This window comes from Balearica regulorum, chromosome 1 (genome assembly GCF_011004875.1).
Source record: "Balearica regulorum gibbericeps isolate bBalReg1 chromosome 1, bBalReg1.pri, whole genome shotgun sequence".
NCBI classification, from domain to species: Eukaryota; Metazoa; Chordata; class Aves; order Gruiformes; family Gruidae; genus Balearica; species Balearica regulorum.
This window is the reverse complement of record NC_046184.1, coordinates 13,671,549-14,688,099: the sequence shown is the minus strand read 5'-3', so window position 1 is coordinate 14,688,099 and position 1,016,551 is coordinate 13,671,549. Positions and strand designations below refer to the sequence as shown.

Sequence of the window (1,016,551 nt, the reverse complement as noted above, 5' to 3'; positions counted from 1 at the left end):
GTTAATAACAGTAATTGATGGCACGTCTATACAGCGCTCTGGGGGTTCTCCTCTCCCGGGACGCGCTCGCAGCCGGAGCGGCGGGAGGCTGGGGAGGGCGAGCGGCCGTGGTGGCCGCCAGCCGCGGCAGGCTGCTGCTCGGTGCCGGCAGAGGGCCGCATGCAATTAAATATCAGTGCTCGTCAGCGCCCGGGAGGAGGGAGACTCGTGTGGAAATTACTCCCGGCGTTCGTTAAAAAAATTTAATTCGCTTCAAAGTTTGATTTCTGCCCCGTGACTGCCAAAACAGGCGCAGCCCAACGGAGCGAACACACCTGCCCTTCCCAAGTTTGCCGCAGAGGGGCTTGGAAGGGGCAGCGCTGCTGACACGTTTTCAGGCCCCCGTGCTCGGGTCTGGGACAGAGCGGTTTGAAAGCTGCTGCCGAAGGGTGGGAGCACAAGGGGAGAGACCTCCGTGCGGTCACGCTGTTCCTGCCAGCACGCAGGAGCGCCTCCCTCGTGGAGGGCAATGGGTGGCACATGTGGCATAGGCCTGCTCAGACACGGGCAGCGTGGACCCCAAATGCTCACACTTGCCTCACTCTTCTTATGGGAGGTGGGTCCAAGCGTGCAAAATGCAGTTAAAAATCCTGGAGATTTGGTTCCCACTGAGCATGCTTTGTCCAATGCTGATGGAGGTGCCCGCGTCTGCTCCACTGCCTCTTCTTGCTCCTACTGCAGCTGCTGCACGTGACCGGACTGCTCATGTGCTGCCTTCAGAGAGTAACTGAACTTGTTCCAGCCTCCAGCAGCAGGAGGAGCGATGGTCTTTCCCTTCAGTGCTTGGTCCTGTTTTCTCCAGGCTGAGGCTAGCTGGGCCCCAGGGCTCGGCGTAGGCCACCTGACTTTCCTGTCCTCTAAGGGGCCATCAGGTGTGGAGCTGAAGACAACACGAGCCAGACTGAGAAGGCAGGAGGAGCCCTGAAGTGGCCTGAGACAAACAGTTTAGGGACTGAGGTTGGAGTGAGGGTTGGGCAAGAAGTTCTGAGAGCTCAAAAAGAAAGGAGGTAGTGGGGAAGGGGTCCGCAACAAATGGGAGGATTAGAGATAAAGGGCCTGTGAATGTGGGCACAAGGAAGATGAAACCTGGAATTGGTATGGCAGCAGGAAGAGATTTGGACCTGTGAAGGAGCCAGGACAGGAGAAATGAGGTGCTCTGCAGAAGAGATGGGCCAAGGGAGCTGGGAAGGCAGAAACACTGAGACTGGAGGAGAAGCTGCGGGAGGAGAGTCAGACTGGGGTAGGGAGGGAAATGTGAGACCCTGTCTGGGCAAGAAAGAGAGAAGCCAGAAGCAGGGGAAGAAACTAGGATTCTATTGACAAACTGAGTAAACGAGTGGGAAAGGAGACACAATTGCCTGTGTCCAGGCAGTGGCCGGTTTGGTTGTCCTAGGCTGTCCTCTCTGGCCTCTGGTGCCAAAAGGGTACAGATTTCACATGGACACTAAGTGGTACCCACTAGTCCTTCAGTTTAGTGCATCAAAAATGGGAAAGTCATTCTAGATGTCCATTTTATGGGGCACTCGAATCACTCTGGCTGTGCCCCTCTCTAGAGCTTTGAATCCTCTAGTCTCACTCTTTGCTATCAGAAATATCTTCAGAATACCCAAAGACAGGCTCAGGATGCTTTTGTATAGTTCTTACCACAATTAGTTGTGTGCTTCATTGTCTTAGAAAATATCATGTCTTTATGAGATAGAAGGTTGGTATATGCTGGACAGAACAGTTAAAAGGCAGCTGGGACCTCATTTCTCAAAGCAGAGAGAGCTCCCATGGATTTTGGTTGCAGCAGTTCTGCAAGCAAAGCCTCAGAAGGAGCCATACTGAGCTGCTGCTCATCTATAAAAAGTTCTAAGTATCTTGCCTGGCATCACAGAAGAATTCTGTGGCAGAAGCAGGGATAGTCTCCAGCTCTTCAGGACAGCTTTCGTCATCTTAATCCTCAGAAAGTTATCCCTTTTCTCCAACAACCTGTTGAACCTCCATTATTTTTCTCCCTGGGAATTAGCTGGGTTCCAGCCCTGTGGCTGCCATCAAGTCTCATCTAAAAAAGTCAGAGTCTTAAGCCAGGATTTTCACCAGAAGCTTCTTCAACTGGTGAAACAGGATTCTCATCATCCTGATCTTTCTGGACAGCAGATGCGGTCTCACGCATCTGATAAGGCAGGATCCCATTTGTCAATTAGCATGTGAGCATGCAACACAGAAGAAAGGGGATGTAAATTGAGTGGCATAAACAGCTTTTTTTTTGGCACTTCCTGTTCAGTACTGTGTTCTGTGACCATGATATTGTTTTTAAAAACATTTTTGTGTGCATGTGTGATTATAAAATAGGCAAGTTTAAAGAGAATTTATATAATCTTTAAAACTATACTTTGTGCCCCAAATTGGCCTGGACCATACTATTGATCATTTGATTTAACCACAGATGTGCTCATTTTTTTGTCTGTAATAAATAAAAGCTTATTATTTGGTTAATGTTTCTAATCACAGCATTTCTCTTTGGAACTAGTCAGTTATTTGCAGTGGTGGAGCAGCGGTGGAGAACTGCTTAAACATTTTGTTTGGGGTGTTATGGGGAAGGGCGGTATGTCGTGCCAGGGAAACCCTTGGATACGGTGGGTAAGAACCACAGATGAATGCAGTTGCTGGGCCGTGGGTGATGTCTGGCAAGAAATGCACATCTGGGAATTCATTGATATTCATGTGGTGCGAAACTAAGGGAAAGGCAGTGGGGAGAAGGAGTGAATGCGTGGTTGGAGAGGAGTTAGCAAGGGAGAGCACTTACACAGAAAGGAAAGAAGCCTGTGAGGAGGGAATTGGGTAGTAGGAAGTTATGTGTTAATGAATAAATAGCAATAAAGGTGTCTGACAATGGATGATCAGTTTTGTGGGGCTGGAGCCTGCTAGGGTGACAGTTGAGGGAACTGGGAAAAACTTGAGCGCATGAGAACGTGCCCGCCCAGACACACGCAAACTTCTGTGGGAGGGAGATGCCCCCATTCAGGCACACGACTGCATCTCGCCCACCCTTCCGAGCAGTTTCCCCCATCTTAAAATCCAGCTCTGCCTCAGAGGCTTTTCTCCCCCACTTCACAGGGGGGGGGTCTAGCTGCCTGGTGGGTTTTCGTATCTAGCTGTATGTAAGGGTACATGAACTGCTCCACTTCTCTGGGACTGTCCTCATAGGTTCCCATGGTACCAACCCCTGGCTATTGTGTTCACCCAATGCCTATCACCAACTGGTAATTTCACTCTGAGCCCACTTAAATAGCTACATACAACCATTATAACCCTTAACACAACTGATATGGGCATGTCTGAAGAACAAGCTACTTTGGACTGGGCTAGATCCTGAGGCTGGAAGAGGAGGAAGGCAAGTCATGGTAGTCTTGAGGCTGCTCCAGCTTGTGTCCAAGGATACGTGGGGCACCCAAAGCAGAAGTTGAAAAAGCAGAAAGCCTCCACTCTGCTCCCTGCTTTCCTGCCCTCAGTGTGAGCTGAAGCTGGGACAACACTAAAGGCCAAGCAGGAATTTTTTGTGCCATTTCACTCATGACCGAGATAACCTAAACATGTTTTGTGCTTTATTACAGCTTAACCTGGTGCCAGCACCGGTAGGTAGCATCTTAAAATGTGTCAGTCTGGATCAATTTTTCCCTTGGCCCACGCTGTCCGGAGCCGACTGCCTAGAACGCCGGTGTATTTACCCAGAGCAGCGGAGTGATTCCCTTTAAGGCTGAGACGGGAGCGCTGGGAGCCCAGGCAGCCCCGGTGTGCAGCCCCGTCGCCATGGCAACCCTCAGCCTCGCCACTGATGAGCCCTTGCTGTCTATCAAAAAGCATTAACTTTTACATTATGTCTTTTTTATTATAGTTTCTGCACATTTTGGCTTGCTTTCCCCCCCGGGGCCTGGCTACACTGGTGATATGTCCCTTCTCGGGGAGAGGGAAATGGCATTTCTTTCTGTTTCTGTAGTGTTTACAACCTGGGGAGCGGCACAGCAAAGGGCTGGCTAGAGTTACCGTTATCAGTGTCAGTGAAACTGCTGTTGCTGTCACTGTTTCAGTCAGAACTGGTCCAATTTAGGCCTACTTCAAAAACTAGAGAGTGGGTAACTCGGAAGATTTGCCCCACTTCTCTTGAACTTTGTGCTGCTCTTACTGGGGATAGCAGAGCGGGAGTCCCACAGGGCACCCATAAAGCAGGGCAGAGCTGGGAAGCACAGCGTGACCCTGCTGGAGCCGCATCCCAAGCAGGCTGCAGGACTAGATATCCCAAAGAGCTGGGGAATGGGGTGCAATCATCAGGAAAAAGTCACATATCCCAAAGTCTACCCTGAACCAAGGTAGTTGTCTGCGAATGACAGAAGTCCACTTCAGTTGGCAGAGAGGGGGCTGGTGAGAGAGCGGTGGTCAGGCAAGGAGCAGTGGCTGCAGTGAAGGACAAGGGATGTGACAAAGGTGAGAAAAACCTGGGTTGCATGTGGAAGCAAAGACTGAAAAGAAGAAAAGATCCCACCTATTTTTAAAAGAAAGAAAAACGTGGAAAAGGCACTAAGTAGCAGGGTTCCCAGTGACAGCAGAAGATTGGACTTCATAACCCAGGATAGGTTCACCTGTGAAAAAGTGGGATGAATGATGGCTGTTGAAGGGGAAAGCAGGTGGGAGTACAGGCGAACATGATGAAGTAAGTACAGGGAAAGTGGGAACATAGTTATTGAGATCCATGGCAAAGAAGAAGAGATCTTGGTGCGCTCTGACACACAGCTCAGCTAAGATCTGCTTCAGCTTCCTTCCCTCAGCCTGTGTAACCTGGAGGAGTTGCAAAACTGCTCTGAAGCACTGGCTAAAGTAAAACACTTTATGGGCCACTTGGGAGCTTGGGATCGAAGCTTTCCAGTCCCTGTGCACCAAGAAAAGCTTGCTGTCAGGTTCTGCTGTGAGCTATCTTACAATGCCAAGGGCATTCTGCACAGCCCAGTGCAGTGTCTTGCTATCCAGGGCTTCTCTGAGCAAGTCATCTCACTCCCAACAGCAACCACACGGTGCAGTGCTCTGCCTCGCTAGCATAGCCTGCTTGTCAGTGCTGCTAATTAATCCAGACAGAGCTTTCAGGTGGCTTGCTGTGTTGTGCTGTTCAGACACACCATCAGAGACTCCTCCTGAAATGATGGAAATTTCTCCTTTCTTGCTGTGGCAGCTGTTTGCCAGAGGGTCAGTAGATTCAATACAAAAGGCGCTGTGAAATACCGTGCTGCAGGCTGTATACTGTACATCTTCAAGGATAGCTGTACAGTTAAGGCTGGTGTCTAGACGTGTTTTTCATGTAAAAAAGTTTAGTTAAGATATGTCTCCTAGGCTAGAATTCAGATGGAGAAGGACTTCTATTTCTCTAGACCAGCCTAGTTTAAGATAATTACATAAACTCTTTTGCCAACAAGATGCATTTTAGGCTTTGTTTCCAGACCCCTAAGCATCATGTAGGTGGCTGCAACTTTACTACCATCAACATTCAGTCATTTGAATAAGGACTATGTGATGCTAAACATAACATTAATGAGGCTTTCAAAAATCCTACCTGCCAGTGCTGAAGTCCCTTCTCCGCCCATAACAAGGTAATTTTACTGCAGTCAGGATGTGACTTACGATGTTTTTGGATATATTTTTTTTCACAGTAGAGAATGCCTAAAAATATTTTACCTCACACTGGATAAAAAAAATGGTGCTTTAATTAGATTAACATTAAATATCTTTTACATTTATTTCCAAATACTTCTTCCTGAGAGGTAAAACAACAGACCAGTGAGGATGTAGCAAGAGAAGGACCTTCTGATCTCCAGTAAGTCAGAAGCTGGCCAGTTACTTTACCCTAGTGACAAGCCAATTAGGATGCTGCATAGTGTTTCTGCTTGTTTCTAATTATAGAACTATACTACAGGGAGGCAAAAGTAGGTGATATTAACTGCTCTGGCATTGATCTGCTGGAATCATAGCCCTCCTGCAATCTAATATATTTTCAGGAAAAGCAGGAAAATTACCACTCATGTAGTGCAGGTATTAGGGACTACGCGGACCTTTCTAACACGCAGGGCCTGATCAATACTTGGATAGAGGAATCTGCAAGGGAAGCTTGGGAGCTGCAGAGAGTGATTTTGATGCTGCACAAGATGATATTCTAGCATAAAGTGAGCCTTCGCCCTGGCATTACACAACACAGCACAACTAAGTCTGCTGTGTTTCCGGGAGGATTTGTGGTAAAATGTTTAAACATACCTAAGTGACCTGCCAGTAAATCACCATCTTGACTTGAGGCAGACTGGGGAAGGAGATTAAATGGAGAAAGTATGAAATTTCTCTCTTTCAGAGTATCTCTGTGGCATAATGCAGTGCCATTCAGGGATATCACAGCTACCGCAAGCAGTGCGGTCACATTAGCAAATGCTAATGTGATTAATTAGCCCTGATGACAAGCAGGTTATACTAACCTGGGCACAGCATCATGCTTATGTACTTAACTGCTTAAGTCTCCCGAGTGCTTGCAGCTCACTTAGGCTAATATAATCTAGTGATTTAATAAGCATATAACCTATTCCATTGTTCAAGCCATTAATAACAGTATTGACTAACACCAAACCCAAGTCTTGTGGAACTGCTAAAGATACACACATTCAATATATCAGTGAGCTACAAGTAGCTACTCTTTTAAAGTGTTCCTTGCCACCTACCTAGGCATTCATCTTCCAGGGGCTTCACCTAACAACCTCTCCTCGTCTAGCTATGAAAATATTACATAAGAGGGCATTAAACACCTTAAAAGTCAAGATATAGGACACCTATATCTTTGTCTTTATCTGCAAGGTGAGTTATCTTATAGCGGAAGAGAATAAATTAAATTTGACAAGATTGTGCCTGGATAAACCCATACTAGGTGTTACTCATCCCTGGTTTAGCTTCCATGTGTTCATAAAAAACATTGTTTATTTCCATACTATTATAGGAATTTAAGCTTGACAGACCAATCTATAACTCCTTCAGTTCTATTCTCCACGCTCATACTCCTCTCTCATCCTTTTCTAAACACAGACACTATATTTGTCTTTTTATAATCTTTCTAATATTCTAAAACTTCTCATCCCCCATGCATACCATGGGATTGCCTCAGTCTCTTGCCTGTAGGATTTACAATTCCCTCAGTAATTTCCTTGGGCTCCCCTGATCAACAAACCCATCTAAGTGGGCTTTAACCTATTCCTATTCCTATTCCTATTCCTATTCCTATTCCTATTCCACACCTGGAGTTTTACCTCTTTATAATGATGCTAACGGCGTTAACCATATGATCAAATCTAACATCCACGATGAAGCAAAAAAAAAACCCCACCAAATTTCAGCCCTCATGTCATCTGTTATAAATTTTCCCTTTCCACTGAGAAGTAAAACAACACTTTCTGTAGTCTCTTGGTCTTTCCCCTGATGCTAACAGACTTCTGGAATGTCTCCTTGTTTTTAGCCCCAGGCTGTCATTTGAATAAATGTTTGCTTCACGTGTACTACTGAAATGATCTTTGGCCCAAAAATGTCTCTAAACTAATTTTTCATCTTAATGGTGGTACTGAGGTAAACAGCTGTTGAGTGGAGCCAACACTTTAATAGCTCTGAGAAAAGTATCAAGAGTTTCACAGTGGGAAACTGGCAATAGTACACACTCTTTGCATAAAATAAGTGTGTGTACAATGATGGGGAAAGTAGATACAGATGGCCACTAAAATGAAGAGGCTAATAGAGCCAATGAGCGGTAAACAATAGGAGTTTACACAGTATATGTTTTATCCAACATACTTCTCGCCAGTTAAATGGCAATAGGAGGGAAGGGCGATAGCATTCTGATTTCGTTGAAGAACGTGATACTGCGTTGTGTAGTATCTTGTCCAAAATATTCTCAGTGACTTGGACAGGCTCATTACAATGTGTACTGAAAACCTTTTGAAAGACAATGAAAATAATCAAAACCAACATTTAAGCACATTGGAGCAATATTTAGTCACATACCCAGTGGGTCCTTGTTAGATATAATTTTAATTAATAGCTTCATTATCTGAAGGAGGCAATAAACATCATGCTAATGAAACTTACAGTAGAGGCTAACTAGTTATAATCACCAGTAACAGTAGAAAAAATTAAACGGAAATTCTGTGAATGAAAATGTCAGAAGATACCATCTGGGGAAAACCACGAGTTACTATATCTGGGAAAAGTAAGAGTCTCCATAAAAGAGGAGAAAACTGTGGAGAGCGGTGTGTTGGAAGAGAGGCACTTATTTACAGAGAATAGAGTTGTGAGAATAATTGATTTTTCTGTTTGGTGGCCAAACTGAAAATAAATTAGGGAAAACTAATATCCAGTCAGATACATTACTTGCTCTTCATATATTTTTACCATTTATGAACACTAAACATAGATCAGTTTTAGAATGAGGCAGTATTCAATAACAAAACCGAGACCATTTCATTTTTAAAATATTGAAACAGAGCACTTCTGGTTTGTGGGTTTTTTTCCCTTGGTACTATTACTCACAATGAATTTCTCAACATGTGAATTGATTTTTGATTCATAAGGTGTCTTTTTGAGAAATGAATATAATAGACTCATTTGCAAAACACAGGTTGTAACAATTCACCCAGAACACCCTGCCTCCACACCAAAAATTTGTGGTTGGTGTCTAGGATATGTATTTAGGAAAACATCTCACAGTTTGGGAGCGTTCCTTGTCAAACTACAAATCCCATTTGGTCTTGCGAAAGTCCTGTAGAAGTCACCGTGGGCTGGAGCCCCCCCCGACAGTGCTGGCTTGGTCCTCACCAGCCACCAGGGATGGAGAAGATGGGACAAAGTGGTCAAGGGCCATCAGCATCATGCAGCTCTTCCCTGCTGTACCCGGGAGGTTTTTAGCGCAGGGCCACGCGGGATTTCTCTCTGCAGACCCCCGCGGTGGGCAGAGGCCAGAGCTGGCTCTTGCTCTCAGCCCGCGGCACCTCTGCCCCTGCCACCGCCACGGGAAATGCCCCGGCCAAGGAGATGGTGGGGAGACCCGGCAGACAGAGGCTGCCTTCAGGCTTTGGCTGTTTCAAATGTTGCAGCTCATAAGTGAAAACAATTCTGAGTTAAAAATAATGCGGTTGTTTCCTTTGTACTGTTCCCTGCTGTGCCTGGCCCGAGGGCCCCAGGGCTAAGGACAGTAACTTGTCAGAAGCTAAATGTGGGTCTTGAAATCTAGATACTACACCAGAATATTTTGCAGATTTACTTGTCCAGAAAAATGTCTAGGGACAGCCTGTGACAAGACTCCAGACAAGATTTAGGATATCATATAATGGTAATTATTTGTCTAGATTCGGCTTCCAGGTATTAGATTTTGTTGTACCTTTGTCTAACAGATGACAGAACTGTAATGTATCAGATGCTATATCTTCTTCACACATATATAAGTGAAGACCTTGATCAAGTTACTTCTTACTCTTTCAAAAAAGCCAAACTGCCAGAGATGCTTCATCACGCTAATATGCACTTCCCGGATTTTGGATTACTCGCCTGTCTCATTTCTGAACCTTTGCCAATTTATCAATAATCGTTTGACTTTTGAGATGGAAGAAACATTCAGGCTGGCCCACAGCATCATTAACTAGGAAACACAGAGTGAACAGCAGAAAAAGCGAAGCATCTGGCCTGGGACCACTCAGCTGTTTGGTAACACGGCCGATGCTCCTGGACCTGCTCAGGCCGAGGACTCCATTGCAGCGAGGCTAAAACGTTCTTGCTTCCCAGTCCAGCCCTGCAAGCTGCAGTGCTCTCATCAGTGCTTTATTCAGCTGGTTTATCCATCGTGACCCACGGATATTTTCAGTCCTGTGTATCCTAACACAATGCCCCAGTCTTCACAGGCAGAACCGCAATCTGTGTTTGCAGATACATTAACCTTAGTCTGACTCTGTTAAAACAAGTCCTGTAAAACCCCATGTCTGGCAAAGGCAGCAAGAATCTTGTCATCGGCTGCAGTAGGGTTTGTTCTTTGGGGAGGTTTTGTTGGGTTTTTTTTCCCCTGCAATATGTGTTCAGTTTATAGAGTGGTCCAGAATCACTTTGTGTAAGTTCTCATCATGATTTACCATTCTGCTAGTGTGTGAATTTCTGCAAACTTTATTAGCCAGTTCCTATTTTATTTCAAAAAAAAAAAAAAAAAAGAAAAAGAACAGTACTGGGCCAGGCACTCATCACTGCAGAGCTTTTCAGAGATACCTTCTTCCATTAGTTATTCTCTTTAAGAAATACCCCATAAGACATATCTGTTACTTTTTAATCCACTTAGCACTTGCAATATTGATATTGGACAGTGTTAATTTTTAAATCAAAATGTCACACAATAGGAGGTTAAATGCTGTATGGAATTCTCTCTCTGACACACTCATCTGACAAAACCCCATTTCCCATTCTTTTGCTAGGAATCCCTGTAACATCGACTGACCCACAATTTGCTGGCCATCCCTTTAGCATGATTAAAAAATGCCAGATCAGCTTTGAACAGCATTTCCATTTTTCCAGGATCTATAAAGAAAAATTCACGTTAGTGGTTTGCAGAGTTTGCTGCTTTAGGTACGTGCTCAGTAATCTCAAGAATGTCGGGAAAGCTTTGCAACAAGTATAATTAAATCCCAACTCTTCTATAAAGCAGACAGACTTGGAATTGAAGACCTCACTACAAATCACTTCCAATTATTTGTAGCAGCCTCTTTTGTACAGAGCTCGCTTGGATTTTTGTCTCCTTCAGTCTGCTCCCAGGGATGCTGGATGCATGACAAGGAATAAGGAACTGTGAAGTCCCACCGTATGATCTTCTCCTGCCCTTACTACATTCTCTATCTATGCTTTGGGTTGCACGCTGCATCCACAGTTTGCTCCACCACCAAGGTCAATATTGGCCATGGGATTGATTTTTGTGCCCAAGGGTAACAAAAGTGAAAGATTTGAAATCACAGAATAATTCAGTTTATAAATGCTGATGTGACCATATTGAACTGCCTCATTTGAACCAAATGAAATAAGAAAAACAGTAAACATGTAATATAAACATCTAAATACATCAATAGCAAAGTAAGGAATTAAACATAAGGAAGGTTCCATCTCAGCCTTGAATTTTTAGGATTTTTTCTTTCAAATGTAATTGAAATTGATGTAATCTTTTAACACATTTCAGCATAATTGCATTTCTAGGGAAAATAGCTTTTTATTCTTTTCCTGTACATTCTGCAAAAGTGTCAACATGCTATGTTGTTGTTAAAAGGGGGAGACGTGAGAGTGTCTGGGGTCCCAATGTTCTCTGCAGGAGTCTGAATGCCACCATTTGCGCGCTTCTTCTGCAGGAGCTTGAAAAAGATTGCTTACCAACCGGTAAGTTACAAATCCTTTGCAAACCACATCAGCTACATAAAATATTGAATAAGGTGTGCCTTCTTTTCTCGTGAGACATTTATCAATACATTATTTTGCTTAAAACGGATGAAGATGTTTATCTAATACATCCTGGCACCTCTGAGTGCTGAGCGCCGCTGTGCCCTCCGCCCCGTCCCTACCTTTGGGGCCGATGAGCCACGCTGGCGGCAGCAGTTTGCCCTCCGGAGCTGCCAACCCGAGATGGCCGTTGATCACTGCAGGCAGTCTGTCAGACCTGCCGCAAAGATGCAGCCACCTTCACGAGCAGCTACAAATGTTTTATTGCCCCAGGTAACTCCTTGTCCCTTCTGTTCGGCAAACCTGACCCAGGTGACAGCTTCACTGCAGCTTCTGGCCCCTCTGCTGTATCGAGTGGTGTGCATGGCAGGGGAGACACAGCCTGCTCTTCGGGGTTTTTTAGGTTGGTATCCTTGTCGGCATGTTTGCTCTTCCTTTTTCTAGGATATTTTTACTCTTTTCCAGGGCTGCACTTTCTGCTTTGTATCCTTTTCCTGCTACCAAACTTCCTCCCAACCATCTGGGTGCTCAGCAAAATCGTTTCCTGAAGAGTGGGTGTCCTCACCTCGGGCCACAGTTGGTCTCAACAGGCACCTCGGTGACTTCCCACCCCGAGTCACAGCAGCACATCCTGTGCTGCCTCTCTAAGTGACAGTGGCACCATCCTGGGAAAGAGCAGCTGGCAAGCTGGGGGAGGACTGGGAGGCTGCAGGCTTCTCATACAAAGCAGAACCTGAGCTGTCCCTTAGGAGAAGGAGCAAGCTGTGCCTCTGAACCTGCCTAGCTGTTCAATGGTTACACATCAGATTTTCTTTGCCACCTGGAGAACCAGCCAATTCCCTTCTTGCTCTCACACATTTCTCCTCCGGCTCTTGAACTGCCGGTGGGGAATCCTTACTTGTTGGTGCCTGCGCAGGCTGAATGAAGCACACTCCGAGGTGGTTTTCTCATTAGTGCTGCAGCAGAACAGCCACTCTGCTCCAAGCAGAGCCACGCACAGAGCCCCAGCCTTTCCAGCTTGCAGACCCATAAACATTTCCCAGGGAAGGTACAGAGCTGGTGTAGCAGGTTTTGATAGACCAACAATAGACTCAATTTCTCTGTCACTTTCTGCAGACACCTCAGCAACAGTCCATGTTCTGGTGGTTCTCAGTAGACCACAGTCCAACCTCATCAGGCTGTGATCTAGCATTTACCCTCCAGGAGAAAGCAGAAATCCTGAACTTCCACTGGTGGATCGCAGTCTTCACCATGCTAAACATCCCACCCATGCCTCCTAAGACACACCTGCTGCCACATCAAATGTTGGGCATTTGCCTTACCCAAAATCCCAAGTGTGGGTGGCTTGTGCTTGCAGAACTCTGCTGGCTCCAGGACTCGGGAGCTCATGTGCTGTCAGCTTCAAGACCATGACATACATGCACAGGACAGTAAAAGGACTGGAAAAATAAGTTGTTTAGCAGGTTTAATGCTTTGAACAAACTTCAAAGAAGTTCTGTTTAGGAGCACATAGATCTGCTGAGCTGGCTTTCTACATAAATGAATCCCTGAATCCAAGAAAAACATAGCTGAGCAAAAAGTTTTCTCCCCATCCGTTTTTTTTTTTCCTGTTGTCCAGAGGAGCAGAGCAGGAAAGTTCACACACAGAAATCTGATTGTAGAGAGATCTCCTTAAACGCTTTTCATCAACTGCCTCTTCCTTGCTCTTTCACATGGACAGTGTATGATATTATTTGGCCCTCAAGCAGAGGTTTAAATGCTTCCTACAGGAATGCAATGGATAGATCCTGTTTTCTCAGGGTGAAGTAGGTCCTTATTCCCTGAATGATACGATGTTTAAATATTTCATCTTGCACGAGAAGGTTACTGAACCTCCTCTTGTTACTCCTTACTTGTGTTTTGCACAGTGTGATTGCTGAAACAAAGCTGTCACTGGCTTTTTATTTTATTTTTGAAACATAACTATATCAAAGCAAAGTAAAACCTAAAAAAAATCCCAGCACAGCAAATCTACACGCAAGGGTTAGTATTTTAATTTTGCATTTTGAATGGGACCAATTTTTTTGAGTGGTTTCAATCATTATAGCTTTAAACCATTTAGACCCCTTCCCTATTCTTGTCATATGCCTGAACACTACAGACAAGAATTAAATGAGTGGCATCTCCCTCCCATAGATGCCATAAAATTTCATATCTGTCCTACCAAATAAGAAATAGAAGCTTGCCTTTTTTTTTTTTTTTTTTTTTTTTTGTTGTTTGTTGTTGTTGTTGTTGTACCCATGTAAAATATCTCAAGGTAAAACTGAATAAAAAACCTTGAGGGCACTAGAATATGAAAGATGAAGAATAATGTCACTACATTAGATTTGTAAGACCAGCAGCATTAACTGCACTATGCCAACAGAAGAAATAGTAATTCTCCATAAAGCCATTTTCCTGGGGTCACTTGCAGAGATCAATTTTACAGAGACCATGGTCTTTGAAAGTCTCACTCAGAGAATTAGACATTATAATAATGTAGTGGTTAGATGTTCTTGAGACAGACAAAGCATTAAGTCCATATAACAATTTCTTATGGGAGTTGGACCAAATTTTAACACACATCTGAAAAAAAAATAAAGACTTTACAGTTGCATCTTTGCTTTTAAAGAAATACTATTAATACACAATTACACAATATTACTTAATTTCTATACGTTATTTAATTCAGTACTACACAACATTTCATTTCACAAATTAAAGTTCTAAATAATCTACATCACTTACGAATGATGGAAAACATCTCTGTAGAAGTGATTCTGGGATGCGCACGCAGAAGAAAATCAAGAGAGAGTATTTGGCAGTGGTGCAACTGGTATGTATGTGTAATGCTGGTAGCCCGGTTAATGAAGGATATTAATTAATTACAAATGGTTCACAGAAGGATCGGAACAGCAGTGAGAGGAGAAGACATGCTTTAACCTGAAAGACCCTGGATCCCAAATCTGATTAGCAAAGATGAGGCTATGAGAGGACTCGATCAACCCACGTATACATTCAGAACAGAAACGTGGTAATGGATGTCTTCTAACCATTAGACAAAAGCAGATGATGATTCAGTGGCTAGAAACCAAATTCAGATAAATTCCAGCTACATATAGGCTCTTAAAAGCAGTGGCAGAATTTGAGAGTTGTTGTGCTTCCCACGTGCCAGGAACCCTGCAGGTAATGAACACGGTCTTTCTATGTTCTCTCAAATGCAATTTGTTTAAAGAGGTTGTCTGGCCTGAACTGTGCAGGTCAGGCAACTCCCACCCTGTTTTGTAATGCAGAAAAGGCTGGCTTGAGGTTCTCATACTCTCATCCAAATAATGCAGCCATCTTCAAACACATTGTAATTTTTAATGCAGACTTATACGGAGCTGAGCATTTGAAATGATATTGTTATATTTATTTGTATTAAATAATCTTCAGCACCACGGTGCCATGGTTCTCATTCGTATTCCTCGCTGGTAACGCCCTACCAGTGGCGGTTCTTTCCTTGCTGCGAGCCCCCAGACCCAAACTTTCCAGATGATGACCAACACGTCCCATTTTGTGGCTTTCCAGACCTGCTCCCCTCCAGCGGTTGCCTGCAAGCCGCGCTCTCCCGGAGTTCATCGCCTCTGAGGCAACGCATGTGCTACAGGTTTGCTGGATTCACAAACTTCAGAAGCTCAGCAAGTTCAGTTATGAAACAAGCTACATGGAAAAGCAAAGGTTAAACTCCTGATTACAAACCAACTTCTGGAAGAGAAGCAACAAACAACAAAAGCAACTTCCAGTGTACTTGTCATCGTGAGATTTCTCTGGGGCACAGAAGCCAAGGAAACAAATCAGCAGTGCTCTGCTCCTTCAGCATTATCTTACGGAATCAGCATCTCTCTTGCGTTTCTGTCCCCCATGTGACAGTGACAGTTGTCGGGTTGCCTCTTGAGTGCGAATGAAGTATCAAATAATTTCCTGGGGACTTCAGTTCCCCTTCCTCCTTATCTTCTAATTTAGAGGAACTTAACCGTGTCACAGCTTTGATTAGCTCTTCTTCTCTGTGAGAATGCAAACGTCGTCAGGCTCGTCTGGGACCGGGATGTGCTCTCTCTGCAGAGCCTCTATGCAACATTGATTCCTTATCTGTGCTTTGCCCTCCCAGGCAGTTGGATGTACAATGGATATCTTTTTCTTCATTTGAAAAGATCTTATAAATCACAGCTGATAAAAAAGCATTAATTGTGCAATGCCCTGGATAGGCTGGCAGTATGTGAAGCTTCACTGGCTTTTTGCAAAAATAACACCTGACATATTCCTTGTGGAGATAAACAATTTGCCATTCAGAAAGCCTTCTCCCCACCACTTTGCCCTTCTCAGACACTGTTCACCATTTTTAGGGGATTTTACCACCACAGGTAAAATTCTATGAGGACAGGCTGAGAGAGTTGGGGTTGTTCAGCCTGGAGAAGAGAAGGGTCCGGGGAGATCTAATTGCGGTCTTCCAGTACCTGAAGGGGCCTACAGGAAATCTGGAGAGGGACTGCTTACAAGGGCATGGAGTGACAGGACAAGGGGTAATGGGATCAAGCTGAGGGAGGGTAGATTTAGATTAGATATTAGGAAGAAATTCTTCACTATGAGGGTGGGGAGGCACTGGAACAGGTTGCCCAGAGAGGTTGTGGATGCCCCATCCCTGGGGGTGTTCAAGGCCAGGTTGGATGGGGCTTTGGTCAACATGGTCTAGTGGAGGGTGTCCCTGCCCATGGCAGGGGGGTTGGAACTAGATGATCTTTGAGGTCCATTCCAACTCAAACCATTCTATGATTCTATGATAGTCTTTGCAAAGTATCTCCATGTAATGTTGGAGAAGGCTGTGGTACATACACTGAAGCTATATGCAGAGGGTCAGTTCAGTTGCCTACACTTTGATGAGGTGGACTATTTAACATCACCTAGACAATATTGTTTCACTTCCAGCTGCCATCTCAGAAGGGTCTCCCATAACAGCTCTCAATTAGCATTTGCCCTCGTGTTTCCAGTACTCTAGGGTATTTCACAACCTGTTTGTAGGAAACTGAATATAGATCCCTTAACATTCATGGCTGCAGAAGAAAGTCAAGCAGGTATCTCTTTTCTAAGATACATGGAAATCCAGGTACCTTTCTAAAGCAACTCATTCCAATGATATAACACCAACACCCCCAGAAACTTTATCACTATAGAATTTTATTCTGAGGAAAAGTTATGAATACTTTTGGTGACTTCCATACCTGAGCAGAGAAGTGTTCAGGAAAGGTACTTTTCCTATTCAGTAGGTTTGCTAATTCAGTCAGGAGTCTGACAGTCAACGTGTTTGCTGGAACTCCCTCCACAGAAGCAGTAGTGAGTATGAGTAGCTGTGTTAGACCCTAGATCTGAGCTTAAATACCAGTTGTTGCTGAAACTCCAGCTTATATCTGTTTAATATTGAGCTGTACATTTTTAAAACAGAAAAAAAAGTTACATTCTGATCTTCAGCAATTATTTAGTGCTTCACTGGCATTGTTACAGTTGGAGTAGCCGTGAGTCAGTTTTAAGGGCCCTGATTCATACACTGAACAATTGTACATCAAAACAATCAAAAGAAGTATTTAAAAAAAAAAAGGGCTCAATTTTGACAGCACTTCAACTGCTTTACACCTTGAAGATGGTATAGAATTGCCATTAAGTCAGTTTGGTAGAAGAAATCTTTGGTAACACACAGGCATTAAGTGGGCTTTTGTGTTATCCTCCCTCTTCTGGCACCATTTACAGCATGGCTGAGAAACACCGATCCCCACAATTTTGTTGAATCCATTGATTTAAGTAATTGTAGCTGTAGGCATCAATGGTATCCGCTCTCATTTCAGGTAGTTTTTAGGCTACTCTGAGTTGTGCTAGATGATGACGCTAATACCTCTGGAGGTAACCTTATCTAACATCTGCTTGAAGTTGTGCTGTCACTGCCCTCATCAGTAGCCAAGAACTGGAGCCAAGTCCTCAGTCTACACAGCAAATTGATGGTAAAGTCAGAAGCAGAGAAAATAATGAGGAATAATGTAATCTGCTTCCAGAGGACATGGATCATTAGGTTGATTAGACCAGCAGATGGTAAAGGAAATTCAGTGTAGAATTCTGTAAAATAATTAGTCCAAGATCAAGGAAACAGCCCAAGAAATAGGTGCTAAAAGTGGAACAATCACATAAGACCGGGAGCTTGTATGAAAACAATAATTGGAATTTTCATGCCAACGAATGCCTCGGAAAGAAAAATACACATAATGTTGTATCGATAAAAGACAAACTACAAAAAGGCGATGCTTTTTTCTGTACAAGACACTTGTCAAGCACTATTTCAAATACCGAGCACTACATCAGTCCCTGCACACATCGATAGGTTATTATTACCTTGGAGTGGGTACAGGCTAGGTCAACAAAGATTGCACTAGCTCTGCAAAACAGGCTATAAAGAAAAGTTAAAGGAGCTGTGTTTCTTTTTATTAAAGAGTCTTCAAGGGGACATAGTGGAATTTTTTTCAAGTTAAGAACTAGATCAATAAAGTCAATGTAGTATTTTTAAACCAGTATGGGATTAAGACTATTTGTCAGTAGGAACAAAACAGGGAATGCATTATTATAAAAGGGTAATGTACAAAATGAGTTATAGGAGAGGCTTGTTGGTATCTGAATTGTAACATTACCATATCCAAAGAAAGTAGAATTAGTTGTCTGGTCTTGTGAATAATAAATAGTTTATGAAAAAACAACCAGGACTGGCCTTTTTCTCTTCTCGGAATACGCAAAGGCCACCTGATAGTTAATGGCTTTGTTAACTGATATTGCACTACTTATCCTGATGAATCTGAACTCCGTGGATTTGGAGCAGACCCCAGGGATCAGAGTTACTGGGAGCCAGTTCCTGATTTGCCCAGAGTGACTGACCTTGTGAGACTGAATGTGAAGCAGATCAACTTCTCTGGCTGTTGACTCAGCTTTGCAAAGCGCTCTGAGATAACTTGTTAGAAGGCACTAAAGGAATGTAATTGTTAATTATTTTGCATGCTGGGTCTCTTACTAGTGAAAGAGAGAGCTACCTAATTTCTCTGTTAAATCTTTGAACATGCCCACATACTTTTTATAGGCGCTTGTTTCTGCCTATAATAAAGGAAAACATTCTTATCATCTCACACTACTGTCACCATCTTTACTGAATATCACCTCAGAGTGGCTAAATCACACAAAAAGTTCATAGCCGATGACATTTTCCCAATCCACAGAGTAACACCTGTGACCTACTTTTTAATAAGGAAAAACAACGCTTTTCTCTTTACAGTCTTTTCTTATTTTACCACCAGTTGACATAGGCCTGACACATGATGCACTTACACCACATCAGCGCTCCAAGCGTGCATACCATACCAGCACCTCCCCAGGTGCTGCTGCAGCACAAGTACCTTTTCTATTGGGCTTTTAAAATTTGCATTCTGGAGCTTCAGCTCTCCTGCCTCCTCTGTGTTGCTGGAGATTGGATGCATTGATGAGCGACGGCCTATACATCATTTCACTGTCAAGTTCCCAGTCCAAATCCTAGCTAGGGCTGAATATGGCACGTGCAAGTATAGTCACAAGCGCAAGGGCTGTATGAGACCAACAGCCGCTGAAGCTTTGGGACCAAAGTTAACAGAACTAGAAGCAATGCTTGGTGGGATCTGGTGTAGAGCTGGTCCTGGTTTGAACAGTATCAGTAAGAGAATCGGACAGCTAGAACAAACATACGGGGTGTACTGTGCAATCGTCTGATGCTCAGTAGGTGTATAAAAAAATGTGTCTTGTATGCTGGAAGGATAGAATAGCGCTGCATCAGTGGAAATCTAGGAAGAGGATATGCTTAATAAAGTAGGCCCTTTGCAGCTTCACGGCAATGACCCGAAGCATCCTGGAGCATGAATTCATGCCGGGCAGAGGTAGACAAGAGGACTGCAACTGAAGGCAGCTGTGAACAAGGGATGATGAAAAGAGAAGGTTTCTTGTAAATGACTCTTCACTGATCATGATCATGCTCTCATTTTGCAAATCTGGAATCCTGTTAAGGTGGTTGGATGCTTTGTGGTGCCACTCAGGCACGACACTTTTCAAAATATTCTTAGTTGAGACAAGAGCCGGGCAATGTTGTACAGGGCACAGCTGGGTTTCTGATCCCGTGGGCTGATCTGCTCTGACTTTCCCTTGATTAAAAATATCATGATGTAATTTATTCAAGAAGACACAGATTGACAGGCACGGGATTTAATTAAACTAACTTTAAGCCAGTTCTGAATTCCTAGTTCTCACCTACATGGCACAAAGGCACCAACTCAGGAAGGAAGAGATTCTGCCCCACCGACAGTGGACTTATTCACCCCGGTAATATTTCGGGAGAGTTCCCTCCTTTCCCCTCTTCTTTGTACTTATTTCTCACAATATTCGTTCTTGGAAGCCAGGTTATTCCATAGGGACTGTGGAGCCGAAGTGAGGGCCACGTGTGTGTATAATGTATGCGCATAAGTGGATCTTCAAGGCTGTTTCTTCTGTTGTCTGTCTCAATTTGCAGGTTAATGTAAAGTAGGCTTTCCCACTTTGTTCTTTAAGTAGTTTTTGCCATCCTCAATTCCTTTTGGAATTAACTTTGAAGTTAGGGAAAATAATTTAATAAAAGCAGTATTACCAAAAATTAAATGGAGAACCTGAGATCTGTTCAGAGGAAAATCCTTTCAATTTCTACAGCATTTTTAATATTATCTGCACGCCCTCACTTGTGTTATTTGCAGCAGGCTTATCGCTGAAGACTGGGGAGGTTTAGGTAAAGAAACAACCCGCATAAAGAAATAAATCATTTTACACACACTTCCTTAAAAAAACCTGGTGAAATCTTGTGGTAGCAGAGTTTGAATTTCTCCTGTTCACTTTTTGCTTCTGTTGTGGATTCCAGGACTGTGAGATTTCATCCTTTAAGACTTTTATGTGATTTTGTTTTGCATAAGCATATTTCATTTTACATTATGTGGACCAAATTCAGGCTTGGTGAGCTATGTGCCATTCCTTTTGAAGTCACTAGGCTATTAACTGTCGCAGAAATGAGTAGTAAAACCAAATTTTTGTCTTTATCTCTTCAGAAGGGGATCTTTGCATTGAAGAAAATAAATAATGAAGTCCGGACACAAATAATAATGAAAACATGTAAGCAGTTCAAATTCTTTGAATTATTCCTTGGACATTGAAAGAGTCTAAACTCTGATTTTGGTGGTTCAAGTTTTCACAGTGTTTTGCATTAGTCTCATTACTGAAGCTTTGTGCTCTTCCAGCAGAATTTGCATCTTAAAGGTTCTGAACAGAAATGCAGATAGAAATTTTCCCTGCTACTTGCGAGAACGGTCTTATGATTCCCAGAAGTCAATTATTTGTTTACCTTTATAGAGAAGATTTAATAGGAAAAATGCCCTCTAATAATAAATGATCTCCTAATAAATGTAACAGGCGGTAACCTTGAGAATTGTCCCTTCTGAAGAATTCCCATCACTGCCACGGTCACACTGTTATGAAGGCTCCTTAAAACCAGTTGTAGTTCCCCAAAGTGAGCAGCTGCCCCGAACAGCCACAGCATGCTCTTCTGCAGCCTCCAGCAGCCGCCTGAGCGGCTCCCAGAAGGGTGCAGACGAAGGTGAGCCCATGGATCCTTACTGGGATGTTGACATGTACTTATATCTCCTCTCCTTCACTCCTCAGTCTGAAGTACTCAGTGCTCCACAAAGAAGAGGGAATGAGGTGGGGGAAGGAAGATAGGACTTCACCTCCTGAGTACCCAGATCCTCAGATGAACACAGATGATCCCACACCTTTTGGGTACAGTGGGATGATCCCCCCATACCTTTTACATGTAGAACAAAGTCTCCAGTGCCTACGGATCGATTTCCCCTTCATAATTTCCTAAACTCTGCAGCGGTCCCAAAATGTTGCACTGGAGAAAGTTGAAGGAAAATATAGAACTAATAGAAATAGTTTTTCTAATAATATTTAGCATAATTAAGGGTGGATGTCTAGAGGAAGGGGCCAGACTCTTCTTAATGGTGCCCAGTGACAGGACAAGGGGCAATGGGCACAAACTGGAACACAGGAAGTTCCATCTCAATATGAGGAAAAACTTCTTCACTCTGCGGGTGACCAAGCACTGGGACAGGCTACCCAGAGAGGTTGTGGAGTCTCCTTCTCTGGAGATATTCAAAACCCGCCTAGACGTGATCCTGTGCAACCTGCTGTAGGTGATGCTGCTTTAACAGGGGGGTTGGACTAGATGATCTCCAGAGGTCCCTTCCAACCACTACCATGCTGTGAATGTATGAATCTGTGTAATTAAATAATACAAGGAATCATTCCTATTCATACTGAATACAACCCAACCCTTTTAATTCACCTGTAGTTATCGAAATTTCTCTTTGTCCCAGAGCTCATCATTTTTCTGCCTTGAAGCCCAGTTTGGCTTTGGTGTGCTCCAGCTTCTGTGAAGCCAGACTGGAAAGGGAATAAAAGGTGAAGTAGTCTTCCAATCAGCCACACATCATAACTACTTTTAGTACTGCCATCTTCTGTAATTAATACAAACTGCAAATGAAGTTGCGCACAATTCCTGCTGTGACAGAGGACAGCAACACCGATGTAATGCCTCCTAGAAGGATTACATTATGAGGAACTGATGTGGAAAGATGTCATAAATAATTTATTTTTCAAGAAATAAAATGCCATAGGATTCGGAGTAAAAACGTGTGTTGCTTTTGCTGTTAACTGTCTTCATACTCTCCTGCACTCTTATATAACTGCCCTTTGAAATGCTGCTTTACACATTTTGAGATCATCACTGTAAATGCAGAGTTTCTTTGGCTTGATACTTACAGAGCAGAGTGGTTAGAGGTGTGGCGTGATGAAGATGTGTGAGCCATTGCTGCTGTTCTGCTTCCTGAGCAAAAGGAAAGAGCAGTACCCTTAGGCACTTTTTCTCTAACAATACCAAGCTGTCTGTTGTGATTCACTGAGGAATAATTGCTTTGTGATGTTTCAAAACTAGTTTTAAGTGAAGGATGCAAAATTACTTCTTACTGGAGATGCAATGAATCTAGCTGACACTTTAATATGTTTATTAAAAGGCACGTGAGGCAGGTGAATCAGTAATAAATATCCATGCAGAGAAAGATTATGCGTACCTTGGGATGCTATCCAGTTAAAAGCATCTTTGAAAAATAAGTGAAGATTCACTGGGTTCTCCAAAGTTTTATTTCTGATTTATTACTGAGACATTTTTGAAAATGACTATCTTTGATAAAGCGACACAAGCTGAAGGGAAATATATACAAACCAATTTTATTTCTAACTTTAATCTCCATATGTCTGGAAAAGTGCTTGAAGAAACATTTTGATCTCTCTGCCTTTCAGCAAAGTGTAATCTGTTTTAGGTTTGAGGAGTTTTGACCTAGTGCTGGTGCCTTCTCCACACCCTTTTCCTCAAACAAATGAATTACTTTCCCCTGTGGCTAGAAAACAGTAAAAAGAGCAGAGGTTCAATTTATTTTTATAAGGCACCGTGCATACAAAACCTTAGGAAGCACAATAATTGCAGCAAGGGAAAACATTGTAAAACGTAGCAGTATAAAATCGGAGGAGATACGGGGCCATAAACTAGGGAACGCTTTGGTAGGAATAAGGCCCGTCATGGGCCGCAGCCTGCAAGGCTGTAAGCAAAATTGACTGGAGCACTTTGGAGCTGTAATTTTGAAAGAGATGACGTGTTAATAAGGGAGGTGTATAATAGCCTGCAAAACCATCACGTTCGTAGCTGGTGTGACAGCAGCGATGAACCCTGTAATGAGAAAGAAGGCCCAAGGTTACGGCTCAGGCTGGTCTGAGGTCTAAGGAGGCAACATGGAGGTCAGTGGGAGTAAGTGTAGCAATATGCACAGATACCACCCGTTAGCCCCATTAAGGGCCTTTGGGATGATTAGGGTGTTTTTGTAGCTGATAGAAAGCCAGGAGAGGTCTTTCAAGAGACTGAAACTATACCAACAGGGCTTGCAATAGTCCATGCAGAAAGCGAGAGCACGTGCAGAGCACGTGCAGATGCGCAACCAGGAACCAGAAGTGGTTTATTAGGAGGCAGATTAATGAGGAATTGTGCAAAATGCAGAAACTAGGAGGGTAAAGGCCAGTTTCTGGGTGACGATGACTCCAGAATGGCAGACTTTTCTTAAGCTGTGGGAAGAGATGATTTCGCAAGGTGATGGATGAGACAAGGGTGTGACTGTGGGGATTTCTCTTGCCAAATGTCACATTCCCTTTTGGGTGCTGAACTCAGAGAAATGAACCTGTCCCAGCTCGCAGTGAGGTTCGTGTGGGAGAAGGAACAGGCTTATCTGCAGAAGATTTCAAATGGGCTAGTGTCAGCAAGTGGTAATGAGAAGTGGAGGTGATAATAGATACTACGATAAGCAATCTATCCTGGTGGAAGGAGATGAGAAATAGACTTTAAGGCACAGACTAAATTTTCTGATCTACCGCAGCCACTTTGTACCATGCTAATGCAAATTAAATGGAGAATTAAACCTCCACTGGATGAAGCCGTCACTTTCAGAGAAGACCAAAATGTCCTGAGGGACAAAAGCAGATTTAAGCATGGCACTAGACTCGTCAGTATGGACTTCAGAGTAATAGGAAAACAACTGTATTACTGTGTAAATGATGAAAAATGGTGCACTTCTATCTGGAGCATTACATAGTGCCAGGAATGCCTGTTTGCTGGTAGAAATGCCCTTTGACCAGCCTGAGAAAAGCCTCACAGTGAAGTTCTTGTACCCAGGATAGGATGCACCGGGATGTGGTGCTACATCAGGAAGCTGGAAGGATGTAAGAAGACTTCCCCTGTTGTCCTGCAGGTGCAGGATAATTTAGTTAGGATGTGGTGCTAACTTGAGCTCACTGGTATGGTGGCTTGCTTGGAGATTGTGTTTTCACAGATCACCTCTCTTCTATGTTTGGCATGTGAACTGGTCCCTCATCCCTTGATACAACAGAGACAGGGCACACAGACAAACTGCAGTGTGATCCACTAAGTGTCAATGTGCTTCTGCAGATAAAGCCCATATTCCGGCTGCAATCCCTCTATCAGCTGATAGCACCTGCTCCCGCAGCGGAAGACCTCCCAGTGCCAGAAGTCTTTGGTAGCATTCATTGAGTTTAACTGCCCAGTTAAGCTTTTCCACTCACTGTTAGCTGAAGCATTTTGCTCACCTTTGGCAATTCCATTCCATCTTTTGCTCTGGAGAAGACTGCAAGCAGCCAAACCAAAGACCTATTCCAACACTGAAACAAGTGACTATAAGCTATATTTGACCTGCCGATGGCAGGCTTATGTACTACACACTGCAGCTATAACTGCAACAAGGACCTCCCTCTGAGCTGCCAAGACTTTATGAAGTCAGTACCTACTGGAAAATGGGGAGATCTGGTGTTGCGCTGTGCTCCTGTGGACCCTGATTTTTATTCTGCATGCACACGACACTTTGTACACAATGTGCACTTTTGCTAGAGAGTCAGGTGCTGTGGCAATTTCAAAATCAGATTTTCTTCTGAATTAAGGAGACATATATGCTCTACCTTATGTGAGTGAAAGCTAGCGAGGATTCAATCGCTCATCCCAGGGGATTCCCTGTAAACACTTGTCTCGGTGAGCCAGGGTGCTACAGCCGTTATCTATGGAAGCGGCACTCCGGATAGATTATCTCTGTGGACATCAGCAGTACAATTGGATTAGGTAAGCTGTCTGCACACCTGCTCATTTCACTAACTAACTGGCTCCTGGCATTAAATGACCCAGACATGTCCTAAAATGTTTTTCCTGACCATTAGACTCTGGTGCCAACTTGTGTTTCCAGGTGGAGAGGGCAGCGTGACCTGCAGCCCACAGTGCGGAGGTCAGCAGAGGAGCACAGCGCAGAGAGGACGTGGGGACAGGCGGCCGGGGCTATGTGATCTGGCACAACCTCTGGCATTCAGAACCAACATGCGTAGAATCTAGGTCAAGAATGGCATCCAAAACATTTAACAACTCTTTTCTCAAGGAGGATGAATTACCTTCCTGTAAACAATTAATGGAAGGATGTTTTACTGAAGACAAACAGGCCAATACCTCTCCTTTGCATCTCTTGTGTAGCTTTCCCCCTTTCTTCCACAGTGTTTCTTAAAATGTTTAGGTTACAGAAAATCTACAGGTCTCCTTTAATAGGAACTATGTCTCTAATACAGATGGTACTCCTGATTTCTGGATTGTTTTTTTTCCCAACAAACACTTCTGCTCCCCACTTCCCTTTTTGGTGTCAGACTTTCTGCAGGCTTTATTGCTCTGTCTTTCTTGGAGGCATATCTTTCTTTGTACAGAAGAAAGATGTAGCAGGGACTCTAATTTATCTTTTATTCCACCAAACACTGTCTTTACCCACTTTTACTACTCTCTTTTTCTCTTCCTCACCTCCATTTCTCTGTTAATTCTTTCTTCAACACCTGACTTCATCCCTCTTCCAAACTAGCAAACAGACTCTCTGTTTTTAATTCCTTACTGTCTTATTTCTTCTCCTTTGTTCTCTTTCCTCCATTCCCATTCTCCATTCATTATCCATTAAGAGGAGTTCTAGAAACATGGGGAAGACCATTATGTCCTTTTTAAAGTGCAGAATAGTGCCCATATATTCATACTGAGGAGAGCCACTGCAGAGCATGAGATAATCATGGTGCTGGGAACAAAGAGATGCTAAAGAAGTCGTTAATGACACTGCTAATTCTGTAATATTAGTAATAAAATTGGATGTTAAAAGTTGGAAGACAATGTACAGATCTACTCTGAGTATACACAGACTAATCCACTTACATCCAGAGTGTATCTGGCAGTCGTAGAAAGACACGGACATTAACTGTGTTCAGTGGGAATTTTTGGATCAAACAGGCAGGCAGCAGAGGTGTTGGCACCTTCCCAGAACTACCACCCTGACCGGTAAGAAGATCTGGGGAAGGACTTTCTCCAGAGTGATGTTAGCAGAGTGATTGAGCCAAAGTGCTGAGAGGTCACATAGGAAAGATGTTTGCATGTGGACAAAATTAGGGAGAAAGTGAAAAAGGGCAAAGGTGGAATCTTCAAGGAAGCTCATGCGATGCTTGAGCTCAGATGGGTTTTCAGGAATTGTGGGGAGGAGATGGAAGATGAGTCCACAGCCTATCACAGGTCCTACTGAAATGATCATAAATGTTTATGATATTTGTTCTGGACCATAAATATGAAATCAGTCAGACTGGGCTGCCACTTACACTATGGTAAATGTATACAGTTTTGATATCAAATATAAAATTAGAAGAAATTTTACACTGAAAGGAATGCTAATTGCCATATGAGACAGCAAGTTGTAATTGCAATGGGGTTGCTTGATGGTTTCATGCCTGTGAATTAGCAAAACAGCCCAGGTAATGCAGCTGATCTGGGCAAGACTGAGAGTCTTCCATCATCAGACACCTGAAGCCTGGACTCAGAAAACTTGAAGCAAATTCAGATGCTCTGAAACCAAGTGCCTGCTGGGCCCAAATCAGCGTGACAGCCACCGCTGGGTCTCCCGCCAAGGCAGCTCTCTGTGGCCAAGGTTATGTCTCAGAGCCTAGGCTCCAGGTAACTCTGCTTGCTCAGGCAGATCTGAAGTCACCTGGCCCGCTCGGGAAACCGGGAGGGCTCAGCCGTCCCATGCACACAGGGCTCTGCCAGATTTGGCTGTGTGCAAGCTCTCGCAGCAAAGCAACCTGCACCCACCTCACCGACCCCGGCACTGGGGCATTTGAGTGCCTACAGTTTCAAAAATACAAATGGCGAATGACAGTCTTTCTGTTTCCTGCTTTCAAGTCTGTAGGAGAAACAGCTTGACACATTTGCAAAGACTTTGAGGGAAAGCCAAAGCAGCCTAAATACCTATTACCAGTGGTCCTAAAAGGAAAAAAAAACACATTACTTTTACCAATTTGAATGTTTCCTGCTGCTACCAAGGAGTACTGTATCATTGCCGTCAATTGTAGTCTTTTTTCTTAAACTTTCACCATGTCTCTGTCAAGAACCATCTAAAAATGCCTGACTTTTGATCTTACCGTGGGAAGTAACACAATTAGAACCAGCTCTCTTACTGTCTCCCTACAGCTAATTGTGTGAAAAATTACTTCAGCATAAGCAAAACTGATCAACTATCCAAGTACTACACTTCAAGATCAAACATGAATATGGGTTATTATGACAGAGCGTTCTGACGTTTGTATGGATATGCCCCATAGTGGATGTCAAAGCACTTTATAAACCAGACTTGAGCAGTGCACCCAGAGCCACAGTGCCCCAAAGCGCCCTCGTGTTCTGATTCAGACTCTCACGATGCTCTGCAGCCCCATGGTTGCGTTAGGCAGAGCATCGCCAGCAGATTGAGGACGTGATCCTTCTCCCCTGCTCAGCACTGGTGAGACACAGCTAGGTCCAGTTCTGGGCTCCCCAGTACAAGAGTGACATGGACATACTGGGGCAAGTCCAGTGAAGGGCCACGAAGATGATGAAGGAACTGGAGCATTTCTCCTGTGAGGAGAAGCTGAGAGAGCTGGGACTGTTCAGCCTACAGAAGAGACGGTTAAGGGTGATCTCATCAATGTGTGTAAATATTCACGTGGGAGAGCAAAGAAGATGGAGCCAGGCTCTTCTCAGTGGTACTCAGTGACAGGACAAGAGGCAATGGGCACAGGAAATTACATATCAATATTGCAAAAAACCCCAACATTGTATACTGTGAAGGCGACCGAGCACTTGCACAGGTTGCCCAGAGAGGTTGTGGGGTCTCCCTCCTTGGAGATATTCAAAACCTGACTGGACATAGCCCTGATCTAGGATACCCTGCTTTGAACAGGAAGTTGGAGATAGATGACCTCCAGAGGTCCTTGCCAACCTCAACAATTTGGTGATTTGGTGACTCTAAGATTCTTCAGCTTACAGATTTTTTTTCCATTTTTAATAGACTTAGGTAGAAAAAGAAATGTGTCACGTAAATGGCAGCAAAATGCTGCAAATGCTTGGCAAAGGACAAAACCGTGGTATTTTTAGAGACAGAATCATTTTGCCAGCTGCATTTGGCATTAGAAAGGGCTGTGTTAGCTGGGCGTCAACATTTCATGGTTCTTTCTAAAGTGAACAGAAGTAATTCCAATTCAAGGCTCCATCTGGAAACCTGAGGCTTTACCCTATCTGAGTGCTGATTTTAAACTGATTTTAAACAAACACGACTTCAAGAGAGGAGGAACATAAAAGAAACCTTACAAAGCCAATTAATAATAACAATAATAATGATAACAACAACAACAACAACAACAACAACAACAACTAGTCAAACCTCCACCTAAGTGGATTGCAGTTCAAGACTACTTTAAATCCCCTAATGCTGGCTGTGAGCTGCCTCCTTGTATCTCCTCTCAAGCAGCTCAGGGACGCTTCTTCCTTACTGACTCATGCGTGGGGATAGCAGTGACTTTCCAACCCTCTGGGACTCCAGACCAGCAGTTGCAGAGAAATGAGTCACAACAATCAAGGTTGCCACTTGCCACATCTGGCAAGTAGTTTGATTAGTTAGTGCTCTGCACTTGCTTCACCATGAGCTATGCATGCAACTAACATGATGAACTTCTTTGGTAGGTATGTGCTGGACATCTTCATAGAGAGTGGAAGCCATCAAAACAGCGCTAAGTGGCACCAATGGACACTGTGGCCAGCAGGACTAGGGCAGTGATCATCCCCCTGTACTCGGCCCTGGTGAGGCTGCACCTTGAGTACTGTGTTCAGTTTTGGGCCCCTCACTACAAGAAAGACATTGAGGTGCTGGAGTGTGTCCAGAGAAGGGCAACAAAGCTGGTGAAGAGTCTAGAGCACAAGTCTGATAAGGAGCAGCTGAGGGATCTGGGGTTGTTTAGCCTGGAGAAAAAGAGGCTGAGGGGAGACCTGATCGCTCTCTACAACTCCCTGAAAGGAGGTTGTAGCCGGTGGGGGTTGGCCTCTTTTCCCAAGTAACAAGCAATAGGACAAGAGGAAATGGCGTCAAGTTGTGCCTGGGGAAGTTTAGATTGGATGTTAGGAAAAATTTCTTCACTGAAAGAGTGGTCAATCATTGGAACAGGCTGCCCAGGGAAGAGGTGGAGTCACCATCCTTGGAGGTATTTAAAAGACAACTAGATGTGGTGCTTAGGGACATGGTTTAGTGGTGGACTTGGCAGTGTTAGGTTAATGGTTGGACTTGATGATCTTAAGGGTCTTTTCCAACCAAAATGATTTTATGATTCTATGTTTTAGAGTAGCGTTTCTCAGCCTATTAAATGAAAGATGACCGAAACTGAAAAGAATCCACAGACCATCCTGTACAGTGTTGCTGTAATTGTATTCATGTGCAATCAGTTAAAAGCTGGTTGCATTTTGAATGCCCAGTCATTGCTTTTCTTCTACACCATTCTGTTTGCTTCCTTGCATATACACCAATTTTGTTGTAGAGGGGTGGTATTGTAAGTCCACCTTGTGTTTTTACAAACAGATAAAGGAAAGTACACTACGAAAAGAAAGTTGTTCTTGGGCTGAGGGTTTCAATGACCCTTGCAATCAGGGAGGGACATCTGCCTATTGCATGGGAGCTCAACACATCCTGAGCTCTACTTCAGAGTGACAAATTAAAGAGTCAAGATTCAGATTTTTACTCATGATATGAAGTCACTAGTCAAAACTCCAAAATCTCATGGCCTTGAAAGCCAAGATTTTTAAAAGAAGATTGTTTGGTTTTTTTAATAATTATTCTTTCGCCATACATACTCTATGTGAAGCAACCAGCTTTTCCCACTCTCCTGAAATTATTCAGAAAGGTAAACTGAACTGGTGCTGCTGCAGAAATTCCTGTTGTTACACTCACTTGCCACATCTTCCACTTTGGTGTCAAACTCCTGTTTTCACCAGATACCTGCCATTTTACCAGCAGCCTACCAGTTTTCAGGTACCTGACATTCCAGGCAACCAGCCACCTGGAAAGCCTGGGTGAGTCAACACTGTGTATGGAAGCCACCCTCAAGCTGTCCTCCTGGCTGTGAGTGCCAAACAGCTTCCTTAACAGCTCGCGTTCCCCACATAAAACGTGAGCATTTCAGGCATGAGGGGGACTTCTCCACAGTCAACGCTTGTGAGAGGGTTGGTAATTAGTGTTTTACAGCTAAACTGGCTTCAGCTCCCACTAAAATCCATGGTATGCAAAAGGGATTGCAAGAATTGTTTTGTTGTTCTTAGGATGTAATAAGTCCTTGATTGTTGTTCTGGAAGTCATGCTCTATCTGCACCATTCAACAAGCTCTGTACAGCAATTTAACATGTGCATAATATATTTCTATATGTGTATAATACGTTTTTATTTCTTTCTGCATATGTAAAGAATAAAAAAATGAACTATCACTTAAGCCTTCTCTATATTAGCCCCTACCAACTAATTCCCTATTTCTTATTATTTATGTTTTATTTTGTGCAACAGCCTGTGCTGTCTAGTTGCCTCTGTTTTCCGTGTGCTGTTGATGCCCAGGTACTGTCACTGCTGTGATGGATGTGAGCTATCTGTAGGCAAAGTGCGAGCATTGATTTGTGTGCAGATGAATGAGCTGTGTGGGGGGCGGTTGTTGGCAGTGTGTCTCTACGCAGCGGAGAGACCTTCCTGTGACAGCTTTCTATGTACATGGCATATACAGTAGTGCAGATACCACCCAGAGAAAATTGCTAGGCAGACCTGGTTGCAGCCTTCCACCCCATGGTTAGTGGGGCAGTACTTCTTCCTCTTTTTCCCTCTTTGTCTCTTCATATGACCCACATTTGGGGTGAAACCAGCTAACCAATCTGCTACATTACATCAAGGTCCCGAGTCCCTAACATGCAAAAGCCTAAATACAGGGCCAAGTCTACATGGACATGCAAAAAACAAGTTGTCCTACCGTTTCTGGACATATTCCTACTCAGGCTTCCCATGTCTCCTATGCAGAGATGTAGATTTTTATGTAGGTTTTGCTCACCAAGCTCTTCCACACCAGCTTCAGGCTGACCTAGCCAATCCCCAGTTAATCTCTGGCAGCCAAAGATGCAACTGTGCCCTGCAAGGACAACCTCTCCATGGCAAGGCTGTGGAGATGCATTCGCATTGTTGGTGGTTGATAAGGACCGTCAGATGTAGTGCCTCCAACATCCCACAGTAAGTCCTTTCAGCAACAGTCCCCCTTGGTTTGCATAGCACTGCAGAGCGATATTCTTCTGTCGAAAGCCTTAGTGGGTTCTGCAACAGGGGTAATTGCTTAATTGTTCACCTGTGATGGGCTTAGGAGGGGTTGATTCCCATGGGCTGGGCTGTCTGGGCTCCTCTGATCACAGTCTGGCCTTTGTGTGTATTTGGGTTAGCAGTTAACCAGATATCCCCACAGTGTCAGCTGGGACTCATCACCTAACAAATGTCCAAGTTTCATGGCCATCCTTAAAACACTAAACTGTTAGCTCCCATTCTAGCCTTCTGGCTTCACTGGCAGAAATATTCTGACATGAGGAAGGAAGTGGCCCAAGCTCAGATCTTGACCCTCTAGCATGTGTGTCATGACCAGTAGCATGTATGTTAACAACATTGGAATGCCCGAAGCTGTTTTCCCCTCCATGCTTCAAAGATCTCTTAACAGGTCTTACATCTCTCTGTTCCCTAATTCCAGGCTGCTCCACTGTAACACAACCTCTCATTTCTGAGAAATCTTTTAGTGCAGTAATCAATGTTGCATGTTCAAGAGGTCCCTGAAGCTGTAAGACCAGAATTTTGGTCAATATAAAGCAGTTTGCAAAATTGTATAATTATGGAGATAGGTAAGAAGAGAGGTTACCATACCCAGAGAGAGCAGCCAGTGCGTCCACACAGCAAGAACGGTCTGTGCTGACCAGCCCCAAACACATCACTGGCTAGCCTCAAGTTCCTGCCAGTCGGCAGAACGTCTCAAGACCAACTCAACATACTTAACCCCATCAGAGGCCTCCAAGAGCATCAGAAAACCCTGCCTATGCATACAAGCTGCATACATAAGCATAGTGGGTTGGAAATTGAAACCGTCAGCTGCTCATGGAGAGACTCTCTCAAAAGATCTTTCCACCACTAACTTTGACTGATGCTGTTGCCTTCTGAAAGACCCAAGAAAACATTTCCTGAAAACCAGAAGGAGTGCATTTGACTTTTTCTGATCCAGGAAATAAAGTTCAATTTCTGTAATGTTGTTGTATGTAATGGCCAGAATTTGCTGTTGTCACTGACTTTTCCTTGTTTTTTGCTTTAGGGATAGTCAGCTGGATTCGTGTAGATGTTCAGACTGTAGGCATCTACATCTGAACAAAAGTCCCTATAGTCCCTTTATAGTCAATAGAAACCTAGTCAATAAAGTTGATATCATGATTCATCTCATCCTAAAGTAGAAACTTACTTCTTATCAGATTAATTACCCACCTACATTAATTACCACTGACTACACTGACTAGTCTGCCATTGGCTCTAGTGGGACCATAGGCAATTGGCAATAGGTGAACACGTATAAATCCCACTGAGATTTCTGTATTTTCATCACAGGTTTTTATTGGCCACACTGTCAAAGTTCACAGGAGAGAACCTCTATTTCACCTGCTTGCAATGCACACTGTCCCTTGTCTTTCCTTGACTTTCAGACCATCTTCCTTTCACAGCAGTTTGGCTTTCTGCCTGCAGGACTGGGCAGTCTTGGACTTGGTGAAGGTAGACCTCATTGTCTTGTCCATTGTGGTAGGACAAGAAAAGGTCCGCTGCAGTTTTTGAATGATATAATCTTTTTGCTGTCTTCCTCAGCTCCAGCTGACCTCCGTGCTTCCTTTTCATTCTTCACCCTCCAGCCTCAAGCCTACTGCAGCTCCTGAAGTGATTTCTGACCCAGCTCCATCTCTTAGTGTGCATGGGTGTCAAAGCTCATACACATCTGTTTTCCTTAATGTAAACTCCATCTGTGTTTCCCTGCCTATATTTTGCTGTGCTGACGTTAAGTGTGCGGTACAACACTCCAGCTTCAGTGGGGCCACAACTGCAGCGGAGAAACACACTTGTGTTTGTGTTCACAGCCATTCCTCCTTGTGTACCTCGTGTGCTTCTCTCCTGAGGCTGAGGGGACTGCAAGGGAAATTTCAACCCCTACCATTAATTCCAGTCAGCGGTCTGTGGGCAGCAAGGCCATCCAAAGCACTCTGTAGCTCCCCTGGAGTCATGTCTCACTTGCTGTGCTTACAACCAAGAATTCTGTAAGGATTCAGGCTGTCTGGATTTTTCAGAGTTAACACAGTAGCCTATGTTACACTGTTTGGGTACTACTACTTTACATGTATGGTGTTGGCAAATATAGACCCATATATTTGGCTATAAAGTAGAACAATAAGGAATTGGGCAGAGAGCTCATTTTTCTCTCCTGGCCCTTCCATACCCATTTCTTCTGGCCCATCTTCCTTTGCTTTCCAGCAGTCATTATTTGTTATCTGACCATATTTGATCACTCTTTTTTCAATGCAGTTTCACGTTTGATTTCCTTTTACAGAAACATGTGTACCCTGACATCGTACATAACTACTGCAATCCCAGCCGTCTGAGCACTGCTTTTTCTGTCTCTGAACTTGTGAACCATATTAAAAATTCAGGATTTATTGCAGTTGTTTCAAGAATTCCTGACAGACAGTTGAGCATGATTTCAGAGGAAATAACTCGTCTGTAGTCAGCCTGTCCTGTATTCCCCTTGGCACTCCCTGGGTTTGAAAATATTAAAAGTGAAAGAAAAACAGCTCACAGTGAAAGCGGATTAATGAGACTGCATGTCTTTTTAGCATGCATGGAAACCACATGCAATTGAATACCAGTACCTTCTCATTAGCACTAAGCAAATCTATTTTGAGATTATTCCTCTTGGAGGAACTACGTGAGTTCCTCCCGTAAGACCACAGACAGCCTCCTAAACGCATAAAGGTCTTTCACTACTTACCGCCTGCTTTCATGGTACCGATAGACAGCTTTGCAGTTACTTTGGATCACCTCCGAAGAGTGTGGCAGAGGGATGTATGCCTGTATCAAAGAGTGAACTCTGTGTGTGACTGTTGTATTGGGTTGCAGATAGCTCCTCAGCTGGGGAAGGTGACTGGCACTTGACTGAACGACTGTCACTTAGGTGTCCTTCAGCAGGGAAGGGAGGACCGTTCTCCCTCCTCTACTGGCCTGCTCCTATGGGAGACCATTTCCCCCTGGTCTTGTAGAGAGGATCAGGATTGCATCTCAGGGTGGAAGCAGCAGCATCCCATTCCCAGGATTGTGTTCCTCCCTTGCCAGGGGATCAATGGGAAGGTGGAAGAGCTCAAGTCCAACCAGAGCACTGAAAAAGCCCACCTAAGTGCCCAGGAGATGTGCTCCGGAGACCTCAGATGCTGACTTGAGGTCTTGGGCTGGTTCTTTGATGGTGCCACCTTGCAAGAGCTCTGAAGATGAGCACCGTATCTAGAGCCAGGTGATAACAGACTGAACGCGCCAGCCACACGTGCTTTACTGCCTCATGGTAATTTGCTGAGAGTAGGGCTTTTCTCAGGGAATGAACATACATTTTTAGGGCAATTCCAAATGAATAGTTCTGTGCCTGCTCTCTCCCGGTGATGAACGAGGAGCTCTTTTCCTCAAGTATTTTCTACTGATGAGCCAAATTAGTCCTCTCTGAGCCCTCTGCCGCTGTCACAGGACTGACAGAGCTAGCTCCAAGACTGGATCAAGCTTGATTTGATTGAGTTGAGGGGAGAGGGAAGGAGGAGCCAAACTGCACAGCTATGCTGCGCTGTGTGATACCTTACCTGACTGTGCTCTATTAATGGGTGTCTATCAACTGCACAATCCCCTGACTGTGTCAATGAGATGATATTCAAACACAAGGTTAGGTGGGATCTCTGTGGTACTTGGCACAGGAATTACCAAGGGAATCCTCTTCAGTTTTGTCAACAAAAAAATTGGAGTTTACTGAAATGAATTTATTTCATCAAATTTGAAACTGTTATAAATAAGCCTTTTGATCAGAAAAATTATCATCAAAGCTATGTCTAATTTCTACATGTGGTTTGTATCAAGTGCTTGAAAAATGCTTTTCAGCTGGAAATTAATTTGAGGCATGTGATAGATTTGAAATGTTGATTAGCACAAAGATAGCAGGTGCCTCTTTGCCCTTGCTGTACACTGCTCTGTTAACTGCAACAGTTCAGGCTTTTTGCTGTTTCTAAAGACTGAATTAACGCCACCTTAGCCCACAGAGGCAGGATTTTCTGAAGAAGGGAGTGTGGAGAGAAGAAGCCATCCTGTGTTGCTCACACTGTGGGTGGGCACAGGCGCTTGTGGGAGGTGGGAGTATGGGCAGTGCTGGGCAGATCCAGGGCTCCCAGTTTTTCATGCAAAGAGAAGAGGGTGTTTTAACCTCTTCTTCACTGTGTCCTGTCCCACTCCGTGTTCACTGTCATAACTGCTGACAGGTAAATGGAGGAAAACAGTGGTGAGTTTGAATCTTCACTTTTTTGGCTATACTGGCATCATTCAGTACTATCAGTTAAATCTGGTTTATTTGATGATTACAGCTGCAGATGCCTTACCAGTTTCTGTTTAAATTTGCTTTTAATCATAATGGATATCTTGTCTGACAGGGGTCCCAGTGGCTGTGTATGTCATGTTTGAGCTTTCTGTGTTAAAAAAGAACAAAGACAGAAAAGAAACAAACAGCAGGGAGACAAACCCAGGACAGGGCAAGGGACACACCAGCAACTGTATTGGGCCAAGCTGTAAGGAGACATAAGAAGGAAGTCAGTCCTTGGACACAGCAGTCACTGTTGAGTTGAATAAGGCTCGTGTCAGGAGTCATTTTCTGAATGTGACTGGCATCCTGGTATTCACCTCATCTTGCACTTTTAAATCCATCTCCTAGAGTTAAGCTTTTGTATTGTTGTCAGACTGATCAACAGGTAAGTGTGCATGGTGTTACCAGGCCATCTTTGTGCTGCCTATGAAATATCAGCAGGCTGCGTCCCTTCCTAAGAGAGGAGGATTTTGAATTGGTTTGACTTCTCAGGGCTGGATTATTGCAATTCTTTGTTTGCGGGAGTTACCAACTGTGTTATCTCCTGAACGCAGCTGATACAGGATGCCGCAGCTCACAGTCTTTTGGGCACTCGGTTGTTTCAACATAATGTTCCCATTTTAAACTCTCTGTGCTGGCTTCTGGTGAAATTTTGTGTCAAGTTCAAAGTCCTGCTACTAGTATAGAATATGTTGGATGTTACACTGGTTCCCTTTGCTGTCTGGTAGCACATTCCTCACTGCTCAGCGAGATCCTAACTATTCTAAGGGTATGTGGAAGGAGAGAGAGCGTCTGCTCCCTGAAGGGTGTCTGGCCAAGGACCTTCCCAATACAAGAGGAGGAAGCCACAAGCAAGAGGGCACAGAGACCCAAGCCTAACCAACAACCAATATGGGAGGCAGTGATGGGAGTCAGTCACACTGTGATTAGGATATGTGGATATAATAATGTTTATTTTGGTAAGATTATCTGATCCAGGACCTTGTCAAATAGGATGACAAGGAAAAAGGGGAAGCCATGAACCAAACAGACAGAGACTCAAACCTGGCAGACAAATGCCATGGTGAAAGACAAGAAAAAAACCTTGATGTGAGCAGCCAGCAAGGCAGCCTGGTTAGAAAGGGAAAATTATGGAACAGAAGAAATTGTCTGCTGAAAAAATACTGACAGAGAGAGGCCTGCCAGCCTGGAGCTGTGAGCCTGGGAACCAGAAACAGCCTTGAAAAGTGCTGTTGGCCTCTTGGAAGTGCAGCCACGGTACCTACAAACTGGAGACCTGTGAAGGGGCAGGCAAAATCATGGTCCCTCCTCCCATCTGTGGGATGTACTTAGGGTCCCTGCATGTCACATCAATTTCTTGTGTTTGGTACTGATTTGCCATGTAAAATTGCAACAGCTGAAGTATTATGGGGGTACTCAAACCAGCGGTGGCACATTTTTTAAACTGCCTGCTAAAATCTAGAAATTTGAGGTTTGATTCCTAAACCAAATGGAAATTAAAATCTAGTCCTGTGCTGTAGAGGTGGTGCAGCTGAGTGGGGCAGGCACTCTTTCTCCATCCCTGCATCCCTCTCACAAAACCATTCGGCCTCTCCAGTCCAGTTGTCAATCTAAGTTTGTTTGTTCCAGAATCCTTCTAATTCATGTTACCAGAGAAGTGAACTTATTTCCCTGTGAATTATAGACCATGGAGCAGGGCCAGATGCCTTGCTGGAAGATAGGTTTTTGCAAAACACAGGTAAGTCCAATGTGAGTAAACTTCTATGGGTCAGTTCTAGAGGAGGCGAGACCAGACCATTCAGCAGTCTCCTCTCCATACTCTGGATTTTCTCTTTCTTTCCCCTTGCATCCTCAAGTCTTTGGGTTATTTTTTTTAAAAAAGTATCTTTCTCTAAGTAGCTTGACCCACTTACCAGATATCTTTTCTGTTCTCTGCTGTTGCTTTACCGTCTCTTGCTTTCTCCCCTGAGGATATAAGGAGGAATTAAAAAGAAAGACTCAATTGTTTTCATTTGACTCTTTGTTGCGTATTTGTGCTTTTGCTAGATACAATGATTTAGCTCGTAAATTAGTGTTACCCTTTATATTTAGGGGAATTGCACTGTACTGTGTGAGCATGCATGCCTTGGAGATGATTTGCCAAAGAAATTTAGATGATGTAATTACAAACACACACTGTTACCCAATCCAGCCACCACTAGAACCAAAGGATAAACTTATTTCATAGAATCATAGAATCATAGAATGGTTTGGGTTGGAAGGGACCTCAAAGACCATCTAGTTCCAACCCCCTGCCATGGGCAGGGACACCTTCCACTAGACCAGGTTGCCCAAAGCCCCATCCAGCCTGGCCTTGAACACTTCCAGGGATGGGGCATCCACAGCTTCTCTGGGCAACCTGTTCCAGTGCCTCCCCACCCTCATAGTGAAGAATTTCTTCCTAACATCTAATCTAAATCTACCCTCCTTCAGCTTAAACTCATTATCTATTGTCCTATCACTCCGTGCCCTTGTAAACAGTCCCTCTCCAGCTTTCCTGTAGCCCCTTCAGGTACTGGAAGGCCGCAATTAGATCTCCCTGGAGCTTTCTCTTCTCAAGGCTGAAAAGCCCCAAAAAATTCTCTCAGCCTGTCCTCATAGGAGAGGTGCTCCAGCCCTCTGGTCATCTTCGTGGCCCTCCTCTGGACTCTCTTCAACAGCTCCATGTCTTTCTTGTACTGGGGACCCCAGAGCTGGATGCAGTACTCCAGGTGGGGTCTCATGAGAGCGGAAGTTTGTGGACATATATTCCATATCCTCTAAGGGCTGAAGACAATGCATAGTTGTTGCCCTCAGAGCAGTAACAGTCCTTGGTCAGGTACAGAAATCAGAACCAAAAGCAGAGAACAATGGGAAGCCACGGTGCCCTCTAAACTAAGCTTGTATCTATTTCTTAGGTGTTGTCAAAACTAGAATTCACAAGATGTTATCTATACTGACTTAAGAACAATAAGCAATAACATCCTCTTCATGCGAGACAGTTTTCAATATTGTTGGGGAAATAACAATTCTGGCAGAATAGGCACCCAGACATCCAGAATATACATCGATAGTAGCTTTTTAGTGATAAAACTGCATCAGTTTAAAAGAAAATCACACTGGTCCAGTTCTAAGTCTTTCTGATGTAATTGCTTTGGAAACTGAAAGCAATGAAAGACAAACTATACTCTAAATATTTTCTGACATGAAAGGTTTCTAATCATTCAGGAGAAGAGACAGGCATCACCATCTCAGATTATGCAGTTTCCGAGTAATCATAACAACCCACCAGGGAAGAGAAGTCATTTCCCTGAGAAAGGCACCTGAACATCTTCTCATCATTTCGCATGTATCACTACATTTCCAGATTTATCTGGTGAAGAATGCTAATGAACTTCCTGGACTACTTGTACCCTACAACTCTGACAAAATTGTTTTTTAAATATTAAATAATGATGTGGCATATTAATTAATAATTTCCATAGGATCACCCCAAAGAAGATCACAGTTTAACTACAAGAGCTGTTACAATAAGATGCTGGATGGAAAAAATCCTGTTCCAATCTCCCTAAAACCTAAAATGGCCATGCAGGTAAGTAAGAGGAGATCTGGAGGCACAGGCACCTGTTTGTGTGCTCTCCTGCAGGCAGATGCAAACTTATTTCTGCTCCGAGCCCAGAGTCAGCCCTGCACCGTGCTAGCATGACATGGACCCAGAGAAGGTGTGACTCTCTCTCTTAGCAGGATGCATGTGAGGCTTAACTGCAGCTGTGCAGCTTCTGCTTGGACACAGATCAGCGTAGCAAAATCCTCAACTGACTTACGTGGCAAAACTGCTAAGTGGCAGACAAGGAACAGAGCCTGACTTCCTGACCTGGGGTCCATAGTGCAGCAGATAAACCACACTGCCTCTTCTCCAAGGACTTTGGTCACACTGGGAAAAATAAAAAAGGTACCTGGGTTTTATTGTATCGGTTGTAGAAGAAAGACAGTTTGCTTTAATACTGGGGTACAGTATCCTTTAAGTAGTTAATATTTATAGGGAGGCAACCTGAGTATGGAGAAATGTGTTATTATTTAAAGCTTTCCAATACAATCAGATGCAGACAGTGAGAAGAGTTTTGAGAAGAAAATCTGCTTACAAATTATAGCAATTCCACATCAGAACAGGCAGGGAGAGATGATATTTCTTACTGATAGAGACAAGGCTTGTGTGGAGAGGTTACTCTCCATTTGACTGCCTGATGCATCTGGAAACAGAGAGAAGAGCTTTCAGGCACCACCCCCCCGCCTCGGGTAAGATGAAAAGCACACCCCTTGTACCCAACTTTCTGCTGGTCTAACAAGATATTACCACCCCCTTGAAGACCCACCTTGCTTATATTCTTAAATCATCACAGATATGACTCCTATTTAGAATACCTAAATTATACCGCCTATAGAATACCATGGGACAAAGCCCTGGAAGGAAGAAGGGCCCAAGACAGCTGGCTAATATTCAAGGGTCACCTCCTCCAAGCTCAGCAGCAATGCATCCCAACAAAGAGGAAGTCAGGCAAATCGACCAAGAGGCCCCTGTGGATGAACAAGGAGCTCCTGGGCAAAGTCAAACAAAAAAAGGAAGCCTACAGAGGGTGGAAGCAAGGGCAGGTAGCCTGGGAAGAATACAGGGAAACTGTCCGAGCAGCCAGGGATCAGGTTAGGAAAGCCAAAGCCCTGACAGAAATTGGTCTGGCCAGGGATGTCAAGGACAACAAGAAAAGCTTCTATAGGTATGTCAGTGATAAGAGGAGGACAGGGAAAATGTGGGTCGCCTCCGGAATGAAACGGGTGACCTGGTTACCCAGGATATGGAGAAGGCTGAGGTACTCAACAACTTCTTTGCCTCAGTCTTCACTGGCAAATCCTTGAGCCACACTGCCCAGGTCACAGAAGGCAGGGACTGGGAGAATGCAGAACCACCCACTGTAGGAGAAGATCAGGTTCGAGAATATCTAAGGAACCTGAAGGTGGACAAGTCCATGGGACCTGATGAGTTGCATCCGTGGGTCTTGAGGGAACTGGCGGATGAAGTGGCCAGGCCACTCACCATCATATTTGAGAAGTCCTGGCAGTCTGGCGAAGTTCCCGCTGATTGGAAGAGGGGGAACATAATGCCCGTTTTTAAGAAGGGTAAAAAGGAAGACCCAGGGAACTACAGGCCGGTCAGTCTCACCTCCGTGCCTGGCAAGATTATGGAGCAGACCCTCCTGGAGACTATGCTCAGGCACATGGAAAATAAGGAGGTGATTGGTGACAGCCAACATGGCTTCACGAGGGGCAAATCGTGCCTGACAAACTTGGTGGCCTTCTATGATGGGGTTACAGCATCCGTGGATAAGGGAAGGGCAACTGACGTCATCTACCTGGACTTGTGCAAGGCATTTGACACTGTCCCGCACAACATCCTTGTCTCTAAATTGGAGAGACATGGATTCGATGGATGGACTACTCGGTGGATAAGGAATTGGCTGGATGGTCGCACTCAAAGAGTTGTGATCAACGGCTCAATGTCCAAGTGGAGAACGGTGACGAGTGGCGTTCCTCAGGGGTCGGTACTGGGACCAGCACTGTTCAACATCTTTGTCAGCGACATGGACAGTGGGATCAAGTACACCCTCAGCAAGTTTGCTGACAACACCAAGCTGTGTGGTGTGGTCAACATGCTGGAGGGAAGGGATGCCATCCAGAGGGACCTTGACAGGCTGGAGAGGTGGGCTTGTGGGAGCCGCATGAAGTTCAACAAGGCCAAGGGCAAGGTCCTGCACATGGGTCGGTGCAATCCCAAGGCTACGACTACAGGCTGGGCGAGGAATGGATTGAAAGCAGCCCTGAGGAGGACTTGGGGGTATTGATTGATGAGAAGCTCAACATGAGCCGGCAGTGTGCGCTTGCAGCCCAGAAAGCCAACCGTGTCCTGGGCTGCATCACAAGAAGTGTGACGAGCAGGTCGAGGGAGGTGATCCTGACCATCTACTCCGCTCTCCTGAGACCCCACCTGGAGTACTGCATCCAGCTCTGGGGGCCCCAGTACAGGAGAGACATGGAGCTGTTGGAGTGAGTCCAGAGGAGGGCCATGAAGCTGATCAGAGGGATGGAGCACCTCTCCTATGAGGACAGGCTGAGAGAGTTGGGGTTGTTCAGCCTGGAGAAAAGAAGGTTCCAGGGAGATCTAAGTGTGGCTTACCAGTACCTGAAGGGGCTACAGGAAAGATGGTGAGGGACTGTTTATCAGGGAGTGTAGTGACAGGACAAGGGGCAATGGGTTTAAGCTGAAGGAGGGTCGATTTAGATCAGATGTTAGAAAGAAATTCTTTACTGTTAGAGTGATGAGGCACTGGAACAGGTTGCCCAGAGAGGTTGTGGATGCCCCCTCCCTGGAAGTGTTTAAGACCAGGTTGGATGGGGCTTTGGGCAACCTGGTCTAGTGGAGGGTGTCCCTGCCCACAGCAGGGGGGTTGGAACGAGATGATCTTTGAGGTCCCTTCCAACCCAAACCATTCTATGATTCTATGATGATTCTATTTAAACAACCCTTTTCTTGAACATTTTACATCGAAGCCTACTGAACCCAAGAGAGGCTTTCTTAAGCCTCAGAGAATGAAGTCTCAACTTCTCAGCAGTCTCAGAAACAAGATTCGTTCAGTAGCAGTCTTTGCACTGAAGGAACACTGAACAGCATTTTTTTCTTCTTCAGACAGAGAAAAAAGCAACTGTTACTTCTGAATATTCCAGCCTGGGTTACAGGGAAACTTTTATTTTTTATATTCTGGCCTACTATCAAAGATGGAAAAAAAAAAGGTCCAAAAGGTCCTACTCCTTTGACATCAGGTATACAAGGATGTTTTTTCCCTTCCTGGCTGCTGGCTGTGCTCTGTGAGTGTGAACCAGAGCTTTATAGGAATTGGAGCTGCTAAGAGCCATGCAAACATCAGTGTGATGACATTGACTAGACTGAGAGTTGAGTAAAGAGAAATAAAATAGGGGAAGAACTGAGTTTCTTGTATGTATGTCCTTCAGCAGAAAATTAAGGTGGGGCTCAAAACATCTAATTCCAGAGTTTCTGGATCAACAATTGTAGGTTAAAATGCTATTGCATCAGGTGCACAGATGAACCAGCCTGCTGCAGCCCAAGTCCCAGCCAGCTGGCTGTACAGCTCTACGGCTCCTAGGATGAAGTTTGTTAAAGTCTTCATGCATCTCTTGAAGATTTTACCAGTCAACATGCCTCTCCACATAGTTACAGTTAGTGAATCATATTAGGCATTTTGCATATTGTTATTGCTTTCTTCATATTACAATGAAACAAAGTCAGCCTTTTTCTGAAATTAATATCTTTGTTCAGAGGCATTTCAGCTGCCTTTTGTTCTAACCCAAGATGCAAAAGGAAAGATTTGTGTAATTGAAGCATACTTGGAACTGACATTAAAAATATGGATTACTTATGATTTCATTATTATTTTGTTCTGCATTCCTCTGAAGATGAAGACAAAACATCTGCATAAACATGCATACAAAAGTAAGTTTTTGACTCACATATACAAAATTTATCTGCAGGTAGGATTGCAGTTACTTCCCTGGAAAAAAATCCCCAACACACCCTAATATCAAAAATAAGTGCAAGACAATGACCAAGTCCTTTAGAAATGTTCAAAATTCTTCATGGTTAAATAGTAAATGATGAATATTTCCTTGAAGCTGCAATATGTGTTACAGATTTAAATTATTAAATCTGCAGCAGCAGTGATCAAAAGCCTCCACCATTAATAACATCTAATGGACTACTCCTGTAGAGGTTTAGGAACAAGGGGCTGCTGTGCATCTGGCCACGTAGGCAGCATGTACTCAGTGGGTTTGCTGCCTCCTTGATGTGCCAGAAATATGGTGCACAGAAATATGCAAGACCTAACTGCAGTCTCCCATCTCACGTCATGTAGTTGCATCACTCATTCTTCATCTGGATCACAGCTCCATTGCTCATGACCAGTGCTATCTGCGCTCAGCTAGGAATCTCGCCTACAGAGGGATGGCCAATACATCATACAAAATGTCTGGGGCATGTAGAAAATACCCTGAAACTTGGGCTTCCTATCATGTCTTCTCCTCAAAACTCTTTCTTAATATCAAGCTTTAGTGAACTTTCCTAAATACAGGACACTACTGCCCTTTTGGACATTAGGGACCACCAGCCTTCAGGCTGATCTAGTGCTGTGTCAATGGCCGGTCCACCTAAAACTACAACCTTTCTGACCTCACTGTGCAGGAAAGCAACAAGAAATACTATACTCAATGAGGTCCTGAGTGATCAGTTACTCAGAAATCTTGATAAAGGATGGATACTTCCCACGCTTTTTGCAAATACATAGGAAAGTTGGTTTGACTTCCCTGATCTATAAGTATTTTTAGCTGAAGCTCCTGAGCTGCAGAGTATTTGACTGCAGTTGGCACTGATATGGGGAAATCTGGAAATTCCTTTAATTCCAAAATTAAATTTGGAGAAGCTTTGATAGGTTTTTTATGTTTAGCCTAAAACCCGACTGAAGTAAGTGTGAGATGCTACTTACTGTTATATGAACCAAAGCATCAGGAGTTAAGAGAATGGGGAAGGCAGACTCAAGTAAATATTAATTCCTGGTGCTCAAAGTTTACTCACAGGCAGTACAGAACTAAGAAATACAAAAAGCTTAAAGGCAATAAGCCTTCTGGTAGCTTCTCTGCTTGACTTGTAGGGAGCTTGACTTGCTTAAGGGTTATTTGATGTTTTCTGAAAGTTTATTCTGAATTTTTAGACTTTTTAAAATCTAAGTGTGTCAGGGCACCTCCAGTAGTATTTAATGACATATCGATGTTGAAACAAAAACTTGTAGCATGGACTATCCATAAATTCAAGTATAGAGGTTGGATTAAGGAAGACTTAAAATGACCATTCAAATGTCCTCATTATACTCACCTGTTTCAGTCTCTCTTCATGTTCTCTGTGCTTTTTGCTCCTTGGTGCTAACATTATATTCAAAAGATGAGGTTATTGCTGATTTGTAGCTGTTGCAGAGATCAGTGAATTATATGCTGCTGAGCATTGCAGTTGTTTTGGTGAGGATTTTTTTTTGCTGGGAGTGGAAAGTGGTCACAGTTCCTGTTTCAGAGATGATCTGGATAAGATGGTCCCTGTAAAAAATTGCTGAAGATCTTATCCCTGTGATGACAAGAAAGCATATCTGCTGTCAGGTTCACTTGGTGGTTTGGGCACTCAGACAGAGCTTCCCACAATTTCAGAGACGCGTGGGTGAAGACAGTTTCATTTTGGCTAAGTTGCCATAGGCACTCTGCAGCTGGAGTTGTAGGAGAGCAGGCTGTCACTTGCCATTAGCTCTGTTTTCATCCTGCAGGGCACTATGCATCTCAGATACCGCCTGCTTAACTCCTTTGCTGCTGAAGGACAGCCGCTGAGGGACAGCCCGCGAGCTGGAATACGTGCACTCGATTCCTGCCTCTGCTGGAGCTCACCTGGCCATTTGTGCCTTATCAAAGACTGAAAGTGAGAAATGAGAAAGCTGTAATAAGGATTAGAGAGTCAGTGTACTTCTGGCTAGAAAGCCTGTCTAGAAAGTACAGAATACTTCAATTATTTTACTTCCGTTTCCATCTGATAGCTTGTTTTTAGTGAGGCACTCTTACACTGCTGTTGACTTCACAAGCTTTGTTCTATAGGAGAAATCCTCCCTCCTTCAGCTGTCTTAGCACAGGTGCCCTTCAAGGGAACTTCCTCCATCTGAGCATATCAAACAAAATGTGGGAAGTTATTTAGCAGACAAGTCATGCTGTTGTATGCAGAAGCCCAGCTGAATTGCTGCATGTTGGCTTTTACAGTGCGGCTTGCCCATTAGCTGTAGGAAGGGAAGAAGCTGCAGGAAATCAGGAATCTGTTGCAGCTGGGCTATGTCATCCCATGGCCAGGAGCCACGCTTGTTTAAGGCCACGCAGTGCCCTGGGAAAGCATGCTCTTAGCAAAGAGACAAGGGGATGATGAAAGTACTGAACTTGGTGTCCACAGGTTGTAAGGGACACTAGTACTTCTTTATATTATTTTAGTAACTGCCAATTCTTAAGGCAGACTTGAAAATTTTTGCTTCCAGGTATGCTCCAAGATATGTTTCCCTCTCCCATGCCCAGTGAGAAGTATGCCCACATAATGTAGGAGACAGGCATACGAGCTGCTGAAAGAAACATGGCATGTAATTAAATGAGAATGATTGGGCTTGCCTTTTACCTTACTCATTTCAGTCCATTTTAACTGTGTCTGACACAGTGCTTTGCGTGTTTCTTCAGAGGCTGGAATGGATGTGCTGGACATACCATGGACAACAAAACCTGGAACTGAAGGAATGCCTGTGTGGCAGAGAAATCCCAAAGAAGATGGACAAAACTGCAAGCATTTTGTCATCAAACTAATGCTTTGTTAACTACTCTGCTTGAACTGTGCCCAGGCCAAATCTATGTGGATACATGAGTAAACCCAGAAAATGGTGTGGGATTTTGGCATGTAGTGCACTGTTCTGAATGATATAAACAATACAATTTTCAAAAATCCTCCTTATATTAATGTTAAACCGGCCTCTTGTGAAATGGTCCGCTGGTCTCCTCAGCCATTGGAAAAGGAGGCAAAACAGGTGGAAGGCAGGAGCCCAGAGCAGCCTCCAGCCTAACCACAGAAGGGGAAGCCTCTGGTTTTTGTAGTATGTACTTTGCAAGAGACTAAAACCATTGATTAGCATCAGTGCCATCTCCTTTTCTTCCATTCAGCCAACAACCTGCATTGGATTCCCCATCCCCTTCTGTGGTTAATGCTTTTTAGAGACAGTTTTAAGACTTACTGGAAACAGTAGCATGAGCTCTGGTGAATTCAGTGATTGAGACAGCGTGAAGCAGCCCTTGTTTGTCTGCCTGCCCCAGAACACGCTGCCCTCCCCCTCTCATTTCAACTCTAATGAAGACCTGCTTTTGTAAGGAAGATAGGCTGGAATCCAAATTTAAGGCTTTTATGTTTGCCATCAGCAAGGAGCTGTATGAGCTTCTATCAGAGTCCTCACCTTTGCAGGAATGGCTGATATTATTTACAGCCTAAGTGATACGGTAGAAAAGTCAACATTACTCTCTCATGCTGCACATATACCTCATGCTGGCTTCCTTCACACAGGGTTTAGCAACTCATACAGTACATTAAAAAATCAGATGTTTTTTCCTAGGGCTATCACATGCAGTAATTAAATCAAACACATATAAGAGTTAACACAGCACGTTTGATAATGCATTTGAAACCACTGTGCTTCAAATACAGGGTGATGCACATCAGTTCAGGCTGATCATTTTTTTCCAGTAGAGGTTTGTTCCAGTGCAGGTTGCTCAATTCTGCCAAGATTTAGGCATCCTGGTGGCATTTAAGCATATGCTTTACATTGAGTATGTGAGTAGATCTTGTTCGTTTCAGTGTAATAGCCATTTACTTAAAATGAAGCATATGCTCGCTCATTTGCTAGTCTGTAGGCAACTTTCCTAGGATGAAGCCCTAGAACAAGGAGAAGGGAAGAAGAAAGAGCTTTCATGCCCCCTCAACAGCCTGAGCAGCATTCAAGGCAGAGGCAGACCGCTACCCTCTGCACTCAGCCAGAGCTCTGGTCAGCAGAACTGGGCGACTGAAAGGCAATTTAGCCACAGTTTGAAGAAAGAGGATGCAGAGCATCCCAGAGCCTGGAGCAATCCAGGCTGAATCTGTTTTCTTCCACCCTGTTAGTGCGAGCTCACTTTGGATGAGCCAGCTGAGCTAAATGCTTCAGAGCTGGGTGTGAGTAGGGCTTTGGTCATCACTAAATGGTGTGGCATGTGGCCTCCTGCCCGGTCTGGGTTTGTTAATGAAGACGACAGTGCAAGCTGGAAATGCCAAATAGTTGCTAAGTGGGCTATTGAGAACCTGATTGCAATGTAAATGCAAAAACACTGGAGAGGTTCTTTCCTCTCCCTGCATAAATGCAACTCAAGTGAAATATTACAGTTTTAAAAACTGACTTGCAAATATCTTTCTGCTTCAGTATAATGCTTTGGAGAGTAAACATAGCTTCAGGGTAACAGTGGGAGCACCCAAACGAATTTAATACCAAAGCAATACATCTGAGTTTTGGTTTAGAGATGCTTTAGAAAGCAAAAGTGCTTTCTTGAATGAAAGCCTATTTATGTGATAAAATTCATCTTTATTTGGAAGGACACTCTAACAAAGGCTGAACAAAGCTCCTTCACTTTTTCTGAGCCAGAGATACAGGTTCCTTGTGCTAGCAGTTAGACTAGATGGAGTCACTATCCCACACAGCCTGGAAGTTGTGAATTGTTCTTAAGCAAATTGTTCTTAAGCAAATAGTTCTCAAGCTGGTTTCCCAAAAGCTTTTAAGCCTCTGAGGTTACTAAGGCAGGCACAAAGCCAAACCGACAGTCTCCACCACAGGAGAACAGGAAAATCAGTTACAGACATGAGGAAATTTTATTTTCCAATCCTGTGACTGGTGTTTCCTGGTGGCTGTGTGTAATGTGTGTCTGTGGGCCCTGAAATGAAGCTCAGCCGGGGGTGCTGCACAGGGATGTTAGGATGCTCTTTAAACCTCTTTTGAATAACCCTGTTTCCATTTTCCATCGACACATTTTTGGCAGCTTGCAGGCACTGCCAAACCCTGCAAAGCACTGAAGCAGGGGACTTATCTTTACTCTAGACATACAGGTTCCCTAATTATTTCTGCTTGCTCTCCCACAGCTTCCTTGATGCTTGTGGAGTTTCAGAATAGAACTGCTACTAAGAAATGGACTCCACCTGGACCAGCCACTAGCTAACAATTTCACTCCTACTTCCTGATCTGTACTAATGTATATTTTGGCTAGCAGCAGTAGGCACAAAGCAAAGCCTCTTTTTCTTTTTAACCTTCTCCTATCTTCTGGGAATATGCAGCTATTTATAATCCTGCCAGCTGTTCCAAGGAGGTTTTCTTGCAGCATGTGTTCATCCTCCATCAATAACTTTGCATGCAGAGTGTGGGATCATCCCTGCAATCTGTAGCAAGTTTTCTTCTCTCTTGATTTATCTCTTACTGTCGAGGACTCAAGTGTGTTCTTTTAAGCCAGTGCTGTTCGTGCAGTGACTGTGAAGGACAGGAGAAGGCTCAGGGTGCCCAGTGCCAGGAGTCTAAGTGGCTTCATTTTCACTGCTGCAGCAGCAGTCCAGCTCCACATGATGCTGCAACACAAGTAGGAACTTCCCTTTCCCCAAATAGCATCATGTTCTCAGGCAGGAAGGGCAAGAAGAAGCAGTTTCTGGACTCACCAGCTACTTTTAGTACATTTGTTGCATTGTGGATGAAGAAGCCAGGTAGCATTATTGTGACCGCAAGCATCTGATCTGTGCAAGCTTATGAAATCTCTTTATTTACAAAGAATCTGCGTGCTCTTTGTATTTAACACACACTTCTCAGTGCTGTGAGACAGATCTTTGTTTTAAAATCAGCTTTTGAAGAAAAAGGCCCTTAAGAAATGGAATGGTTGGTGTATTACGAGAGGCACCTGCATCTCGGTGCTTCCCAGGTCTCCCCGGTTATCCATTGCTTGGTGGAATGCCTCAGCACACAGGTTTGTAAGTCAAGTGATGCATTTAAAACATAAGAAGCAGAGAAGTGGCTCTACTTGTAGGCAAAACATGCCAGCCATGCCTTTCAACTATTTTTAAATGTTGGGTTAAGGTCAGAAAGGCCACAAAAGATCAAATCATAATTCACATTTTGCATATATGGTGCAGTGATACGAGATGATTCGGGATGCATACATTTCGGGCTGCCCGACGTGAAAAAATTAAGAGACCTGGTAAGTATTAAGACATTTCTGACAATTCAGTTCTTCCAGGATGTCACAGGAAAGTTCCACAAATCACTCTTTTTAAATCCACACCTCAGTGCTGATTATTTGGTAATACCAAAGCACACGGTAATTTAGCACAACCGAGTTTTTCCCCTCAATCAATGTAATACAGCAATATCACTGAAATACAAGATTGGCAAATTCCCACAGCATTCTTCTGAATTGTATTTTCATTAAAAAATTATAAATCTTGTATAACAAGATCAAGATTTAAGCTCTCTCCTGTGTAGACAGACCACGTTCTCTGGCAGGTTTATCACCGTGACTGTAATGCCACAGCACTGCCCATGAAGGAGCAAAGATTTTGAGGGACCATCAACAGAGAGGGGTGAGCAAACCTGAAAATAAATTGCATGATAGAAACTTTTAAAATTCCATTAATCAAGTTAATTTATCTATGGCAGATATATATTCAATGGAAGCTATTTGTTGCTGATTTGCACAACACCTAAAGGAAGTGGTTATGAAAATCCAAAGTTTCTTCCATATTTTGCTTTACTGCTTTTGTGAGAAGCCAGCACTTGAAATCAAAGGTGCTGTATAAATAAGTGTAATGAGATGCAGAAAAAGGAATATTGTAAATTCTAATACAACCAAAATCACATAATTGGCCATGTGATCAAGTCTCACTGGAGGCTAGAAAAAAGCAATTGTATATGATTTGGTTATCATTAAATTTGTAAGTCTATTCTTATAAATGCTACCATGTGCTACTATACGTTAGTTATATCAGACTGTCAACATAATTCACTAAATGTTTGAAGACAGCTCTCAAACTCTAAAAGAATTAATCAAAAATATAAATTAACGTTTTATTAAGTTACAGCTTTTTCATTTACTCCTTTGATGGATGAGCTGGACTTATTCATAAACTGAACTGACACTTATTGTGATGTAAATTTGAAAATTTAAAGCTTTGGCAAAATAGATACCGTGTATTTCATGTCCTGTTAGCCTGAAGGTGAAAGAGCATGGAAATCTGCTTTAGGAAGCCCCAAAAGTGAGCTTTCTCCTGTTAGATGATGTACAAATGCTTTGGTAGCCAACTTCTGCAGTGAGGGTTTAATCCTTGCTGATTCTCAGACACAGCGGCGTTCAGCGAGTCCAGAGACGCAGGCACTGGGCATAGATAAAAACCTGGGATGATTCTCTGTACCACCCTTGGGCTGGGGACATCAAGTCACTGGCCACATCTGACACTGCAGGGCATAAAGGTGAGACAGATAGCCCCTGCTCCACTGTTGTCCCTTTTCAGAAAGATGGTAATATTGCAGTTTTCTTCTGTGAAAATGACTGAGATGTCTCTCATCGAATCTGTCTGACTCACACTTGCACCTTGTTTCATTATTCCAGACTTAATATTTTCTAGGTCAAGGCTATTTCACTGCCACTATCTGAGCTGCCACCAAAGTGAGTTATATCTTCCATTATAGAAACACATGGGATATCACACCTTTTTTTCATACTTGTGGAAATGTCAAGATTTAGTCCATTCTTACATGTTTCATTTCACCCTGAACTCCAGAATAAAACTAGCATATTTCATCATATAATAACAGCATTTTGCTGGCTGGTTTGCCACTCCTTTACTCTAGAGCCGGCATCCCTGCTTCTGGGAGGTATTTTTGTTAAGGAGTGTTACAAACTGTTTTACTAGATGTCAAGGATATATCCATACCTATCACAGCAACTCCTGCACACTCTTGTTTCTCATTTGATGCTTGCACCTCCAGGACTCTCCATCACAGCCCTCATTCACTGCCCTCTGCCCAGCATTCATACTCGGTGAGTTCCCACTTTCTGCCTCAAAATATTCCTGCCTGCCACTCCCTGGAGTCCCTATAGTCTCCTCATTCATGGCCCATTGCTGCCATACATGCTGTTCATCTTTGGGCCGTTGTGCTAGTCCTAATTCAGCCAGTCATTTGCATATTAGAATATCTGTAGCAGGCTTAGCAGACTGTGGGATGCCCGCCACTGCTGTACTTCTGAGGATGGGGATGGGAAAAGCAGCAAAGATATCTCTAATTGCTAACTTCCACTGGAAGTAACAAAAACATACTAAGCAAGTGTGTGAAACACATAAGGCTTCTGGAGTATTTTGTGAACGTGTGACAACCCACCAGGACACATGTGAGGTCTGCAGCGCTGGGCATTTCTTCCATGCCTGGATTCATGAATCGCTGATGCTGCTGGGTTTTATTTGCTGCGGCAGTCTCGGTAACAATGACAACTTAAAAATGAACAACTTTGATATATCAGTTTCTGAATTATGCTGAGTTGGAGTAGAGGTCAGCATTCCCTTTTGAACCATAGCAGTACTTTGATCAAGACACATTCAATATCGTGACTTGATTCATAAATAATTGATGCGGCTGTTACACCATTTTGCCTTTGATCTTTTCAGAATGAAACTGAATTCAACACATGCAGTGTCTTGAGACATGTGAATAAATAAAACTGAGGTTATCAGCAGAATTCATATTGACACAAAGGCAGGTTTGGCAGCTTCACTAGTTTCTCAGAGAGAACAGTTACTGGAAGTTTGAAATCATCAGCTGAAATGTCTTCACATGAAAATTGTTTTTACTCATAGTTGAGGGAATTCTTCTTGATAGACTATCAGCAGACATTTATTTTTTTTTTAAATCTTCTCATCTTCTCTACCGAATACAAATTTGGCTCCTACCTCTATTGTAGCTCAGCAATACTAACTCTCTCTCTCTCTCTTCCAGTCAGGTCTCTTTTGTATGAAAGTACAAATCACAGCCTTTCTCTCTCTCACATCAGTCCTCGGAGACTAAAAGTCATGCTGAGCTAAAAGGGTCTCAGTCAGAGTTCTTAACCTGCCTGGACTCTCTCTCTCTTTCTTGACTTTCTGTGGGCAACATCTCCAACCTGCTGGTCACTTGTAACCTGAGCACGATCACAGATCTCTATTCCAAAATGATGTCTCTATGGCTTTTGCATGTATAGCCCATCACCACACACACATCTCCTCACTCTTTAACAGGAAATGCTGCCTACATCTCTGATCAGTTCATGGTGTCAACCAACATTGTCCTTCCAATCAACACCACCTACACTTAAGAAGGTTTTTATACATCTTCTTAAATACCAGCAGAGCTATCCCTTTCCAATTCCTTCCTTAACACTGCCTGTTGTTACCATATATACCAAGGAAAAGAAAAAAAACAAAAAAGGCAATAATTAGGCTTCTGCTACACTGTGATTATGGCTTATTCTGGTGATGAACCCGATCTGTCTCCCATCTGTCTCCAGTCTTTTAGATTGCAACCTCATACATGCACATACGAACAGAATGTATAGCTCATAATTAGGAAGTATATAATCATACCTTGGAATAAAATAATACATGAAATACAAAGATCCTGGGGGATGGTGGGGGAGAGTCATCAAAACTAGCCTGGTGATTGTGAACTTCTTGCACGAAGCTGTAAATTAAGGGGAAAATGACTGCTGGACCTACAGATGGGGAATACCAAACAGAAGCTTCAAGGTGGAATACGATGGTATATGGTATCAGTGAAATACTGCATGTAGTTTCAGAACTGATTTTTAAATACTCAGTTTTAATATTAAAAGAATAACAAGCAAAAATGCTGTTTGTATGTCACAAGCACAGGGTATACCTGACTGTGAGACCATACTAGTAAGTAAAGAGAAAAAGAAACATTTCTAAGTGCAGAAATTCTCGAAGGCAGCACAGATTTTTCTTTACATAAAAGCTGAGTATAGGTTGTGTAGGTTAAGTGCTAGAATGCTTTGAGAAAAACTATGGTTGTTGTAAATACTGACAAAGTAGCTGAAAGACACGAAGAAGAAAGAGGTCAGTTCTACATGGTCATTTATTGCTACCCAAAGGGTACTGTAAGAAAAAAACCCTGTATCTTCCAAGTTTGTACAGCTTTTCTCCCCAAATCATGCATTATTTATTGCAGTTGAAAGCAACCACAACATACTAGTGATAAATGCAATGAAAGATCTACTACCTAAAACTATCTTGCATTCCTTTGCTTATCGCTCACCAAACAGACAGCTTTTTACTAATAGAGTGAATTAGAAATGGGAGATTATTACATTATCACTGTTAGTCTTACTGGTTAATCACTTTCATTTTACAAGTAAATTATTTCAGCTCAGTAGAAACAGCAAATCAATTTTTTGCTTACCGTCATTAGCACTAATCAATAATTAATTAGGATTATTAAAAATTGTTAGCGCAGAATTTTTCTCCTCTGCAGTTATTTAAATGCCAAATGTATTTTGCTGAGGGGTTGGCATAAGACTGAGACAGCTGCAGGGCCATGGAAAATAAGCTGAAGAAAAAGTTCAAGCTGCGAAGTAGATAGGATTTCTTATTAGTCTCAGTAAGCAGTCTATCTGCCCAGGGTGAAATTTAGCTACTTTTTTACTTTTATAGATTAAAATTGTGATATTAAAGTTTAGTCCACAATGTGATGACTCAGTTGCTGCTTCCTCCTGCAGCCTCAACATTTAGTTGAATTTCTATTTAAAGATTAAATTCAATTCTACATTGACAAAAATGCATTGGGATCTGTCTCTCATCATTTACTGGAAGCTAGCAAAAAAACCCCACAGGAATGAAGTCAAGCATGATATTGCTGTGAGTATGAAACAGCAACCGACTCGACCGCTTTTAAAATAATACCAAGCCCAGATGAAAGAAAACCGGCTCCCAATGAAGCAGTTATATGGCCAATTCAAGAAAAGGAAAAGTCTCACCACAAATATGCTCCCTGGGAATGTGAATCCTGCATCACAGATGATGTCATGGGAGAAAAAAAAAACCCCCACCTTAAAGTTTCTAGGACGTCATGTTCCAGCACAGAAGATTCTGTAACTGGGGCAAAGCTGTGAACCAAGGCTGTCAGCAGACTCTCCTTAGGGTTCCTCAGGATATGGGCAAAGATAAATGCAGCGTGAGTTACTTCTTGGCACTATGGGGAGTTTAATATAAGTGAAACCAACTTCAGGTTTACTTTAATTTACACTGGGATCTAGAAAGCTCCTGTATAAGCCTACAATTGAGGAAATGGAGTTGAAGTAGAATTAATGACGGAATTAATGAAGGTGTTAAGGGGTTTGTGTAAACTGCTCACGGGAGTACCCCACTTGGACCACATGATTCAGCCAATGTGGCTGTGCAGTCCTTACCTTGCCCCAGCACAGCTACATGTATCTGGACTGGATTAGTAACAACCAGATGCCATGGTTTTCGTTCAGATGACCTGAGAGAAATTTGGATTACAGATTTTGGCTATCAGAAATGCATACAGAGTAATATTAGTCATTAGCTACTCTCTCAACCTGGATTTGCATCTTTAATTTTGGTTAATTTCTTGTTAATCAAGGTGCCTTAGACTGCTGTCAGTGCACTGAACAGCCATACCTTTTTCCATGTTGCATCTTAAGAGTGAGAGAAAGGCAATTCCTTTTTGAAGTAAAACATTTTACCAAACATTTTTTAGAAGTGGCAGTGTCCTATTTTAATACTCTGCACTATCACAAGCATTAATGGACAGAACTATTCCTTTTTAACACACTCCTAACACATACACACGTGCATACATACTCACATACGTGTATATACTCATATGCTCATAGTATAAATACAAGCAGCATAATAATTGTCTTTGATTAACATCTGAGATAGTGCTACATTGGGTTGAATGACAGGGAGAATTAAAACACTGGCCTACAACTGAAAAATACATTTTCACTGTAAAAAGTACATTCCTCAGCTGTAGGCCAATGCTTTGGCTGAGCACAGGACCCCACCAAACAGCTTACAACCTGTCTTTGTCCATAACACAGCACTCTGGCATTTTTCTTGTTCGAAGAAACAGTGACGTGAGCTGAGTTGCATCACACTGACTGGCTGCATCATCTAATTTTCATGGCCACATCAAGCATATCCTCGCATGATACTCAGATTCCATCTCTGTCATGTGGTTCAGCTTTCACATGTTACATTTCTACCAACTTCAGACTTTAAAACAATGCGGGGAGCTATCTTAATCAATTGTGAATGGGTTATTTTCCTTCACAATGATGTGGTGGAACCTTGTCAGTATTTCCGTTACCAGATTAGTAGGAGAACACACATGGAGTCATGTTGACTACATTTAGAGAAACCTGGCAAATATTGCTGCATTTCACAGCAGGAACTTTGGAAGTCCCGTCAGTGAGCTATACAGACCAGAAAGGCTTGGACACGCTGGTTACCGCCCTAACTTCTGCCACAGAGCAAAAAGTATTGCAGTATCGTGAGGGCGGAACTATCTCCAAACATGGAAATCAGTTCAGATACAGCTTTGCTTTGAGGTTTCTCTGGTGCATGATGGGGTACAAATTCAAATTACAGTGTTTCCTGGGGCATTCCTGTTTATTTGCAATAAACTTCTACATAGCTAGTATCACAGATACAGAAATTCTCCTATAGATATATCCGAAATTGGCAAGTGGATACAAAAATGAAGTTGGCAGGAATGTCTGGACTGACGGAGACACTCATGCATGTATGCAATGCAAAACAAGATCCTAAGGCGAGCTGTATTAGGAAATTGTATTGCCTGTCTGTGACACCAAACTGCTGAGCAATGTGTCTTCACCTCTCATTTCACTGATTGGCACAATGCTAAGTGCTTTAGCACAGATTTTGGAGCAGTGATTTTCCCTGGGCTGTTGCATACCATGATATTTTAGGAACTAAGAAAAGTAAGGCATTACAAATAATGTCATGAAATGGAGTATCCCTTTAATTTATGACTCTTTAATATGGAGAAGTCTGCTTAGTCTTTTGAAACTTCGAAATGAAAATTATAACAAAATAGAATTGGGGAAATACAAAAGACTCACTTCCATCTTCACAGGTTAGCTGACACAAATATTTCTTTTTTTCAACTACAGATACTGTATTTAGGTACCCAAAGCACTGCTTAGTGGCAGACACAGACTAGCAAGGGTCTTTTCAGGTAAAGGTGACTGTGCTCTAACACATAACTAGAGAAATCTCTAGGTGCTTGCTGGTGATTTGCTTAAATTCTGCATGCCATAAAACCTATTTTTTTTACTGAATTCTGAAAGAGGATTGATAAGTCACTAAGATGTCAGATGCACTCTGAGAAACAAAAGTTCATTCTCCTGCAGTGCACACACAAATGCCAGTTACAGAAAATCATTAGGTCCAAACTCAGCTGCCTAATTAATTCAGCCTACATTCAGGCATTTAGGCAAGTAAACCAAGAATTCCCAGGAAGAACTAACTTTGGCTAGAAGTGGCATCACTTTGGTATGACTTTCACAATCTGAATATATAATGACAAATAAAAGGTTTTTGTTACATACATGTAGTGACATCCATCTCTCTTGGCCCTCCTGATTTATAAAGAGTATCATGTAACTTATAAAAGCTCAGCAAAAATTCTACATTCTTGGTAAAGGGTTCTTTGTAAGGAGTATGTACATTACTGCAATCTGCTACATACCTGCTCAGAGAAATACACATAGTAATTAATACACTGATTTGACTGAGGATGTTGGTGCCAAGACTTCATTTTCGCAGAAAAAAAATTGGAAAATAAACAGTGCCAGCATTAATGGAAATGTAACTAAAAATTAAACTATCTGCAGTAAGAATTGACTTTGTTTATTGGCAGTTTGCGGAAAGATACTTCTCTCCTTCACCTTTAACAGACTGCTCCCCTGAGCAAGCAGCTGAAATTTTAGCAGTATTTGACTATGGTGATATATTTATCAAATCTCATTTGAAGATCTCAAACTCTAGATGGTTCATCGTACATTTCTGTCTGCAAAATTCTCTGCATCAGACACTATGGGAGTATTTCATCCATAGAATTACTGTTTTTCATATTAATGAGTTATAAATGAGAGCTTAATTACTACTAATTGCTTGAAAATCCACTGTCGGTGATTATAATCACTAATGATTACATTGTTAAACATTCATCTTTGTCTATCTTTAGCAAACTTAATGAGAAATTATGGATCAGATCCTCAGTTTCTGATTCTACTGCTAAGTGCCAGTGGAAGAGAACCTGTGCCAGGTCACCACCAGTGTTACCCCCCTGGCAGTGACACAGGGGCTGAGTGGGAGACAGCAAAAGATGTGAAGGGAATATATTGCACTCCTGCAATCCGCAGCCCACAGAATTGTCTCCAGGGTCTGTTTCTCCTGATGTAACTCAGAGTCCTTCAGTCCAAGTCTTCTATCACAAAGCCTAACTACTCCTGATCTTCCTTGTTTCGATAGCAGGAGAATGAGGAGGTGAGCTAATACCCTGAAGGCACCTAATAACTTATTGCAGTTACAAGTGCAATGTGAGCTTGCACAGAGATTAATCTACCTCTGTACCTTCAATTGACACTAAGTAATACTTGTTAGGCTTCTGGTGGGCATTTAAAATGTGTTCAAACTGCTTTGTTATGCACTTGACCACCTTTCTACAGCTGGTGCAGAGCTACTTTCCACAGAATGGCCTGCAGCAGAGTAGGTGTACTTCAGACATCTGGCCCAACATGCTTTTGCTCTTAAAATGTTCTTTTGGTATGTATTTAATGATGCATTTTTAAAATAACACACTTGCAGAATGATACCAATTGCAATGGCAGGTTTCCATCTGGATAAATATTAAGGACTTTGCTTTTATTAGTGTATTTTACCAAAGTCTGTGTTCTTCCTTATTGCAGTATTGTACTTAAAATATTTATTTGCTCTGTTACAACACTATCCTTTAGTTTAAGCAGCTCTTCACCTCTTTGGTGTCTATTCTCAAATCCCACCCCTATTTGTGTCAGATAGGCATTAGCAGATAAAGCTGAAACCATTTCAGAAGTTATTGCAGACATCTTTTCTCTTTCATTACTTCAGATTAGTATCTCTACCACAGTGTGCACAATGAACCACTTGAGATCTCTTCATCCACTTTGAAGAAAAATCACCCAGTTTATATTTTAAATAATTTCTACCTGGGAATTTAAGTTAAGGGATGACTTGTGTAGAGGTAGATGATGACACTATCCTTTCTATTGGCTCAGGAAACATGGTTCCAGTAATTCCCTAAACCATCTCAATGATGCTTTCAAGAGAACATCTTTCCAGAGCAGTAATTTATCTTCCTACTCTTTGTCAGAGCCCTGTTCTGCACCTCCATCAGCTTGAATTGACTTTTTCATATTCAGTAACAACATCAGTGAAAATTGTGGTTGATGAAAGATGTAAATTGAAACAAAATTATTATGCTACACATAACCAGCTAGATACTTAGGCATGAATCCTATCTCTAGCAACTGCTGTTGAAAAGTTTTGACCTCTTGAATGAAAATAAAAAAATCACATTTACTAAATTTAAGCAGTTTTACTGGGAAGTAGAGACTTCCTGTAGGAATATGTGGACACGGACAGGCCTGAGAAACTGGACAGAACTGTTCCACAGTCTGCTGTAATAGTTTTTCATCTGCAGGTTTAAGAGTCCAGGATTCTGTATTACTTACTTCAGGTTAGTCCTGCAAAAACATACCATTATAGTTCCACCATCTCAATCAATACAGATATTCTTAATAATTTTAAATTATTAAAGCTATATAGATACTTTTGTTGTTGTTTTTACCTCATGATAATAACGGTGCCACTTTGGATTAATAAACAGAATTATTACTGGGTATTTTGTTTGAATTCCAGACTAGAAACTAAATGAGACAGTAGTGGTGGTCCCACTCAGTTAATAAGTAGGCTTCTGGAAACAAGGCTGCAATTACTGAATGAGCTTTTTTTTTGTTTAGTTTAATTTCAACTGGACTGGTTCCCTGAGCTATCTCTCTTCATAACTACCCAAATCCTAGGACCAGAAAATGAGTGGAAGTGGGGGTTGAACATGGAGAGTGAGACTCTCCTCTCTGAGGCAATATGGATTTACATTGTGTTGAGGTTTATGTCCATGGTTTCAAGAGCTAAAAAAAAATGTATTTCCCTCTGCTGGAAAGCATATGCCTTGATACAATGCTTTAAAACATACCTATTATTCCAAATTAAGATGTTTTAACAAGCAAAAAAGTAGACAGAATTAGTAATACTACAGCTATTGCCCACATATATGCAAATCCAGTAACATTAAAAATAATTTCCTATTATTGTCATGCTTTGGCATTTGTGATAAATAACGGGCCATTTAGAAAAAACAGGAGTGTATACAAATTGGTATATTTAACCATAAATCAGAATCAGTTGCATCTTTTTCTGCTTCTCTTCTCCTAATTCCATTCAGGATGGTTTTGGTCCATTAGTTTACAATACATATCTAGAGACTTGAAGTTCTGTTCAGGCCAAGCTATGATGATTGCACATGCACATGTATATACACAAAAAGCTGACTTTTTAAAAGAAATCATGCTTGATTCACACAAGCTGTATTTACTTAACATTTCACCCAGCTCAGACTATGAAGAGTATCATTTGAGCTTTCATAACCCAGTATGCACTTGTCATATTTACCCCTCTAATACAATACACAATCTTTACGCATAATGTAACTGTAATTTGAACATATTTTCATTTTTAGGGTGCTGTCTGTGAAGCTTGACTGGAGCAGCGATGCCTTTAAGCTGTGTTCTGTATTAACATACAGAAGTTATGTGCACAATTTCATGATGATTTTCTTTTAGTCTGTTCTCTACTTGCAACATTTATTTTCCCAGTGTGCAGAGAAGATGGACACAACGCCTCCTGACCCTCCTGTGACTGATGCCGCTGTCCCCTCACAGCATGCACCTGGAAGCTGACCCTCAACCCTGCACAACCAGCTACAAGACACACCACACACTCCTCTGTGTGCCCGTAAGGAGATAAATACCAGAATCACGTATGCACCCACGACTTCCTTCTGACTCTACACCCCAGGTCTAGGGCTGACCCCTCGACACCAGCACCGCTCTCCTCCCGTGACACTCCCGATAAAACTACTGCCCAGCAGCTTCTAACACACGGCTCCAAAGACACCTATATCCAGGGACACGCACCATACACAGCTCTCCCTATGGGATAAAACACTGCCTCATCCCCGGGACCCCCGGACCTCCCTCCCGCCACAGAAGGGCTGCTAACCGCTCCTCACAACCGCTGCACACCATCTCCCGCGCCGCCACACGCAGACAAGAAATATACACCCTCGCGTCGCTACGGCGCATGCGTGTGAGCTCCGCGCCTGCGCACTGACCGGGGAAGGCGGTGCTGGGTGTTGTGTGCGCATGTGCAGAAGGCGGCCGCGGGAGCCGGTGCGCGGACTGCGTGGGATTTGGGCGGCCGGGGTGAGCTACCGGCCAGAGCCGAGCCGAACTGAACGGAACCGAACCGAGCCGAACCGAACCGAACCGAACCGAACCGGTGGCTGGGCCGGGGGCCCTTGGGCGGGGAGGGGGAGAGGAGGGAATGAGGTAATGGTGCAGACCTGCTCCTGCTGTGTTCCGGTTGGGAATCGGTGCGGGGCCGAGGGGCGCGGGGTCCCGGCCGCCTTCCGCCCGGCCTGCCGGGGTCCAAGCTGCCCCCTGGGCCGAGGCCCGGCTGCAGCCTCACAGACGCGGGGCTGCAGGAGACCTTAGTCCCTCAGCGTCGTCGTTCCCCCTCAGCCAGGGCCGGCGGTGTTGTTGCAGGGCGGGGGTGCTCCTAGGGCCTGAGAGGAAGCAGAATGGTGCGAGTCTCTTGAGATCTGTCAACTTTTTGTGCTAAAGTATAGAAAAACCTGCCAAGTGTATGTATTTTAGGACCAATGAACTGAGAGAAGTCCTCTTAAATCATCAAATCCGGCCGTGAACTCTAACTTGTGTTTTTGGTATCCTTACCTGGACTCAGCTGGAAACTAGGTGCTTTTTGTGCCTCCTGATCTGGCTGGAGTCACATGTACAACCTGTCCCGGTCAGGAACATCCTGAATTCAAGCTTTGGCTGATGCTAGTCCTTGCGTCAGCATTGCCATTTAATCTAAAATATTGTTTCGTGGACATGTTGCTCTAAACATCCTTTCGCTTGTGAAATCTAGGGTGGGATCCTGTTAAAGATTAAGTCAGCAGAGATGTAGGTTTTCATCGAGTGGCTTAAATGTGTTTAGTATAAATTGACACGTGCTAGGGCTGTTTGAGAAGCGAACAGGACTGGCAGATACGATATGATCAACAGGCGATTTGTGCTTTTCTGGAGTGCAGTTGAGCAGCGGAGTGGAGAAGCTGAAATAACTTATGGCTTTAGATACATTTAGGACATTTGGTCAAGCCCTGTTCTCATGTAGCCAGTAGAGCAAAAAGCTGTCCTTTTTCTTAAATCCATGCAAACTTCAGTCTTTCCTCTTTTCCTCCTTGTTTGTCCTCCGTTTTGGAGGCTGCTGTCCATTTTTTTTTTTTCCTTTTCATCCTTGATATTTATTCCTAGCTCATTTTTAGAGAGCAACCTTAATCAAGCTATTCATTTTTTTGTAATTTCATTCCATTTTGAATAGATAACTGAATAGATAGAGTGGACAGGTGGGCAGACCTGTTCAAAGCTCATCTTGCTGATCTGATAAAAGGCCAAGGCTATTTGTATGGTTGTCTGTATGGGAAATAATTTGCCTGATACATATGATTATGCATTTGGTTTTTTGATAGCTGATTTCTCATACTTACTATGTGATTGACTTGTTTATTTTTCAGGTTGCTTCAGACTTACAGTTTCTTGATATGGTGTGATATGATTACTTACAAATATGTGTAATTTGAAGTGTTGAATTTCATTACACTGTCTTGACTTCTGTTATTGGGGTTATCCTTTTTTCCTTATTAATTGCACCTGTTTTTCTATTGATGATTCTACAATCCAGATTTTTACTTCAGAAAACACTGAAGGCAAAGTATAAAAATAAAAGAAAAAAAATCTTTCCTTGAATGTATTTATGGAAATACTTAATAGAGATTGGTCCCAAAACGAACTCTATTAAGTGTTTCTGTAAATAGATTTGTATTTATGAACCTCCTTGTAGCCCAATAGCTCCCCTGTCAGTGTAACTCAATATTGCTTTTCAGTGCAACTCAGTATTGCTTTTTTGCTTCACAACAGTTTCTTTTTCATTACCCATGTTATTTCTGATCTGCTAACCTACTCTTTTCTCATGTGGTATTGTACTTATGCCAAGCATATTATATTTGGCTGTAAATACTTATATTTAAATGTATTTGGAGTATTTATTATCTTTGTTTTGATAACTTACAGATATTCCTATCTGTGAATGAGAGATCTTCATTGTGCTACCTAAATTTCCAGACTTTCTTTTTGGGTGTTGAGTTATGTTATATTTGACAAAGTCAGAATCTAGCTTGTGAGGTTACTTCAGTTCTCTCTCTGCATGTTGTCCTTATCACTACAGCCAAAGGTACCACCTTTCCTGCAGTTTTAGAAGCCACAGACAAAGTACTATGTTAGACTGAGGTGTTTTTCATGTCCTGTCACTAAAATCCAGCCTCCCCAGTGTTTGGACAATCAAGACACTCAGTCTTCCTTGACTAGTCCTTGTCTAAAAGGTAGGCTGTAATTAATATTACAGCTTTATCTAACTGGTTTGGGCCCTTACTATTTTTAAGGAGTATTTGCAGTCTTGACTAGGAGCTGGATTTTCTTCATATGCCTCTGCTGCTTTTAAGCTGGGGTAGGCGTTCCTGTTAACATCTGAAGAGCTATTGTTTTGTTATCCTCACCTTTCCTTATGCCCTACCTCTTCTCTGTTACTTGTAAATCCTAATTTATTGGCTGCCCACGGAGGTGATGATCTGTGACTAATCTACTTTCCTCATTTTATTCCCTTGCTGCTTTTAAATGTATATAAAATCAGGACTAAATATGTATTTCTCCAGTTAACTAAACTGTGACAATTCTGTGTTATATTGATTTGCTCATACATTGTATGCCTTTCCCTTTTTATTTGATTTTTTGGATTCTGTCTGATGCGAAAATGTCTGTATAATGCCTTACATAGTAAAGTTCAATTTTGATGAAGTCTCTTAAGTCTATTATAATTATACTGTTATCCTGAGCTAGAATGGCTGTTTAGATTTTATGTCAATTCCTGTTCATTTCCGTCCTTTATGTATGTGACAGCAAATGATAAGTAAAACCTTTTGTTTTCCAGATCACTGTATTTCTTGTCTCTGCACCTCAGATGGGACATTCATGTTTAGGTGACTAACTACAGGAACATCAAAATGCCTAATCTTGAACATTCAGCATACCCAGCAGCTACACTGCTTCAACTGGAAAGTTTGGTGCCTTGTCGAGAATCCCAAGTGTCCATGTTGCTGTCAATATTTGGAGAGGTAGTGCTTTTTATACTGTATGTTTGAATAGAAAAATATAAAACATCATACAACATTAGTGTTTGGCAGATAGGTTCTACTAAGTTGGAACGTTGAAAGCTGTTTTGCAGCTGGAAGGGCCCGAACAAACTTAGTTATTTGTGCCTTGCTGTCTCTGCAGCCTGTTCCCTCCTTGCCACTTAGTACCAGGAAGGGAGTCTCTCTTCTTCCTTTGTCTAAAGTTCTAGGGTAGTTTTTTTTTAGGGGCCATGTAGAAATTGTTTGGTTTTGACCTGTTAATCTAATATCTGTGTGCCTGAATTCTAAGTACATGAAACTGGTCTGATTCTTAGTAGTTCTGTTGCTGGCCATAAGATTTGGAGATCACTGGCTTGTTAATTGATTCTGTTACTGCTTGGCAAAGCTGTGGTAAAAAATAATGGATATTTTTATCTGCAAAGTTAAAAGCAGTTGATACATACATTTATATTCAGTTAACAAAATTGAAATTAGTATCTGTTTCTGGTTCTGCCTTTATAGATAACAATACATCAAATTACAGCATTTAAGTTTTATGTATTTTTTACAAGCATAGTGGCAACAAGTCTTAAAAAAACCAGATACTTAAATTCTTGTTAAATATGCATGCTAGATTATCTGCACAGCTTGCACAAGAGCGCCTTCCTCTTGAATTAGTTGAATGTCATTGTTTTTCATAAAAAATATTTGTCAAATTTATTTTTTTATTCAAGTCAGTGTACAAGATTCTTAGAAATGAGAAAAACACAAAAATAAATACCTGTTCAGAATGCAATAAAAAGAAGTTAGTTATTTCCCTTGCATCTTAATAAAAAAACCCCATGAAATATGCAGCACCAGTACCATTAAATAAATAGAGGTATTATATCAAATATTGCCATGTGAGAGAAGAGTGTGCTCCTTTACCATCTCCTCCACCAAAGCATTTGATTTTTTCTCGTTTGATGCTAACGGAGAGAAAACCAGTTTGTAGTGTTTGCAGAAGTCAGGAAAATGTAAGCTTGCAATTTGTGCTTGCCAAGATTTTGTTTCAGTTAGTTAAATAATTTGATTTAATAGCCCACTGCTTTTCTGTCTTGGTGTGTGTTTTTGTTGTTTGGTTGGTTGGTTTGTTTTTCTCATGAAATATATATCCTCGTGTTATAGCAGTTACACTGGTAGCTTTATGTGATACTTGATTCTTGGAACTTATCCTCCCAGCATTTTAGTGAAGATAAAACATAAAATTTGATCACATTGATTGTGTAATAATTGACATATTTTATATTTAAAGCTTCAGTTTAAAAGGTAACTTTTCTTTTGGAGGGAAACTTCATTGATAAATCTTTTATCTGTTGAATGAAAAAATAGGAGAATTGAAACAGCAACAGCTTTTTTTTTCCTCTAGCGTCAGCAGTTTAGTTTTCCATCCATCTTTATCTACGGACATACATCTAGTGGAAAGACCTATGTGATGCAAAATCTTTTAAGCACCTTACAGGTAAGAATGCTCACAATGGATATTGAATTAAGAATTTATTGGTAACAGATGGTACCTCAAACTGGCTTCCACTTGTTCAAAATGGTTTGGTTCCTCAGCCATTTCTGCTTTCTTGATTCTTCTCCACTTACTGTGTGATGAACGCATTGCTCTTCTCACTAGTGCACTTAGGATAAAATGAAGTCATACATACTGAGATGTAATATAAATCATAATAACTTTTCTAGGAAAGTTTAAAAAGAAAAAGAAAGAATCCAAATTTTGTTCAGCTCTCTAAAAAGGACTTAACCTGAAATAGCTCCAGTAACAAGTAAGTACTCTTACGATGATTCCAGTTCAGCCTGAGTCACTTCTACCATACCTTTTTTGAATCTTCTTGTGATTCTCCTTTAAACTAATTTTACTTGTATGTGAAAAGAGTGAGAGTATATGAATAACAGTGAGAACAGTTTGCAGTAGAATTTCTGTTTTATTTGTTTTGTGTTAACAAACTCACTTTATATTCAGTTGGATGTGTATGATCTATTTAAATGTCAGCCTAACAGCTTAAACTTAGTAAAGTTGTTAAAAGCATTCAAAGCAAATGTACGAGCTGTACATGTTTGCTGAGTGAATACAAGGCAACTGCCATTCTTTCCGATACTGATAGTTGTTTTTGCAGACTCTGGGAGAATGTTGTATTTGTTGCAGCAAATTTGGTTGGTTTCAATCAGCCCTCTTGTAGAAGCAGGAAAATCCGTCATTCACTTTGAAAAAGAAACAATGCAGGAGTTCTAAAATGTTGGAGCAATGCTGCATAGGAACAATTGATTTAATTCCTGAACAATAAAAAATTTTTCTTTTGCTTAATGAATCAGCTCTAAGTGCATTGATAGCCCCTTTTAGTATTATATTTTCAGAACCTGTTTGAAAATACAAATTTTGTGCACTTTAATTTATTCTGGATCCCCCAGATGGGATTCACAATTTCTAATGTAATAAAATTCTTCAGGTGTGTTTGTGTGTACTAAGCTTGGCATTGCCAGGTCTTTTGCTTGTGGGATGGATCTTATTCTCCCATGCCAGTACTGTTGCTGTTTCCGCCTGTATGAGGAGTATTTTCAGAAATCTTAGGACTGCATGCTCTTTTTCAGCGTCACCATCTAACGTAAACTGCCTTTGGATTCCTGCTCTTAGAAAACAGTGTAGGAATAAGTAAGAAGTAGGTTAAGGAGGACTGGTAAATCAGATGATGTTAGAACACATGAAGTGGAAGCTACTCAGAATTCATTGTACAGTTTTGAATTTGGAGCCTTACATTCCTGGGACCACAAACTGTCTACCCTTGGAAAAAAGGGGTAGGAAAAAAACTACTTTAATGCTGTCCACTGGGAGATGAGATATATCCTTGATGATTAATACTGGAGTTGCTGTATGTTACTAACCTGAAGTAGGAACTTTGTCAGGAATGGACTTACTGCAATTGCAATGACTGCAGACAGAGAAACCTACTCTTTAAACATCATGTGAGAACCTGAACTACATAGAAGTAGTGAATCATTGTGGCTGAATGCATGTTTCTTAGAAAAATAATTGTCTTGAAGAATGATGTAGAGAGGTACGGCCTTAAGTCTATTGCAGTCCCTCTCTGGTCAGTGCTGGAAGAAGACTTTTAAGTACTAGGCTGTTGCCACTTTTGTGGCCCTTCTTTTCCTGCTAGCAAATGTGTATATTCATGCTAGTTTTATTCCTTGTTCTATTTTTTCCCAAAACAGGTTTTTGAAGCTCTCCTAAGTTGAAGGACGTCGTAATAGAAGTTTCCATCTAAACCTGTTAGTGCCTATGTTTGTGTCAGTCCTGTACTTAAGGGATTTAAATCCAATGACAGTGTCTGCTTCCCACCTAAACTATAAATTTCCACTTGTGTGTTCTCAGAGCCCTGATACTTCAGGCATAACCAGAGTGCATTTATCATATATCTGCAGACTTGGGTTTTATGCAAAACACAGTGATCTTGTCCCTTTTATTAAAAAATATACAGAGAGAGAAAGGTGGAAGACAGTGGTCATGATCCTCTTTCATGCTGTAGCCTTTTGTGCAGTGCTCCTAACATTGTGCTACCATCTTGCAGCATACCCAAAGATGTGGCCAGATCCTGCAAAGGAATGGGGTTTAAGCAGCAACTCTTTCTAGAAAACTTCCTGTTGCCAAGTATAGGTGTCTCCTATATAACATGGTGTTGTGAATCGCATCTGAGGCACCCAGTTCTCCTGCTATGGAGGTGCAGCACTTTCAGTAGGTGCTTTTGGAGATGTAGCCCCTTTTAATAGTGTTCAAAATCATAAGAAAGCTTGTATTACATGCTGTTTGTGTGGATTGCCAGCATATACCCATATCCCACATCTGCTGAATCATTTGCCATATATTGTATTTTGAGTAGAAAGACTGGAATTAAATACTTAGAATTTTTTATTATACACACACATTCCTGTATTAGAAGTTTAATTTTGCAAGTAATACATATGCATTCCAATGACTAATATTTTCCAGAGGTTTTAATGTTCAGTGTAAGAAAGAGCATATGCCTTACCAGAAACTATGGAGCTATGCAAATAATCTGTTTCTTAAAAACTGAGTTGCTAGGAAATTACATTTTTGCCTTATGTTTGCATACTGGTACTGTTTTGTAGTCTATAGTGTCTTCTGTTTATAGACAAATGACCTTAACTTTTCAATGTTACTAAATTGGTACTTATAAGTACATTTTATGGCAATCCATAAAATGTATCTCATATTGTCCTTTTTATGCATGCTCTTTGCTCTGAAAAGATCTGGTTTTCTAAAAATGTTCTGCACAAGCAGGCTGATTACATGGCTGGTACAGAAGCTTACACTTTATCATTTATATGCAGTGAATGCCAAAAACATTCAGAGTAATTTTGGAGAGTGTGCTGTGAGAAGTTCGTGTTATCTAGACACTGTAATTTGTAACGGATTATTTTACAATACTGTAATGTGTTATGATTGTCTAACTTTTCTTTGAACTAAATGCTATCTGGCTTTCTTTTTATGTATTGCTCACAATTTTTAAACATACTTAGAAAATAGACTGTGTTTCAGTTTTTAAACATAATTAGAAGGTACACTGTGTGTTTTGTATGAGGATTCATCAGATCTATCTTCACTTTGTACCTAGTCAAAATATTATGTATCACATAAGTAATCATTCTCTTTTGGCAAGGTTTGTTGGTTTATGCATTCTGTTGGCAAGGTGTGGTGTCTTTCATTGTCTCATCTGGAAGAGAAAACTGATTCTGGAGTATTTACACTGAAAAAGCCAAATGAAGTTGTATCTTTTTTTTAATCCTCTACAGCTTCCTCATGTGTTTGTGAACTGTGTGGAATACTTTACTTCACGACTTCTTTTAGAAGAAATTCTCATCCAGTTGCAAAGCTGTTCTTCTGAGCCAGAACAGACTTCTCATGTGCGTTGTGATACTTTCAATGACTTCGTACGTCTGTTTAAACAAGCTGTTGTGAGTCAAGAGCTTCAGGATCAAACATTATACATTGTAAGTAATTTCATTATAGTGTTCAGTTTCATTTCACTTAAGAGGGTGTGAGTAATTGTTATCAATAATTTGTATATGAAATATGTGCATTATAGAGCAGTTTTCACAAAATTTCTGTGTGGATCTAATTTAGAATCTGTTGATGCTGGTTAGATTCTTTCAGTTGGTTTACTAGCTGTAGATGAGGTTCGTTATTTTTCCTGGGCTGATTTAGAACTTTTTATACACAAAACCTAATAATGAACATAAATTATATTGCATAGTTAAATTAAGTATGTTATAACATTACAAAATCTTTAAATATAGAGACCTTGTATTTTTTTTATAATTAGTAAGTGATGCTTATCTGTTTCCTTGTGAAGACATCTTCACAAATGAGAAAGCAAAGATGGCAAGTAGGGCAGAAGCCAATTATGGAGCATGCAAATGACAAGAATTGGTTAGCTAGAATAGGTTCAAATTGTATTAAGGAACTAAAATGCCTAATTTCCTCTGTAAAAGTGTTGTTGAGGTTGTATGTCTTCCACTACACTTGTGACCCTAAGACAAGAACTAATTTGAAAATTGAGATGGAAAAAGACAGCAATGAAAAATTTGATGATATACTCAAGTGGAATAAACAGACCACAGGAAAAGTAAACAGAATTTAGATCACAAGAATAATTGAATCAATGTAATACAAGAATGCCAGGGTTTGTTTTGTTGTGGGTTTTTTTTCTGTGATTATTACATAAAGGAGTCAAAATTTGTGGACATCTGTAACAGCATTTATCGTACCAAGAGATGGACATAGAAACAAAATTCAGGCATACAAGAGGTCTGAAGAAAGTGCATAGACTCCTCAGAACTACATTTTTTTTTCCAGCTCTCACTTGATTGAATAAAATCTATTATCTTTTCTTAAAAATAAAAACGCCATGGTATTAGTGATGTGTAACTGTATATATGCACTATGGCCCTACAGAACACATGGACTGAAATTTCTGCCCAGCAGTAGGAATTAAGGGTTTGTTGAAAGAGGCAAAATTATCATTTAAGAAAACATGGAAGTGGTTCAAGACTGAAAGCTTAATAACCCTCGGTAATCACTGCATGTTTGTCACGGCAGTCAACAGGAATACTGCTTTGGTTTTTTGCACTCAAACAAGAAGTTCATAATTACACTGAACATTCTTCATGCTGTTTCACAGGTTGGAGTTAAATAAGTTTTATTTCCATTTAAAAATACTTAACTACTGAGTTAAATAACTTCATATTATATTTAGTGGCAACAGTACTATCTCATCGTTTCCTACAGCTCATGAAGTTAATAAATTTGACATGCTTCTTAAAAATTGAATGAAGAAAAAATGCACCAGTACTTACAATAGATAAGAAGTTATACATAGATAATTCATTTTAATTTACTGTCACAAAAATGCTATTGGCATCCTTCAACTATTCCATAAGAACAGAATTTAGCACTAAAATAACCTTTAGGGAATTTCACAGAATATATAGTAAAATTTTACTTTCAGATTAATAATTGAATTAAAAAGCTGTTCTACATCAGTAAAGAATGCTTCATGTATTATATGAAAATTTGTATCACTCAGAAAATTAGAAAGTTCATGAACAATGGTTATAGAAAGCAAACCATTAAATACTTGGAAAGGTTCAATTGTATCATGTAAATAGTTGCTGAAACAGAAGAATTAAGTATTAAATTAGTATTTGAGTTCCGTTCTGCATGGGAACAGACAGGAGTGGGAGAAATCAATTTATGTGTATTAACCTGTGTCATCTGGATTTATTGTAGAGTGGTTTAAATTGAGACTGATGGAAGACCAGCATGCTGGTAACATAAACTGGCAATGCTAATTTATTCTATTTCATTTTGGTAGTAAATAATGTAATATTTCAGCCCAATTAACTCAGAGCAAATTAAGATAAATGTTTTCTTTCAAGCAAAGGCTTCTAAATGTTTCTCTTAACCTAAGCATGGGTGCTGAATGCTTGTGATTACTTGTGAAAAATTAATTTATTCCTTTTAACTACCTGAAAAACTGGAACAGATGTAGGTTATAGTCATTCATACATTTACAATATTTAGCACTTTACAGGAATAACAAGCTGCTGCTTTTGATGTAAGTCAGCAGATAGTTCTAAAATGGATAGTTTTTTAAAAAAAGCTACAGGATCATGTCTATATTAAAACTAAAGAGTAAGGCATGGATTTATAGGCCTTGGGGTAGGCTGTTTCTGTGAACCACTTGACATGGTCCACAAGCCAGGGTCACAGTATATTTTCTCTGCGGTAAGTAGAAACTCTAGTTTGTTTTACACTTAAGTAAAAAGTAAGATCTGGTTAGGTGAAGGCCTTGAAGCTTGGTGTTCAGTAGCTGCATGCTGGGTCCAGTAAGAAGTACTTTATTAGTAAAAATATGTAGCCTTTATTTGGTCAGTAACGTAAAGCAGTCTTCATCCCATGACTCAAATGCAGATGTCAATATAAAATCATATGTTGTATTGTAGTTTTAGATAAATTCCCAAGAAGTTTGAGCTATTATTGCAGAGATGCTGCTCTTTCAGGTTTTTTCCGTCTACAGTGTGATTTTGAAATACCGTTTTCATAAAATATTTCTTGGTTGTCCGCATAAAATTCTTTTTCTTACTGTGGACAACAGAAATGATACATGTCTTAATATTTTGGAGGAAATGTAAAAGGATAGAAAAATATAATTTTCTAGGGACCTATAGTTTCTCTTTCAACAGCAGTAATTCAAAAGAAGTAATGAAGTCAGAATTTAGATTTATATTGTGAGTTGTAAATAAAACACAAAAGAAATGTGTTTCTATTCTTTTTTTTTTTCACTTCTGTCAAGATTTTAAGTGTACTGGGAATACAAATTTTTTTTTTGCCAAAGGATAGCCATGCATGTTTTCATGCTTCTATTTTTTTTAGTCTAGGCACCAAGTAGATAAAGTGTTTCCTGTTTAAGCTATATATATGCTACATATTTGATAGTGCTTTGCCAGGTTTACATACAATACAATAAATCCTGTAAATTTCTAGGCTGCAAACTATGGCAAGAAAAGTTTCTCTCAAAATTCCAGATGATAGCTAACTTTTTGAAAATATCAGCTTTTATTTGTTTCTGAAAAATAATTTAATAGTGGGAAAAGATAGCTCTCCTACAGTAAGCATTTTGATATAGTGCTACAGCACTACACGTAATTTTTAAATATAAGAATTATTTTGGACAAAAAAATGAGATTTCAGTGGTGGTTAATGATATCATGGCTTTATCAGTGATATTCTTGACAGGTATACTTACATTTTAATTCTAACTGCCATAACGCATAAGAATGTTGCTTGCCTGAGGACTGTATCTTTTGATAGATGGTAGAGCTGCTTGGGCTTCCTGGAAGTGCACCTGAAGCAATAATGTCTTTGATGTTGCTTGTTTAAGAGGTCTTGATACTTAGGTGATTTCTGTTGTCTAAGAGCCATCAGTGAAATGAGTTTCCAGCAGCTAAGAATTAATTTTAAGTCCACCTGAGAATGGAAGTTGACATTGTCTATATATATAAAAAATAAGATTATTGTTTTGTTAAAAGGTACTGGATAGAGCAGAGCAGCTGAGGGAAATGGAAGCAAACATCCTGCCAGCATTTCTTAGGCTTCAAGAGTTGGTAAGTGTCTGAAAAAAAATTCATCATACGTTTCCTGTGTATTGAAAGTTAACTGAACTAGTATCTGTCCATCTAGGCTCACAGATCAAAATAAGTGATTCTTTAGATGAGAAAAATTGCAAAATTAATCCCTCCCCCAAAATAATCAACTGGCAGTGATCAAAACTAGAAACAAAACCAGAATTTAAACATTAGCAGGTTTTTTAAACACTTTTTTAAAAAAATAAATTCTATTTAATAACATCTGGTTCTACAATATCTGATCTGTTGGAGATTCTTTTGAGGCTGGTGTCAGGTACATATATTTCTAGAAAAGACAGCTTTTTGTTCTTAAGAATATGCAATTTTTCTACTCTTCATTTAAAGTTTTTTAATAATTGCAGGAAAAATATCTCAGGCAGACTGTAATCTATAAGGAGAAGCTTCAATATAGCTCCTATTAGCTTGATATAAATAAAACCCCTTTTGGAGTTTGTCAGATGTTTGTGTGGGAATCCAAAGTCTGCTTCTGAGTCAGCTGCTGATTCAAGAGACCCCAACCACATGGAGTGAATTCAGCATCAGAAGCGTGAATTTGTAACTCGGGAAACATGCCCCATCCCTGGAAGCATTTAAGACCAGGTTGGATGAGGCTTTGGGCAACGTGGTCTAGTGGAGGGTTTCCCTGCCCTGGGAAACTAGATGATCTTTAAGGTCCCTTCCAACCCAAACCATTCTAGGATTCTAGGATTTGTTTTCCTCAAGATTCTCCCACGTGAAACTTCAGCATTGCATGGTGGCTGGCCTGAGGATTGTCAGTAGACCACCAGCTATTTAATTCTGACTGGTACTGCACAGCTCAGCAGCTACAAATGTGCTTTTTGATGGCAGAGAATTTTTACACCCTACTGGAATTGCGTCACAGTATATTTCTGATTGGAGTAAACCTCTGTATCTTTCCCTCTCTCACTTCTGAAGTAGCAAAGCTTATGCCTTGAAATAAGGAAAAACAGTGTGTTCCCTGAAAAGAAAGTGGAGACAAAGGTGGTGGTATTTTGAAATGTCTGAATATCTAAATAGCTGAAATTATTCTTATTATCTCAAGACTTTTGCGTGGTACTGTTTTGGTGACATTGATTTCTCTTATTTAGTGCATGAAGACTGATTCACAGCTGTGTTCTTAATCCTGGCAGCTGATGCATTTTCTGGCTCTTCTTGTCTGTTCTGCCCATGTTCTGGATTTTGCTGCCCTTGAAGCAGAAGCAACCTGTCTGACAGAAAGGAGGAAAACTTAGGCCTCTGATTGCTGTTCAGGGAGTGAAAAAACATACGTTAAGACTTAAATATGCTAGAGAAACACCCTCAAATTAAAAAGTAGTCTTGAAATAAATTTGTCAGCTTTCCTGAATGCTGACATTCCACTTGCTTAAGTCTGGATTTTGAACTGAGGCTTTGTAAAACTGTTATGCAACTGATGTTGCAGAGGAATGTTGTAGGAGCAAATGTACTGCGTCACTTCTTTTCCTGGAGTGAAAGCAGACAAGAAACTTCATTAGTGGTGAAAGATTTCATGGGACCAGGGATCGTTGGTGAAAAATGATCATGTAGGATGCTTGATTTCTGTGAGGATTATAGTGGGAAGTACTTCATTTTTTCATGTTGGAAGGTCTGTCAGGAACTGAACTGAAAATACCTTAGTGCTTTTCTCAGCTAAAATACTAGGAAATCTGGGAGAGGAACACAATTGAAAGAAATCTACTGAAAGCTGCTCTCTTGCTAAAAGAAAAAAAGGTCCCAAAAAAGTAGAGAAAGAAGAAACAGTAAAGAATGTGGGCAAGTGCCACTTTGGCAAGAAGTGGGAAGAGTAAATAAAAGAAGATTCTCCCTGAATTTCAGAGAAGGGGAATAACATTTAAAATTCAGCTCATATTAAACGTTGTCAATTCAATCAGGTTACTTCCTTTCATTTTCTTGGGGTGCCTCAATTGTTTTGAAATGTCTTTCTTGAAGGGCCATACTTAAAAGCATCTTTTGTTGTGCAGAATTTTTAGTATGATTGCAAAAACCTTGCAAGAAGGAAGAATGAGTCATCACCTTCACAGATAGTTGGCTTCATACGAAAAAGCTGATATATAGAATGGTCACCAAAATAAGGAATAATTTTTTAATATGAAGTGTTTTGTTATCTATTGACCAAAACATCAAACTCAAGGCAAGTATATTGCCAATAAAAACTGGGTTAAAAAAAAAAGTTACTCTATACAGCCTTTGCTGGTAACTAGTAAAACAGTGGTAAAGTACATAGTTAATACTATGTTTTTGTTTTGGGATGTTTTTTGTTTGTTTTTAAAGGCTCCCTTACCTTTAAAATAAAGTACTAGATAGCTCGGTTTCAGAAAGCACTGAGCTTTATTTCACTTTTTAACTCATCCTGTTTGTTCTGAAAATCTGGGTTTAATTACTGAAGTAAAATGTTGTTTTAATTTTGGGAGTAAGGGATGGAATCTACTTGGTATTGCCTAGTATCAGAGCTCTATCGCCCTACAAAGCTTACATGTCAGTGAAATGGCAAGGGAGGCAGAGAAATCTCATGTAATTATGAAAATCTACAAATGTATGAGCTTCTCGATTAGACCAGCTGAAGCTTTATTACTATGCTAGTAATTTGTATTAAACCGTAAATTTAATGATTTTTATGGAACAGAAAAGTCACAATAATAATTTTTCGCCTTGATACTATAACATGCAGTGTTGGTTTTTTTTTTTTTCTTTCTCTGCTTATCTGTCTCCTTTTTGTTGGTTTTTTCCCTTCTTTTCTTCCCTGTGTAGACTGACAGAAATGTGACAGTTGTCCTGCTCAGTGAAATAGTATGGGAGCTGTTCCGTCCAAATACTGGATGCTTTGAGCCATTCACCTTGTATTTTCCTGATTACAGCATAGGTAAACTAATTCTTTAATCTGCTTTTTTAGGGATTGAATAATATTTTGTTAAACAACATTCAAGTGTTTTTTCCATGTTTATCAATATGCCTTTTACAGAATCCTGAATATGAAATAGCTACTGGAATGTAAAAGCCTGTATTCACACAGCCTCTTTTGTTGTCTTTTTCTGCTTGCCAAAAGATCTCAAAGTAACATTTTGGTTCCATTATATTTGCTGATTATATTTTAATCAGTGGATTAAAAGTGGCAGATTTGGGGTTTCTTAGTGATTATTATAGTTTTGTTCTGCACTTAACTTGTAAAATGTGGTCAGTTTATTAAGTTAGCTTTAAATAAGCAACACTTTTTTTTTTTTTTTTAAACAGGACACCTGCAGAAGATCTTGTCTCAGAATCATCCCCCAGAATATTCTGCAGATTTCTATGCTGCATATATCAATATTCTGCTTGGTGTCTTCTACATGGTCTGTAGGGACCTGAAGGAACTTCAGCATTTGGTGAGATGACCTCCTTTAGAGTTGATGTTTTGGTTTGGGCTGGTTTTTGTCAAATAAGCTCTGAAAGTCTAGATTTATTGTTGAATATGGACAAAGAGAAAATCATAGAATCATAGAATAGTTTGGGTTGGAAGGGACCTTTTAAATATCATCTTGTTCCACCCTCCCTGCCATGGGCAGGGACACCCTCCACTAGACCAGGTTGCCCAAAGTCCCATCCAACCTGGCCTTGAACACTTCCAGGGAGGGGGCATCCACAACCTCTCTGGGCAACCTGTTCCAGTGTTTCACTGCCCTCATTGTAAAAAATGTTTTCCTTATATCTAGTTTAAATCTACCCTCTTAAGAATATGTTAGGTCAAAACGCAGTTTTCCTAAAAATCCATAACAAAGGTTGCAGCTGTTTTGGTGGCAATCAAATGGGTTTCCATTGCTATGTAGTTTTCTGGTCAGAGGCCACAAAAGCTGCACGAATGAGATGCCAGGCTGCATGTGGTTCACTCAGCCTAGAACTTCTGTTGGAGTTTTTGAGGTCAAGCTGTTCCTTGATGTCAGAGAGTGACTGAGAAGACTAGGCTACCTATTTTCACCTCTTGGGATAAGGAGATAAATGTGGTGAAACCTTTTATGCTTACTTATAAGTATAATAGAAGGAATTGTTACAACTGTAGCAGTTTGAGGGACAACTCCATTACAGACTTGGTTAATGGTTTGTTTTTTTTTTGTTTGCTATTCAGTCAGAGGAAGTAATAGTTATGATTTTACTCTTTCAAGCAATCATAGTCCTCACTGTGCTTCTTTTCTCTTCAAGTTCTTTTTACGTGTGGTTATGTGGCTTTACTCTTATTGCTACCTTCTTGCTCCTGTGAACTTCTGTAATCCCTAAATAGCCTTATGTTGTATTCATTTCCTTGACTGTGCAGTGGAATGTCAAACAGCTGCTTTCAATGTTTGAAGGAGTAACTTCAATTACTTGCTCTGAGCATGTCCAGCTTCAAGTTCATTTGTTTCCCGTGTTTATTAAATGTACCTTGCCACCCAACATTCTTTATACTTCAGCTTTATGGGAAATAAAATTTAAAATTTAACTTAAAATTTGAAACATTTTCCTATATTATTTAGGAGTATAAAATTTTCACTTGATTTGCCTCCTACAGAGGATTTTAAGGTAACCAAACTGCTACAAGCCAGATCTGTTGCACAGTTTTGCAGAAACATAGCATATTAATTTGACTCAAAGGCCTAGAGAAGTGAGGACTGACATAAATGTTTTCGTTGTCTTCCTTTTGTAATTAAGAATAAAATGGGTAAGTCAAAGTTCCTGCAATATAGTCATGGCTGAGGGAACAAAAAAAAATTGAAGATATTTTGAAAAAGGAGTTTTAACCATATATCAATTGAAGAATGTAATAGCAAACAAGCTAACAGGAGAATAATAAAAATTACTTGATGGTGACCTTTGCATAAGAAAAGCTGAATAGAAATATCAATTATTAGCTCATCAGATTATTATTTAACTATACTGTGTACAAGGAAATTTTACAAGTTTGAAGTGGTCAGTGGTTATGGCCAATGAACAAATCAGTGCTCATGAGGTGATCTGAATGTCCTGTCTGCATTTCCATCAGGAAAATGTACTCAGATTAATCTATCTGTTAACTGTACAGGTTTTATGTTTAAATGAGATTGCTGAAATCTGATGGAGACACAAATAGAAACTAGGGTCACAGTTCTTCTAGACAGGTACTGGAGTTGCTCTCCTTACCAGAATAATCTCATGAGCCTTAGGTGCATTGTTTGTGTATGTGGGAAATACCACCAGTATGAAACGATTTATGTAATGGAACACTAAATTCTTCTTGTGCTTGACAAGTCTTTTCTGTAGAAGGTAACGACAGACGTGCAATTGTCTGTAGGCTTCTGAACAACTCCATAGTGTCTAATACAAACTCTAAATGTGTATGTTATTATGCATGATTAATAATACATTCTGAAATTGTATTAGATTTATATATGGAAGTTATTGCATTGAGTTCTATATAGTAGCACAGAGATTTAATAAGGTGCAGTAGGAAAAAAGGAGAATGAAATGTGAGGATTTTTATTTTACAAAATTCTGTGTGATATTGATTGAACCATTTTAGAAAAAAATCTAGATTACAACCTTGTAAAAAATGTTACCTTAGGCAAAAGGAGTTTGTTTGAATATGGAATGTGTTAGCAGAGGGTTTTTTAAATTATTTTTTCAAATTTTTTTTTTTAAATAATTTCTGCTTTTGTGTGTGTAAGTATATGTGGTATACTTTTGAACATGCTGAACTGCTCCTGGAATGGAAAGTTTTATCTGAAAAAGAAGGGAGTAAAAAAAGGTGATGAAAACATTTTTATTGCATTTATAATGTTTAATTACTATGTTATTTTAAAAAAAAAAAGCAATCTCTGAGTACAGTAAACACATTTTACTGAGATCATAACCAAGTAACCTGTGATAGATTACTTCTATTTGTATTTTAGTCTACAGAAATGTGATGTTTTACAGTATAATGTTTGGAAGCAAGCAGCATAATTATTGACTGAAAAATAATTCATTGGCTTTGCAAAATAATGAATTACACTGCTTGTTATATTCTGTAGCTAGATCAAATATATTGTATCTTTTTAATATGTTGTACTTTTTACTTTCTGTAGGCAGTGCTTAATTTTTCTAAATACTGTGAACCCGTGGTCAGAGGAGAAGGTAAGCTTCTGTCTTTAATTTGAGCAGGTGTATGAGAGTGCAGGTACCCTCCTGTGGGTTTTGTGGAGGACTTTGCTTTGATCCTCGTTATGTTGTGACTATTTCTCTGGTCACAGCAGCATTGCTTATTCCAGTTGCACCCAGGAGGCCGCGCTTGTAGCAGGAGTAGATGACATTTGTTGGTGGTGTTCTATGGAAATAAGATGGAAATACTGTGAAAACTTGCTTCCTCCCTATAAATCTTTCTCCTCACTCAATGGCCAGGATTTCCTCAAAGCAACGAGATAAGTCATTTCTCTGTCAAGGCTAAGAGGAGAAAATGAGAGCAGAGGTTCTGCCAAACTGTCCCAGAGTATCTCAGAACAACCACAGAGAAACGGCCTTGCGCAGTAGCATGTGCTTGCAAATGAGTGATGATGGTGCATCATCCTAATACAGCATTTCACACAGGGTGTTAGACTTACTGTGTCATGCCTGTGACTGTTCAAGTGTCAGAGATAGAGTTCTAGTGTTCTGTGAGTTAAACATTTAAAGGAGTTGATTCTGGTTTGGTGCAGCAAATGAACGTGACACCCGCAAACTCTGGAAAAATATTGAACCTCATTTGAAGAAGGCAATGCAGACTGTTTATCTCCGGGAAATATCCAGGTAATTTGGGGAGCAAGGGCTTGTTTGTTTCGTTGATGTTGCTGTTTTTAACAAGCTTCCTCTCTCAATATTTATTCCCTCAATTATGTTTCATGGCTAGTGTTTCTTTTTTGCTAGATAGAATCTTTTTTTCTCTTCAGCGTGCATTTCTTTCTTGCCATATAATGTTAGAAATAAGGTATCTCAGGAGGAAGTTTTTACACAAAATGGTATTTGTAGCATATAAAATATTTAATAAGTAAAGCAGTGGCAGCAAGTTGTGTTCTTTTCTTTTTTTTCACTGATGATCATGTCGATCCATTTTGTCACGTGTGGAACTGCCAAGCATGGGAATCCATCACTGGAATATACAGGCACAGTTGAAAACACACTTGTAAAGTTGATGGTATGAAAGATGCATGCAAAGATGCCTCAAAATTCTTAGGAGACGTTACAGATTTTGAACATCTGTATTCCTTAGCTTTGTTTACTAGAGTTAGGTTTGTATGTTTGCTGTGCTTTTTAACCGCTTCTTTTCTTGTCTAAGGGCAAAATTTTCCTTATATGGAATTATCATTTTTGACAGCATTAAAAACTGATGTCCTGCTAATGGGCTGAGTTTCTCTTGATACGGTTTTAGATTCCTTGTTTATTTCTTAATTTGTCAGACTGCTAGAAAAAAGGTGGTGCTGTTCATTTTTTAATGGTAGCAATTGGCTTCAGTGTCTTCTCCATCATTAATATTGGTGATTCTGATGTTACGCCATGTAAAGAGAGAGAATTCAGTAGCGTTTGTTTCTTTATCTTGATACAAACCTAATGATTTCTTTCCTTTGAATGTCATTGAGGCCATTGAGTGTTCTGATAACTGAACCTGGGTGTATGGTAGACATCTTCGCTAAATGTTTTGGAAAAGTTTCAAAAGGAGAATTGATTTTACTGTGTATGAACTAGACTTCACTGTACAATGAGGAATTATTCTATTTGCCTCAAATATGTATTTATATTCAATATTGATCTTCATTACACAGTCTACTCAGGATCTTTTTGACTTTTTATATTGTGTAATTGCCTACTCTAATTAGGGTGTAATATAAGATTATAATATGAAATGGCTTATGAATTGTTTCCAAATAACTAGTTTTCCCTCTTTACAGTTTTCTTTGGTTATAAATTTGAGCTTTAGTGGGTTTTTTATTATAAATTTCAGCTTTCTGCATAATAGTTCTAGGATTTACTTCTGTGTAACCAGTAAATGCTTGAGGAATTAAAATGACCATATCAATTTTTCTGGTCACAGAACTGTGATTACTCTGCGCTTTTCTTCAAGTTGTAAGTTGTAGCAGTAGAACTTTGGAATTGGCTGTTGTGCTGCCTGAACTGAGATAAAAATACAACTTTTTTTTTCTACCTGTAAAATAGACATTGGACAAAAACTTTGCTCATTGATAATTTCGTTGATCATTCATTATATTTTTGTATTACATCAGCTCTCATTAAGCTGTTTTCATAAGTTTTATGGCTGGTAAACCCTATTCATAAAGATCTTTAAAAAATAATTACTGGTGCTTTAACAAACCTGGTTTTTTATCCCCTTGTGGTATACAAAATGTTGAATGAAAATCATCACATTTCTAACAATCTCTTTCCTTGAGGAGAGTTTAAGTGAATTTTTTTTCTCTTGTTTAGGAAAACACCAAGCTACTTGCAGACATTTTTCACTGACAAAATGTTCTGTCTTGAACTCTTCAAAGTTTTTCAGTGAAGAATCAATATTGCTTTGTGGTTTACGTAGACTTCAAAATTACATTATGAAGTAATTATAATACTGTCCTCACTAGCATAAACAATTATTAAGCAGATGAAAAAAAAAATTAAAACTATCAGTGTTTTTACTTTTTATCCAATTCTGCATTGTTCTTGAAATTTAGAACACTATTGATATTTGTTTGCTGATGGTAGCTGGATGGAAAGAAATTGATGTTTTACAATTGTACTCACTTTTATACCTTCTTATAATATTACTTTCTGCATTTTTTTCAAATATGTGTAGTCTGCACATAATTGAAAGTTACGTGCAAGGGAGTAAGACTTGTATTTTTTTAATTATTCTCTTACTAACTGTATCCTAGCCAGCGTCATGAAATTAAAATTTACGTATACCAAGCAGGTAGTTTTCTCTAAAAGACTAACAAATACTTGGTCTTTATATATGTGCATTATCTGTCTCTCAGCTCACAGTGGGAGCGCTTACAGCGTGATGACGGAGAACCCGGGCAGTTGAAAGGTATCAAATACAGTAACTCTGTAGGGGCTTGTAACATGAAATGTGTACTTTTCAGATTGACTTGGTGTTGTTATCTGATAATGTGTGAATGAAATTATACAGACAAGGCTACCTATTAGCATTCAGTTACAGTTCAGGTTAATCATGTTTTTTGAGAAGGTGTTCTACAAAGGACTGTTAGTATTTTTTCCCCTAGCATATATCCTGGGAGTAATCTTTCTTAAAGGTCCTTTATGGGTAAAAGCAGACTTCTTTAAATCAGTATTTCTAATGTAAGAATGGATAAGGAATGGCCTGACTACTGATGGTCAAACCTCTGTGTGCCAACTATCTGCGTGGGTAGAAGGGAATGTTACACCTGATGCATTACACTGGATTAGCACTTTCATAAACAAAACAGGTGTCCTATGTCCTTATTTCTTGGCAAAGAAATGTCAGAATTGCAAGAACTCTTTCTGTTCTTTCCTTGGATGAGTACAGCTTTGTCAGTTGTATACTTCAAGCAGATTTGAAAGTCAAATCTCAATGTATCTGTTGGCCTTCATGTACAATTTAGGAAGGAAGACTAGAACGTTTTCCTGGTGATGTCAGTTGGTCGTGGTCTTTTGACCAGTTCTTAGTTTGGGAACACTTCTTCCATGACAAATAAATTCTTCTTTAGATAGTACGTAAAAGAGCCACTTTTTACAGTTGTCTTAAGATAATTGCAATTATCAGATTGTTTCCAATATTTGCTTTGTAATCAGCGTTTAATTTTTTGATACTGTTGACCAAAGGAGTTTGATTCAAAGTGTTTGTATTAAACGCCATTTTGCTGTGCCCAGATGACCATGAAATACTTTTGCACCTGACAACCCCAAAAAGGGAAATTTTATTCAAAGCACATTTTTCTAGGATTTTTAGGTTTATGTAGTAGGAAAAATTGCCTGGTTGGTAAACATCATTTAATAATAACATGCATAAAAAGCAGTTGTAATAAATTTTACTGTGGATGTAATTAAGCAAATAGTTCAGTGCGTGATGCAATATTGGCAGACCAGAAGAATGTAGCAGAAACAGATATTTCTGTATTAAACTAAGTTGTCTGTATGTAAGAGTTTATTTGGTGTTGCATTTTGTAATTAACATGCAATACAAAATAGTCTCTTGATTGTAAATGAAACTAAAACTGCTCTCCTTTTGTGCCTATGTGAGAGGAAATTATTGCTAGCTGTCATCTAGGATGCTTCTCACTGAGGGGTCTGAATCTTAATTTTTAAACATGCTTAATTACTTGATCTTTATTTGCTGATATCTGTGGATTAAAGCATAATGGTAACGGGTACTTCACAGAATGAGAAACCATTGAAGTGAAAACCTGTAAGCAAAGGCGGCACAAGAGAGACCCTTTAGTGGTCTGTATGGTTAGACAACTGATGAAGTAAGGTGGTTTGATCATCCTGTTCATATGCATAAGCTACAGTGACAAGAGCAGAGGAATGTAAAGGGAAAAAATACAAAGTAAAAGTAAAAAGAGGGAAGGAAAATACTAGGTCGTAGTTCTTGTGTGTTTTAATGTGTGAGACTTTAATCTTAATGAAGTATACATGTAACAGGCTAGGTCAACTGGATCAAGTTTAAAATTTTGGAAATATTTTCTGTAGGAAATAAAACAGTGGGTAAAAATTGTGAGATACTGAACTGTTTCTCAGAAGTGCAACACTGCTTCTTTCTCCACCATGCCGGGCCTGTTCCTGACTGAGCTCCTGGCACAGTCTGGAGCAGTCTGAAGGTTGGGTCTTGGAGAAAAGCTTTACCATTGTATTTAAATACATCTCTTAATCTGCCCTGTTGCTAGAAAAATTACTTTAAATGAAAGTAGCCTGGAATATTTTTTTTATTATTTTTTTATGGGGAGATCACACCTTAGTGATTTATGAATCTCTGATGCTTCAAATACGGTTTCTGAGATGAGTCCATAAAGAGTTCAGAATGTTAGTTTTGTTTAGCTTCGTGCCATGCCTTGGCCCTTCACTGATTTTATATCTCTGCTGGTGGGGTTAAGAAAGTAGCCATGCTCATATAGTAGCAGGAGAGAAGGAAAAGAAGAATGCAAACAAGTCTAATTTGAAGTTTGTGGATGTTCAGAGTGGGTTTTGGTGACTCATAAACTGTTTATTTTATAGGACTTTCTGCACATACACATGTGGAACTTCCTTATTACTCCAAATTTCTTCTAATAGCTGCTTACCTTGCCTCCTACAATCCTGTTAGGACAGATAAGAGGTTCTTTCTTAAGGTAATGAGATTTTTTTCTTCGTGCTGTTTACTGGATTCCTGCATACTGAATTTCCTAGTTTCAAACTTCAACCGTTCATTTTGAGCTCTGTTTCTGTGTGTGTTTTGTTTGATTTCATCAGAAGTTGTTCTGTAGATTGTGTATTGTGATTGCTAATGATCACTTAGACATTATTAATGTCTAATAAACCCAATTTCCTCTTCATTTCAAAACACGCATAGCACTGTTAAAGCACAAGTATTGTACTTTGTTTTTGTAAGTTGATACAGCTCTACTTTGTAAAGATTTTAGTGGAGCGCCTGCAGTGCCCTTAGGTATAAGCCACACTTAAATTTCCAGAGTAAGGTACAAACCAGAACTGCATTAACCTTTAATGAGGTAAAATGACACAGTGCATTGTTAACTTATTTATACAATTTTAAGCTTCTGAAACAGAACCAAACAGTTGTTTTTCTGTTAGCTGGCACATGTTGTGTTGAAATGATGGTAATGGATGTTCTAGGATGGATGTGTTAATTCTTACTACCAAATCATGGGCTAAACCCTGTTTTCTGTAATTTCTTGCCATGTACAGGTTGAAATTCTTTTTCTTGTTTTCTTTGGGCTATGTTGTAGTCATGCTGCAAACAAACGTGGTGCCATAGTTTGTAGCCTGTCACCTTCATGCTCTTCAAGTCTGCCTCATTGTGTTGTTTTTGAGGTCTTAATTTGACAAAATGTAGGGAGGAAGACAGGTATCATAAAGGAGATTGGGCAATTATGCTTTCTATGCATTTTACTAACTTCAATGTTTTCTGCATTATTACAATATATATTACTGTATGCATGTGTGTGGTATTCATGATAGGTATGAACAACTGGAGAAAATTAGAATGAGACAAATTTGTAAAAATTCGCTTGTTTTCTTCCCTCCTGAAAAAAAAATGTTGCAGGTACATGTTTTGAGAAGTTACTGAAGTTCCTAGTGATGATATACTAGTATGTTTTTTAGTTTAAACATGGCGCAACCTTTGTTCTTTTCACTTGGCCAAAGCAATTACTTTGTAAGAAATTTATTTGCTGAAGAAGTGGTTTTGCCCAGATTTTTCCATATCAGTGTTAGAACTTAAGAAAAAGGAAAGCTTACAAGAGTCAAGTCAGTAAAAGCATGTTATCAAAAAGTGCCACATCTTTCCTGTTTGCATCCATTGAACAACCTTCTCAATTTTTTTTCCTTTCTCCTTTTTTAGTATCTCTCCAGTTAGTTTCTACTCTTGCACATGATCCTACTAAACTTCTGTAAAATAAACACGAGCTTCTAAGGTATTTGAAACAGGGACTGTGAAGGTATTTCAATCAGTGATATTAAGTATTTTCCCCAAGAATTAGTGAAGCAGGAGAAGTTACCATTCTTGCTACATGTATCATCTGATAGCAGTTAGCCCTTCATCAGGTGCTAAGGCAAATTTCAGAAATAGCTGCATCTCAAAGCCCAACAAAACCAACCCTTTTGGAGGGGGATGTTCAAGTTGAGTGTTTAATAGAATACGGTTTTATCAGGTTTGTGATGAGATTCAGAGCAGATTACAGAAAAATGTCTTCTGGAGTGATTTAACTAAGGACAAAAGGGATGCAAACAAAAAGATGGTCTTCAAGCTGTGAATCTGCACTGCTGGTATACGTGGTAGGCTATACTACAGCTAAAGATAAAGTCACAGTTTGTGGGAGCTTGGAATGCTAACAGCCTGATACAGCAAGGAAGTAATAATTGGCAGCGGTGCAAGTTCAAGAGCTTTGAAGCAGACTGAGAGAAAAATACAAAGTTGGTTTTGAAAGGTAGTCTTTAAAACAAAAAAATAGCAATCTATGTGAAGTCTCCATTTTATCATTTTAATAGAAAACAGGAATAAAAACTAATTGGAAAATTAGCTCTGAATTTCATATGTTTCTTTGTGCTTGCATAGAAATAGGCCATAGTGGTGGATTGACCCTGGCTAGACACCAGGTGCCCACCAAAGCTGCTCCATCACTGCCCTCCTCAGCTGGACAGGGGAGAGGAAATAGAATGAAAGGCTCATGGGTCGAGATAAGAACAGAGAGAGATCACTCACCAATTACCATCACAGGCAAAACAGACTTGACTTAGAAAAATCTAATTTATTACCAAGCAAAACAGAGTAGAGTAATGGGAAATAAACCCAAATCTTCCCCCTTTCCCCACCTTCCCCCGACTACCCCCTTCTTCCTAGGCTCAACTTCACTCCCAAATTTTCTCCCTCCTCCCTGCCAGTGGCATAGGGGGACAGGGAATGGGGGTTGTGGTCAGTTCATCACGCCTTGTCTCTGCCACTCCTTCCTCCTCAGGGGGAGGACTCCTCACACTCTGCCCCTGCTCCAGCCTGGGGTCCCTCTCATGGAAGACAGTCCTCCACCAGCTTCTCCAACATGAGTCCTTCTCATGGGCTGCAGTTCTTCACCAACTGCTCCAGCGTGGGTCCCTTCCACACGGTGCAGTCCTTCAGGAACAGACTGCTCCAGCGTGGGTCCCCCATAGGGTCACAAGTCCTGCCAGCAAACCTGCTCCAGCCTGTGCTCCTCTCTCCATGGGGCCACAGGACAGGGTCACAGCCTTCTTCAGGTACATCCCCCTGCTCTGGAGTAGGGTCCTCCATGGGCTGCAGGTGGATATCTGCTCCACCATCATCCTCTGTGGGCTGCAGGGGGACAGCCTGCCTCACCATGGTCTTCTCCAGGGGCTGCTGGAGAATCTCTGCTCAGGCACCTGGAGTACCTCCTGCCCCTCCTTCTTCACTGGCTTTGGTGTCTGCAGAGTTCTCACAGCTTCTCACTCCTTTCTCTGGCTGCTGTTGCTCTTGTGCAGCAACATTTTCCCCTTCTTTACTCTGTTATCCCAGAGGCACTATCACCATCACTGATGGGCTGAGCCTTGGCCAGCAGTGGGTCCATCTTGGAGCTGGCTGGCATTGGCTCTGTTGGACATGGGGGAAGCTTCTAGCAGCTTCTCAGAGAAGTCCCTCCTGTAGCCCCCTGCTACCAAAACCTTGCCATGCAAACCCAATACTGGCACCTGCTCACTTGCTTTGAAACACTTTTGATATAATTCATATATACCGTATGGAGATCCCAGCATAACCTTTAAAATGCATGAGTGCAGTTTGTTGTGATCCATCACTAGCATGCTGTGTAGCCTCGGGCTTGATCACTTTCACCTCCAAAAGGTCTCTGTTATCACCACAGTTGTCTTTTCAAAGGCATGATAAAAGGATTACTTTACTGGCTCTAAATATCTGTGATATGTATTAATTGAATGAACTGATTTTTTTAGTCTGGCAAATTATGCAAAGGAAACTTAAAGCTCTGTCTAGTATTAAAGCTCTTCAGAAGTCAGGCAAGAAAAGGCACAGTTACTGAGATCATCTTGACGTGGCTGAGTATTGAGCTCCACAAATATTAAGTACAAGATTTTAAACATTATAATGAAAAAATAATTCCTTCATTTGAGATATTTTCCCCCTGATTCACTGAGCAAGCTTATGAGGTATACTTATTAATGAGGTACACTTCTCAAGGCTGTGGAAGAACTCATTGGGTGATGTTTTGAGAAATAGCACTTAACTATGTTTAAAGAATATTATAATTGTACCTCTCCACTAATTTTGCATCATTTATGCATGTCATCCTTCATGTGCCTCTGTCTTTTTTAATTTTTTTTTACCTGTTCATTTGTAACATCTTGTTTACTGTATTTCTGTCCTTGTCTTGCCCTTGTATTTTCAGTTGAGATCCAAGAACACTTGATTATTTTCTTTGGACAGTCCTTCCTTTCTTAAGGCTGCTTTAAAGCTGCACCTTTTTAAATTATGTTCCTTTCCCCCCCACCCTCCTCCTTTCTGTTTGTCATTTAGCTCCTGCACCTTGAACTATCTTTGTATTGTATTGATTTAATTCCTGGTTGTCATTCTGCCAGCTTTCGTACCATCCAGATTCTAAACTGGAACAGATAAAAGGTGTAAATTCAAATGGATTTTATGCATGGATACATTTTAAAAATGAAGTGACCATCATTTAACTTCTCTGGAAAAAGGAAGAAATAAAGCATCTGTCTTTTTCATTAGATGATTGAGGGTAGGAGGAGGATGGTGGCATGAAGTCACATTAAAAACAAATTTTTACTGCCTTTTCTCATCAGTCCCTCATTAGATCAGAAAAAAAACCTTATGCATGTTACAAAAAATTATTAGTGTGTTGGTTTTTGGCTTTGCACCACTTGGGACACAATGAAGCAAGAAGAAAGGCAAGTGTAATTTTAGGAATTCTAATAAGAAGGATTGCTAGTAACATAAAGACAAATGCTGGAAGTGTAGTAAGGAAGCAGAGCCAGACTAGTGCACTGCCATATGTAGCATACAATTCTTTGTTGACTGTTTTGATTCTGTCTTTGCTATAGAAGAAGCATGAAATAATTTACATACAATATTTGCTCTTGTCTGTTGTTTACAGCATCATGGGAAAATTAGGAAGACCAACTTTATGAAGAAACATGAAAAGGTATGGATTTTATCTTTCTAAGCTGAGCTTGGCAACAAATGCTTTCTTTCTACTGTACTGCTGGTTTTGTATTTTGTTTTGCCTCATTGTTTACTGTAGAAACAACAGAATTGCATAAATAATTATTGGTGCATTTGTTTTGTATGATACTAATTTCTGTATGATACACACATTTTTATTTCATTGAAATGTAATTGTAGCATAAATTTTTCTCCTAAAGCCTTATTTTTGCGTGTAAGAAAATGTGCTTAATAAAGCTAACTAAAGGACATCATACATGGAAAAGCCAGCTATCAGAATTTCTCTCAAAGATGTTAGAGTAATAAGCCGTTAGTAGTTTTGAAAGTCAAGTCACTTTAATTCCCAGTGGTGCAGTGAGATATAAGAGCTTAAGTTGGTGTGTTGAGGCTTGGAAACTTTGCAGTCCTGTCTGTTGTGTAGGATTCCAGCAAACTATTAACTAACCTTTTAATGGTTATAAATAGCTAAGTATCATTGATTTCATGGGAGCTATACCAGTTTTTACTGACAGAGGCGTCATATGCTAGGAAAAGCAAATACCTATATGTGTATTTATAACTGTAATGTAGAAAGAGAAATAAAATTTTAACATTTATAACTTGTTGCCTTATTTTTAAATAAATCTGTAAATGAAGAGCAGTACAGACAGCACTAAATCTCTGCTGAAACAATCATTATATCCTTTTCTTCTCTATGGTACAGGCAGTGTAAACAATGAGAAAAATTTTAATATGATAGCCTAATAATCCTTTGTTTCTGATCCTGCATATAGCCTTTCCCTAATTTTTCTTCTGCCCCTGCAGGAGGACAGAGTCCTTGGTAATCCAAAGACTTTTTTTCCAAGTTCTCTTATTCCTGTAGGGGCACAAGTTTTGCATGTGAAAAGGTCAGTGAGCACAGTTTTACTTCAACAGTGCAATGTGTTGCACTGCTAGGTCGATACTGATGTAAATTTAAGAATTCTGAAGTCTCTGAATGCCTATGTCCTGTACACATAGCCCTTATGTGTGTTTGCTCCATGGCACATGAACTCCTGCGAACTTCCAGAGCATTTAATTGTTTTCAGGACTGCTGTATTCTTGAAATATCTCCATGTCTTAATTAGTTGATAAATAATCTTCAGAAGAATGGATAATTACTGTATCTTAGATCGAAATGTTGTTCTTTCCTTGCATGCTCTGCAAGAAAGATATTTTGTTTCATTCTTCCTTGGCAATAGATTTCCAACTTGGATGATGAGACAGGAACAATTAGGGAGATGGGAACAGCTAGGAACGTAAAAAAAATGAGAAAATAGAGATTTGATGAAGAAATACGAAGGTCGTGATCACCTTATCTGTACCATAGAGCTTGTTCTCTTGAGTCACTGTTTATGTTAAATGGACTTATAACTGAGTTCACTACTTAGTGTTCAGAAGTGCCTGCATTAATGATAAATTGGTTTTCATTTTATTATTGTTCCTGCAACAAACTAAATGCTACTGAGTAGGTACAAAAACAGAACAGAAAGAGGTACTCAGGAAAGAACTGTAAATGAGTAACTCAACCAAATGTAATGAAAACAAAATTAATGGTCAAAAATATGAGTAAGATTTCAGTTAAATTTTTTACTTTAATTAGAATAATTCTATTTTGTAGACTTTACATTTACCATACAAATTATGCATTGAACTGATAATCTGAAAGCATCATTAGACATGTGTGGAGTTAAAGCAGCTTGGTTTGTTGTCCAACTGTAACAAGTAACTTCCATAATCAGGAAAGACTTCTAAGATTGCAAATGATCTAATTCTTGCATCTCTTTGTTTTATTAAAAATTAGTGTTACTTTGAAGAGACTTATAACTTCATAATCCTAGCAAATCAAATATAGTTAACATAAAACTTCAGGTTTGCCAATACCACCAAGCTGTGTGGAGTGGTTGACGTGCTGAAGGGAAGGGATGCCATCCAGAGGGACCTTGACAGGTTTGAGAGGTGGGCCTGTGTGAACCGTGTGAAGTTCAAGAAGGCCAAGTGCAAGGTCCTGCGCATGGTTGGGGCAATCCCAAGCACAACTACAGGCTGGGTGGAGAATGAATTGAGAGCAGCCCTGAGGAGAAGGACTTGGGGGTGTTTGTTGATGAAAAGCTCAACATGAGCCAGCAGTGTGCACTTACAACCCAGAAAGTCAACCGTGTCCTGGGCTGCATCACAAGAAGTGTGACCAGCAGGTCGAGGAAGGTGATCCTGCCCCTCTACTCCGCTCTCCTGAGACCCCACCTGGAGTACTGCGTCCAGCTCTGGGGGCCCCAGTACAGGAGAGACATGGAGCTGTTGGAGCGAGTCCAGAGGAGGCCACGAAGATGATCAGAGGGCTGGAGCACCTCTCCTATGAAGACAGGCTGAGAGAGTTGGGGTTGTTTAGCCCACAAAAGAGAAGGCTCCAGGGAGACCTTAGAGCAGCCTTCCAGTACCTGAAGGGGCCTACAGGAAATCTGGAGAGGGACTGTTTACAAGGGCATGGAGTGACAGGACAAGGGGTAATGGGTTTAAGCTGAAGGAGGGTCGATTTACATTAGGTATTAGGAAGAAATTCTTCCCTGTGAGGGTGGTGAGGTACTGGAACAGGTTTCCCGGAGAAGCTGTGGATGCTCCCTCCCTGGATGGGGGAAACTGAAATATAGGGTTAAAGGATTACATATGTAGTGTTACAAATAAAAGCTTATTTGCTTCAGTTGGTGTGACAGCTTATATCAATATACCTTCTGTCAGAGAAGCTTGTCTAAAGACTGATTTACAGATCAGATTCACCTAACTCCAAGTAGGTGCCTATATCTAAGCTAGTGTCTTTTTATAGACAGTGCAGAGCTAGTCGATGCAGTCATTGGAGTGTAGGGTGTGATTTGTCTCACACTAAAGTAGGTTCTACATTCAGTCGGATGAATTGCACCATAAACTATATTGATTAGATTTCTGCTGGCTATAATGGGAACTTGGGAAACTAGTTTGGCTGTACATACCTATTTGGCAGGAAGCTAACATTAGATGAAATAAACCCTTCCTTAAAAGTTTAGGTACAGCCAGGGTAAAAATCTGTTTTTTGATTCTTAACTCTGTTCAGTCCAGAGGCTATGGCTTTTTAATTAGAAAAAGTAAATCTTGTGAATGAGGGGAAAAAATTGACTTTATCATTCTGTTAATTGCCTTGTTGCTGATAACAGCAGAATTTGTTGGTTTTCTTTGCACGGTTGCCCTGGAACAGTGTTTTTCCAGTTTAGTGACAAGTGAGAGAACTTCCTGGAGGAGCTGCTTTTGCAGGAGTATGCTTTTTCAGATGTCAGCCTGATAGAAGATCAAATGTGTTGGTGTGTTTTTTATTGGAAAAGTGTTTGTCTAGTATATCTGCTTCAACTTCAGTCTAGGATTTGTTTTGTATCAGAATTTCTAGCTTACAACTGAAGGTGCTTCATTTGTATAGCAGCTGGGGAAGTTCAGAAATGCTTTCTGCTAAGAAAAATGAGAAGTATAGTTCTTTTTAAGTATATCCTAAAAAGGTTGAAAATTCAGCTAGCTGAAGTTAAGGACTTTCTCCCTTTTGTGTGGGTTTAAGGGAGAGTTTTGGGCTAAGCTTTTACTCTTTAAAGAACATCTTTGGTTCTCGTTCATGAAAATTTGGAATATGAATACATGGCTTGCAGTTGTGGGACAGTGGAAGGCTTAGGCCAGTGACACTTTAGATAAAAAGCACAAGCACAGACAGTGGCAACTGGGGAAAAGTCAAATGGTTCAAAAGACAAGTGTATTGCCAAGGTGGAAAGATAGATAATAGAGGACACACAGAGATAATTTGATGGCTATAAAACTTTTTGAAGAGGTTTTATGAATGTGGAAGGTATCTTTGTTTTTAAGTGAGCTGAGGGGTCCCCTGGATTTTTATAAATACTATTCTATGTAGTATTCTGCCTTAGCTCCTTGCAGGTGATTTGTAAAAAATCTTACTCTTTATTATGTTCTGTTTGGAGGAATTTCTAAACCCTGCAGCTCAGAAAGCCAACTGAATCCTGGTTGAGATGGACCCCACCTGGAGTAGTGTTCAGCCTTGGGGCTCCCAATATAAGAAGGACGTGGAGCTGTTCGAGCGAGTCCAGAGGAGGGCCATTAAGATGATCGGTGGGCTGGAGCACCTCTCCTATGAAGACAAGCTGAGAGAGTTGGGGAGGGTAGATTTAGATTAGATGTTAGGAAGTTGTTCTTCACTGTGAGGGTGGTGAGGCACTGGAACAGGTTGCCCAGAGAAGCTGTGGATGCCCCCTCCCTGGAAGTGTTCAAGGCCAGGTTGGATGGGGCTTTGGGCAACCTGGTCTAGTGGAGGGTGTCCCTGCCCATGGCAGGGGAGGATTGGAACTAGATGGGCTTTAAGGTCCCTTCCAACCCAAACCATTCTATGATTCTATGATTCATTCCTATTCATCCAGGAATTTATTTCTGTTGACGAAGTAAAAATGAAGTGTTGCTTCTAGAAGTTACACTCTATTAGAATTAACTCTTCTGGCTTTTCCAGAAGAAAGCATTTCTCTCAATTGATTTGAAAGTTCAAAACAGTATTCTGTCTAAGCTGAGAGCTGATAATATTGAGAGCAAGAAACTTGTGAAGTAACTGTATACTAAACACAACTTCAGGGATCACTACATGCTAATTGTGCTTGCTAGCTGCTTGGAGTGCACACGTTTTAATTACCGTATGTTGACTTTTTCTCTTGATAATAAAGAATAAGATTCACAGAACTGGCGTGTTTAGAAGCAGAAGGGCAGGAGATTGTAAATTCATAACTTATACCGTACCTGCATTCTGACTGAGGGTGTCATGCTAAAGTTTTGACTGCATGTGCCATTATTTCTCACAGTTTTCTTTGTTAGCCAAGAGGCAGCTATGGGGACACCTCCTGGATTTGAAAAGCTAAAACATGTATTAGAAATACCTTTTTGTTTTACTGAAGAAATGAGTGGTTGTGTTTTACTGGTAATTAATGCCACAGAGATGCTGGTGGTATATTTGAGAGGTGTTCTTTCCCAGAAGCATTTTGAAAAAAACTGTCTTTTGAAATTCCTGTTTAATCTTGGTTGCTCTGGTAGTAAGAATAAATCACTGTATACTACAAAAAAGGAAACTGGGTGTCAAAGTAGAGAGAATGAAATATGAACTTAAAAGGAAACAAACATTTCCCTTGTCAGAACTTTTGACAGTCTGGGTCATAAATCTCTGTAGTCCTAACAATGGTGCCTGACTTGTAATACTACCCAGTTCTGCTCTATGAACTGTACTTCTCCTTTTTGTAAAATTGGTTATTTTAAAAATATTTAACACTGAAAAATCAGGAACTCATATTTCTGTGAATTCAATTGAATTCCATGTTAATATGTACAATAACCTGTAATGCCTAAAATGTCCATAAGTATCAGCTGAGGTGTGAAGATGTGTGTGGTGGAAAAGACAGACAAGGGGCAGAATAGCTCTGTAAATGTGGAGTTGAGTAAATAGCTGTGTTCTGATAACACTGTCTGTAGCTGGCAGGTAGCTCTTCATACAGCAGCTCTTCGCAGCAAAGGAGCTGACCTTGGGCTCAGTCTGCTGAACTCTTTATTTTAGCCAGCTGAACTCATGGGAGGCAGATGCACTCTGGGCCCTCGCACTCAGCACTGTTTGGGCATCTTGAATACTCTGTCCAGTTTTGCCCCCCTCCAGTGCAAGATGCACATCAATAAACCAGAACAAGTTCAGCACAGAGACATCAAAATGGTCAGGGGCTGGAACGCTTGCCCTGCAAAGAGAGGCTGAGGGAATGGCAGTTGTCCAAGCTGGAGGAGGGAGGCCTAAAAGCAGCCTGTCCCGTACACGCAAGGAAATCATCAAGACTATACGATACAATGGTGGATGGTGAGAGAGTGAGAAATGATGAGTGTAAGCTGAAATGAGATGTTTACACTGGATATAAGGAAAACCTTTTTCCTTATGAGGACAGCCAGGCACTGACATTGGTTTCTCGGAGAGGTGGTGCAGTCTCTGTCCTTGGGGGTTTCCAAGACAGGACTGGTAAAGTCCTGAGCAACCTGCTCAGACCTCCTAGCTGACCCTCCTCTGAGCAGGAAGTAAAAGAGAAAATGAAAACAAAAAAGTTAAAATCAGCCAAAAATAGAAACTCAGCAATTCTGTTGGAAAAAAATGAGCAGTCAATACATTTTATTCCTGCAGAAATAGTTGATCCAATTTAAAAAAAAAAAAAAAGTTTTAGGAAGTAAAACTCACAGAAGAGCTGAGGTATGCATGGACCTCTGGTCTAGTCCAACCCCCCTGCTCAAGCAGGGTCACCTAGAGCAGGCTGCTCAGGACCATGCCCAGTTGAGTTTTGAATATCTCCAAGGATGGTGACTCAGCAGCCTGCCTGGACAATAAGTTGTAGCGTTCAACCATCCACATGGGTAAAAAAGATTTTTTTCCTACATTCAAATATGATTTCCTGTATTACAGTTGGTGCCCATTGCCAAGTTATTCTACTCATGTTCTAGACCATACGGCTGTTTATTAGGCTAGTTTAGTGTGGCATTTAAGATGAGGAACTCTTGTTATGACTTTGCACCTCTGTGAGAGGAAGAGAAAAGCTGTTGGCTAAAATGATTCAAAGGAAGCAGATACATTGATACTTTAGCAGAATCTTTTTATGTTTTTTCAAAATCCAAATATTTGTCTTCAGTAAGTCAAACACATCGAACAAGTGTATCTTTGTTTTTATAGATTTGTAAAAAAACTATTGTTCTGCTATGTGGGGTTCTTTGTAGGTGATTGTGGATTATAGACTGACTGTAGACAATAGAATAAATCTAAACCTTTAATTTTTTCACTAGCTAGAAATTATGTGTGCTTTTAAGCCTAACTTGTCTTACTGTTGATAAACTGAAGAAAACTATGTTCACCTTGAGAATACCGTAAAATGTAGTCTTTCCTCTTTAATCTTTAGGTTGGGCAAGGTAATTTAATAGGACAAGTAAATTTATAAATCTAGTGATGGGAAATTTGGCCTAAGATCCTCTGTTACAGCTCAAAAGTGTTCCTATTTATTGTGCAGTTTGAACTCTTGCCATGTTAAATAGAGCTCCATGTCTATATCTTTATTTTGATCAATAAGCATGTATTCAGTGTTTTCCATAATATATGAGTAGGCTGTATGAAAGACTACTGTGAATTACAGTGCCTCCCAGAGACTTAAAACGATGTGAGAATAACATCTTGTGGTACTCCAGGAGAGATCTATTGGATTGAAAAGTCTTGTTTCTGTTGCAGACCAGCAATCACCTCCTTGGACCTAAGCCATTTCCCCTGGACAGATTGTTAGCAATATTATATAGTATTGTGGACAACAGAGTTGCTCCAACTGCAAATATATTTTCTCAGGTGAGCATGAACTTACTTTCTTTGTTTCCTTTTTACTGCCTGGATTTTTTTAAAAGGTTTTACATTAGTTTTCATAAGTCATCATTCTAATGAAATGTGATGAGAAAACATCCACAACAGTAATTTACATTGAAGGCTCAGAGTAATGTTCATCTGTATTGCTAGCTATGAATTCAAGATTTTATCTGTGTAATGGTCTGAAATCTTCTAATAGCTAAATTTCCTGATTGTGGACTGTGATTTGTGTTGATTAGTTCCTTGACTTCTCATTGAAGTCTGTTAGCCTGTTTGCATTTCAAGTTAAGCGTATAAATGTTCACTGTCCTGTGGCCAAAATTAGTCGCCTTGTAAAGCATGTTACAAAAATGTAGTGGTGAAGTAGAAGCAGAGGGAAGAATAAGGTATTCGCAGGTGAAAGATGTTTGCTGTGATACATGTATCTTAGGGATCATGTTTTTCATCTGTACCAGCTTTAACAGTTTTGCAGAGAAGAGTCAATATCCCGTTTCACTAGATGGCAGCATAACTATAGAGTTGAGTGGAATTAAGTAAATCTGGAGTTTTGTCTAGAGCTCTGGGTTTGTAAAGTGTAAATACTTATTCTGTGTAAGTAAAGATAGTTTTCTATTATCAACTTGATTCTTAGATCTTTCATGTCCATCTTAGAAGATCTGAATTTCTTTCCTGCTTTCCATTTGTGCTTAGCTTTTACTTACAGAAATATTTCCTACCTTCCCTTGTTAGGTCTCAAATTTAACCAAGGATTATTTAAATCTGATGTCTGCGTTCATGTAAAGTTCTAGGAAACGTATGCTCAAGATACCTAAACAATTTTGCTACTGCTTTAATCATCACTGTTCAGTGTTCACAGAAACGTTTGGCAAAATTTATTTCCCACATTTGTAGAATAACCAATATGCATGTTGTAAAATCAGGCAATTTAGGAGCTAGGGAATTATAATACTTTATTTAATCAGTGGTATGTGAATATCTTTGTTAATAGTGGTGGGGAACACAGATGCTTTATAGGTGCAGTAGTCAACTTACACCTTGACATAATGTTTTCTCTCCACTCCTTTAGTTAAAGGTTATTATATGATCTGAGCCATGAGAAATTATTAGACAACAACCTCAAAAATCTGGTAATACAGGCATTTATTCTTTTGTAATTAGATGAGTGATTTTTTTTTTTTCAGCTTACAGTCTGCACCTTCTTGAGTGGTCAGTGGTTTAGCTTTCAGATGTAATCAGGAGGTGACTGAAAAAAATCAAGTTTAGACATGTTTATGCATCCTGTACTTGTTTCTGTCTGTCTTCTGTCATACCACGGCACCGCAGGAATTCACTATGCTTTCAGAAGGACCTTGAACTCTTTGAGTATTTTAAAGCTACGTGAAGTTTCCTATGGGCAAATGCCATATGAAGGGACACCAAAGGTTGTTGAAGCAGGCAGTTTCCGACCAGCCTTTGGATGACAGCTGCAGCCTTGTAGCTACTTATAGCATCTTTGGAGTACAAACAATACAGGGACCTTAGTGTTCATAAGAAAGCATAAATTTGGCCAGCTATATCTATTCACTTTGTAGCTGGAAAGAATTGCTTTCCTATGAATGTTGTGTTGATTCTTCAATTCACTGTACTGTGAAGTCTGTCAGTCAGGGTATTGGTCACAGCTCTGTCCTTACAGGGTGCTGGATTTGTGTTTTGCTCCAGGTAGTGCATTTTTTTATAGAAGACATGGAGTGTTGAAGCTGAAACTCAGAATACTGAGGCAAAAGGCAGTTGTCTTGTTTAGTAATGTTAGTTTATCAACAATGATTGATCTAGGTTTAGTTCAGTAAGAAATGGAGTCTTATGAGACTGTTATAGAAATTCAGGAGAAAATAAGATACAAGCCATGTAATGCTCAGATTGGTTTCACTTGTGCTCTAAATCTACTGACGATCCACTGTATAGGTACTTCTTTCTCTCTGCTGTTTTCAAGCGTTTGAAGAGACTGTCACTGTGATCTTCCAACAAAATTTCATTTTTAAGATAGAAAGAGTGCAACCTTTAAGACATAAGATGAAAGAACAGGCAAGAAGCAAAACAACTGGCTGTCACACTGCAACTGTGAAATTTAAAGCTTTGCCTGAACTTTGCCAGTCTCAAGGAGCAAATTTCAGTTTAGTTTCTTCAAGTCGTGTGAAAGGGAGTGATGATGACAAGACTGGGAATACTACGTAATAAAATTTGTGTGTAGGATGTTACCTGTATATTCTCTTATGTTTGGCTATCAAAAACATCTTGGTATACTTAAGTCATGAATGTATTATGTAACAGAGATTTACAGTGTATTTTCAAAATTACTATGTCTCCATATTTAACATGCATTCCAGATGAGAGAACATATGTCTTTATTCCAATGCACAGTTAAGCAGTATTGAAGACATAGTTTGTACATGGAGTATAATTCCCCCTTAGACTAAATTGCAGAATGGAAAAATTCAAATAAATGCTTCGTCCTAATTTAGATTGTACACTAGATGGCAGTGTTACCAAAGAATGGCTGTAATTCCTTATTTTTCTGAATATATGCAGATTAAACTATAAAGATATAAAAAGATTGTATTAAACATTAACCAGGTTAGGGCAAAGAAGTTGAAATGAGATCTGATTATAGAAAAATCAAATTTTTAGTTTTAAAAAATATTTTTAATTATTAAAACCATTTTTGCATTAAATTTTCATTAAAAACTCTTGAAATGTCTAACATAAAGTAACATACGACAGAATTGAAAATAGATTTTGGAAGTAGCTTAATCTAGGCATAATATGTAATTGCATTTTTTTTTTCTTGAATAGTTTAAACCAATTTATATTCCACTGATTTTTGTCATTAGTTATTATGTAAGTATTTATTTCAAATAAATTTAATATTTAGGAGCTGGGTTATCCTTAGCAGTATCGATACATTTTGCAGTTAGATAGCACAATCTTTTATTTTCTTGTTTGTGTGTACAGCATGGAAATCATTCTTGAATTGTGCAGAAGTTTAAAATATTTTAAATCAAATATTTGGCTTCTTAACTGATTCAACATTAATATTATGTGCTCTAATTTGTAAACTGAAAGACTGTACACAAACCAAATACTTATTAATTCTCCCCATGTACTTTCAGAAAATAGCATGCCTTGGCTTTAAAGTTGATCAACAGTCTCAGTCAAGTTTTGAGAAGGACTAGCAGCTGCTTTAAGATCTGTCATGTTGCTGATTTTGTGATATTTCTTATTGCTTCTTATTTCTGTGCATAATTTCTATTCACATGAAAATTCTGGTTATTAGCTTTTCAAAAATGAAACTTTATGCTAATAAGCAGCAAAATTTCAATTTTCTGTTTAATGCTAGGGTTTATTGAAAATGTTTCACTTTTACTAAATAGAATTTCAACTTAAAATTTGAATCTTAATCTAACTTTTGCCTTTTAATGTTAATTAGTCCTTAAAATGGTCTCATACTTTTTTCAAACAAAAAGCTAATGTGTTCCTTTCAGAAACGTGATCTTTGCAATTGATACGAGACAGAGTTTTTCCTGCTGTAACTTCTTGCTGTAATTGGGTTACATGAGAACGAATTCGGCTTATTCATTTTGTTTTACCTCATTAACTAGTAGAGGGGAGTAGCACCAAGGAAAAAACCCAAACATGCAAATTTCCACTTCTGTAAATGAAAATTATTAAATATTAAATGAAAATTATTAAATCAGTTACCCCCTTAAAAGTTGAAATTTCTCTTGGTTTTATGCTATTTTAAAATAAAATTTTCACATATCTAGTGAGGATTGTTTGAGAAGAAGTTAAATTAAGATTTTTTTATTTTATATTTTTACACTGTGATGTCCGTACAGATATGAATATAGGTCTGCATTCACTTGAGAAGTTTTCCATGCTCCTTTTCCTCCAGAATATTCAGTTTTCCTTAGTACTTCTAATTTTTCATGATAATGTTTTTTAACACATTGTGTGTTACTGTAACACGTCGCTGAATTTGTTTGAATTTATTTGCTTGGTTTTTCAACCATGTGATAAGAGGTTGATTTCTGCAGCCATTTCAGAGGACAAGATCTTTAAATGTTTTTCTTCAGGCACACTTTGGTGTAATTAATAATTTAACAGATTGAAGATGATATTGCCACCACCACTGGGCAGTTAAGTTCCGGGACAAAACTTGCACAGTTGATGTTCTAGTTGGATATAGGCTAAGTGGAGCAAGTGGCTGAAGTATTTTAAAAGGTAAAATGTTTTTTTTAATGGTGAAAAAATGCAAATGTACTTTCACACAATGCTAAAACCAGTGTAACTATGGGGTATGCAGTCTGCATCCTACAGGAACAGATAAGTCATAGGGTTATCTTACCAAGGTACAGCAGTTGATGCTTTTTCAGGCTTGGGGAACAACCAGGAGTATGATTTGTGTGTCCACATGGACCCACTGTGTGGAATATGAAATGTGCATTGTGTCCAAGTGCACTTATTATAGAACAGAGGGATACAAAGAAACTTTATAATGCCCACCGCAAGTGCATTTTGCAAAGGTTCTGAGAGACTATTCAGTTCTGATTTATAGAAGTAGTATTTCATTATAGGTTTCCCACATTTAGGCAGAAATATAGCACTATTATCTTTATAAAAATGTGCCTTAGTATAGGACATATGAGCAAATTTATGCACAAAATGTCGTGCAAGAAATATCAACACTGATTTAAATTAAATCAGCTCATTTTACATTGAAGGGGATAAAGGCTGCTAATTTCATATCACAACCAGTAAGCAAGTAGATATTTTTGTTGTTACAGTTATGGTTTACAAGCCAAAATTAACCAATTCTTTTTCTTCTACCAAAATGATTTTTCAATTGCTTCTTCAAATCAATTCAGTTCTCCTAACCAGTTTTCATTTTCTAGATGTTTTATCTTGCTTCTGCTTTCTTGTGAAATATGCTTTTCATAAAGAGGATTGATGAGATCTACTTGCAGTTTTGAGCTATGATGTTATCTATACTAGGTAAAATGGAATTAAACCCTTTGTCTTGAATACTTTTGCACATTTTATTCCTGTTAATACATCCCTGAATGTTTGGAAGGACATCTATGCAGAGAGGTATGATAACTTCTCAGAATATACTAAGAGCTGAAAATTACTGAATAGGTAACTCATTGGTAACTTCAGTTCTCTTTGCATTTTCACGCTAATGCATTAAAGTTAAACTGTTAGATCATCTTTAAAAAAGCTTAGTCTCTCTTTACGTTCAGAATCGAGTTTGGGTTTACTACTACTCATAATATTCAGAAAATATTTTCAGATAGTTGTGTGTCTGGCAAAACAATAAACAGCATTGCAAATTGTTGGCCACAGAGCGAGAGCTTTTTATCTGAAGTTAGAATAAGTCTGCAGATACGAGATTTAGGGTAGTGTGTTAAGTGCCAATATCATATGGGTCTATTAGAAATACACAAACCCACTGATGTACATAGCATTATTCCAGCTGGAGGGAGCCAGAGGAACATAATTTCCTTTAATTAAAGGAAAAGGGGGGGGGGGGGGGAAGTGCCCTTTGCTGCAGTATAAAAATCTGAGAGGTTTGTTTTCTTTCTGTCTTGCTTTCTTGTCTGCCCTGCATGGGTAGATAAAGGAATAGCTAATATTATATATGTAAACTGAAACAGTATGTGGCAATTTACCTGCAAGATTTCTTTGTCCCTGTTGTGTTAGAAGCATACTTTATATCTTGCTTTTTCAGATGAGAATTTGATATTTAAACTGCCTTTTGATTTTGTTTTGTTTTGTTTTTTGTTTGTTTGGTTGTTTTTTTGTAAATTGCCAATCATGGTAAAATTCCAGTTGCAAGATTGGAAAGATGTCTGGTTTTTGTTACCTACTTATCTGATGAAGATTTTGCTTCTCTTATGGCATAGCCTTTCTGGACCCCAGAAGCGATTGTAGTACTAACTCTGTTAGCATGTTATGTTAGATCCCCTTGATGCAGCAACTTTGATAAAGAGGAATACTGTCAACTTAACAGTTTTTTCAAATGGCAAACATTGTAATTGCTTCTTCAAGCTCACATTGTGTTAATGTTTGAAAACACTAAGCTTTCCATTCTACACTTGACAACTTAACAGAATGAGAATTATTAATTTTTGCTAGATCAACTGTTCCTGTATTGTGTTCCAGCTTTCCTTGCTGCTGGGACTGCTCATAGGAACATTTTTACATCTGGCCTGACTAGAGTGTTTAACAGAATACTCTCCACTGACAAGTGAGCAGGTTAGTGAGTTTCCAGAGAAAAAGCTCTGGTTAAAAAGCTGAGTGGGAGATGTTTTTATTTTAGAGTGCATGAAAAATACAGAACGTGCTCTTGTGCTGGTTATATGTCTGTAAGTAGATTTTTTTTTTTTTTTGGTCATTTTAGTCTTCTCAAAAACAAGCAAAATGCTGGAAAAATGAAAGTTCCTGCTGATTGTGCTCTTTCTTCTCTGAAACCACTTTTCTTTGCTTACCCTTTACTGTGAAAGTTCTGAAGTGTTGTGCTTATCTCTTTCTGGATAACCATATAGAGTCAGTGCTAAAATTTTACCTGAAATAATTGAGAAGTTTGTAGCAAACGTTAGCTATGTAAGTGTGGGGGACAACTTCTTGGTAGAATATATTTCTATCCTGTTCTCAGATGAGCTTAGCATTCAGAACTTCATGATCAAAGTTTATATTGTGGTGAGATTTCTTGTTTTCTTGTTGAATATTTAAAAAAAAAAAAGATTTTAATCTCATAGATAATATTGCAAGCTGATTCAAGACATAATTACAGTACATCGTGCATTTGAATTTGGAGAGTGTCTTACTTTGCTTTATATACCCAGCAGGAAGTACTGAGCAGCAGTACCTCAAAATTAGGTAGAGATCCGAATAGTTGTATACAAAAATGTTAATATATTTGAATAATTTTTATATGATGTTAAGATGTTGAATTATTGAGTATTAAGTAGTGAACATTCAGAAGGGCGATGATTGTAAAAGTGTCTCTTGGAGTTGATTGTGTATGTATGTTTATTTATATCCCAGAAACAAAATTTAAGAAAATCTACCCTCATGTATTTTCCTATTTTTGTAACTTGAGTTCTAGACTTAAATTACAGGAGAGGGTGTCATCAGCCTCTGCTTCTGCCCTATTGATTTAATCTGCAAATGACTCTTTGCATTTCACTGTCGTCCTCTTGCTTCAGAGGAAAGTACATAAAATTACACAGCTTAGTCCAGTCTGGCCACGAGACTTGTCATCCCCAGAATGGTCCTGCTGTAATTTCTTGCAGGAGAGAGCATTTACTTTTTTAAAAAAAATGCAAATAGATGGAAAAGGTCTTAAAAGCTGCTTTTTTTCTTTTTTTTTCCCTTTTTTTCTTCATGAGAACTATTAAGATTTATGGTATACCTGTCTGTCTAGTCCATCAGAAGACCTTTGCTTGATAGCCTTCCACTGACAGGAGTGACTGAATATAAACTGTAGACTCAGGGGTTATCTCATTCTCATTACTACTCCAAATAAACTTCCCCTCCTCTTACAGTTATGACTTCATGGTTGCCCATATCTAAAAGATTTTTTTTAAAGTGTTAGAACAGCTTTCTTAGTGGTTGGCAAATTTATAGCTGCATTTATTTTTTTTTTTTTTTTAGTTTATACTATTACTGTTGTATTTGATCCTAATGCCTATATTATTTTATAGGTATGTTATGCATCAGACATGCTTTATTTTGCTGGATCTATCTATCGATTAAAAAGCATAGTGATCTATTGATCAGTACTCTGTTGATTTTCAGCGGGTTTGGGAAGTTGGTGATAAGAGGTAATAAATAACTCTTATTTTCCCATTTTCTTTTATTGGTCACTGGACTAATCTGGCAGAAATTCATGAGCTGAAATGGGAACTTAATGTGATGCACAGCATGGTGTGACATAGGTTAGCACTTTAGCACTAACTGTGGCAGCTTGAGAAAGCCTGCTGTTAAGCACAAGGAAAGGAGAAAACATTACTTTTAACCAAATAGCTGACTATTTTTTTTTAAGTCTCAGCATGGCTGTGAATAAAAATAAAAGTAGTCTTAGTTCATGTAGTACTTTCTAATTGAAATTGTGAAGAAACGAATATGCTTGATTCCTTCTAGTTTTAGTTGATACAGAAAAGATCTTTTAGAAAAACTAATTATGTTTGAGCTATGTGATGTTGTTTGACCTAGTTTGATCTTGTTTTCATTTTTTGGGGTATACTGTTAATACAGCTTTACAATCTCTTGGGAGGATTTCTTAATCAAATTCTATTCTACTTGAATTCTTTCTTTTCAGTATTTAAGGTAGAAAACTTACTTGATTTCTACAGAGAGCTTCTGGCTATACTGCCCAGCTTGACACTTAATCTGTGTCTTAAAAACACTGAATGTATTTAACAAGACGAATTGTTATGAATTATTGAAAATCAGTTTTATGGAAGAAATTTTGGTTATGACAAGGGAAAGGCTATTGAGAGGGAGGGAGGGAGGACTTCAGATGAGATTATTAGGAAGATAAAGGGAATTCATGAATTTGTTCTGTCTTTAATTAGAAAAATTGACTCATTTCAAAACTTTCTTGCTATTTAATCTTAGTTTTTTTTATTTCAGTAGCATCTCCATAAGAATTTGCAGACTCATATAACCAATAAGTACCTATATGTTAAGGCTTTCTAAAATTGATTTACAATAAATTTGTACTTTTCAAATAAAATCAAATAAAAAATGTGATTTCTGAGGTAGGTCTGCAAGTTTGCTACAGTAGTGACAAAGAGTTTTATATACTCTGAATCTATTAATAACTTTCACAAACAATTTGTTTGGCCCTGTGAACTTAATATTATATATTCCTTTGTACCCTTCACGTTTCTTAGATTGCTGTGTGACATAGGGAATGTGTTGCATCAACCAACAGTTTCTTTAACTTCTGTTCTCTCAGTGCATTATTTGTAAACAGTATTTGAAGCTTCAAATTTTAACTTATCTATGAAAATGTGTTAGTGTATAAAAGAAGTAAATATGAATACATGAAAGATGAAACAGTTTCGCTCCTTCCAAACTCTGTCCTTTCCATCCCTTTCTTTACATACTTATTTAGAAATTGGTTTAATGTACTTAATGGAAGGAACATCATTAAATTCTTCAGGAACAAATTCACAGTGTGTTTACATCAAGCAGTTGCAGCTGAAGCTTGTTAGTGATTGCCTCCCAGATTAAAAAAAAATTCTCACTGTGATACATGAACTCCTATTGTTTGGAGATAAATAATCGGCTCATCCCCTCTTTAGGGAAGAACAAAGAATATAATAGTACATCTGGTTCATCTGTTAAGACAGCAAAGATTAATTAAGCAAGTACTGCACAACCTCTCTTGATAACATATATATCTAAAACCAGCTTGTGTATGATAAGTTTTTTAATCACTTTGCTTTAACCGTTTAGTGTATGCACACAATCTATTCCAGAATCAGCAGATATTCATAGAAGTAAGTTAGGACACAATACTAAGATAAGGTAAATGGGAGAATTAGAGTAGAGTTCATTAGTGATCTTGCAAATCTCTTGATTTAAGACGATATGACTAGGAAGATATGATAAAAGACTGGCAAGAACCTGTTGAGCCCCCAGGTGACATCATTAACACTCTTCATAAAATTTATCTGTCTCTTTTTTTAAAAATAACTTGGCTAGTTTCTCTGACAGTTTGGATCACAGCCTGTTTGGGGAATGAACCATTTCTTTATTGAGTGTTTGTATAGAACCTGGTTCAGTGAAATAGAATTTCAAAACTAGAACTAGCCCTTGTGTTCAAATAGTTACATTGGATGTCCCTGGTGGCTAGAACTAATGTCTAATTCCAGGTTTAAAACTACTCAAGGCCAAATTTACCTGCTTTACTTTTTGCTGCCGTTGTCTTTTAGCCTAAATAGCTTTACTTGCTCTTTTGTGTTTACTTCAGCAGAGTTGTAAGGACACAGATATCCTGTCAAGATCTTAACTCTGCAAGCCTTCACTTATTAAATATACCTTTTACTTCCCTGCACATACAATAATGAAGATAATTGCAACTTCAGTAATAGCACAAAAGATGGTTCAGAATCACTGATGGTCTAAGAGTTGGCTATACTTTTATGTTCTCTTTACTGATGTGCTCCTTGGACTAGTTCTGATATGGTCCCTGTCCTCATCTCCCTGCCTAATGTGCTCTTACTTCTCCCTATCTAGATTATCTTCTCTTTAGTACTTACACCCCACCTGTCACTTCAATACAGATGATTTTGCTGTATCACATATGCAATGAACTAGTAGCATTGTATCTGTACCAGGGACCCCTTCCATTTTTTGATGAGGTTGGAAAATACCGAGGCTGTGTATATGTTCAGTGTTAGAGCACAAAGTAGCAAAAGGGTGCATTAAAGAATATGTTGGATCACTTTGGTGAATACTTGTACTGTTTTGCCCTGCTAGCTGTAGTCACTTCTAGCTATGGACTTTCTGCTTGACATCCCTCCTCCCCCAAAGACCCTATGCTGCTTTCTGTGTTTGTTTGATAGGGGATAGTGGGGCTTGCCACAGCATCTTCGACAAAAGAAGCAGCTGCATTACAGTTAATTTGAAAGAGAGGATTTCAAAATATGAAGCTTGCTGACAAAAGAATGCCTTTTGATAGATGAGGAATAGTTAAGAATTGACATAATCTCTCTTCTCCATCTATGGAAATGAAAACTGGAAAACATTTCAGGGGAGCAGTGTGGAAAATTGATAGCAGAGTATGAGTAAATCTCACGAAAATTTTTTATTCTTAGCGAAGAGTGACAGAATAAGCTGAAATAAAACCCACAGTAGCTCAGACTTGGAAAAGCTTGATTCAGTACAGTATGTTTTTAAAGAAATCCCTGTGATTTGGTTGATCAACAGGTGAATCTACTATGAAATTTATTATTATTATTATTTTAAAAGCTGAAAATGGTGCTGAATGTCTGAAGGTGCATGAGATGCTGCACAAGGTCTCTGTCCTTACTACCTTACAGTTTAATTTCTCACATGAGGTGCTGGAGGGTGGACAAAAGAAGAGCTAACGTGATTATTTTGGGTGAGATTGGTACTAGCTATATATAAGTGTCTGCACAGTAAAAGTATACCTGAGTTAGTCAGTGTGCATTTCTAGTTAATGGAGAGAAATAGGCATGCAGAGAACATCATCCCTTGCACTCTGATGTAGACATGAGCATGTAAAACCACGCTGTTTATGAAAAGTTTTAAAATCTGTATTAGGTTACAGTGAACCATATCCTGATGTACTCATTTTACTCCACCAACTAGAAACAGAGTCAAGACAGCCTCACATGCAGATTTACCTTGTAGCTATCTGAAGCTATTCTATCCTGAAGGACTAAAGTATTTCTCAGTAATTATTCTGAATTGCTTGTAAAACAAGCAGAAAAACTCACCATCAAATATTCCTTCTTGGATGTCATATTCCTTGTCAAAACGTTTGCAGAATAGGGGAAATAATTGATTTGTACATCTTCGCACCCATTCCTTCTGTGGATTGATTAAGTTGGCCAGTTATGCTGCATTGTATACTTGGGAAGAGCATGCCCAGGGTTGCATTGCATGGCTGGCAAGCTGGAGTTGGTCTCCAATCTCCTTTTGCTGGACTGCTTTTAACTTATTCCTGAGAACAAGTGCTGAAACCTGATCTTTTCAATGACAAGGTTTTCCTGGTAGAAACTTACTTGGGAGAATTCTGCGATGATGATCTGTCATTTTACATCCTTGAAATTGCAATGTGAACCAGACGTCTTTGAACTGTGTTTCAATAACAGCAACTGCAGAACAGCTCGGTGTCTTGTGGAAAATGCTCCGAGTGATCTTTTTCCACATGAGAAAGCCAAATATGTCAAGAAAGGTAAGAGCTTCTACTTTTGCTGTTTTGAAATATGAAGAGGCAAGGTATAACCTCTGCAAGTGGAATTCATAGAAGAATTAAAAAAAAAAAAAAAAAAAGGCCACTCAGTTACTTAAATTTCAGGATGTGTTTTAGAGGTAAAATTTAAAAATATGATTTGGCTTATTCAGATGGGATTTTTGGGCACAACTTAACTGAAATTAAAATCAAAATCTTTGAAGACAGATCTAATTTGGATGAGCAGATGCTGATCTGTAAGTGTTTTATTAACATGTGATGGGGCAACTTTAGCTTCATTCAGATGAACATCCATTACCCTGCTGTTACCCATGTAGACAAAAGTTTTTAAAAAAATAAAAAAAATCCCAGTGCCAAAATTTATGTATTTCAATCTTCAAATTGTTGTCTTGTTTCCTAACTAATACTTATTTCTGAATATGATTATAAATTTATGTATGTTGCCATTTCTAAAAAGCCATGATGCTAGGTCTCCATAGCAATTCACCTAGAACATTTCAGTGTGCATGTTTTTACATACTTTTTTTTTCTTGCATGCTCACTGTCCATAAATGTTTCTTGAAATATAATACAGATGAAGAGTGGGAAACTCATCATACTTTTATGAACGTATTAAACCATTCCAGTATGAGGAGTAGAATATACAGACAAAACATCTGTATCTTCTGAAAGGTGCTGAATTCAGTCTCTGGTTAGTAGTGAGTTTAAAAAAATAGGAGGAGTGGTAGCTAGAGAATTTATTAAAAGGCATAGATAGAGAAGATGAAGACCCAAGTTGATCTCATTTAATAATTGAAGAGTGCTGGCTATGTTGTGGACCATCTGTGACCTACATAAAATGAACAAGAGGGCATTCCATGTTCTAGATATCTAGGCAAGAAATATGAAAGAGAATGTCAATAGTTGAACTAAAGAATCATATACATTAAAAAAATTGCTATAGTTGATACAGAGAGTAAACAGATTGACTTAAGAGATTACCACACAGACATGAGAAGAAAACTGAAGATTGTTGTTACAAAATGGTCTTTTCCAGTCTTTTTTCATTTATTACTAGCATATGGCCTAGGAAGACTTTCTGCAACAGATATTTTGTAGCCTGGAGTGGCCTCTAATGGATGTATAACACTGATGGGGTAGAGAAAAGCTTTTTAATTTGTATGACTGTAGCGCTTGTGAAAGATGCTAGACTAACAGTCTAGAAGACTGGGAGACTGAAGTAATCTGTTCTGATTAATTGCACAGGTATAGCAGGGGCATCAATGGCATAATCTCGCTGTATCACTTTTTAATCGTATCCTGAAAAATCTAGCTTTTGTGTTTAGCTGACTACCTATTAGTTAAGTGACAGAGGCTTGCCATTTGACTTCATCCTAGATACTTAGCTCTTACAAATGAGCTTTTGACATAGCTAAGCTTTTTGTCTAAATTATCAACTTGTATCGTGAAATGCAATGGACAACCAGTAGAGGCAGTAAAGGGGGAAGGATGGCTAACTGGGAACACGTGGTGACTGACTGACTGGAGCTGTTGCGTGGTAGGCTGGTCTGCTGGTCAACCCGTGCTTGGTTTACCTTTTTCCTTCCCTCCTAGACAAAGCAAAAGGCATTGACACCTTGTTGGTGTGGTAGGTATTTCCACTAGCCTGTGGAGTGCTAGTTGACCACTTAATTTAGCATGTTTTCTGTGCAGCTGTGACCAGAACCAGACCACTTCTTAATGACTGGGAGAAATAGAGGTACAGGTGGAGAGTTATCATGGCAGTGTCTCCTTAGCAGAAAATTAATCTCCTTTTATCACTTCTATGATTAGATTAACACCTACTCAAACCACTGTCTTACCTCTCATACCAAAAATAGCCCAAATTTTAATTCTCCTCAGTGCCTGTAATTCACTTCAGTGAGCCAGACTGCCATCCGATGAGAGCGAAGCCATCTCAGTCTGGCTCAGGTGAGGCTTTTGTAACTTTACCTTGTGCTCAGGCGCTGGTGTAGCTCAGTGTGTTGGAGTGGGCAGGAAGAAAGGTAGCAAACATGATAGGAACTATCAATATGATAGGAAATTAAAGAATAATGCTTTAATTTTCTTGCTAGTGAAAGTGTTTATGCAGATACTAAAAAAGACAAATACAAAGAAAAAAGGTTCATTACCTGTACTCTGAAAACCAACGGTGTTTCAGACTGATTGCCCAAAGTTGATGGTGCCTAAAACCTGGAAAATCAGACTCAAACATGAAAATGAATAATGTAAACAATTTGAATTTATTAGACACTTATGCTTATCATATTTTTAACAGGCTAAAATGCTAGTTTCTAGTGCAGGTATTTTTTTTTTTTCTGTAGTGGTTTGACATGAACAGAGGAGAGATTTGAGCCTGATGTTTTATTAGAAAAACAAACAAAAGAAAACAGCAAAACCCTACATACATCAGTGAATAGTCAGGATGAAGTGGTAAATTCAAGCTAGCATGCATAAGTGGAAATGACTTGAAATAAAGCTGTTCAGAGAAAGGAAAATAATTGGAAAGTAGTAACACTTAAAAGAAGATGTAGGCATGAAGAGTGGCAAAAATTAAAGGCTAGAAGGGAATGACTTGTGAAGAAAGATTAAAGGAAATGAACACGTGTAATTATTACTTATAGCTATCTGTGTGCTTGGTGAGCTTCAGATGGAGAGATGATCCCTACACTAATTTGGCTAAATAGCTAGCAAGGGATGATGGAAATGTCTGAAAGTATTTATAGCCTTCAAGTGCCAAGAAAGGATTCATTTAGAGAAGTCCAAAGAGGTCTAAGTAGGAGTAATGAAATAAGATGAGGGGAATCTCAGCTTTGAATACCATAAAAACCCCTTTCTATTGAAGATGTTAAAGTCTATAATATTTTCCCCTGAAGTTTTAGTGGAATGCCCCACTGCTTGAGCTATTGAAAATGTCAGTGGACAAAGCATTCAGAAGTAAACTGGAGGAAAGAATTGGAGGGAGGAGAGAGATGACTAAACAGATGTTTTCTATCTCTAATTTCTGTGATCTCACATGGTATATATTGACAAAATAAGACTTATGGTACACTAGTGAAACATAATTTATGTAAATTTGCTTTAGAATAGGCATTAACCTTGATCCTTGCTTCAATTCTGCATTAAGCCTTGCCTTTGATACAGTAATCTTAATTAAAACTGAATATTTCATGAGTTAACTCCCTCTGCCTCGTGAGCAGAACAATACTCTTATCTGTATTACCTTTAAAAGTGCTATCCATATAAAGTATCTATTGCATCAGATGATTGCCTTGCTTAAGGTCATATTCATATGAATAAAAATACTGAAACTCAGAGGTTTAATTTGTTTGAAATTAATTAACTCTTATTTTACAGCCAAATGTTAAAAAGCTAGTTAAACAACTTTTCCTGCATGTTGAATTAGGCAATGTTGTCTTAATAAATACTATACTCTTGGAAAAAAAATAAACCTGCACGAATGAGGTAAAAAGTAAGTATTGGCAGGTGTGATGTGTGTCATCATGTAACTGTCAGTCACTGTCATCTTCATAATAGTTTTAACTGGGTTTAGGGTTTACTTAGTAAGAGAAAAGCTGCTCATTTTGATGTTAAATCCTAGTATGTTTTAAATAGGAATAGGGAAGAATTAGAAACAAGGGGCATAAAAGTTTGCCCATGTATTCTTCATCATCTAGATTGTTTTGGTTTTGAGGGATTTTTTAATGTTTCTTTCTTTTGTAGTGATGTTAGAACAAACAAGCTCCAGTATTTCTGGAGACATACTGGAACTAGCCCTACGCTCCAGACGTGCTCACACGCATACATGCATCCTTAATATAGGGGCACTCTGCAGTTGAAGTCACTAATACAGTACAGGCATTTGCAGGTTGCCTGCTGCTTATAAGTGGAGACATTTGGAAAATGACACTTTCCAGCTTCAGAAAAGATGTGCAAGTGTTTGTTGTAGTTATTTTGTAATATTTTTAATTTTTTTTTAATTGTGTCTTTAGATTGTTTACTGTGTAATCATAGTTGAGTACATTATGTGAAATAACACATAGGCATTGACCTGATCAACTTTAAAAATGTTTGATAAGCTAGGACATTTTGATCACTGTGGGAATCTACAGTAAATGTTCAATGAAAGAGGATGTGAAATTAAGTGACAGTACTTAATAAAAAAATATATATAAAAAAATATATAACTTAGTCTTAAACTGTAGAAGGCAAGCAAACATTGAGAATCCATCTGGAAAGCCATTTAATTTGTGTTGAAATAGGTCATCTTCTTCTGAAATTCTTTAATTTTTTTGTCAAATTTGGATGCTTAATGCTTTAGATAAGAATGCAGCTGTGATAAATCCCGATGTCTGGACTACATCTTTTCGGAGTAGCTGACTTTAGTGATAATTTCATTTGTGTCAGTGGAATCTTTGGCTATGTCAGGTATTTGGATGACCCAATGTAAGTCACCAGTGTTTTTCTTCCAAATATAAGCCTAACCTCTTGGTTAAATAAGACTTGCCAGTCACTTTCATCAGTACTTGAGATAATTTTTTTTTTCATTGTCTCAGCTTTTTCTTTGTCAGATCTACATACCGAGTTGCAGCTGTGGTAAGCTAGACATCCATAAACATAACATATATACTGCTGTCTTTACTTCCTATTCTGAGCACAAGGAACGTAGCAGTGTATATTTATTGTGAATAATGGTCATATAATTGAAATGGTAAAAAGTGTCTTTTTGGGCACAGCTGCCTTCCTGTCAATCCATTACATTACTGGATTCTCCTCTTACAGAGAACCTGGGGAACAAATTTGGAAAGTTGAATACATTTATTTGTTGGAGGGAAAAAAAAACCCAGAAAGTAAATACTTGTTAATACCATATTACCTCTCTAGTCCTGCTATTAGATCTTTATAGATGAATTGTAACACCCAATCGCACTGAAGAAAACAAAATCTCCTGTTTCATAGCACCATTTCCACGCTCTATGCCTGCATCATCTGTGGCATTCTCAGATACAGCATTTAACAAGTCATGAAGAACGTAGGAATTACAGGTGCTGTGTGTCCCTAGCATCAGAGGATGCGGTGTGGTGGTTCCAGGGAGCCCTAAGGGTTAAATGCAGTGAAGCCTTTCCCCAGCTTCCTGGGAACCTGGCAGTGGCTTGCTTTCAGCTGCTTTGTAATGGGAGGAACAATACCTGAATTCAGCTTTGGGTTGTTCTGGAGAGGGGGAAGGATTCAGGTTATAGTGTCAGAGGCAGCAGCTGTACTCAGGCAGTACCAGCAAGCGCTTCACCCTATAGCTGAAAAAAGTGGAATGTTAACAAGGCAAGTCTCAGATAAGACCATATGTATGTAGGGTTTTGTTGTTTTTTAATCCATTTTCTCTCTGCTTGTGGTTTTTCTTTTTAGTTAAATTAATCATGCTGTTTTGAATAGGCTGCATTCTGCCACTGGGAACTGTAACTCAGGCTCTGGCTGGTGATGAGCCAGCCTAAAAGCAAGGAGACACATTTTTTTTGTGGGTTGCATTGAGGCAGAAGTACGGAGTCTTGTCACTTGAAGAAAATAAGTATTTAGAGACTAAAAGCTAAGCCCTTGAACCTGGGTAATGATGATGACCACCCTCTGAAAAATCTTACAGTGAGGTATCATTTCATTAGTCAACTGAATGAAAATTATGTTTCTGAGTTAACAACTAGCAGTTTATTTGTGAAGCAGATGATCCTGCATACATTAATAGCTACTGACTATTTCATCCTTGATTTCTTCAATAGGCTACTACTATTAAAGACCACCAGGAAGCTTTGATCAGAGGAGGCTGCGTGGTTGTATTGTGCTTTCAGTTTTCTAGATTTCCTTCTTTCTTTTAAAGAAGGGTTCAGTTTATGTTTAAAACAATAACAACAAAGCAACAAAACCCCACCAAACCCAAACTTGAAATAAAGGATAAACACGTCAGTGTTCGGTTACTGAGTTGTACATTCCTCCACATCCAAACATTGTTTTGTCTGGAGCACGGAAGTACTGCAGTAGTTGAGGATAACTCTGATGAGGCTGCCCTGCCCAAGTACTTATGTTTGAATGTGATGATCTTTGGCATGTACCTTAACCGCTTTTCAGAGCGCTACTTCATTCCTTGAGTATCTTCTAGCTTGGTTTCCAAAAGAAGCAGACTCAATCACATATCTGTCAGTTCTTTCACCCTGTTTATATCCTTCACACTTTTTTTAGCTTATCTAGTTCTGGCTCAAGTTGACAGAAAGGCAAAGTTTCAAAGATATTTAGTCTTACAAATCTAATGAAAATTGGTGTCCATGTTCATACCCACTGTTCAGGAGACTCTTTAGCATGCGCAGAGTTTTGTTTTTTGTTTGACCTGGTGCTGACCATTTAGCAAGGACCAACCAAGGCCTGGGCACAGGGTGTGGAGGATCTTTTGCTGAGAACTGGGAACAGGAGAAGCAGAAGGTGTGTAGAGCGTAGAGGGATATAATGAGCAACTGGAAAGAGTTGCTGCTCTGCTCAACACTGGTGAGTACCACTGTTGTGTCCAGTTCTGGATTCCCAAGTACAAGAGAGACAGGGACATACTGGAGAGAGCCCAATAAAGGGCCACAAAGATGGCGAAGGGACTGGAGCACCACTCCTGTGAGGGAAGGCTGAGAGAGCTGGGACTGTCCAGCCTGGAGAGGAGAAGGCTCTGGGGATCTTATCAATGTACAGAAATACCTGCAGGGAGGGTGCAACAAGGACAGAGCCAGGCTCTTCTAGTGGTGCCCAGTGACAGGACCAGAGGCAATGGGCACAAACGGAAACACAGGAGGTCCCCTCTGAACATCAGGAAACACTTTCCTACTGTGAGGGTGACTGAGCACAGGTTGCCCAGGGAGGCTGTGGGGTCTCCCTCATTGGAGATACTCAAAAGCCATCTGGACACGGGCCTGGGCGACCTGCTCTGGGTGACCCTGCTTGAGCAGGGGGGTTGGATTGGGCAACTTCCAGAGGTCCCTGCCAGCCTCAGTCATTCCATTCTGTGATTCTGCGTTATGAGGGGGATAGAAGTAGCTGACATCGTAAGAGACGTGGGCAGAGGGGTGTTTGAGATTTTTGCATTGAGAAAGGTTTATGGGTAAAAGTCTTCCTTACAAAACAATTTCTTATTTAAGTCTATTTAAATATTAAACATTTTATCACTTACATTTAAATATGTTAAGCATTTTTATTATACTGAAGTTCTGTACCCCAGAATTTACAGCTTTTGTATAAAGCAAAATTCAAAGTAGGCCTTGTGGAGAGCTTCTGGCCAGAGAGGCTACTGTTTCAGATACCAAAAAGACACATCATCAGTTGGGATGGTAACATGCTAATACTTCTATAAACTTGTTTTAAGTCAGATTATAAGGCTTTCAGAACATACCACTGCAGAAAAATGTTGCTTTATAGTTATATAGCAATGTTTTTACTTCTAATGGCATTATTTTGTTATGAAGTAAGAGCATTATCATCCATTTCAGGCAAAAAGTGTGGTTATTGTTCCTTGCTTTGAGGGCATGGTACTTGAATGGTCATGATTAATTTGAAATATAACAAGCTTTAAATAAAACTTTTCAACTAGCATGTGGGCTAAACCTTTCTGTGAGCAATCAGCCAAGCCATGGATACACAGGAAGAATAAACTGCAGTATGATGGCTTTTGTTGGGTGAATTTATACTTATTGTTTAGTTGCTTGTTAAATACTTTATATGCCCAGCTAATTCCCAAATGGTCACTTACTTTCTCTTTAAAAAAAAAAAGTCTCTACTGCCTGAATTATGCTTGAACTGAAAAAAAAAAAAAAGTGTCCATATGAAAAGTACTGTAAAATGCAAAACCTAAATTATTGTAAAACAAGACATTATATCTCCTTTACAGTTACAGTGTTCTTGGGATTTAACTGTTCAACTGCTGTATGGGAAACATACATTGCTAGTGGTTTTGGTTTTTATGTTTCTTAAGATGGAAAGCAGCTAGTTGAAATTTATGAGGTGAAATCCTGGTATTGGTGAGGGCTTTGGGGGACGAGAGAAGGCAGCTAAGGGTAGCCTTTTTTGTATGGAATTCTAAATTTTACCAGTTCAACTACTGGAATTATATTTTCATTTTCTGTAAGAGCTTCATGGGGAGGTATTAAATATATCTAGTAGTATATATGTGTGTGTGTATACATTTCAGAAAGAATTCTGTATCAAGATAAGTTGTATTTGGATGGGTTTGGAGAATTCCAGCTCCATGAAGACAGCTTGCTGAATTAAGATTTTGCACAGCCTGTATTCTATGTGTGCATTAATGTGTGTACATCGAAATTGTTCCTAGTGACTGAAGAAATAGCCAAGAAATAGCCAAAATTAGCTGCATTCTTTGTTGCTGAAGTTTGATGAGGGTAGTTTTGTTTCTACTCTTTAAGTTGCTTAGGATTGTAAATAAATCCAAAAAAGCGAGGAAGGTCTGTGGCAAATGAGATCATCTTTTTAAACAGCATTTCCAAATTACTTCTTTAAAGTGACCTTTTAAAAACATGGATTTTATTTATCCCAAGCATGTTACTTTGGCTGTCCTCTAACTGTGAACACAAGATTAAATTGATTCTTTAACATTTCATATCAGGCAGGCAGATCCACTTCAAATGAAGTAAAAAGATCAAAACAGGAGGTAAAATAAGAATAATTTATCCAACTGATATGTACATGTGATTTAGTTTTATCTCATAGACTGCAGGATAATACTGTTGGTTTTGGTAAAATCAAGTCTTGTGGAAATCACTGCCTGCTTTGCTAGAAATGTTATTTTCTTGACAGAGTCACATAAATATGTTGATATCTGTAAGTATCTACATGGTATTTTATTTCTCTTTGAGAAAACTGAGTTTTGTAGAATACATATTCACTACTTGAAAAACCTCCCCCACTGCTTCCAAAATGTCAAAGCCAAGCACAGGGATTTAGCCATACAACTTCTATTGAGATTAATTGGATTTGTATGGCTAAATCCATGCAGTTCTTCTGAAAAATATTATGGTCCCTTGTATATAAAATATAACAATATGTTCGCAAACATAGTATCACAAAGAATATTTGGACAGAACAGTAAAATCAGGTTTAATTTATTTTTGGAGATGAATAACTTTTGGTTTACTATAAATGTAAGGGTTCCTGTTTAAGTATACTGAGTGAATACTAAGCATGTGCTGTGCTTGCCTTAGGGCTTCATTTTTTTTTAAATGCGTGAAGCATTTACATAGGAGTCTTCTGTACTTAACTCGGGAGGGGGAAGAGCATTTCTGATTCATTAATCCTTTTTTCTTTTTGTAAGTAACTGGGTCCTTCACACCATGCACTCAAGAGGTGTAAAATATACAAAGAAGTGGGAGGGACAAGCAAAATGATGCCTGGCTTGCTGTAAGGTATAAATTCAAAATCTGTTTCTCTTTGCGAGAAGAAAAATAGTAAGGGGAAAAAGGGCAGCACTAAATTTACTGCATGTGCTTGCATGATATGCAGGTTTGGGATAATTATTTTCTCTCTTGTTCAATAAAGTGAGTTGTTACCATGGCAGCATTCATATTGCACAATTTCTCTGTTATAAAATATATTGAGAACAGTTTTAGAGACAGAAAAGTCTTTGTGTGAATGTTTGTTCTATCCTTTTTCTTTTTTGATTTTTTTTTCTGTATTTTTGTTCAGTGCAAAATTGTGCCTTAGAGATGCAGTTCCTGAGGTTAGGGTCGTAAATTATTATTGAGATGATGAAGTTTCTGTACAGTTCCCAGATAAAATCAGACAAGTTTTAATGATATGTAGTGCTTCTGCAGGACAAGATGTGCAAGGATGGAGAGAGTTTTGGGGCTTTAGTTTTGAACGCTGGTTAAGTTGGAGATCTGCTACTTTTCAGAATGTTACTTCTGGTAGTAAAGTTGAATACAGCCATTAAGAGGGTGCAGGCTGCCAGGCACCTCAGAGGAATAGTCTGGATGTCCTGATCTGGTAAGTAACTCCTGGCAGTAATTGCCTAGCCTGTGTTCTGTTTTTCATGTGTCATCTTGGACAAGATGCATTGAGAACTTCTTGCAAAGCAGGTCTGAGTCTTTGGTGGCAGAGAGGGAAAGGCCTCCAGCCTAAATCTTTTTTTAAGCAGAGTATACCCTAGACAACGTTTTGGTCTCTGCTGCTTGAGCTTCTCTTACTGAGGGATAGCAGGCTGATAACAACACTTCTTGATAGTTGATTCTTTGATACCTTTTTTTTAAACATTTATTGACTGCAATGCAGATTCTGCTATGGACAGGTTAAAATATAGTTGAGGAATACTTCTGTTTCTGCCTACTGAAGATATTCCAGAAGATAGCCTTGGGAGCTACCTATCCATTATGTAAAGCTTATGTGAAAGGCCTCTAAGGAGGTGGAAAAGTGTTCAGGAATAGCACAGTCGATTGGAATGACAAATAGCTTTTCATCAGACCCTAGTAGTGTATTTGCCAAATCAACTGCTTCCCCTCTGGTTCTTCAGTTTTGTTTTTTTCCTGCGTTTTCTCACTACAGTAGGCAAATAGCCATATTAGTAGGAAGGTGACTACCTTTCATCCATAAGATCAAAAGGCTTCATTGATTGCTTGATTCTTTCCTGCTTTTTTTGCACCTTTCCATTGATCTCTTGTATGGATTTTTCAGATCCATACAAGATTTTTGGTGATCAATATAGTACTTTAGGGAAGATTAAGCCTTTTTATGGTGATTTAATTTTAACATTAAAAAATCAGATTTATAATCACTGATTACAGAAAAGTCTTGACACAATGATTATTCAAAAATACAGTGGCTATCACAACCATTAACTGCAAAAATAAATATGTTTGTTAGTCATGGAAAGCTGAGAAATTATGTTTCTTGACTGCATTGTATTCCACTTAAACTAAAATAGGACATCTTGTGTAGGTCCTTTTATGCTTTTAATCCATTCCTGAATTACGTGGAAATTGCCTAGTGCAGCACATTACTATTTTAGACTGTCTTGCTCCATAAATGATTTGTGATGATGTAGGAGCCATAGTCAATCTTTACTAACTACACAAATTTTAACTCAATGTATAAAGCAAGATGTTTTTAAGAATCTGGGGGGGGGTGTGTGTCTCTGAATATTTCTGTCCATCTAAAGGGTATTATCCTTGAATGCCATAAAGGCAGGAGAAATACTAATTGACTGTGTACTGTTCCTAAGCAGTGCTTCCCTTTTGCAGGTATTTGAATGGAACACATACATAGTCGCTGCTCCAGAGAGCAAAATAATTCCAGTGGATTTCTTGAAGTGTAACAGTATTTGATACGAAACGTATCTCTTCCCCCATTCCAACCTGACCATTCCCTTCCCGCATAGCACCTATCTACAGATACAGTGCAGTTAAATTCTTTGACTAGTGTTGTTGATGGGTGTGCCAGCACACTGGTTCACTAGTTCCTCGGTTGCCTTGGTTGGCTGCTAACTTTTTTACCCAACACATGTGCTTGCCAAGCATGTGAGTGTCAGGAACTGTTTTTTGTCCAGGTTAGAAAAGCTAAGTGACACCTGGGATAACTAGCAGAATTTCACGATTGCATTAAAGGCTGACGGAAACTGCATAAAAACCAGTGTTATGTTTGAAGAACAGAGTTTTTTCCTTTCTGATTAATTGCTGACAGATGATGTTTCATGCTCTTTATCTGATAAAACCAAGTGTAGCTGAATAAAAGATGGAAAACTGGTAGTTATGACCGCTTTGCAGGATCATCTATGCAAGAGGTATGAAGATATTTATAGATATCTTTTGTAGTTGCATCTAACATTTAATGGGTCATTGAACCTGAATTTTTAATATTTCATGACTTATCAATTCATGGATGACTGAAAGCTTTACTTTCTGTAGAAAGACTAACAAAAAAGGATGTTATAAATTTATAGCTTCTATTGTACTGTACCTAAACTTAAATTATAGTTACAGATTTGTTTTAAATAAAAACAAAATTTCTCATTGCAGGTTACAACCATCAGCTTTGTGCTGTTACAGTAGGGTTTGTTTCATTGGTTTTCAAGGGTCAATTGACTTCCTGAGTGACAGTCTTCATCCTGGTCTTTCTCTTGCTCCTGGCAGAACCAAAATACCATATATTTACTGATTCAGAGCAGAATATTCTCCTTAAAGGCAAGTATTTGGTTTCCTAGCATGCTCAGGGAGGGGAGATTCCAGATCTGCCCATTTCCCACTGCTGAGAAGAGCAGCTTTGCAGAGTCCTCTCTTCCCTTGTGATGCGTGGTGACCATTGGCCAACCTGGAACTGGAACTTGCGTTTCTTCTTGCTGTTTTGTCTGCTCTGCTTAAGGGTACCTGTGAACAGAGGTACAGGAATACATTATACTTCAATGTCCTGATTTTGTTAGAGAAGATTTTGAACAGATGCATAACCGTTCCTCTCAATTGCTGTTGTATACAGGCTTTCTTTGTAACTGTTTGTCCAGGATCCAACATCACATATCAAATCAAATTCTAATTACTGTCTTATATGAAAGTAAATCAGATTTTTTTTTTTTTTTACCTCCCCTGTTTGATGGCATAAAACCTAGTGTGACTCAATGCCGTATATGCAGCTCTTGCTGAGAGCTAGGCAGTGTTGTTGTTTCTAATTTCTTGGTGTTTATGTGCAGCCTCCGATAAATTTGTCCTCCGATGTGTCAATTAGGTGCATTAATGTCACAATTCAACAATCTTTTTAGCTCCAATTTGACAATACAAGAACAACATGAAATGTCATATTTCAACAGGTCAGATCCATATGTGTGAACAATTTTATACCTAATTACTAAAGTCCCTGAAATGAAAATTACCAGGAGCCAGTTGTGTATGTTGGGAAATTTCTCTTGCTTACAAGTTTATTATCCTCTTTCCTAAGCATCCTTTGCTGGTCCTTTCAAGAGACAGCGTTTTGGGCCAGGAGGGATCTTTGTTTTGTACCAGTGTGATGTACTTATGTACTTTAGGGATTGATACAAGTTGTTTCTATTTTTATTTCTGTTACTCTTCATTCCTATTATGGAACCACTAGAATGTGCAGAGTTTTATGTGGCCACAATGAATATGGTGTTGACTGCGGTCTTCTGCAAGGCTTCTTGTGAGTAGTTGGGATGCAGTGTGATACTGTGGAGAGTCTTTAAAGATTTGGTTTAGTAATCTCAAGATATAAAATAAACATATCTTTAAATTGTCATTTTTTCAGAGCAGACTCTCACTTCAGCCTACAGTGTATTTTACAATTTGTCTAGCCTTGTGGTTAGAAGGTCTGATTTTTGTATTTCAGAAGTATTTGGGTCAAATCTTCCCGGAGTGGTTGTTTTAATTAAAAATTCTTAAAATCTTACTTCTTTATACAAGGTTTGGATCAATATTCTTTTAACACTTATAGTCATCCAGAAATAGACTGCAGTTAAGACATGTTGAAAATCTTCTTTTCTTTCTTGGAGAGAAGAAGGTAGTTTAGTCTTAGAAGATATTCCCAAACATCTGATTATGAGAAATTTCCTTTAATTTCATGATTTCTGTTCCTGGCATATACAGAGTATTGATTTTTATCCTCAGGACAGGTTAGAAATCCTAATTTCTTTAATTATTTTTGAGTACAAAATTATATTTGCAAACAAAGCTTCATATAGCAGTAGAAGGCTGGTAATTCTGTGTACACAGGTCTATGTTTTACTGAGATCGCATTAAAAATTTAGGCACTGTCTGTAAATGTATCAACTCCTATCAGTATCACAGATACTTGGTAGTATTTTTAAGGTTACTATTCTCTGTTCTTGATAGAACTTGTCTTGCAATATCTAGAAATGCTGCCAGTGTGGGACAGAAGTGTTATAAATGAAGGACCAAAAAAACCAGGTAAAGATTTTCTAGATTTGGGGGTTTAAGATATATGCTTGGTCAGTTGTACAAAGGTTTGCTTCTGGAAAACAGTCTTCATGTGGCCTCCCTCATCTTCTAAAAAACAATTGGAACCTGAGACCGCTGATTGCAGAAACGAATCGGGGTGGCAGGAGGAGACTTCTGTTGGCTGCCTAGTGCCTCTGCCTTGAAAAATAGCCAGCCTTTGTCTGGTGTCCACTTTATGAAGCTACCTGACTTAAGTAATCAAATTAACTGTAAGCATCATTCCCCAAGTGTTTCTTTGACCATCTGTTACCGTCTTTGGTTGTTCTGATTTTAAAGTATGAAATAGAAAGGTGACTACTTTTGAATTCTCTTTCTGTAACTTATATCTGTAGTTCTTCTGCTTAGGAGTGCCTTTCCCAGGTCATTATGGAGTAAATGAGATGCATGCACCTCCAACAGATTGCAAGTATGTTCAAGCCTTGCTTTTTGCATGTTTTGCAGGATTAAAATAAATTCCCCCATGATGAGTTCCAGGAGTCTTAATTTCTGAAAAGATTTCCAAATATATCCTCAGGTACAGAAAATAATTTGATCTTCCCGGAAAATACCACATTAAGCAAATTTCTAGCATGACTTTCAGGGCATTACAAATTGCTTTAATTGATCCTCAAAGTTAGGGGACTGACTCAGAAATACTGATTTATCCATGCATTATTCTGTAGAGTATTTTATACTTTTTAAAAAAATTGATGAGCAGAGTGAGGCCTTGTGAATTGCCTTTTATTTTCCTTTTTCTCCTTAAGCAAATTGATTAATGCTAAGCTAAATGTGCTAAGAGAAAAAAGGGGCTTTTTCCTAATTTCTGTATTGAATAAAAATAATGAAGAGAAAGCAAATTCATTAATACTTTGAAAGATTCCTTTAATAATAGTTCCAAAATTAATAAAGTATTGAACTGCTTTTAAAAAGTGATGTTACTGTGAGTGGGCAGGATTAATCTGTGCAAATACTTTTGAGATACCAAGAAGTTTTCCAGAAGATGGTGGGGGAAGCTGGATTTTTATCATCTTCTTCCCCCCCCCCCCTTTTTTTTTTGTAAACTTGCAGAGTATGGAGAGATTACAGTAATTAAGTGAGAGAGCCCTTGCAGAGACCCAAGGGAAGGGTAAAGGGGGAAGCACAGTGGTAGGATGTAGAAGATGCAGATGATATACTTCACCTTTGGTGAATGCATTATAACAGCCACACTAAGTCAGACCAAAAGTGGGTTTACCCACTGTTTTACGTAGAGTAAAACTAACTGGCTGCTTCCAATGAATATCAGACATGGCAGGAAAAATATAAGACTGGCAAGCAGAGGATGAGTTCAGTCTGGTATATGTTACAGCTGCTTATTACCTGTGGCCCAGATGCTTGCCACAGAGTTTATGTTCTTTGCATTTAGCAGCCTGTGGTTGTATTTCCTTCCATGAATGTGTCCAGTTGCTTTCTTAACTCCATAAAACCTTCTACCACCTCACTGAATTTTCAGTTGCAAAGTGCGTCACAGACGAACCACAAATTTGGATGAAGAAATACCTCCTCCTGAGTTTGCTTTTTTAAATTGCCTTTTTAGTTTCCTGGGATGTTTCCTGGATCTTGTTTCAGTGTCCCCATTTTAAAAAAACTATGATTTTGGGTTGTTTTTTTTTAAAATAGTGGCTTTGGGAAGAGAAGATATGAGGAGTAGAGATAATGAGAAAATACAGAGGAGACAGGAAAGGATGCTGTGCTGATGAGTCAAGATTTGCAGCTAGTGAGAGTCACTGAACAAAAAAAAACAAAACACAGAAGACAGACTGCTAATTGAAGAGAGTAGATTCTAAAATATGAATTCTAGGGCAAGGTGAGGAAGTGGCTCCTTGAAGGAAGAAAATACCTTTGCTACACTTGAGATTGAAAAGAAAAGCCACAAGGAAGCCAGTTGCAGAACATACTAGAAATAGGCAGCAAGTTGATTAGTGGTCTGAAAGACAGGAGAGGGCGGGAGGATGCAGACAGGGAGGAGGGGAAAAGGAAAAAGCAAGCCTGTAGCTTGCTTTTTCATGGCCTTGAACAACCCTATGAAATTGGCAACACTTTTTGTCAAATACTATTTAGTGTAAATGGGACACAAAAAGTAAGACTGAGCGGACTAAGACAGAAGTGGTGAACACTGATTATACAGTGGGGAAAATACTGTATGAGGATGACTCTTGTGACCTGTATAGTAGAAACCAAAATAATTTTGTAGTGCAGAATTCAAGGTTGTATGCCTTGGGCTTAGTAAACTTTTCTGCTACATAGATATGCAAGAAATAACTTGAAGGTGGTGAGCATGATACAAACTGAGAAGGTTTAACAGCATGAAATTCAAGGTCATATACTTGAGGGTAAATAAACATTTCTTCTAAAAACAGAAAGATCATCTCTTAGAAACTGAAGGAAGAGGAGGAAGTTTTGGCTGTCTTAATAAATGACTGAACCACCAATATGATGAAGCCTTTAAAAAGCTTGTTTAAATCTGTAAATCACATAGATTTGCCTTGAGTGAAGTCAGAGGAGACAGCGAAGACAAATGCAGAATAACGAATATGAAAAGATTTCATTAAAATATAAGAGTGTATTCAGATAAATAGATATTGAATAAATTTACCTAGGAAACGGAAGCAAATTTTCCTATCTGTGTATCAGTAAGATTCTGGAAAAGTCTACGGGAGTCATTGTGTTGGAGGGGAAAAAGCTTCTTGGTTTTATGATAAAATTTAGTGCATTCATGAAAAAGATGGTATGACATGGTGGCTTCAGTGACACGGACTGATCTCAGTCCAGTAAATTCTTTATTGTACTCAAGACTGAAAGTAGGCATGTTGCATGATAATTCTTATGGGAAAATGCAATACAAATCTCCTTCCCTGCCAGGCTTCCTAGTAACAGCTAAACATCCCTAACATCGTGAGAGGACAAACATTTTTAAATCCTTAAATGAATATAAAAATAAAAGAAAAAATATGTTTGCCTAAGCAACATCATTTTTTAAGGGTAAATGATAACAGTAGTAGTCAGTTGATTTCCTTCCCCACCCCACCCTGTAGTAATTAAACATTTAGTGAATATAATGCTGTCACATCTGGAATTTGTCAACACATTTATGTCTTTAAAGTTTGTTCAAGTTAGTAATTAGTGTTAAATTCTGTTTGACCCAATCTGATGAAGTCTTCTGGTAAAGCGTTGTCAACCCGTTGATGAGAGATACAGAAATTACATAAAAATTGGGAAGTGTGGTGTACACTATTACAGACAAACAACATGCAAGGTCCTGGAGAGTCAACATAAAATAATGAAGTAATATTTATGTGAGAGAAATGCAAAAAATAACCAGTACAGGGCAAAGACAGACACCAAACACAAACGTTCATAGAAGAAAAAGGCTCACAAAGCAGAGCGGGTCCCTGTGCTTGGTGTGCACTGTAGCATCCTACACAACCACCTATTGCGTGGTGCCAAAGTGAGGGGCACAGTGCTGTCTGTGGAGGCCACCAGGGCTGTGGCTGGGGTACCCCTTTCTGCTCGTGGCTCTGTTAGTGTCAAAACCATTTTGACTGCATTCAGAAGATAGTTTAAAAAAGAGTTGGATTAATTTAAGCTGAGAAGAAAGTAAAATGTATAGCTGAAGTGTATAGTAATGAATGCTTTAACTGCACACTGGAAGGCCATAAGCAATTTGGAGGGGTGTAGAATAAGGCAAGAACGGTGTGATGTATTCAGTCATGTTGGAGTGCTACTAGCAGATGGAAAATTTGACCACATACTTAAAAAAGAAAAAAAAAAATTCAGAAAGGGACGTGGTGAAATGATTTCCCACCATAAGCGTTTAAGATCTGATAAAATGGTAGGTCCTATCACCTAGTGCAGTCTCTTCTGTTGTATTTTTTTCATCCATTAAAAGCTTTGTACAAAACCTAATTCAGAATCAAAACCTGATGTTAAAGTCTAAGCATTCAGAAAAGTGTTGATTTATTTTTAATATTTTTTATAAAAACAGTTTTGATCAATTGCTGACTTAAATATATATAATTGAAATGTTTTATTGTTATCTTTCTGTATGAGCTTTTCTAACAAGGCTGACATACTGAGCATACTCTAGCTATAATTTTGATCAAAATCCTTTTGAGCAGGCTTTTTTTTTTTTTTACACTCACATAATTTGTACTAGGGTCATTGAGTTTAACTCCAGGAGACTATTTCGGCAGTCATTTTGACTGAAATGTGTTTTCTAAAATGCATCTGGTTTTCAAACTTTCGTTGCATAGCAGTGGTTTTAGCATGTGTGTGAATGTAACTCCCGGCAGCGATGGGTTTCAGACAAGTGCAGAGAGCTGTGTGTTTGCTTTGAGAGGTGTGTGATGACGAGGATGCATGTAAATCTTTGTATCACTGTGAGAGAATATAGTACCGTTGTCTGGTGGTAGTGAAATAGTGAAAGTTCTTAATTTCTTGATAGGTTTAAGGTTCAGAATCAAAAAGCTGTGGGTGAAAGTAAGCCAGACGGAAGTGTTACAATTAACATTGCATCTTCGGCAAGATAATTGAAGATGATAGACTGTGGAGATGAAAAATACCTTGCAGATCATCTAGTATGTCTCTGCCAGTTTGAAATTGTTCCTGCTAGTGTCTTTCATTAATATTTTTCTAGTTCAGTTTAAAATGTACCACTTGGTGAGATTTCAATCACATCTCTGAGGAAACTGCCTTTTAGGTTTTTTTCCTCTAATAGTCAGCATCGTCTTCTCTGTTTAGTTTTATCCTATGGGTCTGAGATGTGTCACACACTTTGTCCTGACTCTTTCCTGTGATAGTCAATCACTGCTTACCCAAACTAACCATGTGTTTCCGTGTATCTTGGGTCCTAATTCTGCTCATCTTTTGCACCTCCGTGAATGTGTTCTGGCTTCGTGTGGTGTCTGCGGGAGGAGCCTGGCCTTTCTCAGCAGACAGCCCTCACTTCTGGAATCCTTCTCGCTACCACACAGCCATGTGCTAACAAAGCCGGTCTTTGTGTCTGCTCAGAGAATGATGCAAGGCCCATCTGTTAGTCCAGGCTGATAGGGAAAAAAGCAGCCTTTAAGGATGGCTTGTGGGTTACTTGTTTTTTCCAGAGGTTTCAATGTCCATACTTGACCAGTGACTCTCCAGAAGCAATTGGAGCAGTCATTTCCTCCTGGCAGCAGCTCTCTGCTGTGCTTTTATGATTATTCTCACCTTGCATCCAAGCTTTCAGCAGCAGGTTTCTCACACAAATATATATTTCAAAGAAAGCTCAGTCATGGCTTAGTTTTAAACATAGCAGTGACACCTGTTCCTTCACATCTTTCAGATCAGAAACTTTTCTTCAGATTTTCTTGTTATTCCTGTAGAAAATTCCATTTACTTATTAACTTTTGCTGGTGTTAAATCATTACCAGATCTATCTTTAATTTTATGACTAGCTTTAGATATTTCTTCCAACTGTTATTTCTTTTGTTCAAAAGATTCTCAATAAATATTCTTTCTTATGTCACCCACACAGTTTTTCTGGCTTGTTCCTAGTCTGTTCTTGCCAGATGTTTTTTCCCAAGCTTTTGTGATAATGAAATGGGGCCACTGTACCCATGGTATTTAAAAAAAAAAAAAAAAAAGAAAAGCTTTGAAAAGTTTTTGGGGTTTTTTTTTTTTTTTTTTTCTTAGAAGTGCAATTAGTTTGAGATTGAATTCATATTTTTCCCAACCGTGTTTCAAACTTTTGACGTATCTCCATTTAAGAACAGATTGCCTCCAAAGTTTTACAACACCTCAACTTTTGAAGGAGTAACATTTTTCAATGCTTAAATTATAGGTGGCACTTGGACTGTAAAAGTTAACAGAACATGAAAATTGGGGATTTTAAAAATTTTGCTACAAATACACTCTTAAACCCAGTTCATTCCACTGTATCCTGCTTTACCAGGTGAATGTCCTAAGAGAGAGACTGTTTATATGAATGCAATTTTATGCAACATAACTCAGCTCCAGAAGCAGTTAAAATGAAAGATCTGGTAATGGTTTAATACCATACAAAGCTTTTCTTTTCCTTCCTCCACTACCCCCACCCCAGTGTTAGATGTTCAGTGAAGAGGCACTCGAACCTCTTGTGTCAGGAGGGAATTGAACCTTCTGTCTCCTAGAAGACTTCTTCCATCTTATTTTTATTAAGATAAATAAAAAGATAGATTCAGAGCAAAATATTTGAGAAACTTAATAATTCCACATCTACCACAATATGAATCTTTTCTTCTGACAAAACAATTTATCGCAAAAAATACATGTGTTGCCCAATTCCATGGCTGACTCATCAGCAGGAGAATCCTACTATATTGTATAAAGCAGAAAAAATGAAGAAGTCATTGCTTTGGGATGACAGAACTCTCTTGCTGTTTTCGATTCTTCCTGAACCCATTGAAAAAGCTGTGCAAACAGAGCTCCAGGCTGCTGCCCCCTCAGCATGCAGGCTTTTGGATTTGTCCTTTGGAAATCTCTGTCTTTCTCCGTGTACAGGCTAGGCATCCGTAAATAGTTTTTGAATTCTGCTGCAAAGACTCACAAGTTAGTATTTGGCCATCTGTAAGGGAGCTGGTCCCTCTTTACTCCCCTTAGATATATGTTCTTTCTCTTTGTCTCTACTGAGCCTCTTTGGAGATAAAACTGTTTCTTGCCTGCATCAATTGAAAATGGCAATTCTCTCTACTTCTTTTTTTTAAGCAATCTCAGGATCAGGACTCACTGTTTCAATACTCACTTCCCTGTAATGACATTTTTATTAAGCTAAATAAATAGAGGATTTGTGAAAGAAATGAGTAAAGTGTTGCAGTTTGCTAAGTAAGTTTGTGTTACTCTGATGATCACTAGCTTCATTTGTCTTGTAATACTGTCTATTGAGTCTTTAGTTAGTGTCTTAAGTCAAAAACATTAATGAAACTTAATAGCTAGTCTGATGCTATTTCAGATTTATTGACTCAGCCTTTAGTAAGGAATTTTACGTTGCCAACCTTATGTTGCGCACACAGCATTTGGTGCTAGTTGGAAGTGGTTACAATAAAGTATTGCTGGAGCATTTGTAATGCAGCAGCAAGGTCACTTTTACATCCCACATAAAACGGAGATGGGTCCAACTCCAAACTATCTAGGCTTTTGCTGTGCTCATTGGGAGCTTTTAGGAGCCTCCTGCCATTCCTTCATTGGTGATTGCTGAATGTGAGGCCAGCTGCAAGTATGTATTGCAGAAGTGATTCGCCAGTAATGGTGCACCAGGGTGTAAAATAGCAATTGTTATAGCAGATTACTCCATAATGCTTCTTCACTGACTGACTGAGGACTTTGTTGAATGAAGAATCTAGAAAAATGGGCTTCAAACTCATAAGTATTTTAAGAAAATAATCACCTAACAAGTTTGAGGTTGATCCCAATTCAATGGTATGTTCAAAGTGATTAATGAACTGGAGTTTGAGCCATTTACCATATACTGAGTTCAGTTTTCTTAAATGTTGTCAATGCTAACAATTTTTAAATCATGTGCTACTCTCTCATATACTTATAGACCTGAATTAAGTAAATGGTATTTGTGAGTATGGGTAGGCCAGTATTCCTTAACCAAGCTCCGATGACTTTGCAGAGCAACGGCATCTAAACTATAGTTGTCTAATGCCATATAACAGAAAGTTGAGCACAGACTGTTATAAAAATTGCCTCATTCTTGGTGACCGTTATTTTTTCTATTCTCCACAGATAGGTATCATTTTTCATATTATGTCCACTTAAGGGAAAACTTCAGTAATTATTCCTACCTCCTGCAAGCACTGTCACAAACTTGAAGACCAAGTTCACTTTCAGCAAAAGAATAGGGCTATTATTGAGATAGGATTTTTTTTTTTTTTGATTGATACTGGTAAGAATTTGCTGCTGCTTTTTATAGCTATGTGCTTCCTTGAAAGTTTGATCTTATACTCTCTTTCCTGATACATTTATTCTTCACAAGTTGCTTACTATGCTATTATCATTACACAGGGGTAGGTCATGGTTGGCTGGGTTTTTTTGAAAAGTAGAGCTGTGGTCAGATACCAGTTCTTCATAGAATTTAACCTTGTTGCCTTGAATTGTCAGTGGCATCTGTAGCAAAGGACAGAGAAAATGTTTCTCGTTTTCTGTGTTTACCTCTTTCTTTCCCCTGGGAGCTTGGAGGAGGTAGGGAGACAGTGGAAGCACCACAGCATTTTTTCCTAAGGCAGAACAGACTGGTTGCACTTAACAGGGACATCCCACGACTGCACTTTAGTGATACCACAGTCATCGTTTGGAGGAACCAAGATAGTGAAAAATATTGTGATACACTGCTATTTTGGTAAAATAATCAATGGCTTTGTCAAGACACTGTATGTGTATTTGTAGGCAAATTTCTGTCCTTTCAGGCCCTGCTCTTTTTAAGCACGCAATCTTCCAGCCTTTCCTTTCCAACCTTCAGACTCTTTTTTATCTGGAGTAGAGCGATACATCCATCTGTTCAAAATGTGGTATAAGCTGGCACAGGAATATCCAACTTTGAGCGTGAAAGTTCAAGAGGAGGTCTTTGGGTATAAAGGGAAGAGAATCAAAGTCTCTCCTGGTTGTCAGGCAGAGAATCTGGAAAATGTTCAGCTCATGCCTATTATTCCTGTTCCAAACATTGCCTTTCTCTCTCTGATCAGAACTCCAGGATAACTCTTGCTACGAAGGATGAAGGGTTTAGCCTGTGTGTCTCACTGCTTGTGCTGAAAATGTAATGGTGAAAACGTATGTATGTTCCTAGGTTTGCTAGCTGCAGAACTATGTGAAAATCAATGACAAAGTATGAGTGAATTTCCAAAGAAATATGAGAATAGTGACAAATGGAAGAAAAAAATAGACCACTGCTATTCATGTTAGCAAAAATGACTAACGATACTAATGTCTCTTGTTTGTAGATCACCTCTCTTGTGACTCTCCAGCTGTTATCCATGGTTGGCCATAATGACCAGCTTGACGGACCCCGATACAAATGTACTGTATCTCTGGACTTCATCAGAGCTATTGCCCGGTGAGTTTATCAGAGATTGTTTAGTGTTGTATCTGCTAACTTGAATGAGACTTCAACACCAGTATTTGTTGTCTGTATTTTAGCTCTCTGCAGACCAGAATAGAAATCTATGGATGTTTTTTTAAGAATGAGTAAATTAGTCTTATTTATGAGAAGTGTTGAACTTGAGATAAGTTTAGACCAATCCTGATTTGAAAAAATTTTACGTTACAGTAACATACTGTCTTTGTGCTTAATAAAGGTCAGGGACTTCACATGAAAACATTGCTCTAAAATGTCAGTCCACTCCCTTACCAAAAGGTGCATTATAGTATTTGAATCTGAACTGGTATCTCATTCTTAACAGTGTATGTTTGTACATATGATATAAAACCTACATAGGCTATAAGAATGCTTCCACATAGTCTGTCTTGTGTGATCTATAGCTGATACGAACTAATTTAATAAATGAATGTAGGTACCTCAGTGGCTCTGTTCGTTCAGAGCCTTTGGTTTTGGGGTCTGAGGTCCATCAGGAGAGATGATAAATTACAGACAGAAATGCATTCAATGCATAGGCAACAATCAAGCCCATGTCCCATTTTGTCAATGCCAACAGCATTACCTCACACCTGTTGCTGCAGCCAGCTTATTAGCAGGTTTTGGATAAAGAATCTATAGCCAGAACAGAGCCCAGAAATGAGATGCTGCGAAAAGGAGGAGAAACCTTCTCAAGGCCAACTCTTCTCTGTAATGTGGGACTTCAGAGGAACCTGTGGTGTAGATTGTCTCCTATAACCTCAGTGAATGTGTTTGCTCTCCTGAGCTATTGAATGTCCAATAGCCTTGTCAGTAAACCCACAGACATACTAATTTCATTTGCAGTTGGACAGGCCGCAAATGAAACTTCATCGGGTTCAGGCCTGGCTGGACCACATTGCCAGGATCTCCACAGCTTTGCTATGTCAATTTGCTGTTCCCAGCAATAAAGTCACGTGTGAATGATGCCCTGACAAAGCTCCCACTGCCAAGTACCGCAAGCCATCTGTTCAGCAACATGGATCATTGTGGTATACAGATACCTCAAGTTCTTGTCTCTGCTCTAACTCCTGTAGTGGATACAGAGACCAGTTGATAAACTCTGTACCAACTGTGAGGGTCCTTGAATTAAGACACTTGATATGATGGTCCTCTCCTTACAACTTTAACATCCTTAGAAGTTTAATTGACTCCAGTAAAGTTGCTGGAAGGTAGAGATGGCCAGAAAAATGGACCAAAACTTTTGCTGTGCAGCTCATGCTTATTGGAGAAAACGGTTGTTGGAGACACTATCATTTCAAACTTCAGTATGTGGTACAGAGCTTTGGCTTGCTTTCCTTTAGGTCAGGTGTATGTGTGTATATATATCCTGACCGACTTTTCTGTGTTATGAGGAAAAAAAGCAATTCTTTTTTCCCCCCTGAAGTAGTTTGGAAGTGTTTATATGCTGCATAGATAGGGCCACCTAAATGACCTGACAGATTTTAAAGTTGGCCTGTTCTACTCTTCTCCTGTTCCCCCTTTTTATCTTTTTTTTTCTTGCTTTGTTCCTTTGTTACACTTCTTTTATTAAGTATCTTTTCCAACCCACAGTCTTTGTTAAATCTTTAAGGAAGACGATCCACAAAGATAGAAGGTTTCATGAACTCATGATAAATGGGTTTCCCCCTTGTCTTGATGGGGCTAGCTGCAGGGCGAAGGTATGATCTTCTGTTCTTTAAGAAATTTCATTTTCTAAATGTGCTGTAGTCTTGCAGCTGCGTCTAGTTTTTAACCACTCCTGGGAGAAGTTTTATTTATTGCAGAGAACGAACTATGTTGCCATTTCAAGGAAAATACACATCAAGTAAGCAGCCCATCTCCTGATTCTTTTTTCTCTGTTAGTGTAATAGTTCTAAATAAGTTTGTTAGTCACTAAAACCTTCAGATACCTCGGCTTTGTTGCTGTCTCAGCCTTCCAGCTTCCTAAAGGAAGGCTGAAGAGTGCAAAGAGCAGGACAGAAAATGATGCTTTCCCTCCCCACCCCCATTCAAGATGTTCAGATTGTCATTTCTTTTTTCCTGTATTTTTTTAAGCAAAAGTGAAATTTGCATTTAAAAACCAAAAAACCAAAACAAACCCCAAACACCAAAAGCCACCTTTTTTTTGAAGAGTAGGAACCTTCATGTTTCTTCCTGGTAGCTTTTAGTGTGATAACCGCTGGCCGTGCACAGTCTCTCTTTAGTATCATAGAACCTCATGTCTGGCTCTACTCTGTTGGATATATTCATTCTTTGCAGAGATATTCCCATGCTTTTTATCACATAGTATGTACACATGTGGCTGAAGGTAAGGTTAGATGTTTCTTTGTTAGAAATTTTTAATTTCTGTTTTAGGAATTTCAGACCTAAGTTCATAAATTTTCTATAGCTGTAGGGATCTCTTAAGGGTTGTTGAATGTAATGAAACTTTTCATATCATCTGTAATGAACCTAGATGTTATAACAGGATGATTTTGGTTTATTTAGTTGATAAAGTCAGCATTTGTTACTGTGTGATTTTGTTTCTGTGGGAAGCCTTGTGACTAAAGCACTTTTCTTGAGTGACACAATGTTGTGTGAGTCTTAAGGTGGCAGTTAATTTCTTTGATTTTGTCCCTGGATTATTAAGTAGACTCAAACACAGTATTTCTTGTTATGTATGTTGGAGATTTCCGAACTTTTTCTCTGCCCAGTATGATGTTTTACAGAAACTTTTTGAGAAGTGGGTTACGGAATGATGCGTGAACAGAGAATATTAAATGATTGTAGTCTGACAAATAAGACATTCAGCCAGTTAATCTCACTTAGCATTGTGAGCGGTTATTTTTGCATCATTGAATACTTTTTAAAAAAACTTTTAATTTTATACTTGTCATTATATGCAGTAATTTGCATTATTTATTCAAACAGTAAACCCCAAAGTCTGAGTGTTAGATTGTACAGCAGAATGAGTTTAGAGACAAAAAAATAATTATATGTTTTATTCTACTGCTGTTTCATTCTGCCTGCCATTAAAGTACAAAAGTATACATTAAAATCTTCTATCCCATTGAGAGGCATTCTTGGATTTTTCAAATTTAGCTATGAACATGGGTCAACTAGTGTCAAGACTGAAAGAACGCAGACTGCAAATGAGTACAGACGAAGGAGTTACGTAGTACATGCTAAAACAGGTGGTTTGAAAGAAGAACAAAACATTCAATAGCATAAAAGATTGCTGCTTTGCATCACCAACTAGAGTCTCATGTTGACCATATGAAAATACAATCTTACTAACTTTGATATATTTTTACTGCTTCATGATTGAAATGAGAATCTTCCAGTTTTTACTAGAAAGTTGCTTTATTTCTTTTTTAGAATCTTACAAAGTTTAAATAATCAGAAGACAGGTACAGTAAGTAACACCAGAAGTTAAAAATTCATTCATCCTTGATTGTGTTTCTTTTGGGGATATTGCTTCATTCTGATTCTGCAGAATGTCCCATGTGTGCTGTCTCCAAACAGGTTAAAGTCTTAGCACTGTTAAGATGATTGCTCTAATATACTGTGTTTTTGTTTATAGGACCGTGAACTTCGACATAATAAAGTACTTGTACGATTTCTTGTGAAAACAAGCTTCACAGCCATATGGACACTGTGACAATGACTAAGGCAAGCTGTGTTCATCTCTCTACTTAGCTGGCCAGAAAGAAGAGTATTTTGGCTCTTTTGGATTTGTCCAAACAGGTGCTGGCCCAGCATGGAACCTGATGAAAATACTCTGATTGGTCTGGGTGGATCTGAGCAGAGGACTATTTACCAGGGACCCTGGAGTATTTGGAAGCAATGTGTTAATTATAAACAGCAGGGTTTGAGCACAATCTGTTCTACTCTTAATGATGTTATCTTAACACTGAAATTGCCTGAAACCCATTTACTTAGGACTGCGTTTTGCTCTATGAACTCTCCCCAGTGCTTTGAACATGGCAGCAGCCCTTGTTTGTATGCCCAGTCTTTTCACTTCCTCTCCACAGGAATCTTTGCAATTGCCTGCCAAAGCAGCTTTTCCCGAGGCCACCATTTTAGGAGAGTGGAGTAGCAAAATATAATAAATATAAGAACATATTTTAAATCAAGCTGGTATAAATCGTTCTTTCTCTTCAGTCGTATGTAGGCAGGCTGTTACACTGTTACATGGAGATCACGGTCATGGGAAACTCCCTATTAATCACCATACCGTCTTTTTTCAAACCATTCATAAATGTTGACTATGAATTTCTTTTACAAAGCTTGATTTTAAAAGATCATTGATTATTAAAGCTCTATCCCTTTTATTTTTGTTTAAACATTTTACAGCCCTTTTACGCTCATCCGGTGTATCTAATGCCGTTTGGAATGAAGGTACTTTAAGATACACACTGTGTACTGACTTTTGTAACAGTATCTGTCCTGCAGAGCAGGGTGGCACAGCTGCCTTTCCTCAGAAAGGGAGAAATTCAACAGGTGACAGAGTATTCCTGCAGCACTTCCCCAAAAGAGGTGGATAGTGAATAATCAATGTGGTGTTACAACATGAAACTTTAGTTTGGGAAATGCATGATGGAATACACTACAATTGCATTTGTCTCCAGTACAAGTAGAGGGTTCCCAACTGCCACTACCTTTATGGGGGATTAAAATCCCCTGGTCCAGTTTGGGATTATTGTCGTCGTGAACGTGAAGATTTCTGTCATCCTCTTGAAAACTCTAGGTCCCACAGCCTGTTACTCAGATGTTTTACTCCTGAATGCTGCCTTTAGCTGTTTGACTGTACAAGACCAAGCTGTGTCTTATGTTGACCTTTCTGCCCCCCCCCCCCCCCCCCCCCCCCCCCCCCCCCCCCCCCCCCCCCCCCCCCCCCAGGAAAAATCATCATTCTTTCTCCTCCCTTGCTCTGATATTGGACATGGTCAAATACCCTGAACATGTGGAGCTTTTTCTTTTTTTTTTTCTTCCCCCCACCCCCTTGTGGGTGTGTAGCCAGACTTCTGGATTCAGACCCAAATGAACAAGTTCCAGGTGAATCTCAGCAACACAAGTGTCTTTCTGGCCAAGCTGTCATTCCCCCCCTCAGGAGAGTGAAAGGGCGGCAATGAGTCATCTCCGTGATCCCTTTTCCTTCCTACCGCTGAGCTGAATCAAACACGGTGCCTTTCATGAGGTGGCAACATTTGTCACGCTTGCTGAAGTGCTTGGATGCAAATACACGACCTGTTTCAAAATGTTTACTACCTGGTTTTTGGTTTTCCTAATAAAAATGTACATAATATGAACTTGGGGCTAAACTTTACAGCGTCTTCCCCTTTTGGAGCTAACGCTGGGCTGAGCCCAGCTCTTCTGAATCTCCTCTGTGACTAACTAGGGCTGAAGGTTGGAGAAGGAAGAAGGTTTGAGGGGTTCGTACCTAAACTAGTCCATGTAAAGCAACAGCTTTTTTTTTTTTTTTTTTAATCATAGTTTTTTTGTGACATCTGATCTGGATTAGAAGTTAATATATGAAACATGATGGAACTAATACTAATTTATTTATTAAGTGCTGCAACTCTTAAGTTACAAAATTTCAAAAATTGGCCAACTTTGCTTACAGCTTTCAGCAAAGTGGGGCAGGGCGGCACTGCTGGGGAGAGGCAGCGTCGCCTTGTGAAGCTCCTGCTTAGTGGTGGTCGGGATGGCTGAAAACCTTAGTGCCTACAAAGCAGAAGTAAGAAGCTCTTCTTTAGAAAGCTTTACTACCCAACAGCAAGTTGTGAATAACATCACACTTCCACTCAACCTTCATGAAAATATCACAAATACTCAAAAATAGTTCCAGATACCCACATTAAGAGAATACAGGAAGAGCACAGAAGACAGCCCTGCATGAGTATATGGATGCACAGTAAATTTGGTCATGTTAGAGACATTTTCAGGCAACATTTATATAATATTTCCTATGGGAAAGAAATTAATAGGATTTTTACCACTTGGCTTAGTATGTGGCAATTTCAGGAATATTTCTGCTGCTTCTTATGATGAGGGTTGATGAGAGATGAGGTGCAGATTCAAAGCTTTTAAACAGAAAAAGAAGAACCAAGCACAATGGTCTTTTGCTCTAGTATAATAGCAAATTGGCCCAAGCTCAGGATTGTATGGTTAAATTAATTCCAGAACGTTAGTTTTTCAACAGTATGGATCCGTAAAAACACGTCGTTACTTGTAACAGTACTTAATGAAATGCACTGTATTGCTTGTTTTAATGTTAAAATTCAATTGGTTATTAGAAATGAGCTCATAAATACAGATAAATGATTTTTTTTTCACTATTACCATAGCTTTTCTAGAAAAAGATCAAGACCAGAACAAGTTCGAGACTTAATTGCCTATAGCTGCTAGACGGGCAATATAGATGGAAAGAACTAAATATGCTGTATTTCAGAACTGATGTTTAGTATATGTCTTGGCAATGTTTGAATGAGGAACAAAATCAGTCGTGTAGGTTCTGGTTTAGGTTGCAGCTGGACAAACATCCCTTTTTGCATTGTGCCAAATGTGCTGCCTTGGTTGTCCCACCTTTTCCGTAACCCTATCACTCCCACATAGCGGACCAGACCCTCAAAACTACCCAGCTCCAAATTTAGAGCACAAAGTGTAGAAAATATGAAACAAGGGTCTTCTTAGAAAATAAACACTGACAAAACTTGATGCTGCTGATATTTTTTTCAATGTAATTTCTTCCACACTAGCCTGATGATCATTTCCAGTGTAAATCCAAAGGATGAGGATACAAATTTTTGTGGGATGTAGTTAATTTGACTGAAATGAGATTATCTGGAGAAGGAGTAGTTACTGAGGATCCATTAGACAGAACCACTGTCCTTGCACTGAATGCACTTTTGTGACCTTTTTGAAAGACTCCTGTCAGTGATATAAAATTTCAAGCTGAATCAGCAGAGTATGAGAATGAGCAAGGTGACTGAAGCGCGGATGATTGATGCTGGCTATAACTACGCTGATGATGAATAGTAGGATTTGTTCTGACAAACTAGAAATATTTCTATGTATCCATGTCAATGAGTTTATAAATTACTGTTGAGTTTCTTACTAGGTACCCAGCAATACTGTGTTCTGAGAGCCCATTTTCACGGGTGAGGTCTGGCCTCCTTCAGTCTCCCTGGGGCCAGGATTTCACCCCTTCTACAGGTGGTTTTAAGACCTGTGCAAAAGCTACAGAGCAAGACAGTTCGACTAATCAGAAATCCTTCAGTACTTCAGTGCAGCAGTATGTATTTAAAAAATAGCAGATCATTTTTCATGATTCCTAAGTCACAAAGCATTATAATACTGTAAAAATTACACACTTACAGTGCTTGTCTCCAATGGCTGATCCAAACATCAACAGAAGCTGGGGTTTGTTCTTACAAGAAAGTAATGGAGAAAAAAATGCAGCTATCATCAGTTGCAAAGAAATTAGTGCCCTTGAATAGCTCCGACTTCAACAGCTGCATTTTCATACATATAACATAGAGATTTTTCTTTTTAAAAAGGCTTGCAAGGCTGCATCCATATGTAATACAGGAGGAGATTTATTCTTTTTTGATAGTGATTTACCTTATTTGGGTTCTCCCAGAACCTGCTGCTTCTACTGTAATAATCCCTGTGGCTATTGTGTCTGGTTTTGTGAGTTGAAGAAGTATATCGGTTATTTGAGCACTTTCTAAGTTCTGGTGCATCTATGCACCATGATTTACACATGTGAGAATAAAGCTGTGTTTACCAGTGGTTAAATTTTTCCAGTACCCACCGAGTAGTTTTGCCGAGACCATCCCAGCACTACCTACACCCCTTGTAACAGGAACAGCCAGCCATGCCAGGGAAATAGTGTGAAGGAGAGGATTCCCAGCAGGAGTGTAGGAGGTAGTACATGTCTGTGACCTGTGAGCAAAATGCACGCAGCTGAGTATCCCAGTAGTAGATATTCCCTCTGTACTTGCGTTGGCAGAGATGGCAGGGAAGGGTGAGAAACAGCAGGTTCCTAAGGGTTGCCTGGAGATCGACATACTACGTGTTCTAGTCAGCCCAGGCAATTTTGCAACCGAATATTCACTTCATCCAGGAGTAAATGCTGCCTGAAGTGACAGTAACTTCTCCGATTTCCTCAACAACAGAACAGCATAACTTACAAAAGAGCCTTATCATTGCTAGTAAATATGCATTGGGATAAAGATACAACTGGATTAGGAAGTCTAATTGTACACAATACCAAATGTTTATGTGTTCATAGATACTGGAATGGCTCCACTAGAATATTGGATGGGAGATTAATAGCAAACACTGTGTGTGTACACCTCAGCTTCCATGTGACATGTCTTTTACTCTGAACAGTCATATGAACTACGCTACCCAGATAGAGGTAAACATGGAGTAAGCTTAGTTTTACTTTTTGATTATTTTTATGTGTGTTGTTTAAAACCATTAAAAATAAATCTGAAAACAACACAAAACATTTGTGTATGCCAGCAGAGTTGGAATTGCAGAAGTACAACCCTTATGAAGATTGCCTGAAAACTGTATGTGGGGATGTCTTTAAAAAGCAACAGCTCCATGGCAGTGTCTGTGCTAGAACAGAAAGTTGAAAAACATCATACTGCTTGCTATTGGGCATTAGCAATATATCAGCTGTATATTTGAATAACCAGATATCTAGGCTTCTAATACCAAGAAGCTTAGAAGTGCAGTATAAAAGTGAGACCGAGAGTGTGGAGCAGCCTGTGACCACGGGTGTTCCCATGCTGTTTGAGTTGAAAGAGAGAATGGCTGTTGTAAGCAAGGTGGTCTTGGAGTGAGTGCCTGATGTACAAAGTACCACTGGTAGACTTAATGTTTGAGATGTTGTATTGTACTTAGAGTGCCTCCTCCTCTTGTTAGGGACGAATCCCTTTTTTCCAGAGCAGCAGAAGTATCCCTAACTCTTCCTTTCATTTGGGCCGAACACTAGTTTTGCACGGACAGGTACTTGGGTTACAAATCACTGCCACTGGTGTTGCAGTTGCCAAAAAGGATTTGTCATACAGCACTTCCAAGGGAGTTACCACCACCAGATAACAAAGTACTGAGAGAAAATACATGTTCACTGCCTACCGGTTGGGTACAGCTGTGCGACTCCAGTATGGAAAGGGGCTGGACTTTCCTTTGAGATGAAGTTGGGATCATTTTGCTCTTTTGACGCCTTTGATATTTTGAAGTATCCAGAACTCTACCAGACTTCTGTATTCCATTCTTTTTCTTCTTCTACCCTCCTGCTACAATTCTGCGTATTTTTTGAGATGGCTCTTGCAGAGGGCTGCTCTACAAGCACAGAGAGCTGCTCTACAAGCACAGCCAGCTCCTGGGCTTTACATCTCGGGGTGGATCTCCCAGGAGCTAGCAAAGCAGGAAGGCTGCTGCAGGCTGCCTGCCCCCCCCCCCCCCCCCCCCATTGGCGCAGGTGCGCGTGGTTCAAATAACCTGTTGCCAAATACTGTCTTCTGTCCTGCCACCACTTGTTTGGATATTCAGGGGGTGTCTGTTGAGTACGCGAGGGCAGGTTCAGCAAGGTTCTCTTCCAAATCCTAGTTAAATACGTTGGACCATGAATGCTGTATAGCCAGTTATCTTGTTCTTGGTGTTTGTTTTTCATATTTGTTTGATTTTGATGAAATGCTGATGAAATGCCAGTGTCAGTGACAGACCCGATGTAGTAGATGTGATTTTTCATAAGCAGCACAGCAAAGGTGCAGTTTTGCTTAAATTCATTCAGCACATATGTTCTGTTTTTCTGGCACATACAGATTTTCTACAGAACAGGATTTATAATATGCAAATACTTTCTGTATGTGATTCTTGCTCAGGGAAATATGTGCTGTTTGTTATTTCATGTACTTTGTTCAGATATTTGAGTTCAGAGGAGTAAAATCGGACCGGTAGGGCTGGGAAATGGAGCTTCGCTAGCAGGCTTTTCTGAAGCCCATGTGTTGGTAGTTCAGCAGTTGAGTTCTTTCTCTGCCTTCACGTAGGTAATGAGGACTTTCACACAGGTACCTCCTAAATCCTGGGAGTCAGGGAATAGTTGGAAAGAGAATAACGAAGAGTAAGGTACTTAACCTCTCATTAAGATATCCTTACTGGATGAGGGAGCATGTTTACAAAATTCAGCAGAAGAAGAAAGTACCCAAGAGACAGTGATGGAGAGGGAAGTTGTTTACCACTCTGGTGGCAAAAGCCTTGATTATATTCTTGCTGTTTTCCTTGTTTCTCTTTAGTTAAAACAGTATTTATGATGGTGCTGTTTCTTCCTCTCCCCCATTGCCATCAGTACAATCCCAGGTCCTTTTTTTTTCTTCCTACCCCATTGAAAATTGGTGCCTGTGGGAGCAATTTGTGTGGGGAAGCAAGTGCCCTGTGCTGCCTGGGACGCTGCGCTGGACACCAGCCCGGGTGTAGGCATCCCAGAACAGCTCTGCTGCTGAACTTCAACAGCAGAGAGAGGTTGTTTCCCCTTGCAGGGTGTAGGATCTTCAGCAACAACCCTGAAAAAGAAAGATGTGATGTGACTAAGCGAAATATCTACAAGGGGGGCAAAAGATGTTACGTGCAATTACAGCAGTTCCTGAATTCTAACTGCATGGATGAATACCCGTCCCATTTTCTCACAGTTACATTTCGTATGCCACTTTTGATTATTCCTTAAGGATGCAAATCATTAGAAACAACAAATAGCTGGGAGTCCTGCTCGAACTTCTGAGAGCAGCGTCGTGTTGAGATTTGGGAATTTCAGGGAAAATGAGAAGAGCAACCAAAGACAAGTACACGGTTTCCCTGCCGATGTAAACAAATCCGTGGCTCCTGGCTCCCGGGGAGGGGAGCTTCCTCTCCTATCAACACGGGCTCTTTCACTTGACTTAGCCTAGGTTTGGGGCATGTGCAGGCACCTTAAATAGCTTCTTCAGTGTCACTCTTCAGGCAAGATAAAACATATTTGGAGCTGTTGGTGCAGAAGGCAATTAAGTGTGTGAGTATGGACAGCTGTTTTCCATCAGTAGCTAAAGAATAGCTCATCCATCAGAAAAGACAGTGGTATCTCTGCATGTTCACATCCAAAAAGATGTGGAGATATTAGAGGAGGTCAGGTGATACTGAGTTTGGTCTGCTGTTTCCTTCTCAATATCCATTCCTGGGAAAGCGAGGATGGTGATAGAGCACAGTAAGATCATGAATATCAAATGATACTCGGTGAGGCATGGATCACCATGGGTTTCTAATGATCCCAGGTCTGTGACTGCAGGCTGCCTTTAGAGCTGTTACAGTCTCTGTTGGGGATGTCATCTTTGATCATAGAATCATTTAGGTTGGAAAAGACCTTTAAGATCATCACATCCTACCGTTAACCTAGCACTGCCAAGTCCAACCACTAAACCATGTACCTAAGCACCACACCTACATGTCTTTTAGATACCTCCAGGGATGGTGACTCAACCACTTCCCTGGGCAGCCTGTTCCAAAGCTTGACAACCCTTTTGGTGAAGAAATTTTTCCTGATATCCAATTTAAACCTCCCCTAGTGCAACTTGAGGCTGTGTCCTGTTGTCCTATCTCATCCTACGATGCTTCCCGAAATATTGGACCACTCAGAGGAGAGAGAGAGGACACCTTTTCCTGCCCTCATGCCAACATGCTGCTGTTGTGCTTTCAGCTAAGGAGGACGAGAGGTCTGTGGAGCAGAAGACCTGAGCTTACGGGTTCAGTCACGGGGATCCAGAATGGTTACATGGATCACTGTGTGGAACGGATCTACTTCTCATTCAGCTTCTTTAAATCACAGGAGAGAACCAGTCTCAACAGGGATCGGGCTAATCCTTTTTACTGTTTGTGTCAAACAGTCCTCGCTCATTAAAAACTGGAATTTCTTTTTGCATGAAACGAGTAAGTCAGTGTAGGCTGCTTACCCAGTTCCAACTCTGGCTGCTGAGAAAGTCATTCTTTTCTTTTATTTTTAGTAGGTTAAGGAACATCATTTTTATGCTAACCTTTTTTCTTTTGAATTCTTTTCTACAGATGCCTTCCAGAAATCTTTGGATGTTCGATATGTTACTATAGATATATAGTAAAATTTTGACAGCTTTCTTATTGCTCAAAACCTGCGGTTCCCTGCAGAGACCTTTTCTTCACTGTAGCCTTATTGCCAAGTTGTCAGAGCATTAATTAAACTAGAAGAATAAGGCATTGCATGTCATTTCCTATACTGGATGCCTTCATGTCAGGGACATATCTCCATGGCAAGAACCTGTATATAAACAAAAAATAAGCCTGGCAACAGTACAAAAGCTCATGAAGGCTTTTAAGTGAAAAATGTGGCAAAAGAAAATATGGACTTTAAAGCAAAGTATTTTAGAAAAAATAAAGAGTTTGCTGAATGCTTCGTTCCTTAAGCACAAATGTGGTGATTTCATTTGGCTACTATATGTATTCCAGTGTTATTTTTAATCTCCATATTTTAGATATTTATTGGCTCAAACCTTAAAAGGTTTCTCATTCTAAAAACCCTCATTCATTATAGGTAGACTGAATGTTCCTTAGTGTGATTACAGATTCTCTGTGCAAGCACATAAAACTGTGTATAGTAAAACTTTATTCCATATAAACTGCTAATAATTTGCATACATTTCATTTTGCTGCATGGATCAAAATGTCTTCTTTTCATATATTATACATCACCTCTCAATTTTATGTACAGTTACTCTGCTGTTTAGAAGCCAAAAAATACAGCACACATGTTGATGCTTTTCCTGCAATAAAATGAATAGATGCTTAAACTATAATTGCAATCCGCCTCTTGCTAACCCTGCAGGCAGAGCTGCAGCGTTAGAGAAACAGGAGTATTTTTCATTTTCTTCTCACATTTTTGGGGCTGTGGTTCTTTGTCACTCTTTGCAAAACAAATTTGATCATGCATTGCCAAGTTAAAAGAAGAAGAAGAAATTTTTTCAAGAGCCAAAAGGAAAAAAATTGTTGTGTTATGGGGACTATAGGATGAAAAGGTGCTATCTGGAAGATAAAACTGTCATGAGCACACAGGGGTCTTCCTTTCCTTCCTGCCATGTACAGAGCGGTCCTGATGGGTTACAGGCAGAGACTCTCCACGAAGGAGGAACACTTTAACTGGTTGTACCTTGTTGTGTCACCAAGGCTTGGGACAAGCAGCGGAACATCCGTCACTTACAGGCTTGGTCACGGGCCCCACCAGAGCACATGGGTGTAAGCTTCTGGGCTACTGAAAAGGGACCTGGGGTTGTAGCTTCCCCCTCAGCTGAACACAGGAGCACCGGCAGCAGCTCAACATGTCCTTTGAAACATTTGCAAGCTTAAAGGATCCTTGCTGTTGTGAGGAAGCTAGATTAACTCGATGCATGTGTTTCTGGGCTGGAGCTGCATGGCTGCTCTCCATGAGCAACCTTCAGTCCTCCTCCAGGAGCTCCGTGCCCAAGGCGGGCGATGTGGCCAGAGGTTTTGGCCTCTCCGGTGTGACTTTGTTGTTGTGGACGGGCAGATGCAATGGCTGCACTGCCAGGAGCTGCCTGTGGCAGCATATGCAGCACGTTCCCCTTCTCTCGGCGTCTTGCCTGACTGTTGCTGGAATTTCGGATGCATGTGCAGAAGCACGGCGTGGGTGCCAGTCTCCGAGTTACACTTCAGCAGAGCAGTTTCACACTTGTGCTACTTCCGATCCTGCATGAACCCTTCCCCGATAAATCCTGTAAGACGGTTCTCGTGGCGCCCAGCTGGCTGTTTGCTGGGGAGCCAGCGCTCAGGCTTTTTGCATCTCGGGCAGCCCCTGAGGCTGTACCTGTGAGCCCAGCGGTGACCGCAGCGTGTCCCGGGACCTACGGCCGTCTCTGAAGGCACGGCTGAGAGGTCTCCTCCTTCGGCTCGGACGGTCACCACTCTGGACAGTCTGGGTAGTCAGGAGCTTGAGCGAGCGCGGCGCGTCCCAGGCGCGAGAGGGAAAGTCGAAGTGCTGCCGCCTCCGGCCGTGCTCATGCCTCCTCTGAAGTGCCAGAGCGATGCCATGAGCCTCCTGCTTAGAAGAGGCCACATTTGCTGTAGTTTCTGCCACGGGGTGAGTTTCCCTGTGCCTGTCTGCAGCGCAGCACCTGCCAGCAAGATGCACGGGGGGCTCGTGGTGTTCCAGTGCGGAGAGCTCGCCTCTGCCTGGGGCAGGGGACAGCACTGAGATGTCTCCCACGACCACAGCCAGGCTCGATGTCCTCCCCCGTTCCCTCCCCACCATCCCCTCCACTAAAGCATCCTCACCGTTAGTCAAGCAATTGGATTCCTTCTTTTTTTTTTTTTTTAAAAATCTCTCAAAATTATTCTTTAAAAATTTCTGAACAATAGCATTAATCCCCTAAGAGAGGAACACTCTTGATGGCTTAGCTGCAAACATCTTTTATTCATGAGCAGCATACACCATACATTCCCTCCCTCACCCAAGTCTCAGGCATTATTTCAGGCAGAAGAAAGCACATCTTCAGCATCGTAGGCTTTTGAACAATCAGAAAATGTATAATGAAGTGGCAACACCTCTCAGAGGCAATAACCTACTGAAATATTACAAGCCTTTATAGTCAGTGGGCATTTTAAAGCCTTAACTTGTAACCAACAGAACTTTGTTATTAAATGATTACTTTTATGTACACACTCGGATCTCTCTGTACTTTTCCAAAGGATGATGAAGTGCCACCTTTATGTTTTAGATGCTGTAGAACTTTTTTCCTGCTCCCTACGTGAATGGAGTGAAGCCGAAATGCTGAACTGTGTCAGTCTGAGGGCTGCTTTTCTTCACAAACTGCTTCGTTTTTAACTTACAAGGCCCTAGCATAATTTTCCCCAGCACATCCAGTAGCTCCCTTTCTCTTTGTTTGCTGGGAGTCCCAAGGAGAGGCATACAGGAGTTTTAAAGTCTGCTACAAGCTTATAACCTGCCATTTCCCCTCTCAGGTCTATTTTTAAAAACACAGCTGAAATAGAAAGCCTGGAGGTGTGCAAAAGTTGGCCTCTTCCATTAACTTAACACATTTCTTTGTAAAGAAATGAAGCGACAGCACAGGTGAAAAGTCTGTAGGAAAACCTGCTGCTTCGGCCTAGCTTCTCCGGGTCGACTACTAAGCATGTTTGGCCATCGGGAGAATTTTTTCATTGTTGCTGCAATTTTAGCTCTGATTTCTCATTAAAATTCTGAGGATTAACAGCATTTGAGGGGTAGATCCAAAGACTCTGTCTGACTCAGTGGGTTTTGGACAGGGCTCTAGATACACCTGAGGTTAATGATGGGAGATCCCACCTCTGCGTCTTGACCCCTGGAAATGGAATTGACCTTCTCACAGCTCAATTAGGGATAAGTTTATATAAATATATCTTAATGTTCGACCCCAATCTCCTTTGCGTGCCCTGGTTCAGTTGACCTGTGGATAATACAGCCTCCTGTCAGCGAAAGGAGACAAGATATTTGCTCAAAAGTTCAGAGTCAGCAACCCAGCAGAGACGGCTCCACTGAGGCTCTAACTGGGGCGGACTGGAACGCTTGGACTGGCTGCACAGAGCTGAGTGAAGATTTCTGCTTTTCACCTCTGATACTCAGTTGCCATTACTCCAACTTCTACATTTAACAATACTTTCACAGCCGTCTGGTTTCTGAAGGTGGTGTTTCTCTTCCAGCTATCATTCCTCCATCAAGGGTAAGCCAACCTCTTGTGCTGAAAAAATGCACTTTTCACTCTTTCTGATGAAGTAACACATGAGAAGGGCTCAGATGAGTGCTGTGCTGATAAATACACAGTGCCTGGGGCAGTACCAGCTCTTTTGGGCGCCCATGGACTCAATGCTCCTGATCCTCACGGGCTGTGCAAAGCTGGAGAGCAAAGCCCCAGCTGAGCATCTCCAAGTTCCACCGTTCCCCACCATGGCAGGGCTCAGTCCTGCAAGACGCACTGAGTTATCTCCCTTGCCAAGGGTTCGGTCCTCTCTCCCCACAGCTGCCCTGTGCTTCCACCGTTTGCTTTGTGCCAGTTCCGGAGCTGGTCTCACCCTGCTGTGAGCCAAAACCTTACTCAGCCAAAAAACTGGAGAGCTTTTTGCCATGCCTCGGGGATGGATGGGGGAGTGGGGCAGGGGAGGACAGGGAAGGGTGTGCTCGGGTAGCCATGAGCCATTAGGACCAGCTCAGCTGCTCCCAAAACCGCACCCGAAATATGTGCAGCCTCTGCTGTTTCCCTGTAGGCAGATGTTCCTTGCATTTGCCCAGTAGCACAGCCAGTGTCTATAGATGGAAATGCTGTTTAAGAACTATTACTTAAAATTAATTATCGTTTTAGTCTTGCAAAGGAGGGACTCTCTAGTCAGACTTAGGGTGTCTTCTTCAGGAGTTGTGGAGAAGCTTATGCTGTAGCTACACAAACAACATCATTGCTAAACAGAGAATACCAAAGTTATTAAACCTGCCCTTTTCATGAGCTTTAAATTCATTGGTAACATTTTTCTTTAAATCACACTCTAATCTTTTAGAGAACAGAGCTTCTGCTTAGAGATGCTGTCCGAAGGAGAACCAGCCACCATACGAGGTGTCCTCTTGATTTATAGCTGCAGCAGCATGAATTTCATATAACATGATAATATCCTATAAAGACTCAGAGCTTTACACCGAGTCCTGCATAGATAACTGGTTGAGCAGTACACAAAGTCAGGATGTGATAATAACGTCTTTCCTTCAGCATGAAACGACACTATTTGAGATGCCATGCTTCTTGGATGTGGGAGCAGTAATCCTATTATCAGTCATCAACAATAAATGACACTGCTGCAGATACCCATTTGCTAGGGGTGATACAGAGAAGCTATTAGGAAGCAGCCTAGCCAGCATGCTGAGGTTTCACCTGCTAGTTCTTTGCAGATTTTCTCTGCAGATATCTGCCCATCTGCAGATTTTTTTTTTTAATCACTATAAATAAGAGAACATTTACTTCACAGCGACTTGGTTATTATTTCAAGCCAATGGTTGTACTTCAGCATTGATTCAGGGGATCCCCTTCCAGATCTCAGGGCTGTCTCCTGAAGGGTCCTGGGCCATGGCGTTCTCCTCGCAGAGACCCCCCAGGTGCAGAAGAGCAGGACGGTTTGTGTATATGTTAATGACTGCACCTCTGGGGATGAGCAGCAAAGAATAGCAGCAAAATGTGCCATAAATTACCTGTGATATCTCAGGAAAGGTAGACAAGTAACACCCGACTGACAGTGCCAAGCAAACAGATGAGTTTTCATCATCTTCACACCTAGCCCATCCTCTCCACCTATGGCATACTTTTTGATTACACTATGTTATTTTACAGCTAGTATGAAATATTTAGGGTTTTAAATTTACATAGTCACAAGACACGCCACTGCGCAGCACATCTTACAATTCAAATACTGGAGCTGTGTAATTACATACTTCCACAACATTTTATTAGCGGTGGAAACATAATTTTATTCCAACACATTGTTGGAAATTATTTCTCTAATGAAATCATAGGAAGAATTTCTTTAATTAAGTAGAACTGTAGACGAATGAATTGGGTTATCCCTCTTTAGACTTCATGTCCTGGGATTGCGGCTGTGCTTAGACTGGCCGTTTGCCTTCCCCGGCTCTGAGCACAGGTTAATCCAGAACAACAAAGCAGACCCAGGGGGAAAATGTTGGTGCTGCTGCTCACTACTCTGCCCATCCATACCTTAGATTTATGCACACCCTCTCACTTTGGTCCCTTATTAGCAACCTAAAGGAACTGCCGCTGACTGCCGAGATACAGCTGAACATTTATACATGTACAAATGCCCTCATGACCTTTCCTGACCAGCTACAGGACTCTTAACTGTCCGTAGTCCGAGGCACAGGTAAGCACTTTGTAGGCACAGAGTTGCCCTGGTAAGTAGGATAGTTACCAAAGCATCCCATCTATTTTTTTTTCTTGGTGATGGGATTACACTGCAAGCATGAGCTTTCCCATGGCAGACGGGTGGGCACACCTCTGCAAGGGGGTCCCTTCCCATCATCCAATCTGCACTTCTGATGATGGGTGCTTTTGACCCCTGTTTGCAGTCAGAGGTTCACCTGAATTCACCCAGATTCACTTCTCCTGTATTTCCTTTCTTCCCCAACTTTGCTTATTTTCTCCAAATTTCCCTGCCTTCACATGTGTAAACACAAACCTCTACACACACACACTCTTCAAGTGCCAAGATGTGGTTTGAAGAATTGGTGCTCTTATCAGTAACAGTTTTGCAATATTTAGTGCGGGAAGCCATTTAAATGCAAACACCAAAGCAGAGATGGACTGGAGGACTTCTGTGCCCCAGGTGAGAGTCTAGTCTCCATGCTGCTCTCAGATCTAGGTTTTCTCTCTGGCATTTTCCACCTTGCACTGTTTCCTGCACAGTGACCCACCACCAAGGAACCAGTCTGGTGTCCAACTCAGCCCTTCCAGTGAGGTGGACTAGGTGGATTTGGCCTCTTTCTTACTGGAGCTACCACCAAAGGTGGGCCTCCCCCTTCCCAAGGCCACTGCATGTCTCTGGACATTAGAATGGCTCCCTTTTCCTCCAGCCATGTCTTGTAAAGGAAAGAAATTGTCCTGCTGAGGTCCACAAGATATTGACAATAGCAGAGTTTGCCTTCAGAACCTTAACTCCATGGGGGACTTGTTTTGGTGACTTGTGGTCTGGCTCGAGGCCGCTGCCTGCTTACTGTGTTTTCTGTGCTGTTCCTCTGAAGCAGCTTGTGGTTCTTGGGCTCTTCGCAAGGATCCAGCACCTAACTCTGGTCATGGATGACGTTTAGGGGATTGGCACCTAAGAGAAGTGCTCGCACAATCCCGTAGGTGCCCACCTCTTTCACTGGGCACTTAGGCACCTTTCTCATGCAGGAAGGGATGTGGCAAAGGAAGGTGGACACTGTTTGGCCAGTATGAAGCTGAGCTTGGAGAAGACCACAGAGGGAAGATGCTTAGACAGTCTTCCCATGGCCAAGGGGAGAGATGGAAACAAATTTTTTTAAGAAAGAGAGGTCCTGCTGCATTCTTACAGTGCACATTTTTATCCTTTGCCGTGGTTTAATCCCAGCCCACAGCTCAGCCCCACGTGGCCGCTTGCTCACTCCCCCCTGGTGGGATGTGGGAGAGAATTGGAAGAGTGAAAGTGTGAAAACTCGTGGGTTGAGATAAAGACAGTTTAACAGGTAAAGCAAAAGCCGCACACACAAGCAAAGCAAGACAAGGAATTCATTCCCCACTTCCCATGGGCAGGCAGGTGTTCAGCCATCTCCAGGAAACCAGGGCTCCATCACGTGTAACGGTGACTTGGGAAGACAAACGCCATCACTCTGAACGCCTCCCCCTTCCTTCTTCCCCCAGCTTTATATGCTGAGCATGACATCATATGGTATGGGATATCCCTTTGGTCTGTTGGGGTCAGCTGTCCTGGCTGTGTCCCCTCCCAAGTCCTTGTGCACCCCCAGCCTCCTCGCTGGTGGGGTGGTGTGAGAGGCAGAAAAGGCCTTGGCTCTGTGTCAGCACTGCTCAGCAATAGCTAAAACATCCCTGTGTTACCAGCACAAATCCAAACCACAGCCCCATACCAGCTACTGTGAAGAAAATCAACTCTATCCCAGCCAAAACCAGCACACCTTCTACACATCCACTTTTTCCCTGGCCACGAGGGTCACCTTTTCCCGCTGCTCAGTAGCTCTGATGTGAGTCAATTCCTTTCTCCTTTGGGAGACGAACGTTTCACACTCCTCTTGGCGGGGAATCAGAGGAGGCCCCACAGCTCCTCACACAGCACCCCATGCTGGCACATTTTCTACGGGCTAGTTTACTTTGTTAAACCTTGCACTGGACACCTTCTATGTTGACAGAATGAATTCCTATGGAGCATGGCTTTTCAAAATGACGTTTTTGTAAAATCGGCCGTTGTCAATCGTTTAAAAATACACATGGGATCAAAGTTCTGTTTACCCTGGGTTTAATAATTAGCTTAGTGATGTGAAGCTGAGCCCAGTGACACAATAAACCTTCCTGTCCAGTTTGACATCCTGTATGTTGAGATGATGTTGACTCATTACTTCAGTCGCTGTTTACAAATATTGGCCTGGGAGGTCGTTATAGATCAAAATAAGTGATGTTATCAGGAAAGCGAAGACAGAGGAATCCTACAAAACTGACCCTAATCTAATTAAAATGTCCTCTAAATTAAGCAAGTGGTGGAATAAAGCATCTCCTTCAGGCTTTTGCTCCTCTGATCTATCGAGGGAAGGATTTACATTTATCTGAGCCAAAGGAATCATTACAGTACACTTTTTAAATGCAACCTACAGAGCACTAACAAGAGGTGAAACTAGGGTCACTGTTTAACTCACGGATCAATAAATCTCTTCCATCCTTGAACTGTAATGTCAAATGCCATTGCCTAAAAATTCCTCACCCGATACACCAATGTATATCCATTATAGTTATATTCTGTCCTCAGGGTGCAAATAGCATGCACGTAGCCTCAACCAAACATTGCAGCTGTATGTGCAAGTTCTTTTACTTACAGGTAAAAGCTCTAATCTCAGCACCAATAAATAAGTAAATATGTTCTGATTCATTTTAAACATCCATAAGTTTCACATTGCCAATGCAGTAATTATTCTCCAACTCTTCCATTTCTTAATCAAAATAAAATCTTTGCCTAAACTCCTTATTCACAGTGACAACGCAACACTAACATCTTTGTAATTCAGATAAGCGAGATCTTCTCTAAGAAATTCAGGGGGAAAATATGCAACCTGACAGAACAGCGTGAAGCTCCCATATGAGAATCCTAGGAGGAAGTGTCTACTTATTTCAGAGTAAAATCAAAGGAAACCATTAAAAAGGAGCACGTTGTCTAAAATGTGTTGAAAGAAGACATGCATTTATTCTCTCCCTGAGGTAAAAACCTGTACAACTTTGGGTTTACAACCCATAAATTATCAAGTCATTTCTCACTTGTGGAATAAATAGCATCCAAGAATGTCTGCATCCACACATCAGCTGAAGCTGGAGAGAACTAAATTTACAAAACATTGAATCAGAAGGTACGTGAGACTTAGTAAACAGCACGAAATCCAGTGCCTCCAACAAGGAGTATTACAACTAATCAGCAGGTTTTCAACTTCTCAGGAAGTTTCTGCTGGAGTTTGTGGGATGCTCAGGGCTCCTCTGCGGAGCTCAGTGGAAGAGCAAGTGCAGCCCAAGGAGGTAGATGGGTTTAGAGGATGGAGGAGCCAAGCAGGCTGTGGAGACCTGGCCTGGGCAGCAGCTCTTGGTTTGACCACACTTAACGGGCCGCCAAGCAAAGATGGGAGGTGACAGGTGCTTGAGGTTATCTGAAGTCCTGGCTGAGCTGTGCCTTTCCTCCCCACTCCCCTCCTGAAGCCTACTTGTCCTGGCCGCTGCCCTGTGTAGATGTAGGTCAATATTCAGAAAAGATCGGCAGAGCTGGAGTTCTGCCCACTCCAGGGTTCATGTCTCTTCCAGTTATTACCCACTCATAAGACCTTTTGGATACATTGCTTTTTGAGCAAAGATTTCTGCACTGGAAAGGGCTCGTGACTTGTTATGGTGCTGGGGTCCATGTTCAAATGGCAGGTCAGGTCCGAGAGCCAGAGGTGGTGAGAACACCTCATGGGGGCTTCTGGCTCCTGCAGAAACTTGACCTAGCCTCGCGGCAGTCCAGAGTGATGCTTCGCCCTGGAGCAGGACTGGGATGCGGCCAGGATAGACACTGGACCTGGGAGCTCTCTAACCCCGCAGCAAGGCATGGCTGGAGCATCGGGTGCGGATCTGCCCTGAACTTCGGAGCTTGTTGGCAATTACCTGCTGCCTTCTTGATTAATTAACTCCTGGTCTCACTGCATATTTTTAAGGGCAGGTATCCAGAGGCTGGACCACACGGTGTGTGTTCCCGATGCCGAAGATGTGCCTGTGCTGGCAGACTCTGGAGGAACCATGAGTGGTTTTGCCCATGGAGAATTAAGCCGGACCTCATCCTGCGGTGTTCTCATGGCCAGTGCTGGGCCTCCAAGGAGGCAAGAACTGGGCCAAGAGCATCAGCCTTAAAGGTAAACAAGAGCAAACATGGGCAAACAAATTACAGGGGAGAAAAAGAAACCGACAAAGATGAATGTGGCAGATGAAATGTAACCAAGTGTGTTAACACAGGGTCAGATAAAGACATAAAAAATCTTGTACTCGGGATATTAAAATTGCACTCCCTGGTGTGCACCTACCTGCACCTCTTTTCTAAACATTATTTCTGCTACATTTGCCTTGAATTAAGAAAGAGGCTTTTCATCTTCGAAGCAGTCAGACCTGCAATTACACCGACCCAAGTTTTGCATGAAGTAATATTTTTCCTGCCTTAAACACATTTTGTGCTCAAAATGAACTTGTTAAATAGTCTGTCATCTCGTGTTTCCTTCTCTAAAGATGCGGACAACACCTGAATAGTTAATGAGCTGCAGTGCAGTTTAATCAGAGTGAGAAAAACACTATTTCAAACAAAGAACAAAGTCGTCCCCTCCAGTTTCTCCCACAGCCTCCAGCTTCCCACACCGGTCACTGGGGCACCGGGTCACCCTGCACATGGTGTCCTTGAAGCACGCCCTGAGCCAACCTGCCCAAGCCCCAAAGGCTGCACACGCGTTTTTGGGGGCTGATGCTCCCCATCACCTAGCTTCACAAGCAGATGTTTAGGCCAACGCGAAGTGGGAAGGCAAAGGCAGCGTCCTGCCGCAAGTCATGGCCCAGCACTCCCGGTCCTGTTTCAGCATTTCAGCCTATGCGGGTGCTCACGAGGGCTGGATACCTTACTCACCCAGTAAGCAATTTTACTAGGACATGGTCCTACCAGTGTCGAAGAGCTTTGCTGTGTCTCCAGTCGTAGTCCTGAGCCCAGAACTTTCACTCACAGCAGTCATCACCCACGTGCCCTTCCTGCCCACGGCAGCAAACAGCTTTGGAGCTGCACATGGGAGTGCACGGTGCAGAGCTGTGCCAAATGTAATATTATTAAAATAGCTTTTGTTCCAATACATTGAGCACATAGAAGGAAAAATATTATCTATTGCCTGGGTCGTAAGATCCCCTTTGTATAGAATATGAATAACATTTCTTACCTGCGTTTTTGAAATGCTTTGTCCCTGAGTACAGTCTATACACAGCCACAGCATTGCCATTATTTATTACTTTTCTTGAGCACCTGGAGTTCTGAAAACGTACTTTTACTTTGATCCTTCACAGACCCAGTAGCCTGCAGGAAGAACACAATTTATCAACGGTTTTGTTATGTGTGTCACTGTAACGGAGGGCAGGAATGAGATGTAGCACTCCTCTGCCACCTGGGAGCATCCTCTACCCAGCAGCGTGAAGGCGGCCGGGTAATGTCCTCTCAGTGGGTGAAGTGTGTCAAAATGTGCAGAAATAAAGTGGTGATTGTGGCTGGGAAGTAGCCATTAAGGGAATTTAACTCAGCTGACTGTGGTGAGTAAAGATGCCATCAGTAGTTCCTGGTACTGGCCAGTGAGTTATTGCATATGTGATTTCCAAAATCCAGCTCCCTTAGCACATTGCTATATTAAATTTGTTGTTGCTTTCATTGTTTTATCCCCAAAGAATATGAGAAAGGTGAATTGCTGACTTTCCACCGCTTGCTCCAGCTGCAAATGGAGGTTCAGCTCCTCAGGGCTTCAGTTCATGGGCAGTGAAGCAAACAGCGACAGTGGTTGAAGATGGAGCTGTCTCCCACCTGCCTGCCAGAGGTTACTGCTGCTCTCATGGTGTCAGCAACAGCAAATATCTGCCTGAGTCAGCTTGAGCTGAGGCACAAAGGTGGAGCAGCAAAGATGTGGGTGCTGATTCAGCTCTGTTCTGGAGCTCGGAGGGACGAGGCAAGGCAGGAGCCGCTGGAGCTGCTCCTGCAGGATGTGCTTAAGCTGCTCTGCCAGAGCCCACGGGCACTTTTTGCGCTTCTGGCCCCAAGATTATGTTTCGTTATAACCTCGCTATTATCCACATGAAAGGTCAGCTCCTTCTGAGCCCGACGTTAATTTCATTAGTGATGGGGCTTGGCTTTAGCAAACACAAACCTATACTAAATCAATCAGAGGCGTCTTGCTTAAAAGCCGCTCTTAGGCTCAAAAGAATTAAAATTGCAAAAACTAGCTGAGTGAAAATAGCATGAGGTGCACAAGGAGCAAACTGCAGTCCCTCTAGTTCAGTCCTTGCGGCATGTGTTGAATGTCAGGAATCATAGACTCAAAAGTCTGCATTTTTGGTGTGGGGGGAAGAAAATATAATAGACAATAGGGTGCCATGGGACAGAATAACACAGCCGGGCAGGGTCCCCATGACTCATGCTGAGAAGATCTTTCCTCAGGAGTGGGAGTCATAATAATCCACAACAAACTATTGTAACCCGCTGAATGTCTCAAGTGTCTCTAAAGCCGCATTAACTTCGCACAGCAATGGTTTTTCTAAATACATGACATCGTGTGTTATTTTGCTCCGTGCCAAACACATTTAAGGCACTACCTTGACTTCCCTTTCAGAGGTTCGTTTGAACTGCCCGTTTCTTTTTCTCTCTTCTCTGGCCCCCTCCCCAGGACAGGGTGATGTTCTCCTCACTTCCAGGAGAAATGACAGCAGCATTCTGCTGCTTGGAACAATGTTCTGGTTTATCTCCAGGAGACAACAGTAGGTGGTTCACTTTTTGGCATTTCTGTCTCTTTTTGTTACTTTTCTAGGCCATTTGCCAAAGAAAGAAAAGAAAGGGAAAAAAAGAATACCATGCTTTGCATTTCTATATCTTCTTCCATTCAAGGCTCCTAGAAGATTTGACAAACATCCTTTGATTTCGAGCCAGGCTGCTGGTGGGGGGACGCAGCCACTCCAGTCCCACCGAGCAAATACTCCCCTGCCCACTCGCTGGGTCACTGGGAGATTGGACATGGGTGTTCAGCTGCAGAAGAGCAGCAGATGTGCCGCGACAGGGCAAAGGCAGAGGCAGCTACAGGCTGAGAGCTGCGTTTCCACCTCCTCCTGCAAACCCGAGCCGCGGCTCTTGCATATGATCGCGATAGTGGTGGTACCACTGCAGAACCCTCTTCTTCAATAAAAAGCCTGTTGGGAGTCACCAGGTGGGATGGCAGTTGCTCTCTCACCCAGCCCCTGGGTGCAAAAAGCCGTGACTGGCTGTTCGGCGAGGAGGACAGTGAGGTGGATGGGCTGAGCTGGTCCGGAGCGGAGCCCACCAGCAGCCCTGGAGCAGGGCTGCCCGCACAGCTGCACCTGCGGCAGCATGGGAGCGGCACCCGTGCCTGGAAACCCAGGATTTCCAGCTCTGCACTGAGGAATTAAGTCTGTGTGTACAGCTAGCAAAGATAACTCCTTTCCTCTTATCTTATTGGAAGGAGGAGCAAGGGGAAGGCCAAGAAATTAGCCAGATAGTGTTGCCAGGAGCGGTGCCCCAAGCCCCCTGTGACAGCTGATAGAGCCGTGTTGTGACCACAGAGCAGCAGAGACAACACTGTGACCCCAACCCCGCCTGAGAGCAAGACACGGAGGATATTTAAGTTACTAAGCTGTGACTCAGGTCACTCCGGAGACATCACCCACCTCCTCCTTAGGGACAGGATGCTCTTGTAGCATGTACCCTTCCAGAAAAGATTTTGGAGAGGAAAAAGTCCAAACCTCAGCGAATTTCTTCCAAATAGCGGAAGTGTCTGGGGAGAGGATTGTGATGTGGCAGCCACCATGTCAGTACAGTCACACAGGACAGGGGAAGGACAGGGCCTTTGCCTCCGATGGCTCAGACTCCCTCTTCCTAAGGGGCAGGAAGGATGGGTCTTAAAGCACTGACATTTAGTGGGCAAACCAAAGTCAGGAGCAACTCCATCACTTGCCTCACTTGGGGGGACACCCAGGGTCCTCCTCCTGTGACCCTGCAGACCCCCAAGGGCAGTGGGAGACCTCCCAGGGCAGCACGCACCCAGCAGCACGATGGCTTTGCAAGGGAGATGGGGAGAGGAGCTGCCCCTCGCCACCAGTCGTGGTGGGCATACATAGGGCTCCTCCAGCTAACTGGGTGTCTTCTGCCACATCTTTTGGGGAAAAGCAGTAGGTATAGATGTTCATAGGCATTTGTTTGCCAGATACTCCCTTGCCAATGGACCAGGTGCTGCAGGAACGCACAGGAACCCAGGCTGGTCATGCATTTTTGTTGTTGTAGAAGGAGCTATCATGGAAAAAGCAATCCACGGCCGGCAGAAGTTCCTATGTGGGTGTATGAAGCTGAGCAAAGGTGCTGCACTGGAGCTAGTGAGGTCCCCTGAGCAGGTCTGGGGCATCCTGGGAGGCTTCAGATAAACTTTGAGAAAACAGAAGAAATGCAAAGATGAGCAGAGATTTACAGGTATTGTGATTTGTTCTGACTCTATAAAGATCCATCAGAAATCTTTAAACCTGTTACAAGTCAACACATGATGACCCAGCAGCATATTTTAAGACACCAATTTCACAGGTTCATCCCCTCCCCTCCATGGCAGCTCTCTAAAAGCCTGTTCAATTTTACAAGTGTGGCATCTTTTCACACCGTTGTGCATCATGTCATACAAGAAATGGGAGAATCCACATCTGCCAGGGATGCCGCTCTTGGGGGAGTGCTTCTTGAGGGGTTACCACCACGTGGAGGGCTGAGCAGGGAGATCACTGGGACTTACAGAGGTTGATCTGCTCAGCATATTGAAGAGATGGATAAGAGAGGACTTCTTCATAGCTGATGTGCCTTAACAAGGAGATACTTCTGCTGTGATTTGACTCTGGTACTAGCACTGGTGGAGCAAAGTCCAACATGGGCAAGGAAAAGACAATTGTATTAAAAATGAAAATATTTGATATGGGTCAAATAGTTTAAAAAGTGCCTTTACATCATCCTGAAGAGAGAGCAATGGAGTTTCTGGCACTGGAGATCTTTAAGACCTTATAAAATGAGGTTGTAGCTTGGCCAGAAAGCCCTGAACTGGAGTGAAGATTACCTGGTAAAGCCCTATGATCCACCTTACCGGGCACTGGGATGATGTCAGGAGTACCTGGTGAAGCAGACTCATTGTTTTGCTAAGACCACTTCATATGGTTAGTGTAAAGGGAGCTTAGTAGCACTTCAATCGGTATGTAACCTAGAAGAGTCGCACCCTAAGCCTGCTGCCCGTCCTGGGCTGGTTGATATGGTCTCATGTTAAAACTGATGATGCTGAGACGTGGAAGGACAGATTTCCCTAAAAGAAGCCAGGGGCAGAGATGGGAGCCTGACAGTTTTCTCCCAGCAACCAGATTGCTTCTTAGCAGTAAAACCATGATTCTTCTCGGGGATAAAAATGTTGCGGTCTCATTTATACTTTATATTACACAAGAGATTCTCATTGACAACCACTCTGAGCAATTTCTCAGTGACCTTCTTAAAGGGAGCTGGGAGGAATATTTGACTCATAAGTGATGAATTTTAGACTTCTGGTGGAGGATTTGGAATAATGAAAAATATCTGCTTACTCTATAATATTCTGGCTTATCCTAATGCATTGCTTTGCTGCTAATACGAATTAAGATTTTATTTTTTTTTTAAATTAACCTATGAGTCTGATTTTCCAAGCAGCCTTATTTTGGTTGAAAAAAAAGTCATTTTGTGTGTCAAAACTGAAGTGGAGGTACCGCTCCTAACTTCCTCACTGCATTCACATGGTCACAATTTGCTGGCCCTGTGTTTTATGGTCCTGATGTATTTCTTGGATAGGGCTTGCGCTGAGAAACAATTTTGACAATTTACAAGAAGATGAAACTAAATTAAAGTAGTATGTGTGTGCAGCTCTTGGGACGCAAGGGTCTGATGAGATATTTTCAACAAATGAAGAGTGCTGGGAAGGAGAAAGAAATCACCGCCAGTTTGTTTTCTACTCCCATTTTTTTATCACCGCATCAGCCTTCTCACATCACCTGTACCATTACACCCATGTGTGTCCAGGTTTAAGGGTCCGAGAAGCTGTGGAAGAGGTGCCTTTTCATCCATTGTGCACCTCTGCGGTTCGGGCTTGTTGCTGGCGATGCCCACCTGCCCCTCACAAGTGCCAAGCCACTCGCAGACCGCTGGGCCCCGCGAGGGCATGCACGTGTGGTCCCTTCGCACTCCGTAACTGTCCCGCAGGGCTGTGCAAAACACCCTTACCTTCATCCTCTGCTTCCCTCTTGCTTGGTGCCCAGCCGGTCTCTGCTGCCAGGCTGCTGTGAGGAGCCGCTTGTGTCAAAAGCCAGAGCCAGGCTCCCAGTCCCAATTCAAAAGTCATTCTTTAAGCACAAAAAAAACCCAAAAGAAAAAGAAAAAAAGAAAAAAAAAAACAAACAAAAGAAAAGAGAGAGAGAGAAAAGATAAAGTAGAAAGAAAAGAAAAGGAAAGGGAAAAAAAGGAAAAAAAAAATTAGTTTTGTGCATAAATGCAGTGACTCAGCCAGTGAGGGTGGCCAACACATTAACCCCTGTGTCGATGGGCTGAAAAACAAATCTGAGCATTCGGTGGCCCCGGTGACCGGGTCTCACATAAGTTACGAGCTTTGACACCCCCATGTATGTCCCGCGCTGGGCTGCGGGTCAGGGAGCGTGGGGGCGGCGGGACGGATCCTGCAGCCTGGTTGCTGCCTGGGGACACCCTCCTCCCACACACCCCAGCCCATCAGTGGGTCTTATCCTCAGGTTTTGCACAAATCTGCGGGCATTTTAAATGCCTTCGCTGCAACTACAGTTCAGTTTTTGCTCGGATCGTATTTGCATCAGCAGCCTAGAAAGTTTTTGCGGCAGACACTGGGCAAACAAAGTGTTTCCTTGCAACGTGCCTGCAACGCCGCGGGCTGCAGTTGTGTGCTGTAGATAAAGGTGTTGAATCTTGGATCTTCGTACGCAGGTCCACTGATGTTTAATCACACAAAGTGCATACTTTAGATGATAGGTTTTAAATGCAGAGACAATGAGAGAAAGCCCTCAAAACCCACAGTAAAACATACTTCCAGGTCTCTGCAAATTTAGTGATCATTAAATAAAAAAGAAGGAATATCTTTTCCAGGTCTATGAAAGTTTAGTAATCATTAAATAAAATAGAAAGAATACCTTTTATAGACTTCCTCAGGATTTACATCTCACTTTCCTTCACAAAAAGTGAACTCTTAAAACTGTCCTGGCCTGTTAGCCCTGTGTACCTTAGGTCCTTGGGGTTATTCAAGCTAGAATAGCAAAGTGGAAAGATAAATTAGGCTGTAAAGTGGACTAAGGGTTTCTTTTGTGGCCACTGACATTTAAAAAATTCTTCAGATAAAGGCTACACATGATAAATATTTGCAAGTTAATGAAAGCCTTGGAAACTTCAGTATGCAGATGTAACACGGGTAAATACCCAGCGTTTCTTCATGGAAATCCGGAGCAGCGAATGGATAGTAGGAAACAACAGTCACGGGCATGAATACTCGTTGTGGGAGATGCCCACGTGTTTACTTAAGACATGTTTATTTAAAGTACATTGAAAATCAGATTTGCAGAGCAAGATTGAACATTAGAATTGTAAATAACCAGAGTCAAGTGGAATTTCCTTAAATATACTTAGGTACGCTCCTCATGGGGTGCTAATAGGGCACAGCAGCACAGTGGATCAGAAATGGGGAAAAGTGTATTCTTACGCCTGTGTTGCACACAAAATTGTACAGTAAAGGAAAGACCATCCAAACTAGGAATATATAGAAGCAAGACCTGTAATAACTGTTGTGTATTTGTCTCCAGTAATTTTAATGCATAGTAGATATTCAGAATACTTTTAAGCTCAAACTCCCTCACAGTGCCTTCTTTTCTAAGCATGAGCATAGTTTATTTGCTGTAGGAGATATAAATCTTTAAAGCAACTTCACAGAAATAAAATGCATACAATATTGAAGCATAAACACTTTCTACACTTTGAAAGTATTCACCTTTAAATTCTTTTGTTAAGCCAGACAAAAGAAAGTTATTAATACTTGTTCCCTGGTTTGGATTTTTTTAAAAATCTTACGTTCTTTTTGCAATGGCTGCAAGATCAATAGCAAATTTAAGGGTGTAGCTCACCTACTTGATAGCATCCACAGTGTTTGTAAAGAAATGCCTTTCTGAAAAAGAAAATCCTTTTAGTAGTCTCTTTTATATTCATACCTCTTTAAAGTTAATAAGCAATAAAGAAATACAAGTTTAAACTCATTTGAATGAAAAGCAATACAAGGGAGAAAAAAAATGTGTTCAGTTAAATACTCTATTTTCAGATGAAATCATGAGATGTCAGTTTACAGAAGATGCATATTGTACCAGCCCACTGAAAAATGGAGCAGCCAAACAGCTGCTATTATTCCTACCCTAGAAAAATTAAAATCTCGTAATAACATAGGCATGGAAGTTGCCTATAATTTCACATTTAGGCCTTTGTTTAGAAATGACTTGGGCTCTACTTCAGAGCAAAGTTCATGTAACTGGCAAGGCAAGACTGCATTATTACCCGACTGTGACAAGTCCTGTGCACAAAAAAGGGATTCATCCAAAGGGTTATTTGGCATGGCCAAGGCAGCTCCAGAGCGCCAGGCGACTCTGGTAAATCCCTGCATAAATAGGAGAAGAAAACAAGGAGGCTTCATGAACAGAAGACTTTGTTTTGGAAGAAGAGGCGAGATCAATTAGCTACTAATTGCTTCTGACTTTCCTGTCCAGCATTCACAGGGCAGATGCTTCAACTTTGCTGAAGCCAAATTTTACTGACACTGAAGCTTCAACTTCACTGATAGCCCCAAGACACATGGGGTTCATCTCACTTTAGCATGTCAGACCCATCCTCCCCATTTATTTCCCTGACTGGGATTATGAAGACACTCCGTACACCTTGAGATGACTGAGGAAGGGCTTTCCAGGCTGCAGTTGAAGTACTTTGATGATGTTGATGGGCCCACCTGTTGAGGTGGGCAGAAGAGGTCCACCTCAACAATTTCTACTTCTTCTAGTCTACGTCTGGGACAAGAAAGGATGGGATGGGATGGGATGGGATGGGACGGGACACCGGCCCCGAGTAGCTCAGTCTGGTTGTGCACTGCATTTTTGGTGTGAGTATTTGCTGAATATGTTGCATTCCCCATCTCCAGAAGACCAGCTACTACACAATAAAACTCATCCCTTATGTCTCAGGACAAGAAGAACATGCCTGAGTTACACTGCCAGCTGGGCCCAGGGGTACCACTGCTGCCAGTAATGCAGCAATGCTTCTTCAAGGGTGAAGTGATCACGGGCAATTTGTCCCTCGTATCAGCTGCAAAGGTTGTTTCTTCTGCATATCCGTCACATCATTCTCCTCTAGCCATTGCTATGTCTGTCTTTCGCAAAACATTCCAAGCAGCAAAAAGAGCAGGTCTGCTTTCTGTCTGATGGTCAAGATGAAACGCATACAGAAAAAACACTGCATGCTTTAATGGATGAGGAGAGAATAAACACACTTGGTGGGAAGATCTTGCTTTGAAAAGTCCACTTTATAGTCTTCCTTAGCATAAGAAAGTAAAAAGTGCTTCAAGTTGCTGTCCTGCGTCCAGATGTTACATGCTATACCATGGTACTTGCAACCTGGTGCTCCATAGCTCACTTATTTGCAGCTGATTATGTAAAAAATCTAGGGAGTTTCCTTCATTTTTGTCATAGAAAACTGTTAAAAGCTGGGGACAAGACGTGCATCAGGACTCTTCACATGGTGACAGTGACGAGAGTGTTTTTCTACGTCCTTCCATGAAAGCCTTTGCCCAGACCCAAGGAGCTCCGACAAAGCTCCTTATTGCTCAGTGTTAATAGTTCCCCAGCCTGCCCCGACCCTTGCAAAATGGTCTGCCGTGGCCATATTAATAAAGCAGCTACTCGCCTGTTAATGTGCTTCACAATTCTGCTTTTGGGGTGCGAGCTCTCTCCCCGAATGAAGTGAGCAGCTCCACTGCCTGAATAATCACTTCCACAAATTAATATGGACTGCAGCCATGTCCATCTGTGCTGTGATTTCCCCCCACTGCCCATGCTTGGAAGGGGCCTGTACCTCCGAAGTAATTATTTACATTCCACCTATTGCATTCTCCATTGCAGACAACAGTCTTTACTCATTTCTCATCTTGATTTGCTCCCTGTTAAAAAATACTGCACAAGGGGTGAAAGCCCACGGTAACCTCCATCCTGCTGCATCAGGTGCTTCCTGCCTTTAACTGGGAATAGTTGTAACTTAAATGAGGAATCTTGGATCAGAGGAGTGTGAAATATAGAGATTATTATGAATTTTACAAGCTTTTGTTTTGATACGGGTGGGTTGGTCTTAGTCGCATTTCTTAAATAAGCTGGTTTATTGTTATTAATAATAATATCTTAGTCTTGCCGTCAATGAGAGAAGGATGGATGAGAAATACTGGCCAAAGACATAGCATAAACCCCTCGTCTTCAAAAACCAGGTACCATATTTACCCAGAGCAGTGAGGGGATATGAAGCCAATGCAAAAACCCACGGGGGACCAGCACGTGCCCGTGCATGGCTGGTGGCGCCTGCAAGCCTGCATGGACAGTGTGGTGGGGACAGCGAGAGGGTCCCTCCTGTCCTGGCCACGCTGGAGGCTGCTCAGAGACAGGGGCAGAGGATGAGCAGGGAGTGCTGGCGCTCCTGCTCATAACAAAATCTTTCAGACTAGATGACATTTGGGGTGGAGTTATGGGTAAATTGTGCTCGTATGAGTGAGATCGTGCTGGAGCTGGGACCAGGAAGAAATTTTCCTTTAGGTGAAGACTGGCAGGGTCTGGAAGTTTCTTTTTCTTCCTTCCCTCTGATGCATGGGGCTTGGCCACAGCCTTGGCTCCCTGTAAATGTACCCTGTTATTGTAGGGAGATGCAAAATTGTGGGTTTTGTGGTTTTCACAATACCCTGAGTCCCCTTATTTTGCTGATGGGCAGCACTGACATCGTTCTTCTATGCAAAGATGAGCCTGAAGTGTGCAGGACAGTTTGGGGAAGCACTTTTTGACCTAGATGGATAGGGGCAGGGAAGACAGGTATCTTGTCTGGACTGAATGCCTATTAAACTCTTGGTGAGTGGTGCATGGTGATTGCAGGAAACTGGGTTTGAGGTCCCAAATGGTCCCTTTGAGTCCTGTGTCCCTGAATATCAGCAGTCCAGGATCTCTGCTGGATTCCCCATCAAAACAGCCTGGATGAGACGGCAGGCTGTGACCAGGCTTTCCCATCTTGCCCTACGAAGAAGAGGTTAGAGGTCTTGTGAAAGAGTAAGAAACAAAGGAGAAAGAGGAGAGAGAGAGAGAGGCATAACACAGGCATAAGATAAAGAAATGGAGGAAGGAGGTGACTAAGGAGGGGCATAAGGCTTCCAAGTGGAGACGTTACCTTTTTCGTTTTCCTTTCACTGAATGTCCCCTCATTGGTAAGTGACACACACAGCTTGTAAAGGAAAGGGGTGGGCTGGCTGCACTAACAGTCCTGGCTGCTCTGGATACTAAGCAGCTGGAAACAAAGAAAATTGCCTAAAATTTATCAACATGAGCCCTGTCCAAATCTCAGCAACTTCAGGAAGCACTAGCCTGAGCCCTGAAATCTCCTGATAGATCAGCTACCCCCATTCTCCCAAGCTTATTTAGGGAATTATCTCTTGGAGAGAAAATTAAAAAAAAAAAAAAAAAAAAGAAAAGGCACTGCTGGAAACTGGTACAGTGGCACCCCCACTGAGGCAGCCAGCATCCCCTCCTCCTGCAACACCCCCTTCCCCTGCCACCTCCTTTTTTATAAAAGAAGAGTGTTGGCTATGCCTGGCACACACCCCCTCCCCAAACCGACTGGCTGAGTTTCCGCGGATGCTGGGCAGAGGAGGCAGGAGCTGAGGTGCGTTTGCTCAGCTGAAGCCCCTCTGGCACAGTCTGGCTTCTCTGGCGAGCTCTTGGTGGAGGGAAGTGGGAGCACACAAGGGAGAACACGTCCCATTGGCAGTGGCTTCGCCAGCGAGCCTGCACAGCTTTTGCCTGCATGAGATTTTGGCATGAGGAAATTATATTATTAGTCTTTCACTTTTACAAGCATTGAAATTTACGGAGGAGGCACAGATGTTTAGAAAAACCCCAAAACAAACAAATACCCAAAGCTGAAAAATAAATAACCCAGCTGAAAAGGAAGCCTTGGAGCCAGACTGACTCCTTAGTGGAGCTCGGTTTCCACAGCAGTGGCCCAGGACACCCGCCAGCCGGAGCAGCGGTGGGAGCTGCCCCATCCCCTATGGCACGCACCGCCGGTCCCTTTCGTCTTTAGAGCAGGATCATGCCACAGTGTGTTTCTCCATCCAAGCCAACAAGGGACATGGCCTCGCTCCGTCCCTAGTGAGGTGCAACACAGTGAGACGGGAAACTACAGCAAAGTTTTGCTGGTGGTGGCGAACTCAGGCTCGATGCAGAGCCAGCAGAAAAGGCAGGTCGGGCAGATGGTGAGGATGTCCCCCGGGCCACCGTGCGCGGGCTCTCCGTCAGCTGGGTGGGAGGTGGGCCAGCAAAGCAGCCTGCACGGACGTAGGGCAGCTGCGTGGTGCCGTCCATGTGGCTCACGCCTCCGTGGAGGGAACCTTTCCCTCTGGCACTGAAACCAATCCAGGAGGGAGTCCCTGGACAGTGCCAGTTTTGCACTTCAAAAATGCTGGCAGGTAGGCTCTCCTTTCCAATTACATCATGTCACTACCGCTCACCCGGGCTGTCTCTGGGCATTGGTCGGGATCCAGCAGCAGCGTGGTGGATGCTTTAAACCCTGGTAGATTTGCTCCCATCTCCTGGTGCTGTGGTCCCTCTGCCAGCCCTGCTTTGTTAAAAATATATGTTTTTATGAATTTTTCTACTTGCCAGTATTTTGTGTTCAGCTGCTCGTTCCCCTTGTGGTCCCCGCTGGGTTTGCTCCTCTTCCTGGATGAAGGGCCTGGGCGCACACTCTCGGGGGGCTGAAGCCCCCTCCCGGGACCTGCTTTCCCCAGGGACTCACACTGACCTCCCTGAGCTGCAGGGCCCACCTCCCGGGGCGCGTGTGCATGTGTATCTGTTTGAAGAAGGTAGTGGAGAAGGTGTGAGTAAAAATGTCACTCTTCCCTGGCAGTGGGTGCAGGTACAGCAGAAGCAGGGCTGCGGCTGGGGCAGGGGCAGGTGCACAGGGGCTGGGACAGAGGGACAAAGACAGATGGTCACTGCAAAAGGACAGGGGCTGGAGCAACGGGACAGAGGGAAGGGACAAAATGATGGTTACAGAGATAGAAGTAGAGAGGCAAGGGTTGGGACGGAGGGACAGGGACATGGGAGCAAGGAGTGAGCGAGGGGCAGGGAGTCAGGTGTTGAGGCAGGGACGAGGGACAGGGGCCGGGGCAGTGGCAGCGGCTGGGACCCAGGAGCAGAGACGGGGCAGAAGCTGGGGCGGGGACGCAGGGGCAGGGGCAGGGACCCGGAGGCAGACAAAGGCCGGGCAGCAGAGCCCAGCTCGCAGCCCGCGTCCCCGCAGCGGCAGCACCGCACACCGGCGCGCAGAGCGAGGAGCGGGAGGAGCGGGCGGCGGCGGCGGAGGAGGCGGAGGAGGAGGAGGAGGAGGAGGGGAGGGACCTTCCCCTCCCTCCCACCCCGACACCGGGGGAAATAAATTATTCCCAGCCCTCGCACTCCCAGCTCCGTGCCCCGCACCCCGGCAGCGGCAGGCGGGGACGGCGCAGCCTTCGGCGGGCGCGGAGGGGCCGCCCCTGCCCGCGCTCCGCTCCGCGCCCCGCTCCCGCCTCCCCACGAACTCCCGCGGGCCGCGGCGGGGGGCAGCGCCCGCCCCGTCCCGTCCCGCCCCGTCCCGTGCGGAGCGGAGCGGCGCGGCGGCCCCGCCGTGCCCTGGATGCCCCAGCGGCGCCGGCGGCAGCAGCATGGAGCGGCGGCGGGGCGTCCCCGGGGGCTGGCCCTGCCTGCTGGCCGCCCTGGGTGCCCTGCTGGCGGCGGGCCGGGCGGCCGCCCCCCGCGCCCGCTTCTCGCCCTTCTTCTTCCTCTGCACCCACCACGGCGAGCTGGAGGGCGACGGCGAGCAGGGCGAGGTGCTCATCGCCCTCCACATCGCGGGCAGCCCCGCCGCCTACGTGCCCGGCCAGGAGTACCACGGTAGGTGGGAGGCGCCCGCCGTGCTCGGCGCTGCGCGTCCCCCGGCGGCGGGCGGGAGGGCGGCCCCGGGTGGGGGGGGAGGGTCCCGCACCGCGGAGCGGCAGCCCGGCCCCGCGGCCGCGCAGGGGACGGGGTGGGCGGGCGCCCTGGACGGGGAAACGGGCGGCCGTGCTGCCGTGCCCCAGGTCAGCCCCGGCGAGGGGCTCCTCGGGGCTCCCCGGCCGTGCGGGACCGTCTTCGCCTGCCCCGGCCGCCGCTCCGCCCGGGCGCGGGGGTCACCGCCGACCGCCCCCGTCGCAGCGGCGCTTCGCGCTGCCCCGGCGCGGCCCCTGCGAAGCGCCAGAGCCAGAGGAAATTCCGAGACCCCTCTCTTTAACCGGCCCAGTGCCGCAGCCAGACCCTCCTAAGTTGCTGGAAGTCTGTCCCCGTCCCGCTCCAGTAGCTTTCGGACCCGGCTTGCACCGAGCGCATCACCCTTTCCTCGGTGGCCGTGCGGTGCCGCAGCTGGGCGGCTGCCACTCGCGGGTCACCAAAATGTGGCCTCGCAAGGACCCCGGACCCCGCCGTAGCGCGGCCGTGGCCGGGGCAGCCCCCGTGTTGCTCCCCGCGGAGGGGATGCAGCAGCCACGGGCGGGAGCGGTGGGTCAGGCACTCGCAGGTGGCTTTGGAGATGGAAGGTCGTGCCCAGAAATAATAAACCACCGGCTTTTTGTAAACTCCCAGGCTGAGGAGAATTAGATAGAGTAGGCAAAGTTGTTCACGCACGTAGAGTCTCTACTTTCGTGATGTGCTGGGTGAGGGGCACAGCCCAGGGCTGACCGCGGCCTCGCAGGCAGGTACGCTCCATCCTGCTGTGGAAAACTGCTTTCGGCCGCGGAGTGCCCCTGTAAACCAGCAACTGTGCTGGTCAACTGCCTCGTCACCATTTCTCTCTATAGAAAACTTTCGTGTCTGAAACATTTTTTAATTCCTAGCCGTGGGAGACCGCTTAAAGGTACAGTCGCTAATCCTGCTTCTCTCTTTGTGTCTGCTTGAGGGTTTGCAATGCTACATAATAACATCTGATTCTGCAGTAAGCGTTACAAAGTCAGAAAAACTAAAAAAAAATATATTTATTTAAGATGCCTTGCTCGGAAACAGATACTGTGTAATGATCCCTGGCTAAAGATGGAGTTAAACTTCTGACTTTGATATATTCCTGCTCAGAATTTAAGTTTTAGGTAAATCACAAAATCGTTGAATCATGTGAATATTCTGATTGAATTTTTGATTGTAAAGACAGAAAAATGCAAACACATCAAATATTCATTTTTACAACATCGAAGGGGTCCTGAAGTTTTTGTCTTTGTATAACCTTTAACAATATAGTTTTACCAAATTAATATGAAAGTTTTGGTTTTAAAATATTGGTGTCCTTTTTAACAAACCACACAAGGAAATTACATGACTTCACCAGGTTCGGTTTTTCCTTAGACCCCCATATCTTCCAGCCCATAATACACGCTCAGATCAGTTAAATTGCATTCAACCTGCTGAACCACAAATGTGCAGAGGGTAAAAAAAGAAGCTGGAATTTCCATCCTGCACAATTTTTAAAAATGTGGTTCAGACACGCAAATAACAGAATCGCCCCCTTACCTCGCTGCTGCCGTGTTTTCCAGCCGGCAGCCGGTGTTTAAGCCCCGTTGCTGCTCTGGGGAGAGGGGGCTGTGGCGGGCTGCGGGCAGGGGTGCAGGCAGGGGTGCAGGCAGAGGTGCAGGCAGAGGTGCAGGCAGGGTGCAGGCAGGGCTGCCCGGCTGCCTCAGCCCTGCAGAGTGAAGAGCGGGGGTGTGGGTGTGGGTGTGTGGCGTTTCTCCGGGGATGCTCTTCTGCCTCTCACCCTCTAAAAAAGGGGTTTTAATTTTAAAATATCAGCCTGCAGAGAAACGCCCCAGACCCCTCAGGTAGCCACGGGTGGATTTTCCGTCGCTGTTTTGCATCTGACAGAGCAAAACGCGGCGGCTCTGACGATACCTCTGTGCCTCGGGTTTTTTTACCTGCTCTCACGGGGCGCCTGGCGATTTTGCGGGGCCGTTGCTGCCCTTGCGCCCCGGTTGCGCGCAGCTCCCCCGGCCCTGCGCGCCCCCGCGCAGCCGTTGCGCGCTGCGGAGCCGCCCTGCGCTTCTCCCCGCGGCCAGCCCTGCGCAGGTGCGCGGCGGCGGCCCGGGGGGCTCGGCCCGGCGCGTCGGTAAGCTGCTGGGAGCTGCACCTTGCCCGGTGGTTCTGTTAGTCCTGCTGCACGTCTGAAATTTGCACCGTGGTTTGCGCTTTTCCGTCTGAAAGCAGGCGGTGTTGGCGCTGCTCTGCCCTCAGTGTCATCACTGCCAGCGGCAAACATCTGCCCCGGGGGCTGCAGTTAAAGCATTTCAGGGTATCTTTTAGAGCCGCTGTATTAAGAAAGAATAAAAAACCTGGATGCGTTCAAAGGATCGTGCTAATTCTTATGAACACAGAAGAAAGTCCACAGACTGAACTTGAAAACTGATTTGTTTACACAGCACAAGATGTAGGTACACCCCGATGTGAGCCAGCCTCATATCTTACTTCTAACTTGCAATGGTAATTTTTTTTTTTTCCCCAATTTTGTGCATTGATTAAACACTTACCTGTGCCAAAACAAGGGAAGGAGCACTGCCTGCTTGCTATGCACAGTGCAGCAGATGTACCCTTGAGCTAAGCACACTTATTCAGTTAGCTATTTTGAAATATCTCATTTGAATATTTTTAAATACAACAATTATCAACGTTAAATATAGCACACACACACAAAAAAAATCCAAAGTATACAATCTGAAGAAATAATTTGAAGTGGTCTGGGCTTTTATATAGTGCAGTTTAATGTTATTGAAAAATGCCAGTCTGCACTGGTTGAGAATTTTGCATTTAAAAATCAAACTTTAAAGATGGTCTTGTGGGGACACAGGGGTGGAGTTTTGAGGTGCAGTACAGAAGCACAAGACAAAGGGAGATTTACATATGTACAATGCAAATTCACCTGCTCAGAGAGCTTATTAAAATACACTGCTCCAACTCTTCGCACGGTCCACTGAGGCCGCGTTTTACACTTACTGCCCCTTCATTCGGCAGGGCCGGGTGACAGCAGCATCCAAGAGCACTGAGTTCAAAGAGGAGCGAATTGGATGAAATCATACGCCGAGGGCTGGATGAGAAAAAAATTCTGATTAAAGAAAAATCAGCCAACAATTTTCTGTTAATTTGTTTAGCTGTTTCTTTGGGCTCTCCGGGTGGGAGTCAAACCACTGTGCATCCCGCGGAGCTGGGACGCTGGCTCTCGTCCGTTTGCCCAACTGTCCCTTGCGCAGCCCCGCACCCTGGGAGAGGAAAGGTATCTGGTGCAGAAGACGCTTGCCTGGGAACCAGGCGAGCACGGGAGCTTCTGTGAGAGGCTTCTCTGACGCACCAGATCCGGAACTTTATTTCCCTGTGCCCCTGAATTTCATCAGTAAAATGAAGGCGATAATATTCCCTACTTTACGTAGTTAAATTAGATGATTGGGATTTAGCACTTCTCCCCTAACCCTTAAAAGTACTCCAGATTTGGCCCTATTCCTGCAATCAGTAAATATTTAAAAATGCATTCATTGATTGAATAGGACCAGACCTACGCTGCACATAAATACGCTCTTTTATATACAGGACTGCCTTGATAAATCGGTAAACAATTTTATTACCTTTGGCAGACTTTTATTCCTTGAATTAGCTTATTTCAAATTTAATTAGGTCCTTCAGCTGGCAAAGCACTTAGGCACTTGCTCAGATGCAAACTGACAAAGTGTGGCCTGGTTTAATGTAGGCACCTGCTCAGCTTCCTTCCAGACAAGTGGTGGTCGTGTGTTTGGAGAGCTGCATCAGGGCCCGCTTGGCTTGCTCAGAGCTTTGCTGTTAGATAGCAATGATCCTGTTTTGTTTTCCTCCTGGGCTTTCCACTGTAATCTGCAGAGCAGAATATAATTTCTTCAGGAAAAAAATCCCCAACAACATTATATATTGAAATTTTTTATGCAAGTTGTTTTGGGTTTATTTCCAATCTGCGGTCAGTTTTGATTATCCATGTCAATTCTCCTTCAGTGCTGAGAGCATGTACCATCGTTTATGGGCAGATAAGTACATGGGAAATGCATGAAGAAAAAAGAATAAACTTGACTGAACATTGAGTCCTTGCTGCCCTTAATCACATAAAACTAAAAATGAACAGTCAAATGCATAGTGTTTAAAAAATACAAACGGATTACCTTTATACCTTATTTTTTTCTGACCCCTTAAATTTTTTTTTGCTGTCACTGTGAACAGTGCCTTTTTCCCAAGGTTTCAAATTTAGATGTTTTAGGAACAACTTTGAACTGTTTTCCCATGATTGATGTTAAACCTCATAATTCTGCCCTTAAAATAGTTTTCTTTAATGAGACTTGAGTTTCTATTTCACTCTCCATTGTTCCTTTTTTTCTTTTTTTTTTTTTTTTTCGCAGAACGGATTAACCTTCAGTCCCCAAATGTTATCAGTTTCCATCAATGACTGTTACTATTCTTAGATATACTGTATATTGTCTAGAACCATTATTTTGATAGGTTGTAAAAATAAGTTTTCAACTATTTTAAGTGGTAGTTAGGCACTCTTTCAGCACTGATAAAAAGTTGTTTAATGTCTGGCCAATTCCACCTTTGTTATTAACCGCTGTGTTTAAGAAACACAGATCATGACTTAGTATCTGTTTTCATTAGGGTTACTTACATTTCTGGTACCCACTTGATCTAGTGGGCATTTTCATTGTAAATTCTTACTGTTCAGATTATTAAAAAATAAAAAGGTGTTGGAGTTCCAAGTGAGGGAGGGGAAGAGAGAAAATAACTGGAGAGTAAGTAATGATGCTGCTTAAGGTGTAAACAGGATTATGAGAGTCACAGGAACTCAGTTGCAAATACTTCCTCTACCAGTTATGCTGGAGTGTAGAAAACTTTTTGTGAGCTGTTAGACGTAAAGAGAGCACAGGAGGTGGTGTTAGTGATGGTGTATTGGTAACAGAAGAGCAGGTCCATGTTTTCCAGCACCAGCCTGAGAAGCAGGTCAGCTTTTTGAGTCTCTTGCAGGGTGTTCCCTTAAAGACTTTCATCTCATCCACTTAGACCGTCCTCTGATCTTTGGAAGAATGGAGACTTCCAGCAGTTTTTGTTTTAAATTAAAGAGGCATGTAAAAATTTTTGCTCATGGGAGTCCTGTTTCCTTCAGGGATTATTCTGTAAATCTTAAGGGACACTTAAATTAAGAACGTGAGGCTGGCAATAGGTAGCAAAAGAGAGGGAGTTGTTAAGAATGGGGAAGCCCCTTGGTCTTCAAGTCTTTTCTTTCCTCTGAAGTCCTTAGCAATATCCTGCAGCTGCATAAGGGTTTCGTAGCACACAACGATGCCATCTGGGGTTGGTGCTTACTAAAAATGTCCTCATCCACCAACTGCCCCAGAGTGCACCCTGGCCATGCTCTGCTGTATTTAGGATTTTCTTGCATAAATGGAACTTTGCAAAAGCAAGGGTGACTTCTGTGTACTGTGGCCTGTTCTTTAGATGGTCTGTTTGAATTTGTCAGGTCTGAGCCTTATTTAGTGCTTTTTTGAGTGAATGTGGGTTTCTAAATCTTGACGTTGGCCAATGGATTGTCTGTGTTTCTGAAGCTCTTGTCTTGCCCCAGAGTTCGTGTGGTACGTCTTTGCACATTCTAAAATGTCATGCTTTTAAGATCTCTTCAGCAGAAATTGATGAAGGATGCCAACCTTAAAACAAAAAGGTAGACAAGGTCACAGCTTACAGTCTCTTACAAACCATGTTTTGCTAGGGAAGACGTTAAATTTTAACGGGTTCAGCTGTCTCGCTCTAATTCCTGGGCCAAATAAGAAGTCGGCAGATGGCTTGGCCAAAGATGTGGTCAGGCACGGGATTGATGAAAGGAGGTAGAAGGTCCACAAAGGCCTAAATGAGCCTCTCTCGCAAATTTGCAGAAGAGATGTAATATCTGGTCAAATCCCTTCTCCCCCCGTCAGGGGGCTGCTCCCCCCTGTGAGGGAGATGTGATTGCCCCAAATAACAGAAATCAAAGTCAGCGCAGCGTGCCGGCATGACCCACATTTGCCAGGTGACATCTGACTGTAGGACAGAAACGGTATTGTTGGTATTACGGGTCTGCATAGGGCAAACTACTCTGGGCACGTCTGTATACATTAAAAAAATGATCTCTGGCTCAGTGAGCTCACCGCCCGAGGCCCAGAGCTTGGTGTGAGAGCTCGTGTGTGTGCACAGACCTTTCCCATAGCATGGTGCCCAGAATTGAAGTCAAGGAAGAAAGGAAACCTATAAATGGTGAAGGGGTGCAAAAGTACTGTTTCGATGGGGATATTGCATGTATTATCTGCTTTCTGTGTTTAAAGGACATATTTTGGAATCTGCATAATTTATCTGTGGAGTTCATTGCTAAAATCTGTTCATATTAACAGCTTTTAAGTAGAAATGAAAAAAAATATTTTTCTTGTAAATAATGAATAATTGCAATTAGATAGAAATAGATATATGTAAAACAAAGTATGAACCTTGTACATCAAGACCTAAGTTGACCAATAAACGATTTGTAAGTAGGTTACTGTGCCGTGGTGACATGTAGTACATTTCTCCAATGTTTCCCGCATTGATTATTCCACCAAACCCGTGTTGGTTCATTAGGTAGAACAGGGTGAGACCGTCAGACCGGCAGCATTTCTCATTTTCCTTATTGTTCCCTTGATCCGGATTTTTGAAGGCCACTGCTTCTGAAATACTCTAGCATTTTATTATAGCACAATACTACAGTATTTGCATATTGACTGGTTGAAGTATGATTTTCAATTTGATAATAGCCGTGGTGATACAACTGAGATGGATTCAGATGCAACCTTTATTTGCTTTGTGTGTCTCATGCCCTACAGCTGCGGTTTAGATTTGTCATGAGTGTTTGCTGCATGGACAGGGAAGGAAACGGCACTGTCTTACCTCTGAGAATAAGCAACCTTTCATACCACTCCTTGTTATGAGAATTTCAATGGTCTCTGATGAAAGGTTCAGTCTTTTTAACATGCTTCCTTTCTTTGTGTTAACATTTCCTGCCTTTTCATCGGGCATGAAAGGTGCACAGAGTGCAAATGTGTGTCTGGAATATTTGTGTAATTCCCACTTTTTTTTTCCCCCAGTTGTAGCCTCTGGGATAAACATAGGACAAACTCTGACAGTGCAACTTTTAACATGTGTCAAAGTCCAAGAACAGATTGCTTGTGGAGAAGGCCTTCCCAGTTTGTCAGTCAATGCCTTCTTGTTAAGCCTGAGGTCTTCCTCTGATAACCCTCCCCTCAGGTCAGTCCTGGAAAATGAAAGTCGTAGCGTGTGTCACGCAGCTCACGCAGTGCGGGCTGGGCTGTGCTGACGGACAATGGAGGATGCTGATGATGTCATGGAGGCAGAGAGCCCCCTGGTCCATGCCCTTGGGACCTTCTCCCAGGTCCACCCTCCTGCAGTGCTCATGGGCAACACAGTTTTTACTCTTTTCCTAAGGGGAAGAGCAGTGTCATGGAATTTGGGGGGGGGGTGGGGGGTGGGGGTGGTAAGGTTTTGTTTTGGTTTAATATATATATATCACTAAGTGTTTGGCTTCTAGAATCCTAGAATCATTTAGGTTGGAAAAGGCCCATAAGATCATCAAGTCCAACAGTAAACCTAACAGTGCCAAATAAGCTTAAATAAGGCAAAGGCTTAAATAAGGCCACTGGCTTAAATAAGGCAATGTCAGGGAGGTGTGCGTCCTGCTTGGAGAGGGAGCACTGGGGTTTGTGAGCGCCGTTAGGGTTCATGCCCATTTATTCCATAGCCCAGGACTGGCCATTACTATGTCCTTCTGCAGCTGGAGAGGTCCTGGCTGGGGCTGGAGATGGCACCCAATATCCGGGCACAGGGCCACAGGATCCCTGCCAGCAGCTCCTGCAACCGTCTGGAGCAGCTGATGCCTCCCGGGCACCACAGTGTTTCCTGGGCAGCTGGGTTCAGCTTAGCTTCAGGCAGAGGCACCTGTGGGCTCGATCTTTGTCTCACCAACCGCAGCATCACCTGCGTCACTCCAGACTCCCTTCACTGTAGCTGTTGGCTATTCACCCTCATCCTGCTGCTGTCAGCATGGCTTTCTGTTTGGGGAGACCGGTTGGTGTGAGTGTTTTTTTGCATGCCGGTAGTGACCTCCACAACGCTCCCTCCACCTCAGTGGGATCCTTGATCTTCCCGGGGAATCAGGACATCCCTGACTGCTACCTTGTAGTGTTTGCTCACCGCCTGTTGTAGGCAATGCCCTTTATGTGAACATCCCAGTCTAGAAAGGAGGAGGTGTCTGGGGGACTGGACATCAGTGAAAGTTGCAGGGGAGCAGGTGAGGAGTTCAGACACGTTCCAAAAGGCTTTTGTTGCAAAGCGGAGGCTGTTTTTCACAGTCTTTGTAAGGTCCCTCTTGCTGTATTTTTTCATCCTGGAAACAAAACAGAAGAGGATGTTCCCTGCTCCTCTCTAGGCTCTTTGATATTGATATTGGTTCTGAGAGTTTCACAAGTGTCTCCTCGGGGGGTGAAATCAATGGCGCTTTTCCAGCCTGTGTCTGTTGAAGTTCAACCTGCAAGAGCCCTGAGTGACAGCAGGTGACAAATCCATCTCCCTTCAGGTGCAAGTTTTACCCTGCACTACCTTAAGTTTTAAAAAACCTCTTCTTTCAGACTTCTACATTGACCTTCTTCATAAAATTATGTGTGCTGCAGGTTTCTGTCTGAACTGTCCAAGTGCTCCAGTGCTGTGTCCAAGTGCTGCCCCAGTGTCCCACGCCCTGGGGTGATAAACACCATGGGGTGTATCCAGCCCCGCAGTGGGACCCATGGACCCCACAGACCCTCTCTGGGGGGATGCCTTGCCCTGCTGCCCAAGAGGGAGGTGGTGTTCCAACATAGGGGAGAGCCTGTCCCCATCTCCCTGCTGAAGGGCTAGGTGCCAGTGGGGGAGGACGTCAGATGGATGGTGGCCCCATGTGCCTCCAGCCCCATCCTTCCTCCCCTCCTCCTCTCTGCCTACTCAGAGGACGGAGCGGATCCAGGGGACAGTTCAGAGTCATTGATTGAGATGCCCAGAGTAAAATTTGATTTAGGTTTGGTGGATGAGAAGTGTTATTAATAAACCCAGCCTTCTGGGTGTAGGGGATCAGTCGGCATTGGAAATACTTGTGCAGCTATGTGTAAACCTATTGCCGTGTCTCCGCCTGAGGCAGAAGCCTGAGGACATGCAAACATGCAGGGTGGTTGCTGGTATGTCCCTTTGGTTTTGCAAGATATAACATGGGGTGGAAGTGGCAGTGCCCTTGCTCTTTCTTGGCAGGGTAAGCAGATTAATCATCAGAGGTGGGGCTGAAGATCTATGTGTGTTTCCCTCAATGGCATCTACTCACTACTCACACATACACTCAATTGTAGCTGCTCGTTTCCCACAGGAGGCAGGGCCGTACACATCGGGCTGAGGGGATCGATTTATGAACCAGACTGAGAGCTAGGAGCTCTAACACCATGCTTAGCAAAGCTATGATTGCCTCAGATTAGCCAGAGTTATTTATTCCTCCCTGTGCCTGCTTGAAGGATAGTTTTGTAAATAAACGGGTATGACCTGATGGAGCTCAAAGACAAGAAGAGGGTCTGCCTGCCAACCCCACCTCTGGCTGTGGCTGCTGCAGCGTGTCTCCTGCTGTCCAGCTCATCGTTCCTCGCTGCCATGGGTGATCAGACACTGGCACACAATCCTTCCTCCCCCCTCCAGCCCCTGGCCATCGTGTGGCTGTACGCAGAGTGGTCCAGCTGATGAAGAACACACAGCGTAAGGGGCCTGACTCTTTACCTCTTTCCATCCCCCCGATGTCATTTCTGAGAATGCAGTAAGATAATCAAAAGTTGGCAAAGAAGCAAAGCCCCAGTTCACAGAGAGAAATCCGACAAGCAAGCTCCATTTCATGCACAGGCATGTTTCTGGGAGCAAATGCTGTTTTCCCCTCCTCATCCTGCTGCACTGCATCCGCAGGCAGTTCCTGGCCTGCCCCAGCTTGGGTTTGAAGGGATCTGTGTGTTGGCTGTCCACAGGTAGGGTATGTAGGATGTTCCCTGGGAACGTATGGGGAGACTGTGAAAGCTGATGGTCTGTCTATGTGCTGTGCACAGCATAGCAGAGAGGAGGGAAGGAAAAGGGAAAAGGGAGAGCACACAACGCTCACTGGCCAGAAGACTTAGAGAAATCTGGGAATATTCTTCTCTCTGTGGCTGAGAGGTACTTTGTGGTCACAGCGTTCAACCCGTCTCGTAGAATATTCATAAATGAGTTAGCAATGACACAGAAAACTGTTTTCCTGTGTATGTTGCCCGTACTCTTGCAGAGCAATTCTTCATGGCTGAGCTGGGTCTGCCCATGCAGGTCCTGCACCGGGGAGAGCTCTTCCTGCGCTATAACCGAAAGTGATGAGTAGGTGACCAGCCTTTGTACCATCTGAAAACAGCAGCACGACCCTCTGTGGCCTCTTGTCGTGTCAGGCCCTGGGATGTGAGGAGTCATTCATCACGGGGCTTGGCAAGGTCTCTGCCATTTGCCTTCCACTTTTCCCACTGCTTCCCAGGACAATACAATAGATAGGAAAGAACAAGAAATACAGATAATATTTATCTTTCTGGCTAAACAAGCTGTGGTTTCCAGGCCACAATAACCTTCCAGTGTTCCTATCTCACGGGGGAAATGCACTGCTAGAAAAAAACAATCCTCCTTCCAGAATTAGACACATTCATCTGGACACTGGATGAAATGATTATCGATACCAAGAACTGCAGAGAGAAACAAAACAGCACAAGTGGCCAAGGCAAAGATCCTGGTTTAACAAAGTGCTGCCCAGCCTTGCAGTGCAGCAGTTTGTGGGGATACCAGGTACAGAAATTAAAGAGTCAGAACTATAAAGTGCTGTAAAAAAACCTTCCTAGTACATTTGAAAGAAGGGATGTCTGGCTAAACTCCAGCGTTAAACATTTTTATAGAGCAATTCTTCTGACTCTGGCCCAAAAAGTCTGTAGCTTTCAGAACCTCATTCTGGTTAGTACCAAGATCAAAAACCTCTGGCAAACATTTTTATCATTCCAATTATTATGGTTGATTTGCTGATGATTGATACCCTGTCAGATAGGTTTTCAACCTGATAGTATTCTTCCATGAAAGACAGGACTCTGTAATTGATTCAGCTGCAATTGCCATGTTTGTAGTGAATTCATTTAAAATCTGGCTTTGCGAAGGATAAAAACTGATAATGTATTTGAGTAGAATTTGGTAAATGCTTTAATGGAAAATGGGGGGAAGCGAAGTATTTGAAAAATGTTACTGATATTTTCAAAACAAAGTTTTGATTTTTGTTTTGGAAAAATATCTTAATTGTGAAACTGACTGTGAAAAAAAGAAAAGAAGTTAGCTGCATAATCAGAAAATGAATTGAGACTTTTCTGCTTGAACAAAATTCTTTATCTAATTTTTCTGGGTTCATTGAAGATTTTCATATTGACCTAACTGATATTTTAATTTATTTTTTTGTGCTAAACCCCTCAGTACTTCTCCTTTTGTGTTAACCCAAGCTGATCTTTTTTTCTTTCTTTTTCTTTTCATTTTGGTCACTGAACCAAAAATTGAACAGTTCTACTTCTGACAAGTTGACCATTTAATTTCCGGCCACTGAACAGATCCAATTCAGACAAGTAACCTTCACTTCTCTCCTCGCGTTTGTTCCCAAAATAAATTACAGAATAATAATTCGCTCTTTAAGGCACCGAAGTGCAGTTGGTAGCAATACTGACATTTCCAAGGTAACAAACTCATGTTTTCTAGAATGATACCTGAGGTTGCTATGTGGCTTCTGATGTATATGTTAACCACATTTTCCTTTACATCTAGTCATTGTTCAGTTTTCTTTTTCAGCAGAATCTTTTCCCTGATTCAGTGTTCAGTAAAAAAGACTTAGAGGAGGTCTGTCACTTGGCTCCTTCTGGATGTCTACAGTAAAAGGATATTTCTGCTTCCAAACTTGAAAACCCGTTGTAATGCATCTATAGAATTGGCATTCATTTAGCTAGACAAATAGGCCTTCATGTCTCTAAAATGATCTTTTTTTTCAAGGAATAATATTTACAGGGCTGCCCACCTCAAATAGAAATGAACCGCTCAGAGCAGATGTGGAAATTGGCTTTGAGAGATGCAGGTTTATTTCATTCAGGGAAATGATCCCCTGTGTTCTTCGCTGCTGTGCTTTTCCTTCAATACATAGTTAATGCAGAGTGAAAATTACGGAGTTACAGCGGAGCTGCGATGTTTGCAGAATTTGCCTCAACCAGTGGCGATGAAAAGGTGCGGGTCTGGCCGGGGCTGGCAGCACCGGTCCCTCCCCAGCCTCAGGCAGCCCAGATTACTCCAGTGAGCATCTGCAGACCTTTTCACTCAAAGAGATGTAAGTTTTGTTTCATCAAGTGGTAGCAGATGTTAGGGAGCTTTCATGCCATTCATCACCAAGGGAAAGCCAATGCGATGGCATCTGGCTGTTTTCTTACTACAAATTGTTTTCTTAAACTCTAAACTGTCTTTGAGCAGCGGAGGTGGTATATTACACACTGGCTACTCTTATTCTGGGACCTTGCCCAAAACCCCAATGTCCAACTCCCCCCAAGCGCCTTTTTCCCAATTAGTGAGATTACCGTAGAGAGCAAATTCTCCTGCTATTTGCAACATTTTCCATTTGAGAAAACACATTGTAAAATTAATTGCAGTACAATATTTCTTCCGATTGCACATCACTAACTGCTAAGAAACACTACTGAGTGACTTGCACCGTAACTATTAACCTTTCATTCCAGATTTACAAAGCCTGCACTTGTTGCAGTTACCAAGTATTCTCTACATGCAAACAGTCCGAAACAGGGAACCTTTTTTTTCTAATTGATGTATTTTCTCTAGAGCATGCAGATTTTTTTACCAGGTGCAGAACTCATACAGACACTAGTAGCATAGTACCTCAAATCTTCAGACTGGCCAAATTGTTGACAAACAAAAATTGCATGTTCTGTCTGACACCTTGGAGCACTCCAGTTTTTAATGCTCCAGGGCGGAGGAGGACCGTGGTCCCCATGAAGGAGGATCAGTGCCAGCAAAGCCCACAGCTTCTTGGTGTATCATGTAATATGAGTGATGAGACGCCTTGGGTGGCAGGACAAGCTTTAGCTCTATTCTCTTGAAAATTTTACTAATTTTTGAAAGAGCTGGGCTCATTGCTCAGAGAATGTAGCTGAATCAACAGCTTCCATCTAGTAACTCCCCCCAAAACTGCTAGGCAGATGTATTTGTAGGAAAAAAATGCCCCGGTCAGACAATCTGGATGACGTTCCAGCTGCGTGCCAGTTCAGTTCTCATCTTTTCTGCTGAATTTAACATGTGTTTATGATGTTTAGCATGCAGAGTGGTTGTAATGAATTTGAATTAGAGGGGAATCATCTTCTTTGTGCTTTTTTTATGTTAAGAACACTGTGCTTTGGTATAAAGAGAGATTGGTGCCTTTGCAATTAGCTATACCAGAATTTGATGGCTTTTTTAGTTCAGGGTTTTACTTGCTGGTACCTTGTATAGGTATTTACCATTGAGGCAAACTAGGAATGAATGTTAACAACACATCACATTTCCTCTATTTCTCTTGAACAGTCTGGAAATGTTTAGGTATAATGAAAGTATAACCATAAATTTCTTTCAGTTATGCACTTAAGAGCGTATTCCATGACATCCTTTGTTACATACCTCACTGTTTTGTTGCTTCTTGAGGTTTTCTGTTGCAGGCAATCAGATCGCTGCTGGGATAAATAGTTATACATGTTGGGTGGCTAATTTAATGTGCTCTTCAGATTCAGAAGAGGTGCAACAAGGAAATATATGTGAGTGGGATGGCAGAGAACTTAATATATATCTCAGGATCCTGGGTATTTAGCAGCTATTTATTATGCTTACTGTCTGTGTCATGGCAGGCCTAATGTAATTCCTATCGTATGCCAAAAGATAGCCCAACTGTCTGGTGTCTTGAAAATCCCCTTTTAATATCTCCTAGGAAGACCACATTTCTGTGGCTTAGATCTGGCTTAGGTTTTGTATGGGCGGGGGCACCTTTTATGTGGTACAAAGCTGGTAATATATTGGGCAGGCATTAGGAATTACTCAGAGATCTCTCAGTTCTGCTTAAAGAAAAAAAAAAAAAGAGTTCTGTTAAATATAAACTTATTTAAATGTACCCAAAGGCTCAGGCTCATTTTTACTTTCCAAGAACACAAAGCTGTGGAAGGATGCAAATATAATCTAAGTTTTTCCGACTTCACTGTAGGAATACCTTTTGTTAAATCTGTAGCCTGCAAAATCCTGTGTTATTTAAAAAGCTACAAACTGGAACATTTTCCTGTGAGAAATGGAGTACTAAAGAAATGTTTCTCAAACTTAAAGCAGGATTTTTACATATTAACTATAAATATCTTGCAACTGTATGATTTGCTTTTAAATAAAATAAAGCTGCTTGCTGTCTCTGCAGAAATGAATTGGGGAAAGGGATTTATCCAGGGTAATTCAGTCAGATGAATGGAGAGATATGTCTGTCACCACTAACGTGACGGTTATTCCTTCTAAATATAAACTGATAATATTATATATTAGACGCTTGATTATACCGTTAAGAAGATTAGTACATTTAAACAGAAAATAAAGGCTTATGTGCCCTAAATGTGAAACTGAAAGGAGAGGGGTTTATATATGGCAGCATCACAACATTCAGTATGTTTGAACAAGGTATTTTCCCCATGAAAATACCTGTAAGGAATAATCACTGCATGCTGCCTCTGGGAATAGGTGGGGTGCCTTAAATCTAATCTCCTTCAAAGTGGTAATTTAAACGTATGCAGGTATTCATCTTGGCATATTTGGGTGTGTTTATTGGAGTGGGCATAGTGATTGCATGCAATCATGTCCACAAGGGCAGTTTTCCGGCTCATCCATTTTCTAGAAATGTTTGGGCCATCTTTTAATTGCAGAAACTGTGGCACATCTATAAAAATTGTGACAGGGCAAAAATGGTTGATGTTGCCTCTCTGATATTTCTGTGAATCAGATCTATGAATTTAAAATATTTAACATACATTAAAGATTTCAGTGTCTTTTAATATTGTGCTTGACTTACACAGTACTGTCTCTAAGGACATAGTAGCTGAATCTTTTGATGGTATTGAATTTATGACATTGAATTTAAGACTTTTGTGCTCATGTCATGAAGCTTGTTAGGTAGTGTTTAACATGTCTCCTTTTTAATTTTTTTTTTTTTTAAATTCTTGTTCTTTATATCCTAGTAGTTCTTCTCAGTGAAAGATTTATAGTGAGGATGGGGGAAGACTTGATCCTTTTACAGTTATCTTCCTGATAGATAGCACTCCTTGATTTCCTTTTATGCACCTCTCTAATTAGATATTCTGCACCTTAATCACAACACCATCTTACTTACTTTATCTGTTAAGAGTAAAAGCATTACGATTATAAATTAAATTAGAAATATTAGAAGATCTTCTGCTTTGAGGCTTGTCTTTGTTTCCAACTCAAGCTCCTTGGTCAAGTCCTGTGCAGAGAAAAAAGCCCCTTGATTGAATTGAATCCAGTGGGGGCTGCAGCGTGGAATGTCTGGTCTGTCCTGAGGCAGAGCTGGAGCTGGTGTTAACCCACAGCCATGTTCCCCCCGTGGGCTGGACACGGCCTGAGTCCACAAGAGCCTGTGGCCGTGCCAGTGGTGCAAGGTACTACACTGGCACCAAAAGTGCTATGCAGGTCAAAATTAAATGCTTTATTTTGGAGGGCGAATCAAGGAGATATGGAGACCCAGGTATGTTGAGTGCTGGCTTTTCCACCCGTTGGTTTCTCAGCCGCCCTGAGTCCATCTGGCTGCAGGCAGTGTGTCCGCCTGCCAGGAACTGACAGCGCTTGCTCTGGAAGGGGAGGTCGGGTCTGGCCTGGGCTGAGAAGCTCTGAATTTGCTGCCCTGCTTCCCCAATGAGCTGCCCAGTGCCACGGGGAAGGGCTGCCCAGCCCCTCCTGTCCTGGGGGCCAGGCTGGGGACACAGCCTCACCTGTCCCTCCTTTGGGGCTGGAAGCTCGATGTATGACCTGGCCGTTCCTGGGGCTGTGTATGCTTTTTGCACTGCCCATTTCAACTCTTCAAACAAATGTTCTCTAAAATATTTTTTAAAAAATGAACTTTGCTAGCATTTGTACATCCTTTAGCCATCTTCCCTTTACTCATGTTATTAGGTCCAATGCATAGTCATGTCCATAATATTAAAATGTCCCTATATGTATTTATTGCGTCTGTTGCTTTGGTGCTATTTTCATTGGCATAGCAAGATGTTGTATACCAATATGCTCAATAAACTCTCTTCACATTGCTGTGGTGTGGTTGCCCTTTCTTCATGCTTATGCTTGAAAATAAATGTGTTTGTCCCTGAAGCAAGTTTATGTGAAGAGTATCTTTTCTAAGGCACTCTCAGAAGCTGTCTGTCCTCCTCCTGTTTGAATGTGTTAACTTCAATCAAGCGTAACATAGGGATACAGGTCTCAAAAATGCCAGATACCTGAAAGCTTGGTGGAAATTGGCAGCCAGCAGAGGAAGAAGACCCAGGGTAATGCCTTCACCGAAACTGAAGACAATTGGGTCAGCTTGGCTATTTATTAACCCCAGGAGAACTCACGCAGAGAGGGACCCTGCACATGCCCCAGGCACAGAAACACCTCAGTAAGACTCTGCTATACCCTACAGACACGGGGATTTAGCAACGAGGCACTGATCCCCACCGAAAATAGTTTTTATGTTCCCACTGAAAATAAAAACTACTCTACTGCAGCGTCACCCGTGGATCCCAGCCACAGGCATTAGGCATCCATCAGGGCTTGGCTGCCCTCAGGGTTGGTTCATGTTCAGGATGGCCTGGGGGCTGCTAGGCTGCGTGGCCCTGTCCTGGCCAAGCCAAGGTTGGCAGTGATGGGGAGAGAGGCCCCCTCCACTGGGATGGGCACGGATGAGGGACAGCAGGGGTCCCTGGCGGGATGAGGTGCCCCACCTGCCTCTGCTCCCACCCTTGCAGCAAAGCCCTTAGGAACAGCAGTGCGGTTTAGGTTTCTAGTCATATCTGGGGGATAATTTGTTGTCCTGGACATATAACCAGTTCTTCTGGTGACCATCAGAAGTCAGTGGCTTTTAAGCCAAGGTTGATCTAGTCCCTGAAGTTTTTCATTGGCTCCTGATTAAAGAGGAGATTTATGCAAAGGGCAGCCTCTGCGGCTGCGGAGAAAGGGCGTAATGATCCCCATGGGAATAAAGTCTCAGAAGAAATAGAATGAAGGCAATAGCAGAACCCCCCCCAGAGACCTGCAGGGCTGAACTGCAGCAGTGTAAGATGGGAGGAGGGTGGCTGAGCGTGCTTGTTTATCCCCTTGCATGAAGCCAGACTTGGGGCAAAGCCCTTCCCAGGCAGGGGCCCTGGTGGAGATGAGTCCTGTGCCAGGTACAGTGAGACATGGGAGAATCTTAGCTGTAAACAGGTTATTTATTTAATCCCATTGCCTTCAATGAGATTATTATTGTCGTTAGAAAAATTCTTCCTATTAGGTCTTAACTTTCATGCTGTGCTCCACCCAAGTCTGTTTAAATATTAGGTGATTTATTTCTGTATTTTCGTTTGTCCTCCATGGGAATGAGGAGGGTTTTAATGCAGAACAGAAAATCAGACTTGTGCTCCAGACCCTTCACCAGCTTCGTTGCCCTTCTCTGGACACGCTCCAGCACCTCAATGTCCTTCTGGTGGTGAGGGGCCCAAAACTGAACACAGCACTCGAGGTGCAGCCTCACCAGTGCCGAGTACAGGGGAAAAAAATAAAGTGAATCAGGTAAAAAACATACTTTGTCTTTCTCATTTGCGTTCTGGCAAAAACAAGAATAAAACACGTCTGTAAAGTAATTAATTTGAATTAGTGTTACTGAAAAGAAACAGTTTTACAGGAATGATAATATTTAAATTTTGTGCATCATCCTGGGATCACTTTAAATTTAATTTATTTTTTGAGTGAAGTTTGCTTTTGGGTCATATTCTGTGCTGGTGGAAATGGACTCATGACTCCAGTGGGTGAAATGTTATCAAAGTGATCCTAATGAGTAGAGAATTTGGCCTTGAATTGAGTTGTTATGATATCAAGCAATGTCTACTGCAATTGTAACAGAGTATTTTTAGGCAAAAGCAATGATATCACAGAAGCACGCTGGCTTAGGTAGTATTTAATACTTGAAGTCCAACGCTGATCAAGACACCACTTTCCAGTTTCTCTTCCTGCAATCTGCCTGCCCTCTGCCAACCACTGGTGTGTGATTAATTGACTGACACGAAGTCTGTTATTTACATTGCAGATATATTGTAAGTAGACTCCAGGTGAAGCTCACAGCATGCTGCATATTTACCACCATATGTTCAGGAGGTTGTGAACAGAAAAAAGTAAGTCTAAAGCCAGAGGAGGTATTAGAGGACACAATAGAAAAGCTAATTATAAAAGCCTTCAAGAGCAGTCCCTGCTTCACCGTTTGATGTCCCAGTATGTAATTACAGAGAACTAGGAAATAAGGGAAGATAATAAAAGGAAGATAATAAAGGAAAGATATAAAAAACCAGGGCATGCTAGTTTGTGAGAGAAGAGAAAACCAGAGCTCCCAGCCCATTTCTCCTTTAGCTGTTGGAAACGAGGGAGGGCTGTGAAAGGGGGATGGAGGAGGCAGGTGTCCTGGGCAGGATAGACAGGGGAGGTGTGAGCTCAGGGGGAAAGGGCAAACTTTGTCAGTGCCTTTTTTCTAGTGCAAACTGGCGTTTCACCCTCCTGAGGGGGCTTTGCACCAGGTGGGATGGCCAGGAAGGGAGCGCTGAAGCTGGCAGCTGTATCATCCCTATTGGCAAGCAATAATTTGTTCCGTTTAAGCAAGGACAGCATGGGATGAAATCACCTCACAGGATGCCACCCTTATTTTAAAGCCCATTATGGGCTGCCTGTGCAAGTAAAAAATCTCACTCTGCATTCGTTGTTCTAGCCCATACTAATGTATATATTTTCCTTGCTATTTGTACCACTTCTGAGTTAGGCTCCCTCTATGAGGATCACAGTGTGTCTCCTGTTGTTTTGTAGAGTGGTTGGTAAGAGTAGTTTAGTGAGGGTTATGATTTTTTATGAAATAGAAGAAAAATATAGATCTAAATCTTAGCTTCCAATCTACATGTAAACTAATCAATATTTCTCAGAAAAGTAAAGGTGCCCTGCAATGCTGTTAGCTACACATGCACTAGGGAGTTGGGGGTCAGGATTTTCTTGGGCAAATGAAGCAGCTTCTGGCTGGCTGTTGCAGGAGGTGCAGGCAATGCGGGGGGCTGGAAATGACAGCTCTAATTTTGCTCCGGGGCTGGAGGGAGGATGTCTTCACTCGTGCCTCAAAGGGCCTTCCCCAACACACAGCTCAATTATTTGGACGGTAAGCTGATTAGAGGATTTGAAACCAATCATCCAAAAATGGTTGATGCCAGCCTCCAACTGACACATCAACTTATTTTCAATGAGTGCAAAGACGAGATACATTTCAAATTACAATTTTGTAGAAGTGTTTAAAAATGCCTTCAGAAGGTGTTTGATAGTGAACAGGGTGAACAGTCAGCAAATGGCTCTTTAATATACCTTTGTGTGCGTTCTGGCTGATGCTGGAGGCTCGCGTGGTGCCAAGCGGTGCTCGTGTGCTGTGCCTGCTCACCCGCTGTCACGGCGTGCCGCTGGGCTCGAGGGGCTCAGGGCTCCCCCAGGCTCCCTCTTCTTGGGAGGCAAGAAAGGTCTTCAATCAGGAAGAGAAAGTAGGAAAAGAGAATTGTGTTGGTTCAGTGAGAGGACAAGTTGGAAAAGGTGCCAAGACGATCAGACACTTAGAGTATCTACTTGTCTACTCCTTGCTTTCCTTTAAAGAAACTCCCAAAATTCCCAAGTAAAAAACCTCACAAATTGCCTCCTCAAAACTTAATTTTTTGCAAAACTTTGGTTTCTTAGCAGATTTCCAGCCCGACTTTGCAACAATGGTTTAGACAAGTAACCCTGGGGATTCCACTGGAGCAACTGGAGTCAATAAGGTTTACATGTGAATAGAAATCCCCAGAACTTAAAACATAAAAATGCCAGAAATCTTTTTTATAGTATGTTGCTATGAATCATTACTGAATGATTACTTATATGTATTTGTCTATGGTAACATGAACAGTTTAATGTTTAAGGCATAATGTACATTTCCTTACATATATAATTACTTTCTGAATGGCAAATTTGCATTGATAAAGTCTCTTGCTTTAAATCTATCCAACTATTTCTGCTTTAACCTTGCATAAATCTGTGATCCAGCTTCTCTCTCTGCTCCTGCAGGGTCTGCTCTCAGTTTCCAAGACCCCAGTCTTGAAGTGCACAATGGTGTGCGCTGCCTCAGATTTTAAACGCCCATTGTGTGTGCTGATGACTTATTCAAAGGTTTCCAGCACATGTTAAGTGCAGATGAAGTTAATGGGAATCTTTGCAAAATTCAGATTTTAGATATTTCTAGTTGGAGGCTCAAAAGCGTAGTGCTCTGAAGTTAGCAAACAGTTTACAAAATGTAGTTCCTGATTTCTCCTGCCTTTGCATACAGCATGCACTAAGGTGTTTGTAACAGACCTCTGCTCTTCTTGAATAAAAGCACTTTCAACTGCCATTGTATTTTGGTCTGACAATGATTATTGAGTGCACTCTGAACTCAGATTTCATAAGACATAATGTCTTCCGTAAAGACAATAATTCTCCATTCAGCTCAATGAGATTTTCTGATGTTTCAGTTGTTTCATAACCATATTATTACAAGTCTGTGGAGTCTATTTTATAATGTCAAGTTTAGCATAGAAAAAGGTGTAATACGTTTAAATTCAGGTGCCTTGGAAACATTACAAAGTCAAATGGAAGAAAACTACAACAGCTTAAGTCTGTAGAGACTGTTACAAATACAAAATGAGCATGGTGCATGATATACCACTATTTAAAGTTTGAAGAAATTAAGCCAAAACCCAAACTCAACATAGCAAGACATGCTACATTGCTCGTTCCTGCACCCAGGAATTGTAAATTCTGCAGCAGAACCTGAATATAAAGAATAATTGAAATATATTCATAATAACTTTATCTCATGATGTAGGTCTCCATGCTGTTCTTCCAACTGCATTGCAATGTGCGAGGGACCTCCTAATCTGCCTGGTGGGATGGAGGTTTTATATGGATTCGATGTGACCTAGAACTTAGTGAGCAAGGAAACAACAAAGAATCTCAGGGTGTAAAAAAGGGGCACAAGTCTTCTTTTATTGTGCTGGGGGCTTCTTCTTCTTCTTCTTCCTTGGACTGTGGGTTGAGGAAAAGGGAATTAATTCACACAGGGGACTTCTAGGGGATCCTGGCATCCTGCTGGTGGGTGAAGTACCAGCAATGTCTGATACAGCAGGAGCTGTACATCTGGGAGTCCCCAGGGAGTTTTGTTTTCTTTATATCCACATATGGGCAGGAATCTTCTGTTTACAGGAAAAAAAAACTTTATTTGGAGTTTTCTTCTCAGAAATCTCCCTTGCTGCTTGCAGTTCTTCCTCCCATCTGAGGGAGGAGAAAAGCAGATTAATACTATGTGAATTTCTCATTGAATTTCCTTAAATGCTATTGTCTTACAATGGGACAAAAGTGAGAAGATGACTGACTTTTACATCAGAATAAAACCTCTGGTCTAGAGAAGCTGGAATGTACAGCTGAGACTTGCATGGGCCTAGCCTTCTTCAGGTGCCCTCTTGCAACACAGGGTGCATTCCCACACCTTCCTTTTCTTTTATTCCCATCCCAGTCTTCTTGATGATGCAGGGTTTTTTTACTACATATAGTACTTTCATCATTTGATATTTTATCCTGTTGGGGAGGAGAAATTATTTGCAAGGCACAGCATAAATTTGTGATTTTCCCCCAGATATTAGAATACAATTTTATTTGCGAACAACAACAACAAAGAATTTATCCACTTCTAATCACAGTATTATTATTACTTTTAAAGGATACTCTATGTTTGCCTGGATAGTTTCATGTATGATAGTCATAACTGCATAGGACAGTGAGTTCTTAAGTGCTTATATCAAGCAGCTACTGATTAAAGCAAAGGGTTGTCCATTGCCAACAGAAATAAAAATTCCTTCTCCCAGTCGTTCACTGTGAGGAACTTATGAGCTCGGTTCCCTGTGGCTTTGTGTCTCGAGCTGGGATTAGTCCTCCTCTGATGAGGCGCAAGCTGTGGACAGGGCTTTTCCTGCAGCTGGAGCATGCAGAATGTCTTGTGCTGTGCAGGTTCTCTGGTGTCTACTAACGTGGCTGTGGCAGACTTCCCCTCCATGGGGAGCGAAGGCGACCGTGTGCCTTTCTCCTTCACTGATTTTTCAGAGGATTTACAGAAGCATAGTAGTTTTCAGATGGTTACCTTTTTGTTGCTTTTAGATGGGGAAACCCACTTGCGGTTCTGTTATGCTGTGTGGAAATGAGACTTACCCAATATAAAATGTTCCTTGCTTGACTGCCTTCTTTTAAATGAGAAGAAGCAGAATAGGAGTGGAAAAAAACCCATATTCATATTTAAAAGGAAGCTACAAGGGTAGATAAATAAAATAGCAGATTTCAAATGTGAATATGTTCTGATGGGACATACAGAAAGCTAAGGTGGGACAAGGAAAGAGGGAGAAAAATACGTGAACTACAGATTACCTTGAAGCCAATAAATAAAGAGGCATTAAAGACTTTAACGAAAATCTGTGTCGCAAAGTGTAACTTTTTTACAGTTTTACTTGTGCATCTCACAGGAAGATACTGATATAATTTGCCTATATTGCTAAATATTTAGTTGTCCAGTGAGATTAAGTGGAAGAGCAAGGTCATTCAATCAAAATTGCCATGAAAATTTGCCAGCTCGGATAGAAAATCTACCCTCCTCATCCTTTACAATGATGACTTATATTAATGAAAAAACTAATATTTTACTCAGCTGTCAAATGGCCCTGGGCAAGTGACTGAGTAGTTTTACGGGCCCAGGTGAAGAATACTGAAGAGGAACAGCTTTTTTCATATAAGCAGCACAACTACGATCATCAGGAAATAAAAAAAAAAAAAAAAAAAAAAAAAGAGAGAAATTGGGGGAGAAAGAGAGGATGAGAACCTGGCCATACTTAATGACTGTATATATTTAAATGTGTTCTCTGAGGTGCCTAGGTGTCTGTAGTGTGATGGGTATCTTTAGTAGTAAAAATGTGGTTATAATAATTGTCCTTCACAGAATACTGACTGAACTACCTGATACTTTAAAATTTATTGAGACCATTTTTAGGACACTTTTTCACATTTTTTGGAGCACTTGTACCAGAGTAAAAATAATTCCATAGCCATTTGAAATATTATTGCAGTATGAAACTTTTAAAGTGCATTTTAGTTTTAGCATTAACTTGCCTGATTTTTAAAGACATTTCGTTCTTAGAAGTAGCTAAACTGGTAAACCAGTTAACTGCAGGTGGTTACATTTGCTAATCAGATGGATAATTATTTTACATTGGTAAAAGAAAGACAGCTGCAATAGCTATAGAAGATTGTTAGGAGTTTTTTAGCATAACAATGAACTGCAGCACCTGCCTTTCCAATATGCTTTACAATTACGCTACTGGTATTATTTCCTTGACCCCCCATAGCACAGAAGGATCTACACAGTGCTCTAGCTGTAGCTAGAGGACAGTTTCCTTTCAAATGCTTCTTTGGGTTTGCTTATAACTTTCCACCAACCTTACCTTTTTGATCAATGTTGATTAAAGATTTGGTTTTGTTAAAATGATGTGCAGATGTTTGGCAGACTTATGTATGGCTATTTTATAATTACTGGTTAGTTTGAAAAAGATTTTCACTTGCTGAAAGAAAATCAGGTTTCAAATCAGTATTTTAAACTTGTGCAGTTTCCACCTCAGTTCTGCACGTGTGTAGCTCATAGACTGCCTGTTGGGACCTGCAGGTTTCCTCCCTTTTATGATTAGATCTGTGATAAGTTCGAAGGAATTTGGTTTGCAAGCAAGACGCTTAGTTATGTGTAAATCACTAGAATGGCATAGGTATGTCTTTGTTGTGCCGTATGTATTTCCATATTTGACTTATATATGCGCACATCAGTCACTTCCCATTCTCCCTCAATTTAATTTCTGCCAATCCCTGCCTTAGGATATCCTCTGGATACAGCAATCTGGCCAAGAAAGGCTGCTTCTGTCACCCCTCACACATAGCAGGTGTAAAGCAACATCCATCAATGCAAATTGGTGAGGATTTGTGTATGTGTGAAAGCTGTGCTTTCCTTGCTGTTTGGACCTACTGCCACTGGCTGTTTACCATTCTTCAGGCCAATTTGGGGAAAAGCATGCTGAACCTGCTGTAATAGCCAGGGTATTTACCCATGCTAAAAGGTAAGAAGCCTTTAAAATACCTTCATTTAGCTCTCTGTGCTTCACAGAAAGCTCTTTCTGCATACTTCTTCTCTACAGCTTGTAAGTGTGGTGTGATGCCTCGCGATATAATTTCTTATTTATGATTGTTCGTTTGGAGAGCGAATCCCGATGCTCACAAAAAACTATCTGCTGCTCCTTGCTTAAATGTAAAACCATGGGGCTGGGACCAGTGCACGAGAGGGTCTGAGACCTTCCTTTGCCCTTACAGCTCTCCCACACCACCATTTCCTCCATCTACTGTTTTACCTTTACAGCCACACTTCCCATCTTTGTTATTCTGTAGCTTTTTTGGTAACAGTTTGCAAATGGATGGACTGCTGTCTCAAATGCACTGAAATTTTAGCAGCTAAAATTCCCCTGAGAACCTGTGCCTCTGAAGAGGGGTTAGCCACTCCTTGCCCTTCTCTTGCTGCCTTTGTGTTTCTACCCAGGGGAGCAATGACCGATTGCTTAAGGATCTTGAGGAGCTACATCTCAATGTGCTTCATTTTTAATTTATTTGGCTTTTATTGTCTTATAAGGATTTGGTGTGGGTTTTGCCATTGTTAAATCTGAACATGGTATTAGATTGTGTACTAGGCCAGGTTGGATGGGGCTTTGGGCAACCTGGTCTAGTGGAGGGTGTCCCTGCCCATGGCAGGGGGTTAGGAAGTAGATGGTCTTTGAGGTCTCTTCTCACCCAAACCATTCTATGATTCTATACTTCCTTAACTGTCTGAACCTTTTGCTCAAATTCCTGTCAGTTCCAATCAAATCCTCTTTTCCCACATTTCAGGTGGACAAGTTATGTCCCCAGCATTATCAGCAACATACACAGCCAATTAGGGGTTCACTTTCCAGCTTGGTTCCTATGTCTATTGAAACAACAACGATGTCCAAGCCAGTATCCACTGTTCTTTAATTTGTAGCCCATATTATGTACTTCAAAACTTCCTTTCTCTGATATTGGTCTACGAGTCCAAGTTCACCTGTGTAGATGCAAGTGTGGTTCCATAATAATTTGGTTTTTGACTCCATATTTGTGCTCTGATACACAAGGAACAGAAGTTTCTTCAAGCCCTCTATAATATTTTCTTTTCCTCTCCTCCTACCACCGGACTGTGTCTGGCCAACTGAAACTGGTGGCCGCCTTCAGGACTTGCGTGTGGGCATGGTGCCACATGCGGATGTGAATATCATTGTTCAGAGGAAGATGTAAGAAGCACAATGAAATTCATATCCAGGGTTTTTTTTTTTCCTAACAAAACCACTTCTGGGGGTTCTGGAAATTTTGTTTATCTTCTCACACATTAGACGTGATTTTGAACTGATCAAAACTGGTCTGAGTTCACGGGCTTCCCTCTAAAGATTATTTATCATTTATATGTGATACCCAGAGCCTTCCATTCTGGAACAGCTACATGTGCAGTCAGGGAAGAAAAATGTGGTGGATGTTTGCTGTTAGGGAAATCTTTTGATTGATCCAACTCAGCATCTAGGTGACTGGTGTCCTTGTGGTCTGTAATTCTTTAAGCTCTTTCTCGAAGTGATTGCTCATCTCTTTAGGTCTGTGTTAGAGTTTCTCTTTCTTAGCATATTCCAAGTTAGTCCAAATTTTCCTCCCCTCCTGTTATTGGGAAAAACTTAGTCTGTGCCATCAGGTCAGGCTGCTAATTGGTTAATTAATTCACCATTCCGACCAGAAAATGGGTTTCCCCCAGTCTGCTGTAGCTGTTTCAGTAAGAATCCCATCTATTTGCAAGATACTCCCTGACGTTTCTGGAAAAAATGCAGAAGTTTCTAGAAATTCTTTTATGACAGTTTTGGTTCATCATTTTGGTTTGATTTTAAACTCTTTCTGAAATCTTGCTCAAGGGTCACTACAATGTCATGTATCCCTCTGTGAGCATTGTGACTCGTCTATTACTTGCACCTTGTAATGGAATGGTCATAGCACCTCTCAGGTGATAGTAGATCCCACTGAGATTACCTCTCTGCAGGATCATATGAATCACCTCCAGAAGAAAAAGAAATTGGTACCCCTCCTTTTTTCTTTGATAAACTCCTCCTTATTCTAATGAAGTCTTGTTTCCTTGAGTGCAGGGGGACATGAGATGATCTCTGAATGATTTCCTTGAGCAACATGAAGATTTGGCCATTGCAGGGCCTTTCCATCAGCTGAATAAGCGTATTGGTCTCATGGCTGTGCTGTATTGGTTTGCGTGGCAAGGTTTTGGTAGCGGGGGGCTACAGGGTGGCTTCTGTGAGAAGCTGCTAGAAGCTTCCCCCATGTCCAACAGAGCCAATGCCAGCTGGCTCCAAGATGGACCCACTGCTGGCGAAGGCCAAGCCCGTCAGCAACCATGGTAGCACCTCTGGGATAACAGAGTTAAGGGGAAAAAAAACCCCCAACCCTATGCAACAGCAGTCAGAGAGGAGTGAGAAGATGTGAGAACTCTGCAGACATCCAGGCCAGTGAAGAAGGAGGGGGAGGAGGTGCTCCAGGTGCTGGAGCAGAGATCCCCCTGCAGCCTGTGGAGAAGACCATGGTGAGGCAGGCTTGTCCCCCTGCAGCCCATGGAGGCTGATGGTGGAGCAGAGATTCCACCTGCAGCCTGTGGAGGACCCCACACCGGAGCAGGTGGATGCACCTGACAGAGGCTGTGACCCTGTGGGAAGTCCACACTGGAGCAAGCTCCTGGCAGGACCTGTGGCCCCATGGAGAGAGGAGCCCACGCTGGAGCAGTTCATGACGAACTGCAGCCCATGGGAAGGACTGCAGCCCATTGGAGAAGCTCATGGAGGACTGTCTCCTGTGGGAGGGACCCCAGGCTGGAGCAGGGGCAGAGTGTGAGGAGTCCTCCCCCTGAGGAGGAAGGAGCAGCAGAGACAAGGTGTGATGAACTGACCATAACCCCCGTTCCCCGTCCCCCTGTGCTGGTGGGAGGGGACAAGGGAGAGAAATGGGGAGTGAAGTTGAGCCTGGGAAGAAGGGAGGGGTGAGGGGAAGTGTTTTTAAGATTTAGTTTATTTCTCATTATCCTACTCTGATTTCGATTGGTAATCAGTTAAACTATTGTTTTTCCCCAAGCCAAGTCTGTTTTGCCCATGACAGTAATTGGTGAGTGATCTCTCCCTGTCCTTATCTCGACCCATGAGCCTTTTGTTATATTTTCTCTCCCCTGTCCAGCTGAGGAAGGGGAGTGATAGAGCAGCTTTGGGGGGCATCTGGCCTCCAGCCTGGGTCAACCCAGCACATTGTGCTCAGCACAGGTATTCAGATTGTGTCCTTGCATTTTCTTTCATGCCTTTTCTCTTAACTTCCCCATACTTTCCTCTCTGTTTTTCGTAGAAACACAACACTTCACAAAGCAACTGCGATCAACACTGTTTCACCTGTGTATGTCTGCCCTTGGACAATGATCTTCAGCACTGGGAATGAAGGACCCACTTTTATTTTAACTGGTTCTGTAAAGGAGTCTGGCTGCTGCTCTCTAGCATCTCATTAGAGGATAGATTTATTGTTGGTTTTTTTTAGTTCACTTACAAGCAATATCGGGAAATTAGCAAAGAGTAATCTCAGGGGCAGAAGTTTTTGTGTGTGGAAGCTTTGGTTGTTTGAGGTCTCTGGGAATGAGCGTGGGTTAGCAGGAGTGATGCAAGGACTGAAGCGGAGCTTCTCTCTTTCATCTGCCATGTGTAAGTGTTTGCGGCAGATTTGGTTACTAGAAGGAAATGACGTTAAAGGATGATGTTTATTTTCCCTCAAAAACAAATGGAGAATAAAGGTTTGAGATCTCTTACTGATTTTGTTGTTTTAGGGGCAGGTTTTCTTGAGTTGGTTGTTTTTAAGAATACTTGATATGGGGGGCAGGCTGTGCCTTGGTAATGACCTACATATACTGATTTTTATGTGTTAGAGCTACAATGATAGGGTGTTCCTGACAGCTATGGTTCTCTTTGAACTTACCAGTAGTATTAGGTTTTTAGTACAGTAATTTCTTTTTTTGTGGTCTATAATGAAAATGAAGGCAAAACTATGTAGAATAATAGCTATATATTGAATTTACACTGACTGACAAAGGGCAAAGAGATGGGCAAGGAGTTCAGGTGTTGCAGAATGTGAACTGTTTGTCGTCCTCTTACAATTTCCACCAAACTCCAACAGTTTTATGGTATTGTGTTTTTGTAGTGTTTTATCTGGGAATTTTCTAAGGAATTCTTACTTTATTCAGAAGTAATAAAGCAGACAATCTCAGAAATATGTTTATAATCAAAGCAAGCATTGCAATAATGAAATCAGCATCGTATATGACTCAATTTCTTCTAAAGAAGGTTGTCATGTCTTCATTTTCAACTTTAATATGATTTTAAACATTATATTTTAAAACTAGTTGTAAATTACTATAACAGTTCTTGTATATTGTATTTAAAATTACCATTATTGGCAGCAGTGAAGACAAATTCAGAATTTTTCCTTTTTTACAGTGAGGGAATTTGTGGACAGATAAATATCTATATATATTTTTGCTTACCACAGCTGGTGTTTTGGAGATTTACTATACTCACACACTAACACTAATACGCTACAATATCTAAAATGCCTTTAGCATGCCATTTACACTCATCTGAGAGATTTCATTCAAGTGTGATATTAGTAAGCCTTCATGAGTAATCCATCATGCCTAGGAGACTTAATCAGATTGCGCATGTACTTACCCCTGGCTTAAGAATTGTTATTTTCATTTATTTTCATTACTGTCCTTATTCCTGTTTCATCTGTGGTGAAAACATTGAGAATTTCAGTTGCAGTTCAATACATTATAATCATGGTTCTCCACAAAACACAGCCCAGCACAAAACCTACAGCCACAATTAAGATGTTATGTGTAGTAAAATCTCTTGCTATTCCTTTTAAAGGACTGTACAAAAGTTTAATATTTCTGCAGGACTGTTGAGGTAGCAGCATTAAATATTAAAACTTTTAAATGTGCAGAACTGATTAATTCAGAATATATCAGAGCTGCTCATAAATATTTAATATCTGTATTTTGCCTGATTGGATATAATTTAAGCTATGTGCTTCTTCCAGCACTGTAGGACCAGGTACTCATCTTTTATTTCTAGGAACGGTTTAAACATCATTCCTTTTATTACAGGTTAATATTAATGCCTGGACCTTCCGCTGTTATTGTTCATTCTTTCATAAAACCTACTTCAGAATTAATCATCTAAAGCCTAATTGAGAGCAGCTGTTAAAGTTCTTTTTAAGTGTACCTTTCACAAAAATATGGTTCAGTTAAAATTTGCAAAAACTCAATAGCTGAGAGCTGAAATTTTGTCTTTGCAACACTTATGCATTTCCTTAGAAATGTGGAAATGTTTTGGGGGAGGATTTGGACTAAGTGACTCCTGGACTTAGCCTGAGGTTAAACTTGGATCAGCTTGGAGCTGTGTTGTTTCACAATGAAATTACACTAAAAAGCTGAAGAACGAGCCTTAGCATCTCTGGGGGAGGTGGGATAGACCTGGCAGGCATGTTGGCATGTGGCTGCTGAACCCCAAATGGATAAAAAAAATCACTGTGGTGGTGAGCAAACTGAATGAATGATGGTGGAGAAAAGTTCTTTCTTAAGACTTTGAAAAGGTTGAAAACTCTCTAAAAAATTGCTCTTTATTAAGTCTGGTTATGCCTATGGGGTTTGGTAGATTAGAAAAGCTCCCATTCTGTGTTTCACAAAATTCACATGAGATCCCAACCAACCACATTCAGAGACCTGGGAAAAGCACCTAAGTGCAATGCTGCCAGCTGGTGGGGCTGGAGGTGGCATCAGTCTGGTTGGGTTTAGCTTTCTAAAGCTGTAAATTGTTTGCTGTTGAAGTTTCCATTGAAGTGTCCGCCTTGCTGGCTTGTTCCTTGGCAGGACAAACCGCAGCAGGGGGATGTGGAGAAGACACTCCCCCTCGCTGGTCCTGGGCTTGGGGGTCCTTGTCCTTGCTGGCCTGCAAGGGCCCAGAGTTGTTAACTGCTTCCCAATGCTTCATCCTGTGTTGGCAGCACTCTGGGTTGTCCATCTACACATGCCCTTCCTGAGACCTCTCTTCTGTAGCACAGAAGCTCAGACAGCCTCATGTGTTTACCTGTGTTGTATGGAAGGTAAAGATCTACATGGGAGGCTACAGATCTATTCAAAACTTAGCTCTAATCCTGGTCTGACCCCCAAATGCCCGCATCGTGGATCTTCCACTTTACTACCTCAGTGCTGTTAAAACTCAGAGCAAACAAATCAGCAAATTCTACACAGGCAAACTCTTGATCACACACTTTTTTCCCCCAAAAGCTGCTTTCTGCAACAATGCTCTGCCTGGAAATGTTTCCTCCGCTGGGACTGGTACAAAGAGGAAGGAGGGATGGACCTCGTCTTGTAGCTGTTCATTCTGCTGTGGCATGGCGAGGCCTGCACTGGGCTGGAAGAAAAAGAGAAGTGCTGTGGGAGCGTCTGTCCCAAGGCATACATGGTCTTCCAGCAGCACTCAATAGGAAGCACGCTTAGCATACAACATTAGCAATGTTCTATACCATTTCATTTTCTTGCTTAACATGCTTTAAATTATCTTCATTGTATTTAGTGCTTTTTCCTGATCTCTCTGAAGTTAATGGCTAAAGCTCCATTGCCTGTAATGAGGCCCAGCTGCCTGAGAACGCCTCAAGTGTAATAACAGGCTAGCCAAGCAATTTGCTGCGGTCCAAGGTAGAAATCTTGCTTTGATGCAGTGTTTTTCCCTCTTGAAGAGTGCTCCTCTCCAGCACAATGCATAATGCCGGTTGTTGCAAAAAGCAAAATTGAAGTTTAACGGAGAAGAGAATGAGCACAAAAATGCTACAGGTTGGTACACTGGTGTGCATCCATAAACAGCAGTTCCAAGAGTGTTTGCTTGAATTAAATCTGTGGGATTTTTTGCTGTCTAACTTCCTGAGCTAGTTAGATGTAATCTGCCTCTGTAGCATGTATTTCTCCTTGCCCTGGAACAACTGTGGGAATGTGAAGGAGAGGAGGTTGCACGCCCCCCATCTCATTACAAGGATGAGGGACATGGTTCCAGCCCTTGGAAGTTGTCCCTGGGTGAGAAAGTGGAAGTCTAAAACCAGCATAAACCACGTGATATCTCCTTCTGCCAGGGACTTTGGAGGGAGATTGCATCTTGAACTCTGAGGCAAGTCCTGCAGCTCTACGCTAGTCTGCTCAGAGAAGTTGCCTAATGACAGCTCGGGTTTGTTTTGACTTTATTCTTTGGGACTTGAGAAAGTGCCAAGTTCTCCCTGTTTTCAACAGGATAATATAAACAGCAAAACGAATACATTGCCCAAGCTACTTTTGCATGTGAGCTCACAGGAAAACTGTGTTTAGTCATGTTTATTTTAGTGTGGGCAATAAGGAAAAATGTCAGGTCTAAAAGAGGGGAAAAAAATCATCAGGAGGCATTACAATACACTCTACAGAGGCAAAGTGTACCTTTACCCTCTAGGAAATGGAATAAAATCAGTTCCAGCAGGAATGATTTATAACAGAAAATGCAGCTTTTGCAGAATGAAAAATTTTCTTGGGAAAAAATCCTCCATTTTTCTTGACACTTTTTTAAATTTTGAAAACAAAATTTTAGAAAGGGTAATTTCAACTCAAGTAAAAATACTTTTTGCATATTTTTTTTCAAATTTATTTTATACATTTTGGGTTTTGTCACCTGAAGATTAAATTGCATTTTCTTGTTTTGGCATGTCGTATCACACAGCCTGTGGTTAGGATCTTGCTGCCTTTACTCTGACAGTGGGTTGGATGTATTAACTAGACTGTAAAACTTGAAGCATAGTACCCCTCCTGGGTGAAGGGAGCAACCAACACAGTGTTTGGAAAGGACATTTAAATGCTGATGTAAATAAAAAATAAATTTATTTTTTTTTTGTCAGTTCAACCAAATGAACTGAAATATTCAATTCTAAGCTGAAATGATACTTGGAAAGATCAAAGTACTTAATTGTCTTTGAAAGAAGATGCAGTAGGAATGTTTTATTATTTATGAATTTTTAAGCATTTCAGTCTTCTAAATCCCTTAATTATTCCACCTTTTCATATTTAAGATAACAATAAATGTTCAAATAATATTGGCACTGCCCCAATATTGCTAATATTTATGGAAGAGTTATTTAGTAAAAGTACAAAGTCCAAGTTTCTTAGGATTTTGGGTAGGAGAATATGCATTTACCTCTGAGCTAATGTGGTGGAAGATATACAGAAGTGGATTCCTAGAACACCTTTTTTGTTGTTATTGTTTTTTTTAAATGTATTTCAGTGCACTCCTGTTGACTTCTATCCATTACATATTTTCCAAGTACAGTGCATCCCAACTGATGCATAGACCCCACTCGTATCCAGATATACCTTTCTGTACCAGCCTCTGCTTATCTGATTCTCCTTACTCATTCTCCCGTGTGCAACACTGAGGGGATTAGACAGATGTCAGAGTCATTCTTTGAATCAACCACAGAATTTCAAAGACAGAAGTGGAAGAAAATATTGAATATATGGTTTCCAAGATGCATGCTACTTATATTTATCTGTACCTAATTCCTTTATAGATAAAATCTTTATGATGTGTGAAGTGGCATGACTACTTTTAGTGGTGGCTGGCCATTCCTCTGTGCTTTAATTATTGAGTTAGAGGGAGAAATTGAAGATGAACCCGAGACTTCTGCCATTTTTTCTCAAAGAGTCCAACTTCAAACATCTGCAGTAAAACCAGAGTCTTCACTGAAGTAGAAAGTTTCTCTGATTTTACTCAAGGTAGTACAGATTCACAGCGACCTTGCTTGGTGAGTGAGGACTGGGCAGAATGGTAGATTTTTCTTCCACATTGAGGCACATATTTCTTTGCACCAGTTGCTCAGAATTTGCTCCCAAGTATGGGTATCTGCTGGTGATAACACAGTGAAGTATTTTCTCCTCCTGGTTGTTCTGTGGGAAAGGATGTTGTGGTTAAAACCCATCACAACATATCGATAACAGTTCTACCTCGACCTTAGTAATCCCAGAGGGGAAGCTGATTGAAGTGCCTGCCTTTATTTTTGCACTGAAACAGGGGTTTGGAAGAAGAACTTCAACATTTCAGTAAGATGTGGACCAACTACCATGCTTACATTAACGGCCTATCTTATTATGGGTAGCTAGTGTCCCTGGGAGCTTATTTGATAACCCAATTTATTCAGTGGTGTAAAGAGATGCCACAGAACAGGAAACAGAATGACCAATTAGGGTCTATGGATTTAACTGCATTCCCAATGCTATGTGGCATTTGTCCAATCAGTGATGTTTGCACCAAATACACTTGACTAACTTTGCTTTCTTGGTTTTACTCTTAAATTTTCATTGACAAACTGAAAAAGAAAGGCTAGGAAGATAAAAACCTCTTCATGTTTCTTTTCTGGCACAAATCTGCTAGTCATCATAGCTTTTGGCTAGCTTGGTTTCTTCTTGATGATACCAATACAAGTTATTCTAGCAATTAATTTAGTTCTTCCTGTTACTAACCACCTCTTCTCTAGGAGAGTGGCTGTGGTAGTTGTACATCTTAGTTTGCCAGGTAGCTGACTTTCCCATGGTGTAACTCTGCTTTCTGAGACTTTTCAAATTGGCATGAAAGAACAGAAATTTTTTATCTCAAATAAGCATTTGTCAAAATAGTAACAGAAGATGCCACATGATATCCCACCCATTTGCCACATTTGTCACAGTCCTCTTCAAACCCTCTACTGCCAAAGAGCACAGGTTTCATGCTCCCGACAGCAAAGCCCTTAAACATGAAGTACGCCATTCCACCCAACTGACTCACGTCTCTGCCTAAAGCGTATCTGCCCTGAGCACTGTCGCTATGACGTGAAGCTGCGCTGCTGATTCCTCGCATGAAAACTGTCAAGGCTAAATTGAAACATGAGGGTTAGTATATTTACCATTTTTGCCCTTGCCACCCTCCTATAATAATATGCAGAACATTGCTTATTCTGGAGGTACTTCTTAGTAATTGTCTCCTGTGGGACATGAAGACCTCTGTGACACAGCAGTGCACAACCGGGGAGCCGTAGGCTTGCAGCAGACCAAGGCAGGCAGCTGTGGGATTTTTTTTCCACAGAGCCAAGTGCCTGTTTCTGTTCTAACAAGATATGAGTCATAGCAGCAACATGGCTGTGAATACTTATCTCTTTCACTGGGATGTGTAGAACAGAAAGAATTTCAGCATGGAAAGAGGACATGAACTGATTTGTTAAAAATCTGTTCTTTGTTTGGGGAATTTGTACTGATATTATCTGGGATAGTTGTGCGCACACCAGGGACAAGAACCATCCTGTCCCCTGTGTCCCGTTCCCCTGTACCCCCCCACCCCCTTTTTTTTTTAAGAACAGAAAGTGACCATTTGGGAATTAGCTGTGTATATAAAGTATTTAACAAGCAGCTAAATGATAATGACAAGTTCATTCCAACAAAAGTCATCGTGCTGCAGTTATTTTTTTTCTGTGTGTGCATGGCTTGTTGCTTTATCAGAATGTTGGGCTCAGGGTTTTTTTGTGAGTATTTAAAGGTGGCAAAGCATCTGTTAGAAAACATCTAGAAACAAGAGTCTGGAAGGGACCCCTTTTATCTTCAGATCCAACCCTTTGCCCAGGCAAAATAGAGAGAAGGCACTGCGTGGATTTTTCCCCTTAGCCCGGCTGAATGTTTCCTAATCACAACCTGCCGCAGTCCTGCTGTTCCAGCCCTTGGTCCTTCTTGCTCAGTAGCTGACCATTATAACAAACCTATAACAAAGAATAAACCACTCACCATAAAATAACTACAGTCATACCCTTAGTAAGGTAGCCATCAATTACTTGGCATGCCCAGCCTTCACAAACCACACCGTAAAGAGTTACGCTGTAAAGGATAAGCATATGTATTGTATTACTGTGACCACCTCTGACTCTGATCCATTTAGCCACATATCCATAAAGATAAGACAAACAGATGCCACTGAGCTTTAATATTGCTATTATTTTTATGAATTTTTATTTTTAAGCACTTTGCTTTCATTACTTTGACTCGGTTTTCATTAGGTGTGTTTTAAATGTCAAAGGACTAGTGAATGTTCTTATTTTTTCATATTCTTTTCCATGTTGTTCTGATTTGAACCTTCAGAACTAAGTATTTTCATTGATTAGACCTTACAATATTAATATACTATGTATGGTCAAAGGACTATATAAACATTTGTTACAGTCCAGTCATCATTCATATGTCAGAATTCAGTATAAATGCCACCTTATATTTAGTATAAACCCTACTATATTTTTCCCATATGAATCCTCATTTGTTCCCTCCTGTCTAACTTAAAATGTCAACCAATCTCTAGGCTATTTTGTAGTTTTGTTCCAGTTTACAGATGAGGGTTGTCTAGCTTTCTTTTTTTTATAGCATTCTGCACCAACTAAATGAGGGACTGTGCTTAAGCAGAATTATTTTGTTGCATGAATCATACATACAAAATTAAATCACACTTTTAAACTCTCGTGCCCTGTTCCCATAATAATCAGCATGGCGTATTTTGGTCCTCCTTCTTCTATTCATGGTTCTCAGCAACTCTCAGTGCGCTTCAGTCTTTACTTTTCTGTACTCATTTTCTTTACCTTTGCCCTTTTCACCTGGACTCTTGTGCGCTGTCAGCCCCTTGCTCCCCAGGGAGGTATAGCCAGCCCTTCCACAGCCTGACTTACCTGCTTTGGGGCTGGGCAGGCAGCGACACAGACACTGCTGACTCCTCTGGGTAGATCTGTTGTATGGAAAGGACTCTGAGATGAGCAGTTTGGGTGAGGAAGACGATGTTCTGCACATTCACGTCCAGGCAGAATAGTCCCCAGACTGGTATTAAAAACCCCCTGTGTGTCCAACAGACAGCTGCTGTATTGGATGTCCAACATATTTAGACTGCAAAACACCAGATTATTTAAGGTCCCTTATTACTGCAGTCCATTAATCAATCCTGTTAAGGTCTGTTTTAAGGAAGATAAGCACAAGTATATTAAAGATAAATGGAGTCAGAAACTTTATTGCTCACTCCTGTTCACGATCTGAACTACAAGAGTATGCCAGCTTTCACCTGAGTTATGTCACACAAGGAATTGACTGCAAGGAGGGAGGGCTGAGGCTGATGAGGAAGAAGTGTCATGGTCATGGCTTGATGCCTGAAGTTAAAAGTGGTCCAAGTGATCATGGGGGCTTAATAGCAAGATAACAGCATCATATACCATGCTGTTCAAGATGATAGTCAAATTTAAAGCTAACTGGGTTACTGTTAAAAGGAAGGGGGGCAGGATGGGATGGAACAGGGAAAAATAATGCAGAATATGTGGGACAGGATATTGGGAGTGACTGTCAAAATATGTCACCTCAGTGCTAAGCATGAGTCAAAACAAAGTCAAACTGAATCTTAGGAATTATGATGAAAAGAGTGAAGAGTAAAATGGCCATCATCATTTTGCCACTGGGTGTGCACTACACTATGTCCAGATTTTGGTGTCATAGGCAGATCTGGTTGCCTCTGCTTAGAAACCTCATAGTAAAACTAGATGATGAGAGAGGGAACATCTTCCAGTGTAATGGGAAACTAAAGTAAGTTTTCTCAATTTTGGAAAAGGAATGGTTAAGAGAGATGTGAAAGATGACTATAAATGTTAAATGCTGTTGATAAAGCAAAAATGTTTTGCTGTTAATGAAAATGCAAGAATTTACAGAAAAGAGAGCTTAAAAAATAAAGGGAAAACTTCTTCACATGTTGTATAGTTAAATCATGGAGCTCCTTGCCATTGAAGCTGCAAAAGTACAAATACAGTTATTTAAATGGATACTTTAATGGTTTGTTGATGACTATTATATGCCACAACCCAGCATACCTAGAGATGGGAGCACCTGCGGAGGGGATGCGGGGCTCATTCGCTGTACACCCTTTTTCTTGTACCCCTCTCAAAGCATATGCAGTTGGCTGGGGTCAGGACAACTAGGCTCGAAGGGACTGTTGGCCAGCTCAGTGGGACAATTCAGTTACCCAAATACGCGTGTCGTGCTGTTTGCGATAACATACAGCATCCCCGGCCCCTGCCTGCCAGTCCACGAGGGTGGGAGCTTGCTGCTTGGCCTGGGTTGAACTGGCTGCCTTCCTGTCTTCTCCCTGACGTGCCTCAGAAAGCACCTGTCTTTAAGCAGCTGAAGTGAATTTTAGCATCCCAAATCTTGTACTTCACACCAGCTAAGGATTGCCTGTGATTCCCAACTTCTGCTCTCTAGAAGGTTTTAAAAAATTCCAGCCTTGCAAGCTTTTGAAACTAGTCAACACAGGTTGCGTGCATCACTGTACAATCACTGTCGCACTTGCACTGGTACTAGAAAATAAGTATTAAATTTTATAATGCACCAGTATAATTTTGCAGTACATTAGAACTTTGATAAACATTATTTACACACTTTGAGAGTAACAAGCAGGCCTTGAGTTGGCTGTGTTTAAGATTTCAATATGTTTCTAGGGCAAATTAAACAAATTCTTAAGCAAGGAAGAACCTGACCTGTTTTGGTTTTTTAATTCTATAAAAAAAATTAATTGGACGATACAAGCTGTAGGGAGTTTTTTTCAGGATGTTTAGGAAAAGACAGATCTATTGTCTTATATTTATCTAGGTCTATGTTTTATATTGCAGATGAGTAGTTACAAAAGACCATTGCATGTGTGTATTTTGATTTGAAGATGTTTCCTTATTCTCCAGTATCACTTGAATTCATGCACTTCATGATATTTGCTTATCATAATTCATGTGTCTGTAAGAGGATTTGTATTCTTTTAGCCTGAGGTAAATATGTTCAACAGCCTGGTTTTGGTTTGCATGTTTCCTTAGCTAAAATTAAGACAAAAGTTCTTGCAAATGTTTAAATACTACTGAGTTATAACAAATTCCCAGTAGATAATTATACTCGCTCTCTTCCAAGCCAGCCTTCATTTTATTTTTCTAATGCTATTGTTGTGTGTTGAGTAGTTGTTTGTCTTTTGAGAACAGCAGAATAAAGGGATTTACCAAACTCTTCTGAAAATCTGAACACTGCAGTAATATTCAGACCTTCTAAATAATTTATTGAGAGCACAGCCAACAATATGAAATTTTCATGTATGAGTATCAAACAGGCAACCTCACATAAACTTGAAAGGCATGAAAAATAAGGTTAGGCTTCAAAATGGAGGTCAATATTCTCAGGCTTAGAGTGATAAAAAGGTAATCACAATAACGTTTAATCTGTTTTTAAGAAAAACCTTACGCAGGCGCATTTCATAGAAGCATGACAAAATTTGAATTTGAAACTTAATAAGGAGATTGGTGGTTGCTGAATAAGGACACAAGACTCTTCAGCATAGACTAGTGACCAGGCTTGCTTCAGACCCTTTGTAGCTGCTGAGGACTAGGAATGATGCGGGTACTCTTCCCATCTGCTCCCAGGGCTTTGGATAAGAGAAATAATACACTAGGACTAGCAAAATACGTTTCACAATTGTTTAAGTCTAACCATCATGTACATACTGTTAAAGCGTATGTAGCTGGCTGTTTTGTTATGCTACTGACTCTCTTATTAACAATATTTTGTTGCACAGAGATGAATTTTAACAAATAATATGATTTGGTTTGTGTTTCATAAACTAAAACTATAAATTACCATCCTCATTATTCATTATAGGAAATAGTGTTTAGATGACCATTCTTGTTTTGGCTATAGTATGCAGTATAATTCAGTGGTTGAATTTTGACTGTTGGTGACTTCTGCTATACACCATTTCTAGAGACATAGCTGATGTACATTTTTGTGAAATGAATTTTGTTTCATTTCCAGATTGTTTTGAGTGCTTAAACTTCATTAATGCTGTTCAGGGCTCTTTGAGTTACCAAATGGAGTAATAGACATTTGCTGATACCCTTTGGAGCTTCTCAGTACTACCACAGAGCTCGCTAAGTTGCTAAGCATTAATGATATATTTGGCATAGCACAAGAAAGAAGATAAAGATAGTCATTGTCTCTAATGTCCTCGGGTGAGCTCTGGGTGCTGGATGCCTAATTCCTACTCAGTTCCCTCTGATGTGGGTAATAGTTAGACATCTAAATAGAAGCTGAATAATTAAGTTACTCTGTGCGTGGCTTTTGGTGAGATTCATCTCAATTTGGACATCTTCAGTGTTGACATCTACAGCTGAGCTTTACAGTCTAGGCTCCCTTTATCATCAGTGGGGAGAATCGGGCATTTCTCAAGTATGATTCATCTGGCCTGTTTTAGACGTCAATGTTAGCATGAGATTTACAGGCTAAATTGGGTGACATAAATAGATACGATGTTCTCAGGAGCTTTATATAGCAGTAGCACATATCCACTGGCCACTGACTGAAACCTCCATTTCCTCCTTCCAAGAAGGCTCTCCCAGTCGCGGGAATAGAGAGCAAGCCTCTTGCTGTGCCAGCTGGTAGTCAGTTTTCCCATACAAAACACAATGCCTGCAGCTCAGGGACAGTGGCTGGGCCACACAGACACTGGGGTTTAAAATATTTTAGGATATTTGCTTGTGAAATTCAGGTTTGAATCCTCTTACCTAGGCGAGAGCCTTAATTACCCATCTGTTGGTTAGGAAGCAGGCTGCTATGGCAGTGGCCACTCTTATCCTTCCTCTGTCAGGTCTCTGGGCTGTGCCAACATGTTTGGTGATGCCAGCTGGAACAAAGCACCTTGCTGCTCAACGTGGCCAAGTTTCCAGTGGCTTTGGGTATGGTTAGAAACATATTTAAGTTAGAGATTTTGATGCATGAGAAGTCAGGCTCTTGGGTCTAATTTTGGAATCATGCACCTGTTTTAGGTGCCTGGGTCTGTTCAGAGATCTAAGCATTGAACTCTTCCCTTTTAGTGAGATGCAGGCTCCGAAACATCTCAGAGCTTATAAAAAATGTGACCAATCCTTTGTAGTGTAGGAATATAAGAATAAACTCTGGTTATGTTGCTGCTGGTATCATCATCACTGTCTTGTTATGAACTTTCAAAAGGATGTTATAAGTAGTGTCTCTGCAAATAGTTCTTTCACGAGGCTGATAGGCTACTCTTTGCATCAATGACAAATGATGTCTCTGTATATCATGTTACTGACATCTTGCCACACATCTGCAATCTATTTTCAGTTCTCTGCTGCTCATTACCAATTTAGGAAAGGAATTGAAGAGCTATGGAGACAAAGAGCTTTGATGGAGCGTGGGGCAGAACCACTGAAACTAGTACCGTATCGCAAAGCAATACCAGATCTGATTTTAAGCTGTCTAGAGCAAGGCTCAAAACTTGTGCATTTTTACTCCCATCCTCCCAAGTGCTATTGGTAACTGGAGTTATTGGTGAAGGCGTCACAGGTTAGAGATGGTGCTGCTCAACTGTTGAACACCAGTCCACCTTCAAGCAAAGTTCACTGGCGTGCTGTTGTGAGTCTAGTGCTTTGGTGTAGGCTTTTGAAAACCATTACTTAAGTGAGAACATTTTCAGTTGTAAGAGTGCTGTCCCCTGCTCATTCCTGTTTATTCAACCACGCTGAAATGTCTTTCATTTTTGTTTTCTCCCGCCTACCTGTGGAAAATCAAACCTAGTATGAGTAAGAATCCCGTGGGTTTTCTGCTTTTGTTTTTGCTGGATGAGGTGTAGACCTGTGATTCACACTGTTCTTGGGTATCTGTCTGGCATTTGCACTTGAAATTGCTGCATAACTATGAATTCCTGGATTTTAGTTTCTTTTGAAAGCAAAGTATTTCTGTGAGCAGAAAAGGTTAGTTTGATGTCAACATATATGTCACTATTTCTTAAAAATTCCTTCTTTTTACTAATAAGGTTCCGAGGGCAATTAAGTGTCTACAGTTTCTGTATTCTTGTAACAATGCACACTCCACCATTAATGTACAAATACATTTATCAGCACACTATTTTGAATGCATACCTCTAAAACTCTACTTGAATATTTATAGATTGTTTGTCACTGCAGTGTCTAAACAGTGCACCTTTAAATAAGGCATCAGCGCTTATTCTCTTCTTACTAGCAATTTCATCTGTAGTTGGCATTTCAGGGATTATCTGGTATTTTAAGGATTTGGGCTTAGCGCCAAAATCTGTGTCCTATAAGACAGCACTACATGCCCGGATGGGTTTATGCTTGGGCCACTTGTGTTTGGTGTTGCATGATGGCAGCATAAAAGAATGGACCAACTTGGGAAGGGACAAAGAACATCTTCCATGTGTTGGCTCATCTTTTGCACAAACCCTTCCCAACTTGCTGGGACTGCAGGTAATGAGTCCAGAAATGCACTCTGGGGGAACAACTTAATTTCTACTTTTAAAGTCATTGTGAGCAAAGCCAGAGAGCAAAAATTTGGAGCAGAAGGAGCCTGCAGATCAGAAGGATCAAAAGTGTGGGCTTTTGATCAGGTCATGTTGGCCAAAAGATGCTGAGATGCAGACAGCCATGGCACATGCCCCTGCCGGAGTTCCTCATGCTTGCTGGGCTGCTGTTCGTTCCCCCATTCCCAGCTCCGTCTCTGAGATGGCAAGGTCAGTGCCCATCCCAGCTCTGTCTCTGAAATGGCAAGGCTGGTGCTGGGGGCAGCATGAGACCCTACTGCGGAGTGACCTCTTGCCAGTCTTGGTGCTGTGGTGGAAACATGCTAATGGCAGAGCTGTCTCTGCTCTGCCTACTGCAACCAGCTGGTGCCTCTCAGCTGCGGGGAGAATGTGCAGTGCCAGGTGACAATTTGGGCAAGAGGTGGTAGCACACTATATGCCAGATGGTTTTAACCAAAAGTTCTGACCACTTCCAGATGCTAGTCAGAGGTGTGGTTTGGAGGTGGTGACTAGAGAAGGTGTGTTAGCTTTGGTGTGCCTGTTGTCATCCTCCTGGCATGTTGTGTGTCTAGTGCCTATGGGAGTGTCATAGGTAAGTTTAACCAAACCCAGCATTTGCTGATGAGGCAGCTGAAAATGAGACTCAGAGGATGGAGTGTCTCTGTGCTGGCCTCCTGGGTGAATTTGTTCAGGAGTCAGTTCTTCTTCCTGATCTTCTGAGCTGTATAAGCGAGTCAGTGTTTGCATGCAAGCATGTGAGCTTGGGTGGTCCCAAGTACATTGCCTTCAGATTGCATTCACACTGCTGGCTGTTTTAGGGAGTGTTAAGCTCTGCTTGGCTCTGAATGCAGTGTGAATTGACAGCCTTTGCTGTGTTTGATGTTAGCCTCCATCAATTTTTGCAGTCTCCTGTAAAAGCCGTGGCACTGTGAAGGAACCTCTCTGAACAGTGCCATTGCACGCCTGACTTGCTTTACTTAGAGACTGATATGTATTTGAGGAGTCAAGCAAAAAAGCCTGAATGACTTCAGTATAAGTACTTTATTTCCTAAGAGGAAAGTTTCTAGCTGTGGCTCAGGTGTGCAATGATGTAATATTATTACAGTATTATAAGGAACTGGCTTCAACCTTGATAAGAACCTAAAAAAAATGCCTGTCCTTGCTTTGATGCAGGAAGTCTCATTTTGGGAAGTCTGCTGACTGTGGTGATCCCATTTCACATACCAAACCTATTTTATGTTTTCTTCATGCAATACAAAGCTGCGGCTATGTGTCTTGACTCACACAAACAGTATACAGAGCTTCAAAGATTTTTAGCTTTCTTAATTCTTTCTTCAACTCTGTTGAATCTCCGCTCATGCTGTTTAATGTGTCATATCTGTATGTCTACATTTAGTCCTTTTCCTTGCCTTAAAGTTTTTTAACTCTGTGACTGTGATCAACAGCAGCTGCAAATTCTGTGGAATTTCTGTATGTATCAGCCCTCTTAGTGACATTTAGCTGATGCTAAAGAGCAACCAAATTTGCTAAGACCTTTCAGTGGCAGATACTGCCTGAGATGATCCCCTTCCTCCACCTGGCAGTTTTTCTGCCTTTACAGTTTAGATACATTGACTGTACTAAGAATATTTTGAATATCAGTCAAAATGCAGCTATCTTTACAGATAATAAATCAGTCCCTCAAGAGAACGTACAAATTTTATGCAATTACTTACACGGATTAATAGACTTCTCTAATACTATATATTATATATAGTATATTTTATATATATATAATGTGTAGCATATAAAACTGGAAACTGAAAATTATGTTCATAAGAACAGCATGAGTTTCTTAGAAATATCTGAAAATAACTACAGTTCAAGACCCACTGTCTTTCCTTTTATGCTGCTACCTCCACCTGCGGTATAATTTCAGCAGCAGCCTTGCAACCTCCTTCTTCCTGACCCCCTTCCTCCTGGAGGCACATCAGCTCCTGGCATTGCCGGAGGCACCACTGCTCCTCGTCCCACAGGAGACACCAACTCCAGGGCTCTCGCAGAAACCTGTCATGGGAAGTGCAGGGCATCTCCAAAGAGAGGCTGCCGCATCCCCTCCGTTCCCAAGGAAATAACACCCCAAAGCTCCCTGGAGATGCGTGGCGTTGGCAGGATGAGGCCAGCCTACATGCTCACTTAGCTGGTCTCTGCAGCGACTCTAGGTGAGCACAGCAGCATGTACGTGCTGAGCATGCAGGGAGTTCCAGTCAACAACTCTCCACATTTTTTTGGTGGAAAGTTGAGCTGGGGGCTTCATGATTCTCAGAAATACAGTTGTTTGAAAATAAAACAAACTACGTGACTACAACCATTGCACAGAAAGAAGTGTAGGGCAAAGTGGCACTGGAGGCTACTTCTGTGGTATTTTCCAGCCCTAATATGTTTGGGTTTTTTCATGGAGCTATTTCCTAGGCTTCTACAAAATCAACTGACATTATCTACCTAACTCAGATATTTCAATCCATGTGATTTTTGGGCAGGAAGGTTTCATATCCATCATGCGGACACTGTTAACTTGATTCAGAAAGCAGAGTAAGAGATCATAGTGGGTTGCCATCTGGCTGTTGACCAGCGTGTGAGGCCAACCCGCACTTTGCTGTTTCCTTTTACAGGTGGTTTTGTGCCTGGTCTCTCCTGCTGGTCACTGTACTGAACATCTCCAGGGTTCCCAGGCCACAGCTGCAGATCCCGTCTCCTCCTTTCCATCACCTTGCCTCTGGTGCTTTGCCCGACCATAGTGCCCTCTTCCCCATCGCTCACGAATTCTTCTTCTCCAAAAAGTCTCTCTTCCCCTATTCTGTGTGGTGGTTCCAGTGTTACCACCTTCCACATCCCAGTTCATGCACTGTCCTCTTTCCCTCAGGTCTGCTTTTGTGTCTCCTTGCTTTAAGTTATTGAGGATGATGTTGGTCAAACTTTAGGAGCAACTTCATTTTTGTGACATTTTGCACATTTTGCAGCTTTTTGAGAAGTGAGAACTTGCCGAATTGATGTTTTCTCATCAGAAGGCGTAGACTTTTGATTAAGATCCCTTTCTTTCCAACCAGCGGACATGACTTCCTGCTTTAAAACACTGAGAAACTTCCCAGATCAAAGCATCTTTGGAAATGATATCCACGAAGCACTTCTGCTCCAACAAAGCAGTATAGCAGGACTGAAATATATTTCATGGGACTTTTTTCAGCTAGCTCTATTAGTCAGTGAGTGCTCTAAGAGTGCTAAATGAGGACAGAATCTCCAGAAATACTTAGATGCTAAAAATGAAATTGTCTCTATTGAGCATGTGTGAACTCTGATATTTTTTTTTATTATTTGTGTGTGTGTGTTTATATATATAAAAAAATATTTGTCCAAACTTGGAGGACAGCTCTGTCACTTCAGAGTGGAAGAGCTACTGAAAGCAAAGGACAGTGGAATTTTTCAGCGAGGGCAACACAATATTTTCCTCTCACCTCATCTCAGTAATGAATGAAGTGTTTTGCCTGAAATTACTTCTCCCTTAAATAATTAAATTAGTCCGAGGCAGACATCATGGAAAAAAAAAACCAAACCAAACACCAAAAAAACACCAAAAAGCCCAAGAGGGTAAAAATTGGCAAAGATCTTGGGAACTGGAAATAGAAAGAAATGTTGGGCAACTTTTAAAGTAGCTGTTATCAACTTTGCCTCTAATATTTGCAGCCTGCTGTTGCCTGATGAGTAAATTGTTCCCAGCGCAGCTCTCCCTTGTTTCTCAGGAAGATGTTCTCTGTCCCTCTTGCTGGGGTATTTCAAGGCAGTCGAGGGCTTCCCATCTGTGTCTGCACCATGAACAACCTGCTCCCACGGGCTCTCCACAAGATCCCTTCCTGACCCCGGTGTGAGGGGTGTGACAAGTCAAGCTGGGACTTCCCACTCACCCCGGTGCAGCATCCAGAAGGGCTGGCCACGGGGTGCTGCTCCGTGGGGGGTGGCAGGTCTGGCGTCCCCCCTGCCTGGCTGAGCAGTCCCCAGGGCTGGGAAGGGCTCCTCACTTCTTCACTCACCCAAATTCTCCTCCCAAGGAAGGGTGTTGTGCAGGATGGAGCAGAGCCTGGTTGGACTTGTAGCTGAGACTCACTGCTGTGTCACCCATTGGGTGCCATGAGGCAGATGGTGGGGCTGTGCCAGGGCCCCCTTTGCCTGCCCAGTCCTGGGTGCCCTGTGCGGCTGTGCCCCTCCAGATGTTTTCCAAGGTCCAGGTGGGTCTTGGCTTAAGCCCTCACTCCTGAAACGCTAGATATTTGGTGTCAACTGCATATGGCATGAGCCAGTGTAAAGGCAAAAACAAAGCCTGGTGGAGGGGATCTCGGAGGAATCTTCTTGTTGCTATTGGAAGGGGAAGCTGAGAACCCTCAGTAACAAGCCCTAGTCCCAACATAAAATCACGGTCCTGTTGCTGGGCTATGCATTAGCATAACTTTCCTGCTCTTGGTCATTAACACTTGGCATAGTGTGTGTTTTCTTTCATTTTACGGGAATTTGATGTATTTCACCACTGGGTAGAGAAAAAAATCATCACTGAGAATGTCATGATTAATTTTTTTCCTCTTGAAGAACTATGAAATTATTCTGAAATGTATGACACATGTATAATAACAGCCTAGTGCTCTGTTTTTTAAAAATATGCTAGAGGCGTTGTGCAGTTTCCCAGAGGCTTAATGAGGGAGCCATACTGTGTTGGAAATTTTTCAACAATAAAAATTGACCTATTACATGCTCATGTAAAATGAGGGTTGACAATCACACAAATATGTTCAAAATCAAATACAGGCATTGTAAAATATCACTTCTTTCACAGAGAGAAACTGGTCACCTGTTCACAGTAGGATTTTGCATTATATCCTATTCAGTAAAATTCCCCACAGAGAAACAAAATGGCAGCAAAGTACTGGCCCAGTGCCCTTCTAGCAAAGCTTTTCACTGACTGTTTTGCCAAGTCTTCAAAAATAACGCATAGGCATATTTTTTCAACATATGTTTTGCCTCTTTGTTGGTTCAAAAGCACAAAGGGAAGAAAAGGTTCCACTTTATTTGCCACTTCATCATCAAACACAGGAAGAATTCATTGTTTGCTTGTTTGATTTTTCTTTTTTTCTCCATAACACTTCACTTATTTTCTAAACATCTAGTCTCTTTTACTGTTCTTTTAACATATATCTCAAAAGTGGCCCTTTCTTAAAAATTGAGCATATATCTCTGAACCTGCGTCTGGATTCAGGGAAGTGTCTACTGCAAAACACTGAAATTTGGAGTCATGGGAGAAGAAAAGTTGGATTCAGGAATTATTCAGTATACTAATGAATAATCAAAGAAAGGAAGATAAAGAGTTGAAGAATAAATTAAATTTGGTAAATATTGCTCCTTGGCTCAGAAGATATTAAGCTACTGTCAATGTTTGCATGTTCTTTAGACATTTAATAGTAAGTTTAAGCCAATGTGTACCCCAGATGAAACACCAAATGACTGTTGGGACTAAAAAAACCTCAACTGTTTCACTACTGAATGTGTATCACTAGCAGTCACCTCGCAGTACCTTGCTTCAGTTCCCCGGCCAGTCACTGGCTCATGATGTTTCCAGCAAGGGAGAGCAATATGGCAAGGTGGAACGTGATGTAGGGAGGGATTGGAGTTTATCAGCAATGCCTGTCAAGTGCTGATCTCTGTGTGTTAAGAGTGGGGAAAAAAGCATTAAAGTATGAAAGCAGAACCAGTATGGTAACTAAGGTCTTGATGCATCCTCAGTGTACAAGGCTACAAGTCATGAGGCTCTTCTTCAGCAGGGACATATTTTTGTGTTGATCTGCTTGGCCAAGGTTCTTTGTCACAGAATCACAGAATCATAGAATGATTTGGGTTGGAAGATACCTCAAAGATCATCTAGTTCCAACCCCCCTGCTGCAGGCAGGGACACCCTCCACTAGACCACATTGCCCAAAGCCCCATCCAACCTGGCCTTGAACACTTCCAGGGATGGGGCATCCACAGCCTCTCTGGGCAACCTGTTGCAGTACCTCACCACTCTCACAGGGAAGAATTTCTTCTTAATATCTAATCTAAATCGACCCTTCTTCAGCTTAAACCCATTGCCCCTTGTCCTGTCACTACACTCCCTGATAAACAGTTCCTCACCACCTTTCCTGTAAGCCCCTTCAGATACTGGTAAGCCGCAATTAGATCTCCCCGGAGTCTTCTCTTCTCCAGGCTGAACAATCCCAGCTCTCTCAACCTGTCCTCATAGGACAGGTGCTCCATTATCCTTGGCAATACAGTTTAAAAAGAAAAAAAAAGTCCTATTTGGTAGACCATAGATTTGCAATGCAGTTTATCCACATTTAAATAAATGTGGGTAAAGAATTGCAACAAATGATGTAGAAAAGGATGATATTAGATGGATGAAGGTGAGGGGAGAGAGAAAAAAATTACCTCACTGTAAAGCTATCTAATGAATTTTTTTGTAAAATTTCCAAGTTCTGATTTTCAATTCAGAGGTATGCAACCAAGTGTTAGAATATGAAAAAAAAAAAGTAAATTAAAAAAATAGACAGGAGATTATTATGAAGCAAAGAAGGTTGCGTACTCCTGTAGGATTAGACAAGTCATTCTGGCCATAAAGGATATTGCAGCTATATAATCGGAGAAACCTAAACCTATCACTTAATAATTTAGGTCTTTCCGAGATAGAACCACTGAAGCTGATGTTAAGTATGCAATGATACAATCTTAAAGATGCCAAAGTAAAAATGTGAGAATTAGCGTTTGCAAAAAGTAAATAAATATTGCAAGATTTGTCATTTCTAACAAGAATATATAGATTCCAGTGTTACTAGTAGATGCTATTTGGATGATTACCTTACTGCTAATATTTAAGAATCTCCTAAGAATACATTCATGAGTTATTGAAATAATACACACACTCTGTAATGACTCAGATGCCTATATACCTTAAGTGTATAATACTATAATATGTATGATAACCATAACTTAGCACTCTATTTAAGTCAAAAAGAACAATACCATAACCTGCTTATTTCATTGCTTTTACTATATTCTAATATCTTGACAATTACTTACAAGCCATATATTCCGATGCTACGTTTTACTAACTCATTGTGAATTTAGTGTATAGTATAGTTTTGTGCTTCTACTAAAGGCAACTTCCCAAGCAGAAATGGCCATGACCACCCTTTTGATGTTCATTTCAGATCCTGTTGTAATGCTCAATATGTGTCTGGTTCCTGCTGCGGATGATTACTAGTACAGGACTTATGATTCATTTAGGAACAGAAGCTGAGTCAAACACCAATAAATGCCAGTCATTTACCTCTAAAACAGTCAATTTTCTTTAAGTAAACCCTGAGGAAGTTGTACAGGAGCATAGTGAAACTTGGCACACACAGCTTGAACGCTGAACAAGTTGTTTGGGCAAATTACATGGGAAAACCAATTTAAAGTCACTGAAGTGTCATAAGTATCGGGGGAATTCAGATGAACATGCTGTACTGAATGATGGGATCTCATTCCAGTGCAAGAGTCTGCTCACAGATCATGTATAGGATCTTAAGTACTGCTTATAAATAATTACATGTATTGTATTTCTTTCATTTCAGTGACTATTTCGACAAGTACCTTCTTTGATGGCTTACTAGTAACTGGGCTCTACACCTCTACCAGTGTTCAGGCTTCCCAGAGCGTTGGTGGTTCCAGTGCTTTTGGATTTGGTAAGTAAGTCCAGTGTAATTTACATTCTGCAACCCAGGGTAATGAATACTTGGTTGTACAGAGGACATCAATAACACCACAATTACTGAAACAAGTTAATTTAGGCTGAGTAATCAACAATACATGGAAGTCAGTGGGAGTCAATGAGATAAGGCACTGGTGGCTTTTAGACAGCTTTTACTTCTTCCTCCACTTTCTTCATCTTTGGTCAGCCTGGTACCAAATTGTATGAATTTTAAGAGAGAAAAGCCTCAGCAGCTAAACTGGTTAAAACAGCCATTTCTAAATGGTGTGATGTTTGGTATAAACTAAAGCATTTAGCCCAAGGCATCTAACTGTTCTTGGGCTGAAAAACTGATTCCTTTGAGCATATGTCAACCTACTTTTTCCACTCACTTAACAATAGCATCTTCCTTACAACTGGAATGGTAGTTGAGGTATTTTATATAACCAATTATTTTCTATGTACGAAAACCCGAATTGTAGTAAAAGGGGCAGGACAGGTTTTGCAGAATTGTTACATATTTCAAGTTCTGCTGTTGCATTCAGTGGTAGCAGCCAGGTCAGCTGTACTAAGGATAAGTGCTTCTGAAAAATCTCTTCTAAATTTGCGCAAGTAATTTACAGCTATACCTTCTGCAGTTTGTTATTCGGTAGCATTTTCTATATCCTTACAAATAATTAAAAGAGTTGTGTTCCTCCAATTGGAGGAACTGAGTGACGCCTAACAAGAAATCTGGGGTGAAGGTACAAAAATAGGTACCAGTCACAGGGGACACCAACTGCACTGCACTTACATGTTTAAATGTTCATTTGTCTGTTAGGGTTCAACTTCAGTATTTTCTTCATAATAATCTTTCATAGTAATTGTCTCTGTTATAATGCATGTGAAACATGAGTGGCCTGGGCCAGTGAGCGTCATACAGCAGACATATGTTGGCTGGTAAATGAAATAATGCAACATAAATAACACATTATTTAAAACTGTATTGAGGAATAATTTCAGAGGGACTTTGCCCCTGTGAATAGCACCACCGATTGACCTCAAACCTTTTGCTCGGTCTTTCAAAGGGAAGAGCACAGCTGCCACGGGTGTTTCATGTCTTAGGTAAAATGTACCAAAAGATCCACTTTTCTGGAAGAAGTAGTACTGCTGTTTCTCCTTTCCCACCATAGTCTTTACAGGATGAACAGGATCTGATGGAGTAAGTGAGAAGAAAAGCACTTATCAATGTGAAATTTTTTGGATAGTCAAGTTACTGGCAAGCTATTGTCTTGCCATAAAACAGGTGTTTGTATCAAGTCATTGAGGAGATCATGGCCCTGTATGGCAAACTCACTGGGCAAGGTGTATAAGCCATGTTTGATCACACCTAAATATTTAAGAATGGAAATTAAGCAAAATTTTAAGAACCTAAATAGTTTTGTCCATTTACAAAGTATGTCTGTTTTTTTTTCCTAAATTTGTATCTTCATTTGTAGAACAGGGCTGTTGTTATAGTGGGTGTTTCACTGAGGCAGATGTTAAAGTAACATCTGATGTGTGACAGGGAACAAGACATGGCCTTTTTTACTTGCCAAAGGTCTTTTTCTAGCTCTTGATGTGTTTGACCATTCAGTTGCTGGTAAGAAAATCAATGACTAAACTGGTGACACAGGCATTCTGTGGACCAAAAGGGAACTACTGGAGAGAGTCCAGCGGAGGGCTACAAAGATGATGAGGGGACTGGAGCATCTCTCCTATGACGAAAGGCTGAGAGACGTGGGTCTGTTTAGCCTGGAGAAGAGAAGACTGAGAGGGGATCTTATTAATCCTTATAAATATCTAAAGGGGGGGATGTCTAGAGGAAGGGGCCAGACTCTTCTCAGTGGTGCCCAGTGACAGGACAAGGGGCAATGGGCACAAACTGGAACACAGGAAGTTCCATCTGAACATGAGGAAAAACTTCTTCACTTTGAGGGTGACTGAGCACTGGAACAGGCTGCCCAGAGAGGTTGTGGACTCTCCTTCTCTGGAGATATTCAAAACTCACCTGGACACAATCCTGTGCAACCTGCTCTAGGTGATCCTGCTCTAGCAGGGGGGTTGGACTAGATGATCTCTAGAGGTCCCTTCCTACCAATCTGTGAATCTGTAAAAGAAGATCCAAGCCTACAGGCTGAGAAAATACAGAAGCCAAAGAGATGCAAAAGCAGTCATGCATGGTTGGAGCTACCTCATTTTGCTCATCAATACAAATTCTCAAATATCATGCCCAGGGGAAGTCTGCTGCTCCATCTTGAGTATGCCTCCAACCATGTCAGAGAAAAGCTGCTGCCATCTATGACCTTTCTTTTGAACTTTCTGCAGGCAAACTGTAGGGTCAGTTGTCTTACTGTTGTTATGCAATATTTTAAATAAATTCTCATTTTGCTGTTTTTCTTTGCTAGCTCCTCAGTTTGCATATATATTGAAAAAAAACAGTCTGAATGTTTCAAAAGAGCTGATGCTCTTGTGCAGTGTCTTTGCAGTCACAGTAAAAAGTAAAGAGTGAAAGAAAAATGACAATGGCTTTTAAATTTAATTTTATATGAACAATAAATGATGTAGTGATGGCTTCTCAGGACTGAGAACTACATAAACATTTTTGTTCTCTGCAGTGACAGATGAGAAGGCTGGCCTCTTCCAAAAAGTATTTAGCATGCAAATGATATACTTTTAAAAACAATTTAGAATCATAGAATTGTTTTGATTGGAAAAGGCCTTTAAGATCATCAAGTCCAACCATTAACCTAGCACTGCCAAGTTCAACCACTAAACCATGTCCCGAAGCACCACATCTACATATCTTTTAAATACCTCCAGGGATGGGGACTCCACCTCTTCCCTTGGCAGCCTGTTCCAGTGATTGACAACCCTTTCAGTGAAGAAATTTTTCCTAATACCCAATCTAAACCTGCTCTGGCACAACTTGAGGCCATTTCCTCTTGTCCTATTGCTTGTTACTTGGGAGAAGAGACCAACACCCACCTGGCTACAACCTCCTTTCAGGTAGTGGTAGAGAGCAATAAGGTCTCCCCTCAGCCTCTTTTTCTCCAGGCTAAACAACCCCAGATCCCTCAGCTGCTCCTCATCAGACTTGTGCTCCAGACCCTTCACCAGCTTCGTTGCCCTTCTCTGGACACACTCCAGCACCTCAATGTCTTTCTTGAAATGAGGGGCCCAAAACTGAACATGGTACTCGAGGTGTGGCCTCACCAGGGCCGAGTACAGGGGGACGATCACTGCCCTAGTCCTGCTGGCCACACTATGGCTGATACAAGCCAGGATGCTGTTGGCTGCCTTGGCCACCTGGGCACACTGCTGGCTCTTATTGAGCCATCTGTTGACCAGCACCCCCAGGCCCTTTTCGGCTGGGCAGCTTTCCAGCCACTCTTGCCCAAGCCTGTAGTGTTGCATGGGGTTGTTGTGACCCAAGCGCAGGACCCACCACTTAACCTTGTTGAACCTCATACAGTTGGCCTCAGCCCATCAATCCAGCCTGTCCAGATCCCTCTGTAGAACCTTCCTGCGCTCCAGCAGATCAACACTCCCACCCAACTTGGTGTCATCTGCAACCTTACTGAGGGGGGCACTCAATCCCCTCGTCCAGATCATTGATAAAGATATTAAAGAGAACTTGTCCCAGTCCTGGTCCCTGGGGAACACCACTTGTGATCGGCCACCAACTGGATTTAACTCCACTCACCACAATTCTTTGGGCCCGGCCATCCAGCCAGTTTTTACCCAGTGAAGAGTACACTCGTCCAAGCTGTGAGCAGCCAGTTTCTCCAGGAGAATGCTGTGGGAAATAGTGTCAAAAGCTTTACTAAATTTAGGTAGACAACATCCACGGCCTTTTGGTAGTTTTAAAATTGTCAGTATTTTAAAATCTACCATTTGCAGTAGAAAAAGAGAGTAGTGTCCACAATATTTAATGTATTGTTTAATAAAACATAGATGGGAATGGCATTGTTTCATTTTCTGAAAAAAACATAAAGCACTTTCTCCAGAAATTCTAGATCCATCTGTTGTGTCATCATTTCCAGTTAGCAAAGAAGATGCTCCTCCTTTCCAGCAAGTGATGGTGATGTTCAGGTTAGATTTAGCTTGCTGGAAATTATTTTTTTAAAATGTCAAGGAGTATGCCAGGTTCAGACACTTCAATTCAAAGATTTATGTGTTTTATCATAGATTAGATGGGGGGCAAAGCTGGGTCTTTAAAACCTGAAGATAGCAATATTCTGAAAATGGGTTGATAGTGGTTGCTTACAGAGCAGGCAAGAATATTTTTTCTCCCTCGCAATATCACCATTGAAATGCTCTTGTCTGCATCACACAGGAGGTCACGCTAGATTATCATAATCTTCCAGTCTGCCCCGACAATATGAAGTCTTCCCAACATAAACATATCTGTCTTTTGTGCCTTAACTTACTGTATCGTGACTACAATTATCTTTTAATTACCCGGTTTAGGAAATCACTTGATGTAGACACAGTCATTGTCAGTTATCACAGCTAGTTAGCCGTGTCAAGAAGCTTTGAAGAAAAAAAGATAAAATACGTTAGTACTAACAGAGTTAATTCTGAGGGTTATGTTCTCTTTTTTTTTTCAGTGTATATATCGTGTAGCCAAAGAAATAGCTCCTGATTTCCTCTGTGGGATTATACTGACATAAGACTTGCTGAACTTTTTATTTGGGAAACCTTCTAACAACACTTTTAGGGAGAAATGAGTGAGCTTTTGGGGATAAAACTTAATAGTGGTCATAAATATTCATCTTTGGTCCCAAGCTGAACCATTGTCTGGGTTCAGATAACGGTAGAACTGAAACTGTAAAGTTAAATTAGAACTGGGATAAAACATAGATGTGTACTTGAAACCTTACTAAGCAAGCTGTGAAGATCCTTTCACAAAGAAATAATCCTTAAATTGAGCTTTTAAGAATAGTGTTTCTTTCTTTGTTAGATCCCACAGTACAACAAATACCCTATGTTGCATCTCTCCAGTATCATTTCCACTCTCCTTTTCTGATCAGTGTGGTGCATACCTGGGACTCATTTCCATGTCCTTCAGTGTTGCCTGCTGAAGAGCAGTCCTGCTCTTCATTTCCCCCTTTCTCAAGCCACACTGATACCCCTCACGCCACATCTCTCTGGAGGCACATTTTGGCCTCCCATGGGATCTCTCCATCCACATGTCTCCTTTCCTTCTTCTGCTTTTGACTCTGAGGGTTCTTGCTGGCATTTGACCTCTTTTCGATAGCTTGGGGCATCTGCTGGCCGTGCTCTGGGGTTTACCAGCCAGACCACCAAGGCTACACTCCCATACAACCAGGGTGTACATATGTCATTTAGGAGTTCTCACTGCTTGACTTCTTCCAAATATATAAGAGGAAAGTGGGAGACAGGATTACTAAAAAAAACATGTTAGAAAGCTACAAACGCAGTGGTGGGTTTGATGGGAATGATGGCTTGCAAATGAGATTAAGGTTAAATGGGTTTGGTGGGTGGTAGGGGTACTGGTCTGTAACTTGGGATAAGTAGGAAAATACAGCTCAGCTCCTCCAAAGCCATGTGCACAGGAAAGCAAAGAACACAGTATCATTTCTGCAATTAAAGGAGAAGATTATAGCGTAATCCCTCAGCAGTGATAAGCGCTGTGTGCTGAGGACCTGAATCTGTCTCGTTACACGGGAGCGTCCCGGCTGACAGGCTGGTTGTGCAGACAGATGTGCTGGGCTGTGCACATCGAAGCTTGCCTTTGACCTGCCAGTCACACTGCATGTCTGCACATTCGGACTCTTACCAAAGCTTTCCGGCTCCCCAGTAGGTTTTTACATCATGTACACATGACAAATTATTTAAGTTTGGTGTAATTAGTTTCTTACCAACTACAGTGGAAAAGGTAAGCCTTTACAGTTAAGCCCCTCAAAACCTAATTTATTAAAAATCACAATTACTACACAGATGTTTACTTTTTAATAAACATGGAATAAACAAGTAGTTTCATGATAATATTTGTATATGCATTAACCTTTCAACCTAAATTGAAAAGATCCTTTTGAAAGTCCATAGGCTCTATTATGGTAGAAACAGCAGATTCAAAGCTCTCATTACACTGGAAAGTGTTACCACAGGCCTAATTGGCTAATAGAAAAATTTTGGTTTATTTCTGTGTAGGTTTATACAACTTGTAATTTACTATCTCTTAAAACAGATGTCTCCTTTCTATTGCGAGGTCATAAACTGCTGGTGAATTTTAGGTTTTGTTTAACTCTGTGGGCTACTTTGTCAGAGGCTGTAAGAGTGATGTTACCTGGAAACATTTTAGTGCCTGAACAGGGGAATTCCATCTGCCAGAAAGCAAAAAAATAGAATATGAAAGATCATCTTGCAGTCTTTCCTCTTTTGCAATTCTTTGTTTCTATACCATGAAGGTGGTCACACCTACTGTAAGTAATACATAGAGTCACTGGGATTTTTAAGAAATGTGAATGGTTACAAATATTCCTTAAAATATGGTGAATAAGAAATTTCCTACAGGAAATCCTGGGAAGAGCAATCACCAGAAATAATTTTCTTGGCATTATGTTTTATCTTACAGTCTTTTCTTTTTAAATTATTCCATTGCCTTTTGACAGGATTAAGGCAGCCTTCACATAATCCTCTGCTTGGTATTTTGGTTACATACATGTTTGCATAGCAGGCCAAACCCAAAAACCCCTTTCAATTTATAGATGAGGGATCATTTTGATCTGGCTCTGTACGAGTTAGGAATTGGGGAAAAGGATGAAAGTAGTTCCCTGATCCCATAATCCCCTTTGGCTCACAGGTCACGAGCATCTTAGGGCAGAGGGACTGTAGGGGGGTGTCATTGGTGATGCTGCTGGTTTCATCCCCAGAGGGAGAAGGGCAAAGGGGGTGCCTGGGTGGCCAAAGGGCACCCACAGTGTCATCTCCAAGAGGGTACTGCAAAAACTGCTCCGGTCGTGCTCCCCTGCTCTGCCAAGTGCGTTGGAGGCACCCAAGGCTCCTGGATGGGGCGTGTGGTTTCAAGCCTTCAGAGGCTTGGTTTTGGCATCAGTTTATGCTCAAACACTGATGGTTCTGGGGCAATGTTTTGCTTTCAGATTTTGACAGATAAAGGAAAATATCCCCCACTAACATTGTGAGATGGAAAAAGGCCAACTGTTGGATTTTTCTTGTTAGTCGAGCCTATAAAATTGAGCCCTCCTGCTCAGTCGTTGCCTCTCCGTGCTTGTTCACAGCTTTAAAAAGTAAGGAATAATCAGTAAATGCCAGCTCTTAAAAAAAGTTTTCAGCTGTGTACATGCTACCGCTCTTGAAGTGCAGTTTTGCGACTTACTGAAATTGCTGTAGATCCCTGGTTTACTTTGTGACAAGCCAAATGGGCTCCAGGACCCTCCCTTCACACCGGAGATATTTGCCAGAAACCAAACAGATGGTAAACTAGGAAGAAATGACCCTCGGCATTCTCATTAGAACAGTTGGGGAAATTTTAATAGGCCCCCATTTGCCTTGTGCTGTATCTAATACCCTTTGAACTGCCTTTTTTTTTGTGTGTGTGTTGTTTGTTACAAGTCAACTACTGCCATGTATATTTTAATAGGAATTATCAAATACAATTTGCCCAGAAGATGTACCAGCCCTCTGCTGCTAATTAGCAAAGTTTAAATAATCACTGAGTTCTGGAATAATTGGAAAGAAACACTGTTTTTCCTGCCAATGCATAATTACCAATTAACAGGAAGATAAAATATCTGTATAGCAGTCATATCTTGGAGAATTTGTTAACAGTCAATTAAATAGTGAGTTGGTGCCAAATTGACATTGGTCAAGAAAGTTTACATTTGAGTTTAGTTTTAAGATACTCCCCCCTGCAAATGGTATGTAATGAAACCATAACGATGATAAAACTTTCAAAGTTTGTGTGTCACAACATTTAATTACTACTTAAATGTCTTTATGGCCAAAAGTTTACTATTTCTACAAGTGGTTGACTATCATATGTGCCTTATGGAAAGGGTTTCAGCTTTATTAACACATCTTCCAATTATCGTGGCATAGACAATAATTACCCATGCTTACCCAATAATGAACTGTGCCCCCAAGTATTTTACCTGCTGAGGAGGAAAATTCTGCACATGTAACTGGGTAAGTCAGACAGCAATGCCCCAGGGTTGGAGGAACAAGTTAATCAGAGAGGGAGCCTACAGAGAAAATACTTAAACTGGTCTAGTTTGAGTCTAGTTTGACCCAGTCCCATCAGCCTGAATGCTTTCACCCATTTCTGCAAGTACTCTCGTACTCATCAGGTTTACCCTCACCCCCCGCCACGGCAGCAGCAGCTCTTGGACATCAAAATCCACTTTTACCTAATCTGCTGAGAAGCCCTGAGTTACTCTGCAATTTAACATACATAAAAGTGAGTGATGGTGTCTGCTCCATAATTTATTTCAAATGTCTTTGGAGCGTCATGAAGATGACAGTGAAATAACTCAAGCTTTTAACATTTCAAATATACCTGTAGCCCCTGCTGGTATCTGTGTAGTCAAGGTTGAAAAGGAGAATGAACCTCTGTAGAAGTGTGGCACTTGTACCGTTGGTTGTATCTGTTAGCTTTGAATAGTGGGGTGCAGGTGGGTGTTTAATGCTACAGGCAACGCCTAATGTTTTGCAGTAAGATGAGAGGTGGTCACTGCATTGGAGACACAGAGGAACATTTTCCAGTGCGGCAGTGCTTGTAAAGGGGCCCCTGGAGTTTTTCAACAAGAAAATGTCTTTAGAGACAGTTTTACATAGCCAACACCAAAGTGCTAATTGATGTGTTGGGGCCAATTTCAGTCTAATCTAGCAAGTACATTTATTCAGTAGTGATGTTTTTTCAGGTCTTATATACATCTGGTTTTGTCCCCTGGGTGGCCAGAAAATGGTACGGGGAAAAGTTAGAGCATCATTGAATTTTAATGTGATTTTTTTAATTGCATTTTAATTTTTAATAAAATGCATGTAGTAAAAAACTGATGTAAAACTTTGTAAAATGATCAGATCAGGGTTTTTTTTGCTGCCTCATACCTCTGAGAGGATTCTGATCCCAATGAGGTATGAATTTCACTAAAAATATATTAAGAGATTAAAATATTCATTGTGACAGGTTGGTAATTTTTATCTATACTAATACTTATGGAAAGTAACAAGCAATGCTTTTTGAAGTGTATTAATTGTAAGTCCTTTTAATGATGGAAAATAATGTTTATATAAATATATACACACAACCCCATACATATACATAGGTATTTGTTCCTCACTCTCTCTTTTTCATCCTAATTTCAAATATCATGTTCAGTTGGTGCACTTTGAATGCTATTAATCAGCATATTCCAAATTTCTACTCTTCGTAAAAAGACTTATACAGTGGTACTTGTGGCATTATCTTCATTTTACCAACAATAAATCAAAAACAATGATTAAGACATTAATAGTGACCACATGGAAAAGTTTGGTCCAAGTGAACAGTTTTTAGAGCTTCTGGGCATGGGCCAAGGGTAGAGCCCAGTTGCCCTGTGCACCTCTTGGTAGCCTGGGCTTCCCGAGGCATCGCATCAACCAGCCTCTTCCCCAGGGCTCCTCCACCCCTGTGCTGAGGCGCAGCTCCATGCAGTGTATGGTACCTAATAGTTCATTAAGGACCCTGCATCATTTTCCCAACACTTAAACCACACCTAAACCCCAATGTAGGTACACTTCAAGACTCTGAATCTTGGAGATGAAAGCAGCTTGCTTACTCTCAAGAGTAACCCCAGAAATACAAAGTTTCCTGGGCTACTTGTAGGTGACTTGGTGTGGAGACCTTGACATCTTCTACCTAAATTCTGCTGTGACCAAGAGACAGGCAAGTAGCTGCAGCATAACTGCTAGAACCTGGTATACTGGATTCACTTGAGTTCTCATACGGCACTGAATTCACTAAAAACCAACCAACCAAAAGACAGTTGGAAGAGAAGGACATGGAGAACAACTAGGTACATGGAGTTGTTCTGGCCATTTTCTTGAATAATAGATTAGCAATTCAAGTAGAGTCTGAGGCCTTGAAGTGACTACTCTTCTACCCCAGGAGACACTGAAGGGAGTAGCCATGGACCTCTCTGACTAATTCTCCACAGTGTCCTTATGCATGGAAAAATGTCTGGAAGTTTGCTGAGCTACTTGTTCTCACTGAAATCTTACCTTAAAATCCATCTTTTCTTTTTTTTTTTTTTTTTCAAACGGGTAAATCACTCTTGTTTGGCATTGATTAGAGAAATGTCAATGTATGACTCAATTCTCTTTTATTATTATTTTATTTTCTTAACAATACCATTTGTCTTATTTGTTCAACAGTTAGGGTGTCATCCCTAAAGCAAGGACATTCTTCTTTATTATTCTGTACAGACATACTGGGACAATAAAACCTGATCTTTAACTGTTCTTGACTGTTATTATAATATGGATAATAATGCATAAAAGTCAAGGAAAAACTAATTGAGCCTTCATTGATTGTGGCAACAATAACAAAATGCTTTTGCCTCTAAAAGACATTGTCATCATGCTTTGAGAGCTATATTTAGCTGGATTGACAGGCTGAAGTTGCATGGTAATTTGAAGTAACAGAGAGGTATCTTTATTTAAGTAGGGGGGAAAAGGCCATCATCTAGAAATTTAGGGCCATCTTAAAATTGCATTCTGTGTGTCTATGCCTCAAGAATATGTTAAACAAATGTTCCCACGGCTGCATGAACTTCACGCTGCCAATGCGCCTGCCTGCGTCGCTTCTTGTCCTGTGCCTGCTTCTGCGATGCCTGATTGTCATGTGTTGTGCCGCGACAGTCAGTCGGAGCCCTCTCTCCCCAACTTTCCCGTTGTGCCAGGCCCATTATTTTCCCTGCATTTTGTGTTTATCAGGATGCGATCACATATTCAAGCTGAATTACTGGGCTCTTGGACTTCATCAATTAAGATGCATTGAAGCCTCTTGCAAATGTGAAAGGATATTGGGAAACGGTTATTATTGTAATTTCGGAGACAAGTTTGTAAACTAATTTCTGGCATATTATGACAAACAAATGTTGTGATCAGACTGCTTCCCCCATATCTGCCAATTTGTTATATTTCGAAGTGGAGTTGATTATATGTGGTGAAAAATCAGGCTTACAGGAAAACGGAGCTCAAGAGCCCTCTGTTAAGATTCTGATCATCACCTGTCCTACCAGTTGATTTCACTGTTTGCCTGTCTGTTATCAGTGTTGTGACTGATAATCATTTGTGTGTTTTCAGAGATGGTTCACAAGAAAAATCTGCTCCAGGTCTTGTAAAATAAATAATCCAATTTTCAAGAATATACCAATGAAAGTGAATTGCTGTTTGTAGAGAATGATCAGCATGGTTACATCTTTATCAGGCGCTAAAATATGTGAACTAGAGCAGAAGGCTACCAAGCCCATGTAGCTGTGTGGCACGGTGGGATCAAGGTTGGCTCCCTGCTCTCTTGGCGCGCAGAGGGAAGGGCAGAGACTCTCTGTGCTGCTCCCGCTCAGCTATTGCCAGCAGCTTTGGTAGGTGGAGAGAAGAGACGATTATGCCTTTGCATGCGCACAAGGTCATGCTCACAGTTTATGCCACAGGAAAAAGAGGTTTTATTGATTACAGTACAATTTTGGGGTTAGATTGAGGTGAAAATCGTGAAATTATTAAAAGGCACTTGTTCATGTGCAAGCATCACCTCTCAAGAGCCCGAGTCCTAAAGTGATTTCAGTCCAGTCGTCCTTGCTAAAAAATCCCCAGAAAGAAAAAGTACAGTCCTTCACAGGAAGTCCTTACTCCTTGGAGTAGGGTTGTTCTTCAGTTCTGCTCAGCTGCATTTTATTACTGAATGAAATCCATTATTCCAGGGTGATCATGTCAATCCAGGCGTGACTTGGCACTTTGTTTTATAAAGTTCTTGAAAGAGAAGGAAAAAGAATTATGAGTTTTAATTTTTTAAGAAAATACATGTGTTTATATTTTATTAGTTTATCTACTCTTGAGTTTAATTATCTTTAGTGACGTACTGGACCTACTGTCATATGAACACTGAATTTTGCTTCTGAAAAGAAAGAAAATATGGCTTTTAGTTCAAAACTATAACTTCAAGATATTAAAAGCCCTAAACCAGGTTTTTTTACATTTATCAAATGAACTAATATACGGTATTTCTTGACTCATTTCAACCCTTAGGACTAATAATGCAATTATTAAAAATCAGTGCAGTTTGTAAACAGAGCAATTGTCTTTTCATAAGCCTAAGCTTGATCTGGTTGAATTCTTGAAGGAAGCAAACCTTCAGAAGAAATCCATAAGATACACATGTACAATATTCAACCTCATTGCAGAAAAGTAAAGATGCTTCATAGCTGTGTGAGAATGTGGCTTGGTTTTGGGTTTTTTTTTCAGATAACATCAAATTAAATAGCTGAATGTTGAAAGACCTCATGGTGTTTTGGGAAGACCTAACGTTGGTCAAAGTGCCCTCACTGAGTTCTAGTTCATCTAAATTGAAATACTTAAATAATTGCTTGACAATGCTATTTTGGCAGCATTACAGACAATGATAAAACATTTTACATAGCAGATTATTAATAAAGTCAGTATTTTGCTCCGCTAACACTCTGAGATTTGCTATATGTCTGTTTCTGGATAAACAACTGACACAAATATTTTGTGACACTAGAGTATCACAGTGATACTCCAGTCATATGGCATCATGGTCACCTTGACATTCTCTGACGTGCTGGAAAGATGATGTAATTATTAGAAGGCTGAATCAATAAATGCTGACAGCATTAGCTGTTAAGATGAAGAATATGAGCATTAATGAATTCTAGATTAAAAAAATATCTTTAAGAGCTGTTTTATCCATCCTGCAAGTCTTAATTTTTAGAAAAATTAAGTTTAAATTTTTAATTTTTATGTGAATAGTGAATTTTTTGAAATATTCCATCTGCTTGCTCAGCACATATGCACACTGAGCTCATTATTTTCTCCCTGTAAATGAAACTTTACTATTTTTAGATTCCATAATAAAGGTCTTGGTAGCGATTTCTCCTTGTTAAGTACCTACTTAAATTTATCACTGAACATGTAATAAGTAATATCACAGACACTAGTGACCACCCAGTAGCCATAATTCATTCAAACAGGCAGCTTTGTGATAACCTTTGCTTAAGGAGGGCAAAGATGTAGTGAACTCTTTAAAAAATCTTCAGTCATAATCTGCTAAAAGTTCAACCAAAATAAACTGGCATGTGCTTTAGCTGCAGTTTTTCCTGAGACTATCAAAGAGATGTATGCTAGCTTCTAATTGAAGTTTGCCTAAAAATTTAGCATTAATACGGAATTCAGATTTGCTCTGAACAATTTATCAAATATGTGTGATAATCTAAAGGCACGGAACAAATAAATATTCATTTGTTCTCCACTGAAATATGCTGAGCAGGATATGTAAAATTCAAGAGTGTTTTTCTATCCTGAGAAATATTTCTGAGGAATTTAGTTACTGATTTTTTCACATTTTTAAAACCAGGAACATTCAGGGTTTTCTCCTAGATGGATGTCCTCAGCCTATTTCTGAGGATTCTTTCATTAGGTACTTCAATTTTGCTGTGTATAACGTGGGGAACTTGGCTGGCTGGCTGAGGCATTCACACACAGATGTGCCTTCAGGTGCCCCATTTACCAAGGACTAGCACTGAAATGCAAAGTACTTCTGAAGATGTAATTTTCTGACACTAGCTGCTGTTCATCCAACGGAATTTTGAAAGATGTCTGTCATATTCAGTTATGGCAGGTGGTTGTGGCGAGCAGTTGAGCTGGTCCCCCTGGGCTTGCTTCCTTCCTTCTCTGGGAGAGAGACTGACACTTTGGGGACATAGGTCATCTTACCCTGCAGTAGCCATCTGAACTAGTCAGATGACTTGTCTCCAAAACTACTGATTTCTTCACATTGATTTTAGAAGGAATCAAGGTGAGTAGCTCAGCTCTGGACCTCAACACAAAAAGTTATGGATCGCATTTTCTTCTTTATTTGATGGAACAATATTAGACCATAAAATGTATAAAGCATCGGCAATGCAAATGCGGAAAGGTCAACTATACACTATTACAACTATGGTATGTCATATTATTGTTAGAGTGGCGGGGGGGGGAGGAATTTTGTGGGAAAAAGCAAAAGCTGAAGGGAGCTGTAGCTGCGCTTGGTAGGAAGGATAGATGATGTACAAAATACATACCATTCTTCAGGGCAAATGGAGCAGTGCGTTGGTGAGCTGATTAACCACTGAAGCAATAGGGTTAAACTGGACTGTTCCTGAAGCTTTGTAAGTTTGTGGTTACACAGGTACGCTCAAAGAAGGTGTAGTCACTTCACATGGAAAAAAAGCTAGTCAGTAAACTCGTAGGGGTGGGACAGATTGGCTCATAGAGACTGAGGGACTTCGTAAAGTAGAACATTTGGTTACATAGGATTTTGATTTAATAGCATATGAAGCATTTTAAATTTCATTGATTGGGATGTTCCTTAGAAAACTAGCTTTAAAGATCTCACCTGTCATCATAAGAGCTGTATAAAGTTTACTAGAAGTGTGCAATAGTCCATGGGAAAAATGGTGTCTACTTCAGGTAGGTTATGACAATGTTAAAAGTTTAATACAGGGAATTCAGTGGCATAGAGTCTCTGGCCCATAGCAGAGGACTTCCATCTGCTAAATTTACTTTAATTAATATCCAAAGCATAAATTTACAAACCAGCGAGAAGAAATGGACTGTGGCATTTGTCCATTAAGTAAAATGCTAGCAAAACTCTGACTCTCCAGTAAGAGCCCTTCCTATTCCTTCCCCAAAGACAAAGTAAGGTCAGCTTACCACTGGTTAATTTTCTTTGGCTTTTCTGTGACTGAGCTTTACAACATCAATATTTGTCAGTAAAGTATGGAGATTGAAATTGTGTATTTCTGAAAAATGACTTGGGGAATTTTGATATAGTTCCAACTTAGATTTATTTGAGTGTAAAGCAATCACTGAAATACAGATTTTTACATTTAAGAAGGAAATACAGAATTTTGTCTTCTGAGATAAACTATTTGCAAAAGAAAATATGAATTCCTGATCTCTTCCTGTCCATCCTTGTCTTTAGGAAGGTGGATACTGCCTAATTACAGTCTCAAGCAAAAATAAAGAGATTTAAAAATGCCAGCTGGGCCAGGATGTACATTCACACATCTCAGAGTAGGAATATCCACTGCAGCCCCCTTACGCTCAGTTTAGGGCCAGATTCAGTTGCCCATACCTGGACATCTGGAGCAAGTTGTGGTTCCTGCAGCCATCGCTTACCTTCCAGCACCTGCCAGAGGAGGATGTGGTTCCCCATTAGGTCTTGTATCTTCTGGATGCCACAAGCATCTCAGGTGTCGTTAGACATCACAGTACAGTTGATGCAGCCGGTGGCATGTAGGGAATTAGTGCCCTAAGGCACACGAGTGTCCCACGTCCTGGGCTGATCAGACTTCCACTGGCTGCCAAGCCAAGACCTCTTGCTCACGCACCGGCATGTCTGCATAGTCTCTGTCTGGAGCCGAGTCCCAACCTGGCTTTTTTCCTTCAGAGACTCAGGGTATTGTCTGGTTTTGGTAACAAACCACTTCATAGTTCAGCCTTGGGAACAGCTGAAGTGCAGCTATGGTTTTCTTTAAGCATAGCTTAAAAATTGCAGGAAGCAACTTTTTTATTTAATAAGTAAATTGATTGAAGTAAAATTCTATTTAATGTCACCTTGCTGGCACAGGGTAAGAAAAAGGAGGAAAAGTTACTGTTAACACAATCTGGGTTTATGCTGGCTGTGGAATTCGTGCTATTGCAAACCCTCTGAAGTGCTTTCTCAAAAGCTGGTGTAGAAGAGTCTCGCTAGGACAAGTGGCTTTTCATGCATTGTTTTATTGCCTCACATTTGATGGTTTCCCATGTGTATTTAAAGGCTGAATTCCAGTCCCCAGTAAATGGCTCGGAAAGCATTTAAATTTTAACTGAATTCAATTGCAATTTCTAACAGAGGCATCTGCCGACCGGTTATGAGAGGGTCCAGGTTTTTGAGTCCTACCTATTGTAATCTTGTGGCATGCATTATTTTGAGCCTCCTGTGGTTATCCTAGATATTTCTTTATAAATGAATGAAATGAAATGAAATATAAATAGCTTCATAAAACATCACCCATTTAAAAAATCTCACCCGTATATCAAAACATTTCAAAAACTTATTCAACTAGTGTTCACTTTCATGAATCACAGTCTACCACAAATAACAAAAGATCCTGCTTAATTTTTATTTTAATTGTCTTTTTTAATTGACAAAAATTTTCCTCCTTGTTTTACTAGTAAAAGAAAATGTACGGTATTCCCTCTACTTTATTTGTCACAAAAAAAAACCATCTTGAAAGCAAGTAGTTGCACCAGAGAAAACACATGAATTATGGAACTGATAAAAATGGGATACAGTCAAGTGGATATTTTCAGGGGAAATAATCGTAGGCATGGTTTTATGAGTTCCACAAGCCACATGAGCAAAATACCTTGTTTCACAAAAATTTAGTAATAGTTCTAGACACAGGAACTTGCACTTTAGCATGAAATCCTCATCCATTTTATTTGTAGATTGTTTCTTGAGGTGTATTTTTAAATACAGTTCTACAGTTTTCAGAATAACAAAGTGAGAAACTATCAATCTAATTATAGCAGCTATGGCATTCAAGAAAGCAAAAACTGATAGCATGGTGGGAAGCTATAAGTAGTTTAAAAATTATTCTAATCAAGGGAAAATAGCTTAGAGTCTTCATAAGCAGATTTTGTATTTTTTGTGCCCTGAGGACAAATAATAAATCTGAAGTGTTTCAGGAAGCCAATGTAATGGAATGACCTTTTTTAAAAAACTGGGGGTTTTGGGAGGAAAATATATGATCATAATGCAGCTAGATTGCTATTAAAAAGTAAAGCACTGCTTCACCACTTCATATGCAGCAAGAAAGGTACCTGCAGCAACATTTATTTAATTGAGTCAGACAACATTAAGTTGAACTACTGTTAATAAGTGGTAACCTGTCTTTTAGTGGCTGAAGCAGTGTTTCCTACTCACGTGAAGTACAAGAGAAACAGTGACTATTTGTTTGATATCCAGGTAATTCGTATCTTTGGCAGCCTGATCTAAATACTACTTATTTGTATATGAACTTTGGTAAAAGTTCATTTAACCATGGCATTTTCAGTGCCATTTGAGCTTTGCTTTGAAAAAAATAAATGTATGGCTAGTGTAAGTTTTGAAAAGTGAATTTCTGACATTACAGAGAACCTGGAAACTATGCTGCTTCTAAGAAGGTACAGTTTTCTTTTCTTTGAGACAAGATAAGTTGTATTAACTTCAGGGTTTGATCACAAGTTAAGCTCAGTGCTTGTTTCAGTAGTCCCTGCAGTTTGGGGGTGATTGGCCCATTTTGGTGCCTGACCCCTGTGGTGCTGGTGAACCGTCCCCAGGAGGGGACGGTTTGGCTCTGGTCCCCGGTGCTGCAGGAGCCATGACAAAGATGCTGTAGCTTGAACGTCTGTGGATTGAAGCTCTGTCTTAAAGCTGGTTAGAGTCATTTATCTCCCAAATTCCTATTGCAAAATTGTTTCAATGCTTTTTTTGCCTAGTGATTAAAAAGGATCTAAATTACAGTAAATTTATTCAAGTCCAGTTTCCACCCTTTGTTCTTACACTGTGATTGTCCTTTGGCTTAAACAGCTCCTTTACAACCCCGTTATATTTAGTGATAACAGTCATCCTCTCTCTAAACAAGACAAGCTTTTTCTGTCTCCTTTTATGACATATTTTACATTCTTCTCATCATCCTAGTAGTCCTTCTCTGCAGCTGCTTCAGCCTAAGTTAATCTTTTTTGAACACAAGCATTCATAATTACGCACAATAATTGAAGTGATGTCTTAGCAATGCTTTACCAGTACCATACTAATACTCCCCCCATCGTTACTAGAAATAATTGAGCTGATACATTCTAGGGCAGTGTTTGCATTTTTCCCATCGGTAGCTCATTGTCAGACTGTGATTGACTAATGTACATTGAACTTTCTCCTCCTCAGTCATTTCTAGCTTATAGCTGAAAGTATTCTTGTTATTATCTACAGTGCATGACCTTATACTTTCTACAAGAGGAAAAGAATCCACTTTGTGTACTTTTTTCCAGCTGTTAATCATACTCTGTTTAAAAAGGTGCCTAATTTCTAATTTTAATGAGTCTCATTTGAACTTCCAGGAGCTGTTTCTTGATACGTCTTTTATGCTGTGTGTGAAAGTCCATTATTAGGTGATACTTTCTTTGTGTTAGGATACTTACCTACTGAAATCAAATCACTTCTCAGTTTCAAGAAATAAATTATAACCTATAGAAATTGAACACAAAGTTTTTAGCGTAAGGAATATATCAAAGCAGAAGGTATAAGGCATATTAGCTTTTCTGCAGACTGGAAGAATTTTCAGCTTCCTTCTGAAAATGTGAACCCCAGCAACAGGTATTCTTGTAGTCTCAATTCCTTGTCTCTACAGGTCTATGGGGGGTCTGTTTTGTTTTCCTCTGGTTCTAAGGTAGACTTGGTTTACCAAAGCCTCTGTTTACTATATTCCATATGACTAGCTTGACTCAAGATTTGTTCCCACTTGGCCAATATTTGTATGATTCAGAAAGTGTCGCAGATGGTGATTTCAGACCTGCTTCCAGATTACTGATGAAAATACTGACTAAGAGCAATACTTGCTAAAGTGCTATTTAATGGTGATTTATAAGGGACAGCTGGCCTAAGTGATTCAAGCGCTTAATGCCATAAATGTATGGTTTGATATTGTTTTGGACTATTTTTGAATATAGGGATATTCCATTTTTAAGTAAAGTGCCTCAGAAAAGGCTAAAAATGGTATTCTGAAACTGAGTGAATCAGAGTTGACAACTGAAATAAAAAGTTTCAGAATATTCTGGATACAAAAGTATTATTTCAGTGACAGATTCTATCATTTTCCTGCTCTGCTAATTAACAATGGGGAAGAGTAGTTATTATGTGAAATTCAGGCAGTTCAACAAGAATTCACTTGATTAATACATGCAGAATAATACATGCTAGTCAAATACTGTTTTCCTCTGAGATCCCATTAAAAATTTGATCAAAGTTTAATTACAACATAGACCAGTTATGTTTAGATGACACTGAAAACATCAAGGCTCTTAAAATAATGGGAATGAAACAAAGGGAATCAACAATTGTCATGAACCAAACTGAAAGTCTGCAGATTTCATTTTCAGCCAAATAGCTGCACAGTGTAGAGGAGTGCTCTTTTGGCAATGGCACACTGCAATGAAAGGATATTTTTCACTATTTGCGGGTCATTTTAGTCCCAGAAGTCTCTTGAGTACTTGACAGGTATGTACAGGACCTCTTGGATTTTCTGAGCACACCATTTTGAGGAGATCAGTGACAGAGAAACGTCTGACGACTGTACACTGGATTTCATGAGCTGCTTTGGAATTAGCTGATATTTTCTTGGGTTCACTTCTTTTCAAGAAGGAAAGTGAAGATAGCTCTGTTCTGCAGTTCTCTAGTGAGGATTGTCATTTGAGGAAATAGGGTGAAGGGATGGCCTGTAGAGCAGATCTGAACAGGGATATTTGAGGTCTGCAGAAAGCGTGGAAGCAGATAGAGTGGGAAGAACAGGATGGTGAAGAGGTTGAGAGGAAGGAGGTTTGCTGAAGCAGTGGGAGTGAGGGAGAAGTAGGCATGAGAACAGAGGAACTAACAGAGATGAAGCTGTTCAATTCAAAGTGTATCTGCTTCTTCCTTGTGAAAAATTAATCCAAGAACTCAGATGTTTGGTATAGGCGAGTTAGAACTAATGGTTGGTACAAAATGCATGAAAGTTTGTAAGTCAGCTTTCAATTCATGGTCAACATTCCTGGAACGTACTGCAATATGTGGCATAATTGCATTTTTTAATTTAATGTAACACAATCTGGTGGTTCTTCAGGAGGAAGAGAAGAATGGGATGTTCTTTCTTTGACTAGTTATAGGGAAGAACCGCATGACCACATCATAGCTCAGTAAAGCTCCATGGGAAAAACATAAGCCTGAAAGCAGAAGCACTGCTACTCCTGCTTAGATTATCAGACCAAAGAAAGGTTTTCCTTCAGGAAATCTTAACTCAACAGAAGTCTCAGAAACTCTAAAATAAGGTTTTCTTTGATATACTGGAATATAAGACGTATTTTATGCTCAAAAAAAATGTACTATTGTAACAACAGGAGCTCTAGGAAGGAAGCTGTGATCAAACTGATATATTCTCTAGCGGAGATCCAATTCTAACAGGATAAAGATATCTCATACTGTACTAGGTGATTCATTTTCCCTGTAAGAAGACCTATACTGATATGAAGCTCACTTATATCTACAACTCTGCTTGTACAGATGCAGTTATTTAAATATTACTTTCTTGTCCAGATGCTCTGAGGCATTTCAGGCTCAGCTTTGAATATAGCCATGCATTCATTTTTATGAATAATACATCACATTAAAATGATCCTCTTCAGCAGCAAAGATTAGTTTGTTTCATAAGGTATTTGTCTTGAAGATTATTTTCAACTTTCCTATACTAATATAGCATCTTTACTTACCTTCATGATTTCAGAGCACCCCAGAGTGAGCACCATAAACAACCTGCCTCACCCACCAATACTCAGAAATTTATCATGACCTCTCTTCACTTCAGCCTTTTTTGCTGTCCTTAATGTTCTTCTTTAAACAACCTTTCAGTAACTCTTACTTTTTTCCTACTTCAAAAGTAAATTAAATTTACTGAGGTAGCTATCCCTAATGGTATGATTCTCCTAAAAAAATCCACCCACGTTACACGTCTCTGAAAATTGCCATTTGCACAGAGTGAGTAGAATAGGTTATAAACAGATTTAAAATCTCTGAATGGCACATCTGCAGTGAATACTGGGAATTTGTTTTAGCTCATAGACTGTGGTTCTCAACGAGAATCTTTTTTTTTGATAGTCAGTGCAAAAAAAGGTGCCTGCTAGCAAGAAAAATATCTTTCCTTCATTTTCTTGGAAATAGCTATATTGTAGGGCTACCTAAGGGGAATCACAGTCTCTTTTTGTTGCATATGTTAATTTTTTGTATCCTTATTATCAAGCAATGCTTGAAATTTATGTGCAACTGAATGGGACATAAGTTATAGGTAGCCTTCTGTGGAGCCCATCACAGGCGCCTATCTCTCCATGTTGTTTTTAATAGGAGCATAATCATTTACTGTGTGAGGACTGGCTCATTAAGCATCTGAAGTGTAGGTTCAAGTGGTCTGGACCATACCCGTGGGAGTTATCAGGGGCTGACTGCTCAAGTGTTTACTCAGTTTTTGTACAAGTTTTACAACTTTACATATTCTTATCAGGAGCTGACTTAAGCAGCTGAAAGCTAATTTGGAGATGCCCCCATGAGCCTAATTATTGACAGGAGTGATTGCAGCATAGCCAAACTTAATGGTAAGACAGTTATTTCAAGTGGTGGAAGTTGCTGGTATGGGTTAGACAGATCTGGACTTAGGTCACACAGTGTGAGGGTCTGTGTATTTGTATGTGATAGAATGCTTTATTTCCTTTATTTACTATTTCAAAATCTTTTAAAATGTATCATTTAAGAAGGAACAAGGTAAAAAAAAAGAAGCATTCCAAAGTTGGAAGATAATATTGCATGGTCTTTCCATTATTATTATTTCCCTACGGCTATCTATTTTAAGCTTAGATGTAATCCGAAGAGTTATCTGTACTCTATACTACACTGCATAGAGCTGTGTAAGTAATAATAACTTCAACGTATCTCCCAAAAAATCCTTTATACACCTATATGCAGAGTATCGGCAGCCCTTGAGCTTTTGACATATTGCCAGAACAATCTGCAGCTCTAGTTGTGCACTGCTGGCATTTCAAAATATTTGCATGAAAAATAGATGCAAAAGTAATTATGGAAATTATTTCAAAGTGAAATATGATGATTCATTGAGATAAACTGCAAAATAAAGACCAGGCAGTGTTATAAGTATGGAGTATATAAAATTAATTACAACCACAATTAGTGAACACAAATGTTCTATCATGAATGTTTTTTGTGGAAGCGGACATAGGAGCATTCCCCGCTCCTCCAAGTCTTTGCTTGCTTGTAGACACAGAGCACCTTCCCCAGGAGCCACCACGGTGCTGTCTTCAGCCTCGCTCCAGAATGGCTCTGTCGCCATTTGGATTCACTCATATGAAAGTAGGCTTCAATCTACTCAAGAAGCAGTTTATTCAATATGGTCTCCTTCCTCAATGATGATTTGACCGCTGCACTAAATAATACTCTGTTGGTCAGCTTTCGGCTCTGCCATTTTTCCAGATCAAACTATCTGGCATATTTGACCCATATTTATAGATCAGTTGGAAACTCCCTAATCTACTCAGATTTGGAAAGCGTATTATTTACCAAAAATATCCTCTCAGTTACATACTAGTTTCGCTATGAATGGGGAACAAGATCCAGAAGCATTAACACCATTCATAAATTCACAGATGCCTTCCAAGAAAACCATCAGTATAGAGAACATGGTCATCTGCAGAAGGGCTGATATTTGTGAGAGCTGATGTTATAGTGTGAGACAGCAAAGTTACAACTGCAAAGTATCTGGAAGTCCTAGCAAGAAAACATCTCATTTAGGATACATGGCAGGGCAGAGATTAATGTAAATTAGGAAACCTGCTCATTTTCTGAACTGCTAATCTGCCTTAAACAAGAAAAAATGTAGCTGAGATCTAGAAATGGAAAGTCAAATTTCTCCTTTTCTGACCCCCATATTTTTCTATTGATTTTGTTTTATTGCAAAACAATAATGAAGGGAGGAACTTCGCTGTAGGATGGCAGCTCTTTAAGCTGTTTTTCTTGTTAAGGGTAGATTAGCAGGCCAAAAAGCAGAGGCATGTTTTGATCTTTATATTTTAAGCCTTCTCTTTATATGTTAATGGAACTGCTGCTCCCTAGTGTAAATCCCCTGGGTGTTACTTTGACTTATTATATTTTTTAAACCCTTTTGAAAACTGCAGTAAAATCTTGGAACATTTATCCTACTACAGTCACAGTGGGGGTTGTTTGCTGGGAGAAGCAGGCTTTCAGCTAAGTGTTCATTCAAGGAACTGAACCAGGCAAGTTTTAAGACTAAATTCAAGCACCTAGTTCGAAGACCGCCCGCAGCAGCAGGAGCACCCAGGATGCTCCGCTCCCACTCACCCCCCGCATGTCACAGCCTGGAGCCCAGACGGTTTTCTCCACTTCTGTCCCAGATCCTGTAAAGCATCTCAGACCTCTTACAGGTGATGGTTTGCTTGGGTTTGTCCTCATATTGCCATAGCTCTGGGTAAAGCTTTCTTCTTTCCAGCAAAGCTATGGGTTGGTTTGGAGGTCATGTAGCGGAGGCTCCCTGCACCCTATTTCTGTAGCACACTCAATTTTTACCCACATTGTGGCATTAGCTGCTATCACCTGAATGCTGACTAGGCTTCAGATGTGAATATCGTTTTCCGTTTGAATTTTTTCCCCTTAAGTCCATAGGATACCAACCCCAAAGGGAGCTGCAGCTTGCCCAAGTGTGTGCAGCTCGGACGGGAGCAGCGCTCACCGGTCTGGGGGACACAGCTCAGCCCTGCCGCTGCGCCGACCCAATGGCAGCTTCGTTACAGCGTTCCCAGGACAATATTTTAAGATCTTGTATTGGATACTAAATGACAGCAGAAGATTGGCCTTTAAGATTTAGTCATAAAGTGCTCTTTTGAGGACAAAGACTTCAATAACAGCAGTCTTCTTCCCCAAATTTACAGTTTACATTGATAGTTTACAAGAGGGTTACTGTTCTTGGTAGCTTGCTTTTATTTGCTTTCCTTATACCTGATCTGGAAGTGCTCTCGCATATTTGGGATTGATCGTGTTTTGTCTAGAAGAAGTAGGTTTCAGGCAAAGGAATGAAATGCAGAATTACTTTCTTCTCTGCTTTTTTTGCGACTCTCAACTGACAGTATGTGTTGTCAGATAGAAATAAAAGTGCGGCGTTACAATTTTCTGTCTGTGGTATGTATGCCTTAATATATACCATATGGCTGGGAGGCCTTGCACCAGATTTTTTCTCTTGAGTGATTTTTTTCTCACTAGAGTTAAAAGTAGTAATATGGAAATGAATGAGTAAAATTATTTGCTCTCCCTCTGGGCTTGCTGGCTGTGACTATTCTTGTTTATTTTGGTGTGTGAAGTTTTGTGTTTAGGTTTTGTTTCCTGAAAGTTTTGCTGCTGTTCATGTTTGCTAGCCTGTAACGTGCTTTCTGAGGAGTTTTATTCTTCATGGGTACCATTCTGCTTCCAGCATGCAGAAATTCACACTGCAGGGCATGCTGCTCTTCTCTTTAGTTACTGCTTAGTGAAATACTCTCAACATTATAGTCCGTTGATGATTAGTGGGGAAGACGCAGCATGAAGTTTCAAAGAGTAGGATCATTGCAGTTTTTAAGACAGAACAGGAGGCAAAGTAAATTATTGCCCATTTCACAAAAGGAAGGGAACAACTGCCAAACTTCTCAGTGGTCAGCTTCCAGTTTTCTATTTTTTTCCTGCAATATTCGTAGAAAAATAAAGAATTAAAACAACTGTTTGGGTGTTCGTAGATAAGGAATTTTTCTTTATTGCCAAAAATACCACAAAGGTCTGCAAATCACAGCTGATATTTCTGCTTTAGTGATGAAGGAAAGCGTGAGAAGTGCGTATCAGGGAAACACTTTGATTTTCAAACTCCAGCTTTACAGAGTCCCCGAATATCAAAACTTTGCCTCTGTCCCCCCCCATACATCTCCCTGGTGACAGCGAGGTGACACCGCATAGCCAGGGTATCACCCTGGTGCGAGCCAGTTGGATGCTGGTGGCCAACACTGGTCTCAGCCCGCTATCACAGCCATGCTGGCCGTCACCTCCAGGCTCCCCCAATCGCCCATCTCGCTGTTGTACACAGCACCTGCCTGAGCACATGCTCACCCTTCACCGGGGTGCCCAAAGCCCCAAAGCTTTGTCACCCCTGCCTGTCTGCCAGCCAGAGCATGCCCAGTTCAGTTCTCCTATGCTATATACGCCGTACATGTAATAGATTTGTGATTATAGAAGAGGCACATCCAGCAGTTTTGATCTCAATACATCAGAACATCTGTGGAGCATGCAGGTGCTATGCAGGACTGTGCTTCCTTCTACCCGCTAATGTGGACAGAGGTACTTGGGGGTTTTAGCCAGCAGTGTTGAATCTCAGCAGAGTTGAGAAAAAAAAGAACTCCTGGAGATTGGCAATTTTAATTGAAATTCCTCCATTCAACCTACAAAACCATTTTTCCTCTCACACTTCTCCCTTACCTCTCCCACCAACTTCTTCGGTGATTTCTCAGCTCCCTTCATCCCTTTGCAGAGGCTGGGGATGACCATGGTGCCCATTAAGCAGCTTTACTTACAGTTCTAGTTTTTATGTTTATGAATCTTGAGGATTTTTTAACTCTTTCCTCAACTCTCAAAAGGCAAACCAGTGCTCCTGCACCACTGGTGTCAACCGCTGAAAAAGTGCAAATGTCTTCACTCCTGAACACAGTGTTACAGAAACTAGTGTTTACAAATTGCACGTGTTGTAGTGGTTGGCCATGTTTAAATGTATGAAGACAAAACCATATTCTGTCATTGCCGCAGCTGGCTTTCCCCTCGCAGACACGAAGCTCCTGCATGCAGTCTTTGCTGAGCAGATAGGAAAGGCTTTTATAAGACACCACTGCTCCAAAAGTCTCCCAGAGGCTGTGGGACTGGCCGTGCCGCAGGTCACTTTGGTGTCCCAGCAAGGGGACGTGGGGCTGTAGGAGACCTTACGCAGCTCGCCTGAATGCGGGCATCGCTGGGGCTGCTGTAAGTCGAGCTGTAGGGAGGGAGGGGCTCAGGAGACCTCCAGGACTGCTCCTCTGGATAGAAACTGCCTCCTGCCCCTGGTTCTGTGGAGATGTTGCAGCCAGCGCTGGTGAGGGACACACCATGGCTTCTGTACACAATACAGGGTTTCAAGTTGACTTTCAGATCATGTGAAATAAGGAATTGGGGAATAGGACAGAAGAACTCGCATAACAACATCACTCCAAAACAAGAAGAGACGTCTGTAAATGATAAATACTCCACGTGGAAAAGATTTCCATAGAAGTCCCTCTGGTTTCATTATATAGTTATCCTTATGGATTGGTTTGACTGACTTAATTTGCTTTGGAGGAAACCATCAATTTTAAAACATGACAGTTCACCAATGATGTCAATAACAGAGATATAAAGTGTACTTAGGGACAGTGCAAGGAGATACCAGGAGCTGAGTGAGTCCTTCAAGTGACTGAGGCGGTGACGGCAATGTGGGCAAATGCAAAATATGTCCACGGGCAGAGGATCAGAACAGAGGAAATGTGTTACAAGGCAGACTGCTGCCAGAAACCATTAAGGTCATTTAAAATAAATTAAAAAGAGACTTAGGGTTTTGTAGGTAAAACCTTGAAGCCATTATCCCAATTAGTCATACTAGGCTATAGAGGAGCAAGCAGGCTATTGGGATGTGTCACCAAAGCCAGCATAGCCAAAGCAGGGGTGTTGTCACTATGCGAACCACTCGGCCCCACACAGCTAGAGTCTGGGCTGAAGAGTCAATTAAAAAAACAACTTTGGAAGCTACTGCCTAGGAACGGATGCTCTCCAGCTCTGATCAGATGGTGTTGGGCGGTTACATTTTCACTGGGCTGCGTGGGTGTTTTCTAGTTGTGGCACAGCAATGTTTCATTTGATGTTACTTTTGCCAGTGAGCAGGGAGGTTTGGCTGGTTCACGGCACGGTTTAAGGAGCAGGTCAGCAGAGTTTTGTCAGTTAAGACTGCTGGTTTGCAGTTTTACCTCTACCAAAGTAAATTCGGGGCAATTCCAGGGGCTCTGGAGGTGCCTTGGTGAATTGTCACTGCTGTAAGGAGAAGGATGTGGTTACTGCTGGTCCTGAGAATGAGTCTGGTGGGAGCATATGTCTGGCGTGATAACAGGGTGGTCCCTTGTCACATTTGTCACTGGTACAAAACCTATCAAGCGGTGTGTCTGGTGTTTGGCTCCTGGGACACATATTAAGGTTTGTGAAGTGGAAAGATTCAGAACAATGCAATAATTTTGGGAAGTTGTACAAGAGTTGCTCATATGGATGAGACACTCACAAGCCAAATACAATAGCAGTCAAAAAAAAAAAAAAAAAAAAGTGAATACAAACCAGGGACAGCTGCTTTTCTGCAAGAGGGTAAGCTGGAATACATTGCTAAAATAGACCTACGAAAAGCTGGGACAGATTGAAGGTACCAGCCTAGCAGGTTTCTATAAAGAAAAATATAAAAGTTGCTATTATAAAACATGCTGGGGCTGTTAGGAAAACATTTAAAATAGATTTTGGCTCAAGCCTTTGAAAAGATATTTTTTTCTTCCTCTATATTTCAGCAACACAGTAGCTTATTTAGCTTATTAGCATTTTCTATTTATGTTACTGCTGGTCCCTGTTTACTGTTACTATATCTACTTGCCTTGGAGCACTTAGTACCGTGTTGCTCTCCATGGAGCGCTTAGGCTTCAGCTGTAAATTGCCCTCTCATCCTTCCTGACAATGGCCACCCTAAAACCACCAAGATGCTGCAGACTGGGGTCTCACCCCCCCCCCCCCCCCCCGACTCGCACAGACATATCGCACACTACACAAGGGGCTCATTCAGTGTCTTGGGGAATTATGCAAATGAAAGGGGATATTCTCCTCCCCGTGCACCACAATTTCCATATGTGTAACTCCTGTTAGGTTTAATGAGACCGGCACTCATAAATCCCTGAGATGAAATTATACCCCTAAGTGGGTTCTAACAAAAGGCTGCTCAAAAGTTTTAGCAATCCCTTAAAAGTAAATAGTTAAAAGAGAGATTAAGCAAAAAAATATTGTATCTTTCAGAGAAAATTTTCATAAATCTGTACATTAGGGGTTCATTCCTGCAAACCTGTGTTTCTAGTGAAGTGTTCGCTTCAGTAAGTATTCAAAAAATGTGAACATAAGGCACTGCTCTTGTTAGCACCGAAATGCCCTAACCTGATCTGCTTCATACCTGGATCCCGAACTGTGAATGTAGTTCAAATGTGAACTTGCAATAAACTGTTGTTTTCAGAACTATAAAGAAAACACATTTAAATTTTATATATGTAGCAAAAGGTTATAAAGCCCATACTGAGTCACTTCAGCTCAGCTGTACGCCATAGGAATCAGATCGCTGTATTCAGGCTCCAGTTGGCTTCTGACCACAAAAGGAGATACGGATTTTAGTGACAGACTTTATTAAGTTGTTATACACTTATCTGTTCTTTTTCTACTGTTCTTATTAGCCCACGGATGGTATTTTTCCCAACATTGCATATGCTGAAAGGATCTATTATTTAATAATGAAGCAGTAATAATAATAATGAAACAAACACATGGCTTCAAGAAAGATAACGGTAATATACTGCTGGGTGGAAGAATGTATCTGACGGTTGCTGGTCTTTTCTTTCTTCATACTATTTAATAATTTATCAAACCATCCTGACCCTTAATTGATTACAAGGGCCACCAAGCGCTTTAGCAGTCTGTTACATTCTATCAAACAAGAATGTGTTTTTCCTGTGAAGCAGAATGAAATCATCCCCCCGCCAAATCAATCAGCAACAGCATATTTTAGCTAGGTGGGTGCAGTGCACTTAGGGCCAGATTCTGCACCTTCCCTCACTTCGGCAGGAGCTTGCCTGGGTAATTCAGTTGCCTTTAACTGGCCACTTGCCTGCGTAGAAACTGTGTAAGCTCATAATGGTACCTTTGTGTTCATGTTTTAGAGATTATAGCTACCAGCCCCAGATATTTCTTTACTCCCAATAGTCCTTTTTAACACAGACTACTGATGTTTTTCTTAAACATATGCCTGGGTTTTTTCTTTTAAAAAACCACAAAGAGAAAGAAACTTAATTTTCTTCCTACCACTAGTTCTCCACAGAATTTTAAGACTTGCATTTCAGAGTCCTGAAAGGGGTTCATAACAGTTTAAGGATGTTGCTGAAATATTGTTCCAGCAACTAAAAATAAACCATTATTTCACTTGCTATAGCATTCAGGGAAAACACATATTTCATTTTTACATGTGTTTGCAGGTAAGGATCAAAAGGGTCCTTTAAACATCCAAAGAGACCTAGGACAAAGGCAGGTGCCCAGCTCTGAAAATGTCATCTGAAAACTGCAGCTCCAGCAGCTGTAAAATGTGCTTGGTGTCTATATACATTCAGTGAATAGATTTCAGCCTAAAAACTTCCTTAGGGCCTGCACACGGGTGTTTGTGAATTCAGGTCTTGCCAGCTACCAGCCCAAGTGTGCTGCAGCCTCTGTTGCTCCTCAAAGGACGTGGAGAGGCACGTGGCTTTCCCTCAACTTGCAGGAGAACCCTGGTTCTGTGGTGATCCTGGAGACCTGTCCTACAGGGACTTTACTAAAAAGCCAGGCTCCTTGTTAGTAGCCACCAAGCTATGTCACTTGTCCCAGCACTCTTGCATCGGAGTAGTGCGGTCTTATATGCAGCAGGAGAGTGGAGGGGCCTCTATATACAATTAATCTTCAACTTCACAGGGAGGGTGTGCTTCTGGGAAGAGACTGTAGGCATAAGCCCTCAGTCACAGTGATTGCTTTAAATCATAGATTATTATTAAAAATGTGGCTGCCAGCATCTCTCCATGTTGGAAAAAATGCATTGTCCTACATCCCTTCTCAGAACAAGTCCCTGGTGCTGTAGGGGAGAAGCAAGCTGGAGGCTCTGGTTCGGCCGCTTCAGCACGGGATTCAGCACAGGAGGGGTATTCTGGCAGGGTCCCATCTGCATCACTCCCGGCTTCGAAACACCAGGCAGACCCGTGCTTAGCTTGTGGTTTATGGATCACCCTTCGAGATGCTAGAGCCTGGGTGGAAAACGCAGGTCCCCAGCTCTGTTTCCTAAGGGAAAAGACTGTTCCCAGGACTAGGTACTTCATTTTTATATAATGCAAAATCTAATTTGAAAGTGTCTGTTTCTGACTTAAATTTATTATCTACTAATCAGGAATGATTACTTTTCCAAAGGTCCCAGAGTGATTTGGTTACTTACAGCTTTATTTTCTTGGTATTTCATCAATATTTTATGTTTGGCATTTTGCTGTCACTCATGTATAACTTTGAAAATGGAAGCACATCGCAGGTAATCAGTTTAAAGGCAGAAAAAACAAAATGTGGTCATTCATTTTACACCTGTATTTAACATTAACCCTCTCCTTTAATGTCATACTCAATTCATAGGATAAATAGGAAATGGTAGACAACCTACCATCTGGTTCAGTGCTGGAAAGTCTATTGAGACAGCCTCGATGAAGGATTTACCGAGGACCTTGATATGCAGATAAGCTCCTTGTATAAAGTTCTGATTTAGGAAACTGCTTTCTAAGGAGGATAATTAAGGTGGATACGTCATGTTGTAATAAGGAACATTACGTAGTTAGCACGTCTAAGTCAGGACTATTGCAGATCCACATGTCTCAGACTTAGAAAGCAGAAAATGATGTAAACCTTACTGCATTTATCTGCACCATTAGATGTTTCCCAAGCTCCACCAGTAGAAAACATCATCTTTTGGCTTCCAGGGGCCCAGCTTGGAGAACAGTTCCTGTCTGCTATAGTTCTCTCTTTTGGAGAAGCCACACAACAAGGTGAAAGTAATAAGGAGTGCAGGAACTGCACTTGTGCTTGGCCATTTATGGACCACCTAAAACAGCATCTTCACATCTTGCTCATCTTCCTGTATGCCATCTTATAAAAGAGGCAAAATATTTTCCTGCATTAGCTGCTACACCCCTACCAGCGATTCTGACTATCAATAAAATAATTTTCCACATGAAAAGATTGAAGCTATGTATTTGTCATCTGACTTTACCTAAGATTTTCCATTCAATAATTTTTCTCTATCCCTGGATTTCTTGTATTTAATCTGTCTCTTGAAATCTACCTCTTCACACAGAAGTTCTTTGATTCAGTGACTATAGATAGTGCATTGAATAGGGCTAAGCACATTTTTAAAAGTTTGCACAACAAAAACAGCTGCTGAGTTAAATGTTGAGAGGGACTGAACGTGTCTAGTTCATCTCCTAGCAGTGCTGTTGGCAGGTACAAAGCATGTCTTGGATTTGAATGATTATACTGAGACTTTAGGAGTCTCAGAAATTTTAGGGGATGGAGAATCTAGGAAGTGCAGATGTCTGAAACACATTGGTATGATGAGCGCACACTGTAAAAAACAAGGGAAGAGGAGTTCAGAGAGATGTTAACGGCATCTTTGCATGTGGCACATTTTAAAGCTGTGGATGTGCAGCTGTCACAAACCTTTGAGCATTTCAGTATTCAATAGGTCACATGGAAACACTCGATTATTTGCGAAAGTGTTTATAGAGTTTTATACAGACAGATCTTAAGATTTTACCTTAAGATTATTCTTTTGTAAACACTGGACTTGAACATATATAGTCATGCTGGTCAACAGGGCATGCCAGGGGATGCCTGTAGAACAATATCGACCTGAGCCAAGCACCTTAAATGAAGGCACACTCTGGCTTTGAAGCTGTCTGAGGTACATACAGAGTACAATTTTGTTCTGAAAGCTGCTATATAATAAGGCTTGTCTCATATTAAATTTATTTTTTTTTCAGCAGAAAGTTGTTTCATATTTGTCCTTGGATTTGTTATGGGGCAAATACTCAGTTTGGGAAGCAGCCTGCTGGGTTGGAGAGGGGATGGAGGAGAAGGGAGGAGTTGTCCTCCACTGCAGGAGGCTGCAAAAAGACCGGAAGCAGAAGTGGGAGATAACATTCTTTATTGTTAGTTTAGTGAGTTCTTGGTATCAATGGCATTGCTCTATTTTTGGGCATTTTTATGATTTTTATGTCCACCTTTTCAGTATGAAACTTTGAGGTTTAAGCATCAAGAAGATTTTTTTAATATCACTTTGTCACTCACTGAAGTGTAAGTATTTAATTTTTGTGAAATGTTCTGAAGACTCTGAACTCTAAAATGGAGTTGATGTACCCAGTAAAGATCCAGCAGATGAGGAGTGGTTGGTTTTATTGTAAAAATTATCACAATAAATTATTAATAAAATATAAAGATAACATGATGATAAAATGATAAAATTGGAATTTTGAATATTCTGTGTAATTCATTGACTTTTTTTCTGCAAAAAAGTGAATGAGTTGTTTTTTCATTGTTCAGAATTTATTCTAGTCACTGCGAAGTTGTTCTTTTTTTAAAACTGTAAATCAAAGGAAAAAGAAATTCTCCACAGATGTTGTATGTGTTTGATGTATTAGACACATTTTTGCAGTCTACTCCCTGAAACCTAGGGAATTCATTAACTCACAAGTTGCTGCCAAGGAGGGAAGCGGTCGCATTTCCCAAGCTGGTGCGCCTGTTCCCCAGCTGGGGGATGTGGCTAGGGCAGTCTTTGTCCTCCCTTGTATTTGGCTGGCTCTGAAGAAAGGGGGATTTCTTCAAACTGAAGGGCTGTTGCAGTTTCTCCCTTGACAGTATCTGTCATTTAATTAACCTGCTAAAGGCTGTAGCTGGCTCTGTTTCCCATTGCGCAGCCAGGGATGATGACAGCTGAGAGCTGGTGTTCTGCGTCACTCCCAGAGACCCTCTCCCACATCACTGAAGTCACTGGCTTCAGCGCAAACTTCAGAGAGAGAGGGACAAGACCCACAACTTTGGGAAAGAAGCAGAGGTACCACCCTCAGCAAAGCAAAGCAGTTGCCTAAATACAACTCGCCCTGCAAGGGATCTCTCTGGGCGTATTTTTGGAAACATCCGGCTCAGCAAGGCACCGCTGGATAGACTTCAGCAGTGAGACCAGGGCAGTGAGCCTGGGCACCAGTCAAGCGGTTTTCTTTGTGGATGTTAATACCACTCCTCCCAATTAGCCAAGGAAGGCAAATAAAGTCTTAAAATGGCAGTGCAGGGTGGCGAGAGATGGCCAAACCTCATCTGCATCTAGCGTCCTGCACTAAAGAGTCAGTAAAATACCATCTCCTTGGATTTCACTACAACCACTCTCCAGAAAAGAGGTCCCGCCCAGGGGATCCTGACCCATCTCTGTGGCCTTCCTGACCCAATGGGCTTTAGCATCACTCGGGGATTTGAGCTGAAGGATGTAACTGCGTGAATGATGGAAGACCTCGTGTGTATGCTTCAGTGGGGAATTAACTGGAAGACCCTGAGTGAGAAGGTTGTGGTCGTTTGTAAAAGATACAGGCATCACTGCCATCACCCACTGCCTCCTGTCATTCCTGGGACAGATGACTTAAACTCACTGCGGCTTCATTTCTCCCCCCCAAAAAATGAAGTTGGTTTAGAATTTAATAGCCCTCAGGCTAAATAACACATATAACCCTGAGCTACAGTGTGTGATCCTCACTGGTACCCGAATGGGATTTCAGATGTTGCTTTCGATCTATAAACTGCTAAATGGTTCGCATGGTTTGCTTGTGAGACAGCCCCCGTCCCTGCACCGTGCTGCTGGCGTGGCAGTCCCTGGAGAGGCACCAGCTGGAGAGGCCTGTTTGCATCGGAAAGGATTCGCCCCCCTCCGTGGTGGAAACCTCTCCCTTGCAAACTCCTTCCACCTCTGCATCGGTGAGGGGTTAAGAGAAATTGCTGGGGGTTCACATTTCAGAAGAACTGGCGTCAAAAGCAGTTATAGAAGATTCTGAGAGGCAGAGATGGGGTTAGTTTCTCTGTTGTTGTTTGAATTGCAACAAGTAAATATAAGAAATACCAACCACTATAAACTTTTTGCAATACAGTCACCTAACAGCTAACAGTGACCTTGCTGAGCCTGCACGTACCTGCTACCATGTGCTTTTCCTTTTGATCCTATTAGCAATGTTTCACCCATGTTACCATTTTCTGAACTGAAGGTTCAATATTTGAAGTAACCTGGAACAAGGCATTTCCTTCTGATAAGCGCATTCAAAAGAATAGTTTTGACATTTACTGTTTAATGTACTAGGATTAAAGGTGTAGTAATCCCCTCAAGTAAGATTGCCTTACTTTAAGCCAAAGGGTGTTAAACAAACAACCAAGTTTGCACTAATTTGTAGGAAACTACAGATGGGCTCTGAGGGGGAGAAGATTGCTGTCTGATATCGTTTTTTGTTAAAAAATACATTTCTTTTGTCTAATGGTGAACTCCAGCGAATTCCGGAGGGAGGGATTAATAGATGACATTTACATTCATCCGTATATTAGAGACTGATTAAAAAAAAATCAAAGGAATGTATACTGGTAAAACTGCTGAATGTTGCTGCTTTTATTTCAGATCAGAAGAAGAGTTTCATGAATCCAAAGCTCATCTGCTTTTTTCCAAACAGATGTGCCTGTCTATTAAAAGATGACACCTTTCTCTAAAAGATTCATTTTGCTTGTTAAAACATTGCATTTTTTCCTTCAGGTTTTATTTTTTTTTAGATCTGTAATGGGTGTAAATCAGGTAATGGAATAACATTGATTTACAGCAGCTGTGATCCAACTCCTCCTTTAAAAATGCAAATAATTCCTCTGGTATTGGTCTCATGAAGAATAACGGTAGTAAATACATGGAGCCTTGCAGTAAATACAAAGTCAGCCTTGGCTCAAGCAAAGGCCAACTCCAATGTTTTCATTGGCATTAATTCTAATTACTCAGTGGCATAATCTCTGGGTTTTTTTTCATTCCATGCTGCCACGATGAAACACATGGCAGATGTATTTCTCGGTCTGTTAGCACCTTGCAATGAGCCATTAACATGTGTTACTGTTTATCTTCCCCCGTGTCTTTCTCGTAGGAATTATGTCTGACCACCAGTTTGGAAACCAGTTTATGTGCAGCGTGGTTGCGTCACATGTGAGCCATCTCCCGACTACAAATCTCAGTTTTGTTTGGATCGCTCCACCTGCGGGGACAGGCTGTGTCAACTTCATGTACGTATACGCTCAATGCCTATGAGAAGATACGTACTTTGGAGATAATTAAATGATCTAACCTGCTTGCACTAGGACCTTATGTCTGGATCAAGGAGTTAGTCCTGCAAAGTGCAGACTTTAATAAGAAGAATATTGAGTTCTTCCTGGCTGAAGAGTTTCTGTGCATATTAGGACTTTATATTTCAAAGCATGTCAGAAGGAGATGGTGTTTTGTAATGTAGCATGCCATCAGAGAAATAATGTACAAGTGCATCAAGCCTAGCATTTCAATAGAAATTGATTCCTCTTAGTTATTAATTGTATCATCGATCCTTTAAGTATACAGTACATTTGCATTGACCTAATTTTTTATCTGTTGCATTTAATAAGAGTTTTTAATACATTTAATACATCACTCAGAGGTATTATTCAGATTGTAAGCATCAACATAAAACACAAGTATTTGAGAGTAGTCATACTCAAGTATTTACTGTTCCTAATAATAAACACGTTTAACTTCTTAATTCAGCTAGTTTACAACCTGGAAAAAAACCAAGAGATTTTTCTTACAGGTTGGTGGGGTTTTTTAAATTTGTTTTAAAGACTTAAGTAATCATTTGATGATTTAGTACCATATAAAGTGCCAACAAAGTACACAGCTTAACATGAATTACTAGAATATATATTACTATATTTTACCTTAAAGTAATTTCTAATTATTTGTCCCAAAATTTGGTAGATCAGATCTGAGAGAGAAAATACACCTAGAGTGGAACTGAAAGTAGAAAATATTTCAAGTTTGACCCATTCATAGAGAAACAGTCAGCCTACTCCCGAATTGGATAAGTAAACAGTTGCAACATTTCAGTGTGAGACCTCTTCTGTGTTCCTGTGACTGTCCTGTTTGTCAAAACAAATCCTCCTCTGATATTATTCCCTTCCTATCTCTACTGGGAAGCTGCAGGTAAGTGCCCCACATAATCAGGTTGTTTCACCATTTAACATGTTGTAAAAAGTAAAAAGTGAGTGACTGACTTCTCTGAGAGCATAAGTTGCTGGTGGCGAACACAGTACCTGTTGACTGACTGATCTGTGGCTTTGATATTTCCCTTTTCCTATATAATGCACATTTTTCTGTACCGTTACAGTACATTCTTTATTAGCTCACTTTTTCTTCCAAATGTCTAACAGTAAATTGAGAAAAAAATAGTTTTGATGAGTGGTAACTAACTTCTGAGAATGTATTTGTTTCTCATTAACTTCTACAATGTACCAGATGTACCAGTATTCCCATTCACTATTTGACAAAAGTCAAATTTGATTAAATATTTGAGGAATTACTGACACTGTTTCACTTCTGTGTCAGAAAAGTTAGCCTCATAAAATAGTTGTATATACCTTGAGGAAAGCTGTCAGCTGTGTTTTTTTCTGTGGAAAATCTGTGAATTTTGTATTTCCTTTAATTCCTCTCTAAAAATAGTTTCCTTCGTTGCCCAAGTTGTAGCAGCTAAATTTTGTTCTTTGAGTTGCCTGAGAAAAATGAGATGAGATGTGCAAATCCTCTGCATACTCTTGCTTACTCCTTTTTTTGATTTTTGTTTTTCCTGATATTTTAAGAAATAATTGTCCTAGCTTGCACAGTGACTGTGAATGTATTTATTTCTATGAGATGTGACCCTCCATTGCGAGTTTTGAGGTCAGTTTATAACGTTATTCATTTTTCTGTGACTGATTTTTTTGTCCATGGTTTTGTATTAGGTTTTTTTTGTTCACATTTGTCATTGTTGAAGAAGAGATGATGAATAGCTCTATAGAAATACAAATATGTCCATGACTGCTGATTCCTATTTAAGTGAAATTAAAGGGACATTTTCTACGGCAATCTTGAAATCAATGGTAGGTTCATCATTGGCTTCAGTGAAAACAGAGTTAGGTCAGCACTAGTTTTGGAAATCCAACCTGTAATTCTCTGTTTGTACAAGCCATAATGCGCATTAGCACCTCTTCAAAACCAGTGGTGTTTGCATTATATTAGTAAAGTCCTTAGCCATGCTGCAGTGTGTGACAGAACATACGTAGCAGAAATCTGAATTTATTCTTGACTACATAATTTGCAATATGGATGTACACCTACGTGTGTCAGCAGCCCAGATGCAGAGACACAAAAACTGTCTTTCCTTGCTATCCACAACACTGGCAGGGCTGAGAGGTCTGACGCTGCGCCAACGAGCCCAGCAGCTTTACGGACTGTCTCACCCCGTGGGATAAGGATGCTCCATGAGTGACACTCATTTGTCTTTGAGGATGAGCAAAACAATGCAGTTTATATCAGTGTGGTGTTTTGTAAGACAAATTCAGACAAGGGTGGAAAAGCTCAGCTTCTCTGAAGTTGGTGTTTACTCCAGCATCACACTTGGCTGCAGGACTTCTGGAGAAATGTGACCATCAGTTGAAGGAAATGAAAGGAGGAGGAATATATTTTACCTCTAATCCTCCTCCACCCCGTTTTTTCTTCAGCTGCTCACACTTTCTTGCCTCAACTGTTGTTTCTCCTGCCTCCTAAATCACAAGTTGCAGTAAACAAAGCTATTTTTTTGGTGCAGTGTTAGTCTGTCTGCCTTACCCAGTTGTCTGACTTCAGAACTTCCAGAGAGTTGACTCTACCTAGTTCATCTCCATTTGCTGCTCTACTGCAAATAATTAACTTAAACAAGATTTTTTATCACTTGAGACTACCAGTCTAACTTAAATTGAATATAAATTAAATTTATTTTAAGTTTAATTTGATATAAATTAAAAATATTTATAAAAGGTACTTGAATTTATCAACTCTGTCAACAGTGCAACATAGGAAGAGCTTTCTACACTGTTGCCAGTACATCTGTGATTCAAATCAGCTCATTAGTCTTTGACCTCTCTTGGGATGGATAATAAGGTTATTAATTAGCGCCAGCTTTGGTGGTTCAATCTTTGCAGTGTTGATACCTCTCCCTGGACACTTCTGAGGAGGAGCTGCACAAAGGTCACCAAGTAAATCTCCCAAAGGTCACTGCATGGCTAGCTTTTATTAACTGCACATAGTATTCACCTGCTCTGGCTTCCACTGAGACCATGGACATGACACAGGGAAGCCAAGACCCTGTAGACATCATGGGCAAAATTGCGTCTTACTTCATCGATGCTTTTTGGTGTGCCATTCTAGAGGTCGGTCCTGAAAAAGACTGAACCCCTAAGAAACAAGGTTTGTGTGGTTATGCTGTCAGTCTTGTACCCATTGGTAATGAAACAAATGTGACAAAGGGGTTGAGATATCAAGATACTAAGTTTCATAAAAATCAGCAGCCAGGTAGAGCATTTATACCAGTAAATTTGGGCACTCCCAGCAACAGTCCTGCCTGCTGCAACATGATTGCCTATAACCTGCCAGAATTTTTTCTGGAATAAATTTGGCAGTTTCCAGCTACCCTGCATTTCCCAGGCATGGCTCAAGAGGATGGCTCCTGGCCATCAGTACAGCCAGCCATGGACACCTGCAGCATTGCTGCTGCTGCTGCTGTGGGAAAGGAGGGTGGCAAATCTTTCACCCTCTGGGATGAGGGGAACTGGGAATACTGTAGGGAGGGATGTGGGGATCTGTTCTGCAAGGGGCTCCTGCAGGGAAGATGGGCTTATTCCTGAATATGGGAGATGCAGTGATGCAGCAAACTGGGATTCACACCTCATACAGCAGCTTTCCAGCACAGCACTCGGTTTCTTTTCTTCCCTGGTGGAAGATTTCTCGCCTCTACAATTCGATGCAGTCCAGTTATTGTTATTGCACACAGCACTTGCTGAATCTGAACATAATTTTGCCTGTTGGAGCCATGCATCTTTCCTTGGCTCAGCATTTCACTCAGCAAGCTCCCTCCCCAATTTCCCTGGGACAAGGGATGGTGCAGAGCCCTGTGCTCCGTGGGGGAAGGCTGCTGGAGCCAACCTACTTCTGTGCAAAATCAGGCAATAGCCATTTTTTCACACTGACCATGTGCAAACTGTTGCTTATTTTCTTTTTTTTTTTTTTTGGTCAAAGTACTTTATTATGAATAATAAATAAACATTTAGAAGCACCCTTTTATAAAATACCCTTCTAACAGAAAAACAGAAAGCCACTGATGTGCCTGTAGTACACCTCAGTGTAGTCCTTCAGTATTTTTTTCACCATAGGTACGTCAAGATGAACTCAAGAACTAAAAGCTAAAATGCATCATTTATTGCAGAATAGTTTTCTTTGCAGTAGCTTAGGACTGTTTTAAACAAGTATTGGGCACCAGGAGCTCCTAAGCAAATTGCCAAGGTCTGTAAATGCTGTTTACCACCTCCTTTACACTAACGAGTTGTTTCTCTGATTGTGTGCAAATATTTGAAACATTATTTTCATAATCCTTCAGCTAGGTTTCACTGGTTGTAATTTCTGCTCTAAGCTCACGCTAACCTAGTTAAAGCTTAGCCTGTCAGGGGGATGATAATGGCTCTCAAGCAGGGTGGCACACTGGGTTACATCTAAGGTTGTTAAGCCCATTGTTTTATAGATGGCTTAACTTAATAGTTTGTAAAAGTGATAAAGCTGACCTAAATTGCAAAAGCATATTGCGTTTTGACCGTCAGCATGGTTTATGGCAGAAATTCCAGCTATAGAATAGGTTGCTATAGAAATTACTTTGGAAAATAAGGTGTGGGTTTTTTTATATAGCCATTTTTGCTAGTCATTGAACAGGTATCTTACAATTCTGATCGTGTCTGTTCATATATTCACCATAACCTCTATTAATAGTGGACAGATTTCAAAATAGATTTATCAGTTTGCAATATTTTAATTCTGCACAGTGTAATTATGTAGACATTTTCTGATCATTAGAGCATTATTTAAAAGCTACCTACCAAAGCTGGACTGGACTTTTGTAATGCTGCCTGCCTGGATCTGTAGGCAGTGTCCAATAACCCATGCAAGAGATGTGACCCATCACAACTGATCTTAAAATTCTGTACATTGAGAACTCTTTGAAAGTATTAAAAGGCCCAATTGTGTATTATTTGACACCTAATTAGCACAGCTTATGGTGCAAATGGTGAAAAGGAGACAGGAATAGCTGTGGTAGTGTCCTCCTGTGAAGACAGAGGTAAGAGAGCTGCGGTTGATGAGGCAGGGCACTGGCACATCGCTTCTCCTGAAGCAGGAGCAACTGGTTCTCAGCACAGCTTCTGGAAAAAGTTTGGGACTGAATGCTGAGGCAGACAGCTGAACTACTGAAAGAAACTTGGAAGGAACTTTCAGGAAAGGAGATGTGATTTTTCACTCAGGATATGCCTTTTCCCATAATCACCTACTGATACCACTCCTTTCTGGGAAATCTGAAGCACCCTGTTCCAGAACTGGTCTTTTCATGCCCATGTGTTTAAGCCTGTTTCTAGGAACTGGCAACTGTGTTAATGTATGAACTTGAAATATCATGCTGTGCAAACACTACAGAATATAAAGACTGTGATTGAGAGGCTTGGTTACCTATTTAAAGCATTTATAGAAAAGCTATGATAATAATTATGGAAATAGTGAAGAAACATCCAAGAAGATTACATGGTTTGCTATATTAGTCCTCCAGACAGGGTGGGAAAGGGCTATGTTGTCTGAAGGAACCACATTCCCCTGGTAAACCACTTAGCTAAACTGTCATTTAAGACACTGTTTACTGGGGTTTTTTTTCATTTGTTTGAAAGAAATATGGAGGATTATCTTCAAGGTTAATTGCACAATTCTGTTTACACTATATACAATGATAATACACGCAAATGTTGAAATTGGAGAGTAAACAGAAAATAGCAAATATCAGAACTAAGTTCCCTTAGGTTCCTTGTATTTATATATAATCACTCAACTCAATTACCTGATCTTGTAAATTTTTATCCCTCATGTTCTTATGATGAAACAGAATTGTACAATGAAATATATTGTTGTTCGTAGTATCCTAGTTGTTGCTATGGTTTGCAATCTTTGCAGTCAGTTGAAGAGCGTGTCATAACACACATGGAAACCTTAATGTATAGACAGCCTTGGCTTTGGGGTTCTGTGAAGCACCAGCTCCCTGCTTCAGTTAAGTGCTGCCCTTCTTTTCCTACTCTTTATTGCAAGGTAAGGGTGAAGTAGGATATTTCTTACCACTCTTTTTGATATTGGTGTGGACTCTGAGACAAGGGTTGTACAGGCACCAAATAAGATACAGTCCTTGTTTACAGTCAGGGTAGTCCTGACATTAGCCCAGTGTTGCAGTCTTTATATTTTTCCATACTGCTTATAAGTTATGCCTTGTGGAAAAAAATAAATCATCAGTAATTGTTCCTCATTGGTGTGCCAGTTTAGTGGAACTATGAAGAAAAATTACTCCTTTGCTTGGTTTTCCACTTCCCTGGGTAAAGGCATTGTTGTACCGTCAATCAGCATTATGTGTAACATTCTGAAAATCACGAGCCAATATTTGATTCAGATCTTGGCTCTGCTCTCACTACCCATTTTGATGTGGTGCCCAGATTACCTCCTTCATCTTCTGTGTTTGTTAATTTTCCAGTGACATGCAAACACCGAGCATGGAATCATTGTGGCTCCTCTAAGTACGACCCCAAGCAACATAGACTCAAATGACTGTGCAGAATTAGATTTAACTTCTCTATTAGTTATGTCTTAGTTTTATCTATTTTGTGTGGTGATAAAGCAAACAGAGATGACCAATGAGGAATTCTGGGTGTTTTCAGAAACTTTGTTAGCAGAAGATGGTAGCACAAAGTGTACTGTGATGGGGGAATATTCACAAGTGTTCAGAGCAAAGGAGGAAAACCATGAGGAAGGATGGAAGCTGTTTGCACCTGATTTTCCACTCCTCAAAGGGATTTTCAGTTGGTTTCAACTGGAGATAGGATATGTAGGTATCTCCAGGTAGGTTTTTATGTGTGAGCTGTGTGTCTATAACTGCCTTGAGAGTTAATGGGGGTGCAATCACAATCTGGCTCCATAGACATCTGGGGCCTGACATTGAGTTCTACATCTAGAGAGAGGTACCTGCAGGTCTAGAAGGTCTCCGTAGCTCCACTAATTTCCTTAGGACATTCCAAGTTATTTTAGATATATTTAGGCAGCTGAATCAAGCCCTAGGTCTCTACTGACCAAAATGGAGCACTAGCTACCAATCTCCCATGTAGACCTTTATATAGGCACCTATTTTAAGCTTTTTTAAATCTGGATCTGAATCCCACCCAGACAGACTCAGCTGCCTAAACATAAGCACCTTGTGCCAAATCACAAAAATGAATTTTTCATCCCCACGACCCTCAGCGGTCAGTAGCTTTGTCTGTTTCAAGAATTTCCGATGAGTGGGCTGCTGAACAGTTGAAATCTGCCGCAGGCTATGAATAAAAAAAGCAACTTTGTAAACTTCATAAAATCTTGCATTTTTTTTCCTTTCTCCTTGGAGGTAAAGCCTTTTGTCTAATATTCTCTTAGATGTCTGATACTCCTACTAAAAGCCCACTTTAATGAAAAGAATGTTCAATTTTTAACATTTTCTCCAAGTTTGCAGACAACTGGCCATTTGCTATTTTAGGATCCTCATGCTGTGTAGGGGCAAGAAAAGCAGAACCAACAAAGCCAGGAAGAATGGGTATGTGAACATTTATTAAAAAGAAAAGCACATGAAAATTCTATTGATAAGTTCGTTGGACTTAATTCAAAAGATGAGCAAAAAGCATAAAATGTTACTTTCATCAACATTGTGTAATGCCAGAATAGAAACTGCAAGATGATACAATATTAGGATGGTTTCTTTTCTTCGTATGATACAAATTTAATGTATCGTGTACTTGTAATGTATGATAGCAGAAGGCAGCTCAATATAGCCTTTGGCTACTCTGTTAAGATTTTGGCACAGTTCCACATAGGACTCTGGCACCTCCTGCATGAAATAAAATGAAATTCAGTCATTTGCTACCGGTATTATCTAAATAATAAACCAATCATGGTGAGAATTATTTCCTTTCTTACAAATGTTCATTTGGCAATTCTAGAAGCAGAGATTAGATTTTACTTTCTTCCCTTTCTGAGCAACGTGCCCATTATTTTTGTGCATGAGACCATCAATTCACAGTACAGTTATCAGTAGCTGTGTTTGTTTAAAATTCTCTCTTGAACTTTGTTTTTCTCTCTCTGAAATTTAACCTCAGGGTTCTTTTTCAGAGCATATTTTAGTTCATCAACAACATAAATCTTTATTTCATTCAAAGAGGTGCTTTGTCTTCCCCTTTTCTCAAGATGGCTTAATTTTGAAAACATGACTAGACTATAAAATATATTACACACACTCCAACAGTTCACTTCCACTAGGAGGTTTTCCTGTGTAACAGAGAAATTGAATGAAAACCATTTTGGCTGCTAATAACTGATCGATAACAAACCTTTCAAAATGACATCCTAGAAGAAGTATGCTTAATGAAATAGGTACAAAACGGGTTTTTGTGAATTCTTTTGGAAATGTTGGTTATACGAAAAGTGAGCAGTAAACATACATGGAACCATTCTATAGGGGCAAACATATAGTGCATGAAAGCATGAGTACAGGCAAAGGCAGAGGACAACTGTAAGAGAGGTTTTAGGAAGCTAAATTTCAGCACTGCAGGCAAACCCGTACAACCGGCCCCTGTCTGCGTGGAAGCCCTTTGTGGCTCTGGAATGTCCCCCGGTTGACTGGGAGAGTCTGATCATTTCAATGCCATCTCTCAAGTGGGTAATACAACAAGTGTCCAGTGCATGAATGAGTTTGAGATAAGTGTATTGTCTGTATATTTCTTTGGGAAGCGCTTGACTTCTTGCGAGGGACTATTACTAAATAACTTTGTGAAGAGCTCAGTACTGTAGGATGCTGAGCACTGGCCTTGATCCAGCAGAGCAATCATGCGTGTCCATGCTGCCATCAAAGGCACAGACAACATGTTTTGTATTTTTTAAAATTCCTGCCTTCAGATCACTAGTTTGAAATTTTGCTTTGTTTGTGTACACAGCTGAGGACATACAAGGATGCTCTGTCCATATTCTCAGGTCACACAAGTTAACTTACTTTCCTTGCCTTGTTTGTTAGGATGAATTTTAATACAGCAATCTACAAAGTATTAAGTAGACACGCAGTAATATTCAGCAAGACTTCATACATGTGTATAAGATGTGAAAACTTGGATATGATGGATGTGAAAATCCAGTAAGACAAAAAAAAGTCTCCCTTTTTTATAATACAATGGTCTCCTCATATTTAATTCTAGCAAAAGTTTAAAAACAACAACAAAAAGAAACCTTATGCTTGAAGCTACAAAAAACATTATATCAGCTTTTGCTGCCCACATGCTGGGAAAATTTGGATTTGAGTATTCAGAATGACCATGACCTCAAACTAGCTGACAGAGTGAACTCTAACACATCTCTCATAATTATTGTTTAAACTGTACTTAACATTAGGGTGTATCCCTCCCTTCTCAGTTTGAGAAACTCAAATCTATTATTAATATTTAGATAATTCTTATCTGTGGATATAGAATGAAATATAATTCAATCTGTTGACAATTATAAATTATAAAAGATTATAATAGTATTATATATAAAACAGTACAGAATAAATAATATAATAGTCCTTCTATAACTATATACATTATACAAATGTCGTCAGAATGGAATTGCACTAGAATTTGATAGTATCTGTCTTTAGCTGATTTTATTACAGTATTCACAAATGACAGTTAATTCTTTTGATGTCATTAAGAATACAAACATTGCTTATATGCAATGGTCTATATATTACCATATTGTGGTCTATGTATGTTCATGAACTCTGTCATCCAGAGCCACTGAGGTTAAGAGAGCTCCAAACCTTGCAGAGGTTTCTAACACCATCAATATTTGGCAGGTAAAAGAGAAAATATATAGAGGTAAATGAAATAGTTAATAATACTTCCCTTGCTTGGTTTTTCTTCCGTTCTTGACATTAAAGACATTTAAATCAGACTCTTTTAATAGTGCTCTCCCTTTTTCTCCACTGAATTGCACTATTTGTCCTCTTGAAAAATGGAAGTCATTCCTGAATGACTCCTGAACGGAGACTCACTTCTTTATCCAGTGCAGCATGTCGGTCTTGTCTCCTTTTCTCTTATGGCCTGGAATACCCCTTTTTGGAAATCTCCTTGGTAAGTGGCACGATCATCAGATGCACACAGCCACCCCCTGGTGAGCACCCTCCCTCCTCTACCATGGCAGCGTTGTCCTTTTTCCCTCCTCTACCATGGCAGCGTGGTCCTTTTTCCCTCCTCTACCATGGCAGCGTGGTTCTTTCCCTCCTCTACCATGGCAGCGTGGTCCTTTTTCCCTCCTCTACCATGGCAGCATGGTTCTTTCCCTCCTCTACCATGGCAGCGTGGTCCTTTCAGGCAGTAGCCCACATGGGGTCCATCTGTGTGATGAGAGAGCCGTCAGATTTTAATGGGTGTCTATTGCTAGCCTGCACAACAACGCACTGGAAACTTCTGTCCAGTGTGGAAGTAAAGAAGGTAATCTGAAAGAGACATGCACAATGTTAACTTTCAGAACTAATAAATGGTGCATCCATTTATCTGCCTTAAGAGCCCTGTTAAAAGGCCAGGACGGCTGTATTAAAGTGTTATACTACTTCCATCTCACTACGTGTGATTACTTAGACTGTAGCTGTGACGTATCAGTGGGCCTGTGAGCTGTTTGGGGCAGAGACAACACCATGGCAGGAGATTTTGGTCCAGCCAACTTCACACATCATCTGCTCAGCAGTTCCTGATGGGCAGCAGCTCAGTCATGGCAGCAGAAGTCTCAGACAGTGAAAGTTCTGTTCCATTCTGTTGTGATACAGAAGAGTTATCACCTAAGAGAAGGCTTGGAGATTCTACACTAATTCAAATAATAATAAATTTTATTTTAAGAGAAAATTATTGAAGTATTTCACATCACATTTCCTGGGTCTTGTTGCTGATTAATGGCTGTTCTGATAACATGTATTTTATGAACATTATGAAATAGGGTTTTCCTAACATGGCATTGTTTTCCTTATTGCTCTCGAGTGGTTTGGATCTTTCAGTTCTTATTAGAAATGTAACAAATACAACATTTTCTCTTACAGCCTTCTAAATATCCCTCTTAGCTCAACATAAGTTGTTTAGCCCAAGTAGTAATGTACATTTACTTGAGACATTTTCTGTGAAAAATGCATTTTTGAAGTCTTGAACAGTAAGCAGCTCTCCAGCATTCTCTGTGATTTCCCACCCAAATAGGGAGGAGTTTAGAATAGCAACTTTGAAGAAACGAATAACGGAAAAAAAGTCAACCTCTTTGTCTTTTTTTTTTTTTTTTCCAGTACTTAACTAGTTTGAGGTCAGCTTTTGCCCACATACAACACATCAGTTGCAGTGAGGAAGCAAAACCGTGCTCCATAAACTCACCCAGCTCCTATCAGCATTAATGTTTATGCAAAGGATTATAACTGATATGAACAAATTACTTTGCAGAACCTAATTACACATTCAAAGAGCAATGCCCTAAACATCCTAAAATACAAAAGATAAACAGTAGAAACACTTCCAATCAATATCACAGACTGTTTTGCAAAGCAGTGAAGATGGTAAGGCCATAATTTGAATGATGGTTTTAACAAGGAAATAGAGAGAGAATATGTATGGTGAGTTAAGCTGCATAAAGCCTTTCTTCTAAATCCAGATGTAGGCATTAACTTGCATATTTGAGATGGCATGCTTATTTGCTAAGTGCAAAGATGGTTAGAAAAAGGCTTTCCTGACTGAGGATAAAAGCTGGAGTACTCTTTAATTTTGGTTACTGCCAAGCTTATTTCAACAACCACAATAGTTATTTGGCTCCATACCAAAAAGTGGCAATACAGTACTTACATGTCTATGGATCAAAATTAGATGAAAAATTGCTGTTTCTCATCTCCAAAGCCATTTTCCGCACATTTTATAGGCCTCAAGATGCCTTTTGTAATATGTGATAACAGAGCCAACTGAAGCATCTGCCTGGGAAGAGATTACTTTAATTATGGACTCAATGTCCTATTTTCTGCAAGTGTTCCCCAGAGAATTTCTTACTGCTGGATGAGAGGTGTTATGATGCACATTAAAACCTACAAGTCAAACAAAAGAGGTTGTAAAAGTGAGACAAGGACACCCATAAAGTCTCCAGTCTTGTATTCAGTGGCTAAAAAAATAACCCTGAATTCTGTGATGATAACTTTTTAATTAACACCTGTTAAGATAAACTTCCAATAACACAGAGAAAAAAAAGAATGTTAAAAAAACTTATCGTTTTCTCCTAATCCTATTACTCTGTAAATTGATTGATCTATAAAAGCCTTTAAAATACTCGTGTTTTCCTTTTAATTTTTTCAACACAGTAGTAGTTACTAATGATGTAATGTGAAAAATGCAGCAAAGAGGTTTCTTGTTAGCTTCTATTTTTGTAACATGCAAAGTTTGTCATTAAGAATTCATTTGCCTTCCGCTGTAGTATCATTGATCACAATTAACTCACTTGATATTAAAGTGGATGTGCTGTATGCTCCTATAGAAATTCTGTGTAAATCACCATTGATTTAGCACAGTTTAATGGCTACTTAAAATATTTGTCATTCTCTCTTTATCAATTAGAAGAAAGCTTAGAGATGTTCATTAGCAGCTGTTGCAATGATGAGCTAAAAGTTTTTCTTTACACAAAATATGATGGAAGAGCTGTAAAGATGGCTTGAAGATGCTGTAACAGCATGTGAGGTACTGGGAAACTTCCCTAAAATTTGTAAGATTGCTAAAATTAAAATGGAAAATTACATCTCCAGAAGATACTAAAATTTTTAAAAACCCCAAACTTATTTAAAGCACGTTTAAGTCAGAGGGCCATATCTGATAGCATTTGGGAGTACTGTCTCTTTGATCCTGTATAATTATTAGAAAGGTTTATTGTCTCAAAACAGTAGAGTGAAAGCAATGCTCATCCTCTATAAATAACATCAGCTAGATGTTCGAACTGAGCATGTTGGGTAGGCGTCACACATGTCACTTCCTCGTGGTTTCCAACACCGTTTCAGGTGCCTGGGGAATACCTGCTCCAAGCCTGGTCTCTGCTGTTGCATAGCCTAAGTTTGGAAACCTGGTCACAGCGTGACGTGCTGGTGACTGTGGCTCAGAGATACCTGATCTGCATCTGTGGGATTTGGGTTTGGAGGTGGTAGCAGCTGTTCTGCCTGGGCTGTGGGTGTGCTCATTAACTCACATGAGGTAAGCTTTAGGTATTGGAAGGAGAAAGCCATCACAGGAGCCATCCCGGGGCAGGAGGAGCTGGAGGTCAGCTCTCTGCTGCGTACGACATGGCGTGACGTCCTGAAGCCTGTGGGCTGGAACAGGTACCTGTGCAGAGTCATGTGGACTCCAGCCCCATGGAAGAACTAAGGATTAAAACTCAGATCCCTTGTTTATCTGCTAGGTTCTTCCTTTTTGATTTTTTTTTTTCCAGACTCCTTCCTATGGCTTGAGAAGCTGCACAGTGCCAGGGTTTAATGGAAGGTTTTAGCTGATGAGTGAGTGGGAAAAGCCCTGCTCTGTGAAGGGAGATCCTTGGACCAAAGTGGGAACTGAGTCAGTATCAACTGTTTCTAGGCTTGCTGCTTTGCCTTTTGGTCTGTTGCTGAACAGATGAGGGAAAGGGTCACTGACTAACAGCCATGGTTTACTGAAGCAACTGAGGCAACTTTGCTTGGAGCTGCATTCAGGACGTTGTTGAGAGGCAGATGTGCAGGAGCATGGCTGGTCAGACACCGATGTCCCTTCTGGGAGTTTGGGAGAGACCCTCTGCCTTCACCAGGCTGTGGAAACTGCACGTGCCTGAGCCCATATGCCTAGGAAACTTTCTGTGAGACACCCTGGTGCATCTGGAGCTGGGCTCCCTGGGCTGCTCTCCCAGGCTTGCGTGCCCTACATACCTCCAGATCCCCTTGCGGCACTGGAGTCATGCTGAAAGTCATGCGAAATTTCACAGTGATGTCTGCAAGGGCAAATATTTCAGCTGTGACACTCTTCCTTGCCAGCAGCCATGAAATCTGTTTGGGTATTTTCTTGCTTGCCAGGGAGAGCTGACCTTTCCCTTGGGTGAGGTGCCCTGCCTTGGAGCTACTGCCCCTTCACTCCCAAAGCTGGCACTCTTTTGTTGGTCATCAATGGTTTTAGCCAGAGCTTTGTGTTTTAAATAGTATGGACAATTAGGTCACCACTCCAATTATCTATGGGCAAATTGTTGTCTTTTTTGTTTTAAGGAGTCTATTTTGGAGTGACCTCCACAGAAAAAAGGTTCCAAGAGGCTGGACCCCTGTTGTTACTTAACATGATGAAAACATCATTGCTTAAGCAAATGGTGGTGTGTCTCCTGGTGGCTTTGAGCAATGGGTTTCTCACTCTGTGGAGCCTTTAACTTGTTAGGGTACTTTTTTTTCTGGTTGTTCTCAGCAAACAGGAGTCCCAGAGTCAAATGAGTAAAGGGATGGAAAAGACAGCTCTGTTTCTCAGTTGCTCTTTGCATTATGAGCTAATGTTGGCTGTAGCGCATGTCCCTCTCCTGCTAGCTTAGCCTGGCTGCCACAGTCACCGCCAGGAGGTCTCTGCCCATCTGGACAGGAGGCAATAACTGCGCTGCGGTGGCTCCTGCCTCCTCCGCCAGCAGAGATCCGCAGCTTGGAGTGCCGGGGAAGGGAGGAAATGGTGTCCTAATCACCTCTCCGCCCTCGCAAAGCCATGTGAAGTGTCCCTTGACTGGGAACCACTAGCTTAGCACTGTAAGCAGTTGTCTGTGCTGACGCGTGAGGAACATTGGCTTTATTTCTTATGGGGGGAGAGCAAATAGATCTGAAGTCAACGATGACACTGTCTTTGTTCTGAAGTACCTTGAGAATACATTTCATCTTTTCTAGCCTGTGCAAGGATTTCAGTACCTTTTACTAGGGAATACGAAATGTGTTCTCACAAATATTTCTCTCTGTGTGGGTTTTTCCTTAACATATCTTTTTCTTTTCCTCCCTCCCCCATCCCCTGTCCCCCAAATAATGCACAGAACATTGTCAGCCTTTTCTCCTCCTTATGAGGCTCATCTGTAGCTCTCCTGTGACAGCAGCATACCTGGCAACAGTGAAAAATGTCACAATCTTGGCAGGGCACTGTGGTCGCTGTTGGTCATGCTTCAGAAAAGTGCAAATTTTTAACGTTAATTTTCTGAAAATGAATACATTCCTGATGTGTCTGTTAGTACATTTATTTGTGCCTTTAAAACAATGATCATTGTGATAGTGAGGCCAAATTTAATCTAACTTTGCAGTGCCATATGGCACGACCTGTAGACACTAAGACTCTGGGAGTTCATGCATCAGATTGCCAGACTGATGTGGTGGATAAGTAGATTGTCATAAAAGTCATTAGTTTCAATGCATATAGATTGCACTTGGCCTTTTTTGTTGTTAAGCTTTTAAGGGTTGATCTTTTAATGCTTTGTTGTGATGCACGTATGTTTTAGCTGAATGAAATAAAAATAACAAAAAGATCTCACTCTTGCTACAATTTAGAACATGTCAGGGATATTTTCTTATATTTGTAAGGATATTTCCATGGCTGATTTGTAAGCCACCAGGTGTCTAACCAGTAGTTAGGATTACTGTTTGTGAATATGTTCAGAGCTTTGGAATACTTTTGACTACAAGTCCCCGTGGACTATGATAAGAAATTAAAAATTAAAATAAAATCAGAAACAAGTATTTCTGAGGTTGACAGATGTTGTGTAATTGGATATAGATGACTATTGGATGACTATTACATTTGTCAGTAAAGGTAGTTTTGTGCAGTAGTTTAGTTTGGTAAAGGTAGATTATTTGCATCTGCAGCTCACAGCTCCCGGTCTACATCTGCGTCATAGGTAGTTGAGCTGGATTTCAGAGCTGGATTTTTGTCCTCTTTTTGGCAGTAAGATTTTTCTGGTCCACAATGTGACTTGTAGTGTGAATTCCCAGCTGGAACTGTCAGGGAGTGCCAAAGCCAGGACAGAGGAGTTAACCCTTCCCGGTGATGATCCATCCCTTTTACGCGGCAGCTGGTCCTGGAGCTGCGCATGCCCCGGACCTCCAAGGGTTGTGGCACGTGTGGTGGGGCTCTCAGCCACGTGGAGGTTGGGCTGTGTAGCTGGTAAGTCCAGGAGCACTGAACACCCAGTGACAGAGGGAAAGGTACAAACCTCAGCTGAAAAATGAACGTTAAGCCAAGTGTATGAAGTTTTCATGAGACTGATTAGATTTTCAGATAGTAACAAAATCACAGGGCACACGAAGCTCAGCATTTGCCAGTGCTGGAAGCTCTGCATTACTCTGTTTAGCAGTGCTTTAATAATACCTGTGAACTTTCAGATTATATTTAAAAAAGGAATACATAGACTTTTAATAAACCTTGTTTCTTTTTTTTTTTTAATTGGCAGAATAATAATGTTATCAGGACTTATTCTTTGTGTGAAATTGTGAGCGCAGAATACATTTCATGGTTGATTTATGAGCCCCTTGAAAATATGGTTTATAATGAAATTCTGACAGACCCTTAACAAAATTAGCATAACAAATAGCAATGTAATAATACCTTTTATGCCTGTGCATTCCCGCAGGTTTACTCTCCCTAGGCTCTTGCCAAAGGCCAAGAGCACTTCCAGCCAGGGCTGGGCAGCATACCGTGGAGAATGCACCCGCGGAAAGTTGACTGCCTGCTCCACGTAGGTGAAGTTATGCACTCAGAGAGTCTGTATGGGTGAGGTTAAATCAGCAGTGGTGTTACCAAAATAGCATCAAACTAAGAATAGCTGTCTTCAGCTATAGAGTGATTGCGGTCTACGAAGGCAAAACACGAAAAGTGCAACTTTTGCTGCTGGTAGTACTTAATTTCAGGTTTTTGTTAGCATTAGGAAACATAGCTGAGATAGTAGCTAGAAAAACAGTAATAGCTTGGGCTGTCATTGTTGTGTAAGAAGCCTATATTTATCTTTATAGTTTAAAGCTTTATTTTGATGAATTTTACAGTTGAGTCAGGTCTCTACAGACTGAACTGATGCTTTGCCTGTATCTAATGCTTGCAATTCATGAGATTATATTCTGCCACTATGTTTCTTTGGGAACATTTCCTTTTTGTATAGAATAACCTGTGCCGAAGTTGGATAACTGGGTCAGGCACAGGATTTTTTTATGTGGAAAATTCTGGGCTGTGGCCATCTCAGATTTAATGTACGTAACACCAGCGGTTTGCCACTAGAAATTTTGAGGGCATTATACTGACCTCAATCTGCTCACGCAACCACTGAAACAAATTAAAGAGCAGAAGCGCCGTGCAGCTGTATGTAAAGGGCTGTTGGAGGCTGTTGCCATAAAAAGCAAGGGGAAGACCTACAGTGAGTAGCATAATCTTTGGTCTCCCAGTGACTGATACACAGTTACGGATAGATGAAGCTAAATTTTAGCATTGATGTTCATATATGTAGCGTATAATTATATTTTTATTCTAAAAACATAGTTAAAACAATGTTAGACTAAGTGGTTTCTTTTCAAAGGAAAAGTTAAAATGGGAGATATAATTCCAGATCAGATAGTTAGAAAGAACCGTTTACTGTGCTTCCCGTTAGCAAATCTTTAGGGTTATTTTGGGACATACAAAAATGGCTGGGAACAGAAAAAGCAATGTGGGAAATAAAAAAGAGGAGTGAGCTTGTGGTGAGACAGCAAAGCTCATGGAAGTGCAGGTTAACTCACTCCTTGGAAGAGTTTGTGCAGAAAGTGAGCACCCTGCCTACAGAAATTTTGGGAAAAGTAGAAACCATTGAGTGACAACTTCTTTATTCTTCCAGAGCTGTTTTGTTTAATTTTACTGGCACATCTATGCCTGTGGCGATCATCAAATCTCCACTATCAAAATGTCAGATTAGGAGGTAACTCAGCACTGGAGATCACTCGTTTACTGGGGAGAGGAGCAGAGGTGGAGGAGCCGGAACAGTTGGGGAAGTCCAAACCAAGGCTCGACACAGATCTGTTCTAATAATTCAAGCAATTTTATTTCTTTTTTTTAAGCACTGTTTGGTAACTAAGATAAAAACTGATGACGAAAAGGTTTTATCATAATGTGTTTGAAATGGGCGCAATGGCCATCTCCTGCACTCAGCCTCAGCCCTCAGCTTTCTCACTGAGACCTTTAACAGCGGAATTTGTCCTTTGTGTTAATAGACTTATGAAGGAATAAAACAGCTGCCCTGAGTGCAATAGCATACAAATTGTCAGACTGCTATTTTTCCCTTTTTTTTTGACTGGCCAGGCTAACTATCCTGAAAGAGCTATATTTGGGCTTCAGCCAACATGGTCAGGTGTATGGTCCATTAACCAGATTTCTTAGGCTTACAATCTTGCTCTTTTGAGGACAATTACTTTTCTCTGACCGTGTCCTCTGTAGCCATTAGCAGATCCAAGAAGGAGGGAGAGAGATTTGTGCCCAACTTTATGTGAGGGGCTTCCCTGTTGGGGGTCACATGTCAGGGCTACGCTGCAGTTTCTGGGGAAGCAAACGTCTTTTTTCGTGGTTGTTACATCCATGACACCACTCATGACCTACACAACAGGGTCATAATCCAGCTTTGTAGCTGCTACCTCACAAATTGTGCAGCATATGAAATTGGATCTCTAAAGGATTCAAAAACTTATAGCCAATACTTATAATTGGAGGTGGGTTTACTATTTCTCATACACAGACAAAAAGATATATAACTCGTGCTGAGTATTTGCAGAAAAGCCAACACTTGAAATAATTAAATTCCCCCAAATACTACAAAGTAGGCCATAAGAAACAAATTAGCTGGTTTCCCTGCCAAAGACTCTCACCCTTAACAACTCTAAACTATCTTTACTGTGAGATGATTTGTAAATTAATAATTCATTTCCCTACAATTTTAATTTTCCTAAGGAAAAGGTTTTCTAATCTCTGTTAGACCAGATTCCGCTATTTTAAATCACATTGCACAGGACAGTACTGCAGGAGTAGTGAACCTCACTGAGAGTATTGTATTGGTGTACACACGTGGCACGAGATCTTCTCATGAGATAAGGTGTTGATAACTCAAAGTGAGTGAGCTCTCAGGGCCTGGGTCTTCATAGTTGGTTGTGGAGCTACAGCAGCACTACTAGCTGTTGGGATAGTTGCCTACGCAGTCAAGTCACTAACTCGTAGGAGCAGATGTGTAATTCAGAAATGTCCCTACTGGAGTACGAGCTGTTGCGATAGATGCCTATACAGTCAAGTCAATAACTTGTAGGAGCAGATGGGTAATTCAGAAATGCAGGTACCAGAGCGGTTTGGCATGTTGGGTTGTTGGACTGTGTATAATGTCGAGGATGACATAGCCGCAATATTTTCTTTGCAATTTGCTTCCTTTTTTAAAGAAATAAGGTCTAATCCAAACCCAGTTAATCTGGTCTGATATATATGATGTGATTTTATAAAATTTCTTCATCAGAAGTTTCACATTTTTACCAGAAATGGCAGGTATTTATAATTTGCTGCACAAGTAGTTTAAGTATTTTAGCTTAGTTTAGAATGAATTAATGGCTTGTTATTTATTGCCTAATGCTCTATAGGAGTGATTTATAAAGCCATTCTCTGCACTGCTTGTTACTTTGCATTCTCTGTGTTAGAGGTATCATCAATATCATTAAATGAATTCCCAGTGACATTGCTCTGGAACTATGGGTTTTGATATAAGGGTAACGGAACATAAATCAAGAATTATGTTTAATTCATAAGAGGCACCAATTTCTCATTTAGGTGTAGGCTGGGCTAGAAGGTGTCAAAAATATGCTTTACAATACCTCTTCTGATGGCATTTCAGACCCTCTCTATATGCCCTTATGTTCTGAATGAGAATAATGTATGGCAATACAGTGCAGTTTGTCAAGTGAATAGCATTTGTGTTTTTATTTATTTGGGTGCAAATGGTATCATTATTTTTACCACAAGCCAAAAAGGAATATATTTACATGAATATACTTAAAATGATCCTTAAGGGAATCTATAAATTTAAAGATAAGTCTTGCCTATTCTGTGCAATAAATACTATTGTTGATTATTTAAATTATGCTTTAAAAAATCTAATACTTTGTAGTATTTCTTACTGTTATTTTTACTTCTCTCCCTGCAGAAATATAAATAAACCCTCTCTTCATTATAGTCTTTCTTTATTTACCTCTTTAAATTCCTCTTGAATTAGTGCATTGATATCCAGAGCATCAAAAAGCCTGTAAAAATATTTATCTAGTATGTGTTTACTTTTTATTAATTTTATGTAAATATTTCTGTCCCCTTTAGATTTTGTAAAAAAATTATTCTTACAAAGCCAAAATTCAGGATCAGCCCTGACTTGAAAATGTGCTTTTACCTCAGTATTATTCCTAGTGTATATGAACTCTTGACAGTGTCATTCACATACAACGGTAATTTTGAAGCAAGAAGATTTAACTCTTTGTGCTATTAATGCAGTTTATTAGAAGTGCTAATTATGCAAGATCTATGGATGACTCCAGGGCTGTCATTCACTAGAACTTTGTTCTTTGCCTAGCTGCAAGAAGTGGGACATATTCTCTTTGACATTTCTTGGAGTTACCAAAATAACCATCACGTATTTTAAATGTATGACTGAAAGGAGTTACATTCATGGGACAATACTAATGTTTACACCTAAATCAAAACTAGAAAAAACCCCTGTTTTGTGAAAATGAAGGAATGCTTTTTGTTCACTATTTTAAACTTTTGTTCTCAGTTGCAACAAAGCACTATAAAACAAATAGTATATCACTGGACAGGGAGAGAAATCAGACTTCAGGCTCCTTATGTCACAGCTGCCGTGCCCTGTCCTCTGTGAATAGAAATTTGGAATAAGCATGGATCAATGCTTATCAATGTATTCCTCACCTCAGCCACCTGCCCTTTGTCTGGAGCGGTGGAGGCAGGAGACATCCCACCGCCCCTCTGCCCCCCGACGCTAGGGCTGTGCTGCCCGTGCAGGGGGGCAGCAACCCCCTGCCCCTGGCCAGCAGAAGCGTGGTGGCAGTAGGAAGTCTGGGAAGATGGTTATATTTTTCCTTCCTAAATGGCTTTTCTTTTTAAAATTATCACAAAGTTTATCCTTCAGTATAATTAAAGATATGAACATTTAAAGGAAATATTTTCTCTGTTCTAAGTCATGCTTTTATTGTTTCATTTGGTGAAAACTTCGGAGTGCCTGGGTTTCTTTCTGACATGCAAAGAAAGCACATTTCAGAGCCCTGACATGCCTCTCAAAATGAGATTTCTGTTCTCTTTACAGGCCTGACTAAAGGGCTAGGGCCATAAAGAATCAAAAGCTAAAAGCTTTATTAACAGACAATATTTGACCTTTCACTAAGATCAGAAGAACATTTGTGTTGGCATGAAGGAAAAAATCATATATTTAAACATATGATAAAATTTTGTACACAAAGCTGGAAGAGATTTTTTTTTTTTCCATTTTCATTTAAAAATATGTCAGAAGGGAAGTTTTGGCTTTAATATTATCTTTTTAGCTTAGTTTTGCAGTTTAAAATTCTATCCAATTTGTAAACAAGACTGAGACACTCTTTAAGAACAAAAAGCATCTCTAATGTGAAAATCCGAAACTCCCATTAGTACTTTATCGGTCCCAAATCTTTAAAAATGCTTTATCCCAAACACCTCACTGCTCCTTCTCTCCCCTGCAATGATGGCTTGTTGGCCACCTGACATCTAGCAGCCTTTCCTCCCACTGTTGTGCTGGGTGATGTTAAGGATGTGAGCGGTGAGTTTTGGGAAGATCTGTGAACCCTGAGGGATCCCTTGGTCTCACAGGAGGTTGTGGCCCACAGAGTTCCAGGTCTTCCTTACAGGACCCTGGGCATTCCTCCCACCTCTGCTGGCAGCCAGCCCTCAAACTGCAGCAGACTGGTTTGGGACACCTTCTCCCCAGTTTTGCAAAGAAAACTGACGTATCGTGAGTTGTGGCACCCTTAGGCAGGGCATAAGGGTGCTCAGTAAAGAGCTGTCATGTACTTAATGACATTAATGTGTTCAAGGCCACAGAGCTCCTTTAGGATCAGAGGTTAACGGTGCAGTAACTAACTGCAAGCTCCTTTCATCTTCTAGTACTTCTGAAATAACTAGGGTAATTTTTCTTCATTATGTTGTGTGTCCTTTGATTAGGAAGGTTATGTTTTAAAATTGGTAACTGCTGTGCATGGTGACATAGTACAGATTCATTCCCTGGGCAACTGTCCAGTTTTCAGACAGTCACTAAGTAATATTAAAATTTTCTGTCACCAGCATTAAAAGGTACCTGTGCCAATTAAAAACAGGAAGATAAAAACATGCAGCAAAATTCAATTTAATTTAGCCTAAGATATATTTCTGGAGTGATAATGCTGTCTGTCCATGCCTCCTCCTCCCTACACTAATTATTTTTGAACTTATAGGTCCATTCCAATGAAAGTTGGCGGCAGCTTAAGTATCTTAATATATTATCTTGGGTGTTTGAATATAGAGGACCGTGCTGAAGGAAACACTGGGAAGGATTATCATATACAAGAAGATCACAAAAAGAAAAATTTGGGGCAGCTCAGGCTTGACAAGGAGCTCCGGTTAGGCATGTGTTTTATCAAACTCCTCCTCAGACAGGAGGAGTTTGAGTTGAGTTGAGAGACCAAGAGAAAGATGATACCAATGTGGCTGCAAGTGATGAGCTTTCTGTGGCTTATAAATCACCGCTTCTTACTAGAGGTGGGGAATGACTGCGTGCACGCTCCCACTGCATGGCGGTGCACAGGAAAATGCATTAAGTTAAGCCACTACCCAATAAACTCATCGTAAAGTCACAAAGCAGCATGGTTTAGCGTGCCTGGCATCAGGAATGTGGCCGTGGGTTTCTGACTTCAGCAGTGCAAGGCTTTAAAGAGGATCTTTTTGTTAAAGTGCATGCCCAAAAATTAAAATGGGGTTTTCTTACTTATATTGATACTAGTTTCAGAAGTGTTAATTTGTATAAACATTTTTTCAAACCACGAATAGTGTTTAAAATAGACTACTAAGGAGTATAGGTGCAGTTCCTTTAAAATACAATTCAATAGGACCAATATTTATGCTCTAGAGAATAAAACTTAACATTTGAATAACAAATACTTTCTGAAATTTAACGTATTTTCTTGTGCATAATGAAACATATGAAATAGTCTGGAAAAAAAGAGCATGCTTCCTAAAACCAACAGATCAAAATTCTTTACAATGTTCTTATTGATAAACTCTTCGAAAGACCAAATATCAGTGTGGAAAATATTGAAGAACAATTTTCCACAACACTACTAACAGGTCCAAAAAAGTAAAGTATTTCCCTACAGCAAGACAACATGGAAATTTTTGCAGCAAGTATAGATGAAAAGATTTGTGACTGGAAACTTGGATAAGGTTCATGTTCTGGTTCACTAAATGTATCTAAAAATATTTATGATGTTTTCTATTTCTCTTAGTTTAGGATAATTTTTCCTATAATTTTATACAGAGTCAATAATACAGCCAGAACAATGTTTAGGTGTAATATATATTGAGAAATAGAAATAAAGACATAATTTGAAATTCTGAAGCTAAAAGGTATATGTGAACATGAGTCCACTGAGTATTATTAATATATAAACACAAGTCTTTAGTTTAAATGCAAGGGATCGGTCTCAGGTCAATAAAATTTAAAAAAAAAAAGGAGATGGGCAGCAATGTCATGCAAGGAATCCAAACTTATTATGAGCTGTTTGATTGAGGGATCCCCAGAAATGGCTGCACCTGGAAGCTAAAAGGCAGAGATCACCAGCTGTGTTTTAAAACATTGTATTTGTTGTTTGCAATATATTGTTTTTCACAGTCTTCCTACTAGAATAACATAGCAGAGTTAATCTTTGCCCATGAATGAAGTCTGCTTGTTTCCTTAGCATGTGCCAAACAAGTGGTACCGCATAGTTAGTGCTGCTATTTTTGCAGCATTGTTTTTAGAGGCTGTTCTCAGATATGTCTTATTTTCTTCTAAATTGATAATTGTATCTCTGTCATCCATACGCCTTTACCAGTTAACAGTTTACTGTTATTCCTTCCATCTGTCTGATGCATCTTGCTTCAAGTCTTTTAACTCACAGCCACATCCATCTCATCTGTAGAGGTGAGGAATCTTCTAGCTTATGGTACATTGTTTTTTCATTATAGTTTTTCAAGATTTCAACAATTCTCTGTGCAGACATGTGATTTTCTTTCCAGAGATCATGGAATGTTTGGTGGCCATTCAAAATGGGAAATTGCCATTTAAAATGGGAAATACTTGTGGTACCTTTCTGTGACTTTCCTTCAAATCTAGTATCTGTTATGACACGGTGATGCTCAGATGTCTGGTCATTTTTACTTGGACTGCATGGGAAGATCTGTCTCAGGGATGGGATGTCACTGCTTCCCATTTCCAGGGCACCCTGCCTGGAGCCAATACTTCAGATAGTTTTTGGCAAAGGGACTGCTCAGAAGGACCAGGGTTTTAGAAAACCTGTCTGATTTACCCTGACACACTCCTGAATTTATCCTGAGCAGCTTATGGGAAGTGTTTCTTCCCATAAGCTAGTAATGGTAGCTTGTAGTAATGGGGCTTGTAGTAAATGCAGTGGTGGACTTACCACCAAAGTTCCTTAGTTGAAGATGAGAGATTTGCAAGAACAAGTTGTTTGCAAGAACAAATTATTGTTGCTTATCTGATGCAGTTTTCTAAAAATAAAAAAATAAAATAAATTCTTCAAAATATGACACCCTGGAAAGCCATTAGAATATCAGTTTTAAGAAGAGGTCCTCTTTTATCATAAGTTTTAGCTCAAGTTTGCTGTTTTATTAATCAACTATAAACTTCTTAGCTATACAAATTACAGATGAATTTTCCTAATTTCCAGCACCACTCTCTTGTGTACAGCACCAGATGTGCAAGTCTCCAATGAATAACTTCATCTGGAATACTTGGGATTTGGGATTCCAGACATGCAGATTTGAGCTCCCAAGCAATATTTCATGTAACAGAGCAATAATTATTTGTGTGTATTTGAAAAGTTCACCTTCCTGGCAACATGACTGAACTGAATTCCCAATATATTCCTTTTGATTGGAAACTGTCATTAGTAAATAAATGAAGAGTCAAAGTCTGGTTGCATTTCACCCAATATTGCCACTTTTTGTTCATTTGAGACAGGGAATCCAGTCTTGGGACTGTGCTAAAGCATCTCAGAACATTGACAAGATACTGTCCTACAAAGATTCATTCTAGTGTTGTGCTTGTTCTCCCAAAGATTTCTGAAAACAAATCTGTGCTCAGAGGAAAAATGAGTCGGTAACAAAGAACCAAGACCAACCACCTATCCTGGAAGTACTTACATTATTGCTTAGATTCTTTGTTACTCTGGTTTCTTTCAAGGCTGTGGTTATAAATCTCTTCATTAATACTTTAAGAGAAGGGGTTTTCGAGTTTGATGCCCTTTTTAATAATAAGCTTAAAGAATTATTTTCAACGCAGTATCAAAAGGAGATATTATGGAAATGTAGCTTAGTGGGTAATTTATTTCTGAGTGAGATAAATCATGGATTGTTTACTAGTGAGAAACATGGGTTCAAACTCATTATTGTTGGAACAGTACATTATATGGGAGATTGCTGTCCAAATGAATTGTATATTGAGAGTATTTATGCCTGTGTTAAGTGACTGACCAATTCAAGCTCAAGTTCACACAGCATTTTTTGTTTAAAATAATCTTGATAACCCTAGCAGTACTTTATTATGCAAAAATACTTAGAAATACCAGAACTGTGAGCCTGGACATGCTGTTGGGCAATGTGGCAAAAAGCATGGCAGGGCTGTGATAGTGTAGCTGACCCTGCTTTGAACAGGAGGCTGGTCTGGAGATCTCCTGAGGTCCCTTCCAACCTGAATCTTCTTTTGACCCTCTCTGGGGTGTGAAGAGGAGTCTGTGTGGGCAGGCCATAGTCTTCTGGGTGGAGGAAGAAAAAAGTCTGCTCGTGACTGAGAAGCAGCTGAATTCACCCATTTTGCAGCTGGCAGCAGAGGGAAAGTGCCAGCTCGAGGGAGCAGAGTTCCTGGGTGCAGTAGAAGTGGAGGCCAGCACCAAGGGGTGCTGGGGCATTGCTAACACCCTGCAAGGAGAGCACAAGAGCTTTGCTCAGCCCTCACAGCTGCTGAAAGGTGCTGGTTTGGAAAGCAGGGCTGGAGGATGGGACCTGTTGTGGGAGGACACAGAGAATAGATTGTCTCTTTCAAATCTGTTGTTATTTCAACTCTCTGCCTGAGGTGGGAGACAAGTTGGATAAGATTTAGATAATTTGGGTCTCTGAGTGTCTCTTAATCTGAACCTTTGGGCGTTACTCAAATGGGCATCTCTGAAGCAAACATCTTTGTTGAAGAAATGCCTGACTATGCCGTGAGCAGCAGGGTCCTACATCTCTGGGCAGTAAGCCCCCACAGCACCCACACCGTAGTACTCTCAGGTGCCCTCATACCATGTCTTGGCCTCACCAGCAATACCTCCAGGGTCCCCAGATATTCTCCTGCCCTTCCCCAGTACCTCCAGCTCCTGCTATCGATGCCAGGCACCTCACCATAATCTCTCCAGTTTGTGCCATGTACCTGATGCCGTTCCACCTGCTTCTTTTGGCTGGAGTTCTGCGATGCTTAACAAATTTGTCATTTTTTTCAGTGGCTGATGGAATTAATTGTTCTCCTAAGGCAATATTTCACTTGCCTATTTCTATTTGTGAGCTAGTATGGTCCTAAGGGATATATGTTTTCTTCCAACACATAAATCTGGCTGAAAATTAAAAACCATGCAGGAGAAATAACTGTCCTTTGTATGATTAGTGACCCTGCATTTTTTTCAAGAGGCTCACCATATTCCCAGCATACAGGAGGTGAGTGAGAATAAGGAGTTCAATAACAACTGTAGCAGGTTCTTCCTTAATTTGATTTTTATCAATCTGTGAAAGGTTTGCATACTTCATTTGTTTTTCAGTCCTCCGAAAACATTTAGGACAGTGGGAAGAGTGCAAAGAAATGTTAGACAAGGAGTGTAATATTTCAGTGTTTGGTGAAGCCTTAGGAAAGAAAACCTGCCCCATGTGCTCTGGGGCGCAGCCTATGGACATTTTGATTTTTGATGGAACATCTTCTAGCTTTAGACTAAAGAGGCAGGTTTTATTTTTCCCTTTTAAGCTGCTTTGCACATTGTGGATGCACCAGTTGCATCTCTGTAATTAATATTGAAATGAGTGTTAAAAATGGGGTTAAATTGGCTATTTGAGGATTTCTCTGTGTGGGTTGTAAAGCAAATACAGGGACTGAGATCCCAGATTCTCATATGGTCCAGCTCATCCACAGCTGCTGGCAACATCCTTTGGGAACAGTGGGCAGCTAAAGCAGGTTAGAGCAGGCTGCTCAAATCTGAACTGGGAAATGGATAGCAATACAGATGACATGAGAGCAGTGAACCAAAAAGGTGGTCTTAAAATCATCCCTTTTTCCATTATTTAGGATCTTTTAAAACCAACATTGTTTTCCGCATAGGATCTCCTATGCTGTTTCAGATTTTACCAATGTAGATATTAAGTGTTTTTAAGTTTTCACTATACTAATAAAATAGCTGAATACATTATTTCTTATCAGCTTTTATGTAAAAATGTATCATAGCAGAAAACCTCAGAGCATCAACTACCTGCAAATTCTAGATTTTCTGGAATCACGCAAAACCGTTGGCACTTCTGGTGGATATTCTGAGATGCACAGCCATAAACTCGCAGATAGGGACAATCAGTATCACAGTATGCACACAAAGTTTTGGCTGTAATGAACTGGTTAATTCTTTTGTGCTATGAAAAGCAGTTTTCAAACTAAGTGTTGATTAATCCGATTAGATGCAAACCTTGCTTTCATTTTTTTGCTTTTACCTGACATGCAAAACCTTAGAATCATGGGACTGCAAGATAATGTGGACTGGAAGGGACCTCAGGAGGTCTCTAGTCCAACATCCTGCTCAAACCAGGGTCAGATCAGGTTGCTCAGGGCTTTAATCCAGTTGGGTCTTAAAAAATCAGCAGCAATGGAGAGGAACTGCACAACTTTCCTTGACTGACTGCTGTCATGTCTCCCCAAAGTCCAGGCTGAATGAGTCCCTGGTCCCTCAGCTTCTTTTCGCAGGACAGGTAGGTGCTCTAGCCACAACCGTCTTGGAGGCCTCTGCTGAGCTCACCCCCAGCTGATCAGCACTGCCAAACTTAATTAGTACATGTTGTTAACAAAAGGATCATACTCATTTTTGATGGAAAAGACGACAGGTAATGGGTGCAAGTTAGTCCTGGGGACATTCCGATTGGACTCAAAAGGAAAATTTTTCATAATGAGAACAGTCAGCCATTGGAATAATCTCTCCAGAGAAATGGTGGATTCCCCAACATTAGACACTTTTAAGATCCGGCTGGACAGGGTACTGGGCCATCTTGTCTAGATGGTGCTTTTGTCTAGACAGCGCTTTTGCCAAGATAGGTTGGACCACATGATCCTTGCGGTCCCTTCCAAGGATATTCTATGATTCTATGATTCATTGTAGAAGCATATAGGAAATAACTATGTGCTGCAAGTCCATTTGCTCAATACCTGTAAGTTCCTTTAGAGACGTCAAGTACTTTATAATCCACAGTAACTGTAACATTTCTTCTTGTGACAGAGGAAAACAGAAAGGTTTTTTTTGTTCTTGGAGGATAATGTAGGTGATTGAATGATATCTTGATTAAATACAGGCTTTAGAAGACTACACAAGCAAAATTGGGGAAACCCAGTATTTTTTATACCAAAAAATGTTATATATTAATTAGTTTAGGGTTAAACATAGATTTCAAATAGTTACAAATACTAAATGCATTAAAAACCTAAAATCCATACAATTGATCTTTCACTAGATAATGAAGTACAATAGATTGCAAAACCTAAGACAAGGACAGCACACTCTCCCAAACACTGAAAAAGGTGGAAAACAGGGACCTAGTTGTTGGCACTGTGTCAATAGGGAGACAATGGATGCTTGTTCTATTATTTATATGAGCTGACTGCTTGGCAGATGCCACTGCAATAACCCTTTATTTAAAATGTAGAAAAAATAGAATTTGCTTTCCTTTATAATCACACAATGCAAAATACTAATGAAAATGTTGGATTTCCTGTAGCTGAGAAGAAAGTATTGTCCTAATCTGCTTTCAGTCAGCAAGAAGCTCTAATCATTCCCGTCACATAAAACTAGATAGAATTAAAAACCCCCATCTTTTTATTCTCTGAGATACAAGGGAAAGGAGGATGAAAATGTTTATATACAGTTTAGAATGGTAATTCTAATTCTTTTCCTCCTTCAGAATGCATATTTACTCTTCTGTTGTATCCCTCTTTTTTACTCACACCTTGCAACCAAACAGAAGTTTGGTGGTTTTTAGGACTACAAAAAAAAGTTCTTATAAACTGTAAAGCGTAGGGGCCGGAGCTGCCTGTGCACCCTTCTTCTTCCAGTGCTGTAACCTGAGATTCGTTCTGTGCAATACAGGCTATAATTGTATCACAGAATCACAGATTGGCAGGGGTTGGAAGGGACCTCTGGAGATCATCTAGTCCAACCCCCCCTGTTAAAGCAGGATCACCTACAGCAGGTTGCACAGGATTGAGTCCAGGTGGGTTTTGAATATCTGCAGAGAAGGAGACTCCACAACCTCTCTGGGCAGCCTGTCCCAGTGCACGGTCATCCTCAGAGTAAAGAAGTTTTTCCTCATGTTCAGATGGAACTTCCTGTGTTCCAGTTTGTGCCCATTGCCCCTTGTCCTGTTGCTGGGCACCACTGAAAAGAGTCTGGCCCCTTCCTCTAGACATCTGCCCTTTAGATATATATAAAGTGTTGATATATGTTAATCTCATTTATTTTTCTACTTGAGGACATTTGTTTTATTCAAATCTTGGTTAAAGGAAGCCCTTAAATTAAATGTGTACTTAAATCAATCCCAAATCAGACCAGCGCATTTAAATGTACGCAGCCTCGCATAGGTTTCTATGTTAAACCATAAAAACTTAAGTACGCTTCGTCTTGCCCTGATGTTACCATTTAACTGCCATATCCCTCCCTTTGTATCTACATCAATTTATGGAAAATCGTATTTTCTCAAGCATATAACTTTTTTTTTTTTAAATGCCAGAGAGCAACAACAAAAGTGCCTCACCTTGAGGCATGAATGAAATGGAATGAAATGAATGATATGGAAATTGGTTCGGACTTGACTCAAAATTCATTTCTCAGGGTGGAGGGTGGCTGTCTGTTGTGGTTTAACCAGCCTACTGACAGCCAGCTCTTCTGACAGCACTAGAAGAGAGTAAACATGTAAAACTACAACACTAATTTTACTTATGAGGAAGTAAAATGCTGGCAAAAAATGAATGGCTCATTCTATCCATATTTCAGTTAATATTTTTGACTTAAGAGGGAAAGGGGTTGCACTTTTGTTTGGGGTAGTATAGCCACATTACAAAAAAAGTGCAGAAGATACAAAAAAGGTGCAGAAGATGTTTAGAGAAAGAGCTCAGAGCCCCGTTGTCTACGTGTCTTAGAAGTGTGCGCTGGACGATGCATATTGTAAAAAACGTACGTATAAGGCCAACACACAGAAGTGTGCACGGACCACTGCACACTTGAACAGTGCCTCAGCTGAAGTGTGGTTGAAGTTGTAAGCTTTAAAAATGTATGTCTTCCATGGAGTGCACTGAATGAGAGAAAAGTTCTGCAAGGCCAGCTGGATGCAGGTTGGGTCTAGCAACACTGAAAGAGTTACAAGTAGTTTTTCAGAGTGCATAGAGAGCGTGTAGCAGAGGGAAATAGCCCATGTCTACACAATGTGTTTTATCCCAAACCAGTGAGAGTTTCTATCTATGTTTTGATGCCTGTTTCATTGATGGCAATGTGGTCTCAGGTAAAGCTAGTCTCTCAACACCTCTCCTCTGAAGACAGGCTGAGAGAGTTGGGGTTGTTCAGCCTGCAGAAGAGAAGGCTTGAGGGATATCTAATTGCAGCCTGCCAGTACCTGAAGGGGCCTACAGGAAATCTGGAGAGGGGCTGTTTACGAGGGCATGGAGTGACAGGACGAGGGGTAATGGGTTTAAGCTGAAGGAGGGTCGATTTAGATTAGATATTAGAAAGAAATTCTTTACTGTGAGGGTGGTGAGGCACTGGAACAGGTTTCCCAGAGAAGCTGTGGATGCCCCATCCCTGGAAGTGTTCAAGGCCAGGTTAGACGGGGCTTTGGGCAACCTGGTCTAGTGGAGGGTGTCCCTGCCCATGGCAGGGGTGTTGGAACTAGATGGGCTTTAAGGTCCCTTCTAACCCAAACCATTCTATGATTCTATGATTTTCTGTCTCTTAGACTTTATTATTATTTTCTAAAAAATTTTTAATAAAACTTTAATTTTGAGAAGGCTATTCAGTGCACCCTTAGGTTGACTCTTGAGTCTCTTTACCCACATGGGCAGTCCCCAGAGATAAATTCAGAGACAAGAGAGAAGGTGAGGTGGCTCTTGTTCCTCTTGCGTTTACTCTATATGAAGGCAAAGGAGTCTTAACTCACCCATGAAGTAAGTCAGGGGCATAATTTATGAATGTAAACCACAAACTTCAGCATAGGACAGCTGTCCCAAATTAAATGATTGCTCTTTGCCCTCTAACACATACCCTAGCTTTTGCTGGCCGTTTTCATCCTTTCCCTCTGAAATCTTTTCACCTCTGATACAAGCTTTTAGAGCAAGCATGCTAATTCCAGTCTCCTGAACAAACATTACATAAATAATTACATCTTACTTGCCAAATTTCCCTGGCAGTTTCAGATGAATATGATCAAGACAGATGACTGAAACTGAAAAAACAACTTAGAGGCATTTAACCAGAAGCTGAAAGCCTCCCACCCAAGCACCTTCTGGACCAACAGCCACGAGTGCTCTGTGCATTTTCCCTGCTCGCCCCGACCCCGGTGCCATCTTCCAGTCAGGTTTAATATGTCGGTCTTGGCTGCTGTTGGAAGAAATTGTCACGGGAGGTTTCAGCCATGTTAGGAGACACAGGCTAAAACACACCAACCTGGCCTCACCTCCTGCCGCGCACTGTAAATGGTCATTAAATTGCCTTTGCAGGGCACTGTGTTTCATACACCCACCAAGAGAGACTGGACACACCTGTCCTGTGCACTTAATCTCCAAAAGGCTTATTCCTCATCTTGCTTTTGTATTTATTTGGAGACCTCTTAATTAGATGGTATTTGGGTGGTGGTGGTGTATTTTTTTAAAAAAGACAACAACTAAACCAGGACAAGCAGAGATAGTCACGCAAATTTAATAGTGCCTTAAACCCCACACAGTTTATTTGCCTAAAGAGGGCAAATATCTACCCTGGCCTCCGGGCAGTGCTGCTGTGCATCCTTCCCACACGTGGAGCAGGCAGAGCCAGGCAGCACAGGCAGTGCCTGTGCACGGCTCAGTCCCTGGTACCCTCCTGTGCTGAAACACTTGTTTTAAAATGCAGCCTGTTAATGAAAGCATGTTAGCATGTAAATCCAACGTGAAATATGAGATTCTTCAATATAAAACCATGACAGCAATTATTGGGTATGCATTGTTTTATGTTCCGATCCAGCCCAGGCTCGTCTGATGCCCAGCACCGACCATCTCCCCCGCAGCAGCAGGGAGGGAGCACAGTTTGTGCTGTCAGTGGATCAGTCCTGATCTGGGGGCACAGCACTGTGCGGTTTGGGAAGACCAATCTCAGCTTCGCATAGTCACTGATTTCCCTGGAGCTGGCAAGTGGATGTCACTGTATTTCCTGCAGTGGAAGCAGCCACGAACCATTGCGTACAGATGCGCAATGCAGCTGCTAGCAGTGGGCACAGGGTTAAACTCCACTAGTGCGGGTAAAAACATAACATTGTTTCCCTTGGTCCTGCTGAAGACATTTTTTGGGGCATCATGAGATGGAGTATTTAACTGCAGGAAACCTGAGTCTTTTCCCAGATTCCTCCCAAATGAAATTGTCCCAGTGCCTTCCCTCGCCAGGGAAAGGCGCGGATGCCAAGCACCCCTGTAAGGGCAGAGTGAGTGCCAGGCGTGCGAACCCCAGGGCACGAGCAGATGGTGACAGCTTCAGGGGAAGGTCTGGGACAGGTTCTATGCTCTGGGACACACAGGTCAGCATGCTGCATCTGATTGACTGGAGTCCGGAGGGACATCTCTCTACAGGTTCATGAATGTATGTAAGTGTCTCTGGATTTCTTTTTCCCAAATCACCTGGAACGATTTGTGTCATTGCACAGGGGCAAAATTGATATTACCTCGGCTATGTTCAGAGGAGCTGGCAACAATGTACTGGAATAAAGTGGTTTTAAGCTTTTTGGCACTTGAGCAGGGTGGCACCGCAAGTGCCACAGGTGACATGGATTATATATAGTTCAAGTAAACAGTCAGCAAGTCATTTCTTTTTTTTGCTTTTCAGTGACAGACAATCTAAAATTCTTTACTGGCACCTGATTTCAACTTGAATAGTTGCGGTTTAGGAAGCAAAACTCTTTACAGCATTTCTGTAGTTGAAGCGTGGGGTTAGTAATGCCTTGAACCGCCGTGATCCTTGACACCTGATACAGTCGTCTTGTGTTCAGACCTCTTTCTTCCTCTGTCAGCAGTTTACCTCCTCTCACTACTTCTGAAAACACATTTTCCTCTCTCTCTCTTGCATAGCCCCAAGCAGACAAATGCATCTAGGCTAATGGAAGTTTGAAGTTTATATAAAGAGGAACCTTATTACCTCTAAGTTGTTTTTCTTTCGAAGATCTCACTTAGCATGTCAGGATGTTCTTGTTCCCTCCCATTTTTCTTTTAGTTCTCACCCCTCTGGAGAGATTCATTCCCGGTGAGGAATTACCTCCAGGGACACATGGGGCATGCATCTTGCCTTTTGGCTGACTGGCAGGTTAGATTTGATTAGTCACTTGCCCTTCAGCTGGAAATAAATAGCAGGCAATGACAGATTGGAACTATAGACTGGTGGGGAGTAACACCAATTAATAGTTGTAAGTACCCCTCATCTAAGCAATATTTAACTACATTAAAGACTGTACAGAAACTTTTGAAAAACAGCACAGATGATACACATCAAGAAAACAAAATCCCATAATTAACAGTTGAATAATTTTCTTTCTCTAGTAGAGTCTTTTTCAGGCATTGCCAATATTATTTTTATTATAATTACTATAATACTATGTAGTTTTTATACTTGAGTGTCCACATACAAATGGATATGGTTTTAGATATATTGCATATTTTTAAAAGAGAAAAATCCCAATTCATGATCCTGTTCCATTAATCTCACCTGTCAAGTAGGAACATCACTGACAAAGAAAGTTCAATACAGAAAAGGTATGGGCTTGTGCTTCTTTCTAAAAGTAGCCTAGTTCATGCATAATTGCACTGCATTATTGTCATTTGCTCCATGAATAAAGCATAAATACAGAGCAAAACAAGCAGATAATACTGGTAAACTGACAGCAGCAATACCCTTAATAATTCTCTGAAGCTGCAGAACTTGTGCATGTGCCCGCTGCAAAGCTGATGCTAATGTGAGCATATGCTGTAGGAAGCAGTGCCCTTACCGCACGGCACTGCTGTCCCCAGGGTGCAGACCGCGCCTGCTATGGAGCACCAATAATTGGCTCCTGGTCTGCATTATCAAGCGAGGGATGATAGACACAGAAAGATGCAGATCATTCAACTGGCTGCTGGCTCTCTCCCCAAATCCCCTTTTTCTCACACGCATGCAGAGATCCAGTAAAGAGTACACAGTTTGGTATTATTGGTATTATTTGGTATTTGTTTGCATTCAGACACACACTCGAGCTCCCCTCTGCATGTGGTCCATGTTTCGAGAGTTTGCTCCTATCTGCCTTATAAAGGAATTTTGTGGCTGCCATCATCGTAGTGTACATCGTGAATTGTATCCTGGGCTGGTGCATAAACAGCGTCTCTGAAGTCCCAGTCCAGTGCTAATGTAAGTTTTTTTTCTCACTGTCTGCAAAGGGCTCTCTCTTCCAGCCTGGCAGCCTGGGGGAGGGATAGAAATGTTGTACAAAACACCTTCTGTGCCTTAGGTGTGGCATTTTCTCGTATGTGCCCAGGAGCATGGTGAGCCAGGTTTTTGCTCCAAACATGGAATTCCCGCAATGAAACATATTTGCAAAACGTGTCTGTTGGTGCTGCGTTGGCAAAGCTGGCTGTGGGATGCTCTGCCATTTCACCTGCTGGAGGAAGTCACCATGTCTGGTCCTTTTAAAGACGCCTGGGCATGTGTTTGGTTTTGGAGATTGTTTGGTCCCATTCTGACTTGTGTGTCCACATACCTCTGACAGGAAATTTGCAGAAATGTCTATAGTGATCATGGTTTCTTGCATGTTCATCACAACAGAGCTTTAAGAAATACTTTAGTTCATACTTTTAAAAGAGAAGTAAAGTCCCAGCTCTCTTGCTTTTCTTTATGCGCTGGGGCAATGTATTTGGTTTTATTTTACTCTGTACGCAGTATGGTCACTGGTCATGACAGCAGAGGAAGAAATGCTAATGAAGAACTACGGCATGATGTTTTGCTGAATTTTACAGAAGTGTTGGAAATCCTAAAATCGTTTCCATGATGCACGTGGTAGGGCATACAACCAAAGCCTCACGCTGGTAATGTGATCCCAGGGCTGTGGCCAAAACACTATTGCTACCAGGTGAGGTGAGGCTCCAGCTTTACGGACGCCTCTGAAAGTCCAAGCAGATGGAAAAAGCAACACGAGTGCCCTAAAAGCCCTAGGAGCACCAGGTGGCCATAGTTTTGTGTTTCTGCACACACATGTTGGTGTAAATAGAGCTTTTCTAAATGAACAGGAAGCAAATAAGATCCAAGAAGTTTTTGTTTACTCCTGTTGTACTCTGACAATTTCCAGATGGGTTTTACCGTGAGGATCCACCGTATATGAAAAATTTAATATTAAATGTGTTTCTTTTGTTGTTCTTCCTTGTCAGTATAACTGGCCTTGTAGCCGAGAAAAAAAAAAAAAAAAAAAAAGAAATATTTCTACTTTCCTTTCATAAGATTCTTTCTGGCCTCTTCCTGACACTTTCATCAGCAAGCGAGGCGTGATCCATTAGAGAGGGCACCCAGCTGGCTGCAAAACCAAAACACTCATGAAGCAGCTTTCAATGTCTTACTGTTGAACCGAGAGGCTACTTCAAGGAGTTCATATGGATCTGTCTTGAGCCCATTAGTGTTAATTATTTTCATTACTGACTTGGAGAAAGGATAAAGAACACGTATGAAGAGTGTATATCAGTCTGGACAGATATTGGAAGAACTTTGGCTGCAGGAAATCAGACTTCAAAGGCAACACTGGCAAATACTGAAAGGTTTTGAAATCTCTGAGATAAAACTGAAGTTTTGAAGTTACTACGCTTAGAAAAGAGGGAAGAAATGAGCAATTGGAAGTAAAGAATAACTAGCACTGTTAGCATGACAGCTCTGTAAGAGAAAAAACAAATCAAATTGCATTGTATTTCTAGCTGATCATGAGAAAACAAAATGACAAATCTTTCTCCATGGTACATTAGCTGGTCTGTTAGCTGTGGGTCATTAATGGGAAACAATTATTCTTTAGACAAAACTGGTGAGACCTCAAGTACAGAAACTCTATGTGCAGCTATAGGCATTTCACTTCTTCAAAGACAGAGACAGACTGAGACCAGAGGAGACCAATAAAACAGTATGTTGTTCAGAAAGTGAATGGTTAGAGGACAGGCAGTGTGAAGGTACCGGGCTGCTTACTTTGAGGGGAAAAAAGAGAAAGAATGATGATGGGTGGGTTTGGTTTTTTTTTATTATTATTATTATTAAAGGAGAAAGTAGTCCACTTCAGCTTGTCTGGACAATGAGGGAAATTAAAAGAACAGCTCAGCTGACAGCAAAACCCAATGCAGCATACCCAAAGATGTTGTAGGGTCTCCTTTTTATGGAGATGCTGGACAGAGAGCTTACTTGTCTCTCCCTTTGTTTCCAGAGAGGATTTCTGGACACCCATTCAAGCTCTACTTTTCTATCAGCAGCATATAACAGTGCTGCCATTGCCATTGCCTATTGGATCGTGTGGCTATTAATTTCACAGAGCAGCAGATCTGCAACCATTTCCTCTGTTCTGCATTGAGACAGGGATGCTTTCTCAGGCAGAGAGATGTGCTTAGCTTTGCGATATGCTTACTTTTACTTATGTCCTTCATTGAATCCCTGTGCCAGTGCTTTTTTTTACCAACCTAGCCATAGTGGTTTAGGAACTTTTCTTTTGCTATGTTCAGAAACAATCCCTACAGATTATTCTATGAATTTAAAAGAGTGCAGAAAGAACACAGGAAGAAAGCAGAATGGGACTTCTGATTTAATTAGTCAGTCATGTGTATACATATACATATGCATATATAAATACATATACTACATTATTTATTGTTGTCTTTTTTATGTTCACAGGGCTACAGCTACTCATAGGGGCCAAGTTATATTCAAGGATGCCTTAGCACAACAGCTGTGTGAACAGGGAGGTAAGACCCACCATCATATTAAAAATATCTGGCAAATGTGGTTTTCCATAGTACTTGCATGTCAGTGTTACTCATCATGAAAGCTTAGTATCAGGATCTTCTTTATATTCTTAAAACTGATACTTTCTTTGGCTTCATACTTCCCATTAGTTATCCAGTAAAGTCTTCTGTCCTCTCTGCTAAACATTGGGGAATATACAAAAGTTAAAGTAAATCCTATTGTGTTATACACTTACCTGAAATCAGCCTGTAACAACCAATATTTGTTTTTTTGTCAAAACCACAAGCTGAGTTTTAAGTCTCACTGCATAAACTTTAAGCAAAAAATACGATATGCCTGCAGCAAAGGCTTTGTTTACCATCCAGCTCACACGTATCTTTGTGAAGAACCTGCCTTCCCATTTTGCAAAAGCAGGCCATCAAGTTTTTGCCCATCACCTACAACATTTCATCATTTTTATAGCTAAACAAAATGTTTGACTTTTACACAAACTTTAAAAACCCAATTGTTTGCACATCTTATCATATATATCCTTTTGATGTGTAACCTAAAAATAAATGTCCTGTTGTCAGCTGTTGTCTACCAAGAGTACGCTGCTTTGAACCTGCTTCATTAAAACAGTGGGAAGTAGAGAAGGTATCCAGCATTTTTGGTACAGGAGAGAAAGGAATTTCTGTGCTGATCCAGTTTTGTCCGCAAAATTCCAGTGATATTTCTATGTAAAAAGAGACAGTGAAATATGGGCCAACCAGTCTAAGATAAATATTTCAGAATTAGAAATGTGTTGTCATATTAACAAACAAGATAAAATCCCCCAAAATACATCTTTTGGAGGCATTAGAGCGATTGGGGTGGTCCTATGAGTTTGGGAATATCTATGCAATGGCTTTTGCAATAAGAATATGTCAGGAGCATATATTGAGTTATTCATATAAGGTATGAATAGTACCTCCGTGATAATGAGGGAAAAGTATTTCAGTTTTCAGTTTCAGTATTTGAGTTTTCAGTGTTTAAATATTTCGGTGGGAAGTAGGAAGGGTGATTCAGAGAGGTGACTGAAGATGCTAGCTAACAAGCTAGGAAGTTAGTTATATTTTGAATGAATTAGAAAAGCGTAGCACAGGTGCTGGCAATCGGAAGGGAGTGTTATAATGATCTGGATGGAAGAGGACTAGGCCAGGTGTGTATCAGTATTCTTACTGTGTGGAAGGAAAAAAACTTCTGGAGAAATTGCCAAAATGCATTTGGTATTCAGAACAGGAGATGAATTGTACCCCCCATAATGTTGGTGTGGAAAAGTAATGTTTTGGTGACTAGTATGAGGGAGTTTGGGAACAGAAGTGTTGGCAGGATCACTGTTTGGGATGTGCTATGGAGGACGGAGAGGATATCTCACACAGGCTACTGGCTGGATGGCCACAAGTCAAGAGTGGTAAAATTAATATGCAGAGCCATCAGCGTAAAATGATGAAAAGGCTCATAAGCAGATTAAATTCTCCAAAGCAGGGCTGCATAGTGAGTGCACCACAACCCAAGGCAGTGTGTGGGGCCAGAACGGGTGAGGAAAGGAGAAGGAAGTAAAAGACCTATCAATGGCAGAGTGACAGAGAGCCAGAGAGCTGGCAGTGACCAACACGGTAAAAGCTACATGCAAGCAAGCTGAAAGGTAATATATGACCATCAGTGTCAGAACTGGCAGCATGGTTAAGGAGAATATGGGCAAAGCAACAAGATTTCTCCCTGCTAGAAGCAAATACCTTGATAAGTAGAGACTAGTGAGTAGAAATCCATCCATACAGGCTTTGACAGTCCATCCTTCAGACATGCTGTACCAGGAGAGCTGACAGAAGAAATGGTAGTTCTTCCACCCTTCTCTGCTTTACATTTTTCCAATTTTGGAGGATAACTTAGCCTCAAATCAACATTTTAGCAATATTTGTGTTGCTTAGAACAATCAGTTGTTATGGTACTACATGCTGTCTGCAAGTTCACAGGGACTCTGCAGGACAAGGAGAAAATGGGATTTGTGTATCAGTTGCATGTAGAGAATAAAAGACGCTCAGATGTGCCATCCCTGGGCCTTCACTGGCTGCTCAGCTGTGACAGTCCCTTTGCGTCCTCCTCCCACCCAGTCACTGATAGCCATGTCCTGCACTACTTCCCTGAGAAGGCCTCCAGCTTCCCCACCTTGTCATTGTCTCCCGCATCCTGATGGATTTTGGGTTTCCTGTGATTTTCCGAACAATTCTCTTTGCTTTATACACAGTCACCTCAGAGACTTTCTGGATTTGTCTTCTCCAAAATATGTGATGTCATTGTGGTTACTCTGCAAACATCAGGTTTGACTTAGTCAAGGATCACCAAGAGGTACTGTTCTATGAGCAGTTGACAATGTGTAGCAGCCATGTAATCAGTCATCCCTGCCATACTGATGTGCAAGGTTCTCAGAGGTTCTCTTGGTCCTTTTCGCACATTTTTATCCTCACCAAGGCTTCCTTACCCTTAGTTTCCTGGCTTGGGCACAGTTTTCTTGACTCAGGTAGTCAACCACCCTGTTGCCCATTGCCCTTCCTCCTGTCCATTCCAGCACTAGGCTCTCCTCTGCCCTATAGCTCTTATTTCTCCAGCAGACAATGTGCATTGCATTAGTCCCCCTAACTAGTGCCTACTGTTATAACTCTTATACTGTTAGGATTAATTTTCCTATTCAAATAAAAGATGCTTTCTTTGAAGCAAACCTCGCTTGTTTTATTCTACGAAGACAATCACAGTTTCATCAATACTGTTAATGTAAACAAAGGATTCTTTCAGAAAGCATTAGTGAATTTCTTTAGATGCAAATATGATATTAAGATATATGCAAAACAGCAAGGTAGATTGACATAAATGAGGTTTTATGGTCTGTTTCTGGCCCTAAATATTACTATACTGAAATGCTGTAGTGAATGATGTGACATATTAAGTAAAGAAAATAAAACCACAGGGCAACTTCATAGATTTATGACAGGATATCTTTTTAATATGTTCACTGGAGATGATAGCAGACTTCATAGTAACTAGTACAAAGGATATACATGAAGAAGTGAAAGTAGCAAGGAATCTCAGAAATCATGTTCACTGTGGCTGTCCACCCTCAGATGTGCATTAGTAAATCCTAATGGAGTTAATGGGATTTGTGCAGTGAAAGGAAAGCATAGTCCTTATTTTGAAGAGAATTAGAGGATGATAAAGGGGAGCATTAAGGGATGGCAGTGCCAAACAAAAACAGCCCTATGTATAACATAAATGGACTAAGGAATGATGCCATAGGGAAAGACACCAAAGAAAGTAAGATAATCACTTGAAAAAATGTGTGTTCAGCACGTAATAAATATTTTAGAAGCTCGAGAGATCTTTGAGAACTGATGTAAGCTTTAAAGTTTTTTAAGAATTGTATTGGATATTGAAGAAACGAGGGATAAAAATCATAAGACAAAAGAGTAAATCCAGCACAAATAGGCAAGAAAACAAAAAATGTATAAGCCAAGACAGAATGGATAGATGTCTTACAAATTCTTTTAAGAACAAATAAGAATGTTAATGACTGATGATGTTCTTGCCATTAATAATATCTTCAATTATCAATATCTTTCACTTGTTGATCTAATAGCAAAATAAATGGAAAATAAGGTAAACTTATTATTGTGCAGATAGATTTATATTTATTCCTGGCTTGAGTAGAACAAAAATCATACATTAATAAACAGTAGCAAAATTAGAATAGAGTTGGCAAAACATCAGACCTGGCTGCATTGCCCTGTAGAACTCAAAAGAGTTGAGGTCTGTGTGAAAACAGCAATGCTGCTGGGAGGAACAGCTCGTGGTGCAGGGTGGATGCAGCCGGTACGTGTGTCAGACAACCCCGCCTGCCTTTACCGCACCAAGTAGGGTGCTAAGGGGTTAAGGAGGCCATTTCCCAGTGCACAGTGTAACTTTGGACCAGTAGCATCGTTCTTTGGAATAAGGACCATACTGGGAGATTTGTGAGCGTGTAATTTAGTTCTGACTGACTAGAGGAGAATCTCAGACCAGTAAAACCCAAGAGCTGGAAAAGATGAAGGATGTTGTTCCCTCCTAGTGCAAAATCATTCCTTTCAGCATAGTTCCCAGAATTTTATACAATCTCATACTCAATGCCACAAATTATAGCATTGGGATTCCTTTCTTAAGAAACCACTCTACAGTCTGACGGATGTCTCCGTATGAAAGTGAATCCTGAGAACTGGCCCAGACTCTCTTTTATTTGATAGCCTTTGCCTGAATGTTTGTGGAAGAACCTTTTAGGTATGTTTTGTACCTTGTAAAATTTAAGAACACTCTGAAAAACAAATGCAAAACAGATTGCAGGCTCTCAGGCTTGACCAGAGCAGTATTTTACGGAACAGAAGACTGGAGTTTAGAGCTGACGTATTGTTCTTTGGCTTATGTGTCAGCGAGAATAATGCAGCCCTTAGGCAACACACTGACTCTCTCTAGGGGTATGTTCAGCCTCTATCATTCAATAGCAACTTTGTTTACCAGTTGAGAGAAAGTATTGGCAGGAGTCTAAATAAAAGCATTAATTTCCTTTTGCATCTTCATCTGGCTGCTAATGACAAGGAGATTAGACTTTTTTCATAATCTGCAAAATAGAATATACCTGTCTCCACATCTCATTTGAGATGAATTGATGAGCAACAGCTAATGGCTGCTGGCTGTTGAACTCTGAGCACAGTCTTCATCTGGGAGCATTTGAGCATTTGTGTTTCTGCAATTCACTTTTATATTTAAAAAAAATGTTCGGGGTTCTAAGAAAAAAGAAGAAAAAAAAGTCTATTTATTTTCCAGTGAGTTTTAAGAATATTTTCTTATGCTGTATTCCCTACCTATCCCTGTACACAGACTTGACCCCACAGATTTATGGAATATGGGTGTCAATAGTACAAACTGATGTTGCTGGAACACATGTTTAATTTGCATTATGCAAGCTCTTTTATCTGAATGGAAACTAGTTTTGCTTAACAGTTAACCATTATCACGTTTAATGATTTTGGTTCTTATTCTTCCCTGGACATCAGGACCATCACCAAATCTTGTTTCCCTCCTCATATTCCAGCTCCTCTATCTGAAGATGATGTTCCCTTCCCACTTCTCTCGTCTTTCCCTCCCTTCCAGTTTAACCAAACCATGACATATGTTTCTATTGGTTTAACCTTCCAGTAGCCTTACTTCATCCACAGAAAATTTTAACCTTTTACTCCAAAAGATGCCTTCATTCTCTCTCATCCCATTGACACAGAGCCCCACAATGACCCCATTGACTTCTGAATTCCGCACTACTTTCCCCAAGTTTCTCACGCTTCCAGTTTGACTGTGGCCTTTCTCTCTCTGAATCACTTTGTATTGTGTACTTTATTCTGTTCTTTTCCTTACCAAAGGGATTGCCTTGTCTTACAAGGCAAGCATCCTACATTTCCTTACATTTTCTCATATTGTATTTGCTCATGCCTCTTAGATGGTGAACTCTGTTGAGCTCTGTTTCCATTTTTTGCTTAGTAAAATTTGTTTCTTGTAAAGCTCTGTATATACCCAGGGTGGTAGTTAAAAATCAAATAATAAATTTATTTTTGTTATTTTTTTAAAAAAGAAATTACATTCTTATTCAAGCTAAGATGCATTTTGGAGCCACACAAATGCTGATTCTAAATTTAAAACCATCCAACCAAGTGCCTAAGGAACATCTAAGAAAGTGAATCATGGTTTAAAATAAGAACTAAGATGGCCTTTTTTCCCCCTCTCAGTCTGATGTTTTGTATAATTGTTTTTAATTGTAAATGTTTTATATCTTTGCCTTGTATAGCTACTCTGCACCATATCACATTTTTTTAGCTTGGTTATGTTATGCAAGGAAACTCTGTTTGATTTCAGCCACACTGTGTGGCCTACTGTACGGTCCATATTGGTTTAAAATAAGTAGTTATATAAATTGATTAAAGAAGGCAGATCTCAAAATATTTTAAAACTACTGAAGTTGGTTTTGTGTGATGTTCTAAATTTCTATAATTTTGGGGACCTTAACTACAACACTTGAAGATCAAGACAGTGCTTTTCTGCAAGGAAATATAAAATGTAATACAGAAATTATTCATAGGGAGATTAAAGTCTAGCTTTATCACTCATTAAATGGTACCTTCACAGTCTTTTGTCATATTCAGCTCTGGAATTTGAATTACAAATTAGATGAAGGAATACCTGAGGCAAAAATACTTGGGCTTCTCAGATCCTATAGAGACTTGGGAAGCATAACCCCTCCTCAACATAAAGTCTTTATTTGTAAGAACAACCTTTTGTCCAACACTAAGTGTTTGCTTAACTCCACCTTTAGTTTTTTTAATGAGTTGTCAGTAGCACTAGTATATATCTGCACAATTTCCTTCATTTCAGTCCACTGATAAGCAGTTTTGGTTTGCAATACATTATGCATACAACTGAAGAAGCATTTTAGGAAAAATTCTCATATCCCAATTTTGTATTCTTTGTCACATAAACAGCTGGTTATATTAACAAAATGCTGAAGTCAAAGGAGATTTCAAATTTCAAGATTTTAAGTTTGCGCTATGCCTGTACCTTTTGGCTGAATGCTGAAATTTTGCATAATAACTTTAGAAGGTATCGTTAGTGATTGTGTGTAACCTTGGCTGCACTGCCTTCCACAGAAAGCCTCTTCCAAAGAGTGATGCCAAGTGACCTGACATGAATGACAGTCATGTCTTTCACTTTCATTTTCAGGTCTGAACTGCTCTCGTTGGAGAGGAAGGTCTCTTTCAGTTGACTTACTCTCAAGGGCTAATGAAATTTGCTTGGCCAACTAATGAGCCTGCCCACGACGTGGCCTGACATGACCATCCTCCTTATAGATGAGGACTAGTGGAGTGGCTCTCAGCCACACCTGTCCTTGCAGTGGATCATCCCTTAGTGATGATCTGGAGTTAATGAAAAGGGGTAATGCAGAACATCAGAGACAGAGGTCTTATTTTAAGCTTAACCTCTTACAGCAACATGAATATTTCAAATCCCATGCCATAATGTACTACTTTTCCTACAGGCAAAATCCAGAACAGCCTGCATTGCTCAATCAATAATAATTCAGTTAATCCATCTTAATCCATTTCTTCTGTGCAAAGAGTTTTTAAAAGTTTTCTAGGGAAATTTATACACGCCTCCATGGAGAAAAACAATGCCTGGGACTTCAAGGGACAAGCACAGTCTATTCCTGTGTAGTACCCACCAGGGCAGCCTGGTGTTACCCTGGGGCAGTGCCAAGCTTAATCTGCAACTGGAGTTGTATTGCTACAGATTTCGTACTGACATGATGTGAGGTCTTGGCCATTGCTTGAGTCATTACTGGTATTTCTGCTGGGGAAGTCAAGACGGCATGGAAAAGTTTCTTGTGTAAAAATGCAGCAAGTTAGCTGCATAAAGAAAAAAAGGTTTTGTATTTCTGCGTGTCTGTGATTTCTAGTTAGCATCAAACTCTCAAGAATGCCTTTGCTCTTCGCTGTGGTAAAGCTTTCAGGGGTTCTGTCGTTGTTTGCAGCATTGCCTATGTATATATAAGGTTACTGGATGGAGTAAAAGCTGACAGTCTCCTAAGTTGTAAGTCAGTTAAACTAAAGGTTTACAAGATCACCCAACCCCTGCAAACTGGAGGCTGCAGCGCGACTCTTGTGTGATTACAGGTTTCCAAAGCAAAGTCAGTTCAAACCACTTGCTTTCCCCTCCTTGGATTTGTCAGTGCTTCCCACCACGCTCGAGCTGCAAGTCCTTAATTTTATCTCCAGACCTTTAGTCTAAGCTAAACCCAGACTGCTTGCCATTCTTTTCTGGTCTGCAGATACCTCAGTTGTTTCTTGCTCAGTCTTTTTAATCACCAACTTCCCCATGAAATGTTGCAATTTCATTACAGAATGTCACGCCTCCATGCAAACCCAGTATTTAAGGAGAAATCAGGAAGAGAAAAACAAAATTCTTGAGATTTGTGTTGGACTTTCTATTCAAATGACTATGTGTGAGGGCTCTACACAGATTGCTGCATTCATTTTTATGTTTATTTTTAATCTATTTTAAATTTGTCAGATGTTATGACAGAAATTGCAGTACTTCAGCAATTTTTTGCAAATATGCTGAAGAAATCAGGAGTACTGATACAATTTAGGTCAGTGCCCAACAAGAAACACAGAATCATCAAAAGAATCCTGGTTTCAGAAATTCTCTTTTTTTGGTGTTCTATTTACCAAAGCACAGAATACAGCTAGAAATATGGCTGCACGGGCGAGGTACTGAGAGGGGAAGGAGGCAGCTGCTCCCCAGGAGCTTGCTTGTATGCACCCTCTTTGCCTCAGTGAACGAGGTGTAACTTACTTTTTGGATTTAAGATTGGGCAAGACTATGGATGTAGTAGCTACCATGGAGTATCTAGTACACTGTGTAGCCACTTTCTGACTTCCCCACATTTTTTAGGTAGCCTGTGCCCTTTCAGATACATTCTGTTTTCCTTTGTGTAATGTTACACCGAGACTCCTGTTGCAAAGTGTTAGGAGAAGACCACTTAATAAAGTTCTGTCATTTCACACACATACTTCCCATGCAGTGTGTCATTACAATATTCTACTGTTTCTTGTAAGACAAAGACCTACTGGGGAATTGATTCAGTAATGCATGTAAAAATGTGTTTTAAAATAAGTGTTTGATTCAGGTGTTTGCAGAGTCAATCTGTTACTGGTTGCCCTAGGAATACTAGGGGTTTTCTCCCAACAATATACCCAGTAAACGTTGTCCAGTGCAGTATAAATAGCAAAGTGAGGCATTTTTGCCTCGCCTAGTTTATTTATTTTGTTCAGCCTAATTCCCTCTTTGTGATTGACTCTCTTCGTCAATCTTTGAATTACTTAATGTTAATCCAAATTATTTCTAATAATATCTCATAATCCTAGACTAGAAAGTGATCTTTCTTAGCTTGCTGTGCAAGAACGATGTTCTATCGTTCATTTATTATTGATGCTTATTTTAATTAGAGATTATTTATTTTTTTCTTTCCTATTATATTTTTATAACTTTCAGTGTGTATCACATTTTTCATAATTAAACTGTCGGGATAGTTGACTTAAGAGAACATGTACTGTACAATTTGTTTTATGCTGAATCGATTTTTAATGCTGCAATTAAGCCCTGATCATAGAAGATGTTCATGGATTGTGTGTCTTTGTTTTCCGCAGCCCCGACAGAAGCTCCATTACATCCTCACCTAGGTAGGTGATTTGTCATTCTTATTACTAAAACTCAGAATCACTAACTTTATTGTAATAAACAATCTGTAAGGGCATATGAAACTAGCTCTGGGGAATTCAAATAAAAATGAGACTCATATAAAATGAACTGAATTATGTCTAATTCTGATTAGTTGTTTTTTCATTGTGATTTTTATTGCTGTTTGTTTATTGCCTTTGAGCCCTTGCAGTGCAAGTATATCATGCTGCAGAGCTTTTCTTCCTAGCTGGGTATCAGAGCAACTGTTTGCATGAGAACCCGTAACCATGAGTGTGGGACAGCACCATCACACCAGTGCTGGGTCACTGGGAGGAAGGTTTTGTCCCAGTGCACCTCCAAGGCTCACCCAGGAGCATGGCACTTCTGCTCTCCAAGCTGGGCATGGAGCATGCAACAGAGCTCCAGCCTTGCACCCACCAACCTAGGTGTTGCAAGTTGATTAGTCTGGGTCAGAATCTGGTATCTTTGCTTACTTTGAAGAGCAGGTGACAGTCACTTTGTTCATTTAATGGAAGTATTTGTAGAGAAAGGTCTGTCTAATAAAAATACAGGTGCCAAAGTTTTGGGATTTGGGGTTCTTTTGGTCATCGTACATAAAAGATACAGCAAATCCAGGGGGGAAGTTGGATTCCAAAGCTTGTGGACCAATGGTTAGAAACATTTGTATAACATAACTCACAGTTTATAATCCTTAAATGAGCTGACCTTTACTGCCAGCTCCACTGATAACAGCAGAGAAATTCCAATCAGCTCATGGCTTTTTGCTTATGAGTTATCAGAATGAACCCCCTGACTAGTACACCCAGTAGGACATTTCATCCCTCCTTGTGCCAGCGTTTCCAAAACCTGGATTCAGAGGGATTTTTTTCTGAGCATTCAGAGCAACCAAAAATTTGGAACAAAAGGTCTTAAAACATTTAGTATGTATTTGATGACTGCATCTTTTCATAATCATCGCACTATGGTGGCAGATTGGGAGATTTCTTAATTTTATGTGGTACTATGACCCAGAGTAAGCAAAAAAACCTGTAACTAAGAAACCCCTGCTTTTGTAACTAGGGTGCTTAAAGAACCCGATTTCCTCATTTTCCAATGCATTACTTCAGCTCTAGATAAGGCAACACTTTGTCAGAACTAGAAAGCACTGGATGATTACACTGGACTTTTTTCATATGGTGCATTCTTTTCTTTGCAGCTGAAATGCACAGTGACAACATTATCCTGCGAGATGACTTTGACTCTTACCATCAGCAAGAGTTGAATCCTACCATGTGGTGAGTTTCAGACTTCTGCTTCCCTTCATCTGCTTTTGAGCAAATTAAGACATGTGGTTATTATAGTGAAGTATTTGTACCATTTTATTCCTAGATACCCCAGCTCACATTGGTGTAAGCTTATGTGTGTCTTTGCTCCATTGAGACCTAAATATATTAGTTTATTAATTGATTGATTAATGAGTGACTGAGAATTTCTAAGCCCATTGAAGTGAGTGACAAATTCTCATTGACTTTAAATTTTGAATTAATCTAAAAATAGAAAGAAGGAGTACAGCTGAGCTCAGGGAATGCTTTTATATGAAGATTTTGATTTCTTGAAATCATCATCATTTCATGGAAAATTTCAATAATTAAACCTTGGCTTTTAAATTTATCTATTTCATGATAATTTCTGGTGAAGCTAACTATAGTAAAAACTCCTTCTAAATTTAAATCAAATCATTCTAAATAATTCAAAAGAAAAAATTTACTGGAATTAAATACCTCAATCTAATTTTCAGCTACTGAAAATATTTAAGGTTGATTTTTTTCTTTTTTTTTGTGGAAGGCAAATTTTTTCAAACTTTTTGTATTGTATAGAAAGGAAAACCCTTCCCTTCCCAGCTCTATATAGCAGCTCCCAGTTCCTAGTTTTTTTTTCCTTCAATGGGATTCCTGAGTAGGGTCTTTCATATCACCACGATCTACATCTGAAACAGCAAGCACAGGTTGTTGTAATTCTTTAAGCAGTAGATGATGGAGAATCTCGGGACTCCATGTGCATAAGGCAAGTACAATTTAGGACAGATCAGGCAGAAGCTTAAGTCACTGCCACAGTTCTAAGGACTCCCACAGTAAATAACATGACAATATGGAGCAATGTCTCTTGGCGTAGCCTATAGGAGTGGGACACCCAATATCAATATTATCTTTGCTCAGAAGTGGGGAGCTGGAAACAATCGCAAACTGTTAGCTTTCAGTCGGAAGGAATGTTCTTTTAGCAAAGATGACTCTTAGCCAATCTTAAATATTAGTAATTTTACCAGCACAATGATCACAGTGATAGAGTGCCATTTCATATGATATATCTATGTACATGACAAAAGAGGAAGTTATAGGTTTCTTATAGAATGAAACCGATGCTATTCTGCAGAGTCAATATTTCTACTGGTCATGCTACACCCAGATAAAGCCATCTATCGGTCTTAATATGAAGTTTTGAAGGTTGGAGTCCCCATTTTTTATGTGAGATTGTTACTGACTTTTCTATTCCTTCCAATCCTATTTCATAAATATAACTTTTTATTGATTTAATTCATACAAGACACATAAATATTTTACTGGGTTAGTTTATCTTGTTCAGATAGATTCTTGATGGGGACTTTAGCAATTACCTGCAGTTAGGAATACATATGTTCTGTGAAATCTGACTTAATTTTCCTTTTCATTAAGGCCTGTCACAGCTCTCCATCTGTGCAGGTCTTTCACAGTTTCACCATCTTACGTAAAAAGATTGTGGGTTATGGAATTTTATGGATATTTTTTCTTTTGCACATACTTATTGTGATACTTTTAAATATGTGCCTACTATTTTTCCTCCTTTTGTTCCTTTTGTATCTTCTCTTTAAATGTTTTTCTGGACAGATGCATTAAAGACCTGGAATACTATAATATAAAAAACCCCTTCTTTCTTTATGGGAATGAATAGATCAAGGACTCTTAATGGGTTACAGAATAGCTGCCAAGGTAGATAGCTTTAGCAGCAGTGTGTTAAATGGACTTGAGTGGAAAGAAATGAGAGGGGGCATTATTTCCCTGCAGATGTCTCATAACTCACAGAGGGCCTGTCTGTTGGAAGCCTCCGTAATTTATTTATCCATTGCTCTCTTATCTTTAAATTCATCCTTGCTTTATAGAAGTCTCAACAGAGAAATTTCAGACTAAAAGAGCCCCCGGTCTCCTGCTCCTTTTGTCCCTGAGATTTGGATTTGGTCCCCTTGGAATAACCGTGACCCACCTTGGTTGGTGGGTCAGGGCTCAGAGGTGTGTGCTGGGAAAGGGAGTCCCAAAACTCACCAATATCTCAAGACAGATCCTTTGATTTTCCTGTAATAACACCAGAAAGCCAACATCTTCAGCAATGCTAAATAGAAGAGAGCAGAAATAAAAGAAAACTGTAATGAGGTGTCATGAGCTTTTCTGCATAAAGGATTTCTACAGTAGCTCTGCCTCCAGTGAAGACCCGCTTAGCGGCAGAAAGCTCATTCTCATTTCATTGTCTAGTGGGAGTTAAATCGGGGATTATTAACAGTTTACACCATCCACCCTAAAATTGCATTTTTTCCCCTGGCAGCTGCTAAAATCCCATCTTTACCACAAACAATTGTGGTAACTGCCAGAGCAGTATTTCCAGCCCTTCTCTATCCCCCGTCTGCTGTGCTCGGAGCACGCAGTAGCAGCTGCCTTGTGTGCACCGATACTCCAGCGGTGCCTTCTCACCAGGGGCCAGTTAGACTAAGCCACTCTAATAATTTCTGAAACCATTATTTTATGTAAAGATGAAGAGAGAAGTGTTTGTATTTTCCTATGCTCTTTTCTTCCCAAATCCTACGTAACACTGGCTTGGATGTGATTAATATTGTCCCGCTCCTCCTGATCCCCCTTCTGGCATGTGCGACTCTGGCAGAGACGTACAGTCCAAGTGCACAAGCAAAGCGTTTTATAGCTTCTGTGTGTGTCTAATTTTATGAGTCCCAGCAGAGCTGGTGTGTCACTCCATCGCTGGGAGAGGCCTCACATCAAATAACTATTTTGCACAAGGGCACTGTATGATTTTGAGAGTGACTGCCTGTCTTTTATGGATTTCTGTTCTTTCAAATGCATTAAAAGACACATCCTACCCAGCAACCATCTGTTTCTTTGGAGGCTCAGGAGCAGGGAAGGGCTATGACTGTTTCTGGAGCTGCAAGGGGAGGAGAAAGGGAAGGTTGGGATGGGGCTCTTTGTAAACAGAAAAATCACAGCATCTGGGAATGGGTTCCTGACCTAAATCACAGTTTGGTGATTGAAAGAAAACAGGAGAAACTGCTAAAGTGGGAAAGGATGAGGAGAGGAGGCAGCAGGAGAGGACACATAAGGAGAAGGATTTCTGTGCTGGAAATGCAGGAATGGGAGCATGTCTCATCTCTCTCATTTTCTTGGGATTCAACCACTGTGGGGATTTTCCTAATGGTTATATTCTTTTCAATTAATGGTTATATTCTTTTCTTCCAACATGAAGTTATGTCAGAATAGGATTATTTCCAAAGTCCCCAAACCATAGGCACAAGCCTACTTACTTAAGCAAAGATTTCCGCATTTCTTGGGTCTCATTTGCCACCAACTTTACAAAGATCTGTTTGGCTTGTGCAACAAATATGCTTCACACATTCATAGATGTGAAATGCATTTTATGCCTAACACTCACTAGCTGTGGAAGTTAAGGTAGGTTAGTGACTCCCACTCCATGGTAAAGGCAGCACCAATGGCCATGCTAAGCAGCTGACTTCTGGAACTAATTAGACAGTAATATTTAGTGCCTTTTTCCATGAAAAGTCTAATAGTATAGGTGACTGGTGATCCATGAGACTTGCTGAAAACCAGCAGGAGGGTGTTAGTTCAGAAATCTCAGGAACCATGGAAGTAATTGATTTCCCCTGTAGGGAAAGGGAATCTGCACCATGTAGTACTTGCCAGGGAAAGGCCTGGGAATGGCTGGATGAGAAGAGGTCCAGTATGGGTAGTATCTGGGTCTAGGTCATTGAGCACCTGTTTCTGTGACCATCTTGTTTCCATGGAACCTCATAAAATTGCAGAGGAGAGGATAAAAAAGGTGCTATATAAGAACTGAAACAGGCCAAAGAAGAACAAATCTCGAAAAAATATTCTGTTTAATCTTATGATAGATGATTTAATGTTGAGACAAACAGAAGGGAAAATGAAGATGCATAAATTAGTAAAGAAGAGATGCTGGCATTAATGCACATTTCTTTGTAAAACACTTAGTTTTAACATTAGGACTGTAGACAACAGGGGATTCAGTACATTTGAAAAAGAAAGACTCTGTACAGAAGCTTGTTGCTGGATAAAATCTCCTTCCCAACTTGATGCCGTGTTTCATCTCAAAGCCTATCAGCACTCCAAAGAAGCAATCACTTACAGACGACATACTCTTCAAAGATGACATGAAGAAAAGCTAAGCATGTAAAATCAATCAATAATAAACAGGTTCCATTACTTCTTCATGGCATATGAGAAATGAAAAGGTACAGTGATATTTCTAGTGGCAAAGAGGTGGAGGAAATCTTTGTGACAAGAGAAAGAAGTCCTAAAGTGGTTTCCAAATTGCACTAAAACTGTGGGATTAAACTTCAGCAAGATTTATGTTTAAAAATCTCTTGGCAGCTTGAGATGTTTATCTTCTTTATAGTCCAGACATCACAAAAGACATCAGTCAATATAATGTCCACAAACTCAGGTATTGTAGAGGGAAACGAGATGACAAATAGGGATGAGGAAACACCAGATGTTTCCCCTTCAGCAAAGTGAAGAACAATAGCAGAGAGAGGTGGGACTCTCTAAGCCAGGGATGAGAGCTATGGCAGTCTGCAGAGAAGACATCTAGATGAATATGACACATGTCAACAATGGCAGTGAGTACCAGCTGTGAAGAAAAAGCTGAAGTGATTTTGACGTGCTAAGATTTTAGACTAGGCAGGTGAGAAAGATAATGTGAAAAGCTGCACCCAGCCAAGCAATTAATACTGTCTCCTGTTTGTATAAATGGAAAAGAAATTAACCTTCCTGTCTGCACCAGGAGAGGAGCAAATTGGATCGTTTCTAAGCACGTAATATGATGACGATGATCTGAGGAACAGCAGATCAATTATCTTACTTTTCATGCATTCCTGTCAAGCTACTGAGCAATTTATTGTCAGAGGTAATACATTTCAAAGAGAGCACAAAGGTCTGAATCAGGATTACCAACAGCCATCCAATTTCTTATGAGAGGACTCATCCTAGAAAAGATGAGCGATGATGAAACAGCCATATTAGAAGGACAGTGTTTCTGGATTTCCAGACAGTATTTCGTAGATCACAGTACAGACGTAGAATAGATGAACAGCTGAATCACATTGTATTCATTGAAATATGAGAATTACAAAATTAAATATCCCTCAGATTATGTATCCTGTCTTTTTATGAGAGCATAAGTGGTCCCAACATAGTATTCATAGGCAAAGTTTTCCTGCCATATCTGCCTCTCCCTGCACATATCAGGAGTTCAGACAGATACTCCACTATAAAAACCCCAAATGTAGGGGCAGATAATGCAAATAATCTCACAAACAGCCAGAATCCTACAGAATTCCTGGTATTCTTCTAGTTCCTTTTCCTGTGTTCTTCAGCTTTCAGTGAAATTTAGATGTGACAAAACACATACTCCGTGAACTCTGTTTCAGTACTTTCTCTTAAAGCACACTTTGGTTCAATCACATGCTCTCTTCTTGCCCTATATTGAGAAATAAAATTACTGGCCAGCTTTTATAAGTAAATATTAACTCACTGAAGTAGATAGGAACTACATTACTTTATTAGAGGATTTAATTTTGCTACTTAAATCCAAAATACTAAATGATATCAATGTGAATTGCTAAATTATTTAATTGACATGTTCATACAGGAAAAAAACTCAAGGATTTGTTCCATCTGACTTTGTTTTGGGAAGTGGAGCTAAAACTGACCTTTAATAAAATCTCAGAATAAGGGAGCAATTTGGAAAGTGGGAAAGAGGTATTCATCTTTGACTTCTGACTTTGGCATAAGAAAGCCAGTCCTGTGCTGAATTCACCCAGGATTAACTGAAGAGACCTAAAATAACAAATGCAATCAATTATTCACCACATCTATGCATCTGAAAACCTAACATCTATCACTCAGCACAGCTTAGCACTCACAGACCTGCAGGGTATTGTATGCTGCGCAGAGTTAACCCGTTCTGCCAAAAGTTCCCCACACGTTGCTGCCCTGGGAAGGTCTCCTGGGGGCCAGGGGGGTGGTGACGAGCCCCAGTCTGCTGCAGGAGCAGACCAGGAGGTAGCTCCACTTAGATAAACACAAGTACTTTAAAATTTCATTTAAACGTTATTTCTTATCACTACCTGGGTTCGCAGCAGCCCTTCCTCCCCTGCTCAGACCTTTTGGATGCATGATCCCTGCAGGGAAAAGCCGTCCAAGGCTCATGAGGTAGCTGGCAGTGCAACCAGCCTCTTCCTAGCAATGCAGCTGGAGATTTCATTTGCCCAATCCAGGGTCATGGTGGGCTGATGGTTTTCAGATACTTAGGAACAGAAAAATCCTGCTCTGAGTAGTTTACAGAAAGGCTTGCAGAGGATTAATACCACACTTATTGATGAAAAAACAATCAAGCAGTATAAATTAGGAAAAGAGGTGAAAAGAACTGAAGGAAATTTGTATAGTAATCAACTATGATCAATGAAAACTCTATCACATATGTTGACAGCAAGTCCGTATCTCCTTAGGATTTCTTCCTTTCCATCTGATTTTCTGTAAGATCTGCCATCCAGAAATTAGCTGGAGAATAAATAGACAGAAGAAAACCAAACCTTTGCACGCGATACATCAGAAAGGATGGCCAAGTCTGAGGCACTCTGTGTGAGAAGCCAAAGAAAAAACTGCCTAAACACCCCTTACATAATTCCATTGCACTTAAAACTCTAAAAATAGCAGTTATCAAAGTACAGACAAAAATCAGCAAGAAGTAAGAAGGCTTGGAGTGAGTTCACCCTTGTTTACAATGGAGTTGCTCCAGGAGCAAATGTTTGCTTGTACGTTTGATGCTAAAGCTGAGCTTTGGATGCCTGAAGGCGATGTCAGCCCGCCCCATGGAGACAGCTTGTCAGGGGTTGGGAGCACCTCCGAGATTTTTTGAAAATCTGCTACTCGTGCCAAGAGCTGATACCGTGATTCTGAAAGGTGAGGGAGAGGGCCCTTACCCTCTGCTCCGCAGTCAGGCTACCTGCAAAGTCCTTCATTTTAAATTAAGACATATCAGGAGAGATGCAATTGCTTGGCTCAGCAGCACTTACCAGCCTCTCCAGGATTTTCTTCATACTTTTGCCCCTGAAAGGTAAACAGAGTGGCAACTCTCTGTTACCAGGAATATGAGTTATGACAAATATGAATAGAAAGCAGCAGCAAGAGCAATGTAACAGCAGCTGGGCTGTAGGAGCCTCTTGGTGCCCTGTTTTGGGTAGCGTCTGCAGCCTCGAGTCTGCACTTTGGGGTAAATAACCCTGCGGGCTGGAGCGGGGCTGATCCTGCCCCCTTCTCCTGAGCTGCTCTGTACGGTAACTCTGCGGCAGTGGGTTTACATATGGTGTATCGAATGTGCAGTAAGGATTTTGAAAGAAAAGTCACTTCAGGGTAAGTTGTAGATGTAAGAGTTCAGCTTGGTTTCCCATGGTGTGATGTTTTGCAGTCAACAAGCAGAGACACTCCTTTCTGGAGGGGGGACAGTTTGCCGAGAGCGAGTACTTATTCACAAGGGCCTTTCTCAGGAGGCAGCTTTAGTACATCATACGTACAGTTGCTCAACCTTTACGTTCAGTGCCATGATAACAAAACAGTCCAATTTTTCTGAGTGCCAAGATATAATGGTTTTATTTTACAGTTTACAAGCCCGATGCAGTCTCAAACGTACAGTTTCTGGTTTCCATTTTGAACATGGTGTGTTCTTCCTGCAGGTCTGAATGCAGCAACTGCGAGGTTGGAGAGCAGTGCGGTGTGATAATGCACGGCAACGCCGTCACTTTCTGCGAGCCATATGGTCCCAGAGAACTGGTAAGTGAAGGCTGGCTCCTCTGCTGGGGCTGGGACTGCAGGCTACGAATCGAGGCTGCGTCAGCGGCAGAGAAGTTGGCGTGCTTGGAAAGTTTGGTGTTCAGCGGAGAGGCTCTTAAGCAAGGTGATAGGGCCGTAGAAGAGCACCCCAGGAACATCCCAGCATTTTAAACTAAAGATGCCAACCAAAGGTTATTTTGCAATAGTTTGCAAGGGAAAGTCTCTTGATCCAATGTGCATCCAAGTTATTTAAAGTATCTATAAAATACTGGAAAGGCAAGGAACTGTGTTGTCAAACTGGCATCATTCTCTTTTTATTTCCAACAACAAAATAGAGACAAGGTTCATTTTTCTTCTCTTATTTTATTAGCTGTGTCACGTTTTTTCCTGTCGCTGTTGACAAATGTTAATTTGGTTGTAAAACATCACTTGTGAACAATGCATCCTACAGACTTAAACGCAGCCTGGAGCAAACACCTGCCAGTCTCAGGGAAGTGTGGGTAAGAAATTGAGTCATGATGAAGGGGGACAGAAGTAATTTCATTGGGGGTTAGTTTGGTCGTAAAATTGCTGTAAGAAACAACATGGTGCAATTTGCATTAACTTGGGATCATCTGGGTGTGGAAAATGAATTGAAGGATGTATAACCAATGCCCACATGCTGGCGCTGGGCAGCTCGCTGCAACGAGGTACATAAAAATGGGAGTTTTGGAAAGAACTGAAAAACTAAAAGGCCAGCCTAAAGCCTATATAATTCAAAATTAATGGTCATGTTTTCAACAGTCTTCTGAGTGGAGGGAGAGGCTGATTAGGGCTATTTGAAGAGCATGCATGGAAGAGGGCCATATAACAAACATAAAAAGTTTTGGCCAGGCATCTTCTCTTCATTGCAAACACTGACAGTTCTTTTAACAGGGTAAACTTTACATCCTAAAAAATAAGACCAGAATTCCACAAATGATAGATATTGCTGATGTGGTGACTGAATGTCATAAACATATATAAAACTAATTTAGAGGTTTTATGGATAAAGGAGAATTTCAGTCATTTCCCTCACAGCCAGCTCCAGCCGGGGAATCCTGACAGGGATGCTAAATTGCCTCTCTGCTACTTTGAATCCTATTTGAACGTAGTATGCTTCATTAACTGCCTTCAGAAGAGATGCATTGTTTTATGTCCTGTGCAAAAATGAAGTCACACAACTGGGATATTTTTCCCAATTTTTAAACTCATTTTTAGTTGTAGTATTGAGCATAGGTAACATTCCTTGAAAAACAATCCATTTATGACATTTAGCAAAGCCAGGGTTCCAGCTCTGAGGGTTTTGAAATGTCATTAATTAGCTGTCTTCTCCCTGCTGATATGTAGGCTATCCTTATTAATCATGAATTTTCTTCAAAATTCAGTGTTGGACTGTATTTGTCATATTACCCTGTGGTAAAATAGCACTACCATGGCATCAGGAACTTGGAAAAATTTATTATGATGCCAAAGTGGTGTGATTAAATAATCAGCTGAAAAAATCATCATGCTTATAAACAGTTAGCAGCCTAATAATGAAAGTGTTTATAAATATTATGTCAGTGTTGTGGAAAAATCAAATCCTTCTGAAGGAACATGCTAATGGCTTAACATTTTGGATGAGCAGAGGATAGTGTTCGTGCCAGAGGTTTGACCTAATTTTATTTTTGAGTATGGACATAGGTTTAAATCCCTATTTTCTTAAAACCAACTTGTTTCTGATTTGTAGTCATGTTTCAGCGATTTCACAACATATCTCTTCCTGTCACAAATTCCAAAACCTGTTTAATTCCTCCAATCATTATGCATTTTTATTCTATCGTCTTTACTGAGTCCCATTCTGTCTCTGCTTGAAATGGCTCTTGAAATCTCTGTTCCTGTTCATGGCTCCTAGTGCCGCATTATTGCTTTAAAAACACTTAGTCAAGAAGAGTTGAATTTGCAAAATGCATTATATCAACAGCTGTGACAGCTGCTGGTTTGCTTCCTTGTCCTCCCTCTCTTCTCCTGACTCCCAGCAGCTGCCTGTTCCTGCAGGCAGAGGTTTTTTAATGCCAACTGTCTGTGTCTGTTGGTGAGAATTCACCACTGGCAAAATCCTGCAAAGATGTATAGCGTCAGAGATGTTGCGAGCAAAGGAAAACAGCTACTAAAGGCTCCCTACCAGCCTGTCTGCAGTATCTGAACTTAGGAGTCCTTTGCAGAACTTTGCAAAAAGTTTTTAGTATGTCTAATGCTTTTTTCTAACGCATTACTGAAATGACTTACGAAATAGTCTCTTTTAAGTGTACATGAATGCCTCTTCTTCAACAACTGATACATTTAATTTCTCGGTGATACGAGCCACTGAACATTGATAAAGGGTTTCATTTTCAAATGAGAACTTGCACAACATAATTAATTGAATGTAAACTAATATAACAGGTACTCATAACTCAAGTCAGAAAGCACTTTATTATTTGGCATGATAAATGTGATACCTAATACGAAATCAATCCTGATGGAATGGACTTAAGTGAGGATGAGACTGTAAATGTAAGAGACTGTAAAGGAGTCATGTAAATGCACCTTCCCTATTTTTGTTTAAAGACTAAAATTGCCTGTTAGGAATATTCCAAAGAGAGAAAAACTGTAAACATTATGTACAGATAATGACAAATTTTCAGGTAGCTTTTAAAGTTGCTGTTTGAGATGATCATGACACTTTGGGAATCTGTCCCGCTGAATCTGTCTTAGTTCACAGACCATTAATAGGTGTGATAAATTTCCCAAATTTCCATGCAGCCTCCTAAAGCACATGTAGTCTTTGTATCAGCTAATCTGTGCATTTCAGTGAAGATCCCATTCTCTAATATTTATAAGAAGTTCCTCTCCACGTGTAATATGTATGTAGGAAAGAAACAAAACACACCAAAAATTCATGCCAACTCATGTAGGTCTCTATCCATTATTTTCAAGGGCATCATTTCACAAATATTTCTACTTGTTGCACACCGACACTGGTAGAAGTCCAGTCCCTTTTGCTCTTCCGCACCATCACCTGTCCCCTCCCACTGAGGGAGAGATGGTATCCATACAACCATTGGTGTGCCGCATGGGAAACCACATCAGAAAATGAATCCGGATTAAAACTAACTAGCAAAGGAAAAAGTCTGATAGTTTAACAGAAGTCAGCTATTCAAACTGATTTAACGTGTAGCTAGAATTTGTTAGTCATATACATTTGAATATACATTCTGAATATACGTTTGCAAAGATATGGAAGTTCTTTTGAAAGTCTCCAAAGACAGAAGAGCAAATACAAGTGACTGAGAGATAACATTTGTTCTGTGCCAGTGGAGTCCTAAATAACAGTCAGAAAACATCTGCATTTAGGACTAGCTTTTGTTCAGTGTCATGAAGCAATGCACAGGGTAATAAGGGACTTCAGACATGAGAGAGATCTCTCTCTGCAGTTTTCATGTTTATCTGCATAGTAGGTAATTAAAGAGTGCAGGAATACCTGATAATGGAAGAATCTCTGCTTTCACCATGTGAGTCAGGGAAATTATGCAGAAATTGTACTGTTCATCATTACAAAATGCTAATAAAATTGCCTTTGTAGTACTGCCATAGTTAATGTATGCTCGAAAGTATGTAGCATCTTCCAAGTCATTGAGTCTAATCTTTACATGAGTGCTGGCTTTTTTAGAAAATGACAGTTTAGTGTCCATGAGGTCAAACAGTTATCTATATTTTGCTGATTATCACTTTTTTTCCATTCTTATCTACTATTCAGTTTCCTCTATATCACTCATACAAGCAAAGCAGGAGGAACATTCAAGTCCTCGGGTGCTCCACTTGGAGCTGCCTCCATGCAGATTCCCAGCTGAGCTCTGGAAGCCAAAGCCTGCTAGCCCCAGAACCTTACTTCTGAGGCTGAATTTGCTCAGAAGTTTGACTTCTCTGTGGCATATCCACAATGTGATGTGGTGCATGGATGCAGATCACAAGGAGCACATGTGATGGAAGAGTCTGATGCTGCTCTCATGGGAAATGATATGAATTATTGATACATAGGGTCTGACATGGGAGGACAACTCCAAGGTCTTGAAATCTAGGATGCAGGCATCACTGGCAACAATAACAGATGCATTTATTTAAGGTATTTGCTCTCCATGTTCTTCCAATTAGATGACTTCTTTTGTGGTTGTGTAAGCTTACTGTTTGGCCAGGTCATATCTTTTTTCCTTTTCTCTTTTGATCTAATGTTGCCATTGTCTTTCAGCTCATATGTTTTTCCTTCTTCATTGTACCATCTAAAATCTGCTTATAATGATAAATTATATCTTTGCTGGGTCTTTTGCTAAAGTGAATGAACCAAACTTTGAGTCTTCCCTTTTGGGGTGATCCTCCAGTTGGTCTTTCTGTTTGCTAAACAGTTGCAATGATTTTTCAGCTCTGACAAAATAACTAGTTCAGGCAGTGTTTTTAGGCAGTGCTTCTCCCTTGCTCATTATGTAGCAGTATTGTTAAGTCCAACTTTAAAAATGAATTGCAAATAAATAGGTGTCCTTCACAACAGTCCAGTGCTTTTTATTTTATAGTATTTTCAGGAAAACAGTCCTAATTTGAACTACTGAAATACAGGGGCATTGAAAGAAGGGAGAAGGAAAGGCATCAAAGGAGGGTGGTGTGCTGAATACAGAGCGAGCTGCTCAGTGTTTTCTGCCTGTTTGTAGGTCTTGGTTGGATGTCAACAGTGTGCAGATGCTACTACAAAATTTCGTTGTATACGTTATGCAGTACCACCAAGGTTTTATTTGATTTGCTGTTGAAGACTTAGATTTTGTTATTCTCTCTTAGTATTTCATTTTATAGTTTTAGGTTTACTTAATGTTATTTTTATTAGTTATTTATGATAATTTTTGGTTCTTGTTCTGTGCTGTATGAAAACCATTCTATATATACAGATTTGCACTAAGCAAGCTGACCATAGACCACAGGGTTTACGTTTTCGTCTTCTAAACACTGGTCAAGCACCAGTGTTTCCCATAAATGTGCTCAGTTTGTAGACATTAATACAGTAAAAGAAAAAAAAAAATCCATCTTTGACATATGACGAGATATCAATAATCAAAATGACATAACAGAAATGTCCGTGATCACTCAACCTGAAAGGATCGGCAATTAATAGTTTTATGCACTGGAGATCCAGGTATCCAGAGACTTTCAATGCTTTCAAAGAAAAACAAGTGATGAATGTATTGTTTTGCTGATCTAACACAACCTCTCTGCTGTTTGCTTTTCTTCCTGTAGACCACCACTGGCCTTAACACAACTACTGCATCCGTCCTTCAATTTTCCCTTGGTAAGTTTAGCTCACTCTTTCACCTGAGAAAATGTAAAAAAGTCATTGCTGCAAAGGAAAATGACCCTCAAGCTCAGGTATACCTTTCTGGTCAATGTTCACTCGACATGAGGGATTAAAAATATCTTTTCAAAACTGCAGCACATTTATTCATCTCCTAATCTAGAGCTCCTAACATAAGGAGCTTTGGAAAGGAGCAACCTCAGTAGATACTCTGATGATCGGAGGCATAGTCATGTTGGTTTTGGGGGTTTCTGCCACTTATTTTATACCCTGACAGATAACATTATAATCTCTTGCTCTTTCTCTGAAGTGTGATTATTGTTTCTAAAAAATGAACTTTTTTAACATTTTAAACCTTTGATGTATTCCAAGTTAGGACTGGGTAGTGCTGTTTTTAATACATCTGTACAAACAAAATAGGTAGGGCAGACCAAAGCTAAATGCTATTTAGTTCCTATTATCAACAGCGTGGTTATATGCTGTATTACTTAGAATACCTGCTGTAAGTTATTGTACATTTTCACTGTGTAGTTGTGGCTATAAATTATAGTAGAAATGGCTTGGGCTGAGGGCAAATTGGAACACAATTTTTTAGCTCATATCTCAGTGCTCAAAATATGAGGGAAAAATGTTTTTATGATACAAATGCTTCAATAAAAAAGAAAGCAGGAAATGTAGCCTGCTTCCTCTGTGGACCTCTGGATATGTGTTTCCAAATCATATTCCTATTTTTAAAAAAGTAATTCTCCAAAAGTATCTCAGCAGAGGTGTGATTAAACTCTGGAAATCTCAGCTGGAAATAAGAGCTATCAGGTAGTTTGGCAAGCAGCTTGATTTTTTTTTAATGGATTGGAAATCAAAATCCTAGAAGCCTCAGAAATACATCATTTAAATTTGTTTTTACCTGAAGTTGTTCATTTCATTTGACTATTTGAGGTCATCATTACCTGTCACCCTGCAATTGACTGCAATGTTAAAAGTTTGTAGGATTAGGATCTATCCTTTTATTTTGAATTACTGTTTTTAAAAAGCCAGAAAAATCTATCCATTCCTAAACTGAATTATTGCATAAATATTGGGCACATCCAGTGCAAGCTAGCCTGGAGTTACCCTGCGGTTTCATTCAGCCAGTGAAAGGGGAGCCGCTCACTTGATCTGCTAGGACGTGTTGCTCGCCCGCAGAAGCCCTCCCACCCTTGGCTGTGCCCGAGGACAGGTGACTTTTATAATGCTGCAAGTTTGTGATGATGGAGGAATTTTGCTTTTCAGGAAAATTTACAAAAATCTTCTATGGATTATTCTTACAGTGACCCAGAGCAGTGGGAACTGAATGGGTTGGTAGGTCAATGTTTGCTGTCACAGCTCGGTGGCTGGTGTCTGCTGCAGGTGGACTGCGGACGGGTGCAGGCTCCCGGAAGTTTAAAAATTAAACTTGAGAGTTCACTAGTAGCCTCTGTTCCTATCAGCTGGGGAAGGTGAAGAACAAGCTAAGTAGGAAATACTCTATATGACAGGATTGTCGTGAATATATGGTAAGAATACTTTAGTCTGTACCAGTAGGTACCAGTAAAATCTCCGATATGATGGAGCAGCAGGAGAGGGGTTGATGCACGTCTGAGTAAATAAAATTTCAGCCTGAAGTTCAAAATGTATCACATTTCCCCACGTGCCTATGTTAGGCCTGAAATACAGTGCAGATTGGGTTTGTAACTGATAAAAACCGGCATGAGCCTGGGGACTGCTGCTGAGCTCAGCAGTACTTGGCTTTCAAATCATAAATCTAAACTAGGCATTTGCCAGTTTCCAACTTATTCCCAAATGTCTGATTTAATCATAACCCTATTTAGGAATTCATCCAAGGGAATTGCCTTTTTTTTAAAGAATGTTTAACACTTTCTATCGACCGTGGAATAGCTTAAGCTGTAATCTTTTGGGGATATCTTTATATGAAATTCATCATCTAGCTTTGGCCGCATTAAAGTGCATACCCTTTGATTTCTCTCAGCACTAATTATCAGCTGGAATTCTGTATTTGCAGGTATATAAGCAGATGAGGACTGGGAAATGAAGCAAAAAAACGGTCCTGATTTCACCATAAATCCGAGACCTTTTTAAACTGTGTGGTCAGGAAGGGTAATACCCTAGTGAATTTTTCATTAGTTGATATTCTGTGTAGTTTCCTTCATGTATCACCTATTTGGTAGTCTTGCCCTTTAAAGGGCAACGGGGTTGAAAAGGAGCACTGAAGATGAAGGCTTAATTAGGATGAAAAGGTAATTAGTAAGGCTTATTCAGCACACAGGACAACATTAATGTGCAGTATCCTTTCCTAGTGAGAGCAACTTGTCTGCCATGCAGCATTCACTCAGAGCCACCTGGAGCCAGTGGCATTGCCTTTTGATCCAGGGCTATGGATGGTGACGTTTACGTTCATGCACTCTCTACTCAAGCGTGCAGAAAATTTTGGTTACTTCAGATGTCTTAATCATCCGTGACTACATTTCTCCAAGACCAAACCCTGACATGTGAAAGACAAAGTCTAGCAGTTTCCTTAATGTTCAGTGGGATTGTTAATTGAGATATTTAAAGCAATGCCTTTGGGCTCTCTCAGGCCACAACGTCTAATTCAACAGCTTGGGATTGCAAGATATTGCACAAAAGCCTCCAGACTCAGCTGCCACATGGTGTTAGTCTGATTCATTGGCTGAAATATTCCCTATTTCTCACTCCAAAGCTCAGGCTTTTCCCCTTAGCTACATCCCTGGCCTTCTCCAGGGATGAACATGATCTGTCATTCACATAGGCCACTATGATGGAAGGTGACTCATAGTACTGAGAGATTTGCAACTGAACTAAACACAGGAAGAGAGAGACCCATGAAATCCCATAAGGACAAAAGGAAAAGCATTGAGGGAGCGATGCCAAGGTGTGAGGTGTGCAAGTAGTTCTGCTCATGCGCTGTTCCTTGGGTGTCCCGTTCAAGTGTATGCTCCCATGGCCATGGTGTATGTGGGCTGTGCATGCTCTGTGTGGAGAGGTCAGCATTGGCAGGCTCTTTCCATCCCTCCTTCCTCTGCAGTGCCTCTGAGTCAAAGACCAAGCTGAAGCCGAAGGCGCTGTGATGAACACCAGCACTCAGCCTGGCCTCCAGGGCAGGTGCTCCTCACAGCGGTGTGTGTCGCAACGTGGAAATTGTTAATGGAAGATACTACATTACCTAGAAAAACTTTGTTCCATAGCTCTCTCCTTATGTCTTAGTATTGCTAGATCACTTTTGGCTGTTAAACAGTATTTGAAAATGGGAATAACTTGACAAGGAAAGCTTCTGCTCTTTGTTGTGTCAAACTCTTGAACACTACTCTGAGAACAGGATGGCTTTGACAGTATCATGTACTGGATAAATAAAAAATGTTTGTAATTTGCTTTCCCTTCAACTTTTATGTCATTATCACAAAGATTCTCTGTCATTCCTAGAGCAAATTACCAATTCTCCCTCCCTCCCCATCGTTTTCTAAAAAAATCTAAACCCCTACTATTTTATATTAAACCAAAATTGATTTTGGGGGGAAGGCCTTTCTTTTAAGTTAAGAAACGTCTTCTGAGAGGGAATACGTTTCAAACATGTCAAACATTTCGCACTTCAGTTCTGTTATTTAAAGATCAAGCCATCAGTCTTGCATACAAAGAACTAGCCAAAGGTCCAAAAGGGTTTTTTTGCTTTATTTGAAGAAAAAGCTTGGGTTTGGACTCTCTCTCCCACAAAATCATGATAAAGAACTTTTGGGAAAGTTAGGTTCCCAAATCTAACAGATTTTACTTTGGGTCAATCACTAATCCCTGCTATTGCTAGAAACCAGTCTTGACATGAAGCAAAACATGTATCTAGCACATCGATCTTCATTAAAAACACTGTTTTCAGTGTGGGGTTTTAGTAGTAGGTATTAATCTGGGAGAGTGCTTTGTGATTTTGCCAGATGGACTCTGTTTGTACTCTCAGGAAAATCCCAGTAGGTATTATTCAAAAGATGGGTCACTCATTATGGTCTGCACATTGGTGTGGAACCAGAAGCATTTGGACCTTACCCATAGAGTAAGAGTGGTCCCTTTCTCCTGCGGCTTCTGAGGTAGCTTCTTTCACGTTGTTCAGTCACCTCTCCCATCTGTTGCTATTGCCTCTTCCATTGTTCCAGCTTATTTTGTCTAAACATCTGTCAGACAACGAAGTTGATGATTGATTATTTATCTTACAATATTTAACAGGGATAAAACCTACAGAGTTCCATATGGGTAAAACTAATTTATTACAATCACAAGCAACCTATCTGCAGCTTATCAATCTCCCTTAATATCTTTCTAATGGAACCCTATAGCAAGGATAAATGTGTGTATCTACTATTTTTAATATGATTGAAATATTATTGAAGAAAGATTGTGATTGATATTCAACTATTCTGGAGTTTTTGGTAAGGACAAAACCCCACTAATTCAGGGTGCAGAGACGTTACTCAGGTGATCTTCTTTCAGTAGTACCCCCTTTGTCCCTATTTTCTATCTTCCCCAAAAGAAAAGAAAAAGCCAAACTTTCTGCTTTTACATACTTAAATATTTCATTGACAATCTTATTGTATAATCACTAAAACCAGTAACAAAACTAATAATTTCTCCAGTCTTGTGTAACACACTTTCCATTCTTTCAACTTTATTTTCTGGTTGAGTAGTCACCCCTGTCTTCACTTCAAATCTCTTGAGCTTTTTAAATCCATCAGACCATCACCTGTACTTAACTGAAGAGTTATTGTATTATCTGTGATGACTTTGTATGTACACTGTCATTTTTTTTTTAAGAGGTGAGGTGCATGTGCAACACACATACCGAGAACTTCCATGTGGCTCAGTTTATTTACAGTCTAATTTTAATGCTGGCTGATTTCACAGTCCTCTGTGAGTATAATGGAGAAAACTATTTAAAATATGCTATTGATTGCTTTTGATTTAGCATATGAGTAAGGGTCATTGGTTTGGATGCAAATCTTTGACATAATGGTTCCAAAAGGGTTTTCATGTCATGCCCTGCCTCGCCCTAAGACATCAGGTTAGTGAATCATTAACCCAGCAGCCTCTATTACTCTTCCTTAACTACCAAGGTCGCTAGGGTCTACATGAGAGCTGTTTTACTCAGCAAATCCATGGGCTAAGGGTCTCTGATGTTTGTTGAAGACAAAGCACAGATAGTGTTTATCATCTTTAGTTAATTCAATTCTTTTTCAGGTTTCATTTTTTTCCTTCGTTTTTGTAGTGGCAATTTGACTGTGTTACCAGTGTGAGACTGGCAGAATTAAATTATAAAATGTAGTGGATCGTGTAGATAATGTAAATTCTTCTGTATTGCCCTGATGCATATTGAAACTGCAGATTATTGTTGTTGTTCTTGTTGTTCTTGTTTAGTTATTATAATTCAGAATTGTTGAATGTGCCCTTTGGATTAGTCCTTACCTGCCAAGCGTCTATGCTTCAGAATACACATTTACTTCCCTGTTAACCTCAGCAAATATAAAAATGAGGAATAAGAAAAAAAAATCTTACAAAAATTATCAAATTACTTAAATAGTGCAGCTGATTCACTGACCTCCATGTATTTATGTGGAGGAAATAGCGGTCCCTCCAGGCTGTCCCCTAGAGTAGCATCTGGAGGGTTCTGCAGAGCATCTGCAGGGGACAGCGATTCCTTCTCCTTCCTGCCAGAAACGTTGCTACTCCACTTGGCTCAGCCACGTACACAGTGATGACTGCATTTGGCCCCATGTAACAGTCTGAAGACACTTATCATTTACATTTTTATCATGCTTTAATTCAGTTCTGGTGGCAGCTGTTATATTGACAGTACTGCCTTTATGTCGTCTATTTATCCTCTGCTTGGATTCAGACCACTTGATAGAAATTCACACATCCAAACATGTTTTGTTAAATAGGCCTTAGCTTTGGCTGAGAGGAACCATTGCTGATCATTTTCTCTTAATTTCCAGTTTTGTTTTGTCAGTTTTACAATTAGCAGAAGCTATCGGACGACTGACAAATGCTGCAATAGCCATTTCATGAGGTAGCACTGGGCTTGCCCTCCGCAGAACTGGACAGAGATGAGCAATTTCCTTCAGAATTGCTATGAAAATTCACTCACATGTCTCTAGAGAAATACCAAAGTGAAAAATGAGCCCCTTCTGAATTTCGCATGGAAGAGTATTTGATCTTTTACATCCATCACTATCTTGTTAGCTGAATACAAAAAAACTCATGGAAGAAACTGTGGTGCCAAATGTTCTGGGCATATTGAGCCACGTCCTTCACTTGAGTCACCTACATGGATGATTTCCTTCAGTCACCCAAATTTCTCCTGCTCCAGTGCCTTCCAGGAAGCACAAGGTTTGCTGTGCATGCATGGCACATCCACACGGTCGTGCTGACAGTGGTACCAACAGGGAAGAAACTGGCCAGTTCTGCTGGCCTGGTAGCCACAGGACAGATAGATGATCTTGCATTAGGCAAATGTGGAGCACTTTTGGGCTGGCATGAGGGTCTAAAGGATTTAATTGCCGGGAAACTGGCTAATAAAATTGTGTTAGAACTCTCTCTGAACTGATCTTAAATAATGCATAAAACCAGTTTTTACAATAGGTAATTTAAAGCACTAATGTCCATAAGAAATGAAGATTATGAAGTGAAGATTGATTGTTGCTATATGCAGATCTAGACCCCTCTAAGCAATGAGAACAGAGCACTGAGTGTATCTGAACCCCCAGGTTGTTTTGTCCTACTTACTTTCCTATACATTTGGGAAAAGCTTGATAATTTGATATAATTAAATGCCAAAATTGATGTCATTCACCATTCTGCATTTCTTCTGCTTGCTTCATTTCCCATTTTCCACCTAGTAAACACAATATTCAGGTTTTTGACTCACCACCCACATTGCCATTTGCTATTGCATGACATGAAACCTGCTAGTTTCCCCCTCCTGGCAGAGTCCTTTGTGCAGATGCGTAGGTTACAAACTACATCTAATGTGAAGGAATAAGACGGGTAAGTAACATCATTTAGCACACTTCACGCAGCACATGGAAACGTTAGGTGGTGATTATTGATTTTGCTGAGTTATACGAGAGGGGCTCCCTAGATAATACCTAGATTGAAACCTGGGTTTAAAGTTAATGCCGTGTTTGAAAGACATTTTAACGGCCTTGTGGCAAAATGATTTGTGCTGTTTTGGCTAGCCCAAGGTTACAATGAAATACTGTCTTTATTACTTCCGTACCAGGGCTTCTCTGCCACTGTTAGGAATTAAAATGTGAGCATTACAGATTTACTATTTGGAGAAAAGCAGAAAAGATCAAGAGAGCCTCAGGATTCAGAGCCAGGGCAGGTGGCCGAGCCACCGCCTCACGGTCGAACGCGGGCCATTACAGAATTGGTTGCTGCAAATAATAAATGCTGGATTACAGACTGACTTTCATCTTAATCCTGCTCCTATCATTGTATGAGGATAACACTTTTGTATGATTAAAATTGTCCATTTTTGAATTAACTCAAACAACAAAGCATCTGTAGTTGCGGGGGGGTGGGGGGGAACAGAGAAGTCCCCAGCTCAGCAAAATGCTCCTGGGTCTCTCTCCAGTGGGGGAGGGAGGGCGTTTCCATGAGAGCAAAAGCAGATAAAAATAGAAAAGCTCATAAGGAATTGCAAAAAAAGACTTTTGCCAAACCAATTGTTATCTACCCACATATAAAGTTAAAGACAGGCAATCAGTTTTACAGCGTTTCAGAAAAGAGAGACACCTCAGCTCAGGACTTGGCTTGAGAAAAAATATTTCTCAGATTTTCTTGGTGATGGGAAATTTCACTGAAGCAGGCAAGGAGACTACTTTCAAATCTTTGTATTCGAGATATCACCTTTTACACAGCAGTTCTTGGGACCAGTGTGTGTTTTCTGTACTGCCTCTCTAGAATGGACTGGCTTGAGGGATCTAAATAGAACATCATTTACCTTCCTGCAGTACTTTAATACCCTTATGAGCAGCTTATGGTGCTCATTTTCTTGATTATTGACCTTTGCAGCTGACCCAGGCTGCTAAACAGAGAAAACAAAATGTCTCTTTCTACTTTTCAATACATATTACTGTACTACTGAACTATTTTAATTTTAAGATACTATAATTGAAATTTTACTCAGCTTTGTTGAAAGATCACTCCCACTTAGAAGATCTCCACATAACCTCACATTAAGCATTTAATGGCAATAATGTTGAAGCATACAATATGAGTATACAAGTAAAAAATGCTTACACAGGGCTCATTACTTGGGCAGATATTCAAGAACCACTGTAAGAGTATTTCTGGGGAGTTAATGATATTATTTTCGTTGCTGTTATTACTGGGTGTCCATTACATCCAGCTCTTAACAGGTTCACTCACTTTGCCTTCAGCAAATGTTAGTGTTAGCAATGTTAGTGCACTTAAGAACGTGGTTAAATTTAGAAGCATCATTTAATTATCTATTTGGGAACAGACACATTATCCAAGCACATACCTGCTGGCTGTGTCTCAGAAAGAGACACTATAAATAGCCGAGCATCTTTACACATCAGAATAAATTGGAAACCGGCATAAGGGAAATACAGTTTTCTGCCTGGCTTATTTTTCTCTCCTTAATGTTCTCAGCACAAAAAGCAATATGAATTGTGATCTGATCTTGTTCATTAGAAGAGAAGAAATTTGTGTGAGCGCAGGAAGCACATCATATCTCTGAATATAAATAGACTAAGAGGAAGTTGAGCCAGATAAGTATTTCCTCAGACTTTACTTCTCATCTAAAGGAAATTAGCTGCATTAATTCATAAAAAGTATGTTGGCTGTTATTGGGAATCCTGGAAGGAGGCTGGTGAGAAGGGACCGTGGGAGGTCACCTGCACCAGTGCCCCCCCTGCGCTCCAACCAAGACCACCCTCTGGGCGAGGACAGCCCACCCAATTAATTTTTAGGACTTCATTTCTGAAGCCCTTCTGATTAATTTTTGTCAAATGTATTTACTATTTACTATTCTTCTCATCTTTTATAGTTTCATGGTGGAGGCTTTTAGCATGATTTTCGACCCTTTCTTTTTGTTTAGATGTAACTACCCAGCATTTCCAAAACATAACAACAGCCTAAAGCTTCCGGTGGAACAAAAGTTAGCTGCTCTCTGAAATCTGCTGAAGATAAATAGTTGAGACTTTGCAGTTCAAAATTCATAATTCTCAATAAAGCTAGAGGAGGTCTGATTTTTACCAAAGGCAAACACCGACATTTTTTTTTTTCTACCGTCAGGTATTTATTTCAGATTGTTTATCAGAACACGCACAGGGGCACAGGCAGTCAAAATCCTCTTTTCGCAAGGGAGAAATAAGCAGCCAGCAACAAAAATACCTAATTATTTCCATGAAAAGGTAGATTAAAATTACAAAATATAATACAGTTATTACAGTTTTTAATTTGAGGACTTTCTACACGTAAAATATTTATTTGTACTTTGAATTTGTTCTATAAACAAAGATATACTTTAAAAAATAGTCTAAATATCTAAAATATGTCATAATTTAAAATCACAATTGTGTCACAGTTGTGACTTCAAGGAAAAATTAAAATGCTCTTGCGACCTTCTCTTGAGGAAGTTTTCAGAGGCAGAATGGGATAAGCAGCAGGTTGTTCATTTTCGTACCGGTGCTTCTGGTATATCCAGCACAAACTATTCCATTATTAACATGGTTAAAATGATCTGGTTCTTTATTAGAAGCCAATGTGAAGATACACCTAAAAAAATTAGGATCTGTAGGGTGTTCATTATACCAGACTGTATGGTTTGTTTGGAAAAAACTATTAGGAAGCCAGCCAAATTTGACTACTAGTAATTTATACTATCCAGTTTGGCTTAATTCAAGTGATATCAGCAAATCATAATCCTTAGCAAACACTAATCATTATTCATCACATTAGCAAAATGAATAAAAGCAATCCTCAAGCACTAGATAAACGTGATTGTTTTGAGTTCCCTTTTGTTTTTCAGGCCACAGCCAGGACACAATTCACACCCTCGTATAATTTTTTTCTGTGAATTTTTCTTGCACAGTTCCACATTAGACTCATTCTCCTTAAAGCCAGCATTAGATATCTCATCTGCTTATCCACGGAAGCACTTGCAGGAACTATCAAGAGGTTGTCAAGAGGCAGAGGACGTCAGAGGCTATAAGGAGCAAAATATTGCTTCCCTTGCAGATGGCACCCAGTTTTATCTCAGCAAAACACCAGCTTCTAATCAGCGTTGTTAAGAAATCTTAGAGACCAAGAGCCGTATGACTCGGGTTTCTGTAAATCTGACACAGTTGGAGGCAAAGCCGTAGTGAGAATTAATTTTGCCTGCCGTTGTCAGCCTGGATACAAATAAGTGATACAAAGTGCCTTCATAACATCTCTCTGGAAATACTATGCTCTTAGTACTTCTGCCTACATGATATTTTAAAAATCGAGATGCATAAAATATTCAGTAGTAGTTTAGATGACATTGAAGGAAACCAAAATCAGCTTAATGAGAGTTACGAAAAAATTGCAAAATGAGTCATGACCATCTCAGTTGGAGATGTTGCAGGTGGTCAGTGCTAGTGAGGTCCTGGCTGTGGGTTAGCAATCCTCTGAAACAGGCAGCAAAGCACTTAAGCATACTTTTGTTTCCCTTTTCTATTCTTTCCTATTTGGTTTAGGTAGAATTAACAAAGCAGCAGGCAGGAGCTGTTTAGCATCCCCATGCTCTACCAAACCCCTCCCCTATTAGCATTGATGTCTGAATTCAACTTGGAGCAAATTTTATTTTATTGAAATTTGCCTTGGGGCAAAGTCCAAGCATGTAAAGCGCAAGCCAAATAAATTAGTGTTTCAGAATATTCAGTATATGGAAATAGCTGGGGTTTATAACAGAAGCTGCTGAGGTTTTGATAACAGACAAAATTGCTGTCTGAGTTTCAAATGTATCATTTAAAATTAAATCCATGAAGGTTGTCTCTACTTTAGCTTATTTCCAAAAGTTTTAGAAGTCTGTGAACTTCAGCTAGAAGCCTATCAAAAGGAGTAAAATAACTCCAAAGGAGAAAAATACTTTGTTCCTGAAACCCAAGGACAAACTTGCCTATGCATACATAAAGAAAAAATTTGGCTGTTCTTGGTTGGAGAGGGTGGTTTGCTTTTTTCTCAAAAAGAATAGATAATTACACGTGCAAGCCCTTACTATTGAAAGTATAATGCTAGCTCTCAGTCAGATTTAGCTAGCAATAACCTCACCAGGGCATCAGGTTTGCTGTGATGTACTTGGCCTAAGAAAGAAACGGCATTTTCCTCTAATGCAGTAACTTACTAATGTAGACTTCTTTATGGTAATCATTGTGCATGTTTTATTACCCATTCTCATGGCTAATTCAAACCCTGGGCATTCTTGATTTAAAACAAGCCTATTCTAATCTCATTCAAAAGGTTTTATGTCATCTTGTACAACTTTTTCTTTGGAGGACGGGAGGGTGTGAAGATTTACAGCATGACATCCTGCCCCTGCTGCTCTGCGCGGAGCTGACAAACTGTTTATTACCATCTCTGGAAGCAGTGTGAAGGACACCTCCCTTCCCCGGGTGAATTTGCCCTCAGTTCCTGCTATTTTACTACTTGAATTTTGATCATCTATTCGTTCACAAAGTCAGAGTATAGCTTTGCTGGTCAAGGTAGAGGCAAACATCCAAACTTCACGTTTCTACAAAATAATTTAAATAATGCTAGTTTAGGATTACTGGAATAATAGTAATATGGAGTAATAGTAATAGTATTAAGTAGTAGTAATTAAGGAACAATAATATTGAAAAGCCACTGGCTTTCAATACCATCCCAGTAATCCCTGTCCTGGATGCAGTTGTACATTCACCTTCCTCCGCTTTTCTTGGGAAGAAACTCTTAATGTAAGCTAGGACAAGTATCGCTTTTGTAAAGGATGGAAGCACCAGATCCATGTTCTTCTTGTATATTTAAAAAGATGGTTCAAATGGCAAAGAATAATGCCTGAACCTTGTTGATGGTTTTTTCAAATGGATGAATTTCATTCCTTTTTTTTCTTATTATTGGTTCCGGCTTTACAGAATTAGATATTTAAATAATAAATAACCTTGCTATCTTATGATTTTGAGTCAAGAACATAAAACCACATCTGTTATCACAGCCAATAACTGCTACTTACATTGACCTTGATGACTTTCCCAAATTAATTTTAATCTTAATACAACCTGTTCTGCTTATTAAAATAATAATAAACCCCAGCACTTGTCTCTCCTCTTTTCATTCTGCCTCCATTGCTCCCTTTCCAGTAACACAAGTGAAATACCACGTCTACCTTGCAAAGCCCTTGTCCAGTGGCCCCATTTCTTTTAAGCAATAACTTTAATCTTCATTGCGTAGTTTGAGGGTGTTCAGATTTAACAGATGACAGTTTTTGTATTGATTGTACTGATGGGGAACACTCATTTCCTATCATCTTTACAGCAGGGACAGCAAATCTGGCCTCTGCCCCTTTTTTAGCAGCATTTTTGGGCTGGAGCTCCTCTTCTATGAGGACAGGCTGAGAGAGTTGGGGTTGTTCAGGCTGGAGAAAAGAAGGCTCCGGGGAGACCTTAGAGCAGCTTTCCAGTACCTGAAGGGGCCTACAGGAAAGCTGGAGAGGGACTGTTTACGAGGGCATGGAGTGATAGGACAAGGGGTAATCGACCCTGAAGGAGGGTCGATTTAGATTAGATATTAGAAAGAAATTCTTTACTGTTAGAGTGGTGAGGCACTGGAACAGGTTGCCCAGAGAAGCTGTGGATGCCCCCTCCCTGGAAGTGTTCAAGGCCAGGCTGGATGGGGCTTTGGGCAACCTGGTCTCGTGGAGGGTGTCCCTGCCCATGGCAGGGGGGTTGGAACTAGATGGGCTTTAAGGTCCCTTCCAACCCAAACCATTCTATGATTGTGTGATTCTATAAAAGTTGATTGTAACAGTAACTGAAATGGCACATGTTATAAAGTCTATACGGCTGGTTATTTACACTGTTTATGTTCCTTTAATTTCTGTCTAACAGAAAAGTCAGTATGTTGCTGTTTTGCCTCACAGCCTCTGGCCAGCCAGAGTGGTTAAACTGGCTGAAATTCATTGATTTTTGAACTGAATTCCCCTGAAATAAAATGAACGACTGTGATTAAGGGTTGGAACTTCTAAATGCCAGAGAAGTAGAAACCGACAGCAGATGTCATTCAGTAAAGTAGACCATCTCAGCAGATGGGCAAATATGAAATGTAAAGGCTTTTCCTGGCATCATTTGGGTTTAATATGATAGAAATAAAATGCCTTGTCAGTAAAATATAACCAGACAGTTGCTTTGTAGTAATTTTGGGTACATGGCTGATAATTCAAAGTCCTGCTGCCTTTGCAATATTAATTATTCTGTGCCTCGTAACAGCAAGAATACATGTCAGACCAGCTGAACATACCACACACAGCTGGAGTGGCTCAGAAGTATCTGTTCCTCTATTTACAATTTAATGTTAGCAAAAGATATGAGAAACCAACTTTGTGGGTGATTTCCAGGATGCTAGTTGATGTTTCAGGCAAAATTATAGAGACAGGATTTCATCCCGTGTTTGGGGGCATTTTTCGCCCTGCAGTGGTATGTGATGCGTATCTCGGGGTAGGAAAGCGGTTCTGTAGAGCTGGGAGCTGTGAACGTGATCGGCCTCAGAGGAGCTGGGGCTGCAAGCAGTGTACTTAATGACATATGTTCCCATTAAAATGTGTAAGCTGTTCTCATGTTCAAGTGGTTAACACCTTTTTAATCAGGCCATTTATTTCATTACAAAAATAAATACCCTGAGTTGGAAACCGATAGTATTTTATGGTCAGCATTTTCCACATCTGGGTATATATATATATATATAGATTTACCCATATATAAAAATATGTGTATACACAATTTTCAGTGACTGAATGTATCTGAAGCACACATAAAGATAAGACACTACTCATGGCACACATAATACATACTCCTACTGCGAACAAAGCAGTGGTACTCACTCAGTAGTACCCTGATGCCATCGGAGGTGCTGTTTAGTTGAGAGCTGCTTCTCTTAAATATGGAAGGTAGCCAATGTCCGCTGCTTTCAGTCTCACATTTCAACATGCTTGTGAAGTAGAAATTTTGATCGTTGGAGTACAGGTTAGGATTCATCTGTTTCACTGGGTGTTGAATTTTCTGAGACGGATGAATTATCTGGTGTCCGAGGAAAAATAGTATTTTTTGTGTATTTAATTATCACACAGGTTGTTTATCATGTTTTCTAGGTTGAATTTTTCAGTCCCAGTTTTTGTTATTTTGACCGTCCCCTTTATTAATTGTTAAGCTCATCTTTTGTGACAACACCCAGAAGGCACCCTTTCATAAATCAAAAGTAAATATATTACCCTACCTTGCAGGGGTGCCATAAGGCTTAATTAGTTCATTTTTGTAAAGTGTTCTGAGATTCCCAGATCAGCATCAAATGTTTATTATTAATTAGAGGCTCTAGTGAGTGTATTGGATGATTTCTTAATTTAATTCTCTTCAGGCATCCTTAAAATAACTGATTTTGTAATGTTATTCTTCTAAAATCCTAAAGCACATTTGCCCTTGTCTCAAGTAATTCTGTATACATTTTCCTATCACTTACTGTATTTTTAGTGCTGGATTTTTTTTTCTATATAGTAATATGAAAAACAGTCTTTTACTGTTTTCCCTATGAATTCTGCTATGTGGATTATTCTCTAATAAGAAGGTTTTGTTTAAACATTATATGGTGGCTTTTTCCCTGCAGTGGGGGGGTGTTAAGTAATTTACTTGGCTTCCCCTGGGAAATTTGCAGAGATTACATGGCACTGCTGTGATTTATCATTTCTACTTTATTTCTGACTCATAAAGCATGCATTATTTTGTGTTTACCTTCAGCAACAGATCACAGGACATTTCATCATCAATCAAAGTGCTTTAAAATCAGAAGTGATGATGTGACAAAGGCACAGTCAGCAACTGCGGTTATTGGAGGATCATTTATTGCTTCATTGTGTCGTAACACTTCTCATTTTATTGCTTTTCCTAGGATCAGGTTCCTGTCGCTTTAGTTACTCAGATCCCAGCATCACCGTGTCCTACAGTAAGAACAGTTCTGCAGATTGGACTCAGCTGGAGAAAATTAGGTTTGTTACAGGTTTTTAATCATTTTCATGCTTTCTGGCTGAGCAGGTGGTGTTAACTTGGCTCTTTTAAAACTTGTTTTAATTGTTAACTTTTCAGTTCTCACTTGTTCATACACATTAAAAGATGAGGGGTGAAATTATGATCACTAAAGCTAGTTGCAGAACTGCCACTGGGTTTGGTAAATCACAATTTCATCCATTGATGATGTAAGGAAGAGAATGACTTCAGAGTTAAAATGCAACTCCAATAACAAGCAGGTTCAGGTGTCTGAAAAACCCCAACTTTGATGACTTTTGCATTTTAGTACCAATTTTAATGTCAACAAGAGCCATAATTTATAGTGTTACAAGTTTCTACTTTGGTAGGATAAAACCTTCAATAACAATATTTTATAGTTTGATATTAGCACTTCGCTCCTAACACTATTATAATAACAAGATTATGGTGAATTATGCCTTGTTTTTAAACAAACTGGTTTACATGAAAGCTCAAAGGGTTACAAATGGGGATTTTAAAATCTTTTATTGCAATATGCACACCTTTGAAGAGAAAGTCAGTGTCAGAGATGGATTTTTCTAAGCAAGCAGAGCCAACATTTTATTAAATAATATTAGGAAAGGTATTTTGTGCATCGGCATACATAGAGAGTTACACAAGTACAACTAGGGAAGAATAAATGCCATTTATAAGTAACATCCTCACAGCATCTCAGTCCACCTTCCTGCATGACCTTGGTGTGTTTGCCACACGGGCGATTTGCTTGAGCCTGTTTGCAGTCCATTGAGACAACGTGCAGAGCGAAAGGCTGCTTAATTTCTGATGAGTAAGCAAAACCCTAGCTGCAAGGCTGTGGATTTCAGTAGCTCATCCTCCCACTCCGTGTGGGAGTGGGATTAGGATTTCATTGACAAAGGCACAAATTATGAACAATTTTAGTAAAACAAATGGTGCTAATTCTGATCTCAGAAAAAGGTAAAGCAAGAGTAACTTTACTGCAGCCGCTGGAGTTACTTCAGAGTACCCACACAGTACCTTTTTCTCGCTTTGATGCAAAATTATGCACCTAGTCCCTAACATCAGTTCAGTTACCCTCATAGCTCTGCAAGCCAGGACACTCAGGTGTTGCGATGGTGCAAACACAAGCTCTTGAAACCCAATTTTTTTAAGTTAATGGGTATACAGTTTGATCTGTATTGCTTTAACTTTGCTGGAGCTGGCAATAGAAAATAGGTCAATAGAGCAATGTGGTGCAAAGTGGAGAATATGAATTATGAAAGAATGCTCATTCCTCCTGTGGTCCGTATGAATTACAGTGTTTATTTGAATGTGCTTCAGTGGCTTGCACTGTGCTACATGCAGCTCTGGGCAATGGTGGAAGGACTGGGAAGAGGTGGGACAGGAGAGCGGCTGTAAAGGGAAGGCGTTGTGTTGGTGTGTTGGTTGGTGTGTGTTGTGTTGGTGGGATTTCAGGTCTGGACTCCCAGGAGGGAGGGGAAGGATCTCTCTCGGGGAAGGCGGGAGCTGTGTGTGGGCTCAGGGAGAAGCAAGGACAATGTCTCAGAGCAGCGTTGCAGTGGAGGGTGACAGACAAAACATTCAGCAAGTGCAGGGTGATTTGTGGGGGCAGGTTCTGGGTGTGAATATGGGCCAAATGCAGTTGCTTTTTGACATTTCACTACACTAATACTTTGCTTTACAAAGAGAAGTTCCTCTATTTTCTCCTATGTAAGCAAGCTATTGATTCTTTTTTCCCTAAAAGCTCTGGATCATCTCTGACAAACTGTTAACCCACCAAAGCATCGCTACCAAGGCAGAGGCAAGGTTGAGTAGCTGACATCTTGCAAACCCGCATGTTGTACCTCCTCGCAGCCTGAGGTTTGAATGTAGCCAATTCTCTTGCAGAATGATTAACAAAACAAAAATAATAATTCTCAGCATCCCTTCCTTGCGCACAGAGCTCAGTCCTTTCATTGCTAGTAACAACGTAAAGACGTTCACCCAGAGCTCAGGGGGAACCTCAGTCCTTTCCCAGCTCTGAGGCCGCCTCTGGGAAGCAGAGCTCAAGGCCCTGATCGTTGCCTACTACTAGTACTTCGGGTCTGCCTCTCCTCCCCACATCTTCCATTGTCAGCAGCAAGAGAGAGGACAAATGGGTTGTCTCTTCTGTACTGTTTTGAGGCACAACGTGAAAAGAAAGGTAACCTGTCCCTCCCCATCCACAGAATTAGCCTGGGCGTGGGATTGGAAGGACACATTTGTCAGAGGAAATTCGCAGCTTTTCCCTTCAGCCATTCTACTCTATTCAGATCTATGAGGGACTGAAGCACCAGAAGTCAAGAGTTTCTTTCAGTGAAAGCTCATGCAAAAATCGCATTTTGGGAGCCCTGGTTTTGTAAAGTGCTTCCTTAACATTTCCTTTTGGCCATACCTGCAAAATACCTGACAATGCCCAGCCATGTAGGAGCTGGGACCAACATCAACTATGAATGTTGCCCTGCTCTTTCTTCCTGCTCTCCAAACGTCTGCATTTATCTGTTATTTATTGCCTTAGCTTCCACTTTCTTTGAAGCAATGCTGTCTGTTCAGGCTGTATGTGCACTGCCTGGCACGGTGGGACTCTGCCTCAGGGCAGGTATTTTCTGATCTCCACAGATTTATCAGCATGCAAGGGGTGTCAGCACAACTATGTCACACCTGGGAAATGTGTTAAATGAGGTAAAAGCATTCCTGGCTATGGTTTAGACTTGGTCTAATTCTGTATCATTTTTTTTCAGCGCTCCTTCCAATGTCAGCACAATCATCCACATCTTGTACCTTCCCGAAGATGCTAAAGGGGAAAACATTCATTTTCAGTGGAAACAGGATTACGTTCATGCTGGTGATGTGTATGAAGCCTGTTGGGCACTGGACAACATCCTGATCATAAATGCTGCTCACAGAAAAGTTGTGTTAGAAGATAATCTTGATCCTGTGGATACTGGCAACTGGCTTTTCTTTCCTGGGGCTACAGTTAAGGTTAGTCTGATTTTCTTTTGCTTAATGTTACTCTTGTATGTAGAAGACAACAGAAACATCTAACCAAATTCTGAACACACAAGAGTGTTTAGGCCACTCCACCTGCTTCTAGAATTGGGCTCTTTTTGACTTTGTTTTTACCTTTTCTTTGTCCCACCGGGGCTTTCTAGAACAATGCAACTTCTCTGCCATGACCAAAACCAAATGACCGTTTATACTGTCATGTCAAAGATCATGTAACAGAAAATGGGAAACAGCTTCCTTTTAGCAAAACAGTGCAATATTTTTGAAACAAATTCAAGTCTCTCCATTAGATATTTTGAAATCTACCTGTTTGTTTAGCATGGTGTTGTTCGGCTACCACTACTTGCTCCATCACAAACCATCACAAAAAACTATGTCTGATTTCCCACTTTTTCTGACTGTGAATATTGCATCTCCGTTGCAGCATGCATTCAGGTAGTGGCTGCTCCTTAAGTCTTTTTTTCAGTAAGATCCTGTTTTGATATATGAGATCCAGCAAGATCATGCAACCCTTGGAAAGACTCTAAGGAACCCTACAAGGTCTCTGTGCACAAAGTTCTTTCAAATACAGGGTTGTTCAACATCTGAAAATCAGTTGGATTCTTGCTTTTTATGTTTCCAAGCAGCCAGAAGTTGAACAGCAGATGATTTTCTGTTTTCATACCCTTTTTCATTCACAAAAAAGGCAGTTTTGATGTCAGGGTTCATTTATGATGCTGGTAATTGTTTTGGCAATTGCACAGGAAACAGATGTTGAATACTGAGGGCAGTAAGAGGTTGGTTATGGCCTCATCCTTTTCCCACAGAACCTGATATGAATGGCTTCAGATTAATAATTTAGAAATAAATACTCCCACTAATCTACTTGTAGTACCTGCATGTTGACTTTTTTTTTTTTACTTCAGTAAGACCATTTAAACTACAATGACAAAGTTTTTTCTATGAGATTTTAGAATCCAGTAATGTCCTGTGTATTTAATGAAGTAATTTTCTGTGATCTGTTCACACGTGTTTTGTTGTCAGTCTTACCTCTGGATTTTAAAATCCAGCCCACACATGTAAGGTGTAAAAGCAAAGCAAGGATTAACGTGCCACAGGTGCAGTTGCTTCTCAGCTGGCCAAACCCGAACACTTCTTGGTCCTTCCAAAACATAAACAAACAGCATCTAAACTTAAGCAAGTAAACTTCTTTTTTTTGTTGTTGTTATTGGTGGGTTTTGGTTCATTTAGTTAAACTCAGCCAGTGTGTGTCAATATACAACTATGGTTACATGAATGACAGGGATCTAAACTCAGAGATCACTTGGTGCTTCTAGACAGAAATCCCTTACAAGCTCAAACCTTTTATGAGATGCGAGTGAGGATCTACCAGGCTGCCAGTCCTCCAAGGCCACCTTGGGACAAGTGAAAAGAGCGTCTGTCTGTTCCCACCTCACATTTGACTATGTGTAGCCACTTACACCAGGTTAAGGCAACGTGTAAGGCTGTGGTGTAGCCACGCTGAATTAAGGCTTTTATTCTTCATGGGGCCCTGTAGTTATTTCAAACATTTTTAGTATATCTAGATTGTCACCACAGCACTCCCATGCTCAAATTTCATTTTTAAGGTTTTTGCTCCAGTTTCCCTCAAATTTTCAGGAACAATCTTGCCAAATATAATTTGAACAGATTTTGCAATGTGAATTTCATGTTATGACAAAAGTAAAACTGTAAATTGCGTCAAGATTTACATCAGATTCAGCATAGACCCTGTCATAGCATTATAACACCAAGAACAATTGTTTTTACAAAGTTTTCATGCTTTTCAAGATTGGAACGTTATATAAAACTTCACAAAAACTTTTAAGATTTTCTTTAAAACATTTAGCATAGCTCTAATCCCAGTTCATCACAAACACACTGTTTTGTATAAATAGAAAGGTGAGAAACTTTGTACATTGTATTAACTACGTTACAATACATTTTAAATGTAACCTCACTGGTCACCTCTGTTTCAAGCAGCATTTCACAGCAGTCTGATAACTTGGCCAATATAATGGCAGAATGGCGGTGGCAATGGGTGGTACGTCTTCACAGGAGTCCCAGTATTGTTAATGCTCTTGGGCTGTAAGAGTTCACAGAAACTGGTGGAAGCTTTTAGGAGATTTCTCTATCATAGCCAAAGGCATTGGCCTACAGAATAGTGTTGGAGAAACCCTGACAGTGCTACAGGGATAGCTTGCATCAAAGTTAATTCTAGTTCTATTTTTTCTACAAGTCCTTTTGCTTCCCAGACATCTAAAACTTGCTAAATAGTCCTGATGTTTGTTCAGAAAGTCTGTATAGCAATTTTAAAATTTTCACTGCTATACCGTGTTACTTTTTATAACTCTCAGCTATGTGCTTTCTAAAGAAGTTCCCATACTCACAGTGTATCACTATGCCAAACTCCATTTCAAGCTGATGAGACCTTTTCTCTGCCATCCAAGCCTGTTTGTGCCATACAAGTTTCAATTCGTATCCTTCTGTCCTCTCTCAGTTAGTATTTTAGATAAACTGGTCTTAAAAATCTTTCTTGAAGATTGTGTAAACTTCTTCACTGACTTCCTTCAGTGTTTTTCCTTTCGAGTTTCCTTGGCAATGCCAATTAACAGTCACATTTCTGTATGTTATTTGTTGGCAAACTCAGTTCTGATCAGTACTTACAAAACTGTGGACCAATTCTTCTCCTAAATTGTGCTATAAAGATAAGCGATTTCATTCGACTGAGGGAATGAAATACTACGAAAACCAAAAAGAAACAAAAAAATTGTCTTTCTAAATTTATTCCATTTACTGGGGTTATTTTCTGTATTCATCCTTTCTTGCTCACCACATTTCACCACCCAGAATGACTGATATTGTGTGTTTCTCAGGTGGAAGGGTAGTGCCAGTCTGAGACAGCTTATCCAGCTGGCAGTCAGAACTGAAAGAGGAAAAAAAATACATACTCATTTCTGGTAGAAGAAGGAGTAGAAACAGTCTTTCCCTAAGTGTTTACTTTTTCTCTGTTTACTTCGGGACTGCCTCAGCAGGTGTTGCTCAGATGGTGGGACCTTCTCCTTGGAGGCTCTGTGGCACATCCAGGGTAGTGAATGAAGCAAACAAGGATACGAACGCGAGCCCATGATCTTGCACACCTTAGTTGTTACAACACCCCTTTGCTTGGTTTTGGCTTGTGCAATCTCCCAGGCATTGTCTTCAAGGGATGTGCACTCATGGATGGGCCAGGGACTGTTTCCAGTAGGCTGCAGGGATGACACCACTCTTCTGGGAGGAGAGCGTTTGCCCGGGTGGATGCAAACTCTGCTGTGTCATTTGCTGTCAAGGCCAGAGAATGTTTCCTGGCCTAATCTGGTTACCATTATGGTCCTAGCATGTTGGAACTGCCCACCTCACCCATCCCTTCAGCCATCCCAAGCCTTTCAAGGGAATTCTCATTATATACCATTTTATTGCCTTAGTGGGTTACTCTGTTCGTAAAGATAGACATTAAGATATGATTTGTTGGTAGGTGAGAATAAATGTTGCTGTTGCTCACATAATTAAATGTGGTTCAGCAAGTTCTTTCCCAATGGCTGCTCAGGAGGTGGCTTTTAGAGTTGCTTGTTATACCTGATACATGTTCTTGTTGGATGCTTATCAAGTTGCAAAGAAAGAAGTATATTTTTTTCTGTAGAAAGTTTACTTTGGTAGCACTTGAGGTCTACTGAAATAAATAGCAAACATTACAATTCCATGAGTTTTGCTGGTAAAACTGCTCAGATTAATAGCTGCTTAGATTAGTATGTTTAAAAGGCAGCTGAAAGTACTACCATGAAGACTACTGCCTGGGTCCTGGGTTAGGTTCTGTGATTAATTCAGTCGCTGGAGTGGACAGTGCATGCATTAATGGTAATTATGCACCGATGCATTCACTCCAGTTTGGTGGGTTTGGACAGTGTGTTCTCAATAAGCACTTGTGGAAGCTTGCCTGTGCCCAGCTTCAGAAGCAACTTCTCCTCTCCCAGCCTGGTTGAGCTTAGACCAGGAATTTCATTACGTTTCTTGCTGCGCTCAGGAGCGGTTGCTACTCATTTGAAAGCACATGGCTGGTTGCAGACGCAGCTGGAACTGGCTACTGAGGTAGGAAGCAAGCTGAGAGATAAGCCACTGAATTCGCGGGTTTTGGTTCCAAAGAAGACAGCAAAAGACAAGAAAGACACTGTTAGCAAGGCCAAGCAACCCTTAGGAGATTAATTGGATCCACTGGAATGTATTTATCTGTGTTGGACTATGTGGAAAGGTGTTGAACAGGATAAATTCCTGACTGCATTTCAATATTTCCAGTGACAGCTCTGAGCGTGAGCGTGGCCTTGCAACCAGGCATGGTTAGGATGTTGCACTGGTACTTGAGATTGCTGAAATGCATGAAGCAGTGCTACGCTCTGAGAGCTGTTAAAGATCTTCAAGACTCCGTAGCTAATTGGGGGGAAAAGATGAAATCTTCCTTCAGTAATGCTTCTTGGATCTCTACCTCTATAGAATAGAAAAGTGATGTCATCTTTCAGTGAGTACTGCATATATCTTGTATATTTGACCAAAAATTGTTGTGTTTTGAGGTATAGCATTTGCCAAGTTTTTTAGTTTTCTCTGATTGCCCTGGTCCAAGATTGGATGTGCAGGCTCAAAAACTGAGGTTGAAAAGGGAGACAACCTCAGCAGTCTCATAGTTCATGTCTCTGCAGTGCTTTGATTATGTAAAAGTAGTATTGAGACCAAACCACCTGTCTCTGGGATTTTTCCATATCTGGGAAAAAACAGGTTAGATCATTACAGACACTAGAGCGGCGATGTGTTTGGTCATGATGTGTTAACCCAGTGACACCTCTCACCTTTAAGAAGAGTCAAGTTACAAAATTGCTGTTTCATAGCAGTTGCAAACTCTCTTCACTTGGTGGCTGAAGGTTGCAGTCCAGCTGGTCAGCTTTGTTTGTTCTGCAGGACCTGGGGACTACACCTGAGGTCGTCTGTGCTACTGAGCTGGGAGCACGCAGCCTGGCATAGCATGGGATGGGGGCAAGGCAGAAGGTCTGTGCCAGCCTCACTGAGCCAGTTGGGTTTAGGACCAGGGAATGGTACCTGATGCATGTTATGCATTATCATGGACATGACCAACAAATCCTGAAAACATCCCAATCCAAATATCCTGATAAAGTAAGTCCCTTAAGTAACAGTTCATCACCATTCAGCTCATTTTAATTTCCCGGAAATGCATGCCAGCTTAGCAGAAGAGAAAGCTGCATAAGAAGAGAGTGGGAAAACTGAACATACACTCTGAAAAATCCGCTGAAAATGTGTCCATAAAATTCCCTGGCCTTTCACCACACCCTGAGCACATCAGGGCTGTGCACATCCCAGATCTGCAAGTCCTTCCTGAGCCTGTGTTGTTGTGTGTCACTGAGCAAGGAAGACATGCACACAGGCCTAGGAGTTTGACCAAAAAAAGAGGCTGATTAAGCTATTCCACACCCCTAGCTCCAGAGCAGACTTCCAAATCTCTGAATACTCTGTTAATTAATAGGAATGGCATTGGATAGTCTTCTTTCAAAACAAACATCCTGATATTCCATATATATCTTTCTGGGTTTAAATGTTTGTGCTGAAATAAACAAGATTTTTTTTGTTTGTTTGTTTTAAATTCTAGTTTTAAAAAGGGTTGAGGTATCCATTGTCTTAATTAGATCAAATATATTTGTTTGCAGGAGGAAAGGTGGTGCTCTAGGTATGTCTAGTCACACTATGCTCTAGGGTGCAAATGGCAGACTGAAATTGCTATGACCTTATATTGTACAAAATTATACAGATACAGTGCTTCTGACAAGACTCTCTTGGTTTTAAATAACATATAGTAAGGCAGTATTTGGTCTACAGGCCAAACGCAGCCTTCTAGCCAGCTGCTTTGCCTCGCAGGAGACCTTATCCACCAGATCTTCCTGGGAAGAGACAATTAGGCTTCCTCCTGCACCTTATCTGAGAGCCATTCCTGCTTCTCTGTGGGTGGAAGAAGGAATGTGAGCGGGGGGGAGAGGTGAGGAAAGCGGAGCAGGGTGCACAAAACCTGTCAACCGGCTCTCTTTAGTGAGAGCGTGGGCACTCTGAGCTATGCCGATGAGGAGGCATCTGTGTAGCCATCCATAGGACTGGATCTAGCCCATGCATAGAATTGGTCTTGCTTTTTTTTGTTAATAATCACACTTCTAATTAAAATAATAATGCTTAGATACAATCCTAGGGGGTCACTGGAACTGATAGGTGGTTGATTGTGGTGCTGTGAGTTGTTCGAGCAGCTGAGAATCGCTGTCAGGCAGCGATGCTGAACCTGCACCTTTCTCCATGCCAGTTCCCCGTGGCTCGGAAGTGTGGCGGGGGGTGGCAGGGAGCCAGCGTTCACTCTGAGCTGGCGTCAAAACACCAGGGGTCCTTCCTGCCTCCTAGAAGGAAAGAATTTGGTTTTGCAGGTCACTGTGAGATGCACATTAATAAAAACAACATTAATTGACCCATTAGATACCAAAGAGTAGAAACTACTTTGGTTGACTCTTTTTCGCTCTAATTTTACAGTGTTGTAATTACACATCATTACTTTCAGGAGAACAGATGAGGTTTAATCATGCTCACTGCAGAGTGCTAGAAACATCAAGAGTTCCCAATAACATAGAGGAATAGTTCAGTTCATGCCAGTTAAATGAGTCATTAAGGAAATCGGTCATCACCAGAATGACCGATGTTGTACAAACATCATGAAATGTCCTATAAAATTAAGAATGATACAAGTCATGCGAATCACTCATAAACAAGCAAAGTGTTTTGAGCACCAGCCTTTGAATAACAGTCTATAATCAGAAATTACGAGTGAAAACACACTTTATAAACTGTTTGTTACTACGTCACAGGACAAGTTTCATCCCATTGTTTTGGAAAGGGAAGGTGCACTATAACCTTCCGTGCACCTGGCCTGCTTGTGCGGCCAAGGTTTTCGTTCTGTAACCTACATTAAATGATGTAAAAATGTAGCATGTGGGAAAGATTGAAGTCCTGTTTATCTCATGGGAAAGTATTCTAATCACATTGTGGTTTTTCCTTTGGTTAAAGAAGGGACTTCAGGCCAAAAGCATTAACAGTCAAATCCACAGAACTTGGAATTGAGAATCTTTCCTAACTTCTGTCATCATACCTTTTCTGGCTAAGACATTGTATACGGAGTATGATTTTATCAAGACTGAATCTATCCTTGAACCTGCTATCATGTCAAAATCTAAAAATTTTTAAAACCTGCATGACTCATCCCCAGAAAGACACAATAGCTAATTTATGACTCCATTGACAATGCTGCTTTAATTAATTTTCTTCATTTTTTTTCTTGTTTCTCTGCTTCTCATATCTCATCTGTTTGCATTGCCTAGATTTTAATTAAAAAAACCTCTCCTCTCTAAGGAGCAATCTGAAGTGGCAAAAATAATCACTTAAAATATTACAGTCATTAAAAAATTGGCTGCGGTCAAAGCCATGCATTTTCAATTTGCCGACAAATGATATTTTCGTTTCCTTTTAAAGTGCGTTTTGTATTTGAATAGCATACGCCAGCCAGCCTGGCTATCAGAGATGCTCCTCCAGCTGGGTGGGCTGCGTGACAACTCCTTAATGGGGGAAATTGATGGCCCTCTGCTTGTGTAGAGGTGAAGGCATACTGGGCAGATTTCTTTCCATCTGCCATCAGCCCTTTGCAAGCTGGCACTGCCCAAATGCCCAGCACATTCATTCCAATGCAAGAAATGTCGCCAAAAACTAAATTGTGAGGCTACAGCTGTCTGAAAGAATCATCGGGGCCATTAGGCTCAGGAGCGATAATACGAAGAGGTGCATCAATGTTCATCTCTGATAAAAATCTAATTAAATGATGGTAAAGATGACTGTGGCTACTTTAAAGGCACAGAGGTGAACAACATTTTCATGCGAGTGTGGGGGTAAGCCTTGGGAAGATGATATGCAGCACCTCAGCCAAAAATCTGTTACACTGAGGAATTTCACACTAGTGTTTCCTGTTGATGCTTCTCCGAATGGCACAGTTGTATCATTTAGTTGCCCTCTGTTCTGCTCTCCAAGTAAAGAAATCCCACACTGTAAAACGAAGAGGTATTTATTGATTCACAAGTTCGACTGGAACAACCGGGACAGAAGCTGGTTTGGATGAACTTCAGTGCTTCTGTTTACATTCCCACTCTTTGTCTTTTGAGCTTCTGAAAATCTTCAGGGCTGTGTCCTTAGCTGCAACGGTGGCATAGACTGATCTGGCTGATGTCTGTGCTACTTCACATGTCAGGGTGAACAGGAATCTTCCAGCGGTCCCTCCCAGCCAACAGGTCATGCTGAGGGTAGCAGATGTCTCCTTACGTGGTGCTCTCATGCAAGTCTTTAAAAATAGGGAGATTGTTACGGCATGCTACGTGATGTAGGATCCCAGACCTTCCTTGGGGCCCTTAAGCCATTTAGATGCTGTGGAAAGTTGGTCAGTATTTATTTACGAAAACATAAATAGGTCCAGTTGGAAAGTATCTGCTTTACCAAATCTGATTTCCCTGCTTTTGCTGACCAATGGTTTTGAGCAGTCCTAATTGAAACCCTTCTGCATCTCAGATGATCAAGAAGCTTTCCTAAAAGCACCTACCAAAAAACCGTGAAAGCTGTAGGCAGGGGATGTAAAATGTAAGGAGTACAGAGTAGAATAAAGAGGGTGAGAGACTCTTGACAAAAGTTTGATTTTGAAACCATGCACTATGCTCTCCCATAGTCTGTGTCTTCAAATTATTAGCTAATGCCCTCATAATGTACAACAGAAAGCTCACCTGAATTAATAAGACTTGCTGGCTGTCATAGACGATGTGGCTAAGAACTGTACTCATAGACTAGAAATATTCATAGACTAGAAATATTCCTAGATAACAGCAATTTCAGCATGAAAATGTATATTTTTGTACTAGTGGTACCATTGTAGCATCAAAGAGCCCTGAGCAAGGAATGTTGTTGAGGAAAGCAATAAGGAATTGCCTGAAGGACATCATCTTCTGGGGAATTTGCCAGGTGTGGTGGGCAGAATGGGCAAGGGCATGCAAGTTTGGTCATCTCACCAGCAGATGTAGCCGCAAGCATCAGCAGTCAAGAAAAAGTGCGTGTGGGAGACGGTGGAGGCAGGTGAGGATGAGCCATGCAGGTCTTGAAAGTAGGGAAAAAACAGTGATACCATAACTATCCAGTAGGCAAACTTTAGAAACACAGAAAATTCAGAGTGAAGATTAGGTTGAAAGCAAATCTAAGCATGCTGAGATACAGGAATGCATACAGCCAATTTTCATTTTGCCCTATTCATGAAAAGCAATAGCTTAACAATTGCAGCTAGTGAATAAGAGTACTGGTAGTGCCAGATTAAATTAAACTAGTTTTTTTTCCCCTTGGGATGACCGCAGTCCTGAACCAAACTTGGCTTCTTTCCATTTGGCAACAGGCAGAGGTTGTTTATTTAGGAATCCAACAGTTTACTGATGGCAGGCTGATAGTGCCACTCCAGTTGCAGACAATGGGAAATAGCTGCTGTCATGAAGTGGCTCCGTTCACGTCCCTGCAAGTGTCCTGTGTTCTATTATGTCGGTGATTTGGGAGAAGACTTTCTTTAATGAATGTTATCAGATTTGTCAAAGGATTTATTCTCTAAATCAATTTTTCCTCACAAATTAGCTAACTTTTCAGTGTCCTAATTTGTGCAAGGACACACTAAATGTTTCATATTCTTTTAATCTCTTTTTAAATACAAAATTAAACTCCACTTTAGTTCTGGACCTACAACTGATGCTCCCATGGTAACAAGGAGAAATATCCTACAAGTTGCTGTCATTTGGCCTTTTTAGTTACAAATTTTGCATAGCAGGCTTATTTGTTATCTTATAAATCATATAAGTGCAAATACAAATGAAATATAGAAAAAATTTTGAATCTTAAATTTGTAAGAGAGAACTCTGTATCTACACAGAGAGATCTGCAATATGGGAGAACTTAATCCAGTTAGTCTCAAAACACTGTACAAGTTCATTCCACATTTTTTATCACTTCAGAATGATGAAAAAATAAGACCTGTAAAATTCAGCCCTTAAGTACTGGAAGTATATAGACTACCACTGCAAGCGTAAAGCCTTTAATTGGGGACAGAGGCAGCACAATATGTAAATTATACTTTAGTTCTTCTTTTCTAAAGGCTTGGATTCAAACCCTGGGTTGAACCCAAGAGAAAATGAGTCTGATGGTTTCAATTCAGTCTCTAATCTGTTCAAACCTTATTACAAAACCACAAAATAATCCAAGACAGCAACATCCTGGATGTTGAACCAGGCTGACAAGGTAGTTGGGGGTGATTACGGTGAGGGACCATCTCCTGTGGACCTTCTTTTGGTCCTGGAAAATTTGGCTGAGTGCTCTTTGAGGTTATTCACCCCTCAGCAGCCCATCGGATGAAGAAGAAAAAAAAGAAAAAAAAGGCAGTAAAAGCAGCAACAGATACCAACTGCTTGGAAAATAAAAATAAAAATATGGAAGCTCATTGTGAACTGGGGATTTGATGAATATACAGGTGAGGGAAATGTGGCAGGTAGGAGAGGATGAGATCATGAGCAGAGGAGCCCTGGTCCTTGCTGGGGCAGCACGGCTCATGCAGGTGGGGCTTGTCCTCACCTGCCTCTCCCATGGACAAGTGTCCAGGGTCCCAAATGGTGACACTGGGGCAAAAATGTACCAGAAAATGCTGGCCCTCCCTCAGAACTTTAAAAGCCATAGATGTGTTTTGAGCATCTTTCTTATCTCTTTAGAGGTAATGAGCTTCTATTACTGGTTTCATAGGTATGTGGAATAACAGAAGGAGTTAAACCCCAGTCTGAACTTTTCTTCTGCGTAGCTGTTACACATGAGATTCAAGCTAACATGAACAGAGGTTGATTTGAGCCATATGTTGTGTGGGTCATTAACACATAAGATACGCATAAAATACATATTCATAGATACTGTGTAGCTGCCTATAAAAGCATAGAGGTAGTTTTATAGAACTAATGAAATAAATTATGCTTCTGTATCCTTTTGAGCTTTCATAAAGGGTTGATCATACACCACTGTAAAAATAATTACATATTCACCCTTTTGCCAAACTGCCCATTTATTTATCTTGACACCCTAAATGGAAACTCCATCAGACATACTTAAAGTAAATATTCCATTAGACAGCAGAAGGACATACAAACGTTAAGTGATAATGGGGCTGTATCTGGTTTGTGTTTATTTTAATAGGTGGCTTTCATCAGGCAGGAGATTACTCATTACATGCCCCACTATCAAGTATATACTTGCATATAACTTAGCACCTGAGAAATAAGTAAGGTTTATAACGGATTTTCCAAAGCTTGTATGCAATTGTAATAACTAGCTCAGTAGGATCTATGTGTCTGTTTGTTTCCTAAGAGATGAAGGGTTACGTATAAATCTGAATTAAGTTCTAGTCTGAATTTTTATTTTCAGTGTATTTACTTGACTGCCTGCAGATAATAGGACTTTTGTGGCAGATTGATTGACAGATAAAGGACACTTCATTTCTGTGCAGCAAATGAAGAAAATTCTGAAAAGCAAGAAGCAAAATAAACAAATTATTCTTAAAATTCTGATCTTAGCAATACCTGCAAGCATGAAGGATAAAATCAGTGAACAAAAGCCATTTCTCAGTCAATTATAAATAGCTGCTTAGTACAAACAGTGTTTTTCAAAAAGAAGTAAAATACAAAAGTGTTTCATTCATTTCCACTAGTTATAAAATATTTTAAGTGTAAATTATTCTGTGTTTTCAGTGGCAGCAGCCGCATACATGGGCACTGTGTATATGGTGCATTAACAGAGTAAGAAGACTTATGGCAAAATCTATTTAATTTCTGTGTTAAATTATCAACAGTTCAGAATCTCTCTATTGCTTTGACCTTTCTTTGGAAGAAAAATACTTTAACAGCAATTTGTTTATTTTAGCAGTTGAAACAGTCTTTACATTTTTATAATGTGTTTATTTCTTTAAGTGATATTTAGTCAGTGTTAATAAACATAGAGCTGTTGTCATTCAACTACAGACCAGAAAGTCTCTATACAAAAATCAGGCTTCAATTACTCTGATTTTGTCCTAACAATGTGTAGGCACCTCTAGAAATGTGGTCACAAATTACATTCCTCAATATAAATTAATTGCTAAGTTATGGGCAACCAGACTTGAAAGGCATCAACAAAAGAATTTCAGCTATGTCTTTTTGTGCCTTGATAAATGAAGGAAGAGTTACAGAATCTGACAAAATGTGTTATTCTGTAGTCTGCTTATAAAATCCCACAGACAAAGATGTACTGGGCAGTTTTCATTTCTTGCCACATCTTTCTCTTTGTTAAAAATGTAATTATTCACATATGTGGCACTACCATGACCTTTTTAAACTCAGAAGAGGTGATTGTCACAGTTTCCCTCGGTGCGTTATGAAGGGGTTCAGAAACAAGAGGGCACCACATAGACGATACTGAAAAGGTCACTGCAATTTGGCATTATTATATCTCTTTTACAGTTGTTGAACTGTGGGTAAGAATGCAGAATTATTCTAATTAATCATTTCTTATTTCAGCTTTCACTTTTAATGCAACCAACATTTCCTCCCAAAAAAGTGTTTGAGCTAATTATTACTTTTATCAGTATTTGTTTTAATATGTGCAATTCAATAAAATTCCAAGTTCTCAGTTTGCATTAAGGCCAGGTAGATCTTCTTTAGAAGCTTACCGTATCTGCTTCAGACACACAGGTTTTACAGACTTTTACCATTTTATCATCAGCCACACAAGAGGGCAAAAGTAGGGTGGGAGAAAGAAGAAAATCTGTACTGTAACCCCCGAGTGCTCCTCACAGACAGCTTCTTCCAGGTCGATACTTCTGGAGAGTCATGGTAGTCAGGACATGTTGGGGCAGACACGTGGCTTCACTGGGTGCTGCTGAGGTGGTATAAACAGAAATGCAATAGGAAAAGGAGATGCATTGAGTGTGGGGGCAGCCTCAGGGCCCCTGAGACTGCCGTATCACAAGACCTAGTTGCCTATAGGGCTATTTGTTATGCTATTCAAATTAAATATGGCAAATATAGCCTTTTCACTTGTACAGTTCAGGCCCAAAGTTTATTGTATGGCAATATATAGCAATTTTACACACAAACACCTCTTATGGCAAAAATTCAGGCATAGAAATCTGACGTGTTTCACAGCAAGAAACTCTTATGCAGACAAAATACCCATAGCAATATTTGATATACTACTGAAGTTATTTGTACACACAGTTGTGTGTGTGCCAGACATAATGGCAATACTTCAAAATAGAAATAAACACCCAAAGGCATGGTACATGTCTTTTCTACACAAACACAGTTTTACAATGGTCTGTAGTGCATTTGTAGGGAAGCAGGTACAAGATTAGGACATGATCATCATTGAAGGCAGGCCAATAAAGATAAAAGACGACTGTCCGGTTTTTTATTTTTATTTTTGTTTCAGGCATTGGTGAGTCATTAGTTAACATACAACTTGCTCTGAGCTCTGACGATGTGTGAGCAGGACACCTTACAAACCCTATGTAATGTCACCTCCCCTGTGCTCCTTTTGTCCACAGCATAGCTGCCAGTCAGATGGAAACTCCATCTACTTCCATGGGACAGAAGGCAGCGAGTTCAATTTCGCCACAACCCGGGACGTGGACCTTTCCACGGAGGATGCCCAGGAGCAGTGGGCAGAAGAGTTTGAGAGCCAGCCCAAAGGGTGAGTACGCCTCACCTGTGTATGGCCGTAAGACTAGAATAAATAGCAATACAGTAAATAACAGGCGATTGTGGATTTTAGGAAGGAACAAGTTTGGAAAGTCCAGGAGAAACAGTCTGTCTCCAGACCATCCTGTCACCAAAGCTTTTAATGAAAAATCATGCTTGTGAATTATATAGTCATTCTGAAGAAACACGCAATGTTGATCTGTTTCTTTCATTCTGTCACAGCTGAGCACTGTTAACAAACTCATATCCATGTGAAATCAAATTTCTTGAGAAATTCACCCCCCCCCCGTGGAGCCCTGCTGTGAGCCATGCTTTCCCATGAGAGAGCTCCTGCTTGTGCCGGAGGAGAAGGAGGTGGAGGCAGGAGAGCTGAAGCAGCAGCCTGCTCCCACCTTCCAGCACCAAGGACATGGCCATGCCTGCCCTGCAAGAGCCGAGGATCTGGCTGATAATTTCCTGTTTTTACTTTATATATACATACATATATATATATTTGGATTCAAAGAGTACCTGTAAAGCCAGATCCAGCAGCGACTGCTGCAAGGACACAGAAAATAGAGAAACCATCTAGGACAGCAAAATTACTACTCTTACCAAAACATAGAAGTATTGGTATATATATGGTATAGAAGTATCATTTAATATACCTCAGTGTATAAATTCTGACAAAAAGAAAATAACCAACAATGTGGTCTTGATTCTTTTATATTTAAAAATAATTTCATTAGTTGCTGTAACCCCAGGGCAATGAGAAACATACACTGTTAATTTATGGGTCTCTACTGAATGTTGATTTTAACCTACAAAGTGCTTCAGATCATTAGCAGCTGATTCAAATGATGCCTATGCTGTGCTGAAGGTAAAGAGCACCTTTTACGAAATACTTGCTAATAAGAACACAGTTTATATCGGGCTTACAGCAAAAATATTCACTGTGAACTCTGTCCCCATTTGAATCATCAACCTATGGCACAGCAGGTGCTGTTTCAGACAAAGGAAAGAAAATGAGTACATGTGTGTTGTGTGGTAGGTGAACATGCGGAATACGTTTGGGATGTTCTCTTAGTCTCGTTTCCATCTTGAAAAAACAGGATGGGAGTGTTACCTGGGGACATCTGCCCTGTCTGTAGATCCTGACCCTGCTGGACCAGGTGTTTAGCTGAGCTAAGTTGGGCCAGATCCCTCATCGTCAGCTGTTCTTATCAGGGTACCTCCTTCTTAGATAATGAGTAAACTTTTAAAAATTAATTACAGTAGTAAATGCTGCAGTGAGTAGAAATACGGAAATAAAATGCTTATACCATACCCTGGTTAGCAAAAGCACAATTTCTTCCAAATTAGGAATGTTACGTTTTCACTGTCACACAGTACCTAGCTCCAGCGTGCAGGTGCCACCGCTCAGCTAGGAGCGAGGCAGGACGCAGCCCCAGATGCACTTTGCACTCTCATCCTGCGTGAGGTCCCAGGAACCAGGTCCTGATCTGCCCCCCTGCATGTAAAATCTCGGTGGTGCTGCAGCCTGCCCTAGCAGGGGGGAACTCTGTTTCCCGAGGCACTAAGTAGCCAGCCCAAGGCTTCACAATGTTCTCCTTTTTTTTGCTTTTCAAATTTTGTTCTATATTAGAAACTTCCTTCTCTTGATTGTTGCTATAAGAATGGGAGTTTAAATTGCATGCAGCCATGAATACACACTGAACTTGGGTGGTACTATGGAATATATCCCCATCGTATAAAATTGTCACCACCGCTGTCTTTGCAACATTTCTGTGGGCCTTTACTTTGGGAATTGTACACAGCTGCAAATAGGTGAGCTTCCTTAATTCCTTGTTAGAGAAAAATGAATGTTATTTGAACTATATTTGAAATATTGTTTTACTGTACTCAAATAGTCACAGAAACACTTTATACCTGAGACAGCTCGCAGGAAGTTCTCGGGCTTCCCTTTGTAACATCACCTGGAGCCTGTCATCTCTCAATCATAGAATCATAGAATCAAAGAATCACAGAATGGTTTGAGTGGGAAGAGACCTCAAAGATCATCTAGTCCCACCCCCCTGCCATGGGCAGGGACACCCTCACTAGACCAGGTTGCCCAAAGCCCCATCCAACCTGGCCTTGAACACTTCCAGGGAGGGGACATCCACAGCTTCTCTGGGAAACCTGTTCCAGTGCCTCGCCACCCTCATAGTGAAGAATTTTTTCCTAATATCTAATCTAAATCTACCCTCCTTCAGCTTAAGGCCATTATCTGCCCTTGTAAACAGTTCTCAAAGGAAAGGCAAAAGCATCTCTCAAAAAGGAGAGCAAAAGGAAGCTCACATGTAGGGGTCACCACCACCTTCCTCTGCGCCAAATGTTCTCAGAGGTGAGACATCTGAAAGGGCTCAACAGTGAGTGCAGAGCAGCTTATCATTAGTTTTAAAAAACAGTTGCTCAGTATTTTTTGTATGTCCCACCTAAAGCAGTAGGCTACATGGATAGGGATTGCTGTTAGTACCACGCATCTTCCCATTGTCATTCTGTTTCTCTTTAATTGCATAAATTAGGGCCTGATCCTAAAAGTGGACAGATCCTCACATCAGGCTGCCTCTGGTCTCTCTAGCAGAGACATTGCTACTCCATGCCCAGTAGATCTAGTTTAGATCCAAATATCATTCTATCACCTGTTTTGTAAAGAAGAATTTCAAGAGTCACGTGAGGGATAAATGAATTCAAATGTAATGTTAAATCAAGAATGTCTACATCTCTGTCATGCCATCACCCAGGTTCCTTCTCCATTTATCCTTACAGACAGTGTCTTGATGTATTTCTATTAAAGTGCCAGGTTTTTTAATGTTGTAGAATGTTCTGGTTTTCATTTCTAATGCTGCCTAAAAGGAGAGGATCCCTGGAAACATCCATGATCTGCATCATTCATGACCCTGAGTTGTTTTGTGGGTCAGTACAGAGAGTGTTTTAATTGAGCTAAATAGAGCATATAAAAGATCAATGGAGCATTGTGAGATTTGGTCGTGTAAGTTAAAGCAGGCACAACTGTTTAATTCTGTACTTGTCTTCAGCCCAAGAGACCCATTTTCAAAATTGTATTTTGATTATATTGCACATTACCTTTAAAAAGGCTGCACAACAGAATTAGGGTTAGGTTAAACTGTGCTTCCATTAAAATATCTGTATTTATATCATAAAGCTTTTCAGCGGTGCTAAGCTCACTAATTCCTGTGTAAATGACTGACAGTTTTAAAGCAGGATTTCCAACCAGGCACGTTGCTGCTCTGTCGCAGCTTAGTTCAATATGGAAACCGGCAGCTTTTAAGGAGATCCTAGAAATACATTTTGAAATAGTTGGAATGGTTAAACTGATAAATAGACTGTTACATTCTTGAAATGACAGGTTTTGAAATTGTTATATGGCACATCGCTGCTAGAGGTTGTTTCTGCTGGAAGGGGACAGGAAGAGGCTTTGCCTTCCCACACAGGTTTCTGAACTTCAATGTTTTCTCATTCATCCTGAATCACGCTGGCTACTTAAATGATTGGATTACCAGGATTTAATGATTCTAAATAACTTCATTGCTTTATCAGCCTTATAATTTTAAAATGCTTTATTATGAATTAATTGACTTCAACATGAATAAATAATGTATCAGACCAAAATAATATACAAGTTTTCAACAGTTTCTAATCTTTCAAAATATTTTAATCGAGTTTTGAAGAAACCAACACTTTCATGATGAAAACATATTTTCAATACAAATATTTAATTGAAAAATTCTGCAACAGCTCTTTTAATTATCACTGAATAAAAATAAGATAAAATGTTGTATAGAAAAACCGAGAAAGATCGTATCATCACATATTAGAAACACAGCAGTCTTTTTTCGTACTCTGTTCATGTGTTAGCTAAAAACTGTTACCCTGAATGCTCAAAAAGATGAAAAGAAAGCATTTTCAGCTATTACCTACATATTTAATGAGTGTATAGGAGATATGGTGGACATGTGCCTTTTGAAGTTTCATTGATCTATAAACCTTAGATTATACAAAATGAAACAGAATGCAATTATATTTTAAACATTTTTATGCCAGAAAAATAATGACAATGATAGAACAACACGATGCTGAATATTTGGTAATACAGTCATTAAAAGCCTTTTTTTTTTAGTAACTTATGCATTTCTGCCTATCTATTTAAAATATTTACATTTACTTTGCTTTATTTGAGTCAACTGAGTTTAAAAGTTGGTGCTGAATATGTAAGTCATGTCATAAGAATCACATTTGAAACACTGCATTTTGTTGTCCTCTGTAAGAGTAGAAGCAGCTACTTTTGTATGTACAAATGAACTCCCAGAACATGTTTTGTACAAGTTTATCAGTAACGCACCTCTGCACACTCTCCGCCCACTGTTGATGTCTCCAGGTGGGACATACTTGGAGCCGTCACTGGTACTGAATGTGGGACACTGGAATCTGGCTCAGCTATGGTATTTCTCAGAGATGGAGAAAGAAAAATATGCACTCCATACATGGACACTACAGGTTACGGGAACTTAAGATTTTATTTCAGTATGGGTGAGTATATATTCCTAATGTAATACAAAATGTGAAGCATGTGAGATTTAGATTGTGCAGTGTGCACAGAACTGTTTTAAATACTCCTCAGAAGAGGATAGCTCTGATTCATGACTGTGGTGTCCATGAGGGTGTAAGACTGACCACTCTCAGTCAGACCAAGAGTCCACCCTTCTGGATGCCCACACAGGTGTACAAACACGGGCATATAAATAGGCCTCCCAAAAATATTCTTCCAGATGGCACTGACTTGCAGATGAAAATCTTTCTGAACGAGACAGGGCATCCTGGGTTTAGTGCCCTTGGTGGGCATTTCTCCCATGGATTTATCCAGACATTTTTTTTGGATGATAAAAATATTTAGCTCCAGGTTAAAACACTTTAATATAGAAGTTACATGAAGGTTTGTCCATGTCAGGTCAGTGTCTAAACTTCCCTTATAGTTAGAGGACGTGTGTTCAGTACTGTTGCTGGAAAAACCCATTCAGCTCACCATGAGATATCTGTGCTAGACCAGCTGAGCAGCTGCCTGGACTGACAGCATGGGTTGGATCTCTCTTGATATAAAGGAAGCTTAAACACCTGGTGCATACATAGGTGTGGGATCACTCTGGTTCAGTCCTCAGGCAGGGTTCGTAACACAAGCACAGGTTGTTGTTGCCACTTGAGGTGTCCAAGCATATCTGAGACATCAGCACAAGGCTGGCGGGTATAACCCGGGGGAGAGTCACAGCCTGCTGGAATAGCAGGTAGGTGAGGCAGGCCCCTCCACAGTGCCTAAAATGATCCTTGGTACTAGTGTTCAATCAACTGAACCTGCCTGTTGTGCCCACAAGATCCTGTAACATCTCCATAGCTTAACAATTCTTCACATGAAGAAGCATCTTCTTGTTTTGTATCTTCTAAATTCTCTCAATGCCCCTTACTCCCTTATTAGAAGAGATAGTCATATCTTTGTTATCCTTGACACACCACAGAGGACTGTTATATCCTCCTGCAGTCGTATCCATGTAGACTCTTGGTGTTAATCCACCAGAGTCAACAGAGTTGCACCTGAGGATAAGATACGAGTAGTGCAGAGGTAGGACAGCCTTACCTGGCTGAACCCATAGAACAGTTTCTGTTCAAAAGCTCTTACTACACTGATAAACATTTTCCTCTGCTAATGTATTGGCCCAGGGTGAGATTCACACAGTATGCTATAGTGTGCTACAGTCTTGGAGGAGGTATGGCCTACATGTGTCATCACTAGTGAAAGCACTGATGTGGTGTTAGCATTCACTGTGGACCTTCCCTGCTGGAACAAAGTGCAACCTCAGTCATTTACGAGGGCTAAGAAAGCAGCCAAGAGCAAACCTGTCCTGCCGCTCCCCTCCCCGCTGTTGCTGTCAGTGCAGCTGCATTAGTTCGATGTTGCAACAGACCAAAATCCCTATGAACATCGTGGTTATCATTCAGTAACTCGGTGTTTTTCCAGAACTTTTATTGTGCACATAAAGGAAATTGCATGAGGTTATTCTCTCAACACCAGATTTAGAGGAGGTGAGGATTTTTGCTTAAAAGTAGAGAATAATAGAATAATAAAGGAGGAAGCAGAGACTAAACTTGTGACCTCCACAAGCAACCTTCTGCATCAACAAGAAAAAAACACCCTTTATTTAATGAGTGGAAGACCTCATGTTGTCCTAAATTGTCGCACATCTCCTCTGTGTTACATGAATTACCAATAAAGCACAGGAAAAAGAGGATGCTTTTTCCCAGTTCTTCCAAGCATTACAACACCTGCAAGAGAAACAGGAAAGAAATTTGCTCAACCTTCTGAACTTAGGGGAGAAGTTGTCAGCACATGCAGGCACAGAGGATAGTGCCATATTGCTTGAAAAATGTATTCTGTAAGTACTTGTAAATTAAATAAATAATAATTTAAACATTCAGGCAAGCAGAGGATTTGAAAGGACACATGGATGTTCCTTATTTCAGTATAATAGACATCAAAGATGTCTATTATCTTACCTAGTTCTCTGGGATGCTTTGCCTAGTCCATTCTAAGAACTGGCCACCTGTAGTGAAACAAGCAGATAAAGTGTTTCACATATGCAACCTTTCTACTTTACAGGCTTTTCAAAGAAGCTTCCTCATCCTGGTTTTTTTCTGGGTTTTGTTTTGGGGGTTTTTTTAAATACCTGCAGTACCCATACTGTACAGGGAAATGATATTCTTCTGTTTCAATTACAGCTACTTTGAAGAACTTTTTTCCAGAATACCAAACTGATGTCCATCTTGTAACTATAATGCAGAGCTTAATGCTCATATTTGCCATCTGCTCTTTCGGAGAAGGTTAATAAGTGTTTTGGGTTCTACTGATACAAGGATATTTCACATGTTGCCCCATTCCAATGAGGCAACAACGTCACACATGTTTTGCGTGATACAATAGACTCCACCCATCCCTTTTAGGATATGGTGTAGACAGTAGAAGCAGCAGCACAATAAATAAGCAGTTGTCTTTGTTTCCTACTAACAGCAAATTCTCAGCTGCCAAACTATCAGCTGAGAAGTATTTTAGAGGTCCTCACATATGATGTGTGTGGCTGCATGGAGTATGAGTACTAAATAACAGTTTACTGAAGAGAACTCAAAAAGCAGAACATTTCTATGTAAATAGGATTTAAAACATACAGATAGGAGTGTTGCTTTGGGCACAGCATCTTCTATTAAAATTGTTTTGATAAGCTGAAGAAGAGAGGTACTTGGGGTTTTCATAATTGTCAACCCCCTCGATCTCTGGCATGGTGTATCTGATCAAATAGTTCTTACACACTGTGTCCTTAGGGCTGGTGTTCTTTTCTTTCATATCCTAAGTTAAATAGCAGCCGGTTGTAATTATTTTCATAATTATATCTGCATAATATGATTCCACTTTCCAATAACAAGGGCTTCAATTAATTTTTTTCTCCCTCAAATGTGTGTTGTACAGGGGGAACTTGTGATTCTGGAGAATCCCATGAAAATGATGTCATGCTTTATGCCAAGATTGAAGGCAGGAGGGAACACATACCTCTTGATACCCTGACCTATGCTGCTTACAAGGTAAATCGTCTTCAACGAAGTAGGTGGATGGGATGGATAGATCAATCTATTTTCAAGCCATCACAACAATGTTGAATTCCACAGGGACGGTCAAACACAACCTTCCCAAGCACATAAATCACGCGCAGATCTCACGGCGATAGGGTGCCTTTGCAGCACGGCTCTGCAGTTATTGCCGGTTACTCCACCCCAGAGCAGGACTGCGGTGTTGGCCAGTGCTAGGATAACAGGCAAATGGGCAATGGGAAAAAAATTTCAGCCATCAGCTGAAAACTTTAGTGATAATGTCTCCTCACAAATAATTACTCTTGTCTCCCCTCAAGCTCCTGCTAGCCATGGTTTGATACTCAGGAGCTAGGTCCTGAGAGGGTCAGTCGTGGTGGGATCAGTGGCTGGGAGGAGAGTGACTCAGCAGTGCCTGGATGTCTTTCCTGTGCCTGGTGCAGGGAATTTCACATTTTACACTTTCCTTTTCCATTTTAAATATGGTTGTGTGCCTTCTTAGAGGGTCTGCAGTGATGCGGGTGTGAACTCAGCCATAGGATGTGGTTGCTGGCAGTGTGCACAGGCAGCTTCTCCTCTGCCCATAGCGCAGCCTCCTTCCAACCACGTCTGCCACCCTCAGGCAGGACCACAAGGACCTCAAGCTTACTGCCAGGATCCTTCCTGTCTAGGGCACGGAAGCACTTACACCATGTCTACCAGGAGTAACCCAGCCCTGAGGTTTCCTTCACTCTGCTGCCGTGAAAAAGACAGCAAAAAATGAAATGTAATACACATACACGTGGATGCGCTAGAGATTCAAACGCAGTGTGCTTACACAGTGTGTGGGAAACGTGGTGGTAAAGATGCAGGTGGTTTCAGGCACAGGTCTGTGTGCATTTTCACTGTAACTTTAACATTCAGAGAGCAAATGTTTACAGCAGGGTTTGGCCTGCGTTTGGTTGAGTCACTTGCATTGTTTCATTGTGCGTGGCTTCCCTCCTCGCCTGCTTCTCTGTGAAAGACGGGGTAGAACTTTTTTTACAACTAAGGAAACTGTAATTGTAAAATAATAAAAAATTAATTGGGGAACTCGGGGAGAGATAGGATCTGAAATTACACTGACTGCATTGTGGAGTTTATTTTAAAACGGGCAGTTTTAAAGCTGACATCCTCTTTTGACATAATAAAATTACGTTGCTTTAGGACAAAGGCTAAGCTTTGTAAAGCAGTGCTTTCATTTATTTCAACAACATAACATCCTCCCTACATACGCCTGTGAACTCCCACTGTTACTCCATTCTCACATATTCAGACTAGACATGCCACTGCCCTGCATTTGCTTCTGTGAGCTGAAAGGCTGCAGGATAAATATCATCTTCCATTACCAACTGAGCACTGACAAAATAAACTGGTATTTTTCAGAGCACAGAAGGTGTAGTCTTTTCTACAGTGTCTTTACAACCAAACCCATCCCACTAAGGTGATAAGCAGCACTGGTATCCTGAGCGTTAACAGCTATGCACGTAATATAAAATGCTTTTATTTGGGGTCTGGTGTGGAAAAAGGTGGCTAAGAAAAGTTAACAGAAATGAAGCAAGGAGAGAGAAAAGCACATTTGGTTGAACACATGTGAAGCTGCTTTTCTATTTTAAATAGTATTTTTCCATGTGATCTTTATGAATATTATTTGGTTTATTTAAGCCTGATTTAATTTCTTTTAAAGGTTCCATCTTTGGTTTCTGTTGTCATTAGTCCGGACCTGCAGACTCTGGCAACCAAGTTTTGCCTGAAGCAAAAGAATCACCAAGTCCACAACAGGAATGTCTGGGCTGTGGATTACTTCCACGTCCTTCCAGTGCTCCCTTCCACAGTCACTCACATGATCCAGTTTTCCATCAATTTGGGTTGTGGAACGTATCAACCTGGTAACAGGTACAACAGGCCAGAATTCTCTTATTTGTTTTCTAGTACATTTTGGTTTATAGGGTCTATATGAGTATTTGAATTGTTTTTATTGGAAAGAATGAAGCCAATCAATAATGACAAATAAAAGCTGCTCGAAAGCTAGTGTTTCTCCTGATCTCCACAGGCCCAGGTTTATATACCTCATATGCAACAAGAAGTCTATTAAACAGCTTTCCAGGTCAAAACTTGCTTTTCTTAGTCTATTATTCTGAAATATGCTAATGATTTCAGAAAACGTTTGCTTCAGTTTCTAATGGATATGAGATTTACATCTTAATATACAAAATACATCCCCCTGTGTAAGGGGGAAGGTACTAAAGGCAACAACAGAAACCTACCACAAGCATAACTAATTCTTGTAAGACTGGTGATAAATGGCCATCGCCTTGTTGATCACCAATGCGACGACCTCACTGCCTGTACGTTGACCACAGAGCTCTGTTGCTGTCTTCACCTCATTGGGACATTCAACATGATTTTTTCCATGGAGTTAAGGGGGAGGGAAAGGGAAAGGAATCATTTGCTGCTCCATATTTTGTAGAATATTAGAAATGTTGGTTGGAAGGGACCTTCAGAGGTCATTTAGTGAAACCTGCTGCTGCAGGTGGGATCATTGCCAGCATAGATCAGGTCAGCCACAGCTTTGCCTATCCATGACTTGAAAACCCCCATGGACAGAGACTGTGCTACCTCTCTGGCTGACCTGCTCAAGTGAAAAAAGTGTTTCCTAATGTCCAGTACAAAACTCTGAAGCTGTGTCTTTATGCCATTGCCCTTTCTACTGTGCTTGCCAGTGCTGAGGAGAGTTTGGCTCTGCCTCCCTTGTGAGTTCCCTCTGCACCACCGCAGGCTGCCATGGCTCACCCCTCCTCACCAGGCTGAGCAAGCCGGCCCTCCAGCCCCTCCTCGCTCGGTGCTCGAGGCAATGGACATCTTGGTCACCCTCTGCTTCACCTCTCCAGTTTCTTAACATCCTTCTCTGAATAGGGGACTCAAACCCAAACTGTCCGCTGTCCCTTTTTCCTTATGTACATGTGAGACTGTTTATCCTGATATTTTATGAGCATTAAGTTGCTTTATATTTTTTCCAGAGTCAAGAGTTTAAAGTAAGAGACTGTAAATCCTTTCACATCCACATTCTGTGGCATCTACTTCTGACTGGGAAGAGCTGCATGAGCACTGACAGTCCTGTCAGCCATGCAGGGCAGCAGAATTCCAGGGGCAGCAAGAGTCAAGGCATTGCACTTATATTTGATAGGAAGGGAAGGCAGCAACATTTTTCTACATGGAAAGTGAAAACTTTGCCTGTAAACACTCCTGGCCTGTAAACATGGGTTATATAAAGTCTCTGTCTCAGTCTGTTATCTAATGGGGATTAGTATGTACCTTGAAAGATTAATATTCTTCCTTCACGTAAACTATTTCTGAAGCAGAAGTGAGCTTCTTCAAAAGAAGCACAAGGTCTCCGTTACCCCTATTTGTATTTTCCAAATACAGCAGCATTTCCCATCTCCTGGTCTACAGCATTATTCATAATGCTTTCATTACTGCAAATGTGAGAGATTCACACAAAATATATGCAGAAAATATGACCCTCCGAAGTGTCACTACAGTTAAATCTGAAATAAATTAGTCACAATCGCCATAAACCATTTTAATACACATTTATAATATCACAGTGATGGTACATTTAAAAGAAGTAATATTGTCAGCAATTTATAATGAAAAGGAAAAGTTATAATCCAATAATTTAGTATTGAGGTGATGAATTATGACTTTTATAATGTTCCATTGGCATTACTTAAAATAAAACAGACTATTACAAGCTAATTATATGGAGGAAATTAGTATTTCACTAAAATACTAAATCCTTAATAAATCAAGCACTTTATATATTACTTTTTCAAGGTCCTCAGAATGTAAAAGATCTAAGGATTTCCTTCCACTCCTAGATTGTAAACAGTGGGTTTTTAAATACGCAGTGGAACAGGGAAGGAAAAAAAATCTAGTAATAGCTTTTTGAAACTGAACTAATCAATGAACTTTTGGGATAATGGGTTTAATAACTCATTGTCATGGATTCAGTGGATGGTCTCAGAGTTTTCCATTCTCTAATATCACTATCTGCACATGGATGGTTCGGTTTATGGCTAGTCAATGAAACCGGAGAACAGCGGCCTTTTTCCTGGCAAACCTGGAGTTTGTCCCTATGTCCGTGTGACTCTCAAAGTTCACCACTGAGCACTCCAGGCTCTGAGAGGTGGGACGAAGCCTCCAGAGACCACTGCGGCTGGGTAGCGCAGAGGGTCCCATGGCTCCTCGGGGCTTTGCCTGCCACGGGGGCTCTCTGAAGGGTGCACTTCCCCAGGTCCCCTCCACCCTCCGCAGTCCTTGCAGGGGGGCTGGCCCTTTTCACCTTTCCACAGTGCTCATGTGATGCTGTCTAGCTCTGATGAATCCAAGTTTTCTCATTATTTTTGAAACCATTTCTAGCCATTTAAGAGCAGCAGCATAAAAACAATAACTAGATGGTGGCCAAACAAGGACTAGGTGTTTTGACAATCCTCCAGTCTATCGGCCACTCTTTTGTTTTTTAAACACTCAGATTTGTTTCATGTTTGTATTTTCAGGATTTTTTTGTATCCCAAGCCTGCTTAAAATTATTTCACGTTTCAGCATTGGTTATTAGGAATAGCAGATTTGGTGGTTTTTCAGTGTTGGAACTACTACATTCCTATCTATGGCAGGTAGGCTCATGGTGTCTTTCTCCTTTCTTTCCTTCACTGTGTTATCAGCGTCAGCTTGGAGTTTTCAACCAACCACGGTCGCTCTTGGTCCCTGCTCCACACCGAGTGTTTGCCTGAGATATGTGCTGGGCCTCACCTCCCCCACAGCACCGTCTACGCCTCTGAGAATTACAGCGGGTGAGAATGTTCTCTGCAAAGCTAACTGAGATGCAAGATTAGAGAAGTGAATTATAGGTGACAGAAGAAAACAGCAAAGCACGCAACCCCGTGTCATCTTTCATTTTTTACTAGCTGAGGACAGCAAGGAAGGAGTGTTCAGGTCTCCCTGACTGCCCAGTAATGAAATTTGAAATATATGGGGCTGCTTCTGTGGTATAATGTTATTTTTCTGATGCTAAAGATAAATTAAAAAAAACAAACCTGTGGACAACATGCTGGTAATTAGAAGAAAAGTTATACCTTGTCAAAGCCACAGAAGTTTTCTTCTTAGTCAGAGGAACCATCAGTTAAAGCCATATTTACATCCTCAAACACCTTTACTCACTTGGAATCCCAATACTGGGCTACAAAGGAAGCACCTACTCTGTACTTCTGCAGATGGAGATGGTTGTTAGTATCACTTTCTGATATCAACCCTTCTCTTTATTAAGTCTGTTCGGCGCTGTTCTGACCATAAAATGAACTGTGACATCTCATTGCATAATACAAATCCCAGGACTCTGTATCCCTCTGTATCCCAAATTCCAGAGCCACTTCAGAGCAGCGGCTATGGCCATGAGAAGAGAGTGTAGTTGAATCTAGTGACCCCCATTTCTATACCATTTCCATAGGAACCTTTGCCCTGGTGTGTGTAGGAAGTGTAGCTCCTGTGGATGACATAAGAATGATGGCTCAGACCACAGCAGGCCAAATCCTCCATGTCCCTCTTCTTACCCCCAAGGGTTTCCACCAAGCAGAGCTCAGTCATACTGAAAGGTTTAATGCAGTATGCAATTTAGGGATATTCACTGTGATGGAAGAGTTGCTATAGCAAAGAAGGTTAAAATCTTTGCCGACTTCCTGAATTCATACAGGGAAAAAAATGGCTGGGTTTTATAATGGAGTAATTAACGTTCATATATTGTACGAAAATATCAAGGGCCATGTCCTTTTTTATTTTCATTTATATTTTCAAAAGCTGCAGTGACTTCACTGCTTCATTTGAGCAGATTTTAGAATTAAAAATTCTCACAAAGCTTCCAGCATAAGTAAACACATCTGCAAAACATACAGTTGCTTAACAACTGTCAGTGTAAAATCTAAGTATTTTTGCTATGTATTTCAGGTGGAACCGAATAACTACTCCCCTTCCCAATGCAGCGTTAACAAGTGACACCAGGATTCGATGGAGACAAACAGGACCAATCCTTGGAAATATGTGGGCAATCGATAATAGTTAGTATTCTTATCCATGATCATGATACATCAGAAGAGTAAATTTTTATATGTTGCTCCAAGTAAAAATATTTTCGAGAATCACAGGTCAAAGGATTTTTGTTTTGTTAAATTCTTTTTCTTGATAACAAGGGCATTTTGAAGCTGGAGGGGAATTCTATCATTTGAAAAGACAATAGCCTAGTAGACTACCCTTTTTTTTTCTTCTAATCGAATGCTTTCCAGGAAAAGATATTGGTGGCAAGGGTTTCATATAACATTTCCTCTGACTGCATAGTTCTAATTACATAAATAGGTACTACCCTGTGCTATTAAGGACACATACTGTGCCAGCCTAAGCAACAGTTACAGTATCTGGGACATATTTTTCCTTCTGGACATAGAAGACCTTCATAAAGAAATGCTGCTACCAAACACTGACAAAACTTTTACGTTGTTTACAATATCTTCAGGAGGAAAGTACCATGTGTTTCATGGAACTATATTTTTCACCTACCTGTTCTTTAAATGGATGTGAAAAACTGGGAAGAGCTTATATTGACTCATCTAATTATAAAATTTAGTGCAGAGCATAACCGGGGCCAGTCTTGAAAGGAAATACTTTAAAGCACAGAAAAAATATTTAGGTACACAGGATAAAATAGATGCTTGGTATGAAATGCAGAAATAAGTATGATTAAAAGGGCTACCTATAAGAAGACGCTAATTTTTTAGCTTTGCTCATTAGCCTTAGATGTTTTGGGACTAAGTAAACTACATCCAGAATTTGTTTTGTTAGATTTCTGAAGTATGTAATTTAAGAATTTACAGTGATGTACAATAGCCTGTGAAGTTTTGTAGTGATTCCTAGTAAGGTTTGATATGAAGCCTCTGAATGGTAGTTACATTTTGCAAAGTTCTTAAAATAGATTACTGCCTAGTTTTGAAAAGAAAATTCTTGAAGCTGCTTGATAATGTAATGCTACAAATGAAATTTTTTCACAAAAAGTAATGAAAATTGTTGTCTTAATCACATTAATGGGAAGTAGCATCATCTTGATATTCTGGATAGAGTATTCATGCTTCTCATTAGAGATGATGATTTACATTGAAAAGAAAGTAAAATGAAGGGAACATTTAGGTGTATATATGCGTAAGATGTCTGTGAGTATCTGCAAAGATGAGGTGCTACCTAACAAAATGCAGACTGTAAGCGTTGGAGATGTTCACAGAAGTTCACAAAAATAAGAGCAAGATAAAATCAATGCAACGATCCAAATTCTTTACAACAGAACAAAACAACAAGATTTTGAAAATGAATGGACAATTCATACTTCTACACTACCTTTGCTTGTACAACTAAGTACAATTCAATCAAAGGATGCTGCATGCTTCACTCTGTACCATCTCAAAAGCAATTTACCAACCATCTGCCTAAAAACTGCCTGCTCTGAAATTTGTTTGAGGTGTAGAACTGTGACATGGGAATCAAGTCTTAAAGATGAACGTGTTTATGATGTTTTATTTGCTTCCTTTGTTAGATACTAGTGGAACTGAAGCTTTGCACTTCAGTATTGTAGGGAAAGACTTATAAATATTGGCACTCAAATTCTTGAAGAGACGAAGATTTTCAAGGATTCAGCACTCTGACTTTTAGCTTCACAACTGTTTCTTATGTGATATAAGTTTTAAATAAAATCTGGAAGCTGGCCATCTTTTAGGAACACTGGAAAACTGCCAATTTTCATAAAGCTTTTTTAATTTCAAAATACATCATTACATCTTTAACCCTTCTACTTTTACCACCCCCTCAAAAAGACCTCGAAAGAGACAAATAAATCAAACAGACAGAACAGAATTTTTGCACCCTGAAAAGTGAGAAAATCTAGAAATCACATGAAGTCTGATGAGGAGTTAGTTACAGGGAGTAGCTAACAGGGATTTAGAGTGCATCTGCCAGGGAGTACTGACACACGGTTATGATGGGCAACATCATAAAACTAAGAGAGGGAATAAGTACTCCTTGTTATAGACATTTTCAAATTGGTAGCTATTTGGACACCATTCCAAAAGTCACAGTGCAAGTGGATAACTCCAAGTAACAGGCATTCTTCAACAGAAAAGATTCATGGTCAAGGCTTGTTTATCATATTGTATTGAAAGAACGTTGCCCACAAGTTATCACTTTGGGCTACACCCAGATCAATGCTTTTCTTTATAGTAGTGCAATGAGATGTCGATTATACTGCAATTTGCTCATCTTTCCATCCTTCATATTTTTCACAAAATATCAACATTGTTGATTAGGAGACATTGGAAGAAGTTTAAGTAAAAGAGTAAAACAAGTCTGGAATATTTTTTAGGGCATATGATTTAGAGTTTTATTCCATTTGAAAGAATCAGTGAAAGTATATGATATTTAATAGTTACTTAAGACATATCAGGGCAGATTCTAATTCCATAAGTCCAGTGAAGTTAAGAATGTGGATTTCAGTGAGAGAAGCAGTGATGCATTTTAAAAATCGACAAGACTGCTATTGGAATGTGCTAATATATATATCGGATTACATCTCTCAAATAAGATGAAGAAAAAGGAAAACCAGAAAATGGTCAATTCATAGCAAATCATCTGATCTTTTTCACAGTCTTAAAAAAATCAGGTACATTAATTAAAACATCACTAGTGTCTCAAGCCACAGATGGACATTACCCATTAAATAATAAATTATCCCTGGCTATCCTTGTCACAGAGCAAAATTCCATTACTCAGTTCTATAGAAGGATAAAATCAAAGGCATTGTATCCTTTTGTAGACCTCTTCCAGCTAGTGTGATCAAGATAAATACAGTAACTGTATGATCAGGTCTGTATACTTTATTGTATTCATTATATTCTGTTTATCACAGAACATAACCCTTCATTTAACTGATTTCTTTTCTCTGCAGTTTATATTGGTCCATCTTGCCTCAAATTCTGCTCAGGGCGAGGACAGTGTACCAGAAACGGCTGCAAGTAAGAGTTATAATTCAGTACTTGTGTTCCATTTCTGTCACATAGTTCACTTGAGGATCTGAAAGTTGAAGTGATTTTCATTTCAGCCCTTGCTTTTTGAGATGACTAAATATAAAACTAGCATAGCCCCCAGAATGCATAAAGCTCACTGGAGAGCTAAAGATCAGTCTTTCTAAACAGCAGCATATTTAATTTTTTTTCTATAATTTTCTTCCGGGAGAGAGTCTAACTTCCAGTTCACCTTAAAATGTGCTACAGAGCACACTGAAATGTCAATGATGCATGTTTTATACTGGGTTTAGAGGTGATTTGGGACTGTATCACTTTTACATTAGATTTTGGGAAAGAACCACAATTTTCATAGTTCTAATATCGCATAGCCTAACAGACCTCAAGGACAGAAGGTCAGCACTCCTCTTTTTCCAAAAGGCTGGCTTGTTAAAAGTGTTCCAGCCAAAAAAGCAAAGATACTTATTCAAAATCAGTAAGTGCATTCAAAATATTGATGCAACTATTTTTCGGTATTAACAGAAGTGTGACCCATGGGGCGTCCTGTTCTGTCCTGTTACTCAATTTCTTGTAATCACATCTCACATGCTAAAGATAAAAGCAAATTCATAATTTTACATATGAACAACTGTAAATTATGTCGGCAATATTTTTGCTCCAAAAATGAATAAAATATTTTCTGTATTGTGTGTTATGTGTAGACTGGTGGTGTGTTCATAACTATGATTTTTTTTAAATTGGAAAAGTAAGTACTAGCTAAAAGAAAGTCATTGGCTATGCAATACCTAAATAAAGTTTAAAGAGGTTCTTGGTTCTTATAGTTGAGAGAGACTTTGTAGGCATCTTCAGGTCATGAACTACTGCAGCCACTGTGTTGGTTTGCCAGCCAACCACAGGAGAAGGGTCATTAATTACAGTGTTCAATCTTCCTCACCTGCAGGTGCGATCCCGGCTTTTCAGGGCCGGCGTGTGAGATGGCATCGCAGACGTTCCCCATGTTCATCTCAGAGAGCTTCGCCAGCTCCCGCCTCTCCTCCTACCACAATTTTTACTCCATCCGGGGGGCTGAAGTCAGCTTCGGCTGTGGGGTCCTGGCCAGCGGCAAAGCCCTGGTCTTCAACAAGGATGGGAGACGCCAGCTCATCACCGCCTTCCTTGACAGCTCCCAGTCCAGGTGAGAGGGAGAGAGCAGCAATGTCGAGCAAAGAAATTGGGAACCCCTCCCCTTCCCGCTACAACCTTGTGTATTATTAAGCCGATTGTTTAGCAGGAGGAAAAGTTTTTTTTAAAAAACTCCTAGTTCCATATTTTAATGGTGATTTCATAGCCTTGCCTTTTTTCCTCCTGCTTTGTAAACAACAGAGCCCAAAACAGACTGGAGGGAAGTTATTGTACAGCTTGGATGGAAAATATGAAATGTTAATATCAAACCTGAGTGTCAAAGCCAAGTGCTAATTAATTATTTATAAGGTTGTGTTTATTTGACAGCTTGTGGCAGCTGATTAGATCCATTCACTATCTCTCCCTCCCCTTCAGTGCCTAATAAATAATTAAATGCTGTAATGATTGGCGTTTTTTAACTATGTGTGCCACATTGCATTACTTGACGGTAAAAACAAATCGCAGGTACAAAACCCCATAACTGATATTTATCAAAATTTGTCTAGATTGAGAAGATCTGAAAACAACGTGGCTAGGGGAAAAAAAAATACAAAAACAACAAAACCCCAAAAACCACTATATATATGGTAGCCTATAAATATTTGTGTAATTCTGACCCAGGTTCCTGCAGTTCACACTACGCCTGGGCAGCAAGTCAGTGCTGAGTACCTGCAAAGCACCCGACCAGCCCGGGGAAGGGGTGCTGCTGCACTACTCCTACGACAATGGGATCACCTGGAAACTACTGGAACACTATTCTTATCTCAACTACCACGAGCCAAGGTATATCCATAAATATTACGAGGAGTGTTATCTACATGCAGTTAATGCTGGTAGTGGTAGTCACTGCAATGCGGAGAGTAAGTACCTCTGCCCACATGGTGTGGGAGTGAGTGGAGGGAAGATCTTTTACTGCACACTGAATTTACTACTTTTCCTTAAAATTTTGCAGTTGTTCTGGGCACTTTCCATTTTTGCCTGCTTCTATAAAAGTGAATACATGGATTTAACGGCGTCTGAGTCTCAGGTGATGTGACAGAACAAGCTGAGGCAGTGCAGATGAGCAGGAAGAAATGTACTTATGGGAAATAGGGGCATGACTCTTCCCAAGGAAGCAGCAACTTGTAAAGATAAATTAACATAAATTATTTGTAGCTTTGAAGCCATAGATACCTTCACTACACCATCCTCTGGATTAGGAGTTTGCAGGCAGCGCAGTACAGCTGAGACAAAATCTGACCACGAGGGTGTCTCCGGGTCAGCAGGGAAATTGTGCCCGCTCCCATTACAAAGGGGATTACCCGACTTTGTGCCTGTGGGCTGGACTCGGTGCCCTGGGAGGTCCTGCCAGTGACCATGCCTGGGAATTGTGCAAATCACCAAGAAATTGAACAAAGAGCTCATCTCGTCTATCAGCACCTGTGTTTGGTGTCAGATTAGAGAGGAAGGTACCTCATGTATTTAGAACAGAAAGTATTATTTACTGGTATATTTGTGACACCATCCCTCAATTTTAATAAAGCACATGCAAAATCAGGAGTGTCCACAAGCACACCTGTCCCACAAACCCAGAACAATGTGGGCTGGCTCTGTGCAAACCCACTCAAACCTGGAAGCATCCACCTTCATGGGTTGCTGCAGCAGAACCCATGAATCCCGATGAAAGGAGATGCTCTGCGAGGGGGCACACGAGAGGCAGAGCCCATGGTGGAATCGCGGGTCATGTCCCAGCTGGCCCATTCCTGCCCGAGGGTGGCTTTGCCCTGTGGCCACTTCTCTACCCCCCCACCCAGTTCCAGGATAATGCCTGAGTCAACCCCAGGGGTGGGACTATAGATATGTCTGCAAGTCACTTCAGCTACATATAACTTTCATTATTTATATATATTGACCTCAGATCAGCACATTAAAAAAAATAAAATAGAGTTCCTCATCTTGTTAATAACTGAATACAAAATTATAATATACAAAAAGTGTTTAAGAATATTCTCATGGAAAAAAACTTGTAACGTTAAATATATTTCCTTGGAGCTATAATATATACTCAAAAAACTCTCTACAAAATAGCTGTATTTGGTAGAAGTATACTGCATGTGGGCTTTAATTTCTGAAGTTTTAAATGTTTCCAAAGGATACAGCCTACAAACTGGAATGCTTATGAGCCTTCTTCAAAATTTTCTTTCCTGTCCTTTATTATAGTCACATATATATTTTATATGGCCCTGTTTCTAATTCTTAGAGTCAAGATTACAGCTGTAGGAATTATATTTCCCTAAAGGTTTTTAATATATAGCACTATGAAATTTTTATAACAAAAAGGAAGATGCACATTCTGGTGACTGATCTTAATGAAGTTTAAGATATAAATGTAGTAAATTATATTGATGCCAGAGACCTTTTTGCTTTTTGAGATGAAGTATGAAACATTTAATTTCTGTTGTTCTGACAGGGCAAAGAGTAAAGCACAACATACACAGGTTAGAAAGGTTTTGCCATGAGATATGAATACTCCACTCTGGGTAAATAGAAAAATGATAGACATACAAACCTGAAGATAGTGCTGGCAATAATTATGATGAAGAACATGAAGAAAGCTTCACCTTCTCATATTATGTTGTCTGAAAATATCAGCTTTTTTGGTAACATAGATGGACTGCTGCAAAGTTTGGCAATCAATCTGTATCCAGAAATTTAATTAATCTTCAGTCATACAAAAAATAATTACACATTTAATGTTCTGCTGAAAAGGTGCATTTAATCTGCTAACATTTGACAGCTGCATTTTTCTTCTGAGCAGAACAGCGGTGGCTTTTCAATATTAGGTATGCGCATAGCTTGAAAGAATGAGATCAGACCAAAGGTCTCCCAGCTGGTTTTTAAGAAATCTAATGGTAGCTGGTAATGTTAGTAGGAACACTTTTCTTTTCAGCAGCAGAAAAGTCATTAACAAGAATCTCCCTCCCTCTCCATCTATCTCCAGCAAATCAAAGCCAGACAGGAGAAGCTGTTATAACTGGAGATGTAGTCAGGTTCTGCATACTAACATATGGCCATATACGGAGGTTTGCACTAGTGTTTTTAAATTGTGTTTGCTTAATCCCTTGGGATGAGAAATTTATTTTAACATGCGTTAAATATTTTAACATCTGATAGGTGTGTAAGTGGTGTATGTCATGATTTAGGATTTTCTGTAAATTACTGTCAGTGAGAATTAGTGTCCATATGGGTGAGCTTATAAGAGTTAAGAGTAAAAAGGGAAGATGCAGGCATCAGAGACAGCCACCAGCAGAGAATTATGTCCAGGATTATAACAGAACATTAGCTCTCACAAGCGTCAAATGCTTCACGGCGTACGCTGGATGCAGTGCTCCTCCTAGGCAGGCTACCAGCTTTCCTCAGGTTCACCCTACTGAACCATGGAAGACAAAACTATGGGTGCCTTTTAGCATCAGCAGTGATTTAGTGTCATTTGTGCCTTTAAAAATTGACCCAAAAAGTCATGGAGTTGCTGCTCATTAGGGAACCCTTGGTAGAAAGAAAGTCCTTGTAGTTGATTCATGGGGAGTAATGGGGCTTGGTCTTTCTCTTAGAAGGGTATGAAGTCATTCAAGCATGTTTGAGCAGCAAAAGAAATGTATCCACCACACATAAAGTGTGCGCACTGCTGGTCCCTTGCCATGGGGACACAGCAGCCATCACCTCAGGCTGTCCCTTGATGCTGCTCTCTCCAGCCTACAACGGCAGAAAGCAGCTCCTAGAAATGCCAGCCAGGACTTTTTGAGTGCTTCCCACTTGTTCAGCCAAGCCATTTATTTTTTTCTTGCTAATGGGTTAATGTATTCTTCTTTAAAATCAATGTGACATTCAACAGCAGTATTATAAATTTACTCTTTACAAGGACAGTTTAGCAAGTCATTTTTAAGAGTGTTGTTTTGCACTGAGTGCTGCAGGCACAAGACTGTTTCACACACACAAAACAAAACATTGCAACAGGCAGATTGATGCCAATTAATCACCAAAAAACTTGGTGCCAAAGTATAAAATGATGTTTCCAGTTTAACTGATTTGTCATTTTATCCACACTTCCTCTAAGAGAGAAAGAAAAATATCAGCTACATGTTGAGCTTGCTGAAAACTCTTTTGCCAACAAGTAATTGTATATCAATGGAGACGAATGTGCCTGTTGCCAGCCTGTTTCACAGCTCACGTGCGTTGCACGGGGCACCATGGTCCTGGTGATTTATGGAGCTTTCAGGAAGGTGTCGTTGCTGTGGCAATTAATGCATGCTCCCTGCTGCTGTATACGATAATTGCTCCTGGAAATTAGATATTACTCTTAATTTTCTTTGCAGTTTGTCAATTATAGGTTTGTTGACATAGCTGCCATGACAAATCAGGTGACCTTGCATACCAGGAGAAGCGCCTGGGACTCACCTCCAGTTGCATCTCTATGCAACTACAGAGAACAAAAGTGTGTGCCATCACGCTGTCTGACAAGATGAACCTTTTCCCCTTTGAACGTGGCAATTTAGAGGGATGGGTTCTTCTAGGACAAGAGCAACACAGGCATGACATCAGCGCTGTGCAGAAACAAGCACAGATTTTAAGAAGATGCATCTCTTCAGATCAGGATAAAATCCACTGAGTCTGAGAAAGTGGAGCTGGAAGTTATAAATCTTTGTCAGCTGATTATCCCTTTGGAAGTCTAAGCCCCTGGCCTACAGCTGGGTTTCAGCTGGGAGGGCATTCATGTTTCTTCTGGCAAGCAAGAGCAACTGTAAAATTTACAGAGACCTCCACAGCAGCAGCAAAATTTACAAAATTAGTGGGTTTTGCACATGGCTGTCTTTCAATAAATACACTGACTACCCAGAGAACTAACGATTCCCCTCTCCCTGTCACTGGTACAAGATATAACAGTAGATGCTAAGGTATTTGTGGACTGAAGTTAACTCATGATTTTTAGGGTCAATAAAAAAAAAAACAACCTAAAATACATTCCCATGGAATTATTACAAACAGCAAAACTTTCAATAATAATTTTGTTCTGTTTTCCAGAATAATTTCAGTGGAGCTGCCTGAAGATGCAAGACAGATTGGCATTCAGTTCAGATGGTGGCAACCGTATCACTCTTCTCAAGGCGAAGATGTGTGGGCGATCGATGAAATCATCATGACCTCTGTGCTTTTCAATAGCATCAGTCTGGACTTCACCAACCTAGTTGAAGTCACACAGTCTCTGGGGTTCTACCTGGGAAATGTTCAGCCCTACTGTGGACATGACTGGACTCTTTGGTGAGAAACACAAATTAATTTCTGTTCTACTTTTTTGTTTTCTTTGTCTATTCACCCTGCTAAGAACGGAATGATGTCTGCAAATGAGTCTTTCTGGCAGCTATTCAGAGTAATTGTGTCTCATCCTCACATTATGGACAAAAATACAGTTGCTAATCTAATTGCAATTAGCAGTAAGTTTTTACACCCCATTGCACAGAGATTTATGTTTGATGTGAACCTTGAATGTACCATTCTTTCCCCATAAAATATTTAAAGAATATTCTAATAGAGACAAATTAGAAAATTTTCATAATCTTCACTTAAAATCCAGTCAGGTTAACATGGGTATACAGGTTATGAAATAATCTGTTAAATACATAGTCTGAATATTTTGTAAGTGGTGTTCAGATCTGTTTATATGGCCATTAGATTACTCTCCAGAAAGGAAAGGTGGTAGAATGTTGATAGAATGACATTAGTCATTTGTAGTTATTTTGTCTGGTATTGTATCCATTTAGTCATTTACACTGTGATCAGCATTATGGTGTATTGCAATTATGCCTCAAATGTGTTGTGTATTTAGAAACAAAAGCAAGAAAACATCACCTGCCCCAAAGTAAAAAAGGCAAGAAAACAAAAAGTGAAAAACAAAGAGAAAGAAAATGCTGTTAGGATCATGTAAAAATAAGCTTTTTTTGTAAAAACGTTAACCTGCTTCACAAAAATTAACTTCTGGAGTACATAAGTGTAACATTGGGAATTAATACAAGGGAAGCTCTATTTAATCTCTATGTTTTGATTAAAACTAAATAACAGTTTCATGCTAGTCTGATCAACATATAAACCCAGTATGGCTTTAATTGGCACAGATATATTTATTTGGAGAAAGTAAAACCACAGTAATTATAGAAAACCTCAAGAAAATATAAATAATTTTAGTGTCCCCATGGGCACTCAGAGAAACACTGTTGGAATTTTATTAACAAGTATCTCTGAGCAATCTGATTTGACTTTCTGATCATCTGTCAAACTAAAAGGAGTTGGCTTAGCAGTAGGAACAACACCGAATGTGTTCTAGCGGTGATAATGAGGCAGTAGAAGCACCATTAACCACTTTAATAAGGACAAGGAAAGTACTCGCTGCTCATTAAAATGAAACAACATGTTAAGGCTCAAACTGTTTGCATCTTCTTCATCAAAGAGTTAGAATGAAAGCTCTTTAATGACATTGTTTTCCCTCTGTTCTTGTAAGACCAGTTTATCATGGGGAGGGGGGTAGGTTATTTGAGATAGCAGAGATTCCTCTGTTTTCCTCCTATGATTCTAAATCAGAATCAAAATAATAAACACCAAGCTAAATTCTCCATCCCATATATTGTCTAGGATTTGTAGTGCTCAGTCATAGTGGAAATGTTGAACTTTCCATGTATCAAATAATCAAAGCCTTTGAAATATTTCCTTGCTATTTATGTATAAGTATTTTTCATTATCACTGGAAGACATGAAGTCTATCCTTCACTGACCTTGTTTCTCTCAAGGGAAATTTTTAAACTTACACAAAGTCTGTACAAATGGCTGCTAGTTAAATTAATTACTGTTGGCTTTTCCCAGCTGTGAGTCCATTTGGTTCTCATTTTCTAACTCATGACTTTCTATGAGCAGAGTTTGCAGTAGCACTGACACCATCCTCTTGAGAAAAGTCTGACAACTGCTTTTTCATTAGTAGAACTATGGTAAATACACTATAAATCATTTCACAGGGTGTCATCCCAAGGCCCATTTTCACTGAATTGCCTTTAATTGTCTATTAGGCCTCCGTTTCTGCCTCAGAATCTGAAATATTTATCCCTAAAGTCGGGGAAAACTGACAAGGGGGGTTTTATTTTTGTTGAAGAAGGAGGTTGCTCTTTCCAATATCTGACTACATTTAGAAAAGAAAGGTTTGTTGATATACATCTGTTTTGAGCAAAAGTGATTTTTGTGTGGTTTGTAATAGTCTATATCTGGAACAGTCACTTGATTTGATTGTAATCATCAACATTTTGTTTCAGATTGGTTCTTAGACTTTATTACAGCAAGTGTATCAGGTATACTGAAAGGACTCCTGAACGCTTTTTAAATGAAGTGTTTGATGATGTATGTTAATTCATCACTTCTCCAAAACACTCATACACAGGCAAGGTTTTGACCCAAATGCTTCCGGACTGTTACAGAATATTTACAGCCATTTGCTGAAATGCATTTAAGTATTGATAAGGATACTAAAACTTTTTTTTTTTTTTTTTTTTTTAAATATTCATCTGGACACAAATAAAATACCCTTATATAAATAAACTGTCTTCAGTCAGATTATGACATTTTGATTTAATTCAATGTAACAGACAATAGAGTGTCCCACTGTCCCTGGAGCAGCCTGAGGGAAGACTGTAAATCAGGCTTGTAATGAATTATCCTTATGGAGCAATATATTACAGTTGCCCTCCATCAGCTTGATAGTTTACCTGTGTTTATAAAATGTTTTGTCTTTTAGATTAATTATTACTCTGTAACATGCAGAAAGTTTCTTTCAGGTAATTGACTTAATTAAATATATTAACACATTTAGAAATTATTTAATGAAGTAGGTATGATGTGATATAAGAAGACATAAACATCTCCTGCCTTTGATGGAAGCAGAGCTGGTGCTGGCATGAGCATTTGGCCATCATGTCAATATTCTCGGTCAATACAACTTTACAAAATCAGCTGCATCTGTGTGGCTTTTCAGTTTTCCTGAAAGTACCGGCCTTGAAAATGTGGTAACTCTGGGGATCCCAGAGCAGTTTGGAGCAGCACAGATTGGCTGACATTGGCTGTGATATCATTCCCAGAAGTACCAATTAGTTGGCAGTGCTTGAAGGGAGAGCGATTGTTCTGAGGGCACCTATGGGTATTGTGTTCCTGCGCCTCCGCAGGTCTAATTATATACACACTAGAAACCAACTCACAGCTACATATTTATACAAAAATGTAGCCTTTGCGTTCTCATTTCTGAAGATTTTTTTAGTTAATTATTGTTATGCCAGGGACATTAGTCTGTCTTTTACAAAATCCGGAAATGCATTCCAGCTGCGTGGCTCCCAGAACAAAGAAAGAACACATTTGGTATTCCAGCAGAAGAGCTTACCCCTAACTACGTACACAGGAGAGCTGGAAAGCATAGAAGTGGCAAGTAAGGTGGAGCCCGCACCTTTAATGCTCCCCTTGTTCAGCTGGAGGCCATCTGTGGATAATAAAGGAGTTTGTGAACCTATAATGTGATTTCCTCCCCTTAAAAGAGCTCCTTATGGAGCACCGCAGATTGTCTTCATCTCTTCACTAGCTTCCTTTTCACATTTCTTTAATATTAATTTTAAAGAGCTATTATGACTTTAAAAGAATGCTTACTTAATGCACTGTGTACAATATCCAGGGGCTAAGTTATTACATGAAAATGAATACTAAAGTGTTTTAATCATGACCTGAATGTCACCAGTAAAAAAAGATCAGAGTTTAAGATTTATTTTTTTTTTCTAATTTTACACCAGTAATATTGAAAAGAGGGATTTTTTGTGGAGACAGAGAGAAAATGAAACGTTTAATTCTTTGCACCTACACTGAGCACTAGTCCTTTGCTTTTCTTCCATCACTTTAGGGAAGACAGCTTCTGGGCAGATGCTTCATCAAATTCTTTAGTTTCAACTCCTTCATTCTGTTCAAATGAGCTTTAGATAACTGTGATGTGTTGTTCCCAGGTTTATTTGTGCAATGTCAAATAATTTTCTAAATTATTGCTACATATAACTTTCAGCTGATTATGCTGCACGTGCCTGACTGATACCTGAAGAGCCTCATTGTACTGGCACAGATTTCCCAAGAAGCTTTCAGTAAAACTTTAATTTCCCACATCAGCCATGAAATTTCAGGCTGCATTGTAGAAATTAAAACTATGTCAGACCAAGTCAGCTTTAACTTTTAAATTTGCAGGTTTCTGTCATTTTGAAAAGTAGAAGATAAAGTTTGGAAGAAAAATAAATTCGGGCATTATCCAAACAAATTCTTCCGAGATGCATGCAGTTCTAATGATGAAGCCACAAACCATAGGTTGCCAGCTGGACCGCTGACAAGTGTACATTATACCCTCTGCTCAACTTAAAATTATCCTTCCCATTGAGAAGAAAAACACTGACAACACTGACTGAAAAAGTGAACAGTTGACATACAGTTTTCCAAGGCAACTCACTGCCTTCTGGTCCAGTTGTCCATGACAGTGCCCCAGCAGTGAAGGGAATGTCCATCCACAGTAGGTTCACAGTGCTGATAGATGTAGACAGAGTAGTTTCGTATGGTACCATGAGTTGGATCATCTTTTAGGAAGTGAAGTCACAGAGAGCAAGTTCAGAGAGTAAAAAGGAGCTTGGATCTTAACTTGAGTCAAGTAACAGCAAGTTTGAGAAATGTCAGCTTTCAGTAATTTCTTCTAAAGCTTTAAGGTAGGATGCTGACATTTATGGCTTAACTGCTCTCTGGAAAGAACACTATAGAAAACAGTGTGGGTCAGTGAATTAATTTACAAGAGTGTTAAGCAATGCTGACTTGTATTCCTAGTCCTCACACTGACTTTGCCGTGACCTTGAATTTTACAGGGGTAGAAGCTAATATGTTTTATTGTATGGTATTGAAAGATTAAGATTTCTTATTTAAGTTGATAAACTGTAACTTGACCATAAGAGCAACCTTGAACTAGATTATTCTCTTCATCACCACTGTACTGAATGTTGCTTTTTATTTTTGCATAATGATTTGCAGCGATTTTATTTAAAAAGATGCAATTCCTATCCTAAATTGTTCGCATCTAAGAATAGTCTTAGAAAATGTTGAAGCTGAAAGAACTACAGTACTTCTGAAGACACTAACTAAACATCTCAAGCTAAGGAGAGGGAAATGATTTTCATTCTATGTGAACTTTCTTTAAAACATTCTGTTTTGAAGGCTAGTGTGCAGGATTCAAAGTTTAAGTTGTTATTACTTCCTCCTTATACCTCTCTTGCATTTGTTTATTTTGTTGTTGGTTGTTTTTTTTTTTCCTTTTGAATAGTGCATAGAAGAAAAAAATGCATTTAAATTGGAATAACCTTGTAATTTCAAACTATATATTGTGTTACCATGTATGTGATAAGTGGGTACTTTGTATCATATATAAGACTTGGTGTGTTCAAAACATTAATAGTGACAAAATTATTTTCTCCAATCCACTAGATAATATAACTCTTATATCAGTACATCCTGCAGAACAGAAGCTGAGAATAGTCAATATTAATTCTGAAACACGGTCAAAAGTCAGTGAATGTATTATATACAGAATCACTTGAAAAATCAATGGAATGAATATTAAAATATTCTAATAAGAATATTTTAAACTAAATGCAGTGTATCTTTACTGTCCAGTGTTTGAAATTACAGCTTGTTACTGTGACGTGACCTTAGGCAATGGACACTCCTGAGGAATGAACTTTCTTTTTGTTGTTCTTTCTGTGTGTTACCATTCACTTGATCCTAACTTGATCCTTTATACAGAGAGCATAGAGTAAGAACTAACAGAATAATTCAGCATTTCACACTCTGGGATACTTCAAGGCCTTCCTGGTAATTTGCAGAAGTAGCAACAGAAAGATGCTTCTGTGCATGGTTTCATCCCATGTGCCAACCTCCAGAATAAAGAGGCATCACTGTATTTAACCCAGAACCATTCATAATGTTCCCTTCTGAATTATTTTGGGGATGGATCCTGATTCTTTCCTTACATTTCTCAGTTTTACAGGAGATTCGAAGTTAGCTTCTAGCATGCGCTATGTGGAGACGCAGTCTATGCAGATCGGAGCTTCGTATATGATACAGTTCAACTTGGTGATGGGTTGCGGTCAGGTGTTTACTCCTCATATGGACAACCAGGTGAAACTGGACTACTCCACCAACCATGGCCTCACGTGGCATCTTGTTCAGGAGGTGAGGCTGGCAGCGAGGACCTTTGTCTTCCATAAGCTCTGATTATACAAAGATCATCTGAAATATACTTGTGGCATTGAACAGAGGAGGATGTTTCCTCATTCCTCTTTCTATAAAGAAATTCTTAGTTGGAATCAGTCAAAATGGCTAGTAGAAGTATTTAAACTGTTTTTTGTGATATTTGGAAGAAAGGTATCTGAGACCCTGAAACACAAAATTGTGACAGGAATGGACCAAGTCTGAGAAAAGAACTGGGGCACAGTTAGAGCTGCAGAGTAATGGCTGAGATCTTTCCTGCGCTATTGCTTTGTTTCTCAAAGCAAAATGCATCTACTGTTTCCTGGCATTTAAATGGATAGAAATTCTTTCTGCCCTTGTGCGCAGCCATTTCGTAAATGGAAAGCGCATTCCTTTGGGGGATTGTAATGTAGAGCCTTTCATCTCCCATCCCTGGTTCAAACATGGTCCAGGGCCGTAATGACCGGCTGTTTCCCTGTCTCTGCTAGAAGTGCAAATAGCAGTGTTGGCTGCTATTTCCCCATGTGGCTCAGCCCTGTCTCCGCACAAATGCGAATAGCACATTTGGCCATAATTTTTGCTTTTGTTTTCCCTCTTAGATGGCAAGCTGGACTTCCCCTGGCCTCAGGGTGAGTTAACCAAGGTCTTTCGGCTGCCTCTGAGCAGATTCAGAGGGTGTCAGGGAACTTGTCCTGGTGCCTTTTCACTGCCTGCTCTGTAGGTTCACAGAGGCATTTGAACATCCAGTCCCCCATCTTCTATGAGCTTTGAAAGTGTTGTCCTCTTACCTTTTGCCATGTTGTGTTTCGCCACGCTTACTTTGGTGGGCAGAGTAGAGAAATGGCAGTAACTGAATTTTTAAACTTTGCAAATCCAAGAAATGCTTTCTTACCTTAAACAGAATTCAGGGGAAAGCTATGAATACTGTATGTCAAACAATGTTCATGTCTTTTATACCTAGCAGGCATCATCATGGTGTCCAAGAATAGCTCCTAGCGGTGGGTGTTTGGGGTTTGTCCTTGCCATCAATGGAAGATCGGTTGCCTTCAGATTTTAGTGCTCCTTTCCTTTCTCAGTGGAGCTGAGTTCAGAGAGAACTTGCAGCCAAATCATTTTTCTCACACCAGCCATGTTGCTGTGATAAAAGACTAATAGAGAAGGCTATTTGTAGTATATTTCAAGGATGTAATCTGGCGAATACACAAAACGCTAATTAATTAAAATGTTTGAAAGTTTTGTTTGCTTCGCACGCACTGATCAGATCCTATTTCATAAGATCTTTTAGGGGAGATGAATCAATGAAAAATGTTTGAAAACTGCTGGAAAGGAAATTAAGCCCTTAGAAAATCTACTGGAAAAAACCCAAAAATCTGAATAAGCCATCAGATTTTCATTTAATACTCTGAGATATTTGAGCAATAAATTTCTCTGTAAAACAATATATAACTATTACTAGATAATTTAACTATATTAATATTCTTAATTGTTTTAACTACTGTAGAGTATCAATGCTTTATTATTAGTTTCATAGCAGTCAAAGTATGCTACTTGCATAGTCAAGAGTCTGTCCCAAAGGTCCCCCTTTTGCCTGACACTCCACATGGGGATGAGCACAACAACGAACAGCGAAAGACTCTCGGAGAGGTGGGGATGGTCAGGAGGAGCTGTTCTGGGGCAGTAGTGGCAGAAATGACTCTCTGAATGGGTAGCTAGAAAAGGAACCCAAGGTTGGTAATAATATTCAAGCGCTTTTCTAATTCCTCATCAAAACCACAGCACAAAAGTTTTGGGTGCTGTTCTAGCAATATATAAATAAATGAATGGAAGATTGCAGAAAAATGGAGTAACATGGGAAGGGTAGGTCTAGCAAACTGTAAGAGGCTGGGGAAATAGAGGGAAATAGAATGTGTTTATATTTAATATAAAGTTGTGATAATGATCAGGTTTTCTGAAAAGAGAAAATAAAATTTTGGTAATAGACCTCTTTAGGAATCTGAGTTAAATACAGGAAGAATCATAGAAGCAGGAAGGAGGAATTTACACCATTGGCTGTAGGTGTTGAAGTTAATACAGCTGCAGAGCATGGTGATGGCTTCTGGAGGCAACGTCAGTAGACCACATTTGGGTGCTCCCACATGGCTCTGGCCGTTCTTACTGCTGCTCCCCTCTGCAGATGGAGGGAGTGGGGGAGCCAGCATCCCCAGACCTCACAAGTAGTTCTCTGACTGGTATCACGGTCTTGAGGTCACTTTTGTAGACTTGTTCCTCGGTGGCCTTGTAAATTTACTCCATAGTCAGTGCTAGATGCTGGGTTGAGAACAGTAAAAAAATGAGCTAGACATCCTCATGGAGGAAAACAAAAAATTACTGTCAGTAATGCCAAATACACCTCTTTAAATGAGTCATATGGTTTTCTCGTATCCTGAATTGTACTACTGTTAGTTTTCTGAGACATTTTTTGGATCATGCTAAGATTTTTCTGCTTCTGAGTCTTTTACTACAACATTCGGACCCAGACAAGCTCCTAGTCCTGTGAATGTTTAACCCTCGTTTCTGTTCCCAATTCTGCCTCAACATTAAATCTGGTTTTGAAACATTTTACTTCAAGGAATGTCTTCCCAGTATGCCAAGCTGTCAGGAATTTACATCAGCAAGTATTTACCACTCCAGTGAATTTACTCAGTGGAGGAGAATCACAGTCCTTTTACCACAGAAGACATGGTGAGCATTTCTTTCTTCCTTTTTTTTTTTCTTTGTTTTTTGGGTGCAGATAGTTCATCCACTTTGATAATGCTATGACAGAGATCAAGTTCTCTATAGATCATACTCAAGTTGCTGGGTGGGAGGTGCCAGGGTCTGACCTAGTTGCAGGCATTTAATATAAAATGCCTTCCTTATATAATTAGAGAGTGAAATGTTGATGAAATCACCAGAAACTATTGTTTAGGATTGTTTTTAATACAAACTGTGACTCTTCTAATAAAGTTCAACCTTTTCAAAAATAGTGGTGCTTGTTTGTAAATGCCCCACTGGAGGAAGGCTTTATTTGGATTGTTAATTTTTATTTTGTACATTCCTTATTGTTTACATCTTCAGACCAAAGCCTTGTATAAACAATAACTAATGATTCATTTCTGGGAATTTTTTACCTCTTGCTTCTTTTTATAGCATGTCTTCAAAAATAACATTCTCTTCTGCAAAAAACAGCAACAAAAATTATCAGAAAACCTTACCCTATTCATCTTACTGTAATCAAACTTATTTTGCCTGCCCTAATATTTTTTTTATTTAGCTAGATGATTTCTTCCATTATTTATTTCAAACATTTAATAAACATTTTGACATTTATTATAACAGTATTACACAAATAAAAAGTTGTCATAAATCTCAATAATCTTAAGGGCTTCCTTCATTTGAGAATTAAATTATTCCAATTAGAGTTACACCTTGCTTATGTTTGACCTGAATCCATCACAGCAATTGCAATGAGAGCTTGCTCAGATTAAGTTATCATTTTCCCTGTCCATTGTTTTTCTGCACTCTCCACAGTCTCAAAACAACCTATTTCTATCAACCACCCCATGGTGATACCTTCTTTCATCATTCTGGCCATTTTTACTGTACAGACAATATTCAGAATTTCATATTTCCAGGCAAAACATCAGGGGCAAATATTGAATTCTTAAAGTGTATCAGATCAGATAATACCAAATGGCACAAGTAAGTCTATGAATAGCTGCTTTGTAGTTATATTATAATGTACTAAATCTTACATGCCATTATGTATCACCAGCTGTAAAAACCTGTGGCTCGCGTAGGCACTTAGGAGTCTAAAAAGTGTCTACAATCTTGCAGGATATACTCCAAAGTAGGCTGTTATTTTTAGATCTGCTTATAAGATATATACTGTACTCAAAGTTATTATTATACACTGCATAGTTGTTATTAATACCAATGTTGTGTGCTTTTTTTCTTTAGGAGCTAATAGTTTTCCTCAGCATATGAGGTGACAGAATCAAATAATTCCATTTTAATTTAGTAGACGATGGGGGGAAATTATGATGAAATAATAGCTGGGTTCCTATTTTATGCTGCACACAAATCATAAATATTTCACACTCTATCTTGTATCTGAAGGGATTCCTGTCTGTTAGCAGAATTTTGTTTGTAATTAAGGTACAAATTACCACTGAACATTACTTTGCTCTTCATTGCTTTTTCAGTACGACTGTGTTGTGCTGCTGAGTAATCAGGGTGAAGAGGAAGGATGGCTGCATGTTCCCCACCAAAACTATCCCGCACACTAGACGTATCATCTCAGCCACTTTCCCTCTTTTTTCGCCTCCTTTCCACTGGCAAGGAGCAGATTGAGGGCTCAGTTGCTCCTTTGGGTCAAGATTGGGAGGGGATTTTTTTCGCATTTTTAAAGTACACATTCTAACAGACGGCAAGTTTCTGCCTTTACAAACCTGGGGGTTACAAGTGAACATTTGATGCGCACATCTCCTCCACCATCCCAGCCACACAGAGGATATCATCCCGGGGGCCTGGGGGCAAACATGGTCTGTAGGGCTCCTCTTCTTTGGGGCACCCTCCCTCCCTCTCCTCTCCCTTCCCCACCCACACTCCGCTGCACCAACCACCCATGGGTGGAAACTTAGTAACGGCTGGGAAAACCAGTGCAGAGGGCGAGAGGCAGGTCTTCTGCCTTCCCAAAACCAGGGTGAGGGGAAGGGGGCTCTGGGGCTCTTCCTTCTGGCTCAGCCCCACAAGACAAAGGCTGCCAAACACACAGCCTGCCTTGTGCTCACTGCTCGGGGAAACAAACCACCTAAACGAGGACTCGGGACTGGGGCCTGAGGTCTGGGTTAGCCTTGCTCTGGCCCTCGGTAGCCCCAACATGCCCTCCCACCATTGCAAAGCCCCGTGAGGATGGCCAGAGCTTTTATCCCTGCACGCACAGCACTTTGCTGAGGGTTTGCACCTTTGGTAGCATCAGGCTGCATTACTGTGCTCATGCAGCCAGAAAACTGTTCATAACAGCACCTATCTCTCCTGTAAAACTTTCTGGGTGTGCTGGTATTTCTGCACATCTGTAGACGTTCTGCATCTGGCAAGCATGAGTATACAAGATCCCTGTGTTTTCCCAGATTTGGGGTGTTAGGAAATCTGCTGCAACAGTGAGACTTGTATTGGAGAAATGAAATGTATGCACCTGCTTGCTGAAATTGTATTGTACTTGAACTGAACATTTCTAACACTGATGAAAATTAATTTCAGTTTTATGGGAGGCATTTACATATGAACAGGCCTTAATGAGATACAAGCAGCTGTCAGTTGCTGACTTCATAAACAAATCAACACCTAATGACTGAATGAGAGTTTCAGGATAATTGGGTAAATGTAATTATGGTAACTCAGAAGGTAGCAAATATAATTTTATCAGCTACAAATTTGCATTAGATCGTTAGGTTTTTTAATATCAGGAGAGAAGACAATAATTTTATTTTAAATCACATATCTGAAAAAATTTATAACAGAAAGAACATCATTTCACTCGCAGTACATCTGGGACTCACCATGATTTCCTTGTGCTTATGTAAAATGTCACACAGCAACAGTGACTTTTATTTGACATCAACCTGACTTAGATATAATGTCATCAGAAAGCCAGATTGCCTTCCAGTAACATCAAAAAACCTGGGAAGAAATACGAGGAACTGGGGAGGTTTATTTTGCTTGTAATAAAATGCTTTCATAACTCCTCGATACTGCACTTCCCATTTGAATAGGTGTCCAAATGGTGACTGTCCAGAAAGCCAGTATTTTATCACTGAGAATGCAGCTGACACTCAGCTCCTTATTCTCTTTTCTTAATTAACATGGCTTTTTAAAATTGTTGATTACCATTTTTAACAGCATAATCCTCTTAAGCTGTTGTTACCTTGAGGTGCAGAGCAGCCTTGGAAAGCTTTCAAAAACAGTGAGAAGGACTGGCTTTTCAGCAGCATTGCTTTTGCAATTGCAAATTCATCCTAACACACGTTTCCCCTCACCCGCAGAGGAATCTGAATCTGTGAGAGTTTTTGCTGCCAGCAGCCATGTGATGGTGGCCCCGCAGCCCCCTGCAACCTCCCTGCTGGGTGGGAAGGCGAGGGCAGCCCCTTGCCCTGCTGCAGCTTGGGGGCTGTGGGATTCCCAAAGCTGTCCCCAGGGCAGAGCTCTCTTTGTCTATAGCTAAAAATAACCCTGCCTGGGTGTGGATGTGGCTTCCTGGGGATCGTTCCCAGCCGTCTGGCTGATGCACACACCTCCATTTCAGCCGCATGTTCATCTTCAGGCGGCAAAGCGACTCCTCCCTTCCTCCCCTCCCCTTAAATAAGAGAAACAAGTCTCCTGTGATCACTGCATCCCTCTGGGGGGCCTTCTAAGTAACAAGCAGAGCTGAGCTCACCCTTAACGTGATGTGCGGCCAACATCCGAGACCCGAGAAGGAAGATGGAGCCGCCCCAGCAGTGTGTGGCTCTGTGCCCTGCACCTTGCAGGGTGGCAGTCCCCTGCGGCACGGGGCAGCTCCCTGGAGCAGGAGTGAAGCTATGAGCTTGTCCAGGGAAACATTTTGCTCAGGTGAAACCCACGCGAGTCCCAGCACAGGCTGCTGGCCCTGCTGTCAGTTCCGCACCGTGTGGTACAGGCCCAGCCCTGGGAACAGCCCCACAGCAGTGCTGCACGGGGGGTCTTCTCAGCTGGGCTTCAGGTGCGGCTCTCCCCTGGGCGCAGAGGTGTACCTTGTCATTACCATGGGTTGGCTCTCCCCACTGTTTGTGTGGGGCAGGTGTGAGCCTGTTGCCCCAAAATCAGCTGTGATGCACCCTACATTTTTTGGGGGACGTTTTCACCCAGCTGCGGCCGGCGAGTGGCTGGGGAAAGGCCATGGACCCCACACCAAGCAGCACCAGGAACTGTGCTCGGGGCACCACCACTTATTGGGCACCAAGAGACTTCCACAGGATGTACAAATTGTCCTTTATCACTGTAAATCCCCCCCACTTTGCTGTAAATGCCCCTCGGACTGCAGTCACCCTCCCCATCTCTACCCACAGGCCTTCACTAATGAAAACCAGAGCAGTCCAGCCACAATGCTCTCTTTCCTGTCACCCGGGCAAACAACACAATTTTATTGTGCTGGGAGGTCATGGGGTTTTTTCGCCTGCTATAAAACCTTTCTTTGGTTTCACTATTATTTTCCTCAGTGCACATGAGAGTTAACACCAGTCATTACCATTTTTCTGAAGCACACGGTCTCTGTCAGGGCTCTCTGCAGTGCTGTTGATGCTCTGTAGCGAACATGAACAACACCGACGTGCTGTGCTGGCTTCAGAGCACTTAGAAAATCAACAGTAAATAATTATGGTGAATATGGACTGTCCATTGCGCCTATGCAAGCTCAGGAAGTCCTTCGTGTGCAGATTACTGGCATTGTGCACTTTTAATGGATAATTCATAGCTCTTGTAATGTAACCCATCAATACATTATATCCTGAGGGAGTATTTAATCGGCAGATCTGCCCCCACAGATTAGCTCTGCATGCTGTAGAAATACAGTATTTTCAATATCAAGCAGGTACTTAAAACATACATGGGTCATTTCAATTAAAAATCAAGCCCTTAGGCAGCTTTACTTGTTTTTAAAAAATTAAAAATTGCTGTTCTAAAAATTTCTCCAAGCTTGTACTAAAATAATCTTTGTATGCTTGTAGTATGCAACTGGATGGTTAACTGTTTTGCTGTACTGTCCATTCTAGCTGCATAGGCCACCTCTATATATTTTTTCACTTCCATTCATGCAAGCAGGTGGCTCAGCCACCTTTGCAATATTCATTTTAACAGATCATTCTACATAATTAATTTTTTTGGCTGGGGGAGGGGTTTTTTTAATAAATTAAAGTAACAGCATTATATCCCATGCCATCATACTGTAGCCATATGGCTGAGAAACAAGCTAGGAAAGGAGATCCCACTTCTTGTAGCAACCTCCTGTTTCTCATCCTCAGCCCACCCAGTCAGCCCTTGGCCAGGCACAGGTCTGTCACAGTTTAATGTCCGATTTTTAATTCTCTGTGGTCAGCCTTGCTTTCCCTGTCCATCCTCTCCACAGCTCTGTGACGCAGCCTCAGCACCCATGTTGTCTCTACCACGCCTTTATTCCCAGGCCCGTCATGCAGCCAGCACAGCCACCTTTTGCTCCAGCACAATGAATGATTTCCTATCTTTGTTTCACTTCATGTGCAATATTTTTTCTTAATCTCATTCTGGCACACGCATGGAGTGGAGGGTCCTTGCACCCACCATCTGGGAGCTGCTGCTGGCCAATGCCTGCAACCTGTTGGATGTGCACGGGTCAGCAGGGCAGCTTGGAAAGGCTCAGTGGTGACAAAAATTACTCTTCTCATGATTCAGTTTCTGCTCTGGCCTTGTTTTTTGCGGGTTGTGGATGTCAGGCTGGGTTTGGCTAGCAGGAGTCACTCAGCATGGAAAATGTTGATATCACATTGGACAATCTCCTAGAGGGCCAACATCAAGCACTTTTTTAAAAGATAATGTTACCTGACTCCACTATAATAAAGAAAAATAAAGCTGTTGAAGAGAAGCTATTTAACTAGAAAGGAGAAACTACAGCAAGGTTTTCTGCTTGAAGATTATTAAAAATATCCAGAGCTTAGTTATATATAGGCAAGTAATCAAATCCAATGATTCCCTACCACAAACCTTGGGTGTGATGGATTTTGTCTGAGTAGTTGGCCAAGAGCAAGCTATCTGCAATGTGGAAAAAAATAGGTGCTATGAAACAGGATCTTTGTTAAAAACTGGTGATTGTAATGTCACCAGCCATATGTAAGGAAAATCTAGTTTAGAATCATCCTGACAAAAAGAAATTTCTGTATCCAATAAAAATCAGTCAACTATTGTTGAACAGAAATAGCCAGTATTCAAAGGGGAGAAATGCTTACACTCAACATTAATTTCAGAGATTTTTTTTTATAATAAATATCAGAAGAAAGCTTTTTACACAACTTATAGCATGTTAACTGTAACCAAAAATATAAAAATCAAAGTCATGCCCTAGATCCATCTTTCTAGTTTTGCATCCTGTCACCCTCACAGAATGGCACGCAATAAAAATCTGTTAATATTCATTGATAGGTTTATCGTACAATAATGCACAAAGTCCATGTAACACCTCTGCAGCCTTCCTCAGAAGTGTCATTAGTGACTGGAAAGTCCATTATATAGCCCTGTGAAGCAAGTGGCATCATCTAGAAAGTTCATTTACAAAAATCTGTCTTTAGTTGTGTCAGTCTTTGCAGGCTGGCTGTGACTGTGATATCAACTTACTTTATTTTTTATAGTTGAATTTTATCTTTTTTTCCTACAGTTCTCTAAAGAATTGCAAATTAAAGCATTGTTATTGGTTTTAAGGTCCAGTGCCACACGTTTCCGCTGGAGTCAGTGCTACTACACAGCCCAAGATGAATGGGCCTTAGACAACATCTACATCGGACAGCAGTGTCCCAACATGTGCAGCGGACACGGCTGGTGCGACCATGGCGTGTGCAGGTATAAAGCATTTGCCAGTTCTTATTAAAAATGCTCTCCTGATACTTCAGGTGTCCTATCATTTGCATACTTTTTCCTTTTTTTTTTTTTTTTGCTGTTGTTCTTATTTTTAAATTAAACATTAAAAATAAAAGCATTATGGGGGCTTAGACCATTCAAGCAACATTAACAGCAGGTTGCTCCACACATCTCTGTGTGCATGCAGATCCAGGCATTGGAATAGCTTTCAGTGGCACAGGGCTGCCCTGCTGCAGGTGTCCTGGTGGCCCCTCCAGCCCTTTGCAGAACCCCAGGGACCAGCTCTGTGCCAGAGCTGTTTCACTGGGTCAGAAAGACTCCAGGGACCAGCTCAGCACTGCTTGGCAGCTGTTGTCAAATTGGGTGCAATGCCAAGGGCACAGACTACTGCCTGCCAGCTTCAAACTTTCTGGACAATACAGGGGTTTTATTAGAAATAAGATACAGCTTTTTTCCATTATCCAATTATTCTATTTTTTTTCCAGGACCCAAAATTCCAATCTCAGAATGATTTTTTATTTCACATGTAATTTTAAAAGGTCAATGTGCTGCCTTAAGTAATTGTCAGCATCAAATAAAGTCTTTAAAAGCTTGTTACATTTATGCTTCCTTCCAGGTGCGACTCAGGGTTTCGGGGTACTGAATGTCAGCCTGAAAATCCCCTTCCTTCAACCATCATGTCTGATTTTGAGAACCCAGACAGCCTGAAGACAGAGTGGCAGGAAATTATTGGGGGAGAAATTGTCAAGCCTGAAGAAGGCTGTGGGGTCATCTCATCTGGCTCCTCGCTCTACTTCAACAAGGTACTAACAAGGGATGGGAGACTGAGAAAGGCATGTAATGTGGGTTTGAATGGAGCATGATGTGGTTATACGGCAAAGAAAAGGAAGGTGGCAGAAAGCAGCACACAGTATGCGGAGTGCATTAAAAAGCACAGCTGTGCTCTGCAGGTAAAGAACAAAGCAATCAAAAGAGATAGGGAGGGACACGTGCATTATGTATCCAAGAAATACGAGCTATAATGGAAGGAAGTAAATCGCCAATGTGCTGGGAAGTGTGTACATTCATACTGTCTTAATTGTGCGTTTTCTATTTTAAGACTTGATTCTTTCTCAGCGTCCAGCAGCTCCCATTTGTTTGTTCTATACTGTTCTGGGTGAAGGATGAAGAAAGGTTGTCTTTCCAGGGGCCAAGCATCTTAATTTGAGGTCACAGGCCCACAACTAGTGAAAAAACAACCCCTCCAGACATTTAGAAAGTGGTTAGCCTACAGGAAGATACTCTTTCGTATAACTTGGATGCTTTGCAGACAAAAATAATAGAGCAGAAAAGAGATATAGGGAATTCTGCTAATTAATAGCAATTATAACTAAAATAAAAAGATATCTTTATGACCAGATGTAAGATTATGGCTTGTAATCACAGATTTATTTTTTATTGTTGCTCCTCGGGTCTAGTACTGGGGTTTGTTTTGTTCTTAATTGAAAGGAAGACTATAAATGCAGCTATGTGCTTCTCTTTTAAAGGTTTGATCAAACTGCCATTGCTGTCATGAGAGCCAGATTAGTCCCAGAAGAATAACACAATATGCAATGCTGTGTAATTGTGTGTTGTTTACCTCATTACAAAAAATCTAACCCATCAAATAATTTTCAGCACTCCTACATAGTCTCACATCCAGGTCCCCTGGAAATGCAGCTCTGTGCTGAAAATTTCATAATAGACCAATCAGTATAACTAGCTAATTGTGATAATTGGATTTTTTTATATAATTGTCTTCTCCGTTAGATGTTCTTCCTTCTGGCTCAATTCCTTATGCCAAGTTTCTCAAAGTAGTTTGCTAAATTAGAATTAACCTGCTATGATCTTTCTTCTGATTTCTGCTAAGGAGGAGTGAAAAACTCATTTAGAAATTCTTGGCTTCTTTCTATTGATCTCAAAGGGTTAGGTTATCATTCATTTCTTGAGTAGTAGCAGTCTGAGTGCCATCAACAGAAGGTGGTTTATTTAATTTCTGTTTAGATCTTTTTCAAGGCATCTAGTGGCCATGCTGGTAGATAATAAAATATCATTTTTATAGTTGCCCAACATTTCTGTGTGGTTTTGGGAGCTCATATTCACAGGCGAAATTTCTTTGCATTTGCTCAAATAGCCACTTTTTATTTGAATGTCTTAATGTTTACTGCCATAATCAATTACTGCTACCAGAATTAATGTTGGCTTTGTTGTGCCGACCCTCTGTCTTTTGGTTTACAACTCATTTTAATCAATTGTAGGTGTATTTGCAATACAGAGCTCTTTCAATTAGCCCCTGCAATTCCTCTGAGGTTTTATGTCACTCATGCCATTTCTCAATTAACCGGGTTCTGTGGTTAACCCTTTGGCAGGCAGAGCTGCTGTAGGGTGTAGATATGGAAAACCTACCTGGAATAGTTTTACAGCCAGAGCTTGATCCACTGTGGGTCAGTATGTTGGGTATCCTCAGCCAGCTGGGACACACCTGCCCACAGGACAGCAAGGGTGTTTGCATCTTATTATCCGGATCATAATTTCAAATTCCCATGGGTCTCCAAAAGAAGCTATGAAAACAAACTCCCAAGATATTTTCAGGTCACCTTGGCCAGTATTAGCCATGTGGGGCTGCACTGGGAAGCTTGGGGCTGCACCCAAGATTGAGCCCATTTCACTCTCACGGCACCACCCAGGAGGTCTTTACTCAGCTGGGGATAAGCCAACAAATAAACCAAAACAGCAGGCATAACTCAGTATGGCTATATCCTAAGTGAGATTTTTGAGGGTCAAAGGATTCTTCACAGGTTTTAGTTGTCATTGGTGGTGTAAGCTAACTAAGTTTCAAAAACACAAGTGTTCAGCTTCCAGAAATTAGTCTAGCAGTGTGATGTGGCCTATTTGGTAGAGTCTACAAATGAGCTATGGACCCAGGCTGTAATGCCAGCAAAGCAGAGTGTTCTGAGAAGGAAAGCAATAGACATTTATCTGTGCTGAGTTTACTCTGAACTGGGTAGGAGGAGGAAAGAGGTGATGAGTGGAACAGGATTTAAATTAATCTATCATCTTATTTAAAAACATAGATGATATTTTAAATCTCAGCTCATAATCTCGTTACTTACGTCCAGCTAGATCATGCCACTTGCTTATCTCAAATTTGTCTGGAAATTTGTCAGGAAAATCATGGATGTACAAGTGTGAGACAGAGGAAATATTACTTAAAACATAAGCATGATTTTATAACTTAGCCCAGATTTTCCTTTTTGATACCTTTTTGTGGTTGGAGATGGACAGGAACCCATGAGATTTTACAAAATTAAAAACAGTAGGCGTGTTGCCAATTCTGGTCCATTTTGGGGGACAGTGCCATACTTTTAATGAATGCAAACGTATGATCCCTGCACCCTTCCTCCAGCTGCACATATTTGGCTTTGCCATACCTATAACAGCTTGTGGCGGCATGAAGCTGTGCCAGGGCAGGGCTGTGTCAGGCATGGGGCATGCGGGTCAGCTCTGCGGGGACACTGCTCTCGCTTCATGTCCTGCCTTGCCATGGGCAGCTTCATATCACATATCAGCATCTTTAGGCTTGTTGATGTGCAAGCCGACAAGCTGAGATTCAAGCAGCGTGACACACAGGGAAGAGGGGAATGGGGTAATTCCAGTTACTATAAAAGGCTCCTAAACCTTAAAGCCTTTTTTAGCTGAATATGCTCTGCTTTCCTTTGCCAACATACACAGAGTGACCATGTTGACCACAGTGTAGATGTCCAACAGTGTAGATGTCCAAGAGCTCTTTCCTGCTAGAACTCAAAAACATCCTTGGAAAAGCTGTTCACTAAATTTTATGAGGCTATGCTCAGGTAAACCTGAAACCAAATCCACAGGTCTTAGTTGAGAAACTCCTGATTTACAACACTTACTAGGAAAAGAGCATAGTTTTGTGTAGGAACAAATCCTACTCAGGTGAGGCATGGAGATACTTGCACCTTGAAGGAATGAGACCAAATAGTTGTGTTGAAATTCGGTTGTGAAGTCACATTGTGTGTTGAAATGTAATAATAAAAATGCTTGTGGAAACACACCTGCAGAGTGATTAAGACATAAAGGATGGCCAAGCACAATCATTGTCTGAAAGAAAAAGAAATGTCATGTTAACACAAAATTCAATGTCCTCCATGTTGTGCAATTTTCTGTGTAATATTCACGTATGTTGGACTTTAAATATGTCTGTTCATAGTAAAGGTGTCATATTTAATACTATTCCCCCACCACCGCCTTGTTCTTTTTATTTTAGGCTGGAAAAAGACAGTTGGTAAGCTGGGATTTGGACACAACCTGGGTGGATTTTGTCCAGTTTTACATCCAGATAGGAGGAGACAGTTCTTCATGCAATAAACCAGACAGCAGAGAAGAAGGTGTGCTGCTGCAGTACAGCAATAACGGCGGTATCAACTGGCAGCTACTAGCAGAAATGTATTTCTCTGACTTTAGCAAACCCAGGTATAATTTTGGTCTAAATTAAATCCATATTGCATCAGTTCTTTTTAAAAAAGTATTTCTCAATTTATGAAAACATGAATAATAATTTCGAGTTGTAATGCTTAAATGCCATCATTATATGGAAAGTTTTCTAGGCTGCCACAGTAAATTCCTGTCACTAGGAAGGAAAAATCTAATGAAAGCAAGCCTTAAAAAAACTGAAGTAAAATACAAAGTTTCCAATCACTCACCTCCTATGTGAAACATGACTAAAATGCTAATATGTGCAAAACATTGCAAGCAAATACAGAATTCGCCCAAAAGAGGTGTAGAAATCTGCCACTCTGGTTTCTGGTTGGATCTGGTTTCAGATCTAATGAACATGTATTAATGCCACATACAACAAAAACTCCTTTAAAGAAATATTTAAGGAGGAGAAGAAATCATGTTCAGCATTTCAAATTTGCTGTAAGATAGCTTGTCAGTGAAAATTTAAATTGTATTTGTCGGCATAGGTATTAACATGATTTCTATTACCTGTAATTCATGTATTTCGATATGTAAATAATTTTATCTTCCCATCTGGTCATTTTGCATTGCAATGAACAATGTTTTCAGAAGGAATTCTGTAACTCAGCAAACTGTCCTTTTCTAAAGGTGATCTACGCACTTGGAAGTGCGTAAACTTTGTTTAGCCTCTCCTTTGTCAAAATTACAGGACACATTCAACAAAGAAGCTACATACTGAAACTTTCATCACTGAATCCCCAATACATTATTTTTACACAAAACATTTGCCCCTCTGAGTAATCAAGAGTGATGGTCCTTACTGAATATAGCTATGCATATTTATTTTTCTGCTGCTTCAAATGTGGTCCAGATCTTAGTTTCCAATTACTTATTTTCCGACACATAAATCTAGGAATCCTCTGGAAAAAAGAGGTTCCCTGTAGCCCTGAACAATTCCTCGACCTCTCTGCCTAACCAGCAAGTGAAGCAGGATCCGTGGTATAAAATAACATGTAGTATAAAGAAAGAGTACCCAAAGGAATATATGTATAAATGCATATATGTAAGGTGTCTGAAATAGGACTGTACAAGTAACTAATTATTGTGCTTTCAAACATAAGTATGATTAGGTTTGAAACTTTAACTTTTATTGAACATCATTTTTGTAAGGTGTTTCCTAAGTTGAACATAAAGCAAACTATCTGAGAAGACCTCAGGTTCTTTTATGAAGATCCATATAGGAGGGCTAAAATATTTTTATCCAGAGCAGAAAACTCTGCTACATAATCTATTGCATTTTAATATAAGGATGCTTTTGTCTACAAATAGGACCAACCAGCAGAAAAGAATGATAAATTACTTTTGCCAGCATATTTCACTATTACTTGCTGGCACCAGAAGAACTTGCTGAACATAGATCAGCTGAACAGTTTAATTCAAAGCTGAAGAGTTCAAATCAGTTCCTTATTGTGCTAGGCAATATAGAAGTAGAGAGTAAAAAATAGCCATAGTCTTAAAGAGTTTACATTCTCCACAGACAAGAAGGACAAAGAAGGCTTCTTGATATGCAGTGTATAAATAGGTATCCAGATACATAGAGGATTTCTGAGGACTTTTACATGTAAGATAGATACTAGCTTTCCTGCCTCTTTTCCCTGTCCAGTGGCATTTCTCCCATTTCTCTGCAAGCTGCGTTCCCTAAGGTTCTTCTGAATTTCTGTTCTTCAGGTTTGTCTATCTGGAGCTGCCAGCTGCAGCCAAGACACCTTGCACCAGGTTTCGCTGGTGGCAGCCTGTGTTTTCAGGGGAAGGATATGATCAGTGGGCCATCGACGACATCATCATTTTGTCAGAAAAGCAGAAGCATGTTATTCCTGTTGTTAATCCCACTTTACCACAGGTAAGAGCGGGCTGTTCCCCACGAAACAGGAACCATCTTCTCTGTTAGTAGACTTTTCTCTGAATATAATTTTCTTTGAAAATATTGGATGTATTTAAAGAAACAGCTGTATTGTTTGCAGCTGTGTCTCTTTATAACCTGGCTCTTATAAAACTATCAGACTCCTAATCCTTGCGATAGAGGATGCAATTATGTATGTCCTCAAAAAGTCAAGACAGAAATTTTGGAAATTAAAAGTTTTGGAAAATTAGAGAAAATGCAAATGGCAACATTTGAAAATTTATCATTTGGAAATTATTGTGAAGTCACCCTACAAGGTAGTAGTACTTGTTGCTTTTCTTTTCATTTCTAACAGAACTTTTATGAAAAGCCAGCATTTGATTACCCTATGAACCAGCTGAGCGTATGGTTAATGTTGGCCAACGAAGGGATGACCAAAAATGAAAGTTTCTGCTCTGCCACCCCCTCAGCCATGCTCTTTGGTAAATCAGATGGAGACCGGTTTGCAGTGACTCGAGATTTAACTCTGAAGCCTGGATACGTCCTGCAGTTTAAGGTATTCCTTAAACATAATTCCCTGCAGAGTATCAGTAAAACTGCCTTTAGTCAATACTTGCAAGGTGTCACGGGGGCCACAGTTCAAAACAAGGGGATAAATTATACCACTGTGTAAAAAGATGTGAAGAGCACAAGTACGAATTCATACAGCATAAAATATCATGCTGCTTTCTAAAAGCATAGCCAAAGCCTTGATGCAGGAGAGCTTTTTTACCCCTCTGGAGAAGTTTCAAAGCTTGTTGTTCTTCAACGTGTTTCAGAAGAGGGTTGAAGTGACTGTCATTATATTGGATTCGGTACTAGGAAATGCTACTGCACTGTCAAGGGAAAAAGGATTTATCTCATCTGGGGCTCCGTGACTACAAAAGCTCCAGTGTGGTTTGCGTACATTTTTTGTATTTTAAACTATTTAAGGACTTACAAGCTGCTCTGTACTCCAGTGTGGGTTTTTCATATAATTTACTTTTATTGTGTCAATGAATATAGGCTGCAATTAGCATTCTCTTCTTTAAAGTTCTTACAAAAATTTCAGTGGTCTGACAATACATCAGAATATGGGCTCCAAAGAAAGTGTATTTGCTTTGACAAGCTCTTGTTTCTGAACCCTAATCAAAATTTTATTGAGTTTATAATGAAATCCCATTGGTGAATTCTGGAGGTTGGTTGCAATGCAATTTTAATGAGCTCACCACAAATACATGGTCCTTACATAATTGGTGGATACAGACACTGAATAATTTACAAGTGGAATTATTAAAGAGATCAGATGTTTACAGGCAGCTTTTCAAATATAATTCCCACAGTTCTATAAATAAGAAAGTTAGTTAGAAATAATGGGATTTGTAAAATAATCTCATTTTATCTAAAAGTTATGCTAATGAAATGCTATACCAACTAAGGGATTGCAGTACAGTTTCTGAGTGAGTATTGTGTGTAGTTTTAGACCTTAAATTGTCTAAACCCCCAAAATACTTCAATATATAAATACCATTTAGCTTGTAAAAGATGCTACTTGCCTCTTGACCATTTTCTTCCACTTCAGTGACAAAGTCTCCTTTCTGTAGGTTTGATGATCAACAGCAGTTCAAAGATGGTTTAGTCTAAAAAAACAATACTTAAAAATATTTCCTACACCTTCCATCTCTGAAACCCTTGGCAATGTCATGTAATATACAAAACGTAAACAACATGTATCAGAGAACAATGAGTTCTTCTTTATAAAGTCTACTATTTAAGGCCTGAATTTATACTCCTCTTTTCTTCGGAAAGCTTTTAAACTGCCCTGCACATAAATGTGTTAGGCCTATTTGCATGCTTTAATTTTAAGCTTATGGTTAAATGCTTTCCTGAGTTTGTGAAATTTCCATTTTAAATAGCTGCCCGGAATAATTTTGCATTGATAAACTCAAAGATAGTAATTTGTCAAAATTATTTCATTTTATATGAATGATTTTGTTTTACATTTTACATTCTACAGCTCAAGTAGAATTTCCACAATAAAATAATGAAAACTAATATTTCTCTGATAGCTTGAAAAATGAAGCTGAAAACTTCAAATCAGCAGTTGATTTTTGTCTTGGTTACATTCTCATTTCACATTTTAATAAGCATTTTTCCATTTCATCCAATTTTGCTCTATTCTGGGGGCCCAAACTGCAATGCCATCTCCCAGACATCATTCTGGCAAGGACAACGACTAGGCTGTGGTCAGGGCTCACAGTTCAGACCAGGGGGGACCTGGCAGTCAGGCTGATCCTCTGGGCACATTGGGTGGACTGCAGATAGGATGGATCCCAGAGGATACAGCTCTTCCCAGTCCTTCACTGCATGAAGGTGCCTGGGCACAGTTTGCTGTTTGTGACCTGCTATGCACCAGGACCCTTGAAAAGTTCTTTGCACATTTTGGTGTGCTGCATCCATCAACCTTGGTGAAGGGATAATGGGAATTTTTACTGAGTAATATCATATACATGTAGGAAACAGACTCCAAGCACCAGACACTGTTTGCCAGCAGGGTTCAAAGCAAGTGTTCAGAGCGCTAAGCCTCCCAAACCGAATAGTCAGAGGTGGTTTGCAGCCAATAAATGCCAATACCAGTACAGGTTTCTTCAGCTCATATCTGTTGCTCTGCTTTTTTGCAGCTGAACATTGGTTGCACCAACCAGTACAGCAGCTCTGCTCCCGTTCTGCTTCAGTACTCACATGATGCTGGGCTCTTCTGGTCACTTGTGAAGGAAGGCTGCTACCCTGCATCTCCGGGCACAAAAGGATGCGAGGGAAGCTCTCGGGAGCTGAGCGAGCCGACTGTGTATCACACAGGAGACTTTGAGGACTGGACAAGAATTACTATTGTTATCCCTAGGTCACTTGCAGCCAGGTACTGTTGTTGTAAGCCAGTGATGCCACTGGTACCCGTGAAATTAGATGCCTCTTCTTTGATGTTATATTGGGAAAAAGTTGCAAGCTGTGAATAAAAACAGTATTAAAATTTGGTAGATCTAGGAAAAATATATTGCACTCTCCGAAACAGGGAGAAGCTTTCCATTTAGAAGTGTCGGAATAGCTATAAAATTAAATTACAAACCAACAAAGAACCCAGAACATTTTAATTTGACATCAGTCTCTTCATCATGGTTCTGTCTGTCTTTATGCCTATCAGTTAGGTCAGAGGCACCAGCAAGAGAGTGATAAGTCACTTGAATCAAATAAGCCATTTCAACAGGACTAATTTTACAAACAGATATCATCAGGCAAAGAAACCTTAGAAGGGTATTTGAGCTGCTGCGTAATGTGCCTTGTCATTGAAGGTGGCCAGGACAGCTGAAGCCAAAGGAGGGAGGAATCACAGGTGTGCTTATCTGCGAGCGTGACCTCAGCATCAGGTTAATACAGATGAGAAAACATCAGACGGTGGGAGATGCAAATAAGCCTTGAAATCAGGAAGCTTTTTTCAATCTTACTTGGATTTCACAGAAGTTTCTCACTCTCCCTGCTAGCTTTCTTACACTGTCAGTAAACTGCCCTGGTCTGATTTGCTGCCTGCACCAAGTGCTGCCAGCACAGCTGGCAGCCGGCAGCCGTCCCCCCAAGCCCCTTGCCATCCCCCAGCTGCCTCCTGCCTCTCTGCCCCCAGGCAGCCGCTCTAGTGCTGCCTCTGGGTTTTGGCTCCATCCTCCTGCTCTGGGCCCTGCATCCTCCAGTCCCAGCACAGATTTTGAGTATGTGGCATATTGTGTAGCAGAGGAGCTGGTGCCTTTGCCGCAAGGAGCTGAAATAGCAGCGTGTAGTGTAACAAGTTTGTCTTTTCTTCAGTAATTAGCCAATAAAAGCAGGTGCCAAATTGCACAGATCTGACACCAGCTGATTTGATTTACCCAAAACAAGCAGTGCAGAATCAATAGCAGCAATCTGTTCGGCATTATGTTCAGTAATGTGATCAGGAATAAGAAGCTCATGCTAATACATTAAAAACGTAAGTATTGTGAGTACAATGAGGGTCTCGGCCTTGTGGGTCGCTTTGGAAATCATGGTTCATTGGTTATCTGGAGAGCATCCTGTTTCATCAGGTGGCACAAAGCACTACCACCATGATCACCTACCTACCAAATACCAGTGCATAGCAGAAAAAAAGCAATAGGTTTATTACAAAGAGGATCTTAGTTAATCTGTTGGATGGACAATGAGATTTTAAATTGGTTCCCCACCTCTGGAGCTCCTATAAAATGATTCAGCTCAAAGTTAAAAACCAAAATATTTTTTTCATGGACAAATTTCTTATGCCATGGGTCAGCTGGAGTAACCTAGTGTAGGCTCACCAAAGTCCCCAGAGCAGTTTCAGTTATACAAGCTAAGGATTAGATCACTGTTTTCCATGTTATCATCCAAGAATAAAAACTTCGTATTTCTGTCCACTTGTCCTGTAGGACACGTTATTTGCTGTTATTTTTTTAAAGTGGATGATTTCTCTTCTATCCAATTTACTTGAAGGATTTTTGCTCAAAATTATATGATCCTGTAATAAACTCTGCATCACTGCCATTACTGCATTTTTTTCATTAAGTACCATAAGAAATGGAGTTCTGGGATTTTAAAATGTAATTAGCAATTCGTGTTGAACTGAGTAGTGAAAGACATCTTCAAAATCACACCTAATCATTCAGTCTTGCTGTTAAAACCATGTATGTGTTCTTTGCATCACACTGGTGGATATGTGTCAGACAAGTCAAAATACATTAAACAAAAATCTGGAAAAAATATCCATAAGTAAAGTTGCACAAAATGTAGGATGTCAGAAATATTTTCTAGGCATCCATTTGCATCTTATTTGCAAATGGCTAATTTAGGAAAAGCTCCTTTTAATCTTAAACAAAAAGCACATAAAATTTGCAGTAGATATTGAAGCTGGGAATAGTAAGATTGTACCTTTCATCATTGTTTCTCTACAGTAAGACTCGATTCCGCTGGATCCAGGAGAGCAGCTCCCACAAGAGCGTGCCTCCTTTTGGCTTAGATGGCGTTTACATTTCTGAGCCTTGCCCCAACTACTGCAATGGTCACGGGGACTGCGTCTCAGGGGTCTGCTTCTGTGACCTGGGCTACACAGGTAAGACAACCCTTTTCAGGTGGGATTGCAGTAAGCACTGGCTGAATTAAAGCTGTAAATCTAGCATCTTGTTTTTCCTCTCCAATAATCTAGAAAAATGTATGATAATATAAATTTCATGGGCTTCCAGAAAGAATCTTTTCATTTTGTTAAATAGAATTCAGCACAGGCAAAACAGAGCAGCTGAAGGCAGCGGACACCGGTGATGTTTCTGTTAACCACAATCTTTGAACATCACCATCTGTATGAATGGGAAGGGACTAGCAATAAAAGAGAAAACAAAATAAAATATTATAAACTAAAAAGTCTGCTTAAAAGCCTTTGGATCATCTTCAAAAGAATTGCTGTTGTTTTTTAGTCCCTTGGCCATCAGATGGCATGGGACCAGGAGGGAACATATGTTCTGACAGGCCCTTCTGTGGAAAATTCTGCTCACTTGTGGTTTCAGGGGCTTTTATGCTGAAATACAAAAAAGAAAAAATATCCAAACCCAATGAAAAAAACCCCATGATTGACACAACCAGTTGCACGTTGCACTCTCTCCAACCCTCTATACCAACAAAGCAATAAGCTAACATCTTTTGTTCAATTTGTTTAAATAAAAGGATAATATTTTTCTGTTTACATAAAATGTCTTATCAACATAAAGCAGGGCTGTTTTTCACCTAGTGAAATAAGCCATCTTAGAATTTAGAGGAAGAAGGCTTATTCAGCCTACAAAAATTTATAAAGACGGTTTCAAAAGGTACAATCCTGTCGTCAAGGCATTTTCTTAGAAAAGCCTGCTACTTCCTCAAACGGGATGCAACAAAACCATCTGCCAATGTACTGTATCTGACCTTTACTCTGTTCAGCACAGTTTCACCAAAGCATCTCCCTTTTTTTTTTTTTTTTCCTTGAAGCATCACATGGAACCTGTGTGTCTAATGTGCCTAATCACAGTGAGATGTTCGACAGGTTTGAGAGGAAGCTAAGCCCTCTCTGGTACAAAATAACGGGAGGTCAGGTCGGGACAGGCTGTGGTGTGATCAGCGACGGAAAATCTCTGTACTTCAATGGACCTGGCAAAAGGGAGGCGAGGACTGTTCCCCTGGACACCACAAATATCAGGTCAATTGTCAGCGTTGCTTCTCACAATTGTCTGTATTCATGTTGTCTCATCTCCACTATTACAAGTGTAGATGTAAGAAGGTATGAAATGTTTTTCTGGTAATCACAATTTGTGTAAGAAATCTTAAAGCCAGAGAAATTACTTTTTTGTTCATTCTGGTGTACTACTTCCTTTTCTTGAGAGGGAGAATTTGGGTTAGAAATGGAATGGAATAGCAGCATAGCAAATACAAGCTGTTTGTCATTCTGAGAAGATGGTTTGCATTGTTTTCTAGATGGACAGGCAGAAGATGCGGTCTTGAGACTGCACAAAAGCTGAGACTGCACAAAAGCTAAAACTGCCCATAGCCGGACAGAAAAACTCCCTTTCCACTGACTGCGTTGAACTGCAGGCATGCCAATGGCGTAGCAATGAGCTGTTGTTTGCTTGCCAGATGTTGTGAATTATTCCACTTGTCAGAAGTGCATAAAAATGGAACGTGAATTGTTTCTGTGTAGTCAAGAGGCTAACAAGCCTTCACCTCTCTCCATGTTACCACTGAATCGTGCTCCACTGATAGCAATTACCCCTTTTCTCTCAAATTGTCTAATTGATTAATGTAATTAGGATAAATAAAGGGCTGTTAATTCTAACCATTATTTAGCCTGGAGTTTGCTGCTGCTTTGTCCAGTCTCATGAGGGATTATGCACCTGAAACCTTGACCTCACTACAATTATATCAGTTAGCTTAATAAAAGATATTTCTCCTGACAAGTACTGCTCCACGAGTAAGTAATGCTGTGATTTGCTGTATTATTTAATTTGTGGGATTGTTCAGCAAAGATTGGCCACAAATTGCTGCAACTACCCTCCAGCTCAGACAAGCAGTGCTCCTTAGGGCAGTATGGGTGCTGCGGGGTTGGGGAGATCCTTAGCCGCTCCCTGGCACTGAGCAGCACAGCAACACCTGACTTTCCTCTGTCCCCCATGAGTCTGTTAAATTCTCCTCTGACAAATATGTGAATTATTTGTATAATTATGTAAATTACTTAAGAATTAAATTAATTAACTGTTTGACAAATATGCTTTGGACAAGTACCTATTTGCACTGGAACTCTGGGAAGATCTGAACACTTCTTTTCTGTTCCACCATCTTTTTAAATCTCATGTTAGTAATCCTGTGAAGCATAATATTGGATGTAACCACATCATCAAGAAGTGTATGTTCAAATGTGTTTTTTTGAGTTATTCCTTCTTTCCTAGAGAAATCTTTTTATAAAAGAAAAGGATTTTCTTTAAGATTACTGTGAAAGCACTTTTAGTGCCAGATATTCATATTTATAGCTTCCCATTTTTATAGAGTTTGAACTATTTAAAAAAACAAAAGAAGTTTTAAAATACTGAGCAATGCTCTTTCTTGACTTTTTTAATCTATCACTATTTCCGTTTTGCATAAGAACATGGTCATCTGATGTCTCAAAACTGCACTAAGAATGTAAATGGCCAGAGGGGCACCTGATAAGAGCAACGAAGATCCCTCTTCTGAGCACGTGCTCACTATCTATCTGAGCTGCTCTTCTGCTGCAACTGATCATTTTGCCAAAATAAACCAGCATAGAATTTTTTATAAGTATCACAGTGAGAAGCTTAACTTTCTTGAAAAAGTCAAGTTTGATGCCACATCCTTGGGCTGTTTGCTAGACAGAACAAAAGCACCGGTCATCTCAAACACAAATGGGACTAGTATTGATTTTTCAGTTTCTTCAGCCACACGTGCGCTCAATGGTAGGATCCATCTCATGCAGCTTGAGCTGAACATGGACTCCTTAGACTACAGCAATTACCCCAGGATGCTTTTGTGCTCAAAGGAAAGAAATATGTACTTCAAAAGAGTAATGCAACTCATCCTAAAATAGGGTTAGCTAAGTCCAGTGTTTTGTCTTCTAGAAGCATGTATTGTTGTCATTAGTCATCAGGGAATCTGGGTTGATCATGTAAGACTTAGGCATCCAGCCTTCAGACACCTTGCTTAGAACAGGTGCATCCCACTTTAATGTTTGAGACCATCTGTAACTTTAACAGGGTCTTTTTTCCTGGTAGCAAAGGCAGACAAAGTTTGTGAGAGTGTGAAGGGTTAACTGAAAGACCCATACCCTAAAAAGAAAATAATTCCTCAGCCTATAATTTTTTTTCCATTATTGGAGCTAAAATTAATGTCACTTGAAAGCGGAGATTAGAGGGAAGCACTTTTTCCTGTTTTGGTATTACTTTTTGCATTCAGTAACGCTTTGCATAGAATTCAGTTATCTTATTAGGGGTCATCTTAGCCCCTGCACAGTTATCTTTCCTTTGTGCATGAGTTTTTTGGTTGGAGGATTTTGGTGACTGAGTAAATAGCAGGAAAATATGCCTTTAAAGACATACAGTTAGATATATGGATTGAGGGTTGTGAATAGGAAGGCTGAAACTCCTTCAGTAGATTGTAAAGCTTCTTATTTTTCAGGTTAATAGTGTTTTCCCAGACCTTTTAAGATCTTGTTTCATTAAATCAGGCATGGAAGAGCAAAAAATTGAAAAATATTGCAAGACATTAAGTTTTATTTTCATTCTGAATTCCTGTAGATCTACCTATGCATATTCCCTATCATCTTGCTTCAGTTACACCTTTTTATGTAAAGTGTAAATTTTATGTAAAGAATGTAAAGAATTTTTGTTCTTTTTTGTGAGAAGTATAAAGACCCTTTTCCTCTTCACCCTTCTCTTCCCAGAGGAGCGGGCTCCACTGGGGCTTGGTACTCCCAGTTCACTCTGCTCCAAAGGGGTTGGGATTTGCCAGCCTGAGGTGTATGGTGCTGCTCAGGGAGCAGTCCAACAAGGCACTGCCAAACTCAGGTTTCACGCTAAAAGCATTTAAAACTAAAGCTAGCTCCCTGAAGCCAATGATTGTAAACAAGCACTTGATGTTTAGCATATACATTAAGTGCTATCATATAATCTTAGCTTCATTTGTCCTATTGTCTCCTTATTCTTTTATAGGATTGACCACACTTTTTTCAGACATTAGGAGAATGTCCCATAGCACTAAGAGAGCTGTAGGTGTCAAAATTCATTTCACCCAGACCATTTGTTGCCCTACACTTCAGAATCACAGAATCACAGCATGGTAGTGGTTGGAAGGGACCTCTGGAGATCATCTAGTCCAACCCCCCTGTTAAAGCAGGATCACCTACAGCACGTTGCACAGGATGGCGTCCAGGCGGGTTTTGAATATCTCCAGAGAAGGAAACTCCACAACGTCTCCAGGCAGCCTGTTGCAGTGCTCGGTCACCCTCACAGTAAAGCTGTTTTTCCTCATATTGAGATGGAACTTCCTGTGTTCCGGTTTGTGCCCATTGCCCCTTGTCCTGTCACTGGACACCACTGAAAAGAGTCTGGCCCCATCCTCTTGACATCCACCGTTTAGATATTTATAAGTTTTGATGAGATCCCCTCTCAGTCTTCTCTTCTCCAGGCTAAACAGATCCAGCTCTGTCAGCCTTTCCTCATCAGAGAGATGCTCCAGTCCCCTAATCATCTTTGTAGCCTTCCGCTGGACTCTCTCCAGTAGTTCCTTGTCTTTCTTGAACTGGGCAGCCCAGAACTGGACACAAAACCCCCCTGGAGTCTCTCCATCCCTTCCCTTTTGCATGGCCCAATGTACCAAAGGCACAATTTCACCAGCACTATTTCCATCCTCCGGGCTGACTATACGATACCTGATGCATTTTGCTTACTGATGAGCTACTGCCTCCCATTTGGATGGCCTGTCCCTTATGACAATCTTCACTATCTGTTCAGTGAGAGCATTTGCACACAGTGCCTACCTGGCAGCTAGATAAAATCCACGGAACATATATATTTTTTTCCAAGCGGTGACATCTGGCTTGTTAGCTGACTTGGCTCCGGTCTGCGTTCCAGACTCTGTTGCTAATGACTGTGCAACCATCCCAGAGAGCTGTTCTGGGTCAAACACTTACAGATCAGATGGGCTGATTCACCCTTCTGCAGAAAAGTGGGGTTTTTTTGGTCTTTTGTTTCTGCTTTTTACATTTGGCAAGCATAAAAGAGAATTTCATCATAGAATTGTAAATTCTTTCACCTCTGAGACCATTGTCTAGTGTTTTATTGCCTGAATACTGTCTCAGACAACAGAGCTGCAGCAAACAATAGGACCTACCTGGCTAAATAGTGTAATACTGTCATCCTGCCTGTTGTTGAGCTATCTATGGGGTTATATTATAGATGAGACAGATGAGTATATTCTGGCTTGTCTTAGTCCCTATGGATATACATAATATCTCACACAGGAGATACCAATTTCAATAAGACAACTGGAGTGCGGTTGGTTTTAGAATCAGAAGAGGATCATGACAATGTGTATGTAGTGCTGGGTGAAGGAAATTGGAGTCCTAGCCACATACTGTCTCTGGCTGTAGTCCTGTGGCTTGTCTGTGATTTTACTGATGTCACTACAAATTATGACCAAATCCCGTGAAGTGAAAAGAGTTATTCTTGTGGGGACTTATCTGAGTGGCAAATCGAGCCTTTTTTCTTCACACAGAGACCTCGAATTTTCACCTTGAAAATTAGTATCTAAAATAAAGAAGTTATCTATAAGCAGTAGAATTTATGAAGCCTGGTTTCCTTTAGATTTGTATTCTATTTTCCTCCAAAACCTCTGCTTGGCAATGACTCTGGCAATCTCTCCCTATATGCTCTGTGAGGACACTCCCAGCACAAGGGACAAGCAGTTGCTTCCCAAAAAAATCATATCAGCAAGTATTCCAGTAGTCATAACACAACAGACAGGCATCATTCTAAGTCAGAAACTGGCTAGGAAACAAGGAGAATGGCATCACTGACTTTCGGCATGCAAAAGCTCGGCATGGGGACGAGTCCAGGTTCCCTGCTGTGTTCAGGCACTGTTTCAGGTGTGCAATGCAGAAAACCTGTGAAGAAAGCGTAAATGAGTGGGCAATGGCATTCTCAGTCACCTCAATGCACTTTGCATTAGTTATGACCAGGTAAGACTAAGACAAACATTGGAGACATGCAGTGAAATTTGGTGAGTGAGCAGCAGGACATTAATTAATTGCTGTTATATAGCACCATAGCACATATCTAAGAGGCAATATAAACTACTCTGATACCACAAAGTCACAATTTAAAATATCAGTTCAGCAAGGCTGCCAGGGGATCACTGTAGATTGGGGAAAAAAGTGACAACATTTTGGAGCACAAGGATAGGATAGTTATTAAACATAGCTAGATAGGAATGTTCTAGGCTTAGCCAAAGTTCTGTCAATAAAGCCAGCAACACTGTCTCAAAGCAATGTTGCAGCTTTAGAAGGATTGCAGAAAATGGTTATGGGAAAAATCAAGGACAAGGAAAACCTTTCATTCAGAGAGACAGATGAAAAGGTTGCCATGGTTTACTGTGGAAAGGAGGAAGGGAAGGTAGGGAAGTGATAAAAGCACCGACTACAGGGAAGGTTTCAAGAAAGGCAGATCAAGAACATTTTTTCCCCCTTCTCATGATGTGAGAACAAGAGGATGTTCAATGAAATAAAAATGTATAGGTCAATATCAAAGGGTCTACTTCACAAAATGTCCCATGAGTTCTTTTCACTGAAAATTGTTTATATCAAGAATTTAAGGACAAAAAAAGAGATTGGTGATTTAGTGAGGATATAATAATTTTACTAAAACTCTAATGTTGCATTTTAAAGCTTAAACCAATTTCCAGTTACAAGAGGTCAAGGTAAGACCTGATGTAAGGAGCACATTGGCCTGCTTTGGAGTTTTTGCATCTTTGTATGAAAGAAGGAACTGCTAAAATCTGCTACTCTGTCCAACGATAGATTTATTAGGCACAGGATCAATAAACTACATCACTTTCTTCTGTCTTGGGTCCTCCACTGTTTATTATGGCAATGCTTGATGTTACTGGGAACATTACCTAATCAATAAGCATGGAATAATGACCTAACTGAAAATGCCACATTAGTTAAGAGAGGAGAGTTATCCTCACTGATCTTGTGCTATCAGAAGATAATTAAACTTCTCGTCTACCCTGATTTTTTTAACAGGCTAGTTCAATTTTATGTACAAATTGGAAGCAAGGCTATTGGTAACTCCTGCAACAGACCAAGAGCCAGGAATGAAGGTAAAGTCTCTTTTCCTTATAATAAGCTTTGTGTATTTTGAGTCTTCTAAAGTGGATTTGCCTTTTACTGCCTTTACAAAATCAAAAAGATTGTTTTATTTTTAACATAAATTGATTACCTCTTCAGTTTTCATAAATGGTGCAGAAAACTATTTACTTTTGTTATGCATTTGTATATATACTTATTTCCACTAAACCTAATGGTGATCCATCAATAGGAGTAAATTTGTTGTAGCTGTGATGGTTTAAGACAACATTTACAAGAGATGTAATAGCCTTTATTAGAGTACTTGATAGTGTTGGAAAACAGGTAAATTCACAACTACAGAGGACTTTCTTCAGGTCTGAAATAAAAGGAATGGAATTCAAGTTCAGGATAAAGTGGGCAACCTCCACTTCTGACGTGAAGTAGAGTTGTGTGCCTGAAAACTTGTTCAGCTTCTCAACTGCACCAGTGGGTCTAACAAAAGGTTGCCTTACAACCCAAGCTCATGCATGATTTACCTGAAATGCAAAATTATAAAGCTGCAGCTGAAAATATATTTAGTCTACAGAAATTCATCTCTTCCAGCTGTCTCCTCTCTTATTTTACCCACACGCTTAGAGTTATTGGTGTAAGGAGATGATATTTGTGTTTGGGAAGGATCAGCAGAGTTTTGGGAGCAGATTCCCCACGTAAAGTGGTCTAGTTTCCTGAAGACAGATCAGACATCTAGTAGATAAGAAAACTTCATTTTCATCTCAGTATAAGTCATTTAATATCAAGGGGCTGTTTCCTGATGTATGGCATTTACATTGGTACTGCCACAGAACTGCCATCTTTCAGCACAGATTACACTGAGGGTTTGGTTCGCTTCTCATTTGCACCAGTATAAGACACAGGAAAACCCATTATCTTTGAACATACTCCAGTATAAAAGAGTTCTACGAGAAGAAATATACATAAGAAGTGCTTCTTTCTTTCATTATCCCCTGTGATGAGCTCATAAGTGACTGCACAATTCTGCTATGTCAGGGTATTTGACATACTAGTGTAAGATATAAAGACTATTTTAAATTATCTAAATATTACAATAATTAACTTCTAAGGATGCTGTGAGCTTGCATAGGCAGCATAAGCATTGTGAACTGCCCATATCGGGAGCCCAGCTATCAGAATTACAACTTAGTGTTCCACACAAGCTGCAAGGATACCCAACATGAAATAAATACTGACTACGTTAAGAAAGTCATGTTATTCCTATGGTTTCTGTGGTACAATCATTAGTTTCACTGAGGTTGCAAAAGATTTGATCCTTTGAGTTTGGTGAACACAAGCACTATAACGTGTTGCAGCTGGTGAGGCCACATCACCTTTGCAGTAAGACTTTGTCCAGGACATGCCAAAAGCGATGTGCACTGGACAGGGGTTGGCAACTCCTGAGTACAGACTGAAGAGTTGCCCCACTTTGCTCTGTACAGTCAGACTAATTTCCTTTCTTAATTCTAAATACAGGGCTTGTCATTCAATACACAAATGATAACGGGATCACCTGGCATTTGCTACGAGAACTGGACTTCATGTCATACCTGGAACCCCAGGTTGTTTCGATAGACTTACCTCGGGATGCCAAAACCCCCGCCACTGCTTTCCGCTGGTGGCAGCCACAACATGGTAAGCATCGCTATCCTAAAAATTCGTTATACAGCTTTACACAACTCACATGTCAATGCTTCTCAGTGTGACCATGTTCTGCAGGAACTGCAGCTTACCAAAAGTACACTATGGTCACTATGGGTGCTGCTAGAGCATATTTAGGCTTTGCTCTGTCACACTACAGACGTCATTTACTTTTATAGCACCAAGAAGAATAGTGGGCTTAAGAGTAAAATTGCTTAAGAGCTAAGTTTAAACCAAAGATGCTGAGAGATAACAGAGAGGAGGGGAAAAAATATTACACAGAAAAGCCTAAATAAGATTAGAGGTTTTACCTTAGTATAGAGTGACCTGGAAAAATGGCTTACACATTTTATATAATTTTTTTCTCTGTTTTCGAAGAGAAGACGTAACTTGGCCTGGAATCTGCCTACCAGGTGGCACCCATCTCACTATTTTAATATCTCCACACTCCAAAACAGGGCCTCCGACCCCTGTCATTTCTGGTGTCCCAGCACCCTGCTCCCCTGCCTTCTGCTGCACCTCCAAAGCTCACTCAGCCACTTCCCATATCCTCAGCTGAAAGTAAAACCCTGGTGCTGACTGATACCTACAGCTGCTGTGAGACCTCCCGCCTTGCACAGGGGCACATTACCACTATTAAAAGTGTCCTGATTAAGTGTTTCACCTTTGTGCAAGGCAGCAGGTCCTGGATCCCTGCAGGAAATATAAGGTGATATTCAGACATATAGCAAAGTATATTTTAACAGCAATTCCCTGGGGAGAAAAGCACACAGCTTACATTCAGGTGATTATGGTATGCAGCTTCTTGGATACCATTTATCATTTTGATGGCTGTTTTTTTATTCATACATTTTCTTACAATGTATGTGCTGGAGTTAATTGTCCTCACTAGGCAAGAGAGCAGGCAAGGCAAGAGGGATGTGATTTGGTTAGGAAACCAGTTCATTGGGGCAAAATCGTGAGCAGCGACTGGTGCACCACAGACCATCGTTCTGCCACAATCGTTTGCCCTTGTGAGTGGTGCGATGTCAGACCTGTTGCCCTCTACCTGTGTCCTGCTCGTGGCTGCTGGCTCTGGGTGCACCTGGACGACACCTGTCCCTGCCAAGAGTGGTCACTCTAAGACCACCCGATGGCAGTCCTGTGGCTCCTAGTATGAGGGAGAGTTTATGACTGGAGGTTGAAATACCATCTTCCATAGCAGCACCCATAGGTGACAACTACTTCTCATTACAGATATTAGCTCCTTAGTAGACTGTCCTCTGTCTGCCATAACTCAGTGCAGAGTGGCCCTATCAGCCATGACCCACGTTCCTCATGGTGGCAAGACAAAAGTCCTGGCACATCACTGCGAGCTCATGATTTATTGTCAAGACTTTCGTTCTTCTCCTGTGAGAGTATGACAGTGATTGTACAGTAAGACGGCATTTCAACATGCCAATAGAAAGGTGAACTGAAATGAAGGACTGGAGAAGATGGTAAACTGAGATGCCTGTAGGCTGGTGAGCAAGAGGAGAGGTTTCCAGGAAGGAGAGCACTTCGGTGAATCACATCTATATCAAGAGCCTTCGGCATTTTCCTTTGTGTACTGAACTCTTCCATACAAAAGATACTTTGGGAACTAGACAGAGGCCTTTCTGATTTTGCTGTGGGGAGTGACAGGAAGGTTGTGACTCATAAAATGAAAATCTCCAATCTAGGGGCTCAGGGAGCGTCTCATTCAAACACAGGGAGAGCATATGATGATGAAGGCACTGAAGCCTGAGAAATGATGAGGGAAGTACTTGTGTTTATCTGAAATGGAAACATACTCTAGAGTCCACATTCATCCTTGAGCAATGTTTTAGTCTTGTTTAACAGTGCTCAATCTACGTGACTAAGCACTGCTCACTGGGTGAACACAGGATGTGGGCATGAAAAATAACTAACAGGGACTCCACTAACCTGCCCATTCTGCTTTTTATAGGGAAGCATTCAGCTCAGTGGGCTTTGGACGATGTCCTTATAGGGATGAATGACAGCTCTCAGACTGGCTTCCAGGATAAATTTGATGGAACTGTTGATTTACAAGCAAGCTGGTACAGAATACAAGGTGGTCAAGTAGACATTGACTGCCTGTCTATGGATACAGCTCTGATGTTCAGTGAAAACATTGGTATGTGTCACCAAATATTGCTACATTTCTATCCGCCTATTTTATAAATGTATTTTATGTATGGGTCAAGTTTTTACAAGATGGGAGGTATACATAAATTCAACTATATAGTAATCTGCAGGGAAGAGAAGGCTGAAAAAAAGGTGAAAATACAGATAACAAAATGGAATGACAGTACTGAAAACATATGCATAAGGCATACTTTTTCTTTTTTGTGTGTGTGTTCTCTTTTCTTAGGAAAACCTCGTTATGCCGAGACTTGGGACTTCCATGTATCAGCCTCCACTTTCTTGCAATTTGAGCTGAGCATGGGTTGCAGCAAGCCATATAGTAATTCCCATAGCATTCACCTGCAGTATTCTTTAAACAACGGGAGAGACTGGCACCTGGTGACAGAGGAGTGCGTCCCTCCAACCATCGGCTGTCAGCACTACACCGAGAGCTCCATCTACACTTCAGAAAGATTCCAAAACTGGAAGAGAATTACGGTCTACCTCCCACCCTCAACCAAGTAAGCACTGCTCTTCTGGCTGTTTAGCATGATATAGATTTTGCTGATCTAATTTGAGCAAACATCCCCCAGCTTGGGAATTTTCTGCATGTCTTTTAAATTATTAAATGTGTGTTGTCACGCCATCGGAATTTTAAATTTCACTTCGAAATATTTCATCAGATATAATGTGAACTGCAGGAACTCAAGGAAGTGACAACTTTGGATGAGTGAATTCTTAAATCTTGCCTATATGCATGACAGCAAGAACAGGAATGCTAAACCAAGTTTTTCTAACATTTACCCAAGAAGAAGCAAGAATTAATGCACTGACCCATCCTTTCATATAAAAGTATTTTCTGTCATTGTATATAAGTTGTCATCCAACAATTTGGCATGTTAGTCATGGCATTCAGCAAGTCAAAACACATGTTACTGGATGTGCCACCTCCAGCTTTTTGACTGGGAGGGGAGTTCTGCCTGCCTCCTAGTGATGTCACATAGTTGTAAATGGACATGGCAGATATGCTGGCATCCGTCTCTCTGAATAAAACCATGCTCTGGTTTAGAAATAGCAGATGACGATAATATAGCTTGCCATCATGCTGAATAATTCTGTAATACTTCAAAGCACCCTACACATTATCTCTGTAAATTTCACCACCCAGAAAATACAGTGGTAAAAATGGACACGCAGTAAATTAACAGGGACTAGGGTTCACATCTTGGTTTCTAATGCCATAGTTCACTCCAGAGGACCACACATCTTCCAAAGAATCTTCTTCACACATATAATGATATTCTGATCTGTCAAAGTCAGAGAGCAATTCTCTGTGTGTTGTTCCAGGATCAGCTCCTCAGCACATTTCCTGCCTGAACAAATGCAGGATGATCTAACCCATAACATCTTGATAGATTTTTTTTTTCCCGGAATACTTTGCTCAGCTGAGGATAACAAGCCAGTCAGCAATTACAGCAGTGTGTATGCATGTTTGTACATATATAGTCATGCATTGTTGTACATATATATACAAAAGTATGTAATTAATTGTTGTTTTTTTCTTTACACGATGCTTAGTATAAATGAACTTGCTTTATTTCTTAGTTTATTGAAGCAATTATATTGTTTTAACTCTGCTAGCGACATGTGGAGCTGTCAAATGCTAATGTAGTTAATAGTTTCTGCTTAACCACTTTGCTGACCAGTAAGAGTTGCAGCAATGTTGACTTTCTTGTTTTTCACTTTGGGCACCTTCCTTTAGAGTCTGCTGGAATTTTGCCTAAAAACTACCCTGAGAAATTGAAACTTCCTATTTCAACTGGAATATGAGTTTTTCCCCAAATACAGAATCATGCTTATTAATATGCTTTTGTTCTTCTGAAGTCTTTGGGATTTTCTTTATTATTTAGCAGTTTGCAGAGCAGACACTTTGAAGACTGAAATACATTCATTCTCTTTTTTCTAGCTCTCCCAGAACACGGTTCAGATGGATTCAGTACAACTATGCTTCTGGTGTTGATGCTTGGGCTATTGATAATGTGGTCCTGGCTACAGGTTGCCCCTGGATGTGCTCAGGCCGCGGCATCTGTGATGCAGGTCGTTGTGTGTAAGTAGCAACCTGCTTAACCTGCTTCATAGAAAGGACGCTGTGTTTTATCTAGGCCAGATGGATAACACCTTTTCCTCCCAATTTGTTGCTAGGTGTGACAGAGGCTTTGGTGGTCCGTACTGTGTCCCTGTCATTCCTCTGCCGTCTGTCCTGAAGGATGATTTCAATGGTAACTTGCATCCAGACCTTTGGCCTGAGGTCTACGGTGCTGAGAGGGGAAACCTGAATGGTGACACCATCAAGTCTGGAACAGCTCTCATTTTTAAAGGGGTCAGAGATTACTTACATTGAAAAAAATAATAAAAACAGTAGAGTTAAAATCAGAAAGTATTTTTTTTGTTGTTTCTCCCCATATGTTTATGTCAAAGTCTTTAGGGTAGAATTTGACATGTTATTTTTCTTGTCTTTTCCTGCCCTAAATATGCACCATGTTTGTCACAGTTGGTTTTTATGAACAAATGGGTTTCATCTGTTTGTTGGCTATTACTTTCATTTGTGGTATAAATTCCTCCTTAACCACCAAAAGAAAAGAATTAAACTCTGCAGCTGAGATTCTTGAGGCCAAATGAGTGATTTGGAAATATGGTACACATTACAGTCAATGGGGTTTGAGTGTTGAAATCTCCTGATCGGCTTTTGAGTATTTTCAATAATACAAATTAGTCAGCACTGTAGTGTATGTAATCAGTCTTTAAGTAGCTAGCCTGTGTTTTACTTAATTCTATCATTTTGACGTTTTATAGCTCTTTAAGTAATTTTTTGTAAATTACAGTTTTAAAAAGGCCAGGAAACATCATATTTTCTGAACTTCTTGATTCTTCAACAAAACACATGAATAGAAAGACTTTTGTTCACATAAGCACACAAATTTTAAGCTCACACCTGAATATTCTTTTGACACTGTGAATTCAGGTGCCCCAAAAAAGCAAAGTTTAATAACTTTGGGTGTAGAAATTAACTCTTTAGAAATAGTTCTTTGCAAAACCTTGACTCCAGTTTAACCTTTTTAGATGATCTGAATTACAAACCACAGAATGCGAATTGTCTAAAAATTGAATTGGTTGTTCCTGCAGGTTGTTCCCCTGTGGAAAGGGGTCTGAGAAAGAGGGAAGCTCTGAGAGGTGGTTTGCCAGATCTCTGCAGAACGGGGACCGGCTCTGGCCCCAAGATCCACACAACATTGAGCTCATCCATAGAGATGGACAGGACCTTAGGGGTCACTATGAGTTTCCTGTCTGCTCCCTTTCCTTACTGCTCTAAGTCAAGAGGTTGCCCCAGAAGAGGATATTTGTACAAAATATTTTTTGAGGCACAGAAGAGAGCTCCTAGAGAGGAGTCTTCCTGCCTGGAAATTAGGGTTCTTGGCTACTATACAATTTGCCAAAAAAATGAGTACACTAGCTTGGCCTCAATGTCTGAGTAAGTCAGTGCTTGCAGATCAGATCACATCCCAGTGGTTCAGAGCATGAACTGAATGAGCTGTACCTGTGTCTGTACCTGATCGTGTAGCTGTGCCTCTGGTGGTGACACACACCCTTATCTAGCCCTTTCATTACTATGGCTCACTTTTTGCCAAGGCTGTCACTGTCCCCATTCTCTGCCAGGGAGAAGGTGTGGGACAGAGAACTACCTCTCTCACTGCCACTGGCAGTCAGTGACAGACAACATCCAGACAATAGTAACCTGCAGAGCATCTTCGATAATGGAAACTAAGATTCACACTGTATGTTCTGTATTTACAGGAAGGACTGAGAATGCTTGTTTCAAGAGATCTAGATTGCACTAATACTGTGTACATCCAGTTTTCATTTAAATTTATTGCTAAAGGTAAGATCACTGTTGATTTCCTACCACTTCTCTATCTTTTTTCATACGTAGTAGCATCACAGAAAAGAATATGGATTTACATTTTCAACTTCAGTGTGCACGATCATCAGTTTTGTTAGATAACACAGGAACTTGTTTGAGATTCTGCATCATCCCTACCTTGCTACCAGCCTACATGGCAGTCTGCAGTAAAAGCGTGAACTGTGGTGGTATCAGAACCAGCAAAGCTAGTACAGTCTTTGAGCAAAAGAGAAACAAAATAGCTCAAGATTTTTAGAGATTTTGCACTATGTTGGAGAAAAATGAATTTGTCAGTTTTTACAGTCATAAAATGGTGCCTATAGTAGGTTACTTAAGGGACAGATAAGGAATTACAGAGCTTTTCATTTTCAAGTTTCAGTCCACCGCATTAAAAGCTCTTGCCGTTTTGCTTCCTAGTAGGTATCATAGAGATGACTAAAACCCCATAATTCTATTTAATTGTGCCTGAAGAATAGTCAGACTTCACAAGCCAAGTTTACAAGTTGGTGTAACAAGCTTGAGACACTTTATCTAGTACAAGCACAATGAAGCCAATGATTCAGTCTCACCCTGCTCCAAGCCCCTGCCATCTCTGGCCTTGCAAAATAATTTATCCCACTTAGGAGTGACATGGTGTAGAATCACTAACCTGATTGAGCATTTGAGTCACTCCCATGCAGTCTCAGATTTTTTTTCCAGCATTGTTTGTAGAACCAGCACTTCAAAGCTAAACTCTCAATATGCAAAAAACCCCCTCTCCCTTTGATAGGGAGGATGTTCATAGCTTCTGCAGGAACCTCGGTACTCTGGGACCGTACCCTAACTGACATGCCATTTGCCAAAGGACAGTGTTTGGTAGGATATCAAAGGATAGTTTTGAACCACCTTTTTCTTCCTAAATGAATATCTTAGCCAAATCTCTGTATGGGCAAGTAAAAATGTAGCACTCTCTGAATTAAGTTTGATTCCCTTTAATAGGCATTTAATCATATATATTTTGCTATTTATTAGTATTGTTTAGGTGCTTTATGGAAAAGGGAGCAGCCAAAAACATAACATGCCCCAAAACAATAACATGTCAAATACTTCATGTTTAAAAGCAAAGTCTTTGTGAAGACTTCTTTTACAAAACTATGCCTTGGAAATATTTCCACATATGATCCTTGCCAAAATATTAAAAAACATGATGAGTAAAAATATCATTCTGAAAGGTAGGAATAGCCAAAGGCTCAAGGCTGGATTTTGATACTTGACCCACAAGAGGTAAAGCAGTGCAACTGCAGGAGAAATTTTTTCTCATTAAATCTATATGGCTTGCTAGCCCTAGGCCTGGATCCAGGACTTAGTCACAAGAAGCTCCCTCATGTTGAATGCAAATTAATATAGCTGATCACATCCCAGCTGTAAGCATTAAGAACGGTGTGTTGTTTACTGTTAATTGCCACAGATAAGCTGAAATCAAGCTCCTGACTGCAAATGTCTCCTTCTGCTCTGTTCCACATGTGGTGGTTGAAGAGGGACTTTGCACTGGAGCAGAATGAAGCAGGAGCATGCACATCAGGCACTTTGGCTTCAGCAAATTTGGTTAATTTAAGATTAGAACATGGGAGAAACTTGCACAGTAACGCAGAGTGAGGCAGGGATGAAGAAACCATTTCTTAGTCCTTTTCTGCTGCCAGTTCCTGCCCTCAGATGGAGTTTTGGGGGATGTGCCGTCACTGTGCCACACTATGAAGGGAGTAGAGAGTGTAAATTTGACTGAGTGAGAACTTATCTCAAAGATAGCATTGCTAAGGCACTGATGTTGCTGGTCAGCAAGTCAGGTACGGCCAAATGTACTCTGGGGACTGAGCTTTTGCAGGGTAGCCAGCATCAAGTGCAAGTGCTGGGCTCTAAACAGCATATGTTAATACACAGCGCTGTATAGAGCCTTTATTGACTTTTTAAAGCCTTAAGTAAAAAAAGGAGGAGCTGGGAGTTGGAAAACATGAATTTTACTCTCCGTTCCAGCATTGATTTTTAGTCCCAGTCTAAAGCACAGAATATTGTGGTGTTGTGGTTAATACAGGCTAATAAAGAGCCTCAGTACTTTACATCAATTATATGATTTCTGGGCATGAATATGCTCATATCAGTGTCTGCAGTCAGAGCCACGGACTAGAAGTTTGTGAGGATAAGGACTGAGTCTTTATCTGTGGGTGCTACAGATGGTGATGATAATGTCTGGTACCTGGGACTAACAAGCAAATAAATACTGCATTACTGAAAAATGTCTGTGGTAGAAGGAGCTGGTTTGTTCTAATCTAAAAGAATTATAACACTGAGATATCATCTCATCTAAGTAAATTAACTGTGACCGTACATATAATGAACAGCAATGTAAATTTAGCCCCTAATTCATTGGCATTTTGCAGACAGACAAGCAAGGGAAAGCACAGGAAGATGTATATGCATAATACACATATAACCTCTCAACAGCTTAAGTTGTTGTTAAAGCAAGCCCATACTCTATAACAGATGTCAAAGTAACCTAATTGCATTTACACCTAGTGCTTCTTAAAACCAGATTATAATGAATGTAAATGCATGTCCTCTCTGCTCCAGGCACCCCCGAGAGATCTCATTCCATCCTGCTGCAATATTCTGTCAACGGTGGCATCACTTGGCACCTGATAGATGAGTTTTACTTCACGCAGACTACAGATGTCCTCTTTATTAACGTTCCTCTGCCCTACGCAGCCCAAAGCAATGCGACACGGTTCAGGCTCTGGCAACCTTACAACAACGGTAAGGAAGAGAAACCCATGGGACTCCAGGTCCAGACTTGTACAGCTCAGCATCTGTAAGAGGCTAGATTTTTTTAACTCAACAAGAATAGAGACTCTTAAATCTTGTTTCCTTATATTTCAAGTTCTTCAATTAAAATTATAACAGAATTATATTTACTGTTCTTATAAAGCTGCTGTATGCTTTAAAGTGAAAGGATCTTAACCTAACAAATCCTGACTGTGTGCAGAAGACTATCATCAGCTTTGGTCCTGGAGGGACTGGGAGATCAAGCAACACTGATAAAGTTAACTTCACTCAGGTTCTCCTCATTATTTTTAATGGACTTGATTCTAGTTTACACTGAGGCCCCATTACAATGCTCCAATTATACAAAAGTGTCCCAAGTGTAAATGGGAATTGGGCCTACCTTGCTCAGAATTAACTAGGCATTAAAAACCCATTTAGTAAGAGTATGTAGTGAGCAGTTAATCTTTTGATTAAATTGTAAAGGGCTGTAGAAAACCACAGGAGGAATGCAGCTTATTCCTACTGATTACAGGAGATGTGCCAGCTGAAGAAATCTTTCCTCTGCTCTCAGCTACTCTGAGCATATCTCTTAGCAGAAGCTGACATTAAGAGCTCTAAAGAATTCCAGCAATCATTTAGACACAGTGATATAGCAACGATTTATTCCTTGCAGGCAAATGCCTAGTGCACCTCTAACAAAAAATTAAAAAAAAAAAAAAAAAAGAAAGAAAAAAGAAAATTCAAGTCTGGTCCTAAGAATCAAGTTCCAGTTCATTCTTCTGATGAGTCCTGCCTAAAACTTTTAACTAAACTTTTCTTGCAGACACTATACTTAAGTAGGAATTTCATTTAAAATAAGCCTTTTAACTTTCTCTGATCAACACAAAGGCTTTTAGATAGATGAAAAAAACAATTTTAGATCGATGAAAAAGATTGAATTCATAATCCTTTGGAGAGAAGGTCACTCGGGGTTTTCTTCTATCTTGAAGAGCTCTTGCCAGGCAAACACAAGCTGCTGACTGCAAAGTGTAGAGTTAAATCACCCTTTCAGGCTGTTTGGGTTCTACAGCAACTGCTCATTTATCTGATTCTTAATTAAAGAAGACATTGATGCTAGAGTTTCAAAGTAAATATGTGATTTAAACAGAAGATACTTGTTCAACATGGTTTTTTCCCTCTTCAGTTTGCTGTGACTTCTATAAATTTTAGAGGAATGAAAGTTAATTCTGTAGGATCAGGCCACAGAGCTTTATGGGGACTATTTTCATGGTAAATGAAATTTTTCCATCTTCCATTTCCATTTTCACCACACTTTTATCACCCTTTTCTCCATGTAATCCAAGAATACTGGCTATTGTTCTGCTCTCTGAATAAGAGTAGTATTAAGTCTTAATAGGAATGTTCCCTTTTGCTTTGTAGGCAAAAAAGAAGAAATCTGGATTATTGATGACTTCATTATTGATGGAAATAACCTAAAGAATCCCATGATCCTTTTGGATACATTTGACTTCGGTCCCAAAGAGGACAACTGGTTTTTCTATCCTGGTGGAAACATTGGACTTTATTGCCCATATTCATCTAAAGGAGCTCCGTAAGCATCTCTCAGCAATAAATTAGAAAGAAGTGAAGTGACTGTGAATTAAACTGAATCTAAAGTACTTCTTTCCTTTTTTTTACAGGGAAGAAGATTCAGCTATGGTATTTGTTTCAAATGAAGTTGGAGAACACTCCATTACAACAAGGGACCTGAGTGTAAATGAGAACACTATAATCCAATTTGAGGTACTTGCCCTCAGAAAGTTATTTTGCCTTTTGCTTAGAGAGTTCTGTTCTTTCAGGTTCTGCTCTTTGGTGTATTTACCCAGCTGTTCTGATTGCCAAGTAAAGAAACCTGTCTAATTTCCCCTGTAATTGCTTTGATATCACTTTCCCTCATGTGGGTGTATCATGAAGCTTTTAATACACAGATAAGGGCAATTTCTGCCTTGAAGTCTTCTATGTTCTTGCCTAAATTACTGCTTTGTCCGTGCCTATATACTTGTACTGAGAGCATTAAAGTCCATGTCCTACAAGTAGAAGAGTCACCACTGGTGGACAATATGATAAGCAAAATTTAATGAGGGTCCAGATTGCCACTTCACAACCTGCTCAGAATGAGTGTGCAGCTGGAGCAGTGTGCAGCATTTCCACAAGCTGACCCAGTGGAGAGCTACAACTTCTTCTGTGACACTAGAAATTAGTTTTTCCTACCTACTGGCTTAACTGCGCTGGTTGTACTTTCTCAGAGAGCGAAGGCTCTGCTTTCCTTTTGCTTCTGTCCATACTTTCATAGAAGCTCTAGTGGAAGCTGTTCTTTGCCCATGACAGCCTGAATTCCTCCCATTTTAGGCAGTTATCTAAAGCTCATGAATAAGGAGCATATTTTTTGTGCTTCTCATATAGTCAGTGGAAACGGGCACCCCAATGACAGCACATAGTCTAAACTAAACTGTGTTTCTGGTTTATCCTAAAATCTAAACTGTGCATTGGCTAGGGCAGCTACTGATAAAAGTAACCATTTAGTCTAGTATGTATTAGTTTACAGAGGTCATTATATGGTCATTAAGAAATTGTAAAAGAATCTTTCATGTAAATTGCCATGCCACAATTACCAGGCTGCTTTTAACAAAGATATAGCGTGCTGTAACAGCTACATCATTAAACAGCAAATGATACCAGTTTATAAACAATTACTAAAGTGATACTAAGAATTTTTCAAGAAAACTAGGTTTAGCTGTGTGCTCATGCACGCTTCAGTTTGTCATGCAACTAATTCATAAATTATTGAACGCAAACCATTTTCTGTTTTAAAATATAGATTACAGCCTGTAGAACAAAAATGTTTGAGGTCACTTTAAGATATTTATAAGTCTTCAGAGCATTACTCTCATAAAATCTACATGCTTACTTCCATATGTGGTAAGAACATTGTTTTCAGCTCACATTTTTGAGGACATTAGTATAAATGAAGGAACTATGTATAATGCAGTAGAGTTTCTCTCTGTGTCTCAAGAGTCAAAACCTATATTGGGTCAAGCATTTCTCCAAGCTTCCAGATGAGTAGACAAGCCTTCTTGTCAAATGTAGGTTGATGGAACTCATGTGCACTGAAGAGTAATGACGGAAATTTGATGTAGGATGCATTTTCAACATTCATATACAGTTCTGAATATTACTGGGGTTTAGAAATAAATAGATTTTCATTACAGAGAAGTATGTTAAAAAGACATTTATTTTCCTCTACAAAAATATGTAAAAACCCCAAAATGTTTCATAGTTTTAGTACAGGCCTTGTATTTCATCGGCAATGGGGTTTTATTTATTGCATAGTAAGTATAGTACATCTTATTTTATATGACAGAGTCATCCTATAAGGGGACTAATTCTTCTTCTTTTATATAAGCAATTTGAAACTAAAAGAACATCTTATTTTCAGTGTGAAAGAAAAGCAGACTAATTTGCACTGGGGGCATGCAGAAAATATGTCTAAGAAGTCTCAGTTTCTGTACAACATGTCTTTTTTTTTTTTTTTTAGTAGTAGAACTGTTGTTTATGTAGGTTTTCTGCCTTTTCTACTGTTCTCTACATCAGAAATCTTGTAAGAACACCCTGAGAAGTTTGACATTGCCAAACTATGTTTTGGTGTGACACTGAATCTAAATCCAGTCCAGCTATGATACTCTCTTAATGCTGTCTCCTAGGGCTTTGCCACTCTGCGTGAGCAAAAAAGTAGTGAGTATGAAAATTGAAGAATATATTGATGTGATACAGCACACATCCTGAAGGGTCCTATGGCATAAGCTTTTTTTTTTTTTTTGAAAGTGTAACAAAAGAGGAGCATAGTGCAGCTCAGCAATTAAAAAAAAAAGTTTACATTTGCACATTTTACTTTAATATTTCTGGTTTTAAAAATGCATATTTTTTTGCTGGTGGGACTACCTGATAGAGGACTGCAAGAACTGATATGTTTGCTCCAGCCACGTTAGCAGCTCTCCTTTGGGATTTTGTCTAATTAACTTTATGGTTTTCTCTTAGTAGAAGTAGTTGAGGATTTCATATTACACTCATTATATGATAAGCTGAAGTGTGATATGCTCATGGACAGGTAGGGCAATGTGCAAGAGCTGATGTTCACGTGCATGTCCTAGTTGTTAAATGTGTTCCCAAATCACCATTTTCCTGGGCTAAATAAATACCATACCAAATGAGGGAGGCTGATGAAGACAAAGAGTGATTAGGAGTCCCACAGCCTGCCCTATGTCATCTTCTGCATTTCATGTCTTGGCCCCCAGATCAATATCGGCTGCACCACTGATAGCTCCTCTGCTGACCCAGTAAAGCTGGAGTTCTCACGAGATCTGGGGGCAACCTGGCACCTGTTGCTCCCCTTGTGCTACAGCAGCAGCAGCCACCTCAGCTCCCTGTGCTCCACTGAGCATCACCCAAGTAGCACTTACTACGCAGGCACCACTCAGGGCTGGAGAAGGGAGGTCATTCACTTTGGAAAACTGCATCTCTGTGGGTAAGTGTCCAGCTCCTATTGGTAAGTGTCCAGCTGCTTGTTGGTTTGGTTTTATTTCTGTTGTCCACCCAAAATGTCCTCCCAGCACAAGAGTGGTCCATAAGAACTGCAGCACTAGAGCAGATCGAGTGACCAGTTTTTCTCTGCTTTTTGTCCAAAATGTCAGTTAGTGTTCAGGTGATTCCCAAAAATATGTTGTGCCTAATGCTAATGTAGAATAACCACTGATAATTTGCTATTTATCCATATATCTAATCGGTGACGTTTTTATGGAAGTTGGTTGCATAGTAAAATGAAGGCAAAACTGACTACCTTTGATGTTCCTTCAATGCTCTCTACTGCAGTGCATTAGCCATTTAAATTCATGAAGGATATTCTTGCATGAAGTTTGAGATTCGATAGAAAATGCACTAAAACATGAGCTAGCATAAACTTGGTTCTCAGCGTAAGGAAATGGACTAATATAAGTACTCAAGGTCTCTTGTAGCTTCAGAGTTCTCTGATTCTAAGAAATTAACTGCGGCAGTCACTCAGAAACTTAAAGTTTGTAGAAGAAACCAGGTTGGATGACAACAGATATATAAGCATAGAAAAACACTATATGCTAGCAGGCATAATAACATGTAACTTTTCAAAGTATAAAACAGTACTGTTTACTTTTTCAGGGAAAACTGTCTTCTAGCATCAACTCAGTTTGTGTAAAAGATCACATCATTAAGGATTAAACTGTAGCGCATTTGAATGAAAATGAGCTATGCAACTATGAGACCAAGTATTTATGAAACTACTGCATGCAATGGGCCCTCCCCTAAATAAGTGGCCCCATATGTGCCTCTGAAAGTATGAAAAGACCTGTATAAGAGATAAGAACCAAGTTTGGAAAGCCTGGATGTTTAATAATTTAAGAAAATGTTTAAATTTTAAACTTGAATTTCCTGGTTTATAACAGTTGGCTTTTAAAGCATGGAATAGATAACCATCTCATGCAGCAGCTCATTTTTCTTCTGTTTTTGCCCAAAAGAATTATTTGACCTTTTACCCAACTACGAATGCATCCCTCCAAATGAAATTTTTTACTATGCAGTTTCCTAATTCATTTAAACCTTCCAGATATTTTGATTTCATCCTCTGTTCCTGAGTGTTTCTGTCCTGTTTGCCTGCCTGCCTTCCTATTCCTTCCCCAACACGTGAGGCCACAAGCCAATTGCTGATGGCAGGCAAACCCAGCAGTGCAGAGCAGCTTCCATGGAGCATTCGGTGCCATGACATTCTTGGGCCAGAGGGCTGAAGGGGGATTTTCTCTACCAGAATCCCCTGGAATAACAAGAAAAAACACCTCCAAACCTGATTCCTTGTGTAATGCTAAAAAAAACCCCAGCTTTTTCATCCCCAAAGTGTCAAGTGATTATATTTAAATGAAGATGAAGACATCTTCAGTTATTTCTACTACATATGTTATTTTGGAAATCAGTATATATTCTCAGCAGACAGCTGTAACTAAGAATTAGTATTCCAGTTATGTCCTGAAGGAAAAGCCCAGGGCCTGTTGAGCCAGAAAGAAACCCTAACCGACTTCAGCAAGACCGGTATTTCACTCCCTGCTTCAGACATGAGTCACACTTCACCCTCGCCTGGAGGGAGCCTGAGAGTAGGAGCTCATGTGCCTTAGGGGTGGAATGAATCCAGCCCATGGGGCAGAGATGTCTTCTGCAGAGGAGCTTAAAACACCTCCAGCCTCACACTTGTGTGCTTCACCACACTAAAATCAATGTTTTTGACTTCCAGTAGGACCCCGGTTCTTGGGTATCTTTCTTGAAACTGTTAGTAGACGTCCCTACTGCTCAGCTATCCCTTATCACCTGAATCCCCTCATAAAAATTCCTTTTTAGAAAATCAAGACAGAAAATATTATCAGCTACCTGTGTTATTGATTCACCTGATGCATTTAGATATCTCTAACAAACAGACACATTAAACATGCAATGCAATTAAGTGCTTTCCCCTTCTCACTCTTCTGGTTTCCTTCCTCCTTTAAAACATTTTCTCTTTTGGGAATAAAATTAGTCTCTCAAGTGTTTTTCCCCAGCTCAGTTTGTTTTCCCTCCTTTCCCAGTTGGTTCCTCTTTACATGCAGCATTGATGCGAGTAGCACTAAGAAGGCGAATTAAAAATGACAGGACAGCACCCAAAGGGGAATATAGTTTAAATTAACAACTTGCAGTATCAGTCTGGGTTAGATTAAGCTGCCTGAGAGCAAGCTAAATACCTGGTGACATGGCAGATCATGTTCTCTTTCTGTGTAACTGAGGGTGAGATCCTACCACCCCAGCTCCACAGGTGATGTTCCTGGGAGCAGGGTGGCAGCACGAAGTAGGATTTCACTCTCCAGGAGAGGGTGGAAGTGGCCCAGTCTGACCCAAACACTGTATGCCAAAGCAGAAGATCTATAAGACCACAGCCATTCATCCTCCCCACAAACAATGGAGAGAAGAGTGGTTAGATTTCAATTCCCATTTTCAAGTCCGTCATTCAGTTTTGGTATCACAACTAATGAATAATGTTGGGGTTTTTTTCTGTCAGTACTTGGGTTGAATGTCAGCATAAAGATGCATGAGATACTGAAGGAATTAAATATAGCAGTCAGTTTCTAGAATTAAGCTATTTATTAAGCCAATTCCAACAAAGAGAGTACTATATATATGCATAGATGGAATACAAAAAAGATGGAACTATTATTTAAAGTATGCACACTTTACACCTTTGTCAGGTTGGCAAGGTTCAGATGGTACCAAGGATTTTACCCTGCTGGATCCCAGCCAGTGACTTGGGCCATTGACAACGTGTACATTGGCCCGCAGTGCGAAGAGATGTGCAATGGGCACGGCAGCTGTATCAACGGCACAAAGTGCATCTGCGACCCCGGGTACTCTGGACCAACCTGCAAAATCAGTACCAAGAATGCTGACTTCCTTAAGGATGATTTTGAAGGTATCTCATCTCTTTTTTTGGTCTGAATTCTGCCTGTCTGTCTTAGTGGAACCGAGGGCTCAAGGGATGAAATAGCAAAGTCTTCCTCACCTGTACACCTTCTGAATGTGATTTATGCTGTGGGACTATTCCCATGAACCAAGTTGTTTAGATGTCATTCTGAAGCATGGTTTGTGAATGTCTGATGGCTATCAGTTGTCTGGTTTGGAGTGTCTGACTTTGTGAAGTTGTTAATGCTGGGATACAAAATCTTCACCAAAATAAAATTTCCTGAAACTGCATGTAGCAAATAATTTTAGAAGAAAATGATGGTTTGATGGTAGCTTGACTTTAGCACAGACAGAACACATGTGAGTGAGGCAAACAACAGAGGGATTTCAGGTTGTGTCATTTCTCACTACAAGGGAAATCTAAGTGGCCTTAATACAGCAGGTATCATTTCAGAGCAGACCATGTGCCTCAGTGGTGAGGGCCACTGCTCGGCAGGCACAGCAGACCCCAGTGAGCAATGCCAGGCGGGAACTCAAAGTCTCGTGCGTGCCTGGGCACACACAGCATCTTGCACACAACTCTAAAAGCACCTCGAGATTTCCTCTGCTAGCAAGCATGGCAAGAGCACGCTTTGAATAAAGCAGCACCCGTGAACCTAAGTCATCCCTTCGTAGGTGCTGCTGTTCATTTTAAATTTTGCCAGCCCTGGCTTGCATGCTACCACATGGTACCCAAAGTTTCTTTATAGGCCTGAGTACTTTGTTGTTATCTTAAGAAAAATGAAGAAAAGTGGAAAATTTTGTGAATAACTGGAGACTATGATCCCAGATTTCATACTTATGGGTTTATTTTATTTATTTTATTTTGATTCATAGCAGTTTTCTAGAATACATTGCATCAGAGACATTGAGTATTTCTTCACTCTGCATGTGATGTTTAATTTAGCTCTCTTCCTCTGGAAATAGTACTCTTGTAGTAGGAGCACTTTGGAGTAAATCATAAATATGTATTTACTGTGTATTCAGGTCAGCTGGAATCAGATAGATTCCTGCTTGTGAGTGGTGGAAAGCCGTCAAGGAAATGTGGTATCATGTCTGGAGGAAACAACCTTTTCTTTAATGAAGAAGGCTTACGTATGCTGATGACTCGAGACCTAGATTTGTCACAAGCCAGGTAACACAATTTCAAAGTTCTTTCAGGATTTCACTGAAGAAATAATATACTGAAGAATAGTATATATGTGATACTTCTGTGGTAAAGACAAGCTGATATTTATTTACTCTAGTAAATATTCCACTATTACCATTTTAAATTAAATTTAACTTCAACTTTAATGGGATTAACCATTTAAATGTTACTTTTTTCCTTGAATAAGAACTCCAGGATCTGATGCCATGTGTTCAGTAGTTTATGCAAGTTTTTTCTTGAATGCATAACATGAGAAATCGATTGCATATCACACACTCTCCTTGTCTTAGAGTTTGGTGTATTACGAGCTGTTGCTGAAACAGGAGTTACTGCTACCAGTGTAACTATTACATTCATCATCTCATAATTCTTTCATTTCTGAAGCTTACTTTCTTGTTATTGTGCACATTTGTTTCCAATAATTCACTGAGAAATTCCCATCAAGCTGTCACCAGCTACACTGAGCACAGCAATTGAAAAACAAATATTTTTAATGTATTTAGAGATTATATTGTATCATTACAGCCTACAGTGGAGATATTTGATGAGTGTGATATGCTAAGTAAGCCACATTAAAAAGTTTACACTAATATAAATTAAACCACATCCTAATTGCATGCATACCAATAGGCATTGTTTTCTAATTTATTCTGTATCTTAGCTTATATCCTTATATTATTATTTTGGAGACACTGCATTTTCTCTGAGACTTTTTTCCACTGATTTCTTGTAAACACCCTACTCCTCCCTAATGTTCTGTGGGAAACACTTTAACAGGCATTTTCTCTCTTTTTGACTTGTCTTCATTAGCATTGAAGCTTTAAATAATGGTTTAATTGCAGAGCCTCATGGCCAATAAAGATGCCTAATTTCTAACCATTACATTTTTTAGGTCAGCAATTAGCTAACCCATAGTGAGGTGTAATATTTACGATCCTCTACTGAATTTGTAAGATTCCTCACAGCAACCTTTTTTCAGAACTTTGTAAACACAAACATCAATTCTCTGCACTAATTTGATTTCCTAGACCATTCTGAAATCAAAAGATTGTGTAACAAAAGATACAAGGATCTTGTAAGTTGCTCCATTAGACTAAATGACATGTTTTCCTTATTGCTCATGTTCAAAGAACCGTCATTTATCTCTTCTCAGTGATAGTCTGTAGCTGGATTTGCATATATTGACCTCAAGGTGTTATATGGAGATAAATGACTTCTGTCTTAGTAAAAGGAAAACAAAGCAGTAAGTTTAATTTCTTGTATATGCTTATGAAAAATAACGGTTATCAACAAATAACTGTATGTTCTCTTTTGAACAGCAAGGCAGACTGCAACAGCGTTGCTGGGGGTTGCTCTTTAGCAACCTAAAGTAATTACAGTGGGATTTTCTTAATTTCCAGGCTGACTCTATCGGCCACCTGCAAAGCACAACAGATCTGGTTGGGACACAGACATGCCAAGTTCTGCACAGGACTTGAGGAGAGGTTTCAGTTTGTGCCAGGAATGACAAGAACCAGCATTTCTAGTTAACAGATATTTTTAAGGGTACTGGACTTAATAATCACATTAAAACTTCCCCTTTTCTTATGAGGAGATCCCCTGAAGTACACAGGTGAGCAGTGGTGTCTGTCAGTGCTGCAAGCCACGCTCAGCACCTGGGGATTGAAATGAAGTGGACTCTCCAATCCACTATCCACTGCCATCACATCTATATTTTAAAGAATTTAACACAGGCCACAGTATATCACCATCATGGTGATACCAGTAGCTGAAACTGCACAGCATGAAATATCAGTAGGGACAGAATATTTTAGATATCACAACTGATCAAATCCCTTTCAATTCTGAATTACTAGAAGAATATGCATACATTTTAGAGTTACAGATCTACAAGAAAACTTTGCTTTTCCATTTCAAAATAGACAGAGCCTTTGCAAAATATCTGTGGGATGAGAAGAGAGATATTTAAAATTACCTTTTTATCTGCTAGACATTATGTTGCCTATATTTGAGCAGGTTATTACTATATTAGTAAAAATTCAGATAAAAGAATAGCAATCCACAGAGAGCAGATTCAACAGAGACAAGGTCACCTGGGTTTATTTCCTTTGAAATATGTGGTGAATGTCAGAGTAAATCTGAGGAGGCACAAAGACTTGCTGGCAGTGAATCCAATCCATTACGGTTGATACGTTGATCCATGAGGGTCCCCAGTGCTCCTTTACAGCACAAGCAATATGTTATGTCTGGGATGTGGAGGTGGATATAATCTATAGCGAAAGAAGTTATATATAGTAGCAAGAGAAACCGTGAGTCGCAGCGAGCACTAGAATTAATTGACTTGCAGGTCTGGTGTTTTATTGAAGCTTTGTCTGCCCAGCACCTCTGCAGCTCCCACTCCCAGCAAATCTACCTGCAGATCAAACCAGAGACTTTTGATACAAAACTTCTTTGGCGCCGTTTCATATAACCGTGAGCCAGGCAGCACTAATTCAATAATAATTAGAACAGATACAACGCTCTAAAGCTGTGCAAAAGCTGTGCAAACATGAATTAATACTTGTAATATCCTAGCAAGTCCGATAGGTAAATATCATTACAGCAGCAGTTCCCTCCGCTACAAGTGCATAGTAGAGCTATTTATGAGCATCAGCTAACAGGAAGAATTTCGCAGTTTGATACAAGTCTATTGTGCTGCTTTGGAGAAGCCAATTAAATAGGGGATGAAAGCGCTGGTGTCCCTGGGTGGCTTGGGCTGGCTTCAGGGAAGCAGGCACATTTAAGCAGTGTGATTTAGACAAATTTCCCAGGCTGACTAAATGGACAAAATGATCCCTGAAAGTGAAATGTGCTTTGTTCTCCTGTCCAGATTTTCTCTATTTTATTCCAATGGAAAACCAGGATGCTTATTTTGCATTTAAGCATTTCAGCAAATTCATAGCAATTATGATCTGTTTAGGGCACCGTTGCTTTTCTGCCACTAAAATCTGTACTCATAGGCTACAGGGATAAAAATTTCACCCAGGATTATGTTTCTGATATTTGCAACACCATCTGCTATGCAGACAAAAGCTCAAAATATAAATGACCAGCTTTGTTCAGCCTCTTCTGCTTGGCAAAGTACCACATAGGCAAAATGAATTTTTGTCATCCTGCCTGTCTGTCTACTTACATTCTGGAGGCTTTGAAAAGGAAATCATAACATCTCCTAAAGCTGACTCTTACAGCAAGAAATCACGGGGCATGTCAATAGACAAACTCCGAGTCTCTCTAGTTGGTTATCTAGGAGGTTGCAGAAAAGAGATCTTTCCAGTAATTGCTCCCCCTATTAGATTTGTGCAGTTCTTTATGAGACTGGGATGTGGGAAGGGGGTGCCAGACCCCAGGAGCCAGCCTGTGCTGCTGCAGTATTCGCTCAATGGGGGCCTCACATGGAGCCTTCTCCAGGAGTTCCTCTTCAGTAACTCCAGCAACGTGGGACGATACATTGCCCTGGAAATTCCCTTGAAGGCCCGTTCCAGCTCTACTCGGCTTCGCTGGTGGCAACCATCCGAGAACGGGCATTTCTACAGTCCCTGGGTAATCGACCAGGTAAGGGATCCTCTGGGGGGTTTTTTTGTAATACAACTTCAGACTATTTTCAGTCTTAATGTTTCCCTTTCATTGGCATATGTCATTTCACTGGGTCGAGCAAAAATGCTTTGTATGGATATTCCAGAATTATAATAATCTAGCAAAATAATAGAGCACAATTACTGTTTGTTGATCTTGTGTTTTTAATGCACTGTTTCCAAGTGGGGTACTGAATGCCCATTTTGGAGATAGGAAAGTCTTTTATACATGGGTAGAGCCTTGGGTTCACATTGGGTTCAAGGCCTTACCATGCAACATGCAAGTCTGAGTTCAAACTTAAAAAAACACCATTTAAAATCTATCCAAATATGTAATTGGCTTGGTAGAATGTAACAGGAAAAAATATAGAAAAATATATACATCTTCTAATGGGAAAACAGATACTATTTCCCCAGTTCTATCAGCAGATGCAATCTCATAGTAGTGCACCAGATTATAGTAGAGCTGAACACTCAGTAGGAAAAATGATAGTATAATCACTTTGCTCCTACCAACATTTATTTCTGTGAGCAGTTTTACTTCATCTAGGATGGAGTTCACCTCCCTGAACTTTAAATTTGTATAGGATGAGCTGCTCTCTTTAGGACCTCCTCTTCCTCATAAGGAAGGGGAATACTCTACAAAGTAAATTTGCCCATTTTGGACAAGCAGAATATATATGCATAGATTGGTAAATCTCTTCCTCCTCCAGGATGCGATGTCACATGCATGTTTGTGAAGACTTCTAGACATTTTTTCTTTTCAATAACAATTCCTTTCCTAATGTTTCAGATTCTTATTGGAGGCAACATCTCTGGCAATACAGTACTAGAAGATGATTTCACCACACTGGATAGTAGAAAGTGGCTGCTCCATCCTGGTGGAACAAAGATGCCAGTCTGTGGCTCTACTGGGGATGCCCTAGTGTTCATTGAGAAAGCTAGCACCCGCTATGTTGTCACCACTGACATTGTTGTCAACGAAGACTCTTTCTTGCAATTAGATTTTGCAGCATCCTGCTCTGTCACAGACTCCTGTTATGGTAATGACTTAGTAATTCCTGCCCTTTCTCTTCCTCTCCTGTACAGGAAAGATCAATTGTTTTCTGGTTCCATTATTAATTGTAATGAGAACTGAGAAACAAAATCAAGCTGCATGTTTCTGTTAGGAATTGTTATAACAGCTTTTTTATTCTAGGTGTCTGAAGCCTAAGATAAACCAAAGTATATTCTTCCTTCTGAGCACTTAAGTTGCAGTTTAATACATTTAAGAAAAAGACTGACAGCTGTCTTACCCAAATCCATTTACCAGTATATGGTATCCACTGCTTGGGCTGATCTTGTGGTTCTAACAACAAGCAGCTGGGTGTTTGCAGCATGTTCCTTGCTTTGTGGTTTTGCATTTTCAGTAAAGTTAGTCTCAGTTCGGATGTCACTTGCACCTGTATAAATAAGAAATCATTTATATCAGCATACATCTGACACATGCTAAGTCAGTATCAACTGCAAAAATTTGTATCATCCATATGAAATAATAAGCATGTATATAAGTATGTCCGCATGTATGAATGTGTGCATATATGCATATATGATGATGCAATTTTTAATTACCTACTTCCTTTTTTCCATATGATGTGTATTCAGTGCAGAGCATGCTTTTATATACACACATATATACACACACACATATATATACACATATACACATATAAGTAAAAACATTCTGCACTCAATATACATTGCATGGAAATTAAAAATTAGTTCATTATATGAATTTTAACATGCCCAGGAAATAGGTCTTCCTAGGTTTTGAATGCTTGTTTGTACATCTTAAATTACATTCTTTTAGTGTAGGGTTTTGGGGTATAGATTGTTTTTATGAGGAGGAGAATACAATATGTTGCAGCATGTAGCATGTATTAATTCACTGGGTTGATGAATATTCCTCTAGAATTCTGCATAAAAATGGAAAAAGATTTTACATGAAGTCCCAGAAATGGCTTTTCGGATTTTGCTATTCTGAAGCCAATGGAAGTAACTGAGATATTTTGCTCACATGCTTAAAAATATTATTTTTCTTTTGGTATTAAAAAGACTGTGGCATCCTAAGATCATCTCTGCTAAGTTTAAAAGTGTTTTGGCAGCTTAGCTATATACTGGTAAAGAAACAATTCCTTCTTTTTTGTTTCTTTGTCTACTACACTTAACATTATCTTAACTTAGTATTAAATTAGGCAGGACACTACCTAATCATGCTTCCAGTCATGATGAGCAAAGCATTTCAGAGATTTAACACTTACAACTCACTTACCTTTGTTTGTATCCACTTGTCCTTGTATTTCCATAGCACTGCCTTCTGTGTTTAAACATCAAGTAGAACTGATTGGGTGATTAAGGGTCATTCTCTGTGCATGAGGGTAGAAGAAATGGGTCTGTAGTAATCAAAAAAGATTGCAGATTTATCACCCCTGTCACTGCAACCATGCTCCATGTTTTACACAGCCAGAATGCCTGGCAGCTGGAACATTTACTTCAAGTTACAGTTCTGTGCCCATTATTATTTACTTTTTAATGGTTGCATAAAAGTTTAACTTGGAAGTATTTAGTGAGCTTGGCTAACCATTATTTTTCATAATAAAAGTTTATAAGCCGTAGACATCAAAACAATGAAATTGCTGATTTTTGCTGAGAAATGAATACATTAGGTTAATGTGGCTAGACTGTGTTTGAATGAAAACAAGCTTAATAACAAATGCAATTTAAAATTGTTTATGCTGGATAATGAAATGAGCTGGTCTGGAGGGGGGTGGAGGAGTGACTAAGCCATCTTGTGACAGAGCAAAAAGTCTGAATTTGAGTGTTGCTCTGCCTTACACAATGATTACATCCAGCTGAATCTCATCCTTCAGCCTGAAAAACAAAAGAATGTTGCTGGTCATGATGCTGTCACATCACTTTCTTGCATGCTGCAGCTACAAAAATTGGCTTGACATAATCCTGGCAACTTGACAGATGACTTTGTCTTTGCACCTGTGGTCCCTTGAGTTAGGTGGTGGATGTGGAGGTGTACTGCAGCCTTCTCCTGAGCTATACCTGCTCAGCACCATGTAACATAGCCTCCAGCACTGCCACCAAAGGGGGTAGCTTTGTTCTTCTGACACAAGGGTTTGAAAAGTTTTGAGTGGTTATTTTGTCAGTGAAGACTTGTGACTAACACTCTTTGAGGTTATCACTTTATTGTAGACTTATGGATGTAAGTCTCTAAATTTAGTAACTAACCATCTTTCCACCCTTAGCTATTGAACTGGAATATTCAGTGGACCTTGGGCTGACATGGCACCCAATTTTGAGAGATTGTCTTCCCACTAACGTGGAATGCAACAAGTACCATCTCCAGAGGATTCTCATTTCAGATACTTTCAACAAGTGGACCCGGGTTACTTTGCCTCTGCCTCCCTATACTAGGTATCTCCCTCTGGTTTTCTGCAGAATAAATCTAAATGCATAACTATGTACTGAAGCATGATACATTATATTGTGTAAAATAATTATATCTTGCTATTTTTGTTTGGTCCATGTATATAGCAACAAATAAGTGTAAGGAAATGACGCTCCATCCTGCTTTGCACAAAAATTGCAAAGCTACTATGTGTGTTTACTTTTCTTGGTTATTTAAAGTTAGGAAATTCTTGCCCATCTGGTCTTGGGGAGGGACAGAGGGAACTTTTTAAAGAAGCTCATGTTATCGTCAGCCTCACTCAATTCTGGTTGTTTTGGTGGCTGATTGGACTGGATGAATGCCCACTGCACCTTGTGCTTGCTGTGGTTGTCTATGAGCTGGTGTTTTAAATGTAGCAGTTTCAGGCTCTTGTTTTTCTGTGCGTACCTTGTGTCCTTTGTGTCTCTCTCAGCTTTGATGCTCTGTCGTTGTTTTTACACATGCCTCATTTTCACCTCCTCTTCCTTTTCCTATATTCTTTTGTCTTTGAGGGAAGAAAAATCGTGGGATTTGTTGGGAGGTTGCAGTGAAAGAAGCATTTTGGGACTGACTGTGCGATTGAGAGTGCTGCCATATAGTTCCCTACAATGCCCTGCAAACTGCTGGATTTTTGGTTTGTTTGTCAAAAAGATCCATCTAGGGACAACTGGGTAGTTCAACCTTCCGGTTTGCATCCTTCCATCCTTCTTGATGTGCTATTTTGCAGTGACAGCTGTGACTGTCCCCCGCGCAGTCATACCTGGTAAAGCTGGTATAGAACTAGCCCAAAGTAAAGCCCTGCACACACAGGTAGCGTGGACATCAGGCTCTCAGCCAACTTGACTCTACAGCTTTGCTTCCATTGCTGAGCCCAATCTCCTCACGTAGGCATAGGCTGAGCTAATGGCAGGCACAGAAGTACCACAGCGCAGACAGAGCCTATACCTGTTTGAGAAGGTTGTTATGAAAGATGCCAGCTAATGCACATACAAGTTTGGAAACAGAGAGCTTTGGTTTTCAGCAAATGTACTGAGAGCGCCTATACAGTTGCTACACATTTTGAAACTAGTAGTGGAAAATTATTACTAATCATTCGGGGCATCTAAACTCTTCCCTATCTTTGGTGCAGTGCTTCATGCCAAGTAATAGTACTTTTTTAGGATTTGTTCCCAGCATTGATCTCCTCTGCTTCCTCTTTTGTACTGCTTCACTACATATTGTCTGTAAAATCCATTACCCCAACAGTTCTTGTATAAAGTCTGTACATTTGTGTTCAGGAGGGGCTTTCTGGGTCTGAATAGGAGAAATCAGGACTGCAGTTGATGTTCCAAGCCAAGTGAATTTGAACCTGAAAGGAACCTGCCACCCAAGATAAACTCAGATTTATAAATAACTGTGATTTTAAGACTGAAAAGTTTTTTGAGCAGTATATGTCAAAAGAAGTTGTCTGATACCCTACTGAGGCAAAGATTGCTCTTCTGTCCAATCCAGTAACTATATTTGTTGGCTCAAGTAATACTATTTCCCAAAGATATTAAGATAGGGATTGCATGAGAGAGGTTATTACAACCTTAGCTGACAAGCAAGGGAGACATAAAGCTTTAGAATAAGGAATAGGGCAGCTAATAGGCCCTTTAGTCTAGATGCGATAGAATTTTTATGCTGCTTTATTATTTCAAGCTGCGTAATAGCAGGTGTGTGCCTCCAATTGTTTGTGCCTGTATGTTTTAGGGACATGCAGGCTATGTGGTCAATAGCTTGGCTTGCTGCACATCACCCATACTTACGTAGCCTTTAAGGGCTCGTGTGCCCCAGAGTGCTATCTAACCTCTGGTCTGTAGAAGGTAATGAACACTTAGTTGTAACTTAGACTCAGACCTGATTTTAAAATGCAAATGCAAATACGAAGCTTCTCCCAGGAGCATCAGCTGTATAAATTGTTAGTGAAGCACCAAACCTAAAGCAGGCAGAGTAGGATATAGGTGCTTGTCTTTATTCCTAAAGGACTTCCTCACAATTCATGCATTTCTTTTAAAAACGGTATTTGGTGAGCAGCTAGACAGCACAGCAATAGATTTCTCTTTGGATAAACCTGTTAATCATTCACCTCATATGACATGTTTATAAAGAAATAATTCATAGAATAACATTGACCTTACCATAAAAAGTCTATTTTTACACTGAATAAATTTTGGGGATTTTGCTGTGTATTTGGTTTGGTGTTTACAATAGTGATTTCTCTGTCTCAGAAGAAAACAGACTACACAAAGTTCAATGCTGCCATCTAGTGCTGTACAGCAAAACACTGACTAGCTTGAATTTAAAATCCTATTTTTGATACGTTACAGAAATTCATCTACTTGCAGCTATTCAAATACAGGTGTCTACTGCTGCATGAGCTGAATAGCTGTTTTGGCTAGGTTTTCATCATCTGTCTTGGGAGCTGAGACACTTAATTCACATATAGCTACACCAAAGCAAGGTTTGCATGGGGAGCTAAGCCCCCCTTTAGTCAACTAAATTAAAATGATTTACTGAAAGGAGCCAGGATCACACTGTAGATCATTACTTAATATTTCCAGCCAAGCCCTGGATGGAGGGGAGGAAGGAAACTGCAAAACCAGGGTCACACCACAAGCCCTGCATGGGCGGTCTCACCTGTCCCGTGCAGATTCCTAAATGGCAGTATCTTGCCTAGGAGCCAACCCACTCCCTAGAGCTGCTCTTACCTAAGTGTAGTTGGGAGAATTCATAGAGAAAAAGTTGGGTTAGTTTGTTGACTTGGACTGAAGCAATAAAACTCAGGCTTAGGGTGAAACTTGGAGGATTTGGGTGATTCTGCCTTGATCCAGCTCCCAGCTATCCCTCAAGTTTGGATTTGCGCTGGGATGTGGTTATGACTGATCTGAGCTTCCCTTTGAGCAGGCCAACTTCTTCCTGCCCTCTTCTCTACTGCACCAACCACTGCCCACTTGCTTTGCTCTCACGAGCAATCCCTTTCCGACCTCCCACACTCTCCACATGCTGCCGAGCACTCATGCTTTGTCCTGCTCTCAAAATGTGGGCACTCTGTTCTTGGTTTTCAGGGAGCTTGTCAGTGTTAGGAATCAGCCCTGGGTTGTGCTGATATCAAACAAATCTTCCAGGAGCAGTCTTGCCTCAAGAATGACATTTCCTTTCAGTCAAAATAAAGATTAGCTTAGCTAGAAATATTATCTTTCTGTTTTTCTTTCTCTCCCAAAGGTCTCAAGCAACTCGTTTCCGCTGGCACCAGCCTGCTCCTTTTGATAAGCAGCAAACATGGGCAATTGATAACGTCTACATTGGGGATGGCTGCATAGACATGTGCAGCGGCCATGGGAAGTGCGCACAAGACAACTGTGTGTAAGTGCCATTTGGTCCCTGTCCCACCCAGCGCTGTAGCATTTCACTCCTCCTCTGTCATTTTAACAAACTTGCAGGAAAGACTTTGATAGAATTTTTAAAAGGAAGGTGGATTTTGCTGTTAAAACAGAGCAGGGCACCAGGACCACTTGGGAACAGAAATAGCAAGAGGAAGGGTAAGTGCAGAGGGTGGCTCTGCCAGACCTCTGCCTGTTTGCACATCATGGGCGATGCCGCTGGTCCTTTCCTCAATGGCAATGCATTGCCTCTCCTGTTGCCTATGCTGCATCTTGGCTTCCCTCGCACCAGCTGTGGAGAAGGGACTTCTTGTGTTTGCAAACCTCGCTAGGGACGTACAGTCCTGGAGCATCCCAGAAGGTGTCATCCTTATTCCCAAGAGGTTTCACGCTGTGTCCCTGTGCCCTCGTCCTGGCGCTGGGTGCAGAGGGCCTGGGCTGGAGGTGGGACACGTCCACTAAGCAGAAGGATGTACACCAGTTCTTCACAAGGCCAGGTTTTGCCTTGGGAGCGGTGCTGGCTTGATGGCTTGATGGCCTCGGCCAGTGGGTTTGCCGGTGGAGCCAGACCGGCTTGATCCTCAAACTGTCTGTATAACAAGCCACATAGAGCCCTGCAAAGCTAACAAACAACAACCAGATCTCCCCAGATTTGTCTGTCTGGCAACAGAGAAATACCTTCCAGATGGACGTATTGCTTTTTTCCAGCCACAAATGGCAACAGAATTAGGAGAACGGTTGTATAATTGCACTGTGACTATGTTTGTTACAAATATATTCCACTGCACAACAGATACATTATTGTGTTGTCCTCTATCCTGATAGCACTGAAGTACCAAGGCGTGATCGCCCTGGCGAAATCTGCATCATAGCAGAACACATTTCCATGCTGTTATCCAATCTTTGACACATTATAAGAAGGTTTTTCAGAGGAGAAAAAAAGGGGGGGGCTATATAAAGAAATAACAGGAAAGTACCCATCCACTAAAATTTTACAGAAACATACTTAAAATTTAACATTAGCAGGACATTCTTAGGCTGGCACATTCTTTTGGGTTTATCTATCCGAGTACAATGTATTTTACCGACTTTACTCTGTGCTGGAGTGTACTCTGTATCAGCAGCTTGAATGATACATAATACTAGCCTTCCTAAAGTAATTTTTGTTTCATATTAACTACAAAAAGTGGCAGATGTTTGAAACCCCCCACATACCAGTTGTGCACTAGTAAATGATGCAGACAGCCTCTATGCGGAATGAGATGGCACCTTAATGTGGAATAACATAGCACTGATTAAAGCTCCGGGCGGAGCCTTTGCCAGCTGAATTTTGCATTTCTTTTCCTCTGCAGCTGCGATGAGCACTGGGGTGGGCTCTACTGTGATGAGCCAGAGACCCCCCTTCCGACACAACTGAAAGATAACTTCAATCGCTCGCCGTCGAATCAGAACTGGCTGATGGTGAACGGGGGCAAACTGAGCACGGTCTGCGGGGCAGTAGCCTCTGGGATGGCTCTTCACTTCAGCGGGGTGTGTGTTCAGCACAGGGACCAATTCACTCCATTTGACAGTATAAATGGGACTGATTTAAAAAGTTAAATGAATAGCAGGGTGTTAAAAAATATCAGCATAACATATTAAACTATTATTAATATCAATATTAAAAAAACTTATATCATTTGCCCAGCTGAAGGTCAGACAGGTCCTACAGACTAGGGCCAGCCAGAAACACTCCAGGAAAGCAGATACCATGTTCGTGGCTGTGCTGCAGCCAGGAAAATGAGATAGTGTGTGTGCGTCCTCAAAGGAGCCGTGGCAGGGCCTTTGTCAGTGGAGCTGGCAGATCAAAGCACAGTCCAAGTATGTAGACATTCAGTTCCACTCACTCATAATAATCTCCTCATAGCACTTAGAACTTCCAGAGACCAGAGTTTGGTGCAGCTTCTAATCAGACCACAGAGGTAAATTAATAACTAGGCATTTGCATGTGTATAACTTGCATTTGGTCCTTGACAATACATCCACGTGTAGCCACATCCTTCAGATATTTCATTGTTAGGTTTTTTCACAGTAAGCTCAGAGTAAAATTTCCTGTGTTTTAGCCACATACATAGGTATATAACCCAGGCTGCTGCTGAATTACAGTTTGCTTATAGATAACTGTGGGATTATAAAAATGACAAAGTAGTATTTTAGAAATATGTAAAACTTGCACTTGTAGATCTCTTCCATGCAAATTTATAACTAGATTCAAACTGATGCAAGTTTTCTAAAATAAACTGAAACAGAAGCATTACATTTCCAATTCCTTGCAGTAGGGATAAGTAGGCACCACTAACTAAGCAGTATGAAATATATAAGGAATTATGGGAAAACACACATTAAAATTGCTGTGCCATTTGATGGTTTGCATGAATAGAACAATAAGCACATAATCAGTGATTCATTAATTCTGCCTGGAAAACCTTGTATTTTACACTGGAGGCATGGATTTTTGTAATTCTTGTATTCAGAAGAAAAATGAATACAATTCTTGATACTGAATGTTGTAAAGCTGTAGGTACAAGTAGTAACATGTATGAGTACACAACAGGAATTTTTAAGATGGAACATAATTGAAATTATTTCCTTAGGGAAGATCATTTATTGTTCTGTTGTAGCTTTACCTTTGTTCTAATTAATATAATTCTGTACAATTTTGAAGGTTTTACAAGATGAAGTTGTATTAATAGTGACTGCATAGTCTAACACTTCCTACGTTCATAAGTTTTGCCAGCCAACACCAGCCAACATATTTTTTCATTGCTTTTAAGGGCTGCAGCCGTATGTTAGTTACAGTGGACTTGAACCTCACCAGTGCAGAATTCATCCAGTTTTATTTCATGTATGGATGTCTGATAACGCCTAATAACCGTAACCAAGGAGTGCTGCTGGAGTATTCTGTGAATGGTGGAATCACCTGGAGCATCTTAATGGAAATTTTCTATGATCAGTTTAGCAAGCCCGGGTTTGTAGATACCTTCTTCTGCCTATATAATTGCTTGTTCTGAAGTCATGTGATCTTGAATGTTTCGTAAGAACCTGACAGATATATTACTGCTGTGGTTTGGATGTGAGACCTTGAAGAGTTCAGCCTGTCCATTCCTGCAAGCATTTATGAATGGCTTTAGCATATGCGCTTGAGCATCAGCATTTGTGCAGCTGCTAGGGCAGAAATACAAGGGTAGTAAGGAATCTGTAGTAGTCTGGTAGATTTGTAAATGGTTGCAGGAAGATAAATTAATAGCCACTGTAATGATGTCCATCCTGTTCCTGAAGATACTTTCATTTGCAGTCTAGTTTCTTACTGACAAGAGCAGAAAGTCATTGCTTGAACTAGATAGAAAATGGTGTGGAGAGGAGAAACTGAATTCTTGCAGATCCATCAAAAGGATGAATAAACTCAAGCCCTGTTTTCAGACACTTGTGAGATTCAAACATGCATAGGTATGGGTGGGTCTTTTCCTCACTGATTAATTTAGGACTTATAGAAAATGGGACTGGGATGGATCCATTATTTGTTATTTCATTTGAATGCACCAAGAAATCACTAGCACTTTAATTCGACAAGAGATTTAAGTCATCTACTGTAATGGAAATAAGAAAATTGAACTGGAACATTGCTATCTGCTGAAAGGCTCCAGGTCGAAAATTGTGATTTTAATTTTACTTCAATATTGCCCTTCTTAACATTTCCCTTAAATAGGACCTTAGGGTCATACCCTGCTAGTCTAGACCATTGCATTTTGTCCCATAAGCACAGCTGGAACACATGAGGTTGCTCAAACCATTCCACAGCCTGACTACTGGCCCTTCCCATCTCACTCTGAGTCCCTGTGCCAGGGATGACACTGGGAGTGATCAGGAAGGTTTTTGTTTCAGCAAGCTCTCATAGGAGAAGATAGGCTAGATCACTCTGGCTTTCCCTGCTTTCCCAACTTTCATGTACTCCAGGAAACAACAGGAATGGACCTGGTCAAAAGAAGTGTCCTCCTCCTGTGGCTTTCTGATAACTAATTTTCACTTTGTATTTCAGCTTTGTGAACATCCTCCTTCCCTATGATGCCAAAACCATTGGGACACGCTTCCGCTGGTGGCAGCCTAAACACGATGGCCTGGACCAGAACGACTGGGCTATCGACAACGTGTTGATCTCCGGCTCAGCTGACCAGAGGACGGTGATGCTTGACACCTTCAGCAGCGCTCCCCTGCCACAACATGAGCGCTCCCCTGCCGACGCAGGGCCCACCGGGAGAATTGCCTTTGACATGTTCATGGAAGACAAAACTACAGGTAAAGGTTTTAGGTGGATCTGTATTAAAGAGCAAGAAGTCAGTGCAGTGATTTCCAAATCTTGCTGAGCACCCAAATCTTTGTATCACTGTGACGGATGGCACAAACAATCTCATCACTGTAGCGGTCTTGTCTTTTGTTTTTAATTCACAAAATGCAAAATAAAAAGATGTTATGTAACTTTTCCTTTTTTACTGTGTGAATTTTCTTAGAAGATTAATTCCTCTTCAAAGAAAGAAAAAAGGATGAAAAAATGCCAGATTATTCTAAGCAGATTTCTTAACCTGAGTATTTGTTTGATTTCCTAACTTTTTTAAACATTCTTTAGTGAAGTTAAGTTACATTTTGCAACTAAATTTTGTAGAGGAAGTATATCTGGATGTTTACAAGGCTTAACAGCTAACAGTGCTGTGGTACCCTTTGTGCAGACGTGTAGGCAACATCCATTAAAAAGTTCTCCCATAACATCCAGTGCAACAGAAGTTTATGTTCTGAGTAAGTCTCAAATCCTTACTTCTTGAACATTAAAAACTAATGCTATAATGCTTATGTAAGAAAGTAGTAAGAGGTGCTTTGAGCAATGAATGTGATAAATGTCATAAATATGTACATGGGAAAGATGAGGTACTGACATTCTCAGGAGCAATACTAAATAATTTTCATGTAGGCTGAAAAATAAAGCCATGAATCACCTTTAGTGGTTAACACTACTCCCTGCTTTCTTTAATTTATATTGTCATTGTGTATTACTGACATTCCCATTTATTTTCAAGTGAATGAACACTGGTTATTCCATGATGATTGCTCGATTGAGAGGTTTTGTGATTCTCCTGATGGTGTCATGATCTGCGGGAGTCATGACGGCAGAGAGGTCTACGCAGTCACCCATGACCTGACTCCTACAGAAGGGTGGATTATGCAGTTCAAGGTAGAATCTCTGTCTGAAACATAGATATTCAAAACCACATTTTGCTCCAAGTCTAAGCAGATTTTTCAGGAGGTAGGATGATGTATAGGCCTACACATGAGCCATTCCCTAAGGGAAAAGTTTTATCAGTAGACCATCCTCATTTTTCTCACTTACTCCATGTTGGTCAGCTTTAATATTGCGAGCTGTTCTCAGAGCTGACACACTCTTCTCTTCCAGCACAGCAGTTGTATGGACATCATGTAATAAAGATATTACACGTACACAAGATGCCTATGTTGTTACAACTGCTTGGTGAGCTCAAAAGTGTCCACACTGCTCCTATGCTGGCATGCATTCACATCAAACCTGCATCCAAACCACTCTGCATACACCCCTTTACCTAAATTGAAGAAATAATCCAGCAATATATGGAAGTTATAACAGCCATTTGCACATCTCTCCCATAAAGAAGGTCCTCCTGATATATTCAAATCTTAGGTTGTGTGGGCGGGGAGATTAACTTTAGTAGTTATAGGGTACTGGGGTAAAAGGCACAAGTGTCAAACCAGAAATGTGAAATGAAAAACCAGAAATCCAGAAATGTGAGCTAACCAGAAAAAAATTAAACTCTGAATATGGTGCCTGTTCTTAGTCTGGGGAATACTGATGAGAACTGCAGATAACTGGTACCATACAAGCACTGTTACTGCCACCATTCCAGTAAAAGTTTGCAGTTAGTTTTCAGATTCAAACTTTTTTTTAAACTCTAACCACTACCACAATTAATTCTAATTCACTTATGCTCTCTCTTGTATTAGGTTTCTGTTGGATGTAAAACTTCAGAAAAACTTGCACAAAATCAGGTCCATGTGCAGTATTCCACTGACTTTGGCGTTAGCTGGAGTTACTTAGTACCTCAATGTTTACCAGCTGATCCAAAATGTTCTGGGAGCGTTTCGCAGCCATCTGTCTTCTTTCCCACAAAAGGGTGGAAAAGAGTAACTTACTCACTGCCTGAAAACCTTGTGGGCAAGTAAGTATGAATTCGCTACTCATTTTGTCTTGGATTCAGTACCTTCTGAAAAACACAACAGGGGACACATCTGCTTATTTGTTTTCTTTCAAGGAAAGTGCAGACTAGCAGCGTTCACGTTCATCATGTATGCCGCGTAATTTTATTTCTTAATAATCAGTCAAGATTGATGATGACTGTTGGTCTGAACAAGCAGCAAAGTTATCCTTCTCTGCAGTCTGCTCCGGTACAGCGTGTTCTGCTCTGTTCAGACAGCCGTGGTCAATTAGAGAGTAGATTTATGACCTTACTGAGTGGAAAAGTTACCCTTATTGTCTGCAGTCATCTGCACATATGCAAACTATTTGTCTGTTTCTGCAAAATTAAAATCTCTTCTATTCTTTGAGTAATCTGCTCAGGAAGTATAACCAAAATTGAAATTCTCTTGCAAGAAGCCAGAATAACTTTTTACGGCTTCAGCAGCATCTGGAATCTGTCCATATGTAGTAGGTAGTACATGAGTAAAGAAGAAGATGTGGATATGTATAAAATTGGTTTCAACAGACACTGCCAGATATTACTTGTGGAAGCTTGGAGGATACGACAGTCATAAGTATATTGCGTTTCGCCCACCTTTTTTCAATTGAGCAAAGTTGTTTTATACATATGTCTGTTTTTCTTCATTCCTTTATATATAGTCCTGTGAGGTTTCGGTTCTACCAGAAATACTCAGATATGCAGTGGGCCATCGACAATTTCTATCTGGGCCCTGGTTGTCTGGAAAACTGTAGAGGTCATGGAGACTGCCTGAATGAGCAATGCATCTGTGATCCTGGATATTCGGGACCAAACTGCTATCTGACCCAAACACTGAAGGTAATTTTACTGCATGTTATAAAGAGTGACTTTTGCCATGTGTTTGTCTGAGAAAGTGAGAGAGAGAAGGACACAGGTCCCACTGGAAATTTAGCTTTGATTCCTGTCAACCTGAACACACTCAAATCCATTTTCAGGTCTTTTATAATTTTTTTTTAACAAAACTATCACTGCAGTATCCAAGAACTGGTTTGTTCATTTGCAAATGACACTGCTTGATAAAGCTGTGATGAAGTTCACTGTTCATTCTTAGATCATTATTAGACAGCAATCACCCTTGCAGATATTATTATATTCAGCAAGACCTGTAGAAAGATTGTCTTTATCATGAAAGAGTTTACTGAAGTAGGGAATACAAGAAAATGACATAAAATTACATAAAATTAATTAACCTAGCTGTTATTAGTGTTACCCTGTAACGAGTGAGTGAAATCTAGTTAGATGTTGCTAATTTAAAAGTTAAAATATTTTAAAAACTTAACATGTAAGGAATATGTAAGAATATGTAAGGAGCCCCAAATTAGTTTAAAATGCAGTGTTTACCATCGCATTTTTTCTACATCAGATAAGAACAGAATAGGTATGTATAGAAACAACAGGTTAAGCAGCATTTGGTCTAAAAAGAATATAACTATTTAACTTTTTGGTTATTATGTCATTTGAATTATTATAAACTTCTGGTTTTCATCTGAAATACTAATTACATGAACAAATATAATTATCTTTTTGCAATTTTTAATTAGTAATGTATTCTTCACATTAAGGACATTTTGGATAAAAACCTGGCAATTTTAGGGGAGTTTTACTACTATCTCCTTAAGGCCAGGATTTCACTCATGGCATTGCTTTTACTGCACACCTGGAGGTAAGTGGAAATCAGAGATATATTCTAGATGGTTTTCGGTGCAAATATTTGTGCAGATAGTTGCAATAGATGCGTATTCACTACAATAACCCTAAAATTTCATTGCAGTACTGGTTTTGCTGGGGAAAAAAAAATAGAATAGTAATTTCTCCCATACATACTAGATATGTTTTGGAGTAGTCTTACATAGTTTTAAATAACCACAGTTATGAATTAGACCCACTGTGGTGGGTTGACCCAGGCTGGAGGCCTAGTGCCCCCCAAAGCCGCTCCATCACTGCCCTCCTCAGCTGGACAGGGGAGAGAAAATACAACAAAAGGCTCATGGGTCAAGATAAGGACAGGGAGAGATCACTCACCAGTTACTGTCACGGGCAAAACAGACTTGGCTTGGGGAAAATAATTTAAATTATTACCAATCAAAATCAGAGTAGGATAATGAGAAATAAAATAAAATCTTAAAACACCTTCCCCCCACCCCTCCCTTCTTCCTGGGCTCAACTTCACTCCCCATTTCTCTCCCTCCTCCCCGCCAGCAGCACAGGGGGACGGGGAATGGGGGTTGTGGTCAGTTCATCACACCTTGTCTCTGCCACTCCTTCCTCCTCAGGGGGAGGACTCCTCACACTCTTTCGCTGCCCCAGCGTGGGGTCCCTCCCACGGGAGACAGTCCTCCATGAGCTTCTCCAATGGGCTGCAGTCCTTCCCATGGGCTGCAGTTCTTCATGAACTGCTCCAGCGTGGGTCCCCCATGGGGTCACAAGTCCTGCCAGCAAACCTGCTCCAGCGTGGGCTTCCCACAGGGTCACAGCCTCCTTTGGGGCATCCACCTGCTCCGGTGTGGGGTCCTCCATGGGCTGCAGGTGGAATCTCTGCTCTGGCGCCTGGAGAATCTCCTCCCCCTCCTTCTTCACTGACCTTGATGTTTGCAGAGTTGTTTCTCTCACATATTCTCACTTCTCTCTCTGGCTACAATTGCTGCTGGGTTCTTTTTCCCCCTTCCTAATTCTGTTATCCTATAGGCGCTACCACCGTTGCTGATGGGCTCAGCCTTGGCCAGTGGCAGGTCCATCTTGGAGCCAGCTGGCATTGGCTTTATCAGACACAGAGGAAGCTTCTAGCAGCTTCTTGTAGAAGCCACCTCTGTAGTTCCCCCTCTACCAAGACCTTGCCACAAAAGCCCAATACACCCATTTATTTGCCCATGCAAATTTTAGCATGCTGGATTACCTCCCAAGTATGTTAAAATCAAGCACTAACATATTTTCCCATTTAGCCAACTCAGTTCAAGTGGCTAAATGTTCACTCAAAAGTGATTATGTTCAGTCACCCTGAAAAAAAAAAAATTACAGTGTTCATGAGCCCTAAACATGTTTAGGTCAGTTCCAGCTGTGATCATCAGAAAGGCTTAAGATTATAATTACCTGTGCTTTATGTTAAACACCTTACAGACTTTTCTGAAAGAGCGCTTTGACAATGAAGAAATCAAACCAGACTTATGGATGTCCTTAGAAGGTGGAAATACCTGTACTGAGTGTGGGATTCTTGCAGAAGACACAACTCTGTATTTTGGAGGTGCAACTGTGAGGCAGGCTGTCACTCAAGATTTGGACCTGCGGGGTGCAAAGTAGGTCATATTTCCATGTCATTTTAATGGGGAATTCTGTTAAATTCTGACAAAGCAGCATGCGACATATAGCTTGTAGCTCAGGGAATTCCTAGGCCACCACAAACATAGTGTTATCTCAAGTAGACACTAATGAGATTATGATTTTCAAGGCATTGATGCTTTCAGATGAGTCACAGAGACCAAGGCTTACCCTAGAACAGGGGAAAGGGTCTGCCATGCCCAGGTGAAGCAGCAGGTCCCCTTCCCCAGGAATGTCCTAGAGTCAGCAATGCCTGTCCTGCGAAGAGGCAAGATACCACAGTTTCCTGGGCATCTCTGTCTCTACTCCTGCAGGCACTAGCTGTATTTCCCACTAAGTTCAGAACATAACCTCTGCAGGCTGTCCTCTCTTGGATGCCCATACAAGACTCACTCCATTCACATGCTGTAGAAAAGGATGACTTCACTGGAGAGCAATGGAATTATGTCAGTTTAGACAAGCTAAGGACATGACATAGAAGACAACTTCAGTATCATTTCCCCTGACTGTATGGCTTTAATGAAGCCACACACTCTCACTTCTTTAATTTAGCAAGAATTCACTGAATCACACAACCTTTCAGGAAGGAAGGGGCCTTGGGGAGTCTCTAGTCCAACCTCATGCTCAAAGCGAGGTCAACACTTAATTCAGACCAGGTTGCTCAGGACTTTGTCCGTTGGGTCTTGAAAAACATCCAAGGACAGAGATCCCACAGTCTCTCTGGACAGTTTGTCCGAGTGTTGAATTACCCTCACAGTGATTTTTTCCTCCCTGTTACATGCAGTCAGAACTTCCCTTTTTTTGATGCATGACCACTGTCTCCCAGTCCCTGCTATATTCTCCAGGCTGAACCAGCTCTGGTCCCTCAGCCCATCCTCACAGGGCACATGCTCCAGCCCCACCATTTCAGTGGCCTCCACTGACCTTGCCTCAGCTTATCAACTTCTTTTATGTCCTTCATTGATATAAGGGCACCTTGTTAACTCATGTTGAACTCCCTTACCACCAGCACTCCCAGGGAACTATTGGCAAAGCAGCTCCCAGCCAGTCAGTCCCCAGCCAGTACCAATGCAAGGACTTAGTCCTTCCCAGGGGCAGGACTTTGCTGAATTTCATGAGGTTCCCCTGAGAATGACTAGGCAATGTTTTTGGGAAACCTTTGTTCTACTTGTAAATTGATGGCACTTGCTTAAAAATGCTGGCATTTTGAACATTTTCAGCACATCTGCTAACAGAAAGCAAACTTCTCAATTTGTGCAGATCTTTAACAGAAATAAACTTACACATTTACTCTTAGGTTTCTACAGTACTGGGGGAGAATTGGGAGTGAAAACAACATGACAACATGCCACAGACCAACTTGCAGAAAGGAGGGAGTGCTGCTAGACTATTCCATTGATGGAGGCAAGTACATCCTGTAGTTTCAGCTAAGCTACAGCCTTGTTCTGTATTTGAGCACCATGAACATCTGAGAAGTTGTCACAGAAGTCCAAAATAATAAGATAATTTTTAATTGTAAAGTTGTTGTCATCCCTGTAGAATTTTTTCCCCATCTAAAATTTCCATCTATTGCTCAGGAGTTTTTCATAATCCTCCTGCCCGATTTCAGTAATCAGTGGCTTCCAGCCAATTTGGTTCCTTTATACGATTACAAGACTACTCTTGCAATGACTAACAGTTGCCAACTACCCTTAAAAGTTAAGATTTGTCTATCAGAAGACCATAGCTATTAATTTTTATTTCCCATTATCTTCCTTTAAGCTTGTAGAATATTCTACCATACACTTGTTTTAATTATTAAACCTGCATCTTTTCATTCAAGGGATATCCTGGACTTTGCTTCATGAGATGGATTACCAAAAATACATCTCAGTCAGGCACGACTACATCCTTCTGCCCGAACACGCTCTGACCAATACAACCCGCTTGCGCTGGTGGCAGCCTTTTACCATCAGCAATGGGATTGTGGTTTCAGGCCCCGACCGGGCGCAGTGGGCACTGGATAACATCCTGATCGGAGGAGCAGAGATCAATCCCAGCCAGCTGGTAGATACATTTGACGATGGTAAGACAGGCTGTGTCAGCTAATCTGTTTTCTGGCATTATCTTATCTAAGATAAGCCCTGTGAGCTTGCAAGCACACTTTTTCTTTTTTTTTAACTCTGCACATTTTTCATTTTGTAGACTAATGCTATTTATATGCTATTCTTCATTCATAATAGGAGTGTGTAAATATATATACATGTATATTCAGATACGTATGTGTGTATATATAGATATGTATATACCTACAAGAAAGGCAAAACAATTATTTCAGTCCAACTCATTTCATTTAAATTCCCAGTAGTAAAGTTTTATTTGACCATATTTTTTAAAAGTGCTATTATTTAAACATTTTAATTACCTCCCTGGAGCTGATGTTTTTATTATGTCTGTTAGTAGCTTGCCTACTGTGTGTCATGATAGATAGCATAAATTTAGTGTTTATATCACTAAAGTACTGTATCTAGTGATTCTGTGGATTCATTACTAAGCCTTGATGTTTATTGAGACAATGCAGTGATTGTCTTTAACTTATGTTAATAGAAGGCACCTCTCATGAAGAAAACTGGAGTTTTTACCCTAATGCAGTCAGGACTGCAGGGTTCTGTGGAAATCCGTCATTCCATCTCTACTGGCCAAATAAGAAAAAGGACAAAACACACAACATCCTGTCCTCCAGGGAGCTCATTATACAGCCAGGATACATGATGCAGTTTAAAGTAAGAAATGTTCTCTATCTCCACAGTAAAGTATGCAATGAAAAATCATCTAATGTGTCTCCAGAAATTCTTCTTCTTCCAAGTAGGATGACCAATTGGATGAGTAGTTAATAATGATTTTAATAAGAATTTAAAGGAAATTTTGAAGCGTAGGTAATGGGAACCAGCTAGGTTACGTGAATTCTAAATATCAAATTATTCTGTCTGTATGCTTTGGGGGTTATTGAGAGGGACTGGGAGTCTCATCCCTTTCTCCTGAAATCACTGGATCATCAGCTACAATAGGAATTATTTTTTAAGGCGAGAATACACAGCATGCAGAATATGCCATTTCCCCTAACTCATGATTAAGCAGAAAAGGCAAGGTAGAGGCAAGCTGGAGAAGAGTTGCATATGGAAAATGCAAAAGTGCTCAAGTAGAAGTACCCCTTCTGCTTACTTGTGTCATGGCAAATGACCTAAATAATCAGAGAATCATTTCTGAATACTTTACTTTGTTTTAAGGTAGAATTCTGCACAGGGCCAAAGGCAACATGTAGTTGTTGTCCAGAAATGTTCTAAGCCCTTCCCCAAGCACCATGTCTTAAATAAGCCAGGACCTAATATCAAAATTAGAGGTTATCAAAACAGTCATCCATTTTCTTGTTATGTTTTTTTCTTGCTCTTCCGTTTGACAAGACAGTTCCAGAATTTTCCATCTTCCATTAATCAATATTTTCACCTTTTCTCAACATCATTGCCTAATTTATATTGACTGTCTAATATAACCCCTAAAGCACTGCTTCCCCCACTCACACATCATGCCACCTTCGAAGAAATTACGTAAAAGAGGAGTCTGACATGGTTTTTACTACTGAATGCCAAGAGCCCCCCCGAAGCTGCTTATTTTACCCAGCCTATCATCCTTTTCCTCTATTTTAAGGCCAAAATTATGATAACCCATCAGCATTTAATAGTTCATATTACTAAACTCACATTGCAAAATTTTTCTGTCCTGACTCTCTCCTCCTTTTTCGTCATCAGTCACAGCAAAAATTTTATTTCTGAACTAAGAACTCGGCTCTAGTGCATGGCTGCCATTTGGTTTTGAAGCTCGTAAAATTTAGCTTTTTATTATCTATTTATTATCTGTTCAGTACTGTACATTTGGTACTGTAGTCTTTCCACTCTAATATCACACAAATATGTTTATTATTTAAAATATTTGGAATAATTCTGTTCTTAAATTGGATTGACTTGAAGTTTATATCCACATGTTTATGATTACAAATATAAATTTCAAAGGTAGTTAATACATAGTTAGGTACTTCATTTTCTGAAATACCAAGGAGCTGCTACATCTTTGTGTTTCAGAAGCAATGTTTGTTTAGATATTTAATTTGAACTTTAGGAACGTAGTGTTAGGATTCTGCTTGAAAATAACAGTGGCGATGAAGTAAAATTCATTAAGTAAAAGCAGTATCTGAAGTACTGTGTCTTTTGTTTTCCATCCACTTTTGACTGATTTTGTCCAAGATCTAAGTCGGCAATCTCTTTTATACACCCCGTCAAGAAAAATAGGAGAACAAGACTTCATTGTATATCACACTGAATGTCTTCCTGACTTGTTATAGCAGCCAATTTTATTTGTGCTATAGATTGTGGTTGGCTGTGAGGCAACTTCTTGTGGGGACCTCCACTCTGTGATGCTGGAGTATACAAAGGATGCCAGGTAAATGACAGCAGAATACATAGACCTAAAAAAAATTAATTATGATGTTAAAAACCCAGAGAGCTTTTATTTATTAAAGCAATTACTTTGCTATTCGTCTTGTAACAGGATCTGAACAAAGCCTATTTGCAAGCACTGGGATTTGTCTACATATTTCCCATAAATTCTCTTCATAATTTATCCCAGATGTTGACAGATTGATGGCACTGAGCTTGCATGGTCATGAACATGCTCTGTTAAAAATGTGCTTGCAGAAAACCATGTTCGCAGAAAACCATGTTCACAGAAAACTGTTTTCTTAGTATGATACAGGACTGTATATTAAGGACCAAGTTGTAATGAAGTGGAGGTTACTTAATCCCAATTTGGCCTTTAACTAGCAAACAATTAATAACACTGTCTCCCCCTGTGCTGCAGTATAGTAATAGCAGTGCATTATAATTTGTAAAAGTGAAGAAATAGTCTGTGCTCAGATGACTGTGGGTGAACATGGAGCAAATTCTGTTGGACACTTTTCTGAACACTGTAAGAAAGAGACTAAGGAGCCGGCTCCTATATAAATCCTTCTGTGATGCCAGCCCAGAGGAACTCTGGGTTGGTCTCTGCTGTGTGTACCACCACCAAGGGTTTCACAGCACTCAAACCTGGTGCTGGAAAGTCCCTCCCTGGCTGGGGTTTCAGCCTCTCACCTTTTGTCCATCTATGGCTACAGAGCATGGAAACTATTGTTGCCAATCTCTTGGGTTTGTTTAGTAAGAAAGACAGGCAATGCCATGACCCTTAGAAATTACCTGTTTCCCTGTCATTCTTTCAGTTGTTCTAAAACTTTTGTTTGTTTGTTTCCTACAGAACAGATTCATGGCAGCTCGTCCAGACACACTGTCTTCCTTCCTCATCTAATAGCATTGGCTGCTCCCCATTTCAATTCCACGAAGCCACCATCTATAACTCTGTCAACAGCTCCATGTGGAGAAGAATAACTATTCAGTTGCCTGATCATGTCTCATCCAGGTAGGTTACTGAAAGGTCAGCTCACTGTGGGCCTAAAATGTCAGCTGTCTTGCTGGCACTGTTTGCTTGGAACAACTGGTGAATTAAAAATGCTTTCTATTGCTGGATTTAGATCTGATATACATAATTAATGTTTTTCAGGAAGCTTTTTGTTAATAGAAGTTGCTACTGCCAATGACATAGCAGCCACCTATTCAGGGTGGGTCTTCCCAGTTACTGAAGTCACAACCCCTTCACACCACATCTTTCATTACATCTGCTGCTGGCATATTTGAACATTGCTGTACAGATGACTTTAATTGCTAGATGTCATAATACGGTGTTTGGATTTTGATATTTGCAGTGCAACTCAGTTCAGGTGGATTCAGAAGGGAGAAGAACTAGAGAAGCAAAGCTGGGCAATCGACCACGTGTACATTGGGGAAGCATGCCCTAAGCTCTGCAGCGGCCATGGATATTGTACGACTGGAGCCATCTGCATTTGTGACGAAGGATACCAAGGTTTCATTTCTTCGATTTCTTTCTTATACATCTGCTGCAGATGTATAGTCTAGCTAATCTAGCTCAAAATTAAACAAAAAGATAAAGACAGAGTGATGTAACATGTCTACATTAATCACTGGAATGGTTGAGAAACAGCTTATAAATTAATAATAGCTGCAAATAACAGCTCTTCCCTCCCTTTACTCTTTCTGGATTGAGTCAGTAGTCCCTCCTGTCAGACACCGCATGTAAAGCCCATTCAGCCATCATCGAAGGCAGAACATGGCTACCTGCTTCCCCAGAAATGGCTTCCACCCCTGTGCTCCTTCCCAGAGGATGTGGACAGGGGATGCAGGTGTTGGTGACTGGCCCCTGTATGGGACTCACCTCCACGCCCCGTCAGGACAGAGTGCTCTGCTCTAATCCCGCAATGCAGCTGAGCACATACCTAATGGTACCTGAGTGCCCTCCTTAAATCAGAAGTGCTTTGTGGGACTGGAGCCAGTGTCTAATGTCTTCCAGGACAGAGTCTCATAACTTTATAAGATGGGATCCCTTCCCTGGTTTAGATGCATTTCCTTTCAACCGGCAATTTGAGGTTTCTTATATTGGCATGAATGCAAAATAGAAGAAACCCTATTGCAGTTCTTGAAGTAATACTGCTGTAAAGAATAAGACTCGCAGCCTCAATTTTCTAAAAAGGAATGTTGTACAGCAATGTGCACATTCTTAATAGATCTGCTGAAATGTATTCAGCCCGTAGTCACACTGTAATCACACACACACAAACTTGAATGGAATTACATGAACTGTAACTCAATTTTCTCAATGCTTTTGATTTTTGTGTGGTTTATAACTTCACTGTGTCATTTTTAGGTGATGACTGCTCTGTTTTTAGCCATGACCTCCCCAGTTATATTAAAGATAATTTTGAATCTGAAAGAGTCACTGAAATAAACTGGGAAACCATTCAGGGGGGAGTGATAGGGAATGGATGCGGACAGCTGGCACCCTACGCCCACGGAGATTCGCTCTATTTTAATGGATGTCAAATACGACAGGCTGTGACTAAGCCTCTGGATCTCACCCGAGCAAGGTAATACTTTGAGCCTAAAATGGTCTTTTAGCAGCTCATGAGAAAGGAAACTCTTTATATGTAAGTGCAGTCATGTGAGCCAGTACTGGTGAGGGTGGACTGACCTGGCTCTACTATGCAGTCAGATGTGGCTGGCAGATAAACATTACGGTTGGCAAAACGCTTTGTGACTTCCATTTGGGAGATGGAGAGTGAAGAGGGAGCGATGTCAGATGAAAAGGTCAGATGTTTTCGTCATGCCCAACAGAGCACTGTCTAGTAAGTCAGCGCTGGCCATGAAGCCGTTGGCAAAGACTGGACACCAGACTGTCTGGACCAGTGCCTGATCTGATAAGACAAATCCCATGTTTGTATGTGCATCCATAACGGTCATGACTAAAGATGCTGTTAGTAATTACGGACTCATTTTCCCGTTTCAGTTGTCAAATAGAATTATATTCACCTGGCAATGAACAGGAGTATCTTTTTCATCTGCTGAGCCTCTTTGGCCGTGGAAAAACAAATGCAACCAGCCTGTGCTGGCTCTTAACAGAGTGACAGCTTTTTGGACTGGTTTGTATTTTGTTGTCTAAAGCCAGATTAGAAACAGGATGGGTTGGCAAATGGGCCAGATATAAATCAGGCTCTTCCTTTCCTATTTGAACGCCCAGGTAAGAAGATGAGAAATCTTTTAGGCACTTTATTATATTCAACCTTTATTTGCCCTTCTTTAGCTTTTCATACACTCGTTTGCATGTTTATACTGTTTCTGTATATCTCAGTTATGTGCAGATACATTGTAAAATTGAATCTATTGCCTCCAAATATATGGCAATATCTCATACACAGTAAACTATTACTTTGAAAGGGGAGCTGTGTTTTAGAGATGTGAGAACAGTTTATTTTGCAGGTTAAAAGTAATGATTCTTGTGGATGCTCAAAGTTTTAATAAGGTAACTGCAATAAACCTGGAAATGCTATTGTTCCTGTTTGAATACTTTTTGCATATTGAAAATATCTTCTCTCTCTGTGTTTTACAGCAAAATCATGTTTGTTTTGCAAATTGGAAGCATTTCACAAACAGACAGTTGCAATACCAATCTGAGTGATCCCAACACTGTAGACAAGGCAGTGCTCCTCCAATACAGTGTAAATAATGGAATTACATGGCAAGTAATTGCACAGCATCAGCCAAAGGACTTTATACAAGCCCAAAGAGTGTCTTATAATGTTCCCCTGTGAGTACCCAGTCACGTTTCATTACCTCTAAGTGCACAAGATATATTTCTGTTAAGAAAGACTCTATATTTGCATCACTGTGCAAGAAAAAAGGTTGATGAGAGGGTAAACAAAGAAGAAAACTTAAAGGGAAAGCTGATTAAGAAATTCCAGCTTAGTGTTTATCAATATACTTGAAAGAAAAACACAATACTTGTTTTAAAGATATGAAGGGGGAAAAAAAATCCTCCTTATCTGTGTGCATTTTTCACCATTAAATGTTTTGCACATACAGTGTCTTGATGTTCAGGGATGTAGAAATAACACTCTGACTTTGCTCTCAGTTTCTCTTGGGGGATAGATAGGGATGTGCAAACCACTGACAGTCTGGAGCTCTCACAGGCTCTTACGTTTGTGACGACAGGGAGGCACGAATGAAAGGAGTCTTACTGCGCTGGTGGCAGCCCCGTCACAACGGAACAGGTCATGATCAGTGGGCTTTGGACCACGTAGAAGTCGTCCTGTGAGTATCAGCTTCACCTCATCCCACCCCATCTCAGAAAGCACTGAAATTCCTCCAGCATGGCACAAGTATTAAGCTCAGTAAGAACCATTGTGGCCCAGGGAAACCTTTGAGAACCAGTCTTTGCTAATGCTCTGCCCTGACTGCAACCGTCAGCGGTTGAGATGGTGATGAAATCAGTGGCATAGCAGGAGTATGTGTTGTGCATCGTGGAAAAACGCAGGAGGGAAAGTGGGGCTTTATCACCACTGAGTATCGGTGCGTTCCTGTAATGCAGCAATGACTGCGAAATAATATTGTGCTGGGACATAAGAAAGGGTATTTCTGTTGAACACTGTGCTGCCATCTAAGGCTGATTTATATTCTTTTGAAGATACAAAAGACTCTGCTGTATTGCTCTTTGCACAAAGTAATGTTGTTGTGCCTCTGAAAATTTTGCGTTAGCAACTAATGCCTTATTCATTTCCTTTTTTTAGTAAGAAGGATACTGTTCAGAAACAGGGTTCACTATATCAGGTTCCTATGGTCCGAGCTCTATATTCATCCCTTTGTCAAGATTTTACCAAGTAAAGTGTCTGCACCCTTCTGATTCTCCCATTCTTGAGATGGGTTTCGCTGGCAGCTAACCCGTTTTTCCTGTGTTACATCACGAAGAGATGACCTGCTTTTTCTCTAACAATTTAGTTCCAGTAGAAGTGAAATGCTAGTGGCTTCACGGGCGGGAACTCATCGCTCACAGTGGTTGGCAGAGAGAGGCGTGCCTGCTCCATAGATAGGTTCAAACGTTCCTTTTATTGAACAATTTAAAAAACAGTAATGAAGAAATTAGGCTTGGATAACCTCCAGACTGTGTAATTATAACCATGAGGTTTCTGAATTAGCAGAGACACTGCAAGTAATGTTTTGTAACAGTAGCAAAGTGAATGATCTGATTGCTAGTTAGTCCTGTTCTTCTGTCCACCAAGAAGCACCAGCTTGCATGGCACTCATATCAACCCCAAACCTATCTGGTCCCAACACTGAGTAACTGTACACGCTCCGCTGCTTTTACACACCCTGCTGGGCTCTGCTTCCATAACATTAAGCTTAAAGCTTGAAGGAACAGAGGGACAGATGTGATACCTGACTTAGTTAATCAATGGCTGTACGACATTGCATCAGAAAAGATGAAAGAGTATGAACCTGCAGGAGGTTCACAGTATATGGGAAAACACGGAAAAGGGAACTGGTAGTTCTGAAATATTCCCCTGTCTTTCTGCCTTGCAACTAAAAAACAAACAAGTGAGAAAAAAATAAAAGCGTAATACTATCCATCAATCCGAGGGAGGATTAGGGAGTATAAGTAGGAATAGGACAGATCTTTTAAAAGTGATTCTTAGGCTGAATTCTGGAGAACTTCCTTGACAATGAGATCTGCCAGGTTTTAGACTAGACACCCAAGTTGAGCGGTGACAAGTCAGTCGTATGGGGTATGTTATACTAGAATGGAGACAGCAATAGAAATGCTATAGCAAGTAATCACACCTTGCCTAGAGAAGGAACCAGATGGGCAGGCAGTGCTTTCTGCCTTCTCTTTTTCTCCTGTTACAGAGCTTTTAAGGCTCTTCTGAATGTTGGCCAAAATATCAGGCTAAGAGACAGTTTCCATCCTGTCCAAGTGACACCTGGTACAACCCACAGAGGAAGACAGATTTCTCCTTTACCAAGTACTGTGAAACGCAGTGCTGTGGCAGTGTATTTCCCAAAGGCCAGGTGTGGAGTTCCAGCCCCTGCTAACTACAACATGCGAGACGCGCTGCTCCGGAAAGGCAGAATTACATGCTGTGGCGCATCTGGTGCAAATGCCGGCATGTGCTTGGACATGACAGGTGGCTTTGAGCCCTCTGTTTTGCTTAAGTTCTACCTGCACCTTCCAATTCATCAAAATATTCTGCAGGCCTCTTAAATTTTATTTGCAAGTAACCCATAAAGGGTTCAAGAATGCCTTTGGAAGGCTTTCTGAAGGGAAACACACTGTTCCTTGTCAACAGATACTCCCACCTGGGTTTTCGTTTAGCTCCGCCACCTCACACTGGTCCCTTTGCCCCCAGCACTTCAGTTTCTTCACCTGTAAAATGATGAAGACACTTGGTCACCTCCATGGAGTGCTTCCAGGCATACAGAGGGAGCCTGGACCAGTGTCTGTCAGCACTAACCCTGGATGATCCTGCACACACCACGGCTACCAGGATTCATACCATGAATACTAGGGTTAGGACTTAACTTTAATTCTTATAATTCCTTCGTTTTCCAATGAAGGGCACAAAAACCCTGCTAGCCCCTGCGGAGAGCAAGCCACCTCGCCTGGGCAGCTCTCCACCAGGAGGCGAGGAGGCAGTGTCCCTCGGGCACTCTGCCCTCCCACCGAGATCACCAGAGGAGAGCTCTGCGGATGATAGCCACCCCAGGGCTCTCTGGCATGGTCTGAATTAAAGCTGTTTCCCTAGGTGCTGTCAGTACCTCTTCCCATTAATTCTATAGGGAGTCATTCGAGAGCCAGTAGGCTTCTGCCTGGCTTACTCATCCCAAAGCTGGGATACCTTAGGAAACATCTGTGCCTCCCAAATTGGAAGTAATTCCTGTTGGCACTGTGACCTTCTCCCAGAAAGCCATGAACATCCCTGGCTACAGGATCTGTTGATGGTCCATGTCTAACGCAGTCTGTGCTTAGTCCTCTCATAGCCCTGCACTCCATCACCCACCTGAACAAGACTCCATACACCTCTCTGGGCACCATTAAAATCATCCTCACTGGCCCTGGTTTAAGTCCCAGATGTTCATGGTATTTTTCAATCTGTGTACCCATGCTGCCGCAGCAGGCAAGCCTCTCACCTGTGAGGAGTTACAAGAAGCTGACCTATACTAGGAGGTGTGTTTTGGGACATAAAGAAATTCCTGTCTTTCCACACATCTCATCTTGTGTTTCCTCCACTACCTTGTGGGCTGACAAAGAGACCTGATTTTCCCAAATGCCCAAGGTGTTGGCTCTGCTGCCTGCACCCCCAGATGCACGCTGTGCCGACTTTTCCTCAGCCCATGGGCAAGTGAGCCACGTTCTCCTTGAGCAGGCTTAGGGCTGGAGTAAGGGGGCAAGCAGAGCAAGCACCTGCCAGCAGGGAGAGCTGGTCTGTAGGGATGTAGCACAACCAAGGACTCTCTTGATTTTATTTCCCATCCAGCTTAGGGGATGTCCCTGCTCCTCCATACAGTGCTCGCCCCAGGGACACATCTGTGAATACCTGCTGAATACTTGCTTTCATCGCTCAACTCTTCTCAGCAATCCAAAGATTTCAAATTAATTCTGTTGCAGACCCAGCTGCCAGTTTGTAGTGCAGACACAGCTTACAGCTGATGCACAGCCAGGGTAGTGACACTCCGTTCAGTCCATTTGATTTCTGAGCCAAGGGCCATCATCCTCCCACAAGCAAACACGTTTTCAGGGTACAATTTCTTTGTTTCCTTTTTGCTCCCAAGATAGTTCGCAGGGGAAAAAAATTAACCTACAGATTATATGTGCATGCAAAATACCTGGCAGTGATAAGAAAGGCCAAAGGTGGACGCTTTTGTATGTTACTTAAAATCATTCCACTTTCAAATTAATTATTTGAATCACTCATTAAAAAGCAGTATCGTTAAGACGGTGATGCAGCTGCAAATGGTGCTCAAATTGAGCACCCCTTCCAAACAGGTGACACACACCACCTGCTTTGACTATGTTATACATTAAATTGATCTTGCCAACTTATTTTAACAACGGTTGATGTCTGTCCTGTAGTGGGGAGAGCATACTAGTTGTCAAGTTGTCCAGTCTCTTTAAAGCTAATGCCGATTACTCCTCGTTAGTGCAGCATTTTTCTCTCCATTTGTAAAGAAAGCTTTGGGCACAACTCTCATATTTCCATGTGGCTCTTCTTAGGATAAAGAAGTCTTTTACCCCAGACTTAAGAAAGAGTGTTTTTCTGTGCCCCTAATCTTCTGCCCTAAGAAGAGCCCGTGTCCAGCCCTGCATTTCATTTGCACATTGTTTTTCTCTGGAAGCACAGCTCTTGGCCTGTCTGCTGCACAGACACCTTGCACTTTTTTGCATGTGCCTTTGGAACTCCCGTTTCTTTGTGTATGGGGCAGGCCCTTATAGACCTCTTATAAACTCAATTCTGCTCAAAGGTATTGAGAACTAAAGGGCAATGATAAGCTAAATGCTAAGGGTCTGATGTTGCTTTCTTTGCACCCCAAAACTCATGATGTGATCCAAGGGAATTTGAGTTGTGCAAGGATTGCAAGAAATATTATCTCCACCGACTATTTTATGGTTAACGGTTAACAGAACAAATCCCTCCATAGCCATCACTCCATGCTCTTCATTGTCAAGATATTCTCACGTTTTTGGCACAAATGATTTAGTGAGACCTTATGTTGCATTTGGTGCAAAGAATGTTTATCCTTATTTTGCAACATTAAGATACAAATTATATATTGCAGCTCTAACAAAGAGTGGTCACATGGAAAAGCATTTATATCCGCTTCATATTTTTAAGTAAAAAGCAATGATTTGAAAAATGCACTTAAATTCAAGTATCAAAATTTATAAGAAAGAACAGAAATAGTTCAAACATTAGATAATTATCTGAATATTCACAACATTTATGCCAAATCTAATATGATGCAGTCTGTGCTTTTATGACATTTTTATTATGTTTCTAAAAAGTGCATGCTGAATTTCATAGAATATAAAAATATGAATATTGATTTAAAATATCAGGAAATAATTTGTTCAATTTTTATTTTCAAAAGAGATGAAAAGTCCTATATTGCCTCTAAACCTCATCAGGGTTTTATGACTAATCACAGTGCTGCATGCATTGAAAGGCATTTTCTAACTTGTGTTGTATTTCATTGTTTGCTGTCATTGGTTTTACACTAGAATAAGGTAAGTACTTTCCCTGGATCAATATCAAATGTATGTTGCTGTTACAGCTACAGTTCTTGCACAGCTTTGTCAATGGTGGGTCACTGGAAAATCGTTTGTACACTCTTCAGATGTGCCATGTAGCTCCTGAGGGCCCTGATCCTGCAGCTCTTCCCCAGGGAGCACTGGGGGACGTTAAACTTAGCGGAAGGTGTTCAGGACCTCACCCCATACCGCAGTGGGAATTTCACTGAGGCTGCGCTGAGAAGGGCTTCTCCTTCTGCGGTGCAACGAGACCTGCCAATGGAGGGCACCCAGCGCGTGGCATGGGTGACCTCTCAGCTCCAAGGGGGAATTCCCACCTTTTTCTGTAATTAATGACCGCAGAGCTGAAGCCACAGCCAGGTAGCGTATGTCTGTGAATCCGCATGGTGGCACAGCCACGCGTGTCCCTTAGACCCACAGCAAGCGTCTCCCAGGTAGTTCTTTTGTTTCTTGTAGCTCTGCTGGTCTGTGCTGTCGCAGTTAATAGATACCACTAAGCAACATAGTTACTGAGCTCTGGGTTCAAATCTTGACCTCACCAGAGCCAAAGACCTTTGTCATTGATTATGAGCTGTCAGGACTTCAGTGAGAGCACATCACTTTTCTCATTATAGTACCCTCCTAACAAAGCATTTGTAATTCAGCCTCAAAATTTACCCCAAGCCTAGTCCTGAGAGGGATGCCTTTCCTGCTTTCTAAGACTTTGTTCATGTTTCATTTTGTTATCCAAAAATTTTTGTTTCTATTTGGTTCCTATTGTGCCCTGCCAATTATAAATAAAACCACAGAAATAATGAATGATGTTAGTATATACTGGGGTTTTTTTTAAATGCATATTTTTCATTCCATTTGGCTATGTTGTCTTTTCATAAATTTTAAATTGCAGACCTGTAGTTCAAACTGTGCTTTAGGAAACATGCAATAGCCACAACGGTCTATGAAAGTGTAAAGATCCAGAGCAACTGCTTCTCATAAATTGCTTTATTGTAGGTATTTACTGAACATGCCCCAGACAGAATTTTTCTTCTATATTGGTTGCATATTGTGTTCATCTAACTAGTATAACTCCTGTGACTTCACCGGAAAGTTATTTAGAGTTTCCTACATAAATTGGAGCAGTATTATCTTCTATTTATTTTTTAATAATGCACTCAAAACTGTCAAACAGATTATGCAGCAGTTGCTCCTATTAATTGCTTCTTTTGCTGTTTGCTCCATCAGCAATACACAGATAACTATTTTGGATCTGTACTTTTCTGGTTCACTGATGGTTCCGTGAAGGCACAGAAAAGGCAGGAGGCTCAGCATATGCTGACCAGTCCATTACACACTTCCAAAGAAGCCTTCAAGTTGCCACTGATATCCCCAGAAAGTTCCCTCCACACCCTCCCTTATGGAAGGAGGAGTCTATTCCTATTATAGCTTCATGCTGCCCGGCACATTTTGGGTGCTCCGAACAAGAAAACAACAGCAGAAGTATGGTAAAGCTTTTTATCAGTCTGTGAAAATACAAATTGAATTTGTTATTAATAGTATTGAAAGCATTCTTAAATCCACCAAATGCAAGAAATGTGTATGTACTCCTGCAAAATACATAATTCTTACTGTGAACTTATAAAGCACTATTGATCTCTCTTATACAGTGCTTACCTCCTACCAATATATAAAATTAATTCAGAAGAATAAATACATACCTACTCTGATTTTGTGGATATCAGACTATATGTAGTATATGATACGATAATATAATACATAGGGTATACATATTTACCTATAGCAAGAGTGAGAATCATGCCATGTTCTATAGCAGGAATGAAGGTTTTATGTGGCATCCAACCAGTAGTTGGAAAGTCTATCATCTCAGACATCAGTGAGGACAAGTTTGAACCATGTCAGTGCGAGTAAAAAAACAAGCATTTAATTCTTGAGAATTTAGATTTCTCTTATTTTTCACGTACTACATTGCTCTAGTGTTCAGTGTAAGACATAAATATATGCTTCTTTGTAACTTCTTGATAATCTTATAAAATAACAAAACAGAATGATCTACATAAAAAATTAGTAAATTTCTTTTAAGTTATTAGGTAACCCTTTCTTTGTTCCTTTTTTCAATTCTTTCTTTTCCCCTTTTTTTTTTTTTTATTCATTGGTTAAACATCTTCATCATAACTTTAAGGCCAGATACAAAATGGTTAGGCATTTGAAGTGAGATAGAGGCCAGGGGCACCTGGCAGTGTCCAAAACAAGTCCTGAAAATCTCTGCTGAGCTGCTGCTCAATGTGAGCAGACCAAAGGCAGGAGGGAGATGGGGGAAGGCAAAGGCCCCTGGGCCAAGGACTGTAGCTCAGCATGTGCCTCAGCTGTCCAAGTCTTGCCCAAGCTGAGACTCTCACAGCCAAGCTCAGTCCTAAATTTAACCAGGTCCAGAAACAGCAATTTTTTCAGCCAAACCAATTGACAGGCTCTGTTTGGTCCCACGTACCTAAAGCGAGGCCACTCAAAGTTGGGCTGTGCTTTCTCCCAGACCCCTGTCTCCTGTATTTTGGCTGCAGAGCAGCCTTCTCCCAGCAGATAGGTGCTCCATCCTCACTTCGTGGTTAGGATGCTCTTCTGAGAGGTGGGACGTCACCTTGAAGGCCCTGTGTCTAAGGAACCACCCACTTCCCAGGCAATGGGAATTAAAAGGAAGGCAAAATTAAGATCTCCTTCAAGCCTCATGACCAATGGCAGCCACGTTCAGGAGCAGGTTTGGGGTTGTGGTTTCCCTCCTGCCTGTGCCTCTGTGAGGCTCTCAGCATTGGAGTGAGGGTGATGTTCCACTGAGATGACTACAGGACCAAAACAAAGACTGATCTTCAATGCTTCTTTGCACTTGAGCTACCAAGTGGCATTAAAACTATATAAACTCACCACTGTCACTCTCTCACACAAACCTCTTAAAAATCAGCACAGACCTTTCCTTTTCACTTGTAGAAGTCAGGTGAAAATCAGGACAAGTCAACCTCAAACATTAACCCCCTCTCAATTGCCAAATGCTCTAGAGCTCTGCCTTACTGTGGGAGTGCCAAAAGTGATGCTGAGTATGGATCTATTTGCTTTCATTGTCACCAGGAGCTGGACTTAGTTTCACTCTTGTATGCACATTCCAGTGGCAAAAAAAAAAAAAAAAAAAAAAATTGGAAAACTAGTTGGGAAGCGACTTGGATTTGCGTAGGGGTTTATAACCTAGATTTTGACACAAGTGCTTTTATTCAGTTTAGTCAATCGTGTTCTAGATTAGCTGTTGAAAAGGGTATAACAGTTGTACAGATTTTTTTCGATGAAATTAGCATACTACAGCAAAAGCTGTCTTTGCCTCTGGAGGATCATACGTCATTGGCAAAGCATGCAATGATACATTTTTCCTAAGGGCCACATTCACTGAAAATAAGCTTATGCACTAGAGAGCAAAGTATGACTGATTACAGTATAAGTATTTACTTCTTACTCACAGAGCAAACACAAGTGAAAACCTGCCTTGCACCCACAAATGGGAGATTGGTTGACTGTAATGTCTACTGCAGGCCTTTACTTCACCTTTAAAATCTGATGGACTTCTTGGTTTGGGGGGTCCTGGTAACATCCTGTCCCTTGGAGTAGAGATGCTTAGGCCAGGCATCCTTCTCCCACTGCAAGATGAAGCTAGAAAGCACAAGGCCTAACTAGGCAGGGAGGATTAGGAGAGGGAGGCAGAAATTAGCCTGAGACTGCACAGATTCACTACGACTTTGCAGCTCCTTTCCCCTGGAAAACAAAACAAAATTTGGCCACACAGTCACCAGCAGTTCCTCCTGTGTGAAGCTCCTTACACATGTTGGAGTTGTCCTTGGGGTCTGCATGATTAACACTGTGCTCCGATCTCCTAAAGAAACTGCATCCTCTGACTGCATCTATGGGAGTATCTTGTACGCCATTTTTCCATGTGGAGGAAGGGGGTCAGGTGGCTCTAAAAACTAGAGTCTGGCAGTAGTATGTGATACTATTTTTAGAAGTAGTTCTCTGATCAAAAGTTCTTTCCCATACCATGGGACTCTACAGTGCAGAGTGCAAGAGTCACTGTCTCTCTTACAGCAACATCTCAGCTGCTTTATACATCTGGCCAAGCTCACTGCAGGTTGTAGGTCTGAAAGGAGACATCCTGTATCAGAACTGCAGAATACACAAACCTTTTCATTCTCCTGTAATTCTGAATGCACTTTGGCTGTAGATCTATGTAGACCTCTATTTGTGTGCATGCACTAGGGATTGGATATGTATGTAAATGGACCAAGAACAGGCACAGCCAGATGAAACTCAGTGGCTGTTCTGCAGTCCTCTGCCACAGTAGAGGCAGTAGGATGTAGAGGGTCCGTGGTGCTGCACATACAGTTCTCTCCAATGTGTATGCAAGTCTGTGTAGCCCATAAGTAGACTCAAAAGGATGCACCACAGATGTTACAGCTCCATTTCCAAAGCTGCTGAAATTTGGAAACTGAAGGCAGGAATCCAGCCCTTAGGAGTTAGATGGGTTTCAGGTCCTGAAGTCCCAGACAGTGTCTTGTCCACCACTGCCCTCTCATCATTCTTTCTTCCCTCAATGGGAGAAGCAGGAACCTATTCTAGGTGGGATAGGTCTTGTCCTCCAGGTAGGTTTTCCAAACAAGTGTCCCTTCTTCAGTTAGGCTGCAGTCAGGCTGTCTCTTGCCTGGTCTCCTTCCAGACATGATGATGCTTATTTTCCAGATCTTCCTTTCATTTTGGATGGGAGTGTATAGGGGAGGGAAACATTAAGTCTGCATAAAAGTGTTGTACTTTACTTCCTATATGGTAAAGATAATGAAAAGTGGACTAAAGTGGAAGATAATGGAGTAAAGGTTGTCTTCTGTTCTCAAGATAAAGCATAATGATTGAAGACAGGATAACTGGAGTATAAAACCACTGTAGAGAGATGCCCTGTATTGAGAGGGCATGAAGTGCATACAGCTTTAGTGAATCTGGCCCTAGGCAGCACAAGGTTTCATTAGCTGAAAGCTCTTAACCTTTCCCTAAGATAATGAATTGTAAATAAAAGCAAAGTGGGACAGATTCTCAATTGCCTTGTACCTTGCTGCTGTACAAAGGGTGCACTTCACACCACTTTACACAGGCTTGAAAGGTCATGCAAGGACAAAGAAGAATCTGTGCCACTAGCTCACTGCTCCAAAAGAATTTAAAGTACGTATAAAAGAAACTAACACTCTTCTCTTCCTCCGCCCTTTGATTTTAACAGCACTCGCAAACAAAATTACATGATGAATTTTTCACGGCAACATGGGCTCAGGCATTTCTACAACAGAAGACGAAGGTCACTTAGACGATATCCATGAAGAAATGAGAAATTTATTTTTTTTCCTCCCAACATGTGATGTGTTGCTTTCCATTCTTTAAATTTAGCACTGCGTCTGGTATCAGGACTTTTCTGCAACTGGCTTGATGAATAACTGAAAGCCTTTCTCAAGACAGAGTGTACACCACTTTTTCACACTGTGAACTAATGAGAAGTGACTTATTTTCTCATAGGTAAATGTTTTAATGTTGATGTGTCTGTGAAAATTGTGATCTGTTGTAATATCAGTTACAGTGGCAGTATTGGAAGTAAGCAACTAATTCTGTTTAACAGGAAAAAAGTTTAAGCACAAAGACTTTTCAGATTTTATGTTTAAAAAAACCTACATGCTAAGTACAGAATTTAACATTCTTTGTCACATAGGTATTTAAGTGCACTGTATTTCAGCTCTGTGTCATTTTATATGATTAAATTATCATTGTTTGTCCTTTTTGTATTCTCTTCTACAACATGACACATTGGCACTGTATTTACATGTTTTGTTGTTGTAATATTTTTGCTGCTGATTTTTGGGCTATTTACCTTCTGACAAAATGTATTAAAAAAAAAAATCAAAGTACCTAATCAAGAAGATAATTGCAAAAGTAGTTGTAAAGGCGTTGATATCCTTCGGTCTTATTCTTTGATATGTCTGTTGGTTAGCATTGTTTTGTGGATAAAAAAAAGAATGCTTGACATTAAACCTTTTTCTACTAAGGAGTTGTGGATGAAGCCCCAAACAGAAGTTCCCAATTCCCTGTCGTTTAAATGTAGTCAGTTCTCTGCAACTGATTTACTTACAGTAACTGCCATTTGGTGTCTGTAGTAATGAAGTGATTTGTAAACAGTGAAGGTTTCATCGTGTTCTCTTTGGTGTTTGTTTCTATTGCGGGTCATGTTTGTATCTTCTGATAAAGTTGTATCTACACCAGCAACGTTATAATGCCCCCATAGCCCTAAACTGTCTATTATCATAAATAAAATGCTTCACTTTATGGTGAACCAAGCTAAAGATCCATGCTTCAATAAAAATGTCAACAAACAATTCTGATGTTAGACTTCTCAAGCCATGTGGGCTTTACATGAAATCATAAACCAAATTCTTTTACTAAATACCTAGATTCTAACCCCAACATGGATGGTATTTTTTAATATTTAGTACATCACACTTAATAGCACTTTCCAAATAACACAAACCAAGAGATCTTCCCAGTCCCACCTGTGGGCATAACGTGGTCCATGGAACAGGTCCCGGTGCAAGGAATGAAACAATGAAACGGGACCACAGAACGATACACAACAATACACACTCTCACTCTTTTTTATCTCCAAACCCAACGTGCAATGCGCGATTTGGCATTTCCAAGCTCTAAGGACTACAGTACAGCACATAAGGAATCTGGTTCCAAACAAAGGAAGTTGCTAATTCTTAGAATCATAGAACCATAGAATCATTTAGGTGGGAAAAGACCAATAAGATCATCACGTCCAATCGTTAACCTAACAAGGCCAAGTCCACCACTAAACTATGTCCCTAAGCACCACATCTGTAATACCTCCAGGGATGGTGACTCAACCACCTCCCTGGGCAGCCTGTTCCAATGACTGACAACTCTTTCAGTGAAAAAATTTTTCATGATATCCGATCTAAACCTCCCCTGGCACAACTTGAGGCCATTTCCTCTTGTCCTATCCCTTGTTACTTGGGAGAAGAGACCAACCCCCACCTGGCTACAACCTCCTTTCAGGTAGTTGTACAGAGCGATAAGGTCTCCCCTCCTCAGCTGCTCCTCATCAGAGAGAAGTATCATATATACCTGCTGCACTCTTACATCATATGCATCTGCTTCTGGCTCCATACTGGTCAGAACCAGAACGGTGTTTGTTACACATCCATGCTTAGCCACCTAAAATGTGTTTCACTTTTAAGACGTTTTTGATCAAAGATACCCAAGCAGTGCAGGAAAAAAGGAGGTCATTCCGTGACCAACTAGGCAAAACCTTGGCTTGGTCAAAATTATGCAACAGACCTTTGACAGACCTGAAAGCTTACTGCAACAGCCCAGCCTCCTGCAGCTGCTCACTCGCCTGTACTGTTCCAGAATATGGGGTGTGTGTTTCCAATCCTTGAAACAAGATAAAGGATCTGTTCAGAGAAAGACCAGGAAGGAAAAAAAAAAAAGAGAGGTTATTAAAGAACATAATAGCTTAATGTTTGTACAGGAGATTTTAAAATATTGCAATAAAAGTTTCGCCCATTGAACAAACAAAAATGCAAGATATAAACACTCCTATTTTTAAAGATAATTTTATTTGCCCTAATATGTCAATAGATGGGTGATATTTTATCTAAAATGTGTGTGCAGCTAGTGTGTTGCTAGGCAATTAATTTATTTTAAAGACTTTAGATACAATGAGGCACTTAATCTGACTTCTCTTTCCAGGTAAGAGACCAGCATAATCAGAGAAGCTGCTTTTCACAATTGTATTTATTTCCTTTGAATAATGTATGTAATTATGACTGTTGAGGAATCCCCCGAGCATTTCACCAGAACAAACTACAAACTGGGCACAGGCTTTTCTCAAGAAAATCATCCCTGCTGGTAGCTTCCCAAGTGACATTGTCATTTGCCCTTTCCAGATTCCAGGAAGTTCTTCCTTACATTTTTTCCATTCCTACAGCACACAAGGTAGGGTGCATATACAGCATGCTCAGTGTATGTACTATTTTTCCTCCCGTATGACTGAAAACAATGAGTCATCTGACATTAAATAGTTGTTAAAATAGCAAGGGTGACACAGCACATAATCATAGAATCATAGAATCATAGAATCATAGAATCATAGAATCATAGAATGGTTTTGGTTGGAAGGGACCTTAAAGATCATCTAGTTCCAACCCCCCTGCTGCGGGCAGGGACACCCTCCACTAGAAGTCAACTAATCAACGGCAATAAACCAGTGACAGTGCTATAAAATGTACTAATAAGCTTATCTACTGGTATAAAACTTTGGCAGGCATAACTATGAAAAATGATGCTTTTAGTATATCTTATAGCCTTCCTTATTTCTCCTATCAGTTCACTAACCCATGTTCCGGTAGATTAAGGAGAACATAAGAGAAATGAAATAAAAATACAGGAAGACGAAGCTCTGACCTGCTGGAGTTCCTGGAACAACTAAAACCTGAAATTCTCATAATTTTTCCTGAATGTTCTTCTCTTGACCTTGCTTCATCCACAGGTGATAACATTACCTTACTGAGAGGAAATGAGTGTAGCACAAGTATTTTGAAGGACCGAATTAGGCTTTGCATGAACTTGACCATTTAGAGAAATGGGTAGAAATTAAATAACCCAGCAAATACACTCTAGGACAAGACATTGTCAAAGAGCAAGGTACCACCACAAAAAGTGGGTAAATATCTGGCTAGGCAGCAAAACTGTAAGAAGAGAATCAACAGCATAAAGCAGTTTTTTAAAAAAATGCCATTTTGCATTATATCAATAGAAGTGTTTATGGTAAAACTGCTGGTAAAGTAGACAGCAGTTGTCAGCTGTTGAGCCCTTCACTTAAACATAGATGTAAACAAGTTGGAGAGACTGCAGAGTACAGCAGCAAAAACAAAACCCTTGAAACCATGAGCTTCCAAGTAGAGAGAGTTGGTTTGTTTAGTCTAGAAAGGAAAACATTTGGAAGGAGACATGACAACAGCCATAAACATGGATCTATGTTTTATTTACTTGCTAACCCTTCATGGCAAATGCCAGTGGGTGGAAATGCATCATTTATCCATCAGTGGGGAATGGCATTTGGTTATTATCCAACCAGAAAGCTGTTGTGAGGCTCTGTAAGCCCCGCTGATGGACACACAAAGGGCTATGTGCAAGCAGCAAGGTACAACAGACAAACCCTGCTCAACTCAGTTTTGTAGTGAGGCTTAACTAAACATGACTCAACACTGGAATAACAGGAGCGAGCTAGCGGTAGAGGGGAACTACCTTAATTCTGAGCTGGTGAGGGAACCTCAAAACCAAATGAGATCAGTGAAAGGGCTTGCCTACCTTAAACATGGCCCTAAACAGCTCTTCAAGGGCTGCTAGCAATCTGGAGCAGCTGAGACCACACGACCACATACAGCACGTCTCCTGTGAAGGAGCAGATGGAGAACCTACCACCCATAGATGATGGATCTGCTCCTGGAAGAAACAACAATGAGATATAAGGCTGCAAAAAGAAAGACATTGAGGTGCTGGAGCGTGTCCAAAGAAGGGCAACGAAGCTGGTGAAGGGTCTGGAGCACAAGTCTGATGAGGAGCAGCTGAGGGAACTGGGGTTGTTTAGCCTGGAGAAAAGGAGGCTGAGGGGAGATCTGATCACTCTCTACAACTCCCTGAAAGGAGGTTGTAGCCAGGTGGGGGTTGGCCTCTTCTCCCAAGTAATAAGTGTTAGGATAAGAAGAAATGGCCTCAAGTTGTGCTAGGGGAGGTTTAGATTGGAAGTTAGGAAAAATTTCTTCACCGGAAGGGCTGTCAGTCATTGGCTGCCCAGGGAGGTGGTTGAGTCACCATCCCCAGAGGTATTTAAGAGGCACGTAGATGTGGTGCTTAGGGACATGGTTTAGTGGTGGGCTTGGCAGTGCTAGGTTAACTAGTACTCAAGTTGGACTTGATGATCTTAAAGCTCTTTTCCAACCTAAACAATTCTATGATTCTATAGAAGTCATATGGGTGACACATGGATGAACTGCCTAGTGTTCTCCCTATGTTACTGAAGTTTTATGACTGTGGCTTTGTTCTTCTCTGTGCCTTCTCGATTCAGCTGAAGGGACAGACCTAGCAGCAAGCCTAAGGACTTAGGCTCCTGCATGGCTAATTACCACAGAGCCCGATGAGGAGAGTTTGAGCCAGCACCCGGCAAGGAGGAGCCCAGTAACAGCAGTATTCCAGGGATGGAGGAGTACTGTGCTGGAGGGCACTGATAAATGCTGGGTTTATAGTTTGAATCTGTATTTCTTTTGAAAGAAAACAAGCTTGTTAAGTTTCTTTAGGGGGAAAAAAAAAAAGAGGGTGTGGTTGTGCTTTTGAGCTGTGCTGTTCAGGGGAGATCTGTGAAAGAGTTAGTGGCAAAGAAGCTGTTTCAGAGGGCTCGGCTGTTTTCCTGATTGCCTCTGGGCCAAAGGCGGGCCGGTGGGAGGTACTGGGCAGCCACAGGTTTCAGGGCCACTTCTGCATTAGGATGCTACTGCTGACACCACAAGAGCTGGCTGATAGCCCCAGGTCCCTCCTTCCCTGCACACTGACTGCGCGCACACACGCCAGTCTTCTGCTGATACCGTATTGCTCCAGGTGTGCTAGAAACAGCACGTGCAAAGCCATTCAACTGGGTTACACTCATGAGTGGACACCCAATGTAGTTCATTTAAAACCACAGCCTTCTCAAGGCACATTTTAAAGGATTTGAGTTCAACCCCTTTTAAGGAACTTCTCATGATAAAAAGGAAAATGTCCTGGTGTTTGGGCCTCTGCTAGAATAATTGTGCTATTATGGGCAATAATAAAGCTTGACATGACTAATGCAGCTGTATAGGATGTAGGTGGTAAATACTTAACAGGAGCAATTTGAGAACCAAGCCAACTCCCACTGAGATCAGTGGGAAAATCCCTGTAAATCTAATTTCACTTCAATCTGGAAACGTCCACCTCAACTTCACTAACTCGGCTGGTTTGACCTGTCCTAGACTCACAGCTTTCCTTACGCTGCTGGAGAGCAGTGGTTCCCGCGGCTCCGTCCCCTGTGAGCCAGACAAGCCCTCAAAGCTCACACTGGGCTCTCTGTCATCACACAGCTCCAGTGGTGTCTGTGCCATTAACTAATTTCCCTCAATTATCCTCCACAGAAGTTTCTTTAGTCTCTCCAATTATCCATATTGTTTATTCTGTATTAACTTCCCCTCCCTTTTTTTGTTTTGACCAAAAATCTTTTCATCTTGTTCCTACTGAGTTCAGCACTATATTAATCCCTGCCCTTCTCTCAGAGCTGAAGAACTGAACCATCTTTTACTATTTTAGACAATGCTGGAAAGAAGCAATAAAAAGAACTATTAACCTTCCCAATGGGTCACACTAAAATGCGCACAAGAAATTAAAACCAGCTTGTATTTAAATGCAACCATTGACACAATTAGTGTAACATAATCTGCAGCGTGGATTACTGTAACATTCAAAATGATTTATACCTTTGTAGATTTTTCTAGCAGGAAATTTGCTATTCCCGTGTTTGTTTCGGGCTTTCTCCTCTCCCTCCTCTTTGTGCAGGGTATATAAGCGCAGGTCTGCCTGTGGTATGTTAGTGCAGTATATGCTTTACTGGTAATAAAGCATTTCAGAATTTCAGTACATCTATGGTGACGCCACACCTTCATAAGGTAATTAAACCTGCATTCTAACACAAGCTACAGATGCCCAAGTTCAGAAAAAAATTAGCTTTTTGGATAAATAAATATGAATTGAAAAAATATGTTTTTCCCAAAGTATCTCCATTTACCCAGTTCTGTATAACAATGGCATCCAGCACCATTCCACATGAAGTCCGAGGTATGTGGCGTATCTAATAAAGCACTCGGAAACTGTTCAGCAAAATGCCTTTTTGTTACAGCCTATTTTGGACAAAACTGGTTATAACAAACCTCTTATTTAAAATGCAACTTTTGAAATGTTTTGACCTTGAAATTTCTCAGTTTGACAATACTGCAATTTAAAGTACTTCAGCTTGAACTAATTTAAATTTTATTTAAGTTACTCTTAAATTCTAACAAGGGCTGACATGTCAAGGAATTGTTTTAAGGTTTTCAAAATAATACATTCCTGTAGACACCAGGTTTAAAATTTTTTTCATTATCTCAGTGTGTAAGAATTTTGAAATATTTTTTTTTCCTACCAGTTCTATATACAAACTCAAATCTCTGAGGTGTGAAAACATTTTCTCCTCGGCAAGAGAGAACGCACTATCATTATGTTGGAAAACATTTATAAATCAAGGACTGAAAGATGACATCTGGGAAGATATTTCACTACTAATTCCTGCGTATTCACAAGCAAATTGAAACCTCCGTATCCTCTGCATCCCAAAAAACTACATCCAGTCATTTGTGAGACTGACCACTCTGAAGCCCAGGCTGACAGCGTGCTTCTCAGACAGCAGAGCTGGCAAAAACATGCTCCTTATTAAAAAAGAAGAAAAATAATTGTAAGTCAGTCTCTTGAGGCATTCAATCAAGATGAAGTCCCTCAGAAATTTGCATTCATTTACATGACTGGCGCGTGTCTGTCGCCTGGTGAAGATGTCTGCTTTTTCAAATTAACTCCAGACAATCAATCTTGAGGTTTCTTCACTGGAATTTTGGGACATCCTAACTGAGGTTTACTGAACCAACACCACAGCGTCCCCCATCACCGCGCACACGAGTGCAACAAAACCAACCAGGCCATGTCCTGGGTATCGTGCCACTGCCAGCCAGTGCCCGCCCCACACTCCCCAGGTATATTTCTTAAATTCTAAATAAATTCTATTTATTTCGTGTGTGTGTATGTACATAGATATCCGAGAGGGAGGGCGGGGGTAACAGCCAGCTACACGAGGGGCAGGGCCCAGGCCGCTCGCAGCGGCCACCCCGGCCCCGGGCGCGGCCGCCGGGCACCGCTGAGGTAACGGCCGCAACAGCGCCGCCGGGCGGGGACGCGCACCGGCTCCGCGCTCACGCGCGCCGCACGCGCGGCCCCGCGGCATTCTGGGACTTGTAGGCAGCAGCGGGTGCGCGCCCGGCTGGGCCTGCAGGGGGGACTACGAGTCCCAGCCGCGCCCGCGCTCGCCCGCGGCCGGCAGAGGAGGAGGCGGGGGGTGGCGGCCCGCCACCGCCCGCCCCGCACCCCTTGCGCTCACCTTGGGCGCGGAGAGGGGGCGGTGTGCGGCCGTCGTCGCGGCTGACTCGCCACCGGGCTGGAAGGAGGTAGCACCTGGAGGTGAGCGGAGTGCGGCGTGCGGGGCCGGCCGCGGAGGGGTCCCTCCTGAGGGGGGGGAGCCTCGCCGTGAGGAGCGCCGGGTCGGGGTCGCGCTCTCCCGGTGCCTGCGGTTCCAGCTGGGTCATCCCGGGCCAGGGGCTGGCCTGGGGCGGGGGAGGGATGTCTCGCGGGGTGCTCCCGCCTCTCACCGTGCCTTCCCTGCTCCCTTCGCCCCTTCTCCCCACCGGCCCCTGCCTCCTCACACCGCGCTCTCTTGCCGGCCCCCGGCGGAGCTGCCCGAGCTTCGTGGGCGACAGGAGCGGTTTGAAAGGCACTTGTCGTGAACGCCTTGTCCTGGCAGCCGGGCTGGTCTGCGCCTCCTGCTTAATGCCCTCCTTAAAGCTCAGGGGCTGCCTGGACAGCAGGCAGCACCCACGCAGCTAGTAGCTCTAAGGTACGCGCAAAACACCCCGGATAACTTGCAAAAGAAAAATGAAAGGGGAAACTAGAGGAAGGCTGAGAGATCAGTCATTTCCTCGTCTAGTGGCTGCAACCCTCTGACTTGAAGCTACGGGCTGTCTGTTTAGGTCAGAGTGACTGTCCAAGAAGTCTTGTAATAAAAAGAAATAACCGTTTTGCGCTTTGTTACTAGCTTCGACCCAAAAGTCTTTCAACCCTTTCCAAAAACCTTGATTGAACTATTCCCCCCCCCCCCCCCCCCCCCCCCCCCAATTTTCTGGCAAAGAATAAGATTGTGGCTTTCCCTATGTCAGTATTTTTTTAAGTTCTGGTCTGCGAACTGTGAGAACATTTTGAACTCCTTAGAAGGGGATCAGTGAAAGCAACCAGGAAAAGCCAGCCAGAAGACTAAGTAGGCTTAAATTTGCTGTGCTGGTGCCTATACTGCAATTGCAAAACTTTTAATTGTCTGAACATTGAAATACGTTTGAAAGCTGTTTTCAGGATGCTTCAGAATTTCAGATAACCCAAATGGCTGTCGCAGCAGGCATTTAGAGATAGTCCAGGAGTAAGAAAAAGAAAAAAACAAAAATTACTGCCATTATTTCTGGTGATGATTCAGCAGAATGTGCATTCATAATTCTTCATATCTATCACAGTAACACAGTTGCACAGCATTAGTTTGGATGGGGATGACTGACAGTCTTAGCAAGGATCTGACCACTGGAACGTTTTTGGCTGAAGTTTTCACAAAGGAAGACTAAAATTTTCAGGTAGACTGAAGTGTCTTCTACTAAATGTGCAATAGAATGTATTCTGGGTCAACAGATGTCTTGATTTAACGGTTGGACTTGATGATCTTAGAGGTCTTTTCCAACCTTATGATTCTATGATTGATTTATATTACAGAATTTTCAGAAGTAAGATGCTACTTTGCTAGCTGCTGTAGAAATGGAAAAACTAACTGTACAGTTTCAGAAGGAAGCACATCTAGGAGGATCAACTCTCGCACTGGCCTTCCTCAAGTGGTAGTAATCATGCTTTGAAATATTTGGTTTATGGCAATTCCAAGTCTTCTCAGGATGCACAATAGGTGTTCCAGCTCTTCATTTAGCAGTATTCCTGAACGGAAGTATTTCCTTAATTGTGTTGCAATGTATTGTGAAACATCTCTGAAAAGGAATGGGGAAAGGGTATAGGGAAAGAATGGAGTTTCACCCATGCAAAGCTGCTGTTAGTAGCTGTTAAAGCATATTCATTTGAGATAGCATTTACCTATAGACTTGAGGGCCTTAAACTTGGCAGACTCGTGCTAAAAGCCTCACTATGCTTAAAGGTACATTTGAGGGGGGCGGAGCTGGGGCAATAGTGGGTTATAACCAGAACAAAATTTCAGTGAAGGAAAGCTTGAACTCCAATAAGAAAAAAAACCTGCTGAAGATGGCTGAGCATAATCCTAGGGGAAGGGGCCTAGGAAATGGTGAAGTCTTTAGCCTCTGCCACAAACTGCACCCAGATTTCTGAGCTGAGTGCTTACTGAAGTGCTCTGTTGGTTCAGCCATCAGATCTTAAGACTTGGAGCATTAAACAGCCATCAAGTATTGCCTTTTCTTTGGAGTTTGTAGTCCATTACTGTGGTTCAAATCATATCTTTAGCACACGTTTTTTCATATAGTAGTCTGTCCCCAAGGATGTGATGTTTTTAGAACTTAAATATTTAAAAAACACACGGGAAGTTGTTTATTATTTAACATGACACTAAAATCGTGCAATACTGAGGCATGAGATCTAGCAGATGGCTGCAATACCATTGTTCTTTTACTAGTAACTTGAGAAAGAAGAACTGAACATGTGTTTATCTGCTTTGACTATTATTATAGTATAGATAGACCATTATTGTCTTAAACAACTATTTATTTGGACTGTAGGCTCTGTAAGTGTGACCAAGACTTTTGTGCAGCCCATGAATTGCCTACAGAAGCACAGAGTCCTTTGAGCTCCTCTTCCCTTCTTGGTTTGGCTGATCATCTGCTAAAGTCAGCCCTGTTGGGGAGGTACAAAGGAATTTGTGACTCTGGAGCCTGCTGCTTTTTTTTGTGTCTTGAGGAAGTTTTCCCCTGGAGAAGACAAGCCTCCACTCTACATTTTGGTGGGGGTTTTTTGTTCCATGTTTTCTCTGTGTTAGCCCTCCCCTGCACAGGCTGTCCTAGCCATGCTGCTTTGGTCAGCTTTAACTTTGGTTATGCCAGTTGTTACCAAGCTAGAGGTCAGTGTGGTAGTAGTGGCTACAAGTCATGTTGTAAACTTGACAGGATTAAACTTGACAGGACCCAAAATAATTAGGCCCAAACTATGTCTGATCTAATAGGCAGCTATTAATGCTTAATATATCATTGTCCCAGAGTTCCCAGTTTGAATGCACAGTGACTGAAGTATTTACATTATGGTAACTTTCCCAGCGACTTCTTAAAGGTATCTAGACATGGTAGCATCAGACCTTTAGCTGAATAATGGAAGCGGATCTCAAAGAATAATGAAATTAAGATGACATGGTATCTGTGCATGTACATTAGATGTCAATTTGATGATTAATTCAGAGTATGCAAAATTCCTGGGAAGAGCTTGTGTTACTTCAGCCATCCATTCTTCCCGTGCTGACATTAGCACGCAGGGAGAAAGCCAGAAAGTCTTTCATTCTTGTCTACTAATTATGCCATCTTCTCTCCAACTCTGAAACAGGTTGCTTTAATTCACAACTCAAAGTTCAGTAGCTTTCATGGGTTCCCTCATTTCTTCATCCTAGTCACTTTTTTCTAAATAGCTTTACACAAGGGTCTTTTGGCATATCTCATGATCCAGCATTTATTTCCTTCTGGATCTGATGAAAATGAACTGCTGACTGCTGTTTTTTCTTCTGTGTCGTTGATATAATTTTTCCATAAGAACTGGTTTTCTAAAGCTTGTGTTTTTCTGTCTGTTTGTTCGTTAGATCTGTAACTTTTAGCACAAGAAGCCCATGCTGAAACTAAAATTCTTAAGCTCAAATTAGCCCTATTGATTTCCCAGTTAAGTTTAATGAATTAAACACCTTCCTTATCGTGATGTGTTCCTTCTCTAGATCTGTTAGCCAGCAGAATGTTGACCTGCTAGATAGTATTTCTTGGTAGTCCTTCTTGAAAGTGTTTCTTTATATGGCTACAAAACCTGCCATTACTATTATTTTATAGCTAGTTATCTATAGCTTTTTGCTCTTCAGAAGTATAAACAGCAGCAAAGTCCAAGTTTTGTAGTTATTTGATGTGTGCCCAGGTAATGAGAAAGCTATAGACAAACAGATGATGTCCGGTATTTCCATGGGTATGAAGATACAGCTGTAAGTTTGTGCAGGCAGTTGAATGGGTTTTGCCAGTCAGTTGCATTGATGAGATTTAGATTTTATTAATGATCATGAGAGTGCATATATGAGTAACTAGCCTATGCAGGAAGTTGGACTATTATTCTCAGACTTACATTAACGGTTTCTCTTGTTTTGTGCAGTAGCAAGTTGGGAAGACCTTCCATGTTACAATTGTGTGATTGCCTCCTTGAGAATTTTTTTGACAATGAATCTGTATTTTCACTGCCTGGGTGGAGTCTCTCTTTCTCCAGCCTTCACTGAAGAATTCTGACCAGCTTTGCACAGGCAGTGGATCAAGTTTTACTGCTCTGCTTTAACTGTTGCCTACCATTTCGTATGTCCAATTTTGTTTGTGTTCTTGTGGTGTTGTGGGGTTTTTTAGCTAATTAATAGAATTTAATCTATTGATTGAAAACCTGAGATTCTGACACCTAGACTGGGCTAGAGCAAAGGTCAAATTGTTCATTTTCATTTCTTTTTTGAAATCAGGTTCTGAGGCAGGGCTGGGATTTTTGAGAACTCAGAAAATCTCTCATAGCTAAAGCACGGACAGAATTTTCCCATCCAAATAAAAAATAGCAGTGTCTGTCATTTGAAACATCCTTGTTGGAGTTCAGTCTAGTTGGGCCAGATCAAATTAAGGATCGGGCTGATTTAGCGTTACAAAATTTCAGTTTTGCCCACCTGGTTTTCATGGAGCAGAATTCAAAACTCCATATACCATCCAGGAGAAAACTTGGATTGCTACTCTGAGGCAGCCTGTTCCTGTTCTCATGGATTTCTGCTAAGCTCAGGCATGTCTGAAGAAGTCTGTCTTGAAGAGTCATGTCAGGAACAAAACCACAGATCTTTCATAGATACAGCCTTCTGTCACGTCTTCTCTAAATACTGAAGTTTTGCTGCTGCTGTTATAACTTTATGGCATAATATGGTTAAAGTCCTTTCCCAGACCTGAGTTCAGTTACCACTTCAGCATGTTGGAATAAGGTTCTTGCAAGAAAAGTCACCCGAAAATTACTCGATGAACCTTTCTTCATATCATTTGCACGATCCTCAGCCCAGACACCCTCGTTGCTCTTCAAGTTCCTTCATTCTGGCACCGTTTTAGTGTTAGCTGTTGCAGGAATCCATTAATGCTGGGTTGTTCTGCCAACACAGTCACTTGGAGAGCTCTTTGCTGCTACAGACCTCTTTGAACTAAACTCAGTGACTGACATCTTTACAAATCTGGTATAGATGATGTTTTGGTAGGTAGATTCTTAGCTTTACTGCATGCTTGGATGCTGAACACAGCTACTCTTAGAGCTCTTCACGGAATATACATATCTTCAGTTCTACCTAATAAATGCCATTGATTTATGAAGACCTGACCAACACATCTGAAAGTCCTGTGTTTCAATAGCCTAGTAAAATTAAAGTGTAACTGCAAGGACGTGAACCTGGTAGGTTGTTTTATCATTCCTGTACTCCGTAGCATAGAACCTTCAACATCGGAATATGTTCAGTGTCACTGGTAACTAGTGTCAGTTCAAAGCAATCTCTGTATGTTGTCCATCTTATTTGATTGCTCTGACTGGGATTGTCGAGGCATTTCTTTACCTGTATGAAGGTTAGCCTTTTTACTTGTGTAGTTAAGAACAGACATGGAGCTGTGTTACATTAAAATGTGAGCTCTATCACCAGCTACAGAAGACAGGTGGAGCCATAAAATGAGTCTGCAAATAAAAGAGGGGGTTGCTGTGAAATACTTGTCAGAGAAACTTCTTTACATGTTCATTTTGCTTACTACGAATTTTAAATCTTTCAAGGAAAAGCAGTATTGGCCTGTGTTTGCTGCACTCCCATGGCCTTTATGTGTAACCTCAGCATCAAGATGTTGAGGAAGGTCATTCCCACTGGCTGGCAGTCACCTTCAGAACATGAGGCAACATCCTTAAGTACATAGACAGGAAAATGCTATTGCTTGGATAATATAATCTTAACCAAGCAGCAGTTGCATAAAAGGGGACAGCATCTGTCACAAGTCATGTCCTACTCACTGCTTATGGAGGATTTGGTTTGATTATGGTGCGCAAAAGTTATACACAGAAAATGCATGTTATAAAGATGCTGCCAAGAATGTGATGTTTCTTCCAAATACAGATCCTAACATGGATAGGGAAGTTGAACTTCTCACTCAAAACTAGCAGAAGGAGAGTTGCAGCGTAGATGATTAGTTATTGTTACTACTTTCCCAGAGAGTGTCTGCCCTGTGCTGAAGTTTTGTTGGCTTTGTCAGAAGGAGCAGTTCTTCAGGAATTTCTTCAGGCACTGCAATGGCTGTAGCCTGTTCTGCAGAGGGGCAAATCCTTTTAGAAAGTGTTAGGAAGAGAGCCTCATACAGGGTTTTTGGAGACATTTCAAAACTTAATATTAGCTAAGTAAGGTAGTTACTTCATGCTTTGTTTTCAGCAGTGAAACTGCAATATATATTTATCCTAAACCCCCTCTTCTTCCCTCCCACCACCCCAGTCATTTTCTTCCTGTGACCACACTGTGGTTTACTATCCTTCAGCTTCCCCTGTGACTTGAGAGGTTTGCACTGTAAACACGATGACTGAAATGACTTTGGTTATAAATAACAAGCTTCTGCGTTTCTGTTGGTTTATTTATTTTTAGCTTGATGCAGCACTTGAGAGAGTAGTGATATGTGTAAACAGGGTTGATGAAGAAAATACAGAGGGGGAACACTCTTTTGGTGGCTTCTCTGCCAAAGGAAATGTATCATGTAACTTCTCCCTTCTGCATAGACGCTTGTTTGATGTCTGCTTGTTCCACTTTGCCAGAAAAGGTGAACCAGCTGCTGGTGGTCACTGATGCGCTGAGGTCACATGAGCTATAGAAATTATTCTGAGTTAGCTTGGTGTGTATGCATGATCTTGATTTATGTTCTCTCCTCTGATCATCAACAGGAGCTTTACGATAAAGACTGCTCCAACAAAGTTTTTGGCAGCGGATTGCCTCTGGAAAAATGAAGCTAGCTAATGATTACCTGTCTCTGAGGGGGTGTACATCCTTATCAGTGGGCTTAAGCATGACAAAGGGGTCATCAGCCATGGTACCACTTTGATTAACTTATCTGATTCCACTATCACTAGCTACTGCTTTTGGATTTCAAAAGGGGTGAGTACGGCAGATTCAGACCCAAGGTCACTAAAGCCACAAAAAGCAGGAATAAGAACGATCATATTTCCAAGGGTTCTCATGGTCATCAACATGTTTGCACTGGAAACAGAAGCTGTCTCTTATCTATATCTGAGAGAGAAGGAGGCCAGTGTTCTGCTGCTCAAAGTGCTCCAGGTGTTTGTCTAATGTGGAACTGATTAAGTAGCTCAATCATCATAACAGGTTCCCAAAACATTCTCTTGTTGAAAACCAAGATAAGATTGCTGGTTGATAAGAGATACTATTAAAATACTAATAAATTCATTAGTCTGTGGAGTAAATCTTTAGAGGCTAAAGTATTTTTGGCAAGGAACGTGAAATATAAAATAACCCTTATCAGTTATATAAGTTTGTTACCATTTTCTCAGACAAGGATCTCTGTGCCTCACATGCTGTTATTATGCTCTTTTCAGTGGGTAAGATCAGTTTATTAGAGGAAAATGTATCATACTGAATCCAACAGCCTGAGGAAGGCGAGGCAGCCGCTGTTCCTGCTGCTCTATATCCCTAGGTATCAAGGCTGAAGATGTATTCCCGGCAGGCATATGCACACAGAACACGTATATACACAACATAGTTACATATATCCATGGCAAGTCACACAGATTAGACAGGCAACACCAACAACTTCATCCTCCTCCCCTCTCTGGCTAAGCAGGATGGAGGCTCAATAGTGAGAATATATATACGTATATAGAGATACACACACACATATGTATGTACAAGGTGGATCCCTCCAGCAACTGGGCTCAGACACTGAGGCTGCCCAGTAGCTAGCTCCTGCATCACAGTCTCCCCACTTGCAGGCAGCTGGGCATGTGAGCCCCCGAGGTCCTACCCCACTCCAGTTGCTGGTGCAGACCATCACATGCACACACACATGGCTGGCCAGGACTTCCCAGGTCCCAATAGCTGCCTCTCCTGTGCTCTTACTCTCAGAGATACACAGATGCTTTCACATCCAGAGCTGGCAGGGACACCTGTGGTCCCATAGCTGACCCTCCTGTGCTGCTCTGGACTGGTGGAGATGAGCCTTTCATGGGCTGATGTCTCCTGTGATGGACCTGCGAGTAGCCCAGCAGGGTATTATCCAGGCTCTCCATCCTGCTATTGTCCTTCTGAGTAACTCTGTGGGTGTGCGGAGGAGCTTTTATCGCACAACCCAACACTGTTTACGTAGCCATCTCACCTTTCTATGTGGAGTAGAGTGGAAATTTTGCCTGTCTAAAAGCTGTATAGGAATTAAAGATCCTATTTTAATTTTTTTTTTCTCCAAAGGTTTACTCCTGGAATGCATTTCTTAGCTTAGGACCCACACAAGGAAAAGCAAACAAGCAACAGCAGGTACTGTCATTTTCATGCAGACAAAGCTTACTGCTATGATTTCTGAAAACTCCCAGACCTTTATCCAAAGGAAGATAATCTATTTGTTAGTGGATTTAGTGGGAGTGGTGGAGGAGGAATGAGGATGATAAGTACAGTCCGAGAAAACTAGGAGAACGCATTCCTTATGACCCCACCCAGCCATTTTACACCTTTGTGCTTGTTTTAAAAAAACCTTCTGTTCCGGCTTGGTCTACTTTTATATGTGTCACTCAAGGTGATAAGTGGAAAGGTATAGGGCACTGGGGAATAAGGCCAGAGAGGAAAGAAATATATGAGAGAACATGTGATTCCTAAAATTGCCTCAGTTTTCATGTCTAGCCTCTTCAGACAGTAAGACCAGACTTGGCAATAACTCTGCTTTTCAGTGTATGTTTGGGAGAACATATTTTACAGTATTTCCACTAGCTCTTCGGCTGATGGCAGTCATCTGTATTTGTAAGCTTAAAGATGCAAAATACTTAACAGACTTTGCAGTTCATAGTCAAATTTGGAATTCCCCAGCACAGATGCATTTTTCTACTATACCGCTGTACTACTACCGTCCACCTGTGCCTTTCCACTGTTTAAAGCAACTCTGTGCTTAGCTACCAGAAGAAAGGTTTTCTGCTCTTTTGAAATAGTCAAGTCAATGGATCTGCCACTGACTCCCCCCTGTAGTTCAGATAAATTCAGGTTAGATACACACGGTTAGAGCAAAAGTGCCCCATTTTGTAATTACAAGTCTATTAAAGCTGCAATACTCACACAGTACACTATTCTTCATGTCTCCAGCTTCTTTTCTTTTCCTTCCCATAGTCATAGTTTGAATCTAAGGAACAGCAGACAAATCATGGTCCTTATAAATTTTATGGCTGCATTCTAATTCGTATGGACTGGACCAAAAATTATTGTCCTCTACAAGAACCAGTGCAGATAGCTTTATAGCCCTCCTTTATGGTCTAAGGTTGGGAAGAGAAAGTACTTAATTATTAGTGATAGTGTTATAAATTGATGTTTGCTTCACTTTTTTTTTCTTTAACACCTTCAATTTGATAATAGCAGTAAAGGCACAAGACAGACCTTTATCAGTCAGATAAAGAATTGCAAACTCTTAAGTCTTTTGCATACAGCTTTTAACTACTTCAGCTCAACTCGTATCTGGCTGATAAGATTAATGGCAGCTTTTCTTACGGCTTTTTAGTTGTATTCTTAACGTGAAGTTCAAAGGTTGTCTGAGAGCAGTATTATGCTATTAATTAAGACTCAAATGCCCAGAGATTGCCTTTCTCTTCTTTTGGATAAACATCTGGGAGTTTTCTGAAATCATAGCAGTAAGCTTTGCCTCCATGAAAATGACAGTACCTGCTTTTGCTCTTCCTCAAGCATGCTGGGAGTGAAGGGCAAGACTGAATTTCCAAGCCTTGGATATCTCTGTTAGCAGTTTGTTATACTGCTATTCAGAAAACACCTGGAGAGACACTTCAGCCAGTCATGAAATGCTGCTATGTTGCTACTCAATGGACAATGTGTATCATCTGTTGTAAACGCAAGCCTCTCAATCCTTGCTCTGTGCGTGCTTTTGCAAAAGAGATGGATGATATTAAAGACTTCCATCTTTATTGTATTTTCTATGGCTTAGTATTCAAAATGATCATCAGAGAAGATGGTTATGTAAGATGAAGTTGATGAAGTGACATGGAATACAGAAAATGATACATCCAGCTATAGTTTTGGGGTAGATTTAGGACCTCTTTTAATAGCATGTGATTTGTTCTCTGTGTTCTGGTATCTGCTGTGAACCACAGCTAAACACAAGACCCTACCGTAGCCTCCCTCAGGTTTACTTTTGTATTAGATGGTTCTCAGGATTCAGTGCCATATAACTTTTTTGTTCAAACAGAATCAGAAATGCTCAACCTACAGTTTAAAAACTTTCATACTGAGTGATGGTGAAACTTGGGTTGTGACCTCTGATGGTATTTCAGACTAACACTTGCCATCATCTGGATAACTGATTTAGAGTTGAGCCCTGTTCAGTTAGTCAAATACATCTGTGTCATTTATTTTACCATGATAAACGGAGGCAGGACTGTACTCCTGTTGTTCTGTATATGCTCATAGTACCTGGAAGAGTCTGGGCATGTGTACAGAAATGAGAAAGGAACTGGAGATCTTAAGACCTCTCTACTTCCAGGTTTAGATTACAAACTTGTGTGGCTCTTCCAAAGATTAACCAATCCACTAGAAGCTTAATAAACCTGAATGTGGAAAATATGTATCCCAATCAGGAGCTGAATTGTTTGGGGTTAGCAGAGGGCTGTTTTGTGTTGCTGTGTCTTTTGGAACAGGAAGAAGGGCTGCATGTTTTTAAAAACTTGGATATAAATGTTTTGATATTATATTCTCATTTTATTGGAACAGTTTGGCCAAACCCAAGCCTGTGAACTGATTTGGTGTGTGCCTTTTGCACGCAGCTGTATTTTTTTGTTTGTTCTGATTTGAGTGGATTTCCTGTTTAAGACTGATTGAAATTGCTTCTTAAATTGTAAATGAGACTGATGTTGCCAGAACACACCAATTAATTACTAGAAAAGATACATTCTATGTGAATAATGACATAAAGGACCATTATGGAATCACAGAATAGTTGAGGCTTGAAGGGACCTCTGGAGATCATAGATTACAACCCCCCTGTTCAAGCAGGGTCACCTAGACCAGGTTGCCCAAAACTATGTCCAGTCAGGTTATGAGTATCTCCAAGGATGGAAACTGCACAACCTCTGTGAGCAACCTGTTCCACAGTTTGATCATGCTTGCAGTAATTTTTTTTCCTTACGTTTAAACAGAATTTTTTGTATTTCAGTTTGTGCCCATTGGCTATTTACTTGCTGCGACATCAGGTGTTTAAATCCATTGATACGATTTCCCCACTCCCTCCTCCCCTCTCCAGGCTGAACAATCCCAGCTTTCTCAGCCACTCCTCATATGTCAGGTGCTCCAATTTCTTAATCACCTTTGTGGCCCATTGCTAGATTCTCTCCAGGATGGCCATGTCTGTCTCGTACTGGGGAGCCCAGAAATGAACCCAGCACTCCACATGTACCTCACTAGTGCTGAGGAGAGGGGAAGGATCACCTCCCTCTGCCTAATGCAGCCTAGGATGCTGCTGGCCGTCTTTGCCAGAAGGACACGTTGCTGGCTTATGTTCAAATTTTTTTGTCCATGAGGACCCACAGGTCTTTCTGCACAACTGCTTTGCAGATGATTGAATCCCCAGCACTGATGGTTGCATGAGGCTATTTCTCCCATGTGCAGGACTTTGTGCTTCCCTGTGTTGAACTTCATGAGGTTCCTGTCTGTTCATATCTCCAGCCTGTCAAGGTGCTTCTGAAGGATAGCATAACCATCTGGTGCATCAACCACTCTTCATTTTTGTATCATATGCAAGCTTGCTGAAGCTGCATTCTGCCCTATCATCGAGGTCATTAATTAATATATTATATTGGCCCAAGGTATCAACATCTAGGGTACTCCAGTAATGACTGACCTCCAGCTGGACTTCATGCTGCTAATCACAACCCTTTGAGCCTGGCAATTCAGCCAGTTTTCTGTCCACCTCACTGTCTCTTTAGTGAACTCATACTTCATCAGCTTGTCCTTAAGGATGGTATGGGTGACAAAGCCTTGAAAAATAAAAGATAAAGAATATCACTGATATTCCCTTTTCCACCACACCAGTCATCTTATCATAAAGGGCTATCAAATTGTTGAGGCACAATTTTTTCCTTCATAAATCCATGCTGACTACTCTGAGTTACCTTCTTGTCCTTAACATGTTTGAAAATGATTTCCAGGGTTACTTGTTCCATCACCTTCCCAGACATCAAGGTGAGACTGACCAGCCTGTAGTACTCTAAGTCCTTCTTACCCATCTTGAAAGTGGGAGTGACATTGGCTTTCTTCCAGTCCTTAGGAACCTCCCCAGTTGTCACGGCTTTTCAAAGATAATCAAGAGTGGCCTCACAATGACACTGGCCGGCTCCTTCAGCCATCATGGCTGTGTCCTATCAGGTCTCATGGACTTGTGTGTGTCCAATCTGTTTAAATGTTACCTTATCTGATCCTTTTCCATTGGTTTAAGTTTTCCTTGCTCCAGACTGTCCCACTGGTCTCAGGGGCTGGGATTGCTGAAGGCTGATCTTACCAGTAAAGACAGAGGCAAAGCTCATCTTTCACCATGTCCTTTGTCAGCTTTTCAGTAGAGGGCCCACATTTTCTAAAGTCTTCCTCTTGCTGCTGACATATCTGCCAAAGTCCTTCTTGTCACTATTCATGTCCTTCTCCAGATTCAGCTCTGGGTGGATAGTGGCTTCCCTGTCCCTGCATGCTCGAATCATAGAATGGTTTGGGTTGGAAGGGACCTTAAAGATCATCTAGTTCCAACCCCCCTGCCATGGGCAGGGACACCCCCACTAGACCAGGTTGCCCAAAGCCCCATCCAACCTGGCCTTCAACACTTACAGAGAGGAAGCATCCACAGCTTCTCTGGGCAACCTGTTCCAGTGCCTCACCACCCTCATAGTGAAGAATTTCTTCTTTATACCTAATCTAAATCTACCCTCCTTCAGCTTAAACCTATTACCCCTTGTCCTGTCACTACACTCGCTGATAAACAGTCCCCCTCCAGCTTTCTTGTAGGCCCCTTTGGGTCCTGGAAGGCTGCTATAAGATCTCTCCAGAGCCTTCTCTTCTCCAGGCTGAACAACCCCAGATCTCTTCTTTTGATGCAGCCCAGCATATGGTTGGCTTTCTGGGCTGCGAGCACACATTGCCAGCTCATTTTGAGCTTCTCGTCCACCAACACCCCAATCCTTCTCCTCAGGGCTGCTCTCAATCCATTTTCCACCCAGCCTGTAGTTGTGCTTGGGATTGCCCCGACCCACGTGCAGGACCTTGCCCTTGGCCTTGTTGAACTTCATGAGGTTCACATGGGCCCATCTCTCCAGCCTGTCAAGGTCTCTCTGGATGGCATCCCTTCCCTCTAGCATGTCGACCCCACCACACAGCTTGGTGTCGTTGGCAAACTTGCTGAGGGTGCACTCGATCCCACTGTCCAAGTCACTGACAAAGATGTTAAACAGTGCTGGTCCCAGTACCGACCCCTGAGGGACACCACTTGTCACTGTTCTCCACTTGGACATTGAGCCGTTGACCACAACTCTTTTGAGTGTGACCATCCAGCCAATTCCTTATCCACTGAGTGGTCCATCCATTGAATCCGTGTCTCTCCGATTTAGAGACAAGGATGTGCGGGACAGTGTCAAATGTCATCAGTTGCCCTTCCCTTATCCACCAACACTGTAACCCCATTGTAGAAGGCCACCAGATTTGTTAGGGATGATTTGCCCTTAGTGAAGCCATGTTGGCTGTCACCCAGTGTCTCTCTGTTCTTCCTGTGTCATCGGTCCTTGCTACCACCTTTCAGATGCTGCTTTTTCATGTATGATTTTTATCAGGAGCTCCATATTCATCTACACAGGTCTCTTACCACTCTTGCTTGAATTGCTGTTACTCAAGATGGATCATTATTGAGTCTGGAGGAGGCAATCCTTGAAAATCAGCCAGCTCTCCTGGACACTGCTTTTCTTCAGGATCATATCCCACAGGATTCTTCTAAGCAGGTGTCTGAACAGGCCGACATCTGGGGTTGTAAGCCTGCTATATGTCTTTTTTCTCTCTGTATTCTGAACTCTAACATCACATGGGCACTGCAGCCAATGCTGCCCCCAGGCTTCATGTTCCTGACCAGTTCTTTCTTGTGTATAAGTATCAGATCCAGCAGTGCATGTCTCCTTCTTAGCTCCTGCATCACCTGTGCTATCATCACTGATGATACTATCATCACTGCACCTCAGAAGGCTCCTGGATTGCTTGTGCCCTGCTGTGTTGCCCTTCCAGCACACACTAGGGTGGTTAAAGTTTGTTTCACTGGGCAGAAGTGAATACACTAGGATTCATGGGGAGCTCACTGTCTATACAGGGCAAGATGTGAAGTAGGAGGTGGTGTTTGTGGGTGGGTAAGCATTGATGTGGAAAAAAAGTGCTACAGTTGTTAGTGGTCAAGCATACATTTTAGTATGGATGGCATTGCTGTAAATATGAAATAAGATACCTGTGGTAATATGGAGGTGAGAAAAAAGCCATAGGGCTGCTCAGATGGGAATTGCTGGTAGAACAATCCTATTCTAGTGTTGACCAGATCAAAATCTGGAGGTAGGGGGGGGAAATTGTAATGTTGAGAGTTAAAATTTGATAAACAATAACACAAGAAAACAGTTCACAAAATGTCATTCAGGCTTCTCAGTGAATTGTAACTATGGAAAAATGTAAAAGAAGCTTCAGATGTGTTTCAGGAGCACAAAGGTAACAAGCTCTGATAGTACTCTTGGTATGATACTGTTCTTACAAATAAGTTTTGGATATCTCATTTCAGGCAATAAAGCTGAAGTAAATCTTGAACGTGGTGTAAATAAAAAATTAAAATTTCAGTAAAAATCATAGAATGGTTTGGGTTAGAAGGGACCTTAAAGATCATCTAGTTCCAACCCCCCCGCCACAGACAGGGACACCCTCCACTAGACCATGTTGCCCAAAGCCTCATCCAACCTGGCCTGAACACTTGCAGGGATGGGGCATCCACAGCTTCTCTGGGCAACCTGTTCCAGTGCCTCACCACTCTAACAGTAAAGAATTTCTTTCTAACATCTAATCTAAATCTACCCTCCTTCAGCTTAAACCCATTGCCCCTTGTCCTGTCACTACACTCCCTCATAAACAGTCCCTCACCATCTTTCCTGTAGGCCCCCTTCAGGTACTGGAAGGCTGCAATTAGATCTCCCTGGAGCCTTCTCTTCTCCAGGCTGAACAACCCCACCTCTCTCAGCCTGTCCTCAGAGGAGAGGTGCTCCAGCCCTCTGATCAGCTTCGTGGCCCTCCTCTGGACCCTCTCCAACAGCTCCATGTCTCTCCTGTGCTGGAGGCCCCAGAGCTGGACGCAGTACTCCAGGTGGGGTCTCAGGAGAGTGGAATAGAGGGGCAGGATCACCTCCCTTGACCTGCTGGTCATGCATCTTGTGATGCAGCCCAGGACACAGTTGGCTTTCTGGGCTGCAGGCGCACACTGCCGGCTCACGTTGGGCTTCTCATCGATCAATACCCCCAGGTCCTTCTCCTCGGGGCTGCTTTCAATCCATTCCTCACCCAGCCTATAGCTGTGCTTGGGTTTGCCCCAACCCATGTGCAGGACCTTGCCCTTGGCCTTGTTGAACTTCATGCGGTTCGCACGGGCCCACCTCTCCAGCCTGTCAAGGTCCCTCCGGATGGCATCCCTTCCTTCCAGCATGTCGACCACACCACACAGCTTGGTGTTGTCGGCAAACTTGCTGAGGGTGCACTCGATCCCACTGTCCATGTCGCTGACAAAGATGTTGAGCAGTGCCGGTCCCAGTACCGACCCCTGAGGGACACCACTTGTCACTGTTCTCCGCTTGGACATTGAGCCGTTGATCACAACTCTTTGAGTGCGACCATCCAGCCAATTCCTTACCCACCAAGTGGTCCATCCATTGAATCCATGTCACTCCAATTTAGAGACAAGGATGTCATGCAGGACAGTGTCCTTTTGTGAGTGACTATGCAGGGAAAACATTGCTTACAAAATAATGAGAACTGAAGAGATGCTAGGCTGTGTCTGTCCTAGGAGATAGAGTGAGCGCTGAGTGGAAAATTCCAGCACCTTCATCAGACTGAAGGCTTAGGTAGCAATATTGGTATTTTGCTGCCGGGCAGTCTGTATTTGCTGAGTCAGAACGTTGGACCAATTGTGGTTAGCTTTGTCTGAGTGTTTAGGTAGCAATTTGTTTAATTTCTGCATGGTAACCCTTTTCTAGGAAAATATTGATGTACAGCTAAAAACTAAACACCTCTGGGTTAGCTCCCTTGGTTGAAGGTAAACACATGCTTAAGTGACTTGCTGGACTTGAGCCCAAGGGCCTTGTTCACGATTATGGCTCTTTCCCATTGCACTCGTGTTCTGTCATCAAATGTAGCACTAACCAGCATCTCTGCTTAACGATTTATCAGTCCTGTCATTTTGCTCATCATTTGGAGTTATGTTTCTTGCCTCATACTTCTAAAAGCAGCCAACACGGGGCAAAGGAATTAACAGAGCATCTCCTAAACATGTTAAGATGTTTGTGGTGCTGAATCAGACCGACAAATAGATGTTTACAAACCTTCTGCTAGTTTTAAAATTGTGTACATCTCCTGACTCCTGTTTTAGTGGGTGCAGGACTGAGGATAGCAGTGAGTGACACATCCATTGAACAAATAACTTTTTGAAAGTAGTGAATTGTGCATCCTTGAGATGCTGTCTGGAAAAAGAAGCCTCTGAAACAGAGGAGAAAGCAAGTGGATGGATGCAGGAAGCAACTGGCGATCTGGAAGAAAGAAGTGTCTTTCTCAGTGTTGAAACTGGAGTTCTGTCTTTTGGAGATGGACGTGACAGTTTGTGAGTAAGCAGGAAGTAACTCAGCAATAAAGTAATCTCCTTTAGATACTGACATTTCCTTTAAAAACTGAGGAGAGAAAATCCAGATAAGCATGAATATCATAGAATCATAGAATGGTTTGGGTTAGAAGGGACCTTAAAGATCATCTAGTTCCAACCCCCCTGCCACGGGTAGGGACACCCTCCACTAGACCACATTGCCCAAAGCCCCATCCAACCTGGCCTTGAACGCTTGCAGGGATGGGGCATCCACAACCTCTCTGGGCAACCTGTTCCAGTGCCTCACCGCTCTAACAGTAAAGAATTTCTTTCTAACATCTAATCTAAATCTACCCTCCTTCAGCTTAAACCCATTGCCCCTTGTCCTGTCACTACACTCCCTGATAAACAGTCCCTCACCATCTTTCCTGTAGGCTCCCTTCAGATACTGGAAGGCCACAATTAGATCTCCCTGGAGCCGCCTTTTCTCCAGGCTGAACAACCCCAACTCTCTCAGCCTGTCCTCAGAGGAGAGGTGCTCCAGCCCTCTGATCATCTTTGTGGCCTCCTCTGGACTCTCTCCAACAGCTCCATGTCTCTCCTGTACTGGGGCCCCCAGAGCTGGACGCAGTACTCCAGGTGGGGTCTCACGAGAGTGGAATAGAGGGGCAGGATCACCTCCCTTGACCTGCTGGTCATGCATCTTGTGATGCAGCCCAGGACACAGTTGGCTTTCTGGGCTGCAGGCGCACACTGCCGGCTCACGTTGGGCTTCTCATCGATCAATACCCCCAGGTCCTTCTCCTCGGGGCTGCTTTCAATCCATTCCTCGCCCAGCCTGTAGTCATGCTTGGGATTGCCCCAACCCACGTGCATAACCTTCCAATTTTGTTTCTGCGCTTATTTACAGAGTAATTAATGCAAAAGGTTTCTTTACCTAAGAAAAGCATAAATTAATAGCTTCCAGATAGTGAAGCTTGTGAGTGTAGTTTATTTACTGCTGTTACAGACCATCTAATTAGTGCTTTTAAACTGCATTCATAGTTCTTGTCTCTAGCTTATCAAAATACATTCTTTGAAAAGAAATGCCAAATTTGAGGTTAAAAAAGTAACCAAACTTATTTTGTCTGCAACCAGGTTTTTCAGCGGAGGCTGTGGAACTGTTCTTCCTTGGCTCCTGCTACGTGAGGTCAGCTATGGAACATGCTCAAGAAAATGAAGCATGTCTTGAGCAAACCCAGAGGTATTGTGTGGAGAGACCAATATATAACCAAGAGCTCTTACAAGGACAGCTGCACAGACGAGAAAGAACACCTCAGACTTTAAGGCAGAAGATTGCACATTCTTGTCGGTAGGGGTTTTTGTCTTACCTTTATTTTATTGGTTAGAAATCTTCCCATTCTTAACTGATTCATGCATATAGCTGGTAATCTCTTCAAAGACACCTAAAAGATAAAAGCACTAGTTCTACTTTAATTATTCAGCAAGACTGTGATGAAGTTGTATATGTGTTTTTATACGTTAATATATAACTATATTACAAAATGTTGGATAAATTAGTTGAATTGCCTTCATCAAAGTGCAAAGGAAAAACATACAGCATAGGAATGTGAAGTATTAGTCAAATCACATGACATGAATTCATAAGACCCAGAAATGAAATTTGTGCTTCACATGATCCTTTCACAGAAGAAGAATGGAGATGTATGACAGCTGTGTAGAAATCTAAATTATTAGTCTAATAAGGACTTAATAGAGGCATTCTGTAACTTTTAACTAACTGCCTTGGAATCTAAGTATCATCTGGTTAGACAGGAAATGCAACTCATGATCTGTGATACCAGAGGATAGTGAAGAGAAACTTACTCTAGTTAAGTTCTCATTAGCTTTACATTTATCCATGCTTCAGTTGCAGAATTGATTCAATTTCTTGCTAGAACCTTGTTCTGCAAGACAGCAAATTATTTCTGCCTGGCCACTTGTCTGTAAAATATTCCTGTTCACATGATTTGACATTTGGAGATTTGTTTTGGTTAATGGAATTACCATTCTAATGGTAAGGGCACCTAATTCCACCTCAAAAACCTTATCTGTCCTGAATAAAAAATATGTGGATCAAAATCTTCCTGAGCTGTGACTTTGTGGGATTCAGTCTCCTTAAACATGGAGAAATGTGGATGACTCTAGTTCCTTTCTCGCTTGTAGCAATAAGCTGCTTCACTTTATGCATTTTATGCCCCATGAGAATTCAGAAATGTTAACAAGTCTCTGCAGTTCTCTTGCAGTTCCCCTACACAGAAAAGCATTAAAGCATTTATATGATCCCAGTGTTATATTTTTACCCAAGGTTAAACTTTCTTACCACAGTACAATCAAAGTATGATGCATGGCAGTACTGGATAGAGATACTAATTTCCTGGCTCTATTCATCATGAATCAGGGTTTCAAAAGGTCAATAACTCTGCTAAGAGACACAAAGATCAGTGTTGCTGGCTTCAGTGCCTTTCCTTTCAGGGTAAAGAAGAGTTATGTTCTCAAATAACCTTAAAGTTAGCCTATCAGTAGCAGTGATAGTAACAAGCACTAGTAAAATAATATTTTTTTTAAAAAGCGTAATACTATAAATTGTTATAATCAAAAAGTATAAAGCATGCAAATAGTAAATAAATATAGGAAAAAGCATTCCAAAGTATTCTGAGTGAAAATTACTGTCAGAAAGCAAGTTATCCTCAGGGAATTGTTACTAGCAGTGATCTCAGCAAAAAGCGTTGTGTGGCTGACTGCTCAATCCTGCACGGACTTGAACAGTTTCACTTCCCACTGACCTCCAGCCTCACAAGACCATGATGCTCTTCTTCAGTTCCATAAAGTTTGTGAACAGCAACCAACATGTGATAAAGGGCTAAATTAACTGGAGTCATAGTTGTTTGTGCTTAAGCTTTGTCCACAAATTACTGTCATCAGGGATCTGAGCCTGCCTTTAATAGAGCTGTTTCCCTTCATAGGGATGAAATACAGGTTTTTTGACCTGTTTGTCCCTTGCTAGCATCTTAACTTTTTCTTTCTGCTTTGTATTTTCAGTTGTTCTTCTAAGAAAGCCAAGTCTCATCTTTACAGTTTCTTACCAATCTTAAAATGGCTTCCCCGTTACCCAGTGAAGGAGTACTTATTAGGAGACATTATCTCAGGTATAAGCACTGGGGTTATGCAGCTTCCTCAAGGTGAGTATCTCTCTGGATTTATTTATGCTCTTCTTTGCTTTCTCTATGTGTGCTTTTGCGATAGTGCTTGGCTTCCTGAACAGGTGCTCATGAGAATAGGATGTGCATTTCAGGTTGTGTGTGGAGATCAGTACAGCGTTCTGCAGACCAGCCCATAATGATGATTCCCTGAAAACTGCAAATCAGTGATATGCAGCAAACTCTGAAAGAAGTTCAGCTCTTGATGCAGAACAGCTTTTCACAGTTCAAGTGCATGTCTAAAGCTTTGCTGAATGCACCCACTTATTTTCTGATTTCCATCATCCTGAAGTTGTAGCAAATTCCCTACAGAGGGTAGGAGTATCTAATTGACATAATATTTCAGGAGAGCAACTGTTGCAAAGTAATCAAACTAAATTCAACCAGAGAAGAAGGTGCAAAAAATCAGAGATGGATCCCTCTTTTTCTTTTACCGCTAGAAGTCACCAGTTTAAGCTGGAAACATAGTAATGGGCAGTGATTTACATGGTGGAAATAAATCAAAAGTATCTTCTATAACAAGACTGCAAATCTGTGGAATTTCTATTAAATTACTTGGAAGTTTCACCCCAAGTGTAGCCTGTCCCTGAAGCAGGAGCAGGCGCTGTGGAAGACAAAGAGAAAGCCAGTGTTCACTGTTCTGTTCAGCTCTTGGTGACTAGACCAGTGGAATCTTTTGTTCAGCCTGACACCTTACTGTCAGCAGTGTCAGAACTGCTACAGGGTTAGCAAGTGACAGCATTTTTACAGCAGTATCATTATGGGGTGCCATCACTGCTCTGGGAATGGCGGCTTCATGACAGCTGCCGCAGTCCCAGTAGGTTTCTCCAGGAGGTCTTGGAGTAGAGGGAATTCGTGAATTTGTGCAGTGTCCAGCACAGAGGAGTCCTCATGCTGAGTGTAATGTAATTAAGCCTATATAAGTTTACTTGCGTTTTGGCTTATTTCCTATTTCCGCCTCACTCGTTCCACTTTAGTCTGAGGCAGGCCTGAAGAATTAATCCATAAATCCAAGAAGCCTAGATTTTAACAGGTAGTAACCCATTGAAGCAATGGAATATCTTAACTTAGTCTGTGCAGTTGACTTCTTTATTTCTGTAGCTTCCTGGTTTTGTGCAATTTTATATAATTAAGGATATTTTTTCTTACACAAATATAAAGATCAACTTATCTTAAACTGATAAGTAATGTGGTTAACTATCAGGCAAATCTCTCTTATACTAGACACAAACATTACTGGTTGTATACTGAAACACAGTTTATGTGATGAGCAGATAAGGACACTGAAATTTTAGTGGTCAGCAGTGAACTTTATACTTAGTTTTGTGACTCTGTTTTAAACTAAACATTATTCTTCCCTTTGGTGACTGCAGACATGCCCTTAAACTGCCCCTAATCTTTCCCTTTCTAAAAAGACAAAAGTCAAACTTTTATTTTTCTGGAATGGGTGTAATTATAGCAAGCATGAGTTCAAAGAAGCCTGGGAATCATTCCAGGCAGGACTACAATGACCAGGGTGTTTAAGCCATGAATTCCTGTCATATCAATATCTCTTTATTTCCTTGGCACTGACAGTCTTTAAAAATGCCAGTACAAATGAAAAGGAAGAAAAGGGTATTCAGGTCAGGAACTTCATGTTAGACCCACCCTCCTGGTTTAGAAACCACCAGTTTTCAGTTCTGGTCACTTGTACTGTTAAGTTCATCACTGTATTAAAGGCCAGGCTGTTATAGTACAGGATGTTCTGCTGATACTCTTGGCACAGGGCGGAGAATATATGTGGGATGAGTTTCAGAAGTAATTAATGAGAAGCTTATTGCTGCAAGAGAATAAATTATATCGTCAGTCCAGTTCTGATAGGAACATGAATTCTTGGCTAGGACTCGGACAGTGGTTAGGGTATGAGCAAGGCCATGTGAGCTATTACCCTGCACTAGAGTGCTTGAATGACACAGAATATCTCTTCCTGGTTTTGTTCTTTTGTTGTAACTTGATGCTTTGTCTCTCAATTTAAAAATAAATTAATAGGGAGAGGTGTGTTCAAGTATCACTAGCTCTCCATTGTGGGGAACCATTGCTTCCTTTTGTAGTTTGCACTGGACTGTTGAGCTTTTCCGTGCTAACTTGGCCCAGTCTGCCCAAGTGTGGTAAGAACACACAGCTTCCTCAGGTATCATGAGTCTGCACTTACAGAATCATAGAATGGTTTGGGTTGGAAGTGACCTCAAAGTTCATCTAGTTCCAACCCCCCTGCCATGGGCAGGGACACCCTCACTAGACCAGGTTGCCCAAAGCCCCATCCAACCTGGCCTTGAACACTTCCAGGGAGGGGACATCCACAGCTTCTCTGGGCAACCTGTTACAGTGCCTCACCACTCTTAACAGTAAAGAATTTCTAACATCTAATCTAAATCTACCCTCTTTTAGTTTAAACACATTACCCCTTGTCCTGTCACTATACTCCCTGATGAACACTTGTGAAGGTGAACTGGAGAACCAAGCCAAGATACAGGGGTTTCTTCTTGAGGCTCATTTGGTCAGTTCTGATGTCTAATTGTCATTAACACAAGCTGTATAGAACTATTGATTTTGCTGGAACTGAGCAGAACAGTTATGCTCCATATCATGTGGTGCACACGGTTTACTTGTGAGCCTGGTCCCATGATAAGCACACACTCAGTCACGCAGGGACAGAGCACCATGGGAGGTGTCCCTCCCCAGCATCCCTTAAAGCTGTTCCCCCACAGCTCCGTTGTAGTGCTTGCCAGCCCCTCCTACAAATAGGAATGGTGTGGATTGCATTTCCACTGTGAGGAACTGAACAGAGCTTAATGACAAAAAGGACTTTGTTTTTGGGAAGAATACCAGACTGTATAAGGTCTATGACCTTACAGATTGTAAGCAATGATTCTCTGCTTATTTTACATTTTGGAGCATGTTTTATGGAAACATAAACTGTTATGTCATCCCACTTGTTCTGGGCTGAGGGAGGAGGGAAGTGTTTAATCAGTCATAGATTACCATGAAGATCATGTCTGATGAAAAAAGGAGGAGAAAAATCAAATGTGTCCCACTGGTTTTGGGTGTTTCTAATGACATTCTTTGACAGATGAAAACAAAAGCAACAAAAAGTGTTTGTTGGCTATTAAGAAGTACTTTCAGCCACAAAGACAAAACAAGGAGTGCACAGATGTACACATAAACACACACACACACACACCTGCAGTGCCTGTAATTAGAGACTTCTGGTTTCCTGACTCAAACTGTCAGGTTTCTAGGCACTGCCCTACAGTATTATAATATCAAAGAGTATTCCCTGCAAGACTTCCTGTTTTTTAAACCTGTGATATGTCACTAGATTTCCTATTATGTGAGTTCAGTTTTAGTAGGCTTAAGTCCTTTTGCTTCAGATGGTTTCTTTCTGTTGTCTGCCTGACATATATGTTTGTGTCTGTTTTCCAGGTTTAGCCTATGCTTTGCTGGCAGCTGTTCCCCCAGTATTTGGCCTATATTCTTCATTTTATCCTGTTTTTCTATATACTTTTTTTGGAACCTCCAAGCACATATCAATAGGTATATCTGTATGGATAACTGAAAGTCTGTGTGTGTGCGTATGTGTTTAATACAGTTGTAAAAAAAATAATAATTGGAGAAATAGAAAGTGTAGTTGTTTTCCATAAATTCAAATTTAAGTGAATAGGAGAAACACAAATATGTCAAACATTATCAGTAATTTTTATCATTAGTTTATCATACTAAAGAAGGAATAGAAGAGCATCTTTTATCAGATTAGATCTAGAAATGTGCACTGTGAACTTCTGAACTATAATTTTATCGTTGCAATCAACTGTCTGTGTGGCCGGGATGAATCTTTAATTTGCGTAATAGAAAATGAAGTAGAAAAAAAAAGATGTTTACTTACCCTAGAAGGGTATGTTCACCATCTAACTGGCTTTAATGGTGCTGAATATTGGAGCAGATTTTGGGACTAAAAAATTATATTATTTAGGTAGAAAACTCTTATTATAGTTTAATTCCACATATCTCTTAATAAGAACCACTCTAAAAAAAGAAAAAAAAACACCTGCCAGGTTTTTAACCAATGAATTTCCTCTCCCTTTTATTTCAGGCACCTTTGCTGTGATTAGTATGATGGTTGGCGGTGTTGTTGTGAGACAAGTACCTGATGAAATGATTTCTGTAGGCTATAATTCTACTAATGTTACAGATTCCCTTGAATACACCAAGAGGGTGCAGGTAGCTGTGACTCTCGCCTTTCTTTCAGGAATTATCCAGGTATGGGCTTTCAGTTTGCTGTAAGGGCAAGTTCAGATGCTGCTGCTAGACTTGCGGTTGCAAGGGGTGCTGGGTGATGGCAGATCCCTTGTCAGTAGGCTTGTGCTTCGGCACTGCTCCGTGTAGAATGCAGGCTGCTTTGTGGCAGCCATGTAACTGAAGTAGGGAGGGATACATTGGAGGCAAGTCTTTGCCTGGCACCCTGGCTTGACTGGGAAAAATGGGACCTCCTCCCTTTCATTTTTTCCTATGGCATCAGAAAAACTCAACCTAATGTTTTCTAATCTGTTCATAAATGCATACAAACACATGTGTTTACCCATATCCCACATTGCACCTGCCAGTGGCATGGAAGATTTGGTCCTTACTGAACTGTGGCTTTAGAAATGCTAAGTTCAGGTTTGCCTGATCTGGCTTGGGCATCGAGGTAAGAAGAGGTGTCCTGTGGCCCATCTGCTATATGGTGCTATTGTTCAGGCTGCAGTGGGAGTCACATGGTTAATGTTTCTCTTCTTTATTAGTTGTGTTTAGGTCTCCTTCGATTTGGATTTGTAGCCATCTATCTAACGGAGCCTCTGGTGCGAGGATTTACTACTGCTGCTGCGGTTCATGTCTTTACTTCTCAATTAAAGTATCTCCTTGGCATTAAAACTAACCGATACAGTGGACCCCTCTCAGTTGTATATGTGAGTAACTACATTTACTAAACATGCAAATTCTGCATTGGCTGGATCTAGTACTGAAACCTTTTCCTGTATTTTTTTTTAATTATTTTGGCACTAAGTAGAATAATGCTTCAGTATTCGAAACTGGGTATGAGGTCTTGAAGTGCCATAGCAATATATGAGCATCTTAAAGTAGTTTTGCAATATGAACAGATAACGTTCATTGAAGCAAGTCTCTTGTACATGGTGGGAAAATGTGCTACCAAAATGCTTCACTGTAGACGAGACGTGTTTTGCAAAGGTAGGAAATGGTATTCTCAGAACCTTGCCCAGTCTGTGTTCTTTAATTTCACACACAATTCCTGATGGGAATATTGTTCATTTCCTGTTTGTAAGATGTTTTGTAGTGTGGTTGGACGCAAAGTGCTGAGTCATAGTGAATGTACCTGTTCTTTAGAGCAGTGCGAAAAACTATTTTGAAATAAGGACATTGTGTAAAACATTGCTATTTATCAAAGACCCTAAGCATTAAAACTGATTGTTCAGAGTATGTAGGGATCCAGTATTTCACATAGCTCATAGCTTCATCTTCCACTCACCTTCTGTCTAACACGTAGTGATGTGAGAGGACAGAAGAAAAACCATGCAGTATAAAGCTACAGTTTCATTAGTACGACTTAAGTAAAACCAAAAGCTCTTGTTCACTTGAATTTAAAATTGACAATTGTGCTCTGAAAAAAATGTAGTGGATCCCATGCAACAAATTATTTGTTAAAGGGACGTTTCAAATTGAAATCACAACCAAAGTTTTTAAGTTTACATGAGCATTGCTTTTCTTGCTCTTATGAACAAGCAGAGTTGAAATGCATCTGAATCTGATCAGCCTGCCAGTCTAGGAAACCCCAAGTTGTTATCACAAAATCAATACTCTGATTTTGCAGACAAGAACTCCTGAGTGGAAAAATAGGGAAGATCTCAGACCCAAGCTCTTGAGCAGATTGATGGCTCAGCAATAACAAAGCCTCAGGATTTCAACTACATGGAGACTATAGAAAATACTTTGTGGGGATCTTTCTTGTATATTTGTGCAGATATAATAAACCCTTTGGAAACAAGGCTGCACTAATGATTAATTCCTAAATTTGCTGTTTAGTTCACTAATCCAGAAACCAGACATGCTAACTGCCAAAGTAGTAAGAGGGAATGTATACATTTGAGATGTACTACCAGGACATCTTGAATGTATAATATCTTGATAGTTGCTGTAATTTTCCTTCTGTCTAAAGAAGGGTATGCACATCTTCTTTCAAAGACCTGTCCAGAGGTCATTTATCTATTTTTTGGTTTTTTAAGTGCAGTGAAAGAAGGAAGAGTAGTTGGTAAGAGAATCATTTACCCTCTAGCAACATGTGCATTCCAGCAAGCTTTCTTTCCTAACACCCTTTTAATAGTGTTTTCAACTAAAAGATATTTGGAATAATGGCCAGTTCAGCAGTGTTGCAAAATCACTTTTATTTAATCATATTGCTGTGGTAACCTCAATGGTTGTATCAACAGCTTTATCGTTTTAGAATGGTTTATGCAGCTCTAAGTAAATGTGACTTGCCAAAGAATATTTGAAGGTATTAGAAGGAGTTTGCATTTATTGCTTTCAGGTAGCTGCCAGTATGAAATATGTTTGAAAATGTTGAGGGTAAGAGATGTGGTTTCGTTTAGACTTTTCCTCCCATGATATTTTTTTTTCTCCAGATTTTTGCCCTATTTAAGGAAGACTGATATTGTAAATGATTGCAAGTGAATCTCCCTCACTGAGATACTCTGAATTTCTGGTTTTTGTGGGAACAATGAGGATTTTGGTGAGGCACTGATTCACTGTGGTTATAAATGCAGAATTAAAACACAGCTGAACAGCCATGTATAATTTGCTCTTTTGTGGCAAATCTCCATGAAGATTATATTTTCTTAGGAATAATTATGATACTTCTGTTGTGTTACAGAGCATAGCTGCTGTGCTTTCAAAAATAACGACGACCAATATTGCTGCATTGATTGTTGGATTAACATGTATTGTTCTATTGTTGATTGGCAAGGAAATCAATCTCCGTTGTAAGAAGAAGCTCCCAGTTCCTATTCCTATGGAGATCATTGTGGTAAGTCAGCTGTAAAATTCTGTAGCTAAATTATATAACTGTTCTAAAGCTGTAGAACTCTCATTTTCTATCAAGTCTTACTGAGCTTTAGAGTAACTTCTGTTGAACATAATTCATTTGAGGCTTGATCCAGTTGGAGGTTTGGATACTCATAAGGTTAGGGACTGGACACAAAGTCCCAAAGAAGAATTGAAAGCCCAGTTAAACACGCATAGTCCCCTATGGCAATGGGTAGGTGGAGATTTGTTGTAAAACCCACTCTATCCTGGAGTTTCGGCACCTGAGTGATTCTCTGCAAGACATGTCTGTGAGTGGCATTTCCGACTTGGAGTCCAAGAGCTCAGAACCCCCTCGTGAAGGAGGGTACTTACAGATGCCTGTTTCAGAGGTTCTGCAGGGCTTGCTTACATTTTAAAATGCAGTGGTGGAAAGAAGAGCAGGAACCAGTGGGACCTACTACTAAACCTTCCTTTCTCTGTTTCTGAGACTGATAACTGACTGCAGTGTTGATTCTGTTTCAAATGACTACTCTAAAATACATGGATAAAGCAGGCTATCTTAATATACACACAAAGCCTACATCTCAGATAACCTTTCACCTTTCAAAGTTGTTGGATTTAAGAATGAGTTCTTGGATAACTAGAGCTCTCAAACAACCTGCACAAAATCAGAGCCAAGAAAGGGAATAACTGAAAGTATGGGTACAATCTAGATAGAAGGAACAAAGAAAAGGGATGCTGTTGAGAGATGATGGAGATGGTGTAGTAGGGTATTGTTTGATGGTAAGGCAATAGCAAAGCGATCTTAGACCTGTTCCTTTCACTACTGCTGCACCAGTTCTGTTTACAGATAGCGTGCAGGCTATGCACATGAAAATATGGCAGTGCAGATGTCCTTGGCTTGTCCTTGCATTTAATTTCCTAATACACTATTCTGCCTGAGCTTGGCTCAGGCAAAGGGAATTCAAGTGATTCAGATCATACCATAGCATGTTCCATTTAACTATTTCCAAAAAACCTTCATAAAATCAGTGGGGGTTGAACATGATGGAAGGAAAATTGTGATACTTCCTCCTTTTTATCTGCTTCTTTATCCCCTAACTCTTAGAAAACTGATTGACAAATAAATGTAATCCCTTGTGTGTAGTTTTCATAATTAGCTGTTATTAGTTCTTCAGGTTGCTTTATCTCTTTCTAGCTGATGTTTACAAATGTGTTTGTGGATTTTTAGGTAATTATTGGCACAGGAGTTTCAGCTGGAATGAATCTGAATGAGTCATATAGAGTGGATGTTGTTGGGAATATTCCTCAAGGGTACGGATGCTATATTCGTATTCATACTATACCTTTTCATATGGCATGCAGCTTTTATTGTAGTAATTTGTAAATATTTATTTAATCTCCAAGGTTACGTGCGCCAGCAGTTCCTGACATTCAGCTCATCCCAGCAATATTTGTGGATGCAATAGCAATAGCAATAGTTGGATTTTCAATGGCTGTATCAATGGCCAAGATCTTTGCCCTTAAACATGGTTACACCATTGATGGGAATCAGGTAAATGTATTGGGGTTGCTTTGTTGAAAATCCTCAGTAGCACCTTTGTTACATCGTTAAAGTAGAATGGGATATTGGGCAAAAATTAGTTTTTCTTTCATAGTGGAACCAGGTCAGGTTTTTGACAGCCTACACATTTAAATGCCAGGAATTATTTTAAGATCTTCTTCTGGCTGTGTTTTAATAACCAGTTTCACTTTTGACTTCATTTTGGGAAACTCACTTCTGTTAGACTTGGACATATGCATGAATATTAACTGTTGGGAGAGACACTACTTAGCCTGCTGTCCTGATGGGCAGCTACTGTATCTCTGCTTTCTCTAACAGAGTGAAGCATAGAATTCCCATGTGATAAATAACGATGCCTTAAGTGTCAAAGAACTATTATCTAAGATTTAGAAATTCCAATTATGTTTTATAGTTTCTTTTTATTCCCACTCACTGCAAGTAGGCAGCTCATCATTTTCTGGGGCAGCAATTGGCGCTGTCCATAGTTAGCATTCTCATCATAATTTGAGTGATAAAGACTGTGGGTAGGGACCCTCTAAAACTAAACTGATATGTCATCCTCACCTACTCTGTCCTTTCTGTGCAGTCTAGAATCAATATTGCAACTGCATTATTGGTTGAGATCATTGAGATTATTGGTTGAGATCTGTCAAGGGAGACAGAGAGTTCACATGCTGTAACTCGTTTCCTAGAGCAAGCATCTGACACAGCACAGATCAGCTGTTCCCCCTTCTCAAAACGGCTGTCTTACTCTGAGAGTAAATGGCGTTTAAGTGACTTTTACCTACAGAGTTTTACATCTAGTCAGATGAATCTCATCCTTCATATCATTGTTTTCTGTTACCCAAAGAGAGAAGGGGACAAATCTGTAGCTGCATGAATGGAATCAGTGCTATTTACGTTAGTTAAAGGAATCATCGCTGACCTGAGTTAAGCATCTAGATCTTTTTCCTCAGGCAGTGCCAGGTGCTACTTCACCTGGATGTTAAACTATAGAACTCCTTGTCACCTGATGCAGTGCATGCTGAGTGTTTAAATGAATCAAAAAAGGATTGCACGAATGCAAAGAGAAAAACTCATTGAGAACTGTTGAAAACATGTAATGCAATTCACCTCAGTTACAAATAGCAGGCTGCAGAGCAATCTGTGGAGGCCTCATTACAAGCAAATACTTTCTTAGGCATCAGAAGTACAGTACTGAGGTAGATGCAGCTCTGATCTCTCTCATGGTAACAGTTCTCACGTGGGATTTTTACACATGAAAGCAGTAGACCCGCATTGGTTTTTTCACGTACAACAGTGGATTACCACCCATGGTAACACAGCCAAGGCCGCTCTTGGTTCTAACGGTACTAAACAGGTAGTTTAAAGTGGGAAGCAAAGAACAGTGTTTGTATGAGAAACCGTTTTCCATGTGTATTCACATTTTTGAAATTCAAGTTATCCCCAAGTTGAAGAAATCCTCAAAACAAGCAATGATGTCATTCATTTTAGTTTTCAGTGTGACTCATTACAGTGACATTTAAGGATGGGAAATATCTTGAACATTTCATCAGATACCTTATTTAACAGATGATTTAACAGGCATCAACTTGCACATGTGTGAGAACCACAATAAGATTGCTTATTCTCTACAATAAGGTTGCTAGAAAGCACTGTAAACAGATGTGGTTATTAATACGTATGGATAGGTCTAGCTTCGTACACTTGCTAAGTATAACTGCCTTTTGTTTTGCCCTGTTGTTTAATGCAGGAACTTATTGCCTTGGGAATATGCAACTCTGTGGGATCATTTTTCCAAAGCTTTTCAGTCACTTGCTCCATGTCTCGGAGTCTCGTTCAGGAAAGCACTGGTGGGAAAACTCAGGTATGTAAACCTAAATTTTGAGCCAAAGTATACTTTTTTGAGCTCCAAAGCTAAAGTCTGAAGCTTCACTAGATTGCCAGATTTCTCCGCTTAGGCCAGAAGGAATAACTGGAGTTTCCCATGTTCAAATCCAGGATAGCAGACTGCACAACGGTCAAAACAGATGAACTGAGTGGGAGGAAGCAAAAGCCACTTAAACACCCAGCCTTGTGAAAAGCATGAGAGGGGTTAGCTAATCAGTAATACACTTCTTAAAACTCTGACATAATTTCTTGCTTATTTTGTTCAGATTGCAGGTGCACTCTCTTCAATTATGGTTCTGTTGGTAATTGTGGCTATCGGATACCTCTTTGAACCACTTCCACAGGTAAGAGGCCAGCAAATATTGCTTAAAATAGAGATTGTGGGGTCATTAGTAAGTAAACATAGTTAGGTCTTGATCCTGAAACCTTTAAATTTTGTATGCATTTTTGCTGTAAGTTAGACTAGAAATTAGTAGTATTTTGAAGGATCCAGCATGATTTTTGTTTGTTTTTAATATTGGACATTCTGGACTCTGTCTTTAGAACATTAAAATGCCTTGCAAACAATTCTCCTTTGCAGCGTAGGAATTTTGGGAAGAGGTTAAGAAGTTACTTTATTTTAAAGTAACAGCTCAGCTGGGAAAGGGTTGGGGCTAGGTGATGGCTTTGCATAATGAGTTGGTTTTGATATATTCTCACTTAAAAAGAAAAAAAAAAGCTTGGTTCTGGAGCATGTATAGGATGATGTGCAATTTCTGGGTTTTTTTTATAGATTTACCTTGAGTTACACCTCTATGACACCTGCAGGAAGTGTTTCATTATATTGTAGAGAAACTTGAATTTGAGATTATAGCGTAGCTGCTTCAGGCACTAGAATTGCACGGAGCTCAGGAATATGTGATTTCTCTTGCCAGGAAAGAGTAAATCAAGCCGTACTGCCTCTGGCTTGCCATTTCTGCAGCTCCAGTAAAAGTATATCTCCACTCAAGTACTTGAAAAGTTGTTTGGTTTTTTTAATGGCACATCTATTCAGTAGACTTACATCAGTTGTACAAAGCACAGAAATATGGTTATTTGTGATGCTTTGAAGTTTTTATTTGGTATTGGGTTTATTTTGCTTCTGAAAACTGTATTTGTGTAATATTCCTAGACAGTGCTAGCTGCAATTGTAATGGTGAACCTGAAAGGAATGTTTAAACAGTTTGGAGACATCGCACACTTCTGGAGAACCAGTAAGATTGAACTGGTGAGCAATACACAGCTCAGTGCACATATTTACTGCATTGTTTGTTGTTCCTCTTCTTCCTAACCCCCAAAACAGGATAGAAATTTACCAAGGAGTTATTGATGTTGCATTACAGATGAACATAAGACGTGGAGCTGTAAGTACCCTAGGAGAGTGATCTGTTGCAGAGAAGAATGTTTTTGTTGTTGTTCAACAACCTTTAACTCAGGTCAGAAGTAGTTTAGATGCAGTAAAAGCAAAGCTTTTGCAGTGTTGCTATAGGAACTGCACTGAAGGCTGTGGGAACATTTGAGAAGAATTTGAAATACAGAGTAACAAAGAAAAATACTTAAAGGTAGTTGCCATCTTTCAAGACAAACAAAAAACCTGGCCAGAACTAAGAGTGTGTCCAGGGAACAATTTGGTGGCATTTTTCTCCTGGATTAACTGGGTAATTGAAGTAAGTGCAAGCTGCTTGCAGACCTGCCATATTTTACAGGTTTTTTTAATCCCAAAGTATTTAGAGTCTGATGGTAACACAGGATTCCTTGGAGAAGAGGACTTAAGGCATTAATTAATATGTGACAGTTTGTCAGACCTTATGATAGTGTGCCTTGAGCTTTTATGCCTTTCTGAAAGGTTAAGGCAATTACAGTCTGCTATCGTGATGGAGTACATTATAGCCTATTGCTGAACAGAAGAGATACACAGGTTTTGAGGTTGGATTATGCTATTGTTTTTGCTGTTAACAGAAAAGGATGCATAATAATTCAGACCTTTTCTTTGTTTTAGGCCATCTGGGTGGTAGCTTTTGTGGCTTCTCTTTTCCTGGGACTAGACTATGGTTTGCTTACTGCAGTAGCATTTGCAATGATAACCGTTATTTACAGAACACAAAGGTCAGATTTCTTCTTTATCAAAATTAGTGTTTGCTGATCTTCTATGTAGTTTTGTTTAAGTGGTGCAAATAAGCAGAAGACCTTTCCACCCTCTTCAACCGCATGCAGTATAGAATCTGCTTCATAATATAGGTCATACCCTGTGGCTCTATTCCAGGGTTCACATTTTATTTTTCTGAGAACAAATTTTCTAGAGGGCATGAACTTGCAATTTCAATAATAAACAGGAGATTTTTGATTTCTTATATTGGTTAATCTTCTTGTTTACTTTTTTTAATGTCTAGAGTTTAGAACTTCAAATCTACTTGATGCCAATTTCAGTAAATGATTACATTCATATATACTAATTGTCACAGTCAAGCAGAAGTTGTGGCAGGTTATCACTAGAACGTTTAGGTATTTATAAGTTCTAATTCATAAAAAAATTGTGCCTGGCCTTCTAGTTTTTCAAATCACTTCTCTCTCCCCATTCAAAGTGACAAAGCTTTTACTGTGAAGCTTTCCAGGTCTACAGCGAAATGATTTCTTGCATGTGTGGAAAGGGCTGTCACATGAGGCTTCCAGGCTCCAGCTCTGGGACATCTAGGTGAAAGATGTATGAATGTCTTGGTTTCAGTCTGTATTGGAATGAAACCAAATTTTGAGATTTCCGCTCTGCATAAATAAGAGTATTTTTCTGGCGTCTCCATATGGTTTTGTTCTTGCAAACAGAACAGTGATGTACTTTGCTGTCATGCTGCTTGTGAGTTGGGAATACTCATCTGCGCCGGCATTGTCCTGGGAGCAGAGTGGCTCTTTGACATTGCAGCATGTTTTCTGCCAGATTGAGTTTCCTTATTTGCAAGATAGTCAACGGCGTTGCACCAGTTCATGCTGAAGAGAATTGCCCTGTACCTTTACGTGTCATTCAGAAAATGACAACATTACAGTGCTAAGTTTATAAATTGTTTTCGCACTGACAGAAGCAAACTTGTCTGGTCACCAAATGGCCCCTTTCTTGTGTTCCTGCCATAACCTGCCCACTGCATTTGAACACATTTAGATAAGTCTGTACCAGACAGGCACTGCAGAATGACCATTTAAAATAAGTTTCAATCTGTATTAAACAATTACTGTTCTACTTTATACGTGGTAATACTGAAACATTTGCTTCCATTTCTCTCTAGCCCTCAATACAGAATCCTTGGTCACATTCCTGACACTGACATCTACTGCAATGTGGAAGAATATGAAGAGGTAGGAGTGTGTTTTTCTGCACTGAAGAGTTTTATGTAGTGGAGCAAAGACGACTGTGGTAATTTGCTGCTTAGCCCTACCATACTGCACATATAGTGCTGTCTGCCTGTGTTGAAGGAAAAGAAAATAAATTTGATTTTAGTAGTGAAAGCTATTTTGTTCAAAACGCTAGCTTTTTGTACTGCCTGTACATTTGACCAGAAAGTGATCAAAAGTAACCTTTATACCAGTTCCGTTGTACTAGCTTGTACAAAATGTAAGGTTTATTGGAATAGCACTGCTAAGCCTGCCATGTACACAAGTGCATACAAGGCCACCTTCTTTACTCGTGTGGCAGTATTGCATGAAATCCATGGGACCCAGGATCCAAACTGATACGTTCTTCAGAATTGCACAAACTGTTCAAAACAGCATCTCCCTGCCTCCATCCATCCCCTGCTCATTAAATATACGTGATGAATGGCACAACTGCTTGCCATGTACTTTGCTTCCTATAAATGACATTTTGTTGAACCAAAAGTTGGTGGAAACAGTACATTTTGTACATGGATATAAACATGCTATATTGATTCATAAAGAGCAACTACAGAAAACTCGGCTCTCTGCCATGTTCTCGGAGATGCTGCTATGAAGGCTACATCCCGCTTTACCAAGGAACCAGTCTGTAAAAACCTATGTGAAAAGATGATGCTGTAATCTGAAAACATTCTCTCAGCAGCAGTTTTGCTTTGCATGTGATACAAAGCAAAAGTATACATGGGCATGTTTATAGCTGTGTGCAAAGAAGAGGAGACTCTGGTTTCATTATACTGAATGCAGTTAGCATTTCCTCCTCCTGTATAAAGAGGGGGTTGGCAGCATATGGCAGGCTGGATTTCTGCTGCTGGCCAGGTCATTTGCATGTAAAATGTCAGAGTGCAGCCTGTTCAGAGACAACTTCAATTAAAGTAGAGGAAAGAAGTGATATCAAAACCTATCTGAAGGCCTGTTTAGAACCAAAGATTTGAAAGGCTCTTTTTTTTGGTGCCGGAGACAAGAAAGAAAAAGAGAGAAAGGGAGAAATAAGTCATTGTGCCTGTAGAAAGGGAGGCTGAAAGGCAGCATTCCTAGATCTGCATGATTTCCTTATGGTAATACCAGCTGCAGATAGCAACATCAGAGAACTGCAAATATTTAATTCCTTTTTATGGCTGTACATTTTGTTGTTATAAAGAAGGAGAAATGTTACATGGCATTAACTGTGTGCAGTATTACACCAGGAAAGGGGGGGTTCTGATTGGCTTTGCTTACGACAGTGCCAGCCTTCTTTATTTGACACATGCTGACAGCCGTTCAGGGTTGGCTGTTGGGCTGCTGCACGTTCAGGTGTCTTCTGCTCACACGGGTGCTTTTCTTCTCATGCAGGCAATACTTAACTGTGCACACCCAATATTCTTTTCCTTAGGTTAAAGAATATCCTGGAATAAAAGTATTTCAAGCTAATGCATCACTTTATTTTGCCAATAGCGAGTCATATGCAAGTGCACTGAAGAAAAAGGTGAGTAAAGCAAATGCCTTAATATCTGTGTCTTGAAAATTCAAACTGGTTTCTGAAACATGCTGATCTTTCAGATTCTTTAGTGTACCTCCTAGCACAGTGTTTCTCAGCCTGTTGCCCCTGGTGATCAGTAAATATGAGAAGGTGACCCTCCAGCCAACTGCAAATCATCTGAGGGAGCAACAAGGTGGTGGGAGGGAAGTGTAGCTTAACACTAACTGTTTGTGAATGGACAGTCTGGTGGTTGCAGAGCACAAACTGGTCAAACACATTTGTTTTTTCAGAAGGAAATAAGTAGTTGCTGAACTGAAAACAAAATGTCTGGGAGTTAAAGCTTCCTTCCTGGGTGACAAACTTTACTGGAGTGTAAGACCATGGAATACTGTGGGCATTTCATGCCTCTCATGAGCAACAAATCACTGCATACAGAGTACGCCTCACCTCCTGTCTAACCAGTGTTTGACCGGGTGGGAATGGCAATAACAGAACCAGCTAAGGGCAGAACTGCCTGACCCAGTACCAGCTGCACCCTTATTAACTTCTGAAAAATTTTCCTGTAGCTCCCATGATGGGTCCTATACAGAACCGGTGGGTGGTACTTCTCGCAAAGCAAGAGGTGTTAGCGATTTATGCCCAAATGTACTTCTCTCCCCTTTCCTCTCTGCACTTGAATCAGTGTTCAGTTGAAACATGGCACGCTGATTTCAAGAAAACAGCGTGATGCATCTCTTCCTCATCTTGTTAACACAGTGCTTGCCAAGATTATTCCTTCTTACTTTATACTGTTCTCACCCCCACCAAGGGAAGCTGAACAATGCAGGCTTGTGTTTTAAATTTATGGTAGTGATGAACTCAGTGCTAATTGATACTGCAATGTCATCCTAACAAGCTGAATCTCCTCTGATTGTGCTTTCTTTCCATGACAGACTGGAGTGGACCCTTGTGCCATATTAGCAGCAAGGAGAAAAGCCCAGAAGAGGCATGCCAGGGAAATAAAGGCAGCAGATGAACTCAAAAAGAAAGCTGTATTGAAACTAGTGAGTTCTTTGGTAAATATTTACCTCTGCTTTATCAGCTAACATGCTGCTTTCCGGTGTTACCATTCTTGTTTATACAAGGTGCAGAGTGCTGTTCAGGTAGGAAGGCTATGGGAGCAAGCACTGTGCAGCGTGACCAGGCTACTGAGGGAACAGCGTAAGGATCAGAGGCTCGTGGCTGGATTGGATAGTTGTGTTGAACCTTGGTTACATTCAGGTAGCACATAGCGGAGCAGAGCCTTTCCACGCTGTCATAGCATCTCAGCAGTGGTGTCGGCAGAAATTGGAGGGACCCTACCTCTGCCCCTCCACACACACTTGGAATAATCACGCTGAAATAGGATATAATAAAATTAATTCAAATTAGCAGCCCCTGTAATAAAAAGGAGCCCTCCGTACCACTGATCCTGGCCTGGTTAAGTGCGGCAGGTACATTGAGGAGGGTTGTCTGAAACTTGCTTGTGCTTTTGAGCATGTTTAAATCCACCCCCGTGGTGGGAGCTGGTGTGTGCTTTTTACCATGGGAAACCAACCGAACGCCTAACCAAAGAGCCCAGTTGCTGTTGCGTCTTTTGAATATGTAGGCCTTGACAGGATCAGTGGGGATAAGGCAAGGAAATGGAGTAAAAACATATGAACAGGTGCCAGTGTTTGAGGAAATGGGTAATTAACTCCTAAGATAACAGCTTTAAGCTGCTAGCATGTGACTGTAGAAAGGCTGGGCATAAGAGAATAAACTTTGACATACGTCAGATAAGTATGTGTGCATGTAAAGCCAGTTTCTGTAATGGTCAGGGGCTGTACACCTTTTAAAGGCTGAAAGAACAGATGAGTATGGGGAGGAAGGGGATCTACGCTGGAAAAGCAGTGGCTGTCATTAAGCTTTATTTACCTTCTCTCCCAGACTAACGACATGGAAGCAAGTGTAAAACATGAGATAGCAAATGATGAGTTACCTGTAAATGGCAAATTTGCACCTGCAGATGCAAGTGTCCAGGACATGTCTCCTGATGAGCACGAACACTTTGTGGAGCCCAAAACAAACATCCACTCTTTAATTCTGGATTTCACCCCGGTGAACTTTGTGGATTCAGTCGGAGCAAAAACATTAAAATCGGTAAGTAGGGCTTTTCCCCCCCAACCTGTGAGGTACCTAATAGGGAACCTGTCAGCACAAGACACAAACGCCAGCTCAAATGCAATCCCATATCTCACCTAATCACGGTTTTAATTCTGTAACTCTGTATATTTTAGCTGAATACTGGGGAACGTGGACTGTGCAGCTTTCACTGTAATTGGCTTACATCTTCCAGAACTGCGACGTGTACAGTGATATACCCGTGTTTAACTTCAGTTTAACTCTGTTGCAGATTATAAAAGAATACAAAGAAGTTGGTGTCTGTGTCTGTATTGCCAGCTGTAGCGGTGAGTTGAGATTTATTTATTTGGTTGTGAGCTTTATGGGAGAGACTCTGTTCTCTTTCCTTCTTGCCCTGAATTTTCTGCTGCCAGGTGCCTCAGTAGTATCAGCACTTACTTTACATAAAATTGGATTAAAATTGGATTTGAGGAAAAGCAAGTCCATATGCATTAGAGCTTTCCCTTCAGTGAAAGTAGAGCACTGACATAATGAGTTCTGCGAGGACCAGGTCCTGTTCCCATTTATTCCAGCTGGCAAATTGTAAATGCCACACTGAACTTTGTATCTTGAAATTGTTGTAATAATGTAGTAAGGAGAAAAGTCTGCAATGTTCCAAGTTTCTGATATTTGGAATTGTAGCGTCTTCTGCCAAGAACAGGCCTCTGTGTATGTCTGGATAAGAGCATTACCCATTTAGAGCAGAAGCAGTGTGTGATCCATGTGGCTATTTTAAATGTTTTAAGTAATAACAAGTAAGTTGTTGTCTTCTTGCTGATACCTTTGTCTTCCATCTTTGTACTTCCGTTTATGCACTGATGCCATGTTTGGTTTTATTTTGTAGGCCCTGTTATGAATGAGCTGACAAGACTGAATTTTTTTGATAACACAGTAACAAGAGAGTTGCTGTTCCACAGTATCCACGACGCTGTCCTTGCCTGCCAAGTGAGGGACAGCTCTGCTTCATGGACTGACTTTCACCTCTGAAGGATGGCATCGTGTGGAACGGAAGCCAGATTTATGCTGATAGAGACTCTTTCCGAATACTTCATTTGCACAGTTTAAAGAGAGCCTGAGGCTGTTTGGATCTACGGGTACGGGGTGGTGCTTATTTTCTGTAGGAAGAGTGGATAAGGAATTGGAAGCCTTCGTGCTCTTGAATTTTTTTCCTTCAATCAGGGTATAGCCTTCCAACAACATACAAACTCAAAATTATGCAAGACAAGAAAATTCAGTGTGTTCTGCTACAATCAGAATCTGACAGACAAGGTGACATTCCTATTCCTGTTGAGAAAATGGGCACTTTAACTCACCATGAGGTGGGATCTTGCAGGAAATAACTGTTCTGCAATCACAATGCACTGTACCAGTGTCTTTAAAGAACTTTCTTGGATGACTTTTAAAGCCTGATATCAACATCTGCGTACAACAGATTCATATAAATTATAATAATCTGCCAGCTGGATTAATGAATTCACACTGGTGGCATTTAGCTGCTACTCTGTTTAAACCTGGATGGTACAGTTATTTTTTTAAAATACCTACGCTGTCTCAACTCTTCATTGCCTGGACATTTTCACTCTAAGTGAACTTCAAATTAGAAACTCGTTTTTTAATTATTACATTATCAATATGGTACTTTCACTGCCAAAATCTAGTTCTGCTTTCTAGAAAAGAATACAGCTGATTTGAAGCTAAGATTAGTTTAGCTTCAAAGTTTGAGGACAAAGCTGGTTTAAGGCAGGAGTGCAGCCTATTAAATCAAAACTGATGCCCTATATACAATTTCTTAAGCTGGAATAAAAATGTAGGTCTAAAGTCTCAGTGGTCCAAAAAAAAAAAAAGATAAGTACTTTTCTGTTTTCCTGAGAGATCTTCCTACCAGCAGTGCTGCTTCTGCCTCAGCTTTTAAGCGCTTTGAGAAATAGATTTCAGTAGAATTCAAAAATGTTACGTTTGGGGTTTTTTTTTTCTAAAAGAAACGGTAGCGTGGGGATTTTTTCTATTGTCTCCACACCCTGGCTGCAGTGGTACTGCTTAACTTTAGGTGTGAGAGGAAAAAACATGGAAATGTAATTCAAGCAAAAGACAGAAATCTTCAAGGCCTGTATTTCCCAAACAACAATCACCATGAACCTGAGCAGAGGTAGGAACCTGCAAGTGTTTCTCTGTAGGTTATTTCGACAGCACAGGGAAGTGGCGGGGCAGTGGCATTTCATTTAGCACCTGAAATCAAAGCTCCTGTGCGTAAGGGAATTCAAATGACTTCCTCTCTTTTGAATGCAGAACTTTTACTTAATACTTTTATTTTGCTTCAAGCTCTGTTGTGATTAGGGATTGCTTCAAGTAAACCGAGTTTCCCAAGAACCAGGGGCAGTCGGGGAAGATGTTTCATTTCCTCAGACTCCCCTGCCTGTAGGGATGGGAAGCTTTCTGCATCAGAAATGACTGCTTAGCTGGAGTTCAAAGGATGAGTTGAATGCATCTTAACACGTCGTGCATGTTTATTTAAACAACTTTTGGTACATTTTATAATGTTAAACAGCCTTTGTATCTACATACAGTATATTTTTCTACTTTCAGCTTGTCGCAGCTTTGGTTTTTAACTATGTAGTCTCTTCAGTTCATGTCAAAATCCCGTTGACTTCTAAAATAAAGTGATGATCATGACTCATCAAACTTTTCCGCTTTGTTGTGGTGAGACTCTGGGACAAGCCAAGGCCCCGTTGCTAGGGGGTGGGGGGGGCTGGGAAGGGTTACCACCTCCACAATTAATGAATGCTGTATTTCCCATCCTGGCAGCAAGAGCTGGACTAAAAGCCTTTGCCCAAGGAAGTCCTCAGTGCCAGCCTGTGCTGCACTGGTACGCTGCAGCCCGCTCCTGCATACTGCTAGCGTTGCTGGTAACTCATCCTGTAACACAAATCTGGCAGCTTCGGACGTCTCTTCCTGTGCTTTGCTGCCACCAGCCGAAGCACTGCTTCACCAGCGTGAGCTATCTACTGAAAAGTAAACTGACTTCCTCTTTCCTGTACTGATTAACAGACTCCTAAAAACTTAAATCCAACCTTAGGCTTGTCAGTGTGGGATTAAACAAGTCCACATCCTTTAACCTTGTAGCAGGGCATGTCTCTTTACCCCCTCCAGTGTGTCTACACTGGGAGGGTAGCGCCTCTGCCCAGCTGCTGCTGAAGCCCTGCCACAGCAAAGGTGACTGGTGGCCTAAGTCCAGTTTGATACCTCTTAATAACCAAAATAATATTCCTCTCCCCATCCTTTTTTGCAAGAGTACTGATGATAATTCAGGATAAGATCCAAACTCTTTTTACATACTTCAGTTATGCTTCTTAAGTAACTTAAGTAAACAATTCCAAGTACTGCTCTTGGTAAATAGCTACTTCTCAGTGCTGCTTTCTGAATCACTTTCAGGCTCCAAGTGAAAAAAAAATTCTGTCCCACCAATAAACTCACATCCCTCCCCAAAATGTTCTTGCCAAAGTAACACATAATCATTGAGATCAGTTTGTCAAGCAGGGATGGGCAAAATCACAGGTTTGCCCCACTTTGCTTAGCAAGATAGCAGCACTGGCCAAAATCCTAACAAAGTCAATGCACTGCATTCGCACTTTCCTATTGTACGCACGCACTTTTTCAAAAAAACCTGAAGTCGCTTCACAATCTCAGCCTGATAAATTGATATCAGTTGTATTGAAATGAGATCTGATAAAACTTCTCTCACTTCCAAGACAAAGCAGCTCCCAAAAGTATTTTTTTTCCCCAGGGATTTCCTCAAGTTCTTCCCCTCCCCCCCCAAAAAAACCCCAACCCCAACCCACCTTTAATGCAACACCTGAAAAAAAAGATGAAAGGCTGTTGCTTTTCATTGACCAAACCATCCAGCTCTACAGAAACATGCTCCATGAATAAAGATCAACCTTTTCATGTCACCTGCTGCCAACAACCATCAGCCACCACCCAGCTACCAGAGCATCAGGATCCTATCATCGGGGCCATTCTCTGCGCATAGCTGTGTCTTAGAGAAGTAGTAAGATGTATTAAAGTGCTCACTAGTAGACTGATGTCAAATTTTATCTTTTTTAGAGCAGGAACAGCAAAAAGGAAACTGCCTTAGCGCTAAGAAATTACGCTTACTTCCTCCTTCTTGACCCACTCACTATTTTGTAAGAAACAAAGAATCTCAGGAAAAGGGATGAAGAAAATCACTGAATTAAAAAAACCACGTTACGACCGTACCAGAGTGTTCACCCAGGGAGAGAAAAAATATCCCTTCACATCTTCCCTAAGCTGGGCAACGGCTCAGTCGCCCAAACACCTGAGCTGAGCTGCGTGCGCCGTCTCCTCAGCTCCTTTCCTGTGCCGCTCCCCAGAGCTGCCTCGGGACACGCCTACCCCTGGGTGCCCACCTGCCTGATGATACCCCCAGAAACGCTGCGGTCACTTAGGGAGCTCTCAGCACCTCTGCTGCTTAGGGGGTAAGTTTTGGGGTGTAGATGGTGAGTAGGGAGCTAACTTTGGAGTTCTAACAGTGCCCAGGCATTGGATGTAGACACCTCTCACAGGTTTAGGCTGTGTTATTAGGATCTCGCTAAGATGTGTTTCCTACAGCAGCAGTGCAGAACACACTCATCATGAGCTCACACCAACTGTTCAGAATACTCCGTTTATTTCCAGATTCCAAGAACAAGACATGAATTGCTACACTCGGATTTTTGTTTCACAGAAAGTTTAACAACAGGAACAGGAAAAACATTCCAAGATATTAGTTGTAGGTCATGTAGCGGGGGGTAGCACTGAATTTCGCGTACGATTTAATGACTTTGTTCACTGCTTCTAAGAAGTCTTTCTCCGTTGCGATTTTTCGACGTGCTCGGATCGCAAACATGCCTGCCTCTGTGCAGACACTGCGAATCTCAGCGCCTTTGAAAGAAAGGGATAAACAAATTCAACAGTGACCACCACCAGAGATGACACATATGCTAAATCGTTAAAAAAATAAAAATTCAGCTTACCTGTGCTATTGGGACACAGTCGAGCCAACAGCTCAAATCTTATGTCTCTTTCAACACTCATTGAACGAGCGTGTATCTTGAAGATGTGAGTTCGCCCCTGAAAAAAGAGTGGAGGATAGAAGTGTTCACAGTAGGAAAGAGGTGATGACTCGGCGTGCGGCTGTCCACATCCAGAGCGAGGGCAGATGGGAAAGAAATCTTTTATTCACTGCCCAACTATAGTTTCCTATGTCTGGGCTAGCATGTGTAAGCGTCCATGATAGTAAATTAATAACTTTATAAAGAGCTTTAATGGTAGAAGTACCTCAAGAAATCTCTCTCAAAAGAGCCAAACAAAACACATGCCAAGTTAAGAACTACATGATGGACCTGGTTGAAGGATTCTTTCTCTGCCGAGTCAGGAATATGCAGTGAATACTGCTATTTACCATGGCTTCTCAGCCAGGGATGGATCTCTGCAGTGTGGAAAAACCTTTCTGGCACATCTTTAATCCCCCAGATTTCCATGCAGTTCCAGGTTAAGTGAAGAGTGCTGCTTTTGTTAATTCTCCTGAACTGCTTCCAGACAATAATGCCCTAACTGGAGAAACACTCCCATTTCAGAATATACTTTGCTGTGAAACAAAGAACCCTCACCTCAAGGTCAGGCAAGCTAAACTCTATCTTCCTATCCAACCTGCCAGGCCTCATCAGGGCTGGATCCAGAGTATCGGGTCTGTTTGTAGCCATCAGCACTTTGATGTTGCCTCGCGGGTCAAAACCATCCAACTGGTTGATCAGCTCCAGCATGGTGCGCTGCACTTCGTTGTCACCCCCGGCCCCGTCATCAAAACGAGCACCTGGAGAGAGAAGACACACGTGTTTCAGAAAATACCAGAGGGACCTTCGGAGCATGGAGGAGGTGTCACAGCTGCTACATAGAAGACACCTGGAAAAATAATTTTAAATTACAAGCAAATGTTTGTGACAAGTTTAAACAAAAGGTGCGAGGGGGTTATTTGAAAATGGTACATTTCAAAGAAAGAGTGGTGTTACCTGTCTGTGCTAATAGGCGCTGTACGGAAAGACACATCTCCCCGCCTAATAACTGGCCACGCTGCTGAAATTTATACATGTAGTTTGTTTGTTTGTTTTGCCTCCCCTCAACCAAAATCCTCCCTGCTTTTGCCTGTGTAAAAATTGTTCTGCTTTCAAAGGACCTAAGTAATTCCTTTGGGGGGAAAAAAAACCCAACAAACATTTAATTTTCAGGCAGCAGTAAAGATTTAGTACGTAGCCCAGAAGCTGAAGGGGATTTAAGTCAACAGTAGTTTTTGCAAAGACAATGTTTAAACTTCAGTGAAGAATCTCTGTAATCTGGGTGTTCCAAACATGCAAAAATGACTTCTCATCTGGGATAAGTATGTTCAAACTGTGTGAACCACTTCTTGATAGCTTCCCGGACATGGGACATGCCAGTAGTAGTTTTGCTAAGTAGGTATTTACAAGTACATTTCTTGAAATGCAGCAATGCAGATAAAGAATTACAACATGAAAAGGAAACCTCAAAGTTCTCGTACGAGATTAGAGCTATATGTACTACAAACATACCTCCAATGGCATCAATTTCATCAAAGAATATAAGACAAGCTTTTTTAGTTCTGGCCATTTCAAAGAGTTCACGAACCATTCGAGCTCCCTGCAAGCAAAAATCAGGATTTTTTTTAAAGATTCAAGGCACATTAAAGGAAAACCATGAAAATGAAAGTTTTCATGCTTCCAAGCACTTCGAAATTTCCAATGATTATTTGCACACATATACATAACAGAACATTTGTAAATCTTCAGGCAATTTATAAAGAAGAGAGAAATTAGTACTCTCAAAGTACAGATGAAGTCATTTACCTCAGGGACAAGTGAAAAGTAAGCAGCAGAGTTGGGAGAACAAAATCCTAACCCTAGCATCCTCCCGAACTGCAGATTAAACTCTGCACTGCAAAATCCATTTCATCGATGACACCATACGTCAGGTCTTATAACCCATTGCCTGATCTGCAGAGATTTGTTTCACAGTCCCTCTCCTTGCATCTCCAACGTGCAAGTGCGTTCATCCATCACATACATCCTCTACGGCATCTGGTCCCTATGACTGGAAATCTGCAAAGGACTCCACACTCCATCATGTATTTGCTCTTACCTCTCCCACATACTTCTGCACCAACTCAGATCCAATCACTCTGATGAAGCAGGCATCAGTCCGGTTAGCAACAGCACGGGCACAAAGTGTTTTGCCTGTACCGGGCGGCCCAAACAAAAGTACTCCTTTGGGAGGCTCAATTCCAAGGTTAACGAATCTTTCAGGCTACAATGGTGGGAAACAGAAGGCAAGGTTATGTGCAAATGAAAGACATCAAAGAGTATATGCAAATTAAGAAAGTCATCAATGAAGAGCAATATAACCAGGCTAGCCTGGATTTCAGTTGTTAAAACTAAACCTCCTTTCACTTCAGTGTTTACGTTCAGCTACGTTATCTTTTCTTGCTCTTTCAAATGCTAACAGATGACCAGAATACTTTCAAAATAACAAAAGTTTCCATCTGGAAGTTACTTACATGAAGCAGAGGGGTTTCAACCACCTCTCTCAGCTTCTCAATCTGCTCCTTACAACCACCAACATCGCTGTAAGTGACATCAGGTTTTTCTTCTACCTGCACAACAAAAAGGTAAGCGAGCAGTTAACAGCCTGATGCTGCGTATCTCTCAGGGCATTCAAGAGCCCAGAACAAAATCCAGCCACTCTAAACAAAATTACAAAACAAAGCAATGTCATAATAAGTAAAGGCAGTTCTCACTTGCATCATGGTGACTGTGGGATCAATCTTTGGAGGCAAGGGGATATGGATTTGATACTTGTTTCTGTCCACCCTGGTGAGAAAGCATAGACTATTATTTTAACACTGGTTAATTCAGCTGTCATGTAGAAATGACTCTGTAAACTAGAAGCTGAATTCTTAAACTGTTCTTTTCTCTGGCATCAAGACAGCCCAGCCCTGAAAGCTAATAGTCAGATGGGCTAGAAACTGGAATTCCTTCTGCAGAGAAGTTTAAGGTTTCCAAAAATATTAATGCTGAAGTATTTTGAAAACTAAACTTTGAAATATCCCACAGAGCAAGGTGGCAAAATATTGATTCTAAAAGCAACTGGCTTTACCTCCTCAGGGAACGTTTCCTGTAGCTACCCTGTGTGTAACTGCACAAACTGCCGAACAGGAAGCAGGCTACGCAGGCTACCTGAAAGCTGGGACGATTGGGACCCAAACTGAAAAGTTTTGGTCCATGACACACGGTTCTCATCAGAATGACATCAAAATCAAAAGATTCCAGCACAGCATGCAGATGAGTTACTGTCTTCCAACAGAAAGACATTAGTGTTATAATTTCAACTACTGCAAAACCATGAACTGAGAGTTGTTGACCTGTCAAACTAATGGATCAGATGAGAAAGCTTCAGTCTCCAGGAACTTGTAAGAACATAAAGATTGTGCTTACCCAACTCTCATGCCTTCTTCTATGTCAGTAGGTGCCACTTGGTCACTGAGGTCCACCACGAATTTGGCAAACTGCTTGACATTGATGATGTACTTGGGATCCTCGGAGTCTGCATTGATTATCTTTGTACACCTAATACAGAACAAATAATGCCAGCAGACAAACTACCTGACTTGCTATTTGCAGAGCAAATTCTCCAAATACACTGAAATAGCTATTGTACTTGTAATAATAATTCTAATATTATAGCATCACACAATAATTACAAGAATAAGTACAAGTATGAAGTACGTAATACATCATCAAACCTAACACAGTTCCTTTTTGACACAGTGGTAAAAAGCACTTTCAATATGCACAACACGTGAAACTTATTTCTTAAAAAAGCCTACACGTAAGTTATAAATCACAATGTTAACACTACGCAGCTCCACCACAAAGAGGAAAGAGCGCACTCACCTAGCAACTTGTAACGGTTGCTCACTTTGGAGAGTTTGTTTATCTGCAGCGAGATCCCAAAGGGCAGGAGGAGCCAGGCCAGTGTCGGATTCCTTGATTCCTACGTACAACACAGACCAGCTGAGGAGGACACAGCTAACAGGTATGTCAGCAATCCTTCCCACACCAAGAACCTTAGAAAGAAGGCTGCAGGAAGCCTTCTCAGATCTCCGAAACACACATGCACACACATCTTTGATGGGCTTCCTAAAAAAAACAAGTTTCCTGAAGAAATGAGGCCTACGTGACTGTGGCAGCCAAACGTGCAAATACCAGCCTAGCCATTATCCAATACAATTTTGCAATGTGTGGATGATTACAACGAAGCTCGATAAAGATAACAGAGATCAGCATATTTCTAAAAGCTTCATAAATGGGGTGAAACCCTGCAAGTGCTTTCACCAGGGAAAAGCTTAGTGTAAGATATCAGAATCTGAGGGATTCACACAGATGTAAAACCTAACAAATCTTCCAAAACATGGACATAAAAAGTACCACCTCCGTGATATATTTGAAAGAAAGATTTTACTGGAAAATAGAAATTGCGGTCTTTCTGACAGTACTGAGGGCCACTAGAAGATTAGTAACAGTGCAACAAACATACATCAGTGAAAGAAACAAAGCAAAATTAGGGAACAAATTCATTTTTCTCGTAACTGCCAAAACTGACCAGCTGATTTTAAATGCTCGCTGCTCTGATACACATTTCTTTGTTACACAAGGACTGGTACTGCACCACTACTTAGTAACAATATGTTGGGTTTTTGCAGTCTATGGAAGTTCACTCACTATTCAAAGGCAGCTTGACACAAATCACAACAAATTGTCTAGTGACAGAAAGGGGCACCATTTGTTTCATGCTACTGTAATACAAAAAAACGGCAATTTTGAATAAAAATGTGTTAAACTACAAAATTACATAATCATATGTACAGGTTAGCCCTGCCCAATCAAAAAGACCATCACCCATAAAGCAAAAAAATTTCACGTTACCAAATAACAAAATGTGTCCTTTTGAGAAGAAAAACAATAATAAACCAATGCAGAAATTGTTTAAACTCAGCTTCTTAAAACACCCGTTTCGGTATATGTGGCTCTTGTAATGAAAGTTACTTTAAGAAAGAAAGATACCGGTGAGCTCATTGATTTTCTTAAGTAGTTGTTGAATATCATCTTCTACTTGCTTGATCTGCCTTGAGTATGTGCTCTGGCCCTGGAAAAGAAATACCACGTAGATTTGGTAACTCAAATTATTTTATGTTTAGGAAAAACACCAATAGCTGCTGAGCGTCAAGATGTTCAACAGACTGTCTTGGTATAACAGCCAACTATTGATTACAGCCAAAGAAGACAGTCTTAAGTTCCAGTTACAATATTTCTGTTTGCAAAAACAGAGCGCACCCACACAGAATTGACCAATTGCGCAAGTGGAAATTTTTTACATTTGTAAACTTCCCAGATTTGTTTTTCCTTTTAAACCCGTTCAGCCTTATTTTTGTAAACTATTTTTTTCTCTAAAGCTTAAAAAAACGTAGTAAAAATGATTTATAGACAGAATTCTGTAAACATTATCTGAAAATTATCTGTACAAGTGCTTTAACTACCTTACCCAACCTTTCTATCATCCACAGAAGATAGCAGAAAGATCACGGGGCAACTCAGAAGCTAGATTCTTGCTTGTGATAAAACTCTAGTATTTTGCCCTGCCTAATGCAGGCAGATCCGGATCTGGATTCCCTTTAGAAGATCTCCTTCGTATTAACTTGGCAACAAAAAGAGTGCATACAAGCCGTATTTCAGAACCCGTCCCTGGTTCCACAGCTTCGTAAAGGAGTCTGTATCAACAAAATTCAGACCTCTGGCAAATGTATCCAAATCTGGACATACGCTAAGCTGCAAGTTTCATTTTTCAAGAGTTCTTTCTCAAACCCGCTCTGCTTTCTGGTAGAGAGGGGAGATTTGCATTTTAAGCCTTACTGTCTTTAGAAAACACCTCCCAAGATTACATTCTCTTTGACAAGGTCCATATATCCCTCACTAATAATTTTTTAACATGATGGCTAAAAGTAAGTAAATTTGATGTGTGAAGCAGTCTTAAAGATATTGTTCTTTATTAAGCAAGAAAATTAGTTAGGGAAAGAGCCCCAGTAAAGCCTTCGATGTCAGACCTCTATGAGTGTCACCTACAAGGTTTCATTAGTTCCAGGCTACTGGGTTATTTTAGGGTTGTGGGTTGGGTTTGGGGCTTTCTCATTGGAAGGGGAAAAGAAGAAAAGATTTTGGCAGGAAAGAAAAGCAGTAAGAGAAGCAGATTTACCAACTACTCACTAACCACACATCCCTCCGCTCCTGCATTCAATTCCTAATAGAACTTTCTTTTTTCTTCAACAATTTTGTATACATATGTTACTTACATAGGTTTTCAGCAAGGCAATATCTCCTTCATCCAGAGCTGAAACAAGACAGGAAAGACTTAGCTTCCAATTTTAAAAGCAAAACCAGCAGAATCATTCTGCTTCTAAAAGACGAAAACATACTTCTTTTGAGCTTCTACTTTTTCACTAAACCAAAGTGGAACAAAAAAGTATCAGACATTCAAAAAAAACCAAAATAGGGTCTCCAGCTACTCTCTTCCGTCCAAAGATCAGTACTACCCCAAGCTCACAGCAAGCAAGCTACTTAAACTTCACCTCGCTCAGAGTAGCTTACTGACCTATGACTGCACAGAGAAGGAATTGAAGATATCAAGACTTCATCTTTTAAACTTTTTGTTTCTTAATGTTTAAGAAAACATCAATGAAAAACTGTCACCGCTTTCCACCAGTGATGTCTCTCTTCCAAAATGCCCAGTGTGAGCAGGGAACGGCAACCAAATTTAAGCTGGTCTTGGTCACAAAACACTACTGTAAACTACTAAAGCAGCCTGGAATCGGTAACTAATACCGTGCTGAGTTTTAATGGTGTAAAATGGAAAACATGTGAACGATCATACTAGACAAGATAAACAGTCTGGTCCAATATCCCTTCTCCAACAGGAAGGTCTACGAACATTGCAAATACATTGTGAGCTCCCACTGCCAGTCACACGTCGTTATTAACAGCACTTACAAAATCTTCCTCGTGTGAATATTTCTGTTAAGTTTTTTGAACCCCTGTAAACTTTCAGCAGAATATGCAGGAAGAACCCCCCCAGTTAAATCAGCACTGTGCTTCCTTTTACTGGACTTAAACTTGGAATCTGAAAATTGTACTTGAGCCTCAGAATTCCCGCATCAGAACAAGCAGCATCAGCCATTAAATGCATAAGCTTTTGCACAGTGCTGCAGGTTTCTCCAGTGAACTCTATCGATTAACTAAGAAAAATATAACTCTCTGTTACTGTCACCCCCTATTACTTCCATATCATTTGTCATTTAACAGACCTTTAACATTTCTCCAAAAGCAATCTCTTTTCCCAACCAAATGACAGCCTTCAGCTTAAGTATCCCTGGCTCTCTGGTCTTCTCTCTTTTCTAATTCCACTACATCTTTTTACGACCGAGGGAGCCCAAACCACACAGTATTGAAGAACTGGGCACAGTGTGTATTGCACAGTATTTTGAGAGGATGATGATTTTTCTGGTGTCGATCCTTATTTCTTTCCTGGTGTCGATCCTTATTTCTTTCCTGATTATTTGTACTAACCCACTGATTTTGATAAGAAATAAACACTGCTGTTACAGTTCAAAAATCTTTCTTGAGTGGGTTCAAAGTCTATCACTAGTAACATACAGTATTAATTTTGTCTCCAGATGTACTATTTAGTATTTACTAGCATGAAATAAAAAGGCAAATGAAATTCAAACGCGAGAAGCAACCGGCAATTTTCACACGACGCCGGTATCACCACTAAAATTTGGCACTTTGCTCTCTCCTGCTTCCACTGACGTACTGAGGACGGTGGAAGCACGGTGGGTCTGACAGCCACCTCCGCAGGCCTCCAACGATGAAGAAAAAGAAATTATCGTGTTTCATCAGGCTGATCTTCAGTCATTAAGCGGCAAAAGGCCTTCTGCCTTACGAAGAGCAAATCTGGCTTTTTAGGAGCCTTTTGCCAAAGCACCTCGGAGAGCCTCGCGAGGATCGGCGCCGGGCCGCACCGTGGGGATGCGGCTGCAGGCGGGCAGCGGCTCCCCCCTCCCCCGCTGCGGTGTGCGGCCGCTCGGGGAACGGCGACGGCAGCGCCAGACACGGCTCGAGAGGGCTTCAGGCCTTTTTTCCTCCAGCCGCGGCCCGCCAACCCCGCCGGTCCTGGCACCGAAATGGCCGCCGGCAGCGCCGCCCCCGCGCCCGGTGCCCCGGTGCCCCGGCCGCGGCGTTGCTGGGGGAGCTTCCCCGCCACGAACACGGGGACACGGCCGGGGGGGGGGGGGGGGGGGGGCGGGAAGGGGCAGAGGGGCGCTGCCCGTTCCACCGCCCGTTGCCGTGACAACGGCTAGTGGGCCCAGGCGAGGCGGCAGGGACGGGCCGCCGCCCGCCGCCCCGCATCGCATCGCATCGCCTCTCACCGCGGATGGGTTTATCCTCCTTCTCCTCCTCCTTGGTCTTCCTCTGGTCGGCGCCCAGGTAGTCCGGCATCCCGGCAGCCCCGTCCCGCGGCCGCCCTGCCCCGGATGCGTTACGCAGCACCGCGGGCACTTCCGGCCAGGCCGGGCCGCGCCGGGGGGACACTAAAAGAGGGTGCACCGGCCCGTGCGCGCCGTGGGCCCCGTGCCACCGGCTTCTCCTTCCCCCCCCGACACCGCTGCCGCCGCCGGAGAGTTCCGCTCCCCACAGCCGCCGGCGGAGCGGTGCGCGCCGCGCCGGTTAAACTCGCACCGCCCCCAGCCGCTGGGCCTGGGCTCGAGCTGCCGCCGGGCCCGGCTGGGCCTCGCCGCGGATGCCGGTCCCGTTGCGGAAAGGCGGCGTGGAGCAGGCGGGGGAGGCAGGGGGTCGGCGGGGGGGCCGGGCCCCGCCGGGCCGCTTATCCCGCCGCACGCCGCCGCCGCCCCGGAAGCGGTCGCCAGGCGCCTCCATGCGCCGGCTCCTGGCAACCGGCGAGGCAAGGCGAGCGCGGCCCGGTGCTCAGGCCCCAGAGTCGCTCCGGCCCGCCGCCCGCCGCCATCGCCATGCTGCGGGGGGCGCAGGAGGGGCAGGCCACGGCCGTCACCAGGGCGCTGTCGGCCGGTAGGTACCGCCGGCCCCTCAGGCGGGGGGGGGGGCGGGAGCGGCCCGGCCGCGGGGCTGCAGCCGGTGCCGAGCCGGGGCCGGCGGCGCGTCGAGGGGGACGCCGGGGTATCGCTGCCGGGATCTCCCGCTGCCGCCCGTCCCGCCGGGGCGCAGGGCATCCCTCTGCCGCTGCTGTCAGCACCGGGGCTCCCGTGGTTCGAGCGGGCGTGTGATGCGGGGGAGCAGCCCCAGCCCGCGGGCACCTGCTCGGGCGTTGGAGTTGCAAACCCCCTCCGCTCCTGCGGAGCCTTCCCGTTCGCGTGGCTTTAACGCTGCCCTCTCCACGTGTTGCGTCTGCCTCCGTGCTCGTTTCGAGCCAGCGAGCGAGCGACAAGTCTGGTGTCGCTGCCAGAGGGCGTGAGCGGCCTGTGGCGGGGAGCGGGAACCCGCGGGGATCCGTCCGAATGTGATGGTGCCGCCGCGGTTCTCTCTTACCAAAGCAGGGAAGATATTAAACGTCATTGATCGTGGGCGTTCCTTTAAGTCACCTTTCAACACTTGAAAGGTGCCGTCTCAGAGGGGTGCGTGCAATCTTTGAAGCCGTCTGCTGGTTTTAGAGCGAGCTAGAAGATTTGGCAATCTGTAGCCTTGTGCGATGCAGTTCTTTCACGGGCTTTGATGGGGTTTAGTGTAAAAAAAAAAAGGAGGAAAGAAAAAAAGTAAACCACAGAAGGTGAAGTTGCTTTTATGTTTTTGCTTATAGCATCAGTACTCTGTCAAGTGGAACCTGTGGGAAGATGGTTTGAAGCGTTTATTAAGAGGAGAAACATAAATGTTTCTGCCTCTTTCCAGGAGCTAGAAGATGAGAAGGAACTTTCTGAAGAATCAGGGGATGAAGAATTGCAGCTTGAAGAATTTCCTATGTTAAAAACCCTTGATCCAAAGGACTGGAAGGTAATTCAGTCGATACAGATTAGCGTACTCTTGCCAGAAATGTCCTGTTATCTGCCATTCCTAGTTGCTAAAGATCCTCTTCCTCCTCCCCTCCCACATCCATCCGAATTGGTTTGTGTCCCTCAGCATTATAGCTGGGTTTGTATGTTCTACGCATAACTGGTTGATGAGGGCAAACTCACACGCACATCAGGATAAGATCTTACTCTTGGACTGTTGTTTTACTGCTTGTAACCAGTGAAAGTGTCTCTTCTCCATGTTACTGCCTCCCTTATTCTGGAATTCTGTTAGTGCTCTTAATGTTAAAGACAGCAGTTCAATTTTCTAATAATTGAACTTTCTAGGATCCAGTGCTTTAATCTAATTTAGATTAAGCTGCTTGAATTTCTGTAACAGCAGCTTACTTTATTGATATTTGGCTATTCATTAATTATGACTTTTACGACAAGTGTTCCTATAGTGTTTTTCAATATTTATTGAGAGAGGGAAGAATTCTGCCTCTTGCTTTTAAAAGATGGGAAGGAGAACTGGTTTTCTGCATATGTTGTGTTGTGGCTCTTTCAGTCACATTTATCAGTGTTTATTTTTTTCCTCAGAATCAAGACCATTATGCAGTTCTTGGGCTAGGAAATATACGATACAGGGCTACTCAGAAACAAATCAAAGCAGCTCGTAAGTACCTTTCCTTCGTAAGCACACCTGAAGAAGATGTACACAACCGTTGCCCACATGAAAACGCATACGTGTCATGAACAAGCCTTTTACTGTTTCACAGACCGAAAAATGCGTGCTCTTTGATTTGTGTTGCTTACCAGCCTTCTAAATTCACATCACGGCTTCGAAATCCCCAGGCCTAAAGCTAGGGAATTCAAAAATTTCACCGAGTTCACATCGCAGCTTTCTTGCTGGTGTTTTTGTCAACCACCTTGAGACTATAACTGTATTTTCTGCATTTTTGAGTCTGCAGCCAGGCTCAGTGAAAGGCAGAGAAACACAACTAGTCCCTGCCTGCGTATTTCACTAGGTTGGTACCTTGAAGCCCCCTTACAGTGGTTAGCTGCCCCGTTAATGCTGGTGAATGTTTAAGTACACTGCTGTTACTGTTCTGGTTAGGCTGAGCATTACATGGGGACGGAGCAGTAGCTTTTGAATTTTCAAGAAACTAAAAGTTACTTGGGCCACTGGAAAAACTGTTTTGTTCTTTGGTCATTTTACCGTGTGAAAACTGTACAATTCCTGTCACTGTATCTCTGTGACTCTTTTTAATTAAGCTGTTAAAAATGTAGTCTTAGGAGGTTAGGTTTCCTTAACGTTTTGGGTGCGTAAACAACAGAACTTGGAAGTGCCACTGTGCAGCTTAATGATATTATGGGCCTGTGTCTTAAATCCTGACACGATTCAGAGGTGTGTGCAGGTGATTGGGGGTGTTTTATGGTACTTGCATATGAAGGAACAACATGTTGGGCTTCAGAACTCTTTTTTCTAGAAAGCAATGCGACCAAGAGTTGACTTTGCAAGAAGGATGAAAGTATTTAGTGGAGGAAGATTTAAAAGCACTCTGAAGATTGTTCAATAGCCCTTATGAAATAAGCTGATGGGTTTGAGTTGATCGTGCGAACAGTTGCCTGTATAACTGTCCTGGTGTGAGCGGAATCACTGTCCCCAGTGCAACCACAGATGTTCCCAAATGAAAATGGGTGAAAATTAGCAAATTAACAACTTGTACAGGAAATTACATTGCCTCAGGTACGTGTTTTCAGCAGTGCCACTGTGGAGCCTGTGCTAATATGGCATAGAGCAACACCTATTCTGGTGATGATTAGCGCTCTTACTAACCTTGCCGAGCAAGAACTGGGGCATCTCTCTCTTTAGGATCCTAACAGCACTCAACTATTACCTGGTGGTATAGAGATGTGAGTCTTTCTCACCAGTATATACAGTGCTTTTCCTGGTTTTAACAGGGATTTGGTTTGTTTCTGAAAGGGCAGGTCGCTGTAACTACTTGCATGATATCTTCTCTCTGGTGTTTTATAGTGAGCCAAGAAGGTACATTTTATGTTCCATGATAATATGGCTAGACCTTTTGGCAAACAAGTCAGTTTAAAGACAGGTTTTACTGTTTAAACACTAAGACAACCTTTAGTAGATACTCCGTATGCATTAGTTATATCTACCTAGGCCTAGGTAGAGAACTTGACCACTAAGTCTTGTGTGTGTGCTTAATGTTATCCACAGGTAAGTGCAGCCGTCTTCACAGGCCATTTCATTTCATGCTAAACTTCATCTTGGACTGTGTTCAGAACTTGCATAAAGGAATAGAATACAGTTTTTATTTTATCTGAAAGACTTTGCTTTTCATTAGAAATAACAACTAAAATTACATTAATTATTTTTTATTTTTTCAGTATGATTGCACAGAGAATTGTACAATCTTCCACAATTAAGGTCCTGAAATTGCATTATGTTTTTTGAAGCTAACTATACGCTTGCAGTTACTGAAGCACTTTGCTATGCGTAATATTAGAGTAAGTCCCAGAAAAATCAGTACTTCTTTAGCTGATGAAGGTGGAAGAGTGTTTCTGAGTTGTGGTTATTTTGTGTCCTAGCAAAGATTAAATAACTTTAGTTCTGACAATAGTGTTAAATCAAAGAAAAATTATTAACTCATATCTGGTTTCTTCCTGATGTTTTTTGGGGTGTTGTTTTATTTTTTTTTTAATTTCTTTTTTTAAGTATCTAATTAGAGAAATGTCAATTGGAATTAATGTATTACTTTGTAGCTTGTGAGAAGTAAACCATTGATGATGAAACGTTTCTAATGTAATGCATCTGTTTGCTAGATAAATCCATGGTTTTGAAACATCATCCAGACAAGCGAAAAGCTGCAGGGGAGCAGATAGGAGAAGGTGATAATGATTACTTTACGTGCATAACTAAAGGTAAGCAATTAATCTCTTTTATCAGATACTCAATAATCTGAAACGTATTTGTAGTGCTTTATTGGGCTTTTAAAAAATTGTCAGTTACTAAAAAGCCAGAGAAGTTCTTTTTCATTTTAGAAAACTGCCTCAATAAATAGAGATCACAGTAATGTAACTTCCCTCTGGATAGAAGGAGTCTGGGGATGCAGCTGATGGACGTTTGACTGCCATGCCACTTGGTGACAGAGCGTCACCACTTGTAGCAGCATATGGGAGGACAAACCACTAGAGGTAGCCATGTACCTGGGATAAACTGGTGTGCTATCAACTATTTCCCCTAGGACACCACCAGCAGTGGGAACACCCGAATTCTAACACACTCACTCTGCCAGCAGAGTATCTGTTCATTTGATGGAGGATATCGGTTTCTCCAGCTGCTCTTTTTGCCCACCGATGACCCAGTGAACTCAACTGAATGACGTTTCCCTTCTTGCCTGTGGTGACCTAGAGCACCACTGCTGGCCGATTCCAAAGCCATAGGGAGTGTTCTAGGTGTATGACTTGCACCTCTAGAAATGCTTTGCAGTTTGGCTTTTTTGTTTATTTTAAACAATTTTTTTTTTTTTTTTACACAGTAAGGTCAGGGCGGGGGGAAATCTTGGAATTTGTGTGTTCTGAACTGTCGTCTTCTGAGTGTCTTCTTCCAGTACTAGTTAAAACGTTAGATGGTATGTTAGACAAGTTAATGTTTTCAGTCTTTAGAGTTGTACTAAAACATCTCAAAAGTAAACAAACACAAAAGTTCGCTGAAACTAGATTTTTTTGAGATCTCATTCACAATATCACAGGAATTGTGACTTTCTTTCAATTTGAAACAGAAAAAAAATCCTAACATCTAAAAATTGTTGGGGAAACCTGTTTCCTATCTGTTCTAATAATTTACTAACCTTTATGAGAGCATTGGGAAAGCCATCTTCAAAGGGAAATTAAGGTCTTCAAGCAACGTAGAATTGCGGGCAAATGAAGTTCTGCTGCTGCCTAGTTAGCCAAGGGAAAATTTTTTTCCATAGTTTCAGTCCTGTCAGAAACTGGCAGATATTTATAATATGAACACCTGAGTTCAGGAGTATGCTCTGTGTTCTACGTGCAAGGGGCAAAGTATATTTCCCCTTCTTAACTGCTTACAGTCCAAGTTCAAGAATAAACAGAAAGGAAAGCACAAAGTGGCATGGAAGAGGAGTAATCCTTCCAAGCAGTAGGGAAGGGGAATCTGGAGTAGGAGCAAGTGGCAATGGGATGGAGAGAAGAAACTTGGGAAGCCAGGTGTGTGTAGGTGGGATTCAGAGCTGGGTCTGACCAAGGAATGAGTAGGAGATACAGTGCCCAGGGAACTGAGCCTGTCGGGGTGGACTTGGGGATCTGTATGGAAGGGGCATCTATTAAGCGGAAGAGGAACCAATGGATGTGCACAGAATTTCTTGCATCAGGACAATGGTATGAGGGTTATTGATGCTCCTGTCCTGCAATGTAGAGGATAACTGGGGTCACTAAGAGTACTGGCAGAGGGAAGTCCCTTCCCAAGATCGGTAGGCAGCAGCTTGTTGGTGGTCTGTTGCATTCCGTCCTCTCTCCATTAACCTGAGCAGTGACATCAGTCTACAGAACTATGGAGCACCAAGGTCTCCTCCGGCTTATCACCTTCTAGATCTGACCTCCAGAGCGCAGTGTTTGCTGTCCAGGGATGCAGTCAGAGAAGCCCAGGAATGATCGCAACATCAATTTGATTCCTTTGACTTCTCACTGTTACTGAAAAATAGTGGGTATTGTAGAACTGACAGACAAAGTAATTCCACGCTTGAGAGAAAACAGGAGTTTACTGAAGCTACGGTGTGTGTGATTTCCAGGTTAAAAGCTTCAGTAATGTGATGCTGCCCAGCTGCAGGACTGTAAGAACAGGAAAACCGGGAGTGTGTGCATGTTTTGGCTAGTAGCTATGTGGTGGTTTATATTCTTTCCGAGTCTCAGTACAACTTCATCATGAGCTGCAAAAATTCTAATGAATGGCTCCTGTTCTGGCCAGTTCTGACATCGTATTAACTCAGGGATTGCTTTTACTCCATGCCTGTCTTAGTAGACTGTTTTCTCAATTCATCTGCAAGGAACTGGTGTAGGATAAAAACCTGAAGATGTCATGCCCGAACTCCCAGTGCCTGAACCAAATTTACATTTTAAATATAATCTGGTTTGTTACATCGTAATGGTTAAATGTGCTGTTTTTCATCAACGTTTTCCTCCTACTTAAAGAGGAATTGACAGCAATGCTATTTGGTGTCACTAAAATAATTAAATATCAAGCTGTACAGAATGATAGATCCAATACAGATCTGAGAACATATTTTTAAACATTAGAACTTTTTCTGTAATATTCCCACCTTGCGGGGAAGACTCACTTTAGTCTCATGTTTTATGTCTGGTAACTTTTTTTTTCAGCGTATGAAATACTATCCGATCCTGTGAAACGACGAGCATTTAACAGCATAGATCCTACTTTTGATAACTCTGTACCTTCCAAAAGTGAAGCAAAAGAAAACTTCTTTGAAGTTTTTTCACCAGTTTTTGAAAGAAACGCCAGGTAAGCTGTCAGACTGCCTCTGCTGTTGCTGGAGAATCGGCATTTGCAAACTCTTCTGGCATTGTGTTTGTAACAGTTGTGATTTTAAGGGATGCTGGGAGATGCATTAATTTGCTAAAAATATAATACAAGTAAAATAGTGCAGTCTCTATTAATTTCATTTTTAAAATAATCTGAGCTGTCACACTGGTGGCATTGACTTTGACACATGAGATTTTAAAAACCAAAAAAGTCTGTTCTCAGGTCCATAATATTTACTGTCCTTTTTGTACAACACATTGTTTCACCTTAAAATTATTTACTATACCAAGTGTGTGTATGCTACTGACTAAAAATTCCTTTTTTTATGATTTTCTTATGAGGGTGAGACATTAAGAGAAGACAATAGTTATGTTCACAATTTAGCTGGTTAAAAGAGAAGATAAATGTAACTATCAATATTTGGTGGTTCTCTCTTAAGGTGTGTGACTTTTTTCTCACTTGATTCATGCTTGCCAATTAATTTTGTATTAAGGCTGTCACAGTAGAAGTCTATTTCACCTTCTACCTGTATGAAAAAAAAAGTGGTTTATTGTGTGAGGCACTTCATAATGAATTCTGAACAATCCGTTGATTATTTAAAGTAGATTTATTGAATCTTTTATCAAGTATTCCAGAGATGCAGACCTGGATCTGTGGTTGTCAGATGGGTTGTTCCCTTCTCTGCTTGGAAATGGATGCTGTGTCATGGAGTAACAAATTCTAGAGCCTACAGAAGAGTCCCCTCTTTGTAGGGAAAAAACAGCATGGAGGCAGAGCATGCATTATTCTGTTGTATTCCATTAGAATATGTGGGAAACTTCCCATAGCCTACCACAGAGCTGAGTTACTCACAGAGCACCTTTTGTCCACTTTCTGTAAGCTTCTCTACCAGGAGATTGTGCGTGGAGAATCAAACATCTACAAAGATAGCTTGTGCTCCATCAGGCCTCCTTGTAGGCACACCAAGCTCAGGCAGGAGGATTTTGCTTTTCTGGGAGAGCTCCCCAACAAAGGCCCAATCTGGAGGATGTTTAGAAGGAACTCTCCTGTTCTTTTCCTCTGTCCTGGTGCCCCTCTGTGCTGGTGGGAGGGAGCCTCTGATCTGGTATTTTGATTCTGTACTTAACATGTGCCATGTTATGAAGTAAGATTATATATACTATTTCTTGAATATATCCATTTATTTTCAGGTGGTCAAATAAGAAAAATGTTCCTAAACTTGGGGACATGAACTCATCGTTTGAAGAGGTAGATGCATTCTATTCATTTTGGTAAGTTAGCCGATACCTCAGTTTCTAGTCATAGTATTCAAGACGTGCAATATAAAGGGCTCGCAGACCTTTCCTATGTAGGTTGTTGGCTGTGGTCTGTTCTGACCTAGTGATGTCACCAAATTACCCCACAGCTGTTTGGCACATTCCACAAACTGAGCTGGCTTTCTCCCAGCTAATGCATCCGCGTTGTAAATTCACAGTTACAGCAGGAGCTTCTGGCAGTTCTCTGACCACAGTGGCTGTGAACCAAGTTGCCCCACAAACTAGAAGTAGGGTTCATCTCGCCTAACTTCTGTTTTCAGTGGAGGTGCCTACTAGGTATTTAGGCTCCCCTAGTTAGGGGAGGTCTGTCTAGGCCAATAAAGTCAGTAGAGTTTATGGCTTGACTCATCCGCTACATATGGATGCTTATATAAAGACTAAATTAATTTCTGTTGGAACTCTCCAGACTGTACTCTATCTCCACAGCCTATAATGGGAGCTTAGACAACTGCACTGTAGACATTTAGAGCTGGTGAGACTGATCCCATCCTAAAATATGCTCTGACCTACACTACAGATAGATGTCAATCATTGCTTTCAATAGCATCTTGCGTTTTGACTTAACACTGTGGAATCATCGTAGGTGCAGTATAATTGTAAATTATGTATTATAAATTGTAAATAGCAGTATAATTGCCTACAAAAACCTAATAGTAAAAAAAGTAGATTATTTGTAATAGTTCTGCTGTTTGGTAGGGGTTTTTATTCATTCTTGTTTGGTTTTACTTATTTATACTTATTTACTTTAGGTATAATTTTGATTCCTGGAGAGAGTTTTCCTATTTAGATGAAGAGGAAAAAGAAAAAGCAGAATGGTATGTAAGTAAAAAGGAATTTGACAGGAGACTGAGAGATTGATACAGCAAAATTTTCCAACTTTCTATTAGACTGTAAGTCGTAGGAAGAACGGTAGCCAAACTACAACTGAATTCCACTCTCCCAGCTTAGTAGTCAGGCACAGACTTGAACCAGACTGACTGTGGGCTTCTCTTTGTCTTATTTGTGTATTCGAAATAGTTCTTGCTTGCATCACAGAAGTGTTTCTGAGGTGCTTTGAAATGTGTGTTCATTTAAGTTCAGACTTGCAGTTCCAGCAAGTCCCAAACACAGATTGAACCTGGAGCCAGAACAGAGGATGAGTAAGCAGGTATCATTTCTCTCTCCAACTATTCATTAAACTGTGCTGAGACAAGTGATACTTTCTAGAATTTGGAGAGATTAGTTCTGATGGCTTGATGTTAATAAAAATTATGTATTTGTTGATGTAGTGATAGTTGCTGAATTACTCAGACCATGTTGCCATTGGAAAATACATTCTATTTTTATCCTTCCTACAGTTATAAACACAGAATGTTCAAGTTAGAGCACTGAATCATTTAGTCTAACACATATTTCACAGGACACAACTTTTCACTTAGTTATCCTTGTATAACCATAACTTGCATTGTAGGAACCTCTTCCTCCGCATTTGAATAGAAATCAGTTTTGTAGTTAGATTCAGTGTTTAGCTTCCTTTGTGGCGCTATATTTAGGCTGTAGCTAGGCATTCATTCCTCTTCTCTTCTGCCTTTCCTGCTATTGCATTTTTTGAGCCTTTCTGGACCCAATGTTCTCTCTCCTGTGAAGGTTCTGTGAAGGCAGTGTAATCAATTCCATACCACTTGTATTTTTGATATGTTACACAGATTAATCTCAAGGCTTCACATTGGAGGAAGGCTCTTGAATTATTTGTGTAGCTCTTTTTTTGTGCTTGTTCCTGTCATTAGCCTCCTTTTTTAAAAATGTTGAGACAAATGGTACATAGTATGCTGTACTTAAGAGAGAGAACTACATTTCAGCTTTTGTTGAGATGATCATGTTTCTTGTTATCCCTTGCCAATGGTGCTGTTGCTCCTGTTTTAAACCTTCAGTCTACTCCTAGTAGTCTCCTGCTGCTCTGAGGTGTATCGTTCTGTATTTGATTGTGTGGGTGAGGATATAGACTCCCACTAAAAATTTGCCTCTTTCTTGACAGCACTGACAAATACTTTCAGATTAGTCAGGCAATTTTTAATCTATTTCACCTGAGCTGTATTTTAGGGGAGTGAATCCAGCATGATTTTACCAGAGTGTTACAGTACTTCATAGAAAGTGTTCTTTCTGTGCAGATGGGTTTACTTGACATGACCTATATTCTGTAAAATAGAGATAATTGACATTGATTATATTGCTGCCCGTTAATTAAACTGTATACCAGCATTTCAGTTGTTTTGCTTGGGTTTAATGTTAGGTCAACAAGTGGATTTCATTTTGAAAATAAAGTCCATGATCTCATTCCCTGCAATGACAGATAAGCACCTTGCTTTGTCAGGTGTTTTGAAGGTTTATGTAATTGTGTAAATGCTTAGCATTTTTGACATGGGCTTGGGGCCTGGAACTTCACTTTTTAAAGTCTATTTTTGAAGTTTTCAGAGAAGAGTATCTGTGTGGGAAAACTTTAAAAAAGTTTCTTGTTGAAGTTGTAACAGACTGACGCACTGAACTACGCTTTCCCTTTTCAGTCGAGACGAAAGGAGGTGGATTGAAAAACAGAACAGAGCTGCCAGAGCATTGAGAAAAAAAGAAGAAATGAACAGAATTAGGACACTAGTTGGTGAGCATACAAGCTGCTCTTTTTTTTTTTTAAAGAGAGATTTGTTAACTAACAGTGGAAATCTCCTGTTCGTCTTTCGTACATGATGCGTGCCGCCTTCTGCCAGACAATGCATACAGCTGCGATCCCAGGATAAAGAAATTTAAGGAGGAAGAAAAGGCAAAGAAAGAAGCAGAGAAGAAAGCAAAGGTAGAAGCAAAACGAAAAGAACAAGAGGCAAAAGAAAAAGTAAGTTAACTACTTTATTGGGTTGAAAAACCCTGGTTCATTCACACCTGCTTCAGCTTCTAGATGTGTCAGAAAGCTACTGTTAGAATTCTGTTGGGGTTTAAAGCTGTGTCGTTTTTGATGCCTGTGCAACAGGCAGTGCAAGACTGACAGCCTTTTGAGAATGAGATGGAAACAAGGAGCACAGATGTGAAACAAAAAAACTGCTATAGCTGAGTTTTGTTATTGCATATGCTTCCTCTGGTTTAGAGGCAGTCGAGTTCTGTGGCCTGCTTTCCTTTTTCATAAAATGGATACAGCCGCTTGCCTTGTGCATGTGGTCTGTGAATGGCTGATTGGTATGAAACACGTTGAGGTAGTATAACATGTTTGATTAATATTACCAGTTTGGAAAAGATGGCTCTGAAAACAGTACTGGGAATCGCAGGGAACTGTAAGCTGCTAAAAAATGACTTACAGTACTGGAGCACTGCAAGATTTTTCCTACATCACTATTAACATAAAATGTTTGATCACTGCCTTTTTCCAAGCTATACTCTTGGGGCAGGCATAGGAAATCTCATATGCTTTTATATCTTCATTGTAAAAGAAGTCAGGATTTATAAACTGGGGGTCCTCTTAGCAAGTATTGGAATTAAAGCCAACTGGTACATGCTTCATCATCTCCCTCAAAATTCTTGGAAAACAAAACATTAATGTATTTAAAAAAACCCAAAAAACACCACACAAACAGCACATTTTAATACTGAATGACCCTGTAACAGTGTGACTTTGAGGGTTTTTGTTTGTTTGATTGCAGCAAAGACAAGCAGAATTAGAAGCAGCACGGTTAGCAAAAGAAAAGGAGGAAGAAGAAGTTAGGCAACAAGCATTAGTGGCAAAAAAGGAAAAAGAGATACAGAAAAAAGCAATCAAGAAAGAAAGGCAAAAACTGAGAACGACATGCAAGGTATTTAAATGTTATTATAGTGCAATACAGGTTACATCAGTGGAATTGCTGTGTTTGCTTAGATCAGACCCTATCACATGCTTGTTCTTATGGCTGGAGATGGGTACGGAAAGTGGGTTTACTAAAGAGCAAAATACTAAACCACATACTTATCTTATGGTTTTGAGTTACGAGGGAAGCTGGCCAAATAGGTCAAAACGTGGCAGTGGCTGAAGAATGCTGTGTGTTAAGCCTTTGTCTGGAGGAACAGGAAAATAAAGTTCAAGAACTTTGTAGAACATGTATTTCTGCTTCCAGAACTGGAATTACTTTTCTGATAATGAGGCAGATTGTGTTAAAATGATGGAGGAGGTGGAAAAGCTTTGTGATCGTCTTGAGCTAGCAAGGTAGGTTTTCCTGCTCCTCATTTATGCTCGTTTTGATACCCATCTTTCTACTAGCTATCCATTGTAACTTAATAATTTATTTTTAGTCTGCAATGCTTGAATGAAGCACTTACATCCACAACAAGGGAAGGAGGAAAGGCGGCTGTAGTAAAACAGGTAATTATGCTGAGTGTCAAATCAAAATAACAGAATAATTTGATTTGTGACATCTACATGACTGAATCAAACTAAGCTGCTGTGGAATCCTGCCTGTTAAACATGACCTGAGTTTCCCCAGGTAGACTGGATCTCTGCCCCATTTTACATAGTGCAGTTCATGGCTGGTGAAATAACCACGGCCAACTGAGGAAAAAAACCCGTATTTTTAATTAGTAAAGGACACAAAACCTACCATTTGTACAGTAAACAGAAACAGCAGAGGAATTTAATTTTGCCCAACAACAGGTAGCAGTTACCTAGAGGGGAAGGAGGGCAGTCTTAACCTATTCTGTTATGCAAGAAACATCCTGGTCTAGCATCTGTGACCTGGGGCTAGGTCCACAAAATGAATTAAGTGCTGCAGGCTGTAGGCACTGAAAGGTCCAGTGGGTTGGATACCAAAGTATGGGAAAAGCAAGACACTTGTGATCAAGATTTACAAAACTCAGGAAGGATCTGCCTAAATTTGCCAGCAGGGAAAAGCCATTTGGACTAATAAGGCTGAACCCAAATCCTGCAGAAAGAATAAGGTGTGCTCTCTTATCTGCTTTGGATTCACAGCTGTGCACTTTCTTTCCTGGTGGGGAGGGTGATCTGTCCCCATCCCAGGGTCAGGTTTACTCATCAGACAACTTAAGACTCAAATTGCTCCTGTTCTACATGGGACTGAATCCAATCTCCTACTCTCCAGGAAAATGTTCCAAACACAGGACAGTCACCCTTCTGTTAAAACTGTTCCACTTTTGCATTAATAAAAAATATCAGATAATTTTCCTTTTGCCACGAAGATCTTATTATGACAGAGAGAGAAACCTGTTTTGGGCATCCTGCCAACAGGTGCAGGTGCATAGCTTTTTTAATATTGCTAAGACTGGACTGGGCATACTGAGAAGCAGATACATGAAAGGTATGTCACACTAAAGTCTCAAGATGTGATTACAGTTCGCAAAGATGTGCGATGGATAACTTAAGTCCTGCTGAATTGCTTACTAACAAACTACCCATGGTGATCAAACCCTGGCTAAGCACTTAGTAACTAAAATCTGGGTTGTTGCAGTTAATCTGAAGTTAGTACAGCCATAGTAACTGAGAATTTCTGGCATAACCAGGCTTAGGTAGCAGTCAGGTTGGAAGACTTGGGAATCAGTGTATTCAACATGGATGTTTAACTGCCCTCACTAGTTACTTTAGGTTCTTAATACTTTTGTGGATCTGTCCCTGTAAGTCACATGTTAGCCTGGATATTCACACTAGATTCAGAAGTATTCCTTAATTCTAGGAGTGTTCATTTAATTTCCTATTGAACTTGTAAGGGATTCCTGCTGTAGCTCATAATCTGGGATGGCCAAATTTATGCACGGGATGGAGGGAAATAAAACTGGAGCAGATAAGTTCCTCTATTTCCTTATGTATAATGCGCAGAACAGAAACTAAGCAAAGCTCAAGGCTCAAAGCAACGCCAGAGAGAGGGAGTTTTTGTCACTGCAAAATATAAAAATAAATAAACAATGCTTGTTTACAATCCTTCAGATAGAAGAAATAAATGAACAAATAAGGCGAGAGAAAGAAGAGGCAGAAGCTCGTATGCGCCAAGCAACAAAGAGTTCAGAAAAGTCAACCACTGGTGGAGGAGGGGGAAGCAAAAATTGGCCAGAAGATGATTTACAGTTGTTAATTAAAGCTGTGAACCTCTTCCCAGCAGGGACTAACTCAAGGTACTTCTCCGCTTTGGTGTTAAAAGCCTTATTAACACTTTGTAATTAAATAACCAGAATACAACTTATTTTCAGACCATCCTAAGTATGATGTCAGTATAAGGACTCCCTAAACTTCCTCCTTTTCCTTGACTGTTGAGTAGGCTGTGGTTTGTCTTCTCTTAGTACCACGCTCTGCGTGTCACTGGAGTTAGCTCTGGCCCTGTACCTTGTTTCCCCCCAAACTTGGGCCTCAGTCCATCAGCAAGATTGTGCCGGAACAGTGACCATGGTGCAGCTGGGTAGCAACAGGAGTGTGTGAGCTACTTCCAGTCGCTCCACAATGAATGTGAGGCTGGTTTCTCCCCTACGCAGAGGAGGACAACAGTCGGCGATGCGAGTTAAGTGCCCCAGCTCTCTTCAGGGAAGAGCCAGGAAGAAGGAAAGGCTGGGACTCACAGAAGGCAGCACTGGCAATCAGCTTACTAATAAGCATTGAGAACAGGCACATGCCTTAACTCCTGTTCTTTCCCAGGAGTGAAATGCCTTCTTCCACTTAGGATTCACAGATTTGAAGTCTCCATTACCAGATTTGGATGACTGCTTTAAAAAAAACACAACAAAAAACCTCCAAGCTGTCATACTCTATGGAGATGATACGAGTACCCATTTCTGCACTGCAGCTCAGCAGTACTCACTGAGAACACAGGCCTAGATACGATCCTACTGTCTGACCAGGTGCAAATATTCCCTTCCATTTTCTAAGAATGCACCAGGAATAATTTTGGGGCTAAGGCTGTTCCAGCTCTCTCCTGTTGACATCCCTTTATCTGATGTTTAGGTATTCTTCTGGGGGACAGTGGACAAAGGGTTAGTAACTTAGCCCTTTTAGTGCAGCCTGCAGTATTTATCTCTGAGGTGTTCAGGGAATTCAGGAAAGCAACAGCTGAGCACAGTTTTGAGGATTAGAGGTTTGTACTTCCACACCTATATTCTACCCCATCCTTTTTCTGTATCGGAAGCCAAGAAGTTTACCCAAGCTGACTGAATTCTTAAGGAAAACATTTGCATTTAGTGACTGAAAGCTTTGCAGACCACGAGAGTTTATATGTATTTAGGTATGATTAAACTTGTGTAGGAGTTGATAGAAATGTGAACCGGAGCTTGTATCAAGATAAGCTATTACGTAATATGCTGGTTTACTCTTTCTACTCTTGTTTTAGGTGGGAAGTTATTGCCAATTACATGAACTTGCACTCTACTACTGGAATAAAACGAACTGCAAAAGATGTCATCAATAAAGCAAAGAGTCTCCAAAAGCTTGGTATCAGTATTACCTTATTTTTATAATAAGATGGTCTGCATGCTTATGTACAGCTTGATTTTCTTTGAATGGCATTGTGTTTCTATTATGAGAAAATCCTCTGTACATCCCCCAAAAGAAACATAGTTCAGATTGGAGATAGAGGAACACTTACGTGATTCAGTATTTTCACCCTAATGGCTGTTGTTTAAGTCACCACCTCATGCGTGACTCTCGGGAATTCTCTTCATCTAACTTGATGCACAGATGTGTTGGCCTCCTGCATCGCCTGGGCTCCTCTACACCGAGAGAGACAAATGGGCCTCTGAGAAAGCTCTCTGCAAAGGCAGGCATCTAAAATAAATGGAATTGATGAAGCTATAGAGATACTTTAAAAAGATGGATGGGATTTAGCACCTGAGTAAGACACCTAAATTAATGTGGCTTATCTCCTCTTGTAAATGGAGCCTAGAGAGCTCTGAAGTAAGTTCTCAAGGAAAACCAAAACATTCCACTACAGGGAAAAAAAAAAAAAAAAAAACAAACCAAAAAACCCCAAAGTTTTCAGGAGGTTTCTCCATTCCAAACCACACACCTGAACCAAACTTCCCCAGTGTTCCTGTTGTGCCACAGCCCTTACTTGAGAGAATAATCCTTCTTGATTTCACTGAAGCTGCAGATTGAGGCTTAAGCTTATATGGAGGAAGTATTCATTTGAGCAGTATAAAGCAGGATAGGGGTTGGAGAGCCTGACACTTTGAGCAAAGATGTGGGGTTTTTTAACTACCAACCTCTTTACCATCATTTTAAAGTAAGTAGGAATTAGGGGTTTTTTTAATAATCTGCTACACAATGTTTTATTATTACATCTGGCTTTAATTTTGTTGCAATAATTATTCTATCAATGTCTGTTGCCTATAGACCCTCATCAAAAAGATGATATAAACAAGAAAGCATTTGACAAATTTAAAAAAGAACACGGTGTGGTGCCTCAGATGGACAGTGCTGCCCCCTCAGAACGATTTGAAGGTAAAGTGAAAAGGGACCCCTTCTTGCAGAGTTGTCTCCCCTGTGCATCTTAGTAAGAAAGTAATCCAGAACTTACTTCAGACTTGCTTAAGAACAAACTTAGTAACTTACAAACATATATAGCAAGAAAGAAAGTGATCCAGGCTCTGTTACTGGATATGAGGGTTTCTGGTACATGCAGTATAAACCATAGTTAACTAAACAGTGACAGTCTGAAATGCTTCCTGGTGAGGCAACAGGTTAAGTCTGAGATTATCTGTTCCTCAGAGGGTGCTACATTTTCAGGTAAGAGTAGGCCTGTGGGAATGCACCTGAGATACAGGATCACCCTACAGCTCAGCTTTGGTCTCCTATTAAATCCCAAACACCTCCCATCAAGTTTCCTGGACACTTGCAGGCAGCCAGGTGTTCCTTACTGAAACACAAAAGGAAAAGCTACATTGCTGCCCTAAGGGTGTGGTTTTACAGGGCAGCTACTGTGATCTAACACCCAGCTGACAACAAAAGATGCTGCCTTCTAACTTCTCTGTGCTTTAAAGATCTCAAGGACCCCTTGTCCAGTCACTTTCAGGGTTGCTTTTTTTTCTTTCAGGTTTTTAGTACGGGGTAGCCCTTAGGTCAGACTAGTTGTATCACAAAACCACAAGGATTTTAAATCAACTATTTACAGCTATTGCATAGACTCCTTACTAATTTTCTTTCCTTACTGTAATTTTTGCATTTAAAACCAGGTTCACCTTTAGATTCATCCCCTTGGACTACAGAAGAACAAAAGCTTTTAGAACAAGCATTGAAGACTTATCCAGTAAATACTCCTGAAAGATGGGAGAAAATAGCAGCAGCTGTTCCAGGCCGGTCAAAAAAAGACTGCATGAAGCGATATAAGGTAGGGTACCTCACCTCCTTCTAGGGTTGTAATTAGCTCAGGTCTTGTTAGAATCCTTTGCTTTTGCTACCGCTTTCCCTACCAGAGACAGTACCTGACAACACCAAACTAGCACAAGACGGAGTCTAATGGGAAACTTTTTTGTGGCTCAACTGCAAAATACCAGAAAGGATTAAGTTTTCCTCAGAGAAAATAGTGGCTCTGGAAGCTGGGAAGGGAAGCCTGTCTTGTGAAATCTGTCTGTCTTATAATTTGACAGCAAGCTCTTGTAGATGGTAAAATCCTATCCCTAGCCTCTTGTAGATAAAGTTCCTGCTACAGAGGAGGTCGATGAGCATTGACCTTCCATTAATTTATTTGTTTCTAAGAGAAATTGTTTTAAGGTATTAAACTGTCTAGACGTTGAAAGCTAGATTGTTTCAGGCTGAATATATGTAGTGTTCAAAACCACAGCATTGTATACAAGTTCCACATTTAGATAAGTATTTTCTTTTCTTTTTTTTTTTCCAACTCTCCAGGAACTCGTTGAAATGGTCAAGGCAAAGAAAGCTGCTCAAGAACAAGTGATGAATGCTACTAAAGTCAAGAAATGACTCTTACTGACAATCTTTTGTTTTATAATAAAAATGCAAATACTGTACATGTTTTCATTCCTTCCTTAATTATACAGATACACAGGACTAGCCGGTTCTTGAGTTTTAGTCTTCTCAAATGCACTTCTCCAACTCTAAAGCTTTAAACAGGGGTGCAGCTGGTTTTCCTTTTTTTTTTTTTTAAAGCTCAAACATACTGGAAGTTCTTGTTATTCACTACTCACGAAGCCAATACATGCCACTGCAGATTCTGTTATACTCTGGAAGTTGTTCAATTGGACCTGGAAGTTAAACAAAGTTGGTCATGACATGCTGAACTGAAACAAATGGGTGCAGAGGGGGTATGGGAGGGTAGGGAAACTTATACAACATACCCACAGCTGCAACTGCAGGATGCTTATTGTAGATGTACTTTGTGCAAACTTCTCTGATAGTCTGGGCATCAATAGCCTAAAAGGGGTAGAGACATCTTTGTTACCAATCTCATCTAAAAAAGTATTCAGAGCCAGTGATCTTAATTTTGTATAAGCCAGGGGAAGAGGCAACAAAACAGTTCAAAGTTTTCTCAGTTGGAACCAGTCTAACTTCCGTATTGTTACTTCCTGTAGCAATTACATTTCTTAAGGGCTTAATTTAAAAAAGTTGCAACATGAGTGCTGCTTACTTCAATTCTTGCCTCGAGTTCTGGAATTGGGATTCGGCGCTTATAACACAGCATTTGTCTTCCAATGTCTTCACAGATTGGCGTGGACCCTAAAATAGGGGAAAACATACTTCAGTCATCAGCATACAACTCCACTAAGAATATAAAGCTCTCATAAGTCTCACCATCAAGTTGCAGCAGCATATTTGTCTTTAGAAGATTTTTCGCTCGAGCTACTTCATTTTCTGTAACACTTGTGCAAAGTCTTATCCTGAAAAATAGTTTAAATCCAAAGGCATTACAGAACAGTAACTTGCAGCACACAAGATTGCCTGTGATAAACAGGTGCATACACATTAGTACACCTACAAGGCACGTCTTTTCTATAGACTGAGCCAGTAAGAGAATTTGGTATGGAAACAAGCCATACAGGATGCAAAGCAGCAGCCTAAGTTTTTTGGAAGCATATCAGTATACCCAAGAGCAAGTTTTTTCCCTTTACAAGAGCTGTATTTCATTTTATTAAATTAGTATTTTGAGCCAAGTGTAGTCCATACATGCTGTCTTGAGAATAGCTGTAGCTAAGATAGTAGGAGCCAAACAATTACAGATAATTAGCCCAGAAGGCAATCCAGTAGTCTTGACTCTTGGTGAGATAATGGTTCACCACACTGCATACGGAACGTTTCACTAGGACAGGGGGGCACACTAGATAACACATCCTTCTCACAGGATGTGAGTATATTCTCGTATCTTCCCTGCGGCAAACAAACAGCTAAAATGATGCCATTTTTCTCCGCAAGTTTTTTTTTTACAAAGATCTCATAGAATAATGGTACATGAGAAGTGATCTGCATGATTAAAGAAACTAATTTTTAAGTTCTCTTTCAACTTGTGTTTCAACTTCACCCACTTTAAATCAGTGCTCTTAAATAACGTACATCTATTTCTAATCACATCTGCAGTTCAAGCATTACAGTTGCACCTATGGACGTCTTTTCAATTTAGATTTAAGCCTTATATGAATGAATACTATGCAGAATCCCAGATTTCAAAATTCCATACATAACAGCTCACCTACCTTGTATCATTTCATTTCCCTATGTACTCACTAGAGAGAGCTCTATGTAACACCACCACCTGGTACGGCACGTGGGATAGAAACTGCACAAGGGGTAACCACTAATGGTGTTTGTAGGTAATTGCACATTCATTATTCTCATTCATGAATATTTAACTCTTTCTGTTGATAAACATGCAGTGCATGGGCACCGTATACTGACTTAGTGGTATTCCAAAAGATCTGACACATTTTCATAACTCCTGTCACTTGCAAATTAAAAAATAAAAATCACTGCCACATTTTCTTGTACAAGGAATGCTATTATATTAACTATAGTTACTATTTATTCTTCCAGGATAGAAAAAGAAAACCAAACCTAAACCTTAAGCTGTTTACTCCAAGTAAGGCTGCCAGAAACTGGCATTTGGGACTCTGCACCAAGTGTCAAAGTTTAGAACTTGATGCATTTGTTTTTTTCCAGGCAAGCCTAAGCAGAGAAACAAAAATATTCTGTTTAAATGACTGGTTTGGTTTTTTTTTTTAATTGTATTTCTCCACTGAAAACAATCTTTTTAGAGAAAGAGCTGTTAGCTTACCATTCTCTCTGAACAAAGTGCACCATGTCCTGTATAGTGGATGGCTCACAGACCATATAGAGTCCCCACAGCCCTGTATCCGTATAGCAGGTGTTGAAGGACTGGAAACTGTGACAGAGGTTACCATGGCAGGCAATCTGAGCAAGTTTACTGGATAAATTCTGCTGAGGCAAAAGAAAAATATATTATTTTATTAAGTATTTTGAATGCCTACTAAGTCACCTCCACGGTCTCCTGTTTTCATTTCAATGATGACAGAACGTGCAGTAGTATCACAGGCTCCAGCAGAAGCTATGAGGATAATTATCAGCTCTTCATCTCAACAGTTTCTTTCCTTGCACGTAATCTCATGTTTCCAAGTAACAGCCCAGATTTAAGTCAAAATCATGAAGCTACTTAGGCTCAAGAAAGGGACAGTTACTGATACCCACAGATTCTGATGACATACAGGCATGAAACATCCTACTTTCCATGAGGGCTGGCAGATCTCAAGTCACCTCTGTCTTGGTGGTTTAGAACCACTTCCTAAGATTTTCCTAAATATTGGGCAACAAATTCTCTCAGACTCATGACCGGATCCCCTTCTCCTACTCCAATAAAGGACCTTCAGAAATAGACATAAAGCAGCAGTAACACCATCAGATAGGTTTGAATGGGTCTGTATTGGCAGTACCCAAGTCAGATCTCCTCAACCCACCAGCCATTAAGAGCAGGAAGGCGTTTGCAGGTTCACTCACCACGCCTCCTCCAAAGGAACGATCCCAGTTACCTATCAGGGTATTGGCAACCATAAGTGGGATTGTATCTGGGTGCGACCAGCCAGCTGCTTCAACAGCTATCGCAATGTGCGCCAAGGGCATCTTGTCATCTCTTATACGAATCTAGGGGAACACATGAAAGTAGCTCCAGTACAACCTGTACATGGTAATGTATATGGGAAGGTAAATACGAGACAAGACATTTCCATCACATCTGGATTAAAAAGCATGCACATAAAGAACCAAAAATTAAAGCATATGAATCTTTAACATCAGCCTTAACTAGCCTTAGTTATGAGAAATTTAGCTAGTTTTTCATTTTAAGTTTAACAAACTTAACTAGTGCGTCATTTTATGACAAATAGCACCAAGGAAAGCTGGTGACTTTTCAAAATCTGAATAGAGCTGGGAATAGAACACAAATGCCTCGGTTCTCTGCCATATCCTTTAAATTAGTAATTCCCAACAAGCGGAAATGCTCCAACACCACAGGCAAGGGGATAAAAGGGAAGTAGCAGCAGGGTAAGGGAGGTATTCCTCCAGGAACTGATGAAGCAGAAAAAATGGCGGCAGCGAGGCTTGTCCAAGAACAGCTGGGAAATGCTGCTTTGGAAAGCAGCTACTCCAGCGCTCACTGGGGGCGAGAAACCTTTTCATCTGCTGAGCTGTGAAGCTCTCTCTCCTCAGCAGAGAGCGACGTGTCAGTTGTGCTCACAGGGGATAAGGGCCAGCTCAAAAAGCCATCTAACAGCTTACCTCGCTCCCTGTGAAGTTACAAGGTGGCAGGGGTGGCAGTCCTCCTTCTGGAGCAGATGGCAAGTTACCAAAGTGGCACTTTGCTAGGTCAAGCAGCTCATCATGAGAGACCCCTGAACAAAGATATTTCACATACTTCGTAATGTTACTCTGTAAACAGTTAATTTCAATTGCTGTGCAGTTTAAAGACTCAACACAAGCAGTAATTTATTGTTCCCCCTTTTAATGCCATACTTTCAGATTCTTCACACCTCCCTGTTATAAACTAAGATCATCATTATCACCCTCCTTAATTCTCTTCGGTAGCCTTCTATAAATATTATACCAAATCAAGCTGTTTGCTCTCATTTTCAAGCCTTGATGTTACTTCTCTTCCTCTGCTTTCCTTGCTACTCCCCTTTCCACACCAAACCCCTTCTAGGCCCCTCTTTTCCTGCCCCCACGGAAGAACGACCTTGGCCTCCAAGTCACTTCTAGTTCCTGGTTGAAGAATGCTTCTGCAATATTACTGAGGGGAAAGGGAACAAAAGTTCAAAAGGTACGAAGGCACAAAAGATGTAGGGCTAACAATGAACTTCCAGGACTTACTGAACAAGGGGTAATTCATCATGTTCTTCCCAGAAACGTAAAAGACCATGGTTTTAAGCATAGTTTCACGTGATTCAGGCTGAGTATCTCATACTAACCTCCAGCAGCAGCCAGGACCATTCGGGGTCCTTTGTAATGTGTTGTTATGTACTCCACCAAGTCATTACGGTTTATGGATCTAGAAACAATCAAGGAAACATCACTACTGCGTCAGTAAAGTTTATTAGAGTAAGAAGAGCTAAACATATAGAACAATACAAAATCAAAATAACTGTAAGTTCTGCTAATGCACAGAGCTGTGCATAGAGGCAGAAAGCTAAAATAAGGGTGAATTCCTAAAAAAGGAAACAAGAACTTGATACATTTTGCCTTTCAAAGCTCTTCAAGCTTCCTGAGAAGGAATGAGAACTACAAGTCAGATGGAGACAGGATCCACTAATGATTTCATGCCAATCTGAAAACAGCACATTTAGCAGTCTCCTGGTCTGCACTGGTATAAATGAACACCGAAAGAGCAGTGCAAACACAATTGTATTTACAATAATGTCTAACACCTGACTGATGGGAAAAAGGAGCATTTCCAATTTTATGCCAGATGCATTTTTAACAAATGGGAGAAAAATATAGCAAATAATGAAGACATGCAGTAGACAAGTTCACATACCGTTTGATGCCTGCATACAGGGGAATTAAGCCAATAGCGGAATTCTTCTTACCATTATATTCAGTGCAATTTCAGCTCCCTTCCAGGTAAAAATGAAAACTGACGCTGTTCCCTACATTTTTAGATGAGTCTTTTCAATATATAAAAGTTAACACGCAATTAAAGATGGCCACAAATTTAGACATACTTGATGTTTTCAGTGGGTCCCAAAATTGTCCGTCCTAGGGCTGTCTTCTGATAGGCTGTAGCATGAAGGTAATCAAAGACAACTTCTTGTAAATTGGTTTCAACCTCTTGCATCTCTCGAAGTATAACTCCTCGCTCGCGCTCAATCTCTGCTTCTCCCAACGTACTGTTCTGAATTATGTCAGCAAGAATTTCCACAGCTAATTGAAAATAGAGATGGTAATGGAAAGCATATTTTCAGACTACCAGAAAAATCTGTTTCCAAAAGTAAAACCCACCCCAAAGACCAAGTGGCCCAAGACTTCCTAATAAGATCTGCAAGGGGACAAAAGACTTGCTCTGCAGGAAGGGAGAAGTCCATAAGGTATTTTCTTTTGGGAATCTACAGACAAAAATGTGTCAAATATCAACTTCCCTGCTGACACTTTCCAAACCTGCATTATCACACTCCTGTGAAGCTCAAGAAAGGACTTTTCACCCAGGAAGGAAGGGACTGTTACACTGCAAAAGCATCATTCTGTGTTGTCTCCTCGGCAGCTGGATAAGCATTTTGTTCTTTGCTGCTTTTCTGATGAATGAAAGCAGTTACCTCTTGGTAAGTCTTTCGAAAAAGCCTTTGCATAATACACAGTTTGTTCCCTGGATGTATACGCATTCAGATGAGCTCCCATGTTCTCAATCTCTAGTTCAAGGTCTAACTGAGATCTCTTTTTTGTTCCCTGAAATAAAACAATAAGAAAAATCAAACCAGACCCTTTAATTCACCTACTCATCACTACTACTTCTTGTCTGGAAAAGTCAAGGCCAAGAGAAAGAGTAAGTCTTCTGGAAAGAAAACTGGCATACTAATCTCTCAAAGCTTGAAAGTCAGATATAAATCCTACTATGCTCCCAAATGAAAATAAAAAGCTGGCAAAAGGTGGACTATGAGTCTTCTAAGAATAGTACAAGAAGTTAAAACTGCATTAAAATTAGACCTGTGTTACTAATCTATAGTTATGTATCAGTTACACAGAACTAGGACTTTAGCTTCATTTTCCAACAGAACCAATGTCTAAGTTGTCCACTTTTTTTTTTTCTCTCCTCAATTTGGAAAATTTATGTATACGATTCTGACAATGTTCTCATCATTGATCTATAAAGATAAATAACTTAGAAATCCAGTGCAAACTTCTACATCAATACTCATACTCACCTTGAACGCCATGTGCTCAAGGAAGTGAGCAGTTCCATTGTTCTTCTCATTCTCATACCTGCTTCCAGCATCAATCCAAAGTCCAACCTCATTGAGCGAAGAAAAAAAAAAGAAAGTCATTTTACCAGCGAACAATGCAGCTTTGCAGTTTTTGTGTATGAACTACACTTAGATCTTCAAGACCTATTTTTAAATGTTTTTTTCCTTAAATGAAGCAGGTTTTCAATGAAAATAAAGTTCTGATCTTCACAAAAAATCTAATCACAAATCATTTACAAAAGCCTTTAGACTTCTATCTCCTAGCTTAAGTTTTAAGAACAATTGTTAATAAACATCAACAGAATGCAATTTAGTTCCACAAGGAAACAAACACACATGAACAGTTACAAAAAAAATCTTCCCTTTACAAGTTACCTACTGTGCATGTTGAGAGTCCAGAGTCTTCAGAAGCTACTTGCAAGCCGTTTTCCAGAGGACTCACTCTAGTTTCAGGAACGTTTAAGATTACTTCTGTTGCTGCTTTGGAAGCTCTCAGCTTGCCTGTTCCAACATGCACACACTGTAAGGAAAAAGCATCAGTCACGTTCAGATTGTTAAGTTATATCCTAGGATGATCTTCTGAAAAAATATATTCCTGAACTTAAACATTAAGTTTGTGGATCTTTTATAAAGCATGCATTTCAAAAGAAAAAAATCAGCACTGATTTATTTGCCATTACTTCACATCAGGGATGCATTAACCTGACTCAGAAGAAAAACATGAAGATAACCAAAACAGTAGACTCCATCTGCTTCTCTCCGATCAAATGATCTGACAGGAAAGCATGTTACTATCATCAGCCAGCCACCCCGAGAGCCACTCTTGTTTCCCAGTTCTGCCAGCAAGAGCCTGCAGGACCGTGAACATATCCCTTAACATCTGGAATTCTTTTGGGTACTTGCGTTCTAAAGTGAAGTGAGATATCGTCCAAGGGCCTATGGCCAGGACTGCAGATCAGTCACCCATTTTTCAGAACAGGGACAGATACTGGAATTGCCACCTTTTATACAACCCTCTGGCAGTTAAAGCACATTAAATCAGAATGGGGTAGAAAAGAAGAGAAGATGAAGGTTAAAAAAAAAAAAAAAAAAGGTTTATTGCACCTTTTCAACATCAAGAAATTTAAGTATATATCCCAAATGCATACTTTAAGCAATAAGCTATTAAAAAAAAATTAAATCTATCAAATAAACAAAGATTCCCTTCACCATGTGACTGCCCTAAACATGGAAGTACAAAATCCAGCTCTTACCCACTCTCATCCTGGAATACCAATAGGCTTGATCTCTCAAAACTCACGTATTTTAGGATCATAGCACAATTCAAGTTTGAAGAGACCACAGGAGGCCTCTAGTCCAACCTCCTGCTCCAAGTGGGCTCAGCTATGGGGTCACACCAGTTTGCTCAGGGCTTTTTGCAGCTGGGTATTGAAAATCTCCTGGGATGGTGAGAAACTGCACAGCCTCTCTGGGCAGTCTGTTCTGCTGCTTCACTGCCTCATGGGAAAAAATGGGTTTCATACATCCAGTTTTGCCTCTCCTGTTTCAACTTATGCCCACTGCCTCTTATTCTGCCACCATGCCCCACTGTGAAAAGCCTAGTTCTGTCTTCTATAGGTACTGGTAGGCTGCTGTTAGGTCCAACCAAAGCTGTGTCTTCTCCAGGATGAAGAAGCCCTGGACTCTCAGCCTCTCCTCACAGCACACATGCTCCAGCCTGCAACCGTGTTGCTGGCCCTCCAGTTCACTAATGTCCTCCTTACACTGAGGAGCCTAAAGCTAGCTGCCACATTCTAACCACTTGACAAGTGCAAACTAATGATTTCATTTGATTTACTGGCCATGTTCCTGTTTGTTCAGCCCAGGCTGCTTGCCTACACACAGCCTGCTGTCCTGCTGTACCCCCAGGCTTCTTCCACAGAGCTGCTCCCCTGCCAGTCAGTTCCCAGCCCAGGCTGTTGCAAGGGATCATTTTCACCGCTAGCCTGCATTACAGGGAAAGAAAAACTGATGTTTGAAAACAAAATCTCCCTTTCCTGCTTTTAGAAAGAAAAGCTGAAGTTTCAAACTGGGAGGATGGGAAAAAATGACAGAAGGGGAGAGCTCTGGGATCAGGGCCTCCAGGCAGCCTCCATCTAACCACTGAGGAGAAGGAGGGATTAAGCTTTCTCTGAGCAACCCTGCGCTGAGCAGGGAGGCCCCGTGCCGGGGTGGAGGCTGCTGCCGTCCCTCTCCAAGGCATCGCGCCCCAGTCGCCGCACCGCACCGCACCGGCTCCCAGACGCCGCGCCAGCCCCGACGCCAACACCGCGGGAGACAACATGGGGTACCAACGGCTCCAGGGAGCAGGTAGCAAACCCTGGGGGCTGCCGCGCCCGGGCTCATCGCCCAGAGCGCAGTGTCCCGCCGAGGGGAGAGCGCCGCCACCTACCACCTCAGCCGGGACGAGACTACAATTCCCGCCATGCACCGCGCAGGGCGCCCGCCCAGCACCACCCCCTCCGCCGTCGCGACTACAAATCCCAGCGCGCACCACGCCTCCCGGCCTCCAATCCCCCCCGCCCCCGTTGCGGCAGCCAGAGCACCAGCGTCGGGAGCCACCAGAGCGCTTGAGCTCTCGGCGACTCTCTTCCCTTCCCCGCTCCGCCGCCTACCCTGTTCCCAGAGCCGGACGCTCGCACAAGGCGAGAAGACCAAGGCAGGAAAAGCCGCCGAGCCGCTAAGCGAGCGGTAGACGCAGACATCTTGGCGACCGGGTAGGCGGGGCGGTAGTGGACTTCCGGCGGGTGCTGCGCAGGCGCACAGGCGGCTCCCTGCCTGCTCCCCTCAGGCCGCGCCTTCTCCTTGGCTGCGCTGCGGCTTGGCGGCACCTGGAGGCATCGGAGCCCTCGCAGCCCCGGTTAAAACTGTCTCCTCGTCGTTACCTGCCCTTTTCCTAACCAGCCGCCAAGGCAATGCCGTAATCTCCCCTGTCCTCAGAGCCCCTTACAGCGCTGCCACTGCCCGTGGCCCCGGGAGGGGGTCGACCACTTCCTGAGGAAACCCCAACACTGGGGCCTCGAGCAAGCGTCGGTGGTGTGGGCCCAGCAATGGGGCTGAGGCCCAGCACCTAGTCCGAGCGATGGAAAGTCTGTATTGTGCCCTTGTGGCCATGAAGGCCAATGGCATCCTGGGGTGCGTTAAAAAGAGTGTGGTCAGCAGGTCGAGGGAGGTTATCCTCCCCCTCTACTCTGCCCTGGTGAGGCCACATCTGGAGTACAGTGTCCAAGTCTGGGCTCCCCAGTTCAACAGAGGGAATTAATGGAGGGAGTCCAGTGGAGGGCTACAAAGATGATGAGGGGACTGGAGCATCTCTGATGAGGAAAGGCTGAGAGAGCTGGGTCTGTTTAGCCTGGAGAAGACTGAGAGGGGATCTTAAAAATATCTAAAGGGCAGATGTCAAGAGGATGGGGCCAGACTCTTTGCAGTGGTGCCCAGTGACAGGACAAGGGGCAATGGGCACAAACTGGAACACAGGAAGTTCCATCTCAGTATGAGGAAAGACTTCTTCATTCTGAGGGTGACTGAGCACTGGAACACGCTGCCCAGAGAGGCAGTGGAGTCCCCTTCTCTGGAGAGATTCAAAACCTGCCTGGACATGATCCTGTGCAACCTGCTCCTGCTCTAGCAGGGGGGTTGGACTAGATGATCTCTAGAGGTCCCTGCCAACCCTTACTGCTCTGTGATTCTGTGTGATTCTGTACTCCTCACAAAAGCAGTCCTTCCCCTGTAATTCATATTTTCAGTGGGATGCTCCAACAAACCACTGTCAAACTGAACTATTCCAGAGCTGGCTAATTACAAACTGCAAAACAAGCCTAGGTTTTAATTGCCTTGCTCTTCTAACTCTGCTCCACAGAGCAGCACAATTCAGGAAAGGCACTTTTCCTCTCAATAAATCATTATTGCCAGTTTAAGTAACCACAAAGTCCTGCATTTCTTCAGTTAGCTTGTGAACGTCTGTGGGCTGAACTTACCGCCTGCTAAGTTTCCTTCGTCCACGTGTTTCCACACAGCATTGAAATAGGCTATTTCAGTATTGCTAATTGAGGGTGCTGAGACAGATCCACCCTAACTGGGGAAATCCAGAGACTGAAACAATAAAATAATCTAAAGTCTTGTTTTAAGCAGCATTCTGAATGTATGCAGCGTATCTAAGAGACTGGACTGTTAGGGGTGGGAAGGCTTCATCGACGCTAGTAAATGCAATGCTTCACCCGTGCCAACGCCGGTGAACTGCTCAGCTCCCAACACGGCACAGCCCTGTGCAAACTGTCTGCTGGGAACGGCCCCTCCCAGATGCGGGGTGGGTTGAGAAAGGCTGCTGGGAGTGGTGCTTGACAAGAGCCAAGTTTGGGCTGGGAAAAGTTCTAGCAATGTACCAGCAGAGGCAGCTTCATTTCAGTGCCAAAGATTGTTCCTGAGCATGCTTGGAGTGTATGGCTGTAGATAAATAGGTATAGACATGCAGAAAGCAGTGCTGTCAGTTTTTACTTCCTGTTTAAAATTTTTACTTTTTTTCCTGGAGTTAACGAGCTTTTCACTTGGCTAATCAAGTATACCTCAAAAATTAAGGATAAACAGAGGTGAAATTCTGTTATTTGTCCGAGTCCCACAGTGTGTTAAGTATGACACAATACAAAGCAACAAAATACTGTTTTAAAAAAACAGGTACTACATATGCTGGAGGGAAGGCACTGGGTTTTGAGACTATTTTCCTAACCCTGGAACTCCCCTTTGACTCAGATCGTAGTATAGTACTTCTGACATCCTCTGCCTCAGCACAGACACTACAAACCTTCCCTACTGATGACTTGCTCTGCTCCAAAAAAGAAAGAGAAAGCTGGGCTCTCAGCAGATGACCAGAAGGATGAGACTGGCTCCAGATGCAGTATTGGGTTTCCCCAGGTCCTTCAGCACCTGCCTTCTGTGCCCCCTGTGCTTTCTTTTTTAATAGATACAGCCAGTTTCTGAAGGAGCTCAGTGCTGAGTTGATGAGTGCCCTTGGTCTCTCTGTCTCTTGCTCTGGGCTCTACTTCCACACTGGGTCTCAAAAATGGTGGGACCTGAGGATCCTTCTGCTCAGTGTGAGCTGTCTCCTACATCTGCCAACGTCCTGTTACTCAGAGTTGATTCACAAGAGCTGTCAGAAATGGTGTTCTCTTCCCCCTGAAATGTTGATCAGTCACATGCAGATTTTAGGTGACAAAACTACTGTGACTCAGAAATGACAGTGATGGTGGTTAGGAGCTCCTGAGCTGGCTTAGAGGCTAAAGCTTGAGGAGGCTATTCAGTGTGATTTACCTTCTCAGACTCTAAGACATGGAGCAATTTCAGAAAAAGCAATTGTATTTTAAATGTATAGCGTTTCTGGAATATTTTGTGTGTGTAGGCAAGTTGTTATTCCCTTTGGAGTTCAGAATGAAAATGTACTGACTGCCCTAAAAAGTTTGCACTCCCACTTCATACACTGTGTGCTTCAACAGCAGTTTTAATCCTGCAGCAAGGCCTGTCCAGTTTCTGTCACGAGGACAGTAATTGCATGAAAATAGTAAAACACAAAAGCATGATATACTGCATACATTTAAAAATAAAAGTGGAAACTATTGTTAACACATTAGTTAAAATACAAACCTAAATGCCAAGAAACCAGATGCTACCTAATTTGACAAGGACCCCTTGATTGTGTATGCAATCTCTGTGACTGAAATGATTGTTACTGTTATTTTGCTGCCTGTGCTATTTTCGTACCCACATAACCCATGTAAGAAGCATCTTGCAGCTGCAAAGTGTGCACATCCTTTCACCAGAGAATTTACATTGGAGGCAAATTAGTTTCCGTGGAGTAGAAAATCTAACCTTACATGAAGCTAGCTACTTCTCTTTTTTTTGTTTTTAGTTAGTTTCTCCCTTTTAGTTTATGCATATTCAAAAGATCCATCCAGTTCCAGCATTTTTTTAATTTCAGATATAGCTCTGTCAAGTTGTAAAATAAAAAAGCAAAGCACCAAACTGTGCATTTGAAAATTAAAATTAAGCTTCTCTCCCATTTTCCAGTTAGATCTAACTGATCTCATTATGCTGGGATTTATCTCAAAGATGTTTTACCAGACTTCACTAAGCCGTTAGCCATCCTCCATCCTAGAAATTTGAATCCTTGCTAGACATAGAATTACAGCTTAAGATAAACTGATTATCCTCATAATATGTCTCCTACTTAACAAAATAGCAGTGTCTCATATGTAAATGCAATCTAAAGTTTAGCATCCAGCAAAGGTCATTAGAGATGCAACTTTAAATCAAGAAATGTTATTATTCAGCTAAAAATACAATTTAAAAAAACCCAAATACTGGTGTTCTAATAGTATGAGCTGAATAGATAAACATTCACCACTAAACTCTTACAAAACACTACTTTTTAGATGGTTTCAACAATCTCTTTTTACAATGACATTATTTAGAAATGGACTATTATAACCATGAGTGCTCACAACATCCCTCTGGTTTAGGTAAAGAGTATTATCTGCAGCTTCCAGATGGAGAAAATGAGACCTTTCTTCATAGTTCTTATACGTCCAGTCTCAAGCAACAATGAAGTAGAAGGGCCAGGATTAGCAGGGGGGAGTTCTATACAAACGATGTCCTTATTTATCCTGCAGTCATCAGCATGATAAATAAATAGTTGCCCGCCAAGTTCAGGATGCCATGGAGCCTTATGAAATGGGTAGATGATACAGGTGAGATTCTCAGGATGACAGTCTGGTTCCTTCAAATCCAGACTCCAGATTTCATCCTAAGTATGGGTTACATTTTACACTAAGTAGCTATTTCAGATTAGCATCCCTCGTAAACAGGTTTCTGGAAAAGGACCAAATGGCACTTTCGGTTTTTAAGCAGGCTTTACCCTTCAAACTTGTCAGGAACTCCACCAAAACCAGTAGTAATATACCACCTGCATTGTACAATTCCAACTGGTTTTCTGAGGACATGAGGTTTCCGTGCTCATTATTGTACAATATCAACCAAACTTGACACGTAGATCTCAAAAATAAGGCCAGTCCTGTGTCTCATCAAAGTGAGCAGCCAGGAACCACCAGCTGAGAAGGCTGCAGTATCAGTTCACTCACACGGGGAGAGGCTCTACAAATACCCAATATGAAAAAAAAAAAAAAAGATTGAGCTGGTTCCAGCACTCATAGATCTAGCTGGTTGCTTCTAGAATAATACTTCTACTTTATAAACCAATTCCATGTAGTAGCAGCGAAAGTGATATAAATCAGAAATCTGCATATACATACCTGATATGTATATAATCATGTGCCAACATAGGGGCTGAACACAATACTCTGAAATCAGCGCTGCTGTAACTGAACTAACATGGTGATCTTGATATGAGCAAAGAGAGCATGATCATATTGCAAGGTTTTTCTTTCAATTGTATAGATAAAATATTGCTTCTGAAATAAAGAAAAAGTTCATATCAGCAAGACACACTATCATGATCCGGTTACTATAGTAGCAGTCTGGAAGAGCTATCCTGAATTACAGGTTGATTATTCAACCCCAGGCAAGAGGCCACAGCAACGGAGCATCGGAAAACACTACTCAGGAAAAAGACCTTCAAAAATGCTGAAACCAGCACACAGTAAAAGCTTTAACAATTGAAATTGCCTTCAGCTAAAGTACTGGTTAGTGCTGTGTTGGCTTTTTGTAGAGTCATCACGTTCACTGTTTATTTACAATCCACTACGTTGTTAAAGCAATGATATAGTATTGCAGTTAATGAATATGCTGAAATCCTGCTGCTAGGAATTGGCTTTAGCTTAGCCAAGCAAGCAGAATTCAAACGAGCCTAAAAACATGGGTTTAAGAAACAATACTTTTTTTGCAGAGGAGTGGTTTTTTTGTGAATAAAGCTGTTTTGAGAATACAAATCAAACCTTATAGACACTATGTTGTCCGATTTTCACGCCAGCTGCTCACTGGCATCTAGCTGATTATTTTTATCAGTATTACCTATAGGTTATGCACCAGCTAATTAAATTGCAAATAGCTTTTCTTTCCCATGGTTAATCACTGAGTAGCAACTGCAAGGGCCTACAGGCCACTGACACTGGTCTTTTGTACTCTCGAGCTGCAAGGAAGACTGTCTAAATTAACATAAAGACTATTAGCTGAATTTATAACATTTCAGTTGCTCATTAGCAGAGCACTCTTTTGAAGCTGCTGATCAAAAACTTTCTTGAGGGAATATTACAGTATTCTGTCTGCATGCAGTTCTTTTTGTCATAGGTATTTATGCACTGACTTAAGAAAGAGGGACCTGGCGTAAGTACCAAACTAGTTACTACCTGACTTAGGAAGCCTTTTATCAGGAAGATAAATAGGAGTTTGGACAGTTCCTAACAGCACTTTTTCAAGAAGAACATGCCAAATGAAAGATTCAGCCTGATGCAGTAACTCAATAGGAAACTCTTGTGGGTAAGTTCATCTGATGCAACAAAACAGATAGGTTTCCTTTTGCCTTTTAGCAGGCTCACTACCGAACAAGTATCTTAGAAATCAGTCCTTTTTTAGTGCTTCTGTTGGCATTCTATACAAGTGTCATTTCCGTACCTTCCTTTGAATATAACTACATACAGGTGCATTGTTTTATATCATTATTCTGATTTCATGGTGGATGAGTTCCCAAAACTCCAACATTTATTTCAACCTTCTGCTCATTTTAAGAAAAGGTCACTTTAGCAAAATATTTTCTCCAGAAAATAATTAAGCTGAAGGAGGGTAGATTTAGATTAGGTATTAGGAAGAAATTCTTCACTGTGAGGGTGGTGAGGCACTGGAACAGGTTGCCCAGAGAAGCTGTGGATGCCCCATCCCTGGAAGTGTTGAAGGCCAGGTTGGATGGGGCTTTGGGCAACCTGGTCTAGTGGAGGGTGTTCCTGCCCATGGCAGGGGGCTTGGAACTAAATGGTCTTTCAGGTCCCTTCCAACCCAAACCATTCTAGGATTCCAAAAGGTCACGCAAGTTTCTAGTATAATTCAGTAGAAATTAACACAGGTAGTGAAAAATGAAATGAATGGAATTACTGAAAAGATTAGCATTTGGCACCTGAACAGGCAGCCAAGACAGCCACCATTCTTTGATTCTGTGATTCCTTCTTCCTCTGTTCAGACATCGTTCAGGTAGCAATGCTGCAAGCAGCTTTTCTTCACAATCTGTGGAAGGAGAGTAGATTTTCTCTTACACAAAAATGCTGTTAATGTTACTTGTCACAGCTTATAATTTAGTAAATGTACAGTTACAGGCTATTCTAATATCCACATAACTGAGCTTTCTCTTTTATCTCCTCTCTTAAACCCTGTTTTCTCAATCTCTAATCCCTATAATCTCAGTAATGCTTAAGTAAGCATTAGCAAACACAGGCTGCGGACCATGTAGTTTTATATAGATATTAATACAGTGTGAATATAGACATACCCAAAAGAGTCATAGATCCAGGGCAGGTTTTGTTTAGCTACCACCGTTCCCTGTTGCAGTTTAACTGTGGAAGCAATGTATATAAGCATGCGGCTTTACAGCTCTACCCAGCTTCTTAGCTGGTTTTATAGCCTGGACTGATTGCCATGATGTTGTAGACAATCTGGGGTCCATGATGCTATTGCGGACTGGCCAAACTCAAGTCCTTGCTCACCTCTGTGTGCTGTAGGCCTGCCCTGCACACACGTACTAAGGTGGCATCACTTATCACACCTAATTCCAGCTGTATACAACTAGTTCTCTACGCTCTCTCAATAGGCAGAGGAGAGAAACAGGCACCTCCAAAATGTGGGTTATCTGTTGTACTCTGGACACCTCTCTTAGGATGGTTACTAAGAAATGTCTCCTGGTGGTAATTCTCTCTCCCGGTAAACACACAGGAACAAATGACTAGTTTAGCAGAGTGAAGATACCCAACTTCTAGGTAGCTACCTTCAGGCAAAACAAATCTTATCCTGAGCTTCAGGCTAGTAGCTCATCCCAGGCTTCCCTTATCTGAACATCTGATCCATCTATTTTATTAAATTATTAGAGGATATTATGCAGATTATAAATGCATTTGCTCAAAGGCACAACAAGTTGAACTTACATTCTGTAAGGGGCTCCAGCATTTTAATGCAACAGGCTGGAAATTCTGCAGCATCTTTACTTAAATAGTGAGTTCTTGTCATTAATTAAATACAAATAAAGCAATCACTGGAGTATTCCTTGTGTTATTTATATTACAGTAAGTTTATTTTTTGATGTGTACACATATTCAGGGTTCAAACCTCTGTATTTTGTGCTGATTTTTGTGAAACAAATAACCACGCTGTAGAAGTTTTCAAGGGAAAAGCTAAGGGTGTTGACAGATGGCTGGCAAAGAGAAAGTTGGAGCTTTTATAACCTGAGAAGCCAGCAGAAGGAGTTTGGGAATGTGAGATGAGATAACATTGGTTGGATATTTCTGCTTGCATAAGCAGCTAACTTGCTAAAGTTGATATTTAAACTTTTAAATTTCAAGGTAACAATCTGATTGCACTGAGTTTAGTGGTGCATACTGCTGAAAATCTTTTTTCAAACTGATTTCAGATTCATTGGCCTTTTTTATAGTTCTCTGAAGAAAACAATTTGTGGAGCTTTTCAAACCCACTGTGCTCTATGTCCCAGGCCTTTCTCAAATCCTATTATAGCCCAGATTGCCAGACCTACCATTTTTTGTGGAAGACAGCTGCTTTTGCTGGTCATTTTCTTCCCTACCACTTTCCTACATTTTTCTACTAACTTCCAGATGTTTGGCAGCTGGTGCAGAGCAGTAACTCCAAGCAGGCTGCCAAACTTCTGCTAATCCCAGACACTGTACACGCAGAAGTCTTCTCTGTATGGTATGCCCACTGTGATTCTTCAAAATACCTTCGATCTCCTTCACCAAAGCCATGCAACTTGAGCCACATATGCTCAGAAAACCATCAGTGCATGTACGTTACTGAGTTGGTCTGTGGACAAGCATTAAGTTTGAAACGTCCAGAACACATTCAAATTGATGCACGTGCATAAAGCTCCAGTATGCCTTAAACACGTTTCAACATTTACTTTTGGAACTTCAGATTCCGACTGGGAGGCATAAGAGTAGTGTACCTCTGGATTTTATATTTTTTTCTTTGAAAATGCCATTTAACTAAGTACATAAGGAAGAACTGGGGTAATATGAGATGCTTAAGAGATCTACCTAAGAGGCATTGTGAAACATGACATGGTCTTCATAGCAGATGAGCTGTAGTATGTGGAACGAAAGAAGGTTTGGAATAGGAATCCAAGTCACTACTACTAAGTAGATTCAACAGAATTAGGGGATGGGCAGTTACTTTCTAGCTGGCTGAAGTTATTGCATCGATGGTATTGGATAGTGGTTGAACTACTTTAAGCATTAGCCATAATCTCATGTGTTTCTATCAGTCACCCTGCTAGTCTATTAAAACTGGCAGATCTACTTTTTGTACTATATGTAATGTATTTCTTTTACCCTGAAACATTTTTCTCAAATCAGGTATAAAAAAATAAAACCAGAAAGCTTTAGAACTTACTGCCAGCTGCACAGTGCACAAATCTCATTGCTTTTGACTTTTTTTTCCCCTATCATAACCTGTATTTTCTAGTCTTGGCTTTCTACCAGACAGATTATTTATGTTTCTGTCTTTTCTTTTTGAATTACAAGTTAAGCACTAGGAGTAATTTTTAGTATAATTATACATATAAGTTGATCACAGGAGATTTATTAAGAAACTCTAAACTCCCCAAAGCTTCTTGAAACTATTTTTTTTACTGTTTTTCAAAGTGTTCAGCAGCTTCTGGATAAATAAAAGAAAGAATATGTGGCATTTACATGCGATTTTTATTTTATCCATGTAAAGTCCTCATACATTTCTCAGAAATGTATGGATTGACTCTCTCTGCCTACATAAAATCTACCCCAAATCATGTATATTTGAATACGGAAAACCCATCTACACAGTTTGCAATAAAGTACTGGGAACTAAGTGTGTAGTTAAGATTTGTTATCTAATCTTTACAGCCAAAGACTTCTAAAGGCCTGAATCAAAGTTCAGCACAGTCAGTGAGACGCTCTGATTTAATTCAAAGTACCTGTCTTTAAACAGATGACTTGACTTGCACAAAACAGTGGCCGACACTCACAAGCAGAACATGGAATGGAATGGAATGGAATGGAATGGAATGGAATGGAGTGGAATGGAATGGAATGGAATATTTCAGTTGGAAAGGAGCTACAACTATCATCTAGTCCAACTGCCTGACCACTTCAGGGCTGACCAAAAGCTAAAGCCTGTTATTAAGGGCATTGTCCAAATGCCTCTTAAACCCTGGCGGGCTGGGGGCATCGACCACCTCTCTAGGAAGTCTCTTCCAGTGTTTGACCACCCTCTCAGTAAAGAAATGCTTCCTAATGTCTCTTTTTTTTACCTCCTTGCTTTGACTTCTGCAAATGCTTGTGTGTGATGCCTTGCTTTGATTTGTAATTTAGAAAGGGAAGAACAGACAAAGATAACTTAGATAAATGAAATGTTCTAAATTGTGTCAGCCTGATATAACTCCCTTGACCTTTCTCTACCAGTTCGCAGAAGTAACAGCTTCATTCCCTCTCTAAATAAGGAATGCATAAGTTACATAAGAAAAGAAATAGTCAAGTATACAAATGTAAAAAAAGGCAGAATCCAAATCTCAGGAATTCAGGAAAGGCAGTTCTTTGCCTTTTAGTTCCTTTTGCCAAATAACAGAAAAAATAAAGTATTCCTAAGCATCTATATAATAGCAAAGAGGAGGTTATCAAGAAGATGGAGCCAGGCTCTTCAAAGTGCTGTATGGTGGAAGAATTACAGACAATGGGCATAAGTTGAAATAAGAGAGATTCAAACTGGATTTAAGGGAAAACATTTTCACCATGAGGCAGTTAAGCTGTGGAACTGGTTGTCTAGAGAGCTTGTGAAGTCAACACTCTTGCAGGTTTTCAAAATCCAACAGGATAAAGTCTGATCTGAACTCATAGCTGACCCAGCTTTGAGCAGGGGGTTGGACTAGAGACCACCTGAGGTCCCTTTCAAACTAAATTACCCTGTAATCCTATGGTGATAAGTAACAGGTAATGTGGTTTTATGAGAAAACAACCTATTAAAAGCAATGTTCCAGAACTGGGACTAGGCCTTGCAGATTAAGGAGAAGCAATAGATGCTTCATATGTTGACTGTAATAAGGCTCCTACCTGGTCTTGCAGGAAGCAAGTGAAGTAAATACTCTGGATTTATCTAGGGACCAGATTCAATTTTCCTTGCAAATTCCCCCATCTCTCCCCACTCCCTTTTGTCTTCTCCTGAGAGCCACACAGAAGCGGGCAGGGAGTGGTCGCGCCATGCATAAATTGTGGTAGTTCTGCCCCATGACATCCTTCATGAGGGGTGCATGGCCATTCCTCAGGAGACGGGAAAGTGAATCTGTCATGTGGTCTTAATGCAGCGACCTAAATGGTATGAGTGCACATCTACATTGTGTCATAGGGGAGACATCAGGACACAGAATGGTAACAAACAAGAGAAATAGTCTGAAAAAACAGGATATTGTTCAAGATGGCAGGATGTAAGGTATTATTTTAAAGAATAATCAGCTGCACAGGAAGGTGATAGAGTGTTATTGGTAAGCAGTACACCCCTCAGAAAAGCATCTAGGGGTAGTATTGCATCATAAACTGAACAAGCCAGTGCTGTCATACTGTTGTAAAAGAAGCAGACTTCACACTGGGATGTATAAACAGCTCTATAAAAGACACATGAAGTAAGATTGTGTTTAAATCAGCACTGATAAGACCTCAGCTGGAGTACAACATCCATTTTTGGGCATCTTGCTTGAAGAAAGACCAATAAAGAAACCACGGTAGAGCCATGTAATTTTCAGAGGTGTAAAAAAATGTGACCCATGAGGTAAGAGTGAAAGAATTCATTTGTTTTGTCTAGCAATGAGAGGATTGAGGGAAGATATGATATCAGTTCTCAAACACATAAAAAGTATTGCAGAGATACAAACTGTTCATCACGTCTACTGATACAGCAAGAAATAACAGCCTTAAATTGCAACTTGAAGATTTAAGTTATATTTTACAAAAAGCTTTTGAACTGTAAGGAATGCTGTGCAGTAGCTCACTGTGGAGAGGTCTGAAGAATCAGCATGACTGCAAATTTTCAAGGTCAGGTTGAACAAATATCTGTCAGGACCTGATTAGATAGAGTGGATTCTGCTCTGAAGCAAGAGGATGAACTGGAAAACCCCTTTCAGATCTTTTTTTAATCATGTCTAAGAAGCAACTCCATTGTCTTCATTACTAAATTGGCATGAAAAAGGAGGAAAAAATGTACCAGTGTCACCTCTCCAAGTTTTCTTAAATTATACCAAGGTGGGGTTTTTTCACCTACTTGTTAAATCTCAGTCTTGATTTACCTAGAATTAGGGTCTCTCTGGTAGAAGAACAGTACAGCATACATGAAACCGGAAAATTATTTTTATTAAGGTTGTTCTACTTTGTGTTTTGTAAATACTTCTTACCACATGAGCAGCTGGGATAAAAGAACCCTTTGATTTGTAACTGCTCATTTTGTTTAAATGACAGGAATGGCAGGGACAAGAGAAGAACCCTTTCTTCAGCTTTATCTGTGCTGGAGAATATCTCTTGCAATTGCTCTGTAAACCACCATTTTGTCTAGGTCTTTTTATATTGACTTTCTAAACTCCCCAAAGTTCTCCCTGTGCCACAGGTACACAGACACTAGGATTTGGTGTCCTTTCATCTGGGCTTGAAAACATGCTCACGATTGAACTTCATTGCAACTCTAAAGAAACCTTCTCCTACCTTTGTAGAGGTCCTGGTGAAACAAGGGGAAATCCCATTTGAAATTTCCAGTACTTCTGTGATTAAACATAAATAGTGGAGTTAAACATCAGGAAGAGAACATCAGTCCCTCACTTCATTTGCTACAAAGAAGCAAGTCACTTGTTCTTTATCTACTCTAAAATCCATAAAAGTTGTGGTTTCTAAAAGCTCCCATCCCAGGAAGCAGGAAGCTTAGAACCAATCTTTTCTTTTTTTTCTTTTTTTTTTTTTTTCCGTTTTAGGGGTAGTTTTATCCTATGCTTATGTTGTTTAAGTACTTTTAATAACAATTATCTTTTATTAATTAACACCATTATTTTGTTATCTGATTTTTCTGTGGAAGAAGCTTACCATTGTGAAGCATTGTGCTTGTGTCATTTATAAGTTTTTTTAAGAAAAAACTATCTGTACCAGAATATTTAAAAATGCATCAGTTATCTTCCAAGTTATAACATACATAATTACATCCTCTTTGAAAAAGAAAATGCTAATTACCTTGAAAAAAAGTCTTTGTTACCTTCATAGAGTTTACATTGTCAATAAACCACCATCGACAATTATTTATGCATTTTAAGTAATAATTGTGCAGTTCTGCTCTAGTTTTGCCAAGACGAAAAGACTCAGCTCAGATGGATCTGTTTTCCAGTGACGTCTCTGCTGCTTTCTTTCATATATTCACTGAACCAGCTGTGTTGACTGATGTCTGAGAAATCAAGTTCACTCCCAGAATAATTCCATTGTAGTCAATTCGGTTGCAGTGAGGACCAATTTGACCCATGGGGCTCCATATATTCTAGAAGGTCATGCAGCCTGTCAGTAGCTCAGACAGGATTTAAATAGAGGATCCTCCTGAATCCCAATTCAAATGAGCCTCTTTTAACATCATCATCATGTCTACACATTCATGAGCATTGCTCATCTGTTGGCATACCAAAAAGTGACCTTCGTGGCTTTAGTCACATGCCCTCATTCTTTATTTCTATTTATTTATAACTCCCTCCTCTGTTCAGTGCCAGCTGTTAAAACCAAAGTGGATTTCCTTTCCCTCTCCCTCCCGGGGAGCTGTGGATGAAGAAGAGGTTTTGGATTCGTTTCAGGAGGGCGGTAGCAGGGTACCGACGTCAGCCTGGGAACCCAGCAGCTGCCATTAGTGCCAGAGCAGCAGCTTAGCAGCTGAAAGCACCTTCATGCCTGCAAGGGGTGCTGATAGTTACAGTAAGACTCCAGTTATCAAAGATCCTCACTGAATGTAGTGGTTTGGACTATGGGATTTCTTGAAGCCCCCTCTAGCCCTGTATTTCTATAATGCTTGTATAATAAAGCTACAAAAACAGTTTGTGCAGGTAAGGAAAAGGATGGTCTGTGATTCTGAATACTTACAAGCAATCTCAAGCAAGCCCTGACTTACATCATTGTTATACACCTTCTTTCTTATTCTTATTTGCCTATAGTAACTTTATTTAAAAGTCATTATTTTTTTCTTGTTTTCCATTGCACAATGTATTTTTCATAGTAGTCTAAAAACTAACTTATTTGAAATTATGCAGAAGTTCTCACAATACCACCAGCATTATCTGATTTTAACCAGGTTTCTTGTGAAACCATGCTCTGTGCCTTTCTTTCAAACTAATCGGCCAATTTCAATGAAAGAAAGAAAGAAAATTTCAAGGGCTTTCTGTGGATTAGGAAATCTTAGAGCATTCCCCGGTTTCTTCATAAAGGTAGACAACTCAGCTACATCCCAGTTCATACTGTGAAGAAACCTGGGTATGCACCTGTCCTTTTTCCTGCAGTTCAGTTTTCATAGAAAGTAAATATTAAAAAATTGTGTTTGATGGCATCTAAATGATGCTCCAAAGGCATCTGTTCGGGTCAGTCAAGGGACCATGGCCTTGGAGCATGTAATAGTACACCTCTCAAGTAAGCCTAATATAGCCCAAAGTGATTAAGTTCCTCTAATTTTCTTTAACACCAGTATCTGGATATAGGAAGGAGACTCAAATTAGTTCCCTGAGCATGGGAAAAGTAGGTAGAACACAGCAGCATGTATTACCTTAGCATGAGCCAGTTGGCAGTGGGCACATGCACTTGATGGCCAGCCTGCTTGCACACACAACTGGATTAACCACAGCACACAGCGTCTCTTGCCCAAACAGACGTCAGGAAAGGCACAGAGGGAAGTAGGCTCAGGTTATTGCGCTGGGAGGGTGAAACTACAGAGCAGTGAATAGAAATAATCAGGACACCAAGCTTGCTTAGTTCCATTCTTTCTGAAAGAGCCTATTTATATATGATTGCATGGTTCTATGTGGCATTGTCTTTCCATATGTGCTCTGAAAGTATATCAGGAAACAGGAAACAGTGGCCCCATCACTGGTTGTGCTGGTTTTGGCTGGGATACAGTTAATTTTCTTCATAGTAGCTAGTATGAGGCTGTGGTTTGGATTTGTGCTGGAAACAGTGCTGGTAACACGGGGATGTTTTAGCTACTGCTGAGCAGTGCTGACACAGAGCCAAGGCCTTTTCTGCCTCTCACACCACCCCACCAGCGAGGAGGCTGGGGGGGCACAAGGAGTTGGGAGGGGACACAGCCGGGACAGCTGACCCCAACTGACCCAAGGCATATCCCATACCATATGATGTCATGCTCAGCATGTTAAGCTGAAGGAGGAAGAAGGGGACGTTCAGACTGATGGCGTTTGTCTTCCCAAGTCACCGTTACCCATGATGGAGCCCTGCTTTCCTGGAGATGGCTGAACACCTGCCTGCCCATGGGAAGTGGGGAATGAATTCCTTGTCTTGCTTTGCTTGTATGCATAGCTTTTGCTTTACCTGTTAAAGTGTCTTTATCTCAACCCATGAGTTTTCTCACTTTTACCCTTCTGAATCTCTCCTCCATTCTGCTGGGGGCGGGGAGCAAGCGAGCCGTTGTGTGATGCTTAGTTGCTGGCCGGGGTTAAACCATGATAGTGGTTTTATTCTGTATTGTTGTCAGAGGTATTACACCGAGTTTAAACTAAAACATGAGACACACAGTGAATTCAAAGAAGTTGTTCCAATCCTAGGATCTCCAAATGGATATGTCACTGTTTAGCAGGAAATAAACATCTACAAACCTCCAACATTGTCTGTCTCTAAGACTTCAAAGGTGTTATTTTCAAACATGAGAAGGAAGAGACAGTTTTAACAGTCCACAGCTTTATAGACAGCTCCTATAAAACATGTATAATAAAGAGTTGATCTGACCTGTCACACTCCCAAGATGAGCTCACCACTGTATTTGTGCACCCCCAAAATCATCCTGAGAGCAACCTGTTTGTGATGCTGCTGGTGAAAACTCAGCATCTCTCCCTTCCTACACACTTGCATCTTGTCCCTCTCTGAGCACTCTGTAGTACTGCCAGTGCAGTAGCCCTCTCATTTTGCGGGCTAACCATATGCCACACAAGCAAGTGGTGTCTTGGCAGGATGGATTTTTCTCCCATGTTACAAAAGACTTACAATGGACACTCCCTGCTGAAGGGCTACGTTCACAGCCAGGAAGGCAGCCAGAGCATCTTAAAGACCCACTGAGACCCAGCATCGGGGTTGTCAGATGATGCGTACCTGCCTCACAGTAACCTACTTGCTCTGTGGTGATTAAAAGTACAGAGCTAGGGCCAAAAACTTCTTAGAGCCACAAAAGATGAAACCGCAGAGATATAAATGGCATGAGAATAAGGATCATTACATATACAAACAGCAATCTGGTCATATCAGAAGTTAAACTAGAGGGTATAGTTAAGATCTTCGCAATTGCCAACATTCCCATTCAAGCCATGGCACCGTGCGTAAGAAATGCTCCCTTAAATAAAGGACAGTCACAAACTCAATCCATTTTAGTATCTAAAATGATTGTTAGAGTGACACTTTTCAGTGATGTGTTTAGACAAAAAGAAACAGTTTGTCATCATCTTGCCTACAATGAAAGCAGCACATTGTTCTACAATTTCTAATACGCAATTAAAAGTCAAGACAGTCATAACAACGTAACTGTGTTAGAAGCTACCCTAAATATTCTTTTTTTTTTTTCCCCTTTGTACATCCAGAATGTCTCTTTCCTGTTTATTAAACCTGTTACTGTATCTTGTGCCCAATTACAAATTTAATTGCAGAAGAGTGAGGATTGTTCTTTCTGCACAGTGCCATGCACAAAGGAATCTGGATCTGATCAGGCCTTTTAGACACTGTAATTGAATTTTCTAAATAAATTTTAATTATAGTAATTTTGCAAAATGTTATGCAATATTACAGTACATTGTCAGGTATTGACTGTATCAATATCATCTCATGGTAGTACTTGTTCACAATGACACTGCAAAGCTTCATGGATTTTGGAAACAAATGTAACAACTTTAATTTCCCCTGAGATACACAGTTAAATCTCAAAATCAGGTGTTGTCTAAGGCCAGATGTGTTCCAGTAAACTATGGCGTGAGTCTGGACATTGCCACACTTTAATAACCATTAAATCACTAGCAAAGTTGCCACCTGAGTTTTGGCTCATGCCCACTAGCATTCTCCCAGATAGTGCCCAAACATGCTTCAGGGATTAGTGTGGGCCAGGGAAGACTTTCAACAGCAATTTTGATGCAGCCACCTGCTTTTCAGGGCTGGGAAGGTTTATCAGTATGAAAACATATGCATTGTGCAATTTGGTGTCAGGGCTGGAGAACGCTCCTGGCCCATTACTAGTATAACACAGCCTAAAGGTCTCTGTTATGGTTCCAGTTTATTGTGTCCCCCAGTTTTGTCCCCTAAGTAGAAGTTAAAGAGATACCAGCTAGGCATCAGAGTATTTCACATAATATTTAGAAGCACATTTTGTTTTGTTTTAACTGTAGTTCATAAGTTCCTTCTCTGTAGTCCTAAAGACTGTAAAATTCTTTATCATGTAAGAGGTTTGCATTTGCAATGGTAAACATAACATTTACAGTAATTTCATTAAGTATGTATATTGATCATATATCAATTTTGTAACTAAGGCAATTTAATGTTTTGATTTAATGTTTGATTTGTGAAACATTTTGTACCTATATGTGTGTGTGTATATATATATAAATATATTAGCTGGTTGTGTAACCCTCTTTCATAGGTAACTTAACATGCAACATGATTTGAAACTCTGCTTGCCTCTGCCTGCAACAGGCACCAAATAACTTTTCTCCCTTAACCTCTCTCCAAAACAGTGCGGATACCATAAGGGTGGTTTCCTCTCCACACTGTAATTAGAAGGGCTAGGTTAGGCTTTTTGATTATGTCCTTATATGGGCCAGTTTTACCAGAGAGGCTTTTACTAGCCTAGCAGAATTTCTTTTGGTGCAAAATTTCTACACTAGTAAAAATTTCGTTATAGCTAATGTTAGAGTGATGAACAACTTCTTTGCTAGCATAGTTTATTTCACTCAGAGATCCAGCACAAACTGTTCCAGCAAGTGTGCATTTTTGCTGCAATAAACAGCATCTGCACTATAACAGTAAATATTGCCTAGTATATAGCAAACCTAAGCCTACAGGGATTTTGGATTATGACTTGATATTCTAAGATGGAGCGAGAGATGGTACAATATTTTTTATTTTGTTATCTAGGAGGATTTTCAGTCAAGTTAAGACAGCTCAGTTATAAAGCTATAAAATTTTTAACTGTAAGAATTTCTACTTTTTCCTACTTTAGGTTGTGCTTCAGTTACTGTCCAAGACAAGTATCTTGCTCTGATACAGCTTATGTCAATCAACTAAATTAAACTTTGTGAAAAAAATATTAATTCTACACTTTAGAGAGCTAAACAAAATACTGATAGACTTCAGTTGCATACAAGGTTAAACCCTTCATCAAGGAAAGTTTTATAATCAAGTTAGTTGAGCTGTCCTGCCCATGATTAATGCATACACTATCTCCAAGGGAAAGGCACCACTACAGATACAATTCATGAAATACTAACTGTGCGATTCTAATTAAGATATAGGTTGCTGCATTAAGCAGATTAAGCTACATTAAGGAACTTATCCTTCCAAGTGGTTCATGAAATGGTATACCCAAAAAACTTCTTCAATAAAAAATTATTCTGTTTCAGCTGTAAAATTTCCCTGTGAGAAAATAAAATTCACTGACCCCAAAATAACCCCACTTTGCTATCCCTCAGTATTTGTGTCTCTCTGCAGTACAAAGAAGCTCCTGAATCTTTATTTCCATATATAGTGGACAATATGTAGGGCCAGTCCAAGTACTAAAAATGCCAGGAATGCATGCCACTGAAGAAAATAAAATTATTAAAACTCCCCTTCTTAAGACTAGGTGCCAAGCAAAAAACTCTTATCTCATGCACAGATGGCTGGAACCTTCCCATCTGTTAGTAACTTCTGGCCTCCAACTCCTGCAGGATCCTAACGTCAGTCTTCTAAGCATATTAGCTCGTCTGGGGTCTATTAAGAGTCAGAGAGATCTCTGTTCTGGGTTTACACAACTATTTCAGCACAGATGTCCCATTGGGACTTTTTCTCAGTTTAAACACATTTGTGTGCGTAAGACATGGAAAGATCAAAACCTACCAAAGCAGCAGGACTAGATTGAGATCTTAATTGGGACATGGGAATACTGAAACAGGAAACTAATTTAAAATTCTGGTTCTGTTGAAGAGCACCTCTGAAGATGACTTTTCTCACGTTGTGCACACTGGCATGGTAGAGTAGGTGCTGATGTAAACTTCTAGCAGTGTCAGCAAGTACTTGAACAACTATATGACTCTTCACCAGTTGTTATACCAGAAAAGAGATGTTTCCCTTTCAAATTAAAAACTGCATGCTGCACAGGCACCAGTTGCCTTTACTTACAGCCTCCACATGTTGACATCTATTTTGCAGTACAGACAAAATGCACTTACTAAAGCAGAGCCTCCTGAGCTGTGGCTTTTGTAGCACTGGTGACATACAAACTACTTCCAAATGACATGTGGAGGCAAGTCTGCCTACCAGGAGATGCTCAGCTGAAGTGTAGGATGAGCATCCCAAATCCGCTGCTGTTGTCAATCAGTTACTACCAGCTTGGAGGCACTTAGCTGGTGGCTTGCACAAATTACATAGGCATTAATTATTACTGTTAATGGGCATTGATCAGAGCTATGGAGAGCAGCTTTATCATCTAAGTCATTTAGTAGGTCTTAGATTCCATAAAGTAACCACAGAAATAACTTCAATCAATACAGATTTATGTTCAATAACGTATCAGTAAAAGTCATTACTACTACAAGGCCAGCTTCGCATTAGACAAAATGATAGGAAATGAAATGATTGGGAAATGTCAGGTGAGAAGAGCCAGCAGTAAGAAATAAATTAGGATTTTCCACTGGCAAAGGTCAGCAAATCTGTCTGACCATAAGCAACCAATACACACCTATCTTCCTCGCACAGAACAAGATAACTTGGTAGTTTTATCCTTCCTCTACCTTACAAAACTGAGAGAATGATAGATTAATGATAAGAAGAGTAAGGCTCATGTTTCTAGCCTCCTAAGACCTACCTTGACAACTTGGCCTCCGAGCATAGGTAAGATTTCTTCACTAAGAAACTGGACATCTGTTCCTGAGCTTCAAGATAAAAGGTAGATAAATGTGTTATTGGAGCTCCAAATAGTCTTAGATTTCATGTTGCTGCTATATATATATATATATGATTTTTTTCATCTCACAGCTGCATAGATTTGGCCTTTAACTTCTGTTGTATTATGTGCTGAAGGAGGTAAGGAAAAATTAAAAAAAAATACATATTTATTTCTGAGCACCTAATTTCTCTAGATCAGGCACCTCAAAATCCTTCACTTTCCAGTCTGTCAGCTGGAGTTGTGTGTGAACTGCTCACAAGCATAAATAGGGGGTGAGGAGATGGTTGTAATCCAGCACATAAAGAAGCTTGGGCATGACTTTTAACTTCCTAAATAAGGGAAATGACCATAGGGTTACAGCGGCCTGCAAGGCGGGCTGCTCTGCGGGCCGACGGGCACGCGTGGCCTCGCTGGGGCACCACACCTCCCGTGAGAGCCAGTGCACCCCCGGTGATGGCGGCACTGCTTCAGGTTCCTGAGAAAACTGAGCCTAGGAAACTTTTCACCGTACCACCAGGTGGTCAGAGCCTGCTCGTACTCCCAAATGGGACCGTGGGGAGCGTTTACCAAACATCGGAGCCGCACAGGAGCAGAACCAAGTTCTTCCCTTTCCCCAGTGCCGACGGGCAGTCCGGCCTCCAGCGCCCTGCCGGCAGCCCTGACACTGCCCCGCCACAGCTCCCTCAGCGCCAGCCTCCCCCTACCGCCATCTTGCTAACGCGCCTCCAGGCGGCCCGCCGCCGCCGGGAACAGGCGTACCCCAGCGGCCGGCGAGGCCCCGCAGAGCGCGGGAAAGCGGTGGCGCCGCCATGGTGAGGAGCAGGGCGCTGTGGAGCTGCTGCCTGGAGCTCGCCGCGCTGCCCTCAGCGGCAGGCTGGTCAGGTGGAAAGCCGCAGCCGTTCAACGGCTCCTGCTGGAGAGCCGCGGAGCCGCCACGGAGGGGGTGGAGCGGCACCATGGAGGAGGAGGAGGAGGAGGATGAAACTCCTCAGGGGAAGCAGAAGCCTGGGAGGTGAGCGGTCCTTCGGAGGCAGGCAGCGCTCCGGGGGCGGGGGTCGCTGCCCCCGCGCCTTCCTGTGGGCAAGGGAGAGACCGAAGCGAGCGGCGGCTCCCGCCCCGTTCCCGTCGGGAGGAGAGGCACCTGCCCGACCTGCCGCCTTCGGAGCCTGGCTGGCGGCCGGGGTGAGGGGAGCCGGAGCAGCGCGGCAGCGGGGTTTGCTAAACATACGGTAGCGGGGTCCCGGGTGAGTACAGCGGAAGGAACTGGGCTGAGCAGCTGCGGGGAGCGGGGCCGAGGCGGGGAGTCCCCACCGAGGCAGCAGTAGGGCAGAGCGAGTGTGGGCGTCCGCTCAGAAAAGTTAGGCGGTAGGCGAGGTGCCTGGGACCGCCGAGCCCTGGCTCCTGGCCGGAGAGGAGTTGTGTAACCTGGCTTTCTCCTGCGCTGTCTCGGCCCCTGAGGTAGGTGCAGGCTGCGGCGTCGGTGTTGGCGCAGCGCAGGACTCGGACTGCCCCTGCCCGGGGTCGCCCCCGAAAGGTGCCGCGGTGACAAATCGCGATTAGCGCCAGCTCCAGAAACACTTGGGACCGGCAGACCCTTTTCACAGCGATGAAAGAAAAACCTGGATGAAAAAGTCCTACTTCCCCCGTCCCCGCCCTCGCAGCGGCAATGCTTTCCTTTCCTGTAAATTGACAGTAAAATATGCTGCAGTAGCGCTCGGAAAGAAACAAGTTACATAATCGCCTATAAAAAATACGCTTCGTGGTATTGACGGTTTAGTGAATGTTTTCATTTGAAGAGGAGACACGAACCGATGTTTATCGCGAGCATTTTTCTTGCGTGGTATAATGTGAATGCGAAGTGGAAGATATTAACAAAGTCATTAAATGTAATTAGTTCAGTCAAATAATCTCAATGTTCGGCAATTATCTCTAGTAAGGATTTAGGGAAGGTATTTGTTGAATGTCTTGATGGCATGCAGTTCGTATTAAACTTCTGCAGAAATGGTTTTTCTAGTGATGATTATGATTTCTTGCTCTTCTATTTGCTAAATGGCGATTGTGAAGCAAGTTTTCAGTTTTAACGGAACTTAAGCATTTTTTCTTTGGTTTTCAAAAGAAAACACTACACTGACTAAAGTGACATCAAAAAGTGACAAAAAATCACTTCTGTTTTCTGGCAAAAGACCCTTGAAAAGAATCATGTGGTCTTTAATTCATAGTAGCAGCTTTATCAGTTAATAAAGTAGAAAGCCTGATTAATTTTATAAGTAACACTTTCAGGAAAACAAGAAGAAATAAGGCTTTTGTCTTATTAATGCAAGAATTATTGCAACAGTTGCTTTAGAAATGCTTGAAATGATCTGAAATTGAAATACCTATTATAAAAAGATAATGGGAATTTGGATACCTGGCGAGTGGAAAGCCTAGTCTGATTCACTTGCTGTGACGGAGAGGACACCTTCGGGAGAGGAGGAAGTAAGAGACGATAGTGAAACTGCTCAAATACAAATAACAGTTAATTTGGCTTCAGGTTGGTCCAAATCAAGAGATCTGCAGCCTTTTAAGAAGGAAGCAATCCAATATTATTATTATTTTCTTCACTTGTATTAACTAGGTAGATTTGAGGAATTACCTCAGCAGAAATCTGCTATGTCCTCAGCCTTTATAAGCTCAAGATTGAACCAAACCTGCTAATTCTTCATTCAGAAATAGCTTCTTTTCAGCAAATGGGACAGCAACTGTTTTGTCTGTGATGAGAAAAATGCTAATGCTGCTATATTAATTAGTATCTTTCTATGTAACACCAGCTGTGAAATATTTTTTTCATTTGGTCACATCTATAAATCCCTTCCTGATCTCACTTTAATTTTTTTCAGTCAATTGCTATAAGGATGTAGCTTGCAGTATGCTGGCTAGCACTGTAATCAGAATCTACTTCTAATAGATACGGAGCCAGGACCATGGTAAATCACTTGGTCATCTTGTGTCTACATGTAGCTTTGAGTAAAAAGGATTTTTCGGTAAACAAGACTTCAAACTTGGTTTGAATATTCTTCAAACTTGGTTTGAATATTCTTAGAAAAATCTGGGAGAGAAGTTACATGTTATTTACTGTTTGCATGTAATATCTTACTATTTAGCAGCTGTATAAAGAAGGGATGATTTGGGTTTGAATAGTGTACAACTACACGCAAGCAGATGAACCTTACAAAGCTGTTCAGCAAAGAGAATTGGGCATTACCAAGTGACACTGTGAAAACACTTTGCTGCTATTGTGTCCCTACTGTGGAAAAACAAGGTTTGATAAGATGATGTGCAAGTGAAAAGTCAAACGGTAAGGAATGTATATCAAGATGCATATCGAGAGATTTTTCTTGTGTAAGACCTGTTACCATGGTTGGAACTGGTAGTGCTACTGTCTGCTGAGTGAGGCTTGTGGTAAGATTTCCATTTTCATTGCTTATAATATTTGGAAAAACTTTCAGTTGTTTGGGTGGAAATCTCCCATGCTGTGGACTGGTTTTTGAGAGAGGGTTTCAGTGAAGTTCAGCTGTTTCTCTGATAATGAGATTGTGGCAATAACAAGTTGTTTATGTGTGTCTATTTAGGTGTGTTTATATAAACCACTTTGTCTCCTTAAAACACCTACATATTTAGAATGGTGTCTTGAAAATTACTACATGGCTCACATTTGTGTTGGAAATGTGCCTTGACTCTTCCATAAGGGAAGAAACCCTAAACAACCACAAAACAAACCAAACAACTTTAATATTAACACTTTTGTTGTTGTCTAACAACTAAAGCACTTTGCATTTCATTTAGAATATGTGAAGAGACATCATAATCTAGAGTTGTAGGGATAGAGTAGAAGGCTGGTTATATATAGGAAGAAGGGTTGTCATGAAAAATGTTAACGTGTTGTGACTTTTCCAGTTTCCTTGGGTATTTGTGTTTTGCTGTGTCTGGTGTTCTACCACTTGTAATTTCTTTCAATGGCTGTGTTGCAGTTAAAGAACCATGGGGGTGCTGTATCACACGTGCTTTCTGGCTTTCCGGTATGAAGTTTTGGATCTCCAAAACTGTTTTGGATCTGTATTTGGAAAGGCTGATGACCTTCTAGCTCAACTCGTGTGAAAGATGGTCTTTGAACCGTTGCATTCAAGAAAAACACATTTTTTGATTAAGAACTTTTAGTTTCTTTATCTTAACTAATCTGGAAATTATTTGTTTGAATTTCAATACATTTGAGGTCAAATGTTATAAATAGTTCTACAAAATTCTCATATCTATGTGGTGTGTGTATATACATACACAGAGGGAGAAAGAATGTTGTTGGGACGAGCAAAAGCTGAGTTTATGTTGAAATCTGAGATTTAGAAAGAATTTAGGGAAATATTTTTATATTGCAGAGAAATAACTTGGAGTCCTATGTACTCAGACTTTGAGCTGAAGAGAGGGAATCAAATAGACAAGCATTTAAATATGTATATAGACAAAATTGTATGACTGTATTAACTTAAAAATAAAAACTAGTTTAGTGCTTGGGCGTTGCTGCACTTCCTGGACAACTGGGGTTTTATAGGGTTTTGAAGGATTATTCTTGATGTGAGTCTAGAGAAAGTTTGCATAGGAGTTTGTTCCTTTCTGGCACAGAGAGAAAAGGAAAAAGAAAATTAAAAGGCTTAGCACATGAGGTGGAGATAGCAATTGCGCAGTTGCAGACATAAAAGCGTCAGAGTTGATTATAAATGGACTGCTTGAGATCCTGCTTTGCCACATGGATCCTATGGATCAAGGTTTTAACATGATTTCATGATTATGAAAACAGTTCTTACCTTGCCTCTGTGGCCATGTGCTACAAAGGAAATCAGATTTCTACTAAAGTATTTTCAAGTGGAGCCTTAGTTTCATTATGTGTAGTAGTATTTATTTTTAGTGATACCTAATTGACATGTTAGACATGAAACCTTTATCCTCGTGATGGAGCGCAAGCATGTAGTATTTTAAAACTTCATTTTAGTTAAGAAAAGCCTGTGTTAACAGCTTCAACATTACATAATAACTTAAAATACTAAACCCAAGATGCATAAGCTGTTAATGCATGGGAGTGGCTAAAGTGTGTTTATAAATGCAAAACTTTAACGTTTGGTTCTTTTATCTAACAGTAAGTCCCATCCTGGAGATGGTTGCATCTGTTATTAACTGTACTCCCATCAGTAGACCAACGGAAACTAATTTCCATCACTTATTTCCATCAATATTTACAGGACTGGAGCTGGTGCCAGAACACTAAAGTTGGGGTCCAGAAAAAAAAAGCTTTATTATATTGTACAGAACTCTGTACGAGTGTGAAGGGCAATCCGTGGAGATTATCATTGCTGTTGGAATCCACAGTTTATCTGCCCAGCTGTGTGCATGTGCTATCTTCTCTTATTTTTCTGTTGATTTTAAAAATTGTCTGCATTTGATTTGTGATCCAGTTATTGTCTGGTGTACCATAACGCAGCTGTAATGCACAAACCTTGCTTCTGTATATTGTCAGCCTGAGTCCTGCAGAGCAGGTAAGAAAACTTTAATTCCAGCTCCTCTGTTTCCAACATTCTTCTCTATACATTAAGTAGTCATGTGAAATTAGTTGTTTAGGAAGAACAAGCTAAAGCACTTTCTGTTCTGGTGTAGGGAAAACTGACTCCTGCTTTCCTTTGGTGACTGCTTCAGCAATAGCACAGAATCTGCTCTTGTGCTTAATAGTAATAATAGTCTTGGCTGCTCTTTTAAATGTGATGGCCACCTGCCAACTTCTGGATACCTTGATTCAAGACTGCAGTAAAAGATGAGGGTAGAGAGGGAAATAACTTATTAATAGGCCTGTATAGCTAAAGAAATTGGGTACTGGGTCTGTCATCTCTGTTTAGTATGTGTGGCCCTTATGGACAACTACTGTCAAATCAGGGATCAAAACCTAAACAGAACGTGCATGTAACAGAACTTCTGTAATATTAAATACAGTAAAATAGCATGGTTGGGGACTACAAAGTGCTCATATTGGGCAGGGACAGGCAGCTAGGGCACCTGGAAACAAAGGGAAAAGAGTTATCTATTGTCTCAGTTCCAGGAAGAGTCATCTTTATGTAGTTGATACAATGCCTATAGCTGATTAGATTTAACCCAGCGTTGAGAAATAGCTGGCTCCAGGTACTGCTGATGGACCTGACTCTAAAGCCTATTTGCATTTGTATCCCGAGGCATGTAAGGGTGTAGCTGATAGGCACTCATAATTGCTATGAATAACTTTCTGTTGGTTTAGTTCCCCTAATGAATGCTAGCGAAGTAGAGGTCAGAATGCGTAGTAACGGGAGTGGGCTGCCGTTGGGGTGGTAGGTGGGAATTTAATTTGCTTGGTTATAATATGAAACATCGCTCTCAGAGGAGGCAGCCAGAGAGTTTAAGCAGCATCAGTACTAAATGTGAAACCTTGGATAGGGAATAGATTGAAATATTTTAAGGGTAGGGGGAATCGTTGATAACTTGGTGGTGTATGTAACTGAGCTACACTGAGTGAAGTCTAAATGGAGGGCATTTAATGAATTACTTTTTTATAGCAGCACTGGCATAAGTAGTTTTTGTTTACAACAGTATATTCCTGTTCTCACCCTTCCCTGCCCTAGCCAGTTTGTTGGTATAAACACTTGCAAGGTTGCACAGTAATGCAGGTGAAAATTAAGTGCTTCTCTAGCATGGGAAGGTAAGAAGTGACTATCAGCTACATCAGTTTCTTGAAATTAATTCACGATGTGGACACAAATGTTTGTTTCGGCAAGCCTGGGGGAATAATGAGGGCAGAAATGGGTTGGCTCATGGTGCTGGCTGCTTAAGTAGTACAGCTATTGTAAGAATATGCCTAACAACAGATGACCATGGGTAGAGCTTCACATTTGTTTTATTTGTAACTACAGTTTTTTCTCTGTTATGTCTAAATAAAACTTTGCTTTGTTTTACTGTTGATCCTCAAAAATAGATAAGAATGGCAATGGATTCAGCCTAATTATATGAGGCTGTTTACAGAGAGACCTATTTCTGGTTCTGTTATCAACTCAGTTATTCATCTTTCTTGAACAGTACACAATTTCACTGTGGAGTTAGGATACTTACAGATCTGTTGAGAACAGAGAAGAACTGGGCTGGCAACCTATCGCTATGCTGTGAAATGGGTGCATTCAAGACTGGAAGAAGGCTGTACTAGCTTGGGGTTTTTGTGTAGTCGATGTTTGGAAAATACAGAAATAGGACATCACACAGAATCCCAAGCTGGCTGTTAAAATATCAAATAATGTGAATGACAATTTGTGCACGTGCTTGTTCTTGCTTGCAACTTTTAATAGGAAATCTCAAATAATAGTGTTTATAGATAAGCTAGTTGTAAGCTTGAGAGATCTTCTTTGTGAGAGATCCTAAGACCAAGAGCATCTGGAATAATTGCTGTTGCAACTGCTGTTGCAGTCATAAAAAAATATGTATAGTGAAAGAAAACTTCCAAGTTGCATAGCAGTATACAGTTTGCAGAAAGCTCAGGTTCTTGCTTTTATAAGGCTAGAGCAGTATGGTGAACAGCCTGAAGTACTGCACAATAAAAGTTTAAATGCATTCAGAATTTTCCAGTCTCAAACTGTTCATTAATTAAAGCAGACAATTTCAGACCTGAAGGAAAAATAAAAGCACAGCCAAAACTTAGCTGGCAGTTGTTTGATAGCTGTGCGTGTGGGAGCCTTTTTTCAAAAAATTACTTATATGCTCCCTAGTGTTTGCAAATACCTTACCTTTTAGCTGAAATGCTGGTGGGGCTTTTTTTAAGTTTCAAGCCAAAAAGTGTGCTTTTGGCAGTCATAAAAAATGTGTGCTGAAAGAAAACTTCCAAGTTGTGTAGCAGTATATGGCTTGCAGAAAACTCAGATTCTTGGTTCGGTAAGGCTACAGTGCTGTGAGTTTGCTGGAATTGTGTGCTGCCCTTTTTAGTTCATGTTTAGTGCAGCCTAGTTCTGGATGTAGTCTGTACAGAGACACAGTGATTAGAAATGAACCAAACTTGTTGCTTCAAAATAGACAAAATTAAGGCTATTTGGAAAGGTATGGAATGTTTGCAAGGTACATGTAAAGTTTTGTGGATGTTGTTGGTTTCCAATAAGCCATAGCTTCATAATAACTCTTTCTTAAACTTTCTGGCTTATGGATTTGTGTGTAGAAAAGAAGGATAAATCTGTTCTGGCAGACTTCACAGTTAGTAGCATGTCTGTGCATGGCTGTATGCTTAGTAGGGAGAACTACATCCATTTCAGTTATGGAGTAGTGGATGTTAGAGGAGACTGGATGGGAAAGGTGAAGACACACAATAGATTTTATGTCAATGCATTTCTTCTTCAAATAAAGTTAAAATATTTTGGCTTGAAGCTCTGCTGTGTTTAAAAGACCATTTAAAAAAAATAATGTCAGAGTGCTTCTTGTAATGTTAATATATCTTATATCCAACCTGCTTTTGGAACAGAAAGTATTTAAATGTTTAACTAAACTTTTAATTATTTTCCTAAATAAACAGAAGACTCCAAACAAAAATATTTGTATCCAAGTTTTCAGTTATATAAGCAGTGCTAAAATAAACAGTTGACCCCAAACTTGTTGTCCTGAGAGCTGTATCTTGTTTACAGGTGTAAGCCTGTTTACTGGGATGTAAGACATGGGTTTTCCATGCCATGTCCTGCCTGATCTACAACTTCCGTCTTGCTTTGTGGATTACTAGGGGCCCCTTAGTATATGGTGCTGGAAAACCAGTTGTGTGAGCTCTGCGTTTGATTCATGTTAGGCTTCGTCCTATTCATCCTACAGTGGTGTTCCTCCCCTCTGTCTAAAGTACCTTCTAGCCTCATGGATTTGGCATAACTAATGGTCTCCTTTAGTAGTTTGTGTGTCTTGGTCCGTTTCCTTTTCTGAATTCAGGTGAAACAGTAAAGTATCTCTGAGCATGGAGAGGGTGGTTGCATTGCATGTTGCCTGAGCCCCTCTTACAGATGGTGGCAATCCACCTGCCCTTGTTTGGCGGTGAGTCATCTCATCCTGAAGTTTGAGTTCCATTTGTTAGGAAAGCATTTTAATGCTTTCAAGTAGAATAATAGTTTTTCTCTTTGTTTAAAAGTGTGGAAAATGTAAGGTTCCAAAAGAAATCTTCTAATAACAAACATTCACCAAAGCCATGACCCCTTCCCCCAGCCCCTCGCAAGTGAGCACAACTGTACTCCAGTTTGATTTTGGTGTCTCTATCACTCATAATTTGGCTGGCAATTCAGTGTTTAAATTTATTTCTTGAGTGCCAAACTATTATTTTTCTTGGGGAAGAATTCAGTAAAGCTGGATGAAAAATCAGCTCATTTCTGGTTGGATTTTTTTCTACTATTTAAAATATACCTGCCAAATCTCCTTGTCTGGAGAGACTGTCTTTTGCAAAAGGGTAAGAATCTCCTTAGACTAATAACTGGTTGAGTTTTATTTTAAGTTAATGACTTTCAAGAAATGATGGTCTACCATTTTGGTAATAAGAAAAAATGGACTACTTTTACTGCATTCCATGAATATTCTAGGATATGTTTTACCTGTTGAAATGAAAAGGAAATGAACTGGTAAGATTGATACTTCAAAGGAATCTACAGTTCATCAGGAATACTTCATCAGTTAATTGTTTGTAAATGTGTCCCGTTCTTATGCATGTAAAAGGATTTAAAGTATTCTGTGAGCACTGAGGTCTCTTCTCCCTTCAGTTGCTTGTGGAATACTAATGAAAGTAATGTATGTGCATCATGTGGAAAATATGTTGGCAGACAGATACCTGCAGTGCCTTAAATGCTTTGGCATTGTCTTTGTTTAATCATCATAGTTGATCCCTACTTCCCCTAAAGGCTTATACTTTCAGAATAAGATCAAAGGTTCATATGAAAATTTAAGCAAAAGTAGAATTCACCTATTTTAGAGATGAGTGAATAGATAAACAAGAGCTTAAAAATAAAACCTTAGGCACTCTAGTCTCTAATATAAAATGTCTTGTAGGAACAATAATTACAGTAGTTATATATATTTAAAAATCACACATCTGAGATGTTAACAGAAGAATTTCCTGGAATTAAGTACCTATCTGATTAAACTTTTGTGATTTGTTTTCATGATGGTTTCTGGAAGACTAGATGTTTTATGCTGTGTCTGCATGCTTTGCTAAATTAATAATCTGACTTGGCATTGAAAATGCTCTTTGAGGAATGCAAAAAAAAAAAAACCTCAAACCAAAACCCAAAAAAACTTTTAAAGTGACAGTTAAAAAATCCATTACAATTTTTTGCATATTCTGTCTGCCTTTTTGAGGCACTCATTCTTTTTGTTACCATTTAGGTCTGCTTAAAATGGGATAGAGGCAGCTGAGTGGCTGTTCCATTGAAGGCTGATTCCAGTAAATATTTAGTGGAATAGAGAAAAAAAGCCTAGGACTATCAATAGTTAAATTAAAATTATGATGCAGATGTAGTGAATTATTGCTAAATAGAAAATACATAAATGGAGTGGTTTCAGTAAATCTACAGGAAAACTAGACTACAAAGCAATTACATTAAAACAAGATTATGACCAAGGGTACTATTTATAAAAAAATTATATCAGCTATGTTTTCTGAACATTGTTCATGCTTCTTTATCAGAAGTGAATTTTGATGTGTTGATATTTGATCTCTACTGTATGGCAAAGTAATGGTTATTTTGTTAAGAAAATTTTGTCATATTTATCAATTGTCATATCTTTGCAACTGACACTACACTTTCTGTTTAGTAATCGGTTGCTGATGAAATGGCAGGGATGGGCTCTGCATTTGAAATTAGAGCATCACCCGTAAATGCATTTGGGTTCAATTTGATAATACTTCTTATGTGTGTCTAAAATCCTAGCTGTAATGTTGCAGTGACAATATTTTTTTCCCCCCTGTAATTATGAACTTACGAACTTATGTATAACAGTGAGTTATACATACTGAGTATCTGAGTTAATGAAATAGTAGATAGTCTAAAACATGGTGGAGAGTTTTCCATAGGATAAATGTCACAATTTGCTATTAAAAATTATTCATGCACCTAAGCAGTATTTCGTGCTGTCTGTTCATTATTGGTCATCTTCTGGTTTTTATCAGGTAGAGTTTGTAAGTACCAGAAAGATGGGCACTCTTTAAAATAGCAACCTATTTTTTAAAAAACAGTATATTTAAAACAGTATATTTACTTTCAACTGAAATGTTGAAAGTAAATATAGAAACTGAAGCATTTAACATCAACTGAATTGCTTCAGCAACTTTTAAAATAAAATATGGATATTTGTCTCTCTCTCTCTATATATATATCTATAATGGATTGAGAGCAGCCCTGAGGAGAAGGACTTGGGGGTGTTTGTTGATGAGAAGCTCAACATGAGCCGGCAGTGTGCGCTTGCAGCCCAGAAAGCCAACCGTGTCCTGGGCTGCATCAAAAGAGGCATGACCAGCAGGTTGAGGGAGGGGATTCTCCCCCTCTGCTCAGCTCTCGTGAGACCCCACCTGGAGTACTGCGTCCAGCTCTGGGGGCCCCAACATAAGAAGGACATGGAGCTGTTGGAGCAAGTCCAGAGAAGGCCACAAAGCTGATCAGAGGGCTGGAGCACCTCTCCTGTGAAGACAGGCTGAAAGAGTTGGGCTTGTTTGCCTGGAGAAGAGCAGGCTCTGGGGAGACCTTATAGCAGCCTTCCAGTACCTGAAGGGGCCTACAGGAAAGCTGGAGAGGGACTGTTTACAAGGGCATGGAGTGATAGGACAAGGGGTAATGACCTTGAGCTGAAGAAGGGTAGATTTAGACTGGATATTAGGAAGAAATTCTTCCCTGTGAGGGTGGTGAGGCACTGGAACAGGTTGCCCAGAGAAGCTGTGGATGCCCCATCCCTGGAAGTGTTGAAGGCCAGGTTAGATGGGGCTTTCATCAGCCTAGTCTAGTGGAGGGTGTCCCCGCCCACGGCAGGGGGGTTGGAACTAAATGATCTTTGAGGTGCCTTCCAATCCAAACCATTCAAATCGTCTGTGGTTTTTCTACATTGGATATAATGAGCTCAATAGGACTCCATATTTCTAAACTCTGCAACACTTAAGTGCAGTTTGGAATAAAAGACTCTGATTACTGAGTTCTCAGGTTTTTAAGAAATGCCCTAGATTTGTGACTTTACAGAAATAAGCTTTTCTCAGTTATTTTCTCACTTTTTTTACATTTCACAATGGAATAAAGAACAGACATTGCAGCCGTGATTTATTTGAGATATTCCGATCTTCTGTGGCCTTTCTCTAGTGAGTTCAGTTAAATTTCTATCAAAGTTTGAAACAGTTACTTTTAGTGTTATTACAATAAGCTTTTCCTTTGTTTTAGACAAAATAGGAAATAGGACCAAATGTCTTTTTCTTGCATGTATGTGCATCTTGAGATTGCAATCCATGAGATTGCTGCTCTTACTACAAAACAAAGTCACTATATAGGCAAATCCTAAGGTACTGTATAGGTCCAGTGCCTCTTGGACAGGTTTGCAGGATTGTATCACATAGACATTAAATGTCATAAGTTTCAGGAGAAATTTAGTATTCTTCCAAAATGTAAATTAAGGAACACTTCCCCCTCACTTTTGCAGTTGGTAGATAATAGTGTTAGTATCTGAAGCTGTGCATACCGTGGAGTAAAATTCTGCCTGAACTACAAAGAGATCTCATGTCTACTTGCCACAGCATGTTTTTGAAGTCTTTTGTGTAATAGCAACTCTTTTAAAAGCATATTTTGTTGAGGAAAAAATACAGTAGATCATAAAACAAGAAGGGTAGGCTTGTTTCTAATGCATGTGAGAACATTCAATCTTATTATTGTTGATGTTAGTCCAAGAAAAGATTCATTAATTTAAAATTTATTTTAGTTCTCCTCAGAAAGATATGGATAAGCAAATGGATGAAGAGCAGCCCTTGACAGCCTGTAACCAGTACCCTAAAGAAGTGGTGAGGAAACGTCAGAATTCAGGTCGAGGTTCCAGGGGCAGTGATTCTTCCAGGACTTCCAGGAAAAGCTTCAGGCTGGACTACAGATTAGAAGAGGATGTAACTAAATCAAAGAGGGGCAAAGATGGGAAATTTGTCAACCCATGGCCAACATGGAAATCACCAACCTTGCCAAATATTTTGAAATGGTCCCTCATGGAAAAAAACAACAGCAACGTGCCATGCTCAAAGCAGGTAAATACTTGCATGTTTTCTGTTCTCAATTTAGACTGCTTTTACCTCTGCTCTAAACAATAAAATATAGGACGGTTTCTAACTAATACTTACTAGGCATCTGTTGAGACTTTTCTAAGTGTTGCTTTTCTGATTTTTATAACCACTTTATTCTTTTCAAAAGGTGGATTATCACTTTCTTTAATTTTTTTCTCCTTTCTGTTAGTTCTACACCCTTTGATTTGTCTAGCTCGGTTTATATTTGCAAAACCAACAAAAATGGCCCTCCAGCTCAGTCATAAACTACAATTACACTCTTTCCTTTTTAACAGGTGTTGACTTATGAAGCATGCTACTAACATTATTCATATTGGATGAAATAGCCGTGGCATATCTCATTTTAAAAATTTTGCCTTTTTTTTTTTTTCCTCAGACTGCCATTTACTACACATGTTACATCTTTTTCATAAAAATGTACTAAATAGTTGTAGTCACTTACGGAAGTATTTGCAAATCTGTGCTTTTCTATTTCAGTACACCAGGAGAAAAAAATGCATACCTTAAAACTAACCTGAGCAAGTATTTGTACTGAAATATTAAAGGCACAGTGCCAGTTTACTGGGAAACACCATTATTTGTTCTTGGTGTATTGCTTCTGTCAGATATTGTATATAAAGGAGGTGGGGGAAGCAACCTCTGAGAGAAGCTTGTTTTCCACAAAGAGTAACGGATATGGGAAAGCCACAGGTTATCTTTGTGGCCACAAGAAGTGTTACAATGGCTACGGTTTTGACAGTTAGGATCACTTCTCGGTGTATTTTCTCATGTGTTGACTGCACTTTGGAAAAGCTGTGCTGAAGGGTGCGCAACCAGGAAAAACATTTTTGAACAAACAGATGTTAATAATGCCTTTAAGCATCCAAGAAGGTATGCATAAGCTATAAATTTCACAGTCAGTATTTAGCAAAGAGCTTACACTTTTTCTCATATGTTAATTACCTGTGAGGGAAGGAATTTGATCAGCTTTATGGACAAGAAAGCCATGTTACTTATTAACACGTGATGGTCAGAGGTTTGGGGATTTCTTTAAGGATATGTGGCACAAAGCATGTTTAAGGGAGCAATAATCTTGCCTGTAATTGTTCTATAATAATTTCATTACAGAAAGAAGCACAGCAAACCTATTTTGGTCTTGGGACCCCTTCCAAGAATTTACTGTTTTAAATTTGGTGTCCTGCTTCTAGACATTATCTACACCTTGTAGTAGTGACAGCGGTTGTGCCTTAGTGCGCTCAGCTTTCTAGACAGAGTGCTGCATTATGATACTTTAGCCACATTTGTATAAAATTTACGCCTTGGCATTTTCAGTTGCCTTTGCTGCCCCATTCCGTACATGTACAATGGGCTTTGTATCTTGCCAGCACCAGTCAGAAACCTGGTTGGTGACTGAAGTACCTAGAAGGCAGTGCTAAGGTGTACTACAGAGTGTAGAATATGCAGCTCTCTGATGGCAGTGGAGAACTGCAGCACTCCCCTTTAATTTACAGATTATCCTTGCAATAAGGGATGATTACAAAGAAATCTGTACTGTACCAGTTGTAAAGCTATCTCTCTGACCCAGCTGGGATTCATTTTGGACTAATTTTATTGCTTTGCATACAAAATTTTTTAATTAAATGCTTGCAATTATTCAGGAGCTCAGTGAAGTAAATCAGAAATAGGAAAACCTAGATAGGCATCAATGAAATATACTTCTTGAGTCCTCAGCCATTTTGATGCTTGTTCCAGCTATGTTTGCTCCACACCTAAATCAACCTGTAAAGCACTTCTGAGCTTGTTTAAAATTCAAACTAAGGGCTCCATACTTTATTTACACTGCTAGATAGCATGTCCTTCGAGCAGACTCCTCCTTCAATTTTCACATTGAGTGTGCCTAGTGATACCCTGCTATGCTGGGCAGGTTCACTTTATCTGTACCAAGTGCTTTGCATATGTTTTAAAAAAAAAAAAAGGGCATATTATCCAGGATATGTGCTTCACTGTGTAAAAGCTATATGTATTATAATCATGCCTTCACAACAAGCCTATATCGTTATCCAGAATAAAAAGACTTCTTGTATTTTCATCACAGGCTTCATTAATAACTTTTTTCAGTGCTGTTGGAGTATCTTTATTATTAGCTGTTGGATCAACAATTTAGATTGTTCTTATTTCTGTAAAATCCAGTGGTATTCCAGTATGTACTAAGTGCCAAAAATCCTAAGCTAATTAGCTAGTCTTACCAAAGCCAGTCATGTGTTTCTTCTTAATTTGCATTAGGAGGGAAAGAGAACATGAGAGGGGGAAGGGGCACAGCAGGAGAAATTTTTATATTACTCTAGTGAAGACAAGACAGTATTGGGCACATTTTGCTTCTGTTGGTAGCTGATTTGAGATTAATGCCATATTTCAAAGATCTGTTATAAATCTCATAGTATTAACATGTTTCTGGTTAGTCTGACATAGAAGAAAATGTACTATAGCAGGATAAAGCTTCCATAAGATTATGTATTTCATTCATTATGTTGTTTTATCCTGTTGTATGAGTTTTAAGAATTTCATATGATGTATACTGCCAATAGTATTTGTTTTAGTTTGAAATCGTATGAGTTGAGTAAGGAGTCCTTATTGCTTTTAAAGGTAATTTTGGGGATTTTGGTATTCTTTTGTAAGATACTAATAAAAACAAAAACCAAACCCACCAAAAAAACCCCACAAAAAGCCCCAAACCAATGCATTGAGAAGTAATTTCTTTAGCTGTTACCCTGTGTGATTTGCTGTGATAACTCAAAATAATGCCTGATTTCTGATTTCGTCCCCCAAGGAATCACTGATTTGGATCAGATGCCTGTGTATCACAAACCTGTAGATCCCATACATAGTCAGTGCTTTCCAAGTTACGTGGCCTTTGTGCTCTTGGTTTGCCTTGAGTTTTTGTTCACAGGATTTCATTTAAGTAGGTTAGGATACTAGTCGTTTGAACTGTGCTACCCTTTATTTATCAATCTTCCTGTCTGTGTGCCTTTTATAGTCATTAGTTTTACCTTTAAATCAACTGTTCAAAATATTTAATAGTGTCGGTCCTAGTGACAACCCTGTAAAGTCTTTAATAGCACAAACGTGTTGTGGTTTAATGCCAGCCGGCAGCTCAGCCCTACACAGCTGCTCACTTGCTCACTCCCCCCATGACAGGATGAGGGAGAGGATAGGAAAGGCAAGAGTGAGAAAACTTGTGGATTGAGATAAAGACAGTTTAATAGGTAAAGCAAAAGCCGTGTGCACAAGCAAAGCAAGACAAGGAATTCATTCCCCACTTCCCATGGGCAGGCAGATGTTCAGCCATCTCCAGGAAAGCAGGGCTCCATCACACGTAATGGTGACTTGGGAAGATAAATGCCGTCACTCCGAACGTCCTCTTCTTCCTTCTTCCCCCAGCTTTATATGCTGAGCATGACGTCATATGGTATGGGACATCCCTCCGGTGAGTCTGGGTCAGCTGTCCCAGCTGTGTCCCCTCCCAGCTTCTCATGCACCCCCAGCCTACTGGCTGTGACACTGTGTAAGCACTGCTCAGCAATAGCTAAAACATCAGTCTATTATCAACGCTGTTTTGGTCACAAATCCAAAACATAGCCCTGTGCTAGCTACTATAAAAAAAATTAACTCTATCCCAGCCAAAACCAGTACAGTATGCTTAAGGCCCAGTTACAGAAGAGAGATTCACATTCACATCTGCCAATTAGCCAGTTCTTTATCCATTTAGTATTGTTTGTTAATATTGCATGATACTCATTTTAAAAAGTAGTTTGTGTCAAATGTCAGCAAAAATGAAGTTGATTCATTTAGAGTTCTCTGAATAATTTGTAGTTTACCTTTAAAAACAACTACTTAAAAAGAACATTTTCCATAAAAATTTACTTACTGGCCTAAATTGCATTATGGCGATTAATTATTGAATTCCATATCTGAGTTTAATTTCCTTGATATAATCTGGTTTGTTGCCTTAACCATGTGTAATTTGGTGGGTTGTCCTGATTTCCATTTTTGAGTATGATATTAGTTCTGTGGCTCTTCTACTCTTTTTTTTTTTAATTGTCACAACATAACGCTCTCTGTGGTTCAGATTTCTCCTGTGAGTGTCATTCCCACGTACTTAGAATGCAACAGAGATAAGAAAGTGATGTTTCTTTCTTGGAGAAGCACCAGTTTGTCTCAGTCTAATACTTTGTTTATTCTTGTATGAATTAAGTGATTGTATTGTACTAACCTTATATGCAGCTTTATAGAAGGTTATCTATTTCTCATTCCTGGAGACAGTAATGAAGCTTTTTCTGTAGACATGTCTTGGCCATTAGCACTCAGAAAAAGCAATTTCATGAATATTTTATTACTTAAAGTAGAATTGCAGAGGGGTGGGAGGTGTATGTTTGTTTTTTCCCCAACATATGCCTTCCAAATCAATAAAATATTGTGGAGAAAGTAACTTTCCAGAAGCTGTCAGGACTGTTTTAGCAAGCGAAATCCTAGGCTCCTAAACTGTCACAGCATCAGCTGGGCTTTTAAGGCAGTGGGAGGTCAGCTCTGTGTAAGCTCCCCCATAGTACTAATCTGTTGTCCTAGACCGAGAGGATGAGAGCCGCAACCCTGACAGGGAGACTCTGGCTAGGAACCAGAAGTGCTGGGACATCTGTGATTACCAGGGAGATAAGAGGGTCGGGAGTCTGTAGAAGGTGCCTAACATAGGAAAATTCTTCTCAAGTAACTTGAGGAATTCAGACCAGAACTGTTTGTGAGGAGAGCCTTAGCCACGCTGTGGCAGAGCTGGAGATGGTCAGGAACTCCGAGACTTATTGTTTGGTTGGGGTTTTTATAGGAAAACTATTTATTACAAATAAAGCTTCTGCATAAGCATCTCAATCACACTACAGTGACGAATGTAACTCCTGTTCAAAATGAGAGAATGAGCAGTGGTTTAGTGATGAGTTTCAGTAGATAATGTACAGCCATGGCCTCCTTTGTGCCAACTGGCCTCTTGAGGCTGCACATAGAGTGAAATTTGGAAACTGATCAAGTATTTTCTTCCTCTGGATTCATGTTCAGCTGGATCAGCTCTCTGACCTGTCAGACTTGAGTGGCGACTGCATAAACATTGAGGCTGGAACAAGAGGGCAGGTTGGGGAAGGTTTCCATAACTTTTCACACAGGAATATGGATTTAGGTTGAAGTCATTCATGGGACTACATCCTGAACATACAGGGAGATCAGTATAGTGATTTATTCAGTAATAATTAAACTTTAATTACCTAGAAGGCTTCAATAAAACATCATGAGAAGCATAGCTAAGTGCCTAAAGAACCATCTTAAAAATGAATCTGAGTTTTAGTTTGTGTTTTATGAATGTTCATTGAATTATTGGCAGGATGGAAAGAGAGAATGGTAAAAGCTGACATTAGCCAAGTGAGGGTAACCTCCATGTGCTGCTTCTGTACTTAATGTGGAGAGTGAGTGTCTGCTAAAGGCTAATAGAACAGCTTTTGTGGAATGCTATAGGGAACATGGCGTTCTTTCACCTGTGGGTTTGTGACTTATTTGTGCTAGGACTTAGAGGATGCATCATTTAGTTGCACAAGCTAAACTTGAGCATTTGTTACAGTAACAGGGGTGTGTGTGTGTATATGTATTCTTTTCCCAGTCGGGAAGGCCAACCGATTGCAAAGCCTTCCCAGAGTGTTAGTGCCTTGCAGTGCTTTCACTGCAATGCTTTCAGACTCTCTGTTAGGGGCTGTCCTGGCCTGATGGGGTACTCTCGAGCTCTCTCTTCTCTCTTGACAGAGAAGTGAAAATGTTACAAAAACCTGAGATGAAATTAGGAGGAAGTAGCTGGGAAAATGGTCATTAAGGAGGAATCTGTTTTGTGTTGCAGTTCTCTGTTTGCCTAAAAATATAAACAAAATGCAAGTTTTGACTGTAACGATTTGTGCCTTGTATGCAGTTTTTGTTCCATGGCCAAATACATTCTGAAGTCTCTCATGCATATTGTGTCCTTTTTTTTGCTAGGAACTCGATAAAGAGCTTCCAGTGTTAAAACCTTACTTTGTTCAAAAGCCGGAACTTGCTGGGAAGACAGGAACTGGTATGCGAGTCACATGGTTGGGACATGCCTCAGTTATGGTGGAAATGGATGAACTCGTATTTCTCACTGACCCAATCTTCAGCCAGCGAGCTTCCCCTACTCAGCTGATGGGTCCCAAGCGCTTCCGAGGACCTCCATGCACAGTAGAGCAGCTCCCCAGAATAGATGCAGTCATGATCAGCCACACCCATTATGATCATTTGGACTACAACACTGTAACGAGTTTAAATGAACGCTTCGGGAGTGAGCTGCGCTGGTTTGTGCCTCTGGGGCTCTTGGACTGGATGCAGAGATGTGGTTGTGAGAATGTGATTGAATTGGATTGGTGGGAAGAGAACTGCGTCCCTGGTCACGATGCAGTAACTTTTGTCTTCACCCCTTCTCAACATTGGTGCAAAAGGACTGCGACAGATGATAACAAGGTTCTTTGGGGCAGCTGGTCTGTCTTGGGACCTTGGAACAGGTTTTTCTTTTCAGGAGATACTGGATATTGTGTCGCTTTTGAACAGATAGGTAAAAGGTTTGGACCTTTTGATCTTGCAGCCATCCCCATTGGAGCTTATGAGCCAAGGTATGAAAATCAAAGTTTGATCAAAATACATAAATGAAATTATATACTGATGACAAAAAAATACACCCAGAAGTAAAAACTGTAGGTATACTTTATTAAGATTTTACAACAGAATATAGAAGCCAAAGAAGGAAATTGCTGAGTGACCAAAAAAAAAAAAAGCAATCAGAAGATGGAGCTGAAATGTCCAGGATGCTTGTCTGTGTATGTGTGATGCTCTTGGAGAGTTTTTTTTCTTCAGTCTTATGCACAGCAAGGATGAATCAGCTGACTTTTTTCCATGAAAAACGTTGAGTAAAAATCTGGAATTACTTTGTGACTTTCTTTCTGAAATAGCATCACTTAATCCAACCCATTTAGATGCATGCAATTTGCTGCATTTTTCTCTTGCTTCAGTCTTTACACTGGTTTTGCATCTTATCTGGAGATAAAGATGAATCCTTTATAGAGTGTGAAAGATCTGCATGTTTAGGCATCTGTATTTTACTTATGATGAGGAATCTAAACTTTTAGATGATAATGCTGATACAATGCTGGAAGCAGAGCATGTATGGGCTGGGAAAGGAAGATAGGAATCAGGATAACGTGGTAAAAATCCGTATCTTTTAAGAATTGCCAGGTTCTCTCTTCTGCTTTACCACTGTTCCCTTAGGCTGTCTTCTGAAGCACACGCTTTTTGGTGTGTGGCACTAGCATGAAATTTTTTCAGGGATGGATTTAAATCTATGGCCTTAATGCCTTGAGGCACCAGTAATATGTCCTTAGTATATATAAGAAAAAAATGTTTGAAAAGGGGAGTGAAATACATCAACTGCTATTTTGCGTGTATCTTGGTATATTCCAGCTTGTTGATTTTGAGTGTTCTGTATGTCGTTCAGACGTACATGCTCCATAATTTTTTTGATTATGTGAGCTCAGATTTTTTTTTTAAATTCTTTGCAACTTACCCATTGAAAATAAAGAAGAAATCTTGCACTGAATTAGATGACACAAAAGAATGACTTTGTGTTTTGGTAGGTGGTTCATGAAATACCAGCATGTGGATCCTGAAGAAGCAGTAAGAATCCATATTGATGTTCAAGCAAAGAAGTCTGTAGCCATTCATTGGGGGACCTTTGCTTTAGCAAATGAGGTAAATTTCAACGCTTTATGTGAGCTCAGATTTCCTCAGTACGCAGTCATTAATGAAGCTTTGCTCTTGCCATTTAACCTATGTATCTGTAAATGTATACTTAAAATGTAAACGTTATATGAGTGAAAAGTCGTTACTATATGTATTGCAGTTAAAAGCAATGCTTAGCTTTTCATAACCAATTACATAAAATTATTCCGTGGTTAAGATTAATTTGAAAGTACAGAGTTATTGCAACAAATATGGAGGATTTCTGATATCCAAAAGCAGAGGAACCTGAAAGGTGGAGACGCATATGCAGTAATAAAAGTAAACTCAGCGGTGCATCACTTGGAGACAGTAAGAATTGCACGCCTGTGAGTCAATACAGTATTTATTAATCATGTCTGTCTAGGAAATAAATTTAGTAATATTTTAATGGTTAATTCATAGTTAAATACCAGCAAGAATATGAAAAACTGAGTTATTCTGAGTTGGTGTTTGTTTTTTTATTTTTTTAATCCCCCCTCCCCATGTCCCCAGCTCGAATAAGGAGGTTACCCAGGTACCTTAACAGTGACTAAAAATGCAGTGAAAGGGAAGTATATACATCGACTTTGATGCACCTTGTCTAGTAGCTGTTTTTCAACTGCATCTTTGTATCACTTATAACTCAAGTCCTGATGATGTTAGCTATGTTCACCTGATATAACTCGGATATAACATTTTCTATCCACAATGCTTCTAATGAGCTGTGTCACTAGTGCCCACAGTACAAATGCTGTGTATTTTGCAGCACAAAAAATGGATGATTTCTCCCTCATGATGCCTTTTCTGAAGTGTAACAAATACAATGAAGTAACCTCAGGGGGGACCTCATCGAAGCGGCGCTAGTTTTTGAACAGTAAAGCTGATGACTCTGATTTACTACGCGAGAGAAAGCGCCACCTGCTGAGCTACTAACGCTTCCTCCTCACCTAGCTCTGCCTCCAAGGGATCTAGGTCAACACATGGAAGACGACTGAATTTTGGATGATAGGTTGTGCCTTGCTAGTTACTCTACAACTATACAAATCAGCATTCTTGTCGTTTAAAAACTGAAAATGAAACCAAACAGTTTAATTTGACAAATACCTACCCTCCTTTTTAGGTAATCATAGAATCATAGAATGGTTTGGGTTGGAAGGGACCTTAAAGATCATCTAGTTCCAACCCCCCTGCTGCAGGCAGGGACACCCTCAACTAGACCACATTGCCCAATGTTTAATAATAATTTTTAAAATGTAATAATAATAATGTTTAAAATGTAAACCATTTCTTGTTTAGGACAATGATATTCTTTCTTTCCCCCAAATGCTGTAGTGGTATATTTTCCCTCATAATTATTCTTATTTTTCCAGTATTACTTGGATCCTCCAGTTAAACTGAATGAAGCTCTTGAAAGATACGGCTTGAAAAAAGACGACTTCTTTGTCTTAAACCATGGAGAATCACGGGACTTGAGTACAAATGATGGGTTTGAATAATGAAACAGTAGCAGTTCCCTGTAAGCCTCATTTGATTTGAACTAGCAATTAATGTTACAAATATTAACACGATGTACTTACAAAGTAGATTTTTTTTTTTTTGAGTGAATTGGATTTTTAGATGCCAGGTTTGTCAGTTTCAGAACTAAAACTTGCATACTGATTTCATGATGAATTTTACTAGTTATATTGTTTATAAATTTTGAGAGGTGATCTAAAACCTGGTTAATATATAACATACTGTCTGGGAATAACTTGCAGTTTCAACTTTTATGTACACCACTGATAAATTATTGGTTTTTTTTAAAAAAACTCTTCATCTTATCTGCAACAGCAATAATAACCTCAGCACAGGACATATTCTTAGAATTAATGGCTGACTTGAATTAGTCATTGTTAGAATGTCATCTCCCACTTGTCAGCCATTAATCTCCAGGTTATGCCCTGTACCTGGATAGCTTCACTGTATGTTTTGTGGGGTGGAGTCTTCCAATACAGCTGTCTAGTTAAAGCACAAGCACAGTAAAATAATTATTTTACTGAATGCTTCTACATTTTCATATACTGACGAACCACAAAAGCTGAATTTTACAGTGATCTAAAGAAACGTGCCTTTTAGAGAGATAATTTAGTATTGCATCATTGATGTGTAAAACTTACTGCTGGCCAGAATATCTGTGCACTTTCATTGTTTTGTCAAGATTTTTAAGTTGGGCCTGAATATGTCTAAAATAACTTTCTTGTCAAATGCAGTACGTGAAATGGAAGAAACCCTTAATGGCGCTTGTCTTTGCATTGATTCAGCCTATTAGTTTGTTTTTAAAGTGAAAAGTCTTAAGCAAGGGCTGTGGTATTTTTTCTTATAGCTTCCCTACAATTTTAAAGTTGAATGAGAGATTACAACACTGTTCAGTATTGTAAAACTTGGCTAAATGTATCCCTATCAAATTTGCCATGCTAATTTACAGAATTAAAGCCTATTGTTGCCAATAAAAAGGATGGTTGTTCGCCTTCATAATTCATTGGCAAATCATTTTTTTGTTCATGATTTGTTTTGGTCTACGGGATACATGTATTTTTTTGCTCTTGCTGTGCATTACATTTTATGTTCATACTCCATGAAGATAAATAAAAAAAAATTTAAAGACACCAACTTCTGGCAACTAATTAAAACTAGTTAATGAGATTTCATGCTAGGAGCAAACTGAAGTAATCTTTTAACTGTTGACAGTTATCTTTTAAAAATTTATAGTGAGAAGTCCTTGAAGTCTTATAGATCTTAATACCAACAAAGAACAGCACAAGGAGGCACAGATGAGTCTGAGTTCATGCTGAGGAAGGGTTCTGGAACAGAGGATTACACTTGTATGGAAGAAAAAGCAGCTTATATTCCTTTGGTGGGATTCATATCTGACAAACATAAAGATTTATTTGAAAAGGCAATTCTAGTATGGTCTAGATGTATTCACCAGAACGTGTTCAAAACTGGTTTAAAACTACTCCTTTGTTCAGTGTTGATTTTGGGAGGATATTTCAGATGAAGTCTCTGTTGGGCCTCTTATTTACACAATAGCTTCAGTAATGATTTGGGTAACGTAATGTACATTATATGGTCATTATTATGTACATTATTACATAATATTCTGGAGGATACCAAGCTGCAGGATGTTTTGAGTACTTTGAAAGACATGGTTAAAATTGGTTGGGTTTTTGGTTTTGGTTTTGTTTTTTGTTTCTTAGTTTTCAAAGTCATCGATAGACTATTGTGTAAAATTCTTTAGAACTTTAGAAAGTTCTTACTTTAGAAAGAAAGAATGAAACTAAAATACAGAATAACCTAGATAAACAGCCATGTAGCAGAGAAGTACTGACTTACAAGATTAGAGACTGAATGTCAGTAACATCATACATTTTGGTTTGGATCTATTAATTCACAGCATTTGTATGTAAAACAGTGATTTCTGCTTTGCTTGGTGCTGGTAAGATTCCATCTGAAGTGGGGGGTGGAGGATTAAAAAATTAGGCACACTTATGTGAAGATACTTTGGAGAGTCTTGCATGATTTCAAAACGTCTCAATAGGATTATTCTCTGAAGAAAGCACTTAAAAATAGGTCTTTCTAGACCAGAAAAAGATGACCAAGACAACACTGTCACAAGCTTTTGTATATTTTTAGAAAAGGGGAAAATGGTCACTTGTTTCTGTCAGCTGTCAAAGCAAAGGATGAGAGATCAACTTTAATTATCAAAAAATGGTATTTGACAAACTCGGGTTGGAGTACATGGAGGGGGATACCTAGGCATCTCCGTTGCTAGCTTAAAAAAACACATGTATTGGATACACTAGAACAGATTAGTCTAAGTTCTTGTCAGAAGAGAAAGGTGGGATTGGTGAATTCTTCGTGTCTGACCTAGCGTTTATTTTTGTTAAACACAGAACAGAAAAAAATTAAATCTACAAAAAAGTGGCAAAACATTAAGTGATCATAATGTAATTTGCTTATTACAAAATGAAGTGTTTCTGGAGCAGTGGGAAGGAGAAAGGGAAGTTCAGTGTCAATGCTGTGATTGTCAGGGTTCTGACTAGGAATCATGCCAGCTTCTATTTCTGCCTTAATTGTAGTCCTGATGAGTTAAACTACCTATGTAGGTAAAGTAGATACACGTATATTTACCCTGTATTGATCAGGGCATAGACAGGTTGTATTTTCAAGGTCACATTTTTCCTGCAGTTTTAGCTATTTGTAAAGTTGCCTACTGAAAATAAAGTGTCTATTGAATTACAAAAAGAGGAGAGAGTAGTATTTTTACTAAGAGCAGAATGGGTAGATTAACTTAGAACGATGAAGCACACAGTTTAGAAAAATGGTACAAGGTGGAAAACTTGTTTTCCAGCCTTTACATCTAACACCTTTTACTTTATGATGCGGTGTTCAGGAAGTTTTAGCAGTCTTGTTTTAGTGTGAAGTGTTTTCTAGTATGTTTTATGTTCATCCATGAAACTTCCTTCAGGTTCTTTTACAATGATGTTTGTATGTATTCCACTTCATTTTGAATTAACACTGGATTGATGACTAAAACTTTATGGGGGCTAACTCAACAGAAGCACTTATTCCAATGATGCTCCAGTTAGAGAAAAGGAGTAAAGCTCTCCCCGAAAAGCAGGCTGTAAGGCTGCTACTCAACAGGAAGCTTTCATAAAACTGTGTATGATACTGCTTTTGTAGACTTTTTTTATAAAGATGAGAATGTTCAACTGCAGTTGCAGATAATCTTTGACTCAAAATATTTTGAAAAATATGTATGCTTTCCTTAAAGTGACACTTTCAAAGCAAGATAAAAGCCTTTTGATTTTTCTTCAAGTGTACAAACCTTGTAGGGTTGTGGTTAACTGCACTCACTGCCATTTGGCTAAATGCAATGGGTACACTAAGCCTATGAGAATGTAGTTTTAGAATGTATTGCATGCAGGTAAGGTGAAAAAACATAGGCTGGGTAACTTTAATATGCAGTTTTCATTGAAAATTAATTTTGTAGGAAGCCAATAATAGTTTGGTATTAGTTTTATTTAATATTTTACAAAACTTCCCTGCACCCATTTAGTAGATATCAGATCAATAGAATGTAAATGCCTTATCTCCAATTGCTAAATCTTTAATGCACCATTTATTCAACAGCTGCAAATACTTAAGGCAACAAAAAGTCTTTGACATTGAGTATTTCAATTCATTTTACTCATCCATTTACAATGTTCACTGTACATACGAAAGTTTTCACATTTTAAACTACTCCTCCCCCCTCTGTGTACAGGTACCAGCTGTACAGTGGTTTCTTGGTACCAATTAAGCTACTGCTTTTATCTTGCTTATAAAAAAAAATACATTAGTATCTGTTACGCTCTCTATATTAAATACATTGCATTCCCTTTTGTAGTAACTGATTTTGCCTAGTAATATGGTAGTAGTCAGTATTTTTTGGTTGGTTTATTGTTTGCTGCTTGTGTTTGTTTTAGCATAGCATTCTTAAGATTAGATATTTTCATCAGGTCAGTCTGTCTTTTTTTTAAAAAAAACACCTATTGTGTTAATATTCTCACAAGTTGCTCTTTCACTTCGGTATCGGGGTGATGCAACAAAGATGCCAGTTTCTGCGCGAATTGGGTAGAGTCCCTGCAGAATGTAAAGAAAATTGAACCTTCACTGTATTGGTCCTGAATCATGGTGCCATCTTCATCATTCATGGGTTTTTTCAAGTTTGCTGCAAATGCCAGGGCTCTAAGCAGAATATCTCGGTTTACACAGTTGTCGAAAAGTAACAGCAATGATGGCACCTAGGATATTCAAGAAATAATCCATACTTAATTGCCAGCAGTAAGTACATGTAACTAAATCTAACTTTAAAAAAATGGGAAAAAAAAGATCTGCACCTAAACCATGGAAATCAGAAACCCTATGAAATACCAGAACTCCACATGCTGTGAAAGCATGCCAGAAACTTGCACAGCAGGCACATTTCCTCTTTAGAAAAGACTGGCTTGCGCATCACAGGCTAATAAATGCTTTGTACTTTCAACCTCCAAAATGTGGCTGTCTGGAAAATTCCCATTTGGAAGAGAGGGTCTGCTTTCCTTCTCAGTAACGTTGCTTTTGCCCTCTGCAGTGATCGGAATGTTTTTATATTAACACATCTGATAAGTGAGAAAAGGACACACTTTTAACACGGAACCAAATATTTAGCTACCCTAATCTCGTTTTAATTATGAAAAACTGGTAGTAGCTAGACTAGCTTTGCTCATGGCTGATAGCTCAAATGTAAAAGCCACTGCATATCTTAAGAAACTTGCTTTGGGGAGAGAGGAGGACGCAGCACTATTCCAGCCCCTGACTCCCTGTTTTGGTGTAAGGAAAGGCTGTAACTGAAATAAACCTGTATGCCAAGCCAGCAGTGGCTAATGTCTGATCAAGTTCTCCACGAAGATATCAGTAAATGCACAGGGAAAGTTCACTTTTATGGCTGCATTTGAGAAAAGGGTGGGGATTTCCATGGAATTTGGTCTCCTTAGGTACAGTATGTTAGCTATAGAAACAGCTGTTGAGAAGGATCATTTACAGTACTGGTTGTATTTGACATTTGTTCCTGGTCTCCGGCCTTCCAGGACCTGAAGGGGGCTACAGGAAGGATGGAGAGGGACTCTATCAGGGAGTGTAGTGACAGGACAAGGGGTAATGGCTTTAAACTAAAAGAGGGTAGCTTTAGATTAGGTATTAGAAAGAAATCCATTGAGGCACTGGAACAGGTTGCCCAGAGAAGCTGTGGATGCCCCCTCCCTGGAAGTGTTCAAGTCAGGTTGGATGGGGCTTTGGGCAACCTGGTCTAGTGGAGGGTGCCCCTGCCTGTGGCAGTGGGGTTGGAACTAGATGATCTTTGAGGTCCCTTCCAACCCAAACCATTCTATGATTCTATAGACTGGCTGCATGTCTGGAAATGAGGTTTTGGGTTTGTTTTTGAAACTTACCAAGGTACGCTGAATATTACACACCAAAGTTCATGGTACTGCCCCTTTGGTGGGAAGAGAAGGTGAGAACAGGCCTCTGCATGTCCCTGATTATTTGGAATGGTACATGGGAAGTGTGACCAACTGTCTTCAAGTTCTCAGGCCCTATGACCCTCCCTCTGAAGTACAGTATCTGCTCTGGAAGAAGACTAGCCTGTGAAAGAATGTAGATTTCTATCTACTAATTTTAACCAGGTGCTTCCTAGAATTTTACTCTGGAGTTGTTTATATACTTCTAATACATGAAAATTCTTCAAATGCATGCACATATCTACACCTTACTTGAGCTCTGAGAAGATGTCTTGCCATGGCTGGGTTTGCAGATAAGTTCACAAGTACTTTCAAAACTTGAATCTGAAATGAGGAACATACAAGTTCATTGCAAGCTCCAAAAGCAGTAAGTACAGCAGTAATGGGCATCAATAATGTCAGTGTTGAGTTAGAGAAGAAAAGGTAGAACATCCTGAGTTGTGCGCTACAGTCTTTGGTATAGGAAAAAACCGGAGCTCATGTTTTATACATACATTACTCACTAGAGTAATGTATTACATACATTACTCACTAGAATGTATGTAATAAGTATAGATATTTTAGAAGCAAATTCAGTTTGCCTTAAACTGAGTAAGGCAAGATCTATAAACAACTCACAGTAGGCAAAATAAGGAGTATTTTTAAAATCCACAGTGGATAGTTAAGTACTGTATTTAAAATGCAATCGGAAGCAAATACAAATACACCTTTGTACTCTCCTGGACATTGTCACACTAATCTTTTAATTAAACATTAGGAAAAGGCCAAATGCTTATTGTACTGAAGTAAAATAGGTCTGCTACGTTTAGTGGAAATTTGTGTTCTGGAAAACTAGTTTTGATCTAAGTACTTTGGTATTGATGGTACTGTGACATCTTGAATAAATGCTGAATTTGGTCCCTGTTTGAAGCTTTTATATCAACATTACAATAATTCACAAATAAGCACAATTTCCCACTGCAGTCATTTGCAAGAGATTGTTGCAAGAGATGTAATAAGCATAAGGGAACAGAAACCTGTAACTTGGGTTATCACTGCTTGGCATGTTTCCCTGGAAAGATTCATGCATCAGTGAAGCCTTTCTCATGCAGATCCTCCTTGCTCTGTGATGCAGTAGCAATGTTTAGTGAGCAGAAGAGAATTCTGGAGTTGCTATAGCAGACGCCCAGGACAATAGCAGCGCGCACAGCACTGGTTTGCTAAAGCTCTAGCCCAACGGTTCCACTATCAAGATTCCCTTTCTCCCCTCTTCCTTAATTAACACTGAGAAAGTAATATAGATCCATATTTTACGGATTTTATGTAATATCTGCTATCATTAATGAATATTTGATTTTCTAAGTACAGTCTAAACCATTTTACAAAAACAGTAAAAAGGAGGCAAGTAAAGCAGCTTCGTAAAAGGTTTGTAAGAATACACTACCCAGTACCTGTGTCGTTTCAGTTCCTTCTGCAAGCAAATGAAGAAAGCACGGAATTGAGTTTACCATCTTATGGTGGTAGTCACTGGTAACAGACATATTTGTCAACAATCTGAGTCCAGCTAGCTGCAGACCCGAGTTCAGGGGAGCTGACTCAACGTTCCTACAAACTTGCGTAATATACACCTGGGGGAAAAAGGGAAGGAGATAAAAAGAGAAGACATTTTTTGATACAAGCAGATTTTCTATTCACAAACTGCATCAGTGTCGTAGCCACAGTAGCATAAATACCTCTTGAACACTGCTGGCTGAATACATAACCTGATCAAGGTTCATGAAAACAAGTATTTTTTTGTTTAGTTTTGAATATATTTAAACGTTCTATTGGCATGATAGAAGCAGACCTTACACAGAGTTATGCTCACTAACCTTCCTGAAGCATAAATTGTTCTGAAAACCCAAGCTGCTTTGACTCCATCTCAGAACTAGCACGTTTGCTTTAAGGAGTTATTTAAAAAAATCACTTAGAGCAACCACTGTCTTCTTAAATGTTGAGAACAAGCTAAGGACAAGTCTTGGAATGACATCCTTTCTTCTAACCGTGTGGCCCATTCACTGGAGTACTCCTCAGGTACAGTGATGACAACTGACATCATTAACAACTACTTTTGACTAAATTTTCTTCTGGATGACACTATACGATAAATCTTGGGAGTCCTAACTAAGAAAAAAGTTACTTTGCCTTTACCAAAGGAGTAATTTTCTACCTATATGCCTATAGAAATATTTGCTGTTGGCAAGCACTACTTTAAAAACGTGGCTCAGAGCTCAAGATGCTGCAAACTACCATGTACAGTCAAACTGCCTTTTTATCAAGCTAATGAAAAAAATAGTAAAAAAATCTTCAAATCTGCATCAGCTCACTGCTTGGTCACTTCTTGATCTATTGATTAATCTGATAATATCAAAAGAGGATGCATTTTTGATGGCTGGTCTTTTCACATCCATACCATCTTCTATATTTACCAGTGAGACTTGTTATTGTTATTACACACAATTCTTTTTCAGATGAAACGATCACCCTGAAAAATTGGTCTTATACAAACCCAGGGGATCAGTTACTGTTTTTTCTCCCTTGCCTAAGGAGTCACGCTAAGTTCAGTCTGCAATCCATCTTATTAAACAAGCACTGCTGATGTTCTGGACATGTTTGGAAATCATATTGCCTCACATAATTTTACTATAAACTTAGCAATGCAATCTCTGTTTAATAGCATTTGGTGAAAGCTGAACATGAACCGCCTAGTTTCCTAGCTCTCTTTTAAAAAAGGTGTCAGTGATGCAATGCATCTTTATGTTATCCTTTTGGCCTCAGGACGCACAGATCATCCAGATCTGCTGACTCGTAGGTCTAACCTCAAAACATTTTGGCATCCTGGCTTGTATTTAACAAATATGCTGAAAGCCCTGTACTATCTCCTCTGTCTCAATTACTTTGATTTTTCCCTTTAAGAAACTTACCTGTATCTCCTCTTGATTTTTAATATTCATACTCAAATTATTAAGTGCATTTAATGCTTTTTCTTTAACTTTGGGAATGCAGTTGGAGAGCATCCCTCCAATAATAGAAAGGCCATCCAAATTTCGGATTATATCCTGAAATATAAAACAGATATTTAACAAGCTTATTACAATTTTAAATTAAACCCTGAAGGCTTTCCTCAAAATTTCCATTTTAACGCAAATGGAACGTGCGAATGAAGACTTCCAGAACAGACTACTCTGTTTAGATTGTTAGCCGATACTGCTTTATTGCTTCCATTGAAATTAGGAATAGTACTGCTTAGGGCCAAAGTATTTTTTGACATTATTTGACAATGGCATGACACTTTTAAAATTTGTCCTGCAAAGCATGCTTAAAGCATTTTAGATTATAAAGAATCAAAGGTAATTATTGCATAATAAGATTACAGAATAGCTGAGGCAGGTCACACTACCTGAAAGCCCTGACTGAACAGAACAGAATTTCAAGATGCAGCTTTATGTTATTATAAGTTCCAAAACTGTATCTTTCTTTTCCATTTCTTTTTTTTTAAAAATCTTTCTCACTTAGACTCTAACCATCACTGAAAAAAACATGTACTGTTTTCAAGACAATGAAAAATGGGCCAATGGGCCTTAGGATTCAGTTACATTCTGTTCTGAGAGATTTATATCAAGAAAAAAGTTTTGAGAAGCCAGAATAGACAGCTGTCAGAAGTACCGTACGAAAAGGAAAACAACAAAAGATAAAAAAGGGTGGGACCCTGGAGGTTAAACCTTTATAAAGGCATGAAAATCTGCATCCCGCTCAAAGTTTTTCTGCATCATATTTCCAATTGATTCAAAGAGACCTGGATAGTTGTAAAGTTGCCAAGATGTAAATTGCATACAACATTGTAAAGATAAAAAGATTAAATTATCTCAGTAAATTTCACATCTGAACCTGAAATTATTTAACCCTGCTTCAATTCAACCCTTTCATTAACATTACATGACTGCAAGCAACAAAAGATATAAAGGTATTTACAGCACTTTGAAAATACAGAACTCTGTACAGACTTAAAGTTGTACAAACATCAAGCTTAGATAATTTTTGTGAAACTGGTAAATAATATTATTTGATCTAGCAGAAATTAAGGCATAGACATAAAACAGATTTTAGAACACAAGCTATTGTAGCTCTCAGTCCTGTGTCACTCTTCAGCAAAACAGCACCTCTCCATACTGCCTGGTATTGGAACACTGTTGTTTTCTACAGAACAATACTTACTTGATTTACAGAGAAGGCAGCACTGTTGCCGAGAGTGATTAAAACTTGCTCTTGAATTAATGGATCATCTGTGGCCTGGAGCAAATGAATAAGTTTCTGTAGAGCATCCGCATCCATGATATGGGTTGACACTGGAGGACTGTTGTCTGTCAGCATTTAAAAATGAAATACTCGATACCAAGTTTGAGACATTTCACTGAGTTACCACTTAACTTTTTTTTTTTTTAACAAAGCTGAGGTTTAGCTCTCAGTTGTAGGACGCATTATTCTAAGTTTGATTGTACCCAACCATCATATCATGACAAAAGGACTGTGTTTTACAACAGCCAGACTTCCCTCCTTTTTTCCCCATGTCCTCCAACTACCTCTTTTCAAAGTAGAAAATAAAAGGAATACGTAATAAGAGCTTGATGTATGTTACTCTTTGGTTAACTAACAGCGAACCTCCCCATCAAAATTATTAGGAATATTCACCAAACAGGAAATGTGGAAATCTGTCTGGATGCTGTAGGAAAAGAAAATAAAACTTCTGACTTGCAGACTGCTGCTTCCAGAAATTATGATAATAATGTTTTGCTAGTACCCTGAGGTCCTTTGATGAAGTAACAGCCACAATATTAAGAATGACATAACTACACCAGCTGAGGAAGGCTCTTTCTGAGTCAGAATGATGTTATGGAGTATCTGGCTTTCATAAAAGGGTGACACAAATGCCATCAAAGACCATTTACAGCCAGGTTGGAGGCACAGCTATTTAGCTAGCTGAATAGCCTGAAGAGCTGATCTATGACTACTGGACCAGTCAGAGATGAATTGAGATTACTTTTTAGAAGCTAACCAGTCCTTTATAATTCCACATATTTGCTGCCACCACCTCATCAGGCAAACATCATAGTATTCTTTGGGGAAAAAAAAAAGGTCAGTTAATTATGACAATCCAAAAGCTAGCTTGAAAAACAAAACTGGTTTTTATCCTCATCTCATCCTCATCTAAACACTTTGTTTAGCTTTGCATTATAGGGGGAACACAAATCAGCCCACTAAGTAAATACACTGGATATGCTTTAGGGGACTTTAAAAAAATAAATTAAGCTTTTTTTAAAAGATCAAACATGCTCTAGAGACCTTTCAAAACGTGGCACGGCTAGGGGCGGGCCGGTGAGCAGCCCAGCGGTACCCCCTCAGGCCGGGAGCAGCTGCCGCGGAGGCCACATCCAGAGGCGCGGGCAGCGCCCGGCGGGAGCTGGAACCCCCCTCCCCACCCCGACCCCGCCGCGGCTGCGTGGGGCCTCCTTCGCGGTCACCGGCACAGCGGAGGCCCGGCCGCTCGGCCTGCAGCCAGGCAGCGGCGACCCGCCCGCCCTGCGCCTCACCTGACGGCGGGCCCCGGGCGGTCCCGGCCGCAGCCTGCCGTCCCCGCCGGCCGCCCGCCACCAGCCGCCACAGACAGTAGCAGGCGCCCGCCCCGAGCACGATGGCCGCCGCTCTCGCCGCCGCCCCCCGCGGTTCCCCCATTTCCCCGGCCGCCGCCGCGGAAGCCACCGCCCCATCCGGCGCGGCTCAGCTCCGGGCCCCCCTTCCCTGCTGCAGCGGGGCCCTGGGGCTCTGCCCTGCCGGGGGACTCCCGGGGTGCCGACCCGCCAGCGCTGTGTGTGGCGCGAGAGGGCCCTCAGCCTGCTGGGGGGCACGAAGCGCAAACCCACGTAGCGACGGTGCGATGCAGCTTTTGGTTTAAAGGGAAAAATAACCCGCAGCCCCGCGCCAGCCTGACCGCCTGCACCGCGCACCGAAACGGGCTTCCCCTTCGGGAAGGCTGCTCCAACCCGGGAGGAAAATAGAAATGCACTTTATTACAGCTACTAAGTTATTTATAATAAAGGCATTAATTAGACCACATACAACCCCTATAAAAAAACTATTTGAAGTTTTAACAAAATACAGCAATATTTGCCTCGGGGGTACGTATACCTGTGTTACCGGAAAGCGGCAAAATAATTCACTAAGACTTATTTTGAAGTTTTAGGAAGCAGGCATTCTTTATTGCAGCGCTGGGTGCACGGGGGATAACTCCACCTAACGTGCACACCCAAAAGACAAAACTAGCAAGTATTTATACTATGTTAATATACATATTCAGTATATTTCCGAGTAGTGCTTATCACATGCATGGATTTTCCGGGAACTCGTTAGCATATGCTAATGTCTTTCGCCCATGTTTGTTGGCACCTCCGGGTGGTCCTCGGGGGTCTTCAGACTCGCTCCTGGTATCACCTACACCTTATCCCTCAAGGCTGGTTTTGTGATCACCTTGTAACTTTCTTATCTTTGCACAACTGTTCTTCCAAGGCCGAGCTGTTTAAAATGAGATTGTTCCAGAGCTTCTTATCTTACAACTAATTATTTTCTAAGTTACAATGGTTTCCCTTTTGTTTGGTTACATCTATTGAGCAATGGCTCTAATTGCTTGAATTGATCTTAATATTTCAATATTCACAGGTATCACCTGCTGACCCAATCCTTACCCTGCTAATGCTGCCTGTGCTTGTTGGCTTTAAACACTAACGCAAGGCCGTGCTCCCGCAGTGCCATTTACCCGCTGCCCGTTCGGACACCCAGCGTCTGCCAAACGTGCTGGGCCTCCGCGGTGGGCGCCCGTGCCGGCAGAAAACACCGGTAGCGCTTCACTCGGTTGGAAATCAGGCTAGGGTGGAGAGCCGAAGCATTGGCAAGGAAATCGTGGTAGTGCGAGGCTGGAGGGGCTCTCTGGGACCACTCCCAACAGCTAATCGGTAGATACTCCTCTCTGCCTCTTAGTACGTGAAAGCCTTGCTACAGCTCCTTGCTCCACTCGATGGGGAGCGAGAAACAGGCTGTCCGTGAGGCAGAGACAAGGTGCCCGTCCCAGCCGGCTGCCAGTGCCGCGCAGGGCGGCAGCGGGGACCGCGGGACACCTCGGCCCGGGCAGCTCCAGGCCGCGGGTCTGTTGCTACGCGACCGCCGCCGCAGCCGGGCCCAGCGCCGCCATGGCGTCCCTCGGGACCGCGAGCGCCGAGCTCCGAGCTTACTTCAGTCGCCACAGCCTCCTCGACGTCTACGAGGTAACGGCAGCAGCCCCCGCGAAAGCGGGCTGCTGATGCCTCGCCGTGCCCCTCCACAGGGAGCAGCGGGAAACGGCCCCCCCTTCCCCCCGGGACCACCAACCACCGCCCTGGCCTTGGCCCGCGCCACCACTTTCTGCGCAGGCGCTGTGGCAGGCGGGAAGGGACGGCCCGCGTGCGGCGGTGTCTGGCTGCGCTGTGGCAGCTCCTGTGGGAGTCGGGCCCCCGGCGGGGTGGGGGAGGCAGCCCTCTCAGCAGGCCCTGGCCGTCCACAACCCGGCCGGTCGTCCTCGCTGGCCGGCAGCCTGGTCCCCACTGGAGTCGGTGGGACCACAAACTCCCCCGGTAGCATCCGTGGGAGGGAGGCAACGAGCATCCCCCGAACGGTCCCCTGTACCCCTCGGCAGTGCCCCGGTACCGGGTCGTTGGGTCCCTCAGCCTTGGCCAGGGTATTTCACGCCCTTAAAGCTGCTCTGTGCGGGTGTGGAGCGTGTTTGTGTTCTTGTCCTTTTGTTAATATCTTGCTTCAAGTAATTGGTGAAAACTTTAAAATAGAAACAAGATAGAACAGGGCAATTCTGCTACTTCATCCATGTTTAAATTCAAAAGATGACTGAAATGAAGGTGCATGCAGTGAACTGCATTGTCACCTTCCCTAGATTTGCTTAAGTTTTTTAGTTTTAATTGCAGAAGCACTTCTAGATTTCAGCTGGAAACTTTTGACATGTGCAGTCGCTGGATGCTTCATTTCTGAGCGCTGTGGGTACAATCGGTAGTTTTTTTATGGCCTGTCAAAGGTAAAGATGGTGGTGGACCGCATTTTAGATGGTGGTGGATTATTTATTGACCAAGGAGTAAATAAACTTCCATGAAATGTTAGAGAATAAAACTTTGTCACAATGTGAAGGACTAGGGGGGAAACAGAGTTGGTGGGTTTGCCTTTAGGATTCTTACCTGATTCTCTGTATTTCTTTAGTTTCCTCCCTGTTTATCTCTGTCACATTTACCTGTGCCTGTTTCAAAATCTGCAGCAGCTGTTTTTCAGTTTCCTTAAAACAAAGAAAGGCACAATGCAGAAATACAAGTTTAAGAGACATCCTGATACATTTTAGCTACCAAAAATAGACCCCATTTGCAAGCAGCTATTAGAGCCAGGATTTCCATGGAAACATTAATAAAGAAATCTTGAGCCAATTAGAATAATTGTAGAGCAGCACTGCCATGCAGACTGAGTACCTCTCCTGAGAGCCTGTCTGTTGATCATTCTGTTTTTTCTAAGCACAGAAAAACAAAAGATAAGATACATCTGCATGAGGTGTGTTTCTTGATTCAGCACTTCAAAATAGCTCATATTTACATTTCCAAGCAAAAGTTATAAAGACCTTTATACCAACAGTGGCATTAAGTTAATAAACTAAAAATGAAAGAATTACAGTTAAGATCTTTTGTGTAAGATCTTTTTTTTCTATTTTTTCCCTTGTTTCTTAGAGGTTGGTGCTTGCTGATATCTACCCATATTTCTTATTTCATTTTTTTATATTTTAATTTCTTTATGAAGTTACAGTATGCTTGGTGTGAAGATAAATGAGATGATACTGGTCCCTGTATTAAGGAACATCAAAGCTAAGCCAAGACCTATGAACATTTACACATGTATTCTCAAAATTAAGCATATAGAGTTATAAAATGGCCATTTGCTTGAGTCTTTTTATGATTAGGTTGTGGTTTGGACATCATCCAAACACAGTTGGAGTCCAAATAATCGTGTCCAAATAATTTGGGATTCCCTGCTGTGTTTGAGTCTTTCATTCCTGACTGATTCCTCTCTTTCAGTTCTCATCCAGATTTACTTTTAAACAGTAACCATAAAAAGTCAGGCAAACTGTAAGCCTGCAAACGCTATGCATATGACAACTTTCACTGTTGTTAGTAGCTGTATTCTTACAACGTTAAAATTAAATTTGGATGCAGAGCTGGCTTAAGGTCTTTCTGCAATGTGACCCAAATGAATTTTGCCATGAGGGATCAATGACTAAGTGGTAGAAAGAGGAATGGGCTTATGGCTGGAAGAGAGAAGCCAGGCTTTCTACTCTGGATTAGTGGAGGGTTGAAACTCATGGCCAGTCCTGGCCTCATGATGTGTTTCACACACCCTCCTCTTTTCCTTCTCTTCCCTTCATGGGAATAGCAGCAGCAGACCAGACTTTCTGGGTCTCCAGAAGAGACAGAGTGGACAACCATTCTGTCACAGTTCTGCATCAGCTTCATTATCACTGTTAATTGGCTGCTTTGGGCTGCTGCCCACCTTGCTAGAACTCCTGCTGGGGATAGCAGGCTTTTACTGTCTTTGCAAAATGCATCTGGTTTTAAGGTGTAGTCTCTTATTGCAGGTAGATATGAAATAATAGTATTTAATATTTATAACACTGCATTGGCATTTAAGCAAGGTGTTATGGAATAGCTAAAATGTATAAATGGTAATGTAATTTGAATATACTGTGAACAGCACGTCTTCAGCACTGGAAGTATGAGGCTGGGAAATAACACACATTTGTAGCAACAAATCAAAATAACAAAATTCTTATCTTTCTCGGTAATTTTTTTTTTTTAATATTCATCTCACATACTACTTCTTGTAAGAGTCATCATTGTTATAGGTTAGGGGCAATAAAGAGCCAAAGTCCTTGCCAATTAAGTTAATTTGATTTATTAAAGCAAGCGACAGCAGGCAAAACAGCGCTGGGCAGCCGGGGAAGTCTCTGCTCCCGCCAAGGGCTCGCACCTTCCCTCCCAGACCCCAGAGTTCTTACAGTCTTCTTAGTTCCGGCTTGCTTGTTGTACTCTGCGTCTGCGCGGCCTGTTGCTAGGTGGTCGTGATCTGCCCTCCGGTGGTCCTGGGGGGGGAGGTGCTCCTCTTCCTCGCAGCTCAGTCCTTGACCTATAGGTAAACTTCCATATTTGGTCATTACATTTGTTACACTTAAGCCAGCTATATTGCTCAACAAAATGCCTGCAAGCTAGCTATATTGCTCTGGAATTAGCCACTTTGCAGGTTTCTTTTTGTTCTTTATCTGAACATAATTGTCAGGTTGGTTTTTTTTTTGTTTGGTTGGTTTTTTCAGTTCTGCCTTCTGAGTTCCTGTTATTTTACTTAACCCCTTTATTCCTTCGTTTTATGAACAAACCTTTATATGTTTATTACAATCATCATCATCGTAATGATTAGAAACTTGGGTAATGACTCAGGCTATTATGTTGTGCTAGGTGCTGTACATTTATCAAAAGATGTTCCCTGCCCAGGTGCCTTGGAGGCTGACGGTGAGTCAGCAAATGCACATAAGAAACACAAATGGGCAAGAAAAACACAAAGAGGCAGTATGGTCACTATTGGTGAGCAGGGACAGGCAGTAGTCACAACACATCAAAATCAACCATGGTCAAGGGGTTTTATCCAAGCTTCACAGAAAAGATGGGTTTTGTGGAACCTATTTTGTTCTTTTTTTGATGTTCAACAGGAAAACATACAGTCTCTTGACTTTTAGTAGGTGCTTCTGGAAAGGCATTACACATTATAAGGGCTGCCAGAAAAACAACTGGAGTTGTTAGCAAAACTACACCCAAAGGCATCTATTGATTCTGGATAACCTATGGGGTTTGGGAGAATCATTAAGTTTAAAGCTTGTTATATCTCTAATAAATTACTATTGAGTAGATGCTTTGTTGATTTGTCCAGGACTAGGAGTAAGAGAAAATGATGAAAATAGGCCGCTGTTAAGAATTTTTTGGTAAAAATGAGTATGTTATCTTTCGATTATCTGAGGCATAAAACTTAGATCTTGAAACTTTTTGCTTTGAAAAACTTTATACACAAGACATGTATGTTTCTTCATCCTCTCAGGGAATATTTTCTAAGGCAGAGCTGATAGTCATCATCCATGCTACCCAGTCATACTGTCTGTTTGGTCTTGGAAATAAATAGAAGTTACTGTTTAGAAAATGTCTGTTAACATCAGCAAAACTATTGCTCTGTGTACTGACATAATTTCAATGAAAGAAAAAAAGTTATAGCTGAAGAGTTTGTAAAACATGTTGGATATTGTCATGGTTTAACCTGGCAGGCAGCTAAAACAGCCACACAGCCATTCACTCAATCCCCCCTCCCAGTAGGATGGGGGAGAGAATTGAAACTGGAAAAGAAAAAAATAAAACTCGTGGGCTGATATAAAGACAGTTTAATAGGACAAAAAAAGGAAAAAAAAGAATATACAAACCAAATTATGAACAGCACAATTCCTCACCACTTGAGTTCCACAAGACACCGAGCTGCCTCACCTCCCGGCCAACCCCCCAGTTATATACTGATCATGATGTCATATGGTATGGAATACCCTTTGGGCAGTTTGGGCCAGCTGTCCTGGCTGTCCCCACTCCCAGCTTCTTGGGTGCCCCCCACCTTCTCCTTGGCAGGACAGTACGAGAAGCTGAAAAGTCCTTGACTGCTTGGCAACAGCTTAAATATTAGTGTGTTATTAACATTATTCTCATCCTAAGTCCAAAGCACAGCACTACACCAGCTGCTAGGAAGAAAATTAACTCTATCCCTCCTGAAAGCAGGACAGGTATCAGTATCAAATTTTTATTTTATTCAAATGATGAATATACTGATTCTAAATAGCTCTCTTTCACATATGAATAAGGAATAAGAATATATGTAGGTATGAATGTATTTTTAACAGTTGCTAAATGTACAGAGGAAGGGAGGCTAAAACTGGTTCTTCCATTACTAACCTTTAAACTGAATGCTGCATGATTTTAGGACTTTTCCTTTGTGAGCTTTTAAACAACAGATGAGCTTTTTCAGATTGATGAATAGCAGCAGTTCATATAAAACCTGACCTAATATTTAATTCTAGCCTGATAACTTAGTTGCGCTCTAGTAGTTTTATTGATGTTTTTTTCTTTTTTAGTACTTGTTTGGTAGTTGGTTCACTGGGGGTTGTGATGATATGTGACTCATGATCATTTGATGTATGAGTATACTTTTAGTTGTTTAATGTTATGAATAAATAAAATTTATAGGTTGAAAAAAATTGTAGATGGACTCTTTCAGATTTGAGAGTCTTGTAGAAGTCTAATAGAAATAGCCAGCCTTGTACAGATTCGGCTTAATTGTTTTCAGTTTTGCACCTCACCCAAGCATCACTGAAGAGTACCTGAATGAGGATTGCAAAAGCAGGTGTTACAATTCCTTACTTAAGTTTTATATATGAATTCTCAAATGTTGCACAGAAGCCTTGCACTCCAGTATATAGTTAGATAGTTTGCATTTCCTGTGTTGGAGACCTTTCAGAACATCCAAAGGAAAAAAAAAGTTGTTTGTATCTGTTTGAAAAAGGAGGGAAACAAACAAAAAAAAGATAAACAAAACTTGAAATAATAGAAAATGGCATTCATACGGCAGGCACATGCTGGCTTAATCCAGCAGAGGGAGTACCTGACCAATGTTGGGATTGGCTTTGGGAAATCTGTCCATAGGAAAATTTATGATGAAAGCCATGTAACTGCCTGTATATTATTTAAAATGATACTGTTTGTCATGAATAACAATGGTAAGGGATGTATGTATGATATTTTCTTAGTATAATCAACCATCAAGGTATACCTTGCAAACTGCATTTTTGTTAAGAAGATTGAGGAGATGCTAAGGTTGGAATCAGTGTGTTCATTAGTGTTATAAATATTCAAGGTGTCTAAACTGAAGACAATTGCCTTTCATTGTGTCTGTGCATAAAGAAATATTTTTCTGTGCCTTTTCATATTGATCTTAACTTAGAATCATAGAAAAATTTGGGTTGGAATGGACCTTCAGAGATCATCTAGTCCAACCCCCCTGCCACGGACATGTCCCCTGCAGGGACATTTTTCACTAGATCAGGGTGCTCGAAATCCTGTCCAGCCTGACTTTGAACACTTCCAATCCTGGAGCATGCACAACTTCTGTTCAAAAACCTTCAGAGATCCCTTCCAATTTACATTATTGTCTGATTCTGTTTCTGCGTAGTATTGTGTTAGCATGTGGCAGGCCTCTCTAGCATGCAAAAGTTCCCAGGCCGCTCCCTCTACCTGCCTGCTCTGCTCTCTGCCCCTACGGAGTGAGCGCCCACTTGACAGAGTGCCTTGTTTTGCCTCTCTGTTGTGCATGGCTTTTGTTCTATGTCCATAGCATGGTTTTAATTTAGAGCCTTCCTCTTTTCCCTTGTCCTCCCACCATGCTTCCTGCAAAGGATTCAAGCACATGCTCCACGTTAATTTAATAATAGCAAAGGCCATGTCTTGAAAGGAAAGCAGTAACGCATCATTCAGGTTTGTACAGTGAGTAAACAATTATATTCTTGTATTGACTCGCTCCATCAAAGATGTAGCAGTTGCTTTGGATATTTCTTGGGCTTAAAATTTCTTTTTGTATTTACATAGATCAGTTGTATTACAGTAATAATAAGTCAGAGTCAGTATGGGTGTTTGTTAGAAAATGAAGTATTTCTACCCACTGAGTGCATAGGTGAAACGTTTGGGAAAATTAAACATGAGTGCATGGTGAAATTGCGTAGTCAGAATTTTGGTGATGAGCTTATAGAGGCCAGAGCAGACTCTGAATAGCAAAATTTAGATCTGCACCTCAGAGAGTGGGCAGAGGCAATGAAAAACAGTTCTCTAAGTGTCAGAGCTGGAAGAAAATCTAAAAATTCAGGTGTTGTTTTTGTGATAACTAATAAAAGCTAGTTTGTTTATAGCAGAGAGAGAGAAATATAAACAAGAGAGTGTGTCCCACGACAGCATCTTTTGCATTAATGTAGATGAATGCCTAGTTAAAGATACACAGTCATATGTTGAAATTTTTACCAGGCACAAAAACTTCTAGTTTATAGTTTCCATTAAATATTCATTTCAATAACTGCAATTTGTCCATATAGTTTTACAATATACTTGGGACGTTCTTCCTGTATGTGGGCTCACAATCCAAAAATAAATGATCTATGTTGTTCAGGTGAAGACAGCTAAAGGACAAATGAGAAAAATAGTTCATTGGTTATTGTGCATTATTACTAAAAGATAATGCAAAGTAGTGTGAAAACACAGTCCTGAAAAGGAAATATTTTTTAAACTGCATTTTGTTTTCAATACTGGTTAAAACATCAATTATTGGTCATGCTTCCTGTTCAACATACTCTTTACTACACACGATTAATCTTGTTTTAAATTCTGTTTTTCATGAAGTAAATACAATTATCCAATCTTCTATGTATTCTTTCTTTAATGACATTAAAAGCAATGAAATTCTTAGGAATTGTTAAAGAAATACAACATATTTTATTACTATCCTAAACCCAGTGCTTTGAAGTCTAGCAATTGAAATATGCTGATACATGCAATAGTACCTTTAAAAATTGAATTAAAGGGAAGTGATAAAAAGAAATGCTTCTAGTTTACAATATTTTAAAAGGTGTTGGTAAACTTGTGTTTATTTTAACAGTTTCATATCTAAATGCTACTTTGCTGTCAACACAAAGGCATTAACTTGCAGTTTCTTTTCGCAGGTGCTGCTTTGTGGTGTAATTGTTATGCGTCCAGACGATCCACTTACATTTTTAGAAGAAAAGCTCAGAGAAATAATGGAAAAGGGATTAGATGCTGTCTTATGGTACATACTAAATGTTTGTGTGTGTGTGTGTGCTATGTGGTTTATAACACTGAACTTGGACTTCTAAAACATGCTAATGGCACAGCGTCTACTGTGTAGACTGCAAGTTAAATGTTAATACTGCTTTTTTTTGCAAATACTAATGGCACATGATATTGCAAATACAGTAAGACGTTATCTTCTAAAACCATAGAAAATATTTTTCTTTTGATATCTATGGCTTTTTGTCTGCAGAATATCTAATGAATAGAACCTCTACTTAATGCTCCTCTTTGTTTAGTTAATATATTAAACCCTTACTTTTGTGGCAATCAAAACTGAGATAGTGTTACTTGTTATAACTTCATTGCTGTTCACAGTATGTTTACCTATATGAACCACGGATGTGCCCTTTGAGCACTGAATCATTAATTATAGTATTTCTCATTTATTTTCTTCTGTTTGTGTGTTCTGTCGCTCTTTTAAGTGAAGTTATCACAGCATGAGATAAAAAAGACTAAGGATTTAATTTTGTATACTGGAATCTTTGAAAATGTTGTGATTGACTGAAATGGCTTCAGGCTCTGGTCTCTAAAATATGTGCAACTTCTATAGGCCAAAGATGGCATCTGAATTTTTAAAAATACGCTTCACAGCAAGTACTTTTTCTCAGACTTGTTAGTGCTTTTTGCCCACTGTTAGGAAAAAAGCCCTTGATTAATTTATAGTTAGTCTCTACCTGCCTATGTGCATTCTTAGCTTACTGTGCAGAAAACAAGATGCAGAGTTTTGCATTAGTTTTGAATATTGTGAGATCATATGTTCTTACCGTTTTTTGAAGCATGTTCATTACTGTTGGTGCAGCTCCTGCGAAAGTTACCTCCCCTTCTGCTTTAACTTGCATATATAATTAAGTTCATGGTTCAGGTGTGTTTCAAGAAAAGTTGTGTTTTGTAAATACGCTGTCTTTTAGGTTTATACATTCTGGTCCATTGAAGATTTTGAATATCAGGAAAATCCTCATTGTTGTCAGAAAATTGCAGTGTTCATCACTGGATTAAAACTGACCCCAAAAGATGCTGCTGATCTATTTAGACGGGAGCTAGAAAAACTTAGTGAGAATTGGAAAAAAAGAGGGAAGGGAATAAAATAGAAAAAGTCTAACGGCTGCTATAGGTATTTGTAAAGAAAGTGATATAGGTCTTAATCTTTTCATAATAACATTTTAATACCATAAGATGTAACTATAATCTATTAGGTACTGAGAAAACATGCATTTTCTTTTGTGGATACTAATATGGCTAATATAATTTACTTCTCTTTTAAAGGTATATGTGTAAAGATCCTTCTTTATACCCAAACTTAAAGAGGATTTCAGAAACTTACCTGAACACTGTTTTTGGACTAGATGATGAACAACTGGTAAAAATCATTGAACATTTGCATTAACTCTATGCTGTGAACAAATCTTCTAATACAGAATACTCATATTCTGTTTTTAAGTTTTCTCATGTTACTGTTCTATAGCTAATGCGAGGAATATGATACTTAGCATTTCTTTCTATTGATACTGATTTGTATTCAAAACTTAATGTCAGCAGAGATGAGCATAGCATCTAGGTGCTTGGTAGGGAACAAGTAGTTCCTGTTTCATATTTGATCATAATTTAAAAAAGGGTTCCACATAAATATGAATCTAGTTTCAATAGCATGTTTTTTCTATGCGAGGAATGGATTGAAAGCAGCCCTGAGGAGAAGGACTTGGGGGTATTGATTGATGAGAAGCCCAACGTGAGCCGGCAGCGTGCGCTTGCAGCCCAGAAAGCCAACTGTGTCCTGGGCTGCATCAAAAGAGGCATGACCAGCAGGTCAAGGGAGGTGATCCTGCCCCTCTACTCCGCTCTGGTGAGACCCCACCTGCAGTACTGCATCCAGCTCTGGGGGCCCCAGTACAGGACAGACATTGAGCTGTTGGAGCGAGTCCAGAGGAGGCCACAAAGATGATCAGAGGGCTGGAGCACCTCTCCTATGAGGACAGGCTGAGAGAGTTGGGGTTGTTCAGCCTGAAGAAAAGAAGGCTCCGGGGAGATCTAATTGTGGCCTTCCAGTACCTGAAGGGGGCCTACAGGAAAGATGGTGAGGGACTGTTTATCAGGGGATGTAGTGACAGGACAAGGAGTAGTGGGTTTAAGTTGAAGGAGGGTCGATTTAAATTAGATGTTAGAAAGAAATTCTTCCCTGTGAGGGTGGTGAGGCACTGGAACAGGTTGCCCAAAGAGGTTGTGGATGCCCCCTCCCTGGAAGTGTTGAAGGCCAGGCTGGATGGGGCTTTGGGCAACCTGGTCTAGTGGAGGGTGTCCCTGCCCGCAGCTGAGGGGTTGGAACTAGATGATCTTTGAGGTCCCTTCCAGCCCAAACCATTCTCTGATTCTGTGATTCTATGATTCTGTTATTTAGTTTTACTTACGCTGATTCCTAAAATTACACTTGAACCGATAAAACTTGGAAAGTGCTATCAATGCTAACCATTAATAGCTATAGTTAAATGCTGTGTTATTGTACATAAAGCAATAAGGAGGTAAACATTTTGGTTTTACTGATCAGAAAAAGTCACCTGTAAAGCAGAAAAACTGTTATTTTAAAACAGTAGAAGTATGTAGAAGTTCAAACATGTTTATTAAAACATGAGTTAAAATCATGTAGTAAATGGTTTACGTAGCAACGCGTCATGAAAAGATTTTTGCAAAGAGTAACTAAAATATTTAATATGCTAAATTGCTGGATACAGCTGATCAATAAAAGAGTGGATATGAGGGATGAAAGGCTGAATTTCAGTTATTGAGCTTTCCTTCAAGCACACATATTAGTTCTGTTTCATATGCTAATTTAGCTTTTCCTTTAACTTCTGTGTGTAAAAGCAGAGGTGTAATTTGGTAGCAAAGTACTTCTAACTATACACAGAAAATGATACATGAACTCTTTAAAGCAGATACTTTAATTTGCACCAATCAGCATGGAAAATGCAAGATTTCATATTTTTGTCTGATTTTTAAATGTGCATAATACAGCACTGTTTTGTGTACTAATGTCATAAATGATTTGTTTAGATGACTGAAGAATTATGTGCCAAAGCATGGGACTTTTACAGCAAAAACTTAATGAAGGTGTATTTTGGGTAAGTACATGCATTTTGCCTATATCTCAGGAACATCTTAGGAAAAATCTTTTACCAAAGGAATATTTATGTAGTTCCTTTGGGTGAGGAAAAAGTTTCATCTTAATAGAACAATGTGAAGAGAGATTAGAAACTTAGATTTGGCTTGATTTTTCTTCAGTAATTCTATGTTAAAACTAGTCAATTCTGAGTTTCTACCTGTTCAAGACTTGAACAAAGTCCTTTAACATTTCTGTATGTTAATCAGTACGATTTGCCAGGAATGTGGTAGTATACCCAGGAATAAAAGGATAATTTGTGTTTGGGTCTGAAAGTAAAAGGTCTGCACTCTCTTCTGCTTTTTCTTTGGTTTCCCTTGTGCTTGGGATTAGGTGACTCATACTTTATGTAATACAACTTTTCCTTTTAAGAATGAGGATAACACATAGATATGTTTTAAAATATGAGAATCACAATAAACAAACATATCCACTGATTTCTTTGTTATAAGCATGTGTATCAAAATTTAGTGATCCTCCATTTAGGATAGATAAATTTGGGCTTTTTTGTTTTGAAAAGGATACAATGCTAATTGTATAGGAGGTACAACTCTGTTAGGAACACTGGTGTAAATCCTTGCTAAGAATCACAGCATCACAGGATTGGAAGGGAGGTGAAGATTTTCAAGCTATACTGTGGTTAGTCTTGGTGAACATTTGACTAGGCTGTTTTTAGTCATCTTAAAATTCACGTGTTGGAGACATGACAATCTCTGCAGACAGTTTGTTCCAGTACTTCATAATCCTTTCTACCAGAAATATTTTCCTAATACCTGAGTCTGACTTGCTACAAGAGAAAACTTTTTTTTTCTTTTTTTCTTTTTTGTCTTATACACCAGGGACATGGAAGATTATTCCTTTTTCCTTTAGAGCAGCATTTTGAAGATTGCCTGAGCTAACAGTTTTGTTTAATTATCATAGAAGTTGAACTGGAACAATAGAATGTTCCATTTATAATTGCTCCCAACTATATGAAATGAATTTATTTATTTATTTTTAATTTGAAATGAGATTTTGGCAAATGAAAGTAGTCCTGTAAAGTCTTAATTTATTCAGTTGTCTTTCCAGCAAATCAGATACAGTGTATTTCACTATACCAGCAACATATGATTCATTTGAAAGACAATTTTTGTTCTGAATATAGTTATTTCTTATTACTTAGCTTAGAGGAGAAATGGTATTTTTACCAAAGGTTAAAATTGTTAAGATATAAATTTAATTTCTATTAATTTTTATTTGTATTGCCAAGAAAGTGTAAATAGCACTTAAGTAAGTGCATGCATCTAGGACTTTTAAATTATTTTGTATAAATACTCAAATGTCCTTTCATAAATACAGATCTGTGCATTAAAGTATAGTTGACAGCCGCAGGAGCACATGATGGTACAAGCAAGCAAGTTTTTATCGCACAAGACTGTACAATACTAAGAACAAGCAGAAATTTTATTAAAAGGAGTGAATGAATTACTACTGAAAAATATTATAAATGTGTATTTTATTTAAATTATAAATAATAAACATCAGTTCTATTCAGAAGTTTATATTGTTGATCTTTGATTTGTATTTTACAGCAATTTGCAGACTTTTGTAGATATTACTTCATTCAGGTTGGGAGCCATATTAAATGATTCATTCTGTTTTAAAATTCAGGGGATGGATAAAATATAGTCTGCTGAGAAAGAACAAAAGAAGAAAGGCAAAGCAGAAGATAGCTGTAGCAGTAGTCCATTATAACGTCCACGTATTAAGAGTAATTGTACAGAAGTGGAGCATGTGGGTGCAGATTCACAAGGAAAAAATGACGTGTAAGTCTACATAGCTGCTTTGCATAAGACAAAAAATAGATGTTATATAAAATAAAATTATGCTACATAAATTAAATATGTTTGGTCCAACAGTTTATCTAGCCATCTTTTTGCAGGATGCCATTCATTGGTTGACCTGTGGCAACTTGATGCTATGAATGCTGTGAGAGGCAGTTCCCCTGCACTGCTTTGTTAGGACAGCTGGTGCTTGTACTCTTCTCTAAAGACTTGAGCAGTGATGCTGATGCACAGCAGGCTTGGGAGGTGTTAGGGAAAAGGAATGTATGTCAGAAGTACAAGGTGGAATCGGGATGCTTTTCTGGGAGGTGAAGAGTGCACTGCTGGGGATAAAACGAGAGATCACAGAGCTGGAGTCTTGGCTTCAGTTAGAGGGAATGCATGATGGGAGGTGGGAAGGAGTGAAGATCAAAATAAAATAAAAAAAGGCAGAAGACAGAAAAAAGAAGTAATTTGTTCATTCTGCCTGAGACTTTGCGTTTCACAGATCCTGTGGGTATGGTTTTTTTTAAAATGTCTCCACCCAGCAGCAGCTGTGAACATAGACTTGTTAACCTGAGTGCACTCAGACAGAAGTTTCACAAAAGTGAAGAATAGGCCAAAAGCACTACCTACAGCTTTGAGTTTGAGCTCAGGCAGTTATGTATGACTCAAACACTGCTCTTACAGAGCCCCAAGCTGTTGTCTCACTTCCCTAGGCAGTTTTCAGAGACTTCCTGTTTTTTACTGCTTCCTTTTATATTCTGTTCTAAATATTACTTTCAGCCAAGGCGACTTTTGTTAATCTTAAATTCACAGGAGCAGAGGAGGAGACATCCAGAGGGCATAGTTACACAACTTATTTCCTCCCATGACGAAGCTTGCATATGGAGAGATGCCATTCAGTCATTCTTGTCTGAGTGATTCTGTTCGTTGACTCTTGACTAGTACCAGTATAACTGTTTGTGGGATTGCACTGTCAACAAGCTTGCTGGAATAATAGAGATTTTTTTTTTTTTTTTTTAAAAGTGGGTCTCTTTTTCTTAAATAAACTTTGATCACTTTGAGGATCTGCTTATAGTAGAACTCTACTGTACTAATAACACAACCAATGAAGGAGAGATCTGTGGAAAAAGTTCAAGAGTGAACAGTGTGTTGTGAGAGAGAATTAAAGGGGCAGGTCTGCGGGCTGTTAGATCCTGATTGATAAAAATCAGAGCAAATTAATGTAGATGCAGCCTGGACCTCCCTTGCAATCCTGAGAGTTTTTGCCTTCCTCCCTCGGGTCTTTTGGGCAATGAAAATTTGATATTATTTTTTAGGCATTTGCTTTGCAAATATTTCCAGTCTCTGTACCTTACTGGTTATATAGCCTAAAAAGTTATTAAAGTGTAATTAGTGTAAAGTGTACACTTATTAAAGTGTATAATTAAGTAATATCATACAATATATTCCCTAGAACACATAGTGTTTGAGCATGACTCAGGTAACAGAAAACAAATTTAAGTGTATACTGTCAACATGGCATCTCTTGCCAGGCTTGAGACACACTGATATGTTTTTGGAAACAACAATGGATCTTAAATGTACCTTTATAATAATTTATTTCAGTTGAATTTCTAGACACCTTTTTTTAAAAAAAAGTAGTAGTAAAGTGATTCTGTAGTGCATTTAATATATAAAATTTTACATTTTAATCCTTCTTTTGATAGAGAAGACTGCATGTCACACTAATCAAGCTTAGTCCTTGTCCATGAGATAGGATTATATAGGGCTAAGCTGTTTAAATACCTGTATTTTCTTGAAAGTCTCAAGTAAGAAGAGTCTATCAGCTCCCTGTGTAGCTTATTGCAGGTTTTTTACAAAGTTAACTGATAAAAAAATTAATTTAATGACGACTTAAGTTTTTGCAGAAAATTGCACTTATTTTCTCTTGGTTTTATTTCAGTGGCTGTGAAGAGTATTTTATTTTGATTGCATTTGTAATGCCTTTTACATATAGAAGGACAGTTATAGTATTTCCCATGCTTTCTTTTGTGCTGGACTAAAGAAAATTCAATTCCTTCAAAGTTTTCTTAAAAGTAATTTTTAAAAATGCTTACGTTAATTCATAATGAATACATGAACTTTCATAAGCTGCTTTGCTCTTCTTTGTATGTTTAACACTGGTGTAACACTTAGCACTTGACTTTATTCTTATGACTTTTGACTTCCGTGCCATCTGAAACATTATTAGAGTTTTGCTATTGTATTTTATTTCACTGGGGTCTGTATACATTTCACAGCTCCAAGCTCTGTGAAATTATTGGGTAATTTGGTAGATCAAACTGTAGATCAGTAATGTCTTATACACAGCTCTGATAAATTGGAAATATGTCATGTTTCTGCCTTGCCTCCTAACTTGAAATCCTGTTGCAATGGTCTTAAATGTATCTATTGAAAAATGTTATTTATTTCCTTACAGAAGGTGAATCACATAGCTATTTTATTGAAATGTAATTTGATAAACAGCCATTCATCTAAAGCGTTTAAATGACATGCTTGTTCTTACTTGTGGTACTCAAATCAGTTATAATTATGTGTATTTTCAGTGGCAGTGAAGAGACTGCAACAGATCTTTAACAAAATGTATTTAAATGCTGTTGTGAAAGCTTGGCATGCAGAGGCCCACAGTTCTTTGAAAACAAAAGCATATTTTGAGGTATGCAGTATAATGCTCTAAATATAGTAAGCTCAGTGATTAACGATTAACTCCATTAATCCCAATTGTTGTGGAAAAACAGCTCTATCAATATTAAATGAAGCATTTTAGCGTACTATTACTAATACTACAATTTAGTACTTATGGTGTTATGGGAAGCAGATCACTGCCTCTGTATTCTACAAGTAAAAGTTTGGTCATATCTTAAGCAGCAGAAGAGGTTGAGTACTGTTGTATATTATCAGTGATCTAGCTGGCTTGGATCACGAGGCTGATGTCTTAGGGGTAGTATTACCAGTTGACATGATAATCAGTAAAGATGATGCCTCTGGATCCCTGCCACCACAATCCAAGAAGTGTAGATTCCTGCAGAGTGAGGCAAAGCCTCAATAAGCTCATCTCCTCCCCCAAAGTGTGGGGTAACCAAAATTGTGATCAACTGAGAGTAGGCAACACATGGACAACCCCACATGCCCCGCTGCCAGCAGCCTTGTCTGGTCTCACTGTGAAAAACAGGGCTCTCTTCATTTCTGGGAAGGTTTCTCCTGCCATGGAAGAGAATGCCATAGGTTGGTGGGATGCTCAGCAGATACCATGTGGGGAAGGGGAGGGACGGGAGCTGTAAGACCCGGCCACTGCTAATAGCATGAGGGTTCCAAAAATTATGCTCACACAGATAAAGCTTTCCCACTGTTTGGCTCCTTTCCCTTCCCCTACTGTAGGTTGTTCAGAATGGAAACCAGCTGTGGACAATTGACCACTTGCTGGCTGCCGGACACCAGTTGTCAAATCCTTCCTGGAGTAAACCTGTCATTAGTCCTGCTTCTTCCCTCAAATGAGAACTGCTCCCTGTTCTCTCAGTTTTGTTTTTGTTTCTTCTCCCTCCCATACATTTTCTTTCTCTTCTTTTCTTGCTGGTATCTTAAAATATTTGAAATGTTAATCTGACTGGATTGAGTGCACAAAAGATCTCCTGTTTCTGGAGTGTATCAGATCATTCTTAGGGAGCAATATTCTCAAATTCTTTCCGTTCTTAGTAGCAGTTGCAAGGGTTGGTTTGACTTCCATAATTAGAATGCATATAACAGAAAGCATATAACTGAATCCACATTTTTTGATTGTGTACTTTTGTATTGTGTACACTTTTGTAGGCATTTTCACTGCAGTTAAGTCACCTAATCATAGTTTCTGGTGTAATTCAGCATGCCCTGGGATATCTCAGACAAGGCTAGACCAGACAGGCCTCCACTCAAAGCTCAAGAAGTGCAAGAGTCCTCTGCCAGTCCTGTGTCATATCTGCCAGTCTTTTGTGGATATCTTGGATAATCTAGATGACATTGATTGATTTTAAAATGCGGAATTAAACCATCAATGAATATAATACGTAATAAACTTAATGGGCCAGAAGAGCTCACATTGCTACTAAAGGGCAAATACATTTCAGAATGGGAAGTTGCAATCTAAAGCTCATTATTTCCATTTACTCTGTTCTTTCTGGCTTTCCCATCCCACTGTTTTCTTTCTTCCCATTTTCTTTATTTCTAATTTCTCCTTACCTGCATATTTCTTCTCTTTTCTCTTCTCTCTTCCCTGTAGCAATATTCAAATGAAAACCAACTTCATAACTCCTTCTGTATCTAGAGCTAGAATAAAAGACAAAACAAGGAGATTGAATGTTACTCCCATGTTGAGATTATATGTGAAAGATACATTAGTATCTTTCATGCAGTATACGTTGTTGGATGCAGTAGACCATCAGAGAGATTTTAGTAGTGATACCTTTTGCAGACTTGGCTGAAAAATTTGCATGTGCTAATAGTATGTTTCTGCCATATTGTGTGTACAAACTAGTGTACACAATGTTTTGGTTTGGAAATGCAGTGAGTCTCCTATACTTCTATATTGTATTGCTACGATGCAAAATCAGGAGATGCACCCTAAAAGTATGATTATTCTCAGTAATAGCAGTTACAAATGTTCATAGATGTGTTACTATATGGGAATTTGAAAATGCCTAGTTAAACTTAGCAAATACAATTTCATTTTTGAATATTTAAATGTATTTGAAACTTTGAACATGCAATTAAGATAAAATTGTACTTCTCTTGTACCTTTTTTTTCAGAGTTTGGCAAAGGAAAGTCAGAAAGGCTGTTCCGAATCAAATGATCTTACTGTTGGACATAAAACATCCACATCCCATTTACCAGAAAAGGCCTTATTACAGGTTTGTGATAGTTGGTGTTCTTTTTAATTTTTAATATGTATATTTCATAAATAATAGATATTTCATTTTGTTGAAAAGGATGTGGTTGTGTGATGGAAAGGAAGGTTCCTGTTTACATTGTTCTAGATGCTGGAGTTTGAGTCAGGTGGAATCCTCTGAAGGATGGTAATGCTATTCGTTCCTTCAGTGGCACCTGATGATACTCTGCATGCCCTAACCTGACATCCAGAAGATTCTCCAAGCTGAGACTGAAAAAGTGAGATTCAAAAAGGGAGGATAAGAAATCAGGAAATCTATAGGATAGGTAGAGAGTGGAATGCCTGAGGGAAGTAAAGGGATTTGTTGGCAGTGAATAGAAGCTCATAAGCCAAGCTCCAAATGTGATAGAAAGCAGTTTAATTTTCTTAAAATTATTGAGAAGACTGGATGGACATTATGCAGCTCCTTAATACAGAAAAAACTGCCGGGCCAGAAAGCAAGAGTAGAGGAGAGGAATCTACTGCAGGGGTACAGTGGGTAGGGCAAGATTTCTTTCCAAACATTTATATTCCGTTTAAGTTAATTTGTTTTTTTAAAAGCTTGCATTGATCAGTATTCTTGTATCCTTACAAAATGTAACTTTAGAGAGAGAAAGCTTGTTATTACGATAACTTCTAGAAGAGAAGGCAGTTCCACCCAGAAGCAGGAAGGTTGATTTGTGGCAGTATTTTAGAAAAAAGAACAGAATTAGTAACTACTGGTTGTGGAGCTTTCAGTTGTAGAGGCAGTTTAACTAAATTATAGGTTGGTTACTGAAAAGAATTGCCATTGAGGGATACGTTGGAACTACTGCTAAAATGTTTTCATTTTATCTTCTTATTTATAAGCTTTAATTTGTCCTATCATGTTTTTCCATTAATTTAACATTGCAAAAACATTAAAGTGGTATTTCAGAAAAAACATAATATGTTTTTCTTTTAAATAGTATGGACTATAGTGAACTCAAAATTCACTTCTTCTCCAATGAAGTCTAAAACCCAAATGCAGATAATTAATTATTATAAATAATAATTGATGTCACTGACATCTGGGAAACTTGAATCTGTAAGCTAAATCATGTGCATACTTTACAGACCTTATTCACCAAAAATACAGCATGCTTTAATTCTTCTTGATGTTATCCATATGGATTCCACTGTTGGTGCATACGATCTTCATGGATGTAAGACTGATTTATTTTGACTTATGTCCATGAATGGGGTTTAGTCTGTGCCATTTTTCTTAGTAGTGACTCATTCAGTAACCAGAGAACTTCTGCTATTAAATGGTTCAGGTATGGGCCCCTTGCAGCAGCAGTAGTATCTCTTCTACAGAATTTGGGGTCATAATACTCATACCTCTGATTACTAAGACATTGATACAAGTTAAGGAAGAATCTGTAGTATGAACCTCTTCTTCAGAAGCAGTGCACTCAGAAGGGAATGTTCTTCCCATACAAGTGTAAATATCACTAAAACAGAGAGAAAGAGATCCATTCCCTGTATGAGTAGCAGGATGACCAAAAATTGATCTACAGTGCCACCTCCTAATGTTGTATTTCCTAATAAGGTAATATTATTCATTATAATAGTATTATATAAAAAGATAGTATTATATGAGAGAGTGTGTGTATGTATATTTTTATATATATGTCTCAAGGTTAGTACTATAGCTTACATGTGTCCATACCTATCAAACTTGTCATACCTATAAATAAATAATTAGTCAAATTTTCAGGAATTCTCAGATCTGTACTAGAATCCCATTTTCATTAAAAACCCTGAAATAGTGTAATCTTTCTGATAGTTCTATAACAAATAAAATTGACAGCATCATTCCTTTTTTTTGTAGCTTGGAAGTAATCTGTTTATTTTAGCTTAATCCATGAGCCTTGTTTTTTTGTCATCCAAACCATGAGCTCAAAATATAGTGACATTTCAAGCTATCCTCATAGGTTGCCCTTTTTTGAGGTCACATCATGTTCACAGTTACATGTGCTGCTGTCACAAAGAATCAGATCTCGCATACATAAAGACTATGCACATGAAAACCAGAATCCGGATATGTATTGAAAAGAATGACAGTTATTCTGAGTTACGTAGCCATACTTTCTGATTAAGGCTACAGCTGTAAAAATACATTATATAATTTTCTCTTCTGTTTATATATAAACTTAATTTTATAGCCTATATAAATCAAATATACTGTCAAGTGCTACTTTAGTGGCTTAGCAGAAAGCATTGATGTCTTCCATTTCTAGAGTAATTCCAACTCTGAGGTCTGGAGCTGAAAAGCAAGGTAGTTTGACAGCTTAGACTTTAGGCCCATCATAGTGTATATTTTAATGTGCATTTATGAGGAGAATGAAGTAGGAAGTGAAAATTCTACTGATGAGACTAGGAAATAATAACCTAAGAATAAGAAAAAGAAAATTGCATAATCCACACAAATTTCAAGCCATATTTTTGTGATTTACATATAAATACATATATAAATATATATACAATTTTTATATATATATAAAAATATGGTCAGTGTAGGAAGAGGAATTATTTTTGTTTGTCGATACTTAAATAGCTTTTGCATATCTGAAATCCAAATCCAAAAGCTAGAGCTAAGGAAATTGTATGTCATAAAAGAAATCAAAACTAATTATATGACTGCAGTGGAACAACCCAAGAGGTAAGAAAATGAAAAGCAACAATAGGGTAAGGTGATCCCACCTCCTGGCTAGCTTCCCCAGTTACATAGAAGCATGATGTTCTATGGTATGGAATATCCCTTTGGCCAGTCTGGGTCAGCTGTCCTGGCTGTGCTCTCCCAGCTTCTTGTGCACCTGGCAGGGTGTGAGGTGCTGAAAAGTCCCTGACTTAGTGTAGACACTACAACTACCTAGCAACAACTAAAACCATCAGTGTGTTGAAGAGTTAAGAAAATTAACTCTATCTCAGCCAAAACCAGGGCAGGAGGGTTAAGGACTGGGATCAACAAAAAGATGACAGCAGCAGTGCAGGCATTTGGGGAGGGGTGCATGGAAGCATGTGGGATGGGGAGCGTCTTCTGGAGGGTCTCCTTCAGGGCACGCGAGAGAGAATAGGCTGAGCCAGCTGCACTGAAAGTATTTTTGTATTTTTTGTGTATGTGGGATAAGTCATGCAAGTTATTACAAATGAGGACTGGAAGCTAGAGCTGTGGATTTTTGGGGCAAGCCAGAAAATAATGGATTTATTTATGTATAAAGTGCAGAGGTAACAAAAATTATTACAGAAAAGCAGGCAGCCTACTGAAATGCTTCTATTTTGTATGTAAAGAGAATGCAGCTCCCTTGATCCAGAGAGAAGTGCAGATCTGTGTGGCTGTCACCTGGTTTCTTGAACTGTCACTATTTTATTCAGTATGGGAAGCGCAGAAAGAGTTCTTCTGTTTACTGGCACAGACCAGAGCTTCCCACTAGCTGAGTGCCTAACCATATGCTGCAGAAAGGCAGAGCTAGTTCCTTCTCCTTCTTCTCCTTCTCCTTCTCTGTGAATCCTCATGCTCTCTTTTTGATGTATCCAGCATGTAGATACAATCTCCTTCAACAAGAGATTATTACTGGATGCTGTGTTCTCCAGGCCAAATCTGTGTTGCTCTGAGCATTCATGGAGTGTAGAAAAGAAAGCATGCCTGGACTTCTCAACGTCTTGGAACTTATGATAAGGAGACTTTATTGTCTCTGGCACTGTAGATGATATTTGGTGGTGGATCATTTCAAAATCACAGGATATTTAGTAAATAATATTATTAGTATGCTAACATTTATTGCAGCTTTCTGTTCTGCTCCTGTGCAAAAAAAAATAAATCTGTCAGTTTGTATTTACTGCTGGGACAAGATCTGTCCTCAGGGGCAGATGGAAACCATTTGCTTTGAAAATTACAGTTTCCTAAAAAAGTCAGTGGTACCACAGTACCCTAATGTTGAGTTATTGGTGGAAAATGATTGCTGTGCTTTAAAGCTGGCTCCTGTGGTCTTGACCTAATATGAAATAAATGTTTCAACAGACTTTTTCAGAACTGAAAATTGAAAAGGTTACTAGCAAGAGAGTGTCAAATTAAAAGCCTTACTTTTGTTCTTCTAATATGAAACTAAACTCTATTAATGAATAATAGAGTCAATATTTTCTCTTTCATTCTAACAAGTCATATAGTTCCATTTATTCAAATACTTTTTGTGATCTGTGTCAAAATTCCTTAGAGTTTTAAATCAGATTGAGTTTTGAAGTTAAGAAAATAATCCACGTGTCCAATTAACCAGACTTCTGGTTAAAGAAGCCTGTGATGGATCCAACTATAATTATCATGGGATGCAAGTCTTTGAAGGGATGGGGTGCACAGAAGGAATTTGCTGTTGAAAAGAGCCTGCACATTTCTGTACTTTAAAAAAATCCTTGTAAGTCCCCAACTGCATTCTGAACCACCTAAATCTCTTTAAAATGAGTATGGCTATAGCAAGCTCCCAAAATTCTGGAATAAAAACATAAAGCCAGAAAAATTGATATTCTAAACTGTTTTAAGTAGTTTATATGAAGTGAATTACAGACAGCTTGTGGGACAGCAGCATGTTTTGAGGAGCAGGCAAATTGCTTGAATGTATTACCTAGGTGATTAAATGCTAGTGGTAAAAGACACATTCTCAGTGATTTTTCTACCTGATTTGTCCTTTTCTAGCTAAAGAAATTATAGCTTTTGGCTAGTTTGTATAGGTTGAAACAGAAAATCTTTTTAAATCTTGGTAGACTGAATAGGGGAATCTAATTAGCGTATAACAATTTAAAAAAAAAAAAAAAAAAAGAATATAACTTGGCAATACTTGAGTCAGGCCCCACAAACTCAGGCTTCGCCTGTCTCATGCTCCAGTACAAAAGAAAACAATTAATAAAATAGTTGGAATGCAGAAGCAGGATAAGAGAAGCCGTAAATTAGGGAATAGTCCTTGGGTATGAACTAGAAAAGACACAAAGTTTGAGGCAACCTGATAAAGGGAGGCCCAACATGCCAGCAAGCCTGGGACCATCTGGGCGGGATGGATAACAAGGTTGCTGAGCTTGCAAAACGGGGATAATGAAGAAGAGGTCACCCAACTCTGTACACTGAAGAAGAGGAGAAAGAGGAAGATTTGAGGAGGACGACCCCTGACGACCACCTGAGAAAGAAACTGCGCAGGCGTATCAGGACATTAGCATATATTCAGGAGTTCCCGGAATAATAATGAATATGCATTAAATGTATCAGAAACCTAATGAATATGTAAACTCTTTTGTAATATAAATCACGAACAATTTGTTTCTCGTCGAGACGCACGTTCGTGGAAATATCCCGGTGCGACTCCCAGCGCTGCAATAAAGGATACCTGCTTAATAGTCACATTGGCTATTGAGTGAATTTTCTTTGATTCAGATTGGCACCCCAGATGGGACCCTCTCTGCCCGGCTGCAGGACCCATTGAGATTAGGACTCTCTTGGGTACCCCCGGGGATTTCTCCGGAGAGACTCCTCTCCTCAATCGGATCACTGCGGGGGCAGACAAGGACCATCTATTGAAAGGTATTCTTTAAAATATTTTGTTTTTATTTTATTTGTTTAAGTAACTGTCTGGAGGTATTGGTTGTTTAGGAGTTTAACAGTTACTACTCTGTTTTTGGAACCGGTTGTTTGGTGGCTCCCCGTAGGTCGTTACGTTATAACGCAGGGTTGAGCGTATGCGGGACTGCTAGCGTCTTATTCGCATACATTGGGACAGTAACTGACTGGAGGTATTGGTTGTTTAGGAGTTTAACAGTTACTGTTACACACACACACGCACTTGTAACTGTCTGGAGGTATTGGTTGTTTAGGAGTTTAACAGTTACTGTCACACACACACGCACTTGTAACTGTCTGGAGGTATTGGTTGTTTAGGAGTTTAACAGTTACTGTCACACACACACGCACTTGTAACTGTCTGGAGGTATTGGTTGTTTAGGAGTTTAACAGTTACTGTCACACACACACGCACTTGTAACTGTCTGGAGGTATTGGTTGTCTAGGAGTTTAACAGTTACTGTTACTCACACACATGCACTTGAAAACTAACTGTCTGGAGGTATTGGTTGTTTAGGAGCTTAACAGTTACAGTTTCAAGAATTTTCTTTTTTTTTTTTCTTTTTCTTTCTTTTCTTTCTCAAGTATAACTTGAGGTGTTTGAATTTGTGTGAGTGTGTGAGACGTACAATCACGTACGAAGCGAGTGTGGAGTCCGGATCCGCGGTTCTGTTATCCCGCGAGGGAAACAGCCGGAGAAGGACGAAGCGAATGATTAATGATACCCTTGTGGGTAATTATTTAGATTAATAGTAGCATTGACATGTAAGTTTGGATGTCCTTTATTGCTGTGTTAAAAGATTAACTAAAAATCCGAATGATGCAGCCCCTGAAGTAGAATTGTTGATAAATGTGGGAATCAGAATATTGCTTTTGACACCCCAAAAATATTGTGAATCAATAATCATTTTTGAATGTTTATGGTATAAACAGAAATTGTGAATTCAATCTGGGACAGACATAGAGTGTGCTAAGTGTAAAGTGTGAACCCCTTGAGAAAAAGGAGTGTGCTACCGAAATAGTAAAGATTGTTTGTGGTTGGCGAGATAGTAAAATGGGAAGTAATCAGAGCGGAGAAGTTTTAAAAAACAGCCCAAGAATAAGAATTTGGAATATAATACAATGTTACAATTGATGTTGTTTTGTAGAAGGAAGTTAGAAAAGAACAACAAGAAAATGAAAGAGCGGAGACAGGCAGGGAGAGACAGGGAAAGAGAGGGTAACCTGAGAGCTGCACTGCAGGAAGCATCAGCAAACTAACTTCAGGGGAGGACGGCAATACCAAGGGGGAGAGGCAAGACCCCTCCAGCACAAAATACCAGTAATACCTTAGGAGATCATCAGTGTGCATATTGTAAAGGACTGGGACATTGAAAATGGGATTATCAGAAATTTAAGGACCGTTTTAGGGGTCCTGTTCCTACCAGTGCAGAGGTTCTGGAGGAGGCACGATAAGCAGCTCCCTTTCAACCTCAGTTCCCCTGAACTAGGTCCTGAAGGGGACCGGGGGAAACCTCCCCAGCAGAACCCCTGTCTACAGTAGAGCTGGGAAAAAGGAAAATAGATTTTCTTGCAAATACCGGGGCAACTTATTCTGTTAAATACTTATCAAAGAAAATTGAGCGATGATACAGTAAACATTGTGAGTGCCACAGGGAAAGCGAAACAGTGTGCCTTTTCCATCCTTTAAATTTTAAGCTCGGAAAACAATGGATAACTCACCAATTTTTATATATGCCTGAATGTCCTATACCACTCTTGGGACGGCACCTATTGAGTAAATTGGAAATGCATATCACCTTTAAAGATGGAAAAGTTCAATTATTAATCCCTGAATCTAAAGCCATTGAGGCAAGAGTTTTTATGTTGCAGGAGCAACCTAAGACTAACAAAGGAATTCCCGAGGAGGTGAAGAATACAGTGACATTTTTGACACGGGCTAATGAGGTCCCGGGTAGATCCAGAAGAGCGAAACCCATAAGAATTATCCTTAAACCTGGAACAAATCTGGTAAGACAAAATAATACCCATTAAAAATAGAGGCCAAAAAGGAATTTAAAAGGTTAATATTCAACTTTATAGAATACGGGTTGCTCATATAATGTAAATCAGAGTATAATACCCCAATTTTACCGGTGAAGAAACCGGATGGGAAGAATTATCAGCTAGTACAGGACCAAATTTGGTTTACCGTACTGGACCTGAAGGATGCATTTTTCTGTCTGCCCTTGGCAGCAGAGAGTCAGAAGCTGTTTGCTTTTGAATGGGAAAATCCTGAAACAGGCAGGAAAACACAATTAACTTGGACGGTGTTACCTCTAGGACTTAAGAATAGCCCTACTATTTTTGGGAACCAGTTGGTCCGAGAACTCGAAACATGGACTCCTCCATCTCAGACAGGGACTTTATTATAATATGTGGATGATTTACTAGTGGCTACAACTACTAAGGAGGACTGCGCCCAATGGACAGTGAGCTTGTTAAATTTTCTAGGATTGAGTGGATACAAAGTTTCCCAGCAAAAGGCCCAAGTGATTCAGCAACAAGTCACTTACCTCGGATTTGAGATCTCGGGAGGACAAAGAGAACTCGGTAAAGGTCGAAAAGAAGCTATTTGCCGCACACCATTGCCGGGAACAGCGAAAGAACTTAGGACCTTTTTAGGTATGACAGGATGGTGCAGATTATGGATATATAATTATGGACTCTTAGTAAAACCATTGAATCAATTACTAAAAGATAATCAGTTAAAGTTGACCTGGACAGGAGAAGCAAAAAGAGCCTTTGAACAACTGAAAACAGAACTGATGAGAGCACCGGCTTTAGGTCTTCCTGACGTGTCTAAACCCTTCTGGCTATTTTCTCATGAGAGGCAAGGAATAGCCTTAGGGGTGCTGGCTCAGCAACTAGGCCCTTATAAAAGAGCAGTAGCTTACTTTTCTAAGCAATTGGATGAAGTAAGCAAAGGGTGGCCTGGATGTCTACGAGCAGTAGCTGCAGTTATCCTGAATGTACAGGAAGCACACAAATTTACAATGGGCCAGAAAATTACAGTAATGGTGTCTCATACAGTTTCAGCCGTGTTAGAACAAAAAGGAGGACACTGGCTTTCCCCCTCTAGATTTCTGAAATACCAAGCAATACTAGTGGAACAAGATGATATAACTATAGTCACCACTAACATTGTGAACCCAGCTTCTTTCCTTAGCGGGGAAATCTTGGAGCCGGTGGTCCATGACTGTTTAAAAACGATGGAAGCGGTATATTCCAGTCGCCCCGATCTAAAAGAGGAGCCGCTCCACGATGCCGAGGACTCCTGGTATACAGACGGAAGCAGCTTTGTGAAACACGGAGAACGCCAAGCGGGATATGCTGTGACCACTACCCAAAAGGTAATAGAAGCAAAATCATTACCTGCAGGGACATCAGCACAAAAGGCTGAGATCATTGCCCTAACCCGAGCGTTAGAGCTGGCAAGAGGGAAGAAGATTAATATCTGGACAGACTCAAAGTATGCCTTTGGAGTTGTACATGCCCATGGTGCTATCTGGAAGGAAAGAGGACTTCTCACTGCTCAAGGAAAATATATTAAACATGCAAAAGAAATTCTAAAGTTACTAGAAGCCGTAAATCTTCCAGAAAAAGTAGCTATTATGCATTGTAAAGGGCACCAAAAAGGTAACACCGACCAAGAGATTGGCAATAAATTGGCAGACTCAGAGGCTAGAAAGGCAGCAGAAAAGGGTAAAGTGATGGCAGCCTTAATTCCAGATGGTAAACTTCAAATTCCAAATTCTGATTTGGAGCCAGATAAGTAATCAATGATTTAGAAGGTAACAAAGGAAAAGATGGATGGTTTTATGTTCCAGATGGATGAATAATAGTACCCTCTAATTTGTTATGGAAATTAGTTTTAGATGAACATAAGAAAACACATTGGGGTACAGATGCTTTATATAAACAATTAAACCAGAAGCTAGTAAGTTGAAATTTGTACACTAGTGTGAAACAAGTAACCCAAAGGTGCGAAATTTGTTTAAAGAATAACCCGAATACCTCAAACAAGATTCAGATGGGTGTAATAGGAAAAGGTAATAGTCACAGACAGTTAAATATAATCGAACAGACTGTTCTAGCAACACGAGTTAGAGGATTAGATCAACCCATACATCCTTTTAAACCCGGAGACTGGGTTTATGTTAAGAATTTCACAGGTAAACCATTGGAAGAGAAGTGGAATGGACCATTTCAAGTGCCTGAGCCATGTCAGTCAGGTAGAAGGATGGAATCAAAATCTACACTTCTCTCTAGTCCAAAACATCACTCAGATGCCTAAATATTCCAGCCATGGAATATCCTTAATAGGAGTTCCGCTTCCATCTAATGTCTCCTGGACAAATCCGGTTTATTGGGCAAACACCACCCTTAGAAAAGATTCCCAGTCCAAATGGAACCAGGAATGGAAGGTAGACGTGATGATAGCGAATTATACCTCAAGTAATAGTTGTTTAGTAAGTTCAGGAAAGGGCACCTTTGTAGGAGAATATTCAAATATAACAAGTCCATTTTTAAATATGACATTGATTGATCCTGTTTTTCAAAGGTTGAACTATACTGGACTCCCAGTTCCATTAGGAACGGGATGGTATTGGCTATGTGGTACATTGGCTATGAAGAAAGAATAACAACTTCCATAAAGAAAACTCATAACGCTATCCATAGTTTTGTAAGGTGGTTTCTCCCATGGCTAGGGGTAAGTGAACTAGAAAAAACTATAGTGAACATTTCAGCAGTAATAGAAAACATTGAGAACAAAACCATTGATGCAATACAGACCTTGCAAATTGAAATAACTAGTCTGTCAAAAGAAGTGATTCAAAACCGAATGGCCCTTGATTTATTATTAGCTTCACAAGGTGGTGTTTGTGCAACCATAAATATAAGCTGTTGTATGTACATAGACCAAAGCGGTAGAATCTCCACAGATTTAGACGAAATCCGTAGACAAAGCGAAATATTGCATAAAATAACTAAAGAAGATACCTCATGGGGTTTTGAAGAAATTTGGCACAAGTTAACTTCCTGGCTACCTAATTCGACCTGGCTCCGGCAGCTATTTGGTTTTGTCCTGCTTATAGGACTGATGATAATCCTGACTTGTATATTAATACAATGTGCATTTTGGTGTAGTAGGCGAACTTCAGGAGAATATGAGAACTGGAAACAAAATAAGATAAGACACGCAGTAGAGTCAGGGAAATACTTTAAGAGAACATCGCAAAAAGAGAATGTATTGTAGGCCTTCTTGCGAAAGAATTCGCAACTTTAATGAAAAGGGGGGAATGAATAGGGGAATCTAATTAGCGTATAACAATTTAAAAAAAAAAAAAAAAAAGAATATAACTTGGCAATACTTGAGTCAGGCCCCACAAACTCAGGCTTCGCCTGTCTCATGCTCCAGTACAAAAGAAAACAATTAATAAAATAGTTGGAATGCAGAAGCAGGATAAGAGAAGCCGTAAATTAGGGAATAGTCCTTGGGTATGAACTAGAAAAGACACAAAGTTTGAGGCAACCTGATAAAGGGAGGCCCAACATGCCAGCAAGCCTGGGACCATCTGGGCGGGATGGATAACAAGGTTGCTGAGCTTGCAAAACGGGGATAATGAAGAAGAGGTCACCCAACTCTGTACACTGAAGAAGAGGAGAAAGAGGAAGATTTGAGGAGGACGACCCCTGACGACCACCTGAGAAAGAAACTGCGCAGGCGTATCAGGACATTAGCATATATTCAGGAGTTCCCGGAATAATAATGAATATGCATTAAATGTATCAGAAACCTAATGAATATGTAAACTCTTTTGTAATATAAATCACGAACAATTTGTTTCTCGTCGAGACGCACGTTCGTGGAAATATCCCGGTGCGACTCCCAGCGCTGCAATAAAGGATACCTGCTTAATAGTCACATTGGCTATTGAGTGAATTTTCTTTGATTCAGACTACTCTTGATATTTCTGCTTGTTTCTTTTAATTGAACTTAATCTCTCTGGTAAAAATGGGTTCCAGCCAATATGTTTTTCAATCCTGTTCATTTCAGTAGGAAAATATAGGATTTTATAGAATAGAATAGGATTTTATAGAATAGAAAATTATCGAATACGTAGAATATAAATCAGGATAAAAGTTTATCTTAAGGAATATTTCCTTTAGTGAAACATCTTTTTTTTGTTAGAGCATCTCTTTCTGATTCTAACAGGTTTTTAGTGACTCGTTTATTATAAAGCATATTTCAGTATAACCAAGATAACCTGCACTTTGGTAATCCATGCACTCTACACTTACATGGGTAGTCACTCTTTCTTCACTTCTGTGTTGGTTTTGCATGGCAAGGTTTTGGTAGCGGGGGGGCTACAGGGGTGGCTTCTGTGAGAAGCTGCTAGAAGCTTCCCCTGTGTCTGACAGAGCCAATGCCAGCCGGCTCCAAGACGGACCCGCCACTGGCCAAGGCCAAGCCAATCAGCGCCTCTGTGATAACATATTTAAGAAAGAGAAAAAACAGTTAGAGAGCGCTTTTGCAGCCGGAGAGAGGAGTGAGAAGATGTAAGAACATCTGCAGACACCAAGGTCAGTGCAGAAGGAGGGGGAGGAGGTGCTCCAGGCGCAGGAGCAGAGATTCCCCTGCAGCCTGTGGTGAAGACCATGGTGAAGCAGGCTGTCCCCCTGCAGCCCATGGAGGAAGGATGAGGGGGTGTAGCGATTCCACCTGCAGCCCGTGGAGGACCCCACGCCGGAGCAGGTGGAGGCACCTGAAGGAGGCTGTGGCCCCATGGGAAGCCCGCGCTGGAGCAAGCTCCTGGGAGGACCTGTGGCCCCATGGAGAGAGGAGCCCATGCCAGAGCAGGTTTGCTGGCAGGACTTGTGACCCCATGGGGGACTCACGCTGGAGCAGTTTGCTCCTGAAGGTCTGCACCCCATGGAGGAGACTCACGTTGGAGAAGGTCGTGAAGGACTGTCTCCCGTGAGAGGGACCCCACGCTGGAGCGGGGGAACGATGAGAGGAGTCCTCCCCCTGAGGATGAAGAAGCGGCAGAAACACCGCGTGATGAACTGACCGTAACCCCCACTCCCCATCCCCCTGTGCTGCTGAGGGGGGAGGAGGTTGAAGCCGGGAGTGAAGTTGAGCCCGGGAAGATGGGAGGGGTGGGGGGAGGGGTTTTAAGATTTGATTTTATTTCTCATTCCTCTACTCTGTTTTGCTTAGTAATAAATTAGATGAGTTTCCTCTCTAAGTTCAGTCTGTTTTGCTCGTGACGATAATTAGTGAGTGATCTCTCCCTGTCCTTATCTCGACCCACAAGCTTTTCGTTATACCTTTCTCCCCTGTCTAGAGAAGGAGGGGAGTGATAGAGCGGCTCTGGTGGGCACCTGGCCCCCAGCCAGGGTCAACCCAACCACAACTTCTTAGCTGTGTTGACTACCAGAAGTGAAACAAATTTTGCAATTATTGCCTTACTTTTACAAAGGCTTTATGTGTATTGCTTCTGAGTACAACACTCCTTTGAGTCTCAAAACCTCTGACTCCAGAGTTCTCTTGTGCCTGTATAGTTTGAGTGAGCTCTGCACAGAGTATGCATTCATTTTTCTGGAGCTTATTTCAAATCATACTTCATATACTGCTATAATGAAAAACAGGTTTTATTGTATGGAAAGTTGTATAACTAATATGGAAATACTCTTCTGTAAAACACACTGGCATTTTGCTATGTATTCACTCTGACATCTTGTTGTTAAGGTACATATCTTAAGTGCTAAGCTCTTTGAAAATGTATATTAATAAGAAAAATTCCTCTTCAGTGACAGGTTATGGGATAAAATTAGAGAGTTCTTTTTGTATTTTTGCTATCAACCAATTACCATACCAGATTTAAACTGTTGCCATTGATGTATTATTGTGCAGATATGAAAGTAATTACATTACAAGCATAAAGTTTTCCCTATATAATAGTTACTTTAGGAAAAGTAATGCAGGATTTTATTAACTGTGTTCCTGTCAGCTGGTTTCTTTTTCATGCTTAGAACTGCACATTTTAAGTGTTGCATTTCATATCAGATATTTATATTTCAGCATATGATGTAGTGATTCAGTTCTGCAAATGATTATGGATATGGGATTTTTTAGTATGTAAATAATCCAGCTGTTTTATGTAAAATTCTGCCTATGCTCTTTATCTTTGAGTCTTAAATGCATCTTATATTTTCAGATGGTTATAATATAATGTGTTTGTGTTTCTATAGCAAAGACATTAAATTTTACCGTATTTTCCCTCCTTTTGTTTTACCAAGTTTCTTCTAAGATGAAACATTAGCATTCTGTTGGCAGAAATACTGTTTGACAGTTGGTCATAAAAATGGCAGGTGAGGAGCTATGGCAGAAACTTGCCAAATGTAATCTTCATTCAGTCTCTTACTTTTATGGCCTGAGATTGCTGTATCTAAGATTATTTACCAGGACAAGACCTTTTTGGAATGCTATAATTTAATTTTTCAAAATGTTACTTATTGGTGGCAGTATATTTTAGAATTTTGAGCTGTATAAGATGAACTATCAGTATAGCTTTTATATTTTTTCTACCATAATACAACACATAGACTTTAATATTCTGAGATTAAAGATTTATAGATATATTTACCAAATTATGCTAGTTAAATTAAAAAGACCTCTGAGGTAGAAACTAAACAAACTCTTATATGTAATTCGAAGTTGAATTTAAAAGTACTATATTTAATCTAAAAAGCTTTAGTTGAAATTATATTGTCTCAAATCAGTTTAAAAGAGAGGTATTTTAACAAGTGTTGTTTTAATGTAAGTGAAATGAAACTGCTGATGGTCCATGAAAAATCTTCAGTTTTGAAACATTTGTGTCATTCTCCATTATAGCTTGAATTGATGAGCTTTTAAGCAAAGCTGTCTTTTCCTACTCTTTGTAAAGGCTGTTAATGAGAGTAATTATTGGCATTCTGCTATAAAAGGTATGTTTAAACTCCTAAGAAAGAAGTATTTAATTTGAAAATAGCTCTTGTTGTTTAGGATAGGTGAATATATATAATTTAATACAGCAATGCTTTTTGATGAATAGTTTTTAATATCGTGTATGTCTGTTTTTCTGATGTAGGTTTTCCATTATGTAAATTTAGTTGATCTGGCAAGATGTGCTCAAGTTAGCCAAACGTGGATGCTACTAACTCAGAACAGTTCATTATGGAGTGAAGTAAGAAAGATAATCACTTTCAATATTTTATTTCAATTTTATTTATTTTAAAAAAGAGTGAAGCAAAGAGGTAGTTTACTTTAAGAATGCTAAATATCTAGGATAAAAGTTTTTTCCCAGAAAATTACTTGTTCTACTCAGCTACATGAATAAAAAAATAGGAGCAACTCAAATGAAGTTGTCTGTGGTATATCATTATAAAGTCAATGGAAAAGAAAGAGAAATGGCCACTGAGGCTTAGCCATATCCCACTAAATGTAGGCAGTTAAGTGAGGTGTCTCAGGCTCCCTCGGTAATCTAAACAGGCACTATATGACTACTGTGGAAGGAGAACATAAACTCAGTTCCATATACTCTGAGACGATTTGTAGTTGCTCTAGAGAGACTTTTGTCATCCCTGGAACAAGTGGTGCAGACCAGCTCACTTCCATACTCATGAATTCTTAGAGTTGTTGAGGGGGTCACTGTGTCCCCAAAGCACATGGCAGTGTCCAAGGTATTGCATTATGTCTTCTACCTTAGCAGTCCAGTTCCTTAGCACACACATTTCAGTCAACTTGCTTTGTAATGCACATTGTGTGACCATGCTAGCATGGTCTGTTTGGAGCCACACCTGAAATAGCTATTCTGTCTTTGCCTTGAACTTAAAAATACAATCACACTGCTCATTGCTGTTGCCTTCTGTAGTGCTCATGAGGCTTCAGGTGTGAAGGACTACCTCAAGGCTCCCCAGTCCTTAGGCAGTGGCGTAAGACTAGCCATGGCACCTCAACCAGTATCATTATGGCCTCTATATCATTGCCTCACATATAGCCATTTATCAGCAGTACAAAGAAAAATTAAGGCTAGATTTTTAAAAGTGTCTGGGCACTTCAAACATGATTTGGTCAGATTTTAGGCCCTCAAGTCTGAAATTACAATCCAAAATACCCTGTGCATCTTCTGCATAATCCTGGAGATGTCTAGTCTGATAGGCATCTCCTTTTTGGACCTAAAAGTTCATGATGATGATGGTGGTCAACGAGATTGTTTTTCTCTTTTCTCTGAGAACTGCACGACCTGCAGAGCTTGGTGTGAGGAAGCAGTAGGGCTGTGCCACAAGGGAAGGTGAGCTGGGAGCCAAGAGCGCTAGAAGGGCAGGGAGGGGCAGTGCCTCCCACTGACAAGGAGCACAGTCCCACAGAACCTGAATAAGAAGAGCAGAGCAGGTCTGGTGAGAGTAACCAGAGTCGCTCACCCATCAGACAGCCTGTCAGCCCTGTTGTGAAGATGCATCTCCAAGGTCAAGTCAGGAAGTGAAGTCCATGAGTTAGGGTCAGGGTCAGCTGGATACATGGCCGGACATAGACATGCCTAAAGTGTGGTTGGTCAACACAGGACCCTGACAACAGGCACCTCTCCCACTCGAAGAGATCCATGTGGGATCCAGAAGGGGAACAGAGTTGTGCCTTGTGAGGCTGAGAAGAGATCTGAACTTGAGTCTCCCAAATACACTGTTCTGTCCCCTAAGCGGGACACAGGCTCTGGTTCCCAGGTAGCTGGGGACCTATACCTGCCTTCCTGACTGAGGCAAAGAAGTTCTGGAGGGCTCAACAATGCTGCTTACATGTCTTGTGTCTGGTTCTAGGCAGCTGCCTGTTCCCTGTGTGAGTTTCTTTAAAATGGACTTTCTGATGTGCTTAGCTGTCATGTATTTTGTAGACTCTCTGTTCAGATTTGAGTTCTTCAATCTACCCTGGGCACCAACATCCAAAAGACACTGCAGTGCCCAGCTTGTAGGTGCCTGGACCTTTATTAGGTCTAGTCTTAAGTTACTGTGATGAATTAATGATCTTAATGAAACTAGCATTAAAACTTCTGATAATTTTAATGTAAGAAGAACAAAATCCTAATAAGAAAGTGAAAAACTGGAAAAAGTTCTGAAGTCCTGACTTCTTGGTACTGTAACCACTTCCAAGCATTCTGCATAGAAATAATGGTAATTGTTTTTTCAAAGTGTTTGGGTAATAAACATATACTATGAAATGTACAACAAACAGATGTGGTATAGCTGTAGCAGATTATACAAACAGGGAAAAAAAAGCTTTTTCTGGCTTTTTTAATGAACAAATTTAAGAAGGCATGAAAAAGTCTTCTCCAAAAAGGAGATATTTCTTATTAAATGTTTGTATGTTGACTTTCCTGCTTTTGTTTAAAAAGTAAGTAGACAGACTGTTAAAACTATTTTCTAGTAATTTTTGTTAAAACTTCTTAAACTTGGACTTTTGACAGATACTATGAAAAGTAATGTTTTTAGTCAAATATCTAGATATCCCTAGCCTGCAGCTTAAATCACTTAAGGATTCTTCTACTAAAACTAAGATGGTAGGTTACATATTCTTGATATCTTGATGTATCGGTAGACCATTAATCAGAAAAAAAAATCTTTAGCAACTTTAGGATTTTATACATCTTAAAGGGAAAAAATAAAGTAAATATTCAAGTCTGACAATTTTATTTGCACATAACACTCTGGCATGTCGTATTTTGGCAGTTCAAGACTTCCCTCAGCTTCATAAATACTATAGACACAGGCTTCCTCTACATTTAAGTAGTTTTAGTAATTTGTCTAGAATTTTTATGTATGTATTAACCAGACATTTACGTGTTTTCCAGACTATTGATTCAATGTTTACATAAAACTTCATGTATTAACTAGTGATTTTCATAATGATGTGTATTTCGTAGGTATTACCTATTTTTAGTACTGAATTATATATCAATTGTTTACATTTTTAGATCAATTTTTCATCAGTGAAGCATAACGTTCAGAACCAAATAGTAGTAAATATTTTGCAGAAGTGGCGTCCTTATGTATTACGTTTGAATCTTCGAGGTTGCTATTCTCTTCACTGGCCTAGCTTTAAAAGTATCAGTAAGTATTACATGTATTTTTAAAATTTTAATTCTCTCTTTAAACTGTGTCTTCACTCTCTGCTTCGCTATTGTCCCATTTTACTGTCTATATTATTTTCTGTATGTCCAACTATAATGAAGCAGTGTGAATATGAGATCTGTAAAATTACTTTAAATGCAGGTCCCCCTTCCTTCATTATAGTCTCCAGGCCCGGCAGTATCGATATGACTGAACATTGCTAGAATGCCATAGAATGGTTTAAATTATGTGTGAAATGCTGTAATATGACAAATAGGATTGGAATGCAAACATGTGCTTAAATATATCAGAATGCCAGAATCCAACTCTACTGAGATAATTATCACGGAAACGCAGAATGACTGAGGTTGGCAGGAACCTCTGGAGGTAATCTGGTCCAACTTCCCTGCTCAAGCAGGGTCACCCAGAGCAAGTTGCCCAGGACCTGGCCAGGCAGCTTTTAAATATCTCCCAAGGATGGAGACTCCACAGCTTCTCTGGGCAACCTGTGCTCAGTCACCCTCATAGTAAAAGAGTGTGCCCTGATGTTCAGATGGCACCTCCTGCATTTCAGTTTGTGCCTGTTGCCTTTTGTCCTGTCTGTTGCTGGGCACCACTGGGCTTCCTCTTCTTTGCACCCTCCCTTCAGGTATTTATACACATTGATAAGATCCACTGGAGCCTTCTCCTCTCCAGGCTGAACAGTCCCAGCTCTCTCAGCCTTTTCTCACAGTAGAGATGCTCCAGTCCTTTCATCAATCCTTTAGTCTGGAGAAGAGAAGACTGAGAGGGTATCTGATCAATACTTATCAATATCTAAAGGGCAGATGTCAAGAGGATGGGGCCAGACTCTTTTCAGTGGTGCCCAGTGACAGGACAAGGGGCATGGGCACAAACTGGAACACAGGAAGTTCCATCTCAATATAAGGAAAACCAACTTTACTGTGAGGGTGACCAAGCACTGCAACAGGCTGCCCAGAGAGGTTGTGGAGATATTCAAAACCTGCCTGGATGTGATCCTGTGCAACCTGCTCTAGGTGATCCTGCTTTAGCTGGGGGGTTGGACTAGATGATCTCCAGAGGTCCCTTCCAACCCCTACCATGCTGTGATTCTGTGATCATCCCTATGGCCCTTTGTTGGACTCTCTCCAATATGTCCATGTCTCTCTTGTACTGGGGAGCCCAGAACTGGACACATTACTCCAGGTGTGGCCTCACTAGTGCTGAGTAGAGGGGAAGGATCACCTCCTTTGACCTCCTGGCAACACTCCTCCTAATGCAGCCCAGGTCCTTCTCTGACAAGCTACTTTCCAGCTGGGCAGCCCCCAGCATGTACGGGTGCCTGGGGTTGTTCCTCCCCAGGTGCAAGATTTTGCACTTCCCTTTGTTGAACTTCATGGGGTTCCTGCTAGCCCATTTTTCCAGTCTGTCAAGATCCCTCTGGATGGCAGCACAATCCTCTGGTTTATCAGCCTCTGCCCCCAGTTTGGTGTCATCTGCAAACTTGCTGAGGGTACCCTCTATCCCATCATCCAGATCATTAATGAAGATGTTAAACATGACTGGACCCAGTATTGACCCCTGGGGTACACTGCTACTTACTGGCCTCCAACAAGAGGCTCACAGACAAAAAAAAAGAAAAAAAAAAAGAGAATCCAAGTAAGGTTCAAGATATGTGGTTCAAGATATTAATGTGGTGTTCAAATTTTAGCACAGATATAGGTACTCGATTTTACTGCCAAAACAGAGTCCCTCTGGATGTAGAAAAGCATCTTAGTCCTGCCTGATAATATGTGTGGAAGTACACATGACCGTGTGATCAGAGGTTAATTCCCTTTGGGACAGCATTTTGCAATAGTTTCAGGTCAGTAATCTTTTTCTCGATGCAGTTGTATGCTCCACTAAGCAGAGAAGTGGGCAGGGAAAATAAAAGCCTTTATGATCAGTGCTAGAGGTTCACTACTAGCTGTGAAAGAGTACTTGATTTGCTAGGAATTACCTGCATCCTAACTGATATTCAGCCATTTTATCATGAAGAGTGTTAAAACATCATGGTAGTGTTTTCATAAGAAAAAACTGTTCTGCTACAACTAGGCAAGATCCCAAGAAATGTTTTTGATTCCTGGCACAGCTTTACTTCAGTATTTCTTAAGCAGGAGAATGTTACTAGTCAACTCTTTTCTAGCCTACACTTTAATTCAATGCAAATGCATAAAAAAGAAAAGGAAAATGTTTTTATTTTCCAAATTAAAAGTGTATTTTGACGTTTTGAGACTATAATGCATTTACTATTTAATCAGTTAATGCATGATTGAAATTGTTGATGCAGCCTGTAACAATTTCAGTGTGTTTTCTTTTGATTTAGAAAGTGACAGTGTAATTATGGGTGAGAACAATTTGCTCTCTAGAGTGGTGATGGAAAAGAACAATTGGCCAAAATAAAAAGTATATTTGATCATGGTCTTGGCTTTTCAATTGCAGGATAAAATAACATTCTCAATGATATCAGCATGCAAATTCTTTAGTGAAATAATTTAATATTATGATGCACTTTGGCAGCTCGTAAAGAAAGCAAACCAAAATAAATCATACACAGCCACGTCGCCTCCATTATGGGGACTGTATTTAGAAACGTTCAATCTTTTTATGATTTTGTTTTCTTATGTATTTGAGTACAAAACTAAAACCATAGTTATGTTTATTGCATTTAAAGCTTAAAACATGTAAAGAACAGTTGTGATGATAGAATTATATTTTATATATACACTGCCTTTTCTATCATCACATCATTTAACTGATTCATATCTAGTGAAAATAATTGAAATTAGTGTCAGCATATTGATTATATCAGTTGGAATATCAGTATCTTGGTTACCATCCATTTCCATTTGCATATCAAGGACACTAAATTCAATTGGTGTATCTACAGACTATGTATTTTCCATTTTTGTTGATAATTTATGTTTTCTGTAGGGTCAAAATCAAATATTATGTCCATTTACATCTACTCAGTGCTACTAATTTTAAACTATTGTGATGAATCACGTCTGATGGACCACAGGGGCTTTTAGAAACATTGATTTATAAACCTGTTTCTTCTAACTTGGAAGGTACCCAGTAGTTCTTTTTAAGAATGAAACACATTTATATCAGTGTACTTTTGCTATTTAGATTAGTAACATATTTCTTCTGTTAAAACTCATTGATACTGATCATACAGCCTACTTATGCCATTCTTTTGAAGCTCTGGTGGATGGTTTAAAATTGCTGCAAAACTATTTCTCTATCGTTTTTGGTGATTGAAAATCATATTGAAAATCTCTTCCTTTGACATTTCTTCAGCTAACAAACTGCATTGAACTGTCTGTTCAGTTATAGGCTACAGATGTGTTGAATCTGTCCATTCAAACTTCCCCGAGCTACAGTTCTGACCTCATCTTTTACACAGATTTTGGCAGCACGTTTTTATTGTTAATGATAAAACAGCAATGATGTTAACTGGCATTTATGTCTGTCTGGCTGCCTAATCATGTTAATACTTCTTTGTAAATTAATTAGCTGCAATTTTAAAAAATTGTTTTTATGTACGGCAGCTTTGGTATGTGGTGTATGCCTGAAATAGTAGTCTTTGTTTAATATTTACTTATGAATGTTATATGATTCCAGCTCAGACTGTCTCTGGCAGATGAATGTTGTATTGTGCCAAAGAAAAATGAGTATATGAGATGCATGGATTATAGCTCAGGGGTTTGTGGTATTACTTCACCCACTCAGTGATTTAAGAAAATCATTCCATGTGTGACTGAGAACAGCATTTAAAAGCTGCCATTCATATTTGTAGTGCAGGAGTTAAAATTTTCTTAGAAGCTTTTGAAGTGTTTTAGTGTCCCAGTAGAGATCACAGTATTGACAGACCTATCCATTTTTCTTGCACTCTTTCATGGCAAAACATAGTGCAAAATAATCTTTTTTGTGTTTCATGTGTGCTGTGTGTAGAGAGGGGCACTGCTTCTAGTTTATGCCTTAAGACAGCACTGCTAGTACGTATGCTGCATAGCAGGAAAATAATGCACTATCATGGAATTATTTCCTGGATATGGACAGAGAAAGAAGGGGACTTGAGAGAGAAATTACTGAAAGAAAGAATTTAAAAAAGCATACAAAGGAAGAGGAAGGCCCATGATTTTCTTTCAGGCGTGGAAGTGTTTCTGGTACATTTGTGATTAAATAGCACAGAAACAAAGAAATGACAACATTAAATTGTGGTTTGTGGCTGTGGTGCTGCATGAAGGGTGTGCTTTACTTTACAGTGCATTTCGGGGAAGCTCAGAGAAATAGCAGTTAACCCTATAATGCTGGATTTTTTATCAACTGTTAGTCGTTTCCCCCGTATGTATGGTTTTCAAATATATTTTTGTCTTTTTCCTTAGGCTGCCTCCTTCTGTACCATTGTCAAAGTTCCTGTATGGTTTTCCTGCTCATACAGTCTTTTCTCAAAGAGTTTGCTCCTAAGCGCTGTCGGGAGAACATGCTATCCTGTATCGCCCTTGCTCCAGTCTAGTATTTCCATGCTTGTGTTCTTACATTTGCAATTTGTTCTTATGTTTGCAATTGCAATTACTGTCTATTCTGCCACATCCTCAGTATAGCTGTCTGAAAATGCCAACATGTAGAAAACCCTAATGAGTTCCAGTTAGTTTTTCAAGGAGGGCTTCCCTCACCCCCACCCCCTTTTTTTAATTATAGGAAACTAAACTGCTGCTTGAATACTCCTATATCTATTTTATAACAATTCTCTAGTATCATAGCAAAAGCTGAAATATGCAACAACTTCAGACAGTATGGAATAAAATTATAGTACGTTGTAGATAAAAACCCAGAATTTCTAGCTACGGCTTGAAAGCTCCAGAGGCCATCTAAGGAATATAGTATCAAGGATAATTCCAGCATTCAGTCGGTTCTTCTCTTGACTGCTAGAAGTGTTTTCAGTTGTTAATTCTCAGAGGTCTAGACAGATCCACTCTTAAGTATTGAATTTCAATTTAGTGTAACTGCACAAGTCTCTTGCATGGACCTTCTGAGATGGCACTGATTTCATAAGTTCACACTGAAACCTTTATTTGTAGGATAGTTGTTGAACCATGGTCCTCTAGGTTGTCTGTGTTGATATGTCCTTCACTTCCAGATTTCACACTTAATAGCTGTCACCAAACATCTTGTGCTGTTAGATATAGGCAGTTCATGATGTTCAGCTCATCATCCCCCTTGAACCTTCAGCAGATGCAACATTTCCTGGTGCCACTGTTTGAGAACCCTGCATGATCACACATACCCCCCCTAGCTCTGGCTTCTACTGAATGTTTGTCCTATTTATCACTATGACACCCAGGTTTTAGCCTTGGTCCTAAGAAGGACATTTCTTGGTCTGTTTAGGAATCCCCAGAGTCTTTGAATTTGTTATTTACAACAATTAGGCCACTGCTTGTGGTCCCCAGTCTTTTTCCACTGCATTTCTAACTGGTACCCTTTTGCTGATGACAGAGATCAGAGACTTCTCATTCAGCTTTTATCCTATATTCCTTTCCTGGATTGCCTTTTCTACTCAGACTTTAGCTTACCTCAAGCTCAAGTTATTTTTCTTAACACTGTCTCTTTGCAGAAATTAACTTAACATGGTTTATACATTCAGTTTTTCCTACTCAGCTTTTCTCCATTGGCTGTGCTGCCAATAACAGATGTTCTGCTGTGGTTCCATTGTCTGTCCTTTTCAATCATTCGCAGTAATTCCATTCTGTTCTGAAATAATCCTCCAGAACTGGAGAGGAGGAGGAGTGCTTCACTTAGTGCTGGCTACTACCTACGATAGATTTTTTTTTTCTTTCAGGACTTTTAAGTTTCTAGAAAATGCCCCATTTAGTGACTATTACTGGTCGTATGGGATTTTCATCTATGTTCCCTCTTAGCAGGATTAACCTTGAATAATTAAGATAATGCTTTAGATATTCCCAGGAGCAGGAATGAGTAATATACTGTTGTATTTGCTATAAATCTTTAAAAAAATATTGCGGAAGAAATGGCTAAATTATTCAGTTTATCAGTAAAGCATCATTAAATATATTCATAATCTGAATAATGGAGGACATGAAGGAATACAGTTAATGATAGGATGTGTTTGCTTAAGGATTCTTTGGCATTCCTACCACCCTTAATAACTTCTGAATTTTTCCTTTATATTGTTCTTTTATTTCATGTTAGATAAAAGCGCTGAATGCTTTGTATTGCACTTCTAAAAGAAAATGTGAGATCTTTTGGGCTTGTGGCTAAAGAACCAGAGGAATGCACAAACACCATAATTGTATGCCGATCTTTAAAGGAGCAAATTTTCTCCCTGGAGTGTTCCAGAACTCCTTCCATGGTAGCCAACAGATATGTGAAGTTTTGGACCTGAACCTCTATCTTGCACTTAGGGCTTGAGCTGGGAATACTGAAATTTTAACCCGACATCTTTATTTCTCCACCATGTGAGCTTGGGGAGTTACTTATCATTTCCATGGGTAAAAAAGGGTTTATAATATCTGTCTTTAAGAGGCACTAGTTCTGCTAGTTCATGATTAACTGATGCAGAAATTTAAAAAAAAACCCAAAACCAGAAGTGTTATGTAAAAGCTAAGAATAGTTATTCAGTAAACCCAGCTTTTTTGTACAAGAACTTTTAGCCAGTATATTATGTAAGAAGGAATTTTATCCTTAGAGATATTGTCTACTTAGCTGGGGCATTCGTACAGCTCTGTTACCATACTGTTAGAACAATCACAGGTTTTAATGAATGTATATTCACATAGACAGCTGTGTGGTGAGGTGCTGTAATGTCCATTTCACAAATGAGCTGCGGGAAGGGCAGACTTTGAGAATGTCACACACTTTTAGTCAGCACTCAAAAGCATTCTTACCTTCAGTTTGGATGGGCACTGGCGTGTTGGATGCAGGCCACAGCAGCCTTCACGTGGTCCTCTTCACCTAGAAGCGATAGCATGTAATCTGTGTCAAACTGACACAGCAGCCTAAGTGCTTCCTAGACAGACTTCATCTCTGCTTAATGCAAAAACCAAACAAGGGCAATATGAGCATGTGGAGCTGGATTTTGGGAACTGACCGTGCCTTGGATACACGTGGTTTCAGGCAGCTCAGTTACGGAAGAGGCAGAGGCTGAGTTATCCACTCCAGAATGAACAGGAACACTGGCACATCAGCAAGTAGAACCCAGCTTCTGGGTTTGAACCCTAATCAGTATAACAACTGCCATTCCTGGTGTTTTAGAACTGTATTAGAGGTTAGTCTTCAGTTTGATTTTTCATATGCAATAAAACAACAAGAAGCTGATACCAAAATCTTAGAAATGTTTTCTGGGAATATTTCAGGGAACTGATAGGTACAAAGAACTACCAATACATTCAAGAAAAAGGTGTCTTGGTCACAATCCTGCAGCAAGTTCCATGTCAACACATAAGCTGTATTCATACATAAGACAACTTCTCCCCACCACATTATGTAAATTTGTGTCTATCAATTTCTACTGTATAGTTTCAAATATTTGCCAAAATATTTCACAAGAATGTCCAGAACAAATTGTCAGAAACAATTACTTGATGAAGGATGCCGTATAACTAATGCCATTCTGTAATTATTAACTGCAATAAACAGAAATCTTTGCAGGCAGATAGTCCTACAAACAATCAATATAATTAACAAAAAATGTAAACAGCATGTTTTTCTTTGTCAGAATATCAAATATTTGAATGTACTAAAAAAAAAAAAGGATTCCCTTATTAGCCTATCACAGTGACAATTACTCCATGCTTCTTTACTGTTTGAACTGATTGTTCTTTGTGTCGTTCCCATTCCTCATCATCTTTGTCCAGATCAAAAGTTTCTGGATAAATGGGCAGCTTGTCTTTTGGACACTCCTCGTAATAACTTCGAACATATTTTCCAACAGACCATCCTTTGTATTCCTCAGGCATTTTGCATTCTAGGCCATTGTAGTGAACATTGTAGTGATGCTTCAACCAGTAGAAAACATAATGAATGTTGTAATCACATCTCCAAGGATTCTCTCTCAGCCACAGTATTTTCAGAAAGTAGAGATCTTCCAGTACTCCATATTCAAAATTCTGTAAGCTGTTGTTTGATAGATCCAGCTCCTCTAAGTTGTTGAGGCCTGAGAAAGCAGCTAGTCAATAGAAAAACAGTTATTGGTACCTTATAAAGATAAGTTAGGAGAAAAAAAGTGTATCTGCAAAGGGAAAAATGTTTTCATAATTATACATTTATTAATTTTTTTTGGCTAAAGGCTGCAAAAAAGGTTTTTCACTCCACTTTAAAATATGGCTTGTGCCTTGAGAAGTGACATATTGGTATAAATATATCAACATTGGGGGAGTTGTACTGCTGGTAAAGTTATAAAACACTTAATAAGCATGCATGAGTGTAGAGTAGGACAGTGTAGGTGAACGAATGCTTGATTTGCTCATAGAAGTCTACTGTTATTGCTGAGATACAGAAGTAGAAATAAGAAAATTGATTATGTATTGGACAATGTGCAGGGCTAGTTGTTTTTATATGTATGTATGTATGTATTTGTGTGTGTATGTGTACAGAACCTTTAAATTAATATTTTAAGACATGGAAGAACCTTCAAATTAATATTTTAAGATATGTTCAGCCTGGAGAAGAGAAGACTCCAGGGAGACCATATACCAGCCTTCCAGTACTTGAAGGGGCCTACAGGAAAGCTGGAGAAGGACTGTTTACAGGGGCATGGAGTGATAGGACAAGGGGGAATGGCTTTAAGCTGAAGGAGGGTCGATTTAGATTAGCTATTAGGAAGAAATTCTTCACTATGAGGGTGGTGAGGTGCTGGAACAGGTTGCCCAGAGAAGCTGTGGATGCCCCCTCCCTGGAAGTGTTCAAGCCCAGGTTGGATGGGGCTTTGGGCAACATGGTCTAGTTGAGGGTGTCCCTGCCTATGGCAGGGGAGTTGGAACTAGATGATCTTTGAGGTCCCTTCCAACCCAAACCATTCTATGATTTTTTGAAGATAATAAATATGGAGCTTCATAATAATGCTTCTGAGTCACATTTCAGAGAGCAGTTCATACTTTTTGCAAGTATACTGTTTCATTTAATGGCAGAAGTCTTAATTTAAATAAATTGTGTAATATTAAACCTCATAAGTACCATTTTACTGTTATTACGACATTCTACTGCTGTTTAACTTCCAAAATGCTACTAGAGAAGGCTCTTTTTACTTCATACTTTCTATCTCTCTCTCCTTGTGTCAGCTTTCACAGTTAAAACCAAATGTACATAGGTGATAAGCAAATTGCCAACAAAGCCACTTGAGTTCTAATACTATATAACTTAAGAGTAGTTATATGTAGTGATTTTTAACTCAAAAGAGTTCAAATCCTTTTGGTTTGTCTATTACTTTATTGTCCAATATATTTTTAAAAGCAGCCTCATTATAAGACAAGGTTTTTTAGATTTGTCAAAGATATTTAAAAAATCATTCAACTATTTAGCATTTTGGGAAATGATTAGCCTTCAGTCTACAGAATTAAATTTTTGCACTTGATTGGTTTAGTATTAAGAAAGGGCAGCTGAAATCAGTCTCTCTCCATTGACTTCCATGATGTTATTTCAGCGCAAACCTTTATGAATTGAGTGGTACAAAAGGTAAAATTCGCACCAACTTCTAGATTTTAAAATCCTTTTCCCTCCATATTTATATCCTATAGAAATATTATCAAAGTTTATAATTAATAAAACACAAATAAGTTTTGAATGAATATTTAAAATTATTCTTACCAGGATCAATGTAAGCTATTCCATTACTGTTTAGGTTTAATATCTTCAGTTCACTGACATCTTCAAACTCTTTGGCTCGTAGTTGTCTAATTTTGTTGTTGGACAAATCAAGTTTAACTATATCTGGAGATATGTTACCTGGAACTTTCTTTAAATCTTAAAAAATGAAAAAGACATAACTTGTGTCAGCTTTAGATTATTCTTACTGCTTAGGTATCACAGTTGCATGCCACACAGAGTTTTGTCAGTCTAACATTTTTTCTTGTTTTCTTTCCCTTTTATCCCCACCAGAAGTGTCAATGTGTTTTTTTCAACTTCTGAATTTCATTGCTTTGTTCACTTGTGTCTTTACTTTTCATGTAAAATTGCTCTCTTCATTAGTGCTTATAGTAAAGCCTCTTTCTGCATTTCATATTTTTATTTTAATAGAACTGTACTATTCATTCACATAGGGATAGGGTAGGTAGTGAAGATACTATACTAATAAAAAGTAGTTGTGAAGGGCTTGTTCATTCAAAGAAAAGAAACCAGAGTAACTATATAAAAATGTTCATTGGTATGTGAGCATCTTCCATGATCAAATTATAGTGTGCTGTCTTACATCCTTTCTTTTGTGTTGCCAAAAGGTAAAATGTTCTAAATCTTATCAGCAATAAAAATGTTAGTTGTTATAGTATTTATAGTAATATATATAGTTATAATTACAGTGTAATTCTGAAGTTCTGAAGATGCCTAATGCATCAGTTATTCTTGAGACTAAAGCAACATATCAGAGTCTTCCTGCCTGATATCTGATTTTGAGCAGAACTTTGGTATTATAAATACATAAATATTATAACTACTCCAGCCTGCTCTGGTTGCAGTGCTTCCTGCTTGTGCAGATGTCAAAGTGTCAGGGCCTATTTATCACCAAATGAATGCAAATAATGCTTAAATTTAGAGTCTTGGAGAGTTTGGCAGTACTAGATAGCAGATTTTTTCAACTGCTCTTGCAAATACAAAATCATTTGCAGAAAAGCAAGCAGTAATTACTTTTGCATCCAACTTTTGTTGCTTTTTTGTTTTGTAAAACAGAATCAAGGACATCGGACACTTTCATTCTGAAGTACTGAAAGATCTGGCATATTACTGGTCTGATGAGATATAAATAAGAAGTTCTTCAAAAAGGAGAACATGCACATGGTTATATGTATTTTTAAGATGTTTCTTTCATTATCTTTCTGGCATTAACTGAAAGCTGCTGACCTGTTGCCAGACCTCCTTACAGATACATAGTACTGGCATGCTGCTTGTCAGTCTGTCCCCTCGATTGTAAAGGAATAATGGATTGGAGCTTTTCATGTCATCTTACTGGTTTGGCAACTGATGCACCTTTTTTCCTACTCTGAAATCTTGTCCATGTGGATTTAGAGAAATAATTGTGTTTCCCTAGGATTTTTGGTGCATTACACTCCTATTTCTCATGAAAATTCCAATGAAATTGTGCATGTACTGCACAGTAATCATATGCAAAGACAGTAAGTACAATGCTTTCATCAAAGATCACCATGTGTTCAGAAATCCCAAATGTCCATGGGATATCTACATCCAGCTGTCAAGCGCATGCACAGTAGATCTGATACTTCCTAAAAAATACTGGACGTACTCAATGTGTCCATGCTGGACATTCAGGAGGTCCTGGACTGAAACACTTAGTTCTTGACCTGAAGGAGGGAGTCCCTCTACCCTCTAGTACACTCATTTATTCCTTCATTATTAGTACTGAAGACAGTAGACCATTTTTTAAAAATACGGTAAAAGCCTGTGAAACTCCCATGAAGAGCAGACCACATTGAATGTTTCTATGAAGTTAGAGAAAAAGTAACATTTTTCTTGCCAAAATTTTTTGAGTATGTTCATGTGTTCAGCTCGTCTTTTTGATACCACTAAATGGAGAGTGCTTGAAAGTCAGTCTTTGCTTATATTAAGATTATAATATATGCCTGGTTTTTGTTCAGTAGCACAATTTACTGGAGACATAAGGTAATAAGGATATAATTAAGATCCTATGAAGGATAATTAAGATCATAATCTGTAATCTAATAATTACGATCCTATCCACAAGGAAAGGTAAGGTAGGTGAATATCAAGAAATTAATAAATGTTAGCCAGTAAAAAAGCATAGATCATTAATAAAAAGATTAATAAAAAAGAAGTAGTACTTGCATGGTAAAACAAAGAGAAAAGTGAGGCATGGAAAGAAGAAAGGCATTTAAGAGTGGAAAAAAAGTAAAAACGTGGACCATTTTGTGTGACATACACAGCATATAAACCATGTAATCAAATACTGAAATCATTAATTCTTTATGTTTAGGTTTTGTCTCCTTATACTGACTTCTGAGTTTGTCTGTGCCACTAAGGTCCAAGAATAAGGGCACACAGAGTTGTGACATAAATTTAAGTCACTGTTAAAGCAAATAGAAGTTTAGCAAACACATTGCAAGATACAAGCAGGCAAAACATACCACAGTGGTCTGGCGGTACAGGCTATGCTTCGCAAAAGTTGGGAAAAAATCCTCCCAGTTTTGGACACTTCTAGTAATGCTTTTTATTTCAGATTTGTAATGCTAAAGAATTACTCTCTTCTGCATTGTTTTGTTGTTTGCTTTGTTTCATCATGGGATAAAATATGGGAAATATAAAGCATTAATAAATGTGCACTTCTGTGTTGATATATGCCCCAGCTGGTTCACCCTTAAGGCTTAACTGTGGCTTTAGGAGAAGGATTTATGAATGGAATGGATCCAAGTGTCTGAAAAACATTTCTTGAAAGCCCTTCAACTTTGAAATGTTTTCTGGGTGCCGGACAGAAGAACCCAGAGGAAGTATTTCTTTATGAACAAAAGCATACAATTTCTTCCCTTAGTACAAGAAGTCTTGCAGAGAAAATGTGAGGATGCAATGGCTCTCCATCGCAGTCAGGTTCCTTTGGGCATTGGAAGCACAGCTGGATGCTTCAGTCCTGCTGCACAGCTCGCTTCTGTCAAAGTTGTTGCTATCTTTGTGTTTGTACACTGGAAAGAAGAAAAGACACTCTGTGCTTTTCTCTGTCCTACAACAATTTCAGCACAGCTGTGATTTGACCTATTAGTATGTTTCTAGTTATAAAATAGTCTAGTCTTTCAATAACTAGTCTTTCAAATGCTAGTCTTTCAATAACTTAAGTATGTGCTTAATTTTATTCCTGTTGTTTTTTGTTAGATATACTAGAGCACTAAAGAATATCTGTGGAATTGTAGCTGCAGAGTACAGATAAAATGCAGAAAGAATTCCTATTTGTTACTTGTAGTTACAAGAGAAAAGCAATTAACAGTATTAGTTAAAGTAAGTAAAGCGAGTACTAGTATATATTAATTTGCTGTAAATAGTAGTGAATAAATGTAGTAAGGGAGCAAGAATAAATTACTAATTCAGTTATAAGGACAGATACAAACCTTTTCTTTTGCAGTTCAGAGTTGGTACAGGAAACACATACATGTGGCACAAAGAGGAATCAAATTCTGGTTTGACAGCTTCAGGCTTCTGTTTTATGTTTTGGGGGTCCTGCCTGTCCTCTTCACTACATAACTGTTCAGTTTTTATCTGCTTTAGCTTTTGATTTTTTAGTTCTATTGGGTGCACACACTTAGCATAATTTCCCAAATTCCTGTTTGTTGGAACCTGTAGCATTGTAACAAGAGTTTCTAGTTCACAGTTGCAATGCCAGGGATTATCATAAAGACGTAGGTAGTTTAGACTGGGTGTATAAATAAAAATCTCCTCAGATAAACTCTTAATTTGGTTATGCTGAAGTAAGAGCGTGGTAAGTTTATTCAAACCAAAAAAAGCCTCACTCTCGATTTTTGATATATCATTCTGTTGTAAATCCAGACTTTTCAGTACTTTATACTTGGAAAACATATTATTCTTCAATTTACGAATCCTGTTTCTTGCTAGCAGCATGTGTTTTAAATCCTCTGGCCAATCAGGTGCCACAAAAATCAATTTTCTTTCCTGACAATCTAGGTATTTCTCGTGAAGGTAAGTGTATATGTCACATGTTAGGCCTCGAGCATTGCGTTTAACCGTGCTAGATGCTTTCCTTAAGATGTTTTCCCTTTCATTGTTTCTCAAACTCCTATTCCTTGTCTTCCTACAGTCAGATGCTTTGCAAAGAAGAAGTAGTAGTATAATAGTAACTACTTGCATCCTGACATTCAGCTGGCCCCAGTTATTTTCTGTGACAGCTGGAACAGTTGAAATTTTTGGACAGTCTGAATCAGTGTTGTACAGATCTGAGGAGGCACAGCTGGGGTATGTGGGATCCCTGTGTTGGAAGAAAAGTAAAACATTAGAACAGATGAAGCAGGCGTTTTCGTGGAGGTTCATACATAAAATGCAGCATTCAGTCAAGTACTCAATCATCCCACTACTTGGAGCTTCACAGAATCTTTGAAGATTTAATGTCCTATCCTTTTTTTGTTGTTTTTACTGTCTCTGGTCTACTGTTGTTCATTTTGCTTAAACATTGGAAACTATATGGACCAATTTCTAACTGATCTTTGTTAGAAGGTTCTCATGTATGCAGGAAAATGGCATCAGGCTGAATCTTCTTTGTATTTAAGTTCATCTTGGAAGATGAGCTTGAAAGAGGAGCTTGAAGCTGATGTTTTCCAGAGCCAGACCAGGGAAAATCATCCAGTGCCTGTCAAACCCCCAGTTTTAGACTGCACTCAAATGTGGACTTGAAAACAAGTTGAGCCCAAATTTATCATAACTAGCCCTGCTACTACCAACTATCTCTCATGGCCCATGTTAGGTGGACAAAGTTGGCTGGACTGCTCTGAGAAGGACCCAAAACCAATCTTTTGCAGGAGCCTATGAGGCTATATGTCATCTGAGCGTAGGCAGAGTTCAAAGAGAACCTTCAGGTCCTGGCCATGGCCTGCTTCAAACCACTCCAGGTCTGGCCACCTGAGGAGGGAGAGTACAGAGGGGTATGCCAGAAGCTTTTGTCTTTCCAAGAAAGCCAAACACAATCATTAGGAATTATTATTATTAGAGGAAGACAAGGACTGCTCCCTGCAATCATGTCCAAAATTGCCTCAGTATTTTTAGTAATTTTTTGGCCTGTGTTCCCTCCTGAATTTCCCATAGTACTCCTGTGCACTGCCCTTTTCCTTTATTTTCAGTGAAGTTTGGCCACAAGGTTGTGCTTCCTTAGAAACATTTTAACCCCTCAGGTTTTTGTATTTTCTAACTTTTTTCCATCTCACAAATTTTCTACTTTAGCTATCAGTTAGTATCATTCCTTCTGAAACTTTTTTTAATCCGTCACTGTTTGGCTTAACTACTTAGTTACTTTTTCTCTATGACTGTGGACATCTTTGCATTATGCTCAGTCCTTTTTGACCTTAGCACCTGGGAAGGTATTGAATCCCAATCTTGTGTGCAGATCATTGCACAGATGTTCTGTTTCTAAAACACCATTGTTTCAGGGTCAAAACATGTGTTTTTATCTGGAGGAAAGGTGGTGTAATAAATCAACTAATATCAGGTAAAATTATTTTGAAAGCAAAGAAATTTTTCATTTTTTAACGAATTGGTAGGTCAGTTTAAACCCCATCTCAACTGTAGGGCGTTCTCAGTATTTGTGCAGTTCTTACTCATTAGAAAGATGGAGCAGGCCTGTCTATGCCTGCTACTGCATCCCTCTAATCCATGTGGCCAGTCGTTAAGATTACCTTTGAAACCCCATTGACTGGTTTCTCCATTTTACTCCTGTAGTTGCCAGTTGCCTGCCTGCATTCAGATTCTGTTCATTCACACTGTGACTGAGTGTTTGCATTGCCGACTTTATCCCTTACATGAAAAATGAAATTCTATCTGTTACCTTTTGGCAGCTGTATGCTAGGTCATGCAAATTGATCATGTGTTTTAATAACTTGGATCATAACTGGGATCCTCTGTGTTGTTTTGACCTGTTCACCTTTCTGATAATGTGATAGCTCATTCTATCCAGGAGAGCTTGGAAATAGAAAAAAGAACTTGGGGGAGGAAAGGTAATAAATAATTATGGAAAGACTCTTTCCTTTTCCTTTTCATCTCCTGGGTCTGAACTGGCATTTTTTACTGGTATTACATTCTGTTTGCTAACTAAATTATACTCAGCTATAATACCAAAATGAGCAGCTGCTTTCAGTAGCATGTACAGGTTCAAATGATAACTGTGTCTCTTAGTGCTAAGGCAAAAACTGTGTAAGAGGTATGTTGTTTCTGTGGCTTAGCAGCCTTAAGGATGATTTGAATCGGTTAGGTTCTTTTGAGTTGTGCAATCCCTCTCAGTATTGTCCTACTCTTCAAAAGGGCACTGAGTTAGACAGTATAACAGGATATCAGTGAAGTCACAGTCCCTATAGAAAAGAATATACAGATCTATTGCTGTACTGGTGCTTGATTGCAGTGAAAACATGTACTTGACTTACCATGTGAAAATGTGTTTTTAAAGATTTTAAAAATATATTTCTTTTAACTCTATGGATCTTTCATACTGCATTTTCCAAATTAGGTATCTGTCTGTATCAATATCAGGCCTATTTTTTTCATTTCAGTTTAGACAGGTCAGTTCTTTTTGAACATAGGATTAAGGCAAAAGGTATTACTATGTTTAACAGGAGTTTTTGCATCTTTACCTTGGAGGATAGACTCAAAATTTGGCAGAAGAGTGGTTGAAGACATGTGTAAAGGTTGTTTCTAGTGTCAGACATCTATCTTTCATTATTTTGTTAGACTTATAAAAATCTCTGCAAAATAGGATTTTCTAAAAATAATAGATTATATGCACACAAAAGAGACTGTGTCAGGCAGCTAAGTTCTCTGAAATTCCATACTCACGGAAGATAAGCAGGGCTTCTCCTACAATCGGTCTGGCTGTTGTACCTTTACTTTCACAGGGAAAAAATTCTTCATGTATATAATTAGATACTGGTATCATAATATATGAGTGGGAGGGACAGATAAACCCATGTGGAAAACTGAATTCTGGCATTTCCTAACACCAAATTGCTTAATTAGGTAGCTTTCTGGTCCTTTGGTAACATAAGACTGAAAACAGCTTGGTTCCTAAGCCAGCCAATAGTTGATGGAGTGTAAGAAGAGACATTTCCTCAGGACAGCTTACTCCAACTTTGTATTCTACTTCTGGTTTTCTGTGCTTTCTTCTGAGTGATCTGCTATGGCCATGGTTTCAGGGAGGATATTGGCCTAGATGGACTGCACCTGTAATAGGAATTCTTACGTTTGTGTGGTACCCTGAGAATTTGAACTGTTCACCTTTAATATGACTTTTATATTTTTTATTTTTAGGTGATTGTAAGAATTTGCAAGACTTAAATCTCTCTGAATGCCAGGGATTAAATGTAAGTACTGCATACTTTTCTATAAAGTCTAATTTATACTGAGAAGGAATACAGTGATGCGGTTATTTGGGTACAAAAATCTTCCTGATAAAAAGTAGAAACTTGTGTTCTTAAGTACTTTGAAAATGGAGTTTAATAGGATTCAGAGATAATCAGTGAAGTTCTCATTTGTTTTCTACAGTGCTGGGGCAAAATGGTATGTTCAATCAGAATTAATTTCAATAAACAAGATTCAAAACTTCATGGATCTGGGGGGTGGTTTTTTGTTATTTTAAGTTTGGACTTGTCAACAACAATACATCTTAATGCTATATCTCCAAGTTCTTTTATTCCTTCATTCAGTAGTACAACTGGGCTCTAAAAATGTCTCACTAAATTTCTAGATATTTGTGAGACCCTTTATTTGAAAGGTGTCTAAGTATGCAATCACCGTTATATATTTGTCCATTCTTTTTCCTTTAACATTTTCAGTTTTATCTTGCTTCCATTAATTCTCTTTAATGTTTTTCATAGGTCTTCTCTGATGGAAAAACAATGTTTGATTATGTTTTAATTAATTATTTCTTAGAAACAACACTGATATGTGCAAATTTTGCTCATAATAAAATCAATCTAAAAATAAAATCAGTATTTTTTTAGAAATGAGAGTTTTTAGTAAACTTCCATAATGTATACATCCATTTATAGGCTATTTCATAGTGTTAAGTATATAAGCAAATAATTTGGTATAGTTTAGTTGTCTTTGGAGTGAAGTGTATGTCCAAGGGTCGAGCCCAGAAACATACAAGGTTTAAAAATTACCATGGATAAAATACAGCTTATGAACTTCATACACAAATGGCATATGATGGTCGAGTTAGAGAGGCAAGAGCTGCAGAAGAATCATGAGGTTCTAATTTATAATACACTGTTTTGGTTCTGCTTTACATATATCTTCATCTCTGTCCTATGTTGATGTTAGCTTTATTGCCAAATATCTTGTTCTTACCATTTTCACAGATTATATAATTTTCTTTGCTATACCAGCTACAAGGAAGGGATAAAGGTGTATTATATTGTGAACTCCTTTGAGTAACTCTGTAGAATCATCTTTCTACATAACATAATACTTACTATACAATATTACAATTACAGCGTAAAATTTCAAGGTTGTATGCTTCTCAAGGATTGTGTTGATTGTAGGCATGAAGGCAGTACGTTAAAGAGGGCCGGGGCGTGCCAAATTGTAAAGACTCAAACACTGTTTCATAACTGTCCATTCTGTTTGGTTGTTAGCATGCTTGCTAGTATACATTTGGTACGTACCAGCAAGCACCTTCTAGGTAATGCCAGGGCTCGGTTAATGGGATAGCAGGGACTTGCTGATTACACTCTGGCCAGTACTGCCCAGTATGTGCTTGGCCACCTTTTTCAGAAGGGCACACTGTTGACATACGTTGAAATTGTTATTGACCAGGACTCTCAGGTCACTGTGTTTGATAGTTGCTTTCTGTCCAGTGTGTAGACTGTACTGTTGCATGGAGTTATTCCATCCCAGGTACAGGACTTTGTATTTGCCTTTTTGTTGAACTTCATGAGGTTTCTGTGAGCCCGTTTTTCCAGACTAAGTCTCTCTGAATAACAATTCCAACCTCCCATGTATTGACACTCCTTCCAGTTTGGAATAATTTGTGAATTTGCTGACAATGTACTCTGTTCCTATCATCCAAACCATTTATAAAGACATTTAACAGTACTGGCCCCCATATTGACCCTTGAGGGATGCCAGTTGCCACAAGCCACCAACAGCACCATTGGTGATGACTCTTTGGCCTGGCAGTCCAGACAAATTTTCACTCACCTTAAAGTTCACTTATCCAGCCTTTATTTTATCAATTTGGCTATAAAGGACACTGTGGCCTGCATTGAAGGCCTTGCTGAAGTCGAGATACACAACAGCCGCTCTTCTTCCCTTATCCATAGATCCAGTACTTTCATCAGAGAAAACTATCACCTTAGTGAGGAATGCTTTGCCCTTGGTAAATCCATGCTGGCTGTTCCCTATCACTTTTTTATCCTTCATATGCTTGGACAGGGCTTCATGGAGGATTTGCCATCTTCCTGGGTACTCAGATGAGGCCTGTACTTTCCTGGATCTTCCTTCTTCCATTTCCTGAAGATGGATGTGACATTTCCTACCTTCCAGTCATTAGGAATCTGCTCTGATTGCCATGAGCTTTCAAAAATTATGAGTGAGGCCTCTCAGTGACAGGAGCCAGCTTTCTTAGTACTCTTGATGCATCCTATCTCATCCCATTTCCTCAGGTGCTCCCTGACATTATTTTCTTCTACCATGGGTATTGCTTCACTACCACAAAGTCTGCTAGTAGGCTCCCGGGAGGCCTTAAGACAAGCCTTAGCAGTAAAAACTGAGGCAAAAAAAGTCATTGAGTACCTTGGCCTTGAAGATCAACCAGCTATCCTGGACTCCTTTGCCCTCCAGGGCTGTCTACCATGAGATCCTGTTAAGCAGATCCCTAAACAAGTCAAAATCTGAAGTTCAGGCTTTTTCTTCTACAATTTGTCCAATTTTCTTCTCTCAGGATTTTACACTCCTCATTTTCATGGTTGCATTAAACAAATCCACTCTAGTTCTTCACATCCTTGACCAGTTTTTCCTCGTTCATGAAACAAGTCCAGAACATGTTCCGTAGACTGCTCCTCAGTCACCAGGATCAAGAAATTGTCTTCAAAACACTCTAGAAGTCTCCTGGCTTGTTTGTGCCCAGCTACATTGTTCTTCCAGCAGATATCAGTGTGGTTAAAGTCTCTCATGAGTAACCAGGATAGGCAATTGTGAGGCTTTCTTCAGCTGCCCAAAGAAGGTTTCATCTACCTTCTTTTCTTGATCAAACAGTCTGTAGCAGATACCACAATGTAATCCTTATAGGTCTAACCTTTAATCCTTACAAATAAGCTCTTGACTGACTTGCCGCCCATTCCGATGCAAAGCTCCATGCATTTAGGCATAACCTCGCATAGAGTGTGACCTGCCCTCACCTTCCTGGGCTGTCATTCCTAAATATTCTGTAACCACTCATTGCAGCCCTCCAGTTGTGTGTGCTACCCCTTTGCATCTCTGGAATCCCAATGAAATCATAGCTCTGCACCTATGTGTGGACTTTGATCCCTACTGGTTGATTCCCATCCTATGAGTGTTTGTGTTCAGGCACTTGAGATGGATCCCTGGTTGTGCTGCTCTCACCTGGAAGGTTTCAGAGTTTTCCCCATCATGCTATCCCCCACCACGCTTTCTCACCACTCCCTATGCCTTCAGTTCTCTTCAGATTATAGTTATCTTCTGTCAACATACCTATTTTTACTGATACCACCTCTTTCAAATCTTTTGTTGAAAGAATATATTTCAAAAGCACAAACTGTCCTCTTTAAAGTTGATCGGTATTGAATTTCCAGCTATGTTGGTAGTTCTTTTGCCTGATAACTGAAAAAGTAAAAAGGTGACCATAACATGGCAAAAGATACACACTCGGCTATTACATTTGCATGTATAAGTGATTAGGTTTTGCCTTTCTATTATATTGACATTTATTGTGAAACATTTTTCATACGAGGAGATTTATTCTCATTATATTCTAATGGAATGATATATAGAACAATATAGGTAGTACCACTTTTGCAGGTCAATAAAACATGGAAGCCTTGTAATTACTCAAATCTAATGTTCCACCTAGAGGGTGGAACTAAACAGGAAGCATTTTGTAAATGCTATTATTGGTTAAAGAAGTGTACCAGAGTTTATGGAGAAAATTCACCAGTGGATTTAGGTAACAGGATTGGCTAACAAGAATCTTGGTTTAGCAAAATATGTAACTATATGCTAGCTTTCAATCCTGTGAAAAGTCCCCTGTGCTCTGTAGGACTGTGTAGTGTATAATGTTTCCTTGAATCAGAATGCTAAAATTACCACACTTCCAGTGAGTAACAGTAGCATCATGTGTCTACTTTGAGGCTTCCAAAGAAAATGGCAGTGATGTATAAAAATTATTATGATGACTGAAGAATACTTATTCATATTTTTCCCTCTTTTGCTCTGCATAAACATGTAAGATAAATTAATACAAATATAATTTTAATGTACTTCTGGAATTTTTTTATTATTCAGGATGAATCGATGAGACTCATATCAGAAGGTTGCAGAGCTCTTCTCTATTTAAATCTGTCATATACAGATATTACTAATGGAACACTACGACTATTGTCAAGGTAAAATTAAACAGAAATACAAATGTGTTTGTTTTAATCTTGCAGGAAACTTAAAGACATATACAATAGACATACTCTTTTTGATGATTTACAGGATTCTGTCTGCTATACAAAATGAAAAAAACAGTGCCCCATACATTTGACTTTTAGATAGAAAGTCTTTTCTCTTTTTAGTATAATTTAAAAATATACACTAGATTACCCTATATATTTCACAGAGTTTTACAGAAACTTTTAAAAGAACATGCTGGCCAAAACTTTCTTGGGCATGTCCAGTTACTCATGATGATGCAAGAAGTTTGCAAGTTAGATATGTTGTTAAAAATTTATTTTTGCAAGAGAGGACTGTGGATAGGTGTATTGTGTGAGCCAAGGCCTTGTGTGACAACTACAAAAGAAAGGAGTTATTCCAAACTCTTATTTAGAAGATTAGTGAGATGAAGGCAGAGAATTTCCATTCTTACAGAGAGGTCTGCCATTCCTGTTTTAGATGTATCCCTCCATGAGACTCGAAGTCTGCCTGGTAGGTAGAATTGCTGCATTAACAGCTGCCATAAAGGAAAAGAGGCATGCTGGTCTATGATAGCAGCCATGACAAAGGTGTATATAAATTTGAAGATAGCTGTACATTGTTGCTGTTTCCTATGAGGAAAACTAATGTCTTCCTTTCAACAGCAGCCCCACAAAGTTGAGGAACATGGTTTTCTTTGGCATTTGCATAACACATTTTGACTTTTGTTTTTCTGAGACTATAATGTCATATCCTCATATAACTAACATTTGTTTTGGCAAAGTTTTCCATTTAGTGTCTCCAATCTTACCACTCATTTCTTCATCAGTATTATTCTTATCACAATCTGTGTTTTTTCCATGTTGGCTGATATTTTGTCTTTTTAAATTTCCATATGTTGATGTTGAAGTTTGGAACAGCTGTTCTATAGGTAATCTCAGCGTATGTTATTCTGGTTACCTGAGCATGCTGTTGCCACCAGAAGTCAGAACCATTAATTTCTTTTGATGCGTAAATAGCACTTACCCAAGAAAGAATTCTCCAGAGAAGGTGAAACTTTCAATGCAATAAAATGTTTAAAACAAAACCAAAAATTGTCCACTGACAAAATATATTTTGCAGTTAACTTGTACCTCGTTAATAAGAAATTTTCGCAGTCACACATGATGCTTCTGATTTAAAATCTTAAGATACCACTGTTTTTCTTGACAATTTTTGGACAAAAAGCAAAGCTCATTGTTTCCGAGATGATGGGGATGTACAAAAAGTTGCTGTTCCATGAAGATTTTGACAGCAGAAAAATTTCATAAACATTTCACATGCCATCTCAAAAGCATTAGCTCACCACAGGTCTTGTGTAATAAGGTAACTAATACAAAGTTCTTAGAGGTGGCAGTATTGCATTTCCTAATACGGCACGTGAAGTTTGCTGTATATCAGATGTCCGTTATGGGAACAAGTGAAGGGTAGACTGAGTGTGCTCAAAACTGGTCATTTTTGATTCTCTCCTGCTGTTCCATACAAGCATTTTAACCTCTGTATTGCACAACACAGATCATCAGCTATAATTTCTCTCTGAAAAATTCTGTTGCATATGGTAGACATTAATATTGTCTATCAGGAATAGATATCAGAAGATGATTTTGCCAGATTGCTTTAAAACAATGATCCTGAGATTGCTAATGCCAAAATTAACTGAAAAACCAGTATGATAGAATTCCTGCAGAATTTAGCTGTAACACAAAACAAGGATTTTTAATCGTCTGTGTGCTCAAGCTTAAGTTTTAAGAAAGGTGTCACTTTAAAAATGGCAGAAGAAGGCATGTGTTAAAATTCCCAGATCATAAAAATGAGTCATATGACCTGTAAAGAAAATCAGTGTCTCTTCAAAAATATTGGAAGGTTTTGATCACAGTCTTCAAAATGCAGTAAGAAAGGCTTCCCTGTGTCTCCAGTTGTGCAACCTTGTAGCAATATATACTTTAAAAAGACTCAGAACTGCCAGAGTATAAAATCCAGTCTTTTAATTTATTATCTATTTTGTCAGATAAGTTTGGAAGTGTACTTTCTCTGACTTTGATTTTCCTCACTCATTTCTGTGGAATATGTCAGTAAAATGCATAAAGGCTTGTGCTTCTACAAAGAAGGATACTTTTATTTCTGTATCTAATATGAATTAAATGTTTCCACTTAAAAAAAACACACCACAAACACATGCCCTTATATTCTAATATCTGGTTCTGATGCGTGTTGTCTGTCTTGTTGTTTTCTTTGTTGTTTGGGATTTTTTTAATGAAATGTAATCTTATATTTAATTTCTTAATATTTTTGTATTATCTTTTTTTTATGATAGCATTATTTTCCAGCTTCATATCTCTTTTTTTTTTCTGTGTTCAGTTCAAGTTAGCATGTTTCCCCACTCTATATTGAAAGTATAAAGTCAGTTCCAAAAATGTATGCCACTCCTTAAATAGTCAGCTCCCCAGTGGGTGTTCCCATCTTTCTTCAAAATGCCTGCTTTTGCTGACTTGCAGAACTGTGTTACTATATCCCTACAACTAAATGTCTAGCAGAGCAGTAGGTCCTAATTCTAGGTTTGATTTTCTGTATGCTTTCATTTGTGGTGCTTGTGGCAATTGTTATTTATTCCAGTTATATTATTATTCCATGCAATTCAGTAAAATGGACAGTTTTCAGTATGTTGTAAATCAAAGCTGCAGATGGAAACTTAAGTATATGCAGAGTATAGATTCTTGCTTTTACAGAGTGCAGTTGGTTAACATTTTCCACTTATACAGTTTGCTTTCTTTTAACTAACGTTTAGTATAAAGAAATGCATTTCCAAAAGAACCGATCAAAATCTAACACTGGATGATTCACTTTTGGATAATTCCCTTTTGTATCTCTTTAAATTTTTCAGATTCTTTTAATTGTACTCTTCTAAATAATTATATGACTTGAGAAGCTCTAACTGTACATTTATACTTTTATCATCCTTTGACAGAGTTCTGGTTTTCATTTCCAGCAGGCAGTGCATGTAAAATCAATGGCAAAGACAGTCCAGCAAACTTATACTGAAAAGTCTATTAGCTTTCAAAGTATGCACACAAATATCCCAGTTAATTAAGAAAGTATGCTTTTGCAGGTATTTGAGATAACTTTAAAATGATACTGTTTTCATATGGTGAAATATGTTGTATGATAGTGCTATTCCCCCAACAATTTGCAGTACAAGGAGCAGAGGAAAAGTGCAGCAAAAGAAAGGGACTTTCAAACTTCAGCAAGGAGATAATTCTATTTCGTATCGAACATCTTTTCTTTACAGTAATTTTCAGAATACTTTAACTATGTTATTTTATGTTCTTTTGATTCTGTCACATACCCTTGTAATAATTTGCTCTCTGTTTTGTTCTGTTTTTCACAAAGCAGCTTCCCCAATTTACAATATCTGAGTTTAGCTCACTGCAGAAAATTCACAGACAAAGGTTTACTGTACCTGGGCTCTGGAAAAGGCTGTCACAAGCTCATCTATTTGGACCTTTCAGGTTGCATTCAGGTTTGTAGTTCACGTCTTTCTTTCATTCTGTGAAGAAGAGAATCCTTTATGTGACTGGCTGCATCCTGCATTCATGGTATACTGAAGTAGAACAAGCACTGCAGCAGACTTTCAGGGTTTTGAATTACATGACTACAGCTGTTTAAATTTTACTAAGGAATAATAGCACTATAGGTTTGGATCACTTCCAACAAACTGTCAGATCTATAAACAGCTAGTACTTACTGCATAATGAGAACAAGGCTTGCTTTTTGTAGCCATAAATAGACTAATTCTATGTCATGATTAGTTAGGATTTTAAATGAGGAACTCTGAAAATGCAGTTTTTACTAAGATGTCCAAAAAAAAAAAAAAAAAAAAAAAAAAGCCACTCTGCACTGGAAAAATAAGAATTTACATTTCATTTCCTGAGAAGGAAATTAATTAAAAAGTGAACTTTTGTTACTATTTTATAATGGTTTAATATATAAATTGAAGTAGTATTTATAACTGCAATCTAAAAATAGTTAATGTTTTGGATTATTTTAGTCTCCTACTAAACTTCTAAAGAAAACCAAAGTTTTAGAATCTGATATTGTTTTAGAAACTTTCAAATATATACTGTACCTTGAAACATACTTCAAAAGCAATATGAAATGCCAAACTGTAAGACAATAAAAGTCTGCCAGTGTTTTATTAAAAACTCCCACATATATTTCTTTATACACTAAGAAGATTCTCCAAATTACAAAATACATGTGAAATGATAAAGAGATGCAGTCTAAGGAATATAAGGGTTTAGTTTTCCATCTAACAACAAAACCTTTTCAGAACCAAGGATGAAGGCAGATGAGGCAGCAGTCTTGTTGTGACTGCCCTTTATTCTGAGCGTCTGTTCCTTGTTCCAGAGAATCATGTGGAGACTGTTGTGCAGTGGCAGCGTGAAATTTGAAATGAGGGCTGAGGTTAGAGGAAAGTTAAGAACTACCTACCTCTGAGTTACTTTTTCAAAATGCCAGTAATCGGTTATTTTATCCAAAAGCAACATTCCTGCTTGTTCAGAAGTGTAATCATGAGCTGTAAAGATCTGCCTCTAGAAAGCATGATCTAATAGTAGTCAGAGAAAAGTGATCATCATCGCACTGGAAAACCACAATCCTCCCCTTTCCAGAGGGAAAGGGTTTGCTCACCAGTGTATTCCAGACCTCTAAAAGGGATTCCACAGCTTCCTCCATTTTGGGCTTCCCCACAATTCTGGAACAGCGCTTGATGATTATGACTGAGTACTTAAGCAGTTACAACCAAAAAGAGCATCAAATTGCATCACTGTTGCAGAAAGCATTTTAATAAGACAGAATTCTTTGCTTTCCCCCTCATTGGATGAACTAAACCAAAAGGAACTTCTGTAAGGGTAATGTTTCAGAATTAGTTAGAAAAATGTAGTGAAGCTGTAGTATAAACATTTAAATTATGCTAAAAAGTGTTCTATAGAACAGAATATATATTCTATAGAATATATATTTTTCCTGTTTTTTCATGTTTCCTGTTTTTTCTTTCATTTGAACATTACACTTCTTTTTATATGAGTTCTTATATTACCATTACTACTATAGGATTTGAACATCTATTTAGAAAGCCCATCTGTAAAATGGGTGATTATGCTTATGGTTTTGCGAGTAGCAACTTGAGGACCAAGGCATTTAAATAGCTTATTTAAACATAGTTAGGCAGAAACCTGGGAATTAAGCAGAGATTTTCTAGCCCATTGTCATAAACCAAGACAGTTTTTCCTTTGACTATTATATTAATACATGGTAATAATACTGGGTGAATTGTAGGTATGGGTTTTTTGCATAAAATCTCAGTAATTAAGGCAGTGTCTTTATGACATGGGTGGTAAATATTTTCATTAATGAGTTTCAAGATATTTTCATAAAAATATAGAGATTCTCTTGTGTCCTGCTCAAAAGGTGTCCTATTACACCAATGATATCCTCAGACAATTACCTAGAAAGTGTAAGATTTCTTTGTTCCGTATCTGAAGCTGAACAGTATAGGTGGAAAGTTTTCTGCTATTAGACACAAAACTGAAAAGACGGAAGGATATAAAGCAATTGCATGTCATTTAGTGACATTTTAGATTGAGATTGTACAACTAGAACAATTTAGTGAGAGACATTTTCAGTTAAATTAGAAACATGGAGATTTGCAAAGAAATTGACTTTTTTATTTTTGGTGCCAACATCTATGGCTGATTTTCAGACTGGAACTATTCTGGTCTCAAATGCGTTAGAGCGGTCTATCAATTGCTGTAGTTTACAACAGCTGGAGAAGAGATCACAAGCCACTGGGAAAAAGAAATTTGACCCTTTCATTTCTTGACGTCCTGCAGTGTTCATGGGGATGTCAGAGAATCTATTGGCAAACATGTAGGCTTCACCAGGTTTCACCATCTGAGTATCTCCTGCTCTGACTTCATTGCGAGAATTCTCATTTTGGCAGCTGCTGTCAAATTCTGGCTGATTTAGATGTATCAAGCAGCAAAAAGGGGCCATCACTTGGGGAGAGAAACCTGAGCCATGTTCTTTATTTATTGAAGAAAAGGACTCATTGTTTACATTTCCTGAGTACAAACTCGTGTAATGGAAGAATACTTTATTATAAGTTACACATGCACTATTCTGTATTTTTAGAAATACGCTAATTCAGGGGTATGTTAATATAAGCTTTTTTTGGACAGTGGAAAATTAAAGAAAAATAACATGTGGAGACAAGCCATCAATGTAATGTGCCAAACATCTGAAAGGATATCACAATTCATTTTCTCATTCTTGACAAACACAGAATAAAGAGTACCACAATAAATAAGTACCGCAAGAGTACTTCCTCAATCCTGAACACTGATTTTCAACTTTCTGAACTCACAGTGCATTGACAATACTAGAGTCATAGAACAGTGTTTCTTCAAAATCCCTTCTGCACTGCAGACAGCGTTCTGCCTTGCAGGGTGGATTCCACAAATGCAGACAGCTCAGGGGGAGAAAGAAGGAATTTTAAAGCAGTACTGTATGGGTAGCAAATAAGCCAAAACCTGAATAAAAATTCTGTGTGGTACTATTCTTTGGAATTAAGAAACTATAAAAAAGATTAAATGAAATTAATTTTGACCTTCTTACAAGCATTTCATCTTTTCACTACGTTTGTTTTCTAAATCTATGGGGACAAATTTTTAGCTGTGGTTTGCTCCATGTTTGTTTTGATGTACTTTCATTTCAGATCACAATATACTAGCATACAGTTAAGAAAAAAACCCAAATCAGTCATTTAAATATTAGACTGAAAAATCCTCACAGACAAAGAATTGTATTTTATATACGATCATTGCACTGACTTCTGATCCTGGACATTGCAAGAAAAATAATGCATTTATAATATGATCTTACTGAGTCATGCAGGAAAAGTCTGTTTTGCAGAATTTAATAGGACCTAAGACTCACAATAACCTTCAAAGCATCCTCCTTCACAATTGGTTTGAAGAAGAAGGAGGTTTAAGTGGGATTTTACTGATCCAGGGCAAAGAATGCAGTATTAAATTCCATTTGTATCCTGACATTGGTTCTCAGGTCAAGCTGTTCACTCTTGAGGCAATCTATTAAACATTGAAATTCCAAGTGAGTTGAGAAAGAAATTGTTTTACTAAAATGTGCACAAAATTTCATATTTCTACACCTTATCTTCAAGAGTGCCTGAAGTTTCATAGATAATCCATAGAGGCTTTAGAAAAGAAATTCAAAATCAAGATTTTGTTCTAGGAATAAAGAAAAATAAGACAAATACATACGATATTGCAGCAGCATGTTGACTAAATTGCAGCAGCATGTTGACTAATTTAGTTAAATCTTATCTGAAAGCATGTTTCATACTGAAACTTTCTCAGCCTGGTGCCTGAGATCCATTGTCCAGCTTTAAGTTAAAAAACAGTTCAAGGAAAAAAAATGTGAAACAATCTGCGCAGGGATGTTATTAGCCACTTAATTGTTTTTGGCTTGCATGGAGGAAAACACTAAATTGCTGCTATTCGTGGTATCAAATGGCTATGTTAAGCAAACAGTGTTTTTCCAGACAAAGAGATAAGACTGCAGTTAACATCATGCAATCATTACTGAAACAGAAACAGTATGCTACTTCTGTCCTTCAGCATCGTTGAGTTTGATCTGATTACTTGTTACCTACTATCTATCCTTTTGAGAATGGGAATTTCACTTAATTTTAGGCATTTAACCTAAGGTAGTGCCTAGAAAATTACCTTAATTTATCCATATAACAGTTAGAGAGGGAGAGAAGACTCCAGAGGCAATTCAGACTTTTCCAGATCTGACCTGTCTTGAGATCTTTCTTGCTGTTTGGTTGCTGTATAGAGATCCCAGGTTTCATAATTGTCTAACATAGACACCTCAGTTATGTTCCTAATTTCAGTGGAGTAAACAAAGGCTTTAGCATTTTCAGTCTATTTTTTAAATCATCATCAATTTTATTGGCACTTTCCTGACTTAGCATTTTTCCTTACCTACTTCCCTGATTTTAAAGTCCTCTCAACAGTGATTCCTGTTCTACAATTATCAGAACAACCTGTAAGCCTTGCAGGTATTTATCTTTACTGCTCAGCTAAATGGCTGACATTTGCCAACTCAGGAGCTTAAAACTAGGCTCCTGAGTCTGCATTTAGTTTTCTTCAGTGATATTTTTAAAATCTTGGCCAAAACAACAAGTAATGTAACTAAGATCCTTCATTTCATTGTATTTATGCCTGAATTTTAGGTACCTAGACACGAGGGGTCTTGTATTCCTACTCTGTGTATTTAACTGTGATCACCAGCCGAGGTAGGTACTCTTAACAATATGTTCTTGGAAAAAAAAATCCCAAGAACAATTGGCAGCAGGTCCCATTAAGCCCCGTACCTTCCTTTCATCAGCAGTCATAGGGGCCAGTTGGAGTTGGTTACGACTGATGCATGTGTTTGAACTGACCCTTACAAAACATGGCGTGTTCTGCACTATCTCAGCTTTTGAGTGACGCTTCCTTGGGAGCAGAGTTGTTCCTTCTCATTATAGCAAATCTGTTCAGCAGTTACAAGGGGAAATCCTACTGTCATAACAGCTAAAGCATCCTCAAACTGCGTAACAAACCGGGGCTGATTTTTTAGAAGAGTGAAAACCTCAATCTTCTTTTGAAAAGGCATCATGTTCAGATTATAATGGACAATGTTATTACCATGTATTACAGCAAACTGTATGATGTAACACACCCTCTCTTCTCTTGGGAGTGGTTTGCTCTTTGTAGTATATGGACCAAGAACAAGGTTCAATTACCAGAAATTCACCTCTCAAACTGAAATTTCTAGCAGGTGATTTGTTTCACTTTAACAGATTAAACTACTTGGTGCGTGTTGTAGAAACATGCTGTCTTCTGTTGTTGTGCTGCTTGAGAGCCAACAATGAAGAGGCCTGTTGCAGGGTTAGGTAAACTCTGAATGAATTGGTCATGCCGTGTTAGAGCAATTAGCGCTTCCTGACTAGCAGAGAATCCAGATTTGCCAATACCTCCCTCAGGCAGCTGCTCGCTTGCGGTCACAATTTAAGTTAATCTCTTTCATACAGACCAGAGGTTTTGGGCTGAGGAAACTGAAGATAGGATTATATTGTCCTACATTACCTATAACAATAGTGAGTACAAAACCATAGAATTTGGACAACTGAATTTCATATTCTGTCCTAGAACTAGCACCTATCTTTCCATGATGACATTTTGCCTTTTGGTGATCACTACCAGTTGAAAAGAGGATTGCGTTTGTCACAGTAGCCCCAAACTAGTACACAATCATTTGGGGTAGGCAAATCCAACCTATCCATGCTGATGGGTGAGATTTGCAGTACGATCTGCAGATCTTCACTGATGTGTTATCCACATCAAACGCATTCCCAAAGTTATGGTGTTCTTTTGTCCAGCAGACTTGTCTCTGTTGGAGGGCATGTGAGAGCCTGGAGTGTGCCAACAGGCTCTACATGCTCTGACCAGCTTGTGTTTACAAGATGGTTATCTTTCTGTGTAATCCTTTTCTGCAGCCTTCCCTCCTGCCCTCCCCAAGATTTTGCTCTTTTTCCTTCTTCAGCTCTTTCTTACAATGCAGCCGTTTTCCGAGAAGCCTGATCCAGGGTTACACAGCTGCACCGTATCAGACCCCACCAGTTGCCCTCTAGTGCTGACACCTCCCTGCACAAGGGAAGAACTGGGTAGAGTGCCACAATCCCTTACGAAGGAGAGACAAGACATTTAACATCAAAATATTTAAAACAATTTATAAAGAATCTGTTTAAAAGGCCACTCCAGCCTGAAAATAAAGAGCAAGCCAACCTGGTCATAGGTTAAAGGATGGGGCATTATGCCAGATAAGAAAAGACAGTCTACCTTGATTAAAACATAAAGTCAGATATTCAGTTCATGAAAAAAAAAAATCTCACATGCAAAAAGAACCCAAACATTAAGTTTGCAAAAAGAAGAAGAGTGAGAAACCCAGTGTGTTAACCCCCTCACCCAGTGCTAGAGTGGAAGGAGAGCAGCCTTGACGCTTGTTTCCACTGGTAAGTCATTGAGGGGAGCAGTCAAATATGCTACAAAGGCTTGAGGCTGCAAGTGCAAGAACTGGAAGGATCTTGTGGTGCACTGCTGCCATACTGACGTGTGATGGGTGATTGGCTGCTGCTCAGCTTCTGGCTTGCTTTTCTGTGACTATCTCCTGTCTGCTAATGGTGTCCACTGTCAGACATTGTATATATGCTAAGCAAAGCCTGTGTTTTACACTGCCGCTCCCCTTCAGCAATGTAACTAAGCGAATCAGGCTTTCGCAGCAGCTGGAGAGGTGGGGTACAGCAAGAATTCTTCCCAGTATACTTTGAAGTTTCCTTCTTTGGATTCTTGTCTTCACAGGCCTTTAGTACCCAGGAGAACATGCCAGACTGCTTTTTTTGTGATGTTTTGCAAATGAATTCCTGGTGCAGAGCACAGCCGTAGTCTGAGTTGCACAAGATTATTGTATTATACAACTTCAAAAAACCCTGGGAAATAGTGAGATCTCTACATGCGAATGCGGAGGAATGGTTCACATCCACGATCTCTGTAGAACATGGGGCTAAAAGGAAACTGTCCTGTACTTTAGGATTCATATGTCAAAGGAACTACTTTGTATGCCAAGAATGAACTGATATCTATTGAATTTGGGAAATTGAAGAATTGACTCCCTGGTACTGATAAAAGGAATAAACTGAATTGACAGATCCATCTGTTCATTCATAGTTTCACTGAATATTGCTCTGTTAGAATATGCAGAGTTGGTGGTGTGGTCCTACATGAAGGATTCTTTAAACGAGCTCCATGTAATTGTGATTGCATAGGATCTGTCTTTGTATCCCATCTGAATTTAACACACATTTCATGATGGATCTGGAAAAAACCGATGAAGATAGTTTACCACATTCAAACATTGCTTCAGACTAGAAGTGAGCATCTGCCATGTGCAAATACCTCCTAAGGCTGGGAAGACAAAGGTAGAAGGATGTGACAATTCATTCCTACTCCCATAAATGGTGTTGACTGTAGAAATTGTTGTGCCTTCCTCTTGCTTGCTTAGTAGACACATTTTTGGAACAGATCCTGGATTTGGATTATGTTATTAAAATTTCTGAATAATATGTATACCTCATGGGTCTGTTTTTCTTTTAATGGGATTAATGCATTTCTTGGTTTCGTGAGCATCTAGGTACCTATGATTTTAAAGTATTGAGGACATCTCAGGCCTTTCCGGTATTGTTTCTGTTAGGCTTTCTAAGGCATAAATATTTTATTTCTTACCTAGATTTCAGTTGATGGCTTCAGAAATATTGCCAATGGCTGCAGTGGGATTCAAGATTTGCTAATCAACAAAATGCCAACTCTTACAGACAGATGTATTCAAGTAAGAAATTGAAAATAAATCTGAACTTTGAGAAACTTTCTGATGTTGGAACTAGGTTATCCTCTCAACTGACTTTAAAGTTATGCAGAAACAATTTAAGAGGAAAATTTCTCTCCTAAAACATTTTTAAAACTATTATCTACTTATGCTTATAAATCTTGCTCACTTGCAGTCACATTCAGAAACTTTCAGTTGTCTTGTCTTCCTTTGCTGTGTGGGTATGGCTGAATTATGGTCTTCCAGTTTACAAATGAGAAGTTTTCATTTTTTTCAGTGCTAAGTATAATCTATGGGAACAGCAGTCTGCTACTGATTTTACCCATCAAAAAAGAATATTCAGTCTTCTGCAAAAGCGATTGTTAACTAGATCACTGTATTGGGTGTCTGCCATACTTCATGTCTCCAGTTACTTACTTCTTTTCCTTATGTTCCCAAACATAATAAATATATGGAGAATTTAAGTTGTTTATATACTGCTCACTGTCTAGAAGTTACTGTTAAAATGGATTATAACTATTTGTTTGAAATGGTAACATTTGGTATCATATGCAGAATATTTGCTGATCTTTTGTTATGTGACAGCATAGATATATGAAAATATTATTTCGCTTTTTCCTTTCGAAGGCTCTGGTTGAAAAATGCCAACAGATAATGTCTGTTATCTTTCTCGACTCTCCACATCTTTCTGATACAACTTTTAAGGCCCTTGCTAAATGTAAACTTGTCAAGGTCAGCACTGAAGGTTAGTATAATCACAAAATTATTAGGATGATGTATTTTTAAAATTCATCTAGTCAATATGAAATAAATAAGAATCTTTCAACTGATTTCAGTGGGTATTATTTGGATCAGGCCCTTAATGTATGTCAGATGTATAACTTGCATCTTTATATATTTCAACAGGGAATAACCAAATTACTGATTTAAGTTTCAAGTTGATGAGTAAATGCTGCCCATACATCAGGCACATTCATATGGCTGATTGCCAGAAGATTACAGATGCTGGTCTTAAGATGATTTCACCATTGAAGCATATTCTTGTACTAAATGTAGCAGACTGCATAAGGTACTACACCACATCCAGATTTATGTAAACCATTGTAAAGGAATTTTAGTAAAGTTAATTATATTCATAATTATAATAAGTCCTGTAAGCACATATTTCAGTTTTAAAAATAAAGTCTTAGAATGTTAATACATGTATATTAATATTTAAAGATATTTTATACAAGTATTTTTTGTTCCTGTATCATGTGTTCAAAAATCCAGTCATTATTACTCCAGTTCAAGCAGAAAAATCAACTGTAGATGTAATATTAGTTAATAGCCATGGCATATCTTAGTGCTGGAACGTGGCTACGAAGATGAAAATGATAACCAAAGACAATGCCAGTGCCAAAGCTCTATGAAAATTTGGATATTGTTTAATTTTGTAACTATTAAATAATACTTTGTAACTATCTAGTACTAAGATATAAGTAAAACTGCCATTTTTTATAATTACCAAGACAACATTGTTGTTTATGTTGTAGAGGAAGGATATATTTTATGTGAAGACTGTTTTCCACTTAGGCGTGTCATGTATCAGTAGAAACAAAGAGAAATGAAAGGGCTGCCGAAGCTGCACGCTTGGTCCCTGTTTTGTGGCACGGTGATGGGGTCAAGGATGGCAGGGAACAGGGAAGGCAAAACCTCCAAACCTTTTGAAATCAACAGACCTATGAATTAATGCAAACAAGATAGAATTGCTGCTTATCTTAAAATTTCTGACTTCATGTGAAGTTTTAGAGATCCTGCTTTAATGTGTAACTAAAGTACTTTTTGTGCCTGTTAATGCTGTGTAAAAATCTGATAACATTGCCTGTAGATGCGCTGAGAAGTGCTGGAGTAATACCGTGACATCATGTTGGTAGTTCAGCCGGGCAGATGGGACAGCTGCCTGCATTTTCTGGTTTAAGTTTTAGAAGGCTGGATTTTCCAGTCTGTTAGCCAAATCTTGGGCTGTGAGTGTGTTTGCACATGTGTCTACGGTCTCTGCTGCTGAAGAATTGCTGAATTACCTTAACAAAACGTCTTAAGCAGTTGTAAAGCTATTGTAAAACTCTGTGTTTATATTATTGCTTTTGCAGACACTTGTAAAAGTTTCAGCATTAACAAATCCGTAGATTGTAACACATCTAAACTTGGTAGTTTCTCTCGAGAGATATGGAACTACAAAAGGGGGATTGTTAGTACTTATGTTTCTCTTATTTGGACAGTGTGTTGCTATAAAAATTCACATTGTGAGTTAGAAATGTTTAGCAATTTCTCGTAGAGATCAAGGGAAGTGCCATGCTGGTGGTAGAATCTTAAGAACAGATTTTGAAATGCTTGGCCATCTTAGTGGTCTTAATCAGTTTCCTTTTTTTTCATTGGCATTATATCTTAGTCTAAGATTCTAAGTTTTTCTAACTTAGTCATATGGAAAATTTTTTGAAAAATGAACAGAAAGAGCAAATCTAACAATTCAGAATTCTTAAATTACAGGAAGTATTTGACTACATGTAAAAAATGAAGAAAGAAAATTAACTGGTCATAATTATTAGAATTAAGAAATAATAGAGATGTGAGTAAAAAGGTGTACAAAACCAGGCACAGGCAATGTGGTGGCTCATACCCTCGGCACATTTTTCCGTGTTTGAATGTGTTATCTTCATGTATGATAAAGCAGTGTGTGGCCTGTGTTCTTACACAGTTCATCAGCTGAGTAGAGAACCTTAGCGTGTGTATTCACTGCACAATTATTTCTAAAGTTATAATGTGGCTATTTCAGCCCTGAAGCCCAGCGCAGTTAGAGAATATCTATTAAAGCCTCTGCATTCCTTACAGACTTTATGCAAGTTAATTATTCTGAAAGTATATTTCTTAAATTTATCTATCTTGAATGAAAAACAACTGCACTGTGAAATAACACCAAAACTACTACAGCAGTTGAATTATTGCAGAGTGATTACTTTAACACTTTATGAAATATAGCTTGATCTGTAGCTTGTGGTCACATAATGAGGCTCTGTTCAGTTTTATTAGTAGTGCTATTCCTACCCATATGTCTCTAGGACTTTGGGATTTGCAGTGATTCTTTGTGCTGCAAGAAGCTGTACAAGCCAAAATATGATTCTATCCTTCAGAATTCTGGGATTAATTTTTTATTCATCGGGGAACATGGAAGAAATACTGGGAATGCATTGAAAAGCTAAGTGTGCAAGTAATGTTAAACATACCAGAGATATGAACTATATTGAAACACTTCCCAAGTTGTAGTCAGCTCTCTAACCCTCTCAACTTGGCTGAAAGATTTTCTATCATCTTATCTATACTTAATTTTTATAACTTTTGGGTACATTATGAGTTAGTGATTTGGGTGTGAGACATACAATCGCTTAAATGAAACACTCCAAGGAAGAACTCAGGTAAAGTCTTCATGCATGTGTATAGAACAACTACTACATACATATACTACCTATGACTTTTGCTTCTGTGCTAGAAGGTAATTTTTCCTTTAAATTATTTCAGTTCCTTAAATTAACAAAGATACTAAAACAAATACTACTCTGAAATGTTTAAACAGGTTCTGATACTTTCTAGATATGTTTTCCAAGCTCTGTCTTTTGGGGTGCTGTCATATCTGAGTGGTGGAACTAATGGAATTTCTTATAATCTCCAACAGACTTTTTCAGAAAGTTCTGATTTTTAGCAGTTCCAAAAAGCAGCATCTTTCTAATCAAGCCATTAATTATTCTGACTCCTTTTTGGGTTTAAAAGGCTATTAAAAAATACCATGATTAATTTCTGCTTATCTGCAATGTAGGCTGCTGAATGCAAATTTTATATTGATTTGTATAGAGTAGGAAAAATACATATTATAAATATTGCCTATATTTCTCTTTTAGAATCAGTGATGGAGGTGTAAGGCCATTTGTACAAGGTTCTTCAGGAGCTAAGCTAAGAGAGCTGAATTTGACTAATTGTATTCGTGTCACTGATGCTTCTGTCACAGAAATAGCACAAAGGTACCGTAGTCCAGTACAGTATTTTTCTAATGTGGTTAGACTTTCAGTGTATTTCTAATGTTAAAGTTCTTAATATGTTAATAGGTAAAATTATACAGCCAATTATATGCACAAAATTGTACTAGATAAATGACTGGTCCCTTTTGGCATTGTGAGTCTCTTTTAAAAAAAGATCCATTCCATAAGGATCTCCTATGAGGACAGGCTGAGAGAGTTGGGATTGTTCAGCCTGGAGAAGAGAAGGCTCCAGGGAGATCTAATTGCGGCCTTCCAGTACCTGAAGGGGCCTACAGGAAAGATGGTGAGGGACTGTTTATTGGGGAGTGTAGTGACAGGACAAGGGGCAATGGGTTTAAGCTGAAGGAGGGTCGATTTAGATTAGATGTTAGAAAGAAATTCTTGACTGTGAGGGTGGTGAGGCACTGGAACAGGTTGCCCAGAGAGGCTGTGGATGCCCCCTCCCTGGAAGTGTTCAAGGCCAGGTTGGATGGGGCTTTGGGCAACCTGGTCTAGTGGAGGGTGTCCCTGCCCATGGCAGTGGGGTTGGAACTAGGTGGTCTTAAAAGGTCCCTTCCAACACAAACCATTCCATGATTCTATGATTCTATGATAAAGGGGAATTCATCAATTTAAATATGGAAACCTGAGAAGTCTTAATTTTAGGGGGAAATAAAGTGCTTAAATGATGGTTGTCAGTGAAAAAACTACGTTAGAAGATTAGTATGTATGATGTCACATGTTTGTAAACTCAATACTCATGTCTGCACAAAGAAAAAGCACTCTACTGCTAAACCTCTTCCAGTTCCTCAGAAGGAGTTTTGGTGTTGGCAATCAAAAGATAATATTTAAATCTCCAGAGAAGATTGGAGTGAGTCTTTCCACTCCTTGCTAGATGTCTCAGCAGGCCCCTGTTTATGTTTTTGTACCAGAGGTTGTGAATAATTGTGGCACGCTTGCTGGTAAGCTAGGGAATGCCTTCTCTGTTTGAATGATGGAGTGTTACCCCTGAGGCTCTGAGCATAGATGCACTGCTTGAGGAGTCAGATGTCTTAGGTCTTCTGGTTGGATTATGGGAAGATACAGTTTACGGTGCTTACTTACACAGTAAAACTCACTTTTCCATGTATGGTCAGTGAGTGCTGATTTGCAGAACCTCCAGTGTCTTCATTTGCTGTAGACCATTATTGGCATAGCTGTAGCTGGTGTGGGTACAGCCACGGGGTCCTGAATTCTGCTGTGCAGTGAGCTTTGAAGTTCTTATGCAAGATACAACAGATTTGGAGATGGGGAAAAGTCAAGCATTGAATCAATTAAAAAAAAATATTTGTATGTAATAGAGCTCCTTGATTTCCATATTTTGATTTAATTGCTGTTCATGCTTTGAAATATTTTTGATGATTATGCATTATGAGTGGAATCCTTGGCAGTGCTACATATCAAAAGTCTAGAGTGCTTATTTTCATAGGTCCCCTGAAAAAAAACTCAGCAAGGGTTATTAAAAAAATATACTTGCTATATTACACCTCTATAACAAAAGTGGAAAGCTGACGTTTCTGGGGTTTTTATGTAATTTAGATGTCATGAATTGACCTACCTACATCTGCGTTACTGTGAAAATGTGACTGATGCTGGAATTGAAGCCTTGGGAAATATGTCGTCATTGATATCCATTGATATCTCTGGAACCAGCATCTCAGATATGGTATGATTAAAGAATGAAGAATGTGTTTACTATTTATCTAGGCTTTCTGAAAAAAAAATCCATTCATTTAAAAACCTGCATGAATATGAAGCAGTAAAGTTGCAGTATCGTTAAAACATATTTTAGAAACATGTATAGTACAGTATTAGCACATGTATAGGCAGTAACCAATAAAAGGTAATTCAGAAACAGTCAGAATTAGGAAGTTCAGCTGCTGTGAAGCTGATCTGAAAAGAATGTTTGTTAAGCAGAATTATTTTTTGCTCCAGGATGATTAGGCCTGAGGAAAACTGAAAAACTGGTAATTTTAACTTTTAAATTTTTAAAAATTGTGTTTTCCATAAGCTAGATTTTATGGTGAAAAATTCTAAATGTTAGCTCTAGCAGAGGCACTGCTCTACACTGCGGTCTAGAAAATAATTGCTAGTGAAAGAATTACTAACAAGATATCTTCAATATGTCAAGTTGCTAAGACTCTGGAAAGCAAAATAGTGAGGGTGGGAGCCAGGTTAAACATCACAGGCTTCCACATTAGATGTTCTTGGCAGGTCCTGCCTTGTGCGCAGGGTTCAGAGCCAGTTCTGCTGTTCCTTTTGGGGCAAACTCTTGTCACTGAGCATACAGAAATCAGAAATCAAGGAGAAACCTCGTTACAAAAACTTGCCATAGAGACTATTCACTCAGTCACTGTTTGAACAGAATTCTGACCAATAAGTTTATTATTTGGCTTTAACGGAGAATTTGTGAAAAGTAATTAAAAGGTGAAAAAGTAATTAAAATGTCTGTATCTTTGATGGATTAAAAAAACCCACAACAACAAAACTAAGCTAAATAAAGAGTGTTGGGAAATCCAGGAAAACGTCATTTAATGTGATAATTTAAAATATCATAAGATTATATCTGAATTAAATTTATGCTGCCTTGAATTACAGTCCCACAATGTGTCATCATAAATGTTTTCTTTCTCCTTGCCTGCCACAGCTAGTCTTTAAAACGCTGCATTGCTTCTTACTCTGGTTTTCACATAGCACAACCCACGACCTCGGCAATAAGCCGAGGTCTTGCTTACACTGCATTTCTAAGGCTTCCAGTTTCTCTTTCCCACAAGACAGATAAGTTAATCCAGAAATTGACCATTTATCATTTTTGTATTTTCTGATCTGGTCGCTAGTACTAGCTACAAAACTGTTACCATTTTTGCTGTTTGCCTTGTTTAAGCATATAACATTCAAGCATGTGTAATAAATACCTTTTCTAATCTTAAAACATTATTTGATAAAAGGAAATCTATCAGTCTGCTTTTTAACAAGCTCCTATTTGCATGTTTTGACTTTATATTATGCATTTTATTAGCATATAGAGGAAGTTATATTAAGATCTCTTTCAATTTAGACTTTGTAAGTATTGCTTTAAAAATGTAGCAGAGAGCACAATGTTTTATGTGCAGTAATCAGCACCTTCATACTGTGCTGATAAAGAAGAATTGTAAGGGTCAAACACTTTCCTGCAGCCTTTGCAGCAGATCTCTGTTGCTTTTGCTGTGGAAAATGTAGAATGTACAACATAGATTTGCACTCCACAAGAGAATTTTCCTTTCTGGTTTTTCGAATGACAGCAGAGTCATTCTGCCCATCAAAGCAGAGCAGAATTTACTGCAATAAGGATGACATATACTTACAGGAAGGACAGGGGAGGAAAGATACAGTAAAGTCAGATTTTCTTACAGAGTTGTGTCTCAGGTATCAAAATGGAAGTTTTTTTCCCACTGTTAGTGCCTTCTTTTTCTGTAGTTACTCTGATGCCCAATAAGTGAATGTTCCTGTTGCGATCTGTCTTTCATTCAGGGAATTTGTTGCATTTGGAAGAAATATGTTGACTCTTAGAGTTGTACCTGACAAGAGATCTTATTAATTAAAAAAAAATAAATAAATGACAACACCCTGTAGACTCAGTAAACAAGAAATGTAGTGCTAATAAGAAATGTGTTAAAAGTCTCTCTCATATTTGGAGAAGTTTATTTTGCTTCTCCTGAGTCTACTCTTCAACAGAAAGACTGGAAATTGAATACAAATAATCATTGCATATATTCAGATTTTGGTATTGTGTAGAAAATTATGCATTTTACATAGAGAGAAAATGCCCAGGCAAACTTCTAAACACAAGCTAGAATAAGGCAAAATTCATTGCATGTTTAAGGTGTATGTGTGCTTAAATGTCTTGCTAAATAAGTCAAAGACCATTCATTAACAAAGCCAAATATCATCCAATGAAGAGGATGTCACCTTTATGCATGTGAGAAACTGGTGGCATACTGAAGAAGTTACTGTACTTTTCTCATTAGGGCTTTGACTATATTGCTCTTACTCTTATAAAATATATAACATTAAATAAACCCCCCACACAAATACATTTTAAATATTAATTTATTCACTCAGCTATTTTAGCATTCATCCTTTTACATTTCAGGAAATATTTCCTTCTTTATTCAAAATTGATTTAAAAAAAAAATCACACATTTTTAAGTCTCAGTAACTTCTTTTAATAGCGGGAAGGACATTTATTCTGGTTTTGTCATTCCTGAAGTACTAGAAATTGGTTTCTTAGAGTTATAAAAGACTTAAAAGAGACTTAGAAATTAAAAGATTTTCAAATTAGTGACAGCATTTCTTTTTAAAAAAATAACCCGCAAGGACAGAGCAAGGATGTTGAGTTCTTTGAAAAAAATACCTTTAAATTCTTTGAGAAAACTTTTTTTTTTTTTCTAGCTAGCCTCCAATACCTCATTGTTTTCCCTCACAAGAAATTCTTTACTGTTAGAGTGGTGAGGCACTGGAACAGGTTGCCCAGAGAAGCTGTGGATGCCCCCTCCCTGGAAGTGTTGAAGGCCAGGTTGGATGGGGCTTTGGGCAACCTGGTCTAGTGGAGGGTGTCCCTGCCCATGGCAGTGGGGTTGGAACTAGGTGGTCTTAAAAGGTCCCTTCCAACACAAACCATTCCATGATTCTATGATTGTATAAACTCCCTGGAATAGGCACCATAGTGTTTTAAATTGTGATTTAAATAGCGTTTAAATTGTGTGTATGGTGAACATGGTCATGAGTGCATAGATAACATCACAAGTCATTTCAGATATCACTGTAAAGGTATTTACAATATAAGCAAGGTGTTTTAGCTTCTATTATGGAGGTGGAAACATTGGCATTTAGGAGCAAAACCTATTTGTCTTTCTTATAAAAGCAGACTCAGTGGAAATGCATCCATGAGTTAGAGAAGCAGTTTTAATTATAAGCTTTATTCTCATGCTCTCCATATTTTTGTTAAAATGTCTTGAACTTTTTCTGATGTCCATATGATACAGCTTTGGCAGCTTTGCTCCAAGTCTGAGAGTCTGAAAGCATGCAACTGCCTTGCTTTCCTCATTCGACACAAGCTGCTGATGCGTATGGCCTGGACCACCCATCTTTTTGGGACATTAAAAAAAATTGACTATAGAAGAGTCAGGACATTTGAAGAAAGTGTCTTAAGACCAGCAAGACTTAGACAGAAAAAGCATAGCAAAGAATAAGAAAAGGAATTGTTTAAGAAACTTAGGTGACTCCTGAGTTATATAGAGCATCCAGCAGCAAAACAGTAGATGCCCTGACGTAGGCTCAGGGATCTTAATATCAGTGGTGAATTATATCCAGTGTAATAATGAAAGAGAAAAAAATAGCCTAAACCATAAAAAATAGGTAAAATACTTCAAAAATGCAAAGAACCCTGATACACTTTTGAAATCAAAGATAAAAAGGAAATATGAAGCATACAGAGAAATATTCTTTGCTTCTGCATTTTCGTCTGCAATGACTGTCACGCAGGAAATTCTCTCTCGTAATCATTTAAGGTCCCATTCTCTCTTCTGGCTGAAATGCCTCCTCAAGAATTATCTGTGGTATCAAGTCAGTTCATCAGTCACAGAGTTCTTGCATGCTATGTGTAGTTAATTTTTAAAGTTGAGGATAATTTGTAATCATTGGGAACTCTGGAGTAGTGGTTAAACGGACATATAAACAGTTAGCTCAACTTTCTTTTCTTATGTGTTTGTACTTAATGGTCTTCAGATCCTGGCTAGTCCTGAAGGCCAGGCTGCAGCATAAATATTTACCAGTATTAAGTTTCTAAATAGGGGAAAAAAACCTCCCAAAAGTGGCATCTTGGCTTTCCACAGTTATCAGTCTATGGTGACTTGAATCCATAGCCCAGCTCCACAGTTTGGTCTGTTAGAAAATTAAACCAGTAGGACTGAGGAAGAGCCTTGTAAAGTTTAAGAACAAAATATTATCAGGTCTCATAGATATAACCAGCAACAGACTGCAAATGAATTAGTTGCATTTGATTTCCAAAGGAAAGGATGTGACAAATCACGCGCATTCCCAAGGCAAGGAAAAGGAAATGTTAAAATATATTAAAGTGGGCTCCAAATTCAGATGTTAGCACTCTAGTTTGCTTGGGGGAATAGAGAAAGAGAGAATTTGACCTGGAGACTTAGAAACTTAATTCTGCATAGAAATAGGAAATACTAACGCAGAGAGTCGTTACAATCGATGCCAGATGTGCTAACACCTTCAGTCCCAATGCAAATCAGTAGGAATTAAAGGTACTTAGCAATGTTGGAAATTTGACTCGATATTTTTACAGGACATTTAGTTACAATGGAAGCCCTGTTGTGTAGACTTAGTGTCAAGAAACATTGGCAACCATATTTCTTAAGTTATGATCTGGTCTAACCGCAAACAGCGTTAGGTAGAGAAATTAAATGTTATGGCATTATACACTAAAGTCATACAGGGGGATTTCTGCACTGCAATAGAAAAAAGTCTCTACAGTTTCTGTAAACAGGTCTGACCCACCTCTATATCAGCTCAGGTATTGGAAACAGTATAGCTACATTCGCTTAAAACCGTACCCATTTTCCAGAAGGTTTTTGCTATCTGAAACTGAACTTTGTTCTGCCACATGTGAACTGTTATTAGCACAATGATAATGCACGGTAGGAGTTAAATTCTTCCCTTCCAGTAAGTGTTTGATCCATGAAACTGGTGCCTGACAGTGGCTAATCTGTGCAGAAAGCTGAGTGGTTTAGAGGATAAATTGAGTCATTTAATATTAAAAATGGAGGGTGGGATATACCTCTTAAGAGCTGTCTTACAAGATTGGAGTCACTTTGAGGTCAATCTGTTTGGTTTGGGGTATGAACAGGAAGTAACATCTGTATATCTCTAGAACATAAAGATACATTACAGATGCTGACCTTCAAGGTTACAGAGATATGTGAACAGAAATCTCGGAAGAAGTTGAAAATAGCGTAGCACATGGTTATTGTTAGCGAGAGACAGTACATTCATTGCAGTCTGCAGTTGAAAGGCAGAGACTTGCAGCTTGTGAATATAAATAATAAAAAGATATTCTTTGGTATGCCATAGCCTCAGATGCCTTTTGTCTCTAGCAAGAGAAGACCATCACTGTCTGGTACAACAGGTACTCATTTTCTCATCTACAAAATCCTTGGCAAAATAATAATAAATGATGTTCTGCACATGTTTGTAGGCCTCACCTAATAAAGTAAATGAAACAGAAGAAAAATGTAAAAATTGCTTGAGAAAAAGAGCTGTTGGAGAAGAATAAGAAGTTTCTTGTAAAGTTTCTAAATGGAAATGCTATACAAGAGATGTAGGACAAAGTCTCCCCTTTTTCCATGACAACAGAAGATTGTTCCAAGATACATAGGGTGATTTCTTTATGTTAAAGAGAAATATGGGTTTGGAAACACATAGAGTGGGTGATCCTGGTCTGTATGCTGCACAGTATCTGTTTGCTTGCATCTATTTCCAGGAGTTCCAATGATAATGTGATAGCTCTGACCAAATCTTTCAAAAATGTCTGGAGGCTTAGTATAGAAGATAAAAGTCTCTAGAAATAGGTCAGTATCCTGGATGGGGATCCCTGATGTTATTTATCAGGGAATAGTTCTGAGTAAATCAGGAAGTCTAATAAAACTAGTGAAAACTGGCTCCTTTCTATATGTTAGATATAAAAATAATAGTATAAAATTTCATATAGATTAGACTTCGTGCGTAAAGCTTGTTTGAAGAGGTTTATTTTTGGAAACATAAAAGTTTTGTAGTTTTTCTATGTAATTGACAGTTCCTAATGACATTCCTTGCCTTCCACGTCTTCGCTCTTCCCCTTCTCAAATCTGGAATTATTAATGAAATTATTTTCATTGGAAGAAAAATAAAAATTCTGTGATTCAATGTCACTCTAATCATATAAAAGTACTATAAGTTACCTTTGAATTCATAGCAGTTGTTGTCATGTAGCAAAAAAAAAATCTTTATAATATTCTTTAGTATTTCATTACCAACTATGTTAAAATGGTGCCATTTTTAAACAAAGAAAAATGCAAGAAGAAATTGTGTCCATAAGGTCACACCTATCACTATCAGTCTCTGCTGTAAGGAATTCAAGCTCTGACAGAAACCCATTTGGGGCTTTAGTACATAATGTTTTTTTGGTCTTGAATAGGAGTGCTCTGGTCAACAAAAATTTGAAATCTGTAGATATTCATGAAGCTGTTGAAAGTAATGGTCACCACATAACTGTGTCTGCTGAGAAAAATGCAAATGTCTTTGTTTGCATAAGTAGCCAAGATTGGAAAACTCTTTCATTGTTCCATTTTTTGTTTTTATTCAGCCTGTGAGATTTCAGGAATTTGCAAAATTTGAACTCCAGCCACACTCTTCCAGCATTATCGTTACAGTGTCCACATCTGGATTCCAGACACTATTTACATGTGCTTATTTTTCCAAGATGATATTTCCTTTCTGTGCAGTGCTGTTCACTGCCTAATTGTAGATAATTTATTAATCATATGGAATAAAGTGATAACATTGCTTTTTGGTAAAGTTTACTTTATTGATATGAAGTGCAGAGATATTCTGCTGTGGCTATCAAAATACATTTTACAAAATCAACATTTAATTCTCCTTCAGATTAGAGTTTAGGATCAGAACATGGTCCTGTTTCCTGGTGTACAAGCAATAAAAATCACATAGCGTCTGCGGATCCTTTTGCCAAAGTTTTCACCTCCCTATTGTCTTGAATGTGGGCGTTGTTCATGCACCTATGAGTGACTGCACCATTTCAAATGTGGTCTTGTACCATAGCTGTAGCCATAAAGCCCTTACTGGTAAGCAAATCATAAAGGCAGCACTTTTAAGATATTATTTGGTTGTAGCAAATAGTATTTTGTTCTTCCAACAAAAAAAATTTGTGATAAGTTCTTTCAAACCCAAATTTTGGAGGAGATCTGTAAATGTATTTTGCTTTATGAGAATTGTGGTCTGTGTCCTCTGGAAGTATTTCACACCACATGTCTTTTCCTCAGTTTCTTTCTGAACAGGTAGAAAAATCTGACTTTTTGCTTTCTTAATTGAATTATTTCTGCAAAGAATCCTCAACCCTTGTACATACTTCAAGCAAAAATCAGAGGATAAACTATATGCATTCTGCTGAAGAGAATGTCTTAAAAGGTGTTAGATTTATGTTAAATCTTAGAAGATTTAACATACAGGCATTGGATATTATTGACCATCTTAACATATTGAATGTAATTACATATAATTGCATGTATTGATTTTTAAGATCAATTTTTCTGGAATTTTTTAGGGCTTGAGAGCCCTTGGCTGCCATGGAAAAATAAAGGAACTTTCTATATCAGAATGCAAAAACATCAGTGATACCGGCATTCAGGTAAAACCATCTCTTTTCTTGGTGTTTCCTGGAAGCCTCTTTATTTCTTCAAATTAACCATGTCCAAAACAGATCTTATTTTACTCTGTACATTGTCGTTCATTCTTCTTTACACTGTTGTACACTCTCATTCTTACAAATGATTCTCCCCTTTCATTCCTTTCTTTTTTTTTTTGTTTTTTCATTCCTTCCATGAATTGTAATGGGTCTTGAATTCTGCTTGGCTCTGAAATTCACTCCACAAAGGCCTTAATTTCTACTGAATTGTACTGTGCAAATTGCAATCTAAATTGCCGGTACTATTACTTCTTTCTTGCTCTATAAATCCTTCATCAATTTCTATCTAAAACATACTTTTCCTGTCGCTGGCGTGGGCTTTGAGGGCTTGCCTCCTCCTTCCTCACTCAGTCATTTGTTGAATGCTGTATTTAGATGACTTAGCACGTGTAGCTCTATGGAAGAGTTGAATTTCTTTCAATCATCTGTTACACTTGGTTCCTCATGTGCTGCTGATATACTGCTACACATCATTACCTCTTAGTGACACAAAAATATGTCTCAATGTACCTCTAGAGGCATATTTCTTACCAGCATAAATGGTAGGATTACTAGGATTAAAAATAACAAATTACATTTCCATAAGAAATATATGTGCATCTTCTCCAGATCGAATAGACGTATTACCTGTTTTATGGGAAAAATAGCACAAATTGCACTGTGTCATTATTTGAATAAAAACTTTAAAATGTCCTACGAAAACATCAAATGCATAATTTATTCATATCTAATGATGAAATCAATCTGTTTGTTAGAAAATGGACAAAATGTATTTTAAGGTAGAGGTTTAAAATCTTTGTTGACAACATGGACAATGGGATCAAGTGCACCCTCAGCAAGCTTGCTGATGACACGAAATTGTGTGGTGTGGTCGACATGCTGGAGGGAAGGGGTGCCATCCGGAGGGACCTTGACAGGCTGGAGAGGCCTGTGAGAACTGCATGAAGTTCAGCAAGGCCAAGTGCAAGGTCCTGCACATGGGTTGGGGCAATCCCAAGCGCAACTACAGGATGGGTGGAAAATCGATTGAGAGCAGCCCTGAGGAGAAGGACTTGGGGTGTTGGTGGACGAGAAGCTCAATGTGACCCAGCAATCTGCACTTGCAGCCCAGAAAGCCAACCGTGTCCTGGGCTGCATCAAAAGAGGCGTGACCAGCAGGTCGAGGGAGGTGATCCTGCCCCTCTACTCCGCTCTTGTGAGACCCCACCTGGAGTACTGCATCCAGCTTTGGGGTCCCCAACATAAGAAGGACATTGAGCTGTTGGAGCAAGTCCAGAGGAGGACCTTGAAGATGATCAGAGGGCTGGAGCACCTCTCCTGTGAGGACAGGGTGAGAGAGGTGGGATTGTTCAGCCTGGAGAAGAGAAGGCTCCAGGGAGACCTTAGAGCAGCCTTCCAGTACCTAAAGGAGCCTAAAGAAAATCTGAAGAGGGACTGTTTACAAGCGCATGGAATGATAGGACAAGGGGCAATGGGTTTAAGCTGAAGGAGGGTAGATTTAGATTAGATGTTAGGAAGAAATTCTTTACTGAGGGTGGTGAGGCACTGGAACATCTCTGTATTATCATCAACACCGTTTTCAGCACAAATCCAAAACATAGCCCATACTAGTTACTATGAAGAATATTAACTCTATCTCAGCTGCAACAAGGAAAAATAATCCAACAGGAAATTAATTAATTTGTAGAAAAACCTACAAATTGAAGTTGCCACAAAGGCAGCTATTTACATTGATGATAAGTTAAGAAGTTACACAGTGAGCAAACATTTTCTCATTTGAATAATCAGCAATTATCATAGAAATATTAATTCCAATACAGTATTTTAATTTAATTTTACAATGCTTTTAAGTTTTTCTATATTTCTGATTTATTGACTCTTGCTTTTTTTAATGAATGTCAACAATGAGAATTGCCATCCAAATATCTGGATATTTGGATATATTCCTGGAGACTATGCTCAGGGACATGGAATAATAAGAAGGAGGTGATTGGTGACAGCCAACATGGCTTCACTAAGGGCAAATCGTGCCTGACAAACTTGGTGGCCTTCTATGATGGGGTTACAGCGTCGGTGGATAAGGGAAGAGCAACTGACATCATCTACCTGGACTTGTGCAAGGCATTTGACACTGTCCCGCACAACATCCTTGTCTCTAAATTGGAGAGACATGGATTCAATGGATGGACCACTCGGTGGATAAGGAATTGGCTGGATGGTCGCACTCAAAGAGTTGTGGTCAACGGCTCAATGTCCAAGTGGAGAACAGTGACAAGTGGCATTCCTCAGGGGTCGGTACTGGGACCGGCACTGTTCAACATCTTTGTCAGTGACATGGACAGTGGGATCGAATGCACCCTCAGCAAGTTTGCTGACAACACCAAGCTGTGTGGTGTGGTCAACATGCTGGAGGGAAGGGATGCCATCCGGAGGGACCTTGACAGGCTGGAGAGGTGGGCCCGTGCGAACCGCATGAAGTTCAACAAGGCCAAGTGCAAAGTCCTGCACATGGGTCAGCGCAATCCCAAGCACGACTATAGGCTGGGCGGGGAATGTATTAAGAGCAGCCCTGAGGAGAAGGACCTGGGGGTATTGATCGATGAGAAGCCCAACGTGAGCCGGCAGTGTGCGCTTGCAGCCCAGAAAGCCAACCGTGTCCTGGGCTGCATCAAAAGAGGCATGACCAGCAGGTCAAGGGAGGTGATCCTGCCCCTCTACTCCGCTCTAGTGAGACCCCACCTGGAGTACTGCGTCCAGCTCTGGGGTCCCCAACATAAGAAACACATTGAGCTGTTGGAGCAAGTCCAGAGGAGGCCACGAAGCTGATCAGAGTGCTGGAGCAGCTCTTCTGTGAAGACAAGCTGAGAGAATTGGGGTTGTTCAGCCTGGAGAAGAGCAGGCTCTGGGGAGATCTAATTGTGGCCTTCCAGTGCCTGAAGGGGCCTACAGAAAATCTGGAGAGGGACTGTTTACGAGGGCATAGAGTGACAGGACAAAGGGTAATGGGTTTAAGCTGAAGGAGGGTCGATTTAGATTAGATGTTAGAAAGAAATTCTTCCCTGTGAGGGTGGTGAGGCACTGGAACAGGTTGCCCAGAGAGGCTGTGGATGCCCCCTCCCTGGAAGTGTTCAAGGCCAGGTTGGATGGGGCTTTGGGAAATGTGGTCTAGTGGAGGGTGTCCCTGCCCATGGCAGGGGGGGTTGGAACTAGATGATCTTTAAGGTCCCTTCTAACACAAACCGTTCTGTGATTCTATCATTCTATGATTCTGTCTATTAGACTTACACTATGATCACAGCTTTTTATGGGTAAAGCATTGCACTGGAAAAGACTCAGAGAGGGTAATAGGGATGATCAGAGGTATGGTACAATCTCCATAAAAGGAACAGATAAGTAAGCAAGGAACCTGCGGTCTGGAAAGGGGATGGCTGAGGGAATATGACTGAGTTCTATTCAATTGCAAGTGGCGTGAAATTGTGGATAGGGGTCAACCTATTGCTATTTACTTCTATATATAATCTAGTGGGCATGAAATGAACCTAGTTTGAAAATTCAGAATGAAGAAAAGGAGATGACTGTTTCTAAAATGTATAGTTAAACTGTGAAATTGCATACCACAGGTTGTTAAGTTTACCTAAATCCTTAGGGAGATTTGACAACTTCACTATGACTGCATAGATTTACTGCTTTGTGTTTCAGAACACTGTAAGAAATAAACACTAGTTGGTAACTTCACAGTAGAAAAAAGAACCGTCCATCTTGTTAGGGAGGAGAGAGGATTTATGTCCAAATAGGAGCACTTTCTTCTGTAACTGAGAATTGTTCCTGACCATATATAACAGAAATGCTTAAATCATGTTTTTTAATGATATAAATTTCATGCCCATAAACAGTTGCAGATTGTAAGGCTGCAGGTACAGGCAATGCCATCACATAATCCCAGTCTTCAGCTTCTACATTTTTTCCATTATAAAGCTCCAACATCCATCATTTTATAGCCATATATTGTCAGAATGAGTCATTTGTTGCTGTACCACAAGGGATGCATCTGGATTGAATCTTGTTACCCAACATAGATGTCAGGCCATTCAGATTTGCTTCTTTAGGAATAATTCTGACTTGCCTTTCACAAATGTTCTGTGTGAAGTTCCATGTTTTTAACCAAAACAATGACCAAGAATGTACATCTTGTGTATCTCATGGAAACTCAGTGTATGCCAGTGCTGCTGCTTTCAGAGGAGAATATTCACTTCTACATTGTGCTACGCTTATGACTAAGAAACTATTTCAGTGTCTTCTTGCATAAAGTAAGTTCCAAAAAAAGAATGGGAAAAAAAGAAGTGACTTTCCATGTCTGCCATATGAATTTGAACTCTTTGAGGAAGAAAGCATCAGCAGGGAGTACATGTAGGAGTTAAGCAGCCATGTTGTCATGGATCTAGGGAGGGCAGGAGAAAGAGGAAAAGGTAAGGAAGTAACTCGAAACGAGATGGCAAGTCCTTTTTTCTAAGTTGAATCTAAGGATATTATGGAAAATTTGTAGAGAGTAACCCCATTGTATGCTGCACATCTTGGTTATCCTTTGATTAGATAAAGAATATTTAAATCATGTGAAAAGAAGATGCATATTAAGAGGGCTTTATTAACACTGTTAAGGTAAATTGCTGAAAGTATAAAATGCCCTGTATAGTGTTAATTCATTTACTTGTTCCCAGGCATTATAACAGTATGTAAATGCTTATTTGATCACATATTTTATAAACAGGATCTCTGCTCATTCGTAATTCACATGATGCTCACTTAATGAGCAGTAATTTAGTATTTTATATTTTCATTGATGCTTGTGTGTGTCCTCAGGTCTTATTTACACAGAATTAAAATTGTGCAAATAACTTAGAAAATGATGTTATTTCCTTCATATGGTATTCAATTCTTTGTAGTGTCTAAATGTTTTGCAAACATTATTTATCTTCACAACCTTTTCTGTTATTTTCTTTATAGGTATATAACCAGGGATACAGAGATGAAGAGAGCAAACAAAGCTCTCTGATTTCCTTTGATTGCAAATATAATTTTAGTGCTATTTGGAAAATAACATAGGGGTAGACTTAAAGTTGTGAGCAAATTCAGAACCTAACTTTGAGGGATATTTTAAATACGTATGCAGACAAACCACGCCAGTAAAAACAAGATAATCGTATCTCACGGACATTGAAATCTTGGCTTCAGCTTGTGCTGCATACCCGAGCTGAGAATGTAGTGATTAAGTCACCACATCTGAGGCCTAATTCTGAAGGGAGTGCAGTTACTTTTATACATGGATAAAAAGCATTCAGTTATTGGGTTTAGAATGTTTCTGTATTGCCGGTAACAGCCAGTAAAGCCAGGACTGAAATGGAAAAGGTATAGAAGTCAATTTTTATAAATTCTGAATTGTCCACTCTAACCAGTCCTAAGTTAAAGTATTCACATCCTGCTGTTTGTAAAATAAATCAAGCTCAAGAAACACTGCCTTGCTGCAGCTATACTGATAGATAGATAGATAGATAGATAGATAGAAAGAAAGAAAGATAGATAGAAAGAAAGAAAGAAAGAAAGAAATTGAGCTAGAGTGAGGATACAGACAAAGAGTTCTAGAATTCTGATCTATGAAACAAATTTCAGCCTTAGTAAGTTGTTTCTTTGCATCTGTTAGGTAAGGTTTATGATAATCCCATACTTTCCAGCAGCTAGCATTTACCAGTGATCAAGCATATGTTAGTGCCTGAGTTCCTGTTTTACGTAAGGAAAAAAGTAGCTGTGTCAAAGGCAATAGTCTGATTACTATGGAACTTTTTTCAGAATGATAAATATGTAATATTTGTGCACAATAAATATGTGTATTTGTGTGTCTCTGTGTGCATGCACATGTGTTAGTTATCCATGTAGCCCTTAGTCTCTTTACCTCAGGACTAATTCTTGAAAGTTTTGAAAAGCTTTGTGCAACCAGTGTTTTTTATTCCGTCTACTACATAAGTATTTCATTCTTTCCCCTACAGAGGTTGATTTTCCATTCCAGTATATGACAAATTACAGTGGCCTTAGGCCAAGATTAGCAGGTCTGGAAGATCAGCTTAGTGATAGATTTAAGGCCACCATGGTTTTAGGCTGGACATCACAGAAGAGAGGAGATTCTCCCTGAAGCAAAAGCTTTGCTTGAGCAGCACAATGTTCTGCAATGCTCACAGCATGACACCATTTGGTGAAGAAATACCATTTTAGGTTGTTTGGTTCTTCAGTTAACAAATCTGCAGGCTCTTCAAGAGAAGGTTTCCACAAACAAAATTATGGTCTACCTTCTCTTTGCAGACCTAGGAGTGAATATTTTCAGATTTGAAAAAGATTCAGGCAGAAAAAGTAAACAAAGTTTCAGAGTGCAAAGGAGAAAAGTATATTTTATGAATCTTTGTGGCCTTTCATAGGATTTTCATTGCAAACACTAAATGTGCATAGTATGCCAAAGTTATAACTACCCATGTTTCATGAGAAGCAAACTTTTATGTGGGATTCTCTGATGTTATTTAAAATACACACTTTAATGTGCATTTTACAAACATTTTTTGTTGATATGATTACCTGTCATCAGAGGTGCAAGTATCAAATGTAAGATGGAAAATAGGTGAATACAGTGAGTTGGTCAAATTGTCCCTTTGGTCTTTTCAATTGGCCTTGTAGAAGAGAACATGGAAAAGGTATTCATGTAAAAATTAAAAAACTCATGTAGAAACTGGAATGTCTTAATAGTAGTTGTAGTAATAATAATAAATAATACCTTACACCTATTTATCACTTGCCATCTGCAGGTCACCAAAATGTTTTCTAAACAGCTCTTGCAATTTCAGAATGTGTGAAGTTATCTCCACTCCATTTTATAAGCTGGGAAAGGTCAATGAACGGTTTGGTCTGTTATTTTCCAAAATGATCTGTTGTATAGGGTGTACAAAAAAGCTAATACCCAAGATACAAAGGTGCTGGAATTCAAATCAGGAGGATCTGCAGTTGCTTATTTGCTCTAAAAATGAGGATAGAAATTGTAGTCAACAGGTATCACAGCAGAAATCACATGGCACTTCAGCCACAGTTAACTGGCCTCAGCTCCACAGAGCAAATCAGAACCCAGAACTCCCAAGTAAGATTCCTGAGATTCTTACCCATTCCTTTCCATGAAAATAATGTAATTGATATAGATACAGTTCTTTGCTCATTTAAAAAAAAAAAAAAAAAAAGGAGAAAAGTTATATACACAAAATGGGCATTTGCAGAGCATAGAAGAATAAATGTATTTGGGGCTGGTCCTTTAAGCACAAACCTTTTGGTTCTGGGTTGTGCTCAATTTAAAGAATCCAAATTCAACATATTTTAATATATACAGTGGAACTTTAATGTTAGTCTAATGAACACATAGTATAATGTATGAGCAATGGAAAATAGCCTCTTAATGAATCTCTTTTCCTAGTGACATTCACAGCCAATGGCTGAATGACTTCACCAATAATAAAGGGTACCTGGAAAACTGAAGTGCCTGAAGCGGATCAAAGGACTGATGTAAATGTATTGTAAACCGAGAAGAACAGAGTAGGCACGTCACCTAGACTGATTGGTTGGTTGGTTGCTCTTTCAGGAGTTCTGCAAGGGCACAAAGTACCTGGAATACTGCCATGTCTCTTATTGCCCTCAGCTGTCGGACGAAGCTGTGCGAGCAATGGCTTTTCACTGCCGCAGACTAACGTCTGTCAACATAGCGGGTTGCCCAAAGGTATGTGCAAGAAATGGGGCAATAGCTCTGGGACTGCTATTGCAAAGAAGTACTTAGTATTTCATTCAGAAATTTGACCTCCTGGCATCTGTGTCTTGTCGTGATTCTACAATGTACTCAACTAATTTAGAAATCAGAGCTTAAGTCCAGCTGACTTTCCATGAGGTTGAAGTTCTGAGACTTGGCTCTTCAGGGTGTTTGGTGTTCTTCTAATGGCTGCAGTTACAGCATAAAGGTGTCTGTGGTCGATCAGGTAAAAGTTTGTCTCTCCAGGGTTGATGTCTAGGGAAGGGTGAAGACTAAAAGCTTTTAGTGATACTTCTTGCAGATATGGTCTCAGCTTCCAAAGGGTGATGTCTTTGTTTTAATAACTCTTGGTATTTTTGTGCTTTATTTTTTTTCAGTGCTATTTCTGAACCCAGGTAAAGCATCAGCTGGGGCATGGAACTTTATACCTGTGGCTTTATATGGCAGGGCAGTGGCTACCTTGAAAATTGCAATAGTGTCTAAAAGCAGATGCAGCCAGAGATGTAAATTCATGCTTAATTATTTTGAAGATTCTAAGCTCGAGAAACAAAGTGCTTTGGAAAATAAAATTTATGAGGTATTTGGATAACTTATGCCTATGTAAGAGAGTCTTCCTTAGGCTTTTTTTTTATAGTCAGTGGAGAGAAGTATTCCTGTAGAGCATCAGTCAGGGAACCTATCCTCAGTTCTTTGAGAAGCCCCATCTCCCTACTGGCTACTAGGAGAAGACTCAGAAAACTAGTCATCCAAAGGCTATATGAATATTCCATTAATATCCAAACACATGCTGCATTTTGGCAATAAGCATTCAAATGCAATTTCTACAAATCTGATTTTTTTTTTTTTTAAATTTCATGGAAAAAGTTTTTGCAGTGTTGCTTCCATCACTATAAAGTGGGAATATATTAAGTTTATTACTGCTTTTGGAAAAGTTCATCTTGAACTATCCTTTCATCATACTCATCGGACCAGTTTCCCCCTTTTTTCCTACTGAATTTCCTGTGTCCTGTTTCCTTCCACAGTAAGTCTGCAGCCATTGTTTGCCCCTGCCTTTCTCCTCTCCAATATCCATGTCCATAACCCTTGATTGTCCCTTCAGTCCTCCACAGAGACCTTATGCCCTCTTATTCACTGCAGTGGCTGAACACCTTGGCCTCCTGGCCAACTAGTTTGAGCTGACCCAGCTGGCTAGTCAGCCAGCCCTAAATTACACATATTCTGATTGGTTCGTTAGCCTTCCAAAAGTTCCTAAGTCTCTCAGCCTCTAGGCCAAAGTCCACCGGCTGTTTCAGATCTGGCAGGCCAAGGAAGGTGCTCTGTGTCTTACAATAGTTTGTATCTTACAGATACCTACGGTATGCCATTAATTATTTATATACATGGGGCCCAATCTCCTGTATCCTTTGCTTTTAGATATTAAGCTGGTTTTCCATAATTACAGTGATAATAGAAGTTGTGCATGGAGATCTTCCCAAAGTAGTTGAAGTTAGTTGGCAAGCAGTCTTCTCTGCCATGCTTTCCACTACACCTTATAGACTAACACAGAGAGGGAAAAAAAAGGGAAAAAAAAAAAAAAGTATCAAATGGCAGTAGATACATTTAGGCTGGAAATTAAGAGAGTTTCTGTTTATCAGAGCAGTGAATTGTAAAACAGCATCCTGGGAAGGGAGATGGGGGCAAAGTATTAAGGAATGTTAGGATGGCTCTTGATAAGGGAAAGAATTGGGTCATATTTTTTAGTTCCTTCAAATGGGAACAAGAAGTAGACTCAGTGACTTAGTAATCCCCTTCCAACGCTTCGTTCCTAGATGGTATCTTTTCTTTAAGCGGTTATAAAGCCAATCTGTTAACTGCTAATACCCTACTATTTTCAGAAAAGAACATCAAGACTCTTTCAAATAAACCTACACATAAGTTTACAAGTCTTTTTTTGACTTGAATCCAGCTTGCAACTCCATAAAATGAGATGGGTACACCTGTGGATGTTAAAACTAATGGGTCTTTCAAATCCTTTGGCAATCTCTAGTGTAAATTGAGGGGATCCAGCTGCTAAGTAAGGAAATATTTTCCACTCAGAGACTGTTTAAAAATGGCCAGGAGATTAAAGTAAGAATGAACCTGTTCCAAACGATGTATGTTAATATGTCTGACAGTCATGCCTTGCAACATCAGCTATACAAAAAAAAAAAAATTAATAAAAAAAAAAATCATAGCAAGAGAACATGGAAAAAATCAATAGAGAAATACATGTCCATTAAGAATGTTTTGGCATGTGCTGTTCAGGTTACTCTAAAATTAGAAAAGCTTATCACTTTAATCATACCTACTGGGATAAATTAATTGTCTTTGAACAAACTCCACTGGCTTCAGTGAAAGTGCAGTGAGCCTCCCGTCACATTTCTGTATGCCTAGGACAGGTACACATCATTTTGCAAATGCTGATACTAAAAGGTTCAGCAGTGCAGTTCGGAGTGTTACTCAAGGAATGAGTCTGATTCAAGAGTAATTCTTATTTCATAGGAAAAAAATGAGGTTGCTGTGGGAAACAAATCCTACACATGAAAAAATACAGCAAGAATTGAAAATAAATCTCTGATTAAATGAATCAGCTATTTAAATAGCAAAGTTCTCAAGACACAGTTTGATGGACAATGAATTCTGTAATTCAGTCCTCTAAAGGGAATAGGATTGAGTGTATGTTGAATGTAGATTTCTCTTAAATCTATCTGATACCTATTACTGACTTCAGAGTCAGCAACTTTTTAAATTTCAATAGGAATATTCATCTATTTGTTAATCTCATAATATATTTATTACTCTTTTAATATATTTATTAGTCTGTTGCAGATCTCAGTATTGAGCATATAGTTAAATCTGGAATAAGCAAAGCACAGAATTACCTCTGTATTCCAGGAGGACTGTATCTTGAGATAGTGTGCTAATTTTCTGTTCCACAACCTGAAGTCCCAGCTTCATCTTGCCTCCTTGTCCCTTTTAGATTCTCATGAAATTGGTTGTTGAATGCAAGTGAAACCTTTGTCTCTCTTTCCACTATCCCACTGCACTGATTTTAATCAAGTGTCTTTAGCATGTCCCCTCTTGATTTTTGGTCCTGACTGACCAAGGTAATGAAAATACATACATAATTTATTCTTAACTGTTTCTACCAAGGTCAGTGGAGCGATTAAGTAGCTTGCATGGCTGCTTACGTACCTTGAAGACTCAGTCTCATGTGTTTCAAATGTGACTTCCAGCATTAATGGCAATGAATATCAGTTTAGAAAAATGGAATTCTGAGTTGGAACTAAGCAGCTCTACTTCAGAGCTAAAGAAAAATGACTATAGGTTAAAAAGGTCTTGGTTGTGAGACACATTTCTAATAGAGAACTGAGATACAAAACTGATATAACTAAACTGGACATGCAGCCTAATAGTTTAGTGAGAACAATGCAATAGCAGGTCAGGCTAAAGCCTTATTCTATGTGCTACACAAAATTATGAGGTTTGGAAAGTTAAACCATTCTGTTTAGCTGAAAAAACCCTGCAATACTTTAGACTGTACTGGAATCACAGTTAACCAATACCTAATATGCTCTTGATATTTAAGTGGTGGTTCCTGTAGAGCCTTTTACAGAGATTCACAATTCTGCTGTGCCACAAATCTTACTTCCATGAAGTATTTTAAAATAGTTTTCCCACAAATCAGACACTAAAATAGTGCTCTGTGGTTTTTTCCTTTCAACTATTAAATAATCTTCTAATTTCTGGATGTGTTGTTGCTTCATTTCCAGATGACTGATACCTGTATCCAATACTTGGCTGCAGCCTGCCATTATCTCCACTTCTTGGATGTCTCGGGTTGCATTCGTCTTACTGACAAAGCACTGAAATATCTTTGGAAAGGTTGTAAGCAACTCCAGATTCTCAAGATGCTGTACTGTAGAAATATTGCCAAGTAAGAGGATATTTCTTAATCTTAATTCAGAGGTGGTTGCAAACCCAAAACCATGAGGGTTTTTTTTTTTTTTTCTTCATTGGCATCATGTCGCCATGCCAGGTATCTGGCTTGAGCCATCTTGCTCCTTTATCTTGGGGGTGTCCTCAGGATTCCTGTGGCCTGGTGTGGGTCTTCACATATTCTAGTGCCAGCCAGAAGTGAAGGGAAATGGGGACCCTGTCTATTCTTATGGCAGACACCATCCTGTTAGGGAAATTTCTGCAGACGCACGATATCACCTCAAGGGCACACAGGAACATGAGGCAGAAAACCAGACTGGGCCTAATGCTGTCAGCCAATGCGCTGAATAGGTACATGAGCTCACTCCGAGGGTCTGTGGGTGTCTGTTTCTCAATGACCGCATGTCACTATGTGGCAGAAGCAGATCTGAGTGTTGATGTGGGTCTGTGCTCAAGGTGCAGCATGGTTACAGTGAATGAGTCAAGGTACCATAAGCATAGTTTCATGAAGTACAAATGAAACATCCTTGTTCTGTATCTACAATTGGAAAAACCAGGTCATCTACCACAATGTAATCCAACCTCCCCACTGGTGTAAATGGACCCAGCCTTTTGATTCCCCATAGCATTTAAAAGCCAGTCAGTCCTGGTCAGGTTTAGACATGATTTTTCAGCTGTGAGTCTCCGAGGTGCACCTCTAATGTCCGTCACACTTCCATGGGCGTTATGAGCCTCACAGACCAGGCGCCGCACACCTAGAACTGCACAGTGGCCAGACACGCCAAAGGGACTGAAACTGTTTGGAAGTGAACTACAGTTTAAGCATGGTTAATATATCGGAGTATGTAACTTAAACTGTATGACTTCAGTAAGAGTAAGAATATATAATACTATGTTATGTAGAGAATATATATAAAGAATATCCATACTAGGAGAGCTCTAACTCCACTCTAACAGAACTACTGTAGGCAGCGCACTCCATGCTAAATCATTCCAGGGTTTAAGAGTCACTTTAGAGACCACAGGACCAATGCAGATGCTTAATAACTTAAAAGATATTTCCACTGTGTTTCATGCTTTCCAAACCCTCCTCGGTTTACTTCCCTCTGTCTGTCTCGCCACAAACAATTCTGCTGTCATTACTTTACTTCTCTTTGACTTAGTATTCTTAATGTCATCTCAGAACTTCCACCTCGAAACCTCTACTTCTAATTAAATACTTGTTAGATACAGAAAGTGTTTTGAAGGACTGGTATGCAAGAGTGTGAATTGAAAAAAAATATCCTAAATGAACTAAAATGTTCATTCTGAAAAAGAAATTTCAAAGATGATTAATTTTCTCATAACTTTCTGATTTACAGTTTTTCTGGTTTTTAAGCTTCAAGGGATTTTTTTTTTTCTCCCGGATTACTGTTGTTGACTTGCTTTTTCTGTGACTTTGTGCCTCTGTTTTGAGCACTAAACAGTGTGTCCCCCCATTTCGGGCTCTGGTTGCTTATACATCTTTCCATAGAACTGAGATGTAGTAGGAATTTGGGTGAGTTCCAATTTCTGTTGGGTGAGCCGTGATCAAAGAGCTGACCTGACTTCTCAGAAAACCTTTTGCATTATTGTAGCCTTTGCAGGATGACGCAGGATTATGCCTCTGCCTCCGAGTCCCATATGCTATGGGTTCTCCAAACGTCTTGATTAAACTTTTCTGACTCAGCCAAGGAATTTCCCAACCAGTTATTTTTACTGTAAAGAAAGCCCTGGAGAGTTATAGATCCTTACAAAACAAAAAGCAACGATGAGACACACATCTCCACCCAGTGTTATCTTTGCCCTTTTTATGATTTTTAGAACTAGGCAAACTTTGCCAATTTTACTTGCTTGAGCCTGTTTTTTTCTGGTATGTGATGGTGGATGGTTCTTTTCTTTGCAAGCCTGAATCTCTAACCCTTTGCACCACATGTTCAATGGTAGAAAACTCCTACTCCATGCCATTTGAGTCTGGGACAAAAGCTATCAGGTGGATCGATCCTGTAGAACAATTCAGCGCTGAAGACTTTTTGCTTGTTCCTTCCAACAGGCCTGAAGAGGCTCCCTAGACCTAGGCAGGCTGCAGACTAGGCTGACCACGTCAAGATCAGGGTGGCTTTTCAATGCAGACTCCAAAATTGTCATTAGATGGAATGATACTCAGAAAATAAAGGAGTTCACAGCTAAATTCAAATATATTCCACATCCTGTATGTGTCACACTTTAGAGAAATCTTTTTCATTGTAGTTCAAGGCCAATATTGTGAAGATGATAAAATCCATTTGTTTTCTGCCAATAACTACATCAAAAGCATAGTAAAATATGGCAGTGATGGTACACTGTTAGTCACCTTGCAGATTTTCAGTAATGACATCAAAAGCAATGACAGGACCGTCACTTGTATGTCACAATATATTTTTAAAGACCTAAGTATTTCATTCACAACCTGTATGTTTTTCTTAATTAAAAATAAGCAACAGATTGTCAGAAAAATTAACAACAGGGCCTCATCCTCTGCTTTCAGACTAACTCTTAAAACCTTATTTGAGTTCTTAGATTTTCATAGAGGAAAAGGCTGTTTTCAGGTGTAATTTACGCTCTGCAGGTGTGAAACCTACATTTCAGAGAAGACATTTAATTCCCTGTTTAAGGAGATGGAAGAGGACATCTATGTAAAAATCAGATTAATCTGGAGAACTAAACATGCTAGTGGCTTAGGTTCTAAATAAGCAATAGAAGAAATATGTTTTTAGTTTAAAGTTGCCCTACAAAATCTATAAATCATGTATAATTCATTTTGCCAAAGGAATTCCCCATTATTTATTATTAAATACTAACCAGTCCTAGCAGACATCTCTTAATAGTCTGAGCCTTGCAAATATTGAGGCATATCTCTTGCATTGTGTCACATTCTTTTTCAAAGTTTTATTTTTACTGGTTCATTAGATTAAAACAGAAAACATATGGAGCCACAAAGTTCTTCAAGTTTCAGTCCAATGCAGCTTCATAGGAAACAGTTGTGAGCATATAAATTGTCCATTCTTTCCAGTATCAGGTAGCATTCGAGATTACATTTGCCAACATACTAGCCTGGTTCCAGGTTTATTAAATGCTAGAAGCAAAAAAAGGTCTATGGCCTGCTACTTGCTGCACATTTCTGTATCCAGAGGCTAATGACTTTTCTAAATGCCATAAGGAATCATGGATAGTCTACCTGTGGGAGGGAGGATATGATATTGGTACAATTGCTTTCTTCTACGAGAAGCAAAGAAAGATAACCAACTGCTTTTTTAAATGTGGCTTCTGTAGGAAAAGGTTGTATTGGTTGTGAGTCACATAGCACTAATCCTAGAAGAAATAACACCCTGATGTCTTTACAGAAACACTTCTCTTTCCTGTAAAACATTCTCCTTAAGATTCCAAACACAAATACCATTTAAAGTGAGCAGCAGTGCTGAGAAAGGCGTGGCTCTCCATTAGCATTTCTGGGTGCCAACTGCGAAAGGGGATGTGCCATTGCCTTGAGGAGCCCTCACCAGCCTTGTGCTCGCACCAAACCGCGTCTCGTCAGTTTGGTTCCACCCAAAGCTGTTCTTTGAGAGCAAAATTAAATGCTTCCTTCTTTCTTGTCTGCACTAATATGAAACCAGCTACATTTCTGTAACAAGTGACTCATCGGCAAATACTACTACAATTTTTGCCTTTTAAACAGAAATTACATTGGGTCTTAATAGCCACAATGCATTTGACATTCGGAGAACATTTTGATTTTTGTTTTGTGGCAGTTTGTTGTTGTTGATGTGTTGCTGTTGGTTAGAAAGGAGATTGCAAGAACTCTGTTTTCTTGAAAAAGCAGAAATTCTTAGGTATTATGCAAATATTCAGGTGTCTCTCAAGGCAGGAAGGATTTTGGGAGTCCAACACATACGTAATCAGAAATGAAGACAGCCTACACATGATTTTGTACAGAATAATTGCTCTTTTCTGTTGAAGAAGTAACAAAAATATCATAGTACTGTCTCCTCCCTGACTGTAAATCAATCGTCAGAAGTGACACAGAGGCTCCTGGAGTGCCGTGTTTCAGCCATCGTGTGCACTTGAACTGGATGCCATACAAAGATACAACTACTGCAGAATACTTCTGATTTTATGTAGTCTTATCACTCTTTATACCCTGCAGCATGCTTGCAAGATGCTTTCTGCTTTTCCCATTAGCTGCCTACCTCCACTTGCCTCTTCAGCTTAATTTCTCCTGCATTTGCACTATAAACAGTTCTCCCATGTTTAATTTTCCATTGCTTTTTACTCTTGATTGGTTTTTGTAACCTCATCTCAAAAAGCCTTTTTCAAAACCTCTGCTTTTTATTATGATGGACCCAGTCAAACATGTCTGAATTTTGGAATGGCTCAGGATTCAGACTGTGATGCAGAACTGTATTGCCCTGCTACCCCGCCTAGCAGAAGGGATTGAAACTTTGGGTAAGGATTCAATTACATATTCCAGTGCTGCTCAAGCCATGTGTTCAGGCCAGTGCTTTTGTCTTACACCAAGAGATACTTGCTTTGCCAAAGATAATTCTAATTATTTGGAGAAATGCTTTTTATTCATCATTGTGCTCATTTAAGATACTATATAAACAAATAAGGAGGCTCTATCATAGTACAGTATATCTTTAATAAATGATCTATTTTGCCATGTGTTGATGATTAATGAATGGCTGTTTCTGGCAAACTAATCAGCTGTAGCTCCAGGCATAGGACAGCATAAGTTTCCAAAAAAATAGTAACAGCTCCCCTTCTACATGCTTCAGACAGCCACCATACATTGCAGTTTCCATGAATAACAGGAATTTGGACTTGGATGAGTTGATTTTCATTTTATAGCTTAGAGCTTATAGCTCATATAAATTGTGCACACATTCCTCAATGGCACAAGCCTCCCTAATATAAAAACAGATAGAGCCTTGTGTTCATGTGCTTCGTACAGTGTGTCAGTGTTAGATTTTAAAAAAAACATCCCGCAGTGGTTGAAAAGGAGCCCTCCTCGCTTCACTCATTTTGTCCCTTTTGCACCCCTCCCTGCTTCCCCTTTCCTGCTGCGCTGGTGCAAGCGTTCCAGCTGTGCACGTCCGCCTCTTCTGTAACCATCTCAGCAATTTCACTTTGGGGAAAAAAAATACTGTAGTAGCATTACCAACACATGACGGACCACTTTAATTTGGATTTTTTTTTTCTATTATTGTCTAGATGCCATATATTATAGTCTGTTGCAGAGCTTAGGACATTGGCCAGCAGGGAGAAAGGCTACCTTGCTGTGGCTGTGACACACCGGATCAGGTTGAAACTCCTGAAGAGGACAGGAGATGTAGAGCGCTGGCTCACGAGTATGCTCAGCCCAGGGGAGCTTTCTGGAGTGCGAGAGCCAGCGATGGGGGGAGGCCGGGGGAGGCGGGTGTGCTGCGCAGCCAGGAGCAGGCTGACAGCCAAGTCGCAGAAGCGATGGAAAGAAAGAGACATTTGAAAGACTGAAAGTGGCGGGTTTAGTTTCTTCAGCTCAGGAAGGCAATGAAAATTGCTGGACTGATACTGCCTGGAAAGAAGGGAGAGGAGAGGAGAGAGTTGCTCTTCAGTTTGTTTTTAGGGTGTCTCACTGAGCAGGCCTGATTTTCTCCTATTTCTGTGTCATTTTGCTCGTTTGATGTTTTTGTGTTCTAATGCTGCAAAGGGGCAGTGACCACAAAATACCAAGGGAGATCAAAGGGGTCATGGCTGGGTTTGGACAACATAAGCAATTCTCTTCTGGTTCAGCTATCACAGAAGCTGCAAACCACAGCCTTGGGGTGAGCTCGGGGCCAGTGCAGGTAAAAGCAAGGCTCCGTAACGCCGCCTGTTGCGTCTTCAATTCAGTTTCAGAAACAATACACTTTCAAAAGAGAAAGTGGCAGAAGATAACTACAAGTGGAGAGGTTAGCCAAAAAGAAAGCAGGTGGTGAAGCAGAAAGGGAAAAAATAGCAGGAGATGCCACAGAGATTGTTCAAAGAGAAAAACAGAGATAGAGACCTGCACAGTTACTCTAGCCTTCCTCTATAGCTACGAGAAACCACTCTGGAGACTCTGTGATATCTTTTATATAAGATAACTGGTTTATTTATCGTTTGGTGTTTTCTTCAAAACACAATGCTACTATTCCAATGGCATGGCCTACTCAGCCCCAAAGATCTGTGGTTTAGGCTCCTCAGTCCAGACAGCCACTGACACATTAGAGCAAGCGCAGATGAGGGCCACCAAGGCCATTAGAGGGCTCGAGCACATGGTGTGTAAAGAGAGGCTGAGAGAATTGCTTTGTTCAGTCACAAGAAGAGAAGGCTGGGGCTGGAGGAGACCTTACTGCTGTCAGTAACTCCGATCAGACATGGCCAGCCTGTTCTCAAAGATGCACTAATAGGGCAAGTGGCATATGCAAAGTTCTGATTACATACAAGGAAACTATTACTTCATCAGGAGGCTGGTCAAACACTTGAAGGATCCCAGATAGCCTTGATCCCTAGAGATACTCAGAACTCAGCTGGCAAAGCCAGGACACACCTGGACTAGTTGGATCCATTTAGAGTAAGATCAGGATTAAACAATCTCCAGAGGCCCTTCCAACCTTATTTGTTCCGTGACTACGGCCTAACCAATTATTATCTTCTGTAGTTTCCACAACACCTCCTATAATATTGACAGCTTCAGGTAAAACAAGAAACTTTTGCTCATTAAACAGCTTTTAGTGTTCTTTGTAGAAACAGCCTCTGTTCTGCAATTTATTCATTTTTTTTTTACTTTTGTCTATTTTTTTTTAACTGTTGATGCAGAGAAGCTGTCTTGAAATATACAGCCAAATTGGAGAAACAAGAACATAATGATGCTGACCCTCCTTCCTGGCTTGGATATGACCGAGATGGTAACATACTCACCTTCAGCTAAAAAACACACATCAGAGCCTGAATAAACAAGTTCTTCAAAATGAAAAATGAAGAAATTGCACAAGATCTTCTACAGTTCAAGGGGTTTTTCACTAGAGCATGAAAAGAATGCTTATTTTTCTTAAAACTAATCATACTTTAATAAAAGGCTGTTTGTTGAATTAGTAAGGAAGCACTGAGAATCATTCTCGCAGGAGTGCGTGTGCCTTCAAGCAAGACAGCCATGCTGAAACAACATTGCTAACTTTCAGATGTTGATTCAAGCTGTCTTCATCTTTCAATAATGAGAAGTTTTTGCAGTCCCGTGCAGAGTAAGCAATAAATAAATCTGTGTGTGTTTGGGGTTCTTGTTTGCCATGAAGGTCCTCTGCAGGGCATAAACACCCTGACTTCCCACAGAACTTCACACTTGACACGGCTGGTACTCATCAAGTATTGTGTTCTTGAGCAATGAAGAACAGTGAAGAGGTGGCGACTGCCGATTCCTTAATTCACAACTATACATGCACATTTCAGCACAGTTCTCTACTTCTCAACAGTCACTTGTGCACCCAGAGCTCTCATTCTCATTAAAGCTTCTCAGGCTGACTTCAACTCTCTAAGCAACTTGGTGTTTACATTTGTAGATCTGAACTGTGGGCCAGCTGGCAGCTGACAGAGGCAGGAGAATCAAAAGGAAAGGAGCACAGATGAGAAGAGTGTTAAAGGGTAATTTTTCTCCAGTTACAAGAACATGTCTTCTCAAAAAATGGACAAAAAAAAAATATGAGCACACATGGGACTTGCCATTCAAATCCCAGTTACTGATAACCCACTAATCTTTCCTTGTGTAGAGAAAAATATAAAGATTCACTACATTACAGCAGAATAAGACATTACTCAAATGCCTTTGGGGAAACTCCCAAAGCTTTGTCTTTCTTCAGCTCACTCTTGACCTTTATGTTGAAATTCTAGCTGGTCTCAACATTTATTAGCTTGGAAAGAATATAATCAGAGTAGCTTTAGTGGTAGCACAGTTTTTCTGATGGCTTATTTAAACTTCTTTAAGCAAGTAACTAGCAATCCTAATGTTTAATTCCAGCTAGTTTTAGCATATGAATGGCTTAGCTTGTTTTCTTTTGCATGTGGAAGAAAAAATGTGTTTTCTTACTATGTTCTCCCTTAAATCGCTGATACAGCAGTCCCAAAAACCATGACCTTAGTCACAGAGGCTGACAGGCTTTGTATTCCAGGAGAATAATGGAACCATTAAATGGACTTGAGTTTGTGAAATATCTACTACACTGTTTTTATTTTTCAGTCCAGTGTGAATTTAAAGGTGCTTCTTTCACTCTGTCTGTAGCAGTGCACAAAATTGTTAGTTTCAAAATTTTTTAATTTTTTTCAGGTAATCTAAAACCATGACACATTAATTTTTTATCTTTTAACAGCAGTATGATAATAATAATTACCAATAACTATTAATATTATATTGCTTTTAGTAGTAATAATGTTTTATATATTAGTGTTTATATTGAAAATACATATAATTTGCCATACCCATCAGTGTCCACCTCATCCAAAGAAACAGTACATACAACAGCAAACACAATGTGGAGTTTTAACTACCCTGAATTATTGCAAAAATTGTGCCCTTGCCTACTGAAGTCCATTAGCCAGGGGCAATTATACCTCTTGGGGAATTTTGTGGGAAAGAAGTTCATTTCATAATGTACCATTATGATCTAAAGTACATACACACAAATACACAACTTAAAACCTGACACTCTGAACTCCTCTTTGCTACTCGCCATCCACTCAGTTGGCAGGAATTCTTACATTTCAGTTTTAAAACACAAATTGCAGTACTTCTTTTATAAGGTGCCATATATATGTATGGAAAGGCTTTTAAAAGCTCCATTTACTTTACTGTGTGTTTGTATTACGGTAACACAAAATCCTCCACAAAACCCACGTTTGCCCTTGTGCACAGCCTACACACTTCCCTCACCTCCTCTGCCTTTCTGCCTCAAAGAGCTCTCAGTCCTGTCATGCAAGGCTGACAGTAAGTCACATAAACAGATTACCGTTCTCATTTATCAGGCCAATACTTCCATTCTTTGGCAGCTTTTACCGTAGGGGAATATTCATGGGGACTCTTATCTGAAGTCCAGTTGGAGGAGCGTTCCTCCTTGAAATCAGCCAGATCCCTCGCACTTCTGAGTATTTATTTTAAAAGCTCTTCTTTGCAGATGAACAGTGGTAGACATAGCTAGAGTTCTTATTTCTATCTACAAATAAGTGGTTCAGGATGACACAGAGCAAGTTCTGTCATTTCACGTAAGTAGTTTTACACAGACAGTACCCACTGACAAGGCAGAAACTGCTTTGGGGTCAAACACCAAACAAGAAGACTGAATAAGAACTGTAGTTCTGAAAGTGGTTTTATCCTATCCACCATGCAAATAATTTGGTTGAAGAAAACTCTCTGCACTTTGCATAAAACAGTAGAATTCCCAAAGTACTGAGACATTTAAAAATATAATATAGCTTACAGAGCACGTCATCATAGAAGAAAATTTTCATATTTTAAAATACCAGATGTTGAAAATGCTTTTTATTTTTACATGATGACTCTAAACTTTTGTTTGAAGATTACCAGCTTTTAAACTGATGTGGTTAAGTGGGTCAAGTTATACAAATTCTAAATATGCAAGATTTTGGCATTCCTAAATGGCACTAAAGGTAAACCAGACCTGTTAAGCACCAGCCACTATCACAGGCAAATCTTGGGTTAAAACGTCCTCATTTTAATATTGTTTCTCTCTTATATTAAGAATATATATCAACAAAGTTTCATAATTTTACAGAAATGTTCCTTTACAATTTCTTGATTTAATCTCTTTGGCCTATTTCACCTTTAAGAACTCTTCAGCTTGACAGATTGGATCCAGCTTTGGCTTTTAAGATACACTTTGCCATTTTGTGTGTCTGCCTTAATCCATTTGTCCGATTCATTCCTTTGATTCATGTGACCTGGAAAAGAGAGTTCTGCTTAGTTTAATTTGAGACACAGTAAACGTATCATCTTCACATTGCCTTTTTTCAAGCTCCCTGGAAATACTTGTAAGATTTTTATTATGCAGGATTTCTTTATTTTTAACAGGAGCTTCTGACATTTCTTTCTTGATATAGGGCTTGTTTGGTTGGTTTTTTTGCATTAATCTCATTCCCCATAAGATGTTACTACAATAAAGTTGTGGGTTTTATTATACAGTACCATAGTTTTTATTATGGGCTAAGAAATAGCTCTACATTAATCTAGCTAAGTAATTTGAAAAGTTTTCATCTTTATTGTAAACATGGAAAACAGACACGGGTAAGACCTGATTTTCCAGATGACAAGACATGTTGCTACTATGACTGCTTTCTTATGGTAATGGCATAAAAAACCCACCCCTGAGATGTCTGCTGTCTTACATGTTTCACATAAACTTAGTATGCACGGTCATGCTCTGAAAAGTTCACTGTATAAGAGACAAAGGAGAAAGTTCAACTTCCCCTCATTTTATAATCAGGAAATTTGAGGCCAAGAGAGAATAAGTGACCTTCCAAATTTATACTGAAGATTTATGACCAAATTGGGAATTAAACTGGGATCTTTTAAGTCCCAAAGCAGTGCCTTTATCACAAGATCAACCTTAACTTTGGTTTATCTTTACAAAATATCTTTTACTATTATTTTAGCGTTTGTGCGACTGAGTGAATTCTAAGTTTAGAACTAATTTGAGCCTGGAATAGCATGAGGGATGGCAGGGAAGCAGATTCTGAAACAACTTTGCAAACATGCTCTGCTCTGACCTGTAACACAGCTGAATTTAAGTTTTGGCCACATCAAAACTAGTGGCGAAACTCCAGCTGACATCACTACGTCTCTTTCCACAACTCAAGCCCACATGCCAAACTTTTCAATGGCGTTTCAGCGCTTTGGTACTTCTAAGTGGGATTAATTTAAGGTTAGGGGCCAAACCCACATCAATTCACAAACAGGCTGAGGTACTGTTTAGAAGTACGGGATTTTCAGAGGAGTCCAATGCTGATGGAGTTCTCCCACTGAATGAAGAAGTTATTTCAGTGTCCTTTGTTACAATATGCCTTCAAGTATCTCCATGTGGATGTCCTAGTACAAGTTCTGCACTCCTGATTGCTCCAGGCAGCAGCAATCTCAATCACTCAATATCATTCCTACTGTAAGGCAGAATCCACGGTTCTACTCCCCCTCTAATTATAGACTTAAATCTATGATGATCATCACAAAGTTGGACAAATGTGTTGTATGTGAAATCTGTTAAAATCTGAACCTTCAGTTCCTCAGAAAGCTTTCCTGAATCATCAATTTGCAGTAGTATTGCATCAGAGAATACAGAACAGCAATGAAAACAAAATGTCTTTTAAGTAGAGATAGCCCTTAAAACTTTAGATCAGTCTGAATTTTAAACAGCAAATAGCCTCCAGGTGTCCAAAAAATGTACCAACAAAGAAGTGTAAAGAAAAAATTCAGATGATCCCTTAACAGAGTTGTAAAGCGCTGAAAATACAGGGTTTTTTTAGCTAAGGAGAGAGAGCACAATAATGTAGGGCACAGACACATTCCAGAAAGTGTATATTGGAGTGCTTGGTCCCAGTTCCTCTCTCATGTTTTTGTCACTATTGCTTGTACTTCTGTACAAGGAACAAACACTGCAGCATAGAATCAGCCCTATAAATGAACAGTTTTGTGCACTGCTTACGCCCTGCTACACTTTTGTTAAAAAGTTAAAGAAGAGTTTTGAAGAAACACAGAAACAACTTAACAAGAGCTGGTTTAAAGCTCAGTTGTTGTCTGAGCTCTGTTTCTCATTTTGCATTTGCTATGTGAACTTAGAAAAATGTTTTGTTCCTTATGCTTCTTTTGGAGATTTGCCTGTAAAGGGAATGCAGAAAATACAAATTGCTTGCAGGAAAGCGAGTGTCAAGTTCCACTCCCTAGGGATGAAGATCTTCAAACTATTTTAACGTTATTAAGCCTATCACCAGTAGCAGGTTCAAATCAAGCTTAAGATATTTCAATAGCTTTGGGTATGAGGTGCTAATCAAGCAACAAGGTTTAGTTGGAGACCTTTTGATGACAGTTTGGTCTTAACTGTACTCACTGCCTGTACTCTGAATACTGTGGGACCATAAGTGGATTTGAGGATGACTTTGCCAGCATGATTAAATCACAAAAGCCAACGGCCTCTTGGATTAAGAATAAGGAGGGGGGGGGGAACCAAAGAAAAAAAGATTTAATTTTCATTTCAAAACCCATCAAGACAACAGCATGAGCTCAGGAGAAGATGGATACACCACTATGCTGCGTGGCCACTTTTCCAATTTAATGTCCAGGAAAATGTGGGTTTTTTTCCCCATGCGTGTCTAAAGGCAGAGAACACCTTTGCAGAACATTATGCAGTGAAGTACTGACTGTTTAACTCCTCCAGTCTCCAGAAATGGAAGTGAATAGAGAGCTCTGTTTTCATATCATAAAACACATGAAGATGAGCATATTTTAAATGTTTCTCACTGGTATTGTTAGGACTGTGGTATATCTCAAAAAGGCCATGAACAGCTTGAGTTAAATGCAAGCTGAAACCAATCAAAAATCTGTAGGATAGCATCTCATCTAATGTGTTTTATAAAAGTTGGATGAACTTTCTATTTGACTTGAAGGAATGTAATCTTTTCCAGATACAACCTGGGTTTTTGTTTGGGTTTTTTTTTTTTTTTTATGATGCTGCTTAAGGATCAAGGCTGCACAGAGGGACAGTGTTTAGAGGGACACTGTAAAACTGTAAAACAAAGCTCTTCTTACTCAAGTCTAGTGGCAAAGACTCAATAAAAATTGCTTCTAGGAAAGAAAGAAAGTTTTGAAGTGCCTTGAGAACAGAGAAAACAGGGAGGGACACAGCAGCGGATAGTGTTACTCCAGGGATCAGAACAGTAACTCTGAATGCAACAGACCCAAGTCAGCTGGGCGGTGGGAGAAGGAGTGCTGCACTCAGGCAGCTGTTAAGTTTCAGAAGAAACTTAAGTTTCAGCAGACTGCCCTAATACAAGCTCTTTCAGTTATTTCCCTTTTAAAGGCAAGTTGCTTGCCTCACATTATTCACTGCCCCTTCAGCTGTGTTTGTATTTAACCCTGGAACTCCATGCAGCTAAACCCTCAGAAATTACCTTGAAGTAAACAATACAGAATTTCTGATAACAAAAACAGTTAAACACATCCATAGAGCCTCGTATGCAACATACAAGACTCATGCAGTCAGCTCCTTTCACACTGGCTTTGAAGCAATCTGACAGTTTAAGTCCACAGCACCTCATAGGCCTCTCTCCCAGTACTACTGGATGAGGAGCCATTCTGTGACCAGTGAGAAGTAAGATTCCTGAAGGACATTGAGGTAGGAAACATCTGTCTCAATCCCCTGTGTTCCAGAGTGGAATCCAGATCTACCCTCACGCAGACATGAAAGCCTTTCAGTGCATGCTTGAGCAAATGATTGTTGTAAGGAGAAAGGTGCTTCTCACCACAATCTGCTTGGAGAACCAAACAGTGAAAAGACTTGAAGTTATTAAGAGAAACCTGGAAAGTCAGAGATAGGACAGTGGTATCAATGCCCATCTTTTCAAGGGAATCTGGTAACTAGACAGGTTGACTCTCTCCAGAGGCACGTGAGGAAGAAGGCCATCTGAAGAGTTTCTAGTGATCAAAAGAACAATTAGATTTGGATCAACCCATAAGGTAGAGGCAACATCTACCTGGAAACTTTCACAGGAGAAAAGGGGTTAGAGAAGACAACTGGGGATTCCTCTCCGTACCCAGGGTATACATCTGAGGGAAGGCATAAGTATCTGGGGAAAAGCTTAAGTTAACATGAAAGAGAGGTAACACCTGTTACCTGTGTGCATGGTCACCAGAAGGCATGGGTCTGAGAGGAACACTGTTCAGATGTGGCTCAGCAAAGCTCTAGTGCTGTAGATGGGGTGAGATTAGTAGCAAAAGGTAAAAATCCTGTTAACTGCTGACACTGTCGTCATGCTGGATGACATAGGGAGCAAGTATGTGTCTACTTGGGAGAAGACAATCATTCCCAAAGAGTATGTTCTTTGTAAGAGGACAGAAAAATACAAAGAGGTTGGTTTGCCAACTCGAGAAAGTAAGAACAGGGAGACACGATAACCTACAAACATCCCTGGCCTCTGAGGAGCACCTGTGACACTGTGGGACTTTTACCAAGGAAACTCACGCAAGCACTGCAAACCAGATGGAGTAAGTGACTGCCAAAGTTAAAAGCTCACTCGGCACCAAACAGATGGATGACATCAGGTCAAAGTTTGCCACTGGACATAAACTTGGCACTAGAAACAGGGCCAGGGATGGAGAAAGATCTGGAATCAGATGAGTCCCTGGCACCATTTCAAGATGGAAGATGTACATGGTTTAAAGAAAGGGGTTATATTCCAGACAACTAGATTTGGAAATTGACACCACCAGCTACAAAGACCCAAAGAAAGTCTCTGAATGATTGCAAGACTTTTTCTGGCAAGCTTACAATTGTCAACATACGAGCTGGCAATAGAAGCGGGTGGAAGCATGCCCACTGGCTGTACTCATTCAGTCCCCAAATTCATCCATGCACATGCCTCATCACCTTCCTTTGAGTTACTTTGGAGTAGGTGGGAGCAGATGATCACATCAACTTAGGACAAAAGAAGACAGGGCTGAAAGCCACCTCCTGAGGATGCACTGTATTTAACCTGACATGTTTGCCTAGCCTGTTCACCACAACCTGCAGTACTGACAGTACTATGGCCTCACCAGACAAGTGCTTACTACCAGAAAGTTCATCTTACTACTTAGCTACATTTTCTTTACTGTAAGGTCAAATCATAATTTCTAGTCCTATCACCAATGGACAGAGAACAATCTATTTCTTTCATCTCTGCAGCAATTTCTTATGTATTGGAAAAGTACATCTTATCTTCCCTCAGTCTTCTCTTCTTTAGACAAAAACAACACTTTTTTTCTATCTTCCCTCATAAATCATGTTGTTAGGTCTCTGATCATGTGTTCTTCAGAGTCTCTACAGTTGTCCACATCCTTTTTGAAGTATAGTACTCAAAACTGGACACCTTCCAGCAAAGTATTAGTAATGCCATGTAAAGCGAAGGGATTATTTTGAGTTTTACAGAACAGTCATGTTAATACACTGTTTATTTTTTTGCAACTGTGTAACATTATTGTTTCCTGTTTACTGATGTTTTTATTGAAATACTTTTCCTCTTGGGACCACACAGGTATAGGAAAAATGGCCTAAAAAGCATATAAATTGAGACTATTTGAATTTTAACCCCGCCCTTCAACACATTTGTAAGTCTTTTGGCATGACAGTCTCCTATGCTCCTTTTCTGCTTGAATATTTGACACTTTTTTTAGACTGATACTCTTCTTCTTACCATACATAGTTCCAGATACAGTTAATGATCTCTACAGGCTTCTTAACTCAACTGATTTAAGAATACAGGCAGACCTGGAAACACAGAGAAGACACAGACATTGAGCAGCAAGGACTAAGCAGAACCCTCTCTTCCTACCCTCTTTGCCAGGGAGGGAAAGGGGAAGAATGCCTTGACATGATTGCCATCAGAAATTACTGTAGTTACTCAACCACTCTCAAGCTAGATAGCCAAGCAAACACTTTCACAGATGGAAGCTGGACCAGCACTTAGCATGAAAAATCTGTTTTTATACCAGATTTCATTATACCATACACATTACTTCTAAGAGCGCCTACTGATGTTGATGGAAACAGATGCCTTATCCTTGCAAATTACTCAGAAGAGTAAATTCCCTGGCACTGCTCTCTATTCCTTCCTTTTCTCAGCAAGTGTCCCAATTTTGCAGGAAAGTCCCTTCCTTTTCTAAAAGAGCAAAACACCTTTTCACACTCTCATCGCTCTGTCTCTAGAGCAGTCACTCCAGGCTTTTATCTTCTTGCTTTGACTATAATCCCGCTCTATTCCTTGGTTATCTTGTGAAACCCTGGATGTGACTGCTTGTGGGACTGTAGTGTACTGCCTTCCCCACTCAGCATGGAAATGGGAGCCACGAAGCAAGGTGATGACATACATCATAGCCGCTGTAACAGCAGTAGGGAAGGCTTTCCTAGAGCAGGTGATAGGCTAGACGCATGTTTATCCAAGTCACAGAACTCTGCCCTGTCTTCCCACCGCAGAGCCTCCTCTCTAACATCCCTCACAATATTCCCAGAGGCAAGTAAAGCTTCCTGAAAGCAGCCGGTTCCTGTGTTATCCACATGAGAATTGGCCAGTTTCTGAAAAATCATCTATTTTTAAACTAACCTTTGAGCTCAGAAGCATAAAAATCTAAACTGCCATGCTCTTGTGATACAGAGTTTTTCTCCACTTGGCAAAATCCCTCTTCTCTCTCCATTTTCTATTTCTTTAGTTGCAGTAGGAAGACAGCTATAGACTCTGTACCTAAAACTTCAAGAGTGAATAATGTTTTCATGATATAGAAACAGTATTAAATGATTTTTAATTATTTCAGAACCTACTTGTACAAGAAAATTCTCAAATATCAACTTTAAGAAGAAAAGATTGTTGAGAATGAGGGGACAAGTGCTTGGCCTGCAGAAAGAATACACTGTTCCCATGGGATAAGATAAAGAGAAGGAGAAGTAGGAAGCATCTCTGTTGCCATGCCAAAGAAACGCTACTGACTTGGCAAAGAAAGGGGAGGCACCGTTTTTCAAAGGGTAAGAAAAGGAACAAAGGACATGTTAAAACCAACTACTTCCTCTCTCTTCACATATGTTGCCTCTTACTGACCAGTGCAGAAAAGGGAGGAGAGAGCTGCTATAAAGAATCGGTTACGTTATGTGAGAAAACACTCAGCAAAGCTAAATGCCAGGTATAAAGACAGATGAAGATATGCTACCTTCAGGCCAGCACTAGTTTAGCTGAATTGTATCATGCAGAAAATCCATTCCAGGGTCTATTTTTCATTCACCTGCATTATGATCAATTTAGATCTATGCTTAATTTTTTCTTGTGCAACACTGTAACCTCTTTGAACAAATGATAATCAGTGGCCTAATGTTGTTGCCTCTGCATAATTGTTGCTCATTTCCATGCCTTTGGGATATGTATATTTGAGAGTTAACTAATCAGAACTGCTTTTGGTCTCAACTGCCAAGATCATTTCCACACAGAATGGTGGGTTGAAAAATTACATCTGCTTCAGCGATGACCGTCCTACATAAACACTGACTAGGTCATGAAACCAGAGAAGCCATTCAGCTGTGTACATTTGAAATACTGCTCTTATCTTTAATGGGGCCAGAATAACAAGACAATTGACTGGCCAGTGGTCCTCCTTCACTGGGAGATGTGTTGTTTTATTGCTGAAGCAATTAAATCCATAGAGCGTTGCTGGAATCTGGGGTCCTTCTACAAGCTTATAGCCTGAGACCTTCTAACCATGGTTTTTGAAAAATTTGTATTTAATAACCACTAATAAATTTAAATGCTAGTTACTGTTCAAGACAGGAAGAGATACACCTATACATTTCAAGACTACTATTTTATATAAGCAGGATACATATTAAAATTATGTACATAAACTTCTAACATTTCCTGACTTTGAAATTATCATCTTACATGGGGGAGGAAAAGAAGTTTTGTGCCTATTTTCTTAGGTTTAAAACCAAAGAAAAACTCAAAGCCTCACCCAATCTGCTATCATAGCAGGTCATACTGACATAACACGTTCAAAAACAAAGCTGGAGCCTTCAGACACATTACGTTAATGTTTCCTCTTGAGTAAACTGAGTAATTGGTAACAGCAACAGCCTTAACTTCTAGATAGACACGTCTATAGAGAAGAGAAACAGATACCCTGACAATGAATTATACAACTGTTTTCTAAAGCAGGAAACAACAAGACTTGGGATTCCTGAGTTCAATTTTAAATGCATTAGAAGAATGTTTGCAGTAATCCCAGGTACCTTTCCGTGTACTCTCTATTCCTTCATCCTCTGCTGCCTTCCGCTCTTCTCTTAGCTCTCTCCCACCCATCATTTCTCAGCCTATCCTGCACTGTGTAATATTTATACTGTACATTTTTAAATACGCCATATACTCCTTTTACTTCCCCCTCCCACCCAACAGAGGTACACAGAGAAAACTCTTCATTGTATTTTTAACAGACATTCATTATATGTGACTGTCTATGCCAACAAAGCAATGAGTCAAATTCAGCCCTGGACTACCTCCCACAAACTCACTGGAATAATGCTGAGGATGAATTTGGCTCTAAGACTTTTGTTAGAGAAGCAGTTGTTTGCATTCACTAGTCATTTACCAAACAAAATGAAAAAGTCATCAGTAACATGGGGAGTACAATGGTATAAGCAAACATTTGAACCTGAAACAGATGAAACAAGAAGAAGCCAAGAGCAATAAACTCATAAGGAAACGTGGATGCCTTTGACTAAGGCGAGACAGACATTTATTGGAAGCCAAGATTAGTAAGCCTTACCACTTATAGTTACGTGATCATCTTTGGAGGCACTCTGTGTTTCTTTTAACTGGATCTCTGAGCTCACATCCACTTTTCTTCCAGACAACTGTAAATAGGCTTTGAGAGATGCAGGCACCTTGACTGTAATAGAACCTGGTATAAATTGAAATGAAAGCTAGTTAGTTTAACATTGAGATAAAAGCTTGAAATAGGCAATTATTTAGCTAACTTGAATCAAATCATTGTTTATTTGTTGTTTTTAGAGTCTTCAGCAACCTCTTTTTTGTCTCTCAAAGGATAAATGAAGATACCTTCATTTATCATAATCAGAATACTGTATGTCACGTGTAGAAAGTGGTGTCACAGTATTTCCTTGGCACATAAGTGTCCTGGTTTTTGGCTGGGATAGAGTTAATTTTCACAAGAACCTGGGAGGGGACACAGCCAGGACAGCTGACCCAAACTTGCCAAAGGCATATTCCATACCATATGACATCACGGTCAGTTTATAAGGCTAGAGCTGGACAGGGAGGAGTCGTTGCTGGTTGGGGACAGGCTGCACATCGGGTTCCAGGTGGTGAGCAAATCGCATTGTCTATCACCCGCTTTGTACATTCCGTTATAAGTACTGTTGTTATTTTCCTCTTTGTTTGCTGTCCCAGTAAAATACCTTTATCCCAGCCCACAAGTTTTACCTTTTTCTTCTGATTCTCCTCCCCATCCCACCATAAGGGAGGGAGGAGTGAGCAAGCAGCTGTGTGGTGCTCAGCTGCCGGCTGGGGCCATACCATGACAACATGAAAATTAACATTGACATATACATTGCAGTCATTGACATGATTGCTAGCAACGGCTCTTGGTAGAAGATCTTATTACAGAAATGATCAAGGGCAGCAAATCTAATAGATCTCACAAGCATTATAACTTTAGTTTCATTTAACTTGCAAGTGCCAAGTGCAAGGTCCTGCACAAGGGTCGGGGCAATCCCAAGCATGACTACAGGCTGGGCAGAGAATGGATTGAGACCAGCCCTGAGAAGGACTTGGGGGTGTTGGGTGATGAAAAGCTCAACATGAGCCGGCAGCGTGTGCTTGCAGCCCAGAAAGCCAATCGTGTCCTGGGCTGCATCAAAAGAAGTGTGACCAGCAGGTCGAGGGAGGTGATCCTGCCCCTCTGCTCAGCTCTCATAAGACCCCACCTGGAGTACTACGTCCAGCTCTGGGGTCCCCAACATAAGAAACACATTGAGCTGTTGGAGTGAGTCCAGAGGAGGCCACAAAGCTTATCAGAGGGCTGGAGCACCTCTCCTGTGACGACAGGCTGAGAGAGCTGGGGTTGTTCAGCCTGGAGAAAAGAAGGCTCCAGGGAGACCTAATTGTGGCCTTCCAGTACCTGAAGGGGCCTACAGGAAAGATGGTGAGGGACTGTTTATCAGGGAGTGTAGTGACAGGACAAGGGGTAATGGGTTTAAGCTGAAGGAGGGTCGATTTAGATTAGATATTGGGAAGAAATTCTTCCCTGTGAGGGTGGTGAGGCATTGGAACAGGTTCCCCAGAGAGGTTGTGGATGCCCCATCCCTGGAAGTGTTCAAGGCCAGGCTGGATGGGGCTTTGGGCAACCTGGTCTAGTGGAGGATGTCCCTGCCCATGGCAGGGGGGGTTGGAACTAGATGGTCTTTAAAGGTCCCTTCCAATCCGAACTGTTCTATGATTCTAGTTGCATATTTACATTCCTAAGCAAGGACAGGAGATTGGATTTGATGATTAATCCAGCCACTGCATGGCACATTATGAAAGAACTGCTCCTCTGGAACGATGAGACACCACTTACATACTGCTAATGCTAGCAATCATCTTTGCTTTACTGCACAGGGCCAGCTGTTCACATCTTTGAACAGATGCAGTCTCAAGAGTGACAAACCAGGTTAGCCTGTGTATCACTAAAATGTAAACTACTAGCAAAACTGCAGCTTTGGTGGCCTGAATAATTCTACCCTTGAGATTAAAAACAGAAATTCTGACTTCTGCTTCCCCTGAATTTGTGCTTCTGTGCATTAGACTGAAGGTAGATGCTGGGCCCCCAACCTGCCCATGTTAGTCATATTTGGAATTACTCAGTCGCAATATTTGGACGCTGCACCCTACGCATTAAAACAAAAATCTACCAAAATTCAGAATACACTTTCTGTGTACGTGCTCCTTAGTTTTTGCCCAATTCCAACACCGACTTTAGAAAAACATAAAAGTTTCTTTAAATATATCCCAAAAGCTGAAGCAGAACACAATAAGAAAACTGATGTTGCAACAACTAAGTAGCAGTCAGAAAGCAACCCTAGCTTTGCAATTTAAATTCAGCAGAATCAGATGCCTGTGACAGTCCTGATGAACAAATAGCTATATAGGCCAGCATAATTTAGGCCTAAATTTTGCTGGATACACAAAAGCCTTAGGATAAGAAAGGGAAAAGGTTTTCATCTTTGGGTCCTCCTTGGAGAGTTGCTCAGTGATGTGACTCATAAAATCCAACACACACGCAACTAATTTATCACAAATGGGACATTTTCTACGCTGCAGCTGTCAGCAGTTACTCTGAATTTACGGAGTAAATAAAAACAGAATTTCATCAACTTTGCCTTTACTAAACTGTGCTGCCAGAAGAGATGTCAGGCCATGTTTTGTAAAGAACATTAAATAGCTTTTAGTAGATGCATTTCTCTTTGCTACTAATTCAAAGACACGTAACGTGGTATTAAGTGATTCAAAAGGTAAACAGGAAATAATATATAAATAGATTTCTTTGCACCAATGGAACCAGACTAGCTTGTACAGAAGAATGGCACACAAGTTATTTCAATGTATTTCGTTCATTATTCCCCTTCTGAGTAACTGCTGGGTTTTAATAGGGCACAAGCATTGTCTCAGACAACAAAAGAAAGGTACCAAATTCCATATTAATTTAAATCACCTGAAGTGTCTGACATGATGTGAAAGTCAACTATAGAAAGGCTGTAGTAGGTGGTGGGTTTTTGGTTGGTTTTTTTTCCCCAGAACTAGGACTAACAAGATGTATTTAGGGATTTCTTATTTGCCATTCAGAAGATAGGATATTGTAAAAGTATGGATCCAACTTTAAGAGCAAACTTTCAATTAAGAAGTGAAATTCTTGTGAGTAATCAGGAGTAAAAAAGGAAGAATGGTAGGGTGAGGCCCTCTCATCTTTATTTTTCTGCCTTCACATTTCAATACTGGGACATTTCACCAGGAAAAGGCAGGAAAAAGAAAAGTCATGGTTGTCACTCTGCACATACATATACCATCACAATGGAGTAAACTGTGCTCAGGGCAAGGGAAGATTGTAATCCAAGTCAACTCTGCAGAAGTCTGCTGGGTAGCTTGCCAGGAAAAAAAAGAAAGTATTGAAAAATTAAAAAAAAAAATCTGTAATCCATTTTAAGTATCATTGCCCCTCACAGAGTTTACTGTAAGTATTTATACACATTTTCTAATAATGAGGTAAAAAAGAATGTAGATATCCAACAGTCACAAACTCATTTTTTTCCAGACAGATAAACAAAAAAACCCCCTTAACTCCTTTTCTTTTACATCATCAGCTGCCACAAAAAAATATTTGTTTTAGTTTACTAACCTTTCTGGGATTTCAGATCCACTTTTCTTAATTGACTGACATAAACATCTATTGCCCCATGATGTGTAGAAGCTTTTAGACTTCCATCTGATGAATCTGGAAAAAAAAAAAAAGAAAATAAAAGAACATGTGTATCATTCACTCTTTTTAAATAAAAAATTGCTAGAATCTTACTTTGAACTGATTTTGTCAGTTCTTCTCTGTTTGAAAAGTATCTTATATTGATTGACTGAATATCAGACTTCTCTTAGAAAAACAGGTTTCTGAACAAAACTTATCTCCCCAGCCCAGAACTGCAGCATACACTGTTCCCAAGGCCAGAGCCCTGCAGTTGTTACTGGAGTTGTAGCATCTACAAGGCCTCAACAACACTCCCCTCTCACTACAAGGATGAATTCATCTTTGTGCGAAGATCAAACGCAAAATTTGAACACTAATATCTATTTTAGTTTCCAAAAGAGTTCATTTGCTCAGACTCTGCACAGGGAGAACATTACCCAGGAAAGCTGCCCCATGCAAACAACAAGCAATTGTGCATTGTAACATCTTGTTACACAGAGAACTGTGTTACCAGGCTTTGTAAAGTCTGATTCACTACATCTGAATTTTAAACAAATGTTTGAGAGAATGATAGGAAAACAGCATTTGTTCTTTGCCTTGGAATAGACACACCTACATTTTCTTCTATATCTTATTACCTGAAATTTATGATAACAAAACTTGCTGAAGAAACCTTTTTTACTAATAGAAAGCCTTTAAGAAACCTTAATTGTATACTTCTCAGAAATTGTACACTTTCTTAGAAATAGTCTTTAATTACTTGCAATGTATTCCAGTTTTAAAGAGACAAAATTTCCACAATATGACAATGAAGTCCTGAAGCGTTAACTTTTGAACTACTGAACAGACCTATAGCTGATAAAAATTGCAAAGAAATTATGAAGAAAGTCTAGAGAAGCATAAAAAAGTTACATATGTACATAAGCAAAAGGCAGGCAGTGAAATATCTTTCTAGATACACTGCTAGAAATGAAAGTAGTGGCAAGAAATCTTGAAATACTGATAAATACTATTTTTCTTAGTTTCTGGATGTGCATACAAAAAGAAACACGGTCAAACTTTCAGAACTAGCTAAAATAACAAAATCAAACCTGAATGAAACTTTCCATTTTAAAAATTAAAAACATTAATGACAGAATGAAGTTAATTAGTCATAACAAGGATGTCTAGCTTGCCACACAGTTTTAGCTCTAAATACACTCATCTGGAGCTTTTCTGATTCCAGATCTCAAGCACAGATGTGGAAGATCAGTATATTACGTATAAAAGTAAAAACATAGAAAGGGATTATTATCACACTGCTAAAACTGATTGCTTTGGCAGGGAAAGTAATTAACAAAAACAAAGTAATTAAAAAGGACAAGTAGCCAATCCATATTTAGTCAGCTGAGAACCTGGGACAAATAGGAAAACAGTAACGACTAGAATTGGATGGGAATGTTTCTCCTATCTCAGCAGACTATCATAAAGAAGTTCTGTTCCAAATCTGAAGGAAAAAAGATGAACTCTTTGTTAACTGAAAGTTTTGTTTGTGTAAGTCACAATGAAACATTTTATTGATAACTTTTTAAAGTGTTTGTAAGTTTGAAAATCAACATCATCGAAACAGAAAAATTTACATGAACGAATCTTTTTAATAAAAAATTTTTGCAGGGATAAATCAACATTTTCACGTAAAAGCTACTTTTGCAGATATTCCAAATCAAATTTAGTTAAAAGCCAATCACTGAGACTCCATGTAACCTTGACAGATATTTTGATAGCAACAGATACAGGAAGTATCCAGCCTCTGACTCGTCTGCTTTACACAACACATGCGGTTAGTTCCTTTATCTGCACTGTGAAGAAAGAAGAGTTTCCTGTGATAGGACAGCGACCCTCTCCAGGGAGAACAACTGCTAACAGCCTGTACAACACCACCAGCTGATGGTACTTCACACAGACAAATGTTTATTCAGTGAATCCTTCCTCTTCTCACTCTTCAAATGCAAAAGCAGCTCTTGTGAGATTCTTCACAGTGGAAAGATGCCTTTTGCAAATCGATTAGCCCCACTTCAAGATTGAACAGAGTTCCTTTCTAGATTTTCAATTAAATATATATATATATACATAAAAAAAGGAATTTAATTTCGTGAGAGTGACTGGATTCTGTTTGTAGATAGCATAAACAGAGTAAAGGATGCAGGAAGAGGGCAGTAGGCATAGGTTCACCAAGGCACAGATTTACGGTGGAAGTAAAACACCAAATAAAAAAAGAAAGAAAAACCAAAACAAAAGACACTTGAGGGAAAGCGGAACACTGTTTTGGGAGGGTGACTTGACAGATTTTGACTCCCAGAGTACACCACTGAACAGAAGTTTGCTATGGCAGAAGAAAATACAGGAAAGTTGCAAAACCACTGAGAACTGCAGCAGCATTAACCAAACACTAAAGTAGACATTACAATACCTGTTTAGCTTTGATCTATGGAAATAATTTTATGGAAACAACTGAACATGATTTCTGGAAAGAATTTTACAGATGTGATATTAAATACAAATGCTTAGGTACAAATACGAATGCCAAGAGACTTAAAGTTGTTCATCAGTTCTGCAAAGTCTATTAAAGAGGCTGTTTAGGTTTTGTGTCTCTAACTCTAAACAAATGAGAAGGGGAAAAATGGAAAATGGATTAAAAACAGCAAAGATAAGGTTATATAACAAAAAAGGCCAAATTTAAATCAATGAATAAATATTTCAACAAGAAAAATTACCCCATATTAAGTAACACAATCTGGTAGGACAAAAAATACATAACTGAAATAATAATGGAGACAATACATATTTTACAGTTATGACAAAACAAAACTAAGGTGATTTATTTTTAAATTATTATTAATCTGTAAATTAAGGCACCCAGTCTTAGCTGAGATCAATGTGAATAACTGAAGGGAAAAACAAGGAAAAGAGTGCATAGTTTGAACTTAGAGTTTGCTAAGGACTGACAACTCCAGGGGAAATACAGGGATGAATTGTGCTACTGGAGACAGAACAGATGGTCACTCTTGAGCAACTTCAGCTGTTTAAGAATTTACTAATAAAGGAAAAAAAAGGACGGGAGGAAGCAGTGAAGCAAGATGTCCTTGACAAAGTTTTTGTTAAGTTTTATGAAAAATAAGTACAGCTTGAAGAATAAGATCTAAATATAAGTCATCTTTCCTTAAATCTAGGCAAAACCCGTATTTTCCTAACAGCACATAATGACTGACTTTGCTTATGAGAAAACTGATTTCAATATTTATTTATTTATTATGATTTGGTTAAAGATAGGAAAAAGTATAAGATTCCAACATATCTGAAGTGTGAGGAAGATTGAATTCCTACTTAACTGGCTATCTGGTATTGTTTGTTGTCAATTTTCTTGTTTTAGTTCATTGTTCTAAAACTGTCACATGAAAAAATATTATGAGAAACTGAAATGCACACATTAAATAGACTAATTGCCCATACTACTAAAAAAAAAACCCATGAGTGGTCCATACCATACTGACCATCCGGACCTGGTAAAACAAATGATGTAATAGAGAAAGCAAAGAAATCTCTCATGAAAACAATTCCCTTGCTAACTAAACTGTCCAGATTATTCTTTTAACCTCTAAATTATCTATTTTCTAACTCAATTTTAAAAAGTTATATAATTTGTTTTAAAGGCCATAGTCTCTTTTGGATAACTTACTCTGTTCCAAAAAAAAAAAAAATCATGACATGCCTCAATCCTGCATCGTAATACAACATGCCAAGTACAACTTCACCTTGATAAGCCTCTGACCTACTGCACATCAACTGGGATCTTCCCCTTTGAATATCTATCCATGCTGTTCACATCTACGCTTCTTCTTCCACAGCCTGTACCATACTGTGTTAATCATCTCTGCAAACCAATTAGCTATAGGTCTCTACTATTTTAAATGCTGAAGACACTAATAGGGTGGAAGCAACTTTTGAAGAGGTATGTGCATCTAGACAGGAACATGATTGTCTGTAATATGAAATCCCCACAAAACTCCAATGGAAATTTCAATAAATTATGTAAAATTGCTCATCTGTGAGCCTCGAGTTGGAGGCCAGTAACTAGCAGTGAACTCCAGGGTCAATACTGGGTCCAGTCCTGTTTAACATCTTCATTAACAATCTGGATGATGGACCAGAGCGTACCCTCAGCAATTTGCTGAGGAGACCAAACTGGGAAGAGTGGCTGATATGCCAAAAGGTCATGCTGCCATCCAGAGGGAACTGGACAGGCTGAAGAAATGGACTGGCAAGAACCCCATGGGTCCTGCAATTTAAGAAGGATATGAAGGTTCTTGAATGTCTCCAGAGGAGGGCAACAAAGCTGGTGAACAGGCTAGAAGGAATGCCCTATGAGGAGGGGTTAAAGACTTTTGGGTTTGTCAAGTTAGGAGAAATGGAGGCTGAGGGGCAACCTAACGGTTCTCTACAGCTTCCTAAGGAGGGGAAGTGGAGAGGGAGGTGCTGATCTCTTCTCCCTGGGATCCAGTGACAGGACTTGTGGGAATGGTTCAAAGCTGTACCAGGGGAGGTTTAGACTGGACATCAGGAAGCATTTATCAAGAGAGTGATAAAGGCTGGAACAGGCTTCCTAGAGAGGTGGTCAGTGCCCCAAGCCTGTTAGTGTTCAAGAGGCATTTGGACAATGCCCTTAATAATACGCTTTAACTTTTGGTCAGCCCTGAACTGGTCAGGCAGTTGGACTAGATGATCGTTGGAGGTCCCTTCCAACTGAAATAGTCTGTTTTATTCTAAGAAGATATAAAAAAAAATTGCTCCAAATACAAAGTAAACTTAAATACTACTATAGCAACATGCAAAATCTTCAGCGCCATCATATGAGATGCTATAAAACATACATCATGTAACATCACCAAAATTGTTTATTGCTAATAGAACATATACAGAAGTAAAAAAATTTATTCTTTTCAGCCGCAAGGGAAATACTATTGTTCTCATGCAGCAGCTACTTTTTCCATGTGCTCCAATTTTTGGAAGTAGTTTCTCCAGGGCATAAGCTCTGTCCAGAATACTATATAATTACATTCAAAAGGATGTGAAGAGAGGGAAGGGGAACATGGAAACAAAGACTGACGATAAAACCAAGTAGTAACTCAGTGGGTATTAACTCATATTGGACTATTTACTTTTTTAAAACTTTCATTTTTCATAACCTGACACCTGAGGGATAAGAAAAAGCAGCTGATTGCAACCTACCTGGAGAGCAGCACCCTTACTATAGGATGGTGTGGAAGAAAGCATAGGAACAATGGCAAAAAAAATTACAGGTCTGTCATTGGCAGAACACAGAAGGTCAACTTCTGAGATACAAGGTTGGAATATAAAAGGACACTTAAAAAGAGAGCCAGAACATTAACATACTTCAAGCAGATGACAAAGACTAGATCAATAGAACTAATTGCTATTAAGAGACAAGTGTGCGCATGGGGTTTTTTTGTTGGTGGTTTGTTTTTTTTTTTAACAGTACGTAAGAGCCCTACTTCACAAAGTACAGCAAATGCCTTTAATGGAATTCAGAAATTAGGTTTTTAATCATAAAATTCCCTAGATCACGTATCAAAAACTGAATCCTCAAGACGAAACTTATAGATGCAGCATTACTTCTAAATACATTGGGTTTTTATCATTTTATTTTTTCAGCCATCCAAAACTGACACCAATATATTTAAAATAAAATTAGTGTTTCTTGGATCTCATTACATAGTCCTCCTTGTCAGTATAAGTACCTGCTGCCTGTAGGCTGGTTAAGGTTGTTTCCTCCCCTCTGAAATGAAACACCTACCGTAAGCTTTATCATTTCTGACTATACTGAACACAGAAGATTCATTTCTTCAATGCATAATTGGGTTAAACATAAGTAATCCAGTAAGGAAAAACACTGTTTTTTTGGAGTTGGTATGGGAAAATTTGGCTTGGCAGCAGAGTAGAGAATACATAATCAGACCATACCAATAACATGGAGAAATAAGCAAATTCTAGCAGGACTGAACACGAGCCAGCAGTGTGCCCTGGCAGGAAAGAAGTCAACAGTATGCTTCGCAGTATTAACTGCAGCACAGCCAGTGTATCAAGGGAAGGGATTATCCTCCTCTACTCAGCACCCACTAGACCACTCCTAGAATACAACATCCAGTGTTGGGGTTCCCAAGAGAAGGAAGACATCAATAAACAGAAGCACCTTCCCCATCAGGAGAGGCTGAGGGATGAGGGCCTGCTCAGCCTGGAGAACAGACTGCTTCAGGACCTGACAGCAGCCCCTGAGTATCTGCGAGGAGGTGATCAAGAAGACAAAGCCAGACTCCTCAGAGTGGTGCACGATGAGAACACGATAGACAACATATATAAGTTGAAAAAAAATGAGTTTCAGTCTCGACAGAAGGAAAATCTTTTTCACCCTGAGGACAGTCCAGCAGTGGAACAGTTTGCCCAGAGAGGCTGCAGTCCGCATCCTTGGAGGTTTTCAAGACCACAGGATAAAGTCCTGAGCAAGCTCACAGTTAGCATGGCTTTGAGCAGGAGGCTGGACACTACAGACTGCTTGAGCAGGGTGACTGAACAAGACCTCCAGAAGTCCCTTCCAACCTCAACCATTCTATGATTCTGCAACTTCCTGAGGTCTCTTCCAACCTGAGTTTTCCTACAAATTTACTGAATAAAAATTTAAAAGATTAAGCTAGTTCTAAACCCAAAGTGCTCCATTATTTTTTGTAAAATAATTCAGATTTCTAATGACTATTTTAAATAGTAACTTGAAGTAAAAATAGGTCTGGTGGTTTTAAGAAGACATTCAAAACCCATAGAACATTTGTAAGAAGTAGGAAGCTTCTAGTATAGGGTTGGAAAACAATTTGTCAGTGATTAAAAAAAGCTCACAGTAGAGGAAAAAAAAAAGAGAAATAATCCCTACTTTCATATTTTAACAATGTCAGTGTGAAACACTGCCATATGCTTAAAATTAGATTGAAATTTGGACAGCGTCTTCAAAAATAAAATTAGATTTATACAAACAAGTAATACCAAAATAAAAAAGCAAATCAAACCAATCTATAAATAATAAAAAAGCAGAAAATTAAAGGGAGTGAGAGACAACAAAATTGGTTTCTGTTTTAATGCAGAATTATACAAGAATAAGAAGCTGTCAATACAGTTGCTTGTATTTTTCCCAAAATATTTTGGAAAAAAAAAAATAATCCAGCACTCTCAACTCAAGCTTGACTTGTAAATAAATCTCTCAAAAGCAAAGGATACATCCATAAAATCTAAAGATGAGTGCATTTTTACAGTTACCTGATAAAATTCTGTCTCCAGTAAAATAACTGACTACATCCCTATGAAAACCCAGCCAAGGAAGTTGGAAAACCTGAGTTGTTCTTCCTATTTCTATCCACAAATCCCTATCAGGTCTCTAGCAATCCAACAATCTATCCCGTGGCATAAGTTTCTCATACACAAAAACCTTTCACTTAAAACTTTGCCTTTTCTTTCTCAAGTTTTTAGAGCTGAACCACTGGATCTTAAAAGTCTTTTGCCTTTGGAAAAATCCATAAAAATCTAAAGGATGTTTAATGCTCTTTAGGAGAAGGTTAAGTCTAACTGGTGGTTTCAGAATTGAAATCTGAAAACTTAAGTTCATTCAACTGTAAGAAGTGTCAATGTTTAAGCTGAACCTGGTTAATTAAGGAAAATAATCATCATCTGTTGATGGAAAAAGCTACCTCCTGTGTTAAGAAACCTTTATTTAAACACTCTCCATACTCCATGAGTTTATTTAACAGAAGGAAAAACAGACTAGCAAGCTTAATTTAATTCTGTGGTTTAATGACTAATGTGTATTACATTTATTTTCCAGGAATGTTAATATAGATCGCTTAGAAACATTAGAAGAGTTATAACAGTACAGATCGTCCCTGAACAATACTTAATGAGTGACTATGGTTACTACCATTAGCAGGAGTTTTTGAGATTTGGGCCTGTAACCATGTTATTTACAGAAGGGGAAATCCTTCTGTGTATGTTCAAGAGACACTTTGTCTATGATTCTGTTAGTTGAATTTTCTGCCAAAGAAATAATCAGAATTTGAGTTTCCTTCTTTTATGTTGATGTACTGTAAAATGCAATTGATATAATGTATACCATAATTGATATGTCCTAATTATCCTGTTGTATAAAAGCTTCAGTTCATGAAAGAAAATTTATCAGACTTTTTATTTCTGAAGGGAAAACAATGATTAGCATATAGTTTGGAAATGTTTAAATTATCACAAGCCTTCCCTCTTCAAATATGTAATACATCAATGATTAATGCTTTGTGATATAAAAATTAAGCATAGCTAATCACTAATTAACAAATGTAAGATAGAGAACAAGGTTAAATGCAAAATAATTGCATTTGATATATGCTTAGTGTTTTCTTGTGTCCTTTTATCCCATCTTCATCTAAAAAACAACACCTAGGCTCAGTCTAACTTGTGCAAAGCCCAGCGGGTATTGTGGTATCAAAAGCTAGACAGTGTGCCTTGCCTAACTGCAAAACGCTGACAGTCAAGTTTGGAAAGGGTCTCCTTCACCTACACAACTATCAGTGCTACTCCTGAAAAGAGGGCAGAAGCATCTGTAAGGAATCACCTCCTTTTTACTTTCCCTGGGAATATTTTAGAAAGGAGAAGGGAAGAGTGAGAAAAAAGAGATCTTTCAGAAGAAGGTAGAACCTACCTACTGTGATACTTCCTGTTTTGGTCTGAAGGCTGGTGTTACCTATTAGGAAAATAAAAGGGGAAAAAATGTTAAAAGCATATTATTTAACTGGTTTCTGAAATCATACCAAAGGCTAAAGTAATGTGATCCTATACAAGGGCATTATAGTTGTAGTAGTATATTAAATCACACATAAAAGCAAAATAGCATAAACCAGTTATATTGCTTGAATGTTATTGCTTTACAAACAAAAATCTCAACACGTGTGGGTAACAATGAAGTGATTCCAAACAAGAAAAACACTCTGAGTAAAGCTTGAAGACACAGACTGGATGTGAGGGAGAGAAAAACATTGCAAGGCTAAAGCATAATATTTTCTTATTTTATTTTGGACCAATTTTTTTTTTAATTGCTCTGATGCCTGCAACAGCACTATAGATAATCTAAGTAGTTTAATAGGATGAGTAAGATAAACAGTTTCTATTTTCCTCTTTTATACACATACACACATGCTACCTCCTGCCCCCAAAGGAATTTTTTGCTTTGTTCTCAAAGGCTACTTCGTGGACTCACTGAACATTACATACTCCCTCCAACTTATTTTTAAGTGCATGACAACCCCCGTCAATGCTTTTCATCGACTTCGGTGAGATCTGAGCATGTTAGACAGACCGGAGAACATCAAACAAAAGAGTGTATAAGGCAAAAAACGTAGAATTGTCTCCTACCAAACTTGCATTACTTTGAATAGGCACTGGTGTTTTAGCCTTAAAATCTCAAAATACATTTTCTTCCCCTTTATCTATGACATCAAAAGAATCTGGAAGGACAACAGATGACCTCATAAGAGAAAAGCCATCTGTACTACTAACAGTCTAACAAAGTTGGCAGAAAATTCCATAGTTCCATGTATGTTACACATTAATAACTACGTCACAAAAACCCACTTTAAATTAATAAACTAAACCACATGTCATTCCTGCCACTCTCTCATCCTCCCAGGAGCATAAACAGATTGAAAAATAAGGCTGATCACAGTAATTGAGTCCAGTTTAGTGGAGTATTCACAACAATCTTCAGATCTTTCAGAAGAGGCCTTTAAAAATTGCAAATGGATCAAGCTTTGCTCCTATCTTCTGTAATTACACAGTAGTAAACAACCATTAGGGTAGATCACATTCCACTCTATATGACCTGTAGCATTTTTCTTAGTGGTCTGGGGGCTGAAAGCTAGAAAAGCAGTCTATCATCAATAGTCTTAAATTCATAATTTCAAGCACATACTGTACAAAATACTTAGGGGTTCTCAAAATCAGAGTCAAAACAAAACCATATTAAAATGAACTTGAAAGACGTTTGGCTTTGCTGTTTTTAAAAGGCACACTATAATTATCCCACTCTTTTCCCCATTTTATCATGACTAGTACTTATTTTTGTACAACCTACAAAAAAAGCCTAGGCTTTGTCAGTTAGCAACTCCCATGGAGCTGAAGCTAGATTACACTCTGAATATAACCCCTGGGACTTGCAGATTTGCTGATCTGTTCTTTCTTTTTCTCGGTTTTTTTGGTTTCTCTTTTGATAAGCAGGTCCTTGAAAAATATTAAACATTTAGAAATCAAACTCTTATTAGCTATGAACTAATATGGCAGATATGACTAATGTTGCGTAATGTAAACATATTAGTGCAACAGGCTCGCTTCAAACATTTAGCTAGAACAAAAGTTGCTTTCAAAGCAGATAGGAAATTCCTGCTGTGTTGTAACCTGCGCTGCCTACAGACAGTACACAGAAGTGTACTTTTGGTCGTATAATTGTTCCACGAAGGCCAACACTTAACTTACAATTTTTAAGCTAGCCAAGTGTTTTTTTGATATGTCAAGGGCAAAGAGAGAAAGACCTGACTAAAGGTGATTACTAGTTTGCTTATTACATCCAACTTACTTCAGTATTGTGGTGCAATACTATGAAGTCCAAAACCTAATAGTTTTAACAGAATATTGATGACAGTGGCTTAGTGTTTCTTTTATTGCTTCTGAAGAAACAGTTATCTTTTCTATCATGTACAAGCTTTGCTTCTCCATAAACACTATAAAACTGAGAACTACACTATTGCAAGTCAGGATCAGCATAGGACAATGTGCAAAGGATGGCTTTTGGGATATAAAAGAAGGCGTCACTTTACATTGTATTATTTCCATTGCTTCAATTTGTTTTGAAGGCTCTCAAGGTGGCAGGGTTATTCCAATGAACAAAAAAAGCAAATAAACCACCATGCAGCTTTTACCATTTTGACTTTGCATTTTAAATTTACATCAGATTAAAGTAGAGACACACCTAAAAAGGAACTAAAATAAAATTAATTTCTACAATCCCACTTTATAGATAGTAAAATCCTGAAACATAGCTGGAATGTATGGAACATACTTTGGTATATCAGATTCTTTTCAGAAGAGATTATACAGTGCCAAGCTCAACCATTATTCTGAACTACCTTTGAAACACTGCAGATTTTCTACTTTGTCTTATTCATGTCACTGACAGGATAAGGCAGCTACATGTTCACCTTTTCTTACATATTAATCAGTGTGTAAATATATAAAGAAACTTCAATAACTGTGTTTTCCAGTGTGATTCTCTCACATAATGAAATAGTTACTAGACTATGACTGAAGAAAAGGTCAAAAGCAAAAAAGGTCAAAAGTTCTGCATGTGAGACAAATCAACCCTGCAAAGCAATAGAAGTTGAGTGCTGACTGTTTGCAAAGAAGCTTTGCAGGTAAGGACCTGGGCATCTTGAGGGACACCAACTTCAGTTTGAGTCAGTAAAGGCTGCTCTAACTAAGCCCACTTTAAGCATTGATTTGGACTAGATGTCAAATGCCTCTCCAACCTAAACTATTTTGTGAATGAACTAAATTAATAATTAATCCAACTCAATCCAAGACTTTGGCACAGTTGCAAAGAGGGATTTCCTTTTACTCCTGTGTGCCCTTCTACGGAGAAATTTCACTCTAGCATTATCACCCCTTGGATAAAGTAGCCCATTTCTCAGTCTCAGAGCTTTTGGCCTTTTGCTTTTTTAAGTAGTAACTAGAAAGCTCAATGGCACCTGACATCTGTAACACCTGTTACAGAAACTGATTAAAATGACTCAAAACCAATTTCTTCAAAATAGGGCATTATTCATTTGCATAAAAGTATGAAGCATGCAAAAGAGCAATTAAGAATGCCTACATGCATATTCTCTCACCTTTACTTTTTTTCCTTGGCAAGACTAATTAAATTCAATAGGGAATGTTTACCCCCTTCCCTTCAGTTGTAGGTTGGACTACAGAAAAAAACATGTATACTCACTGATACTTCCATAGATATCTTAATCCCCCATTCTAATGGCATCTTAAATATTTTAGCAATTTCAGATCTGAGATATATGCTGGGAACAGCCCATTTCTGGACATTTCAATCTAGCTTTCTTATTGGATATATGAATTACTTAGATTTTACATTAAGAGGTGCCTGCAAAGTGCAAGCTATTTTGTTATTTGGAGATAGCATTACTCAAACTCCTCGTAGCATAAAATTTACAACTTTTCAGAAATAGTAATTTTAATATGAAAATGCTTAGGATACCTTTTAGTAAAATCTTAAATTCTATTAAGTTTTTAAATTACTAGTACAGTACAAACACAAAAATTATGCACTATAAGGAGTGAAATCTAGCAGACATTAAAAAGTGAACTAAATTCAATTTAAATTAAAAGTAAAATGTTCAAACTACCATTTGTATTCATCCTTCTAACAGTGATACAGGCATTCTATAAAAAAATCATAACAGTAATTTTTGTTCTAAAACAAAAATACCAGTTCCAACAATGTCAAATACATGGTACACACAATACCCACTCACTCACTTCAAAAATAAAAGGCTCAGATAATCTTTGGTCTGTAGTTTGTTTGTATCATGCTGGTGGGTTGGTTTTGGGGTTTTTTTTTGTCTGGGTTTTTCTTGTGACAGCAAAGAAAATTTAACTTCTGATTATATGCTCATGCCTCCATAATCTGAGGCACTGGACAGAAGAATACTGAATACTGCTGTTATGGGATTACTTAAGGACTGTAATACAGAATCACTGCAGTGTTTCTACACAGTCAGTTTTAGTCTTTCAGGTCCTAATTTTAATTCCATTCAGGCCCTTCCTGAGCCAAGTTTACACTCAAGCTGACAGTGTTGGAACTGTACAGCCTGAGTTTCAACTACACAATAGGTCTCAGGCAGGTTCGTAAATTTTGTGTTGCCCTGACTTCAAAGTTCTCAGTACAAAAGCAATGAAGTCTAGCTCAGTTGTGTGCACAGATGTGCTGATTTTACACCAACTATAACATCAGCATACTATCAGCATAGTAGGGAAATAGTGGGCTATAGGGAAATAGTGGGCTTCATTGCCCAAGAAGCAATCTGACCAAGTGTTTACAAACAAAACTGCTGCTAAAATTGAGCTACCTCATGAGCAAAGACTAGAAGCGATCTTTTTTTTTCTAACATAAAATGATAATAGTTTATCTTTTCTGCTAATATATATGTGCATATATATGCAATATAATAATTTTAAATACTTTAAAAGTATTTGCTCTTACTATTAAAACATGATTGAGGACCATAATGTTTTACAGAAAATATTTTTCTGAAAAAATAGAAGTACCAAGCAAATGTTAATGTGCAATTGTTTTTAAAAGAAACAACTAAAATAACATTAGGTGTTCCAGACCCATTTAGTAGAGAGCTCATGAAAACAACCCTGAAGTAATATAAGAAATATCTGTATAATTTGGACACAATTCTATTTGTTTTCACACTGTTGTTCAGCTAAATGACAACGAGGCATTACTGAGCAAGTAAGTCACTTACTACAGCAGCTAGCCAAAAGATGAGCCAGCAGGGAAGACGACCAACCTGGCTGAACAGAGAATTTTTGCTGGAACTCAGGAGAAAAAAAGAGTTTATGACCTTTGGAAGAAGGGGTAGGCAACTCAGGAACACTACAAGGATGTCGTAAGGTTATACAGGGAGAAAATTGTAAGGGCCAAAGTCCAACTAGAACTTAATGTGGCTACTACTGCAAAAGACAATTAAAAAAAGTTTCTATTAATACATTAGCAACAAAAGGAGGGCTAAGGAGAACCTTCATCCTTTATTGGATGGGGCGGGGGCAGGGAAACATAGTGACAAAGGATGAAGAAAAGGCTGAGGTACTTAATGCCTTCTTTACTGTAGTCTTTAATGGTAAGACCAGGTGCTCTCCAGGTACCCAGCCTCTGAACTGGAAGGCAGGGATATGGAGCAGAATGAAGCCCCCATAACCCAAGGGGAAACGGTTAGCGGCCTACTACACCACTTAGACACACTCAAGTCTACGGGGCTGGATGGGATCCACCCAAGGGTACTGAGGGAGCTGGTAGAAATGCTCACCAAGCCACTTTCCATCATTTATCAGCAGTCCTGGCTAACTGGGGAGGTCCCAGTTGACTGGAGGTTAGCCAATATGACACCCATCTACAAGAAGGGCTGGAAGGAAGATCCAGGGAACCACAGGCCTGTCAGTCTGACCTCGGTGCCAGGGAAGGTTATGGAGCAAATCACCTTGCGTGCCATCACATGGCACATACAGGACAACCAGGTGATCAGGCCCAGTCAGAATGGGTTCATGAAAGGCAAGTCCTGCTTGACTAACCTGATGTCCTTCTATGACAAGGTGACCCGCTCAGTGCGCCAGGGAAAGGCTATGAATGTTATCTACCTGGACTTTAGTAAAGCCTTTGACACTGTTTCCCACAGCATTCCCCCAGAAAAAACCGCCTGCTCACGGCTTGGCCGGGCATATTCTTCGCTCGGTAAAAACCTGCCTGGATGGCCGGGCCCAAAGAGTTGTGGTGAACGGAGTTAAATCCAGTTGGCAGCCAGTCACAAGTGGTGTTCCTCAGGGCTCAGTACTGGGGCCACTTGTGTTTAATATCTTTATCAATGATCTGGACAAGGGGATCAAGTGCACCCTCAGTAAGTTTGCAGACGACACCAAGTTGGGCAGGAGTGTTATCTGCTTGAGGGCAGGAAGGCTCTACAGAGGGATCTGAACAGGCTGGATTGTATGAGGCTGAACAATGCCAAGTGCCAGATCCTGCACTTTGGTCACAACAACCTCAAGCAACGCTACAGGCTTGGGGAAGAGTGGCTGGAAAGCTGCCCAGCCAAAAAGGGCCTGGGGGTGTTGGCTGACAGCCAGCAGCATGCACAGGTAGCCATGAAGGCCAACAACATCCTGGGTTGTATCAGAGTGTGGCCAGCAGGACTAGGGAAGCAATTGTACCCATTTACTCAGCTCTGGTGAGGCCACACCTCGAGTGCTGTGTTCAGTTTTGGGCCCCTCACTTCAAGACAGACATTGAGGTGCTGGAGCATGTCCCAAGAAGGACAACAAAGCCGGTGAAGGGTCTGGAGCACAAGTCTTACAAGGAGCAGCTGAGGGAACTGGGGTTGTTTAGCCTGGAGACAAGGAGGCTGAGGGGAGACCTGATCACTCTCTACAACCACCTGAAAGGAGGCTGTAGCCAGGTGGATGTTATCCTATTGCTTGCTACTTGGGAGAAATGACCAAGAGGAAATGGCCTCAAGTTGTGCCAGGGGAGGTTTAGATTGGGTATCAGGAAAGATTTCTTCACTGAAAGGGTTGTCAGTCATTGGAACAGGCTGCCCAGGGAAGTGGCTGAGTCACCATCCCTGGAGGTATTAAAAGACATACAGATGTGGCACTTAGGGACATGGTTTAGTGGTGGACTGGGCAGTGCTAGGTTGACTGTTGGACTCGATCTTGGAGGTTGTTTCCAAACTAAACGATTCTATGTGTTATCATTTCATTTTTGTTCTCTTGGCACAAAAATAAACTTCTGGATATGGACAGAGGCATGAACGTGCTCACAAACTGACTATTCCACAGTGTCATTATATCAGCATGAAGTCAGAAAGAAACCAAAACAAAACAGCTTTTCAGACAAATACCAGTAACAATACAGTCTAAGTTAAAAAAATACAATAACAAGAAGGAAAAAAACCAAGACCAAAAAACTTATTTCTGCCTATGCATGCTGAAGTGCTTTACCTAACAGGTTTAGAAACCAGTCTTAAGTTTACTATAAATGGACAAAGGAGTTACTCCCTTAAGGAAGAAACAAGAGTCGCTTCTGAAGCAAGGTGACAACACAAAATTGCTAAGAAATTGAAGCAAATTTTTTATACGGCATATAGCTGGAAATCTGAAACACTGACTGACCTGAGTAATTTTGACTCTTTTTACATCCTCCAGTTCATTTTACTTAATGTTAAATCACCACAAATGCATTACAGCTCAGTCAACATTCAGTACGAAGCTTGTTAAATTAGAAAACCACACCAGATTCCAACCCTGCCTGCTGTTTATATAAAAGACACTGAAGTCAGTTAGTTTTAGTCCTAGGCAAAGGACAGTAAAGAGTGGATGGATTAGAGACTCATTTTCCCCAGTCAAGCAACAAACTGTCACCACTCTATTACTGTAAGGTGCTAGCACACAGACCATTTCCACTAAAAACACTGAAATACAACTGATTTCTACCATAGTTCTTAGTAGATGCTGTAAGAGTTACTTCTCCTATGAAGAAAATAAAGGGTGGAGAGAGGGGAAGAGAAGCCTCTTTACTATTTTTAGTGTAATTTTCATTGCTGAATTTTAAAATATTTTGACATCCTTAGTATGCATGATATGTTTCTTTCTTATAATATATGCTTTTTATTATTTCACAAGTGTGCTTATAAAATTGTTTTTAAAAATAAATACAGTATGCTATATGGTAAGTTAATTCTCATCAATTCAGCCTCTAACAAATACAGAGCTGCTTTGTTCACATACTGCGCACAGTTGATATAGTGATGATCTATAGCATTAGTCCATTTATTACTGTGAACATTACGAATACCTTCAAAGCAGCTAAATTTGTGACAGTATTTCCTTCTTACCGTGAATACTTCCCAGCAGAATATCACCTGCTATTGAAGACAGAGATGATGATTCTGCATAGAGATATTTAGTTTTCAGCAGCCCATCTTCAGTAGATATGTTGATGGATGTCCCCTGCAGCTTCTCTATATTCACACTCTAAGAGAAATAAACTTGAATAAACGTAATGGAAACCTTGTCATCACAGTTTGAAAAGGCAGAGGGAAGCAACACTATTAAGAGGCAAAACAAATGGAAAGCAGTTGTTGGTGCAGAACAAACAGAATCAAATTCTTAGTTAAAAGCTACACAAGACGAAACAAAAAACCTTTTCATCCAAGAGCTCTGACCAATAACTTAATGATTCTTTACAACATTCCTATGAATTATTACATCCATCATACATGTGATAGTTGAGATTATCTATGTACAAGTAACAAGTCATGTGACATAACCTACACCTCTTTGAACAAAATAGAACAAATCACATTCTTGTGCAACTACCATATGAATTTAATTCTATTCTTCCTCAGTTAAACTTGATTTATGATGGAATCCTGCAATAGTTCATCCTGAAACCCCATTCAATTTGGTTTTATTGTGCTTATGCAGACTTTAAGTGAATTGCACAAAATCCTTATTCATTACATGGAATGATATATGGTTTTCTAGATCAAACTGTGCCTTACATGTCAATTTATCTTTAAATCCACTTTGTCATTTTAGCATTTTCATCTTGTGGAAAAAAAGTTAATACAAAAAATTGTCTGCTGACTCTTCCAATGTTATGTTTTATAAAGAATATGCTATGGATAAAGTAAGAGGTATTCTGACAAACAGCAATTAGCGTTACCCAAACTCCATGCTGTATTGTGTCCCAAGAGGTGAGGTAAAGAGGCTGGTTTAGTATGGACTATATAACTGCCAAATTACACTGTGATGTTACCAATCCATACATACTGAGCTTCTTTACACCTTAGGTCATAAGATTACATAATGGAGTCTTGTCTCTGGAGACTTCTGACGTGATGCAATGCTACAATACGTAAGTCTCCAAGAACGTAACAAGCTACATTAACCCTTCGGAAAATCTGGTGATCAAAGTGCTATGCGAGAATTAGAGATACATGACAGTCAATGTCTACAATCTCTGTAGGTGATGCTGCTTAAAACTATGCTACAGAATCTAAGCATCAACAGTAAACAAACCTAATGATATTAAGGCATAATTTGTCACTACTCAAGTGACAGTAATTCAGCTTTTCAATCTTTTGATGCTTCAAACAAAACTGTAACAAGTAGAGACCTTAACAAAGTTTACATTGCATCTGTCCTAGGAATGCTTCCCACACAATACTCCACTACTCCCACACCCAGGATGGCAAAGTGTAAACCTGCTGTTGTACATGGCCAAAGCAACAAGAAAAGCCATGGTCATTTTAGGCTCTACGATCTAATCATGTTCTGAAGAGAGTTAAATGATTTGCAAAGTACCTTTCCAATTTTAGCAGGGTCAGCATTGCTGTCAGCATAATGAAAATAGAGGCACAATTTAAGGGGAGAAAATAAAATTAAAAAAAATAAATCTCGTAGTTGGGTGCAAACTGGTGCCATGTGGCATTCCTGAACTGGAAGAGGAAAGCCCAAAAAGCTACATCTGTTACCATGGTATGCAAGTTTTTACAGTATTTAGATATTAATTTTATTAAAATATTATGAAGTACCTTATTATAAACAAGGTCACATACCACCTCTTCTTAGATACCAGCCTCAACCATCTTTCTTAAAAATGCACAGAAATAAAAAGAGTTGTCTCAGCACATGATAAAAGTAAGTACTGAGTTAGCTAGTTACTATGAAGAAAAAATGAAACACCAAAACCCCCAAACTATCAATACACTGAACATTTGTTTCAGAATAATCCAAACCTTGGGGGAGAAGGAGAAAGTCAGACTGCTCAAGTATAAGACTAAAAAAAAGTATTCTAGATAGGGAAAGCATGGAAAAAAATAGGATTGCTTCTTACTAAGACTAAATATGTTTTCAGCCCAAATTCTTTAACTTTTATGAATTTTTGGCAGAACATAGATGTTTGGCTCTGCAAAATAAGTGCTACAGAAAAGTCCCTGTGGCACAGATTAGCTAATGATTCCCCAGTCAAACCAATTTATTTTTGTCCATTGAACCACTAGGTTTTCTGGAAAAATCCCTTCCCTTAAGAGCGGAGTCTTGGGAGTTGCAGTGACTGAGACTGACCACATGCTCAGGTTCTATCAGTTTAAAGAAAAAGTGTCTATCTTCATAAATCAGACTGAAAATGTTTCTGCACCCACATTTTCACCTGAAACTAATATCTTGCTACGTTAAAATACGACATAAACAACTCCTTCCCTACATATTCTTCGTCTTGGCCTTCCTTTTTGTGCTATTCTTGCCCAAAAATTTTATGAGTGTCTTCTCTATTTTTCCCCTTAAACATATTCTCTGTTTCTCAAGTGCTTAGTGTCTTTTACCACATCCTTTCCCTCCCCATCTCCAGGAGGGGGCTGGAAACGCTGACAGAGCCATAATTACATAATGATGACTACAACTGATGGAAGAAACATCTCATACAAACACACAGGAGATGTAAGGCTGGCCGATTATTAACAGAAGTGGCTGCCACGGTTTAACCCAGCAGGCAGCTAACACAACCACACAGCCATTCACTCACTCCCATCTCCCAGTGGGACGGGGGAAAGAATCAGGAAAAAAGAAAGTAAAACTCATGGGTTGAGATAAAGACAATTTAATATGACAGAAAAGGAAGATGGTAATAATGATAATAATGATGAATATGTAAAACAAGTGATGCACAGAAAATCTGCTCACCACCTGCAGACCACCAATGCCCAGCTAGTTCCTGAGTCATGGTCTAAACCCCCATCCAGCTTCCCCCAAATTATATACTGAGCATGACTTCATATGGTATGGCCCCTTTGGCCAGTTGGGGTCAGCTGTCCTGGCTATGTCCCCTCCCAGCTTCTTGTGCACCACCAGGCTCCTCACTGGCAGGGCATTAAGACGAAAATAACAGCTGAAAAGTCCCTAACTTCCGACAAACATTGCCTAGCAACAACTACAAACCTCAGTGTGTTATCAACACTATTCTCATGCTAAACCCAAAACACAGTGTTATATCTGCTACTAGGAAAAAAAATTAACTCTATCCCAGCCAAAACCAGTACAGCAGCCAACTGAGAAAAGAGATCTCACACTATCCTTTCTAACTACACAGCAAAGTTTGTTAATAAGAAGTTAATAACATAAGCAAAAATATTGTTCTATAGTTGTAAAATTCTGTTAAAATGACTCACCACTCAAGTTACTAAAGCTTTACAACTTTTGGGGACATCAAAGCTGGACGCAGTACTCCAGATGGAGTTTCATGAGAGCGGAGTAGAGGGGCAGAATCCCCTCCCTTGACCTGCTGATCATGCTTCTTTTGATGGCAGGACACAGTTGGTTTTCTAGGCTGCAAGCACACACTGCCGGCTCATGTCAAGCTTTTCATCTACCAACATGCCCAAGCCCTTCTCCTCAGGGCTGCTCTCAATCCACTCTCCACCCAGCCTGTAGTTGTGCTTGGGATTGCCCCAACCCATGTGCAGGACCTTGCACTTGGCCTTGCTGAACCTCATGCGGTTCGCACAGGCCCACCTCTCAAGCCTGTCAAGGTCCCTCTGGATGGCATCCCTTCCCTCCAGCATGCAGAGCCACCACACAGCTTGGTGTTATCAGCAGACTTGCTGAGGGTGCACTCAATCCCACTTTCCATGTCACCAACAAAGATGTTAAACAGTGCCAGTCCTGGTACTGACCCCTGAGGAACGCCACTCATCACTGGTTCCACTTGGACATGGAGTCATTGACCGCAACTCTGAGTTGAGACTCAAAGCAAAACAACTACATTTCTCATTTTCATGAACTAAATTTTGACATAGATATAGATCTAATTATTTTTCTACCATCCACTTGTTTTTATCAACACTAGCAAGATGTTATTTAAAATGAACTCCATGGACCACACTAGTCTAACAAACTAGTTTGGGACAAATGACTAAGCAGCACAACTGTAATTTAAAGACCACCACTGTGCTAGTATGTTTGTAAACAGCATGAATCCACAGTGGTTAAAGCACTTCCTAGATTGCACTTAATCCTACTCACTCGTAGAAAGCAAGGATTCCAGTTTTCAGATCCTTTCAACAGAAGCCCTCTGCAGGAAGGTGGACGACACATCAAGAAAGCTGTAGAGTACCTCTGCCCTCTTCCATTCCCTGTGGCTGCTAGCGGCTTAGGATGGATCCTAACTCCACTAACTAGTAATAATTCAAGAGAACTGCCAATCAATTAGTACCAATCAGTCCAACTGTGGCATCAACACAGCATGTCACAGTCAGACCTTCCCCACAGCTTTATGCTGGGAGGTCTTGCTGGAATGAAATAATGTTCATGAAGAAATACCAATAGTACAGCTACAGCAGCCTCAGGACTCTCTTGTATATAAGAGGCAGGCTAGCACCTATTACAAAGAAATGCAGGTAATTTAATGTTAACCATTTTTGCAAAATCCAATGGCAAGTTGCTTAGTTTACAGCAGGATGTTAACAGCTCGTAGCTGGTTCTATGTAAGCAACCATATGATCTCTGAACATAATCTGCAAGGTGCACAACGGTGCCAAATGGCACTTCACAGAGGCAATTTTGGACTCCTAGAACAACTTGGTCTTAATTCTAATGTTGGCTAGGGAGAGTTACATGCACTCCTCCTGAGTCTTTCCAACACTGCTGGTTTTAAGGGTACCTAATGATCATGACAGAATACTGCATGCATTCAAGCTCCTTCCAGACTTGGCTTAGTTCCCTATCTTCATATAGCAAAACCTCAGATCTAATGAATCCTAATGCAACCAGTTGCATGGACATGCCAACCATATTCTAGGCTGCATCAAAAGAGGCATGACCAGCAGGTCGAGGGAGGTGATCCTGCCCCTCTACTCTACTCTGGTGAGACCCCACCTGGAGTACTGCATCCAGCTCTGGGGGCCCCAGTACCAGAAAGACATGGAGCTGTTGGAGCAAGTCCAGAGGAAGCCACGAAGATGATCAAAGGGCTGGAGCACCTCTCCTATGAGGACAAGCTGAGAGAGTTGGGATTGTTCAGTTTGGAGAAAAGAAGGCTCCAGGGAGACTTTAGAGCAGCCTTCCAGTACCTGAAGGGGCCTACAGGAAAGCTGGAGAGGGACTGTTTACGAGGGCATGGAGTGACAGGACAAGGGGTAATGGGTTTAAGCTGAAAGAGGGTTGATTTAGATTAGGTATTAGGAAGAAATTCTTCCCTGTGAGAGTGGTGAGGTGCTGGAACAGGTTGCCCAGAGAAGCTGTGAATGCCCGATCCCTGGAAGTGTTCAAGGCCAGGTTGGATGGGGCTTCAAGCAACCTGGTCTAGTGCAGGGTGTCCCTGCCCATGGCAGGGGGCTTGGCACTAGATGATGTTTGAGGTCCCTTCCCACCCAAACCATTCTGTGATTCTATGACATTTGTGATGACTAAGCATTCAAGTTAAGTCTAAGAACCAGAATGGGTGTGAAAACTGTAGTATTATGTCAGGGAGCCTAGCTCTATATTACCTTGAACAATGAAGGATTGACTAATGGCAAGAAACAAAACCAGATTTGAGCAGTATGAGGTTTGTCTCATACTGCCATCTGCTGAAAAAAGCAAGCTACTTCTCTATGAAACTTGTCCTGTTCATGATTCTTCTCACTGCATCTTTTAACAAGATCACATGTGATCATATTTTCTCAGCTGCAAAGAAATATTCAAAACCTTCTACTCTTCAGTTCTTACAACCACATAAAGCTGGAATCATACAGCATGTACAAATATCAAGCCACTATTGCAGAATCCAGGTGCCTAGATATCAGCCAAGTAAAAAGTTTAAGACTGCTGCAAGGGTCTATGTAATTAGAGATGATGAGTTGTATCAGCTCTGTGCCAATGGAATGATCACATGCTTACTACTGCTCTTTCTGTGGAGCCTGTTTACTAACCCAAACCAAGCATAAGGTAAGACAGTGTAATTAAACAGACAAGTGTAAGTTAACAGTGAAATGACAATCAACCAATGAGGCTCATTAAATATTCCTCAGCACTTATACTTCAAAACTTAAGTCATTTTGCAGCAGACAAGCTGAACAAGCCATTGGAGGAAAAGTTTTACTTCTTACTTACACCCTTCTCTGTTGCATGAATATCTGTATTTCCATAAAGTGTTCCAAGACCAATTACTTTGCCACCGTTTGTTCGTATATCAATTTTGTGGCTCTGAAAAAAAAGTTTAAAAATCATATGGTTAGGATAATCATAATTAGAAAACAGGTTATCTTGTTTTTCAAGCTGTACCACAATAGCCACCCTGGATCACAAACTTCCATTTTACTGTGAAGGTTTCTTCACATGATTGCCAAATGTGCTGTTTATTTCCAGTAGAGTCAAACTCAAAACAAGTTACCTTTCTTTGTAGCCAGAAACACAAGGGAAAAAATGATACTGAGGAACTCTATTCTCAAGACAGCTGAGTTTTTTGGGTTTGGTTTGGTTTTATAGTTTTTTGTTGTTTGGGTTTTTTTAACTAGAAAAACATTCACTCAGTATATATTAAAATAAGCAGCAGGGGAAGAAGGAGGAAACTTTGTATTTCATTTATAGTCCATCCAGAAACCGAGGTATACATGTACTCAGTGCTGCAGCAGATGAGAAACAGGAGCTGGCAGTGAGAAACTAACTCACAAACTGGAGCCTTCCAGTGACCTGGAACCTACAGTGTCACAGAACTCTGTAGGAAAATCGTATATATACACAAACATACCACAGAGCTACTTACACTTGGAGTAGTAAGTATAGCCATGAACTTCTATGGATGCATCCCAGTATAAACCTTAGGCCTGTGAGTAGAACCAGATTCTCATTCAAATTAGGTATTTTGCATACATCTATGTAAAAACTTGAGATTCTAACACAAATAAACCAGATTTCAAGTAAGAAATGCTACAGCCCTTATACCTTTCAGTTGCTGCATACAATTGATGAGAAAAAGAAAAAATTAATACAGAAATATACACAAAAAGGGACATGTAGCTAAATTATATCAAATAAAAGACCTACCACAAATTACAAAACCAATCTCAGAAAGACAAAAAAAACCCCCAAAACAGGTCTTGAGAGTAAAAACCAACCTATTGCAAGAAGGGAGAAGGGAAAAAGAAAAAAAATAATTTAAAAGACAGATTTAAATAATCTAACTGTATTCTTAAACTGTAACTTCAACAAATCTTTAAGAAGTCTATGGATCTCAACAGGAAAGCTCTTTTACTTAAGTTTACTAGCATGAATGTTGGAATAACACAGAATTAAATAAAAAATTCAGCATTTTTTATACTTAATGCTGGATAAGCTTCCCCTTCAACATACACATACCCTTTGTTTCCCTGTACCAGTGCCTACATTTTCAGATATATTAATTTCTGTTGAAAATGGTATTATTCCTGTAGATGGTATTTAATTTAGGACATCTTCCATTAATTGGACAATTACGCATATCGGAAATATTCAAGATATTTAGATTATTAAACACCTGCCTGGATAAGCCATAATAAATTCCATTAACTAGGTCTAATCAGATGGCAACAAGATTAAGGACTTTAAAAAAGCCAATAATATATGAAATCAAGTTTCCAACATGGTAAACATGGAGTTATAGTGCTCCAACATATTTCTGATGAAACATCAAGAATCAGTAGTTCTTTGCGTACCCAAGTCTTGCTTTCTCCGCTTAAAGGGCTTCCCCACAATAAAATGAAATGCCCCTAATTGAAGCACTACTGTAGTCTCAAGACCTTTTAAACGTTGTAAATAACTCGGCTGTTCATTTAAGCTTCTATACAAATATAATAGATTCTTCTCTCCATATACAGTAAAGAGGATAAAGTTAAGTTAGATGCTTCAGCTTAATTATCTGATGATAAAGTTAAATTAGGTGCTTCAACCAGATATCACAGTTCCTTTGAGGAAGTTATATTAGTCACATTATCAGAATAATGGTTAAAAAGCAAACCCTCAAAGCATATAGCTCGAGGAAAATATGGGAACTCATAAGATCAGAAAAATTAATGTATAGCAAGGACTTACCAGTATGGCCAGTTAAGTAAAATAAAACCACAACCTAAACACTTATGTCCTCAATTTTTTAATTTTTTTTATTTACTCTATCATTTTTGGGATAGAAAAAGCTTTCATAAGACACAGGTCCCTCAACTTTTTCCCCAGAATTATTAGGGTATCCCTAACCTTTTTAAAAAAAAAAACAACAAAACAAACAGGCTTTCAGAGGAAGGTATCAATGGAGACACCTAAGAGACAGGATTTGCTGAGAGAGGAAGCAAGTAATAACAGTCAACTAGTTCTACTAGTTGAAAGTAAGAAGCACTAATTTGTTACAGGGCTTCTCCTAGCAAGGAAGAAATGTTTGAGTAAGGAAGAGGTAAAAGGTTGTCAAGGCCATGACAGATGTTAAAAGAAAAACAGAAACATTTGTTCAGTTCTAAGAAAGGAAGGACAGAGTGGTGCAGGACTTTAACAAATCAGGCTCAGACATGGTGTGTGGTAAGGAAGCACATCAGGTCTTACACTTATTGTGCGTGGGACACCTGGAAATTCTTATTATCACTGCACAGTCGAGGAGTCAGAAGTAATTGTTGAACACAAGCAAAATTAAAGGGTCTCCTGGTCCCACTGTCACTGCTAAATTGATGGACTACAATAAGAAGCAGGGAAAAAAAAATAAACACTGCTTTCTCAATAAAGAAGTCAGGAATAATTTATACTCTGAGGAAGCCCTAGAAGTTATAACTGTATTCTGGAATTACTGCTACTATCAGTTGACCTAGAGACTTGGAAGAGATAGGGTGAACTGAGCTTTAGCCCACTACAAAACAACAACCACTAAAAAAAAATCTCAATAAAACAACTCTCAACAAATCTCACTGGCTGGATAGTTGTGATAGGTGCACTCGACCGCTTGACCAGAATAGTGGTAGTCTGGTGCAGGCTCTGGAGGAGGTAAAGGCCTGAGCAGTAACTGGGCTGCGAATCCCTCTAGTTTCAATCCATTCTCTGAAAACCCACAAAGGAGCAGAGTGACACAGTGAGCTTGGAACACCAATCACGTGATTAACACATGACTAGCAGGTGGCTTTTGCAAGACTCATTTATCAAGGAACAAAGAAAGTTGTGGGTACAGGGAGTTTCATACATACCTTTTCCATTGCATGAAATTTGACTACAAGCCAACCACTTTACAAACATGAGAGCCTAAGGGAGCCTTCTTCACGCTCTCCCTGCCAGGCAGCATGGCAGCGATCTCTTGAGCTGGGACACCTCTCAAGGTTGCTCCTCAAGGCTGAGAGACCTTTTACCAACGGCAGATCTTTGATAAGCGACCGATATCATGCATAACCCTGTAGCATAACTTCGATTTTGCCTTGGTTACTTTGATTGTATGCTGAATTAACACTAATGAAACATTACATAAACCTTGCATATATAATCCTTTAGACATAAACTGTTTACCAAGTCTGAGACTAAGTTGGGACCTAGCCACATTTAGACTCCTCTCTGAGAAGGAGTTTATAGAGCAAGGGGGTCCACTCTGAACCTCAAGACTCAACAGGAGACTCGTCCTTACCCTTTGTGTCCTCGGTCCCTTTGTGAATCATTCTAACTCAAGCGTAACTCAATTTTCCTTTGTATGTTTTTCCATGCAGTAATTAGAGGAAACCTTGCCATCAAACTTTGTTAAGTTGCACTTTTACAACATCATATTAAAATCACTTTTGCTAACACCTTTGACAGTCATTCTTTAAGCGATCTACATCTCCCATTCGCAACAAACTGGCGTAGTTGGCAGGATCCTAATTCAGGATCTACGACAGTAATGCCTACCACACCAAAAGTGCCAGTCAAAATTCATTAAAAAAGAACTCATACAGAACACTCATCTTTCCTGTTCAGTTACTAGCATGCATGATTAAGTAGATATCAAATTTCTAGGTCTTCTGTAAAGACACCACACAGTATACCAAAATGAGCAAGTTATGACAACTTCTTGCAGTCTGTGGCAAGTTAAGAGAATTAGCAGTTGTGAAGCTGCTCACTGAATAATGCTCACATGACCAGATCTTTTATCTATTTAAAGTCATTGATCAACAATCTTTTGCTCTCTACTGTAAAGAAAGGGTGTCCTCCTTTGTTAGTCAATGAGGTTTGTGGACAGTGTGACAGTGAAACAGCATTACACAGCTCTAATTCATCCAGGGGAGGGCAGCATCACTTCAGTTTGCTCAGTAAAGCACATTCCATAAAGGGGATTCTGCTCTTGTGCTGCACCACAGAATCTAGCATATGAGATTTTCAGTAGCTTTGAAAAAACCCAAAAGGTTAATAACTCTGCTCCTCTGCTAATACAGAATATAATTCCTGAATCTATATTAGAAAAAATGAGTTATAGTTGCCTTGCTAGAACTACAATACCTCTTAAAAACATTAGACTAAAGACTGATGGTACTGTTAAGAGATACCGTAACTGAACAATTTTTTGCTCTTGCAAACACCTACGTGGTCAGTAATTTTAATTCAAAATCTTCATCTCACTACTTCAGAGTCAACAAAACAGTGGTAACATAGCTTCTCTAGTACTGTATGTTGAAGCCATCACAGTAACCTAAGACAACCAATCACCACTCACAACACAAAAGAATACTTCAGTTAACTATTTCAGTTTAAACAAGCCAAAGCCTTATAATCTACCAAAGCTTTGTTTTATCAAGAGTATCAGTTGAAATCTGCAGTTCTTTCTTGATACTTTAAATGTGCCTTCTGTGACAAGGCCACTTGTCTCATCTAAGGTTTAATGGAGCAAAGAAGCTTCCTGTGGCCACCAATGTAGTAGACACATTGAGGCGTGTGCACAAGGGAAGGATTTTTTTTTTTTTCTCTACACTTATAGTTTTCCTGATTTTTCTGTGAATCAAGCAAGGCTCAAAGCTGACAGACGAAAAAAGCGACACCAAGCTCCCCTAAACCATAATGAGGCCATGGAGGAGTTGGTCTCATAAGACCCAAACTGGTGACTTTGCAGCCTTCTTTTCAGCTCATTAGAGAGTATTGTTTCATTGTTACTTGAAGTCCTAAGGAAAACAGAAATTACTTTTTCAGTTTTAAAAGTCAACATTTTTCACGTCTCAGATCGTATATCAGAAAAGATGTCCATGAAATTAGTTGTCTTTCCTCAAAATCCTCTTCTTCCATGACATTGGAAAACATTTTTGACAATTGCGATAGTACCCTGTGATTACCATCACTATTGCTGGCCAAAACTACCTCGTTTTCTTGTATTGCGTAGTTTTTCGTGTATTGCTATTTGCTGTTACTATTATGTAAGAGTAGTTTTTAACCAAAGTTTTAGACAGCAGTATCACATATAGTACTATTAACTTTTTGTTAGATTTTAGTTACCTTTTTAAGAGTAATATGGTCAGTTACACAGAATGTGGAAGATAAAAGTTGTCTGTAGTTCACCAAATATGGAGTAAACCTAGCTCTACTGTATATTAAATTTCCCCTTAAGTTCAGTTTCCTATATGTACACTATAAAATCATCTCTTACCATGGTAGAGAAAAACATTGAAAGATTTTTCATTTGTCAGAAATACTTGAACTTAGGATTTACTCCATTTGAAAAGCCCTTCTTTTGAATTTATACTAATTCCTGGGGGTACAATCCAAATTATTCAAGTGAAATTTGATTCCAAACAGCACCTAAGTCAGACAAGCTTTTGTAGAAATAATCAAAGTATACCTCACCAAACCTGAAGTCTTAAGACTGAAAAAAGAAGGTCATGAACATGATATATAAAGATATAATTCAGTCAGTTATTTTGGACATGTAATGTGTAACTTCTGATTGAAAATTAACCTAAAGAATTTATCAATAGCACTGACAGAATTATAAAAGGAGGAAAGAAAAAAAAAAGCAGCATACTGCAAAGTGCCAACTGAGCAAGCATAACTACTAACCTATTAGACAGGAAATCCCAGACTGGTGGTTTTTTGGGGTTTTTTTTGAGGGGCAGGGGGGAGGGCTGATAATCACACTTGCTGCTGTCAATGTTTCTGCTGGCTTTGGCTATCATCAAAGGTACCTGGACTTCTGACTCCATATTATTTAGTGTTATTGATTTTGTGTTGTTACTGTATGCAATAAGTAAAGGTGAGGTGCTACAAACATAGTAACGCTTAGAAATATCAGAGTACTTCTCATCTCCAGAACTGGTATTTAAGTTTTTATACTATATTCCACCACACAATCCCTTTTAAAACACTGATGGAGTGGAGGAGGGTTCTTTGTACCTTTATTGACTGCAAGACACTAGTCCCCTTCTCCGTTTCTATTTTGCAGTTATCACATTCTATTTTCTGAATCTTCACGCAGCCAGTCCCTGATGTTTTGATATCCAAATCTAGAATTAAAAGAGTTTTATTAGCAATAGAATGAGAAGAGTCAGGTCTAGTTAACATAGTACTTGATCACTTTATATAGTAACTACATGCAGTAGGGAAAAAAAAAAACCCAGCTTCTTTGTTACTGAAGAACATTTTTGCGAAGTTTGGCCACATACTTTCAATTATATGACTAGTCACTATCAACAATTGACACTGAAAATTATGTATGCCTATGTACAGCCATTAGCTTTGAGAGAGAACATTGTGAGGCAGCAGAGTGACTGTAACCTTTGGCAAGGAATCACCAGGGTGTGGTCTTTCAGTGACGTTTGTTTTTGTTTTTTTTAACCCATTCTCAAACTCCACCTCATAGCTACCCTAGTTGCCAATTCTACTAGCAATTCAACTGAGACATTTGGGTACCCTGACACGGGTTTTGGGGTGGGAAGGTTGGCAGTTGTTCGAGACTACATGTAGAGAAATCAGATTCACCAGCACAAATACATAGGTCCTGCTTAGACCTACACTGCTTCAACTAGCAAGCACCGTAACACAAAAACAGGTATGGAAGAGTTTGCATGTGTCATTCTTCCCCAACCTTCTGGAAGGCCTGACTTATCCCCTGGCATGAAGAAGCATGTTTGCCTCTAGTCTGAATCACCTCACCTTATTACTGTTCACTGCCTCCCACAAAGAAAAGCCACCAGGTCTTATAGATAACTCTTATCAAGAGAGTAATTTATGGGCTCATAGTGCTTCACGCAGGAGGAACAACAGCATTTTTCTACCACTTGAGCTCACCCCTCAGTTTAAGGAACTGGGAAGAAGTTCAAGAATGTTTACTGTGGGGATTCTGACTATATTAATAATCATTTATATTCATGACCACCATTAACAACTGGCAAAAAATAAAGGCAGGAGAAGAAAAAAGTGGTTTTATTCTTCTAAGGATAAAAGGCAGAAAGAAGAAAAATCGAACAGGAGTCAGAAGTGTATGCTGCAAGACACACAGCTGAAGGACTAAGAGAGAGATACGGAGCCTATTACTCTCAAAAGAAAAAGAAGATTATCTGGAAAAGAAACCTTCATTTAAGCACTTGTGAAAATTTTTCTTTCACCTCCATTATCTGCTAAGGTGACCAGAAATATGAGAACAATCATAGTATGTACAACAAGCTCTGCCCCAGCAAAATTCCCCAAGTCAGAGCTGTGATACAGCAGAGGCTGAAGATCAGTACAGTCACGTTGCTGCTCAGGACAGATGCTGGAACCATGACGACAGCAGCTTGCAGACCATGAAGACGAGAGACTGAGAGCTCCAACTAACAATGGAGAGAAGTTTTACCATCTGACAAACCAGGAGAATCTAGGAGGCAGAGCTAAAATATTTTATATCTTTGCTGCAAGAGTGCTACCTCATTGCCACACTAAGCTAAGAGGTTAAATTTAGTGAAGGATGCAGACTGTGTTTGCAGGTAACAATTCCCCTAAGAAATTGTTAGAAGAGGTGAACTAAATAAGCAGGTTTTCCAGAAAGCTGTTTTATTTGCAGGTATTATTTTCTTAGCCTCTTCACAGAAGACTTCCAAGATACTGTGACCAAGATTTTAATCTAACTATAGAGTTTACTTAAATTTAAGAAACATAAGATAGGCTTTGAGGCATGTAAAAGTACAAGACCTGGCAAACTGGACTGGTGACTATCATCAGAGGCTCAAGGGCCAGCACCACAAGGTTTTATGTTGGTAAAGCCTAGACAGTTTCACCAGACTAAAAATATCTGAGTGGTATCTGAGCTATTTCAATTTGATTGATGCTGATCTACAGGTTTTACTTCTCAGGGAGCAGTTGCATTGTTTATACAGTTCCCAAAGAGACACAAATAGAGGAACTCTCCAAACATCTACGCTTGAAACAGTATGTCCCTGCACAGCACAAACCTGGAGGGTTCAAAAAGAAAGTAGTATTATTTTTGAAATACAAGCTGTCTTGCTCAAAACCACTCAATTCACTCACTGGAAAACTGCACAGTCCTTGGGAAGATCTACATCCAAGACTTCTGTTATTTTGCTTTCTGAGAAGAGAGAGGTCCAAAGGCCAGTTTGCTTGTGCAAATCAGTGAATTCAATCACCTTGATACCCTCTTGCCCTTACTGCTTCTGTCAAAAGGAAGAAAAGGCTTAAGAGCAGTCAGTTTAGCCATGATATCAACTTAGTAAGACTTTTGTAAGAATAAGGTTAAAGCTTCTGATCCTGCAGGATATATTATGGCCATCATTTGAAAGGTAGATTAATAGTTTAATCCTAGCTGTATCAAAGATGGGTACCAAAAGAGGACACAGAATTCTGGGGATTCATGTGCATGCTGTTAATAAACACCAGGGATTTCTGGAAACATGTTTTGTGCCTTGATCCTCTGCAGAGTCGCAGCGCTTTGCTAACCTTGATACAACAAAAATTGGTAGACAAGGAATGGAGTCCCTCTGTCTCACAAATAGGCTTCCTGAACTAAGGATAAATGACTCCACAAAGAGCCAGGCTAAAAGCTGGATAATATTGCTAATGAAATTAGAACAAGCAAGGAGGAACAGGATACAATCCATTTCAGTGCCAAGGCTCCAAAAATAGCTAGTTTGCTTCCTCCTTAGCAAAGATGAGAGCTGAAGCCAACTTCAGCCACACAAATCTTGAAGAGTGCATGAAGATCTTTGAGGTGCAAAGCACTGGTATTGGAAATAAAGGTACATTGGGAAAAAAAGAACTTTGGTATCAGAAATACCACCTTAAGCTATAATATTTGAAATAGACTGGAGATTTACTTATTTTAAAGTGACTCAGCAACCCTGGACTACTAAAAATCCTTCATGATGATCCACTTCTCTACTCATAAAGGAAGCTTACCAGTAAGTAAGCATGCATGTAAAATAATTCAGCTCAGGAAAAACTACTTATTGAGGACATCAGATTATAGTATTTGCTACTCTGAGGGTGTAAGTCTGCCATACTTAGGAAGAGACACTGATGATGTTTTTTCCAACTCATTAGTATCTTAAGACTTCAGAAAAATACAGTCAAAAACATTCACATTTGCTTTCCACTAACATTTACAGACACCCCCCCCCCCCCCCAAAACAGAAACAAGCAGTCCCAGTAGTTTAGGTTCTCCCCTCATGTAAGTAGGCAGAAAAATTGTTTAAGTGATACCATAAAATTATGATTTTGGTAATTCACAGAATTCAAGCCCATACATTCAGTTTGCTTAGTTCCACAGGAATCTACAGTATTTAGCCCAAAAGCAAAGTGATCTCATGGACTTAAATAAGACTAATGTGGAAGAGTTAAGTTTTCCCAATGAGAGAACTGGTAATAAAAAATAATTTAAAAAATATTAAAAAACTCATATTGGCTTACAAGTGGGGCTAGACCAGGAGTGCTTGATTCTGTACCAGAGGGGACAGAGCTTTGATATTCTACCCCATGAATCCGGCCACCACTTCAACACTCACAGTCCTCCTCCTTGACCTTGGCATAGAAGCCTCTGTTCTCTTCACCTGGGTATAATACAGAAAATGCACTGGAACAGTTTGCCAAAGGAGGTTGTGTAGTCTTCATTCTTTTCAATACCAGATGGGGTAAAGCCCTGAGCAGCCTCCTCTGACCTTGGAGTTGATCCTGCTTTGAGCAGGAGGTTGAACTAGAAACCTTCCAAGATACCCTCCAACCCAAATTATCCTGTGATGCTACTATGTTTTCCTTTAGTACATACATATTATAAAAACCACATGGTAAGACAGGACAGATGATTCTCGAATTCTGGTTCTGCAAGGCCTCAGTTGGGTTTACTTCTGAGCACTCAATGACAGTAACCAGAAATCAAAAAGCTGGTGTCAGGTTTAATTAGCACATGCAGTTTGACATGCCAAGACACAGGGTTCTCTTTATGTGCTGAGCAGACTCCGAACCTACAGCCACGTGCCTACAACTGTCCCTGGAATAACTAACTAACACATACATGTGACCTGAAGGAAAATAAATAAGAGAAATTCATTAAAATCTATCATGTGTGAGGGATAAATGTATCAGGATTATCAGATTGTGTATGATATTGAAAGACTATACACAGCATAAAACTAGACACTAAAACAGAAATAGAGGATCCTTTAGTACTTGTCCTACTGGGCTGCTTACAAGTTGCCTTTGGTTTAAAATGCACACTTAAACTCATCTAGCATCTTCTGCGTATGCTCTTCAGGGTCTAAGGAGTTTCAGCTAACTTTGAGCTTCCTGGATAAGCTCCAATCTAAATTGCCAAAGCTGTTATGAAATGCCACAAGTTCCAAAACCAAGAAAGAAGACAGAATACTGTAAAGACATTCACATCAACTTCTCAGTTTCCTAAAGCTAAGCGACAGAAAGAGAGCTCAGATAAAACAGTTTAAACAGAACGGAGTTAACGTCCTCCTCATGCATTCAAGGAAGGCCAGAGAAAAGCCAAAGCGCTTGCAGAACAACAACTTTTTCTGGTTTGAGATGTGTTTTTATAAGGGATAAGATTTTTTGCTTATGCAATGATGTTTAATGGGTAATTCTTTCCTGAATAAAGAAAAGGAACAACCCAAGCACAAACTACTACTCAGAAAACCCAAAAACAAACCAGAGCTGAAAGGACACTTAAAGTAGAACCTCACTGGCAAGTAGCAATTCTACTTCACCAACTAGAAGAAAGTATTTACATTTTAGGAAATGTATCTCTGAATATGCCAGGATAACAACATGAACAGACAATACTAACATCATACTAATTATGGGGTGACAAACAGCACCTAGTGGAAGGGGATTATAATCGACGGACTGTCTGGGGAACCTGAATTGTATGAGTTTACCAAAATCCAAAGTGGAACAGCTTAGAAACCTACAAACTAATAAAACCTATTTCAAGAAGGAAGACTGTAAGACAGTTTGCAGGACTGGTTGACATTCAGAATATAATAAGAAACTCAAAGACAGTACAAAAGCTAAATGACTTTTTTTTTCCCCCATCAATCAGGATTCATTATCGAGATCTTTGGGAAGGTTTCCCACATTGAAACTCTTCATGAAGGCTGAGATTCTCCAGATCTTAATACAATGAATTCTAATTCCTGAGAGTAACACATAATTGTCACTCACAGATCCTGGAGAAACTGAAATATTAAATTATTGACAGCTAAGTAACCAAACACACCGAGTACTAGAGAAATGAAGTACTCGGTGTGTTTGGTTATGATGAAGTAGAGAAATGAAGGGTAATAAACAGGATGCTGGGTTTCGGTGTGACTGTCTGTAATCCTGGGACAGACTCTGTGAATGTACTAAGGACAAGTTAAGGTAATCTTTGCACTTGCCCAGCAGGGGAAAAAACACTCTGTAAGAATATAACTGACAATTCTTAGGCAAGAGTCAAACTACAAAAGTCTCTTGGAGAAGACAGCCCTGCTACAGTTCAGTGAAAGCGTTAATGGACATATAGGTAACTGTTGATATGTTTAAGAGAATGAACTTGAATTTTCAGATGTCTTCGATATCCTTAATCCTATATTGTCTTTTAGCTATAAGGTATGCATCATCTTCAACACTACATGAATTCGGAAATCAGCACAAATACCAAGGTTGAAAAGTTTAATCAATGACACCGAATTATTCATTCTAGTTAAAAACTCACTGACAAATTGCAGAAAGATCTTGGAATATCACATACTCAAATGATAAAATAGCAGGAATTGAATGGATGGTGTACCTTGTGGGACTCTCTGCCAAGAGGCATGGAGTGTGCCAGGAAGCTCTTGCCCTGAAACTCTTTACACTTGTAAGGAGACACTCAGAACAGGGACCCACTGAGGGGCTGAGCTGTATCAGGCTCAGAAAATCCCCTCACCTGAAAACAGCTGACAGCTAAGAGAACACTTAGGTAAAATATCATTTATGTTTTTCCTGTTCTTACTCTCCCGTGAGTACCTCTTTACGACTACTGCTGGAGACAGGACAGTGGGCTAGCTGGATTCACGGTACAAATCAGCATGGCCATTCTAACATTGACAAAGTAAAGCACTGAGGGCAGGGAGGGGGAGAATCCCCTGATTTTATTTACAGAATGTTTGTCTCTATATTAGTTGTTAGGAAACAAAAGAGACCATAAGTTGTGGTTAACATATGTTGAGTTATCAACAGTGTAAAAAAAAAAGTTATAGGAATGAGCAAAACTCGAAAATGAAAGAGAATGCAGCTATGATAAATCCACTTTTCCATTTTGAATGATATATAGTTCAGGTCCTTCCAAATGAAAACAAGAAAAAAAACTTCAAAATCAAAAAATGATGTAGCAGAATTTAAGGGGGGGGAGTAGAGAAGATAAAAGGTACAGAATGTCTTTGCTGTAAGGGTTTGGAAAAGTGGTAACCAAGGGAATATAACACCATGCTCTGCAAAAGTCATAGATGACATGTATGAAGCATAAGTAGAATGAGATTATTCACCATTTCTCATACCATGACTGCAATAGAGCATCAAATGAAATACAGCAGCAGTCTTGAACAACCACTTGAAGCAAACCAAAGACTAGGTTTTTTGGTACACTGAAAAGCTTTTCCAGCATGGTGAAACTTACTCTGCACTGTATGGGTAAGTGCACAAATCCATAGGGAAAAAAACCCCAACAGATCAATGACTGAACACAAATCTCTCTGGGTCAAGTACTCCCTAAACTCAGCTCACTGATGGGAATTATCCTAGCAAGAAAAGGTTCCTTCCCTAAATTTAGAGCCACTGTCAGTATTTCAGTCCAGCACAGATGTTTATTGGTTTCAGCCACTGCAGCTGCTCTCCCAAGTTGTTTGTGGGTTCCGTACCAGAAACCCCGCACAGATTTTTGCCGTGTGCCCAAAAAGATAATGGGAGACTTGTACTAAATAAAGGAGCCCTTCTAGGCATTTAATTCATATTGTTACCTTCCAGATGTTTTTGATCCCTGTGGATGGCCACTCAGCATAACCATTACAGGAGCTGGTAGGTACAACAACCGTATCGTGAGCAACCCTTGAACTGCAGGTGTGCGCAGCACATACTGAGGACTGTTGCCTCCCAGATGAGCTGCAGTTACATCTCTTCTGCAATACCAGCTGTCACAGCAAAAATAAAAGCGTGCGTTGCAACTACCAGTTGATAGCACAAGTTGCACCATTAACTATTGCTGACAAAAAGGTCAACAAGTCATGTATCCAAACTCCTAAGAAGTCAGAAAACACAGAAAAGTATGGGACGTTTTGAACCTCCGCAATTAGAGGGGGCGGGATGCCATTTCCGAATATCGGCTGCCAACAGCGCTTCCAGCCGAAACAGCAGCAGTGCCAGCACGGTCCCCGGAGAGCCCCCCCGGCGGGAGCCGTCCCGTCTGCCCTGGGGCCCCATGTGCCAGCACGCCGGAAGGAGAGGGCTGACCGCCGGGCGTGCAGCCGCCCCTCCCGCCCCCACCCCCGCTTCACCCACCGAACTTTACGGGCGTCCTGACGTCCACGGCGGTCTTGCTGTCCACGCCGTCCGCGACGATGGCCATCTGCTCCAGCGCCTCGTCGTACTCCACTCGGACGCGGTCCTGCTGCCGGTCGCGGGGAGGGGCGCTGCCGCCGCTGACGGCGACCAACACGCGGTCCGCGCCCGGGTAGCGCTGTGGATCCAGCGGGCGTACGCTCACCTGGCAGGGCAGCCGCACCCGCAGTCGCCCCCGCGGGCTGACCGCCAGCGCCCACTCCTGAAGAGGCTTACGGCCGCCGGCCTCGGCGGAGCTACAGTCGCGGTTTGGGGCGAGCGGCCCCCACCGCCTGCCCGCCGCCCGCACCGCCAGAGCCCCCCAGCGTGGGGGCAGCGCCCTCATGTCGCTCGGCGGGGCCGCCGGCCCCGGAAGCCACGGCAGAAGCCCCCTGAGGCGGGACGGGACGGGACAGGGAACCGCTCCTCGCGATGAACGGCCGTTAGCCCCGCCTCAGCCCCGCCTCTGCCCCGCCAGGTCACGTGCCGCGGCTGCACGCGGAGAGAGGCACCGGGGCGGCTGGTAAACAGGCGGCGGCCGCTGGCGCGCGCCCCGACAGCCACAAGCACCAGCCCCGCCTATCCGCCGAAAGGGCTCCTGGGACTCGTAGTTCACAAGCGCGCGGAAGGAACTACAATCGCCCGAAAACGAGCTAACCCGGGCGTACTCATCGGCCTATCAGCGACAGGGGAAGGCGGAGTGTTTCCATGGTCTGTTTCTACTGGGCAGCGGGGAGGGATGCTAGAGCCAATCAGGAGCGAGGGTGAGGGCCGAGGGCGGTTGAGGTAGGCCAAAGGAAGCGAGCAGGCGTCGCCATAGGAACGGGGGACGCCGCTCGGTGAGGCGGGGCCGGCCGCGGCCGCACAGGTAGGACCCTGCGGCGGGCCGGGCGCCCGGGGCTGCGCGGCCGGGAGGGACTTGCCGGGGCCGTGGAGGCAAAACTGTGGCTCTAACGCGGAGGCGGGAAGCGAGCCCAGCGGCGCCAGGTCTCCGGCCGCGACTCGGAGTCCCGTCAGTGCTGTTTGAGGAGACCCAGGGGGGCCGGGGCCCTCCCGCCCTCCCTCCCTGCCCGCGTCCCTGGGTGTAGGGAGCCTTCCCTCCGCTCCGTGGGCCCACCCCGTGTGTGATGAACCGAGGTAGCTCGCGGTCCCCGCAGGCTGATAGTGGTGCAGCCCAGCCTTAGTTTCCAATGGAGGAGCCGCGTGGGGTGGGTTTCAGCCTCTCAGCTCCCTGGCGCAGCAGCCTCTGCAGCCGCAGGGCTCAGCATCTGCAAGGAGGAGGCAGGGGGAGAGAGGAATGGGAGCGGGGAAATGCGGGGCTTTGGGTGGCAGCCTGGTCTTTGTTACGCTTAAGACTACAGTGAGACTGCATGTGTTGAAATGTCCTCGGTCAGAGGATGAAGAAGCGGTTTGGCAGATGTGCTAGAAAAACAATTTTGTCAAAAGTGGTATTGTGGGGCTCTGAAATTGCTGTTTGTCAAGATACTACAAGTACATAGCAACAACTAAAACTATCAGTGTGTTATCGTACTGTTCTCATACTAAATCCAAAACAAGCACTATACCAGCTGTTAGAAAGAAAATTAACTCTATCCCAGCTGAAACCAGGACAGTCAGTTTGGGTCAGCTGTGCTGGCTCTGTCCCCTCCCAAGAACTTCCCCCCCCCAGCCTGCTGGTGATGATAGGGGAATGTTGGAGGACAGCCTCGATGCTGCGGAGCACTGCTCAGCTGTAGCCAAAACACCAGTGTGTTACCAACGCTTTTCTACACAGCACACCACTGTGCGAGCTGCTATGGGGAAAGTTAACTCCATCTCAGCCAGACCCAATACAAGTCCATGTGTTGTTTTTCTTCTTTTCCAAAAATAACCACGCAAGCCATGCAATATGATATTTGGTCATCAGGCTATTTTAATCTCATTAGCCTCATTTCCATTTTTATTACTGTGTCTGGCATTGATTACTAATGAATCTAAAATGAGGTCTGAGTGTCCCAGAGGAAAGAAGATGGCCCTGGCTTTTTGGTCCGTCTGTGATTTTCACTAGAAAGTTTAATAAAGATTCATATTCATCAATAAAGCCCTTCAAGTTAAGTTATTTCATTGGTTTAAGTTATTCAGTCTCAAAAATAATTAACTGAAACACAAAAAGGGCCAGCCTGCCATATGATTCTTTAGTATAAAAAATAGAGTTCTAGGAAGACAAAAATATATCAAGAAATATCTCGGGATGTGATGGGGGATAGAGGTTATTTTTTTTTCAAGTCTTCAGAAATAGTTGTTTTTTGGAAAAAATACTACAAAATTCTCACTCCTGAGACCAAATACCAAATTTGAATGTTAGATAATTTGTCAGGGAAACAGTTACAGACCAGTAAGAATTGTGGTGCAATGTGCTATAATTCCACTAGATGACATCCAATTCAACAAATAACTCTATTAACCTACTTTTCAAAGGGAATCCTGACTTTGGTTAGGTGGGGCTTACTGCGGCCAACCCTTTCTCCTTGAAGTCAGTGCTGCTGTTCCTTATCATCCTCTCCTACCTCCTCTTAAACGTTAGTGCTGCTTTCCCACCACCCCCTTTTCCTCCAGTATCTTTGACACTCCTCATGTAGGCAGAGGTATATCAGGTTGGGCTCCGTACTATCCTACGCGTCATCTTTAATATTGTTGAGTTTTGCATAAGTGAGAACTTTGTTCAAGAAACCATTCAAAAATGCTTAAGCCTTAGTTATGTATATATTTCACTGTTTTGTGTTGGTTTTTTTCATTAGATACAGTCTAAGCGTACTTACATCATTAAAAATACTGAAGAAAACAGATAAAAAGTAATTGCTAGGAAGAAGCTCTTTCTCCATACCTATGAAACCTCATGTTTTTAATGTTTTACTTATGCCATCTATATTTTGACTATAGTATTGATTTGGTTTCATTTTCATGCTCTTGATTGAATTCCAGCTGATCCCATATCAGCTGGTATGGCATGTGGCTGAGTCCAACAGTAAAATGAGATTTATTTTCATCTTTAATTTTCTGACTTGTCATTTGCAGGAAAAGAAAGCTATATCAAATTTATAAATGAAGATTTAATTAGACCTCCAATTTCAAGATGCCTGCATGATTCCTTAATGAATTACAAAGCTTATTAGCCATTTTGCCAGATATTTACTTACAATGTTGTTGCAAGCCAAAAATTATTCTGTATTTCATGCAAAAGATAACAAAACCTAGACCTCATAAAGTGTTATAAAATAGATTTTAAAGCCAAAGCATTATTAGAGGTACTTTTAGGCTAAGGTAAGTGAGAGAGAGATTTCAAGGCAAGAGGAATTAAATAAAAAGGATATACAAGAGAGTCTGTAGAAGGAATACATTTTTCTAAACTTTTATGTTTGGACTTAATCACAGAATAAGATCAGAGTGCTTCAAGTACCCACAGGGCAGTCTGCCTGGGCAGGATTAAGTTCACCCATTTGCTATAATTGTAATGAAGAAATAATGTGACTTCACTGCTCAGGAAAACGGGGCCGCCCTGCAGGAGTGCTCTTGCTGGTGTTACGCTCATGCTGAGGCTCCTACCTGTAGATGCAAGAACACTTCAAGTTAATGTCCAGCATTTAGGCAAGATTCACTGCAGACAGGCTAGCTACTTATCAATGGTCCTCCGTATCATAAGGCTTAAGCATTTTGTAGTCAGGATATTTTTTCCAAGTTTATTAAAAAATTCTCATGTGTTTCTATTATGAAATATTTGTATTAAACTAGTTCCTTTATTTGTATTTTGTGATTTGTATTTTTTCAGTGATGTATTTCTGAACTGCTTGCTTGAGCCTTCTTAGTTCTCAAGGCGTGCCTAGGTTTCAGTGGGTAGGCAAAGCATGTTTTGTTTATTTTCCCCTCGATATTTTAGTGTGTGTGTAGTGATGGAAACCATTTCTTCTCAGGAAAGGCAGAGAGAGGCAGTCTCCAAAGCACACAGTGGTTTGAATTTCAGGGATTTTTTGTTTGTCACACTACCAGAAATTTTCTGGGGAAATTAAGTTCCTCATGGAAACCATGTGAAAAGGGAAGTGGCAAATCTCACCATTCACATTCTCCCTATCTTAGCCATATCTAATTAGAACTTCAGCAGATAAAGTCTGTGTGTGGCTTAGGGTGATTCCATCCCACAGACCTGAAAACAAGGGGAAACAATGGAACTTATAACAGAAATTGTTAAGCAGTTTAGGTGTGCAACATGCCCTCATTTCCCCAAAGTAGTTGTCTATGAAGTTGTACAGACTAATGAAACAATCCATTCTGAATTATATGGATATTATAATGCCTTATTGTACATGATGTAATTTTAATTTTAATGATCGTTTAATGTTGACATAACGTTTTTGTTTAAAGACACATCTCTTCATGCTGAAGGACAGGCTCTGCCCAGTTAAAATAGGTCTGCTGCTCACAAGACTGTAAGCTTTAACTTTAGGAAAGAAGCATTAGGAAAAAAAATTTTAGAGGATGAAAAGAAGATCACTGTGCGATTGAATAAATCCATGGTACCTCTATGTTATTAGTATTATCTGTAGCTCTCATCTCTTCCCTTCTCCTTGAAGAGAATATGGTAGAACTGGAAAAGTTTTGAAGAAGGATGACAAGGACAGTAGAAGGCAGAGAAGGGCTTCCATGACAGTGACAGCAGGTAGATTGGCTTCTTCAGTCTAGAAAAAGGATTATCAAATGAAGAGTGTCAGCAAGTTGAGTGCATCCTCAGCAAGTTTGTCAACAACACCAAACTGTGGTGTGGACGACATGCTGGAGGGAAGGGATGCCATCCAGAGGGACCTTGACAGGCTGGAGAGGTGGGCCTGTGTGAACCTCATGAAGTTCAACAAGGCCAAGTGTAAAGTCCTGCATGTGGGTCAGCGCAATCCCAAGCACAACTACAGGCTGGACGGGGAATGGATTGAAAGCAGCCCTGAGGAGAAGGACTTGGGGGTACTGACTGATGAGAAGCTCAACATGAGCTGGCAGTGTGCGCTTGCAGCCCAGAAAGCCAACCGTGTCCTGGGCTACATCAAAAGAAGCATGACCAGCAGGTCGAGGGAGGTGGTCCTGCCCCTCTACTCCGCTCTTGTGAGACCCCACTTGGAGTACTGCATCCAGCTCGGGGGGCCCCAGTACCAGAAAGACATGGAGCTGTTGGAGAGAGTCCAGAGGAGGGCCACGAAGATGATCAGAGGGCTGGAGCACCTCTCCTGTGAGGACAGGCTGAGAGAGTTGGGCTTGTTCAGCCTGGAGAAAAGGCAGCTCCAGGGAGACCTTAGAGCAGCCTTCCAGTACCTGAAGGGGCCTACAGGAAAGATGGTGAGGGGCTGTTTATGAGGGACTGTAGTGACAGGACAAGGGGTAATGGCTTTAAGCTGAAGGAGGGTTGATTTAGATTAGACGTTAGAAAGAAATTCTTTACTGTGAGAGTGGTGAGGCACTGGAACAGGTTGCCCAGAGAAGCTGTGGATGCCCCCTCCCTGGAAGTGTTCAAGGCCAGGTTGGATGAGGCTTTGGGCAACGTGGTCTAGTGGAGGGTGTTCCTGCCCACAGCAGGAGGGTTGGAACTAGGTGATTTTTGAGGTCCCTTGCAACCCAAACCATTCTATGATTCGATGATTCTAAGATACAACGTTAGAAAAAACCTTGTGGCATAGAAAGGTTGTGATTATTCACTGACTTATCCAGTAAAAGAACCAGGTGGCATCAAAGAGCCAGATTCAAAACAAACAAAAAGCATTGCTTACTCACGTTGTGCAGAAACAAAATGTGTAATATAAAAATCTCCATTCCCCTGGATTTTGCAGATGCTGGAAGTTTTGCATGATTTCAAGGGCAGAGGGAATATGTTCAGGGAACCATCATCACACTTTGACTGTGTATTCTTCTGTCCCTCCCCAGGCATCCAGTGCTGCCTGGAAGTATGCAGAGCTAGATCACCTTTTGGTCTGACTAGATATCACCATTCTAATGTTCCAACTACATTACATAATTTTTCTAACTAATTCAGTGTCAAATGCTAAGTCAGTTGTCTTGTTTTCAGAGTAATTTTATTTTTTTAAGATTTCTGTGCAAAAGGAGGTAACATGAAGATGTAGATAAATATCCTGAGGTTTTGATGGAATATTAGGAAAAATTTCTTTACTGAAAGGATTGTCAAGCACTGGAACAGGCTGCCCAGGGAAGTGGTGGAGTCCCGTCCCTGGAGGTATTTAAAAGACATGTAGATGTGTCGCTTAGGGACATGGTTTAGTGGTACTTGGCAGTGTTAAGTTTATGGTTGAACTTGATGATCTTAAGGGTCTTTTCCAGCCTAAACGGTTCTATAATTCTATGTCCCACTGTTCAGCTGAGGTTCTGTTCATTGCCTCCCTGCTCTGGGTACTGCCCCTGTCTCCTGCCATCCTTGCTGCCTGCAGGCAGATGGCAAGGTGCTCCTTAGCAACTTCCAGAAAAATTAGTCAATTTAGCTTATAACATTGATTGAAATTATTTAGACTTTCTTAGCTGATTTGGCCTGAGAAAGTAGTCATAAAGCTGTTCCTCTTGCAGATCAGTGTTGAGGAGGAAGGTATCTCCTCCTACAAGAGAAGGAAATAATACGTAACATCCGTGAACGCAGCTGGCTGTGGAAGGAGATCTGTGTCTATGGCCTCAGCTCAACTTAATGTGCATTTACACCTATTTGTTTAAATTTGGCTAAAGCTTAGACCTGTGTTGTGGTAAACAAAGGAATCTCTTGTGAGTTGGAGCATTCACGTGTCAGTCTACACCAATTTAACTAACCCAGCTATAAGTGAAACAGATCGGATTTGTGTGGCAACAAAGAATGAGGGAGAGCCTGTATTAAGAAATTGTGGATTTCCATCAGGAAGGAGGGTAGCACACATGTCAGTGTATAATGTACCATCTATAAATTCAGTTGTGAACCTGTATGTAATACTACTAGTTAGCTGATTCCATAAACATTTCCACTGTAGTTAGACTACTTACACAAATAATTGCTCATTGTTTTAATTGACTTCACAGACTTCCCAGTCTGGCCTGATGTTATCAGACTGAAATTATAATTTACTTTAAATATGCATTCATACAAAAGTTTTAATAAAATAATTGAAAAGACACTATTTTAACACATACTATTCAACATACAATTGTTTTTCCCTCCAGCAATAGTAGCGTAAATAATATTATTCTAACAATGAATTCATACCTTTAATTCTGTAACAATGACAGAGAAAAATAATATGCTTAATGACTTTTTCCCCCTTCGTGTTTAAATTTAAAAATGCATGTTCAAGTTGGGCTTGAAGGGTAAGACTCTGTAACTCGTATCAAAATGTTACGGACGCGTTTCTGAACCTGAATATTTTTCTAATTATTGGCTCAATATTGGGGCCAGTTCTGTTTAATATCTTTATCAATGATCTGGAGAAGGCGATCGAGTGCACTCTCAGTAAGTTAGCAGATGACACCAAGTTGGGCGGGAGTGTTGGTCTGCTTGAGGGCAGGAAGGCTCTATAAGAGGGATCTGGACAGGCTGGATCCACGGGCCAAGGCCAACTGTATGAGGTTCAGCAAGGCCAAGTGCCAGGTCCTACACTTGGCAGGCAACCCTAAGCAACGCTACAGGCTTGGGGAAGAGTGGCTGAAAAGCTGCCCTGCCAAAAAGGACCTGGGGGTGTTGGTCAACAGCTGGCTGAATATGAGCCAGCAGCGTGCCTAGGTGGCCAAGGCGGCCAACAGCATCCTGGGTTGTATCAGACAGAGTGTGGCCAGCAGGACTAGGGCAGTGATCATCCCCCTCTACTCAGCACTGGTGAGGCCACACCAGTGTTCAGTTTTGGGTCCCTCACTACAAGACAGACATTGAGGTGCTCGAGCGTGTCCCAAGAAGGGCAACAAAGCTGGTGAAGGGTCCGGAGCACAAGTCTTACAAGGAGCAGCTGAGGGAACTGGGGTTGTTTAGCCTGGAGAAAAGGAAGCTCAGGGGAGACCTTATCACTCTCTACAACCGCCTGAAAGGAGGTTGTAGCTAGGTGGATGTTGGTCTCTTCTCCCAAGTAACAAGTGATAGGATGAGAGGAAATGGCCTCAAGTTGCACCAGGGGAAGTTTAGATTGGATATTAGGAAAAATTTCTTCAGCAGAAGGGTTGTCAATCATTGGAACAGGCTGCCCAGGGAAGTGGTGGAGTCACCATCCCTGGAGGTATTTAAAAGACGTGTAGATGTGGCACTTAGGGACATGCTTTAGTGGTGGACTTGGCAGTATTAAGTTAACGGCTGGACTTGATGATCCTAAAGGTCTTTTCCAACCTAAATGATTCTAAGATTCTGATTTTATAAATGCAGGGGATTAGATAAAGTTTAAAGGGGTTATGTTAATGAAGTCAATCACTTGAAGTATAGTTCTCTCAACATAGATTTTTATAAATTTCGTGTCTTCTTAATTAGTCTAGTTGATGCATCTTCATACATGGAGGCGCATCTCTTCATGTTCATAGTGAAATTTTGCTTCTTTTTGCATCCGTCACTCTAGAAAGAGTCAATACAGCTAAGTGTTACCCATCTGGATTCTGCACCGACTTATGTATGAACATTGCTTTTTGCTAGAGAGATGCTGAAGTAAAGGTGCTGGCATTATTCTTGGGAATCTGAGTTCAGACTTTTATTATTATTGCTGTCCTGAAGCTGTTTCACAAGACAGTTCTCACCCTGATTTGACCCAGGTTCCAAAACAGACTTGCAATTCCTTTTCTTTGCAATTCTGTATGTTGGATCAAGGCTGTGATATTATTTGCAGTTCTACAGTTTGAAAACATCCATATTTGTTGTACTATTCTGCAAATTTAGAAATCATGCCAACTTTCATTTTTATTTGAATTAGACTGTTTATTAGATACTGCAAAAATACAATTTCTCCACTTTGATTTTGAACTTTATATATCTAATTTTGTATAGCTGAATTTTAAATTTAGTTATGTAGTAGGCAGTTGAAGAATGCTAAATGTATTTTAATGTCCCATAATCATACATATCTTTTGTTACAGTCTGTTCCCTTCCCTCTTAAAAGGGAGTGGAGACTAGCACTTGTCCCACCAGCCAAGGCTGGCTAATTGTTTTCCTCTGTCTCAGCTGTTTATACTTGTGTCTTAAACATAATACTATAAACTTTTCAGATTCAGAAGATTGTTTTTGCTTCTCTCCCTGCCCAGCAAATTGGAGTCTTGGCAAGGACTCTTTTGTAGTACTGTACTGCAAGGAAGTGAAAAAATACTTTTTTTTTCCACATACTATTGACAAAAAGCCTACACCCATGAAGCTCTCAGGTTTTGGCATTGATCTGCTTAGAGTTTCTGCCACTGTGCTTTTCCCTCTGTCTCAAATCTTCCAATATGTTTAGAGGAACAAATAAAGCAGCAGCAGCCATAAACATGAAATGCATGCACTAAAATATTCAGCAGTTCTTTATAGATGAAAAATTGCTCTCTATTTATAAATGTGTATACATGTTTATGTACAGTATTTCAGAGTTTATTTCTTGGCCTCTATGATGTTTACAGTTGTTTCACAATGTTTTGACTCCTCCAGGAGAGATCATGAAATTGTTTTGGTTTTTTTTTCATAAACAAATACAGCCGCTGAAATCTCTCTAAAAGTCAAAATGTTCCTGAAGTCATTCCAAACAGCACTGAAGAAAGTCATAAAGTTGTCAGTTTAAATTTCACTACCTTTGTAGACAAGTGACTTTTCAAAAGGTGAATACACACAACACAACATTTTTATATCCATTTTCCCGCCACAATTATGAAAAGAAATTATATTTCTCTTAACTGTCAGCTTTCTGGCTTTGGAATGCAGAATTACTCTGGTTGTTTCAGGGGAGAAACCTGGTATATACTATTGAAATATTCTCAAAAATTCTTTTTCATTTTATTACAGTTTTAATTTTTATTGTCCTTGATTTATAATAAAAAGCTCTCTTTTAAAATAAAAAAAATCTCCCATATGTTGTATGAAAGGCTGAATGATGTCAAGACTGACTAATTTGAGATGGGTTCTGCATCTTTGGCAGCTGATAAGGGTTTTATAATGACTTGGTCCTGCAGCAGAATACAATGTTCTCTGTATAGCAGTTATTCTGCATAATAGTTAATCTAAAAAGATCTGTGACTTTCAGGTGAATGCTTGCAGAAGTTGGCAATCTTTCTCCCAAATTTTTGAAATCACTAAAATACTGTGATACTGATTTGTCTTTCCACTTCACCTACAGCCAACTTTGGTGCACTTGTGAAGGAATTCTTAAATTCCTCCATGTATGCTCCGTCTCCATTTTCAGCTGTGCTTCGCTCTACAAATACTCCATGGCTCCCCTTACTATGTCATGGCAAGATTTCTGTGTGTCTCAGAAGTCCTCCTTCCCCTCTTTTCCCTCTGTAAGATGCTTTTTGCCTCTCTTTAGTCATCCCACATCTCTTATCTCTTTCTTCTGAAATGTTTGTGTCTTGTTTCATGCTGCCTTCATGCAAAAGGTCAATATTTTAAAACTCTTTGAATATACAAAACTCTTAAGATATATTATGCCAGAAGATGTTTTTGGCAGCTACTAATTGGCATTTGATATAATGACAAGTATTGACCTGATGGACATAGCTTCTTATCAGAGTACCAGGAGCATTGTCTCCCCTTGTATTCCACCTCCCATTTCCCTCTTCCATCTTGGCATTTTCACACATCTCAGACAGTTCTGATGATTGATGCCTGGGAACATAATTCTCAGGTGCTGGACTGAAATAGTAAACATAAAGTGAAGTTACATGAAGTTATTGTAACTTGATGACATTAGGTCTCATCTTGCTCAGAAATAATTAATAAATGTCCTTGATCTAGCTGTTCCTAATACAAGAATGTTAGAGATTTCTATTCCTAAATGAGAGCTATGAAAATGGGATTTTTTCAAATATAATTGTAAGAAAGTTATCTTTTCCAACAACCCTACTTGTTCCAACTTCCCTTTATTTCTCTGTGTAGTTATTAAAAAAATGTGTTACCTAATTTGAAAAAGAGCTTTCTTCAGAATAAAACTTATACCAAAGCTAAGGTTATAAAACTTGGATTTTAACCTCTTATAAAGCTCCCTATTTTGGCAAAGAAAACAAGGATCCCACACTGCACTAGGGATCAAAATGCAGTTTGAATCCTGTGAGTTTTAATAATACTTTTGAATTAGTTCACTTGGATGTTTTTCAGGATCATATTATTTTAGCGAAGGTCTCAGATACTAAAAATGTAACCTGTACATAACTGAAATGTTGGTACTACATAAGAGCTCTGACACGAGGAGATCTCAGAATGATTATTTTTTCCAGTATTTTTCTACCTCCTATTCTCAGATATTATATCATATTCTCTCATTTCTATGGTTTTGGGGTTTATTTGTTGGTTTTGGTTTAGTTTTGGTTTTTAAGTATGACCATGCAGTGACTTACAGATGAATAACGATACTACTCACACAAGTTAGATCACTTCTTGTCCTTAAGACCTCTATGTTCTGTGAAGGGGTTCCTTTTCTATGCAATTACTCCCTGCAAGGTCAAGGGGCACAGTGAAGGGTGGGCTTATGTTGGATGGGGAGAAGGAAAAACACATTGTCAGATTGGTTTTATGGAAATGACAGAGGAAAGTTCATAGCAGCTGTACCTAATGGAGCCCCATCCACTTGGGGTTTTCCTTTATAAAGACCTGCCTGAAGGCTGGAGTCCGCAGTGTAACAGATTCTCAAAACTCTGCTGGTCAAAGCCCTATGCTATTCAATTTAGTTTTGAAGCCCTGTTTTGAGCAGGAGATTAGATGACCCCAGAGTCCTTTTCCAGCCTAAATCTATTATTCAATGCTTGTTCTTTGTGAAATATTGTTTTGCACGTTGTCTAACATATATGTGATGGTAACATAGTCAAGTATTAGAAAATTTTAAAAATACTCAATAATTGAGTGATAGTGCAGCCTCTTACAAGTCTTTCATCAAGTTATAATTATAGACCCAGCCAGCTTGCTCACATTGTGACTTTTATTGTTTGAACGTGGGTGTCTCATGTCAATGTTGGTTTTTTTATGCTATGTATTTATCTTGCACAGTCATATGTATCCCAGGATCCAATTAACTGTATTTTGGTATTTTTTGTTACTTCCTAGAACTTCAAACAATGAGTCAGCCTGGTGAAGAAAGTTCCAGTTCCAGTGACACAGAATTGGAAATTGAGAAGGAACAACCAATCTGTGCTCTAGCTCCAACTGTTTATAGCCAAGATGAAGGATCCACTGATGTAACAGCAAGTCCTGCATTTCGGTGTTTAGATGAGGTACCATGTATCCCAGCTTTCTCTATCTATAACTGCATATTGTATGCAAATCAATTAAACTGAAATGTATATTTTGTTGTTAGTAATTGAAGGTTGTTACCATTGGCTATCTGTAGCTTCCCTATTTCTTCTCTGATTTTTCTTTCTAAGTGGTATGAACATTTTGTGAAGCAGAAACGTACACATAACATTCTTGCTGGGGATGGTGTACTTAATAGATTACCACATTCTTTTTTCCAGTGATCATGGCCTTAAGGGGAATGATAATAGAGACGTCTTGTTTTCATAGTATTCTAGCTATAGAGGTAATTGCATCATGATTTTTAGAAAGACTCAATAGCTGCAGTAACAATCCAAGGTAAGTGGCTCCTGAGGCACTAATAACTGACGATGATAGAAGAAACCTCTTGGAACTCAGTTTCTTTTGCAGAATTTTCTGTGTTATGGAAAATTTTAGAAATATTTTAGAAGTTAATATATCAAATACATATCAAATGGAATCCTAAAATAAAGTAATGCCAGAAGACACCTTAAAACATCTTCTAATCCAAAATTTACACTTAAGTACATTCTATGCAGGTATTCTTTAAAACTTTCATTGGTGGAGATAGCTCTTTGGCTATCCTTTTCCAGCATTTCATAATCACTAGAGGTTTGGTGGGTTTTTTTAAATTTTCCTAAATCCCAGTTTAAATTTCCTTTGTAGTGAATTATGCAGCTTTCTTCTTGCCTTTCATGCAGTGAGAGCAATCAGTTTCTACCCACTTTTTAATAAGCATGTACATCTCTTTCATCTCCTAAGCAGGCCTAAGTACTTCAGATTTTGTTCATGCTTCATCTTTTTCTTGAAGTTGTTTTACCCTAGGCTCTTTTCAGCTTGGATCTGTTAGATCGGTTTGCTAGTCCAGCACACTCTCTCTCTCTCTCTCTGCCTTGGACATGAGGTCAAGAGAAAGGAAGGGGTAAAAATTTGTAGTGAAGAGGAGAAGTAGGACCACCTGTTTCATATCCTGCTGTCAGATCATACTGAACATAGCATGAAGCTGCACAGTCAATCTCTAATCTCTTGTGCATTCAAGTGAAGTATACAGGAAGGAGAGAGAGATTTCATTCAGTCCAGTGCCAGTATATGGTGAGCTCACAGCTTCCAGTATTGTAACAGAAAAAAACCCTTTCTTCTCAGTCTAAGGCAGCCGCAAAAGTCCAGGACAGCTCAAGTGTCTAAGAGAGTTGGCCTCTCACCTTACAGAAATCCTCCTGTCTACTGAAGTATGGAAACTGCGCTTTGGGGAGTACTCTATTTTCCAGCTACTCCCATACTTTTTCTATAGATTTTTAGTTGTGGTAGAATTTTTATATGTCAACAAGAAGCATATGCTTAGTACAAGATATCTTTACCTCCCACCCTTCCCCAAATAAAATAAAACTAAATGGTGTAACATTCTAAAATGTATTCTACATTTCTGCTTGTTTTCCTTATTTTTAATCATGATGAGAACTTCTTTTTCTAGACTTACTCTAGAAAATGATCAGATCATTTGGCTGTTTTGTTGGGGTTTTTTTTCTCCAAAAAATGTTTCCAAAGATTTCTGCATGTCAAATTTAAGGACAACTTGTTTGATAACAATGTAAACCATTCATGGGAAATACAGGATAACCTTAGTATTAGAAGTTGTTCCCAACTCAGGAAAAAATGTGCAGTGGAAAACCGAAGTAAGCAATTTGCATAAGATTTCATAGCAAGGTCTTTCAGTCATTTTGTCAATTTTTAAAAGGGAACTAGGACTCATTTATTCTTACCATAATTTTGAAAGGTTTGTATTTGTGCTTTATGGGTCAATTTGGCTTTTCATCACTTATTCACATTTCTTCTTTTCCACTGCCATGTTTGTTTTCCTTTGTTGAACTTTATACATAATTCAGAGATAAATATATGACTTCAGTCACCATAGAGGTTGTTGCAGTGCCGCTGGCTTCAGCTTCTTGGAATAGCTTTCGGAATTTTTCCGCAGAAGCAGAATTGTATCATATTGTCTCTGGTTTACTGGCTAGTCATTTATGCCTGCATAAGAGCAAATACTTATCAGAAGGGACACCTTTTGATATGATAAGATTTATTTGAGAACAGATATATCCCCTCTGGCAGTAAACATTCCAGTCAAGCCAGTCTTGTTTTTCTCATGTAAATAACAGATAGTCAAACATATAAATAGCAAGAAGTCAAACATGCACACTCTCTCTCCTTCATTGTAATAACACGTACTAACATTGTTTAGCCTTGTGGGTTAGGTAAAAATATTAAAAACTGGACAGAGTTTTGAACAAAAGCCACTCAGTCCATCATGACTTGATCGTTTTCACCAGCTGTTTTTATTACCAAGTTGACATCAGCCTAATTCAGTACTTCCACTGCTGTTGGTTAGAGAACTATCATACATTCATAAAATGAACTTTCCACTTCTTTTAGCCTTTGTTGTTATGTCTTTGAAATAAAGACCTTTGCTCTAATACTTCTAATTGAATTTCTTGACTGTGAATCTTTCCTCATATCCTGTTTTCTTCTAGGGTACACCATTAGAAATAAATCGATCTGCAACATGTTAATAAGTTTTATGGAAAATGACATAGTCTAGTACCTGTGTGATTAAATAAATATATTACTTGGATAAATGCTACATTAAGATGCAATAAATTATGCTATTTTCAGTTTTAATTTAGTGCATTATAGACCACGTATATGTAATTTCATTCTTAAAAGGCAGCAAAAAATGTATTGCATTTTGTCATGTACGTTGTCTAAATTTCAAGAGCTATTAATTTTAGAAAATGAGTATTTTACTAGTAGCTCTCTTCAGCAAAATGGTCTGAATTTATACTCGTCCTTTGCATGCAATCTTTCATGATTTTTTTGCAGCAGCTGATCATATAATACATTTTACCTCTCCCTTTATCCTTATATCTTCCTTGTAACAATGCTACTATTATGGCTAAAGCAGCACAGGACATGCTGAAATTGCCGTTTGAATAGAAAAAACAACAGAACATGACATTAAACTGGATTAAATTTATTTATTTTTATAAATTTTGTTTATTTATAAATTAGGTACAAGCTCCTTTTTTTCTGGGGGGAAAAAAAAAGGAGAAATCAAATGGATGGAAGGGTAGCTTCTCCCAGTTTGAGGTCTTTTCAGTTAGTATTATATTAGCAGTTCTTGTTAGTATTATATTAGCAGTTCTTGTTGGGCTTTACTCAAGAGTGATGTCTGAGCTTTTCTGTGCTGTGCTTTTTCTTTCTCTTCCTTTTGTTGGTATGTTCTTGAGTTAGAACAATAGTTGTTAGTTCACTCAAATGTACATATCTGTTTTTAAAACAATATCAGGAAAAGGATTCTGCAACATTTATCTTGCATGTCGTTGTAGTGGATGCTGCTAGGAAGCTATTCATAGTGTACTCGCGAATGACAAGTGCTTTACTGTTTACCAGATTCAGTGAACGGGTGCCTTGCTTAGAAGGTACTGCAATAATCCCTTTCTGCTAATGAGCGTTGTCCGTTTATGTGCTAAATTTAAACCTGCAGGAGAATAAACCCCTTTGGGAGATTTATCTCATTGGTCTAATGCAGACTCTTGCACTCTATATCCTGTACAGATAAAATGCTCTGTGCCCCCATCTGATACCAGCACCAAGCCTTTCAGTTGTGCTGGGTTTTTTTTATGGAAATTTTCACTATCATGCTACATTTCTTTTTGCTGGTGTCCAGACATCCTATTGCCACCATCCATCAGGAAGCAGAAAGAACCTTGCATGAATACTTTTTATGAGTATTTTGAAACTTGGAGTCTTTCTCAGATTAATGAACTTCTTACCCCTGGCTGCCAGAAGTGGTGAACTGCTAATAAAGATGTTAACCGAAATACTGGTTCTGCTGGAAACACAGAGCAAAATCTGCATGTTTACGAGAAAATGAACAGTATAGAGACAGAGACTTCTCAAGCAAATTTTGCTTCTGCTGATCTGATGCTGATTCATGTGGGTCTGCTAGCTGGAAGAGCTTTAAAGTCATGGAATGATGCATATGTTCAGAGTTTCAGTGTGGCTTAAGGGGGGAAATGTACTTTTCATTTTTATTTCTCATTTGGGCTGCAGGAAAGAAGAGGAAGTCACACAGAGGTTGGCTACGGCTTTCAAATATAAATACTGAGAATCAGTGTTTCACATATTTCTTCAATGGAATTCTGACATCTAACAATGCCACTCTAGAAAATACAGCCTTTTCCAATTTCTTTTGCTAACAAGCTGTTTTTTAATTCTCTCCTAACTTAGGTTAAATGGTAGGTGTAAGCAACTTTTCTTTAAAAAAAAATAAAATAGTTGATACAACTTTAAATGAAAAATTTCCTAGAAAAGCTAGCTTGGTAGACTAAGGTAGAAATTCTTTATTTATTTTTTTTATATGAGCACCTGTGTTGGTTTTGCCTGGCAAGGTTTTGGTAGCGGGGGGGCTACAGGGGTGGCTTCTGTGAGAAGCTGCTAGAAGCTTCCCCTGTGTCTGACAGAGCCAATGCCAGCCGGCTCCAAGATGGACCCGCCGCTGGCCAAGGCCAAGCCAATCAGCGCCTCTGTGATAACATATTTAAGAAAGAGAAAACCCAGTTAGAGAGCGCTTTTGCAGCCAGAGAGAGGAGTGAGAAGATGTAAGAACATCTGCAGACACCAAGGTCAGTGAAGAAGGAGGGGCAGGAGGTGCTCCAGGTGCCGGAGCAAGAGTCCCCTGCAGCCCGTGGTGAAGACCATGGTGAAGCAGGCTGTCCCCCTGCAGCCCATGGAGGGAGGATGAGGGGGTGTAGCGATTCCACCTGCAGCCCATGGAGGACCCCACACCAGAGCAGGTGGAGGCACCTGAAGGAGGCTGTGACCCCGTGGGATGCCCGCGCTGGAGCAAGCTCCTGGCAGGACCTGTGGATCAGTGGAGAGAGGAGCCCACACTGGAGCAGGTTTGCTGGCAGGACTTGTGACCCTGTGGGGGACCCACAGTGGAACAGTTTGCTCCTGAAGGTCTGCACCCCGTGGGAGAGACCCACGCTGGAGCAGTTCATGAAGGACTGTAGCCCGTGGGAAGGACTCAGTTGGAGAAGGTCGTGAAGGACTGTCTTCCCTGGGAGGGACCCCACGCTGGAGCAGGGGAATGATGAGGGGAGTCCTCCCCCTGAGGAGGAAGGAGCAGCAGAAAACAACATGTGATGAACTGACCGTAACCCCCACTCCCCGTCCCCCTGTTGCCGCTGAGGGGGGTGGAGGTTGAAGCCAGGAGAGAAGTTGAGCCCGGGAAGATGGGAGGGGTGGGGGGAGGTGTTTTAAGATTTGGTTTTATTTCTCATTCCTCTCCTCTGTTTTGCCTAGTAATAAATTAGAGGAATTCCCTCTCTAAGTTCGGTCTGTTTTGCTCGTGACGATAATTAGTGAGTGATCTCTCTCTGTCCTTATCTCGACCCGTAAGTTTTCTTTCATTGTACCTTTTCTCCCCTGTCTAATGAAAGAGGGGAGTGATAGAGCAGCTCTGGTGGGCACCTGGCCCTCAGCCAGGGTCAACCCACCACAGCACCAATTTATTTTCTGTTCACCTACACTTACTGTAGTGTGCTCTTGACTCTTGTAAAGTATGATCATCAGTATATTTTTGCATGGTAACCATAGCAATGGATAATTTGTTTCAGTACTCTCCAAACTCGTATGTGTTCTATCAGAGATGTAAAAATCTTAACACAGCTGTTGAATGCAAACAACATTTTCAAACTTACGCTGATCCTGGCACACTCCGCATTACATGCTTCAAAGGCTCCTGGCACAACAAAAAAGCTGTATAAATATGTTGGCACAGGCAGCAAAGACAGATGTTACCTCCACCTCCACAGATAGGAATCAGACTGTTAATTAAATAAACCTTTTTTAACTTTGTTGATATGGTCACTTGGGGATTCAGCTAGGGATGATAATCTGTCTGTAAACTAGAGTCTGGGGTTTTTTGCAACAGCTTTCAGCAAGCAAGCAATAGTTTACATAGTGAATGTTAAACTGATCAGTGGTTGTGATAGGAAAGTTGATTGTTCCAATTGTGGTAAAGCCTATAAAAAGCTGCAGAAGAGTGGCGTGAATTTACAGACGCCTTTAAACAGCAGGAATGGGAACAGAGCCAGCGTAATATGTTCTTTCTATTGAGAGATTCTTTTTACCATTAGCAGGTGGCATTGTGAGGAAACAAGGCCAGGAACCTGTTGCACGTCTTCAGATTATCACAAAGGAGTGGTATTTCTGTTCATTTCTGAAAAGCACATTTGAAAGCACTTATGATGTGTTGTTTCTTCTATGCTGTTACAAAGTCAAGTACAGATTTCATGCCACATAGAGGAACCACAGTTCCCTAAAGCTGTGAGACTAGGAGAAGGAATAACCTTTAAATCCAGCATCTTGCATTTTGGCCTTTTCTCAGCAATTTCTGAGACTTGTGAGACTTAACGAGACAAGCATATTGCTGTCTTATGTTCCAAAGCTATTTCCCTCTTCCCCTTTTCTCACTCAAAATATGTATTTGAGACCTTATATTCCAAAACAGGGCAAACTTGTACTAAAATTGTGAGTCTACTTGGCCTTGGCTTATGATGTTTATGTCAGCACAACCGCGTGGAGAGGAAGCCAGAGCAATGTTAACCAAACATACAGTCATTAAAAATGTCCAGTGGTGAGAATCTTCTGTTACATAGATTAGGTTACTTCTCATGTTAAAAAGGTGATTTCTAGCTTATTCAAAACCAGCTGTGTCCAAATACAGACAGGCTTAATGAACAGAGGCTTAACGATTTGCATGAGAAAGAATCCTTATCTTTGGGTTTAACATGCAGAGGTTGACCTGCAGATGTAAGCAGAGGGGCTTTTGTACTCTGTCCGAAGAAAGAAATGAGAATTCCTGTTTCTCAGAGTGAATCCTACTTCTCCATAAAAATCATCGACTCCGCGTACTTGCTTAAAAATAAGTGTGTAAAACATACTTATTCTTTTCTATTGTGTAATTCTAACTTTCGGCGTACTCTTTCAGTAGAATGTAATATAAATTAGACTTACATTTTGTCTTGCATATATGAACATAATCAGGTAATTTGGGATGTTTTTTCCAATTGTTATTTTCCAGAGTCTTCTTTTAGTGAGATCAGAAAAATTTTATTAACAAGGACTTAAAAAATACTATTTTATTGAACAAGGACTTAAAAAATACCCTGTTCTCATGACTTGTGTGAGGGTTGGATTTGACACATCATCTTAAAACATTGTTTTCTGTTTCTGGTTACCATTGAGGGTGATAGCCAAATTCACTTTTGGCAGAAGTATTATAGCTCCATAAAAATTTAATTAAAGCCGTGAATGAAAGAAATCAGTTTAATTAGTGGAATGTTTGCATTTAGCATGGCCTGTGGATTGCTCAGCCATTTTTCTTTGAAACTTAGGTCAATGTCTTCAGCCCCATATATACTATATTATTTTTCTCTTATCTCCTGAAAAAAAAAAAGAACACAGAACACATTTATAAAAATGTGTTTTAAATCTTTTTCTTGGTTGGACAGTATTTAGTTCTTATCTCATCATCTTATCTCATCATTTTTCTCTATGAAAACTTAAAGTCACATCCTTCCTGTTTTGATTTTTCTATGACATGTAAGCCATAGAGGCTAAGTAAATTTGGCGCTTTTTTCTTCTGTTTGATTTTGGTTTAAGTTATAAATATGGTATTCTAGGTATGGATTGAGAACCATCCAAAGTTCGTTTGAAAATAAGCACATAAATGCAAGTTTATTTTCCACCAAATTGTCAAATTACCTGTGGTTTCCAACTCACTCTGAGTTTGACTGCAGTGTTTCCCAAAAAACACCATTAAGGAAATAGATATTTGCATAAAAAAAGGGAAGAAAAAAAATTTAAAAATCACTACTTTCAAACCTTCTTTTCATTTTTTTGCTGCTTTTTTTTTTTTTTTTTGGATATTTGGTTGTGAGGGTTTTTTTAAGCAATGCTTAGAAAGCCAAGACATTACAGTCTGCTTGGCTGATAACATTGAACAGATGGGTTTGTGCCTTTATTTTTTTGGAAACAACCCATAGGAATTTTGCTAGCAAACCCACTGTTAGTAATCTTCTTTACTAAAATTCAGAATTTAAATATTAGCAGGATCAAAACGACAAGTGTTTTCATACGATAATCAGTGTTATATAGATGTTTTCTATAAATTCAAAGACATGTTTTGAATTATTAAGCCTTAAGCACAGACCAAGTGCTTTTGCTTGTATAAAAAATCGTCTGCTTTAATGTGGAGTATTATTTCTATTCTATATATTATATGCTATTGTGATTGGATATTAGGAAAAAAAATTCTTCACCAAAAGGGTTATTGAGCATTGGAACAGGCTGCCCAAGGAAGTGGTTGAGTCACCATCCCTGGAGGTATTTAAAAAAATGTGTAGATGTGGCACTTAGGGACATCGTTTAGGGGTGGAGTTGGCAGTGCTAGGTTAACAGTTGGACTCTGAGATCTTAAAGGTCTTTTCCAACCTAAATGATTCTATGATTCTGTTCACATGCTTTGATGAAACTTGCATGTGATCTGAAAGGTTGTGTGTAATACAAAAAACAGATGAGTTTGCTTCTCTTTCATGTTAAAGACACAGGTTGTGTAAACTCTTGATTGGGCAATTACTTTTTTCTCTTCCAAAATATGAATAGTTTCAAAAAGATGTCTGAGATATCAGCCTTTGGTATTATCTGGCAACTGAAATGTCATAAAATGGATCTCTTAAGAATTATCGTTACTAGCAATTACTCTCCTAGCACGTCACATAGTCAGTCATCTTTGTTGGTCATCTGAAGTTATCTGTGTTTTCTTATTCCTTCAATTTTTACAGGAAATCAATAAAACAATTAAGATTTTTTTTTTTATAGTCCCCATAAATACCTATGACAGTAGTACGGCTTTAACAGTGTGACTTAATTTTATTACACCAAGGAAAAACAAAAATAATGCTTGCAACAAGTAGATGGAGTTACGTTTTGTAAAACTAGTACACGTTGGTGGAGATTCAGTTACAACAGTTCCAGGCAGGTAATAGTCAGATTTGTGTAACAGCATTACACTTCCTTTTTTTTTTTTTTTTTAAAGACAGACAAGGCTTTTGTGGGTGATATTAGTCACATTTGGTTATTCTGCTAAAATTTCTGTGTTTTATGAAGTTTCCTTTAAACAGGGTAAAAAAAAGTACAGTTTCTCTTCTAACAACTTAGCAGGAAAAAGACGTTTTCAAGTAGAAGCTTGTAGATACTGTAAGTCATACTTAGATAGTTACCATATAATGAATAGGAGAAAATTGTGCATTTCATGCAAAATGATTAAATACAATCATATGCAATTAGATATTTGCTCTTCTAACCAATACTTCACAAGTTGCTTTTTTTTTTGTTTAGACAATTCTTTTTTATCCCAAAATAAATATTCTATAACTTCAAAACATGTTCTCAAGCAAAGATTATACATCTTGCAATTAAAATTTTCCATTACTCTTGAAAATTGAAATATAATAAAGCAAATTACACTTCACACTGAGATCCTTCAAAGTATTTACTTCCTTTATATATATATATTAATATTTTATGATTTAGCAATTGCCACTATTGCTCATTTGCATAACTTGTAACCATGATAGTTCTTGTTATATTCTTAAAAAACAGTAAAGTATTAGGTCAGATGTATACTTATATTTTTTTGTAATTTTTTTTTTTTTGGTATGTCTCTTTTAACCAAAAAGGCTATACCAGCAAAGATTACGCTTTAACTGTAAAGAAGTACAGTCTTAGTATAGTTTATCTGCATCTCAAGATTGGCATAAGCGATACAGCGAAACAGCCTCTTGCTGAGAGAAATCACATCACTCAGAATGTTAGTCACTGTAATTATAGAGACATGTCCTTTCCAGAGCTGGCAATAGATAGGTGTAGTCAAATTCATGCTCACTATCTACAACATGAGTTTTAATAATAGTATCTTTAATTTGCACTTCCTGAAATATTAAAAAATTTGATTGTTTCATTTGTTATTTTTAGAAGAAAGAAGTCTTTAACATACTGTCTGTTCTGTTTATAATTGCCAGTGGGTTGTTCATGTTTCTGTGGCTACAAAAGGGGTACTCAGAAAATGGAGAGAACACAATCTTTTTGTACCTTACAAAATATTTATAATCTTTCTTATCATTTTAAGGTCTACTGGTACCTAGAGTGAGAAGTACTTAAATGAGAGCTTGAGTCTCTACGAGAGTCATCTTGTAACATTTGGCTTACCTAAAAGACTCAGCAGACAGCAAAATGGTGCTGGATACTATTTTTTTATGTATTTAGAGGCATTAATGCAAAGACATGGATTCTTCTTGATGTGTCTTCCTCCTACCTGTCTACCTGCCTGTACAAATGTATAATAAGCTACATAATGGCTCCTTTCTCCCACAAACAACAAATAGGACCTTGAGCTTGAACAGAGGAACCAAAATGAGCAAGAATATTGTCTTTCGTTACGTGCTCTCTACATTATTTCCACTGCTTTTATTCAATTCTTCGACCAACTTTGAATAATCTTTGATAAAGGCAATAAGATTTGAGGAATCACCTTCGTTTTCTTCAAGGGTTTTTTTTGTGTGTCTTTGGGCAAACCATGTGGCCCTTTGTTTTCTAGTCCTTTAAAAATAATAATTTGTAGTACTTCTCTTAATTTGTATTGATATTGCCATGGTATACCTTTGAAGTTGTGAAGGACAGATGATGGAAAAAGTATGGCTGTTTCGGAGAGACTAATTTTCATTCTAAGTGTTGACAAATTTATATGTTATCAGTTATACCTCAGGTTAAAATGTAGGTGTTCATTCAGACACAATTTGTGGAAGACCATTTAAAAGTTTTAAATCATAAAATCTGGTATATCACAGTCAGTAAAAGCACCAAAAGCAATGTTTAGAATATTTACATAATGATCCCAAGACTTAACCTGTGCTAAGTTTTAGCAATAACTATTCAGAAACATTCATGCTGTTTTTAATACATTATATGGGTCAAACTATTTCTAAAAATGTATGTGCAAGTATGTTGTTTTGTCTAGAACTATTTTATGCCAAATATAACTGAATACTTGAATGCTGAGTATAACACTGAGTATGATTTTGAGTGCAATCCAATGCAAACTAGTTAAGAGAAAGGCGTGGAATTACTGCACAAAACTTTTGGGTCTGATCATGATTTTTGCTGATTTAAAGGCTTGCCTATATCCATTGGGAATATCATCAGAAATACCATGCCATGTACCCCAGAAAATGCCATTGCGAACACCTTTGTATTTCTTGTGGTAGTACTTGCCATTGAGGTTGGCAGACAAGCATGCATCAAACCACCAGCCAGAGCTGTAGTATGCTCCACAGTTTCCTGAGGGATACCTATCGTTGTCCTTGTCCGGAGTTGTAAAGAACTTTTGATCATGGTTGTAATGCTTGCTGTAGTGAAGAGCATCTCCTGCTGTGCCGCTATAGCCATGAACACTTAGACGGTACTTTAGATATTCATTGGCCACGTAGAAGTGTTCGTATTTTGCGTACTCTCTGATACCATTGAAATCTTCGAGTTCAATTCTCAGTTGCATTTCCTGGCTCTTTGTCAGGAGGTGAATTTTGTCATTCCCCAGCCAAAACTCCCTGCTGAGGTTTCCAAAGCCATTTTTGTAGTCGTTCCAGGTTCTGTTGAAGTTAGTGCTACCATCCTGACGCCGTTGCAGCACTGTCCAGCCGCCTCCGTGTGTTTGCATGTCACAGTAAACTTCAAAGCTGTCGTTTCTGGGGTCAGGGCTAATCCTGTAGATTCCATTAATCCTTCTGCCAGCTGTGTAATGGTCAGCACAGTCTCTCTGCATTATCTGTATAACTGGTGGAAGAACAGATAGTGTTAGAATAAACATAATTTCAATTTAGAAACAAACAAAAGTTTTACCACAGAACTTGAATTGGAGAGATTTCTACATAGGACATAGTGTTACTGCAATTTCAGTTGCTAGAGCAAAACAGTTTTTTTCTATCAGGTTTACTCTATAATAGATGCCACCTAGGATGTCTGCATCAGATAGCTGTCAAAAAAAACGCATTTAAATGACTTTTTGTATCAAACCTGCCTAATACGGAGGCATTTTGATTGTCTGCTTTCCCTTGTCTCCTTTTCTCTACTCTTCTCTTTATCCTTTCATTACCTCCTGTAAATTCAGCCTGATTTCTTCAGTCCATGTTTCTAATGCTTTGTGGTTACACACTTGCTGCTTTTTGTATTTAAATGTATACCATCATGCCCTGTCTATAATTTAAATCTTCATCTGGCAGTATGTCAGAAAAAAAAGCTTTGTCCATATGGAATGACTTTAACCTGGCTATTGTTCAGTTGACATCATTTGATACAGAACATAACATCCTTAGGAATGTTTTATATGTTAATGTTGACTGTACTTTAGGAAGCAGGAAAAGAAGTAATACGATTGTCTCATCTATTGTATTAATACTGTGATTCCTAGAAAGATGAAGCTAGAAAAGTGACAGTGCTTTCCTGTGTATGTGGCATTGCTGGCTTTACAGTATGGAAAACTTTTATCATCTACCATTAACCCAGCTTTTCCCCACTGATGGGTGATGTATTTTATTCAGAAGAAGAATACCCGAGGTTTCTCCTGCAGATTGAAAATCCGTTTTTGATCCTCAATGTCATCCAGAAATGACATTGTGTTCAACAGCATGGTATTATAATCCCATGTTCTTATGTAAGTGATACAGAGAGTTCTCAGAATTTCTGACTTAAGAGTCAAAATCATAATGTTCATTCCTATTGCAGATTTTAATTTTTGGGCATGTTCATTTGCAGGCTGGAATTGCATATTTTTCTTAGAAAAGTTAAACAATTAAGCTACTTCTTGAAAGGGAGGAGTTTTCTGAGGCTGCGGCAGAAAGTAAGGCTCAGGACTCCTTGCTTGCCAGTACAGAAAACTGGACATCTATGAAAGCAAGAAGCATAGGAATCAAAGGATTAAAACCCAAATCTAAATCCACAATAGATTCTCATTTGTTTCACTAGACTTTGTGTGAGATCTTTGGTGGACGAAGTTTCAGAACAGATATTGGTAGAGAATATATATTTCAGATAAAATGCTTTTATAATCCAATTCAACTCCTATTTCAATAAAGTTTTAATTACTTTCAGTAGTTTTACTATTACTTTCAGTGGATGCAGAATAGCTCCTGTATAGGAAAAAGTTGCAGCTGTTTATCCTTGCTAGTTTTCATAATGCATATATTGCAGCTACAAACACTTTTAGCATCAGTTACCGTGGAATATAAGAATTATCTACATGATCATATGCTATGAACAGTACCAAAAATTTCAGTAAGTGTGAGAAATATCTAAAATTAATTTAGTCTGTTATGAAGTACTGTACTGGAATTTGATTCATTGTCCATTAACAATATACCAAAATTCACTTATTCTTTTTGTGAATGTTTTGTATCTGAATTAAAGTAATGGATTTATACTGATTTATATCTGATTAAAGCTGATTTTTTATATAGTAAAAGCATTACCTTTATTATTATTATTCATTTGCTCTTTTCACACTTTCAAGAATTTCAGCTGTACATACATTGTACCATCTGCAGATCCTTCAATTTTCAATATGGGTAGACAGAAGAACAGTTTTATTTTCAACTTGAATGCTAAGCAACAGAGGCTTAAAAACTGTAAGGCAGCCTGAGCTTTCCCTGCTCTCTCTCTGGAAAGCCCTGTCTTCATATGTATGATATCTAAGTGGTAGAATACACTAGTAAATATTTCCTGTTTTCAAAGATTCTTATATGTGATATAAAAACTTTTTAAAAACCCTCACAGTCAACATTTGAAAGAGGTTATTAGTTGTATTCCTTGATTTTAATTAGGACAATAAAAAAGTAAAAGAAAAAAGTGTTTGTCAGTGATAACACCTGTTTTCTGGTTTATATAGCTTATATATTAGATTCATGCTAAGGGTTTAGTATTAAAATGATGGTACATATGTTACCCACTTGAGAAGTACTGTTAATAACCTTTTTTAGCCAAGCCTTTCATATATTTGCTATGATGATAGAAAAATTATTTTATCATCCATCTGTTAGAAACTAAACATTTTACTAGATTCACTTGATGTTTAATAATGCCTTGCAGACGTTTTCAGAGTAGTTGCAGTTTCACGTTGAAAAAAACCATGCAGTTTTCTAAGGCACACCTAGAGAAAATTTACCCCTTCTCATCCAAGGAGAAAATGTGTGTAGTTCACTGAAGTTTAATATCTTTAATCAAGGGTAGTACGATGTAAAATAATTTTTCATCTTTACTAATAAAATTGGGGGGGAAAAAAGTCCTTTGAAAATTCACGTTTAAAATCCCTTAATAAAGTCCAATGCTAGGAGGAACTGAACACCTGCAGCTCTCAGTAACCCTCTAGTGGCAGCTGAAATGTTTTACAGGAGTACAAATAAACACTGGAAAAGCAAATACTTAACTTGTGAAGTTAATAACACAGCTATTTGATTAAAATATATTTAAAATTGTTTACCTAATAGTTGTAAAATGCACAGAAAGCTTATACAGGTAGTAGAGAATTAACAGGTTACATACCAGGTTTTGGTTGCATTGCTGGACATTTAGAAGAACATTTGTTATCAAGGCTGTTCACAACAAAAGTCAAATTAGCAACTTTGCTGTCAACATAATGTTCCACATTGTTCATATTTATGAGGCTCATCTTCTCTAAACGACCCTGCAGTGTCTGAATCTGGCTCTTTGCATTTTTTAAGCTGGTTGCCATTCTGTTAACTTTGCTTTGCAGTTCCTTTACTCTGTTATCTTGGACTTTGCTGTTTTCTGCTGGAGTTTCTGCATCAGGCAGCAGAAATTCATTACTACTGTCTCTTTCTTGGTTGTCATCTGCCTGCAGCTTGCAATCTTGGCAGCATTTCTTCAGCTTGTTTACTGCTTCTTTAAGGGTCTGTACTTCTTTGAGAGTCTTCTCCAGCAGTCTGAATTCTTTAGGTAACTGAATGGTCATCGGAGGCAGATTTATCTGATATGGACACTCCCCTCCATCACATTTCTGATTAGTTTTGAGCTTTATAGGACAAGTCTCAGTAACTTTTCTTTCTTTAGCATCCTCTTCATCTTCTAAAACAACTGCAAAGACATTTGTTAAAGCAAGGAGAGCTGTCTTCAGCAAGACTAAGTAAAGAAGCAGCTTCATCTTCGCAGACAAACTAGCAGTATGAGGAAGTATGCAAAAGTGGAACAACTTTATAAGGGCAGCTTGAAGCCTGTGAGTTATCAGACTGCCTACAGTGTTCTCAGAAATGGGTGGGAGTGCTTGCATCACGAGTGATTAATAGCAGAGCAAAGTAGGTAGTGCTTGCAAGAGTAGCATGTTTCAGTGAGTATTCCTGACTCAGAACTAGTGTATGTAAGCAAAATGATGAAATGCATGTGTGCTGATCTCTTCTACAGTTTCATTTCATTCCTTGTTGTACATGGATTTTCTTTTTTGAGAAAAAAAAAAACCAAACACTTAATTCTATGTTATAATACTCTCCTAACATCTGTTTCTTAACATTTGAGTGTTCTAAAATTGCTTTTCAAAACTAGACTATAGTTTTATCACAGCAGGTGGAAGAGGTGAAAAACAGTCCCTTTCCCAGTTTGAGGTTTATCACAGCAATAGTCTCACTGGTACTGAGTCCCCTTCTTCCTAAAACATTTTTAACTGAATAGATGTACTAATGAAAATTATTTAAATCCCAAAGCATGTTTTGGTTCCAAACATTTTTCAGGATAATGTCACAACTAAGAAGGACGAGCAGCATTTTCCTCTTCCTATATTGCTAGCACTGCTTAGAATAGTTACCTGGAATATCCATGATTTGTATGTGACACCACAGTTGAAATTCACTGTTACCTGATTCTGAGTACTTCTTATTGAACCTTTTGAAGTGAAGGAAAGGGAACTTAAGAGACACCTCCCTTTTGATGTGTGGGATCCTAGCTGTTGGAGTGATTGTCCAGAAAACCCAAAGCAAATCCTGGCGTTCTGAATAATGTCCCCAATTCTAAATCTAAAGCAAGGCAGGGAGCTTGGGAAGGAGCTCCCATGGGCCCATCAGTTTGGGGTGTTCTTTTCTGTATTCCTGATTTTTGGTTCCTGCTTTTCTTTTTATTGTGCCTTATATAAGCTTTAAGAGTTAATGATATACTTTGCATGACTAATCACACCTTCAGCTCCAGGTGACAGTTGCCACGTCACCACTTCCTCATTTTTCTTCTACAGCCACCTTTGCCATTCTCACATGGTGCCTATGCAGTTTTAATGATCTATATAATTTTCCTTGTGCCCCAAAGCAAGGCTACATGGACATGTCTTTGTGCATTCATAGCTCAGTCAACAGCCAAATAACGTTCATGAGTAAAGGATTTTTACCCCAGTTCTTCTTTAATTAGTCCAATCTGAACAATTTATTTCCCTAAACCCTATTTGAAATTACTCAAAATACTGCTTAAACATTAAACAGACACTAGTCACACACATACTCTGTAAGTTCATGATCTCTGGAATGTTACTAGCTTTTATAGAGACCGCAGGCTTATATTGATAGTACAGGAGGGAGGCTTGGTAAAAAAACCCTACTTGTCTAACCTGCAACAAGAATTCCTTCAGATTCCTGCACAGCATAATGGTCTGGGCACTTTCTTGGGAAATGAGGTTTGAATCTACCTTTCCCATATTCTAAATGAACATCCCAGCACCTGCCATGGTGCTTTTAGTTATGTGGCAAAACTGTGTATCTCCCCCTTTCAGACCATGAAAGTTCCACAGCAATGAGGTGAAAGACCTCTCCCTGGATTGAAACTTGAGTGTAAGACATTGACATCACTTTGGTTTTGGTAAAAATGCATCAAAAGTGAAATGTTTGTAACAGTAGATGAAATGTATTTATTTAATTTGTGAATAAAATTTTATTTTTTTTAATTTGATTGATAGGATCCTAAATATTATTTTCTATCAGTCTAAGGTATTTTCAAAGCCTTGTTCTCCTGTATGGCTGCAACTGTCAAACTGAGGAAAGCTATACCAGCCTCTTTTGAGGGGCTTTAGACATATAATAGAGTTCCTAAATACCTGTTATTTGGGAAGCCACCTTCCTCACACACTGTTGTTTGTTACAATGAACTGTGCTACCTGCTGTCTGACTTTGGATTGGACAAATTATTCTGTGTCTGTAAAATTAATAATAATAATCCTTGGTAGACCACATCTTATGAATTGCCTTGAAATTTTTAAATGCATAACAATTTAAATATTGTTAGAATTTATGACTGTTGTGCTTCATTGAAAGCCTAAAATGCCATTAGAACTGGGTGACTTCAAGAAGGGCAGAAATTTCTAGTAATGCTGAATGTCAAAGAAAAGAAAGTTCAGATAGTAATGTGAGGTATCTGAGCTTTTCAGACATCTTTGTCCTGAGACAAATTCCTTGGTCCCTCATATATCTTCATTTTGGGATATTTACTTACTCCTTTGGATGAGATTTCTGTAATCTTGATATGGTCTGCTATCCTCCTTATTTTATTAATCTGATGTTCTGCTGCTAAGCCACTAGCAGTCTGTTTGGAGCCTGAAAGATCCATTTCTCCATAAAATATCTGTATGCTTTTCCTCCTGGGGAAGTCTTGTAATTGAGGACTGGTCTTTCTTCCTGTTCTGTCAGGGAATGTCCGTTTCCCAACAGTTTGTCAGGTCTCTGTTCTGTCTTCAGGAACTCAAAGTAGCATGCCACAGCCTTTTTCATGTTTCATGCCTCTTACCTTCCTTGGGATAAATGAAGCAAACTTTCAAAACTGAGTTTTTCACAAGTCTTTGCCCTTAGAAAGGGCACTGAGCAATCTTACACTGTAAGGTGCTGATGCAGCTTAACTAATGGCAGAAATATTGGACCAGATCAAAATTGAGAACTGCAGTTTATTTATAACCAAAGTTTCTTCCCAGATGGAGCTTTTCTAGATCCCTAGAGTGTTCTGTATAATAGTTAAAACTTTAAAGTAATTAAGCAATCATAAAACCCAAAAGCCAATTTTTCAGCTGTGAAAGGATCTAACTCAATAACAGCTAATGACCACAAGTGAGAATTTTCTACCAAGGTCTTTTGTTTAGTTAAAGGTCATTTTCTTGTAGCTTTGCATCTCTTTTAGTCTTCTTTTTAGGAATTTATTTTTCCTTCTGTGGACTGAAGAGATACCTTAATCTTACAGACATATCTTCCAAAGATAAAAAACTGAGAGCTCATGATATTCTTAAATTCTACTGCAGATTTTAATTCCGTTCCCAGAACTACCCAGTGGTTGCAAGGTTAAAGAAGTAATATATTTTGGTTTAACAGACTTATCTTAGGACTGTTTATTCAAAGTTTATCAAAAGCAGCATGTGAGCGGCATGAACCATTTCCCATCCATCCGGAGGGACCTTGATAGGCTTGAGACATGGGCCTCTGTGAACCTCATGAAGTTCAGCAAGGCCAAGTGAAAGGTCCTGCACACGGGTCAGGGCAATCCCAAGCACAACTACAGGCTGAGTGGGGAATAAATTGAGAGCAGTGCTGAGGAGAAGGACTTGGGGGTGTTGGTTGATGAAAAGCTCAACATGAGCCGGCCATGTGCACTTGCAGTCCAGAAAGCCAACCGTGTCCTGGGCTGCATCAAAACCAGCGTGATCAGCAGGTTGAGGGAGGGGATTCTGCCACTTTACTCCACTCTTTTGAGACCCCACCTGGAGTACTGCGTCCAGCTCTGGGGACATGGGGCTGTTGGAGTGAGTCCAGAAGAGGACCATGAAGATGATCAGAGGGCTGGAGCAGCTCTCCTGTGAGGACAGGCTGAGAGAGTTGGGATTGTTTTCTTTTTTAATTCAGTAGTCATTCTTCATGCAAGCAGTCTTTACGTTGTCCACTGGATCATGGGACTACCTGTTCAACTTCCTCATTTCCACATGTGCATCAGAGCACAAAAAGGAAGGCAGTCCTATTCCATTTGATTTTAATTCTATAAAGACTGTATGGATACTCAGTATCCTCCTTTCAAGATTCATGGCCCAACAGGTGATAGAAGGAAAGCTATCTTCTTTCCCGCAATGCCTATCTTGCCAGTCTCTTCTCCCCACTTTTACTGAGCCATGCAAGACACAATTGGCCACCAGTTGCAGTATTTTCTCCCCCACTGTATCATCTTGATGGTGGCTAATTTTGATATTTTCCATGTACGGACTGCTTTTTCCCATGAACTGGGGGACAAAACTACTGTTATGAACTATGCCTTGGGAAAGAATTCATGATATTATTTTTCCTAGTTGTTATTTATTAGTTTTAGAAGGCTTTTCAGCAGTTTATTTTTCATTAAAGGATGCCTGGCTGATCCATCTCTAATTAAAAAAGTAAAATTGTAGAAATTCTGTGCAAGGCAATACAGTGCTATATCTACCATAAGTAGGTATATTAATGTTTTTCATGTATGTCTTTACCGCCACTCTCAGTTTTGTCTTGTTTATGTAGCAACATCTGCATATTTTTTTTTTAATGTGAAATACTTTGTAGTAGAGTATGAGCCTTTCAGTAGTATATTGTTATAAAGGACTCCATGTCAAAATAAAGTGAGTAGATATTAATAATCACTCAGGATCATTTTTTTAGTGTTTGACTTTTGTCTTCTGAGGTGCTGGTTTGTTGTATGTGGAACCAATGCAATCAAGTCACTTTCCTTTAGACAACGAAGTTCAAGGAACCATAAAACTTATGCCCTCATTTTGTGAAATAATGATATGCTATATTTTAAAAGCGCATGCTCTCTTTTTATTAATTAAATTTATGGTTTTCTTGGAATAGGAAAGAGGGAGAAATAATTTGTGAAGCACTTTGTGAAATACAAAAAATCACTTTGCTAAATTATTTATTTCAGCTCCCAAATAGAAATGGCTTAGGTGATTTTTTTCCTGTAAAAAAGGAAAAGCAGATTTACATATATTACATATAATATGTACATACATCTGATATTATACAAATATACTTGTTACTTTGTTATAATTTTGCTCATCACAAACATGAGGAGAGAATAGAAGGGAAGTTTGAAATATTTGTGTGCATTTGTGTAACTAATAGCCTCATGGGTTCAGGTATGGATGTTTATCACCTAAATTAAATGTTGAGAGAACTCGGTGACAAATCTTTTTCTAGTTGAAAGGCTAATAAATACACTTTTCCTGGGGAATTCCCATACTTATCCTACAAAATCAACTGCCTTTCAATGTGTTTGTATGTAGTTACAGATGAGAAGGATTCCACCTTATTTTTTAACTCTAATGACAGCATTGATTTAAAAATCATAGTGCATTTTTCTTTATCTTCTACCATCATAACCTTTCTCTGGTATAATGACTGATTACTTAAACAAGGCATATCTTTCCTTAAATATCTGCGGTGTAGCTATTCCTGTCTGTGCTTTAAATTTTTCCCAATCTACAAAACGGAATACAGAATTGCATTGAAATACTGATTACTACAATTTATGGTGTAAGTAAATATTTACAGTCTTAAATTACTGATTTTTATCTTCTTGTCTTAAAATACTTTGAAATATGTGCTCAAGCCTGAAATATTGTTGAGTAGAGAAATTCTAGATAATTTTAGAAGTGTTAGTCTTCTATAACTGAATATTTGAGGCATATTGAAAAATGACTGATGTAAGTAACTGAATAAAAAGTGTAATGATGATATTTACTGGACATATATAAATTGTGATGCAACACTACATGAAAACCAGAGTTTAGGTCATCTGAGCAAGTCATCTTTGACTCCCTTTGTTGTCAAAGGCAAGTAAGAGCCTCATTGAGGATGTTTCTTATTTCTTATAAATGCTGGAAAGCAGTCTGAAATAATTTGATGAGTTAAATTTTATTATTAAAAAGAATCAGAACGTTAAATACACTGGCTTAACTATTACCCTCTATTCTGGCATCTCTTTTTGCCTTCCTTATGCTTCCTAAAGTCTAAAGGCAATCCATTTCAGTCTTTAACTGCATGGTTTGGAAAAAATATGCAAGTGAGACAAAGTAAGGAAGCCAATGTTTAGAATCAGTATACTTTAGTATCTTCTTTTGGGTAACAAGTAGAGCAAGCTGTTGGTACATCAGCAGAATACAGAGACTATCTTATAACTGGTGCAATATTTATTCAGCCACTGCATCCTTATTCAGTCACTGCATTTTCAAAATTGGACAGGACAGGGCCTTGAGGTAACCTGGTCTAACTTTGAAGATATCCCTGCTTTGAGCAGCAGGTTGGATTAAATGGCATCTAGAGGTTCCTCCTTCCAGCCTTAATTTTTCTGACTACTGTCTTGCATTACATGGAGTTTATTTTTTGCTTTACCATATGTTGTAATTAAAAAAAAAAAAAAAAAAAGCATTCTGGAAAATGAAGTGCATACTTTAAACCCTGCAACAAAAGTGGTGAGGATGGTAAAAACTGTCCTGTGTATTGTTTAGGAAATCAGATGAAATTGTCGCAGAAATCCTTACAACCCTTACATTCTCTGGCATCAGAACTGGTGGTTTCTAGAGCATTTTTCTTGTGGTGTGGTTTGGTTGGGTTTTGTTGGGGTTTTTTTGTTTGGTTTTGGGTTGGTTGTTTTTTGGTTTGGTTTGGTTTTTTTTTTAGATAAATCTATTGCCACAGAGGTTACAAATGATACCTCTACAGACTTTTAATTTTTTTTTTCCCTTCATTTCTGGATACCCCATCTTGAAGTAGCCAGAATACGGTCTTCAGAAGTAATGAGAAGTCATAGACATTCTCAGAAATTGAGGACAATATAAAGTATTATATTTGGCCATTTAGAAGTCAAGTTAGTATGCTGCATTTTTCTTCAGTTTATTGTTAACATATCACTATCAGTTCTAGTTGATGGCAAGGGTAATGCGGAGGACCTGGAGCAGATGCTCCTTGTTTTCCATTTCTATGTAGAGAGTTCTGCACTGTCCTAGCACAAGTGCAAGCTCAGTTATGAACTTGCTCTGAGCAATGGGCTGAACTTGAGGAGAAAGCTTCAGTTCCCCTAGTGCATTATCAGGAGCCCAAGCTTTTGTCTAGATAATTTGGAGACATCAGGCACAGGCAAGCCAAACACCAGCAGATATCCCTAGCTCACCTCTTCTAAAGGATGAAATAGATTCTGTGGAGACTGATAGCCAGCAACATGGATAGAAATGCAAGAGTCATAGCATGGGTTCAGCATGCTTGTACCTGTTGCACCCCTGCAATGTAGCAATAACCCCTGAAAGGTCAACGGGAGTCAGTGTTGCCTTCTTGCCCGACTAAGAAACACTTGAGCTGTGTTCTAAGTGTCCAAACACTGTGGACTCAATGCCGGTTTTGACAGAGGGTACAAAAGCTTTCTGTTCAAAGAGCAGCGCTTATCCTTTTTCTTCCCTGAATGTTTAAACATTGGAATATTATCCAAAAGAGGTAAGAAAAGCTCTTCAAATAAACAACATGGAGAGAAAACTCCTCACATAGCAGACTGTCAAGAAGAGCCATTTGCCAAGTGGCTAATACTATACTGAAATCCTGAGTACATACAAAATAAGTTAATCCTCTGATATTCTTCTGTTGTCTGTTATAATGAGGCAAAAGACTTGTTTGAGGAGACCTTTCAGATGTTTGAAATAAACAAAATTAATATAAACTGTTGGATTAATTCTATGTGTTAAAATAACAGTAAATGTATTCATAATGTCTTGTTATAATTACAAAGCCTAGAGCTTAGAATGAAGAGGTGGAAAGTGTTATTATTCCATTCAATTTTCGAATACATTTCAGTTATTTTGCAATATCTGCAAACATAATTAGAAACACATGCTAGCTCCATCATTTCTCCAAAATGCATAGACTAGGGACTGTTGAAATGATTTCTTTCCTAGGAAGCTGTCAAATGTTTCACTTTCATAATGATTATGAGTAATTGATGTTAATCAGTATTTTCTTGGTGGTGGCTATATTTATCTTCCAGGCTTTTCTTAATGGTTTTTATCAAAATAGTGTGAGGAGTTAGATTAACATTCAGATTGCATCATCTTTTTAAGTTTAAAATTTGTCTTAGTTTTATTCATTTATGGAGAGTCCCAAAAGAAGCTTAAAAAGCAGGGAATGTCAAAGTTCTTAGAGTTCTTATATATATCACATTTGAGTTACAGAAAACTTGTTTTGAAAATCCAAATGTTTTGTTTCTTCGTGTATTGCTTTTAGTTCACTGTCGGAAAGGATTGAATATAAACTGTTAAAATGGAGAATGTAAAAGCTTTGATGTAGTTAGGGTCAGATTTCACTAGTTTTGCTCACATGAAAGTTTGCCTCATCAGGTGGGTCCTCTCCCTTCTATAGTTTTAATTCCCATTCATATTCTGACATCTTCTCTTTCTTACCAACATATCTATATCCACCTTCCAGCCTCAGAGAAATTACTGTGGTCCCACATCCAGGGGCTAGTGAACCTGAAGTCAAGCTGGAAGGATATACAAGAGCTCCCTCAGATTGAGCTCATTTTTCCTTGGAATTTTCTTCAAGACATTTTGAAGAGAGCTCTGATGGTGAGCTGTTAGTAGCAAGCAAATAGCAAATATGAACTTATTTCTGGTACAGATATAGAGTAAAGTTATGCAGGTGTACAGAACAACTGTCGGAGCATAGGTATTCTTCTGTTTTTCTCATTGATTCCTGTATTTAAAAGGTTCCTGCCCAGAGCCAGAAAATCCACCTTTTCTTGCTAGAAAAATATGAAGGATATGCCCTTCCTTTTCCTCTTTTCAGAAAAATCCTCCTCCACAGTCTCCATCATAGGACAGGATTACCTAGTACTATTTTTTCATGGGACTTTTCACTGACTGAAGGAAACAAATTTGGCTTGGAATTTGGCTTTGGTTTTGTTTTGTTACGTTTTGTTTTTCTGGTAGAATAGCCAAGCTTCAGATAGCGAGGTAACATGAAAAAATGTAACAAAGTTAGAAAATTTCACTCATGTTAATCAGTTAAAGATAAGTGTAAAGCAAAACAATGGTAACTTAATAGGATGAAATAAACAGAACAGGAAATTTAAATTAAAAGAGAAAGATACAAGTAAATCCAGTAATAAGATACATACTTCCATACTTTTTATGTAATTACATTTATGGGAGTATGGGGAAAAAGAAAGCCAAGCAACCTAAAAAGAAAGCCAAAGTTGCCAAGCAACCATCCATTAGCAGCCAAATCTTCATTCAACTTTCCAATAATTCTCCATTTAGATAAGGAAAATTTATTTTAGTTTATCCAGATGATCTATGAGTTTTGAGTGTGTTTAAAAATGTATTGGGTCCTAGTTCATGGTATAACGAGAAAGAAAAAATGAGAAAAGCAAAATTACAGTTAAGTACAGCTGACATGGAAAGGGACTGGAAGGCTCAACAGTTTTAGGAATATTTCCTATTTACCCAGCTGTATTCCGAACTCCAGATATGAGATAGCCAGTATAACAAAATGATCTCGGTTCTTTCCAGGGCATTATGGTTAACACAGGACTGAAAAAAAGATGTCTTCAGTTGCCATTCACAAGCTCTTTTTTCCCCTCACTACTGCATCTTCTCACTTGTTCTTTTCAGTGTAGCAACATAATTAGTTGAACTAAGAATAACCACCGTTTTACTTACCCCAGTAATGTGAGAGCTTACAAGCAATAAAATGAACTGTGAGTGCATCCTGGATGAAAGTGGGAGTGACATATAACTTCTTTTTTAAACTTTTTTAAAGTAGTCTTGTACACAGCTTTTATATAGAAATGTGGCTTATACAGATCCAGCAGATCAGAAGAAAATTATCACAAACCTTCATTTGGAGATGTTATGTTTGTGTGTGGATGTACATATGTAAATACTCTTGGCTATTTTATCATAAGTTGTTTTATTTTTGTGTTCTTGAATGCTGACTTTTTTTTGAACTAACTTGCAAGCTTACTTCCCTAAGGTTGAAATCTGGAAGCTCTGATACTCATTACAGTCCTGCTGCCAAAGTATGCTGTTTTTTGAATTAACTCAGAGCTTATTCAAACATATGTTGCTAAAACTTGAGTGTTTTTACCAATAATAATAGAATCATTTAGGACAGAAAAGACATTAAGATCATCAAGTCCAACCATAAACCTAACACAGTCAACTGGGAACCTCCCCGGTTAGCCAGGACTGCTGATAAATGATGGAAAGTGGCTTGGTGAGCATTTCGACCAGCTCCCTCAGTACCCTTGGGTGGATCCCATCCAGCCCCATAGACTTGAGTGTGTCTAAGTGGTGTAGCAGGTCGCTAGCCATTTCCCCTTGGGTTATGGGGGCTTCATTCTGCTCCACATCCCTGTCTTCCAGCTCAGGGGCTCGGTACCCTGAGAACAACCGGTCTTACCATTAAAGACAGAGGCAAAGAAGGCATTAAGTACCTCAGCCTTTTCCTCATCCTTTGTCACAATGTTTTCCCCCCGCATCTAATAAGGGATAGAGATTCTCCTTAGCCTTCCTTTTGTTGCTAATGTATTAATACAAAACTTTTTTTTATTGTCTTTTGCAGTAATAGCCACATTAAGTTTTAGTTGGACTTTGGCCTTTCTAAATTTCTCCCTGCATAACCTCACAACACCCTTGTAGTCCACCCGAATTGCCTGCCTTTTCTTCCAAAGGTCATAAACTCTCTTTTTTTCCCTGAATTCCAGCGAAAGCTCTCTGTTCAGCCAGGCCAGTCTCCTTCCCTACCAGCTCGTCTTTTGGCACATAGGTACGGGCTGCAGCTGCACCTTTAAGACTTCCTTCTTGAAGAATGTCCAGCCTTCCTGGACTCCTTTGCCCTTCAGGACTGCTCCCAAGGGACTCTGTCAACCTGTTTCCTAAACAGCCCAAAGTCTGCCCTCTGTAAGACCAAGGTAGTGGTTCTGCTGACTTCCCTCCTTTTTTCTCCAAGAATCAAAAACTCTATCATTTTGTGATTGCTGTGCCCAAGACGGCCTCCAACCATCACATCAACTACAAGTCATAGAATCAAAGAATGGTTTGGGCTGGAAGGGACCTCAAAGATCATCTAGTTCCAACCCCCCTGCTGCAGGCAGGGACACCCTCCACTAGACCAGGCTACCCAAAGCCCCATCCAACTTGGTCTTGAACACTTCCAGGAAGGGGGCATCCACAACTTCTCTGGGCAACCTGTTCCAGTGCCTCACCACCCTCACAGTCAAGAATTTCTTCCTAATACCTAATCTAAATCGACTCTCCTTCAGCTCAAGGCCATTACCCCTTGTCCTATCACTCCATGCCCTTGTAAACAGTCCCTCTCCAGCTTTCCTGTAGGCCTCTTCAGATACTGGAAGGCTGCTCTAAAGTCTCCCTGGAGCCTTCTCTTCTCCAGGCTGAACAACCCCAACTGTCTCAGCCTGTCCTCACAGGAGAGGTGCTCCAGCCCTCTGATCATCTTCGTGGCCCTCCTCTGGACTCTCTCCAACAGCTCCATGTCTTTCTGGTACTGGGGCCCCCCGAGCTGGATGCAGTACTCCAAGTGGGGTCTTATGAGAGCTGAGCAGAGGGGCAGAATCACCTCCCTTGACCTGCTGGTCATGCTGGTTTTGATGCAGCTCAGGATACGATTGGCTTTCCAGCCTGCAAGTGCACATTGCTGGGTCGTGTTGAGCTTTTCATCAACCAACACCCCCAAGTCCTTCTCCTCAGGGCTGTTCTCAATTCACCTAGCCTGTAGTTGTCCTTGGGGTCCTTCTCTGCAAACAACAGGTCCAGTGGGACACCTTCCCTAGTTGGCTCACTCACAGGCTATGTCAGGAAGTTACCTTCCACACACTCCAGGAAGCTCCTAGACTGTTTCTTCTCTGCTGTGTTGTATTTCCAGCAGACGTCTGGTAAGTTGAAGTCCCCCATGAGAACAAGAGCTAGTGATTGTGAGACTTCTCCCAGCTGCTTATATAATATTTTATCTGTCTTTTCATCCTGGTTGGATGGTGTATAACAGACTCATAAAATGCATTAGAAATATTGACTATTTCTTATATTGGATTTCATAGAATCATAGAATGGTTTGGGTTGGAAGAGACCTTAAAGACCATCTAGTTCCAACCCCCTTGCCATGGGCAGGGACACCCTCCACCAGACCAGGCTGCCCAAAGCCTCATCCAGCCTGGTCTTGAACACTTCCAGGGAGGGGGCATCCACAGCTTCTCTGGGCAACCTGTTCCAGTGCCTCACCACCCTCACAGTCAAGAATTTCTTCCTAATATCTAATCTAAATTGACCCTCCGTCAGCTTAAACCCATTGCCCCTTGTCCTGTCACTACACTCCCTGATAAACAGTCACTCACCATCTTTCCTGTAGGCCCCCTTCAGATACTGGTAAGCCGCAATTAGATCTCCCTGGAACCTTCTTTTCTCCAGGCTGAACAATCCCAATTCCCTCAGCCTGTCCTCATAGGAGAGGTGCTCCAGCCCTCTGATCAGCTGCGTGGCCTCCTCTGGACTCGCTCCAACAGCTCCATGTGTTTCTTATGTTGAGGCCCCCAGAGCTGGACGCAGTACTCCAGGTGGGGTCTCACCAGAGTGGAGTAGAGGGGCATTTCCATGTTGTAATTATTAGGAATTAGAGTATTTCAAATTAATCAGTGGAGTCTGTGTTACATGTGCAAGATGGGCCATTTTGAGATTTGTTTTGGTTTTTTGGGGGTTTTTTTTGAGTAATCTTTGCAAGACTCTTGGCACTATACTTCACAGGAATCTACTGACCATTAATGTCTTGTATGTTCTGAACGTAGTATAAGTTTTATTTAATCACTGTTAGATATAATAGACACACACATTTTTACAAAATTAGATCAGAATCTGATCAATGTCAGATCCAGATTTTAATTATGCAGCTGAGATATTGCATATCATGTGTTGCAGTTCTTGCTGATCAGGTGAAATGGAGTCGGACCTTTAGAATCTGGCTGTAGGTGCAGGTTAATGAAATAAAGTGTGCATATACTCAGGATTTATATGTATTTGTGTACTTAACAGATGTTACTAGTCTGTAATTTTTACCATGACACAGCTAGGAAATAGCAATACTCTGTCTATGCCCATAGCCAACATCATCTAGCTATAGAGGAATAAAATTATTAACCTTTGTCTCTAGTGCAATTTAAGAATTAATTTGTTACTTATTCTATGTTAAAACATGCCTTTTATGATAGTAAAACCAAAGATGAACCTAATTCAAATTAAACAGAATCTCAAAGGAAAATGTGACTCATCTATTGTGAACATTCAGAAATAGAGGTAAAAAGAAATATTTATGAATTCCAGTTCCAATTTAGCTTGTGATATTTAAAAAAAAAATAAAAAATCTAATACTGATCTTGAGTAATAAAGCTGTATGAATGTTTTATATTATAGCATCTGGTTACAAGAATTTTTATATACTTCTCTGTTAAATCTGAGATCCAAATGCAAACCCTCTAGTTTAGAGAGGCAACTGGCATCCAGAAATTCAGTATATGGGTTTAATGTTCCTGGTCGATGTTTTACTGTTTACGTCAGTGTAAGTCTTTTGACTTAGGAGTAATTATTATAATACACTATAATGCTTTATAAGTCCTATTAGAAATATTACCCATTTCCATGGTTTCAGAATAGAGTAAGCTTGTGAGTTTATGGAAGGAATTTATGCTAAATTAACAGGCAGATAAGAGCATATGAGGACTCAAGGCGTTGCCTACAATGTATTTATTATAGTCATATACTGACTAAGCAGTTCAGAGCCTAAATTTCAACTAAATTAGTCTAATTTATCCTTGACTGTTGATAATTGTATTAGCTATACCAGATATTTTTAAGAAAGGGTAAATAGACCCAAAATGCCCATTAGATCATGTCTACCATTCAGGACAAAATCCATTGCAAGCACAGACACATAAAATCATGGGCATGAAATTAAATCAATTTCTGATTCCAACAGCTTCATCTAAAGCCAAATGGAGGTAAATGAAAAAAGCAAAAGGTAAATTGCTCTATGTTTTGATTTGAAGGTTGTATGATAAGACTCAAAGCTTCAGTCATTAGTTAAGGACATAATGCTCACTCTTGCAAGTATCCCTATTTAATTCAGTTTATATAAGTGAAAAATTATCCTCATGAGTAAAGATTTGTTCTGGATTGTTGCCCTTAGATTACAGTTTTCCAAATGCTATTTTGATTGCTAAAGGGAAACCTAGTAGCTAATTTTGTTCTCCGCAACAAATATGTGAGGAGATGATCTGGCATGAAACGTCAGAGGCAGAAGCATGTCTCCACAGATAGGAGATAGGCAAATTCTGTGATTACAAGCCAAGAAGGCCAAATGTGCTTGTTGCTGTGCAATGGAATAAAGCATAAAATATTCTGAGGAGAATCTATACAGGAAAAATTGTTATAATAGTTACTGTTATTTACCTTTGAACTGGAGAATATCTATGGCCACAAGAGGCAGTTTGCTTCAGGACTGTGAACAGCCATTTCAGAAGATGGAAGGACAATTAATTTCTTGGCTCTAATTCCATTCTAGATATTAGTAGGAACCAAAGTCATCCCAGCTGGAAAACTGTTTACTTCTGAGCACACCCAATGGCAGACAACATAGACTCTACCCTTTATACTATCCGCTGAGTAGTAGCTCTAAAAGAAGGTGATCCCTACCCATTTTCAGTATCTTTTGCAAAAAGCTGTTACTCATCCTCCGCTGCCTGTGCACAACCGTAGTTCCAGGTCCAAGTGGGTACCTACTGTCATGGCAGTCCTATCCCTAATTTTTGTTATCAATAGACAATATATTCAGGGACTGGAAATGATAGAATTGTGTAAGGAAAACACTTGCTAGCCCTGTTCTAGGCATTCAGTGAATTTCTGGAAGCATCCACTGATTCAGCTAACATAGCTTCCGAGGTTCACTTCATTTACACATCAGCCACTATCACATATGTGGGGAAGGCAGCCTTGAAAGCATTATATATCTGTATATCAGGGCATCAATCCTCATCTGGTTTCATAACCAAAAATAATACAATTTTTCTACAGTAGGCTCATGCTTTTCCTCCCTTCTTCCGCAACTGACTATTTCTTCCCCTCAAGCTGTTGCCCCTTTCCTTTCTTCCCCTTCTGCCTTCCCAAGAATCTTGGAGAAAACAGTGTGCTGGGCTTTAATAACAAATCCTGGGCTCAGGGTAGCCCAGCACTGACTCTCTGATGGCTTTCCTAGTAAAGTTGTGATATTGGGAACTAGCTGGTGGTGATACTTTTCACAGAAGTCTCATCCCTTTTGACATGCTGGTTATGCTATCCATACAGTCTGTCTTATGTAGGCCTCAAAACTATGCGTCTTCATATTGTATAGGACCAGCCTTATTGGAATAGAGCTCTTAGTTCTGAACTGAACTGAGAAATGAAGTGTAAAAGGTGTGAAAAGCTTATGGGTAGTAAAGAGAAGACATAGTCTCAAGGACAAGTAAGTTTATTTCTGTGGAAACATTGTCAAACATGGCCTAAGTCTGCAGTGAGAAGCTAAGCAGTGAGAAAAGCTGGAACTTACAGGTACAGATCAGAGGAGCGTGGAGAAAGATGCCACCAAATAGGACAAATATTCCTACATACGTGGCCAAGAAATAAATGGGTTGAGATAAGGAAATACTTACTTTCTCACAGAAGAGCTAGTTAGTGTTGTGAACTTAAGTGAACAGTATCTTTGGATCATAGAGGATGCCAAAATAAATATTTGAGAGCTGCTTATCTTTAATCTCATGCAAACAAATGAAAGACAGATCTGCTTTCCTTTTCTCAGGGCTGCAGACAGCAAAAATTGTCTTTGCTACCATGGAATATTTTGCAGTGGATCTTAAAAAAATACATAAATCAAACAGCTATCAACAAAATGTATACTTCCTTTCGCATACTCACTTGGGTTCTACTTATTGACCATAGGACTGGTCCTGGATGATTTCTCCTGGATATTTAAGAAAGGGGCATGTACAGAATACCCCACATAAGAATCTCTTCAATGGCCCTTAGTTCAGCTTAGAAAAAGGCCTTTCCATGGAGGCCTTGTCAGACCTAAGGGTTGAAATATGACTTCTGGGATTTTCCTGATGAAATAAGAAACTCTGTTTCTTATTTCAGTAGATCTGCACAACCACATTTCTTGGCAGGTTCCCATAAAAGTTGCAGATTTGAGTTGCTGCCCCAAAAAGCTAGCTGTGGACCTTTATAGAGCCAGATCACCTTATTTTTATTTTTTTTTTAACGTGCATTTAACCTGGTTCTCTTTACCTGTAACAAAAAGAGGAGAAGAAAAGGTTTTCTAAAGAAATATCCCAGGAGATACCTTTGTATTGCTGCTGTGGTATTTCACAGTGGCAAAATTGGGCTCCTAGTCCCATTTCCTATTTCTATTAAGAAGGACTGGCTTGTTGGCCCAAAGTACTGCCCTCAAGGCGCCTGAGGAACCACCTCATGCTGCATCACACACACACAGGGTTTTTTAGTACTAAATCCATGGAGTGGTTTGCTCTTGGTGTTTGCTGAAGGCCTGCACAGGCATGTAAGGCAATGTGTTTTGTGGCCTGGGGATGATCTAGCTTGAGCCCAGCTCCTCTTTTTTGCAAACATATTGCCTGTGAACACAATGCTTTAGCACAAACCAGACTTTAAGCCACAGTTTCACCTCTTCAGGCCAACTGGTATATACCAAAACTGAACCAGTTAAACAATGTGAAAAATGAATGACTTAGAGCCTGAGTTCAAAGTCTGGACAGAATTGTCATGAAATATTAATACAGACAGAAAATCAGGGAAGAAATGGTGGTATGGGTAGCACTGTAGTTGTGACAGACACATTCTTTATATTCTTATATTTATGCTTTGAATTATTGTGTAAATAAGCATATTTACATCTGCGTAGTTGATTTGGTATATTACCAAAGACTGTGAAACTAAAAGGCTGCCAATTATAGCTATAAAAAGTTGCAGCAGAATGAAAACATTAGTGCTTAGGAGATTTCATAACTGTCTGTTTCCCTTCCATAGCTATTTTCTGCTGGAAAAATCACAGGCACCAGAGTAGCTGAGCTGAAGGGAAAGTACATCCTGCTGCATAAGACTGTGATAAGGTACAATATTCTTTTTTTTAGACTTTGTTTAAGTAGCCAAAGCATTACATATGTAAAGTAATTTTCTGCTGATGCTGATTAATTAATATTTAAGACTTTCTTACAGTGATTATTCATGAAGAGGAAGCAAGAATGCAAGGTTGAAAAACAATATTATTTATTAGGAAGATTCAAGGTAATTTGGGATATTCAAATACTTGTTTGAATAACATCTTTGGTTTTAATATAAGCATAATAATAATGGAAATGGACGGAAGCACAGACTGCAAGAGACAATATACAAGTTTAAAATAAAGATACATTTGAAGATCATGTAGCCAGAATTATAACATATGAAAAAACTCTGACCTGCTGAGCTAACATCATAGAGAGCAACTGAAGAAGCTAAAGGCTCATTTCTAATAAGGAAAATGAGACTCTGTCACATCTAAATAAGTGTGAATTTTGCCCTCTGATAATATTCACAGTCGCATTAGACAAGACTGGTAGTAAATTTGAAAGATTTAACCATAAACTTCGAAGTATAATCAAACTCACAAGTTAGGTGTAGTAGTTGTGAGTCTGCCCTGCTCCAGAACTTTCTGGAGGAGAGAGAAGAGGAGAGATCATACTCATAGACCAAGGACAGGTTTGAGCAGGGCATGTGTGAGTGGAAGAAAAAGAAGATGGAGGGACAAAGTGGGATGAGATAGTACAGTTGTACTAGGTGAACAGTGTGTCACAGAACAGAGCAGTATTTCAAGTATTGCAATACTACATTAGTATTGGTGACTAATAATTTTGATATTACTTATGCTACACTCATAATTATCAGTAAAATCAGCATCATGATACTCCCATTATATTTCTGCAATACGTATCATAGTATCTACCACATTAACAAAATTTTAGCCCAATTCCCCTGATAGTCCACATCAAAACCTTTATGGCAATTCTGCTTGTCAGAGAACCATGGCTATTCTGTCATTGAAGCTAAGGCCTAAATTAAGGATTTTAAAACTAATTCAATTCATACCTGCTTACTTGGGTTACGCTGGGATTTGGTGTGCCTCCTGACAATATGAATAGCAGTAAGTTTTAAGTAATGTAAAGTAATTTGAAAAGGGGTTTCCAAAAACCTGAAAATACATTTTTTCTTCAGGTTAGCTGAGTCTTCTAGTTTCGTCTTAATAAAATGGGGAGTTAGAATATGTCTCCGACTCTGTAAAAAGCAATCTGACTTTGTTCAGATTACTGCAACGCAAATGTTTTTGGGAAGCAAAATTAAAACCAGCACTCCTAAACCAGTTCAACTCCCTAGAAAGGGCAAGAATCATAGAATCATAGAATGTCCTCAGTTGGAAGGGACCCATAAGAATTGAGTCCAACTCCTGGCTCCACACAGGACCAGCCGAATCAGAGCATATGATTGAGAGCGTTATCCAGATGCTTTTTGAACTCAGTCAAGCTCAGTCCTGTGACCACTTCCCTGGGGAGCCTGTTCCAGTGCCTGACCACCTTCTCAGTGAAGAACCTTTTCCTAATATCCAACCTAAACCTCCCCCATTGCAGCTTCATTCCGTTCCCTTGGATTCTATCACTGGTCACCAGAGGGAGGAGATCAGTGCCTGCCCCTTCGCTCCCCCTCGTGAGGAAGTTGTAGGCCACGATGAGGTCTCCCCTCAGTCTCCTCTTCGCTAGGCTGAACAAACCAAGGCACTTCAGCCTCTCCTCGTATGTCTTCCCCTCTAGACCCTTCACCATCTTTGCTGTCCTCTTTTGAACACTCTCCAATAGTTTTATGTCCTTTTTGTACTGTGGCGCCCAAAACTGCACGCAGTACTCGAGGTGAGGCTGCACCAACGCAGAGTGGGACAATCCCTTCCCTAGACTGGCTAGCAATGCCGTGCTTGATGCACCCCAGGATACAGCTGGCCTTCCCGGCAGCCTGGGCACACTGTTGACTCATAATCAACTTGCTGTCAACCAAGACCCCCAAGTCCCTTTCAGCATGGCTGGTCTCCAGCGTCTCATCGCCCAGTCTGTATGTATAGCCAGAGTTGCCCCTTCCCAGGTGCAGAATCCAGCACTTGGCCTTGTTAAACCTCATGCGGCTGGTGATTGCCCATTTCTCCAATCTGTCCAGATCTCTCTGCAAGGCCTCTCCACCCTCGATGGAGAGCTCCTCCCAATTTGGTGTCATCTGCAAACTCGCTCATGACACCTTCTAGTCCTACATCCAAGTCATTTATGAAAGCATTAAAGAGAACTGGCCCTAAAATGGAGCCCTGGGGAACCCCACTAGTGACTGGCTGCCAGCCTGATGTAACCCCGTTTACCATAACTCTTTGGGCCCGACCCGTCAGCCAGTTGCTCACCCATCGCACTATGTTTTTGTCAAGCTGTATGCGGGACATTTTGTCCAGAAGGATACTGTGAGAGACAGTATTGAAAGCTTTACTGAAATCTCAAAAAATGACATCAACTGGCTTCCCTTGGTCAACTAGACGGGTGACCTTGTCATAAAAGGAAACTAAGTTTGTTAGGCCCTTCCTCTCATGAACCCATGTTGGCTGTGACCAATGACTGCGTTGTCCTTCAAGTGTTTTTCAATAACTCCCAGCATAATTTTCTCCATAATTTTACCAGGCACTGAAGCAAGACTGACAGGCCTGTAGTTACCAGGGTCTTCTTTCTTGCCCTTCTTGAAGGTTGGAACAATGTTTGCCACCTTCCAGTCAACTGGGACCTCTCCAGATTCCCAAGACCATTGAAAAATAATTGAGAGAGGTCTCGCAATGACATCAGCCAGCTCTCTGAGCACCCTGGGATGAATCCCATCTGGCCCCATGGACTTGTATGCATCCAGGTGGAGCAGCAAGTCCCACACAAGTTCAGGGTCAGCTGGGAGTTTATCATTACCACAGTCACAGTCCTCCAACTCGGGGCAACTGGGGTCCCAGAGCCTGTGATCAGTGTTAAAGACAGAGACGAATAAGGCATTAAACATCTCTGCTTTGTCTATGTCACTGTTAGTAAGGTGACCATTCTCATCGAATAATGAGCCAATATTCTTTCTGGTCCTCCTTTTGTTATTAACATACTTTAAAAAAGCCCTTTTTATTGTTGCCTTAAGCATTTTCTTAATGCTTAGAACTCAACATATTATGTGGGTTTTGTACTAGTTGATTGAGAAAGTTTCCACCACACTGCTGTTCACTGAGGTGAAGTAGAAATCTGCTAGCTGCTGAACTTGACTTTTAGCCAGTGTGAGTTTGAAACCAGTCTTTGGTGGAAAAAATACAAGCATATTATTACATATTTTATATATTTATATAGAACCTTCTTTTATGTAAAGACAATTCCTTTGTATGTATAAGTGGAATATGGCCTGAACAAAACCAGAACTCAGCTGTCTTTTCTGTCACACATAAAACTACCGTAAACACCATGCACCAAAAGCATGAAAATGTCAGATGGTTGATTACATCTCTCATTCTTCCCATGGTTGTCACAGGAGTACAAAATTGCCATACTTCTGTAAGAAAGTTGATCTGAGAGAATCAAGTCACATTCTTTACTTAGATGTGGTCAGTTGTCAAAGCAATATGCCAGTGCGTGAACAAGTACTAACTACCCCAGACAGATTTCTCTTACTGCTAAAAGAAAGCAAAGGAGATCAATTACCAAAAACCGATCGTGATCTCTGGTATATTTTAAGGACTTTTCAGACATCAAAAGTGGGATTCACTTGCCCATGTGTTAACATCAGGAGACATGCACATCTGAATTAGGTATCTAGAGTCCCTTAACAGTCAATAGAACAAAATAGGGACCACACACTTCCTCCTTATATGGATACCTGCAAGTGTCTGGTTTTCGCCGTTGGCTATAAAGAGAGTCCTGATGTTCAGTATGTCTGTATACTCTTTTCCTGCCATTCACAGAATCAATATCACTTTTTAATTTTTAGTTCTTCACCCTTGCATGTGCAGTACAGTTCTGTGTATCAAGAACTTTTTTCACTTATTACAGTTGAATTTAATCTCTTTCCTAATTAACTCCCATCTGTCCCACTGCTGTTACAATGCCATGTGGAAACAAATGACACCGGATGAGGTCTTCAAGCTGTGTGTGTTCTTTCCTTTAGATGCATACAAAAATTTCAAGGAGAAAGTCTTATGCATCTTAAGCTGTGTAGATGCCTTGGACAGCTATGCCAAATGATTGCAACTGATCTCTCTGGTACACAATACAAATTTGTCTAATATGATGAATGCAACTAGTATGTATGCAGATGATTTCCAAGGCTGTTGCTAGAGTACACAGAGTGACAAGTGTACAGTGTAGTCCTTTTGTTTAGTGGTAAATAGTCCTTTATTTCTTGGTTTCAGTTTTGTACAATTTGGCATTCTGGAAAGCTGAGACTTGTCACCTGGCAGATAACATCTTTGATACATTTCTTCAAAGTGTTATGTTATTTTGAATTTATGTTTGCTGCACAGCTGAAATTCTGGGAACAGGCTATCATCTCGTTCGGGTGCTGTTTCACCCATCCACTTTGCAGTGAGGCTGCACATAAAGCTGATGTACCTGAGCTCATATCTGGCCCCTGAAAACCCATTTGGTCACACAATCAAGGGGCCAAATTGTAAATTTTTATTATCTCAATTTAGGAATCTAATATGAATATTCTGATACACCAAGCTATAAGAAAGTCAGGTAATAATGATAGTTCATTGGTAGTTTGGGAATCTTATCTTCTTAAGCATGTTAAATTATTAATCACTGCACAAATTCAATAGCTGCCACATCAGACTTGGAAAGCCTACTTTTGTACTTAAGTGTTTCTAGATATGTACATTGTGTAGATATCCAGTTATTTTTTCATTGTCTTCAATTAAATTTAAATGTTCACATGAAAAAATACTGTTGGCAACCATAGTGAGCAAGATCTGGTCTAGATTCAACACTCAGATCTTGTTTCTATTTTTATCTTTTTATTATCTTGAAAAAATCAATACTAAGAATTTTGTTTTTATGAAAGAACTTATGTTTTTATGTAATTTTATGTAAAATTTATCTTTTATGTAAGAATTATGTTTGAAATGAATGTGTATTACTATAACCAATTACATTTTCTCCTAAAATAGCATACATTCTGTTGGACTTAAAGAAGATCTAAATATTTTATAGGATCTTGTGTCGATAAGTCAATTTATTTTTCTCTTAAAAATTTACTATTTAAATACCTCACATATGAAGTTATTTTTTTGTGATAAAGGCACACTCTTGTTTCCTGTTGAAGTCTGTGGTTTTCTTATTTTCTAGTTTAAAAAAGGAAGTGGTTATTCAATAGAAATGTTACTCAAAACAAAACTTTTCTTGTTGTATTATTTCAGCTATGTTTATGCTGTATAGTCAGTTGTATCTTTTGTGTTTTCATAGTTACCATCTCAACTCTATTCTTCAGTGTGATATGTAATTTTGGTTTTGTTGCTAAGCCATAAATGTCATCTTTGAGCTAAAATTTATGTATAGATTTTCTCCATATGGGAGATTCTAAATTCCTTTGTTCTAAAAAAATATTAAATTGCATTATATTTTTAATTAATAAAAGGCCAGGGATAGAGTTCTTTATTCTTCCACATCATTTGTGAGTAATTTTTGTATACCATTATACAAAACTTATAATGTAGTAATATTGAGAAGACATACACAATGATTTCTACAGCATAAAGAATAGGTTTATATGTTGAGTATCGTATATGAATTTTCATACTGTAGTTCCCTTTAATACTTTTCCATATTAATCAAAGTATTTTACTAACAGATTTTAAAATCTGTTATTCAGCTATCACCACACAGGTTCCTAAGTATATTTTGAATATCAGTCTCCATGCATTGACAGAATATTACAGTTTGTTGTTTCTGTGAAGCTAGACTTCAACGATACAAGTCAGATCAGATAATTGATCATGTCTACAGGCCTTATAATAAGCTTCCACAGAAGTCCACAAATGTATTTGCAGCTTGCGTATCGTTAAATGAGTTACCTCAGATACTGGTAATACTACAACAATAGCAATGTGCAGTTCAGCACTGGGTAGGTGTCCTGGTGTTTACTAAGAACTTAAAGGTGTCATAGAGCCCAGACTGGGCCTTGTTCTGGTGAGTACGTCCCCACGCTGATTCAGATCTACACTTCGGCACTTGTTAGGATAAAACAGATTCCCTGTCTCTTCCTTGGTTCTGGGAGGTGCTAGACAAAGAAATTAGACCAACTAACCATCTTTTGTCTGGTTAAAATTAGATGAGATGAATCCTGCTCCAACTCTAGGATGCAGAAAAAAAATCCCTCACATCAGATTCCACTGCTCTTGAGGCATCATAGAATAATTCAGGTTTGAACAGACCTCAGCAGGTCTCTGGTCCAACCTCCTGTTCAAGACAGGGTCACCTTGGAGGTCAGACCAGATTATTCAGGACTTAATTGCATCTCATCTTGAAAACCTTGAATTAAATATTATAGGTAGATAAAGAAGTATAAATACAAAGCTTATGCTTCTCATTGCCTAGTTCTAAATTTTTCTATTTAATGTAGTTTACAGGAATCTGAGATCCAGCTGTTGCAGGAAGCCAAACGTCTTAGTGTAGAACTGGAACAACAACAACATGAACTGGAAAAAGCAGAACAGTTCCCTGAAGAATCCTCCAGTGAAGTTTCCCGAATAAGGCAACAACTGCTTAGTTGCCAAAATGAATACAATGCTATTAAAGAAAGAGAGTATGAAGTTCAGTTCAAGATGGAATGGTAGGTCATAGCGGTCGAACACTGCTAATTTTATCATAGCTTATCTAGAAAGTTAATAATATAGAATATAATTCAATTTTCTCTCCATTTTACATTGGACACATTTCTTGATGGCTGTTGTTAGACAAATTGCCACAAATTTTCTCTACTAACAGCAACATTTCAATGATTAATAAAATTACCCTAGTGCGAGATTTGTAGATAATTCTAATTTTAGAACGAGCTACGATGTCCTTTGAAATGCTGTTTAAAATTTACTACATTGGATAACTGATGTTTAGGCAGGAAGATTTAACAGAAGCAATTCTAGTCTAGGACACCTATAAAAATGTCTCAGAGACCTGGTAACTGGGATTTTATGGAAACAATGTCATAAATAGACCCAATGCTATTTTTAACATCAGAAGCACAGTTTATTCAAGTTTTTCAGGTATTTAAAGGAGGAGAAGTACTTGTATATTCTCATGTCGGAAAAATGAGAAATTTGCTGTGAAAGAAGTGAATACTTGACATTTCTATAAAAGGAAAAAAGTCCAGAATAAGCTTGATGTTGTATATATTTTAATTATCTGCATATATGAGTGTGTTGTACGTGAAGCTTTTATAGTAACATTACAAACAGTACTATTGCATTTTAAAAATACATACCTATGGAGATGAACTCATATATTCATTTTGTGGGGTGTGTGCTATTTTTACCCATCTTCAGTCCAGCTGTAGTGTACTTGGTGTATATAAATCTAAATAAACAATGTCAGCAGCTCAGCAGTTAAAACTGTTTTTCTGCAAGGAGAGCAGGGGCACTGTACAAACTGCATAGAGCGGATTTTTCTGGCAGGTCTTTCTTGATTTTTTTTTAGAGCCAAATGTTTGCTCTAAGAAAGAAAGAAACTTGAGAAAGAAGCAAATTGGGAGTGGGAGAAATAGGGAAACATGGAAAGCATCTGGAAAAAATTATTTGCTATGAGATAACTAAGCAATGTGAAATTTCCTGAAATAATTATTAAATACAAATTTTTTTGCAATTTCCAAGCACTCCAGAAATGAGCTCTTCAAAATACCGTGCTTTTTACCTATTTGTCCTCTTATCTTACGATCATTTTTCACTGATTTTGCATTACTTTTCCAAAAAAATGATGGTATTTTATATGTTTAGGGGATATTTACTCATACTCTGTTTTCTGCCTCTAGTCAAAGGGAGATTTGTGTCCTACACAAAATGCAGCTTAGGTATTGCTTCAATTACCCTTGCACATTTACTGTATTAATTCTTATATATGAATTCAATATCCTATCATGTAGATTAAAAATACACTTTTTGGGTCAGTCATACTGTGAAAAATGTTCTTTCACTTTAATAAGAAACTTCCTGTGTTTGATCTTACTTATTGCATGAGATCAAAACCAGATTTACAGTCTGACCAAAGGTCCATATGGTGCAGTGTCTAACGGTGACCAAACACACCCCCCCAACCATTTTTAATACAGGGATTTCATGAGCCAAATTCCTCTGTATTCAGGAATACTCCGTTGATCCCTCTTCCTTGAACTTCTCCTGTCTCCTCCTCAACTATACATATTCTGACATTGCAACACCCTGGGCAACAAGTTCCACGGATTAACTACACAAGAACTGCCACCTCTTACCTTTTTTGAACCTGACTCCTACCAGCTTCATTTTGTGCCCTGTAGTTCTTGTATTGAACATCTGATCGTCTCTTCATCTTCACTGCTGCAGGATGGTTTGATAGATCTCTGTTGTACCCTCCCCCCACCTTAATTTGTCAACTTTCCAAACTGAAGAGCTACAGATTATTTAATTGTTCCTTGTTTGGAATCTGTTTCATGCCTGGCAGTAGTATTGGGTCTTAGGTGTTTTGTGGGTGTGGAGTAAGGAGGATGTGCCTTGGTTAATGTGTGGATTTGTTTTCTGGGAGTGAAGATACTGCTTTCCAGAAATGAGAGGGATTTGCATGTTTCAGTCATATAGAATAAACAGGAGTGGTAGAATACATATCTATGCAGGGAACAGATGAGTGAATAATAGTGGGGAAATAAGCTATGAAGAAAAACAGATAGTGGCTGTGAATTCATGTTTGTAAAGAAGGAATGGGTTTGGTGCCTGCGGAAGGCAGTGAAAGTGAATGTCCAGAGTAGAGTTGTGAATAGCAGGTGATCTAATAGTAACACTGATGTAAAATGAAGATCTGTATGCCTGATGGTTTTGCACAAATAAGTGATGTCTTCTGAAATATCTGGGTGTGTGGGCGGTGTCACAGGCAAAGGGGAAACTGCATCAAAGACAGTGTAAGTAAGTTTGCCCTTAGGTGACTGCTTGGTTTCCTTCATTTCTCAGAAGGATAGAAACTCACAGTGCAACCTTTCTTGGCCCTTGATCTCTCTGGAGCACAGTTTCCCTTGTTGTCCAACTGTGTTAATGTAGTCCTAGTTATGCTTGGTACTTGCAAGCAAAGTTCTCTGGGAATTATGACTAATGGCTGTTTAGTCTGAAAACCAACATAATGCTTATTTACCTCCTTATGTATAGCAGGCGGGGAACATGGAGGGGGAAAGCTTTTGAAGGGAATATGTGTGTGTCTTAGCTATTGCTTTATTCTTTTCTTAAAAGTCTTAGATCTTGTCTACTCAGAAACACTTCTGAGCTGGAAGTGAGAGCACGCCTCTGTAGATCATCTGCTTCCCCGTTTCTGTAATCCTTCCTTTATCTGAAGAATCTCTCTAGTTTACTTCCTGCCTCAGTTCACTTTCTCTGATAGGTAAGGGCACTCAGATTCAAATCTGACATCAGTAAACTTTTTCTCTTGAAGAGTCATATAGATATACCATAACATTAGCAAAGTTATTTTTTGTCTCAAGGTCCCTTAGTATTCTATGTTCTCTTTTCCATATTTCATTTCCTATTTGCTTGCCCCTGTAAACTTTTTCCAGATCAGATACCTTTTTCAACAGCTGAAGGTGATATTTCGTCTTCTCTTTTAATTCTTTATTGTTCCAATGAGTATTCAACATTCCGAGAGTATTCAAATTCCTTTCAGCACTGTAGTATCAGCAGGTTTTCAGAAATTTTGAGACTTTTTTCATAGCTTGAATAAGTACAGGAGGTATTCAGAAGCAGCCCTTTAGCTGTCAGGGACGTCACCCTGAGGGGGGCTGCATGGCTGTAGTGTACCCTCACTGCCAATGTGCGCCTCCTCTTCCAGTTTGCCTTCTTGTTCTGTGTTACGGTTGCACTGGGTTTTTTGTTGGTGTGTCTACCTGAGTGCTCAGCACAGGAGGGGAACAGCAGTTGGCAGGATTTTACTGAGGTTATAACGTTTGGGCCACTACCCCAAAGTCAGAGCTCACTCCAGGAGTATTCTTCCTCTCAAAAACTATTAGGCAAGTGTAATAAAGTAAAAAGAAAAAAAGTGATTCCCAATTTGGTTCTGGTGCAATTGCATTCTTCATATAACTGGGACTGAATAAGCCTCAGTAAATAAGAATATAGACCGAAAAATCAGGTTAACACCAGAACAAGGAAAGGATCAATGTGATCAGCAAGGATTTGTTCTAGCTTGAGGAAACTTTTCATTTTAATGTCCATGTGAGGCTTACAGTCCTGGTTTGTAAGACAAAATAAAGAAGAGCTCCTTTTCTTTATCAGGCGATGGTATCAACAATAGTTTATTATTGAGAAATAATAAATTTATCATCTAAATTAATTTATCATTTAAACTATATATTTAAAAGTAAGCAATTAATTTGTAATGAAATTATCTATAACAAGAGTTTGTGAGGTTAAAGGTGCCTGATTCTTGACAACAATTTTATTTTAAAGCCTGGGTCCAATCTGTAGCCCTCACAGTCACTTGTGCAGGTAGCAAAATGGCTATTCACTGAAGGACTATGTGCTGTTGCATGCAAGTCAGGATTGCAAAACCGAGTTTGTCCTTGCAGAAGCATTGCAAATACGGAAAATTATTTCAATGCTTGTAATTATTTCAGGATTAGTCACTCAATAATTAAAAAGTGAAAAGTTAAGCTTTTGTCCATATTTTTTCTAATCAAGAATTACAAGTCATAAGTAAAATAAATTGAGTGACAGTTGAAGTTGTTATCAACTAGTCTTGTGACTGCATTCTCCAGTACATACAAACTAATTACAGCTAAGAGCCTTACAGGAATCTCATGCTGGCACCTTGTCAGCTGTGATATCTTCTATTTGTAGTCACTAGATTTTAGTTGTGAGGTGCTGAAAACCTTCCATGGATTCCTCAGCAATCCTAGCTATGTGTCAGAGTAGCTGAAGGAGTTTGCTTTCTTGTATTATGGGATTCATAATGATAATAATGTTCTGGCTATTTTGTGAGCTGAGGAACTGAAATGGACCTCTGTTGACAACTACCACTACATTTCTTAATCTCTCTGACTTTTAATTTTTTTATTTCTGTGTCAGTTTGCAGCTGTAGACATCTCTCAGGGAAAAGTCTGGAATGTATTTTCATTAATGGTCCAATTTTCCAAGTGCTTTTTTTTAACTCATTACATCTGCATCCACGATAGCTTTTCAAGTACAGTACTGCTATTAAGTTTCATGAAAATAAGTAAAGAAACATGAGAAACATTTGTGAACAATAATGCTTAAACTTAAGAGTTTCATCTTCTTTTCATTATGTATGTTGTTATAGGTATAATAATAATAATATAATAATAATAAAAACCACATGATGTTGAAAACTCAAAGAAGGGCTATAAAAGAATGGGAATTATAAATGCCTAATGCCAGTTGCGGCTATTTTGTTTGTTGTTATGATTGATGTCTGAGTATTTTATCGGCAGTCATGAGGCTGATGTCCATTTGCCACAGATTACAACATTCAAATGCTACATGGAAAGACCAGATTTTCTCTGCTTACCTTACCTTAAGCTTCTGTGTCCATATAGCTATTAAAGCAGACACTGAACTTAAAATTTTTGAAGAATCTTATTTGATTTCTTAATCTGAGCTAATCATCCTGGTCTCCTTTTAGAGTCAACAGAGAGAAATGCATTATCTTCAACTGGTAATTTATCTCATCCTAAAATAGGAACGTGGGATGTCAGATGACCTGCCCTTTGGCGGTTCCCCTTTTATCCCTGACAGTCAGGAAGCCTTGGGGATGTTAGCATAGGAGTACCTGTCTAACTTTTGGATATGGGCAGCTGGACCAAACTCATTGCTCAAAAGGGAGAGATTTAACTTCTTTCTTTTACCCCCTTTTCACACCTTCATTCTTTTTTGTGTGGAAGTAGTTGGTCTGCCAGCTCTTAAGGTAACTTGGTCCTTGCCGTTCAGTGTTGCCTCTGTTTATGTCACAGAAAATGCAGTGTTCAAATCGTTTTACTTTTGCTGGATGGAAAAGTCTTTGTTATGAAACTGGAATGGCTCCACAGGAATCTGTCCTCATGAGTGAGGAATGTGACAAAAGAAAAACAGTGTCAACTTTGCTCTCCCTCCTGATTTTTGGGATTGTTCTTTTGATCGTCTGGCATGGTATTAAAGAGGGCACAGCACGGACTGATGACGAGCAATGCAGTACCCCTTTAATCAATTTGCACAGGACTTATTTAATCAGTTTTTGTGGCAGTCAAAGTTATGGGTATTTGCGCAGACTGGCCATTTGTTATAACCAGTGTGATTATGCCAGTCCCAAGGAGTCCAACTAGAAATCCTGCCAAAACATGTTGGGAATATGAAGTGTCCTTATTAACGTATTTATACACTTAGACAACCTGTTGGTAAGTGAAAACATTGTGTTTGACCTGTGTGGCACTCCAACACAATATACTGAGTTGTAGCTTATGGGCATAGTACACCCGAGCAGACCAAAGATTCTATCATAGGATGGAAGTAGTTCAGTTTTCAGCGCAGTTTGATCCCTGTGCTCTCCCTCATTGACTTTAAACAGTGGAACATAAAAGTCGCTCCTGAGCCCCATTGCAGCAAAGAAGAAATAACCTTATGGTGTTTCCTACTACTCGCTTGTACTTGCACACTACACAGTATGTCACTCTTCTGTGCAATCTCTTAAGTTATAATAGATTTTACAATAGAACTTTTTTTATAATTCATTTTATCAATTTTTGAGGAAGACTGATCTAAAGTCAACTGTTTTCTTTGAAAGATTTTTTTTTTCAGACTCATTCACTCTGGGGGGCTCCAAACACTGTCATTCAAATTATTTTTTAGACTTAACAGTGCCTGTAGAGACAGACATACTTGTAGTCTGCTGTAAATCAACAACATCTACTCTGTGCTATTATTTTCTCTTTGCTCTTCAGGGTTTTTTGTTTGTTTGGTTTGGGTTTTTATTGCAACATCACCAAACCAGTTCTCTTTTTTGACTCTTTTCTTTCCTTGGCTGGAAGGATGTCACCTGAATCTTTGAGGTATAAGCTTTGTTCCTTTTGTTGGAGGACCAAAATATAAGAAACAATTTATTTGGGGTGGGAGGAAACTTAAATCAACCCTGAAGAAGAATTGAGCACAAGATTCCAGGGAGGATCCTCCATGAAGCTGGCAACTAGGAGACTGATCCCTCTCCCACGCCTACCACCTTCTGAAACCTGAACTGCCTCCACACAAAGTAGTCTTAGGCTGCCGCTGAAAGGTTTCAGAGAAAAAGGAAATACTGATCAGCTTGCCTCTTCTCTATCAACCACATTGAGAGGCAACTGTAATAGCTGCTTTGGGTAGGCGGGGCTGCCCCAGGACTCCCGTGCCATAGTTTATAGCTCTAAGTGACACAGCTGTATCATGAAAGCCTGTCCCCTTCTGTTAATACTCACCTTATTTAAATTGTTTATTCTAACAGACTGCTCTGAATCTCCAGGAGGCCTGACCAGCACATTCTCCAGCTGGAGTTACAAACACAAATTTAAGTGCTGAAGTTGATTCTTTGCTATATCTGGGACAGAGGATTTGGATCTTTCACCTGTTCCCCAGCTGCAATCTTTACTCCCATATAACCTGAGAGTCAGAAATGTCATCATAGATGCTTAATTACATTGCAAGAACCTGCCTCCTTGTTCCCAATCAATAGCACAAGGACCTAATTAAGTTCAGTTTGGTTGTGACAGCATGCAGGCTGCTGTAGCCCATTTACCTGCTATATGTGCAGAATTGCTCTGTGCATGCACTGGGGATGTATTGACTTTTTTTTTCATTAGGGCTAATTTTTTAGATTTGGCAGTATTTACCTGCCTGCTACCAAGAAGCTCCCTATTGTAAATCTAACGAGCTTGTTGGTTCAGTGTCACTTTTATAGTCACTCCTTCATCTTTCTTAGGGCAACATTACTAAAAATACATCCAGAAGATCTAAGAGCTTTCCTTTTTTTTTTTTCTTTCCTTCTTCTATCCTCCTTTGGCATCTGTCTTTATTGTTGCCTGAAATTAAACAGCAACATAGTTTTGGATATAGGTCAAGATCACCATGGCTATTCAATTTAGCTTTCTACTGTACCTCATCGACTGAGTCTACATCCGCTGTCACTTTTCAGGGTTTTTTTGCACAGGAGCCTGTTCAGATTTGAGGAGCCTCACTTAGAGTTGTTTACAGAGTGAATGTGTGCATGAGCAATCACTCAAAGGAAGAAGAAAGTTTCTCACTAGCAACTGCACTTGCTTTGATGTGTGATGTGTCTTTGGCTCTATATAACCCACCTCCTCTTTCCTTTTGTCTCAGTTCCATGTTAAAATTTTGTTTTCTGAGGTTGGGAGGAACTGTGAGTGCAGAGTGCCGTCTGACCTGTTATACCCTGCTAGTATAAAGACAAGGGTGAATGAGGCATAAATGCATCCCTGCAGGAGGTGGTAACACTAAGAAGAATCAGGTTCAAAAGTTTAGACGTGCACTGTAGAAAAAACTGCATATGTATGACTGATCTTTCAGGACTTCTAGTTACCATTCGGCAACCTTCTTTTAAATCTGAACACCTTTCAATTGTCCCTGATGATAATTCACCATACGTTTTTGTCTAACACAAGATAGGCTTCCATACTTTTTATTGTTTGGCGTATTACTGACATATACAGCTCTCTCTTGATTTTCCTGTAGTTTGCAAGAAGAAAAAAGGCTTCTGAAGAATGAATATGAAAGAATTCCAAAACAAAGGGTAAGTATGAAACATGAGAAAAGCCATGGTTTATGTTGTGTCCCCTAATACAAAACCATCAACGAATATGTTTTCGAAGTGTATAGCTCTAGAGTTTTTTAAAATCTGGAATACATAGAAAAACCAAGAGGTAGATTTTATAGGAGAGGCTATATTGTATCATTCAGGTTTGATAACTCTATGGCAAGCAGTGAATAATTGATTCAGAAAAGATCTGGATTTTCTTAACTTTACTCAAGAAAATTTTGTACTGTATTCAACAAATGGGTACTGCGTATAAAGATAGCTGCAGATGTTTTGTTCTAGGATGTGAGTGTGGAAAATGCATTTGCAGTCGTAAATCCTGATGGATATGTGTAGGTTTGTTGGAAATAAAATTCTGCTGGTTATTGATAAAAGAAACACACAGCTGGTAAAAAATTGTGTTTCATGTCTATTGTAAAAAATGTTATCATGATTCAGCGTTAATGATTCTGTAATATCACAAGCCTGCAAAATGTAAAAGGGGAAATAAAAATGATCTGATTTTTTGCTTCATTTTTAAAGGAAGCAGATAAGAAAATTAAACAGCTAAAAGAAAATTGTGATGAGCTCTGCAAAGAAGTAATCCAGAGAAAAGCAGAAATTAATGCAATAAAGGAAGGTATTTCATCCAAGCAAAAGTTGATATTAATAGACAAGAAAGAAGTGGAAAATCTTCTGGAGAAGCAGGCTAATTTAAAAGTAACAAAAAATTTATTGTGTGTATGTGTATCACTGTGCGCATGTGTGTGCATGTACGTGTATACAGTACGTGCATTTGTCCAAGGAAATGGTGAATCTTCTGGATGTTGTTTGTCATTCCAAATTCATTAGATGGCACTACATTATATATTACGTCATTTTTCAATAAGCATGAAACATACTGCTGTGCCATATCCATTATTACTCCTTTAGGAAATAATAGTAGTCATGGTTTTGATTAAAAAAGTGGTTTCTCTAATGACATATTTGCTATGTTGTGTTTTTGTAGGCTGCTCTAACATATGCTACAATCCAAATTAATACAGTTTTATGCTGAGAATTAAAAAACATACCCAGGTTTTCTGCTTTCCTTTCCATGGTATATATAACATAATTGGATGTATTAATAATATTCAAGCATAATTTTTATCTTGCAGACATAATGAAATGGTAAATATCGTAATGTTTAGTTTCAAAACTAGCAGCTACAATTCCCTGGGACAAGCTCAAGTAATTAGAAAATATGTTTCTTGCCCCATTTCACAGCAGTTCTAGGTGAATATTACTTCTATGAAATCTTACCAGATTTTGAGGCTTTCGGTCTGAATTTTCTGTTTTGTCACTAGGATGAGCTAGTTAAGATCCTTGGTGTTCCAGCACAACTTGGAAAAGAAACTGAGAAGATAAATTGGAAAAAAAGGTATGCTTTTAATAAATAATTATATATATACATAAATATGTATGTATGACTTCTTTTCATCCATCTGTTACAGAGACAGTTGAGTATAGTTGTTGAGTAAAATTAGGATCAACATTTTAAAAAGCATCTATAATCCACTTAAAATCCATGCACTGTGCTGAAAATTATAGTATATTGCTTAACCATCTTACTCTGCTGCATTACTATATATCAGATCTACTTACTAGGGTTTTAATGGGAAATAATAATGTTACCATGTAATCTAGTGATTAGGGGTTTTTTACAGTTTCTAGTCCTCAGTGACTGTATATTAGCTTATCTCTATTGGCCTTAGTGAAACTAGCAGCTTTCACAGCTAACAGTCCGGCCTGAGCTAATTATTCTCCCTTGATACTTCTGTACCAGTTTTTTAGTCAGAGGTGCTTTGCTGTAAGCCTCTGATGTGACTTCTGGTCTCTGATATTTCAACATGGAAAATGTAAGTCAGTATCCAGCCTTTTCTTTCTCTCTTTTGTATAGTTGGGTTTTTTCTCCCCTGAAGCATAACATGTGCTGCTTTCTGTATGTGTAAAATCTAATTAGCACTGTGCAGTTTCAGCCAGGTCACGCACAGATCCAAGTGCCTTCCAGGTGAATGACATTTTTTGTATCCTATTTGGGCACAGGATTACACTGAAGTTTTTGTCTCTCCTGCTTGCAGTCCCTATTTGTAATATAGAAATTGTTTGACTATGTTAAATTTCTCAGTTTTAAAACTTGTATAATGGTTTTCTTCTACATTTTCCTCTCTGTTCTGCTTAATGCAGCTCTGCTATCATAAATAAAAGAAGTTTTTCCTGTAGTGTTACAGAGAAACAATTTTTAAAACCTAGTACATTGTGTAGATTGTTATTAATGAAACATTTAAATGAGTCTTTCTAGTTGTATTGCATCATGGAGTGAACTAATTAGAGTTTCCAGCCTTGGGAATAATATTTTGAAGTGTTGCACCCATACACCTAGTAATTTTGACAGCAGGCAGTTTACTGGAGGTCTTTTTAATACTGTCATGTTGCTAAGATCCCTGTTAGTCCCATGGCCATCTTCAATTTAATTGTTGAATTGTATTGGCATTTGAAGATTTTCACTGTATGTAGTCTGCTTTCAAACATATAATGTAGATAGTTGTGATGTTGAAATGATTTTGTGTGTCCATGAAAACTGGCAATAATGCATGTGGAAATATGCATGTGGAAATGTTAACCCCTACTGTTTTGTTAAAATATATCCACAGTAATGCAGAGAACAAGAAAGAAGCCCTTAATGACCAAATAGAAGAGTTGAATGGTACCCTGAAAGCCATTGAAAAAAGAACTGAAGAGATTTTGCAAGAAAGAGAAGATGTAATGAAGGAATTGGATGGGAAACAAATTTTGCTTGAAAGCAAAGAACGAGAATGCATTGCTTTGACAAAATTACTAGAAATTAGCAGAGAGAAGGAATCAGAGGTCCTATCAGACAGGTTAGAATAGTAGACATGAGCCACGTAGTATGAATGAACAATTCTCTGTTCTTAAAGTTCTATTTCTTTTTTCTGCTATATTGCTTATGTTTTCAAGTTTTATGCTGCAACCAGTGTGGACTAGAAATTATCAGACTTGGTTTTGACTTCAGAAATGTTTATATAAACTACTGGAATCTAGGATCTGGCTTGAAGAGGAATATCAAAAAGCATAAACATTTGATAAAATCCTGGGAGAGTGAAACTGGATTTTGCTCTGAAAGGGAAGTCTTTTAGAGGGTTTCTCTCTATGGTGAAAATACATTTTTTTCTGTGTAACCCACAGGAAGTAAATTGAGCAAGAAAAAAATAGGTCAGTATTTTCATTTTCAACTGGGGATCATAGATTTCTGCACCCACATACTCCTGAATTTCAGTGAGGACTGATTACACATATTTTTAATATTCCCTTGAATTATGAGCTTATACATACTTCATAAAGTAAAATAACCTGTTAGGTTTATTGCAAGCTTCAAACGATTCCTTCTTTGCAGAGGAAGATGTGTAGTTGTAATCATGGCCATACGCTCAGCAACAATGCTTTTGCCTTTAAAGTTTTATATTGAAGGATAGTGGCACTTTAAATTGAAATGTTTGAGTGAAGCGAACATATAAATACTCCCTCATATTAAAAAATGTGTTTTCTTCTTCCTACAAGTAACAGTTTGTCTGGAATTTTTAGCATATTTAGAACAGACTGCGAGACCTCACTGACATCATTAGGAATATTAACATTGATTAAAGTTATAAAAATGCTAGCTTTTTAGGTAATTTGTATGAGTAATTTATAAGTTTATCCTGCTGCTCAGCCATAATGATGCAGTACTCAAAACCCATTGAAATGATCATGCCTCTTTGCATACACATCTTGTAGAAACACACCTGTTTCTAAAATTCTATGTCTGTCTATATAGAGAAGCTCTGGAAGAAAATTTAAATAAATGTGTCTTGGAGAAAAAAAAGCAACATGATATTCTCATTCGCAAGCAAACACAGAAAGATAGAGAACTGAGAAACTTAAAAAAGATGGAGTTACAACTGAATGTGATTTATGATTCCTTGGAACAAGATAAGTCATGGCATAAAAGACTCAAATTAGAGGTCTGTATGAATGCATTGATCATAAAGATTTTAAATTTTCTTGTAAGAAATCTGTCTATTAAATCTTTTGACTGGTCCTAAAAGGGGGAAGAGGAGAAGACTGTTTTAAGTCTTATGCACATCAAAGTGTCGAGTGTTGCTATAACTAACAAAGAAACCTCTAGGTACTGTGGCTGTAATAAAAAAATGCAGCATCCAGATATATTTGGACTATTCTTAAGAAATGGATTTTAGGTAGGAGCATCCTATCAAGGAGAACTGGGAGATCATATTGGCACTGTGATGTCATGTCTCCCTTTAAAGCAGTGTGGAATTGTGGTCATTTATGAGAGAAATAATATAGTGACTTGCCCATTGGCATCAAAGAAATTTGTATCAGAAAAATAGACACAGGTACTGCCTGGCTCCCAGATGATGAAAAGTTACATCTTTTTAAATTTTGAAGGTTGTTTGTATATTACTGTAAATAATTTATAATGTATTTAACATTATTCCAGAGGACAGGAAACTAGCACTATATAAAGTTTGGTATTAAGTAATATGAAATAATTCCCTATGTTCTCTTTGTTTCCACTCAAATTTCACCTTCCTCATTTCTTCCCTGCATCAGTATTTCGCCATTCCTCTTCCCATACTGATTTACTCTTTTCTGTTTTATTTGTGTCTTCTACTATGCTGATTTTAAAGGGCAGTCTCATTCTGCTTGTCTATTCAAAGCATTTTCTTTCTTTTCTCCTTCCAATACTTTCTTAAAAAATTAATTTGTCTAGAACTTTTTTGTATGCTCTTCCTTTCATCACTGGTTCTTCCATTCTCTCTTTCTTAAGATTTTCTCCTATATTAGCTCCTTGCTTAGTCTAAATTGTAAGTCAGTCTTGTAAAATTCATCTTGCTTTGTCAGGTGAATATTTTTTCACAGGACTTGATGTTTCCTACCTTGACAAAATGTCTTTGAAATTTTTCTTGGTCCTTCTAAGCAATTCAGGGCAGAAAAAAGTCTTATTTACATCACTGTAAAGTTTTTAAAAATAACTATATGGTATAAAAACTCGCACATACTTAGCTTTTCTATTTAAACAACTCTAAATGTTACTCAATAATATTTAGAATTATTAAACAATACAAATTTTTTTCTGAAATTCCTCCTGAATTCACATGTGTATTTATTACCTAGTAACATAAGCCCAGTTGGGAGGACGGAGGAAAGCTCGATAACTACATAAATTTGTTTTAGATTTAATTTCCTGAAATATTGATTAAAGGCCTGACGCACATTGCAGACTTTGATCTTAAAGCTCCTACTGAGTTTCTGTTCAGTATTAGCTAAGGGAGTCTGAGAAATGATTTTTTTTTCCTGTGTTCCTATTGAAAAAGTATTCCTGGAGGGAGAATCACAATTGTTCAAAAGTATGTAATGCTAAAATCAAATGCCATAAATCACTGACAACTGTCGTTAGAGTTCACTGTCTTGGGTGACATCCAAACCCAACCCAACCCAACCTCTTTACATTGTGTGAAAGGGCAAGGGACCTGTAATGAGACCTTAAAGGTTAAGTTGCACTGCAGAGGATTCCCTCAATGCTAACACTAGGCTATACTACAGGCTTGTGCGTGTCTTGCTAGTAGCAGCATCATGGGGATTGAGGGAAGGGAATGCCAGCAGAGAGAGAAGTGGAATTCTCTGCAGCATTTTACTCCAGAAGTTGCAGGATGCTACCCTAACACAAACAGGCCATGGCAATATAGTTGTTTTAAGCCATCTTCCACATGCTATGTGATTTCTGTGATTCCTTTCTTGGGTCTTTTAGAAGAGCAAATATGAAACCACCTCTGCTCTGCAGCATGGTCAGTTCAAATGCAGTACTGGAGTACGAAAGGCTAGAGTGGCAAGCTTGTTTCTGCTTGGCTTTTGCTCTCTGGAGACTATTGACTTAGAAGCACACCTAGGAAAAGTTAAGATATTGTAAGTAGTTAATTAATTGCTAGTATAAAAACGTGATTGCAGAAGCAACAGTACATTAGTGTGCTTCCCCAAATTTCTCTAAATCACGTGCCAAGTGCAGAATAACTGGTTTGTAGAATAAGGAAATTACAGGAACACTTCCTTCAAATGTGTTTTTCTTCTTACTAAGTTGTGAAAGGTCAGCTGTTGCTAAACGCCAGCATTCTGTGTGAAAGAGAACTATCAGCAGCCCAGAGCAGAGCTGCTGTTCGTCTCCATGCACGCCTTCTCTTCAGTCAGGCCAATGCAGAGACAGACAGAAGTGCCTAAGTTTAGTCATGTCTTATGTGAACAAAAGTCCTTAATGGACTATAGATGTTTGTGTGAGCTTTCTACATTTAGACTCAAGAACTTGATGGCATCTTTAGTATCCCATCTGGAAAATGTGGAAATGCCTACTTACAGCCACTACGGCCTTTTTACACTGCAGAAGTGATAACTATTGTATGCTTCACAGAAAGGCCATGTTTGCTCCTTCCACAAGAGTGAAAGCAACTTGCTTAGAATAGGTTTTATTCACCTTTTAGCAAACCTGAGTCAAACCAAATCTGTCTCAGAGTTGGCAGCTGAAACCAAACTCCAAAGGTTGACTTTTACTGTGCCTCGTTTCCCTCTCCCTTAATGCAAGTAAACATCTAATTAATTTGATAATGTTATCACAGAAGTGAAAACTGTAAGTGCGAAACATCTCATCTATGTTGAGGTATGGTCTTTTGAACTCAAACATCTGGTTGAGATCTGAGAAAGATACCACAGGGTTGGTGCATCATCTTTGAATAGCTTCCAGATGTTTCGTTCAGTGTAATTTTTTTCCCACCTGTATGAATTACAAATTTGCAATTACGGACAGGCAACATATGCCTGCCTGGTTAGCCTGCTCTGTTTATTTCTTACTTACTTACAACCGCAAAGAATTTTTAAGTGAAGTTAGTCAGTGTGAGGTCGATTCAACCTTTTGCCTTATGAGTTACATCACGCAAATAGTTGTAGTGGGATTGTTCAGATATATTTTAATCAGAAAGTAGTTTCTAATGTGTCTTCCTTCACAGACTTCATTTTAAAATCTGACTGAATAAACTAATTTTCCCATAATGTACAAGAAAAAATAATACATGAAAAAATAATACATAACTGTTTGTGTTGTTAGTTTTGTCTTTCTAGAGCCTAAGGAGGAAAAATCTTACTTTAAAAGCTACAAGCAAAAACTATATCAAATCTACACAGATGTGAAATATTGACCCTATTAAAATCAGTGGTAAATCTATTTTTTTTCTGCAGTAAGGAAAATCTTCTGTGAATTTAGAATGTGACATCTTTGCATAGTCGCTCATTGTGATTATTTTTTAATGGTTTAGTTGCTGAAAAACATAACCCTTATAAATTCACTACTTACACTGGGCTTTGTGAAGTTTAGTGTTTATAGTTAAATTCTTAAAAGAAAAATTTTAGAAACTTGGATATGTTGCTGAGGACCTCTACTCAACAAAGAACTCTTGGACTAGCTATTGTTACAACACAGAAATTTGATTTCTTAATGTGTGTAACTACTTCAAATAGATTATCTGCAGTTTACTTTTTTCACATTTTTTGTTTGCATCAGTGTACTTGGTTTATTTTTACAGGCAGAAGCCATCCCTAAAAGTAACGGAGTATTATTAGAAAGACGACGAGAACTGCAGAAGGAAATTGAAAACACCAAGAGAAGTTTAGCTGAACAGGTGCTGAGTTCTGCTTTCTCGTTCTTTTTTGCTGTAAAAGTTGGGTTTCAATCATGAGAATAAAGGGGCTGTTTGAAGAAAAAATGATGGGAGTTTCTAGATGCAGTTTTCTGGTGAGAAAACATGTGATACTATTTGTTCAATTTTAAAGACCATTTGTTTTTGCGATAGTTAAAAAACATTTTTTGGTGTTACTACTGGTCATATATTGGAAGGCAAAAGGAAATGGGCTTTCTGGGTTAAGTCTTTCTGAATATCACTAGCTACAATACAGCTAGAAATATGATGGGTATAAATTTCCTTTGGATATGGCAGTCTCTTGTTGAAACAAGGACAGTTCAGCATTTGTACATTATAATTTTTCATCTTCACAGTTTTGCCATTTGTGGATGTCTGTCTATACTCAGCACAGCCAGTGTGGAAATGCAGATGTCTCAATTATGAGAGTATTAGTACTTGCCACTATATAAATGACTTTATAAGAAGCAATATATTTCAGACATACCTTCTTCTTAAGAGCATACCTCTTAATCTTCTTACCCTTATATCCATTTTCTTTTTGTGCTGTCTTTGAATTTGTTAGCATTATCAGGTGGGATTCAGCTTGTGTTTGAATACATATGCGTTTGGTATCTACATGTCACTATCTGTGTATGGAATACGTATATAATTTGTCACGATAGTCAATAACAATCTAGTCATATAGTCAGTAGAGCCTAGAAAGTCATCCATTCACCTCCTCCTAAAGAGGTTAACCAATGCTGGGGAGACCAAATAGCTCTTTAGAGTTCACTGACTGTATTGACTGAATCTCCAACAATTCTAGGCATCTAGATACTTTGCTCTCTTTTAAATGTCTAAATTTGGTCTCTTAATGTGAAAGCTCAGTGTCTTCCATTGTGTAGTGTCTTCCATGGACATGTCAAGACCTGACACTAAGGTTATTTAAACGTTGTATGGCCATAAGGAACCATTCTGCCCAATGGGCAATATAGCTGAAAGACATGCAAGACTGAGGAACAGAAATGCTTCTAGGTGGTAAAGCATTTTGACATGTTCATATAGGGGTTGCACATGGTGTTTCAGCTGGTATTTTAAAGCAGTATTTTTTTTAAATCCATGTAGTCTGTATAGATGTTTACTTTGCAGATAAACCCAAAGTATTTCCAACTTTGAGTTTACCATCACTGATGCATCAATGCATAAGGAATCGAATTTAATTTTCTCTAGGAAATGATATCAGAAATGGATGCCCGCATGTTAGAAGAATGTATTGCTGAAGAAGGCCGGCTTTTCAAAGAGCAGGAAAAATGCAGAGATGAGTTATCCAGACTTGCACATCTGACTTGGCTCAAAGTTGAAGAAAAGGAACATAAATCTAGGGATGTTCAGAAAGCCCAGGTAAAAAATTATCTTATGTAATTGGAAGACTCTTCTAAAGTAAAAGCAATTATATGGAGAAATCAAACTACTAGTGAGGAGAGCTTATGGACTGTCATTCCCCACTTTGAAGTTCCATCACAACACAGGAAGCTCACAATACTGTGGGGTTCTTTGAAATTTATGGTGCAGTGCAATAGTATATTAAAATATCATGCCACAATTGAAACAAGGTATTTAAAAGGACATTTTCTTTCAAGCCTATGGAATAAACAGGCAGAAAAGCAGATAGCCTCAACTGAGATTCTTGGAAGTACAACTATGTATTTTATTTTGCAAATATGTGGACATTAAAAGATAAACAGAACTGCTACTCATTCCAAGGAGAGGCAGCAGTTTTTATTTTCCTGACACATTTCCAGGTGTAAATTGTTATATGAATGTGAAAAAAGATGTAAAGAAAACTTTTCCTATGGTCACAGAAACTAGGAAGAGTCATTGGGTTTGCTACGTGCAGTTTGCTTGCATTATAATATCATATATTTGCTGTGATGTTGCACAGTTTATACTAACTGCCAGGTTTGTATATGGGAACAAACTATTTATGCTTCCACAATGCACATTTGTATTCAAATAAATTAGATAAGCTACCTTTCTAGCCCTTTGGGAATCTTTGACTGTCTGTAAAAATAGAGCAAACAATCATGCCAGGCTTTGCACCTTCAATAAAAGTCAGTCCATAAACAGATCAAAAAGATAAACAATACAAAGTAATGAAGGCACACGCGTGCCCAGAGTTGCAACCCAACACCCACCAGGTTTTTTTAATGCCAGTCTTCTCCTCCTGATACCAGTGGGAGGTGAGAAAAGGCCTGTCCATTGACGGTTAATGACACAGGCTACTGAAGACTGAATGCAACTGAAATCAAAAGGTCCAGAGCCGTAACAAAATGTAAATGTACGTGATTGCTTAAAAGCCAGAAAAGAGAAAAAAATAAATTTTATTTGAAAAGATACAATTTCAGTGGTGTATATGCCAAATAATTATAGTGATGGAACTAAGAGACTGCTTAATAGAAACAGTAGAACTCCAGATACAAAGGGCCAAGCATTTTAAGATGCAGCATCAAATTGTCTACATTAATAACAGTTGCTGTAAGCTTAATATATGTAGAAAAACTGTGTTCTTTAATGTTGTTAAGGATTTCATTATAATTAGCATAAGTTCTTAGAATAATCTAAGAATCATCTAGGTCCCTTTCAACCCAAACCATTCTGATTCTATGATTCTATGAATCTCGCCTCGCTGTCTTTTCCTCGTCTAAGAGGAATAGCTGTTCTGAGTATTTTCTTTGAAGACATTTCTTTGATATATCTAAAGTGCTCACTGAATTCTATTTAAATTTCAGATACAACTCCAAAATACTATTAAAGAAATTAAAAAAAAGGATCTTGAAATAAGAGAGTATAAAAAGAAGAAAAGAGAAATCCAAAAACAGTAAGAAAAATAATAAGAATACCTTAGCTAAAAAATGTTTTTTAAAGCCATTTTTATCCAAGGAATGTATTCATAAAATTCTAATAATTATTTCTTTCACACTTGTCACTTCTTCAGACTCCAAGGATTTGCTAAAATGTATGATGTTATCCAAAATGAAAGGAATAAATGTATGAATTTGGTGCATGCTGCTCAGCAGAAAGCAAGTGAAATTAAAAACCGGGTAAAATCGCTAGGAAATGAAATAGAAAATTTAAGGAATACTGTTATAACCAAGGAAAGGTGAGTTTTTAAGTAAGCTGTAGATCATAATTATAGAAATAAAAGATTAGGAAGAATCTTAAGAGATAATCTAGACCAACTTCAACTATGGCTATATTATCCTTGACAGTTATTATCCTGATTTTTAAAACCTGTTTCAAACAAAGACATTTAGCAACACCCTTACATAATATCTTCCAATTTGTTATCACTCTTAACAATGCACAATTAGCTTGGGCATCGCTGCATGGCACGAAGCATTTTTGAAGTTTGTCTGACTACTCTCTCACTTTACTGTCCTTTGAAAGGATAAATTGTCATTGCATTTCCTTTGTGTCACAGGTCCTGAGCCTCTAGCATCTGAATTATCATGCTGCTTCATTCAATATAAACGACACTCTTGTACTTTCTTATCCTTAGACAAAAAGAGATCCAATACATATGTGATTCCACAACAGACTGGTGTGGTACTACTAAATGAGTCACTAGCTAGTAATGTGGCTGTCTAATTATTAAATTAGAACAAACTGGATTTCTTGGTTCAAACTCAAAATGAAGTTTATTGGATAACATTTATTTCAGATCAAACAAAACATGGTTTCAGTTTCCAGGCAATCCTAGTCAAAATGAAAGGTTACATTCACAACAAAGAGGATGAGGTGGAACACGGGGTGCATTTGACTAGTTTTTCTTAGACCATTATTCTGTGGAGATGTCCTTTTGCCATCTTTTTTCATCCCAGTGATGATATTGAGCTTGGCGCGATACAGACAGAATGACAATGTCTCTGAAATGGGTAGTTGGGAAAGTAGGAAGCTAGTGAGTAGTTAACTGTGTAGGCAAACAGCACAGCCAAAACTGAGTGGTTTAAAAATAATTTGAATTTCCAAAACTTTGTTTTTCAGTGCCAAAAAAATTGCACAACCAGGCCTAAGAATGCATTCAGGATACATTCACTCAAAGTATAGAGGGACTGTTTATGAGGGAGTGTAGTGACAGGACAAGGGGTAATGGCTTTAAGCTGAAGGAGGGTCGATTTAGATTAGATGTTAGAAAGAAATTCTTTACTGTGAGGGTGGTGAGGCACTGGAACAGGTTGCCCAGAGAAGCTGTGGATGCCCCCTCCCTGGAAGTGTTTAAGACCAGGTTGGATGGGGCTTTGGGCAACATGGTCTGGTGGAGGGTGTCCCTGCCCATGGCAGGGGGGTTGGAACTAGATCTTTGAGGTCCCTTCCAACCCAAACCATTCTATGATTCTATGATTCTATGATATTGTGAATCTCTGAGTAGCTTGATTTCAAAGTCATGCTGGAGGTAGCTAGAAAAGAAGTGGAACTTCAGTGATTTAAGTGATCTTGTCAAGATGCACAAGCTGACATTTTGTGCTAAAATTTTTGAGGCCTTCCCAATCAATTACTGGTGAAAGGAGGGGTGGAAAGGGCTGCAACAGTTATATATTGGCTAGATATCAGAAATATCTAATTATTGTAGATGATCCTACTCCAGTAAAAATCCAAGAGGCATTTTGATCTCTGCAAACCTAGATTTAAAACTAGCAAGAGGTACTCTTCTCTTACCTATGGAAAATATTTTTAATCCCAGTACTAGACTTTAGTATTATAGTATCACTGACTTAATTGCAACCTACACAATTTGGAGGACACACAGAGTGTCAGTCCAAATAAGAGAAAGATTTTTCAGAAAATATTTAATAACACATTGCATTTCTGTAATATTGTCATGCTTTCAGTCTGAAACTTGCTTTACAGAAATTTAATTCAATTCAGTAATACTCTGTGGAACTGGAAAGTGTACAGACATGGGGAAAATGAACCAGAAAGAAGCTCACTGCTTTGTACAGAGTAATTCAGCAATGCAATGATGGAGCCCATGAGGGGAGGCACAATATTTCTTCAGCAGTTCTGTATTTTAACAGGAGACTATGCTGCTTCTTTCACTACCTCTTTTTTATGTTGACATGAATATCTCCCCAGTATAGATAAAGCAGTGATACTTGATCAAGAAGTGATACTTACCACAGATCAAATGCAGTAACTCTGAGTTCCATGTCATGACCAAATGAATGATATGTGTGGCAACAAGAATTTGCATTAAGTGAGGGACTATCATCTAGTGGCCAGCAAGGTCACCAGAAATAATGAGTTCTGTTCTTAATTTTCATGGTTCTATAACATGATCTTGTCACTAACCTTTTGTTGTGATTTCTTTTTCTCATCTGTCAAACAGGGAAACTGATAATTTTCTTCCTTGTGTGAATGCTGTGATACATTGTTTTATAAACAATAAACTTGGAGACCTTTGAATCACAACCACAAAATTCTTTAAATATCTCTCTTTAAATAGAAGGGGAGGATTTCTACACATTATTTGCATCACAGTTTGTGCTTCTGCTCTTGAACTTTATTTCTTACAGCCCCTTGGGCTAGCCAGTGGAGAAGAAAAGAGCTGCAGTGTGGTGCTCCATTTATAGCATTTTTCTTGGGCCATAATCCAGTTCTTTTCAAGCTGGAAAGAGTTTGCAGAGAGAAGCCGTTCTCAGAGAGTCTTTCTACTTCTTGTAATGCTTCTGTGAAGCAGAGTGACGTAGAAGATCCTTTGTGTATTTGAGGAATTAGTTTAAGCTCTGCTTTTAATTGTTGAAATTGCTTTCAAATTGAAGGACTAAAAACTTTCCTACTTTTCTGTTATGTTAAAGAAAATTGCAGAAACAACTTCTGAAGAATACAAATAATGTAGCAATTACAGAAAGTCTCAAAAGTGATTATTGCAAAATTGTACAAATCGTGCATGAGATGAAAGAAAAGAAAAAGCAACGGTGTCTGGATCTTGAGAAGCTTACCAGTATGGTCACCCATGTTGAAGAGGAAATTGAGCAGCTACGCAAAAAATATGAAAGAGCTATTCAGCAACAAAATGAGAGGTATACATGAAAATTTGATGTAGTGTATAATTTTTACATTAATGAGTCAACAATATTTTATGACGACTCCTAGTTAGGAATACTAAAAGGCTGCCTCACTACAGTGTTTCACTAAACAGTCTGCCTCACTGCAATGTCAATGCTGCTTTGCATTACACAGGTGGTGTTTCTCCATTGGTGAAGATGTTCATTCTTCAGAATTATTATTTAAAAAATATGGTGGCTTGGCTACTGAATGCCTTGAAAGCTTGTAGCCTCCTGCTCTGTTTGTGCTTTGTGTGCAGAGAAGATATAAAGGTATATAAGGTATAAAAATGCAGAAGATGCAAAGCTCCCTGATCTTGTTAATCCATTTTTAAATGAATGCTGTGGAAGGCCAGAAGAGCTTTTAAAATTATATGAGAGACTAGAGTAACTTTTGCAATTGTTTGTTCTCTGATTTTTCACATTGTAATTATATTGTTGCCTATTTAAAATGTTGTCATGATATTAAAATATTATTTGTGAAACCTTTGTACATTTTCCCAGATTATTATTAACTTTCAAGGTTGCCAGTTATGTTCTTGAATGGAATACACTGAATATGAGCCACATTTTTCTTTGATTTTACCTTTTCATTTTGGGCTTATTGCAGCGGTCTTCTGCTAAGAAATCGAGAAGAAGAACTATGCATTTTATATGAAAAAATAAACATGCAAGAAATGCTGTGTAGAAATGGAGATATTGAGATGCAAATTATGGATGAAAAGATCGGTTTTCTGAAGCTGAAGATAGCTGAGAAAAAAAGACAGATTAAATTGTGTTTCAAAGCCCTCCCAGTAAAGAATGCCCTGGATGCACATCTGGTGGTACTTCAGATACAGGTTGGTGAGAAAGAAAACCTTTTTGTTGTTGTTATTTGTATTATTCTGTATTTTAAAACTTAAGGTAATTTCATAGAAAAAAATGTCTTGATGTACAAAGTTTAATAAAACACAAAGTTCATTAATACACCTGCCTAGCAAAACACTGATGCATGTTTTCAACTTCAGATATGTGAGTTTCTATGCTTATGTGTAACTGGTTGATGCACTTCGTTCATAGAATCATAGAATGGTTTGGGTTGGAAGGGATCTTAAAGTTCATCTAGTTCCAAGCCCCCTGCCACGGGCAGGGACACCCTCCACTAGACCAGGTTGCCCAAAGCCCCATCCAACCTGGCCTTGAACACTTCCAGGGATGGGGCATCCACAGCTTCTCTGGGCAACCTGTTCCAGTGCCTCACCACCCTCACAGTAAAGAATTTCTTTCTAGCATCTAATCTAAATCGACCCTCCTTCAGCTTAAACCCATTACCCCTTGTCCTGTCACTATGCTCCTTGATAAACAGTCCCTCTCCAGCTTTCCTTGTTATGCACATGCCAAACACTTCCTGGGTATGGAATCTCAGCACACCCTCCCCATAGCCTGAAATGTCAGTATGACTAAGCTGGAGAATGGGAGTCATGGGGAAAAAATGAGAATGTAGATAAAATTTGTTGAAACTGTATTGATGGGGGTAGGTGGAGGGGTGGGAGATATACTTAGCTCTTCACATTTCTAAAATAATAACTCAATTCACACTTGACCCTGAGCCTACTCTGGAAACTCTGCTGCCTACAATGATATAATCCACATATATTTTCTTCAACACAAAACCAGTGTAAGTTTTAGTTCTAGTTACAACATGACATTAAACAACTAACAAACTAACTGCAGTGTTTGGGACATTCTTTCCTTGCTTTCTGAAATGGCTCATTTACTTTTGACCTTATCTCCAGATGGTAATTTTTTCCATACATATTCCGTTAATGCCTGCACAAAATCATAAATTAGGGTGTATCATTGCCTTTCATAACTGCATCGATGAGAGCTGTGACTCAGTGTTAAATAGTGCTTGCCCTAATCTGTTACTTCTGGTCTTTTCAAGAAACTGTATTCTGCTAAAATAATACAATGTTGTACAATACCTTATGCAAATTGTACCCCAAAGAACTTTACAGTGCCATTGCAGATTTAAATGATGAAGAGAGGGAGTATGAAAAAAAGGTGATAGACTAAAGAAAAAAAAAAAAAGATGCTTTTTCAGGTAAGATTTAGAATGAGACTGAGAGGCGCTGAGATAAATACAGTAACAAAATGCAAATGATACTTGTGAACTGAGAGAGTCAATCATGAAACTTTGATTTTTCTGTTCTGCATTTCAAGTCAGAGATTTTCCACTGAACAATGGCAAATAACCGGTTATCAGCTTTTTAAATGCGATGAGGTACTGTGGTTACTGAATATTACAAGTTCAAACTGGCTGTTAACCCAGCCATCTCTTTATGCTCAACCATTCAATGCATTAATACTTTTCCTCCTGCTGCCAATAGCCATTATGTCTAGTGAGAAATCATTTGGTTTATCTCCATGATTTAACTAAAAGCCACAAGCCCAAATCTGAATTCTGTTGTTGGTTGCCAAATTCAGATTGCTAATTCCAGTTTGGGTCCGTGTTGAAATCTGACTCAGCATCTGTTCAGTTATGATGTGAAAGGATCTTATGGAAATGATCATTTGCACAAGACGTTGACTTGATGTGTTGAATACAGATCTAAATCACTTGTCTTATCTATGAAAGCAACCTCTGAAGCCAAGCTGAAATCTGAAGAGGTGGTAACAGGAGCTCCTTTTGGACTACTATTTGTCTATCTTTCAATTTAGGTAATTATAAAAGCTCAGAGAGAGGATCAGTCCACCACAGGACTATGAAACCCTGATTTCTATCAAAGGCCCTTAGACCTCCTATAATACAGACTGTAAATCTCATTTCTGAGTTCTCCTTTCAGTTTTTATTTCTCCATTCTGTTGTGACCTTGTGTAGGAGCCAGCGTGCCTAACTTTAACATCGTTGTTAGGAGCCCACAGAACAAATTATCCAGATAGATAAGTGCATGAGGTCTCTTCATTAATGGAAGGAGTTGGGTGTCTGCCTCCAGAGGGAGATCCTGATAACCTTAGTCAGGAAGCACAATATTCCTCTTGGAGGTCTTTATTCTCAAGGCACCTACCTCTCGCCATCGATTGTATAGGAATCTATGAGTCTTTGAAGAAGAATGCTTCCAAAGGCATCTACAACTGAAATACAGTTTAGACCATCTGAATTAGGCAGGCTAAATCCTGTACCTCTTAAATTTTCTTCTTCCCTTTTCCTATCCTTCCTGTCTCATTAAGTCTTGGGTATTTTCCAGACTTTGTCATCTAATTTTTATGTATGATGTGCCCTATTTTTTTTCTCTCCTGCATTTCCCGGCCTTCCCATTACCCCAGAACTTTTTCCTTGTTCTCACTCCACAGGTGAATTAAATGAGCTAGTATTGAATGCTGAATGATTTTCCAACAACAGATATACATCATCGGTAATACTTCAAATATATCGAGAGAGATCTGAAAGGAAAATGAGACTCACTCTTACAAAACTGAAAAGATTTCAGTATTAGTTGTTTGCATTTGACTGAGATATTTTGACTCCTTTAGAGACACTGTTTGAATCTAAAAAAGTCTCGTGTATTTTCACCAGATGTTTTAATCAGCACTAAATTAGCTCTTCTGAGGTGGGATATCTATTTCTGTTAGAGATGCACCTCTTGGAACAGATGGATGAATGACTACGTTGTATTCAATGGGCTGCAGAAACTGGGTCCCTGTCTCAGTGGCTGTGGTACCCACTGGGAAGGGGCAAAGCACGGTCAGGGCTGTGTGCCATTCAGCAAGAACAAAAATTTCACCTGAGTCTCCGATATTCCACATGAGCTGCTTAATCATCAAACTGATGTGTGTTCCATTTGTACACTTTTCATCAGAAGCTGCATATTTCCACAAAAGTGAATAGGTTTTAGCTAATAAAATAGTGTTGTCTTAAGCAACACCAGAGCTCTTCTAAGCAAGTGCTAGCAATGTGGACTAGGTATTTTTGTTGCTACCATTGTAAAACATTAAACCCAGAAATATTTACAGGTACTTCCTTTATCTGACACAAAAAATACCTGGTAAGATTCTAAGGTGGTTTTTCTGGGGCATAAAACTGTGTAAGTTTTAATTGGGACTGCACATCAAGGGACTGTTCCCGCTGACTGAAATGACCCATGAAAACTAATCTGCCTTCATGCATCAATGAGAAATACTTAGCATTAATCATTAATTAGTCCAACACGTAGACCTGCTGAGCTAAGATGCTGTAGATGGGACTTTCATGCCTCAGAGTTCAGCTACAGGGAGTGACAGTTTATTATTTGAGGCATTTAGCATCAACATTTGTCCAAGGTTTTAATACAACCCCATGAAAATCTCCAGATTACATCATCACCATCATAAAAAAAAATGGGGCTAGTAGAGAGGTAAAGAGTTTATCTAGGCAATCCTGCTCCAACTCCAGCGTCGGACTGCCTGTTGTTCCTAAGCGCTAAGCTGTGCTTTCACACCACCACTGGGAAACTCCAGTTTGCTTGGCAAGCTATCCCAGTCCTTCCTTAAGAGTGAAAGATTTTCTTAACCTTTAGCCTGGATCTTTCTTGCCTCAGTGTAAGAATATTGACTTGTGTTCTGCCCACCAGGGACATGACAAATGGTTCATACTCTTCCTCCCTGCAACATTTCATGTTACTGGAAGAAAGTTAATCATGTTCCTCTCCCATCCTTCTGCTAGGTTACACAACCCTGTTTTTTCCATCAGCCCTTACAGATCTTTCTCAGGTTGTTCTTTTTTTCTTTTTTTTTTTTATTTTGGGCAGCTGGGTCTTTATTTTTTTTGAGGTGCAGTGCCTCATATCAGTGGCTGAGAGTGAAAGGATTCATTCAGGCATCTTGCAGGTTATGTTCCTGCTCATGTGTCCAGGTACAGTGGTAGCCTTTCTTGCAACATGACGTATTGATTCATCTTCATGTAAATGTATGTAACAATCAGACCCTTTTAAAAGAAAGGGTATCTAATCAGTTGACCTTGATTCTGTATTTGTACAGGTAAATTTTCCTGCATACATGTATCGCCTTGCATTTGTTATTTAACATTATCTCTTTTGTTCAGAGATAATTTTGAATTTGCATCTTCTCCTCCAAAAAGTATTTGCAGTCTCTCTGAGCTTAACCTCATTCTACTGATGTAGTACTTACCTTCCTTACATTTTCATCCAGAATCCATCTCCTTAGCTTGTTTATGAGAATGTCATATGACACAATATCAAAGCTATGTAAAAATCAAGATGTATGATACCTATTTGTTATCCACACATCTGTTTGTTACATTATCACAGTAGGAAACTGGTCTGGTTTGGCATGACTCAACACACCCGTGTTGACTGTTATTCCTACCCTTTGCCTTTTCTAGCTGCCTACAAAGAAAGCTTAACGATTTGTTCCAGATTTATTCTTCAGAAAGTGAATATAAGTTATCTGTAGTTCCATAGCTCCTTTTTCCACCATTTTTAAAAATAGGTATGGTCTTTGCCCTTTTCTAGTGCTCTGCGTACCTCACCTACTTTCTCTAAGCTTTCCAAAATAAACACCAGATATCCACTTTTTCAGATCATTCCCTTTATCTAGGTATGTGTGTTCCCTCTTGTCTGTTCATCCTTCAACAATTCCTTCTGATTCATTACAATCAAACGTAGGAAAGCGTCTCTTGTAGAGCCTTTTCCTAGCCACTGCATCAAATCTACTCCAAGAAAGAAAGGATTTTTTGTTTGTTTTAAGACTTAGAATCTCTTAGTACTCAGATAAAGCCTTGTCCAAGGAAAACACTACAAATTAGGAGAAAATTTGGTGAAAAAGGTGGCTATAGGCACATCACTTAAGCAGACACAGAATAGCGTGGTTATCTCTTAATGTGCTTTGTTTTCCATACTTTTGTTTTCCATCACGTCTTGTGATACTTTTGGATTAGCCTGCATCTAATCACTCCCACTTCATATTGCATTTAGAGTAAGCCTAGTATTTAAGTTTAACATGAAATTTTTAATAGATTTTTTTTTCTGGGTTGGACAGTGTTTTGGCTGCAACAGTCCTTCTCTAAACTAACTATTCAATCCTGCAAACTTTTACTCAGTGAGCCATCCCTAATCTCATTAGGGTACCACTGCCTCCAACAAGGCGTTTTCAGCTGTGTTAGTAGTTGAGAAATTTGGCCCCAGATATGAAACATCAGTGGAAGCATTCCTGCATCCTGTTCTTCGTGCTAGTCCTGCTCTCACATTCTCTCGCTCTGTGTATTAATTGGGCTTGAGTTTTAGTTGCTTATAATTAAAATAAATAAATCTTTCAGTATCCCTGAAACTAGTTACGCACTGAATGGCATTCATTTTAAACCAAATCATGATTTGAAAAGGAAATCGTTCATTACGGTAATTTAAGGTTTTTACGTTGCCTGACCTTAGACAAAGTGTGAAAGAAAGAGCTGTGTGATGCTTTTTTACCAGAAAAAGAACTAAGACGACAAGTGTTTGGTAAGGTTCCATATCACCCAAGCTGATCTGTCCCTTTTCCCTTTTCCCGTTAAACATGACTTGTTAACTTCCAGTGAACAACCCCCGCCCTGGTAGCAACATCTAAACATTTACTTTGTCTTTTTGCTGACTGTTCATAACTTTAAGAACCAGTGACCCCTTCTTTGCTTAGTAGTATCATCACCTACAATTGATGGTTAGCATTTACAGCTACTTACTTGGGTCATGTTATGTTAGAGCTAATAGATCAAGGTGGGAGTGACAATGTGCTGACAGATGGCCAGGTGTGTATCAAGGCACAAAACCCCACCACTGTCAGTCCTGCAAGTCCAAGCAGGAAAAAAATGCTCCAGTCACTCCTTCCGTCAGTATTTGTGTGAAACATGGATGTCTACCTAGCCTCTTCTGGGAGGGGATATTCCATGGGAAGATCTCATGTTGGAAAGGTCAGGGAACACCTGCCTCTCTGGGCCCCGGGAGTACCGCATGGCTCAGTGTCACCACTGAGTCACTTCAGGACATGTGCCTGGGAACTTTGACATAGAAAACTTGGATACCTGCAGGGACGAGACCTTTAGCACTAACCAGCAGGGAAGCAGGACTTTCAGGTTTAGCTTGCAACCAAACTGTCAGGCACTTGTTTCCTTCCTGCATCCATAAGTGGATCCTATGGGCCAAAGAGAAGATTGTAGGGAATAAAGGAAGACCCTCCACCCCAAACATCTGATGTATTCCTGAGGATAAAAGATATAGCCGGAGGATGAAGCAGCAGGTGGGACCCAATTTCTGGCAGACAGCAGGGTTTGCTTCCATCCTGCAACTGTCACACCATTGTCTCCTTAAAAAAAAAAAAAAAAGCTCATAATCCTTTGTATTAACCCCTGTCCCCTCCCCCAGCACAAGGAAGTCTTGTCTGTTAGTGTTGAGAAAGTCTGTGGGGACGTGCTTAAACTGTGAGGAGCCCTGGGCACCCACTGCTGCCCCCCCACACAGCCGCCTCTGCCCCAGCAGGTGCCGGCTTGGCCGGGCTGTAGAGTCCTGGGGAGGGGAAGGAAGCGGGGGCCAGTGGGGGCTCCCACCCTTCCCACTGCTCCTCTCCCTCCTCAGGACGGGGCTGTAGCTGTGGTGGGTCTCAGCTCGCTGCCCTGCCCCAGTGACCATGGTCCATCCCCCCCGCCCGCTGAGAGCAGCTCTGGGGGTGGCCCTGAGCCCAACATGCTATGGCCCAGAGGACGTAATTTGGGACAAGCCATCTGCGGCTTTTCATCCAGGCCACCAGCAGCAGAAGGTGTCACTCCCTGGGACAGCCTCTTTCTGACTTCCCAAACATGTTCAGAAGGTGAAAATCATCTTCCAGTCCGGGGTTTTTATGATACCTGGTAGCTCAGAGAAAAAGCCTCTCCTGTGTGGCTGAAATATTTACACACTATTTTAGGTGGCTGTATGGCACATGGAGGAGGAGTCAAAGGAACAAGTGTTCAAGACATTTAAACCATTAAAAAGATGAAGCTAATTTATATTTGTGCATTATAGGGAAGACCTGTGATGCAATCTACTGTTTTTCAAATTCCCATTCATTAGCAACAGGACAGCAGAAAGACGTTAATCTACCTCTGTTTTCACAGGGAAATGTTTCCCATCGTTTGACCAGTATCGCTTTGCTCAGTCCTGCACCGCCTGGGCATCCCAAGTGTCTCCCAGCAAAGCTGGAGCCATGCTGCTGAGCCCAGGAGTTGGCAGTGCCGCCATCCACCGGTACACCCAGGCTGCTTTACTGCGGTTCGCCTGGCATAAACTGAGACCTTCCACCTCTGCTCATGCAGTAACAGTGGGGCTTTCGGCTTCTTGTCTGAAAAAAATAACTGTTGTGGCTTTTTGTTTGCTAGTATTCCAAGTGCAAGGACAGGATTAAACAGATGGAGGCAATCTTTGCTGATCCCATGAACGAGACTAGAAAGCGAGACTTGGGCGGGAAGGACCCATTTCCACCTGAGCTGCTAAAAAAGATTGAGCAGGTAACATCACTTCTCATGTCACAAGCTCTCATGCTGATTGACCTCGTTTAGAAAAGGCAAATAGTACCTTTTATTCTTTTAAAATAAACTTATTTTTGTAAGAGGAATTAAAATAATTATGATTGGCTAACAGGAACTCCAGCCCAGCATCTGCTTTCCAGGAAAACTGGACATCAGATGTTTTGACTTCTTCCAGCAGAGGCTGGAGAGCAGGAGCACACACCGGCTCTGTGTAGCGCACCTGGCTCCGCAGCACCCTCTGCCAGCCTGTCTGTTCACACCTCGGCACGTCCGTGCAGACCCTCCCGCTTCACTGAGGCTTCAAAGGCACAGGAAAGGTGGCAGAAGGAAACAAATGCAGAATGAACTGCTACCAAACCAAGTTGTCACTTCTGCAACTGGCCTTCAGCTGTTCCACCCCTGTGCACGGGCTGTGAGCGGGAGGCAGACCCACACCCCTCTTCTCAACATCTGCACGCAGGACACAGAATCGAACACCTGCTCAGACTTTGGCTTTACTGCTTTGGTCCCGTGCCGGACAGGGAGCCCAGAACAGAGCTTCGGGGAGCGGCAGCCAGGCCAGCCGAGCAGCTGCCCATCTGACCGCCATGCTGTCAGCTGCCTCAAAACGAAGGATTAGGTCCAAAATTAAAGTTGGTTTCAGGGCACATCCGGTATGTGAGAAGGTAAAGGAATGGAATGAGCAACCATGGTATTTTCTTAGATCTTTGTGCCCGTCCCATTTATAGGGGCACAAAACTCCCCCCACTGTGTTTAGTGTTGGGGGGATTCACAGGGGGCTGTGAAGGTATTCAGGTAACGGCAAGCTCGGAGCAGCACACGGTGGAAGTGCTCCTTTTGAAATCCCGTTTGTAATGATTTACCACCACCGCTTCCCAGTAGCTGCCTGAATTACTCGAGCTTTTTGCTTTACTTTCACATATTCCTTGGCAGGAGGGAGCTCTGCATGGCCAAGCAGGCTACAACAGAGCCCGCTATTACCACCCCACACAGTGAAAAGCCAGGCTTTTGGAGTCGTGAGATAAATGTAATGTTCTCTTTCACTCTCCTCATGCTTTTAAAGTCCTTTTAGTTGCGTGGTATTCTCTTTTTTTAATCTTTGGAGCCTATATTTATTTTTTTTTTTAGCAGCAGGGAGGAAAAAGGTATTATTTCAAGCAAGAGCTGAAACCTTCTCATTATGACATGACTCAAGGAACCAGAAGTTTAAAAAAAGAAAAAAAAAAATAATCACTGGACAAAAAAATCATTGCTTTCAAGAAAAATCACAGCAAGGCAGTAACACTGCTGGTGTAACCCTTGCCCCCAAAGGGCCTGGTCTGACAGGGAAGAACTGTACGACTGACAGTATCCAACTGAACCAACTGCGGCTGGTACTTGGCAGAGAGGGTGAAAAAGATTGAGAAAACTGATGAAGTGATTATTTATGGCTGTTACCGGTATTATTTCAGCAGCTCTCAAAGCAATCACAGAAACACCTTGTGTTGCACCTTCCGCTGTCTTTTACCTTGTGTACTCTTCTCACTGCAGCTAGAGGTGGAGCTGGTGCAGAAGGAGGAGAAGCTGCTGGAGACAGATTTTCTCTACAAGCATGTTTCCCGGCTGACAGACAGAATCCGGGCCAGGGCAGAGGACGGGAAGCAGGACACGCTGCTGCTGGCGAAAAGGGTAAGAAGGGCATTGTGCGCTCGGCCGGCCTAGGCAGAATGAAATAATATCTGGGCAAGAGGTAAGATGACTCACTTGCAAATTACAAAACTAGTGGCTGGAAATATTGATTGTCAAGTCGTATGTTAGTCTTCAGAAATTATAGACGTTTAGTAGTAACACTAACATAGATATGGCAAGAGCATTAGGTGAGCGTGCTTTCTTTTTGAAAGAAAGTTGCATCATGAGCAGTACCTTTCACCGAATTACAGGACTAGTTATTTCTCAGGTCAAGTGCTTAGAAACTTGGGAGAATCCTCCTTTTGCCTGGAGAGCCCTTCCACGACAAACACATTATGGATAAAAAGAAATAGGGAAAAGATAAGTTCTATATCCCTCCAACACAGAAAAAGATAAGCTTGATATCTGGCTCCAAGTTTCTGTCTTAGGTATGGAGAACACAGGAAAGAAATATCATTTTCAATACAGTTACTTTTACATAATTATAGCTATTTCCTTTTAACTGCCAGTAATATTGTTTGGGGAAGAGCAAAAATCCTCTCACCCCCACCTCCTTAATGTAAAAGGTCCAAATAAAGCAGAGCTGAGTGAAAGACAGGAGAGAGAGAGAGGAAAGAAAAAAAGCAAAGTAATTCATGTAAAACAGGGCCAGGGTTGATTTTTTTTTTCCTTAGGTGTTAGGTTTGGCCCTTGGAAAGGCTTAACACAAAATACATCTTTATAGTAAATCTTGAATTTTCCACAGACAGAGAAACAACATGGCTGTTATTTGGGTTTGTGAAATCATGGCTGTAGGCTAATAAACTACAGTAAAAATGGCAGCCTGCCAAAAGCTACATCCATGTGCTCTGATCTCCAATTGCCTATTAGTCACTTAAGACAGAGTATCTGAGTTCTGTCAGGTTTTTTTGTTTAAAGCATGCCCAGTCAGACTGAAGGATTCCTGTCCCATTCCTTTTCTGCTCATCCCCCTGCCAAGGATAACTTCCCAACCGCAGCCCCCGCTGTGTCCACATTATCACTCAATTATCTCGTAAGGAGCAGGCTTATGACACCTTTATCACAGTTAATTGTGCACAAGGGCAAGTGGAGTCTGCCTTTGAGGGCAGCGGGAGTTTTGCTATTCAGCTGAAAAAGGCAGGAGATAAATAGAAATTTGCTTTTCTGTACCCTGTATTGGAATAAATGTGACTTTTTATGCAAGTTTCTGTGGTTCCAAGTGCACAGAGAAACACAGGGCCTGTTTCATTAAGTCATTTTCAACTATGGAACTATTTTTTAAAACAGAGTGAAGTTGGACTTGTTTTTGCATACTTGGTACTTACCCAAGTGTTGTGCCCATGAGTGAGTTGCTAAAGAGAAGCCCTAACTAAACTGCCATTGTTACTTGCTCCAGACAAACGAACTGCAGAAGAAGATAAGGGACAGAACCCAGAAGATCATGGCTCTTGTCGCGGAGTTATCCATGAAGCAAGCGCTTGCCATTAAACTCCAGCAGGAAATGAGAGAAAAAGAACAATTTTTGATGACTGTTTCATCGAGGATAGAGCAAGGCCTTCCCCCTCCCAAAGAAACAGAAAATGAGTGGTTGAAAATATTACATAACGAGAAGATGCAAAAAGCAGCAGCTGAAGCCAGAGCCAAAGTAAGTTTTTGCCACACGTTGCAGTTAGATCTGCAGCCCCATCTTTTCACTGCTCAAGCTTGTCTTTCTAAAAGAGCTGTGCTAGCTCACTGATAGCTGATCCCTGCCACACGCGGAGCTCCAGGAGTCAGTAGGGATGATGATGGTGCAAAGACATGCAGTGACGTGGGATGCTGTGGGTTTGTGGAGCTTTAACTGCAGTCTGGCACAGCGCCTAGAACTGGGCATCAGATCCCGAGGAGAGAACACATTACACTAAAAGGAACACACACCTTCAATTATTAAAGTAATTTGTGTGACCGTGTTTTGGAATGATGGGTGTGAGAGCCACCACTGAGGTATTGCTTTCCAGTTGGTTTCAAGGTAAAGCTGCAAAAGGTGGGGTGTGGGGTTCAGGAAAAATAAAAGTTTAGTGTCTTCCACATACCAGATGCAGTGAACATCACATCAGAAGCAGCAAGAAATCAGATTGCTGGGCGAGACACGGAGGGCAGGCAGGGCAGCTTAGTGAGCAGTGCTTCCAATTCCACCCTGCCGGATGCTACACCATGCCTCCTTCGCTGGGACCATCGGTGATCCCTGCGCAGAAAGCTCCCAAAGCAGAGAAAGTTGTATAAAAATGAGACGCGTGTACTGAGGGAATTCTTGCTGCTGGGAAGTGAGCTTTGCCATAAGAGTGCTTTAGTCAATCACCCCAAGGGAATCTGAAAGGCACACAAAGCTGGGAGAGGAACACATTGTGCACACACTTAAAGAACTTGAAGTCACACAAAACAGCTGCAGTAAAACTGGTTTAGAGTAAGAAACTTCTCTGTCGTTAACACTTCTCCTCAGGCTATGACTCAGTTTCCTTTCAGTGCTGTGGATACAAGGTCACTGCAGTAACTGTACTCAGGAAAAGCTGCTGTCCCCATAAATACAGCTGCAGTTGCAAGCATCAGAACAATTATCCCCTTGCTGAGATGTTCTGTGTACACTTACTAAAACTTTTAAAAGTTCATCTAATCTGTTTTCTTCACAAATAGCAGAAGCATTACAGGCTCAAACTGTATTCTATTTAAAAGGACAAACTCACACCTATGTGGTCAGTTAACTCCTGCTTTCCTTTAAGACCCCTCTGGGTTTCCTGGTTTGGTAAGGATTAGTCTAACGGTGCTTCCTTTGTTAGGCATTCTGTACATTGGCTGGGAGAGTACTGGAGTTTTAAAGCACGTACTCCCTAAGTGATCAAAGGGTGTTTCTTTCACAGCATGCTGCCGAAGAGGAACAAGCCGCAGTGCCCGGCTCTGTCCACACGACAGCTGAACAACGCCCAACCGCCTACGTCCCAGATGACGAATACAGTCTCCCATTGCCGCGGCCCTACGGCGCTCTGGCTCCTTTCAAACCAAGTGAACCTGGTTCAAATATGAGACATTTCAGAAAACCCATTGTAAAGCCAATTGAAGTCTGAACCTAATGCAGGAGAGGCCACTACCAGCTGCTGAATCTCAGGGTCAACAGTATTTGCACTACATTGGAGGAATGTTCGTTAGCGTTTAGCCAAATTCCATATTCAAGACGGAGTAGCTGTTAATGCCAGCTACATAGTCGAGATCTAAGTTCCCTTCTGGCCAGGAGGAGCCTGGTACCCCAAACGCAGTGCAGTATTTTAACAGCTTAAGAAAAATGAGTGATCATCATACTACGCTTATTTTTTTCCCCAGGAAAGTTTTATTGCATCTGATTATATTTTATAATACATTCCATTAAAAAGAAAAGGCTAGAAAAATCTTCTCTTGTCATTAATATAATACGAACACAGTCCCCGCCGCTTACACAAATACACCAGCACAGCTTCCTGCAGTCTGGGACTGGGTTTTACACTTGCCAGACTCATTTTAATTATATTGAGAAAAATATTCCTTCCCTCCGTGCAGTTACTGAGGAAGCTCCACTGATGGCCATGACCAGAGAATGACCGTGAACTTGCCAAGTCACTCCTGAGAACTGGATCTGTTTATTTTATTGGTTAGGAACAGGAAGCATCAGTGGAAACTACTCAGAGAGAATATCAGAGGTTGCTATTGAAAACCTTCAAAATCTATCAAATTGTCTGAGTTTCACTAGTTTATTAGTCTGAAACTTTGATAGAGCTGTTTATAAATCCCATAAAGACTGCAGAAATCCTACATGTCAGAACTCAAAATTTTCTCTGCACAGCAAACTGCTGTTACTCTTTTAAATTAATGTCACAGTTCAGAACTTAAAAAAAAAAAGCAAAAAACAAAAAACCAAAACTGCTTCAGTTCTGTACAAATAAAAGTTGAAAATGAAGGAGAAACAATGGCCATTTCTTTTTGAAGCTGAGGTTTGAACTGTAACGCTAAAAGTTGAAAGAATGAAGTAAAACTTTGTCCAAGCCACTGTTAAGGTAATTTTCCAAAGAACTTCTTTCTTATCCTGTGCTGCTTACAATATATTATATTACCTTTTTCAGGATGTTAAAATAATTGACATTAATATCAAATTTCACAGCATGTTTTGATACCTGCTGTAGTTCCACTGATTTGAACATGAAACAATGAAGCCATAATTACCTTTCACTGGAAACCTGGGTTCGTGTCAGACAAATTTCTCTAGGATTTATCTGGAAGTCAGTGATTTCAGCCTTAATAGGTTGCACCAAAGAATATTTTGAGTAACCTATGTCAATAATGGTGGCTACACAAAACTGCAGATTATTTGGAAAACAACATGACATTTAAGTTTAAAACAAACACCAAAAAAAGTTGGTTGCACACTTGTGTGTGAATACTTTTATGTAAGGGTACCACAGCTCGCCTTCTTCAACAGCGTGTTATTTCAGGAATATTTGAGGCCTAAAAGCGTCACAGTGTGTTTGAGTGCTGTCTCCTCTACAAATCTTACATTAACATGGTCTTGTTTTTCATGCGGATGCACGCCTAGAACAACAGTGGGAGAAAGTTAGTCTTGACAAAATCCGAAGTGTTCTTGTACACTTAATCCTGCAGTCTGTTAAACATCGTCATCTACGATACCGGAAGGTAAGGTCATGGGTGGAACTGTGTTTTCATGTACACAAAGTACCCACAGCTCTCAGTAGAGTCCTTTGGATGCTCACCCACGGCAAAAATTCTCCTGTTATGTGGGCTATAAGTAAAGGACAGACCATCTCAGGAGGCCGCCAGGGATTTCCACACTAATGCCACCCTGTAGATCCAAACCAAGATTTAAGCACAGTGGCTATGTTTGTGCTAGTGCATAAAACACACCAGGGCACGTTCTCGTATGCTTCTATATGGTTAAACTCTTTTGCCTCCCCAAATGGGGTGATATCCATACATGGACAACCCTGTGTTAGCCTTGAGGTCCTTATCCTGACTTAAGGTGCTTACTAGTACAGGCACAGCCAGTAACGCTTAAAAGCATAATGCTTCCCTTAACACACCTTGCTTTTTCAGTGGGATTCAGAATCTTCAGATGCTCGGGTTCACTGTGTGAAGCAAGTGCCCTAACCAATTTAAATTTAATTTCAAAAAAAGGAACAGCATTGAAATAAAACAATGCCTGTTACTTCAGAGCATCTGCTAATGTAGTGATGTGGGTACTCTCTTCTGAGGTGGAAGATAGGATTTTGGTTGCCTCTGAGCCACCATAGTGTATAAATAAGGATCAAGTGCTTCTCCCCCTTTGAACACAGAACAACAGCCGTATGTGACCCACGTTTCACTACGTGCACTCTGAAAAGTGCAAATTTGCCAACTGGATTCAACACACAGAGGATCTGGAAGAAAGGATGTGCAGCGAAGGAGCCCCCTGACAGTTCCTATCAGCGGGAAGACAACCAAACCTGCCCGTTCAGGTATCACCGGAGTTTTAGAACTCAGTTATGTCAATATAGTCAGAATACAGCTGAGCATGAGCATCAAAGGGCAACAGTTACTGGTCTTTCAAAGCACAGAATTAACATTACCTTGATTCTCTATCTCTGCCAGCATATTAGTCAGGTAGTTAAGTGGCAAAAACTCCACAGGGACTGAGCGTCTCTCAGGGATAGGCCTGCTACACTGAAAGGGAGAATATTTCAGCTTAGTTCACAAAGTCGCACAGAGCCGAGTTGCAGCATTATCTTTAGCGTGTTACAGTCTACAGGAAGGTCATGCATCTCAGCACTGTCAAAGCAAAAGCTTAGAAAAATTACCTATGTGCTCTTACCTGCCCACTTCCCAGCTTCTCAAGCAAAAGTTTCACATATTTCCGTGCAATGAAATTAGCATTTATTGGGTGATTCCAAAATTGGCGAACTTTTTGACCAAGAGCCTAGAAAGCACACCAAAAAACCCAAACAAAAACCTGAGTACATAAACACAGGACAGCAGAAACGTAGGAGGGGGAAAAGGAGGAAAACAGAAACAAAATCCAGGCTGTAACAGACTGCTTTGCTTTCAGACACTGATGACAGAAGCTAAGACATCATCATTTTTAGCCACAGAGCCTTCCTTTCATACCCGGTTAACTAAGAGATTACAATATGCACCCAAAACATGGGAAAATCAAAACCTTGCTACTCAGTTACTCAGTACCCACTGAGCTACTCAGGAGGTTTCTAACAATCAGTCTGTCCCATGACCTCTGTCCCACTTTGCATGTGTACTTAAATATTAATTGCGGCTTAAAATCCTTTACTGTGACTCTTTAGATCCTTTCTTCTTCCAAAGAATAACACAGATGCCCCAGGCTCAGTCTAAGGAATCTTACAAAAGCAGAACACCAACAAGAAGAGATACTGGGAACAGAATTTGCATCCCATTACTGAAGACATCGTCCTGGGAATTGATAACATTGATTCACATTAGCAAAGGCAAGGGAGATTCAAACCCAGATGTCCCAAAGCTTCCAATCCTAACCAATAAGCAAACAAATATGAACACACTGCAAAATTAGTCCTCCTTCTGCTATTTCCCCTATCTAGACCTCCCCCCCCCTCATTTTCAGTCGTATTGCAATTCAGACTACTGAAAGAGTTCATTTAGGAAATGCTGGGCAGTTTCAACGGTGCTCAAATACTTGCTTCTGATGCAATTGCAGTCCTCTAGCAAATGTAACCTGCCCAAAATAGTCTGAGTCACCCCAAAGTGTCCCTTTTGGCAAACAAACTATTCTCTGCGGTTTTTCCCAAAGCTGTAAATAGATACAATAAGGCACTGAGCCTGCTGTGGGTAACTAGCAGTGCATGTCCCCTAAAGCACTCACAGCTCAGCCCTTCATGTCAAAGCAGGGTTGGAGTGGTGCTCCCCACCCACCAGGCCTGGGGCTGACAGCTGAGAGGCCCCGTGCTGACCCCAGCTCACCAACCCATGCCCGAGACAAGGCACAGAGGACAAAGAACCACTTGTGGAGTTCTCCTTCCCTACCCCTTTCTCAAAACTGCTGCCAAATAAAGAAGCTCTTGTTAGAGGAAAAGCAAAGCAGCACTTCTGGCCATTTGAACTATACGTAACAGCCCATAATGAGCAAACAATAAGCAACTTATGTTGAGAAAAGCCTGTTCTACAGCAAGGCACTCCCCGAGGGGGATCCCTGGCTTTCCTCTGCTCACTGAGATGTCATGCTTCCTCTGCAGGGCTGTGCACTAAGAACAAAAGGGGAAGTCAATCGCCCATTCTGTTGGAAGTTTTAATGGATCATCAGTTATTATTTTGAGCCTGTGGCTAAACGAGTCACCTACCAATGGGTGAGGCTGGGCGATTTCACAGGGAGAGATCTTGTAATTCAATCCCCACCAGAGTTGAGATATGATCAGATTTTACAGCTTTTACTGTGCCAGCTTTTGAACATATTTGATAAGATGAATAAAACCAAATGGAGAAGTGAGAAAGGCATTTGTGGATGCTATAAAACACACACACAAATAAATCCTCTTTAAAACCCATTAAATCCCCTTTAAACCTCCTTACTGCTTTATGCAGAGGAGTACTCAGCAGAACAGTGTCAGTCTTGTCTATTTGATTCCTGTAGGTACTGCAGACACTAAAACTCTATGGACAAATCTATGATTTAAGTTGTCAGTGTACCCTACAGGTAAACTGTGGAGGTTTCGGTTGTATCTGTGCCCTAGTTGAATCACAGCCAAGTCTTCTATTGGCTTGGTCCTATGCAGAGGGAGGAATTTCCTATCGATTCCAAAATCCAGGAAATGACATCCAAAGCTATTAGTTACCTCAGGAAGCCTCATGACAATACTGAACTTCAGCTTCTCATTCTTCTCAGTGTTGTCCAGATCTACAAGAGAAAGGGGGGGGGGGGGGGGAACCAACCCACCCCACCACTGTTAGTGTTAACCACATAAGTGAAAGCTGAAAGTTTTAGTTAAGCCAATCTAAAAAAATATCATCTCTGTAATGAAATGAAAATTTTCATTTTAAATAAGGGCTATTAGAAGTGTTATTTATGTTTATACTGTTTACATAAATATTTTTCTGTACATTTGTATGTAACTTCACCATTTTATGCAGCAATTTATACAGTAATTCAAACATGGTTTGACTAAGCAGAACTCCCCGCATTTATAATATTCCATTTACTGAGATCAGGCACAGGCTAATCCTGCATATTGTGGCCCTTTCCTGGAACACTGAAGAAGTCCCACATTACAAGGGAATGTGGTTGCAGCTGTGATTACTGTCGGAGACTTGTACCATGGTGCTGCTGTATCATGGGAAACTTATGCTACAGTTAGTTCTCTCTTCCTCCTTTCTGATCTCGAAACGGCAATTAACATGGGCGTGATGCTAACTGTGCCTGCAACCGCCAATTTGTCTCACTCCCTATTTAATTCCGAAACCTTAGGCCCCTCTTGATAACTATATGGGTTCATCCAGAACGGATTTTAGCTACCGCCTTTAGGTAACCCTACATTCTATTTAGAAGATATTCACAACCTCAATATTTACTAAAAATACTGGGATGCTGAGTCAGGTAGGCCTTTATACTTATTTTGAATTTTTACTTCCTAGAACTGAGTTACTCACCATTTGCCAATCCCAGTACTAGGATGACCTTGTTCCAAACAAGGTAATTAATTATAGCTAAAGCTGAGGACTGGATAGCAGGCTAACTTCCTTATACATAGGTGTGCACTTTCATAGAGTCACAGAAATCCCCCAACAAATTCTATGATGATCTTTAGTATTCACTTTTCCAAGAAGTCCCAAGGGAAAAAATTATAAACTCAAATTCCCCCTGAACAGATATTTCTTTGTCTACTACAGTAAGGCTCAATCATAAAATCCGAGCCCTAATTTTCTCCCTTCAGCTGGAGAATGTCACCAGGTACAGCCCTCACTGAAAAAGCACTCTGGAAGAAGAACAGAATCTCCTGGGCAGTAAATCCTATGTCTGAGTTTGAACGGCTGAGAGGACATCACTCCTAATTAGCTGGCTGGTAACAAATGAAACACATGAAACTCACTGTACCTTTCAGCAACTTCCTGACACATGTTTCTGTCAAATGCAAGACTCCATTATCAATATAGTGCAGGAGGGTGTGCAGAGGGAGACATCGAACACCAAGCCCCAAGTGCAGAGTGTGAAAGCCTATGAAAGAGAGACAGACTTGTCAGGTACAGTAATATATTTTTTTTTCTAAGTCTCTAGCTAGAGCCACTCTCCTTAAACTGATTTCATCACCATCTAGAAACAGTCAGAAGTTATCTGAAGTCACGTAGACTCCTAATTAATCAAAACCTGAGGCCTCACCACCCTCAGTAAGAGGCTGCCACCCGCACATTCCCACCGGCAGCATTAAGACTTCAATTTCTCACTTGACATCAGCCAGATGATGGTCTTGCATCACATGACACCATTACATGGCAGCATTTGCACCCACACAGAGTAAGTTTGAGGGACAACCTCATACCAAAAACAGTTTCAAAGACTGAAGACAGATCAGGAAATACAAACCAGAAAGATTCAAACAGAATCAGAAAGCATTAAGTAGTCTTTCGCTAACAAAAATAAGTGCTTTGAAAAGACTCTAAGTGATTATGAGGAGCTCTAGGAAATGAAAGTCTAGTACCAAGATCAGCTCTTCCATCAGGGCTGGAGGTAATCCTTTCAGGATAAAACTGGAAAATATTAGCAGGGCAACAGCATGAGAAAAAACAGTCTTTGGCTCCAGGACAGGATTTTCCCTTGTGGTACATGACACTAAAGTCCAGCTAAGAAAAATACATAAATGAAAAAAATCTAAATCTTAGTTCTGAGCTAAGACTGTGCCCAAACATTCTACTGGAAGCTGAAAACAGAGAACTAAACCTCTGATTTTTTGTCTCTATTTGTAGTAACTATTCAGTTTTGTTTCATTTGCACGTGTTTATGGAGGGTCTTCCCCTCTGTAACCATCTTGAATAGACTTCAATACTGCCAAAGGTAACTTGACACATGTGCTGCAACTAGTGCTCTTCTGGGAGGAATTCATAGCATTGCTCTCCTCACTTCTGATTAAAACAGCAAAACATAGGACTTACCAGGAGGTAAAGGCAAGCACATGCCACTTGCAGCTTCCAGAATCCGACTCATGATGTGGAACACTGCAAACTCTCCTGCACTTCCTCTCTCATCACTGTATTTAAGAAAGTAGCAATATATTAGGAAGCCGAGATGCCCACACTCTCCTGGAGATTGAACTGCCATGGGATGCTGCCTTGTTTACTTAGGTGTCTGCCACCCGACAGCACTAGCTGTTTAACGTCGATACACAAAGTCTCTGTGCTGTCCCCTTTCTCCTTCCCCCATGACTGCATATTTCCAAGTCTCTCAGCAGTACCTGGTATAGGTGAAATATTTTGACTGCTGGTATAAGTGACCTGGCTTTTATACGTGTTCAACACCCACTACCCAGCTTAAGCCAACTGTGAACTCAGCAACTTTGAACCCCAGCCGTAAAACTGCATGTATGGTTAGTATTCATGCTGGCTTAGAGAGGGCTAGCAGGATCATTAAAAAGAGTACGTGACAGTCACTTTGACATTCACAGGAGAGTAAGCACTAACTGTTCAAGTGAGTAGTATTGTTGAAGACCAAAATTATTATGATTATTATGCCCATATTTTAAAAGGCAGGCTGAAAACTTTAACAAATGACTTGCTCACAAGCAGAAGATGCAGGAATGAAGCTGGTATCTCCTCCAAACTTCTTTCATTATTCGATGTACCAGATTCAGCTAAAACAAAACAAAACAAAAAAAAAAGAAAGAGACTGAATGTTTCTAGGAGCCTGTGTACAGCAGGTCCTTGGCCTTCATTCATTTCACACATCAGTTTATGTTAAAAGCTTACCATGAGACTCCTACTAAGACTTCAGTACTTATCTGTTTTTCCTAGGGGCTTAAAATGTAAAATTGATTAAAATTTGAAATGTAACTGACATTGCCCTATTCCAGAAGTGCTTCCAGCACATCAAAGCATTGTGCAAGACATGCAGCATCTTGACACATCATGCTTCTTGGGGATCGACCAATCTCACACTCTTGCATCAAATTCTCCAAGACCTGTTTGCCATGAAAGCAAAACATGCACGTCCAAGTGGCTGAGCACCGGGCAAGGAAAGGTCCCCAGGGCCCAGACAAAACTGGATGATGCTGAAGAGAGCAGAACACTGAGTTTGCTGAAAAAAGTCTGCAGGAGGAATCACAAATCTAGTCCTGTCAGGGAGGAAAGATGAGACAAGCAAATGCTTCTCCTCCTCTGTTGAGTTTCCTTTTTGCCCATAGTGAAGTAAAACAATCCCTTGGCCCATACTGTCACTTTGTTGTGTTCCCATGCCCCAGTACAGACTGTCAGCATACAGAAGCCACAAGCCCTGTTCTCACTTGGGCCTTCTGCAGCTGAACGAGAGAAACCACACATGAAAGTCAAAAGAACTTCCTCTAGCCAGCCCCTCGTTGTTGTCACATGTAACCACTTCCATATCTCAGTAACAAAATTCAGACACTTCCTCTACAGCTTTTACCTCTGGGCCTCGAAGTGCACTAATCAATCAAGCCCAGGAAGGTCTCAGGAAACAAGTCTGATCTCCGTTTTGCAGAAAAGTGTCATGAGAAGTTACAAACTCTTGACCCCTCAAGATGGCCAGAATCCAGGAATCCTCTTCCCCCACTCTCTTTTCTCCTCATAGGCTCTGCTCCTTCCAACCTTTAACTTGTCAGACTCTCAGCAAGTAAAAGGACACACAGGAGATGTTCACAAGCAAAGGCCAGAACAGGAATACTGGTCTTAATGCTCCTGAGTGCTCTCCTCTGAATCCTGGCCAGAAAGCTCTACAAGGTAGCAACCTTTTCCCTCCATCCAGCCTTGCACAGCTACCTGCTGTAGAATAACCACCACTTTCCATCTTCATACTTTCTGGATGCAGCAGAAAGCTCCATTTTAATCTCGCTCGAGTATGGCAAGTTTTCTCCACTCATTTTCCAGGAAATAGGTGATTTCCAGCTTTCAGAGAAGGGTCACAAGAACCGCACCTGCTGCCAGAATGACTTTCATCTCTGGCCAGTACACAGGGCAGCTAAGGTCTCTGCATCAGGAGCTACAGCTGGATCTGAAGATCATTGCTGAGGTGAAGGGAAGTTTCACAAACTCCAGAATCACTTACTATTTGTGCAACAAAAATTGTTTTCATGGGAATGATACTCCAGAATCAATATTCTTTGCTTAACAATACAGCAAACTGTACAGTTTTTGCAAGGTATAGCAAAATAACAACTTCTTAAGTCATAGTCAACCTAGCTATCACAACATACTTAAATACATGTGTGCTTGTGATATGACACTCTCACCAACAGCACTACTCACTTTGGAGATCAGCCACAATGGACATTGGAGAAAATACATGCAGAAAGAGAAGCCATGTTTCAAACTATTTTTCAGTATATGACACAGAGGACAACATGCATGAGAGAAAGGAAACATTATTGGGTTTATAGAGGAAGTACAGGCAGGTTCCTCTCCAAGGCTAGCAGCGGGTCTCTGAGAGAACCAAGTTAAGAGCTAAACCCATACCTTCATGGCAAAGCCATTTTTCATTTAGTAACAAACATGTAAAATATGAGGGTTTTTTGGGCAAGTATCAGAAGCCATTTCCCTTGGAGTGCTCTAAACTAGTGAGAGAGAATGTGATCAACAGTGAGACAGTGTGTGCAGTAGGGCCTAGGCTGACATTTGCAAAGCACCTTGCTGTCTTGAAACATCTACGTTTCCAGGCAATGGTGCCAAGTAGACTAAAGTTCCACTAAAGTGATTTGGAACCACAAGTGCTCAGCTCCCATGGCTGTTTCTACAGGAAAGACACAGAAGCAGCCAAAGAAAACAATCAGGAGCAAAGGAGAAAAGAGAGTGAGACAAGGTCTTGCTGTCTCCCAGATCCCCTCCTGTGCAGGGGATATGAGGCAGTCCTGCTCCTCCTGACGAAACTCAAATCCAAGTGGTGTCTGTCTTCCATTCCTCTGCAGTTGAGACGACATCAGATGATAGCTAGCCACAGACATCAGTGAAAAAGGTGCAGCCACTGCAGCAACTTTCAGAGAAATTTCAACAGTTTATTCTGTGCTGAGAGATTGTGGAGTCTCCTTCTCTGGACATACCCAAAACCCGCCTGGATGTGATCCTGTGCAACCTGCTCTAAGTGATCCTGCTTTAGCAGGGGGGTTGGACTAGATGATGTCCAGAGGTCTCTGCTAATCCCTACTGTTCGGTGATTCTGATCTGCCTCTTGCCTGTGCCACAGGCTGTCTGTTCACTCTGCCTCCCCTTCCGCTTGCTGTCAGGGCAGCAAACATCACGCTGCCTCTGTAAGTTATCTCCCCCCTTTCCTGCCCCACTGAAATGAAAAGAGTGAGAGAAACAGATACGGAGTAAAGCTAAGATAAAGTGTCTGCAGGGAAGAGAGAGAATATGGACATAGAAACAACTGCTGCAAACAAGGGCATTCCCGCTGAGACATTTCATTCACACTTCCCCAGGTTACTTCTCTGTACACAAATACACACAGTTCTCTGACAGCAACCAGCCACCAGTCTGTTGTTTTGAGACACTGTCAATGCTCCCATGGCTGGGCTACTTTGACTTCAGCTGCAACTGATTTATACAGTGGCTACACACCACAGAGCCCTATTCTCAGCCACTCCTTTGCTCCTCAATGTCATAATAAAAAAGTATTTGATGAAAGCAAAACAGACAAGCAAATAATTTCAAGTCTCTTCCTGTTTCATTAGTTTCAGTAGCTCAGCTACTCACTGCTGATGCTACAGAAAACTGTTGGAAGAATCAAAACAATTCATACCCCAAAGCACTTCCAAACATTTAGGATATAGAAAGGGTTAAGATGTAAGAATTTCTAATTAAGATGAGGGGAAACCCAAGCCTAACAATGAAATGATTTCTAAAGATTTCCAAAAAGCACTTAAGATGTGCCAGCCAGAGGGCAGGAGCAATTTTTAGAGACATATTATCTTTATTTACAGTAGCTTTTCTAAGAATGAGAAGTCTGTAAATTAAGTTGAGAGCATTCTTACTTTTAGTGATGTTAAAAACAAAATAAATTAATCCTGAGAGTTTGCTGATGGGGAGGGCTGAGATTTGTTTTGATTGTAAGATTTAGTCTACAATAATTTAGTCTTGCAGATCAAGGCTGCATAGGCGCTTTCATATTTTTTATCTTAGTTTATATTAAGAATGAACAAATGAAAACTGGAAAATGAATGAAAGGAGAATAAACATTCCACTTGTGCTTTTTTCCAGCACTGTTTTCAGGTACAAAGCTTTGGTTCATGCTGTACTGTTTCTATTTTAGTCAGTCACTAGTTTTTCTTTCCTTCCTATAAAGATACAGAAAATGGACTGCTGATTACCAGTAAAACAACTTGTCAAGCCAAAGAGTGAGGCCTGAATAGAAAAGTCAGTGACCTCCATGGAAGCCACAGCGATTCAGAGAACATTGTAACATTGACAGCACGACTGGTTTGCACAGGACTTGTGAAAAGATGCAGGCATCAGTAGCCTCAAGAATGTTTCCTAAGATTTCCATCCCTAGAACACAGCACTGCGGGGAGTTTCTGCTGAATCGGGTGAAAGGGCTAGCACAAAGACAAAGAACGCAATTTACTCGTTGCCATGTGAGCTCTTGTGGACTCTGCATTCTGCACTTAAAGGATCTGATGTTGAGACAGACAAAACTGGGAACGATAATTTCTATGCACAACAGTCACAGTTTTTACAGCTTTTTTTTAATTTTTAAAGTTTCTCTTAAGTTATCCTCTTAAGAGGACATAACATAGAACATTAAGAATTTGGAAAGCAATTTTTCACTGTAGTTTATACGGATTTCTTCAGGCAAAACTGTGTCTCCTATTACACTGGCAAAAACCCAAAGTCAGTATGTAGGAGAGGTGATGATTTACTCTCGTGCCGTATTGGAGAGAAATCTTTCTTTCTTAATTTCTATTTCCCCTAATGGCACTTTCATGATTCAAAACATACAGCAATCTATTCTACCAAATGGATGTAAAGACCATTCTTTAACTTTCAGGATGAGTTCACATTTTCACTTCTGGGAGTAGACCATATTTGTACCAGCTGTAAAGGGAACTGTTCCTTTTGTATTCTGAGTGACCAATACAACTCTTTTTAATATTATTTAAGTATTATTATGCCCTTTATCAATATAAACAATATTAAGCAGCAAAATATGGTTAAAGATCTTAAAAAAAAAAAAATCTCCTCCCACCAAATATATACTATATATACACAGTACATACCCAAGACTCTACCATCCAACAAATACATGCTTGCTTCACAATAGTGACTATGAAATCAAACTAACCAGCTTTGCAACGTAATCCAAAACTATTTGGTCGATCTTCTTTTTTCCTACATACTGTAGATGTCTCATAAGGTGATCCTTTAGCTGAGCAACCATCTAGGAAAAAAAAAAAGCCAACAATTCGATTGATCGATAGGCATTATCGCAACAAATGCTTCCATGTTACAAAACTCCAGTTCAGAGCAAGACCTCAAGCTACCGTACAATCTTGCTGAATTCAACAGCTGATGTGAATATTCAAAAAGGTTACTTGGTGCAAATTCAGCAAAATCAGTGCTCAGTTGAACTTTCGATGACATTGAAGAGAAAAAGCTTACAATTCTTACATCTCTCTGAGTCAAGCCAAGTGAACAGGGTGAATGAAAGATTTTAATATCAACACTGAATCCTGAGAATTAAGTATTTATTACATACAAATAAACCTGAGGGATTTTATGGTAGAGAAAACTAGCACAAACACAGTTTGTGGTAGTAGCCAAGAACCTGAGAATCTGAGTGATTAATGGCAACTTCAGGTTAAACATTAATTGCAAAGTCTTTAAAATCAGGTGTTTGTTATCATACAATCCATGCCACTCCCTACCCTCTCCTTTCTGAAATATTCTCTGACCTCACATAGCTTTGGATTGCAACTCAAGTCCATGCTGGTTCTTTGCTGGGAATTACTACAAAGTGTTATTTGTTTCAAAACTCAGACTAAAACTGAGGCAAAAAAATAAATCTCTGTCTCAAGGAGTTTACGAGTAGATTAATCTCAATGTGTCAGGACAGCAATATAGGTAATAGGAAAGCACAGACAAAGGACAGCAGTGACCTGCTTTTTGGATCTGTCTGAATAAACTACAAGGAAGGAAAATAGAGAAGCTTCAGAGAATGAGAGGCAGAATTTGGAAATAAGGGGATAAGACCACAAGGAATGAAAGTTTGCCGTAGGTTTGGACAGGACAGTATTGATATGTTCTTCATAGATGAAGTGCTGAGACCTTCCAGTGTGTGCTGAAGAGTTTTATTTGGTTTTAATAATAAGAGAACAAGAGGTAAGTGATGAATGTGTATTTAGACAGAAGGAGGACAGGTAGGGATTTGAGATAGGATTTATTACCCAGAAGCATAAGGATGGTAGATCCTTTAGGGAGACCATCGGTGAAAACAGTGCAGAAGACTAAGGGACCTCAGAATAGCCATAGCAATCCCAGAAGTGAGGTAGAAGGAAAAGGAAATAGTAAAAAAAAGGTGTTAAATTGAGGAGCAAGAAAATCTGTGATCTTCTCTTTGAGGGAAGCAGTGGGTGCAGAATTCACTTCTACAGGTTTTAATGATGTAAAGTAGTCCAAAAATAACTGACAGATTAAGATGAACTCCAGGAAGAGTTTCTAGCCAAAGAAAAATTGTATTGGGAAAAAGCGTTTTGACAAATCACCTTTCAATTATTGTTTTTCCCCTATGCCTTATGATATCATGACTATCAACTCTAAAATTTAGGAAATATCATGTTTGTCCCATAGCAACTCTGAGTGAGCTTCCACTCAGCACTGGAACTCATAAGCTTATTCTTTACATTTGTTGAGGCTGTGCGTCCTCTAGTGCACACTGTGACAAAAGCACATACCAGTCCCATTAGTAACTGCTGCTGATAATCCTCCTCTTGAAAGAGAGGTACTAGCCTTTCCTCTGAAATAAACAGAGCAACAATCATTCAAGGACATGACAGAAATACCATGAGACTTCAACCAGCTTCAAAAGTACTTAGAAACATACACAAACACAAGTTGTGGTTTGATCTACTCACCTACAGAACTAAGATAGTGAAGAATCAAGAACTGCATAAGAGAGAACTGAGGAATGGAAAATAACCCTGTATCTGCCATCTTCTCCCTCAAGTGCTTTACATAGAGAAACACAAGCCTGTCACACCACTTTACACTTCATTTGCATTACTCTTCTCTTTGATATCGTCATGGTCCAGCCTAAGTTGGCAGCTGAGCACCACAAGGCCACTTGCTCACTCCTTGCCCACCCCACCCCCCTCCGCTGATGGGATGGAGAAGGTAAAACTCATGGGTTGGGATAAGGACAGTTTAATGGGACAGCAAAGGAAGAGGAAAATAACAAAACCAATACTAATAAAAGAATATACAAAGCGGGTGATACACAATGTGATTTGCTCACAGTCCTAGCAGTGATCCCTCCTCCCTAGCCAGCTCACCCTTATATACTGAGCATGACATCATATGGTATCAAATATCCCTTTGGCTAGTTTGGGTCAGCTGTCCTGGCCGTGTCTCCTCCTACCTTCTTGTGAAAATGAACGCAATCCCCACTGAAAATCAATACATATTAAATAGAGTTATCACAGCACAGTGATTCAGCAGAGCAGAGAGGCACAGAGAAGCTTCTGGTTAACACCAGTGCAAATCCAAATGCTATTTAGATCTTGTCATTTACAAACAAGCTAAAACAGCTGCATGGGTTTTCCAAGCAAATGGCTAGACAGAAAGTAAATACTCCACAGAATCACCTCCCACTTTCCTGGTTCTCTCCCACGGTCTGGCTGCTTCGGTTACTCAGATTTGCAGACCACTATGTAAAAGAGCACAACTTCTCTAGCTAACACAACTTTTCTAACTAAATGGAAGGAGGTTATAGTATTTACTGAAATTTAATACCCTGTATTTCCTACTCAGTGCTTCCTGTCTACTAAGAGCAAAGGAAGAAAAACAACCTCGTATTTCATCATGTAGCATAAAATCAAGTCAACATTTAACAGATCCAAGTGCTAAATTTTTACAAAGTTCTTTCCAGCCATCTTTGCTCACCTTGAAATATGTTTACTTCACCACTTAGCAGCAGCAGACCTGTGTTGCTTTATTTTAAAGAACCCGAAGAAAAATCTACAGGAAAGATACACTACATCAACACTTGTTACCGGCTGGCAACTGTCTAGAAATTCTCTGGTAACAGCTGAACACCTGACTTCTTTATCAATAAGCACCTTTGAAAAACAGGAACCTGAGCCTCAAAGCTGATACAAGGTTTCTCAAAGTCAGGTTTCATAGCAATAACCAGCAGTGGTGTGGATGACTGGTGTTAGGGGCTGGAATTGAATGCACAGAAAATTCTTCATAGTAAAAGGAGTGACCAGCACTTAGATCAGCATCATTTCATAGCACTCAGGGTAGGCACATAGAAGGCACTGATGTGTGAACAGCAGGAACATAATTTACTACTAAATACAGTTTTACTTATTTGTGACAGAGGAACTAAACATCACAAACATCTCAAGCGTTCCTGTCCTAGGGAAATTCATTACACCTTTCTCTACACCGTGATTTTTTCTCCTACTGTATAATCTCTCCTACAGCCATAATGTCCTACTGTATACAAGTTCTAGAGTTTCACAGGCAGCTATAAGTGGATGAGACTCAACAGTAACACGGCGTCATCGATACTCTCCAGGAAAAAAATCCTGAAGAAGAAATCCTTAAGCGATAAACCTTTCTCTGCCGATATTGTTAGATCCAATATGGAGTAGGAACATTACTTTCATGGGTTTCCTAGTCAGTATATGATCCTACCACTACTATCAGAGAGAAAGTTTTGCTCTAATAACTGCTGATCTTAATGCCTCACTCTCTTCAGTGCTAAAAACAGCAGTTTATTTTTAGTCAACAACAGCTAGATGGAAATATTGTAATAAACCTTACAGCTCAGGCCTACATCAAGACAAGTTTTACTTACCAGAGTCCCAACTGTCCAGATGAGAAAGCACCCTGGGGTTTGAAACAAAAGTCAGCTTGATTCATATGCATTACTCTAAAGGATTTCATAAGGGCATTAAAAAGCTTAAGTGACCCTTTGGTCTTTCAAAGACAGCTCAGGAAATCCAAGAGCTGTACATGTAACTACATTTAGTAAAGATATTAAATAGCATTAAAAAAAATTCTGTCTAGGTTGCATAGGAAAACTCTTCATGTCTATCATCAATTCTCTAGCTCTAGAGGCCTTGATATTTCAGATCATGCTGTAGTGATTACAAGGATTCCAATAATTGATTTTCAGCTGGATAATCTTCTTTAAAGTTATTTAATCAGATACCTAATCAACTATTTAAATGGCACATTAAAACCTTTAACATACTTCAATAAAATAAGAATGGTAAATATAATAGAAACTGTACCTACTTTTTGGCATTTTCAAAAATATTCCTCAAATATGCTGTGGTTCTTCTGTCCTCTCTCTGGTTTGTAAACGAACAAAAATCCTCACGTGAACAAAGTAGAAGGTCAGTTAAAATACTCCCCAATAAAATGCAGATGAGAAATGAAGCTGGTTTTCCCTTTGAATGGAAGTAATGCACAGTGGGGCTTCAACCCACCTTCCAACTACCCATGCTCACAGGCACTCATGCACATCTAACCTACACAATCTAACCTATCTGACAATACAGGCACATGCAAGCTCTGCTTTTGTTTAGGTTTTCGCATTATTTTAACAAAGACTTACAGGCAATCACCTTATAAGTAAAATGACTGCAAGTTTTTGCACATCTCATAATTAGATTCCCGTTTCTTTATCCTCAGAATAAAAAAGCTAACTCCTCCGTGTTTGGCTTTAAAACATCCACTTCAGAGGCAGCTCTGGAGACTGTTTCAGTGCACGCATAGTTACCTCTTCTGAAAGGTTTCGCCATTCCCTCCTGAGCACATTATTGTGGTAATGCAAGTATGGCTCTGCATATTTCACACTCTCCAAGTTGGAGTTGAGTTTCTCCCAGAAGCCTTTGGAGTTTTGGAACTGCAAAGTATTGCAGGGAAAGCATGAATACAGGCTGCACTCTTAAAGAAATACCTAATCACCTTCCTACTAAGTGATTGGAAAGAACTGTGATTAATGTAGCTTCATAACGTTCTAAGTGAAAAAAGTTAAACAAAAACAGTTACACAATTTTTTCCCAGTACTTTTATTTCCTTGATTTGACGGCAGGGGTAGCACTTACTTAAAGTTGAGGTCAAGATTTGGTGCCTGTAATGCAGACACTTTGCCACCTTAGAATCCTTTTAAGTCACTGGGAAGAAATGGTCATAATTCATCTGACCTATTTCACATGTTTGAGATGGGATGGGAAGAACTGCACCACAGACTACACTGGCCATATTGTCTAGACTTCTACTGACTGTAAAAGGAGCCTTAGGCAACTGACTTAGATGTAAATATTTACATTTGGTCAAATAAATCCCATTCCAAGTTTCTAGTAGTTCCAAACAGAACACCACCACCATGACCTTGGCAGCTGCAGGCTTCCACTATTTTCAAGTTGCATTAATACTTACATTGCAAACATCCATTTGCCAACCTCAAGTAACAATGCCTCATCCCAGAACAGAAACAAAATCCAGACATTTCCATTAGAGTCAAAGGCTGTAGAATAGCTACGCTGAAATTAATTTAAACTCAGCTGTGAACAGGCAGGAGGGAAAAAACCCAAGCAAACACACACTAGTCTCCTGAGCTAGTTCTTGGACTGGGTACAAAGATTTGAAGCTGCTGTTTATAAAAGGGGAGTGATGTGATCATTGCTGAGGAAGAGATGAGATTTTGGCAGTTTCAAAAAACAAGATATGGTACTAGCTGTTCTTGCCCCTCATTATACACATTTATCTTCCAATACAGACACTACGGTAGTGACACTTGAAGGAAGAGAAGTTTGGGTTCACAATATTCCTCTGTCTTGCATTAACATGTTGGATTTTGCTCTCTCTCCCCTATTCTACAATGACAATAACTTTAGAAGAAAACCTCAGAAGCCTTTAAAACCACTTCCTACCATAAGCTACAATTTGCCAAGGAAAATAAATTGCAGAGACTCAATCCTGCCAGCCACTTCCCTCTTGCTGCCAGTGCTGATTGTTGCTTTATTGTTGTAGCTGCAGCAGAGAAAAATAAATCTCATTTTGCTTCATGTTAGTTATATTTAGCAGCTGGAAACCAGGAGTGCATATGGCACCATATGTTCACCCTGCTGGAGCTAACTAACAAGTTCTACAACCTGCTACTGCAGTATGTTGCCTAAATGTTACCAATAAAAAAAATCAAAGAAATATCAAGAATATAGCATAAGGGTATCATCTAGTGACCAATTTGTGCAACTGCGACAGAGCCACTCCTGCAAAATTGCAATCAGGCCACACTAGATTTTGTTGGATGTGTGGCAGGGGGGAAGAAGACAGCAAGTTTCTTTCATATATTGAATCTGTAACAGGAAGTGGTAGATTTCAGAATTAAAAGCAGACACCACTGAAAACCTGCACCGTATTAGATCTCTTTAAAACATCAAAAGTTTAAAATAAAGGATTATTTTAATTAAATCTGGTTTTTCTTGAGGATTATCAGGGCAAGAGAAGGCTACTTCGTCTTAGGTGGTATTTATTTTGCAGACATTTCTAGAGTCATAAATTAATATAATACCTAAGCACGAACACCTAAAAGACACTGTATTACCAGAAGTCAAAGCGAGGCCTTACCAGGTTGCAATCCATGAAAAGCTCCCATGAAGCCTTTCCTAAATAGTGGGTTTTTAACTGAAGACAAAGAGAGCTCTCTGCTATACCCCTCTGAAAGGATGCAGGGTGACAATGACCTTTAAGAGGCATATGTCCTCTCCAGGGGAACTGTAATGCTATCCCTCCCCATCAGTGAAGGTATTAGGAGAGCCGTGTAACTAACTACGTAGCTGTACAGATAGCTACTCCTTAAAACATCATTCTTCACTCCAGTGGCTCAGCACAGCATGAGGCAGAGACTGCCTTCTCCTGTGCTGATCCCTCTGACAACTGTTTGCACTACACATTTTCACTCTTCTCCTGGACCTCCTGCTATTTTCTCCCCTTCTTCCTGCCCCTTCCTTCTCCAGCCTGTTTCCACCCCTTCAAAGTTTGGTTTCTGTGTTTCAAAAGAAAAAAAAACCCCAGACTCTTATTAATTGCCATCTTTATATAAAGCTTTTTTTGCAATCAGACTGACTATTCCCCCTTTCTCACATTTTCACACTCTCTCAGTATCTCTTGCTGAACAGGAATTTAGTGATAAAAACACACCTGTTACCCAAATAGCACAAATTTTTTTGTGAATATGGACATAGCCCTCCCAAAGACTCTCAACAATTCACAGGCTTGAGAACTCCAAAAAGCTTCTCAATGCAACAATTCACCATTGTTTCTGTGAAACACCATAAAAACTTTGCAAAAGAAATACTAGTTGTAGGACCAGATTTGTCCCCAGTGTCTGAGTTGCGATGACAAAAACATACACCAACTGAAACACCAACAACTGACCACCTGAACTCCAGCCGTGGTGGGTTTGTGCCTCTGGAGGGGTACACAGCAGCCAAAGCACTAAACCTTACCCTGTGTATTATCATCTTTGTCCTCACTCAGGAGTCAGAGCAATCTGCAGTCAAAAGTAGCAGGAAATATTTGTCTTTAGTTCAACTCTGACCTTTTCAATCTGTTTAGGTTTCAGACAGAAATAGGAAATGAGTTCCACAATCAGGAAGTATAGCTGCTAAAGGCATTTGCCCCCAGGGGCTTGAGGTTCAATCTCAGACAAATTAAAGGCCTGCTAACTTTGACCTCAGTGAATTAGAGGGATTATCTAGCAACAAATTTTCTCAAGAAATTTTTCCCAGGTGTCCCAGCTCTCAAGGCAGCCTTTCCAAGCAAAGCATGCAAAGCCCGATTCCCTGACAGCAGTCATGTGAATCTGTAGCAGCGCAGCTGTGATGCACTGTTGCAGAGTGAGCAAGCAGAGGGTAATTTCACTGATTTTAAAAGAGTTTGTGAATGATGAAGCTTTACAAGCTAATTATAAGCACTGGGGAGAAAACAGACTCTCACCTCTTTAAAGTGCTACATGAAACAATATTGTCATGTATCCAGAGTCTTCTCCCATGTGTTGCTGGTACTGTTGCATTCAAGCTCTGACTCTTTCCATTAGCCCTCCACAACAAGCTGCTTATTAAAAGCCTCTTTCAGATTTTGTAGGGGAACACTTAGGAAAATTTCAAGTATTTCTCTAAACTGGAGCTGAGGGAGTGGAATGGAAGACGGGAAGAATCATTCATGTTGTTTTCAATGGAAAGTTCAATTTCCTAGCCAAACAGCATGTGCTCTCTCCATCCAACTCACTGCCTTTTCCAGGCTGCACAGGAATTTGTCTAGATTTAGCTAGCCAAAGCCCTGACATCAGTGCAATCACCGGATGCTCTGGACAAAACATAGCAAGAGGGTCATGAACCATTGGTACCAATGGCAGCACAATGAAATATCCCGCAAAGTAGGGATACGTAGAGATAGGTGCCAAGTTTACCCTCAGCTAACAAAGCCACAAAATGAAGAGGTATCAACCAAATCTAACAAGAATTAATTCCTGGAGGATCTTCCCTGTTGAATGGAAGAAGCCTCTCAGAAAGGGAAAAAAAAAAATACATGTTTGAGCTAGCAAATATCAGTCTGAATAACTAATATTTTAGTAAATGCATAAACCATTTCAAATGGGGCAATTTTCTGTTCACCCCTATTTTTGGATAGGGCTGTGGGGACACCACTTCATTAGTATTTAGCACATCCCCATCCCACAAAAAAAAAAAGCTCCTAACCTGCAAATACGAAAGTGGCTTTGTACTGGAACTTACCTCTAACACAGGCAGAGAAATAATGTCTGTTGCACATGTTACTCCAGGAATGATCTATAAATACAGAGAAATAAGAACACAAATAATTTAGCATAAAACATAGGCCTGTTTGGGTATCTAAGTGAATCTCCATTACCCATCTCCTTTGTGAAACTAGCTAGCTAGCCAAAACTGTACATTTCGTTTTGTCAAAAAGAAATATGGAAGGTATTTCTCTCATTCATCTCATTTAAAAAAAGACAACATATTAGAGCAGTATCAGATCAGAGAAATTCAAATAAGCTGTTTGCTCTAAGTGTAGAGACTTGCCTAAAGTTATTTTACTTCTGCAAACTTAGTAATAAATCTTTACTGATACTGTTTGTCTTGGAAATAACAGCATGATTTTGCTGGTTAAATATATTATGTATTCACTACAAACCTCATATGATAAGCAATAAATTAATACCTCATTATGAAAACTGAAATATTTAATCATCCATGCCATTATAGTATCTGTTCTTGTTTCATAAATGCTTTTTATTTGTTGACAAAAAATAGGACTCATGGAAAACACCACTAAGATTAAGACTTGACAAAATAAAATGGGTATAAAGCACAGATATGGATTCAGAGCATGTCTATGAAAAGGTAAGGCATACAAGTTAAAGGCTGTATTAAGGGAGGAAAAAACCCAGACTCCCTTTAGCTATTAAAGTACCAGCTGTTCTCTTACCCCAATCCAGTCAAGCAGTGACGTGTAGGGCAAAAGTTTATCCAGGTTGTGAGTTTCTGGACACATTCTGCAGTACAGGGAGGCTAAATGTAACATAAAAAGATTTATAAGGGTAGGATTATATAAACTATCAGTTAACAAGAGTAGACTTCACAGTCAGTTCCTTATCTAACACTTTTTTAGGGACAAATCCTACTGCTGTCTCTGAAACAGCTTCCTCCATGGTGGAACTGGTCGCATTCTGTGCACAAAAGGAGGAAGAGAAGTCCAGATGGCTGCAGGGCCGGGTCAGCTGCTTGGCTACAGCTCAGCGCTGCAGGGGTCCTTTGTATAAAGGCTCAGGGCACAGGACATGCACTGGCTAGGCTGAGGAATCAGCTATTAGAACAGAATATCATGACATGCCAAATCCTTATGAAAAAATGGCTGGGCTAGGCTAGACGAGATTTGTTCCTCCGGTCCAATCTCAATTATTTACATCCCAGATATGCAAGACAGGAGGCAGATGGAGAATTTGCTCTCCAGTGACCTAAAATAATGATGAATCTATTTGTCCCACTAGACAGGAGAAAGCATTTGAAAAGTTTTACTGCCAATCTGATTTTGAGAGATCTATTACCTTCTAAACTACTACTGTTGTCTCTAACACCCCAAAATGCAGGTCAGTTAACATAAATCAGAATAGTGTGGCTTCTCCTTAAGTCACAACTAGGGTATGCAGGAAAATTCAGTATGCAGGAAAAGAAATACTTACCAATGATAAATTCTTGAATGGGGTCAAAAGAATGGCATGTTGACAGGTTCTCAGAAATCCACCAAATAATCTGTCAGAATGAGAACACGGGAGTTTGTCACATCTCTCTGTTTCAGTATGAGTTGTAAGACACTATAGAAACTTTGGGTTTGGTAGTAACACTTTGCATGAAGTAGTAAGACAGAGATAAATGTTTTCAGGACAGCCTTGACCAATAAAGTGGTTTGGGCAGCCCAGCTGATGAGTCTCTTTGCATTGCCAAAAGGTACATGTGAATCAGGGCTCTTCTTCTTTGGCTGATATTCATGCCCTGACCCTGCTTTGTATAAGACACCAGTCACTGAAAAAACTTAGAAGATGTTCTTTTCCCACCTGCATTTCCAAGTCTTCTGTGTGTCGGAAGTACAACAGGGCACAATGCAGAGCTGCCAATCTCTCACTGTCTCGTTTGCTGTTCTGTAGGAACTGTAGTAAGGCGCTGTCACTGATGCTTACAGCATACATACTTCCTATGTGGCAATCCAAAACTGTGGACATGAGTGGGGATCGGATGGAGCAGTTTTGCAACATGTCAATTCTTGCATCCTCACCTGAAGAACATTGGTTGGAGAATAAAAGGACTAAGAATACAAAATGTGGCTGCTACCAGTATTTGTCTTAAGACTCCCAGGTCCCGAGGAGTAAGAAACAGACTGCCTCTTGTATTAGCTGCCCTGGTATTATGATGAAGAGAAGGAATGGTGCTGCCTGCATAAAGGAAGTAAACAAGGAGCACAGTCCATACTCAATTCTCTCCTTCCCTACTGCTGAAGCAGAGAAGGTGTACAGATTTGAGGATCACAATGCTCTCATAGGACAAATCAGAGTACGTAGCATGGGACAGAGAAGGGCACAAGGTTAGTAATAGAGATTCAACACTAGAATTAGCACCTAAGCACATTGGTACAGTTTAGAACTGCTCACATGCGGGATTCATGATACAAACCTGTGTTGATGGATCTCTTGCCATCAATCCCAATGGCCAGAACAGGAAGGTTCTGCTTTATGATTACTGAAGCATCAGATCTAAACCATTTTATTTATGCTAGTACTAAGGTTCACCACCACAGTACTACACAATAGGATTCCAGACCCTTTGCATCAGAGAAATCAGGCCTGCCATACTGCAGTGATGCTTTCCACTTATTTCTAGCAGAATAGTATTTCATTATGTACATACAACAGGTATTAGCTTCCTGTGATGCTGTCCCTGCACCAGTTCCCACTACTTACCTCTTCTTCATCCAATCAGAAGAACAGATTTCTGTTTTCAAACAAAGGCCTCCCACTTCCAAAAATAACCCACTTCCCATAAAGACATCTTTGTTGGAAATTAAGTAATGTGCCTCTCAGATGAGACTCTAAATCAAATTGCATCAGCCTGATCAGGTGAAGGAAACACAGATTTCCTCTCCCCACACCCTCCAAACACACACATTTAGAGCAACTCAATTGGAGGAAGGAAATGTAAAATCAAATTTACATCTCCATGTGAAATTTGAGAACAGTGGAGGACTGAGAAGCATGTGCAAAGATGGGGGAAGGGAAACTATGACACCAATTCAGTGAAAGCTCTTCTATTTCATAACAAGCTAGAAGTACGTAATAGATGAAATATGAAATGTCACTTCAGATTCTCTTTTTACAATATAAAGTGGCAAAAGTGCCATTCTTATTTTCTCATTCTCTCTCTTCCTTCTTCAGAACACTGTGTAATAAAGCAAACGTTGAGAAATACAACTTTCATGTAAAGAGATCTGAACAAGTTTCCACTACAACAATAAAATTACTTCAAGCAGCAGTCTTACATACCTGTCAGAAATAAACTATAGCACAGCAGGTCAGGATGCTGAATATTCAGGAGGTGCAGGAACTGGCCAGGCAAATAAGCAGCCACATAATAGTCTATTTAAAGAAACAACAGTGGTCAATTTAGCACTTGTTCACTTATTTGCTTTAAGAGGCTGTTTCACATGATCCTCATCTTGGCCCGCTTCTCTCTGATGGAATTGATTATATCTAGGAAATATAAAAGGAGTTAATTAAAAGCTGCTGTTGTATTAACACAGGAAACACTAGCAATACATTTGGGTTTCCAGGGGAGGATTCAAGAGGCTTGAGACACTCAAGAACTCAGCAGCTGATCTCCAGAGCAGATTCTGAGGCAATTTCAGAGGAAGTTGCTTACTAATAGTGAGGTATTGCAGTAGCAAATGCCAAATATAAAAGTTAAGCAAAAAAAAAAAATCAGCAAAATAATACAACTATTTAAAATAAAGAAAAAAATTCCTTTCCTTCTAGAGAAGGGTTAGCCATTTGTCTCCTTACTGGGGACAGAGAATGGCAGTCACACAGGGAAGTAACGCAAGTAACCTACCAAGATTCATAAAAGCCACTTCCTTCAATTGATGAGATTCTGTTCTTTCTAGAGAAACTGTAAAAGTTTTGTTGTAACCTGGGGAAAAATAATAATACTTTTAAAAACTCCAAACAATAAACACCATTGTTACAAGCCAAGTATGACTTTATAGCTAGAAACTTCAGCAGTGCCAATACACCCAAACAGGGATATTTTAGACTGTTTTACGGGCTTGTCTGCACAGACAGATTTACTTCATCCTAAACAGAGTTGCTGCATACTTAGTTCCTTAGTTTGCTGAAACTGGCCATGCACTGTACAGCCGATGTTTGTGCTTAAAGAAGCATTCCATCCCAGAGCAAGCTTGTGTAAAAATACCTCCCCCGCAAAAAAAAAAAAAAAAAAAACCAAACCCAAACATAAATCCTTTATGTAGCTGTGCTTCACGTTTCGGTGATCTTTCAGCTGCTTTAAAGAATTTCCAGTTTGTTTATCTGCATGCCCTACTGCTGTATGTTAGTTCAGCTCTGCTTAAACATAGGCTAATTTCAGACCTGCTGTGTTTGCATGGGCTTTGCATCAGCACAGCTGTTATTTTGTTCTAGACTTACACCATACTACTTCTGGCATCCAGTGAGAATTGCAGAGCCCTCAAACTTCCTCAATCTCTGATAAAAGCTGAAGATTAAAATAACTAAGGAGACAATGACTGGTCTCCAAATGTCCATGCAGCAATAGCCTAAAGGCTGAATGGTGTCATGATCAGGATGCTACTTAATGCCACATGAAAATTTGAGATAAGACACTAGATCTACAGTTTAAAGGACCACCAAGGAAAAAAGTAGATCATGAACTGTGCTTCAGCCACTCATCCAGGACTTTGACTCCTGACCCTAGCAGAGAGATATGCTTTATCTATGCTGCAAAAAAAGAAAAATGAGACCTCCAAGACCAACAGCAACACTACAGATGAAGGGGTATCTAAAACATAGTTTTTCATACAAGATACTGACTGAAGTCCCTGGAAGTGTTTAAGGCCAGGTTGGATGAGGCTTTGAGCAACCTGGTCTAGTGGGGGGTGTCCCTGCCCATGGCAGGGGACTAAACAATCTTTGAGGCCCCTTCCAACCCAAACCATTCTCTGGTTCTATGAAGTTTGGAAGTTTGCTTGCCATGAGTCAGTATACTCATGATCACTACCCTGTTACTTGCAATGCAAACACATGCAAGTTAATACCAGCACTGCAGAATATACACCTGCGACATCATGACTTTTGTGTTTATGCTACCTCGAGTGACTGCTTTACAGGGGGCAGGAAGCTTCCTTCTGAGTTTACAGATGCTGCAACACAGACTGAACTCCTTATATGTCTCCAAAATGTGGCTTATGGACCTGATATACCCCTCTTCTGCGGGTCACCTCAGGACCAGTCTTAAAATTCTCTCGTACAACTGATGAATCTTACATGAATCCACAAACAGCTCTGCACCAAACAACTCCATTCCATGGAGGTCATTTCAGATGCAGATGGTCAATGTCACCATATCTATCCTCAGCTTCTTCCTGGTAAAGCTAGGGATGTACAAGGGCCATGGCTGGCTCCAAGCAATGCAACCACCCTTCAGCTACACATCAAGTACATCTAGGGAAATCAGTCCTTCACAGCAGTATAACGCAAAGTACTGCCACATCCAGAATGCACTTTTCCAACTTGTTAATGCCTTCAAGAACACAAAAATGCAGTTCATTCGATCCCACAATGCTCCAGCAGCAAAGCAACGTTAGTGCATCTCTGACATATGAAAATTTCCTGACACAAGAACACAAATACTTGAAGTAGAACAGAGGCATACTGTCCACTTGAACACGGTAACTCTATGTTATGCAGCTTCTCAATTGAGAAATAATTCATCTCTCTCCTCCATGTATCAAACAAGAAGGATCTTGCTAATGACAAGGTTTGCTCTGATCAGTATAAAACAATGGTTTTTATTCAAGAAAAAAATTAGGTTTTAAAATTAAGATCTAGAGCACCACTTAAATAGCAACTATTGTTACAGTCAGTAGGTGTTGCACCTCTTGCTGTGAAAATGACACGTTGAACTGGAACTCTAAACAGATACTCAAGCTAAGAGCTGTTGGCTCTTTTTCCCCATACAAATGCCTTATGGCTAAGCACAACACACCTGCAAGCTCCCACAGATTTCATTGATGTTTGTGCTCAGCATGCTGGAAATTCTGGCCAGAAATAAGGGACCAAATTAATAGCCACTCACAAGGCCACTGGTTTGAAGCTACTCATTCAGCATCAGGCAGGAAGTCTACAGCAGGAAAGTTGACTTTGTAGCTGAGGGCAGCTGCTGCCTTGAAACACCAGCCACAGTAGTTTATTGTCCGCAGACTTTGGTAGTTATTTGTTTTGCAAGACATTCTGTCACTCCTTCAGCAAAGAGCTATTCTCCAAAATAAAGCATAACTTAACAGGTTAATCTTACCTTTATGTAAAAAATATATGGAGTATGTTATTTCATCAGGAATATCAGAGGCTAGACTACAACACACACAGAGGCCTCCTAAAAAAAAACAAAAAAGGAAAATAAAATTGACTTGTCTACCTGAATACCTAGACATCTTTACACTGTACAAAACTAAAGCAAGACTGTTTTAAATTAGAAACTAAAAGTCATCTCTCAAAAAAAGGTAAAGATCACAGAAATATATATTACATAACTCTAACCATCATTTACCTAGTGAAATATCATGTAAGAAGAGAGGAGGCAATACGCCACAATGGAAATTTGGGTTCTGACATGGCCAGTTCTTCTCTTTGGGAGAAGTACATTTGTAGCCCTGTGCAGCAGAAATCAGGCTTGCAGCCAAACTGCCTCAATCCCTAGATATTTTCTGTTCAGGGACTGTCAAATATGCACAGAACAACATAGTAAAACACTGTTTGCTAAGTAATGTCATATTGGCAGCAGCATGATACGCTACTAGAGTTTTCTCACCACTAGAAATGATAGTCACTTCTCCCCTTTCAAGCTCAGAGAGATGTGAATTCCTTTTTTAGGAGAAAAGTCAGTCCTTGGCAAAAGCTTATTTCAGCCAAGGTACTCTGTGCAGGAATGCTCCCCCCCTCAAAGCCTGATTCTAAATCAGACTGATAGACTGTTTTGACTCCACTGGATGGTAGCCCTCCCTCCATCTCTTCTAAAAACTTTAATCCACTTACTCCAGTGCTTTGGCAGCTGCTTTGGCATTCATTTCAGAAAGAGCATCCAAACCACATTATCCCAGTGCAGCTGGGAAAGCTGGGACACAACTATGGCAATTCACCTTTTACCTTTATTGAAAGTTTATCACTTAAAAGAAAAAAAAAAGTAATACTAATACAGATTCTCTTCTGTAAAAAAAAGGTTTATGTATACAAAGTATACAGAAAAAGGCACAAAATAAAGGTTTATGTATACGAGGTATAGAGAAAGAGGCACAATATGGAAAAAGCACAAGTACAAAAAAAGCATGGCTACCAAGGTATTTTACTTGGTTAAATGTCTCATACTTCAGACCACACAGCTGTACCATAGCTGTGATACGGATTACACTGATGCACTTGACACTTTTGGGGAAGGTAAATATTTTATGTTGAGATGCTTTTTTTTCCCCTGCTTATTCTTAGATGATTGAATATTGTTTGATACAGTTTGGCTTGGATATTTGAGTCATTTAGACAACAGACAGGGCATTTTGCCAGACCACTTGGCATCTTTCAGAGCATGCATAATTTTTAAAGTAGCAGCATCAGGACTCATGAGGAAGACTGGAAAAGTTCCAGCAACCCACAATGCTGTTTTATTATCAACAGCTCCCTTCCAACACTGCAAATTTCTTTCTTGTATGCTGGAGTCTAATGTATATGCTGTTCTGTAAATTGTGCAACATGCAAGCGAGTCTGTTCAGATTGAAGTGTCAGTGGGTACATATGCAAGCTGATGACAAGAACAGTGGCTATGGGGGACTGTTAACAGGCATGCATCTTTCAACTCTAGCATACTGGTCCAAATGTTAACAAAGTGAATTATGAACAACAGAAAATATCAAATGGTGCTTCATTAATACAGATAGAAATACAACAGTGTCAGATGGGCAAGTATCAAAGCAATGTTACATCTGATATTGTCCTGGCAATCCCAGTAGAGCACCCAGAGACTGCAAATATAAGACAAATTCCTGTCCTACCCTCACCAGTGCTCTCTGCAAATTAGAGCTGGGGTGTGCTGATGCAGGGAAAGCTTGTTATCTCTAAGTGATTCCACCTTCGCATGAAACAAATCTTCTACACTATCCATTTCAAAATCAGCTACAGCTCTTACTGTTTGCAAATAAATGCCACAAGGTGAGAAAACTCACACGAAGATATATTTGGATGGACTCTTATCTTTTCAGAAATAAAAGAGAGAAAAGGTCTCACCCACAACAAAGGAAAAAAAAAAAGTAACTATTTAAAAATTAAGTTCTACTCATAAAGGGTAACAGTGAGTTACTATATTCAGTAGAATTAGGGAAACAACAATTACAACTCTGCCACTTGATAAATAAACATCATACCACTGAAATTGTATGAATCTCCTATGAATACCTGAAGTTTTCCCTAGGAAGCTTTAACTTCAAATTGCTCATCTCTGTTCACGCAGAAGTGTAAAATGTAAGGCTGTACCAACATCTCAACGCGGCATCCAAGTGACACAACTCGAATACACCATCACACCGTGGCATTTTGTCTAGTTGTACTGGCTTAGGAGTAATTTGCCTCACCTAACTTCAGCCATCGAAACATCTCTCAGTTAGACCCTTATACAGCACACAAAGAGATATAGAGAGAAGCAATCATCCTCTGGAGATGCCTATTTGTCTCTATAAATATAGTCCAGATGCTTAACTTGTAGGCAGGTAAAGTTAGGTGACAGTAATCCAGGGTTTATGTCATCTTACTGCTTGCATTTTTTTTTTTTTTAATATCGAGCAAATTTAACTGAAAAGTGCTTCTAAAGTGCTAAAAGAAAACATAACAACCCAGTGTTGTTTAAATAACCACTGAATTCTGGACATACAAAGTTAATTCTGAGACTAGAACTGCTTTATCTCAGCTAATCTAGATGTACATAGGGAGTTTTATCTGGAGACATTTTGTCTGTGCTGAGTATAAGGAACAGGGCTACTTTTCTTCTACTGCGGAAGTTTGAGAACGGAAGAGTGATTTCATTCAGAGTTCAGATTGGCAGTAGCCAATAACTGTTTTATTAAATGGGAAATTGCATGGAATATTCCATTTTGAAGTTATGCCAATTATTCTTTGCCAGAGATGTCCAAATGGTACAAATAGGGATATCAGCATTAACATTTGAAGCACACCACCAGTTCCACAGAAGGCATAGTCTGTGCCCCAAAGAGCTCGCAGTCCAGTTTTGTTACAAGGGGTAGAAAAGGGAAATTTAGTGGGATTACCCACCCTGTTCTTCAACAACTAGATACGGTCTCAATGCCAAAACAGTTTGCTCCAAACTGTCAGTTACTCAAAATGGGTTGTGCAAAGTAACCCACAGTTTCAAACAACATTCAACAATATCCACATACAATAATCTCATTTAGTAAGTGTGTAATTGTCAAATTATGCATTTTATATTAAGCGCAATGAAAAGCACATGTGAAAGGTTCCACAAAGAATTTAAATAACGTGTTGCCAGATGGAAAAGAACGTATTCCTTCAAGGTAATCAAACAACAGTCTTGTTGGAGGAAGAATGAATTTCATCCTAAACTTAAAGGAGATGCTTCGATCTGAACAAACCCTAGAGAAGTACAGGTGCAAAAGGAAACATATATATACAAATCAATAACATTTTCCATTATTGGACAGGCTGTTTGTATAATACTCTGTCTTGCTAATAGGGAAAAAGTAGCCTAATCTACATTTAGTAGATAGAAACTTGGCTTTCTCTTATTTCTAATTGCTTCCCTCTAATCTTTGTAAGCATGCTGTCTGCCTTGGTAAGAAAACAGTCCATGTAAGGAACCTGCATTTTACTTGATTTGCATTAACAGTCATTTCGACACAACCAGCAAATACCCGAGCAATTCGCCTGTGTGCACACAGCATGCCTGAGGAAGCAAGATGTAAAGCCACTTCTGCAACACATCATATCCCTGTACAACTCCGTAGACTATTCAAAGGTTAATCAGCTACCATCTCTGCCTGGCAGTAGGGTCTAATTTAGAAGCTGAAAACGCAGACATCTCTGATTAACAGATGCCTCTTGAGACTAGTTTTTAATCAAAAAAACCAAACCAAAACAAACCCTTACGGCATGCATTTGGATGCAGGGAGACTCCTATATCCTAAAGGTTTAAGGAACATTTTAGGTTTAAATTTAAGGAATCATATATATACACTAAATCCTTAAGTATCACATCTAAGTCTAGTATCACATACATGGACCTTCTAAGTATCACATACTGACAGTAATATGAAACTCTTTGAATCTGTATTGCAGATGCTCCATTTTGCACATGTCCACTAGCACAATTATATACTATGTCAGAAACCCAGACAACAGACCTAGTCAAAACCTTCCTTGAATTTACTTTCTAACATGTTTTTGGTCAGCTTTAACATTAAATTGCTCTAACACAAAAAAAAAATACAAAATATATATAATGTCTAAGAAATGTAGTAATCAGTTATGATTACACTGCATGATAATTACTAGTGGAGATCATTTTGACAATACTTGTATTTATTCATTACCTGCTTTACTTGTAAAAACACGAAGATTCAAAGATTCAGACGCAACATCTTGGTCTTGACAGTAATCGTATCCAAAATTCACAAGTCTATGATCAAATAAAGATCACTAAATAAATCACTACTTCATCCACCCATTCATCATAACACAAAGATCATGAGAACAGTTACTATGTAATCAAAAAATACTAATTAAATTATAATCAAATGTTCTCTAATGCCAGTTAAAATAGGCTTTAACCAATCTGCTTAATGCTGTTAGAAATGAGAATCCCAAGCCAGCACACTTATCAGAAGCGAACAGTTTTGATTACACCTGCAATCTTCATAATCACTTACTACAGCATTGTCCAACCATTCCTATACTGTGAAGTATGACGGAGTACTGGAAATCCAAACATTTATCATACCTGATAACTCAAAGGCTTTGCAGTCTAACTCTACTGTTATGTCTGTAAAGCTACATTTTAATCTGCAATTAGGTGCACTTATTTCAGTGGAAGTACTCAAAAAGGAAAGCACAAAATCACATTCACATGGAACTTGTTATACCATGACATTCTTTTTCGGTCTCGTGCTGCCTGTGCTTTAATGGGTTTCCATATCTTTAAAATCTACAAGTCCTATTTTTGCCATGCAGATCATGCAACACAAGATTGTAGTCAATCTGCTTTGGCTTTTTCGTGGGTTTATTTTTGTTTGGTTTTTGAGGGTTTTTTGGTTGGTTGGTTGGGGTTTTTCCAGAAAGGTTTTTGGTTCTGTAGGGATTTCCCCCTAGGTCTTCTGCAATAATTTAGAAAAAAAATTATTCAAGCTCTTACAAGAGCTGGATTTTTTCAGTACTAACTGCAAGAGGATACACTGCCCATTCAGGGCAACCTACATGTGCAGTAGCACCATACTGCCTTCTGCATAGCACTGAGACATTCAGAGAGCCACAGGCTGGGCAGGGTAGAACTCAACTACCTTCAGTTTTTGATATCTGATCTAGTAGGTTTCCACTCCCCCTTTTTATTCACAAAAAGAAACAGGCCCTTTTGGAACATCAATTCAACTGACTGAAGATAGATGAGGATGAGATGAATTATGACTGAGTCTCAGACCATCCTGACTAGTTTTTCCTCAATTAAAAGGGAGCCTTAAGGAGACAAGCCCAGATGCAGTCATGTGCATGGCAGACACAGATAGAATCAGATGAATCTTAGCCTTTGAAAGTGCAGGCTGCCTGGAAATAGCATGCTGGAGGAGAAAAGAGTACAGGCAGTGTCTCATAGGCCATAAAGAGGAGCTACTGGTCTGGTTAACTCCCCAGTAAAACACGTAACAGCAATTAAAAATGGAGAGCTTCCTGTGACAGGAATTTTGACATCACCACTACAACATGCCCAAGGTTACAACAAATTAATTACAATAGATACAGAACACTCAGAGGAAGGATGGTTTAACCTATAGCTAGCTCTTCAGACAATTTTTAAAAATGGCACCAAAAAGCAGTCAAGCATTAAATTACATTTTACAGTTGACCCTGAAGAAAATGAGAGGAACTGAAGGTTTGGACACAGTGTTCATATTATTCTTATGTTCCACTACCACATAGGCAACTGCAAACAAAGATACTGTGGTTTGGACACAAATTTTACTTAGGTTTGTAAAACATCACCCTATATATGAAAAGGAAAGCAAAACAACACATAAAAAACACCTTACTTTAGTTGTGTGTCATTTACAGAAATATCCAGGTGTGACTCCAGCTGTTAACCAAAAACAAAAACAAACTTGTTATTTAGTGAGGTTAGTATACTATGATTAATATTTCAGCCCAGTAAAATATGTCAAACTCACGTTTCACCAGATTCAACATTTTAGCAAAGTTTTTTTATCCTCCTCTAATCACCCCCAAAACCATAAAATAGATTATTTTAAAAAATAAAATAAATCGTGAGATATTTAACCTCCTGCATTAGAACAAATTTCAGCCACTAGGACAAAAGCCTAGTAACAATTACATGTTCAACAGTTGTAATTTTTATGTTCTGTTCTCTGTATTTTGGCCACAACAGATTTTCCTGTCTCGCTCAAAATGGACACAAAATTATTACATGTCTAGTGTATTTGATAACCCTGCTTTTCAATATTTGAGTATAAGATCAGTATAATATCGTGAATGTCACTTACTTCTAGGTCAATATCTGTGCAATTCCACTTAAGTTACCTTATCATGGCCCAATCTGAATCTGAATACATTCTTAAAAGAATATAATGAAAAAACCCCACAGAAAAAAATGGAAAACCAAAACCCAGTTTTCCTCTGCAAAAGTTCCAGTAATAAAAGACATTGAAACAGATTCTGTATCAGTGCCTGGAATACATAATTACATCCAACTCAAAACTATTGTATAATAAAATACTAATGACTTACTATTGAGTTACAATTTTCATCAGGATAAAACTGGACACATTTTAAAGTACTCCTTGATTCCTGGAATTAAGAGGATGTGTTTTGTAACTGATCAAATAGAAAGCATACCATATAGACTGAAAAGTGACTGGATACTCCAGTGTTCTATACACTTAACCCACTTTGCTAACAGATATGCAGATGTTAGGGGACAAAAGACGACTTTAAAACAGACATAACCCCCCACAATAGCACTATGACATGCTTCCTTCCTGTCCCAGATCATTATCTGCCAATCCTCTATAATTGCGTGGGCCCCCACTTGAAGCACACCATTACCTGTCACACACACTCTAGAAAGTTAGAAATGCGTTTTCCATAACTACCTATATGGCAAAAGGAACTGTATCTTATTTTGGGCAGTTCAAAAAGGGTCTCTCAAAAACAGGAATATGTTTCTCCATGACAGTTCACTTCCTGTTATTTCCTAACACTCATATATTTTTGGTGGCTAAGAAGAGCTAAGAAAAAATCAATTTTCATTTATGCAGAATACATCGAGTACAAATAGTACTTCAGTCAAAACAAAACAAACCCCAAAGAGTTGCGGCATTTCTAGCCAAGAACGTGCTCTCATTTGGTTACTCAGAAAGTCTGTGTACAACATATTTTCTATACGTGAATTCTCTAGAACAGAGGCATTACACTCAAGACATTTTTTAGTAGATTTGGATCCTTTCGAATAAAAGACCTTTTTAAAGCCAGAAAACCGTAACAAACCCATCCTTCTTTATAGAAAGCACTGAGACCACCAGTGCTCTTGCAATTTACTATGCACAAACAGCAGTTAAGGCAAGCCTGGCTTTTGCTTTAGGTTATTTAAGCCAGGAACAAGACGGACTACTAGAATGAAAAACAAACTCAACTTTTATTACGCCCCACACTCAAAACTTTACTGTCATGACACAGGTGGGGAAAAAAGTGCTAGAATTACTTTCATCTCACCTTTGGAACAATGTAGAAGAGCCTTTGTTCCATCATATCCCATTGTGCCCAAATGAGATCATCTGCAACTCTGGATCTTGGAAGCTGACCTGAGTTTTGAATCACCTAAAGGGACAGAAAGAATATTAGAAGTCGTCAAATAAGGTTCTATAACAATTATGCATACATGGTCTGTGCTTTAAAGAGAAAAGCAATGACAGAAGAGCCTCAAATACTGAGGTCCTTGGAGGGAAGATGCTACTTGTTAGCTGCACAAAGTCACCTTTGTTGTGTGCAAGGTGCTCAAAGAGATCAGAAGCACAGTTTTCAGGGTACACCTACTACCAAATATCTCCTTTGAGATTTCCTTACTTGCAAGAAATTCTCCACTTAAGCTGCTCAGAGTGAACACACAGACAGCACTCTTCATCACAGAGAAGGGGAGAGGAGTGAAATACCACAGTCAGTTCAGAAACAGCTACATTAACTATTGAAGGAAGATGTGTCAGCTCCAAAAGGGATTTCTGTCCAAAGTCTCAGCACATGATAGAGAATACTGGCAGTAGGGAACGGGCTAGAATTGTGCAAAATGTGTAAATGCACTCTTGAAAGATGTAGGGAGATTTCATGTGAACCAAAACAAATCTATTTGTTAGAAGGACAGATTGATCTGGCTTTTTTCTGGTTATACTTTTCGTCTTTACTACTGTAGTCTAGCATATAAAGCGCATCTGCTTTAAAAGCAATAAACTTAGAGGAAAAACATGAAAGACTTCAAAGGGACTGAAAATAAGGACCTTAACTTTTTCCCTCCAAACCTACATTTGTCTCTATAAAGCAAAACACTGGCTTTTGTCACATAATTCTTTATGATACTAGATGTATGTTTATTAATAAACCTTTTAAGCAAAACATCCACAATCAATTTGTAGAAGACATATTCACATTAAAAACAGGAAAAAGAGATGAAGGGAAAAAGAGATTGGGCCATTCACAGTACTTGGAGTGTATCTAAGTTTTAATGTCTTTTGGGTTTTTTGCTTGTTTTTTAAATGAATCCTTTACTGGGACAGACTCCCAAAAGACAGTTAGGAAGGTGACTCTGCAAATATTTTAAATGGTTTAAAAACTTACATACACTATGTTTACTCCCAACTTCTAACATACAGACGCATTCAGCAACAAACAAAAAACAACAAAATAAGTAGCATTCCTCACAGATTACACTGTATACAGGTTTTTCAATCAGCTTTGTGGTTAGCTGCATAAGTTGCCATACTATCAATACTTTCTTTAATATACTTTGTGTTGCCCAAGTATAAAACTACAAAAACAGTTACCTAAAATTACAGATGTTTAAATTTTCAATTAAAGCAAAAAAAATTCAAACTCAAGATTTTTCAAGTCTTACCACTTTGTGTTCTTCTTCTGCAACATGAATGTCAAATTGTTCAATATCTTTAAAATATATTAAAAAATAATTACTAACATACATTTTTATATGCTTTTATACAGCTTATTAAACCATCTCACCTGTTACAATGCTATCAGAACACGTTAGGGCCAAGAAAGTTCAACAGAGAGTATCTGATATATGAACACATATGAACACAGGTGCCTATGCAGAGACCTGAACTCTCTCCCTTTCCTGAGCCAAGGGTGGCCTCAGCCATACCACCTTGTATAAACAGTTCTCTGCCCATGTCAGCACAGCGTTGTCAGCAAGAGTGCTAAGTGAAACATGCCAAACCAAGCCAAGGAGAGTGCTTAAAGAAAGGGCATACAGAGCTGCACACCTGTGTCTGAGAGGACAGTCTAGCCCTTTCCCATGCAAAATTCCTAGAAGTTATTGGTAGCTTGGCTGCGTGAAGGGTGCAAGATTCACCCAGATGTTATAAATATTTCTGATATAGTTCACAGAACTATGTGAATGTATCAGGAGGTGAACTAAGTCCAGCTACATAAAGGTTGGTGTCTAGCTTAGCAGAGAAGATGGGCCTCTCCAAAAAGTTGGGAAAAGCGATCGCACTCTGTAATGACTGAAAGGCAAGAGGGATAAACAGCCTTTTCCAAGTGTTCACCTCCATCCATTCCCTCCCGCCAGATGAGGCTGAACATGCAAAGTTAGTTAAATCCAAGGAAGTCTTGTCCTATTCTTATCCCACTCGTCATGTGGTTAAATCACAATCCATCTCTCATAGTCAATTGATCTGCTCTAAACATACACAGGCAGCCATAGAAGTCTAATTTAGCTTTTTTTAGAAATGAAGATGACTGATGAAGGCAGGAACTAAGCAAATAATTGCAGTCACAGCTGCCCATTCTGCTAACATTAAAAAAAAAATCCATTATATTACACAGGTTTTGAAAGACATTTGGAATACCTAAAATAACTCACACCTTTTTTTTGCTTGTTTGTTTTCCAATAAAAGCCTACCAAAAAATATAATCTATAATTATCATCTTAAAGTAAAAGAATTACAATGTACTTTCAAAATATTAACTCACATTTATCTTCTGAAACTAGCAAGAGGTGACTTTCTGTAGAAGTATTTCTGCCTTCCACTGGATAAAGAAACTATATAGAAAGTTTCACAAAAGTAAGTAAATACACAAAGTAGTTTAGAACACTTATCTAAAATGATTTTTTAGCTGGATATTTACATATTTTTAAATTAAAACAGGCACACTAATGATTTTAATTAATAAAAATAGTTATTATTACAGATTAATAGCCACCAATTACTATAATTGCAAGTTTTGGGGGACTGAAGAGAAATAAAAAAGTAGACTTCATGTCAGATAAATATTCTACATAAAACATTTTATGAAGTTTCTCATTTTTTTTCATTCTATGAAGAAACACAGGCACACTATCTCTGTAACAGTTGCAAGATAACATGAGATATTTCTGCATTCAACCACTTTTTTACTCTAGTGTAGTGTATTAAAAAGGTTTATATTTAGATTAGTTGAATAACTTACCTGTACTCTAACACAGCTATCCACCGCCTTTAGGACTCTCACATTATTAATGGGATGAATTTCAATTAGCAAGGTTAAATACTTGGATACTGCAAAAAGAACATGTTTTAGATAACATTCTTTTTTTATACACATTTTTGTTTTCTAAACAGAAATCACGTGGCAAAAAACCCAGAAGACTACAATATTTTTAACAGTATTAAAACAATCCACCTGCAGTACCTGACTGTAATAGCCGACTTACTCTTTCTTCCTCTGTATATTGACGGAAGCTGACTGCTAAGGGAAAAAAAAAGAACACAACACAACCATAATCAACATGCATATTTGATATTTATCTTATTAAACATTCTCGGAGACCAAACATCACAATTTTTTTTACCCAAACCATTATGTTAAAGGAACAACAAAAGCTCTTCTAGATGTAGGAGGCATGTATAAATGCAGGAGGTGTAAGGGAACTAAGGGTCAGTTGGTCTTAGATTTTTCTTTTAATAAAACTGCAATATTGTTACAGCTGTGTCTTTATGTTGTTACCTACATTATTTAGTGATGGATCCACTGAAATGCATTGACTGTTGTGGGCAACACATGGGTCAAAATAGATATAAGTAATTCCAGACCCAAATGTATCATCCTACTAAATTAAATCATCTTCATAGAATCATAGAATGGTTTGGGTTGGAAGGGACCTCAAAGACCATTTAGTTCCAACCCCCTTGCTGCAGGCAGGGACACCCTCCACTAGACCAGGTTGCCCAAAGCCCCATCCAACCTGGTCTTGAACACTTCCAGGGAGGGGGCATCCACAGCTTCTCTGGGAAACCTGTTCCAGTGCCTCACCACCCTCACAGTAAAGAATTTCTTCCTAATAGCTAATCTAAATCGACCCCCCTTCAGCTTAAACCCATTACCCCTTGTCCTGTCACTCCATGCCCTTGTAAACAGTCCCTCTCCAGCTTTCCTGTAGGCCCCTTCAGGTACTGGCAGGCTGCTATTAGATCTCCCTCAAGCCTTCTTTTCTCCAGGCTGAACAATCCCAACTCTCTCAGCCTGTCCTCATAGGAGAGGAGCTCCAGCCCTTTGATTATCTTCGTGGCCTCCTCTGGACTTGCTCCAACAGCTCAATCTTTACCATGACACAAAAAAATAAAACATATATTTACCCAATAACGTCCTTTCATTGTTGATTGAACAACTGATTATGCGCAGATCCCTCTCAAACATATAGAGGTGCTATAGAGAAACACATTAATGCTAAGAAATTATTTTTTTAACTATATAAAGAAAATAATCTAACTACTCCTTAGGAAAACACTGCTGACCAGTACATTGTTTTTATTTTTAAAGCAAATCATTTCACAGTCAGAAGAACCATATTTCAAGCCTTAATTATATATGTAACTTCTTTTTTCTCATTTGTTTGTTTCTTACTGGTTCTTTTGAGCTCTACATTGCCACTAGAGCAGCACAGCAGACTCTTATGTAAATAAGAAATTTCACCCATTTCATACTGTTATGAACACCTGCAAAGGCCCGTTATCATGATTCCAGCCACTGAATTGCAGTACATTCAGTTTTAGAATAATTTCTTACAAATGGTAGCACCAGACAGAGGATGCACACATAACAAAGTCAAAACACTTACTTCTTAGCACACGTGTTCAGTGCAAAGAGGAATGGAAAGGGCTTGAATTGGTTGTTTAGAAATAAAGATTGCAGATGATGCTTTACTACTCCCAAGTCATTCAAATGTTCGGTAATGTTCTGCATCTTAATACTACTAAGCATCATTCGAATACCTTCTAGGTCTCTCCCCTGTTTCAAACAAGCATATACTCCTTACAGACATAACATACTGTTATGGCAAGGCATCAAAATCTGAAATGCTACACTAACACTGTCTTCACCAGGGGGAAGTTTGGCATTCGCCTGGCATTGCTCTCACCTCATTTTGTTTAGTTTGAAGATCATACAATCCAATGTGAGTATTTCTCTGATTTCCCTATGGATGAAAACAAATTAGCATTGGCAACGTACATATATACAAAGTTAAACACTGTTCTTACCTTTTTTCCTACCTCCCTCTCCTCTTCCCCCTGCCCCTTGACACACATCCTCACACGCTTCCCTCCTATCTTATAATAGAGGTAGTTAATTATTTAATTCCAAGAAAGTGAGGCAAGAGAGAGAACAAAGATATTTTTTTTTCCCCTTTTAGAACTAACACATGAAATAAAGCTGAAATGTGGCCACCCCACAAGTCATTGCATAAGCCAAGTGACTCTCCCCCACTTTGGTTCTTAACTGGTTTTATAGGCAGTAGGGCCAGAAAGAGAGATGTCTGTATGAGAATGAAAGGGGATGCTATGGCCCTGGAAGATTTAAGGCTGATATTCCAAACCCCACCATCTCAGTGGGTCATTACTCCAAAAGGGAGCACAGAAACATCAAACATCACTAAACGCAGCTGCCAGTCATCTGGCTGCAGGCTGGAAAAAGGATTTCATCTCTACCTTAGGAAATGATTGTTTGAAGGCTAAATATATTTCACAAGCTCAGATGACACCATTAGCGTGCTGCCTTTGGAAAGAAACATAACACACATACTTTCTAGCTTATTGATAATAACATACAATGATTTTGTTTGGAGCACTTCTAAGACTATACAAATCAAAACTTTTCTTCTAGGTAATTTTTACCATGCTTTAAATTTTCAAAATTAAAAAAAAAAAATATCTGCTTGGCAGCATATATCATATATCAAATCAAGCTGAAATCCATTAATGTACTCTAGGTATAGGCACTAAATTGCTAAACTGTTGAAGTTAAATCCAGCCACATAGGCTCATACTCAAACAGTGAGCATCATTGTTTTTAACTACAGCTTGGGGGGAGAAGGGAGAAATCTGTAGTTATTTACAAAGTTATGGCATCTTGCTTTGTGAAGTTAAAACAAAAGCCTGAGTATTCTCTTCCTAAGGGGTCTGTTTCTGAGTGTCTCATTATTGTTGTGGTAATGACAAAAGTCTTTGACTTCTGATTTAAACAAGGAAAACAAAATGTCTTTATATTAAGACACAGGCTTCAAGCCTACTAATTTAAAGTTAAGCAAGTGCTTTCACAAATAACTGTTCTTTCCAAGTGTGTCTGAAACGCTAACATCCTCTGTACTTAGCTACTGAAAAATATACTTTACAAGACTGATAACAGCTACATCAGTGCCCATACCTGTGCATAAGCTAATGTGCTCATTTTCATGTTTACTCTAAAGATTCTTGTATTGCCTTGCAAAACAGAAGTGCTGACACCAGAATTCACTTCTGTTAAAAATGTCTTCCTTTACACCAACTATCACCGTCACGAAAGAAAGACACTTTCAAAACTACAGTACAATGCAATACTCTAAAATAAGCTTGAAAATAAAGCTCTTTCTCCACCTTCCCCTGATTTCAGGCAGAATGCACTTGATTTTCTTCCAGTTGGCAGACAAAGGTTGTTTTCTATTTGTATCTATTAGGAAACAAGCCAGGGCAGCTCAGTTTAGTTCACATCCTTGTTTGTGCACTATCTTCACTGACAATGTCACAGCTAAAGTTTACTGCTATAAAACCAACAGGAAAGGCTCACAGACATATAGCTTTGTCTTGCAGAAGTGTTAGCTCATTAGTTATAAATAGTTTATCATGAAGGGGAGAGAAAGAGAAAGATATTAAACTGCCTTAACTCAGTAAGATCTGTAGTTTGTTAGAAGCTGTAATTACATCATAATTTCTCCAACGTAAGTTTAAAGAAAACAGAAGGACTAGCTGCAGACACTAAAAGCAGTCTGTTTTCCCCAGGTAATCTTTCCAGTGCGATGATGTATATTAGCAGAACAGAACAGCAAAGTGCAAAGAATACTTATATTTTAGAACAAGTTAGTAAAAACTTAAAAGAAGTGTCAAATTGAGGCCTAATACTACTTGTCATTCGCTAAGATGCATGCACCAAGACTCTTTTTTCTTCTATGTAAATATGAATGGATACTTCTCTTCAAAGGTTTTTAGTGAACTCCAAAACCACAGAACTATACCCATATGTTGTGAATTTTTCAGAAAAGGAAACATTTGGATTTAATCCTTGTTAAGTCAGCAGTAAAGTGTAAAAAGACAGACACAGACACCCAATCCTCCCAATACTTGTTGGTTTTTTAGCATTCTACTCTTGAGAAAGAGGGGGGGGGGGAAATTCAGTCTTGCTTTAAGGTCTCACAGTCCCAAGGTGTGACTGCAGCTGACACAGACATAACTAATATAACAAAAGCACGGACATCAGGAAGGGCACAGCATTAGCAGCTGAGGACCCAGCCTGTTCAGGACACTGGGTGAGTGCTATGCAGCTACGGCCTGGGCCACCACATGTGCTTCTACCAATCAATATACAAGCCACCTAGACACATGCGAGCTTTGGGGCAGACATGCCCACGTGTTCTTATCATGCACGCAGATCAGTGTGGATGTATTGACTCCCATCGACATCAACAGCACCTAAGTGGGTACCAACACTTTTAGCTGATGAGCAGAATTTTTATTGATCCAAGAAAGAAATGTGTACCACACACTATGAACAACTTCTCTGTGGGAGAAGCATCATATATTTAATGCAATACCACCTTAAGATACACTTGTACTTTGTGAGAAAACTCCAGGAAGTATCTTCCAGTTTGCCCATTAACAAGTGTAAAAACCACTTATAGTGGAAGCAAACAAAATATGTCAGCATCCTTCCCAATAGAGGAATAAATAGATGCTGGCTCTTCAGCAGGCTGACTCACTCAGGAGAAAAAGATCAGACTACTTTATAATGGTAAGAGAACAGGAAAAGAAGCAGCAGCAGCATCTCCTTCAGGATGGCATTTGAGAGGTGAAAACTGCAGCACAGTGTGCAGTTTGCTAGTTCCAGTTCTCAGGCTTTGTCATCCAGCCATTCCTACCACAAAGGCTGCAGAGGTCACTTGATTCCCAAAATTAGGAAAGAGAAACTACAGTGAACATATTCAGTGATTTCCTATGCAGTCTTTACTCCTAGGTTTGGGGAACTAAGCCTAGGGGTTTAAATCCTCCTGTGAGTCATTTGCCTATTCAGTCAATAGAGTCTAGTGGGTATTTGTCCACCTCCTCCACCCCACACACCTCCTCCAAAGTACAGGCTACAAACGGCCAGTTCTCTAAACTCCACCAACTGTTTTGACCAGATCCTTGCTGACTACAACGGCAGCTTAGACACTAGTACGCAGGCAGACACCTATGTTTAGATGTGTGAACCCTGAGCTACAACTCACCCCTTGTGCCAGTTGCAAGAGCCTGAACAGCGTACAAGGCAGTTGGACTCTGCAGTCAGAAACCCAAAAAAGCTTAGTGTGAGATTACACAGATGCTAAAAAGCGGTAACATCACACGCACACAGCGAGTACTAGATCTCCTGTTGAGAGCTAGATGGTTTATTTTCATCAAGCCTTTCCAGAGTTTTGAGCAATGAAAAAAAAACCCACCCACCAACAAACACCCCCCCCCCCCCCAAAATAACCCTTGACACCTTCCTTAGTGTTGTTTTTATGGTTACTGCTGTTTTGTACAGACTCCCCTCCCTATGCCTGTACTAAAGGAAACATCCACCCACAGTTAAAGTGTATTATACCTTGATGAAGGCCTCATCTCTTCCCTTAACCCTAGGGAAGCTGGCAAGTTTTAGCATTGTTGAGCCAGAGAGGAACAAAAGGCAGTCCTGCTCTACTGGAGTCTGCTACCTGTGGTCTGTACTCTTCAAGAGCAAAGATCCTCCAGAATCCAGCTGGTCTACAGATTTCTCCGAGGTGCACACAAAAGAACCACAGCTTGACTCATCAAGGGGAAACCTTCTCAAAGGTTGGAACTACAGGCATTTCAACCTAAAAGCTACATGTATGCCATGGAGAGCAAAATCCTATGTTAAAAAGGATAGCTCTAGATACTTTGAAGTAACCGTTGTTTATTTGATGTCTCAGACTACTTGCAATAAAGTGTTATAGATGAATCAAAGTAACAAAGAAGAAAGGTAGAAGCTGAGTTAGTGTTAAATAAATGGCATCTTCACATATATATTGGTAGGAAGGAATATATTTAACTAAAGCAGTGCAAATTAATTTAATAGTCAGTCTTCCCCGATAAATTCTGAGGGTGACAGAATGTGCTGCTTATGAAGACTTTATCTGTTAAAGAAATGGCATTTCATTCAGGGTGAGATTCTGGCCCCCTCAAAAAAATCAACAGCAAAAACCCTATGGACTTAATCATGTCAGTACTTTACTCTTCATTTCATCATTCTTAACCTTTGTCTGAGTGGAGATGGGTATTTTCCCATTGCCCAACCCCCCAAGTTGAAACCAGTCAAGTTTTCATGTTCTAACCCTCACTGCAAAAAAATTTGAACTACGAGGACTCAATTAGGCATACATACACATACAGTGTTTTTCTCTGCTATATTTTTATTAAGTTCCAAGACAGACTTACCTTCCAAGTATAAATAATTTTTCCATTTCTTTCAACATTTACAATGTAGAGCGCTGATGAATTCTCAAAAGTATCTGAAATTACAAGTATCAAAAGGCACAGGATTTTCATTCGAGCTGGTTCATCATAGAGTTTATGCACACTTTAATCAAAGATACCTGATAAATTTTTATGTATAAATACTTGTTCATACATGCCAAAATTACTCTGTTCTGGAAAGAGAGAGAATATTTATCACACCATGATTTAAATCTGATAAACTTCAACACAAAATAGTTAAGGCGTTTCAAAACACACAGGAAAGAATTATTTACATAAACTCCTAACTCTTCGGTATAATTGTGATGAAAACAGAATGTGCTTTTTCACTATCTTCCATTTACAGAAAAAATAATAATAAATTGCATTTATCCATTATACACAACATGAGGTTCAAACACTTAAGTTGCCCTTCAGTCCTCAGAACACTACAGGGAGATAAAAGTAGCCTGAGGAAAAGTGTCACTTGCTCCCACCTACCCCTTCAGCATCCCAAAGGAATGCCTGGAAATAAACTACATCTTCAGAGATTAGCTCTACAACTCCCCCCAAACCCAAGAACCACAACATTAAGCACCATATATTATATATATATAAAATATGTATATATATATATAAAAATGTGTGTGTGTGTATATTCAACATACCTACAGGTACAAAGGAATTAAGCAACGTAGGACAGGAGATATGATGTGGAGTGTGAATGAAAGAGCAGGGTTAAAAGGGAAACAGATGAGCAGGATGCTAGGATGGACACAGATAGAAAAGAGCACATCTAGGCAAAGCAGCACAAAATAAAAAGGAAAACTCCAGAAAAAGAGATAAAATGTCCTCTCAAGATGACAAAAATGCATGCTTTCGTGATGCTGCTTTTCTGTTTTCTATTCACTGCAGCCACCAAAAATGTGTTCATCTCAGCTGGAACTTTCACTAAAAGTGGAAATTTTGCCCTTAATAAGGTTGACAGCTGCATGATTGCTCCTAGTTTTAAGATAAAGATAGCCTGTGGTTCAGCAAGCATCAACAAAAAGATTTCTCCACAACTCTCGGCAACTATTTAGTCAAGTTCGACACATTTACTTTGCAGTTATCACAAAGTGTTGATAGAAGGAAGACATGTGAAACTTAGTTTCACAAGCCTGTTACTATAAACTGGCTTGTACAGCTTGCGACCATAAGAAAAAAAACCCTTTTATAAGTATTATCAGAAGGAAACAAATTCTGTATTTTGTTGTGGGAGGATGATGAAAATCCTTAGTGTACATTTAACAATGCATCACTTTCTACTGGTTTCAGAGCACTCAAAGCACACTACAATACCACTACGTTAGAGCTAGCTGGTAATGATTGAGAAAGTCTCAGATAACCATATATTCTGCTCTTCTTTAAGTGGAAACTTCCTGGAATTTAACCACCACCTCAAAATTTCAAGATGACTACTACAGTCTCCACATTTCTCTCTCATACAATACTTCCTCAGGACAGAATTTAGCTAGAGAAGAACATCCACAAGAAATCTCCATGTCAATGAATTTATCACCTGAAACAGAGATCTTAAAGGTGGTGAAAAAGTTCTGTGTCAGAAGCGAGTTTCACATCACTGAACATTGTCAGTGGGCACACAGAGCCAAAGAAGAAGTGACAATTATCTCAGCCCTTGGAAAGTCCTACAGTAAAACTCTGCATGTAGAATTACCACTTCTTCCTCATCCCCACAGCTTAGACCAGCAGATGAAGGGCTGCAAAAAAACCAACCCAACCTGCCTGCCCAGCAAACAACTCTTATCAACATACTCCAGAGAATGCAGAGTTTGATTTCCTGAAGGCCATTATATACAGCTCATACAAAAATAAGTGGAATAAAGAGAACAAGGCTGGTTCTCTTGACATGCCGCTCCCCTCCCATCACCATAGCTACTCCCAGCTCTCACACAATTAGAAATTCTCACATGCTATCAAGGGCTTTCAAGTCCTCAGGAAAGAAAATAATAACTATAACATCTGAAAACATCAGCACAAAAGTACCATGACTCCTAAACATTAGTTGTTTTCTGTGAATAGGTATTTCTTTAATGTTTAAATGAATCTTTTTGAATTCCTACCTCCCACCTTCACATTCCTAATACAACAGTACTACATCAGGGGAAAAAGTCAGTATACACAGACAAAAGTTGAAATGCAACACAGCAATGCTGGTATCTGATCAGATGCGCTTTCCAACCTAGATTCTTCTGATTCTGTGTTACCAGGAGCATTTACTGAATGAAGAGTCTGTAATACATTTTAAATCACTGAGTGCGCTTGTCCCTTTCCCAAACACAAGTCAGCACCATTTTGAGATCTTTATGAAATAAATGCCTAGGTTAATTGACTCATTGAATTCATCACACACTCATTGACTCACTGAATTTATCACACACTGATAAATTCATAGATGAATTGATTAAGTGTGGAGAATTTCAGAATTCTGCCTCAAACACCCTCAGTACACTATTCAAAAGCTGTTCAGTAAACTATCTAGCATACATGAAATATTTTTTAGCAAATTTTGTAACCAATGGCTTAGTACATAATTTTCTATTACAAAACAAAAAAAAAAAGCTGATACTTTCTGGTTTAGCTCCAAAGAAGTTCTTATGAAACTATTTGGTAACAGCCCCTCAACATAGGAAGCAAGTTAAATATGTTGAGTTAATTAAAAGCAACCAAAGGAGTTGAGGTTTCAAGTTCATCACACAGTGCATCAACAAACATCTATTTCAACTTAAGTAATAATTATTACAATTTTTTTACACTAATGTTTCCATCAGTTTCTGATGGAAAAGCAGAACTGAGCCATCTGCCCTGCAGATGAATGAGAACAAACAAAAGCAAAAAACCACAGGGTCAAGACAACAGTGGGGTCATTCTTTTTTTCCAACCACTACATCGAACGTTTGCTACGCTAGCTATCGCACACTGCTGTGACAGCTAACACTTTATCTAATTTTAACTAGCACTCATTTACCACGTAGACAGAAGTGTTTGGGTTTATTTTTTCCCCCCATAAAAGGGAGTAGCGTGGGCGAGAAAGTCATGCTAAAAGTCTTTTTGGGGGAAAAAGAGAAAGAAAAAAAGTGTGAAGAAGCAAAAGAAAGAAACAAGCTGTGGAGTGTCGCTGACGTGCAGAAGTGCTTTCGGCATGTAAGAAGTTCCTTGAAGACATCAAACTTCCCCGCCCCAAGTACCGCGGCCAGAGGCACCTGAGGGAAGAGTCCCCCGCGCACACGCGGACGGGGGCCGGCCGTAGCTCGCTTCTCTGCTGCCCGGCTGAGGGGGGCAGGGGCCGCTCCCCTCGCCCCTGCTCCGGAGGGGGGAACGCCGCCGCCGCCACCATTACCCCCGACCCCCACCCGCGGCCGGAGGCCGCGCGGCCCTGAATGGAAGACTCGGGCCAGGGCGCAGGCCCGGGGGCTCGCCGCAGGCCCGGCTCCTCCGCCCGCGGGAGAGGGCAGCGCACAGAGGCGGCTGGGAGCGGGCGGGCAGCCGGAGGGAGGGAGCTCTCCTCGGCCTTCCGCGGGGAGCGAGGGAGCGGGCGGCCCCAGCGCAGCGAAGCCCGCCGGCACAGCACCACCCGCCGCGGCGTTACCTAGAGCCGCGGCCCAACCCCGCGCCGCCAGCCAGGGGACCACATCCCTCTGCAGGTCAAACTCGGCTACCAGGTGAAGCAGCATAACGCCCTCCTCTCGCCCCAGCCCACCGGGGACGCGGGGCTGCCGTCAACCCAGCGCAGCCCCGCTCCGCTCCGACCGCCAGAGCTCCCCGCCCACAGCACCGGCTCCTGTGAGGCTGCCGCCGCCGCCATGGGCCCACCCGTTCGGGCCGCCTCGACGCCCATTGGGCGCGGCGGATGTCAGTCAGCTGGCGGCGGCACGGAGTGGCTGGGCGCGCTCCTATCTCCCTCCGTCCCCCTCAGCCGAGGGCGGGCTCGGCTCGGCTCGGCTCGGCTCGGCTCGGCTCGGCTCGGCTCGGCTCGGCTCGGCTCGGCTCGGCTCGGCTCGGCTCGGCTCGGCTCGGCTCGGCTCGGCTCGGCTCGGCTCGGCTCGGCTCGGCTCGGCTCGCACAGGATTCCGGCGGTGCCGGTCCTGCTCCGAGGCCTGGCTGTCTTCGGCTTCGTACCGGGGGACGGGAGCAGTGGGGACGAGGCTCTGGGGGACAGCCTGTACCCCGGTGACCGAGGGGCTTCAGGTGGATTCGGAGGCCCCCGTTTTCCCGTTGGAGCTGGCGCCCAGGCTCCTCCCGAGGCGTGCTGGAGGAGGGGTGCCAGCCGAGTGACACTCCTTGGAGGTTCGCTCACGGAGTGACTCAGAGTGTCTCAACGGTTGTCTGTGGGTGAGGTCTGGTGTCCGCAGATCAGAAGGCCCCAGTCATCTGGTACCTCGTTAGTAAGTGCTAGGTTTTTTCCAGAATTTCAGGCAGCACCCCTGTTTTCTGAGATTACACACTCTGAAATTGCTTGTTGACATCCTCTCAGGCTAAGCCTGGCCTGATCCTGCTTTTCTTCTGTCTAGTAGCAAAGGAGGTAAAGCCTAGTGTAATCTTAGGGGGTTTTGTGGTTTGCTTGGGGGTTTTTTAGCATTTGAAAATATTTGTAGTGCTGATAAGATGCTACTCCATGGCTATCTATAGTCTGCCTGTAATTACCATTTCCCTTCTGACACGCACTGGCTGATGTCAGCCAGCTAAAAGTGGCATAAAAGTGGATAGGCTGTAAGGGCACACACCAAACTAGACGTACGCCAAGTACAGAACAGCTTGAGCCTGTTCTAAGAGGTAATCCAGCACCAAGTTTTTTCCCCTCATTGCTAAGCTTTGGAGCTATATAAAGATCAAATGAGAATTGGGTACATCTACAAAGTGTGGATGAAAGGCAAGTTGATTATCGAAATGCAAAGCAGACATATGCTTTCTCTCAAATGCTGTATTGGCAACTTTTACAATTCTATCACAAGTTTCATAATCAGCATTCTTCTTAAAGCTCCTTGGATCAAGTACTTGTGCAAGAATTTCAGTTCATATTTTTACTGTTGTGAAATAAAGCTTGAAAATGTGTCCAGAATATTTATTTCAGAGACAAAAGGTCCCAAGTGGATGCATTTTTTAAGAAATGAGGTGGGGCTAATTCATGATTACGAGTATTTGGGAATGACACAAGTAGAGAGGCAAGCAAAGGAGCAAATTGAAGCCAATGAAATGACTGATTCTGTAAGTATGTGCAAAAGGGAAATTTTCACATGGAGAAGATCTCCTGTGCTCAGAGCTATAGAGTGCATTCAAGGCCAGGATGAGGCCAACTGGCAGAATTTTTGCTTCTGCTGTAAAGCAAACCAAAAAGAAATGTGGAGATGGGTGACAAAGAGCCCATCTGTAACAGCAGGGACTCCAAATGCAAAAGGAAAAGAAAGAAATATAGTTGCCTAGTTTGATTATCCTGCATTTAAAAACAAACAAACAAACAAACAACTGTCACTGTTCTTCTGTTTCAAAATCAACCATGTCAATTATAGTTCTTGAAAGAGAGCCCACATAACTGATGGATGAATTATTCTCTAATGTTTACAGAGGGAGAATCATATGATGATGCTGTTCCTCTAGAGTATCTTACACAGCATGTGAAAGGCCTTTCGGACAGTAGGAGCTGTGTGGAGTTAACAAGAACAACCGTTGGGTCTGCCATAGAACTTAAGCTGGTTAACATGATTAAAGGAAAGTGGAAATGTTCTTAGATGATGTGAGCTGGTGAGTAGCTATGCAGACAAGTGGGTGTGAAGGAGATTAATTCACTCGTGGCCTGTGGATAGGATCCATTCCACAGTCCTTACTCAGGAAATGACTGGAAGAGTTTGTACAAGGAAAGACTTCACAGGTGAAGTCTCATGTTGAGGAAATAGTTAACACAATTTCCCCTCAGACTATGTTTTCACTGCAAAGGACTCTTCATTATTTTTGTATGTCCAATATGTTTGCATTATCTCACTGAAGTTTATAAATACGCTTTCTTGAGACTCCTGGCATAGAGTGCGACCTCACCTCCAGTGCACCATCCCGGCAACTTGGAAGCTTCTCTGATGTTAGCCCCTGAAACCAAGGCAAGAGAAATTCAGAAGTTTCCCTATCTTTTCAGTGGGAAGAAGGAAGTGGTAGCTTGACAGATGAAGGGATTCGAGAAACAGGAAGGGATGAGATGATTCATGATGACTGTCAGGGTTTAGAGATACAGAAACATGAGAAGAGCAACCACGTAGAGCTGGGGAAGATGGTACCAGCAAGGAGCCAGAAAAGAAGGGAATGAGGAAGAAGGAATCTGGAAAGACAAGACAAAGGTTTACAACCTGTGTAGAACTGAAGTCAAGATTCCCAGAACTGAAGTTTCCCAGATTCCTAAGTTTGTTGTCCAGCAAAAGATTTGAAATCCACTATTTTCCAGTGGCTTATCGATATTAAAAGACAAGATATTACTTCTGCCAGTTTCTTTGCTCCAAAAGGTAAGGTTTTCTTGTGACCCTTAAAGGTCCAACACTGCTGATGATCCTTGGAAATGCTATTATGATTCCGTGGTGTAATGATCTTTCTCAATATGGTGTAAATATGCTTTCTCAAAAAATCACACACAATTATATATAAAAATGACAATAAACCCACTTCTGGTTTATATAACAGTCTCATTTGTTGTATCTTCTTTCTTTTCTCAAATGTAATCCATGCTATGAACAAAATAAAAGGGGAATCTTAAGGAACATGGGCTGTATACTACAAGATGACTGATAGTTCAAAAAGAGCTAATTAAGCTTGTATAAACAACGCTTTTTTGGTAATTTCTTACTTTTGGGAGCTTAATTTACAGTCATGATATATGTTAGGAATGCATATATCTGCATTCAGTTGCCAAAATATATTTAAGAGGAAGCAGATGGTTTGCCTGCCTGGTTGTGTGTTTATAGAGTACAGAGGAAATATACTTCCAAATAGATGAGGTTCACAGTAAATGGAGAAAGCGATGCAGTTTCTGAATTGATTAGCAACCAGACTTTTTAAATCATCACAGGAAACATCATAACATGCTGACAATTGATGTCAGCATTAACCTGAAAGTGAAACTCAGAGTGCCTACTTACTAACATGTAGAAGATACCCCATCTTTCAAGAAACAACAGACAATTGCAGATTTGGGGCTGTACAGTCCTACGTTTAAGGAACAAACAAACGGTCTCGCATAAGAATTTGCATTGCCACAAGGAAAACTTAATCCACTGCTGCTCTTTCTCCTCAAGATACCACTGTCTGTGTTTGCTTCAGCCACTGCACCTCAATAGCACTTAATACTTTGAAGTGGGATGGGGTTTCTTCTTTCTCTTCCTGTGTTCCCATTGTTATCTGCTGATTTTATTTTCTTGCTCCTCCCTCTAATATATTTCCTTCACAACTGTAGAAAATAATTCACAGATTTAGAGCTCATCATGTAAAACTCATTATTCCCTGCGCCATCAGTGTGGCTGTGCACATTAGAGGCCGTATCTGCAGGCCGAGAGATTCAGGTTGAATTCCTAGAAGTACAACACATTCCTTATAAACCACAAAGCTGACTCATTCAGAGTACTTCCAAGTAATAGCACAGTGTATCATGCCACCTCAACTCTGATATGTGAATCTAAAAGCTTCATGCAAAAAAACATAAGCATCTCCCTTATACTTTCTTCAGCAGGCTTTGAATTAAGACAGAGGGCCTGATGTATTCTTGATAACATCTGCCAACGTTGCTAGATGGAGAAAGAACTTTTGGTTTAAAAAAAAACAACCCAAATTCTTATCTCTGCCAAGTGAAATTAATATTATAACCCATTTCTGACTTTTGCTTCCTTTTTGCTTGCACTCTGAAACCAAATTGTGAATTTCACTTTCTATTTATATGCAGTTTCCCTTTCTGATTATCACGCTCAGTTAGTTTGGGTTTCTAGAGCCAGGCTGAAGCTGTGTGCAGGCACAGGAGCTGATCCCAATGGGGCAGCCTCTGGAATAGGGATGTCAAACTAAAGCCCTTAGAAAAAAATGACAAATTAAATTTTTCTTTTTTTTTTTTTTTTTTAAATCAGGAATCTGTTCCTGCCTTAGTAATGGAAGGATCTCCCTCAAATTTTTGGCTGGAGTGTGTCTTGACCATAGTCGGGCAAATCACCAGAAAGCTGTAGTGGTCCTACTGATCGCACTGTAACCAGCATCAGCATTTTTTACCACTAAAACCAATTTTTGTGTTAATTGCATATGTGTCTATCATCCCTTTTCAAACAGTTCGTGTGGCAGGAATTACAAAATCATACCATGAAAAAAATGTGGGGCTGAGACATTGCCACCAATCCTGGCATTGACGGGTGGAACATACCTTTGAGCTCTCAACAGAATAAAGCTTTGTTCATGCTGAAAAACATAGAGCCATAAATCATCGATGTGTTCTGCATCAGGAAATTATACTTAAGGCTTCTTAGGAAGAACAAATATCTGAAATAATTATTTAAACACATGACAGCCTGGCAAACGGCTCATGACTTCTTTGGGAAATGCTGTTTAGTAAAGGCAACCTCTTTTCCCGCCATTCTAGCAACAGAGAGTTTATTGTCATTGTGTCTAGACAGTTGTTTCCTTGAAGAATGTTTTCAGCCAGTCAAACACAAAATATATAAATAAATTGTTTTCCTCAAGGACGTGATCAGGATGTTTATTAAACCCTCTAGAAAAAACAAATAACATGCAATTAGAAATCATATTTTGGTAGTAAAAATAAAGGCTGCAATTCAAAGGTGGTAGAGTAAAACAGCTTAGTTTCAGTGTGTGAGAATAACATTTTTTTCAGTATCTTTAATCACAGAATATCAACATAAATCGGAGTAGTTTCACTGAAGTCAGTCAGAATCCGTTACAGATGCCAGTGCTTCATGGATGTGTTTTTCTATGCTTTGTTTAATAATTAATCATAGGAAATAGTCTTAACTACTTAGGAAAGAAATTCCATTTTGCTATTCATGCTCGTATTGAACAGCACGTTCTTTTAAATAGCTTCATTGAAGTTAGTAACGTATCTTGAGTCACTGAGGCTTCTGAAACAATTAAGGTATTCCTCAAAGCGAGGGAGGGGAAGAGAACAGGACCTAACGAAGTCCCTGACTGTCGTCCAAGTGGCCCTTTTGTTTCCGCCAGTTCTCCCTCCACAGCCCAGGCTCTGAGGCTCCTTTGTTCTTTCCACAGACTGACCCCTGCTAGCGCCGATGAAAGCTCTGTGAGCGCACACTGTCTCAACAGCTGTTGAAGGAGCTCTTTGCTCTGTGTTTATTCTTCCAGCTACAGCCTCATTAGGACTCGGCAGTAGTGTTTAGAAACTTGACTTTTTTTCCTTTGTGATCTTTCCGTTTTGACTTCATTTTGCATTGCAAGAGGACAGTGTCGATGCTCTGCAACAGACTTCTAACTCTTTTAGGAACAGATATAATAATGCATTTATCAGCAAATCAGTTCCAATTTCTTTCACTTTATAGGTGTGTTTTCATTTTCATTGTCATTTATATTGCAAAATAGAAAATAAATCTTTACACAAATACTTTCTTTCAAAATGTAAGGCTACAGCATAGTAGAGTGGAGGCTACAGACAGGGAGAGCACAGGATGAACGCGTCAGTTGAATTTCATCTCATTGAGCTTCAGCCATTTTGAAAACGGGGTTCTAGTATGAATTCTTTGTCTAGGCTCCTTCTAGTTAATGAAGAACTCCAGAGGGCAATTGATACAACCCAATTTACAACTTAAATTAGGGTGCATTTTACATAATCCAACCCAACTCAGATGCTGGGTCTCCTGTCCCCTCCCATCTGCTGTCATGTCTACCAGGAATGTGGAGCTGGAGGCCTGCAGGAAAGCAGGACGGTCCCTTTCCCTGTCTGCCTGCAATTAGATCACATGCAGCGTAATATGGAAGGGGGCCTGAGGGTGTGGTTTGATGAGCAGCTGATGTAACAACTCATGATTGTTGAAAGGGTAGTCCCAGACTTACTTCTCATTTCTTTGCTTCCTACCCTCATCCCCAGGTCATCCAACCTCTTTTGTTTACCAGCTCTGCTGCACATCTGGCGCCTCTGTGATCCAGCTCTACTTGCTAACCCGCTAAAATCTATTTACTTTTTTTTTTAATGATTTAATTTTCTGCCAGGTTACAAAGGTGTCTCCAGTCACAGAAGGCTTTTACAAGTGCCACAGCCATCGCAAAGGGAAGTGGTGGTAATGTGCAGCTGGCAGCAGGGAGAGGAACAGAAGAATAGAAGACGACCTCTGTGTGTTGGTAGCAGTGAAGTGTTAGATCTGCATGGCTCATATTGAGAACCTTTACCAAACGCTTTCCTCTGACTCTCACGTTGAAAGAAGCGGTCATTTTTACCCAGCATTGCTCTGGTCCGTTGCCCAGCCACTGCTGGCATAGTTTCCAGACCAGAGAACTGATCCAACTGAAAAATAACCTTGAGGGGAGAAAGGAGGAGGTGGGAGGGGCTGGTTTCAGTAATATCAGCTACCTATGAAGTTTACTGACCCCTTATGTCATCAGAAACGAAGAACTGGGAACAAACCACTCATGTTGGGCAAAGGGCCTTGGGAAAACTGCTTTTCCCGATGTTGGTGCTCAGGTAGGCCAGTTTAAGTTTGTGTCAAACTACAGCCTTAGGATGGGTTAATTGGCCGTGGAGACGCTTCTATGGATTCCCAGTGAAAGGAGTCTAGGTATCAGCTCCTAGCTGATATAAATCAGGCGAGTAAATCCCATTCTTAGCATCCATGGCCCGATTTCCTGTTTCCGTCAGGATCAATAGAAAGCACTTGTTTTTAATACCTTATTTGTATGCTGTAACAACTGTTCCTTTGATATAGTGCAACACTTTAAACACATTCAAATTATTCTCTCAAAATCTGAATACATTTCTCTGGCACATGCTAAAAATATCTTTTATTTATCATATGTGTTGGTTCCAAACAAATGTCACATTAATAAGCGGAGAGGCTTGGGTAGGTGTACATCATTAGTCACGCAGCGGTTTCTTTTTCCAAAATACTTCCAGAATTCAATCTGACCTCTTTTAACAATGAACTATTTATAGGATTCATAAGGACCTTATCCTCCAACCATGACTCAGCCAAAATTCACCACTGACCTTGACCTCCTGTAGTCTATTCTTATAGTCTTACTCATGTGAGGAGCTTTTATTCGCTGACCTGGCTTGGGGAGTGTATTCTCATGAGTATGATTTTGCAGGCTTGGTTCCCAGCTCAGTGGGACTTCATAAATGTCACAGAATCAAGTCCTAAGATGCATATATTATTTTTACAATGTTATAAATACAAAACCAAGGGAAAAATATGCAGCTAAGTTCTGCTTCCAGTATCACAACAATAAACTGAGTGTAATTACATTAGGTTTTTACAGCTACAAATGAAAGCATTGAATTATTCTTATTTTGGAAGAGAGTGCGTATATTTTTTAGAAGGAAGCAGTCACTAAGTTTCTGAATCATAACAATTATAATTAAATAAAGTAGTTGTTTTTTTCAACAAGATGTAATTGTTTTTAAGTAGAATATTGTTGCAGTGTTAGGCGATTACACTAGCATGGTATGACAATGGCAATTTTTTTCTGTAAAATCTAAAATATTTTGATCTCTAACTAGTGTTGATGTCCCTAATAATTTTCTATTTTTCATTCTGTTGCAAGATGATACTTTTTTGGAAGCTAATATATTGTCATTAGTGGAGCTGGGTAACAAGATATGTTGTCTGTATCAAAAAAAATACTCTTAGCAGTCTACTATCAGTTTGTTTGAATGTGTCTTCCAATTATAAAGAATATAAATAGGTATACTTGATGTGTCTTCTTTCCAACATATAGTGTTACATACCTCTTTCATTTCCTTTCTTATTTTCTCACTTTAAAGCTGCTTTTTTAAGTCCCCAGTGCTTTTTTTCGTTCACATCTGAACCACTTCTTTTTATTTCCCTATATTTTATTGTATTTGGTGATAGTGTATTATATACTTGAATCATCAGTATATTATATGGCGGTCCTTTTTAGCTCCTGTATTTTATTTGTTCTTTTGAATATAAGCGTGCAATGAACAGGTGTCTTCAGTTTCCTGTCTAGTATGATGCCTAGGCCTTTTTTTTGAGTCGTTACGGTAAAGGTGGAATCCATTATGCTCATGAGTAATTGAAGGAATTCCTTCCAATCAGCACTGTTGGGCATTTATCAGCATTTGACTTTGTCTGTGTTGCCAGTTAGCCTAGTTTCACCAGCCCTTGGAGCTTTTTGTATTATTATTGTTTTGTATATTTCTAAGTGAACTTTGTAAAAAAATTTAGTAATCTGAAAATGTTACCAGTGTACAACATACTTACTTATTTTTCTAAAGTATAGATAGATACCTCCCCAAAGCTAAGAGGTAGCATTTCATTCTACAGTAGTTGCCTTCCTCTATATACTTAGTGAGATGTACTTGATCATTGTGATAGTAGCACAACTTCTTTGAGGTTCACTTGGAGATCACGTAGAAGGTGACTACAGGACATACAGAGTTTAGCATCCTTCTCCTCTTGTTTCTTTTCCTAGCTTCTTCACACTGTGAGTGTAACTGCCACAGCTTACTGTTAAAAGAAAAGTCTCGGAGGCACATACATCTTTCCTTGCGCTTCTGAAGGCCCACAAACAGCAGGGGCACAGGCAGAAAGGAGTTGCCCTTTATCAACCGTGTTGGAAGATGAGGCTCAGCTGGTCTCTCTCAAGACCAGGCCAAGGCCATGGTGGAAAGCAGACCATGTCTGCCCTAACCATTCTGTTACCGGCATCAGCAGAGACAGTTCTGCTACAGGACCCCAGGACAACACTTGTCAGCTAGGACAATACTTACAAGCAGTATCTACGAGGGGACTTGCTTGCTTATTAGTTGTAGGAAGGCTCCACATGGATAAGCACTTTTCTTAGACCTGGGTTCAGCTCTTCTATCCGCTCCTTCATGTTGTCCCCAATCAGCAAACACAAGCATTGAAATCATCATAACTGAAATGCTTACAGCTGCTCATCTACCCTAGCGTTTAACCAAAAGCCTTCTTTTTGGTCTTTCCTCTTTCTCTTTTTTTGGGCTACTGGCTCCTCATTCCACTACAAATGCCACCAGTCCCAAACAGAGGAATGCTGCAACTGGGCTTGATTCTACCTTTTCCCACAGCGCTACTTACTTGTTCTTGTCATGGCAGGAATACAGAAATTGAAAAAGTATTTTAAATTGCATATGGATTGCATTGTTGTACCTTCAGAAGTGGACAATTCCAAATGCTTCTAAGAAAGGTGCAAGAAGCCCTGCGGTTGTCAACTAAAGATATTCTGCATCTGTCTTGGATGTTAGGTTTCACTTCAATCTCTAACGGAGACTGATTTATGCATCAAAGTCTAACATTTAAGATTCCAGGGTATTCAGAGTAATTAGAACTCTGCATATTATTGAAATCCATAGAAATGTTTAATTCCTTTTTAACTTTTGGGCTCAATGACCTTTTTTATCCACAGTCTGAGAGAAGTAAGAAAGAGAATTATTTAAGAAACTGCTATCATTTAATTGCTCTGAATTAAATTCAAACTCCTGCTCTGTCTTCCCTATAGCACTTTTTAATCTTCTGTGCTCTTTCCTAAGTTAATCACAATTAATCTTTTAAATTTGTCTTCAGAGAAGATGCGTTCCATTCTCTGGATCATTCTTATAGCCTTTCCTGAATGTCTTCTGAAGAGGGACTTTGAACAACTTTCTTTAAAACCAGAAATAAGGTACATACACTTGTTTTTCCATTTCATCAGCACACTTAGATGATAAGGAGCATGGTTTTCTTTTACATGGGCAGAGCTGTTTGTCCTGTCATGCTCATGGTCAGGTCTTTTGTAAGTCTGACATTAAAGACTGTGTCAACCACTTGACCTTGTGAAAAAGACTCTCGTCTTATAACTCCTAGAAATCTTTTTTTGCCTTCATTTTGTAGATACATACACATACTATGGACTTATAATACTATTAATTAGATTATTTAAATGAGAACGTTTGTATGTTAGGTCATGAACTTTTTCATTCCTGAAATGTGGTTGGATGTGTCCTGCCTCGTTTTTATTTTAAATTTATTACTTTATGTTAACATCTATGATATTTACTCTGTAATCCTTCTGTTGTTGTATTTTTATTAGGAGAAAAATATGATTTTAGCCAATGTTCTCTGCTGGAAAAAAGCTAAACAGGGGTGATTATTTGTTTTGCATAAAACTTTGGATTAACCATGCCATTCAGATCAAAGGTCCATCTAACTAGCATCTTGCCTCTGACAGAGGCCAGTAATAGATGCTAAGAGAAAGCGTATATATATATATATAACATAAAAGATTATATTTCCTTCTGTTGTAACTCTTCCAGATTATAAAAAAATCAGGGATCGAGACAATCTGGAACCTATTAATTATTTTGGCATCCAAAAAAATCCTATGACAATTAGTTTAATCATTTAATAAATGTGAAAAAGTACATCTGTGTGTTTAATTCTCCTGCCTGATAATTTTGTGTGATGTACTTTATATGTCTGATATGTTGTCTTTATATTAAAAAAATAGTGCATAATCATTCTCTAATCAGGATTTTATACAAATTTATCATGTTTTCCTTCCCTATCATCTTTATTCCAAGATGAGGAGTCTATTTAATGTCTTTTGATGTAAAATCTATCCCCTACCTCTTATCATCCTTATTAAACTTCTTGGTATTTTTCTATGACTGCATATTATATTTGAAATGGGATATGGAAGCTTTATTCTTTGTAATTGTTGTTTTTATTTTCTTGGGAGTCTCATGGATTCATAATTTATATCTATAATATTGTAATAAATATCCCTGTAATTTGTCTTATGTCAATGCCTATTTGCTTGTCAAATTCTCACCTAGGTCTTCTAAGTTCCATTTTGTAATTTACTTTCCGTAAGTATCTTTTATGAAGGCATGCAAATCAGTGGTTTGCTTTTCACAGGCACAGAAGTCATCTAATGTTAATTATCAATTGTAGCTCACACGTTGGGTTTTTACTGCAGTCCCTGTGTACCTGTCAGGGCTGGCTTTAGCCCTAGGGAAGGTAGCAGCTGTCTAGGATGGCAAACTGGTGGGGACAGCAAAATCACTGTAGAAACAGTCTCTGCTGGGCACCATCCACACTGAAAGCTTCAGAATATCAAGATGAACCAATTTCCTCAGCCCCAATAGTAAGACACCATAGCCTCATGTGAACGCCATGAGGTTCAACAAGGCCAAGTGCAAGGTCCTGCACATGTGTTGGGGCAATCCTCAGTATCAATATGGGCTGGGGGATGAATGGATTGAGAGCAGCCCTGAGGAGAAGGACTTGGGGGTGTTGGCTGATGAGAAGCTCAACATGAGCCGGCAGCGTGCGCTTGCAGCCCAGAAAGCCAACCGTGTCCTGGGCTGCATCAAAAGAGGTGTGACCAGCATGTCGAGGGAGGGGATTCTGCCCCTCTACTCCACTCTGGTGAGACCCCACCTGGAGTACTGCATCCAGCTCTGGGGTCCCCAGTATCAGAAAGACATGGGGCTGTTGGAGTGAGTCCAGAGGAGGCCACAGAGATGATCAGAGGGCTGGAGCACCTCTCCTATGAGGACAGGCTGAGAGAGTTGGGGTTGTTCAGCCTGGAGAAGAGAAGGCTCCGGGGAGACCTTAGAGTAGCCTTCCAGTACCTTGAGAGGGCTTATATGAAAGATGGAGTAAGATTTTTTACCGAGGCCTGTGGTGACAGGACAAGGGGTAATGGCTTTAAACTGAAGGAAGGTAGATTTAAATTAGATATTAGGAAGAAATTCTTCCCTGTGAGGGTGGTGAGGCACTGGAACAGGTTGCCCAGAGAAGTTGTGGATGCCCCATCCCTGGAAGTGTTCAAGGTTGGATGGGGCATTGAGCAACCTGATCTAGTGAAAGGTGTTCCTGCCCATGGCAGGGGGGTTGGACTAGATGATCTTTAAAGGTCCCTTCCAACCCAGACCATGCTATGATTCTATGATCACTACTTGCCAAATCCATTTTCTTACCTGCTTCTTGCCCAGCAGGAAGAGAGTGGCCACACAAAACAGCAGTGCCATGCAGTTGCAGTAGGGTTTACATGTTCACACATTCCCGGTGGGACTGTGCGTAGAGAAACATGCAGGGTGGTGCTGGGCACACAAACAGTGGGACCGTGGTTCCTGGTTATGGGAACAAGAAGCTTGCTTAGTTTTCATGCTCTGAACTGACCTCAAATTAGATGCTCTGAACTGCTTTCTGGACTGAGAGCCTCAGGAGGTTAGCTAATGAGCTGTATGCCCCATGTTGTGCAGAGTGAATGTTTGCACACAATTTTATTTGAAGAAATCCATGAATAATAGCCTTAAGTGGTATTCTCAGTCTGGAAAACAACATTTACATAAAAAATGGAAATACGGCTTTTAAAAAAAAAGTTTTAATTATTTAGGAGCTAAATGTACCAAAGAGCACCTTAATTCTAATCATCTGATTGTTGTGTGACTTCCCTCTGAAGTGAGGTTACAGTTGTTAGATACCTTAAGGGCACATTGCTATTATAACTTATTTTATTTCTGCTATATCTAACCTGAAAACTGAATATTCTGGGCTTCAAAAAACATTTCTTTTTGTTAATTACCACAGTCTTATTCTTTATTCTGTGCTTTAATTACAGGTACATACTCTGTATCAATATTAGTCTGCTTTTCTCAAAATCCTGAAATGATATTTTTGGCTCTCAATGTAAAGGTCAGCTTCACAGGTCATTTTAAATATCAGTATGTCTCAGATTGCCTAAACTAAAGCCATTGAAGTCGGTGGAAAGTAATACAGCCTACTGCTGATCTGCTTTTTGTCATTTCTGGAAAGGTTTGGAGTTGTTTAATGTATGGAAAGTTTGCAAAAAAGTAACCTTTCTTAAAATCTAGGTGGAGTTAGAAAATTTGCTATTGTCTGCATGAAACAACCCTATGAAGTAATCGCCAGGGTCACTGAGGAGGGCAGGCAGCATCCTGCAGAGCTGCACTTCCAGCTTGCTCATCGGGCTCTGTTCATGCCACTGAGGCATGCCTTGAGGAGCACTGTACGAATGCACAACATGCAAATCTAACCCGTTTATACTTTTTGTAGCTCTCACATGACTAAGAAGCCAATGATCACGATTAATGTATTTCAACCTTTTGTCCTAAGTCTTTTTATCTGAAGATGGGATCCCCAAGATGTCACCTTCAACAAACCGTGGAGACCACAGAGCACGTATTTGTAGAGATCCTTTCAGTGCTTCATTTTCCGATCTGCCAGTCTGTAAAGACACCACTCCTCCAGCACACCCGATGGGCTCGCCAGACTCCAGCACACCTGATGGGCTCACCAGGCATGCACAGTTTACTTCTCACTTTCAAACAAGCGGTGTAAGTGCATCTTTTTCAGTGGACTGCAACCACTGTAAGAGTCGCTCTGTGTCTGCTAGCTTTTGTTTTGTTCAGGGCAGCCGCCCTGCTGTAATGACTGCTCTCTGACCATCCTTTCAGTAAGAGTTGTCACAAGCAGGGGAAGCTGAGTGTTTTGAAACGTGCTGTTGTTCCTGGAAGACCAGTTTAATCAGAGCAGACTGGTCCTTCCGGGTGAAATGCCATTGATTCACTTGTAAGTCCTGGATGCGCAAAATTTGGAGTAACTATGTGATTCCTTCAGAGAGTGAAGTAAGAGTCTTCCCCATGGTTGAAGGGGATGAGTGTGAGGTAGAAAGCTTTATCTTCTCCGATGGGGGCTACAAAGGCCAAAGGCTAACGAAAATATCCAAGACATTGAGAATTACCTAAGAAACTAAACTTGTGAAACTATTTAGCCAGTGGAGGAAGAAGGGAAAGAGTTGTTCCCCCTGTCGATCCTGTAATACAAAGCCATGCAAGCCATGTGTGAGAATAATGAACTCAACTAGCAAAATGATTGCAACCAAGAGCTGGGCCTGCTACTGAACTAACCTGGGCTTAGGAGTCTGTGAGGGTAAATTGCATTCAAGGCATGTATCAGCTTTGCTTAAAATGGGGTATCTTTGAACAGTAAGAAGTAGATATGTTAGCGTCTGTAAGTACCACAGCAAGTATCTTCTATTTTTATTTGCCCAACAGAAAAGAGAATGTCATTGCAAATTAACTGGCTTATTGGTCTCAGACTGTCCCAGATGCTAGATTCATATTTCAGCTGCTGTTGCCCCACAAGTATATAGTTGAAACTACTAGGAGTTACATTTTACAACATACTTTCTAAACACCATAATCCAATCTTTGGTTAGGTTTCCACCTCTCCCAACCCATCTAGAATATGGAACAATTGCAAAGAGACTTAGAGGCAGATATTAAAGTCTTGAAATATAACTAATAAATATAAAAGCTGGGAAAAAATTCTGTGCAGCAAAAATAAATTAACATGATGAGCATAGCATCTTTAAACTTTCTTTTTTTAATTGAAACAATTCCAGAATTAAAGTCACTTAAGGCTTGTCTTCAGGCCAGACTGACTGGAAAATGTTTCAATTTCAATAAACCACTGTTTGGTTTAGTCTAAAACTGGTAGGACGTGAAAACCTTCAACAAAACCTCATTTAAATATAGTAATGCCCAATTTCGGTAATGTAACATGTATAAACAAGATGCCCATCAGTTTAGTTGGCAATTTTGAAAGATTTCCACTAAATACTCTGCAATCCTCTGAAGCCTTTGAGAACCACAAATACTATGCACTTATTTTATCTGCTATTTAGAGAATAAATGTAGCTTACTTTCTACTGTTATTTTGTTAGTATTTTTTATTCCTGCCTCAGTGTGGTTGGTGCAGTAAAGCTTTTGCCCAGAGCTCAGCTAGAGTCTTTTTTTTTTTTTTCCTGTTGGCTACTGGTTCTGCCTTTGACCTGCGCTGGCAATTTACTGGTGCAAAATGGGGACATAATTCAGTTTTGGTTTGGACCAGAATTTGATGTAATATTTGTAACATTTGCATTCCATTTGCATCTTTGCAGATTATACTTATGGGTAAAGTAGGGGTGCACATTTGAAAACCAACTATTAGCTTTCTAGACACTAGCTAAACAGGTAATTTTGCTGGTGGGAATAAAATCAGGATTTAAAGGGAACATTAGTGATGTGTATCTATCTGCTGCTGCTTTTTTTTTGCTTTGTTTCCTCTAATACTAATTAGGATGACTGTACAAATGTGTCATTTCAGCTTTCAGTTTCTCATTTTTCAGTATTAGATGGTCAAGACTGCATTCAGGTCAGAGTTTGGATTTTTACAGAGAAATGTAATTTGTATCATGAAAAATACTTGTGAAAACTCAAGCCACAAATTTGCAAAAATTGAAGAAAGTGAAAGTCAGGTTTATACACATCAAAGGAGTTACACCAGCGAAGTATTTGGTTCAGAGGCCAAGCCCCGGCTACTCAAAAGGATTTACCCTCTCTAAAGGGGTGATGCAGACAACATTACTGCAATAGGGCATTAGTTTTGAGTGTGATTCATTTAAACTGTTGCTTTACCAGAAGTGCAGGCAGTTAGCCATAAAAGTGGCCAAACCAGGAATGTATTGTTCTAATGTTTATGCAGTAAAAAAAACCCAAGAAAAACTCTTCAGCCATTCTGTCCCACTCTTCTGAAGTCTTGCAAAGACAGGGTGATATGAAATAGGTTTCATTTACAATAAAACGTTCCCAGAGAAAATTCTGAGGGCATAAGCCACATTTCTGAAAACTGCAATGACTCAAGTGACCTCTTGTTCTGACAACTGCAATTTTAAGCCTCTACTACTCTGATCTATAATCAAGATAGGGAAAAAGAAACAGTAATGTGGGCAACACAGACAGAACTGGATTGCGTCAGAATATGGTATTTGTTTTCTTGGCTGACCCAATATAATACATAACTTTGAGATAAAGAGTAGTAAGAAAACTGTACGGACATTTCCTTTCTCTTAAATTTATTCAGTTGTACAGTTGTTTCAAGCTGGCCATTTACTTTCAGGATCATTTGCACTGCAGCAGTGTAAGGGCAGTCCTGCCTCTCTGGAATTGTAGTACTGAAAAGCTGGATGGGATTTCAAGAAACTAGTTGTCCATCCCCCTACACTGAGCTGCTCAGCTGTATCCTGGACTATCCTCAATAAAAGTATGCCTAACTGCTCTTAAAACTTCCAGTTTCCTAAAGCCTTCCAAGTCTATGGCCTTCCAAGCTAACCTATTTCGGTGTTTAGCAATCCTTCAGGTTGGAAAACATTTTCCTAAAGTCTATGCTAAATCTCCCATGCTATACATTAGGCCAGCTATTTCTTGGTTTTCCTCTTGTAGCCATGAATAAGAATTAACCATCTGCTCTTCATTTAAGGAGAGACAGCTTCATTTTTAAAAATCTACAATTATTTGAATATATTTTTAATATGATAAAATGCAGTAATACTGCTAGGATGAGGATTTGCTCTATTGGACCTAGTTAGCAGTCTGTAGGCTGACTCTCCTTTCTCCGTGCCAGCCTACAAGTGTTGCTTTGCTGTCAGAGAAACCGACCCTTCTGCTGGATGAATGTCTGCCTGTATCTACATGCGCTGCTGTAGCATTGAGCAAATTCAGTAACATCCTGCTCTGAATTGTTACGCTTGTAGGGAAGATGTAGCAAGGATCTAGGTGTTAAATTTTATCCCACAAACATAGTAGCCCCTTACACAAGCTTAGCCTCAAAATGAATGAGTAGATCCTGCCATTGCTTAAAACTGTGGAATCCTGTAAGACCACAGCAATGGCTTTGCAGGTCAGGACAAAATTTGTTTCAATGTTTTACCCTCTTTAAAATATTTGTTAACACTAAAAGCCAAATTATATTCTTATGTAAAGCTGGAGAAACTGAGTTCCGCTGAGTTAATCCTGAGTAACATTGCTGCCCATAAAAACAAGTATGACCTCAATGTGTATGACAGACAGGATTAATCAATTTAAAATGTTTTCAGTATTTCAGAAGCACGAAATGCTGTGTAAATAGTAAATATAATGTGGATTTTAGTTGACAACAGAAAGAAGCATTTACCCCAGTGATCAACATTTGGTCTCCGTGTAAGTTACAAACTGTAGCTCTGCAGAGTGGCTGTGGACATCCAGCTCTTACTCCAGGCTCTCTAGAGGGAACTTAGTGCAAGCAAAGTAAAGGGTAAAGTAAATGGTAAAGCAAAGTAAATAGTAAAAAGCTTGGGATAATAAAAGCTTAAGAGCAACTCAGCAGAACAAAACTATGTCTAAGAAACAAGAAGTACATTTCAGCAGGTCCCTTTATGTCTGTCCCCCCTACACACTCTGAAACATGTTTATCACATACACGGACTGCACAATGGATCTATGTAATTTAAAGGGGCATTATGGGGCCTACCAACAAATTCAGACTGTCCAGAAATTCAGGAATCATTTACAAAGAGGGATTTATTGTTTTTTACCTCATAGTTATGGAAGACTCTCCCATGTGAGCCATTTTGTGCAGGCTGCAGAACTGATGCCACACTGTCTTATTCAATTTGCAGTGATACCAGAGATCTCCAAAGTGTGAATATTTCTGCCTTTCTGGTGATGATATAATACTCTATAATACTTCTGTAGCAGTACCATCTAACTGCTTATATCCTGGCCAGATTCTACCCTTGATCATCGTACAAATCATCCTCTAGTATTAATTGAGAAGTGACTAGGGCAGGTGTAAAGTGCAGGCTTGGAAATTCTGCATTCCCTTAGCCTTTCTGCAGCTCCGAACATCCCCGCTGAGATCCAACATTGTATTCCCGACTGCAAAGTAATGATGATGGCTTCCCCAAAGGCATCCAGGCATCACAGTCTTATTCATCGGTTTCATGCAGTTTCCTGCAAACCTAAGTATTCTGTTTAAAATTCAGTGAGATTTTTTCCAGAAAATTGAAAGTAAGTGGGTATTTCCATGTGGGTTAGAAGAACAGAAGCAACACAAAAATGAACAGAACTCCACATGTTGCAGTCAGTACTCTGTTGGAAAAACCCAAGCCTGCAGTTTCCCAGTAAAACTTCTCAGTGCTAATTTTCATGCAAACAAACTACTGCTTAGAGGGCTAATGTGTCTTTTGCTATGACTTGTGAGACATGTTTCACTGTTTTATGATATTCTTTTGTGGGTGCAATAGCAATCTATTGCCTACATAAAATTACATTTTCAAAATGTAGTCTTTTTAATGTATGTGCCATTGTTCTGGCAATTTGAATTGCATATAGAAATTGGTATGAAATTTTGCCTTGTAAATTGGCTCTTAATGTGCATATTATAGTGCATGTATGAAAGTTTTGAGTCAAAACATGGGAAAATAAACATAAAATGCATTTTTTTTTAAATGGAGTTATGTGGAATATGCAAAAATATGCAAGAAAAGGAGGAAGGGTAGGTAAAATGTCAGCCTTGACAGTTTTGTCACTGCTCATTTACATTTTTCACAAATGAAAGAAAGTCCAATAAAATGCCAGATCAGCTTTTCTTTTCCTTACTTCAAAGCAGCATTTTTAATAGTTAAGGTTAGATATTTACTATTTGGGGCAGAATTGGTCTTCTATAGTTCTAGCATTAAGCTGTTACTTTCAATGAAAGTTTCCCAGAGTAAAGACTTGGAGATTTGGTTCTCCCAAAACATGGAGTAGAGTTCATGGAAAAATTCCTTCTGCTTGAAATGGGCTTTGCTTCTCAAAACAAAGAAGCAATGGGATGGTTGAGCTTCATTCTGTGCTCACTGCAGTCAGTAGGAAATCTACAGAATGGCATCAAGCTCATAGGGAACATTATAACCAGTAATAAGCACTTTTTGCAGCAAATTTTGATTGCAAATATTTCTTGCATCAAACACACAGTCATCAAACAAGCTAAATCCAGTAGAGCTCTTTGGAGTTGCAAAAAGACTCAAGTGGGCTTTGAATTAGTTCCAAACGGCCTTCAATCCTATCTCTACAGTTAAACTTGTCTTTGGAGCTCTGCAAATGCATTGTATTAATTTTTTATTAAAGTTCTCTTGACTCGTGCACATAGTACAAAAAATGAAAAGATGTTTTAATAACTACAGACATCTGAATGATAATCAAATACTAATAATTTCCTTGCTTACTTTTGCAATTGATAGAGGCTAGGGAAATGAAGCCTTCCAGGTGCTGTTCTAAAACAGAAAGGCTGTATAAAGAGAAAGTCCATATGAGTAGATTGGTAGAAACTATACAAAATAATAGAAGAAAAGAACCATCTTGTTCAGATTGATATATTGGAGAAAAATCAACAAAGCCTCTGTAAGGGATGTGGTATTTCAAAAAATTATTAGAGATGTTAGAGGTCAATGGGCAAGAGTCACCCAGTGTGTATACTATAGTTTTGTTTTCAAGTATTTCAAAAGCTTAGGTCCCTCACCAAAGTCTTTGAAGGAAATGGAGGTATCACATAATAACAGAGAGAGTTCTCTTCAGGGTTCTTGGCTTCACAATGAAAGATGTTATGAGCAGTCTCTGAAAGTATCTGTACAGAGATGGGTACTACTCAATAAACTAGCCATAAACAATCTTGGATAGAAAGAGACAATCGCAGTGATATGTTTGAAAATGGTGAAGAATTATTCAAAATCATCAAGTCTAAAGATGACAGCTGAAAACTGCAAATATTGAACAGTTAGAATAGCTTATGTATGAAGAAAGCCAAAATACATTTGGACTGACCAACTTACAAAAGAAAATCTAAGGAGGAATTTGAGAGAGAACTCTGAACTTGTGAATGCAATGGAGGCTAGTCATCATTTTCTGTGATACAAGGAATTAGGAGGAATCAAATGAAATCTTATCAGGCAACAGATTTAAAATGAACAAAGGGATGTACTTTTTCACATAACATATAATTATGTCGTGGAACTCAATACCACACAATGTTCTGGACATAAAATATGTAGTGGCAAGAAGAGAAGCTGATAAATTCACAGATACTGTTTGGTAACTATAGTACAGGAGAGTCAATATATAAACTGTAATTAAGGATCTCCTTCGGCTGCTAAGTGCCAGTGCCTGTGGAGGACCACACTATGGATGTGTCATCTCTTGCATTCATTCCCTTAACATCATCCACTCTTGGCCACTTTAGAGACAGGTTACAGGGGGATGTGGACCCAGATAGACTGTGATCTGACCTACGATGACAAAAAAATGTTGTAATTCTTTCTTCATTGAACTTTTGGAAAGAAACACAATTAAATAAGTCTGCTGAAATTGACTCTTTGAGCTCTGTGTACACCAAGTACCAGTACAAAAAAATTAAGAGGCATAAAAATAGACAAATTGTTAATGTTAAGGCTTTTAGTGAATATCACTGAGTAACTCTTAACTGACCATTATGGTGGGAGACCATTACCTATAGACTGCCTACCTGTTGAATTTGACAGGGGAGGGAAAAGAGGAAGGATTTTAATGTATGTTGCGAGTAGTTACATGCACATTACTGTGTCAGGTACATTCAACAGACCTATACTTTCTACACTCCATTCCTAATCCTTAGAATTTTATCCTATTTCAATTGCTGTAAAAACTTCTTTTCTGTTGATTTTTTTCTCTTGATAGCAAAATTTACCTGAAAATGTTCTCTTCACCTGTCTCACAAACAGTTGTTTTAAAATGTAGAAGGTAAGATGTGCTGGCTTTTAAAAGCTTGGGTCATGAATCTTTCTTATTCAACTTTTGTTGAAATTAAAGCCTTAGTCAGTAGAAATCTACATTTAGTGACCACCTGCCATAATCCATTGTGAATGATAAACTCAAAAGGTGACAAAAAACCTGACCTGAAAACATATTGTCATAAACATTTCTGAAAGGTAGGTTCTTCTGTGAAAAATAACTGAGATCACTGGTAGGTCAAAATGAGGAAATTTGCGTTAGACAAGTGTGTGATGAGCAACATGCATAAAAATGACAGCAAAAGGAGTCAGAGGATTAAGTATTTGGCCTTCATAGGCTATAATCTACACCCAACTAAATTATGAATTAATAATATTAAAAAAAAAATTACCTGACCTTCAGAAAGCTATTTCAAAACCCTAGAGTTTTGAGACAGATGCTTCACAGGTTTTCATGCAGAAGTGAAAATATTTTAAAATGTTAAAGCTTTTGCATGCATTTTTTTGCCAAGATGGAGTATGATATTTATGAGATTGATTTTACTTCTGCCTTTGCAAATTATTGCTAATGACAGTATAAAAGTGCACATCAGAATCCCCAATATTATTGTGCTTAAGCTTATTCAGTCTTTCTTTTCTTGTGGCCTCACCACAAAGAAGAGATTCAGAATTCGGCAGCTATTGATATCTAAAGGAACTGCCAAAGCCGGTGCCGACCAGACTCTAGCGGTGCTATCAGTAATTCCCCATACCCTTTTTCCTGTGCTTGACCCGAATGAGTGTTCATGCTGGCTACCTCCACTCCTCTTCACAGAGTGTGTGGAACAAGAAGTCTAAGCAAAGCTTATCATCTCCTCTGGCAGAAATACTGTATTGAACAAGAGGCCACAAAGATCTGCTCCCACATTGTCCCCCAGCCCCTGGAAGGCTGTTGGCTGCGTAGGAACCTCCTGCAGAAATTGGATTGCAGTTGCTGCTGGGGGTGTCTGCGATCAACATGTGTTCTCATTTGGGGCATTTTTCAGCTTAAGGTATGACTCTTTGTAAAATATAAACTAGGCTGTTAATTATTGATGAATTGAATTTTCTTAAGCCTTTAGAAAATTAAATGAGAAGAATCTATAAGATACATCTATACTCATATATAATGTTTGCTTTCAGAAAAGCCAAGCAGTTGGAATCAATGGAGGCTCCAGCTTTTTGGTGATTGACTACTTCTGCTGAGCTGACTGTGGAAAATGGAGTGTGAACTGGAAAGCCTGATAATTCCTGAACATGCGGAAAACAAGGGAAAATGCTACCGGTTTGTAAGCTGCTTCATAAACAGCCCTTGGAGCAGCCTTGTGGCAGGAATGGAGCAAATGGAGAACACATGCTGAGGTAGCAGAATTATGCTCAAGCAGAAAAGGAATTGTTCCTTACTGTCACTAGATGTCAGAAAGTTTATCTGTGGTCATTCAGCAACAGTTGAAAGCACCAACCTCCCCCCAGTAGAAAGTTGCATTAGTAACAGTAAGAAAACATTCCATGTTTTGTTGTGAGACACGTGAAAATCATAATGTGTCTACAAGAACTTGGAAGTGAGACATAATGAGAGGGACAGCAAGGATATCAGTCTGGACAAGCTCTGGATAGGTGAATTGTATAAACAATTCCTAGAAAATATTCTTGAGGAAGGTTTGGTATCTCTGCTGCCAACTTTTCAGTGAGAAATGGAAAAATATACCTCGTAATTTAATGTAAGCCTGGGAGAGAATTTTGACAAGCACGTCTCACTCTATTTCAGAGTATGAGAAGATGTAAAAGCTATAAAACCAAGGAGAAACAAGAGCACAGTACACTTACCGTAATCTACACATGATCCATCAGACATAGACAGAAGCAATGCTTTTAAAGAAACCAAAAAACTTCAGGATGGCTAGTAGGAAACTTCATCAATTTTTACAGACATCTAAAATAAAACTAAAAAAAGAGAATTGACTGAAAGAAGTGGACTAGTCCTACAAGAAAAGGAAATAGTTCTTCTGAGAAAAATGTACAGATTTTGGGAAAATCCCACAGAACTCATGCTAGAATTGTGCTGACCAAAGAACACACAAAAATAATTTTAAAAAATCCAATACAAGACAGGAACAGAAGAGGTTATTTTTTTCACTGTACAGAGAATATTAAGAATAAACTTATAATAAACCTGTGCTAATCTGTGACGCAGCTAACAGCATTTGGTTATGGAACTATCTGAACACATGACCAGGACATACTCAGAGCTGACTATTGCACTAGTTTTATTAAAGAAATTCAGCTAAGTACTTCATTAGTCAGCAAGGAAATTAATCACAACAGGACAGCATTAGCCAACATCATCTGTGATAAAGTTGTTTCAGATAACAGAACCCATTAAATATCTCAGGAATTTCAAATATTTGAAAGGTACAGAGGTTTAATAGACATGCTTACAGCCTGTATTATTCAGAGGTGAATGGACTTTGAAAACTATGTTGAAACAGCAAAGCAAACACTAAGGCAAATGAAGATGATTAAGACCCAATCTTGGTTTACTTCACTAGAAAGCCACACCTCTGCATTGGAGAGCCTCGTTCACATGTATGATACGGACCAGGAAGATCACTTTGGCAAAACGCAGACATTTTCTCATGAACTCAACCACCTCTCATTATGAGAGTGCAACTTGTGATGACAAAAATGACGAGGGCAAAGAAAAGTAACTGCTTAACAAACCCTTAGATCCTACCACCAAGCAGAGACAAAGAGGCAGCTCATTTGCAGACAATGAAAACAAGAACCGCCAAATGATATAAAACCTGTCTTTCAAGTCAGAGAAGCCACGTTCACTCCAGATAAAAGAGGATATTCCAAGTAGGACTACCATCCCTCTGTTTTCTCATGAATATGTCTTCTTTCTCGCTTAGAAATCTTGTCTGGCATGATATAGAGGAATTCTGTATTTATGTAAGATTTTGAGGTATGCAGCAGTGCTTTTCCTGGTAAATCTGATGGTTTTGCAATGACAATGAGTAAGCACAGTTGTGAGTAGAGGCCTGACATAGTTTTTTGGAAACCCTGGATGTTCACAGCACATCGGAGATGGTGGCTCCATGCGTACAGTAGGTTTGATGTTTCCTCAAAGAGCGCAGCTGAGTGTGCACAGTATGATGGCACTGCCCAGAAATTCCAGGTTCATTCTGCACATCCAACATGGAAGACTTTTATTGTGCACACTGATTCTATGCTGACAGTGCATAACCCCAATTCAAACCTGAATAATAGCAATACATGTAAGATCAGAGTTTCATCTAGCTCTGCACCTTGTCTCCAATAGTGACCACCAAGTGAGTGTCCTGAGAAGATTATAAGGACCCTCTAGAGATCCTCCCCAAAATATTTTTTGAGTAGCTAGTGATCAGTTATTCTAGGGCTTTCTGAACTAGATGCTGTGGTTTTGTATTGAATAGTCTTTGGTGTCCTTTTCTTCCATGAATTTATCAAATTCTTTTTTGAATTCAGGTACATTTTTAGCATCCACAATGTCCTGTCACAAGTTCTACTGGTTAATTACATGATGAGTGTAGACATAGTTCCTTTTGTTCACCTGGAGGCTGGCACCTTCTGGTTTCATTTGATATCTTCCAGATTTTATATTGAAAGAAACAGTTATTTCCTATTCACCTTGTCCAGGCCACTCCTGATTTTATTGATCTCTAGCATATGTCATCTTAGTGCTTTTCACAACAAAAATCTTCGTCTATTTTATTGTTCTTCATCCTGTAACATATCTTTACCATACTTGCTACACTTATCTGTATCTTTTACAGTACTTCTATATCTATCTGAAGATGGATATGTAACTATAAACACTGTTGAGGATGTGGATGTGTCATGCATTTATACCACAGAAAAATTACATTTTATGTTCTTGATTTCTTTTGTAGTGATTTCTAGCATTGTTTGCCTCCATTTTACATTACTCCACAGTGAATTTTTGTTGCCTAGTCATTACATGGTAGAAGGTTCTTCTGTGAGTCTGCAGTCAGTCTATATCATTCTGACTAATTCAGTGTCATCAGCAAACATTTTTGTCTCTTTTCAACACTGTTTTCTGGTCACTTGTGATCTGTGTTGAGCAGTGCAGCCTTCAGCACAGAGCCATGTGGAACTCCACGTGTGATCTCTTTCTACTGTGAAAGGCAACTATTAGTTCCTCTCCCTTCTTCCTATCTCCTGAACATTTCTTCATGTCTGATTACCTTCCTCAAGAGCCTTGAGGAAGGCAACTTTCTGAGTGCCTTCTGGAAATCCAGGCAGATGGTATCAAACAGATCTGTGTTGCCAACATGTTTTATTGACTCTGTCAGAGGACTTTGGGAGATTAGCGAAGCACGACTTCCCTTTACAAAAGCCGTGTTGACTCTTCATTGTACCATATTTATCCTGATGTCTACTAATGCTGTTCTTTATTATTGTTTCTTCTGGTTTAACCAGTACAAGTTATTAGTTCAGAGTACTGAAGATCTGCCTGGAGTCCTGCTTAAAGACTGATATCAGGATAATAAGCACTAAGTTGAGCAATGGCTTCTCCAAGCTGTCTTTGATGGGAGATGTATTAAATGGAGACACAAGTAGGCAGCTGGAGCTTTTCCCCTTTAAAGTACACGCAGGAGACAGCTCCAAGATATTGTGTCCATGCCATGGCATGGGTTGAGCAGTGCTGCTGGGATTACCACATTTGAGAAGCCTTTTAATAAAATCCTGGTGGATTGGTAACCAGGCGTACTCAGGCTCTGCAGACCTCAGCAAACAAGGGAATTCCCACCGAGACATTGCTCTCTTGTGTGGATCTCCATTTCTGCAAGCAATCTAGAAGACGACCATTCAGGTTTCACTCAGAATGAAACACGGCAAAAAAAAAAACCTCAGGCAGCATCTAGAATTGAGCTTAACCACAGATCAGGCTTTTCAGGATCTGCAAATTTTGCTGAGCATATTAGAAGATTGTTTATTTGGGTCTACTAGTTTTACAATACTGTGACTGTTGATTGCACTGACTTTGTATAATGGAAGTAAAGGCTAAAGTGAAAAGCAGACTTAAACCATGAATACAGCTAATTTCGTGAGCATTCTGCTTTAGTAGTTGCATGTGGACCTGAGAGTAGTTTGGTTTTCTCTATTTTTATATTTCGTATTCAAAGCATTCAGCCATGATATTACCTACTCATTGACTTTGCCAGATAGATTATGGAAAAAAAGTGGTTTATTATGTTACAGGATCTTGGGTTCTGGGTTGTTTGGGAGAAAAATAACGTACTCCAAAGAGATTCTAATGGATTCTGCAGGCATTTCCAATAAGACAGTCTGTATGTATATGTAGCAGATTTGATCTATTAAATGCTTGTGAATTATGTATCTTATGCTGGGAGACTTCCTGGCCACTTCTTCAGCAGATTCATCCTTCCAACACATGGACACCATAGTCATTTGTAAAAAAATATCAACAGTCCAGGCAGTGTGTCTGTCGCAGAGCACGTGCTGTAACTTCAATAAGCATTAATGGAATAGATTTGCCTCTGGGTTTTTGGGGTTTTTTTAGTGCATTTCTTGTGATCATTACTATCATAAATTAGAAGTACTCAAATGTGTTCTCCATCATGCACACTTTCAAATGGGCTTTGTTGTTTCTTTGGCATATGACAAGATGATGTCTGTAATGAAAGGCACAACTTTTCTTTCCTGCTCTGCCCATATGCTTACGCCATCTTTCTCTTTCTTGATATTAATAATTTCCATCCAGTTACATTCTTTCCAACATAGTGCTTAGAAAATGCTTAGTATGTGCTACGATACTCAATGATGATTTTTATCTTGCTTATTTAGTGTGTGAAATTACATCAATAGAGGAGGGAAAGCCATTATCAATTTGGAAACACAAAGTCCCCGGACAGTATAACCATCCAGATGGCAGTGAGTGTGAATTTTGCATTTTGATTGAGATGGTTAATATTGATGTGAAAACAACAAAAAACCCCTCATGTTGGCAGAAAATTGCCTACTGACTATGCATCTGGCATTGTAGCAGGTACATAATTTATTCCAAGTACGGAAAACATGTTGCACTTAGAAAACATCATCAAGTATAACAGTTTCTGACTCTAATCAAGTAGATTTTCTTTTGTGATGAATGGAAATCAAGGTGTTCCCTACTTGTCGAAAGTATAAATTAGTACAACAACCACTAAGGAAAAAACAGTGAATTGTTCTAAGGTTAAATAATTTAACATATATACAATCAATACTGCAACTGACTTAGGTTAATGCTGAAGTCTTAGCACTTTCAAGAGTGCATGCTCAAAAATTATAGCTAAATGCATGTGCAAAATGGTTATATGACTGATTTATTGAAGAAATTACTGCATTTTTGTACATAAGAGCTAAATAAAAGGAGGAAAAGAGATCATTTTAAAACAGCCTCATTTTACTTTTCTTCAGTGAGTGATGCTGAAATGTAACAGCTGCATTGTATTCTACCTTAATTCTTTGTGTAAATTTCCTTTTATCACAACTGAATCATTTTTTTCTTCCTCTTTCTATTTTAGTTCATAAATTTATAGATTTTACCATCCACTTCAGTTTGCTATGAAACTAAGAAACCCAAAGCCTGTACCATGGAAACGGAACAGTATTTAACTACTGAATATTGCATGCTAATAGTTTTGATTCTCTAGATTCTTTTGTTCCATCAAATTTAATTCAACAAGTGTCAAAGCAGACAGAAATCAGCTTTTTGAAAAGACTATTCCATCATAATCATATAGTTAGAGAAGCCAAAACTGTATGCCAACATTTTGTAAAATGATCACATATTTTAGTATCTAGGTACAATGCTGATATTTTTTTCTTAACAAAACAAAAAACAAAGAAAAGGAGGTAAATCTAACCTTAATAAACAGTCAGGCAATGCCTATCAATGACTAATTATGGTAAGGAATTGGAAGGTAAATATGAAACTGTCTAAAGCAAAGAGTGAGCTGTCCTTGCAAGATGATCTTCTGGGTTGCTACTTGCAAGCAGAATTTCTCAGAATTCAGTCTTGGGCACAGTATCATTCAATGGTTCTATTCATCACCTTCATTAATGATAAAAAATAAGAGCATACTAATGAAAATTTTGGTGGCAGAAGGCTAAAGTGTGTCAAGAAGGAAGAAAGGCAATACTTGAAGATATGAGGACTCAGAACAGGGTGGAAGTTAGAGTGAACTCCATTGCACTGGAGGGCAGTTCCTCTATAGGCCGCTGTCACCGCGTCTGCCTTTATACCTTGTAATCATCTTGTCATCTCCTAGGATGGTGTAAAAATCCTTCCCCTTCAGAGCTTACACATGAATGAGAACATGTACCACCTCTATTATACTGTGATACCTCTTCCTCATGGCAGACATCTAAATTCTGCCCCTGCCACCTAGGATGTCCTTCGTAAGTCTCTAGGGAGGCAGGCCCACCACTGATCTCTCAAGGCAACTTCAGAACTGTGACTCCTGAATGGAGACACTCGGCTTGTGGCCAAGTCTGATTGTGCATTCCTCCTTCCACAGCCTCCAGGTTTCTAAGAAGTTCTACACTCAGGGGGAGAAAATACTGGGCACCTGTTTTATTTACTTATCCAGCATTTCCAGTGGACCTGAGGAGCCAAGACTGAGTCACAAGAACCGTTTTCTGAAGAAAGGGCCCTCCTTGAATGCTGGTTCAGTTGACTTACTTGGTTTCTAGGTCCTGTATCCATTTCACAAAACCTGTAGCAATGCCAATGCCTTGATTAGCCATTAATGGAGCGTGCCATGAATGTTCATGGTTTGTTGATATCTGCGTTGTATTCCTAGTGCAATATACGGTTTAGGGTGGGAATAATGACAGCTACCCATTAGGGTACCTTTGGCCATTCCTTGCTGCTGTTCTCAGGCAGCCAGCACAGATCCTATAAGTGACATGCTGGTCTGCTCTTGCTTACCACTAAGCACCGAGACTCTAACCAAAAGCTTCCTCCTGTATTTGCTTCTTTTCCCTCAGAGTTGCACCTACTCATTGTGTATTTTACCCTTCATCCCTTGCAAGCAGACCTAGACATTAGGGAAGTTTTTCAATAATCTAGAACTTGTCACATATCTAATCTTTCTTATCCAAGAAAGATTGATTCAGCTTAAAGAATTAATTTGATTCCCCAGCTGGAGAAGACCTGTTAGAAATGATTAGAGGTTTATGGCATAAGACGACAGCAAAAGTGTAGCTTCTCTAATATAGTAAGACAAAGATGATTGCGATGAAGAGATATTTTGCACAGGAAAAAATATCCTTGAAAAACTGAGGTTGGAAATGAGCAAAACCTCCCAATATTATAGCAGCAAGGTTTTGGAACAGTTGTCTTTTGTGGCCAGCAGAGGCAAACAATATTATTTTTTTTGAGATGAAGCTTGACAGTGTTATTGATAGGATTATATCCAGGTTTACATGTGATGGCAGGAGCTTGGACTTGGTGACTTTTGCTGCTCCTTTCCAGTTCTTACCCTATGTTCATCTATTCCTAAAATTTGGGGACAGTTGTGCCCACAGATTTCAGCTATATGTGAGGCTCTTATGACTTTTTTGCTCCATCACTAATAGTTGGTCAAGCTCCAAACTCATCGTATGACATCCGGCATACCTGATGGAGATGGTGAAGTAACAAAGGCTAAGTGAAATGCCACATTTTTTCTCTGTTTTCATTAAGAACTTGATATGCATCAAATGACAGTATTTGGAACAGTACTGCAAATAGATTTCTGCAGAAGGGAAACTTCACTGATGGTATGTGTATAATGTGTATTTCTTGTGTCACCCAAATAATTCAGAAGAATTCCTCCTTTTCTGAAATAGTTTCCTTAAGGAACCAAGGGCTGCAGGGGAACTTCCAGGTGAACTCCACACAATGGTCTCGAAGGCAATAGCATTAGACAATTCTCTTACAGAAGAAAAGCCCATCCTCGTCACTCTGTAAAGGCTGCTTGAGAATTCCTTACCCTTCTCTGAATAAGATGCCTAATCATTTCTAGATTTCACAATCTGTATTTATTTATTCTTATGACAATGTTGTCTTTTAGCTTAAATAGAACTTCTTTCCCCTTGTTTGTTTTAATTCTTTGATATATTTATAGAGTAGTCATGTTCCTTTTCAACCTTCATCTCTAAGTCCTTATTATTCTCTGGAAAGAAAGACTTTCCATTCCCCTTTTAATCCTAGTCACATCCTCTGGATGTGACTGCAATCTCATTTCAGACATTTTGATAAAGCAACAGTAAAACTCATTTTATTTGGATTTTTTTCTATCAGGTCTTGGAAAATTCAAGTTGAAAAATGAGTTTACAGAGAGAATTGGCTTTCCTACCTCTATTCAACCTGTTTATTTTTAGCTGAGTATTACTGAATATGGAAGCAGTCCAGTTTACATCCTGGTTTGATTTCCTGTTTACATGAGCCAGTCTGGTGTCACCATCGTATTTCTGGACCACTCTGGAAGCCTGTGTGCAGCCTTCCTTCCACCTCCAAGGAGAGCTGCCCTACACAATAGAACTATTGTTGTGCTCTCAATAAAGAAATATGAATATTGTGAACACAGTATATGTTGGGATTATGTCATTTTGTTAAATGTGCACAAAGTGTTACATGCCAGACATAAGAGCAAACCTCTCACTGAAATGTGGGAGAAAGCTCACACGAGAGTAAAGTCAGAACTGTACCCATATTTGTTTGAAGTTGATATAAAACCAGACCTGGTCACATATAGAGTGGCTCCCTATAGTACAGTTTTCATGGGCTTGAGGGGGAGGGGTGTCTTTAGTTTTCTTCTTCTTTTTTTTCTTTTTTTTTTCTTTTCTTTTTTTTCTTTTCTTTTTTTTTCCTGGTTTTTTTTTTTTTTCCTTTTCTTTCCTTTTCCATCTGGTTTTGTTTCCCAAACTATAAAGCTCACTATTTCCCTTAAGAGATTATTAAATTATTTTATTTATTTATTTATTTTTAAATCTACAAAATAGTCAAGAATCTGAACTGGCCATTACGACTACTAATGGTTATAACAGCAGGCATTTCGCAGGAGGAACTCTTAGGGAGCTCAGTTTCACCAGCATATCTAATGCATCAGTAGCAGCAGTCTCAGTCCTTGTTATTATTATTTTAATAGGATTTTGAGAATAAAATGGAATAGTGTGTGCATCCAGAGAATGCTAATGCCAGGTAAAAGAGCAGTGTTTAATCATTTTGGCTCAGATTTTGTCTCATCTTTTTTTAGTTTTATTTTCAGTAAAGATGGGGTTTAGAGAAGTGGAAATATTTTAATTTGTATTGATTAATACAAAACTAGAGATAAACATTAGCCTGAGGTTTGTTTAAGGATAATACAAATATTGTTACACTAATGGAGAAGAACCTTGTAATAGACCTGATAGCAAACAGATTAATTCTTTTGTTCTTGAGGCTGATGATACACAAAACCTAAACACGATAAATGATGCACGATAAAGCTCAGTCAGTTTTTACACGTCTTTTGGATTCATTGGTGCAAGACTTTAGTACTAAGATTTTATTTTTTAAGGGATACTGCAAACTTGATTTTTGTTTGATTACCCATTTTCAAAATCAAATTTTGCATGAGTGCCTCCCATTAAAAAAACCCATATTCTTCCCTTGTGTCTTTTAAACATGCTGATTTTTTTTTTTTTTCCAATGATGCTTTTCCTGATACTTGCAGGCCAAGATTTGAGAGCAAATACCTAACATGCCCTGTGCACAGGCTTACCTTCTGCTGCTGGTATTTCCATTTCAGATGTGCTGCGGCCGTGCCTGGGGAATACCCTTGACGAAAGCTTTGTCACAAGAAGGCAAATGAGGTTCCCCCAGAGCAGCCCACTGTAGTGCTGCAGCTGGCTGCTGGCCGGCAGCAAACCAGACCTGTGTCATGATGTGTCAAACGTATGGCCTAGTCACAAGAAAGAAATATCCCTGCTTCAGAAATCCTACCTCCAATTTTCATAAGGTCAAAAAGCGCAGATGGAAAATGGCTCCCGATTTTCCTGATCTTATGTCCAATGGTGCAAAGCAGGTATCCTACTGAAATCAGCGTTCCTACGTTAAGTGACATGTATAAATTACAGTCATTAGGCCTCTCGGTGATTTACAATGAAACTATCAAAAAGTAGCTATCAAAAGGACACACAGCAATATATTTGGGACCCACATGCTATTTATTTTAATACTGTTAGCATCTTGCAGAAAAATATTCATTGTATTCTGAAAAAAACCCCACGTTTTTTACATTCACAAAAATTAAACAAAATACCTCAATCAACAGAGTGTATCTTTAATTATATGACAAATTTTAAAAGTTAAGCAGAAAATTTTTAGGTCTGAACAGTATTTCCCAGCGGTTTTATTTTTGGAACTGGTCATGGTAGAGGATTGTGCTGATGATCACAATGCACATACTTATTTGTTTCAGTTGCACTTTAGCAATACCTAAAACCCACATTAAACCTGAATGCTGCTACAGTAAGTACAGCAGCACGAACAAAGTTTCTTCTACATATGGAAACTGTGTGTGTATGGGGTGTGTGTGTATGTTACAGTTAGAGAGGATTCCAAATTATGCACAGATTATGAAATGCAGTAATTATGATCTAAAATATTTATTAGCTGTGTAAGAAATGTCACATTGAAAGTGTTTTAGCAATATTGTGTGATGATTATTAGAAGAGTCAAAGTGAAGATGGTAAGTAAATAAACAAAAACTAAGCAAGCCAGGTAAAATTAAATTGCAGTAGTATTATTTTCAGTGGTAATTATAGAAGAGGAGCCTGTCATTGCCTGACTGAGAGAATAGAGGCAAATGTCAAGAAATGCAGCAGTCACATGGCACTTAATTAGTATGAATGGAACATATACAGACACTGATCAGGTCTTTATGACTCATTTAAAATGAGATTAGTTTCGGGTTTAAATCAGAAATTCAATTTATTTGTTGCATGCAAAGGATACAATGCATCTTCTTCAGATTTATTGTCCTCAATGATGTTCTTTGTTTTCAAACTGAGTATTTTGAGAATCCCTGAGGATTCCTCCTTGTTAGTTTGTTACTTATAATCTAAGTGGTCAAATTGTAGCTGAGGATCTGCCAGAAACCCCAATATGATTATTTTTATCCTCTTTGGAAACAAAAGTGACTAAAAACCAAAATGTTTTGAGGGTCAGAGTATACAAAAAGTACTTGCTGCTAATATTCCTCAGTGTTTCATTTAACTATTTTCAACCTGCATGAAACATTTTGACATTTGTGGAGACACACACTGCATTTGAGTTTGTCAGATCAAAGGCAAATGTTTCATTTGGACTTAGTTTTTATGTGTACCCTTGAGCTGTTCAACAGCTTCCTGGCATTTATGCTCCATGCTCCAGTTCTTTCATGTCCTGGGTCGCTATCCCAAATTGTACTGTCTTCAATGGTAAAGGCATTTCTGCGTCTGTAAGTATAACAGTGCATTGTTTTTGTTGGAAAGCAGAAAAACTTTGGCAAAATTGTTTCCTGTGGAAAATTTAACTTTTACAGAAGCAGCATTTTCCATTGAAACACCGCATTTTTAGAAAACTTCCAACCAACTGCACTTTAAAAATATATTTCAGGAGTCTTATTTTAAAATCTATGAATGCTAACTTTTTTTTTTTTTTAATCCTAAATGATCTAGATTACAAAAACTTTTCAGACTCTCAGTATAGATAAAATTAATTTGGGTTTCATGTACAGGATATATCGATCATAATTTAATTATAATTACAGTAATATGTAAATAATTACACACCACTGTAACGAATATGTTACTCCAAATTGGAGTTAAAATCTAAGAGTTTGTAGATTATTGCAAAGAGGAGGAGAAATTGGTGACCAAGTGAGCTATCATTGTAAGGTAGTCATGCCAAATGACAAGGAACGCACAAAGTGTTGTTTTGCTCGACAAAGGAGGAATCAAACCATAGGAGATGATGCCCTCACTCAGAGCTGTAGGGTTCTTTCAGTCTTCCACCCCAGTTCTTTGATGTCTTTCTGGAACACAGTTTTGGGTAGATATGCACTGGGTTTTGAACATGGCTCCAAGCCACACAGACATTGCAGCCAAACAGCTTTGAGGTGAGCCTGTGTGCCATCTCAGTCGTCAGGGAAACCTCTGAAGCTTGGCAAACTGGGACGCCTGGTACACACACCCACTGACTGGGCATGGTATGCATGCTGGGAGACACATTTACCAGTTAACTCATGCTTACCTTGTGGGAACATGAGAAGCCACCTTTGAAGAGAAAAAAAACTGTCTTCCCTCCCTGCAGCAGCTGGAGCAGTGCTCAGCAAGGCAAAATGAGATTAATAGCACAGAAGCTGCAGATGATCTACTTGCTTTTATCCATGGACCATATTTGTATGGATTGTTAAGACACAACCACAATTTTTTTCTATAGATTTTGGTTGCAACTTCCTGTTCTATCTATAGGGTGAGTAATTCGCCCTGTGTCTGTCTTTTTCCGCCTCTCTCCTACAACTACACAAATACTCATGCACACATGCTAGATTGGTCAGATGTCTGGGTTTAACCCAGACAGTTTGAGTTTCAGATCAAAAGTCTCGGTTAAAGCACTGCTTTTGCTGCTGAAAGTTTAGGTATCTGTGTTCAGAGCACAGAGATGAGGCAGCCTCATGCAACATTTGCAAGGCTGTGGGAGATAAAACTGGTGCTATTGGGTTTGTGCTCTGGGCTGTCTGGCAGCTCTCACAGGTACACATGCATATGCAAACAACGATAGGTTCAGTTCTCCACCCAGCTATTTCTAACTTCTTTGTTTCCTATGTGCCTTTACTTTGGCTAGCGACACATGCCTAGTTTGGGGGGGCTTTTTTTTTTTTTTCTTCTGAGATTGTACATCCATCTTTACCAGTTACCCTAAATGAAAGGTCACTGTTACACTTGCTGGTCTACAACAGTTTATTACAACACAACGATCGATTCTGAACCAGGCCAGACTTGATAGCTGGGGTCCTTTCAATGTAAGACAATGACGACATGAGATTCAAATGCAATAAATCATCATCTTTCCTTCTCTCCTAATCAAGTGCTCTGTACCTCTATCATGTGAATAAATGAGCAGAGTGAAGAAAACCATACCTCATTCAAGACTTCATCAATTGGTTGCCTAGTCCAAAGTATCACTTTTCTAAATTTACATGCCATCTGGCACCAGGAGCAGGTTTGCCAGGGCAACTGCTGAGCAAACTAAGCAACTTACCCGAAGCAGACGGAAATCAAGCAAGGTTGCACGAAAAGATTACACGATGATCCAAGTCACAGCTATCCTTGGTGATCTCTGTGTCCCTTCTCTCTATCTATGTATCTATCAATCTATCTACTGATCTTGTTTCTGTGTTTCCCCTTTAACACTCCTTTTTGGAAGGGGATGAAGAAGAGACTTGGAGAAGGAAAAGGAAAAGACACAGATTCGGGCAAGAAGAGCAGGCACCTTTGGGGCTCTTCAGGGCTGATTGCTTAGCTTACTTATGGAGACTGGTGCAAAGGACATGGAGAGACTGAGCTCTGACAGCTGGTGTGCTTACGTGGGGCACTTAGGCTTCAATACTCATGTGCAATGGGAGTTTTTTGAGCCTCACTACCTCAGCACAGAGAAACTGATGCCCTTTCCCAGATCCTTGATGTGTCCTTATGTCTGCTGTACATTAGGCTCCACGAACATCAACTGCTAAAAAATAACTTTTGTAAGAGGCTGAAGTCTGCAGCAAATCACGTGAGAATGCTAACCCTCTCAATTTTCCAACCCCCTCCACCAGAGATGACTGCTTCTGCAGCAGATACAGGAGAAGGAAACACGTGTCCACGCACCAGCAGCTACAGTTCAGGGTTCTATGTCGCAGCTCAGAACTTGCCTTCACTAGGAAGATGATGAGTTGATGGGCACTGAATTGGGCTGAGGGTGGTAACATGCCATAGTGCTAATTCTGGTACAGAGGTGGTAATCTCTGGTGGTCATCTAAACCAGTAATATCTTACACCACCACAGGAAGACCAAGCTTTTATGTAGGTTTGTTTTGGTAGCAAAGCCAGCTTAATTGAACCATCTGTGAACAAAACCCACAGGTTTTATATGGACTTATATTGCAGCTGAATCAGTTCCCTGAGCTGGTTCAACGGATTGCCCGATAAGCAATTGTGCTGGTGCAACTGCAAGCGCAACATATTACAGAGGGTGGGAAAGAGTAGGAGAAAAAGTGCAATTTGGTAAGAGTGCCTTAACCAGGTTATGCTTTTTAGCATGGACCTTCCTCATTACTTTGTGTGACAAAGTTTTATTGGATCAACTCCAACAACTTCACCAATAAATTTATACTTTAAAAGACTTTACTTAGTATATTTATTCTACTATAAAACTATACATACACACACCTCTGAAATTATTTTGCTTTGCTGAAGCAGAAGTTATAAATGTAATCAGGACACCAAACATGACAATGTTTACTTTTTCACATAAAAGAAACGCAGAAATAGCACTCTTTATTGTGCTGGTTCATCACATTCTGACATCGCCAAAACATACAACATCAGGTATGAAAGAAATTTAAGAATATTTTCTGGCAGGAAGGCCCGAGGTGCCTGAAAACATCCCCGCTGCAGTACCGAGGGGTGGCGGGACCCTCTTCCTGTCAGGACGTGTGGAACCAGCCCTGCACCGGACTCACTGCAGCGTCACTTACTGCCACCGACACCCAACCCACAGCCCCTTACCAACACCGACGGGCAGCACTTCTGCCTTTCATCTTGGTGTGCGGACATTATACATATATATAATGCGTGACAGGAGTCCGCGCCCGGCCTGTCACCTGCCCCGGCCCGCCCGGCGCCCCGGCCCGCCATCTTCCCGCCGCCCGGTGTTTACCACAGCGGCGCCGCCCGCGGCCCTGCCCTGCGGGGAGCCCTTCGCCCCGCTTCGGTCACCGCCACCGCAGGGACCCCTCGGGCGCCTTCCACGGCTTCGTGCTTCCCACGCGAGGAGGAAACCCTTTTCCTCCGGGCGTTTCAGTGGGACGCTTCGCGAGGAGGCGACAATCCCCAGCCTTGTAGCCCTCCCCCGCTGCGGGCCGCCGAACGCGGGGGACGGGGCGCTAACGCGACTACAGATCCCGGCATGCCACAGCGCCGGCCGCTGCCTCCCGGCCCCGGAGCTGTAGGCACCCATCGCCGCCCTATTGTACTCCAGCCAGAGGAAACCGCACTTTGCTCCGCTCAGCCTCTCCCCCCCCCTCCCCCCCCCGCCTTCTGAGTGGTCCCTTCCAGGGCTCCATTCGGCGGCATTCGGAAGGTCCCATCCGTGGGAAACGGGAGGGGCTAGTCGAGCGGGGCGAGGCGAAAAGCGCAGCGGAGTTCTCCCTCGAGGCTGGGCTAGCCGGTGATTAGCGTGCGCGTTCACCAGTAGAACGAGGCGGCCGTCAGAGGAGCCAATGGGCACGAAGCGGAGGCGGGTCGGTTCCCGCGGAGGGGCGGGCGTAGGAAACGCCGGAGGAGCGGGAGTCGCGCCTGCGCGGGGGGGGACTTCGTCGTGTCCCTGTGTCGGCGGCTTCCAGGGAGGGTCGGGTGGAGGGAGGGGAGGATGGAGCGGGCGGCCGAGCGGCTGTGAGCGGGGTGGAGAGTCGCGCCGCGCCAGCAGGCCGCGGAGCAGGCCCGGGGGGTGGGAGAGGCGAGACGAGGTGAGGTGAGGCAGGGAAGTCAGCCGGGTGACGGGCTCGTGCGGCGGAGGGGGCTCGAGGCAGAGAGCGGGCGGGCGGCCGGGGCTGGGGCTCCCGCTCCGCAGGGCGGCCGGCGGGGCAGGATGAGCCAGGAGGAGATCCTGAGGAAATTCATTAAGCGAGTCCAGGCCATGAAGGACACGGACCACAATGGGGAGGACAACTTCGCCAGCGACTTCATGGTGAGGGGCGGCGGCGCGGCGAGGGAGGGGGGGCGGGCAGGGTTCCTGCCTGTCCTCGAGGCGGGTGTGTGTCCGTGTCCGTCCGTCCGTCCGTCCCGCCGGGGTGGGGCAAGGTGCTGGGCTGCCCCCGCAGCCCCTTCCTCATCGCCCTGCGAGCAAGGGGACGTCGGGGGAAGCATCGTTTCCCTCTGAGTGACCTGCTATTGTGTAGCCCCGAAGCTCGGCCGGCTCCCCCGTGCCCCCCACCACTCTTTGAGCTTGGTAAGAGGGGAGGAAGGTGGCCGCTTTAATTTACCCTTCTTGCTGCCCCCACCCCCCGGGAAGGTTTGTCACCGTGGCCCCCTGCCCCGGCCCTTCTCTGCTCCCGAGGAGACGGTAGGTGATCGGCTGTTGCAAAATTAACAGGGAGCCTGCCCTCCCCCCCCTTCCTTCCCTGAGCAGATAAAGGGGACAGAGGCGGCTCGGGGAGGGTTGGTTGCTCTTCCTCTCCCTTACAGCCCCTTTTCTTGCGGGGCTGTCATGTATAATGTCATCTGGGGATAATCGGGCATGCTTTCCCCCCTTTATCTGCCCGTGAAGCCGCCTGCTTGAAATTTCTCTTCTTTCCGAGGAGATGTGTTAAATGTCTGAATAGTCCTTGGAGGAATATTCATCTTCCCTTCTCTAACATCTCCTTTCGCTCCCCATCCCCCATCGCAGCCCTGCCTGTATCCCTCATCCTTTCTTCCTTTCAGATCAGTTCACCGTCAGCCTTTGGTTAACGTGTGCGCTCGGGGGAAGAATTTATTGGAGAATTAGCTCTTTTTCTGGTTTATTTTAGCTGTTTAATCGGGCTGTTAAAATGTTTGAGGAGATTTATCTTTTGAATAGATGGTCTGAGCTGTGAACAACAATTTCAACTGGGCAGATGTCACTGGCACTTTTCAATATTGTCTAAACACTTAATATCAAAATACAATTTGGCCCACAGAAGAGCAGAAGAGGAATGGGTTAGCGACCTCCGTATACACTGATCTTTGCAGCTTGTTTCATTATCTGGCTCTATTTGGGATTAAAGCCACATTATTAGTCCTTTAAGCTGTCAGTCTTTGCTAGTGGTCTGGGAACAAAAAAAAAAAAAGACCCTCAATGTAAATGTCGCATCAGGGATTGTCTGAAATGTGGGGAGGAGGCTGCGGATGTTGCGCAAGGCGGAGGGGCGTTGGGAGTGCTGGCAGGTCCAGGGGTGGAAGAGGAAGTGGAGTGGACTTTGGGAAGTAACGAGTTCATCCAGGGTGGGGTGGGAGCCCGTGGGAAATCGGCCACGCTCTTTGGGCAGGATTTTGCAAATACTGAAAGTATGCTGCCGAGCGTGTGGGAAAGGAAGAGAGAAATATGTAAAATGAAGAACAGTGTTGGAGCGATAGGACATTTCTAAATCTGTTTCACTGGATAGAGCATCTTCACATGAGAATTTAAAGGTTAAATACTTTGACAGAACTGTTTCATTAGATGATAGTTTTAGTAATATAATTGCTATTAAAGACAAATTGACATCTCGTCTTGTACTGATGAGTCCGTCTTGTTCACGTAAACTATATGTACTTTACAGAAAGGGTGGCCTAGACTAGTCAAAAATGTGGGATTTTTTTTAATAGCCTTTATGCTAATACTTTGAACTAGATCTCCTAACCCACTTCTACCATTTCATATCTGATAAATAGCCTAATGTTTTAGCTTTGTTATAGTCGAATGGTATACAATAGTTTTGTCATCCTTTCTTCTAAGTAGCAGCACCTCTGCATGCAAAAATAGCTTTTGTTTCAATTTCTCCATTTGACAGCATGTTGTTTCTATAGCTTTCAACTGTATAGTCAGTAAGCTTTCCCATTGCTTTCGTAGAGCAGCAAGGGAAGAGAATGCTGCTAAAAATGGGAAAAATAGGATTGTAGGAACTAACTGGCAAGGCATTTCAGGAGAAAGATATAATACCTGAAACAGCATTAAATACTTTGGAAAGAATTGCATTCAAAATTTCTTTTGTCCTCTTAAATATGAAAGTTTGAAATAGCAAGTGTTGATTTTTGCATAATAAATTGTAGGAAACCCAGGAAACTAGGATGCTGATCCTTGGCCTTAATATTCACTACAGTCTCAATATTCACCTCTGTGTAGTAAAGCAGATATAGATTAATGTGGCAACGAGAATTATAATTACTAATTTTTATTTTTTTTCCCCACTCTGAACATGTTGGGGTATTTTGTTGGGGTTTTGGGTATGTGTTTTAATGTGATGGGTTGTGGTTTTTGTTTTTTTTTAAACTGAGCCATGCTTAGATGCTCTTTAAAATGATTCAAAAAGGAGAAGAAGAGAGGTGAAGGGAGTAAAAAGCTTCAGTATTCTGTTTTCTTTAAGACTTAGTAGAGATTTTTTGGGGGGGGGGGAATAGAGGAAGTTATATTTTTTCATTTAAGTGCAGGATGTACTGTTGCTGCTAAGCAGTGGCAAATCTGTGGAACAGGAATTGCTGTTACTCATCGCTTCATTTCCAAGTCAAGATAGAATCTAAAAGAGGAATGGAATAGTGGATGAATGCAATTGAAAACAATTCTTTATTTTCACATCTGTATTGCCTTTGAATGTGTTGAGTAATAGGCTTACAGAATTATATTTAGGCCAGAGTGAATGAGCTATAAGTACTTGATAGGTGCCAGGGACCGCTGAAGGTGAGAGTAGAGAAGCTAGAGTTATGTGCAAGTAGACTGATAAGTCTGACTGAATGTTACTGAAAGTCCATAGTGTAGATGACTAAGACTGTTATTTAATAATGCCATTGATATACCTGAAAACATGTTCCACTTGGAAGGTGGAAAGTTGATTATTTCCCCTCCCTCCCCTGCTTACAAGATAAATTGTGTAATCTGGGCACCAACAGAAAGTTTGTTACTGAAAATCAAATATATTTACTTTTAAGTAGTTTGCACTAGAAAGTAGGACTTCTTAGTAGATCACTTCAGTACTATGGGTGTGCACAATTAGGTGTAAGTGAAGTGGATAGTTTGGAAACAGTATAGGCTTGTCTGTGTGTTTTGCCAGTAAGCATGTATCTGTGGATATAGGGGAAAGTGGGCTTTTTTCCTAAAATAATGTAGGTTAGGATTTTACTGGTATGGTTACAATACATCCAAGAGTATGCTTTTTCCTTGTTTTCTGCTGACACTGCTATTTGGGCAAAAGGCAGCAAGTATAGATTGCTTCCTCTTGGTGCTTCATGTTGTATGAATACAACCAGCATGGTCAAGATACTGATTTTCTATAATGAACATGTGTCTTATGTCAAACAAGGGTTGGAAGTCAAAGCTCCATATGGAGGCAAAGAAAACAGTTTTTCTAGATTTTAGAAAGACCTCAATAAATTTTTTTTGCTGATTTTTCATTTAATTTGTGCACAACTAACATATTTTTGTTTTCTTATGTAGTAGTCTTGACAAAAGCATTCTGATACTTTCTGATGTAGATTCCCGTTGTTATAGGAGAACTGAAATACGAATGGTGTAAAGCTTTACCTTAAAAAATCAGATGTTATGTCTCAAATGTTTTATGGTATATGACAATCTTGCTTAATCTTTTGAGTTATATCTCTGGCTAATCTGTTGTCATGGAACACAGAGAATGGCTGAAAGTGTTTGTGGTTTTTGCAATAGATACTGTGTAGGGGACCCTCAGCTATTGTTTGAAGGTAGTGGTGTCAAAATGATCCTATCTTAGACATCAGTTGAAATAATTTTAACAACTTAGTGAGGAGTTACTAGGTACTTACATCTGGTCTCAGATCTCTTTATACCTTTCATTCAGGAGGATGCTGGTAACTAGCTCAAAGAACTAAATATTGTGTATCTGTTCTGTTCAATCCATCTGAGCTGAAACTCTTAGGTTTGGAGATAGTAGAGAACTCAATGTGCTGTTTTCTAAAGTATGGCGGGGGGGTTGAATGGATCATTGATTTGAAACAGGTAAAAAGTTAGTTTCTATGATTTTAACCTCTTGATGGTTTTATTTTTGAAATTTTTATATTTAAGTACTTCTACCTCATTGTTCTGTAAAAATCCTTTCTTTTTTTAAAAAAAAAAAAAGGGGAAGTGGAATGTGCTTGAAATCTAAGAATAAAAGCTAAGCTGATCATACGCAGTGCTATGATACAAAACTTGCCTTCCTTGTAAGGTTTTGTTTTTTTTTTTAGGAAAGTGCATCTTTTCTAAAATGCCTAAGACTATTAAAATTAATTAGCATTCTAGACTATTCTAAATCTCTGATCAAGACTACTAAGATACATAGTGAAAGTCCGTGTACTAATGGTAATTGTGACATTGATTTTGTTCTAATTCCTATACGTTCTGAAATAGTGTTAAAGATATCACAAATGCTATATTCAACCATAACCTTAGCAATTGGGAAACACCCTTCTTAAAAGCTCATCTCGCTATTAATGTGCATTTGTGTGAACCTTTCTGATTTAAATACCATTAAAGGACCTCTTCAGTATCTGTGAAGATATTTTTCAAATTTATAAGGCAAGCATATAATCTGGGAACTTAGTGAAGAAAGATAAGAGTATTATATTTCTCTGCATTATTATTTTTAAGTTTTAAAAAAAGTATAGTCATGATGTTTTCTAGTATTTACTGAATGTGTTTCATGCTTGTAGCACATAATTTGAAACATGAACTCTTAACTTATGCTTTATCATATGCATTATAAAATACATGCTGTCTTTTCAAGAGAAATAATTTTTATCTGCTAAGGCTAAACTAGGAAAATGACTTTGGTAGAATCAACTAGATGGTAAAATGTTTCTTGAAACTTAAAAAAATCAGTGTAAATATAGGTTTGCATGAAATTCTTGTAAATTGAGGGCTTTTGAATGAACATCAACAGTTCTGAGCACTTCTCTTCCCTTAAGTGTGATAGAAAAAGTGAGTGCCTTGGAGAAAATGATCCGTATGTTGTACATACATGTTATAAGAAGCTCTGTACTTATAGATGTGTTAATATGTCCTAGACAACTGTCACTTTAGATATGCTTTGAGCCTTTTTATAATTTCACAGTAAAAAAAAAAAAAAAAAAAAGGGTGGTCTGTTACTACTCATCTTTCATATTATGCTTTAATTTGAGTGTTAATGTACTTTTGAAGTTTTATTTCCATTACCTGTATTTCACCTAGATGCTGTTAATTTGATTGGGGACACACACCCCCCAACCAATCACTTCATTGTGAGCACTGATAGTCATCTCGGTCATTCATAAACCTTCATTTACATGGACTACACCTGGTTGGAGCGATATGACAGAACAGTAATTTCAGTAAGTCTAACTTCATAGGCTTCTGAAATTTTGTGAAATACTCTTCTTTAAATGTTATACAAAAATACAACTTTCTGTGACCAACCATTCAGTATAAATATTCAGCTTTTTTGTCCCCTCTGAGGAAATGAGTGCTGTTCCTGTTGTTTCAAAGATGCCATTCTGAATTTTCATAGGGGCAGCTGAATACAAACACAGTGACCCTAGGGTATAAGAACTTGCAAGCTCTGCCTAAAATTGCAGGAGTTCTTTTGGGCAAATTAACCTAAAATAAGTCAGTTAGGCAATGCTCTGGGTTGTGTCAAATAGCTTGCGTGGTAGTAAGTTCTATTTGCTCAGTCTCTAAAGACAGCAAGCAGTGTGTAAGTCTAGTGTTCTTACAGATTAAAGGGTAGTGTACTGATTTTACTGAATATTATAGAATTGTTCAGGAGGAACAAATGGTTATCTGGCCTTGCCCCTCATGGCATATTACATGCACTCCAAATAATTTAAATGTCACATACATACTTTGCTTTTATTCTGATCTTAATCCTACAGTGCTTTTTGCTGTATATAGTTATACATATATACAGATAGATACATATGCATAGATACCTGTGGCGGTGTGCTCCCCGCCCCCCCCCCCCCCAAGCCACCATCACCAGTGGGTTCATGATGGCTGCATCCCTCTTACTCTGGATGACTTTAGGGGATGGATGGCAACACGGTAGCCAAGGGCTGTCTGGAACAGTGACCCAGATGTCTTGCTGGTGTGCAGATATAACCGTAAGTCAATCATCTTACTCTGTAAATAGTGGACAGCCCAGAGCCCATTGAGCTCTCCTGCGTGGCAGCGTGCTGCATGCCAGGATCTCTTGAATAGGGATGCCTCTCAAGGTTACTTCTCAAGGTTGAGAGATTCCTTGCTGCAAGAGATTCTTGGTAAGTGACTAATAGCATGCTAAACTTTGAAATCTTAGGTAAGTGACATAAAGAATCAATTGCGCATACATAATCCTTTAGACATAAACTCTTGGTCAAGTCTGGGACTAGGATTGGATCCAGCTGCACCTAGACTCCTCTCTGGGAAGAAGTTTAGAAAACAAGGGGGGTCCTTTCTGAACCCCATGACTCAACGGGAGGGTCTTCCTGACAGTTTTGTCTGACCTTGTCCTCTATGCAGTAAATAATCAAGTGTACTTTGCCATCAAATCTTGTTAAGCCACTGTCACATTTACTATCAAACTTTGTTAAATCACTGTTTATATCGATAAACATACTGTTGCTTCTCTCTTGCGAGCGAAGTACGTGACTCCATCTACGACAATAACTAAATACCTATCTATAGATATGTCTTGTGTGACCGTAGTTCATCAACCGTAGACCCTAATCTGTAGTTCTGTAGATCTATGTACATGCAGATATATATGCATATATCTGGATGTAAGTCTATATACTACTCAGCAATCAGTCACACATATATGCAATAGCAAGAATTTACCTTAAAACTGCAATAGCTTCAGGGTATTTTTCCTTTATATTATTACATCTAAAGCAGAGTTATGAGCTCTGCAAGCAGGGAAGGGTTAATCTGAATATCTGCTTATCTAATGGGTATGCATTTGTTAACAGTAAGTGCAACAAAAGTCTGAGGCTTTTAAAATTTATCCTAAAGCCATTAACTTGTAATAAACAGAAATCCCGTTTAAATTTCTTCGCTGTTACTATGTAGGATGTGTAGATTGTGTTGTGTACTACTACAGTTGTACTGTAATGTGCTTAGTACATAGGAAATTTTGGCATAGAGAAAATAGTAATGCACTTGTTAGTGTTGGGAAAAGACAGAACTATAGTAGTATCTTGAGTGCACGTTTGTAGAGCTGAAATCAGAAGCTAGATGACGCTTTTCTTCTTTGTCTTGTAAAACAGTTTTCATTTAGGGAGAGGCATCAGTGTTAAAGGTCAGATACGGGATTGAGTAAAGCATAAGTTAATTGGGTAGAGCAGAAGCTCTTTGTGCCGTTAGGAAGTGTGATGTTTGCATCCTGGTATTTGCATCCTGGGGTTTTCCTCGGGCTGTTGTGCTCCACAATCGCTATGGTTATGCCAGTGCAGGTTCGGATAACTAAGCTGTGTATATTTGCCCTAAATGAAGCATGGATATGCATTTCTATGTCTGTTAATGAGCATGTGAATGTTGCAAAGAGATTTAGCTCTTTGTTTTCCTGCTTCATGTGGTAAAAAAACCTTGCCAATATAAACTTAACTTACGAATTATTTGTTCCAATTTGAACAGTCTGAATGTATTCATGGAAGGAGAGCACTCTGGTATAGCTGTTGAGTTTTTGATCCAGAACTGGGTGCCCCATAGAGCGGCTGTATTGTTAAGGTACTGTTTTGAATCCCTCTACGTTTTTGAGAAACAAAATTGTGTTCAGACCCAATACCATTGAAACAGTACAAGTACAACGATAGTAGCTTTACCAAGGAAGCTGAGAGTGCAATAGCAAGGTAAGGAAAGAATTGTAAGAGTAGAAGAGCACAGTGAAGTCTGTTAGAGTTAGGACCATTGTTCTGGGTTGGGAACCGTTGTTTAAAGTACCTTTAATTACTGATGTCAGGATGTCTCAGTCACTGTGAGGCTTGCGTAGGAAAGTTACAGCTTGTAACTGAAGGCCTTGTTCTTACTACCCTTTTGCCATCAGCTTTAGAATAAAAAATCTTAAACAACTAAAAAGATGAAGTAGAGAAATAACTTTCCCAAAAGGTACCAGATAAATAGAGGTATAAATGGATGACCTAGTTTGGTTGACCTAGTTTTTGGTCTTATCTATCCTCCTGCAAACTGATACTTTTAATTTCTTTAAAAGGTAATTTTATTGGTGGTAATCAATTTGTGGGAAGACTTAAAGGCAATATTGCTCTAATGGAAATGTCTTTTGAAACAAAAGCCTAGAAGAATTGAATTATCAGCTGTAAAAAGTAGCAAGCTGATGTAGCCAGTTACTTCAATGAGGGAAAATACCTAGCTATTGTAAGACGACTGAAGCTATGAATGATGTTGCCTCGTGGGCTAGACGTGTCATTAGGAACAAAAGCGAATAAAGATACGTGTTTCATTCATTCAGATTTGTGGAAGGAAGCATCACTAATTTTGACGGAAATCCTGCCATAATGCTTCTGACAGTTAATTTTTTAAATTTATTTTACTTCTGAGCTCCATTAGTCCAGTAAAAAGAATTGACCTGCTTAGCGTTATGAATGTGCCGAGGGCAACTACATTAGTAGACTGAAAGTTCTAAGTGCTGTATGGGTTGGTTGGTTTGTTCAATTTTTAATCTGCTATGATTTGAAGAAATCCTAACACAGCTGTTAAGTGTTCATAAGCATATCCATATAATTTAGGTTCCTTTCTCTTTGGAGGAAGAACTATGCCCTTATTTTTTATATGTTGGAGAGCAGGCTTTGATTCTTAAACATTGAAATATATTAGTTTTAAGTGTATAATCTTAGCTAGGAGTTTTGGTGTCTAAAGTCATGGGTTGGAAAGCATCAGTCTCTAAGGGGAAATTAAAACCATATTGGTTTAAAGAACATATGCATTACTTTAATCTCTTTTATTTAGTTATAATACCGAACTTGTCAATTTTAAACTTTTTTTTAATATTAATTTCCTTCTTATGTAGTCCTGTAAGTTCTGTGTGGCTTTGTTTATTTTTCTAAGGTCGAAGTACAGTGGTGTCCTCTTGAACAACTTTGGATCTTGCTGCATTTGTCTGTCTTGCTGTCTTGTGGTTCTTAATGCCGCATGTGGATGACATCTGCTTTTTGTTTTTCATCTAAAAACATGCAGATACTTTGTACTCTTTACGATCACAGGAAGAACAGCTTCTATGTGGATCAGTGAGATTGAAAGCAGTTCTTTCTTTAGTTCTGGAGAGGTAGTTGACCATCTTTCAGCTGTGGAGCTGGGCTACGGTGGGTACACAGGGCTAAGACTTTTGCTTCTGGACAGCTAATAAAGGACAATCAATGGGAGGCTGAAAAGGTTGTGGTCCACGACTGACGTTGCCTCATCTTCCTGCTTTTACTGAGGTTTGAACATTTAGCACCCTGCTATCATTGCTGTCTTTCCTGTCTGCTGTAAGGTGAATATCATGGATGAGCAATCCATTTCTTGTGCTGAGCTGGATGTCTGCAGCTATTTAGGCAACGTTTGAGTTCATGCAGGTTTTGACTGGGCTTCAGAGACTGGTAGGCATAATTCCCAGCTACTTACCACATTTGAGAGTTTCAGGGGCTGTTGGTCCAGAATTTTCATATTGTTTTCCATAGTTTGGTTATTATTTTTTAATAGATCTTGTCTTTCATTTATGTTAGTATGGCATTATTCCTCTGATAGTCCTTGGAGGACAGCTATCTTTGAACAACTGGCTTCCTAATTCAAAGGATGCTATATGGATTTCCTGTCTTCAAGTGTTCAAGGGACTTGCCAGTGTAGATTATGCATCATGTTGAAATGACTGATTGCTGTGGAAACTGCACAGCTTTTAAGAAGCCCGAGTGGTGTTCCACTGTGTCCTAAATGTTTCACTTTTTTTTTGACTGTTTGACACTCTAATGCATAACCCTTTAGTGGAACAGCATCCTTTTTTTTTTCCCTCAAGGCACTCAGTTTTCTGGTAGCATATATGGTGCTTATGTATAGCTTCGTAATTTTTTTTTTATTAGTTGTCCAGTATTTGCACGATCTTACTGCACAAAACTGAATTAATTAACATGAAAAGCAGAACAAACAAAGAAAAACAAGTGATATGAATAGTGCACTGCACTTAGACCGTGGATAGGTTGGGTTTGTAAGTTGATGGCTAGCTGCTCTGTGACTGAGTAAAATTGATCATGGTGATGCCTCAGTGGTAAATATATAACGTCCTGCATTTTTGCAGTGCAGAGCCTTTTTTTTTTTTTTTTTTTTTTACTGCTTTTCCACATGTAGAAAATAAGTCTTAATTCTTCCTTTATTTTCAGCTTGAATCTTTTCCTTCCTGCATAGGAAGCAGGATTACTACTGGAAGCTATGCTTTCATTATTAGTTACTCCCTTATGTATATTCTGATAATTTTAGCAAATAGGTAATTGTTAATTGAAAAGAATACAGCTGTCCAGTAGGAGTACTCAAGGGAATCATTTAGCTCAAAATAAAGCTGGAAAATGAAACAGTGTTCTGGAGGGAAGGGTGTATGTAGGTTAGTTTAACTGCTTCAAAAACCTCAGAATTCCGGCAGAAATGAATTAATTATAAATTGCCTATAGGGCAGCACCGCTATTGCACGAACTGATGAAGGAAGGAAATAATCTCTTAGATACTGTGAGTCTCCCCAGATAGCTCTAAGCATTTGACAGTTTCTTCTAAGACTTCCATTTTTAGTCGTATAGGTGGTTACACAAAACCTTGTTGATTTTTATTATGACCAAATTAAAATGTAAAACTAATTTTAACTCCTTTCCTGTGAGGTTGCACAAACGTAATGGTGTGTAAATGTTAATGGACATATAGGGAACTACATGTAAATGTTAATGGAGAAAAATGACGATGATTTTAGGCAGGTAGAAGGATCTTTGAAAGTACTTAAGACACTTACTGGAATTTATCTGAGTAAAGAAATGTGTTGTTTTATACATACTTTATTTTTCTTTTATTTCTACTTCATGAAGATTAGGCCCAGAAGGGAGAAATGCAACTAACTTTGTTTCCTTTAACAGCTTTTTGCTATAAAACTGGAGCACAGAAGCTTTGCACTTAAAGCTTTGAACACAAGTCTGTTTTTCAGACTGAATGTTCTGAAGTGAGTAGCCATTAAGCTGAATATTAAGCCATATAGTCACTCACAAATCAGTCACAACCTTTTATATTTTCCTTACAAACAGAAGAACTTTTCCAAAGGCTATTCCATAGAACTGCTATGGGAATTGCCCTGATACTCTGTAGTAACATTGCTCTAGGTGCTGCTTAAACTGGTGCCAGATGTTTTCTTAATATTTTGATTAAGATGATAAAATTTGAGCTTTCTTTTTTTTTTTTTTTTTGTTACTGTGAAAATGCAGCCTGCAAGTTGTTTAGGATATCAACTTCCTATTTTTGTTGTTCTGAAAAGAACAGGTAGAAACTTGAATATATGAAACTGGCAGAGAAGCCTAGTTGTATTTCTTACAAATCACAGAAATCTATAGCCTTTTAATAAATGATTTAAATCAAGAGACCAATGACACTGAAAAAATGTGTGTTTCCTAAAGTCAGCAAGCTGTTGCCATAAACCGTGATTTCCTAAAGGGAAGTAATATTTGCTGCTAAAATGCTAGCTAGTCCCATAACTAATTCTAATACCGAATAGCCTGAATGAGAGCTTACATTTGGTAATTTATATGTTATTAAACACTATAGCATTTTTGGTGCAAAGCTATAGCAACATATCTTTCTGGCACAGCATTTTAAAAAGCATTAGCACTGTTTAAATTGGCGATTGTGTGAAAATGAAGCCAGCATCCTGTTTGTACAGTCTTATAGCATACATAATAGGCTTCCCTTCCTGTATTCATAGAAAAAATACTGTGTCTAGTAAAGTAAGGCAATATGATCAAGTGAAGGAATTATGTGCATACAAAACCCTCAGTGCATATAAAAATCTTAGTGATGATATTTTTAGCTGTTATGGGTGAAGATAACTTCCAGACATATTAAGTGCACGTCAGGCCAAGATGTGTTTAGAAGTGAGAAAAGTAGCAATGAAGTAAAAAGGGTATTCAGTGCAGGGGTGTAATTAAGAAGTGAACCGATTTATTTCTAGAGAGACAGTACCTTTGAACTAAACATGACCATGATTTTAGTCAGGTAAAGGAACTTGTATGACATGTCAGGGAGTCACTGGAATTTGCTTTAGTAAATAAATGTGAAAATTAATTCCTTCTATTCTTGCATTTCAATGCCATGTCCTTTAGATTTTATGGAGTCACTGTATTACCACTTTAAAACCTCCAGAATTTGATCCTAAAGTCAGGAGTTTCCTAAACCATGTGCTGTCGTGTAGATTTTCAGGTGTTGTTCCTTGCAAATTATTCCAAGATAAGTGATAATAATGCAGCAGACAATATTTACTTATAAAATTTGTGTGATTTTTTTTTTTTTAACCCCCCACCCCCCCCACCCCCCAGATTCTTGCTAGTGTGATACTGGAATTTAGCATTGACTGGAAACAACTGAGAATGTGAAATGTTCTGTTGGTAGAAATGTAGCTTACTGATTTTATAAGCTTGAACTGAAGATTGGTTTGGATAGAGATCACAACCTTCTCTCCTTCCTTTAGTAGGTCAGCTTAATGGGTATATAATTATCTATTGTCTGGAAGGTTAAGTATATAAAACCTTTTAATTTATAAACTGGGATTGAGAAAACCTCCAGAGAAGGTTGGAGAACTTTGCTTATGCCAGGTGTATCGTGAATTTTAAGGATATCTCAAATGCCACAGAAGAAGGATTTTTGCAGAAGAAAAGATAGAAGAAATGCTTGCTCATGTAGGCTTCCTTTTGCATTCATACTGTTGTCTTTTGATTTGTCTTTAGCTTGTTGGATCTAGCTTCTGGACATTGTATAAACAAGATACCCTTTAGAATTCTGCATTTATGTGAGCTAGTAGTTGAATCATCCCTGCAAAGTGTACGATTTTCTACTGGGTATAGTACTTCTGTCAGATCTTACGCAAATTGCAACATGTTTGGTTTTTTTTTTTATTTGATTCAACACATATCAACCCTGATCTATCTTGGATATTTTTTCATTTTGCTTCTCTCTCTCTCTCTCTGTTGTTTTTTTTTCTTTTTTCTTCCTTCCTTCCTCCTTACTCCTATACTTGTACTACCTTATCCCTGTACTATTAGAATGATTTCCTGATTTTTTTTTTTAAACCATCAGTTATTACTGGTTTTGGAAGACAGATGCCATTGTATGATGAGTGGAAAACCATGTGAATGAGTTAAATAGTTTTCTTCAACTTTGTCTTTGCCTTGCTTTTAGACTTGAACAAGCATTTTTTTCAGAACAAGCATTAGCTTTGTATGGGTTGTTATGGATTTAATGAACTGAAGGCAAATGATTGTCTATAGTGTCATTTGCTACCCTTTTAAGCTGTGCAAGCATTGATTGATTAATCAATTGTTGGGTTATAATAAGAGAGAAGGTATATGGGGTCGAATTTTTTTTTTCCTGTTCTTCCAATTCAATGGTCAAAGTAGAACTGGCTGATCTGTTTGAGTCTCATTATAAATTCAGAAGAGAATAGCTTAGCCATACATTTTATTCTCTTTATTATCCTCTTAAAGAGAAAGTTAAGTTTGCAAATGTTATCTAGCTCTGATAATGAACATTTTTTAATAAATGAAAACCTTTAAAGTGTATTAGCTCTGGACAATGGGACAAGAAGCCTGGGAAGCAGGACAATGAGTCTTAACCAACTGGTTAAAAGCAACTGCACGAATTGGAAGAGTTTCTCCGAAGTTTTTTGAATGTAACAGGTTGTTTTCTCTGCAAGTCTGAAAATTGCACTTTTTTATTCTCTTTGGAAATTGTCTTTATAAAAATAATCATGCACGCTGTTCCTTATGAATTTTCCTGTTATGGTTTTTGTTTCACCAGGATTTATATTCCAGGTTTTGTATTGGACTGGATAATATTGCTTATGGATTCTTCTCCTCAAAAAAGGAACTGTAGTACTGAATTATTGTCTAAGCTTTGTTATTAGATTCCTAGAGACCAAAGCCTAATTTGAGTATCTTGAAATAAGTATTGAGTCCTGACAGCTACCAGGGATGCAGTCAATATTCAGAGAGAATAGCAGTGCAGCTTGCATTGGGGTCATGATGCAATATTCTAGTAAGTAGTGTGTACTTGAGCGTTTTCACATAATGTACTGTAATGTGTCTATAAGAAGCACTTACATCTTAAGACATTGTGATACTTCACTGCTCCTCTGAATGGATTCACTTTGGCAGTAGAGTATGTATTTCTGTATTTTGCATTTTAAAGCCAGGATTTAGCAATGCTGTATGTCTCATCCTATTACTTGTCATGCAGTTACTGTCTCTTTAGAACAAATGTGTATTCCTGTCTGGGCTTATTAGCATTAATAGCTGTTCTGGTTACCCAGTGGAATACTGATGCATGCTGCTAGCAACTGGGAGTGAGAAGAAGGTAGCCTTTAAGGGAGTGCACAATGCAAGGATTAAAGACAGCATCGCTTTAGAAAAATGGTACTGTTCTGTAAAGTCAAAGTGTAGCAGACGTTGGGGCTGAGGTTAAACTTAACTGACGGCGTTGAAAATAAATTGAGATCTTTTATAGCTATTGATTGTGTTTGGAATGCTGCCACTTACATCAAGGGAAAATAAGATTGAGAAACTTGGCTTATGTCCTACTTAAAATTGTGTGTTTAAATAGTTTTCTTTTTAGTGTGGGGAGTTCTGATATTTGGAAAGGGTTATTGTTTCTCCCCAATCCAAACTGCATGCAATATCTAGCTTATTTCCTAGCTAGAAATATTGCAATAGGCAGTCTTCCACATCTGTAGGAATTTAAAAGGTTGGATTTTTTCTGACTAAAGACATACCTGTTTCCACACTGAAAAGCAAGTCATGCAGTTTTCATGGCTGTCAGCAGCAGTACAACCTGTTCCTCTTAAGTCATTCTGTGCTATGTAGCCTCATGTTCCCATTGTTCTTTTTTTTTTTGTTTTCTTGTATAAAACTTGTATAAAGTATACTTTGCTTGCTTTTAGTATTTCCTGTCTTACTTTGTAAAATTTTAGATTTCATTCTTTCTTGTCTAGCCTTTCCCAAGAGTGGCTTTGATAGATCTGAGGAAGTAACTTTGGTAATGCAACTTTCCTCATTTGCTGTATTTCATCTACTTATTTTGTCATTCTGAAGAGCTGTGACTAGTGGTTTCACAAACTTACATTTCCATTATCTAAAAGTCTAATTAAGTGCCAATTCTCCAATTTTAGAGCTGCGAGTTCAATATTCAGTAAAATGCTGTAAAGTGTAATTGATCTTGAGGGAGGTAAAAACCCATCTTGATGGAGAAGGAAGCAGTAAAGAGTAAAAGTTAGGAGGAAGCTATTCAAAAACAGGAGTTTCTTTGTGGAGATCACATTGCGTTTTAGTGAGCTAAAACAGGAAGGTATTCGTAGCTTATTTGTGTGTAGGTTAGCAGCCTGCTGATCTCTCTGAGTAATGTATGTTGAGCGATATACCAAGTTGAAAGAGACAGTAAAAATGTGGAAGAAGTTCTGCTTGTCCCAAGAACTGTCACCAGTGTTTTACAGCCAGACAAGGCCTGACTGCGGTCCCTGCAGGCAGTGGGCTTTGTGATGCTAACCCACCTGCTGCCTCTTCTGATGCATCCACGGTCGGAACATCTCACCGAGTCACCTTGTTAATTCTGTGGCTTTGCTGAAATGGTTTCCTGTTTTCCAGAATTAGAATGTGAATTTGACCACAACTGTAGTATTTTCTCAGAATTTTTTAAATGTATCTGTAAGCAGAGAAAAGAGGAATACTGCATTTAGTATTGAGCAACATTCCTGTTCTAGATGGGTAAGTGTGGGCTGCAGCCAGTGCCAGTAGCAAGTTACTATAAAGACAGTGTTTGCTCTGATATGAGGAAGGAATAGTAATAAAGGAGATTAGTGGCTTAGAAAATAAGATTAAAGGGAACAGAATTGGAATAAAAGGCTAGGAGGTGGAAAATTGTTAAATGTGATGCAACGGTTAAGTTATCGATATGTACAATCTCAATATATAAATAGCTGTTGTCATTTAAGTTAACTATTGCTTCCAGTACAGGAAAAACAATCCAGCTAACCTTTGCCTGTAGGGGTGGGTAGGAAACTGTCCTGGTGGTAGTTCATTGTACCAGAAGTTGAACAGTCTTGCATTGATGAAGAAGCATGGCTCATACCAAACTTAAAAATCCCAAAACTATAGAAGTAGAAACCCCCTCTATCCATATCTTATAATCGTGTAAATCACAGAAAACTGTTCTTTCCTGTATTCCATTTGTTAGCTTCCTTAATAGGTGATGGAAGGAAGCAGATGAATAGCAGTTTATGCACTTATGTTTATAGCTAGAGGGAAACTTCTTTTAAAATCTGAAGTATGCCACAGAGTTGTATCCAAAGTGGTTACTTGCCTTTCCCTAAAAGATGGAAAGGCCTAAAATCTACTTTTTGCTACTTTATTATATTTTTGCTGATTTCTTAAAATAAGAAACTGTGATTTTCATCAATTCCACCAATTCATTAGCATTTGTAACTTATGGAGGTTTGGTGGTATCTAAATATTTAAGTACATAATTAATAATTATTAAATCAGAGTTAATAAACCCTTAAAGAAGTATTGTTTGTAAAGGCTACTTGTATGCTGAAGTGATGGGTTTGTTACTTGAACAGAGTGAATTAGTTGAATATTAATAATTTTAATTGTGGTGTTTGGGGTAAAGGAATACTATGAATGAGATTGTCTTGTGCTACATGGAAAGGATCTCAAAATGTTTCAAACACTTTTAGTTCTATTTTTTAGTGGTGTTAAAATTTAAATTTGCCACACATGGTACAATAGGTATATTCATAGCTGGGGAGGAAGATGAGTAGATGAATCTACAGATCAGTTATGTCAGTGCTGAGTACAACCATCTTTGACCAACCAATAGTGTCAGCATGGTAGATGAAGATATGGTTTAAATAAGACTTACAGGAAATGCTGTCGAAGTTGGAATTTGGCCAGGATGATCCCCTTATTGCCTTTGTTGCTGTTAAAGGACCACTTGTTCATTAAAATTATCGAAACAATTACCTTGGAAAGAGATGGACCAGCAAACACAGTATTCTTGTAGTGCATAGATGCACATGGGAAGAAAAACCTGAAGTTATTTCTGTAATGAAGGCAGTTTTCTTGAGATTTCTTGGATTCACAGCATAAGAGCAAAAGACTAAAACTGTCTAAGACTTGCTCAGGCAAATAGGAGCTGGGTAAAAGACAGACAGTCCCTTAAAAATAACTTGGTTATAAAACAGCGAACAGTTAAAGTGATCATAACTACAATTGTGGTGCTTGGGACAAAGAGTAGCATGAATGAGATTGTATGGTGCTGTCTGGAAAGGATAAAAAAATAATCTGCTGTATATGGTGGTATATTCTTAACTGGGGAAGAAGGTGAGTAGATAAATTTTAGGATCATAAGATACTTTAGGTTTCTTCAGAATATAAAAAAATGCTGTAATGTGTCAAATCAAATGTACAGGTAGTCTAAGACTTCATTCTGACTGGTGGATACTGAGAGACTGTAAGAAATAAAAGAGCCATCCTGCTAGTTTGTATCAATGGCAGATTCTGAGTAGAAGCTCCCAGACTGTGTAGCAGCAGGTTGAGGATCACAGGACACCAGGACCCATCACTGCTGTATTGCCAGCCAGGATAGCAGCAGGTATTGCTACCTGACATGTTTAAACAGGCCCTGTGCTGCCTGCAAATTCAACTTCCTCATTTTCTTTTTTTTAAAGTTCCTATTTCTAAAGGAAAAAGTTGTGGTGATGATTTTTTTTTTTAGCCTTTTCCTGTCTGGCAAGGATACCAGATATAATTATGCTGTAACTATAAGTGGTTCTGCTGGAGCTGTGTCTTTAGACAGGTCCTGTACTTGCTCAAATCTGCTTCAAGGTATTCTTATTGTTGGGGGATTGTGTGAGAGAGTTCTCTGGCAAATTGATATCTTTATGAAGAAAGAAATCTGTACTTTGTACCCCATCTGAAATTCTTGATTTCTTATTTTTCAGCTTCATAACCTTCCCAATCTCCTCCACAAGAACCACCAGGTTTCTTGTGCGTGCTACCACTACTGTGATTGCTTTCTTGATAGTATGGGTCTAGACAATCCTGGGTGTATTAAAATATATTATGGAATCTTAGCTTGATTTTTTTTCTCACCTTCCTCGTTTGTCTGTCTGCTTTTGTAATGCATGCTGCTGCTGCCGCCCCTCTGGCATGTCATTGCCTGTCAGCAGGGTGGCATTAGTTTCTCAGGATATGGTCCTGCCTTCAAGTTTAAGATTCCTTTTGTGTCAGTATTGTCCTTTTAGACTCAAGTTTAGACACCCCTGAATTGGTCAGGCAGTTGGACTAGATGATCATTGTAGGTCCCCTCTAACTGAAATACTCTATTCTAAATTTATAGTTTATCTTAATACCTAGATTTTGTGCAGGTGAATAGAAACACCTACCCATTTCTTCCTGCAACAAACACTTAATGTGCCTGAACTTTGACTTCTGCTCTGTCCTTTATTTAGGGTGTGGTGTTTTCATGCCTGTCACAGAGCATTTCACACTGTGTCATAAGAATTTATTGCTTTTGAGTCTAAGTCTCTTCAGGCCTGATTGAATTTTGGTAGAGGTAGAGCACATTTTAATGTCTAATACTGATTTTTTTTTTTTCCTCAGAGGTGTTATTTTGTGTTTTAGGGTATGTTAGGAAGTAGGAAACAAATACCTTTATCTTTGAGCCCTTTTTATCATTCATTTTCAGTGTGCCTTAATGTCTATTGACCAATGTGGTGTACTTCTAATCAGCAATGTTGCGTGAAACAGCTCTTGGTCTTTAGCCTTTTACCTTACTGGCTAAAGTTTGTGTCTAGGACTCTATGTTCTATGTCTGATATCAAGAGATGTTACTGTTGAGAGCCAAGTGAAGCCCAGGGATGCTTCATAAGAATTTCCTCCTTTACAGTAGACCTGATAACCAAGGACTATCAGCTGCCGTCTTTTCAACTGGTTCCAAGGTTTTCGTCTGCCCAAGAGAACACTGACATCTAGTGGATGGGTTCCACAGACACAGGGCAAGCAAACTGCTGCTTTAAGGATATCTTCTGGACTCTTACCTAAATTTTGTGTTCGTTTAGATCCTCAGGGTTGTTTGGATGAAGAAGGTGTGTGTGGGGGAAAGCTTGGCTAGTTTTGTGTAACTACTTCCGAGGTTTAAGGATTATAGGTTGTGCAGTCAAACTGGTTGTTTTTTTGTTGCTGGTGGGGTTCTCTTTTGCTCAGTCAAGTTGCTGGCATGTGAACCTCAGATGTTTGTAATAAAATGATTTAAGATATTGTGTTTCCCAGTTGTCCTCCCAGCTTGTGCAGATGATCAGTTACCTGTGTAGCACAGCAAGAAGAGGCAGATGATCCAGCTTCTCACCTCTGAGACAGACAGTGCCTTTAAGTTTCCTTCAGTTCGGGGCCTATCCTTTGGATGAAACTTGAAGCCTAATAACACGTGGTAGTGTTGCTTTGCAGTTTGTCTCAGACATCTGTTAGTTTAACTGGGAATTGAGTAGCAGGAAAAAATTTAACAAAAACACAATTTTTCCAGGAATGTTCCTAAGAAGAGTACAGTGCTTAGAAATCAAACTTTCTGAAAATGTTAATCAAAACATTAGTATTGCTTTAAAGACAAAAATAAATATTTCAGTTGAAGTAGTAAAATCCAGATTTCTCTATCAAAGAAAATAAACACTGCATAAAGCTTGATAGTTGAACAGTTAAGCATGGCATCTTCTGCTATCAGAGACAGTTGACATGGACTGAGTAAGTCATTGTGCCTGTGAGCAAATAGCACCAGTGCTGCAGATTAGTGTTTGATATCTGAGAGTTTAAGTGATTCTGCACTAGGGTTCATTAAACAATAATGTACTGGTTTTGGATTTGTTGACCATCTAGCAACTTTCTAAATGAGGTTAAAACAAAAGGCAGTTTTGAGGCACTTTATGCTTTAAAATTAAAAGAAGCCTTTCATGCCTTATTTAGTGGTAGAAGAGTCAGAGGAAGTGTAGACTGGCAGTGTTTAGAATGAGGGTGTTAGATTTAAATGTTTAGTGATGGCCTTTAAAAAGGAAAATATTGCTTCCTTGTCCAGAGAAAACATTGATTTTATTTTTTTTCTGAAAGATGCAAAGATTATTTTACTGTTTGCTATCATTCTTTGGTTACAGTGTAAGTATCCTCAAGTAAAAGCAGACTACTGCAACCAAAAACATTAACATAAAAATGAATTCATGTTTTATATGAAATACCAGAAAATAAAACGTGAAGGCTACTAACACTATTTCTGTGCTAAAGGGCATTTATGCAATGAAAGCAATAGATAAAGTAGAATATGAATGGTTCTACCCTGAGAGGAAAATGTCAGTAATTTCACGTTGAATCAGTTTTATTAATATCAGACCATGAAGAAAAATAAGAACATACAAACCGTCAAAAAAGAAAATCACAGCTTCAGCTGACCCATTACTTTAATTAAGAAGAAAGAAATAGCTTTTATCTTCTGTTGAGTGTTGAGAATTTGTATTGTCTCATCTCTAGAAATATCCCAGCATGCTGGACTTATTACTGAATACAGCTTGCTTGTCAGTAAATATTTCGTGTCTTTATATCCTCGGTGACTACTACAAAGGCTTGTGAGTTGTCACTTAGTTTGTGGTAATATGCATGTGTGTCTCCTTCATTGTCATCTTCTAGTATACAACTTTATTGGCTTTTTAAAGTTTAATCTTATTTCTATTACCCTGAAAGTCTGTCTGCTTGCTTTATGTAACATTCCCACTTCTCCTCTTGTGGATTGTTTTCTAGCTTTGTCATCAAACATCTGTCAGCATGCTCTGCTTTTCATGAGAAGTCATGAAGAAAAATGCCCCATTGGCCTGGGAAGCTTTTTGAGAAACTCCACTTGTGAAGTCCCTCCAGTCAGATGATTTTTTTCCAATATTTTTCCTTGTGAAAAACAGATGAAAGAGACTCTTGTCTTGCCTGAATTCTTGTAAAAATTCACATACTCTTCTTTTGAATTGGCACCATATCAAATACTTATTTGAAGCTCGGATTAGAACAGCTTCCTTTCCCAAGAAAGGAAGTGGAGTCTTATTACTTTGTCACTTATTCCACATAGATGAGAATTATAGATAAGAACCTTGAGGCTGGATCTGAAGGTATTCCTGTGCGTTTCTGAAATACCTGGAAGTAAATCTATCATCCAGAGCCTGGGGCTGTTGAATAAAGTTGCTTGTATTTCAGATAGAAAAAACTCAATGAGGGTTCGCTCTTGTTTACCAAACAAACTGTCTACTTCTACATTCTGGATTGTAGATATTCAGTTTTTAAAAGTGATGACAGTTGAGGGTTATTGTAAATTTATCAGCAGCTTGATTGACAAGGCGCTTGCCTGAACCAGATTCACTTTACCAGTTGGCTTTCGTACCTTTTCATTTGTTGAAATTTGGCACTGTGTAACAAACATAGCCTGTAGGGTACAAACATCAATGAGAGGCTACTTTAAAAACCTTTGTGTGATTGAGTGTATACTTCATATGAGGTAAACATTTCTCTGCTCTTCAAAATAGAAGAATTTCAGAAGTAATTACATTATAAATGTAGTAAAGGCATCCTACAAGCTGCTTGGAAATTAAAGTTTGACTTGCAGCTTTGATGTTAAGGCAATAAAAGGTATGTAAAGGCTTTATTTTAGAAGTATCAGGGATTTAGGTTGTCAACGCTGGTTTTAAAAGAGGACATAATTTGTTACTTGACCCTTTAGTTTGATGCAAGCTTTTATGAGTCTTCAGAATTAAAAATTTCCTCTAAAATGTTAATGATTTTAAAAGGTTAAACTTCAAACCGTTTGATTAAAACAGTATTTTCATTTACTTTTTAGTAACTTCACTGTAGTATTCTTGTCTTTGGGTGTTCTAGTGAAATCATGATACAGGGCTGCAGAAGAGGCAACCATTTCTTTTGCTAGTCACTTCTGGGTTTGCATGGCCTGAGAATACCTGTGATTAAGGTTACCATGGTATGTCAAACAATATATTTGAAATAGTTGTATTTGAGAATAATCACAGCCTTTTCCTTTTTTGAAGCTGCTCATTGAACAAAATATGAGCAAATTTAGAAATATTTTCTGTGTGAGCAGTAGTACTATAAGGTCGTGGAAAATGCTGTGTGTATGCCAATGTTACTTTTGTCGAAGAGAATCCCATATGATATACAGTGTGTGTGGAAGGTTCAAGGACTTTTTTAAAAATTGAGCAGAAACAAAGTAAATGTCAGAGTTGGTATTGTTCAGGCATTTAGCAGTGTTACTTCAAACTCGAATGTTTGAAAACCAAAAATTTTAATGGAAAGAAATAATCTGAAAATCATGCTTGTGAATAACTTATTGTCTAGATTTGTTGTTTCTATACAGGCCATTGATGCTTTGGTTTCATTTGAGTAGTTTCTTTATAGCTCTTTCTGCTGTATTTATGGGAATTTTGTTGGCCATTGCATTCCCTCTTCCATCTCTTTGAAACCAGAATTGGCATAATCTGGTTGAAAGGTGCGTGCTTTTGAACTGATGGGGACACATTTGTTAGGCAAAAATTGGCAGATGCTACAAATATAAACAATTATGACACCAAATTCCTTTGCCTATCCACAAATATTGTGCTGGTTATTAGCTAGGGTTATTACAGTTGAAATCTTAGTACAAGTTTCTGTCTTTAATGAGGCTACTTCTTTCTGGCTCTTAAAATGCTATTGAACTCCATCATAAATGGCCTCTTTATAACTAGCACATTCCTTGGCTTCCAGACACAGCCTCAAAGAAGGGGTGAAAATAGTTGTAAGCGTGTTTTCTCCAGTTAGTAGAAATGTACTTTCTGTGTGATACCTTCTTTTTCCCTTTACATTCCCTTACATTGCTGCATTGGAAGTACTGATTCAGTGCTTGTCAAAAATGGGGTTTTTTGTATTTATGTCTGGAAGGGGTTTAGATTGTGGTTTTTTGGAGGGGGTTTGTTAAAACCTTGTGGGTGTTGTAATTGCCAATTATGAACTAACATAACTATATTAGCAGTATCCTAATCTTCCATGCTGAATATGGCGGTTTCTAAACTACTGAAAGTCTCTACAGATACTGTGTATCTATACAAGGTTCAAGCCTGCTTCTGAAAAAAAAGTTAGACTTCTAGTGAAAGATAAAACTGACGTATTTTTATTGGAATTCCTTGCATGCCCAACATCAGCATATTTAACACTGAGCTCGTGTCATCACATAGTGATTTAACTGTATGCGAAAGGACATCATATAACTGAAAGAAACAGCACCTTGGAGTTCTAAAGGTGTTTCAGTAAGGTAATTTGGACCCAAAATCAGATTGCAGTTGCAGTGTTTCTTGATAGCACAAACAATTACGCTTTTTACCCAGAGCATTTGTTAGGCTCCAGCTTTTTGGCTTAAAGTCATTCTCAGTGAAAGTCTTACAGGGCAGGATCTCTGTTTTGGATAAATTGGCAAGACATAGCTGTTTAAAAAACACTGATACCTTTTTGGAAGGCAGGACATAACAGCTATAGCAGACCTTTTTTGGGGTGTGTTCATGCAGATTTATTAAAAGGCTTTAAGACTGTTCTCCTGTGCCTTTGCTTATGGCAGAATTGGTACTGGGGATCAGCAGGTAGGAAATTCTAGTTTACTTCTGTTGGAGTGAAAGCTCAGTGTTTCCTGTTTCAGTTTTGGTGCTGGTTTTTTTCACCTAGTATGAATTGGGCCAAAACCAAACACTGACCTCAAGGAAATGTGTTCCAAGGCATGGGAAAAGAGGAAGAGTTTTGCATCTTGTGAAGGAAAAGGGAGAACAATTTGATTGTTTTTTATTTTTTTTAGTGCTGAGCAGAAAAAAAGCAAAATATATTCTCCATGGAACTCTAGTGCGACACTCCACATACTATGAAGTCAAGAGCAAGGGAATGGTAAAGACTGTGGGGAAGAAAGGGAAGAAGCTGCTTATTTATATGAATTGTACCTGATCTGCATTGGCTATACAGCTCTTCCTTCCAATGCTTGTCACAGGGTGCTTTTGACTGTTTAAGGATGTTACATATGTTAAGGCACGAGCACTGAAACCTGACAGCCGTAGAATTGTTACCAATGGTGACTGGCCCAGCCCCTCTCCTGTGACCCTCAAAAAAGCATTGCTTACGTTCCTTCTAGCTGCCTGATTGAGCTGGAATAAAACCTCTTGCCTTCGGGGTGTTCTTTGTGGGAAAAAGTCTCAATTTACCTTTAGATAATTTATTCTACCCTTCCATGGGCTTGTCCTAGGGATGCTGTTACTTTGGTATCCATTCTTACTAAGTCATAGCTGTTGGGTTTTGATTTCCCTGAGAAACTTTAAATCTGGTGTAAAGGAGGTAGGACAAGTACTTACTTTCACCTCTATTTCAGGGGAAGGGCACACTCTGTAAAAGTGTTCACTCAATTCGGATGTTGCGCTGTTAGTATCACATCCAGGATGTCAAAATTGAAGTTTGGCTTCAGAGCTAGTCTGTCTAGATAGTGGATTGTAGTGTGGTCACCTCTCCTGGATAATTCAAAGGGTGGCTCTTGAGAGGAATTTTACCTGCACCTGTAACCAGTTTCTGGTTTTAAAATAAACAAAACCTACCTCCAGCATTGGAGTGGAAAGTTCATCTGACCTGTCTCATACTTGCTCTGAGACTTGCTCCTGGCAGGGCTTTTTGGGAGAGCTCTGCTATGGCAGCATTGGTGTTGCAAATTTACTTCTGCTTGCTTTTGCTGACCAAGATTAGAGATGGGGTGGCCATTTAAACACATCTTTTCGTGTAAAGCTAAATCTCTGCTTAATATCAGTGATTCCACTTCTGGTTACTGTCTTACTGAGCAGCTCAAATCATTGTGAGCGTAACAAGACTGAGCAATCTTCCCCTTGGTTTTTGGATGCCCCTTGCCTTTGGATGTCTTTTAGCAAGACACTCTGGATTCAAGGTGTTTGTGCACACTCCCAACTGACCTCTTGTTGCTGAATTCCCCCAGGGATTCTGAAGGCTGTCATGGTCTAGGGTGACATACTCAGGCTTGTTTTGCTTACGCTGTAAATGCCTGCATTGATTGCATGTATAGCCGACATCTCTGAGAACAGCTACAATACATCACCTTTCCTGTTGTCCCTCTAGTGTGCCTAAACCATATTCTCTCAGAAGCTGCTGAAGGTGGCAGGTTTATGCATCTTTGTACCCTTGTGCAATGGTACAGCAGTTTCCTGCTACAAAGGAAATAGGCCTGTAATGAAAACTGGACTGAGTTTGACAATTCTTTTTGCCATTGTATGATAAGATCTTAAATTACTGACTCTGACCTGAATGCAGGCTTAACCTAAATGAGGCGTAAATATGCATTCATCAGTTTCTTGAAGAAATTGGCAAAATTGGTGACATGCTGGCAGTGAAATTGTACAAGAACTACTAATAGACTTGATATCCACAGTGTTGTGACAAAAAGGTTTGGAGGTGGGGAAAACTGTCCTTTGCTTCCTTATTTCAAGATGTTTTGTATTCACTAGATTGGCATGCATAGTTCTCCTGCAAAAAAAATTTTTAGTTTAAAAATTTTTAGATATTAGCAATTCTTTTTCGCATAGGAAACAATCATCATTTATTTGCCCTAAAATGACTGGTGTTAGCTGTCTTGAAACATTGCAGAGAATCGTATGAAGGACAATTCAAGCCTTTAGTTACCATCTTGACTTGAAAGTTCAACTACTTGTGAAAAATGATTCAGTGAGGAGCTTGGTATAGAAGGCTTAAATATGAAGATAGCATATATTATAGGCTACAGCTAACTGAGGCTTTTTTACTGGTTTTAGTAGCAGTTTTCTTCAGTAACAAGCTGTTGGATTTTTTGCAGTTATGTTGATTGATTCAATTGAAACATTTTCTCAACTAGAGCGTTGTAAAAACATTCTCTTAAAAATTATTCACCATAGCTTTCTTTAGGATCATCTTCCCTTTTAATTACATAGCAAGGTAAGATGACCAAGAGCTGTATATGTTCAAAGAAAGATTTAAAAGGAAATTGAAGATTACATGCCATGGTTTTTTAATATACTTGTACTGTCAGCATGCACAAAACCACTGAAATCTAGGAATAAGAGGAAAATAGTGAATCTAGTAAATTGGAAGTCACACTTTTAAGCAGAAGGGTTCCCTGATTATGACTTTTGTTTCCTTGTGTGTTTCTTTAAGTGCTTTGCTTCCTTATGCTGTTTGTGTTTATATTGTTAGGTCTGACAATCATCTTGTGGTCTGTTGCAAAAAATCTCAGGCTTATTTCTGTTTTGAATTATTAAGAATTGTTCCTGAATTTCTTTAACATGTTAAGCAGCTTGTTATTTGTAGTGCGTGCTAATTTTAAATGCCTTTTCTGTTTTTGCATCAATACATGCTTCCCAGCCTTCAACCGAAAGCAGTCTATTTTCTTATCACGTGGTTTCAGACTAATAGAAATTTTCATATTTTTCACTCCTAGCCTATATTTGTCACTGCTGTGTTGTCCTGCACGTTTTCACTTCATGTAATGTGTTCATGGTAGTCTTTGCAATAAATTGAGTGTGCTGAGGAAACAGTATGGTTCAGAGATAGTTATAATCACAGTTCTTGCTTGTGTAATGAGTATGCTGCAGAGTTTTCTAAAACGTGTTAGAATAGACATTAGTAACTTATTAACTAAAACTTGAATATGCTTTGGTAATTTAATGTTCTGCTTTGCCTATTTATTTGCTCATGAACAGACCACAGATCTCTTTAGTCTTCTCCATCATTGTAAAATCAGTCCATTACTGGCAATAGGTGTGATGCCTAATTATTATGCTGAACATAAATTAACTGCAACTGTAATTGACAGTACTGCTAGTTTAGGCTGGGATTAATCTGCAGATAGTATAAAAATAGTTTGAGAAATGAGGTAGAGAAAAGGAGACTTTTGAAGCAGTCGGCCCACGTTTTGATAATATGTCTGTGTAAAGCTATCCTTTAGGTATTAGCAGTGTGGGAAACATGCCTGGTCCTAACATTTTTGTTAGGGAAAATATAGGTTTGGAAAGATGGCAAACATTGTTCTTACTCTGGCAGTATGTAATTCTTGCAAATCTTTACCTGTTCTCAGTTTTTACATGATATTGAAGAAAGTAGGATGTACTCCTTAACTGGCTTCTTTCAGTACTGTCATTTGGCCTTCTCCATGTGAAGACCTACCAGCATTGTCTTCATCGACTGATGCTTCTTTATTGGACATAAATCTTGAAATAATGCAATAACATGAATTCCCCTCTTCCCTGAGAAAATACCAAACAGAGTTAAGATGTTATAGAATACACTATACCATCTAATACTGAAATGATGCTGTTCTCATTTCCCTGGGTAATTTTGGAGGGATCTTTCTTTTATGTAGTTCACACAAGCTTCCTTGAACACAGCGGGGGTTTTAGACCCGTCATTGTCCTGCTATGAAACAGAGAAGACAGAACTCCCAAGGGACTGTAATTATCAGGCTCGTCTATTAATCACTTGAGAGAGATTCCCTTCGAGCACCTAGAGCTCAAGAGTTAGTAGGTGTTGCTACAAGAGAATGCTAAGGTAGTGAAAATTCCTCTGTATTGTATCTCATTGTTTCTATCAGTTCAGCCTGCAATCTCCTTTCAGGTCTTTATTTCAAAGAAATAGGTTAAATGCAATCTGCTAGACTGTTCCTTGCAGCCAAAGCCGTCTGCGAATGTTGAGATACGATGAAGCTTTTCTTTTCATTGTTTATGCTTGGCTAGTGTTTATTTTAAAAATAATTGTTGTTTGAAAGCTGACAGGAATAACTGGAGAAAGATTGACGTGTCACAATTGTATGCTGTTTTTCAAATACTCCTAAGGCAAAGTGGTGAGAGGAATGCTCTCAAAAATTAGTTTTATCTGTAATTTCATATCTACGTACTAAGTATTAGTGTAATAGCTAAATTTAATTGTCAGCTTAGGCTCTTTGGACATTATCTTGCATGTAGGTCTTTTCATGTTTTCATGAAACTGCAGAGATAGTTGGGAGACTTCAGTGCAAGTATAATACCTGAAATTATATTAAACTCTGCATTGTTTGTGCTACTTAACAGGGGAATGAGGTGACCAGTGATATGCCATTTGGGACAGTTCAGTGTTGATTCAGCCCAACTGGACCTGACTTTCCCAGAAACTTTGGGCTAAGCTGTGCTGTGCCCCACTATCCCCATGCAGCTCTTGTTCTGGCAGAGAGACTAAAGGAAACCCAGCGCACTGTGTGTGTTTATTCCTTGCTATTGCAACCCCATGCTGCAGAAGCAACCTTAACACAGAATAGTCCATCCTCCAGCCAAGTTTATTAGCATCAGTTTGTCTTGGTGTTTCCCAGAGTCCTCAGTGGTAAGAAAGCAGTATCGGGGAAACTCCAGTTGGATTTGCAGGGACTTCAAGCTAAAATACTTCTGGAACCAAAGCAGTTTTAGAAAGCCAGAGCCTCATTTGAGCAGTGATCTGAGTCTGCACTTGAACTTTCTTTTGACAAAGACATCTTTGCGTTCATGGTATTGGTATAGGATCTGAAACCTGTGTAATCTGACCATAGGTAACCAGAAGATAGTTATTTTGACATTTTTGTAGTAGTTTGGTTCAGTTTGCTCCTTACAGGTACATATTTCTCACTGTATAAAAGTACTTGGAAATTTATTCTGCCCTAGTAATGTTTATCTAAATTATTAGTATGAGAGTGCAGTTGAACATAATTCATGTGTTTTTCTTCCCCTGCTGCTAATAAGAACAATGCAATGTCAAGCTAATGATAAAACTAGCTGTCTTACAAAATGCGTGCATTAACACTTTTTTTTTTTTTTTTAAGTGTTTCCCAGTATCTTTTTATGCATTAATTTTTAAGGTAGCTTTTATGGAAGCTTTTCTTTAGTTTTCAGTTCTTTGAGTATGTCTTAATACACTTAAGCAATTTTTTGCAAAACAAAATATAGAATCATTCTATGATTCTAAAATATATTGTTGTGGTTTTGGTGTTATCTCATGACTCTGCTGCCATAGCTGTTTGTGTAGCTTTGCTTCCTAAGCCTGTTGCTGTTGCCTGTTGTTGCATAGCAAATGAACTGTGGGTGCAGCTTTCCTTGAAAAAAAGCCCAGAAAGGAGTTACAAGAACTTTTGTATCTTAAATAAGGTTCAAGCTTTTAAAGCAAGTTCTTCAATCTCAATGGGCAGTATAAATATTTTCTTTAATCCACAAACAACATTTATATGGTATTAAGCAATGTGTCTTTACAGGCTTTTTGAAGTGTTAAATAGATGAAATAGTTTGACTGCAAAAGTCAGAGATATGCGTTTTCTGAACTGACTGGACTAAGTTGTTCTTAATATGGTAGGATTGAACAAGTTGGGTTTGAAAAGCTGGTTTGTCTTTTTGTGAAAACACTGCAGTAGATTTGTAGTACAGACTTTAAAACCACTGTGGAAGCTGGAAGTACGTTTCTGAAACTCAAATTGTTTCAGAGGTTCATCCCCCACCATCACATGTGGTAAGTGTTTGTCACCATCCCACAAACCACTTCTGTCACGCAGTGAATAAGCAGAATTAAACTTGAGCTTTTCTAATAAGAATGGAACTTAAGGCCTTATGAATGTAGTTCTTTAAGTATGATGAATCATGAATATACACTTACTTTTTGACCATTTTGTTGTTAAAAGAATATATAAATGAAGATTTTTGTGGTACCAGAATAGCAGTTCCAGTGAATATGCAAGTGTCATGGAAGCGTCCACTGTTATCTGCGGAGGCAGCAGGCTGTCTCTCGTGTCCCTGCTGTTGGCATCCGAGTATCTTCTGGGAAGCCATTTGGCCGTTTACTGACTTAACCCAAATGAGTGCTGCTTTGTGCTGTAGATAGTTGTTTATTATGAATTAGCATGAAACTGGACTGTGACAGATCTTACTGGCTATCTTGTCATCAACTTGCCATAGTCTGAACAAAATTCTTTCTTCTTCTGCCCTGTCATTACCCCTGTTCTGCTATTGAGTACATTCTCCTCCTCCCGGTCGCTCTAGGCTGTAACCTAGGAAGCACTGAATCTCTTGCATCCTACAGCAGGCTGTGTGTGCACATTGCAGTAGCTTTCTGCAGAAATTTTCTGTTGCGTGAAATCTTCTGCCGAGTTTGGCACTCTTTCATTCCTGTTGTAGTTTGTTCAAAGCTCAGTTTTTAGAATTCTTTCCTTACTCTTTAGTCAAGTTTTTCTCTTCCAAAGCATGAAGTAGATACTATTCAATGTAGCAAATACTATTGCAAATCATTACTCTTGGATTGCTCTCAGGACTGTACTTGTCTTCTATTACCCACGTCACAGCACAGCTGATAAACATGCATTAAAAAAAACATGGATCCTAAAGTATTTGAGGAGCAGATGTGTGTTAAAGTCAACCTGTATTTCATTTCCAGTCTTTGCCTTGGAGCTGGGCTATGCTAATCCTTCTTTCCAGTCTGCTTAGCAGATTGTACAGCTATTGAATCATGCAGGGGAGAAGGCTATGCTGAATTCTCATAGCATCACTTTCTCGAAAATGAATGTCGGTACTAGTCACTCTAGCCTTTTTGGCTTATGAGAGGTCCTAGTTGTACCTGTGAAAGTGTGGGGGTTTTGGGGTTTTTTTTCTTGCATGCCTTTAAAATAGGCTAAAGCTAAAAGGATCATCATCTTAGGGTGCTTTTTGATACCTAACTTTTTTCCTGTATCGCTTCCTCAAGTGCATGCAAAATAACTTCTGCTTCTACTCATGGATTTTAGTCATTTTTTCTCTAACTTCTTTCTGTTACTTTTTCTAAGCAGAGTCATGGCATTTATCCCTAAAGATCAGTAAGATGGGGGAAAAAACCTCTCAAAAACTTACAACCAAGATGAGACGTGGAAGAATATACAGAATCATATTACTGTCTGTACTTGGAAAATATAATTGTTTCTCTTAGTCGTGTGTGTCGTCACTCCCCCCCCCCCCCCCCCCCCCCGACTTAGAGGCTTATAGCCTATTTCAAACTATTTCTCAGTCTTGCAATTCTTAGCTGATATAGCTAAATTATGTGTATTTATTTTGCTATTTCTAGATTCCTGGTTGTGTCCAGGCTTAGCACAGGCAGTATTTTTTATTTTGACACAAGTAAGGGCAGTGTTATGTAGGACAGTATGTCTCCCGTGTGCAGTGGTATTCTTTATGTCTGTACCATGTTACAAATCGGGTTTCTCTGCCTGCTGTGTATACAGGTTATGTTGTGAATTTGTTTTTAGTGTTGCAAAGATGGTGTAGTCTGAATGGAAGCTTCCTGTAACTGTTTACATGTCTCTTCAAGAATTGAATCTTCTGATTCTTCGTTGTAGCGATGTTTTTGGGACAGTATATTTAGCACTTCAATCACTGTGTGGTTCGAGACTTACTGTCCCACCTCCAAATATTTACTGTTTTTTCTTCTTCAACTAAATTGTGAGTTTTTAGAGAGCAATGCGCTTTAAGAAGAAAACCTCCTATGTGGTAGTTCTATTACTCTCTTTAGTGTTCAGTGATTTAATCTCTGGTAAAGTCCTCAGAGAAGAGAAAAACCATGTCTGAAAACTAGTACTTCTTGATTTGCTATTTTACCTTGCCATTGCTTTTGCTCTGTAAATGCCACTTTTATAGATTATTAGATGCATATTTTTCAACTAAATTAATGCAAACTTTTATCTAAATTTGCATATAAAATTTGCCCGTTTTTCACTATATCCAGACAAATTTTTGAAAGTGTTTTTCTGTATGTAGCAGAAATGCTAAATTTTTTTTGTCTGTTTTCTTTTCCTTTTTTTACTGGAAGAATTCTTGGCGGACTTGAATTGCCAATTCGTTTTTCCTTTTTTTAAAAAAAAAATTGAAGTGTGCAGTGAGTCTTCCAAGCATTTTAGTAGTTTTAGAAGAATTAAGAAAACTGGCTTTCCAAATAATCTTATTTATGATGTCCTTCTGCCTGTATATTGTTGTGTAGTCAGTGATAAAGATTGATATTTTTAACTAGTAAACAACCTCCCCCATTCTCCCCCTTCCCCGACAAAAAGCAAGCTATGAACATTTTGGGTCTTCAAGGATGATAATCAAGCATGAAAGGAGGAGGGAGGAGAACATGAACAACCTCTACCCTTCCACCTGCCCAGAATACCACTTAACGGAAATACTAAACTTCTTTGAAGCTATGTTCTCTGTTTTTCTTCTGATCACCTTATATACCACCACCATGTCAGTGTTGACAGAATGGCTGGTTTTGCAACCCCACCTAGCTTTAGCTGAAAGCCTGAGTTGTTCTTCAGGTTCCTTCTTAAATCTGGATGTTTACACAATCTAAAATAACAAGCACTGCTAGCTCCTCTTGGTTTTGTTTGGTTTTTGTTTTGGTTTTTTTTCCCCAAAGAGAATTTATACTCTTTTTTTTTTTTTCCCCCTCAACAGTTTTAAGGTTGCAAAAGCCTAATTTGAGTGGGATGATAAAAGCTGTATTGCTCTGGTTATTTCCTAGGTTGCTGGAAGGCATGGGCTGGATTTTGTTATTAGAGGTTTTGAATTTTTCAAGTTTCTAGGATTTGAAATAAATGGAGCGAGAAAAATGACATTGCTGTGAATACAGCAGACCTCCTGTCACTCATTTTAATTGTGAATACCTTGTTCCTGAGAGGCATGGACCTTCTTTCTCTGGGTGAGCTTGAAACTCAACAGGAGTTGGGTGTTAGGAGTTGATGCCTGTTAGAAGTGGGATTTTGCTTTCTGTTCAGTTGTCAGTGTGTTGCAAGCTCTGTGTTTCAGAGCAAAGTGCCAGCTGCTACCAGCTGTTCCTGTGCCAGCCTGCTCTGTGCTCTTCCTCCAGGTATTCTGAGCAATAACAGATTTTTCTGTTTCTCACAGGTGGTATTAATGCAGTGCATTTCCTAAATGGCCCTAACAGGGCAGTGTATTTCCTAAAGAAAATATACCTGTATTCCATAGTGGTGCTATAGTGGCTTTTCCAAAGTTCCATGTCTCATGATGTGTAGAACTGTTTTCAACTTGAGTGTAAACGGCTGATGAGCTAAAAGTACTGGATAACTAGATTTTTAAACTTCATCGTAGTGAATATTGTAAAAGGAGGGGGTTTTTGAGTTGTTAGTAGATTACTCAAAAATAATAATAATTATAGTTGGGCAGGAGTGTTGATCTGGTTGAGGGTAGGAAGAGGGATCTGGATAGGCTGGACTGATGGGCCAAGGCCGACTGTATGAGGTTCAACAAGGCTCAGTGTTGGGTCCTGCACTTGGGTCACAACAACCCCAGGCAACACTACAGGCTTGGGGAAGAGTGGCTGGAAAGCTACCTGGCTGAAAAGGGCACAAAGGTGTTGATCAACAGCTGGCTGAATATGAGCCAACAGCGTGCCCAGGTGGCCAAGAAGGCCAACAGCATCCTGGCTTGTATCAGACCTAGTGTGGCCAGCAGGACTGGGGAGGTGATCGTCCCCTTGTACTCAGCACTGGTGAGGCTGCATCTTGAGTACTGTGTTCAGTTTTGGGCCCCTCACTAAAAGACAGACATTGAGGTGCTGGAGCGTGTCCAGAGAAGGGCAACGAAGCTGGTGAAGGATCTAGAGCACAAGTCTTATGAGGAGCGGCTGAGGGAACTGGGGTTGTTTAGCCTAGAGAAAAGGAGGCTCAGGGGAGACCTGATCGCTCTCTACAGCTACCTGAAAGGAGGTTGTAGCCAGGTGGGGGTTGGTCTCTTCTCCCAAGTAACAAGCGATAGGACAAGTGGAAATGGCCTCAAGTTGTGCCCGGGGAGGTTTAGATTGGGTATTAGGAAAAATTTCTTCACTGAAAGGATTGTCAATCATTGAAACAGGCTGCCCAGGGAAGTGGTGGAGTCACCATCCCTGGAGGTGTTTAAAAGACGTGTAGATGTGGTGCTTAGGGACATGGTTTAGTGGGACTTGGCAGTGCTATGTTAATGGCCGGACTTGATGATCTTAAAGGTCTTTTCCAACCAAAATGATTCTATGATTTTACGATCAATGAAGCTAATACCTAGTGATGTTTCTGCTATCTTGAGACTTGAAAATCTAACATAAACGTTTTATTTCAGAGGTTAAGAAGATTATCAACAAAATACAGAACAGAGAAGATCTACCCAACAGCTACTGGAGAAAAAGAAGAAAATGTTAAAAAGAATAGATACAAGGATATATTGCCATGTAAGTCTGATTTATGTGTTAAAAGAAGCCAAAGAAAAGTACTTGGTTTTTTATGTATTTTGAATTTTACTGTTTAGTTATTACTGAAAGGCAAAATTGGAGATAATTTGCTGAAAGATAACTTTGATAAAATTTTGATTTTTAACTTGGAAAGCAAAGTAAGTGAACATTTGTATATTTCATTGGGAGAACTATCACTTAAAGATAAAATGTGTGCTAGGTCTCAAGCCATATCAAGCTGACATTTTCATTTTAGCTCAGAATAATCTAGAGCTTTACTAGGTGCTTAACTGTATTTTTTCCTTAGGAACATGTTATTCATGGTAGAAAACAAACAAATGTCAGCATAAACACTATATGAAACTTTAAAGAGTTTTAAGGAACCTGGTGTTGTGGTTTGCAGTAAAATCTTTTTTGCTTGTTTCTATACTGCAAATGGTGTCAGAGAACTTCCAGTGCTGGATTATCTTTGGTTTGTATTTTGCTAGAGCCCAAATGAAATTCAGTTTCTTGTACAAACACAGAAAACAAGAGTCAGAGCAGAATTTAAATTTTAAAACCACCAAGGTGTGGATATAACTGATCAGTGGTCTGTAATGACAAGATTGCCTGTTACAAGCTCACTTTGTGTAGCTCATGAGGCCATGTATTTCAGCAGCTCCTACTGTGCTTCTCAATATGAACAGCCAACAGTGAGATTAAAGGATAGTCTCCTGACTAATGCTATTTTTCATATCCCAGATGATTAACAACAGATACATTTTACTCTGCTTAGCCTCCTCAGAAGTGTTAGGAGATTTATAACCAATTTGAAGTTGAAAATGGTCTTAAGCATCATTAGCTTTATTACAGAAACATATTTTGAAATTGAAACTCCAGTGAATCCAGTGTGTTTCAGATTGTTCTGTACCTGTGCGCTCTGTTTTTCTAGTGCTGGAATTTTTACTGTTTATCAGTGCTTGGAGCAATACTTCCAGCAGCAAACTTTGCCCAAAAGCCACAGGCCCTAGATTGTTTAACAAGGTGGGCATAGTGCTTGCTGCTGCACTGAGAAGGAAAGGCACATGTATTCAAATTTTGCTGAAGGGTGTATGTGTAACATACATTACCTGTGAAGAGTAGTATGGTACTAAGCTCAACTGCAGCAAAATATTTTAATATCATTGGGGTGTTTGTTTGTTTTGATTTTTTTTTTTAGTTGGGAGGAAACACGTTTAATGGATGGAGAGAAAAAGAGAAGGAAGTTGTTATTGTTGTCTTATTATTAAGAGTTGTACACTCTTTCTTCTGAGCTGGCATTTTGGTAGATCATAAACAATGTAGCACCTAGACTGAACTGATGAGACACTTAATAGCCACTACAGTAGTGAATGGCTGCAACTAGAGTGGTAGATGTGCTTTTCTTTCCTCTACATAAAAATAAAACCTGAGTCATGGCGATCTGAAAGGGTACACAGATAACAGTGGGGAAAACGAGCAAACCTCAAAGCTGACGTTGAGCAAAATTGAAGGTATATTTTCAGTTAAAGCGAGAATATCTTCAAATATCCAAAGGTTCCAGCAATAAAGCCATGGGAGACCAGCTTGACAGAAGTGAAAGCCATGAGATGTTTTGGAGGAGGAAGGGGGATGATACTTTGCCTGTCTTTTATAAATTCAGAAAAGAACTTACAAATGTAACTTAATTGGAGATTAGTGCTATATTTATCAGAAATTGTTACTGCTACTAGAGAGATCAGTACCTCAATACTAACTCAGGACTGGCTTCAGAATAAAAGATGTGTGCATGTTCACGTTACAGCTTACTAAGCTATCCTAAATGATAGTTAAATGAAACATGGTGTTCACTGGTTACCTGAAGACACCAATTAGTAATTGTGAACTGACTCTTTAAGCTATATATAAATGTCCAAGCACATTCACTTTGCTCTGAAGCTGGAATTTGGCTGGTGGCAGATAGTGGCAGACTGGAAATGTTGACATTTGGAAACTGCTCTAGAATTTTGGATCTACTCTGCTGGGAAGATAGGAGCCTTCAGTAGCCTACCACTTTAATTAGTCTGATCCACCATTTAAAAGCAATTTTTAGTATTCATTAACCATTGCATGTTATAGACTGTTCTTGCTTTTACATCATGTATATGAGTGTAATACAGTGTAATATGTTTTAAGGGTTTCTCTAGGTCTTTATGTGAGAGTGCGTTGTCTTTATATCTGTGATCTAAATGTCTTGTAATCTACACTTGTGCTTTTTTAGGAAGCATTATATGGTAATGCAAACATTTTTTGCATGTTATCAGGACACTGGCAGAAAATTTCACCATCTTGAAAGCAAGTATCCTGGAAGCTTTTTGGAAGAGCTTACTGTACAGAAATAACTCCTAGCATGTACTTCTTGTGGGCATCGTGCCCTCTTTTATTACCAGTAATGTTTTGACAAAAAAAACCCAAAGCAACTATATTTCCTCTTTTTAATAGACTTGTTCTTTTATTATTTTTTTCCCCTCTTGGATTTAGCTCTAATAAATAAAAGTTTTAGCAGCTGTTCTGTGGTTGAAGAATTGACCCTGGGAGCAGAAAGTAACAGAAATTGCGCGATCAGATGCTGTTCCTGCAGATACTTCTGTTCCCCAGTGTGAAGATTTTTTTTTTTAATCTGGATTTCCAATTTATCATAATACTAAATTAACTACATCAACCTTTATTGCAGAGATAGTTTGAATGATTTTTACATGCTAGGTAGGAAGTGTTGGTATCAACAGGAGCTGGAAGGAGGACTGGCCAACCACCCACCATCCTTCTTAGTAAGAATCATCAAGTTGTCCCTGTATTAAAGATGCATTTGATTTTTTTTTCAATGCCAAAAAGAATTCCAAGATGCTTAGTTTATTCCATCAACAACTAATAAAGCTATTTTTAAGACTACTGAGGTTTTTGGTCTCCAAAGATCTGCTGTTTTTATAAGAGGCTTTCTCTGAAACAGTAATGATTGAGGCAGAAACTCAAAATGTCAGAAACCCCAAAATGAAGGAGTCTGCTGCTTCTAGTTTAGAAGTGCCCCAGCAAAGTGCTTCACCCAGTGTTTGGGGGATAGAGGTTAGTCTGTGCCTGAGCAATAAACCTCAGTGCGTATTTCATGTTGTAATACTTGATGGACTCGTCCTTGGCAGAGACTTCAAGACCTTCCGACTGCTTTAACTCTGCACTGGTGTTTTATTCTTTCTGCTTTCTGTAAATGGACACAGTAAATGTGCCTTTAATTCTGACCATCATGATCTATGTTAATCTTGTGTCACTACAATTTTGATTACTTCTGATCAATTGAATTTTGCCTCTCTGTAATGAATCGCTCTTGGAATTCTAGTAGTTGCTACTCTGTAAACTCAAGCATCAGAACCACAAAGCAGTAGAAGCTTCCCTGCTTATCCCTACCTGAGTTGGTGGACCCATAAATTAAATCGACTGACTTGCTTGTGTGACTTATCTTTGGGAAACGTTCTTTAATGTTTAATTTCTTCTATACATATTATATGTACAATGTATATTGTATTTATTGTTACATATTGATTTACATGTGTTGTAATTATTGTTTAAAAAAAAATATTTAAATTCTTCTTTTAGTTGATCATAGCCGGGTTAAACTGACCTTAAAAACTCCCCCACAAGATTCAGACTACATCAATGCAAACTTTATTAAGGTATGTATTACTCTTTAAAAGTTCTTAAATTCTTTTAAGGCTTTTATTTCCTATCAGTGCAGTTTTAATATTATAATCTGAGATAAGAATTTAAAGATGTGAGGCAAGATTTTGTTTTAGTGGGGCTTGAATAAATTTGCAAACATGATGCCATTGATAAAGCAATTTTTAAATTTTTAATATTACTCTTCAATGTGGTATAATATAAAATACTTCACTTTTAAGTGACAGGCAACCAAATTGGAACTTTATACCGTAGGAAAATTCAGATATGATTGTTTTAACAGGTGATACTGTTAAAATTACCAGATTTGGAGAGACTGTTTTTAGGGATAATGAGGTGTTTGACAAATGTTAATATGCACTTCTTGCTATTCATGGCAGAAGTGTGGCAATGGAACTATATCTAACAGTCTTAAAGAGAAGTCAGAATTTGCAAAAAACCTGTTACACTTTTGTTTCAGAGTGTGAATATCTTGGGTTTTCCTTGTAGCCTTATTCTGATGCTGCTTCTGTGTAGTAATGTTTATTCAGATACAGGCGTTCATATAAATCTCACTTCTTGAATGTTTAGCTTGAAAAGCTGAATGTAAATGTCTTCAAGCTTGATGTAAAACAATTTTTAAAATTTTGGATTTTTGAAATGTGGTATTACTGGGAGGGGGAAATTTAAAAAGCATCCCCTTGAACAATTTTAGGAGAAAGACTTTCAAATTTTCATCATTAAATGTTTGAGTAATAAAGAAAATGCAGACTTAAAGAGAATCCTCAGAATCTGATCATACAGAAACTTAATGTTTTCTGTTACATTTCTGGCTGCACAGTAGCTGTTATAAACTCGCCCTCCCCTTGAAAACACCAGCAAAAATCCCACTAATGTAAATGGGACTCATATTTCATATTTATTAAAAAAAAAAGATATTCTAACTTTACATGATTATAACCTAAAGCTTTTTTTATTCAGTGCAGATACGTTTTCTTTATTAATGGTTAATTTGTGCAATCCTAGGGAGTACATGGGCCAAAAGCATACGTTGCTACCCAGGGACCATTAGCGAATACAGTAATAGACTTCTGGAGGATGATATGGGAATACAATGTTGCCGTAAGTACCTACTTAAAAACCAAAATTTGGTATTACCTTATTTCATGGCACAGTGATTCTTTATCTTTTGCCTGAGCTGGATATTTTATTAAAAATACTGACAGTGATTTAGTCCATTTACTTCTCAAATCTTGTTTTAGTAGTTTAAATAGCATTCATTAATATTATTTATTCAATTTCATAATGAAAATTCAAAGTAATAGTTTTATTGAATCAATATGAAATCATGCATATTTATGAATAGGTTGGTGCTTGGTTACATCTGTTCTGTAGGAGACCTTACAACTGACAAAATCAGATGCAGAAGCAGCATGTGAAACAAAAAAAATAAAAGCCTACCTTCATATTTATGCTAATTTTTGGTTACTTATTGGTTTACATATTCTACATCTGTTTAAGTGGCTATTGTCAGGAGTTACCCAATTTTAACAGTACTTAAAAGTTATGTTCAACAAATTATTTTTGAAAATACTTTTTTGTTTTATCAGACACTTAAATCATGGTTACTTATTGTAACGAATAGCTTACCTGTTGGTGCATTTTTATTGTGCTACTCACATTAATGTATCTGAAATAGCTTCACCTAAGAAATCTGATTCTTGTTTTTTAAATAAATTTTTGCACCTCTTTTAAGCAATCTATGTCATTTTAAGCAAATATAGCTATGTTTCTTCCAGTTGGCAAATTGTTCTATATTTTTATGATTAAGTTTAGACTTTACAGTCAGGCTGAATAAATAAATAAGGTATTTTTACAGGATTACAGTGAATTCAGATTAAGTAGCCTTAAAATGTTGTGTTAGTGTTGTAGATTTTGTGCAGGATAAAACTTGGGTACTATTTTAGAATTAAAAGAGCATGCATCTGCCAGTAGGAGAAGAGTATTAATTAGTAGTAACCAATTAAGGAGTATCAATGTCTGCCCAGATGGAAGCAAGCAGTAAAGTGTTGGTGAATTTATTTGATCTAAAACTAGCTAACTCCAAACACCTTTTTTATTTTCAGATCATTGTTATGGCCTGTCGAGAATTTGAAATGGGAAGGGTATGTATACGAAATACAAAAGTGAATAAGCATTGCCCATGAGGGGCAATATGCCAGTACCAGCAAAGCATCATATGCCAAATCCATAACTGTAAAAACAATCGGCCAGACTGAATGAGAACATGTATCCTTATATTTGTGAATGTGATTGCTTTTCTTTGTTTATAGTGTTACATTATTATTTAAGAGTCATCTGGGTGGAATATACATATTTGTATACAGAACTGTACCAATGGTCTGTTTCTGGTCATGTCACTATGTAAAAAATCCGTCTCTTTGTGGGATGTAGGCCAACTATCAAAATCCTGAAACCTTCAGAATTTTCTGTCAATTAATACATAATACCTCTCTGCTATATTCTTATGACTTGAGAAAGAAAAAAAAAAAAAAAAAAGAAAAAAAGTGCTCCATAATTGTGAACTCCACTTTCACAAAAACTAAATGAGCTCTCATCACATGCCTCTGTATGATGTGTGCGCATATGTAGGCAGTCGTGAAGCTCACATCCTAATTTACAAAGTGTCTTTTGGCTATATTTATTGGTCATCTGGGATTTTGCATTTGTTTTTCTTTTGGATACCAAAAGAAAAGACATTTTACTATCTTAAAAGAAGTCCAGCAAGGCACCAGTAGGCAGATGTTAAGGAAAAGCACCAGATAAGACAGAGAATAAGGCATTAGAGATTATCATTTTGTCTGCTCTGCTTCTGTTAATCATCATCTGTCAGTACTACACATGAATTAAATTATGATTCTTTGCTTTAACAGAAAAAATGTGAACGTTACTGGCCTCTGTATGGAGAAGCAGCTGTAACTTTTGGACCATTTCGTGTTTCTTGTGTAAGCATAAAGCTTTATAAATTGGTTTTGAAGGATTTAATGCTTTTGTAACTTAAAATAACTGTTCATGAAACAGTTTGTATTACAAAACAAATGCTTTTTTTAATTGTTCTGTACCAAATTTTACACAAAGACTCTGGAAGGAATGCAATGGAAAACAACGTGTCTATATAAGCTGTGTGGTTTTTTGAATCCTCCATGATTTTTTTTTTTATTTTTAAGTAGGAAACCTGTCTGCCTTGGTCTTGTATCTTTTTACATATCATTTCTTTAGCTTTACATGATGTAGTTTTGAATGTCTGTACTGTACTCAAGAAATCAAACAATATTCATGCAGTTGTTTCTCTCCATTATGACTTATGTGTTCTGGATGTGCATGAGAAATTAAAGTAATACTGCAATAGGTCATTTTCTTTAAGTTACATAAAGTTAATTAGCATGAATAAAGAAAAGGCTAGGTTTGATGGGGCTTTGCGCAACCTGGTCTTCTGGAGGGTGTCCCTGCCCATGGCAGGGGGGTTGGAACTAGATGATCTTTAAGCTCCCTTCTAACCCAAAACATTCTATGATTCTATCAAAACAGAAACTAAACTACTTTTTTTTTTTTTTTTTTTTTTTTTAAAACTTGTTTCTGTTGGTAACAGATACAGGTTTATTTGAAAATACTTCCTTGTTTTCAGGGTGTGGATGAGGATATGGTGTGCGGGATCAAAACCAATATGATCAGCATTCCTTGGGTGTGGGATAGTATCTGGCTGCCTTTGTAAACACCTGTTTATGTATATTTATTCCTTCCTGTTTTAAACACATTTGTGGCCTGTTTGTCCAACTTCTAGCTCTTGAAGTTGTGGTTGCATCATCAGGCCTTCACTTCTAGATGATGCCAAGGACCATCCAGCCTATCATGTTGCGTTCAGTGGCAGTCTAATTCCTTAAGGGAAGAGAATAGAAAATAACCCACGTATAGGATGATCCTTCTCCTTGTACTTGTGTAGCCAGCTTCTAGCGATGGACTAGCAGGACTTCCTCAATTGGGTGTTGCCCCTGGATTATCAATATTTTCATAATGCAGTGAATGATGAATTTGACAGACTTTTGGTTTGGGTTTTGTTTTTTGTCACTTATTTTTTCTGACATTCATATCATTGTGTTGTTGGAGGAAAACACTTCCTTGTGTCTTTATTTTTAATCTTGCATCTGCTAGTTTAATCAGGTGCTATTATATTCTATTGGTTACAATTATGATAGGAATGAAAACTGGCATTAAAGTGTTTAATATAACTGTCATCAGTATAGATGATCTTAGTGTGAACTTTTCACACTGGAGTTCATGATTGGCTGTAGCTGTTCACCTTAAAACTGTGGAATTGATCCACTCGAAATGGATCTTAAAACTGTTTTTTCTTCTCCTTAACTCAAAGCTACTTGGGTTTGGACAGGAATTGCTGCTATTTTCTAGCTTAAAGTGCTTTAAGATGTTCAGAAAAAGCTAGCATGCCAGTTTATTGAGTTGTTGTTTAACCTACTTTGAAATAGTCCAGCAAGAATTAAGTACACTTCAAGTTCATCTTGTCAGGAAGGCATATACTTAGAAATTTTAGTCTGTAAAGATTTCTACCTTAAATTGATTTTAAAATTGGCTTGTTTGTTTGTTTGGGGAAGTTTTTGGTGTGGTGCTTGGGTGTTTTTTGTTTTGTTTTGGTTTTTTTCCTTCTTCCTCCTTCCCTGTACCGAGAAAGCAATGGTCAAATACCTGGCAAATGTTTGTGAAAAGGGATTGTGTGTATGTTGTAACTGACTACTCAACTGTAGCAGAGAATGTATTACCTTTGGGTACAATGGTGTATATGGGCTTGGCCGCTGCTAGCTGTGCTGCAAGGTATTGCAATTGTTTTCTTGATGGAAAGTGGTAAATTTCCTGTAGAAGATAGGAACACATTAAAGCATATATGCAGTCTCCTAAATTCACTGTGTGAAGATGTAATGCTAAGCTTTTTAAGGCATCTTCAAATTGTGCTATTACTGAGTTTTAAGTACAGTAATATTGTTTGGTGTATACAGTATAAACTTTCCTTAGTGTTCCAAAGGCAGATTTGAAAATTCTGGGAGGTTAGAAGCTATGCTTTTTGGCCACAACCAAGATAATTACAATGATCCATGTAGATGCACCCTTAATTGAAAATAATTGAAGGGAAAAAAATTGAAAGGAGATATCACTGTCCTGTGACAAGAGACTGAAGGTTATACAGCAGAAGCATTATGGAAGCATGGCTGTGGGAGGCAATCTGTAAATTAAATAGATGTATGGAGAAATAAAGCAAAAGAAGTACTTTGAAACACTCTTACAAGGATTTATTGATGGTTTCAGGAATAGGTTAGACACTTACTGGTTTGAAAATCCACATTTTTATTTTAAGTAAAAGTAGCATCTTTCGCAGGTATCTCATATAGCAAACTAAGTTGCTGCTGTTTTAAAATCATTGTCTTGATTTCCCATCTTTTGAGAAAATTGTAGATAAACTGGTAAATTAAAAAAAGACATCTGAGTTTAAAGTATGTTTTTAGTTATATCCTATATGCTGCATATTGATCCTTTTTCCAATTCATTACTGTTTTCTCATGTTTAGGAAGCTGAGCAAGCAAGGACAGATTACTTCATTAGAACATTATTACTTGAATTTCAAAATGTAAGTATATGAGGACTTCTGGTCTCAACTTTAATGGTTGCGCAAAGATCTCTAAAATGATACAATGGAGGAAACTCAAGAAAATATATTCACTTCTTTAGGTGCTAACTCTGTATGTATGTAAATCATCAGGTTTAGAAGTGATGTTAAAAGCTTAGTGTGTAAGAAAAGAGTAGTGAAACTCTTTACTTGTCTTTTATGTATGTTCTTTGTTAGCCAAAGGTGTGTGATGGTCTTCAATAGCATGTGTTAACAGCTAAAGAGCATCTGTCATTCTAAGAGAATTTCACTGTTTACCCCAACTGAAAATATGATGACAAACTGAATCAAACTTGCCAAAAGAAACTGTTCCCTCTAGTTAGCTTTTTTGTCTAAAGTATGTGTACTTGTTAGAACTTACCCTGCACTTTCACTTATTGTCAAGAGAGTTTTTCAATGTTAAAAGATATTTCTGATGCCCGTTCATATACTTGTATTGCCAAATAAAAATAAAGCAAGAATGACAACTTAGTGATTTATTTTTTCCCAAAGTTTCTCACTCTAGCTTGTAAAAAGTTACTCTTTTTGTAATTGAAATAGATACGAAAAATATGGCATGTTCTTGATTAAACTGAGTTGCATTGTCTCTTTGCTTAGTGAACTTTGGCGTGGCGGATTTCTATGTGATATGTTCAAGGGTCAAGATAGAAATGTACTTTTAAAAGTGAGCTCAAGACTTTGGAATTCTTGAAGGTTCAATATCTACTGTTCAAGATGTAGAATTGGCTTACCAGACAAGTATTCTGGTAAACAATTCATTTACACTATTTAAATTGGCAACTGTAAATGGTTACAATTAGTCTCTTTATGGAAGAAATTGCGTTTATTCATCTCTAATGAAAACCTGTGCTTCATAAACTGAGTATCAGTTATGTTAATTGTGAAAAGGAATTGTCGTGTTTTCAGTGAAATAAAAGCACTTGCATTCTCATATAAGTGTTAAGAATGAATGATTTAAGCCTTTCTTGCAAACTTATACTTAAATGTTGGATTTGAGGTGACTGTTTATTTTTCTGAAAAGCAACTGTCAGTAAATAAAAATAAGTTTAGAGCTATATCCTGCAAAAACATGAAGGTTGACAGTCTGTTTTACAGAATGCCTGTCATTTTAATTGGCATCCTGTATTAAGAAATTATTTATTACAGGTTAGTCTCACTTATAGTTGTGCTTGCTTTAGCAATGCTTTGTTCCATTTCAAGAACTGATATCACAACAGATATGAAAACTGCTTAATCATGAGAAAGGTAATTTTTGGGGGTAGTTTTGTCTGCAGTAGTTTGCTAGGTGCTTGCAGTGAGATGAATGAATGAAATCAGTTCGTTTCCGTTAGTGTTTCCTGAATGCTCATAACTGACTGTGCTGTGAAACTTTTTAGATAACAGAAATTAACTGCATAACAGCTGTGGGTTTTGCAACATTTATTGAAATGGTGCATTTAAGAACAGAACTGAAAAGATATCAAAAACCCCAAAGCAGAACTTGCATTATGTTATGAGAACTGGTTACTTCAGAAACTGTAGCTAATTTATAATACTATACATGCAAATCATGTTCAGCTACTTGACTTCCATGAGTTCTGTCCCAGTTAATTTTTGTAGGATGCCTGTGTACTGCATAAAAACTAAATAGTAACAAAAAGCTACAGTTTACGTTTTGCTTTTGATCTTGGCAAAAAGCCCAAAGTTTACATTCCTTTAAGGAGTAATGTAATTGAAAGGATTAACAAGATATGTTGATATTCAACCTATGCAGCTGATAAAATGATCTTTCTTCAGACTTACCTAGCAAACTTGCTTCAGGATTTCTGCAAGCACACATTTTGGTAATGAATTACAGACTTTTCATCTTACTTTGAGGAATTCTAAATGCAGCCTTGAACCCCAGTAGGAAAATATGTATTAGTGGTATAAAGTAATATCCTTTTAAGTTCACTTTCTGGTTTTCCAGAATAACGGAAAGTTTTGTCACTTCTGTGAAATTTTCAATGGAGTATCATACAAGATACTATGCAAAAGAGTTTAAAATTCCTATAAATATACAAAGTTATTCTAGTTTCTAGGAAGAAAACCAGTTTGAAACTTGAAGATTATTTTAAGCTAAACCACCAGATTCTTTCTTTAAAAGTGGCAGTAAAGAAAGGACTATGAAGGTTCCTTTTCATTTTTAATTTCCATATAAAAAGCATAAATTGAGATTATTTTTTTTTCTGACAGTTCTGCTAATGTGAAAAATCATTGGGTTTGTCTCTTTAAGTGAGAGTTCTTGGTGGACCTTAATGGGCAGCTGTAACTTTTCTTCCTCTCTACTGATGACACTGGTTTTCCATAATCAGTTGAATTTTTAAAATTTATTTTCTCAGACTGGATTTTCTCTTGTTTTTAATAGCCAGTGCTTCCACAGGTCTGACAACAGTAAAGCATCAAAAATAGTTGGTTCAGTTGGAAGACAGGAATTTCCATGCTCAAAAGGCCCACTATGTTGCTTCTTAGTTAACTAAACAGATGGTAGCATAGGTCTTCAAACTTGTAACCTGTGATGTTGATCAAAAAAATTCATGAGCCTCTCTAGTACGTTACTTCAAGGGTACAGTAGAATTCAGAGGTGTGACAACAGCATGGAAAGGCGCAGTAGAACTAGCTGTACTGTGGGTGGTTTGGATAATGATGAGAAAGAGGATTTGGTCTTTCAAGAATTCAAGTGCCTGAATAACCAGGCTGTTCTAAAGCCTGCTTGTTACCTTGTCTTCAGTATTACTGTAACATGAGCTAACTAGAATAAAAGTGTACCTAGCGTTGCAAGTGTGATCCATATTTAGATATGGCCTGAATTGTTTCTCTTATTTTCTTAATTTCCCTCTGCATGTGCACTCACGTGAACACACACACACACACTTTATTTTGTAATGTGACAAAACAGCAACATTTTTTCCAATGTAGGTTACTAGAGTATGACTAGAAAAAGAACCTTTTATGGTGGTCTTTCCCTTTCTTTGTCCCTTTCAAAGTTTAAGACTATGAGGACAGAGAATCTTTCAACACAGTACAATGCTGTGGGCCCTTTAACTCATAGAGAGGGGCTTCCGTGACATGTCCCATAGTGCTTTCTCCTATGTATTAGCTGCACTCAAAATGCTACTTCAGAATTTGCCTTTTGTTTTTATATGTGGTATAAGCTGTACATTTGTTTTTTTTTAATATAGTAAATGGCTTTGTCCGCACTAAATCACGCAAAAAGTGAAGGTTCATAGAACTATTTCATACCAACTCTTAAAATATATAGTATCATTAACACCTTTCTCTCTCCCTCTCCCTTAGGAGACTCGTAGTGTGTATCAATTTCATTATGTTAACTGGCCTGACCATGATGTCCCTTCGTCTTTTGATTCTATTCTGGACATGATCAGCTTGATGAGAGAGTACCAGGAACATGAAGATGTACCAATCTGTATACACTGCAGGTATCAAATATATTTATTTTTTAAGTTTATATACATTTTAATTTAATTTTTTTTTAAAGTCTAGACTTTTGGTATGAGATGCACTAGTTTGATTCTAAATCACTATTTATTTATTTTAGTTTTCTAAAAAAGAGTATTTCCTCATGTCAAAATTTTGCTCAAAATCATACAGTCTTCATTGACTTTAAACTTATGCCACAATTAAATTTTGCTTCTATTTCAGTTTAAGACAGAATATCAAACAGAAAATAATTAGTCTTTGAAAGGGAAACCATTCTGTGGTTCTTAAGGCATTTAAATCCTCATTAGGACAAAATAGACTTTGAAGATCATTGCAAATCAGATACGGGAGTGAAGGCCCTCTTCTCAATAGGTGAGATTACATAGCAGGTGCCATTGCTACCTAAGAACTTTTCTATCTGACTTCTAATATAACAAAAAAAGATCTCTAATCAGCAGGCTGTAGTTTCTGGTTGGTAAGTTTTTGCTTCTGAGCAGCAGTTTCATCTTTGACCTGAAATTTGGCTAACAGAAGGACTGCTGAAACTAAACTGATATGAAAATGTTTTGGTGAACTGACAGTTTCTGATAATTTCTCTGGACAGTTCTTGCCTATGATATTTGATAGTTTTTAAAGTAACAGAAGTTAATGTATTATATATCAGAAAACCAGAATTCAGATTCATAAGCCAGGAAGTGTTACATTGTTGGGGGCTTATTAACTCTTTAGAGCTTGGTTATTCTCTGAAAGTGTCTATAGAAGTCTACTGTCTTTAGCTATGTCCCTTTCACTCTAATTGAGGTCTAAAACCATAAGAAACTTACTTAGCACTGAAATCCGTTTCACTTTGCCCTGTTTCTCTTGAATGTCAGTACAGTTGTGAAAGTTGGTTCTTTACAGTGGTATAATTATAATGTAATAAATATGCGTGCGTTGTAACTCTTCATCTGTAAAATAGAAAAATTCATACTATTAGGAAGAATAAATGTGATAATTCACTGTCATTTTTTATAATTTTCAGATTAAAGTTTTTTAGATAAAAAGCACAAAATAGATATGATACTAAATCAGAAAAATGTGGGAAGCCTTTAAATGTTTTCTGTTCTGCCATTTAACGTATCATTAAACTCAGACAAAATCCCTACTGTTTAAGCAGTGGTAGCTAGGAATAATGTGACAAAAGAGACAAAAAAGTCAACATTAAAGCATCTTTTGTGATTGTAGTACCAAGTGGCTATGAAAAACTTGCATTAAAATTTTCAGTGTTTCATTTGCATTTTGTACTGTTAATTTTTTTATTTTTAAAACACTATAGTGTCAGGTTGAATGAGCTAAAAATGACAGTTGAGGGATTTTAGGTTGTTTTTTTTTTTTCACGTGGACTCTGGAAATATAAAGCTTGTAGTGTCTTTTTAACAAAATAATTTCTAACATACCTAACTGTTTATGTTCATAGTGCAGGGTGTGGAAGAACAGGAGCCATCTGTGCTATAGATTATACATGGAATTTGCTTAAAGCTGGGGTAAGGAATCTTAACAGAAGAAATTTGGTGGCATTCTGTCATTTCATAACAATGATTGATTGAGCTCCCAAATGTTCTAAAATAGTGGAATGTTTAAGACATTCTGGAACTCGTTTGACAGGTTGGATGTCTAGTTTCATTGTATTCATGCTTTAATATGAACTTCCTTTGACAGCAACTTTTTGTCTAAAAAAAGGTCACTGTAAAATTCTAATTTTTTTTTTAATATATTTCAATGTAAAGTGATTTCGAATTCAACTTTTTCAATGTCTCTGCTTAATCTTGCAGCTCCTAAAGCCTGATTTTTCAAATATACTGGGATAACTTCATTCTGGGATTTTTAGGTTATGAAGCATCATTAATGTTGCAGTGTCATACAATGCTTTCATTGAATATCTCATTTTCAAAATACTTGAAATGCTCTCATCTGGTCTAAATCATGTTTAAAACCAGTTCTGGAGAGGAATTGCTTTTTTAAAAAAATTTGAATAGCTGCAATGTGGAGTGAACGGATTGGCTTTACCTACAGAAGTTAAACATACTTTTGGATGTCTGACAGCTTTTTGTACGGCAGTTCTGACCAACAGTTATGTCAATGTAATTGACTTCCTTCTGTATTTCAGAAAATACCTGAAGAATTCAATGTATTTAATTTAATACAGGAAATGAGGACACAAAGGCATTCTGCAGTGCAGACAAAGGTATAGCTTGTTTTAAAATCAATCTTTATCATGTGATAACATACCATCATTCTTTGTAAAGATCTCGTGCACTAACTTTTATCTGGTAACCTACTACAGGAGCAGTATGAACTTGTCCATCGAGCCATAGCACAACTCTTTGAAAAGCAACTGCAAAAATACGAAAGTTGTGCAGACTGGAAGATTGCAGATGGAGTGGTATGTGTCTTTCCCTTATGAGTTTCAATCAGTTGTAGCTGTTAGCTTCTGACTGAGATTTTGCTGTAAAGTCTAATTTTTAAAGTTAAATGTTCAGTGTTGTTAAGGTACATACAGAACTTGTTTGGACTACAGGTGGGTTTTGCTGAGTAAGGACAATTAGCCTGTACTCAGCTTACACTGAGGACTTGGTTGTAAAAGTTGCTTCAGATAGTTAAAGGAATATTTACCATGTATAGCAAATGCAATTGCAGTGGGGGAACCTACAGAAAGAATTCTAGTTCGGATAAAATGCAGGACTCTAACTCAATATTTAAATTGTGAAATGTGCCCTTACCTTGGTGAGGTGGCAGTAGCTGACAGCTGATCTGTTGCTTTGATTGGCAGTACTTGCCCCACTTCTGATATATTGGCAGCAAATGAAATTTTGTCTAAGCTTGACTTTCTGTAAATTACGTGTGAAACCTATGATAAAGAGCAAGTTAAAAACTCCAGCCTACATACACATATATTTCTATAGAAATAAAAATAAAGAAATGCACATGTGTGTGTATGTATATGTATTAATTCTGTCTGATCTATGTTTGACTTAAATTCTTGAAAGAGAAGAACTTCATCGAAGTTTTCTTTTCTTCCTTCCCCCAGTGTGGTGTTGGGCCCCGTTTTAAACTAGTAGATAAGCATTGATCTGACTCTTCAATTGAGACTTAGATATTACGTGCTGTTGTGTCTCAGTCTTGGCCCAACACAGCCTTGATGTAGCTGAGCAGGACTGACAATGAATGATCTCATTAAGTTCTCGTATTGTGTTGAAGTACTATTTGCACTGGAACAGATTGGGGGAAAGAAAAATAACTTAAAATTGCCTTTGTCTGGAAGCTTCATACTCTACCCTTTTACCAAAGGGAAAAAAAAACCCTTGGAAAAATACTGTTCATTGGTAATCATGGTATTTGAAGATTTTTCCATCTTTCTGTCATTCCACTTTAAATTTCATGTCCCCTAGGTTTTTTCCCTTTTTTATGTTCAGATATGTTTTCTTGGCTACTGCTGGGCACTATGTGGAAAATGGCTTTTTGGATCAATTATTCTTTCTCTCCCCCACAGTCCAGAACTGGACTATCCTTGGACTGTGTTTTGTTTATTCGATAACTTTATCTGTCCTTTCAGTACCTAATCAGTGTAGGCTCTATAGCTCCCTAGAGGGAGTATGAGTAGTATCTTCAGGACCCTTTGAAATATCTGGAAGCAGTTTTAAATCTGCCTTATTAATAGGCATCTGTTTAATTTTAGGGGTTTAGCTGTTCTATATTGTGCTTTCTGAGAAGTCTAAAATGTTCTTCATTCTTGGAAAGAAGGCATATACCCTTCTGTTAACTCCTAAGAATTTGTATCAGTTCATGGAATAGTTCTGAGGTCTTTAGTCATGACAAGAAACCTCTGAGGAACTAAATGAAGTATGGATGGAGCATAATTTATTATAGATTTGATATTCAGCCGAGCTGGTCTGTGGATTTTCATTTCATTTCTGAGGAATGAGCATGATAGAGTTCTGAATGTGCAGATTTATTAGCTTTGTACAGGTGTGATTCTTAATTACTGGAGTTCTGGTCATAAAATAACAGGCAGATCAGTCTACTGTACCTTCTGGCTATTGGACTTTGATCTGACCTGTGTCTACACTCTTACGTAGAATCAAAAATGTCTCTCTTATTTACATGTATTCCAGAACATCTGGATAAGGAGGTGACACAGTCTGTATCAGTCTGCTGATACTATGTCTGTAAGCAAGGCAAGTGCTGTCTGTGAAGAACTGTACATCTTAGAGATTTGAGTGACTGAGTAATAAAACAAACAACTAGATTATGGATAGGTAGTATGCATGGAGGGTGAGACAGGGAGAAATCCCAGCTCTGAATATGCAGCGATGGAGTGTGAGTTATGAGTGTTGAATTTTGCTTTGAAATCATCTTGGTTATAACCAATAAGTTGTAAAGGAAATGGAATTATAGCAATTATTTTTAAATTATTAAGACCAGAGAATGTAATGTCATTGTGTGGATACCTTGCAACTTGAATACTGTCTGCAGGTCTGGTCTGCTTATCTCAAAAGCATATTACAGAATTCGAGCATTAAAAGTTTGGACAAGGATCAAAGGTGTCAGACGTCTCCCATCTGAAGAACAGCCAGATTGAGCTGAAAAGAAATGGCTTAAGTTAGATATGATAGAGGCTAAGTAACAGTGAAAAGCTGATTTCTATTAACCTTTTCTAAAGGGTTTCAATGAAACCTGGCAGACTTGATATAAAAGGAAATAGTTCTTCATTCAGCATGAAGCTGCAGAGGTCCTTGCAGCTGAAAGCCTGTAGCTTTGAGGTGAATATCTCATCATTTTGGAATCTTCTTCCGTGAATTTGCCCAACCTCTGACCTAGGAAATTCCAGATTTGCAAATCGTTGGAGAATATCCTAGAGAAGGATCCCTGTATGTCTGCTCTGTCCTTATTCTTCCCTGCACGTTTCCTTTTGTTCACTGCTGGAAGCAGGGTAAACCCAATCTTTCAGTCTGACTAGGTACAGCCTTTTTTGCATTGGGAAATGATGCTTCTTCATATTGTAGCTCGAATGTTTCTGTAGGAGGGTTGAGGAAAAAAGTCTCATAGGTAGAATTCCTGTGTCTAAAAATTTGGCACTTAAAACCAAATTTGCTACTATTCATTTTTTAGTTAGGAAATTTGCCTTCAGGGAATCAACTGGTGTAGGCTTGGCTTCTGTTTTGGTTATGTGAGGTAGAAGACTACCTTATAAATCCAGTTAAGTATCTGCTTGTAGCTTTAACCTGATTCTCAAAACTTTGAGCCTCACTTGAGACAGCATTTTTGCTATTCTGACAAAGCTCCCTTTTTTCCTCAGTGGGTGTTATGTAGCATCTGTTGTATATAAGATCTGGTTTTCCCCAGAAATGTTGCAGTTCTTTTTAACTAAGATACATCCCAGAATGTTTGTTCGGTTTTTAAAAGGAAACAAACTCTGATGCAGAAAGTTTTCAAATAACATCATTGAATATAATGTAATATTCTGAGGTTCCTTCCCAGGTCTTACTCTGCCTACAGATGCTACAGCAACTGTGGAATTGTGAACATGTGAAGGGTTTTAATTACGTTTAGTGGAAACAACTCCAAATCAAAGAATGTGCCTACTTTGGATATATTACTGAGAGTTATATAGGAGATACTACTGAACTTTCATTTATTATATTTCGATAGTACTCTGAAGAGTTGGAGTACTCTGTAAGGTTGGTTTCACGGTTTTGTTGTCCAATTGTCGTTCTCATTTCAAGCAGCGTTTGAAATGAATTGAGTTACCTAAGCTTTGTAAGCAGCGTTTGCCAGTAACATCACAGTAAAAAGTTAATCTGATTGGCAACGAGTAGCAGTATTCATAGGGAAGTAGCTTAGACACCATCCTGAACGTGTGTTCCTGTGAACTTGCCAACATTGCCCTGCTGGAAACAATACTGTAAAAAGTCAACAAAAACCCCACGTGCAGTATTTGAGAATAGAATTACAATAGGGTTAGAATTTCTATTAGAATTTGATAGAAGGATTCAAAACCATGTAGAAAATGCACGTATGATATAGTATAATGTAGTGATTGTGTAAACTGTATGGTAAGAGTATACGTATTGTGAAAGTATAGAACTATAAATGTGCTTAAAATAATATTAATTATGTAAATGAAATTATATGAAGAAAAGCTTTCTTCAGGTACCAGGTAAAGTACTTTCAACAGTCCCCACAGTAGCCAAATTTCAGGCAAATCTGAAATTGCTGCTCAGATGCGGGTTTTTTCCTGATAAGAAAAACCGCAGGTGCTAAGCTTGCTAATCAGAACTATTCCCCCCCCACCCCGTAGCAGGACTCTCTTAATTTATCGAACAATTAAATTGAAACTGAGTCTCAGACTTGGCCCCCTTCCCATTGAAACTCTTGATCATATTGTCATGTATTTGGAGTCATTAACTATGTGCTTCTTGCCATCATTGGTTTTGTCAGAACTGCTGGGAAAATATTACATTTGGTTTTCTGTTTGGAAGCTTTGAAACGTATGTGAGCTTGGTTAGTCTTTATCATCTGATAAGATATCAGTCAGATTTGTATCAGTAGACTATTTTATGAGTTACTTGAGAGGTATCTCTGCGATCTGAAGTGAACCATGGTTGACTTGGAAAGTCTCAATCAGATGGAATTCCATCAAGTTGGATGTTCTGTATGTAGAAAAAGGAAGATTGATTGAAAGACAAACAATAAAAAGTTTACTATCTCTTTAAATATATTTCTTGTTGAATTTTGTTTCTTGACAGTAACAAGTATGTTACAGTACTGCAAGTCCTTGTTTTACCCTTATCCACTAATAGAGGCTTGTATTAATAAAAACTTTCTCCAAAATATGGCATTGCTAGTAGTCTCAAGCATCTCTTGCATTTCTTCCTGTAAAAGTGACAGAATTCTGTTGCTGTGGTTGATTCCACTTTTAGAAGCTGTGGAGGAATCGGCTGCTGTAAGAATGTTGATATTCAAAACCACATTAGTGGTTTGGAAAGTTTAAGTGAAAAGACTTTGCTGTGCAAATTCTCTTTGCTGTTTTGGAGCTTGGAAAGAGATTTTTGGCTGTTGTAGCGTTCTGAAGAATCACGTATGTCTTCAGAGACATTTATCTTGTTTGCCTATGCTTGGAAAGTTTTATTTAATCTGAGTCATTTGAATGTATCATTTCAGTCTGAAGTATTTCTTTTTATCTGCTGATGCTCTGTGGTTCCCATGCTGCTTTATGATAAGGGCAAAAGGAATGCCTCAATTCCTTTTAAGGGAATCCATGAGATTACTTCTGGAAGAGTCTTTGCAGTAAATTTGCTAGTACTTTACCAGTACAGAAAGCTTCTGAATGACATGAAATATTTCCATTGTGAGTTCCAAAAGAAAATTATGCATTGCAATTCCTGGGCAAAAGGTTTTGAATTGCAGGCAATGCCTGTGAAATCTCAGTCTAAAACTGTGATCCTCTAACTGCGCAGTTAGTGACAGCTTCTCTTGGTGATTCAGCTATTGGAGGAAGTAGGTGGGGGAAAAAAACCCCACCCTTGGGGGATGGTAGCACAATTTAGGTCACCTTAGCAAGCTGAATTCAGACACTGCCTCTGCCATGAGAATTCCTTCTTCCTCTGCATTACCACAGGAAGATGAGTTACTCTGTATTGTTGTAGACTAGATGTAATCTACGCTTCTAAGTATTTGGCTTTATGGTCTTTTCATTTGTTAATGTAGTCTTTCATAGATAGATATACACACATTTCATATCTATAAACATAATTTAACAGAATTCCTAGAAATTCCTAACTATGAGCATTTTCATTTGACTTGAGTAGCTGCTCCCCCAAATCAACGAGGACATTGGAACTCTTGAACTGTTCAGCAGTTGATGTATATAGAGGTAAAGGTTGGGGAAAGCTTCTGTTCTTTTGTTTACCCACATACTGTTAATGCTTCTGTTTTATCATGGTGAGAAGCCTGCCACAATAGGATGTGTATCTTCTATAAGAAAGCAGGGTGCTGCACTGAACACTTATTTGACTGAATTGCACATTAGTTAATTCATATTTTTTTTAAAAAATAGTTCTATATGATGACCCTTGTGAACTACATATGTTGTCCTGGTTTTTCTAAGCCGATACTTTCTAAAATTGTCTTGTGCCTGAGAATGCAACATCTATCTAGAGAAGCAAGAGAGTGACTGATGCCAATAAGCTGTGATTAGGAAGGCTGGAAGGCTTTTTCTTAATACTGCCATCTGCTCTTCTCGACGGATGATGTCATCCCTGTGAGATACCCTACATTTGCTTTTACAGTTGAGCTTCCTCTGTTCTACTCCATGCTAGTTGTTCTACATGGTTGCCAGTTCACTTATTTTGATATATGACAGAAGGGGAAATCTGTGAGTTGGGGTCACTTGAGGGTGCTCAAAATACCGGTTGTTCACTGTCTCTCGTGACATGGAACTGAGAGCAAGTAATGGACTTGCTCCAAGAGTTCAGCGAGGAGTATTTCCTCAGTTTAAAACAAGAAGGGATCCAGTAGTAACTGAGCACGATTACTTAAAAATGCTGTAGCAGCATGAAATTGATATGAGCACTGTTTTCGTTCCTGCATGGGTTAATGCATTTGGTTACTGCCTTAAACTGTTATCATCATTAACTTTTGAAGTAAAAATCCTTCACTTACTTGGGAATGAGTTGTTTAAAAGTAAATGAAGGCTTCACAGAAACATCAGTCCATTGAGCTAATTAAAGTAGTGAAGTACCTCTGTTTTGGTGACAATAATTCCTGTAACAGTCTTGCTCCGGATTTAATGTGACTAGAACAGAGTCAACTGATCCTGATTTTAACCTAATGCAGAAGTGAAAGCTTTTGAACACATATCTGCCTGAAGCCTTCCCAGTGTATGAAGCTGGGGTGACCACTGACTTCTCTTCTGGGGTTGAATTTAAAAATACCATTTTGCCTGTGTATGTTTGGGGGTTTTGGTTGGGTGTTTTAATTTTTTTTTAAGGAATTGGTTTTGTAAACTCTCTGTGGTTGTGTATGTGTTTCAGATATTTGAGTTTATATGTATTTTTGCAAGGTATAGCCATACGTTTTATGACTAGTATCAAAAATGGCAGTCCCTCTTCAGCCTGTCTCAACTAGAAACAGTTTCTTACTGTATACGTAGAGTTTAAAAAAACTTTGGCATATGTTAGCTTCTTTAATAGACATTTTCTTCCGCATGGGAGAAAAGTGTATCTCAGGAAACATTCTGTTCACAAGCACGTCACTTTGCAAACATAGAAGGACAGGGATGCAGCTGCTGGTTTGTCTTCTGGACAAGTTGGTATGCCCGTTGGCTGTGATGAAGACTCTTTCCCTTGCCAGTACCTTTTAGAAAACTGAGCACGTAAATAAGAAATCTGTTCCTCAAAACTTCTATGCTGGCAGTACCGAACTGGAATGCTTTTCTGATCTGTTGTAGGATGGAGAAGTTGGTGGTAAGGGGGAGGAACTCTTCCCGTGGAGTCTGCCTCACTCTTATATCTCTCTGCCTTATGAAACGTGGATGTGCTGTGGTGCTGAAACAGGCAAACAGCCTGCTCTGTTCTCAGGATGCAGTCACAGTACTCTCTAACACTAGTTGCTAGTACTCATGATTAAGGCCAGCCTTTTTAGTACAATATCAATGCATTTAGGGCTACCCATGGTAAGGACTACCTATGGGAGAGACTCAGGGTTTACTTTGCACAACTGAGGGAAGGCGGGAGGAACATGACAACCATTTAGCAGAAAATGGAGTTTCTGCTGTTGGATACGCTGAACCTCAGCATCTTTGGCACCAACCTTCAGAATGGTTCTCCGCCTGAATGAGGGCAATAAAATTAATTTTCATGTATGTGAAGGGCAAGACGGTCTGTACAGTCACCCATTACCTGATGTCAAAAAAACAGGAAATTGCTTTTCTGCATATTTTAGAGGAGGTTTGTTAGAGGGGTTGGATGTCCATGTCCCATGGTAATGTTTCATTCCATCAATGACCATAAAAAAAAATATGAGGGTTTGTTGTTTTTTTAAAAAAATTAGCATGTCTGCAATAGTTTGCAGCTAGATTTTAAAAGTTCTTTGAGCCCTTAATGTTTTTGGGTAAGTCGTGGAAAAGTGACAAAGGACTTAAAAGGGTAACTTTGTTCCTAGATAAAATAACAAGATCCTGCATTCAGTTTACAGATCAAGCCTAGTATTTGTAATACTTTTTTTTTTAATGTCTCATTAGCCATTTTTGTCATTCTACTCTTTCGGACAGTAACTTTTTGAACACTTATGTCTTGATGACAGCACTTTTCTCCGAGAATGATTGTTAAGGTAGTGCTGATGCAATAAATCTCTGAAGGTGCTTGACTTGCAGCCAGTGTTTTTTATTAAAAAGCTAGAATGATACAAAACCCAGTACATGAAATGTTTTATAAACCTAGTTCGCAGCAGAGCTGCAGAAAGAGAGAGGTGATTCTGCCCCACTGCTTTGCTCTCATGATATCCCCCCTGCAGTACTGCATCCAGCTCTGGGGTCCCCAGCACAGGAAAGACACGGACCTGTTGGAGGGAGTCCAGAGGAGGGCCACAAAGATGATGAGAGGGATGAACACCTCTCCGATGAGGAAAGTCTGAGAGAGTTGGGGTTGTTCAGCCTGGAGAAGGCTTTGGGGAGACATTATTGTGTCTTTTCAATACTTAAAGGGGGCTTATAAGAAAGATGAGGACAGACTTTTTAGTAGGGCCTGTTGTGATACACTGAGGGGTGATGGTTTTAAACTAAAAGAGGGTAGATTCAGACTAGATGAAAGGAAGAAATTTTTTTACAATGAGGGTGATGAAACACTGGAACAGGTTGCCCAGAGGGGCAGGTAGATGCCCCATCCCTGGAAGCATTCAAGGTGAGGTTGGACAGGGCTCTGAGCAACCTGATGTAGTTGAAGATGTCCCTGCTCATTGCAGGGGAGGTGGGACTAAATGACCTTTAAAGGTCCCTTCCAACCCAAACTATTCTGTGAGTCTATGAACACCAACCAACCTTGGCTGACTGCAGTGGGAGCTTCAGTTGTGGTCATCTAAATGCAAAGTGGTTTTTATCTGCTAATTGAATCTCACTAGAAAAAACAACTTTATAGTTACAGCCAGTGGTCAGCAGGACAATGAACTCCCTGTGTAGTTTGTCTGAAAGGGCTAGCACAAGCCATCAGTATAGGAACAATAGGGTATTTCTGATGGAGTACTTTTGGAATATTGTATTGGACAGCTAGTTAATGGGGGGGTTAGGAAGAACAATAAGAAAGATTAAAAGACTTAATTTTTTTCTTCACAGGAAAAGTTTCACTTAACACTGAGGAGTAGAATTTTGTAATAGATTCTTCGTGCTAGCAGACAGTGATATGATAACTGTTTTAAACCTAGTAATGGAAATTAAAAACATGTAATTAATGAATGTAAATTTAAGTGAGGGTAGTTAGCTGTTGAGATAACTTATGTATTGCTTATCTTACAAAGCTGAAAATGCTTACCAAATTCAAGTGCAACTATTATATTTGAAGCAGAAATTAACAGGGAATTCCCTTTTGTTTTTTAAAACCAGAGAAGGTCCGTCTCTGTCACCCAATCTGAACAGGTAGGCTGGCAGGTGGTAGGCCCTGTTGCATGAACCTGGTGTTGTGCTTTGAAGTATATTACACAGATTTGAGATGTTTGTAGTTCTTTTTTTTAAATTGTTTTTCAAAAGAAAACTCCTGCAAGAAAAGCCTTTAGTTAAAATATGTATTAAACTCAAGACAACACTCAGGTCCTCCTTGGTTTTGTTGGGTCTTTGGCTGTGGCATGTGTATGGAAATGGGTATATCAGCTTTAGGCTCTTGCATGTTCTGTTTTCATTTGTTTACATATGCATTTGTAGATGTTTGTACTGAGTCTAGCTGGATTGGAGTTAATATTCTTCATAGCCACTCTGGGGTGCTGTGTTTTAGATTTGCGACCAAAACAACGCTGATGACACACTAATGTTCCAGCTATTGCTGAACAATGTTTGCACAGTGTTTCTTACTCTGCCTTCCCAGTGAATAGACTGGGGGTGCGCAGGAGATTGGGAGAGGACATGACCAGGCAGATGACCTGAACTAACCAAAGAGATATTCCATAACACCATATAACATCATGCTCAGCCATAAAGAGGGAAAAGAGTGGGCTTCAGTGAGGTTAGGCATCTTTTGCTCAGGACCTGGCTGGGCGTAGGTCTACCTGTGGGAGGTGGTGAACGATTGCTTTTGCATCACTGGTTGTGTGTGTGCTCTTTCTCTCTTCTCCCACTTTGCTGATTAAACAATTTTATCTTGCCCCCCAAGTTTTCTTGCTTTCATTCTTCCTTTCTTCTGCCTCCATCTGGGATGGGGAAGGGGAAGAAGTGAGCAAGTGGCTTTTGTGGTGCTTATCTGCCTACCAGGGTTAGCCCACAACAATAGTTTATATGTGTATACATATAGATGTGTATGGATACATATATTAATAAACATATACACATATGAAATGTATCTTTTATATTTATAGTACTCCTAAAATGAAATTAAATAAAAATCTTCATGCTTTGCTGAGTAAGTTAAACTTCATTGCATGCAAATAGAAGATGATTTGAAAATGTTTTAGAACAATGCATTAAATCTTGTCCACTTGTCAAATTACAGTAGCTGAAATTCTCCTTTTCCTGCTGCACTGTAGATTAGTCTTATCTTCAATGGACTGATTGTGCAAGTGAAAATAATTAGACTGACTGGAAAAAGAATGACTTCAGTAGGAATAATTTGGAGGGCATAAGGGAGCTTGCTCACTACTAACCCGAAAAAATAGCTTTTGAGAGTTCTCTCTAGTGGATTATACAATTACATGTGAAACAATGTTTTAATCAGAAAAAATTGAAGTTGGATGCACAAAATATAAAATAATAGTGTGAATTTAGAGTAGAATTTAATCTGTATGTAACTTTAAGTGTTCTCTATGATAGACAAAAATATGTAATATTGTCATACATTATTTTCAAGTATCATTATAGATCTTTCGACCTTACAGATTAAGTATTGTATGTATCAGCTTTACAGCTATGAATGAAAACTTTTTCTTTTAATCAGGATGAAAATAATACAGAGAATGCTGTCAGTTCTTCAGATGCTGAGAAACAGGATTCTCCTCCACCAAAGCCTCCACGGACCCGCAGGTAGTTAACTATGTTAATATACTATTTTAAGCTGACAGATTGACATGCTTCATGTTTAAAAAGTAGAAGAAAACTACTGATGCTATAAAGACTTTTAAGATGCAATTTTTTCTGTTAATAAAGAGCAACATACATAATACAAATAGAAGACTTGTAATTGACTCTGTAAATATAAGCTTTAATATCTTTGCAAAGTATGTATTTGAATATACCAATCTTGCAATGACTACATGTGAGTAGACAAGCATACCCCTTTGGTAGTAAGACACATTAGGTCTACTTGTGCTCTAATTCTGCTAGTTGATAGTAGCAAAACATACTTCAAAATAGGCACAAATAATGACTGAACTCTCATTTTTGGATGCAATAATACCCATTTATTCAAGCAAATGTTACCTCACAGACAAGTACTGCTACTGACTAGAGTATGCCAACAAAATGCTTTTTTTTTTTTTTGAGAGGAAAAATTGGTCTTATCAATCCTTCATTCAACAGAGGAAAAAGAAAATCCTCTCTAGCTCTTAAAATACATAGGCGTGACTTTAAGGAAGCCAAAAATAAATCTGAACTACCAAATCTGTCTGCCTAAAATGGGTACCCAATCTGCATGTTAGCTGAAGGAGCAATTCTCCTGAAGTACCTAAGTTCCCTAGCTAGTTTCTGGAAGGCTTATAGGGCCTTTGCCAGGTGATTGTGCCTGTGCTACATTGCATGTAGTTCGACATTCAAGGTAAACACTTGGCTTTCCTAAAGTTGTAGAATGATGTAAGAAACCACCAGCCAGTTAATATTTTTGCATAACTTTTAGTCATATAAGGAAAGTCGTTTTACTGCTTTAAAATATAAACGAACTGGAGAAGTGCAAGGTCAGGTTGGTAGTGGGAATTCCTATTCATTTGAAACTTTAATGGTTAAAGGTAGATGAGCATTAATCCCTTGTTTCCATTACTGCATTTGGCAGGGTACAAATGATGTGGTAAAGTGAGACTGTTTTTGATGGACTAGTAAGATGAGAGCAGTTATTAAACAGTACAATGAATTTTAAATCCTAAAATATTCTAGATTTGGTAAAGGAGGAAGTTTAAATATGTGCGTATGTATATAGAAAATGTAATTGGACGTAGAAAGCTGTTTGAAAATTGGTGACTCCAAATGGGTAGCAGTATGTATATTCAATATTGCAACATCATCTTCTTATCACAGGAAAAAAACATAGTTTAAAACTGGGCATGGAAGTGTTTCACTTTGCTGTCAGCTAGTCATTTGGGCCAGACCTGGAATATTGCATGCGATTCTAATGCCCATTCTAATGAGGATATCAGTCCTCAGGATATTAAAACTTAGTCAGTGAACTTAGATATGATTTCTGTCCGATAGGTAATTTCCTTATGAGTGTTCCTTGAAATAATCTTTAAGTGTACCTAGGTTTTTATCACTTTTATATATTCATGTAATAATCATAGATGCATAATTCATGTTTTAGCACACATCTGTTCTGTCTTATCTGTGTTGCGTTGTTCTTTCCTTGCTGTGTTATTACATGAAAATCTTTTAATTTCTCTTATAAAACTTTGTCTTCTTTGGGCCTGCTTCCATAAACTCATACTTCCCATCTACCAGCACTGGCAGGAAGATTGGTTTCTTAGAGGTGAATAAATGGAAGTTTTTAGCAAAGCTGTTGTCTTTTTCAAATGGAGATTATTTTTGAAAAAACAATTAATTACATCCCTCATGGAAGATGCTTCTGAGGAAAGACTTTACTTGGTATTAGTCACATCTATTCAGAATACCCACTAATGAGCCTGGTTTTTTCTTGATATAGGAGGTAATTTTACAAATCCACAGCCTGATTCAGTCAAGACTTGGAGCCAGGTTTTGTGGATGTTCTGGCATAGGTTGACGTCCTTTTCCTGGGGACGATGGGAGAGCAGAATCTGTGAAAGATTCTAATTTAATTGCTGTATGGAGAAGGAAACTGTTAAACATGATATATCTCCTTTATTGCATCTGTAGCTTGTTTTTTTCCCCAAACCATTCTCTTACCACTTTTTTTTTCCAAGTCCCTTCTATTCTTTTTCTCTACTAAAAATATCTTGGTACAACTATTTTAAGTATTTGTCTACATCTTTTCTTTAGTGAATGTTTTCAAGTGGTGTCTAAGAGTCATTGCCCTTACAGATAAGTTCACATTCAATAGGTACTCTAAAATAATCAAGTTTAACCCACATTTTTGGTTTGAATTAGAATTTTCTCTGGGAACTTCCTTAAAGTATTTTGTTCAGTAACATTTTTAGGTTGTCAGCCAAATGTGTACTTGAGTTATACATGCACTGTCTCTGACGAAGTTACAAGCAAGTTGCTAAAGTTAATATTTTTTAAAAGGAATAAGGCTTTTAAATTCTCCATATGCTGTGTTGTAGTTGGCTCTGGAATGTGTAATTAGTAAAGCAACTTGCATTTTTTTTTTAAGGAAAGCTTAACAGTTGCTTTTCTTCTAAAGCAAAAAGGACTATGGTGACTAACAGTGAACAGTACCGTGTGCCAGTTTGGGTCTGGTGAACTTGCCTGAGATGATTCTGACTGAGCAGGAGGAAAATTGCTTTACATCTCTTGACCGCAGGATGCATGTCTTCCATATTGCTATCAGACCAAGCTATGTTTGCTTAGATGGTGACAATTATGATTCCTGTTAGTTGTTTTCTGACAGCCCTGAGGCTGCTTGCTGGTTGGTGACGTCTCCTCTAGAGCACTTCTCAGTGGCTAACCACTTGGTACATTGTAGAGCTTTTCCATAAAGGTGGCTTTCTTACCTGTCTTGTCTCTTGTCTGTGACGGGATCATGGGACAGGTAATCTCTGTCTTACCTTGAAATTTGTAGATGTCTTACTCTTAAAAGTGTGGCTAGTATCAAGTTAATTCCCATGTCTGTACTAATTAAGGATGAGATGCCACTAAAGACTTTTGCCATATAAGATTGGAAGCTTACTCAGGGAGGGATAATTAATCCTTTTAGTACTTGCTTTGGCTTGGGGAAGGAGTGCTACAAAGTATAACTTCTACTTGTGCTTTCCTAGGTTTCTTTTATGTCTGTGTCATCTTGGAAGTTACAAGTAGCTTTAGGCTATTGATACTAAATCAATATTAAATTGGAATTTTGTTTACTTTTATTAACTCACTGTGAAGCCTCTAACTGTGCTTGTTTTGCAGGGGTTCTGGAATTGTATTGCCTTCCAACCTTTTATCACCTTGTAATGCTTTAATGTAATTCATATTTGCTGTACAATATGTGAACATGGTTAAGATCTATTTGCATTTAATGTCAACATTAAAAAAAAATTAAATAATATTACTCCTTGATTATTATGAAGGTAAACAAGAACAACTCATGAATGCATACATCAGCACTTCATTCTAGAAGTTGCTTGGCTTTGCAGTTTATGATCACTTCTTCTGAAAGTCACCTTGAACTTGCATCTATATTAAATTTCTTCAGAGGACTCATTGGGTAGAAATCAGTGTTAGAAATGTTTAACTATTCTCAAGTTAAGGCAGGAAGAGGGCATAAGTAAGTTTTTGCTTTCTTGTTGGATATAAGACTGTAAAGAACTAAAGTTTTAAACTTTCAATTTTAGACTTACATGATTTTTACATGACTGTACAACTGGAGTTTTTACTTCAAATCTGGAAGCAATGGTTGGTACTTCAGAATTCAGTGGGAGCATCTTAATACCTTTTAGGAATAGTCCTTGAAATATTTGTGTGTTTAGTAGTTCATTTTAAAGTATTTGGAAAAAGGAGTTGTTAATTTTAATCAGGCTTGGTTACAGAAAATTCTTTATTTTCAAGTTCAAATGCAATTTGAAAGAAATGGAGAAACTGAGACATTGTGGGGGGGTTGACCCTGGCTGGGGGCCAGGTGCCCACCAGAGCCGCTCTATCACTGCCCTCCTTCTCTAGACAGGGGAGAAAAGGTACAATGAAAAGCTTATGGGTCGAGATAAGGACAGGGAGAGGTCATTCACTAATTATCATCACGAGCAAAACAGACTGAACTTAGAGAGGGAATTCATCTAACTTATTACTAGGCAAAACAGAGTAGAGGAATGAGAAATAAAACCAAATCTTAAAACCCCTCCCCCCACCCCTCCCATCTTCCCGGGCTCAACTTCACTCCTGGCTTCAACCTCCGCCCCCCCCAGCGGCACAGGGGGACGGGGAGTGGGGGTTACGGTCAGTTCATCACACGGTGTTTCTGCCGCTCCTTCCTCCTCAGGGGGAGGACTCCTCTCATCGTTCCTCTGCTCCAGCGTGGGGTCCCTCTCACAGGAGACAGTCCTTCATGAACTGCTCCAGCGTGGGTCTCTCCCACGGGGTGCAGACCTTCAGGAGCAAACTGCTCCAGCGTGGGTCCCCCACGGGGTCACAAGTCCTGTCAGCAAACCTGCTCTGGCGTGGGCTCCTCTCTCCACGGGGCCACAGGTCCTGGCAGGAGCTTGCTCCAGCGCGGGCTTCCCACGGGGTCACAGCCTCCTTCAGGTGCCTCCACCTGCTCCAGTGTGGGGTCCTCCATGGGCTGCAGGTGGAATCTCTACACCCCCTCATCCTCCATGGGCTGCAGGGGACAGCCTGCTTCACCATGGTCTTCACCATGGGCTGCAGGGGAATCTCTGCTCTGGTGCCTGGAGCACCTCCTCGCCCTCCTTCTGCACTGACCTTGGTGTCTGCAGATGTTCTTACATCTTCTCACTCCTCTCTCCGGCTGCGAAAGCTCTCTCTAACTGTTTTTCTCTTTCTTAAATATGTTATCACAGAGGCGCTGATTGGCTTGGCCTTGGCCAGCGGCGGGTCCGTCTTGGAGCCGGCTGGCATTGGCTCTGTCAGACACAGGGGAAGCTTCTAGCAGCTTCTCACAGAAGCCACCCCTGTAGCCCCCCCGCTACCAAAACCTTGCCACGCAAACCCAACACAGACATAAACTCACAAAAAGAAAAGATGAGGTAACAGCTTTTTTGTGTGCAGTGTAATGAAGAGCTACATGGTACTGTCTGAAGGAGAAAAGGTAAAATAGTGTAGCAGTTTCACTTTCCTTCAGATTATGCTTGGACTTCAATCTAATGACCTTAAAATACATTTCAAGGGTTACGTGTAGCTCTGTTTCATTTCAAGCCCTGCAGAACCCTCTCTTTGCATCTTCCGCAAAGCTAAGATAAAAACTGTTGATTGGCGTACCTTGTTAGTTAGCACCCTCTGATTTGTAAGTCACAATTAAAAAAACCAAAAAGCCTCATGTAACTAAATTTTACAAAAAAAATTCAGCAGTTGGTTATTTTTATTAATTTCCTTTTATATAAATTATCTGTAGTATAGTTTGTGACAGCTTCACTAAACTGCAGCTTTTCTTCCACGTGGATGGCACTGATTTAATGCTTAAGTAGAAAATGTGGTTGTCTAGCTTCAGCTTGCTTACATTGAATTTAATTTTCCCATTTTAATTATGTGGGAGGATGTAGAGCTTGGTATCTATTTTTGGTTGATCATAGCAGCTGCATTCCATGACCTTGGCATCACTCTCTTCTTTTATTCGAAAATCCTACAGTATACTGTGTAGAATAACCATAGATTACTTGAAGGGTTTTTTTCTTTTGAACACTGGCCAAGTTTCATTTAAATCTGAACCCATGGTGCCCTGTTTTAATGATACAGCTCTTTTCCATTAAGGCTAGAATAGCGTAGATTTTAAAACATTAAAAAAATTGGAATATATTGCAGAAAAAGCAAAAAAACATATTGCCATTGCTTTGTTTTGTTTGGGGTTTTTTCCCCATATGTACTTTCTTGGTGGAAAGTTGTAGGAAGGCTTTTTTTTTTTTTTTTTTTACAAATTATAATTAATTTTTATTATGACAAATAATGTAAAAAAATATTATTACCTAATGCGTGGTTTACCTGACAGCTGAGAAGCTATTAACTTTGACGGCTTTGGCACTAAGACGCTGCATCAGCTGCTCTGATTGTGTGGCAATAAAAGCATATGAAAAAGCTGCCTTGATCACCTAGGGAAATTCCATATACAGTTATGTATGAGGAAGTGCTGAGGGAGTGGAATTACAAGATAATTGGTAGCAGTTGGATATGAAGAGACATTGTCGAGGCTGAGTTATGAGAAGGCTTTCTATTTTTTATCGCACAGTGTGATTTTACAAACGTACTTGAGAAATGCTTGCTTTTGTAATATATAAAAGCAATGCAGGGTTAGTTTAAAGGTCTAATACAGGAAAGCTTACTTCTCTTTCTCAAATGGTCTGGCATTCTTTGGTTCACTGACCCTTTTCTGTCTCAATATCCTCTTTCATGAGCTTTCTATTAGTTTCCTGGTAATTTAAATCAAGCTGGTTTTACTACAGTGTCTCCTGTTGTTTGGAATAATATTAGTAGTTCATCTTCAGATAATTTTCTGCCTCTGGGGGGAGAAGTGTCTATAGAGCACAGCTGTTGGAGGAAGTGCCCAAAGAAAACATTATGCAGCAGCCCAAAATGCCCAAGATTTTCTGGCAAGAGTTTTAGAAAAAGCTACTGCCAAACAAAGACCTCTTAAAGGTATACATATCCTAATATTTCTGCTTTGTAAAAAAGAAAGAAAAACATTATTTGCAATGTAGAACATGTGAACTAATACTATGATGTCAGTAAAATGGAAAAATTGTTACATATTCAGAGAAAACCAGGAAATCCTTGGTGGCATCTATTTGCTTTAAAAAAAATCCCCAAAACATCAGAATGCTATTTGGGCATCTTATTTTCTGAGGATGGATAGCCTTCAATATTAATATGGTAAAGAATGATTTTGATAGAGAATTTCTCATTTTATCACTGTAAGCTCCCATTCAAGAGTGAAGGAATGAAATTTAACTTCAAACATAGTGGGGAACATTTTAATAGCTCTATTTAGCTGTGTATGAGGAAGATGATTAAATGACAAAGACTTTTGGGTTGCTGACTTGTGCAGTATTTCCTGTATCATCAGTTCTACACATACCTCTAAGGGAGCTGTTTGTATACATGTGGGGTTCTGTTTACTGGTGAATCAAATGGGAGAGTGATTTCATCAAACAGTAATTGGTGAAGAACTTCATGAATTTTGGCTGGTGTTATAAGCCTATAATCTTGTCATATCTAGTTGAATGCTAATTTGCTGCTTTAGCTAATTGTAATGCTTAATGGTATGTCTGTACCAGATAAGAAATTAGTTTTGCTGATTGCATGCATGACTCTGGGTCAGGAAAGTGAGGTCAATATGGGAAAAACCTCGTTTTCAGGAGAAGTTAGTAGAGATTACCGATAAGCATCACTGCTGGTAAAAGGGGCAAGTAACCATCTATGCAAGTGAACTGCCTCTGTCCATCTCTCCCCTCCCCTGGAATAGAGGAGAGAAATCCAAGGGAAATTCTCCTGTCCTCCTTAGTGTATATTAAGTTGGAGCAAGACTGACTTTTTCTGGTTTTTTTTCTGCTCAGCTTATCTTTACTAATTCAAGCAAACAACTTATTCTCAAGCGTGTTCGTTTTTCAAGAACGTCTAAAGGCAAAACAGTTCCCAAATTACTTTCACGTAAGTTGTTTGGAGGTGCGTTGTCTTCCTCCTATCTTTATGTAAAGCAAAGTAGCAGTATATAAGCGCAGGTTGGGGAGGAAGAGAAGGAATTTGAGGCCCGACCCTTTGTGACAGGAGTCAGGCAGGGAATGGAAGAATGGGACAACTGCAGGGACATCTGGCGTTTTCCAGATACAAAGATAGAGTAACTTGTGGACGATCATTTGGAAGCTGGGGAGCTTGCAGTACTTCAGTGGATGGGGATGTTCATAAACTGAAAATCCAAACAGTTCTCTTCAGTTTGGAATCCCTTGTGTAAGGATTGTGGTTATCCAGCCTATACTGCTATAGCTTGGTGCTAATGAAATCACAAGGATAAAACTTGTGCAGTAGTCTGTCCCAAGACAGGTGTGCTTTCAATATTATAGAAGATTCAAGTGTGAGGCAGTCTCCTATCTTTTTTTTTTTTTTAATATAGGTTACGATAGTCTGAAGAATTTGTACTTGCCAAGCCCTTTTTAGGCCTTGCTTGCAAGTAGGGGAGCTAATAGTATTGCTTTGATTTTGTTTGTGATGTGACATGCAGGCAAGTAATGAGCCTGTCTGATGCCTTTCACTGGTGAGTAGACAGTCAGGAATTGTTGTGCAATTGTGTGGTCTTTAGCTCTATTCTCTGTAACTCTTAAAAGCAAGCCCTCTGTTGGCTTTATTCCAGTGCAACAGAAACAGCGTGTTTGATACTTAATGTTGGGGTTTTTTGTTTCACTTAAATAATGCCCTTTGGGAAGACGTAGCAGTTCAATTTTGTAGGTATCGGGTTTTTTTATTTTTCTGCTATCTTCTCCAGTAACCTTTTTGAAAATATGATCAAGATTTCTGAATCATTCTTGCTTCCTCTCTTGCTGTCTGACAAAGACAGGTTGGCATATGTGGGCAGTATGAGAAGAAACCTCAGCATGGATTGCTGGATAATGCAATCCTGAAAGGATACAGAGTGTAACTCGGTACTCTGCCTTATTCTTACAAGCTTTTCTACTTGTTTTTTAAAATTAATACTTTCTTATTAATGCTGGCTGAGAAGGTGGAAAATTCTTTGGCCTACAGAGCTATGTTGCTAGCCCATGTTCTCAAGTAAAAAGGCTTTTTCAGATTTAAAAGGAGCAACAAGAAGACGACGGAGACTTGTCTTGGAAAGCCAAATGCCTTAATGAACAAGTGCAGGAGACTGATGCTAGCCTCTGTCAGTCTTCAAGGTGAAATGATTGATTTATCAAATTTCAGAATGTCTTCTGTAAAGTATCTGTGTTTTCTAGCCAGCCAAGACATGATATTAATAGCAAGCCTTTTCTTTGCTCTTGTCTATCCATGGCTCTACACAGTCTTGCTAATGTTTTGGCAGTAGTGACAGCCTTTCTCTGTCTAGGTAGTTGTCTGATTAAAAAGGGTTTGAAAGACATGCCTCCTATTTCTCATCATCTTACACGTGTGATGTGATGATCCAGCTGAGATTTCTTGGAGCTCCCCCTGCGGCTGCTGAAATTTATTAGGCCTATGTTAGATTTCTGATTTCAGACTGGGCTTCCTCTGTGAAAGATTTGTAGGAGCAAGACAGATAGTGGTAGAGCTGGATGCTTTCTGACTGTTCCATGTTAAGTGGCAACCTGTATTTGGATGCCAGACTTCACCTACAATCTCTAAAGGTGTGGTTTCATTATGTAGCTGGTGGCTCATTATGAGATTCCTTTTTCCTCCACAAAGTCTGTCGAGTCTCTGAAGTACAAATACCTTTTCATTCTCATTCTTCATCTGAGTTAGCAACATATGATTAGCTACTAACGCTGTCATGGAAGTTCCATTTAAATAGCCCAAAAGCACAGGGCCTGCGGAATATAATCTGCGTATCATCCTGATGATCCTTACAACATGGGATTTATTACTGGCACACGTTCTTCCAGATCTGCCAGATATGCTGTATTCTCCCAGGTTTTATGCTGCAGGAAAATACTGTCACAGTGGTCTGTCACCTAGTAGGTAGTAAGAATGTCCTTATCTCCAAGTTCCAAGTCTCCTGCTGCAGAGCTGGATTTCAGTGATTCATGGTGCCTCTGACATAGATTATCTTAAAAAAATAAAAGTATTTGAGGATTTGGCTGACTCCTGCTTGTTCAAGGTTATTTGGGGGCTGGGACCACCTGAACTTCTCAGTAAAGACTCTGTGACCCTGTGAACTGTTTATTTCCATAACATGGGGGAATGGGAGCATCGGTCTTGTAAATATTAGTGTCTTGGGCATTATGTGCCGGCCTGTATAGAAGGTTTATTGCTTCCCCATGAAGGGCATCTCTGCCAACAGCAGGAGGTGATCTGAGCTTTGTACATAAAATGGGCTGGTGTCTCAACTCAAGCACATGGCCAAATTGTGCTCCTTTGCAAACAGTAGTCCATTGCGCTTTGATTTATGTGCCTGGATTGAAAGTATAATTTCTTTACGTGATTTCATTGTGCTTCTGTTCTTGTTGCACATTTATTTTGCACCTCAGTTATCACTCTGTTACTAGTCTCTACATAATGAAAAGAAGTATCCTTAGTTGTTTGTGCAAAGTGTTTGTGGTCAATCTAATCTGAAAATAAATTGACCATATGCCTGAGAGCTTCTCCTTTTAAGTAGCTTAAGATGAGCTGTAATAACAAGTGCTGTGGTCTCACTAATATGCACTGTAATTTGGATCATATATTCTACTGTGAATGGTTTTTATACAGTGTGCACCTGATGTCAGCTAAATTTGGTCTGCATCATTAACCTTGAAACTATGGAGAAACTATTAAATACACAAATAGCAAAATAAAATCCTCCTGGACATGTGGAGAAGAATAAAAGCAAAGGAAGATATTTGGTATTAAACAGGCTGTAAGCTTTTTTAAAGAAATTTTTCCTGGCTTTATTGAAAATTAAATTCCATATGCTGAGTTCCTCTGAGCCAGTTCTTAAGAAAGCAGCAAGCAAAAAAGTACTGGAATCCTGCCACAAGAGGGCCTTTCTTACAGTCTTTGAAAAAAATGCTTCTGGGAAAGGATGTGAGCAATCTTTGAACTATCAATGAGGATTAGTTGTGGCCTGAATGCATGTCTTTGTGATATTCTGAAAGACATTTCGAGTGTGTTGACTTAGTTCTTGCTTACCCCATTAGTCATATTTTATAACTGTTTTCTGTGTGCAGTGGCAGCGCTGCTTGGAGTTCAATATTGGTATGAAAGCGTTACTACTGCAGAGATATATGGATAGATATCTGAAATACTGTCAAAATACAGAAAATGTACACAATTGTGGGGTGTTTTTTTTGTTTGTTTGTTTTTTTTTTTTGCAGTTGCCTTGTAGAAGGAGATGCTAAAGAAGAAATCTTGCAGCCTCCAGAGCCTCAGCCAGTACCACCAATCTTAACACCATCTCCCCCATCAGCTTATCCAACAGTAACTACTGTGTGGCAGGACAATGATAGATACCATCCAAAGCCAGTTTTGCACATGGTTTCGTCAGAGCATTCAACAGACCTCAACGAGAATTATAATAAATCAACAGAACTTTCAGGGAAGAATGAACCCAGTGCAGAGAAAAGGCTGGAACGCAACTTAAGTTTTGAAATCAAGAAGGTACCTCTTCAGGAGGGACCACGAAGCTTTGATGGGAACTCCCTGTTGAACAGGGGACATGCAATTAAAATTAAGTCTGTGTCATCCTGTGTAATTGATAAGAGCTTTAAGCCACAGGAACAGATTTCAGGGGATTCATTTGTAGATGCTTCTCAAAACTCATGTCTGGAATGCAGCGTGCCACAGTCTAGCACAACCTTAATACCTTCACCGGAAAGTCTGCAGAGTCAGCAGGCTTCTGATACTCCACCAAGACCAGATCGTCTGCCTCTGACAGAAAAGGGACATGCCACGTGGTCACTGCATGGGCCTGAAACTGCACTGCGTACATCAGTGTCTGAAGACATGTCTTCAGACATCATATGTCATGGCGTTAAAACTCTCTCTCTGGTATCAAACACCACAGTTGAACATGCTTCCAGCGATAATGTTGATCATACTACTATTTCTGTTCGAGCACCCCTCTGTTTTACTAATCCTCTTCATTCAGATGATTCTGACACAGATGAGATGAACTTTGATGGAGCCATGAGCAAAAGCACATCTAATGTTTCAACCGCAAGTGCCACAGTTTCTGCTGCCACTAGTACTGAAAACATTTCTGCCAGAAAAGTGTTGCCAATGTCTATTGCTAGGCAAGACTTAACAGCCATAACATGTTCTGAAGATGGCAAAGGTAGGTTCCACCGGGGTTCAGAAGTGCTACTCTTTAACCTGGTTGCATCTTTAGAGTTGGACAACATAAACTTCTCTACAATGCAATTTCCTAAATGTAAATTGAAACAGAGCTGTGTGGCAGCTTCAGAAGGGACACAACTCATTTCCTCCCAGTTGTTTTGCCTGTGAGCTGTCTGTTACACTGTTGGTACTGCAGACCTTGATAAGCTGCTTCAAAAGTTTTATTGCGAGGTGTGAATGCATTCTTAATTACAGGTTTCTGTGTTATTGGTGGGCACATTTTTTTTCTCCATGTCCTATTTCATGGAAGTGTCTATAATAATGGCAGTTTTTAGTAGTCAAATTATTTTAAACAGGCTTGTCCAAACATACATCAAATTCATGCTTACTGGTTGAAGTGCTGGTCCTAAAAACGTAGATGTAACCTCTTTCACTGTATCAGTCTTCGAAGTTGGTCATGATTTAGTTCCTGTATTTTAATAGCAATGTAAATATTTAGCCCTGCTTTCCTCTTTTGCTGTACATGACAAAGGAAAGACAAAGTAATATTGCTGTTCATCTAAAAATCCATGTTCTGCTTTAGTAGTGCTTTGAAAATTGTTCAGTTGCTTTTAATCTTTTACTGCTTTTTGGAATTTTTTTAAGCAAGGAAAGTTTGCAAGACTGCTTCTGCGAAAAGTTACAATACTATTTATCAAAGGCAAAAGGGTCCTAAAATGTGCAGATTCAGGTTTCAGTCGGGCTGGCACACTTAGATCAGGTGGAGGAACAAATCAGGCCTCGGTAAGTGCCTGTGCAAAGTTCAACAAAGCGTGTAGTAAGGCAGTGGAGCTGAAAGGAGAATGTGAGCTTCTGTGTTAAATCAGACTCTTGTGCTAGGAGTTCCTTACAGCCATGGCCTCGCTTCAGGAGTCTCTGCAGGCTACCTGACTTTCTGAGCTGAAATGGGGCTCAGTGTCTGATGCAAGATGCAGAACCAGCTTTATTGAAAATACTTGCTTTGTGAACTAAGCTTTCACCAAAAGTCATATATTCAGAAATGCAAAATATTTTGCAACTTTAAAACCAATCTGTTTCTATAGGTTTAGTGATTATGTATACACACAAAACAATACTTGCACATATGTGTAGGTTTTTAACCCTGTGGCACTTTGGAAATGCTCTGCATAGCAAAGACAGAGTGCTTCATGTCCTAGTTACTTCAACATTTATATCAAGCAATCTTCCTTGGATTTCTTTTCGGTAGATTTGCATGCTACAGTATTTTTCCAACACTGCTTTTAGCCAGACTTTTTTTCTTCTTTCCCAGGGCAATCATTGTTTATCACTGAAAATTGTTACCTCTCTGCACGTCTCTTTATGTAGATGCTGTAAGACATGCAAATAAAATAAGTCATAAGTCATAAATATGATAAAGAATGGGAGAAATGTCACTCAAGAATTTGCTTCATGTAACTGCATATCAGAAACATCCTGAAATAACAGTAACACTTTTGTGTTCCTGATTTCACAGGAATGGCTTAAAATGTTTATATTATTTTTTTATAATTTATGTCTTGTTATTGAGGGTGTATTTGTTCCCTTTTGTATGATAGTGAACACTTCCCATTTTATATTCAGATTGCAGGTCTTGTAATCAATCCATCTTGGACTCAAGAATACAGTTAGATCACTTTGCACTGGTGATCCTAAACCCTGTTTTATAGTGGCATTTTCATTCCACACTTGTTCAGGACTCCTCTGACTGAACCTGGGGATGTGGGTACAATCATCAGTGAGCTTGCCTGTCAACTTACCCGCACCCTGGTTGCTTAACCATAACTGTTGGTGAGCTTACCACATAATTACATCCTCTTTTTAATTCAAATGAAGTGAAAAGTAGTTGTACCCTGAGGTTAAAAAAAAAAACCAAAACAACAACAGCCCCACAATTAAAAAAAAAACAAACCTAAAACAAAACAGAAAACCCCTCACTTTCAGTGCATTTATTTGCTGATTTTACAGAGACTTTTTCAATAAATGAAGGTTTTCTTACACTGCATAGTAAATGTGAGATGGAGCGTGAAGTCACTTTGAACACAGTGGCTTGTACAATGTGATGGAGTTCCTGTCCCTGCTGCTGGCATGTTGGCAGGGCAAGCTTCATGGCTCCTTTAGTTGAAATATGTCTTTATCTTTTTATGAATCTTGTGTAGAATACACTTGTCTGATGAGACTTCTTGTGGTAGCAGCTACTTTGAACTGTTATAAATCTTTAATTTCTAGTTCAAATTCCTGACCAGGCAGGAGCAGGGCTTTTGCTGCCAGAACAGCTTGCATAGTACAAGAGGGAACAGGCTGTGTCATTGGCAGCAATGGTAGCCATCTCCTCTGGCTCCTATTTACCCTTCTGGCCAGTAAACCACATGCTAGATGATTTAACTAGTTTATATCGGTGGTGTGGGAGCCAGCCTGGGTGGGCCCTGAGATGGACTTGGGGAGCAAAACCAAGACTTGGGGCTTTAGAGAAATGTCTAATGTGGAGCTTCCCTAGAACTTGCTGTTGCACGGCGCAGGCCTGAAAAGCAACCTTGTCCTTGTGCCATGCAATCTAGCTGTGCTGTTTTGACTTTGGAAGTAAGTGTGGTTAGAGCCATGTAAGAAAAAATAAAAATCGCTGCTCATCAGCAGTAAGTTACTGTCTTCAGCGCAGCTGAAGAGCTCGTACATATGTTCAACACGCTTCTTACTATGGTTTGGGAGCTTTGTCGGTGGTTGAGTTAGTGGCACCAACTGTGTATAAGTTACCAATGTCTGCAGAAGAGTTCAAGAAGCCGATGTGTTGTAATGAGCTTAACTCTTACTTGCAGTGGCCGCAAATACACATTTAATGAACTGCAGTTAAATTACAATAACAACTATGGTTACACTTATTGGCAAGTTACTTGTTCAAGAGTCAAATGATACCACTCCAGTGCAGACTGTTAATTCTGCTTATATTCTGGTGCTGAAAGAATGAAGAAAAAGTATTCATCGTGGAGGTTTTTTTGTCCTAATGATTTAGACTGAAAATGTATTCTGCTTTTCTTTCTTCCATCCCCCACACACTGGTTCTTAACCTCTGAATGTGAAGATAGCATTGTTAGCATGGAGTTGCTCCCAAGGCGTTAGCATGGTAAAACAAAATGGTTTATAACATTTGGACCAAATTTTCCTTTTGTTTTAAATTTCATACCAAGTTTAGGATGATCTCCCTTATCAAAAAATCAATTTCTAAAAATCTGGGAGGAAAATCTAAGTGTGTTTTTTAACTTATCTAAATGTCATATTTGATTTAGATGCTGAATCTAGTGAAGATTCCTCTCCCCCGCTCCCAGAAAGAACACCAGAATCATTTGTATTAGCAAGTGAACAGAGTGAGTTTTTAATGTTTTGTGCTAACTGGGGATAAAATGTGAAATGCATTTCAGTATTGTCTTTTCATGCCCCTGCTTTTTGGCCAATCTTAAAGCGCTGGAGCAAATTGTAAAATGGGATGAAATCTAGCATGTGTAATGGCTTATTTTGAGGCTTAACATTCACAAGCCCTTGAACACAGTCAAATTATTTCTCATTTTCTGACTAAGCATGCTGTTACATGATATTTAAGTATATTGGAGACTTCAATATTGATTTTAGTGGAGCTGGTTTTCAATCTGAAAGACATGGAAATGAGATACAGTGGGGAAATGCACTGCAGTTAGGGGATTCCCCAGCTGTTTTAGGTAGTTTCCTACTGCTCCCAGGTAGAGAATGGGAAAACACATGAACGGTGGTTATCTGATTCTCCTTTTCTGGGCAAAAGGAAGATGATGACATTTCATACATAAACATTTCATAAACAAGCCCAGTTTCTTTAAGTTTAACATAGTTTACTCGTTGCATGTATCAAAAGGGTAACTGAAAGAGAAAAGTGACACTTACAAATGATATGCTTATATCTTCATGTTTCATTCATCAAGCCAGTAATGGCAGAATAAAAAAAAAAAATAATTGGAATGAAATAATAAATTAAGTTGATGTTTGGTATCTTCCAAAAAGCCTAGTGTGGTGTAGTTATTTACTGAGGCTTTTTTTTGGTGAAACTTTCAAATTTTTTTACCAAATTCTGCTATTGGTTAGGAACCTCCAAATGAAGGACATGTACATCCGTAATGCAAACACTGCAGTCTGGTGTTCTGAATTATGTTGTGGAGTCTTCCCTTAACTTGGAATCTCTTCGCGTAAAGAGATTCATGTTTATACAAGAGTTTAATTTTTAAAAAGTTGCTTTATAGCACATTTCTAAAACTATGTTCTAATGCCGCATCACGGAGAGAACTCAAGTATGTTGAGTTTGATTTAATTTTTCTTAGGCACACTCTTGCCGAAGCCAGTTACGATTGTACAGTCTGAGTGGAGCATATTGCGCGATCAGCATCTCCCTGAACAAACAGTCTCTACAGTAAGTATAGGAGACAAGTCTGTACTAATCAGTCATTTCTAGTTTGGTTGGGAGCTATGACAAAAAGCAAAATGCATAATGCATCCTGGTGAAAAGTTACAGCTGTTAATCATCTACAACTAGCCAGCTCTTCCTCTGCCTGAACTGATGCATTAAAAGCATGTTTTCTTTCCAGGAAAACTATCTGATTTTCTAAGTTCAGCAATACTTTTAAAGGTCACCCTTAATATACCTTAAATTGTGGCTTTAAGAGGGTAAATATGCTGCTTTTATGGAGCTTGCTGTCTGCCCTTAATCGATCATAGGCTAATTCAAGCTGGAGGAGAATTGCAGTCTCTAGTCTAACCTGCTGTGTGAAGCAAGGACTCGGACCAGGCTGCTCAGGGCTTTATCCAGCTGGGTCTTGAAAACCTTCAGAGATGGAGATTTCATATTCTCTGTGGGCAACCTGTTTCACTGCCTGATAAAGTTTTTCCTTATATCCATATTTATTTTAAACAAACCCTTTTCTGCCCATCAGATTTCAGTTTTCACATCAGGCTTCTATTTGTTGAAAGTCATCCAGCATAAACAGCTGGTAAAACTTCAAAAGCATGTAAATCCTCTTTAAATTTGTGCTTTTTTTCATGCACTCCCTGATACACTTTACAGCCACCTTTACACACCACTCAAAATTTTACAAAGAAGATAGATGTGAATTTTCGAAGACTGTAAATGTAGTACGAGAACTAAACTACCTAATTTTGCAAATAAATTGTAATGTGACAATTTTATCTTTTTATTAAATATTAAGTAAAGTTCTAATAGTAAATTCTTTATTACTACTGTAGCATTTTTTTGTCAGTGCTATAGCAAGTCAGAAATGTGGGAGCAAGTAGGTATTTCCATGGATATTGTCTATTTTTTGAAGATGTCTTCATCATGTTAGATTTATGGTGTTTTTTAGTATTTTGGAAGCATTTTATAGAATAATTTTAAATATTTCTCATTAACAGGGTTTGAAAACAACTTCACCTGTACTACCTGGTAAGTGATGGAAAATATTTTTATTTTTTTTTAATACAAAAAGGAATGTTTTTTTCACTTGTTAATCTGTCCAGTTAGCCCTTAAGAGTAGAAAGTTCAAGTAACCTAACCATTGAACTGATAAAGTGTTTGGGGAGTATTTTATTAGAAGATTAGAAACTACCAGGGGGAAATTTTTCTCCTGGAAATTCACAAATGATCTAACCTTGAAACAAATGTATCCATATGATTACTTTGAAAGCTACTTCTAACCCACAATTCTTTTAATTTCACTAGCAAACCTCTAAAAATTACATGTCTTGCAACAAGTGCATCTCTTACTTAAAATGCACCTTTCCTATGGAACAAACATTTGTCTGAACTTGGCTTCTGCTCTGAAGATATCTAAATATATTGCCAACACACTGGCATTTCTGAAAAGGCCTCTGTTTTTAAAGTTTCTAAGGTTTTCAAAGGAAGCAAGTTACAAGTCTAATTTAAAAATTAACATTAACTTTGGGTATGCTAAAATAATGAAGACACCAAAAATACTGAATTTAAATGCATATAATAATAATTTTTCAGCTTAATTAGAACCATCCCATGTTATTGCAATAGAAATTGTAAAAGTTGGTGAATTAATTTCTTTAATTTCATAAAGACAGGAGTAAACCTGAAATAAGTTCAGCAGTGATGTGTATGTATAGATATATACATGTACATATGTTGCACATTTACCAAAGTCTTTAATTTTTGATCTTCTGAAAAAGCTTCGGTAAGAAATGTAGTCTATCAGCTGATGCTTAACTTTGCAGCAACCTGCTTCTGCTATAAGCTATAACATAAATTACTTTTCAGAAATATTACAGATTTGCTAATAGGGTGGTTATACAAGTAATGCAACACAGTTACTTATCATGTCGTCTTAAGCACCTTTAGTTGAGAAAGAACATGAACAGATGCATTTATATTGATGTATTAAATGGTACTGTGAGCTCTTGCTGTAAGTAGGCGATACATGGGATTTTAAATATTCATACAAACTTTAAAAAAAAAATCCATATTTGGCGAACAGGAGTGTGTCACTGTCATTGAACATCTGCTTTATAAACAATTTTGAAGTATGTTTTTTTTAAGAAATGAGAAATGGGCTTTTCAGTCTTTATTTTTGCAAAGAATATTTGATGCAGTGGTGTTCTGGACTGAGCTATATTTAAAATAGTGTTCACAGAGTGCTAAGTGAATGTTACAGTAAGGGGGTGGGTGTGTGTGTTTTCCAGATCGTCCTGAGAGAAGCAACAAAACACCAACTGATGGTTTACCTCAGATTTCTTTTTCTGGTTCCACTGATACAAGAGGTCAAATTTCAGAATTTCCTGCAGAAGTAACAGAGATTGGTAATTACAATTAATTCAAAACATAATCACTAGATAATTGAAACAGAAGACTCGTTAACAGTACTAACTTGGATAGCTGCTACTACTGTCTCTAGCTTGCTGAGGTGCAGAACCCAGCCAAATAAATAAGCCTGCCTTGTCTCTTCAGCATCGCTGAAAGAGTTTTTCCCAGAATGAGCGATTCAGTCAATCTTCACTTTGTTTTTTAGAGCATATGAAACATAGAATTAGTCACATGGGATATAATTTCTGCAGAGCACTGACAACTTCACAAAATAATACCTGAGAAAACTGCTTTGGTACACAGAGAGGAAAAAACCCCAACAAACCAATAAATGATAACAAAGGCTGTAATACTGTATTTACTGAGAAGTACTTTCCAAGTGAGGTTTAAATAGTGAACTGTAATTATATACAAATTCTTCATGTTTGTATTTCTTGTGGCCATAGTGCCTTTAGAACTCTGAATACTACAAAGTTGTTTACTAGCCCTGAGAATAAACCTTTTCTGTAAGAGCTGGAGCATGTCTTGCAGTGATCCTTCTGACTGCTGCCAACATTTGTGAGACCAGGTTGTCTGAGGGGACAGAAGCATTAAATCCATTTCTTTCCTTAGGTTTTGGTAACCGCTGTGGAAAGCCCCGAGGACCAAGAGAGCCACCCTCAGAATGGACATGATCCAAGAACCAATGGACATACTATCAATAAATTATACTGGAAAACTCAAGTGCCACTGAGAACTAGAAAAATAGTATTCCACTTCTTTGGGGGGCGACTAACACAGAGCAGAGTAGATCTAACTACCAAATGGTACATTCTTACAGTACATCCCACGCAAAACCTTAAACATTGTTCACAGCAGTGGATTCCAGTATTACAACTTAACTTTTTGCTGGGGCCATCTACCTGCCTTATTACACTTAGGAGAAAGTATTACATATGATTTATTTTGTAACTTCAAGTATTATTGCCTTAATGTCTTTTAACCCTGTTACACGCTGCTTGTAGACATATGTTAATATAGTAATACTTTTGACAGATTGTGTTTATGGACTACTTTTTGCTAACGTTTGATTACCATGTATGCATTATTTTGTATATGTACAGGGCAAGTAAGTATATAATTTGATAAAGTTGCAATCATAAAATATTAACAGAAGATGTAAGAAATCTCTGCATGATCTAAATTTTTGTGTACCTTATTTGTAAATTATTTGCCCTGAAGTTTTAGAAAATAGTTTCTGGGGTTTTTTACAAAACTTGCTGGACACACACAGCCAGAATTGCAGGTTAGCAGAGATAAAGATTGTAATACATTTTGTAAATTGTATGCAAAAGGTTATTTTTATATTATATACTGTTTAATTGTCAGACCTAATTTGTTCTGGTTTTCATCTAGTCATGGAGATTCAGTAAGTGCCTTGGAACAGTATTGAATTCTCTTAGCCTGTGTATGTTACTTCAGTGTTTTGAGTTCATCTGGAATTAGATTATCAAAAATATTTGTACGTTTCTAGTATATTTGACCTGCCAGTAAAAGAGAAACCATTCTACATAATCAACACTCCTTAGTTTTCATTTTAATGTTTCATCAGTTGCAATCTTTAGAAAATTCATCTCTATCAACTTTCTGTATAATAGGGTTTTACAGTTTTAATATGGCGTGTTTCTAATTTGGGAAAACCAGAACACACTGGTAAAAGGACTGTTTAAATACCACTGTCTTCTCTGACAAATGGTAAATACCATTTTTGTTGTTCAGCGACTGTGTATGTAAGAAAGCAACTTATATGAAGGTTCACATAGAGCCCTTGCAGCTACACTGTATCTTGGCAATATATTATGTCAAGAGTTAATCCTTATAAGGATTCCTTACTTAAACTTTTCTGTAATACAATCTTTAAATTAAAGAAGTCAAAATCTCACTATGGGTGTTTTTACTCTTAGAAAAAAACACTGTATTCAGAAGCAAACTGAAATAGAGGGAAGGCAGGCACTCTGGCTTAGCTTATAGATCTTGTACTTGAACAAATCGGTGACCCTGAGGACCTTATATTTAGTAACTACTTTAAAAGTTCTGGCTAGCAATAATACCAGAGAAGTGAAGAAGAATGTTTAGAGGAAACTCCTTTATTTTGGGTAGTGAAACTATTAACCTGAACTTTGGCCATGTGAACATTAGGTCTAATTTACTACTTGTACCTTTAGGGCCTCTCTGCTGAAAGAGAGCTAATGCCCAGATAGCAGCCCTACTATGACTTCCGAAAGGTACATAACTTGCAATTACTGTCTTTGTGGATTAATCACCGTGCCTTTGGTACACATGACACACTGCCAAGCTGGGGAGCTCTTTCAAAGAACTGTATGTGCTGTAAGTACATATCTTAACTTCCCATGGATATAGTTTTGCAATTATTCATTTAAAAATAAATAATTCAGTGATAGATGCTGTTTGGGATAACCTATATCAACTAGATTTCTGCTTTGTAAATGGTTCAGACAGCTGGAATGTCTTGCACTGGCAGAATTAAGTTGGCCTGAACTTTGTTCTTCTTCCCCTGGAGTGAAGATGATTAGCTTAGACTTTCACTCTGACAGACCTCCTGCAGTTTTGTGATGCGTGACAGGCTGTCACTACCACTGCACTGTCCAAGTCAGCGTAACTTTTTGAAACAACTGTTTAATTAGAAAATTTCTAAATATGTTTTGGATCTACTTTTTAAGGATCATTTCCATATTTGTCTACCAAGAAATTAGAGGACTGTGCAGACTGTAGATTTTTCCACTTTCTGTGTTTGAATTTCACTTAAGGCAAAGGCTGACAAAAATCTATGTACTATATACAGGTCATCTGGTAATGTTTAATTAAAGTACATCCAGGTTCTTATTTTTTCCCTTAGATGTACATAGATTTGGATAGTATTTCAGACCGAGTTCATCACAGAAAGTTCTCAGCCTTTCTTTGCTTTAGGAATATGAAACTGCACTTGTCCTGTATGGATTTCTGCATCCTTTGACAGACCTGTTTTACAACTCACTGTTGCCTGCTTACATTCATCTGAGCTTTATATTTTCACCTATTTTATTTCAGGTAAACTGACAGTTTACCTGGTTCCTGTACCCACAGTTGTGGGTGGTGCAGAGATGGTGCAGGGCTGGGTGTTGTATGCTGGATAGTTTCACATCATAATTTCAAAATGTCACCCATTCTAACAGCTTCTTCAAAACCCAAGATCTTTCTTTGCTGTGGTGGTTTATTTGAAATTGAATCTAAAGGGGTTTAGAATATTACATTAGTTTGCAAATGGTCACCGAATACAGATCTAGACCAAGTAATTTTATATATATTTTGAAATCAATCATGGAATACTCTTTCATTTTGTTTAGCTCCTGCCTTCCACATCATTTTTTCCAAAAGCAGTCTTCAACTTCAGTCTCTCAAGTGCAGCTTATATCAGGCACCCAGTTGACTTGATGACTATAGCAGAGAACCAGTAACATTACTCAACCCAGCTATTCCCATTAATAACTACTGCATCGGCTTGTTTGTTCCTTCAGGGTTTTTCTAATATTCCATTTATTACATTGTCTAAATGTCTAATATTGAACAAGTCATGGAGTAAATTGTCACATCAAGAGAAGAATGAGTTCTCCATCTTTTAGAAATGTCAATACTCAAGTCTCAGAAGAAAGCTGACCTCTACTAATATCATTGCTCATCTCTATTATGCAGCATATTTTTGGTTTTGCGCTGATTTGGCAGGTAGCTTTCTGCTTCTTAGTGTTTAGAGCATTACTGTAGCATTTTTATTTCTTATTTATCTGTTAGGAAAGCCTGCTGCATTTACATGTGGCTTT

General features: G+C 39.9%; 15 protein-coding genes and 3 long non-coding RNA genes across 35 annotated transcripts; 8 read left to right on the top strand and 10 right to left on the bottom strand.

The window, feature by feature from the left end:
• The first annotated feature begins 61,636 nt into the window (after window positions 1-61,636).
• Window positions 61,637-136,042, top strand: ORC5 (origin recognition complex subunit 5). 2 transcript variants are annotated; one of them, XM_075738068.1, is made up of 15 exons: window positions 61,637-61,830; window positions 64,547-64,730; window positions 66,136-66,228; window positions 69,582-69,779; window positions 73,380-73,454; window positions 76,263-76,374; window positions 76,743-76,873; window positions 79,562-79,610; window positions 80,168-80,258; window positions 82,472-82,524; window positions 84,690-84,802; window positions 89,303-89,350; window positions 96,689-96,799; window positions 131,776-131,888; window positions 135,490-136,042. In XM_075738068.1, the coding sequence occupies exons 2-15, from the start codon at window positions 64,620-64,622 to the stop codon at window positions 135,533-135,535; spliced, it is 1,344 nt and encodes a 447-aa protein (XP_075594183.1). In that variant the 5' UTR covers window positions 61,637-61,830; window positions 64,547-64,619; the 3' UTR covers window positions 135,536-136,042. The 2 variants fall into 2 exon arrangements, with proteins under 2 accessions (XP_075594183.1, XP_075594107.1); XM_075737992.1 differs by lacking the exon at window positions 61,637-61,830 and adding an exon at window positions 63,809-63,941.
• A 31,775-nt stretch (window positions 136,043-167,817) lies between these two features.
• On the top strand, window positions 167,818-465,080 carry RELN (reelin). 2 transcript variants are annotated; one of them, XM_075738184.1, is made up of 64 exons: window positions 167,818-168,286; window positions 218,205-218,315; window positions 253,505-253,640; window positions 291,476-291,546; window positions 300,841-300,873; window positions 302,088-302,166; window positions 309,954-310,050; window positions 315,370-315,421; window positions 330,638-330,734; window positions 333,510-333,750; window positions 347,540-347,685; window positions 352,114-352,265; window positions 355,243-355,355; window positions 357,064-357,272; window positions 360,101-360,229; window positions 361,377-361,486; window positions 364,411-364,477; window positions 365,427-365,660; window positions 366,269-366,430; window positions 370,706-370,942; window positions 376,756-376,948; window positions 379,575-379,687; window positions 386,447-386,584; window positions 387,219-387,405; window positions 390,909-391,114; window positions 392,831-393,002; window positions 393,358-393,558; window positions 395,702-395,937; window positions 398,006-398,163; window positions 399,066-399,273; window positions 405,382-405,458; window positions 406,954-407,112; window positions 409,085-409,273; window positions 409,511-409,784; window positions 411,230-411,370; window positions 411,466-411,643; window positions 413,116-413,200; window positions 415,826-416,008; window positions 417,437-417,608; window positions 417,697-417,799; window positions 420,349-420,578; window positions 423,346-423,566; window positions 424,583-424,730; window positions 428,078-428,336; window positions 429,150-429,399; window positions 431,653-431,821; window positions 435,078-435,218; window positions 436,588-436,765; window positions 438,049-438,242; window positions 439,311-439,567; window positions 440,341-440,495; window positions 441,296-441,510; window positions 442,188-442,365; window positions 444,682-444,857; window positions 446,177-446,283; window positions 446,702-446,944; window positions 447,466-447,641; window positions 449,279-449,352; window positions 450,202-450,363; window positions 450,707-450,864; window positions 451,723-451,942; window positions 452,962-453,159; window positions 453,564-453,662; window positions 463,940-465,080. In XM_075738184.1, the coding sequence occupies exons 1-64, from the start codon at window positions 168,058-168,060 to the stop codon at window positions 464,034-464,036; spliced, it is 10,383 nt and encodes a 3,460-aa protein (XP_075594299.1). In that variant the 5' UTR covers window positions 167,818-168,057; the 3' UTR covers window positions 464,037-465,080. The 2 variants fall into 2 exon arrangements, with proteins under 2 accessions (XP_075594299.1, XP_075594361.1); XM_075738246.1 differs by lacking the exon at window positions 463,940-465,080 and adding an exon at window positions 458,493-458,788.
• On the bottom strand, window positions 429,600-466,177 carry LOC142599474 (uncharacterized). Its single transcript, XR_012833050.1, has 3 exons — window positions 466,066-466,177; window positions 430,668-430,761; window positions 429,600-429,798 (listed from the first exon to the last, which is right to left on the bottom strand). It is a non-coding gene; the product is annotated as an uncharacterized LOC142599474 (long non-coding RNA).
• Window positions 466,178-471,914: 5,737 nt separating this feature from the next.
• On the top strand, window positions 471,915-512,562 carry SLC26A5 (solute carrier family 26 member 5). Of its 5 annotated transcripts, none has more exons than XM_075737021.1 (20): window positions 471,920-472,056; window positions 473,154-473,267; window positions 490,146-490,359; window positions 492,090-492,229; window positions 495,710-495,820; window positions 496,377-496,543; window positions 497,065-497,229; window positions 499,206-499,358; window positions 500,589-500,671; window positions 500,765-500,912; window positions 502,675-502,788; window positions 503,078-503,155; window positions 503,962-504,057; window positions 504,829-504,935; window positions 506,102-506,171; window positions 507,616-507,708; window positions 508,635-508,757; window positions 509,650-509,862; window positions 510,116-510,170; window positions 510,728-512,562. In XM_075737021.1, the coding sequence occupies exons 3-20, from the start codon at window positions 490,205-490,207 to the stop codon at window positions 510,868-510,870; spliced, it is 2,214 nt and encodes a 737-aa protein (XP_075593136.1). In that variant the 5' UTR covers window positions 471,920-472,056; window positions 473,154-473,267; window positions 490,146-490,204; the 3' UTR covers window positions 510,871-512,562. The 5 variants fall into 5 exon arrangements, with proteins under 5 accessions (XP_075593449.1, XP_075593136.1, XP_075593367.1 ...); XM_075737252.1 differs by having other exon boundaries at window positions 508,635-508,745; window positions 510,728-511,008; XM_075737334.1 differs by lacking the exon at window positions 473,154-473,267 and having other exon boundaries at window positions 471,915-472,056; window positions 508,635-508,745; window positions 510,728-511,727.
• Window positions 512,563-514,554: 1,992 nt separating this feature from the next.
• On the bottom strand, window positions 514,555-523,645 carry PSMC2 (proteasome 26S subunit, ATPase 2). Its single transcript, XM_075737864.1, has 12 exons — window positions 523,487-523,645; window positions 521,354-521,391; window positions 520,071-520,152; window positions 518,901-519,000; window positions 518,442-518,573; window positions 517,745-517,817; window positions 517,505-517,600; window positions 517,090-517,254; window positions 516,504-516,591; window positions 515,550-515,752; window positions 514,914-515,010; window positions 514,555-514,821 (listed from the first exon to the last, which is right to left on the bottom strand). The coding sequence occupies exons 1-12, from the start codon at window positions 523,554-523,556 to the stop codon at window positions 514,664-514,666; spliced, it is 1,302 nt and encodes a 433-aa protein (XP_075593979.1). The 5' UTR covers window positions 523,557-523,645; the 3' UTR covers window positions 514,555-514,663.
• A 319-nt stretch (window positions 523,646-523,964) lies between these two features.
• DNAJC2 (DnaJ heat shock protein family (Hsp40) member C2) lies at window positions 523,965-541,915 on the top strand. 2 transcript variants are annotated; one of them, XM_075737471.1, is made up of 17 exons: window positions 523,965-524,144; window positions 524,890-525,080; window positions 525,677-525,752; window positions 527,921-528,019; window positions 530,492-530,633; window positions 531,845-531,925; window positions 532,720-532,785; window positions 534,511-534,602; window positions 534,709-534,830; window positions 535,630-535,779; window positions 536,077-536,165; window positions 536,252-536,321; window positions 537,894-538,078; window positions 539,281-539,381; window positions 540,282-540,389; window positions 541,121-541,275; window positions 541,794-541,915. In XM_075737471.1, exons 1-17 carry the CDS (start codon window positions 524,087-524,089, stop codon window positions 541,866-541,868), a joined length of 1,860 nt encoding a protein of 619 aa, XP_075593586.1. In that variant the 5' UTR covers window positions 523,965-524,086; the 3' UTR covers window positions 541,869-541,915. The 2 variants fall into 2 exon arrangements, with proteins under 2 accessions (XP_075593586.1, XP_075593663.1); XM_075737548.1 differs by having other exon boundaries at window positions 523,979-524,144; window positions 524,979-525,080.
• On the bottom strand, window positions 541,872-551,167 carry PMPCB (peptidase, mitochondrial processing subunit beta). Of its 2 annotated transcripts, none has more exons than XM_075737663.1 (13): window positions 551,011-551,167; window positions 548,736-548,876; window positions 548,318-548,404; window positions 547,712-547,841; window positions 547,124-547,322; window positions 546,371-546,450; window positions 545,685-545,797; window positions 544,908-545,051; window positions 544,171-544,334; window positions 542,697-542,782; window positions 542,533-542,621; window positions 542,243-542,318; window positions 541,872-542,149 (listed from the first exon to the last, which is right to left on the bottom strand). In XM_075737663.1, the coding sequence occupies exons 1-13, from the start codon at window positions 551,098-551,100 to the stop codon at window positions 542,085-542,087; spliced, it is 1,464 nt and encodes a 487-aa protein (XP_075593778.1). In that variant the 5' UTR covers window positions 551,101-551,167; the 3' UTR covers window positions 541,872-542,084. The 2 variants fall into 2 exon arrangements, with proteins under 2 accessions (XP_075593778.1, XP_075593849.1); XM_075737734.1 differs by having other exon boundaries at window positions 544,171-544,331.
• A 2,528-nt stretch (window positions 551,168-553,695) lies between these two features.
• LOC142598381 (uncharacterized) lies at window positions 553,696-565,665 on the bottom strand. 2 transcript variants are annotated; one of them, XR_012832632.1, is made up of 5 exons: window positions 565,400-565,665; window positions 563,326-563,381; window positions 557,508-557,614; window positions 555,694-555,852; window positions 553,696-555,535 (listed from the first exon to the last, which is right to left on the bottom strand). It is a non-coding gene; the product is annotated as an uncharacterized LOC142598381 (long non-coding RNA). The 2 variants fall into 2 exon arrangements; XR_012832631.1 differs by lacking the exon at window positions 565,400-565,665 and having other exon boundaries at window positions 563,326-564,215.
• Window positions 565,666-571,545: 5,880 nt separating this feature from the next.
• On the top strand, window positions 571,546-594,643 carry NAPEPLD (N-acyl phosphatidylethanolamine phospholipase D). Of its 2 annotated transcripts, none has more exons than XM_075776658.1 (5): window positions 571,546-571,994; window positions 583,976-584,288; window positions 590,364-591,010; window positions 592,028-592,142; window positions 593,522-594,643. In XM_075776658.1, the coding sequence occupies exons 1-5, from the start codon at window positions 571,792-571,794 to the stop codon at window positions 593,645-593,647; spliced, it is 1,404 nt and encodes a 467-aa protein (XP_075632773.1). In that variant the 5' UTR covers window positions 571,546-571,791; the 3' UTR covers window positions 593,648-594,643. The 2 variants fall into 2 exon arrangements, with proteins under 2 accessions (XP_075632773.1, XP_075632850.1); XM_075776735.1 differs by lacking the exon at window positions 571,546-571,994 and adding an exon at window positions 572,368-572,440.
• Window positions 594,644-597,194: 2,551 nt separating this feature from the next.
• ARMC10 (armadillo repeat containing 10) lies at window positions 597,195-606,409 on the bottom strand. Of its 3 annotated transcripts, none has more exons than XM_075736711.1 (6): window positions 606,057-606,409; window positions 603,464-603,609; window positions 602,173-602,307; window positions 600,661-600,837; window positions 599,483-599,554; window positions 597,195-597,976 (listed from the first exon to the last, which is right to left on the bottom strand). In XM_075736711.1, exons 2-6 carry the CDS (start codon window positions 603,578-603,580, stop codon window positions 597,722-597,724), a joined length of 756 nt encoding a protein of 251 aa, XP_075592826.1. In that variant the 5' UTR covers window positions 603,581-603,609; window positions 606,057-606,409; the 3' UTR covers window positions 597,195-597,721. The 3 variants fall into 3 exon arrangements, with proteins under 3 accessions (XP_075592826.1, XP_075592913.1, XP_075592755.1); XM_075736798.1 differs by lacking the exon at window positions 606,057-606,409 and adding an exon at window positions 605,986-606,005; XM_075736640.1 differs by lacking the exon at window positions 606,057-606,409 and adding an exon at window positions 604,837-605,187.
• Window positions 606,410-606,466: 57 nt separating this feature from the next.
• Window positions 606,467-708,814, top strand: FBXL13 (F-box and leucine rich repeat protein 13). Its single transcript, XM_075776541.1, has 21 exons — window positions 606,467-606,561; window positions 614,157-614,260; window positions 615,568-615,661; window positions 617,347-617,414; window positions 619,103-619,257; window positions 621,846-621,955; window positions 624,079-624,180; window positions 638,994-639,089; window positions 641,868-642,003; window positions 659,254-659,306; window positions 663,469-663,569; window positions 667,006-667,135; window positions 675,025-675,123; window positions 675,748-675,865; window positions 676,027-676,189; window positions 679,053-679,172; window positions 680,748-680,874; window positions 688,582-688,665; window positions 696,383-696,517; window positions 700,336-700,499; window positions 707,378-708,814. The coding sequence occupies exons 1-21, from the start codon at window positions 606,487-606,489 to the stop codon at window positions 707,487-707,489; spliced, it is 2,346 nt and encodes a 781-aa protein (XP_075632656.1). The 5' UTR covers window positions 606,467-606,486; the 3' UTR covers window positions 707,490-708,814.
• Window positions 649,310-668,359, bottom strand: LRRC17 (leucine rich repeat containing 17). Of its 2 annotated transcripts, none has more exons than XM_075736320.1 (5): window positions 668,305-668,359; window positions 667,076-667,162; window positions 655,344-656,215; window positions 651,871-652,026; window positions 649,310-650,233 (listed from the first exon to the last, which is right to left on the bottom strand). In XM_075736320.1, the coding sequence occupies exons 3-5, from the start codon at window positions 656,095-656,097 to the stop codon at window positions 649,830-649,832; spliced, it is 1,314 nt and encodes a 437-aa protein (XP_075592435.1). In that variant the 5' UTR covers window positions 656,098-656,215; window positions 667,076-667,162; window positions 668,305-668,359; the 3' UTR covers window positions 649,310-649,829. The 2 variants fall into 2 exon arrangements, with proteins under 2 accessions (XP_075592435.1, XP_010306921.1); XM_010308619.2 differs by lacking the exon at window positions 668,305-668,359 and adding an exon at window positions 668,107-668,165.
• A 1,255-nt stretch (window positions 708,815-710,069) lies between the features above and the next one.
• Window positions 710,070-760,320, bottom strand: FAM185A (family with sequence similarity 185 member A). Of its 2 annotated transcripts, XM_075736442.1 has the most exons (8): window positions 759,708-760,320; window positions 752,094-752,203; window positions 745,860-745,952; window positions 739,604-739,742; window positions 731,575-731,616; window positions 722,733-722,828; window positions 719,106-719,240; window positions 710,070-710,503 (listed from the first exon to the last, which is right to left on the bottom strand). In XM_075736442.1, the coding sequence occupies exons 1-8, from the start codon at window positions 760,090-760,092 to the stop codon at window positions 710,388-710,390; spliced, it is 1,116 nt and encodes a 371-aa protein (XP_075592557.1). In that variant the 5' UTR covers window positions 760,093-760,320; the 3' UTR covers window positions 710,070-710,387. The 2 variants fall into 2 exon arrangements, with proteins under 2 accessions (XP_075592557.1, XP_075592639.1); XM_075736524.1 differs by lacking the exon at window positions 731,575-731,616.
• A 189-nt stretch (window positions 760,321-760,509) lies between these two features.
• CCDC146 (coiled-coil domain containing 146) lies at window positions 760,510-846,908 on the top strand. Of its 3 annotated transcripts, XM_075775488.1 has the most exons (19): window positions 760,510-760,614; window positions 771,976-772,142; window positions 804,458-804,540; window positions 811,124-811,333; window positions 819,432-819,489; window positions 820,036-820,212; window positions 820,839-820,912; window positions 822,186-822,413; window positions 823,367-823,553; window positions 827,178-827,273; window positions 828,504-828,674; window positions 830,063-830,151; window positions 830,269-830,433; window positions 833,129-833,353; window positions 833,988-834,216; window positions 841,737-841,865; window positions 843,417-843,554; window positions 844,951-845,199; window positions 846,449-846,908. In XM_075775488.1, the coding sequence occupies exons 2-19, from the start codon at window positions 771,987-771,989 to the stop codon at window positions 846,650-846,652; spliced, it is 2,868 nt and encodes a 955-aa protein (XP_075631603.1). In that variant the 5' UTR covers window positions 760,510-760,614; window positions 771,976-771,986; the 3' UTR covers window positions 846,653-846,908. The 3 variants fall into 3 exon arrangements, with proteins under 3 accessions (XP_075631603.1, XP_075631752.1, XP_075631674.1); XM_075775637.1 differs by lacking the exons at window positions 843,417-843,554; window positions 844,951-845,199; window positions 846,449-846,908 and adding an exon at window positions 843,015-843,294; XM_075775559.1 differs by lacking the exons at window positions 760,510-760,614; window positions 804,458-804,540; window positions 811,124-811,333 and having other exon boundaries at window positions 772,005-772,142.
• On the bottom strand, window positions 781,154-787,639 carry FGL2 (fibrinogen like 2). The gene is made up of 2 exons (XM_010306387.2): window positions 786,895-787,639; window positions 781,154-784,134 (listed from the first exon to the last, which is right to left on the bottom strand). The coding sequence occupies exons 1-2, from the start codon at window positions 787,637-787,639 to the stop codon at window positions 783,428-783,430; spliced, it is 1,452 nt and encodes a 483-aa protein (XP_010304689.2). The 3' UTR covers window positions 781,154-783,427.
• Window positions 811,079-813,108, bottom strand: LOC142605236 (uncharacterized). Its single transcript, XR_012838972.1, has 3 exons — window positions 812,981-813,108; window positions 811,982-812,208; window positions 811,079-811,290 (listed from the first exon to the last, which is right to left on the bottom strand). It is a non-coding gene; the product is annotated as an uncharacterized LOC142605236 (long non-coding RNA).
• Window positions 846,893-895,229, bottom strand: GSAP (gamma-secretase activating protein). 2 transcript variants are annotated; one of them, XM_075776050.1, is made up of 31 exons: window positions 895,000-895,229; window positions 891,333-891,406; window positions 886,751-886,807; window positions 885,969-886,038; window positions 885,025-885,081; window positions 884,803-884,891; window positions 884,326-884,395; window positions 883,229-883,275; window positions 881,839-881,943; window positions 880,855-880,914; window positions 880,143-880,186; window positions 878,439-878,524; window positions 874,130-874,207; window positions 871,652-871,729; window positions 871,087-871,179; window positions 869,608-869,825; window positions 869,236-869,305; window positions 868,482-868,564; window positions 867,767-867,820; window positions 863,746-863,871; window positions 863,259-863,314; window positions 862,816-862,847; window positions 860,687-860,748; window positions 859,078-859,173; window positions 854,355-854,425; window positions 853,731-853,825; window positions 852,679-852,798; window positions 851,423-851,484; window positions 849,418-849,522; window positions 849,176-849,269; window positions 846,893-848,144 (listed from the first exon to the last, which is right to left on the bottom strand). In XM_075776050.1, exons 1-31 carry the CDS (start codon window positions 895,082-895,084, stop codon window positions 848,044-848,046), a joined length of 2,538 nt encoding a protein of 845 aa, XP_075632165.1. In that variant the 5' UTR covers window positions 895,085-895,229; the 3' UTR covers window positions 846,893-848,043. The 2 variants fall into 2 exon arrangements, with proteins under 2 accessions (XP_075632165.1, XP_075632083.1); XM_075775968.1 differs by having other exon boundaries at window positions 885,016-885,081; window positions 895,000-895,171.
• Window positions 895,230-932,851: 37,622 nt separating this feature from the next.
• PTPN12 (protein tyrosine phosphatase non-receptor type 12) lies at window positions 932,852-1,014,255 on the top strand. Its single transcript, XM_075775239.1, has 18 exons — window positions 932,852-933,246; window positions 967,679-967,787; window positions 971,409-971,485; window positions 972,495-972,590; window positions 973,595-973,633; window positions 974,402-974,473; window positions 977,101-977,160; window positions 980,515-980,657; window positions 982,115-982,181; window positions 982,805-982,882; window positions 982,982-983,080; window positions 993,828-993,913; window positions 1,004,869-1,005,827; window positions 1,009,147-1,009,224; window positions 1,010,203-1,010,291; window positions 1,011,287-1,011,317; window positions 1,012,577-1,012,693; window positions 1,013,310-1,014,255. Exons 1-18 carry the CDS (start codon window positions 933,148-933,150, stop codon window positions 1,013,369-1,013,371), a joined length of 2,361 nt encoding a protein of 786 aa, XP_075631354.1. The 5' UTR covers window positions 932,852-933,147; the 3' UTR covers window positions 1,013,372-1,014,255.
• Window positions 1,014,256-1,016,551: the final 2,296 nt, after the last annotated feature.

Excerpts from the sequence above, each read along its gene's own strand:
- PSMC2 (XM_075737864.1), bottom strand. The coding sequence starts at position 523,556 with ATGCCGGACTACCTGGGCGCCGACCAGAGGAAGACCAAGGAGGAGGAG. Across the intron at positions 518,574-518,900 it reads CAACCGTTACAAGTTGCTAG|GTGTACAAAGATAATCAATG; the intron begins GTGAGTGCGCTC and ends GTTCTGTATTAG. Across the intron at positions 517,255-517,504 it reads TTGAAACCCCTCTGCTTCAT|CCTGAAAGATTCGTTAACCT; the intron begins GTAAGTAACTTC and ends CCACCATTGTAG.
- NAPEPLD (XM_075776658.1), top strand. The coding sequence starts at position 571,792 with ATGGTGAGGAGCAGGGCGCTGTGGAGCTGCTGCCTGGAGCTCGCCGCG. Across the intron at positions 584,289-590,363 it reads ACGTGCCATGCTCAAAGCAG|GAACTCGATAAAGAGCTTCC; the intron begins GTAAATACTTGC and ends TTTTTTTGCTAG. Across the intron at positions 592,143-593,521 it reads CCTTTGCTTTAGCAAATGAG|TATTACTTGGATCCTCCAGT; the intron begins GTAAATTTCAAC and ends TTATTTTTCCAG.
- SLC26A5 (XM_075737021.1), top strand. The coding sequence starts at position 490,205 with ATGGAACATGCTCAAGAAAATGAAGCATGTCTTGAGCAAACCCAGAGG. Across the intron at positions 499,359-500,588 it reads TTCCTATGGAGATCATTGTG|GTAATTATTGGCACAGGAGT; the intron begins GTAAGTCAGCTG and ends GTGGATTTTTAG. Across the intron at positions 500,672-500,764 it reads GTTGGGAATATTCCTCAAGG|GTTACGTGCGCCAGCAGTTC; the intron begins GTACGGATGCTA and ends TTAATCTCCAAG.
- GSAP (XM_075775968.1), bottom strand. The coding sequence starts at position 895,084 with ATGCTGCTTCACCTGGTAGCCGAGTTTGACCTGCAGAGGGATGTGGTC. Across the intron at positions 891,407-894,999 it reads GGGTTGGGCCGCGGCTCTAG|ATACTTTTGAGAATTCATCA; the intron begins GTAACGCCGCGG and ends TTGTAATTTCAG. Across the intron at positions 880,915-881,838 it reads TCTTCTACATTGTTCCAAAG|GAATCAAGGAGTACTTTAAA; the intron begins GTGAGATGAAAG and ends TCTTAATTCCAG.
- LRRC17 (XM_075736320.1), bottom strand. The coding sequence starts at position 656,097 with ATGCAAGTAGTTACTATTATACTACTACTTCTTCTTTGCAAAGCATCT. Across the intron at positions 652,027-655,343 it reads TCTGAACTGCAAAAGAAAAG|ATTTAAAGAAAGTTCCAGGT; the intron begins GTTTGTATCTGT and ends TCATTTTTTAAG. Across the intron at positions 650,234-651,870 it reads AATAGCTTACATTGATCCTG|CTGCTTTCTCAGGCCTCAAC; the intron begins GTAAGAATAATT and ends TCTATTGACTAG.
- CCDC146 (XM_075775488.1), top strand. The coding sequence starts at position 771,987 with ATGAGTCAGCCTGGTGAAGAAAGTTCCAGTTCCAGTGACACAGAATTG. Across the intron at positions 772,143-804,457 it reads CATTTCGGTGTTTAGATGAG|CTATTTTCTGCTGGAAAAAT; the intron begins GTACCATGTATC and ends TCCCTTCCATAG. Across the intron at positions 828,675-830,062 it reads GGGATGTTCAGAAAGCCCAG|ATACAACTCCAAAATACTAT; the intron begins GTAAAAAATTAT and ends TTTAAATTTCAG.
- FGL2 (XM_010306387.2), bottom strand. The coding sequence starts at position 787,639 with ATGCAAGCACTCCCACCCATTTCTGAGAACACTGTAGGCAGTCTGATA. Across the intron at positions 784,135-786,894 it reads AGCAATGCAACCAAAACCTG|TTATACAGATAATGCAGAGA; the intron begins GTATGTAACCTG and ends TTCTTCCACCAG.
- PTPN12 (XM_075775239.1), top strand. The coding sequence starts at position 933,148 with ATGAGCCAGGAGGAGATCCTGAGGAAATTCATTAAGCGAGTCCAGGCC. Across the intron at positions 971,486-972,494 it reads TCAATGCAAACTTTATTAAG|GGAGTACATGGGCCAAAAGC; the intron begins GTATGTATTACT and ends GTGCAATCCTAG. Across the intron at positions 983,081-993,827 it reads GGAAGATTGCAGATGGAGTG|GATGAAAATAATACAGAGAA; the intron begins GTATGTGTCTTT and ends TCTTTTAATCAG.
- FBXL13 (XM_075776541.1), top strand. The coding sequence starts at position 606,487 with ATGGCGTCCCTCGGGACCGCGAGCGCCGAGCTCCGAGCTTACTTCAGT. Across the intron at positions 680,875-688,581 it reads GAACCAGCATCTCAGATATG|GGCTTGAGAGCCCTTGGCTG; the intron begins GTATGATTAAAG and ends GGAATTTTTTAG. Across the intron at positions 696,518-700,335 it reads ACATAGCGGGTTGCCCAAAG|ATGACTGATACCTGTATCCA; the intron begins GTATGTGCAAGA and ends CTTCATTTCCAG.
- FAM185A (XM_075736442.1), bottom strand. The coding sequence starts at position 760,092 with ATGAGGGCGCTGCCCCCACGCTGGGGGGCTCTGGCGGTGCGGGCGGCG. Across the intron at positions 719,241-722,732 it reads GGATCTGAAATCCCAGAAAG|GTTCTATTACAGTCAAGGTG; the intron begins GTTAGTAAACTA and ends AATTTATACCAG. Across the intron at positions 710,504-719,105 it reads TGATCACGTAACTATAAGTG|GTCACATGAATCAAAGGAAT; the intron begins GTAAGGCTTACT and ends TCTCTTTTCCAG.
- DNAJC2 (XM_075737471.1), top strand. The coding sequence starts at position 524,087 with ATGCTGCGGGGGGCGCAGGAGGGGCAGGCCACGGCCGTCACCAGGGCG. Across the intron at positions 524,145-524,889 it reads CACCAGGGCGCTGTCGGCCG|CATCAGTACTCTGTCAAGTG; the intron begins GTAGGTACCGCC and ends TTTTGCTTATAG. Across the intron at positions 534,603-534,708 it reads CAGAATTAGGACACTAGTTG|ACAATGCATACAGCTGCGAT; the intron begins GTGAGCATACAA and ends GCCTTCTGCCAG.
- ORC5 (XM_075738068.1), top strand. The coding sequence starts at position 64,620 with ATGCCTAATCTTGAACATTCAGCATACCCAGCAGCTACACTGCTTCAA. Across the intron at positions 79,611-80,167 it reads ACCCGTGGTCAGAGGAGAAG|CAAATGAACGTGACACCCGC; the intron begins GTAAGCTTCTGT and ends GGTTTGGTGCAG. Across the intron at positions 96,800-131,775 it reads CTGCAAATATATTTTCTCAG|ATCACCTCTCTTGTGACTCT; the intron begins GTGAGCATGAAC and ends TCTTGTTTGTAG.
- PMPCB (XM_075737663.1), bottom strand. The coding sequence starts at position 551,100 with ATGTCTGCGTCTACCGCTCGCTTAGCGGCTCGGCGGCTTTTCCTGCCT. Across the intron at positions 545,052-545,684 it reads GTAACTTCACAGGGAGCGAG|ATTCGTATAAGAGATGACAA; the intron begins GTAAGCTGTTAG and ends GTGTTCCCCTAG. Across the intron at positions 542,622-542,696 it reads TATGCTGCTGCAACTTGATG|GGTCCACGCCAATCTGTGAA; the intron begins GTGAGACTTATG and ends CCCCTATTTTAG.
- ARMC10 (XM_075736640.1), bottom strand. The coding sequence starts at position 604,978 with ATGGGGGAACCGCGGGGGGCGGCGGCGAGAGCGGCGGCCATCGTGCTC. Across the intron at positions 602,308-603,463 it reads CTGCCTTCTCTGTAAATCAA|GATATAATCCGAAATTTGGA; the intron begins GTAAGTATTGTT and ends TTTATATTTCAG. Across the intron at positions 597,977-599,482 it reads GACATCTTCTCAGAGCTCAA|GTGCCATCATTGCTGTTACT; the intron begins GTAAGGTGTAGA and ends TGAATATCCTAG.
- RELN (XM_075738246.1), top strand. The coding sequence starts at position 168,058 with ATGGAGCGGCGGCGGGGCGTCCCCGGGGGCTGGCCCTGCCTGCTGGCC. Across the intron at positions 347,686-352,113 it reads TTTGAGAGCCAGCCCAAAGG|GTGGGACATACTTGGAGCCG; the intron begins GTGAGTACGCCT and ends TGATGTCTCCAG. Across the intron at positions 440,496-441,295 it reads GGTGGATTATGCAGTTCAAG|GTTTCTGTTGGATGTAAAAC; the intron begins GTAGAATCTCTG and ends CTCTTGTATTAG.